Source organism: Mirounga angustirostris, unplaced genomic scaffold, assembly GCF_029215605.1.
Source record: "Mirounga angustirostris isolate CCGP_5_RB_7025 unplaced genomic scaffold, mMirAng1.0.hap1 SCAF_12, whole genome shotgun sequence".
Lineage (NCBI taxonomy): Eukaryota > Metazoa > Chordata > Mammalia > Carnivora > Phocidae > Mirounga > Mirounga angustirostris.
In genome coordinates this window covers 22062212-23022500 of record NW_026991720.1, presented here as the reverse complement: position 1 = coordinate 23022500, position 960289 = coordinate 22062212, and the positions used below count along the sequence as shown (strand labels likewise).

Below are 960289 nucleotides of genomic sequence, written 5' to 3'. Positions count from 1 at the left end.
CAACTGCCTTCGGCTCAGGTCATGATCCTGGAGTCCCGGGATCGAGTCCCACATCAGGCTCCCTGCTCAGCAGGGAGTCTGCTTCTCCCTCTGACCCTCCCCCCGTCTCATGTGTTCTCTCTCTCTCTCTCTCAAATAAATTTAAAAAAAAATCTTAAAAAAATAAATAAATAAAAAGCAACCATTATTCTACTGCACCAAGATAATTATCATTTATATTATAATGCATTTCCTTCTATACAGTTACAAATATACTTCTTTTTACTTTATAAAACTGTGGTTACTCTGGACATATAGTTTTATATTGATCTCAGATTTTATTTTTTTTAATTTTTAAAAAAGATTTATTTATTTTATTTTAGAGAGAGAGAGAGCACGAATGCGAGGGGCAGAGGGAGAGGGAGAGAGAATATCAAGTAGATTCCACACTGAGCACAGAGCCCAAAGCGGGCTCCATCCCACCATGCTGAGATCAGGTCCTAAGCCAAGAGTCAGTCACTTAACTGACTGTGCCACCCAGGTGCCCCGATCTCAGATTTTAAAAGAACATGTGCAACAGGTAGAAAGAAGGGCACATAAATAAGAGAATGATGCATTTTATAGGTATGTTACATATCAATAAAAAATTAAAATAATAAGAAAAAATTTAAAGCACTAAATAGATTTGCCTCCCAATTCTCTTAGACTCACATACCAGCAGTGAATTCTTTTACAATCCTAGATCCCACAGATGGGCTTTTCAACTGTATATTTCAAATCATCACTGAATCACTTACTTGCCTTTTGGCAGTTCCCAGCATTTGCAGTTCTCATGGTGGGCTCTCTAGGCTACCACATGTTTTTTTTAAGGAAATCACCAGCCTGGCTAACTGGGACCACCACAAAGTCATCAGCCACCCCAGCTGGGCTTTCTCGGCCACTGAATCGCCTTCCTTCCAGCCTCCTGCCCTGATCTACTTCAAGCTCCTCCTTCCCAAAGCTCCTGGTCTGCTTCTTCTTTCCTCCTTGGCACCCTTACTTCACACGCCCTCTTGCCAACGTTAGCTCCAGCCACGTGACTGGTTTTTTTTTTTTTTTTGCTTTACAGAAATATTGTTCAGATACTTTAATTCCGTTCATAATCACATAAATAACATAAAATACAATTTTAAAGTTAGACACTGCTACACATCCTAAGATATCAGTGCAAAAAATTTTACTTTTACATTTTCTTTGGTTTGTCTCTGTCGATATTTACACATGTGTCATACTGTGAATAAGCTGTTTAGGATTTTTCACTTACATTGTTAAAATGTTACATATTATTACATAATCTTTGTCATTTCAGTTTAAGTGGCCACATCATATGGTCCAAATGATTAAAATGCCTTCCAAGGACCTGAAATAAGTCAGAGCCCTTTCCTGGTTATCAGATACTTTATATGCTTTATTCTACAATCTGCTTTTCTGCACTTTCTGTGTCATGGACCTTTTCTCAAGTCACTATATATATTTTCTACATTACTTTAAATGGCTGCATCGCATGTTATAATAGGGCTGTGATTTCTTTTAATTTAATGCTTTGAAGAGTTAATATACTCCATGCTTCGAAAATCAGAAAAAATAAAATGGCACACAGTGTAAAGTCTCATTCTTCACATCTTGGTTCTCATTCACTCCAGAACATAACGTCCTTCCTCAAAGGATATTTTGTGTCTGTCCAGAGTTTATTTAGGTGGATGCAAGCTAATACCAATGTCATTTCCTATTTTTGTCTTTTTTTATCAGAATGTCATACATTATATACACTGTTCCTCATTTTGCTTTTTTTCACTTAGTAATTTATCTTGGAGATTGCTCTTGGTACATGGAGAGTTTCCTCATTCTTTGTTCTACAGCTGCATGCCTTCCCACTATACAAGGCACCATCCTTGACTTCCATCCTGTCCACCCTTGATGGACATTGTGGTCATCCCATTGATTCCTAATGCCATCTCTACCCATTAACCCCAAAACTTTGTCCCATCCATTATCAACCTCAATCCATTTTTACTGGCTTGTTTTCCTATACATGTCAGATCTCTTGTATGCTGAAAGAGAACTTTCCATTCATTCTAAGGTCCTTCAAAGCTCCTATAATCTTCAAATTTCTAGATTGAGGTGTCCACAGTCTTCATCCACAGCTTCCACTTCACCCCCATTCCCTCCTTGACCCCTTATGATCTGTCTTCCTCTTCCTGTCTAAAACTAATCTGATCTAAAACTGATCTCTGAACTGCCGTCTACTAGAAACATTCAGCACCTTGTCTTTTTCTCAGTTCTCACCCCTTTAACATCTGAAGAAGGGTGCGCACCCTTGGTTGCCCATTCACTCCTAACTTCTTGTAGAATGACCTCTGTTCAACCCACACTTTTTATACTAAAACGGATCTCCAAGCAGTCACCTGTTAATGCCCCATCCCCCAGCAACCTGGTCTCAGTCACTTCTTTGAACCCCATCCCTAGAGCTCCTGTCAACCCTACCCGCCCCCTCCATAGCTAGCCCTAAAGAGCCTGTCTTCCCAGTGGCTTCACTACTACCCTTTCCTATCAACTCTGTCCCTCACCTCTAAATCAGATCCGAAGTTCTGATTACCTAGACTATTATAATGGACTCCTAACAAACCTTACTCTCCCAACCTCTTTCCCACTCTAAATGAAAACCGAATACCAAAACAAAACAAAACAACAGGGATGCCTGGGTGGCTCAGTCGGTTAAGCATCTGCCTTCGGCTCAGGTCATGATCCCAGGGTCCTGGGATCAAGTCCCGCATTGGGCTCCTTGCTCAGCATAAAGCCTGCTTCTCCCTCTGCCTGCCGCTCCCCATGCTTGTGCTCAATGAATAAAATCTTAAAAAAAGAAAAAAGAAAAAAGAGTCCTTATCTTTAAAAAAAAACAAAAACAAAACAGATCTTACATCATTCCTTTCTTCAAACTTTTATTTCTGGGGGTGCCAGGCTGGCTCAGTTGTAGAGTATGTGACTCTTGATCTCAGGGTTGTAAGTTCAAGCCCCACATTGGGTATAGAGATTACTTAAAAATAAAATCTTAAAAAAAAACAACAAAAAACCCCCCAACCTTTTATTTCCAAACCAATGAAGCACTAACTCCCCAATCTGGCATTCAAGTCCTTCCATGATTTTAACTCAATTCAACATGTATTGGCATCAGCCAGTGTTATCTTCCACTGCTATACTAAGCATACCCTATGCTCTAGCCAAACCAATCTGGTTATTTTTCACTAAACACACAGTGTGTTTTTACGCCTCCAGGCTGTGGTTCACCCTTTTGTCCACCTAGATTACCCTCCCCTTTCATCTCTTCTATTCTAAGTCTCTTCCTCCCTTAATTTCACTTGCCGTGGTATCTTCACTAACTCTCCAGCAAATAAATGTGCTGTAGTTATTTGTGCAGTTATCATATTTCCCTACTGGATTCTAAATTCTGCTCAAACAAAATACTGCCTTGAGTGAACCTGTCAATGTACCAGCCTGTGCTAAGTGATTTGCATGCATTATCTTGTTTAATCTACACATCAACGTTGTAGGACAGGACTCTCCCCATGTAACACTGAAGAAACTGAGGCTCAGGGGCATCAAGTTGCCTGCCCAGGTCATGCAACTGATGAAGGTGGAATCCCTTTCTTAGTCTATTTAAGCTGCTATAACAAAAAATACCATAGCTTGGGGGGCTTATGAACAACAGAAACTTATTTCTCACAATTCTGGATGCAGAGAGTCTAAGATCAAGGCTCCTGCAGATTCGGTGTCTGGTGAGAGCCACTTCCTGGTTCTTAGACGGCTATCTTTTCCCTGTGTCCTCACACGGTGGAAGGAGTGAGGAAGCTCTCTGGGGTCTCTTTTATAAGGACACTAATCCCATTCATGAGGACTCCATTCTCATGCCTAAGCACTTCCCGAAGGCCTCTTCTCCTAATACCATCATCTGGGGGGAAGGGGGCAGTTAGGAATATGAATGGGGGGAGGGTACAAACATTCAATCAATAGCATTGGTGTTTGTATTACTTATGGTAGCCAGCACAATGTCCACTACCTACACTACACTCAACCTGTTTGTGTCAGATCAACATGTTAAAAACAGTGTCTGTCTATAGACCAAGATTCTAAGGAAATAGGAAGGGGGGTATTGAAACGGTAATGAATTGGGATGGCAGGATTGTTGGTGATGCTTCCAAATCTCCACTAGTGAGTTACAGAGCTTCTGAAATAAGCATTTAAAATATATAGTTACTAAACAGGATTGCCGCTACTCTTAAATATTTTCAAATTGCTATATGTAGGTTAGTTTTGTCTCCCTGATTTTATTGTCACCCCCCGGGGATTCACTCTATTCTCTTGTATTCCCACAGCTGTCGGCGCATTGCTGAACACACGACGTACGTACTTGTTGATTTTAACGTATGTGTGTTTGCATAGTATGTGTACAGCAACCGGGGAGAGGACACGGGTGTGTGATGCAGTGTGCATTCCATCTCATCCCTCCTTCCTTGAGCAGCTGCTGCCTGGATGCTTCCCTTCTCGGGAGAGGCGGCAGAACCACTGACCCTTTAACAAGTTGTCCCTCACAGAACAGGTGTCTCCCCCGCCTTTCGGAGGAGAGGGATGGCTGGACACTTAGTGACATCAGCGACCGACCAATGAGAAGTCAGGCTTCGGAAGCCGCGCCAATGGGCGGCCAGGGGCGGGCCCGGTTTCCTGGGAGCTGGGAGGGCTAGGCTGGTCCTCCCGCCGCCGCGGACTCTCCGCGGCTCACGCTGCCCGCCGCCGCTCCCGCGACTCCCGGCGGCTCCGGTGGCGGCGCCGTTGCCCTGCCCGCGCTCCTCCCGGACGCACGGCTCGGGCACTTCCCACCGCCGCGCAGCCCCCCCTCCTCCCGGGCTCCCGCGGTGGCGCGGCTCATGCCCCCGGGCGCAGGGCGCGCAGGTGGGCCGGCCGCCGCGGGGAGATAGGCCCCCGGGGGGACGGCGGCGGGACCATGGCCCGGAGACCCGGGGCGCCGGCCGGCTATGGGGAGGAGTTCACCTTCGTCAGCCCGCTGGTGAAATACCTGCTCTTCTTCTTCAACATGCTCTTCTGGGTGAGTCGTGGGGGTCTCGGGGGCACCTGGGCTGCAGGGCACCCCTCGAGGGTGCAGTGGGCTGCCCACGGCTGAGGAGGGGGCGTCCCAGGATGCCAGGTTCAAGGCGAGCGTCGTGAACGGCACTGCTTAGTTTTCTGGGTGATGACACTTTGGGGTAATTTATCCTGGGGAGGGACACCATACTGGCGCCGAGTCCGGAGGGGTTGTTGCGGGAGGGAGGAGGAGGGTAATGCAAGAGATTCAGTAAAGACTTACGGGTATCCTCTGGTCATCGGATGAGCATCTGTGACAGGCCAGAAAAATGGGTTTGCGCGGGAGAAGCGGGTTTTCCTCTTGGCCCAAAGCAGATGCACTGGTACATTCATGATTGGGGGACTTTCAGGCCTGGGGGCTGGGATGCCCAACAGCAAAGAAAAAAAAGGAAAGGGGGAAAACCCAGACCTTCCCCTCCCCTTACCTCAGAGAGGATGCGTTAAAGGGCTTCATCTTTTCCTTTTGGAGGCCTCTGGTGCCCCCCTCCTCCCAAAGGCTGAGAAGGGGCAGGAATGGCCTCCAGATGTGGATGCCTTTCCCAGCACTGTCCCAAACTTGGCCCCACCTTTCTCAGGACCAGACTCCATGCCCTGGAGCCTGACAGTCTTCAGCTTCTTTAAATTGGACCTTGTGTTGGGCTGAAAGGCCAGCAATCCTTTCAGAATCTTATGATTAGCGTGGAAAATTGGAAAAAATATTGGACTGGGCCCACCTGGATTCTTGTCTCCAACCTGCAGTTGTTGACTAACCTGTGCAATACGTTCATCTCTGTAGGCCCTAGTTCCCTCCTCCATAAAATGGAACCCAGTATGATCAGGGATGGCAGAAACACTCTGCTGGAGCTGGGAATCCACCTGGACCAGATCATGAAATGCTAGCTCAATTCTGTTTCACTTCTATAGAGTCCCTGAGCTCCTCTGGGTTTGAGAACACAGAGAGGTCCTTCTCCCATCCCCCATTCTCTTCCAGCTCCAGCCACACTCAGAGCAGCTGCTGTAGGTGCCCATTATCCCTGCCCATTTCAGCCTGAGACCTAAAGTTCAGACTTGCAGGAGAGAGAAAGCTTGAGTCTAAAATGTGTTTCCTAGGAGAGGGAGCAGACCAGGCATCTAAGCCAGTTGCTGGAAAGGTTAACAGGGGCCATGGTTTGAAGAACAGACACAAAGTGCGTAAGTGCTAGCCTGTTGGGACAAACGAGAGAAATCCCAGAAGGTGGTGATAAGAGCTCAGCCACTGTACTGGGAAAAATGAAGTCATTTCCTAACAAATTCTCAGTTTTAGACCTGGAAAAAAAAAAAAAATCTAGAAGACATTCTGTCCAGCACCCACATTTTATATATGAGAAAACTAAAGCACAGAGATGTTAATTGTTTTATCCAAGGTCTAACAGCTAGTTAGTAAGTTTGATCTAGTGGTTTTCTGTTGAACTACAGTGCCTCTAGGGGAAGTCCGTGGCCCAGATGACTGCTACTGTAGCTGGGGAGTTAGTATTACTAGGTTACTCAACTTCCCATGGTCTAGGGTCGGCCTCAGCTGGAGGTTAGGAAAGAACAGAAGAAAAACTCCCCACCACTCTGCCGGGGCTAGGGGATGGTCTAAGGGAAACTCCCTGCCTAAGGGCAAGTCCCAGTGAACCCTCCTACATGCTCCCTGAATGTGCCAGGCCAGTAACATGCCATCCTGGGGGATGACATACCATCCTCAGAGCCAGCATTAGCATCCCAGGGACCTCAGATCCTCATTCTGAGTTCCTCTATCAGCCAAGACTCTGCTTCTTCTTTGGAGCCTTGGGAAGTTCACCCTTATCTGTGTTCCCCAGCGGCAACAGCTGGGTGCATCTGTTACATTTGCGTTCATGGTCATTTTCTTTGACTTCCCCCACCCTGTTCCATCCCCCCCTTTTAGCAGACAAATGACTTTGGGAGGTTGCAGCCAGGGAGAGAGTTTGGCTTCATAGGCCCATTTGCCTTGGTAAAAATGATTCATTCAGGGTCAGAGGACCTGGCTAACCAAGCTGGCACCACCCCAAATTAGAGAAGAGCCCCTTCTTGGCCCTACTTTAGACTCATAAAAAGTCAGAGGCTCTAGAAATAGCACAATGAAGGACAAGAGGCCCAGTTCCTTTCTGGCATCAATTTACTGTGTGACCCTAAGCCAATATATCTGTCTCTCTGTCCTTAATCTTTCTCCTCCAAAGGAGAAAAATTTTCGGCCTCTGTGAACTATTTAAAGATGAATGCATCACTTTGGGGACTGTTTTCTTTCTTCAGGACCTGGGACTGGATCTAAGGATGCATCTCTCTGTGTCCTGGTGTCCCTGGGACATTGACCTTCCCAGAGGCCAGTACCTTTTGGGTGTTACTGACTGTCATATCTCCCCCAGGCCCAGAGTCGTAGAGCTACATTCCACACAAAAGCAGTTGGAGATGAAGGGCTGCTTCCCCAGTTCAAGGGTCCTCTTTCTTCCTACCACCCTTCAGGGACTGGTTCCTGCGCTTTCTTTTTTGTAGTCTCTCACCATCCTAATCAAACTCCCCTGTTCTGCCCAGGAGGCATCCATGTTGGCCGTGTTTGTGCTGGGACACACTGGGAAGGTAGCCAGTATTGCCTGGGGTCACACTCAGTGGTGGCACTGGCTCATCCCTGCTGCTACTTGGGTCATTTAGTCTGACTCAGAAGGCTGCTGGCCTCTTTGGGAGCAGGACCCATTCCTCCTGTTCATGTTTCAAATCTCACTTCTCCTTTTGCCTAGGAGTTCTGGTTTTCTCCCCAGAATCATGCTGCTGGATCCCTGATTGTTGGGATCCCATGACCCAGAGGAGTTGCTCCAAGATCCCAAAAGTTGTATTACAATTTTTCAGTTAAGAAGTAGCTGACTTTCCTCCCCTCCCTGTGTCGGACAGCTCTGTGCAGAGGGAAGACCAATGTCATGGTACATTTCTTTATCAGCCTTGGGCATACACTGGCAGGAACATTATCAGTGCTGCCCATAGCGGTCATCTTCCTTGCTGGTCCTTTTTCCACCCAGGGCAGCAGTTGGGGTGGTTTTGAGTCAGGCTGAACTCAGACCTCCAGTCCCTGTGACTCAGCTCAGGCTTTCTTGGTGGCCATGCCTCGGGGATCCCATGACACCTTATATATACCTTGATTGTCACATCCCTTACCTCTGCTGCAATTATGTGTTTATTTATGTCTCCTCTTCTAGACTTCAGGCCCCCGAGGGTACACTGCCTTATTCACTTCTTGCTTCTCAGTGCCCAGCTGAGTTTGGCAGGTTGGGTACTTATTGAATGCTTATTGAATGGCAAATGATGGAGCAGCCCCTACCAGGTGAAGGCATGATGCCCCTCCTCCCTCTCTTATGGACACTAGTCTGTCAAGATGCAGCACAACTGGAAGTCCTTGAGCATTCTTGGGTGGGGAGAGGGATCCAACTGTGTTCTCTTCTGCACTGGGTCCTGTGGCCTAGCACCGCCCCCCCCCCCCAAGCCGGATCAGCCATCCCCTCCAACATCTCCCTCAGGGCCATGCATAATTACTACCTACAGCACCCAGATTTTTTCATTTCCACTGCAGTACATGTGGACCCCCATCCGGGTCTTTCCTAGACTGATCCAGGCCTCTAGTGAGGTATCTTCTTTAAGAAATTCACTCTTCCGGGCGCCTGGGTGGCTCAGTTGGTTAAGCGACTGCCTTCGGCTCAGGTCATGATCCTGGAGTCCTGGGATCGAGTCCCACATTGGGCTCCCTGCTCGGCGGGGAGTCTGCTTCTCCCTCTGACCCTCCCCCCTCTCATGTGCTCTCTCTCTCATTCTCTCTGTCTCAAATAAATAAATAAAATCTTTAAAAAAAAAGAAAAGAAATCCACTCTTCCCTCCAGGACCACTGTATTGGAGTCCCCAGGGCAGTGAGAATGCCCCATACCACCTGCAGCACCATCTGTTGTAACCTGGCTCAGAAGCTATGAGGAAACGACCAGGCATTAAGCCTGGCAAAAACCTCTCCTGAGTGGCAGGGGCCCTTTCCACCACCTAACACAACCTCAGCACACGCACACGCTCACACCTAAGCACATTAGGAGGCAGAGCCCATCCTCCCGCCCCCACCCCCAGCTCTCGTCCTTTCCCTGTAGACTAGGCAGGCTGTAATAAGTGACGTAGTCACATTCTTTTAATTAAAAGAAAAAAATGAAGACAAGAAACATATCCTATGCTGTCAAGCCCCTCACGTGCTTTCTTATCTCAACAGCTCTGTTTGCCTTGAACCCCTTAGAAAATCATAAACTTCAAGAAACCTTTAAAAGAATAAAAGAAAGAAAGAAAGAAAGAAAAAATAAATAAAAGAATAAAAGAAAACATGTAACACCTCTCGGGTCTTGATAGCAGACTCTGTGTCAGGCTGGGAACTCCAAGGCCATAGTTTGAGTGTTTATACTACTGTGAGCCCTTGTGGACTTCCATCCCTCATGTATAACCTTGGGAAACCAAGACCAGCCATGGCCTAAAGAGAAGCTAAATGGTTGGCTCCTGACATTGGAAAGGAAAGAGTTCTGTGGATTCCCCCACTCCAGCAGGACAATTCCATCCAATCCAGAGAGAGAAAGCCAAGAGCCAGTTTGACATAGATAGTTGTCACCTCAGAAACTCAGGAACCATGGTGCTGGGATGGCCACATGAGGACCAGGGCATGCAGAGCCTGGGCAGTGAGAGAAGGGGCCCTGCTTTAGGTTGAGCAGGCTTATCCAGAAATAAGCATAGAGAGGACTGAGAAACCAGAGGTACAGACCCCTTCCTCCCCACGTCCCTCTGGGTAGGGGCAAGGTCTTGACTCTCACACAGGGAATGACTCTATTCGCAGCTGTCTGTCCCCCACCACCATCTTCAAAAGAAGAGGGGAAGAGATTCCAAAGAAGAGGAGAGGACTTTGAGATAGATGCACCCACTTCGTGTAGACTGGACTTTAGAATGTGGAGACAGACGAGGCCAGATCTTTCTCTCAGGGGCTGGTGGGCCCTGCATCATGATGCCATGTCTTCCCCTTCCAGGGTGCTGTTCCAGGGGCTTCCCTCTGGGCCCTGCTGGCACCATCAGGTCCTTGAGCTCTCCTATCCCCCGCCCCACCTTAGCCCCACCCAGTTTGGAAATTATCAGCTACTCCCCCAAGAGGACTGCAGGCAGCTTCTTCCCGCCTCACATGATATCCCAGGTGAAAGCATGGGCCAGGTCACAAGGCTCCAGAGACATAAAGACTTAGGTTCCTCTGTCCCATTTAGCTGCTCACTCTCTGAGGGAGCTGGGGAAAGTTACTTGAATTCTCCCAACATCAGTTCTGTAAAATGGAGATACTAACACTCTGTTGGGACTGTGGTCAGAATTCAATGAAAGAATAGGTATAAGGAGTCTAGCCCAGTGCCTGACCCTTAGCACTCAACAAAGGGTAGCTATTACTGTTGCTAGAAAGAGCTCCTAGAGGTCACCTGTTAGGGATGGGCTTGGAGAGCTAGGATGAGTGCTCCTTCTGACAAGTGGCAAGTAGCTGAGGATTGAGTCTAGGTGAGGGCTAGCTAACCTTGAGTCTGACTTCCTTCAGCTTCAAACCCCCTTTGCTCATATTTCTACTGTTAGCCAGAGAGAGGTGATATTTAATGATGTCTTTATAGATTTTATAGTTCACAGAGACATTTTGTATCTATCATGGGAACAGAGACCCCACTGTTGTCTCCGAGAGCCTTCCCTGGGTCCACTTCTCAGGGCTTGTCACACCACCTTGGTCTTAAGGTACAATCCAAGTGGACTCCAAGAGCCAATTTGCCTGTAATTATTGGCTTTTGGGCACTAGAGCCAGGAGAACTTTTGTTCAGAGTTTCATCTTGGGCCCTATAACCTTTCCTCCCTTAGTGCATTATAATGACCCCGAAGCCGTGAGTGTTCCAGGGGCTAGAATAGGGTTTTTCTCATAACACCAAATCATGGCTGTCTTTCTGCAATTTGCAAGACAAGAAGTCAAATAATGGAGAGAATTTTCTCCATTTTCTATTTTCTCCCATGAACATTAGTATCTGTGGCTGCTTATCTGCCAGCAAGTGCTAGCAGAAGGCAAAGGGAAGAGGACAAGGAGCAACCAAATATTATGGAAAACTAGGAAACTATTTAGAGTAGTGCCTGTATTATTGTTTTATGAGATGTAGAGACATATGCTTAACAGCCTTGTCATTGCTTAGTAAATTGTTCCTTATTTCCACGATAGAGATTAATATGTTGTGCTTCCTCACATGACACATTGAGAAGGACACAACATTATCTGTGTAATTTTTCTGTCAAAAATGTGTCACCTGAATCTAATTGTCAGGAAACAATCAGATAAATTCAAACTGATGGATATGCTGGAAAGCAACTGGCCTGGACTTATAAAAAATGAGTGTTGGGGCGCCCGGCTGGCTCAGTTGGTAGAGCATGCAACTCTTGATCTTGGGGTCATGAGCTACAGCCCTACATTGGACATAGAGCTTACTAAAAAAGGGGGGGGTGCCTGGGTGGCTCAGTTGTTAAGCGTCTGCCTTCGGCTCAGGTCATGATCCCAGGGTCCTGGGATCGAGCCCCGCATCAGGCTCCCTGCTTAGCGGGAAGCCTGCTTCTCCCGTTCCCCCTGCTGGCGTTCCCTCTCTCACTGTCTCCCTCTCTCTCTGTCAAATAAATAAATAAAATCTTTAAAAATAAATAAATAAAAATGCCAGTGTCAAAAAAATGTCAGAACAAGTATTGACAAGGTTGTGGAGAAACTGGAACCCTGGTACATTGCTGGTGGGAATGGAAAATGGTGCAGCCACTCTGGAAAAAGAGTCCAGTAACTCCTCAAAAAATTAAACACAGAATTACCATATGACCTGGCATTTCCACTCCTGGGTATATACCCAAGAGAACTGAAAATAGGTATTAAAAAAAAAAAACTTGTACACCAGCATTCACAGCAGCACTATTTACAGTAGCCCAAACGTGAGAACAATTCAAATGTTCATCCGTGGGTGAATGACTAAACAAATTGTGTTATGTCCATACAACAGAATATTATTAGGCCATAAAAAGTAATGAAGTACTAATACACACCACAGCATGGATGAACCTTGAAAACATTATGCTCAGTGAAAGAAACCAGACCTAAAGAGCCGTATTTATAGGCAATGTGCAGAATAGGCAAAGCCATAGAGATAGAAAGCCGACCTGTGGTTGCCAGGGTTTGGAGGTGTGGAGGGAATGAGGGGGAGTGACTGCTTAATGGGTTAAATATTTCTATTTGGGCTGATGAAGAAACCCTGGCACATGATAGCAGTCATGCTTGCACATTGCACAGCAATGTGAATGTACTTAAGGCTGCTGACCTGCAAAATGGTTACTTTTTTGATATATGTATTTTACCAAAATTTTTTATTTATTTTTATTTCTTAAAAGATTTTACTTATTTATTTATTTGACAGAGAGGGAAAGAGGGAGACAGGGAGAAAGAGAACACAAGCAGGGGGAGCGGCAGGCAGAGGGAGAGGGAGAAGCAGGCTCCCCGCAGAGCAGGGAGCCCGATGCGGGGCTCCATCCCAGGACCCTGGGATCACAACCTGAGCCAAAGGCAGATGCTCAACTGACTGAGCCACCCAGGCGCCCCTTAACACAGTTTTTTAAAAGTCAGTGTCTTGAAAGACCAAAACCAAAGAAAAGAAAAAAGCTGCAAAACTCTTCCAGGCCAAAGGAGACTTGATCACTAAAGATCACTAAATGCATGATCCTTGATGGGATCCTGGATCAGAAAAAAAGAAAAATAAAACAAAAACCGGTTATAGGGATGCCTGAGTGGCTCAGCAGGGAGCCTGCTTATCCCTCTGCCTGTGGCAACCCCTGCCTGGGCTCTCTCCCTCTCTCGATCCCCCCCTCTGATAAATAAATAAATTTTTTAAAAAATCTTAAGGGGCGCCTGGTGGCTCAGTCGTTAAGCATTTGCCTTCGGCTCAGGTCATGATCCCAGGGTCCTGGGATCGAGCCCCGCCTCTGGCTCCGCGCTCAGCAGGAAGCCTGCTTCTCCCTCTCCTGCTTCTCCCTCTCCCACTCCCCCTGCTTGTGTTCCCTCTCTCGCTGTCTCTCTCTGTCAAATAAATAAATAAAATCTTTTTAAAAAAATCTTTAAAAAACAGTTATAAAAGACATTCTTGGGAGAATTGGGGAAAAGTAAATATGGACTGTAAATTAGATAGCAGTGATAGCATATTAAAGTTTAAGAAAAGAATTTAGTATGTCAAAATTGTATAGGTTATACTAACAGAGCATTGTAGCTTCGTGGTGCTCTTGACACCTGAACTGTTTTAAGATCCATTGCCCCGGGGATGCCTGGGGGGCTCAGTCGGTTAAGCAGCTGCCTTTGGCCCGGGTCATGATCCCAGCGTCCTGGGATCAAGTCCCACATCAGACTCCTTGCTCGGCAGGGAGCCTGCTTCTCCCTCTCTCTCCTTCTGCCTGTGCTCTCTCTGTCAAATAAAATCTTAAAAAAAAAAAGATCCATTGCCCCATACTTTGGTGTAAGGACAACCCTCTCGCCACCCCCCCCCCGGATTAAAGTTTGTGAAATTGCATGCAAGTGAATCCCCAGTTTAGGAAAATCTGATATTAAAAACTGTGGATTTACTAACCAACTAACACCTAACAAATTGGGAATGGCTGTTTTTAAATAGATTTCATTTTTTTAGAACAGTTTTAGTTTTACAGAAAGATTGAGAAGATAGTACAGAGAATCCCCATATACCCCACATCCAGTTTCTCTCAACATCTGACATGAGTATGATACATTCGTGACCTGAGTATACATTCGTGACAATTAATGTTATTATCACTGAGGTCCATACTTTATTCAGATCTCCTCAGTTTTCACGTAACACCCTTTTTGTGTTCCAGGATGCCATCCAGGATACCAAATCTCATTTAGTTGTCCTGTCTCCTTAGGTTTTTGTTGGTTGTGACAGAATTAGAATTTCCTCGATTTGGGGGGCATCTGAGTGGTTCAGTAGGTTAAGCGTCCGACTCTTGATTTGGGAGATTTGTCTTTTCTCCCTCGTTTATTTATTTAAGTCCTCTTTAAAAAAAATTTAAGTCCTTTTTATCTGTATGGACTCATGGATATTTATTTTATGTTTGGGGTGATAATTTCTTACTTACTTATTTTGATGTCACTTTAGCATACCCACAGTAGTGGGGGGGAGTGTTTGTTTTTGAGCATTTCCTTACTTTCTGGCACCACGAGATACCCCAGGTTTATCTTGTATATCTCCTGCTCCAGTCGTAGATTGAACCATTTTCCCAAGGAGCCCAGGGGATGGCTATTTTCATTATAAGGTGATTACTCACCTTCTATAAGGATAAAAGTATTGGTGCGTGCAAGTTATTTTATATAATTTGACAACTCTTCAGGAACATGCCTTTTGCTAGACTCAGCTATTTTAAACACTGTGTCTAGCTTTTAAAAATTTCCAGTGAGGCTTCATTCTCGCCAGAATATGAAAAGCCATTCTAAGAAGTGTCTATCTCCATCCTCATCACAAAAGGAGGTCTTTGGCGATATTGCGGGGTGTTATAAGGATTTTGTGGCAGAGCCTGATATGGTGGAAAGAGTTCCAGACTGAGATTGGAAACTGGGTTTAGTCCAGATGTTTCCTCTGTACCCATGTGCACTTGGTCAAGTATTGCTGTGCTCTCTGGGCCTCATCTATAAAAAGAGGTGAGTGGCTGAGCTCATTTCGAAGGTTCTATTCAGCTCTAAAACGCTGTGCTATTAACGGCAGTGGGACGACAGTAGCTTTGAAGAATTCAGGGTGGGAGATGTGGGCAGGAATAGGGGTGTGAAAGGGCAAGCTGTGACTCCAGGATAAAGAGGCAGATCAGTGATAGAAATGTCGAATTTTAGAGTTAGCTAGTGAGCTCCAGGTAAGCAGTGTCATTAGTGATCGTATTAAATGTTAACGATAATATTAAAGTCTTCATCTCAATTTTAATGGAACCTGCACCTGCTGCTCTAGATCCCTGGCTGAACGTGCTTTAGGCTTGTGGTTCTCAAAATTGGAATCACCTGGAACGCATTCAGAAGTACTGCTGCCTGGGTTCCAGTGTCAGAGATTCTGAAATACGTGGTGTGGGGTGCAGCCAAGACAGCAACAGTTTTAAGTTCTTCTCTCCCTGCCCTCCCGCCCATCCTAATGACACCAAGTTTGGAAAGGATAGGCTCTGGTTTTTCTTGTCCCTCTCCCATAAAACATTACAGTCTCCTTAAGGGCAGGGACCATATCTCACTCATCTCTGCGGTCCTCAGAGTACCTTGTGCATTGCAGCTGATGAACGGAATTTAGACTGCGTGTTAGTTTCCTACTGTGGCTTTAACAGCTTACCACAAACTTCGTAGCTTACTACAACGCAAATTAATTTTCTTATGTTCTGGGGGTCAGAATTCCAAAATGGGTCTCACTGGGTAAGATCAAGGTATCGGCAGGGATGGTCCCTTCTGGAGGCTCCAGAGGAGAATCTATTTCCTGCCTTTCTCAGCTTTTAGAGGCTGCCCATCTTCCTTGGCTGCTGGCACCACACCTCTCCAACCTGTTCCTCCACTGTCATACTGATCTCCTTCTCTGACTCGGACCTTCTGGCCTCCTGTTTCTAAGGCCCACCGGGATAATCTCCCCATCTCAAGATCCGTAATCACATTTGCAAAACCCCTGTGGCCATGGAAGGTGACATATTCACAGGTTCCAGGAGTTAGGACGGGACATCTTTGGGGGACACTATTCTACCTACCGCAAATAAAGACAGAGCAACTGTTGTAATTACAGGTCCACACGTGGAATTAAGTTACCGCGAGATGTGGCACCTCTTTACTTTCTCTTTCTTGTTTTAGCTGTGTTAGGATTTAATCAGAGACCATCTCTGTGGAAAGTTATACATCCTAGTGAAAATTTAACATGTTGCAAAACAGTGAGGAGCCTGGGAACAACAGAAATAAAGAGCAGATGCCTACCCTTCAGTGATTCAGTAAAAGGATATTCAGAACCGTTAATTGGCTGTGGGGAGTTTTAAAGGGCAGGCCAAGATGCTCAGTCACTCTGGCAAAGAGCTGTGCCTACAGGCCTCGGGGGTGACTGGGATCTCTTTCGTGTGGTTTCCTCGCCTCCCCACCCACTCCCCCTTGCTCCCTCAGCCTGCTTGTGCTGGGGGACAATAAGCCAGCTTGCACCTCCAGCCCCACTCCCAGCTCTGCAAGCAGCTCCCTCTCTCCTGGACAAAGAGCATAAGGGCCAGCAGATAACACATCTGGCCCTGAGTCCGAGTCAGTGCCAAATGATTGAGGGGCAAGGCTGGGTATATAGCCAGAGACGAGTCCTGAAAGATACGGTTTTAGATAAGGGTTTCCATTTACTGCTAAATGCACCAGAAGGCAGAGGCCACTAAGGAAAAATGTCTTTCTGCTGAGGGACTACTCTGACCCTATTCCCTCTCTAGGGGCCCTATTCCCTTCTCCCACCAAAGCCCCAAGACGGCTCTTTCCAGCTGGTCTCTGTCTTGTAGGACAGTGGAGTCTAGCCAGCCATCTCCTTCCCCACTGAGTTGGTCAAGTCCCTGCTGCTGAGAACTCCCTCCAGCCAGAGCTTGGCCCCAGCTATTGCCATGGTGACAGCCAGCTGCAGCTTAGCACCAGCCTGGGGACTGGGCACAAAGAAAGAGTGTCCAAGAGTTGTGAACGCTGGGCTGCCCTGCACTCCTGGAGGCCTGGCGTGGGGATGGAGGTGGGGCAGAAAAGGCCCCTTTGGGGATTGCTGGTAGTCCCTGACAGGTTTATTCTCTCAAAGAGGAGCCCGGAAGTTTGAAGCATCTAAACTCTTGCTCCACACTGGAATCCAGGTTTATAAAGATAAAGGCTCCTTTGCCAAGGCAGTCTGGTATTTTACTTACACACATGCATTCATGCATGCATTCTTTCACATTGGGATGCACTTGCATTCTTGCATTTGACACCATTTTGACCCCCAAGAGAGTTAGAGACTTGGGAGTGTGCCTCTACTCAGGCCTGCTTCAGCTTTAACACCTGCCCTTTGGGGGCGCCTGGGTGGCTCAGTCAGTTGGTGTCTGCCTTTGGCTCAGGTCATGATCCCAGGGTTCCAGGATCGAGCCCCCCATCAGGCTCCCTGCTCAGCAGGGCGTCTGCTTCTCCCTCTCTCTGCCCCACCCCCGCCCCCATCATGCTCTTTCTCTCTCTCTCTCAAATAAATAAAATATTTTTTAAAAACCCTTCCCTTGGGGCGCCTGGGTGGCTCAGTCGTTAAGCATCTGCCTTCGGCTCAAGTCATGATCCCAGGGTCCTGGGATCGAGCCCCACATCAGGCTCCCTGCTTGGCGGGAAGCCTGCTTCTCATTCTCCCACTCCCCCTGCTTGTGTTCCCTCTTCACTGTCTCTCTCTCTCTGTCAAATAAATAAATAAAATCTTAAAAAAAAAAACAAAACCCTTCTCTTTGATGTAGTTGAATTCAAATTCAAAACTTGTGACCCTGGACAAGTTAACTATTAGTAATGATAGATAATATTTATTGTCAGGCATTATGTTAAATGCTTTCCATGCATTATCTAATTTCACGGTAGTTTTATTAGATGTAGTTGTTTTAAATTCCCATCTTCAGGTACAAAAACTGAGGCTCAGTGATTTATCAGAGGCCCAGGTTTGACTGAATCCAAAGTCCACATTCTTAACCACTGTTAGTAACCTTGAATTGCCTTAATTTGCTCATCTGTAAAACAGGGAAAATAGCTGCCCCGCAAGGTAACTCTGTTGTGGGGATCAAATGAGATCACCTTGGTAAAAGCTTTTCTTGGAGGCAAAGCAGACAGATGCTATCGACTGTATCTGCTGAGGGGACAGAGATGCTCATCTCTGGCTCCTAGGAAAGTCGTCTTCCTCCTGTTCTTCCTGAAGGTAACTTACAGCGGGCTCTCTGGTTTCCAAAATCTCAGGGTCTGCCTCATTCCCTGTGTCCACAGGTGATTTCCATGGTGATGGTGGCTGTGGGAGTCTACGCTCGGCTCATGAAGCATGCAGGTGAGCTATAGGCCCCCCTCCATCTCCCCATGACTCTTCCTCCTCTGCTTCCTTCAGCCCTGGCCCTCTAATACACTTTCCCACGTAAGCAATGGGGCTAAAGAGGACAGCAACCTTCTAGCCCAATCTTAACACCCTGCTCCAAGGCAGCAGGCAGGCCATGCCAGTTCACCAGGATTTCCCTAAGCTCCCACGAATCCCCCAGGATCTGCCTGCATTTTAGGCTTAGGAAGTGTCTAGGGAAGGAGGTAGGCCTCTGGGAGCAGAGAGTAATCCCAGGCCTCAGCTCCTCCCTCACTCTGTCCTGAAGTAACTCAACCTCCATTCCTGTTCTACTGCACAAAGTCTCCAGGAAACGGAATCTGCAAAACTGGGAGCTAATGCCATTCTAATTCTTTTCTGGAGCGAAAGTGGTTCCTCCTTTCTTAAGCTTGGGAATAAAGGCTCTCACTTTGTTAGCTCCTCAAATTAAATGTCACAAACCCTTCTGGGCCCTTTTTATTCTCCCACGGGAGGGGAGCACTGCCTCCCCATAACCATTGTCCAACCATACTAGAGATTCCCCCTGCAGAGGAGAACAGTTTTGGGGGGCACCCCCCACCTCGTCCCTGGGTATCACTCTCAGTCAGCACCAGGCTCAGACTGAGAGACAGCCCCTCCCCCAGAAGCAGCCTTGGCCTGCCTGGCAGTGGACCCTGCCATCCTGCTGATTGTGGTGGGCGTTCTTATGTTCCTGCTCACCTTCTGCGGCTGTATTGGATCGCTTCGTGAGAACATCTGCCTCCTACAGACGGTGAGTGGTCAGGGGCCCCACCAGAAAGACTCCAGCCTCCTCCATGTGCCTCTCAGGCTCCTGATGCCATTCCTACAACCTTTCAGTTTCCTCTGCACCTCTCCCCCCTCCCCCCGCCAAGCTTGTGCTGTCTGCTCCCCACTATAGAGCTCAGCCCAGATGACCCAGCACAGGGTGGCCACCCTCAAGACAGCATGGTGGAGGCAGAGGCCTTTATCATGCATGGGGCACCTGGGAGAAGTGCCCCATAGCTCCCCAGTACCCAGTACTCCCCATGGCCCTGGGAGGGGCTAGAGCCCAGCATGGTAATCAACTGTCTCCTTTTCCTGCCTGCTCCCCACAGTTCTCACTCTGCCTCACCATCGTGTTCCTGTTACAGCTGGCTGCAGGGGTCCTGGGCTTCGTCTTCTCAGACAAGGTAACGTTGGGAGCCAAGGGGCCTCCTCAGGTATGAACCAGAGGGAAGAAGAGAAGGTTCCTGCCTATGTTTAGCCTGATTAATTAACCACAGTGCTCCTTCCCCTGAGAAGCATCCGCCTTTGAAAGATTCTCCTTAGGGATGAATGAATGGCCTTTAAAGTCACCATATTTAAAGAAGATTTCCATATTGTAAGGTGTTTTCCTCTGACAGTCTGAGAAGCCAACAGGAAAATAAATTGTATGAACACAAAGTTAAAATAATCTGCAAACTTTAATGGCAAATTATTGGTTAAAACACAATTATCAAATAGACCATAGACAACATGAAGAATCTTTTATTTCTTCTAAACATTGCTTATTGGGATAAACAGAAGGAAAGAAGGGGGAAAGTAAACGAGATTTTGAGCAGTGCTCACCATAGCTGGAAGTGATCTGCTATTTAGTGACAGTCCTTTTAGTTAAGAACCAGAATTCCTTTCTCAAAGAGCAAATGATTGCCAGGGGGTAGTATTGGACTATAGACAAGAAACTTTGAGGGAAGTAGCAGAGCAAGAAGGAAGAAAGCATGGTGGAAACTATGAAATGGGGAGCCACTGAGTTCATTCAGAATGTCCTAGTAAAATCCTAAAATGATCTGTTTGGAGTCTAAAGAGATGTAGTTCTCTTCTGTCCACTAGAGGTCAGTGTCTCGGTTTTGTAAGCCCTTTTCTACTAAAATATTAGATTCTCTGCTTTGCATCAACAAGTATTTTGTGGTAATAGTGTTCAGAGGTAAATAAATCTTGGATTATCTCGAAAATGTGGCTCTGAGAAGAGGCAACAGCAGGTCCTGTGTTTCTCTTGCCTACTGGTACCTGAGGGCCCAGGGATGGATGGGCTTCGGAACTGGCCATCAACCTAGGACCTGGTTCTGATTTCAAGGCTGACTTACATGAAGAAGGATGACCACTGTCTACTGTTATTCCTGAATGGAGGAGCAGTTAGGGATTAGTCCTGTGTTCTGATTCCCTACTCATGTCTCTGGCAGGCACGAGGGAAAGTGAGTGAGATCATCAATAATGCCATTGTGCACTACCGCGATGACTTGGATCTACAGAACCTCATTGATTTTGGCCAGAAGAAGGTATGGGCTAGGAGTGGGGGGAGGTCAGCTGTGGTCTCAGAGGCTGTAGGCAAAAGTTAATGCCATCCCAAGAGACACCTCACCCTCCAGGCCTATGGACTTCTTCATTACTTTCAGGTAATGGATTCTGGAAGGAGGTTTGGCAAAAAACCATACATAGCAGAGTGCTTTAAAAGTACTTCTAAGAGAACAGAACAGTAGTGTATATAGTAATCTACCATTTGTGTAAAAAAAGAGAGGAAAGAATATGTATTCATATTTGTGAAAGGAATCTACAAGGATATGTAGAAACTATTCTAAGTGGTTACTTATAGGGGGATAAGGAAGTGGCAGATTTTTAAATATTACCTATACAAAAGGTAAGTTTTTTAAATTGTGCTAAAATGTACATAACATAAAAGTTACCATTTTAACCTTTTTAAGTATACAAATCTGTGGCACCAAGTATACTCACACTGTTTACATCCATCACCACATTCATCTCCAGAACTTTTTCATCTTCCCCAAATGAAGCTCTATCCATTAAACACTAACTCCCCATTTCCCCCTACCCCAACTCCTGACAACTACCATCTATTTTCTATGAGTTTGACCACTAGAGGGACCTCACGTAAGTAGAACTGTACAGTATTTGTCCTTTTGTGCCTGGCGTATCTCACTTAGCATGTCTTCAAATTTCATCCATGTTGCAGGATGCGTCGAAGTTCCCTTCTTTCCTTAAGGCTGAATGACATTCCATTGTATGTATCCACCACATTTTGCTAATTCGCTCACCTTTTGACGCACACTTGGGTCACTTCCACCGTTTAGCTATTGTGAACAATGCTGCTATGAATCAAAAGTTGAATTTTAAATAAAAGTGCTTTTGAGACCAGTACTGAGTTCCCCTTCCCTTGGTGCAACTTACTTGGATCCTACTTGCTTTCATGGAGTAATTATGGGCCCATAATATTGAAGACTCTCTTCTGTTTTCTCTGTATTAAAACAAATATTTTCAACACTGATCCTTTAATTATTTCAGCCAGTGTTTTTGAACACCTCCTTTTGCAGCCTCTATACTATGCAGAAACTGCTCTCAAGGAGCTCATAGTTGAATGTGAAAAACAAAATATATATACAACTATGGTCGTTATAACAAGGTATATAAAGGTAAAGGCCACTGAGGGACGTGAGCTCAAGGTTTAAGGTTGTGTTTAAAAACAGCCTGAATGTACAAATGGAAGCTGGCCACGGACTTTTGGCTGCTCTGAGAATTCCCCTGGTCACTTCAGTGTGAGGAGTGGGTGATTCTTAACCTCTGTGGTGGGCTTTGTTGCAGTTCAGCTGCTGTGGAGGGATTTCCTATAGGGACTGGTCCCAGAACATGTACTTCAACTGTTCAGAAGACAACCCCAGCCGTGAGCGCTGCTCTGTGCCTTACTCCTGTTGCTTGCCTACCCCAAACCAGGTGAGCCTACATCCCACTTCATTTCCTCCTGGGCAGCAATTTCAGTTACTTCCCGACTAGGGTAGCCACTGTAGGGAATCCCCATTCCCTAGCTTAACCAATCAATTTTGTAGGACAGCTGTCAGATGTTTCTCTTTGCCCCAGTCTAATGGCTCTGTTAACTTTTCACTCCTGCGGTCCACGTGGGGATTCAGAAGGTGCAGGTCTCTAAAGCAAGGGAAACTGAACTCAGATCTCCTAGAGGGAAGGAAGCTTGCATTTAGAAACTTCCAAGTTAGGATCCTCCACATATATTCCCTAACAATTTAGGAATTTGGGAAGGGTGGGAAGACCATAAGCTAGGACCTGAAATAGAAAGTTTGGGAATGGGAGTTCCATTTGGCTTTTCAACTCTTTCCCCAGGCAGTGATCAACACCATGTGTGGCCAAGGTATGCAGGCCCTTGAATACCTGGAGGCTAGTAAAGTCATCTATACCAATGGCTGTATTGACAAATTGGTCAACTGGATACACAGCAACCTCTTCCTTCTTGGTGGTGTAGCACTGGGCCTGGCCATCCCCCAGGTAACTTACCCTGTAAGACTTGTGGGTCTTAAAATTCTGCAAAGGCTCCTTTGTTTAGGGGAGGGCACCTGCGGACCAGCTAGGGTGTCAGGCACTGACATTGCTAAGAAGCTGGGGATGGGATGGTGCTAACCATACTGGGAAGATTGAGTCAGGGAAAACAAAGACATCACTCGTTGCTGAGGGCCCAATCCATCTCGCCCCTCCCAGCTGGTAGGAATCCTGCTGTCCCAGATCCTTGTGAATCAGATCAAAGATCAGATCAAGCTGCAGTTCTACAACCAGCAGCACCGAGCTGACCCGTGGTACTGAGAATCCACCCCGCACCTCCTCACTATGGCGACAGGCCAGCCTCACCGACCAATAGCAGTGGGTATAGCTCTCAGCACCAAACGGAAATTTGGATTCCAGTTCCCCAGCGACAGCCCAGTGGGGAGAAGCCAACTCCAGCTGGGCAGAAAGCAGGGGGCACAGGTGGCTCAAGTCTAGGAAGGATGCACCTCCCCCTCTCCTCCATCCTAGCCCTCGGCATTATTAGAGTTATTTTGCATTATTTTTAACCTTACACATTTGGGTTTATGGTTTGTTGTTGTCGTTTTTTTAATTTTGTCTGGGCAGAGATGTTTGGGAAACATCAGTTGCACAGAGTCTTGGGGGTACTAGGTGTTGCTTTTCACTGAGGCACTAAACCAGTGGTTCTACCAGGGCTGATACTTACTTAGCCTGCTGGACATACTGATTCCATCTGTTGCCAGCAAGACCTGGCTGGAGAGTGGACACTAACAGCCCTACCTGGAGTCCACTTGGTAGGATACCAGCTCCAGGAGGGAAGGGAGTGGAACAGGCAGGGAGCTTGGGGTCGACTGGGGACAGCTGTATGTGTTGGGTAGGAGTGGAAAGCGATACGTTTACTTAATGCTGCCCTGCCATCCCCCCAGGTAGTCAAAGTGAGCTACATCCTGCCCCTCCCTCATTTCCATGGAAACATGGCAGCAAGGGTAAGGGGTACAACAGCAGCCAAATTCATCCCTCTCCCCCACTCCACCCTTTTTTAAAAGGTCTGGAACCATGGTCTTTATACTCTGCAGCCAGCAGCGATGGGACTGAGCCATTTGTGCCCTTGAATTCCTCCCCTCTGGCCCTCCCTCTCCAGCAAGTGGGGTTTCTTTAACCTTGGCAGTGTGCAGAGGAGGCAAGGTTAACACCCCCGCCCCCATTACCCTGCACCAGAGCTCAGTATTTCTACAGTGTAAGAAGCAGGGATTTTGCTGGGGCAGGGGAGCCAGAAGGGGCAATAAAAGTTTGTTGACCTGCGCTAAATTGGACTCCATGAATTTTCCATTCTGGCAACTAGAACGGGAGGGGTAGAAGGGCGCAGCGGGTGGGCCCTCTCTCCAGGCGGGGACTGGAGACTCCCCTAAACACCACAATACCTCCCGGGCCCCATCCCTCGCCCTATCTCCCTCAACCAGATGCAATCCTCCCCTCCCACAACCCCCCCCCCCCCCCGGTCTAAATTAGGTCGAAAGATTCCCAGTTTCGACCTGGGAACGGCGTAATGTTATCCTAAAACCTGATGTTAATTTTTTCCCCAAACTAAACTGAATTAAAATTGGCCACCCAAAACTTTCAGGACGGGGGTAGGTAAGAACACAGCTGGAAATCAGAGTCTAGCACTCTCCGCTGGGGCGGGGAGGGGAACGAGGAGGAAGAAGGCCAGCTCTTCACCCCTAGTCCGGGCCCTCCAGCCCCCTCCTCCATCTTCATCTGAAGGAGCTTGTACCGCTGCCCGCCGTACTTAAAGGAGTACTCAGAAAAAAATGCCAGCGGGGCGCGGGCCTTCCTCACGCCCAGAGAAGCGTGCGAGGGCGGCTAGCCGGGAGGCCCGGCGGGCGCGTCGGGGGCGGGGCCGGGGCGGGGCCGCGCGGCGCTGTGGGTGGTCCCCGCCCCCGCGGCGGCCGGAGCCGGCGCCTCCGCCCCCCGCCCGGGAGGAGCTGGGAGCTGGGCTGCCAGGGGCTGGGTACGAGGCTGCGAGACGCGGTTATGCGCTTAGTGTTCCCCGAAGTCTCCTCGCTGCCCTCTGCTGTCGGGGGTCTCAGACTGGGAGCTTTGGCCTGGCCGGAGAGAGACTCGAAAAAAATCCCTACGGCGCTGGAGAGAGCGAGTCGCAAGTTCTCTCCCCGCCCCCAGTCTCTTCTAAACGAGCCTTCTGCTCCTGGGAGGGCGCCTTTCCAGCAGCCGCCTGGGGCCCCAGCCAATGTTTAGCTCCAGCTAGTAACACAACGGAAAGAAAAAAATTAAATCATCACAAATAAAAAAATTAAAAGTAAGGGCCTTTTATTCTGAGAGAAGAGTAAGAAAAGCGCGCTTTCTCTGTGTCGAAGACACATTTTATAAAGCATTTTATAGTTTTCCTTCTCATGCTGACGCGGACCATCGTTTGGGTTAGGACTTGGGGTGACGCACTTTCCCGGTTCCCCGGCTTTGAGGAGCTCACCTGGCAAGGGGCTCGTTTGGGGCCTCTTGGAATAAGAGAACAGGAATGGTGGTCCGCAGAACCAGGGTTCAAATCCAGACTGCTTAACTCCAAACTACACTTTTGCTTAGGTCTTAGGGTATCTAGCCTTCTGGGCTTAGACAAAAGGGTCAGGAATTTCTGCCCAAGTCCCGGGCCTTAAAGGGCCGCTAGCAAAAGTGCAGAAGCTTATATTGCAGTTCATCGTTCCTAGCTAGATTCATTCTTCAGTGTCTCTGGTTCTCAGTTTCTCAAGCTTTCTTTCTCTTCGGCCTGATGCTGGGAGAGAAAATGCCCCAATTTTTAAAATGGTTTCTTACTGGTATTTCATGTTTCATTGTGATTTGCTCCCTGAATTTCAGTTTCTAATAACTCTAGTCTCAAACATGTGGTGGGGTTAACGCCGGTATCTTAGAATAGCTATCAAATCTAGGCCTCAGAGCTGGGTGAATGGAAGAAAATTCTTGGGGCTGCGGAAGTCAGGCCAGATCGACAGAAGTGTGGAGAAAGGCCCGAAGGAAGGTGAAAATCTGGCTGGGGTGAGGTGGCAAGAAAGGTACTACTAATTCTCTGGGCCTCAAACCCTACTATGTAAACAGGGACTTTGAGTCCAAGAGTGCAGATTTTGCAGAATGTTCAATGAAATTCTGATCCCCTCTGAATTTGTATTGCTGCTGTACCAAATTACCTCAAATTTAAAACATACAAATTTGTTATCTTACAGTTTCGAAAGTCAGAAATCTCAAATGGGTCTCACTGGTCTAAAATCAAGGTGTCATCAGAGCTGAGTTCCTTCTGAGGGCTCTAGAGGATCCATTTAACAACTTCTGGAGGCTGTTTGTTTGCCTGGCCCCTGTTTTCATCTTTAAAATACATCAACCTCTGCTTCTATGGTCACATCTTCTTTTTCTCAGACTCTGACTCTCCTATGTCCCTCTGATTATATGGAGCCTACCCAGGTTATCCAGAATAATCTTCCAATTTTAAGAGTCTTAATTTAACCACATCTATAAGGTTCCTTTTACCGTGTAAGGTAATAAACACACAGGTTCCAGGAATGAGGACATGGACATTTTGGGGTGGTCGTTATTCAGCCTATGATACCCCCTTCCCACTCTCATGCATCTCTTAAGGTGAGGGAATCCTAGGAAGAGCTTGAGGTGGGCGTTGTCTGGCCTTGGTTCTAAAAATTACCTAACATTTATTGAGTGCTTACTGTGTGCCAGGCACACATTTATTGCAAGTTTAATATGAGGGTCCTTTAATACGCTATTTTCTGACATGTTCTCATCCCAAAAGAGAAGATACATAAACAGGGACAGGGTCCAGTTTCAAAAAGGGGACACAGAAACCTACCAGAAGAGTTCCCCTGGGCCATTGCTCTAAAGAGGTCAGGAACATATTGTAAACCATACTCTCTCCCCACAAAAAATAAGTTAAGAGTAATTAGATATTCCAAATTGCCATAGATAAAACACTTAGAGAAGGAGATAAAGTGGGGAGTAACCATGCTCTAGAATTTATATTGGAAGTTAAGCCTCTAGAGTCTTCTCACTACCACGCCAGGAACCTGGTAAATCAGTCAGATGAATGGAATAGCATAGATACTCCAGAAGCATTTTCAACCATCTGTACTCACTGACTAATAAATACAGTGATGAGAGGAAGGGGTGATCACTAATAATGTTAGGACAAGTAGATTACGGTATGAGAAAGAAGCAACTGAGATTCATCTGTCACATACACTAGATTGCATTCTAGAGGGTAAAATAACTATTTTTTTTTAAAGATTTTTATTTATTTATTCATGAGAGACAGAGGGAGAAGCAGGCTCCCAAGGAGCAGAGAGCCCGATGCGGGACTTGATCCCAGGACCCCGGGATCATGACCTGAGCCGAAGGCAGACGCTTAACCATCTGAGCCACCCAGGCGCCCTAAAATAACTATTTTAAAACAAAAGAAAGAAAAAAATAAAAGTTGGAATATCATATTGATCCCAGCTGTAGGGAGCTAGAGTGGACAGCTTTTCAGTGCACCTGCCCAGCCCACAGTGGTTCTTCCTTCTTTGGAAATAGGTCCCCTACCCCTCAAGCCATAGGGGTGAATCTTAAGGAGCCATATTTGTACTGTAAGACATGGTCTCCCAGACAGAGCTAACCGGATCAGTCTTAGGCACTACATTACTTTCCAAAGATCCACAAACTGGGTGGCTTAAAACAACAGAAACTTATAGTCTCACAGTTCTGGAGGCCAGAACTTAAAATCAAGGTGTTGGTAGGGCCATGCTTCCCCTGGCATCTCTAGGGGAGGATCTTTTCTTGCCTCTTCCAGTTTCTGGTTAAGCTTCCAGAGCCTTAACCTTGGTTGGCATTCCTTGGTTTGTGGCAGCTTAACTGCAACCTCTGCCTCCATCTTCACGTGGCAGTCTTCCCTCTGTGACTGTGTTCCAATTTTCTCTTCTTATAAAGACACCAATCGTGTTGGAATAAGGACCCATCCTATTTCAGTATGACCGCATCTTAACTAATTACATCTGCAATGACCCTATTTCCAAGTGAAGTCACATTTTGAGGTACTGAGGGGGTTAGGTTACTCAGGGGGTCAGGGCTCCCCTTTTAGAGAGGAGGAACGAGAAACACTATTCAACCTGTAACAGGCACCTAGCGCAAACCATGCCAGACTTCCTTTCCTGGGATTTGGAATTGAGAACGAGATTCTAGTCACAGCCTGAGCTGACTGGTCTGGTGAAGAAAGAGAAGCAAATGGAAACTGAGGCTCAGCCTTCTTACACTTTATGAACTAAGTAGCAGAGAAAGTCTATTTACAGAAAGAGAAGAATGAAACAGATGGGGGGTGCGGAGGCATAGAAAAAAAAGGGGCAGAGGAAGGACGCTTCGGGTGGCAGCTTTCACTACGGTCCTACGACCTTTCTGCAGCTTCACTGCTGCCCTGCCTTGGGTTCCCTGAGACACCGTAGGCTTCCCGAAAAGCTTGGTTTGTTTGCTTAAGGAAACTCAACTTGGTTTCTGTTGCTTACAAGCAAAGCTAATAGAAAAGCTATAATCAGAATAAGATGCCCTATTAGTTTTCCTTGCTGCTGTAACAGCCTATCACAAACTTAGTGCTTAAAACAACACAAATTTATTATCATGCAGTTCTGTAAATCAGAAACCTGATACAGGTCTCACTGGGCTAAAAATCAGGGTGTTGGCAGGGCTGCGTTCCTTTCTGGAGGTGCCAGGGGAGAGTCTCTCTCCTTGACTTCTCCAGCTTCTTAAAGCCCCTTCTTCCATCTTAAAAGTCAGCAACACCATTTGTCTGGTTCTCTACAGCCAGAAAAGTTTTCTTCCTTTTAAGGACTCAAGTGATTGGATTGGACCCACCTGCATAACGCAAGCTCCTCTCCCCACCTCAAGGTCCTTAACTTTAATCACATCCATCTGCAGAGTCCCTTTTGCCATGCAAGGTGTCATAGTCACAGGTTCAGGGATTCGAATGTGAACATTTTTTAGGACCCATTGTTCTGCCTTCCACAGACGCATAACAAAATATGTCATGACCATCTGTAATAAGATAGATGGCTGAGAGTTTAATGGTCTTTCTTTGTACTGGTTTTCTTGTAAAATTGTTTCATTTTATTTGAACCACTCATTCTGAAGCTTTGGCCTCCTAAAGCTCTTTTTGAGGAACACAGGGTCAACTCTGTCAGATTCAAGGACCTTTATTTGGCTGCCTTCTCATAGCTGAAGGTTTAACTATCCCGGAAAGACACTGAATGAGGACATATTCCCAAAAGACCTGATTGGAGCCAGGAAGGAGTAAACAGAATGGCATCAAATTGCTTATTCCCCACTAGAGAACTGCATGTATTGAAACGTTATTACTGAGGAAAAGACAATTGAAATTTCTCTGAACAGAGAGTCTGGGGTGAATACCTTGATAAAGGTGTTGTTTCCGGCAGAGGGCTGTAAAGGCCAATTTACTTATAGACACAATAAAGGAAATGTACATCCACAGGAAGGCAGGTAGACCCGTGTAGTCAACAAAGACAAACGGGCCAGGTGCCATTGCAGGGCTGGGCATACAGTGGAGAACACAAGTTCCTGCCTTCCCAACTCTACTGAAGGATATAGGTTTATACAAAATATGTTATATCTTATGTCAGGGAGAGATATGGGCTATGGAGAAAAATAAAGCAGGATATGAGGGTAGAGAGTGAAGGAAGAGGTGCTGTTTTGGATGAGGCAGTTTTAAAATACCTCAAATTTAAAAAGAACATTATTTTTGGAAAGAATTATAGACTCACAGGAGGTTGCAAAGAAACATCCAGAGAAGTCCCATGCACTTTTCCCTCATCTCCCCGAATGTTAGCATTTTATGAAATTATAATACAGTATCAAAACCAAGAAAGCAACATTAGTGCAACCCATAGGGCTTGTTCAGATTTCACCAGTTACACATGCGCTCATTTGAGTATGTGTGCATAATTCTAGGTAATTTTAACATATGTATAGTCTTGCATAATCATCACTACAATCAAGGTACTGACCTACATATACGAATTATACTCAATAAAGCTATTACAAAGAAACACTTAACTGTGCCATCATCACAAGACACATCAGTTACCTCTTTGGGGCCTCATACATCCCTCCCCACCATCACTAATCCCTGGCGATCACTAATCTGTTCTCTGTCTCTATCATTATGTTATTTCATGTGACATAAATGGAATCATGCGGTAGGTATCCTTTTGAGATTGGGTTTTTTCACTCAGTGTCATTCCCTTGAGATTCATCCAAGTGACACGTATCAATAGTTCTTTCCTTTTTATTTCTGAGCAGTGTTCCATGGTATGGATGTACCACAGTTTGTTTAATCATTCACCCTTATAAGATGCTTGGTTAGTTTCCAATTTTGAGCTATTATGAATAAAACTGCTACGAACATTTGTGTACAAGTTCCTGCGTAAAAATAAGTCTTTGTGGGGTGCCTGGGTGGCTCAGTCGTTAGGCGTCTGCCTTCGGCTCGGGTCGTGATCCCAGGGTCCTGGGATCGAGCCCCGCATCGGGTTCCCTGCTCAGCGGGAAGCCTGCTTCTCCCTCTCCCACTCCCCCCGCTTGTGTTTCCTCTCTCACTGTGTCTCTCTCTGTCAAATAAATAAATAAAATCTTAAAAAAAAAAAATAAGTCTTTGTTTCTCTTGGCTAAATGCCCAGGAGTGTGATTGCGGGGTTGTATGGTAAGTGTATGTACAGTTTTTCCAGAGACTGACAAACTGTTTTCCAGAGGAGCTGTATCATTTTATATTCCCCAGCAACGTATGAGTGATCCAGTTTCTCCACAGCCTTGCCAACATTTGGTGTTAATCACAGTTTTTCATTTTAGCCAGTTTGATAAGTATGTTGTGATATCTCATTGTGGTTTAATTTGCATTCCTCTAATGACTAATGTTGAATATTTTTTCATGTATTTATTTGCCACCAATATATTCTCTTTGGTGAACTGTCTGTGCATGTCTTGCTCATTTTCTAATTGGATTGTTGGTTTTTTTAATGCTGAGTTTTGAGAGTTTTAAAAAATATATTCCAGGGGCTCCCAGGTGGCTCAGTCAGTTAAGCGTCTGCCTTTGGCTCAAGTCATGATCCCGGGGTCCTGGGATCAAGCCCCATGTTGGGCTTTCTACTCAACAGGGAGCCTGCTTCACCCTCACCCTCTGCCGGCTGCTCCCCCTGCTCGTGCGCGCACTCTCTCTCTCTTTGTCAAATAAATAAATAAAATATTTTTTAAAATAAATAATAAATAAATAAAATATATTCCAGACATTAGACCTTTGTCAGATATGTGATTTGCAAATATTTTCTCCTGGTCTGTAATTTGTCTTCTCATTCTCTTAACAGTGTCATTTTCAGCACAAAGTTTTAAATTCTGATGAAGTCCAATTTATCAGTTTTTTCTCTTATTGGTCATTCTTTTGGTGTTAAGTCTAAGAACTCTTGCCTACTCACAGGTCCTGAAAATTTTCTCTGTGTTCTTCCCTAGAAGTTTTATAGTTTTACATTTATATTTAAGTCTATGATTCCTTTTGAGTTCATTTTTGTATAAGGTGTGAAGTGTACATTGAGTTTCATATTCTTTCTTATGGATGTCTAATTGCTCTGGTACCATTTATTGTAAAGGTTATCCCTCCTCCATTGATTTTTTTTTTTTTTTGCTTCTTTGACAAATTTAATTGGGCATATTTGTGGGCTTGTTTCTGAGATCTCTATCTGTTCCATTGGTGAATGTGTCTATCTTTCCACCAATATCACCCTGTCATGATTACTGTAGCCCTATAGTAAGCCTGAATATCAAGAAATGGTTTCTCCCACTTCATTCTTGTTTTCCAAAAGTTGTTTTGGCTAATCTAGAGCCTTTCACTTTCCACATAAATTTTATTTTTTTTTTATTTTTTTTTTTTTAAAGATTTTATTTATTTATTCATGAGAGACAGAGACAGAGAGAGAGGCAGAGGGAGAAGCAGGCTCCCAAGGAGCAGGGAGCCCGATGTGGGACTCGATCCCAGCACCCTGGGATCATGACCTGAGCCGAAGGCAGACGCTTAACCATCTGAGCCACCCAGGCGCCCCTCCACATAAATTTTAGAATAAGCTTGTCTATGTCTAATACAGAAACTTGCCAAGATTTTGATTAAAATTATGTTGAACCTAGAGGTTTAGGGCATCAGTTTAGGGGAAAATGACGTCTTTATTATACTGAAGCTTCCCATCCATGAACAGTGTGTCTCTCTAAGGATTTAAGTTGTCTTTTATTTCTTTCATAAGCATTTTATAATTTTCTTTTTTTTTTAAAGATTTTATTTATTTATTCATGAGAGACAGAGAGAGAGAGAGAGGCAGAGGGAGAAGCAGGCTCCTAAGGAGCAGGGAGCCCGATGCAGGACTCGATCCCAGGACGCTGGGATCATGACCTGAGCCGAAGGCAGACGCTTAACCATCTGAGCCACCCAGGCGCCCAAGCATTTTATAATTTTCATCATACAGAGCCTATACTTATTTTTGTCAGATTTATACTTAAGTATTTTATTTTCTTTGGAGCGATTTATAAGGCATGTCTTCTTCAGGGGGAATAGTTGAATAGAGACCTGAGTGCAACAAGAACATGGAGTGAGCTCATGCTCATAGTGCAAAGGTCTTGAGACAGGAGCTTGCTTGGTGTACATAAAGAACAACAAGGAGAACAGCATGTTTGAGGTGGACTGAGCTAGAAAAAGAGTAGTAGCAAATAAGATCCAGGTTGTCAGGGGTTGACAGGGCCTTTGTGAAGTCATGATGAGACTATAGAATTTTACTCTAAATGTGATGAGGTGCCATCAGAGAGTTTTGAACACAGAGATGATATAGCCCAATTGATATTTTAGAAGGACTGTCCTGGCACTGGAAAATAGGCTGTAGGAAGGTAAGGGGAAACAGGAAGCTATATTAGGAAGCTCTTGGAGTGGCCCAGGTGAGAGGCTGATAGCGCAGACCAGGTTGGCAGCTGTGGAGGTGATGAGGAATAGTTGGAGTCCAGACATATTTCGAAGGTGTAGCTGAGAGGACTGGGTATGAGAAGTTAGGGAAAGGGAAGAGTTGAGGATGACTCTAAGGTTCTTGGCCAGTGCAGCTGGCTAAACAGTGGTGCCATCTACTGAGAAGAGGAAAACTTCATTCTTTTTTTTTTTTTTAAGATTTTATTTATTTATTTATTTGTCAGAGACAGAGAAAGAGAACAAGCAGGGGGAGCGGCAGGCAGAGGGAGAAGCAGGCCCCCTGCTGAGCAAGGAGCCCGATACAGGACTTGATCCCAGGACCCTGGGAGCATGACCTGAGCTGAAGGCAGACGCTTAACCAACTGAGCCACCCAGGTGTCCCTGGAAAACTTCATTCTTTAGCATAAAAACAAAAATTGTCACTGTCCAGAAGAGACCTAAAACCTGCTATCCCAGTGCGCAGTCCCAGACCAGCCACATATCTGCAATGTTGGCTACTAGTTGGACTTCCAGAAACTACTGAAATGGCACCATAGGAAGGATGTTGGAGATGAAAGAAGGGAAATGAAACCAATAGTTATTAAGCACATAAGGACCAAGATTTGTCATGCTGCTTCACATTAATATTCATTAGTTACCTATAGCTAAATAGTAATATGCTTTTTTTCTCTTTTCTTTTTTAATTGCTGTAAAAAAATATATATATATAAACATAATAGTTATTTTAACCATTGTAAGTTTATACTTCAGTGGCATTAAATATATTTACAACGTTGTATTACCATCACCACTATCTAGATCCAAAATGTTTTCATCATCCCTACCAAAAATTCTGTAGTAAACCTAGTAAACCATATTCTACTTTCTGTCTCTATGAATTTGCCTATCCTAAGTGGCTCATATAAGTGGAGTCATTCACTCTTTGTCCTTTTGTGTCTGGCTTATTTCACTTAGCATAGTTTTCAAGGTTCATCCATGTTATACCACATATCAAAATTTTATTCATTTTTATAGTGGAATAATATTTCATTGCATGCATATACCATATTTTGTTTATCCATTCATCTGTTAATGGACACTTGGGTTGTTTCCACCTTTTGGCTATTGTGACTAGTGTTGTTGTAAATATTCGTGTATAAGTATCTGTTTGACTTCCTGCTGTCAGTTCTTTTGGACATATACCTAGAAGTGGAATTGCTGGGTCATATGGCAATTCTATGTTTAGCCTTTGAGAAAACCATGAAATTTTTCCATAGCAGTTGCACCATTTTCTGTCCCCACCAGCAAAGCACAAGGGTTCCCATTTCTCCCTGTTCTTGTCAACACTTGTTATCCTCTGTGTGTGTATGTGTGTTTTAATAGCCATCCTAGTATAGTAACTGCGAAGTAATATCTCATTGTGGTTTTGCATTTCTCTAATGACTAATGATGTTGAGCATCTTTTCATGTGCTTATTGGCCATCTGTAGATCTTCCTTGGAGAAATGTCTGTTCGAGTCTTTGCCCCTTTTTAAATTAGGTTTTGTTGTTGCTGTTGTTGTTGTTGAGATTTAGGCGTGCTTTATGTATCCTGGATATTAATTCCTTATTAGATATATGATTTGCAAGTATTTTCTCCCATTCTATAGGTTGTTGTTTGTTTGTTTGTCTTTGCTTTTCTGATAGTATCCCTTAATGCACAGAAGTTCTTCATTTCGATGAAGTCCAGTTTATCTATGTTTTCTTTTATTGCCTCTGCTTTTGGTGTTATACCCATGAAATTGGTGCCAAATCCAATGTCATGCAAATTTTCTCCAGTGTCTTTTTCTGAGAGATTTATAGTTTTAGCTCTTAAATATAGACTTTGATCCATTTTGAGTTAATTTTTATACAGTGTGTACAACTCCATTTTTTTGCATATAAATATCCAGTTTTCCCATCACTGTTTGTTGAAAAAACTGTCCTTTCCCGATTGAATAGTTCTGGCTCCCTTGTAGAAAATCAATTGGCCATATAAGTGAGGGTTGGTTTTTAGGCTCCCTATTCTATTCTATTGGCTGTCTTTATGTCAGTACTATACTGTTTTAATTACTGCAGCTGAGTAGTAAGTTTCAAAGCTGGGAAGTATAAGTCTTCCAATTTTATTAATCCTTTTCAAGATTGTTTTGGCTATTCAGAGGCCCTTGCAATTCTGTATGTACTTAAAGATCAGTTTTTCCATTTCTGTGAAAAAGACTATTGGAATTTTGATAAGGAGTGCGTTGAATCTATAGATCGCTTTGGGCAGTATTGACATCTTCCTATCCATGAACACAGAATGTCTTTCCATTTATTTAGGTCTTCTTTAATTTCTTCAAGCAATGTTGTGTAGTTTTTTTTTTTAATTTTTTTATTGTTATGGGTATTTACCCCAAAGATACAAAATTAGGGATCAGAAAGGGTATGTGCACCCCAATGTTTATAGCAGCAATGTCCACAATAGCCAAACTGTGGAAAGAGCCAAGATGTCCATCGACAGATGAATGGATAAAGAAGATGTGGTATATATATACAATGGAATATTATGCAGCCATCAAAAGGAATGAGATCTTGCCATTTGCAACAATGTGGATGGAACTGGAGGGTATTATGCTGAGCGAAATAAGTCAATCAGAGAAAGACATGTATCATATGACCTCACTGATATGAGGAATTCTTTTTTTTTTTTTAAAGATTTTATTTATTTGGCAGAGAGAGACACAGCGAGAGAGAGAACACAAGCAGGGGGAGTAGGAGAGGGAGAACAGGCTTCCTGCAGAGCAGGGAGCCCGGCGTGGGGCTCGATCCCAGGACTCCGGGATCACGACCCGAGCCGAAGGCAGACACCCAACGACTGAGCCACCCAGGCGCCCGATATGAGGAATTCTTAATCTCAGGAAACAAACTAAGGGTTGCTGGAGTGGGGGGTGGGGTGGGAGGGATGGGCTGACTGGGTGATAGACACTGGGGAGGGTATGTGCTCTGGTAAGCACTGTGAATTGTGCAAGACTGTTGAATCTCAGATCTGTACCTATGAAACAAATAATGCTATATATGTTAAGAATGTTGTGTAGTTTTTAGTGCACAAGTCTTTTACCTCTTTGGTTAGATTTATTCCTATGTATTTAATTCTTTTAGATGCTCTATAAATGGAATTGCCGTCATGTAATTTCCTTTTCAGGTTGTTCACTGCTCATGTATAGGAACACAATCAACAATATCTCATTTTTTGTAAAGAAAGAAATAGGGACTTAGAATAAGTTGTTCAAAGATCCTTGGCTAGTAAGGTCCAACTCAGGTCTCTAACTCCAAATCTATTGTGCTACCTCTCAAAGGAGGTAGCTTACCTGGCCCCTTTCCCATATTGTCCTTTCTTTCTGACTTGATGCTCTTAGTTGCAAATTAAGCAACACTAGAAAAAGAAGAAAATGGAGCATTGCAACAATTATGCTCTAAATTCTGGCCAGTGTGACAACTGAACCACAAGGAGGCAACCAAGTTCTCCAGGACACCCATGATATTCCATAGATACGTTCATGTCCATTCTTTTTGAGTGGAGGGACAAATAACAAAGAGTCAACATTGAATGTGTGACATCAAAATGCCAAAATGGTTGGTGAGAATGACTCAGAAATCAAGAAGCTACTTGTAGCAAATCAAGTACGGTAATGCATTGTCAACACAGGAGAGTTCCTCACGGCCCTGACCAAAGGACTATGTCATGGCACGTCGATGGGGTTAATACTCTTGAGGACCTGGGTGGGGGTGCCTGAGGCTCAGGAGAGGTGCACTCTGCAGCCTGCCACCAGGTTAGAGACCAGGAATGTGTCAAGTAACACTGAAGAGTCTCTGACGACCATGGCAGTCTTGATATGCCTGCAGGAGGGGATGGATGAGCTTTGTCCAAGACCCTGAGTGCCATTCAGGAACCGCTAGGTTCTCTTCCCCAGTCCCCACTGAGTACTTTTCCTCCTCTCCCAAACCTGCTGTCTCACAGGATTTCTGAATCTCCATCTCCGGCCGATTCTGCGGAATAGCACAGGCACTTTGAATGTGGAGCCGTGACTACTGCTGCACCTGCCACTGATGGGACCTGGCCCACCAGCTGTGGACAGTGCTGTGCGAAGTTCCTCAGTCTGCTTTCCTGCTGCCCCTCGCCTAGGCCAGCAAGATATCCAGAAAGGAATGCTGAAGCCTGGTAAACAGAAGTATGCTTCTATGTATACTTCTATTATACACACACACACACACAAACACACATACAGAGTTGAGAAATTCGAGTATCTTCTCCCTCCTCCCGAAGGGAAGAACATTCTGGCCAGAAGTTAACACCTTGGGAGCTTCTCAATTTACCCTCTTCTATCTCTCCAGTGTGAAGTGCTCTATTGCAGTGAGGTATTCTTCCTCATACCCGCCAAGAAATCCCAGACAAGGAATGATAGAGCCTTCATACCTAATGAATTACTAACATTTTTAGGTGGAGAAGTAAGGAGTTGCCCGAGCACACATGTAGGTTCCTCCTAATATGTAGGATACTGAGAAAATCCCACAGGGCTTCAAAGCTGCCTCAGTAACAACCTGATAGAAAATAAGTGAAGAAAGTTCACAAAGCGAAATGTCAGCATGGTATCCGGGTAACTTTCTCTGTGGTTCAGACTTTGGACATGTTATAACAGCATTTCATTTATATCACAGAAAAAAATTAATCAAGTAGGTCATAATGCTTTAAATTATTTTTCCAGTGGGACTCTTATGCTCTAATGACAGTCTATTCCTACTTCCTCCATAAATCACCAGCGACTCCCCTCAAATGGTCCCTTGCCTCCAGCCTCTTGCCCTTCAGACCATCCTCACATTGCCTCATTAATGTTCTTAAGCATATCAATCCTCTGATCAAAAATCTGCACTATTTCCTTGTTGCCAATAGAATTAAACCTGAATTCCTCTCTATGCCATTTGAGGTTTCTTACCGATCACTTTCTCTCCTTCTCCTCTACTGGGTCCTGATTGCCAGGCCAGTCACGCTCTGGAGTAAAGTCCTAGTTTCCTGCACTTGTAATGGCAGCTCTACTCCTCTCTACTTTTCTAACTCCGCCTTCTCACACTTCAGGGCTGGGTTCAAATCCTGCTTCTTCCATTTCCACCCACACCAGTCTCTCCCTGCTAGAAGTTCCTAATGCACACTCACTGTACACCTCATTTTGGCAGCTTATTTATTGAGTGGTTACTCTGCATGTCTGACTGCACTAGATGCTTTGTGACTACAGAGACTAGAATAAGGTCTCTGCCCTGGTGGAGAAGAGTTAGCTGCTTTATCATGATATATTACTGTCTCCCGAGGGCAAGGCTGTCTCCACAGTAAAATGTAAGTTCTCAAGTTCTGCAAGGATATCATGCTTATTATGGTGCTATGGACATCCTAGGATTTCAGCAAAACTAAACTGAATTAAATCCTCTCTCTGTGTCTCTGTCTCTGGGGCTTACCTACTAATTGAGGATGGTAGCTGAAGTGCAATAGCTAATTTGTTCTTAAATGGCCAAACCTAACACAACTCATCTACTTCAGCTGTGCTGAAGGGGTAAGGGTAGGGGTGAGAAAGGAAAAACCATCCCAGTGTGTTGCAACATGAAAAAGTTGCTCAGTGTTTAAGTCCACTCTCCTGGAGGGACCCCTTGCTGTAGGTGTAAACTGTTGCAGGGTGAAATCAAGTGCGGTGACTCAAAGCCCCACAAGTAAAGGAGTGAGGAAAGGCCAAATGAGTAGAATAGGGAAGGAAAGCAGCAGAAACGTCCTCAGCCAGCATATGAGCAGCAAGGGCCATAAAGAAAGGAATGGCTTCCTTTGAACGTAACCAAAGACATGCCAGGGTCAGTCGTCGGAAACCACGGCTCGCACTTCACACATCTGTAGCAATACAGGCTGATGTGGGCACGTTTGGTTTCCAAACACCTGCTCTCACAGGTTAACAGCAGCCCGAGTGACTCTGAGCTCTTCTCTCACACGGGTCCTGAGCTGGAAGGATTGAGACAAGCAAGTCCACCCAACCCTGGTTCTCTTCCATGGAGCCCCGGGACAAGTCGAAAGATCTAACCAAAAACAGAAAAAACTGGCGCGTTGGGGGACGGGGCAAGGATGTAGAAGAGGCTTCTGCTGACTTCAGGCATCCCCGGTCTCTCCCATCGTAAACCAGAAGAGTCTATTCCCTGCAGATGACCAAGTCGAACGATCCTCGGGCCGATCAAGGTGCCCGCTGAGTCTGGTTGCAGCTCCCGGCCACGATTTCCTCCCATCTCTTGCTCCAGGGCGGCGAACGGGGTCACCAGAGCCCCCTGGCCCGGGCCCCTCAGGGCGCCCGGGACAGTGAAGCTCGCGCTCCTCCTCTCTCGCATCCCCTCCCCTCCTCTTCCCTCCCTCAGCCAGTCCCTCCCCAAGCCGTGGCGGAGGTGGGGCCGGGCTTGGCTCGGCAGGGCCCGTGCATTCCAGAGAGCCGAGCGAGCTAGAGCAACAAAGGAGCTGGGGAGTCGGTGGGAGAAGTCGGGGGGCTGCTGCGCGCTCGGGCGAAGGTGGCGGCTGGGCCGCGGGCTGGCGCAGAGGGGAAGCCGGGGAGCTAGTCCCCCACCGCCGGCCCGCGCCTGGCCTGCATCGCAGGGCCGGGAGGTAGTTTTAATGGTGGAAGAGGGAATGGGGCTGGAGATTGGGGGCCCAGGGGGCTCCCGGGGCTGAAGACAACTTGGATTGGCCGGAGAAAGAGTAGAGAGTTGTGCATCCCGGCGGGGGCCTCAGCCGCCCAACATGGGCCCCGGGGTCCAAAGTTTGCGAAGTTGGGCTCCGAGGCCCCGCGGAGCGCCGAGCGTCCGAGGGGGCCCGGCAGCGGACTTGCGGGGCGCACAGGTCGCCTGAGCCACCTCCGCGGCCCCAAGGGTTGCGTGTGTGGCCGGGGGGCTCCGGGGAGCGGGCGGGGGCGCCGGGGCTTCTGCTGAGTTGGCGGGTTTGGCCATGGCCGCTGCCCGCCTCGCACGGGGGCCGGAGATCCTGCTCCTGGGGCTGCTGCTGCTGCTGCTGGGGGGCCCGGGCCGGGGGGCGGCCTTGAGCGGGAACGCGACTGGGCCTGGGCCGCGGAGCGCCGGCGGGAGCGCGAGGAGGAGCGCGGCGGTGACCGGCCCTCCGCCGCTGCTGAGCCACTGCGGCCGCGCAGCCCCCTGCGAGCCGCTGCGCTACAACGTGTGCCTGGGCTCGGCGCTGCCCTACGGGGCCACCTCCACGCTGCTGGCCGGGGACTCGGACTCCCAGGAAGAAGCGCACGGCAAGCTCGTGCTCTGGTCCGGTAAGCGCGCGGGAGCCGGAGCCGGGGCTGCCGTGGTGGGATGCGGGACTCTTGGACAGAACAGGCTCGGGCCTGAGCTTTGGCGAGGGCGGGAGCTGCACCCGGGAGAGTTGGAGGAACACAGTCTGGAACTTTGGGTGCCGCCTGTAAGCAGGATGGGATCCTCGGTGAGGAGGAGGGAGGGCGAGGCAGTGGAGGGAGCCGGTCACAAAAGGCCGGAGCAGGGTGGGTGCGCAAAGGATGCGGGGGAATTGAGGGGCCCATGAGGAAGGGGCTCAGAGCCACGGGGAAGGACGTTTTTTAAGAAATGGAGCTGCTCCACCTAAGTGCTGCTTTGGAAGCGGGGTCCTTGGGGATTCAAGGAGGTGTTTAGATCTTGGAAAAGAAACCAACCGGCAAGTCCAGAGTTGAAGAGGAAAAAAGGAAAAGGATGGGGTAGAAGATTTAGGCAGTGAGGGACAGGGTGGGGGGAAAGAACTGAGTGAAATTTGTGACGGAATCGAAACCCCCTGGTGTTGAGTAATTAAAAGTTAAGCAGAAATTTCCAGAAATCTTGTTTTGGGAGACAGGAAGTCCAGAGAACGGTGATCCTGTCTTGCTTTTACAGGAGATTTCACTGTTTCCTCATCTGAAAAATGGGGACTCTGATCTTTTTCTGAGGTTGTGAAGGCATGAGACTATTCTAAGAATTATTTGTGTATTCTTTGGAAGTTTGGATCCTCAGGCTGGTCAGGGCTGCGGAAGGACACTTAAGTCTGGGATGTTGGGAGCCTGTGGAAACTTTCATAGTGGTCTGAAGTCCCAGAGCACTCACCTCACGGTAGGATTATGGCCTACCTGAAAAACTGCAGAGTGAACCCAAACAAATCCTTCCTAAGCAGTGTGGAGTGGATTCTCTCCCCACTTGTCACTCTTCTCGGTTGGGGGCCTGAAGGGGCCTGGGGAAAAGAACTGGTCTTGTCATCCCTTGCTTCTAGTCCATGTGATTCCAAAACTGTCCTTGAAACAGAAAACCAGAAGTCACTAGCCAACTTGGCAACTTCCTTCTTTCGACAGGCCTTGGGTGCCCTACATCTTCGTTCTGCCCTGGGGGCTGGTGATGATCCTGAAGGAGGGAGCATTATGTAGGCTGCCTGTCATTGTCAACTTGGCCACTAGAGTTCTCAGAGTCATTGCTGGATGTTGGACAAAGCCATGTCATTCCTGGCCTGGTATCATTCTCTGGCAGATGCCAGAGGAGGAACTTGGGAGATGGTACCCATGGTGGAGCTACATCCTTAGTGGGAATCAGGTTCTAAAGTCAGCATGTAGGCAGAAACTACGTGTAATCAACAGTTGCTTTGAAAAATCCATAAATTACCGTAACGTAAGGTCTATGTGATTTTGCCTATACACTCTTTTAATGGTAATATGTTTGTATAAATGTGTAACATATAGGAATGTATAGTATATAAGAAGGGGCATACCTAGAGAATACAATTTTAGTCTTTAAAGTTACGTAAATGCAAAAGAGCAGAAGACTGAAAGAATAAAAAAGGAACACGAAAGAAAGGGATAAGCAGGTTTCTTTGAGCACTGCCTGAAAGAAGGTTTTCGTTTAGGAGCCAGTTGTTGGAAAAGCAGATCTGTCAGCACTAGGAGCTTCCCCAGTTCTGAGACACTCACACTGAGAAGGTATTGATGCCTCCCCCACCCCCACCTCTCTCCTTATTTATTTTGCAGGGCCCCATGGTTGAATTCTCCTAAGTTAAATAAATGTGTGATGCTGCCCTTCTGTAGTTACCATCAAATCAAGGAGGAAGGGTATGGACCTCTTTCCAGTCCATACGCCTGAGAGAAGCTGCTGAGCAGGCAGAAGTGGTTTGGGCAGGAAAGTTTAGGAGTTAGAACCATCTGCTGGCTGTGCAGTTTTGATCCTTACCAGCTGGGCATCTGGTGAGGCCGGGTCCTGCAGAGGTGCCAGCCCGGAGCCCAGGTCTTTAGTTCACACTGAAGTTTTCTCTGCTGCCATCATCCCTCAGCTCAGTCACATTCCCATGTGTTTACTGCTTGTTCTTTCTGCTTTGGGTCTTTCTGCTAGATGTTCTGGGCAGTGGGGTCAGAAAGCAGATGGTGGTACAAGCTGGGCCAGTGGTGGGTAGAATAAATCAGAGCCAACTCTAAGAATCACCGACAGGCCTTTGTCTGGGAGCCTCTGGTGAGTGATTTGTCCTGTCCTGAGTGAGTGGTCTTGATTTGACCATGACTAAATGGCCGGTGTCACCTGGCTTTTGGAGGTGTTTTTGTGGGTGAAGGATGAAGATGATCTAGGTTGTCTTCATCTGTAAACTTTTGAAGGTCGAGCCTGGTTCTTCACTTTTTTTTAAAGCCTCAGAGTTCTAAGTACACAGCTATCCACTCATTGATTAAATTAGGCATTGGATGCTTGCTATATGTCAGCCTGGGTCAGGTTCTGGGGCATATAAAGATGAGGAGTACAGACATGATCTCAAAGGGGAGGGAAATCAAAGGGAAAAAGACAAACAGCTTTAGCAGTTCCTGTGAGAGGTATTGTGACAGGGTAGGGTGCTCGAGGAACACAAAGGACTTTGGGGAGCAAGGGAAGACCCCCAGAGGAACTGACCTTTAGCCTATGACCTGAGAAATAAGTAGGAATTACCTGAGCCAAGGAAAGGTTGGATGGGAAGGAATAGGAAGAGGGGACAGCATGCAAAGGTGAGGAGGTGAGTGGGCTTGGTACTTTTAAAAGAGTGTAAGAATTTTAGTAGAGCTGGATCAAAGCATGTGAGGGATAGAATTATAAGAGATAAGACCTAGAGAGTTAGAAAGCAGAGGGATTCATACCCCATATTAAGAAGTTTGGATGTTGGGGCGCCTGGGTGGCTCAGTTGGTTAAGCGACTGCCTTCGGCTCAGGTCATGATCCTGGAGTCACAGGATCGAGTCCCGCATCGGGCTCCCTGCTCGGCAGGGAGTCTGCTTCTCCCTCTGACCCTCCTCCCTCTCATGCTCTCTGTCTCTCATTCTCTCTGTCTCAAATAAATAAATAAAATTTAAAAAAAAAAAAAAGAAGAAGAAGTTTGGACGTTATCCAGGAGATAATAAGGAGCCACTGACAGCTTTTGAGCAAGGGAGAGATGTAATCATATTTGCATTTTAGAAAGATCTCTTTGAGTATTGTGTGAAGAAGCCATGGGAGTAGGGAGGGCCTGGAGCCGGGTTGCTTGTCTAGGGGATGGTTGAAGTAGTTCAGGTGAGATATGATGGTGGTCATGATGGAGGTAGAGGTCCATCATCCAGAGATGATGGGTACAGCTGAAGGAAGTGGACAGATCCCAGAATTTCCGAGTAGAACCAATGGGACTTGCCGATGAGTTGGATGGAAGGCATGAGCCAGAAGGAGGACCTAGGTTTCAGGCTTGAGGGCAAGGTGGTATCGTGATTTTGCCTAAGGGAATGCTGGAGGAGGAGTATGTTTAGGAAGAAAGCATGGCTTCAGTTGGGCCATGTGAATTAGAGGTGCTCAGTGGACATCTCTGTGGAGATTACTGGCAGATTGGGAATAGGAGTTGCTGAAGAGAGCAACCACTGTGTGCTCCCTCAGCCTAGAGCCTTTGGAAGTACACCATTGAGCGAGGAAGTTTATAGCTCAGGCTGGACTACTTTCTAGATCTGCAGAGAACTCAGGTCCCTCCTATATCCTTCAACTCTCTGGACTTGGGCATGTTCAGGCACTCAGCATCTTTCCCCATTACAGCTTGAAATGTCTCTTCATAAGCATTCCAAGCTGACCAGACAAACATCATATCCAGGCCGCGGTCCACCTTGGGCCAAATCTGGTTTGGTAAATGGGGCAAGAAAGCAGAGACCTGCGGCCGGTGAGGGAAGTAAGTCCCTGTCAGCCAGCACGTAGCCTCTTTGACCAGTGGGTGTACAGTGATGTGTGGCCTTGCTACCCAGCGGGGGGCAGCCAGCGGAAGAGGGCCCGAGAAGCTGGGAGGAGTTTCTCTGTTCCTCTCAGACACCTGGTCGAGGTGATTAGAGGAGGGATGGTGTTGGTGATGGTGGGTCGTTTGCAGGGGCAGATCAGAAAGAATTTCCCTAGAGCTATTCCCAAGCCTGGCTGATGAGGAGAATCAGTTAAGATCTATATATTTGGAAAGTGTGAAAATACAGAAAAGCGTCTATCAGCCCGAGTTTTAATTTTTGCTTTAGATTTTTTTAAAGATTTTATTTATTTATTTGAGAGAGAGAATGAGATAGAGCATGAGAGGGGGGAGGGTCAGAGGGAGAAGCAGACTCCCTGCTCAGCAGGGAGCGCGATGCGGGACTCGATCCCGGGACTCCAGGATCATGACCTGAGCCGAAGGCAGTCGCTTCACCGACTGAGCCACCCAGGCGCCCCTAGATTTTTCACTTTTTAATTCATTTTTATTTATTTATTTTTAAAGATTTTATTTTTAAGTAATCTCTACACCCGACGTGGGGCTTGAACCCACAACCCCGAGATCAAGAGTTGCACACTCCTCCCACTGAGCCAGCCACGCGTGATGAGATTTTTAACTTTTTAATTGTGAAATGCTGCATGTATACAGGAAGTGCATAAAACCCAGAGGTACTAACTAACAAATAATTATAAAGTGCCACCTGAGTCAAGAACTAGATCATGGCCAGAAGCTCCCATTTGTCTTTTTCAATCACATCTCCTTCCTTTCTCTTCTAGAAGTAACCACTACCCTGATGTTTTTGATTATCAATTCCTTTTTCCTCTATAGTTTTTTTTTAAATTTTTTTTTTAAGATTTTATTTATTTATTTGACAGAGAGAGAGACAGCGAGAGAGGGAACACAAGCAGGGGGAGTGGGAGAGGGAGAAGCAGGCTTCCCGCCGAGCGGGGAGCCCGATGCGGGGCTCGATCCCAGAACCCTGGGATCATGACCTGAGCCGAAGGCAGACGCTTAACGACTGAGCCACCCAGGCACCCCTTTCCTCTCTAGTTTTATCATCTAGTTTTGGCATCCCTAAACAGGATATTTCAGTTTTGAAAGTTTGGGTTTTTTTAAAGATTTTATTTATTTGACAAAGAGAGAACAGTGAGAGAGGGAACACAAGCAGGGGGAGTGGGAGAGGGAGAAGCAGGCTCCCCGCAGAGCAGGGAGCCTGATGCGGGGCTCGATCCCAGGACTCCGGGACCAAGACCTGAGCCAAAGGCAGATGCCCAACAACTGAGCCACCCAGGGGCCCCTCAGTTTTTAATGTTTTTGAGCTTTATACAAATCATGATACGTATTTTCTTTTATGTCTTTTATGTCTGGCTTCTTTTGTTATATATTCTTTTGTAAGATTCATCCATGTTATTGCAGCTCATTTTTTTTTTTCATTGCCGATCGGTATTCCATTGTAGAATATATCACAATTTATTAATCCATCTTATTGTTGTTAAACATTTAAGTTGTGTCCAATTTTTGGCCACTGTGAATACCATTGCTGTGAGTATTCTATGTATATCCTGGTGCACCTGGGTCAAGTTTCCTTAGGTACCTACTTAGAGGAATGGGATTACCAGACAATAGGGCATGCATAACCTTCAGCTTTAGTGGGTGATACAAAACAGTTCTCCAGAGTGGTTGTGCCACATTAGGTTCCCCACTAATCCCGTAGAAGAGTTGCCATTGCTCCGCATGATTCCTGATCCTTGGTGGTGTCAGCCTTTTACATTTTTGCCAATCTGGTGGATATATTGTGGTATGTATTTGTGGTTTTAATTTGTGTTTCCCTGATAACTAGTGAGGTTAAGCACCATTTCAAATGATTACTGACCATTTGGATTTCTTCTAGTATGAAATGTCTATTCACATTTTTGGCCCATTTTTCTATAGGACTGTCATTTTCATAAGATTTGTAAGAGTTCTTTATTTATGCTGGGTATGAGTCCTTTATTGGTTGTATGCATTGAAAATATTTTCTGTGGCTTGCCTTTTCATTCTCTCTGTGTCTTCTGTTAAACAGAAGTTTGGAGCTTTAAGGTAGTCATTTATAAAACTTTTATGATTCGTGCTTATTGTCTTATTTTAAAAAGTCCTTTCATGGGGTGCCTAGGTGGCTCAGTCGGTTAAGCATCCTACTCGTGGTTTTGGCTCAGGTCATGATCTCAGGATCCTGAAGTTGCCCTGCATGGGGCTCCCTGCTCATTGGGGAGCCTGCTTCCCCTCTCTCTCTCTCCCTCTGCCCCTCCCCACCCCTGCTCGTGCACACACACACTCTCTCTCTCTAAAATAAATAAATAAATCTTAAAAAAAAAAGTCCTGTCATAACACAAAGTTATAAACTTATTCTCTTATGTTATCTTCTCCAAACTTTTTAGGTTTTCCTTTCAATTTAGACATGTAATTCACTAGTTTCATACATGTCTCAACATCATTTGTTGAAAAGAATATCCTTGCTCCACTGCTCTGTCATAAATCAAGTGTCCAAATATCTATTTGTTTCTGGGATCTTTATTCTGTTCCATGGCTCTCTTTTGTCTATCCCTTGCCAATATGTACCATCTTAATAATCATATCTTTTATTTTTTAATTATCATATCTTTATAGCATGGTTCTTCACCTTCTTCGGGCTATGAACCTCTTTGGCAGTCTGGTAAAACCTATGGGCCCCTTCTCAGTATACTATTTTTAAATTTATAAGTTAAAACACATAGGATTAAAAAGGAGCATATAGGATTACAAAGGAAATGAATTATACTGAAATATAAATATCAAATATATTAAAACAATTTTGTGATCTAACATATATGTGCTTATTTATTAATACACTAAGTAAGATGTATATGTGTTTAATAACCACCATAATGTCAAGGTAGAGATAAACAGTAACAATATTTTGGGATATCTATAACAAAAATATCTGATTTCCATTTGTGACAAAAACACAAGTACTGATAACATTACTGTAGTATGTGGCTTACATCCATAATTGAAGGAAAGGCTAAATTTCTGTTAGGTGTAATTTTTTTCTCATCTAAGTTCATGGGCCCCTAAATTCACTATAAGAATCCTTTGTGGGTTCCAAGCCAAGAACCTCCACTGTTCTTTTTTTTATATATAAGATTTATTTATTTATTTTAAAGAGAAAGAGAGAGCATGAGTGGGAGGGATAGAGGGAGAGGGAGAGGGAGAGAGAAAGTCTCAAGCGGACTCTGTGCTGAGTGCAGAGCCCGACGCGGGGCTCAGTCTCACCACCGTGAGATCACAACCTAAGCCAAAACCAAGAGTTGGACGTCTAACCGACTGCACCATCCAGGCGCCCCATCACTGTTCTTACAGTACTTATAGTATTTATGGTACAGGAGTATCTAATAGAGTCTGGGATACTCGTGACCCTTTTGTGTTTTAATATAAAAATAGTTGGTGGTGGTTTTGATGGGGATTACATTGAGTATACAGACTAATTTGAAAAAAAAAAAAAAAGACATCCTTACAATATTGAGTCTTCCAATCATTTCATTATATATTTCTGTCTATTTAGAACTTTCATTTTCTCAATTTTTTAATTTTTGTGCGGCGTTTCAATGTCATTTGTTAGATATAGTCCTGGATACTTGATTTTTAAAATACAATTATAAATAGTCCCTGTAACATTTCATTTTCTGTTTGTTGCTGGCATTTAGAAATACAATTGATTTTGAATCCAGTAAACTAGCTAAATTTATTCTACACACATAGCCATCTCATTTGTGAATAATGAGTTTTGTGTCTCCCTTTTCAAGGTGTGTATTTTTTCATCTTTATTGCCTTAATGCAGTGCTTAAGACATCCAGTACGTTGTTAAATACAAGTGGTAAAAGTAGCAGCATCCCTGATCTCTGACTTAGTTTCTGTATTCTAAAGTTTTTCTATCCTTCACCATCACGTACGATGTTTGGTATAGGTTTCCTGTAGTTACATTTTATCAGATTAAGAAAGTGTTGTTTTATTCCTAATTTGCCTATTCTTCTTTTTATCATGGATGCATGTTGGACTCTATCAACTACTTCTACATATACTGATATGATCATCTGGTTTTTTTTCTTCTTTAATCTCTTAATGGGGTAAATGGCATTGGTTGAATTTCCTAATGTTAAGCCAATCTCAGAACAATGGTTTTCAACTTGACTGATCATCAGAACCACACAAAAAGTCATTTAAAAATTTTTTAAATTTCAATTGTGGTTGGGTGGCTCAGTCAGTTAGGCATCACCTTTGGCTCAGGTCATGATCTCAGGGTCCTGGGATCGAGCCCTGCGTCGGGCTCCTTGCTCAGCGGGGAGCCTGCTTCTCCCTCTCCCTCTGCCCCTCCCCCCCATGTGTGCTATCTCTCGAATAAATTTAAAAAAATCTTTTAAAAAAAGTTTAAATCGTGGCAAATATTTAAGAAGTCTGTGAATATAGAAAAATGCCAAGACTAATAGAACACCTGTGTCTTTATTTTTTCTTTTTGTTTCATATTTTAATAAAATGAAAGAAGTAAAACAATACACAGATAAAGTTGATATCCCCTTTCTTCCTGTCTACAATTTTGTTCCCTTCTCTAAGGAGATTCCCCCATCTCAATAATTTGCATATTTATTTTTTTAAGCTTAATGACATCTAAAAAGTTGGTAGTATGTGCACATGGTACAAAATTCAAAAGTAACAAAAGTTAATCCCTCCACTTCTGCTTCCAGCTACTGATTTCCCCTTCCTAGAGGCAACCACAGTATGATTTTTATGTGTCCTTTTAGAGATATCCAACATATATATAAATGTAGATGTGTCCTTAGTCTTTTTCCTCCTGCACCCAGTAGTAGCCTGCTCTTCAGACTGTTCTTATTCAACTGCATCCATTTAACTAGATGCATTGGAGATAGTTCGGTTTCAGTGCAAAGAGTTCAACCTTGCGTAGTGTCCTGTTATATTGATATATGATATTTTATGTAGCTGGTCTCCTATTGATGGCTATGCATTCATGCAGTGTCTACTCTTTTGCTGTTGCAAACGATGCTGCAATGAATAATCTCATGTATTATCTTTGTAAACATGTGAAGTGGGATTGCTACTATAAAGTTCTGATAGATAATGCCAAATTGTCTCCACAAGTGTTTACTAATTTCTGTTCTTACTAAAAATATAAGTGCCAGTTTCACCCACATTCTTGTCAATACGTTTTCAAATGTTTTGATCTTTATCACTCTAAAAGTTAAAAAATTATATCTCATTGTAGTTTTATTTCACATTTAGTTTATTAAGAGTGAGATTGACGGCCGCCTGGATGGCTGAGTCGGTTGAGCTTTGGACTGTTGGTCTGACTCTTGGTTTCAGCTCAGGTCATGATCTCAGGGTGCTGGGAGGGAGCCCACCCTGCCCCTCCTCCTGCTTGCACTCTCTCTCTCTAAAATAAATGAATAAAATCTTAAAAAAAAAAAAAAAAAGAATGAGGGGCTCCTGGGTGGCTCAGTTGGTTAAACAGCTGCCTTCGGCTCAGGTCATGATCCCAGGGTCCTGGGATCAAGCCCCTCATCAGGCACCCTGCTTGATGGGCAGCCTGATTCTCCCTCTCCACCGCTTGTGCTCTCTTTCAAATACATAAATAAAATCTTAAAAAAAAAAAAAAAAAGAATGAGATTGAATGTCTCTTTATGTGTTTAAAGGCCATTTGAGTTTGAGCTTTGTCTTTTGCCCATTTTTCTATAGGATTATGAATTTCTAACTGATGTGGAAGAGCTTCATGCACATAAGGAAATTAGCTCCTTACCTGTGATATATATCTGAAATATATTTTCTCAGTGTGTTGCTTTTCTTATGATTTTGTTTTTTACTCTACTGATTTTATTTTTCTGAAGTTTTTTTTTTTTTTTGAGATTTTATTTATTTATTTGACAGAGAGAATGAGAGAGAGAGCACATGAGAGGGGGGAGGGTCAGAGGGAGAAGCAGACTCCCTGCCAAGCAGGGAGCCCAATGCGGGACTCGATCCAGGGACTTCAGGATCATGACCCGAGCCGAAGGCAGTCGCTTAACCAACTGAGCCACCCAGGCACCCTTTCTGAAGTCTTTTAAAATCTTTTATAGCTTCTGAGTTTTGTGTCATACTTCAAAAAGCCCTCTCTACTTCAAGATTTTAAAAACCATTTCCCATCTTTTCCTCTGGTACTTTAATTTTTAAAACTCATGTAGTCATTTTGATTCATCTGGAAATTATTTTTATGTAAGAAATGGGGTAAGGATCCAAAGTTTTTTTCCCTAGGTAGTTCTTCAATGGTCTTTTAAGATTTCTTTAATAATCTCTTTTCCTTAGGGAGTTTATTTTTCAGGTACAAAACAGTATTTAAAATGAGAAAAAAAAGCAACAAAATTCCACATTTTTAGAAGTTGATTACTACAAATATCACAAAATGCTGAAAAATAACACAGTATTTTTATTAATCAACTGCTTGCTGCTCCTCTAGAATACATTTTACTCCAGTGAGATCCCCCATTTAAAATATATTGTTCAGTAAACATCAGTAACATTCACTTTTTCTTTGTTGTACAGCTTCTATGACTTTAGACAAACACATAGTTATGTAAGCAGCCACTACACTCAAGATAGTGACAATCCCATCAGACCCAAATAGTCCCTCGTGCTGCCCCTTTGTAGGCAAATTCTCCTCCTACCCAACTCCTGATAACCACTGCTGTGTTCTCCATCCATACCCACTTGGTCAGAATTTCTCAGAGTGGGTTTCTCCATCTAGAATGATAAGGGTCCCCAGGTGATTCCGATTTGAATCGGGTCTGGGAACAGTTAACTGAGGACATTGCTTCCTTTTTTTTTTTTTTTAAGATTTTATTCATTTTATTTGTTGGTGTGGGGGGGAGGAGAGCACAAGCAGGGGAAGCGGCAGGCAGAGGGAGAGGGAGAAGCAGGCTCCCTGCTGAGCATGGAGCCCGATGCAGGGCTCGATTCCAGGACTCTGGGATCATCACCTGAGCCAAAGGCAGATGCCCAACTGACTGAACCACCCAGGTGTCCCAGGACATTGCTTCTTGACAGGAACTTGCTCTGTGCCCCAGGAATAGGCTCTGTGGTAGTGGGAGCTGTGAGTGATCAGAGATCTCAGATGAGTAATAACAGCTAATATTTCCTGAGTGCCTACTATCTGACAGGTACCATGCTAAACAGATTCAATGCATTATCTAACTCTTCACAACATTTCCATGAGGTAAATCTATTATCCCCATTTCACAGATGAGGAAACTGAGGCTAGAGATAAATTTGCCCAAGATCACACAGCCGGGAAATGGTAGAGCCAAGGCTTGGACCCAGGGAGGCTAAATGCAGTTTCCATGCCCCGTATCCCTCTACCGTATTACCTCCCTCCCAAAAAGAGCAGGTACCTGCCCCCACTGCCCACAGCCTGGCAGTGTGGCAGTCACCCAATTTGGTCTCACGTCCTTAGAAGCTTCTCCTAACACAACTTCTTGTGTGGGCAACAGGTGTTCCTGAAGCAGGGATGACTCGGGAGGGGCAAAGGGGGGGGCAGATTGCTGAGTGGGCCCAGCCACTGGGGAGCAGGGTAGAGGCCTGGGTTGGGCCAGGGGTGCCGGGAGACCTCTACCTGTTTCTGCCTTGCTGACAACACGTTTCCTCCCTCTGCACTGGACAGAGCCTCCTCTGTTTCTCTCCATCTGATTTCCTGTTTCCTCCTCTGGCTCTGGAGTACCTGACTCCCCTGACTACCTCTTCTTAAGCTCCCACCTGTACTCTGTTTCACCTCAAGTTGGTAAGAGGAACAAGGATCCTGGGGTCTGGGCGAGGGGCAACATCTGATTCTGGTGCACGGGCCCTGCGTGGGGTGGGTCCCACCACCTCCCTTTCCCCTGGAAGAGACCTGTAGAAGGTTTTAAGAATGCCCCTGAAAAGGTAAAAGGCAAGTCGACTTGGGGTTCTCAGCCAGAGGCACTAAACCCCCCAGCAGGGCATTTGGAAATGGAGGCTGCTTTTTAAAAACTTAAATTGAATTACAATATACATACAGAAAAGTGTATGGATCACAGGCGCACTTTCATAAGGTGAACACACACACATGCAAACACTACCGGATCAAGAAATGGAACATTACCAGCCTCCCAGAAGCTCCCCTTCAGGCCTTCTTCCAGTCACCAAGCCTGGAGTAAGGGTGGGAGGGGGGCGGCATTTTTTGGTTGTCATAATGACTTAGGGGTTCTGCTGGCAATTAGTGGGAAGAGTCTAGGGGGGCTGGATGTGCTGCACTCTCTTGGGACAGTCCCGCAGCACAAAGAATCATCCTGCCCAAATGCCCTGTTGAGAAACACTGTGCCTGAGAGCTCTAGCACGGCCGCAGAGACTTGCCTTAGGCCTGGGAACAGCTGTGACTTTGGGTCAGCGTGAGGAGGGGTTTCACCGCCATGCATCCACACTGTTGCCTCCCCGCAGGCCTCCGGAACGCCCCCCGCTGCTGGGCAGTCATCCAGCCCCTGCTGTGCGCCGTGTACATGCCCAAATGCGAGAATGACCGGGTGGAGCTGCCCAGCCGCACCCTCTGCCAGGCTACCCGAGGGCCCTGTGCCATCGTGGAGAGGGAGCGCGGCTGGCCTGACTTCCTGCGCTGCACCCCTGACCACTTCCCCGAGGGCTGCCCGGTGAGTGCTTTGAGGGGCAAGCCCCAGGCCTAGGGCAGGGCCCCCACAGGAGGCAGGGGCAAGGGGAGCCCCACAGCCTTCTCTTGTGCAAGACCCCAAATCTGCAGCCATGGGGGTCAATGAGCCACACACCCAAACCGACGTTCCCTGGCTGGGCCTGTCTATTAGGGATTATCTATTTATAAAAGATAACTGTGTTCAACAAATATTTTTTGAGCACCTACTCTACTAGGTGTTGGGGGGTTTCCGGCATCATGGACGACAGGAACTCCTCCAAGAAGTTTATCATGTATTTAGGGAATCAAGGCACATAAAACAGCTAGAGATACCAAGACGGGGTGGGTGATCTCATTCTGGTGGTAAAGGAGAGGTCATAAGTAATAATAATAATTAACAGCAATGATATTGGCAATAATCCTAGTCGTTACTATTCACTACCTGCCAAATACCCTATGAGCACTTTACATCTATTTATTCATTTAACCCTTACACCACACCATGACGTAGCAACTGCTATCTTATAGCTGGGGAAACTGAGGGAACAGAGAGGTCAAAGAATGTGCCCCAGGCTATTGATATCATTTGTCACTGAGCTGCCAGGCTGGGATTCAAAAGCCGGAAGGCTGTCCCCAGCCTGTGCTTTTTGTCTTCGGTACCCCGCCACGCTACCCCCAGGCCTCGTATTCAACCCTGGGCGTCCTGCTCCCTTTTGCACTGCCTTCTCCCCTTCCCTTGTGCCAGAATGAGGTGCAGAACATCAAGTTCAACAGTTCGGGCCAGTGCGAGGCTCCCTTGGTTCGGACCGACAACCCCAAGAGCTGGTATGAGGACGTGGAGGGCTGTGGGATCCAGTGCCAGAACCCGCTGTTCACCGAGGCCGAGCACCAGGACATGCACGGCTACATCGCCGCCTTCGGGGCAGTCACGGGCCTCTGCACGCTCTTCACCCTGGTCAGCGGAGGGCAGGCCTGCAGGCGGGGCGGGCCCGGGGAGCCGTGGGAAGGAAGTGGATTGTCAGTCGGCTGGGCTCTGGGGGCGGAGGGAAGTGGGGAGGGGATGACCTGGTCGGGTCCCGGGGGTCAGACAAGGGCCCCTGTGGCAGCAGCATCACCCTGATCTCATAGAACGGCCCTCCCTTCTCCCTTCCAGGCCACATTTGTGGCTGACTGGCGGAACTCGAATCGCTACCCTGCTGTCATTCTCTTCTACGTCAATGCGTGTTTCTTTGTGGGGAGCATTGGCTGGCTGGCCCAGTTCATGGACGGCGCCCGCCGGGAGATCGTCTGCCGTGCAGATGGCACCATGAGGCTTGGGGAGCCCACGTAGGTGTCTTGGGGACCCAGAGGTGAGGGTGAGGGGCAGAAGGCTGAAATGTGGGTTTCCCACGGAAGGGACAAGTTGGGCTTGAAAGTGAGATTTCAGTGGGGGATTCAGCCCTGCCTGTGGTGCCCAAAGATTCCCGCGTGAGGCTGTGATTGTTTGCATCTGCTCCAAGGGGCATCTTCCACACCCTCTTCGAATCTCACCTGGGTCCTGTCTTCAAGCCCTGACTCCTAGGGAACCTCCAGACCTTAGAAGCTGAGGGTCTGGGGAGAGGGTGGAGAGAGCTGATAAAAGGAGTACAGAATGACCTCCCCAAGTGACCCCTCACGTGTCCGCACAGCTCCAACGAGACCCTGTCCTGCGTCATCATCTTTGTCATCGTGTACTACGCCCTGATGGCCGGTGTCGTCTGGTTTGTGGTCCTCACCTATGCCTGGCACACCTCCTTCAAAGCTCTGGGCACCACCTACCAGCCTCTCTCCGGCAAGACCTCCTACTTCCACCTGCTCACGTGGTCACTCCCCTTTGTCCTCACCGTGGCAATCCTTGCCGTGGCCCAGGTATGGTGACTGGTAGGGGGCTGGGGACCTAAGCGTAAGGGGGCCGGTGACCCACTCTGTCCCTCCCACCCACCCCTTCCTGCCGCAGGTGGATGGGGACTCCGTGAGCGGCATCTGTTTTGTTGGCTACAAGAACTACCGATACCGGGCGGGCTTCGTCCTGGCCCCGATTGGCCTGGTGCTCATTGTGGGAGGTTACTTCCTCATCCGAGGTGAGTGAGCACTGGGCCAGCACCAGCCAGGCAACGACATGCGGGGAGCACCTGCTCTGCGGAAGTAGGAGCGGGGAGCTGCCGGCTCACCCAGGGCCTCGGTGCTGAGCGCCAGGTGCCCCCTCGAGGCAGACAGAGTATCACGGCACTTGGTGTGGGGCAGCACCTTTGTGCTGGCCAGAGAAATGCAGCCCCTTTCTCCAGGGCCTTGGGCCAGGGCTCACACAGCCTGTTGAACAGATCCTGAGCTGGGGTCCAGCCTCTGCCCAGCCCTGGGCCAGCAGCGCTCACGTGGTGAATAGCCTGCCCTGTCCCCGTGGGCCAGCACAGGGCCTCCAGTCATGTGTGTGCACCCTGAATTTCTGTCTGCTCGCCATCTCTTGGAGCCTGGCTCCTCATCCGCTTCCTACCCACAACAGTTTCCACAACATGCACAGATTTGCTGTTCCCTCATTTCCCATCTGAAACCGCCTCCTCCACAGTAAGCCTCCGTCTCTTCTTAGCTCATTCTTGTTGCATTCTCTTTGTAAACTTCAGCTTCCTCCCCCGGTGCTGTCAGCCTTCTGTTCAGCCCACCTCTTGTTGGCAGTCTCTGGGCCTCTGATTTCTGTTTTGTATCTCTGCTGTCCTGTACAGTGGCCACCAGCCACATGTGTTGAAACTCGTCCAGACTGGGATGTGCCCTAAGTATAAAATCCGCGCTGTATTGCAAATGCTTAGCACAAAGAAAGCAGACTATCTCATGAATAGTTTGCTATATGGATTCCATGCTGAAATGTCAATTAAATAAACAATGACGTATTGTTTATGAAATGTATGGAAATTAGCTTCACTTGCAGCTTTTTACTTTTTTAATGTGGCTGCCAGAAGAGCTGAGATTATGTATGTGGGGCTGACGTTGTCTTCCTGTTGGATAGCACTGTTCTTGCGTCTCTTCCTATGCCTTTTCCATCAGCACAGCGTTGACCTGGCTGCCTTCCTTAGGCGTGGCTGGAGCCAGGACCAAGGCACGTTCTCTGTCTTCGTGACGTCCGTTCTGGGCTCTGCCCCGGGCTTGCCGATGCACAGCACATCTGCTAAGAGTGGTGCTCCCTTTCTCCCGCGTCTCCAGTTCCCCGAGCTTTAAATCATCGGAGTAATCAGACTGGGGACCCCCTGCCACACCCATCCCTCCCGGGAGAGTGGCCTCGCCCCACTAATGTCTGCAGTCTCTCTTCTGTTCAGGAGTCATGACTCTGTTTTCCATCAAGAGCAACCATCCGGGGTTGCTGAGCGAGAAGGCTGCCAGCAAGATCAATGAGACCATGCTGCGCCTGGGTGAGTGGACCCCAGGCTTTTGGCCAGTCCAACACTGGACCCCCCTGGGGCTGTGGGACCTGCAGGATAGGGTCTGGGAGGACGCAGTGTCAGCGGTGCAAATTAGCAGCCAGGGGGACAAGACAAGGCTTTGGGGTGCACGCACACGTGCGCACCTATTGCCTGTTGATGGCGGTAGCAGCTCAAAAGAAGGGGACCTTTTTGGACAGAAGAATTCAAGTTCATGCCAAGACTGCTTCCTCATGCCCACTGATCCACAGTTGGCTCAAGTGCCCTTCGGGCCTTATTTTGGAGAACACAGCAAACTGAGCCTGGCATGGATTCACCCCAGACTCAGCTATCTTTTAGGCCTGAGTGGGGCAAATACCTTGTCCCCACTGCTGCTCCCACACCTGGGATTCGTAATGCTCTGTCCCACCCTGGCCTTCCACAGGCATTTTTGGCTTCCTGGCCTTTGGCTTCGTGCTCATCACCTTCAGCTGCCATTTCTACGACTTCTTCAACCAGGCTGAGTGGGAGCGCAGCTTCCGGGACTATGTGTTGTGAGTGCAGGGCTGGGGGCTGGGGGGCAGCTGCCCCAGGAGCTGGAGCCAGGACTGAGATGTGCCCTAAGTATAAAATTCTTGCCCCTCAGCAAGGGTCTGCCAGGTCCCTGCCTCCGATGGCAGGTGAAACTGCCCATCTTGCTCCGGGCGCCCAAGACGTCATTTGCTCTGTAATTTGCAAACACGGCAGACAGCTCTCCCAGCCTGGCTCAACTCTGCCCTCCTCTCTGCACGAGCCGCCGTCTGGCTGGTGTGTTTGTAACGGTAAAGCCCTCTCATGTGTGGGCTTCTCTGACGACCCTGTGCTGGCCGCTCTAATTCTCATGTACTCTCCCAGAGCTTATTAGAGAGCCCTGCGCGGAAGTAGTCTCTACGATAGGTTAACAACCTGTTAATACTTGCTAGCTTTGTCTGTGCCTTTTTGTGTCACCGTGAGGATGAATCTGAGAGGAAGGCAGCTCACCCGCTGAAAACACTTGCTAATGGCAGGAACAGCAGTTACAGGGCTCATTAAAATGGACACCAGTCCGTGTCCTGACTGCCTCCGGCTCTTCCTTAAAGGCTCCAGCTTCCAGTCTTTAAACCACACTGATGCCGGGTCCTCCCCCAGAGATTTGATTTAATTGTCTGGGGTGTGACCCAGACACCAGTAGTTATTACAAGTAACTCTAATGTCCCAAGTGGCTCTAACGAGCACCCAGGGTTGTGAATCATTGTGTGGGGCTTAGCTGTTTTTGGAGTCTTTGGATTGATTGTCTGGGTACCACTCAAGAGACCCAGAAAGCCTCACCGGTCTGCTACCCCACCCCCACCCCCACCATAGGTGCCAGGCCAATGTGACCATCGGGCTGCCCACCAAGAAGCCCATCCCCGACTGTGAAATCAAGAATCGCCCTAGCCTCCTGGTGGAGAAGATCAACCTGTTTGCCATGTTTGGAACTGGCATTGCCATGAGCACCTGGGTCTGGACCAAGGCCACGCTGCTCATCTGGAGGCGCACCTGGTGCAGGTGGGTCAGCAGCCAGCTGCTTCTGACCTTGCGGCCTTACTCTCTCAGGCTTGGTGTCCCTGCCAATAGATGTGGGCTCCATGGTCTCCCAGCAGTCTTGGGCAGGCTAGTTTTCTAAGGGTCTATGCTGAGCTGTCTAAGGCCGCCTTCTATGTGGCTCACCACTGCCCCCTGGTGACACCTCCTGTCCTTGGGAGGATGGGTCAAGTGCAGAGCCATCTTCTAAGAGTGGAATGATCTGAATGATTTGAGTACTGGGCATACAGGAGCCCTGAATTCTAGGCCCACTTCTTTGCAGAGGTCTCTATTCCTCAGAGTCCTTGAGGGATTTGGGGCCCTCCGGAGGCTGCTTCCCTGGAAGGAATGGCTTCACTGCTCTTTCCGAAGATTTGGTGGGAAGTAGCTGCTCCTCCACTTCCCCTCCCCCACCTTTTCTGCTCTCAGGTTGACTGGGCAGAGTGATGATGAGCCCAAACGCATCAAGAAGAGCAAAATGATCGCCAAGGCCTTCTCCAAGCGGCGTGAGCTGCTGCAGAACCCAGGCCAGGAACTCTCCTTCAGCATGCACACTGTCTCCCACGATGGGCCTGTGGGTGAGCTTCAGGCCCCTTTCCTCCACGGGAGCCACTCAACACCCACAGTCCCTGGGCCCCACCCCCCTAGGCTGGTGTGGACACCTGGACTGTCCAGAAGGCTGGGAGGAATAAAGCACCCCGGCCTCTCCTCACACACTCAACTCTCTCCAGTCCCCCTCCCATCCCTGGCTACTCTGCCCTCTGTTTCTGCCCCTGGGTCCGCTTGCTGGTACCTTGGTTTCCAAAGGACTCATCTCCCTCTCCCTTCTTCTGTCTTCTCCAGTTGCTCTCCCTGGGTTAGAGTAAGTCAGGGTTCCAGGAACTGGATTTCTGGCCTCTAGTGAGGCCCCACTCTTCAGACGGACTGGGTAGATCACTGTGATTACCTGGGTGGGCTTTCTGGGCTCGGTGAATGGGGAGGGAGCTGCTGGGAGAAGGTAAATGTGCTGAGTCAGGGAGGAGCCATCATCCAAGGCAGTCATGATTCCTTAACCTTGCCTTCCATCCCCACAGCGGGTTTGGCCTTTGACCTCAATGAGCCCTCCGCCGACGTGTCCTCTGCCTGGGCCCAGCATGTCACGAAGATGGTGGCTCGGAGAGGAGCCATTCTGCCCCAGGATGTGTCTGTCACCCCTGTGGCAACTCCAGGTACGAGGGGTCAGGCCTCTGTAGGAAGGTGGGGGGCATGGAGATGGGGGTTCTTGGGACTGGAGCACCAGCAGCCACCAGAGGGGAGGAGGAAGGAAAGGCCCTGGAGGGTCTAGAGTATGGGGCTGAGGCACTAGAGCCCTAGAGTTGTGGGTCACAGAGCTCAAAAATAGGGGTCCGAGGAGAGATCAGGTGATGTGGACAGAGCCAGCCTCCCAAGCTCACGTTCTCTCTCCTGCCGTCAGTGCCCCCGGAGGAAAAAGCCAACCTGTGGCTGGTTGAGGCAGAGATCTCCCCAGAGCTGGAGAAGCGCCTGGGCCGGAAGAAGAAGCGGAGGAAGAGGAAGAAGGAGGTGTGCCCCCTGGTGCCACCCCCTGAGCTTCACCACCCCGCCCCTGCCCCTGCAGCCAGCGCTGTTCCTCGCCTGCCTCAGCTGCCCCGGCAGAAGTGCTTGGTGGCCGCAGGTGCCTGGGGAGCTGGGGAATCCTGCCGACAGAGAGCCTGGACCCTGGTCTCCAACCCTTTCTGCCCAGAGCCCAGTCCCCTACAGGATCCATTTCTGCCCAGTGCCCCAGTTCCCACGGCCTGGGCTCAGGGCTGCCGGCAGGGCCTGGGGCCCATTCACTCCCGCACCAACCTGATGGAGGCAGAGCTCATGGACGCAGATTCAGACTTCTGAGCCTGGAGAGCGGGACCTGGGCTAGGAAAGAGGAGCAAAGACCATTCTGAGGTTCCTCATCCTCCCCGAGAGTGCTTCCCCGGGATCTCGTCTTCCGGAGAACCTGAGGGTGCAGTGCCCTCCTGGGAGGGCTCTCTATGTCTGGCTCATGGCAGCGGGACTGTGGGAAAGGGCCCTGACATCTCCACGGGTAGGCCTCATCCAGGGAAGGGCCCTGGAGCTCGGGGTCCTTGTTTCTGCCCTGCCAGCTGGAGTCTGGCTGGCAGTATCCATCTGCAGCAGGGTCATGGGATAGGCAGAGCTTGAGGGGGGACAGTAACGGTAGAAGCAGGGGTGACAGTACCCAGAGTGGGCTGTGGTTGCCAATGAGGCAGTCAAAGCCCGGGCCTGGCAGATGAGGGCTGGCTGCCCTTTTCTGGCTCGCTCAGACCAAATGTGTTTATTGGGTCACTAGCCCTTTGTCTAAATGGAGACAGGGCTCCCTTTTCCTTCTTCCAGATGGTTGTGGAGCTGGAAGTGCTCATTCTCATAGGGGCTATAACCTCTCTTCACAGGCGTCCAGGTGGCCCGACCCCAGGCCAGTAACCCATCCTGTGCGCTCCTGCAGCCTCCTTCCCCCTTTCCCATCTCAGTTCAACCAGGCCAACCTCTTCCTGTGTCCTGTTTGTTGATTAGGCCCCAGAACTGCTGCATGCTCCGCCCCACTCCCACCCCCCTCCCCTCTGAGGCTGGGCTCCATCTCCAGGTGAGAGATGGGTTCGGCTGTGGAGCCTGGCGTGGTGTAGAAGCAGTGAGTGACGGGGAGCCTCTGGGCCCCTGAGAGACACGTGTTATCTCTTCCTCCCATCCATCCAGTGGGGGATGGACCCTCTGACTTGAGGGGCTACCCTGGGAGGCTGCTGGAGCTTCAGCCAGGCAGGAAAGCTACCTTCAACTTCCACAACTGGGGGGTGAGGAGATTCCCACCTCTCATAACCCCTAACTCTGTCCCCGAGGCCCCAGTTTCAAGAACCAGACAGCAGGAAGCCTTAGGAGCTGGCTGGGTTCCAGAATGGGGATAAGGATGGGGAGAAGGAATACAAGCAGTAAATAAAAGGTTTTTGTATAAACTCTTGATGTGCTGCTTTTTCACGGGCCCTGGTCTTGGGAGGGGCGCCTGACTGGCTCAGTCAGTGGAGCATGGGACTCTTCATCTCCGGGTCGAGAGTCTGAGCCCCACGTTGGCCATAGAGATTCCTTAATAAAATAAAGTAAAGTAAAATCCATAGGCCCTGGTCTTGACCTGTTTACCTGGTCCTGATCGCGTTTGTGTCCCACTTCCTCTCAGGCTATTCTGGAAGGCCCGCCGCTTGGTGCTATTGAGATCACAACCGACAGATGTCAGGCTGATGTCAGCTTAATGTGCTGGCTGGCCTTCCCGGCCAGTTGGCTCCATGGGGACAAAAACTCTCCTGCGGCCATAGCTGCCTCACTGTGGTTGCCTCTGCAGGGACGATTGGAAGCAAGGGGCCCCCGTCTAGTGTAGGTGAGCCCGGCTCCGGTGGCAATCCTGGGCCCCACCTCTGGGGGCCTCTTCCTTCTAAAAGGGGTGTCAGGAGGACCAGTGCTTTCTGATCCATAGCTGGGCAGTCAAAGGAATTCAGACTTCCCCAAGGAAAGCCTGTTAGCCCCACTTCCTCCAAAAAGAGGTCAGTAGAAGATTGGGCTGTGGGTTGCAAGGACTCCGGATCATGTGGAAAGGATCTGTGGAGGAAACGGGGGGTGATAGCCGCAGACTGGGAAGGTATTGTGGAGTACTGACCGGGTTTGTTTATGTGATGGGGACATAAGCATTTTGCCCAGAGCTAGATTCCAGGGGAAAAAGGAATTCACATCCCGAGCTGATCATATTCTAAGTACATTACACACAAATGATTATAATCACAGCTAGCTTGCTAGGCTCTTTTCTAAGCACTTCACATACGTTAATTCACCGACTCTCACCACAGATCTGTGAGGCACAGAGAGGTTTGATAGTTCACCTGAGGCCACACAGTAAGTGGTCATGCTGGGATTCTCCCAGGGTATCTGGCTCCAGAGTGGGCTCTTGGCCACTGTGTTTGACTGCTTCTGGTTTAATTCAGAGGGATCAGAGGAGCTAGTTTTTTGAAGAAATAAGTTCAGCAAAGCAAAAGGACTTACGCACAACCTCACAGCTCGTATGTGACAGACCCTGGACCCAGGGTCTTCCTAACTACCAAGTCCAAACTCTCCAGTCTCAGCTCTGACTCTGGATTTTTCCTCCCCTCCAGGTTTCCTGGGCTCGGTTCCCTGTGGCCTCCCTGCACCCCTTGGTGCTTGCTTACCTCACTCATCCTTGCCATTAGTGCCTCTCTCAGCAGGGATATAGCTATTTTTAACCTTTATCAACAATCAACTGTATTCAAAACAGTAAAATGTATCAGTGTGGTCTAATGATCTTTTCTGAAATAAGGGAAAATGTTAACAATATTCTTTCTTTTCACCTTCGCGGACATTCCCTCCATCCCTTCTTTCTTTAATGGGAAACACAGGATGAGGAATGGGACCATAGGGGGAGTTGACTGCGGGCTTTATTTTTTTTTAAAGGTTTTATTTACTTATTTATTTGACAGAAGGAGACACATCGAGAGAGGGAACACAAGCAGGGGGAGTGGGAGAGGGAGAAGCAGGCTTCCTGCGGAGCAGGGAGCCCGATGCCAATGCCGTGCTTGATCCCAGGACCCTGGGATCGTGACCTGAGCCAAAGGCAGACGCTTAATGACTGAGCCACCCAGGCACCCTAGACTGTGGGCTTTAAAAGCTCAGAAATGTTACCTTTCTCTCTCTGGTCGTGGAGGCTGACATAGAGTCTATAACCACGAGAGGGCACCGTGAGCCCACTTTTTGTGAATGCTTACATTAGGCGGCAGAGAGAGGTCCAGGACCGTGACATTCCGGCAACCAAGAGATCTTGCAGTATTTTTTTTTTTTTTTTTTTTTTTACAGGAGCACCAGCTCTCATGACTGACTCACAGTGGTCACTTTTCTACCAAAGCTCCTGAACTAGATCCCTGGAAGAGCTACCTCGGGGTCCAAAAGGAGCTTGGTTTGGGGGGCTCCCTGTGGCCTGGCTGTTGCCCTGAGAGCAGAGGTCTCCGAGCATTCAGGGCTGGGGCAGCTCCTCCCTCATCCGCTCCTTTGGGTCCCTTGCCACTCTCAGCTTAGTCGTCCATCCTCCTAGGTTGGGAGGCCTGCCTCTGTTGGTCCCAACTTCTTTTAAGCAGTCTGGCCACTGCCCCATCCCTTCCTCTGCCTGCGGGAGTTTCATTTTTGTTTTGTTTTGTTTTTTAACCTAAGAAATTGAAAAGCTATAGAAAAGCATAAGGAACACCCTAATAAACACCCAATTCCCACTACTCAGAATTAACTCTTTTTTTTTTAATCATTTTACCATATTTGCTTTCAGCTTTTTTTTTTTTTTTTTTTTAAAGAAAGTGTAACAGATTTAGCTAAAGTTCCCTGTGACCAATATCCCTGGTCCATTTTTCCTCCCAATTTCCCTCTTTGACAGAAAAACAACTCTTTCAGTTTAGGGGGTTGCCTTCCAGCCCATTATTATACGTTCATATGCAGCTAGGTATCCATAAACTGTTTATGTATTGCTTTTGCCTGCTTTTAAACTTTTTCTTTTCATCTAAGTTGCACAGGATAGAGTATGAAAAGTCAAATCATTCTACAGGTTTTGTTGATTAACACAGCTGTTTTGGGACCTGACTCCTACCAGATACCCCATCATTTCCTGTTCTTGGGAGTCAACCAGTTTATTTTGGACAATTTTTATATTTACTTCCCTATGTCTGAACAACATGATACTACCTCTTGAATGTTCATTTGAGGTGTTATCATTTGACTTTTCAATACAGGGGATCAGGATGTAGCTGTCTTTCAGTCTTTGCATACAGGGATAACAGAGGAGCAGGGGAAGGGGTCAATAGTAACAGCTTCCAAAGCTGGAGAGCAAATGAGGAGTGATAATTTAGCAGATTTGAAAGAGCAAAGTTTTAGCCAGCAATAGGGAAAACTTGCATTGCAGCATCCACAGAAGGCTCTGAATTAGAGGGAGCGGGTACTTCAGAAGACAGAAATGGAAACAGGAGGACCAGTCCCAGATCTCCTATCTAACTCTGAGCAGTCAGATGACAGCCCTTCTCACACCTGGCTGACTGTCCGATCATTCTCTAGGGAAGGCAAACAGAGGGTATTCAAAGGAATTATCTTCTAGCTTCCAGAACTAATTTTAACAAGTTCAATATCTTTCTGACTCCTGAGCTTTTGTAAAATTTTTATTCCTCGACCCACTCCAGACATTTAAAGATTGTCTCTTTGTCCCCAGAATTTTGAAAATTTACAATGATGTATATTAATGTAGGTCTATTTTCATCTGTTGGGCTGGGTACCTAATGACCCCTTTCATTGTGGAAATTCTCATCTTTCAGTTTTGGGAAATTTTAAAAATTATTTCTTTGACTCACATCCCCCTCCACACACACACCTCATTTTCTCTGTTACCTCATTTTAGCACTCCTATTATTCAGATGTTGGACTTCTTGGACTGGTCCTCTAATTCATTTTATTTGTTTGTTTGTTTTTGAGTAATCTGTACACTCAGAGTGAGGCTTGTACTCATGACCCCAAGATCAAGAGTCACACACGCTTCTTTTTTTTTTTTTTTAAGATTTTATTTATTTATTTGAGAGAGAGAGAATGAGAGAGAGCACATGAGAGGGGGGAGGGTCAGAGGGAGAAGCAGACTCCCCACCGAGCAGGGAGCCCGATGTGGGACTCGATCCAGGGACTCCAGGATCATGACCTGAGCCGAAGGCAGTTGCTTAACCAACTGAGCCACCCAGGCGCCCTCCTATTATTCTTTTTTTTTTTTTTAAAGATTTTATTTATTTATTTGACAGAGAGAGACACAGTGAGAGAGGGAACACAAGCAGGGAGCGTGGGTGAGAGAGAAGCAGACTCCCCGCCGAGCAGGGAGCCCGATGCGGGACTTGATCCCGGGACTCCAGGATCATGACCTGAGCCGAAGGCAGTTGTTTAACCAACTGAGCCACCCAGGCACCCAAGAGTCACACACTCTTCTGACTGAGCCAGCCAGGAGCCTCTTCTTCTTCTTCTTCTTTTTTTAATTGAAAGAAAAAACTTATTGAAGATCTGGAAAACAATTCCTAAAAGACCAACTTTTCCAGAAAACTGTAGCTACACAATGCATTCCATCTATCATGTTAAAATGTGCATTAGACACAAATTTAAAAACCATGAAACAAGCCACCATTCTTCAACAATCTGAGCAAAGAGAAAATGCATCTTTCCTGGTTTTAATTTCTTTCTCTTTTTATTTATTGAGTTTTAAAAAATGTCTGCTACATGCTTTCATTTTAAAAGTCTCATGTTTGTTTTCTGACTGTTCGCTTCTTAAAATAGCATGTTCTTTCACAAATACAATATCTTAAGTCTCTGAGGATATTAATGATTTTTTGTTTTGTTTTGTTTTTGTCTTGATTTCTTCTCGATGCATAGTCTCTGTTTCCTCTAAGTTTTTAAATTTTTTTCTCCTTGCTTATGTTGACCTCTGTCTTTTGTATTAAAGGTTTTCTTCATATATCTGAGGACTCTCTATCTGCTCATACTTAAGAGTGTGACACTAAATGGTTATTTGGAAACGGTGAACATAGGTGTGGTCTTCACCAAGGGTGATCTGGCTGGCCCATTTCCTTGGGAGAACTCTCAATATTGATTATCTTCAAGTTTTTCCTCTTGGGTTGGTCAGATACCTCAGAAGTTCTTCCAGTTTCCCACACGGAACATACATTCCTGCTTGCCAGGGTGTGGCAGCTGAATAAGCCAAGTAGGGAAGAGCTGTAATCTAAATATTTCATAAACTGCCTGCCGTGGCTACTCCAGTCACAAGGGCCAGATGACAGCTCAGTCGGCAGTGAGAGGCCTACAGCATTTGCTTGTAGTTGCGATAAGTTTGTCCCTCAATCCCAAACCTTTCCTGAATGGATTAACAGGAAAGGCAGGGCGCCTGGGTGGCTCAGTTGGTTAAGTGACTGCCTTCGGCTCAGGTCATGATCCTGGGGTCTTGGGATCCAGTCCCACATTGGGCTCCCTGGGAGCCTGCTTCTCCCTCTTCCACTCCTCCTGCTTGTGCTCTCTCTCTCAAATAAATAAAATCTTAAAACAACAACAACAGGAAAGGCAGTATGGTGAAATCTAAGTCGGGAGTGGAGTACAAAGGCTACCTGGTATCTACAGATGGCTATCTATCTGAACATGCAGCTTGCAAACACAGAAGAATTTTTGGTGAAGCATTGGCTGGACATTTGGGTGAAGTTTTAAGATCCTAACCCAGAGGAAGGAGAGTGGCATATAGAAACACAAGGCCCTCCATACGCAGTGGGAAGTCATGGACCACATGTACTCAGTGACTGCCCAATCCCATACTTCTTATTGGACAGGTAATCTTGCAGTATAAAGAACTTTGACTTCTGGTCCTCAATCTGCTGCTAAATTTGAAGTGACTCTAAGTAAATCATTTTAACTTCAATTATTAATCTCATTATTTTTACAATGTGAGGATTAGAGGACCCTTCCCACTATATGTAATTCTCTGGGTTTGCTATCTCCATTGTTGAGTGAAAGCAGCAAGGCTCCTGGCTACTATTTGTAAGAAGGAGAATACATACATAAATACATAGAATATTTCCAGAAGGATGCAGATGAAACTTAACTGGTTGCATGCAGGGAGAGGAACTGAAGACGATTTACTTTTCACAAAATACTCTTGTATCTTTTGAACTTTGAAAAAGAAACTAACAAATAAATATTTCATAAACCTGTGCTTAATCATCCTGTTTCCAGCATGGTATTTCCATCTTCACCTGTGCCTGGTGCCCCTCAGTAACAAAGATGGCAGAAGCAACAGGTGTGTAGGATGGAGTTGAGGAGGGTTGAGGAGTGTGCCCTGATGTTGGGTCCTAACCAGCAGAGGTTAGGTCCTAACCAGCAGAGGGTGCCTGGATAAATAAAGGATGAATATCAGTTTCTTTCCAGCATTCCAACTCTTACGGTTTTGTAACCACATCCCACTGAGGAATTAATTCCTCTCTTCAGTAATCAATTCTAGTGGCAGTCCAGGTAGGCAGCTGCTGTCTATGAGCTCCAACACATGCCAGATGGCTGTACCATAGGTCCCTTGTGTAGCAAGAGGAAGAAAGAAATCAGTTATAGAGCTGCTAATCTCTGCTCCGACAGCTGGAGGATGAAGCTCTGTGCTGGTTCTTTATAACAGGAAGGAAATTCTGAAAGCCACAGTGTGAAAAGAAACCTTAAGAAGCCCTCGGGTCTGGTGGACTTGTGGGCTTTGTGAAATGGCAATGCTCCCATGCCTTCCAACACATAGTGTAGGCATAAATTTGAAGACCAGGATACAAAAGACTCCATTCAGGGTAAAACAACTCCACAAATGAACAGATTTCCCAAGACAGCTGTAGCACAGGGAAGTAGGAGATAAGACAGATGATTTCTTTCTCTCTTTGCCAGGGAAAGTTTACGCTAAAGACTAGATGTCCAGAGGTCTTCTGGGATTGTCAGGGCTATCGCTTACTCTCTAAACAACCATAAACTGTAAGATTCCCCCTTGCCTCAGTTTCCATGAGAATAGAGAAGAAATAACCTAACCCATAATCTGTCACTCAGTCAATTGCATTGTAATGTATTTTTTCTTCTTTATCTTTTTTTAAAGATTTTATTTATTTATTTGAGAGAGTGAGAGATGCAAGCACAAGAGGTGGGGTAGGGGCAGCAGGAGAGGGAGAGGCAGACTCCCCGCTGAGCAGGGAGTGCAACCCCAGGATTTTGACCTAAGCTGAAGGCAGGTACTTAACCGACTGAGCCATCCAGGTGCCTCTAATGTATTCTCTTTTTTCAAATGTTATTTACACAGTAAAATCTTATGGAATGTGAAATTTTGTATTCTGCTTTTTAGCATATTATCGTATCATAAACCTTTATTTCTCATCATTAAAAAAAAGCTCTTGGCAAACTTAATTTTATTTATTTTTTGAAGGATTTTATTCATTTGACAGAGAGACAGTGAGAGAGGGAACACAAGCAGGGGGAGCGGGAGAGGGAGAAGCAGGCTCTCCTCTGAGCAGGGAGCCCGATAAGCGGCTCGATCCCACGACCCCGGGATCATGACCTGAGCGGAAGGCAGACGCTTAAGGACTGAGCCACCCAGGTGCCCCCGGCAAACTTACATTTTAAAGGCTGTAACCCTTCCCCTATTGCTGGACATTAGTTTCAAAACCTTTTTGTTACTAAAAATAAAACTGCTGTAGGTTTTTGTGCTTACATCTTTTAAAATAGAACAAAAATTTTATCTGGCAAACCTAGCTCGGCATCAAAAACAATCTAAAACCTTGAAAAAAAACCCCATAAAACTAGTACAAAGTCATCTCAAATCTCATCACTTAAGGAAATCACTGTTCATGTTTTAGTTAATATGCCTCTCTGCTTATATATTTATCTGAATTTCATATTATTGGCCTAGTAGAATTAATAGGTCAGAAGATTTGGCCTTGCTTAAGGCTACGTGTTATTCCTTAGCTTTGGAAATTTCGACCAGCGATAGCTAACTTCTTTTTTAGAGTTATTTTAAACTTCCAAACTCAAAACGTGCCAGGATTTGCCACAGCACGTAAGGTCCTATTTTTATTCGTTGTACAAACAAAGCCATTAAAATTCGGAAAGGTGTGTCGGGGTCCCGACTTCACAGAAACGTAAAAATCAAGCCACTTCAAGCCTTAGGCCGGCACTGTCCCCACGTGACGCCTCCGCTTTTCCTTTAAATGCCTGGTCATGTGATCACAGACGCGCACGGACGGAGGAAATTCATGCTGTCAGGGTATGGAGTCATTCCTCCCCCACATTTCCAACCCCAGGGTTCCTGGCTTTCCTTTCCCGGAAGCCGCAACTCCTGAAGAGACTTTCTTCCTCATCCTCTACGTCTTGTCACCTAATCTCACTCCTTTCCTTTCCGTTAGTCCCGAGTGCTAGAGCTCCATCTCTCTCACAGAATCCACTAGCCAGAGACAGGGCGACTGGGACTACGACTCCCAGGAGACATCGCGGGCCCCGCCCCCGCCGCCTCGCAGTGTAGGTCGGGGGCTGAGGTCCCACGGTCTTCTGGCCGCGTGCTGCCCGGAGCAAGCGCACTACAGGTTCCGTGGCGCCTCGCGCGCGAGCCGAGCCACGCCGGGGCGGGGCGGGGCCGGGCGGGGTGGGGCGGGAGAGGTCAGGGCGGGCTGGCCGGCGGGCGGAGGAAGGGGGTGGGAGCGGAGGCGATGGAGGGGAGGAGTGGGGGAATGGGGGAGGGCAGGGGAAGGGAGGCGGGAGGCGGGGCCGAGCTGGAGCCGGAGCTGGAGTCTGAGCCGGCGGTTGCAGTGGAGGCGGTGATGTCGGTGCAGGTCGTGTCAGCAGCGGCTGCCGCGAAGGTGCCTGAGGTGGAGCTGAAGGACCTGAGCCCCTCCGAGGCGGAGCCGCAACTGGGACTGAGCACCGCGGCTGTGAGCGCCATGGCCCCCCCAGCAGGCGGCGGGGACCCTGAGGCTCCAGCTCCCCCCGCGGAGCGGCCCCCGGCCCCTGGCCCGGGCTCGGGGCCCGCCGCCGCTCTCAGCCCTGCCGCCGGGAAAGTGCCTCAGGCGTCGGCCATGAAGCGGAGCGACCCTCATCACCAGCACCAGCGGCACCGCGACGGCGGCGAGGCCCTGGTTAGCCCCGACGGCACCGTCACCGAGGCGCCGCGCACAGTCAAGAAGGTATTGGGGCCGGGCTGCCTCTCGCGGAGAGAGGGAGGAGGGAGGGGGAACCGCAGATCCTCGCGGCAGGGCAGCACACCCTCCACGCCCTCTCTTCCGATCGTACTAGCCGGGAGAGCCCTCTCCCCCTCAAATCCACTCTCAGAGATGCCTCCACCTGCGCCCAGTGCTGGGGAGCGAAGACTCCAGGTGGCACGGCCGTACTTCGCTATGAATAACATGGAGGTAGCGCTCTCCGCTACTACTTGGAATAGGCAGGGGAGGAGAGGCACCTAATACTACCCTTCGCCCCCGCATCCAGCACACTCCCATGTGTTATATTCCAGACCATTCAGGGAGAAGACCCCGATGGTATAGGAAGACCTTACGGCTTCTGAGAGTTCACCCAGCAATAAGGGTGGAAACGTCTTTTCTATTTGGAGAACGAGTAAGCAGTAGTTAACCTCGCCTTGAAAGCCTCAGTCGTCTGGTTTCTGTACAGATGATGACTTTCTGCCTTTCTGTGGCCAGCCGCTTCCATTGAGCAGTACTGATGCTGTGCCCTTCATTCCAGATACTGCAGTATCCTTGCATCTTCTCTGAATGTAGAAGGGTAATGGAGAGAGTCTCTTCACTCTTTTCCCTTCGGATATTCGTCCCCTCTGCTTAGTAGTCGGCCACCAGGGTTATTCGACTGTGTGTGAAGAGAATGATTGTTTCACTGGTTCCTTTCTTATGATCTGGAAGTGTTAGGAAGAATGCTTCTACTTTGGGGAAAGGCAGTCATTGTGAGGCTGTCTGTCTCATTCGTCAGCTTCTTTCAGACATAGTTTTGAAGAGCCAGTAGTCTCAGCACACCAAGAAGTGAGCCTAGATGTGTGATACTCCAGTATTACCCTTACAGTGGCCATCCGTGGGGTGTCTCTCCTCTCATAAAGCGAAATCAGCCCAGGGATAAAGGGGCAAATGTTGGAAAAGACAGAGGTATGGATCATAAAAAAGGGATTTATGGCTCTAATTTCTAAGGCATTATATGAACACAGTGATTTATTTATTTTTTAATTGTTGTGAGTGATTTTTAATTGCTTTGTCAGAACGGCAGTAAAGTGATGAGAAGTCTGCAGTGGTTTCACTGTGTAACGCCTGGCTGAATTGGAACTCTGGATCCAGCCTAACTTTTGTTGTAATAGTTTCATGATTAAGGTATAAAGCAGATAACTGTTTCATTCTAATTCCCTAAGTATAGGTGATAGATGATGTCAGATGCAAGACTGTGAGGGAATTTGTTTAATTATGCTTTAGGACAGTGTCTGTCTCATTTGCAGTATGAAACTCCTCTGAAAGGAATTATAAGAGACTGCACAGATCCTGGGGCTGGTAGTATCTGGGTATGTGTCCTGAAATCTGAAACATTTCTGACTGGTTGAGTTGCTTTGTAACTTTGGCCAAATCTTTTTTCTGTGATTAGGGATCTTTCCGTGTAAAATCTGTAACTTGATTAGATCTCTTGAGGGTAATAGTGTTTAACAAATTACTTTTAGGGCATGGAATTTACAAAGTCAGGCAGATCTGGGTTTCAATACTAGTATAGTATCGTCACTAACTAGTGTGAAAGTTACAAAATAACCATCTGAAATCTCTGAATCTTAGTTTTCGCTTGTATAAAATGAGGATATTAATATGATTGAGGATTAGAAATATTTGTAAAGGGCTTTAGTGTTGAACTTGGCACATATACTAGGGGCTTAAGAGGTGATAGCTATTATTATTAAGGGTGATTTTATTTTATTCGTCCTCCCATCATGGTTTAAGTGCATGTCCCTGTGACCTCCCCTGAAAGGTACGCCCCATTCAATAGATTCTATATAAAGAAGTTAAAAAATCCCGGGCTAGCATATCAGTTTGTTTTTCTTAAATCTAGATGTGCTTCTTGCCCATTTTCCTTGTCCAGAACCACTTTCTTCCTGTTTTTCCAGCATCAAAATGTAGGTTCTATGATTCTAGATTTACTCAGCAGCCTCAAGGCTATGGAAGACAGGGCTGAGCTTGCCTTACAATGTTAATTGCAACCAGAAAACAACTTTTGCTGGAACTTAAGCAGTTGAAGCTCTGGGGCAAGGATACAGCTGTATGACACAACTAAAGGCATTGCTGAGCTCCATTTTGGCGATAAATCTTTAACTTTCTTGATATTGAATTGACTAAATTAAAATAAGTGCAGGAGACTGCCCTTCTTTTCCCAAGTTGAAAGTCGCCTCACTAAGGGACTGCAGTGTGACATTTTGATTTGTTCAGTCTTTCTTGATTCTTAGATTGTTTATTTAAATAATCATAATGATCTCGACACCCTTCTGCTTTTACTGTAGGGAGGGACTGGGAGTACTAGGGCTTGAAATAGCTGCCTTTGTATGTGTAATTGGTGACTACTGCTTTTATTTTGTAACTGTCACATACAAGCTTATTTATCTTAAGTCACATTTTTGTTGATGGTTTCCCTTACACTATTCATGTATTTGTCATCAGTTTTCTTAGGTCTGTTACTCTGCTTAGCCACACAAGGGAAATAAACTTTTTATAAGAGCCAGAGTTCCCAAGTGCAGTAGTTAATAAGAATGAACATATGGTGTGCAGGTTACTTAGTCACATCTTATGTTTGGCTCCTACGTCCATCGTGTAACTTGTGGTGCTGTGGGGACCAGACCTTGTCATCATGCTATCATAAATTTGTATTAATGTCTTTCTTCATAAGCTCATATCAAGTGAACCCAACCAAAAATCTCTGTAAGAAGTGATTTGTGAAATAGGCAGATAAATTTCAAGTGAATGCAGTAGTAATAGTTGAGAGGATTTCTTTCCTGTGTTCTTAAAAATAGGATAATAAGAGTGTCATAGCACAGCAGGGAAAACAAGGCAGGAGAGGATATATTTCAGAAAAGTTAAAAAACTTTCTGACAGTAAGGCTGCAAGCCCAAGAACTGCAGCTCGTTTGTGCTTACATCAGTACTGGTAATGACCATGTTCAAGCAGTCTTTTTTTTTTTTTTTGGCAAACGTATCCACTTTATACTGGATTTGTTTCTGTCAGCAGAGAATGAGTTGAGCCATGTTAGTTCTTTCTTGCCCTGAATTCTTTAAGCTCTTGATTTGGTTCATTATAGATTACTAAAATGGAACCTTTTGGTTATAGGCATGGGAATGTGGGAACAGTATGACTCCTTTTGCCAGTTAGGAAAAAACAGCCTTACAAAATGTTCAGTAAGACAGTTGGCAGATTGATCTGAATATGATTTACCATTCATTGGCCTTTTCTATTCCAGGAATTATTATACGCATTTTTCTAATCTTGACAACAACACATTGAGATATAGGTGGCATTATCTCCATTTTACAGATAAAGAAATGAGGTCCTGAGAGATAAAGTGCCTTGCCCACGGTTATATATCTAGCAAGTTGCAGAGGTAGGACTCAAATCTGTTTTAAACATTTACCTATTTCCAAAGCCCATGTCCTTTTTATTATACCACACTGATTCTTTCTAAATTTTTAGATGCTGGATTCTGGTCTTTGCCCAGAAATCTTTGAGAATACTTGGTGAACTCTAAGGTACTCCTATCTGGCCAAAGGTTTAGGTCGTTCCAAAACCAAAGTAAGGAGGGTCTGAGTCAGGATTCTAGGAATAAGACAGGAAAAAAAAAAAAGCACAAATGTAGAACCTCAAAAAGTTGTAAAATTATAAGGAAGAAGAGTATCTTATATATAAAAAAGTGTTCCAAAATCAATGATGCATTTTCACATTAATAATTTACTGACAATCTGATAAATTTGTCCTTACTTTTAAAAAAAGTATCCTTATTTTTAAAGTTATAAATAAATCTGAAGGACCTAAGAATATGCTCTTTCTTTCTGTCCAGCTAACAATTTTTTTCCTGTTCTTTAAGTCCTACTTTCTTTATGAATGAGTCTCTCATTAAGCCTTTTGAAAATTAGAAGAAGCACACTGTTGTGTATTCTGGCTACATACCAGGCACTGTATTAGAGCCTTGCATACACTATTTTACTTAATCCTTGTAAGAACTCTTGGAGATAGGTAGTATTCTCTTTGTTTTATTGAGGAAACAGAATTGAAGAATTAAGGAATTTGTCTTAAGGTTACACATTTAGTAATGTGTTGGAGATAACAGAACTCTAATCTGTTTGACTCCAAAGCCTAGACTCTCTTGCTTTTCAGTTGAAGTTTCATTTCTCTGTTCCAAAGCTCAGATTGAACTTTTTAAATCTTAGTTAATTTGTATATTTTTTGTGGATTTTTTGTTATTTCACTAACAGGCAGTTTCTTTTTACTTGTTGAGCTTGTGTAATGGTCTTACCATATATTTGAACATTTATGAGTTTTCTGAGAAAGTAGCCCGTATTTTGTATTAGCATAATTTGTGAATTCTGTTCTCCTTGGGCCTGGGGAAGATTGAAAATAGAGGTGTTTTGGGAGGTTGGTCAGAGCTGAAGTTGCAGTTGTATATTTGATGTCTTGTCCAGTTAATTGAAGAAATGGATAATTCGTGAAGAAGGGAGAGTGAGCTTCTTTATTACAGAAAGTGTTTCTCTATCCTGCAATGAAAGGGGAAAAGAAAAGATTTATTGAAAATTTTATTTAGGCTCCTTGTCGAGTTGAGTTTATAAAGAATATACAGTTTCTCTCATGGTAGTCTTTGTTTAAATAAATCACGAGAGAAGTACAACTGAGGCATATGGGAGAGCAATCCTGACAGTTGCCCCGATCCATCACCCTGCCATCGTGTTCAAGTGCTATGCACAATTACAGGAGCTGAAATTCCATTTACCTAGTAAAAGGTTAAGTAAGCTTGATCAGGTTTCTATGGAATTTGTAGGAGCTTTTTATAGTCTGAATGACCTGTGGCCCGAGAGTTAGAGCAGAGCAGAGGAAAAAGTAGATTGAAATTCCCTGTTACAGTTCTGAGTCTAAAGCTATTTTGATTAAATAACTTAAGACATGATATGTATGATTTTTAGTCCCCTCTTCCCCAACTATATCCTGCAACAATTCAGTTAGCCATTTTCCTTCTTGGACACTGGACACTTGGACAGCATTAATAGCTAGTGATTTCCTATTCTTTTCTTTAAGGTTCTATCAGTAGAAATATATTGGTTTGGGCCACCTGGTTTTTCTAAGCTCAGAACCTGTATTTAGGAAGATATAGAGGTTCTAGAGCTGGTTGACTATAAATCAGGCTTTTCCTTAGAGCCTTTCTGAATACTGCAAAGCTGTCATTGAGAGTTAAGTAACCTGAGGCTAAAACTGACTTCATCTTCCCTATAAACTTATCTCCTGCAGTGCTCCATGTGAACCCTTTTGATCACTCTAACAGCTTTGGTACTGTTGACTACCTTGTCTTGGAAAATTCTCTTGGCTTCAGTTATGACTCTTCACTTATGGCTGCCATTTACTGAAAACCTACTCTGTACCAGACAGCTATCTCATCTCATTTAATCCTCATAACAACTTTATCAGATGAATATTATTCACTTTATTTTACAGATGAGAAAATATAGGCTCAAAGAGAATAATTAACTTGCTCAAGGCTTTGCCAGTCTGTGATGCCTTTGGGGTTAGTGAGATGAAACACTGCCCACAGCGACAGTGGGAGGCTTTGTCACACTGCCAACCCCCTCCTTCTCTGACCAAATTCCATGTGAAATCTGCTTAAGCTCCTGCACCTGGGCTGCTGTGAAGACCACTCTGCAACCTTTTAGATTTCAGAATCTGCACTCCTTAGAGAGAAGGCCTAAACCACCATGCCTCACATCTCTGTTTGCCTCATTTACTATCTGACGTCCTGTTATCCATTATCTTCTAATACTCATTCCCTTACCACTCTCCTCATCCTCTCTGCTGATCCAGTTCCCCCAGATCTTTGCACCATGTCCTCTACAACTTCCCCCTCCATTATCAATAAATCCCCAAGTAGCATCAGCCTCTAGCAGCAAGATCAAGTTACAGGGGCAACAGTGGGGGAGTTGTTAGTGTGGCATCTCGTATTCAGAACTATAATGGTGAAACCCAAGCCGCAGCACCTCCTGCTTAACATTAGCAATCATGTCTTTGCCAGCCCCATTCTGTGTATGATTTTGGGTGCTGTTTTTTAGCTTTGTGGCCCTGAAGCAGGTTCTCCACCCTGAGAGCTGAACCATGGAGCTGAGAGTTGCTAGAGAAAACCAGAAAACCAGGCAGAATGATGTCACTGAATTCATAATTGTCAACCTCATGTGCATAATCAGCATTGCCTAGCAATATTATACATTTCTCTAGTACGTTCACTTTCCTACCCACTGCAAATGACTGTTTCATACTGTCTCTCTTTCTAATCTCATGTGTTCTTTTTAAACCAGTGATATGCCTTATACTTTAGTATAAAAACAGAAGCCACCAAAAGGGAATTCCTTCATTTCTGTACCTCCCAAATCGACAGACCTACCTGCATCTGGGGCTTAGCCTTTTCTCCTTCCCACCTGTTAGATAGAGGAAGCATCCTTCATTCTGTAGAGACCTCTCTACAGGTGCTGTAATCACATTCTCCTGTCCTAAAGAACTTCTTCCTCTGATTATTTCCTCTTTCTACTAAAGCCATTCCTGCAGTATTCCAACTTGATTTAATCTCTACCAGTTTGAAAACCCTATCCTCTAAACCCTATTATCTCCTCTCTGCTTCTATCCTATCTTTCTACTCCCTTTCACAGCTAAGCTTATTAAAGGAGCTTTCAGCACACACTATGTACATTTTTTCTTTCCACAAACTCTTTAACCCACTCCCACCTTAATGCTCTGACCAGAACAAAATCCTCTTGCTAACGCTGCTAATGTCCCATCAGATTGGGAAACATGGTAGTCTGTTTTTTCAGCCCTCATCAAGACCTTGGTAACATTTGACACCAACTTCTTACCCACTCTCCTCTCTTGCTTCTATGACACAGCTCTTTATTAGTTTTCTTCTTGTTTCTTCGGTCACTTCTTCTCAGTCTCCTTTGTTGGCTCTTTCTCCTTGATCCTGAGCTGTCTGCTCTTTCCATTGTGTTTTCTTCCTAAGTCATCCACACCATTCCTATACCTTTAAGTGTCATCTACATCCCAGCAACTCCCCAGATTATTTCTTTAGCTAAGACCCCTCTTCCAAATGCCAATCTTGTATGTGCCCAACTGCCTACTTGCAGTTGGACTTAAGAATTAACATGTCCGAAATGGATATTTTTGTCTAATTCCCAAAATATGTTCTTGTTTTCTTCGTATCAGTTAAATGGTGTTTACATTATTTTTCTTCCCTTTAAAAAATTGTTTTTAATTGCACAAGTAATGCCTGAATATTTTCTTATAAAATAATTCAGTTTAATAAAGCAGAAGTCCTTCCTTGGTCCTCAGCCAGTCTCATTGCCTTCTCCACAGGGGACTTCTGCTATCTATCAATTTATCCTTCTTGACTTTTTTTTTTTTCCTATATTTGCACATAGAAGAATTTGTAGTTTTATAATAACTTTTACATAAATAAAAGCATACTATATATTTGCAGGTTGTTTTTTTTTTCACTTGGAGCTCTTTCCATATCAATATATATAGATCTCTCTTAGTCTTTTTGACACTGAATTGATTTCCAAAGTTCATACTATTGTTGTTTATTAAATCATTCTTCTGCTGATACATATTTCACTTAATTTTTTTTTCCTTTATAGACAGTGCTATAGTAACTACCTGTATGCATTTGTGTGCATGTGTAAGTGTTTTTCTAGGGTAGATACCTAAAAGCAGAATTCTGGAGTTGAAAGATAATCCACATTTTAAACTTAATGCCTTCAAAAATGTAGTACCATTTTATACATTAACTAACTATAAACAAGACAACCCTTTCACCACATCTTTATCAACCACTGGGTATTTTTATGTCTTTTATGAGGAAAATTGTCTACTGTTGTTTTTATTAGCGTTTTTCCTACTTAACAATATTTATTGAGTGACTACTATGTGCCAAATGCTAGGGGTACAGCAGTGAGCAAAATAGATGAAGATCTCTGCCCTCCTACTGACTTGTGTTTTTCATGTCAGCTTGTAGGAATTCTTTACTATTCTGGATATTTTTTTCTATTTTATTTCTTACTGACTTGTGACTTTGTTTATGATTTTGAAAGTTTTTATGTAGTCAGATTGGGCAGTGTTTTCCTTCATGACTTAAACATTTTGTGTCTTAGAATAGCCTTTTCTACCCCAGTTTATAAACAAATTATTTTATGTTTTCTTCAACTGTTTCTATGGCTGTGTTTATTATATCTTGGTCCCCAGTCCATCTGGAATGGACTGGAATTCAGTTTTGTTCATAATGTAAGATAGGGACTGTTTGTGATATAAGATAGCTCTATTTGTTCCAAAATAAAATTTAATATTTTACTTTTTCAGGTTTGTTTTCTATTTCTTTTTCTTTAACTTGTCCTTCTCCACTGTTTTTATTTCTTTTAGCTGGACATATAGATGTAACTTTAGATTGAAGACTATTTAAGTCAAGAATGACACTAAAAATTGCCATCCTGGCAGTACTGAGTGCTTATAGTGAGTTATTCATCGAAGCACTTGCTATTGTAGCAAATTTTACTTATTGTTTATAAACAAACATAATTATAAATGTTTATTATTGTTTAGTGGATCTAAATTTATGTTTTGATAGAAATTGGAGCCTCAGTGATATTTCAGATATACATCCTATTCTACAGTGGTCTATAGAGGAACTTACTTTCTGCAGTTATACTAAGTTGGAAAAATATGTGGTCCTTTTTCAAAATGACACCTTATTTTTTGTAAGGCATTGCCAGGAATTGAGTACATATAATGAGACTGTAGGAAGAAAAAATTTTGCCCTGATTCCATGATTGTGTCCATCTACATTTCATTTTTTTTCTTTCTTTTTTTGTTTCTACATTTCAAAGTTGTTATTACCTCCTCTAGGTTGAAGAAAGACTTCTTTTCCTAGCAAGTAAATAAGGTGTCTTCTTCAATAAAATTATTGGATAAAGCTTGACTGAGTCTAGTCTTGGGTGACTCTGCTTTGGGAGACAGAATGGAATAGGAATTTTTACTACATTCATATCTGTTTTTTCTATAAGGGAGAAAAGATGATGGGTCTAATGCTGTCTCCTTTTAAGGGCCTTTGCTGGACTATATTCTAGAAATAGGGAAGCAACTTTACTATTTCTGGATACTTCTCTAATAATCTCCCTAATGTATTGTGAACTTTTTTTGTGCAAAAACCTTTTATGTCCTGTGTGCTGAACACTGCTAAGTGATAGGACTATTAAATCAGCGACATAATCATTCTTGTTCTCAAAAAGAGGGTAGGGAATGCAGATATGAAAATAAATAAATACGATCTGGTTTGATATGAGCCAATACTGGAAGCAGTAATTGTTGCAGTTTGGAGAGGTCAACACTGAAATTGAGGTGTATCACCTTGGGAAAAGTAGTTGATTGCCTACTCAAGAGGTTTCACAGTGTAGCAGAACCTTTATGAAATTTCCATGTTCCAACTGTACAAGTTCTGAAATTCACATTTTTAGTACACCTAGAGGTCATTTACCTCTTAGGGCTGGCTCGTTTAAACCAAACTCACAGGAGACTTGTATACAAAACAAAATGGTAAGTTCTAACTTATGGTCAGATGTAGAACACTCAAGCTGATCTGATATACATGTCAGTCAGAGGATACTGTGGAAAATCTACATTCGAAGTCTAGTTAGGGGCAGTTATTAAGTTTGGAATCCTTTAGATCCTTGCTACTCAAACTGGTCCATGACCAGAAGCATTGGCATCTCCTGGGAGCTTGTTAGGAATGCACAATCTCGGGCCACTCTGGTTCTGTACTAATATATACCCACCAGAACCCTAGTTTTTTTTATTCATTGTTGAGTAATACTGGCTTAGCAGTTGGTCTTACTCATGCTTCTCTTATGAAACCTCACTGTGGAGAGGCAAGAAAATCATTTCAGGGTTTTTTTGGAGGGGTAGAAATGTATACTAAAGCTTGTTAAAATACTTGTAATAAAATACTTGATAGAGACAATCGAACCACAGACAGGCACAGATACACAAAGATAGACAGACATACACAGATCCTTCATAAAACAGAACCCTTCAGAACCCCTCTACCTAAACCCTTCGCACACATAAACCCATACCCACACCCACAGAGAGACCTCATGTGTCTCGCCTCCATAGAGAGTTCCCTACAGGTACCCACGGAGATATCCCACACAGACCACATAAACCCTGGAGCCCACCCCCCAGCAGAGATACACACACACACTGACACCCAACAAGTAATGCTGACAACTCAGATTTTCATAAGACTTGAGTAGTTTTTTCCATATTTTTGAGGAGAAGGGACAAGTATACTCTCTAAGGTACTTTGAACTGAGCCAGAAAATAAAGCAAAAACAGACGGACTGCCATTGGGTCTGCAGAACAGCGAATGTTACAAAGCCAGTTTAATTTGAATTCCTGTTTCTGGAACTGCTTGTTCCTGGGCATCATTTTCAGTTTGATGTACTCATCATGCTTGGATGGAAAAGTTATTCTTCTCTTATTTTCTCTCAGGAGCTTGCATTCTAGATTGCTGGTTAAGCAGAGTTCCATGTTCAATTCCCTTTGGTACTAATGAACACACTCCTCAATGCTATCTGAGTCACATAAATCTGCCCAGGACTGGAAGATCCAGAAATATTGCACCTATGTGGAGGACTCCTCCTGAGTCCTCTGTGGGTGTGTGGGACTGAAGAATGTAGGGCAGAGAGGGAAAATTATGTTAAAACTAGAAAGAGGTGTAATTTTGGTCTTTTTACCTCTTGGGTCATTCGTAGTATAGGTTTGCATAAGACCTGTGATGAAACTTAAGGATGACTCAGGGGAGTAATTTAGTTGTAGGTTAAAGATTTTTAAACTATGCTGATTTTGGCTGAGGATGGCACATTGATTGTTGGTTGATAAAGAGATCACTGGTATCAACAAAGCCAGATTTTTTAGTTCCTTGGGCAGCATTTTGTGAGAAGGCATCTCAAGTACCTCTGTCCCTTGAATGAATGTAACTCCTGATGCAGTCACACACATGAAAACTTTAGTATTTAGTTAGGGAAAAGGAGACTCTGACACATGTAGCATGTTTGTGCTTAATAGTTGAAAGTTTTTATCACACTAAGGGAATTAGGCACCAGAGAGACATTGCTAGAAGAGTTTTACAAATGTAGGTTACAGAAAGTTAAGTATTTTTCTCTTGGTGTCTGGTACATGTATATGTTTGCATTTGACCAAAAGCCTGTTAAAATTTTTTTTAAGCATATGGAAGAGTACGGAGAAAATTGTACACGCTGCCCAATTTAACAAATGTTGGCATTTTGCAAAATTTTCTGGAGATACTTTTAAAGATATAAAACATTGTAGACAAAATTGAAGAGCCTTTTGTACCCCTTCTCTGTTTATTCCCTTTCTTCTTTTCTCTCCCTCCATCACAGAAGTAACTGCTGTCCAAACTTTGCAGTTTATTATTCCCCTTCATGTTTTAACACCTTTGCAATATATTATCAGTATCAATTGTATATTGATAAACAACATGTAGCATTGTTTGTGTGTTTGTAAACTTAACATAAATGGTACTGTAGAGCGGATACTATTCTGCAACCTACTTTTTTCACTCAACTTTGAGTTTTAACTAGTCTGATACATGTAGATTTTCTAGTTGAGTCGTGTTAACCTACTGTGTAGTGCTTCATTGTGTGACTCTACCACAGTTTACCCATTCCCTATTAATGTTTCCTCTTGTTTTTTTGAACTGGAGTGAACATCTTTAAATCATGTTTCCTTATCACGTATATGATAGTTTCTCTAGTGTATATCCCGTAAGCAAAATTGCTTAAGGTATACCAACTTTACCAGATACTCCCAAATTGCTTTCTAAAGTGGTTTTATTAACACTTGTTTTCTGAATCCTTAATAATGTGTGGTATTATCAGATATTAAATTTTGTCAGTCTGGTAGTTGTGAAATGGTATCTCTGTTTTAATTTGCATTTCCTTGGATATTAGTGAGACTGAGCATCTTTTAATATGTTTGTAGTTCCTTTCGGATTTCCTTATTTGTAAAATGTCTAAGGGGGTGCCTGGGTGGCTCAGTCGGTTAAGTGTTTGCCTTTGGCTCATGTCATGATCCTGGGGTCCTGGGATAGAACCCCGTGTCCCCGTGGGCCAGGCTCCAGGGAACCTGCTTCTCCCTCCCCTTGCCCACTCCCACCCCCACTCGTGCTCTCTCTTGCTGTCTCTCAAATAAATAAAATCTTAAAAAAAAATAAAATGTCTATATTCATGTCTTTTCCCATTTTTCTATTGGGATCTCATTGGTTTTCCTATTGATTTTTAAGAGTTCTTTATGTTTGTTCTAATCCTTTATCAGATATTTGTGTTGCAAATATCCTCTGGTCTATGGCTTGTCTTTTTTACTTATAATGACTTTTATACAGAAGTTAAAATATGTAATGTAAAATTGATCTATTTTTTCCTCCATGTAGTTTGTCCGTTTTGATTGTTATTTTAGAAACTTTTCCCTGTCCTCATATATGTAATACCACTTTTTGTCACATCCTCTGTATCATCCATTCTGTTTCTGGGTTCTGTATTATGTTTTATTGCTCTCTTTGTTGATTTCTTTACCAATACCACACTTTTTTTTTTTTTTTAATTTCTAGAACTCTATAATAACTCAATATTTGCTTGTGTAAGTTCCTCTGAATATATTTTTAAATTTTTAACAGCTTTACTGGGGTAAAATTTACATAGGATAAAATATACCCATTGTAAATGACAATTCAATGACTGTTAATACATTTGAGCACAGGAGCGCGAGGTAGGGCTCTATCTCATGACCCTGAGATCATGACCTGAGCCAAAACCAAGAGTCAGATGCTTACCCTGCTTAACTGACTGAGCCACCCAGGCGCCCCTCAACCTCCTAATCTTTTTTTCTTTTTTAAAGATTTTTTATTTATTTGACAGAGAGACAGCGAGAGAGGGAACACAAGCAGGGGGAGTGAGAGAGGGAGAAGGAGGCTTCCTGCAGAGCAGGGAGCCTGATGCGGGCTCTATCCCAGAATCCTGGGATCATGACCTGAGCTGAAGGCAGATGCTTAACGATTGAGCCACCCAGGCGCCCTCAACCTCTTAATCTTAAGGGAGGTTTTTTTGTGCGTGTGTGTTTGTTTCTTTTCCTCAGACAGCCAAAGCATTCTACTGTATTTACCCTTTTTCTTTCCTTTTTCTTTTCCAATCTGATCTATCTGTAGGTACCAATAGGACATTTGTTTAGGATGAGTGCCCTCTAAAAATCCTTTTTTTTTTCTTTTTTCTTTTTTAAATTTTTTTCTTTTTAATAGGCTTGAACTTAAGACTCTGAGTCGCATGTTCTACTGACTGAGCCAGCCAGGCGCCCCTAAAAATCCTTTTAGATATAAAAGTCAAACTCTTCAAAGGCATACCTATTTCAGTGTGACTCCAAACCAGCAAACCTTTTTATGGCTTACCTGTGGTTGCAAGGGGCATTCCCAAAGAGGATGCAAAAGATGCAGACCCCTTTAAGAGCCAGAGTTACTCCCAAAGATAGCCTAAGCAAGTTAAGACTTTTTGTTATCTTTACAGGTGGTATAAAGAACTCCTTAAGACAAAGGACATGAAAGACAAAGAAACAGGAAAACAGTGACTTTTTCTGGGAGGCTAAGGATCAATAACCAATGGTATCCAAAACCATATTCATGACAGTCACAGTCCAAAAAACTAATTCTTACAAATGTTTTTGTTCCTGCTAATGTGAATTTGGAAAAGAAGGCATAAGGAGAAGTTCACCTTCCTTTCTTGACCAGACAAGAGACAAAAATCCAGGAGACTGACTTTTGTAAGAATTCTTACCTTTTGCTGGCCTTTGTCAGTTGCCCCAGGATTTTTAGCTATAGTCTTCAAGGATTGTGAGATGTTGCAGCTTTTCCTTCATGGTCACTAAAACTATAGGGGAAGAAAAAAATATTTTTTCTACTACCCCCTCCTTGGCTTTCTGGCTAGGGCCCTATACATTCGACTGACAAAGACAGATTAACAAGAGAAAAGCACACAGAGTTATTTAATAAAAGTTTTACATGAGATGAGAGCCTTCGTAAGAAAATGAAAACCCAAAGAAATCGTTTAACCTGAATTTTTTTTTATTAAGATTTATTTGAGAGAGAGAGAGCATGAGCAGGAGGGCCAGAGGGAGAGGGAGAAAGAATCTCAGCAGACTCCATGCTGAGCGTGGAGCCTGACACAGGGCTTACTGTCACAACATGGATATCAGGACCTGAGCCAAAACCAAGAGTCGGATGCTTAACCAACTGCACCCCCAGGAGCCCCAAACCTGAATGTTTTTATGCTAGTTTTGATGAAGAGTGGAAAGTTGTGGCAAAATGTGATAGAACAAAAGGGTCTGAGGTAAGGGTAGTAAACTGGAGAAACTTAGCAAGGCCTTAATAGTCATTATGCCAAGGTGCCATATTTTGGGACATCATGTTCTGAACCCCATCAATAATGATGATAAATCATATAGCTTGTTAATGATGATATCCAAAAGTAATTATTTCCAGTATGAATACACCCATTAATCTACATAGCTAATTCTAGATTCTTTTCCTTTTACACTGCCTTCTGAGTTATTATAGTGGCTTATCAATTTTACGGTCTTTATAAAGGATCTTTTGGGTATTCCAGAAATCATTGATTTTATTTTTTTCTCTTACTCCTTCCCTTAGGTAATGTCTTTAAATCTCTTTTGTTGGTTAGTGGACCCACGTTTTGTTCATTAGGTATTTGGCTTGCTTTTGGTGGATTTTCACAATGTAATGCTAGCACATAATAAGTGCTGAATGTTTGTGGTAATAGAGCTGAGCCCCATCATGAACCATTGATTTGTAACATACTTCTCTCCCCTTATCAGCTCAAGTACCTCTGTCCCTTGAATATATGTAACTCCTGATGCAGTCACACACATGAAAACTTTAGTATTTTCAGCTCTTGTATGTAACATTCTTGGTTAGATTCTCTGTCGGATGTCACTGGTAATTAAGCCTTTGGAAAGAGCCCAAGAGTTTTCAGACTCAGTTGCTAGACAATAGCAATAAGAACAGTAAGTAGTATATAATCACATGATGATACTTGGCAATTCTAAAGCAATACTAGTTTTATTGAAGAGCATTAGGTTAAACCAGTTAAGACTCCTTTGGCTGAAAACCTACTTTTTAGATTTTATAGTTTTATTTACTCTTTTTTTCTTCAGAGTTGTTCCTTAAATATGTAGCAGAGATCATGATAGATAAGTATCTGTACTTAAAGACTGGGATACTCATCAAGGGGGCTGTTGGCTTAAAGAGAGCAAGGATGATGGGTATTTTGGGGTTTGCAGTCAGACTCTTGAAGCCTGTGTCCCAATCTTGGGGAAATAAATGAAGGGCACCCTAGGAAGATTGGGGCCTTGCCAAGATGTAGCACAGTATCAAAGAATACTCTCTTTAGAGCACTTATAAATATGAATTAGTGCTTACAATAGCACTGTGGTAAGCAATTATAGTTTACTAATGGAAAGGCCAAATAAAATGAAATTCAATTAATGTTTGTTAAATGCCATTAAGCACTCCACTTAGTGTTTGTCCAAGGCTCCAGAGCAGACAGCTGTAAATGCAAAATCCAAATGCTGCATTTTGCCAAGAGAGCATCTTAGTTTCTATATCTGTAAATATAAATAATTCCCAAATTATAAGGTTGTAATACAGAAATATATATATGTATTTAGATCTTATTTATTTTAGAGAGAGAGGATGCATGTGCTTGCAAGTGAGGGGAGAAGCAGAGGGCGAAGGAGACTCAGACTATGCACTGAGTGCAGAGGCTGATCCTGATATCATGACCCAAGCCAAAACCAAGAGTCCGATGCTTAACCGACTGAGCCCCCCGCCAGGCACCCCCGAAATATATTCTTTAGCAGAGATAAGAATGCAGATGTTTCAAAATATACTTATTTAGATTTTTATGTTTCATGAATTTTCAAAGGGGTAAAAAATTAGAAAAACAAGCAACAAACCTAGTTTAGTTGTATCTTTTTTGCTAAAGTATTATGATTTAGTCAAATCAAACACAAGGTAAAAAACTGAACTTGTTCTGTAAACACTTCAACCAAATGCTTATTTGACTGAATCATAATATGAACACTTGGTTAAAGTATTACAGGATAAGAACTCAAGTTTAGCTTTTTTTTTACCTTGTGTTTGAAGTGTTAATATAAGATCTAAATGAAGATGTTTTACAGATAGTCAGAACTGGTGTCTAAGTGGAAATTGAAGGAGGGCGTCAAGAAATAGCTTTGGAAATTGTTATGAAGGGCCTAATCATAATGGTAGCTATACTTAGAATCATTGTAGGGGGTCTAACAAGATAAGCTTGGGCACAAAGCACCATTAATAGACAGGAAGAAGAAAAAATGTCGGCAAAACTACATTATTATCCTTTAATATAATTTTACCTTTGTATAGCTTTTTATATCTTTTAATTCAGTTAAATCCATCATTTTATTTGATACTGAAATAGAGTTTGAAATATACTAACTGACTTTTTAGTATAACATTAGTTTCAGGGAAGCTATTACTGTTTTTTTAAACTATGATTAAAAAAACTAGATACTTTATGTTTAATTATTTTGTACATGATTGGTACATTGTTAATATTTTTCAAAGAATAGCAGTTTTGTTGAAAGTAGAGCTAGTCTTTTAATTTTCTTTCTGAATCTCTTTGTTGTACCATACTGCTGTAAAATCATCAGTGTTCATTAAGCCAAAACAGTGTAATCTACAGGCTTTATTTCAAAGATCTAATTTTGTAAAGAGACTTGAAGACAATATTATAGCCACCCTTTATTTTCTCTGAGCTAGGTCATCAGCTAAGGAGGGGAAGAGAAAAAAGGCTTCAGAAATTTTAGTAAAATGGTGAAAATTTGAAGTAGTTTTTTGTGGAGTATGAGCAAGTGAATTAATAAAAAATATAGCAGGGCTTCAGAGTTAATCAGAAAGTATAGAATTAAATTTTCTAAGTCACATTTTAATTAATTAATTAATTTTTAAGTAGGCTCCACACCCAACATGGGGCTCAAGCTCATGACCCCAAGATCAGGAGTCATATGCTTTACTGACTGAGCCAGCTGGGGGCTCCTCTAGTAGTCACATTTTTAAAAGTTAGTTAATTTATTTGTGTATTTTTAAGTAAGCTCTATGCCCATTGTGGGGCTTGAACTCATGACCCCAAGGATCAAGAGTCTCATCCTCTACCAACTGAGCCAGCCAGGCGCCCCATAGTAGTTACATTTTAAAAAGTAAAAAGCAACAAGTAAAATTAATTTTAACGATATATTGTATTTATTTATTTATTTATTTGACAGAGACACAGCGAGAGAGGGAACACAAGCAGGGGGAGTGGGAGAGGGAGAAGCAGGCTGCCCACAGAGCAGGGAGCGCGATGAAGGGCTCGATCCCAGGACCCTGGGATCATGACCCGAGCCAAAGGCAGACACGTAACGACTGAGCCACCCAGGCACCTGATATATTGTATTTAGCCAAACAAATCCAAAATGTTATTTCAATATGTAATCAATTTGAAAATTCAGATATTTTGCCCTTTTTAATTTTTATTTTTAAAATAAAAAAAAATTATTTATTTTAGAGAGTGGGGAGGGGCAGAGGGTGAGAGGGAGAGAGAGAATCCCAAGCAGACTCCCTGCTGAGCACAGAACCCTATGCAGGGCTCAGTCTCCCCACCCTGAGATCATGACCTGAGCCAAAATCAAGAGTCAGACACTTAACCAACTGAGCCACCCAGGTGCCCCTTGCCCTTTATTAGACTTAATCTTCAAAATCTACTGTGTTGTTTTGGCAGCACATTTTAATTTGGACTAGCCACATTTCAAGTGTCCACCAGCTACATGTGGCTAGTGGCTATCTATTGAACAGTATCGTTCAAAAGTAAATAAAAATTAATAAATTTTGAGCTGCATAGATACTGTCATCTGTTATTTACATGAATGTATTATTTTTTCTAACAGTTCTTGGGGATAAGGCAATTCATTTGATAGACCTGGTTTGATGAACTCAGGGGAAGTTGATCCATTAAAAAAAAAGGTGAGATCCAGTTAGAAGGATGTTTATTCTACAGGAGTAGGCAATGCTAATACTAAATTTAATACCATTATCCAATAGACATGTCCACCTTGCCAGATGAAAGCTGGCTTCTTGTTACCCTTCAGCTATGTACAAGTGTGTATATCCTTTAAAAATATAGAAAAAGGGGCGCCTGGGTGGTTCAGTTGGTTAAGCGACTGCCTTCGGCTCAGGTCATGATCCTGGAGTCCTGGGATCGAGTCCCGCATCGGGCTCCCTGCTCAGCAGGGAGTCTGCTTCTCCCTCTGACCCTCCCCCCTCTCATGCTCTCTCTCTCTCTCATTCTCTCTCTCAAATAAATAAATAAAATCTTTAAAAAATAAAAAATAAAAAAATAAAAATAAAAATATAGAAAAGGTAGTATACTACATAACAACATTCTACATCTTGCTTTTTTCCTACTTAATATATCTTACAGCTACTTTGTTTTTAAAGTCTATAGTCCATTGAATGGATGTACCATAATTTATGTAACCAGTTTGCTATTTATGGTTGTTTTCAATATTTTGCCCTTATGAACAATGGCATAATGAATATCTTTGTATTAATGTATTGATGAATGTCTGTAAAATAAATTATTACAAATAGAATTTCTGGTTCAAAAGGTAGGTTTTTTTTAATTTTATAAATATTGCCAAATGCAGTAGAGGTTATACCAGTTAACGCTCTCAACTAGTAGTGTGAATAAACTTTTTCTTAAATAGAACTGATTCTCAAAATTTATAATTAAAAAATTTTTATTGTGCTGTTCTAACAGAAGAGGCATAGGTAGGGGCACTTGGGTGGCTCAGTCGGTTAAGCGTCCCGACTCTTGGTTTCAGCTTAGGTCGTGATTTCAGGGTCATGAGATCGAGCCCCACATTGGGTTCAATGCTCAGCGCAAGTCTGCTTGAGATTCTGTCCCTCTCTCTCTGCCCCTCTGCTTGTGCTTGCTTTTTCTCTCTAACATAAATAAATAAACCTTTAAAAAAAAAAAGAAGAGGCATATAGGTAGCCCCCTTTTGTCCTGAGATGATCCTCTTGAGCCACCTCAGAGTTGGAACCCTTGGGTTCCAGAGTATAGATTGAAAACACCGATTGTAATCTAGCTCCCCTTATTTTTTATGTATGAAGAAAAGGGTTCCAAAGAGATGGAGCTATTCCTCCAAGACTTCCCCAAAGCAGAAAAATAGGAATGGCTCTGAAATGTATGAAAGGAATTTCAGAAAGGAATTTCTTAGTGTTCTCTGTAACAGATAAACCGCAATTAATGACTTTTTGAGAATCAGACCTTTTAAAAATAACATTTGAAGTTTGATTTTGTTTTCATAAGCTTCATGGTTAGTGGAGACATTGGCAGCTCATGGCATTGGAGTAGAGTAGGGAACTTGATGGTCAGGGAAAAAGTAAGGGAGGATGTCCCTGCCTTCATATTTCTGATGTGATGATAGCTGATCTGAAAAGCAAAAGGGGGCAAAGACTAGCTAAGGAAGATGAGGTGGTATAGAAGAAAAAAGATCTAGAGTGCCTAGTCCAGTGCCTGGTCCATAGTAGCTGCTAGTTATGCTAGTTCTGTGTTTGTGGAAGTATAGATTGGTCTAACCATTTTGGAAGGAAGTACTCAGTCAGATTATACATTACGTATACCCCATGATCCAGAAGCTCTTTCCCTAGGCATATATCTGAAAGAAATGCTCACACAGTATATAACTGGTTGTTCATTATGGTGTTATTTGTTTACAGGAAACAAACTTGTTGTCCTACTCTTTCCCTAATGATGGGTAAATTATGACACACTTATACCACTAAGAACTATCAGTTTGAAGCAGTGGACTAGATGTGCACATGGCAACATGATGTATCTTAAAAACAAGGTACTGAATAAAAACAGAAAGGAACAGACTGGGGGCGCCTGGGTGGCTCAGTCGTTAAGCGTCTGCCTTCGGCTCAGGTCATGATCCCAGGATCCTGGGATCGAGCCCCGCATCGGGCTCCCTGCTCCGTGGGAAGCCTGCTTCTCCCTTGCCACTCCCCCTGCTTGTGTTCCCTCTCTCGCTGTGTCTCTCTCTGTCAAATAAATAAATAAAATCTTTAAAAAAAAAAAAGGAACAGACTGGGATGTGTAATACAATAGCATTTATATAAATTAAAAAATGTATGTAAGTAAAACACATTGCACAGTTTGTAAGAAAATATGTAAGCACATTAAATATATTACAGCAATTGCCTCAATTGAGTGCTAATGGGAGTGGGATAAAAGAGAATAAATAGAATAAAAATATGTAAATGTAAAACTTCATTTCTTCAGTGAGGTGATGTTTGAAGCATCTATTGGTTGACTAGGAGGGTATCTGCAGACCACTACCCTGTGTCTCCCATTGTTACTACCTTTGGGAGTAATATTTCTGATAACAAATTATCATTGGAACATATTTTATTGTTAATCTAACTATACTTAAAGTGAATATTTGGGGTTCGTGTTTCTGAAATCTTCCTCTTTTTTTTTTTTGGCCTTTATTTCCTCTTCACTTTTTCTGTTACTGTATGTTCTGTTTGGTTGGTACTTTCATACAGAATATCCTAGCCTCATTGTTTATTTCTCATTTAGGTACTACTTGTACAGCCAGCACTGTATGTTGTCACTCTTAGAAGATGATACTGATACTTAGTGATGAGTCGTATGAAACACTCTTCAGTGTCCTCTTAGATAATGGCCTTTTTTTATTAAAGGAAGGGAAAAAATACTTAGAATAAGCACTCACTGGTCTGATCCATTACCCTGTATAATATTTATGTTATTTATCTAGCTTTTCCTAAGAATCTCTGCTTAGGGCAAATAAAAATAGTGACTCCTAGCAAGTTCTCGGAGGTAGCAGTGAGATTGTGGGTAGAATATAATATAGGAAACAAATGGCCCCTACCTTTCTGCAGTTTCTGTTGCTAGAATGACTCGTCCTTTTGTAGGTCATGAACTTTTGAGTAGCCTGAGTTTTGAGTTAGCCTTAGTTGAAGTTTTGGTTGTTAATGTGCACCACCCAGTCCGGTGCTCCAGATTAGCAACTAGAGAAAAGAGCGGTGATGGAATTAAAGTAACCTTGGCAACCATTATAATGTAAATGAATCTCCTCGGGAAGGAAGTTGTGAGCGTGGGCACTTGTTAGGACATTCCTTTATAGTTTTCAACTAGAGCTGACTAGCATTTTGCTATTTTAAAATTCTGGTGTAGCTGCTCCTCAGATACCATCAAGTCCTGTGCCACTCTGGCCTTTTTCAATTTTCTGAGAAGCTAATACCATGTTTTAATACATATATAAAACAAAATGAATCTCCAAACAACGTGCTTATTCTCTTCATATACATGAAGACCTCTTTTTCCTTTACTAACATTACCTTTTTCTCATTGCCTTCTGGCACTAACATTGCTGCAGCTCTGCACCAAATCTCTGATGCACAAAGGAAGCCACTTAGGTTTCTGGAGAAACAGTGTGGTGTGTATCTAATAGACCCTGATCGCCAAGATTTGGCTTATGATAGAACTGATAGTGCCAAGGCTAGAACTTAAGTAGCATGAGAGAGACACATCCTTTGTTTCAAATCTTAATTTTTTGTTTTTGCCTTTAGGCTTTAAGAAATAAAATTTTTTACATGTTTTGGAGTTTTAATGCGGACTTACTCTTTGTGGATTTAGACATTGGATGACGAAGGGAGTAACAAAAGTGAAACCAAAGTTATTACCAAACTGGGTTGAGTTGCTAAATTAAGTACTGTACTTGTTTACTGCCTCCCAAATGAGTCCAGTGATTTTAACAAAGAGTTTATGAGTGAAAAGCTTGGGGTTCTTATTCAAGTTTAACCATTGTTATACTGTTGGTGCTAAGCAAATACTTCATCAGCCTCAGTTTTCACTTTGTAAAGTAAGATTGAAAACAAGGACTCTTCCCATTGTGGGAAATATTTACAAAAGGGGCTAAAATATAACTAGTGGTGTGGTCAAGAAAGTCATCTGATGTAAGACAAATTCTAAATTATAGGATAATAAGCTTTACATATCCTCTTTAGCTTCCTTCAGTAAAGGCTTTTAAATACTGTTACTTTGATTTTTAAGCCTCCTTCCTCCGACCATACCCTTTTGTTGAGTTGCCATTCAGATCACCTCAGGTACTCCTTTGTAACAACTGTTTTTTTTTTTCTTTAAAGATTTTATTTATTTATTTGAGAGAGAGAGAATGAGAGAGAGCACATGAGAGGGGGGAGGGTCAGAGGGAGAAGCAGACTCCCTGCCAGCAGGGAGCCCCATGGGACTCCAGGATCATGACCTGAGCCGAAGGCAGTCGCTTAACCAACTGAGCCACCCAGGCGCCCTGTAACAACTGTTTTTGTTGGCTTAGCCATCAACAGGTAAGTTGATCCTGAACTTCAAATATTTGAGCATTTATTATATGAAAAGCTTAGAACTGTGTGCATGGAGAATAAATTCAAAATATGTAAAAGCATAATACCTGTCTTTTAATTTAACAGTCATTCAAATACTTGGAAACAGCTCTGATGTTCCTTTTCCTGCCTCAGATCTTATTTGTGGAAATTGTTCCTGATTCTCTTGGTTGTTCTTCATATGATTTAGTTTGCCAGCCCTGTTAACACCTTCCTGGTTATCCTTTTCTGGATTTATTATATGGCCAGTGTTACCTGTAAGAGTTCACATACCAAATTATGGTTTTAGGCTGTTGCTTGACCTGTAGCAGTTTTTTTTGTTCAGGTCACTGTAATGTAGGAAAGAACATTAGGGTTCAAAGCTGACAGCCAAGAAAGAATTCTTGAGACATCCTTGGTGCAAAAAGGTGGTTTTTATTAAAGCACGGGGACAGGACTGGTGGGCAGAAAGAGCTGCACCAGGATCATGAGGAGTGGCCCATTATATACTTTCAAGTTGGGAAGGGGTTCAGGGTAGCATAAGTCTCTAAGGAATTTGGAAGCAAGGTTTCCAGGACCTTGAGGAGGCTAGCTTTTGCCGGGAGAAGGTCATTTACTGTCTAATAAAACCTTAGTCATGAGACTCTTCAGGTGTATATTGGTGGGCCATATGCTTGGGGGGCTGTTTGCCAATACGTATCTTGGGGGGTTTAGAGATCAAGGAAATTTCTAAAGGAATTTTTATATGTTAAAGTAGTCTTACAGGATCCTGGGGGTGGAGGTTGGGCTAGGATTATCTTTTGCCTTTAGCAAAGTATTAACATGGAGGCAGTTGAGTCCCTCCTAGAGGAATGTCACTCTGCCTGTTTCCAGGACTTGTCAATGGGCTCTAGATAGTAGGGAAATTTAATAATTTTTCTTCTGCCTTTGTTTCCCACATCAACTGTCCTGTTATTTGGTAACTGAGTTTGTTTAGGCCTCTTAGGCTAATTATGACACCTCATAATGAAGGCTCATTTTGAACTTACACTCAGTTGTTAAAAAGAAACAACAGGTCAAAAATGGAGTCCCTTGTACTAACCCAATGTCACCAAACCAAGATTTAATACTTAACCTAATTGCAGTTTTGACCTTCCTCAGGAATGTAATCATAACTGGTCAGTCTGGAATTTCCTAGTCAGCCCCAGTGTGGTTATCCTGCCTAATAGACCCTGATTTTCTCCCAAAGGAAGGTGACCTTGCCAGAAATATTTTTTTCATTAATGACCCTTTTCCCATCCCCTCTCTGACTTTAAAAACCTTTCTTTTTCTTTTCTTTTTAAAAGATTTTATTTGTTTATTTATTTGAGAGAGAGTGTGTATGTGAGGGGGGCAGGTTGGAGGAGCAGAGAGAGAGAGGGACAAACAGACTCTGCCTGTGCTGAGTGTGGAGCCCAGCCCAGGGCTGGATCGCATGACCCTGAGATCATGACCCAAGCTGAAACCAAGAATCAGATGCTTTAACTGACTGAGCCACTCAGGTGTCCCCAAACCTTTCCTTTCCTTTTTCCTTTCCTTTTCTTTTTTCTTTCTCTCTCTCTTTCTTTGTTTCTTTGTTTGTTTGTTTCTTTCTTTCTAGATTTTATTTATTTGACAGAGAGAGAGTACACAAGCAGGGGGAGTGGGAGAGGGAGAAACAGGCTCCCCACTGAATGGGAAGCCCAGCCCAGGACCCTGGGACCATGACCTGAGCCTAAGGCAGACACTTAACCAACTGAGCCACCCAGGTGCTCCAACCTTTCCTTTTCTGTAGCTCTTTGGAGCTTCTTTCTGTTTGCTAGATGGGATGCTGTTCAATTCATGAATCGTTAAAACCAATTTGATTTTTAAATTTACTCAGTTTGAATTTTTGTTATTTAACACAACTAAATTCTCAACTAATCATCAACTGATGTTAAAATTGATGTCTTACCAGTAGAATACTTTTCTTTAGATAACTGCATTTACATTCATCCTTGATAAATTTCATTTTGTATTTTCAGTCCATTGTTCTACCTGTTCAGATATTTATTTATTTTTGATTATATTGTTCATGGCCTTATCTAATCGTCCCAGATTTATATCACTAGCAAAATGTTTAAGCTACCTTTTAAATCTTCAGAGTGTTGATAAACATCTACCAAAGTAAGGCCAAATACAGAGCCTTGTGATAACATTAGAGCCTACCATCCGGATTGATGTTAAGCCATTGATTAATAATCTGAGGATGGTTGTTTAACCAATTTTAAATCTATTACCTGGCTAATATAAGAAATCTTATCTTGATTTCAGTAAGATGTATTTGACCTACTCTGTTATTTGTCTGATCTCTCAGTCTACTAATTTTGCCAAAAGTAAAATTAGGTCAGCATGACTTTTTTGTTATTGAACCCATTCTGGCTTCTGGTGCCCTCTATACCCCTTCCCTACCCTGCCATAGGCTGACATAGAATTTTTCTGGGAATCCTTGTTAAAATCTTAATCTGTAGTTCCAGGAATTTAGTGTGTCTTTCTTTTTTTCCTTTGAAATTGAGAAAATTGAAATAAAATTTTCTTATTTTCTAGTCTTCTAGCTTCTGTTTTCAATGATATATCATGGAGATCTCAATGTTTTAGGCTATAATTTATCTGATTCTAGAGATTTGCATGTATTAAAAAGCTACTGGATGCTCTTTTATTATCTTTTCTTCTGTCTTAGGCTTCAGTTTTCTCTTAACCATATGTGTTCTGCTCTTTCCAATCTGGAAGAGTATTCTTGACAAAGAAATATAGAAGCAAAATAAGAGTAGAATAGGTTAGATTTTTTATATTATCTTTTAACATGATGCAAGGCCCTGTCTCATCTTTTTGTATCCAACTTTGCTGGAAAAAGACTATTAGCACTGTATAAGCTTATATCGATCCTCTGTTATATGCCAAGCACTGCATTAGATTCTTGGACTCCAAAGATGAGTAAGACATAGTCTTTTCTCTTAAGGAAGCCACAATGTAGTTGGAGGCATACATATTTATATAAATAGCAAGATAATGGCTAATAGAGGATGTTTAAAATCCTGTGGTGGATCAACCAGTTGTGTTTAAGGGGATAGGTTTACATGAACCTTCACAGGGGAAGCTCTGTTTAAGTGGATCCTTAAAGGAAGTATAGACATTTTGGATGGATCAGGATAGAACTGGAGGAATAACATTTCTTTTATGAAAAACATGTAAATAAATGGAGAGAAGGGCCAACATGATTGAGAAATCTTAAAATAATCTAGTATGGTTGCAGTATGGAATATAAAGGGGAGTCCCAGGAAATAAGGCTGGAGAGACAAGCAGGACTGTATCAGAAAGAGCCTTTATAGTATGATAGTGACACATGAGTGTCACTGAAGGGTTTTAAGCAAGAGATGTGATCAAAACCAGGGTAGTCAGAGTCCTTTTTTATGATATATAAGTCAGTTTAGGCTAGGTTATGTTGTGGTAACAAACAATCCCTCAATTTTAGTGGTTTATAATAACCAGGGTTTATTTTTTGCTAATGCTGTGTATTTATCATGTGGCCCATTTCCAGGACCCAGGCAAGAGATGCAGCTCTTGTCTGGGATATTAACCTTGTGGTAGAGGGAAATGAGCCATTACTCTGAAAGCTTCTGTTCAGAAGTAAAATGTGTAATTTCCTCTTATTTCTTTGGCTATAGCAAGTCATATGGCCAAACCTGACATCAACTGAGCAAGAATGTCTGATCCTCTACCAGGGAGGGGAAATGAATATTTTGAATAATAATGGCATCTATTTACATGCATCAAATTCTGTTTCTTTACTTTCAGGGATTACCCTGGAGCTGCTGATAGCCATGTTCCCAGTGATTTAAAGTAACCTGAGGGGGGCGCCTGAGTGGCTCAGTCATTGAGCATCTGCCTTCGGCTCAGGTCATGATCCCAGGGTCCTGGGATCGAGCCCCACATCGGGCTCCCTGCTCCGCGGGAAGCCTGCTTCCCCTCGCATACTCCCCCTGTTTGTGTTCCCTCTCTCGCTGTCTCTCTCTCTGTCAAATAAATAAATAAAATCTTTTTAAAAAAATAAATAAATAAAGTAACCTGAGGGAATGAAGCTAATAGTGTGCAAAGAAATGGGAGACCTGAGAGGCGCCTGGGTGGCTCAGTTGGTTAAGTGGCTGCCTTCGGCTCAGGTCATGATCCTGGAGTCCCTGGATTGAGTCCCGCATCGGGCTCCCTGCTCGGCAGGGAGTCTGCTTCTCCCTCTGACCCTCTTCCCTCTCATGCTCTCTGTCTCTCATTCTCTCTGTCTCAAATAAATAAATAAAATCTTTAAAAAAAAAAAAAAAAAGAAATGGGAGACCTGAAAATGTCCTGGCAGCTTTAGTCTCTGCACTCCCTGGGGCTGCCCAAGTTCCTAAAACTTTCGTTGGTATTTGTGAGCTAATAGGAGAGTGCCATGATTGGAATTTTATTTTAGATTACTTTGGATGCAGTATGGAGAATGGGAAGAATGCATTAGAGTAGAAACAGTTAGTACCGTATGCAGAAAAGAATGGTTAGTAACCTTTTCAGATATGGAAACACAATCTTGGGCCTTAACGGTGGGATTGGAAAGATGAAGATGAACTTTTTTAGAGTCATTCCAGAGGTAGAATCAGGTTCTGGTTATTGTAGGGAGGAGTGAAAGAGAGGGAAGACAGTTATGGCCAGTTAGGACATTTGGGTGGATGGTGGTGCCATTCACCAACGTAGGAGGTAAAATGCGGTGGGAGAAGATACTTTAATTTTAGACATGTTAAGTTTGAGATGTCTGTGGAACATCTAAATGGGGATGACTAATAGACAAATTGGATATACTGTTATGGGGCTCAGAAGATGTAAAGAGTTATTACAATGGTGATTCATGGGATATAAGGGTAGGAAATCATGGATAAGAGGGAAAAGGAATAAAAGAGATGGCCAAGACATTGAAAGTAAAAGGATCAGTGAGCTAAAGTCAATGTGAGATCATAGTAGGAGTAACTGAACAAGCAAGCTAAAAGGAGAGGTCAGAGAGCAAATTACCCAAATAAGCTCTTTTGGAGATGGAATGGTTTCTGGTGATGATAAGATCTGGGGTGCAACCGTGATAGTGGTTAGCTGAGATAGAATGAAGGAGAACATCATTAGAGATAAAATGAAGGAACTTGAAGGCCAGATCTTCATGGGCCACCCACATGCATTGTTGAATTCACCCAGTGTTGCACAACTTCTAGTTGTCTACTCAACATCCAGTTTTTATTGCTTCCTTATTAACAGAACCCAGGGCAATGTGCACTGGAAAAACTACTTGGAATTAAATTCAGCTGCATTTGACAGTAACCATCAATAACAATGGTTTATATGCACATAAAATACACTATCTTTGTTCATGTAAAATCATTGTTTTACATCTTTTATAGTATTTATGGTATGACATTCTGAGTAAGTTACATGCATGATTTATTAATTCTACTCACTTGTAACCCTCAGAATGTATTGTACTTATAAAGAAATACAGAGGTAATAAGTATTACAAGGTTGGCATGGTTACTCTGCAAAGATTGTCATTTTGCTCCATCATTCTTAGTATGTTGCTTCCGTCCTTTCATGGTTCAAGATGACTGCTGGAGCTCAAGGCTTTATTCCTGTATTATAACCAGTCAAGAAGGAGAAAGGGCAAACAGCCAAAAAAAAAGGGAGGGGCCTTCCCAGAAGCCCCACCCAACAATTTCCACTTACCTTTCCTCTGCTAAGCCCAGGTTAATGGTGGAATTTAGGATGACTAGAATGTGAGAGACTTATTTATTTATTTATTTATAAAGATTTTATTTATTTATCTGACAGACACAGCGAGAGAGGGAACACAAGCAGGGGGAGGGGGAGAGGGAGAAGCAGGCTTCCCGCCCAGCAGGGAGCCCGATGCGGGTCTCGATCCCAGGACCCTGGGGTCATGACCTGAGTCTAAGGCAGACGCTTAACGACAGCCATCCAGGTGCCCCGAGAGACGAATTTAATAGATGGTAGTAGCTAGGAGAGGAAGAAATGACATAATTGAATGGCATGACCTTAATGGAGTTGCTTTATATAAGAGTGAGGCAATAGTGTTCTGGCAGAGAGTACAGCAATTGCAGAGGTTCTGAGGGGCCGTTATACCAGGTGATTTTAAGGAATAGCAAGGAAGCCAGTGTAGCTGGAGTAGAGACGGAGAGTTGTATGGATGAGGCCAGAAGGTAACAGGGAGACATACCATACATGGTCTTAATTGGTTATATTAAGGATTTTAGGCTTTGGCTTTTGTTCTAAATGAGATAGGAAACGACTGGAAAGTTTCAAGCAGAGTGACATGATCTGATCTAAGTTTTAACAAGATCATTCAGGCTGCAAGGTTGAGAGAATACACTGAAGAGGGTCAGGGGTGGTAGTAAGAAGATCAGTTAGGAGGTTACTGCAATGACCAGATAAGAGATGATGATAGTTTGGATCAGATAATAGCAGTGAAGATGGGAGAAGTGGTTAGATTCTGTATATATTTTGAAAGTAGAGCAAATTGGATATGCTAATAAATTCAACTAGTGTTTGAAAGAAAGAGGAGTTAAGGATGACTTCAAAGCCTTTGGCGAGAACAGCTTTTGGGATGAGAGTTAATAGGGGAAAAGTTGTCCAAAATGAAGATAATTGATATAGCGACCTACTGTCAGTGTAGTTAGTATCTTCCAGTTTCAATATATTCCTGTTTCTTGTCTGCATCCATTTCTTCCTTTTCAGTATACATTTAACTGACTTTCAGTACATTCATTCACTGTTTTGCTCAACAAATGTCTGTTGAGTAATTACAAAGTGTTCCAGCCTTTATCAGTTAGGTTTTCTTTGGTTGCAAGTTGATTTAAGCAAAAAAAGAGAGTGGGTAGGGGAAGGAGGATATTATAAGGATAATAAGAGTAACTCACAGAATCAAAGGAAATGCTGAAGAATCATAGGTGGGAAGAGCCCTGAACTAAACTGTCATATCAGAGAAGTTTAGGTAGCATAATGGACATAATATTTTTATCAGGGTAACTTTATCTGGATAAATCACTCGTATCATTGAGTATCTAATTTAATAATGATACTGAGCTAGATGCTGAGGTAGGAGTGGTGGTGGAGGAGGCATCCAAAGCTTGAATAAAATAGAATAAATATACTCAGAAGGGGGGCGCCTGGGTGGCTCAGTCGTTAAGCGTCTGCCTTCGGCTCAGGTCATGATCCCAGGGTTCTGGGATTGAGCCCTGCATCAGGCTCCCTGCTCTGCAGGAAGCCTGCTTTTCCCTCTCCCACTCCCCCTGCTTGTGTTCCTCTCTTGCGGTGTCTCTCTCTGTCAAATAAATAAAATCTTTAAAATATATGTATATATATATATATACTCAGAAGGTTTTAATAGAGTAGAATTAATAAATCATGTAGTAACTTATTCAAATTAGAATGTAATAAATACCATAAAAGATGAAACAAAGATGACTTTATATTAACAAAGATGACCGTTTTAGTTTAATTTTTAAAAGATTTATTTATTTTAGAGAGAGAGAGAGAGCATGCAGTGGGGGAGGACCAGAGGGAGAGGGGGAGAGAGAGTCTTAAGCAGACTCCACACTGAGCATGGAGCCCAACACAGAGCTCTATCCCACGACCGTGAGATCATGACCTTAGCTAAAACCAAGAGTCGGACAGTAAACTGACTGCATCACCCAGGTGCCCCTGTGGTATAATTTTATTTTATTTTATTTTTTTATTTTTAAGATATTATTTATTCATTTGAGACACAGAGATACAGAGAGAGAGAGAGCATGAGTGGGGTGGGGAGGCAGAGGGAGAGGGAGAAGCAGGCTCCCCGCTGAGCCAGGAGCCCGATGTGGGGCTCGATCCCAGGACCCCAGAATCATGACCTGAGCCAAAGGCAGACGCTTAACTATCTGAGCCACCCAGATGCCCCGCCCCTGTGGCATAATTATAGATATAGATAGGTTTTAAAGGAAAGGTAAAACAATGAAGAGAAACTTTTTTGTTTATTAATACAGCATGAGTATATTTTGTTATGAAGAAATAATAAAATATGGTATGTCCATAGAATGTAATAATATGCAGCCATCAGAAATTATGTTGTACAAGTATACTTAATGAGAAGGGGGATTGGTCATTATGGGTTTCTTTTTAATGATCATTATGTTTTAAGTGAAAACAAAAAATGGATTATAAAATAACATGAGTAGAAAATGTCAATTTAAAGTAAGAAAGAGAGGATGTGTGTGTGTGTGTGTACATGCATGCTCTCCAGTTTATTGAGTTTACCTTAGCCTTATTAAATTTGGATATTAGTGTGGATAATATATTGGAGGTGGGGGTGAGGGTAGTTTTTTTTTTTTTAAGATTTTATTTATTTGAAAGAGGGAGAGCACAAGCAGGGGGAGCTGCAGAGAGAGAGGGAGAAGCAGACTCCCCACTGAGCAGGGAGCCTGACATGGGCTCTATCCCAGAATCCTGGTATCATGATCTGAGCTGAAGGCAGATGCTTAACCGACTGAGCCACCCAGGTGCCCCAGGGGTGAGGGTAGTATTGAAGGCAAAGAAAACAGGCTGTTGTAATTATCTGAGTAAGAGAGGATAAAGGCCTTTCCTATGACAGGAAATGGAGGAAATCTAATAAGAGAGGTATTAAGATGATAGAATTGATGGAATTTGGTGACATTTTTTGTTGGGGTGGATGCTCTGTGTGGTAAGAGAGGAGGATGAGTTTCTAATCTTGTATGGTTGGATGAATGGTAGTACTAATTCCTGTTTCTTTCTTTTTTAAAGATTTTATTTATTTGTCAGAGAGAGAGAGAGCACAAGCAAGGGGAGCGGCAGGCAGAGGGAGAAGCAGGCTCCCTGCTGAGCAAGGAACCCAATGCAGGACTTGATCCCAGGACCCTGGTATCATGACCTGAGCCAAAGGCAGACACTTAACCGGCTGAGCCACCCAGGCATCCCAATTCCTGTTTAGTCCCAATTCCATAGTCCTGTAACATGAAAGTAAGAGCATTGAAAATGTCAAATTATCTGTTTTAAGAAAAAATCGATGGGGGCGGTATGTAGAGAGACAGAGATGAAAGTGAGAAATAATTTAAGAGTTTTTAGACAAACTTCCTATTTTGATCTACTCCCCTTTTACTCTTAGTTCTTATTTATTTAATTTATTTATTTAAGATTTTATTTATCTATTTATCAGAGAGAGAGCACACAAGCAGGGAGAGGGGCAGAGGCAGAGGGAGAAGCATGCTCCCCGCCAAGCAAGGAGCACAATGCGGGACTCGATCCTAGGACCCTGGGATTGTGACCTGAGCCGAAGGCAGACGCTTAACCAACTGAGCCACCCAGGCGTCCCCTCTTAGTTCTAATTTAACTTTAGCATTTGTGGGATGACCTAAATCCCTGTGCTATCTTTAGGATCTTGTTTTTATCATTCATTTTTATCATAGACCCTAAACTCATTTTATTGTAGACCCTAAAGAAGTTCAATTTGACAAGAGTATCTTGCCTTTGTTGAAACAAATAAACAGACAAAAATATCTTGAAGATTGCTTGGTGGGCTGGGTTTCTCTTTTGGTAGAATGTTACAACTTTTTGAAAATAAATAGATCTCTTGACTTTTAAAAATAGCTTTATTAAGATATAATTACATACTGTAAAGTTCACTCATTTTAGGTATACAATTCAATGTTTCTTTTATGTTTATAGAGTGTGTGACCATTACCATAATCTAATCTTATTTTAGAACATTTTCAGCATCCCGAAAAGAAACCTGTAGTAATCATTCCCCTACTCCTCCCACTCCACTCCACCCTCACCACCTCTAGGCAACCACTAATCTATTTTCTGTCTCTATAGATTTGCCTGTTCTGGACATTACATATAAGTGGGATCATATAATACTTATATACCTCTTGACTTTTGAAGTGTTTCCCTTCCTCAGTTGATTATTTTTGTGTTTCATATTTTTAAAGGTCACTTGAAAGTGTATAGTATTTATAGCTCTATCTTGCCTGATAAATTTGCTTGATTCTTACTTCATACTTGTGTCCTATCATTTAATACAATACTTTGTACATAATATATATCAAATAATTTGTAGTATTTCATGGTTTTTTATGGACATTAAAATATATGCTTTGTTGATATTGTCCCAATGTCTGAATTTCATTTACTGTTTCTTATTTCCATTTTCTCCCCTATTTACTTGTTAGCTGAATAGTGTTTATACTTACATTACTTGGTAGGAAAGAGGACAAAAGTTTACTGAAAAGAAAATGAAGCCCTTTAGGAAATTGTTAGGTTTATCATTTTTTAAAAATCTTTTTTATATTTAAGTAATCTCTACACCCAACATGGGGCTCAAACTCAATCCCGAGATCAAGAGTTGCATGCTCTACCAACTGAGCCAGCCAGGTGCCCCGAAACTGTTAGGTTTATCTTAATACTTCATTTCTCAGTTCCTTTAGATCTTTCCTCATTGTATAATCTGGGTCACCCTGATTGAAAGATTCTGCCTTCCTAATGTAACATCAATTGTGTTTAGAACTGCTTTGGTATACCTGCCTGATTGGTGTCCTCTCCATTGTGTTCTTCCTCGCCAGAGCACAAAGAGATTCAGAAAGGATGATAGAGTATATACATTCCTTTAGTTAGAATCTAATTAGTACAAATAACCTTGGATCTGTGAGTGCTATCTCCTATGTGTGATAAAAGGCAGAAGATTTTTCTTTTTTTTTTTCCTTCTTCCTCTTTTTGAGTTTTGCTGCCTATGGCTTTTTTGGATTTTTTTTCTGTCATAGGCTTTACATTTGACAAAAGGTGAAAAGCGCACTTGAGATTCCTGTAAATTGCCAGATAAAATATAACAAACATTATTTTAAATTCCATAACTGAGCTTATAAAAAAAAAAGTAAGGAAAATCCTCAAGGGCAAAAATGAAGGGTAAATTAAAAACTAAAGTGGTTAAGTACATCAGTTAAAACTATGGCTGGCCCTGGGTAATGAAGAGGCTTCAGTTTTAACAGCCATACAGGAACAGGAGACTTTCCTGCCTCCCTCCATTATGCTAGGTTCCTCAAAAGGTGGTCACACCATTGAAAAGATGATCTAAAAAAACATCTGCCTAGTGATGTGATGTCACACACTGTATGAGTTTGTCCACACTGTATGAGTTCTAGATGAAAAAGTTTTTTTCTGAGAATTTGTTACCAAGGGCTTATTCTCATGTAATTTTGGTTTAGAATGTCCCTCTTTCTCTGCAGTTTAGGAAACCCAAGGTTGAGAAATTAATGTGTAAAGTAGTCCTGAATCAGTGACAGTTACATAGCATCAGGCTGAAGCAAATGCAAAACTTCTCTATGGGAATATCTTCAATATAGGCCATACAGGATTCCCACAACCAAAAGTGCTCTAAAGTGTTTTTTTTAAATAGAACTTTAAAAAATACAGTCATCAAAATTTAAAACTCAGTGGACAACATCAGTGATAGAATGGATAAATTGTGGCATACTCAGGGGCGCCTGGGTGGCTCAGACAGTTAAGCATTTGCCTTCAGCTCGGGTCATGATCCCACGGTCCTGGGATCAAGCCCCATGTCGGCCTCCCTGCTGAGCAGGGAGTCTGCTTCTCCCTCTCCCTCTGCCTGCTGCTTCCCCTGCTTGTACACTCTCTCTCTCTGTCAAAAATAAATAAAATCTTAAAAAAAAAAATTGTGGCATACTCATACAATGGAATACTATTGGAAATGAATAAATTGTTGCTATGTACAATATTATGGTCTAATAAAGATAATGCTGAATGAAGGAGGCCAGACACAAAAGAATATGTACTATATGATTTCATTTATATAAAGCTATGAACTCTAACATGGTATTAAAAGTCATGATAGTGAGGGAAAGGACAGTGACTGGGAGGGAGGATGAAGGAGGTTTCTAGAGTGCTGGATTTCTTGACCTGGGTGGTAGTTACATGATTGTTTCACTTTGTGATAATTCATTGAGTTTATGATTTGTTTACTTGCTTAATCTAATAGAAAGCAGGAAAGGAAAGTGTAATATAGAACAGAAAGGATAAATAGAAGGCATAGTTAAAGATGGTAGAAATTAATTCAAATGCATCAGTAATCATACTAAAGTAAGTGAATTACACTTACCACTTAAAAGACAGATTGTCTTTTATAGTGTGTTTCCAAGATGGCTGGTATTAATTCATTTCCTTTACATGTATGCTATTCTCCCTCCTAAAGGTCAAATTTATTCCTCCACTCATCTTGAATCTGGGCTGGCTTTAGTGACTTGTTTGACCAATAGAAGGTACCAGAAGTGACATTTGGGGACTTTTAAGGCTAGGTCATGAGACGCTTTTGCAGCTTCCATCTATCTTTCAACATTGTTTTTTTGGAATGCTCTCCCATGGAATATAGTCTGGGAACCCAGCTGTCATGCTGTGAGAAGCCCAAGCCAGATGGAGAGGCCCAGCTGAGCTCCCAGCCAGCAACCAGCATCAGCTGCCAGCCATGTGAGTGAAGAAGTCATCTTGGACATCCCAGTCCCAGCAGACATCATATGGAGAAAAACCCAGTCCCCAGGCATATGGACCCAGTGTAGCCATCTTCAGCCATTAGAGCCACTCTGCCTGAAGCCCTAGATGTCATGGAGTAGACATAAACTATCCCCTATAGTCTGTCTGAATTCTTGACCCTCAGAGTTATGAGCATAATAAGATGATTGTAGTTTTATGACATTAAGTTTTGGAGTATTTTGTTCGTAGCAATAGATAATTGAAAAGAATTTGGTACCTGGAAGTGAGGTGCATCTATAACCTAAAATTTAGGTTGGCTTTGGAACTTGGTGGTGAGTAGAAGCTCACTGTTAGTCAGGTCTTTAAACACAGTGAGAAAAGTGTTATTGGAGGCGGGATAACAGGGAATCATTGTCATATAAATGGTACAAGGTTTGTTAGCATTGTCAAATGTGGTAACGTGGAAGATAGAAAATGTATCCAATGAATTGGATTTATCCAAAGAGATTTCTAGGCAGAATGTTGGCAAGTGTTACCTAGCTGTTTCTAACTGCCTATATAGAGGTGAATGAGGAATGAACTATATTCAGTTTTTAAGCAGGACTTATAGGGGAAATGTTTCTAACCCAGGATCTGTCATGTTTTAAAATAAAACTTTTTCTCATCTCCAGTTGCTCTGGATGGCCAATGACTTAATGAAATGGCTTCAGAGCAAAGGTAAAATTCAAGATTCTACCAATAAAACATGGCCTCAGAGTAAAGATCTCAAAGGTGCAAATATAAATCCCTTTGCAAAGACTTCAAAAAGATATAAGAATAGAATAGAATGTTTTAGCTAGATAAAAAGATGTCCAAAGATCTTAAAGGAATGCTTCTTACACCTTCTCTGTTAAATAATAGGGGTTCTAAGGATCCTAAGGATGTTTTCTTACTGTAGCCTCAGAACACAGAACTTAAGATAGAGAAGGTTGGTATGGCTGTGTCTCCTGGAGTGAACTCCTGTAAGAGTCATAGGGGGTCTATAAGGTTTTAAACAAATTGTACTAACAGAAGCAGCTTCAGCTTGGATTAAAAAGGAACAGAGACAGTAAAAACTGAAAATAAACCTTTGGACTTCTAATCATCTACAAGAAGGAAGCAGGCCGAGAAGGCTACTCCATTGCAAACATTAATCATCTCTTATGTGAAAGGAAGGACGACTCAGAGGTGGAGCCGAGAGTTTTGGAGAATCACTCTCAGAGAATAGGATTGGGCTGTAATCAAGGAACTGGTGACTTGTGTCTGATTAAATTTCAGAATTGCTATGGACCAGTAACTGCTATGTGTTTCTTGTTCCTTCCCCTTCTTCCTCATATTTTGAATGAGAGTGTAATTGTGGTTATCCTGAGTCAGTCTCACTGTTGTACGTTTGTGTGTTGGGTGTGTGGGAGCAGATAATTTGTTTCTTTATTCAGATCAAGAGGAACTATACTCCAGTAGCTGTACCTGAGGAACTGCATCTGAGGAGCCTCAATCTCACCTGGACCTGAATTAGATAATCAAGATTCTGGACATCAAGCTGATGCCATTATGAGATGAGACTTTTGAAGGTCTTAGAAGAGGGTGAGTGTGTTTTGCATGTGGGAGGGACTTGTTGGGGCCAGAGGGTGGTTATGTGGTAGCTTTTCTCCAAAGTGGCCATTGTTAATTTCTTCCTTGCCATTCAGAGGTGGAGTCTATTGCTCTCCTCCTTTTGAATCTAGGCTGGCTTTAGTGACTTGCTTGACCAATTGAATGCCACTTTCTAAGACTTCTGAGGCTACGTTATAAGAAGCCTTGCAGCTTCTGCCTATGCCTTTTGGAATATTTGCACTCAGAACCCAGCCACCATGCTGTAAGAGGCCCAAGCCAGATGGAGAGGACACATGTAGGCACTGGTTGATAGCCCCGGTGAGCTACTAACAAATAGCATGAACTAGCTGTAGCCATATGAGTGAGTAAAGGAAGTTGGACAGTCCAGCCCTAGCATACAGCACCTGGAGAAGAACTGGGGTCTCAGACAAATAGCTCCTGTTGAGACATCCTAGCCATCTTCATCTATTCAAGTCATCCCATCTGAGGTCCCAGACATTGTGGATCAGAAACCTGCTATCTCTGCTATGCCCTGATAGAATTTGTGGCCCACAAAATCGTGAGAAAAATAAAATGATTATTGTTTATACCACTGAGTTTTGGGGTAGTTTTTTATGTAGTAATAGATGACTGTAACATCATTAGATTGAATATAAAAGAATTCAGCTCTATGCAGTTTATAAGAGGCATACCTAATAAAACATAAAGAATCAGATTGAAAGTAAGGTATGGAAAAACATATTCTAAAAGAAAGCTGCTATAGCTGGGCATTAGTAGGCAAAATTAACTTGAAGGCAAAAATCATTAGAATTTTAAAAATCAGTCACTAAAAATTATAAAAGGAATAATTAACTAGGAAGGGATAATAATTTCAAATCCTGTGCCCCCAATACTATGGCCTCAAAATATGTAGATAGAATATAGGAGAAAAGAATACATATACAATTATAGGAAAATTGATACATCTACAAAGCAGGACATTTTAACACATTTTTCTCAGTGATTGCAGGTCAAACAGACAAAAAATTTGAGAAGATTTGAACAGATGACCAACAAGCTTGATTTGGTGGGCCTCTACAGAGTCCTGCACATAATAGATGAGAATATACTTTCTTTTTAAGCAGTTTTTAGAAAATTGTACAAATACTGAATTCATAAAGCAAGTCTCAACAAAACCAATGAATGGGTATTTAAGCATGAGTATGTTCTCATACTCAATAAGGATTGAAATTAAACTAAAAGATGTTCTCATACTCAGTAAAGATTGAAATTAAACTAAAAGATGATCAAAATCACTATATGTTTGGAAATTTAGAGGCATGGCATACTTCTAAGTAACTCATAGGTCAAAGAAGAAATAATAGAAATCAGAAATAAAGCTAACTTACTAAAACTGACTCAAGAAGAAATAAAAATCTGAATAGGCCTATAATCATTACATAAATTAATAAGTAAAAATGTATCGAAGGTGTACAATTTAAAAAGTTTTGGCGTAGGTATACAACTGTGAAACTGTCATCACAGTTAAGATAATCTGTCTATCACCTCTAAAGTCTTCTGCCCCTTCCAACCTAACCTCATCCCTAGGCAATTACTGAACTGCTTTATGTTACAATAGATGAGTTGGCATTTTTTTTATGAAATCATGCAGTGCATCATCTTTTGGGGCTGGGGGTTTATAGTTCTTTCACTTAGCATCATTATTTTGAGATCATCCATGCTGTTGAGTGGTCAGAGGTTCATTCCTTTTATTTCTTAGTAGTATTACATTGTGTGGCTAGACCACACTGATTTTTCAACTGCTTTCATCGATATTTGGGTTATTTCCAGTTTGGGGCTCTTAGCCGCTGTGAACATTTGTGTACAAGTGTTTGTAGACGTGCTTTTGTTCCTTTGTTAAATAGATAGGAGTGTAATATTTAGATCATATAATTATGTTTAACTTCTAAGAAGCTGCCAAACTGTTTTCCAAAATGGTTTTGCTATTTTACATTCCCACCGAAGTATAGGGGATTTTGAGTTCCTCCACATCCTTGGCAACACCTTGTATGGGCAGTCTTTATTTTTAGCCATTCTAGTAAGTGTATAGTACTATACAGCATATAGTTGAGTTTTGCTTTATTAATGCAAATGACATTCTCTGTCTTTCAACTGACTATATTTAAAGTGATTATTGATATGGTTAGGTTTAAACCTACTGTCTTGCTATTTGTTTTCTATTTACCCCATCTGTTCTAATTTTATTTTTCCTTTCTTTCTGTCTTATTTTGGGTTAATTACCATTCACTCATATTTCTTTGTTAGCATATTTGTTTTATTTTGTTTTAATGGTTGCTTTAGGATTTGTAGTACACATCTTCAGCTTATCATAGTTTGCCTTTAAATGTTATACCACTTTACCTATAGTATAAAAAATTTATAATAAACTGAAAAAAGAAGTTTACAATAGTTCTTAGACAATAGAAGAAGTATTCCCCTCTCTTCCCTCTCAGATTTTGTGCTATTTTTGTCATATATTTTCTCCCTTGATTATGAACCCCACACCATCTTGTGATTATTTTTATATCAACAGTAAACTTAGAGATTTACATAATAAGAAAAAAAAATCTTACACAAATACCCATGTAGTTATTCATTCTGGTGCTCTTTACTCTTTGTGCAGATTCAGATTTTCATCTGGTATTATCCTTCTCAAAAGGTTTATTTCAACATTTCTTCTAGTGCAGGCCTACTGGTAATGAGTTCTTTCCTGTATCTGAAAATGTCTTTTATTTCACCTTTGTTTTTGAAACATTTTTTCCTCAGTATAGAATTGTAGGTTGACCGTTTTCGCTTTTGCATCCCCTTAAAGCTGTTGCTTCACTGTTGACTTGCATTGTTTCTGATGAGAAAAATGCTGTCATCCTTATCTTTGTTCCTCTATATATAGTGTGTCTTTTTTTCTGGCTGCTTTTAATATTGTCTTTTTATCAGTGGTTTGAACAATTTGATTATGTTATTGATGTAGTTTTTCTTGTGTTCTTCTTCTTGGAGGTTCATTGAACATCTTGAACCTATGGGTTTATTGTTTTGTTTTTTTTTTATCAAATTTGGAAAAAAATTTTTTCCCAATTTTTTTAAACTTTTTTTTTTTTAAGAGTTTATTTATTTATTTGGCAGAGAGAGAGAGAGAGAGCACAAGCAGAGGGAGAAGCAGGCTCCCTGAGGAGCAGGGCATCTGATGCAGGGTTCAGTCCTGGGACCCTGGGATCATGACCTGAGCTGGAGGCAGTCGCTTAGCCAACTGAGCCACCCAGGCACCCCTCCAATTGTTTTTTAAAATACTTTTCTGTCCTTGGGGCGCCTGGGTGGCTCAGATGGTTAAGCGTCTGCCTTCGGCTCAGGTCATGATCCCAGGGTTCTGGGATCGAGTCCCGCATCGGGCTCCCTGCTAGGCGGGGAGCCTGCTTCTCCCTCTGCCTCTGCCTCTCTCTCTCTCTCTGACTTTCATGAATAAATAAATAAAACATTAAAAAAAAAATACTTTTCTGTCCTTATTCCCTCTCCTTTAAGAAACTCAAATTACAAATATATTAGGCAGCTTAAAGTGTTCCCACAACTCACTGATGGTCTTTTTTCCCCTTTTTCCTCTGGTTCATTTTGGACAGTTTCTTTTGTTGTGTCTTCAAATTCACTCATCTCTTATTTGGTTCTGTCTAGTTTGCTGTTAATCTTTTTTTTTTTTTTTTAAAGATTATTTATTTATTTATTTATTTGAGGGAAAGAGAGAGAGACAGAGAAACAGCATGAGAGGGGAGAGGGTCAGAGGGAGAAGCAGGCTCCCCACCGAGCCGGGAGCCCGATGTGGGACTCGATCCCAGGACTCCGGGATCATGACCTGAGCCGAAGGCAGTTGCTTAACCAACTGAGCCACCCAGGTGCCCTAGGTTGCTATTAATCTTATGCAGTGTATTTTTCATCTAAGACATTGTACATTTAATCTCTAGAAGTTTGATTTAGATTTTTTTTTAGATCTCCTATGTTTCCATTTATTTTTTTTTGAAAATGGAATACAGGTATTGTAACTTTTAATGCCTATGTCTACTAATTCTGACATCTGTGTCAATTTTGTATAAGTTTAGCTGATTCTCCTCTTTATGTGTCATATTTTCCTGTTTCTTTGTGTATCTTTTAAATTTGTTTGGATGCTAAGCATTGTGAATTTTACCGTGTGGGTACTGGATCTTTTTCTTTTTCTTTGTTTTCTATCACACCTAAGTTATCATTACTATTTGACCCTTCTTGGTCTCCCATTTAGGATTTGTTAGGTTGGGCCAGAGCAGTTTTCCATCTAAGGTAATTTTTCCTCACACGCTTCTGAATACTCTACCCAGTGCTCTGTAAATTGGGGGCTTTTCCATTCTGATTGGTATTCCTGAATGCCATTCAAGAGTAAGCATTATTCCTGTTTTATTTGAGTGACAGTGGTCCCTTACATGCAATCACTGGTCAGTGTTTTGCTGAATACTTGAGGGGCACCCACCACATATTTCCAGAAGGCTCTCTGTGCAGCCTTCTCTTCTCCAGCACTCTGTCCTGCAAACTGTATCTGCCTTGGTCTCCCCACCGACTCTCAGCTCCATCTCCTCAACTAAGATAGTCTGCTGGACTCTACTGGGTTCCTTCTCCCTGAGCTGTGCCCTGGAAATGGTCTCAAGGTAGTAAGCTGAGGCATTCATAGAACTCATTTCACTTGTTTCCTGTCTCTCAGGGATCACTGTCCTTTCATTCACTGCCTGAGCCGTGTCTTCAAAACCATTGTTTCATATATTTTGTCTGTTTTTGTTTGTTTGATTCAGGCAGGCAGGTGAATGTTGTACCTCTTACTCCTTATTGGCTGGAAATGGAAGTCCCCTATTTTCTTTATTTTTTATTTTTTATTTATTTATTTTTTATTTTTTTTATTTTTTTAAAAGATTTTATTTATTTATTTGACAGAGAGAGACACAGCGAGAGAGGGAACACAAGCAGGGGGAGTGGGAGAGGGAGAAGCAGACTCCCTGCCGAGCAGGGAGCCCGATGCGGGGCTCGATCCCAGGATCCTGGGATCATGACCAGAGCCGAAGGCAGACGCTTAACGACTGAGCCACTCAGGCGCCCCTTTATTTTTTATTTTTAAACATTTTTTATTTAAATTCAATTAATTAACATATAATGTATTATTGATTTCAGAGGTACAGGACTGTGTTTCATCGGTCTTTTTTTTTTTTAATCAGTCTTATATAATACCCAGTGCTCATTATAACACATGCCCTCCTTAATGTCCATCACCCAGTTACCCCATCCCTCCACCCCTCTCCCATCTAGCAACTCTCAGTTTGTTTCCTATGATTAAGAGTCTCTTATGGTTTGTCTCCTTCTCTTGTTTTGTCTTGTTTTATTTTTTCCTCTCTTCCCCTATGATCCTCTGTTTTGTTTCTCAAATTCCACATATCAATGAGATCATATGATAATTGTCCTTTTCTGATTGGGAATTCCCCCATTTTCTATACTTTTTATGTACTTAAAATGTATTGTGATAAATACATAAACCAAACAAGTGTATTTGTCAAAGGTAAAGTAGTGATTAGATTTTTCCAGACTTCAGTTAAACTTGACTTTTTTCTCCTCAAACATTTTGAGAGACTAAAGTTTTATATTTTAGGTAGTTCCTTTTTCTTTTCTTTTCTTTTTTTTTTTTATTTGAGAGAGAGCATGAAAGAGAGAGAGCACATGAGCAGGGGGAGGGGCAGAGGGAGAGGGAGAAGCAGGGGTCGATCCCAGGACCCTGAGATCATGACCTGAGCTGAAGGCAGACGCTTAACCTACTGAGCCACCCAGGCATCCCATTCCTTTTGCTTTGATTCTAGTAGAGTTCAGTGATTATCTTTTTTAAATTTATTTTTTAGGGCGCCTGGGTGGCTCAGTTGGTTAAGCGACTGCCTTCGGCTCAGGTCATGATCCTGGAGTCCCGGGATCGAGTCCCGCATCGGGCTCACTGCTCAGCAGGGAGTCTGCTTCTCCCTCTGATCCTCCTCCCTCTCATGCTCTCTGTCTCTCATTCTCTCTCTCTCTCAAATAAATAAATAAAATCTTAAAAAAATAAATAAATTTATTTATTTTTTATTTTTATTTATTTTTATTTTTTTTAGTAATCTCTATACCCAACATGGGGCTTGAACTCATGACCAGGAGATCAAGAGTTTCATACTCTTCCAAATGAGCAAATGAACTGGCCAGGCACCCCCAGTGATTATCTTTAAAACAAAGAGGTTTATTATGTTCTATTACTGTATGAATAGAGCAATACTTCTTTTACTACAGGGCCTGAGGCCTGAACTCAGTATTGCTATCTTGTTTCATATTAGCTTCCAAGTAGCATCAGGTGGTCATTTTTTACTTTAAAACCAGTCTACTAATCTGGTCTGATTTGATCTTGTGACCTCAGGAGAGAACCCTCCCAGGAACAGAATAAAGAAACACATTATATCTGAGGCTTTAAAAAACAAAATGAAGATCCAAATATTAAAATCATTTTAATATCTTTAAACCCTGCTACAATGGAGTCATTTAAAAAAAAAAGGAAGCACTGTCCTCTAGCCTAGTTAATGAATTATTTAATTTGAATACTATTTTATTATAAATAATTGATTTCCAAGATTTCCTGAAGTAGGAAGACTGTGTACTAGTTGAATAGTTTAAGGGAAGTGATAAGGATGTGAATTCTGCTGCGTGGAAGTAATAAAGGAAACAAAGATATGGGGTTGGGCTTAATATTTGAATAGAGAGTGATTCTGAAGTTAAGATGAGCGAGTTTGTCAGTCTCCTCAGAGAAGAAGTAAGGTCATCTGATGAGAGTGAGGAATAGGAGGACAGAAAAAGCTTGGAGTAGCTGTTTGGGGGCCATCTTGAGTCAATGTGATTTTCGCCTTTCTGGGGATGGAAATGAGGAATTCTCTTGGAGGGTTCTGGCTTGTTACTTTCACTCTTTCTCTTTTCTATGTTCAGTATGTAATTGTTGATTAATTGAAAAGAAATGGGAATGAAATTTTTTTTTAAGATTTATTTTTATTTTTTTAAAAGATTTAATTTATTTATTTGACAGAGAGAGACACAGCAAGAGAGGGAACAAAAGCAGGGGGAGTGGGAGAGGGAGAAGCAGGCTTCCCGCTGAGCAGGGAGCCCAATGCGGGACTTGATCCCAGGACTCTGGAATCATGACCTGAGTTAAAGGCAGACACTTAACGACTGAGCCACCCAGGCGCCCTGGGAATGAAATTTTTTTTAAAGAATTTTTTTTCAAAGCAGGAAAGTGTATCGAGAAATGAAAAAACCTTCAAATCATTAGTTTCTGGAGCTTTATTTTTGGCCAACTGGAATAGTACAGTTTTTATTGTATCAATTTATAGCTCTAGGAAGGTGGACAAATTTCAGATTTTTTCTACAATATTTTTATAAAAGTGAAATCTAGTTAAGATTTGCCTTGGAGTATAAAAGATTAGAAGACATGATACAGAAGGGTCCAAGGCTGCTCAGGAGTTCGTGAGGATGGGATAGCCAACTCTAGGTGTTTACATGTATATGTATGTTTGTAAGTATGTATTTGTAGCCAGCATCAACTGTTTAGAGCTGCAGTCTTCTTTTTCTCTCCCATCTGTTTCCTCCCTGATGTGTGTATTGTATATATTTATTTACAGCAGGCATCCGCTATGTTCTTTTTTTTCTCCTATATGTGGCCTCCATGAGTCATTCTTTCAAGAGCACCCAAATTTATTGAATTGACTTAAACTTCCAATTTTTTTTTGGAGAATTGGGCAGAGATCGGTACATAGAGATTCCTAATGGAGAATCCATAAGGCGAGGAAGTGATGAGCTCTGTGTGTTCTGAGATGACCAGCTTTCCTACCCTGACCAGGAAGGAGTATTTTGCCAAAGTCTTTTCGTGGTGTCAGGGAACTGGAATTGAGGACTCTTAACTTCCAGCCTTGGCAAGTCTTAATGGAAAGGAAAAAAGATCACACAAAAAAGAACTTAGGTCCCTCGACTTAGTGCCAACTTCCCTTCAAAGAGAAATGTTCTTAACTTTGTAGAATCCATGTGATTAAAATTCTTCATATCTTTCTACAGTTGTGAGCAATAATTTCTCTCTTTAAACCAGGACATCCCAGCGCCTGGGTGACTCAGTCGGTTAAGCGACTGCTTTCAGCTCAGGTCATGACCCCAGGGTCCTGGGATCAAGTCCCGCGTCGGGCTCCCTGTTCAGCGGAGAGTCTGCTTCTCCCTCAACAACTCACCTCTGCTCGTGATCTCTCTCTCTCTCGGATAAATAAATAAAATCTTAAAAAAAAACAAAACAAAAAACCAGGGCATCCCCCCAATAAATTTTAGGCGTATCAAACCAACTAGTTTTAAAGATTTTTTTCTTTAAAGATTTTATTTATGTATTTATTTGACAGATAGACACAGTGAGAGAGGGAACACAAGCAGGGGGAGTGGGAGAGGGAGAAGCAGACTCCCCACAGAACAAGGAGCCTCATGTGGGACTTGATCCCAGGACTCTGGGATCATGACCTCAGCCAAAGGCAGATGCTTAACCGACTGAGCCACCCAAGCATCCCTCAAACCAACTAGTTTTAGAGCAAATACCCTTTGTGGGGTGAAAATGAAAGAATTGAGTCTCCGTAATGTAAAATGGAGTAGTAATGTGAGGTGATGTAGTGACAGACATAATTAGATGGAGTTGTGTGTGTTCTAGAGCAGTAGCTCTCAAACTTCTTGGTCTCAGGACTCTTTTACATTCTTAACAATTTGAGGATCCCAAAGAGTTTTTGTGTATGTGGGTTATAGCTATCAATATTTACTGTATTAGGAATTAAAATGGAGAACTTAAATTTATTTATAATAACAATAATAAACATGTTACTATTTCTTTGAAAGTGAGGAAATTTTAAAAATATTTATGTATTTTATTTGAAAATAATAAGCCCATTACATGTCAACATAAATAACCATATGAAAAATAACTATATTTTTTTCCAAACAAAACATTTCATGGGAAGAACGGCATTGTTTTGTATTTTTGCAAATCTCTCTTATATCTGGCTTTATTAAAAACAGCTAGAATTTCATATCTGCTTTTGCATTCAGTCTGGTGCATTGCCACACATCATGTATCTTGTGGAAAACTCTACTGTACACTTATGAGATAATGAGAATAAAAAACACAAATATCATCTTAGTCTTATCACAAAAATACTTGTGATCTCAAGCACCCCCTGAAAGTGTCTCATTATATTCAGGGGTTTTTGAAACACTGTTCCCTAACTATTTATGTGTGGGGGAAAAAGAAACACAAGAGTTTTCTCCATTGAGGGGCACTTGGGTGGCTCAGTCAGTTAAGCAGCTGCCTTTGGCTCAGGTCATGATCTCAGGGTCCTGGGATTTGAGCCCTGCACCAGGCTTCTTGTTCAGCGGGGAGTCTGCTCTCCACACCCGCCTCCCCCCCACCCCACCCCGCCCATGCTCTCTCTCTCCTCTCTCAAATAAATAAATATAGTTGTTTAAAAAAAAGTTTTCTCCATTGAATAAAACAAAATTTTCCATGTGTTTAATCAGTACTGACTGTTTAACCTATTAATTAAGCAGTATAACATTCAGACTCCAGAATTGAAGTGGGTGTTACAGTCGAAACCTCCAAGCACTGAACTGGGAGTCAATCCCAGTTCATGTGCTTTTTAAAAGTAGTTGTTTAGTGTTTTTGCAGGTTATTGTTAACCAGTGGGAGAAGAAAATTGAGCCAGATCCATGGGGAAGAACTAAAGAATTTTAGAGATTAAAAATGACCTTTAAAGATAATCTAGTCGTAAAATTTTAGACTTTCAGATTTGAAAAGTGCCTGAGAGTTCATCTAATCCAATCCTTAAGCTTTTGAATAATTACAACTAGTACTTGTGATGTATAGGCTAAGTACTTTATATACAGTCCCTCTCTTTCTCACCATTTTGATTTTTACTGTTTCTTTTTAAAGTTTTTGTAATAGAAAATGTCAAACATATACCCCATTACCTACCTTCAGCAATTGTTAATAATGGCCAAATGTTTCATGTATACCTCTACCCACTCTACTCACTCCCCTGAATTATTGGATGCAAGTTCTAGACATTTTACAGTTTTACCTATATACATTTTTATTTATATCTCTAAAAGATAAGGGTTTTAAATAAATAACCACAGTTCCATTATCACACTAAAAACATTAACAATAATTCTTTAATAGTATCAAAACCGCATGGTTTGCATTTCTGATTGTGTCATTCATATATATATATATGTTTGTTTGGTTTTTTTCCAGTGTGTTTGGGATACAAGTAAATTTTGTTCAGTGCAGTTGGTTGATTTGTCACTTAAAACTCTTCTGTCTCTTTTTCTTTCTCTTCTCTAATTTTTTGTTACAGAAACTGCGTCATTTGTCTTGTCAAGTTTCCTTGAGTCTGATTTTTGCTGATTGTATCTCTATGATGTCTTTTAATGTGTTCCTTTGTCCTCTGCATTTCCTGTAAATTGGTACTTAGATTTAGAAGTTTGCTCAGACTTCTTCAGAGTGGTGATACTTTCATCAGCAAGTGTATAATGTCTTTCTTTTTGTGATGTCAGTAGCTATTGATGATTTTTACTTAGGTCCATTAAATCATTAAGAGTTGCAAAATGATGATATTCCGACCTATCATTATTTTTATACTTCTATAAAAAAAGAAAACTTCCCCTTATCTAGTATTTAATTACCCTGTAGTTCACTTGGGAAAGTCAGGATGAATGCTCAGTTCTTCCCTTTTATTTATCAATTTTCAAAATAATGAATTGGATCACAGCATTATCCAATGGTGACTGATTGGGGTCTCTTTTGTTTTGTTTTTGGTATCATTATGAACTCCTAGATTTTAAATATATATATTATTATATATAAAATATATTTAATATATTTATAAGTTTATATATTTTATAAATTTTATTAATAAATTTTATAAATTTACTTATATATTTTTATAAATATATAAAGATATATATTAAATATATATTAATTTTTTAAAGTAAACTCTATTCCACACATGGGGCTTGAATTCACAGTCCCCAGATCAAGAGTCCACATGCTCTACTGACTGAGCCAGCCAGGCATCCCTAATATTCTTTAATATATTTCAGTCTATTGCTCCTACCACACATTATTCCTCTTCTGGTGATTTTACATATTTGTTTCTTCTAAAAGATTAAGATTGAAGATCAGGACATGTCTTAGTCTTCTTTGTGTCCCTGATGCCTAGTGCATGACTTTCAATAAATATTTGTCAAATGAATGAACGTTCTGAGCAGCATTTAAAAATATGAGTTCATTTTAGTGGCATGACAGAGGAACAGTGTTCAAGTATGACATCCTTGCTTATCTGAAAAAAGATGATATAACAGTGAAAAATATTTTGGGTGACTGTGAAAGAAAAAGGTGTTTTTAAAAAGTGAATGTTATTTAATTGCTACTTGTTAGCAGATACGGAGTGGTTTAATCTATTGTTTCCAGTGAATTTTTTCATTGTATTTTTGTTCAAAGGAATAAATAAGAATCTTTGTTTTTCCTTTTCTAGCTATAAGTAACAATTAACTGACCAACCCACCCAGGCGTTTCTTCTATAAGTAACATTTAAAAGCATCCTCTCTCCTCCCCATTCTTTTTTCCCTTAATATAAATGGCAAAGAACATTCACATCATCACAAACATGTTCCCCACGAGTTTATCCATTTGTTTTACAACCTCCCCAAATTACAAGAAAGTAAAGCAGAACTAACTTTTTAAGTACTCACAATATTCTATTCATATCATTTATTCTTATCACAACCTTATTATGTAGGTAAGATTATTATCATCCTCCCCATTTTATAGGTGAAGTAATTGAGACACAGACATTAAGTAACTTGCCCAAGGTCACACAACTAGTGAATGTTAGAGCCAGGATTCAAATTATGCATTCTTTGTCCAGAGGCTTTGCTGTTAAATTGCCTTTAGTGACTTTACCACAGACTCTTTTGCAGGATGGAATGGTGTTCATAAAAGGATTTTATGGTCATATAATAAAATTACTCATTTAGTGTCACAAAATCTGTCATTTTATAACAGTAAGTAATTATGGCTAAGCCAGTATTTTTTTTTTTTTAGATGAAACTTTATTCCCAGAAACATGAATTCTGTTTTTTTCCCTAGGTCATCATTTTGTAGGTTATATTAAGGCAAATAAATATGAACTGTTAAAGAATAAGTTCTTATTATCCTCTGTGAAAAAATTAGAATTCACAGAATTTTCAAATCTTAAACATTTTTAGGAACAGTGCTTGTAAAATAATTTGTTAGCCATTACTTTCCCTGTGATTAGGTGATTATAACTTGCTTTGTGTGGGTACTAAGCATTCATAGCATTCTCATACATGAGCCCCGAAGAGGCACTTGTTCTAGTTTCTTCACTCTCCTTGCTTCCTTCATTATCATGAATTTATGCATGATAAAGAGAAAATATCCCATAAGCACTATAATAATCTGTAATTGTTACAGCTGAGGCTGTAGCATATATAATAGAATTTACTGGTTGTGCAAAATTTCCTGCTGACTGCTATATGTCACTCCTTCTCTCCCACTCAATAAGATTGAATGTAATATGAGAATGAAAGTGACATTAGTAGGGAAAACTTTGCATCTAATTTAGTTGCTTCATAAAAAGGTGCTTAAGTGTTTTTAGAAATAAGTGTATTTGGGACGCTGTTACAACTTGGCTTCTAGATTGAGAAACATTACTCTTAAAAGCATATTGCTTAGCCACTTTTCTTCAAATTGATATAGCAAAGACATCTAGTAGCATTCTTTTTTCCCCCTATCTTTGAAACTTTAGTTTTGGGAAGCTCAGTTTTAATGGTTGAGGAAAAGGAATTTTTTAAAAAGGAAACCAAGAGGGCGCCTGGGTGGCTCAGTCGTTAAGCGTCTGCCTTCAGCTCAGGTCATGATCCCAGGGTCCTGGGATCGAGTCCCACATCAGGCTCCCTGCTCAGCAGGAAGCCTGCTTCTCCCTCTCCCACTCCCCCTGCTTGTGTTCCTGCTCTCGCTATCTCTCTCTCCGTCAAATAAATAAATAAAATCTTGGGGCGCCTGGGTGGCTCAGTTGGTTGAGCGACTGCCTTCGGCTCAGGTCATGATCCTGGAGTCCCGGGATCGAGTCCCGCATCGGGCTCCCTGCTCGGCGGGGAGTCTGCTTCTCCTTCTGACCTTCCTCCCTCTCATGCTCTCTGTCTCTCATTCTCTCTCAGATAAATAAATAAAAATCTTAAAATAAATAAATAAATAAATAAATAAAATCTTAAAAAATAAATAAATAAATAAAAAGGAAACCAAGAAATAACAATGCTACATTTATTATAAGTAGTATTCTGCTGATTCCCCAAGACCAAGAGATAAAAAATATTCTTATAACACATGAAAGTTATATGCAAATATATGTGTGTCCCTTCAACTAATATCACTATCTGGATATGGCTTTGAAAATGTTCTAATAGAAGCCATGAATTGATTATAACCACAGAATAAAACTTACCTGAGGGAATCTAACACACAAAAATTTTTTCAAACAGAAAAACAATAAAAGCAGCAACAACAAATTAAATTCTTATAGGTCAGGGCTTAACATGTTGAAGTCATTCAAATATTTATAGCAATTGTCCCTTAACTATTGAAATGTAGTATAATCCCAGGAAAGAGGTGGCCTAGTATGAATTTATGTGTGGTATTGAGAATAAGGACTCAGGGCGCCTGGGTGGCTCAGATGGTTAAGCGTCTGCCTTCGGCTCAGGTCATGATCCCGGGGTCCTGGGATCGAGTCCCGCATCGGGCTCTCTGCTCCTTGGGAGCCTGCTTCTCCCTCTGCCTCTCTCTCTCTCTGTCTCTCATGAATAAATAAATAAAAATCTTAAAAAAAAAAAAAAGAGAATAAGGACTCAGATATGATTTGTTCTTTTATTTTTTATTGTTAAGTAGTCTCCACACCCAATGTGGGGCTCAAACTCACAACCCAAGATCAAGAGTCACGTGTTCCACCAACTGAGCCAGCCAGTCGCCCCAGATATGATTTGTTCTAAACTAAGAAATTCATTTTAGAGACTGTAAATTCACTTTTAGGAGCTTATTTCATAGTCAGTGTGATTATTCATTTATTTGTTATGAAAAGTGCTTTATCCCATTTGGCTTATTCAGTAGTAGTGGAGAAGGATTGTTTAGATTGATGTTCATAATATTTCTCTTTGTATGGATCTAACCAGTTATTCTGTAGGACAAATAACATTAATTCAGCTCTTCTTTATTCTGACTGGTATAATCTAGCTGGCATTCCAATATATGTTTAGTTGATAGGATAATTAATTACTTCGTGTGCCCATGATAAATGTTATTTATTTGGATACATTTGCCTTTCCTATTTTTTTCATAATTGGTTTGACTGCATTTCTAAAATCTGCTCATTAGAGTGACAGCCAAAAAAGCCCCACATGTCTGAGGAAGTGCCAGGAAAGTGTTAACACTCCAATTTCCCTAATCCTCATCCCTTAGTTTTAGCAGTCACTGAAATCAGATGAGTTAGACTCTCAAGAGGCTGGTAATCTGTTTAGGACTATTCTAGCGGAGGGAATTAACCTTTGAGTATCTTTTATGTATCAAGGGCTTAACAGTGTGTTAACTCATTTAATTCTTAGAATTCTGTGAGGTAGATGGTACACCAATTTTACAGGTAAGATATTGAGACTAGTTATCAATTTACCCTAAGTCGTACACACCTTATGTAGAAAAACTGTCATTTGAACCCATCTTAGTCTCCAAATACCTCTTTCTACTACACCATACATACATCTATGTCCACTACACCACTATATCATCTGAACATGCTGTCTTCTGTTAGTAAATATTTTAATGAATTGGGGCAGATAATGGGATTAGTAGACATACCAAGGAGATTGCAAAGATATATAATGTGTAGGAAATCACAAGACTGTAAGATAACATAGACTTTTAGATCTACCACCTAACATGTGCATATTGGGCAAGTGATATATTGCCTTTCTTGCAGTTTCCCTGTGTGTAAAATAAGGATATCTGTTCTACCTTCCCAATGAGGTGTTGAGAGAGAGGGAGGGAGAGAGAGGAATGTGTGTGTGTGTGTAAGCTTCAAAAATCATGAAACTTGACAAATGTAAAGGATTCTGTATTATGATTATAGAGAGTCCTGTAGCTTGGTGGATTGGTATCACTCTTCTAACTAAGGAACAATTAGTTGATCTTGGCCATTGGAACTCAAAGAAGTAGCATCTGTCAATCACAGTCATTTCTTGGAAGGAAGAATTGAAAAATGCACAGCAGTTATTCTCCTTGACCTCTTTCTCTGAAAGGGAATTTGATTAGGCAAGCTGGTTTCATAATAGAGTAGAGCTTCTCTCTTCTCTCCAGGGAGTTGAAGCTGAGCAGCCAGACTTGTTCTGTGAAGCTAGAGCAATCCGGTTTTAAAGGATTTAACTAAATTTATTGTGATTAAGGTTTTATGAGGGATGTACATTGCAGAGCAGCAGCTTTAAAAATGTTACATATGAGTCAGTCTATATCCCTAGGTTGAGAACAGAAGACTACAACTTGTTTAAGCTAGGGGAATATTCCTCAGCAATTCTATAGCATCTTGAAGAGAAACTTAGATTCTGAAAGCAGAAAAAGAGGCAGTATGGAACCAGTTGTATGGACTGTAGAATTGAGTCCTCATCTAGGCATTATTTGCTATTTCTTTAGACCTTTCTTAGTGGGCAGACTTGTGGGCTTTTTCCGTTATATAGAGAAAGAAAATTAAAACACAACTCTCAACACATAATAAACACATAATAAATATATGAATGTTTAATAAAAACAACTATAGAATCGTGCCAATTATGTCTTTATTTTTTTTATCTTTTTTTTTTTTTTTAAAGATTTTATTTATTTATTTGACAGAGAGAGAGATAGCAAGAGCAGGAACACAAGCAGGAGGAGTGGGAGAAGGAGAAGCAGGCTTCCTGCGGAGCAGGGAGCCCTATGTGAGGCTCGATCCCAGGACCCTGGGATCATGACCTGAGCCGAAGGCAGACGCTTAACGACTGAGCCACCCAGGCGCCCCCAATTATGTCTTTAAGATGAAGGCAGTGAATGGCCAGAGAAATGAGTTTCTGTAATTACAGGCATCCCTGGAGGGTTACCACATGCCCTGGTAGAACTCAGATTGTCTCTAACTAGGAATATCTTGCTCTCTCATTTTTCCCAACAGTTGCTGGCCCTGCTGGGGGTTTGTATATATGCAGAGTTAGAGCCACTGGTTGAAGTAATTAGGCCAAAGTCAAGACAAAAATAGATCAGTCATTTTTTTCTAAAAAAGACTTTCTACATTCCTACTGTTGCCTTTATTTGTTAAATTGGTTTTGGAAAAATACATAGCTGATTTAAGACCCTGGAATCTTAGTACCTCAGGCCAGTCTCTTGGTTCTGCTGCTTCAGTCTTGCCTCTTCCAGTATGTGTTATTTAAAGAATCTGATTGGAGACCTGGAAATGTGGTTACAAGAGTCTTGTTTTGGGGGAATCATTTAGTATTACTCAAAACAGTTACTTTTTTAAAGTAAGAAGTCAAGGAAATAATAGGAAGAGGAGAGGAGAGGCTGCATATAGGGAGCCAATGAGGAACCGCTGTATAGGAACCATCAACTATAGACTTCCTTTCCAATTAAGTACTTTCTTAAAAGATTAGAAACATCTAGGGAAGAAAGATAAAATTATTTTTGGTGCCATGTTGGCTTTCACTAGATTTAAATATTTTGGCTTTCTAGGGAGACATGCACTTGATAGAGAGTAAATGTCTGGGTTTTATTAAAATGGAAAGATTGGGATGCTTATACCTACATTTTACATGATCTGAAAGGTGAAATAGAAATTTCAGGATCTTCTGATAATAGGTGGTTTAGAATAATACTTAAAAGAAATGGTTTCTGAAAACAGCCTTATAAAGACAAATGTGTATTTTCATATTAAACTTGCTAAGTTAGTCTTTACTCTTGCCTGGTGAGTTAGAGTTTTTAGAGGCTTTAGTTTATGTTTTTCTTTCTAAGATTTAGTGTAAGATATGGCAACCTTGCTGAAGTAGGTAGCCAACTTATCAAACTGTATATGTATTGTATGCCTAGCACAATGTATGACTGTGAGTAAGATCGTTGGGGATATGACAGGAAAGGATTGTAGAGAAGTGTCTGTTTCAAATAGAGGGAGCTTCTAGAAGACATCACTGTTCATTTATTCCATCTAGAAATTCTTTGTACTAAATATATCCTCTGGGTAGTGATAGTGGCAGAAGTTGCCTGTGAGTCCTTTGCACTTAGTATGCTTTATTTTGAAAATGAGTTTCATCTGGGGCTCCTGAGTAGCTCAGTCGGTTAAGTGTCCAACTCTTGGTTTTGGCTCAGGTCATGATCTCAGGGTTGTGGGATTGAGCCCCATGGTGGTCTCTGAGCTCCGTGCAGAGTCTGCTTCAGATTCTTTCTCTCTCTCTGCACCTCCCTGCCCACGCTCTCTCTCTCTCAAATGAGTAAATAAAATCTTTAAAAAAAAATAAGTTTTCCTCTAAAACCTGGCAGAGTTGTATATACTACTGAAATTAGAGATGCTGAAAAAGTGTAGGACAGAGCAACCCCAAAGAGAAACTCCTGTGAGGAGCTTTGAAAAGCTAGTGAATGCTGGGCACTGAGTGCTTGGGTGGCAGAAGCGTCAGGAGTTGAGATAGGAAGTTTACAATGCCTTTCCCTGAGGCCTAATAGAAATAGCCTTCTTTGTCCTGCATGCTGCTAGAAATTGTCTTGTAGCTCTAGACTAGTGGCCCAGAAATTACAACCACCATTCTGTTTCTACCATTTGCAGTACATAAAAGATACTTTTTCTTGTTTATAAAATGAGAAAAATCTTTGAGAAGGATATTTTTTGTGAGCGAAGGTAAATAGTATTTGATAAGGTGATTTGGAGCTCTCAGCAAAACCATTACCATTACCTCCCAGTTTATATAATCAAGTAGCTAGGGAATAGTAGAGAAGAAGGCCTGAGGTTTAATTTGAGAGGAAAGATACTAACCTAATTGAGATTAAATGATCAGAAAATATTCCTGTTCTATTGGCAAGAGAAGAGAAATCTTGATTTATTCTAGTCAATAAAGTAGGTTCATACTCTATAGGGAATGGAGTATCCAATGACCAGCTTTTCTATTTTCTGATCCCTTAGTGAAACCTCATTTAGGAAATAGGAGGTAGCCTGGTTATTACTGTTGAACTAGGGGGAAAAATCACTTTGTCTTATCCAAGTTAACTAAATATTTCAAGGTAAAGACATGATAGTTTAAATTTCCATTGCAACTCAAATTTTGCTACTCTAGTTTTGGTTAGAAACTGTCTCCACCTACTGGCCACAATTCACCTGACATTTCATAAAGACCCTTGATTTTTGTTTTTTCCTGAAACATGGAAATATGATAGCTATGGAAGGTACCTAGGTAGGGTTGCAGTGACTAAATGCTCTACCTTTAGGTAGACTTTCCTAAAACTCCTAGATGAGTTTGGAGAATTGTTACTAAAGGTTGCTTGGGGGATAGTTGAAGAGAAGGACCAAATTAAAGAGATGAACTCTTCTAAGTGGCATATTTGCAATAGTGTGTTTGATATCTGCCACTTTGCCAATTTAATTAAGACTAATTTACCTGTAAAACTGTTTAAGCTTGTTAATTCTAATTGACTATGGTCATCATTTTCCAAGTTGCTGTTGGTTCAAACTCTTGTGCCCATTCGGGAATAATTGTCAACGTCATCACTGAATTACACTATAAAATAAGACTTTTTTGGGGTCAGGGGTCAGACTTGTTTTGGTAAAATGTCAAAGAGTAAGTATTTAAGGCTTTGCAGTCCACACAGTCTTGTTGTAACTACTTAGCTCTGCTGTTGTAGCAAAAAAAGTAGCCATAGACAATACATAAATAAATGAGTGTTTGGGTTTTTTTTTTTTTGTTTTTCTACTAATAAACATTATTTATGGAACTGAAATTTGAATTTTCTATAATTTCTATGTGCTATTATAAATATATATATAATATGTGTATATATATATTTTTAAGTAGGCTCCCTGTCCAGCATGGAACCCAACGTGGGGCTTGAACTCATGACCCTGAGATCAAGACCTGAGCCAGATCAAGAGTCGGACACTTAACCAACTGAGCCACCCAGGTGTTCCCATGTGCCATGATATATTAAGTTTTTTTAAAAACTGGGTTTTTTTTTTAAGATTTTATTTATATTTGTTTGACAGAGAGCACAAGCAGAGGGAGCGGCAGAGGGAGAGGGAGAAACAGGCTCCCCACTGAGCAGGGAACCTGATGCTTTAAATATTTATTTATTTAGGAGAGAGGGAGCACGAGCAGGAGGGGCAGAAGGAGAGGGAGAGAGAATCTCAAGCAGACTCCACGCTGAGTGTGGAGCTGGTCCTGGGGCTCAATCTCATGACCATGAGATCACAACCTGAGCCGAAACCAAGAGTCATACATTAAACCAACTGTGCCGTCCAGGCACCCCTTAAAAAACCTTTTTAAAATGTAGAAACCGGGGCATCTGGGTGGCTCAGTCGGTTAAGCATCTGCCTTTGGCTCAGGTCATGATCCCAGGGTCCTGGGATCAAGCCCCAGGTCGGGGGGCGGGTGGGGGGGGGGCGCGTCCCTTATCAGCAGGGAGTCTGCTTCTCGCTCTCCCTCTGCTCCTCCCCCTGCCTCCCTCTCTCTCTTTGTCTCTCTCAAATAAATAAATAAAACCTTAAAAAAAAATAAAATGTAGAAACCATTCTTAGTTTGTGAGCTCTACCAAAATAGGCAATGTGCCAAATTGGTCTGCGGACTATAGTTTGCTGACCTGTGCTTTATATTCAGAAACATTAAAAAATCCACTGATTAGTTCTCATATCCCAAGGAGGTGATTAGTCTAGAAGAGAATTTCCCAACTTGTAGGGGTAATTTCAGGCTTTTATGACTTGTCAGGAGAGTGTTGGACCTGTTCGCCATTGTCACCAACCACATAGTGTAGAAGTACACAACTTTGTTTATATAGAACATGATTCTTTATCCACACATATGGATCTGTTCTGGTTTTGTTGTATTTCTACAGTTTAGATCATTTAAATCCAAAACATTGGAATGACTTCTCTAAAGGATGTTTTAGCACATAGTTGTATATACAGGAGAAGAGTCTTTGTGTGAGTTTAAAAGCCAGAAACATTCAGATTAATGGAATTATTCTAAAGTTATTTCAAAAAATAAACCATTACTATAATAATTTTATTGTAGTGAGAGGCATGTGGTGTATGGGTTGCACGATATGGGCAGGCTGGTGTGGATCATTACAGACAGTTTCAGTGATGTTCTATTGTCATGTAATGGTTCTCAGTCTGCTACATTTTGGGAGATAAATATTTTAAAGCATTGAGTTACAAATACTAATTGTTAAAAATGGCTGATCATTTCAGTTAGTCACCTGTAAATACCTCCAACCCTTTTGGCTCTCGTCCTCCACCAGTTCCCAAATTCCTGGATTACTCCTATAGTCTGCCTTCTCTCTTTCTGTCTGCCTATGTGACTGAGTGCTATGAAGTTATAGAATTGCTGCCTCTCTAAATTCATGTCTCTAAACTCTAACCTCACTTTTTGCTAACAGGAAAGAGTTAACCGATTAGGATAGTATAAAGAGGTCAAGTTTCCAGAAGTATAGTTGAGGTCAAAGATAACAGAAGGGAAGATGGAGTAAATATAACGGAAAAAAAAACACAGTGAGAGACTTATAAAAAGATGAGCAGTTGTCATCAGAGTTAAGATATCATAGTTCATTGATTTTAGGAGTTGTTGGGTTTTTTCCATTTTGACATCTCTGAAGTTAAGATGTCAGTTTAATTGGTAACATTTTTTCTTATTGGTATGTGAAATAATGGTGAGTCTTCCAACTTAGTCTTTCTAAGATGACATCTTAGATTTGATGAAATACAGTATTTAAATTGTAGATTCCAGAAGTATAGCAGTTACAGGTACTGACAAGGTTACTAGGGTATGGCCATTGGAGAAGGTATAAAAGGAATTTAGGTCAAGCATCTGATTGGATATTTGCTGAAGAACTTTGAAGATGGAGTCACAAGCTAGTTGTGAGAATTTTTAGCCAATGAGATGCCTGGAGGTAACTAACAGGTGACAGCACAAAGAGAGGTAGATAAGAACAGCTTTACATTTAGGCCATTCTTCCTATTCATCCTACCTTCAGGTTTCAAATGCCAGTTTCTTAAGAGATCTTCCATTGTATCTCCTTCCCTCAATACTAAATTAAGTTCTCCTCTTATACTGTCTACTGTCATAATATCCTGTACTTTTTCTTTTTCTTTTTTTTTTTTTAAGATTTTATTTATTTATTTGACAGGGAGAAACACAGCGAGAGAGGGAACACAAGCCGGGGGAGGGGGAGAGGGAGAAGCAGGCTTCCCGCTGAGCAGGGAGCCCGATGTGGGGCTCGATCCCAGGACCCTGGGATCATGACCTGAGCTAAAGGCAGACGCTTAACGACTGAGCCACCCAGGTGCCCCCCTTGTACTTTTTCTTTTATGATTCTTTATTATTTCTAATTATTGATTTTATTGTGGGATTATGTTGTGCCTCTTTTCCACTTGACTGTAAACTCATTGACTGTAATTATTTTTTTTAAGTTTTTTTTTTTTTAGTAATCTCAGCACCCAATGTGGGGCTCGAACTCATGACTCTGAGATCAAGAGTCGCATGCTCTTCTGACTGAGCCAGCCAGGTGCCCCTCATTGACTGTAGTTATTATGTATAGTGCTAGCACATTCTAGGTACTGATTTGTATTTGCTGAATAAGTGAAATAGAGACAATGAAGCTGCTTGTGACTAAGTGTATACTCTGCAATAGTGTTCTAGAAGCCCCACTGACAGTATTGAGAACATTTTACTAAATTTGACTCTTTTTGGTAGTTTATTTGTTGTATTTTTAAGCTTTATTTGTTTTCTCTGAAACTTAGGTTCCTCATTTGTTAGATTAAGATACTAGTATCTGCCTGAAAGGGTTATGGTAATCATTAAATGAGGTAAAATATGGAAAGCACAAAATACAGCATCTTCCACATAGTCGATGCTCAGTAACTGACAGGCTGAAAATAGCCATCTTGATTTTTTTCCTTCTGAAAATTTTCAAATTTAAATCTCTTACATCTCACCTGGCCTATTGTAGCTGACACCTGACTGATTTCCTTCCTTCCTTCCTTCCTTCCTTCCTTCCTTCCTTCCTTCCTTCCTTCCTTCCTTCCTTCCTTCCTTCCTCCCTCCCTCTCTCCCTCCCTCCCTCCCCTTCCCTTCCTTCCTTCCCTCCCTCCCTCCCTCCCTCCCTCCCATCTGTCTTTCCTAATGTCTTTCTGTCTTAGATTTTAAGTAATCTCTATCCCCAACATGGGGCTCAAACTTACAACCCCGAGATCAGGAGTTGCATGCTCTACCAACTGGGCCAGCCAGGCGCCCCACCTGACTGATTTTCTTGCCTCTGTCCTCCCCTCCTTCCATTTTCTTTTCTCCACTAATGTTGAGTGATTTTTCTAACACACTGGTCATATATCCTTTTTTTTTTTTTAAGAGATTTTATTTATTTGAGAGAGATAGCAGGGCAGGGAGGAGCAGAGGGAGAGGGGGCAAGCAGACTCTGCAGTAAGTGCCGAGTGCAACGCAGGGCTCGATCCCACGACCCTGAGATCATGACCTAAGCTGAAATCAAGAATCAGATGCTCAACTGACTGAGCTACCCAGTTGCCCTTTATCTTTCTTTTTTATATTTCTTTGACCTTTGCTCCTTGCTTTTATGATTAGGTATAAACTTCTTAATTTGGGATTCAAGGTACTTCAGAGTATAGTACTTTGATTCTTTTCTAATTCCCTATTTTTATTTCCTGCCACTTCTCCCTTACCTGCCCTTTATGTTCCAACAACATCATGCCACTTGTTTCCCAGGCATTCCACACTATTCAACATTCTTTGCCCTTGTTCCAGAATTTCTGACTGGAATTTCTTCCTCCTCCTTCCGGATCTGATAGATTCCTATTCATTCTTAGAGTTATCACCTTTCCTGACTTTGTAGATTGTATGATTTTTCATTATTGCATTATTACACTATATTATAAATATATATTTACATGTTTTTCTTTCAAACAAGATTGTGAGATGCTTGGAAGCAAAAGCAATATATTCATGTTTGTCACAATACTTTCATAGAGTAGGTGCTTAGTCAAAGTTTATTGAACTGAAGGAACTATGGAAAGTATACAACCTATTTTTTTTAACTAAAAGTTACTAGAAGGAGGATATGAGTTTGAAATTTTAAAAAAGGAAAGATCATAGAAATCCAACAGAGGAAAAAAAGCTTAGTTATGAAAATTATCAATAAGCGATTTCCAGTATTAATATCGGGCCAAATATGAACAGCATTCATTCATCTGGGAAATTCGCATTAGGACACAATTCCACTCTTGTTTCTGAGGCTGAAGAGATACAAGAGATCTGACAGGGGAAACAAAAACTGCAACTCAAGGGCAAGAGAGACTTGACAGTAATGGCAGATAACACACTTGGTTTGGGCTTGAAATACGATCTGGCAGTCAAAGGAAAGCCAGTGCTATTCTAGGCAGTGAACAAAGAAGAATTGTGCCACAGCATAGGGAGTTGGCAAGAGCCCGCTGGGAGTATTACATTTAGCACAGTGTCAGCATGATAGGAACAGAGGATGGTGAGCTCTGAGTGCTGAAAAGAATAAACAGATAAATTTGTGAAGAACAGTTAAGATTTTAAGCATAGAGGGTTAACTGAATTCTGGCAACTACAAGATTCAGGAGAGAGACACTCCTAAATATCTGAAGGGTGTTAACATTAGAGCAAGGAAGGAATTATTTAGCCTGGACTAGGGAACTTTGTAAGAAGGTGAAACTAAGGGCAGACAAATTTATACTTCTCTAAGAAGAATGTCTTGAGGTAGTCATTGGGTAATGGTATACCTTTATCCCTCAGCACTTTTTTTGTTTGTTCGTTTGTTTTTTAAGATTTTATTTATTTATTAGAGAGAGACAGAGCACACAAGCAGGGTGAGTGGGAGAGGGAGAAGCAGGCTTCCCACAGAGCAGGGAGCCCGATGCAGGGCTCGATCCCAGGACCCTGAGATCATGACCTGAGCTGAAGGCAGATGCTTAACGACTGAGCCACCCAGGCGCCCGTCCCTCAGCACTTTTTTTTTTATTCTTATGTTAATCCCCATACATTACATCATTACCTCAGCACTTTTATAGTAGAAAGCTGTAAGACCAAAATGTAAGATTTAAGAAGCTCTCCTTTGAAAAATTTCTGAGGAATATTTTGGTCTTACGAATAAAGGGAGTTTTTGCCCTAGAAGGCAGGTTATGGAGGATTGGTTTAGTATTTATTAGCCATCCACAGTATACAGAGCACTATATACAACAAGGCAACATGATTCTTGAGGTTCTAATGTGAAACCATTGATCATTATAGGCTCTATACATTCTCAGTTTGTTTCAATAATTTAAAAATGTTGGCAAATTTCTTAAGACTATCCCTTTGGAACAGAATGATGGTTAAAGTAAGTCAAATGTAAAATTCAAAAGAAATACAAGTGAAATCTTATTTAATGAATGTTGCCTATCACGAATGGCATACCGTCTATCCTTGAGTTGAGATTTTCCTTTGTGATAGGAATGAAGAAGATTTGGCTGATAACATGTTTGTCCTTCAGGATATTTTAAATGCCAGAGGTTGGTGCTTTTGCCTTCATTGTTGGCCAGATCTCTCAGTTCAAGACAGGACAAGGAAAAACATGGTGATTCACTTAGAGACTGCTCTATTTCCTGAGGCAAAGTAATTGAGTGTTCAAGTGAAATAGCTAAAAGAAAACACAATTTGTATCTCATGTCTGGCTCCATGGCTTCCAACTGCTTGTCTAGAGAAGCCAACCATTATATAGCTTAAACATACTGCTGGGCATGAAGAATGTGGAGTTAAGTCCCATTTAAACAAGTAGCTAATTCTTTCCACAATTAACTAAATTATCTTATGCTCCCTATGTCAGTGTGGATCCTCCCAAGAGGCAGATGTCAAGACAAGCTTAGAGTACAGGCTTTACTGAGGGAAAGCACCTGTGAACTATAAGGGGAAAGGAGACAGGAGTAAGTAGGGAGAGCTTTCAGAATGTGATGCAGGTGTAACACCTGTGAAGGAAGACAGGGAAGGAAAGATTGGGTAGGAAGAGTCCAGACCATGGTACTATTGAGAAAATCTCAGCCAGGAAGAGGTGGAGTCCCTAAGCAAAAGTTGCCTGTTAGGGTAATCCTATATGGGATGGAAATACTCTTCTAGAAATCCACTCAAGAAAAATAAAAGTGTGTGTGTGTATATATAGAGAGAGAGAGAGAGAGAGAGAGAAAGAGAGAGAGAGAGTTGTATGTAAATGCTTTTTCTGCACCCATTGAGATGATCATATGATTTTTCTTTTTCAGTTTATTAATATGGTAAATTGCATTGATTTTTGTATGCTACACCAAGCTTCCATTATGGGATAAACCCCACTTGGTTGTGATTCATTATTCTTTTTATACATTGTTGGAATTGATTTTCTAAAAATGTGCTAAGAATTTTGGATCTGTGTCAGGGAGAAACATTTGTAGTTTTCTTCTCTAGCTGTGCCTTTGTAGGGTTTGTGTAGAATTTATATTATTTCTTCATAAATATTTGGTGGAATTTACCAGTTAAGCCATCTGGGCATGGTGTCTTTTGTGTGGGAAGGTTTTTAACCACAAATTCAATTTCTGTAACTCTGATTTATTTGTTTCTTTTTGAGTGAACCTTGTGTCTTTCAAGGAATTTGTTGAATTTATTAGAAAAAGTTGTTAATATTTTCTTATTTTCCTTTTAATGTCTGTAGAATTGAAATGTCACTGCTCTCATTCCTGATATTGTTAATTTGGATCTATCTTTTTTGTTCCTTACTAGTCTGACTAAAGGTTTATTTATTTCATTCATTCATCTTTTCAAAGTACCAGCTTTTGGTTTCACTGAAATCACTTTCCTAGTTTCTATTTTATTGATTTCTGCTCTGATCTTTATTAGTCCTTTCTTTTGTTTACTTTGGGTTTTATTAGCTCTTCTTTTTCTAGTTTCTTAAGGAAGAAGCTGAGGGTTTTTTGTTGTTGTTGTTTGTTTTTTTGAGACTTATTTTAGAGAGAGAGAGAGAGCATGAGCAGGAGGAGGAGAGGGAGAGAGAATCTCAAGCAGACTCCATGCTGAGCCCTGAGATCACCATCTGAGCCAAAACCAAGAGTCAGTTGCTCAACCAACCGTGCCACCCAGGCGCCCCAAGAAGCTGAGGTTTTTGACTTGAGACCTTTCTTTTTTGTAATAGAAGTGTTTAGTGTTACAAATTTCTAAGTGCTGCTTTAGTTGAAGCCTACAAATTTTGATATGTTTTCAGTCTACTTAAATGTGTTCTAACTTCCTTTTTGATTTTTTTCTTCTACTAATGGATTATTTAGAAGTGTTGTATTTAATTTTTAAATGTTCAGGGGATTTTCCGGACATCTTTCTGTTACTATTTTCTAGTTTAATTTCACTGTGTTAGAAAATGTACTTTGTAGGACTTGAGTTCTTTTAAATTTATTTAGACTTGTTTTATGGCCCAAAATATGTTTTATCTTGTAAATGTTCTGTGTGCACTTGAAAAGAATGTATTTTTTGCTTTCATTGGATTGAGTATTCGATAAATATTAGTTAGGTCAAAGTGATTGGTAGTATTATTCAAGTCTTCTATAATCCTTTCTGATCTTCTCTTTGTTCTATCAGTTAATAAGAGGGGTTTTGAAATCTTGGCTAGAATTGTGGATTTGTCTGTTTCCCTTGGCAGTTCTATCAGTGTTCATTTCATGTATTTTAAAGCTTAGTTATCAGATACAGAACCATTCAAGATTATGTCCTCTTGATGAATTGACCCCTTTATGATTAAGAAATGATACCCTTTATTTCTGGTAATGTACTTTGCTCTGAAATATACTTTACTTGGTATTAATATAGCCATTTCGACTTTTTTTTCAGATTTATTTATTTATTTTAGAGATTGAGAGTAGGGGGAAAGAGAAAGAATTGGGGAGGGGCAGAGGGAGAGAGACAATCTCAAGTAGACTCCCCCCTGAGCACTGAGCCCGACATGGGGCTGGATCTCACGACTCTGAGATCATAACCTGAGCCGAAACCATGAGTCTGACACTTAACCAACTGAGCCATCCAGGCACCCCTCAACTTTTTTATTTTTTAAGATTTTTATTTATTTATTTGACAGAGAGAGCACAAGTAGGGGAAGCAGCAGGCAGAGGGAGAAGCAGGCTCCCCGCTGAGCAGGGAGCCCAATGCGGGGCTCAATCACAGGACCCTGGAATCATGACCTGAGCCGAAGGCAGATGCTTAACGACTGAGCCACCCAGGCGCCCCATCCCTCAACTTTTTAAGATTATTATATTATATTATAATACATATTGTAATATAATAATTATATTTAAAATATAAAAAATAAGAAATTATTTTAATTTTTAAAAAACAGGCACACTTTTTTTTTAAAAGCAGCAAAATAGAAGTATTTTGAAATAATCATTTGGTTAAATTTACTGAGGGAAGGGTTTTCTGGTTCCTGTATTTCATGAAAGTAGGTTAAAATACACAGGCTCACCAAAGGAATTCATAACTCTGGGATTTTTTTCCCTCAAGAATAATTGCCTGAGGATGGGGTGGGTGGGATTGTGCCGGGATGCCTTTATTACTTAAGTTTGCTAATTTGGGGAATTATGTACCACTAGGGTGTGAAGCTGAGAGACATCTAGTTATATGCTAGGTTTAAATGTTGGTACGTCATAAAAAATGACGTAACTTACCTTATATAGGGGGAAATGCATCTAACATTTTTCCTTAAGTATGCAGAAAACTTTCTTAAATGGGGCATATAATTTTTAATGACTTTAGGCCTTTCATCTTCAGAAATGAACTAAGTATCATAAATAAGATGGAAGCTGGTGAATATTAAGTGTCTCATCATCACATCATCAGATTTGAAATCACCTGAGGATACGTATGAAAGTTAGTCATTTCAGCTTTCTTTTGATTAGTATTAGCATAGGGTATTTTTCCCCCCTCCTTTTTCTTTTGTATTTCTATATTTATGTAAGTGTATTTCTTGTAGGCAGCACATAGGTAGATCTTGCTTTTATCCAATATGACAATCTCTGCCTTTTAATTGGGGTGTTTAGACCATCAACATTTGATGTGATTATTCATATGGATAGTTGTAAATCTGCCATGTTGCAATTTGTTTCCTGTTTTTCTCATCTGTCCTTTGTTCCCCCTTTCCTGTTTCTTTTGTGTTAAGTATATTTTAATCATTCAGTTTTATCTCCTTTTCTTTTTTTAGTGGTTGTTTTAGGGTTTATAGTATACATCTTTAATTTATCAGAGACTATGTTTATGTCATATGGTACTTTATATATATGGTACATACAGTATGTCAGTCTTATGATAGTATACTTCTACTTCTCCCCTCCCATTTGTATTGTTATTTCTGAATATAACTCCACGGTATCTTTTTATTTATATATTTGTTTTAAATAGACTATAAGCCTTTTCAGCATAAACATCTTTACTACATGTGTTTGGTTTTGTATTGAGATATATTTGACATATGGCATTAGTAAATTGAAGGTATATAACATGTTGATTTAATACATTTATGTATTGCAGTATGATTGCCATTATAGCTGAGCTAGGACCTCTGTCCTGTCACAAAATTATTATTTCTTTTTTGTGGTGGGAATTAAGATATAGTCTTTTAGAAGGTATGATGTTTATAATGCAATAATGTTGTTTATAATTACTGTACTATACATTAGATCGCCAGGGCTTAGTTATCTACTGGTTGCAAGCTTGTACCTTTAAACAATCTTTCTCATAATACCCCACCATCCTACCTCCAGACCCTGCTAATCACCATTTACTCTGTTTTTATGAATTTGCCTTTTTTTTTTTTTAAAGAATTTATTTATTTATTTGAGAGAGAGAGCACGAGCAGGGGGAAGAGACAGAGGGAGAGGGAGAAACAGACTCCCTGGTTAGCAGGGAGCCCGATGTGGTACTCGATCCCAAGACCCTGAGATCATGACCTGAGCCGAAGGCAGATGCTTAACCGACTGAGCCATCCAGGCGTCCCTGGATTTGCCTTTTTAAAGATACCATATATAAGTGATATCATACAGCATTTGTCTTTGTCTCACTTATCTCACTTAGCATAATGTCTCAAGGTCCATCCATGTTGTTGCAAATGGCAGGATTTTTTTTCTTTCTCATAACTGAAAAATATTCCTCTGTGTGTGTGTGTGTGTGTGTGTGTGTGTGTGTGTGTGACATCTTCATTATCTTCATTACCCATTCATCCATTGATGGGCACTTAGGTTGTTTCCATATCTTGGTTATTGTGAATAATGCTGCAATAAACATGGGAGTGCTTATATCTCTTTGATATCCTTTTTTTCATATCCTTTGGATATATACCTAGAAGTGGAATTGCCGGATCATATGGTATTTCTATTTTTAATTTTTTGAGGACTCTCCATCTTGTTTCCCATAGTAGCTGGACCAATTTACATCCCCACCAATGGTGTTCAAGACGTTATTGGAAGAAACTGAAGAAGACACAAGTAAATGGAAATACATCCATGTTCATGATATTGTAAAAGTACTGAAAGAAGCCATCAGCGATTATTTTCTAAATATGATATAAAATCCAGAATTCATAAGAGTGATACATTTGACTACATAAAAATCAGTTTCCCTCCAAATAGGGAAAAAACTGAAGCAAGGGAAACTTTCACTTCTAAAAGTGCTAAAATTACAGAATTCTCTATTGGAATCCTGTATCCTTTATCATTTTGAAACATTGATTATAAAAAGATATGCATGATATTTTAAAAATATTTTAAAATTTTGGTGTGAATGAATGAGTGAGGAAATGTACATTTTTATATATGTAGATGGGAGTGTAAATTGGTACAACTTCTCTGGAGGGCAGTTTGGCAATAGAGGGAGAGATCATGTTATTCCTTTTGACTTAGAATTCTACTCTACGAATTTTGTTTTATGAAAAACAATCACAAACGTGTACAGATTTAGATTTAGTGTTTGTTGCATTGCTATGTATGATATTATAAATTTAGAAACAACTTTATTTTGACAATAAGGGATTTTTAATAAATTAGAATATATTCTTCCAGTGGAATAGTAGCCACTTAATAAAATGCTGTAGAAGTACAAAATTCATGCAATGTATGTTATGTTGTTGAGTATTTACAATGTGCTAGATTTGTTCTATCATCATTATTTAAACCTTAGAATAAGCCTGTGAGTTGGAACTTTCTATGTCAGTTATACATATGGAAACTGAGGCAGTAAGAGACATTAAATAACTTGCTTAAAACACTGAGACAGTTATATCTGTCTGACTTCAAAATCCATGCTCTCAGCTATAGTATTTTGATTTTATAGACATGAAATACGTAATATGTTACATGAAGAAAAGATTATAACATCTCACATTTTTACCAGGAGGATACATACTAAAGTGTCAACAGTGATAATAGTTGAGGGTTGGGATTATGGTTGATTTTTGTCTCCTCTTTTGTTTGTTCACAGTGAACAAGAATGGCTTTTATAATTAAAGTTTTAAAAAAGATACTCATTTCATAGCAGAGGGTGGGGTGGATTAAAAAATAATCATTCCCTCTTTCCCTCTGTTGCTAAAGAGAGATATATTTCTGAGTTTGGGTGTATCCACTGGTGATGTTGCCTGTAATTTCTTTTTGGCACTAGTTTATAAAAACTGGAAGGTTGAAAGAACAGTGTTATTCTGAGATCCAAATATGTGAACAGATGAAAGATCTTTTTTTTTTTTTAAGATTTTTTAAGATTTTATTTATTTACTTGACAGGGGGAGCGGCAGGCAAAGGAGAGTGAGAAGCGGGGCTCCATCCCAGGGTCCCTGGATCATGACCTGAGCGGAAGGCAGATGCTTAACCAAATGAGCCACCCAGGTGCCCCAAAAGATCTTTAAATAATAACATTGTAACCATTATTCAGATTCTTCCCTAGATCTAGGGTCATGGCCACTAGGAACAGGATTCAGAAACCAGAAGCACAGTACCTGGAAATTTACAGTTAGCAATTCCCCACGCCCATCTCTTTTCACTCTCAAGTCTTCCATCACCTCTCCTTTCCCCCAATTCTTTTTGTTAGTTTAAGGGTCTTTTTACCTAGGTGAAAAGAATTTGAACCAATCATAAACAAATAGCTCTCTTTTGTGCCTGACTTTTTGTGCATTTCTGTTGCCATGTAAACCAAATAACGCTAGCTGTGAGTAAACCAGCTACTGTCTGCAGCCTCTCTCCCTAGAGGAAGGGAAGGGGTGGTGAAGGTAATTGGAGAGGACTAGAAGAAAAGGTAGAAATTGAGGGAAGAGTATTGTGTTTACATTCCTGGTCTTGAATCTCACTCTGTCTCTTTAAGTATGAGATTTGAGTATGTTACCTCTACCTTTTAGTGTTGGTCCTTAATCATTTTTCCCAGCAGCTAAGAGATATAGCTAATACTTTTTCTCCACTTGTTTGCATTTTGGAAACTGTCAGTATTTGTGAGTGAAATTAATAGATTCTAAGCTGTCTTTCAGGACTAGGAAACCTAGGAAAATGAAAGGTTGTAAGGCATGGTGTAGGATTTATGATTTTTGGTTATAAAGGATTATACTTTGGGAACTGGCATAAAAAAAGTAGTTCCAGGGTATCTAATTAAATGCATTTGAGGCATTATATGCAACGACTACATATAGCTAGTTGGTCAGTAACTTACAAGCATTTACAGTTATAACTGGATGGGGATTAAGGAGGGCCCTAGTTGTGATGAGCACTAGGTGTTGTATATAAGTGATGAATCACTAAATTCTATACCTGAGACTAGTTAACTAACTGGAATTTAAATAAAAAAAATTAAAAAAAAATAACTGGAGGGACAGTAACAGCTAAAGCCTAAAACACGAGGCACAGAAACTGGTTAAGTATTTGGAATAAATACCTCACTATTTATTTAAATTGTAAATACTGATTAAGGGTTAGTGGAGGTAAGCATTGGGTGATATATTATTGTGGAAAGAGTATGAGTGAGGGTGGCACTTACCTTGTCCAAGCATGGAGAAAAGTCATTTCTGATCTGACGGAGACTGGAAATCAATCAACATCATATATTCGATCCTCAGACCCTATTGTGCCATCCAGTGCTAAATTAAACATTCTTATCCAGATGGTCCAGTTCATCCTTAAGCTAGGAAAGAGCAAAAGTTAAATAAGAAGTACCACTATAACAACCTTAAGTTGTTACTAGGTAATAAAGTTGATAATGAATTTACACATAAATAGCCCAAAACATTTTTTCATGGCCTGTTCTTCATTTCTTATTGCTTCGTTATGCAAGTTTAAATAATACATATATTTTATCCTATCTTTCTTACACAAAAGGGTCACATAATATGAACCTTCTGTATGAATAAAAAAAGCTCTTTTTACATATGTATGATATTCCATTGTTCTAATGTACCTCAGTTTATGTAATCAAAACCCTGTTGATGGACATTTGAGTCGTTTCAAATTATTTTAAGCTGGAATTTTAGTAACTTTAAGCCTCTTTTATTAGCAATCTCACTTTGAGGCTGGGCTACAGAAATTAATACGCAGAAACCAGTTGAATATAAATGAAAAACTACGAGTCTGGCCGTAGTTCTCATCCGAGTCTAGCCGTAGTTCTCATCCGGGCTATGGGAAGGATGACTACATAATGTCATAGTTATGCTACTCTCATGCAGCCTCCCTCTATTTTGTTTTTCCTTCTTTGTTAGCATCTTTATTAGTTTCCCTGGTGTCTTGTGGTTTATTTGTTGTCTTATTTCTTCCTGGCCCCATCTAATACACCAGCGGCCTCCCTAACTACTAGTTAGACCTTTGTTAGGAATTCATTGGACTTGCAGATGACCTTTGCATTTTATAGTTGTCAAAGGATTGCAGTTTTTAATCCAGGTGAGGATGAGATTCCTGCTGTCTTCCTTGTTGGAAGCTTTGTAAGTCTTAGTACTCAGATAATGCCATTCTACTGTCATTGTTCCCCTGTTACCAAGGTAAATTTGCATTCTATTGGTGATAATCCATACACAATTTATCAACTGCCTCAGGAGGGTGGCACCTTACATTGCTAGAGGCTTAGCAGGAGTAGAGGCAAGCGAGACTGGGAAATCCTCTTTAAATTCTTAAATTATAAATAAGTATGGGCTCTTTGGGGGAGAAGAATAAAAGGGTAATTGATGTTATTTTGGCTGCCCTTCTGTCACAAGGAAAAACAGTGGAATAAAGAAAGAAAAGAGGGACACCTGGGTGGCTCAGTTGGTTTAGCGTCTGCCTTCTCCTCAGGTCATGATCCCAGGGTTCTGGAATCAAGTCCTGCACCGGGCTCCTTGCTCAGTGGGGAGCCTGCTTCTCCTTCTGCCTGATGCTTCTTCCCCTGCGTGTGTGCTCTCTCTTTCTCTCCCTCTCTCTATCTCTCTCTCTGACAAATAAATAAATACAATCTTTAAAAAAAAAAAAAAAGAAGGGGCAGCTGGCTGGCTCAGTCAGTACAGCATGCAACTCTTGATCTCAGGGTTGTAAGTTCAAGCCAAATGTTGGGTATAGAGATTATTTAAAAATAAAATCATTTAAAAAAATTGGAGGGGAGGAAGGAGAAGATATAGAGAAGTTTTGGTTTGGAATAAAAAAGCACTACATTGAGAATCAAGAAGCATGGGTTTTGATCTATTTTCTGTTACTAATTTGGTCTGTGATTTGTTCTGTGATTTCACTTATCTGGGCCTAAGTTTCTACACCTATGAAATGAGTGGTTTGGAATGTAAAAAAAAGTCTCTGAAATTCTAAGGCAGGAAGAAAAATACTGACTTCAAATAGTATAAAGCGGAGACCTTGTCCACTACTGTGAAATAACTATTACAGTTAATAAATTGAAGTAGGTGTTTATACTCCATATTTAGTTGCAGTGGGAAGATAATTCAATGTATTTAGTACTTCATACTGTTGGAAATACAAGTCACATTGTACAGGTTACCCTTATAGGTGGAATTAACTGAAAGTATAGCATATAATTCTTTAGTACTACTTACCAGAGAGAGAAGGAGAGAAGATACATAGGAAGGAAGGGAGGTGGGACGCCTGGGTGGCTCAGTCGTTAAGCGACTGCCTTCGGCTCAGGTCATGATCCCAGGGTCCTGGGATCGAGCCCCGCATCGGGCTCCCTGCTCGGTGGGAAGCCTGCTTCTCCTTTTCCCTCTGCCTGCCTGTCTGCCTACTTGTGATCTCTCTCTCTCTGTCAAATAAATAAATAAAATCTTTAAAAAAAAAAAAAAAAGAAGGAGGGAGGTGGGCGGTGATAGCAGCACAGGGGCTGGGAGGGGCCTGAGGATGGAAATGAGGACTGAGTACAAGTAAGTCAGTGATAGTAAAAGTGACTGTTGTCCTCAAAGTGCTCGTAGAGAATTCTGTGAATGTCTAGGGTGGGAATCACACACATGATCATCATATAGAATGTATTTTGGGTAAGATAGTGGAAATAAGAAATGTGAAATCTATCTATAATCTTAAGAATTTACCAGTAGTTGGGAAGATTAAGCAAGGGCTTAAGAGAAGAATGTTAATGTGAAGGAGCCTGGGCTACAAACCAGAGAATGGTACAGGCAATAAATTACAGCAGAGATTCAGAAGAATGGGTTATCTCCAAGGATATAAAGGTAACGCTTCAGATAGACTGAGGAACTTGCAAAAGTACAGTGAGGGCCTTATAGGTGTTCTGGCCCTTAGCAGTTCAGTCATTCACCCTGTCAGTTGGTAGCCGTGTGGCAGAGCCTGGGAGTCTTTTTAAACTCCTCCCTTTGTGTTAATGCAAAGGTAAGATCAAGAAGAAACAAAAGACATTTTGCAAGGAGAGGAAGAGTGATAATGACTCAAGTTTTGAACCTATGACGAGATGACAACAGTGGTATTTAAAAAAAAATTTTTTTTATAGATAAAAAAATACAAAATAAAGATTGGGAGGTAGTTTGAAGGAAAAGATGAGGAGAGAGACCTCTTCCTTTAGAATAGAAGAAAGAAAAGGTAGTGAATATACCAAGAAATTTTTATTAGAAGATGAAGGAGGGGCACCTGGGTGCCTCAGCTGGTTAAATGGCTGGCTCTTGATTTTGGCTCAGGTCATGATCTCAGAGTCCTGGGATCAAGCCCTCATTGGGCTCCGCACTCAGCAGGGAGTCTGCTTCAGGATTCTCTCTCTCCCTCTGCCCCTCCCCCTGCTCATGCTCTCTCTGAAATAAATAAATAAATAAATAAATAAATAAATAAATAAATAAATAAATAAATAAATAAATCTTAAAAAAAAATAAAAATGAAGGAACTTTGAATAATTTCTTCTAAGTAGAAGTCTCATTGGCTTAGTGAGGCTAGGATTCCTCAGAGGTGGAGGTATATGTAGAATTAGCAAAAGACTTTGAGACTCAGCAGGAAAGTCTTTAAGATTTACTGGAAAATTATGGTACACCATTTAGAAAAATGACTTTATATTTAAGATCGGCACAAGAACCTACTCAATAATGGGTTATGCAGAGAGCAGACGTTTTGAATTTCCTCCTACGGATCATGGAGGCTTTGTGGGGATATGGAAATATTTAAAGGATTAAATTGTTGAGCAAAATTGATATTGAAAAGTACTTTTGTTGTTTCTCTCCTTCTGCAGTGTTTGAGAATGCTAGAGGTTAAGGTAGCTGTGTACCATGTGGGACATAACAAGAGTTAATTATAATCAACTGTTGGAACAGACTGTTCTGAATAAAATATTATTCATTTGCCACCTATTTGGGGGTTCATGTGTAAGCATATAAAATTCCATTTTGCTGTTTGAAAATAATTGACCTACATTTTAAAAGAGCATTTATTATAGATATTTAAAATATATAGATGTATAAATCCTCCCTTTCTCCTTACTCACCCTTGGTCCCCACTGGTAATTGTTGTTGACAGCCTTTTTGCTCCATCCCAGGAAAATTTGTTCTGTGTGTATAAATATTATTTATTTATATTTAATAAATATTATGTATTGCATTATATAAATTTTTAATTATATATTATTTTTAATATATAAATATTAAATGAATACATAAATATAAAGATAGTAACATATACATCTTGACAGTGTGTATAAACTACCTGTGTTGAAACCATTTCATTTACATCCTTGTTCAATTCATTATGTAATGATCCTTGCTCTTTTCCTCTGACCTGTGGTTCTCCATTTCCTTTGAATACGGAAATATATTATGGGAATATGAATTCCAAACGTATATATATATTTTTTTAAGATTTATTTATTTATTTTAGAGAGGGGGAGGGGCAAAGAGAGAAGAAGCTGAGAGAGAGAATCTTAAGCCGACTCCCCACTGAGTGCGGAGCTGGAGGTGGGGCTTGAACTCCTGACCCTGAGATCACAATCTGAACCAAGAGTCAGATGTTTCACTGCACCACCCAGACGCCCCTCAAACACGTTTCATTTTTCTAACCAATTTTCTTTTTCACTGCATTCACATTGGATTTAAATTGCATAAAATAGCAAAACATTTTCCTTTTTATTAAAACATTTTTGTTTTGGGCGCCTGGGTGGCTCAGTTGGTTAAGCAACTGCCTTCGGCTCAGGTCATGATCCTGGAGTCACTGGATCGAGTCCCTCATCGGGCTCCCTGCTCAGCAGGGAGTCTGCTTCTGCCTCTGACCCTCCCCCCTCTCATGTGCTCTCTCTCATTCTCTCTCTCTCTCAAATAAATAAAATCTTTAAAAAAAATTTTTTTTTGTTTTAAAAAGAATGAGAAGAATAAATAAAAATATTAATCATGTTTGTTGGTATTCAGAATTCCTCTGAATAGTTTTGTTAGCCCATCTCTCTCTCATTTGGCATCACTACAGTTTCTCCCCACTAGAGGGCACTAAGGCATTGTTTGTTTTTAATGGACTGTATAGTGAATTTATTTATTTTTAAACATAGGGGTTTCTCCTTTTTAAAGATTTTTTTTTTTAAAGTCAGCTCAGGAAACAACTCCTTTTTAAAGATTTTATTTATTTGAGAGAGAGAGAGAGCATGTGAGAAACAGAGATCACAAGCACGGGGGAGGAGAAGAGGGAGAAGCAGACTCCCTGCTGAGCAGGGAGCCCTTTGTGGGACTTGATCCCAGGACCTTGGGATCATGACCAGAGCCAAAGGCAGATGCTTAACCGACTGAGCCACCCAAGTGCCCTTACAGTGAATTTAGAAATAAAACTTTCATATTTTTCTTACTTGTCCTGCATTGTAGTATGAATAAGATCATCCTGAGATCATGCTGTGGTTGGCATATATGGACAATTATAGTACCTTCTGTGCTAGCAATTTTGATTTTGAGGACTATTTTGTACAAGTTAAATGCCTCAGAGAAGAAAAGGAGAAAGAGGGTTTAGAGAAAGGAAAAATTTTTGAAATTTTTTGGACCCCAATTATCACCTTCTGCTCACTCCACAGGAGATACTGACCCTAAAAGGAAAACGGTGGGCATACGTAGGTTACTGGAACAAAATAGAGAGTCCAGGAATAGACCTACATGTGTACAATGAGTTGAGTTTTGACAAAGGAGCCAAAGTAATTCAGTGGGGAAAGGACATTCTTTTTAACAAATGGTGCTGGAACAATTAGGTATTTTTTTTGGGAAAAAGTGAAATTTTTACCTTTATCTTATTCCATACATAACAGTTAGCTCAATATGGATCATGGACAATAGGAGAAATCTTAATGACCTTGGAGTAGGCAAAAGTTTCTTGGTACACAACAAAACCTAAAAGGAAGAAAATCTTGATAGAGTTCTCCAAAATTAAACTCTTTTCAAAAGATGTAGTTATAAATAAATAAAAAGGCAAGCCACAGAATGGGAAAAAGGTATTCACAGTACATATATCAGATAAAGGACTGGGACTGGTATCTAGAATATATGGAGAACTCTTACAACTCCATAAGATAATCCAATTTTTATTATTTATTTATTTATTTTTAATTTTCATTATTTTTTATTATTATGTTCAATTAGCCAGCATATAATACATCATTAGTTTTTTTTTACATCATTAGTTTTTGATGTAGTGTTCAATGACAATTTTTATTTAATTAATTAATTTATTTTTAATTTTTTTTAAAGATTTTATTTATTTATTTGAGACAGAGGGCATGAGAGGGAGGTGGGTCAAAGGGAGAAGCAGACTCCCTGCCGAGCAGGGAGCCCGATGCGGGACTCGATCCCGGGACTCCAGGATCATGACCTGAGCCGAAGGCAGTCGCTTAACCAACTGAGCCACCCAGGCGCCCAATGACAATTTTTAAAATGGACAAATGATTTGAACAGACATGCCTCAATAGATGCTATATGAATGTCAATAAGCACATAAGTTACTCAACATCATGAATCATTAGAGAAATGCAAATTAAGACCACAATGAGATACTGCACACCCACTAGAATGGCTAAAATGTAAAAGATTGACCGCACATAATATTGATGTGGATATGGATTAATTGGAAGGCTCATACATTATTAGTGGGTAACAGTTTTCCAGTTTGTTATAAATTTAATATATACTTACCAAATGACCCAGCAGTTTCCAGTCCTACACTATGTCTTTATCCAAGAAAACGAAATCTTGTGTTCACACAAAGACGTGTATACTGGTGTTCATGGCAGTTTAATTCATGATGGCCCCAAGCTGGAAAAAACACCAAGTATGTATCAATAAGTAAATGGATAAATAAATTATGGTACATCCATGTAAAGGAATACTACTTAGCAATAAAAAAGAATGAACTACACGTGGAATAATATAGATGAATCTCAAAAATATTATGCTTAAGTGAAAGAAGCTAGACACAAAATCTATATATTATATGAGATTCTATAAAAGGCAAATTTGCAGTGACATCAGATCAGTGGTTGCCCAGGGCCATTGTGGTAGTGGTGGGGAGTCAACTACATAGAGAAATAGACAACTGAGTTAACCAAAAATTGCAAATTATGAAAGAGAGAAGGCATAGACAGCATTTACAAAGACCCTAAATTGAAAAATATTGGTTTTTAGTGGAGTATTGTGAGCAAGAGGGTAAACGGTGGGAGATGGGTTGGAGAGATAAGTAAGGACCAGATCATGTAGAGTTGAGTCCCTAAGAACTTGAGAGAGAATGGACTGTAGAGTACAAGGTGAGACTCTTACTTCAGTGAAAAGGCAGAGGAAGGAGAAGCTCAGGCAAATGAAGTTGGCCTGGTGGTTGGAATGTGAGAATTTGTATCAGATATTTTCCTGTTCTCTTAAAATTATTCTCTTTTTTTCTCTATAAGATAAGGTTGTCACTTGAAAGTGAAGGTAGAAATTTGAGGGGACAAACATGAAATATTCTTCCAGGGAGGGGACGGGGGGAATATGTACCACTAAAAGAAACTTCATAAGGTAACTGAGGCACTTTTGATGCTCATCTGAGCTTTGGGAACATGAATTTATAGTGAAACCAGTCAGCTTGGTAACATTTTCTTGTTTATTTTTGGGTTTTTTTTTGCAAAATTTAGCTGGAACAGATAGATGATAGGCGCCATCAGGATTGAAGTTTTGCCTGGCAAAATGATGAAGGGAGAGAGGGAGTGAAGTTATTTTTAAGTCATTTTCAAGGTGGACCAGGAAATCTAGGCTAGGAAAGGAGGGAAGTGAAACTAAGAAGAGGTTGATGAATTGTGAGAAAATGAAGAGGTCAGTGGACAGAGAACACAGAATTTTTTGAGTTGGGACTACTTTTGCAAATGAAATGGCAGGATAGGGGGCGCCTGGGTGGCTCAGTTGGTTAAGATCTGACTCTTGATTTCAGCGCAGGTCATGATCTCAGGGGCATGAGAGGGAGCCCCATGTTGGGCTCCACACTCAGCTGGGGGTCTGCTTCTCTCCCTCTCTTTCCCTCTGCCCTTCCCCCCCACTTTCTCTCAAATAAATAAATAAATAAATAAATAAATAAATAAATAAATCTTTAAAAAATGGTAGGATAGGAAGGGGCGCCTGGGTGGCTCAGTTAAGTGTCTGCCTTCAGCTTAGGTCATGATCCCAGGGTCTTGGGATCGAGCCCCGCATTGGGCTTCCTGCTCGGCAGGAAGCCTGCTTCTCTGTCTCCCGCTCCCTCTGCTTGTGTTCCCTCTCTCGCTGTCTCTCTCTGTCAAATAAATAAATTTTTAAAAAATGTATCTTTAAAAAAATAAAAATAGAAAATGGTAGGATAGGAAGAAGTGTGGTCTTAGGGTAACTTCAAGGTTTCTGAAATGGAGGTCCATTTATTGAGATAGAGAATTCAGGAACAGGTTCAAGGATAATATGAGGAGTTCAGTTTTGGACAGGCTGTGTTTGAGGAACCCATGGGATGTATAACTAGAGATGTCTAATAGCATTTGACTATACAGATCTGAGCAGTCTAGGATATAAATAGAGATATAGGAGTTAGCAGAAAATGAAAATTGAAACATGGCAATCAGTAAGAGATTATCAGAGGGAATTTGTGAGTTAAGAGAATGGAAGGCTGTGTGGTTTCCTTTGTTGAGAATTAGAGTGGTTGTGGTGGCTGGTGGTGTTTTGTTTTGTTTTGTTCCCTTCAGTATTCTGTCTGCTTTTCCAAATAAATCCTAGTAAATACAGCATGGAGTAGGGGTAAGAATAGAGGTTAAGTCCTGGCCTTGCCCTTCCTGCTGTATGCCTTGAACAGGTAAATTTCTGAACCTCAGTTTTCTCATCCATTAAAAATAACTGTCAAGAGAATGAGAAGACAAGCCACAGATTGGGAGAAAATATTTGCAAAAGACCTATCTGATAAAGGACTATTATTCAAAATATACAACGAACTCTTAAAACTCAGCAATAAGAAAACGAACAATGTGATTGAAAAATAGGCAAAGACCTTAACAGACACCTCACCAAAGAAGATATATAAATGGCAAATAAGCGTATAAAAAGATGTTCCACATTATATGTCATCATGGAAATGCAAATGGAAACAACCAAATACCACTACACACCTGTTAGAATGGCCAAAATCCAAAACGCTGACAACACCAAATGCTGGTGAGAATGTGGAGCAACGGGAACTCTCATTCCTTGCTGGTGGGAATGCAAAATGATATAGCCATTTTGAAAGACAGTTTCAAAGTTTATTACAAACCTAAGCATACTTTTTCCACACAATCCAGCAATTGCACTCCTTGGTATTTATCCAAATGAGTTGAAACTTCCACACATGGATGTTTATAGTAGCTTTACTCTTAATTGCCAAAAGTTGGAATCAACCAAGATGTCCTTCAGTAAGTGAATGGATAAATAAACTATGGTACATCTAGTCAATGGAATATTGCTCGGCATTAAGAAGAAATGAGCTGTCAAGACATGGAAAAACCTTAAATGCATATTATTAAGTGAAAGGAGCCAATCTGAAAAGGCCACATACTGTATGATTCCAAATATATGACATTCTGTAAAAGGTATAACTATGGAGACAGTAAAAATATCAGTAGTTTCCAGGGATGGAAGAGTAGAAGAGGTGAATAGGCATCACACAGAGGATTTTTAGGGCAGTGAAACTATTCTGTATGCTAGTATAATAGTGGTGGATGCATGTTATTAAATTATACATTTGTCAAATCCATAGACTACATAAGCCCAAGAATGAACCCTAATGCAGACTGTGCATGCTGGGTGATAATGATGTGTCAAGGTAGGTTTTAAATGTCCATTTTAAGACATGTGCCACTCTGGTACAGGATGTTGATAGTGGGGGAGGCTGTGTGTGTTGGAGGCAGGGGATATATGAGAATTCTCTATTTTGCTGTGAACTTAAAACTGCTCTAAATCCATAAAAAAAAAAAAAAGAAAGAAAAGAAAAAGCCTGTAATAAGAAACTATATGGAGGGGCGCCTGGGTGGCTCAGTTGGTTAAGCGTCTGCCTTTGGCTCAGGTCATGGTGCTGGGGTCCTAGGATCTAGTCCCACCCACATCGGGCTCTTTCTCTCTATCAAATAAATAAATAAAATCTAAAAAAAAAACCCCAAAACTATATGGAAACAGGTTAAATAACTCAGGACTACTCATCTAAACTTGAAATCATTGAGCTAGTACTCTTAAGATTCATAGGTCTTTATTTTCCATTGTTTGCTGCTGCTTAATGGGAAGATTTTGCTTCCCTTCCTCACCTTCATCACCTCTATCAAGTTTTTCTTTACAGTAATAGTGAACAATTACAATCCTTGAAAGATATAATTCTAGCCTAATGAATGTATAAATATAAATGTCTGGATTTTTATATTACCAGGGGGAGAAATGATAAGGGAAAATACCCAAACCCAATAATTAAAAGAAATTTATTTCACAGAACACCTGGGTGGCTCAGTCAGTTAAGCGTCTGCGTTCAGCTTAGATCATGATCCCAGGGTCCTGGGATCAAGTCCCCCATCAGTCTCCCTGCTCAGCGGGGAGTCTGCTTCTCCCTCTGCCTGCCATTACCCCTGCTTGTGCTCTCACTCTCTCTCTCTGACAAATAAATAAATATAATCTTTTTTAAAAAATTATTTCACTAAGCTAAGGAGTATTTGAATCTCCTGTTAGTTGTATTCCTACCTTGTTTGCTTTTACACCTAAGTACCATTTTATACTTGAAAGCTTTTCAAACAGGTACTAAAGGCATATTTCAGAGATATTGTGGATTTGGTTCCAGACCACCACAATAAAGCGAATATTGCAATACAGCGAGTCAAATGAATTTTTTGGTTTCCTAGTGCATATTATTGTGTTTATTAAGTATACAATAGCACTATGTCTAAAAAGATGTACATACCTTAATTTTAAAATAATTCTTTGCTTTAAAAAATGCTACCCATCCTCTGAGATTTCAGCAAGTCGTCATCTTGCTAGTGGAGGGTCTTGCCTTGATGTTGATGGCTGCTGAGTGAATGGGGTGGTGGTTGCTGAAGGTTGGAGTGGCTGTGGCAATTTCTTAAAATAGTACAACAATGAAGTTGCTGCACCGATTGACTCCCTTCCACGAATGATTTCTCTAGCATGTGATGCTGTTTGATAGCATTTTACCCACAGTAGAACTTCTTTCAGAATTGGAGTTAATCCTGTCAAACCCTGCCATTGCTTTATTAACTAGGTTTATGTAATATTCTAAATCCTTCGTTGTCAATTCAACAATCTTCACAGCGTCTGTACCAGGAGTAGGTTCCATCTCAAGAAACCATTTTATCATGAGAGATTGCAGCAATGCAGTCACGTCTTTAAGCTCCACTTCTACTTCTGGTTCTCTTACTCTTTCCATCACATCTGCAGTTACTTCCTCCATTGAAGTCTTGAATCCCTCTAAGTCATCCACGAGGATTGGAATCAACTTCTTCCAAACTCCTGTTCATGTTGGTATTGTTACCTCTTCCCAAGAATCTGAATGCTCTTCATGGAATCTAGAATGGTGAATCCTTTTCAGAAGGTTTTAAAATCTACTTTGTCCAGATCCATCAGAGAAATTATCTATGGCAGCTTTAGCCTTATGAAATGTATTTCTTAAATAATAATACTTGGGGGCATCTGGGGGGCTTAGTCGGTTTAAGTGTCCAGCTCTTGATTTCAGCTTAGGTCATGATCTCGGGGTTGTGGGATTGGGCCTCGTGTTGGACCCAGCGCAGAGTCTGCTTGTCCCTCTCCCTCTGCTCCTCCCCCACCCCCTGCTCTCTCTCTCTCAAATAAATAAAATCTTTTTAAAAAATAATACTTGGAAGTCAAAATTACTCTTTAATCCATGGGCTGCAGAATGGGCATTGTATTAGCAGGCATGAAAATAACTTTAATCTTATTGTACATCTCCATCAGAGCTCTTGGGTGACCAGGTACGTTGTCAATGAGCAGGGATATTTTGAAATGAGCAGTAGATCTCAACAGTGGGTTTAAAATGTTCAGTAAGCCACGTTATAAACAGATGTGCTGTCATTCAGGCTTTGTTCCATTTACACAGCTCAGGCAGAGTAGATTTAGCATCATTTTTAAGGGCCTAAGGATTTTCAAAATAGTAAATGAGCATTGGCTTCAACTTAAAGTCACCAGCTGCTTTACTCCCTAATGAGAGAGTCAGCCTGTCCTTTGAACCTTTGAAGCCAGGTATTGACTTCTCCCTAGCTGTGAAAGTCCTCGATGGCATCTTTTCCCAGTATAAGGCTGTTTTGTCTACATTGAAAATCTGTTGTTTAGTGCCGCCACCTTCATTATTTTAGCTAGCTCTTCTGAATAACTTGCTGTAGCTTCTGTGTCAGCACTTGGATATTATCAAGACAGCTTCTTTCCCTAAACCTCAGGAACCAACCTTTGCTAGCTTCAAACTTTTCTTCTGCAGCTTCCTCACCTCTCTCAGCCTTCATAGGATTAAAGAGTCAGGGTCTTGCTCTGGATTGGGCTTTGGTTTAAGGGAATGTTGCGGCTGGTTTGATCTTCTATCCAGATCACTAAAGCTTTCTCTGTATCCGCAATAAGGCTCTTTCAGAAACTTTTTTTTTTTTTAAGATTTTATTTATTTGAGAGAGAATGAGAGAGAGAGCATGAGAGAGGGGAGGGTCAGAGGGAGAAGCAGACTCCCCGCTGAGCAGGGAGCCCGACACGGGACTCGATCCCAGGACTCCAGGATCCTGACCTGAGCGAAGGCAGTCACTCAACCAACTGAGCCACCCAGGTGCCCTCAGAAACTTTTTTATCATTTGTGTCACTGGAGTAGCACTTTTGATTTCCTTCAAGAACTTCTCCTTTATTTGAGAGAGAGAGAGAGAGCAAGAGCAGGAACACAAGCAGGGGGAGTGGGAGAGGGAGAAGCAGGCTTCCCGCCGGGCAGGGAGCCCAATGCGGGGCAGGACCCCGGGACCACGACCCAAGCCGAAGGCAGACTCCCAATGACTGAGTCACCCAGGTGCCCCAAGAACTTTTCCTTTGTATGACAGCTTGGCTAACTGGCACAAGAGGACTAGCTTTCAGCCTGTCTTAGCTTTGGACCTGCCTTCCTCACTGAGTTTAGTCATTTCTAGTTTTTTATTTAAAGTGAGAGACATGCGACTCTTCCTTTCACTTGAACATTTAGAGGCCATTGTAGGGCTATTAATTGGCCTAGTTTCAGTATTGTTGTGTCTCGGAACAGGAAGGCCCAAGGAGAGGGAGAGAGACAGAGGAGCAGCCAGTCAGCAGAGCAGTCTGAACATACACATTTATCAATTCAGTTTCCCATCTCATATGGGTGTAGTTCTTGGCACCCCAGAACAATTACAATGGTAACGTCAAAGATCACTGTGCGCAGATCACCATAACAAGTATAATAATGATCTTGTCAGTTATTTAGCCCATTCATACTTCAGTTTTCTCAGTTGTAAAGTGGTGATGATAATAAAAATGCCTACCTCATAAGTTATTGTATAGATTAAATGAGTTAATACATGCCAAAACTACATAGGATTTGGAATATAGAAAGCATTCAATAAATGTAGTCCCTTTTTTCTTATTGTTTTTATTAAAGGTGTGGAGATGTGAAGCACCATGACAGTTTTTGGAGACTTAAAGAGTTAGGTATAATTTATTATTTCTTCAAGACCCAAATCTAGTATTATTTCCCCAATGAAGCCTTATTCCGCCCATGTTGAGCTGTGTTCCTGCAGCTCTTTGGTTGTTATTGTAATCTCTCTTGCTACTGAAGTATTAAGGCTTCCATGGTAGAAGCTGTATATTTTCAACAAATATATAATTGAGTATCTGTATGTATCAGACATTATGCTAGGTGAATAATACCAAGAAGGTCCCTGCCTTCTTGAAGCTTAAATTCTAGAAGGTGAAAACAAAGAAAATAAATAAGAAATTTCAGATAGTGGTAAGTGACTGAAGAAAATAAAATAAGGTAGTGGGTTCAGGGTGATGGGGCAGGGCCAGATAGGATGATTGGGGAAGGCCTTGAAGAGGTGACATTCAAGCTGAGAGGTCAAAAATGAACTCCTTGCACTGTAACACTTTTTAAACCTCAACTCCACCCACTTACAATCTTGATTGTGTTCTTGGTCATTTCCTTCAGGTTACCTTAGAATGGTAATTGCTAAATTTAGTTTGTACACACATTCTGTCCACCGTTAGCTCTTCTGCTTTTCCTCTCTCCCTCCACAAGAGTGAGCTCTTGGGCTAACTGTTTTTCATCTAGCTAGACAGTTATTATTATTTTTTTTAGACAGTTATTCTTTATCTGTTCATGTTTTAATTCGATACACAGGGTTTTATAAATAGAGTACTAGCAACCCTAGACATGCCTCTTGGGTATGTGTGCTGTTCACTTCTTTATTATACTGTCTCAGTGAGAAAAAAGTTTGAAGCAAGCTTCATTGTAAGCACTAGGGATTTATTAGTTGCTGTAATAGATGATCTGTAAATTCTAGTCATTTCAGAGGTTTCCTAAATATTAATGACAATAAAAACTTTTGCTGAAGAGAATCTAGTGCTTCCAAAGCTAGGTTGACCTGGTGACTGACATGCTACCTTTTTGCCACATGCTTGGTAGCACAATGATGACTTTCAAATCATTCTTCTTTTGAGAGTTTATCTCTTCTGCTATCACAATCAGAATATACTTGATAATTTTGGGAATTGTTTTAAGGAAATGGCCCTCTGTTGCACTTAGGTAGAATTCAGTTTCTTAAATTGAAGGACCTCATTGGAGGGGTGTGTCACAGTGTACTTTTCTAAAAAGAGACTAGGTTCCTTGGATTCCACATTGAGGTGTGAAACAAGTAGATAAGGAGTTGAATAGACTTGTTGATTATCAGAATTAAGCGCCAATTTTCTCCCAAGATTACTTTGTTGCATAAATCCCATAGCAATGACCTCTTTCTGAATGCCCATGCCCTCTATTGTTTTCTTGAAAGTAAAGGAAGGGGGGAAAAAAAGAAAAGAAAAGCAGAAGATCTCAGCATCAGGTCTCAACCACCAGATCTCTGGGCTTTCAGATTACAGTGGCTGCATTGTTCCTCTGTAGGTTTGGAATTCACACAGAGAAGGGTTACAAGGAATTTTTTTCTCTCCTTGTCAGTTACCTATCTGAATCAGAATTAAAGGAGATTCTTACTGTTTTTACTTTACTGTTTACTAATTATTTCAACAACATTTATAACTCCTAAGAAGACTCTACCTCTAGTCCTAAAGGTTTATCTATCTGTTCTATTCAGTTTTCAGGAAAAGTTCAGGATAACTGTCATTTAAGTGGTGTTCTGGGGTCATTTCATGTTTGTATTGAGTCAGTATTCATGTTGTGTAACATTTTAAAGCACTCATCTTGTGTCTGTTGAAAATATTTAATTCTTTTTTCTTTAAATTATAAATGATTAGTCTCAAAATTATGCTTTTTTTTTTTAAAGATTTTATTTATTTATTTGAGACAGAGAGAATGAGAGAGAGAGAGAGCACATGAGAGGGGGGAGGGCCAGAGGGAGAAGCAGACTCCCTGCCAAGCAGGGAGCCCGATGCGGGACTCGATCCAGGGACTCCAGGATCATGACCTGAGCCGAAGGCAGTTGCTTAACCAACTGAGCCACCCAGGCGCCCAAAATGATGCTGTAACTTAACTGGCACCATAACACTACTGAAAAACATTCTGTTGTGTGTACTTACCACAATGAGCACTGAGTAATGTCTAGAATTGTTGAATCACTATATTGTACACCTGAAACTAACATAACACTGCATGTTAACTATACTGGATTTAAAAAAAAAAAAAAATTAAATTTCCCAGTATCCTCTAGAGGGCACAGTAAAAGAAAAAATTCTGTTGCATAAGACAAGATACTTTATTGTATATTATACTAAACTATAGATGGTATAGTATAGATGGTGGGTTGAAAAAATGAGTCTTCTAATCTCCTTTTTAAAAGCAAACAATTCATTCTTAAATATGAAAAATATAAATTTTCATTTATTTTACATTATTAAATTATAAAATAATAACGGCTTTAAATAAAATTTTTAAATTTAGAAAAGTTGAAAAGAGTTTTTTGAATACTATTTTGAAATAAGTCAGTAATGTTTTATTATTATTTGTGTTTCCACATAGGCACAAGGAAATCTTTCAGACTTAAAAATAACAATTTATTGGATGATAATGAAGTTATGGAGATTTATAGCAAGTATAACTGAAGATAGATAGTAGGAGTATAGTAGAAGTAATGAGCGGCAAATTGTCTTTATATTGCTTAAACATGCCAAGGTCTTTCTTACATTGGAGTCTTTGCAATTACAGTTTACTTACTTTCAGATAGCAAGCTTTCTCTCATCCTTATGGGCCTACCTCAAGTGTTATCATCTTAAAAATACTTTCCTTGACTATTCTTTTTTTTTTTTTTTAAAGATTTTATTTATTTATTTACTTGAGAGAGAGAGAGAAACAGCATGAGAGCGGAGAGGGTCAGAGGGAGAAACAGGCTCCCTGCTGAGCCGGGAGCCTGATGTGGGACTCGATCCCAGGACTCTGGGATCATGACCTGAGCCGAAGGCAGTCGCCCAACCAACTGAGCCACCCAGGCGCCCTTTCCTTGACTATTCTATCAAAGGTAGTTTCTTCCTTTTATACTTTACTTTAGCCTCTTGGTCATTTCCTTTATAGTATTTACCATAAATTTAACTATTTCATCTATTTATTTGCTTATTTTTTGTGTATCTCCTTTACTAGAAAAAGTAAGTGTAGATATGTTGTGCCTATGGAGACATCATAGAGTAAAGCCATCTGGTAGGTCATGGTCCATTTTGAACTGAAGGTCAGAGAGATGTTAGATACAGAGTTTTGGAAGTTATCTGCATATGAATTGTAAATGAAACCATGGATATGGGTAAGAGAATGCTTTTAGTGAAGAGGAAACAGAGGTTAGTATCTTTAAGAATTTCTACATTTTAGGGACCCAAAGTGGGGGGGGGGGGAGCTACAGAGGAAACTGAAGAATAAGATATCTTGGAGATCAAAGAAAAGATGGGTATAATGTCATGAAAGCCAAGGGAAGAGAGTCTTTCAAGGAAAAGATATTAGCAGTGTCAAGAGGTAAAATAAGCTGAGAAATCTCCATTAGATTTAGCAACAAGAACATGGTGACCTTGGCACAAATAGTTTCAGTGGGTTGGAAGGAGCCAGACTGTAGTACATTGAGGAGTGAATGAAAAGTAAAGAACTGGGATATAGTAAGCTTAGAAAGCCAAGGAGTTTTGCAGTTTGAAAGTAAATGAGAGAGCATTAGTTGAAAGGTGGAAGGTGAGATGATTTATTTATTTTGGGGATGGGAGAAACCTGAACATACTTTGTGCTGATGGGAAGAAGTCATAGAGGGCGAGAGGTTGAAGAAATATGAGTGAAAGGGGATAATTGATAGAGAACAGCCCCTGAGAAGGTGAGAGAGAACTTGATCCAGAGGGCTGGTTGGAAGGACTGAATTTAGTTGGTTTCTCAGTCTACTCAGGCTGCCATAACAAAATACCACAGACTTGGTGGCTTAAACAACACAAATTTATTTTCTCATGGTTCTGGGGCCTAGAAGTCCAAGATCAAGGGGCTATCAGGGGTGGTTTGTGGTGAGGCCTCTCTGGTTTATAGACAGCTGCCTTCTCTCTGTGTCCTCACATTGCCTTTCCTCTGTGTGCTGGAAAGAAAGAGTGCTGTCTGGTCTCTTTTCCTCTTATTATAAGAATAATAATTCCATGAGTTTCAGACCCCACCCTTAATGAGTTCATTTAACTTTAATTGCTTCCCTAAGGGCCCTATTTCCGTAGAGTCACACTGGGAATTAGGGCTTCAACATGTGAATTTTGGGGATACAATTTAGTCCATAACAGATGGGAAGAGAGAATCCTTTTCCATTAAGATAGAAAGGAGGTAAGAAAAGATAGATGTGGGTGAGGTTGTAGCCTTTGGTGTCAAGAAGTTGAAAAAAGGGGCACGTGGGTGGTTCAGTCATTAAGCTTCTGCCTTCAGCTCAGGTCATGATCCCAGGGTCCTGGGATCGAGCCCTGCATCGGGCTCCCTGCTCACCAGGAAGCCTGCTTCTTCCTCTCCCACTCCCCCTGTTTGTGTTCCTGCTCTCGCTGTGTCTCTCTCTGTCAAATAAATAAAATCTTAAAAAAAAAAAAAGTTGAAAAAAAATTTTTTCCATCTGGTTTTAGTTTTGCCTGTGAAATAGGACTATAAATAGTGCTCTGAGAGTAAGGGATAGATGTTATAGCTGGACATTTGAGAAGAGTAGAGAACATTTGACAGCTGGTATGGAGATGGGAAGAAAAGCCTGAGTAGGGGAACATGGCAGAATTACTAGTTTTATTGACTTGTCTGCTGGAGTGGTTTTTAGCAGCAGATCAGCCCAAATGTAGGCATAACTATTTAGTTAGTAGCAGGAGTCTTACATGTCTGAATATGGCCCCTTGGGAGTCTTCATTGTGTAAGACCTTCTCTTGCAACCAGATGTAGACTCCTGTTAACACTACAATGTCAGCATTGCTTTAAGAAGATTAAATTCTGGTGTTCCGGGGGGCTCAGTCAGTTAAACGTCTGCCTTCAGCTCAGGTCATGATCCCAGGGTCCTGGGATTAAGCCCCACATCGGGCTCCCTGCTCATCAGGGGAGCCTGCTTCTACCTCTCCCACTCCCCCTGCTTGTGCGTTCTCTCTCTCTCTCTGTCAAATAAATAAATAAAATCTTTTTTAAAAAAAGAAGAAGAAGAAGATTGATTTCTCTTCTACTTTCTTGGCCACTGCCTGACTTGACAGAAAATTTTGACTAGGACATCTTTATCTTATAGAGAACTGCAGTTAGAAGCAAAATTGAGGTTAAATAAGAAGAAGAAGAAGTAAAATTGAGGTGATTTATGGACCTCAGGAGATACTTATAGCATCTGCAGGCAAAAACTGGCTCGTAATTTGTAAAATCAGGGCAAATTTGCCTTGGAATCATTTGGAGCAAGTGAATACAACAGCACAGTTGATCCCCATTATTCTCAGATTCTGTATTTGCAAATTTGTCTCCTCGTTAAAATTTATTTGTAGCCCCAAATCAATACTGCCTCTTCTTTCAGTGGTCATTCATGAACATGTGTAGAGTCACCTGACATGTATGTTCCCAGTTGAAGTCAAACAACAGCATTTTGCCTGCTTGTTTAAGCTCTCATACTTTCATCTAAGTGTCCTTTTCATGGTCTATTTAGTGCCGTGTTTTTTGCATTTCTGTGCTCTTTCTTGGGATTTCACTGTTTAAAATGTCCTCCAAATGTAGTGCTAAAATGCTATCTAGTGTTCCTAAGCACAAAAAAGGCTGTGATATGCTTTATAGAGGAAAATATGTGTGTTAGATAAGTTTCATTCAGCCATGAGTTATAGTGCTGTTGGCTGTGAGTTCACTGTTAATGAATCAAGAATATATATTAAATAAGGTTTCTTTAAACAAAAACCCACATAAAGAAGGGTTATCTGTTAATCATTTGATGAAACTGTTATGACTGCAGGCTCACAGGAGCCTAACCCTGTATTTCCCATAGGAGCAATGCTTCGGTATTGGCTGGTTCAGTGTTTACAGCAACTTTTTAAAACAGAAGTACTACAAATAGTGAGAATCTACTGTATTTTATATATTCTTTTCACCAAACTTTCAAGTACCTTATAGACATTAACTCATTCATCAATACAACTTCCAAAACTTGGCTGCTAGACAGTGGGTTGTTATATGTAGGATGGCGGTGGGCAATCCACTTAGTAGGTTTTCTTTAATGTTCAAAAGAGTCTAGGACAATTTTTACTTCTTATTAGGAATCTCTTAAATATATAATATCCTGCCCTTGGATCTAAAAAGATCTGCTTCCTAATCATGGTTATGTTTGATTGATTTGCTTTGGAACTCATTAGAATATTCCTTATTTGACTTTCATGAGGAAAGGTAAAAAAAGCAAAAAATCTTATAAAGCAAAAAATTAGAACTTTTTGGCAGAAAAGTGCCAGGTAGGAAAAATAATCATATTGGTTATTTTCACAGACATAAGGCACTAATGATGTAAGTTGTTGATACACGGAATTTGAATGTAACATGTTGGCAATGACTTTGTGTTGGTGGGAGTGTGTGTGTGTGTGTGTGTGTGTGTGTGTGTGTGTGTAAAATAGGAACTTTCCTCCCTTCAATTCTGTGTCCAGGGCTTTGCCTAGATCCTGTTAGTTCTTCTTTATATAATTTCTCAAATTTGTTCTTTTTCTTTTTCATATAATTGTAATCTGGAAATCCAGACTTTTAACATCTTCAAGGTTGACCTTAAAGTTGTCCTCATTTCTTTCAGCCACATTCTCTCTTGAATGCATCTTTTCTAAGCATATTTTTATCATATTATTCTGCAGAGATATTACTGCCCTACTTAGAAACTTTCTGTGGCTGCTAGTTGTCTATTTTTAAATTACTATAAACCAGTTATCTCTTAATGCTTCACAATTCTCCTATAGCTCTTCTTCCCCACCCCCTTAACTGATGTTACTATGTCATAATTCATTGTCAGAAGGGGTTCTTAGATGTGAATTCCCTCATCTTATTACCATCATCTATAAAGCTGCAACTATTTCTTCTTTTTTCTTTCTATAACAAAGAAAGGATTCCTAATCCTGACTAAGAACAGTTTCTCCACTTGTGCCCTGGATCCCATTCTCATCTCCTCAGAGACTTTTCTTCTTGGTTTATCCCTAAGGTTGTCAGACTAGGCAACAACAACAACACAAAACACATAATTAAATTTTAAATTCAGATAACAACAAATAATTTTTAGTATAATCATGTCCTATGCAATATTTGGGACACATTTATGTTAAAAAATTATTTGTTGTTTATCTGAAATTCAAATATAACTGGCATACTGAATTTTATCTGGCAACCTTATTTAGCTCTCTCTTTCCTTTTTTACACTTCTTAAACACACACATACGCACAAACACACATTCTCATCCTCCCTCTCTGTTGGATCATTTCTTTCAGAGTTCACTCAAGTTCTAATAACCATCTTGTTAAACAAAAGCACACGTGCCATACACACACACACACATCAATCACTTCCTTTGACTTATAATCCTTTAGTTATTTCCACATCTCTTTACTCTGCTTCACAGCCCAGTTTTTCAAAAGACTTGTCTGTTCAAACTGCCTCTCCTACTTAACCTCCTGGTCATTCTTCAGTTTTCCCTAATCCTGCTTTCATCCCCTTCTCCCCCCGCCCCCACCCCTCCTACTCCCCCCACTCCCTGAAGTCACCAGAAATCCCCATGCTGCCTAATCCTAAAAACTATTTTCAGCTATCATCTTACCAAAGTTCCCAGCAGTATTTGAAATAGCTAATCACTCTTTCCTTTTTGAAATAATCTCTTTACTTAATTTCAGTGACACCATTTTCTTTGGATTTTCCTCTTACTTTTTCAGTGGCTGCTTTTCAAATTTCAGCTGCTGGCTTTTCTTATTCTACTCTATATGGTGGATCAAGGCTCAGATGTGGATCCTGTTTATTTGCTTGTTCCCCTTCTCCAGGCAAACTTATCCATTTCCATGGTTATGTATATTTGTGTATACATGGGATTTAAATTCTAGAAATGGAAGAAATCAGTAACTCCCAATTTTATGCTTCCAGCCCAGACTTTCCTCTGATCTCCAGACTCTATTCAATTGCTATTTCAAGTCCACTTTCCTATCTCATAGACATCTCAAACTTAACATGACCAAAATTAGGTCCTGGTATTCTTCTCATACCTATTTTCTCCCTATTCTTCCCCGTTTTAATCAGTAGCATCCCTATTTAACTAGTTGCTTGAGCCAGAAACCTGATTGTCATTCTTGATATCTTTCTCATCCTCAATCTGTTATCAAGTCCTATTGAGTCAACCACCAACATATGTCTTAAATCCATTCACTACCATCATTGCAATCCAAGCTACCATCATCTCTCATATATTTTAATGACCTTCTAACTAGTCTCATTTCCGTCATGTTATTTCAGTTTCTTCTCCTTATGGTGAAGCCATGGTGATCTTTTGAAAACAAAACTCCCTAGTAGCTTCTTCCTTTTCTCTCTTGTTTTTTTTAAGATTTTATTTTTAAGCAATCTCTATACCCAACTTAGGACTCAGACTCACAACCCCAAACAAGAGCTGAATGCTCCACCAACTGAGCCAGCCAGGCACCCCACTTCCTATTATTCTTACAGTGAAATTAAAACTTTCCTGTGGCCTGCAAACCTTACATAATAAGCCCCTGACTACCTCTTCAGTCACGTCTCCCACCACTCTCATTGACAATGCTCTAATCATACAAAGTAAGAATTTGGTAAAAATGGAATCTTATTCCCAAGCAATTTAAAGAATATTAGTCCCTGTAATGTACAGAATTTAAAAATTTATGAAAATATTGCCAACCAAACCTAAGCATGCATGAGTAGTTATCTGAAAATAATTGAGATATGTAAAATCAAATGCCTAATCTCCCCTGCTCCTTAAAATCTCAGAGGCTTCTTGTTTAATTTTCTATGGCTTAAAACAACACCATTGTATTAACTTATAGTTCTAGAGATCAGAAGTCCAAAATGGGTCTCAGTTGTCTAAAATCAATGTTAGGAATTTTACTCAGCCATAAAAATCAATGAAATCCTGCTATTTGTGACAACATGGATGGGCCCAGGGTATTATGCTAAGTGAAACAGACAGAGAAAGACAAATACTGTATGATTTCACTTACATGTGAAATCTAAAAAACAAAACAAATGAACAAACAAAACTGAAAGAGACTCTTAGGTACAGAAAATGAACTGTGGTTACCAGAGGGGGAAAGGGTTTGGGCAGATGAAATAGGTGAAAGGGATTAAGAGGTACAAACTTCCAGTTGTAAAATAAATAAGGCATGGGGATATAATGTACAGCATAGGGAATATAGTTAATAGTATTGTAATAACTTTGCATGGCGACAGATGGTAACTAGACTTACCGTGGGATCATTTAGTAATGTATAAAAATATCGAATCATTATGATATACACCTGAAACTAATAGGATATTGTATGTCCATCATACTTCAACAGTTTTTTTTTTTTAAAGGTTTTATTTATTTATTTGAGAGAGAGAGAATGAGAGAGAACACATGAGAGGGGATAGGGTCAGAGGGCAAAGCAGACTCCCTGCCGAGCAGGGAGCCCGATGCGGGACTCGATCCAGGGACTCCAGGATCATGACCTGAGCCGAAGGCAGTCGCTTAACCAACTGAGCCACCCAGGCGCCCCATACTTCAACAGTTTTTAAAAACATGTCAGTAGTGCTGTCCAGAGCAGAATCCATTTCCTTGCCTTTTCCAGCTTCTGAAGCACCCAGCATTCCTTGGCCTGTGGTCCCTTCCCCCATCCTCACAGACAGCAGTGTAGCATCTTCAAATCTGTCTCTGGCTCTCACTCCTCTGCCTCCCTCTTCTAGTTGTAAGGAACCTTTTGATTATATTGGGTCCACTTGGGTAATTCAGAATAATCTCTAGTCAGCCAACTAGCAACCTTAGTTCCTTCGGCAGCCTTACCTATGCTGTATATTCACAGATCTGGAAATTAGAACATGGACATCTTTGGAGAGGCCATTATTCTGTCTGTAACACATTAAAAAAAATTTTTTTTTTCTCTTTTATAAGAGTGATACATTCTCATTCCCAAAAAATTACAAAACAGACCAGGAATTCATGAACTGTTTAGGCCCTATTGATTTCTCTTTTTTGTTCTTTTTAATTGAAGTATACTTGACATATAATGTTATATTAGTTTTGAGCTGTACAACATAGGGATTGGACAGTTTTATACATAATGCAATGTTTACCATGATAAGTATAGATACCATCTACATCTACCATACAAAGTTATTACAATATTATTGACTATATTCCCTATGCTGTACTTTTCATCCCTGTGACGTATTTATTTTATAAATGAAAGTTTAGGCTCTTTTGATCTCGGAAATAGAGATACTTAGTTCGTGTTGACTAAGAAGAGATAGTCTCTGAACACTTAGGGTATTTGAAGCACTAGAAAAGTTTATTAAAAGCCACAAACAGGGGTGCCTGGGTGGCTCAGCCGGTTAAGCATCTGCCTTCAGCTTGGGTCATGATCCCAGGGTCCTAGGTTGGAGCCCAGCATCGGGGTGGGGGGGTGGGGGGGTGGGGGGGGTGCGTCCCTGCTCAGTGGGGAGCCTGCTTATCCCTCTCCCTCTGCTCCTCCCTGCCCTGCTCGTGCTCTCTCTCTCTCAAATAAATAAATAAATAATCTTTAATTAAAAAAAAAAGTCACAAACAATAACCAAAGTACAGAAAGAGCCCAGATGTCCATCGACCGATGAATGAATAAAGATGTGGTGTATATATACGATGGAATATTACTCAGCTATCAAAAAAAAATATGAAATCTTGCCATTTGCAAGGATCTGGGTGGAACTAGAGGGTATTATGCTAAGTGAAATAAGTCAATTAGAGAAAGACAATTATCATATGATTTCATTCATATGTGGAATTTAAGAAACAAACCAGAGGAGCATAGGGGAAGGGAGGGAAAAACAAGATGAAATCAGAGAGGGAGATAAACCATAAGAGACTCTTAATCATAGGAAACAAACTGAAGGTTGCTAGAGGGGAGAGGGGGGAGGATGGGGTAACTGGGTGATGGACATTAGGAGGGCACGTGATGTAATGAGCACTGGGGTGCTATATAAGACTGATGAATCACTGAGCTGTACCTCTGAAACTAATACACTGTATGTTAATTGGATTTAAATTAATTTTAACAAATTAAAAAAAAATAAAAGTCACAAACAAGAAAACTATCTGCCAAATAAAATCAGTGGGTAAAAGGAGTACTGTAAGACTTAGGGTAAGCAATTTCTCTAGCTCTTTGCTTCTTTATCTCTAAAATAAGGAAATAAAAAAATAAAAAAATAAAATACAAAACTAAAATAAAGGAAATCAAATTAACTGATCTTTAACATTATTATCTTTACATATATATAAAGTTGGTATCTACATTCTACTAAAAATCAAGGGTGCCTGGGTGGCTTAGTCATTAAGCGTCTGCCTTTGCCTCAGGTCATGATCTCAGGGTCCTGGGATTGAGCCCCGCATCAAGCTCCCTGCTCCATGGGAATCCTACTTCTCCCTCTCCCACTCCCCCTGCTTATGTTCCCTCTCTCGCTGTCTCTGTGTCAAAAAATAAATAAAATCTTAAAAAAATTAATCAAAAAAGATGAATAGATAACATCACAAGAAAAAATATTTGTAACTACATGAGGTGATAGATGTTAACTAAACTTACTGTGACAATCATTTTGCTATATATACATGTCAAATCATTATGTTGTACACTTTATACTAATACAATGTTATATATCAATTATATCTCAATAAAGCTGGGGGGGACTAAAAAAATAAAAGAGATGAGTAGGTAGTATACAGGTTTTTTTTTTTTTTTTTTTTTTTTCTGGTCAGTGCATAGCTTTATTCCAGGATTCAGTCATCTACCGTTGTTAGGGTCATGAAAGACAAGGAAGATGTAAGGAATTTTCATAGACTGGAGGAGACTAAGGAGACATGACAACCAAATGCAATGAGGGATCCTGGATTGGATCTTACAACTGAAAAAGGACATTCATGGAAGAACTTGTGAAATCCAAATAAAGTCTGTGGTTTAGTTAATAGTATTATACCAATGTTAATTTCTTAATTTTTTGTAATTGCCCTGGTTTTACAAGCTGTTACATTAGAGCAACTTGGGCGAAGTGTATATGGGAACTCTGTACTGTTTTTGCTAATTGTTCTAAGTCTAAAATTATTTCAAAATAAAAAGTTTAAAAAAAAAGACAATAACAAGAGAGGAAAAGCAAGCCACAGAGTGGGACATGTTTCCCAAAGACTCATAACTAGAATATATAAAGAGCTCATACATATCAATAAGGGAAAGACTGACAATCCAATAGAAAAACAGGCAAAAGATTTGATAAGTCACTCCACATAAAAGAATATCCAAATGGCCAATAAGCAGATAAAAACGTGCTTGACAGTACACAAAGTTTCCATTTTCTTCAAGTTGGAACCCTTGTGCCTTGCTGATGGGAATGTAAAATGGTGCAGCTTCTATAGAAAGCACAATATGGTTTTTGGTTCCTCAAAAAAATAAACAGAAATTACAATATGATCCAGAAATTCCACTTCTGGGTATGTACCCCAAAGAATTGAAATTGAAATTGAAAGTAGGTCCTTGAACAAGTATTTGCATACCTATGTTCATAGCAGCACTATTTATAATAGGCAAAAGGTGGAAATAACTCAAATGTCCACCAATGGATGGAAAATGGATAAACAAAAAGTCTATACATATGATGGAATATTATTATTTGGTCCTAAAAAGGGGTGAAATTCTGACACATGCTACAATATGGATGGACCTTAAAAACATCATACCAAGTGAAACAAGCCAAAACACAAAAGGACAAATATTGTATGATTCCACTTGTATGAGATACCTAGAGTAGTCAAATTCAAAGATATAGAAAGGAGAAGAGTGGTTACTGGGGGAGGAGGAAGATGGGGAGTTACTGTTTAATGGGTATAGAGTTTCAGTTTGGGATAATGAAAAAGTTCTGGGGAATGGATGGTGGCTATGGTTGCACAACAGTGTGAATGTATTCAATGTCACTGAATTACACACTTTAAAATGGTTGGGGCACCTGGCTGGCTCAGCTGGTAGAGCATGCAGTTCTTGATCTCAGGGTTGTGAGTTCCAGCCCCACACTGGGCAGGGAGCCTATTTAAAAAAAAATTGTAAGATGGTTAAAATGGCAAATCTTATGTATATTTTACCACACATACAAAAGAAAATGTGATAGGCCGATATTCATGACAAACATAGATTCAAAATTCCTCAACAAAATATTAGCAAATCAAATTCAATAATATATTAAAATGATCATACATCATGATCAAATGGGATATATTCCAGAGATGCAAGGATGGTACAACATCCACAACTCAATCACTGTGACACAACATATTAAAATGAAGGATAAAAACCATAATGATCATCTCAATAGATGCAGAAAAAGCATTTGACAAAATTAAACATCCATTCATAATAAAAGCTCTCAATAAAATGGATATAGAGGAATTGTACCTCAACATAATAAAGGCCATAAAAAACAAAACAAAACTGCTCGGTGGTGATGACAGTGGCAGCTATGAGATACAGATAAAAATCACAATGTGACACCATTACCTAGAATGCCTAAACTGTAAACAGACCAACAGAAGTAAGCACTGGCAAGGATATGAAGCAACTAGAACACTGATACCCTGCTGGTAGGAGTAGAAATTAGTATAAGTACTTTGGAAAATTGCTTGACATGACCTACCTAGCTTGAACATATGCATACCCTATAACCCAGCAATTACATGCTGAGATAAATACCCAACCAGAAATAACTTCATATGGGCACCATACAACATATATAAGAATGTTCATAGCCACATCATTTTTTTTATGGGTCTCAAACTAAAAACTGTCTTCAACAGGAGAATGGATTCAAAGTATTATGAATAGTCATGTGATGGGATACCTTCTGGTAATAAAAATAAATGAAATACTGCTAAATGTGACTGACTTGGATAACTCTTAGAAACGTATTGAGCAGAAAATGATGATATTTGATGATATTTATATCAGGTTCAAAAATAGGCAATACTGATCAGTGGTGATAGGAATCAGCGTAGGCATTACCTATTAGGAGGAGTGAGGGTAATGCCTGAGAGGGGACATAAGAGAAGATCTCAGGTGCTCATCACATTCTCTTTCCTTATCTGGGTAGTGGTTACATAGATGTATTGACTTTTGAAATTTTATCGAACTGTAACTTTTTGATTTGTTTATTTTTTTGTAGGTTAATTACATTTCCATAAAAAATGTATTTAAAAATTGAAAGAATATAGTAAGAAGTCTGCATTCTACATTGATTTAGTGGCATTATGTTTCAGTATTTTACTCTACACCGTTCCCATCCTCTTGTACCCTACCCCTCTCCAGTCTGTGATAAATTCCTTCCTGCTCTTATTCTGGTTGTTTTCAGGTTTAAGATATTTTCAAGTTTTAGCTTGACCTCTCTTTTTTTAAATTTTTTTTTTTATTAACATAAGGTATTATTTGTTTCGGGGTACAGGTCTGTGATTCATCAGTCTTACACAATTCACAGTGCTCACCATAGCACAGACCCTCACCAATGTCCATCATGCAGCCACCCCATTCCTCCTACCCCCCTCCACTCCAGCAACCCTCAGTTTGTTTCCTGAGATTAAGAGTCTCTTATGGTTTGTCTCCCTCTCTGGTTTCATCTTGTTTCATTTTTCCCTCTCTTCCCTTATGATCCTCTGTCTTGTTTCTCAAATTCCTCATATCAGTGAGATCATATGATACTTGTCTTTCTCTGATTGACTTATTTCACTTAGCATAATACCCTCTAGTTCCATCCATGTCATTGCAAATGGCAAGATTTCGGTTTTTTGATGGCTGCATAATATTCCAGTGTGAGTGTGTGTGTGTGTGTGTGTGTGTGTGTGTGTATCACATCTTCTTTATCCATTCATCTGTTGATGGACATCTAGGCTCTTTCCATAGTTTGGCTATTGTGGACATTGCTGCTATAAACATTGGGGTGCACGTACCCCTCCAGATCCCTACATTTGTATCTTTGGGGTAAATACCCAGTAGTGCAATTGCTGGGTCGTAGGGTAGCTCTATTTTCAACTTTTTGAGGAACCTCCATATTGTTTTCCAGAGTGGCTGCACCAGCTTGCACTCCCACCAACAGTGTAGGAGGGTTCCCCTTTCTCCACATCCTCGCCAACATCTGTCGTTTCCTGACTTGTTAATGTTAGCCATTCTGACTGGTGTGCGGTTGCATCTCATTGAGGTTTTGATTTGGATTTCCCTGATGCCGAGTGATGTGGAGCACTTTTTCATGTGTCTGTTGGCCATTTGGATGTCTTCTTTGCAGAAATGTCTGTTCATGTCTTCTGCCCATTTCTTCATTGGATTATTTGTTCTTTGGGTGTTGAGTTTGTTAAGTTCTTAATAGATTTTGGATACTAGCCCTTTATCTGATATGTCATTTGCAAATATCTTCTCCCATTCTGTGGGTTGTCTTTTGGTTTTGTTGACTGTTTCCTTTGCTGTGCATAAGCTTTTTATTTTGATGAAGTCCCAATAGTTCATTTTTACCCTTGCTTCCCTTGCCTTTGGCGATGTTTCTAGGAAGAAGTTGTTGCAGCTGAGATCGAAGAGGTTGCTGCCTGTGTTCTCCTCAAGGATTTTGATGGATTCCTGTCTCACGTTGAGGTCTTTCATCCATTTTGAGTCTATTTTTGTGTGTGGTGTAAGAGAACGGTCCAGTTTCATTCTTCTGCATGTGGCTGTCCAATTTTCCCAACACCATTTGTTGAAGGGACTGTCTTTTTTCCACTGGACAGTCTTTCCTGCTTTATCAAAGATTAGTTGACCATAGAGTTGAGGGTCCATTTCTGGGCTCTTTATTCTGTTCCACTGATCTATGTGTCTGTTTTTGTGCTAGTAACATACTGTCTTGATGATTACAGTTTGTAATAGAGCTTGAATCTGGAATTGTGATGCCACCAGTGTTGCTTTTCTTTTTCAACATTTCTTTGGCTGTTTAGGGTCTTTTCTGGTTCCATACAAATGTTAGGATTATTTGTTCCATTCTTTGGAAAAAGTTATGGTATTTTGATGGGGATTGCATTAAATGTGTAGATTGCTCTAGGTAGCATAGACATTTTCACAATATTTGTTCTTCCAATCCATGAGCATGGAACATTTTTCCATTTCTTTGTGTCTTCCTCAATTTCTTTCATGAGTATTTTATAGTTTTCTGAGTACAGATCCTTTGTCTCTTTGGTTAGACTTATTCCTAGGTATCTTATGGTTTGGGGTGCAATTGTAAGTGGGATCGATTCCTTAATTTCTCTTTCTTCTGTCTTGTTGTTGGTGTATAATGAGGCAGAAGAGAGAATTAGTGATATAGAAGACCAAATGATGGAGAATAAAGAAGCTGAGAAAAAGAGATAAACAACTACTGGATCACGAGGGGAGAATTCGAGAGATAAGTGATACCATAAGATGAAACAATATTAGAATAATTGGGATCCTAGAAGAAGAAAGAGAGAGGGGGCAGAAGGTATATTGGAGCAAATTATAGTGGAGAACTTCCCTAATTTGGGGAAGGAAACAGGCATCAAAATCCAGGAGGCACAGAGAACCCCCCCCCAAAAATCAATAAAAATAGGTCAACACCCGACATTTTTTTTTTTTTAAGATTTTACTTATTTATTTGACAGAGAGAGAGAGAGAGAGAGCGAGGGCAGGAACACAAGCAGGGGAACTGGGAGAGGGAGAAGCAGGCTTCCCGCCGAGCAGGGAGCCCAATGCGGGGCTCGATCCCAGGACCCTGGAATCATGACCTGAGCTAAAGGTAGACGCTTAACAACTGAGCTACCCAGGTGCCCCAACACCCCGAAATCTAATAGTAAAACTTACAAGTCTCAGAGACAAAGGGAAAATTCTGAAAGCAGCTCAGCTCAAGAGGTCTGTAACCTGCAATGGTAGAAACATTAGATTGGCAGCAGACCTATCCACAGAGACCTGGCGGGCCAGAAAGGACTGGCATGATATATTCAGAGCACTAAATGAGAAAAATATGCAGGCAAGAATACTATGTCCAGATAGGCTGTCATTGAAAATAGAAGGAGAGATAAAAAGCTTCCAGGACAAGCAAAAACTAAAAGAATTTGCAAACACCAAACCAGTCCTACAAGAAATATTGAAAGGGGTCCTCTAAGCAAAGAGAAAGCCTAAAAGTAACATAGACCAGAAAGGAACAGAGACAATATATAATAACAGTCACCTTACAGGCAATATAATGGCACTAAATTCATATCTTTCAATAGTTACCCAGAATATAAATGGGCTAAATGCCCCAATTCAAAGACACGGTATCAGATTGGATAAAAAAAACAAGATCCATCAATATGCTGTCTGCAGGAGACTCATTTTAGACCCAAAGACACCTCCAGATTTAAAGTGAGGGGTGGAAAACCATTTACCATGCTAATGGACATCAAAAGAAAGCTGGGGTGGCAATCCTTATATCAAACAAATTAGATTTTAAACCAAAGACTATAATAAGAGATGAGGAAGGACACTATATCCTACTTAAAGGGTCTATCCAACAAGAAGATCTAACAATTTTAAATATCTATGCCCCTAACATGGGAGCAGCCAATTACATAAGCCAATTAATAACAAAATCAAAGAAACACATCAACAATAATACAATAATAGTAGGGGACTTTAACACCCCCCTCACTGAAAGGGACAGATCATCTAAGCAAAAGATCAATAAGGAAATAAAGGCTTTAAATGACACACTGGACCCGATGGACTTCACAGATATATTCAGAACATTCCATCGCAAAGCAACAGAATACACATTCTTCTCTAGTGCACATGGAACATTCTCCAGAATAGATCGCATCCTGGGTCACAAATCAGGTCTCAACCAGTACCAAAAGATTGGGATCATTCCCTACATATTTTCGGACCACAATGCTTTGAAACTAAACTCAATCACAAGAGGAAAGTGGGAAATAACTCAAATACATGGAGGCTAAAGAGCATCCTACTATAGAATGAATGGGTCAACCAAGAAATTAAAGAAGAATTAAAAAATTTCATGGAAACAATGAAAATGAAAACACAACTTGTCAAAATCTTTGGGATGCAGCAAAGGCGGTCCTAAGAGGAAAGTATATAGCAATACAACCCTTTCTCAAGAAACAAGAAAGGTGGGCGCCTGGGTGGCTCAGTTGGTTAAGCGACTGCCTTCGGCTCAGGTCATGATCCCGGAGTCCTGGGATCGAGTCCCGCATCGGGCTCCCTGCTCGGCAGGGAGTCTGCTTCTCCCTCTGACCCTCCCCCCTCTCGTGTGCTCTCTCTCATTCTCTCTCTCTCAAATAAATAAATAAAATCTTTAAAAAAAAAAAAAAAGAAAAGAAACAAGAAAGGTCTCAAATACACAAGCTAACCCTACACCTAAAGGAGCTGGAGAAAGAACAGCAAATAAAGCCTAAACCTAGCAGGAGAAGAGAACTAATAAAGATCAGAGCAGAAATCAATGAAATAGAAACCAAAAAACAGTAGAACACTCAACAAAACTAGGAGCTTGTTCTTTGAAAGAATTAATAAGACTGATAAACCCCTGGCCAGACTTATAAAAAAGAAAAGAGAAAGGACCCAAATAAATAAAATCATGAATGAAAGAGGAGAGATCACAACCAACACCAAAAAAATACAAACAATTATAAGAACATATTATGAGCAACTATATGCCAGCAAATTAGACAATCTGGAAGAAATGGATGCTTTCTAAGAGATGTATAAACTACCAAAACTGAACCAGGAAGAAATAGAAAACCTGAACAGACCCATAATCAATAAGGAAATTGAAGCAGTAATTAAAAATCTCCCAACAAACGAGAGCCTAGGGCCAGATGACTTCCCAGGGGAATTCCTCCAAACATTTAAAGAAGAATTAAGGGCGCCTGGGTGGCTCATTTGTTAAGCATCTACCTTCAGCTCAGGTCATGATCCCAGAGTCCTGGGATCAAGCCCTGCATTGGGCTCCCTGCTCAGCAGGAGGTCTGCCTCTCCTTCTCCCACTCCCCCTGCTTGTGTTCCCTCACTCGCTGTGTCTCTCTGTCAAATAAATAAATAAAATCTTTAAAGAATAAAAAAATAAAATAAAGAAGAATTAATACCTATTTTGAAACTGTTCAAAAAAATAGAAATGGAAGGAAAACTTCCAAAGTCATTTTATGAGGCCAGCATTACCTTGATCCCAAAACCAAAGACCCCATCAAAAAGGAGAATTACAGACCAATATCCCTGATGAACATGGATGCAAAAATTCTCACCAAAATACTAGCCAATAGGATCCAACAGTACATTAAAAGGATTATCCACCATGACCAAGTGAGATTTATTCCTGGGCTGCAAGGTTGATTCAACATCTGCAAATCAATCTATGTGATACAATATGTTAATAAAAGAAAGAACAAGAACCATATGATATTCTCAATAGATGCAGAAAAAACCTTTGACAAAGTACAGCATCCTTTCTTGATTAAAACTCTTCACAGTGTAGGGATAGAGGGTACATACCTCAATATCATAAAAGCCATCTATGAAAAACCCACAGTGAATATCATTCTTAATGGGGAAAAACTGAGAGCTTTTCCCCTAAGGTCAGGAACACAGCAGGGATGTCCGCTATCACCACTGCTATTCAACATAGTACTAGAAGTCCTAGCCTCAGCAGTCAGACAACAAAAATAACTAAAAGCCATCCAAATTGGCAAAGAAGTCAAACTCTCACTCTTTGCAGATGATATGATACTTTATGTGGAAAACTCAAGAGACTCCACCCCAAAACTGCTAGAACTCATACAGGAATTCAGTAAAGTGGCAGGATATAAAATGAATGCACGGAAATCAGTTGCATTTCTATATACCAACAACTTGACCTCTCTTTGAGGACAGTTTACCTAGAACTGCTAACTGCAGCAGACTGAACTTTGACCTGAGTGGAGCTCTATTTGCTGTGTCAGGGAAATTGAGGATTTACATTCCACACTCCACTCCCAGAATCTAGAGGACTTAACAGGGAGTGGAAAAGGTGGGGTGGTGCCTGCTTTAGCGTACTGTAGTCTCTGTATTGCTTAATTATTTATCTGAGAAACGGTGATTGGATTAGTCAGTGGCAGGGAGGTACAGAATTTTGTTATAGTGATGTTTCTATTTATGGTTTTGTCAGTTCTTAGTCATACCTGAGTCCCTTTTCTTTTCACCTTTTTTTTTTTTTTTTAGTTTTTTTTAAGATTTATTTATTTGACAGAGACACAGCGAGAGAGGGAACACAAGTAAGGGGAGTGGGAGAGGGAGAAGCAGGCTTCCCGCTGAGCAGGGAGCCCGATGCGGGGCTCGATCCCAGGACCCTGGGATCATGACCTGAGCCGAAGGCAGACGCTTAACGACTGAGCCACCCAAGCATCCCTCTTTCTTTTCACCCTTTAGGTGCCTATCCTGTATTTTATTCAGTTGAAGCTGTACTCTGATCTAGCTATTCTTTAAGTCATTTTCTCATTCAGCACATATTCACTGGTTGTTTACTATATGCTAGGCACTTGGAATACAGGAATAAGACATAATCTCTGCCCTCAAATTGCTTGCAGTTCTAGTTGGAAACATACAAATGATCAGTCTGGGGGATTACTCAGTAATTCACAGAATCAATTCTTAACCTAGACCAGGAGCTGGAAATGTGTACTGAAAAAAGTTACAGCTAAGCTAAATTTTGAAAGGGGTGTGTGTTCTTAGTGGGGGCTTGGGGGAATTTTGAGAGCTGAGGCTTGGGAGGTATGCACAAGCTAAATCAGCAGGGTCTTGTGTGTCATGCTAAGGAGTTTGGATTTTATTTTGAAGACAGTGGGGAGCTATGGAGGCATTATGAATAAGGAATTGATGTGATCAGATTTTTAAATGATTGGACTGATGATAATCACATATAAATAAGTTAATTTAACAAATAAGTTAATTTACAATATAGGCATGGAATTATCTAGGCCCTTGTCAAAGTGTAGTCCCAGCATTATTTGCATCATGTGAGAGCTGTTAAAAATGTAGAATCTTGGGGGGCACCTGGGTGGCTCACTTGGTTAAGCAGCCGACTCTTGGTTTTGGCTCAGGTCATGATCTCGGGTTGCTGGGATCAAGCCCACGCCAGGCACTTAGCAGGGAGTCTGCTTCAGGATTCTCTCTCCCTCTGCCCCTCCCTTCTCTCTCCTTCTCTCTCTCTCAAATAAATAAATCTTTAAAAAATATGTAGAATCTTGGGACCTAAATTGGTATTTTAATAAATTTCCAAGTAATGTATAGGCACATTCAAGCTTATGAAGCACTGATGTAGATGGATGTGATGATGGTCAGGCTTTAGACAGCTGGTATGAAGAAAGGACAGAGTGCAAGAGATATTATGGAGTACGTATTCTTCTTTCTATTGGAATACTCTTCTCGATACTCCTCCATGCCAAATACACACCAGGTATCCCCTACTCATCCTTTACCTTTCAGCTTAAATGGAGCTTCTCTTCCAATATGCATGACTGGCACCCTTACCATATACTTGCATAGCACTCTATACTTACCTTGTCATTTTTCATATTTTTATTGTAATTACTTATTTAATTGCCTGACGGTAAGTACCATGAGAGCAGGGACTGTCTTTCTCTGCTGGCTGACACATAATAGGCCCCCAATAAATATCTGTGGTTTGACTGAATGAATTCATCATGTAGAAGATGGATTTGGGTGTGTTCGGGAATAAACAGGTTATTATTTGTAGTGATAGTGAATTTTAAAGTTCCAGGCACTGTTCTAAGTGATATAATATATTATACATAATATATATATAATATATTATTATGTATTATTATATATAATAGTATAAATATGTATATACATTTATATGTATATGATTTATTTGATCCTCTCAGCAGTCCTATAAGGTAGATACTTTTAATATCCTCATTTTACAGATGAGAAAACTGAGGCATGGGGAGGATAAGTAATTTGCTTAAGGTTACATAGTTAGTGTGAGTCAAGTAAACCAGACAGTCTGGTACCACTCTGCTATGTCTGGTTTTGGACAAAATAACTTCCTGGCACTTTTTATATATTTCTATGTATTATTTAATTTTGATAACATCAATATGAGGAAGGCATCATTATCCTGTTTTACAGATGAGGAAGCAAAGACTCAAAAAGTTATATAGCTTATATAGTTATATCTTTATGTAAAGATACACAAAGGTAGTACGTGGACAGAGCTAGCCTTTAAACCCAAGCCTATCTAGCTCCAAAGCCTGCAGTTTTACCAGTATGTCTCCATGTGGAGTCTAAAATACCTGTGGGGTATGAGTCTTAAGGTACTGAGAGGATACCTAACATTTAGGTTGTGGGTAGGGGGAGAATTCAACAATCCCATTTGCTCTGGTAGCATTAGCACTTCCAGTTTGCAGGGGCAGAGGAGTTCTGAGGCCTACCAATTCCAGCCAGCCTCATAACTGACCAGATAGAACTTTGAACTCAGGAGATTAAGAATCTTAGCCTCTACAGTAAGCTGTAACTTAGGTGACTAAGGAGTAGTTAACACTTTTTCTTACAGCCTCAGAGAAACCAGATAGCTTAGAAATACTGAATGTCAGAACTGGAAGGAACCAGTTCTAACCTCCCACAGTCCACTATTTCCCCCCTCCCCCTTGTTTTATAATGAGGAAACTGAAGAAGAGAGTAATTAGGTGACTTGCCAACATCTAATAAAACCATGAGAGACAAGCCAGGAATAGAGGACAGGGTCACATTCATGTATTCTTTGCCCTGTGACTTTCTAGGTTCCAGATTTATCACCTCTTATTTAAAACTGTTCTGCCGTTGTAGTTACTTCTTCAACGCTGCGTGCTTCTTTTTGACTCTGTCCCCCTGGAAATACTGACTTGTTTTTTCTCCTCTAGCCAAGCACCTGGCTTACCTTCTTTAACAACACTGCTATCAGATCACCACTGGCAGGAGCACAACTGGCACGTACAACTTCAAGTTGTTCTTCTTGGAGTGCAAATGAGATTCTTTTGAACTATTCACACACATGGTCAGTTTTGTAAAACTTGAAGGGCCATGGGCGCAAATGTAGTTTGTGTAACTTCTTTTTTTCTGAAGTTGCAAAGTTCTCACCTAAATGTTAAGAGTGCTTATTATAGATAACCATGTGCAGTGGTCTCACTCCTGCCCCTTCTATATGGTAAAATGAAATTAGATCGTAAACAACTTTATAACTAGTACTTACCCCTAGGCCTCATACCAGATGCACCCCCACTCCGTGACTAGACCTTCGGTTCCCAAAGGTGGTAACAACTCCTCTTGTGCTTTGTTTCACAGTCATTCCAGAAGGATGTAGTGAGGCTGCAGTTTACAAAGGAAGTCTACTTTAGTTAAACCCTACGCTAAGAAAAACAAACAGGGGTGCCTCAGTGGCCCAGTTGGTTGAGCTTCGGACTCTTGGTTTCAGCTCAGGTCCTGATCTCAGGCTCGTGAGATGAGCCCAGCATTGCCTCCGTGCTCAGCTCCGAGTCCACTTGAGACTTTCTCTTCCCTCCCCTCTTATGCTCTGGCTCTAAAGTAAATAAATAAAATTTTAAAAACAAACAAAAAGTTATAACTAAAATGACAGTTTAGCCTGCAAAAGTGATATATTTTGTGCTTATTCTTTTATTCTCACCCCTGTCTTCTTTAAAAGTCATTTTCTTCCATGTTTTAACATTACCATGAGGGCAGTCATCTTCCATTTATTTAATAACTGATTATGTAGGAAACGTCTACAGGAGCACCGATAATCTAGTAGTTTGCTGATCACTGAAATATTTTCAGGGTTGGATTCCACTCTTTTGGCCTTGATTTGTTCGTAAAAACTTTATTATGATGCAGATCATAATGGATTACAAATGATGCAGATCAAGCAATGGAAAGTGGATTATATATTCCTGCAGAGATAATATAATTAAGGATTAAAACCCTATTAAGGACTCACCACAAATAAGTCCTAGCTGTGGGCAGTAGTGTAACTAAGCCTCTGTATATATAAAATAATGTTCCAAATTCAGTGAAATGGACATAAACATATTGAACACATTGATTATGCAAGTTACTCCAAGAGTACTATAAGGTGTACATACAGCATACAAAATTTGTTAATTCTTTGAGCCCTTACTGTGTGCCAGACACTGTGGGCAAATCAAACTGACTAAGCCCTTGAAAAGCCTGGAATTTAATGAGAGACAACACATGTACACAGTAGTTTTAATATGAGGAAGGGTGAAAATAGTGACGTGACCAAAGACCAATACTAGAGGAAAGGGAGATTGCTTTTTCAAGTCAGATTCCATGGCAGTACTATCATTTGAGCAGAACCTTGAGGAATTTGCATAAATGAAGATGATGGAAGTGAAGGCAGAATGAATGCGTTTCAATCTGGGAAAATGGCGTGAGCAAAGGCATGAGGTGGGAAAGGACACAGCATAATAATGACATAAGTAAGAGCTACCATTTAGTAAGCCCTTGGTGTATACACACTTTTTAAATCCTTGCATCAATCCTGTGAGGTGGCTATTATTATTATTATTGCACTGTATGGATTGGAAAACTGGAGGGAGAGGGAGGTTATTAAAGGGCAGAGTCAGTGTTCTCACCAGGTCTGTTTAATTCCCAAACCAGGAGTCTTAGTTGCTGTGCTTTGTGGTCTTCACATTCAGAAAATAGTGGGCAATACAGCTTTCTTAGGGATGGAGTATGTACCGGGATATGGAGTGAGAGACTATCTTGGAAAGGATTTATAGAGGGTTTTTAGGGGGCAGTGAAAATGGATAGGGAAGGACAGATGACAGGCTTGGAAGAGGGTTCAAAAACAACTGGCAACGTATTGTTCTGGGGACTGGGGAAAGGGGGGAATCAAAGATGACTGAGGTTTGTATTTGGTTGACTGAGGGAATAGAGGTAGAAAAGTGAGAAGAAACTTATTTTGAGGGCTTGGGGTGGGGAGGAAGGATGGAGCAATCATTTTGATTTGGGATATGTTGCATTTAAAACAGATGGAAGATACCATTGGAGATTTAGGCAGCAAATGTAACTTCTCATTCTCTTAAGAAGTTTGGATTATAAGGAAGACCAGGGGGTGCCTGGGTGGCTCAGTCGGTTAAGTGTCTGCCTTCAGCTCAGGTCATGATCTCAGGGTCCTGGGATCTAGTTTCACTTGTTCCCTCTACCTCTCTCTCTCTCTCAAAGAAAGTAAATAAAATCTTTTAAAAAAAAAAAAGGAAGACCAGAGGACAATAACTGGAGGTGGCTGACACCTAAGGCTTTATCAGAATTGACACCCTGACCTCAGAGGGCATATTGCTCCTGCACTTCATCGGCCTTCTATATCTTGGCATCACTCATTGTTTCACTCCATAGCCCCTCTGTGACCATAGCTTCCTTTACTTCCACCTCTGCTGTTCGCTCTTCTTCTTCTTCTTCTTTTTTTTTTTAGAGGGAGAAGCAGCAGGAGAGGGAGAGAGAGAATCTTAAGCTGGCTCCATGCCCATAGTAGGGCTCAGACTCACAACTCTGAGATCATGACCTGAGCCTCCCAGCCACCCCTGCTGTTCTCTCTTCTTACTACATCTGATCTCTACCTGCCCTGTGATCTCTCATCCTTTGACCCTTCTGCATTCACTGGGTCCAACAGGCCCCTTCTGTTTTCTTTCTTTTCTTTTTTTTTAAGATTTTATTTATTTATCTGACAGAGTGATAGTGAGAGCAGGAACACAAGCAAAGGGAGTGGGAGAGGCAGAAGCAGGCTTCCCGCTGAGCAGGGAGCCTGATGTGGGGCTCGATCCCAGGACCCTGGGATCATGACCTGAGCCGAAGGCAGACGCTTAACGACTGAGCCACCCAGGCGCCCCGCCCCTTCTGTTTTCAACTGCCTTTCTTTCTAGTCTAGACATCCAGGTCAGGTATTTGAACCCTGCCTTCTCTGGCATCTTACAATACCTCTTCCCCTAGACATTACCTTCCTCTCCATTCCACATCCAAAGGATCATTCTCTTAACCAGTGAAGACCCTAAGGGGCAATGAACCAATAATCCTGATTTTAATATTATAATCATCAGCTCTAGAAAAATTATCCTCTGCGATGGGACTTAACACTGAAAGAATCTCTGGTCCTTGAAAGGGACCAAAGCAGGCATATCCCATTGGGCTTACTTTGTGCCTGAAATCTATGGTACTCTTACTGGATAATACACTCTAGGAATGGGCAGAGCAGGTGAAATAGGTCAGGCCACCTTTCGTTTTGTCTTATTTCCCAATTTCTGAAGTATGCAGAGAGGAGGGAGCTGGCATAGGAACCTAAAGAGGGAACAGCTTTTGAGGTCCCTTAAGGTGATAGTGTATAGGGCTACTGTGTTGGCATCTCGTCTCTTCCCAAAACTAGACTGGTGAGTAAAAACCCGCTCTGGATAGGGACTTGGAGGCAGCACTAGTCTTGACTGGAAACCTTGGCTTCCTCTAAACCTACACTGTGATAGCTCCTGACTAGCCTCAGGGATGCAGCTCGTTTACAATTGGCACCTAGGTTTCTGCCCCTGAAGGCTCTTGGACCTTCATGTATATAGCACAGGGAGCCAGCAGAGGGAGTTGTGGTCCCAGAACTTTCTTTAGAGCTTCTAATTTCTGATTTTGCAAGAGATCTTCCCTGGCACCATCAGAATCAAATCTCCCTTGCAATAAGAATTTAACTTGAGATATGCCTGCATTTGGTGCCAGACCCCTAGTGTGAGCAGATGGGGAAGTTCTGCATAGCTGTTTAAACTTGAAAGCCATAAGGAACTCTTGATTTCAAGGAAACGCCTGTTTACTGTGCAGATCCAAATCAAGCAACTCTTGAGAAATGGGAGTGCCTTCTTGACCTCGATCCTTATTGATCTTGGTATCAGTACCTCCAGTGACGTGTCCTGAGGGGCGGGAGAAAATTAACAACTGCCTTACACACCGGGAAAGAGAGGAAGCCTGACTGTTGTGGCAGAAAGTCCCCACTGGGGAGGCAGGGGTTGCGTGTTTGGGTAGCATTAAGCAGTGAGTGTCCTGTGGGAAGTTCAGTGCCTGGGTACAGAACCTTGCATCAGCTCCGATTTTGAATCAAAAGCAGAAGGTTTGAAGCGGGCCAGTAAGGGACTTGTCAGGCAGTTGACTAATGACCTTAATTTGAATAGAAAGCCTCTGTGAAAGGGGATGCAGCTTCTGCTAGATATTGTAAATTTCTGAATCACTAGGTTTGGTTCTGCTTTTGGGCACTGAAAAAACCCTGGCATTTCCAAACCAGCTTTCCCTTTTGCTTCAGGATATATATTTCCCAAGCCTGCACTATGGAGAAGTGGGACGGTAATGAAGGCACCTCAGCTTTTCACGTGCCTGAGTGGATGGTGAGTGCTTTGGTCACTTTGCTTTTCCTTCTGTTTCTTGGTAATGAGGCAACCATTTCCGACAGGTGACAGGGATCACCTGGGACAAGTCCCTACCAAGATCTGTGGTTGGGAGAACAGTTATTCCTCTAATTTCTGATGAGTTCCTGTGTCCTGGATCACCCCTGTTTCTTAATTGCAAGTGAAGCTGAGGAAGGTCTGAGAGCTGCCTGGCCAGAGTCGGCGTATTACCTGGTTGTCTGTGCTGGGCTGGAGTTCCCTACTACTGCTGGTCTACCTCATGGATTGTATTCTGTAATTGCTTCGCACTCTCTTTGCAAGCTGATGCTTAGTTTATTTCTCATGGGGGTAAAGAAAAAGAATAGTGGTGGGGGAGGGAAACTGAACTTATGGAAATGGTGGTCTCTCAAGTCTCTGAAAAGATGTAAGATATTTCTTGCCTACCTGCCCATTTTTTCCCTCCAGTCAAAACATTTCCCCAAATATGCTTTATATGTATTATTTCTAAGGGGCAGGAAGTATAGCTCTCTTGGTACTGTTCTTCAAAATGTCATATTTGCCTGATAGATATTTTTAATATTTTTAATATAATTTAAATATAAGGACTTGTTTGTTGATAAGAACTAGTACTTAAAACCTAGTATTTTAGATCCAGTTTTAACTTTTGATTTAAAAACAGCAACTATCCTCATGTTCCTGTCTGGTCTCTTCTAGGTTTAGCCTGATTTTTTTTTTTTTTTTAAAGATTTTATTTATTTATTTGAGAGAGAGAGCACATGAGAAGGGGGAGGGTCGGAGGGAGAAGCAGACTCCCTGCGGAGCAGGGAGCCCGATGCGGGACTCTATCCAGGGACTCCAGGATCATGACCTGAGCCGAAGGCAGTCGCTTAACCAACTGAGCCACCCAGGCGCCCGGTTTAGCCTGATTTCTTACAGTCTATACCAGTCTTATGTTTTTATATATATGTATATATGTATGTTTCCCTATGGAAAACTGGTTAGACTATTATATACAGCATATTCCAAGTTCTTTTCAGTGTTTATGGAATTATGGACTTAAATAATCATCTATACCATCTATACCAAGATTGAGTATATAGTAGGCCTGACAAAGGCCCAACTGAAGAGCCCACATTTCAACTCTCACTGTCACAACTATTGTTTATTATTTCTGTTGGGGTTATTGCTGTTGTTCTTGTTTCAGAACCTTGTGCTCAGTTTTAAAATGTTTGATGTAAAGAAATCCTATCCATTCATAGGCTTATTTCAAATAATGTAGTGTTTTAAAATTGTTAGAAAGGATTCACATAATAATTCTCATTGGATTGTAAGTTTGTTTTTGACTCTCCAGCCACTCACTAATACATAAGAATGGGGAGCAAGAATTTTGGTTTTCTTAGGGGAGGGACCACATTAAGATAGTAAACTTTGGTATTTCTTTCTTTTTTTTTTTTTTCTAAACTTTGGTACATTGATAAAGGAATATTACAGAAGAATTCCACAGAACATTAGTGAGTCAACTCAGAATCCATAAAAGTTTTATGGTAACTCTTACTCTCGTAATAGTCCTCACTGTTTTATCTGCTCAGCATGTGCTCTCCAGAGGAGCTCCTACTGAACCTTTACTACTTCTTTTTATTTATGGGAACAAGAAAACTGTCCTACAGGAGTTAGTGACTTGCTTAAGGGATATGCTCTAGGACTTCCCAACTTTTAGAAAACATTCTTTAGTAAAGCACAACTCTGCTTTGTTTTGAATATGGCATTCTCACTTAGAGATTTCTTTACCCTTCTCTCTCAAAAACCAGGAAAATACTTTTGATCAGCAGAAATTTTTTAACAACAGCAAGAAAGAGTAGGGTGGAGCTTGTCTTCATTAACTCAGTTTCTTCATCTATCTTTTCCTTGCCAAAGATTAACCTCTTGAGGCTTTCTTTCAGATACCACATAAGTCATTAATTTCTGACCTGGCCTAGAAGTGCTTCATTAGGCTTCTACTGATATCCACTTACCCAGCAAAGTGAGCCATCAAGGACCCTCTAGTGTATATTGCCTATAGATTTTACCTATGAAATATTAGAGCGCCTTTTAAACCCCAAGAGAAAACCCTGGAGCCATCTCCTATGTTGGGGGTCAAAATTTCAATTTAAGAAGGTTTTAACCAAATGTCTGACTCATGTTCCAGTTTATACATTAATGTAATTAAATTTCCACTGAGACCATCCTTGCCTCCAAAGGAAACATTACAAGGCTCTCAAACCTTCTTTCAAGAGGAAAATTTAGCAGAGGAGGTGCATTATAACATGTCTTTCTTGGTTAATGATCAACAGCAATAAGGGACTTGCATACTCCTTAGAGAACAGAACTCCAACCACACATAGCAGCTGACAGTACTCACATCTCTGATTCCCAGCAGGGAAATAAGCCAGGACAAAGTTTGAAGACTCCCCATCTTGAGAATTGATAAGGTAGACCTTCAAGTTAACATTCCATCAGTCACTGGAAAACTTCTGGAGCCTCTGCTCCTTAGCTGTTTTCATGTGAAGGATTTTTTAGCCTTGTTCAAGAATTTTATAGCTAAAAGATTGGGGAACATATCCTTTTAAAGACTCTCCTTATTAATGTTTTTACTTCCCTTGAGAAATCTTTAGTCTCTACTGGTAGGTGAAATACCTCCTCTTATGTGCATGGAGATCAGCAGTAACCTCTTTTTAAAGTTTTTACATTTTGATGTTTCCTCCTCCCATCCAAGCTGTCTGTAGTACTTGGTACTTTTCCATCGGAACTCTGATTGACTTTCCTGAGTACCTAGCCAGCTGGTTACCCAATTTTCTTTTGGCTAGAAATAATCTCTTTTATAGGTGAAGAATCTGTTCAGGCAACTCATTTAGCTTGGAAGAGATATGTGTCTAAGAATGCTTGAACCATGCCTACTTGGAAGTAAAAGAAAAATCTTTAAGGTATCTGGTAAATGGTGGTAGAGGTAGCTTGACTATAACTCTGGGTCTGGATTGACATGTAAAAGGAGAGACCCGTTTGAGAAACTGATGAAAACTATGGGCCCTCTACCCAGGAAATATACACATACACAGAATTTTGCATTCTATGTTGGGGGTGGATCTGGACATACATGAACTCTAGGTGAAGAACTTTTGACCTAAAAGAATAGAAATGTTAGTATTTTATACTTATGTATCATTATGTAGTTGCCAAAACCCTCTTATGTACATCATTTTTTAAATTTTCTCAGTGCACATTTGAGATAGGCAAAGGAGCTATTATCGTTCCCATTGTACAAATGAGGATTACCAGTGTTAAGTGCTGAAATGTTAAGAAATGGAGAGAGAGAGAGAGAAAACCACTGGTGATCATCCTTTGTAGTACAACTTTATGTGCTTGAAAAGGAATTGTTTTCTTTTGGCCTGATCCTCTTTAGGGTAAATAGATCTTCTGTCCTCCCCAAGAGTCCTGTTTTTCTTAATGTATTAACCATCTGTTCTTAACAGCCTTCAATTGTGAAAATCAGATTTAGACCCAGTTCTCTTTATATCCTGTGTTGGGTATAAAGAAATGATCACCTCATTCTATTCTCTGACCTTTCAAATAACCTTTTCTGCCTATAAATACGCCTCCGTGGTTGTAGTCACAGATAGGATAAAATGGTTGGCTCAGGAGAGAGTCAAGAGCATTAGGGCTGCTTTATTCATGCTTGGAGTAAGTGTTAGAGCAGTGTTTCTCTGAAGCGGAGTCTCCAGACCAGCAGCATTAAATCACCTGGGAGCTTGTTGAAAACGAAAAATCTTCAGCCCCACCCAGATTTACTAAATCAGAAACTCTGGGGATGGGGCTTAACAGTGCCTTTTAATAAGCCCTGTGGATGCTTTTGGTGTGCACCTAAAGTTTGAGAACTACTTTGTTAGATAAACTTGTTAAGTAGTAAGGCTTTTCCTGTCAGTAATAGTGTCCTTAAATGTCTTCTAGTTGGATTTGGTATAGATCTGCAGCTCCGTCAGGCTCAGGTCTAGTCAGTTAAGCCTTGGACCAACAAGTTCCCTTTCACCTGAGTGAAGAAAATCCAGAACCAGCTGAGAGTGTACTAGGAAGAGCAGAAGTTTAGTGATTCACTCTGCAAGCAGAAAAAGACTGATCTGTCTTATTTTGTGAAATTATGAGTAAGAGATCAGGATTGTCATGGGTGATAGTGAATCATATTTGAGTTCAGTTAATTTCGTTTTAATTTTTGGTAGTGACATTGGGCAAAGTTGCCAGTTGAAGAGCTGTTAGAGGGGCACCTGGGTGGCTCAGATGGTTAAGTGTCTGCCTTCAGCTCAGGTCATGATCCCAGGGTCCTGGGATTGAGCCCAGCGTGGGGCTCCTTGCTCAGGGGAGAGCCTGCTTTTCCCTCTCCCTCTGCCTGCTGTTCCCCCTGCTTGTGCACTCTCTCTCTCTCACTCTTTGTCAAATAAATAAATAAATAAATAGGTAAGAGCTGTAAGATTTCAAATTCTGTGAGTAGCCATTTCAGAATTGTTTGATCAGAGCCTCAAGATCATTTGGGCTGATATCATTTCTGAGATCCAATCTGATAAAAAAGTAAATTTAAAGCGTAATTTTATTATTATTTTTTAAAGTGTAATTTTAAATCATTTAAGGATAAATTAAGAGGAATGGGATGGGGCTAGTGTACCTAGGATTAGGACCAGGGGACTTTTTCATCTTCTGATTAATATAAGGTGTGGTGTAGTAGAAGGAACTTTAGCTCTGTCATAAACACAGGCTCCTGTTGCAGTCCCATTACTGACTTGCTGTGAGACCTCCAGCAAATAATTTGTTCTCTCAGGGCTGCCCTTCCCTAATTTGTCAGATGGGGATAATGATGCCTACTTTTAAGATTCTTGTACTGATTAATAGAAGTAACATATGCAGGGCTATGCATGCACAGTAGGAACTTAATAAATATTAGCCCTCCTCCCTTTATTCCATTCTTCCAGAGATCTTTTCTCTCAAAATAAAGATTATCCTAAAAAAAAAAAATCTACCATTTTATGTTCTTTCTTGTGCTCAACAAGCAGTCTCTCTTTTTTAAAGGAAGAATTCAAATCACATTCCCACCCCTGTCTCTGTAACATACGGTCGAATGTAGCTTTCCTATTCACTGGGTCCCTTCCCGAAATCAACAAATAAATAATGTGATTCTTTGACCTTTCATTTGACCCTTTATCTGATATATAACAAGGTCATTGTGATTCTGGGGACTCTGAGGAAATAGGAAGTTCTCCTTTGTAGTCATACTTCCCACGAAACACACAGTTTTTGAAAAACTTTGGAAAAAAACAGTCACTCACCACCTAATCAGCAACAATCTTGAGATGGGACTAGGAACGATATGTCAAAACCCATGTAAAAGATGCACAATTTAAAGCAACAGGCTGAGAATGTTGATTTCCTTGGTGACAAAGCTAAAACCAGTGTCCTCAGCCTGATGAACCCAAGAACACAGGCTGCCTCAGCATTTGGCACCATTTTTTTACCTTCTTAATAAATTCCCTCATTGTTTTAGTGACTCTGTAGTTAATTTTTTTCTAATGAGACTAGGTTAACTAAAATCATCTGACATGGAAAAGGAGGAGGTAAGGTTAAAAAAGAACCTAATTAGCAAGTTAATTATAGCAGGCAAAAAAGTGCACGGGTTATATAAATAAGCTATTGTTATGCGCATGCAAGTTGGGCCTTGTCAAGGGACTTGTTAGAGTTTAGAGGTCAGAGGATCCGTGTAATTAGGTGTTTAGGAAAAAAAAATAATAAAAGCAAAACAGCTACCAGAATTAGGAATGGTTGATGAGCCACTAACAGAAATGCCTTATTAAATTGGGCTCTACTGCTGGAGGGGTTGTTGGAGCTGCTTCAGGGATTCCAGGGAAGGGCAGCCCTCCCCCCCACGCCCCCAAAAAAAGCTAGCTGGAACCAGAGCCAACAGAATTGCTGATGAGGAAAGTTTAAAGGCCTAGCCACAAGGGTCCCTGGACCGGAGAGGTGGCTGTAGGGCTGGTAATGTCACTATGCTGGGCAGCAAGAAGAAATACATTGTCAATGGCAACTCTGGGATTAAAGCCCAGGTGAGGCTAAGCTCTTATTTAACCAGGCTTGCTGCCGCGATAGCCATTATTGTAATAGGCCCGCTGCTTTTTTCCCTCCTTTGCTGCTTTCGTCCCTGCTTCTGGCATAAGGTGAGCTGCCCCTCTCCTAACAGTCTCTTTCCCTCCCTTGCCTGTTGGAATTGGGCAGTTCTCTCTGAAATGGTAAAGGAGGGTTACCTTAAAGGACTCTGATTTCATACAAGGTGGAAAAGATAGGGGTAGAATGTACCAGAGTACCCCACCTGGGGTGGGTAGATGACTGTATTACGGGGTGAAGAATGTAATGCATTTAACGAGAATTGAGAATTGGGTATAGAGATGACCTACTTAAGCCATGTGTTCTGGTCAGTAAAAGATAAATATTTATTTCTTGGGAAAAGTGTATGTAACTAATTCTATATAAATGGTTATTCTCTTTTTAATATTCGTCTATCTTAAATTTGAGGTCAGTGTCTAATGAGTAAACAAGACTTAGAACCCTATGTTTCTGAGTGGAAAAAGCCAGCATAGCCTAGTCTTCTTTAGTGCCAAGACTTGGCGGGAGGAATTACTGTAAATGGAGAAAACTAGAGAAAAGAGAGCTCAGTTTAGGGAAACTGGGTTGAGAAGATGAGCAGCCAGATAGCTACACGGTTTAGTGTGATTGGGGTGAAGTGATGTGCACCCACCCACTCCTGATCCTACACATCTAGAGAAGAAGAGTGGCTGGCCCCCTCTAGTGGTGTGTGGGTGGGAGGGGGGTGCTGCATATCTGAGGCAGGGTTTATCTATTACTTTTTTTCCAAAGGAGGCGCTGCTGAAGTTAGTGACTCATCCTGGTCTTTGGAAAGTCAATTACTACTCCTTTTCCTAGATGGGCCTCTAGGGAAAAAAAAAATCATTGTCTTGAACAAGGGTGGTGAAATGAAAGCCAGAGTTTTCAGCTTGACTGCTATTCCCCTCCCCATCTTCTCACCCACCTTCCCCTGCTCAGCTTTTTTTGCCCTGAAAATTCTTTTAGCTTTAGATTTGGCTTATGCTGACCATATTTCCTTAATATTCAACCAAGTACAGACAGTGAAGCTAGAATAGGCTACTTCAGATTCATTGTTTCAGCATGTCATTGCCTACGGCGTGTCAGGCATTTGTGCCTGAGGATATAAGGGTGAATAAGTTGCACAGGTCCTGCCTTTATGAAGGATACAGGTAGATACTTCTATTCAGTGTGATAAGTGCTGTGCTAGGAGAAGTACATGGAAGTTCATGTATATCCCATGGGAGTGCATAGAAAGAGCACTGGATCTTTTTGAAATAAATTGCTACTTTAGCAAAATAGTCAATTTTGCCAATTTTTCACTTTGCAAAGAGCTTCTGATCCAATGAATTTTCCTATTACTGAAAACAATTTGCAAACTCTAAGGTACTAACACAGGCTTCATTTGTTGTTATAGCTATGAAAATGCTATGAATTCCCCTAAAAGGCATGCTAAGCTAATGCAGTTTGGCATTAGTCTCCTCGTCTCAATATTCAAATGACTCAGTAGTTGCCTCTGACTGCTGTCAGTTGCTGCTTTCATTCTGGTAGGCTGTGTGTGTTCTGCCCACCAAGGAACCATCTTTTTATCATGCAAGGTAGTTGTCAGATCTTTGATCTTTCCTGCCTCCATGCCACCTGGGATACAGAATAATCGAAGCAATTATACAAACATTCAACTAGAGAGAAAGAAAAAAATGTCATTTGTTGAATAAATTATATGACCTTTGATTTGTAAAATGCTGGAACCTCCAACAGTAGGAGAAAGGGATAAAATTATAAGAAAATTGTCAGATATTGGTCCAAAATGCAACCTCCATAGTATTGCTGTTTATACATAGTCCAGTCCTCTATCTACTCCTTCTACATCTGTTATGTTATAGTTAACAGATGATCAGTCTTGTGATTTTTAGGTGTTTTATGATACCACACATTAAAAATAATAAGTTAATAGTTTACTATAAGAACAGTGAACTGTAGGAGTGGGAGTCGGGAGTGGATTTATTTAATCTACGCTATGTTTCACAGTTTACATGTATTGTTTCATTTAACCCTAAAACTTGTGAGGTAAATACTTTTGTCTTTGCTGTATTTATGAGAAAGTGAGGATCACAAAAGCAACGCAACCAACATCACATAGCTAATGAGTGGCATAGGATTTGAATGCAGTTTCAGAAAGTTCTGAGTGGAAAGCCTTTTTTTTTTTTTTTATTATAACTGTCCCATTTCCTGAGAATTTTAAAATCTGAAGACAAGTCACTTTACCTTTCTGTACTTTGCAGTTTTCTCATCAAGATATGTGAATATTAGAATAAATAGTTTCAAAGATTCTTTCCAGCTTTAATTTTCAGCAAAACCATAGAAAGGAATATGACTCAACTTTCTAAAAATTCTTTTTTTTTTAAAGATTTTATTTATTTATTTGAAAGAGAATGAGAGAGAGAGAGCACATGAGAGTGTGGAGGGTCAGAGGGAGAAGCAGACTCCCCGCTGAGCAGGGAACCCAATGTGGGACTCCATCCCGGGACTCCAGGATCATGACCCGAGCCGAAGGCAGTCACTCAACCAACTGAGCCACCGAGGCGCCCTCCAAAAATTCATTTTAACCAGAACATCCCATTCTCCTTTTTTTGTCACAATTCTATTGTAAAAGTTATATAGCCATAGAGTTGATTAAAGATTTAAATTTTTTTTTTTAAAGATTTTATTTATTTGAGAGAGAGAATGAGAGAGAGAGCATGAGAGGGGTGAGGGTCAGAGAGAGAAGCAGACTCCCTGCTGAGCAGGGAGCCCGATGCGGGACTCGATCCTGGGACTCCAGGATCATGACCTGAGCTGAAGGCAGTTGCTTAACCAACTGAGCCACCCAGGTGCCCAAGATTTAAATTTGATAGAAATATAATGTGTAAAGAATGAAAAATCATTCTCTCCAAAAAGTCTTAACATTCCAAATATGGGTTGGTACAATTAGATCAACTGCAAAGGAAGGTTAAGATCCTATAATGCAAGCCTTCTGCTGCTGTCACAAAATGAAGGTTGTTTTCCTTTATATAACTAGAGTTCTTTTTCTTAGCAGATCCAATTTGCTGACCAGAAGCAAGAATTCAACAAACGTCCCACCAAAATTGGACGTCGCTCTCTGTCTCGTTCCATTTCTCAGTCATCTACTGACAGCTACAGCTCAGGTGAGTACTGAGCCGCTATGGACCCACCTGTGGATGCTAATTAAGTGTGTTCAGTGGACCCTCCTCTCTATTTAAGCACCATCAAACCTGTGCTTTGAAACAGACACTTTGATTCTCAGTCAAAATTTAGACCAAAATTCTAGATGGAATCTTTGGATTCCTTGAGGATTCGGAGTAGAGCCTAACAGAGATCTCTTCTTCCAATAAAGGTAGAAGAGGGTGATTAACAAACCTGATTTCTGATTTATTCAGAGGGTGGGCGTATGTAACTTATTGATGATGTTCATTGAACAGCGTGTATAAAGACTTACGTTGTTTTCCATTCTTTGAAAATAAAAGAGGAGTTCCCCATTCCTCCATTCAGAGCTTGCAGATTAATAGGGAAACCTTAAATGCATCAAGAAATAATGGAAACATTCAAGTGGGTCCTAGTTCCAGTCAGCCCTTTGCTTTCTCTTCTAAGCTGTGACATTGTATTGCTTGTCACTCCTTACTTCCTTTGTAGTGTCATTAATTCAAATACATGGGCTCTGCAGCTATCATTTAATGCCGGATGAGCTATTACCACATAGGACCCCTTAAAGGCATTGGCCATTTGTGCAGCAATGCCTACTATGTATCTGATCTAATATGGAGCTATTTTATTTTGCCCTTATGTTGGAATATAATAGGAAGCTGAATGTTTGCCCTAGTTATCTCTTCACATTATAAATAGTAATATTCTTCAGAAATTTTTCATCGTGACCTGAAATTTTGTTTGTTCTTCACACAAATAGGAAAGTAGTATTTGTTATATAAAGCTGTAGAAAGCTTGTTTGGGAAGCTATAACTTTTAGGTTGGGTGGATTATTATTTACACTTGTTACATTTCTCTTTTTACTCTCCCTTACCCCCATAACAGAGTGATGTAAATCCCTATGGATTTTGTGTAAAGATATGTGTAAAAATTGTGTACCTATCTTATTCTGCTGAAATAACCAGTGTTGAGAATTCATGAACCAATTAATATAACTCTGAAGCCATAATAATTGTGAAAATGTGAATTATAAAATGGTGTGTAACATTTTAGACTGTGAGTTTGTACATATTATTTAAAGATTGATACTAACCAGTAGCTATACCAAGTTTTAACGCCAGCTCAGTCTTCTCCCTCCACACTAGATCTACATTTCCAGTTGTGTCCCTGCAGAGAAAACCAATGCCTGCCTTCCTACTGAACCCTGATATTGTCAGGAGGGTACTTATAAAATATTTATTTACCTAGAAAGTGTGACTGATGCCCTTGTTTCTAAGTGAACACATATTTGCTTACTGTAGTTCATTGGTGAGTGATATCGACTGATGTCACCCTGGAAAACTTGGACCTTTTAGGTTGAGCTATCTGAAGTTGCCATTTTTATAGTAAAAAGTTGTCAACCTTCTATATCCATTTAAGGATATATCATTCAAGAGCATGGAGTCAAACCATTCTGGAAATAGAAAATAACTTAAGATCAATTATTCGGCTTCCCACTGGATGCTAGAATTACCTTGCTGGCATCCCTGACAAATGGCCATCTGGTTTCTTTGGGAGCATTCTAGATGATAGGGTGATTCTTGCTTTATCTAATTATTTAGCTGTGATAAGTTCTCATATAATCCCTGGAATTTAATGATTTTACATAGAAATTAAAAAATCACCATTTTCAGGGCATCCCACTGTCCTGGTTATCCTCATCTGGATAAATTCCGGATTAGGTGTCCTTTTAAAAATATGTCTATAGCTGTAATATTCCATTATGGTCTGAAATAATCTATAGGAAATAACACCTTATTTCCATAAACTCAGTGCTTTTAAAATGAAACCTAAGATGATGTTTGCTTCTTTTTTTTTTTAGATTTATTTATTTTAGAAAGAGAGTGGGGGGGAGGGGGGCAGAGGAAGAGGGAGAGAGAATCTCGAGCAGACTCCCCACTGAGCACAGAGCCCGATCTCTATGACCCCGAGATCATGACCTGAGCTGAAATCAAGAGCCGGATGCTTAACTGACTGAGCCACCCAGGCGCCCTGATGTTTGCTTCTTTTGAAGCTGTTTCATATACACCATTAGCTCGTTTTGTTTTTGTTTTTGTTTTTTTCACATGAACAATGGGCAAGCCCTGGAGTGGGAGTTAGGAGAGACCTACTTTCTAGGTTTTGATCCATGTGTGATTTGTTTGTCTGATCTTGGAAAACTCTTGCAGCCTGTGATGTTCATAAGAGAGTTGCAATGAGAAGTTCACAATGTTCACGATGAGAAGTTAATATGAGGTGATACAGAAAATGCTCCATATCTATCAAATGAAAAGCCAGGAATACGGAATTGACTTACAGCTTTCTAAATATAGGAAGATATGCAGATGTGTGTCAATAAAAACTTGGAACCCATTTTCAGCATACATTATCATTTAAGTGACTACAGAAAGTAGCATTGGAGAGCCCCAAGACTGATCCTTGGTTCTCCTCTCTGTTTATACTCTCCGCACATGAGTGCATGCAGCCTCATAGTTTTAAATACTATGTATTGACATTTGAGTCTCAGCTTTTATCTCCACCTCAAATCTCTCCTCTACACACTAGATCCATATATCCAACTGCCTGCTCAGTCCTTTCACTTGGATGTTTTATAGGCATCTCCCATGTCTTAAAAACTGAGCTCGTGAGTTCAAAGCTTGCCCCTCTTCAGTTTATTCACAGCACTACAGCCAGATTCATTCTCTTGAAATAAGTCAGGTCATATCAGTTCTCCCCTTCAAACCCTCCAATGCTTCCCAATCTCACTTGGAGTAAATGCTAAAGTTCTTTCTTTTTTTAAAGATTTTATTTATTTATTTGATAGAGAGAGAGCGAGAGAGGGAACACAAGCAAGGGGAGTGGGAGAGGGAGAAGCAGGCTTCCCGCGGAGCAGGGAGCCCAATATGGGGCTCGATCCCAGGACCCTGAGATCATGACCTGAGGACGCTTAACGACTGAGCCACCCAGGCGCCCTAAAGGCTAAAGTTCTTACAATGGCCTACACAGCCCTATACTATCCCATTACATTTCTAATCACATTGCTACGTTTCCAAACTTTCCTCCTCTTCCAGCTAAACATTTCACTCCAGCCATACTAGGCTTCTTACTGCTGTTTTGTTATTTCAAAACATGCCAGGCACTCTTCTGCTTTAAGTTCTTTGCATTTGCTGTTTCCTTTGCCTGGAGTGCTCTGAGATACCCTAGCTGGGTATCCTACTCCTTCAGTTCTTAACTAAAGATTACATTCTCAATTGAGGCCTATCCTGGCTATTCTCAAAATTGTACGAATACCCTACCCAACATTCCCTATCAAAGTTTCCTCCTTTATTTTTCTCCATGGCACTTATCATCATACAACATACTATGTATTTTACTAATTTATTATTGTTTGTCCCCTTACTTGAATAAGAGATCCATGAGAACAGAGATTTGTTTGTTTTGTACTGTTATATTGCCAGCATTTAGAAATGCTTGACACATAAAAGGTGCTTGATAAATAAATATTGGTGAAAGGTGTCCAGAGCCCTATACTTTATATCTTGTTGAGGTCTCTGATATACTGTATGTGAACAGCTAGAAGAATGTTTATGACATTTCAAAAAAAGGTACCTCCCTATCCAGAGTGTTTGTTTTGCTGAAGTTACCTGGAGATTTGGGTAGTCTATGGCCTATTCTCCCTGCCTAAAGATACTAGTGCTAAGTTTTGCTCAGCACCTTTCATTTAGAAGCCTCTACCAACCTTTCTCAACCAGGGTTCCTCATCACAGAAAAGAACTGGAGATGCTGTTTTCTCAGCTCTCCGAAGGATGGTTCATAACTAGTACCCTTCCAGATGGATGCTCCAAGACATCAGGACTTTGCAATCCAGGTTGAAAAGGGCTACATTAATTCCTAAAATTCCTGCATTGTTCCTGAAATTGTTTATAAGAAACAAACTTCTAAAAACTCTTTCCCTAGGCACAGAACCTCATAAAAACAAATGAAGAGACTTCTTCAAATTCAAATCATTCTCAGTGATATATTTCTGAAAAAGCTGTCTTTGCAGTGAGTTAATTAGTTAAAGATAAGAAAGGAAGGCTGAAGTCCCTTAGTTCGTAATTGGTTCTTATAAAACTTATGAAGTGTTTTCAGATTTTTCCAAATAACAAAGTTTTGTTTGTATTTTGATTGCTAACATAGCTTTTCACATATTTCTAGAGCATTATTCATCAATGAAATCTGCTGCACATTGACACACAGGTCCCTACTGTTATTTCCATTGCCAAATGAATAGATTGGGCCTAAGAGGAATTATCTGACTAAAATAGTCTAATAGGACTAATTCAACCGGGAGTCTGACTGCTTCTTCTCCTAGCAATAACCCACAATATCACAGCTGCTAGGAGGTAAGGCTTTATTAAGCTTGAGCCATAGAACATATGTATGCATGTTCTATGGGATAGATTATGGATTAGTGATTCAAGAGTTCTATTTTGATTCTGGGTTATCATGAAACAAGAGAACACCCCGTGGTAAAGTTATATTGTGCTTTATGTTACTTTTCTGACTGGAAATTGAACTTTTTTGTACTCTCATTTATTCATGAGATTTTTCTGGTGGTAGTTAGGGGAAAGAGAGAGAGCATGGGAGAGAGAGGATCCGTTATACTCCCTATTTTACAGTTGGATAAATTGAAAATTGGTCACAACCAATTAGAGGTAAAGCTAGAGCTCAGGCTGTACTTCAGTTGGCTATTGCCTTGATTCATCAGTTGTTCATTTTTAATTGAATTATAGCTCTGGGCTTCAGAATGTGACAACTGTAAACATTTCAGAAACTGCAAGCATGTGTATACGTATGTGTTGGGTTTTTCTAAATTTTCTTAGGAAAAAGCCTTTGATGCTATCTCAAATATTTTCATGAATGTGCTTTTTTTTTTTTAAGATTTTATTTATTTATTTGACAGAGAGAGAGACAGTGAGAGCAGGACCACAAGCAGGGGGAGCGGGAGAGGGAGAAGCAGGCTTCCCGCCGAGCAGGGAGCCCGATGCGGGGCTCGATCCCAGGACGCTGGGACCATGACCCGAGCCGAAGGCAGACGCTTAACGACCGAGCCACCCAGGCGCCCCATGACATTTGTTTTTTGAACCCACACTTATTTCTGTCACTATATTTAAAGTAGCACATTCATGGGGCGCCTGGGTGGCTCGGTCGTTAAGCGTCTGCCTTCGGCTCGGGTCATGGTCCCAGCGTCCTGGGATCGAGCCCCGCATCGGGCTCCCTGCTCGGCGGGAAGCCTGCTTCTCCCTCTCCCGCTCCCCCTGCTTGTGGTCCTGCTCTCACTGTCTCTCTCTCTGTCAAATAAATAAATAAAATCTTAAAAAAAAAAAACAAATGTCATGCTAGTTCAGGAATAATCTTTCCACTGTGTTTGCAGAAAAAGCACTCTATTGGTCTGGGTCTGTCAGCCACTTTGCATTCACATATTAGTACAATCTAGACAACTGATACTTTTGTTTCTCACCTGATTAACAGGTCTGCACAAAGGACTCTGAAAACAAATCCATTGTGGCTCAAATAAAAACATTGATTGAACGAACTATAACCAGTTGACTACTATGAAAAAAGTAAAATACTGTATTTGGGGAGTTTTTTTAGAGTAGGGAGGTGGTACAATAATTTCTTCTTGAGAGAGAAGAAAACAACTCAAGCCAAAAATTGGAGTGCTTCTCCTAAGAGGAAATTTTGGGGGTTATTTTTGTTGTTGTTGTTGTTTGTGTGTTTTTTTACCCTGACTCATCCTTAGAAGCTAGAGAGGCATAGGAGAGGAATGCTATTCTGGGTAGAGTTTGGACTCCAGTCTCAACCTTTTTCATCATTGCCAACCAGCCACCTGCTGCTTGGTTAGATTAGTAGATCACAGAGGTAGAAAAAAAAGAAACTGCTAAATAATATTGTATGCATGTCATTCCTTTCCCATTCAAAATCCTGACGCTGAGTAAGAACCTTTAAAAATGTTACATCTGCTATCGAATGAAAAATACTTGCAAAAGCCAACAGTAATATCAGGTGTCATTTATTGAGTACTTAATTACTTTATACCCAGCATTGCACTAAGCACTATACTTACATTATCTTATTTAATCTTCTCAACAACTTGACTCTGAAAGTTATGTCTTCCTATCATACAGTCAGCTTCATAGCACATATTACAACCATAGGAAAAGAAAAACTCCAATTAATTTTGTAACTAGTTATTTCCTGTCTGACTTACCTATTAGACTGAAAACTCCATGAAGATACAGACAATCCATATTTGTTCTGTATACCCAGCACTTAACACTCTGCCTGGTATACAGTGGACACAAAATAAAAATTTATTGAATGAACAACTGAATGTCTGAATGACTGGATTCATGAACAAATTAATAATTCTATTAATCAGGTTCTGGACCACCTTTTATATACCCAGAAACAGAGACTGAGATTTCAAAGCCTGTCTGACTCCAGAACACATAACCACTCTATTTAAATGGCCATTGGAGAACATAGAAATCATCCTGCCTCTAAGAAAAGATTTGAAATTTTGGGGTATTCTGAATGTAAACACTTTCTTCAAAAGTAATTATGCTATAAATTATGATCAAGATTAGGGATGGCCATTATCTTTCTTCCCTCAGGTGGTAGAAGCATGGTTCCCCTAAGCCTCCAACACATAAGCTATTTCTGAGTATTGATTAGTGAAATAGATGACTGCCTGGGAAGCAGTTTCTGGGCTCTGTTGCCAAAGGTACTTTGAACTCTCGCTCACCCTAGGAGGGAGAACCACAGACTTTTTATACAGATTAGTTCCTTTCAAGAACAAAAGTCCTTTTGGGGATTTACTAATTCCCTCACCTCCCTTGGTGCCTATGTTCATTCTTCTTGCCTCGTGTTAGGACTTTGCTCTAGGGCACTTTTCCAGCTCCAAGAGAGACACTCGGGCCCCTGCTGCCCAAACATTTTGTAGTGCCATGCCCGATTAACTGGGCAAGGTCAGACTTGCCTTTTACAGCCCTCCCAGATATAGATCCTTTGCTAAGAAATCCCAGAAATGCCTTAATTCTCTGGATGTAAGTAGATCAGAGCACCATAGACCTTAGGAGCTCTGAATGTTTGCAGCTTTTCCCCTTGAAAGTGATGGAAGTACTTCTTATCCCATTGAGAGATATGTAATGCCTTATAGACAGAGCTTTATATCCCCCAACTTCTCCTCCCCCTCAAAAATACAAAAACAAACAAACAAGAAACAAAACCAAAAAACCCACAGCAAACCTTGAGGACTACTTAGGAAGAAACTATCCTCTGGGGGCGCCTGGGTGGCTCAGTTGGTTGAGCGACTGCCTTCGGCTCAGGTCATGATCCTGGAGTCCCGGGATCGAGTCCCGCATCGGGCTTCCTGCTTGGCAGGGAGTCTGCTTCTCCCTCTGACCCTCCTCCCTCTCATGCTCTCTGTCTCAAATAAATAAATAAAATCTTAAAAAAAAAAAAAAAAAAAAAAAAAAAAAAAAAAAGAAACTATCCTCTGAAACTTAAACATAAATCATGGAAGGAAATTAAATCATCCAGCAAATGATTAGCAACTACAGAATTGTATGAAGACTGAAAAGACCTCAGCTAAACGTGTGAGTAGAAGAAGTTGCCTGTTACCCACAATCAAAATCTGAGACCCTCCACCTTCTAGCATATATTGCTAAATGGATTAATCATCAGAACATTTTAGTATACCAAAGAAGGATTTATCCACTTCTTTGGGAACCTAAAATGCCTATTGCCAGACCCACTGAGGCCAGCAAGAAGGGAGAGCACACTGAATACTTCATTGTCAATATTTAATTGGGTCTGCAGGCATAGTTCAGCCTCATCAGAGCCAGTCTTAAAAAGAAAGCTCTGTTATGTCAGACAAACACTTTTTGTGTGGTTCTTAATTACTTTCCCATGGGCTTCTTGTTCACTAGGTCTTATCTGTTTAGTGATTGTACTAAAACACAAATTACAACAGGCATCTAAGCAGCAGACAAAGAAGGGTAGCTTGGATCCGAGAAACCCGTAGGTTAATGACCATGATCTCGCATGAAGAACTTTAACCTATTGCTACCATGGTGTAACCTCTCTCTTTTTGCATATTCCAGGAGCTCTCATGTTCTGAAGATGGTTAGCCCTAGATTCCAAGTTAATGCTATCCAGGGGTATTATCTTTGGCAACCTTTCTCCACTTCCTCTTTCTGATTTAGGGCTAGCACTTTCCACAGGAGCTGATTGAGCCAGCTCCACGGTGCCATTTTAGGTGCCTACCATTTAGGTGTACGTCTGTGTGGTGGTGGTTGACTAGAGAAGCCTCAGTTCACTCCATGGTTTGGTATTTTAGAGGAAGCCATTTTTTTCCCTGAGGGTTTTTTATTCTGTCATTTCAGCGGCTTCCTATACAGATAGCTCTGATGATGAGACCTCTCCCAGGGATAAGCAGCAAAAGAACTCTAAGGGGAGCAGTGACTTCTGTGTCAAGAACATCAAACAGGCAGAGTTTGGACGAAGAGAAATTGAAATTGCTGAACAAGGTAAAGAAAGTCAGCACTTTTTCCTTCTCAAGTTGCCTCTGTCTTTTTGTCCATGTTAATCCCTTTTTATGTCCTGGGGTCTAGTAGCTGGTGAAATTTAAGTGTGGTTTTACAGAATACTTATTACAAAAGAAATCTGAACTTAGGACACACTGTAGGGAGGGAGTGAACTCTGGTGGGTCTAGAAGGAACTCCTATACCAGGAAAAGGGAAAGAGAGTGGATAAGGAGGACTGGGATACAAGGCATCCGAACTCTAGAACATTTGCCTCTGAAAGTCTCTTAGAATGAAAAATCAGGTTCAATGTCTTGATCTCTTGAGAAGCCCAATCTAACAGAACCTGATCAGGGGAAGAGTCTTCTCTCAAGAGAATAAGTTCTTCTGTTTATTCTTTCTCTCTCATTCCCTCCTCTCTAATAGTGCTGTGTATGTATTGTGCCTTTTCAGAAATGCCTGCACTGATGGCTTTGAGGAAGAGAGCTCAAGGAGAAAAACCTTTGGCTGGAGCCAAAATTGTGGGTTGCACACACATCACTGCTCAGACTGCTGTGAGTCCTTTTTCCTTCTCCACATAATAATAGTCGATAATAGCCACCAGCTATTGAGTGCTTGCTACCTGCTAAGCAGCAGGTTAAGAGCAAGTGTTAGTTCATTAATCCTCCTAATGGCCAGGTAAAGCAGGTATTCCTGTTTCTATTTTACAGATGAGGAAGCTGAGGCTCCGAGTGTTTAAGTAGTTTGTCCAAGGTTATATAGCTAGTAAAATCATAGAATCCAGACTTGAACTTCAATATATCTGAGTCCCAAGTTTATGCTTTCTCTGTGCTGTGCTGCTTTCCCCTTATCTTCCCTTCCAGTGTCATTTCTATAAGGCAGCTCTCTTCGGCTGCTTTCAGCTGCAAGTGAGAGAAAACCTGATCCAACCTGGCTCATACATAAAGGAATTTATTATATTGCATAGCTAGGAGTCCAGAGGTAAGGGGCACTTGCGGGATCTCAGGGCTCTAATCTCATCTGTCTGTGATTTTTCTTGGAGCTGCCTTGTCACTTGCTTACTTCATCCTCAGGTTCATAGCAAGATGATTACAGCTCTTTGAGCCATCACAAATTGATGTGGAAAGTAGGGATCATTTCTTCTTCTCCCCCAAGAGCAAGAAAACCTTTCCCAGAAGTCCTCCAGGATATTCCATCATGTGTTGTCGAACTGGGTCACATGCCCATGGCCCACCAGTCCTGCTGAGAGGACTGGTGTTACCATGATTGATTTAGAATGGCGATTCTCACCCCTATCAGATTCAGTGTCTCCTTTTCATAAAAAATACTTTTTCAACGCCCCATATTATCTTAGAATGAAATTCAAATATAACATACCTCGGTACATATTTTTTTTAATTAATATAAAATCTTAACTGAAATATGAAGGAAGAATAAAAGAAATTTATAATGAAATAATGTGTGTTTCAATATGTAAATGCTTGGGCACAAGCATAGTGAAATACTCAGGTACTTGTACTTCCTCATAACATTAGTTGAATGAGAATGCCACAAATGTAGATAGAAATGTGTTACTGGTTCTAGAGCATCAGAGTGCATTGCCAAATTATATGATTTTCTGAATCATATTACAATAAACTATAAACAACTTTTTAAATTTCTAAACAACAAAGAGTATGTGTTTTCTATTAATTTACACACAATAATAATAATTATTATTTTGTATTAAAACTACAAAAATATTTTTTGTTAACGTGTAAAGTAGAATAAGATTCTAAACTTAGATCATTATAAATCGGTTCTCACACATGTGAACTTTCATTGGAACATTTGAAAACTGTACTAAATGTGGCGTGGCTTTTGTTGTAAGAGACTGTCCTGTACTTTCAAAATGTCAAAACCTTTGGTCCTGATCACTAAATGCCAAGAGCATTCCCCTCCCAATTACTGTGACAACCAAAAATGCCCCTGCAGTTTTCCAGAGCTCTCTGTTGAGAACCACTGACTCAGAGCCATCATCAAAGATGTAAGAGATATTGAATTGACAACCATTATGAGACCACTACAGGAAATTGATGTATTGAGAATTGGTCTGAAATCTTTTGTGTGATTTTTAAGACTCAGGTCATCTGTATGGTTAAATCAACTTTCAGAAGATTATCTCCTGAAGCATAACACTTATTTATATGGCCACATTCCTGATTAAGTACAGCAGAGAGTCCTTAAGACCCAGACAGCTAATGTTAACATCTTTACCATGAGACTTCCGGATTACATGTTCTCTGAGGGAAAAAAATACCTCGACTGCCCAAAATTAATATAATAAATTGAAAAGCTGTCTCTTTTTGGAGCTACAGACTAATGAATCGAGGCAGAAACTCTCTTGGAATCTTTTTTGGGCTTCCCCAGTCAGGGACATGAGACTTAAGTGTGGTGGCTTAAAATAGTAAGTGCTTCTGTACTGTCTCATGTTGCTAAATTATATCTAGTTTCTTTTTTACCCCCTGGCTCACCAAACATTACCACCTTTCAAGTTCCCTTTTATTTTCTCTTGAATGGAGTAATCAAAATTAGTTTACCAATTTTAATATTATTTCGTTGTTTCCTCCCCCATGTTTTTTCTTTTTTCTTTAAAAAAATAATTACAAAGGAATTTTGCTTTGTTTTTAATCTCAATTTTCTTTTTCTGATTACAAAAGTGGTTCATATTCATTTTATAATACTCAATCATTACCACAATCATTAGCATAAAAGGCAGTCTCCTATAATCCCATGTTCCAGAACTAGCTATCATAGTTAATGATTTCCCATCCATGTTTCTAATTGACTTGGATCTATTTATATTTTTTAGGCGTGTTTCCATAGTTCCTTCTAATAACCAGATTCCTTTGTTACTCTCTCTAAACAGTGATGATTGAAAGTCAGGTTAAACCAGCTTCTAAACTCTGTCCTCCTTCCACTCCTACCTGCCTACCTTCACTCCTGCTTGAGCCCTAACAGCCAGCAGTCTTGACTTAGAAATCTTTGAACAGTTGTTATATTCTTGGCCCCAATCACTTTTCTCTTCTAGTTAATTTATATTGCTCTGTAGGTAAGTCTCAGTATCCCTCTTTTGTTTGACAAATTCAAGAATCCTAGCTATAGGAATTCAGAATTTCTTTAAGGTGAAAAATAAAATGAGAGGGAAAAAAACGGGATCAAGTATTGAAAGGTAGTATAGACTGGAAATTAAGACATATGAGTAGTTCTGCTATTAACTTACTACGTGGCCTTGGACAAATTACTTTAGGGGGTTAGCCTAAATTAGTGGAGTTGTTTGCAAGTTTTTTTTTTTTTTAATTAGAACATAATTAGAATTTTTATTTAGCATAGAAATATTAGAAAATAGAAGTTTTATAACATGAAAAGTACCAGTACTCAGAGTTAACTACTGGGCGCCTGGGTGGCTCAGTCATTAAGCATCTGCCTTCAGCTCAGGTCATGATCCCAGGGTCCTGGGATCGAGCCCCACATCGGGCCCCCTGCTCCGCGGGAAGTCTGCTTCTCCCTCTCCCACTCCCCCTGCTTGTGTTCCCTCTCTCACTGTGTCTCCGTCAAATAAATAAATAAAATCTTAAAAAAAAAAAAAAAAAAGTAAGTCAGGTTCTGGGGGCACCTGGGTGGCTCAGTCGGTTAAGCGTCTGCCTTTGGCTCAAGTCATGATCCCCAGGGTTCTGGAATCGAGCCCCATGATGGGCTCCCTGCTCAGCAGGGAGTCTCCTTCTCTCCCTCTGCTGCTCCCCCTGCTTGTGCTTTTTCTCACTCTCTCTCCTGCTCTCTGCCAAATAAATAAAACTCTTAAAAAAAAAAAGTAAGGATCAAATCGGTGGAATAAATTTTTTTAAATAATTTTTAGGGGCACCTGGGTGGCTCAGTTGTTAAGTGTCTGCCTTCGGCTTAGGTCATGATCCCAGGGTCCTGGGATTGAGCCCCAGTTGGGCTCCCTGCTCAGCGGGGAGCCTCCTTCTCTCTTCCCCTTTCCCCCATACTCTCTCTCTCTCTCAAGTAAATAAGATCTTTAAAAAAAAAAAATTAAAATTAAAAAAATAATATTTTTAAAATTTGAAATAAACACAGATTTATAGATAAGTTGCAAGTATTGTACCAATCACTTTTTTCTTAGCCATTTGAGAGTAAGTTGCCAACTTGATGCTCCTTCACCCACAAATACTTTAGTGCATATTTTCTTTTTTCTTTTTTTTTTAAGATTTTATTTATTTGACAGAGAGAGAGACAGTGAGAGAGGGAACACAAGTAGGGGAAGTGGGAGAGGGAGAAGCAGGCTCCCCGTTGAGCAGGGAGATGATGCGGGGCTTGATCCCAGGACCCTGGGATCATGACCTGAGCCGAAGGCAGACGCTTAACAACTGAGGCACCCAGGTGCCCCAGTGCATGTTTTTTACAAACAAGAAGATTCACTCATTCACCAGTACAGCTGTTCAAAATCAGGAAATTAACATTGACTTATATTATCATCTAATCCTCAGACTTCATGTATCTCATTAATTGTCATCCCCTTTTAGTCTCCTTTAGTCTGGAACAGTTCATCAGTCTTTCTTTGACTTTCATGACCTTGACACTTTTGAAAATTATAAATGAATTATTCTGTAGAATGTGCTCAATTCCACTTTTCCTGATGCTTCCTCATTATTAAATTCGGGCCATGCGTTTTTAGTAAGAAATGATGCTGCATTTTTTTCATTGAATCCAATCAGGTGGCATGTTGATTTAGATTTGATTTATCATTTGTCAAAATGATGTTCATTTTGATCCTTTGCTTGAGGTAGTGTCTGCTAGACTTTTTCACTGTAGAAGTTATTTTCCCGCTTTGTAATTAAAAAGTATTTCGTGAGGTAGTAATATGAAGCTATGTAAATATCCTATTCTTCATCAAGCTTTCAAATTTATTCATTTATTTACTTACTTTTATTTGCATGAATCATTGTTTCCTATTTTATTTAATGGATTATAATCCATTACTATCACTATTTATCATGATGCTCAAATTATTCCAAACTTGTCCTGAGGGACCCCCTTCCATCTTGCTTTTGACATATCCTTTTCATTCTTTGAGCACTTCCTTGCTTCTGGTATATGATTATCTAAGCTTATCTTGTACATTCTCTGCTCTAACCTGGAATCAGCCATTTCTCCAAGGAGCCTGGTTCCTTTTAATGGATCTGGACACTGCTGTGTTCTTTGCTATTAGACTATCATTGTTCCTGGGTTCTCTTTAATTTCTTATTTTGGAAAATAATTGCCTGCTAACTCTTCATATATTTCTTATGCCTTCTTCTCTCCTCATCCTTCAAGGACTCCAATTACATGTATGTTAGATTTGATAATGTCCCATAGATCTTGGATGCTCTGTTCTGATTTTGATTCTCACTCTTTTTTCTTTCTGTATTTCAATTTGGTAATTTTTATTGATCTATCTTCAAGTTCACTGATTCTATCCTCAGATATGCCCAGTCTGGTGATGAATCTGATGAAAGAATTCATAATCTCTAATACTTTTGAAAAATTTTTCTGACATTTCTATTTGACTTATTTTTATTGTTTCCATCTTTCTGCTGAAATTATCTATTTGTTCATGGATGTTGTCCATCTTTTCACTAGACCCCTAATGTAAACCTATTAATTGTAACTAATTTAAAGTTCCTGTCTAATCAAGCATCTAGTTTGACTTACAGTCTTGTTCTCTTGAATACTTTATTTCTTGACAACGGTGTGGGGAGGGGGTGGTTTATTCCACTTTTTTGTGTGTCTTGAAATTTTATTATGAATGGTAATTTGTTAGTTTCCATTATTGTCATAAATTGGGCTGGATTTCAATTCTGTTGTCCTGCACCATAGGCTTCAAATCCCTCCAGTTGCGGGCAGCTGTTACATTGCGATTTGAGGTTACCAGAAGGCTCTCCTCAGTGTTCTGGCTTCACTCTCAGCTTTCAGTTGCTTCTACACATGCTTGCCACGGGGGTGGGGGGAAGAGAGTGTCATCTCGCTCTTCAAATGCATGCTCCACCTGCTGCACTAGGCTGCTGCTCTTTGTTTCCTAGAGCTAGGCTCATGGTGAGGGCAAGTGGGGTTCTTGGCCCTCCTGGTCCAGCCTCAGTCTTAGGTAGGTCTCTCTGAGGATAGGGCTTCTTCATTGTTCTTGCTTCTTCTTGCTGTACCAGCCAAATTTGCCTTGTGTCTGTGATAGGTCTTGTGCAGGAGATATTTTCCTGCCTCTCCTGGAGAGGTAACAGATCTTTATCAGTCATACCTTGTTTTATTGAACTTCACAGATAATTGCTTTTTTTTTTTACAAAAGGAAGGTTTGTGGTAACCAAGCATCAAGCAAGTCAATCAGCACCATTTTTCTAACAGCATTTGCTCACTTCATGTCTCTGTCACATTTTGGTAATTCTCACAAATATTTCAGACTTTTTCATTATTATTTGTTATGGTGATCTGTAGATCAGTGATTATGACCTGCTGAAAGCTCAGGTGACAGCATTTTGTAGCAACAAGGTATTTTTTAAATTAAAGCATGTACATTGTTTTTTTAGACATTGTGCTATGGCATACTTAATAGACTACAGTATAGTGGAAACATAACTTTTGTAGGTACTAGGAAACCAAAGCATTCATTTGACTTGCTTTATTGTGATATTCACTTTATTGTCGTGCTCTGGAACCGAACCTGCAGTATCTCTGATGTGTGCCTATGCTTTCTATCAGTGCAGGGTCCTGGGCCCGGGGGGGTTTCCTGCTTCTCTACAAGGAGCAGGGAGTTTTTACTTCCACTCTTCCCCGGAAGCAGTGGATCTTTGCTTGGTCCCTGGTGGCAGGCATAATTTCTGCTCCTCTTCCTACAGCTTAAGGCTCTTGCTTCCTATGAGAGAAGAGTGTGGCAAAGCGCCAGGTTTCATGCCTGTCTTGGAGCACGGCTGATCAGGTCCTTGCCCCAGTCTTTCTTGTGAGCACTGGCTAGAAGCCCCTGGAAGAGAGCTTGCATGTGAGTCCGAAGTCTCCTTGAGCCTAGGGCTGTCGGAAATTCCAAACCGACATACTCTCCAATACTCAGCCTTTGCTAGTTCATTGAAATTCTAGGTCATTTTTTCTTATCCTCATGTGTGGCACCCACATCTTCCTCCCATGCTCTGTCAGAGGTGAAACCGTGTTCCCTCGCTCCTTAAAGGGATTTGTCACTTTGGAGTTCAGTTCACTTGGTTGCTTTACAACCTCAGCTCTTTGATAGGCTCAAGAAAAGTTAGGGCTTTGTAGATTACCTGGCTTTTGTTGTTAGGGTAGGAACTTCTCTTGCAGCTTTCTACATCTTCAAAAGAAGCAAAACTGTAAACTGGGGGTTTTTTAAAAATGTTTTGGGGCTAAAATCCTTGGCTTAATTAAGTCTTATAAGGAAGCCCAAATATATAAAATAGGTAGAAAAAACAGAGCTCAGCTGGAGGCTTCCCGCATGCCTACCCCTACCATTGCCCTCTATTCAAAATACGGAAGAATTTCTGTAGAGCACCGTTTGAAAGTCACTAGCCTCAGTTATTCCTGATATACTTTCTTTCTATTTTTTTTTTTTAAGATTTTATTTATTTATTTGTCGGGGGAGAGAGAGAGAGCACACAAGCAGAGGGAGCGGCAGGCAGAGGGAGAAGCAGACTCCCTGCTGAGCGGGGAGCCTGATGCGGGACTGGATCCCAGGACCTTGGGATCATGACCTGAGCCGAAGGCAGACGCTTAACTGACTGAGCCACCCAGGCGTTCCCCCGATATACTTTCTTGTTGTCAAATATATAAACTTGATTCTTGACCGATTGTTTGGCTAGCCTTGTTCATCTCCTGCTTTTCTCTTTAATGCAGGTGCTTATGGAAACTCTGGGTGCGCTGGGGGCACAGTGCCGATGGGCAGCCTGCAACATCTATTCCACTCTCAATGAAGTGGCTGCTGCCCTAGCAGAAAGTGGTAAGGTCTTTGGCTTGTCTTCTGTGTCTTTGGCTAAAGTAAGTCTCCAAAATGTTCCAGGGATTCAATATAAATCTTTAAGAAAGACTGACATTAAAGGAGCTGTCTTGGGGGAATGGATCCCTATTCTTGTGTGTTAGCTCTCCTCTGTGCTTCTCTTGTAAAATATGATGTAGGTAGCTCTGTTTTACAGTTGGCAAGTGTCTTCTTATGTGTAATATTCCCTTATTAGTTAATGCTTTGCCTTGACTTGCTAATATTAGAGCACCAGTGAACACTGCTTGTTGTCTAAGGTAATATGGATTAGAAAAGAAAGTGCTTCAGGCATAGTTTTGTGGTCCTGCTGGATTTTTCCAGCAGTTTGTCCTGATTTAATGTTTGGTGTTTCTGCTTCAGCAGTAAAAAGGACTTTACCTGGCAGATTAATATTTGATCACAATGGCTAATGACACAGGAAGGACAAAAGAAAGAGAGAAATTTGGACTTGGCTAGTTTCTTGCCTTCCCTCTATGGCAGCACAGTACAGAGCAGGGTACCAAATGCTTATTGCTTCAGAGCGCTTAAGAAATGCTGGGAAAGCTCTGTGGTGCATGTATGTCTCTCCTTTTGCTAGCACTGTAGTATTTCATTTGCTTTTCATTTATATTCATTACAAAATTTTTATTATTAATGTATAAAATATGTATATAAAAAGGCACAAATACTAAATATATAGCCCAGTGAATTGTACATATACATTCTTTTTTTTTCCAACAAATGTTTAGCGGCCTACTTTAAGAGATATAAGAACAAATGAGACCATATCTTTGCCCTAAGAATCTTATATTGTGATCGAGGAGGAAAGACACACATATAAATAATGATAATACAAGGGCATATATGATAAAAGCCACGACAGGTCATGAATCTACATATAATGCACAAGCAAGCAGCTTATTAAAGTTCAGATTCCATGAGAGATCACTTGCAGTTAATCAGGCTTCGTTAGGAACATAAAACTTAACTGGCTTATGACAACATTTTAACTGATGGAGAAGAGTGTGAGAGTTCTCCTGATGAAGAAGCTGGGATGACCAAAATATAGATGCAAGAAAGATCAAAGTGTAGTTGGGAAATGGTGAGACTTCCAGTTTGACTGGATCAAGAAGTACTCATTTCTGATGTGTTCTTTTTGTCCCTTTAGTCCTATTTGTAGCACCCATCATACTCTTGTCCCTTTTGTTTGTCCTTTTTGATATATCAAGAGCAAAATGACCAACAAAGACAAAGAAGTGGACGAAGGGGCTGAAGACAGTGTTAATCAGTGAAGAAAGCCAATCCAAGGAGTAGAGAGAATTGGAATTGGGGCAAACCAGTATCTTGTGAAAATTTAGGGGCAGCCCTTCTTTCAGGCTTTAATGGTTTCTCTTTGTTCCCTTTTCTCAGGATTCCCTGTTTTTGCCTGGAAAGGAGAGTCAGAAGATGACTTTTGGTGGTGCATTGACAGATGTGTGAATGTGGAGGGCTGGCAGCCAAACATGGTAGGTTAGATTTCTGCTAGCACAATTCTGGAGGAGTCTGGCGGGGACAGAGTCGGGGGCTAGGGCCTGGGAGAGGGTGTCCCAACAGGAAGGAAGGAAAATGCTTGCTTTTCTATCTGATGTATCTGGGCTTCCAGCAGAACTGGTTGCTTATGTTTAGGGTACCCTAAGAATATTGAACTTAGCCTCAAAGTAGTAAAATTAATTGGTGCTGATCTTAAGAAACATTTATATTCATCAGCAGCGTTAAAATACTGCTCAGGGTTCACACGTGGCTGGTTCAAAAGCAAGGTTAATGAGTTACCATCCCTACCCACTTCCCCCCTCCAATAACAGTAAGGAAAATGCACACACAAACACACATACACACACAGCTCCTGTGGTACTTAGCTTTTCTCTAGAATCACATGCTAAATTTATAGTAAACCTGAGGAGATTCCAAGTTCAAATTTCTTCTCTTTATTCTCAACTTTAAGAAAGATGCCTAGGCAAAAAGTTTTGGGTTTTTTATTTTGCTTCATTTTATTTTTGTTTCATTTTTTAAAAGATCAAGTTCTTAAAGGCGGATAGCACATTAGATTCGCAGAGAAGCAAAAAGCTGCACAAAGTATGAAGCACTCCTATTTCACAAATATTTTGCATATGAAGGAGAGGAGAAATTAGGAATCAACTGAAAAAAGAATCCTTGAAGCTCTAGTCCAACTATTGCTTGCCGCTAAAAATTGCAGAGTAGGCCTCATTTGGTACACAAAGAGAGAAACAGCCTCTTTTCTGCATTCTGTGATGCAGGTTACATTGTACCACGTGCTGGTTTGAGGAAGCTGGGTTAATACCCTGAAAGGGAGGGAGGAGTCAGCTGTGAGATGAGTCAGCTCATTCCCACAGAGTTTAACGGTGACTGGAAGAAGTATGACTGACAGACCTAAGGGTGATATGCCAGGGGGTTTCTACCAGGAATAAAACATTAATTTTAGAGTCGAGAACATGGGGAGGACATGGGATTGCAACCAGAGAGCATTTACAGACTATGGGGCCAGCACAAACTGCTGGGAAAGCTGATGAAGAAAATAAGACAAGGATAAAAACCATTGTCACCCCAGAAAAGAGAGCTCATTCCTCTTGGGATCCTGTCAAAATCTAGTACTTTTATTTGCTTTCCAACCTCAGGTAGATTCCCTGGTGGCAAGAATTTCTGTAATAGAATAACATGGTGGTGAGAATTATGGGTTACATTCATTAAATAAATATTAGGGATAGCAACTACCTGCCTATATTAGATACCTCTGCTAAAAGAGAAAAGCAGACAAGAATAGGGACTTAAGACCAGAGTTTCCAATTGCTCAGGCTTTTTCATCTCTGATTTTTTTGTGTGGCTAGGGATCAGAGGCTGCAAGGAAGAACTCTATGAGGGATTGCATACATGTAGAAAGGGAGAGAGAAACTCTGAGAAGCCTCTTCATTTCTCAGGGCATCTGTTCTAAGAGTTTCTACTGGGAGAAAATGGAGCATTAACCTATAGAATGGAGCAAATGTGTTTTAATGAAAGTCTTGCCTTGGATCCCTGCTCTCAAATAAACTTCAGTTGAGTCAGAGAAAAGAGATCAAGAGCATGAGTAGAAGCAAAAAAAAGAGATTAGGTGGTAGACATGAGGTGGGGGATTTTGTGTACCGAGGGGTCACAGGATGGCATTTTGGGCACTGGTAGTAGAGTTGATATTTTATGAGACTGCAAAATGGGTGCACACCAGTAGGGAACAACTCAGTTCTGTGGGGACTTCCTAGGTACAATAATGTGGTAAGTCCTGCTAAGCATTTCTGACAGCTAGGTGAAGGGCTGAAATGCCACCCCGCCTAGTGCCCAAGAGCATTCTAAGCTGGTCTTTCTTTAGCTTATTTATAATTCAGAAACTTTCCTCCGCTGATGAAAGCTCCAGTGGGCACAGCATTGTGTTTATCTTTAATCCCAACCTGAAATAGTGATGAGCTGTTCAGAGGCATGCTTGCACACCTACATGCTACACAGTTCCCTAGTTATTTTTAATTTGGTTTATAGAGAGTGTGAGGTTTCGCTAGGCAAAACCCTTCAGTGCTGCCTGATATTTTGGGTAGGAGAGTGCCTGTGCTTTGGGAGAAGTGAAGGATTAACAAATACAGTTTTATAACCCATTGTTCTGGGAGGGAGACTAATTATCTTGCTTTATTTAAACTAAGTCTTGACTGAATATATTTGAAGTCCTGAATATAACTGGTAGAAATATGCTAATATCGAGGTCAGGCTTTCTGAATATCTACAGTGCATTCAAGAACTAGTTGTCTAGATAACCACTTAAGCTATTAGTTCAGAAGAAAATCCTCATTTCGTTGCTGTGTGTTTTGATATAGTAGATGTGTTGTGTGGGAAGGTCATTTGGCTGCGAGAATTACAATTTAGCTTTTCACCCCTCATTGTCTTTTACTTCAGTATAATGACTGGCCACTATATTGGCTGTAAGTAACTTTGCGTAACTATGGGAAATTTGAAATATCTGTAAATTGGCAGTTAGAAATTGGAATAAAAGACCCAGAGCAACCTGGAAGCCCTGAGCCTTCAGTAAAATAAATGGTATTATTGATGCTTATTATTGCAGATATTGGATGATGGAGGGGATCTTACTCACTGGATTTATAAGAAGTATCCTAATATGTTCAAGAAAATCAAGGGCATAGTAGAGGAGAGTGTTACTGGAGTCCATAGGTAAGATTTGACATGGGCATACCTGGTGTTATGCAGCCTAGATATATATGCTGATAATCACATACCTATAGAATACATTATGTTAAAAATGGGAACATGCTATGAGGTGATGAGATCTGAGTCTGCACACTTTTTTTTTTTTTAAACAATGCAAATAACAAACCTAAAATTGGGAGTGGGGGACAGGTAAGGGAACAAGTGTTGTCCTCATGTTTTCTAGTTGTTGTAATGAAATGACTGCTTGTCCTTTTTAGATGAATTCGTTCATTCCATAGATATTTATTTAACTTCTACAGTGAGCCAGGAACTTCTAGGATCTGTGCTAGGGATCTAGCAGTGGGCAAAACAGACAAAAACTTGGGTCCTCATAGAGCTTACATTTTGAAACAGAACAAGGATTTAGGGTTCTGTTTCTCAAATGAGCAGTAATTCCCTCGGTAAAATTGAAATAATTTCTGTTTACTATTATTCACTCATCAAGAACTGAAAGTATGAAATGGAAGTTTTAGGGAAGTAAATTCTGAATAAGCCACCATCACTGCTTCAATATATTGTGATCTTTCTGAATATACCATACCTTCAGACTCTTAGAAAGGGATGAATTTTGAATAAAACACCTCGTTCTAATTTTTTAGTTAATTCAACTTAAAATGAAACTCCTGTATGTAGATATACATATTTATAGGATGTATATGTATTGAGATTATAAAATTAAGGCTATTTGAAAGTTAAAATTGTTCCATTAGAGTAGTGGGATTAAAATAGTACTTAAAGTTACTCTTTATATAATTTAAAAGGGGAATAAAATCAATAAACAATTTAAAACTTTACATTTTAGGGCGCCTGGGTGGCTCAGTTGGTTAAGCGTCTGCCTTTGGCTCAGGTCATGATCCCAGGGTCCTGGGATCGAGTCCTGCATCGGGCTCCCTGCTCAGTGGGGAGCCTGCTTCTCCCTCTCCCTCTGCCTGCCGTTCTGCCTACTTGTGCTCTCTCTCTCTGTCAAATAAATAAAATCTTTTTTTAAAAAACAATAAAAAAATAAAATTTTACATTTTAATCCTTAAAATTTAGAGGTGGGTCAAAGATTTTTCCCCACATGCCTTGTAACTAAGATTTTTATTTCTAAACTGGATACAGACTTCAGAAAGGTAGCCTTTATTTCTCTATATATACCTAATGGGATGAAATTAGTGTGTCTCATGCTCTCATGTCTACCCAATGAACATATTTCTGTAATTTGTTATGAAACTGACAGTAGATTGCAGTATCTCATTGTTTTGTGTTCTTCTTGATTTCCCTCATCCTCAGGCTGTACCAGCTATCCAAGGCTGGGAAGCTGTGTGTTCCAGCCATGAACGTTAATGACTCGGTCACCAAACAGAAATTTGACAACCTCTACTGTTGCCGTGAATCAATTCTAGATGGGTAATGTTTTATTATCTTTGGAATGAACTTGAGTTGTTGAATTGAGGTTCTGAATTTTTTGGCTTTGGTTATTTCCGGAAATGATTCATGTAAGCACCTCTTGATCTATCACTACCATCATACTAAATATTTTATAACCCAGATCTACTGTTGCTATCCGGATACTATGAAAGCACATCTATTTTACTTTAAAAAAAAAAAAAAAATCAGACTAGCCTCTGTCTATTGGTGGCAAAGTTTTTACTTTGTGACCCTATCAGGCCTGCAAGTCAGTAACTAAAGTCATAAATAGCTAAGAATCTTTGTTGATTTGGGAAAAGGTTCCTGGTGTTCCTATTCTAGGTCATGTTACCAGTTTTTAAATTCCAACCAGCATATAATTCTCTGGCCGTCTGGAAAGTTGTGGTGAGCAAAGAGCCAATCCCAGAGGCATTTCTAGTTTTTTAAATATGTAATGACTACAAGTCTGACAAAATCTACTTAGGTATATACCAAATGCTGTGTTCTTCTAATGCCCAGTTTCTGTTTCTACACTTGCGTCCAGATATTCCTTCATCCTTGTTCAGAAGACTCAGTAATTCCCTATGTCAAACCATTAAGTTGGTTTAGAATATTGCCAAGCCAAATGGTTTCCATCATGTTTAGGTTAATGGAAAAGCTACAAAAGGGCCTGTGGGCCACATTACTAACCAGTCTGGACCGTAGGCAGTTTACAGCACCACAGGTGTTAGAGCCAGAAGGCCTGGCTTGGTTTGATTGTTGGCTCTATCACTTAGGTCTTGGAATAGTTATTTAACCTCTCTGTGCCTATTCCCTCATCTCTAAAATGGTGACAATAAGACCTACATCATAGAGTTATTGGGAGGATTAAATGAGATAAGGTAAGAACCTGGTGTTCAACATTAGTTCCCTTGCCCTTCTTTCTAGAACCCTGAACACTAAGTTCTGGATTGAATTCTATCTTAGGGGGGAAGCTTTTTGCTTGCTTTAAAATCTTTTTGGAGGGGGGCAAGTATTCAATGCAAATTCAGTTTGTTGGTAATTATTATTTCTATAGAGTCAATAGTATTATCAGATAGATTGGACATTTAAATGAATTCTCAATCCATCAGTCTGTTTATAGACTGTGTCTTGTTTTGGCTACATAAAAGTGTTATAGCTTATGTGAATAGCTTTGATGAATAGCTTTGCACCTGATATCTCTTGGGGAAGAGAGGCAGAAAAGCTCAAGAGTAAAGCAAAGGAAGCTCATAAATAAAATTTATTGATTTTCTTTGCTGTGATAACCATTCCAGGACCATTCTCCTAAACCATGACTTTTGAGTATGATAATAGCCCAGCCAGACTTACTCTCTTCACTCAACAAGAAATGCCTCTGCACTTAATTGATATATTTTTAAAAATTTATGTATTTATGTTAACATACACTGTTACATTAGTTTCAGGTGGACAGTATAGTGATCAGCAGTTCCATACATCACTTGGTGTTCATCATAAGTGCATTCCTTAATTCTTATCACTTATTTCACCCATCTTCCCACCCACCTTCCCTCTGGTAACTTATCAATTTGTTCTCTGTAGTTACAAGTCTGTTTCTTTAGAAAAGAAAGAAAGTCTGTTTCTAGACATCTCTCTCTCTCTCCCTCTCTCTCTTTTTTTCCTGTGCTCATTTGTTTTGTTTCTTAAATTCCACATATGAGTGAGATCATATGGTATTTGCTTTTTTCCCGACTGGCTTATTTCACTTAGCATTATGCTCTTCAGCTCCATCCATGTCGTTGAAATGGCAAGATTCCATTCTTTTTAATGGCTGAATAAGATTTGATATTTATTGAGTTTCACTGGGGCTCATGGAGTTGTACTAGTTCCCATTTAGGAGTTGTCAAATCATTAAAAAGACAAGATTCCTCTTTTATAGACTGTTTTCAACAGGAGAGGTAAACAGATAAGTGAATAGAAAGAGTCACATGGGTGCCTGGGTGGCTCAGATGGTTAAGTGTCTGCCTTTGTCTCAGGTCAGGATCCCAGGGTCTTGGGATCGAGTCCCCACATCGGGCTCCTGCTCAGTGGGGAGTCTGCTTCTCCCTCTCCCTCTGCCCCCTGCTCAGGATCTCTCTCTCTCACACACACTGTCTCTCTCCCGAATAAATAAATAATAAAATCTTAAAAAAAAAAAAAAAAGAGTCGCCAATATTTGTAGGAACTGTCTATCTCAGAATAGGCTAGTTTTAGTTGAAAACTTTTTTCTGCCTTGTAAGGGATTCCTAGAGAAGGGACACTGGCCAAAACCAAAGAGAAACCAGAACCTACTCCTACAAGTTCTTCCAAGAGACTCTAAAAACAATAAGGACATTTATTCTAGCTTCATAGAGAATCAGAGGCAAAAAAGTAGAGCATGTCTGAGAAGGAATCAGCCCCAGAAAGCTCACTCTCTCATGCAGTCAGTATTGGTGCATTTCTGAACTCTTCTCCCTCTAGCTGCCCATTACCCTCTGCATGGAATTAATGAGGGACCTGTTGGCCCTTTTGACGCTGCTAAACGTAGCACTCATTTATCAGGGTTATCTTCTATGTTTCTGTCTCATTCGGTAAGCTAGAATAATGTTTCCACTAAGCTAGAGCTTTGTCTTCTAAATAAAAAATGTTTTTATTTTCTTCCATCTTTTATTTCCAAAAATTATATAATAAATGTATATTGCTTTTTATTTAAGAGTACTTTACAGTCTACAGCTTCTTCCCTTCTGCACCACTCCCAAAACAAGAGGAAAAAAGAAAAAAAAAACCCTCTCCTATAGCTGGAATTGATCGGATAGCATAGAGTTAGAAAGTACATATATTCAACCTTTCTTTCCAGTCATTAGGTAGCATAGAAACCAGGCTTTCTTTCAGAATGGAACAAACAAACAAATATAAAACAAAGGGACCCAATCTAATCTTAAAGGAGAAACAAGAGAAGATTTTTCTGATTTAATGGTTTTTGTTCCTCTAGACTTAAAAGGACAACAGACATGATGTTTGGTGGAAAGCAGGTGGTGGTCTGTGGCTATGGAGAGGTAAAGCATAACCTTTCACTTACTGGGTGTATAAAATGTGATTTTGGTGAAATATACCAGATTCTTTTATTTAATGGATGTGAGAATACATTCACTCAGCACTCTAGATGGGAAAAAACTAACTTTAGAGGCCCTCTGGTTAAAGTACAATCTTTCTTTTTCCCTTTGCATTTTTGCCATTGTTTCTCAAGTTGATTTTCTGATTTATTCCAGTGCACTGTTTGTGATGTTCTCTTAGCTTGTGTTTTGATTATAAATCGTGAGTGTGGGTGTTCTTATGTACATGCATGTGCTAAACAGGGGTTAGGAGTTTGTTTATGAACTGCATTCATTTATTTGTTTTTTCTTGTTTTTCCCTAAGCATGAATCTATTCAGTGAAATTCCTTTTGGGGGCGGAAAAGGGTACAGTTTACCAGAAGCTTTGAGATGTTGTTTTCTCACTGACTTTCCTTATTATGTGTACTTTCTCCCCTCTTAAGGTGGGGAAGGGGTGCTGTGCTGCTTTAAAAGCTATGGGCTCTATTGTGTATGTAACTGAGATCGACCCCATCTGTGCTCTTCAAGCCTGGTAAGCATGCAAAAGGAGACTTGCTTTTTCCTCTATGCCACCATCTATTGGGATCTTGTAACTGCTGCCAAAGAATGGCCTGGTTAATGCCAAATTTTATCTTAGAGGGGCCCAGACCCTGAGAGATGCTGCTATTAACTGTAAGCTCCCCTCTTTCAAAGATCAAGTAGCTCTGCTCTGAGAAAGCAGAGACTATCAGAGAAGCTAAAATTTTTAATCCCTGTGGAAATAATAAGAAGGGATGACTTGAGCCAAAGAACAAGTAGCTCCTTACCTTCTCCATATATAATCCTCCTTTTTTTTTTTTTAAAGTAAGCTCTACACCCAGCATGAGGCTTGAGCTCACGACCCCAAGATCAAGAGTTGCATGCTCCACCAGCTGAGCCATCCAGGCACCCCAACCCTTCTCCCTTTGAAAACAATGATCAAAAAAGAAATAAGTTGGCATCAGATCCTCTCTGATGTGATGCACTGAAAAGAACACTTATGTGATATTCTCCCCCTAAATGTATAACCTGAATCTCATCAGGAGGAAACATCAGGCAAATCCAGATAAAATCTGCTGTCTCTGAGTGAAGGGTATAGGGGAGTTTGTACTATTTTTGTAATTCTTAAGTTTGAAATTATTTCAAAATGAAAGGTTAAAAAATAGTTCCTGTCTCATCCATAAAATGTGGCTAATGATGACTACCTCAAAGAGTTGCAAAAGTTCAGTAAAAGAATTACATAAGTATTACATATGATTATACATTATATAATAAATATGTAATTCTATAAAGTATAGAACTGTTGTCACAAAATAAATGCTCACTAAATGGTAGATATTATTAATATTGCCTCTTGCCATCCTTAGTAGGATGGAAATACCACTGTTCCTGAAAACTTTTGCAGAGTTCTGATGTCTGTAGCCTCCATAACCCACCCATTCTTTACCATTAACCCTCAGGTTAGAGTAAGGCATGGCATAAAGATTTTGTTATACCCATTTTCCCCTGCTTTCTACTCCTCACACATTCCAGCCATAAACCACAAATTTCCCCAATAGAGCTGTTGGCTTTCTCTGAGTCAGGGTTCATTAACATGTTTTAATACTGATTGAGACACTGATTCAAATTAACTTATAGACATGAACTGATCACTTACTGTATAATAGGTACTGTGCTCTGTGCTTAGGATGAATAAGATGAATATATGAATGAGGCAAGGTCCCACTGTGAGTGGAATAGTGCTATGATGGGGGTAAACGGTACATGCTTCTGTAGGAGCCAAAGGAGAAACATCCAACTAAAGAGCAAAGACGCAGGGTAGGAAGAGATGTCAATAGGGCTGAGTCCTGAAACATGTGTTAAGTCATTTCTTAGTTTGGAAGTAAGTTCCAGGTAAAAGGAACATGTCACAAGGAGGGTAGTCACTGAGGAAGGAGAGAGCATGGCACATTTAAGAAGATGGAAATACTTTAGTGTAGCTGGCAGAGAGGATAAATTTGGGGGAATGGTAATAGCTAAGGTAGGAGTCATTATGTGGATATAATCATATATCTGCATAAATATTTAGGTCTTACCCTGAAAACAGGCAATCTCACTGAAGTATTTTAAGCAAGGAAGTGACATGATCTAAATTGCATGTAGGGAAATTACTCTGCAAAGTAAATTAGACATAAACCTAGAGATGATGAGATTGGGCCAGGGGCTACTGTAGGAATCCAGGCAAGAGGTAATAAGACCTGAACATACACAAGACCAGCACATCTGGAGAGGAGGGGACCGATTCAAGAGATTTTAAAGAATTAAGGAAAACAACCGGATTTGGTGACAACTTCAGTTAGGGAGAGGGAGTAGGCTAGGACATTCTAGTTTATCTGGCTCATACAGTTGGGTGAACAGTAATGCTATTGATCAAAATAGAAATTATGAAAGAGGAAATAGATTTTAGGAGTATAGAGAAGATAATGAGTTTTTTTTCAAACCCAATAAATTTGAGATTCTTATGGGACATCCGGGAGAAGCTATCCAATAGACAATTTGATCCAAGGCTCTGCAGCTTCAGAGAGTCTAACCTAAAGATACATTTGTGCAGATCAGCCACTAAGAAGAGTCATTTGCAGCCAAGGGAAGGGTATGTGGATAAATTCTGAAAGAATAAAGAAGAGAGTCAGGGCAGAACTCTACAGAGTACCAACATTTAAAGATTGAGTAAGATTGAAAAGGAACAATCAGAAAAGTAGGAGGAAAACCAGGCGAGAACAGTGTCATGGGCTCCAAGGAGTATAGTTTTAAGAAGGTAAATAATGTTTAATGTAGGAAATTAAATGATGTAAGAGTCTGTTTTTGTTTTTTGTGGGGTTTTTTGGTATCCAGAAGATTGTTGATGATTTCGGGGAGAGTAGTTTCAATGGGGTAAGATTCAGGGGCTAAATTGCACTTTCTAGAAACTCTGTTTGGAAATCTCATGGTAACCCCTGGCTCTCTATTTTCAGGAAGAATTAAGTTGCAGAGATGCAAAAAAAAAAAACCCTTTATTTCTGTCCTGTATGAACTGAGGAGATGGTTTGAATTTTTCACTGCTAAGAATAATCTAGCTATATCAAGAAGTGACAGTGTAGGTACTGAAGGAACTTGGTAATAGCTTTTGAGGTTCTGTAGCAAAAGGCTCCCAATTGCCTATTATCAGGTTAATTGATCATGCTTTATTTTTACAGTATGGACGGATTTCGACTGGTGAAATTAAATGAGGTCATCCGGCAAGTGGATATTGTTATTACCTGTACAGGTATGATTTTGACATGTACAATGGAGTGGCACTTGGGAATGCTTTCATGGAAAAAGTGAAAAATGACTGGAAATGTTCTGAATAAAACCAAACTCGAAAAGCCAGACACAGAGGTCTACAAAACCAGTCAATCTTTCATGCTCTTCCCACCTCTTTAGAACTCTGACCAAAAGTATATACCATCTAGGTCATCCCTAGAGGAAAGTTTCTTTAACTGTTCTGTATCTCCATCCATGTCAACTACCAAAGAGATGACTAGAGATAAGTTTTATTTGGGAAACCAGACCTTATACTTGTACATTTGGTTTTTTATTTTACTTCCAAAAGTAAAGTATATTTCTCTCTAGTCTCTGTAATTAAAGCAGGCCTAGAGCAAAATTCATAGTTAGAGAAAGTGGGAAAGGCAGTTGTATTAATTCCCAAAGAGGTAGATTGGAGTTTTAGAGGGGAATATGCAGAAATGGCTAGTTTCCTTGGACTGAGATACTTTGTCTTTATGGTGGGACCATAAACTGCTAGAACACTGGTTTTTATTTGTAATTATATTTTAGAGGGGGAAGATCAGAATATTTAAGAGTAAAAATATATTTGTAGCCACAGGGTGAGATGGGGACAGAGAAGAGGGACCATAAGAAACTGTTCTTGCTTCACATCAACCCCCTTATGTCTTTTTTTTATAGCTTTATTGAGATGTGATTCACAAACCATACATTTCACTCATTTTAAGTGTACCTTTCAGTATTTTCTAGCAAATCCACAGGATCATACAACCATCACCACAATCTAATTTTTTTTATTGAGATATAATTCACATACCATAAAATTTACCCTTTTAAAGTATATAGTTCAGTGGTTTTTAGTGAAGTTGTACAATGTCTGATTCCAGAAACTTCATCACCCCAAAAAAGAAATCCCATACCATTAGCAGTTAGTCCTCATTCTTTCACTCTACCTTTACTCCAGCCCTATGCAACCATTAATTTCTCTGTTTCTATAGATTTGCCTATTTCATATCAATGGGCTCCTACAGTATGTGGTCTTTTGTGACTGGCTTTTTTCACTTAGCATAGTGTTTTCAAGGTTCATCCATATGGTAGTATGTGTTGATATTTCATTCCTTTTTACTGCTGAATTATATTTCATTTTAAGGATAATACCACATTTTGTTTATCAGTTCATTGGTTGGTAGACACTTGGGTTGTTTTCACTTTTTGTCTATTTTGAATAATGTTGCTATGAACGTTGTGTACAGTGTTTTTCTGCAAACATGTTTTCCATCATCGTGAATATTTACCTACCTATATATTCCTAGGAATTGCTGGATCATATGATGATAACTCTACTTTTAATATTTTGAGGAATTGCCAAGCTTTTCCAAATAGATGGCACCATTTTACAATCCCACCAAGAATGTATAGGGGTTACAATTTTTCCACATCCTTGCCAACACTTGTTATTGTCTGTTGTTTAGTATAGCTGTCCTAGTAGGTGTGAAATGGTGTTTCACTGTGGTTTTGTTTTTTCAAGATTTTTATCCAAATAATCTCTGCACCCAATATGGGGCTCAAACTCACAACCCCAAGATCAAGAGTCACACACTCCACCAATTGAGCCAGTACACTCCTCATTGTGGTTTTGATTTGCATTTCCCTAATGACTAATAATATTGAACATCTTTTCATGTACATATTGACACATCTTTTGTACTTCTTGTTTTGAGAAATGTCTATTCAGATCCTTTGCTCATTTTTAAATTGGATTATTTGCCTTTTTATTATTGAGTTGTAAGAGTTCTTTATAAATTTTGGATACAAGTCCCTTATCAGTTATATGATTTGCAAATATTTTGTCCCATTCGTGGGTTGTCTTTTCATTTTCTTTTTTTTTTTTTTAAAGATTTTATTTATTTTTTAGAGAGCGAGTGAGCGAGAAACAGCATGAGAGGGGAGAGGGTCAGAGGGAGAAGCAGGCTCCCCGCTGAGCCGGGAGGCCGATGCGGGACTCGATCCCAGGACCCTGGGATCATGACCTGAGCCGAAGGCAGACGCTTAACCATCTGAGCCACCCAGGCGCCCGTCTTTTCACTTTCTTGATTATATCATTTGCAGCACAAGTTTATTTTTTCTTTGGTTGCTTGTACTTTAGGTGTTATATCTAAGAAACCATTGCCTAACCCAAGAACACAAAGATTTATTCCTATGTTCTCCTAAGAGTTTTATAGCTTTAGCTCTTACATTTAGGACAAGTTAAATTTCACATATGGTGTGAAGTAGGGGTCCAACTTCATTTCTTTTCATGTGGATATCTCCTCTATTTTTAAGGTAACAAGAATGTGGTAACCAGAGAGCACTTGGACCGTATGAAGAATAGCTGCATCGTTTGTAACATGGGACATTCCAACACAGAGATTGACGTGGTAAGATTAAGTAACTCATTATTGGGGGCTTTTTTTCTCTCCTTCCCAAGAAATATAAACTGGAAGAGGAAAGAGAAGAGTCACCAGCCATCCTAAACAGGAGTGTCCTAGCAGAACTGTCCACAGTCTGTTCACTTACTAGCCCTATGATCTGTGCTTATGGATACCATAAAGCTTCTTCATCTCAATCATTTCAAATGATGATTTTCTTCCACTCAAGCTTGATACCTACTTACACTATAAGCCATTTTATCTATTGCTTTGGTTCTCTGATTTGATTATATATTCACCCTAAAATTATCCAATCCAACATAACACTTGGTCCTACTACATCGCCCAAGTAATAGTTAATAGAAGTATTATTTATTTCTTTTCAGACTTACCAAAGTATCTCTCAGTTTGACTTTCACTCTGGTTTTAAATTTTTATGGCATTTTTCTGGCACAACTGTATTTCTCTCTGGGTAAATGGCTCAAGCAAAGCATGCTTTCATCTGCCCTGAGGGCTGCTCTGATTGAGCTTCAGCATTGCCAGGTAAGGATCAGTTGATATATTGAGAGTCTGTTGGATAATATCTATTTTAAATGGTTTCTCTTTTTAACTGTGCTCTATTCTTCTGTTATTAAAAATAGCTGGGAAAACAACCTAGCAAAGCCTACTTCTACCCCTGAGCTTTCTGAGTGGCATGCTCCATTACTTTTGTCTTATCAGATTATTTTCCTTCTAATGAATAATTTCTTTTTTTCAGTATTGAAATTTAAATACCGAATGGTTTGGTTTGTTTTTTTTTTTTTTTTTTTGGTTAAGTTTCACTTATGTGCCATACTGCCCTTTTACTAAATAGTCAAAGATATTAATATTTCTAAAACTGTCTAGCACATGATTGTCCTTTTCCAAATTAATCTGCTTAGAGAGCCCCCAAATGGGAAAAGCTTAAGGGAAATAGTCATGCTCTGATATCTAAAGAGAAATCTTCTGAGTAAGGGAAGGGGGAAGGAATTTTCTCTCCTAAACCCTTCAGCTCTTAAATAAAAACAATTCCAAATGTAATTGTGTAATTTTTATATTTTTACTTTATCTCATTTCATCCTCTTGACGATCCCACAAGGCATTATTCTTATTCCCGATTTTCAATTGGAAAACCAAGAACTTAAGTCCAGTGTTCAGTCATATACATTGATTCAAAAATGAAATTGGAGCACAAAATTAAGGTTTTTTTTACTTCCAGTCCAGTTTTTGTTTTGTTTTGTTTTCCTGTACATTGTACTATTACCTCCTCATGATTTCTAGGTAAGCTTTGAATTGTGATGGTAATCGGTCCTCTAAAGCAATCCAGACATAAGTAATCTCTCAGGATAAAGGCTAGGAGACTCCTCTACCTTCAATCATAAATATTTATTGTGTGATTGCTATATGCCAAGTGCTGTTGTAGATGCTTGGAGTCAGTGAACAAAACAGGCAAAGATTCCTGCCCTCAAAGAGCTTATATTTTAGAGGAGCTTGAGTAGCCATGTGGATTTTTAGGTGAAAAACATTTTGTGAACAGTCAGAGCAAATGCCCTAAGGCAGGAGTGTACCTAGTCTGTTTGAGGATCAGCAATGAGGCCAGTGTGGTTGGAGCAGAATGAACATGGGTCAGGGAAGAGTGGAAAATAAGGTCAAAGAAGGAATGAGCCAGATCTTCTGGGGTCTCATAGGCCATTGTAAGAACTCCTGATTATAGTCTGAGAGAAATAGGGTGCCATTGCCAGATTTGTAATAATCTGACTTCAATTTTAAAAGGATGACTTTTATTTTAAAAGGAAAAGGATCACCCTGGCTGCTGTGTTGGTACTAGACCTAGTTTTGCAGGTATTGCTAGGGAGCTCCCTATATCTGGCACCAGCACTAGCCAAGGCGCTCTTTGTGCTCTTCTTTGCACAAGGTATATGACTAAACTAAATGATCCAGAAAGGGAGAGGCTCAGAAGGGCTTCCGAAAAGTTAAGTTACTCAACCTTTGGTGATAGTGTCACAGGACATAGAAAATGAAATTTAAGGAAATAGCAAACTCAACTAATAACTGAAACCAGAATGTTCATTCACTATTTAATTTGTATTGATGATTGGTCTGTTCTGTGCTGAGTATTTATTGGCTGAAGAAATAGTGAAGAACATCCCTGCTCTTGTGGCACTTATATTCTAGTGCAGGACACAGACAATAAACAAATAGTTTCATCAGTTAGTGCCTAGTATTGAAGAAAAACAGCAAGGTGGGGACATTGAGAATGATATTTTAGTTAAGGTGATCAAGGAAGGTCTCTTTGAGGAGATAACATTTGAACAAAATGAGTTGAAGGAATAAGCCATCCGAGCATTCTATTCAGAGAGAATGGTGTGTAAAAGACGCTAAGGTAGAAAAGTGCTTGATGTTTGAGGAACAGAAAAGAGGCCATTGTGGCAAGAACAGAATGGTCACAGGGATGAGAATAAGAGGCAGCTAAAGGAGGGTAGTGGGTTATGTAGGTGTTTGTAGGCCACAATGAGGACTTCGGATTTTATTCTGGTTATAAGGAAAGCTGTTGGAAGCCATTCCATGGGCGCCTGGCTGGCTCAGTCAGTAGAGCACACAACTCTTTTTTTTTCTTTCTTTTTTTTTTTTTTAAAGATTTTATTTATTCATTCAAGACACAGAGATACAGAGAAAGAGAGAGAGCACGAGCAGGGGGAGAAGCAGAGGGAGAAGCAGGCTCCCCGCTGAGCCAGGAGCCAGACGTGGGGCTCGATCCCAGGACCCTGGGATCATGACCCAAGCCGAAGGCAGACGCTTAACCATCTGAGCCACCCAGGCGCCCCAGAGCACGCAATTCTTGATCTCAGTCCTGAGTTCAAGCCCCACGTTGGGCATAGAGATTACTTAAAAAAAGAGGAAGCCATTCCAATGGGAAAGTTTAGACCAGGTGACTGATAAAATCTGATTTGTTTTAACAGATTACTCTGGCTGTGGAATAAAGAAATCATTTCTGGAGCTTGAGTAGTGATAGGGGGCATAATAGGAGGCTCTCTCAGTATTTCCAGTGATAGAAGGTGGTAGCTCAGATGACGTGGGTAAGCAGTGGAGGTGATGTATTGTGAAGGTAGGGCAATTGGGATTTGCCAGATGGCTTGGATGTAGAGAGTGAAAAAGAAGAAAGTCTCTATAAGTTATCTCAGTGAAACGATGAAAGTGAATGATTCAGTAAATTTTTCCAGATATTTTTAGCAACCAAAAATGTAAGCGTTTTTAGCTTTTTGTAGTTTTTTTTGGTGTGTGGGAATTTATAGTTTTACCTAACCTTGAGATGTTGACTGCTGCATTTCTAGAAAGGAGTATCTCGTCAAAAGAGTTGGTCATTTAGAAAACTGCAGTTTTTTCTGAGAGATATTAATGCTATTACTACTTAGGGAACCTGTGATAGGGATTGTGCTCTTAGCTGCCTTTTGGCCATGTCTTTCTTTCACATGTTTCCTTTTCTCTTGAAAACAGACCTGCCTACCCATATGCATCACATAGATGGCCAGTGTGATTGTAAGCTTCACAATTCAAGTGGCTAAACCATTATGTATACATACTTTAAAAGTTTTTGCCAGCAAAAGAATTAGAACCTGGGACTTGCTATTGACTCTGCACTTTGCAGGACTAGAACCACAGTTGTTCTCCCTGAAAAAAATTGATATGCACTATCCAAAATCATATAATACCAGTTTGTGCAAGCTAATTATTTACAGTGAGATGTACCCCTTGTTTGGGAACACAGTCACAATAAGGAACCTTTTTCCTGGTAGATTGCTTAGTGATTATAAATCAACAGAAAAGACATTGGGATGTTTTTAAGAGAATTTTTTTAAGATTTATTTATTTATTCGAGAGAGAGAGAATACATGTGCAGGGGGAGGGGCAGAGGGAGAGGGAGAGGGAGAAAGAATCTCAAGCAGACTCCGTGTGGAGCTGGACTCAGGGCTGGATCTCGTGACCCTGAGATCATGACCTGAGCCAAAATCAAGCATCGGGTGCTTAACTGACTGAGCCAACCCAGGCACCCCCTTTAAGAGAAATTCTTACAAAACTGTGCTGGTCATAGGAAATCCTTCTCTCAAGAAGTGTAACTGTCCGATAAACTTACTAGGTTATGGGAGCTGCCTGGACAGTGCTAGAGATAATGTGACTTAGTTCCTCTTCAAACCCTGTTTTAACTGACCTCAGGTCTTTTGCTAGCAGCACAACCATTCCAGTGTTCCAGCACACTGCCTCAACAAAGCATTGATCATTTTATGATGTTCATAAGAAGTGTCCCTTCTTTGATTCCACCATATCTTTTTCTCCCAGGGAAGACTTCCTAAGACAGAAGACTCCTTTTATCATGGTGTCACCTTTTTACTCCCAATCACCAAGATTGCTTGGCCTCTGGAAGATTAAGAGTGTGAGACACTAAGAACCTGAACTACTTTAAATACCAGTGTGACCAAGCAATATCTTTTGGCTCTACATGGTTATTGCCCTCCATGTTGTTATTTCTAAAGGCTAAGGGATTTACTTTGTATATCCTTAACTTCCCAAAGTGGTCTATTTGTTTAAATTCTTTTTAAACAGTGTTTATTTATAAAAAAAATCTTAATTCTAACTTTAAAGTAATACTTGCTTAGTATAAAAATTCAAGCAAGGTAAATATGTTTAAAGAAGGAAGTAGAACATTTACAAAATTGGGGTTCTAGTATATTGTTCTGCAACTTTATTTTTTCACTTAACAATAATGAATGGTTTTCATGTTAACGCATACAGATCTACTTTTTTTATATAAGAATTGCATAATATTCCATTGTATGAGATTCTCTGGATTTACTTAGCCATTCCCTTATTAAATTACATTTTTTGCTATTATAAATAACACTGGATTGAACATTCTTGGGCACTTACAATTCTGAACTTGAGCAAGTGTTTCTATAGGATGGAGCCCTAAAGGTGAAACTGGTCAGAGATTAAGTACATATAAAAATATGTTCGCTACTACCAAATTGCTCTTTAGATAAAGATTGAATGAAATTATGAAACTTGAAATCTCAAGACATTTTCTATTTCTCATCTACCTAATAAAGAAATGGTCTAGATCATTAATATAGTCCTAAATATACTGAAATATAATTATGTCTGTCTTTCCCACTAGATTGGTAATGAAAAGATGATACAGTCCCTGTCCATAAATAGCTCACAGTCTAGTAGAGGAGTCCACAGTCTCATCTATAATAGTGTCCTTTACTACATTGCCTGGAATAAATATAATATGTACTCAGCAAATGATTATTGTATAACTAAAGTGTTTCTCTATTTGTCTGAAAACTGCTGTTTGGCAGAACTTCTCAATTTTACCAACTGAGCCAATGGATGGTTTCAGAATATGGACTCCCTTTCTATTTTAGGCATGGCCTACTGGAAGAAGGAAGTTGTTATCTTAAGTCTAAACCCTGTGACTGTTACTTGATTGCTGCTGTTAATAAACTTAACATTTCTTCTCTTGTTCTCGGAATATATACAGAAATGGAAGGAGGGTGAGCTGTTGGGAGCTTTACTCTGCCATTAAGCATTTCTCTAAAGGCTACCTCACATTTGCACTTAGGTCACGAAGCTTCTGTAACTTTAGGGTGACCCACTGTCATTGAGAAGGTGGAACCTGGGACATGAGGACATGAAGGCAGAACCTTGGGCCCCAGCATGCTATATTTAGGACAACCAGCCTTCTCTAACAAATCCCACTTAGCTCTGATCCTTCTTTTTTCTGTTTCTCTTCAGCACTTATGTATTCTGTTTGCTCTGTATTAATTTGCACTTGTTTGCATGTTGCTTTATAAGTATTTTAAAGGCTTTTTCCCCCCTCACATATGCATTGTTTTGTGTCCCCAGCTAAAGTATGAGCTTTTTGAAGGCAGAAACCATGTCTGTGGTTTCTTTTGTATTTCCCATAGCACCTTATACTGTGCTTAGCAGTACACTCTATGTTGTGGAATGACATCCTGAGTGATCCCTTCCTGGCTGGGCCTAAGATTAAATTCCCCGAAATGGAACAGTCCTAACCAACCCGGGACAGGTATTCTCCGTCTGGCATGTTGGTTGCTCCTTTCAACTTGCTATTTGAAATGGCTCCCTTCAACATCTTTCCATCCATGCAGTGGGACAAGTCATGGCTGATGATGTGCTTGCTGTATGTGTTCCAGGCAAGTCTGCGGACACCAGAACTGACCTGGGAGCGAGTGAGATCCCAAGTTGACCATGTAATATGGCCTGATGGCAAGAGGATAGTATTGCTGGCAGAGGTAAGACCTGAGACTGGTAAGAGAAATTCACCCCTGGCAGGAGAGACTGCAATACCCAGGTCCCCTCCTCCACATGTTCTCTTATATTTTCAGCTCCTCTTTAGCACAAGCTGAACTACTTTACCACTGGATTTTACATCTAATTGTGAAGGATCTTTTCATTCAGCAATTAAGAAACTATTTTGGTTCCTTACTTTTCACCAATTATCTTGTCTCTCTGTGTCACTCCAAAGGTTGAGTCAGATAATGACTATTACTGTGGAAGAATTAACAGATAGAACCAATGCCACTTTGACTGATGCTTATAAAGAGATAATGTCATTTGTGGGATGACTTAATCAGTAAGCACAAAGCAGATATTCCTGACAGTTACTAAACTGTCTTAGGCAAGCTCTGGGAAGGTCCTGTCTTTGCTGATAGATTCCATGTTTTTGAGTGACCATTCCTCTGAATTGAGCCAGATGTGTAGTAGGTACCCAGCTATATATGGGTTGTGTGATTAATATTTCCCCATCCTCGCTTCTTCTGGCTCAGACTTATTCTTCATTTTCATTCCACTTAGCCTTCCATGTCAATGTTTGGCCACTTTTCCTTTCTTGAAAGCTTCTCTTCCCTAGTCTTAGATTCCTGACAGCAATATTGATGTGCCCCCTGTTCTGACCTTGATAGTTTCTCTTCTTTGGAGAAAGATACCAAAATAACAAGAGATTAGTAATACTTTCCTCGAGTTTTGATATTCTGTCAGTTTTCTTTCCTTTTTTTTTTTTAAGTAAAGAAACTGAATATGAAAATGTAAACGATAATACCATCTTCACCTAGAGACCCTTAAATTTATGTTTGAGTATCCTTACTGTTCTCTTTCTCTTTTTTCACCTTATTCCACCTTCTCAAATACTTTAGGGCATCTGTAAAGGGACTGGATTATTTCTTCACAAGAAAGGAGTGTATACCAGGGAAGGGATGGGCAGGTTGTTAAATATTCATTAATTGCTTTGGTATCAGCCAGCTGTCTGGTGACTTGTTTCCAGTGGCCCTGGGAGGTCCCATCTAGTAATTTTGGTGACAAAAGCAAGCACCACAGTTGGTTTTGGCTACTATGTTTGAGCAAAAAAAGTGGTCAGGCTTCCTGGGAAACAAAATAGGAAAGGATAACATTCTCCAGTAGTCTCTACCTCTTGTATTCTCTGAGTCACCCAGTAAAAATACAAGGATACCCTTGAATTCAGGAGAACCAAACTAAGGAAGAAGCACAGAAATCATCACAGCTTCCTAAATCCAAAAGTATCTCCCCTCACAACCTGGAGGTGTTGCCCTTGGATTTGACTACATCCTTGTTTACAACAGTCTTCCAAAGGAATGCCAATACCTCAGAAGGAAGATATTCTGTTGTAGAAAGTAGAAAATTCAAGAGAAATATGCCCTTCCTTGGCATAAGCCTCAGTATCATGTGACCATCTCTATCCCTTTTTACATAATCCCAGAGATCTTTTATCTATTACCTTCATCAAATTTTCCAGAATTTTTTAATTCCACTTAAATGTCAATCAATTCATTCCTATTTATTGAACCCCTGCTTTTTATCCAGCAATGGTAGTTGTGAGGTATTTGGAAAATGGCAGTTGTGCTCGTCCCTCACTCCTCAAAGGCTAGAGACTTTGTCCTAACCCATCTGTGTCTTAACCCTTGCTCTCTAGGGCCGTCTGCTGAACCTAAGCTGCTCCACAGTGCCTACATTTGTGCTCTCAATCACCGCTACTACTCAGGTAGGGCCACCAGAGGGGGAAAGCAGTGGGCTGGAAAGGGTCATTAGACCATCAAGGTTTCACTTGATATTATGGCACATCAGCATCCATCTCTCTGCTTTTCTAGGCTCTTGCCTTGATAGAGCTTTACAATGCTCCTGAGGGTCGTTATAAGCAGGATGTCTACCTGTTGCCCAAGAAAATGGGTAAGCATGTGCTCTTCCATCCCCATCCTTAACAAAGTAGTTCAGAGTCAGAGGCTAAATGAACTTTGGGGCGCTAAATTTCTTATGGATAGGGAGAAAAAATGATGTCTGTATCTTCCAAAGTAGGAGCTAGGATTCCTAGGTTCCCTTCCTAGTGGATTTATCACATTTTCCACATGAGTTGCCCTATTGAAATCATTACATATTGCTATGACTTGGTTTACCTGCCTGTGAATTTTAAGGATTTTCTGTCTTAAAGTATCTTATATGCAAGAACCTCAAAGGAGAAAAAAATCTTCCCCTAACAAAGAGGACTCATCTTCTACCTTGTGACATCTGACTTATTCCATTTCTAGGCTGCTACATAGCCCCTTCCAGACTTTCCTCAGACCAAGAAAACTTCTCATACTACATCTTCTCACTCTGACCTCATTGTCCAGGCCAAAGGAAAGACTGCATAGCTTCTGTTAGACTAGTTATGTGGGTGTTTCATATAAGAGAAACGTTAAACTGTCTTGAACTTTTAAAGAACCTGCCTCAAGCACCTGAACTAATGCAGTGTGTTTATAAACTCCTGAGGCAAAGATCAGAGAATAAATCAGCTTCTAGTTTTGTTCTGCTTTAGCCCTAGATGCATAGCAACTGTTAGAAGTTGACATATTTTCCCTTTAATATATCCTTTGGAAGGATATAAAAGAAATAGAACAGTCTGTTTTGACTGAATGTATAATAAAGTTAGGAAGACCAAACAAATACTTAGAAAATTACATGAAATTCTGAATAATATGTATTCAGGTAATAGAATGTAAACAGAAACCCATAAGAACTAAGGGTACTAAAAGCAAAGCAAACAGTGTAGTGTCATTATTAGACATTCCTTTCCAATATCCTCAGGTGTTTGTTTTTCAGAGTAACCCGAAGTATAGAGTGTAAGGCAGAAGTGAAGTTCAAGTTTCCCATTTTTTAGTCCCCTGCTACCCCATCCTTTTAGATGCTAAGGACTATTGCTTCTTTCATATCTCCCTTTCTGGGGAGAAGGAAAGCTTCAAGGACGAGACAGCTAGCAAAAAAGAAGTGTTCTGGCTTTGAAAAACACTTGGCTTTAAACTCAAGCAGCTACTCCTTAGAATTCTGGGCCAGTGAGCCAGTTGAGCATTTTTCTTTCAGTTCTGGGAATTAGAAGGTATCTTCCAACTTTTTAAGGCCTAGCCTGGAGAGAACAGCAAGACAAGACGCACGAATGTTTACACCAGGGCTTCTGTGGTCTGTTCCAGATGAGTATGTGGCGAGCCTACACCTGCCCACTTTTGATGCCCACCTGACAGAGCTGACGGACGAACAGGCCAAGTATCTGGGACTCAACAAGAATGGGCCCTTCAAGCCTAATTACTACAGGTGCCTTGCCGCCACCCTCCCCCCACCCGCCACCCCGAAAACAGGGAAGCCTGGGTAGAAAAGAGCTTTCTGCACTGGAATTGGACTTTGCATCTTTCACATTTACACGAACTCAGGAAAATAAATCTACTCCCCCTCACTGCCACCCCAAAGGACTCTTTGAGGCCTTCTCCAGACACTACATAGTGTTCCCTTTTCTGAATTTGCCTTTTTCCATTTCATCTTCTTGATACGACTTTTACCTCTTTATGGAGAAATACTGGTCTTTTTCACTGATGTGAAAAAGCACCTCCATGTATCTGCCCTCATCCTACACTCCAGAAAAGTCCCTGCCTCCCTGCTGCTATATACCTTTAGGTGGGCTCTTCATGTCCCAGCATCCTCACAAACTGATAACATCACAGTCTCATCTTTCTTTCTCCCTCTAGGTATTAAGTTCCTGTAATTCAAGCCAGAAGAAGTTTTAAGGAATAGAACTCCAAGTCTTTTCTCCACTCCTATACAGGAAAGAACCCAGCAAGCTGCTTCTCCAATCAGCTGCCCGCCGTGCTCACCCTATATGTTAGGTTATTTATTTATTAAAATCTAGAATCCTGTGCCTGTTGCCTTGGCCCAGAGTGTGGTTACTGCCCTGAGGGCTGTGAGAGCCACAAAGGACAGGCTGAGGAAGGAAAGATATGGGGTAATCCTTCCCAGTGCATCTTCTGCACCATTCCCCATTGACTTGGAATCCTCAGCAGTGGTCATTTGTCTCTTGTCCAGGTTCAGGAGTTAGTCCAGGGATTCCAGACTCCTTGTTCTCTGGAGTTTTCTGGAATAAATTTTCAGCAGCGGCCTTTCTCAGCTTTGGCCCTTCCCCAGGTGAGGCCTTTTGGAAGCCACTGAATTAACATGGCCTGGGTTCCCAGCCTTGACCATCACTATCACTGCCTTCTTTATAAAATGACTAGGAAGGATGGAGTGTTATGGCTTCAGCAAGCTACACCAAGAACTTAGCTATGCCTGTGCTTACTGGGAGTCTCCTTCCTTACCCAGGATCCCTTTCTTCCTTGAATATTCACGTCTGTTTTAACACTTTCTGGTTCCAAGAGGAATGTGCCTCCATTATTTCCTCAGCAGCTCTGGTGTTTGTTAGACATTTTTTTTTTGCCATCTTTGTAACCCACCTCACCTCTGCCCAGGAGGTGAGGGCCAGCCCCACTGGGGCCCATAGTTTTACTTGTCATTTAAGTGAACAGTTTCCCGGGAAGTTCCCTCTAGACTGGCACTGTCTCAGAAAAGGAGAGCTTGTTGTGAAACTCTGCTTCCTGAAATTTCCTCTTATTGCCTAAACTGCTTTTGAATATGAGCAGGGAAAGATGTACTTTCCAATGGATTTGGGAGTATAGGGCTTTGGAAGTGGTACAGGCCAATCAGGTCCACAGCCTGACATTCTAAAGAAGCAGAATATATTTGTTTGTCTCCTGGGAAGGGCTTTGCAGCTTAACTGGCTAAGCTACACAGAGATGACACTGTAAACTGTGTCCAGATGATTAAAGCTAGTTTGACTAGTTTGAACCTCCTCAGACATTCATTTCTTTGGCAATTGCCATTGATGAAACTGACATCTGGTGTCTCTGACTTAGTCTGTGGTTTTTCTTCTCTACTGGGATATATTTTTATATTCTTACCTCTTCCATCTTAGGATTCTATATTTCAGAGGTGGTTTCTTGAGTAACTCCAACATTACAAAAAACTAGTAATGTGAGCAGCCTGAAATTTTATGTCCCACGTAAGAGTTGGATACCTTTTGGAGGGAGACTGACCTGTTGGTCTTAACGGTTTCATTGGGACCAGACTGGTTCTAAGAGTTAAAGTCTGGAGTGGCCCTAGAAATCCTGAATGAAGCGAGTCTCTTTCCCACCTGACAACCTTCTTTAACACTCTCAGGTCTGTTTGTTTGTTTGTTTCTTTTCCCATTTTTTTTCCTACCCTGGTCTGCCTCATAGTCTCACGACCAAGGTGACTCAAGGAAACACCACCAGACCACCCAGGATCACTATAACCTTACCACCCTGATTCTCCTCTCCTACCTCCACCTTCTTCAACTTCTCCTGGTCTTCACATATACTTTCAGAGCTAGTCTGGAAGTGACCTTCCTTTTGAAGGTAGGGAGGTGGGCTTTGGGTAAATGGCTATTTGCCTCATTAAATAGTATATAGCCTCAGCCCATAACGTCTGGTTCCTCAGAGGCTGTATGTCTTAGCACATACTGGAAAAGTGCCACATACACGGCTATATTCTTTCATGAGAAAGATCATAAATGCTGAAAATTCCACTAGGCCACTCAGTTCTTCCTTTTGCCTACCCAGTTCTGAGTTTTGTATTAATTAATTGGATCTCTTTTGTACAAAGATACAGATCTTTGTAACTCATATCAAGGGCAGATTCCATTAGGCAGATATTTGAGCTCTAGCCTGTTATGTTCTTAAGCCAAAAATCATAACCTGCTGTTTCTCAGTAAAGCCTGGCTTTCTGTGGAGGAGCATTACTACGTACTGATCCTGACAGAGCATACCCTGCCTTGCTATAGTAAAGAGACCCATTCCAAATAAAAAAGGAGCCACCTTAGGCCTCTAGGTTAGGTTGCCAATGTTGTTGCCCATGGTGAGGTATTTGCCTCTGAGTTTCAGATGACCTCTTTTCCTTTGTCTCTGGGGACCCCATGTCAGCAACCATTAAGAAGTAGGAGGCCCAGGCCTCCTGAGTATCTGGGTTCTACCTTAATGTTGGAATTTGGTCATTCCCTCTACCCTTGGAATCAGAACAAATGTATCTTCTTCCCTCAAGCTCTCACCTGAGATGCATCTTAGGTATCTGGAAACATGGGAAAGAAGACTAATTATCTGTTTGTATATGGCCCTGGCAGGTGGGGATACTTACTGTTTTCTCTACGATGAATTTGTGCTAGTTTTCAAGGTCTTTTTTGCCGTCTTAATGGAAAATCAGGGTTGGTTTTTTTTCTCATTAAAAAAGAAAAGAGGTATCTGGTCTACCTTCTGTCTGCCCTCCTACCTCCTCATCCTACCCTCCCGTATGAGCACGGTTCCCCATGGCCACATACTCCTGCAAAGCTTTTTTGCTGCTTGGCTTTTCTCTGAACAAATCTGAAATTGCTGCTCCTGTGGTTTTCTCAAAATTAACTTTGTCATGGTTTTAAAAAAAAAGAAATCAAAATGCATTGTTGCATTATGCTTTTTTAATAAAGGAAAATTACGGAAAGAAAATAGGCAACACCAGCAAATTCTACATAGACGATAAACTAAACTATATATATAATATATATATTATATATATAATCATCTAGTTCTCATTGTCATCTTACTGAAAGGAAATAAAACCTCTAAGGATCGCCATTTCTGAGAGGCTCTTGGAAATCTTTATGTCTAAGTGATTGTATTAGATCAGCAATAATGACTATGTAATCTCAAAAGATAAATAAAATATTCTTAAAATGGATTCTTGTCTTGAGAGTATTCCTTGCTTCTGTGAACTACGAATTCAGAGATGAGAGATGTTTCTGGGCAAAGGGCTGGAGAGCCTGCTGCAGGGCAAGGATGTAAAAAGCATCTTACCAATAGGCTACCAAAAGCAGCTACCAATAGGCATGTTTAAATGGCCTTAGCGGGCGCCTGGGTGGCTCAGTTGGTTAAGCGACTGCCTTCGGCTCAGGTCATGATCCTGGAGTCCCGGGATCGAGTCCCGCATCGGGCTCCCTGCTCAGCAGGGAGTCGGCTTCTCCCTCTGACCCTCCCCCCTCTCATGCTCTCTCTATCTCATTCTCTCTCAAATAAATAAAAAAAATCTTTAAAAAATAAAATAAAATAAATGGCCTTAGCCTTGGGTCCCTTATGCCATGGTGGGCCATTCCACTAATATCTTACCCCCAACCTGCCCCCTGGTTATGTGTGTAAAGAACCTGCTTTCTCAGAACCATCACCCTGGAGGGGCAACTAGGTGGCTCAGTTAGTTAAGCATCTGCCTTCGGCTCAGGTCATGATCCCAGGGTCCTGGGATCAAGCCCCACATCTGGCTCCCTGCTCAGCGGGGAGTCTGCTTCTCCCTCTCCCTCTGCCCCTCTCTGCCCCCCTGCTCATGCTCTCTTTCTCTCTCTCTGTCTCTCCCCACCCCACCACATGCACACACACTTTCTCAAATAAATAAATAAAATCTTTTAAAAAAAGAAAAGAAGCATCACCCTGGGGAGTTGTTCCTTTTCTAGTCTATTCCTTGGGCAAAGGAACAAAGCCTCAAACCGGCTTCAAATGGGAGTAGGACTGAGGACAGCTTTCAAGTCTCCTCTGGCAGATGCTTAACTAACCTGGGAGTTGAGAAGTATAGGCCTAAGGCAGAGAAACATCTGGTTCTAGGTCCCCCAAATCCTCTCTGTGCTGCCCTTAGCTGGAGAGCACAGGAAGCCAGAATCCATGGTTTGGGATTAAAGGGCTCTGACACCCAGAACCTGACTACATCCAACCAAATGGAAGAAATAATCTGGCAGAGTTTTGTCTCCAAGTCAGCTTTTGCCTGACTAAATCAGTAACTAGAAGATTAAATCCAACTGCCTCTTCTTTCTCAACTGCCAGTAGAGTGGCCATTTTTGAGTAGCTTTCTGATAGCCACCTTTCTTAGTTGACAGCCTAACCTAGTTCTTCCTGTATGCAAGATGTTTTCTTCCCTCTCAGAATCTTCTGCTACTTTGACTTGTGTTTCTCTAAACTAAGAGCTAAAATAGTCGGGGCAGTTGGTAATGGCTCAAAGCTGGTGCCACTCCAGTCGAGGAGATGGAGAATGCAGCGGCTAGCAATGAAGCCTGTGAGCCAGCTGGCAGTTTCACCCCCTTAGAGCAGGGCTTGAGTCCTCTTCTGTGAAAGATGGGCACTTGGGTGCCTGGGTCTTATTTTCAAGCTCATAGGGTAAGCCCTGACTACCAAGGGTTGTGCAATTTCTCTAGCTTGTGGTCTGTATGGAAAGAGATTGGACTTTGAGTCAGGCTCATTTGACCAGCTCTTCCATTTACAAGTTGTATAATTTGATATATATATATATATATATATATATATATATATATATATATATATATATATAATATAACCAACCACTCGGAGCCTTAGTTCTGCCTATGAAATGGTTAATGCTTGTCTCCTAGGGCAAGGATTTAAAGACCTGATTTAATTTTTAAAACGCTGCTCAAAAACCGGGCACACACCATGTGCTACATAAGCATCAATTCCTTATCTCAGTCTAGGGTCCCACAGCCTCTGTTGCCTGTGCCATTGATAGGAGAGGAAGATATTCTGTCCTTTTTCTACTACATCACCCTGGCTGCCCAACGTCCTCAAAAATTAAGTATTGTAAGACTTTTCTGCATCTTATTTTTAAGTGCTCTCTGTAACAGGTGCTCTCTATTTAATCCGGTATCTGACCTCCATGGATTAACGTTGAGTGCTTATATGGGGAAGAGGATATGTTCAGTCCTTGTAACTATACCTATTTATACCTCCAACCCTCTGCTAGCAGCCCCAAAATGCCTGAGTTTTGGGACAAGGAAAAGTGGTAGTGTTGATTTAAAAATAACTCACTACTGGAGCCATCTCTGCAAGGTGGAAAAACTTGTAGACTAGCCCCTAATTAGCTCCCAGCTATATATGTGGATGCCTCTGTGGTCAAGGGTATTGATGGCTATCACATCTTTGTTGACAAATACGCTTTAAAAAGTTCAGTGTGTGCCAAGTCCATGGCCTATAGTTTCAAAGGTCTCAGTTAGTCCGTGGTTTCTTGTTACCGATTCCAGGAATTGTTTTCCAGATGTCTTCTTCCTTATGACAAGCTCTGAAAGTCTGGGCCTATAAGGAGCAGACAAATGTCTGGTCTTCACTGTCTCCCATTCCACTGGGTTTTGGAAAAGATAATGGATTGAGGTCTCTTGTGTTGATTCTTTGCAATCTCCCTAACACCAGTTTTTCAAACCCCTTCTCTGAAAGTGAAGTCAGATGGAGCTCCAGGCTCAGCAATTGGCTTCGCATAGAGGCCAGAGGAGACTTGAAAGCTGTCCTCAGTCCTACTCCCATTTGAAGCCGGTTTGAGGCTTTGTTCCTTTGCCCAAGGAATAGACTGGAAAAGGAACAAAGCCTCAAAACTGGCCACTCCTATCTGCCAGCACTGTTTGAGAATCCTACTGATTGACTAGGCTCACAAAAGAAATACGAAGTTCTGGGCCTGTCAATCCTAGAACTCTGATTGTTAGGAGGATAGGAATTGGGGAGAGGAAGACAGAATAATTAATTCTTTTATTAAGAAACGCCAATGGGCTGTGCTGTGGCAGGTTTACCACACTGCAGCAGTGATGAGCTAGGCGTGGGTTGTGAATTTGAAAGCAGAGTGTGAATCTTAGAGTTTAACAAATATTACCCTGAAAAAAATTCCAAAATCAAATAGTTTAGGCCTTGAGCCATGGACTTCCTTGGAAATTCACATCAATTCAATTCTGTTAAACCAGTAGGTCTCAACTGCAGATTTTGCTCCTCAGGGAACATTTTGCAATATCTGGAGACACTTTTGGTTGTCACAACTTGGGGGAGGTTACTAATACTGACATCTAGTATGGAGAGGTCAAGGATTCCTACACGCATGGGACAGCTCCTTACAACAAATAACTTTTCAGTCAGTATTACAGAAACCCTGTGTTAAACATACACATAGGAGGTTTACAAAATGAACAAAACTTGGCCTTACTTTGAAGGAACTTATATTCAGTTTGCAGGGGATGGGAGAGGAAAGGGAAAATGGTTGGGTGGATACAGTAAGGAGATGTTGGGAATAGAAGAGAAAGGAACTGAGAAAGCTCCAAGGAGTTCTCTTTTTCAACTCTGCCTTGATCTGTCACCTACTGACTAGCACAGCAAAGTACGAGGGAGAGATATGGTTAAGAAAGAAACAGAGTTGGGGTGCCTGGTTCACTTAGTCGGTGGCACGTGCAACTCGTGAGCTCAAGATTGTAAGTTCGAGCTCCACGTTAGGTGTAGAGATTACTTAAAAATAAAATTAAAAAAAAAGTATTATTAAGAAAAGAGAGCTGTTCCTAAGATATAGGAAGGGGGAATAATTCCTTTCAGCCTCTTACTTTGGGGATATAGTAGAAAATATAAGAATTTTGAATCCAAGCAGACTTGGTATGACTCCAACACAGCCTGAGTGGGTTGAGAAGGGTCAAAGGAAGGCTTTCTGGAAGAGGAGGTAATAACGAAATAGAATCTTCACGGAACAATAGAAGTTAGCACTTAGAAGAGCAGAAAGTTTTTTCCAGAGAGAAAGAACTGCAAAGACACTGAGACAAGATAGAATATGATACCTTGGGAACTGCAAGGAGTAATCTCTGAGTCCTGGTTTTCTCAACAGTAATACAAGATTAGTGAAAACAACCTGTCAGAGTGAAATACCATGTGGTATCTGGAAAGTGTCTAGTGCAATGCCTGGAACAAAGTGGTAGCTCAACAATTCCCCCAATCCCACCCATTTTGTTCCACCCATGCCCCTCAGGCTGCTTGTTTGGGGCTTCTAATTACCAACACAGACAGCTTAAATATTTACTGTAAACCGCTTTTTATCGCCTCCTTTGTATCGAGCCCTTAGGAAGGATCTTAGAGGAATGAAGGAAAGGACTGGGGAGCAGGTGGGGGCTTGCTCTCCATTCAACATTTCTCCCTAGCTCACACCTGAGGAAGGTGCCCCACTTCGGAGGAGAAAGATGACTAGGAGCAGCTCTGAAGGGCGCCAGCAATTTCAGCGAAGTGAAAACGTCCCACCCGACCCCTCAACCCACCATCTCCCAGCCAAGCCCTCACTCCGGGCGGGAGGAGTTCTCAGAGAGCGGGTCCCTGGTTTCCTGCGGTGTCCCTGGCTACCCGGCGTTGCCACGCCTCCCCTGCGACTGACACGGGACTTGGGGCTTAATGCGGGAGCTGGGATAGAGGTCCGTGGTAATGGGGAAAGGGAGACTGCAGTGGAGCAAGAGGCGGAGACTAGAGCTCCCCCAAAAGGTCGCTATTTGGGAGGGAGTGAGTGCTGAGTGGGAAGCAAAAAGATAACCTGCCAGAACTCAAGGCCCCGAATTCGGGAGGTGGAGCCCGGAGCCTACCCCGGAGCCTAAGACTACCAGCCACGCCACAGGACTTAACAAAAAAAAAGGGAGGGTGGAAATCCCGTGAATGAGCCCCGCCCCCCGCCTCCTCCAAGTCCCGCTTCGAGCCGTCGAACAACCAATTGCGCTGCGGGGCGGGACTGCGGGGCAAGACCACAGCCAATAGCTGTTGGGGGCGGGGCCTGGCTCCCGGAGCGCGGTGGTCGGGTCGCCCCGGACAGAGAGCGCGGGGACGCTGAGGGAAGCCGCTGACTCGGGCCGCATGGAGGACCCCGCGGCGCCCGGGGCCGGGAGCTCGTCCACCAATAGCAACGGCAACGGCGGCGGCAAAGGGAAGCAGGCAGCGCCCAAGGGCCGGGAAGCGTTCAGAAGCCAGCGGCGGGAGTCGGAGGTGAGGAACCCGGAGAGCTTCAGTTGGGGCCGGGAGACGCCGGCGGGCTGGAAGCGGTGGCTAAGGTGATTCGGCCCGGTCCTCCTCCCCTTCCGGAGCCCCCGGTGCGCTCGGGGTCGCCCCTTGGAGCGGGCACCTGCGGCGTCCGCAGGAGCCTGGACTCTGGGCTCTGCAGCCTCTGATCCCTCTCTGCCAGTCTCCTGCCGCGGGTCGGGGGCTTCTTCGCCTTCTGGCCTCGCCTCTGGGGGCGCGAAGATGTAGCGCGATATCGAATATACCTGATACTTTTCAAATATGTATCTCACTTAATCTCAGCAGCCCCTTGAAGTGGGGATTCGTGTTTTAGATTTACGGGGGAAACGGGCGCCGCGGAGAGGTTAAGTGACTGGCCTGAGGGATGGGGGGGGGGGGGTGGCCCAAGCTCCGCCGCAGTGGAGAGGGGCGGGCGTGTGGGCAGCCGCCCCCCCAGCCCCGGGCTAGCGATCGGATCCAGATGTGCCCAGTGACGTCTGCGCTTCCCCTTCCCCCCGAGTGTTGTTGGCAGGCTTTTTAGGGAGTGCCTTCCACGGACCTCAGGACCCCTACCAGTAAGAGTTAATGAGACAGGATTCAGGCAGGGGCTGTACAGGAGGGAGTGGATGGAACTGTCCAGGATACAAACCCACAGATAGGAATATGAATGTTTCGGTCACTTCTTCTGAAAAGAAATGCTAACTAGGAGGATGAAAGGAGTGAATTATTAGTCCCCTACCCCCTCACCAGCCAGTTTCCATCAACTAGCCAAGAGTAGAATTGGATGTGAGTGGGGATCAGGAGAATAGACCACACACACACACACACACACACACACACACACACACACACACACAGAATAGACCACAAAATGTCAGATGTGGAAGGATCTGTAGAGATCATCTGTTTTAGCCCCTTGTTTTACAGAAGTAAGAGACAGAAGTTACTTGACCAGGAGCATACATCTGGCATAGTGGCCAGGAGCACCAAGCTTTGAGGTCAGTCAGACCCGGTTTTGAATCCTAGCCCTACCATTTACTGTGTGACTTTTGGCAAATTGCCAAACCTCTCTGAGCTCATTTCTTCATCTGTAAAATGAGGTTAATACTACCTACCTCAGAAGGTTGTGATAAAGCCAAGTGAGATAACTGAATGTCAAATGTTTAATTCAGTTCAGGCACAGGGCATGTAATTGGTCAGTACATACAGTAGCTCACAGGGCCAGAGCTGGTACTAGAAGCCAGGTCTAACTTGTCCCAGCAATGGTTTGCCATTTGAAGTATATCACAGTTTCCAAAGGGATTTCATATATGTTTTCCATTTTGATACAGACAAGGAGGAATCCATCACATTTTCTAAAAAAGAGAAGTGGAGGAGATGAAAAGACTGGCCCAGAGTCACACCACCTTTTGGAGGCAGAGATCAGCCTTACTGTCTTGCTAGCTAGATTAGGGTTCTGTCCACATCATCTCCTTCCCTGCCTCAATATGAATCTGGCCTTGGGGCGCCTGGGTGGCTCAGTTGGTTAAGCGACTGCCTTCGGCTCAGGTCATGATCCTGGAGTCCCGAGATCGAGTCCCACATCGGGCTCTCTGCTCGGCAGGGAGTCTGCTTCTCCCTCTGACCCTCCTCCCTCTCATGCTCTCTGTCTCTCATTCTCTCTGTCTCAAATAAAAAAAAAAAAAAAAAAAAAAATCTAAAAAAAAAAATATGAATCTGGCCTTTTATTTTATTTATTTAAGATTCATTTATTTATTTTAGAGAGAGAGAATCCCCAAGCAGACTCCCTGCTGAGCATGGAGCCCCATGCAGGGCTCTATCCCATAACACATGAGATCACCACTGGAGAGGAACCCAAGAGATGGATACTCAACCCAGGCACCCCTGAATCTGGTGTTTTAGGGCACCCTGTGCCTCATTCCCCCATAGAGACATTGTTCTTGCTTAAATGTATTTTTGGGGGAGAGATGGTGGGTCATTCATTGATTCAAAAATTATTGAGTCCTTCCTACATGCCCAGCACTGTTTAGGTGTTAGGAATACAGTGGTGAACAAGACAAGGTCTTTGCTCTGTGGAGCAAACATTCTAGTCAGGGTAGAGAGACAGACAATATGCAAGTAAATAAAATAATTGGTTTCAGAATGAAACCAATTTGGGGGGAATTAAAACTGAAGTAGGAGGGGTGCCTGGGTGGCTCAGATGGTTGAGCAGCTGCCTTCGGCTCCGGTTGTGATCTCCACGTCCTGGGATCGAGCCCCATGTCAGGCTCCCAGCTCAATTTGCAGCTTCTCCTCCCTCTCTTCTCCCTCTCCCTCTGCCTCTGCCCTTGCTTGTGCTCTCGCTTTCTCTCTCTCTAATGAATAAATAAAACCTTAAAAAAAAAAAAAAAAAAGGATGTAGGAGGCCTTTTCCCTGCCTATCAAGTCTTCCTTCAAGAAAAGGACTCTGATAGTACTTTCCTTTTGCCAGTGAATTCAGTATCCAGAGACTCAGAGCTTTCCACCTGCCCCACAGTTTTACCTCCTGGTTGTCTGCAGCGCACTTTTTATGCTTGGAAATGGACAACTGCAGTGATCCTCTCCATCTGGGCTCATTGCCTGCCAAAAGGCTGGCTGGAAAGATTAGCTTTCCTCCACCTTCCACTGCAGCAGGAAAGCTGCTTTTTACCTGTCAGTACATTCCCTATCACCACAACACTCAGGTGCCAGACTTAGATGACTATCTGCCTTTCCTTCCTTCCCTCCGTTTGCTTTCCTGTGGAATACAATCCTCAGAGGAGATGGTTTTGTTTTTGTCTTTCCCCCTGACCTCTTGTGCTTCTAAAGGATTACTGGAAGAGAATTACTGTTGGCGCAATTCAAGAGAGCGTCCTCATCCATCATTGTGTTTGTAAGGGACTCTAGTTGACCTACCCTCTCCGAGTGGCTTAGTGTATGAACATCCCAAGGAAAATAGGAAGCTAGAGAATAATTATTTACTTAATAAGAAGATTCTTTTTTTAAAAGATTTATTTATTTGAGAGAGAGAGAGAGCATGCGTGGGCGAGCACAAACTGAGTGGCAGAGGGAGAGACAGAATCCACAAGCAGACATCCCACTGAGCGCAGAGCCTGATGCAGGGCTCCACATGGGGCTGGATCCCAGGACCCTGAGATCACTACCTGAGCCGAAACCAAGAGTTGGTGGTTTAACTGACTGAGCCTCCCAAGCACCCCTTAATAAGAAGATTCTTAACCAAATAATTCACCTCAGGCCTCTTTAGCCAGATCCCTTTGTTTAATTGGTTTCCAAAGTCCTTGACAAAGTTTTACTGGTTTGTGGCAAACTGAGGAAAATTTGGGACATTAAAGTGAATTTTTCATAAAATGTAGTTCAATACAATAAATTTAAAGGATGTATGCAATTTGGGGTGCCTGGCTGGCTCAGTTGGTAGAGCATGCAAACTCTTGATCTCTGGATCATTAGTTCAAGTCCCATGTTGGGTGTAGAGCTTACTTAATAAATAAATAAAGGATTATGCAATTTATTATTTTTTTTACTAGACTTTTTACTTTGGAGTGATTTTAGGTTTACAGAGATGTTGCAGAGATGGTGCAGAGGGCTCTTGTACCCCTTGCTCAGTTTCCCCTGATGTCAGCTCCTCAGGTTTCCACAGTGCCTTTGTCCAAACTATGGAAGCAACATTGGTCCTTTGACTGATGCAAGGCTGTGTCCCTCAGGCGTCCTTCTCAGGCCCCAGTTATTTTGAGCCTGCTGTGGGCTGTGAGAATTTCTCAGTGAGCCTCCTTCATTCAGGGTCTGACATAAGGTGAGATTCTGGCCTTTCAGGTAGAAGACCGCAGAGGTGACTGTCCTTCTGGTCACATCATAGCAGGGAACATGTGACATCTTGTCACCGGGATGCTGGCTCTTGGCCCTGCTGAAGGATGTATGCAATTTAAAACAGTGTTTTTCAAACGTAGGGGGTAATCTGTGAGTTGATGCCAACATTTTTTTTAAAGAAATAGAATAATAGAAAATATCTACATCACATATAGTAATAGTGATACTATTTTGTTAAACTTTGGTCCAGTTTTGTGTGTGTGTGTTGGGACGTAATGTAAAGTTTATTTATTCTTTGATTTACAATCCAAAAACTTTGAAAAACATGCTGTTAATGACTCTTTTATTCTAATATTGTGTCCTCATTTTGGGAGTATTAAACTATCCTTTTTTGAAATATATATTTTAAAAAGGTTTTTAAGTCTCTACTTATCAGAACTACCTAATGTCATTCCCACCCTCCACCTTTTTTTTTTTTTTTTTTTTCTTTTGGTCTCTGTAACCTGGAAGTATTTGGAAAGCTTTGCTATAGTGGATTTAAATATGATTTGCATTGATGGCAGTGTAAATTGATAAAGTGGTTTTGGAAAACAACTTGTCATACACAAAGAACCATACAAGTATTCATTCATAAGGTTTGATGCAATTCATTTCCTTTTCAAGAATCTATCCTTAGTTGAAAAAAAAGAATCTATCCTTAGGAAAGTTCCTAAATATGAAAAAAATTATAAGTGTATCACAGCTTCATACATATAGTAAAAAAAAAAATTTGAAAACAACTTAAATGTTCAACAATAGAGAACTGGTTAAGAAAACCAATTATCTGTCCACTTAGCTGTACACTTAGCTGTTTAAAATGATAGTCATGATAATATGAGAATAATGCCTTTATAATATAATATTAAAATTTTAAGTACAGTAGGTAAAGTTCAAAGTAGTATAACCGGGCGCCTGGGTGGCTAAGTTGGTTAAGCATCTGCCTTCAGCTCAGGTCATGATCCCAGGACCCTGAGATGAGTCCCACATCCGCCTCCCTGCTCAGCCAGGAGTCTGCTTCTCCCTCTCCCTCTACCCCTCCCCTCTGCTCCAGTGCTCTCTCTCTCTCTCTCTCAAATAAGTAAATAAAATCTAAATAAAATAACAAACAAACAACAAAGTACTGTAACCATCTACATAGTACTACCAAGTGCTGGGTAGTGTCCTAAATGCTTTTTCTCTATTAACTCATTGAGTCCTTATAATGACCCTATGAGTTATCTTCATTTTACAGATAAGAAAACTGAGCACTTCGTTTTCCAATAATTCCCTGGCACCAATTCAGTTCTGACACTATCTGTAGTTAGCACACACCCCACAAGTTAAGGGCTCAGTCTCATAAGACAGTCCCCATTTCAGATGCCAGCCACACCTGGGGCCCCCAGGCTACACGCACTTCTACCTGGCCAACTGTAAATTCAGAGGTTCCATGACCACCCCCACCCCTAACCCCGCCATCCCCAGATTCCATAATTTGCTACAGTGACTCACAGAATTCAAAAAACTGTTCTGCTTATGATTACAATTTTGTTATAAAGGATAAAACTCAAGAATAGCCAAATGAAGAAAGGCAAAGAAGAAGGTATGGGGGTGAGATGGTGCAGAAATTGAACGCCCTCTAGGTTTCACCCTTCTAGCACTTTGGTGTACCCAAACCTCATTGTTTTAGGGCTTTTATGGAGTTTCATTACTTAGGCATGGTTGATTAAACCATTGGCCACTGTTTGAACTCAATCATCAGCTTCCTCCCCTCTCTGGATGTGGGGCGAGCCCTGAAACTCTTAAAGGCTCACCAGGAGTCATCTCATTAGCATAAACTCAAGTATTGTTGACTGGGGCTTATGAATTACACTTCTATCAGGAAATTTCAGAGGTTTTAGGAGCTCTGTGCCTGGAACAGGGTCAAAGACCAAATACATTTTTTATACCACACTGAGGCACAGACAGGTTAAGTAACTTGCTCAAGATTTCAATAGGTGATAGCTGAGATTCAAAAAATTTTAAATTTGTATATAATGTATGCTGGTAGGAAATAACTCCAAAATGCTTAAAGAGGTTAGGGGGTGGGATCACATTAAAATATTTTTATATAGTATTAATAAATTTATACATACAACATCATAGGAAATCTAGCTTTAAAACAACTTGGAGTAGGGGCACCTGGGTGGCTCAGTCGTTAAGCATCTGCCTTCGGCTCAGGTCATGATCCCAGGGTCCTGGGATTGAGCCCCGCATCACATCGGGCTCCATGCTCAGTGGGAAGCCTGCTTCTCCCTCTCCCACTCCCCCTGCTTGTGTTCCCTCTCTTGCTGTCGCTCTGTCAAATAAATAAAATCTTTAAAAAAAAAAAAAACCAAGTTGGAGTAGAAATACTACCTTATTTGACAGTCCTGAAGTTGTGGAACACTAGAGCTGAGGGACTTTTTTTTTTTTTTTAATAAATGAACTATGATCCAAAAAACGAGATTTGCCCAAAATCATACAGTGGGTTAATGACATAGCTGAAATTAGAATCCAGCTCACCTCTTTTGTTTTAGTTCATCTCATTGTTCTAGAAATCAGCTACATGCTCTTCAGGTCCATGTTTATGTAGGTCAGATACAGGCACAGATTGCGTAGCTTTCATATCTGGTCACAATCCTACCCTTTACCCAGATTTTCTGATTTTATATAGGAACCTTCAGCCCTGCCCTGTACTGAGCCTTGGATTTTGGCTTGGAGGAGGGCACCTCTTGCATTAAAGGCCCAGATGGGACTCTCCTAGCTGCCTCCCTGATCTAACGCCTCTAAGAGAAGAAGAGAGTATAATGAGTATTAAATGAGAGTGTAATATCCTTTTTCATTCCTTTTCCCAAGTTACTGCAAAGTCTTCTCCATTACAGGGCTCTGTGGACTGCCCCACTCTGGAATTTGAGTATGGAGATGCAGATGGGCACGCAGCAGAGTTGTCAGGTATGAGGTAGAGATGGTCTGTGGAGAGTGGAAGCATAGCCAGGAGGAGAGGGCAGGGGTCTGTGACCTTCCCTGGCAGCTTGTCTGTTCTCCACATTCCCTCTTCTCTCCAACCTCCCGCAGTAAATATGTTTGTTTTTACATTTCTTTCTGTGAATTCTCCTTTGGCTACAGTATTCTTCACTTTTATTCTATCACTCTTTTCTGCTCATCCTTCTTTATTCTCTTTTGGTGCACTCTCAAATCTGTTTTCTTTCCACCTTTTCCCTATTCCTCCTGTTTCTTTTCCCATATTCACTCATATCTTTGCATGCATGCCCCCTTCTTTCTGCCACCCTCTCCCTCTCTCTCTCTGTCTGGGTTTTAGCTTAGGCTAAGTGTGATCTCCTCACACTAAGAGCCTCCATGCTACACGTGCTATGAATGCCAGTTATTAATAAATGAGCTTTGGGTGGCAGTGGTGTGAAAATTAAATATTCTGTCACATGGAAGTGACACTTTGAGACATGCTTTTTCAGAGAAAAGAGACAAGAACTTTTAAAGAAGTACTTGTGAAGAAGCACAGGGAATAAATTTGTGATGAGTGACAAAGAGAGAGCTGAGTTTAATAACCAACAAAGGATTAGAATTCCAAATAATATAAATATATTTCATATGTGTATGTGTGTGCATGTATGTGTGTGTAGAAAGAGAGAAGAGAGAAGAACAACCCAATAGACAAATAGTCAAAGAATATGAATAAGAATTCAGAGAACAGAAAACCATATGGTCAATAAATATATGAAAAGATGTTCAACTACATTAGTAAATGAGGAAAAGCAAATTAAAATATGAGGTATTGTTTCACATCCATCGGATTGCAAAACTTAAAAGCCTGAAGTTAGTGAGGGTGCAGAGAAATGAGTACTTTTATACACTGCTTGGCATGAGGGAGCAGAATATAAAATTGGAAAGCAATTTGGTCATATCTAGCAAAGTTGAAGATGCACACATAATGACACAGTGACTCTAGATGTACACTTTAAAGAACATTTGGGCACAAGAAAACATGTATAAACATGTTTATTGTGGCCATTATGAAAAATTTAAAACCACTCAGGGGAATGGATAAACTGTAGCGTATCAATATAGGCTACCACTTAGCCGTTAGAATAATTGATCTATATCAATATGTTTCAATATCAATAAATGTTAAAAACATAGTGTTGAGAGTGAAAGAAGCAGTGACAAAATAATTTATACATGCATCCGAATACTGCTTAAACACACAAACCTAAAAGATATTTCTGGGAAGTCTAGTTGCACACTTGATTAAGAACAGTGTCAGTTAAGTAAATGGATGTGTTCAGTACACTGTTATGTAAAAAACTATTGAAAGACATACTAAGAATTGTTTCTAAGAAAAATAATATATATAATATCCTGTTTGGATAGAAGCTTTCAAACACAACAATGTCATGTTGTTTACAGGTATATACATATGCAGGAAAAGTAGAAAAACAGGCATGTAAAGGATACACACCAATGTCATTAAAATGGTTAAATCTTGAGAGGGGAATAAGACTGGGGAGGAAAAGGAAACTTAAGATGTCTGAAGTAAATATAACAAGTGTAAACGTTTGTTTAATCTGGGTAGAAGATACACAGGTATCTTATGTATTCTATATCTATGAAAATTCATGATCTAAAATTTAAAAATAAAAACAAAAATATTTTAGTACCTAACAGCCTTGCTCCCTTTTCTGACTGGGTTCATGCTGTGCTCTTAAAAAACATACATGCACACTACCCACTGAGCACTGAAGAATATCAGAGTCAGAGATGGGATTTGCTTCTGGTCAATCCAGGATTCTGGAACTCAGGACTCAAAAGCCCTGGCTCCCAGACAAGGTGTTTCTCAACCATTAGACAGCTGGCTGGAACATAAGTGAATTTCTCTTTGTGAATTATCTACGACCTAGTTAAATTTCCAGCAAGGGTCTGTTACAGAGTTTTGAGGAAATCTGTTCTGTCACCTATTGACTTCTCAACTTCAATTCTTTATCCTCTGTAAGATGAGGGTACTTCCTGGTATAATGTTCTGGCGTGTGTGTGTGTGTAGGAAAGGCATTTTATTTCTCATAAACTCTGCATTTTGTATTCAGAGCCTATTGTTAACAAAGTTAGATTTTCTTGGGCATAAGCAGCCCTTTGGCAACAATAGCTGCTTCTATGTTGTTTGATGCTGTGTCTTCCTGGGTGGCCAGGGGCAGGAACCTAAACTTCTATACCCTTTGAGGAAACTCAGCAGGGAGAGAATGAACTGGCTCCAACCCCAAAGGGCCATCTAACACATACTCTCCAGCCTTTACTCTGGTTCCGTGAATAGCACAAGGATCTTGCCTCTAAATTTCAGGCATTGTGCTGCCCCTCTCTTCCCTAGAGACAGGATAGTTTCAGTCTGGGTTGACAAGCAGAAGGGTTGCAGCCCTAAGAAACAGGATTGATGACAGTAAGCCCTTTCTGGTCCATCCCTTCTCCTGGCCCTCACCAGCGTTGAAGACTGCCTTCTCTGCTGTAGCAGCCAGCTGGCAGGAGGAGGACAGGTTTGATGGTTTAATCACCCAGGGACACAAGTGGCTATTTTTAACTGCTCCGAAAGGGAGGAAGCTGGCTCTGGATTGAATTGGACACAGGAATGTGTTGGAAGCATTAGCTCTTTCATGCCACCCTCTCCACCCCAGGCCCCTTCTGTAAGGGTCTGCTGAATGTTTGTGACTCTGTCCTGTCTTTCCTAACACAGAATTATATAGCTACACTGAAAACCTGGAATTCACCACTAACAGGAGGTGCTTTGAAGAAGATTTCAAGACTCAAGGTGATCCCAGATTCTTATTCATAGAGACCTTCTTTCCTCCCCCACACCCCATAATATCCCAGCCCGATCTAGAAAAAGCCCAAAACAAAGTATGATTCTTCTTCATCCTCTCCATAACCACTTCTCTATCCCTTCTTCCATATGGGACACAGAGTTTCCTATAGCTCAAGTGGAGAGGCCATGGAATGGAAGCAGGAAAAGCCTGAGCTTGGTCCCTTTCACTGATATAAAGGGCCCAGAGAACAGAGGGATGGGAACTGGGCTGGTGCCTTGCTGCCTGATTGAACTCTGTGCCTAGTGTAGTCCTTGACTTTAACATTCAATCCCTGCCTCCAACTCTGCCTCACTCCTAATTGCATCTAATAATAATTCCATGTGTCCACACTGATCCTCTCAGACCTCCATCTCCTTACTTGGTCAGTGAATTCAGTTTGCAGCTCAACAGATGTGTGGTGAGAACTGTTTTGTGTGAGATGCAGGGGCCAGGGCTGAAAGTGAATTTGCAGAATCTTCAAAGAGATTATAGTCCAGTGGCAGAGGGGAGGTGTGTACATCACAAAACTCACTGAAGCCAAAAGGAAAGTGGTAAGTATCATAAGAGAAGTAAAAGATATCTTGGGGGGATTGGAGGCAGGGTAGTATCTTGGGGGACAGAGCTTCTGGCTGGAGCATTAGTGGGAAAGAGGTAATTTAGTATTGGATCTGTAATGATGAATAGGAATTGGATATGTAGGGAGAGAGGGAACTCCTTGAAAAGGCAGAGAGATAGGACAGAATAGGCTCTGTGTGGAGAATAAAGGGGATATGGAGGAAGATGAGCTGCAGAGTGGATTCAGCCAGACCTTTGTGGGTCCTTTACTTTTCCAATCTCTTATTCTTTCTCAGCTAAATAAAGAAAGCTTTTGAAGAGAAGAATTTGTTGGGGGTGGGGATCAGAGATGGGTATGTTATCAGGAACCTTTCCAGGAAGGGGAGGCAAAAGCTGACACTGGATCTGTATGGCCTTCTTTCCCCAGTGCAGGGCAAGGAGTGGCTGGAGTTGGAGGAAGATGCCCAGAAGGCCTATGTGATGGGACTCCTGGACCGACTGGAGGTGGTCAGTAGGGAACGGCGACTGAAGGTGGCCCGGGCTGTTCTGTACCTGGCCCAAGGCGAGTGGCCACCTTTGCCAGCTTGAGCTGGGTGAAAACTAGGGAGAGAAATGTTGTTATCAGGACTAGGATGAGGCAAGCCATGCTAAGAAAGCAAGGCCCCTGCCTCTCAAGGACAGATCTTGTCAAGTGCTAGGAGTAACCTGATGCTTATAAGGAAGTTAAGGAGATGGTGGGGGTACTATGTTGGATCCCTTGGAATTGGCCTTTATCTTGCCACGCATGGCAAGATTTCTTATAAAGTTCTTTTTTCCTTCATGTGGGCTATAATCATATGTGGAGATTTAGTAAGAGAGTCAGTGTGGCTAGAGTTGATGTACCACCAGCTGAGCATGGAGGCTTCTTTCTTCAGCTATGGCACTGACCTCCACTGAGGGGAGGTAGTGTGGTGCCCCAGATTCACACATGGACCTTCTGCGTTATTTCTCCTTGGCATTTAGAGAGTTCAAGCCAGTATAGCAGCAGGAGCAGATGCAGTGTGTAAATGGGATCAGAACTCAGCGAGATTAATTGAGAAAACCTTCCCAGAAGAGACCTATTAGCCAGGTGTTGGAAAGAGAAATGAGATAACCTAACTGGAATAGTAAAAATATGCCCTGAGATCATAATAAGAGGACTATTGGCAGAACCAACTAGCTGGGAGCTAAAACAACAACAACAACAAACAAACAAACTATAAAAGAAAATAATAAATGGATAGGAATAAGAGTGGTAAAGGGAAGACGATAGCAAACAAGGCAGTGGCTAACCCTATCTCTCGGGTCTGGTGCTCTGGCCAACTTCCAACTGCTAGTACCTTTAACTTTTTACCTGAGGGCTTTCTCTGCAGTCCATATAGGGTAGCCAGGACGTGCTAGGGAATTAATGTGCTCCCCTAGTCCAGTAGCACTGATCAATGAATGACAGGAGGTAGTGGATGAATAGCCCAATTACCTCACCCTTCTTGGGTGGGATGATTCTGAGGGTATAAAACATATACTGTTTCCCAGAGCTTCCCCCAACCTGAGTTCAGCTCCTTAGCTGCCTTTTCTTCCCTATCTCACTTCCCCACTTCTCTACTAATGGTTCCTGGGATCATCTCCCAAATAAACTGCTTGCATTCGAATCCTCTCTGGATCTGCTTCCCAGGGAACTCAAACTTAAGACGGGCCAGTGATAAGCACATTGGACCTGACTCTGGAGACTGTTTCTCCTCTTTCCTGCCTCATTCAAGGAGGTTCTGGAGGGCCCTTGCCGTACTTTGTCAGCCTAATTGTTGGGCAAGGTGTTGGAAGATAGACTTAAGATCATGGGGCAGGGTGGAAAGAACTGGGTACCCCTCAACCCATATGACACTGTCTGGTTCTTTAGGCACTTTTGGGGAATGTGATTCGGAGGTCGATGTACTACACTGGTCCAGGTACAACTGCTTCCTGCTCTATCAGATGGGGACCTTCTCAGCCTTCTTGGAGCTACTCCACATGGAAATCGAGTGAGAAACCTTAGGGGAGAGCCGGCCTAGACAACCTCCTTCCTTGAAGTGTGCCTCATGTCCTATGCTGATTCCCTCACTATAGAGACCTCTGTGGGAGCAGGGTCTATTCACACCTCAGCCCAAAGCTTACTGACAGTTCCCCTCTATCCAGCCATGCTCTCTGATAGTCTGTCCTCTTCCCTGAGGTTGGGCTCATCAACAGCTTTTGCCCCACTTACAGCTTCAGTCCTGGGCTTCAGGGTCCTATCCTAGGTGGGTTCCCTTTATATCTAAACACCTTCTCAACTCAGCCTAACTCTGGAATCCATGAAGGAGACTGTTCTACCTGAGAACGTGACCCAAGAGGGACAGGACCAACTTCTGTTGCTGTGCCCAATTCTTTCCCTCATAGGTCATAGCTCTAGAGGTGGCCTTATCTGCTGCTACCACTATAGTGATCCCTCATTTTATCTCGTGCCTATTACCCAGGAGTTTAAAGAGGGCAGATTGAAAGGGCTGCTTAGGGGCGCCTGGGTGGCTCAGTCGTTAGGCGTCTGCCTTCGGTTCAAGTCATGATCTCAGGGTCCTGGAATTGAGCACCGCATCGGGCTCCCTGCTCCGCAGGAAGCCTGCTTCTCCCTCTCCTGCTTCCCCTGCTTGTGTTCCCTCTCTCGCTGTCTCTCTCTCTCTCCATCAAATAAATAAATAAAATCTTAAAAAAAAAAAAAAAAGGGTTGCTTAGCATCTATTTTGTGTTCAGCACAGTGCTAGGCACAGTGTGGATTGTAAGTGGAGGGGTTATCAGAGATCCTGCCCTTGCCCATCTTCACCACAGATAAAGGTTTACTGAGGTGGCAAAGGAATTCAGTGGGCTCCTTTACCTTAGACCAATTTCTCTTAGCTACATAGCCAGGGAATAGCAGGTACTCACATTTATGTATATGATAAGTAGGGACACAGGGTGTAAAGAGGACTTATGAATTCCTATTCTCTCCCTCCCCCCATGGCAGCAACAGCCAGGCCTGTAGCAGTGCTCTTCGGAAACCAGCCATCTCCATTGCTGATAGCACAGAGCTCAGGTAAGTTGAGCTGGCCCTGGGAATAAAACAAGGGATAGTTAACAATGGGTTACCCTTTGCCCAAGTCCCAGATATACCCAGACTGCTAGTAGTTGCTAATTCCACTGGGTCGGGCTCCCGCAGAGATCATCCCCAAGGTCTCTGACTACAGGCTGGGAGCTGCTTTGGGAACCTCTTGTAACCCTTCTATAACCCCAGGGTGCTGCTGAGTGTCATGTACCTATTGGTGGAAAATATCCGCCTGGAGCGAGAGACAGACTCCTGCCGGTGGAGGACAGCACGGGAGACCTTCCGCACTGAATTGAGTAAGAAGTGGCACTTGAGGAAGGGTAGGGATAAGGTGCTGATGGTGGAGGGGAAGCATAGCTTCTGCGCATCTGCAGAGAAGAGACAAATAGCTTTTCCTTCCTTCCTTCCTTTCTCCCTCCCTCCTTTCCTTCCTTCCTCCCCTCCTCTTTCCAAATTAGCATCCATTCTTTTTTTTTTTTTTTAAAGATTTTATTTATTTATTTGAGACAGAGAGAATGAGAGACAGAGAGCATGAGAGGGAGGAGGGTCAGAGGGAGAAGCAGACTCCCCGCCAAGCAGGGAGCCCGATGCGGGACTCGATCCCGGGACTCCAGGATCATGACCTGAGCCGAAGGCAGTCGCTTAACCAACTGAGCCACCCAGGCGCCCAGCATCCATTCTTTTAGGGCAGAGACACTGCGTGGCAGGCGTGAGGACCTGGTTTAACTTCCCTTGTGTCTATGAGTTAGTACCAATCATGTGTCATTTCTGTGCCTTGATTTCCTTGGTTATAAAATGGAAACAGCCATCCATCTCCCATTTCATCATCAATCTCACATGAAAAAATGAGTTGAATCGCCTTGAAAATATTGATGTTGTCATCACACAGGGATAAGATATGAAGGCCTATGGGATTTTTAAAATATATTAGACTGATGTGGGAAAGTGAGTTGTGATCTATAAAATGCATTGAGTCCTTCGGCCAGAAAGGAACATCTTTAGTACTATTACTTCTAGTTTGGTATCCACCCTCAAGCTTGGGAGCTAAGCCATTTTACCTCCATGGCCTCCCTTCCTGCCCCTTCCCTCTGGGGATTCTCTAAGCCGCCTTCTAAGGAACAGTACTCAAATTCTTGGAGGAGGTAAGAGCCTTCCTCACTGCATTCAGAAGCAGGGTTAAAGGGGCAGGGTTTCAGCACTCTCATCCTCACTTTCTCACTTCTCTCTCTCCTCTTCCCCAGGTTTCTCCACGCATAATGAGGAACCTTTTGCCCTTTTGCTTTTCTCCATGGTTACCAAGTTCTGCAGCGGCCTGGCTCCCCATTTCCCCATAAAGAAGGTCCTGCTTTTGCTCTGGAAGGTGGTCATGGTAAGTGGCTGATCCACCCCCCTCCTACCCACGCCCATCTCATCAGATCAGCGGTGCCCCTCTGCCACCTCACTTTCTTCTAGTCTGATTCCAGGAGACTGGAGCTAGGCAGAAGAATAGGGAGAGCAGCTGTTAGCCAATGGAGAGAAATCGTATGTTCTGTGTCACAGCAGATTACCTATTTCTTTTGGACTGACAGGAGATGTCACTCTATGATTAGGGTGTCATTGCACCTTCCCATGATAGAGCTGACATTTCATGGAAAGAATACTGGTTGAGAGTTGGGAGATCTAGCCTCTGCTGATACCGAGGAATCTCAGGCAACTGTCTCTGCCTCAATTTTTCTAGCTATAAAATGGGATTTACTGCCTGCCCTCCATCCAGATAAACAGAGGATTTGCTTTAAAAAAAAAAATGAAGTCCTGGGGGACCTGGGTGGCTCAGTCAGTTAAGTGTCCAACTCTTAATTTTGGCTCAGGTCATGAGCTTAGGGTCGTGGGATCGAGCCTTGCGTTGGACTCTGCGCTCGGTGGAGTATCTGCTTCTCTCCCTCTTTCTCTCTCTCTCCTTCTGTCCCTCCCCCTGCTCACATTCTCTCTCTAAAATAAATAAATAAATCTTAAAAAAAATGAAGTCCTTTTAAGTGTATGGTTACAGCTTTGTTACTAATTATTAAATCTGACCCTTCACCTCTGGCTCCCACCCCACAGGACTGCCTGAACAACATACCCTCCAGAGCAAGCTTCATAGGGGGGAACTACCTTTTGACTGCAGAAGAAATTGAGTGACTCGGGCTTTATAGCATCTGGTTGTACTCCTTAAAAAGGGGACACAGTTTCCCTTTTTTTTTCTCCAGTGGAAGCCCCCAGAAGTCCCTTTCCTAATTCCTGGTGATGTTTCCAGCCCTGAGTCAGTAAATAATGCTTTATCATGACCCCTGAGCTTCTAAGACTGGGGATAGTAACTACATTTGTCCCTTCCTGTTTTATTACTTCTTAGTTAAGAAGGGAGTACAAGGGGACTGGAGAGTGTGGCTCTTCCTCTCCGTTCACATTTCCCTGACCTCGTTCCCTCTGACTTCCCTCTTTTCCTCTCCTCTGCCCCTTTTATACTGTAGTTTACCCTTGGTGGATTTGAGCATCTACAGGTTCTCAAAGTACAGAAGCGGGCAGAATTGGGCCTGCCTCCACTGGCTGAAGACAGTATCCAGGTGGTGAAGAGCATGCGTGCTGCCTCCCCGCCCTCTTACACCCTCGACCTGGGGGAGTCTCAGCTGGCACCACCACCCTCTAAGCTGCGAGGCCGCCGTGGTTCTCGAAGGGTACGAACTAAAGCAGACAGTGGTGTTTTGATACTAGTAGGCCAAAAATTAAGATTCCAAGCTACTCTGGATGTGGTAGGAAAGGGCAGTAAATGACGAGGCTCATCCTACCTCTGATTGGCCTTGTGACCAACCTGAAACCTTGGAGTCTGTACTTTGGCCGCTGTCTCCCAACTCCAGAAGGCTCCCAGGCTATCATGATGTAACACTGTTCATATTACATCATAGATCCATATCTTGCTACAGGGTCATTGGCCCAGACCTGGTATGCCTCGAGTTATCCTGGCCAACAGTTAGGGCATAATCCTGGAGATAGGGACCCAGATCACCTGAACAGGGCTCCCAGCAAATCCACGTGCATGGGGTAAGGCGCTTTATCATTATATTGATAGCAAGAAGGTTTACTCTGAGCCAGCCATGCTCTTGTCTGGCCCTGGAACCAGAGGCTTACATTTAGGAGGTGACTGATTAGTGTTCTAGGTATAATCTGCATCCCTGGAAAGGTCAGAATGACAGGTTGCACTGAGACTTGACCATGTACCCACAAACTCACCTCCCTGAAATACCTGAGTTCACCAATTACAGGTGACCAGACAGTCATGTTCAGTAATCTAGTCTACATAATCTGCAATGTGATTTTTTTTAACCTTTATTTTTTGTTTTATAAAGTAATGCTTACTCATTGTACAAAATTTGGAACAAATATAAAAATGTGAAGAAGGGAGGAAAAAAGAAAATCACCTACAAGCTTAATAAACCAGAGGCAGTCACTGTTAACTTTTTGGCCTATTTCTGTCCAATCTTTTTTTCTTTGACAAGATTTAAAATTCCAAACTTGCTTCCCTCTGCCTAGCAGCAAGCCTCTGTCCTCCTCTTCCTCAGTCAGCCAGCTGGTGTAAGCTCACAGAAGGCAAACTAATTGAATGTTCACCTAAGCAGAGCATAATAAGGAAGGAAAGTACAGTACAAAAAAACCCCCAAAAAACCCATGCTTTTTGAAAGCTAAGTACCTGACTTTGGGATTATGTATGCTTTGTTCCCCAGACATAGGCTTGGTTGCCTGAGAGGTGCTTGTCCTGGGATTGGGCCTGGTGGATATACTAGGGTTAAGGTGGGGAAGGGGATATTCTTACAAGAGCTGGGTTGTTACTCCATGTATCCTAAACTCTAGTAGCTTATGGGTAGAGGGTGACCTCAGACAAGGATGCTCAGAGTGAGATCTCTGTACACCTTCTCTCCACCCTCCCAACCCCTGCCCAGCAACTCCTCACTAAGCAGGACAGCCTGGACATCTACAATGAAAGAGATCTCTTTAAGACTGAGGAACCAGCCACAGAGGAGGAAGAGGAGTCTGCTGGTGATGGAGAACGAACCTTGGATGGAGAATTAGACCTGCTAGAGCAAGATCCTCTGGTGCCACCTCCACCCTCACAGGCATCCCTTTCTGCTGAGCGGGTGGCCTTTCCCAAGGGCCTACCCTGGGCCCCAAAGGTCAGGTAGGTTTGATAACTCCGGGAACCCTGAATTTTGGGATTAGAATCACTGAAGGCCCAGGGTGCAGTGATCTACATGTTCAAGTCTCAGTAAGCTGGACTAGAAGTCAGAACTCCTGGGTTTGAAGTTTCCTCTGTTAGCTCTTATCTTCCCCCACTGCTCTAATCCTCCAATCAAAGGGTTAGGAGTCCAGAAAGGTTCTGTCTCTCAAGGTTTGCTTTTTTTTTTTTCCTTTTCTGGGAATTGTCTCTCCACTGTCCTCTCAGACAGAAGGACATTGAGCACTTCTTGGAGATGAGCAGGAACAAATTCATCGGATTCACTCTGGGGCAGTAAGTGACTAGATCGTCAGAACTGGCTATAGAGTGGTTCTTAGGGGGCCAGACGAGTGGGTGGCTGGAATGAGAGATGTTGCCTGGTAGTTATGGTGTAACCTCGAGCCACTATGGGCATCTGCTAGTGACTCTGGGCTGGTGCCATGGAATTTTTTTCCTCCCAGTTTCCTAGAAGAACTCTTATGTTCTTAGCCAGGTGTAGGACCTTGAGTGACAAGTCATTTCCCTCTTGGGCTTCAATTTCTTCATGAGAGTGTTGGATTAGATGGTCCCTAGGGGTCCTTCCTGTTTTAATAGGCCAGAATTTTGTGAAGAAGCAACATGGTCAGAGCAGATCCAGTCTTCCCCCATATCTCCTCCCTCATGAATTCCTCACACTGGCTGGCCTTTACAAAATGGAGAAGCCCTTGTTCCCGTGTTTCACTGTAGTTGGGCTACATGCCCTTTTAAGGAACCTACCACTCCCTGACAAAGTAAATCCCCAAAAGACTATACAAAAATCCTAATTTTCAGGAACACTTCTGTGTGGCATTGTTCTTTTTGTGTCCTGAAGCAATAATGGGGGACATGGAAGCTTGCAGAGAAAAATCCAGAATACCGCATGTTGAAAGTGGCATGGTCCATGTAACTCCAGGGGATATAAGTAGTTCTCTATAGTTTTTTTAAATTTAAATTCAATTAGTTAACATATAATATGTTATTAGTTTCAGAGATAGAGGTCAGTGATTCATCAGTAGTTCTCTATAGTTTTGATGCTTATGATCTGGTATATCTCTCATTTCACAGGGACACAGATACCTTGGTTGGATTACCCAGGCCCATCCACGAGAGTGTGAAGACTCTAAAGCAGGTGACCAGGGTGGGCTCTCAGTCTTCAGGGATAGGGAGCCATCATTCAAGTTTGATTACCAAAGTCCTGGTTATTGGCTCTTCTACCAGACACATTCTGTATTTCCCCTGCAGGCATTTTGGCCAAAGAGGAAGAAATTAGGTCTTCTTATTTACCCATTTTCCTACATTCAGATAGATGAAAAAGTTATTCTTTCTTCCTCTCATGCCTTTTTCCTCCTCCTACCCTTCTTTCTCTCTTTCTCGTCCTCGCTTCCTTTCCTCTCACTTCTTTCTCCCTATAAGGCCACCAACTTCCAAAGGCCCAGGATTAGTAGCAGTCTTCTCTGCATCCAAAGTGTATACGAGCACAAAGAGTAAAAATAGCCATCTCTTGCACAGACCCTGAACTCTCCCTCACCCCATCATCACTCCATACACATGCACACAGGCATACTCACATGCAGCAAAACTCTCAGGGTAGTGGTCCAGGGACATGGACCTGTTCTTCACTTCCCCTTGCCCTTTGGTTGAAGGTAAATACTTAAGTATTTCTGCTCGTCAACAAATACGGGAACATAGAATAAACAGAAACACTGTATATGAAGCACCGGCCTCAATGTTAAGGGTACAAAGGTAAATAAGACTCCTACCTTCAAAGAGTTCATGTTCTATTTGGGGTGACAAACCATATACAGGACATTTCCTTATCATTAAGGAAGATAAGCAAGAGGCTGGTACATATGTAATTGGGGCCCTCAGTATCTTTTTCTTTTTCTTTTTTTTAAGTAATCTCTACACCCAACGTGGGGTTCAGACTCACAACCCCAAGATCAAGAGCCGTACATTCTTTAGACTGAGCCATCTAGGTGCCCTCCCTTTTTTTTTAATTAAAAAAATTTTTTTTTAGTAACCTCACCCTCTTAATTGATATCTTTTCTTCCCCAGCACAAGTACATCTCCATTGCAGATGTTCAGATCAAGAATGAAGAGGATCTGGAGAAATGCCCCATGTCTTTGGTGAGTTAAGGGGGTCCTGCCCAGGAGAAAGGCAGGAGGAAATCTATCTGCAGTGCTATCACAGAGCATATGTACATGCTGTTGGGCTCTTATGATGTGCCAAGCAAGGCAAGGTCCCTACTTTCATGATACATTAGAGTTAGAGAAAAAAGAAAGTAAGTAATTAAGGAAACAAGACTATTGAGAATGGAAGATACAATGAAGAAAATTTAAATAGGATGACATGATAGAGGCATCTGTCAGGTAGGAGACTACTGTCAATTAGGCAGTCAGGATAGGTGGACCTCTGAGAAGGTGAGAGTTAAGCTAAAATGTGAGGTACAAGAAGGAGCTGGCCATAGGAATATTGGGGGAAAGAGCACTCTAGGCAGAGGGAATAGCTTTAACAAGGGTGAGAGCAAGCTTGGAGTAGTAGGGGTAGTGAATGAAGGCCTGTGGCTGGAACACAGGGGTGAGGGATGGGGTTGTATGAGATGGAGTCAGGGAGGTGGCCTGGGACCACTTTACAAAGGACGTGTAAGCAAAGATAGGGATTGTGAAGTTGTTTCATAATACAGAAGTAAGCCCTTGGAGATTTTAAGCGGGGGAGTGACATGATCGGATTTATATTTTCAAAAGCCACTGGCTGCTGTGTAAAGACTTTACCAGAAAAGAGTAGAAGCAGGGTGAAACATGGGGAGTTCTGTTTCATCAAGAGTTCTATTTTGGTCATACTCAGTTTTAGATATCCATTAGGCAGCCATGCACATGAGCAGCCATGCAATTGAATATATAAGTCTAGAGTTCTAAGAGAGGACTGGCCTAGAGAAATAAATTTGGGAGCTGTTGGCTTAGTGGACAGTGCTAAAAGCCATAGAACTGGCTGAGATAACCCAGGGAGGGAATAGAGATAGAGGATGGGACCCCGGACAAAGCCTTGGGGCACACCAGTTGTGTTGAGGGTGGGATGAATCAGGAAAGGAGCCAGAAAAGAAGAGTAAGAGAAACACTCAGTGAGGTGGGAGAGAATGTGGGAGATTATGATACTATGAAAGCTAAGGAAAATTTTTTCAGGAAGGGAGTGATCAGCTGTGTCAAGTGCTGCTGATAAATGGATAAGACCTGAGGTTCCCATTGGATCAGGCAACGTGAAAATAACTGGTGACCTTGATAAGAGCAACCTCAAGTGAAGAGGTGGGGCTAGTAGCTTCGTTGGAGTGTGTTGAAAGAGGAATGTAAAGAAAGGAGGTAGATGGTCAACACAGACAACACAGTTTTATTGTAGAGAGGATAGAAATGGGATGGTGGCTGAAGGAGGATGTGGGGTCAGAGGAAAGTGTTTTATAGCTAGGAGACACTAGAATATGTTTTATAGCTAGGAGACACTAGAGGCCCCCTCTATTGGGGGCCCTCCCTCTAAGTAAGTACCTTAGTGCCTCTGAGGCCATGGTCTGTCATGTCCTAGATAGCCTCAGTCTGAGTGGTGAGGATGCTGATGGTCAGGGTTAGAGGAAGGAAAGGGGTAGAGAAGGTGACATCGTGCTTATATCTCTCACCTTATTTCTAGGCATTGCCCCTCTCTATTCCTTCCATAATCTTCTTTAGAAATAACAGTGTTGAATGTTGGGATTGTGGCTGAAGGAGGATGTGAGGTCAGAGAAGAGTGTTTTATAGCTAGGAGACACTAGAATATGTTTATGTCCTAAAAGAGATGATCTGGGAGAGAAGAGACAATTGCAGAACTGATACATTCGACAAAGCACAAGGGTGAGAGATCCCCAGCACAAGTGGAGGGTTGGCCTTTAATAGAGCAGAGGTGGTTCATACTTCACGTCAAGAAGGAAGGTAGAGACCCTGGTAGATTTGGTGTTGAGAAGATGAACTGTCTGATTGCCTCTGTTTTCTCCATGAAGTATAAGACTGGGTTAGCAACTATTGAGGGGTTGGGGGGTGAGGGGATTGGTTTGAGGACAGGGGAGAAGAGAAGGTATGAAATAGATCTTTGGGAGAGCAGGAAGGCAACCTGCTCTCCCAAAGATCTATTGCCTAAGTTTACCGAATGCCCATTTAAGCAGCAGTTGAGTTATGTGGGACGGCAGGGGCCGGGTTATTCCTCCCTGCCTCAGGGTCTCAAGGCAGTCATCCTTGCCCTGGAATAGAGGTACCTTGTGGGAGGAAGAACTGAACTGGCCAAGGATGATGATGGCCTGAATAGCCCTTTGAGCACTGGAGGCCCTGGTCCCCCCGCTTGGGGTCATCGAAGGACAAAGAGAGTTGTGGATGAGGGGGCTGGTCATAAAGGAGGAAGGGATGTGGTAGTGACTACTGGAGAAGGAAAGAAAACAGTTTCTACTTAAAAGCTTCCCTACTAATACTCCTTCCTGCCTCTCCCGGCCATGGGTTACCCAACTCCCTTATCAGCCTTCTCTACTGAGTTAACTACCTCTCACTTCCGAGCATTCCAGAGCTCTTGGATGGCCTCAGACTGACACCACAGGAAGTGCTTCTGTGTGGGGTGTCTGTTCTAGTGTCCTAGACATATGTGCACCCTGACTTAAGCCCATGGGTGGCCAGAAAAGCAGTGGTTTGAGCCAACTCCTAGGTAGGTGTTCTGGCTCCTGATCCAACATGTGATGGGGAAAGAAGAATTCTGTATTGATTCCAGATAATGGGAAAACCAGAATCATAGATTGTCAGGGCTGGAAGAGCCCTCAGAGGACATCAGACCGGCCCAGTGATCCTAAAGAAGAGGACACTAAGACCCAGACAGAGAAAGTAAACCTACCCAAGGTGATATAATGAGTCATTAACACAGCTGGATAGGAACCTAGATCTGACTCCAGCTTAGTGCTCTTTTCATGCCACCCTTCACAACCAAGAAAACATAGCCTTTGTGCAACTGGAAAATGGCCCGGGCAAACTGTGTATTTCCTGCCGTAGGGGGAAGAGGTGGTACCAGAGACGCCATGTGAAATCCTCTACCAGGGCATGCTCTACAGCCTCCCTCAGTACATGGTAAGGAGATAGCTGGGCCAGAGCTGCCCTTCTCTGCTCCAGGACCAGGCAGCTGAGAACCGTTTCAGGCTGACCTGTCCATTATTTGAGCTTGTTCCCTGAGCCTTCTCCCCTGAGGGAAAGCATTCTCTAACACATTAGAGTTCTGAGCTTTCCTCAGGGGCTTCTCCAAGAGGAAGGAAGACTTGGCCGTACTCCCAAGTCCTTCTTTGGGAGGGGTGGAGAATAAGGTGGGGTCCATGAAGAATGTATTGGGGGCCCTCCTTCTAAGTAAGTACCCTAGTCCCTCTGAGGCCATAGTCTGTCATGTCTTAGATAGCCTCAGTCTGAGTGGTGAGGATGCTGATGGTCAGGGTTAGAGGAAGGAAAGGGGTAGAGAAGGTGACATCGTGCTTATATCTCTCACCTTATTTCTAGGCATTGCCCCTCTCTATTCCTTCCATAATGTTCTTTAGAAAGAACAGTCTTGAAGCAGAACAGCCTACAGCTCCCTTCTGGCTCCTTAGAGCCTCACAGGCAGGCCTCTCAGGACTGGGCACCTGTTTGCCCTTCTGGAGGCTGGAGAGATTTGGTTATTGAGGAATGAACATAGAAGGCATTAAGACACTTTTTTTTTTTTTAAGATTTTATTTATTTATTTGACAGAGAGACACAGCAAGAGAGGGAACACAGCAAGGGGAGTGGGAGAGGGAGAAGCAGGCTTCCCATGGAGCAGGGAGCCCGATGTGGGGCTTGATCCCAGGATCCTGGGATCATGACCTGAGCCAAAGGCAGACGCTTAACAACTGAGCCACCCAGGCACCCCTAAAACACTTCTCATAGGGCTGTTGAGGTATGGAAAAAGAGCCCTGTTGAATGGGATGGACAGAGATGGATCTCCTCATTTTCTACTTCCTAGATTGCTCTACTTAAGATTCTGCTGGCTGCAGCCCCCACTTCCAAAGCCAAGACGGACTCTATCAATATCCTGGCAGATGTCCTGCCTGAGGAGATGCCGTGAGTGCTTCACCTGGGTTGGCTGCTGAATGCTAGCTGTTTTGTCTACAGCATCTCTCTAGTCCCCACCCCACCTTGATAACACTCAGAGGGATTGTCAGCAAAGAGATCTGCTCTCCCCTTTCCACTGCAATGCTCTCGGTTGGGTTCATTTTTAGCCCAAAACTGAGGGTCTACAGGGCAACATCAGTGCCAGTGACTGGTTGCATAGGTATGTGGGTGGACATTGCCAAGAGATGAGCTTGCCAAAGGAGAGAGAAAAACAAAGAGAGCAGAGGAGCTTTTCTCCAAACAGGCTCATAAGTGGGAACTCTGGAGGTTTCCCTAGTACAGAAGTTCAGATCTCCCAAGTTCTGGCTCTCTTGTATACATTGTCTCTGACCCAAATACCTGGGTCCTTGTAGGTCGTTCTCTAAGGCTACTCTCTGCACTCACTCCTCCTCTCCCCTTTGTAGCATCACTGTTCTCCAGAGCATGAAGTTGGGCATCGATGTGAACAGGCACAAGGAGATCATTGTAAAGAGTATCTCTGCCCTGCTCCTGCTCCTCCTCAAACACTTCAAACTGAACCATATCTACCAGGTGAGCAGCTAGCAGCACTTCTCCACAGGTCTCAGGTGTTCTCCAGGCCCCGTGTCCCAAAGAGGAGATGTAGGGGCCTTTATAGTCCAGTTGAACATCTTTCAGCCTCTTCTTTGTCCTCCTCAGCGAATCCATATACCTGTTGCACAAGCTTGCGTGGGGGTATGGAGTGGGATGTGAGGAACTGTCCTAGACAGGTGCAGATGTCTCTGTCCTTTGAACATTATCCAAGGATTGTGGGTAGGAATCCTTGGCTTCTTGGGAATGTGCCCAGCCAGATTTCAAGCAGTGCAAGACAGGATTCAAGCATTCCACAAAAAAAAAGTGAGGAAAAACTATGTAGAGAAACTTTTCTATGTGTGAAGCCCTTTTCTAACATTTGAGATATAATCCTAAATAAGGCACAGTTTTGGCTCCTAAGGACTTTGAAGTAAAGGATATGGATATATAAATAGCTAGTTATGGAATGGTAAGTGCCTGATAACAGGTAAGCACTGGCTGGTAATCCAACCTGCAATGGAGAAGAGGTGACTTCTAACCTGAGTCCTAAAGAAACAGATGTGAGTCAGGATACGGGAGTTGTCAGGGAAGGAAGATAGGAAGCATTTCAAGCAGAAATGTTAATCTATGGAAGTCCAGAGGAGAGAGAGCAAAGTACCTTTGGAAACTGTTTAAATGTTGCTGGGGTTCTCCCTGGGGTAACGGGAGATGGGGCGGCCTGGTGATCCATGGAGCTGGAGAGGACGGGCAGGGAGCAGATCATAATACATATGGTAGGACACAGTTGTTGAGTACTTATAATGTGCCCAGCACTCTCTTAAGTTCGTGTGGGATCTCATTTAATTCTCTTAATCCTATGAGGTAGGTCTTATTTTATCCCTGTTTTATAAATGGGGAAGCCGAGCGTAAGAAAGGTTAAGAAGCTGCTTCCCCACGAAGGCATTGTTCACCATGCTGAGGAGTTTGGACTTGGTACTGTGGGCATTGCCAGATATCAGGGAACCTGGGGGCAGGGAGTGGATGGTCTCTGTGGTGAGAACATGGGGAGGAGAGGAGGCTCCTCATGACTGCCCAGTGTCTTTGCCCCATTTTCCTCCTAAGAAGTCAGAACCAAGCTTGCTGCTAGAACAGCAGCTTCTCAGGGTGCACAGAGGCTCCTGCAGGGTCTGTGTCCATACAGGTTTGACTATATAATCAGGGTATTTCTCCACTCTAGTACATTCAGAGACATCTTTGGGTATATTATGGGTGTCCTGGGTGCTCACACTTCTTCTGCCAGTGTTTGCTGAGCAACAGCAGGTCGGGGAGGAGTACGGGTGGGTGGGAGATAGTGTTCCTAGTAGAAAGAACAGAGAACCGTGGGTATGTTTTTTCTGTCTGCTTCTCTTGGTGGGCAGTATGTGGATCAACAGCCAGACAGGTGGGTGGCTTGATGGGCCTTGCCAGTGTGTGTCAGTGTCAGTGAATCCCAACAAGGCTACAGACAAATTTCAAGTTGAAAACCATTTTCCATAACTTCATAGTGGGTATGTATTGGCTGCTCCATCTGGAGCTTTGGAAAATACCCCAGGTCAGCTGCCAGGGAGGAAATATTTGAGCAGAAGAGAGAAATGGGCAGCACAAGCTGACTCCCCACCTCTAACCACACACCCAGGGGCAGAGGGCAGTTTGGCTTGCTGCCATGGCTACTTCTTGGTGATCAGGAAAAGCTAAGGGATTTAAAACACCACAGTTTTCTGCTTTTTCAACCCAGTGTCTGTACTATCCCAGCAGTCTGGGTTCTGGATCTGGAGGCAAACTGTGTCTGATACTCAGTGCATCACAGGCAAAATCCAGGTGTTGCACTCCAGGACACTGCCCACTAGGTCTTCCTAGATACAAACCCCATCCAAATTCAAGAGAGCAAAATGGAACCCCTATTTCTGGTGTTTATCCCATCAAAGAGATCTTGGACTTAGCCCATCAAAGAAATCTTGGACTTATTCTCAGTGTAGTATCTATTTTTTTTTTAATTTTATTTATTTGTTTGACAGAGAGAGAGATCACAAGTAGGCAGACACGCAGGCAGAGGGAGAGGGAGAAGCAGGCTCCCCGCTGAGCAGGGAGCCCGATGCGGGGCTCGATGCCAGGACGGTGGGATCATGACCTGAGCCGAAGGCAGACGCTTAACCAACTGAGCCCCTCAAGCACCCCAGTGCAATATCTGTTGACCGAAGAGCTCTTGTTGATCCATTCATTAAAATACTAATAACGGGGGCGCCTGGGGGGCTCAGTCGGTTAAGCATCTGCCTTCGGCTCAGGTCATGATCCCACTGTCCTGGCATCGAGCCCCGCATCGGGCTCCCTGCTCGGCGGGAAGCCTGCTTCTCCCTCTCCCGCTCCCCCTGCTTGTGTTCCCTCTCTCGCTGTGTCTCTCTCTGTCAAATAAATAAATAAAATCTTAAAAAATAAAATAAAATAAAATACTGATAATGTAAGTACAGGGGTAATGCAGTGAACCAGACAGACTCATGCTAGAGTCCACATCCCAGTGGTTCAGCTGGTTGCTATGTGCCGTATCCGTCCGGACTGAACGGTGCCAGCAGTTGTTGGGAGTAAGCTGCACCTGTTCCTGCTCTGTCAATCACTGCTGAAACACTATGAACCAGAGGTTTGGTATGGAAGACCACTCCCTCAGGGAGCCTTCCTTTCTGGTTGAGCTTAGGAACAAATATTGCAGCAATTCCTTCCATTTATTTGGAGTGGGATTTTCTTTCTGCCTTCTTTATGTTTTGTGCTTTTGGTCAGGTGTTTACAACATACACACACTGCAGATTGTCCCCCTCCATGCAGGATGAGCTGGCTGATGATGCTTCTCCCCACTTCTCAGACAGGAGGACTGATAACACAAGTGGGCAGTGGATATTCTTAGGAATGGATATTAGAGTTGTACTTGCCAATCCTATTTTTCATGTACTTTCTATTATCCCCCAAATAAGCAGCCCTTTCTGCTTTGATCTTTTAATTCAGTTTGAATATGTATCACAACATTTGGTATTTGCCAACTGCATTCCATTGATCCTGAAGTTCTTCAATCAAAATATCTTGTCCTACATCACTGCCAAAAACAGGTATGGACTCTGGACAGGTTTATTTCAAAGGTCTGTTTTGGGATGGGTTGGGAAATATACATCATCTCTGAGCCTTTCAGTTCTCCTTGTGTCCCTAGTCCTTTCTATCTTAGAGCTGTCACTGTTAAATTTAATTTCCTTGAAGTGTTAATTGATGGGTTGTGTGGTTTGGCCTCTTCACAGAGGTATTTGTATTTTAATAGTTTTGAAAACTAAAAAATGTCACAACTCAAATAAATAAAACTGCAGCGATGAAATTTTAGCCCTATGGCAGAAGGATCCAGAAGATGTTTTTTTTGTGAAACAGCCTTATCTGGCCAGCCCTGATCTTTATAAATCATAAGTTGTAACAATTATACTACTTTGTAAACTGTAGTGTTATGTAGAATTTGTAACTCAAGGTAATAACAGACCCTTACTTAGATCAGTTTGTAATAAAACAAATATATGGTATTTTATTTCATCTCTTCAGTAATGGTAAGAAATATTACAACAAGTTTTATTCTCACTTCTCCAATTAGTAAACAAATTCAGGGAGGTTAATTGACTTGCTCAAGATTAACATGCTAGTGAGACGACTTAAGTAAGAGGCAGGATCAAAACACAGATTGTTTGGGCGCCTGGGTGGCTCAGTTGGTTAAGCAACTGCCTTCGGCTCAGGTCATGATCCTGGAGTCCCTGGATCGAGTCCCACATCGGGCTCCCTGCTCGGCAGGGAGTCTGCTTCGCCCTCTGACCCTATCCCCTCTCATGTGTTCTCTCTCATTCTCTCTCTCTCAAATAAATAAATAAAATCTTTAAAAAAAAAAAACCACAGATTGTTTTCTGGTCACAGTTACTATGAATACAAATTGCTTTTCACTCCTCCAGCCAACTGGGGACTTGGGAGTTACAGAGTAAATGCTTGTTTTTTAGTTTGCTACTTCCACAAGAACTAGAAGCATGTTAACTAGAGTTTACCAGAGGCAGAGTTCCTAAAGTAGAAGGAGGCTGATCTGATTACTTGGGGTGACTAGAGAGGGCCAGGAGATGGTGCCTCAGTCTCATACTGCCTAAAAGTTCACCATGGAGAGGCAGCCTACTTATATGTAGTTTAAAATACAGAGGCACCTGCGTGACTCAGTCGGGTGAGTGTCTGACTCTTGATTTCAGCTCAGGTCATGAGCTCAGCGTCCTGGGATGGAGCCCTGCATTGGGCTCCTCACTCAGCAGGGAGTCTGCTGGAGATTCTTTCTCTCCCTCTCCCTCCACTTGCTCTCTCTCTCTCAAATAAAAAATTTTTTAAGCTTTTATTCATTTATTTGAGAGAGAGAGCACAAGCAGGGGAAGGAGCAGAGGGAGAGGGAGAAGCAGGCTCCCAGCTGAGCAAGGAGCCCCATGAGGGGCTTGATCCCAGGACCCTAGGATCATGACCTGAGCCGAAGGCAGATGTATAACCGACTGAGCCACCCAGGTGCCCCTAAATAATCTTTAAAAAATAAAATAAAGTGCACATACACACATGGAACTTGAAGTCATGAGACCTGCCATTTGCTAGCTATGTAATCTCAAGTAAAGACTCTTTGGTTTTTTTGAGCCACACTATTTTTATCTTAAAATTAAAATAATACACTTCCTGGGACGCCTGGGTGGCTCAGTTGTTAAGCGTCTGCCTTCGGCTCAGGTCATGATCCCAGGGTCCTGGGATCGAGTCCCACATCGGGCTCCCTGCTCAGCGGGGAGTCTGCTTCTCCCTCTCCCTCTGCTGCTCCCCCTGCTTGTGCTCGCTCGCTCTCTCTCTGACAAATAAATAAATAAAAATCTTTAAAAAAATAAAATTAAATTAAAATAATACATTTCCTGACTGTATCATAGAGCTTTTATATAAGTATCAGTTAAGATAAACATGAGAGTCCTGTTCCCCATTTCCATTAGAGATCCACCCCTGGATCAATCAAGTATGGCCAGAGTTCACAAACTAAATACCCACCCTCCACCATGGGCCTGGAAGGGGAGGAGTAAATAATCTGATAGGTGTCCACTAGGTTCTATTTGGAATTGGAAGAGTGGCAGTGCCAGACTACATCATTAACTAAGTTTGGCCTGGGTAAGATGGTTCTCCTCTGCACCACCTGCAAGCTTTACTGCGGCATAATCCCTGAGAACTTGAGCACCCATAGCCCCTTATTGCACACTTTGCTCATGGCTCTTATAATCTAGATAGACATTCCAGAAACTTGTAACTTTATTTTTCACCCCCTTAGGCTAGAATTCAGTTCACAGAGGATGGGACAAATCTATCTTTGATTTCCTGGCCCGGTTCCTGGCTGCCAGCATCTACTTTGCCATGGGGCTTTGTGGGAGGTGGGTAGATAAGTGGATAAGCCAGCCAAGAATGTTTATACTAATGGAGCAGTAAGTACAGAACTGGCAGCCCTGGGAGAATCCAGTAGAGTGAATTAAGATGATGAGCAATGTTATAGGTAGATCCACTGCCGTCTCTTCTCCTACCTTGGTTCCCCTAGGTTATCATTGTGGGTTTCTTGGGCAAAGGTAAACATTTCTAGGTAAATAAATTGTTGCCTTTTGCTTGGATAGAGTTTTGACTTTAGAAATGTAGAGGCAGGTCCAAGAAACCCCATACTCCTCTTTATGGCCCTTGCTTTGCCAACATCCTTGATCCAGTTCAGATGGGTTGGTTATAAACCTTATGGAATGTCAGAATCAGAAGGAGCATTAGAGATGAGCTAAGTTCTGCATTGTACCAATGAAAAAGAAAAGGAAAGAAAGAACTGTAATTTTGAGTAACTATGTCCCTGTCATAATGCAGTGCCTCATTTCCCCTACCTACTCATGCCTGCTTCCCTGGGCTCACCACAGAGCCTCCAGCTCCCTTATAGTCCCCCACTGTCAGTTCTGGAGGCAGATGCTGTTACCATTCCTTTTTTTTTTTTTTTTTTTTAAGAGAGAGAGAACATGCATGAGTGCAACCAGGGGCGGGGAGGGGTGGGCAGAGGGAGAGAGAGAGAGAATCTTAAGCAGGTTCCATGCCCACCACAGAGCCCAATGTGGGACTTGATCTCATGACCCTGAAATCATGACCTGAGGCGAGATCGAGTTGGACTGGACGCTTAACTGACGGAGCCACCCAGATGCCCCAATGCTATTACCATTCTTGAGCTACTAGATTGGCCCTGCTGCAGGAAGCTGCCTCTGTCTTAAGCTTCCTTCAAGAATGTCTTCCGTGATCATTTCCCAGAGCTCCTGGCTTTCAGAAACATTTGGTAAAGGACATAGGAAAGGTCTTCATTTCATCCTTACGTCCACAGACTGTTACTAAGTGGGTTAAGTTTGGGCAGCATCTCTGGGAACACAGTTCACACGTATACACAAGCATACACTTAAATGCAAAGACAGAAGTGCACCTGTGTCCGTACTCTTTAAAGAAGAAAGGAGAGAGGTGGCTACACCAGAGGCTCTCTTGCTGCTTTCTTTTGCATCTGCTAGATGGGGGCTGGCCTGAAGGAACTCGGTGGGTTCCTCTCGTGACTGTGAGGAGAGGAGACTGGAGCTGGAGTTGCCTGGCACCCCAAACCCTGTTTCAGCTGAGGTCACTAAGCAATTTGGGAAATAGATGGGGCCTGCTGGAGAGAAATAATTCCTGCCATTTCAGATACTGCCATTTCCATTTCCCTAAAGCCGGCCCCTTTCTTTGCATTTTGCAGCATCTCGGTCCTGGATTACCCTTGCTGTACCATCCAGGATTTGCCGGAGCTTACTACAGAGAGTCTGGTAAGCAGAGGGGGACTTGGTAGCTTTTGAAATTGCCAGATGGCAGCGGCTGGTATTTGCTCTTCCATTTCTTCTCCAGCCTTCTAATGCCCTGGTTTGGGAGTCTCACATCAATAAAGGCATATTGGCAAGAGCACAGAGGCAGTGGGTGTTTAGAGCTGCTGACCCAGTTGAGAAAAATTTGGGAAAACTGAGCATAGCAATTTGCAGAGAAGAGAAAAGGGTCAGTGACAAACACTAAGGAGGAGAGGGAATTTAGAAAGATAATGGGACTGAAATTGAATGTGAACATCTGTGCTAAATGGCAGAAGAAGCTCCACTGGTCTATTCCAAACAACGATCTGTCTCCTTTCCGCTATGCTATAGGCTATTCACTTTTCATTTTCATATAGATTATAAAACCCAGGAGTGTGTACTTCAGAAAGTATCTTACCTAGGTCTCTTTAAGCCAGAAGTTGGTAACAGCCACAGAATGACCCAGAAATTTCTTCATCCTGGAAACAACTTTAGGCAAATCAGAAAAGTCCCTCAGAATTACTTTGAATTTCATGAAACTAACTGATCAACAGCATACTGAAGATCAACTGTCCGCCTCCTTAGATATATACTCAAGTCCACGCCCTCACCCTGTTGCCTTGTACTTGGATATCTGTATCTATTCCTCCATTTGACTGAAAACTACTTGAAGGAAGAGATGGTATCATCTTCAATTTTATATCCCCAGAGTCTAGCACTATGTTTGGTACATGAAAGGAGCTCAAGTACTAAATGATTGGATGGTCGCACCCATGTGTCCCACAGCCCTTTGCCCCCCAACTTTAATACCTGTGAAATGTTGCATCAGGAAAGTGTATTAGGCACAAATAGAATGATACCTTCTGTGGTACAGGTTTTATAGACCCATAGGATTCTTGGCTGGAGGGGACCTGAGAGCCATTTAGCCCAATCCCCTATTTCAAAGATGAGAAACCAGAAGGCCCAATGGATGAAGTGACTTGTCATGGTCCACTCCTCATAAATGATAGATCCTGAATTAGAAAAAGACCCATGTTCTAAGATATTAAGTCTAGCACCCTTTTTAGCATCAGGGCAGAGATTTCCTGTCTCACTTAGATGTAGCCTCAGTGGCCAAGGAAGCTGGGAACTTCTTATCCCTGCAGAGAGAAGTAATAAGTTGTCTAATAACCCTGTTTATGCACATGATGTTATTCAGTCTTTAAAATAACTGTATAAGCTTGGTATTACTGTTTTATAGATGGAGCAGTTAACTGCCAAAACCTTACAGTTGAAAGTAGCAGAGCCAGGGTGGAGACTTACATCCCTGCCATTCAGAGTTAGAATGAAGAATGAACTTTCTCACAGAAAACAGTGGTGAACAGCCTTAAAATGCTACTATTAGTTGGATATTTCAAAACGTAAAGTTAGCTTTTATGGTTGAAATCTATTTCTTGATACAGTATGTTCTCTTTTCTCAATCCCATATATAGGAAATTGATGGGAACTGTACCTCCAAATCTCTTCTGATTTACCTGTGGGGATATGAACATAAAATTTTTGAAATAATTGTTATGCCTCTGAGAAGATTTTATTGTTATCCTTGAGCAGGTGAAAGCACCTATCTATTCTAAATAAGAAACCTATTGGTGCTAGGTGTTCTTCTCCTTTCTGCAAAGCAACAGTAGCACCTGGTGGTTCCATTTGGTAACTACAGATTTTTGTTGTTGGCTTAAATTTACCGTGTAAGTACTTCCCCTGAGCCTAATCATGGGCTTAAGTAACTAGCAAGTTTACTCCACATAGGTCCTCAATATAATGGTTTGTTTATCTAAACTGATGGCTTCTGTACTCAGAGAAGACTAATGTTTATATGAGTAAAATGCATCTCTTTTCCAGGCTCAGTAAATTAATTATAAACAGAAAATATACTGGCTTTTATAAATGTGGAGGGTTTTCTTTAAATAATATTTCAAGTTTTTTTTCCCGGTTATAAAATCAGTATATACTATTGCAGATAATTGGATAAATACAGGAAAATATGGGGAAGAAAACAAAAATACCTTAATTATACTACCTACATGTAACAACTGTTAATATTTTCCTATAATCACCATATATATGTACATATTAATTCATATATGCACACACATACATTATTTAAGAAAATAAGGACTTTGTATGTTTCAAATTCACATAATAAAATTTAAATGTTCACAATGTGACTTTGAACATATTTGAAAACATGACTTTTAATAGCTACACATAATCTCCTTAATTTTTAAAAATGATTGCTCTCTACTAATGTTGGGCATTTATTTCAATATTCTCTGTGTAACTCCAAATTCTAAAGTCTCCCCATTTTGTCAAAATACTTAGCTCTACAATAGGCCATCCTTACCCATGTACTGAGAAGTTTCCCTACCCACCTGTTACAGGAAGGCTTACGATTTCTGTATCTCCAAATGTCTATATTCAAATTCAATCCACTAAAGTAGGAAAACATTAAATTCCAAATACGAGGGAAGGATGGTGAGTGTATGGTTGTGTGGAAGATAGAAATGGTCTTTGGAAGAAGGTTGCTAGAAAAGGCAGTGGATATGACTTCAAGTATTGTAAAATGCTCAGCATTTTTTTTAGGGCAGTGGTATAAAAAGTAGGGTGTGCAAGATAATGCTTTGGGGGATGGAATATTTTGATCTTTTGTATGTATCAATATCCTTTTTACTTTCTATATTTATGTGTATATTAGAACATACGTAATGTCATTACAATAATGCATTTTTTTTAAAGATTTTATTTATTTATTTAATTGACAGGGAGAGAGAGAGAGACAGTGTGAGAGGGAACACAAGCAGGGGGAGTGGGAGAGGAAGAAGCAGGCTTCTGGCCGAGCAGGGAGCCCGATGCGGGGCTCGATCCCAGGACCCCGGGATCATGACCTGAGCTGAAGGCAGTCGCTTAACCAACTGAGCCACCCAGGCGCCCCGACAATAATGCATTTCTAACTTAGAAGTAAATGTGTATATTTAGGTGTACAACAAAAATTATTTACTGAGAGATATGTGCAATAAAAAAAATTTTCTAGAAACCACTACTTTAGACTATGTTGAAATGAGGGTAAGGTTGTAGGTCTACTTGCTTTGGGGCCCTATTGGTCCTAAAGAGAAATCATACAGATTACACCCCATCCTCCTTTCCTCTCCTATCTTACAGAGATTCGGACCAAAAAAAATGTGGAAAGTTCTGTGTAAATCTATTGTCACTGCTGCAAAGCCAACCCAGAGTTCAAAATGCTTGTTTTTTACTGCAGAATGTGACTTAGTAACAGTAGCTTCACATACAAAGAAGGGCATATTTTGAACAATGTAGATACTCAAGTAGGCCTATAAATTAAGAATGGAGGAATGAGAAAAAGTAGTATTTATGGAATCACTGAGTGTCAGAGCTAGAAGTTTCTTAGTATCTTGCCGAATCCCATCCTTTACTGATGAGGAAATGGGTAGAGTGGTGAAGTGTTGTCTAAAGCCTTATAGCTAGGTAAGAGTCAAAACAATGCGTCAGAATTTGCATGACCTAGCCATTTGCAAAGAAACATTTGGCATTTCCTTTTAGATATATGCAAGTGAAATTATTAAGTTAATTTTTAAAAGGTAGTCATTGCAAAATTCCTCAAATTTGGGTTTGATTTATATTCAGGAAGACCTATAAAAACACATATCGCTTAAATTTACGTACCTGATCCTTTCATCGATCCTTACTAAATTTTGTTTTTATAAGTTCCTAATCCAGATATTTTTGGATATCCCAGAAAACTTTTGTCATTCTTGTTTTGGTTTTTGTTTTCTTATTGGAATATAATCATGTTCAAGTATTAAGGTCTCTAGCATTCATTTCAGGCATTATTTAACCAATAATTTTATGACCTTATTAAATAAAGTCTTCTGACATTCACCATCACTATTTAAAACCAATATTGCCTTTAGCATTATTGTTTCTCTCTTCTAGATATAATGTGAACACATAAGGTATTTATCCATGTACTATGACATATGTCTATATATAGGAAGGACCATGGATAAATGTTTTTTAACATTTTATCAGTTTTTCTGTTAAGTCACCATTTCTGTAATGGGTACTAGAGGAGATTAGAGTCTCTGGAATTCTTTTTTTTTTTAAGATTTATTTATTTGAGAGAGCGCACGTGCACACGCTGGCACACGCAAGTGAAAAGAAGAGCAGAGAGGTACAGAGAATCTCAAGCAGCCTCCATGCTGCGCACAAAGCCTGATGCGGGGCTCTATCTCACAAGACTGAGATCACTACCTGAACCGAAACCAAGAGTTGGACCCACTCAACCGACTGCCCCACCCAGTCGCCCCTCTGGAATGATTTTTCAAACTCACATGCCCAGATCCCTCTCCAGGGCACAAAGAGTTTGTCAAAACTCCCCAGATGATTTTGAGATTTTCTCTTCTCCTTCCTCCTTTTTTACTCACACCACTTAAGAATTATAGCTCTCTTTTATGGGCCCTTAATCTAGCAGTAACTTAATTGTCAGAAATCCATATGATAAGGGAATTATTCTATAGTGATTTGGGAAAAGAAAGTTTAAGCTAGAAATATGAATTCATTTTCAGTTGTGTCAACCATAATAATGGAATGAATCAAAAGAATCATTTCCCAAGAAGTGGTTATTATTGTGAGTTTTCAATCAGTAAGTGTTAAAACCTAGCAAATGTTTTTTCAAATAGGTTCAAATAAATGCAGGGCTGACATGGCATGAAAATCTGAAGCCTAAAGCAAAGAAATAGACTAGTTTGTAAGTATAGAAAAAGCAGGGGCACCTGGGTGGCTCAGGCATTAAGCATCTGCCTTCAGCTCAGGTCATGATCCCAGGGTCCTGGGATCGAGCCCCGCATCAGGCTCCCTGCTCGGTGGGAAGCCTGCTTCTCCATCTCCTACTCCCCTTGCTTGTGTTCCTGCTCTCGCTCTCTCTCTCTCTCTGTGTGTCAAATAAATAAATAAAATCTTTAAAAAAAAAAAAAGTATAGAAAAAGCAGACAGAACTACAGCTCTAAGTTATCTTGAGCAAGTTTCCTGTAGGCTATAGGAGTTCCACATACAAAAGGAAGAGTTTGGGCCATCAGATGAGCATAAACTTTTCCAAAACTCCCGTGGATTCATTATATAACAACCAAGCTAATATTAGTAATTCTGATTTTCAGTGAAGAGCTGGTTTTCTTTCTTTTTTTTTTTTTTTAATTTTATTATGTTAGGTTAGTCACCATGCAATACATCATTGGTTTTTGATGTGGTGATCCACGATCCATTGTTTTCATATAACACCCAGTGCTCCATGCAGTACGCGCCCTCCTTAATACCCATCACCAGGCTAACCAATCCCCCCTCCCCCCTCCCCTCTAAAACCCTGTTTGTTTCTCAGAGTCCATAGTCTCTCATGGTTCATCTCGCCCTCCAATCCCCCCCCATTTTTCCCTTCCTTCTTCTAATGTCCTCCATGCTATTCCTTATGTTCCACAAATAAGTGAAACCATATGATAATTGACTTTCTCTGCTTGACTTATTTCACTTAGCATAATCTCCTCCAGTCCCATCCATGTTGATGTAAAAGTTGGGTATTCATCCTTTCTGATGGCTGAGTAATATTCCATTGTATATATGGACCACATCTTCTTTATCCATTCATCTGTTGAAGGGCATCTCAGCTCTTTCCACAGTTTGGCTATTGCGGACATTGCTGCTATGAACATTGGGGTGCATAGGGCCCTTCTTTTCACTACATCTGCGTCTTTGGGGTAAATACCCAGGAGTGCAATTGCTGGGTCATAGGGTAGCTCTATTTTTAAATTTTTGAGGAACCTCCACACTGTTTTCCAAAGTGGCTGTACCAACTTGCATTCCCACCAACAGCGTAAGAGGGTTCCCCTTTCTCCACAACCCCTCCAACATTTGTTGTTTCTTTCCTGTCCATTTTTGCCATTCTAACTGGTGTAAGGTGGTATCTCAGTGTGGTTTTGATTTGGATTTCCCTGATGGCTAATGATGATGAACATTTTTTCATGTGTCTGTTAGCCATTTGTATGTCTTCTTCAGACAAGTGTCTTTTCCTATCTTCTGCCCACTTTTGACTTGATTATTTGTTTTTTGGGTGTTGAGTTTGAGAAGTTCTTTATAGATCTTGGATACCAGCCCTTTATCTGTAGTGTCATTTGCAAATATCTTCTCGCATTCTGTGGGTTGCCTCTTTGTTTTGTTGACTGTTTGCTTTGCTGTGCAGAAGCTTTTTATCTTGATGAAGTCCCAAAAGTTCACTTTTGCTTTTGTTTCACTAGCTTTTGGAGATGTATCTTGAAAGAAGTTGCTGTGGGCGATGTCAAAGAGGTTACTGCCTATGTTCTCCTCTAGGATTTTGATGGATTCCTGTCTCACATTGAGGTCTTTCATCCACTTTGAGTTTATCTTTGTGAATGGTGTTAGAGAATGGTCGAGTTTCATTCTTCTGCATGTGGCTGTCCAATTTTCCCAGCACCATTTATTGAAGAGATTGTTTTTTTTTTTCCATTGCATGTTTTTTCCTGCTTTGTCGAAGATTATTTGACTATAGAGTTGAGGGTCCATATCTGGGTTCTCTATTCTGTTCCATTGGTCTATGTGTCCGTTTTTGTGCCAGTACCATGCTGTCTTGGTGATCACAGCTTTGTAATATAGCTTGAAATCGGGCAATGTAATGCCCCCAGCTTTGTTTTTCCTTTTCAACATTTCCTTGGCAATTCGGGGTCTTTTCTGATTCCATACAAATTTTAGGATTGTTTGTTCCAGCACTTTGAAAAATGTCATTGGAATTTTGATCGGGATGGTATTGAAGGTATAGATTGCTCTGGGTAGCATAGACATTTTAACAATGTTTATTCTTCCGATCCATGAGCATGGAATATTTTTCCATCTTTTTGTGTCTTCTTCAATTTCTTTCATGAGTGTTTTGTAGTTACTAGAGTATAGATCCTTTACCTCTTTGGTTAGGTTTATTCTGAGATATCTTATGGTTTTTGGTGCTATTGTAAATGGAATCGTTTCTCTAATTTCTCTTTCTACAGTTGCGTTGTTAGTGTATAAGAAAGCAACTGATTTCTGTGCATTGATTTTGTATCCTGCCACATTGCTGAACTGCTGTATGAGTTCTAGTAATTTGGGGGTGGAGTCTTGGGTTTTCCACATAAAGTATCATGTCGTCTGCGAAAAAAGAGAGTTTGACTTCTTCTTTGCCAATCTGAATACCTTTTATTTCTTTTTGTTGTCTGATTGCTGTTAAGAGCTGGTTTTCAATCTGAAAATAATAATCATCACCAGGAACTTTAATAAGCCAAGAAGGTTTGAGATGTATTAGACTTAACACTTAGCAGCACTTCTTTATTTTTTTTAAGTTTTTATTTATTTAAGTAATCTCTACCCCCAACGTGGGGCTGGAACTCAGGACTCTGAGATCAAGAATCGCATGCTCTTCTGACTGAGCCAGCCAGGCACCCCTAGAAACACTTCTTTAAAGGTTCAGTCTGATCATGAGCTGACCAAAATCAGTCAGATGCTCCCCTTTAATACAGGAACCCTCACTATTTTTGTTGTTGTTTCTGGAAACTGTTATCTTCTGCTTGTTTGAAATAACAATTGTAATAGGACATAAGAAAGAGCTTCTTTACCGTTAGGTCTTGAAGAAGCTGAGAAAGCAGGGGATCAAACCGAATTTTCTCTCAGAATCATCTTCTGTGTTAGGATTCCAAGAGTGCAATAGAAGTTGAACAGTAAATAAAAACAGAGTATTATAAATCAGTGAATTACTGGAGATAGAGGTTCAGGCCCTGGTTGGGGCACTTATGTGACCTGAAGCAAGCCCTTCCTTTCCCTGAGCCTTAGGTTTTGCTTCTGTGGATGACAGAATTGGACTAGACTTAGTCAAGTCTAAAAGCTAAGTCTCTTCTAGTGCTCAGATTCTAACCAATCTGATTTCCTCTGTACAAAAGGAAGAAACACTCTGTTCTTTCAGCAGTCATTTGAGTTATTATCCACATAACTGGCATAAGCCTCCGTTTTTATTTGGCTTGGCTCACTCAGCTGGGCTAAGATGGATCTTGAGAACAGAACCCTTGTGGCACCTTAGAGATGCTATGAAAGGGTAGGATGTGATCCCTGAACTGAATATTTAGACACAAGGTGTGTGTAAAGAATTTTTTTAAGTTTTTGATTTTAATTCCAGTATAGTTAACATGCCATGTTATATTCGTTTCAGGTACACAGTATAGTGATTCAGCAATTCTATACATTACTCAGTGCTAATCAGAAGTGTACTCTTTTTTTTAAAAAAAAGATTTTATTTATTTGAGAGAGAAAGAATGAGAGACAGAGAGCGCACATGAGAGGGGGGAGGGTCAGAGGGAGAAGCAGACTCCCTGCTGAGCAGGGAGCCCAATGCCGGACTCAATCCTGGGATTCCAGGATCATGACCTGAGCCAAAGGGAGTCGCTTAACCAACTGAGCCACCCAGGCACCCATAAGTGTACTCTTTAATCCCCATCGTCTATTTCCCCCATCCACTGCCCCTCTGGTAACCATCAGTTTGTTCTCTATAGTTAAGAGTCTGTTTCTTGGTTTGTCTTTTTTTTTTCTTTGTTCATTTGTTTTGTTTCTTAAATTCCACATGAGTGAAATCATATGGTATTTCTCTTTCTCTGACTGACTTATTTCACTTAGCATTATACTCTCTAACTCCAGCCATGTTGTTGCAAAAGGCAAGATTTTATTCTTTATTATGACTAAAAAATATTCCGTTGTATATATATACCACATCTTCTTTATCCATTCGTCTATCAGTGCACACTTGGGCTGCTTCCATAGCTTGGCTATTGTAAATAATGCTGCAATAAACATAGGGGTGCATGTATCCCTTTGAATTAGGGCTTTTGTATTTTTGGGGGGTAAATGCCAAGTAGTGCAATTACTGGATCATAGGATAGTTCTATTTTTAACTTTTTGAAGAACCAGTTTGCATTCCCACCAACAGTGCAAGAGAGTTCCTTTTTCTCCAAGTACTCACCAATATTTGTCATTTCCTGTGTTTTTTATTTTAGCCATTCTGACTGGTGTGAGGTAATATCTCATTGTAGTTTTGATTTGCATTTCCCTGGTGATTAGTGACATCGAACATCTTTTCATGTGTCTGTTGGCCATCTGGATGTCTTCTTTGGAGAAATGTCTGTTCATGTCTTCTACCCATTTTTAAATTGGATTATTTGTTTTTTGGGTGTTGTATCAGTTCTTTATATATTTTAGATACTAACCCTTTGTGGGATATGTCATTTGCAAATATCTTCTCCCATTCCATAGGTTGCCTTTTAGTTTTGATTGTTTCCTTTGTTGTGCAGAAGATTTTATTTTGATGTAGTCCCAATAATTTATTTTTGCTTTTATTTCCCTTGCCTCAGGAGACATATCTAGAAAGATGTTGTTATGGCCTGATGTCAGAGAAATTACTGACTGTGCTCTCTTCTAGGATTTTTATGGTTTCAGGTCTCACATGTAGGTCTTTTATCCATTTTGAGTTTATTTTTGTGTATGGTGAAAGAAGGTGGTCCAGTTTCATTCTTTTGCATGTAGCTGTCCAGTTTTCCCAACACCATTTGTTGAGGAGACTTTTTCCCAATGTATATTCTTTCCTCCTTTGTCAAAGATTAATTGACCATATAATTATGGATTTATTTATGGGTTTTCTCTTCTGTTCTATTGATCTATATGTCTGTTTTGTGCCAGAACCATATTGTTTTACTTACTACAGTTTTGTAATAGAACTTGAAGTCTGAAATTGTGATACCCCCAGTTTTGTCTTTCTTTTTCAAAATGTCTTTACTAGTCAGGGTCTTTTGTGGTTTCATGTAAATTTTAATATTATTTGCTCTAGTTCTGTGAAAAATGCTGTTGGTTTTTTGATACGGATTGCATTAAATGTGTAGATTGCTTTGGGTAATATAGACATTTTAATAATATTCTTTCAATCCATGAGCATGGAATGCCTTTCCCTTTCTTTGTGTCCTCTTTAATTCTTCATCATTGTTTTATAGTTTTCAGAGTACAGGTCTTTCATCTCTTTGGTTAAGTTTATTCATAGGTATTTTATTATTTTTGGTGCAGTTGTAAATGGGATTGTTTTTGTAAACAAATGTTTATGTATGCAAGTGGAACGTGGGCAAATGTTTTCTTCTTTCAACTTGCACTGGTAGAAAGTGAGTAAAGGTCTTGCTTTGGATAGTGTAAAGTATCAGACACAAGAGAATATGGCCAAATGCTGCTGTTCACAAGATATATCCCCCCACAGAAGTTTACATTTTACTCAATATGCTGAGTCCTGCCCTCCCCCAAAAAGAGAAAGCAGGCAATTTGCCTTAAATGAACATAAACAAATAAACCCCTCAAGTCTAGCAAATCTGAAAAGGCACCCCATGGACCTAAAGGTCTGCTGGAAAATGATTATGTGTTGGGTTGGAAGAAGGCAGAAGGCTTGAGCAGGGCTCCATGTAGAGCATTTTGCTGCAAACTGACAACAAGCCTGGGATCCGCTATCCTGAGACAGCCATGGACAAGCATGTGTTCTGTCAGTGCCCACTTCAGGCAACATCTGGTGATGTGGGAAGTGGGGCTAGTTTTAGTTGGTAGGGAAGCATTATCAGAAAAAAAAAAAGAGAGCAAGGCCCTGGGCACATGAGACTATCTTCAGGAGGGAACTAGGGTGTTTTTCCTAGGACTCCTGAGACTGAGCTTTGAGGAAAAAGCCACCACGATCATCTAACATTCACTTAAAACTCCACTTTTGCACTTTTGAATCAATTGGAGAAAGTTGAGATAAATCACAGTACTATTAAATGATCAGAGGTGAAAGGATCTTAAAGATTATCTAATTCAACCTCTTACAAGAAACAGAGAAATGACTTATCTACCATCATACAACCAGGGTCAAAGCCATAATCCAGGTTTCCTAGTGTCTACTCCAGTGCTGCTTCTACAAGCCACACCCCTACTCCCATTTTTTTGTTTTGTTTTGTTTTTTGTTTTAAGGTGAGCTCTACACCCAACACGCGGCTTGAACTCAGACCCTGAGAGCAAGAGTCGCATGCTCTACCGACTGAGCCAGGAGACATCCCTCCCATGTTATTTTTTGAGGTGCTAAGGAATGCAAGGCTCTCGCTGCTGCTATTATATTAAAAATCAGGATAAAGGAAGCACACAGTGGAGATATACATAGCCTCCCCCATATGTTCTCTGTTTCCCCTGCTTCTTTAAAAAAAGTAAACATTTAAAAGCCCATTCTGGGCGCCTGGGTGGCTCAGTTGGTTAAGCGACTGCCTTCAGCTCAGGTCATGATCCTGGAGTCCCGGGATCGAGTCCCGCATCGGGCTCCCTGCTCAGCAGGGGGTCTGCTTCTCCCTCTGATCCCCTTCCCTCTTGTGCTCTCTGTCTCATTCTCTCTCTCAAATAAATAAATAAAAAATTTAAAAAACTAAAAAATAAAAAAAATAAAAGTCCATTCCTCTGTTAGCCACACAAGATGGAACATCTGTAGAACCTATCTGTAGAACCTATCTCTTTTGGGCAAGCTGACTAGCTGATGCACTAGAGTGGAAACTCCCATGGAAATTTCTCTTAGAAGGAAACAGATGGTTCTCCGGGGACTAGTTCTAAACACAATATTGAACATTTACTACAGAAAGGAGAACATTTTTTCTAATAATATTTCTAAAAAGTTTCCCTGAAACTTTTTTACCTTTAGTCTTATTTATTTCTTAGTAGAGCCTAATACTCTCAAAAATCCTGGATGTTCATTCCACATTAGATGTAGGTCTGTCTTGCTTGCTTTGGATTAATTTGATTTGGGAAAGGAGGGGGTAATTTTCCATTCTTCAGACAACAGCTCACTTCTACACATTGTCTCCTACTCTTACATCCTCCTATCAAATTGTAGGCATGAGGAATTTCCAAGATGTTAATTTGGCCACCAGGCATGCTCATTGATTTATATAGCTTCTGACTTCAGTATATTTACAGGCCCCTAAATCCAGAAGGGCTCTTATTTTTGTCCCTGAAAGATGTTTCTGTGAGTAGATACCTGTTTCTAAACTGACATCCATCTGTTATCTCTGGTTGGGTGCTCACAAGCTATCAATAAACATACAAGAAAAACACCTGGTTAGAATTTACCATCTGCCATTTTTGCTTCCACGCTGGAGAATTAGGCAGTTTACTGCAATAGGGTTTGATAAAGGAGGGTGGAGGATGATTTAAAAAATTCAATCATAATGAATATCAGATCCATCCAACATAGTTTGAAATCTACCAGAACAGGGGCACCTGGCTGGCTCAATCAGCAGAGCATGTGACCGGATCTCAGGGTCGTGAGTTCAAGCCCCACGTTGGGTGTAGAGCCTACTTAAGGGAGGAAGGAAGGAAAGGAAGGGAAGGGAAGGGAAGGGAAGGGGAGGGGAGGGGAGGGGAGGGGACGGGAGGGGACGGGAGGGGAGGGGAGGGGAGGGAAGGAAGGGAAGGGAAGGAAGGGAAGGGAAGGGAAGGGAAGGGAAGGGAAGGGAAGGGATCTACCAGAATAACTCTAGCAGTTACAAACACAGCTTATATAAGTACAGGCTATATGGGGGTAAAATTCTATCACCTCTTTTCTGATTCTAAAGCAGGAACTTACACAAGAAGGCTTGCTTGAGTGAAGTTCCTATGTTCATGTATCCTCTTTCTAATCAGTACTTGCTCTAGGTGCAGCCATCCAGGGTTGGCAGCTGTGTGTTTTCATATGAAGAATATTGCATGCTTTGAGACCTTAGTGTGTGAAGAGCAGAATGGTGAGGAGGTCAGCATTTCATAAGGAAGGCCTCACCTAAACTGACCAGTGGTGACTTCCAGGCTTCTGTGGGAATGAAAGCCTTATAGGTATTGAGGTAATGGTGGGCCTGCCTTATTACAGGAAGCTGGAGACAACAACCAGTTCTGTTGGAGGAACCTCTTTTCCTGCATTAACCTTCTGAGGCTGCTCAATAAACTGACCAAATGGAAGCATTCCAGAACCATGGTGAGTGGGGCTTCAGATCATAGAGGTGTCCATCTGACCGAATTTTTTTAATCTTAAATATTTATGGACTTCCTGCTTTGTGAGCTCTATAGATAGACAATGAATGCTACATAAGGTGAACACCTAATTCTGGGTATTTAATCTATATGAGATAATTATTCACCAGTCCATTTCTTTACAAGGAGCTGAATAGGACCCTCCCACAGGGCCGCTCTGGTTAGAAAGTTAGCATTGTTGTTTGGATTACAAACACACATCCCAAATGATGCAAGTCTAAGATTATTCATTGCAGCATGAATCATGAACGATTGGAAACGATCTAAAGCCTATTAATACAGGACCAACTGGTTAAATAATTTTGGTACATCCTTATAATAGAATATTATACAACCATTAAAAAGAATGAGGCAGGAAAAAAAAGGAATGAGGCAGTTCTATATTGATACGGAATAATTTTTAAGATATATTGTTAAATAAAAAGCAAGGTATGGAACAATGTGCCAGGATATGTAGTTGGCTGTGGTTTTTGTTAATAAAAATAATATACGTGTATATAGAATTATGTACCCAGAAGATACATAAGAAACTGATAACAGTAGAAATGGGATGAGTGTTTGACATAGTTAATTTGCTCTTTATATCACATACTTTGAATATTAGAAACTTTGAATTGTGACATATAATTGTGACATCTAAATATAAATAGAACCTGAACCATAGATTCCCAAAAGCTCCCCCAGGGCATTAAGACCAGTCAGGTTTGGCTTAATTTGTTTGTGAGTTGGAAGTTCCAAGAAACTTTAGATCCTTATCTGCCTTTCTTCACTCTCACCCCTCTTTAAATGGGTAGATGCTGGTGGTATTCAAATCAGCTCCAATCTTAAAGCGAGCCCTCAAGGTCAAACAGGCCATGCTGCAACTTTATGTTCTGAAGCTGCTAAAAATACAGACCAAGTACCTGGGGCGCCAGTGGAGGAAAAGTAACATGAAAACCATGTCAGCCATCTATCAGAAAGTACGCCACCGCATGAATGATGACTGGGCTTATGGGAATGGTGAGTATTCTCAGAGCTCTTGACCTCCAGGAGTTGCCCAGGGTTTAAACAAAACTAAATAAGGGGCACCTGGGCGGCTCGGTTGGTTAAGCATCTGCCTTCGCTCAGGTCCTGATCTCAGGGTCCTGGGATCGAGCCCCTCCCACTCCTCTGCCGGGCTCCATGCTCAGTGGGGAGTCTGTTTCTCCCTCTCCCTTTGCCCCTCCCTCCCCACCTCTCGTGATTTCTCTCACTCTCATGCTATCTCTCGAATAAATAAAATCTTAAAAAAAATAAAACTAAATAAACATTTATCTCTACTCTTTTGGTATGAATTGTTACATAGTTTGGATGAGAAAATATGTATGTAATTATAGTCAGGTGCTGATGTAACAAACTTTAGGGTTACTGTCCCAAATTCTAGCATGGGCCCTAGTCCTATATTAACTATAAAAATCAATTTCAGGGTGGCTCAGTTGGTTTAGCATCCAACTCTTGGTTTTGGCTCAGGTCATGATCTCATGGTCGTGGGATCAAGCCCCATGTGGGACTCCACTCTCAGCAGAGAATCTGCTTGAGATCCTCTTCCTCTGCCCCTCTCCCCACTTGCACATGCATGTGTGGGCTCTCTTTAAAATAAATAAATAAATCTTTTTTAAGAATCCATTTTATAGGGGCACCTGGCTGGCTGGCTCAGTCAATAAAACATGCAACTAGTGATCTCAGTGTTGTGAGTCCAAGCCCCACATTGGGGGTAGAATTTGCTTAAAAAAATTTCCATTTTATAAAACAAGTAAATTAAGAGATAACTACCTCCTTTTGAAAACATTCCTTTAAATGACAGGTTTCTCCAAGAGATTTCTAAAATTAAAATAACCTTTTATTATTAAAAAGCAGTTAGAAAAAGGAAAAAAAACAAACAGCTTTCCCTGCTGGCTCAGTCGGAAGAGCACATGACTCTTGATCTCAGGGTTGTGAGTTCGAGCCCCAAGTTGAATGTAGAGATTACTTAAATAAATAAACTTAAAAAAAAAAAAAAAGGCAGTTAGAAAATACAAGTCAGAAAACTTTTTATTGTATCACCATATTTATGCCTTATTTGTACCACCGGCAGATTGCCACTGTTAACATCTTATTGTATATTTTTCCAGACCTTTTTCTTTGCATATATGCACATTTTACTTAAATGATAGCACATTATACATACTATTTCATTATTTTTTTTCAGTTAACATTATCTACATCTTTCCATATCAGTATGTTTTCATTTTATCTAGTAAGTCCATATTCAGAATTCCCCAGTTGTCCCAAAATGTTCTCTTTTTGTAAGTTTTATTTATTTAAGTAATCTCCACACCCAATGTGGGGTTCAGTTTCACGACCCCATGATCAAGAGTCACACACTCTTCTGACTGAGCCAGCCAGGCACCCCCCAAAATGTTCTTTAAAGCTATTTTTTCAAGTCATAATCCAACCCAGGGCCACAAATTTCATCTGGTTGTTCTATCCTTTAATTGGTTAAACCTAGTAGTGTTTTGTTTTCACTTTTTTTCCATAATGCTGACAAATTGAAAAACTAGGCCAGTTGTCCTGCTGAATATCCACCTTCTGGATTTAGAAATGGCATCATTTACCTTATCTCTCTATCTCTGGTATTACTAGTAAACTGAAAGTTAGATCCGGAGGTTTGATGGATTCAGTTTAAACATTTTCAGCTATAATACATTTGAGGTACCATTGGGAACTGCATGTTGTCTCACATTAGGAGACATTATAATATCTGGTTGACCACCAAGATATGATAGATTAACCAAGTTTGGAAGAATTTATTCTGGAGAGCTTTTCCATTGTACTGATATTTGCTGTAGTGGGATTTGACCATTATTTGCATAATTGTATTTAAGAGTTTTTGGTAAAGATAACTAAAGACTTGTCTTTGCTGAGGTTTGTAACCTGCCTAAATTTTAGACAATGCTGAGGTAAAGAACCCACAAAAGTAAAGGAAATATATGATTGGCAGATAACAAGCCAGGATGCAACTTCTATGAGACATAAAGCCAATTAACTATTTAAATTCTTATAGATTTTTAAAACATGCAGATGTTTTATCCTGCAAATGGCATAACGTGTCGCTGCCATCATGAACCCAAACCCAATCTACACTTCCTTAAGATAAACCATTAAGGGGCACCTGGCTGACTCAGTCAGTAGGGCATGTGACCCTTGATCCTGGGGTCATGAGTTCAAGCCCCATATTGGATGTAGAGATTACTTAAAAAAATAAAATCTTTTTTTTTTTTTTAAGATTTTATTTGACAGAGAGAGCTCACAAGCAGGGGGAGCAGCAGACAGAGGGAGAGGGAGAAGCAGGCTCCCCGCTGAGCAGGGAGCCCAATGACGCAGGGCTCGATCCCAGGACCTGAGCTGAAGACAGGTGCTTAGCCAACTGAGCCACTCAGGTGCCCCCAAAATAAAATCGTCAAAAAAAAAAAAAAAAGATAAACCATTGAGTGTGGGACATAAGAAATCTGGGAAAGCTGTATCTCTAGCCCTGAAGTAAGTGTCTGAGTAGGATAAATAGAAGAAAGCAGATTATCTGTTTTCTGTTTTTACCTTCATGGAAGCTCTCACCTCATAATTTTAACATACACTGACACATACATTTATCATATGCTGGGAGAGGTCACAGGTAATCAGTAAAGTCTTCAGTACTTGGTCCATTCTGATTCTCCTTGTTGTACCTCTTCTTGCCTCTTTCCATTCCTTGAGAGCTCGTGATTCCATTCAAATGGGTAACTCCCCTACCCTAGGAAAGCTCAATAAAAGGAATTGAGTTGCCATTTTGAAAAACATAATAACATATAACTAGTAAGAAAGTGAAATAATGAAAAGGAAGTACAGTAAAAAAAAAAGAAGTCCACCTCCCTCAGGGGCCTTATTTCCTTCTCAGTAGTAATCACTGTTAGCAGTTTCTAGACTACCTTTCCAAAGATAGTCTCTGCATATACAAGTGTATTTTTTAAACTGAAGTGACAGCATATTATACACTTACTTTGTACATTGCCCTCCACAAAAAGGAAATTCTGAGCAGCTTCATTGTTCTTATCCCATAGACCATACTCTGTGGTAAGAGGAGCAGAGTCCTGAGTTGTATACATGTTCTTCTTCCTCTCTTCCCAACACAGACATCGATGCCAGGCCATGGGACTTCCAAGCAGAAGAATGCACCTTGAGGGCCAACATCGAGGCTTTTAACAGCCGCCGGTATGACAAACCCCAGGACTCTGAATTTTCACCCGTGGATAACTGCTTGCAGAGTGTGCTGGGGCAGAGGTTGGATCTGCCTGAGGATTTCCACTATTCATATGAGCTCTGGCTGGAGAGAGAGGTGTTTTCACAGCCCATCTGTTGGGAGGAGCTGCTCCAGAATCACTGACTGAGCTCTTAACAACAAAACATCTGATAGATGGGGTTTGGCTCCAATAAATGGTGCTCTGCCTACCCTGCCCATTCAGCCTTTGTTTCCAGGTCTGGGAGTGCTTGTCCAGGGGAAAGCTGGCCTAGCCTAAGGACGTCCAGTGTAGTGCAGGGCCATTCTGGGGGCTTTGGGCCTGGTGATAGTGCAAGGCTAGGATCCTGAGTCACAACAAATTGGTCAGCTTGCACTGGGGTCAGTTGGGTGCCCAGTTGGCCTTGAAAATCTACTGGATCAGTCCTGGACAGGCTCTTTTGTGGGACTGCTCCCTGCTTTAGTCTTGCCCAGAACCAGGCTAGCCTTTGCTGACCCCAAGAGTGAGAATAAGTTTATTATGGCATTTGACCCATGACATTCATCATAGGTAATGGGAGAGACAAGTCATAAAATAGGGAGAACATTTCCTTCTTGCTTACCCTGGATTCCTAGGACTTAAAAGAGGTTTGGCAAAGCCATCTTTGAAATTAAGTCTGTATTTTAAATTAAAAATTTTGACACCTCTTTCTAAAATTATTAGCTCAAAGATGATTTTAGAGCACCTGCACCTTCTTTGTAAAGGATGATGATTTTACCATTACCTAAATACTGCATATGTTATAGTAAGGTATATTGTGTAAAGTGTTTTCTTCTCTACTCCTGAAGAGATCTATGTTCAGTCTGAGAGTTATTTCTCTGTGTATTGTGTACAGGGCTTGCAGTGCTCTGCCACAGCCAGTCTGAAATAGGCCTCCTCTAAGGATGCTTCATGTTTTTCTGACTACTTCAGTCTTCAAATGACTGACTACACTGTAAAAAATTATCCTTTTCATCCAATTCATTTTTTAAATGACAAGTAACTACAGGAGGTTTTATTTATTGAGATGGCTATGTCCATTTGTGCTCATGATCGATTTATTTTTTAATTGAATAGAATAGCAAGAGCATCACAGCTTACCATTTTTCTATGTTGATCAATGATTTTTTTTCCCTTTTTACTGCAAGTACTTTCAAAGTGTCGTATGGAGATTTAGCAATATACTGTTCCTACCTAAAAGTATTGCACACTTCTTTGAAAATACAGGGGTTGATGTATCAACCTCTTTAAACTTCTTTTACAGCAGAATCACTTATTTGTCAGTTAAGCGTCTGACTCTTGATTTTGACTTGGGTCATGATCTCAGGGTCATGAGCTGGATCTGCGTCCCCACATCCGGCTGGGCTCTGCGCTCACTGGGGAGTCTGCTTGAGATTCTCTCTCTTCCTCTGTCCCTCCCCCTACTCCATACATACTCTGTCTCTCTAATGAATAAATCTTTAAAAAAAAATCACATACTTCTCAACAGAAACAAGGTTTTTAGAAAAGCTTCTGATTCGATCAGGATCATTTTATTTCTCTTCTGTCCCCACAATTATGTCATCTATATTTTCAAGCTTTTTTATTTTAAGTGCCCTCCCCCCTGGCATAGACACTACTGAATCTTTTTTATGATAACACCAGGCCACTTTAATTGTGCCAGGAGGTCTAGTAAAAAATGGCTTACTCTGTCAACCACAGTTCATTTGGAAGTCACGGTACAGTTATTAATGATATCCAAAGGAACTAGACCGGAACTCGAACTAAAGCTTGGATTTTACCTTTTTGAGCTTTAAGGTAGCAGGACTTCTGTTTTTATGGAAAGGTGATGAAGAATATAAGTATGTAATGGATGACACTTCTTACAATAATTTGTAAATTTTACCTGAGTAGGACAGCTGTCCTCGCTGCAATCAAAGTAATTCACTGAGCATATCTATGAACCCTATTAATCTATTTTAATGTGGTTTAACTGAAAAGACAATTTTCAAGGAAAGAGCAGTCATCAATCTATTTCTCTTAAAGCCATGTAGTATTTAATTTGTGTCAAGAACAAATAAGTTGCCCTTTTAAAAATATGCACATGAATGCTTTCTGAGGCATAGAAGTATGCTAAGCTTTAACATTTCATACTTTTTTACAAGTCTTCTCTTAAGGGAAGATTAATTCTCAGTGCAGATGGAGAAACTGAGATACCAAGAAAAGTGATTAGTTTCAAATCACAGCCTTTTTTTGCTGACTTGCTGGGATAGCATTCAGGTATTGACAGCCAGCCCCATATGTTAAAGTAACTGATTTGAATCTTCCAATTTGAGAAGCCATGTGTGTGGTTAGGAATAAATTCAGATTAACCAACCTCCAATGGTGATTACTGTTACTACTTAGAAGGACATTATTTGAGATTTATAAAGGATTTTTATTTGTGAATACTTCAGTAAAGTTTGTGTTGTTGATAACACTGTTTATCTACTGAAAGCACTTTAATAAAAAATTGAACTGGAGTTAGAAATTTGGTCTTTAATTCAACATGAAAGAATCTTAAAGACAGATATAGAAAGGAATAATATATAAAGAAGATGAATATATAAAATATTGTGTAGTATTCCCTGGGGGTAGACTAATATAAACACAACTGCAATGAAGGCTTATGACAAACCTTTATTTCTTGTTTCTGGGTCTGGGGATCAGGTGCAGCTCTGCTCCACTCAGGTTAACTTGCTAGATTTAGCTCTGCTCCACACATCATCTTATTCTGGCATGAGGCTGATGGACTAGCTCCTGCCTGGGACATAATACTATTCTCATGGTAAAGGGCAGAAGCAAGCACCAAACCATACCATGCAAGCACCTGGAGGGGGCTTAAAGCTCCTGCTTGGATGTGGCATAAGTCAAATTGCTCATACTCCATTGGCAAAAAGCCATTCACATGGGGCAAGCCTAACACTGGGCCAGAGAAGTACATTCTACCTACGGAAGGCAGTTGCCACCAGGCATGTGGGTAGACAGTGAGTCCCAGCAGCTTCTCAGTGAGCTTTTGAGATTGGTGGTAGGGCTTTCTTAGAGATTCTTGAGAATTTCCACAGCTTTCCAGTTTGCATTCGAAACCACCCATTTTTCAGTGCTTTATGCTGATATTTTCAGTTGTGACTTTCTTGACTTTTGTGTCCATCGTACCCCCAGCTCTTCATCTAACAATAATCTTGGTTCTATAAAGACAGTTCTATAAACGAATGAGTCTCTTTCTCTCCCACAAGTAGTTGTGATGAGTTTGAAGTCTTTCCTCTAGGCCTTCTTGAGATGACCTATATTTGCAATAAAACTAGCTGAGACTAAAAATGCAGCTGTAGTTCTGGAACAAAAATGACACTGGTTCATACAACCATCCGACTTGTGACCTTGATCTCATCGATGCTATTATTGATGAGCTAAATAACCACCTTAATATCCAGGCGAGGTCAAGTATGAACTTGGCAACTCTTTGGCGCTCTGCGAAGGTTCTAAGTATGTTTAGGGTAATTTGCAGAGGCAAAGAAGGTCCTGCCACTATCTCAGAAATACCGGGCATGGTCAATTAACATCTGCTCTACGTATACTCTAATTCCCGGCCAGACTTTTCTGTAATGGTATGATAAAATGTTTTCTGTAATAAAAATGTCTTACAAAATATTATGGAATTTATAAACAACTTTTGTGCAACACCAGTAGGTTTTAGAGCAGCTACTGCTATTCTTACATGTATTCAATACTAATACATATTTTAGCGGATATTTTAAGTGTTGCTTTTCAACATGAGAGACATCAAATACATACATAAAATATATTTTAGAGTAAAAAGGTCTCCAGCATGATTTTATTCTCTATACATTAAATAAAACTTTTGTCTGCCTCTGGGCCTCCTGCTTTCTCATTTTCTCTTAACCAAAAAAAAAAAAAAAAAGAATATAGTGATAGTGAAGAAAATTGCCTCCCGTATAACCCCACCACTCAACAATGAGCCATTTATATGATAGCAGTTTAACAATATAAGGAACTGTGTAACCTCTAAAATAGGGTAGAACAAAGGGAGAGATCAAAGCACTGTCTGTATTGGCAGAGCATTTTGTACAGCAACATGCAAATACTTTTGGAAATGTTGGCATGGGTAAGTCCTAACTGGTGGTTTTTGGGAAAGCACATGAGCTATTTTACTCATTTTTTCCACTAATGAATTTTCAGTGGCCTCTGGTATTCCTTAAGTCCTGGTATGGAAAGTTTATAGAAGGTAAGTCCTGAGTACCTTATACTTTCAAACACCTTTTCCAGGTGAATGCATTTTCTAAATGTTTGGCTATTCTAATGTTAGCCTTAAAATGTTAAACCTCAATATTTGGAAGATTTTTCACGGAAATGTATTCTTGAGTTGAAGGGATCAGATCATCTAAGACAGTCTCCATCCAACGCAAGAATTCCTTTAATTAGTATCAGCTATGTGTTTATCTAGCCTCTAATCTTTTCACTGACAGTAATCTCACTATGTCATAGATTCAGTAGTAATAACTGAAATGTCTACAAAAGAATTAACTACCTCAATACAATCAACTTATGGTATTATTTGAGCCAGAAGAAACATGAATACATTTATGGAATCCAAACAACTGACATTAACTATGAATTGTACTTTCTTCCCCACTGTATTCATTTCCCAGGGCTGCTGTAACAAGTTACCAGAAACTGGGTGGCTTAAAACAAGAAAAATGTATTCTCTCACAGTTACAGGGGCCAGAAGTCTGAAATCAAGGTGTCAGCAGGACTCACTCCCTCCAAAGTCTCTAATCATTTCCTTGCCTCTTCTAGCTTCTGGCGGCTTCTGGCTTCATGTCACTCCAACTTCTGCCTCCGCGGTCACATTGCTTCCTCCTCTTCTGTCTCAAAAGTCCCTCTGCTTCTCTCTTCTAAGGGTACCTCTGATTGATTTGAAGACCCGTCAGGATAATCCCAGGTAAGCTTTCCTCAAGAGCCTTCATTACATCTTTGCCATATAAGGTAGTAGTCACTCTTTTGCTATTAAGGTAGTATTCACAGTTTTTGAGGATAAGGACATGGACATATCTTTTGGGAGGCCACCATTCAACCCACTACACCCACTAACAATCATCAGACATGTAGTAGCAAAATTGATTAATTTACTCTTCTATCATTATTAGAGGTGTAAGGCAAGTCCTGAAGGAAGTTACTTTGAAAGATGCTTGCAGCTATTGATGTAGTCAAAGAAGATTCAAGTAAAGAAAGTTTCAGGCTTAGGTAGAGGATTCGACATAAGGAAGCAGATGTAAATTGAAGAATACATTTAGGTATTGGCATTTTTGTTTTTTGTTTTTTTTAAGATTTTTAAAATTTATTTATTTGACAGAGACACAGTGAGAGAGGGAGCACAAGCAGGGGGAATCAGAGAGGGAGAAGCAGGCTTCCCGCCAAGCAGGGAGCCCAATGTGGGGCTCGATCCCAGGACCCTGGGATCATGACCTGAGCCGAAGGCAGACGCTTAACGACTGAGCCACCCAGGCGCCCCCAGTATTTTTTTCATACATGGGAGCACAACATATATACTTGCTTTTATCATATTTATCCCGGAGACCTATCTTTCCATATTAATATTTTCTTGAATAAATAAATAATCAAATCATTCTTCTCTAACACTGCTTTAAAGTATGTTTCAGTTAAGAAGAAAGGGTATAGGTGGGAAGAATGGTGTGTGTACGCCCACACATGCATGTATATGTGTGTGTGGTGGTGGGGATGAGGTCAAGGGAGATTTACTCAGTTCTCATAGCAATAGGCCAAAGCGATTTGAAATATAATTTCCTAACAGAAGCTCTGGACATTCAGACTCCCAGATCCTGTAAATGTAATGAGATTGTGCCTGAGTGGGCTATGGGGAGGTTTTTAGGCTGTTTGCTCCTTTACTAATTAGCCAGATTTAAATTTCAAAAAGCAAGGACTTTAAATTTTTACTTTTACATATTTTATAGAAAATAACCAAAGTCTTTCTAAGGAACTACAAGAGTACAAAAGTCATCCCATCTCTGCTCAAACACCTTTGGTGACAGTGACTTCCTTACTAAATATGACAATACCATCTGTCCCCTTGCCTCCAAATGGAAACATTAGTTTGAACATTCTGTAACTTTTTGTTCAAATGCTTAATGGAGCTGGCAGGACAAAGATCCTCCATGTGGACGCCTGTGAAAATATGTCTTCACAGTAAGATGTGAGAAAGTTTACCCAGAAAGGCCATAGAGCATAACGGCTCAGATTGAGGGTGCTCAACCCAACTTGGTGAGATATGCTATGCAGGCTCTGCATCTATTAGCTGTCTGAAGAATGACAAGTTCTCTCCTCTCTCTCTGCCTCAGATTCCCCATCTGTAAAATAGGGATAATACTACTTACCTACCTTCTAGAATTGTAAGGATTAAATGAGTCGATGTTCATATAGTGCTTAGAATAATGCTTGCTAAACGCGAGCATTCAATAATTGCTGATTACTATTATTTCCCACGTCATTCCCCTCCCTATCAAAGAATACCCAGCAAGAATAATTAATAGCATTTTAATTCTCTAGTCCAGGAATCAGCAAACTACAGCCCAGGGGCTAAATCTGGCCCACTGGCAGGTTTTATACATACAGCCCATGAGCTCAGTAAGAATGGTTTTTACATTCTTAAGTGGCTGGGGGAAAAAAATCCATGAAAGAAAAAGATTTTATGACACATGAAAATTCTATAAAATTCTAATTCAGTTTCCACGATAGTTTTATTGGATCACAGCCATGCTCACTCGTTTGCATGTTGTCTATACATGCTTTCATTCTACATCAGCTGAGTCGTTGCAAAAGAGGACATAAGGCCTGAAAAGCCTTAAGTTACTGAGTTTGCCGACCCTTACTCTAGATAATTTTGTCTTCTGTCCGCTCCAGCTGGTCTTTACTGCACCCCAAGGTTCTCACTGCTGGGACCCTAGGGGCTGGCCAGAGGAAATTACCTACAAAGAACATTTTATTTTTTCTGTAACTTCCTCTACAATATTAGAGCTATAAAGGATGAAGTGAGTGCAGTGCTATACTGTTGAACTTAATGAACTAAAAAGAAAGGAAGAGAGGGAGGGACCAGAGTAGAAAGGAGGAAATCAGAGTTTTTAAATGCAACTTCTAAGAAAGATAATGATAGAATATTCTAAGTTTGGATGTTCTAAGAATGCATGCTTCAATTCTGGCAATGTTATTTTTTTTAAAGAACAGCACAGTTTGTATTACTATTTATAAAGGAGACATAAGGATGTATATTCATAAACAGATAAAATTAAGTAGTACTATTCTTTTCTTTTGCAAGTTTTTTTTTTTTTTAAGTAATCTCTACACCCAACGTGGGGCTCGAACTCACGACCCCGAGATCAAGTCACATGCTCTTCCGACTGAGCCATCCAGGTCCCCCACCAGTGCTATTCTAATGTGAATTTGAATAGTTATCTAAATTTAACTCATCTTCCAGTTTACACAGGAAAATTTGTTCAGTTCTTACAGAATAAACATAAGATTCTTAAGTCTTAAACATTACATGATTCTTAAGTGGACTGATATTTAAGAAAAAATGCCTGTGTTATCAATGACTTTTTTTTTCTAACAGCAACCTGCACTGTGTTATATAACAAAGTCTGTCTGTCAGCCCCACATCTCAGCAGCCCTCCTCCTTTCCCTGCAGGTCAGTGCGAAGCCTTTCTCTAGTGCAAAGGCTGAAGATCCACTTGATCAACGGAAAATGGTGCTGCCACTGAAATTGTTCCGATTGTCACTAGACCACTTTATGTCCTGCCTGTCTACTGACAAAGCATGCTTTCTTGTGCTTTATAGCTTTTTTTTTTTTTCAGCTTTATTGGGGGTATAACATCCAAAACTGTAATATATTTAAAGTGTACATGTGATGACTTGACACGCATATACATTGTGAAAGAATTACCACAATTAACACATTCATCACCTCAATTTTATATATGAGAACACTTAAGTTCCACTCTTAGCAATTTTCAACTATACAATACAGTATTATTAACTATAGTCATCATGTTATACATTAGACCTCATTCATCTTATAACTGGAAGTTTGTACATTTTTGCCAGCCTCTCCCCATTCCATTTTCCCTAATCCACAAATTTATATCCTTGAAAGCAAGGCTTACTGGAGATACTTTGAATTCACAAAGCATTTTCACCTGCATTCCATCATAAATTCCTTTATGGAGCCTCCCCTTGACATTGTCATCACCTTCACAGTAACCCAAAGCAAGAAAGTGAAGCTCAGAGAATTGCCCAAAATTGCATGACTAGTAAGTAGTAAGGCCAAGTTTTGAACCCACATCTTCTGGCCTCACGCCCGGGGTGTCTTCCTGAATGATTTTAGTGTTTAACAGCACCAGCTGGACAGATGGACAGAGCTGCCTTTGACTCTGCTTGTGTGAACTTGGGCAAGTTACTTACTCTCTCTGGCCTCGAGCAAACTGGAGAACATAATGGAAACTACCACACTAGTTGTAGGGAAGTAATGATGCCATGATGTGTGTGAAGTGCTCAACAAGGCGCTTGACATCAGCGCTCCTTCAGTGTTAACTAATATCTGCAATATGAAATGAAGGTCTAGTTTAGAATGATGACAACGTCAAGGGGAGGTTCCGATGCTCAGGCCTTGGACTCAGCATTGGAGAGAGGAGTTAGAGATGACGGAGGGCAAGAGACTGGGAGAGCAGTGTTGCCACTGACAATGGAAACTCAGCGGCTCACAGAGGGAGAGATGCCCTCAGTCCAGAGAATAGTGCGGCCTGAAGACTGGAGCTCAAATGGAGGCCATTCTTTCTGCTGGGGGCTGTGTCATCCCAAGAGAGGTAGTCACTGACATTATCAGATGAGCCGGCAGGTGAGGAGACACGGAGGCAACAACAGCAGAGAACTGAAGACGGGACTTGGAGATCAGCCAGCACTTGGAATGCAGCAGGAGGCAGACAGACATGAGATGACTAAGTGACGTCCGGATGTAATGCACAGATCAGAAGCAAGTGGGGAGACTTAGAGGAGGAGGAGGGGAAGAGGAGAGCAACACTGACTTAGGCTCAGACATCCATGAGAACGAAGAAGTGGCCAGGCTTGCTAGAATGAACGGGATACTTCTACTGGATCATGGCCATTAGTCCACTAACGTCTCTCACTACCGCCGAGGCATACAAAAACGAGTCTAAAAAAGGTTGCTCACCCTGGAGAACACAAGTAAACATCTATCGGGATGAACTCCCAGAGCTGGAAACGGAACTGCACCTGCTGTGTAGCCTTCCTTACTCCCGTTCGGGGCCTAACCACCTTTTTTCGGGCCTTTACTCTCTTGGGGCCTGTACCGGCTCTTTATGAACATTTTCCCGGGATTTTTTTTTCCCCCCACTTCAAATCTCAAAGGCTGTATGTCATTTCCCAAAAAAAGGGCCCGGAGTCTTCGACGACTTCTCCAAGCTCAGCCAGTGAGTGGCCGGGCTCCTACGGCGGAACCGGCCCCCTCCAAGCCCACGAACCGCACCCGCCCGAGCACCGCCCGGTTCCGCCCCCCAGCGCGAGCCTGGGCTTCCGGGCACTCGCGGCCGTCGTCGCCGTCGCGCGAGGTGAGCTGGCCCAGCCAGCGCGGCGAGGCCGGCGGGGGACCGCGGACGGACTGCCCCGCCGGGCGCAACGGCTGGGCGCCGGGCCCCGGTGTCCCGGCAACAGGTAAACACCGCGCGGCCCCGCCCCCCGCGGCGCGCGCCGCCCCGCCCCCCGCGGCGCGCGCCGCCCGGCGTTTGTGCGCGCGGCCCCGCCGGCGCCCGCGAGCCCGGCGCCCCCCGCCCAGTCCCCGGGGCGTGCTCGCCGTGGGTCACGCGGCCCGCGGCCTCCGTGCGGTGGGTGCCCAGGCTCCGCGTGGCGGCGGCTGGGTGGCTGGCTGCCCCTCACCCCGCCGGGCTGCCCTGAGCGGCTCGGGCTCCTGAGAAGCGTGGCGAGGCCCCGGGCCTGCGACGGTTCGCCGGCGAGTGCGGAGGCAGCCGGGTGGGCGGCAGGGATGGGCGCGGGGGCGCCGCCCTCAGGCGATGCGGAGAACTGGGCTCTCTCTCTCTATTTCAGGATTGGGAGTCCATGCCACACTCACCTGCCTGCTCGACTGAGGAATTACCATGGTAATACACGTCTTATTTAAGTATAAGGAATTTGTATATATAAAACCATGTATGTAGCTTTCGCTAAATTAGTTTAATACCAGTCTGCCTCGTCGAGGCACGCTTTACCAAGATTTGTTACCCACGCCGCGAGATGGGCACGTCCATCTCCTGTCGTTGGGGGGGGGGGGGTGTCCAGCGTAGTGATCTGAACACTTGGGGCATAAAGATGACGGGGAGACGGGTTGCCCAAGTGGTCTGTGCGCGCCAAAGGGAACAGCGAAGCAGGATGAGGCTGAGCCCTCCTTTTGCGAGTTGGTTAGTTTTCGTTCCTTGGTTCTGTTGAGCCACTTTCATAACCATATATGTGGGAAATAAAGAGAGGCGGGTATCCTGGTGTGCAACTCCAGAGTGCCGGCACGTGTCCGCAGGGACTGGCCCAGGCACTTACCCCCTGCTGCCGCTGTCCTGGGTCCTGTGCAGGATTCTCCCCTACGGATTAAGAGGCAGAAAGCCAGCGCCCGTGCGACCCGGACTGCGGGCTCTAACAAGTGATTCTCTCTTCAAGTCCTAGTTGGAGGAAGGGCTTTGGAGGAAATCTTTTGTGCAGGGAATTCTTGAATTTTATGCCCAGGAAGGCTTGCAACATCCTTAAACTTCCATCTCATCCCCAAGTCGTTGGCTCACAGAGCTTCCTCTTAAACCAAACCACTCCAACTTCTCACTGGATCTCTCCACCAGAGAACATTTCCCAACTGTGCTCAAAATCCAGGTCTTTTAACCGCTTCCTTCTCAGCACTTTGCAATGGCATGTTCATTCTCCTGGCCTCGAACTCATAAGCACTACTGTTCCTCAGCCCTCATCCAGTCCCTTCGACCTGCTTCCCACCCTCGCTGCCTTCGGTCAAGTCCTGCCCTCCTTACCACCTGCCTGACTCTGGCCGTAGTCCACTACCTCTGTCCAGGGGCTCTCCATCTCTTTTGTCCTCCTCCTCCACCAGAATGGCTGTGACCTTGTAACCCCTACCCAGGACCTCGGGAATTTCCAGTCTGCTCAACTAAGTACCGCTCAGAGCCCAAGGTAAAGGGGCCTCAACCTCTTGAGCTTTATTTGCCATATTAACTTCTCTACTTTAAACAAAATGAAACAAAAAACTCATCCCACACTAGACCCACATTCTGAAGCCTCCTGCACCTGCCCCAACTCAAGCTATTGATCTACTTTTCTTCAACATGGGCCTAGCTCAGAAGTACCCGCTGCTGCCATATTGCTCCCAAAGTCCCCATGACCCTTTATACCTCACTTAACAAGAGCTTCGCCTGTTTCACCTTGGAAAGCCTCACTCCTCACCCCCATTTGCCTCTAGTATAGAAATGTGTTTGGTGAATCTGTGTGTTCCTTCTACTTCATTGCATATAAAAGCACTAAATAGATGTCTCTTGATTTAAATTGTGTCATTCCCCTGGTTACTGTGCGTGGTTGGTACTGTCATTTTCTTTCAGAGCCTAGGGAACTGAAGCAAAACGGTTTCATAAAGCCATTTAAGTTAATGGATTCCCACTGGCCCTTGGATAAAAGTTAAACACCTTAGCTTCCAAGGCCTGCAGGCCAGAGTTGCACACTGCCTACCTTCCCAGCCTAAACTCCTCTGCGCCCCCACTGGGGTTGCCTATGGGCCAGCCGCACTGACCTTTTCTGAGAGGTCCCTTCAATTTGGCCTGTTCCCTCCAGCCTCAGAGCCTTTGCACAAGCTGTTTGCCTGGGAATTCCCTGCCCCTCAGCCCACAGGCTGCTGCTCTTCAGGAACCCTTCTTCCTTCCTGTCCCAGATTAGGTCACTCCCTGTCCATCCTGTGACATTGTAATGGACCCTGGGCTCTCACTCACAGGAGAATGAGTAAATGTGTTTGCAATTTCTCCCTCACTGGACTGTAAGCCTCATGAAGACAGGAGCCCAGAACTGCAGGTCCTGGTGCTCAGTAGATATTTGTTAAATATTTGTTGAACGAATGAAGAAGGCATCTTAACATTCAGAAAAGCAGATATCTACATTTGCTTTCTAAGTCCTGAGACTGAATTGCATCTGAGTTGCAATGTATGCACTCAGCAGATATCTTTCATACCTACAAATGTGCCAGACATTGGTCTAGGCCCTAGGAATTCGGTGGTGACCTCATAGACAAAATTCTGGCTAGGAAACAATAAATACATGAACAGAATAGCACAATTAAATAGTGGGGTGTGCTTGGGGTCAGTGGCTAGAAAGTGACTGGCTGAGAGGGTTGTTGGGAAACCATCCATACACCCTCCCTCCTTGCCTGGGACAGCCCCAGTTTATGTTTGTTGAAGTGTCTTGGTTTGGACAATAAATTATATGGTCACCCTAGTTGTAGATAGAATATAGACACAGTATCTGAGAGAGTTTTCTAAAGAGGTGATATTTGAGCAGAGCCCCACACAAAGGGAAGTAACAAATGATTTCCCCTGTGAAGGTCTGCGGGAAGAGGCGGCAGCGGGGAGCGGTGGAGCAGGTTTGGGAACTAGAAGGGAGGCCAGTGTGGCGGGAGCCAGTCGTCTTCATTAAGGAGTCTGGAGAGTCTCAAGTCGGGAGCTCTGAGTTCTGGGACTGGAAACAGCCAAGAGCCACGGAGTTGTGTTGAACAGACCCAACCGGCCGAGAAACTGAAAGTTTTCACTCACAAAATTGTCTTAACAGATTTATTGAGGTATAAGTGATGTACAATAAATTGCGCATATTTTAATGTACAATTTGATAAGTGTGGCATCTGTATGCTCCCATTAAGCCATCACTGCAATCAAGGTAACAAACATGTTGATCACCCCCAGAAGCCTCCTTTGTGCTCCTCTGGAATCAGGCCTTTTTTCTTGCTTCTCTGTGTATCGCCCTCCTCCACCTCCCATCCTGGGCAACCGCTGATCTGCCCTGTCTGTATAGATTAGTTTGTAATTTATAGGATTATTTATATGTGGAATTATACAGTATTTATGGGGTTTTTGGTCTTGTATAATTGTTATTTTTTTAAGATTTTATTTTTTTAAGTAATCTCTGCACCCAACGTGGGGCTCGAACCCACAGCCCTGAGATCAAGAATCGCATGCTCCACTGACTGAGCCAGCCAGACATCCCTCACTTGTAGAATTATTTTTAAATTTGCCCATGTTGTAGTTGCAGCATGCATCAGTAGTCCTTTTTATTGCTGAGTGGTATTCCAGTGTATGGTTATACCACAGTTTGTTTATCCGTTCACTCACTGATGGACTTTTGGGCTCTTTCCAGTTTTTAGCTAGCACAAAGTTACTACGAACATTGCATGTATAAGTCTTAGAACAGATATACACTTTCATTTCTCTTGGTAAATACCTAGCAGTGGAATGGCTGGATCATATGGGAGGTATGTTCTTAACCTTTTAAAGAAACTGCCAAACTGTTTTCCAGAGTGGCTCTTTCATTTTGGATTCCCACCGGCAGTGTGAGAGAGTGCCAGATCCCCCACATCTTCACCAGCACTTGGTCCGGTCAGTGTTTGTAACCTGAGCCATACTAACGAATGTGCGCTGGTATCTCATTGTGGTTTTAATTGGATTTCCCTAATGTTGAGTATCTTTTCTTGTGCGCATTGGCCATATGTATATCTTCTTTGGGAAAGTATCTGTTCAAATCTTTTGACCACGTTTTGTTGTTTTTTTGTTTTCTGGTGTTTTTACTGTGTTTTCAGAGTCCTTTATCCATTCTGGATATAAGGGCTTTTTATCAGATATATGATTTGCAAATATTTTCTCCCAGTCTGCTTTTCATTTTCTTAGCAATATCTTTTGAAGAGCACAAGTTTTTAATTTTGATGGTGAATTTATCAACTTGTCCTTTTATGGATTGTGCTTTGATGTCAGATCCAAGAAATCTTTGTCTAACCTAAGGTCATAAAGGTTTTCTCCTGTATTTTCTTCTAGGACTTTTATACTTTTCGGTTTTATATTTAGGTATATGAGCCATTTTGAGTTAATTTTTGCATATGGTACAAGCATGGATTGAGCTTCATCTTTTTGCAAATGGATATGCATTGTTCCAGCCCCATTTTTTGAGGAAATTATTGTTGCTGGATTGTTGAGCACGGTGGTCAAGAAAGAATTCTTGAGTTTTAGGTGCAACTTAGTAAGTTTATTTAAGTAGCACAGGGAAAGGACCCCTGGGCAGAAAGACATCTGTTGTACAGAGCTGGTGGTTATATGCTTAGTGCTCAAGGGGGAGGTGATGTGAGGGGAGTATTAGATCAGAAATGTTTTCTTTGAATTTCTACTCGTAAAACTACTTTCGCAAGATTTCTCTGGCGCTTATCATTCAGCTCAGTATTAACTATCGGTGAGATTTACAGGCAGTCATGAGACCCTTTAAGGATGTAGCAACCAGTGTGTATTTGATCCTTATCGGAACTAGGCAGGCTATAGGTCAGCCTTCTGGGCTAAAGAACATTTTTCTGCTTCTATCCGTCGTCAGTTATCCGTGCTCTCTTGAATTGCTTTTGCACTTTGGTTGGAAAGCAGTTGTTCGTCTATGTGTGGACCTATTTTTGCACTCTCTATTCTGTTCCATTGATCCATTTGTCTATCTTGACCCCAATACCATAAAGCTGGATACTGGATACTGTAGCTGGATAATAATTCTTGAAATAAGGTAGCATCCGTCCTTCGACTTTGCTCTTTTTCAGAGTCCTTTGCATTTCCATATGAATTTTAGGTCAGTTTGCCAATTTCTACAAAAAGATGAGAACTTGGAATAAAAATATCAAACCTTTGTGTGAGTTTTAGTTATAAGCAAACTATTTTGGAGATGAAAACACTTTTTGGGGGCAGTTATTCCAGGTATGTCCTATGGTTGACATGCAAAAAAGTGTAAAATCATAAATAAAGCCAAGACCCCCAAATTTTAAGAGTTTATGGATCCTACACTCCAAGGGGATCTTTTATCAGGAGGTACAGTTATCATATGGGTTTTCATATTGTTGGGGGTTTTTTTAATTTGGATTTCCACATGAAAGCCAGGCCACTGTGTTGCAGGATACTTCTCCTCTTCATTCCTGAGTTTTGTATCTAGGAGTGTTTTCCATTTCACTTAATAAAAATGTATTTTAGTGTTTGTAATACATTGAGTATGTTTCTCTTTGTTTAGCCTGGGACATTTATAAAGTGCGATGCTATCAACATGGCATCCATTTTATACAAACATTTAGCCCTTGCAGATGTTCTTGATAACGTACACAGTCCTCTCCTCTTCCTTGCCTAGAAGAGACACTTTCTAAATAATACACCTCCATGTGTTACTTTACGGGGGGGTCCTGGACAGCGAGAAGTCAGCTCAGCTTTGTGTGGCTCTAGCGAAACGTCAGACAGTTTGTTCCCACGTTAGGCTAGTGACCGTTCCTTTTCCCAGAAGGCACTGGCCCGGCAGCAAGGTCATGGCCGGAGCACAGGTGCTGAGCTGGTAGATGCTGGTTTGCACGGTAACCGTGCTGAGCCTCCACTTTTCCATGTTGAAGACGGGAATAATGCCTCTCTCCCTCAAAACTCAGCTTGGAGGATTAGTGGTGATAAAGTGATGGGGACAACCACTTACTGTTTCCTTCATGTCAGACACTATGCTAAGTGCCTTGTATTTGTCTCAACCCTCCTGACTGCTGAATGGGAGGGTGACTGCAGCGGAACAAATGCCAAAATATGTGTTGGCATCCAATTACGTAATGTTTTTAATTAAGTTTTTATTATGAAAGTTTCTATACATACACAAAAATAGAATAGTAATATGAATCCCCATATACCCATTTCTCAAACTCCGAAATTGTCAGGATTTTGCCACATTGCTTCATGTGTCTTTTGGGGGGAAGTAGGGGAGCTGCAGTATTTTAAAGCAAATCTGAGGTCTTCTTTCAGATTTTAGTGTGCATCTCTGAAACGTATAAACGTTTCCTTCCGTGACCCAATGCCATTATCACACCTAACAGGATTAATAATTCCTTGATATTACCAAATGTCCCTGGTTGCCTAAAAATGTCTTTTTACAGTTTGTTCAAATCAATGCAGACAAGGTCCACCCCATCGTTAGATTAGGTTGGGTCTCTCTTTTTTGTTTGTTTGGGTTTTTTTTAAAGATTTTATTTATTTATTTGACAGAGAGAGACACAGCGAGAGAGGGAACACAAGCAGGGGGAGTGGGAGAGGGAGAAGCAGGCTTCCTGCCGAGCAGGGAGCCCGATGTGGGACTCGATCCCAGGACCCTGGGATCATGACCTGAGCCGAAGGCAGACGCTTAACAACTGAGCCACCCAGGCGCCCCTGGTTGGGTCTCTTTTAATCTGGGTCCTTCATACACATTTGTTGAATTAGACTGCACGTGACTTCTCCTCTCACTCCATGCAAAAATTTTTGTTACTGTTACAGTTTTTTGGTTTTCAGGAGTTATTTTTCTTATGTTCAAAAGGAAATGTTGAAAATCATTTCAAGGTTATAAAAACTAATTTATGCCCTGTATATACTTGTCTTTGAAAGCCAGGTAAAGGGAAACGAGGAAAAGGCCAAGGCAAGTCTCGCGGGAAGAAACAGAAGAAACCGGAAGTGGACATTCTCAGCCCTGCTGCCATGCTGAACCTCTACTACATTGCCCACAACGTGGCCGACTGCCTGCAGCTGCGGGGCTTCCGCTGGCCAGGTGCTCCCAAAGCAAAGAAAGGGAAAAACAAGACTTAATAGCACTTCACAGAGAGCAGAACTTGGGGAAGAGGAATCAGGATAACACAACTACTGCAAGCAAAATAGACTTCACTGAAGACAATTTGAGATGCAAGCTAAGTGTGCTTTTCTATGGTAGTTAAGGATAAAGAAATGCATTTTACTTGCCAGCTAAATTCAGCTATAGTTAGAAGAGGTCAAGGGGGGAAAAAGTCCGAGTAATTCCTACCAAGCGTGGTGGAATTGATAGGACTTTAAAAATTATTATAATTCTGGGTCAGAATAAACTTTGTTCTCAAAAGGCAGTTCTAGCCTGCATGAATGATTTTCTTTTGCCTAAACGGGTTTGTTACATAGAAAAGGCATGCCTGGGGCACTCGAGTAGCTCCGCTGGTTAAGTGGCAGACTCTCCATTTTGGCTCAGGTCTTGATCCCAGGGTGGTGAGTTCAAGCCCCTGCATTAGGCTCCACGCTGGGCATGGAGCCTACTTAAAAAAAAAAAAAAAAAAAAAAAAAGACACGACAAAAAGCACAGGATTTGCTTATGAACAGCCTTCTCTTGGGCACTGTTTCCTTTTTTCATCTTTTTCGGGAAAAATAATGAATACTTTGTTTCTATAATTTTTTCTTCTCAGCAGTCTGACTCTTGGCTGATTTTAATTAGTCAGGGATGCCGGTGGAGACTGGGATCATCACTCTGACCTTGCTAGGGCATATAAGCAAATGACTCAAAGGAGCTGACAAGGGACCGTGTCCTGGTGCCGGGAAAGGGAGCAAATCAGCACACATCTCTCCCTTCTTTCCATTTCACTGGACTCTTCCCCACGCTTTTCCTCCACACTTACATCTTCCTTCCACCTTCTGCGGGCTTCCTTCTAAACGTGGCTGACCCTGAGTTATGGAACAGGTGCTAGAAACTTGCCATGGGCATTCTGCTGCTATTCCATGATCCACGTAAGAGATAAAACTGCAGTTCTTCTCTTCAGTCCAAAAGGCCTAAAAGCCCCAAATGTGAAACTTGGAAGGAAAGGCATTTGAAGTATAAACACCATCTCTGAATCACCTAGCATCCCGTCCCTGCTCCTGCTCTGTCTTCCCGGCATGTCGCACCACGTTCCCAGTGCTGACAACCTGCACTGGGCTCTCCAGTCACAGCTGTGGGCCCGAAGTTGACGCCTCTAAGGCAGCACCTGTCCGGGGATGATCTCGTTTGTCTGAATTGCTTGTAACGATGCCGCAGGTTGCCTGGTGAGGCTCTCAGAGATTCACAAAGTCTGCTAAGAAAGGCTGCAACCTAGGACTCTGGATTTCATAAATACCAGAGGAAAAAAGGCAATCACACGAATCCTTGTACTAGAGAAGTGGGGTGCTCGCGCCGCATGTGAGCTTGCTGGCAGTGACATTCCTCTATGGCTGTCCCACCTGCGCAGATGCCATGTGAGACCCTGACTAGTGGCCAGAGGAGCCCTCGCTCGCTCGGGTGAAGGTTGGTGCTGCTCTTAAGCTAAAGGGGGGCCCTGTGGGTTCTCTGTGGATGGGCTTTGGAAAGGGAGCACCTTCCCACTCTGCTAGACACTGCCGGGATGGACCCAAGTGGTTTCTGTTTGTGGAGACGCTAACTCCAGTTCAGTCCTTCCCGAACCTGAGCAAGCAGCACCTGGAGGACGCGTCAAAGCGCACAAGGGTGGGAGTCGGGAATTTGCTGGACCGCACCCGGGGAGGAGCTGGGCTCTAGTTAATGCGGCCTAACCAGGGGCTGAGATGCTTGTTGAGTCTTTCAACTTGTAGGGTGTCTCACGCCCTCCTCTGCCTCGCTCGGCTCGGAGCTTGTATCTGAGCAGTAATGCTTATTGGAACGCTGGGGAGGTGGCATTTGCAGAGGCTTTTTCTGATCTTGTCCCCAGCACGGATGACATCATCTAAGGAGCTACAGAGACATGCCAGGCGGCAGACATTTAAAGGCTAAGAAGATCATCTGGAAGTGGAAATGCTTTCTTCTCTTGAGATGGTTAAACGATGAGCAGAAAGGCTAGTAAGCACTGGAATCGAAGAAGTACTAATGGGATCTGATGGGGCATGGTTTACACCTAGTGGAGGAGGCTGACGCACAGGTTCCGTCATGATGGGGGGCAGTTAGTCTCTGTTTCCCCTTCGCTGGTGTGTCTGCTGTGTTATCATGGCAGAGACACTGCAGACCAGAAGTCCACAAAGAACATTATTGGGAAAGTGAGGAAAAAATGAATATAGGCTTAAAATAATACTGTATTGATGTAAATTTCTTGGCCATGATAATCTTATCGTGGTTATATGCCAGAATGTTCTTGTCCTCAGGAGCTAAATTATTTAGGTGGAAGGGTAACGATGTATGCAACTCACTTTGAAATGCTTCAGGAAAAAAGTGTGCATATATGTGTGTGTGTATAAAATATATACTTTAACATGTTGCCACATTTGCTCACTATGATTACATGTATATAGGAAATATATACATCCATATATGTATGTTTACATATGGATACATGTGTATACACAGTTTGTGCAAATATGACAAAATGTTAGTTCCTGAATCTAGGTCAGTGGTTCTCAACTGGGGGCTATTCTGCCTCCCCAGGGACATTTGGGGATGTCTGAGATATTTTTGGTTGTCTCAGTTGAGGGGATGCCACCAGCATCTAGTAGGTAGAGGTCAGGAATGCTGCTGAACATCCCACAATGCACTGGACAGGCTCCCACAACAACAAATTCTCCAGCCCCAAATGTTACGGTGCCAAGGTTGAGAACGCTGGTCTAGGTAACGGGTCTGTGTGTTCACTGTACTTTCTTTCAACCTTTCTATAGGCTTGAGATTTAAAAAAAAAAAACAAAAGTAGTGTTTAAAAAAAAAAAGGAGAGAGGAAAGATGTGTGACAGAAAGGTGAGGACGTGAAGAAAAAAGCATAAGCAAATTCTTTTCCAGGATCTTGTCTATAAGGGGATGAATTACAGCTAGGGGAAAAGACAGCACTCCTGTCAACCACGCTAACCGCCCCCCCGCCCAATCCCATGAAGAATTATCCTGGTGTTCATGTTTAGTAATACCTGACCAGTAATACCAGTCCCATTCCTCAGGCACAGCTGGTTGGACCAGCGGGAGGCTCCTGACCCCTGAAAACTCATCCACTGGCTGCTCCGACGAGCCTGGTCTATTGTAAGACCAGGTGGGTCCATCAGAGTCTCCGTCTGTCCTGTAAAGACCCGGAGAACGAGGCACGTAGGAAGCTGACGCTTGGAGGAAGGATAGAAAGAGACCACAGGCTACAGCTGGAGCCCCAGGGGTCCCCCACAAGTTGAAGTTGCGGAAAAGCGGAAACCTACAGTAAGCAGAACTCAGGAGGTGGAGGAGAGATGTGTGGAGCCCAGAGGGAGGACACGGCCGTGCCCCGGACCACTTCTCTCCTTCCCGCTCCCCGCTCCTCAGCCTTGGCGACTGCACTGGGTGTGGGCACCTGTCTGTAAACCATGAGGGAGGTGAAGCCGACCTTCTCCCTGGGAGACACGCGGTGGTCATGGGAAATCCAGGGAGCGGTCCTGCAGGCACCAGGGAATTTGGGACTAGGGCTCAGAGAGACAGGTTGGCCAGGAGTGTAGGTTTAGATGTATTCAATGCAAGCTCATGGTTGGAACCAAGGGCTGGTCAGTTGTAGAAATAAGAAAGTTGTGCTGAATCAGGAGCCATGGGGACAGTCTCCTTTCATGGGACAGAAGGAAGAGGAGGGGCTGTCAGAGATGGAGGAGGAGGGTGAGGAAGCCTGGAGAAAAGGGGGGTCTGTGGGGCCACATGCAGCAGAGATGTCCGGGAGGGTGAGAGAATGGGAACAGGGATCATGATCTGTTGGATGAGGGGTCCTCCTGCGTCCGGCTTCTCTATAAAATAGGGGATGAGCGTAAACGTGGAAGGGAGGACCGAGGGGCTTCGGCTACTGGTGCACAAAGGCAAACCTCCTGTCAGAATCCAGGTCTGTCCCCGGCCCTGCAGTGTGTTCCTTATCTCCCCCTGGTGGTGGGAGGATGCGGCGTGTGTCCCTGAGTTTCTGTGAGAGCCCGGAGATGCCCCAGCTTAAAGCAGGGTCACCGCAGTGGCCACGCGCTCCCGGTGGCTGGCAGCCATGCACGCAGCGCCACCTGCTGTTGGTTTTGGGGGCTGCATCATGTCTTGCCGGTCAAAGCCAACTTGGGCGTCACTTGACCTTTCTTACCTTGATAATCCTATATTGGCTGTTGCCCTCTAAAAATATGGTATGATCATGTGACCCTTCTGCCTTAAACATTCCCATGGTGACCCATTGCTCTTGGGATAAGACCAGACTTCCCACCAAGGTCCACAAGCGCTGAGTGGTTCGGGGCATTGCCTCCTGCCTGCCTCCCAGCACGTCTGCGCCCTCTTCTCGGCATTCCAGCCACTCTGGCTCCCTTCTGCCTCAGACATTTTGCTCATATTGTTCCCTCTGTGTGGGACACGAGTCTCCCTTTCCCCTGACTGACTCCCGTCCACCCTTTAGGTCCCAGCTTCGTATCTTCCAAGAGAAGTCTCCCAGATCCTGGGCCAAAGCCGGTCATGTGCCCTATGTGCTCTGCGGGACTCTGTATGTCTCCATACTTTTTTTTTTTTTTTTTAGATTTTATTTATCCACTTGACAGAGAGCACAAGCAGGGGCAGCGGCAGGCAGAGGGAGAGGGAGAAGCAGGTTCCTCGCCCAGCAGGGAGCCCGATGCGGGGCTCCATCCCAGGACCCCGGGATCATGACCTGAGCTGAAGGCCGACGCTTAACCCACTGAGCCACCCAGGTGTCCCATGTCTCCATACTTTCACAATTAAATGGCTGATCGATTAATGGTTATCTTCGCTGCTAGAATGCAGTTCTCTGCTAGCAGGGCTGGTCGGCTTGTTGATGGCTTCCTTGGGCCCTGTGACATCATAACCAGCACTCTGGCATATAAATATTTGTTGAAGGATTTTTCTAACAAGCTATTTATGCTACAGTAACAACCCCCAAATCTCAGTGGCTTAAAACAACAAAGGTTTATTTCTTATTAAAGCTTTAGTTCCTGGAGGGCTGACCCAAAGGTTTCTTTCTCCCTCGGGCTCCATGTCCATTGAGGGTGGGCCGGGGGCCTGCCTCCAGGGACCCGGGCTTACAGAGCAGCCAGCACTTGGGGTGTCATAGGCTGCCAGGCCGAGAGAAAGAAGGAAAGAAAATGTGAACTGCACACGGGTTCTTAAGGTTCCCACCCAGAAGTGACAGATCGCTTCTCATTTTATTGGCCAAAACAAGCCACGTGGCCACAGCTCACTTCAAGAGAGGGGGGAAATGCAATGCCCCACATGCCCCACAGGGGAACCACAACTATTTGCGGGATAGCGCTGGTAACTCTCTGAAGCACGCATCGCTTCTGTAATAAAAACGACTCCGAAACCAAAAACGGAATGCAACAAAAGGGCTGAGAAACGGGTGGTCCAGAGAGGCAGCTTCAAGAAGAAACGCCTCCTCAGGACGCCGCAGCTGTGCCCTTGTGTTCTGTTTATCGAGCCACCTGTAGAGGTGACCAAGGGGTTAGGATACCTGAGCAAAGCAGGAGTTTTGTTTTGTGTTCACATTTATTTATTTGAGCGAGAGAGAGCGCGCGAGCACAAGTCGGGGAGGGGCAGAGGGAGAGAGAGAATCTCAGGCGGACTCCGCGATGAGTGTGGAGTCCCATGCGGGGCTCGATCCCAGAATCCTGAGACCGTGACCTGAGCTGAAACCAAGAGTCTGATGCTCAACCAACCGAGCCGCCCAGGCGCCCCTAAAGCAGAGTTTTAAGTCTTAAAACTCTTCTTAGCTCTATCACATCTTCTTCTCCAACTTCTAGAGAAACCATTCAAATAAGATGATTGTTCTTAAATATTTTATTTTTATTAATGTTTAAATTTATCACAATGAAACTCATAATCCAGCAATTACACTATTTGTATTGAGACTATGCTTCCTGATTTCCTGTGTAAAAAAGAAAGCCCAAGATTTTGTCAGTTGCCAAAAAAAAAAAAAAAAATCTGAGCCCAACCTTTCCATTTGTTGAAGACAGAAGAGCACTGAAAGAGTCCCATGAAGCATGGATTCCTGCTCTGTGCTGTCTTCTTGGTGACCCCCACCCCCCCCGCCCCGAGTCATGGAGCCTTGGCTGTGACCCATCACAGGAACCCCCTCTATACCCTGCTCTCAGAGCAGCATTTGGCCAGAGGTGGCCTCCTGGTGGGTTTCACCCGGCTCTCCCTCTGCCTCCATGGCTACAAACGGGTTCACCCGCTCTGCCCCATGGCAGCCTTACACACTCTGAGAGACTGTTCTTGGTGGAGAGGACACACGTTCTGCTCCAGGCCAAACACCCCAGTCCCTTCAACCGCTTTTTACTTAACATGACTCCTCTTGGTCACCCTATTCTGGATCCTCCAGGGTGTCATATCTCCTGTGGCTAGTAGGATGGGGCACCCATGTTTCCCATGCCAGTGAGGCCCTGGCCCCCTGAACTCTAGACTTTAGACCATCTTTCCAGTCCAGGCTGACATGAGGCTTTAGGAATAGATTCTTCATTTAAATAGCTTAAGGCTTGGTGTGGCCATTGTAGAACATAATTCGGTGGTTCCTTAAAAAGTTAAACATAGAGTTACCATACGATCCAGCAATTCCACTAACAGGTATGTACCCCAAAGAGTTAAAAGCAGGGAGCCAAACAGATACTTATACACCAACATTCGTGGCAGCACTATTCACAACAGCCAAAAGGTGGAAGCAGCCTAGGTGTCCATCAACAAGTGAATGGATAAACGAAATGTGGTCTCTGTAGACAACGGAATAGTATTCAGCCTGAAAAAAGAAGGAAATTCTGGCTTAGGCTGCAACATGGATGAACCTTGAAAATGTTATGCTACATGAACTAAGCCAGATTCAAAAGGACAAATATGGTATGACTCACTTGCATGAGTTCTCTCGAATAGGTACACTCATAGGGATGGAATGTAGACTAGTGGTTGCCACGGGCTGAGGGGAGGGCAGAAAGGGAAGCTACTGTTTAATGAGTTTCTCTCTTAGATGATGAAAAAAATGTAAATGGACAGTGATGGGAGCGCCTGGGTGGATCAGTCGGTTGGGCATCTAACTCTAGATTTTGGCTCAGGTCATGATCTCAGGGTTGTGAGATTGAGGCCCCAGCAGGCTCTGCACTAGGCATGGAGCCTGCCTGGGATTCTCCCTCTCCCTCTACCCTTCCCTCCCCAAAAGAAAATTTAAAAAATGGGCAGTGATGATGGTTGTACAACGTTGTGAATGTACCCAATGCCACTAAACCAGTTACTTAGAAATGGTTAAAGTGATAGATTTTTTGTTGTGTATATTTCACCACAATGAGAAAACACAAAATCCATCAAGGCTCTTTTTTCTCGATCTCCTGTATGAGTGGGAGGGAGGGACAGCTTATGCAGCACAGACTTCCCACAAGAGGCTTTCTCTCTGCAAGTGAGCAGTGGTGGGGGGTGGGAAGCAGATGTGATCCCCCCGCTCCCAGGACTCCTTCCTCACCCGGCTCCCTCCCTCTGCACACAGCCTTATTTCTCCTCCTTTTCTTGTGACTCAGAGAAACCAGGGCACTCTTTCTGGCCTCCTGCACAACTCCACTCGAGGCCCCCGAACCACATCACAGGCCACTGCCCCCTGGACCACCCACCCCTTGACCTCTGCCTGCCTTGACCCACTTCCCACAGAAAACATTTCATCCCTGGCCTTGCTTGACATTCCCTGATTCAGAGTCTGCACTTCCTACCTGCTAATTCACACCTTGGATCTGTTACTCTGTGAACAGCCTCCCCCAGTTACATCAACCTGTGTTTTCTCTCCTGGATGAGGATGTAAAATGCATTAACGATAAATGAGGCAGAGAAGCTGTGACTGAGAGGTCAGGCTCACGGCAGGCTCAGCACAAGGCGAGCGTGCAGGACTCTGAAGGCTGGGCAGACTCGGGCCTGCCAGCTCATCAGCTTCAGGCCCCTGCCAGCGGGTGACCCTCAGGCGGTGGCTTCTTGGACCTCCTGGTCCCTGGCTTCCGGGACACTGGTCACCATCGTACCGACCATAGTCGTATTTGCCACGCATGGTCACTGGGAGAGCTGTGAAAAGCAGTGTCCTCCCATCTGGGCCCACCTGTTGGCTATGGGAGCTGAATCGCCCAGTGTCATTTGGTCCCTTCTCTGTCTCCAGGTGTCCTTCAGCCTTGACTTCTTTGGCAGTCTGACCCCAAGTGTGTGCAGCCCATAGGCCTCTGTTCTGTCAGACCGCTGAGCTCCATCCGCACCGCTGAAGTCACCTTCCGAGAACCTACCAAGGATGGCAGCCCGCTGCTGTGCGTGTGCGTGTGCGTGTGTGTGTGTGTACTGCATTTTCCTTATCCATTCGTCTACTGATCGACGCTGAGGTTGCTTCCATACTTTGGCTATTGTAAATAATACCCGCCATAACCATAGGAGTGCATATCTCTTTTTGAATTAGTGTTTTCATTTTCTTTGGGTAAATACCCACTAGTGAAATTATTAGATCATATGGGATTTTTTTGTTTATTTGTTTTATTTTAAGATTTTATTTATTTATTTGAGAGAGAGAATGAGAGAGAGAGAGAGAGCACATGGCGGGGGGAGGGTCAGAGGGAGAAGCAGGCTCCCCGCTGAGCAGGGAGCCCGATGTGGGGCTCGATCCCAGGACCCTGGGATCATGACCTGAGCCGAAGGCAGTCGCTTTAACCAACTGAGCCACCCAGGCGCCCTCTATTTTTAATTTTTTGAAGAACTCCCATAGTGTTTTCCACAGTGGCTGCACCAATTTGCATTCCCACCAATACTGCATGAGGGTTCCTTTTTCTCCACATCCTCATCAACACTTGTTTTTTCTTATCATTCTGATATTGACCATTCTAATTGGTGCGAGGTGATATTTCACTGTAGTATAGATTTAAATTTCCTGATGATGAGTGATGTTGAGCATCTTTTCATGTGTCTGTTGGCCATCTTATTAGAAACTAATTAAAAAAAAAAAAAGCGTTGTCATAGTCTTAGTGAAGGGTAATTTCCAGATGCTGAGCTGAATGTTTGTTGAATTATAATCTTTTTAACGTATGGTTTCGTTGTCTTCACAGCTGTTTGTTAATAGCGGTGTGGTATTCCATTCACTTGCTGTATTGTAGTTAACCTGAGGATCCATCATAGCGGGATGTTTATAATGCTGCCAATTTTTGCTGTTATATGTAATGCTGGATGACTGCCTTTTTGTGTATAGATTTGTTTTGAGTGATTTTCTTAGAACAAATTCCCACGAGTGGGATTATGGGGTCAAAATATAAAATTCTTTTATGGGGCACGCTGTCTTCCGGAGGGACAGGAACCGGTGGTTGGGGCCACTGGCAATGACTTGATTCTCACCCTGCACCTGAGCCCAGCTGGCCTCTGCCGGAGAAGGCCCGGCGGCATGCTGCTACCCAGGGACCGACTCGGCGTGGCCGGTTAAAACACGGTCCCAGCGCCGCTGTCTGCTGCTCGAGTTTGCACCGATGTACAAAGCGCATCCCACTGGCCCAGGAGTGAGGACGGCTTTGCAAAGGTAGGTTTACTGAGCTTGGAGGTCAAGTGCGTGGGCTGTGGAGCAAGAGGTTTGTCATCAAGCCCCAGCCCCACTGGGTAGTTAGGTGTGTAACTTTGGGTCAAGTTGCCTAATACCCCTGGCTGTTTTCTCATTTGTAAAATGAAAGCGTAAAGGAGAAGGTATATTGCGAGGATGAAATGAGGGAATCCACGCCACGCGTGCAGCCCAGCGCCCAGCACGTGGAGGCACACAACACGTGCCGTGTCCGTCTAGCTACCGGACTTGGCGGAGAGTGAGTCTCTGACGCAGCCTGCTCTTCAGACTGTGAGGCTGGCTTCTTCCTGCCTCCGAGTTGGTTCCCACACACAAATCCTCTGGAAGGAACTCTTTTAAAAATTCTCAGCCTAAACTTCATTTTGTACTTGAGAATGGAAAGCTTGAAGTCAAATCAATTAACAAAAAGGACTCTGCAGAGCGTTCTGAAGAAGCATGTGTATGTCCTTGAACTCAAAGAGCTTACATTTTTCCAGCATTCACCTTTGAGAGAGAGAATCAATGCACAGACCTCGGCTCTGCGATTGCAGGGAACGCGTGATCAGTCGGCACTGCCCCGTCCCTGGAGGGTCGGACTGGGGAGGTGGGGATGACTACAGTTGTGTGGCAGGCGTGAACAAATCGATCTTCAAGTCTGAAGGAAGGACTATGCATTTAAAACTAATGTACTGGGGCGCCTGGGTGGCGCACTCAGTTAAGTGTCAGGCTCAGGTCATGATCTCAGGGTTGTGAGATCGAGCCCTACTTGGGGCTCTCACGAGGCACAGAGTCTGTTTGGGATTCTCTCTCTCCCTCTCCTTCTGACCCTTCTCTCTCTCTCTCAAATAAATTAAAAATAAGTCTTTAAAACTAATGTAATCACTGAAGAGTGACAGTTAATAGAACTGAATCTTTAAAAAAAATATACACCTTTTTTATTTTTCAAAATAAAATTCAGAGAACCAAATGAGACTATTGGTTTCTAGGTCCCATTCCATTGTTAAACTATCAAAGCTCTGTTGAGGCCGTCCCTGTGGACGTGGGTTTTGTTTTGCACACGGCACAAAACTGAGCTCCATAAGATTCGCTGTTTAAAGACATTCCTGTTCTCATGGTAACTGATGGTCCATCAGCACCAAAATATATAAAAGGCAGCGGGGCAGCATGAAGATGTTACTACGACAACTGGAATTTAGAGTATACATTTTTAAAGGAGTGTGGGAGGGCTTAACTTCACTTCACTTTCTTCAAGAAAGCCTGGGTAGGATGAGTCAGGCATTTCAGAAAACAGGGGTGCCCTGGGGTCCGGGGTGTGGGCTCACGTGGTCACAGCACTGGCCAGAAGACCGGTGACAACAGAGTGTTGGCTACAGAATTCTGTGAAATCACCTCAGCAAAATGTTGCTCCATCAGAAATCATACAAAGATTTGGTTGTGTTGGGAGCAGGCAGGATTAAGGAGTGAGTATTACAAGAGAACTCTCAATTTTTAGCCTTCATGGAATTTGCAGCTAAGAGATGACCAGGAAGGGGCACCGGGGTGGCTGAGTCGGCTAAGCATCTGCTTTCGGCTCAGGTCATGATCCCAAGGTCCTGGGATCCAGTCCCACATCGGGCTCCTGACTCAGCGGGGAGTCTGCTTCTTCCTCTCCCTCTGCCTCTCCCACTGCTTGTGCTATATGTCAAATAAATAAATAAAATCTTGGGGGGGAAAAAAAAGATGACCAGGAACAAATCAACTTGCTTTAAAAAATGTCCATATTAAAATAAATAAGCAAATAGTTCATTCTCCACAGTTTGGAATGTACAGGTACTACTAGGAACTTGAAAAGGAGATGACATTTCCATTTTCCTCCGAGGATGTGAATCTATTTCTCATTCTGGGCCTCACAGAGCTGAAAATAGTCTCTGTCGTGTGAAGCTGAACACCTCCAACTTCAGTACTGGGGCCACAGCAGGTCGGCGGACCCAGCCGAGGGGTGCCAGCCCTCTGTGTGTGGCACAAAAAGAGCTGCTCCCACTCTGGGGCTGGCATGTGTGGCCCGGGGCCCTGGGCGCCTGCTTCCAGCGGTTGGGGGTGACCGGCCACCCAGCCTAGCCAGCTTTCCCGGGGTAATGGCTGTGAGGTCAGCTCTGCCCCAGTGTCCCCCTGCTGTTACCAGAACACACTCACTTCTCTTGGTCTTGCTGTCTTTCTGCAATGTACTGAGTGTGGCCCAGGTCACATGAAGGTCTGGGGGAGCCAGGAAATCAGCATTTTTTTAGCCAGTTCCAGAGAGCTCTCCGAGGCATTTGTACAACTCACAGAGCAAGGAATTTGCAGATAAGAGATGCTTCTGTCCTCAAATTTCTTTAATTCTCCCAACCATCCCTTGGGCTCAGAAGGGTGAAGTAACTTCCCCTGGTCACACAGTGGTCCCCAACCAGGTCTGACTCCAGAGCCAAAGCCTGAGTCCACCCCACGCGGCACCTTCTGGGGGAGAGTGAGAGCGTGTTTGCATCACACCAGCCGACTGTCCAAGGGAGCTGTTGCCGGAACCGGGAGCCTCCTGCTTTCACATGGCACTTCCGTCTCTCATGCTCTACCTCACTGGGTGGGTGGGGTTCATAGCGACGTGACAGCCCCTCGCAGACTCCCTGATGCTCTGGCACATTCTGACATTCTGCTTTCTATTTTCTGTATTTTGTGATGTTTTGAGGTCTCCAGGGCCTTGCAGGCCCAGAGAGGGACTGCTCCTCCCACGGTTAGCTGCCTTCTAGAAATAGCAGACAACTTGCCGGTGAGCCTACCTTTGATATGCAAACCAACGAATCCGCCCCTCTCGCCCACGTTCACCTCCTTTTATCAGCTTCCTACAGTCAGGACACTATCCTCCTACCCTAAATCCCCCCAGGGCCAGATACCAGACCAGCAGGGACGCCCCTGGAGCCAGAGCCCACTGAAATTACCCCCACTGTCCCCTCCTAAGCCTGCCCAGCATGCCCACCCTGCCTTGTCTATTCCTTCCAGCAAAAACCCCAATAAAGGCTCTGGCCCATGCTTTCCCCTCACTCCTGACGCTGAGGCCTGAGTGGCAGAATGGCCCTGCTCTTGGGAACTGTAACAAAGTTGTTTTGTTGTTGTTGTTGTTGTTGTTGACAACTGGACTTAGTGGCTTTGTTGGGGAGAGCCAGGATTACAACGGATTTAAGAGTTGGCATTGGGGCCCTTCTTCTTGCCAAAGGTGGGCGTGACGTTGACCAAGCGCTGGTTGTCCTGCATCAATTGCATGGTTCAGCCTGTCTTCTTTTTCTCCTGTTTGGCCACCTTGGGAGTCCGCCCTCTGACTTGGCCAGCACGCGCCAGGGAGCCACGGACTTCACCTCCAAGCGTGCGGCTGGCTCCTTCCAGGCTGGCCAGAGCTCCACTCCACGTTGACCCAGGGTAGCCTCAGCCTCTGCAGGTGTGCCTGTCAAGAGCATGACATGGTCTTTGGGAGCGATGCCCTCCAGTGAGGCTACATGAGCCTTGCTCTGGGCGGCCGTGTCCTGGCCGGTCACCTCCAGGGTGAGTACAACAGGAGCCGCTACCGGGAAGATGGAGTCAAGAAAGAGCAGCAAAGTATTTTGGCAGTGGCAGTCATCTCCTGATGCTGGCCGGAATAAAAACAAAACTCCTGGGCTCGTTTGCAGGAAGACATCCGGAGCTTGGTCTCCTACCTGCTGCTCTCCTCGTCCTCCTCTTACCCTAGGGTTCCTCTTCTCCGTGTCCTGCCTCTTCCACCCCTCCCCTCCAGCCCACGGCCAGGCCTGGGTCAGGCAGAGGCCAGGCTGGGACCAGATCAAGCACAGGACCTTGACCTCATTTCCTCCATGTCCCTCACTGCAGAAGGGCTGGAATCTACCAATGCTCTGGGAAGAACCCATTTGCCTCCAACCAACTTTTTCCAACCACAGGGTGTGAAACTCCTTCCTATGAAGTTGAATCCCCCGAGGCTGTGTATTCGTCAGCTGGGGCCCAGGAACTCGAGGCTCTACGGCTCCGCCCTAGCTCTCCAGGCCCTTGAGGGACCAGGGACCAGCGGGCGGCCACCCAGCCCGGGGCCCCCGGGGCCCCAGTCCTCTGTCCTGCCTCTTCCTCTCCCCTGTACAGTTAATCTATGCCCCTTGAACCGTCAGCATCTTCTGGTCTTGTTTTTCTTAGCTGACCACCTGTGGTTGGAATGTAAGTAAGAGTAACAACATGACCACACAGGATGCTGGCAACACTGACCCAATCGACAGAGCATGTGATTGGGCCGGGTTTTCAATCGTGGAGTCACCACACAAGACTGTGGTTGGAGCAGGAGGGGCAGCGCGGGGAGGAAAATGTCGGGTGGAGGCGCCGGCTGGGGAAAGGCCTGCAGGCCGGCGGGCGGGCTGGCGGGCGGGCTGGGGGGCTCGGCCGGCTTCGGCGGGGCGGGGCGGGGCGGGGCTCCCGGGCGGGAGGAAGCCGGAGCAGGTGCTGCGGGGCGCAGGTGCAGATGGGCCCCTGAACGGGGCGGGCGGAGTGGAAAGGAGAGGGACCCCGCGGACGTTACAGAGGGGGGAGAATGGATCCTGGTCATAGAAGGGGTGTTTTTGCAGTTTCTGGACTCCCTGGTTTTAAAAGCATCACTCCCTGGGCTGAGGGGGTGGCAGCTGTAGGCTATCCGCTCTCAGCGCTAAATGCTGCCGTTTCGACTCCTGCTGGGGCTTTGCAGAACCTTCTAGGAAACTCCTGACAACACCCCTACCTAGGTGAGTGGTGATCCCATTCCAAATGGCTGGAGGTCCATGGACTTTGGAGTTGCTCCCAAATAGTCATACCCTTGACTACTTAATTGTGAATTCCCAAAGACCTCCTATAGTATCATCAAGATTTCGTGATCACCTGGGATGCAGACAGGGAGGTGGTGTCGACCTACTGCTGATTTTCAGCGCCGGTAACTAGGAGGGTAGAGACTTGACCTTGAGGGCTCTGAGGCCGGTGATATTGACATGGGCAGTGTTGACAGGAAGCTTCTGGATACAACAGGCTCTCTGCTCTTCTGCGCAAGGCTGACAGCTATTCACTCCTGTACCTCACGCTCTTCATGAGGGAACAAAGGGGAGTCGGCAAAGCTTAGAGTTACTTTCTGGGGTGAAAATTAAGAATCAAAATGTGACAGAAGACATTGGCCAGCTAGAGAAAGCAAATCACACAAGGCATTTGTAGCAAAGGGTGGCTGAGGACTGGGCACACCCACAAAGCAGCTGCCGTGGTCAGACCGGAACCTCAGGGAGACGCGGGAGGAACCTTGTCCCAGGGTTGGCAGCACGTGGGAGCGTGTCAGAAATGCAGATTCTTGGGTCCTGCCTCACATCTACATTTGAATGAAAAGCAAGTTTCCTCCCTTTTCTGGCTGAGTATCTGCAATCCTTCCGACAGCTGCCCGCCCTCCAGGTGTGAAAGCTGCCTGGCTACTTGCTGTCTGCTCACCCCCAACCCCACCTGGCCTCCCCAGCCCTACACTTGAGAGAGTTGGTCTTTGACCAGACAAATTCCTCCCCAGACTTGATTTTCTTCTAACCTCTCTCAGCCTGGACTTGTGCTCTCTCACTATTTTGTGTATCCCACCCCCTACACACATTCATAATAATTTTTGTTTAGACTTTTCCATTTAAAGCAGTTTACATTCATCTTCACGTGATCCTACAAAAACTTGTGAGGATGGCAGATCAGCAGTGGTAGGACTACCTTTTTTCCAAGTAAGGGAAGTGAGCCCCAGAGGGCTGGGGACTTGCCCAAGGTCATACAAGGCAGGATCCATATTTGAACCTAGGTCTTCTGACCCCTTTTCAATGCCCTTGACTCCAACATCATGAGTAAAGTTAATGGCATGTTACCTATTTTGAAATATCTTCACACTTACGCCTTTGCCATACCTGGAATGCCTGCCCACCTACCCAACCCTCTGATCCGCCTACTGCTCATTCCTCCAAACTCCCAACCTGTTGAAATTCTACTTATCCCTCAAAACGTAGCTTAAACATCACCTCCTCAGTAATGGCTTTCCTCCTTACTCAGGGAAAAGCAATCATGTCATCATTCAAAGTCCGGGACAGGTGCGCCTGCTCCATGTGTGCCTAGGACACGGATCCACACCCAGCTGCAGGGGAGCCCCAGAAAGGGGGTGTCTGTTTAGCTTCTGTAGTGGGAGGCAGGCTCTACCTGCTGTGGAGGACGCATAAGACAAGCAGTGTCCCCCACCCAGAGAAAGGCTATTCAGGAGCTGGGCAGCTGAGAGGAATGGCAGATGCCCACCAGAGCTCATACCTCTCGCTGCTTGGCAACAACATCAACAGTTCTCCCCGTTCTTACACTGCGAAAATGAAAATGCTGTCACGGACACAATGACACAACCCCGTGTATAATCAAGAGTGTGTGCATCTCCCTCCCCCCAAGCCGCACCCCCTAGAAAGGGAGACCACCCACAGTCTTATCAGTGCCTACTTCCCCTTCTGGCCCAGGATTTCCGGGTGGTGCCCATCCTCCTCTAACCCAGTGCTGCAAGACCTTCTTCCACCCCAAGGTCTCTCTGTAAAACCAGGATTCTGTAACATCCCCTTTACTACCCTGGAAATGAAATTCAGAGGTAAAATCTCCTAACTGTGTACTGTGTAGTGAAGGGGACATTCATAAGTAACTTACAAAAAATAAAATGTATTAAAATAAGTAAATACCCAGGCACAACCGCCCTCGGTGCCCTAATAAAAGAGTCAGATGCTTGCAGCTCCGTGAATGCAGTCGATCTGCTACCAGGTGGCTGGCTTCCACCTTCCACCTCCCCCTCAACGCATAGGTCAGGACCATACGTGTAGTCAACCCTGGGGTTATGTCGCTTCTGAGAGACACGGAGTTTCACCCGGTGTTATATCCCTAGTGGCGGTGCCCTAGGGGACGACTGCACCGAGCTATCACACGGCCCCGGGGTCTCCCTCCCTCGCACAGTTCTCGATGCCTCTGTGCCCGTGGAAGCGAGTTAGAAAGCATTCGAATAGAGAGAATCCAAGGCAAGGAACTGATTGCATGTGTGACAGAAGAGCTGGCTGGGAAGCCAAGCGGGCGGACTCGGCAGCAGCCGCGGGAACCACAGCTGCCCCTGCCCTCAAGGGGACAGAGAGAGGAACCCAAGAGGCCTCGGTGGAAGCTGATGAGATGGAGGAAGCCCATTTGCGGCCAGAGCCGTCACCCGGGGCAGGGAGGGGGGAGGAGAACTACCTCAACTTCCCCCGGCCTCCTGTCTTGCCACCTCCGCAATGTCTCCCGCTGGCCACACTGAGCCAGAGGCCCGCGGACATGGGAGGCGTGGAAACAGAGCCTTCTGGAAGCAGCCCTTCTGTATCACAGAGCAGAGCAAGAGGAGAGCGAAGAACGCATGACACACAGGCCCGGAACTGCACAAAGGCCAAGGGCTCTTTACCGAAAGAATTACTTTTATAAAAGACGCACTCTTTCAAGCTACTTTGGATTCTCCAGAGTCCTAGACCTTGCCGTTATGGTTGCTCCGTGAAGGATCCCGGGCAGTCTCGGACACTTCAAGCAGTGGGTCATCTGGGTCAAGTGACAGAGTTGCTCTCCCTGCAGCCACCACCCGTGACCCCAACCTCTACACTGCGTCATGGCAGCGCCCCCGTCAGTCTCTGGGGACCACACAAGACCTTTAGGGGTGGCGCCCGCCTTCCCTCCAACCCCTGCGCCCGGTCACCCCGCTTGGACGGCACCCACTCTTACAGCCACAGTGATCCCGCCTTCCCCGCAAAGCCTGGCCCTGACCTTCAGGATCAGAAACCTCACCTTCAGGGGTCTCACCCTCTCTGCCAGGAGACTCTCCCTTTTCCTCCTGCAACATAATCAGATCATCAGAAAATCAGAAGAAAGCCCGTCTTCGCTCCTCATCTGCCCCCTCCGCAAGCAGGACATTTTCCTCCGCGAGTCAGGAATCGGGGAGCCTCACGCCACAGGGTCTGGGCAGTGGCTGCTTCAGTTTTACAACCCGTCACGCACCTTTGGCAGACCTGCTTAATGTTTTTTTTTTTTTCTAATTATAAAAATAATAAGGCACACTGAGACAGTATAGAAAAGTAAGGCAGAAAAAAAAAGCCACCTATAATCCTGCCACCCAAAGGCAGTGCCTATTAACGTTTTGATATATTTCCTTTCCAGATTTTAAATGCATTTTTCTGCAGCTGAGATCATACTTGTATACATAATTTCATGCTCCGATTTTTTTTCACGTTATAATATTTTTCCCGTATCATTAAAACTTGGTTGAAAACATGAGCATTTTTTCCATATTAGCTTTTTTTAATTACAGAAGTAACACACACTTGCCATAAAGAATTAGAACAATTCAGAAATATATAAAGGACAAGGTAAAAATTTCCCTTCCCTCCTCCTTTCTCCCCCCATGCCTCAGAGGTAAACCACTTTTAACAGTTTAGTTTCTATCCTTGCAGACCTTTCTCTACACGCATTCAAAACAGCTTTTTAACTAATGGTCCCACAACTAGCCTTTTCATGTCACAGCGTAGCTTGGAGACATTTCCTTACTGGTACATAGGGGTCTGCTGCATTTTAAGAAAGCTGCCCAAATAGTTCACCTATAGAAGTACCATAATTTACTTTGCGGTTCCCGTTAGCAGATATTTACGATGGTTCGATCACTTGTACAATAGTCTTTCTGCATGAGCATTTCTCCTAGATGGTATCATAGAAGTATAATTGTGTGACAAACGGGATGTGCATCCTAACGCTGTGAGAGATGCTGGAAATCGCCTCCCTTTTAGAAGGGTCTAATCATGACAGCCCCACCAATAGTGTGCTTGGTGTGAAAGCTTGCCACAGTTGTGGGACAGTGGGTTGTCTGGCAACCTAGTGGTTGCCAGTTGGTTGTAGGACCCAACAGTCTTGGGTTCAAATCCTAGCTCTGCTACTAACCAGCCATGTGGTCTTTGCTGAGTGGCTTACTGTGTCTTTCTGCTATAGTTTTCTCATCGATAAAATGAAAATGATGATGACAATAGGCCTCTCCTGCTGAGTTTTTAGAGCATTTAAAAAAAAATGAAATAGTGCATATAAAACACTTAGCGTAGTACCTGGTACAGAGTAAAGTGTACAGTAAGTGGTAACTCGTTATTACTGTGATTTACTTCGGCCTTCCCCTATTGTTGGACATTTAAATGGCTGAAATTCTTTTAACAGGCTTTCTTCAAAGAGCTTTATCAGTTTTCCCCTTTAATTGGACAGCTTTTAAAAGTTTAAATGTTTATTTAATATTCAAAAAATCTGCGGCGCCTTGCTGGCTCAGCTAGTGGAACATGTGGCCCTTGATCTCTGGGTTGTGAGTTCGAGCCCCACATTAGGTGTAGAGGTTACTTAAAAAATAAAATCTTTAAAAATATATTTAAACAATTTAACAGTAAGAAATACCCATGACCCCTGTCATGTCAACACAACACATTTTTCCTTTTTTCAGATCTGAATATGTCTTTATTTTTCAGAAAGTGATTTCCAGGAAGGTTAAAAAGCAATACCAGAGGGTATAGGTGCAGAATTGGATGTAGTCATTCAAATCATTCAATTAAGAATATGATGGAGAGCCTGGGTGGCTCAGTCGGTTAAGCATCTGACTCTTGATTTCAGCTCAGGTCATGATCTCGGGATTGTGAGATCGAGCTCCATGTTGGACTCCATGCTCAGCGGAGGGTCTATTTAAGATTCTCTCTCCTTCTCCCTCTGCCCCTCCCTGCTTGCTCTCTCTCTCTCTCTCTCTCTCTCTCTCGCTCAAAAAAAAAAGAGAGAATATGGCTGGCTCAGTCGGTGGAGTATGTGACTCTCGATCTCAGGGTTGTGAGTTTGAGCCCCACATGGGGTGTAGAGATTACTTAAAAATAAAATCTTAAAAAAATAAAAGAACACGGCAATACAAATAACTGAAAAGCATCTCTTAGGTGTTTGAAACGCAAAGTATATAAGTCATTCCTAACTAACTTGAGCTTTATAGCATTTCCTAGTCAGAAGAAACAGTTAACATCTGAAAGTCCTGAAAGCTTTTTCCTTGGCTAGTTACATTAGATGGTTTGCCTTGGATCAAATTCCTTCCTTTTTAAACATGGATAAAGGACAACACTTCTTATAATTAAGCACATGGCTTCCCCTGCACATCCATACATATACAAAGTTTTTATGACAATGTGTGTGCCAATACCTTCACTTGTATACCAGTCGCTCTAGGTGCAATTACATGGGTATTTCGGGGCAAAGATGGAGAAAGTTATGACAAAGTGACATCACAGAGCAGGCCCAAGACCACACAGAATTTGAGAAAGTAATATTCATCTGAACAGATGCCATACTGTTTCTTTGCTTTTCCAGGAAGTGACTCCATAGTCTGGGATCTAATGTTGATTTCCGTCACCTTCAGTGCTCTCTCGTGATTTTCCAGATGGATAGTCTCCTGGGCTCCACTTCGGAAGAGCTAAGAAAATGCTAGCATCTCAAATTATGCAAGTGAGGGGCATGGGGTGGCTTCCTGTATTGCAGAGGCCATTTACGAAGAATGCAAGATGCCACCCAGGGGGCCAAGCTGGAAACAGAAAGTCAGCCTTGGCATTAGGCTAGCCCGTAACGAGAACTAAATGGTTTGCCAAAGTCACACATGTAAAAAATAACCGAGTTTACAAGCACCCGGGTAGCCTGGCCTCTGACTTCGGGACATGCATCGCCTCAGGCATCTGATTAGAGGAAAGCTGCGCACAGATGCTCTGCAGCTGAGGCAGGGCTCCCGGAGTTTAAAGGAGGACAGAGAGAAAGCCTCACGCAGCGGAAACACGCCATAAGGGGCTCCGCCAGGGGCTCTACTTCAACGTAAAGCTCCAAAAAGCAAAGCCCGCCCCCTCTTCCTTGTCACTCTGTTCAGACGGAGGCCTCCGGGCTCACTGCTCTGTGGCTGGTCTGGGCCTCACTAAGATGCCCATGAACTCTGCAGCCAACAGAGAAGGTCACTGGGAGCTCCTTGCCAGGTGTTTCTTTCCTTAGTGGGACGACAACGATGTCCCTCCCATAATTATCACTATAGATATTAATACACGATAGCATATGTACAGCTGTGCATCCCCAGAAGCCAGCATGGTGCCTGGCATGGAGAGATGCACAAAAATGCCTTTTATAAGCCTTAACGATATTCAAAAATATCTTTCTGAACAATATAGATGCTCAAAAATACCTTCTTTGAAACAATTTCATGCCATCACACTCGCAGGAAACATCCACGTTATTATGGCACACTCAAGCGAATTGGAAGGGACTGGGGGACATCTGTGTGGGGCTTGATGGAAAAAGTAATTATGTTTTCTTTATATTAAGAAGTATAAAAATAAAATATAAAGTCATTAGAGAACATATTAAATACTGAATTTGTATAAAATTTTCCAAATAAAATATCTTCAAATTTTTAATGAGAAACTTGAGCTTGTTTCCATGAACATACTTTAAAAAAAATTTTATAGTATATTTATTTAACCTCATATATCCACAATATTATGATTTCAATATGTCATCAATATAAAATTAAATAATGAGATATTAAATAATAATTACATTAATAATGAGATATTTTACATTCTTTTTTTTTTTCTTTTACATTCTTGTTTTCTTACTAAGTCTAGCGTGTATTTTCACTTGTAAGTGAAATACAACACATCTCCATTTGGACCAGGCACAGTTCAAGTGCTCAGTGGCCACACATGGGCAGTGGCTGCCTGACGGCCCAGCGCTACTCTGTAGTGGGATAGTAAATATAGCCCGGGCATAATTCTTTTAAACCTTTTTTATATGTCTCACAATGGCAATAAGTAATTGCCAAGGGAGATTTTAAAATAATGATCTATTCAAGTTTTTGGTTATCACCATCAATGAGAAATTTTGCCCGAGGAGGAGATAAAAAAATTTTAAAGTGTTTTTATCACCCTTCAAATTTTTACAGCAGTTGAAATTATCTTTAAAGAGTTTAACAGCTCCTATGGAAATTTCTTGTGATAAGGCAAAGGATTTCAAACCCATCCAACTTTTTCACACCAACTATTTCAAGATAATGCTGATGGTCTAGTTAGCAGAACAGGCACGTGTTGTTAGAGCAGTCCCCACGCCCCGGGCTTGGCCACAGCTCCAAAGGCACACGGGCCGCAGAAGGACAGATTCCAGCAGGGGGGACGACAGAGATCTGGGACCCAGCCCGATGCAGCCCCTCCAGCAGCCGCCCCCTCCCCGCATCCCATTCTCTAGCCTGAGCTGACTGCCGGGGCTCCCAGGACATTCGAGACATAAACCCCAGCACTTCCTTGGGCCCCTGCTCCACCTTGTGCAGAGTTGGCGCATTTGGGGCATGGGGCATCCAGTGACGGATGTCACTCCTTTTTATCCCTCTCATACTAGCCCCTCTGCACCCCACGCTGTTACAGCCGCTCTCCAAGGAGACCAGGTGCCGCTGCTCACAGCCAGAAGGGACTGCCCAGGTGGCTTGCCCACTGCAGACCCATCGTGCCCATGGACTGGGGTAGTCAGTGACACTGAACCCCCACGGTCGCCTCATGCAGTCAGGAGGCTCTGGTGTAACGGACACTGCACAGATTCCACTGTCTGCCTCCTTCTTGCTAACGCTGTGCTGCCACTTTGTACCTCGGTGATCTCGGGCAAGTTATCTAACCTATATGCCTATATGGACTTTAGTTTTCTCTTTTTTATTTTATTATTATTATTATCATTTTGAGAGGGAAAGGGGAAAGGGGCAGAGGGAGAGAGAGAGAGAGACTCAAGCAGACTCCATGCTCAGCACGGAGCCCGATGGGGGGCTCGAGCCCACGACCCTGAGATCATGACCTGAGCCGAAACCAAGAGTCAAATGCTCAACTGACTGAGCCACCCAGGCGCCCCAGTTTTCTCTTTTTTAAAAGCAGCTTTATGAACGTAGAAGTCACACACCACAAAAGTCACCCGCTTAAGGTGCTCAGTTCAGTGGTTTGCAGTAGATTCGCAAAGCTGGGCAAAGACTTCTTGTCTGTAAACCAAGATGATCATAGAGAAGATTGTTGTAAGGAAGAAACGAGGGACTGAATATAAAGTGTATCGCCTGGCACATGGTAAAGTCTCGGTAAATGGTCACTGGTACTGTGCCGATGATGATGACAAGGACGGCGGGTGAGAGGGGAGCGGCCCAGGGTCCCTGACACGAGGGACACTGGCAGCTGTTGCAGCCTGGGAATTTGTCACATGGCTTTGTGGAATTTGGGCAACCCCAGCTCCTCCTGTTCCTTCCACCCTGGACACGAAGCCAACAGCCTCCTCATTAGGTGCTCGCAGCCACCTCTGCGTCCAAAGGGGATGTGAGAGCTGCTCAACATGAGCTGTGCGGGCCGCCGCACAAGTTGAGGCAGGAAGTGGGGACAGATGCCATTTCTTACAGAAAACTGAGGGGGAGAGAAATTCCAGTCAGCAGCAAGAAAATCACTTCCTTCACTTATATTTCATCAACAGCTACCTGCTTTTAATTGGCTAGGACTTTTTTTTTTTCCCCCAGAAAAGTTTTACTCTTGGGGCGTCTGGCGGGCTCAGTTGTGGAGAATGTGACTCTTGATCTTGGGGTTATGAGTTCGAGCCCCATGCTCGGTGTGGAGATTACTTAAAAATAAAACCTTTCAGGGCCGCCTGGGTGGTGCAGTTGGTTAAGCGGCTGACTCTTGATTTTGGCTCAGGTCATGATCTCGGGGTTGTGGGATTGAGCCCCGAGTCAGGCTCCGCGCTCAGTGGGGAGTCTGTTTGGGGCTCCTCCTCCCTCTCCCTCTGCCCCTCCCCCCTCAAATAAATAAATAAACCTTTAAAAAATAATAATAAAACACTTTTTAAAAAAAGTTTTACTCTCAAGATTATTATAATAAATATTTATTGTTAATTTTTTGGTATAATCACCTCTCCAGAGGTAGTACTAAAACTCTGGACTACTTTTAGACTATTTATTTACTTATTAAACATAAAAAAGGAGTCATGAGGTAGTTCTATTTTGCAACTCGCTTTTCTTCGCTTAAGAATATATCCTGACTACCACTCTATGTTAGTAAACAAAGTTTTAACAATTGCATAGTATTCTTTGGTGTGGATGTACCATTATTCATTTATCAAAACCCCAATAGATAGGCACTGAGATTGTTTCACACCTTTTAAAAATTATTATTACTATAGCGGCTGCTGTGGTGGGCCATCCACATCCCATCTTTAGGAGGGAGGTGCCCACACCCCCAGCTGCTGGGAGTTGGCCTGCTCTGTCCCTACCTGGACTGGTCCTCAGCCAAGGGGCTGTCTGACACACAGTGAATGACCAGTCAATGTGTGTGTGGAAAGCAGAGTACGAAGGCCTGACCCCCTTGGCTCAGTGGCATAATTCCAAGGGGCCATTCCAGCTCCAGAACTTTCTGTGGGATTGGGTAAAGACTCACTGCAAGTGCATGGAAGCTTCACTTCTCCCTCTGGTCAGTCCTGCTTCCCCTGTTCCTTACAGGGGTTGTTCTGAGAGCATGTCCCTGGAAGCCTCCTGCACACAGATCTCTGTTCCAGGGTGTTTCTGAGTAAGCTGACCTCAGATGACTGAAAATGTAAAAGGCTTAATTTTTTTTTCCCCCTGAACAGTTGTCACTAGAATTCCTCTTAAGAAAGGAGGTGTCTTTTGAGGAAAAAAAACCTTTGCCGAATCTCCTGGGGGTTAGCGTGACCTGTGGGAGTGGAGCTGACAGGGAGAGGAGAGCAAGGGGCTCTGCATGAAGCAGAGGGAGGAGTTCCTGCCTGGGCTTCTGTTGAGAGGAGACCAGTCAGAAGGGAAGAGTCAAGGGGACCCAAGAAAGACATGGAGAAGAGCCAGAGAGGTGGCAGGAAGCCAGGCTTGGTAAGAAAGGTGATGACACTGTGTGGCCTCCAGGCAAACCTCTCGTCTCCCCTCTGAGGTCGTGTGTAGACTCAGCTATGCTAACAAGCTCTGGGTGAGTGGCTGTTTTGTGTCAAAGGAGCCCAGTGTCACCTAAGGCACCCTGGACCACTGATGGTGCACAGAAGGACACAGGGGTCCATGACAGAGAGGAGGCCACGTGAGTGGAGTCCCAGGCTCCCAAAGGCATGGAACGCAACCGAGAGGCCAGCCTCAGAGACACCCTGGCCACAGTCTTCTGCTCCAAGCAGGTGTGACTTCAGCAAAGGGTGTATCAGGGCAGGTCTGCAGGTCCCAGGGGAACCCGGGAAAGGAAAAGTTCTATTTTCTGCCCCGTCTCTCCCTTTGGAACCCAGGACACCAAGGCCCTGATGCTCAAAGTGGCACACAGCATGATGAGAGTTAAACGGGGCTGTTGCCAGGGAAAGCGGGGGAAAGAATGCCCAGTCCTGGGCATCCTTTGAGGATCTTACTCAGAACAACTTTACTCACTTCGCTCAAATTACCCCCTTACCTAGTTCATATATTGTAGTCATGGTTGGCATTTGCCCACAGCCTCAGGTTTTATATGACTATAATCCTGGTGAATGGCAGTTTTGTGCAATACTTTTTATCTTCCAGTCTTCGAGGAAGGATAACATAGTAGGTAAGAGCTTGGGTCCCAAAGTTAAATGGGGCTGGGTTCCAAATCTATTTTCTTTCTTTCTTTCTATTTATTTATTTTTAAAGATTTTATTTATTTACTTGAGAGAGAGAGAGAGCACAAGAAGGGGGAGAGGCAGAGGGAGAGGAAGCAGACTCCCGGCCAAGCAGGGAGCCCGATGCGGGGCTAGACCCCAGGACCCTGGGATCATGACCTGAGCTGAAGGCAGCCACTAAACAGACTGAGCCACCCAGGCTCCCCTTTGTTTCTTTTTTTCAAATCTACTTTCAAATCTAACCTTATAAGGTTTCTGAGCCTCAGTCTCCATACCTGTAAAATGGGCTCCTACTAGGACCTCTCTTATGGCATTGTTGTAAAGATTAAAGGAGGTAGTGAGATGACATTCTGTCTACATAAATTCCATGGCTTGAATATTCCCTGTTGTTGGACATTCAGGTGGTTTCTAGTTTTTGTCTATTATAAATAATACTTTTCTTAGGTAGAAATTGGCATATAGGATCATCCAATGCTTTATAAACTGTGTACTCTTTAGCTAACTGATAATAACCTCATAGCATGGTTATGAGAATGAAATGAATACACAGAAAGTGCTTAGAACAGTGCCTGCAAATACAGCATGCTTTGCAGAAGTGTTTGATGGTGTTATTATCCTAATTATTCTTCACCCCTTCACCTGCCCTCTTAAGCCCCCCTCCAACTCTACTCTCCCAACTGCATTTTAATGATATGCTGATGCTCTCTTTGCCCTCTACCAAGCACTTGTCATTTCCTCCAACTCCTGCAGGGAAAGAACCGGATTTGCATCATCTAAAAATTCAGCTACTTCAGAACCTGAAATCAAGTGAAAGGAGCCTCCCATGGAGTATCTGAGAAGTCTCAGAGCTGCAAGTTCATTTGCTGCAAACATTTGCAGACCCTCCCCCGCGTGGCCTTCAGGGGTGCGAAGCGGACTGATGGAGCCCCTCTCCCAGAGCTGCTGCGGGCGGGGGCGGGGGGATGTTCATCAGTACACCTTACCCCAGCACTCGCTCACTCCTCTGGGGAGGAGTACCAACCTGGAAGCGGACAAAATTGTGAGACTCTAAAGAAAGACTACACTTTCCTCCTCGCTCTCATTCCTTCCATTTCATTTAGCATTTGCCTTATCACGGAGACCCCCCCGCCCCACAACAGCACAGAAAGCCATCCGAGCCCGATGTACCTGCCTCAGACACCTACTGGCGGGGCAGCTGGAACAAGGTATTTAATTTCTTGAGCCTCTGTTTCCTCTTCTGGAAACTAGAAATAATACCTTCCACACAAGGTTGTCGCTGTTCTTTTTAAATTATGGTAAAATACATATAACATTTACCATCTGAACCCTTTTTAAGTATCCGATTTAGCAGCATTAAACCCACAGGGCTGTTTGTGAGGAGTAAAGAAAATGTATATAAAGCCTCCAGCACATAAACTAAAGCACAGTGAACACTCAGTGAACGTAAGTTCCCTTTTCGCATAACTTCTGCCACTGAACACGGCCCAGGGCATTGTGAAGCGAAGCAAGAAGGCCTTGGTCGGTTTGGTTTGAAGTTCAAACTTCGTCCCATCCCTTATCCTAGCCCCCAGCCTGCCGCATCCCGGGCTGCTGCTTATCGCTGGGCTGAGTTTGTTCTGGGAGCCAAGCTTGCCTGGTGAGCAAGAGTCAAAGCAGCGGGGCTGGCCCGGACAGTGCTTCCCGAGAGAGATCTGCTTCGCGCACCTGCTGATGGCACCGGGCGGTGGCAGCAGCCTTTGCGGGGGCTTTCCACGCAGCTGAACGAGGCTGCGGGGGGCAATCACAGAAGGTCATCCCTGCCATCGCCCGTGAAACTAGGACACGGGAGGTCACCGCTCTGGTTTTTGTTTCCTGTTTTGTTTTTTCGGTTTTGTCAGAGCAACATGGGCATACGGTCTTAAAAATTACGTGATATTAAAATGCTCGTAACAATCAGCAATGGTCTCCTTCGCCACGCCTCGCTCTTGCCATTCAACAGGCTCCTTTCCAGAAGCAACCATGGTCAACTCTTTTAGCTATTTCCTCTGGTTTCCACATAATATGCTTGTTCTCCTATTTCTTGTTACCAACTTCAGATGTTTTCTGTTGACTTTGTTACAGTAGATGAGGAGACATTTTTGCACTACCTCCGTGCTCTGACCACAAGTTTCAGTAAAATCAGAATTCAGTGTGTACTTCATTATGATTATGAATCATTCCAGTCTTTGCCAGGCCCTAAAAAAACCTACAGGAGCTGGGCTCCCTCTTCCCCTGCCTGTCTCCCTCTCCATCACTCCTCTCCAGCATCAGTGGCCTCCCTAGTTCCTCTAACATGGGACCACGCTGAGTGTACTCCTACCCCAGGGCCTTTACACTTGTTCTCCCAGCTATCAGAATACTCTCCTCCCTGATGTTTGCCTGAAATCCTTCTTATATCATTCATGGATCCACCCAAATATCACCTCATGAGAGAAGTCTTTCCAGATTATCCTCCCCCTCCATCTGTTTCCTAGCTTTACTTTTCTTCACCGACTTACCAGATACACACACACACACACACCTTGACATTATATTATATACTTATTGATGTAAATCCTGATTTTATATTTGTTGGGGGAAGGGACTTTGTTAACCACTGTGTCCCCCAGGGCCTAAGAACATGCCTGGCACATAGAAGGCTTTCAGTAAACACCTGCAGCAACTGAATGCTGAGCCTATTGATTTACTGTGCTTTCATTTCATTGTATGTACAATTCCTCCCCCCACCCCACAGTTAATATCTACCTTGGTTTTTCATTTAATTTGTTTTCTTGGCACACACCCTCCAAGAGCCTTTCAATCCAATTTTCATATAAACGTATCAGATAATCTGCTGTTTAGAATTTTCCTCTTTGTCTGGGCTGCTATAACAGAATACCATGGACTGAGTGGTGTATATATATATATATTTTTTTTTAAGATTTTTATATATTTTTAAGATTTTGTTTATTTATTTGAGAGAGAGAGAGCATGAGCGGGGGGAGGAGCAGAGGGAGAAGGACAAGCAGACTCCCGGCTGAGCGCAAAGCCCGACTGGGCTCAATCCCACGACACTGAGATCATAAGTAAGCTAAAATCAAGAGTCAGACACTTAACTGACTGAGCCACCCAGGCGCCCCAGACTGAGTGGTTTAGAAAAACAGAAATTTATTTCTTATAGTTCTGAAGACTGGAAAATCCAAAATCAAGGTGCCAACAGATTCGGTGTCTGGCCAGAGACCACTTCCTCATTCGTAGAAGACTATCTTTTCTCTGGGTCTTCACATGGTGGAAGGGTGAGGGAGCTCTCTAGGATCTCTAAGGGCACTAATCCCATTCACGGGGACTCCACCTATTATTATTCTTGGGACCTCATCACCTGCCAAAGGCCTTGCCTCCAAATACCATCCATTAGGGATTCGAGTTTCAACACATGAATTTCAGAGTACACAATATTCAACGCATAGCACCAGATTCACCAATTGTTACACTTTACCCCATTTGCTTTATCATCCTTTTTCCTTATATGTTTATATTGATGCATTTTTTTCTGATTCCTCTGTAAACTGGAGGCACTATGCTCCTTTACCCCTAAGTCCCCAGGACCTGGGCTTGCCCACAGCCTGTCAGCATCCTGGTGTTTTCACCAAGTGTATCACGTGAGTATATTTCCGAAGAACAAGGGTATTCTCTTACAGTACAATTGTCCATCTGTTTTTTTAAGAAGGTAAAAAAGCAATGGAAAAAGAAAGAATGAAGGAGACTGAGTGGCCCCAGTCTTTTCCTGTGAAAGACTGAGCAAAGGCCCTGGGTAACACAAAAGGTCCCAGGTGCCTGGAAGATAAAGCATCTGAAAGGATATAGCTGAGGGTGGACCGCCCCCTCCCCCCAGAACGGCAGGCCTCAGGAACCCGATCAGTGGGGCAGGGTGAAAACGGGCAGCACTTCCTGAAGCTCCCTGCCAAGGATATGAAGAAAATCCCACTCAGAGGGCCTTTGCCAGAAGCTGCTCAGCAGGACGCTAATGGGTTCTGGGTCAGCACAGGGAGCTCAGGTCCCAGAGGACTTCTGGGCTGAGAGGACTGAAGTCCCGAAGGGCTTTGAAAGGAAGTGTTTCTTTGAAGAAGCCAAGTTAACTAAGAGAGGATGCCTCTGGCCACTGGAGGTGTTGGAGGTCAGCTCCTTGTAGTCTCTGGGAAAAGACAGTCATACTAGTAGGTCCTTCTGCCCAATAAAGAAGAGTCATGTAAGGCCTTGACCTTCTAGAAAACTGCTTGATGGTACAAATTATGAAGGAGTGGGACAGCAGGAGAGTAAGAACTCTCAAAAACCCAAACAGATAAACAAAATGCGGTATATACATAGAGTGGAATATTATGCAGCTTAAAAAGGGAGAATATTTGGGTGCCTGGGTGGTTCAGTCGGTTGAGCATCCAACTCTGGATTTCTGCTCAGGTCATAATCCCAGAGTCCTGAGATTGAGCCCCGTGTCGGGCTCCACACTGGGCATGGAGCCTGCTTGAGCTTCTCCCTCTCTCTCTCCCTCTGCCCCTCCCCCTCTTAAATAAAAAGGAAAAATAAATAAAAAGAACATTCTGACACATACTACAACATGGATGAACCTTAAGGATATTATGCTTAGTAAAATAAGTCAGTCACAAAAGGATACATACTGTATGATTCCACTTCTATGAGGTACTTAGAGTGGTCACATTCATAGAAACAGAAAGTAGAATGGTAGTTGCCAAGGCCTGGTGGGGAGAGGGGAGGAGGAGTTAGCGTTTAAAGGGGACAGTCTCAGTTGTGCAACGTGAAGAGTTCTGGGTCTGGATGGTGGTGACAGTAACATAGCACATGAATGGACTCAATGCCACTGAGCTGTGCACTTAAACATGGTTAAGCTACAAACTGTACATTACATGTACCTTCTGAATGTTGGACCATGTCAATGTACTATCTAAAATACTAAAAAGTCTTGTCTTCTACGTGAAGTCTTTTCTGACTACCTTTTCTGTTTGGCTTCCTGTTCACTAGGTCAGGCATTTAGTGATCTTCCTGATGGTGCTGATCCCCTTTCTCTGTGTAAATGTCTGGCTCTCTCCCCAGGGCCTTAGCACTTCAAGGGAAAGGACTGTATCTCCCACAGTCCCTACAATGGGGCCTTGCAGGTATGATGTTCAATGCTGGATGACTCATTAATTAAACAAGAATTAGATCCCAGAAAACCACAACTGAATAAGAGTTGAATGAAGTTGAAGAAGAACATAGAGCATCTTGTTTGGTAAACCAAAACGTTAAATTATTTTAAGAACTTGAAAGTGGGGAGTTGTGTTAGTTGAGTCTCTTTAGACTGTGAGTTGTAGGGAAAAAAACCCCTAAAATTAGAGTAAGTGAAGAAGAGGAAAAAAGGAGGAGGAGGAGGAAAGAGAGAAAGAGAAGGAGCAAATGATGAAGTTGTTCTTGACACACATAACCTCTTGGATTTAGGCAAGATTGGATTCAGGCGCTCCTTCACATCATTCTCCATTTCTCGGCCCTGCTTTCCCCTGGACTGGAGGATTCCCAGGCAGCTCTTACCCCTGGTAGCAGAGAAGGCTACTCTGGCAGCTCCCGACTTGTTTGATTCTTATACCGTACAATCTCAGAGAAAAGAAAGGACTTCATTTCTGCTCTCTTTAGCGAAAAGCCCATGGATGCTCTCCTTTGACCCAGCTTGTGACCTCTCCTCTGAATTAATCAGTGTGGACTTGGATTGGAGGACTCTGTGCCCTGTCTTGGAATTACGAGGTTATGAGATGCTAGCACAGTTCCTGAGAAAGAGGCACCTTCATCCGTTGGTGGGGAGAGTGTGAACTGGAACAATGTCTCAGGGAATCTGTCAGTATCTGGTCAAGGAAACCCCTCGACTTCACATTTCCACTTCAGGAAATTTATCCCACAATTACAGTCACAGGTAAAATGCCATTCACATAAGATTACTTTTTGTAGTATTATTTATAATAGCGAAAAACTAAAAACAAACAAAATGTCCCTCACCAAGCTAATTAAATGACGATACATATATGTAATAGAACACTATGCAGCCATAAGAAGGATAGGGAATCTCTTTTGCATTATTACAGGAAAATGTTTAAGATATGTTATTAAGTTTAAAAAAGCAAGGTGCAGGGGCGCCTGGGTGGCTCAGTTGGTTAAGCGACTGCCTTCAGCTCAGGTCATGATCCTGGAGTCCCAGGATGGAGTCCTGCATCGGGCTCCCTGCTCAGCAGGGAGTCTGCTTCTCCCTCTGATCCTCTTCCCTCTCATGCTCTCTGTCTCTCATTCTTTCTCTCTCAAATAAATAAATAAAATCTTTAAAAAAAATAAAAATAAATAAAAAAGCAAGGTGCAGAGGAGTGTATAGAAATACTATCATTGTAAAAAAAGTGAAAAATATATTTTCATGGTAGCTTATACATGCATTAAAAATATCTGAAAGAAAGATAAGAAACTAATGGCACTAGTTACCTCTTAGGGTAGATGGAAATTAAATAAATGGGTCAACATTTGCATAACTTCGTATACATGTTAATATTTGAGCCACAAATATATATTTCATACTCAAAAACTTGAAAAAAAAATGTAAAATTAAGTGGCTGATACTTCCCACCCCTGGGCACATGGCGCTAGGAGCTGTGAAGGAGCGTGTGGCCTGCCACCTGCCCCCCGCCCCCGCCCCCGCTGCTCCTGCTGTTCCCCGGCCCGCGGCTCCTGTCTGCAGCTGTGGCCCCCGGTGGGGAGGGGAGGAGGGGAGGGAAGGAGGGCCAGGCCACCGAAACTGCGCTCAGGCTCCGCTCCCCATGCTCAAATTCACAGCCGAACACGAATGGATAACAACAGAAAATGATATTGGAACAATGGGAATCAGTAATTTTGCACAGGAACTTTGTGCAGATGTTGTTTACTGTAGTCTGCCTAAAGCTGGGACAAAATGGAACAAACAAGATGAGTTTGGTGCTTTGGAAAGTGTGAAAGCTGCTGGTGAACTCTCGTCTCTATCAGGAGCAGTAACTGAAATTAATGAAGCTCTTGTAGAAAATCCAGGACTTGTCCTCAAATCTTGTTATGAAGATGGTTGGCTGACCAAGATAACACTCAGTCATCCTTCAGAACTGGATGAATGAATGAGTGAAGAAGCATATGAGAAGTACATAAAATCTATTGAGTGAAAATGGAACCCCTAAATAAACCAATATGAAACAAAACACAACAAAACAAAGGGGCTGATACTTCCCTCCAAAGATACTAACCAAAGTTGAATTCCACATGTCATATCCTAGTACATTTAAACTGAAATGTAAGCTGTTTTTGGAATCTAAATATTATTTGTATATAAAATGCTTTGTAGACAAATACATTTCTAATAAAGCATTCTAACCTTTGTTGGAATAATTTTAAAAGATTATACTCAAAGCTTACTGCCTTAAACAGTTGGTACCAAGCACCTCAGTGGAGAATCATTTTGAGGCTTGCTGGATTTGACCGCCGCACCCCTTACTCTATAATAATCTATAGAACTAAAAAAAAAAATTAAGCGGCTGATGGTTTTGAATGTTTGTTTTTATTTATTTATTTTTTTAATTTTATTTATTTATTTTTTTTGAGAGAGAGAGAATGAGAGAGAACACATGAGAGGGGATAGGGTCAGAGGGCAAAGCAGACTCCCCGCCGAGCAGGGAGCCCGATGCGGGACTCCATCCAGGGACTCCAGGATCATGACCTGAGCCAAAGGCAGTCGCTTAACCAACTGAGCCACCCAGGCGCCCGAATGTTTGTTTTTAAAAAGAAAAACAGACAACTTTGAAATTAAAGCAAATAAAATGATAATAATACATTTTATAATTTATATATATTTATAATGAATGCCCCTAAACTTTCCCTTTCTCCCCCTGTCTTTCATGAATTAAAAAATCTGTGAAGTTCATTGGCACAGAATAGAGAGCCCAAATCCAGAAACAGTCTCACATATATACAATCACTTGTTTTAGGGAAACCTGGGTGGCTCAGTCAGTTAAGCGTCTGCCTTTGGCTCAGGTCATGATCCCAGGGTTCCAGGACCAAGACCCACATAGGGCTCCTTGCTCAGCAGGGAGCCTGCTTCTCCCCCTGTCTGCCACTCCCTCTGTTCTCTCTCTCTCTCTCACTCTCTGACAGAAAAATAAAATAAAATAAATCTTAAAAAACAAACAAAAAAAAAAACCAATCACTTGTTTTATGTGCTGGCAAAGCAGAATAGTGCAGAAAGGACAGTCATCAATAAATGATGCTGGGTCCAGTGAATATCCTTACGTTCAAAAAAAAAAAAAAAGCAGCTTGACCTTTACTTCACATCATAACACAAACATATATTCCATGTACATGATAGATTAAATGTGAAAATTTAAATAATACAGTTTCAAGAAGATAATAGAGGAAACTACCTTCATGATCTTAGGGTAGGCAAAGATCTCTTAAACAGGACGCACAAAGAACTAACCATTAAGAAAAAAAATTTATTTTGGGGTGCCTGGGTGGCTCAGTCGTTAAGCGCCTGCCTTCGGCTCAGGTCATGGTCCCAGGGTCCTGGGATCAAGCCCCACATCTGGCTCCCTGCTCTGCGGGAAGCCTGCTTCTCCCTCTCCAACTCCCCCCCTGCTTGTGTTCCCTCTCTCTGTGTGTCTCTCTCTGTCAAATAAATAGATAAAATCTTTAAAAAAAAAAAAAGAAAAATTTTATTTTGTTTATCAAAACTCACCATGAAGAGAGTGAAGTGACAATCACAGAGTAGGAGAACCTATTTGCAGGATATATAACCCACAAAGGACTGGCATCCAGAATATATAAATGACTCCTACAAATCATTAAGAAAAAGATACAATTTGATAGAATACTGAGCAAAAGTCTTCAGCAGACATTTCCTAAGATATACAGATGGTCAATAAGATGGAAAAAGGTGCTTAATCTCCTTAGTCAAGAAGGAAAGACAAATTGACACTGCCACGAGATACCACACCTGCCCACCAGAATGGCAACAATTAGAAAACACCAAGTACTGACAAAGAACGTGGTCCAACTACAACTTTCACACGCTGCTGGTGGGGGTGGAAATTGGTATAACCTCCTTAGAAAACAGAGAATATTTACTAAAACTGAACATAACACCTACCCAATGATCTAGAACTCCTCCATTCCTGGGTATTTCCTTAATAGAACTGCATATCTATACGTGCATCCAGAGACATGCACGAGAATATACAAATATTATTAATAATAACATCAAACTGGATACATCTCAAATACCCAGAAGGTACAATACACAAATTGTGGTATAGTCGTAAACTGTGGGAAGGAGCTATACTTATACATATGACATGGTTAATCTCACGAACTATGCTGAACAAAAGAACCGGGACACAAAAGAATTCATAATGTAAATTTCCATTTACATAAACTTCAGAAACAGCCAAACGAATCTATGACATTAGACATCAGGCTGATGGTTGCCTTTGGGGAGGACTGGGTGGTAATGGCTGGGAGGGGGTATGAGGTGGGATTCTGGGGTACTGGGGATGTTCCAGTTCTCCAACAGGACGATTGTTACACAGGTGAGTTGACTGAAATTTCACTGAGCTCTTTATGTCCAATTTTTGCGCTTTTATATTACATGTCATTTAAAAATTTATTAAAAATACACTTTAATCTATGAGGAGACCCTGCTTAATAACCAGTGGCTGACAAAATTTTGCACAGTTGTTTTCTGAGTCTTCTTTTCCTATTGTGGAAGTTTCAAATTAAGCAAGCAGACAGCTGAATATTAAAGCAGCTCTTCTTTAATTAGATCTTGTGTTGTTTGCTTCTGCGAACTTTCTTCTAAAATATTGTATTCATTACGAAAATAATGTAATCATACAAACAAAATTTTGAAAAACAGAAACCAACAAAATCCCTAACCTATCTTATCAATTTATATACAAATTACTTTATAATTTTAATACATGTTCTTCTAATCTTTTTTCCTTCACAAACATTTAGCTGGTCTTAAATTCAGTGAGACAATTTTTTCTCATTCAGAGTTTTAGTCACTTTCTTTATAATCTAAAAATATATTTAAATTTTATATTTACCCAGCATTTAAGGTCATCGCTAAAATACTCAGCAATGTGAATGTATGTCAAGTAAAAATACAAAGTAAACTTCACCTAGCTGTTCAAAAAATAGCATAACAATATATCTTGAATTCCAAATACCTCAAAGCAGTTTATACTCTTGATTTATTTGCATAAAAGGGACAATGTTTTATTTGCTCTACTCTTTTGGTACAAAAAACATGACACATGGTCAATTGATAATGGGGCCACAACTACATTGCAAGTTTTCCTGTCCTGCTCCTGCATTACAGTGGGCCTGGCACCAAAATATCAAATATCCAACTTAAAGAACTCTACCTCATGTAACTCTTCCAGTCTCTGCTCTCCAAATACATCAAATGACTGGCTATTTAGATAATATAAATACACTGCTAAAATGTTGTCTTTAGGCTCATGCTTGAAAACACCTTATAGATGGGGCAATTCTTTTTTCAAATCTTCCTCTATCGTAGAAGTAATACATCATAATGAATATACCTAGAGGTACTAGTTTGGGTACCTCTGAAAGCAATCTTGTGGCCAAGGATTACAGGGCGAGCCTTTTATTTGGGAAGTGATCCCAGGAAGCCCTGTTGGAAATGGGCAAGTGAGACAGGGAAGGAAGGCAACAGAAGGTATGTGATACAACAGGGGCCTGTTGTGGGCATTGAGGCTGGATCCCATAGAAGAACTCTGGGAAACAGTATAGAACATGCCTCATGGGGTCCCAACCAAGGAGTGAGGAAGCTGGGGTTCTTATCCTCCAGCTCCCACCCATTTGCTGATGGAGGGCTATTGTTGGGGGTCTAACTCCCTAGGATTTCTGGCCCATCCTTAGCTGGAGCAGGGCCAAGAGAGCCAATATGGATACATTGTTATTAATGTTGGGGACTTCTCAGTTGCTGCTTCAGCTCTTTTTTCTCTTCCTTTCTCTTTTTTCTCCTTCTGGTATTTCATTGATGTGTACATTACACCTTTTGTTATAGTCCCACGGTTCTTGGATATTGGGTTCTGTTTTTTTTTCAATATTTTTTCTCTTTGCATTTCGGTTTTGGACATTTCTATTGAACTATATCTTCAAGCTCACTAATTCTTTCCACATCTGTGTCCAGTGTACTACCTACTCTATCAAAGCCATTCATTTTCATAATGGTGTTTTTGATTTCTAGCATTTCTTTTTGATTGTTTCTTAGAATTTCCATCTCTCGGGCGCCTGGGTGGCTCAGTTGGTTAAGCGACTGCCTTCTGCTCAGGTCATGATCCCAGGGTCCTGGGATCGAGTACCGCATCGGGCTCCCTGCTCTGCAGGGAGCCTGCTTCTCCCTCTCCCACTCCCCCTGCTTGTGTTCCCTCTCTCGCTGTCTCTCTCTGTCAAATAAATAAATAAAATCTTTAAAAAAAAAAAAAAAGAATTTCCATCTCTCTGCTTACATTACTTATTTGTTTTTATATGTTGTCTATTTTTGCCATGAGAGTCCTTAGCATAGTAATCATAGTTATTTTAAATTCTGGTCTGATAATTCCAGTATCCTTGCCATATCTGAGTCTGGTTCTGATGCTTGAGCTGTGAGGGGCAGGGGAAATATTATAAAGCATGATGATTAGATCTTAGTCTTTTAGTGAGCCTGCGCTCCTGGGCTGTGACCTTTATGAGTGCTACTCAATCTCTTCATCCTCCCTTTAGGTGAGACAGAAAGGCTAGAGGGGGCTAGAGTTCAGTATTTTCCTTTCCTCAGGTCAGTTAGGCTCTGGTGAAATAGTTTGTCTTAAGGGCAGGCCTTGTTAGGAGAAGAAAATATTCTGGGCAAATTTCAAAATGGCACCCCACCCCCCAACACACACTCCCAAAAGCATGAGGGAATTTTTCTTTTTTTTTTTTTTTAAGTAGCCTCCACAACCAGCATGGAGCCCAACGCGGGGCTTGAACTCACAACCCTGAGATCAAGACCCAGAGATCAAGACCTGAGCTGAGATCAAGAGTCAAACGCTTAGGAGCGCCTGGGTGGCTCAGTCGTTAAGCGCGTCTGCCTTCGGCTCAGGTCATGATCCCAGGGTCCTGGGATCAAGCCCCGCATCGGGCTCCCTGCTCTGCGGGAGGCCTGCTTCTCCCTCTCCCACTCCCTTTGTGTTCCTGTTCTAGCATTGTCTCTCTCTGTCAAATAAATAAATAAAATCTTAAAAAAAAAAAAAAAGAGGCAAATGCTTAGCCAACTGAGCCACCCAGGTGCCCCACTTCTTATTTTCAATGTGAGAATCTGGTGGAGGTAAAATACACAAAAATATGGGAACCCCTAATACTGGGCCCCCTAGAGTTCTTAACTCTCAAATTTGTCCACACTGAGCCTCCAGCAATTTGTCAATTACAGTTTAGGTTTCCCTACCACATCTTCACCAGCAATTGGTATTGTTTTTTTTTTATTTTAGCTATTCTAATAAGTATGTAGTGGTATTTCATTATTGTTTTAATCTGCATTTCCCTTATGACATATGATGTTGAACATGTTTTCATATGCTTCCCTCTCATTTTAAAATTCATTATAAATATAGTTCACTGTTAAAGAAAATAGGATAATTTACTGTGATGTTTATAACATATATAGAAGAAAAACCTATGAGAAAGATAGAAGAAAGGATAGGCAGCCAGAAATGGATTTAGATTGTAGTTGAGTTCTTATGTTAAACATGGAGTGATATAATATCAAATGAAGGTAGACTGTGATAAATTAAAGGCACATATTTGTAAAATCTAGAGCAACCTGAAAAAAATAAACAAAGAGGTCAAACTAATAAGTGCATAGTTGAGATAAAGTGGAATCATAAAAGAAAAATAAATCCTCAGTCCAAAAGAAGATGGGCAAATATAAAAATGGAGCAAAAAAACCCACATGGAATAGTATACACTTTACAAGATGATAAATTTAAAACCAACCATATTGATGATCACATTAAATGGAAATAGTCTAAACACCCCAATTAAAAGGCACAGATTATCAGACTAGAACAAAAAGCAAATTTCAAGTATTTGCTATCTACAAGAAATACACTTCAAATATAAAGAGATAGCATTATCATAGCATTATCCATTGAAGATGACAACCCAATAGCAATGATTACTCCTAGTATCTAGACTGTGGTCCCTAAATACCCTTCCCCACTAATAGGAATGGCTGATTACTAGTATGAGGCAGGAATGAGCCTGAGAAATTTTATTTGGCCCTGGGATATCTTCTTACTATAGAAAGCAAGTGAGACTCACAAGCCATAATGAATATGTAAATAAAACAAAACACTTAACTATACACTTAAAAATAGTTAAGATATTAAATTTTTTATTATATGCATGTTATGGGTTGAATTGCATCCTCTTGAAATTCATATGTTGAAGTCCTAACTCCCAGCACCTCAGAATGTGACTGTATTTGGAGATAAGGTCTTTTAAGAAGTAATTAAGTTAAATGGGATTGTTAGGGTGGCCCTAACATGACCAGTGTCCCTAGAAGATGAGGAAACTTGGACACAGAGAAAGAGGGATAACAGACAGCTGCATGTATAGAGAGATGACCATATGAATACACATCAGGAAGGTGGCCTTCAGCAAGTCAAGGAGAGAGGCATCAGAAGAAACCAAACCTGCTGACATCTTGAGCTCATGCTTCTAGCCTACAGAACTGTAAGAAAATAAAGTTCTGTTGTGTAAGCTACCCAGTCTGTGGTATTTTGTTAATGGCAGCCTGAGCAAACCAGTAGAGTGTATTTTACCACAGTTAAAAATAAACAAACCTAAGTTGACTCTCAAGAAAAGAGAAAGCCCAAAACAAGGAAACAAAACTATGTATTGGCCACCTGACTGTCTGTGGGCTGCTATGGAAAGTCACAGAAAGTGCTCTTTGAGTCATGTTGATTGGTGTCACCATATTTGTGTGGGGCCTCATTTCAGTTGGGCTCTCGACACTAGTGGTCAGCCTCTTGTCTGCCCTTGCATGGTGCTTTCTCCCTAAGCAAGGCCTGTTCTACATCTTCGCCATTGTTCTGGAGCTATTGACTGCTGGGTCCCCTTTTCAGCAGACGACTTAGTCCCCTGCCTCACAGAGGAAACAGGACAAACCAGCTTGAATCCTCTCTCCTTCATGAATCCCTTATAAACACTCACATCTATATCCTCACCCATCCTTCCTTCTTCCCCTCTGGCTTCTCTTAAATGTGAAGGTGCCCCACCTCCTTTCAGCCTCATCCCACTTTTGTGCTTTCTCTTCTCCTTAGGGTCCTTGCTCCATCAATTCCTCCCTCTTCCTGTAGTTTCAACCTTTCTCTTTCTACTGGCTCCTCTCCAGAAGCCTAAAAATATGTTCAACACTCCCTCATTCTACCTTGACTTTATCTCTCTCTAGCTTCCACAACCTCTCCATTACTCCTTTTTATCCATCATTCTTAAATGAATAGCCTACTCTAGTTACCTCTCCTCTCCCATTTCCCCTTTATTCTGCTACCCATCGAATTCTGGTTCCTTCTTTCCTCCTTTCCTTCTTTCCTTCCTTTCCTTTTTTCCTTCTAATTTTATTTTTAAGTAGTCTCTACACCCAACATGGGGCTTGAACTTACAACCTTGAGGTCAAGAGTCACATGCTCTACAGACTGAGCCAGCCAGGCACCCCATGAATTCTGGTTTCTGTTTGCACCATTACAGTGACTATTCTGGCAAAGTTCTTTCATGACCTTGTGTTGCTTAGCTCTCCCCTCCACCACTGCTAGCTGAATGCCTCCAACTGGATGTATATACAACTGGCATCCCAGTCTCAGTATGTCATAATTGAAACACATCATTTTTTTTCTCAAATGAACTTCCCTTCCTGTCTTTATTTTTGTTAATGGAGCTGCTATCACCAGCTCCATACTTCAGCCTCATCTTTGGGCTTTGGGGTTGTTTTTGTTCAGTAATTTTACTCTTTTTTTTTTTTTAAGATTTTATTTATTCATTTGAGACACAGAGATACAGAGAGAGAGCATGAGCAGGGGAGAGGCAGAGGGAGAGGGAGAAGCAGGCTCCCTGCTGAGCCAGGAGCCCGATGTGGGGCTCGATCCCAGGACCCTGGGATCATGACCTGAGCTGAAGGCAGATGCTTAACCATCTGAGCCATCCAGGCGCCCCTTTGTTCAGTAATTTTAAGGAATTGTTTTTTACCAGGTAATACACATCAAAATGATTCAAAATTCAAAAGGTTCATTGATGTACATTGAAAAGGCTCTCCCATACTGAACACCAATTATCTACCTCCCCTCTTCACAGGCCAGTAATGCCAAAGTTTTGTGTGTATTTCTTTAGGGATATATGCCTATATTTTGCATATGTAAGAAGTATTTTTATTTACATTTTTTCCCTTTTAAAAATACAAATGATGGGGGAAGGGGCTGGGAGGTGGGCAAAATGGGTGAAGGGGGTCAAGAGGTACAAATCTCCTTATTTGTTATAAGACAAATAAGTCACGGGGATATAATTTACAGCATGGTAACTATAGCCAATAACATTGTAATGCATATTTGAAAGTTGCTAAGAAAATAAATCTTAAAAGTTCTCATCACAAGAAAAAATTTGTTTTTAACTTTTGTATGGTAACAGATGGTAACCAGATTTATTGTGGTGACCACTTTGCAATGTATACAAATATCAAATCATTATGCTGTATACCTGAAACTACTATAATGATATAGGTCAATTATACCTCAACAGCAATAACAAAACAACAAAAACCCAGGCAAAATAAAAAAAAAATACAAATAGCATACCATATACACAGTTCTACTTGCATTTTTCATGTATATATTTTGGACATCATTTCATCAAATGCTTTTTCATCCTTTGTTATAGCTGCACAGAGTTTAGCAGTATTTCGAATTCCTCTCTTCCCTCGTCTCCAACATCCAATCAATTGTCAAGTTGTATTAATTGTGTATTATTTTTCCTATAGTCTCTCCATTCCTGGTGCCAGTTTGTTTAGACTTTCACCTTTCTGCCTGGATTAACACAATAGCCTCTAAATGTTTGCCTTGACCTTAGCCCTTCCTTTTTTAGTTCAGGCCATTCTGTTCAATTAATCTTCTTAAGTACTGCTCTGATTATGTCACTTCTGAGTTTCTAACAGTCACCACTATTTTCTTGTTGCCTGCAGAGTCTCACTCTATGTTCCCTCCTTTTTTCTTACTGTGCCCTCCTTCCTTATGCTCTGGATACTTAAGTCATGTCATACTCAAGAGTCTGATGATTCTAGAGCAATCCTTTTGTGTTCTCACAGGAGTACTTTTGATAATGTTAACTTTACCTTGAGTTATATGACCTTGCCACCAAGTCCAACTCCTTCCTCCCCAAGGTCCAGCTCAGGTACTAACTTTCCTATGAAGTCCTCCTGACCCTCACTATTAGCCAGGGTCAGATGTGGGATGAGCCCAGAAAGGTGCCTAAGGAGCAAAATTTAAGGAGGCACGCTCACTCAGGGTTGTGGAAGCACCAAGCTTGCACTCACATAACCCTGAGAGTCAGTGGCTCCTTGCTTGCCTCGTTCTAGTCCAGCCCTGCTGTTAGCAGTTCTGGGCCTCCTGTAAGTCCCCAAAGAGCTTGCTTTGTACATCTCTAGTGGATTTTCTCTTCTTACCTGTATCATAGTTATTGATAACAGAATTTCTCTTCTCCTCACTGCTCTGAGCAAATTGAGTACAGAACCCCAAGCCTGCTCCATAGTGGATCTGTGGTGTCTTGCGCAGAGCCTCATACACACAGATATACATTCACTAGAACTCTTTAGCTTGGGAGTGTCTACCCAGCAGAAACTTCAACTCAAAGTCCTTTAGGCCAAAAAGGCAATTTATTAGGAGAATATTCAGGAACTTAGGGAACCCATCAGCAGGGATCCTGTGAATACCAAGAAGAGAACTATGGACTAGAGCACTGTGGGGACCCTGGGAAATTCTCTCTTGTGTCTTCTCTCACTACTGATGGACTGTCTCTGTTCCCCAGTTGATTTGGTGGAAAATGGTTCTGCTTACAGCTCCCAAAGTTAAAAAAAAAAGTTGTAAAGTTAGAGAGAGAGAGATCTCAATTCCAATTTCAAAATCTCCAGGAAATGATCTGATTAGCCAACTTGAGTCAGGTACCTATTTCCAGACTAATCATTCGTGGCCAGACTAATCATCTGTGGCTAGAGGGATAGTGCAGCCTTGGGGACCTCAGGGGTGTTCATGGATCTTTTCTCTAACTCCACCATTAATGTGACTCAGCTCTAGCATGATTCCAGTCTGTATCTCTTAGTCAAACATGCTAAACTCCCAGGACAGAGAATATACTTGGCATAGCTTGGGTCAAGTTCATGCCTGAGTCAGTCTTCAATGGGGGATGAGGGTTTTGAAGCATAGGAGTGACTTCTGGGGGCCATTTCTGCGAATGGGGGCAGTTTCCAGAGAAGGGGAATCTCTTGAGTTAGCAAGTCACACCCAAAGGTGACCGTTAAAAGGTATTTGTTGAATAAGTAAATGAGTGAATGATATTTAAAAAGAGCAACTGTCTAAAGCTATTAGGTAAGTATTAGGGAGTTACTGGACAACTCACTTGCTCCATCACCCTCAAGATCTAATCAGTCTCCAAACACCTATTAAGCTTTCTTCCAGATGTCTCCCAAATCCCTCCCTCCCTTCTAAGCCACGGGCACCACCAGTTTGCATTCATGCCTGATTGCTCTGCCTCAGCCTTCCCCACCTCCACTCCATGCTGCTGCCTGCCAGAGTAATCTTCCCAAAACATATGGCTTCCCTGTTGCCACCCGTCACTCAATCTGTCTGAAACCAAACACATCCTCTTTCCATCTAAATTGGCTGTCCCTTTAGATGACTGTCGAACACACCACCATCTTTCTGTCATTTACTTCTTAAAACCTTGGAATTACCTCTGACCTTTGCCCTCCTAGTCCCTCAGTATTTCATTAGTTACCAAGCAATGTTGAATTTTCCTTTATTTCCCCGTTGGTTTTTCTTTTTCTTTTAAACATTTCCAGCCTAATTTTGGTCTGTTAGGGAGTTCAGAATATCTTCCAAAGACTGTTATTAAAATGATATGGAGAAGATATCTTGTTGGAGATCTGGGAATGCCTAAATCCTGTCTAGGCCAGCCATCTCCCTTTCCCGAGAGGTCACTAGGGGAAATATAAGGAAAGGGAACAATGACACAACTAGGCAAAAGAGAACTTTATTATTAGCTGGGTATTTGGCCTCAAACCACAATGCAGAAGTCAGGAAAGACAGGCTGGACTCTGGTCATCTCTGTCTATTCCCCCCAACTTGATGCCCAAACATGAGTCTTAGAACTTTACTTCCTAGTGGCATGAAAAGCCACCCTCACCAGAGAAATTGGACAGAAAGACAAATCTGCAACTTCTCTGCCCAAAGGCTGGGGCTGTCCAAGCCATCATAGGTGGGGCTATAGCCCCAGGGCCTGGAGACTTCCTAGAAGGAGAAAAGAGAAGATGCTGGCTTGGGTGCCTCCAAGTAGGGCAAAGAGAGCCCTGTTACCACTCAGGATATGTTGACAGTAGAAGGGAGAACACACTTACCCATCCTGAACCTTCTACCTTTTAAAGTCTCTACCCCTAGAAAATGTACTTTAAGCCATATTCTCCAATTTCAGCAAGTTTTTCTTCCTTTGTGGATATGGGTATGACTTTGGGGTGGGGTGAAATTTCTTGCTCACCATCCTGACTCCACCCTAAAGAGAGTGAAGAACTGGCGAGCCTTGAGTGCCTTCTAGGGATCAGTGGCTCAATTCATATTTGGATTCCTGGTGAATCTACACTATTCTGACTTTGTAAGTGTCTTGCTCAAAATTGTCAAAAGCCAACTGTTGCCCCGAACTAAGAACCAATTCCTAAGAAGGCCATTAGGACCCTCTACAGCCTGGCCCAATCTACCTTTTTTTTTTGTCATTAGGAATGACCTTAGGATTGTGGCAGACAGGTCAAGAATAGGGAAAGGATGCCAAATGTAATCATCCAATGAAGAGATCAGTTGGATCTAATCAAGAGAAGAGGGAACTTAAGATTGTTACCAGAATTTTATCTACCCCATAACCTGATCAATGGGTCCAGAAAGAACTAGGTTAGGCACCAGGGGGAATCTAATCTGTAGGGTAGGGCAGGATCTAGGAGAATTCTGTTGACATAGATTATATTAAAGGGACTTGGCATGTTCACAGTGGTGGCAGAAGAATCTCTCTGATATATCTTGGCCAAAAAGCAATCTCAGCCTACTGAGATGGGAATCCCCATTCTCCTGCAGAGGCAAGTCAATTGGCTGGCTTGAGGCAGTCACCTCAATGGCTTGGGATGATAAATAGTATTTAATCCTAAAAAGTTCAGAATTATATATGAGAATGATGGAATAAATCCACAGAATTTGTATTTTTGTCTTAACTCCAATAATATTCTGTGTAATTTGGTATTTTCAATGTTTGTAAGATGTAGATAATTTATTAGAGAATCTGATAAATTAGCCTTGTGATTCCAATGTAAAATATATAATTCAGTAATTGATTTCAGAGTTGTATTAGAGATTTTTATTAGTTTGCAAATGGTATTGAAAGGGACTTTGGGGGTGCCTGGCTGGCTCAGTGAAAAGAGCATGTGACTCAATCTCAGGGTCTAGAGTTCAAGCCCCACATTGGGCATGGAGCCTACTTTAAAAAAAAAGAGAGAGAGAGAGAGAGTTTGAGGGGTGTCTGGGTGGCTCGGTCGGTGAAGTGTCTGCCTTTGGCTCAGGTCATGAATCCAGGGTACTGGGATCGAGCCCCACTTTGGGCTGCCTGCTCAGCAGAGAGTTTGCTTCTCCCTCTGCCTCTGCCCCTCTCCCCACTCATGCATGCTCTCTTTCTCTCTCTCAAATAAATAAAATCTTTAAAAAAGAGAGAGTTTGACATTCACTATACTTAAAGTTGAATATATTAGATTTTAAAATTTATTAGATTTTAAATATATTAGGTTTGCTAGATAACTGACTAGGAGCAAGTAACTTAATTTCTTGTGTCTGAGTTTTCTTATCTATGAAATAGGTATAATTATAGTACCTATTTCATAACATTGCTGGGAAGGAATTAATGAGTTCACACAGGAGTTTGCAATAGTACCTGACTTTTAGTGAATGCTCAGTAAGTTAGTTATTGTTGTTGTTATTATTCTTTATATGAGGACATTCTGTTTATTAGATCAGGCATTTAAATACAGAGTTTAAAAGGCAAGGTAGATATGTATATAAATGCAGTTTAAAATGTTTAGTGGTTATTTAACAACATTAAATGAGTGAAGTAGTTATTTAAAGGAGTGTAGTGTATTCCAGTTGAGTTGAAGGAGCATTAATCAGCCTTTTCTCAAGGACAAGGCCCATGTTTCCCACCGTATCCCCAGCACTCTGGCATTTGGTATAGAGAGGTGCCCAATAAATGTGTGTTGAATTGACCTGACAAGTCATATAAAAAGGATTCTAAGATGTTATATCCAAAAGACATTGTTAATTGAGACAGGGACTACAGGAGGAGGAGCAGCTTTGAGGGAAGATAATGAGGCCAGGTTTTAACTGACTGAACTTGCAGTGTCTATATGACAGGAGTTCCTGATCATAGTTCAAAGTCTCACAGGCAGGACAGACACTCAGGAAACAGTTTGAAGCAGGAAATACATAGGATAGGGGGTCATCAACAGACTTTGGGTTCAGGGAGAGGAGGGCCCTTTGAAAATGACTGTTAAAATTTCCTAGATTTTGAAATAGATGAGATCAACTTAAAGGCTCAAAGAAAAATAGATTTTAAAAGTTATTACTTTTTTTTTTTAAAGATCATTTATTTGAGAGACAGAGACAGCACAAGCAGGAGGGGCAAAGGGAGAAGGATAGAGAATCTCAAGCAGACTCCACACTGAGCATGGAGCCCAACATGGGACTCGATCTCATGACCCTGAGATCATAACCTGCACTGAAATCAAGAGTCGGACCCTCAACTGAGCCACCCAGGCACCTTAAAAGTTGTTACCTTAATACAGAAATATTAATTTAAATAAAGTAACAGTAAACAGTCTTTTCCATCCTCTTTTCCCCAAACCATCCTCAGGCATACAAAAACTCACCTTGACATTTCTAACCTTGTAACACATTGCTCCCTTACACAAATCCCTTGTCTTGGCATCCCTTGAATGCTCTCCCTAGCTTTTGGGGGAGTCCCCAGGGATATTTACATGTGCTCACACTTATTCATCATCATCACCACCACAACAGCCACCATCTATCACACCTGTATTTTGTACCAAGCAATTTGCATGATTAATGATAATTAGGAAGAGCTAATAATACCTAGCGCTTACAATGTGCTTCCTGGGTCCAGGCTCTGTCTGGAGTCCTTATATTACCTCTTAACCTCCACATCTTGGGCAGAGAAACAGAGGCTTAAAATGTTGAGTGACTTGTCAAGGTCTCACAGGTAGGAAGTGGTATGGCCAGGCTTTGAACCAGGAGTCTGATTCCAGAACCCATATTACGATGTGGCCTCTGAAAGCATGGGGGTGTGGCTCCTGGGGCCAGCACTCTCTGGAAAAGCAGACCCTGCCTGGGCCAGCCTTTGGTGTTCCCAAAGAGGCAAAACTCCCTTGTATTGTTTATAAAGTTCCAGGTTCCTGGTAATCCTTATGGGGCTGGAGCCGCACAGATTCCAAAGTAGAAATGGGGAGGCTGCTACTCTTGGTGACTCTTACACAGTGGGTCCTGAAGGGTCCCTTGTGAAAACTGTTGCTTCAGCCATCTTTCTTCATCTCCTTATCCCCTGTGGTTCCCCCTACCCACCCTAAGGGACACAGTCAAATCTAGAGCTAAAAGCCTCCCACAAGTCAGATCCTGTCAAGTGTCCCACTAGTGAGCAAACCACCTTGGACAGGCCTGCATGCTGGCTGCCCCAACTAAGACCTACCTTGCTGCTTTACTTACTAAACACACTTGGAGGCCTCCCACTTCCACCTATTGCTCGGTCTCCCACAACAATCCACCCGGTTAAAGGGTCTTCACCTTTCTGCTCTATGCCCATAAGAATCTTGCCCACCCTTCAAGGCCAAATCAAAGTACATCTCTCTGAAATTTCCCACATAAGTTCAATTCTGATTACCCGGAGCATTTATTATCTGTAGGACGACTCATTTGGTTCTTAGCACACACTATAATTCAGCCAGCCAAATGACCAGCAGCTTCTTTTTTTTTTAAAGATTTTATTTATTTATTTGAGAGAGAGAGAGACCACGAGTCGGGGTGAGGGGCAGAGGGAGAGGGACAAGCAGACTCCCCACTGAGCGGGGAGCCCAACACGGGGCTCAATCCCAAGACCCTGAGATCATGACCTGAGCTGAAAGCAAACATTTAACCAACTGAGCCACCTAGGTGTCCGCAAATGACCAGCAGCTTATTGAAAGCAAAGCCAACTTGGGAATCTCCTGCATTGCCAAGGCTGATGAACTCCCAATATATTCTCAAGGGTCTAGGCTTCTTTTTATCCTTGCTCTGGGTGCCAAGATTAAGTCACCTTAAGTCAGTCTGCCTTTCTTTTTCTTTCTTTCTTTTCCTTCTCTCTTCCTTCCTTCCTCCCTCCCTCCCTGTTTGCTTGTTTCTTCCTTCCTTTCCCTCCCTCCCTTCTTTCTCTCGTTCTTTCTGCTCTAGGCAGGGTTGAACTCACAGTCCTGACACCAAGAGCCACACACCCCACTGACTAAGCCAGCCAGGCGCCCCAAGTCATCCCTTCTTTCTTAATGCAACTACTACCTACACCTTACCTTATAGAGTTGTCTTCTGACATTATCCTGTCTACAGTTTCTGACTTCCACGTGCTGAAGCTGATCACTGTCACTTCATTGGAATCCAGTTCTTTTAATCTCTTAGGGTAGATTTTTCTGCTTTTTTCCCTGAGACTGATTCTACAATATTTGGTTATCCAGAATGAAGAGGCTTTTGGATAGAGGAACTGGGGTTCACAGGCTCATTTGTCTTAAGAAAATAACTTGCATGTCTGAGGAGGATGGACACAGAGGTCTCTCATTATATGTTTATTGAAGGTCTACTATGAGCCAGGCATTGCGTGAGATGCTGGTATAAAATCATGAACAAGATGAAATCCCTGCCCTCCGGCAGCTTCTGGATTGTGGAGGATTCATGGTCTGAGAAGTGCTGTGGAGAAAGAGTAATGCAGTACTTTCAAACTTTTTGTAGCTGTAATCCAGTAAACCAGTATCATGATCCAGTACAAATACACAAACCTATGTACATACATTTATATATCTGAAATAAAAACTTCACAAAACAAGAGCCTTAGTAAGTTTGATGCTCTCTGATATTTTCTATTTCTTTTATGAAATGTTGGTCATGACCCACTAAGTTCATTTTGTGCTTCCTCAGTGGGGATCAACCTGCAATGTGAAAATGCTGGTAATGGTTAAGAGCACAACTCTGAGGTCAAGCTGATGGCTTTCAGACCTGGCTCCACCTCTTATTGTCTGGGTTTGGGCAAATAATCTCTACATGCCCTTGTTTCTCTACCTGCAAAATGAAATAATAATAACAGTATATCGGGCGCCTGGGTGGCTCAGATGGTTAAGCGTCTGCCTTCGGCTCAGGTCATGATCTCAGGGTCCTGGGATCGAGTCCCGCATTGGGCTCCCTGCTCCTTGGGAGCCTGCTTCTCCCTCTGCCTTTCCCTCTCGCTCTGTCTCTCATGAATAAAAAAATAATAATAATAATTAAATAATAATAATAATAATAACAGTATATCTGCCTCATGGCCTCTCCTTGAGAATTAAATGAGAAAGGAGATAATTTGTGTAAAGGACTTAAAATAGGCCCTGAAACATTCTGAGTGCTCAGTAAGCACAAGTGATAAATACTGGGTATGATGCTAAAAGAGCCAAAGCATTCAATTTGGGGGGATTCGAGAATGCGTCCTGGAGGAAAAGGCATTAATGTTGAGACCTAAAGAAGTGACAGGTGACGAGAAGGTATAAAGAATGGAGAAGAAAGTTCTGTGCAGAGAGAGCAGCCCTTGCAAAAATTATGAGGTGGGAGAATGTCCTGCCATGTATGACTTGAGAGCTTCCTGATTTGGCTGCAGCCTGAGGGAGAAGTCTGTGGCAGATGAGGTCGAAGATGGCCACAGGGGTGAGGTCACCAAGGGCCTTGAGGCCAACTCAAAGAATTTTAGGCTTTAACTTATGTGCAATGGGATCTTATTAAGCCTGTTAAGCAGGGAAATGACATGTTTTCTTTTTTGAAAGACCACTCAAGCTATGGGGGGTAGAATGGATTGGAGAGGGCAATTCCTGCAGCAGGGAGACCATGTAGTCTTTCGCAGCATCTTGATTAGAGATGATTTGGTAGCCTGAACCAACCATGCATCCTAACGCAATGGTTCTTAAATTATGGTGTTCATGAGAATTACCAGGACAAGGGGGGGGGCGCTGTTAAAAATGCAGTTTCCTGGGCTAACAAGCCAAGATTGTGGAGACAACCAATTGGGGCCCAGCATTTAAGTAATCAGCCCTACTGATCCTGATGCACGTAGTTTCCTGATCCCACTTCTAAAAACCAAGAACAAAAACTACCTCTCGTATGTCTCTAACATTAGTTTTTCTGCTACCCACTCCTCTTTACTTCTCAGGCACCTGCTTGGGGGTCCCTATTGCTTCTGACTCCCTGCACTGAACGTACAAACTCCTTGACAGCAAGGACTTCGTCTTTCTAATAGGTGCATCTCCAGCGTGCCCAGAACAAAACTGGCACACAAAGGGCCCTCTAGAAATGTTTGCCAAACGAATGAATGAGCGGATAAATTAAAATATTGCTTTGTGCAAAAATTTTTGCTTTTAAATACCTGGGCAGGGTTTGAAATCGGGAAACAAAGGTCATTCCGAAGACAGGGTGAAGATGAGACTGTCAAGACTGAGGAAAATGCGGGGAAGCCCGTTCCCAATTGTCGAGGCTTGTTCAGGAGGTGCTATAATTCTCGGGGCTGGGGGGCGAGAAACGTTACTATTTCCAGATTAGCAACCATCTTGGGCTGCCTGCGCCACTCTCCCAAGAGTCCACACTTGACTAATCCAGTTGCCTTCATGGTTCCGGCCCCATCCAACCCTGTCAAGCTAAACGTGGGCTCCCGGAGGCCGCGGGGGCCGGCAGAGACCCTCGCCCAGATCCCCCTCCCTGCCGGCCCCGCGGAGGCAACGCCGACCTCCTCATCATGGCGGCCGCCGGGCGGGGAAGCTGAGCCCGTGCGTCGCGTGCGTGCCTCCTCTCCCTCCCCTCCCCCTCCTCGGCGGCGGCGGCGGCGGCAGAGGCGGCAGCGCTCGCCATTGCCGCTGGTGGCAGGAGGCTGCGAGGAGCCGGCGCGGTCGCAGTCTCCACGGCGCAGGCCCACGGTAGCGCAGCCGCTCTGAGGTGAGTGCCCTACCGCGCAATCTCCAGCTATTTCAGCCCCGGCGCAGCCGCAACACGCCGCCCGCCCGCCGGCCGGCCGGCCCGCCCCGCAGCCTGCACCCTGCCGCCCCCGGCTCCGGGCCTGGGCCCCCGCCGGATTCGGCCCGCCTCGGGCGGGGGGCCCCGGCCCGGCCCAGTCAAACCGCCACCCCGAGGATGCGCAGGCCGCAGTAGGCCCCAGGCGTCCTGGCGGGCTCGGGAGGGAGGCGCTGCCCTCCCGAGAGCCCCAGGGTTCCGGCCTCCCCCGCCGCCTGAGGCTCTGGGGGCCGCGGCCTCCTCTCCACCGTAGAACCCGGAGCCCGGGCCCAGTCTTCCCGCGGGCTCGGGAGCGGGAGGCCTGGGAGAGCGCGCCGGGCCCGGGAGCGGGAGGTGGGCGGGCTGCGCGGGACCGGAGCCGCGGCTCCCCGCTCGCCCCCTCGGCCCTTCCCCGGTCTGGTCCGCGGGCGGCGCGGCGGGCCGGGCCGGGGCGCGGGAGCTGCTGTCTCCTGCGGGAGAGGAGTCTGGCTCTTCGGGCGGCCTCCGAAGCTTCCTCCCGCCGGGGTGGCGTGGGCTTGTTACCCAGGTAGACCGGGGGACGCTCGAATATGGCGCGTTGCCCACCTTCTTGCAAGTTAGGAGGCGGCCCGGGCAGCAGCGGCGGCAGTTCGAGGAGGAGGGCGCAAAGTCCTTTTGTACGCAGAAATAAGGAGCGACATTGTGTTTTCTTCCCCAGCTGAGATGCTGCCGGTGGAGGGGCCTCGGTTCTTCCTATGCCTGGGGTGGTGGTCCTCTGGGTGAGGAGAGGGGGAGTGGCGCGCCCCTCGGAAGGAACCGAACTGTTGCCACTGTAAAGACAGGGGCTCTGGGTGGCCTTGTGCAAGGGTAGTATTTCACATCCCCAGCCTTTCGGGGAACTCAAGGGTTTGCCTCTGCATGTTGTCCACCTCACTGTGCAATGATGTCCACCGCCTCTCTCACCTGTTGTGTCGTTGCTGCTGGTCGCAAAGTTTCTACAGTGCATCTGACCGTGCCCATAAGAACTTGGAGTTGTTTAAAAATCTTAATATTTTTAGGGCTTCAAATGGTAATCTGCTCCAGCCAGTTGGAGGAGCTGTTGCCTGATCTCCATCCCTTCTTAAGCATTAGATTAGAATATATTAATTGCTTACTTCAGAGCTGGTGTCAGTTGTGCTTAATTTTTTTTGTGTTCAGAGCAAAATTCACGTTTTCTTAAGTGTGTAGAGACAATGGATTGGGAAACTTTCAAGGTGAAGGCGGTGTGAGTGAACCTGTCAGCTTGGACAGTGGTAACAGGAGAATGGGTTTGCGCATCTCACCTTTTTTCCCAGGGCATCGTCTATGCCCACGGTGATCCTTTTCCTATTTCATGTCCAGCCTTTTTTTAAAAAATTCCTTTTAGTTTGACTGAACAGTAGGTTATTGGGTTGTTCCTCACTCAAGAAAGGAGAGGCGAGGGGCCTTGGAGATGCTGGGGGTTTTGTTTTGTTTTTAGAGTTCAGTAGTAGTATCCAGATTTGTGTTTAAATGTTCTTGATGTGTTATCGCATAAGGTAATGAAAATATGACTAGAATCTGTGCATGAGTGTAATTTTCCTTATTTTATGAGCAGGAGAGGAAACATACAATTATCACATGTAATGTAATCCTTATTCTTTGGTGTGGAGAATTGTTTGTGTTAAGGGACTTTTTTTTCTTTTTCTTCTGACAGGCATTAAATGTGACTTTCAACTGGGTCCATGACAAAAACAAAAAATAAAACAATCAGATTAAGAAGTACTGCTTATTATCTTTTGGCACATCCTTATTTGAAGTCCTTTGATTTCATCTATGTGCCTTTCCCCTCCCCCCATCTCAAACTCAACATATATGAGAGAAAATGACTTTTTGCTTAGTAGTAAGTGGTCATATTCTCACTTAGCCAAAAAGAAAAGGAATCATCCTCAAGCTAGGAGTTTTCATGGGAATAGATTTCTTACCAGGTTTTAAGGAAATTTAGCTCCTGGATTTAGGAAATAACTCTAAGAGCAGCAGATAATGAGAGCCCTTGTCCAGATCTAGAAGGGATTAAAGAAGAAAGGATTTCAGGTTTCCCTCCCAATTCATATATATTCCAATGGAACCCAAAATTGCAGGTTTCTTGTTATTATTAAATCACAAGTGTACATCCATCTCTAATTTTGTTGGGGAGCTGAAGACAAACTCCCAGTGATTTAAATACCTGAATTTTCCATTGCCTGTATACTGTGAGTTCAAGCAGACCCCTGGGTTGTCTTCAAGAAGTATTTTATGTGAAATAATCACAAATGGGTGATTGTTTTAAGGGAAATTTAAGCTCCTTGGGGTCTGGGATTAAATTTTTTATACCTCATATATAATAAGGCATTCAGTAAATGTTTGTTGGGATATAATAATGATGAATAGTAATTTTTGAAATTAAAATTTTTTTCACAAGTATTTGAAAAAAACGTACTGACTTTTGGTTTTTGGAAGGGCTATGAATTGTCAGCCTTTAGAAGCACACCCTCCAGTCTGGAGAACAGGAAGTTATTGCGTATGTTCAGCTTCTGTTAGATCTCTTTAGGCAACCCCAGTGCTTTGTGCTGCAGTGGGCTTGTTCATCCACTTAGTGCCACTGTGAAAAATTGGAGTGTAAAGCGGGAACTCTGGGTTGTTGAGTCTCAGAAGTGTCTACTCTAACCTCAAGAATTTCAGTGCACCCTCTCTGGGGTTGTAATTAGTCCAGGAAATGTGATACTTGAATTTAAATGTTTGTGTGTGACTTTGTGTGATGCTTATTAATTATGTAATTATATGTGTGTGTGTGTATTGTATTTGGAAAATCAGTCTTAAATACCAGTCTTTTGTAAAAAACGTTTTAGAAAATTTTCTCTTTGTTCGTTCATGTTTTCCTTGAGAGCTAAAACTAGTGTTTTCAGCCTGAGCTTACCCAAGTATAATTTTTCATAAATGTTTAGTAAAACAGCAATGAAAAAGAAACCTACTTGTTAAGCTTATTTTAGAATCATTTTATTTAGACCAAGTCCAATCATTGTTTTGTTTTGTTTTGTTTTTGAGGCTCTGGATACGTGTTAATTTTTGTGCATTATGTATCATAGTTCCTTTCTTATTAGCTAAGGGATGGATTATTCACTTTCTGGGCTTTTCAGTTAGAACTTTGGTCCATCAATATTCTTCTAAGGTGAACGGGCTGGAAGAGAAATGGTAAAAGGAGGTGAAACAAATCAACTTCAGGTGTTTCCAGAAGATTACAACCACATTGAGCTATTGGAAACTTTCAATCTTGGAGCAACAAGAATGCTTTGTCTGAAGTTATTTTGATGTAATATGGACAAAAATTGGAAAATGAAAAGAATTTTTGACCGCTCAAGAAAAATAAGTGAATTATATATGCCTTAGAATATATATTTTTTTCTGAAGTGCAGTTCAGAATTAGGCTAGTGAGTTTTTGACCCCACTCAATGCAGTTTAGTTATCGAAGCTTCAAACACATTTCATCATACGGTCTTTTTTTTTTTTTTTTTGCCTTCTCACCATGTCTGTGTGCCTAAAATGTGAACATTTCTATGAAGTGAAGAAAAGTCAGAAATACAACTTTATTTATTTTTATTTTTAAATTTTATTTATTTATTTGACAGAGACAGAGAGAGAGAGGGAACACAAGCAGAGGGAGTGGGATAGAGAGAAGCAGGCTTCCTGCAGAGCAGGGAGCCTGATGCGGGGCTGGATCCCAGGACCCTGGGATCGTGACCTGAGCCGAAGGCAGACGCTTTCAGCAACGACTGAGGCACCCAGTCGCCCCAGAAATACAACTTTAAAGAGAGCTTTTAGTATATTTTTGAAAGACAAAAATAAAAAAAACTAGGAGGCAAATGTGATCCCTTGAGGCAAATCTGTATTCTGTCACCGAAAGTAGCCTTAGAAGATAATTGTACCATATGGGATCGCCTCCAGAATCCCAGACCTTGTAGCCTGCCTTATCAAACTGTTACTGAACCATCAGATAATTTTTTGAGGAAACCAGGTTTGTTAAGGGAGGGGTGTGTGGGTGTATGTGAGTGTGTTTTGGGAAAGTTGGTTACTCTAGAAGAGTGACTGATTCTGATAAAAGAATCTAGTTTTATAGATTGGGATGATCACTGGAATTTAGGGCATGTATTTTTTTTTTTTTTTTTAAGATTTCTTTATTTATTTGAGAGAGTGAGTGAGCGAGCCAGGGAGGGGCAGAGGGAGAGGGAGAGAGAGAATCCCAAGGAGACTCCGAGCTGAGCACGGAGCCTGACATGGGGCTTGATCTCACGACCCCCTGAGATCGTGACCTGAGCTGAGAGACGCTTAACTGACTAAGCTACCCAAGCGCCCCTTTGGGCACGTATTTTTTTTTTTAAGATTTTTTATTTATTTATTTGACAGAGAGAGATACAGCGAGAGAGGGAACACAAGCAGGGGGAGTGGGAGTGGGAGAAGCAGGCCTCCCACGGAGCAGGGAGCCCAATGCGGGGCTCGATCCCAGGACCCTGGGATCATGACCTGAGCCGAAGGCAGACGCTTAACGACTGAGCCACCCAGGCGCCCCTGGGCACATATTTTTAAAGGAAGCTAAAAGAACTACTTATGTGTGGGTCATCTGGTAGTTTAGACTGATTTATAGATAAATATATAGTGTATTTAGTATACAAGCATAGTATTTAGATAAATTCATGCATGCTGATTTCTATGGTTATAAATTCGAAAATTTTGGCTGACAGTTTAAATGGACATTTTCTTAATAACTCTTAAATGGTGCCTGTTGGGTAAACTATGCCAAGCCTTTTTCAGAATTATGAAGAATGAAGTTTTTATGCATAAACGTTAAGACTGTTTTTAAAAAGGAACTTGTATCACTATTGGTAATTGTAAAGTCTTTGCTTTTTAGAACTTGGAGAGTCTGTTTTGTTGCTGCTCCTGAATGCTAATGTGGTTAGGCTGGCAGCTAGACCTACAAAAACAAGAGGAAGTGAGGAAATGTCCCCATGAAACATTGCTTAAAACTAAGCAGTGGACTAGAAATGGGGAGTGAGGGACTAGGGGACTTAATTCTTGTTTTATGTTCAAAAGGGAATAAGGTATACCCTTCATTGAGAAATAACCTTAACTATGTCCTTGGAGTTTTGCCATTCATTCACTAGTCATTGATCAAAGACATGCTATATTCCAGGCAGGTGTTAAGTGCTACAGTAAAAAGTAAACCACAGGCCTTGTCTACTAGAGGAGAAAGATAAGGGCTCAACTAACTACAGTATAGGTTGTTGAGAAGTAAAATAAAGATTGGTGTGGAATTATAGAGGCAGGGAGTGAGTAATGTGGGGAGAGTAAGTGAGGTTGGGGAAGACTGTAGGAGATCTTTAAGTAGGACTTGGAAAAGTGAGTAGCTGTTTCACCTGATGGAGAAGAGGTTAGAGGAAGGGCATTGATAGTCTGAGGAATAGCAAGTAGATTTTGCTATGCTTGAGGAGTAGTGGAAAATGAAGCTGATGAGGTTGTGACTTGATTGGGAAGAGCATGGGGAGTTCAAAGATTATAGTTCATTAATGAATGATGATGCCTTTAATTAAGATAGGGACTGTATTGGAAGAACAGAATTTGAGAAAGAAGGTAATAGGGTATGATTCTAGATGTGGGAATCAAGATACATCAGCTAGCTCCTTATTGACAGATTTGGGCTGGAGCAGAAGGGGAAGAGGGGATCAATTAAGAGATTTGTATCCATTAGCATAATGTCATACAGAAACTGCAAAAGAGTATAATATCAGGATTGAGGAGAAGACTAAGGGCAACCTTGCCAAGCATCTACATCTGAAGGTCAAGTGGAAGAGGAGGGGCCTATGAGGGAAGTTGAAAAAGAATGGCTAAAGAGATAAGATAAATCGTATGGGTTTGAAGAAACTAAGGATAGGGGTTAAGGGAATTGTAACAGGGAATTTAGCAACATGAAATCCTACGGAGAGCTCATTGGGATGAAAACTGGATTTGGCAATTAAGAGATAAAAGGCATTTTCTGAGTGTGTATGTAGTGTGTGTATGTGTGTGTGTGTGTGTGTATTGTTTTGACAGGAATCATGATAGTGTAAACAATAGATTTCTAGAGCATTATTGAATACAGGGTCTATAAAACCCAATTTAATAGATGACCCATGCTTAGAAATAGGTCCTATTCTTCTCCTTCTCTTATGGGAATTATAGCATAAAAGCTTTGAGAAGACTTCAGTTCTAACAATTAGATTTTATAGATTTGAGTAGTATAATGTGTTTTAGTTTATAGCCTTTTTTTTTTTTTTTAAAGATTTTATTTATTTGTCAGAGCACAAGCAGGGGGAGTGGCAGGCAGAGGGAGAAGCAGGCTGCCTACTGAGCAAGGAGCTTCACTAGGGACTTGATCCCAGGACCCTGGGATCATGACCCGAGCAGAAGGCAGGTGCTCAACAGACTAAGCCGCCCAGGCATCCCTGAGTTTTTAGTGTTTTTTCCAAAGATTTTTTATTTATTTGACAGAGAGAGACACAGCGAGAGAGGGAACACAGGCAGGGGGAGCGGGAGACAGAGAAGCAGGCTTCCAACCGAGCAGGGAGCCCGGTGCGGGGCTCGATCCCAGGACCCTGGGATCATGACCTGAGCCGAAGGCAGACGCTTAACGACTGAGTCACCCAGGTGCCCTGAGTTTTTCGTCTTTTAAGATGCAAAATTTTTTTCTAATTTAATGTTAAGTGCAGGGGTTTTTAACCTGGGTTTTATAGTTCTGGGACTCAGGGATATATTTTGGTCATGTAACCCTGATCTCTTGAAATTGTATGAAAAATTTTTTATGTGTGCCTGTGCAGTTTTTCTGGGGAGAGGGTCCATAGCGTTCTTGACACACAGAAAAGTCAAAGGTTTTTTCAGTATTGTTAATTAAGTCAAATACTGGTTGTGTTGGTTGGCTGAAATCCGTTAACTTGATTGACTGGGACAGACCAAGGGGAAGAAATTTTGAGTGAGTATCTCAGGTGAAGAACTTCGGGAAGATCTGAGGCACCTCCAGGAGATAGGACTAAGAGCACCAGAAGGAAGGTGGGAGGAATGCCAAAGCAAAACTTAACCAATTTCAGAATCTTGCCAAGTCTTCTGGATTCCTTGTTTTGTTTTTTTGTTGTTGTTGTTTTGTTCTTTTAATACGCCCACCAGTATATGACTATCTATTCATGTACTATATACAGTAGGCTTTGTGGGCAATCAAATTACTATTGTTTTAAAGAGAGAATGAGTTTTAAAAGGAAGCTAAGTGGTTCATAGGTTGCACTCAAAAATGTTTAAGTTTGGAGTTCTTATACTTTGGAAATGTTCTAAAATGCACAAATGTTTCAGTCTAGTCATTTGGGGCAAGACATTCTTTACTTGCTTAATTTTTCTGACCATGAAGTGAAAATACCATTGGCCTATTTTACAGGGTCCTTCTGAAGTATGACAGTTATGGAATGCTTTGAGATGTATGATGATTTAATGCTAACAAATTGCTAGTGTTCAAATTTCTTAAGTTATTAATAAAATCTAGAAATTTAAGCAAATTTTTAATAATGTTCCATATTAGAACTACTTATTCCAAAATCATTTCATTCTGAAATTTTTTATTTTATTTTTAAATTTTATTTGTTTATTTGAGAGAGAGAGGGCACAAGCAGGGTGTGGGGCAGAGGGAGAGGGAGAAGCAGACTCCCCGCTGAGCAGGGAGCCCGATGCCGGGCTCTATCCTAGGAGCCACCCAGGTGCCCCTCATTCTGAAATTGTAGATAATTGGTCATTTTTACTTTCTTCCTCTGATTTTTGGATCTTTGAAATTAGATTAGGAGACAGTTTTGTTAGCTAAGCCCTAGGTTCTGGGGCAGTGATCTCCAGTGACTTGTGTGGTCACCCATACAAGTAAAAATTTTGAGCACACATTCTGAATCACATTTATTTATAAATGATGTTCCTGTGCTATTGTACTAATACATTTGTGTACATTATAAAGTATATAGAAGATAGGAACTTTTTAAAAATTTATCAGAGAAAGAGAGAGCACGAGCACACAGCAGGGGGAGCGGCAGGCAGAGGGAGAAGCAGGCTCCCCGCTGAGTAGGGAGCCCAATGTGGGACTCCATCCCAGGATCCTGGGATTATGACCTGAGCTGAAGGCAGACACTTAACTGACTGAGCCACCCAGGTGTCCCAGAAGGTAGGAATTTTAAAAGGACAAGATAAAGATGAAGTAGTTTTTTAAAAATGTCTTGCTAATTGAGTTAATGATGGTTCATAACTTACGAGTTTGATTAGCTTGTTTTTATAAACATATTTGTTCATAATTCATGTTTTTTCTATAATTAATGCCAGCAATGTTTTATGGACTATTGGTAAATACAAGGGAGCAATGAATGGGGGCGCCTGGGTGGCTCAGTCAGTTAAGCATCTGACACTTGATTTTGGCTCAGGTCACGATCTCAGGGTTGTGGAGCCTCTTGTCTGGCTCAGCAGGGAGTCTGCTTGAGATTCTCTCTCCCTCCTCTGTCCCTCCCTCCTGTGCTCTCTCTCAAAATAAATAAATCTTAAAAAAAGAAAGAAAGATAGAAAGGGGTGTCTGGGTGGCTTAGTCGTTAAGCGTCTGCCTTCTGCTGGGGTCACGATCCTGGAGTCCCAAGACTCCCTGCGAATCTGCCCCCCGCTCCCCACGTTCTCTCTCTCTCTCTCTGAAATAAATAAGTGGGGCACCTGGGTGGCTCAGTCGTTTAGCGTCTGCTTTCAGCTCAGGTCATGATCCAAGGGTCCTGGGATCGAGCCCCGCGTCGGGCTCCCTGCTCAGCGGGAAGCCTGCTTCTCCCTCTCCCACTCCTCCTGCTTGTGTTCCCTCTCTCACTGTGTCTCCCTCTGTCAAATAAATAAAATCTTAAAAAAAAAAATAAATAAGTAAAAGCAATGAATTAATATTGGGTAATCTTAAACAGAAAATTTGTGTTATGGAATTTATAATTAGCTGTGTTTGTAGATTATCTTTACATTCACTAATCTACAAAGAAGATCCCTAAATAGAACTGGAGTATTTTATCTTTTCCTTTTTTTTTTTTTTTTTGGCTCTTTGTCTTTTATTAAACAATTATGAAATAAAATTCTTAGTAATTGATCTTCTGTATAACAATAATCCACAAATTAAAGAACCAACCAAGGTTTACTAATTAAAAACACTGTCATAGACCTAATCTCTTGCCCCAAAACTGGCTTCAGGTACTAAGTCTAAGAAGAAATAATTCTGATATCCCCAGTTATGTGACTGAATGTTAAAATTTTGTCTTTTCCTTAATTTTTGGTCCTATATTTTAAAAGTTTTTTTTACATTAAAAATATTTCTGTATTGAGGGCACATTCTGCATGGAGCACTGGGTGTTGTACACAAACAATGAATCATGGAACACTTCATCTAAAACTAATGATGTAATGTATGGGGATTAACATAAGAATAAAATAAAAATAAATATTTCTGTAGTGAGAAATTTTAGAAAGAAAAAAACAAAAAGCCCTCCAGAGTCAATGGTTGTTATCTTTGGTTTATAAGCATATAGATGATTTTCATTTTCTTTTTTATAACTTTGAAATTATCTTTAGTGAACATGCATTAACTCTTGTAACCAACCCCCCCCCGCCAGGCCCCATAAGTATGGATAATATAATTATGGCCCTAAAGGCTCACTATCAGATTTTGGGCAGGCAAGTCACTTATCCTCACTGGGCCTGTTGCCCCACTTGGAAAATGAAGAGGACAGAAATGGTATCCAAAGTTTCTTCTAAATAAAAATTTTAAATTTCTAATTCTAAAATTAATTGAGTCTGTGTTATGACATGTTAAACAATAAAAATGGTATTTTCTTCTTAAAGTAAAAAGGCATGTATATATGTTCATTGTAGAAAAGCAAAAAGAAAATTTAAAATGTTCGTAATTATACCATAAAAAGATAATATTTTAGTATATATAGTTCTATTTTTCTCAGTCTATATGTATGTACATGCGTAAGTACACTGTATATGATAAATGCAATAATACTGTGCATACTGTTTTGAACCAAAAATGTCTAATTTTATGTAATTCATCTATTTTTGCCCTGAAGTATTCTTAATGGCGCAGTTGTAAATCCATTTGTTTTAATGAAATATAAAAGATATTTAAAAATTTCTCTCCAAATACAAATTTGTTCAGGAAATGCTTGCTGACTGTTTCGCGCTCCGTGTGTTTTTGCTGAAGTAAGGGTAACTTGGAGTAAGGGCAAAAGGGCTGGCCTGTGAAAGCTTACTTAGTGAAGAATGAAAGCTAAATCCTGGGTTAACCTCAATTTCATTCACATAATAACTCGTTTTTTTCTCCACTCTGTCCTCATACTTTCTGAGTAAGGTTTCTATATGCAGGATAGTTTCTGAAGTGAACAAATTTATCTCAATATATTATTGGCTCTTTTATTTTACCCTGGGACCTTTTGAGTTGTTTTATTCCTCTTGAGAGCAAATTAGATATTAGTAGCAGCAATAGTATAATACAAAAGTGTTAAAAATACCTGGTTTTTCTTTTTTTAGCATTATCTATGGGGATTTCAAAAGATTTTATATATATATATAAAATATATGTACAAATACGGGGTGCCTGGGTGGCTCAGTCGTTAAGCGTCTGCCTTCGGCTCAGGTCATGATCCCAGGGTCCTGGGATTGAGCCCCGCATCGGGCTCTCTGCTCCGCGGGAAGCCTGTTTCCCCCTCTCCCACTCCCCCTGCTTGTGTTCCCTCTCTCTCTGTGTCTCTCTCTGTCAAATAAATAAATAAAAATCTTTAAAAAAAAAATATATGTACAAATATAAAATGCTATGTAATCTCATTCATGCTACCCTCAATGAAGCATGTGGCATATATAATTCTAATTTTATGTAAAAATAGATATTTCTCAAGTTAACTTTCTTAATTTATACAGTGGATTCTCTTTAGAGTTAGTAATAAAACCCAATTTTCCTACCTTCTCCTTTAGTTCTGTCTTTAATCCCTGTGGTAGTTGGTTTGTTTTTGTTTTTTATACAAAATGGAAAGCACATCTAGGGTAAATAGTTCCTTAGTTACGGCAACTAATATCCAAAGCAATCTAGTCATTTTTCAACCAAGTATAGTATAAAGCTTATGGAGGTGTGTGTTGGAAGAAAAATGTCTGATTTATTTATTCTCTTTTACTCTGAAGATTAGTATCTTTTCTAGGAGAAAAACTTTATGCTTGACATTTAAAATGCTAAATCAATATCTTGCAGATAGAGCAAGAGGTAGAGAATCTGGGAATAAAAAGAACAAACTTACTGCCTCTTAAACTTGTTCTCAGTTTTTGTATCCGAACATGTGAGAATAATAGCTAATTCTAACTTGAGATTCCATCAAGATGGATTGTCTTCATTCTGAAGGAATCCATTTTGTAGCCATAGAGTGGTATACATCCACTGCCCTTTAAATAGGTAATCTTTGTTTAGTATTTTTTTTAAGTTTTTAAAAAATTTATTCATTTAAGTAATCTCTATACCCAAGTATGGCCCTTAAACTCATGACCCTTGAATCAAGAGTCACATGCTCTTCTGACTGAGCCAGCCAGGTGCCCCAATCTTTGTTTAGTATTAATTTAGGGCTTTTGGTACAGTAGTGATTCTTGTCTTTTAGGTTAGCATGATTTTGAAATTATCTTTTTTTAAGAATTATGATTACTTTGTAACAATGATTGGTTTCCCTTAATGATAAAAAGTTTATGCAGTTCTTCCATGTAAATATGCATACTCAGATTTGGCCTACAAATAGAGTTTCAGAACCCTATATCCAATGGCCTAATTGGTATTTCTTGGATGTCTCAGATGCACTTACATCTCCAAATGAAATTCCCTTATCAAACTTGCTCCTGTTCAGCTCTTGCTTACCTCAGTGAATAGTACCACCATTTCATCTGGTTTATCAGAACAGAAACTTTAGTCTTCCTGTGTCATCAAATCCTGTTTATTTAGCTTTCTAAATTCAATTTGTCCTCTTCATTTCCCCATTACTACTTCTGTCTGAGTTACTATCATTTCTTTCTTGAACTGTTGGAATAACCTCTAACTGGTCCACCTGCATCCACTCTGGCTGAGCCCTAATCCATTCTCCTCAGTGCGGCCAGAATGAAATGGTTTTGTCTAAGTACACCGCTCTGGTCGTGCTCCCCCCATTGAATTTAGGATGAAGACAAAGCTCTTTAATGTGGTACCTAACTTTTGAACTCATTTTGTATCAGTCATGTTCCCCTAACCATAAAGCCTTTCCTTTGGTGTTCCTTCTACCTGGAAAGCTTTTCCCTCTCTTCTCTTTCTAGTAAAATCATATAAATTTTATTCAGGTCTCTGCTCAAGCATAATTTCCTCAGGAGGTTTTATCAGATCTTCATTTTTGCACTTTCCATTTACCATGTCTATACATGTCATTTTACATGTGTTTGTATATTTCTTTTTTTTTTTTTTAAGGTTTTATTTATTTACTTAATAGAGAGAGAGACAGCGTGAGAGGGAACACATGCAGGGGGAGTGGGAGAGGGAGAAGCAGGTTTCCAGCCAAGTAGGGAGCCCGATGTAGGGCTCGATCCCAGGACCCTGGGATCATGACCTGAGCCGAAGGCAGTCACTTAACCAACTGAGCCACCCAGGTGTCCCTATTTGTATATTTCTTGATCTATGTCTGTTTTTCCCACCAGATTGTAAAGCTTCATGATAGTAGATACAGTGTTCATTACCAACCACTGTGCCTGACACGTAACAAGCAGTCAGTATTTATTTGAATGATTGTAGAAGCCTTGCAAAATTCATTTGTAATATTTTACCTTTTTACCAGGCTTTGTGGTGCTATCTAATACTTTATAATTTTTAGGAACTCAGGGTGGGACCAGATTCTAAGTCATTTAAGCCACCCCTGCTCCCCAAAGTTATATGATCATCAGTCTTCTTGAACACATCCAGTGATAGGAAATTTACTTCTTACCCAAAGTTTGTTTAATCTTTAAGACATTTGGATGGTTAGAAAGCTTAGTTTCAACTGAAATTTCTCCCTGTAAGTTTTACCTACTGGTCTTCTGTTCTCTAGGACTTCTAAAATCATATATGTTTTATATTTTCTTTGTAAAGTCCTCTGAGTTGTCTTTTAGTTTAAATGTCCCTGGGACCTTCAGCCTTTTTGGAAGGGTAATGGGGTATGCTGGAAAGAGAGTTGGGGGGCTGTTTTCCTAGGGCTACCATAACAAATTACCATAAAGTAAGTGCCTTAAAACAACATGAATTTATTCTCCCATAGTTCTGGAGACCCAGAGTCAGGAATCAGGTGTTTGTAGGGCCACACTCTCTCTGGAGGCTCTAGGGAAGAATCTGTTCTTTACCACCTCCTGCTTTTTGTGGCTGCTGGTGTTCCTTGACTTGTGGCTATATCATTTCAGTCTCTGCATCTATGAGCATACTGTCTCCTACTGTCTTGTCTGTATAATCTCTGTTGGCCTCACTCCTATAAGGGCACTTGTCATTGGATTTTGGAACAACCTGGATAATCCAGGATGATCTCCTCATCTCAGGATCCTTAGTTTTGTTATATTTAAAAGACCCTTTTTTTTCTAAATAAGGTAACATTCACAGAATGTTTAAAAAAAGTTTATTAAGTTAAAAATAACAATAGTACACCCACTATATGTTAAAATAGGTGAAATATATTTATAAAAATAACTTATTTTTTAATAATTATATATTTTTAAAAACAGCATAATAAGGGGTATTGTTTTACAGTTTTTGCAAATCCTTCTAATGTCTGGCTTGATAGAAGAAAGTTGAATTCTGTCTGTTTTTGCACTCAGTCTGCTGTTTAATAACTATATTTTTTAAAAAACAGTATAATGAGGGGTATTGTTTTATAGTTTTTGCAAATCCTTCTAATGTCTGGCTTGATAGAAGACAGTTGAATTCTATCTGTTTTTGCACTCAGTCTGCTGAGTATGTTGCTTTGGTTAAAGTATATGGAAAAGATCTGATCTTAAACCAAATATGTAGGTGGGAAAGGGAAAAGCATTTTAAGAGCCTTTTCAGATAATTGTGGATATTCTTTGATATTACACCAAAACTCAGCAGTATTCATTTCTTCAAGGTGATTTGCAGTGTAGGTTCTGAAACCATAATTGTTCTTTGTTTCATTGAAATCTATTGGCTTATCATAGACTTTGAATGACTCTTTTAACCCATCCATGATTTTGTAACATCATACATGGTTATTTGGAAGATACCAGTTTACTGAGTTACGCAGCTTTTCCAAATGTTGACACAAAAATCACATTCAATAACACTACCATTGATCTCATCAGAAAAGGCTTTTAAGTAATGGAAAGTTGTCAAGCTCACTGTGGCAGATAAAGTTTTCCAGAATTCTAATTATCACTTGAAATACCAGATTTTATCTTTGGCAACAAATACTGTCAGTTATTTTCCTTGGAGTGACAGGTTCACTTTGTTGATTTTTGGAAAAATATCTAGTATACCCACGTCTGAATAACCATATAGTTTGTCTGTTAGCCCCTCTTTGAAGTAAAAATGGTGTTTTTTTCAGGGGGGCGGGAAGTAGCTAATTGAGTTTGCAACTCAAAACATGATACATGTGCTTTTTGAAAGAGCATGCTTCTGAATGCAGAAGTGCTTTATGAATACTTTCCATTTGGTTATACAGAATAGTAAAAAGACAAGAACTCAAGTGTGAAGATTTAATAAAAATATATAACTTGTATTTTCATCAACACATTCTTCAATAAAATTGACTCTTTACTGTGTGCACATGAAGATTAAGACTATATTGTTCTAAAGTGCCAGTAGTTTTACCCTACAGTTGCTTTTGCACATAAGTGCAAATATATGCACAATGAAAAGGGCAAATGTCTTGGTTACTAAATTGTTCTGAGGCTAATTTGAATGTGTATGGGGCGGGGGGTGGAGGTGGTTTCCCCACACATACAGCCAGCCAATTCTTGGGCACCAGCAGGATGTCTGAGAATTCAACTCAGTTCTGACAAGGACTCCCTCCAACTCAGAATGCTAATCGCAAGTCCAGGTTATTACCTGTACTTCTGACTGTAAGTCAGAGGATCCCATGACTTCCTTCTCAGGTTCAATTAATTTGCTGGAGTGGCTTGCAGAACTGAGGGAAACGCTTAATTTTACCAATTTATTAAAGGATATGATAAAGGAAATGAACAGCCAGGTGAAGAGATACACTGGGTAAGGTATGGGGGAAAGGGCGTGGGGCTTCCATGCCCTCTACAGGTGCACCACTCTCCCAGTATTTCCATATGTTCACCAACCTAGAAACTCCCTGGACCCAGTCCTTTGGGTTTTTATGGAGGCTTCAATATGTAGTCATGATTGACTAAGTCATTGGCCGTTGGTTGATTCAACCTTCAGCCTTCTCCCCTCCATGGAGGTGGGGGGTGGGGCTGAAAGTTCCAACCTTCTAAAAACGTGGTTGGTCCTCCTGGCAACCAGTCCCTGTCCTTTTGGGGGGTTCCAAAGCCACCTTCATTAACATAACAAAACACTTCAGTTGACCTTATCACCAGAAATTCCAAGCGTTTTAGGAGCTGTGAGCCAGTAGCTGGATGGAGATCAAAATACATGTGGTTCCTCAAAAAATTAAAACTAGAACTACCCTATCATCCAGTAATCACATACTGGGCATTTGCTCAAAAAATACAGAAACACTAATTCAAGGAGATACATGCACTCCTCTGTTTATTGCAGCGTTATTTATAATAGCCAAGATATGGAAGCAGCCCAAGTATCCATCCATAGATGAATGAATAAAGATGTGGTGTATATATACAATGGAATATTATTCAGCCGTAAAAGAATGAAATCTTGCCATTTGCAACAACATGGATCATCTAGAGAGTATTATGCTAAGTGAAATAAGTCAGAGAAAGACAAATACCATATGATTTCACTCATGGAATTTAAGAAACAAAACAAATGAACAAAGAAAAAAGACAAACCAAGAAACAGACTCTTAACTATAGAGAACAAACTGATGGTTACCAGAGGGGAGGGGGGTGGGGGGATGGGGTGAAATAGGTTATGGGGATTCAAGAATACACTTACCATGGAGTACTGAGTAATATATGGAATTGTTGAATCACTATTGTACACCTGAAACTAAAAAAACTTAAAAAGTACATCTGGATGACCAAATATATATTTCTTATAAATCACAGTATCGCAGTTACTATGAAAATAGATTTGATCTCATGGATCCCTTGAAAAAGTCTCAGGGGATCCCAGGGTCTACTGTTCACTTTGAGAGCTGCTATAAGCTATATGAGGGCTAAACTAATCATTCGGATGTCCCTCTTCAGTTTCCCTCTTCCAGGATTTCACACAGAAAAGGTGCTGAAAGAATATTTGTTTAGTGAATGTGGTATGATGACATTTAAACAGGACAGAACTTGGTGAGTAAAATAATGTAGGCAGTCTTGATTAGGCAGCTTTCCACAGACCGTTGACGACGATAGGTTGGTCAAATGAAATATGGATGATAATATATTTGGTAAATGCAAATTATGAAATAACTAAATATAAGGTGATATTAAAATGAGAATTAACTGGTTTCAGAAATGCACAGGAAGGGCGCCTGGGTGGCTCAGTCGGTTAAGCGACTGCCTTCGGCTCAGGTCATGATCCTGGAGTCCCGGGATCGAGTCCCACATCGGGCTCCCTGCTCAGCAGGGAGTCTGCTTCTCCCACTGACCCTCCCCCCTCTCATGCTCTCTCTATCTCATTCTCTCTCAAATAAATGAATAAAATCTTTAAAAAAAAAAAGAAATGCACAGGAAAAGGACACGTGTACAAGTACCCACGGAGCTGACAATTCAGGCTTGTTAGGTTTCTATTAATGATTCCTGTAGTTTTTGGGTCCTTAAATTTGTAGTAGTCTAAGAGAGGATCCTCAAGTCAGATGGATTTGATCTGAAAAGCAAACATCTCATTTAAATTTCAATAGGTCATTGCTTGAGCTTGTAAAGTCTTTTCAAAAAGGGTTACAGAAGCTGGATGTTAAAAACAAAGGACTTTTTATGAAGAATAGTGAATAAAAGTCCTGTGTTCATATAAACTGCAGATCCAGGTAGATAGTTTTAATTGAGTCATTTCCCCCTTTAAGGGAGCCTGTCTGAAGAATACCATAGTGTGATTATAGACTATTGTTCCTAACCCCCTTTTTGGGGGGCAAGGAATTGGGTGGTAAAATGGCATGATATAGCCTTTTCTTTTAGTGTGGAAACCTCAGTCCATTTAGCTACGTGTTGATAATTTCAGTTTGCTAAATAGTACTCCTTTTGTTTTCTGGTGATTTGTTTGTTACAGTCTATTTCTGGTTTAGGGCTAGGTTGTAGGAATGGGCAGTGAAATTGAAGGTGGAAATGGGGAGGAACAGTACTAGTTCTAAACCATGTAGGTCTTCCTTACCTCCACCCCCATCCTTACTTTTTTTTTTAAACCTTTTACTCCTGTCACAAATAGAGATTGTAAGAGATAAGCTAAGGCATTTCTAACAATCAAAACCGTACACTTTTTTGTTTCAAGTTAAAAGTTACTGAATCTGTTTTAAGGAGTATCTTCAAACATCTTGTGAATTTCTTTTTTTGTCCTTGAAGGTCATTGCTTCAAATTACAATGGATACTACCGAAAGCTTGGGTAGGATAGCCATTACCTGAACTTGGGTCACTATCATAGCTATGTAGCAGTGTGAATGGGTGTGGCTAGTACAGGGGTTGTGTTACCATGTGAGCCGCTTCTGTGGTGCTGCTTGTGGTAGGTGTCATGTGCTGGTTAGAATCCAGTTTAAATCACCAAGATGAAAAATACCAGTCAGAAATTAATCTTATTTTTACAACATCTTTAAAAGCCTAAGTACTGTTTTTAGACTGACTAAAAAGTCTGCTTTCAAATAGGGTTAAGTGGAAATGTAAAATGAGGTCATATTCAAAATAATTTGTGTATTACATTGGACAGATTTAATTTTGAGCTATGTGCAAGGTACAGATTAGAATGTTTGCTACAGATATTTTATGGAATGTAGATTTTAGATTGTTATTTGCTTGTAAATATACACATGAAAACCCACCTTTAGAACCCCTGCTTTAAAATGTCCAAAGAATTTTCTCACTTGTAAATGATATATTTATCTCTATTATCCTCTAGTACCATATTCCATTAAAGTAATTTGAAGAGATTGGGGTTAAGTACTACTGCTTTGGCATGACTTCTGTAGCTGCTGCTTTAACAGAATTTTGAAATACTTTAGGCATAAAGAAGGGTATAGAACAATTTAATGAATACCATGTACCTACTACCAAGCTTAAGAAATAATGTATCATAGATATTATTGAAACCTCCTGGACACTCCTTCCTCATCATAGTCCCCTTCCTTCTCAGCTTTGACCATTATTCTGAATTTAGTGTTTATCATTCTCCTGCATTTTAAAAAACGTTCTCTTTGTTGTATCCATGGAAAAGACATAATATTTATTTTTCTTTTTAAATATTACACAAGAGATTAATCTTTATTGATCTATATAGTTATAGTTTATTCATTTAGCATGCTGTAAATATTTGATTTAATGGAGTGTGAAAGTAATATATGATCTTTGTAGAGAACTTTAAAAATAAAGTACAAAAATGAAAGTATTTGTAGCCCTGCCATCCGGAGATGCCACGATTAATATTTGGGAGTGCTTTTTGCTTTCCTTCTCTCTACTTAAGTCTATGTATTTTTGGTACCTTTTAATATATAAGGAATGCAGTTTTTTGGATTACACAAAATTGCAAAGTAGCCACATAAAGGCTGTAAAACCATTTTAGTTGATTCTTTGTTAGAAATAGAAAATGAGCATTACATATTAGACATATACCTGGCAAATTTACTATTTATACAAAATATTGTGGCATATTTCTTAGTATAGAAATACTATAAATGGCATCTAGAAAAAGGTAGTATTGTTAAGCATTTTTAAAACTTACATGAGATTTTTATAGTAAACAAATTTACAGATAAGTGATGCTTATGATGTTTATCTCTAAACATTAAGTACAGTTTTGGTTTTAGCCATTTTTTATTTTAAAAAATGAAAAAGATGAAATAGGTATACATATAACAAAATATGAACAATGTCTGTATGAGGAAAACTACAAACTCTGATGAAAGAAATCAAAGAAGAACTAAATAGAGATTCCATGTTCATGGATAGGAAGACTCAATATTGTCAAGATGTCATAGCTTGAGCCTATGGGTCCTGTCCCTGTGCTTTAATAAAAACACCCTTTTGCACGCACACACAAATGCACGTGCGTGCATAAAAGTCATAGCTTGATCTATAGATTCAGTGCAATCCCAGTCAAGGTCCTAGCAAGTTATTTTATGAATACAGACAAACTGATTCTAAAGTTTATATGGAGAGGCAAAAGACCCAGAATAGGTAACACAGTATTAAAGGAGAAGAACAAAGTAGGAAGACTGATACTACTTGACTTCAAGACTGACTATAAAGCTACTGTAATCAAGGCAGTGTGGTATTGAAGGAATAGACAAATCAGTGGAACAGAACAGAGAGCCCAGAAATAGATCCCCATAAATACAGTCAACTGATCTTTGACAGAGGAGTAAAGGCAATAGGATGGAGCAAAGAGAATCTCTTCCAATAATAGTGCTAGAACAATTGGATATCCACATGCCAAAAAAATGAATCTAAACAGACTTTACATCCTTCCCCAAAATTAAAGTGGATCAGAGTCCTGAATGTAAAATGTAAAACTGTAAAACTCCTAGAAGATAACATAGAAAATCTAGGTGACCTTGGGTATGGTGATGCCCTTTTAGGGACAACACCAAAGGCAAGATCTGTGAAAGAAAGAATTGGTAACCTGTACATCCAGACAATGGAATATTTCAGCACTAAAAGGAAAGGAGCTATCAAGCCATGAAAAGACATGAAGAACCTTAAATATGCATTACTAAGTGAAAGAAGCCAATCTGAAAAGACTACATGCTGTATGATTCTAACTATATGAGAAAGTGGGGTTTGGTTTTGTTTTGTTTTAATGAGGCTCTGTGCCCAACGTGGGGCTTGAACTCATGACCCTGAGATTACAAGTCACTTGCTCTACTAAACCAGCCAGGCGTCCCCAAAAAAAGTCTTAAAAAAAAAAAAAAAAACCCTACAATGTGTATTTCTGTACGGTTTAAACCAGGATACTATGTACTTTTTATAATTTTTTCTTGGCAACTTGATATCACCGTGGAAAGCACTGATTACTGAACCATATTGGAACTTCTTTTGGCCTCAGTGCCTGTTTGAACTCTTGTGCACTTTTTAGTTAGAACGTTATTAGCAGTGTTAAAAGCTCTGACAGCAACATCATCTCTTCATTAGATGAAGCTGTCCCACCTCCCTGATTTCTTCCGTCTTTCCCATCACCATGTCTCCTATACATTCAAATGTATTTAGCTTTATATAAATTAACTATAAGCTATGCATATTTTACATATAAACCATATTTTAAGAATAAATATATATTATGTAAGCTGTAACAATAAATTTCACATATAAATAATATATAACTATTCAGCATTATCTAACAAAAGGCTAAAGGCTGTGATTTAGAGTAGAGGAGCTCCTGGCTGTGCCTGAAAATCCCAATACCCTACCTTTACCATGATTTCTTATGGGAACATTGATTTTTGACACATATTTTTAAAATTAATATACTTTATTTTTTAGAGCAGTTTTAGTAGAAAAACTGAGGAGAAACTATAGTAAGTTCCCATCTACCCCCTCACCACCCCTTCCTCCTATTAACATCTTGCTTTAGTGTGGTAAATTTCTCACAGTTGATGAACCAATATTAACTAAGGCCATAGTTTACATGAGGATTCAGTATATTGTACAGGTATATATATTGTGTGTTTTGACAAGTATATTATTTTATTTATTTATTTGTCAGAGAGAGAGTGAGAGAGCGCACAAGCAGGGGGAGCGGCAGGCAGAGGGAGAAGCAGCCTCCCTGCTGAGTAAGGATCCTGATGCGGGACACGATCCCAGGACCCTGGGATTACCACCTGAGCTGAAGGCAAATGCTTAACTGACTGAACCACCCAGGCATTCCTGGGCAAGTGTATTATGACGTATCCATTATGGTATCATACAGAATGATTTCAATGCTCCCAGATCCCCTGTACTCATTCCCTCCCTTCTTCCAAACCCTGATCTTTTCACTGTTCCCATAGTTTTGCCTTTTACAGAGTGTCATAAAGTTGGAATTGTTACAGTATGTAGCCTTTTCAGATTGGCTTCTTTCACCTAGCAATGGGCACTTAAGGTTCCACCGTGTCTTTTTGTGTCTTGGTAGTTCATTTCTTTTTACTGCTCAATAACATTCCATTGTCTGGATGTACCACAATTTGTTTATTCATTCACCTATTGAAGGACATCTTGGTTGCTTCCCAGTTTGGCAATTATGAGTAAAGCTGCTATAAACATTTATGTGCAGGTTATTGCAAATAAGTTTTCAACTTGGATAAATACCAACGAGTGTAATTGTTAGATCATATAATAAGAGTATGTTTAGTTTTGTAATAAACTGCCAAACTGTCTTCCAGAGTGACTGCCATATGTCTTTTTAGGTCACTCATGCTTTGTGAAAAACATTACTCAGATATGTAAAGGAATGCTTGTCCCGTGATAGAATAATGCCCTTACAAGCGGTTGAGATCTGTAGGGCTGGCTGTCCCTCCATAATAACAGCTCATTGTAGTTTGTTCTTGTCTGCTTTTTCTTTTCTTTCTTTTGATTGATTGATTGATTCCTCCCTATTGTTCTTACTCTCTTTACCCTGCTCTACCACATCTCCTGTGTTAGCCTAGGGAATCAGAACTACACTTGTTAGAATAGCATACAAATTTAAAAGGCAAAGTAAGACAAAAATTAAATCCTTTCCCAGGGTCTCTTGGCTATATTATGAGTGACTGAAATTGCGGCATTCAGTAAAGGTGTTGTTGCATTATCAGTTTCACTATACATAATCTTCAGAGATGAAGCAGCACATTAATAAAAACTGCTTTCCTTTGCAATTTGTTAATAATAAGGAAAGTGTATAAAAAAATTTTTTTTAAGATCTATTTATTTGTCAGAGAGAGAGGGAGAGAGAGCATGAACCAGGGGGAGCAGTAGGCAGAGGGAGAAGCAGGCTCCCCGCTGAGCAAGGGGCCTGATGTGGGATTTGATCCCAGGACCCTGAGATCATGACCTGAGCCGAAGGCAGACGCTTGACCAACTGAGCCACCCAGGCATCCCAGGAAAGTGTAGAAAATGTTTTAAGACTCTGATAGCAGGAGAGTTTGGGTTTTTTTCTTACATTTCTCTAGGAAAGCCTTCCAGCTTCTGTTACAGTTCTCAAAGACACTAAACCTTTGGTTAAAGCTAGTTTTATGCCATCTGTGTAATTCTGTGTGTACGTTTGTACACACCCCCAAATGCAGCAGAATTATATATCAAAAGATTATTTTCTTCCAGTAAGTGAAGGGCAAGGATTGAATCAGATTTTATCTGGCGTATGTATCCATTTCGCCTGAGACAGCTGAGACCCCATGTTGCAGAATTTGAGTTTTGTGCTCCCTTACTTTCTGTGTATTAGTTTGAATGAGGATGTGCACAAGTCCACTTCTCCAGTGCCCCCAAGTGGTTACGTGTGCTTTGTATGAAGGTGTCTAGTGATGGGAGAACTCCCTGTTTTCTGACAACTCACTCTGTCTTCACACCCCTGTTTGAAAAAATGATCTGTTAACCAGAATTCTGCCCTACCTACCCTAACTTCTTAACTATTTTTTCTTATTGGGGCCACATACTATTTATGATTCGTCTTCCCCATGTTAGTCCTTTAATATTTGAGAGGTCATTTTCCTATAGTTCTTTCTTCTCTAGGCTTAGACATCTCCATGTTTTCCAACTGTTTCTTATAATATTGGGCTTTTCACAGTCCCAGGGCTTAAAAAAGTAAAGTGCCCAGCACTAAATACAGGTGTGGTCAGGCTGATGTAGAAGTCACCTTTCATTATCCACATTTATATGTGTTGCATGTCATATGCTTATTTCCATACTAAGTTTAGTGTGAAATTTGTCCAATGAGAATTTATTATTTTTAGGCTGTTTGGAGTCCTTATGGACTTTGATTTTACCCTCCATGGGTGTACTTCACTATCTTCAGCATCTCTAGGTATCTTTCTACTTGACCAACAAATCTTTTTTGACTTTTCAGTCTCCAAAACTGTCCTCCTTTTTCTGCCTTTTTTCTCCCACTTGTTTTTCTCAGTGGCAGATTCCAGTTTCTATTACTTTGATGGATATGTATAGCTAAATATGACCCTCAGACAATAGAAAAACATACATTGGCAAAGCCACTAAGGAGCTGTGTGCTTGAATCATGTTGAATATCAGGAACCTTTATGTTTCTTTTCCCTTTATATATATATAATTATATATAATTTTTATTATGCAGGGTTTTGTTTTTTTGGGTTTTTTTTGTGTTTTTTTTTGCTATTTTGGAGCCAATTCATGTGTGTTTTCTGCTTTCTGTACACTTTTCTGGATGTATTTGAAAAGACACGGCTCAGGGACTATGTCTCTCAAGCCTAGCAGATGAAATGACCTTGGGGCCAGTCTGTAAGGCAGAGGCCTTAACAGGAGACTAATCCTCAGGCCAGAGTTTCCCAACTACACGATGGAAGACTTGCATCAGGGAGTTTCCACTTGTGCTCCGTGGAGTCCTCAGGAGCCTCAGAGGGCTTGCAGGAGATGAGGAGGATGAATGGTTATAGCTGTCTATGTTTCCCAGCTCCTTCAATAAGAGAAGTTCCACTTTTATCTCATGTTTTCAGATTCCACATAGAATTCTGCTTAAAGATGGGACACCTGGGTGGTTCAGTTGGTTAAGCGTCTGCCTTCAGCTCAGGTCATGATCCTGGAGTCCCAGGATCGAGTCCCACATTGGGCTTCCTGCTCAGCAAGGACTCTGCTTCTCCCTCTGACCCTCCTCTCTCTCATGTTCTCTGTCTCTCAAATAAATAAAATCTTTAAAAAAAAAAATAGTTTACTCTTTATTCCTCTCCTTTTGGGGTAGTGATACTTGTTGCTCCCCCCCCCCAGTTGCTTCTCTCTCCTCTGGTCTGATTACAGATCAAGACCTCAGAAATATTATCCCAATTAAGCTACAGATGCAGATAGCCCTTTTCTTTTAGGCAATCGCTCTAATTTAATGTCCCCTTTAATAGTTACAAGTCTGTTCTTAAGAACAAAATCTTGGCAGCCAGAATTATACTTGACACTTTTATTCCAGTGTATTACTGCTGGTGAGAAAGGCAGTTGACTTGTTTTGACCCAAGTGAGCTCAGTTCTAAGAGGCTAGGAAGGTGGGTGACAAGCAGCTTTTAGTGGCTTGACAGCCAGCTGCAGGATGTCTATTGTGGCCAGGACCAAGCGGCTGCTCATAAATGTATATGGTAAATTACATCGGATGGTTCCTTTTCCCCTTCTGTTTTTTAACATTTTATTAAAGATCACATGGAGTAACTGGTAGTGAAAAAAAATTTTTTTTTGTTCTTACAGGATGATTATTCTTTTTAGTGCTCTGTAATTCTTCAAATATTTATTCTAAACAGATGCAACATTTGATAGTCATGGAAAAATTTTGTTGTTTTTTGAACAGGAAATATAGTGTAAATGTTATTTAGGGAGCTTTTATTCCTTTAGAAACTTAGGGTAGCATTCCCCTACCCCCCTTTAGTTTAGGGATATCTTGTACAGGCTAAACAAATTCTAAAATGGAAATGTTATTCCTACTTTTAAGAAATCATTTTAATTTTATATTCAACCACTTTCTAAATTTCATTTATTTCAGTCTTGAAACGTATGTGCTTTTTTACTTTTCTCTAACTTCCTTTTCTTCTTTTTATAAAGATTTTATTTATTTGTCAGAGAGAGAGAGGGCACAAGCGGGGAGAGCAGCAGGCAGAGGGAGAAGCAGGCTCCCCGCTCAGCAAGGAGCCCGATGTGGGGCTTGATCCCAGGACCCCGGGATCATGACCCGAGCCGAAGGCAGCCACTCAACCAACTGAGCCACCCAGGCGTCCCTCTAACTTCCTTTCCTAATCTAGGGTTCTAAGATGATTTTTTCCTTCTTATTACTGTTTGTAACTTTGATTAAATGCTATCCTAAATTTAATTTTGTAAGTAATTCAAGATACAGTTTATTTTAATGGATTGCAGTGAATGTGGGGATTTTTATTTCTGAATGGGTACTATTAAAAATTTAGATGTCTGACACTTTTTGAAGTATTTATGGATAGAAAGTGTTATTACCTATGTCATTTAGAAAGGTTTGTTTTATTTGTTATTGTTTACATTACAAAATCTCTCGGTACTGTTTATCTTTGTCTTAAAACATATTTCATGTATTCTTAGTCCAAGTCATTTAGTAAGTTCTAATATCTCAGTTTTCAGCACATGAATTTGAGTGATCATTGAACAGTTCTAGGGTAAAGTTGAGGTAAAACACTGAATAAAACAAAACTCTGCCTTCATGAGCTTACTTTCTAGTAGGTTGAGAAAAAAAGAACTAATAAACAAATATTGCATCAGATGGTGATGAGTGCCATGGGGAAAATGATGTCAGCTTGAGATTGTCTCCATACTGCTCAGAAGATTAATCCTCACATGTGTTTTGTAAACTATAAAGCAGTATGCATATTGTCAAGATTTAAATTTTGTTTCTGCCACTCCCTGTTTGCTCTAGAACACTTGCTTAACCTTATTGCGCCTCATTTCATCTTATGTCAATGAGGATAATAATTAACAATACCTCATAGAGTTGTGAGGGTTACATGAGATTATGTATGTAAAAGTCTTAGAAAAGCATCTAGCACATAGTTATAAGGGCTCAATAAATGTTAGCTATTACTACCCTATGAGGTGGGCATTATTCTCACTTTTGCAGCTCATAGAAATTTTAGGATTTTTTTCCCCCAAGGTTATGCAACTAGAAATCAAAATCAGGCACTTCTTCTTCTTCTTCTTTTTTTTTTTTTTTTAAATCAGGCACTTCTGACTCCAGGTTCTGACTTCTTTCTGTTTACCCTACAGCAGCTCTTAGTAAAAGAAAGAAAGAATATTTATATAGTAATTTATAGAGCACATTCTTGAATCTCTCCAGTGGCTGCTTTAACTTATTTATGTAGTTACCTGTTTTTATAGACGTTTGACATCCGTAAAGAAAATTGACAGAAATCTGTAAACTGAGATATGATAGGTAATTGCAACCTAGTGTTATATTGATACCTTAGAAAAGATAATAGTGGCACTTTTGTAACTTATTTGTTGAGAAATTAATGAACCCTGATAATAAATGTTGATCTCAACCTTTCTAAGAATATAAGTGTAGTTCTTAATTATATTCTTCAAAAAAGGAACAAAAATAAATGTTAAAAAGCAATTAAAGATAGTTGTTAAAAAGCATCTAAAAGCAGTTTAAAAAAACCAACACACTTAAGCCACCAATTCAGTACATCCTACCCAGCATTTCCACAGGAATATTTAATAGGCAACTCATTTGTTCTTCTGACATTCATTCCCATTTCAGTAAATGGCTATTGTGTTCTAACAGTTGCTCAAACCAAAAACCTTGGAGTCGGGGCACCTGGGTGGCTCAGTCAGTTAAGCGGCTGCCTTCGGCTCAGGTCATGATCCCAGGGTCCTGGGATCGAGCCCCGCGTTGGACTCCTGGCTCAGCAGGGAGCCTGCTTCTCCCTCTCCCTCTGCCTCTCTCCCTGCTCATGCTCTCTGTATCTCCGTGTCTCAAATGAATAAATAAAATCTTAAAAAAAAACACCTTGGCGTCAATTTTTTTTTTTAAAGATTTTATTTATTTATTTGACAGATAGATAGAACAAGTACGCAGAGAGGCAGGCAGAGGGAGAGGGAGAAGCAGGCTCCCCGCTGAGCAGGGAGCCCGACGCGGGGCTCGATCCCAGGACCCTGGGATCATGACCCGAGCCGAAGGCAGTCTCTTAACCGACTGAGCCACCCGAGCCGAAGGCAGCCACTTAACCGACTGAGCCACCCAGGTGCCCCCCTTGGAGTCAATCTTGACTCCTCTCTTTCACTCTACACTGCATCCAAATCATCTGAAAATCCAGCAGCTCTATCCTCAACACCTGCACCTCCACGTCTGTCTGCTACTCTGGTCCAAGCCATGCTTATCTTTCACTAGCCTTATAATTGGTCTTCTGCTTCAACCCTTTTCCCTCCCTTCAGTCTGCTCACACATAGCAGGCCAAGTGAGGCTTTAAAAACATAAATCAGAAAATCGGACTGCATCTCTGCCCATCTCATTCAGAGTAAGATCCAGGGATCTTATGTAGCCCTCAAGGCCCCACAAGTCTGACCCTGGCTAACCTCTCTGGCCTCATCTGTCCCTTCTCCCTTAACTTAGGGTGCTTCAGGCATATGGGCCATTTTGCTACTCCACCCTCACTCCAGGCTTGGTCCTGCCTCAGGATTATTTGCATTAGCTGTTCTTACTGCCTGGGATACTCTTCCTTCAAGTATTTCATGCTCTCTCTCTCATTTCCTGCAGATCTGAGTTCAGATATCTGGTCAGAAAAGCAGTCCTTGACCAGTACCCTGCCCCCGCCTCCCTTCTTTCTGAAATACTTCATTTACACACACACACACACACACACACACACATATATATTCATATATATATTCATATATACATTCATATATATGTGTGTGTGTGTATATATATATATTTGGTTTTTGTTTATTGTTTATCTCCTTCCGGTAGGATGTCAAATCCAAGAAGGCAGGGATCTGTTTTGCTGTCTCCTGTGTCTGCATCAGTGCTTGACATAGTGATAATCACGTATGTGTTGGATGAATGAACGTATTGAATGTCTTGGCAAGTCCTTATCTCAACTGTCCTTTCACTGCACTGGGTATTGTTGGCTTCTCCCTTCATTTGGCTACCCTGACACTGCTGTCTTCTCATTCTCATTTCTTCTTCTAACCCTTGCATTCTCCTTCATATGTTGTTTTTTCCTCTTTAATATACCCTTTGAATATTCCCCAAGTTTCTTTGCTTCTTTTATTGTCCAACTTTACATATTTACAACTATTATATACACTTCCTGGTCAGTTCGATTCATGCTGTCTGCTTTCATTACCATCTCCTTGTTGGTGAGTCCCACACTTACACCTGCACCTCCGCTCCAGCTCTGGGTCTCTGTTCCGCTAGCTCATGTAAATATTGTCATGACCTGCCTTCCTGTGCAGTTCTGCTCTTTTCCTATTCCTTGCCTTGGTTAATGAGCCACTGACTAACCAGCCAGAGGAGTAGCCGTCATCCTGGACTTACTTTGCCCTCACTGTTCACATCCAGTTGTTCACTAAATCCTTTCCATTTTTACCACCTAAGTATTTCACACACACTTTCCCTCCCCATTGTCTTAGCTCAGGCGTCCATGAGTGCTCCTGCTTGGACCACTGATTCAGTTACCTGACTGGCTTGACTGCCTCTAGCCTCATCCCACTCAAGCCATTCTTTAGCCATCCAGTATTACTTATTTTAAGTAAGTGAGATAGTGAATACACCATCCATAAGTTGTGCACAATTTATGGAAAATACAGTAGATAACTGAGGTTTTGGTTATTAGATCTTGACCATTCTGCATATACTTATTTCCAGTGATTGGTTTGGTTCCCATTTTTACATGTTTTTTATTTTCGTGTTTCCATAATAATCTAATATAATCTCATAAATAATAGGGACTTTCATACCATTTAAAATTCAGTTTTGGGGCGCCTGGGTGGCCCAGTCGTTAAGCATCTGCCTTCGGCTCAGGTCATGATCCCAGGGTCCTGGGATCGAGCCCCGCATCGGGCTTCCTGCTCAGCGGGAAGCCTGCTTCTCCCTCTCCTACTCCCCCTGCTTGTGTTCCCTCTCTCGCTCTCTCTCTCTGTCAAATAAATAAATAAAATCTTTTTAAAAAATTTAAAAAATAAAAATAATAAAATAAAATTCAGTTTTAAAATAATTTTTATAAAATGGTATAATGATTACAAACATAAAAATTGTGTGCACAATTCTCCATTTTCCTCAAAACAATTGTTTTTTTTTTTATTCTTATGTTAATCCCCATACATTACATCATTAGTTTTAGATGAAGTGTTCCATGATTCATTGTTTGTGCACAACACCCAGTGCTCCATGCAGAATGTGCCCTCCTCAATACCCACCACCAGGCTAACCCATCCTCCCACCCAAAACAATTGTTTTTTAACAGTTTTGTTCTCTTTCCATCTACTGAGTGGTTAATTAGCTAAATCTTTTCATCTGGGTGAAGAAGAACATGAAATCAGTTGCCCACCCTGGTCCTCACAGAAGACTGTTGTTCAAAAGACATGGTTTGGAAACCTCATGAATTGCATTTATTCCTATGGCTGGGAAGCATGCTGTCAGGCCTCTCAGATTGTGGGAACCAGTCCTCAAAGTAGCTATATCCTTTGAGGCAGGGATGGTGGGGGCTTCAGGAGGCAATGGTAGGAAGCCTGGGGCAGGTGACTGCAGGTACAGTTTTGAAAAAGTACTTCAATATGCATATTTATAGTGCAAATTTGTTATAATACAAATTCACTGCACCCTGAGTAAACCCCAAATTTTGGCTTGGAGAGATGGACATGATAGTGTGGGATAACAGTTAGGGAGCCCAAGCCAATAGTGGTTAGACTATACTCCAGGACAAAGGGTAGGTCTCTGATGGAACAAATGGAACACTTGATTGGAAGGCAGGAGATGTGGGTTTGAATTTTGGTTTTGCTGCTAACTAGAGATGTGACTTTGGGTAACTCACTTAACCTTTCTGGGTCTCTAAATCTGTAAAACGAGAAAATCAGACTAGATGGTCTCCAAGGCCTTAAGTATTTTTTAGTTTGCATCTGGTTGAAGGAAAGCTCTGTGGGTAGTTGAGCCTGACTAGTTATCCAGATAGAAGGATATAGTTGGGGACACCTGGGTGGCTCAGTTGGTTAAGCGTCTGCCTTAGGCTCAGGTCATGATCTCAGGGTCCTGGGATCAAGCCCTGCTTTGGGCTCCCTGCTCAGCAGGGAGCCTACTTCTCCCTCTGTCTGCTGCTCCCCCTGCTTGTGCGCTCTCTCATTCTCCGTCAAATAAGTAAAATCTTAAAAAAAAAAAAAGAAGGATATAGTTAATGGGAGTCAGAGTGAATATAGATTTTTTAGCCAACCTTCATCTGGGTATTATTTGCACTTCCTAAAAAAATCAAATAGCAGGAAAAAGCTCATGATGAAAAAAACACGATTCCTGCCTCATCTCTTTTCTTCCATCCCAGCTTTACTGTCCAAAAACAGTGTTTAAAAACTATTTCACTATTTTTGTTTTTAGCTTCTCCCAAAGTCACTTTCATAAGACTTATTAATATGTATAAACTTCTGTTTCTTATACATCAACTTTAGAAAATATCTTGTAGATTTTTTATATGAAAAATAAAAATCAACTCACTTTTTCTATCTCTTCCTCTCCTAGCTCCCATTAGTTGATATGTATATTATTTATAGACTTATTATCTTTATAATTTTAAGTGGTAAACTTTTATTTTTTTGATCCATCAACTTTCAATAAGGTCTTAATCTGCCATTTTGTAAAATGGTGTAAGTATCCCTGCACTTCCCTCTTCCCATATTCTACCTTTTGGGAGCTATACTTCCCTTTTTCATTGTCAAGGTGAAAATTTTCTTTCTGTCCTCCATCCGCTGCCAAATGTTATGTGCTTACTTTTATGTTTAGATTGCTGTTTTTACTGCATTGCGTTTCCATGCCTGCTCTAATAGCAAGTCCAGAATCATAACTATGTGATTAAACAATTAACGGATTTATATCCATTAGAAACTGAGGAAATAATCATATATATGTGAAAGACTTTCCCTTAGTAAATCATTCATTTACTCATTTATTCAACAGATATTTACTGAATATCAGAATTATCATCACAGTCCTACTTATAATAGTGAAAATTTGGAAAACAATCCAAATGATTAACTTTAGGGAATTAGTGAAATAACTACTGCACACATTTATAAGGAATGCTCTGCAAACGTTAGAAAATGATGTGCAAATGTTAATAACATAAACAGTTTTATTCTATATTAAATTTTAAAGTATTTATAAAATAGTATGTACACTTGGGGCTCCTGGCTGGCTCAGTTGGTAGGACATACGACTCTTGATCTCAGAATTGTGAGTTTGAGTCGCATGTTGGGTGTAGAGATTACTTAAAAATGAAATCTTTCAAAAAAAAAAAAGTATGTACACGATAGCCTCACTTTTGTTTTTAAAGCGAACAAAATAAAACCGACCATATAAGAAACTTGGCAGAAGAGGGATGCTAGAAACATACATACCAAATTGTTAACTTGGTAGTGTGGCCATCTCAGGTTGTAGTGATTTCTGTTTTTTTGTTTTTCTCACCTGTATTTTCTCAGTTACCCAAAAAAGAACTTGTTGCTTCTATAATAATACGTTTTTAACTAAAAATAAAAAATTAAAAACTGCCAGTCATAGTTTTTCTTGGAACACTAATACTGAAATAATCTGGGAGTATCTGGTTAAGAATTCAGTAAATATTTGTAAAATGAATGACAGGATGATTGAATTGCAGATTCCTAGATCTGTAGTATTGACACTTACACCTTCATAGTTTTATCCAGAGGCAAGTGCTAGTTCAGTTATCTCAGAAGAAAAATGATGCATTGAACTGTCCACCAGAATCTAAGAAACAGCTTTAACTAACTGAATGTTGGCTGTGTAATGACAGATCCAGCAGGATTGAGGCCCACCACAGAAGTAGCCAGGCAACAATGCTATATTTCACAGTAAGCAGGATCTGAAATAAAAGTGTCCTTTGTGCTTGTCTGAGACAGAGGGGTGGGTCTTACAGCAATTTAAGTTATTTCCTCTTGATGGAAATTGAGGCAGCCTCTGATCCTGCTGTCACATGACAAGTACTTATTTGATTTTTGGTAATTTGGGGAGCAGCTGTGGACAAATGATTTTTCTGCAAAAAGAGCCAGCTGTGTTCTGACCCATTAGCAAATGCCTGGGCATACTAACCTCCCTAACTACCATGTTCTAACCCAAGGATAGCTTCGGCAACTCACCTGCTTTTTATTGATATTTGTGGCTGTTAATAATAAGCATCTGAATATTTGCAAATGCATTTTCTAATCCTTTTTATCATTGTCATCAACCCTCCATTCAGGGCACTATGGTAAACACAGGGTGGAAAGCTGTAAGGTGTTTTACAATGTGGATAGACTACTTTCCTCTGACAGGTGGGTCAGCAGTAGCTTTATTGTTAGCAGATTAAATTGCAGTGTAAAGAATCTGGAGTGAAGGCAGCCGAGAGTGGTGTTCCTTTGGTCTGCAGACTTTTCCTGAGTCTACTGTCTGGATGTTCCCTGATGCCCCCCCTCATTACACCATGTGACTTAAGCTGTCGACTCTGCCTGCAGTGCCCTTCTTTCATTCTGGCACCTGACAAACTCCTGGCTGACGACTCATCTCCTTCATGATACCCACTTTATGCCCTTGCTGCCTTGTCTTCTCTGTGCTTCCCTAACCCACTGGTGATTTTCACTAGAATGTGATTTTTGCTTTTCTAAATGGCACATGGCTTCTTGCTTATTAATTTGTACTTATATTTTTAAGCTCTTATAACCCAGGGGATTAAAGAAACATAATAGGGGAATTGGGCAGGTAGGGTTTTCTATAATGAGTAAAAGAAAGCTTTACTTTGGATTGTGAACATCTGTAGGGCAGCTGAGAGACCTTTGCAATGTTGAATTTTCATGAGGGACAGATTGGTCTGAATTACTGTATAAGCCTATTGTATTAGAACTTTCTTTAACAATGATATATAATGCCTGTGATTAGAAGCAAGTCATTTTGAAACTTAAAAATAGAAATGTGGAGAGGCGCCTGGATGGGTCAGTTGGTTAAGTGTCCGACTCTTGATTTCAGCTTGGGTCATGATTTCAGGGTCGTGAGATAGAGCCCTGTGTCGGGCTCCTTGCTCAGTGGGGAGTGTGCTTGAGATTCTCTCTCCCTCTGCCCCTCCCCCTGCTTGTGTGCGTGCTCTAAATAAATAAATAAATAATCTGGGGGAAGAAAAATGTAGAGCTGCACAATTCAGTGTGGTAGCCACAGCCACATGTGGTTAAGTTAAAATCAGTTAAAACTAAATAAAATTTAAATTTTAATGCCTTAGAACATTTTCATGTGGTCAGTAGCCACATGTGGTTAGCACCTAGTGTTTTGGACAGTGCAAATTTAGAACATTTCCATTGCAGAAATTTCTACTGGACAGTGCTCATCTACAACCTATAGAAGAATTCATGTATTTTAAAGCATTTGGTGAAGTAGATTCACCTAATTCTTTCCTATGGAAGGATATTCCAGTTGAAGAATTTTAAGCAACCTGAAATTCCCTGTGCTTTCTTTACATTTTTCTTTGGTTGTGGCACCCTCTAGTGTTTCAGCTTTGGTCTAGCTATATTATCATGAAATAACCTATTTGTGATTTGAGTCCAAGAACTTTGAAATATTTTGGAAAATCTTGTGTTTATATGCATTTTTCTAGGGAGGAGTTCTGTAGTTTTCACACATCCTCAAAAGGATCCATAATCCAAAAAAGATCAAGAACTACTCTCGGATAGAGGTCCTTCCTTATATGGCCAAACACTATTTTTTTTACAGATTTTATTTTTAAGTGATCTCTATACCAATGTGGAGCTCGAACCCACAACCCCAAGATCAGGAGTGTTCCGCCAATTGAGCCAGCCAGGTGCACTTGGCCAAAACCTTTTAGTTTGTGATCTATAAGCAGTTTTTCTCCCAACATAAAAATAAATCATGGGGACCACTGGGTGGCTCAGTAGGTTAACCATCTGACTCTTGATCTCTGCTCAGATCTTGATCTCAAGGTCATGACTTGAAGCCCTGTGTTGGGCTCCATGCTGTGTGTGGAGCCTACCTAAACAGACAAACAAACAAACAAAACTCAACAAAAAAATAATAAAATAAATCCTGTAACTTGCCTTTTGACATTTCTATGCTTTGCTTATATTTCTGTGTGGAATTAATAATGATAATAATAGGTAACAATTATGGAGTACTTATTATATTCCATGTCCCATTTTAAGCTCTTGTACATATTTACTCATTTGGTCCTCAGTAATTTTATTAACTAGGTTCTATTATTTTCCCCATTTGAGAGATAATGAAACTAAGGCATAGAAGTCAAGTGAAACTTCTCTAAGGTGCTAGTGAATGGCAGGGCAAAGACATGAATCCAATAATACTTAAGCTTCAGACTCTGCACTCTTAACCACCTTGCTTGTAGAAGTGAGGTGAAGCCTTAAAGCAAGTATGAGGTGGAATGGAGAAGAGACTTTGCGTACCTTTGTGCACTTTGTGTCCAGTTATATAATAAGAAAAAATAGGGGCACCTGGATGGCTCAGTCACTAGAGCCTGTGATTCTTGATCTCAGGGTCATGAGTTTAAGACCCATGTTGGGCATGGAGCCTACTTTTTTAAAGAAAAAATAATAACTCTAAATTGCTACAAGCCACACTGGAGATTATACTTAGTACCCACTGCTGATTTTCAGTAGATATGCATAGACCTATGTAGTCTGTCAAGAACTTAGAGTGGTGGATGAGGGTCAAAACTGCCGTTGCTACTGTATTTTCTTTGATTGGTCCAAACACCTGAACTAGTCTATTAATGGAATAATATGACAGATCTTTTTGTGACTGTCACTATTAATCCCATAAAAAGACATTTATTGTATTACTGTGATGTTGATTCTAAGGTTTCTGGAATGTTAGACTTATTAAGTATCTTAAAGGATAAGTAAGATAGGGGCACCTGGCTGGCTTAGTCCGTAGAGCATGCGCCTCTTGATCTCAGGGTCCTGAGTTCAAGCCCCACATTGGGCATAGAGCTTACTTAAAAAAAAAAAAAAGTAGGTAGGATACACTCAAACAGATAAAGGTTTGTATTTATATCTCCTACCTCCCTTTCTGTCTATACCCTCTTCTTACTTGTAAGGGTCCCATTTCATCTTCATGGTTCATATTATAATCTCTAACCCATCCTTTTTTTAATGATTCATCAGACTCAAGATTTTGAATTCAACTTCTTATCAGTGTATGGAAATAGGAACCCTAGTGGTGGACTTACCAAAAAATGCCCTTAGAATCTACTTTATTGACAGTATAAAATATCAGTACATTTTATTATCTTGACTTGTACAAGTCAATATAAAGTTTTGCTTCTTACCAGGACCCTATGAATTATTTCTGATAAGGGTACATATTTTCTTCCCTTTGTATCAATGAAGGCCTAGTAAACCATAGGAGATACTTCAGAGGATTTCATTCTGGGAATGGGTTATATGGATGTTGGAAGACTGAAGGAGCAAAAAGCAGACACCGAGGTAATCCAGATACTAATAATTATGGGAAGCAGCCACCACCGCTAGGGCTGGGGCAACAGAAGAGAAGACTCTAGGAGCTCAGAGGGGCCCCCACACAGCTGGTAACTGGCTCTCTGAGTGGGATACCAGGCAGCTGGTGCTCCACCACCAGAGAAGAAGGGGCACAGCTGGAGTTGGGAGAAGGGGTTGGCCTCTTTGCTGGAGCAACATCGATAGGAATGAGAATAGCAAGGAAATTCTTCTCCCTCTCTCTTCTCAATTTATGCTGTTGCCTCCCTTCAGTAAAACCTAACAGGAAACTGGCAGGCAAATCTGGTAAAGGTTGACTGACCCAGCCCAGAGCTGGGTCGAGAGCACTTCAGAATAAGTATAGAAGAGAGCTCTTGGAAGTGAGAGACAAGAGATGAATAGCCAGGGCAACCTTATAGGGAAATTACAGAAACTGTAATGCTTGGATTTAGCTTTAGTAATTAAAATATGCAAACCAGTTACTCCCAAACATTTATTAAAGAGCAAATTATAATAGCTACTATTCATAAAGACTTGATGGAACCAAGCCTCGCCTTCAATGAGCTTACTGTATTGTTTTCCCATTTACTGTGGATACTCATCCTTAAATCATTGTGACGTTGTGTGGTAAAGCTTTGTTTTTCTCACATATTCTATAAAAGCACTATTATTAACTGGATTCTTGGGCTGTTATTAATATTAATGAATATTTACAAATTTTATCAGCATATCAGAATGAAAAATACAAATACATACAAAAAATACATGCAATACATACATGCAGTCATAAAAAAATTTGTTACTTTCATGCTCCAAATGAGGAAGTTAGTCTTACGCAAGGCAAGATGATTTCTAAACTTGAACTGTGCTGTTCTCTTGATTCTTAGCATAAGATAGGAATTTGATTTTTCTAGTGACAGTTTGCTCTAGTACGTCACTTAAATATTTCAAAGGCTCAATTTGGAAGGCAATATTGTAGTTATTTGTTTTTGAAGTCTATTTTGGTAGAAGTCAAAAGTATACACTCATATGATAAAAAATCAAGTAGAAGGATTTATAATAAAAATCAGTGGCCTTTGTCACACTCTTCCCTACCCCAGTCCTACTTTTCAGAGACAGTTAACTGTTTTTGTTTATAGTTTATTTTGTTTATGGTATTAAGCAATAATTCCTCCATAACTCTGGATAATAATTTATCAAACATGGGCATTTTTTACAGCATTTTCTCCATTCTGCTCTGTTTTTGATGGGTACATTGTCCTACTGAGTTCTTCCTTCAGCTCTTGATAGCATCTCCTGACTCCCTCACTGCGGTGAAGATAGGATGTCAATGCTCCTGGCCATTCCTCCACTCCCCCACCCCTTCTCCTACCTCATGTCTCCGCTTTATCTGTGTTTTCACCTTGTCGAGGTTCATAACCTTTACATTCTATTTTGTACTATATTTAATTTCCTGTATTTTTACCTGTGTTAAATTTTCTGTTTTATGGAAAACAATAAACTGCCTACATGACTGTGGCTTTACTTATTTATTTATTTTTCCTTTGGAGAGCCTAGTGGTGTGGGAGGATATTTTTTTCCAAGTCCAATATCACCTGTGGGCTATTTGAAAGAGAATATTCCTAGGACGGTCAAATGGATTCTTCTTGTCTTAAGCTCCATTTATTACTCAGAATTAAGCTACATTTTACCCTTGCTTCTATTTTCACCTTGACTTTCTTGTGCAGTTTTTTTCTTCCTGTTGTGTTGAGATTTTAATCCATTACTCTGCATTCCCCCAAGAATCAAATCCTGTTGTTAACTTCAGGCTTTTTTGAGAAAGGCTCTTCTGTTGAGTGAAATTTCTATCCTAGTTATGAAGTTTCGATTCTGGACTTGTCCAGGAATATAGTTGAACCTCTTGGTTTTCCTGTCCCTGGTTTGGACAGTAGACACAGTCTTGCTCTGAGACTTTCTTTTAGGCGGTTCTTGCAGTTTTTCTTTTGATATGATAATGCTATTGATTAGTCTAGTGCTTGCCTTTACATTTATTTATACCTTGATTAGATTTCCCAGCCTGCCCTTCCTACTTTGATTTTTAAAATACTGTACACTTAATCTTATCCATTATGTGTGGATTAGATTACATTGAACTCTGTTGGACATGTCATCCAAATTCCAGTAGCTTCCTAGGAATTATTGACTACAGCTACCAGGGTGCTGGGAGATAGGCAAATCCCTGTTTTGTGCCCTCTTCATTACCTTTCATTCCTGCCCTTACTGGCCCAGAATGGCAAGAGCAGGAACTCCTCTGTACCAAACCGCCCCTCCCCAAGCCATGATAGTTTATATAATAAAGACGAATCTATACATAAAGCACATGTTGTGCCCCCCTTCCCCCCCCCCCCCCCGTGATGATCCAGGCTAAGAAAGAGGTTTTAGTAAACTTATTAAATGCTATGTTACTGTTTTGGGGAGTGAATTTCTTGAATGGAGTGTTGACTGATCTGCTGAACATCACTGGCTCCAGGCATGCCTTTTCATTTGGATTGGTATTTAGAGTGACAGGTTGCTTTCACCTTGCTTCTCACATCTGTTCGGAGGGGTCACATTTGGGTCCATCTGCTGGCTCTCCATTTGTGCACTATCACAAAATTATGCTAGAGTTGTGGGTGCTCTATAGTCTCCTTATTTTATGTCCAGGAGAACAGTATCTCAGTTGCCAGAGTTAATATAATAAAGGAAGGGCTTTTTAGATGCCTGGCTCAAAACCTTTTGCACACAGTTAAGAAAACCATATTCTTAGAGCTGGTTGCCTAATTTAAAGATGAAGAAATTGAGGCCCAGTCCTTGCAAGACTAGTCAGGTAGTGAGTCAAGAAGGATAGGACCATAAAGACATAGGAATTCTGGCATCATCATCATCATAATTAATATTGAGCATTTATGTGCCAGGCATTGTGTTTCTCACTTTATCTGGATGATCTCATTTAATCCTTATATCCTTTGAGCACAGGTACTATCATTTTCTTTTCATTTAAAAACAAATGTTGAAATTGAGACTTAGAGATTAAGTAACTTGTCCCAGGCATCCTGGATATCTGGTAATAGTCTGTGCTGTTTTTAAAAATTGTTACTATCTGGGGCGCCTGGGTGGCTCAGTCGTTAAGTGTCTGCCTTCGGCTCAGGTCATGATCCCAGGGTCCTGGGATCGAGCCCCGCGTCGGGCTATCTGCTCTGCCAGGAGCCTGCTTCTCCCTCTCCCTCTCCCACTCCCCCTGCTTGTGTTCCCTCTCTCTCTGTGTCTCTCTTTGTCAAATAAATAAATAAAATCTTTAAAAAAAAAATAAAAATAAAAATAAAAAAATAAAAATTGTTACTATCTAATATGTTTTCATTTATTAGCAGTTTCTACCAGTTTTGCTCTCCACAGAATCTGACTGCTCATGGATGAAAGCTAAAATGCTCTACTAGAAATGAGTGGCGGGTGGTTATGAAGATCTCCAGCAATATGTGTATGCCAGCCGTATCTGGCTTTAAACAACCTATTTTATGTATTATGTTATGAAAACATTGAAAGCATCATTTATTAAGTATCCCACTGGTTCAAAGAAGTCTGAAATACCTTTGCCTTTGCTTTTTACAGAGTGCTGAGTAAAAGTAGTTAGAGAGGTTGCAGGGTGGGATGGGGAGAGAGGTAGAAAAAGATGATGAGGCACTGGGCACAAATGACAGGCCTGTGAAACAGACAGCCCTATTGATTTCTGCCGCGAACCGCATTCTGCAGGAAAGAATGGAAATCCATTACACCAAGTGCATAGCGGACAGATCCCTTTGAAAAGCAGTTAGATGCCATCTAATCCCAAATCATTTAAAAACAATTTTGGAGTACCCAGAATTTTAAAATGCCCTAAGTAGTTTGTCTCTTACACTAGAAGAACAGTGAAATGGATGGAAAAACAGTATTTTCATGGTGTTTTCCTCTCATATATTGTGTTTAATTGTGCAACTTAAAGAGTGTGTTAAAATTGCATTTTAGATATGTACAAATCTGGGGGGTAAGATATAGTCCCTTGAATATTCTGAAATACACCAAACCTAGGATATGGAAGAAACCTTACCAGATACCTTTCTTTAAAAAAAAAAAGAAAAGAAAGAAAAAATTTATTTTGATATAATTTTAGAGTTCTAGAAAAGTTACAAAAATAGTATAAAGAACTCTCATTACCCACATTTCCCAAATGTTAATGTTTTGTCGTGTTTTCTTTATTTTTTCCTCTTTTAAATAATACTATTTTACGAGGTACATCTTCCAAAGCTCCATTTGAAGAAACTGTAGTGTCATGTTACGCCACACAGAGATACAGGGCTGGGGAGATGATCTCAAGCAGAAGAGAAAGTGTGGAAAAGGGGTTGGGGAGTCAAATGATAGCTGAGTGATTCCAAATCTTTTTGGATTTGAGGCATCATGCGGTTGTTTTATTTTGTAATTAAAGTGAATTTTATTTTGAAATACAGAATACTCCCTGAGATAACTGAATAGTCCCAAAGTTAAAAATCAGAGTTAGAAGGATGAGTTGTGATAATGTATAGTGGTGTGAGAATGACAAGGGAGAATTAAAAGTTAAAAGAAAAAAAATTGGAAACAGCACAAGAATATAAAATAGAAATCAGGAGCCTCCAAAAGGTGAAAATTTGGTCATTTACAAAGAACCAGTTTGCCTGAAGAACAAAGACAACAGAATGGGGCTTAAAGCAGTTGAACTCTGGGGTGGTTGAGGGGAGGGGGTAGGGATCCAGGGGGAAAGAAAGCAATCACTCAGAGAAACCAAGGATTTTAGAAGATTTCAAAGAAGGAAAGGGAGAGTTTTACAATAATCCCAGGACCCCGAGATCATGACCTGAGCCGAAGTCAGACACCTAACCAACTGAGCCAGCCAGGCACCCTGAGAGTATCTTTCACAGAGCAGAAGTTTTTAAAGATGTCCAGCTTCTCAGTTATTTCTTTCATAGATCAGGCATTTGATGTCTCTAAAAAGTTATCACCATAGCAAAGGTCATCTAAATTTTCTCCAGTGTTCTCTTCTGGGAGTTTTATAGTTTTGAATTTTACATTTAGGCCTGTGATCCATTTTGAGTTAACTTTTGGAAGTGTGTAAAGTCCGTCTAGATTCATTTTTGGTATGTGATGTCCAGTGGTGCTAGCAAAGATCAGTTGACTGCATTTATGGGGATCTATTTTTGGTCTCTGTTCTGTTCCATTGATCTGTGTGTTCTTTCACCAGTACCACACTGCCTTGATTACTATAGCTTTATAGTAAGTCTGGAAGTAGAGTAGTATCAATCTTCCAGCTTTGTTATTCTCCTTCGGTGTTGTGTTGACTATTCTGGGTCTTTTGCCTCTCCATATAAACTTTAAAATCAGTTTGTTGATTGCCATAAAATAACTTGCTGGGATTTCAGTTGGGATTACATTGAATCTATGGATCAAGTTAGAATATCTTGACAATATTGAGTCTTCCTATTCATGAACATGAATCTTGTTACTATTATTTAGTTCTTCTTTGATTTCCTTCATCAGAGTTTTGTAATTTTCCTTATATAGATCTTGTCTGTATTTTGTTAGATTTATACTTAAGTATTCTAGTTTTTTGCTTGCTAATGGAAATGGCATTGTGTTTTAAATTCAAATTCTGTTTGCTGCTATAAAGCAATTGACTTTTGTATATGAACTTTGTATCCTGCAACATTGCTATAATCACTTATTAGTTTCAGGAGGTTTTTTGAATTTTTTGGATTTCCTATATAGACAGACAATCATGTCATCTTGAACAAACACAGGGTTTTTGTTTTATTTTTCCTTCCCAATCAGTATACCTTTTATTTCCTTTTCTTGTCTTACTGGACTAGCTAGGACTTCTAGTACAATGTTGAAAAGGAGTGGAAAAGGAGTTGCCTTATTCCTGACTTAGCAGGAAAGCTTCTAGTTTCTTGGCGTTAAATATGATGCTAGGTGTAGATTTTTTATTGATTTTTTTTCTTAATTTTAGAGAGAGAGAAAGGAGAGAGGGAGCATGAGTGCAGGGAGGGGCAGAGGGAGGGAATCTCAAGCAGACTCCCTGCTGAGCGTGGAGCCTGCCACAGGGCTTGATCTCATGACCCTGAGATCACAGCCTGAGCTGAAACCAAGAGTCAGATGCTTAACCAACTGAGCCACCCAGGTGCCCCAATTTTTTTATAGATTTTTAAAAATTGGGTCAAGTAAGTTCTTCTCTTCTAAGTTTATATTAATTTTTTTTTTTTAGATTTTATTTATTTATTTGAGAGAGGGAGAGGGAGGGGCAGGCTTATAGCAGGGAGCCTGATGTGGAGCTTGATCCCCTGGGATCATGACCTGGAGCAGACCCTTAACCATCTGAGCCACCCAAGTGCCCCTGTATTCCTTCTTTTTAAAGGCTGAATACTATTCTATTATAGATATATCCACATTTTGTTTACCCGTTTATCCATTAGTGGATAGTTGGGTTGCTTCCACCTTTCTGGCTATTGTGAATAATTCTGCTATGAACATGGGTGTACAAGTAGCCCTTTGAGACCCTGCTTTCAGTTCTTCTAGGTATAATTGCTGGATCATATGGTAGTATTTTCATTTTATTGAGTTTATTAAATATTATATGCAAAATTTTATATACAAGGATATTCATTGCACTGATGTTTATAATAGCAAAAATTTGAAAGCAACCTTGCTATGTATCAGTGGGTGAATGGTCACATAATTACAGGACATCCATACAATGAAGAATACTGCAGCTGTTTAGGAAGATCTGTATGTTTTTACATGTCAAAATGTCTAGATAGATTATAATATGAAAAAACAAATTATAAAATAATATGTTAACCTGTTTTTTTTTTTTTTTAAGAAGTTCTATTATGAGAGAGAGAGAAAGAGAAAGAATGGGAAGGGTGAGGGGCAGAGGGAAAGGGAGAAGCAGACTCTGCGCTGAGCTGGGAGCCTGATGTGAGGCTCTATCCCAGGACCCTGAGATTGTGACCCAAGCCGAAAGCAGATGCTTAACCAACTGAGCCACCCAGGCGCCCTGCATATGAACCTGTTTTTTTTTTTTAATTGTATGTATGTATGCTTCAAAAAAATTTTTTAAGGATAACACACTTCTGTAGGTTGAGGGGGATGAGGGGATAGATTATAAGTGCAGTAGAAGAGCAGACCTTTATCTTACCACTTTACAAGTTACTGCATCATATGCATCATATTAGGATTTATAAGAGGCACAGTTTTATAAGCAGAAAAACCAATTTAAGTGATTGTAGTTTTGGAAAAAATAAAGCTTAACTTCCAATTGTCTGTGACATACAAAGAAAATGTTATCTATTTCATTACTTACTGAGAGTTTTCATGTCTACGATGTCAAATGCACATCACTGAGATCTTTAAAGTATCTTTTTTATTGTTATATGTAATATGAAGGGTATTTATTGTCTTGTGGCCTGACATATAAAATGAGCACAGTGAATTCCTATCAAAATGGTTTTACGTAAGGAAAATGTTCTTCTATTTTTGGATCATACTTGAATGGTGCTATCCGTTTCCTGTGACTTGGTGTGGTGAGGTATGTAGTGGAATCGTAGGCTTCCTCTGCTCTTGAGGAGAACATTGCTTCGTTTAAGCATTGTGTTACACTACACACTGAATTTTGTTCTTTGCCTTTTCTTCTGACAGTAGATCTTCATGGAGGAGCACGGAGTGACCCAAACCGAACACATGGCTACCATAGAAGCCCATGCAGTTGCCCAACAAGTACAGCAGGTCCATGTGGCCACCTACACTGAGCACAGTATGCTGAGTGCTGATGAAGACTCACCTTCTTCTCCTGAGGACACCTCTTACGATGATTCAGACATACTCAACTCCACAGCGGCTGATGAGGTAACAGCCCATCTAGCTGCTGCAGGTAATACTGTTTGGGTCGGAAGCTCTTCAGTTTTTTTCTTAACCTCTGGTATTGTGCATATCTGCAAGGGCCTAGGATGCAGGCATTCTCACATATATCACATTTTCCTGATTTTTTAAGCCTTGCATTTACAGCTTATGCCTGTATTCTACTGAGACTTAAGATCTAGAATGGCATACTATTAATGATATGACTTTGGTTTTGTTTTTTTCATCCATTCTAACAGTCTTTTGACTTCTTACTAAAACATTTAGTCCATTTACAGTAAATGAAACCACTGGTATATTTAGGTTTAAATTTATCATGTTTACAATATGCTTGCTTTCTCTTCATCCCACTTACTCTGTGTTTACTTTTCCTTTGTGTTTTAGAGGGACTGAAAAGTTTTTAATTTTTTTTCTTGTTTGTTTGGAAGTTATACACACTTTTACTATTAGTGGTACCCCCTAGAAATTATAATATATCCTTAACTTATTTCAAAGCCTTCTGTAATTGGTACTTTTGTCCTTTTAAGGGATAATGCAAGTTTCTTAGAACACTTGAATTTTATTCCCCTGCTTCTGACCTATATGCTATTGTTATTCTGTGTATTAATTCTTTGTATATTTTAAGCCATATAAGACATTATTTTTGTTTTATACTTACTGTTCATTTTTTCCTTTATATCCGGCTTGCCTTCTGAGAATTTTTCTTCTGTGTAAAGATAACATTTAATATTTCCTTCAGCATGGAAGTCTCTCAGTTTTTCGTTGTCTGAGAATGTTTTTATTTAACTTTCAATCTCAAAGGATGTTCTCACTGGGTATAGAATTTTAGGTTGGCACTTATTTTTTTCCCCTCGTATCAAAGATACCGTTCCCACTAGTTTCTGTCCTTGCTTTTCAGAATTCAGCTGTTTCATTCTAACATTTGCTCCTTTGAAAGTTATCTCCCACATAGGTCCCTCCTCCAACTGTTATTAAGATTTTCTCTGTCTTAAGTTTTTTGTTTGTTTTTCTGTCTTCAGTTTTTGTGATACATCTGGCTTTGGACTTCTATTTATTCTGTTTAGGATTCTTTGAACGTCTTGAATCTGTGGATTGATGTCTTTCATCAATTCTGGAAAATCTTAGTCACTAGATTTTTTTTTTAAAGATTTTATTTATTTTTTATTTGAGAGAGCGAGAGCATGCACAAGAAGGGGGGAGGGGCAGAGGGAGAAGGAGAAGCAGACTCCCTGCAGATCAGGGAGCCTGATGTGGGGCTCGATTCCAGGACCCTGGGATCATGACCTGAGCTGAAGGCAGACGCTTGACCCACTGAGCCACCCAGGTGCCCCTTAGTCACTAGATTTTGCTTCAGTTTTGCTTCTGCTCCATTCCATCTTTTCCTTCTGTGACTCCAATTAAATATGTTAGTTTTCCTCATTGAATCCTTTATGTCTCTTACCCTCTATTCTGTGTTATCATCATTTTGTCTCTTTATGCTTCACTCTATGTAGTTTCTTCAAACTGTCTTCCAGTTTATTAACTTTTCTCACCAACTGTGTCTGAGGTGATTTAAATCTGTCTACTGAGGTACTAATTTTAGTAATAGTTAATAGTTTCATTTTTTTTGTTTTAGAATTTCTAGTATGTTTTTTCCCTCCCAAATTTGTACTATTATAGTTTCCAATTGTAATAGAAAAAAAAAGTTTTTAAAATCTCTGGGAGTGAAGTAAGCATCATGATTTTACAATACATTTGGTAATTCTACTCTCTGAAGTGCCTATGGGTCTTTTTCTGTTATATGTTGTTAGTGCTATTTCTTGTTTATGTTGGTTTTTCTCCTCATGTATTGGTTATATTTAAATGAATGCTGGATGGTGTGTTTGGAAATTTATTTTTAGAAATAATTTGGGGTCTAGAATAGTATTATTGTCCTCTAGAGAGGATTTTTGTTTGCTTCTGCCAGATGCCTGAGGACACTAGCAATCCTGGATTATCTTAATCCAATTTAAGGTTTGAGATTTTCTGGGCCACTAAATGACTTATAGCTGGGCTGTATTTTGTACCATTCCCTTTGCTATTTACATTGTATACTTAGCACTATGGGGGAAGACTCCATGTAAACCATGCCTGGATGGGTTTAATATTGTATAAGGAACATTGATCTTAGAAGATATTTAGGGAAAGTTGGACAGTAAATCAGTTATCAAGAATGGCCAAAATACTTCATCTTTTTTTAGTATGTGCTGTATTTAAGGAAAAGAAGACAAATGTGATGAAAAACAACCTTATTACTCTCAGTTATAATCCACTGTGTACTTCTGGAATTGTGAATTTAAAATAAGGCTCAGTGGCAGAACACATTTGAGATGTTTGTAAAATATATTTTTGAAATATTTATACTTCCCAGAAGAGGGCATCCTAACATAATGAATGCAGGTCAACCGCTTTCCTAGGAAGGAAGATGCTTTTGAGACATAGTTTTGCTGTATTACTGTACTGCACTGTCATAGTGTTAAAATTAGGAAAGGACTTTAATCTAACATTTTCACGTGGCAGATATGGAAACTGAGGCCCAGCTGGTAGAAATGATTTACCATTTAATAATTCAACAATTATTGAGGAATTACTGTATGCTCGATATCACTGTATATAAATACTACGAACAAGACAGGAAAGAGCTTGCTCCTAATGTAGCTTACGGACCAGTGGTGGGGAGAAGGGTACAAATAATAAAGTAAAATAATTTCAAAAAGCACTGAATACTCTGGAGGAAATAAGGTGAATGGAGAGGGAAGGGAAGGAGATTGCTGCTTTTCTAATCCTATTCTCTTCCCTCCCTCCACTGAGGTAATCACTATTCTAAATTTGATCTTTATCATTCTCATGCACTTCTTTTATTTCTGCTGTATATGTATGTATCAGTAAACAATACTTCGCATTGTTTGGCATATTTTAAATTTTATAAAAATGATAACACTCTAATCCTATCTCTCTGTAACATTGTTTATCTCATTCAGTATTATTTTTTTGAGATTGATTCATGTTGATAATGTGGCAGTATGTTTTTATTTTAAGTGTTATTTGGTATTCCATTCATTATCCGAAAATGACATATCTTAGTATAGCACTTAGGCTATTTATAAGTTTTTGCTATTACAATAACTGCAAATGAAAATTATTTTATCTTTTCTTGTGCAAATTGTGGGAGTTTCTTTTGGCAGTTTTCAGACTCTTGACATTTCCCATAGTGATACATTTTACATTGTGATCTGAGATAAATGAATGCACATATAACTGGAATAACAATTTCTCATGGAGTAATACTTACCCTTCTGCCATGACACACCCACTGATATGTTCTAGTGTCTTTCACTTTATTCCATTTTATTAAAAAACAAAAGCTACTCATGAACCACCAAAGAACAGAAACCTGAAGTTTGAAAACACTGCTGAAGGATATATCCAGGAGGATAATGAGAGGGCAAAGATGGGCACGTTTTCAACTTTACTAAATATTCCAAATGTCTTTCCAAATCAGTATATCAATTTACATCCCCACACAGCATGCGGGAGTGCCTGTTGCTTCCAGCCCTCACCATATTTGGAATTGTCAATCATTTTTTGTTTTTGCCAGTCTGATGAAATAGTATCTCATTGTCTTTTTAATTTGCTCATCTCTGAGCTAGAGATTTTAGCCAGTGCAGGAAGACAAGATAGAGTGCCATTTCAGACTATTGAAATGACTTTTTATTGACTATTGCTTTTCTTCTTTTGCATATTTCCTCTTTATGCTTTTGTCCAATTGGGTTGGTTTGTTGTTTTTTCTTTTTTCTTTTTTTAATTTATTTATTCATGAGAGAGAGAGAGAGAGGCAGAGGCAGAGGGAGAAGCAGGCTCCCCGTGGAGCAGGGAGCCCGATGCGGGACTTGATCCCAGGACCCTGGGATCATGACCTGAGCCGAAGGCAGACGCTTAACCGACTGAGCCACCCAGGCGTCCCTGTTGTTTTTTCTTATTGTAAGAGTTATTGATGTATTTTTTAATACTGTTCTTTTCTTGATAATATACATTGCATTTAGTATCTTCTCCCAATTTGTTGACCACTCCTTCCCTCAATTTTTTATTATTTCTTTTGTCCATATAGGTTTTAGTTTATATTATTGTGAAATTTATCAGTCTTTACCTTACTGTTTACCCTTTTGGAGTCTTATTTAAGGAATTCTTACCCCTGAGTTCATAAGTACTCTATAGCAGTTTACTGCAGAAGTTACAAAGTTCTTTGTTGTTGTTTTAATTTAGCTCTTTAATTCACCTGGATAATATTTTTGTTATATGATATAGGGATCTAGTTTCATTATTTTTCCATACAACCATTTGTCCCAGTACCATATTTTTAATAGTTCATCCTTTTCCCACCTCTGTCTTCTGACACAGGAAGGTGTTTGTGAACTCTTAATTCAGTTGCATTGGCTTGTTTGTCTATCCTTCAGCCAGTTCCGTACTGTCTTAATGACTGTAGCTTTATAGTAACTACTGATATTTGGTAGGATGAGTGCACCTTTTTATTTTATTTTATTTTTTTAAATTTATTTATTCATGAAAGTCAGAGAGAGAGGCAGAGGCAGAGGGAGAGAAGCAGGCTCCCCACCTAGCAGGGAGCCCAATGCAGGACTCGATCCCAGGACCCTGGGATCATGACCTGAGCCGAAGGAAGACACTTAACCATCTGAGCCACCCAGGTGCCCCGAGTGCACCTTTTTAAATTCTTAAAATTCTTCACAATTATTCTAGCTATTTTTGGCCTTTTGCACTTCCATTTAAGTTTTAGGATCAGCTTATCAAGTTCCAGAAAAACCCATACTGGGACTTTTATTTGAATTGTGTTGAATTTATAAATTAATTAAGCACCTTTATTCATAGTAGCCTAAAACTGGAAATTACCCAAATGTCTATGAATAGGATAACGGATGAACTGTGATTCATTTATATTCTGGAATATTACTCATCAATAAAAAGGAACAAACTACTAACACATAGAACAGTGTGGATAAATCTCAAAAACATTATTTTAAGTGAAAGAAACCTTACACAAAAGAATATATACTGTATGATTCCATTTATTTCAAGTTCTAGAATAGATAGGGCTAAAATAGGGTGAAAAAAATCAGAATTGTGGGTACTTTTGAGAGATTGGGTGGGAACTGACTGGAAGGAGACATGAGAGAACTTTCTGTAGTGGTGGTATTATTAAATATCTTGATAGATTGGTTATCATAAGTACATTTTCAAAATTTATGGTACACTTACACAAAATTGAATGTACACTTAATATTTGTACATTGCGGGGCACCTGGGTGGCTCAGTCGTTAAGCGTCTGCCTTCGGCTCAGGTCATGATCCCAGGGTCCTGGGATCGAGTCCCACATCGGGCTCCCTGCTCAGCGGGAAGCCTGCTTCTCCCTCTCCCACTCCCCCTGCTTGTGTTCCTGCTCTCGCTGTCTCTCTCTCTGTCAAATAAATAAATAAAATCTTTAAAAAAAAAAAAATTTGTACATTGCATTATATGTACATTTTACCTCAAAAGAAAAAATTGTAAAGAAGTATTGAACTCTAGCTAATGATATTCCCACTGAATATTTAGGGGAATCATACTGCAGTTTTCATGCATCAGAATAAAAAAATGATATGGATTGATGAATGGATAGAAAGATGGATGGGGTGCCTGGCTGGCTCACTAGGGCATGCAACTCTTGATCTTGGGGTTGTGAGTTCAAGCCCCATGTTAGGTATAGAGATTATTTAAAAATTTTTTTAAATCTTAAAAAAAAAAAAAAAAAAAAGATGGATAGATGTATATGGTAAAATGTTATGGTAGAGTGGTAGATATATGAATGTTCACCAAAAAATTTTTTCAACTTTGCTCTATATTTGAAAGTTTTAGTAATAAGATATTGGACTCTTACAGATCAATAGAATAAAAACAAATTAGCTAATTAAAAAATGGACAAAGGACTTAAGTAGACATCTCCCTAAAGAAGATGTACAAGTGGCCAAGAAGCCCGTGAAAAAGATGTTCACATTACTAATCATCAGGGGAGAAATTGGAACCCTTACATGCTGTTGGTGGGAATATAAAATGGTGCAGCCTCTATGGAAAATGGTATAAAGGTTCCTTAAAAAATTAAAAATAGAACTACCCTATGATCCAGCAATTTCACCTCTGGGTACATATTCAAAAGAATTAAAATCAGGATCTCATAGAGTATTCACATTCCCATGTTCATTATTCACAATAGCCAAGATGTGGAAGCAACTCAAGTGTCCATTGACAGATGAATGGATAAAGAAAATGTGGTATATGTATAGAATGGAATATCATCCAGCCTTTAAAAAGAAGGAAATCGTTGGGCGCCTGGGTGGCTCAGTTAAGCGTCTGCCTTCCGCTCAGGTCATGATCCCAGGGTCCTGGGATCAAGCCCCGCATCGGGCTCCCTGCTCAGTGGGAAGCCTGCTTCTCCCTCTGCCTCTCCCTCTCTATCTGCTTGTGCCCTCTCTCGCTGTGTGTCTCTCTGTCAAATAAATAAATAAAACCTTTAAAAAAAAAAAAGGAAGGAAATCCTGCCATATGCAACAACATGGGTGAACCTTGAGGGCATTATGCTAAGTGAAAGAAGCCAGTTACAGAGAAGGACAGATACTGCATGATTCCACTTTACATGAGGTATCTAGTCAAACTCATAGAAACAGGGGTAGAAGGGTGGTTGCCAGCAACTGGGGTATGGGAATGAGAGTTGCTCTCCAACTCCAGTATAAAGTTCCAGTTATGCAAGATGAGTAAGTTCTAGAGATCTGGTCAACATTGTGCCTATCTTTAACTGTATTGTACACTTAAAAAATTAACATGGTAGATCTCATATAGTAAGTGTTCTTATCACAGTTAAAAAATAAAATACTGGAAAAAATGTATCAATAGGATTTTTTTTTTATCTAGCAGCTATTTACGATGGAAATGAAGGTTAAAAGCATTAATTTATTTTTTAACTTGATCTGGGGCTCTTTAGAGGAATTTATTTAAGTCAGACTGATTATACTACTAAATAACATGTAGAGAGATATGTCTAGATTTTCAGGGAGGCTTATTTTAATTGAGCCCCTTAGACCATATATAACATGTGCTAGTGTAAATGTGAGTAAACTTAATTTTCATATAAGCCTTTTATAGGGTTTACAAATAAGGATAGAAGTGGATCGTCTGCTTTAAAAAGAAAAAGGAATGTCCTTGATATGTTGAGATTCCATGAATCAGAGACTCCAATAATTCCTTAGGGTCTACCCTTTATTTTAATAATTAGTTTGAGGACAAGCCAGACCAACTTTTATTAACATTTTTTCCTTAAAGTGGGATAGTTTTCATCTTTTTCCTGCCAGCATGCTTTCATCGGTTTAACTTTGTGGTCAACAACTCCATTTTAGGCACAATTCTCAGATATATAAGAAAAAATTTCCAATTAAGATAATATTCTTCCAGCTATTCCTCTTATGGGTGTTGTTACTATTTGAGTTCCACGCATGAGTGATTCTCTCTCTTCCTTAACTTGGCAGTGTCTTGGGGTAATGGAAAGAGGGGCATGGGGATGGAAACGAAATTTGAAATCTGTGATTCTTTTGGCAAGCTCTTCCTCTCTCAGTGCTGCAATTTCATTTAGCACCTCTGAGAATATTGCCTTCGCAGTATGGGCATGCTGGCAAAACACAAACAACATTATGTAAAGTTTAGCTAGCGTATGGTGGGGAGGTGTTTAAGTCAGTCACTTTGTCGGTTCCTTGTAAGTTTCATTGGTAAATGAAAATGATTTGTGTTGAACAATGGTGAACTATGTTGATGATATCAGGAACATTCTGTATTTACCGAGGACATGTTAGGAAATAAAGGCTTCCTTTCTCGTGCCTTTAATTGCTTTCTGTCTCGTAGAGCTGACGGGCTTTGCCTGACCCCAGCCCCCGCGTTATTGTTTCAGGTCCCGTGGGAATGGCTGCTGCCGCTGCAGTCGCGACAGGAAAGAAGCGGAAACGGCCTCACGTGTTTGAGTCTAATCCGTCTATCCGGAAGAGGCAGCAGACTCGCCTGCTTCGGTGAGGGCTCCCTTCTCCGTGCTGTTGCTGCTCCTCCAGCGCTGCGTGGTGCGGGCGGGCGTTACTCGGTGCACCGAGGGTACCGTCGGAGTCCGTGATGGCAGAGTTAGACTTGGAAGTACTCCTGTGAAATCAAACACATGAAACTAGAAAGGATGAACAGATGTAGAATACCACATCATTTCAGTCAGAGAAACTTGCCGTGCCTGCGCTGTGCCCGACGTTGTTCTAGGCCTTGGGAATATAACCGTGAACAAAACCAATTCCCTGAAAGAGCTTACAATCCAGTGGAGGAAAAAAGAAAATAAACATATATGTAATGTGTCAAATGATGATAAGTACTGTGGAAAAAAAGAAAGGGGAGTAAGGAAAAAAAGAAAAGGAAGGTTTGGGGGATGTAGTAGTTTCTCTTTTGTTATAGGGATGGTCTGGGAAATCCTCTTTGACAGGCAACCTCTGAATGGAGACCTAAAGTAAGTAAAGGGGCATTACTGATGTCTAAAGGAAGAGCTTTTCAGGCAGAGAGAAGAGCAAGAGGAAAGTTGCTGAAGTGGCATGGAATGTGATAATCATGTTTGAGGAATAGCCAGGGAAAGAATGACGGGAGATAGAGTCAGAGCAGTAGTAGAGAGCCACATTATGGGGTCATTGATCCAGTATAAGGGCTTGACTCTTGTTCTGAGTGAGATGGGAAGTCAGTGAAGGCTTTTGACTAAAGCAGTGATATGCTCTGATTTATGTTTTCAGAGAAACCATAAGGCTACTGTGTTGAGAGTAGAATTTGGATATACCAGAATGGAAGCAGGGAGAACAATTAGGAGGTTATTGTAGTAATCCAGGCCAGAAATCGTAGGATCTTAAAACCAATATCTCAGCAGCAAAGGTAGTAAGACGTGGTCATCCTGGATGTATTTCAAAAGTCAACTCCAACATGATTAACTGAAGGATTGGATGTGGGGTGTGAGAGCAAAAACAGCAGGGAAGGGGACCTCAAGATTTTTGGTCTGATTACTGGAAGGGTTGAGATGACACTTACTGGAAGAGAGGAGCAGGTATAGGAATGAGTAAGAGTAGGGCAGAATCAGGAATTTGGTTTTGGACACGTCAGGTCTGTGATACCTCTTAACCATTAAGTGGAGAAACAATAAGCAGTTGATACGTGAGTCTGGAATTCAAAGGAGAGATCTTGCTGAAAATGTCTAAATCTTAGATCATGTCTAAGTCTTAGATCTTGTCTAAGACTGTGAGACTGGAAGAGCTCACCTAGAGAGTGAGTGTAGACTGAGGCCTGAAGCATTCTACCCTTTAGAGGTTGGAGAGATGAAAGGAATGAACAAAGGAGTCCAAGAAGCTACCAGTGAATCAGGAGGAAAATCAAGAGAGCAATATACTAGAGGGGCACCTGGGTGGCTCAGTCATTAAGCATCTGCCTTCGGCTCAGGTCATGATCCCAGGGTCCTGGGATCGAGCCCCGCATTGGGCTCCCTGCTCCGCGGGAAGCCTGCTTCTCCCTCTCCCACTCCCTCTGCTTGTGTTCCCTCTCTTGCTGTGTCTCTCTCTGTTAAATAAGTAAATAAAATCTTTAAAAAAGAGAGAGCAATACACTAGAAACCAAGTGCAAAGAGTGTTTTAAGAAGGAGGGTGTGTGATCAGCTCTGTCAAATGCCGCTGGCAGGTTGAATAAGATGCAAATTGACCATTAGATTTAGCAACATGGAGGTCATGATTGAACTTGGCAAGAGCATTTCCAATGGAGTGGGAAGGATGAAAGGATTGGGGTGTCTTCAAGAGAAAACGGGAAAAGAAGAATTGGAGAGCGTGAATATAGACCATTCCTTCAAGGAATGCTGCCAAATTTCTTGTTTGGCATATGGTCCTTTGCTGAAGAGTTTTTTCTGAAGAGTTTGTAGGTTGCACAGAAAGGTTATCACGCAGGTATAGTACACAGAGGACTTAATATTTGATGGTTGCACAAAATGCATTCATATAGGATAAGAAATTTTGTCTATAAAATATTCCAGAAGTTCTTGTAGTGTTTTAAATATTATATCCAAAATTTCTAGTTATTTATTAGAATGTTGAATCCAGATGGAGTGCCAATCCATGCAAATGATATGTGACAAAAGCTAGAAAATACAGTTTATTTTATGAGGAAGATTATAAGAAACTGAAGGAAAAACCCAAAAAGTACTGATTGGAAGCTTTCAGCAAAGGGTTTATATGCCACCAGATAGGCAGTTCTTCTCATTTCCTTTAATGATGGGATAGGCCGGAGTAATTAGAATGTGTTCTATATAGAAATGTCTTTGCTGTAAGGGGCATAGACGTGATAGTACATACTTTTGGAAAAGATGGAAAACTAGGTATGTTCACTTCGTTTCATTTGAATTAATTACTCACCAGTCCCTGGAAAGAGTAGACTATGTTCTCAGAAGGATTATAGAACGTAGAACTTTAAAATAATCTCCCATGATTTCAGAGGAAAAGCCCAACGTTTCTGTGTCATCCAGTGTTGATATATTTAAAAAAGCTCTTTTACTTCTTCCTCATTTGTAAAATATTACAGGACCAAGAATTGTTGTTTATATGCAATGAAAATCTAGAAATGACAACATTTTTGAAATCGTCTTTCTGGATCAAACTATGTCAGTGAGACATACACAATGACTTATCAGTCAAAGAAATTAGAAGCAGGTCATTTAGGCCCCCTTCATTAAGCATGGAGATGATATGATAATGTCTACAAGAAAATGTCTCAGCAGTAGTCTTTATCGTTATTATAAGTTGCAGTAAGAGGAAACCCCTTTAGTGTTGCTAGGATCAGGAAGAATTATAGTCTCCCTGTTCAGCCTTGTGTCATGGCTGTGTCCTGATGCAAACTTGTAGCCGACCCTTGTATCAGTGGGCTAGTCATTGGTCTTTAGGACAAAGGTATGCACATACTTCTGCTGAACAGGATATTCAAACTCACACTCCCCTTTTCACATTTTGGGTACAACGACGTATCCAATCAGAATAAATTGTCTCAAGTCAAAGTAAATTTTGTTTCCGTGTCACTGTAATTTCTCTCTTCTTTAACCGTTTTTATTCTCTTTTCATTCTCTAATTCAGGAAACTTCGAGCCACATTAGATGAATATACTACTCGAGTGGGACAGCAAGCTATTGTCCTCTGTATCTCCCCCTCCAAACCCAACCCCGTCTTTAAGGTGTTTGGTGCCGCACCTTTGGAGAACGTGGTGAGAAAACTCAGCTCTGTCCTCAGATACTCACTCTTGCTTTCTGCGGATGGTTGTTTGTTCTTTTGATCCTCTGTCTAGTACAATAGCTATTACTTCTATCCTCCCCTCATCCGGGGGTGGGAGTGGGACTGGTTTTCAAACCATTTTATGTAGATCAAAATAAAAAGGATTATTTCTCTTTGACTTACTATAACGACATATTCTACCCAAGGGGGGAAAGATGGTGTTATGTTTGTTAAGAAACCACCACCACAGGATTTTGTTGGGTTGGTTTTTTTTTAAGTTATTTATTTATTTATTTAGAGAGACAGAGAGAGTGAGAGAGCGAGAATACGAGCAGGGTGAGGGGCAGAGAGAGAAGCAGACTCCCTGCTCAGCGGGGAGCCCAGTGCGGGGCTCGGTCCCGGGACTCTGGGATCATGACCTGAGCCAAAGGCAGACGCTTAACCCCCTGAGCCACCCAGGTGCCCCAGCGATTTTGTAAGAAAATTACTGATTTATGTCAGAAACAAAATGTGAGGTAATTCTAAGATATAAACTTCGTGAGGCAAACCTCAGGAAGCATTTTACTGATTGTTGGTATTTGAGTTCCATATTTAAAATCTCTTGCATTTCTTTGAAGAATTTATTTGACACTCTGCTTCCATTTTGAAATATAGTTGAATATTTTGATTGCCTATCTGTAGCTAAGTTTATAAAGATAGTATTTTACCTTTGTATACTTATACTAAGTGAACTACTCTTTCTTTGGCAGAAATAACTTTGAATCGTTAGTAGAATAATGGTCTGTCCAGATTTAGTTTGCATTTTGTTTTTATTAGGATGACGTTTATTAGCTAAAGGGGCATTTATTGGATTTCTCCCATATCGAATGTAGACATTTCAGGAGTTTAGAACTGATTAGTAAGCAATTGAAAATTTTGTTTGTTTTATTGTGGGTTTTTTTTTTTCACATACAAATGTTGTAGTTCTTTTTCAACATTTTTGAGTTTTGTTTTGAGTTTTGCCAAAAATTCCTGAGGCCCTAGGATTAGGGTGCATATTAGGACCTTTCCTTAGAAGAATATGGTAGAAGATTTTTAGTTCAAAATGATGCCTGACAAGCTGTCCTTAGTGTCATGATGTTCACCAACATGAAATCTGGGCATGTCTTCTTTTTTTCAGTATCGAAAATTTAAAATAAGTTTACTACTACTAATAGTAATATGATCTGTGAAAAAGACTCATCCAGAAGACTCAGAAAAATACCTCTGAAAATTACCACTGAAAAGAGGGGTGCCTGGCTGGCTCAGCCAGTGGAGCATGAGACTCTTGATCTCAGAGTTGTGAGTTCGAGCCCCATGTTGGGTATAGAGATTACTTAAAACAAAATCTTTAAAAAAAAAAACAAAAAGAAAGTTTGGGAAACTCCTGGAGTCTTCCATACATTATAAAAAGAAACAAACAGTCATATGATAAACTAGACAGAAAAAAAAGCAGTATATATTTTTTCATTGACTGACATTTGATAAATACAGACTGAAGAATAAATACCAGTAGAATTAGAAGCAGAATATGCCTTCCAAAACATTAAAGAGAAAAAAAACAAGTCTATATAAAAGATTTAAAAAAGAAAACACAAACTATAGAACAAAGTAATAAAGTGAAACCAATTAATTCTGTTCTAAATCATAAATATAAATGGATTAACTCCTTTGAGAACGACAAAGATTCTCTTTTAGAGTGGAACAACAATAATCCAAACCAAAACCCAACTGTATTTAATTTATGTGACATACAGTGACTCACAAATATTCAAAGTAGCTGCAAATGATACCATCAAGAAAGTGAAAAGGCAGTTCACAGAATGGGAGAAAATATTTGTAAATCATACATCTGACGAATAACTTGAATCCATATAAAGAACTCTTAGAACTGAACAATAAAAAGACAACCCAGTTTTATTTATTTATTTAGAGTGCACATGCGCAGCAGCCAGGGCGGGGGCGGGGGTGCAGAGGGAGATAGAGAATCTCAAGCGGGCTCCACACCTAGTGTGGAGTCCCATGCAGGGCTCGATCTCACCACCCTGAGATCACAACCCAAACTGAAATCAAGGGTTGGACACTTAACTGTCTGCGCCACCCAGGCACCCCAAACCCAGTTTTAAGATGGCAAAGAATCTGTCACTATTTGCAGATGACATACTACTATACTTAGAACACCCTGAAGACTCTGCCAAAAATCTTTTCGAACTGGTAATTGAATTCAGTAAAGTTGCAGGATATAAAATTAATATACAGAAATCTGTTGCATTTTTATACATTAATAATGAAGTAAATTCTGCTCCTGAAACCAATATTGCACTGTATGTTAACTAATTAGAATTTAAATAAAAATTTGAAGAAAAAAAATAATGAAGTAGCAGAAAGAGAAATTAAGAAAACAATTCCATTTACAATTGCACCAAAAAGAATAAAATACTTAGGAATAAACTTAACCAAGGTGGTGAAAGACTGTACTCTGAAAAAAAATATACAACAACGATGGAAGAAGTTGATGACAACACAAATGGAAAGATATTTTATGCTCATGGATTGGAAGAATTAATATCATTAAAATGTCCATACTACCCAAAGCAATCTACAACAGATTCAATGCAATCCCAGTTGAAATACCAATAGCATTTTCATAGAAGCAGAACAAATAATCCTAAGATTTGTATGGAACCATAAAAGACCTCAAATAGCCAAAGCGGTCTTGAGAAAGAAGAATACAGCGGGAGGTATCACAATCCCAGATTTACATGGTTTTAATAATGAAAACGGTATAGTACTAGCACAAAAATAGGCACATAGATCAATAGAACATAATAGAAAGCCCAAAATAAACTCACCATTATATGGTCAATTAATCAGTGACCATGGAGGCAAGGATATGTAATGGGGGAAAGATAGTCTCTTCCCCAAAAAATGGTGTTAGGAAAACTGGACCACTTTCTTACACCATACACAAAAATAAATTCAAAATGGATTAAAGACCTAAGTGTGAGACCTGAAACCATAAAACTCTTAGAAGAAAACATTGGCAGTGATCTCTTTTTTTTTTTTTAAAGATTTTATTTATTTATTTGAGAGAGAGAGAATGAGAGAGAGCACATGAGAGGGGGGAGGGTCAGAGGGAGAAGCAGACTCCCTGCCGAGCAGGGAGCCCGATGCGGGACTCGATCCCGGGACTCCAGGATCATGACCTGAGCCGAAGGCAGTCGCTTAACCAGCTGAGCCACCCAGGCGCCCCTAGGCAGTGATCTCTTGTACATTGGCCTCAGCAAGATATTTATGGATGTGTCTCCTCAGGCAAGGAAAAAAAAACAAAAATAAATTATTAGGACTACACCAACATAAAAAGCTTTTTGCACAGCAAAGGAAGCCACCAAGGTAACGAAAAGGCAATCTACTGAATGTGAGAAGATATTTGTAAATGATACACCTGTCAAGGGGTTAATATCCAAAATATATAAAGAAGTTACACAGCTCAACACCAAAAAACCCCAAACAATCCAATTAAAAAATGGGCAGAGGACCTGAATAGACATTTTCCCAAAAACCTACAGATGGCCAACAGACCTATGAGAAGATGCTCAACCTCACTCATCATCAAATCATCAAATCAAAACCACAATGAGATACCACCTCACACCTGTCAGAATGCCTAGTATCAAAAGGACAAGAGGGGCACCTGGGTGGCTCAGTTGGTTAAACATCCGACTCTTGGTTTCAGCTCAGGTCATACATGATCTCACGGTCGTGAAATCAAGCCCCACTTCGGGCTCTGTGCTCAGTGTGGAGTCTGCTTGAGATTCTTTCCCCCACCATACCTCCCCCTACTCGTATGCGCGCTCTCTCTCTCTCCAAAATAAATAAATAAAACCTTAAAAAAGAAAAAGAAATAACTAGTTTTGGTGGTAATGTGGAGAAAACAGAACACTTGTGTACTGTTGGTAGAAGTGCAGCCAGTATGGAAAACAGTATGGAGGTTGCTGCTCAAAAAATTAAAAATAGAAATACCGTACAATCCAGTAACTCCACTACTGGCTATTTATAGAAGAACATGAAAACACTAATTTCAAAAAGATACATGTACCCCTATGTTTACTGCAGCATTATTTACAGTTGCCAAGATATGGAAGTAACCCAAGTGTCCATCCACAGAGGGATGGATAAAGAAGCAGTTGTGTGTGTGTGTGTGTGTGTATATACACACACACATACATACACAGTGGAATATTACTCAGCCATAAAAAAAATGAAATCTTGCCATTTGTGACAACATACGTGGACCCTAGAGGGTATTACGCTAAGTGACATAAGTCAGACAAAGACAAGTATCATATGATTTCACTTATATGTGAAATCTAAAAAACAAAACAAAACAAAGCAGAAATAGACTCTTAAGATACAGAGAACGAATTGGAGATTGCCAGAGCAGGGTGGTAGGGGATCGGCAAATGGGTGAAGGGGAGTGGGCGGTACAGGCTTCCAATTATGGAATGAATAAGTCATGGGGATGAAAGGTACAGCATAGGGAATATACTCAATGGTATCATAATAGCATTGTATGGTGACAATAGCTATACTTGTGAGCGTAGCGTACTATATAGAGTTATCAAATCACTATGTTGTAATACCTGAAACTAATGTAAGTTGTGTTCAACTATACTTCCAAGTTTTTAAAAAATGGCAAAGAATCTGAATAGATATTTCTCCAAAGAAGATAGAGAAATGGTCAGCAAGCACATGAGCACTGATGATAGTCACTAGTTTTTATGGAAATGAAAATCAAAACCAGAAGGAGACCACTTCGTACTTACTAGGATGATTATAATCAGAGAGGTGGACAACAATAAGTGTTGTTGAGAATATGTAGTAATTGGAACCTTCCATACATTGCTACTGGGAATGTGAAATGATGCAGTTGCTTCAGAAAACAGTTAAGACGGGGCGCCTGGATGGCTCAGTCGATTAAGTGGCTGCCTTTGGCTCAGGTAATGATCTCAGGGTCCTAGGATCGAGTCCCGCGTCGGGCTCCCTGATCGGCAGGGAGCCTGCTTCTTCCTCTCCCTCCGCCTGCCTCTCTGCCTACTTGTGCTCTCTCTCTGTCTGTCAAAAAAATAAATAAAATCTTAAAAAGAAAAACCAGTTTGGCAATTTCTTAAAATCTTAGAGTCACCACATGACCCAGCAATTCTACTCCTAGGTTTACTCAAAAGAACTGAAAACAAAACTTATACACACAATGTCCATAGCAGCAAAACTTATAGATAAACCTTAAACACGATGTTCTTAGCAACATTATTCGTAATAGCCACAAAGTGGAAACAACCCAAATGTTCATCAACTGATGAATGGATAAATAAAATATGTTATTATCCATACAATGGAGTATTATTCAGCAGTAAGAGGGAATGAAATACTGATTTAAAAAAACTACAGCATGCGGGGCTCCTGGGTGGCTCAGTGGGTTAAGCATTTGACCTCAGCTCAGGTCATGATCTCCAGGTCCTGGGATCAAGTCCCGCGTCCAGCTCCCTCCTCAGCAGGGAGTATCTCTGTCTCTCTCTCTCTCTCCCCCTCTGCCCCTCTCCACTGCCCATTCTCTCGTTCTCTCAAATAAATAAATAAAATCTTAAAAAAAAAAACAAAACTACAGCATGGATAAACCTTGAAAACATTGTGCTAGGTGAAAGAGCCCAATTACAAAGACCACATGTTGTATGATTCCATTTATATGCAATGTCCAGAACAGGCAAACCTATGGAGTAGATTAGTCATTGCCAGGTTGGAGAGGTGGGAAGGAGGAATGGAAAGTGACAGCCAATTAGTATGGGTTTATTTTAGGGGGGATAAAAATGCTCTAAAATTAGATTGTGATGATGCTTGCACAACCCTACATATATACTTAAAAAGGCTGAATTGTACACTTTATTTTTTTTAATTGCACACTTTAAATGGTGAATTGTATGGTCTGATATGCTGAATAATGACCCCAAGATATCCAGGTCTGAATCCCTGGAACCTTTGTGTGTTACCTTGTATGGCAAAAAGGACTTTGCGGTGATTAGGTTAACAATCTTGAGATGGGGAGATTACCCTGGATTATCCAGGTACGCCCTACATCTAACTACATTGTCTTTATCAAAGGGAGACAAAGGGAGATTGATAAAGAAGTAGAAGATGTGTTGGTAGGAGTAAAAGGCTGGATGCAGGGAAAGGGTCAGGAGCCAAAGAATATAGGCTAGAAGCAACTAGACAAAGCAAGGAAATGGACTCTCCCCTAGAGCCTCCAGAAGGACCAGCCTTGCCAATAACCTTGACTTTAGCCCAGTGAAACTAAGAGAATTTCTGTTGGTTTAAGCCACCAAGTTAATGGTACTTGTGGCAGCCATAGGAAACTAATATGTAGGGTATGTGAATTATAATCTCAATAAAGCTGTTAAAAATCTTAAAAGTAAAATAATAGGCAAAGGTATGTCAGACAAATACCTACAAAAAATAAATCATGGATCCCAGCATTAATATCAGACAAAGCCAAATTCTCAAGACAAATGAGTATTAACTGAGAACCAGACGTAATTTGGTATTGATAAGTAGTATAAATTTATAATGAACCTTTTATGCCTCAAGTGACATTAAAGCAAAGTGTGTAGATCAAAAAATTACAAATATAAGAAAAAACAAATGACAGTGGCGGGAGGCTTTAATATCTTTGTCAGATTAAAGAAGAAAACAAAATAAGAATATAGGGATCTGAATAAAAGAATAAGATTAATATAAAAGATATATGCTAGCATTGATACTGTATAAGGGGAGAATATGCCATATTTGAAAAATTACATGAATGAATTATGAGACTTGACCAAATATTATTATTAGGCCCCAAAGAAAATCTTAATAAATTGTAAAATGCAGAAATTATACAGGCCATATGGTTGTTTTTTTTTTTTAAGGAACTACTTTAATTTTGTTTTTCAGCTAGAACTACAAATCTCTCTTTTTAAAAATTGAAACATAATTAACATGCAGTGTTATGATTAGTTTCAGGTATATAATTCAGTGATTCAACAATTCTATACATTTCTCAGTGCTCATCAAGATTAAGTATACTCTTAATCCCATTTATCTATTTCAGTCACCCCCCGCCCCCCACCCCATGCTTCTGAGAGCCAGCAGTTTGTTCTCTGTATTAAAGAGTCTAGTTTTTTTGTCTGTTTTTTCCTTTGTCCATTTGTTTTGTTTCTTAAATTCCACAAGGTGTGAAATCATATGGTATTTGTCTTTCTCTGACTGACTTATTTCATTTTACCCTTTACATACATCAGTGTTGTTGCAAAAGGCAAGATTTCATTCTTTTTTATGGCTTAGTAATATTCCATTATATATTCCAATATTCCAGTATTATAATATTCCATTATATATGTATGTATATGTACATATACACACACACCACTTCTTCTTTATCCATCCATGATGGATAATTGCTTCCATATTTTGGCTATTGTAAATAATGCTGCAATAAACTTAAAGGGTGCATCTATCTTTTCGAATTAGTGTTTTCATTTTCTTTGAGTAAATACCCAATAGTGGAATTATACAGGCCATATTTTTGACCATGATACAGAACATTTTGAACTTAATATCAAAAGATAGACAGGAAAAAGTATTCAGCCTCATAGAAATTTAAAAATACTTATTAATTTGCAAACTATTTAGAAAATACAAAAGCAAAACTTAAAAGTTTCAATTTGAACTGGTACTCAAAAGACTATTCATTGCCTTAATTTTTTTTATATACAAGAAAGATGGAAAAGAAACCTCTAATTCAAGAAGCTGGAAAGGGAATAATAAGATGAGTCTAAGAAAAAAGAGACTAAGTAAACATGGGGAAAAAATGAATTTGTGAGCAGAAAAAGAATTGTTACGTTCAAGAAATGATCCTATGAAAAGTCCAATGAAAAAGAAAAACTTCTAGCATACTAGTTGAGGAAAAGGGAGAAGAAAGCGAATATATAATCTTAGAAATTAGATGAGTCATAGTTGCAGATAAGGAAAGATTGAAACTTGTAAGAAAATGCTGTATATTAATTCTGTTCTTACAAATTAAGAACCTCAACTAAGTGGATAATTTAGTAAGAAGATAACTAAAATATATCTAAACCTCAGTAGAACAATAAACAAAACTGATTAAGTATATCCCTCAAAGGGGACACTGCTCTGATTATTTTGGGTGACTTCTGTTAACTTTCAAGATACAGAATCTAGGGCGCCTGGGTGGCTCAGTTGGTTAAGCGACTGCCTTCGGCTCAGGTCATGATCCTGGAGTCCCTGGATCGAGTCCCGCATCGGGCTCCCTGCTCGGCAGGGAGTCTGCTTCTCCCTCTGACCCTCCTCCCTCTCATGCTCTCTGTCTCTCATTCTCTCTCTCTCAAATAAATAAATAAAATCTTTAAAAAAAAAAAAAAAGATACAGAATCTAATCTTAATATATCAGTAATGGTATTCAGAGTGGTATTAAGTAATTAGAACCCATTGTTTATCATAATCAGTACGCAATGTATTGCCCATAATCTCTTGTTAATAACAGTTAAGGAGATGATTTAGATGTCTGACATTTATTGAGTGCTTACTGTGTTCTAGGTATAGTTATAAGCACTTCGTATAATCTCATTTAATAATTTTAGTATATGTGCTGCCGAAGCGAGCACTCATTTAATAATTTTAAAACTGATACTTGCATTTTGTTCTCCTGCCTGAAGCTGTCATTAATCTTCCTTTTTGCTTTTCTAGCTGGAGGCTGCTGAGAAACTCTAGAAAAATTAAAATTCAATAGGGCTATTCATCTTTGAAATATGGATTTCAGATTCAAGATTGTTATTTAAGAGTTTGTTGAAAGGGGATTGGATACATTACTAGGCCTTTTAATAGTTAATGTTGAAATTTTTTTTTCTACTTTTCAGGGTTCTATTTATTTTTCCATACTGTGTTTTGCCCATATTACCTTCTTGTCCACAATTGAGGTGTATAGCAAGGCACTGTGAACAAAATTAAATGGCTCACAACAAATGGGGAAAATGTTTTCAAATTAATAACAGCAATTACAATTTATTGAGTATTTTTAATGTACCTGTTTTCTGCTAAGCACTTTATATTTATAATTTTTACTTAATCATCACAATAACCCTATGATATATATGTTATTATTTGTGCTTTACAGATGTAGAAATTTGAGGGTTGAGAGCTTAAGTATTTTGTTCAAGATCACACAGTAAGTAGCAAACTAATGATTAATATTCTTAATATGTAGGGCTCTCAAAAATCAATAAAAATAAGAACAGATGAATAACAAAGACCCAAAGATATGTTTGAATATGGATTAAATATTAGATGATATTAAGGAATTCTGATATTTTTGTAGGATGTGATCGTTGTACTGTAGTTATGTATGAGAATGCCCTTATTTTTCCAAGATGCATGCTGAAGTATTTACAAGTGTTGCAGTGTCTAAAATATACTGTAAGTGGGAATGCCTGGATGGCTCAGTCAGTTAAGCATCTACCTACAATCTCAGGGTCCTGGGATCAAGGTCCAGGGTCCCTCTCCCTCTGCACTCCCCCCACCCGCCCCGCAGCTCACGCACACTCTCTCTCTCTCTCAAATAAGTGAAATCTTTAAAAATAATAATAAAATAAAATATACTTTAAGTGGTTAGCCCAAAAAATATTGTGTGTGTGTACAGATGGCAGATAATTATGCCACAATGTTGACAATTATTGAATCTGGGTGGTGAGGGTAGAAGCATTTATTTTACTGTTCTTTACATCTTTCTGTATTTTTGAGTTTTTTCATTTAAATTCATATTTTTAAACACCCAAAGACAAAAGAGAAGACATAAATAGAAGGAGGAAGTACAAATGTCAAACAAAATTTTCAAAAAATAGGAATTAAAACAGAAAGCCACTTTACACGGTTTGGGTTGGCAAACATGAAAAAGATGTACGACTTGCAGTATTGGCATATCAAACAGGCAGTTTAAATTGGTGTAATTTTTTAGAGGGCAGATTGGCAACTATATAAAATGTACCCCAAATGTACACTTTTTAACCCAGCTTCCTTTTGAAATTTTATCCTAAGGAAATAATTTGTTAAATGAGCAAAGATGTATGTACAAGTGTATCAGTCACTGTACCCTTTATAGTATCTTTTAAAAATTGAGAATACCCTAAATGTTCAAAGATAAGGGATTAGTTAGATAAATGATGGCTCATCCAGAGATAGGACTGCTACACTGCCATTAAATATGATGACATAGGTCTTTCTATTAACATTTTCAGATGGAGATGATGTATTAAGTGAACAAAGCAAGTTACAGAACCGTACATAGAGTTTGGTCCCACTTTAAAAGTAAATCTGCATTTTATACATGTTTATGGAATTGTTAAATGCAGAGGATTGTTGTAATTAACATCTGTATAATATAGCAAATTATTCTCAATAATTCTGACAGTAACCTTGAGATGTAGGCATATTAATATTTTCATTTTGCAAGAGAATACTAGCTCAGAGAGGTTAAGTGATTTGCTCCAGATTCCCCAACTTCTTTTTATTTTATTTTGTTTTATTGTTATGTTAATCACCATGCATTACATCATTAGTTTTTGATGTAGTGTTCCATGATTCATTGTTTGCGTATAACACCCAGTGCTCCATGCAGTAAGTGCCCTCCTTAGTACCCATCAGATTCCCCAACTTCTGAATAGTAGAGCCACTGTCGAGATTTGGGTTCAAGGTAATAGAGTATTATATCTCACAGAGGTTTGTCCAGGGTATTAAATATGGGGTTTCAAATTTAATTCAATAATTCAAATTTAATTTCATTTTCTTAGTCCTTGCCTCTTTTTCTAAAAGGGAACAAATAGTGCTACCTTCCAGTTCTCCACAGTCCTGTGCATACTTACTACAGGTGTACTTTTATTTGTATGATTATTTGATTAACATCTATCCCCAGCTAGATTGTGAGCTCTGAGATGGGAGGGACTGGATCTACTTTGTTCTCCATTATGCTCCCAGTACCACACATTGCCCCTGCCACGAGTAGTTAGTTGCGAATGAATAAAGCATCTTAAACATTTGTCAGCACTGAGCAATGCAGATTTGGTTTCTAAGTTCTAATCCTACATTGGATCTCAATTGAGACCTTGAGACGTAAAGAACTGTGAAGTTAGCTTGTGTCATTCTTTATAGTGCTTGTCCCAGTTTGTAATTATACTTTTATTTTTATGATAATTTTTGTGTTTGCCTTCTCCACTAGATTGAAATATGCACAATAATGGGGCGCTGTGATGGATGAATTTGATTTCCATTTTGTCCCCAGCTCTTCCTTAGTACAGTGGCTAGCATATAGGAAATGAATAATTATTTGGTTGATGGCTGGCTGGCTGGAGGAACTACTAGGTTCAGAGATCACATACGCCATGTCTATATTTGTAACGTGATGGAGTGAAGTAACCTAAAACTAGCTGAACTCTCAGAAAGGGCCTTTGACTTTAATGTAGAATGAGATTCCCTTATTCAGAAACTCAAGGTTTCTTTAAGTTGCTTGGGATCTAGCCTCTCAGATCTAATAGTCTTTGAAGTTTTTGTTTGTTTGTTTGCTTTTTAAAGATTTTATTTACTTATTTGTCAGAGAGAGAGAGCGCACACAAGCAAGGGGAGCAGCAGGCAGAGGGAGAAGCAGGCTCCCCGCTGAGCAGGGAGCCCAATGTGGGACTCGATCCCAGGACCCCAGGATCATGACCTGAGCTGAAGGCAGAGGCCTAACCGACTGAGCCACCCAGGCATCTCTCTCTGCAGTTTAAAACCTATGTCTTCTTAAGCCTCAGCTTTTTAAAACAAAACAAACAACAACAACAACAAAAAACAAGTTAAAAGACCTCCAGAACTCCATTGGGTGTTTTGGCCCTTTTGAATATCCTTCTTAGTTAAGGGGTGGCTCCTACCTAAAAGGCAGCATTATTTTTTTTTTTAAGATTTTATTTATTTATTTGAGAGAGAGAACGAGAGAGAGAGAGAGCATGAGAAGGGGGAGGGTCAGAGGGAGAAGCAGACTCCCTGCTGGGCAGGGAGTCCGATGCGGGACTCGATCCTGGGACTCCAGGATCATGACCTGAGCCGAAGGCAGTGGCTTAACCAACTGGGCCACCCAGGCGCCCAAAAGGCAGCATTATTAATGTTTATACAAGCTAATTCAATTTTACCCATGGGTTGGTATTAACTAGAGTGGACATATATAACTAAAACCTCCACATTTGTGAAAACTGTTTTTAAGCTTTGATTTTTTGAGTAGTTTCCCCACATTGATTTTTCCTATATGTGGCTCGATGTCCTCATGTGTAAAATAAGGATAATACCCACCTCACTGGGGAGCAGTAGAAATTAATTAAAGTTGATTATCAGCCCCCTATATATGTTTATAGAGAGCTGGCATGAAAAGCATTGGCAAACGGTAGCTTTTTTTTAAGTTGCTGTGTCCCGAAGGCATGCTCTTGGCTTACTGCCATATCCCTCTTTTATAGGCTTGGTAGGAATAGGCCTAGAAATATTTTGTTGAGGAACAGAGAGAGAATTTCCATCCTTTTCCAAAAGAATTTCAGGAGTTTCTGGAGGTGGAGCTCTTTCCTCGGAGTCAATAATCCGTAGCATTTAGATGGGGATACACTGGCTATGACTAACGAGTTCTGCAGGTGCAGAAATTAGTCACAGGCACAGAGGCAAGAGGTAGCTCTGGGGTTGTCACTGGCTTCTTTAAAATCATGCTTCAGTCTTTAATTCTACTTTCCCAGTAGATGAGTGGACTCTGGAGTTGGTTGTGATTTCTTGTTCTAAGTCACTCAGTTTTTTATATAGGTTTTTTTAAAATGTCTTCAAGTTACAGGAAATGTGGGAGCATATTTTAAAAAATAGTAAAGTAAAAAATACCATATGATTTCCTCATATGCGGAACTTAAGAAAGCAAACATGAACAAAGAAAAAGACAAACCAGAAAACAGACTCTTAGCTATAGAGAACAAACTGGTGGTCACCAGAGGGGAGGTGGATGGGGGATGAGTGAAATAGGTGATGGGGATTAAAGAGAGTATTTATCATGATGAGCATTGAGTAATGTCTAGAATTGTTGAATCACTATATTGTACACCTGAAACTAACAGAACACTGTATGTTAAATATACTGGAATTAAAATTTTAAAAAATAGTGAGGTAAAAATTTTTTTATTTACATACTCAACAAATAACTAACACTGTTAGATACAAAATACGAGATAAGGAATCCATCTAAGTCCTTTGAGGTTTCAAGGTCTAAAACTAGGGATCCAGGGGGTGAGAGGAAAATTGGAGGTCTGGACTGAGGCGGGGGAGAAAAGAGGCTGACCTTGGGGCTGGAGAGAGAACGGGGTGAAAGCCAACAGAGCTTTATGGGCCACAGCATGTGTCCTGGCTCAGTGCCAGATGTCCTTCAGGCTCATGGGTCTGAGGGCATCTCTGCCCTGGGGCGTCTTTTTGTTATATATCTCAGATGACAACGTATTTTTAATCTCAGAGCAGCACACAGGTAAGAAAAAGTGTTTTGATCTTTTCATGGCACCTTTCTGAAGACTGCCCTTTTCTCCAGAAAAGCTTCAGCTATACAAAAGAATTATGGTATCTTGTCTGGGACTGTTTTTGCAACCTGACTAAGGGCCCATTGATACTACAGTGGTAGCAGCCAATTCCAGAATCCTGAGCAAGCACATTCTGTGCCCAGAACTCTTAAGGGCTCTCATAAACACCCTAAACACTCCACCTCTGGCAATTACGAAAATGTTTGTTAATATATCATCTGCACGTGTCTGATATATGTGAACTGTTTCACAACACCTGTTAAGTAATGATAGTGGTGTCACATACTAGTTGTATATGGTATATATAAGAACGTAAGTGATCATTTCATTTTATAGGAATTTAAAGGAGTAAGAATTATGGCAAGAAAACTTAGGAATTTTTCTTAAAGGGAGTGGAAATTGAGTTGGGCCTTCCTTGAAAGATGGATAAGTTTTTGATAGGAAGCAGAATTAAAGGCCCAGAGGTCGAAGAGAACTTGGCTCGCTGCAAAAGTTAGTGAGGAAACTGGCCAGCTAGGAGGGTGCCATTCGCATTGTCTCCAGGGCTGGGCAGGCACAACTGTATCTGGTGGCCCCGTTGGAGGAGTATTGGCAAAGTGGGGAATAATTAGAAAGGTGGAAATGCTGGACTAAGAAGTTTGGACTTCATCCTATGAGAAGTGGAAACTGTAGAAGTGGTTTTGAGAAAAAAGACAATGATAGCAAAGTGGCTGAACATACAGGCTTTGGAACTAGATAAAAATTAGTTTGATTTGTGGCCATATTACTGTGTACTAGCTATATGATTTGGAGAAGTCACTTAAGTTTATTAAGCCTTGTTTTTCTTAGCTGCACAATGGGTATACTAATATTTTCCTTATAGAATTACGTGAGGGTTCATTGAGATAATATACACAGTGCTTGACACATAGTAAGTGTTCAGTAAATTGTATTTGATTGTCATAAGTCAGTGTTTCAGAAATTTATTTATTTATTTTCATACAGCCGCCAAAGGGGCTCAGATATTTTTTTATATACCTTTTTTTTTTTTTTAAGTAATCTCTACACCCAGTGTGAGGCTTGAACTCACGACCCCGAGATCAAGAGTCTCATGCTCCACTGACTGAGCCAGCCAGGCGCCCCGGGGCTCAGCTATTTTATAAATGGCAGTGGTATATAGGATGAATTGGGGGAAGAGAGACTGGTAGGCAGACTAGCTGATTTTGTTTTTAAGTGATTTTTAACTTTGTAAAACCAGTTAGTTGACAGTGACATTGGTATGAAATAACAAAGGCTTAAGCTGTGGTTTTTGAAGTTGGAAAAACAAATGTCTATGTCATCAGATCTATGTCATTATCACTTACAAGATGAACCATTATTTATGTGCCATGAAGACTGAAAAAACATAGACAAACTCTGGCACAGTGCTGATCACTTAGAATTTTTATTTTATACTTATTGAAAGAGCTCTTTCAAGCTTATTTAGACATAGATTTTAATTGTATTGCATTTTATATAGTACCAAAAAAGGAAAGTGAAAGTGAAATAAATTGATATTCCTAAAACTGAGTTCCTCACTTCCACAGCCCAGTGCTTCTGAATAACTTCTTGTTGCCAAGTCATCATCGTCTGTGACATTTCATGTAATATTGTCCTCTGTGCCATCAAGAGCACGAGTAATGCTGCATGGCTTTAGAGAGTGCTCTGCTATTGTCTCTAGACTTTTTTCCAAGCTGTGACAAGTTGGATGCTGGTGCTTCTTGATCTTACCAGAAAGATCACTGGGGAGATTATCTAACTGCAACCAAGACTCACATTCCTTTCTCAAATGGTTTGTTGATTGAAAAGGCAAGGGATCGGGGCGCCTGGGTGGCTCAGTCAGTTAAGCGTCTGCCTTCGGCTCAGGTCATGATCCCAGAGTCCTGGGATCGAGTCCCGCATCGGGCTCCCTGATCAGTGGGGAGCCTCCTTCTCCCTCTCCTCCCCACTCGTGCTCTCTCTCGCTATCTCTCTCTCTCTCAAATAAATAAATAAAATCCCCCCCCCCCAAAAAAAGGCAAGGAATCACGGTCATGCTCCCAGAGAGAACAGCCACCACGTTCACAGGTCTACAGCCTGTGACAGCTGTGCCTCAAGTTGCCTCATCCACAGCAATTTTAAGATGTATCCCAATTTCAGAGGACTGATAAATGTGAGAGAATATGCATCTCAGAATTGATAAGTCAGAACAAACTGAAGCACTAGCTTGATCATTCTGGGAAACTTTACTGAGCAACCTTAAAAACACTGTGGTCACAACTAAAGTTATTCTGTTGTAAATTACTTGGAGGAATGCTCTACCAGCAATTTTTTTTTTTTTTGAAACTCACGGTATTTTTAAGTCATTATATAGCACTGATAAGTTTAGCCAAATGCCTAGATATGAATTCCTAGAATTTTACTGATCCATAAAAATGGCCAAAATTGTTTGAAACTAGCTAATGTAATAGTAATAATCTAATGATTTCCTGTATTTGAATACCAGGTATTTCCAGCATAGTGAAATTTATTTTTATACTATTATCATTCACTCTTGCTATTGGCCTACATACTGATATAATGATTTAACCTGATATATTAAAGTTCAAAGACCAGAACTTAGGCTTATAAGATGCGGTTTTTCTCTGGGCTGGTAGCATAAAAACTCTACATAGGTTACAGAAACCTAGAAAGCAGAAAATATAAATCCTTAAAGTTGGCATGGCAACACCAGCTGTTTATGTTACAGTAAATATATTGGCAATGATTTTTGAAACTTTCTTTTTTGTGTTAGAAACCAGGCTACCACTGAATCTCTGGGATGATAATGATTAAACATGCTTGTACTATTTTTCTTTCATCCCCTTCATTGTTGACCTATTTGGAAGGTTCTGTCACTGCAAAAGTTGTACTTCGTAGCCAACAGTAATTTTTACTTTCTACATGCTTGAGATGGAGTATGGGAATCTTTCTTCTTTAATCCTCATAATGAGATACTTCTAAGAAAGTTTGTCCTGATTGAGAGTCCAGTCTGGGGCAGAAAACCCAGGACTTGAACATTGTCGTAATTTTTGGATACCTCATTTTCTCTTCCCTTTTTTTCCTAAGATAATGGCTTGATCCCTGAAAGCAAGTTCGTTTCCTATCCCATCTTGTTATATTTCCATAATTTCATGGCTTCTTTGTTATCCCCTAAGGTGTCCTTATCCCACTGTGTATTCTTGTAAGTGAATGAGCCCATTATTGGTGGTTGTAGGATCCCGTGTCTGCCTACCGTTTCTGCTCATCATGGAGGAATGTGTGCATGTACAAATGTGCTGCTAAGTTCTCTGTCTCTGGAGAGACCCTTCACTGGTAGCGGAAGGAAAGGAGTCAGAACAATGATACCTGGTTCAGACCTGGGCATGTCGGAGCTACAGAGACATCATGGATTCGAAGGTTACCTCTGTCACCAGGGAGGACCAGAAAGGAGGAGGGCTAGACCCGCGGGCCTCTCTCTGGCCCGGGCCTTGCTGATAGTGGTACCTCTGATACACAGCTACAGTATACACTGCTTGTTTTTCCCTCCGATGCCTTCCAGGCCAGCCTCTCGAGCACTTGAATCACCTGTTGCGTAGTCTGGCCTTGCAGGAAAGTAGTGGCAGTTTCAGATAGGTTGCCTAGAGTTTCAGAGACATAAGTCGTTGGTGATTTTGGTGGTGAACTGCCACAGCTAGGTTTTATCAGGTGGCCCAGGAAATGCATTCCTATTAGATCTGGAACCCGTCATGGGGTTGGCGTTGAATGGGAAAACGTGATTTTAAGCAAGAAGCAGTATTTCTGTAGAACTTCCCCCTGGCTCCTTTCTGCTGTTATTACCTGCAATTTCATCATCTTTTCACTTTAATTCTGTACAGTGTGATATCTTTGGGGCCAGCGGGTATTTTTATCTGCTAGTTGTAGAAGTGTTTGCTCTTAAGCCTGTGCTGTGGCTGAGGGAGGCAGCCCCACCCCCTCTCCGGTTGCTTGGCACCAACTCTCCCTGCTTGTTGGGCATCTTGTTTACTGCTGCCCTTAATTCCCTGCAGGTGCGTAAGTACAAGAGCATGATCCTGGAAGACCTGGAGTCTGCCCTGGCAGAACACGCCCCTGCGCCACAGGAGGTTAACTCCGAGCTGCCACCTCTCACCATCGATGGAATTCCAGTCTCTGTGGACAAAATGACCCAGGTAAGGGGCGGGAAGTGAGGAGGAGACAGAAAGACAAGTGGCCCGGGTGTGGGCAGGCCTCGGATCACACTTCTCAGTTCTGTGCTCGGTGATACCAGCGGAGAGAGATACAGGCTGGGTTCTGACAGCAAGGCGGTAGCAGCCTTGGGGAAGAGAATGTAGTGTCAGAAGAATGCTCTCCTCCTTGGTTGGCAGTTCTTTCCTTTCACTTGGGCCGTTGGGTTAGATAAACTTGTAGCTCAGAATTGGTTTGCTTGGACAGGTGACTGTTTGGACTTTGATCAGTCACCATCAAGCAGGGCAAGTAAACTGTTAGTCTTTTGGGCTAAGTTGCTCCTCTTTCCATGTAAATTCTGAATACCACCATACTGTCACCAAGGAAGGTTCCCCTTTCTAGGGAATAAGAATGGAAAACTCAGAAGGACACCCTTCTGAGTCATTGCTTCTCTCCTCTTGCTTTGATGAGGGAAATCCTCAGGAATTTTGCTGAGGTGGTCCATCTCAGCTTTCATTGAAAGTGATAGCTTGATCAAGATCAAGTGCCCTTTTTATAACATATTTTCCTACCTTATTTCTTTATTAATGTACTCTTCTCTTGCTAAATCCAGTTGTGCATTTTCTTTCCTTATCTTATTCAGTCTTCCAACGGCATTTGACACAGTTGATTATTCCTTCCTTTAAAACACTTCCTGCTCTCTGTGTCTGACCCCACACTCTCCGAATGTCCTCCCACCTCACGGTGCTCCTTCTCCGCTCTTCCGCTGGCTCTTCCTCCTGTTCTCAGTGACCAGTATTGGCATGTCTGTATCTTTAGTTTCTTTCCAAGTGGTCTCATCTGGCCCGTGGGCTTTATGTCCCTTCTATATCCTGTTTACAGCCCAGCTTACAGCACTCACTCTGAGTGCTCCACCAGCCCCACTGTCCGTCTGGTCGCTTAAGTGCTGGCATAGGAGCAACGCTTTGTTTCCCTGTTTCGCCCTCACTCCGCGTCGTCTCAGTTCAGCTCTGAGATGTGCCCTGAATCTGACCATTCTCCTCAGTTCCTGTCACCACCCTCGCCCAAGCCCAGTATCTCTCACGTAGAGACTATTTCATTTGATCGATTCTATTGCTCTCCTTCTTGATACTCTTGCCCTGCTGTAGTCTATACTTCACGGAACCACTAGAGGTTTTTTCCAAAACTTAAATCCACTCATATCACCGCCTTATTTAAGCCCTTTAATGGCTTTCCACTATTCCTAGAATCAAATTCAGACTCTGCCATGGCCTCTGAAGCCCTGTAAAATCCGAGAATCCAACCTCTTTCAGTTCCATTCTTCAGTCTCCCCCTCAGTCACTGTGCTCTGGCCACCCTGGCCCTCTTTTCGTCCAACACTCCAAGCCCATTCTTTCGCGTTGGCTATTTCCTCTGCCTGAAACGTTGTTCTCCCAGATCATTACATGCGTAACCTTATCCTAATCGAAATCTAGCTCAGACGTCACCTCCTGAGACAAGCCTTTCTTGATTATCCCATCTAATGGAGCTTCTCCTTGCCACCAAGTCACTGCCTAACACATCCCCTATTTTACTGTCTTGGAAACACTGATTACTACCTGAAATTATCTTATTCATTAACATTTATACTTACCTGGGATCTCTCTAGCTGGAATTTGAGAGCAGGGATTTGGTTTCTATTCTTTACTGCCATCTACTACAGCTCCCGGCACCCAAATAACCTCTGAATTCTAAATAATAGTATCTGTTCAATAGATGACCTAAGAGTCAGAGTAAAACAAATTCAGCATGGTAGTTACCTGCATCGGAAGTCTTCCGAGTACATGTTCACAGGCTGTAGACATTGACGCTGCTCCTCAGGAGGTGGCCCTTTTTTTCCTGCTGAGTCTGAACCTGTAGTTTGGTCTAAAGCCATACAATATTTTATAAAGCTACATTGTGATCGTTTGCTTGTTGGATTCAGAGATCTTTCTGTGAATATTTAAAGACTATCTAAATAATGGCTCGAAAAGGAAAGCATTATCTATACTTTTTTCCTGTCACTTCATACCTATTATTCTGTTCTTAAGACCATTCTGACTAATTAAAGAAAACATAAGGTGAAAAAACTTTTTTTTACCTGATTGATGTGAAGAATCTTCTCTGTACCTCAGATATAAGGTATCTATAAAGCTAACTAAGCTTCTGATTAAGAATACTGTGTTAGGCATGTGAGGCATTATGCCCTCTCCTGTGATGGGCATTTTTTCCTTCTTTGTCACATTTGGTGTGTTAGGTTGAAATAATCCGAGGTTTTGATTATATCAAATCATCATGGACAAGTTTCATGTTATGAAACTTGGCTTATGGCCTCAGAAGTCATAGCGAACAGTTTAATTTTCATGTTGGAGGTAAAACATTTGTAACTGTGCTGTTTCCTATTCTTGTGAAACATACACTTGGGAGAGCCTTGTGTAGTGATGGATCCAAGGGAAGCTGATACTCAAGTCAGGGATCAGACTCAGAGGTACTTTGTTGGGGGCATGCATTTTCTTTATCGTCCTACGTTCCCTCCTTTCCCTTCTCACCACAGATCATGACCAAAAAGTAATACGTAACAAATAAAACACATGGTGAGGAGGAGTGAGTAGGGTGATGAAAAACCCAGGTCCTAATTAAATGGGAATTTCTGAGTATTTGGATCCTGGGTTTTCTACCCCGGATCTTTTTTTTCCTCAATTGTTTTCCTCAGATCCTTGTTATTAATGTGAGCCAGTCACCTTTTTTTCCTAATTGATCCCAAAACCTTTCATTATTAATGATAGTAAAAGCAGGGTGTTATTTCAGACTAAACCTAGGTAGGAGAGGGAATGGGAATACAAGCATTTTAACACCCTGTCAATAGAAATGTACAGTGGCATGATCTTTCCAGAAAGCAGGGTGGCAGTGCATATCAAAATTTAACATGTGTATGTCATGCCTACCAGGTGAGCAAAGATATATGTTCATGGCACTGTTTATAATAGGAAAATCTGGGAACAAAGTGCTTGAATAAATTATAGTAGTGATGTTTAGAATTTACATGAGATGAGCAGCTCCCAAAAGAGACCAGAAATTTACTATTCAGTGAAATATTAGACACCAAAAATGCCGACTTGTTCTGTATTGCAATGGGATAGAGTTCCAGTAGTTTTTAACTGTTTGTAAAATAATATTTCTTATGTACTCTAATTCTAGTGCTTTATTTAGTACTTTGTTTAATGCTTTATATTTTGTTTCTTTGGGAGAGGGCTAGATTTTTTTTTCAGGGAATACATAATTGAGTTAATCAATTTCATTTGTTTAAAACATGCACACAAAAGTTGCCTCTGTTTGTTGCGTGTGTGTAAAACTTCAGAGAGATGTAAATCTATTTACTGTAAAACCAAAATATTGACAGCGATTATCTATGCATGGTGGTATTAGGGGTGATTTTCATTGTATTTGTCTAATAAACACGAATTACTTTTATAACCATAGAAACACAAAAAATATATTCATATTTATATTAAACTAGAATTTTTTTAAGTACAAGTTTGTTGAACTTTATGTTTGGGTGAAGATGTCAACAACTTTTTCTTTCTCTTATTTTTCTCTTTTATAGCTACTATGTTTTGGAAGGCACACTACTAAGTTATTCACAGGGGTATCTCATTTAATCCTTGCCCTCCAGAGTATATATATAATTCCTCTTTCATAGTCAAGGAAGCAGAGCTCATACATGATCAGTAGCCATAAAGGACCAAGTAAATTTAATTGGACACCAATTCTAGAATTCAGACCAAATGGGTAATTCATGACTTCCTTGAAGTGATAAAATTCCAAAAGTACACTGTAACAGAGTTGGATTTGGGTTAACCAGACAGCTCTATTAATCGCCTTATCTGCACTGAATGCAACAGAGATGACTAATGTTTCTATGGATGATCCTAACTCACAAACATAATTCTATATGCTATCCTAAAATGAGTTCTCAGTCATCCAAAGAGTAAATTATATTTGATATTGTTCAATGTTATGTGTTCCATTATTTTAATTCTTTACAAATTTGAGAATTAGCCTGGTTTTTTAGAGTTGGAAGGTCTAGTCTCTAGTCCCAATCCTACCACATATAGCCTTGGTTCCCAGTTTCATCTTCTGAAAATGAGAATAATATATGCCCTCCTACTTTGTGGAGTCAGAGGAAGAAAAAATGAGGTATTATATGGGAAAGCGCTTTGAAAATGAAGGCATCACCCAAAGATAGTATTACCAATTATCAATACTGTTTATATTATCTATATTAACTTTTGAGTAACCTGAACATACCATTTCTCACTCGTTTTTCACTTACAGAAAGTTAGTGAACCTGGAATTTTTATTTGGCTCAGCAATGAAGTGGGACAGTACAGGTGACAATATATTGAAAAATTGAGACATAAAGAGAGGAAGCAATTTATGAAGCAAGTTAGTGATAAACAGAAATGGAATTAAAGGGTCGAGTCCATATTGCCAGTGCTTTCTCTCTCTCCCTCTCTCTCTTTCTGTAAAACTATGTTGTGATCATCACTCAGGTTGAGTATTTCAGCTAATCTACACTAAACATTTACTGTTTTATTTTTATTTTTTTTAAGATGTTATTTACTTATTTGACAGAGAGAAAGACACAGCGAGAGAGGGAACACAAGCAGGGCAAGTGGGAGAGGGAGAAGCAGGCTTCCTGCTGAGCAGGGAGAGCAATGCGGGGCTCGATCCCAGGACCCCGGGATCATGATCTGAGCCAAAGGCAGACGCCCAACGACTGAGCCACCCAGGCGCCTAACATTTACTGTTTTAAAGGAATTTCTTGACTTGCTCTAACAACTATCACAGTTGTCACCTACACAAATTGAAATTACGTGTGATAGAATATCTTAAGTTCTATGTGAACTAAATGCTCTGATTCTTTTAGGAAACAGCTCTGTAGTTTTGGTTTTTGTTGTTTCTTATTAATTTTTGGTTTTGGTACAGGTATAATACTATGTTAGTAAATAGAATGTTTACATAAACATTTACTTAAAAACAGAAACTATTATAAATATATCTTGATCCTGATGAAGTCTTGTGTGTGTGTGTGAAAAAATACATAGCTCTAATATTTTTAGTGCTAAAATGAAAACTTGCATTTCTAGGCACCTTTAAGAATAGTGACTAGAGGCACACCTGGGTGGCTCAGTCATTAAGTGTCTGCCTTCTGCTCAGGTCATAATCCTGGGATCCTGGGATCCTGGGATCGAGCCCCGCATCAGGCTCCCTGCTCCACGGGAAGCCTGCTTCTCCCTCTCCCACTCCCCCTGCTTGTGTTTCTTTGATCGCTGTGTCTCTCTCTGTCAAATAAATAAATAAAATCTTTCAAAAAAAAAAGAATAGTGGCTAGAACTTATCCCATATCTGCCTGCCTCCTGGCTATGAGTTGAAGGAAGTTGAGATAAGGCTTAGCAGAAGAAATCATTAATTTAGTGTAGATTCTGCAACCCCAGAGTTAATGAAATCATCTTTTTCAGAGATTTTGAAAGCCAGGTTAGCAAAATTTTATAGGATACTTCAGACCAGAAACCAGAGAATGGGCTAAATTGTGCTTCTCAAACTTCAGTGTACCTAAGAATTACCTGAGAGTCTTGTCATTTAAATTCAGACTGTGAATCAGTTGGTCTTGAGTGGAACCTGAGAATCTCCCTTGTAGCAAGATCCCAGGTGATGCCAGTGGTGCTACTAATTACCAGACTACACTTTGAATTTAGGAATTACATCATTGCTTGAAGAGTCTTTAAGCAATGATTATGATTTTGCTGGTGGGAAATCAGTTCTGCTCTTTACCACACTTGAGTCCAGTAGGATTCTCTTGTTCTTGGGAAGTTGTAAATCTTCTTGGAATTTGTCTTAGAAGAGATCCAGGCAAAGATTATAGTTATAGAAGAAACATCTCTGGAAAGACCAGTCCAGGATTATTGGTTAAAATTCAGTCCTTTTTGAGACAAAGAAAGCACTACATAATGATAAAGGGATAAAATCAGAAATTAAGAGAAGTAACAACTGACACCATAGAAATATAAAAAATTGGGGCTCCTGGGTGGCTCAGTCGTTAAGAGTCTGCCTTTGGCTCAGGTCATGATCCCAGGGTCCGGGGATCGAGCCCCACATCGGGCTCCCTGTTCTGTGGGAAGCCTGCTTCTCTCTTTCCCACTCCCCCTGCTTGTGTTCTGTTCTTGCTATCTCTCTGTCAAATAAATAAAATCTTTAAAAAAAAAAAGATATATAAAGGATTATAAGAGCATATTGTGAAAAATTATGTGCCAGTAAATTGGACAACCTAAAAAAAAATGGTAAGTTCCTAGAAACATATACTCTTCCAAAAATTGAATCAGCAAGAAATAGAAAATCTGAACAGACCAGTTACTAGTAATGAAACTGAATTGTAAAAAAACAAAAAACAAACAGAAAACTTCCGGGGCACCTGGCACTTGGCTGGCTCAGTCAGAAGAGTATGTGACTCTTACCCTCGGGGTCCTGAGTTCAAGCCCCACGTTGGATGTGGAGATTACATAAACAAACAAACAAACACACTTTAAAAAAATAATAACAAATAAAACAAAAAACAAAAAACTCCCAACAAACAGAAGTCTAGGACCAGATGTCTTCACAGGTGAATTCTACCAAATATTTAAAGAAGAGTTGATATCTGTTCTCAAACTATTCCAAAAAATAAAGAAGGAAGAGAAATTTTCAAATTCATTCTGTGAGGCCAGCATTACCGTGATATCAAAACCAGAAAAAGACACTACAAAAAAGAAAACTGTAGGCCAATATCGCTGATGCACATAGGTGTAAAAATCCTCAACAAAATATTAGCAAACTGAATTCAACAGTACATTTAAGAAAAAGATCTTTCACCATGATCAAATGGGACTTATTCCAAGAATGCAAGAGTGGTTCAATATTCACAAATAAATCAATGTGATATATCATATTAACAAGAGGAAGGTTAAAAACCATATGATTATCTCATGAGATACATAAAAAGTATTTGACGTAATACAACATCTGTTCATGATAAAACATACTGCATTTACCATACCTCAACATAATAAAGGCCGTATATGAAAAGTCCACAACTAACATCATATGCTCAGTGGTGAAAAACTGAGAACTTTTCCTCTAAGACCAGGAACAAGACAAGGATGTCCACTCTTACCACTTTTATTCAGCTTAGTACTGGAAGTCTTAGCCACAGCAGTCAGACAAGAAAAAGAAATAAAAGGCATCCAATTGGTAAAGAAGAAGTAAAACCCCATCACTATTTGCAGATGACATGGTACTATATATAGAAAACTTAAATACTCCACCAAAAAACTATTAGAACTGATAAATCAGTTCAGTAAAGTTGCAGGATACAAAATTAATATACAGAAATTTGTTGCTTTCTATACACTAATAACAAAGTAGAAGAAAGAGAAATGAAGAAAACAATTCCATTTACAATTGCACCAAAAAGAATAAAATACTTAGGAATAAACTTAACCAAAGAGGTGAAAGACCTATACTCAGAAAACTGTAAGATATCGATGAAAGAAATTGAAGACAACATAAACAAATGGAAAGATATTCTATGCTCATGGATTGGAAGAATTAATATTAAGGGGTGCCTGTCTGGCTCAGTCAGTAGAGCATGCAACTCTTAATCTCAGGATCATGAGTTCAAGCCCCACATTGGGTGTGGAGCCTACTTAAAATTTAAAAATTAATTAATTAATATCATTAAAATTTCCATACTTCCCAAAGCAATCTACAGATTCAGTGCAATCCCTATCAAAATTCTAGCAATATTATTCGCAGAATTAGAACAAAGAATCCTAAAACTTGTATGGAATCACGAAAGACCCCAAATAGCCAAAGCAATCTTGAGAGAGAAGAACATAGCTGGAAGTATCACAAATCCAGATTTCAAAATATACTACAAAGCTATAGTAATCAAAACAGTATGGTAGTGGCACAAAAATAGGCACAAAGATCAATAGAACAGAATAAAGAGCCCAGAAATAAATCCATTTTATGGTCCGTTAATCTATGACCACAAAAGCAAGAATATGCAGTGGGGAAAAGATACTCTCATCAAAAAATGGTATTGGGGGGGCGCTTGGGTAGCTCAGCCATTGAGCATCTGCCTTCGGCTCAGATCATGATCCCAGAGTCCTGGGATCGAGCCCCACATCGGGCTCCCTCCTCAGCGGGAAGCCTGCTTCTCCCTCTCACAACCCCCCTCCTTGTATTCCCTCTCTCGCTGTCTCTCTCTGTCAAATAGATAAATAAAATCTTTAAAAAAAAAAAGATGGTATTGGGAAAACTGGACAGCTACATGCAAAAGAATAAACTTGACTGGGGCGCCTGGGTGGCTCAGTCGTTAAGCGTCTGCCTTTGGCTCAGGTCATGATCCCAGGGTTCTGGGATTAAGCCCCACATTTGGCTCCCTGCTTGGTGGGAGGTCTGCTTCTCCCTCTCCCACTTCCCCTGCTTGTGTTCCCCCTCTCACTGTGTCTCTCTGTCAAATAAATAAAATCTTTAAAAAAAAGAAGAAGAATGAAACTTGACCACTTACTTTCACCATACATAAAAATAAAACTCAAAATGGATTAAAGACCTAAACGGGAGACCTGAAACCATAGAACTCTTAGAAGAAAACATAGGCAGTGATCTCTTGGACATTGCCTTTGCAACATATTTATGGATATGTCCTTTCAGGCAAGGAAAACAAAGCAAAAATAAACTATTGGGACTATGCCAGAATAAATATATTTTGCACAGCAAATGGTCAACAAAACCAAAGGCAGCCTATTGAATATGAGAAGATATTTACAGATGATATAGCTGTTACGGGGTTAATATCCAAAATATATAAAGAAGTTATACAAATCAATACCAAAAAAACAAACAATCCAATTAAAAAATGGGTAGAAAATCTAAATAGACATTTTTCCAAAGAAGACCTACAGATGGCCAACAGACACATGAAGAGATGCTCAGCACCACTTATTATCAATGAAATACAAACGAAAACCACAATAAAATATCACCTCACATCTATCAGAAAGGCTAGTATCGAAAAGACAAGAAATAAGTTTGGTGGTAATGTAGAGAAAATCGAACATTTGTGCACTATTGGTGGAAATGTACATTGGTGCAGCCACTGTGGAAAACAATGGAGGTTTCTCAAAAAATTAAAAATACTGGGGCTCTGGGGCACCTGGGTGGCTCAGTTGGTTACGCAACCAATTCTTGGTTTCAGTTCAGGTCATGATTTCAGGGTCATGAGATCGAGCCCCACATTGGGTTCTATGCTGCACGTGGAACCTGCTTAAGATTCTCTCTCTCCCTCTTCCTCTGCTCCTCCCCAAACCCTTTGCGTTCTCTTAAACAAACAAAAAAAAGACTTTTAAAAAAATAGTGGGGCGCCTGGCTGGTTCAGTCGGAAGAGCATGCAACTCTTGATCTCGGGGTCATGAGTTCGAGCCCCACATGGGGTGTAGAGATCACGTAAATAAACTTAGAAGTTTTTTTAAAAAAATTTAAAAAATTAAAAATAGAAATACCATGTGATCCAGTAATTCCACTACTGGGAATTTACCCAAAGAAAACAAAAACACTGATTCAAAAAGTTGTATGCACCCCGTGTTTATTGCAGCATTATTTACGATAGCCAGGATATGGAAGCAGCCCAAGTAGCCATCCACAGATGAATGGATAAAGAAGAGGTAGTATATATACAATGGAATATTACTCAGCCATTAAAAAGAATGAGATCTTGCCTTTTGCAGCAACATGGATGCACCTACAGGGTGTTAAGCTAATGAAATAAGACTGAGAAAGACAAATACTGTATGATTTCACTTATATGTGGAATCTAAAAAACAAAACAGACTCTTAAATAGAGAGAACAAACTGGTTGTTGCCAGAGGGGAGGTGAGTGGGGGGATGGGCAAAATAGATAAAGGGGATTAAGAGGTACAAACTTCTAGTTATAAAATAAGTCAAGGAGGTGAAACAGAATAGGGAATGTAGTCAATAATGTTGTAATAACATTGTATGGTGACAGATGGTGACTACACTTACTTTGGTGAGCACTGAGTAATATATAGAATTGTCAAACCAGTATATTGTACACCTAAAACTAATATAAATATTCTACAGTAATTATACTTTTAAAAAAATGTGCTACTTTTTCCCTTGCCCCTTCCCTTTCTTCACCTGAACTTACTGTCCTCCTCTTACTCTCACTGGGGCAGTCTTTGTTGCTTTAATATTCCCTTGGGGTGATGATGCAATAGGATAGTAATTCCTCACCAGTTTTCAGGAAAAACCTTAAGAAACATTCAGCACAGTGATTGCTTCATTAGGAAGAAGTGAGTCACAGGTCTTCACATGTTTTACTTAGAAGATATTAATGAGCTGTCAATTTAGGTTTTTTGGGTGTTGTTTTGAAAAAGCATAGGTCTGGCCTCTTCTACCCAAAGAGTAGAAACATTATGCTAAGTGAAATAAACCAAACAGAAAAGACAAATATTGTGTGTGATTCTGCTTAAATGATGTATCTAGAATGGGCAAATGAGACAGAAAGTAGAGTTTACCAGGGCCAGGGAAGAGTAGGAATGGGGAGTTATTGCTAAATGCATACAGAGTTTCTGTTTGGGATGATGATGAATAAATTCTGGAAGTAGGAGCGATGGTTGTACAGCATTGTGAATGTACTTAACGCCACTGAATTGTACATATTAAAGTGATAAATTTTATGCTATGTATATTTTATGACAAAAAAAAATTTAGTAGAGTTGTCTTCAAACTTGGCCACATAGTAAAATCACCTGGAGAAATTAAAATCCTAGTGCCCAGGCCATACTCCAGACCAATTAAATCAGAATCTTTGGGAATGAGATCCAGGCATGTATAGTGTTTAAAACTCCCCAGGTGATTCCAGTGTGCAGCCAACTTTGAGAACCACTGTTGTAGATAATAGTTCCAAATTACTTCTCCCTACTGTAATGTCAAAACCTATATGCAAAGTAGGCTTTTCCTACCATCTAAAATTATCAAAAAATGTTTATGTATATGATGCCATTCAACATTTTGTAAATATTAGATATGCAGGATGAGATTAAGAGAATAACAAAATTATTGGTAACAAAATTATTGAATTCTTAGGTAGAACATAGCATATTTTGAGTAGAGTAAAAGAGTAATGATATATTTAGGAATAATAATAGAAGGCATATAAAGGCCTACAAATTCCATATGCAGGATACAATTAGACTAGAGGAAGATATTTGCAAATTATATGGCAAAGTACTAATATCCAGAACATATTAATATGTCCTTCAAATTAATAAGAAAGAGATAATTAGAAAAATAAGCAAAGCATTCTGAACAGTTCACAAAAAGAAAAAATAATCAGTGAATATATAAATCAGTAAATATATAAATCAGTAAATATATAAAACCTCACTAGTAATGAAAATTAAAATAGTTACCATTTCCCCCACGTTCGATGAATCAAAATAAGAAAGCTGGATAATAAAATTTGAGGGAGGGTGTGGAAAAAATGGGTCTTGTGTGTATTGTTGATGGGAGTGGTATTGATACTCTTTGGAGGACAATTTGGCAGTGTCTATTAAAATGTTAAATGCAGGGGCACCTGGGTGGCTCAGTTGGCTAAGCATCCAACTCTCTATCTCAGCTCAGGTCTTGATCTCAGGGTTGTGAGTTCAAGCTCTGAGTTGGGCTTCACGCTAGGCATGGAGCCTACTTAAAAAAAAAAAAAAATTTAAATGCATATGCGTTCTAACCAGCAATTTCACTTTGCTGCTAGAGAAATACCCACACCTATGCACAAAGGAACATTTTTACAAGCATTGTAAATAATCTAAATGCTAATCAGCAGGAGAATGGTTAAATAAAATGGAAAAATCTATATCGTGGATACTAGGGAACTACTTTTTCTTAAAAATGAGATTATTCTAGTTGTACTACCATGAGATCTCTGTGACAATATATTGAGTGGAAAAAGTGAGCTGTAGTAAAATATGTACAATATCATACCATTTGTGTTTTCTTTCATCACTTTAAAACTGCTTTTCAGGGGCACCTGGGTGGCTCAGTCAGTTAAGGGTCTGTCTTCGGCTCAGGTCATGATCCCAGGGTCCTGGGATCGGACCTGCATTAGGCTTCCCACTCAGCGGGGAGTCTGCTTCTCCCTCTCCCTCTGTCTGCTGTTCCCCCTGCTTGTGCTCTCTCTCTCTCTCGTGTCAAATAAATAAAATCTTTAAAAAATAATAAGGAAAATAAAACTGTGCTTTTCCATCATATATTTATGTAAATGCATAGAATTTGGCTTATAAGGAAGGATGTTCTGCTGCTGACAGGTGACTGGATTGGGGAAGGTGGATGGAAAAGAGGACTTTGTTTATTTAGATTTTTGCACAGAAGAGTACAGCTGGGATGAGGTAGCAGAAATGGACCAATCTGAGACTCCTTCAAAGGGAAGGTAGAATTTTAAGAGCAATATGATGAACGCGAGGAACAGTTTGGTAGGTTGATGGGGTGTGAAGACAGACAGCAGGAGGGTTGGCTTGAGAGAAGAGTCTCGAAATGAGTGTCTTCATTGAATGTCCCTCCTATTCTCTGAATTTATTTTTCCTTCCAAACTTGTTCTTCCCATGTTTCTATGGGAATATGTTTTATGGGGAAATGAGATTAAAAGAAGCCAGTGTTTCTGCTGGTGCTACCAGGGAATGGGGGATACAGGATTGGCGTTTCTAATAAGGAAAGTCACTTCCATTGTCTCTATGAACAGAGGTTAGTGGTAGAAATCATTTTCAATAGTGAGCAAAAAAATCATTTTGCTTTTGCTTTCTAGTACCCTTTAAATATCCATTTGAATATAATTGAGTCTGTTGACTTTTAAGTTAAAATAATGAAGCCACAGTCTGAAAATTCTCCAGTCTTCCTTCTCTGCCACATTCCTGTTTCCCTATAGGCTATAGAAAACATGACCTGCCAACACAATTTGATTTCAGCAGCCTTCTCTTGAAATTTATTATGTATATTCTCATCTCTTTAGTAGAGGGGGAGTTGGCAAACGTCTTGAGATGCCTTTTCTTGGTAACTGAATCAAAATAGACACCAGGGGCCTCAAAAATCCTAGGACTCGGGTACAAGCAGAGCAAAGATAGAATGAGAGAAGATGGGCATTTGGGAATGTATAAGGGTAAGACAGCAAAGAATTTACTGAATTTACAAGTGGAAAATTTCTAACATAGAATTGTCTCATTTTGGCTGGGTTAAACTTTTTAGAATTTCAGAAAATCTTTTTTAAAACCATCTATGGTTTCTACATAATCTTTACTTTTGACTGCCACTGGCAGGAATTTGATACCATTTTTCTTTGCTGAATGTGCCCTGGAAAGAGTGGTACTTTCTACTCTTTGCTGGTTTGGGGTGGGTTTCCTGACCAAGCAGGGCACTTTAAGCCCATATAGAACCCTAAATCAGAATGAAAGGCTGGGAAAGCTTACTGCAGCCCAATTAAAGGACAGCCTGAGAGGGTAGGCTTTACCTTTGCTGATCCTGTTGATTGTCTCCTCTGGGGATTAAAGACAAACCTTCCTTAACAAGCACATTGAGTAGCTTGGGTTTCCAAAACTCTCCAGGACCAGTAATTAATCCAATTGGTAATGAGAGCACAGTGCTGAATTCTGGAAAGAAATCATTTAACTCTTTCTATACTGAATAGTTCATTTTCCCTTAATGATAGTCCCTTTAGCCTTAGCACTGTTTATTTGGGACAGTATAAAATAATAGTCTGGTGGAAAATCATCTTTTTCAGTGAAGTCACATCATTTCTATGCATTTAAAAGCAAAGAATGGTCTTCATCCCCCAAATGTACAGACTTGAAAAGTCAACTTTTATAGTAGAAAGTGCTCTTTATCTCTTGTTTTGATATGGGGGCAAATTTATACAGTTGATAATTAGTAAAAAGTTAAAATCTGCCTCTGAATTAGAACTTGTATACCAGCAGTTAAATTTCACTCTGGTCCCATTTTTTAATTTTTGATGGAGTTTTGCCTGTGGACGCAACCTTCCTTGCGTGTTGCTTGTTTCTCCTACTTTCTTCTTCCCAAAACTTTGAGACATTTCCCATCCAGAGATTTCTAGCACATGAAACATCTCTGACAGCTGCCTCGTTCTAGTTCTCTCTTCTAATTATGGTTACAGTTGAGTCCCATTTTCTGATGATTTCCATTAGTAATCTGCTTGTACACTTAAAAAAAAAAAATGCTCAAAGATCCCACAGAACAAATTGCCTAAACCATCTATGCATTGGGGCATGTTGGTAACAGCTTGCTTCCTCAAGGCATGGAATTGGCCTCGATGGTCACTTTTTGAATCTAGCATTCTTTATTTCTCATCTTCAACCATGTTTACACAGATACATATAGACTCATACTTCTATTTCCTGCTGCCTTTTTCACCATACCCACCATACCCACCTTGGAAAACTAAGGATAAATGTCTTTCTATACATCACAGTGTGTTTAATACTAGAAAACCATTTCAGAACATTTTTTACTTTTTCTTTGAATTTGAGAAAAGGGCTGATGACTGAAGTAATAATAGTAAAACTGCTATTAAGTCAGTGCAACTATGTGCATATATCCCCACTATCTCTGATCCTTTGAATTGACCCTGTATACTTGCCATTATCATTTTGCAGTTGAGAAAATTAACAGTCAGAGAGAGCTGGGATTCACAGCCAACTCTCTGAGTCTGGAGTTTGTGTTCTTACTGACTGATTGACAAGAAGTTGACTCGAGAAGTAGTCAAGAGATATTTCACAAAGAGGGGCACCTGGGTGGCTCAGTTGGTTAAGCAACTGCCTTCAGCTCAGGTCATGATCCTGGAGTCCCAGGATCAAGTCCCGCATCGGGCTCCCTGCTCGGCAGGGAGTCTGCTTCTCCCTCTGACCCTCCCCCCTCTCATGCTCTCTCTCTATCTCATTCTCTCTCAAATAAGTAAATAAAATCTTCATTTAAAAAAAAAGAGAGACTTCACAAAGAATGTGGGATTTGCGGGGCAATAAGGAACAAGTGTCGGCATTGGAATAGTAGCTTGAGAAGGTGCTCCAGTAAGGGGAACAAATCAAAAGGATAAAGCAGGAATGAGTTCAGTTCATAAGATAGTGCAGAGATTCACCTAAATAGGACCAAGGCTGCCTGTTGGCAATTAGCAGGAACTGAGTGTGCTGGGAGGCCGGATTGTGGCGGGCTGGAAAAGCTAAACAGAGAAGTCTAGTTTGGTTGCTAGTAGTGAGAGACCATTTGAAAGTTTTTGTTTTTTGTTTTTGTTTTTGAGCATAGGATCTGTGCAGCATTTAGGGAAATCTGTCTGTCAAGGATGCATGGGATGAGGAAGAAAGGGGAGAACGTGGAGTTCCACAAGAAGGTCAGCTAGAAGGATGCACTAGCCTTGGGCTAGGAAGTGGGGATGAAGGTGGGTCTGAAGAAGAAGGGATGGAGAGCACAGACATTTCAAAGAAGAAAGAATTGAACTTGCAATGAGTAGCTAGATGGGTGTTGAAGGAAAGAGGTAAAGCTGACTGAGATTTTGAGCTTGGCTGTCTAGGGAAAGAAAGTGGCGTTCTACCAGCAAAGACTAAGACTGAGAAGACAGGTGGTCGGAGAGAAGGCAGAGGAGGGTTTTAAGTGAGTAGATTGGTGCACTGCCCACACTCCTGTAACCTGTGAGTCCTTGAAACCCAGTGCAAGCCTAATGTGAGAGAGCCAAAAAAACAAGACAGGATGGAAGGTGTCTGCCACCAGGTGCCAGGGTGACCCAGGGCTGAAGAGTGTGCGAAACCATGATGCGAATGGGTGCGGGATCAGAAGCTGAAAGTCATCAGAATTAGAGAATGTATGGGGTTCCAGGTGGTATTGGAGCGGACTGTCAGCCAAGTGTTTTTGACAGCAAGTTCTTCTGAACGCTGTAGTCTTATGTTAATTTAGAGCTGTTGAGCCTTACGTCATTATCTCCAGACTCTGCTAGGTATGGATATTCAGAACTCTCCTTTTGGAGAGTGTTAATGGGATTAAAAGAAAAGAGAGACTTGTGAAAGTGTGCGGTATCAGTTTATTTTGCATCTGAGAAAGCCATTATTTTTTTCCCTTGAAGAAACGCAAATATTGTGTGTGAGGATTAAGCCTTTTCCTTCTCTCTGTATCTGAAGCAAGAAAAAGACACACTCCCAGGAAAGCAGGATAAAGGGGAAAATGACTTTGAGATGCACTTTCTTAAAATAACTGAAGGAGTGACCTCATGAGCCAGCTGATAGCCTGGGTTTGCAAATGGATACTTTCTATTAGCCTGGCACTTGGTGCCGCAGAGCCAAATATATACAGAGTGTATTATATCATATCCTGTAGGCAGGAGACTGTCTGGGAGAGGTGGACTTGGGGAGGTGAAATGGCAGGCTCGGCACAAGGATCGATGATGCAAATACAGTCAACCAGAGCTCTCCTCGTTAGGGGAAGCATTACTGATTTGGGTTCATGATTCCCTATTATATAATAATTGGTATCAGCTTCTGGTAAAATAATAGTCAAATAAGAACACCTGATATCTCAATAGGCTCTTGAATATAAAATTGGTGTTGTGCTCATTCTCCCATTAATACTTAACCGTTCCCATTTCTGTTTTCTTTTTCTCTTTTATTTCTACAAGCCCATGTCCTTGGGTCTGACTCATTGCAAAAATTGTCTTCTCCTTTTGGTCTTGAGCTGTAGGGGTAGTATGGATGTGTCCTTAGTTGGAGGATGCTGCTTCTCTCTGGAGTGTTGCAGAGGTTAAAGGGAAAGCAGTAGATCCAGGGAAGAACGTTATAACTTGATAAACTGCTTCTCTTGCCAAAATTCATTGTTAGCAATTAAGAGTATTCACAAAGTAAGCGCCCCTTCTCCTCCAACATACACACTCAGTGTGGTTACTGTGCCAAGATTTAAAGAATGGCAGTTGTCTCTGGTTTAACACCTGCCTGGTCTGGATTCGATTTGTGAAATAAATCTGAATGAAGTCCATAATGTGTTTAAGATCACATATGCTCACTCTATGTGTATGCCAGACTCAGAGACGTTGGCCTAGCATACCAGAAACTTTCTGGAAAAGCTTTAGGGTTATTTTCCCTTTTTATTAAGTAGACCCTGTTTCCCATTTGTAACCAACCACCTTCCTGAATGCTATTACTGTTTATAGTAGTTTTTCATATGATTATCTGGGGTTTTCCAGATGCACAGTCATATCATCTACAAATAGGGATGATTCTTCCTGCTCCTCACCTCTTATTTCTCTGATCTATTTGCCCTGGTTACTACCTCCAGAACAATGTTGAAAACACATCGGCTTTGTTTGACACCTTAAATGTGTGGAGAGCTGTAGGATGGAAATCAGAGAAATAGCATCCATAGTATCTTAGGCAGAAATCAAACTTGTTGGCAGGTATTCTTGATCTTCTAGGGCCAAGTCAATGAAATATAGCTTAAGGTATACTTTACCAACATATGTATAATTCTCAGCCACCCATGGAGCTGTGGTAACCTGTGGAAAAACAATAGGTTCTCATCAGTCACATCTTAGAATTCCCTGGGACCCTCCAGGAAGGCTGTCTGTTTTATTATCTTAGAATTTGGTGGAAGACACAATCACATCCCAGATGTTTTTCATGACTGCTGATGACCACACTCTTGTCTTCCAGGCCCAGCTTCGGGCATTTATTCCAGAGATGCTCAAGTACTCCACAGGTCGAGGAAAACCAGGCTGGGGCAAAGAGAGCTGCAAGCCCATCTGGTGGCCTGAAGATATCCCATGGGCAAATGTCCGGAGTGACGTCCGCACAGAAGAGCAAAAGCAGAGGGTGAGGGTTTCTCCGACCTGAGTAGCCTGTTGCTTTTCCACTCTGAATCAACCACCTCAATTTTTGGGGTTCTACTTCTTATGCTAAAAAGTCTAAAAAATATGTGTGAAAGTCAAACCTGTCTCCCAAAGAAGTTTGATACTGTCTGATTTGTAGCCTTTCCCATTCCATCACTTCATCACTATAAAGACTCGGGGCGGGTCCATGAGTTTACACTTCTCTCTGCCTCCTTGCCTTTTGGAGCAGTTTTAATATTATGAGGTGCTTGGAAAAACTGAAGAAACGTTAAGAAGAAGTATTAATCACTTTGAAGACTTAGAAGAGGTCCTTATTTCTGGTTAGCCGGAACCACTGTTGAGAAATATAAATATAGAATTAAAGAGATGAGAAGTTGGCTGAGTCTGATAATGATACTTCTTTTTAAAAAGATGGGCTCAACTAGATGTCATCCCTTGCTTTTTCTGCATATTTGTTTTTTAGTTAGCCTGGAAATTTATTGAGAATCTTAATGTAAGACTCTTGACAAAAGAGTAAACTTCTTTTGTGAGTTGGCCTCAGAAGAACCCAAAAGCTAAACCAGGCTTTGATCAGGAAGGAAACTAGTGGGAAATCTTTGGTGCTTGGTGCTGAATTTCTTTGTGCCACAATCAGTCTAAGGGAAATAACCCTAAGGGAGCTTATTCTGTACAGGTTTGGTTTGGTTTGATAAATAAGCACCTGCTTATTCCATAGTGGGGCTGAATAACCAACATTCTTTGTGACTAATGTGCTTGTCTGATCTTTTGGTGACAGGTTTCATGGACTCAGGCACTACGGACCATAGTTAAAAACTGTTACAAACAGCATGGGCGGGAGGACCTTTTGTATGCTTTCGAAGATCAGCAAACACAAACACAGGCCACAACCACACACAGTATAGCCCATCTTGTACCATCACAGACCGTAGTCCAGACCTTTAGTAACCCTGATGGCACTGTCTCGCTTATCCAGGTGAGTAAACCTATGGTTCTCAGATTGTGGTTTCTGAGGTGGATCAGTGGGCACCTCCCCTCAGACTGGAGAAAGTTTTTGTCATGCAAACTCCTAATTAACTTTTTATAGCTCCCCGAAGTCTTTCTATCTGAAATTGATTTTTGAAGAATACTTTAAATTGTTTGCCATTTGTTAAATACAGAGCTGTCGATAGCTTTTTCTTTGTTTTTTCCAAAACAAAGCACTGTTAAATTGGCTACTTTTGTACCGTTTCATTCTGTCAAGGACCAGGAGCTATTCCTTCGGAATTAGCTCTTCTGAGGTAAAACATAACTTGTTGGTAGGTGGGGAACCTCTAAAATTCAGATTGGGGTGAAAGTAGAAAGTTGGTTGACTGATACTAGTTTACTGATGGTGAAACGTGATAGCTTCTGATATTGATTTATCTGGTTGAAATAAAGTTCTGAAACTCATATAAGTGTCTGAGATATGAGTTTAGTAACTCATTTCACATTACAAAGCACGTCAATCATTACCTATGCTGAATTTGGGGCTACATGAATCTTAACTTCCGAGTAAGGGAGAGGTAGAAGGATCCATCCGCTGACACCACCCTCCGTGTTTTTCTTTAGGTTGGTACAGGGGCAACGGTAGCCACATTGGCTGATGCTTCAGAATTGCCAACCACGGTCACTGTTGCCCAAGTGAATTATTCTGCAGTGGCTGATGGAGAGGTAAGAAAGGATTTGGTCTGCGTCTACTCAAATACTTGAATGTGTAGCTCAGTGAGGGAGTAGTTAGAGTCCGGAAGATAAAAAGACCGGGTAGCCGACACAGCTATAGCATTATTTTATTTAAGCCTTTTAAAACATCAGGCCGTGACAGTTTTGCAAAGTACCTTAGGCTGTGTATATTAATTGTAATAACTGAAATTATAATTTCATGTTTGCAATATAGCATTTTGTGTAATACACAATAAAAAGACATTAGCCATGTAATATTTTATGCTGTGAATCCCACAGATTTAATCATTGGGCTTTATTAAAAAAAGTTTGATCATTAAGACTGGAGCTACTAAAGAATTCTTTGGAGGGATAAAAATATTTGTAAATCAGTGGCCATGATTTATTACATTTTACATATGCCTTTGAAAAGACTTTATGAAAAAATCCTGCTCTACCAAAATCAAGGTAATTAATGGGATGTTAACCTAATGGTAGCTAACCTTAATTGAGCACTTGGTAAGCTAAGTGCTCAACCCTCTTAAGAATAGGTTCTGTTATCTTCACTTTATAGATGAGAAAACTGAAACATGTAGAGGTTAGGTGACTTGCCCAAAGTCACGGAGTAAGTGTCGAAGCTGAGTAATGCATTTAGAAAAATGTTGTCCAGGCTCTGAGCTCTGAGCCATTTGTGAAGTTCAGGAAAGGGTTCATTAAGGCACTGTGGCTTTTCCCCTAAAGGTACCAGTATGGTGTAGCCCTGAAGCTTCAAAAACAGCTAACAAATGTCAAAGAGCAGTATTAGAAATAAAGCTAAAAGTATTATCTCATCCTTGTTCACAACCATGGGGCTTTCCACTCAGAACACCACAAAAGTCATTTTCATTTGCACAACTCAGGAAAGGGAGAGAAATGAGAAAGTTCTCATGGCTAGGGAGATGAAGAGAAATACAGCCAGGCTCCGCAGTCGGCCCACAGGAAGTGAGCCCACATCATGCTGCACTGACGCGTTAGATGTGTGAAGTGGATTTACACGGGAACCCTGCTCACAAGACGCTCCTCCTGTCTGGTGGGGGAGAGAAGTGTCTACATAAATGAACTCTGTTCCGTGCTGCAGAAGATGCTGCAAAGTGGTCTGTGCCTTCAGGAGAGAATCTTTCCAGCTAGGGAGTCTGGGAAGGTTTGGGGGCAGGAGCAGCATTTGGTTTTACAGTATAGGAAAGTAACAGTCGATTTATAAGTATATAAACATCATGGAAGAGTATGGATTAGCCGAGGGAAAAATCTGTCAGCCCCCAAACACTAGAACTGGAGGACACTAGATGACACTAGAACTTGAAGTGTGAAAGTGATAGAGAAGATAGTGGTGGGTACATTCACAAGATTTCTTAACTCTCTGACTTAACCAAAGTTATCAACCATATCTCCCTACTGAATGTTTCCTGATACTGTTTAAAGACAGCAGCTCTGTGTTTCTTAAACACTTCTCTAGAGACTAATTCTTTGAAGCCCATTTTACTAAATAACTTCACGTATATAGTGGTAATTAACATATGCAGAAGTTCACGGAAGAATTAAAAAAAAAATCTCACTGACTTATCTGCGGCTTTTTCAGCACATCATTTTTAAGTCATCTATTGTAGGAATGGATGAATGACAGAAATAGCCTGCTGGTAAATACCCAAATTCAGTCAGATTAAAAAAAAATGTAACTCTTTGCATACTTACAGTGAAATAAAAATGGTATGAAGAGAAGCAGCACAGGTTATCTCAGAAAGGGACAAAATGTTTTTAGATTTTTAAAGTGTGATTTTTTTGCCTTCTCATTTCTCGTAGATGTTGACATGTTGTTAGCATCTCAGTTTTGGACCATAAGAACTGGAATTACTCAAAATATCTCACTGCTTAGGGCAGATAAGACCACATCAAGTTAATGAAACATTATATCAGATGACTCAGTAAAAACATCCTACTGCCTTATATTTCGCATCTTTTCTTCCAAGGAACAGAAAGTACTTTACAAAAATAAATGATACCTAATACTTTTAGAAGTTGTGAGGTCATTTTGTTATCCTACTAACCTTGCCAGTGAGACCTCTTGCCATTAGACTTCACTGCCTTCAACATCCAGTTAGTTACATTTATTAGAAGGACCATTGGGGGCCTGTCTCTTCTGGTAACATATGGTCTCCCAAATCTGTTTGAATACTCTTATGTCCTGAGAATGCCCAATAATCTAAGTCCCCCTGACCCTTGAACAATGTGAGAGTTAGGGGCATAGACCCCCTATGCAGTCAAATTCACGTATAACTTTTTGACTCCCCCAAAACTTAACTACTAGTAGTCTAGTATTGATCAGAAGCCTTACTGATAACATAAACAATCAACTAACACATATTTTGTATGTTATATGTATTATATACTGTATTCTTACAATAAGGCAAGCTAAAGAAAGTGTTATTTTAAAAATCATAAGGAAGAGAAAACATGTTTATAGTACTACACTGTATTTATTGAAAAAAAATCCCCTTATAAATGGACCCACACAGTTCAAACCTGTGTTGTTCAAGGGTTGACTATAGTTACAAAGAAACAAAAAATCTCTAACCTTAGTCAGCTTAAAACTAATTAAGGACACTATAAGTTACATAGACATTTAGAAATGAACAAGGAAATAGGGGCGCCTGGCTGGCTCAGTGGGAAGAGCATGTGACTATTGGTCTCAGTATTGTGAGTTCGGGCCCCACGGTGGGTAAAGAGATTTCTTAAATGAATAAACAAACTTTAAAAAAAGAGAGACTTTTGGGGCACCTGACTGGCTCAGTTGGAAGAGCCTGCGACTTTTGATCTCACGGTCATGAGTTCAAGCCCCACATTGGGCGTGGAACCTACTTTAAAAAAAAGGAACAAGGAAAGAATTTCAAGATAATATGAAATAAACTGTTGATTTCAAAATATTTATACAATTTCAATTTTGATTTATACAATTTCATACTTACAAATGCAAATGGGTTTGAGAATTTATTCTGTTGTGTTATAAGACCACCAATTGGTGGTGGTGATATTAATCGCATTCAAGTGTCAGAAAAGTCAAATTTTGAAAGAGAATGGTATCTGATCATAATGGTATATATGGTTCTGTTAGAAGAAGAAGAAGAAGAAGAAACCAAAGTACAAAGACATTGAAGACATGAATCTTAAGCTGACCCATCCCACATGTAACAGTAGCACAACTTATTCTAGATGGTTTTTTTAACGAATATCAGTTTACCTGAAATATAAGTAGGCTGAAGAACAAGTAGGAAAACATGAATAAAGGAATATGTTCTCCACCTGCCATTCAGTAAACACTTTCTGAGCCCTGTGCCATTTACATAGATTCAATACATAGAGGAAAATAAAGACTGCTCTTGCTCTTAAGGAGCACACAGGTAGGTGGTAGAGAAAAACACATCAAAGCACAATGGCAATGAGGTAAGGATCTAGAGGAAGCAAGCCCAGGGTGCTATGGATCACAGAGGAGAGATCCTGAGCCTCGGCCCCAGGGGATTAGAGGGAGTTGTCTGGGCTCCTTAAGGTTCACCTGAGGTCAGACTAGAAGCAAAGGTGGGAGTTGTTGTGTTCCTATCGAAGGGCACAGCACATGCAGTGCATCGCACTGGGAGAGTGTGGAAGGGCCTCATTGGAGTGGGTCTCTCAGAAAAGCATTGACGCTAACTGTACACCCTCTGAATATCTTTCCCTCCTAGGGCTTGGGGCCCTTTCTCTGGGACATGGTGACATCCGGCATAGATAACCACACAGTGGCTCCCAACAGATGGAAAGGGAGCGCAACAAGAGCTCAAGCAAATACAACTAAAGCACTGAGGCTGAAGAATAGGAAATTCCAAAGAAATGTTAACACCCAAGTGATTTATTTATCACCTGCCATTATTCTGAATAGAAATCTCTTCGTCTGCTTCTTCTTCCTATTTCCTCTCTACCCTTTGCCACCATCCATTAATCTTTCATGCCATATAATTTAACTTCCTTAAAGTATACTGTATATGGCAACTTTCTGATACCATTTTTGCTACGAATACAGTTGTAACTAAATGTGTATACATTAAATTGCTGCCATTGGAGTCTGAGTATTGGGAGAGCTGCACTAGGCCAAGCTCTGCAGTGGGATGGGCAAAAATATAGAGGGGCAGATCTGGAAAGAGGAAGACTGTTTAATGGCAAAAGGTGACAGGGGCTGGCCAGCTTTGGCTGGTGTTTTGAGTGGAATCATAGACCATCTACAAATTGGCATTTGTAGTGGCATCATCTGCAGTAACACTCACTGGAGTAATGAAATCAAAGAGATATTAACTCTTGGGAAGCAAGAGTTTTGTGAGTTCCTGAGTGGGCAACTTTGCAGCCCTAAGGGGAGGAAATGGGATGTCTCTGCCTCTTAGTGATGGGCTCTGAAGGCTTGCTGGCATAATCCACTGCCTATGAGAACTCAGGGCAAATACTAGGGTAGTTCAAAGGAATGTCCCATTTTCTGGGAGGCTTTTGACAAGCATTCTGAGAAGCACTGTCATCATCTAAGTATGGCAGTAGAAAAGCAGGAGGCATTTTAAGTATCTACCTCTCCTCAGCTTGTGACACTTTCTTTGGGACACAGTTAATATGCAAGCACAAGCTCTCTACTCATTGGGCCCAAGTAATGTGAATCAGAGCTCCAGTGAGCACAGCTAACATCCTGAGACCCAAACCCATAGAGATATTGTACCTGAGCAGACTGATTTATCACCTACCCTAATTTTGATTAGAAATTGCTTTCACTGCCCCTGCTGCTTTTTGTTTTTGAGGGCGAATAATTAATCAACTGCCCTTATTGAGCAAAATGGACTGAAGTAGCTAGATATAGGTATCCAGGACTGAGAACTCTCTAAATGCAAAGCATTATACTAAAAGGAGTGGCTCTCAATCAGGGTACACCCTCCCCACCCCCACCCCCCCCAGGACATTTGATAATGTCTGGAGATGTTTTTGAATATCATGACTGGGGAGGGTGCTCTTATCATCTAGTGAGTGGGGAGAAGCCCGGGGTGCTGCGAAACATCCTACAGTGCACAGGACAGCCCCCCAGAGCAAAAACTTGTCTGGCCCCAAATGTTAATAATGCCAGTGCCGAGAAAACCCCTGTCCTTGATCTAACAAAACTAAATTCTAGTCTGTTCTCTCACCAGATAAAAGTTTTTTTGTATGTTTTATTTTGTTTCTTCATAATTCCTCTCCACTAAAAGGAAAGCAGTTTTTGCTACATTAAAAAAAAAAAAAAGTTTCCTGAATTTGGCAGTTTCCATTAAAAATTAAAATATATAATAACTTTAATATACAGTCCCACCTCTAGGAATTTACCCCATGAATAGACTCCCATAAAATATACAATGTGGTATGCAAAGATATTCATCACAGTACTGTTTGTAATAGCAAAAGACTAGAAACTTCTTAAATGCCCATTAAAAGATGGCTGGTTAAATAAATCATGGTGTGCTCATATACTACAATGCTGTGCAGCCATCATTATGAGTCATGAATGAATGAAGTAGTTTTATATGTTCCAAAATAGAATCACTTCAGAGATGTATTGTTGGTGAAACAAGCAAGGCACAAAAACATAATGTAGAATAAGCTGCCATTTTTATTTTTTAAGAGGGAGTAGAAAGGGGGAAATAGGAGGGAGTGTGTGTGTGTGTGTGTGTGTGTGTGTGTAAATATGCTTGCATATAGAGAGAATGTCCCTGCAAAGACACATAAGAAATAGGTAACCGTAGTCACCTCTGGGCAAAAGGTCGGGAGTACTGGCATTGCATATCCTTTGGTATCATTTGAATTTTTTTAGAATTATATTTATGGTCTATTCAAAAATTCTAACTTTTGAATTTTATGGTTTATTCAAATTTTTTAATCCGAGCCATATTAATATATTACCTATTCAAAAGAATTCAAAAGAATAGATAATACATTGATATGGCTCTGATATTTCAAAAATTATTTAAAAGTGTACATTGGAAAATCTTGCTTTCTGTCTCCTAGCCAACCTATTCCCACAACTCCCCTCCCCGCCACACACAAGGAGGAAAATATTTTCAGTGGTTTCTTTTGTGTCCTTCCAGAATTTCTTTGTGCAAATATAAGCAAATTCAAATATATATTCTAATCCCCCCTTTTTATACACAAAAGATAGCATACTAAAAACCCTGTTCTGTACATTGTAGGTCATGTTAATTTAAAAATGTGTATGTATTTGGCTGAGCACGTAGCAATTTGTTATAATCCTTTTGTGACTTTGATTCTTTACTCTCCTGTCCTTTCTGCCTCAGGTGGAACAAAACTGGGCCACGTTACAGGGAGGTGAGATGACCATCCAGACGACGCAAGCGTCAGAGGCCACCCAGGCGGTGGCCTCATTGGCGGAGGCCGCCGTGGCAGCTTCTCAGGAGATGCAACAGGGAGCTACAGTCACCATGGCACTCAACAGGTGGAGGCAGGGCTGGGGGAACACACGAGGACGGTGAATCTGTCCCTCCCTACAGGTCGAAAAGAGAAATGTGGTACCTCTGTCACAACTGGCGGTTGGAGCTTAACATTAACACTCTTGGCCCCTAGGGTATTGTAGTTTGGCTTCTAATCAGCCTCGCTCACCCCGTTACTGCCCCACCCCACCCCGCAGCAACCAGTCCAGCCTTCTGACTTCCAGCTCAAGCCTGCTGGTCCAGGGACATCTATCCGTTTCACTTTATCCTACCTTGTGCCCTTTATCAGACCGAAAGCAGCAGGGTTTGAGTACCTTTGGGTTTTTAAAGGGACCAATGGATATAATAAAGCAAGCAGCTTCAGGACTGATTTTCCATTTACCCTACAGAACAAATTGCTTTAGTCATACTTTCACTCCTACAAAAGAAACTACTTTTTGTTAGAGGCATTAATCCATGTTTGGACTGGTTGAGAGCTGATTTTACTGACTTTTCAGGAAATTTGTTTCCCTTGCTTATCAGTGACTTTGAAATGAGTTTGTTTTTTTTTTTTTTTTAAAGATTTTATTTATTTATTTGAGAGAGAGAGAATGAGAGACAGAGAGCACGAGAGGGAGGAGGGTCAGAGGGAGAAGCAGACTCCCCGCCAAGCAGGGAGCCCGATGCGGGACTCGATCCCAGGACTCCAGGATCATGACCTGAGCCGAAGGCAGTTGCTTAACCAACTGAGCCACCCAGGCGCCCTGAAATGAGTTTTATTTAGATTATTAGGAAAAATAATTTAAATATTTTTCTTCAGGTATGTTTAGGAAAGGTGCTGCAGAATGGGATACTCCAGTGAGAGAGTTTCCAAAACAATATTGTTCCCTGCTTGCTTCCTTCTGTTGGTTTTTGACAGATCATCCCCATATCATTCTTTTTCTTCATTGCTGACATAATTTTCGTTTCAGTGGACCCAAGCATTTTACCTAATAGTTAAGAGTGTGGGTCTTGAAGCTAGACCATCTGGGTTTACATTGCAGCTCTGTCACCTACTAGCTGTTTGACCTTGGATTATTTACTTGAACTCAGTGCCCAGGCTTTCCTCTTCTGTGAAATGGGTGTAATAGCAATAGCTCCCTTGTAGGGGTGTTATGAGGACTGAGAAGGCCACTGCACGCAAGATCCTTAGATCAGTGCCTGGCATATGGTAAGGCTACTCTCCCAGTTAGGTGCAGCAGCTGTGAGTGTCACAGTTAGCCACTGAATTCCTGTGACCTGCCTGCACTCTCCTGGGGAAGGTTGTGAAATAAGGAGTGCTCTAAGATACAACGTCTGCCCAAAGAGAAGTCCTACTGTTATCTTTGGGGAAATTGATTTACGTAAAACACTTAGTAAACACTAGTACTCAATGTAATTCACTATTGAATTGTGTAGTACAGACCATGAACATTGTAGAAATTCAGCGGAAGGGGATCGCCTCCTCCAAAATTAAAAAAAAAAAAAAAAAAGCCAATGTTTAGATTGGTTGTGATAGATAACTAGAAAGTCTTGATAGGCTTATGTACGAATGATTTCCATGTGGCTGTGTAGTCTGGGGGCTGTGAAGGTTCTGAGGTCACAGATTCAGGTTTGAATTCTAGCTCTGCCACTTACTAGCCATTTGATCTTGAGAAATTTAGCCATTTGATCTTGGTTTCCTCATCATAAGGATAATTTTCATCATACAGAATTTAAAAAGATTCACTGAGATGATATATATAAAACTCTCATTGAAGTGTCCAGCCCATAGTTAGCACTTCAAGAATTAGAGTTGTCAGGGCACCTGGGTGGTCCAGTTGGTGTCCGACTCTTGATTTACACTCGGGTCATGAGCTCAGGGTTGTGAGATTGAGCTCCGCACTGGCCATGGAGTCTGCTTAATATTCTCTCTCTCTCTCTCTCCCTCACCCCTCTAAAAAAAGAAAAGAATTAGAGTTATCATTGAAATTGCATTTTAAATTTTGTCTATTCAGAATTACTGACGATGAGAAGAGATTAGAAATAGAAGGCCAATTAGGAAGAGGCAGGCCAAGTGTGCCTTGTTAAAGCCTTGGAAACTAAAGTAGTGAGGGTGGAGATAAAGTGACTGGGTTTGAAGGGAGTGTGGCCAGAGTGTGGTTGATTAGGTATGCAACACACACACCTCCCAGGGGTACTCAGTGAGTCCCCGAGTGACCTGGGATTGAAACTTTTTTCTTAGCCCATTGAACCATGTGGCTCTTCAGTAACATGAAAGTCTTATTTGACCCCTTGCACTTTGGCCCAACCCCACTCCTTCCTTTAAGAGAGGATGCACAGATAAACTTCCTAAAAGTCATGGCCAGAGTGAAAACCTCCCTCTTGGTCTGGTAACCCCTCACTGTGGTATGGAGCCTAACGGGGCCACCATTAAAGACCATCGAAACTTGATTTCATTGAGCCAGCACCTTGGATATTCCAGTGAAGTGTGAGTGTCCTGGGAACCCTATACATAGTGGAAAATATAAGGCACATTCTGGCTCCCTTTAGTGTAAGGACCAGGGCTTATTTCTAAAGGCAAGGAGAGTAATGGTTTCCCCTGAGGGCTTGTTAACAAACTCCGATGCAGCTGAGGTGGCTATAGTGTTTACTCCAAAGGAAGGAGAATGCAGTTCACTATGGCATGGAGGAGGACTAGAGATGTTGAAATCTCTTTGCAATCAGAGAGTTCAGTGCCCTGATGAGTGTTGGGGGATGGTGTGTTGCAGCCTCTGCTAGAGGTGAAGAAACCAAGCCCGGCAGCCAAGACTAGACTATAGCCGGGCTACTAGGGGCTCTCTGATTCCAAGCGAGGTCACCCACTGTCTAATGCCAGGAGGTTTGGACTTAAGACGCAGACCCCTGGTGTTTGCTTCTTTGTGGAATTAGACAATACTCCCAGCCTCTGCAGATTGTGTTGCTGGAAGTCATCTTAGTGAAAACTACACTGAGAAATCCGGTCTTTGTTTCCATGGTAACAAAGCGATTTCGTAGAGCTGCTTCCTTCTAGCCTGTTTCAGGTGCAGATAGAACAAGCATGGTTCTTTAATAATCACCTGCCCCACTGCTGCGCTGTAAACAGCAGATGAGGGTGCAGAGTGAGGAGAGGCAAGCTGCATGATATGGCAGGTGGGGAATAAGAAGGCACAGGGGCTCCTTCATCTGCTGGAGGGGAAAGGGGGGTCAGTCAGGACAGATGCAGGACAGACCTGTTTTTCAACCACGCTGTTAAGAGAGTTTTGTGTAGCAAGTCAGAACAAGGGCCCTGGACTCAAACAGCCTTCAGCCCACCCTGGCATTATAAACCCAAAGAGGGTAAGGAGAAATTGTCATTAAGAAAAATCTGGAAACAGTTAATTTTAATTATTTTCAAAATACATAATAAATCAGCACTTTTAGGAAGGAGATGGGGAGAGAATCAAAAGGAACAAATGAAGTGCAGAACATTACAGCTCAAAAAACCAAAAGTATTCAGCTGAACAACCAGAGGGAAAGGAAGTGAAATCATCATTTGCTTGTTGCGATACAAAAATTAATTTGAAGTTTCAGTTTGTTGGTTAAGCCATCCTAGATTATATTCCCTCTTAAGTCAGTTTAAGTCACTACGGCCCTGGGGTGCCTGGCTCGCTCAGTCAGGAGAGCACACGACTCTTAATTTCAGGCTCCCCACACTGGGCATGGAGCCTACTTAAAAAAAAATTGTCCTAAAGTCAGCACAGCCCTTGCATATACAGATGCATGGTAAGTATTTATAGCCTGAGTCTACATTTGCCCTAGTAGGAATTCACACTGTGTTGTCGACACCGAGACAATTTTTACTTGTGCATCTACTGTCTCTCGTGCTGCGACTCGGCGCTATGCGGAAGCAGAGGCTTTGAGTCTGCTTCTCAAGGAACTCAGAGGTGCTCTTCTTTTGTTATGAAGACACTTGGCATAAAAAAGAAGTGAATCCTATTTTTAAAGAAAAATTTACTGTTTTTTTTTAATGAAAGTACTATTGACTTAGAATTGGAGATATTAAAATAAAATATGGCTGCAATGTACAGACTGGTACTTATTTGTCTAGTAAAATGGGATAGACGACCTAGACTAGAAGCCCTCTCTGGAGATGGAGGGCAGCCATGAAGGCTGGCCACTTGCAGATGAGAAGCTGATGAAAACTTTGCATTGGTAACTCTAGAAACTTACTTTTGTCAAAAACTTGTGAACGGTAGCTTCACCTTGTAAGTAAAGGGCATCTTTTCCTCGAAGTCTAGTTTGCTTACTCCCATGAGGTCTAGTGTCAGTGGTTAGGGTAGATTTGGAAATGAAGGCCTGTTGGCCACCAGAGTGGTCGCTGTCATCATGCCCCACGTCATGCCCCACGGGGAAGATCCCTCCATCACTGCCATGCCTCTGGCCCCTGAGCAGGGATGAGATAACCAACCTCCCCAGCCTGTAAGCTTGTCATCCCCCTCACACCTCTGGTCCCGGATTGCACTGGCTTGGGCTGGTTCACATCCTTTCCTCTGTCAAACATATTTTAGAAAGGTGTTAACGAAAATGACTTCAAATATGTAGAGCTTCAGACGTAGTAAAATAGGTGTGATTGGGAACAGGTGCACTTCCACATCTGCGTAGCTGTCCTCCCTTCATCGCCCGTAAAACTCCACACTGCAAGCCCGTGTCCAGGGTCTCCAAGACTGGCAGGACATCCCCTTTCATGGTCACAGAAATATGAGTATACAAACTGTGACAAAAACTATGGGGAATGGAGCAGTCACTGAGGTAACCTGTAAACAGAGATCATATTTCCGTATAAACAATTCTCATTTACAGCTTCCTTCTTCAAAATACCACACTGCTGAAGCTTTTCTCAAAGAATAGACTTTTCAGCTCTCCGCGATGTCTCAGGACAGAGTGTGAAATATTTTTGTCATGAATCCGTGACAGCTGGATACTCTAAAATTTTCTAAGAAACATCAGTTACTTAAAAAAATATATTAAAGATTAAAGATCTAGACATGAAATCATTATTTTTATGATCTCTTTATTATTTTTTTTTAAGATTTTATTTATTTATTTGAGAGAGAATGAGATAGAGAAAGAGAGCATGAGAGGGGGGAGGGTCAGAGGGAGAAGCAGACTCTCTGCTGAGCAAGGAGCCCGATGCGGGACTCGATCCCAGGACTCCAGGATCATGACCTGAGCCGAAGGCAGTCGCTTAACCAACTGAGCCACCCAGGTGCCCCTTTTTATTATTTTTAAAAGATTTTATTTATTTATTTGACTCACAGAGAGAGACAGCTAGAGAGGGAAGACAAGCAGGGGGAGCAGGAGAGGGAGGGAGAAGCAGGCTCCTGGCTGAGCAGGGAGCCCAATGCGGGGCTCGATCCCAGGACCCTTCGGATCATGACCTGAGCTAAAGGCAAATGCTTAACTACTGAGTCACCCAGGCGCCCCATAATTTTATGATCTCTAATCAAGATTTTTGAAGGACTTTAAAATTAAACTCTACCATGTAAAATGTAAAGAATAGCTTTAGTAGTAATTGCAGATCAGAGATCCCTTTCAGTTCTAAATTAATGTTACAGATACTGTGCAATGACTGACTGTGGGCATCGGATCACCAAGAAGTGTGTCTCAGCATGGAGGGTGATCTTAGCTCTCACGTGGGCTGCATGTGCACTTTAGGACTGTTGAGCTTTTTGCTCAGCCTCAGTTACACCCCCAAATATTTATGAAGGAAGCAAACAAATTTGAAATACGTAATTATGACCTTGAACTAACTCAATGGAAGCCAGGAACTTGAAAGTTGCCACAGATGAGTGACTAGGGAAAAAAAGAGGGGTGTGTGTCAGCAATTTTGCATTTATTATTTTGAATAAATGTCAAAGGGTATTTACATGGAGAAATACAATGTTAGGTGAAAAAAAGCAGGCTATAAAACTGCAGTATGATCCTAATTATTAGCTGTTGTATTTAAGATTAGAAGGAAATAACTTATCTCCGATGATATTTTTAAAGTTTCTTTTATATTTAATGAAACCTTAACAAGTATGCTATGTGTGTTTTATTATCAGAAAAAAATAACTTTTGAACAGAGACATAAAAATTAAAAAACAAATCAAATTAGTAAGAAAGGGAGAATTTTCTATTTAAGGGGACTTTTCTATCCATTGGGTTTCTTCTCCTGCTTCCTAGAATTCTTACATTCCCCCAGGGAAGTGATTATGTCAGTTGCTTCACTTGTCTGCTGACTTTCTTTTTTTTTTTTTAGATTTTATTTATTTTTTTGACAGAGAGAGACACAGCGAGAGCAGGAACACAAGCAGGGGGAGTGGGAGAGGGAGAAGCAGGCTTCCCACCGAGCAGGGAGCCCAATGCGGGGCTCGATCCCAGGACCCTGGGATCATGACCTGAGCCGAAGGCAGACGCTCAACGACTGAGCCACCCAGGCGCCCTCTGCTGACTTTCATAAGTGAAAGTGACACTATTGAGTGTGGTACATGTTGCTTTGCCCACAGTAAGGACATGTCTACCCCAACCAGTCCACGGCCCCTCACCCCCCCAATCCCACCTACAGCTCGTGACTACAAGGTGTGCCGGCCAGAGTTAGGGCCTGCAGCTTCAAGCAAAGCTGGATCAACTGGCTTTTTCGGTGTCAAATCCAGGACTTTGCCCATCTCTGCAGAACTGGGTGACACCACCCCCTCTACTCCATGCCCACATTTGATACTCCTTCAGTAACTGCAAAGTGGGAGCTGATACTTTCCCAGGAGAGGTGCTGAATTTCTGCTGCTTTCACATTTTAACATCTCTGAAATTTGGATACTACAAGACTACAGTTATCAGGCATATTTTCTTTCTTGCTGGCACATAAAATAATGGTGCATTTTCTGGTTTGTAGCATCATAGAATCAATAAAAATGGGTATTTGTGCATTTGGGAAAAGCATATCAAGAAAAAGAAAAATAGGATACAAATTGCTAGAATGGTGCTCACTATAAACAGATGGTTAGTATCTTTCTATTTTACAAAGTGTTTGCAGTGAAGGGAGATTTCTTGTTTCATTGTGTTTCTAGAAGCTAGGAGTTTGGGCTTACCTGATCATTTAAAATTTCAAGCCTTAATTTAGCACTGCCCACATGTACCCTGAGGCAAAGAGAAGAGCTAGACTTTGCAGGATATTAGGGTCTTAGCCATAGCCAGATTTATAAAGCTAATGTGAGATTTTCTTTAAGTCTAAGAAAGGGTGTTTGAGGGGGCACCTGGGTGGCTCAGTCATTAAGCGTCTGCCTTTGGCTCGGGTCATGATCCCAGAGTCCTGGGATCGAGCCCCGCCATTGGGCTCCTCGCTCTGCGGGAGGCCTGCTTCTCCCTCTCCCACTCCCCCTGCTTGTGTTCCCTCTCTCGCTGTGTCTCTCTCTGTCAAATAAATAAATAAAATCTTCTAAAAAATAAAAAAATAAATCTGTAAGACTCGGGGGTTCTCTAGCTATTTACTGTTATCATTTAAAAATTCCTCTGGCTCTGTCCAGCAGCACTGGACTCCTGCATTCACTGGTAGGCTCACACCCATGGAGTCGGTCGAGAGATCCAAGGAAGGGTTGGGAAGATGGTTTGTCTTGCTGCAGTGCTGTACCTTTATTCAACTTACACATCCCCCTCTCTGCTGTTCCTGTGCCCACAGTGAAGCCGCCGCCCATGCTGTCGCCACACTGGCCGAGGCCACCTTGCAAGGGGGGGGACAGATCGTACTGTCCGGGGAAACCGCAGCAGCTGTTGGAGCACTTACTGGAGTCCAAGATGCTAATGGTAAGAGAGCATAAATATTTTATTGACTATCTTCCCTGTTTCCAGTTAAACCTTCATGACATGACTGACAGCAGACCCTTCAGAAAGAGGTTGAGCTTTGATTTGAGTTTTTCTTTATTGATAGGCAATTGATGCCGAGTGAAATTCTAGGAGCCTCTGATTCCTTTCACTAGTAGGAGACTTGGGGTTTTCGGCGGGGCGGTGGGGGGGGAATGCCATGATAATGGCTATCTAACTGAATTGCTTATTTGAAAAGTATTTTGCTGTGATAGGACTGAGACTGAGAGGTACTTTAAAATTTGCTGTGGGGCACATTTTGTCCTTTACTCTCCCATGGGGTAGATCAATGTCATTTGCTGTAGCAGAGACCCTCCCATGGGCAGGTACATTGTAAGTTAGAATGTGCTATCTTAAGAAAGGCACCAGCATCTCACACAGGGTCAGTCAGTGAGCTGTGATGAAGGCGCTTTTCTGGTTGGTGCCGTGAGTCTGCCTTCTGTTAAATGTGGCCTCACCGGGGACCTCTGGATTTAGCCAATAACACGCCACCACCCTGCCCTTCTTTCCCATCTCTTTGACTTCCTGGATATTGGTGATTTCCTGAATAAACAAAAGGGATAAAGTTCATAGAAATATGGTGGCAAAAATTTACAACTCCAGCCCAGCTCTTTGGATCCACTTCAGCAGGCTCTGGAAGTCAGTTACCAAGACTTGGGCTGCCCAGGGAAGTGCCTCAAAAGTCTGGGTCAAAGAGAAGGACCAGCCCCATTCTGTGACACTCTGTGATTGTTTATTAAACTTAAAAAAAAAAAAAAATATATATATATATATAATTAGGTTAAGTAGGACAAGTTAAGTACTCCATGGTTTTTGGAGATTTCTTTTTAGTCTTGAAAAGAGGATAAATAATAACATAGTCTTATTTAGACAGAAAGTTCCTTAATGACATCAGTGTCTGAGACAGAAGTTCCTGACACTTTTTAAAGGATAGACCCGTTGTTATAAGTGAACAAAGGTACCTAGAAAAGTCTTTGAAGAAAGACCCAAAGCTGTGTGTCCTCCTTTGGAAGTGAGAAGAGGAAAGTACTTGTGTCTGTCACCCAGCGAATAACACAGGCAATATAAAGAGCCCCTGAGAATCATTTTCTTAAAAAACAAACAAACAACAAAATCAAATACTACAACCACAGCCTGCTTTTTCTGTAGGGTTAGGGGCTTCCATGAACTAACCCTAACAGAGATAGACTTGATCTTAGCCAGAACACTGCAGGTTAAAGCCATGTGTGTTCGGGATGAAATGGATCATAGGTAGATTTAAGGAAAACCTCCCCCTTTAGCTAGAATCCTACCCTTACTTTCTTACTTTATGCTATTCCTCTTCTGAGTCCTAATCTACCTTGAACAGATAGGATATCTGGCTCTGCGACATTCTTCTGAAGTGCAGATTGCTGTTACTCCCTGTGGAATGCTCCAGATACTCCTCTGCCTGGGTTTAATAGGAGACTAGGAGACTGTTATCCCTTCTAATGGTCTTGATCTGTCAGGGCTAGGAGAATAGACAGCTTTAGAGTTCTGGCTCCTCCTCAGCCTCACCTTCTCACATGAATTTATAGGTAAGTATAAGGACCCTGGGGATCTCTGGCCAAGTGGACCCATTCAGCCATACAGTAAAGCTGAACCACACCCACTACTATTGATTCCTGGAAACTGCCTCTTTTCAGTAGCCTTGGTGTGTGTGAATCAGTTGTGTTGATTTCATGTAGTTGATTGTGTTGGCAGTAAGGGAAAATTCTGGTCTACATCCTAAAAGCCAGTGGTTCCCAAAGAAGGCCGTCCCCAGTGCGTGACTGCCAACATGTGCCGAACTAAGACATGGGAGTTGGAGTTAGCACTTTCTCAGCGCAGCGTTTCTGATTCACACCAGGCCGTTGAGTTGCGCCTTACACCAGCAATTTCAGGGGAAGGCCAATCATTTCATCTCTCCCTTGGGAATCCAGAGAGTGAATCTAATACTGGATATGATCCAAATAATTCTGATGCTCCTTCTGTCTTCTGACATTTTACCCAGAGTGCTATAGAGTTTACTGTGGGGCTGGAACCGGATCTCTCCCATGTAAATAGCTGATTTGGTATCTGGGTAGACTTTCGGGGAATTCTCTTTTCATCATTCTTTCAGATTGTGCCCTGTTGCCAAAGTTTGTCACTTCTGTGATGATAACCTTATGGTGTCTGCCAGTAGACCAAGTTGATTATCAGGAAGAGTATTATCAGGAAGAACCAGATGGTAGAGGAACAAGGTGCTATTTGGAAATGCCACTACTGGGGGAAAAGAAATGCACCCCAGATTCCAGAGTATGGTTTAAATAAAAATCCTGCTAGCAGACAGCTCTTCTAAGAGCAGTCTGGATATTGTTTAGGCCTGAAGCAGAGGGAGTTTCTGCGTCTTCTGGGATGGAGAACCTTTGTGTGTGTTGCTTGATAGAGTACGGTAGTGGGTGAGAGATGTCTGGGCAGCAAGGATATGAAGCAGTGTCCTGTAGGACAGTGGTTTTCAAGTGAAAGATAACAACCCATGCATACACGCCAGAAGTTTCATTTCTGGGTCACCAAGGCAGATTGGACAGAGACGTTACACCCGGAAGATGTCTCCTTTTGTCTGGACTCTGCCCCACCCCAACACTAAGGGGACTCCTCAAGCACTGGCATTACTTTATTTCATGTATGCTCTCTCTTTTTTGATAGCACTAAATAGGTCTTTGGTCTCTTAGGATGGAATTTCATGGTTTGGTTCAATTGAAAGTTTTCACAGGTGCCTTTCTTTTTATTGAAGTGCAGGTAGAATTGCCTAAGACTAGGGAAGGCCTCTCCATGAGTGCCTTCCTTTACATCTTTTCTTGTCTGTTCCTTTCTTTTCTTTTCTTTTTCTCACAGTCGTTCCTTGCCTCCCCACCCCCCAACACCTTAATATAAAAGGTTGTGTAGTCTGGGGCGCCTGGGTGGCTCAGTTGGTTAAGCGACTGCCTTCGGCTCAGGTCATGATCCTGGACTCCCAGGATCAAGTCCCGCATCGGGCTCCCTGCTCGGCAGGGAGTCTGCTTCTCCCTCTGACCCTCCCCCCTCTCATGCTCTCTCTCTGTCTCATTCTCTCTCTCAAATAAGTAAATAAAATCTTTAAAAAAAAAAAAAAAGGTTGTGTAGTCTGTGAGGCAGGCCCACACAGGGGTTGAGGGTCTCTGTGACCCACAGTCACCTCTCACCTGACCTCGCCACCCATGGTTAGCCATCGTTGGGCAACCAGATCTACACATCTTTTTTCTTCCTTCCTAATTCAGCAAAAATACTTAAAAGTAGGAACTATATTGACCCTCGGCCACCTCTTCCAAGGTGCTCTTATGTCTGAGATCTTATTGCATATTCATGCAGCTGTCTTTTATTCCTAAAAGCTAGATGGGGGTGGGGAGGGACTAAACAGATAGTTCATAGTTAATCAGTAAAGATAATGGGAATCATGTGCTTCAACTCTTGTCCCATTAAGCCTCTTACCAGAGCTGCTAAGAAAGTATCCTATTTTAAATATATAGCCCCTTTAATTGTATATGTTGCAAATAGGGGGTTTTTCAGCTTATTTTTATTTTACTTGTTACTTTCATTTTTATTTCCATAATTATTTGTCTTTTGCCTTTACATTTACATAGGCCCCAAATCAGATAAATATATAACAATTCTTCTGTGGTCCCATTTTTTATTTTAAATACTTTATGTAAAATAGGGGCGCCTGGGTGGCTCAGTCATTAAGCGTCTGCCTTTGGCTCAGGTCATGCTCCCGGGGTCCTGGGATTAAGTCCTGCATCGGGCTTCTTGCTTACCAGGGAGCCTGCTTCTCCCTCTGCCTGCCACTCTCCCTGCTTATGCTCTTTCTCTCCCTCTCTGACAAATAAATAAAATCTTTTTAAAAAGTTAAAAAAAATAAATACTGTAAAATATCTGGAATTTATTTTGGAATATGACATTAGGTAGGAATCTGAATTGATTTTTTTCCCTACATAATCTGTTCTAGTACCATTTATTCCATAAAAAGGTTGAAATCCATCCTTTCTAAACTGATTTGAAATGTCATTTTTATCATATGCAGAATTCTTTCATTTTTTAGTTTTTTATTTTAATTCCAGTATAGTTAACATACAGTGTTCTATTAGTCTCAGGTGTACAATACAGTGATTCAACAATTCTGTGCATTACTCAGTGCCCATCATGATAAGTGTACTCTTAATCCCCTTCACCTATTTCACCATCCCCCCACCCACCCCACCTCTGGTAAACATCAGTTTGCTCTTCATAGTTAAGAGTCTGTTTCTTGGTTTCTCTCTCCCCCTACTCCTGCTTTATTTTTTTATTTTATTAGTTTTTTCTTTATGCTCCACACCTAACATGGGGCTCAAACTCACAACCCTGAGATCAGGAGTCACAAACTCTACCAACTGAGCCAGCCAGGCATCCTGCCTGTATTTCCCTTTATTCACTTCTTTTGTTTCTTAAATTTACATATGAGTGAAATCATGGTATTATTTGTCTTTCTGACTTATTTCACTTAGCATTATACTCTCTAGCTCTATCCATGTTGTTGCAAATGGCAAGATTTCATTCTTTTCTATGGCTGAATAATACTCCACTGTGTATTATCCATTCATCTATGGATGGATACTTGGGCTGTTTCCATAATTTGGCTATTGTAAATAATGCTGCTATAAACATCAGGGTGCATGTATCCCTTTGAATTAGTATTTTTGTATTTTTTGGGTAGATAACCAGTAGTGCAATTACTGGATCATGGGGTAGTCCTATTTTTAGCTTTTTGAGGAATCTCCATACTGTTTTCCACAGTGGCTGCACCCGTTTGCATTCCCACAAACAGTCGGGTTCCTTTTTCTCCATGTCCTCGCCAACATTTGTTGTTTATTGTGTTTTTTATTTTAGCCATTCTGACCAGTGTAAGGTGATATCTCATTGTAGTTTTGATTTGCATTTCCCTGGTGGTGAGTGATGTTGAGCATCTTTTCCTATGTCTGTTAGCCATCTGGATATCTTCGGAGAAATGTCGGTTCAGGTCTTCTGCCCATTTTTTAACTGGATTATTTGTTTTTAGGGTGTTCAGTTTTATAAGTTTTTTATATATTTTGGATACTAACCCTTTATCAGATATGTCATTTGCAAATATTTTCTCCCATTCAGTAGGTTGTCTTTTAGTTTTGTTGATTGCTTCCTTCCCTGTGCAGAAGCTTTTTATTTTGATGTAGTTCCAATAGTTTATTTTTGCTTTTGTTTCCCTTGTCTCAGGAGACATATCTGAAAAAATGTTGCTACGGCTGATGCCAGGGAAATTACTGCCTGTGCTCTCTTCTAGGATTTTTATGGTTTCAGGTCTCACATGTAGGTCTTTAATTCATTTTGAGTTTATTTTTGTGTTTGGTGTAAGAAAGTGGTCCTGTTTCTTTTTCTTTTCTTTTTTTTTTTTCGGCGTGTAGCTGTAGAGTTTTCCCAACACCATTTGTTGAAGACACTGTGTCTTGACCATTGTATAGTCTTGCTTTTGTTGGAAATTAATTGACTATATAATCGTGGGTTTGTTTCTGGGCTTTCTATCCTGTTCCACTGATCTTTGTGTCTATTTTTGTGCCAGTACCATATTGTTTTGATTACTATAGCTTTGTAGTGTAACTTGAAATCTGGAATTGGGATACCTCCAGCTTTGTTTTTCTCTTTCAAGACTGTTTTGGCTATATGGGGTCTTTTGTGGTTCCAATACAAATTTTAGGATTATTTGTTCTAGTTCTGTGAAAAATGTTTTTGGTATTTTTATGCAGAATTCTTAAATAGACTGTGTAGGGTCTTTTGTATGGATCTTCTATTTCCATTCATCTATTTGTTTTTTCTTTATACTGTAATATTTTATTATTGTGGTGTTATTATTAGCAGTTAGTAAAAGGCCTATCTCCAAATTTGGAAAAAATTCAATCAAAATTCCAAAAAGGTTTGTGGGGGGAGTGACCTTTACAGAAATTTTAAAGTTAATCCAGAAAAAAAAAAAAAAAGTAAATAAATACATAAAGTTCATCCAGAAGAATTAAGCCTTTTTTTATTCTTAATTTTACTTCCAGTGTAATTAATATAGTGTTAAAGTCTTATTTTAATTTAACTAATTTAAGTGTTCTCCTCTCCTTCTGCCCCATCTTTCCCTAGGGCAGGGGAAGTGGGGAGTACTCATTATCACAGAGATGGACCAGGAGTGGGAAGCAAGTGCTCTTAATACTACCCCAGTGAGCTGAATGAGACACTAATTGTTGCTGGAGGGGACACTGTCCCTGTAGTTAGACCAAACCAGGTGCGTCTTTCTAGATTAAGAAATCGTGGCTGTCCATTCTGTTTATGCAGAATTCTGTGGAGGCTCAGTTCTTACACTTTGAAATTTTAATTTCCCTTTTTTCCCCCAACTTCTTCAATTTCATTTTTTGTACTAAAATGAGGGTGGGGCACACTCCCCTGAGGGAGTACTCCAAGCTAGGAATCTGCATTCTTTCCCACTATTGACCTTGCACTGTCTCTGAATTCCATTGTCTTATCAGTTTTATTTATTTAATAAACATTTATATAATGCTTGCTGTGTGCAAGCCCTCTAAGTGTTGTACGTGCATGAACTTATTTAAATAACTCAGAATAATCCTATGAGATAAACACTATTATGCCCATTTAACGTATGGGGAAAGTGAGACCCAGAAAGTTTCAGTAACTTGGCCAGGTTCACACAGAGTGTGGCGGAAGTGGAATTTGGATTCAGGCAGTTTGCCTCCATGCCACTCAGCTATGCTGCCTCCCTTCAACGTGACCCCACAAATACAGAGTGATGACTGTCTCCCAGTGTTGAACAAATAAGTTCGGGAATGTCAGGCGTTTCTCCCCATCCCTGCTAGAAGCCACTTGCCTTTGTCTAGCTTAGCCGCAGTGCCCATCTGCCCCAGCTGTCCCCAGTGGCCGTAGGGAACCTGTGGTGATTTCTGATGCCAAGTGCCCCCCATCCAGCAGCCCTGCCCTCTGCCTGTGTGAGTGCACACGCACTTCCCTTTGCTAGCCGAGGAGAGCCCGTAAGTCTGTGGTTCTCCAGTGGCAGAAATTGTAGAAGCATTCAATGGTCAGCTATCACACTAGTATTTTTATGAGCAGATCACTTTGCAATTAGTGAACATGTCTTATTTTCATTTGATTGGGGGTGGGTGGGTGTTGTTTAGAATGAGGGACATTGTTTGGGGGCGGGGAGTAGATGATGTTCCCAAGGAAGTGAACCCAGCTTATGAGTTGTTTCCCCACCGCCTAGAAGCTTCTGTCCAAGCCCTCCTGCCACCATTCAATTGATGCCAGAGCTCTTTCAGCATTCCCACCTGCCGCTAGGAAGGTAGGGACCGAGGTGGTAGAGAGGGCTCTGGGGAATGTACATTTCTGCCTGGAGCTAGTTGGTGGCTAATTTGTTTCCCCTGCTCCTCACTGTGCCTTCCCTTTGGCTCTGCCTCCAGCCCTTAATTGGGTCATGCCAGAGAGTTTGGAAAATGCATCTTTCTCTACCGTTCAGACACCCAGAGACCATCCACTACCTGTGCTGTCCTGGCTGAGACCTGGGGCCAGCCCTGAATGGAGACACGTGGACTAGAGGGCTGGGTTTGTTTAAAAATTAAAGCTGATTACAAGGTATAAACATTATACTTACAGAAAGAGCAGGCCTTCTCATTTCTCTGCCGTGCACTATGTCCCTCTTAGTTCTGACCTGGCTCTGGCAACAGCCCTGCTGCCTGAGGGTCCCCCTTAAGACTCATCAACATAAATTTCCTCTAACTAAATGATAAAAGACCCCACTCAGTCTTCCTGCACTGTAAAACTAGTGTGCATTTTACTACCCATTTCAACTGCCAAATCAAGGGAAATCAATTTTTAATTCCTTTAGGAAAAAAAAATTCTGTCTTCTTTTCTTCACACTGAACCTGTCTTCACCTTTCCACCTGGCTACTTTTTTTTGACCCTACTAAAAACTTTTAAGGTGTGCCTGGGGGGCTCAGTCGGTTACGCATCTGCCTTCAGCTCAGGTCGTGATCCCAGGGTCCTGGGATCAAGTCCCACATCGGGCTCCCTGCTTAGCTGGAAGCCTGCTTCTCCCTTTCCTCCCCACTTGTGCTCTCTCGCGCCATCTCTATCTCTCTCTCTCTCTCAAATAAATAAATAAATAAAATCTTAAAAAGAAAGAAAAACTTTTAAAAATATGTATGTTTCTCCAGTTTAACCTCAGTTATGCTCACTGGAATATGTTTTTTTAAAAATTTGATCTTTTTAGCAAGAGGGATAAAAGAGTGGATAGATGAGGACAGAAACATGAAGTTCAGATAAGAGAGCAGGATTCCTGGGTGGGGTTTTTGCATGAGAGATTGGAACACACATTCCTATTCCGCAAGGCCTCCCAAGTGAGAAAGGACGGCAGAAGGGTCTGTTCTGTACTGATTATAAAGAGGTAAGCGCCGCTGGATCTGAAGGAGGCAGCATGTGTGTGCTTTAATTCTCTGTGGAAACCTACTTTATATGTATTATAAGGACATTAGGGCACCCTTAACCTGGGGGCTTGGACCCTGAGAAATTCTGTATAAATTTTTTGTACTTATCTGGGATCCATAGCTTTGATCAGATGTGCAAATAGATTAGAGAACCCCTCCCCCCACCTCTCATGCCTTGCCCCTCCACCCACCAAAGGATAAGAGCCTCTGCTATAGAAGTGGTGGTTGGGGTCATTTAACTTTGTGGATATCTGGTCTAGTGCTGAGAGTAAGAGGGGCAAGGGAGATGGGAGGGTCTGCTGGCCTAGCTGCTTACTCTAAAAGCTGCATTACCGAGCTCTGTGATCTTGAGCAAGCGAATTAACCTCTCTAAGCCTTAACTATAAAATTAGGCTAATGGTTGTTCCATGCTCATGAGGTTGATGGGAGCATTAAACAGAGTGATTCCTGTAGAGTGCTTAGCATAGTGCTTGGCACATAGATGCACTGTAAACATAAAACAGTTATTAGCTGTCCACATCAATTTCATCTCCCCGAATTTCATCATTCCCCAGAATATGTTCAGTTGCATGAGTACTCTTGCAGAGTACTCTTGTGCTTCCCTGACTTCAGGACTGATCCATATGCTTACCTTATGCAGTTGAAGGATTTATGCTCCAGAAGTAAATGCTGCAAAAATGGGACATCAGAAGCTCTTTCTGTATAGCCTTGAGGGAAGGAAATTGAAGGAACTTCGATTGAAGGGGACTGGTTAAGGGCTCCTGGACTCGGTTATATCACTGTCCTGGGGCGAAGGCTGCTGGCTCCCAGCGCCTAGTTTGCCAAAGTTGATAGGGCTCTCGGTTACTCCTAAGGGCGTAATCTCTCTTCAGATCTACAGCTGCATTGGATTTCAATCTCCATCACAAAGGGGCACTTTTTTCACTTTTGTCCTTATTCTCACCACCACCATCATCCATTATTACTCACTAGAGGTCCTTCTGATCCAGCTCTTCTTTAAAAATAAGAGATAAAGTGCCAGTGCTCATCATGATAAACTATAAAATACATCTCTCGTTCTGCCTTTTTCTGTGCTCCTCATTCTCTGGACACATTAGTATATGGACGTGTTCCCAAAAGAGTCAGGGGAGATGTCAGTATTAATTTAATTTAGGAAACATGTCAGTGTTGCTCCTCCAAAAAGGTGCTGGTAGGGGCGCCTGGGGGGCTCAGTCGGTTAAGCGGCTGCCTTCGGCTCAGGTCATGATCTTGGGGTCCTGGGATCGAGCCCGGCGTCGGGTTCCCTGCTTAGCGGGGAGTCTGTGTCTCCCTCTGCCCCTCCCCTGCTCCTGCTCTCTCTCTCTCAAATAAAATCTTTAAAAAATAAAGTGCTGGTATGCTCTTCTAGTATGCACTAAATCACTTTTTTTTTTTTTTTAAAGATTTTTTTTATTTATTTATTTGAGACAGAGAGAATGAGAGACAGAGAGCATGAGAGGGAGGAGGGTCAGAGGGAGAAGCAGACTCCCTGCTGAGCAGGGAGCCCAATGTGGGACTCGATCCCGGGACTCCAGGATCATGACCTGAGCCGAAGGCAGTCGCTTAACCAACTGAGCCACCCAGGCGCCCTGCACTAAATCACTTTTTCCCTCACTATTTTAATTAAAGTTTAAACAAATGTATTAAATTAAGTTTTATTGTAAAGGTACATTTTCAGTCACCATAAAGTGCGACACGAGCTGTTCTTTGCAATTAAATCATTTGTCCCTTTAATCCAAAGACGGCGAGTTCAGTACTCCCTGGACCTGAAGCAGGCAGCCCCTGAGCAGTTTTATGTGAGCTAGGAGTTCTAGGCCGGAAGCCTCCCAGCCTGAAAGTCCCCAAAGAGCAGCACTCTGTGGACCCGTAGGCTACCCTCCCTTCGAGTAAATGACCCTCTTTTCCACTGACAGGGAGACCTAACGGGAAGCTTAGCTCCTAGGATCGTGTCAGTCAGACCAAGCCGAGGTGTTGCCTATTCTGTCAAAAGCAAATGAAGATTCATCTGTCGTACAGCTCTTTTCCCTTTAGAATCATAGGTCTTTTTTATTTTCATTTTTTTAAGATTTTATTTTTAAGCAATCTCTACACCCAGCGTGGGTCTGGGACACACGACCTCAAGATCAAGAGTCACATCCTCGGCTGACTGAGCCAGCCGGGTGCCCCTGGAATCATGGGTCTTTTTTAAATGGAGGGGGAGGTAGAGCATACTCGCAGACCTGAAAAGATCACTTCTTAGAAGGAATCAGATGGGGGCGCCTGGGTGGCTCAGTCGGTTAAGCGTCTGCCTTCTACTCAGGTCATGATCCCAGGGTCCTGGGATCGAGCTCCGCGTCGGGCTCCTTGCTCAGCGGGGAGCCTGCTTCTTCCTCTGCCCCTCGCCCTGCTTGTGCTCACTCTCTCTCAAGTAAATAAATAAATAAATCTTAAAAAAAAATTTTAAATGTAAATAGCCACATGTAGCTAGTAGCTACTCTCATGAACTGCACAGATACAGAACATTTTCATCATTGCAGAAAGTTATATTGCATAGCATTGACCTGAAGGCTATAGCAAAAATACTGTGCTCTTCTGGCAAGTTGTGCCCCCTCTGCACAGAGAAGGACAACAGTAATACTTCATGAGCCTTGCCTCCCAGTGACCTTCTCAGCTCATAGACAGAATGGCTTTCCTTAAAAAAAACCCACTACCATGTGACTGCAGTAATCCGCAACCAGTAAACAGCTGGGCAGGAGGGTTGCAAGAACTGGCCTATTTTTGTGTACCGCAGAGACCGGAGCAGGAAAACCTGAGACAAGAGGCAGTGGAGACACCTAGACCCACTTCCTAGTCTCTGTATGCATGACCCAGGCCACTTACACGTTTCCACCCAGATGCCTTACAAATGCAGATTTCTCTTGGCCACAGGCATCTTGAGGCGAGGCGCTTTAACGATTTATAGTGACCCCAAAAAGGATCAAATATCCAGAGCCCAGTGGGTCACGAGGCTGAAAAAAGCCATTACTATTGGGTGAATTCCAGATTTCACCACGAAAACATGGCTGCTTCTGAAATAGGAACATAGAGGTGTATACCGGGGCTCTCAATTCTAGAATACCCCAGAGGGCTTTACAGTTACAGTTTTCTGCCCCAGATGTGTTACTGCCCAGCCCTTTTATAGCACTGAAGCTTGTCCTCCTTCCCGACTCCATTCACAGTTACCTCCTAAAATCCAAAATGCCTTCTAGAATAGCTGTCAGAGGGAAATGGCAGTTTTTCTGACACCCCACTCTTGCCCATCCAGGGAGATAGGTCGATCACACTAATCTTAGGGGCCAGCAGAGACTCTTTCGTCCCATTCCCTTTAGTGCCTGGAGCATTGTATGCAGTAACTCTTAATTACTATTGCTGCTGCTGTTGTTGTTGTTGTTGTTGTTGTTGTTATTTTTAAACACTCAGACTGAACGGGAAGGATATTAATCTTCAGAGGGTTCACTTTTAGCTCCTCCGGGACACATTCTTGGGATCTGGTCCAGTGAGCCTCCATCTGGAGGGAGCAGTGTGAGATCCACTCCCTGGGAATCCCTGCCTTAGAAAGCCTCTGTTACTGATAAAGCATAGTGTGCCCCTCAGGCATGCTAGAGAAACCAAACTGAGATTCAGTTCTCTAGAATGACCAGGTCTTTCCTGTCACTCATCAGACACAGCCCCCACAGCTGGAGGGGTTTCTAATTGTCAGGGTTCTTTGGCGCCTTTGTCTCCCGTAAAAATGCTGACCTGTGGATACCTCCAGAAGGACCAGGGCTCTCTTGAAAGTGTCAGTGTGATGTTTAGATGCATCTTTCTCCTTGCAGAGTCTGCTCGTCCAGAGGGGGTGGTGTATTGTTTCCCCTATACCATTTATAAACAAGGGTGGCCGCAGGCATTCATCATTCGTACACCAGAAATTGCTAATCTAGGCTCTGCTACTTGAAGACTTAAGGACTACAGAAAGGAAGAACCTTTACAATGAAATGACAGGCTGCTACACACTGGTCTCTATTCTTAGTATTCATCTGAGCCATGGCCATGTCCTTCCGAGGTAGCTTTTAGGCGCTTTCCATATTAAAAGCTGAATGCCTCCAGACGTGGCTCCCCAGGGCCCCGGAGGGAATTAGCATATATTGTCAAGCTAGGTTGGCATACCTTCACAACTCCTTGGCCTGACTGTGTCAGGTATTCTCAGCTGGGGGACCTTGGTGAGCCAGGCACATTCTGGGCAAAAGACTCAGACCAGAGCTTCAGGGCAGAGATTCCCAAGTGGTGCCTGCCACCTGGCAGATGGACTGACCAGTCTCCTCTCCAACCCCAGTGTCATGAGGGCCAAGTTACATGTGTCCTTATCTCATTCTCCTTCCCTTTAGGTCCCCACATCTTTCTGAGTCTTTGTATTCGAAAGACAGATTCTGGTCTTAGATGATTCCAGCAGAATCTTGGTGCCTGTCATTGCAGGTAATATTCTGTAAAGGGAATTGTTTTTTTTGTTGTTGTTTTTTTTTGGCATACCAAATCCAGAGCCATAATTGGACAACTTTAATTGGAGTCATTTCTGTTTAATACGTGGATGAAAAAGTAGGTTTTAATTGAGCGTGTAAAAAGGTTCACACAAGAACCAGAATATCATGACAGGAACAACTCCTACAGAATGAAGTCTTTAAGGTTCTTGGGGAAAGTGGACTTTCCTCTTTTTATTTATGCTTCCATTAGGATTTTGAAGGAATGTCAGCGCACTGTTATTAACGCTGATAGCTTGTACATCGCAGCCAGTATGGTTTGGGGCCCTCTGGCTCTCAGGTTACCTGTGTAAATACAGGGATTCACTTCCCAGCACCACCATTTGCTTAATAAAGAGCAAATGTGCAGAGCCCAGCAGCGGCGGCCTGGCAGAGCCGTAATCTGAACAGGATAAACACGCTTCCTTTTTGTATGATGCTCTCTCCCCATCCTCCTGCCAAGAGCAGGATATCAAATGAAGGGGAGGTTGTGGTTGGAGTCAGTAAAGTGAATGTCTAAGTGGCACCTGCCCCATTCAGCAGATCTGCTTCCCCGGGGCCTCCCACTGCACATCTGCTCCTGACAAAGCCTCTTTTCTCCTCCTGTTGGTCAGACTGAGAGCAAAGACCCAGCAAGGAGACATATTGGTTTTGCTTTGTCAGGACAATTGCCTGTGACATTATAATTACACCAAATCTTCATTATTAGAAAGGCCCCTCTTTAGAGAGTTTCAGAGGCTAAATGGGGTTTTCGAAGTGAAATTGATGAACACATCTTTTCCGTTGTAAAGCTAGCAATTGGATCTGAAAATCACTGAAGGGGTCTAAATCTGGAAACTGAGACACTGCTCTGAGACAAACCTTGCTATCAGATTGGCTCCCGAAGCCGGCGTCCAGCAATTCTTCGGGTTTTGCCCAGCCCAGCCTTTCCGTACTGCTCGTAGTCCTACACTGCAGAGCTGTGCTATATTGTTCTCCGATGCTGGTGGAGTTTCTCCCCCGGGGGCCCCGGGGGAGGGGGAGGTGGTGTTAAAAATAAGTTGATGGGGTAGAGCAGCAAAGGGGGAAGAAAAAAACAACCCTGATATAAATAAGGGAAATGCGAGGAAAACATATTTTAGGTGAATGCAGAGCATCCAGTTTCAGATTGAGTTTCCAGTTAACAAAGGCAACTCTTACCGTGTTCTACAGCGTGCGCACGATTTGAGGCATGTTTATGCTGTGGAGGTGGTTCACTGGAAGCTCGGGAAAGGTTTTAGAGCTGCACTATTTAAACTTTAATTAAAGTCAAAGTAAAGATTGAGCTCCTCCGTCCTACTAGCCACATTTCATGTGCTCTGCAGCCACCATATTGACCAGCGCACAAATAGAACGTGGCCATCTTTACAGTGAGTTCTGGTGGACAACACTGTGTTAGAGATTAGTCCAAACTTTTTGAAATGGTTTCTTTTTTTTTTTTTTAAAGATTTTATTTATTTATTCATGAGAGACAGAGCAGAGGGAGAAGCAGGCTCCCCGCGGAGCAGGGAGCCCGATGCGGGACTCGATCCCAGGACCCCGGGATCATGACCTGAGCCAAAGGCAGACGCTTAACCGACTGAGCCACCCAGGCGTCCCTTGAAATGGTTTCTTGACTGCTTTTGCCAGCCTTGGAGTTTCTATTTCAGCTTTGTTGGAAGGGAAAAAGGGAATTTGGAATTTGCCTGGATGTTTTTGGAACAACTCCTTCCAGCCATATTACTTAGATTGTGATCTTTATCTTCCCACCTTAAAAAAATTGTTTTCCTCCAAGAATCTCATGGCCTTTCCCCACCCCTCACATACGCCCAAAATAATAGTAATGAATTATAACTATGAGAAAGGACTTTAATTTTAGGAAGGTCCACTTTCAGCTGGACTACTCCCTGGTCTTCCCCTCCTTAAGCTTTCACGGCCCTGCTGTTTGGAGAGTTTTCTGACTAACGAGAACGTGCAAATGCTCAAGGGCCAAGGGTGTGTATGTGAATCCTTCATTTTGTGTACAACGTGGAGTGCGGACAACACTCTGGGGTGGACCACTGAGCTGGTGGTACCTTCCATTTCTAGCAACTCTGGGGACCAAGGGCAGGATCTTGAATCTTGCTTCCTCCATTTGTCTGCCTCTGGTAGCCACTGCATGGTAGCTTTGACTCCTGAGAGGAAACCTATGTGAAATAACAAAACTACCTCAAATTTAGATCTCGTCCTTTTTCTCCAGAACTTAAATCATGTAACTATAACGTTCCTTATCCTCATAGCAGCCCTATAAGACAGAGTAGCTGTCCGTTTTATAAATGTAAATAGTCAACTCTCAGTTGCCACATACAGATTCTGTCATGCAAATTAGTCATGACACATTTTAAATCCTTAGACAGTTTCTCCCAACAATCCAGCGTAAGCCTGGACCATCTTCTCCACCCCCAACCCAGCTGCTGGGTACTTAAGGAACACAAATTAGTATTCATATTAGCTCAAGGAAGACATTATTAGGAAAGTAAGTCTGCTACAAGAAAAGCACATCATAAATTCCATTTTAGAGGGGAGGTATCGGAGAAATGGCTGACCCTCCCTTCGGCTCAACTAAGAGCTGACTGTGAGATCGCCTTTTATAAACATGCACACCATTAGCACTCGGTGTGCTGGCATGGTTACCGAAGGATTTGTAAAACCCTCCATGGGAGGGTGTTGGGATGGCTTTGTACGCCGGGCACCAGGGCGTACAGGGGAGGCGGTGTTCTGTTGTTGCTCCTCCGCACCACATTCCGGGGGCCCGTCTTGCTCGTGCTTTTTGAAAGTTCTGTGTTGGGCCACCTGGGGGGCTCAGTCGGTTAAGTGTCTGCCTTCGGCTCAGGTTGTGATCCCAGAGTCCCGGGATCGAGCCCTATGTCGGGCTCCCTGCTCGGCGAGGAGCCTGCTTCTCCCTCTGACTGCCGCTCCCCCCGCTTGTGCTCTCTCTCTCTCTGAGACAAGTAAATAAAATCTTAGAAAGAAAGAAAGAGAGGGAGGAAGGAAGAAAGAAAAGAGAGAGAAAGAGAGAAAGAAAGAAAAAGAAAGAAAGAAAAGAAAGTTAGAAAGAAAGTTCTGTGTTGTCAGACTCTGTCTGGCTGACCGAGCATAATGGAGGCTTGTCTCTGGCGAAAGCAGGTAGTGGCCACAGGGTAGGGTACCAGAAGCGCTGCATCCCACATGGATGTCAGAGCCCTCTGCTCTCCGGCCGGTCCTCCAGCCACCTGAATGGTCTTAGCCGTTGATGATTTTGTGCAGAGATAACAACATGGAGATTCCTCTAGTGTTATCATTCCTTCTGCCTTTCTGGCAGAAGCTGAAATTCTTTTGTAAAGAACTTGTCCCCGTTATCAATTGGGTTATGCTATATACAGTCCAGATAGGAAAGGCAGGATAAACAGTTGAACAAAATGAAGTTTATTGAGATAGATTTCCTTCTGTGACTATCAAACCCCATAACTATTTATTTCTACTTTACAATCTGCTGTCTTCAGGTGTCTTACTGCCAAAAGCCAATTTAATTCTGCTCTTTATGTGCTCTTAGAATTTTTTTAGTGTTTGTTTGCTTTCTAAATAGTACTCTACAGATTGTGCTAAATGTGAAGGGTTGAAAAACAGTAGAACATCTTTGGAAGCTTTTGTGCCTCAATCTATGCCTGTTGGGTTAGAAGAAGCGAGGGCTGGATGGTGGGTACATTTGCGGCGTGGGGCAGCAGGGACAGGGTTCCTTGTGCTAGTCTCTCTCCTTTTGTGCCTATTTGAAATTTTCCCTAATTAAAAAAAAAAACTGGGCGCCTGGGTGGCTCAGTCGTTAAGCGTCTGCCTTCGGCTCAGGTCATGATCCCGGGGTCCTGGGATCGAGCCCCACATCGGGCTCCCTGCTCTGCAGGAAGCCTGCTTCTCCCTCTCCCACTCCCCCTGCTTGTGTTCCTGCTCTCGCTATGTCTCTCTCTGTCAAATAAATAAATAAAATCTTTAAAAAAAAAAAAAAAACTGAAAATAATGACAGAAAAATAAATAAATCTCCATTCCTAACTCTGGGTAACTCCTGATTGGCTCTTGCATTCATTTCTACGTCTGACTTCTGCAAATTCTTAGCACGGTGACTTTCCCCTAAGGTTTCTATCATCTTGGCTCTGCTATTTATTTTTTTCTAATTTTTTAAATTAAATTTAATTTAAATTCAGTTAATTAACATATAGTGTATTATTAGTTTCAGAGGTAGAATTCAGGGATTTGTCAGTTGTATATAACACCCAGTGCTCATTATATCACGTTCCCTCCTTAATGCCCATCACCCAGTTACCCATCTCCCCACCCCCTTCTTCTTTCTATTTAAAAATATCAACACTTTTGGAACACCTGGCTGGCTCAGTCAGTGGAACATGTGACTCTTGATCTTGGGGTTATAAGTTCGATCCCCATGTTGAGTGTAGAGATTACTTAAAAATAAAATCCTAAAAAAAAAAAATCAACACTTTATATATTGCTCATACCCTATCTACTGGTGCACAGACTTGGGGGACCTTGAATGTCCCCCTTCTTCCCAGGGATTTCTTCTGGATTTTACTAGGCATCTCCTGCCCTTCTCTATACAGTCAGATCAGATGTCCTCCTGAGCAAACTTTAGGTGAACATTTTTCTCTCCTGCCATTTTCAGTTTAAAGCCCGATTGGGCAGATCAGCAGGCCTTGGAGTCAGCTTGTTCAACCCTACATTGGGAGCTCAGCCTGCAGGATAGAACACCACAGTGGTTCTGAAGCACAAAACCCTGACTTCATTAATGTTCTTGGACATTCCAATAGTTTCAAAAGGAAACTGAAATTTTACCTCCAAAATATGTTTTGAAGTACACTTACTAATAAAGTAAAAATGAATTTATTTTTAACATTTGGCTTATGGGATGAGGGCAAGAGGAATTTCCTGGTGGTCTGAAAAATCAGGCAAAGGACAGAATCTCTGCTATGGAAGTTATCACAGAAAGTGGTTTTTCCGAGAGGGGTGACATTGTCTAGCAAGAGGGGAGAAAACCTCGTATGCCAAGAAGTGCCTGTTATGCCAAGGCACCTGCAAGGCTGCTCTGGGCTTTCTGAGAATACTCGGCATGCCAGGTGTAATACATATTTTAATCCATAAATCCCTCAAATGCACCCAAAAACCATGGAGTTAGAAAACACAGAAAAGAAAGATTAAATGTCCCAGAAAGCAGCTAATGTAACAGAAACAGAACGACTGGAAGAGAAATACTTTTTCTCTGTTTCCTCCTTGTGTTAGTATCAGGAAGGTTCCCTGGATCTCCTTTCATTTGATATTGACATTCTTTTCATGATCTTCCCCTTTCTGCCCTGCGACTGTCCTCTTTCCATCTGGTCCCTGTTTGTCATTCTCGGCCTCTTTATCTGCCACCGCCTACTTTCCCTGATTTCCTTTCATGTTCTCCATCTCTATACCAGTACATACCTAATGCCTATTTTTCTTCATATAATAGCGGCTTGCCTTAGACATCAGTCACTGGTGTAAATTCTTTTTCAAGCCTGCAAATAAGACTTTAAAGGACTTACCTCCTGCCTGTCACCCCTTGAAACACCTGAAGATAACGCTTGATGGCTCTTTAAAAACTGCAGAACTTACTATAATTCGTAGCTTTATTTCTTACTTATTTATTCCTATCCTTTCCAGGTACAGTTTTCTGGTTCCCCCATTTAAGCCAGCATTTTCCTGATACCTGTAGCTAGCTTTCACATCCATAAAGTGCAGAAGGCTTTATACTGTAAATTTTTCCTTTGGGTTTTAAGAATTCTTTCTCTTCGGGTGCCTGGGTGGTGCAGTCGGTTGGGCATCAGACTCTTGGTCGTGGTCTCAGGGTCATGGGATCAAGCCCCATGTCAGGCTCCACGCTTAGCCCAGAGTCTGCTTGGGACTCCCTCTCCCCTCCTCTGGCCTCCCCCCAACACACACTCTCCTTCTCTAAAATAAATAAATATATGTTTAAAAAAAATTCTTTCTCTCCCACCAGATGTTGTGTTTATTTGATAAGTTTCTTTGTTTAGCTAGTTTTCTCTCACAGCCATCAATATTTTTCTCCCAACCAAAGATATTTCCATGACCAACTTGGAAGGCCTTTGGGCTGAAAGATTCAGTTACAGCAAACAACAATTCCCAAAGGTTTCCCAGATTGTGAGGGCAAATGAAAGGCCCATTCTTCCTGAGGCTGTCTGTCCTGCTCTATCTTGTCGCGGGGTGGGGTGGGGGCAGGGCAGTCTGGTTCCGGGTGACCATGGCCGGGCGCGTAACTGTGCTCTGCTGTGCTGAAGCGCATGTTGTTATTATCTGGAGGGGTTGAGAAATTTACCAGAGTGATGACGTCATATCCTCCTGCCCCTGACCATATATTTAACGTTCTCACCATTGGTTAGTGGTTCTGCCTGGATTATTCATTTACCAGCGCGCTGAGTCGGCAGCTAGTCCGTAGACGTCCGGGCGCCGCCGCACTGCCAGTTCAGCCCGTCGCTGCGTTTCAGAAAGGACCTGCCCCCCAGTCCATCTGCCCTGATTTCGTGGCTTTTATCTCTAATCTTTACATCTTTGAAGGCCTTTGGCGAATGGTGTGCTTCCTGGCAGGAACACATCACTGCTGAAAGGAGATCTGTGCTGTCTCTGCTTTCATTTCTGTTTGCCGAGAGCTTTAGTCGAATGCCTGTGACCCCACCAGACTTCATCAAGCCCCTAATTCAGAGTCATCTTTGAAACGTAGCTGACATTTATGGTACACCTGCTGTGCGCCAGGCACGGCACCAGACTTCGCCTACATCAGCGCATCTAGCCCTCGACGGCCCCATGAGATGAGTAACTGCCCTTTTACATTTAAGGAAAGCGAAGTTCACAAGCCATTCGGCGGCATAGCCAGGAGTCACGTGTAGTCTGACTGGCAAGCCTTTCATGGAAATAAAACAGCCTGTTTTACCCTCACACACAGTGCACCTGAGCTACCCTACAGTGTTTGGCTACACTGCCTTGAGAGTCTTGTGAAAATCCCACTGCACCCGGGAACAGAATGAAAAGTCCCAAGGCCTTCAGTCTGTGGAGGCCAAGGCTAATAGGAATGTGACCAAGTTTCTGAAAATCATGAGGAACACGATCTATAGTCATATTTAATTATTAAGCATCTACTATGTTCAGGCTACTGCCAAAATCTAAGCAAGCAGATTATACAGAGAACAACAATAACTACTTGGAAATAGGTTAGCACAGAGCTGATGCCAAATAGTGGAGGGAGGAAAATCACAGGAGGGAAAGAACCTCCTGGTGGGCTGTTCTATCTGGGGTGACTCCAGGAAAGATGTGGAAATTGTTGGAAGAATGGGACTTGCATTGACAGGGGATAGAGCTAGGCGGAGGGATCTGCCTGAGCAATATATGTGGTGGTGAGGGTACACTAAGGGGACAGGTATGGTTGTAATGAAGAGAAAATGTAGAGCATTTGTGGGAAAGGCTGATGTAATCCTTCAAACCAATAGCTATTTGGACTTATTTTTCCCATAGTAGACAGCCATCAAAAGTTGGGGGTTTTTTGTTTTGTTTTGTGGGTTTTTTGGTGGGATGGGATGGCCATTGCCAAACGATATTTCAGGAAGATCTAGCTAACTGTGATATGTAGACATATTCATCAAATCACAGAATACTAAAAGAGTTAGTCTTGAGGAAAGTAAATGAATTCCCCTAAGTAAATAAATCACATATGTGCACATACACACGTACACATGTGTGTGTGTGGTCCATTATACAGTAGGTAAGTGATGAAACTCATTACCTCAGGAGAGGTCAGCATTAGAGTAGATCAGCTCATGAATGATAAATTCACAGAGTGTGCAAGGCTGTGACCCTAACCTTCCAAGTCACTCTCACTGGCGCCCGTGGTCTACCACAAAGCCTCCCCTGGTGCCACCGTCAGAGACAGACCACTGTAAGCCTCATGGCCTCCTCTTCTGCAGACAACAAGGCCAAGCCCCTTAACATGAGCAAATGGTCACTTGTATTAGAAGACGGGACCGGGCTTATGAGGTGATGGCATTATCTGCCACCCATGTAATGTGATATGAGAGGCTCGAAGACAGATGTCTGTCCAAAAGTATATTCCCCTGTCACTTAATCTTAAATCCCACTCCTAGAGGTAGAGTATTTTGCGTCTTGAAAGGAACTGGGCTGAGCAGAACAGTTAAGCGTTCCCCCATTACTGCACCTAGGAAATTTTAAAGTATAAATCGCCTCTTAAGAAGTTGTCTCTTTGGTAGTTATCCTCGCATTTGTGAGAAACTGCAGTACATGTGGCACAACAGCAGAAGATTGGAAAGCCAAGGTGTGAGTCATCAGAGTGCTGGTTAATCAAAATCAAGCACCTCTAGATCCTTCCGTAATTCATAAGCACGAGGACGGGGGCGCTCACACTGTTGTGCGCCGTGTGCCTCGCTCAGACCTTGTTACAACGGCAACGCATGACCCGTCTGACGTGGAAAAAACATGAAGCACCTTCATGCAAGTGGAATACTCTGCAGCCACTGAAAAAAAAAAAATAAAGCCACTCTGTTCGTACTTGTAAGTAAAGATCCCGAAAAAGCGAGGTGCATTGTTCAAATGGGGAAGATACACAGACACACATACACACGTTTCCAAGTGCACAATCTCAGCCAAGAAACTAGCCACAGTAGTTACCTCTGGGAGGGAGACTGACTTTTTTCAACCCTATACTGTGCCCTCTCTGTGTTACCTGTTTTTCACAATGAAGTATCTGTTAAAATCGGGATTCTCCTGAAAGGGGGGAAACGTAAGAGGCAGACGATCACCTTGTGCGAAATGATGGCCCTGGTGAGATGAACAGGTCCCTCGAAAACAGACCCTGTGCAGGGGTCTCCTTGGAACACTCTGAGTAGAAGCCTGGCCGCCTGGGAGGTCAGTCTCCCTGCGTGTCCTCCCTGAGAAGGTCATCTGACTTGAAAGGAAACCTTTGAAGCGTGTGAGCTGCATCAGAACCAACCTAGCCCAGGCATCTGAATTTTCAGAGGCTGTCCTGATACCCATCGTGTCATGTGGAGATTTTCGAAGATCCCTCCGGCTATAGTGGAGCAAGGGCTGAAGCCGGGCGATTACAAAGGAAGATAAAACATAGTCCTGGTGGGACGCCTGCGTGGTTCAGTCGGTTGAGCATCCGACTCTTGACTTCACCTCAGGTCATGATCTCGGGGTCGTGGGGTCAAGCCCCACATCAGGCTCTGTGCTGGGGCTCCCTATGGGCATGGAGCCTGCTTAAGGTTCTCCCTCTCCCTCTCCCTCTGCGCCTCCCTCCCGCACACACGCTGTCTCTCTCCCTCTAATAAAAAAAAATTTTTTTTTTTTTTTTTAAATGTAGTCCTGGCAAGAGATGATAGGATTTTGTCCAGGGAGGCAGCAAAGAGAAGTGGCGGAACTCCAGGTTTATATGTGAAGGGCAGGTTGACAGGATTTGCTGATGTACCGGCGTATGAAGTCAAAGATGACTGTGAAGTTTTCAGCCGAGGCAACTGGAGGGATGTGATGGCCACTTGCTGCCCTGGGGGAAGACTGGGAGGAGTGTGTTTGACCATGTGGGCTTGAGTACATGATACCTACCCGGCAGGGTAGAATGAGCAGGGTCAGGTCTCGTTGTCTTTTACAGGGCCAGCAGTTCTTCCAGAGATTTCAGTCTCACTGCTGTCAGACAGGGAAATCCTTGTGCCTGGGACCTGTGGCTCCTGAGGCACCTTTGGCCTCTTCCCAGTTTGGCCAATTCTGTAAACCTTGCCTGGAAGCCTGAGGGGAGAGGCAGCGATGAGCCCAAAGAGAGACTTTCCAGGTCCCTGCCGGCTTGTTTTCCATGGTCAGGCGGGTGGGTGCATGGAAAGACTCCCACATCGAGAGCCTGGACCCCTGGCTTTGCCACAACTCAGTCATCTTGGGGCAAAGACCACTCAGTCTCTCTTGCTCCATGTTTACTTTTTTTTAAATAACTTTTTTATCTGTTTACTTTTGAGTTTAAAAAGAAAAAGAAAGGGATTTACTAAACTGAATGAATGTTAAGGTTTCTTATGGCTTTGAAATACTGGGGTCCTAGAGACTAGGGTACTAAATCTTCAGGACTTTATAACATGTGCCTTTAGGGTAAGTCCATGTTTCTGCCAAAGGAACTTGCCTATCATTTGTGACAGGGAGGACCACCTGCCCTGCCTGCTCTCTAGGGTCTTAGCAAAAACCAGATGAGACACGGTGGATGTAAGAGGGCTTTGAAGAGTGCTATACAAATGCTAAGAGACATACTGCTAGGATTGTACAGGTCTCTCGGAAAAACAAAAAAGAGAACTTCCAACCTTAAAGTAGAATGTGAAGGGCTTCCTGTTGCTTAATCAATCGAAATGACCCAGAATACAAACTGAGATTAACATACGCCTTCTAGATTAGGGCTAATCAGGGCCGGGCTGAGCAGATGCAGGGACAATCCCAGCCTGATTACTGTACCTCAGCGTTTAATCATCTCTCCTCCAAGGGCAGCCACCGACTTAGTGCGCTGGCTTGCAGGCCTCTGGCCCCTCCCCCTGCCCCTCCGTAGACGGGAAGGCCTCTGGGTCAGAGCCGCTGAGACGATTTAATCTAATCCCATGCCAAAATGGCTGTTTGTGAGAGAGAGAGAGAGAGAGAGATTCCAAAATTCTAAAATCCCCACAGTAGGATGGTAATGCGCAGATTTAAGGTGGAGGTAGAGTGAAAATAATGGCCTTGGAATTTCAAGGCATTTGGGGCTAGGAAATGACCCCGTGCATGGAATTTTGCCCTCTGTAAAGCTTTTCAGAGATGCAGTTGCTGTCACCATTCACTCTCAAGACAGCTTTGTGTAGGAGTCACTTCATCATGCAGTTGTAGAGGCCAAATTTATTCCTTCCCTGATCGTGAGGTGAAATACAGAAGATGAAATCTTTATTTTTTTTAAAAAGATTTTATTTATTTATTTGACAGAGAGAGACAGAGTATACAAGTAGGGGGAGTGGCAGGCAGAGGGAGAAGCAGGCTCTCTGCTGAGCAAGGAGTCCGATGCGGGACTGGATTCCAGGACCCTGGGATCATGACCTGAGCCAAAGGCAGACACAACCAACTGAGCTACCCAGGCATCCCTGAAATCTTTTTTTTTTTTTTTTTTTAAGATTTTATTTGAGAGAGAGAGTAAGAAAGAGCACGAGCAGGGGGAGGGGCGCAGAGGGAGAGGGAGACGCAGGCTCCCTGCTGAGCAGGGAGCCCGATGCAGGACTCGATCCCAGGACCCTGGGATCATGCCCTGAGCCGAAGGCAGACGCCTAACCGACTGAGCCACCCAGGCACACCCAGAAGATGAAATCTTTTAGAAGTGGTTTTCTTTGGATGAGTCCTGAATGTAGTCCTTTTTACTTGAACGTTCTCTGGACTGGGAGTTCCCGCTCTGAAACTGCCTCATAACCCTCAGACTGGGCCACTTTAATCACCCCATCTCTGGAAGGGACACCTGTGCAACCTCAGAAGGCAGGTTCCCTCCATGAGTGCAGAAATCATTACTGAGCCCCCGCCGATTGCTGAGGACTCAAAGATGGAGACTCCATCCCTCAAGGAATTGACAGTCCTCCCAAAGACAAGACATGCAAACAGTGATGGTGAACACGGTCACTGCCTCCATGGAGGCCAGTACAGAGGGCTCGGGACCTCCGAAGAGGGGCTAAGGCCAAGGAGGAGGGACTGCCACTAACTGTGACTGTGGAGGGAAGAACAGGAGCCCATTCGAGGAGCAAGTCCCGGCACATCATCCCAGGCAGAAGTGAAGGTTGTGCACATGTCATGGGGACTCAATCAGGTCATTCACCTGATTGGAGTGTAAATCAGGTGGCGATTCGTGGTCACTAGGCTGAACTGAACGATAGGGGCTGACATAAGGGTTTAAATCCTGCAAGGGGATTTGGACCTGATACCCACGGGCCACTGAAGAATTGTAAAAGAAGGCAACAGGATCAGTTTGTGTTCGGAAGAATGTTCTGGTTATAGCAATGGCAGCCAATAGATATCTCTGCATTTGCCCTTTTCTCCATTTTATCCTGGAGCAAATCTTCCATGATACTAAAACTTGTAACAACAGTGTTGGGTGTGGCATAGGAAACGAAAACCTATCATAAGCCAGAGATGTAACTATGACAATTCTTTAAGTCTCTACCCACCCCTACCCCCGTGACACCCCGATCCCAGGCTGGTGGTTCACCGTGAGGAAGGCTCCCTGCTCACAGTGGTCCCTGTATTTATCAAGGGTGCAACTTGTTCCCCCAGTTTGGAGCTTTTGGAACTGCATCAGGCTCAGAAGCGAGAATAAAGAAACAAGACTGGTCTTTGCTTCTAGGTTAGTTGCTGTTTGCCAGCATTTGGCTTCTTTGCAGGAGGACACAGCTATTCTGGCTTTGCCAGGGCCATTCTTCGTTGCTTCCTGAGTTTTGCCTCACCTCTGTGACCAGAAGAGAGGACAGAAGCGATGATGATCATGAATACACTGGGGGGGGGAAGGGTTGTACGGTCTTCACACATACTCAGGCCAGGCCTGGAGTCTAGAGGCCAGGGGGTAGGGCCCAGCTGCACATTGCTGAGGCCACTAATAGACTCCCTTGGCCTGTTGCCCTTCTGGCACATCTTGTACCTCACACCGTGGGAAACCACATGAACCAGAGCCACGCCTGGCCCTGAAGCCGCCCTCTGTCAAACAGGAAGGCCTGTCCACACACATTTACTGGCCACGCCAGATGATGCATTCCAGTGCCCATGCCCACTGGGCCACTGTCAGTATTGACTGGGGCCGGGATGGGGCCAGCTTCCAAGGGGAGGGACAGCGGAACCCGTTTGTTTGTGTTTGCTTTTGTTTTAATTTCATTTCCATTATATTTGGGGTTTTTGGGGTTTTTTTTAAAGATTTTATTTATTTGACAGAGAGAGACACAGTGAGAGAGGGAACACAAGCAGGGGGGGTGGGAGAGGGAGAAGCAGGCTTCCCGCGGGGCAGGGAGCCCGATGCGGGGGCTCGATCCCAGGACCCCGGGATCATGACCTGAGCCGAAGGCAGACGCTTAACGACTGAGCCACCCAGGCGCCCCTATTTGGGTTTTTCTTAAACTTCATTTCCATTATATATTTTTTTGAATTTCATTTTCATTATATATTTTTTTGAACCCGTTTTTAAAGGGGAAGGAGTAGGAAGTGTGGGACTCCCAGTAGTGAACAATGTGAGCAAAGGCCCAGAGGAAGGAGTGTGACCACTGTGTTGGGAGGTGAGAGGAGCCAGGCTGGTGCCCCAAGCGCACAATGCCTGTGGTGAAGGACGGAGGGGAGACTGCAGAGCTAGACCAGGGTAGAGCACGAGATGTCTTGAATACCATGTCAAACATGACCATTTTTTAATAGGCTTTGGGAACCTTTTTTTTTAAAGATCTTATTTACTTGAGAGAGAGAGATAGCAAGAGAGAACACGAGCAGTGGGGAGAGGGAGAGGGAGAAGCAGGCTCCCTGCTGAGCTTGATGCCAGGAGCCCGGGATCATGACCTGAGCAGAAGGCAGATGCTTAACCGACTGAGCCACCCAGGTGCCCCTTTGGGAACCTTTTTAACATGGAATTTGAACAGTTTGAGATGGAGGAGTGACGTGGTCTAGAAAGATCTCTCAGGTGGCAGGGAGAGGTGAACTGAAAGGATTGGTTAGAGACATTTAAGAGCCGTATGCAAAGTCCAGATGAGGGAAACTGAACCCCACAGCATTCTGAGGTCAGTGCTGGGCCCTCCGCCTGCTCTCCTTTCAACTTTGTGTGTGAGTGTGGGCTGGTCTCTCCTCCTTCCAGGCCCAGCACAGCAAGTGTGAGCAGGGGGTGGGTCGGGCCCTCCATTCCTATTAACACACAGCAGGGTGAGCCTGGATTTCCAAAAATGACTGTCACGAAACAAAACATCAAGCCTGTTTCATGTTGTATCATCAAATAGGGATCCCCAAACTGGCAAGACTTTCCTCTAGAAAACAAATCTAATTTAACATTGTAAAATAACATGGTTTTTGTTTTTTGGGGTTTCTTTTTGCATTAGAAAATATTCTGATTGGGCGCCTGGGTGGCTCAGTTGGTTAAGCGACTGCCTTTGGCTCAGGTTATGATCCTGGAGTCCCTGGATCGAGTCCCGCATCGGGCTCCCTGCTCGGCAGGGAGTCTGCTTCTCCCTCTGACCCTCCTCCCTCTCATGCTCTCTGTCTCTCATTCTCTCTCTCAAATAAATAAATAAAATCTTTTAAAAAAAAATTAAAAAAAATAAAGATTTAAAAAAAGAAAATATTCTGATAAAACATTCTCTTTTTAAAATTAGTTTTTATTTTCAGCAAAGTGATAATATGGCTTTAAATGTCAAAGAGGACTAAAAGGCCTTTTTTTTATACCTTAGAGGCAACACTTCATGCCCGCTCTTTCTGGTGTGTATCTTTCCTGCTCTAAAAGTCTTAAATCGTTATTTCTTGAGTTGAGACATTATTACAGTTTCTTGATAACCCACTTTGTATGTTTATATTATTATAACTACATAAAAACTGGTCACTGCTAAGACAAGTATATTATCCCAGTTACTACTTGCTTTTTCCCTTCTGTGTTTTAGGTAGTAATCACCGGTTCTACCCCACTTCTGGAAAACCCCTCTCAGTACTCATGCCCAGGTCGTCGTGCCGGCCTCCCCTCTCTGTGCTCTCAGACCTGCTGCAGAACGCCGGTCCGGGGCCCCTCAGCCTGCCTGCAGCTCTCCACAGTGGGTTCTCTGTCTCCTAGATCCCACAGCCACCTCTAGCGTAGTGCTCTCTCGTTGCTTGGGAGCACATCCTTCAGAGCTTCCTGGGAAAGCGTGCATGGGTGGCCAGCTTTTCCACCCCTTACAGGTCTGAAGATGCTTTTCTTCTGCCTCCACAGTCAGTTGATAGCGGTATCATTTCTTGGGCCGGAAACAGTTCTAGCTGGAAAGCACTTTCTCTCAGACACTCGAAAGCATCTGCTCCTTGATCTCCTAGCTTCTAGGCTTGCTTTCGAGAAGTCCCACAATATTCCAACTCCCAGTTCTTTATATAGGACTTTTTTTTTTCTTTCTGAATCTTTCAGGATCTTTGCTTTATCCCTGGTGTTCTGAAATTTTGCAAAGATGCATGTTAGTGTCTTGATCTTTTGTCATCTTGTCTGCTGGGCATCTAATGGGCCTTTTCAATGTGAGTTCGTTTTTCAGCTCTAGAAATTTATTTACAGTGTGTCTGATAATTTCCTTTTTTTTTTTTTTTACTGTTTCTGGAATTCTCTTTTATCAGAGGTTGGACCCCTATGGTCTCATATTTTCTCTCCTTTCCATCTTTTAATCTTTTCTACTGAGAAATTTCCTTGACTTTATCTTCTGCTTTCTTTGGAATGTATTTCATCTATTAGATTCTTTATTTTAAAGTTTTCCTCATATTCCTTTTTAAGAAAAACATCCCATTTTTATGATACAAATCTCTTCTCTGAGGATATTAGTGTTCTGGGGCCTTTGTTTTCTTCTCCCCCCACTTCCCCCGCCCCGACCTTGTCTGCAACCTTGTGTTCCTGAAGAGTTAAGAGCCGGTTGTCAGGCGGTGCAGGGCACAGCTAGGTGATCTGTAGGCTAGCACAGAAGGCCAGGACTTCAGGGTCTTCCCCCCACTTCCCCACCCAACAGATACCACTGTGGTCTTTCCCGGCCTTTCCAGGTCAGCTTCTCAGTACAGTGGAGGAACTTCAGATGTCCTGTCAACAAAGGTCAAGGTGTTTGGGTGTTGGGATTTGTGAGAGCTGCTGGTCTCATAAAGTTGAATACACGCTTTTAACCAATCCCTGTTTTCAGCCTCGTCTTTTTCTGCGGTAGTGAGGCCTACATGTCCTGCTCCCTCCATGGACACAGGGCTTGCTACTTCCACTGCTCTGACAAGTCAGAACCACTTGACATTTGCTTCTCATCTTCCAAAAACATGTTGATATCCCTCATTGATATCCTTCCTCCCACTTCATTCTAATTTTAGTTTCAAGAGGAAGAGGAGCTTGATAATGTGCATTTATTCTGCCTCATTTAACTGGAAATCCTTTTTTTTCTTTAATATGTCATATAAAACTATCAACTTTTTTTTCTTAGGAAGGACTGCCCTTTTCTGCGATTATGTGTTTCTTCCTTTCTTTGTGTTAAACCATCCTTTCTACTGTGCAGTAATAGTGATATTAGGAGACAGTTGGGTCTTTTTAAGTTGATCCCAAAATGTATTTTTAAATTTTACTGGTCCGTGGACCTAAAATCAAGAAAACAATGCCCTAGGTTTTTTGTTTTCGTTTTGTTTTGTTTTTTGAGAGTGGTGGGGAGGGCAGAGGGAGAGGAAGAGAGAGAATCCTAAGCAGGCTTCACGCCCAGTGTGAACACCTCATGCCGGACTCGAGGCTCAATCTCACAACCCTTATTGAGATCACGACCTGAGCCAAAATCAAGAGTCGGACGCTTAACTAACCAAGCCACCCGGGAGTCCCCCCCCTCTTTTTTTAATAAGCAAACGCTGAAGGAAGGGTCAGTGGCCAAGAAAACAGGACAGGATTGAGGGAGACATTTTTTCAAGCTGAGGAAAACAGCATAGGCAGGCAGACAATCGAAGAAGTCGGTAGCAGAACATCAAAGAAAATTAATGGCAGCCTTTCCCAGTGGAAGGAGGCAGTCAGGAGGGCTGGGCTGGGGAGGAGGGTTCATACCTCACCAGCCTTGCTTCCTAAAATTAGAAGCAGGCAGGCTCATCTCCTGGCAAGTTGGGGAGGCCCTGCCCTGGGGCCCATTTCCACAGGTTCTTCGAACTTTCTTTCCTGAGAGTCCGTTTTATAGAATGACAGTGGGTAAGAGGAGGGATGTATTTGTGCCTGGACAGTCGGTGGGCAATTACATGAGGCTGACAGTGGTGCCCTGAAGGGCTGGGGCTGGTAGCTCTGTCCAGCCAGCATCTGGGAGGCTGAGCCCGATCCCCACCAACAGTCTCCCCTTTGTCTCCCCAGGATTGGTCCAGATCCCCGTGAGCATGTACCAGACTGTGGTAACCAGCCTTGCCCAGGGCAACGGACCAGTGCAGGTGGCCATGGCCCCTGTGACCACCCGGATATCGGACAGCACAGTCACCATGGACGGCCAGGCTGTGGAGGTGGTGACGTTGGAACAGTGACATGCAGCCGTACGATGGCATCATTTTCTAGTCTACTTCAAAATTTTTTACACATTTGCAGAGGTGCAATCAAATGGAATTAAGTCTCTCGACTTTGGAAGAAAAGTTTTGTTAACCTTTTTTTTAAAAAGGAAGAAAGGCAGTGGGTTTTGGAATTGCATTTTTTAAAGCACCACTCTTGATTTTCTGGGATTAGTGGAATAAGATACTGTGTTGTCAATTTCACTGTCCCGAAAAAGCCAAATTGTGGCAGGACTTCTTTCTGCAGAAACATGTGTGTATACTTATGTGTGTGTATGTGTGAGTGTGAATATATGTATATGTGTACATATGGATATACACATTTACATATATATAAAGTATATATATATGTATGTATGTATATATATATATATATATATGAAACCCGCATGGAATTATCTGTATGAAATTAAGGTGAGCTGTGGAAAAAAATAATTCACCCAGTTTAGTGGGTGTAGGGTACGTGGCCAGACACAGTCACCCAATTTTTGTTCATACCAGGGTCATGCGTTGAGCTACTGACAAACTCAGGCGGAGGTGACCATGCCCTTCACCAAAGCTGCCTCCCAGTGGCCACCCAGAACTCTCCCTGCTGGACTCACCTGAGGAAGGAGGTTCCAGAACAGGGTGGGGTCCAGAAGTTGTGTTTGCAAGGTCCAGGGGCCTCATGGTCTGGCAGCTGAGACGCTCCTCGGGCTGGCCCAGGTGCTGACCTTGCCATAGGCAGGTGAATGTCCTTAAAGCTCCAGGCAGGGACAAGAGGGATTTCTTCAGCCACCCATCTCCTCCCCTTCCCAGGAAGCCTTCTTGATCTCATGACTATTAAAACGTTGCTTTGGTTTTAAGGTCAGTTCTGAATTGGTCATGTACATGAACTGAAGGTAACAGAAGTATTAAGGGTTTGAGGAGCGTGTGCGCGTTAAGTGTGCGTGTGCTTGGAGGGGAGAGAGTGGGACGGGGAGGGGAGGGGTTGGAAGGGGAAAGGAAGGAGGGAGAGAAAAATCTTCAAAGACCAGGGCACACCAATGGGAGCAATATTTTCCTTTCCAGTAACTTTCTGTAGCTTAACAGAGGAGACTGGAAGTGACAGGAGCACCCGGCTCGAGGAAGGTTGCTCTTCATGCTGAGGGGCCTTGGAAGAGAAAGGGACCTGGGTGTTTCCAGCAGCCCTGGGGCAGGCCCTGTCTCAGAAGGTCCGCTGCAGTTTTCCCAGGTGCGGCCCGGTGGGCCAGGCCCCACAGCCTCCTCCTCACAGGTGTTGACCGGTCTGGGTGTTCTCGGTAACTGTTAAATTCTGTGATTTCTCAGCTGCAAGCCCTGAGTCTCCAGTGGCTAAATTCACCTGACTTCTCGACAGGCCAAATCTCTGCTCCTTGAGTACAGGGACAACTCTTCCTCCCTCCTCCCGGGCCCCCATGTGTGATAGTGTATTTAATGTGTTTTTTTTAATGCGACATTAAAAGATCCTTCACATCTTGCTCAGCCTTTGAGAAAAGTTTCAGATTCTTGTATTTGCTTGTTTTATATAAAACTATCTAATGTTCTTTGTATGTTTTTTTCTGTACGTAATAGGGGGAGGGAAGGGAAATTTACATATAAACAGTCCTAGTTCTACAACTTGTTATTTTTTTAATTATTATTTTTTATCGTCATTGTGAAGCTGTTCAGGGGCTTTAAAGTCCGTGTTCCTTTGTGGTGAAATAACCTCCTAATAGTTTGAGAAAGAAGAAGAAGAAGAAGAAAAGCAAAACCCAAGTAGCAGAGCATGGATTCTGTGTTGTTTTCCATTCTGTCTATTACTGCCTCATTCAATAAATAGTTTAAAATGTGGCAACAGGAAGTGGGACTGTTCATCTCTATAGGAGCACTTGGCCCCTTGGAACTCCTTTGGGGTGGCTTCTTCTGCTTTGTGAAAGGTGCTCGTACTCAACCTCGGTGGTCTTTGAATGGTGCTCCGTGACGTTGCAGAGCCCTGGAAGGAGCGAGGGCAGGGGCAGGGCCTCGGGAGCAGCGCCATTGAATTCATTTTATAAACGGCTGTCCTGAGGGTGCAGGGCCAGGCGGCGGGCTGGGATCTAACTTGAAAAGTTCTAAAGATGGTTTGAAAACTCTACTCTGGAGTTCTTTCTTTAGGGGTTAATTGCATTCCACATTAAAACTCAGGCTGGGCGATGGCGCCTGTCCATCGGGGTTCCCTGCACGGGAGTGTTGTTCACTATCACAGTGGATTATCCTTCTTGAAGCAGAGGCCTCAAGCCATTCATTTTTCCTTAAGTCCTCACTCTGGCTCATTGCTTTCATGCGGCAACTGCCATCTTTCCAGCTGTACCTCCTGCCACACCCCCAGCTGTAGGCCCTTCGTCACCCCCCCCCCAGTGGTTCGGCACCTCCGTGTTTGTGCCTCCTCTGTGCCTCAGCCTCGAACGATGCCCTCCACCCCTTTGTTATTGGATGCCTGGGTCGGTTTCCTGGTGATAGTGATTAAAATCATTGAATAGAGAAGACCAGAGGTGTTTTCCTCGATGACTGACAGTGGCTCATAAAGCTAGCACCCCCTCTCCCCCTTCTCGAACAGATGGCACACTGTTGCCTATTTTCACCAGAGGGTGGACCGAAAAAGAGGATTGATCGCAGCCAAACCAACCGAACATCACTGCCATTGGCCACCCAGGAACAGCTGGGTTATCTAGAGTACCTCCTTCTGGGGCCAGCCTCTCTCTGGAGGTACCTCACTCTACAGTATATTCTGTTTGCCTGGCAAGACCCAGCTGCTGCCTTTTCAACAAGCATGTGTTGAAAACTTTCTTTGGTGGGGCTCACGGAGACCTTTGCTTCCATTACTGCCTGAGTCACCACCGGCAGCTGCTGCAGGGGCCTGGTAGGTAAAATTGCTCAGTAAAGGGGAAGCAGCTCAGGTGGGCGAGGGGGGGAGGCGTGGGGGCGGGTAGAGTGGAGAGAATTGTCTGCAGATTGCCACCAAGTGGGAGCAATGTGGGCCCTAGAGCCCCATCTTCATAATTTTCCAGAGAAGGTGGGGAGTCCAGATTTGTGTACAGATGTCCTGATTTCAACAACAAATCAAAAAATCCTTTACATACTCTGCAGGGGAAAAAAACAAAACACTACACCTGCCAACCGGATCTGGCCCATGGGCCAGTTTTGTTTAACTTGGTGATAGCCTGCCATGTGTCCGATGAATACAGCCTGGCAGGTGCCCATGGGCAACAAGATGAGAGGAGACATTCATATGAGCAGATCGTTGCAGCCCAGGGTGATAAGGTGCCATCTGGATGGAGTGCTGTAGCAGAACGAGTTCTGTTCTCTCCTTTTACCTCCTTAAGGGTCCTCTGCGTTAAGTAGTTTATCATCCAGGCTGCAAAGATCCGGTGCTCACAGAAATTGAGACTGGGCTAGGAATTCTTGGCTCTCAGTCCTATCTGAGAAGTTACTGGCAATGCTGGTGACCACCGGAGTTGTCTGAACTCAGATGAGTGAGCTGAGGAGAGGCAGAAGGGCAGGGAAAACAAGGGGCTGCTCACCCTCTAAGCTCAGGCTGCCAGTGCACCCTGGACCTCACTCAGACCCAAGCCAGGCTCATCTGCAGCCACTTTGCACATGGAAAAGGGCCTGCTCCTCCTGCACCCACCTTCCTCCCTACCTGCAGCCAGTCCTCTTTCCTCCTCCATAATGCCCCCGAAGCCTCCGCCCCCAACCCACCAGCCCGTGGTGGGTCCCTTTAGTGTCCAAACTGGACAAACCAAAACTGAAGCTTAATTAGTTGGAACAGAGGCTAGGTGGGGTGAGGGAGAAGAGCCCACATCTCTTTCATCCCCACCTCAGTGGGCTCTGGGTCAGGTCACGAGCCCAAGCCAGCCTGTGGCGTCAGCATGGCTCATGCTCAGATGCCAGAGGCAAGGACAACTACCCGCGCGCTCCCTCCTAGCCTCTGCTGTTTGCTCCAGGTTGGCAGCTCTCGGAGAAGATCCACCGGGATGGTGGAGGCAGCACAGAGGGAGAGATATGACTTAAGGTCTGGAATAGCTGGACAGGGTAGGTCTTCCCACCTGCCATGCCACTCCCAGTGCTGCTGGGCCCCTGAATGAGTCCCCAGCTCACTCTGAATTTGAGGTTCTCCTTCCCAAAAACAGCTAGGCTGTTAGCAAACATCTGTTGACTACTGGTGTCTTGGGAGTGTATTTCTACAAAGGTTGGGGGGGGGGAAGAACAGGGATAATACCCATCTGCAGAGGGGGAACCAGTCTCCCCTGAGAACCTAGGACTTACCCAGGGCGACCTTGGGAGGCAAGGACAGGCCTGTGTCTCAAGCCCATGTCTCCAGCCCTGTCCGGAGGCTTTCCTGGCTCTGGTTGAGAACTATGACTTGTCTGCAATTAAGAATATTTATGTGGTAGGGGCGCCTGGGTGGCTCAGTCATTAAGCGTCTGCCTTCGGCTCAGGTCATGGTCCCAGGGTCCTGGGATCGAGCCCCGCGTTGGGCTCCCTGCTCGGCGGGAGGCCTGCTTCTCCCTCTCCCACTCCCCCTGCTTGTGTTCCTTCTCTCGCTGTGTCTCTCTCTGTCAAATAAATAAATAAAATCTTAAAAAAAAAAAAATTTATGTGGTAGCCATCATAATAGTTAAAACTTATATAGCCCTTACAATGTGCCATGTTCTGTTTCTGTTCTCGAGATTTACCTATAAATCCACTTAATCTTTACAAAGTACTGTTATCATCCCCACTTCACAGATGAGCAAGCAGGCACAAAGAGGTTCAGTTTAGAGTAGCTTATTTAATATTTGGGAGAAAAGGCTAGAAACTATCCCCCCAAATTTAAAGCACTTGTAATTAAAATTGTTGGTACAACTTAAATTGGGTCTCAACTCCGATTTCTTCTGAATGTATCTGCCTTTAAGTAACTAGTGCTGGAACTAGCAGGAACTAAAGAGCTGTTCTGCACAGGACACTGCAAAATGCTCTAACACCGTGATTTCTCATCCTCTCCACAACCCTGTACGGAGGTTAGATTCCATTTTATAGCTGTGGGAACTGACACTTGGCAACTTCACAAGGTAAATGCATAAAAGATGTATGCGATGAAGTGAGAGGGGGCCTGGATCAAACTCTGCTACGAAGAACCCTATTCTTCGTGCCAACCCTTCAGGGGGCAGGTGTCAGAAAACAAGCTGCACATCTGGATTCTCATCTTTAAAGAAAACTCCAGGTGAGTCCTGAGCTTAGCCCACAGGCAGCCTCAGCCATCAGGGTTTCCTGATGGTGCCATGGTCGTCGTGAGGGGCCCACCCCACCAGAGGGGCCTCCCAGCAGCTGGGCCTTTTCATCACGCATGAGCACACGGGCCAAGGCGCACAGGGACTTGACTACAGCAGATGCTCAAAACGTCTCATCCGATGAGTGACCTTAGTTTCTAGTGGTTCCTTAGGAAATTCAAGGAACCCAAAACATCCATTCCCACACATTCTCATTACTCAAAAATTTTCTGCAAAAAGCCAGGGTTAACATTGTTAAATAATTTGATGTGAAAAAAAATGTTGATGTTATTTCCAAGAAAAATCCGGCCCTGTGTGATCCTACCAAGGATAAAGGGTAGTGAAGATGCTGGGGCCTGAACTCATTCTTGGGCATGAGTAGTTACATTATGTTGTTGTCCTTACATCGTTAAAAGCCCCAGGGCCCAAAAGCTATGGAGAGATCTGTTGATGTTAAAACCCAAGAAGCTCCGGGCAAGGAGGCCAAGCCAAACCTTGGAAAAGTAGTTGGATTGTGAAGTCGTCAGTTGGGCCTAAGTCCCATTAAGTCTTTGGGCTCCCCAGTGGCCTTGCGTGGAAGAGAATTTTAAAGCTGAAAGGGACATTAGCCACCACCCCTCATTTAGGCTATGAAGATTAAAGCCTAGAGGCAGAGAGACTCAGAACCACATGAGGGTAGCATTGCACCCAGACTTATGACTCTTGGCCAGGGTCATACCCCCATGCACTCAGCTCCTCCTGCCCTGGCCTTACCATCTAAATTCTTAAAACAAACTTTGGCGGGGCGGGGGGGGGGGGGGGGTACCTGGCTGGCTCAGTCAGTAGAGCATGCAACTTTTGATTTTGGGGTTGTTAGTTCAAGCCCCAGGTTGGGTGCAGAGATTACTTAAAATATTTTTTTTAATTGTTAATTTATGCCTATGTATTTCCCTTACCAGAACTACTTCTTATAGAGAACAATATTTAAGCCAAATAATCTTGAGTCTGAAATTTGCCAGAATTTACCAAAATTGTTGCAGAAAACAGTCACAACGGGACTTTCTTGCCAAAAAAAAATTTTTTTTAATTCACAAAAGAAAAGTTAAGGGAGACTAATCACATAATAGGATTCTTTACCCTGGCCCTCAGGGTTCTCATCTGTACATTACAGTGGTTAATGAACAATTCAGGAGACCCTATCACCAACGCCCAGGTGATGTCCTTTGCTTCTCCCAATGAATTAGCTGGGTCGAGTGTCATTACTGTTCCACAGATGACCTGCGCCGAGGTGAGCTGGTCCAGGTGTGAGTCCTGGCCCCCTGTCCTGTCCTCACCGGTCCCAACACCTCTGGCAAGGCCCAGCCCGCCTGCCCAGGCGGAATGAGGTGACACCAGAAAGCGCCCGGCATCAAAGCCTTTCCGGGGTGAACAGCAGAAACCCAGAGATGCCGGAGAAAAGACGCGCTGCTGATGGAGCCAAGGATCCGCGTCTTCGAAGCCCAAGGTGACGCATATTCCCGCCCCAGACGTGGAGCCGCAGTCTTGGGGAGCACAGCTGATTGGCCAACTGGTGTCACGTGTCTGCCTCCAGGCCAATCAGCAATGGCCAGCAGGATTGGGGGGCGGTCTTCCTCCCAGGTAGAGAAGGGGTCTGGGAGCGCCATCATCTCCACCCAAGCTGTGACAACCAGGGGACAAAGGAGCTGGGATCCTAATAGCCTCCCTGCTGCCTCACGTGGCCGCTACCATAGAACTCTCCCGGGTCTGTGAAAGTCAGGAAATTAGGGGGTCACTGGGGTAACAGTGCACCCCATCTGTGCACTCCCAGCATCCCAATAACCTCAAGGTGTTTAAAAGTGGCTTTATTGAGATAATTTACGTGCCAGTCAGGTAATCCATTTCCAGGTGAGAGGCTCGATGGTCTTCGGCTGACTTACAAAGTGATGCGACCATCACATAATTTTAGAACATTTTCATCATCACCCCCCAAAACGTCCTAACACTTTTCCCCAAAAAGAACGTGAAGGTTATATAAAAGATGTATGCGATGAAGTGAGAGAATGGGAATGGGAAGACAAGACCAAATAAAAGGAGGCCACACATTTGCCGACGGTGGAGTCAACATGGGTGACTTGATGAAGGCTCCCATTTAGCTCTGCTCTTGACAAAGAAGTCATGTTACTAGAAGAAAGGAATAAATCATCAGTTACTCAAAAGAAACAAAGTGCTAAATACTTTCTTAAAGTTGAAGGGAACTCCCAAGTTATTTTACACTCAGCATCTTCTACATTTTTATATCCAAAGCAGTGGCTTTGATTACTTCCTTAGGCTTTTAAAGCCTTGAGCATTACTTTCAAACACCTCAGTTTTGAAGGTATTCTGGGGGAAGCTAAACTAATGTGGCATGTAAGTGTTTATTCACAGATCATCAACTATCCAAGGAAAGGGTAGGGGAGGTAAGTATGGTGAGCAGCTGTCAGTGAGTGAACCATCTGAGGAGGCCCCTTCCTGGTCCTTGTAAGACCTGCAGGGAACAGGAGAGGAACATCAAGGTCACTAGCCTTGAGGGAAGTGCTTGGCTCTTACGATTTCTGCCTTCCCTTTCCCATCTTCCCTGTCTGCCCATCACCATCCACCTCCCAATCCTGGAGGATCTGGATCAAGAGGACAGAGAGTTGGTAGCCATCCACAAGGCAGACCACACCCCCACCTGAAACACTATGGGTCCTGGAGCTTGGAAGAGGGTGGAGTTGAGCTTGAGTTTGAGACTGAAGCTTCAGGGTAGTCTGGACTTAACGATGAACCATGTTTATAAAGGTATGGAATTCACTCAAAATGTAATTAAGGAGCTAGAAGAGAGAGTCAACAGAACCTGGTCAGGGTCATGACTGCAGAAAATAAAACCACATGGTGTTCAAATCCGTCAAGGTGAGATGCCTTTGTCTTCATAGAGAGAGAAGACACTTGAAACCTGTGGGTTCATCAGCGGCAGTGAAGGGATGGATCTATTTCCCCATGAGGGCCTCCTCTGGCTGCACCTCCCCTCCCCCATAACCTCCACAAGATGTTGTCCTTGTTCTCCTGATCCTAAAGGTTTCTGGCCCCCAGCCGCCCCCATGCTACCTTCTCAGGAGAGCTGTGGAGGCAGGAGAAGGCTGGCTCCCAGAAGCTGGGGTCCTCCAGGACAGAACAGGGAGGATGCTGGTGGGGGGTGGAGGACACACACAGGAGACCCTCCAGAGATGTCTGTTGATGGAGCTCGGCCGGGGCCTTCATTGCTGCCTCCTATTCCAGCCGGCATCTCTCCCTGAGAAACTCCAATGGAGCCAGTCAGTGCAGGGAGAGGCCTGGAAGGTTCAGGTGAGGCTTCAGCCAACACTGAAGGCAGAGTTTCGAGAACCCTGTATGGGACAGATCCGCCAACAAAACCCCACAGCCCACCAGCCCTACCACTACAGAGTTTGGCTTTCCAGTATCTGCTGTTTGAGAAAAGACACATCCATTATGAATCCAAAGTTCTTTGATTAATTTGCAACTTGCTCATCACAATAGCCTTTAAAAAGCTGTGCGCATGAGCTGAATCTTGCCTAGATCACAGCTCAGGAGTTTAGGACATGCGAGCGACCCACGCTTGGGCAAGGAACCAGCTTCAACATCAAGTGACACTCGATACAATGACAGGGCAACTGGTTCAGCCCCCATCTAAGGCTGCCACCCACCCCAGCACCCCAGCACCTTTGCAGGAACATCCCCAGAGATGGAGAGCTTACCTGTCTTAAGTCACAGCCTGACGGACCGTAAGGAAGCTCTTCTGGGAGACAAACAGTCCACCTCTCTGCAAAGCCCACCGCCTCTGCGGTCACAGAGAACCATAATGTCTCCAGTCTTCCAAATGATTGAAACAGCGTTCACATTCCCACCCAAACCTTTTCACAACCAAAATCTCTGGTTCCAGCTTTCCCTGGAGATTGGTGAGCGGTTTCCAAATAGAAGGTGGACTAGATTTCCTGAATGACCCACCCAGTGAAAACCAAAGAAGTTGTACCTTAAAATATCTTTTTTTAAGTTTATTTATTTATTTTTTTTAAAGATTTTATTTATTTATTTGAGAGAGAATGAGAGGGGTGAGGGTCAGAGGGAGAAGCAGACCCCCCGCCGAGCAGGGAGCCCGATGCGGGACTCGATCCCGGGACTCCAGGATCATGACCTGAGCCGAAGGCAGTTGCTTAACCAACTGAGCCACCCAGGCGCCCCTTAAGTTTATTTTTTTAAGTAATCTCTACACCCAACATGGGGCTTGAACTCACAACCCTGAGATCAAGGGTCACATGGTCTTCCAACTGAGCCAGCCAGGCCCTCCTGAAATACCCTTTTTCTCCCTAAAATACGTCTTTTACACGTATAAGTGAGCGAGCGATTATGTAATCCGCAGAATGGCATGTGGGCACCCAAAATGTCATTGGTCTGGCCCCGCTCTCTGCTGCGGACCCTCTGAAGATGGTACCAGACCTGGACCAGGGCACAGACCCAGCCTGCCTACCTCCTGTGACCTGCTGCCATCCCTCCTTCAGGGCCATCCCAGGTGAATGTGTGGTCAAAGTCCCCAGGTCTCTCTTCTGCCTTCCTTTCAGTAGTCTGGTCTCCTCCCTTCTTACCCTTGTACAACTTAGGGGTTTCCCCCAACCTAAACATAGGGCTTTTTTTTTTTAAATTTTATTATGTTAGGTTAGTCACCATGCAATACATCATTGGTTTTTGATGTGGTGATCCACGATTCATTGTTTTCGTGTAACACCCTGTGCTCCATGCAGAACGTGCCCTCCTTAATACCCATCACCAGGCTAACCCATCCCCCCACCCCCCTCCCCTCTAAAACCCTCAGTTTGTTTCTCAGAGTCCATAGTCTCTCATGGTTCACCTCTCCCTCCAATTCCCCCCCCCATTTTTCCCTTCCTTCTCCTAATGTCCTCCATGCTATTCTTTGTTCCACAAATAAGTGACACCGTATGATAACTGACTTTCTCTGCTTGACTTATTTCGCTTAGCATAATCTCCTCCAGTCCCACCCATGTTGATGTAAAAGTGGGGTATTCATCCTTTCTGATGGCTGAGTAATATTCCATTGTATATATGGACCACATCTTTATCCATTCATCTGTTGAAGGGCATCTCGGCTCTTTCCACAGTTTGGCTATTCCGGACACTGCTGCTATGAACATTGGGGTGCATAGGGCCCTTCTTTTCACTACATCTGCGTCTTTGGGGTAAATACCCAGGAGTGCAATTGCTGGGTCATAGGGTAGCTCTATTTTTAAATTTTGAGGAAACTCCACACTGTTTTCCAAAGTGGCTGTACCAACTTGCATTCCCACCAACAGTGTAAGAGGGCTCCCCTTTCTCCACATCCTCTCCAACATTTGTTGTTTCTTTCCCTGTCCATTTTTGCCATTCTAACTGGTGTAAGGTGGTATCTCAGTGTGGTTTTGATTTGGATTTCCCTGAAGCCTAATGATGATGAACATTTTTTCATGTGTCTGTTAGCCATTTGTATGTCTTCTTCAAAGAAGTGTCTTTTCATGTCTTCTGCCCATTTTTTGGCTTGATTATTTGTTTTTTGGGTGTTGAGTTTGAGAAGTTCTTTATAGATCTTGGATACCAGCCCTTTATCTGTAGTGTCATTTGCAAATATCTTCTCCCATTCTAAACATAGGGCTTTAACCTTCTCTTCAGATGTCAACTTGCTGCTTTAACCTGTCGTCCTATGCTGGGTGTTCTCAGCCTCGGCTCTGACGACACTGGGGCTTCTCATTCTGCTGCGCAGCCCCCACCTCCAGTTAGGACAATCCAGTGTCCCCAGATACTGCCACATGGCCCCCAGAGGGGCAACAGAGACCCCTGTTCTGTCCAGACCCGGTTGTGTCGGCCACATGCCCTCCGTGCCCTGGCGGCAGAGGGCTGTGGGGAGAAGAGGCTCCCACCTTGGCACTGACATCCTTCAGTCTGAACAGACTGAGGGGCACGTCCTGGGCCTCCAGCTCCCCTCCTCCTGCCCCGTCAGGTGGCTCCGGCTTGTTCCTCCTCCGGGAGCTGCTTCCTCCCCCAGACCTTCTTCTCCTCCAAGCTCAGTCCCAGTGCTGCCTTCACTCAAAGCCCACAGGCTCCCCCCTTTCCCGGGGGCCATTCCTTACTCGGGGCCCAGCGCCTCGCACCACCTGTTCACACCTGCTTGCTGTCCACTCTGCCCCACGGGAGACCTGTGGCCAGGACAGGCCCTGTCTGCACCAGCTGCACGCCTCCGGCAGGCCCAGGCCCTCGCCATTAGAACCCAACAGCATTATCCGTCCACTCGCGGCCGCTGACGTCGTCCTGCATTAGGGCTGGTCTTCACAGGGAGCCTGTCACCTGGGGTTTTGATGGCACTTTGCTTCAAAAGCCACCAGACCTATAAGAGGTGGGATCCCTGCCACCTCAGTCCTCAGGCCAGAGCCATCTGCCAGGCCCTGACCCTGGGGCAGCACCACCCTTTGACCTTGGGGTGAGGTGGGGGGGAGGGGAACCGGGACTCTGGGGGTGACCAGGATGACAGAGGTGCCCAAGGTAAGATCACCCAGAACTCAATACCCTGTGGGCTTCCAGGGCCTCTCTGACCCATGCCAGGCCCCTACCACGTGGTCCCAGGCACACAAGGATGAGCGAGACAGTCTGGCCTTCAGCTTCCAGGTGATGCAGGAACAGACCCACTGGCAGATGCTTCCAAGCGAGGCAGCCAGGGCCGGGCCCAGGGAAGGGTGTGCTCTGGGCGCTCAGGAGAGCTCAGGCAAAGGTAAGGGGGCCAGACGAGGACATGCCCAGAATCTCCCAGGGGAGCAGTGGGGCAAGCCGGGGGCAGTGGGAAGGGGGCAGGCTGCCTAGTAGGCCCGGTCACACAGAGCCTCGCGAACCAGGTAAGGTGCTTGGCTTGATCCCGGTGGTGGTGCAGGGACAGGGCTGTCACAGTCAGATTAGTGCAGGGGACAGGAGAGCAGAACAGGAGCCGGGCTGGGAGCCAGCAGTGGCGATGGTGTCCAGGCCTTCCCCCCATCTCACCGCACCGCACCCCGCCCCAGCCCTGGTTCTGGCTCCACCACCCGCAGCACCCATGGCCCCCCCGGGGGGCTGGGGCACAAACCCCTGCAGTGGTTCAAGGGGCCCCCACGGAGAAGGCCCGTGTCCCCAGCCGGCTCCCTGGCCCTGGCGCAGAGCAGCGATTCACAGCTCTGGAGGCAGATGGCCAGGGCTCAAATTCCCTGCTTCTCACCAAGGTCAAGGTGCCTCATGTCCTAACCCCGGTTGGCCTGCAGTCATGAGGATTAATGGAAAGCAGGAAAACACTGCACCCAGTAAGTGCTAGGAGATCAGTAGCTTTTACCACGACCGAATCTGTCCCAAGCTCCCCAATTTCTCCTGTTAATTTCCCTCCCCACCAAGGCGGAGGGACAGTCTCACTCCTGCCTGCTTGTCCCAAACCCAAAAGTAGCCAGCCCAAAGCAGGGAGAGGCGCTGAAGGCAGTGGCACCAGCCTGGCCTGGCTCGGCTCACGTCCACCGCCTTTGACTAGCCGTTCCTTCCAATCACGTCGTTCACCTGAGCGTTTACCAGTTCGTGGGCACACAGGGCGCTGCAATTGAACAGATGCTGGTTAACCGCATCGATCGTGCTCGGGTGGCTTACTAGAGAGCCCCCCTCTTCCGGTTGCTCAGAAGCTTCAGAATAGAGCCCGTTCAGACAGAGGTGGATCCCCCCTCAGCTTCCCGGGGAGTCTGTTTCCTGGTACTCTCTCCAGTCCCATGGCCTTGACCTGCCCCGGCCACCATCTCACCCTTGGGTCCACACCTGCCCCCCACATCCCTGGTCTCATCCCTCCATCCATTTTACCAGATCACACACCCCTCTGCCTTCCAAGACTCCCACCGTCCTCAGGGCCAAAACCAAACATGGTCGGCTTCCCCATACAAAACCTGCGCTTTCTCAGACAGGCTCCTTTCTTTCTTCTCCCCGAAGTCCTGTGTTTCTTCCATCTCCTCCAGCGATCCCCCCATCCCTGCAGGTGTGCCTCTTGCCCTTCCTCCCACTGCCTCTTCTGGCTACAGCCCCTGGTGCTTATGCACTGCCTGGGATGTACTTAGTGCTTAATAAATGCTTGACAAGAAACAAACCCTCGTCCTCCTCATGTCTGGCATATAATTTATCAGGTTTTTAAAATCAATTGCAGCCTGTGGGAGGACAGTCTTTCTTCCTATTTCCAAGAGCCATAGGCTCAGATGCCCTCTTCTGGGGACGCACCCCCCCCCACCTTCGTTATTCAGCCCATCTCTTCCCAAACACATTGCAGCTGCATGGAGTCCAGAGCCTGGAGTGAGCCGAGGGAGGTCTGCCCGCCCTGCCCACTCATCAGCCCCAGTGGTTGCGACCACCCTCATCCCTCTTGACAGCAAGTGAAGGGAAGACAGCCAGAGTTGCAGGGGCTGGGGGTCTCCCAGGAAATGCAGGACTGGGGCACAGGGAAAAGGCCTTTGCACTTCTATTTGTACTGTTCACTGTGGGTCAGAACAGACTCTCTTCCCCTCACCCACACACGTGCAGCTCTAGTCCTTGGGCTGCCAGAGCCTTCTGTGGGCACGGAAAATTCCAGCACATCTGTCCACCACACTGCCACCCATCTGGACCCAAGCGGAGTCCCTGACCCTCTGGCCTGTCTCGGAGTTTCCACTGCATCCCAGGCTTTGAGACATGAGCTGCCCACAGCAGAGCGGCAGCTGGGGGCAGGGGTCCAGCCCACAGGCCGCCCACTCCCCAGGGAGCCCATCCTGCATTTATGTAAATGGCTTAAACACACCCCCTATCACATCTCCGGGGCCTTTGTCCCATCCATCCCTCCACTGCTTCAGCCCAGATTACAGAGATGCCCAGGGATGGACGGCCTGCCCGCATCCTCCCAGCCAACAGCGCAAAAGGGAGACCCACTCTCAGTGACGCGTGGAAGGGAGGGAGACCCTCCCTTGAGGCCTCAGAGCCCACCCTGAACAGAAGAGCTGGGTGAGGGTACCGAACACCAAACGTTCCCTCCTTCCCAAGCCCAGCCACCCACCTCAACTCCCTCACTTTGGGCCGCACTTCAAGCCCTCTCGGTAGCACCCCCCGAAGGCCGGAGGATAGATTCCCAGCTGATTCGGAGACCTGTGACCTCAGGGGAATGCAGGGAAACAGTGAGTGTCACTTCCAGCTGCACCCACCCTCTGCCACTGCCCGGCACCCAGGGACCAGCGTCCCTCCCTCCTTCCCTGGGGGGCAGCAGGTCGTGGGGCGGCGGGGTCCCTCATGTGGCGGCTGGCTGCAGAGCTGCCCGCTGAGGCCTCGCACCGTAGTTGGCAAGTCTAGAACCACCGGATCCCATGACCTCACCAGTGTGAGTTCTACCATTGCCAAAAATGGGGGGAGGCAAGCAGCAGCGGCGGGCCAGGGCGCTGAGGGGGCGGAGGGGGCGGAGGGGGCAGAGGGGGCTGAGAGGCCACCGCCTCTGCTGAGGAAGAGACAGGGACAGTTAGCATGGTCCCGGGACTGTCCAGCAGGAGGCACCTTCCCCACCGCCCGAGGAGAACAAGGTCACATCCTTCCAGTTGGCTCCTGTGGGAGCCCAGCCCTCCTCAGCTGCTCCCTGTGGAGTCCCACGGTGCTGGGACCATACTGGGACCATGCTGGGACCATGCCGGGAGGGATGGAGGGAGTGAACGCACAGGCGACAGCTCAGACTTGGACCCTGTCCCCACCCACTCTCGGGGGAACCCTAGAGGGCACCTCCACTCCAGGCAGTCCTCTGCCTGGACCCTATGGTTGAGAGAGCTAAAGGGGGCCATGCTCTGCTGTGTACCGAGCACTCCATGTCACCGTCTCATCTGATCCGGGGACACCCCCCCACCCCTGCTAGTCCCCAGGGCCTAAAGCTCACCAGCTGCCTCACCCCTCAGGGAAGAAGCTGACTTTCTATAGCTGATACTGCTCTGTATCAAGCCCCAGAGAAGCAAATAGCTTGCTGGGGTCTCCTCCCTGAGGATGGCGGCCAACCCCTGGGCTGGTGCCATTCCTCCAGGACCCGCACAGGTAGCCTCTGGGCTCACTGACATCACTCATCTTGGCCAGTCAGTGGCAGAAACAAGCCAAGTCAAAACCCGCTGAACATCCCATCCACACAGCATAAACCCCAGTGTATCCACCCACGCCAGCCCTACCCATCTGTACAGCCCCAGGGGGTTGGCTTCCATCTTAATCCCCAAAGTGCCACCTCCCCAGGCCTCCAGGAGACTTACCCCAAGGACGCACGCTTCTGTGTCCCACATGCCCCAGATGCAGGCAGGCCCTTTCCTAAGGGGTGTCTGAAGCCACCTAAGGTCACCTCAAGTCTTCAGCCAGCATGCAGGCCCACCCTTGGAGTCTTGGAAGGATCTATTCACCTGAAGCCCCATGGGCAGTAAAGCCAGTCACAAGAGGACCCCCTTTCCAAACCAGAAGCCCAGGCTGGAGCATCAGCTGCCAGGGAGGCTGATCCCACCCCCGGGGCTGTGGCCCTCAGCAGGTGCGGGAGACAGTGGCCACTGCCCCTTCTGGGGTGGAGCCAGGCCAGTGGGAAGACAGAGTGGAGGAGCAGAGATGCCCACCTCCGCCATCCTCAGGTTCTGGCTCCTGCAGGATGGGGCAGCTGCAGCCCGGGGCAGAGCCGGCAGGCCCCGGGGTTGGAGAGCAATCTGCTTGGTGCTGAAGGTCCCCAGAACTGAGCAAGGGCGAGCCTGTGGGGTGGGCAGGCCTGTCTGGGGACATCTGCAGGAACTGGGCTCCTGGTCCCGGGTTTTCCTGGGGGCCAGCGACTACAAGGCCAGGAAGCTCCTGCTGCCCCCAGTGCAGCGGTGGGCAGGGCGGCCCCTCGTCCCCACCCGCTGGGGTAGCGCCCGCAGGCCCGCCTGGAGCACCGGCCCAGTAGGGCACCTGGGGGAGGGAGCCTTCTGGGCGCAGCAGCCCGGCTTCCTCGGCAGAACGGGGCAGCCCCCGCCCGCGATCAATGGAGTGGGATCGCATTTCGCAGAGCCGAGGCAGGGCCCGGGATAATGGCTGGGATTGAATAAGCAAATGGAGCAGGGGGGAGGGGTGCAGAGGCTGGAAAATCCACTTCACACAGTCCCTGCGGGGAGCTGCCACCTCCAGGAGCTGCAAGCCCCACAGACAAACAGGGGCCCTGCATGGGGGTGTAGGCGGACACCCTGGCCTGGCTGCTCTTGAAAAACACCCAAAAGTCAGAGCAAAGTGCTTCCCAGAGACCTCCCCACTCAGACGAGAAAATGCTTTCAGCGGCAGCGGGAGGGACTTGAGTCAGACTACAGGAATCCCTGTGGGGCACAGGGCCTTGGCTAGATCAAACAGCTCCATAACTGAGCTGCCTGGGGAGTGGGGAAAACCTGCCGCTCATTCACCGCCCCCCCCCACCCCTGACACACAAAGGAGGATTCAGGCCCAGTTTACAGGGTGGAGAGGCACAAAGGCTGGAGGAGGGGGGAGGTGAAGGCAGGCCTCTGGGGAGAAGAGCTGGCTCCAGGGGCCCCGGCCTGGGTAGTCACTATTGTGGATGAACTCGCCGCCCAGAGCAGAAGCTGCAGCCTGACCTGGGACCGCCGAAATTACGAGGAGGTGAAACTAAGTTAGGGCCTGCAGTCTCTCCGAGAGCCAGGCATGGAGGCTGGCTCCAGGCTCCGAACTGCCTCCTCTGCACCCCCAACTGGCACCTGTTCCTCAGGGCTCAGCGAAGGCCCCCACCTGGGCAGGTGCTGAGCAGCAGAAGCAAAGCCCCAGGAGAGTGGAGCCCAGCTGCAGACCACCCGGGGGCCGAGGGGCTGCTCTAGTCTCAGGCTGGAAGGCCCACCCTTCCCTGCTAGGCAGGAAGGTACTGAAATGGAGCCAGACATTTCAGAAGTTCCAGGGGCGCTCTAGAAACTGTCATGTCCAGGGGCGCCTGGGTGGCTGTCGTTAAGCGTCTGCCTTCGGCTCAGGGTCCTGGGATCGAGCCCCACATCAAGCTCCCTGCTCAGCGGGAAGCCTGCTTCTCCCTCTCCCACTCCCCCTGCTTGTGTTCCCTCTCTTGCTGTGTCTCTGTCAAATAAATAAATAAAATCTTAAAAAAAAAAAAAAAGAAAGAAAGAAACTGTCATGTCCAGGGGCCTTCCAACCCCCCTTGCTGGGTCCTTGTGTCCACACCCACCCCCAGGGGTCACTCCAATCCAAGCCATGTTCTTCCTTGCCCCTCAGATCGATGGCATGGAGCCCGGGAGGGAAGCTCTCAGGCAAGGCAGCCATTTTGACCCTGCAGTAGAAGGCCAGGGCAGAGACAGGCCCTGTGGGGAGACTGAGCCGTCAGAGGAGAGATCCAGCTGCAGGGGCAGAAGTCTTCTTCTTGGGATAAATAAGCAAAGAAGAAGTATCCCTTCTCTGCAGTGCTTAGAAGAGCTTCTGCACAGGGACACCATCACCACATCCAGGAGGGACCATGACGGAGCTCTTCCCCATCGGATACACGGGGAACCAGCAGAGAGAAATGGCCTGATCCCTCCAAGGCTCGAAGGCCGTCCCTAGTGCCCTAGGCAGGAGACTGGTAGCCCTGTGTTCCTGCTGAGCAGCCCCTTGGGTCCTGCCATCCTCCAGCCGACAGTCGACAGCCTCAACACCACGCCACCCCCTCCGTCCCTACCCCATGCCTGAGGCTCACTCCCCAGGGAGAAACGGCTCCATCGGGAACTGGGGCCTCCAGCTGGCAGCATCCCAGGCCAGTCAGCGGGCCTCTTGCTGAGTGCGGTCACCAGGGCCTCACACCGGGACAGCCTGGCTGGTCCAGGCCTCTCAGCCTTACTGTCATCTGGGGCATCCAAGCCCAGGCCTGTATGTAGGTTCAGAGCCGAGACGCCCCCAAGCCCTGGGAGCCAGGAGAGCCCAAAGCACAAAACCACTGAGGCTGACACCCCACAAGTTGTGGCCGGTGACTGAAGAGCGACACTGGCCTCGCCCAACTCCTCACCGACTAACCTCTTCAGCCAGGCCTTCGCTCTCAGTTTCCCTGTCTGGAATCTGATGCACCCGCCAGGGCCTGAACCACACACCCTGTTCTTAGTGCCCCCCCACCAGGCCCTGCCCCAGGGACAACAGCCCCCGGGGACACACCTGGGCTGACCTCAAGGACACCCCCACTGCCAGGAGCTGCCTCCCTCAGTTCCTTCGGCAGGCCAGCCAAGGTCTCACCCCAAGGGTGTGTGGGGAGCAGAGCTGGGCCTTCCTGACCCGTGGCACCCCCCCACACCCGGGCTGGCCCTACAGATGGTGACACACACACACACACACACACACACACACCCCCCGCACCGCCCCGGCCCTCCACAGCTGCAGGCGGCCCCATCTGCTGGCCCGGCTCGGATTGCCGGGCTTCCAGCTCTGCCGAGGCCCGAGGCAGTGTAAGGCGATCTGGCTGCCCACGGGGCTGGGGCCCTCCCGGCAGCTGAGCCAGATGGGCCCGGGAGTGGCGAGGAGCCCCTGGGGCCGGCTGGCCGCGAGTCGCAGGGGAGGGCTCGCGGCTGCAGTCCCGCTTGTCCCATATTGGCACCGCACATGATTGCTCGGAGCGGAGACACAAGCAAAAATGTGCTAGTGCCAAAATCGGCCAAGCAGTCGGGTGTCGCAGGCCCTCCGGGGACATCCTGGAGGGGGGATCCCTGCGCCCCCGCCCTCCCCGGCCAAAGCAGCCCATTTCCGGGGTCCAGGCCCACCACGGGGCCAGAGGGGCTGAAGAGTGCTCCCGACACACTCGCGGATCTGTCTCTGCTCTGTTTATGGCCCTTCGGTAATTCACTGACCGAGACTGTTCACAGTGAATTCTACCAGTGCCATACACAGAACAGGAGTCGCGCTCTCGGCCTGCCGACCCTGCAGAGAGACTCCCGCTCCCGCTCCCAGCTCCCAGCTCCCTGCCAGCCTGGGCAGAAGGTCCAGCCTCCCACCCACCCCTCAGCAGCCCTCCTCACCCCACACCATCACAAGCTTGACATGCCTTGTTTCTTTCGGCCCCAAATGACCTTCCAGAAGGCGGTGGCAGCTTGGGGAGAAGGGCTGAACACTCACAGCTTGGGGGAGGGTGGGGCAAGATGTCCACACCAGGGTGTTTCCTGTCTCCACCTGAATGCCCACCCACCGCCCCTCCACCCTCGCCCAGCCCACCCTTTACTCAAGCTGGGGAGGGAGGAAATCCAGTTCCCAGTAGCAAGCAGCTGGCCAGATCCTCCTCTGCCCATCACACCAGGCCCCAAAGGGGGCAGTGACCAGTGGGACATCCCGGGTGTGGCTCTCCCGACCTCTGAGCATAGAACCCTCCTGTTCCAAGATGTCTTGGTCTCCAGCATCCTCCAGCCCCCAGCCTGCCGGGTGGCAGACGCAGAGCCCCAAGGGCAAACCAAACCTGCTGCTCCCTGGACTGCCATCCCAAACCAGACCTGATTCTGAACTGCCCTGGCTGGACATCGCTGCTGCCGGCCTGTGGCCAGGACAGCAGGGCAGGTGGGGGGGAAGTTCCCGGGCCAAGCAGGCAGCATGGAGGGCACTGGAGGAGCGGCTGCCTTCCAGCGAGGGGAGCAGCATCTGGCTGGCTCGGAGTCGACTGCAGAGGAAAGCAGAGGCGAGGGAGGGGAGGGAGGGGCTGGCAAGGTTGCATCAGTGGTTGCCGGAGTGGCTGCCTCCAGAGAAGTCACTGTAGCAGCTCCTGCCTCTGGTGCCTGGCGCCCTGGGGAAGGAATGAGGGAAGGGGAGGGAGGGTCGGACTCAGGGGAGCTGGTGCCCAGGCAGGGGGGCTGGGGACTGCAGAGCGGCAGTCTCGGCCGGCTCCAGGCTTGAGTGGGGGCCAGGGGGGCAGGGTGGCTAGAAAAGCAGCCTGCAAAGGTCAGAGTGAGTCTCCTGGCCCGGAAACTATCAAAACCCCTTGGTGATGCTTCTCCCAGTGAGCTCAGGGCTGCTCTAAGCCACTCGGCCTCCCAGCACCTATGCAAAATCCTCACCCACTCTGCCCTCATCCCTGGTGTCCACAGGAGCTCAAATCGCTGCTCCAGGCTCCTGTCCCCGTGGCCCCAGGCGACTCCTCATCCTGCTTGAACACACCCCACTGCTGGGCTCTGGCCTTCCAGAGGCCAACCCAGCTTGCAGGGATGGAGATCTTCGGAGGTCACTACCTGGCACTCGGCCTCAGTTTTCCCCACGACCACTGTGCACTGGGCTAGACTCAGGGTGTTACCAGCAGGCACACCGAAGGGACCCCTGAAATGCAGATTAGGGGGCGCACTCGGAAATCTGCATCTTAATAGGCACCCAGGCAATCCTGCGGCAGGGGGTGCAGCCCTCCTTTGCGGAAATGTCTGGGAGCTCTTTCCTGAGGCCACCACCGTACACGATCAGAAGCCTTAGCCCAGGGGTACTTCAACCACCCTAAATTCCTTTTTCTTTCTTCCTTTGGGGATCTGGGGGTAGGGAGAGGTGAATGTTGGGCGAGGGGGAACACCGGGAGCTGGCCTGGCACCAGGCGACTAAGGAGCAGGCCGAGGACAGCAGTTACGGGTCCAGAAATGGAAGGTAAAGAGGGCTGCAGCAGGCCTCGGGGCTCCTGTGGGCTCCCTCTACTTGCGGCATCCGCGGAGACACGTGGTCTGTTCTCCTCATCTTTGCAGCTGACTCGGGTCTCTGTAAGCAGAGAGTAACTTAAAAGCCAAATCCCCTTCCAGCTTCCAGTCGGAGCCGCAGGGCTGCGCCAGGCTCCTCCCCTGCGCCTGCCTCGCCCCTGCGAAGCCCAGTGCGGCAGGACCCGGTGCCGCAGTGCTGGGGCGGGGCCAGACCAGCCGCCCCGGCCACGGGGGTCAACCCCCACAGCCCCGCGGGAGAGGCACAGGCCTGGGTCCTAGGGGAGCATGGTCTCCCAGCTCTCCTGCAATGAGGGCCAAAGGAAGCTGGGAGGGCATAAGCAGCAAAAGCCTCATTTGAAGGGTCAAGCAACCTCCTCTAGCCTGGTGGGGAGGAGGGAGGGCAATCTGACACAGCCACACACACCCCCCCCCCCCCCCGCCGCCTGCCTTCAGATCCAAAGGCACAGAAATCCACTTCTGGGAGTGGGAAGACGAAGGTAAGGTCTGGGAGGTTGCCTGTCTTCCACCCTGGCCAGAGGGAGATCCTGACAAAGAAAAGAGCTTCGGAGCTGGTGTGGCCTCGGGGGGACCTGACCTGCGGGCCAGGTGGGAAGGCCGCTTGACACGAAAGCCACCAAGGCGCCCAGAGTACGTGAGGGTCTCAGGCTGTGTGCATCTTACACGCCCTCCAAGGTCGCTGCTGACACCGCCCCACCCTCTTCAGCCCCACCCTCCAGAAACCCAGGAGGACCATCTGTAGACACCTCCCTGAGTCCCGCTTCCTCTAGAGGTTTCCGTCCCTCAGGGCACAGAGCAGGTCCCACCCTTCCAAGTTCTAACAGCTCACAGGAGGAGAGGGTTGCTGGGACACAAGTCCATGAGTACTCGGAGATCGCCGGTCTCTGGCCGTAACAAAGCCTACCCCTGCCCCCGCCCCAGGGGCTCTCCGCTGCACAAGTACACAACAAGTACACAACGATTCTGGAGTCCCCAATCTGAGCCGCACCCCCCCACGACCGGCCGGGGCCTGGTCCCTCTGGTCTCCAACGAATGCCCCCAGGCCCCAGGCGCTAGAGGATGGGGGCGGCTGGGGCCCTCCGACATGCCTAGGGCCTGGTGCCTGTCCCCCTGTCTCCCCAGAGGCCCCAGGGGAGGAACCCAAAGCTGCTTCCGGGGCAGCCCTGGTCACCAGAGCTCCCACCACTAATGCAGGCTGCTGGAGCTGTGAGAGCTCAGGCAGGAGCCACTGCACCCCTAGACCCACCTGGTAGGGGTAAAGGAATAAACGAAATTCTCACATTCAGTACCCCGCAATTTTTTTTTCCTTTGCGTAAGGCCTATTCCAGAGGTCCCCCTAGCCCCCCAGGTGCAGGCCGAGGTCTAAGTACACGATGAGGCAGCCATGAGCGGTAAAAAATCCCGCAGCTGAGGCTGCCGCTCAAGGGCTGGGATCCGAACCCGCAGCCTCGCGGGGAATGCGCTGGCCTGTCTCGGCTGAGGGCTGGGTGCGGGGCCACGTTCCTTTGGGTGCGCTCGGTCCACCGTCAGGACAGATTTCTGGGAAAGCTCAGTCTCGGCTCGGAGACCCGACGACTCGGTACCCGTTGGGCTCACTGCGGGAGGTGATGCACACCGGGTGGAGCCCAGTGACCCCGCCAGAGGACCAGGGGCGAAGCGCAGACATCCGCCACCTGGCCCCCGGAGGAAAATCGGGCTTTTAATCCTCTAGAGCTTTACGAAGCCCGACAGAACACAGGGAGGCTCGATCCTCACCTAACCGATGGGGGTGGGGAGGTCGATTAGGGCACGGCCGGCTCCCGGCTTCTAATCGCTCTGAGCCTGTATTAGCGCCCCCAGCTTCCAGCGGGTACGTCTATAGAGTAGGGATGCCAGAGCTGGGGGGGGGGGGGGGGAAGGGACAGCGAATGGCTGAGCCCAGAGGGCCCCGCGGAATCGGGCGATCCCTGACTCCGCGACAGCTCTCTCACAGCCCAGCTCCTAGGATGCGCGCACCAGTGAAGGACCCGAGGCGCGCCATCCAGCCTCCGACCCCCAGCAGAGCTCAGGGGCCCCGGGTGCCCGCTAGCGCTAACAAGGATATGGGGGTAGGCGCAGGGCGACAGGGTGTCTCCGCCGCGAGCTCCAAGGGCCCCAGGACGGGTGGCCCCGAAGCAGAGGCGAGCTGGGGGTCTGAGAACTGCTTTCTCCTAGAGACTGGGCGGGGCCGTCCCGGAGCCTCAGAAGTGGTAACGACGTGTCAAGAAGCCCGGAGAGGGGGGCTGAAGAAACTAGCTCTCGGAGAAGGAACTCTCCTCCAGCCCAAGTCGGCGCCGGCCTCCCAGCCCTGCGCTTCCATCTGAGCCCACCAGGGCGGCGAAACGCCGACGCGACCCCCGATCGGTTCCCCCGGGAAGTGCTTGGGCCCGCGCCGATACGCACCTGGCCAAACACGATCCGCACCCAGGGCGCGCGGCCGCCCGGCCCTGGGCGCAGACCGACTCCACTGGGGGACCCAGGACCACGGGGCCGCGTGCGCACCTCCGCCGGAAGGCGCGGGAGAGCGGGGAGGCCGCACTGCCGCGTCATCCGCGAAGGCCGGCTGCCCGCCCAACCCGGGTTCTAGCCCTGCTCGCCCCGGGGCGCCCGCCTCCACCTTCTCCTCCTCGCCGGCGCAGGCTCGGCCCGGCCCCGCCCCGGACACTCACCTGCGCCGGCTCCGGGCTGGGCGCACCGCCACCTCCCAGCTCCGCGCGGAGTCCACATGGGAAAAACCAGACAAAAAGGGCCCCGGTTCGGAGCGGGCCAGATGAACCGAACCCGAGCCGCGTCCGGGCCGAGGGCCGCGCCCCGAACCTCCACAGCGCTACGCGGGAGGAGGCGGCGCCCGAGCGCGGAGTCCGGCGGGGGAACAAAGAGGAGCCGGGATGGGGCCGCGCGCTTCCTGGGTGTCGGGTGACAGGTCTGCTGGGGGAGGCCCCGGCTCTGCCACCTGAGGAGGAGCCGCCTCCGTGCGGCAGGCGGGGCAGGGCAGGAGAGGCACGGGGGCCCCGGAGGCCGAGGAAAAGGGTGCGCGGGGTGCCCGGGACTGCGCGGCCAGAGAGAGGCCCGCCGGCTCGGGCGCAGAGGTGCGGGGACTCGACGGAGTGCAGAGATAATGACTCTGGGAGGGTTTACCGCCCCCGGAGCCCCGCCCGCCCCCCGCGCCGCGCCATTGGTTCAGGTGCCGTGAGGCGGGGAGGGGCAGGGGGCGGGCCGGGGATGATTCACCTTGAATGTGGCTCGGGTTGGTGCACCGCGCAGGGCACGCCCGACCCGGACGGTGGAGACGCTGAGAGCCCCGCCTGCTCGCCCGACCCGGCCGCGTCTGGCCCCAAGGGGTCTCGCCGCCCGCCTTCTATCCCTGCCTCCTGCCCTCAGGCTAGGGTGCCGCAGGCCGAGGTGCGCCCCGACGCCCTGCCACCCCGCCGCCCTCTGAGCCCGGAGCTAGCCGAGGTGTGTGTAGAGTAGCGTGCTTGGAAATCCGACCGTGTGCTGGGGGAGGGGAGGTGCGTTTGGAGCTCGGACGCACTGTGGGGCCACTGGACGGATCTCCGCAGTCTCCCCCTCAGAAAGGTGCGCAAGGCTGAGTTGTGTCAGTGGGCCCACCCGGAGCCAGGGGTGCAGGGCAGGAGCGGGGACGAGAGGGTTCCCCGCTACGTCCTCACCACCTATGCTTTTCAGCTCTGCGGCCTCACAGGTGTCTGGCCACTGCGCCGCCGGGAACAAAGGCTGCCTGTCCCGGAAGGGGGAGGGGGAGAGGAGCCGCCCCCAGACCCGTTTCCATCTCCCTTCCTCCCCCCTACCCCACCCTCTGCGGCAGTGGCTCCCCCGGGACGGGGCGGGGCGGGCCTAGGTTGGGACGCGGACGCTGATTAGATGCTTCTCTGCGGTCCTTTGCTCCGATACCAGCCGGAGCATTCCGAGGGGCGGGGCAGGGGCTAGAAGACAACCAGGCTGTCAGCGTTGGGGTGGCCTCTTCCTCCTTCCCCAGCATCCTGAGCACCAGCGCCTCCCCGCCCACCCCCCACCCCCCCCGCCGCCGCTGCTTTGGGCACCCTTCCCAGTACCAGCCCCTCCTGGCCTTCCCAGACGGCAACCACAGTTCTAAACCAGATTAAAATAAAACGTTAATCCGTCCTCCTCCCCTTTAGCTCCTATTCTCCCTATCGAACCTCGCAGATCTGGCGGCTAAGAAGCCCCTAAAAAGGAGGGTGCTTAGCGGATGCCCCCCCACCAAATCTAAACCTCTCGTATTAAAATTGAAGACCGTTAGCACGCTGTTCTGGGCTCCCGCGAAGAAAGAGTAGGCAGTGGTGATGGGGAGCCAGGGTCCGTGGTCTCCACTACCCCAGCCCCGAGGGGCCGCAAGCGATGGTGCTGATACGATCCCTTAAATCGGTCTGATTCCTGGGCGGGGCCTGCTCCGGCCTTGGATGTCGCAGCCAGAGGAGGAGGCAAGACCCCCCAACCCAGGCAGGACCGCCGGGGCGAGTCGCGGGGGCCTCGGTGTCCCTCTTCAAGAGTACCCCGAGATGAGGCGTGTGGTGCACAAGGACCGGGACAGAGGAGATCTCGAGCAAAGCTCTAGGCCCAACGGGCCAGAGGGAGGGGGGGTGGGGTGGTTCCACATTAACCCTTCCAGGGCCGGCTCGCATTCCCCTTCCTATCCTGGTCTCCCTGAACTGACTCTGTCTCCAACCGCGCCCTACCTGCTCCCCGAGGGCCGTGGGATGCTGGGTGGTAGGGGCGCGGTGTGCCAGGAACCGCAAAGCCAAAGCGCAGGCTATGCCGGCTGCGAGTGGCCCCCGCGGCCTGTCGCACCCCCTTTATACCGCGCGCCCCGCCCCCCGAGCCCGGCGCGCCCCGCCCGGGCCCATTCACCTGCTGTTGAGAACCAGACACCGCTCAGAGCAAAGCGAGCCACCCGGCTGCGTGGTCCGGCCGTCGGGGCTGGCGGGGCGGGGGCGCCGCCGACACGGATCCAGTTTCCACCTTTTCTTAAATGCGCTGCTGAAAGTTGAGACGGCTCCGGGCTCAGGAGCCAACGTTGCTTTCTCCCCCCGTGGCTCCCCGTGCACCCCAAGGCCCCCAACCCTACTCCGGGAGGGGGGCGAAACTGCACCCTCAAGGGCCTCATACATATTTTAGGGAGCAGGACAGGCCGGTAACCCGAGCTAGACCCGGGCGGTGAGGGGGCGGCCCCCGGGGACCCGATACCTTGTATCCCTTTCATCTCGGGGCGCAGGCGGGGGAGGAGGTGGCTCCGGACGACCTCAGGTCCTCACTTTGCTGCCCTGTCCTGCGCACCCAGTGCCCTCCCTCCGCGGGTCAGACGCCAGGCTGCCCTGCGGCGGCATCCTTCTCCCTCTAGAGAGACATTTTCCGCCTCTCCACCAACATCCCACACTGCCCGCGACACGTAGGTTTGGGTTCCGCGACCCTCATGTCAGGTTTAGGAAGGACCCCTAAACCTGGGCTACTCCAGCCTGGAAGACGGCGCCCCTCGCTCCGTCCCTGGACACGGCCCTTCTTTCTCGCTCCCGGGTTTCGGCTTGTCTCTCTGGCCAATTCAGTTCTTTCCCACCCCCTGCCCATCCCGCTTCCCTAAGCTCGCCCTCTCCTTGGCAGTCACCGTTGTGCTGAAGATGTTGAGCGAAGAGGTCATCAACCTCCCGTCTCCCCTCCCTTCTCCCTCCGCGGGGCAGGATGTCTAGGCTGCAGCCTCCCTCCCCCACCTAGACCCGCCCGGGCGGCGGCGGAATTGCCTTCGGCCTCGCTCAGATTGGTCGGGACCCCGCGCTGACCCGGGCTCTGGGTCCACGACCCGCGTAACTAGCATTCGGCAGTGAGACGGGCCCCGGGTTCGGGTCCTCCGGCGCTCCAGTCACCAGGAGCGCGATCTCCAGCGATTTATTTTACCTCTCAGGGCCTCAGTTTCCCCATTTGCAAAATGGGTATAATGACTCCCACCTCTCAGGAGGATAAAGAAAATGCACGCGTGAGCACGGGCGTACTTCGTGACCCGCAGATTTCTGGCAAACCACAGAACCCGCATCATCACCGCTGCGGACCGTGTAGTCCCACAAGCGCAATGCTCGTCCCCCGCCGACGGATCCCAGGTTCCTAGTGCTGCCGCTTGAGATGTCGCCACTACCACGACTCCACGCCCGCGAGGGCCTTGTGCTGGGGGCTAGGGTCCACAGTCTTTCTATCTCCGCCCAGGCCCCAGCCCTCCCGGCTTTGTTCTAGAATCTAAATGTGCATCTGTGGACACTCGCAGCCCAACGAATCCCCCATTTTCGGAAAAACACTGTGCGTCTGGGCGTTTTTCTTCGAGCGGCGCGAGGTCTCTACCATTTTCGAAGGGCACAGAAACCCAGAGATTCAGCTCCGGGCTCTGCGCGGGGGAGGGGGGGCAGCGAGCGCAGGGGTTGAGAGGGAAAGAACGAGAAAAACAGAGACAGACAAATGAAGAGCGATCCTGTTATAGGAATCTACTCCAGCTCTTAAAACGAGTGAGGAAAAATATATATGGTCCTAATACATCCTGGGAAATATCCTGGATGTCAGGTGAAAAGCGCAAAGGACCCATGGGCTTCCGATTGTGTAAAAATATAAATGGGGAGTGGGGGAGAGTCTAGGTGTCAGGTTTGCTCCACCGGACACCCCAGACACAAATAGGGGTGGCTTCATGTGGGAGAATTGGGGGCCAAGGGGCAGGAGACTTTCTTTTTGCTGTATGTCTTTCTGGACTGTTGGAAGTGTATGTGTTTGTTTACGAAATGATTGTATTAAATTTTCGATTAAAAAAAGAAACTGTAGAAATTGCTTTTTAAAAAATCTGACTCGGGATGCTGAAGCCCGGAGGAATTGAATCAGAGAGGGTGAGCCAGAGGCTAAGCCGGAGACTGTGAGCAGTGGTGGGAAGGGCTGGGCGGGGGTTTGGGGTTGGGGGTCCCCGGGTTCTCAGCTCCTGGGGTTGATGCAGGTACTGTGCCAGGGCCAGGGGGAGGGGGATGGGAAGCAAGAGTGCGTGGCCCCTGCATCCTTGCAACATTTTGTCTCCTACCTTCCCCCACCAGGTGACACTGGGCTGAGTTTGGCCATAGCTGAGACTTGAGCACCACCCCAGAGGTGTCCTCGACCGGAGTCAGCGGAAAAGGCGGCTGGTGGGGATAGGGGACCGAGCACTGGGTGGGTGCTCAGGGCCTGGGATTTAAGTTCAGCCTCTATTTCCTCCTCTGTAGGAGGAACGGAGAAGACCCGCTGAACTTCCTTCTGGAGGATAGGGGCAGAAAACGGGCACCTGGCCCCTGGAAAGAAGCTCAGCCAGAGGCCCTCCAGGGCTAGAAACCTAGCATCCCCACCCCACCCAAGGGCCCGGCGCGCAGCCCCCACCTTCCGGCATCCGTTGCACCCAGACGTGCCCGCCTGGGACGCACCCATGGGCGTGGAGCCCGGTTCCCAGTCCCCGCTTCAGGGCTCCAAGACTCCAGAGCTCGAAGCCCAGAAGTTCTAGGGAGAGATTGTGTCTGCAGTTGGTTGGGGAGGCATCTTGCAGCCTTCAGCAGATTATCCAGAGGTCGGTGACCAAATATGGTTTTGGCCACGGTCCACGTTTCACTTCCCTTGTCCAAAGCAGAATTTAGCTGAATAATTCAGCCCCCAAACCAGGCAAGTGCTTTGTTTTGGGATGCATCAGAGAGTTAGGATTTAATTGTCTCAAATTAGAATAATCTGCGTTTTTAATCACCCAACCTCTCTGAACTTTCTGAGCCTCAGTTTCTTCATCTGAATATTGGGAGCTTACCCAAGTCAGAGGACTGTTTGGGGCATCGAATAATGAAATGTTTTTGCAAGCACTTTGGAAACAACAAAGCGTTTCTTCAGGGGACAGTTCTCTTTAGTCCTGCGGTCACCACCCACATTCAAGGGGGTCAAGTTGCCCGCCTTTCTCGAAGGAGGCGGTGCGGCTCCTGCATGGGCATGGCACTGTCTTTTGCCTGCACGCAGGCAGCTGTAGAGCGGGCGATGCGTTCTGTTCAGGGGCGTCTCGTCCCTTCCTCCCTCGCTCCTAGCTGGCCGCGTCTCCCCGCACGCACCCCACTGGGCCCTGCCAACGCCTCCTGCATGCCGTGCATCCCGCCTGCCCAGGCTCGGGTCCCTCTCAGCCTCCGCATCTCCGCGAGCGTCTCCTCTCGCTTGTCGGCGTTGGGGTCTGGTTTGCCTCCGGTCTGCCTGGACCCTCCCAGGGCTCCGGGGCTTGTCTGATCCAACCCGGTGGCTTCGCAGGAGGAATCCGAGGTCCCGCTAGGACGTGAATTCCAGCCGGAGCCAGGACCAGAGCCCAGTTCTCTGGAGCCCAGCCCAAGTTTTTTCCACCCCACTGGATGGGGAGAACTGGGGCGGGCGATTAAGAAAAAAATGCTGAGGGACCCCCTGGGCGAGGGCCCTTAGAAGCTCCTGGTCTCAGAATTGACCCAGTCCCCTGAGGGCCCGGCCTCTAGCCTAGTGGGGCAGGAAGGGGGGCTCAGGAACTTGGAAGATTTTCCCAGGACAAACCTGAGGAGTGGGTGCCAAGGAGATGCTGGGATGCCTAGAAGGAAGGTTCCCTGGGCTCCCAGGCTGCAAGCTGACAGACCCTTGTGGCAGGAGCTGATGCAGGGGGAGGGCTGTGGAAGAGAGGGGCAAAGGGAAGTGCAAACAAGCCAGTTTGGGTGGAGGTTGGGGGGACTGGGCCCATCAGGAATTCCTGAAGCTCTTTTTTTTTTTTTAAAGATTTTTATTTATTTATTATTGAGAGAGAGAGAATGATAGAGAGAGAGCATGAGAGGGAGGAGGGTCAGAGGGAGAAGCAGGCTCCCTGGTCAGCAGGGAGCCCGATGCGGGACTCAATCCTGGGACTCCAGGATCATGACCTGAGCCGAAGGCAGTTGCTTAACCAACTGAGCCACCCAGGCGCCCCACCTGAAGCTCTTTGATAGCTCCTGGAGTCTACTCTGCAAAGTACAGCAACTGGTAGCCCCACCCTGAAGGTGGTGGGGTCCTTCTTAAGAAGCAGCCTTTGGCCCTTGTCAAGGGGTTGGAGGTGCTAGGAGCACCCTGTAGAGCTGGACAGGGAGGGGCTGGTTGGGGGGGGGGGATTACCTGCCCAGGCTTTTAGCACTCGTCCTGGTAACAAGAAATGCAGGCTCTGGGACAGCAAGGGCTACGTCTGTCTTGTTCACTGCTGGATCCCCATGCCTGCCTCTCTCCAAAGACGCTCCACACATATGTGTTTGTGAGTGAGTAAATGAGCACGGGTACAGAGTGCAGTCCCACCAGGGCCCCGCAGGATTCCGCCCCCCCACCCCGCCCCCTGCAGCACGGAGAGGGAGAGTGGTTTTGCAGAGGAGTGGGGTAGCAGAACAGGGACCAGAACCATCCCGGACCTTTCTCTCCGTCACAGTCCCTTTACTCCTCCATGATGACTGAGGCCATCTCCAGGGAGGCAGAAACTGCTCAGCATGACTTCTGGGGACTTTTCCTCCCCTCCTTTCCCCATCTCATGGACACGGGCTTTGGACACGTCAGTCCCACCTCTAGATTGCAGTTTCCTTATCTGTCAAGTGAGAGAACTGGAAGGAACCCTAAGAGCTGTGTCTGCTTTTCCAAAGCTGATCTGGAAATACCTTCCCTTTCTTCCTTCATTCCTTCATTTTGCTTGATCAAGACACACGGAAGATATGTGCTGTAGCCCTTCAAATGGAGGCGGACGAGCAGGGCTGGACTTGGACGAGAAGAGCCCCACTGGGTGCTGTGTGGTGCAGGGCAGCGCAAGTCCCAGGATGCTTCTGAGGGCACATACTCTTGCTGGTTAAACTAGCAAATAGTACCCCAGGACCCCAGCCAAATCACCAAGTTCTGGAGTTCTGGATCATAAAACAGACTGTTTGGTCCTTTGAGGAGCTCACATTCTCTTTGAGACAAGAGTGTGAATGCCGGGTAATGATCCAACTTCCACTTCCAAGAAACCAAAGCTGGCCTGAAACTCCCCTTCCAGCAGAGACTTGCTGGGATGGGGTGGTCCGAGATCGCAGAGCCCATAGACTCAGCAGACACATCCCAACACGGTTCCTCATTCTCTCATTGACCTGCAGAATCCCTGTGGGTACAAGCTCAGAAACCCTCAGGGGTGACAGGAGGAATGGATGAGTCAGATCTGGCTATCAGGGAGCCCCCACCCCCACCCCCGCCCATGGTGCTGGGCATCTGCCTTCAGTTTGGACCTACCCTCCGATGCAGGTCTTGGGCTCCCTCCTGTCCTCTGTTCTGGAGTTGGGAAGCCGCCCCCCACCAGGTCCCACTTCACTGGGTCCCCATCATACGCTCAAGCCTCAGCCTGAGGCCACTGATGGGGTCTCTTTAAAGAATTTATTTCCACACTCCCTAAAGGGAGTCCTCGGCAGTAAATCTCCTGCCACCAGGGCTCTCTGCTCCATGAATGATTTAGCGCCTCGGAGGGTTGGAACTGTCTTCCTGTGCGCTCAGAGGCCCGAAGCTGTGACATCACCATCCCCGCTGGTGATGGATGGTCTCTTCTGCCCTAATGCGGGAAAGTGCACAGGGCCGTCTGGGAGGGGGTCAGGCCATGAAATAAGTACCCATCTGTCTCCACACACTTCTGCTTTGGGGGTCTTACTGATGGACCAGCCAGCTAATTGCCCTCCAAGGTACCTAGAGAAAGGGTCTGACTGAGTCCATCTCTCTGTCCTCAGCCCATAGGGACCAGGTTCATTTCAGAGTGGGGTTTGTCTTCCCAATTCCTAAAGTGCTCCAGAGAGAGGAACTACACATACCAAGTGGCCTCTTGCCCTGCTCTGACTTTACAACACACGCACATGCACCTACACGGGTGTGCGCACATGTCCACTTTCTCACAAGCGCTCTCAGGAAGTTCATCCTTATGTCCCACCTAAATCTTGCCCGCTACCAGTGAAGGCTGTTCTTCACTGAATCCATCTGGAATGGACGGAGAACAGCTGTTTGTTATCTGCCATATGCTAATCCTCCAAGCACCAGTGCTGAACGATGACCCGGTCTTGATCCCTCCCTGCCCTCGTCCCCCCCCCCCATCCTCTTTCCTCTAAGCTTCAGTGACCCCAGTCTTCCCAGTTCCACCAGCCTTCAGGGAAAAAGACAACATTTTTGTCATTCAGCATCCATAGGTGACCAACTTCTTCAGGTGGAGGGCAGGTGGAAAAGACAGCACCTGAACGGGAGAGAAGCTTCTGCCCACTCTAGCAACCCTGACCCCAGCGGGCCCCACCTCCTCCTCGGAGGCATAACTTGAAGTACCAGCGCCTGCTTCCAAATCGCTTCCCCATTGGCCTATTCTGCCGTCAATCATTAGGTTGAGGTATTTTCTGTAAGCCTGGTAGGGGCTTTCAAGGGGCCTGCGCACAGGATCCCATATGTATTAGCAAAGACCCAAAGGAGTACGATGCAGAATGGGTAAGTCTTTGGTTTGGTTTTGCTTGGACAATTGTGTTGAGATATAATTTACATACAATAAAATTAATCAATTTTTAGCCTACAATTAGATGAGCGTTGACAAATATATACACCCCTGTGTAACCATCGCCACAATCAGGATATAGAATATTCCCACCACCCCTCAACTTTTCCTCATGCCCCTTCCAGGTCAGTTTCTTTTCCCCACCACCCTACCCCCTACCCCCTACCCCCTACCTTGCCTCTCGCCCCTGGAACTACTGATCTGCTTTCTATCACTATAGTTTTGTCTTCTGTAGAATTTCATGTAAATGCAACTATATAGTATGTAAACTTTTTTTTTTTAAGATTTTATTTATTTATTTGAGAGAGAGAGAATGAGATAAAGCATGACGGGGGGAGGATCAGAGGGAGAAGCAGACTCCCTGCTGAGCAGGGAGCCCGATGCAGGACTCGATCCCGGGACTCCAGGATCATGACCTGAGCCGAGGGCAGTCGCCCAACCAACTGAGCCACCCAGGCACCCAGTATGTAACCTTTTGAACCTGGCTGCTTTCACTCAGCATAATGCCTTTGAGATTCACCCAAGTTCTGTGTATTAATAGTTCACTCCTTTTTATTGCTGAGTCCTGTTTCACTGTGCGGACGAACCACAGTGCGTTTATCCATCCCACCGCCCCCTACCCCAGTTGATAGGCATTTGAGTTGTTTCCAGTTTCCGGCTACCGTGGCTACGGTGAATAAAGTTACATTCACTTACACATCTCTTTGTGAACATATTTCCATCAGAGTTTGTGCTAGTAAATGTTGACCAGCTCTCTGGGGTGGGAGAAAGCCCTGATTTGCAGCATTTGCTGGTTTCTGAGGTATAAATCCTCCCACCAGGACAATTTGAAGCTTTCGACCTGCTACTGCTGATTTTCATTTCCCTTGTCCAGTGAGAGAAATGAGAGATCCGGTTGCCCCACATCCCTGCCAACACTTGATATGCCAGTCTTTTTAATGTTAGCATTCTACACAGGGCGAGTAGCTCCAGGTGCCTGTGGGGTTAATTGGCGTTGCCTTGGTGACTTACGCATCATGCTGTGCATCTTTTCATGGGCCTGTGAGCCTGGCTGGGTAAGTTTTTGGTTTTTTTGGTTTTTAATCTTTTTTTTTTTTTTTTTTAAAGATTTTATTTATTTATTTGAGAGAGAGAGAATGAGAGACAGAGAGCAGGAGAGGGAGGAGGGTCAGAGGGAGAAGCAGACTCCCTGCTGAGCAGGGAGCTGGTTTTTTTGGTTTTTAAAGTCAGCTCCACATCCAACATGGGGTTTGAACACATGACCCTCAGATCAGGAGTCATGTGCTCTACCGGCTGAGCCAGCCAGGCGCCCCTGGATGGGTAAGTTTTGAGGGGGCTGGGAGAAGGGCCTGGCTCTGGAGTGTTATGGGGAAATGTCATGGAGTGAAGGGCCACAGTGAAGGGCTCCGGGCACTCGGCAGCCACCACGGAAACCTGAGGCAGATGGGCCCAGAAAGCAAGCAGTGGTGACTGAGGCCCGCAGATAGATCACACTTTACGGAGTTCTTCCTCCAACACTTTCACTTCCCCCTCACATCTCAGTGGTGTCAGAAGATCTGAGGCTTGATGGGAGTGTGCATTTCCAGGTTCACTCAGAGGGCACTTGGCGGCCAAAGTCTCAGACCCGCTCACTCCCGGCTGTGATAATGCCACTTGGCAGTTTACAAAAAGCTTTCCCATACTTCACCTCATGGGGTTCTCAGGACAACCCCATTCCACTAGTGAGGGAAACTGAGGCTCTGGGGACTCAGTGACTTGTTCAAGCCCTACTGTCCATGAGTGGCCGAGCCCAGACTTGAACCCTGGTTTCTTGGCTCTCTGGCTTCACTATTTGTCCCTGTGAGGCTCATCTGCCCTCAGCTTGTGTTGAGATCCAAGGAGTCCCCTCTATCCTGCTTAATTCTATGGGGGGGGGGCACAGTAGGAGCTTACCCAGGTGACCTGCCCTTGGCCTTAACCAGTCCCAGCTAGTTCGAGCTCAGCGACCTTCAAAGAACTGTTTTCTCAGCCGGTGGAGCATGCGATTCTTGATTTCAGGATTGTGAGTTCAAGCCCCACGTGGGGTGTAGAGATGACTTTAAAAAATTTTTTTAAATTAAAAAAAATAGGGACGCCTGGGTGGCTCAGTTGGTTAAGCGTCTGCCTTCGGCTCAGGTCATGATCCCAGGGTCCTGGGATCGAGTCCCACGTCGGGCTCCCTGCTCTGCGGGGAGCCTGCTTCTCCCTCTGCCTCTGTCTCTCTCTCTCTGTCTCTCATGAATAAATAAATAAAATCTTTAAAAAATAAATAAATAAAAAAATAAAGAACAATTCTCTTGGGGCGACTGGCTGGCTCAGTCGGTAGAGCCCACTACTCTTGGTCTTGGGGTCATGAGTTCAAGCCCCACATTGGGTTTAAAAGAAAAAAAAAAGTGTTGAAAAAGAAAAAAAGAACTATTTTCTTACCGTGGTGGCTTTGGCTTTGCCCGAAGACCCCTGGACACCTTGTTCCCAGTTGCCCTCAGTCATGAGATTAGAAAACCAGGATATTTGTCCTGAAGACTCTGCTCATGTTTGCTGCACCTTCTGTTTTCATCATGAAAATCCAGACGCAAATGCCTTGTGTCCCTGTGTGTGTTTTCCACCTGCAGGCTCAGACCCCCGCCTCTGATTGTCTAGGAGCTCTGATGTGAATAGTACCCCTCTGGCGCATAGTAGGCACTTGTTAAAGTTTGTTCAATAAACGAATGGCACCTGTTAATGAACACGGGTTCTTTTCCTGGACTGTAATTAATTTAAAAGCCCAGGAGGTGGGGGATTGCATTTATTGAGCGGGTGTTACACTCCTCACCACAGCGGTGTGAGACTGTGGTTACCATGTCCTCTTGTATGGATGAGAAAACGGAGGCTTCCTAGGTTTAATAATCTGGCTAGGATGGGGTGCAGCCAGGACTCGAACTGAGTCTGAGCGTCATGCTGACTGACCTCCGTCCGTGGTCTGTGAGGAGGGGGAGTGCTGACAACCCTGGATGGGCCCTTTGGCCTCCGGCGGGCAGTGGGCAGCCCGAGATCCTGAGCTCCAGACAGGCCCTGGCCCCATCTGGCCAAATACGCCAGTGAAGGTAGGTAAGATGCCAGTCACAAAACTGAATTTCAAACTGTCCTCCTCTAGAGCTGTCTCTAAATGCAGCATCAGCCACAACCTCAGAGATCATCACTCTGCTCCGGAGAATAAAGTCCCAGAGACTTTCGGTCCATTTTGAATCAAACAGGTCAGCCCCCGACATTTCAGGCTGTGCGGGCCTCGGGCCGCGCTCAGCAGCCATTTGCAGCCTGTGCCTTCAGCGGCCTGAGGCCACCAGAGGCCTGAGCGTCAGTATCCGAGTTCCCTGCCACACCTCTTGGGAGGGGAAGGTGGTACCATTGTGGGGATGGTAATGCTACCCCATTAATGTCCAACTTCCTGAAAACCACTGAGACACATTTCATTTATGGACTTGTTTATTTGAGGCCTGCTTCCAGAAGGAGCAGACAATGGGAGACCATCTATGTAAGAGCTGTTCGCAGAAAAAAAACTCAGCAAAACCCGCATGGAGGAGGGGTCTAGCCGCCCACAGAACCACCAGCTACTGCAGCAGGTGGACTAAGCGCTATCAGGTGCTGACCTCAGAGGCCCAGGGAGCCCTTACTCCTTGCATCACAAGAAACGGGCTAAGGTGGCCTTTTGGGGTGTGGAGGCTTCCCCTGCAGTAGCTCACACCTTCCCTCCCCCTGAACGTCCGGGGGACCTGAGGGGGCCAGGTCTTGGCCAGAGGACAGATCTGAGCTTGTGCCACATGGGATTCTCTTGCGAGAGAAACACGTTCCGGCAAAGGTGCCCCCCAGTGTGAGCCTGGTTTGGGGTGGGGTGCTGAAGCCAGGTGGTTGGGCCCCTGAGCAGTTCCACGTGCTCGGCAGGGACCCCGGCTCTCTGGTCTGGAGCCCATTGTCGGGGCCGCTATGACCTTTTTCAGCAGAGACCAGTTCCCAGCCTGGAAGGAACGGGGCATGAACTGGGGCCCAGCCCAGGCGGCCAGCCCAGGCGGCCAGCCCCCACCGGGCCTTCCTGGGAGCCCTCAGCAAGAGTGAACAGCAACGGGGCGCCTGGGTGGCTCAGTCGTTGGGCGTCGGCCTTCAGCTCGAGTCATGATCCTGGGGTCCTGGGATCGAGCCCCACGTCGGGCTCCCTGCTCCGCGGGAAGCCTGCTTCTCCTTCTCCCTCTACCGGCCGCTCCCCCTGCTTGTGCTCTCAATCTCTGTCAAATACATAAAAAAAATTGGGCGCCTGGGTGGCTCTGTTGGTTAAGCGACTGCCTTCGGCTCAGGTCATGATCCTGGAGTCCCTGGATCGAGTCCCGCATCGGGCTCCCTGCTCGGCAGGGAGTCTGCTTCTCCCTCCGACCCTCCCCCCTTTCATGCTCTCTCTCTCTCAGTCTCTCTCTCTCAAATAAATAAATAAATAAATCTTTAAAAAAAAATACATAAAAAAATCTTTAAAAAAAAAAAGAGTGAACAGCAACAGCGAAACTTGAGGGTGCCAGGAGGAACCTATCATCTTTCTCTCTTTCCTCCACAGCCCGTTCCGCGGGGGCCGGAGGAGAGGGCCAGGGAGGCTGGCGAAAAGCCACCTGAGGCCGCTTTTCACTGAAACCATCCATGTACGGGATAGAGTTCCTTGTATCAAGTACACAAGACTTTTAATCCACTTTGTAATCAAACAAGGCATCACTCTGGGCTGCTAGGAGCCTGACATGACAGCATATTTCCACCCGCTTCGCAGGCGGGGAAACTGAGGCACAGCGGAGCGTGAGAAGTAATCCACTCGAGCCATCCTACACCTTTGCAAAGGCCGGGGCCGGCACGACAGAGCCAGGGTGCGGGGCTGCTTCGGGCTCCTTGCTCTCTCTCTCTCCAGTTTCTAGAGGCCCATTTAACCTGAATTGGGATCAACCGAGACTGGGGTGGGCGAGGGGGCTGTAGGCAAATACAAATAGTTCATCACCCAGGCATGCCCACGGACGTGAGTTTGTGTCTGCGGAGGCTAGGTACCTTCTCTGGATCCCAGCCCAGACTGGCTGAAGAATTAGCTACACGTTGCCCTCATTCGGCCTCCAGCCAGCACAGTTTCCGTTCCGGCTGGAGCCCTACCCACTCTCTCTAGGACTTCGGGCCAGTCTCCTACACAGGCCTCAGATTCTGCGTCTGTAAAAACAGGGGCCATGCTGGCGGCTCCATCTGGTCTGGAGGGACCGTGGATTCTGTGGATTCGGGGTAGAAAACGCTAGCACCCCGCGAGGTGCAGTAGCCTGCTTGGCCAGAGGCTAGGATGGTGAGACGTGAACTTGTCGCCCGACTGGGAGGAGCCCCTTCCTGGCCAAGGAAGGGTGAAGAGGGGTGCCTTCGGGGTGTGTGAAGGGGTCCTGGGATCGAGGACCTGGCGGTGTGAAGAGGGGTGCCTTCGGGGCGGCCTCCGCTGCCGAGGAAAACGCAGGCCCTGGGCGGAGGCTCGCCGGATGAAACAGAGGACGCCACTCAGACTGGAATTTTAGGCACCAACGGATCATTTTTTTTTTTTTAAGATTTTATTTATTTATTTATTTGAGAGAGAGAATGAGAGAGAGAGCACATGAGAGTGGGGAGGGTCAGAGGGAGAAGCAGACTCCCTGCTGAGCAGGGAGCCCGATGCGGGACTCGATCCAGGGACTCCAGGATCATGACCTGAGCCGAAGGCAGTCGCCTAACCGACTGAGCCACCCAGGCGCCCAACGGATCATCTTATAGTACAGGTGTGTCCCAAATATTGCACAGGACATCCTCAAACTAAAAAAGTGTTTTTATAGCACCCCACCCCCAACCGCCTGCCGATCACAGCGTATGCCAAGCTGCTGGGCCCGGGGCTGTCCTCCTATGCTCCCCGAGCGTCCCTGACCCGCTGTTGCCCACTCTTGCTGCCCGGGTTCCCAGCTCTCATTCTTGTCTCCATCTGCTCGACTCCTGCACTCCTGCGCTCCTGCCCTTGGCTGTCTTGCGCAGCCCCGCCTCGGCCTGCACCCCATATAGCCCGCTGTCCTACAGGTGACACAGGGCAGCAGGACTAAGAATGCCTGGTGCTGAGGGCTCAGACCCACGCCCACGGGACCAGCCTGCACAGCCATGAAGGCGAGACCCCCGAGGGTGAGGGGGCGTGGGGGATCGGGCCCTCCCTGTTCCCCGTGATGTGAGAAACACAAGCCTGGGGCTCCAGGCCACAGCCCTTCCCACCCCGGCCCACCCAAAGGGCAGTTGGGACATGACCTTTATTCGGGGTAGACACTGTCCCTCTGTACCAGGGAAGGGCACGGCAGCAGGAACAGCCTGTCCATGGCTGGGCTCCCAGGCTCCGCCCACGTGTGCTGGGGCTGGCTGGGCCTCAGAGCAGAGGGCCTCACCAGATCTGTGCCACCCAGGGGCCCCGCTGAGCCGCGGCACAAGGGACCTCTCTCCACGGCCTCTGTGCCCCAGGAAAGGAGCAAAGACCTGGCCAGGTGGGAACAAGCCTGGGGAATAAGGAGCCAGCCACCTCCTGCGGCTAGGAGCATCTGCTGGCTTTCCTGGCTAGTGTGACCTTACACAAGCTACCTGACCTCTGTGAGCCCCAGTTTCCTCATGCACCTCATGGGAACATCAGGCTTAACGTCAGTCATCTCTGTAGAGCTTTGAGCACAGTGCAGGGAAATGGGAGACCCCTAATACGTGTTTCTTCTCTGTCTTTGCAGGTCAGGAGCCCCCTCCAGTATCTCATTACCTGATAACTAGCCACAGTGGGGGCGAGACTTGGCAGACGGGACAGCCATACAGCCTCAGAGGGTCCCGCAGACCCCCTCCAACTACTGGAAGCACTGAGTGTGGGAACAGAGAGGATTTTCCTCTCAGCCATGGCCAGTCTTGCTGTATGGGCCCGAGGCGGCATCTCTCTTCTGGGCTTGAGCCGGGCACCTGGGAAACACGGGCTGCTTTAGGGACAGGAGCCCAGGAGATGGAAACCCTCCTCCCTGGAAGGGTCATGTTACCTGAGTGATAGAGAAGCCCTGGAAAGAGGGCAGGGGACGGCCGCCATGGAGGTGCCAGGCCTAGTCATGTCTGTGCGCCCTGGGTATGCTATCAGCAAAATTTGTTTGGGTGCTTTGGATTTTTATTTTTCCTTTTTCTCGAATTTTCTTTTCAAACTAACGTTTGGTGCTTCCCTCATCACAGAAATAATCCCGAGACTGCAGAGACAGAAGACCAAGCAGACGACACAAACCCCCCAAAAGCCACTGACCACCACCCACTGTAGGCTTTTACAGTCTTTTTTCCCATGTGCATTTTGTTTTAATAAAAAATAAGGGCAGGGGTGCCTGGGTGGCTCAGTCGTTAAGCGTCTGCCTTTGGCTCAGGTCATGATCCCAGGGTCCTGGGATCGAGCCCCGCATCGGGCTCCCTGCTCGGCGGGAAGCCTGCTTCTCCCTCTCCCACTCCCCCTGCTTGTGTTCCTTCTCTCGCTGTCTCTCTCTGTCAAATAAATAAATAAAATCTTAAAAAAAAAAAAAAAAGAGCATTTTGTAGATATTGTTTTGTATCTTTTCTCACTGAATTATCTTTTCTCATTTGGGAATCTTACATCCTATGAGAATTAATAACTGCAGTATTTCATCCTAGGGTTATTCCTTAATTTGTCAAGCCCATCTTAAGGACATTTGGATAATTTCCAATTTCCGGCTATAATACAAATTTAGATTTTTTTTTAGGATATATTTTGAGAAGTGGTATCTCTAGGTCAAAGAGTATACAAATGTAAAGCATTTTTATTTTTATTTATTATGATGATTATTATTTTTTAAAGATTTTATTTATTTATTTGAGAGAGACAGAGAGAGCATGAGCAGAGAGAGGGAGAAGCAAATTCCCTCCCCCAACATGGGACTCGATCCCAAAACCCTCAGATCACTACATGAGCTAAAGGCAGATGCTTAACCCACTGAACCACCCAGGTGCCCCTATTGTGATTATTTTTTAAGTAAACTCTACTCCCAATGTGGGATCACGACCCCGAGATCGAGAGCCGAGGGCTCCACCGACTGAGCCAGCCAGGTGCCCCAAATTTAAAACATTATTGGTTCATATTACAGAAGCCACACGCAAGAACACACGCCCTGTCATAAATTCCAACAAGCAGGTGGTGCGTGCAGTAGGTGCTGGCCCCAGGGCCCTCCATGATCTGGACTGCTTCCCTGGACCCCCACCATCCCTCCACACCCACAACAGCACCCCAGACACTATGACAAGAGGCAGGGGTGAGAGACAGGCCTTGTTCCCCTGTCCTCGGTCCCCAGGACCATCCTCCTCCTTGCTCAGGGCCCAGGGACCCTGGGAGCATAGAAATTCAGACAATTCAGTAGATGTCTGGAGATTCAGGATTGTGTGGCCACCATCTGGGCTAGCTCCTCCTTCTTTTCCAGGGCTGAGGCTCAGGGTATTTGTCCCTCTCCTGAGGCCAGCGACAGCCGAGGAGAGGCCAGCAAGAAGGCAGGGGATGGGTGGTAAGGCTCGGGGGATTATCATGGGGTGGGGTCAGGACCTAGGGGTCACTGTCAAGACAGATTCCAAACCCAGTGATTGTCAACCAGTCTTACCGCAGACAAGAGGGGAAGGCTGATCTGCCTCTGGGCTCTTTCCCTCCCTCTATCTATTTGCATGGCTCCATTTTCACCCACAGTCCTTAGGACTTCCAAGAAAGATCTCCTTGAAGGAAAAGCTTCCAGGCTCTAATGCTAAGAAAAACTTGGGAAAAATGACTATGGGTTTGATTTGCACACTCCCCTCGCCCCCATTTACAGATGAGGACACTGGGACTAGGTGTCAGGAGTGACTTGGCCAAGGTAACACCAGGTTAGTAACACGCAGTGATGGAAGGAGACTCCAGGTGCCGTCACTCTCCAGGTGTTTTGAGACCCCCACCTGCAGGAAGGTGTTAGCTCTGCAGTCCTTCAATCGGCCCCCTACTTCTCATCTGTCATGCCAGGCCTTCCCGGCCTCTCCTGAAAGTTTTAGGGATTGGCAGTGCCCGTTCCTGTGCTCTGAGGGGCTGTTCTGAACGACTGACTCCCCTCCTGGGTGGCAGCCCTGAGACCCAGCCTTCCTGCCTCAGCTTTGCCCATGCTAACTCATCTGCCCCCATGCTTCCTGACCCACCCCCAGCTCCGCCATCCTTCAGGACCCACCTTTAAAAGCTGCCTCCTCCTGGAAGCCTTCCCTGACTCCCCCAGCTGGAAGTGCTTTCTCCCTCCTGCAGCAGCGGGGGCCAGAACACTCTCCTGAGGCTGGAAGAGGCCCCTCCTTCCAGGGGTCTGGGTCTGGGGCCTGAAGCCTGTCTGGTGGGAGCCTTACTTGTCTGGGTGGGAGTGAAATAAAGCCATGGTGGGTCTTGGAGGTTGAGAACTTTCCATGTGATTCTGTTGGCAGTGAAGGGCCTCGGCATAAAGAGAGCAGCTGCCTTGGCAGGAGGTGGAGGATGGACTGGAGCAGAGAGAGCAGGCGGGGAGGAGTCAGCTAGAAATCCCCAGGAACTGCTCACGAAGGCCCCAGAGGATGCTGGCTGTGGGTGCGGGCGGAGGGAGCACCCAGGGCTTTGTGGAAGGAGGCCTTCCAGACACAGGGTCCGTGTCCACGTGTCCCAGGCTGGACACAATGTGGCTCTTCCGTGACTGGCCGCGGGTCTGGGGGCCAGGCAGCGTGACACTATGGTGAGGGCAAGCGCCGGCTCAGGGCTCAGACTGCTCCAGTTCAAACTAGCCCATGTCCTGCCGGCTGACCTCCTGCAAGGCGCCCTATTTCCTGCCCTACGCCTGGGGGGACACGAGTTTAAGAGGCCAGATGGAGCAAAGGGGAGGAAATGCAGGGGACCCCTCGGTGCCTGTGAGCTCACCCCCGTTCTCCCTACATCCCTGTTTCCTTACCCGAGGTACCTGGGGACAGCAGTGCGCACCTGGCCAGGCTGTTGCTGGGACAGTGACACCAGCCGGGTATGTGGGGCCTCAGCGCATACGTAGTAGGGGTTCAAAAGCATCGTAAGTGGTCCTCGGACTTCCAGGCACCAGTAGGGCCTGTCCTGAGGCCTCTGTGTGGTCAGCCTCGGATGCCGCAGGGCACCCTGGGAGGTGGGAGCAGGGGCCCTGGGAGGGCCTGCTAAGTGATGACAGTGTCCTGCCCTCAGGCCCATGGGCACTGGCGGGGGGCTGGGGGAGGGCTGGGGCTGGTGCAGGGGGAGGGGGGCTAAGCCGCTGCAGGAGTCTGCACAAAGGCCTCACACAGCCCCACGCAGCCAGTCAGGGCCCAGCAGGAAGGAGGAGCAGCCAGGTGGGTGGGGGATGGAGGGGGCCAGAGCTGGGGCACCCAGGGGTCTCCGTCCTGCAGCCTGGCCTGGAGGCCTCGTGTCACATGCTCCTCGCGGCAACTGCAATACTACAGGGCATCCTGTGCAGGGGGCGGTGAGAGTCGGGAGCAGGGGAGGGGCTGGGAGAACAGCAGGGAGGAGCCCCCTCCTCCCCACCCCCACCCCCGCCCAGCCAGCGGAGCTGTCCTGGAGGGTCCTGATCGGCTCTGTGTGGGACGCCCTGCATCTCAGCAGAGTCAATGAAAGTCTGGGGTGTTTGGAAGCTGCAGGCCCATCACCATGTCACCTGCTGAATGAGAGGAGCTGGGCGGGGGGGCATGTGGGCAGCAACCTGGAGCTGACTGTTTAGAGTTCAGGTTATCTCTGTTTACCGCTGAGAGAACACAAAGCCATCCGTGGGTATTAACTGCCCACCTGCTTCCAACATTAATTTGCTCATCCAGGGTTCCAGCCGATGGCACCAGCAATAAAGGAAATTGCTTTTGAAGTTGACAGAGGCTGAGAATGGAGCTCTAAGACCGGCCCTATCTTCTTCCAGGTGGCAGCTGGGTCCCTCCCCTGTCGCCTGACCCCCAAAATCAAGGGCTTGTGGTTGTCACCATGGAGCCAGACAGGGACCTTCAATCCCGATGTGTTTTCTGTTTTTTTACCAAAAGACCCTCTGCCTGTGTCTCCCAGCCCAACACCAGGCCATCTGCCAGGCCTCCAGCATGAGAGCATTAGGAGAGGTACCAAGCAGAACTTCCTGAAGACAGGCATCTTGAACATGAGGAAGGGTGTGGCATCTCCTGCCTGAGTTCTTTGGGAAAGCACTCTCAGGCCTGGGGAATCAGAATTGAACAAGGGGGCCTTCCTGGCTAGGGCACCCACTGGTCTGCCTGATGTTCCCCTTGACCTGAGCAGTGAGATTCACTAAGAGAGTCCTTCAAGGGGCTGCTCTGCTGAGCTCCCACTTTCCTAGGTGGGGAGACCCCAGGAGATGGATCATCACCCCAATACCTCCCGGTGCCATCCCCCAAACCCTTGCTCCTATCACTCCAGGCCATAGGGTCGGCAACTGTGTGCAGGAGTGCTAGACTTTCCTTGCCGACCACATCGATCTACTTCCAACTTCTAGTGCTTATAATGATTACCACCACTAGTGACCACTTAATATGTGGGTGCTAAAAGCTTCACAGCAATAGCCCACTTTCCACCTCACACACTTGTCCTGAAGGTGGGCGCTCTTATCATCTTCTTTTATTAGGGAGCTGCGGTTCTGGGGGCCATTCTGGAAGGTGGTCTGCCCGCTCTGTCCAGGTTCTTGGGGTATCAGCTCTTGCCCTGCCTGCAGCCCGCAGCTGAGAGAGAGCCTTAGCACAGCTCAGTCTGGCCCTGGGCATCGCCTCCTCCCTCAGCACCACCTTGGACCAGTTCTTTTCTTTTCTTTTTTTAATTTTAAGTAGGCCCCATGCCCAACATGGGGCTTGAACTCACGACTCTGACATTAAGAGTTGCGGGCTCTACCGACTGAGGCAGCCAGACGCCCCTGGACCTGTTCTTTCACTGCACCAGCCCACATCTGCCCGGCGCCCCAGGAGCCCCCAGGGACGCGGAGGTGGGGGGAGGGGCTGCTCCCAGCCTTCAGGGGGCACCCAGAACTTGCAGGGTCTGGACTCCATCTCTCTGCCCTGCCCACCCCACCCCAGCCCTGCCCCACTGCCGTCTCTCCTCTGCCTTCTTTACGTCTGTGTCAGCACCTCCAGCTTCCAGAGGCGGCCCAGGCTGGGAGCCTGGTGTCAAGGACAGCACCCTCCTTGCTGGAAGAGAACCCTGGCCTGGGAGAAGGCGTCCGGGAGGGCGGGACCCCCTGCCATGCGCGCTGACGGTGTTCCCGACTCCCCTTCCCCCGGTCTCTCGCTTAGAAGGCTGCTGCCTCTGCCTGGGCCCCGGGTGAGCTGAACCCCTCTGTTACTCTGGCCCAAGAACCAGGTTCTCGGCAGCACAGCCAAGACCGACTAGAACTTTCAGAACAGACTTTGTGGAATCACAGAGAAGGAAACCCGAGGAGTAGAAGTAGCGCTCCAACAAAGTAGAAATTCGCGCTCCCATCTTGTCTCCCCCCCCGAGCGGGTCTGTCTGCAGCCCCCTGGCATCAGCGGCCCAGCCCCACAGGTGCCTGACTCCTATTCTCAGGGTCCTTGACTGTTTCTCCTTAAAGCCTGGGGGAATGGGTTGAATGGTGCCCCCCCAAAAGATATGTGCACGTCCTGATCCCCAGAACCTGTGAATGTTACCTTATTTGAAAAAGGGTCTTTGCAGATGCAATCAAGTTAAGGATTTTGAGACAAGAAGATCATCCTGGATTATCCGGGTGGGTCCTAAATCCAGTGACAAGTGTCCTTACAAGAGACACACAGAGGAGACAGACCCAGTGGAGGAGGAGGCAATGAGACAGGGGAGGGAGGGATTGGAGCGACTTTGTACAAGCCAAGGAGCACCAAGTGTGGCCGGCAGCCGCGAACCAGGAGAGAAGCGTGGAACAGCGTCCCTCCGAATCTCAGGAGCAAGCACCTGGCCCACAGCCTGATTTTGGACTTCTCGCTCCACAACTGAGAGAATTGTTTTACATATCTTTTTAAGATTTATTTATTTGAGAGAAAGAGAGAGAGAGAGACGTGCAGGGGGGAGTGGGTAGGGCCAGAGGGAGAGGGAGAGAATCCTCAAGCAGACTCCACCCTGAGTGTGGAGCCTGACGTGGGGCCCGAGCCCACAACCCTGAGATCAGGACCTGAGTCGAAACCAAGAGTCGGACGCTCAACAGGCTGAGCCCCCCAGGTGTCCCTGAAAGAATTGTTTTAAGGGGCGCCTGGGTGGCTCAGTCGTTGAGCATCTGCCTTCAGCTCAGGTCATGATCCCAGGGTCCTGGGATCGAGTCCCGCATTGGGCCCCCTGCTGGGCGGGAAGCCTGCTTCTCCCTCTCCAACTCCCCCTGCTTGTGTTCCCTCTCTCGCTGTGTCTCTCTCTGGCAAATAAATAAATAAAATCTTAAAAAAAAGAATTGTTTTAAACTGTCCGCTTCTGGCCATTTGTTACGGCAACGTCAGGAAACAAATACAGCCGGTGTTCTGAGGTGTCACCTACAGCCCCGACTTCCACTAGCACCGTAAACTGAGGACGGTTAACTGTGGCTCCAGGCAGACCTCCACCCCGACGTTCAGATCCCTGCTCCCCACGGGCTCACGGACACCTTCACTTGCCTGTCCCGTGGGGACCCTAAAGCCACCACGTCAAAAAAGCCATAAGCTGCTCCTTGTCCCGTCGTCCCCCTCTCCCTGAATGGGACACCTCACCCTCACTGGGAGGTCACCTGGGAGGCCTCCTTGCCCCGTGCTCAGTCAGCACAGATCTCCCCCAGCCCCACCTGCCCGGGACCGCACCTTCGAACAGGTCGCCCTCGGTTCCCCCGGGAAAAACCACCCAGCTCCCTCTCCCTTTACACTCCACCCTTTCCAGTGAGCCCTGGGATTCCGAGGATTTGTGAACCCGTCACCACCTGGACACTGCTTTCTCATGCGAGTTACAGTGTCCAGCGGGAAGGATGCATTTTCTGCCAAAGATTCCAGAGGATTTCTGCTGGAGAGATGTGGCTCCTCTGGGCCCCCTCCCTGGCTCTGGGAGAACATGTTCCAGTTGGGGTAGTCAGCCTGTCCCAGATGCGGTTCTACAGGAAACCCTGAAGGGGCTTGTCAAGCCTCTAGTCCCCTCATATGTCACTCCAGCAGCATTATTTTACATCATTCTAAAAACCCCACGTCATTTGTCCTGAAGGTTGGGATCTGCAGCACAATTGTCAGCATGCCACCAGAAACTCTTGCCACGCTGTCTGAAGATTCTGTACAAACGGCCAGATGTCACATGAACATGTCACAGTGACCCGCTGTGGACCTGGCTGTCATCATCCCCTGCACAGCCCAGTCTCAGTGGGATGGAGCATAGCAGGCACGAATTTGTAGATGAAACATATATATATGTAGAACTACATGTATCTTTTTATGTTATTTTTTTAAGTAGGCTCCACCCCCAGCCTGGAGCCCAACCCGGGGCTTGAACTCATGACCCGGAGATCATGACCTGAGCTGAAATCAAGTCAGGTGCTTGGGATGCCTGGGTGGCTCAGTCGGTTAAGCATCTGCCTTCGGCTCAGGTCATGATGCTGGGGTCTTGGGATCGAGCCCCACATCGGGCTCCCTGCTCTGCAGGGAGCCTCCTTCTCCATCTGCCTGCCACTCCCCCTCCTTGTGCCCGTGCTCTCTCTCTCTCTCTCTCTACTCTCTTTCTGACAAATAAATAAATAAAATCTTGGGGGAAAAAAAAAGAGTTGGATGCTTAACCGACTGAGCCACCCAGGCGCCCTGAACCACATTTATTTCTATATTTATGTATACATGACAAAAAAACCACAAGCTTTCCGGCTTCACAGAGTTTTTTCTAGTTTTCCCTCTTTACATATTTGTACCTCCCTTGCCCAACAGTGAGAAGTCCAGCTCCTGTTACTCTTGAAATATTGACTTATTTGGTGAATCCCTGTACATAACTAATCTCACATGGCAGCCTCCCCTCCCCCAAGGGCTGCCTCAATGGAACAGAAGCTCTCTCCCCTCTACTGGGCTCCAACATCGCATTCTAGTCCACCCTCCCATGTGAGTGCCCTCCTACTGTGTCTGGCCTCTGACACTCCATAATAGGCGGGCCTCCCTTGGCGATGCCCATCTCATCCCGTTCAGGCTCTGACACCCAAGCGGGTGAAAGGACCTGTTCTGCGGAGGCCCTCCTTCGCCTGTTCCTGCCCTGACACCCCAATCCATGCCCCATCTGCACTGGTGCTCCCCTTACCTGGCTCCCCGCAGCCTGCACACCTCCGTAGCTCAGCCCACTTCATGGGCTGTTCTGGGAGGGGAAGGGAAAAGAAAGAAGAGGAAGAGAGAGAGCTCCACCTTAAAATTTTTAAAGTTTTATTTAATATATCTGGAAGGTCATTCCATAGAAGGAGGTAGAGAAATTCTTCATTTCTTTTTTTAACAGCTGCAGAGGATTGCATGATGTAAATATCACAGTGTATTCAGGGGCCATTTGGTTGCTTCTAATGTTTCGCTGTTTCACATAGTTGTCAGGTATATTTCTGAAGCACCTGGAAACGGTCGAGTCTGGTATTTTAGAGACTGTGTACCCACAGCCCTGTTCTATATAAGCCACCAGATGCTCCTTTCAGAACATGCCCTGGATTTCAGAAAATCCTGGCCACCAGTCTGTCAGTGGCCAACTGCACCAAGGATGGATGCTTGAGCCAGACATTGAACCACAGACTGAACCTCAGGGAGGCCAACAGCGTGTGAGGTTTGGCGACAAACTGCCATTGGGGCTCTCCATATTGGAAGGAGACAAAGGATCAGGTCAGAGCCTCTGTTTTAGGAGATATGATTTCCGTTAGCGTAAATAGAGGAAGGTCACAAGAGCTCCAACTGTACCCAAATGGCTCTGAGATCAGTTCCCTCAGAGGAGTCTCAGGACCCAGAGTCCAGCTGAGGGGGAGGCAAATTTCTTTCGTCAGGTCTCCCTGCCATAGCTCTGAAGGCAACCTTGAATATGACTTTTGTAGGATATCAATTAAGGTTTCTTTTCTCAGTCATTTATTTACTTACACTTTTCTTTTGCATATAGGGTGCAAAGGTGCGTTTCCTCCTACCGTTGCTATCACAAATGTCAAATTATGAATGAAAGATGTTTTATCATTGGTGAATGAGTGTGTGTTTGTGTGAGTGTGTGTGTGTGTGTGTGTGAATGCCTCATGTTTACCTTCGGGCCAGACCCGAAAGAATGACTGTTTGAATGTGACTCTGATCAGGATGATACAGGGCAGCGTGAGGAGGATGAGACGCCCACCTGACAAGGACAGAGACATTATCTGGCTGTCTTCCTTCCAGGAGGGGAAAGAACTGACCAAGAACTTAGAACACACGGGTCCTCCAGCTCGCCAGAGCAGGTGGTAGAGCTGCCCGACGGAGAGCAGAGAGGCTGGCGTTGATGTTCCAGAAAAGCGAGAAGAGCGATGTGGTCAGTGACCGCCCTGCCAGGCCAGTGCAAATTATTCATGGTGAGGATAGGAGTCCGGGGGAAGGAACCTTGTGCTGGCGATAAGGAGGCTGGTGTGCGACCTTGGATGAGTTCTTGTTCGGCTTGAACAAGTCACTTAAACTCTGTGCCGAAGCCCCTGGGACAGCACGGTAACCCACTGTCTGCATCTCGCAGGACCAGGTGGGTTACCAGGTGCAAAACTGGAACACTCCAAATCCTTTCCGCAACAGGCCAGGGTATAAACAGAGAGACAGATGTACCAATCGCACCGAAGGCCTCAGGATCCAGGTGAGGACACCGAGGCCCAGCCCAGGAAAGCCACGAGATCAGGATCCAGGGAGCATCCTGCCCCTGGCCCTAGAGGGACTCCTCTGGAAGAGCAAGGAGACGGGCCAGGGCAGAGGCCCTGGCAGGAGAACAGGTCATTTCCCTTGCAAATATGAAATGCAAATCTGAGAAGGTATCAGGGCTAGGGCAGGCAGCTGGGCACAGAGGCTCTGAGGGGAAGGGTATGGTATCACCGAGAGCCCTAGACCATGATTCCGCTTGACCCCTCTTCTGCTGGTCTGAGCTCTCAGATCGTGGGGGCTGGTGGTCCTCTCAGGCCAGTCTTGGCATTTCCCCAGAGCTGTCGCTGGGGCCGGGGCCAGGGCCGGGGTGAATGCGGGCCCCGGCACCCTCCCCACCCCTGGCCACCCCGGCCCTCCTGGGACCCAGCTGGGGAGGCTGACATGGCCACAGCCAGCACATGCATTAGTAATGGCCACCGATCCGGCTGGCCCTGCGCCCTGTTTCCAGAGTGGGGCAGTAACCCGAGCCTGGGGGCCCCTGCCCTCTAGACTCCACCTTGTGGTGGAGCCATTGGACCCCTCCTCTTTTCCTGGTCCTTAGTCTCTGCCTCAAATTGAAGAGAAATGTAAACAAGTTATTTCTCTTCTGATATCCCGAGCGTTCAGTTGGTCACGTTCTCTCTTCTTTCTGAGGATTCCCCAACATGGGAGTGTTAGGAAATGACCCGGGGAGCCTCTAAGGACCAGTTTGCTCGGGGACAAGGCCTTCCTGGGCTGGGCCTGTTTCCTCATCTGTAGTGAGCGGGTCTGTTCTGGGGATACCTCTGGGCCTGGCGTTCTGGGGCCCTGGGACTTGGCCTCTGCCCCAATGGGGGCTGCAGCCGGTGGTGGCAGAGACGGCAGGGCCACAGCAGACCCTGGCGGGCTGGGCTCAGTGAAGAACTCGGTGGCCTAGCTGTGGAGGCTCCTGAGCGCATGACCTAGACCAAGTAGGCCTGAATGATTGTAAGATTTGAGGAGAACAGGGCAGGGGGCAGGTGGTGGGAGGGAGGCAGGGGCATTGCTCACACCCCAGCTATTCTCCTCAGGCCCAGGTGGAGGGAGGGAGTAGGCCACGGGCAGCTCATCTCTGGGACTATAGGCAGCCAGCAGCTCTTCCATTTCCAAGGGCAGAGGTGCAGGCCCTGCCTGCCCCCTGTGCCACCCGAGTCCCTCACTCGCCCTGCAGCTCTGGGATGTCCCCGAGAAACTCAGGCTCTGTCCTAGGGCCTGTGACCTGTCTCCAGCAGCTGCCCTTGAATGGGAAGCTCCTGGCTGCCCCAAAATGCCTCTCCTAGGAACCTTGTAATTCTCCCCATGAGAGAGAAGGCATTGTTACCCGAACACACATCACACCAGAGATAAGAGCCCTCCAGGAATCAGGCCATCAGCAGGAGGATGGATAGGCCTGTGTGGGAAGGGGGAGCACATCTCAGGTGGGGCAAGTTGGAGTTTGAGTAGCTCGAGGACACTGAGGAAGTGTGATACTAAAGGGAAGGGGGCCAGGCCAGGCTCTGTAGGGGACCAGCCATGTGACCTCAAAGAAGCCACGATCCTCAGGAAGGACGATAGCTCAGCCCACTTCTTGCTCCCCCCACTATGGCCCTGAGTGTGCCCCAAGATTACTCTGAACGGAGCTCCTGACACCTGTCGAGACTGATTTCTGGGCTCACGATGGATATAGGCCAGGGTGGGAGCAGAGATGGGGTCTCAGGGGCTGGATGACCCAAGTGGTCTTCCCTGGCTGAGGCTTTCACTAAGGTCTAGAGCTTCCATTGATTGCTCAACTCTGGGCCCCAGGGGTCAGGACCAGAGGCTCTTGCACCTGGCTGGCCTGCCCCCACTGCTCACCTTGCCCTGGGCCTGCCCAGTACCACCACCCTGGGCCTGGTGGGGGAACTATTTTCCAGGGTGACAAGCAGACAATGGTAGGAGTTGAGACCCTGGACTGGAGTGAGGACACAAGCCGCCTTTGGAGTTTCATTCTCATCAGCCCTCCCAGGGTGCCAGGCCCCACCAAGCAGAGCTGGGCTTCAGGCCTCCTGAAAGTGGGCAGGAGGGAGGATATCAGGGAGAGTGTCATCCAGCCCAGCTCAGAGGCAAGTGAGGGAGGCCTCTCTCCCCAGAGGCTCAGGGCTCCCCTGCCCCTTGTTCCCAGGCAGCCAGGGTTTCTAGCACCCGCTAAGGCCCTGCTAATGCAGTCACAGCTGAGAGGCAACAGCTAAATAATTCAGCAGAGTTGGATATCTTGACTCCTACTGGGAGGCCAACTGCTGGCCCCAGAGTCCTCGACCTGGGCAGTCAAGCAGATTCCCCAGGACCCCCAAGGCTTCTCCACACCCCAGAGAGTCTCATAGGCCCCCCCCACCAGGCTCAAACCTGTGCCCCCAACCCTTGCTTTCCCTCCAGTTGTGCCGCTGCCAAGCCCCCCGCACGTCCCCCATCACCAAGTCTTTCCAATTCCACCTGGTACGTACTCCTTGAATCTGTCTGCCTGGCCTCTGGCCTGGTCCAAGCCAACACCCCCCTCTCCCAGATGATAGGGCAGCCCCTGGCTGGGCTCCCTGCTTGCACAATAGCCCCCATTTGTTCTGCACATGACATATCGTCCCCAGTTTCAGTCTCACTCGTGGTCACCGTGTCTCAGGATCGAGTCCCTGGCCCTGCGTGCCCCCCACACTGCAGGACTGGGAATGACACGCTGTGTGGTTCCCAAAACGCTGTCCCAACCTCTCTGCTTTCACTCAGTCCTCTTCCTCAGCCTGAGATGTCGCCCCCCCCCCACACACCCTCCTCCTCCCCAAACGGGGCTCACCTGTAAGACTCAGGCCAGGCCTCCCTCCTCCCAGGAGCCTTCTCTGAGCACCAGGGACCCACTCTGCCCTGCCTGTGTCTCTACCACGGCCCTGTCTGCAAAGTCAATTATCCAGTCCTGGGTCTGTTTTTCCCACCAAGATATGTATCTTTTTTTTTTTTTTTTTACTTTTTATTATGCATTTATCAGGTGTTCTATATACATATATAGACATGGTAGATATGAGAAAGAACCAACTAGAACTTCTAGAACTTTGACACAATAAAGAATTGGTTAAATATAGCTCAGTGCAATGGAATATGATATAGCTCTTAAAAAGAACAAAGCAGCTCTCTATATACTGATGCGGAATTATTACTACAAAAAACAAAGCAAGATGTAGAGAGTATAATTTGTATAATTTGTTTCCATTTGTATATACAGAATCTGCTACTTAATGCTTATATACCCAGGGCCGCTCTCTGGGACAGCACTCACGAGGCTCCGAATAATGGCTGGCCTCTGGGAAAGGAAAGAGAGTAGGGAAAAGTAGGAAAGACAAAGGATTTACCTTAAAATTTTAAATTATTAATTTTTTAAAATTATGACAATTAAAAAAAATTATGACTATTCTTCAGAGCAGTTTTAGGTTCACAGCAAAACTGAGGGGTTGATGCAGAGATCTCCCATATGGCTCCTCCCCCCCCACATCCTCCCTTATTACCAACAACCCCAATCAACAGTCAGACGCTTAACCGACTGAGCCACCCAGGCGCCCCTCCCCAAATGCATATTAAAGCCTTTATTTGAGGGGCGCCTGGGTGGCTCAGTCGTTAAGCGTCTGCCTTCGGCTCAGGTCATGATCCCAGGGTCCTGGGATCGAGTCCCGCATCGGGCTCCCAGCTCCGCGGGAAGCCTGCTTCTCCCTCTCCCTCTCCCCCTGCTTGTGTTCCCTCTCTCGCTGTGTCTCTCTCTCTGTCAAATAAATAAATAAAATCTTTTAAAAATAAATAAATAAATAAAGCCTTTATTTGAATTGAAAAGTGACATCAGGCTTTTTCAGACAAAAAGTATGTCTGATTTGGCTGATTGAATCGAGGACGGAATCGGGCTATATAGTACATATTTTCTATAAATTGAGTAGTCAAATCTGTTGTTTCAAGGTTTTGACAAAAAAAATATGCATGTGTGTATGTGCACGTGTACACATATATATGTGTGTGTATATATATAAATATATAATGTGTGACATATAAGGCATTTTATAAAAAGTTGTGTTAATAAAATCATTAAAATGTTTTCACTTTCCCAAGCCTTCTGAATATGATCAGTTAAGCAAGTTCTTAAAAGTGAAAAAAGTAAGTTATAATTAACATATTTGATAAGCCTTTGATATGTTTGATAACTTATTCTCTAAGTCTTGGCAAAGTTTTCTTAGTATACTTGCCACAATTGATAAACAGAATCACTTCAGCAATTGAGTTAAAAAACGCTTTTTTGTAACTCAGGTAGCTTCCAAGTCATTGCTTTCAGCAAACTAGAGAACGGAATAGATTTGTCAGCAGGTAGATCATTAAAACTAATTTGTGATGATAGATTACAATTTTGCCTAGAATTCAGAAATAATTCAAAGAATCGATTGAAATTGCTATATCTAAATGCTTTCCATTCCCATCTCCTTATTTATGTTTGTTGGTGCTTACATAGCTAAAGATGAAAAACAGGATTAAAATTATTCCTGAATTCTGTCCTAACACCATAGCTATAAAAAGTAATTGCAAAAAAACAGCCCATTCATCTCATCAAGTTTTCTACTTACATGTTTTCACGTTTTTTGAGATATAATTCCCATCCTATAAAATTCACTCTTTTATAGCAAACAATTCAGTGATTTTTAGTATATTCATAAAGTCATGCAATTATGACAGTATCTAGTTTTGGAACATTCATCACCCCCTCCCCAAACACCTGTTACCCATTGGTAGTCATTTCCCACTGCTCCCTCCACCCGGCTCCAGCAACCACCAATCTACCAAAGTCTCTATGGATTTGCCTATTCTGCACATTTCACTACAATATGTGGCCTTCTGTGTCTGTCTTCTTTTACTCAGCACAGTGTTTGCAAGCTTCATCCATGTTACAGCATGTTAGTAGTTCATTTTTTTCAGGTCTGAATAACATTCCATTGCATGGAGATATATATCTATGTATATCATACAATATCATACCAATATCATATATATGATATATATCACATTTTGTTCTTCCTTTCATTAGCTGATGGACATTTGAGTTATTTCTGCTTATGCGCTGTTATAAATAATGCTGCTGTGAACACTTCTTACAAGTTTTTATGTGAACACATGTTTACATGTTTTCAGTTCTCCTGGGTATACACCTAGGCGTGGCCTTGCTGGAACGTATGGTAATTCTATGCTTAACCTTTTGAGGAACTGCCAGCCTGTTTTCCAAAGTGGTTACGCCATTTTACATTCCCACCAGCCAGTGTATGAGGGCTCTCTCTTCTCCACATGCTGGCCAACACTGGTTATCGCCCACCTTTTCTATTAGAGGCCCTCCGGCCGTTCTCCTTCTAGTAATGAGAAGTGGTGTCTCCTGATGGTTTTGATTTGCATTTCTCTAATGACTCATGATTTTGAGCCTATTTTCATGTGCTTATTGGTCATTTGCTTGTCTTCTTTGGAGAAATGTCTATTCAAGTCTTTGCCCAAAATTGCCTTGTCTTTTTGTTTGTGCTTTAAGATTTTTTTTTTTTTAAAGTAATCTCCACACCCAACATGGGGCTTGAACTCTACCCTGAGATCAAGAGTAGCATGCTCTACTGACTGAGCCAGCCAGGCACCTCTGGGTTGTCTTTTTATTGTTGAGCTATAATAGTTCTTTATATATTCTGAGCACTAAACCCCTATCAGATAAATGATTTGCAAATAATCCTCTCATTCGGTGAGTATTCCTTTCACTTTTTTAAAGGAAGTTTCTTTTTTTTTTTTGACAGAGAGAGAGAGCACAAGCAGGGGGAGCGGCATAGGGAGAGGGAGAAGCAGGCTCCCCACCGAGCGGGGAGCCCGATGCGGGGCTCGATTCCAGGACACTGGGATCACGACTTGAGCCAAAGGCAGACACTTAACCAACTGAGCCACCCAGGCACCCCATTTCTTTCACTTTTGTAAAAAAAAAAAAGTTTTATTGGGTTATAATTGACATGTAAAATTGTATAAAGTGTCATTTTCTTTTCTTGTGATATCTTTGTCCAGTTTTGGTATCATGATAATATTGGCTTCATCGAATGAGTTGATAAGTGTTCCCTTCTTTACTATTTTTTGGTAAGAATTTAAAAAGTTGGTATTAATTTCCTTTTAAATGCTTCACAGAATTCACCAGTGAAGCTGGTTGGACCTGAGCTTTACTTTGTGGATGGTTTTTTTTTTTTTTTTTTTTTAAGATTTTATTTACTTATTTGAGAGAGAATGAGAGAGAGAAAGAGAGCACATGAGAGGGGGAGGGTCAGAGGGAGAAGCAGACTCCTTGCTGAGCAGGGAGCCTGATGCAGGACTCAATCCTGGGACTCCAGGATCATCACCTGAGCTGAAGGCAGTTGCTTAACCAACTGAGCCGCCCGGGGGGGCCCCTGTGGGTGGTTTTAAAATTACCAATTGAGGCACTTTGTTACAGGTCTATTCAGATTCTGTATTTCTTCCTGGGTCAGTGGTCTGTGTCTTTTTAGGAATTTCTCTGCTTCATCCACTTATCTAAGTTGTATTCACAGTATCCCCTTTGCATCATTTTTATGTCTCTCAAGTCAATTGTAATGTCCCTCTTTTATTCCTGAGTTTAGTTATTTGACTCCTCTCTCAACTTTGCTTAATCTAGCTAAAAGTGTGTCAAGTTTGTTGATCTTTTCAAAGAACCAATTTTTGGTATGGGTGATTTTCTCTATTTTTCTAATCTCTATTTCATTAATTTCTGCCCGAATCTTTATTATTTCCTTCTGTTTGCCTTGAGTTTAGCTTGCTCTTCCTTTTTTCAGTGTCTTATTGTGGAAGCTTAGATTATTGGGTTGAGATCTTTCTTCCTTTTTTTTTTTTTAAATGGTACATGCCATTTTAAAGATTTTTTTTTTTTAATTTGAGAGAGAGAGAATGAGAAAGAGAGCACATGAGAGGGGGGAGGGTCTGAGGGAGAAGCAGACTCCCTGCCGAGCAGGGAGCCCGATGCGGGACTCGGTCCTGGGACTCCAGGATCATGACCTGAGCCGAAGGCAGTCGCTTAACCAACTGAGCCACCCAGGCGCCCTCTTTCTTCCTTTTTAATATAGATATTTACAGCTATAATTTTTCCTCTGAGTACAGCTTTACTGCATCCCATGAGTTCCAGCATATTCTATCTTCATGTTCATTCATCTTAAAGAGTTTCCTAATTTCCTTTGTGATTTATTCTTTGACCCGTTGGTTACTTAGGACAGTATTTTTTAATTTTCACAGATTTGTTAATTTCCCAAATTTCTTTCCATCATTAATTTTTAAATTCACTATATTGTGATCGGCATACTCTGTACAATTTCAATCCTTTTAAATTTATTTTTTTATTTTATGTTTTTTTAAATCCTTTGTTAAGCCTGCTTTATGGCCTCATCTGTGGGCTATCCTTGAGAATGTTCCATGTACATATGAGAAGAGTATGTATTTTGCTGTTGTTGGCTGGGGGGCTCTATTGATACCTGATAGCTGTAGTTGGTTTATAGGGTTGTTCTAGTCTTCTACTTCCTTGTGGATCTTCTGCCTAGTTGTTCTATCCACTATTGAAACTGGGGTATTGAAGTCACCAACTGTCACCAATCGTCTATTTTCTGCCTTCGATTCTGTCTGTTCTTTCCCTTCATGCCTTCTCATGGCTTGACCCTTTTATCGTTACAAAATGTCCCTCATTATCTCTAGTAACATATTTTGTTTTAAAGCCTATTTTGTTTAAAAATAAGCAAAGGGAAAAATTGAGAGAGAGAAACAAACCAAGAAGCAGACTCTTAACTACAGAGAACAAACTAATGGTTGGCGGGGGGCGGGTGGTGAAACAGGTCCTGGGAATTAAGGAGGGCACTTGTGAGGAGCACTGGGTGACGTATGGGGTTGTTGAGTCACTATATTGTACACCTGAAACTCATATAACACTGTATGTTAACTAACTGGAATTTAAAAAAGAACTTAAAAAAATAAAGGCTATTTTGTTTGATATTGACATAGCCACTCTAGTTTTCTTTTTTCTTTTTTTAAGATTTTATTTATTTATTTGACAGAGAGAGACATAGCGAGAGAGGGAACACAAGCAGGGGGAGGGGGAGAGGGAGAAGCAGACTCCCCGCCGAGCAGGGAGCCTGATGTGGGACTCGATCCCGGGACTCCAGGATCATGACCTGAGCCGAAGGCAGTCGCTTAACTGACTGAGCCACCCAGGCGCCCAACCACTCTAGTTTTCTTATAGTTGCAGTTTGCTTGCTATATCTTTTGCCTTTATTTTCAACCTATTTGTACCTTTGAATCTTAAGTGTGTCTCCTGTGGATAGCATATAGCTGGACTTATTCAGTTCATGTTTAAAAGAGGGACACTGAAGCTCACTGGAAGCTCCGTGTGCGTGGGCGAGCTTGACAACTGGGGGCCTTCCCCACTTGTGATCTAACTGGGCCATTTCACCCAGAAGTTCCCAGTGTGAGTGTCTTTTTTTTTTTTTTAAGATTTTATTTATTATAGAGAGAGAGAGCATAAGCAGGGGGAGCAGCAGAGGGAGAAGCAGACTCCCCGAAGAGCAGGGAGCCCCGATGATGCGGGACTCCATCCCAGGACCCTGGGATCATGACCTGAGCTGAAGGCAGACGCTTAACCGACTGAGCCACCCATAGTGTCTTTCTTTGGGTCCTTCCTCTTGAGTTGGTTCGAGTGCTCATGAGGAATCCTCCCACTTCCTGCTTGGATCGAATAAGCCTGGCTGCTGGGCTTCTGGGGAGCAGAGGAAGGAGTTGAGGTCACCCCATTCAATTCAGTATGTTATTTCACTTATGCCCTGGTTTTCCCTGAACTGTGCTTGTAGCCCCCTGGCTTGCTCTTTCCCTTAGCAAAATCCTCTGATCTCTCCAGTGGAAAGGGCCAGAGGCCTGGGCGGGTTTAGAACTGTGGATGAGATCTCGGTGTCCAACGCTTCCTAAACTTTCAACCCCTCCTCCTTTTATAGCCTTCAACCACTCCCCAGGATCAAAGGAACCTGGGGCCACCAGCCATGGGGAGGGGGTAGGGTTCTGCAGTGGAAACTGGGTCGCTTTTTCATTTCCCTCCCTTCTGGCTTAGGAATAGGGTTTTGATGAGAAGAGTTTTGTTTTGTTGTTTTGTTTTGCTTTTAATCTATCATATTGGTTATTGCACCTCTTCCCCAGTCTCCAGCAATGCTTTTGTGTTCTTGTTTGTTCTTGTCTACTTTTCCTTCCCTCGGGTCCTGGGATCGAGCCCCGCATCAGGCTCCCTGCTCGGCGGGAGGCCTGCTTCTCCCTCTCCCACTCTGCCTGCTTGTGTTCCCTCTCTCGCTGTCTCTCTCTCTCTGTGTCAAATTAAAAAAAAAAAGAGCATTATGTGACTAATAAAAGCAAGTATCTTTTTTAAAAAATTTATTTTTTATTTTATTTTTTTAAGACTTTATTTACTTATTATTTGAGAGAGAGAGATTGAGAGAATGAGTGGGAGGAGGGACAGAGGGAGAAGCAGGCTTCCGCGGAGCAGGGAGCCTAATGCGGGGCTCAATCCCAGGACCCTGGGATCATGACCTGAGCCGAAGGCAGATGCTCAACCGACTGAGCCACCCAGGTGCCCAGGGATTCTTCTTTTTTTTTTTTTTTTAAAGATTTTTATTTATTTATTCGACAGAGAGAGACACAGGGAGAGAGGGAACACAAGCAGGGGGAGTGGGAGAGGGAGAGGGAGAAGCAGGCCTCCCACCGAGTAGGGAGCCTGATGCAGGGCTCGATCCCAGGATCCCGGGATTGTGACCTGAGCCGAAGGCAGACGCTTAATGCCTGAGCCACCCAGGTGCCCCTGCCCAGGGATTCTTTTTTTTTTTTTTTAAGATTTTATTTATTTATTTGAGAGAGAGAGAATGAGAGAGAGCACATGAGAGGGGGGAGGGTCAGAGGGAGAAGCAGACTCCCTGCCGAGCAGGGAGCCCGATGCGGGACTCAATCCAGGGACTCCAGGATCATGACCTGAGCCGAAGGCAGTCGCTTAACCAACTGAGCCACCCAGGCGCCCCCTGCCCAGGGATTCTTGATGGCAAATGACAGAAAGCCAGTGTGACTTGGCTTCAACAATAAAGGGGCTTCATGTTCTCATTTGAAGAAAAAGTCCAGGGAAGAGATTCTCAGGCAGGCTGTCCAGCCTGGCTCCAGGCTCCCCTCCAGCAGCTCAGCAACCCCAGAGAGAAAAGGATCTCTTTATCAGTGGTCTCAGCAGAAGTCCCAGCTATGGGTCCTCTCTGAACTCAGAGCAGGACGCCTGATGGGCTGGCAGGGTCAAGGGGGCCCACACTGCAAGGAGGGGGAAGAGGGAGTTAGCCTCCAAAACCCACATGGAGGAGAGCGAGGAGGGACAGGTCCCCCAAACAGCATGGCAGGACTGATCCCAGAAGGAGAAGGAACAGATGCTGGGCAGGCACCTGCAACAGGTGTGCACTGCAGGGAGATCACAGCGGCCTCCCAGCCTTGCTGTAAATGAAGCCCACAGCTCGAGGCCCGGAACCCTAAAACATTAGATGTTGTTGCTGCTGTTATCATTGTCGTTATCCACGGGGAGACCCTGTGGCTTGCCTTTTCATCCTGAAGACTGAATTCCTTGGCCAGGGCCAGGAACAGGCACAGAGCTGTAGATTTCCCCCAGCCCCTGAGACATGCCCCTCAGTACAGCTGCCCAATCCTGCTCCCCTCGCCAGACAGAGGCGCCTCGTCTCCCTATCACCTCAAGTCCAGGCCCTGTTCATCCTTGCCTCCTGCATGCCCCCTTCCTGCTCACCTTGGCCTCACCCTTCTTGCTGAAGGAACACACCTGAAACAATCCACCACCTGTTCTCTTGGCATGACTGCGTGGAGTGTGGGTGTCCTTGAATTCACACTGTCTGCTCAAATAAACCATAAACTGCTTGGGACCTGGGCCTGGGTCTCAATGCCTTCAGTTATACCCCCCTCCTCTCAGGCCTATGATGCCAATCTGGACATACAGCAGGATCCAGTAAGTGGCGGGCAACTGAGGAATCTAGCTGGTACCACGGCCAGGAGGACAGGGCCCAGGCCTGTTGGAGGACACAGATCATGGAACGTTCAGACAATCTCTGTCCATTAGGAATTGAGCTCAGCTGCCAGTGACTGGCGGAGACTGCTCTGAGCATCCCGAAAGCCAACCTCCACTATCCCTTAATAATAGACCTCCAGTGTTTTAGAACGCTAATTTTTAAAATATGAATCTCAATACTTTTACTTAATAGCAGGACTTTGAAGAAAATGTTATGACCTATTCAAAAGTAGAGAAAATGGTATAATGAACTCCCATGTACCCATCATTCAGCTTCAACAAACAACACATGGCTAACCTAGTTTCATCGATCACCACTCCTCCCACCCTTGGATTATTTTTTTTCCCCTTGGATTATTTTGAAACAAGTCCAGACCTCATGCAATTTCATCCATAAATTCAGTATGTAAAGGTAGTCTTTGAACACACACACACTAGGATATAAAACACAATCCCTATGTCACCCATAAAAAGCAGTAACTTCATGATGATTTTTTTTTTAAGATTTTATTTATTTATTTGACAGAGAGAGACACAGCGAGAGAGGGAACACAAGCAAGGGGAGTGGGAGAGGGAGAAGCAGGCTTCCTGCGGAACAGGGAGCCCGATGTGGGGCTCGATCCCAGGACTCTGGGATCATGACCTGAGCCGAAGGCCGATGCTTATCGACTGAGCCACCCAGGTGCCCTTCATGATTTCTTAATATCATCATATTGCCATTCATTGTTCAAATTTCTCCAATTGTTTTCTAATTTTTTTTTAAAGATTTTATTTATTTGACAGACAGAGACACAGCGAGAGAGGGAACACAAGCAGGGGGAGTGGGAGAGGGAGAAGCAGGCCTCCCGCTGAGCAGGGAGCTGGATGCGGGGCTCTATCCCAGGACCTTGGGATCATGACCTGAGCCGAAGGCAGCTGCTTAACCGACTGAGCCACCCAGGCGCCCCGTTTCCTAATGTTTTAAGAGCTGACTAGTTCCAACACTTTCTAAAAATATAAGGTCCACATATTGCATTAGTAGAACCCCAGTTTTATTTAAGGGGGCAACGCATTCAGTACATTTCATTTCCCCACTTCTCGAACCAACATGTGGCCATGTGTCTCAGTTTGGCCAAGGAGGTGGAAGTGTAGAGGAGGCATCCAAAAAGCGTCCTGAAAAGGAGCTGTCATGTGGGAGACGAGGACCTTTAATTTTTCCTTCTTTCCTTCTTCCTGCTGCCTTAGAACTTGGGATATGATTTCCGGAGCTCTAGCAGCTATGCTGGACCATGAGGTGACCTTGCAAGTGGAAGCTCAAGCTAGGATGGCATAGAGTAGGAACTGAATTTCCCACCCTACTTCTCTCTCCTCGGAACCTGTGCTTCATGCCTCTGATGCCTGACATGGCCCCAAGCCACCATTCAACCTCTCCTCCCATCAGGACCTCCAGGCCAGCCTGAACCCTTCACCTTCCCCTCAGAGCCGCTCCTCCGTCCCCTCCTCCCCGCCACTCCCCTACCTGGGCTGCCCTGCTCCCTTCCGCCTTGATCCAATTCCTTCCCATCCAGCCAGGGGCCCAGATCAAGCCCCCTCTTATAGGAAGCCCCTCCTTGTGGTTTGTGGCGCTTTCGTGACACGTAGTGCTCCTTGCCTAAAAGGTGAGTTGGGAAGGCGGGGGGGGGGGGGGGGGACGGCGGGGTGAGCTGCCTCCCCCCTGCCCGGGACTTTGCGGTGGCCTGGCACAGAGGTAGTGAGCGCGTAGGTTCTGGCACCTCTGTGCCGAAGGGGGCTCTTCCCCCCGCGTGACCACACAGAAGAGGCCTACCGCCCTCCTCTCTGCTTTCCCACCCCCTGTAGGGGGGCCCTGGCCCCTGCTGGGGCTTTTCCATCGTGCGCACGCGATGCAGGGAGGAAGGGATGGTGAGACGCCTGCAGGGTGGCCTTGCTCATGCCGGGTCTCCGGAGTCCCTCAGCTCCTCTCGTTTCCCAAATCTTGTCGTACAGCCTCCCCGGAATTCTGGGGCCCCGCCTTGACCTTCCAACCCGCCCCTGCTTGCTTAAGCAGCCACATCTGTCGCCGGCCACCAGGAGCCCGGCCTCGGGAGCAAGCGGCGCGGAGGGTCAAGGCCGGGTGACTGCGGCTGGGGCCGCTTCCCCGGCCTCGGTGTTCGGTGGCCTCGCTGTTTTCTTTTCCCCGCAGCTGCCGAGCCCCGCCGGCGGGGCGGAGGGTCTCCGGCGGGAGGGACCCCCGGGCCCTCGGGTCCAGCCCCGCCCGGCTCTGCGGGCTCGGGGGCCGAGCGGCGGAGCGGGCCCGGGCGCCCCCTGGTGTCCGAGGCAGGGCCGGACCGGGCCGGCTCCGCCGCGCAAGATGGCCGGGGGTGGGCCGCGCCTCTCGGCGCCCCCCTCGCCCAGCCCGCTCGGGGACGAGCCCCTCCGGCTCGTGGGTGGGCCACTTCCGCAGACGCCGGCCGGGAGCCCCGGAGTGCCCGCGGCCGGGGCGGGGGTCGGTGGCTCGCGGGCTCCGGGCTGCACGCGCGGCGGGGCCCGGGGGGTCCGGCCCCCTGCCCGACAGCCCCACTGCACCCGACGCACCGGGGCCGCTTCCCGCCCCTCCAAGCCCGCGCGGGCCCGGAACAGCCTCTGCGGGGTGGGAGCTTCTGGGTTCTGTCCACATTCCCAGGAACTGTCGCTCTGGGGATTTATTTGCTTCTCCAAGAAATTCCTGCTGTACCTGGAGGCGTCCAGGGCTGCGCTGTCCAGTAGGGAGCCACGAGCCACCTGTGGCCATTGGGCACTTGAAGGGTGGCAGCCGAGGAACCGAATTTTTCGTCTTATTTAATTGTAATTAAATTACAAGCAAATTGTAATTAAATTACAAGTTTTGTAAAAAACAAGCAGTGCAAAATTTTCCCTAACACAACTTTGTCTTGGTAGGATGAGGTGCCAATTTAAACATTGAAAATGTAGTGTCCAAAATTGAAATGTGCTGGGTAAAATACATACTGGACTTCAGAATTAGTACAAAAATAGAATGCTATTCATTTTTAAATAGTAATTATACACTGAAATATTTTGGATATGTTGAGGTAAAAAAAAAAACACATTAATTTTACCTTGTTTTAAAAGAACATGGCTACTAGAAAGTTGTGTAAAATGTGTGGATGGCATTCTGTTTGCTCTAGGGAGTGGGTTGGGCTAAGTCTGAGTTTTATATTCTGACTCCACTGCAGGCCCCAGAGGTTGGTGACATGGTTATCAGTGAACATGGAGATGTGTGTGGGCAAAGACCTGACCCTCAGGGACCAAGCCCATGGGAGTGATCCCTTGACAGAAGGCACAGGCTCAGGCTCACAGGGTGAACCCAGAGGCATCTCCTAGGGGCCCCAGATGGCAGGATGAGGCTCACATAGACACTGGTGCCCACAGTCCCCACGAGTGTTGGAGATGGGCACAAGGCTTGGCCCAGAGTGAGCTCATGGAAAGAACACTCACCTATGGCCTGAAGCCTTGGCCACCACTGGTTGGGCCACTTGCTCTGTGCTCGTTTCCTGGTGCCTCACAAAGCAGTTAACGTGAAATGGGGCCAAGTCCAGGTTTCCTTCCCCAGGGGCTCTCAGGGCCAGTGTGCGGATCCTAAGGGAAAGCCCTCTTCAGCAACTGCTTATATGTCACCATTATCTCTGAATTCTCTCTGAAAGACTTTCACGTGCGTTTGGAATGATTTGTTACCAGTACATATTTCTTTTGAAATATTTAGAGGTGCATCTTTAAAAGCTTTGTTCCACACATTTTAAGTGCATATTAGTGGACTGCAGCAGGCACCCGAGTCACTGTTTATACAACCGAAGGGAACGGAATCTAGGCTGAAGCTTTTTCAGGGGACCTCTTCGCTGGTAGGGGTCACAGGAAGTAAAGCTGAGAGAGACCTGAAGGGCAAACCCCACTGCTCTGCAGCAGGCCCTCTCCTGGTTAATCATCAGTGACGGGACAGCCAGGAGGGCCGTTTTTCTCCTAGGGAGCCCGAGTCTGTCCCTGCCACCCCTGACTGCTTGACACCAGGTTCGAGGAGCCAAGTCTGAGGCCCAAAGGGTTCTGAGGAACCCGGCTCCACAGAAGTCTCCAGCCTTTAAAGGGAAAAAAAAACCATTATAGACATACACACGTACACTCACACCCCACACACAGAGCCAGAAGGGAAATATCCCTGTATTTTTAACCTAATATTAAATCCCTTGTCTGGGTAACTCTTCAGTTCCAAGAAATTCTGGGTGCACAAACCCTACAGCATGAGGCACGGGGAAAGCGGGGTTGACCCAAGGTGGATCGTCCTGGGTTCATCTGAGGATCTGGGTCTCTGAGAAGCCTGTGGGCTCCTCATAAACGAGGCTGCTCCATCTGTCAGGCGGCTCTAGGACCTCTGCAGAGCCAGGGATTGTGGGAGCCCTGAAACCCTCTTTGCCCTGGTTCCAGGTGGGGAGCAGGAAACACCAGGGTCTAGTGTCACAGGAACCCATCCCCTGAGATAGAGAGCAGGCTTCAGAGATGGCAAGAGAATTTAAGGTGACAAAAGTTCCAGGGTCCTCAAGTCTTTTCCAGGACAATATAGCTCAGAAACCCTGGGTCCCTTCATAGGAAAGGGGTACTTCCTGCCTTAGGCAGGCAGTGGAAAGTCACCTGCCACCTGGGAAGCAGCTGGACTGAGGCTGAGGCAAGAGTGACACTGGGTAAGATTACTGGGGGGGTGGGGGGGAACCCAAGCCCCAGTGAGTGCCCCGAAGACTCATGGAGTTTTAAATGCAGCTCCTTCGTGTGAGATCGGTAAGCTAGACTCCTATGACCCATACATCTCTCAGTTCTCCTTTCAGCTGGAAAGTGGATGTTCTGAAGTCCCGAAGCTGTTTGGGTCCCAAAACTCTAAACGTCTGATCTCGAAACCGCAGTTTCACAGGTTGCTGGAATATCCTCTCAGGATACTATATCCCGTGATATGGTATTGTTTCAGAGACTGGATGGAGTTCTGAGTCACAGAGTGTCAGAGTCAGAACCTATCAGTTGAGGGACCTCATTTAAAAAATGAACCCGAGGCCACACAGCTAACAAAGAGATGGGACTGGAACTGACAGTGCTGGTTGATCCACTATTCCAGGTTGAGCGGTCAGTGAGCACCACTTGCAAAGAACCTGCTGAATGTTCTGCTTCTGAGCACTGGAGGGAGCCCGGGTGGCCGAGGGCTCTCTTGCCCCAGGAACACCTTAAGGTGCTCATCATTCCCAGCAGAGCACCTAGGTGGCCTTACTCTCCCTCTCCCTGATAGATAACAAAGCTGGGCCTTATCGGAGAATACGTTAGGATGCAGTGAGGAATAAAAGAAGTTTGGGAAAAGTGAGTAAGGAGAAGAAAACAGTGGAAGAGTGTTTGGGGGAATGAAAGCATGTGACCAAGTCTTCCCTTTGTCTTAAGGGCCTTCTCACAAAATCGAACCCAAGTGGGATTTTCCAGTAGATGAGGCAACACCGCCATCTGGTGGCCGTCGAGGGCACATGCTTTAGAAAGGAACTGCAATGCTGAGCTAACCAACCCAGTGTGATACCCTTCTGCTGTTTAAAACCCACGGTTCCCTGACCCTCCCGGTTGAGGCTGGCATTTGGCGCAGTGAGGCCCGGGAGGAAGCTGCACCGCCTGTGAACTCCAGGCCAAGCGGGTATCCTTCGCTCGGCATTAGCTGACAGGGTCTGGAAGATTTGGGCTGACCTGCAACATGTAAGCCATTCCTGCTGATCCACATGAAGGCAGGTGGGGTCCTTCAAGCTACAGGACTTCACAGAAGAGGAGGCCTTTCAAGGCCTTCAAGGTTGTGGAGAAGCCTCACAGCCAGCCTTGTTTACAGTCAGCAGTCACCAGCCATTCCAGCTGCAGAGACAGGACTCTGGAGGTGGGGCCTCAGTTACGACCGTCTAAAGGGAGTGTCACCCTTCCCACACTAACCCAGTTACCTGCCTCTGTAAGAGCTTCTCACTCAGAAACAAAAATAAGCCAATGTCTGCTGCTGAGAGGAGTCAGATGAATAAGGAGGGAGTTGTTTTTAAGAAAGGGCTAAGTAATCATTGAGGCTATCATCTTATTGATCAAGGTCCAGCCATTTGCCAAGGTATATACACATTTTATTTAAAAAAGTTTACAGTTTTCATTATACACAACTATTAAGAGGTTATAGTCAGAGGAGGCATTTGTCCTGTTGACAGAAGTGCCCACTAGATCATCACAATGCAAGGAAAATGGTGGAAGGGAGGAGATAGGGCAAGGAAAAAATAAGCGATAAAAAGCTTAGATTTCAATTAAGGGCTGGTAAGTCCCTTTTCTCTTCAAGTATCACACAATATGTACCAAATACAATCAGTAAATAATGGCCATTTCTTCCCAAGCCCACAGCCAAGACGAGTATTTGCTGAAGTGAAGTCCTGGCCCTTCCTCAGATGGGTGGAGACCCTGCCCGCCCAACGACGGTGAGCTCCCCCTTCCCCCAGGGGCCTCCACCCCAATCCTGGATGGAATTGCCAAGGTGTTCAGTGGCCAGAGAAAATATGAACATGGATTCAGAAGTCCAAAGAAAACGCAGGTCTTTGCGCTCAATCAGAAATGATTTGATTTTAGTCAAGAAGGCCATGAACCCGGTTAGGAAGTTGGTAAAAGGAAATGGAACTCTAACTCGTTAATGGCTTTCACTTTTTCTGATTGAGTCCCTAGAACGTAGAAGGGCCATGCGCCATTTAAAATCAAACACCAGTTTCCAGAAACTTGGTGTCTAGAAACTTCACCCATGAAGGCTAGCAGAGGATCTGTCTTTCATGATTCTCAGCCATAACAGGAGGCCTAATGAAAAGCAAGTGTCAGGCCAAGGCCAACGAGGGCTTCAGGGAGCATTCTGAGGAGAAAAAAAAATTCCTTCGAGGGGAGACACTCCTCAGGAGCTTAGATCAGCCAGTTGGCAACGAGAACAGCTTCTGAAGTGGAAGAACGGCGTTAGGTACTGGAGAGACATATGGCAACTTCTGAGAACTACCTTACTAGTATAAAATGCTGGTTGAAACTGCACAGTCACCTCAAGGAGGGCGATAAGATCGAAGACAAAAAGAGCAAAATGCCATCGTCTCGCTTGGCTACCACGAAATGCAACCCCCCAGGCCCCAGTGCTGGGGCTGCCAGAGGGCAGCGGGCTCCGGGCTCCGGGCTCGGGGCTGCGGCCGCCTCGCTTCTCGGTTTTGGCGAGAGCTTGAGCTCGGTCATTTGAACAGGGGCAAAGGATGGCTTGCGCCGGTCAACCACAAAAACTTCAAAAACGATGGTACACTAAGAAAGGGAGGGAAACTGCGAGAAGCAACTCTGACCTGCTACCACCACCTTTAAAAGCAAGCTTTTCTGAGTGTTATGACGGGAAACCTGGAAAAGCTTGTGGTGCTGTCACCCCCGCTTCTAGTACTGTATCATCGATCACTGGGGGCCAGAGTCCTCTGATTCATAGCCAGGCTTTCTTCCAGCTCCCTCTGTACCTAGAAGCATGGTCTCCTTCTCCTACCTACCTCTCCCAGGTACAGGAAGGGACAAAAAGTTAGCATAAAAAGGGATTCTGTTCAACTCATCAAAAACCAATTTCTCAGAGGAGAGGAAAAGCCCCACACACAGCCGAAAGCATGCATGGGACCAAGGTTAGTGCCCAGAAAGGATAGATTTGCACAGAATGAGAGGGTACAGAGTGATCTGGGTAGCAAATTCCAGGAGCTTCCTGTGCTAACAGGGAAGCCTCGTTACACCTTCATCAGACAGATTTGGATGGACAGACACACACGCACACATGCTGCAGCCATACTCAGATCCGCTTCTTAACCCCCGTGACCTCCCCCGACACGTCTTCATTTGGAAATTCCGCACCACCAGACTCCCAGTGCCAGGGCGTTCACTCTGCGGCGAGCCGATGTCTTTTTCGAGAAAAAGGTATTTAGTCGGGGAGCAGAGCCATGGCTCACATACATTCCCCAAAACTTGGCTCTACTTGTTTTGTTGGTTTTGTCAAGATTAAAAGCAATTACTATTTGGACATTATTTTTTTTGAAAGGTAATTAGAACACTATTGTTTATACAATATTGAAAAAATACAATTTTTTATTGTTTGAACTCAAACCACCACCCAGCACTTTAAAGCCTACCCTAAGTCGCACCTACAATTTAAACGGTTATAGCACAAGCAACTGCTACTTGGGCAGGTAAGCAGGTCGGACAAGGCCAGCAGAGACCCTCCCTCCCCCAAAGTAATGAGAAGACAACGCGCTAGAGAAGTTAAAGCACACCATTCCATGTTAAATAGTTAACACTACCCCTCCAACAAGCCACAAATGCTAGATAGATAACTCAGTACGGTTAACTAACCACAGCCCTACTAACTGCACTTTAAATTTTTTTTTTTTTTAAAGAAAACCTTTTTGCTTCATGCCCGTAATTAACATAAAATAAGTAAATTCTTTGTCTCTTATTTAGGAAAATAATCATGCTAAAAGCAAGTTGTACTTTATATAGATTTTCAAAGAAAAGATTGATTGTGCTTTTTGAATAAAAAAAGATAGGATATCTTCCAACCTCATTGACTCCAATCTTGTGGAACAGATAGCACTTCTAAACTAAAAACACACACCAGAAAGAAAAATTCAATTATCCCAGTGGGACGTTCAAGAATTGTCTTTTAGAAGGTTTCAGAATTGGCTAATTCTGCTATTGTCCTATTGGTTGTGGCAAAAAAGGGATACAGACTTGCTGTCTAAGGTTCTCCAAATTCAGTAGGTAACACACTCATATCTGAAAAGAAACTCTGCCGGCAACCTGGACATATGGTGAGCTGAGTAAACATTTGATTAACAGGCATTTTAAACTGTCTGATTTCCTCTTTAACACATACAGGAGAGAATATATTCTTCCTTCAACACCTGTTCTACTGCATCGTATTTCTCAACTCTTTCCTCCTATTCAGTCCCGCTCTGAAAAAAGTGGTTTGTTTTTCCCGCGTACAGTCCCTTTGGGTACAAGGACCTTTACTTGTTCCAATTATTACTCATTTTAAATTTAGAATGTGTGTTGGGTCTAAAATACCCATTTCCCACTCCCACAAGCAGATGATGACCAGGCTGCTGCCTGCCAAGAGCAGCAGAAGGGAAAACAAAACCAAAAACATTAATGAGAGTACCCGGGCCACCAGACGGGTCTTCTTGCCGAGTCTAATGGTCCACTGAGCGGCTGTCCAAGGAGGCCATCTCTTGGGAGGTGAAGATTAAATTTGCAACCTAAGCACAATTCACACACACACACACCATTAAAAAAAAAATAGAACAACAACAAAAAAAACTGGAAAGGAAAGGAGGGGGCGGGGGGGAAAGCTCCAACCCGAACAAAAACACCCACAACCACCCTCAAATTTAAAGCTCTTAGTCCAGGGTAGCAGTCTCAAAGTGGCCAATAGGATGAGGATGTGACTCTGCACGTGCTGGAGGAGATGAACACCTTCCCAGTCACTTTACTCCTCCTGTCCTGTCCTGTCCCCTCAAAAAGGTATGGATTACAAGCTCTAGCCCAAGAAAAAGAATCAGGTTCAGAAAACACTTCCAAATGGTTCTCCAAAGCAGAACACTTGTGGCTGCAGGGCCTGGTAGTGAGACAGGCAGGAATCTACATATAAAAGTACTTAAAATCCAGAGTCAAAAATTGTTTTATGTTTCAATACTCCAATTAGCTCCCTGCTTGATAATGTTACTCCAGACACGGGGCCACCTGGGATTCACAGGTAGGAGCGGCTCGGGCTCTGACGTGGCTGGCTCTACACGCTCCCCCAGCAGGCCTGGTCCTCCCCCAGCGCCTCCCGTCCATTTTGAAAAAGCACTATTCTAGCATCACACCCAAGAGCTGGTGGGTTTGGTTTGTTTCTTTGGAACCATCAATAAAAGAAGCAACTTTTTTCCTGTTACTTTTACTCACGTCTACCTATCAGAGCGGCTGTTTCTTTTGATAGTTCAGTAGCACACAGGCTGACTTGGCCAAATGGACTTACGAATGCATGCATTCCGACCGCATATTGCTACCAAAGTGGAATGTGGGAATATGCTATGCACCTCAGGTTGAGAAATGACCAAGAAATCAAGATCTAAAGGGTGATATATAATATATATATATCAATGCTATTATTCATAAAAACCTTGTTTAGTAATAAAAAAAATTGCTTTGTTTAAATATGAATATTATAGTCTGCTTCTCATGGTTAGGAAATAATAGTCTTTCTGAAAAGCAGGTGCTTTTTCTACTACAACTCCATATCCTGGGCCTCATCTTCCGAAAAGTCAGACATAGAACTCTCCGACGAGCTGTCGCCGGTGCCCTCTTCCTGCTCTTTCAGTGCCTCCTCCGTTGCGTATTTCTGGATGTACTCTGCACAGGGGGCAGGGATAGAAAAAAACAGGGGCTGTGAGCAGGCACGCATGGGCTTCAGTGACCCCCGAAGCTGGCAAAGGCCCAGGCAAGCTCGAGCCTTCCTTACCTGACGGGGTATGGTCCCAGAAGCTAAGGGGAAAACCCCACGGAAGACGTCTCTGGAGTTCATGCATTTTGCCCCCTTAGTAAGAGGCAAAGCAGAACATCTGATTTGCAGGGGAGTAGATACATATTGCATCTCTAGCCCAGAACTCCCCTGGGCCATCACCTCCCAGGTGGATGTGTACGAGGCAGCCGGCCACCCTGGGCCTTGGCTTCGAGGCACGGGGAAGCCAGCAGGCGTGTCCAGGACAGTGTCTGGTGTGAACCAGCCTCCAGTTCAGCCGCCAAGCCACCCTCACTCTTGCCTTGGTGGTATGGCCGCGCTCCTCCAAACTCACAGGACTGGGTAAGTGTGAACCCTGTGCTTTCTTCTTCTTCTTTTTTAAAGATTTTATTTATTTATTTGACAGAGAGATAGAGAGCACAAGTAGGCAGAGGGAGAGGGAGAAGCAGACTCCCCGCGGAGCAGGGAGCCCGATGCCGGGCTCGATCCCAGGACCCTGAGATCATGACCTGAGCCGAAGGCAGATGCTTAACCGACTGAACCACCCAGGCGCCCCCCTGTACTTTCTTCTCATCTCTGTGTTAATAAAACTATTCACCCTCCCAGGTAGAACAGGACTAGTTATGATTCCATAGTAATTTATAAGGAAATCCCCTATCATTTTTAGACTTGCATTTATGTAATTACAGTCAGCCCAGATCTATTATTTTAGGAATAGATTTTAGTCTAAACAGATCCTGCCTGTCAGGTTTTTGAAGCAGTTGGTGCAAACAGTCTCTCAATCTGCTCAGGAATGAGCTGCTATCTGGAGACACAGTGAGCCTGAGTCACTTTATCACCTATTATTTACCTGAAGATTTATGCAGCTACAGCCTAGGCTGAATCTGCTGGCTGGAAGAAAATTTTAAGAACTGCTGAACAAACAAACTTGTACCTAAAACTCTAAGTGTATACTGTTTTTCAGTAAATAGCCAAGAGACAAGACAGAAACCTGTTCAGAGTGCCAGCAGGAGAGAAACACATCCTCACATCCTTACGCTTTGTTTTTCCTCCTGTGGAGTCACAGGGACTGAACACAAGAGTAAGAGAAGGAAAATGGCCAAATGAGCCTGCCAGATTGGAATAATATAACACAGGGGCCTAGCGAAGAATATTTTTGATATACTTAAAGGGTTGTTTATTTATTTATTTATCTAAAAAGATTTTATTTGAGAGGAGCACGAATGGAGGAGAGGGGCAGAGGGAGCAGCAGACTCCCCACTGAGCAGGGAGCCCGATGAGGGACTCGATCCCAGGACCCCGGGATCACAACCCAAGCTGAAGGCAGATGCTCAACTGACTGAGCTACCCAGGTACCCCTAAAGGTTTTTTTTTTTTTTTCCCAAGTCTTTTGGGGCATTCTTAGGCCCAGTTTTTCTTTTTTCTTTTCTTTAAGATTTTATTTATTTGACAGAGAGAGAGAGAGAGACAGCGAGAGAGGGAACACAAGCAGGGGGAGTGGGAGAGGGAGAAGCAGGCTTCCCACCAAGCAGGGAGCCCGATGCGGGGCTCGATCCCAGGACCCCGGGATCATGACCTGAGCTGAAGGCAGACGCTTAACGACTGAGCCACCCAGGCACTCCCACAAAGGGTTGTTTTAAAAGAAAAAAAAAAAAAGGAACAAAGAGAAAGAATATGTGACGGAGACTACATGTGGCCGAATCTGGCCCTTTACAGAAAAAGTTTACAGACTTCTGATTCAGAATCCTACAAATTCATTATAATGAAGTTTTAGGCAGAGATGAGATTCTAAAAGCTCCTGATTAGGTAAGAACTTACCTGAATTTACCTTTTGGAGAGAAATGTTTATTACAGTCCCAGAAATGCTATTTTTACCCTCTAATGGGTCAGCTACTTTGCTGCATTTGTAGAAAAAAGTTGCTGCACTTTGACACTTCTCTCTGACACTGTAAGGTGATACTGTTAGTCCTCCTTAGTATATTCGAGGAAATAAATAGTTTTAACTGCTTAGCTTACTAGGACAAGACCTTTCAGGAGACAGGAAAATGAAGAACAAGGTCATTCATGAGCAGGAGACAGATGCAGATAAAAGCAGTTAGCTGTCCAGTGCCATCGGAGGGAAGCATGGAGGAAGGGCCTCTGGCCTCTGAGACCGGGAAGGCAGGCACATCTGCGCTGACCCTTGAAGGAAGTCTCAGCCGCAGCACAGGACACGCCATTCCATGCGAAAGGCACAGCCTCGCCAAAAGCACATGGCAGGGGGCGCCTGGGGGGCTCAGTCGGTTAAGCGTCTGCCTTCGGCTCAGGTCATGATCCCAGGGTCCTGGGATCGAGCCCCACATCGGGCTCCCTGCTCAGTGGGGAGCCTGCTTCTCCCTCTACCCCTGCCTGCTGCTCCCCCTGCTTGTGCTCTCTCTCAAATAAATAAAAAAAAATCTTAAAAAAAAAAAAAAAAAAAAAAGCACAAGTGAGAAGGACGTGGCCAGTATGTCAGAACTACATTTGTATCTGAAGCAAATAAAGGAAAATGTATAGGTCTTGCTGTAGTTTGATGGTGAGTATATGGTTAAGTTAATCTCTAGGCTGAAACTTTCCCTAAGGAAGGGAATATAGTTGGGTATCTGAAATTCATCCAATGTGATGGTCCACATATTGCTCCATCTAGGAGTAAAGGCAAAGATGGAGCTCACACAAAGTGAGAGAAAGCCGTGAACGGCAGGTACGATGCCGCCCCAACAATATCTTTAGACAGCTCACTGGTGCCCATCCCACAGGCAGCTCCTATCTACATGATAAAAAACATCAAAAAAATGGGAGTGCTGACGAAAATCCATGGTAAGAAAGGTTACATACGCTGACCTGTGAGGCTAGCTACAGAAATGTCTGGTAGCAGCTTGGGAGGGAGTTCCCACATCTAGACACGTTTTTGGAAATCACCTACCTGCAGGGAATTATCTAAAGCAGTGAGGGGCGAATCAGCTCCCCAAGTGGGGAGGGAGGGTAAGGGAGGGCTGAATGACAGACTCTTGAGAGAATGACCACGTTTGGGAATGGAATGAGAAAGGTTTTCAGGAACGGAAGGGGCAAAATACGAGAGCCACAAAGAAGTCAGGAAAATGGGTCTTGAGCAGGGTGCATATGATTAGGAAGAAATGGGGTCACAGATTATCAGTAGAAGGGGGAAAACAAACTAGCAGGGGTTTAGGGCAAGGAAGTGAGAAGTTTGAAAATGACAGGAAATCAAGAGCAGGACAAAGAGGTCCTCAGGAGCAGACAGAGGCTTCTGAAAGGGGGAAGCCTCTGACAGGCTGGGTGCAGAGGAGAACCCAGTGCTGGGAGGCAGGGGAGAATTGGGAGAACAAGCCCCCAGGCTGGGGGCCAGGGGAGCGCATCTAAACCATCAGGATAGTTCTTACAGCCCTGATTTTCACATTACTCAGGAAGACAAAATGATAGCCAACATTGACATTTCAGAAAGCTCAATTCCCTAAGCTAGAGCTTGCCATTCTAAAATAAAAATGTAGATTGGATTCCTTTTGTAACTGGTACTATAGCAGATATGTACTAAAACAGGAATAGTGCTAAATTGCTGAGGCATAATTAATGTAAGAACTACAGAAATATGCTCCGCACGGAGATTATCTGTGGGCTGCAGACACTGTTAAGTGATTCCTGTGTCACAATTTTAATACAGTCTCATAATAGAATTTTATCTGGTTGAAACGGACTGTTCTTTTTCCCCCTTGAAATACATGTTTGGCTATACAGATATTCTGCTACATAAATTAGATTATTAATTTGCAAAGACACCTGAGGCCTAAATAAATTAATTGGAGATTTATTTCTATTTTATCTCAACAAAAGTACCAAACAGTACCCTACAGAGATCAGAGAAGAATGAGAAAACCAAAGGAAAACCTCAGATGCGCCTGTCTCATACTTGCACAGTTAAGAGTGAAGACCTATATATTCCAGGCTCTCACCTCTTGCAGATGGACCGCAGAAGTTGACAATCTGAACTGCTACATAGACGGGTAAGTCATGCTAACAATTAGGTAAATATGGATGCTTGCCATTTGGTAAGGAGAGTAGGCCTACTTTCATGACTTTGAATTCCGTGCTCGCTTCGGCAGCACATATACTAAAATGACTTTGAATTCCTTTCCTTTCTGGTGGAATTTTATCTAGACTTTTCACTACGAAGGTTCTCAAGCACACAGAGAGGTAAAAATGAACACCAGTAAACCGGTATAAAGTTACAGATGTTCTTCTGAAACCACAAGTTCATGTTAATGAACTTCATGTCCCATTAGCAGGTCAATGGTTTCAGAGTGAGAAAGGAGGATTCTAAATGGTAAAGGATGAGAAAACTAGCTCTCCTACCACAAGCACATTTCTACCTAGCACAGCACATTTCAAGTTTTACTAGAAAACTGGGCCCTGGGGCCAGATATCTGCAGCAGACAAGAAATGTGCCCAGATGTAAACTTTCTAAAGTAAACCAGTATGGGGCCAAGAAAAGAAGCCAGTTGGGTATTCTTAATTCAAGAGGTAAAATGATATGATAGAAAAAGCTTAAGGATAAATTTGGCATTTCCCAACTTCCAAAGTTAACAGCTTTCCTGACGGGCCAGGATGATACTGTCTGTAAACAAATGGGAGATTAGGCCTTTCATTTAATACATCACTCTCCAGCCCCAGTTTTCTAGTTTTACAAGACAAGAGGAAGCAAGTGAAGGCTAAGGTTCTTTTGGACAGGGGTCCACAGGGATTTCTGGGAGGGTCACATCCACCACCACCTAACAGGTGCCCCCCACTTTCTCATCTTCTCTTTTGCTCTTTCTCACTCCTTCTCGTCTTCCTTGCTGGGACCTTCAGCCTTCCGAAGGTGTCAATGACCCCTTGGAACTATAGGGGCTAGTGAGTTCTGCTCCAGCCCACAGACAGCGGTCTGCTTTAAAGGCCTGAGAAAAATTATTAACTAAGAAGGGCTTTTAACGATCAAAGCCCAATACACGTATTCTGTCTCTAGGTTAAACGATTTGCCTTCTTACCTTTGATTTTCTGCTTGTATTCTTCTGGTCGGTGGAGGTACATGGCCGCAGCATCACCATTGAGAGGATCTATGGGGTTGGGATAGGCCAACAACTGGGGCAGGAAGGACTCAAATATATTGGTAAGATCTGAAAAAACAAACAGAAATACGTCATGCATGGAAAAAAACAAATTCACCTAAAATTCACTTGAATTCAGTAGTCAAAACTGCTTATCTTCCGAAATGATCAACCACATGAAGTTTTCCATAAAAGTGCTCTGTTAAATGTGATCTCTATTACATATTCTTTTCAATACCAATTTTAAAATTTAAAACTTAAAAAATAAAATAAAATTTAAAACTTAATTTTACTTTGAAGAGTCAGATAAAGGTATACCTGATATTGGCTTTCAAAGGCAATTGTCCCAATTCTAATTCACTCCATGTTCTAAACTAAGAATTCAGACATAGTACATACATTGTTGAATTAAAATGCATGCCCCCAAACCTTACAGCACTCTACATTCTTATGAGTAGTTATCTCTTAGTATTGCCTTTTTCTACAGCTTTGAAAATGCCCACTCTGAAAAGTATTCAAGCGCCAGATCTCAAGAAGAACACAATTTTATACGCCTTGATGCTTAATTCAATTCTCATCACCTTTAATGGAGGTAAATATAATCAGTTTTCTAATTCTTCTGGCTAATGAAGGTAGGAACCTACATGGGCCACTTAAAATCACAGATAATCCTAAGATTTACTGAATTTATTAACAATCATTTTCATACGCATTTATCAACTCCCTTCTTGCCAGATGCAGCACAAGGTGCTGGGTATACAGAGAGAACATTCACACACACAGCAAAGTCAACAAGAACTCTGCAGTCACGTAGTGTTTTATAAAGGAAACAGGCCCTGCAAACCTGTAAAATAAACTACGTGTTCCCATCACTTCAGAGATGCGGTAACTTCCATTCTATTTGCTCCTCAGCAGTCAACTGTGGAATCTTCGTGCCTCCAGGCTCCTTACTTCAGTTACCCTATCATGTTTTATAGAAAAATTTCTGTTTCTGGAGGGAATGCTAAAGTATAGCAGCATAAGAACTACTCTTTCATTTATTTTGCTCTTTTAAATGTATTTTTTCCCTGTTAGAGTGAGCACTCTTAGGCAGTATTATAAATGAATGTTTGGTCAGGCCACATCACTTTAGATTAGTGGTTCTCAGCCAGGGGTGATTTTGTTCCCCAGCAGACAACTTGTGATGTCTGGAGAAATTTTTGGTTGTCACACCTGGATGGGGGAGGGGGACGGGTGGATAGAGGCAGGGGTGCTGCTAAACATCCTACCATACACATGACAGCCCTTTGCAACAATTATCCGGGCCAAAATTCAACAGTGCTGAGGTTGAGAAATCCTGGTCTAGGTAAAAGGGGTTGACAAACTTTTTCATAAAGGACCAGAATAAATACTTTAGACCTTGTGGGCCACGTGTGGACCCTGGCCTAACAATGCAACCCTTAGCTCCGCCACCTAGCACAGAAGCACTCACAGAGAATGGGTAAACAAATGAGTGTGGCTGTGTTCCAATCAAACCTTATATACAAAACCAGGCAAACTATGTCACCCTCTGCTTTGGAAACCCCCATGAGGAACCGTCAGCTCTTCCCTGTCAGTGTAAGGCTTCCTTAATGGTCGGGGTGAGCAGCAGGAGAGTAAGCCAGAGCTGCACTGTTTAACAGAACTTTCTGCATGATGAAAATGTTCTGTATCTGCACTGTCCAGTATGGTAGCTGCTGGCCACATGTGGCTATGGACAGACACATGAGGGCTGGTGTGACTGAAGAACTGAAATTTTTTGTTTTATTTAATTCTAATTTACATTTAAATAAGGACACATGGCTAGATCTCATATTAGACAGCTCAGGTCTAGCCAGTAATGTCACGGAGAATCACACGACAGCCGGCTCAGTCCTGTTCCCACGCACCAGGTCTTGACGCAAAGCAGGTCCACCTTGAGCCCCAAGTAATGGAGACTTGGTGGTATTACATGGACAGGAGCCATTTCACCTTTGTAAGGCTAACTTCCCAAAGAACCATGTTATAGTAAGATTCCCATGTACCAGGAAATAAATGCAAAGATTCCTAATCAAAAAAGCAAAACAAAAATAATCTTCCAAGATAACCCCAATCACGTTGTAAGATTTTCACTGCCGTTTTGCTTACAATTTTTTTTTTTTTAAAGATTTTATTCATTTATTTGACAGACAGCGAGAGAGGGAACACAAGCAGGGGGAGTGGGAGAGGGAGAAGCAGGCTTCCCGCCGAGCAGAGAGCCCGATGCAGGGCTCGATCCCAGGAAGGAAGCAACATATTCAACAAACCAGTAATTTTTCATGGTCCAAAACCACTTAAAACTACTCAAAGGCTAAAGAATAGTTAAAAAAATACTTATACTCTAAGGCTGGGGGATAAAGTCTACAAAATGGTAATTACTATGTACAGTACATGCACATAAGATGATCCATATATCTCAAGGTAATATGCTTGCGATTTCTACTTTTCACACATCAAGGGACACTTTTGCTTTTTTTTACCTTTAAAAATAGCATTTTCCTATGAATATGTCCTTTCTAGTTTCGCATGTTTGAAATATTTACATAAAACATAAGTCTAAAAAAATCAAGGTAAATAAATTCAGAAGAAAAAAAACAAGGATGTGGAAGTTTTACAAACTCAACATGATCTGGGAGCAGAGAAGAGTTAACAAGAATTAACACTAATAATTATAGCAACAGGAATGGCAGAAGCGACAGTGTGCACTTACAAAGCCCTCGCTACAAGCCAGGCCCCTGTAAGCACTTTACATGTACACTCAGTTTCACTACAGCCAACGAGCGAGGTACCATTACCAATGAGCTAGGTACCATTACCATCTCCATTTGGCATATGGGGGAAACTGAGGCACAGAGAGGTTAGGTAACTCGTCCAAGGAGCTGGGTTTCAATCCTGGGCTTATCCATAATGCTGCCTCTGTCAACAGATGAAATGAGCACTGTCTAAATTTTCATGAAGGCACAAGCTACTTACATCTTGGCATTGAAACTGCATATCCTCAGAGATGGCCACCCGCCCCCCCCGGAAAGTCTTCCTTTCTCACAAGTTTAAGGCCAACAGAATGATCTCTAAGCAGAGAATGTTAAGGGATTTCTGTGGCTCAACTGTCTGATACTTCGCAGAGGCCATGTGTTGCTTTCAAGTAGCTAAACCACAGAAAAGTAGCCCATGGCTGTTCACGGATACCCACACGTAGTGACCTGGGAGTTCTCCTGTCGTTTCAGCATTCCAGGTGCTACTCAAAAACATTAGCAGAGGAATATTCCTATCAAGCAACAACAAAAACCTTTAAAACACACACACACACGCAAAGTATAGGTTTTAGTCTCTTTAAGTAATGTGAAGAAGTGCTTTAGGACCTGAAAAATATGGCAGACAAGGTGTTTTATAAGTAGGTGTTTTCTGTGTTCCAAGGAGGGATTTTTATACCCTTTCCTCACTACTTTTAAGTTTTTAAGCTGCCAATAAGTGGCTCTGTCTAGGTATTTGTTCCCAACAAGTAAAAGAACCCTTAATAATTTGTTCTACCTTCCTATGTCTCTCTTCTGATCCATGTTATGGATGTGCTGAGTCACACCTGTAAAACAGAATAGCAGTAAAGGAAAAGTACACAGCCCAGTTCTGGGCAAAGAAGGTAGCATTTGAAGACCAGGATGTCGTGGCTATGGCCATTTTATTTTATTTTTTATTTTTAGATTTTATTTATTTGAACGAGAGACAGAACGAGCGGGGGGGTGGGGGAGGGAGAGGCAGACGTCCCGCCGAGCAGGGAGCCCAACGTGGGGCTTGATCCCAGGACCCTGAGAGATCATGACCCGAGCAGAAAGCAGACGCTTAACTGAGCCAGCCAGGTACCCCTGCTATGGCCATCTGTAAAGCAGTTAACTTACAGCCCTGAGAGTGGCTAACAGAGTGATTACTACTGAGAGGGTCCTCTCCAAGGAAACATCTCTCAAAAGTTGCAGATAAGGGGCGCCTGGGTGGCTCAGTCGTTAAGCGTCCACCTTCAGCTCAGGTCATGATCCGAGGATCCTGGGATCGAGCCCCGCATCGGGCTCCCTGCTCAGCAGGAAGCCTGCTTCTCCCTCTCCCACTCCCCCTGCTTGTGTTCCTGCTCTATCTGCTTTCTGTCAAATAAAATCTTAAAAAAAAAATGCTTTAAAAAAAAATTTGCAGATAAAAATCTTCTTTCAAGATAAATGTTGACAGAAGAAACTTAAACTGGGCACCTGGGTGGCTCATTCAGTTAAGCATCTATCTGCCTTCGGCTCAAGTCATGATCTCAGGGTCCTGGGATCAGAGCCCCATGTTGGGCTCCCTGCTCAGCAGGGAGTCTGCTTCTCCCTCTCCCTGTGCCCCTTCCCCTGCTCGTGCTCCCACACTCTCTCAAATAAATAAACAAAAAAAAAAGAAGAAGAAACCTAAACTGTAAACCGGAAGTGAAATAAAGATACTCGCCTTTGGAAAAATCCATCATAAAATGGTATAATTTCCCCTAGAATTATTAATAATAGTAATAAAATACCAACATCTCTCAGTTCAAAAGTCTTTTAAAAAATATTAATCTTCCACTTTTTGAAAGGGAGAGAACCAGACACACAGAATAACCCAATCTCGAGATTATAGTCAGCTGGTTCCATTACTGGCTGCCTTAGTTTTTAAAGGAAGTCCAAAGATCCCTGCGAAGTCTGGTTTATGATGAGCAAACAGCTCTTACTTTTTGCTTTGGACTAAATCAGCACTTACAAAAATGCAGTCCATTAAGCCTGATTCTTCAGCCTGATCTTACAATATTAATATTAACAATATTACAACACTCATTCCTCAGTTTAGGCACTTCAACTAATAATTTATATTCATATTTAATTTTTAAAAACACTCAAATCATACTGATCTCTCATCAAAAGCAGCACCATTTACCCCCTTCAGTCCAGAGTAATGGTTCCTAGTAAGTTTAGATCCTCGCTGTTTGTCTATCAGAATTACCTGTGGAGTTTTTTCAAAACTTGCATGCTCAGGCCTCATTACCTACCCCATGGCCTCTGGCTTAGGACAGGCTGGCATCCGTGTGTGTAGAACTGCACAGCCAGGAAATGCTCCCTACTCTACCCCCAGGACAAACGGGAAGAGGGCTATTTGCCTGCGGGTTCTCTGAAAATGCTCAGGACTCTCAACTAAGCTGCCCGGAGCGTGTAGTGGAGCCACTCCCCGAGCCCTTCCGCGTGCCTTCCTGCACTCTGCTGTCACCCTCACTTCCTCCAGGTGGAGGTATTGCAAACTAAAGGTAGGAGAATGTGGATCCATTTTCAAGGGGCATTATTGGGCTGCTTTAGAGTGTAGGAAGCAGTGAGAGATATCACCTAACACACTGTAGACATCGGGCAGAGCAAATTCCATTAGACTGAACTGTTTCCAGCAAAAGTGGTAAACAACAGATGGGAAACCTAGAAGACCGCAAGTCTAATCTCAGGCCTTCCACTGACTTGCTCTTTGACCTTGGGCAGGTCTCTTCCTCTCTGCATCTCAATTTCTTCATCTGCAAAAAAGAGAAGTATAATACTGCAGTTCCTTACAAGGAAGAATTTACACATTACTAAAAAGGACTATAAAATAGGCTTCATATGGCATCAAAGGACTAGACTCAAATATTCAAAAACACAATATGCCACCTTCTTAAGAGTAGAAATTTCAGCTACCTGTATACCTCAAAGAATACATGTTAATTAAAATGAGTCACACTGAAAAAAAAAAAAGCACCAATTCTTAAGTAAAGCCACCCTACTCCAGGTGACTCACAAAAAGATGGTACATGGCTTAAAGGAAAAAACACAGGAGGGGATGAATCACAGATCATGGTTTATTCTTGGCGGTTTATAAACCACTGACCATAAGTTATTTCTTCTTCCTCTATTTCCTGTGAACGTTTAAGTGGGATTTTGGTAAAGCATGCTGTTACCTTCAGGTTAAAGCCCTATGGATGCCCAGAGCTTGACGTGGCCTGTCCTACCAGGAACTATAATTACCAGGCGGGCAGTCACCCCAGAGACTTTACCTTGCATAATATTTATCTGTTTTTCAGATTTAACACCCAAAATGCTGTAACTTAGAAACCATCACACAGTACAGTCATGGCTAGGGGCTGAGTCATCAAAGCCACTGCCCCTCTCCTCAAAGGCCACCTATCCCACTCCCCCAGATGCCCCAATGCCCTGGGTTCCTTCCTTTTAAAGCCAAACAAACAGAAAAACTTGCTTGGCAAGACATTCACCTGCACAGCAGTGTGAATTCTGTGGTGTTCATAATGGAAGCAGGAGCTTCATATACTCTTACTCTGGGAAACTCATTTACAATTTTAAAGAAGAAAGTCTATGTTGATAACTACCAAATCTTTCTAATTGGTCCTTTGTATTTCTTGTCTTATTGAATTTGACATATCTAAAATTATTTCCCTGAAAACCTAATCTTTTCTCCTAATATCTAGGTAGACTCCAACACCCTTGTCCCTAGGCTCCAAAGCTCTGGAAGGACTTTGATTAGGCTTTCTCCTTTATTCCATGTACTCAGTTGGTTTTCCAGACTCACTACTCGGTTTTCTTTTGTTTGTTTTTTAAAGATTTTATTTATTTGACAGAGAGAGAGAGCACAAGTTGGGAGAGGAGCAGAGGGAGAGGGAGAAGCAGACTCCCGCTGAGCAGGAGGCCGACGAGGGACTTGATCCCAGGACCCTGGGACCATGACCTGAGCCGAAGGCAGCCGCCTAACTGACTGAGCCACTCAGGCGCCCCCAGACTCACTTGTCCTAACAAAATCTCTCTAGTTCCTTTTCTGTTTTCCCTGGCATGTAACTACACCAAGCCCAACGTACCATTCCACCTCAGATCAGGGCCTGGCCTTCCAGGCTCCACACTCTTGCCTCTGCAATCAGAGAAAGCTTCCTTAAAACAACTGCTCAGGTCATTTCCCATCAAGAGCAAGTTCCTCTTGTTTTCCTTCAAAACTCTTCATATTCCGGGGCGCCTGGGTGGCTCAGTCGTTGAGCGTCTGCCTTCGGCTCAGGTCTATCCCAGGGTCCTGGGATCGAGCCCCACATCGGGCTCCCTGCTTGGCGGGAGGCCTGCTTCTCCCTCTCCCACTCCCCCTGCTTGTGTTCTCTCTCTCGCTGTGTCTCTCTCTGTCAAATAAATAAATAAAATCTTTAAAAAAAAAACCAAAAACTCTTCATATTCCAGAAGCATGCTATCCAAACAAACTTATGAGTTCACTGGCCCCCTCCCCTATGAGGGAGGACCCCTGGCTTCTCAAGTCAAGATTCACTGTGCAAGCCACAACTCAAGGTATTTACCTGTTCCATAATTCAACAGGGAGCAGGGCTGAGAGGAAGAAAATAAAAGTCCTACTCATAATTAGGTAAAAAGAGAAAAAAAAAAAATCACAAATTTTTGATTCTAGTGGTCTAGACCTAATGATTCGCTAGGACTTACACAGATCTTCTCTGTGGACTTTCCGGACATTATGGTTGAAGCTAATGGCTAAATAGTTGGGATCACTTGAGAATTTCAACCATGTTATTCATATCCTTGATTTAGCAGAGAAAAATCAGCTGCTGACCTTTCAAAACCCCACTAATTGACTTTTGCTCATCTTACAAGCAATTGTAATTAATCCATCATGAAATGCAGTCATACACTTACAATATGTATTCAAAATAAAACCAACCATAAAATTCCATTTCATTCATTCAACTTTTTTTTTCTTTTTAGGTGGGGGAGGAGGTATCTATTAGATGTATTAAAAAATACATGTGAATATACATGTAGTCTAATTTTTGTAAGATTGAAACAGCAAATAAATTTCCAGATTTCCTTCAGTTAATAATTTCGGTTAACTAACAGATGTTTACTTTTCCACTCTTCTACTAGCTCCTCAGAAGTTGGAATATTAATAATGGATTTTTCAATTTCTCCTGTTTACAGTCTGTGAACACTAAAAAAAGTGAAATTCTACCCTCACAAACGAGGAGGAGTCAGAAACCTTTATTTCTTCAACCTGAGGAATGGCATTTCATGTGACCAAGCAGTTGTTCTGTGTGAAGGACTTGGTAAGCAGGGGCCCTAAAAGGTGACAGACATCTTGAGGAAAACTTCAAAAGAGCTGGTCAGGAGGAATGCCCTCATATAGGTAGGTGGACTTGCAAGAAGAAATGGCTTTGAAATTTAAAAATAACATTCTCTAAAATAACTAACTGGAATCCAACTTCAATGAGGAAAGCCTAATCCCATAGCAGACCCCCACAAAGACTTCCTGTGGTCCTATGGCACAGAACCAGCTAGCCATAAGGCTAGCCACGCCATATTTAGTTTACTGAAGGCTGACACGCTGCTAATGGAATAATATATCAAGCCACCAATCTGCTGGAGGATAAATTCAAGAATGTATCCAATTGCTTAACTGAGAGGGTCTTCTTTGTTTCTGTGTGGATAAAATATATAAGAAGTCTGAATTCATCAGATTCATAAATGTTCTCAGGTTAGTCCATGAGAGGCTCCATGCCCAGTGTGGAGCCCAACGTGGGGCTTGAACTCACAACGCTGAATCAAGACCTGAGCCGAGATGAAGAGTCAAATGCTTAATTGACTGAGACACCCAGGCATCCCTATGGGTATCTTTTAAAAGACAGAGTAAGATCTTATGAAGAGGGTCATGCAAGCAAAAAACAAACACAACTCCCTCCTCACACCTTTCAAAAAAAAAAAATGGAGTGCAATTAGTAGGAATTAATAAGAATTAGTAAACACTCAAAGAATTTTTACAATATGACTGATAGACTTAAATCTCACTAGAGGTAGCATTACAATTTTTAAGTATTCCAAGGTCAGGCATTTTTGTTCTATGTCAGAAAGGGCAAGGTCAAAGACATAGGGCACTAAAACCTGGAGGAATACCAGATCCATTCCGCTAAGTGCCAGGCCACCAACCAGAGGTGTGTAGTTACAGAACACGTTAAAGCACTCCGCCAGACTTAGAAAATCTTCTCCCATGCACTGCAGCTCCCTCCCCTGAAGTACTTCACCTGTAGAGGTCTGCAGAGCAGAATGAATGCTGCACAGAGATGAGAAGGAAGAAAACAGGCTCCTGTTCCCCCCAAAGCCATTTCCTTGTTGCCTTGCTGGTCTCACACACCCCTGCCTCACTCAGATGCTCTTTAGAGGCCGTTCATCCTAATTCAGACCTGGTATGACCCTGCTTACCTCCAAAGACTGCAAGCTAAAACACAGGAATAGGATTTGTTATTAACTTTCCATAAATAAGGGCAGTTAATGTACAATGAGCTAGCTGGTACTCTAAAGTTTTAATTACTAGACAATAATTTAGTTTGTCTTTAACATTAGAAAAGATACTTCATGCAATTACAAGTAAGTGGCCACACCTGGCAGACTTCGCCTATACACAGTGATCACAAGCAAGTGAAGAGAAAAACACATCCACACCCTCACGACTGAGCCCTGAGACTACAGCGCAAAGAAGGTAGAACACAGCTGTGGCTGTCTTTCCAGGCCACAGCCTGGCTCACATCCCACCGTCCACAAAGCCCGGACCGCTCTGTGATCCTCATGCTGACCATCAGTGAACATGAATGTGGTGTTTCTAATGAGTTTCCATTAAGTTGTTTAACCTAAGACGACCCTGTTTTTCTGTGTACAGTTAATTAAACCCTTGGGCCACATACCAACACCACATGTGCGTATCTCCAAGCCGATGGACAGAGGAGGTGGACCATGGAGCTAGCTAAATATTGTGGAAGCCACCAAATCCCAAACTCAGCATGTTATCTTTATTTCCTACAGCTGACATTTCCCCCTAGTGCTGAAGAGAAACTGCTCCACCTGGCCTCTGTCCAGGAGACTCATAATGACATCCAGCTGTTCCAAAGGCAGGATGATGTTTATGATTCCAACATGCACGGATCGATACTGAATTCTCAAGCCTGTTCTCAGACGGTTGTTGTTGGCTGATCAATCATCCATGCAGACAGATACATGTAGCTCTTGTCTGTGTAACTACACTAAAATGGCTAGGAATATAGTTAGCAAACACTAGGGGAACACAGAGCGTTATTTTAAGACAGGGTTACCTTCAGCCAGAATTTTAATTGTTTGGAAAGATTCACAGGCTACCTAACTGAAAAGAAGGATGGAGTAAATATTTCCAACATGAGAAAGCTTAAATTCACTAGGCCCACAATATAGTACTATTAAATAAATTTATGGTTTAAAATTTTTCTAAATGCCTAGTAAAAGAAAATTTGTTTCTCCTCTCTAATTTTAATGTCCAAGTCCCTGAAGCATTCCTTTTGTTGTAGTCAACTTCATTCTAGGGGAAGCAATTTCCCAAATGTTGATTTTTCTCACCAGCAAAATAAGAGGAGTATCCAGTCCACTGGCTAGCAACCCTCTAAAGGTGAGAAAGAATTAAATTGTAAACTGCCCAATTTTATAAGAAAATTGTTTTCAACCTTACTTGTCAACTTAATTCACAAAATAAGTGATCTACCAAGTCAGTTGAAAAATGAGTAAAATTAAATTGGAAAAAAACACAATTTATAGGGTCAAGGTCAAGGATGCACATGGCCCGGAAGGGTGGGAGAGAAACGAAAGCTGTACTGCAGTGGAAGTACCAGAGCTTCCAGGAGGGCAGGGAGAGAGGCCAAGTGTGGATAAAATACATGTGGAAGTAAAAAGGGAAACTGGAAAATAGTAAGGGTGCTTAAAAAGCTACCTGTGGATTAAAGAACTTTCCTTCCATCAATCTTTAAAATTACAGTTGTTTCTGAAACTAATCCCCTTGGCTGCATTTTAAGTTTTCCAGAGCTTTTATCATTGCTGTCTGGGAAGAGCAGGAAGGGATGCTAAAAAAAGAAAGAAAAGAAAAGAGAAGAAAAGAGAAAAGAAAGAAAAAGATGCTATCATACAGGAAATGAAAATAAATCAATTTCGAGATGGCATCTGCTACTTTCCTTTTAATGTCACAAGAGTAACAAACTTCATACTCAATTTCATATGACAAGCATCTTTATAAAACTAACCATATTACCCATTATAATTAGCTCTCTTGCAAGGTTAAATAATATAAAATTGAAAATTACTGGGTGACTACACTACAATCATACCAATTCTGTTTCTGAATGAACAAACTACATGGACACTTGGCAAAGGAAAACAAAATGAGAATAGAAGCAATGAGTCAGGGGGACTAGAGGACTAAAGCTGCTACAAACGGGAACACTGATTAATAGCAGGTTATGATAAGTATAAATCTGAAGTTTCAACTGGGAATTGCTGCTATACTAAAACTATGTATATCCACTGCAAAGTACATGCCTTGGAGCAAAGTTAATTGCAGGAAATTTCACAAGTAACTCCCTGCTCCTTAGTATATTATATAGTAGAGGTGTTGAAACAAGTTTTGGTTGTCAGGCTAAGCCTTTTGGTTTTCAGTTGAGTATTTGTGTTAACACGTCAACTTTCTCCTATTAGTTGTTTTATATTAAATTAGGTTTTTTGTCCTCTGAACTAAGATTCTCTCAGAATCACAGCAGGAAACTGAATGACTCCAATAAATTCACCAATTATAGATTAACCTTCAATGCCAGAGGCTAGTTTGCAATAAAAATTCAGTTTTGATCTCAGGATCAGGGAAGTCCAAAAGAAACTTCAATGTCAGGGGCACCTGGGTGGCTCAATCTGTTGAGAGGCTGCCTTTGGGCTCAGGTCATGATCGCAGGGTCCTGGGATCGAGTCCCACATCGGGCTCCCTGCTTGCTCCACGGGAGTCTGCTTCTCCCTCCTACTCTCCCTCTGTTCTCTCTCTCTCTCAAATAAATAAAAATATTAAAAACAAACTTCAAGGTCATCTGTACCAACCATTTCTGTGTACTTTTTGTATCAATTACCTGTTCTAAAACTTTCCATGAAAAAAATGAATTTTCTTCAGTAGTAGAGTTTGGGTTTGAGCAAAATGTCAAAAACAGCTCTCCCATGTTGAGTATATTTTAAGTAGGCTCCACACTCAGCGTGATATAGGGCTTGAACTCACGACCCTGAGATCAACAGTCAGCCGTTTAACTGACTGAGCCACCCAGGTGGCCCATGAGTATATTTTGACTACACTCTCAAAATACTCCTTGGGTTCCTGCACTTACCTACAATGTTAGTGTTGTCCATGTTTACATATTACAGAACACTGAATGGTAACTCCTACACATGTAATAGGGAAATAAAAGTTCACTTTGACCAATGTGATTTAATCCTTGTTACTAAGTGCTTTACAAAGCAATGCTTTCCTAACATTTTATTGATTTGACGAATCTTTTAGATTTTTTATTTATTTGACCGAGAGAGAGAGAGACAATGAGAGAGGGAACAGAAGCAGGGGGAGTGGAAGAGGGAGAAGCAGGCTTCCCGCTGAGCAGGGAGCCCGATGTGGGGCTCGATCCCAGGACCCCAGGATCATGACCTGAGCCGAAGGCTTAATGACTGAGCCACGCAGGTGCTCCTAGATGTGATGAAATCTTAAGAAATCTTAAGTCGGGGCACCTGGGTGGCTCAGTCATTAAGCGTCTGCCTTCGGCTGAGGTCACGATCCCAGGGTCCTGGGATCGAGCCCCGCATCGGGCTCCCTGCGCAGCGGGCAACCTGCTTCTCCCTCTCCCACTCCCCCTGCTTGTTGTTACCTCTCTCGCTGTGTGTGTCTCTGTCAAATAAAATCTTTTTAAAAAATAAAAATAAATAAAAAATTAAGAAATCTTAAGTTATGTGGGCTTCTGCCTTCAAGTCTGTTCTGAACCTCATATACCAGCTGGTAGGAAAGTAAAATGGTACAACCACTTTGGAAAACAGTCTGTCAGTTCCTCAAATGGTTGACCAGAGAGTTACCATGTCACCCAGCAATTCTACCCCTAGGTAGACACCCAAGAGAAATGAAAACGTACGTCCACATAGAAACTATTCAAAACAGCCAAAAGGTAGAAACAACCCAACTGTTCATCAACTGACAAATGGATAAAAATGTGATAGCTGTAAAATTATCTGGCCATACAAGGTATGAAGTACTGATTCATGCTACAACGTGATGAATCTTGAAAACATGACGGGAACTGAAAAAAACCAGTCACAATAGACCACATATTATATATTCCATCATGAAAAATTCCAGAATAGGCAAATCTATAGAGACAAAAAGTAGATCAGTCATTGCCTAGGGTTGGGGATGAGGAGGTGATAGCTAAGGGATCTTTTTTAAGGTGAAGAAAATCTTCTATGATGAAAATGTGGTAATAGCTGTACACAACTGAGTTTGCTTTTAAAAGCCATCAAATTACATGCTTTAAATAGGTGAATTTAATGTATATGAATTATAATTCAATAAGCTGTTATTTTTAAAAATCTGTTTCTGAGATGTGAAGTACTTGAGAATCAGCAAAAATCTCTTCCACAAAGCTTTCCTGGTCAACAGTAAAAGAATTAGTTGAAGTCCAATTTACTTTACTGTAACTGGAACCAGCTCACAGTATTTTGTTATGTACATTTCTAAAATGTGAATGCAGTTTAAGAAAATACATCATTACATCAGCTATTCCAGGCAGCCTGCCATGAGACATTTTTACCAAAAAAAATCTTAAAAGGAATCCATTTAACCAACCTCAGAGTATATGTTCTTTCTCGTTGCCTCATCTCCTTATAAGCTGTCATATCCCTAAAATTCTCATGTTTAACAATACTAGGCATCATTAATTCAGTCATTACCTGTCTACGTGTACACACACACACACACACACACACACTCCCTGCTCCGGTGGAGCTTACAATCTAGTAAGACAAGATAAACAATACATGTTGTTTTTCAAACAGGGTGCTATGCTGTGGAGGAATGTTGGTTTACATGGAGGATCTAGGAAAGGAGGCTTCTTTGACAGATGTCTGAGGTGAGAAAAGAAGGTGCCCAGCCATACAAAGACCAAGGAAGGTAACTCCAGGCGGAGGAAATAATTTTTGAATGGGAGAATCAGGAGGAAAAAAACAGAACAAAAAAAGGATTAACTGTGCACTGCTGGTGACCAGCATTCCTCCGTGAGTCTCCTACACCTAGTACAGGCATGTCTGGCAAGGTGGCTTGCAGATTATGGCTGGAATAAGACTTTTCACAATTGTTCAGTAAGAAAGGTCACCTCTGGTTAAGCCCCGCCTGAAGTGATCTTCTTGGACCTCTTGGCAGCCGTTTATTATGTGCACCTCCCATTCTTTCACCACACATGGGTACAAGGTGCTGTATAAGGAAGTGCTGGGACATAGAGACATGCACCCCAGTGACCTCTAAGGCAGGAAATCATCTAGTGGCACAAAAAGGTAGGCATGAACCACACACACAGGTACAAAGTAAAAGTGGGCCACAAAAAAGGGAAATAAAATGTAGGAGTGTGTGGAGATCGCTTGCAGCTGGAGCATCAGGGGAAGCCTCATGGGGTGGGGGCATGAGAGCAGAGTCAGTGATGCCTGAGAACTTGGACATGTGGGGGAATACAGACTGGTTTGTTGTATCCCTAATTAAGTATATCTCAAAATATTTTTAGCTCCCCAACCAAGTTACAAGCTCAGGGAGAGAAGGCCTGATATTCCTTACATTTCTCTGTGATTCTTAGCATTGTATCATGATGTATTGTGATTCATCATGAGAGAGGAGATGTTGATTTCAGCACTGAGACAAGGCTGAATTATTCTTTGGGCTTCAAAAGCAGAAGACTCCCCAAACCTCTTAATACACCATCTCATTTCACAGGGACATTCCTAGGAGTTTTTCCAAAATTCAAAGTTATTACAAGTAAGCAGGTATATAGTGTGCTTCTGAATACATACACATATACAATGTTTACATGTGTATTGTACATCACTATACCTTAAGTTCAGAATCTCACAAAATTATTTTAAACTTCCACCGCTAAATCAAAGTTTGTACTTGAGAGAAAATACTTTTTTCACTGATCAAACTTTCCCATCCAGGCCCTCATCATCCCTTCCCATTCCCAACAAAAAACCTTAAACCAGAGAAGAAAAGCCAAACAACATTTTTTAGGCAGTGTCTCAACATCTCTAAAAAATATTCCATGGCCAAACTCACCATAGAGAGCTGTCCAAGTTTGATTAATTACATCTAGACACACAGTTCCTGACCTGAAACAGATGGAAAGAATGGCATTTTTTAAAAAATTAAGAAATCTAGTCGCATGTATCTGGCAACTAATTTTATCAAGAAAAGTATCTTTAACAGATCATAAGAAAGAAAGAAAAGAAAGAAAGAAAGAGAAAGAAAGAAAGAAAAAGGAAAAGGAAAAAGGAAAAGAAAGGTAAGGAAAAAGAATCCCAATTAGGGAAGGAAAAGTATGAGCAGAATATTTACAGTGTTAGTGTCTCCTTAAGAGAGTGAAAGGAAAAACCCACAACTACACAATGGAGAGACCAGACAACACCTTCATGAGAATTCACACTGACTGGGGGGGGGGGGGGGGTTTGGGAGGAGAGAGACACACACCTGTGTGTCTCCCCAGGACCCCGAGGGCACAATCACACTTTGTGGTTTTCTGGCCTGAAGTGCATCCTCTGGATCTAATGAGGAAACACCAGACAACCCCAACTGAGGGACGGTCTTTAAAATAACTGATCCATATTCTTTTAAAAATGTCAACGTTAAAAAAGCTGAGGAACTATTCCAGATTAAAGTAGTTTAAAGAAACGTGACAAGTAAATGCAATACATGGTCCTGGGCTGATCCTTCACTGAGGGGGGGAAAAAGTGCCAAAAAGGTACACTGCTGTAATGTGGCAGTAGACTAAAAAGTACTGTATTGATACTCAGTTCCTGAATCAGACTATACTGTGGTTACGTAACAAAACATCCTTGTTGTTAGGATGACTGATACACAGAAGTATAAAAGGACAACGGGGCATGATATGTGTGTACAACCCACTCAAAGAATTCAGAATACCTCATGTGTATGTGTGTAACAGTAGAATTTAGTGCCGTGACAAGGAAAAACCGCAGAAAAAAATCATGTATTGCAAACAGCATCGGAAGTATGTGATAGGAGGCAAATCTTAAAGTATCACTAATAAAATATTAGAAGGAAAGAAAGGGTAGATTCATTAACTGAAATAAAACTACAGCCATTCATGTTTGCTTTACTCTCAAGAACTAAGAAACACTTTAAGGGCTGAAAATAGTAATTCGGTATACAGAAAACTGGTCTCTGAATTGTGTCCATACGAAGAGAACGGAGATGTGGAATATTACAAATCCTAGCTAGGTATCGCAGGAAATGAAGGACCCACTCACGACAGTGGAAAAACTAAGCAACCCAACAGCAGGGTTTGCACTAAGTGGTTTAGAGTATCAATAACCCTGGAACTCCAGTTTAAGTGACCATACAGTCCTCTCTGTTGATAAAATCCAAAAAGATAATTGAGACTTTTTTTAATAATGGAGAGAGAGAGAGATGAACGCTAATAAGAGCAGTTGCTGCTAAGATTTAACATTTTTAAATAGTTACTTACGCTTCATCAATGTTGGGATGGAAAATTTTATTCATGAATCCTGTAAAAAGAAATGTTAATTAGCAGCAAAAAAGTGTCCAGAGAACAATTCACTTTTTAAGTATTTCAGTACTGGAAACAATTTCAATATTGGAAAAAGTTGATGATACCCATAACTCATTATTTTTAACTTAGATGTTTGGTTACTGGTAAGACTATATATTCTCCTGACAGTGTCAATTACTTAAAACACATCAGAAGTTCTCTTTAAAAAATGAGCAAACTTTGAGAGCAACGCAGCTTCTTATATACAAAATAATCAAGAGAATCTTTTCTGAGCTATGAAGGTACTTGCCAAGAAAATTTGTAGTACTAAATGGGTTATAACTAGTGCCGATTACTTTTATCAGAAAGTTAAGAAAGCTACTCTGACTTCCCTCCTAAAGGTTTTATTGTTCAATCTCTAAATTTAGAGGTTCTGCATTTGAACTTCTTCTGAAGCTCAGCTACTGGTATCATACTGCTACACTGCATGCGGAACATGAATGAAGCTGTTGAAACACTAAAGGAGCACCGCTTCCAAACCACAAAGGATTTCATAAGAACAGTGACCAAAATATTTCCTTTAACTTTAGTCTACTCATTCCAGGAAACCCAGTTTTGATTAAAATTGGGGCAACCAAGAAATGAGGCAAGGAGTTAAAAAAAAAAAATCTGTCAGATGGCTGTATCTGTCAGGGATTCAAGTTTTTTGATTTATTCCTAGAAAAATAGACTAACAAATATACATATATATTTTTCAAAGATTTATTTTTTTTTTTTTTTAAAGATTTTATTTATTTGTTTGATAGAGAGAGACACAGCAAGAGAGGAAACACAAGCAGGGGGAGTGGGAGAGGGAGAAGCAGGCCTCCCACCAAGCAGGGAGCCCGATGCGGGGCTCGATCCCAGGACCCCGGGGACCATGACCCGAGCTGAAGGCAGACGCCTAACGACTGAGCCACCCAGGTGCCCCAGGATTTTATTTACTTTTAAAGATTTTATTTGACAGAGAGACAGCGAGAGAGGGAACACAAGCAGGGGGAGTGGGAGAGGGAGAAGCAGGCTCCCCACTGAGCAGGGAGCCCGACGTGGGACTCGATCCCAGGACCCTGGGATCATGACCTGAGCCAAAGGCAGACGCTTAATGACTGAGCCACCCAGGCGCCCCTAAAGATTTTATTTTTAAGTATAATCTCCACACCCAACATGGTGCTTGAACTCACAACCCTGAGATCAAGGGTCGCATGCTCTACTGACTGAGCCAGCCAGGCATCCCTAGACTTTAACAAACATACTGACATTTAAATTCCAAGGAGAAAATAATTTTTTCTTTAATTAGAATCAGTGGTTTAATCAGTTTGTATTTATGCAAATGACAATATGCTAAAGCAGAGGCCCGCTGTCAGAGATGTCATTTTATCATCCTTATCTCATTTCAAGACTTCCTTATTCTGTTTCACACTTTCAATAAATTTAAGTTCCCCACTAAAGTGACCATCACTATGTCCCTCCCAATCCCACCCTCTCTTACCCCCCGCCCCCACCTCACATTTCTCTTTCCTTCACTCAAAATATACTTGGTCAACACCTGTTTGCCAGGCACAGTGCTTGCTCAGGGCACTAGGTAAGTCAAGCAGCACGTTATTCTCCAAGAGGTCACTGTGGCAGCAGGACAAGACACAAGGCAGTAAGTGCAGTGAGCACAAAGAACTGACATAATGGAGGGCCTGAGAAGGGAAAGAGGAAGGTATCAGGAAAAATGCAGAGAAGGGGCACTGGAGGAGGATCCTCAAGGACGAGTTTCGACAAAGGTCATCTCGGACAATCTAAGAAACTTCTCTACACTTAGGAAACAGATACAAGAATACAAAATCCCAGGTATTCTAGTCTTTGCTTGCTCTACTCACTCCAATACTAACTATGCTTCTAATTTTTGTTTTTTAATCTTTTGTGTTGAAATAGCTTCACGTTTTCTCTACTATCAAGAGAGCCCATGCCATGTTTAAATTACTCTGATGCAAAAAGAAATGCCTTGTGTCTAATTACTATTTCATATTAATTTTTCATTAAGGAAATAAGATGCTTCCAAGTCTAGACTTAGAAGTATAGTGCATATTGAAGAGATTAAACTAAGCCAATATAAATTTTAAGAGGATAACAATTCTATATGACTTTAGAAAAACACTAATAAATGTATCCAGGAAGAACCATGAGGATATTTGTTCCAGCATTATTTATAAAAGCCAAAAACCAAATGCAATCCTATCAAAAGGGATTGGAGAAACTATAGTACATCCATATACTGGGAGTCCTATACAGCCAAAGTAATGAACGAGGTAAGTATCAATTTGGATAGACCCATAGCTGAGGGGAGAAAAAAAAAAGTTGCAGAATGATATTTACAGTATGATACCATTTAGATAAACTAAAAGCAACACTACCTATCTCTATGGTAACAAAAGTACAGAAAACTGTACTGGACCAATATATACCAAACTTAACGAAGTAATTAATTGTTTCAGTGAGGGTGCAGGGTCAAGGTCATGGTGGGAATGGGGAACAGAATGGGAATGGTGATTAAAGAAGAATCTATAACACTATATTCCTTTTAGAAAGAGGTAATGTGCTTGTATATTATTTGCTCTTTTTAAGTGTGCACATAGATAGGATACTAGAAGCAAACATATACAACTGTTTACAGTGGTTAATTCTTCATGGTGGGAATATTTTCTCCATTACTCTTTCCAAATCACATCACCACCCCACTCGCCAATCCCGTACCAGAAGTGGGATCACAGCAATGTAAAAAAGCTTGAAGGAAACAACCAAGTGTCAACAGTAGTCAACTTTGAGAGACTCCCGCATTAATATTACTCTGACTTTCCAAAATTTCTACATTGTGTAAGTTAAAAAATTATAAACAGTAGCAAACATTCTAGAACAGACCTAATTATACATAGGCTATCTAATGCTGAACCATTTTAAGGAAAATCAACTATTTTATCTGATCTCAAATCTCACTCCTGTTTAAGTAAATTCATTACCAAAAAAACACAAAAAACAAAAAACAAAAACGAAAGATCTTCAGGTTTTAAGGCATGTGATCTTCAAGATCAGTTACATATAGGAATATATTGCTAATCACAACTGCCAAGAAACTTCCTGATGAGTGGGAAACACTAATGTTTAGCCACTAGATGGATTAATTCAGGAGACTCATTCTGTTATATGGAAAGTACTTTGGCTTGAGGACACAAGAACTTAAAATTCATTCTTGATGCTTACAATCCTGCTTCTGCTAGATGTCTCAAGCGTTAACACCTAGTCAAGCAACATCTATGGCAGAGGTCCCCAATGCTAAAGGTCAAGAAGCACCTGGAGAGCTCTTTGAGAGCTCTTTGAAGACAGAAGTGCTATGCTAGAAGGTGCCAAGTGTTATGGAGAAAAACCCAGTGAAGGGGACTCTGGATAGGAATGCTGGGGTGGGGGCTGCAGTTTTAAATGGGATGGTCAGGGAGGGCCTTATGGAGAAGGTGTCGATTCTAAGGAGGCAAGGGAGGAATCATTCAGTATCTAGGGGAAGAGTGTCTATACAACACGAACAGCCAAGTTCAAAATTATCAGGAGTTTGCTTGAAATGTTTGAAGACCAGCAGAGAGCCTGGTGAGGCTGAAGCGCAGTAAGTAAGGAGAAGCCTAGAAGTGAGGTCAGAGAGGTGATGAGCATTTGTGGGCCCTTCTAAGGCTATGGATTTTGAATCATTCTGAGGTGGGAAGCCAGAGACTTAGCTAGAGCAATGATACATACAATCCCTCTTTAAGATTTTTGTTTTAACAAAAGCCTTATCTCCTTAAAAAAAAAAAAAAAAAAAAAGGTGACGATGGAAACAGCTCAATCAGGTCACAGCACCTCAGTGCTGGGGACAAAACGAAGGTCTGGAGCAAAATGAAGTGGGCTGTCTCTCCTACGGTAAGAATGAAGCTTCAACAATCTGATGTCGCAGGGAACCTCAAAGGTGTTAAGTCAAGAATACAGCTAGGGTCAGAAGAGCTTTAAATGTTTACCAAAACGGTCTCTGAAATATTAAGGTGCCTCCCTCCTGGTACAAGGCCTGGAGATTACATTTGGAATCAATACAGTTTCCACACTGTTTTCAATTAAGTCAAGATTTTGGCTTGGTTGAATCCAAGAGTACATAACAGGGAGCGCCAAAAAGAACTTGGTAAACACAGTCTTAGTAACAAATGGGTTGGAGCCCAGTCCCCAGTGCCATGCTTTTGCTTGTTACACTTGTTACACTCCAATACTCAACTGTTCTAGAAAAACAAAACATCATCTGAGCTCTGAGACAGAGGGCAAAATCAAACTGGAAAGAGCAAAGTATTAAAAGGGACTTGAGTTTTGGTCCCAACCCTGCTATTAACTGCAGGCCTTGGCTAGATCGCTTCACTTCTGTGGGCCTATGTCTTTACATGAAAATAGCTGGACTGTATGATCTCCAAAATCTCCACTCTTATTCTGTTAATAAAGGGACTATTAGCTCTAACAATCCAGGATTTAATAACAATGGCCAGAGCTCTGACAACAGAGGACTTTGGGGAAAATGCCCAATAGTTAAGTCCATAAAGAAAATTAATTCTGCAAGGCATACTTTTAGGCACAGAAATATTCTGGAGCATATAATACAAAGCTAACAACATGCTAAAGTACCACGACGAGACACAAAATCCACAGACTATTCCAGAGTTGGCAGAGACAGAGTTTATAACCTTGCCTTTGAGGAACAAATTCAGCCAGACCAATTCTACCCAAAAAACAATCTCCAAACGACAATGATCTCTTCCTATACCAGGCTTTTTCAACTGTTAGAAAAATACCCAAAGCAAATAAACAGAAAGAGTGTATCTCCTTTACATTTGCTCTTGAGCAAGCTGTGGGGAGCGTTTCTGGCAAAGCCACTTACATTCTGGATAACGATGGGAACAATGGCACTTTGGACAAGGACGGGAGGAGATGGAGAAAGAACAGGCTAGGAATTCAGAGAGGGAACATTCTCAGGACTGAGCGTGTTTGCCCTGGCATGTTTTCCTTCCTTTTGGCAATGCTATCACCACACTAATGAATACGTCTGCAACAAGAGAATTTTCCCAACACTTGTTTCCATTCAACCACGAACTATTTTGAAGCTATTTTAAGAAAACATATTTTGAAAACTGCTTTTATGAAAACATGATAAGTGGAAGCAGCAAGTCATTTTTAATCTACATGATTTAAGATTTTATTCACTACCAGACATTTTCTAATCATATATATATTTCAGTGATTTGACCAGATAAAATTCAGAACTCCTTCGACTCTTTTAGACAATTATTCTCTGGCATGACTCAGGCACTTATAAAAGGGAGGACATTAGGAACAAAGGTTTAGCTAATAAGTTCACCACCTCTGTTCTCTATCTTTCAGCAGAAGGGAATCAGGTGATACATAACCCTGGAGGAGGAATCCAAATCATGCTTAGGTGAGGTTAAAAAAAACTACTTATTTTAAAAAATAACAGATTATTAAAATAGAAAAATGTGCCATGCTTTTGCTTGTTACACTCCAATACTCAACTGTTCTAGAATAACAAATCTTTTGACCCATAGGCTAATAGAGAAAAGTAACATCATGCCGAGTCATGCAGAAAACTGGTTTTTATTTCAGCCTGTTTCTGTGTCTAATCCCAGGAAGAGATCTGTACAAAGTTGTACCCGCTTTCGAGTAACTTCTGATATTGGGGTCAATATGTAAATAAAAGTGGCAAAAAATAATCACCTTTGTTTTACTTGTGAGGATATTTTTAATGATCAAATTTGTGGACAGAATGAAATACCTAGAGCCAGTTATCAATACAGAAATTTCCTTCAGAATAATCTTGTGAAATGAAAAGTTAAACAAGCGACTCATGAAACAAGGTAAATCTACCCTAAGGTAAGTAGATGAAAAGCACCAAAGGCAAAAATGGTTAGCTCTATCCCAGGGGTAAAATGAGCTTGGACTGAAGATGGTTGAGGCAGTTGTGGCTGATGCAATTTAATTATAAGTTTATGAATTCCTTTGAGAAAATGGTAAGTGAATACATTCAATTATTCTGATATTCCATCTTCACAATAGATGCCCATATAAAGTAGACTATTCAGAAGCAAACTCATTAATTCTATTTTTTAAAGTAGATATAGTTGTTCAAAATATATTTATTAAAGATCGAATCTTATCGCCCCTAGCAGTAGTATCTCGGACTATACGTTTTTTAAGGGTAATAACTTGAATCTCCATTCCTAGCATGCAGGAGGTGACCAGGGTTGGGATGTTTTGGCTAAAAAGGGGGTGGGGATGCCGCCAGCTTCACCAGCAACAGCCATCCTGTCAGCTTTGTGCATGAGCACATGCTCAGAGAGATTTTCATCTTACCTCAGACAGCTAGGCCCAGCCCGTGGCAGCCTGCACCCGGGCAGAAGTCTCTTCAGAGAGCTGAGCCTTTCCTACTCAGGAGAGATGGACCTGGGCCGGTCTCTTCTTGGGTGAGGAACCAAGCAAGGAGCTCACTCTCAATGCCCTGTGTCATGGGAACTTCTGAACTGATCCTGTGTGTGTTCAGGAGATCTAAACTCAACAAGGGGTCCTTCTTTTCTGTTTCTTCCTTTCTCTCTGATAATATGGAATCTGAGGAATGGGCTGGATGGATAAGAAAAGTTCATTTATAACTAAGAAAAGGTGAAGTGTTATCCTTCAACAGCCTAACCCTGCTACCAACCTAGCAGATTACCAAAACCTGCAGCCTTAAATCTACTCTCCTGTAGTTTCATTTTTGACAGATATTTAATCTCTGTCCTTTCTCCACAATTTATCTTTCACTCTTCTGATCATTCTTAAAACCACTGTCTGAATCAGGCAGTATTTATTCTCATGGTCAGAGGCAGTAAAGTATAGAACACACGTGGCCACTCTTAGTAAACAAAGTCGTGGTTAGAAGATCTGGCTCCAGTCAGACTGCCTAAGATCTACTCTGTGAGCCTTGGGAAAGTTAAGAGTTACTGAATCTCTTTGCCTTTGCTTCTTTCTTCATAAAGCTAGGTTAATTTAGGTTAATATTGGTATCTACACATCACAGGGCTGTTATAGAGTAAATGAATCTATGTACTGCAGTTGACCGGCAACCGGCCCACAGTAAGCACTCAAGGTTACTATTAGTTTCATGAGCTCAGGTAAGCAACTTCATCTCACTTTCCTCATCCTAAGAATGAAAATATCTGCCCCTGCCTACTCCTCTCTGAACCCTTTAGCCAACTGTCCAGAGCATTAGAGGCTGTGTTGATTACTGGATATTAGGCTTCCTACAACCCCATCACACTGGAAATAGCAAATACAGTTACTGTAACATTTAGTACTAAAAGACCATTCTAATTGCATTTGGGATGGGGGCAAAACACTAGACTGGAAACCAGAAGGCAGATTCTGCAACTAGAATTGGCCCTAGTTAGTAGTGATTTATCTCCACCTTCCTGAGCCTCATTTTTACTATCCTTAAAATAAGGCAACTGGGTGATATAATCTGTGACGTTCCTTCTAGCAATATGGTTTTCACAACACCAGAAATATGAAACAAATCTTAAATTGTGGTGAACAAGCTTTTCAAAGGGAACTAAGACATCACTCTTATTTGTTTTTAGAAGAATCACAGTTTAACTAAAGAAAGAGGAAGCCAAGAATACATGTTTTCATTATAACCATCCAAAAAAAGAAGGAATGGAGTTAATGCCAAAAAGATGTCAAAATTAATAACCAGCTCAAAAGCTAGAGGTCACCTACTATAATTAAAGTAGGAACTAATCTAAAGAGCAAGTTAGGTGGAATTTTTATATAGCAAATGGAAAGATTATATAATAATGAATCGCCAAAGGCAGAATTAAAACTGACATAAGCCAGCTTCAAGAAGGAAATGGACAAATCTTCTGACAGAAGCAAGCTTGTACAGAGGCAAGGCTCTCCTTAGAGGTGGCCTGGGGGAGGGAAAGCGCACTACTATTTTTATTCTGGCTAATAGCAAGACGAAAGTGAATGAATTTATATATTACAGACGTGAACAGGGGTTTTTCCGTTAATAGGGCCAGTTTAACCACTAGCTGCTTCCATCACTGAGAACTTCAGCACCTGGCCCCCAAGTCTCTCTCTCGTCATTTTAAGAGCTATCACCCATACAGACCACACTCCTCACACCCTGTCCTCTCAGTTCCCGAAGCTTCTCCTCAGTGTACCTTTCCTCTACCACATCTCATTCACACTGCCAGGACATGCCTTGAACATTGTCATCTTACAAACGGCTTCACCTCCAAAATCACAGCACCTTCTGCCCACCACACTCCTGACCCCCCCTTTTCTTCCCGCCTACCAGTCCTATCTTCACCCCTCTCCTTGCTTAGTTTAAGATTGAAGAGCTATCGCCATCATCGCTTTTTAACAACCCTCTGCAAATCCTGTGCCCTCTCCCCTCCAAAACGCCCATCTACAACAGGAGGAAACCCATCATTCACATCCGCTGTCCTTGGACTTGAAGGTGCCACTGAACACTCCTTCGTTCACTTGCTCACACCCTCACCTCAATACAGAGCAGGCAATGTTATCAGACCCTGAGGTGGGGAGAAAGAGTATCAGTAGAACAGACCCAGGGACTGCCTTCATAGAGTTTATATCTACTGGGCTAGCAGGGAGGAGAGACACAGTGTACACACCAACTTTAAAAAGTATGCTCAATTACCTTTTGTGGATTCAACATCACCGGTAATTTTCCTTTCTCCCTTCACTAGTGGCCTGGTCCCCGTTCTCCCATGACTTGTGCATTTTACCATTATTCTGCAAATCTCCCGTTCCCTATGCTCCTCCATTTCTCACTCTGACTTAAAAACCCTGCCCATTTTCTTTGAGAAAACGGGAGCCAATGGACAGGATTCCTCCTTTTTCCCATCAAAATCCTCCCAGCACACGTGCTCACTTATCCTGCCTCAACAGTTCACTCAAATGCTTAAGGTCTTCCCAACACAAGTCCTCCATTTGTGTTCTGATCTTGTCCTAACATCTCAAAGGCACTGTACCTTCAATCTTCCTCCTGATCCCCAGCATCACCAAGATTTCCCTCTTTTCTAGACAACTCCCTACAACAAGCACATCAACATCCTTCAGAGTTTCCCATTTCAGAGGTAAAAAATAAAACCTTCCTTTTATCTCCCCCCATTTGTGTGCTTTCCTTCATACAGCCAAACTTCTTCAAAGCAATGTATTCCAGACACCAGAGTTTCTCAATGTTGGCACCCTGATCCAAACCACCAATATTTCTACTCTTCTCCCACAATAATAGAGTGATCATTAAAACCGGCTTAAAACCTTTCAATGATTTTTCCATTGCATTAAAAATCAAATTCAATGGGGCGCCTGGGTGGCTCAGTTGGTTAAGCGACTGCCTTCGGCTCAGGTCATGATCCTGGAGTCCCCTGGATCGAGTCCCGCATCGGGCTCCATGCTTGGCAGGGAGCCTGCTTCTGCCTCTGGCCCTCCCCCCTCTCATGTGCTCTCTCTCTCTCATTCTCTCTGTCTCAAATAAATAAATGGAATCTTTAAAAAAAAAAAAATCAAATTCAAGCCTTTAACCTGGCCTACAAAGCCCTACAGGAGCTCACCCTGCCTGCCACTTGGACCCTATCTCCTATTTCACTGTTTACCCATCCTTCTTTCTTCCTTGTGCATGCTAAGCTCCTATGTGCCTCAGGGCCTTTGTCCTCACAATTTCTTCTGCTTGAAATGCTCTCCTCCCTGATCTTAAAGATGAGGGCTGGCTTATTTTTCCCTTTTCACTTAAACCTCAAGCTTAAATTTACTTTGTCAGAGAAGCCCTTCCTGAACACCTAATCTAAGGTAGCTATTATGTCAATTTCATCGCATCAATTCTCTATAAAGCTATCAGATATTTTAAATTTTTGCTTTATCTTTTTTCCTCAAAGAATGTAAGGGTCAGAGAGCAATTTGTTCACCTCTGTATCTCTAGCACCTAGAATAATGTCCTGCACATAGCTGGTACCTAATAAATATGTGAGGCTGATTAGAAGAAATGGTGTAAAATGTATCCATATTCTGAGAAAGTAGGTTCTGCTTCAGCTGCCAGATACACTCTAAAAAAAAAAACTATCCTGAAAAATTTCATTTTCAGAACAGCGGTAAAAAGGGAACTTTTAACAATGGCTTACATTCTCATAGCATTATCTAAACAACAACAAAAAAACTTTTACAAAACTTTCCTACTAGAACCTTGTTTCTCTCTACTGGAATTCAAAAGCTATAGATCACTACAAAGTAGCAATTATATAACTGAGACAGAAACTAAATTCAAAACCGAAGTCATGAAACTAGAGAAGTATAGAGGTGATCTGAATGGAATTTTGCTTCCTCAGTCTAAGAATTCATTCTATTTGTGGAAATATAATGGTCCAAACAGGCCTCTCTTAAATGACTAACCCCAAACCTTTCAGAAATGACATACCCTACTCCAAATCCTGGTCCACCCCTGACAAGACACCTGAAGAGGTAATTGTACAATGTTTCCATCTAGGTAGACACAAAGTAAAATGGTAAACATTCTATACTCTATAGTTTAGTCATACCATAAAATTCCATTCCAAAAATATTGTGAGGTAATTTCTGGCAATAGTGAATTAAAAATTTATAATGCTAGAAGCGTCTGCTATTCTGACAATGAAAAAGGTTAAATCACCTTCCTCAATTGCTGGCACAAGATATCAGAGTATCTTCTAATTAAGAACCTCTGACAGACTGCGAGACTTCGAAGGTACTCTGACAAGTTATCTAATCTAGTTTCCTTGAAACAGAAAGATCTAAACTATTCTATTTAGAGGATAGCTGACCTAACCATAAAGGCCACTGGTAGAGCTCAGCATAGTATTCCAGCTATTGTTATTGTCCCTGACCTTTCCATTTTGTCTCCATTTACTCATATGGTTTGGTAGCTCTTGCTATATGCCATTGGCATCAAATTCCATTGCAGAATGAGTGCAGTTTTTTCCCCTGGCCATTTTATCAACATTAAGCAAACTATTAAACAGTCCCTCCAGACTCTTGCTGTCAACGAACCATTCCTCTTACTCTGCTGTATCATCAAATTTCAATCCAGATGCACAATGCATGCAGCCTTCTCCTGGGAGAGTCTTCCTCACTGTTAACGTGGAGATGTACATAGGCAGTATTTCAAAAGTTAGTTTCTAGACTTGTTAGCTGGATCTTACAACATAGTTTTCTATTTTTAAGAAGTATAAGTGAAAAAAAGTATAAGTGGTGACAGAGTTCCCACACTAAGGAAAGGTTAAGGTTATTTACAAAAGATTCTAAAATACTCTATAATAGTTCTATCTGAAATTAGTCAAACGCAGTTCTATTAATATACTACCCAGTAATCTTTTAAAATAAGATAAAATGACAAATTCTTTTTTTTTTTTTTTTAAGATTTTGTTTATTTATTTGACAGAGAGAGAGAGCACAAATAGGCAGAGCTGCAGGCGGAGGGAGGAGAAGCAGGCTCTCCACTGAGCGGGGAGACCGATGCGGGGCTCGATCCCAGGACCCTGGAATCATGACCTGAGCCAAAGGCAGCCGCTTAACCAACTGAGCCACCCAGGCGCCCCTAAAATGACAAATTCTCAATTTTCTCTTGAACACTAGTGTTTAAGTAAAGTAGCTATGGTGTGATGGAGACTATTGTAGATCCCGAAGGGAGACTTCAAGGAATTTTCAAGGCCTTTAGAGGCTGGAAGCCTTAAATCTAGTATTTTATGTCTGTATTTTATTAGAAGACATAATTTCCCCCCTGGGCTTAGGTTTATTGAAAGTATTATTATTACTTATTAGCTATGAACAAGGACCTTTTTTGGTTCACATGAAGAGAAAAATGGAGCAAGGGGGAACACGAGTGGAAGGGTCAGACTAAAAAGAGGAGTAGGTAAGAACTGCCAGAGGCAGCAACCCAAGAGAAGGGACAAGAGGTCTGAAGAAAAGGAGTGAAGAACAGTTACATGTAAAGGTGTAAAGATAGTGCCCAAGATGGAATAAACTAAATCGCAAGCAGAAAAACAAAGGAAAGAGAACAGTCTGTACCCTTATACACACACACACACACACACACACACACACACACACACACACCATTAAATCTGAAAGGAAAAAGAAAGGAAACTAGTGAGAAACACGAGGGCCAGCAGGCCCTTAGCAAGCTACCAGGTGAGAATCCTAGCCAAGGATAAGCTTAATGGCTTTCCAGAACAAAGGACAGGAAAAGTGTAGACCCAGACAAAGATGTAGACGGGACATTTGAAAGTTATGCATTTGCCATATGTTTAAAAATATATCCTTCTATAAAGAAACTTATTGTAGAGTATTTAGAAATTATAGAAAAATGTTTTTAATCCCCTTAACAGCCATGGATAACTGTATCAATGTTTTGGCATTCATACCTGGAATTTCATGGAAAAAATTACAAGTTACACTATAGAAGGTTACCATTTTCCTGTGTGTTCCTTTATTTTATTTTATTTTAAAGATTTTGTCAGAAAGAGAGCACAAGCAGGGAGAGCGGCAGGCAGAGGGAGAAGCAGGCTCCCCGCTGAGCAAGGAGCCCAAGGCGGGACTCAATCCCAGGACCCTGGGATCATGACCTGAGCCAAAGGCACACCCTCAACTGAGTGAACCACCCAGGCATCCCTGTGTGTTCCTTTAATGATTGTAAGGCATTTTTTCCATTAAGATACACCATAATTTAACTGCTTTACTATCTATTGGATCACTTAGTTTGTTTCAAAGTTTTAAAAATAAAAGTTTTAAGAATAACACTGCAATTTGCATACTCTTGTACATTAATCTTAGTGCACATCTCTGAATCTTAAGAGAATTTAAGTAAAATCACTAAAAGGATATAAAATCTTCATCAATCAACATATACTGCTAAGTTGGCTACATCTTCCCTGCCAATGTGACAAGTCCTGTATCTCCCACTTTTTAAAATATGCATTCTTTGGAATAGACATAAAACCATTCTGTATCCTATGCTTACTGGTTACTTTTACGTTTTTATTCAAAACTGATCTAATTTACCCTCTTCGTATATGGGATCCCTCATCTTTATTTCACCCCCACATCAACGGCAAGTCTGTGTTTTCTCTCACTGGTAAAAGAATTCTCTTAATAGATGAGCGCATGCTGGAGACAATCTGGGGAAGTATGGCATATGGCAGTCTCTGGAGCAACTTCTCTGCATAAAACAGAATCTTCACGGACTGGGGATTACTTGGGATTTTCAAAGAGTATTATTTCTAAAGTCCTTATGTGCATCTTCACATCTCTGAAAGCTTTCTAAAAACCATATTCTCAAAACATGAAACAAAATCTTTCTTGTAAAAGTCCATCTCCTTCCATACACTCTCTTCACCAACTGAGGCACTAACTCACACCTCTCCTCAAAAGCAATGAAATCTTGTCACTAAAGCCCACGCAGTATTTTATTCACGTTGGTCTTCTCTCCTAACTAGTGAGAGCTTTCTGTGACCTTCCTAATTACTAGGAAGAATGCCATCTATCCTGAGTATCATTATATTGGTCAATACCAAACATGCAGAGTTCACTTAATTCTACTATCTCATTTTCTAGAAAAGGAAGCAACGGTTCAGGTGAGTATCATTTTCTCGGTCAAGGAAAACCAGGGCCAGAGCATTCTTTCCGGATACCAGTCCACTGATCAAGCACACCCTCCTAACTACACAGCTGGGGACACCAGCAGCACAGCACTAGCAATCCAGGAATGCTTCTGAATAAGACAGAAGTCTGAACTTCTGAATAAATCAGAACTTAAAGATTCAAATATGATTTATTTCAGAGCAGTCTCTCTGAAAGCTATGCGAATAGCTCACTGATGTTACAACTGATTAGAGGAGCTTTATAATTTCTCTTTTGAAAGCGCCGTTGGGGCCAGTTCACCAGAAAATCATAATCCTTAAACTTAAGCCAATTTAATAATCATATATCATTTTACACTCCAACTGATGTCACTCAGTTTTTCCATTCATCTTATTCTGTGAAATTAAATGACCTTTAGCCACTTCAAAAACTTATATCCAGCTTCAAAGCATCAAGATGATTTCATAAACATTATCACTGACGATACTCAAAGAGAATATAACATTCCAGAAGATCAGCTTAAGATGTCTGAAATAATGATGGCATTCACAAAGTTCATAACCTCTTTGTATTCCTTCTGCAAATAGTCTGTTTATATTCCTTCTCTTCCCAAAGATAATTTGAGATAGCTTTATTGCTATTTTGAGAAAAAAAAAAAAAAACCTATATAATTATATAAATTGTTTTTAAAGAATTATTTTTAGTTATAACTCAGGCAATCATGTAACTACTGAAAACTCTCTAAAACTTATTTAGAGGATACCCCAAAAGATGAGCATGTCAAATAGCATTGAATATATACTGAAATATGCATAGAAAATTGTTTTAAAGTATATATACCAGAATGTAAATGATGATATCCATTGAGGGACAGGATTATGAGACAACTTTAATTTTTCTTTATTTTTGGTCACCTGGACCTTCTTACATTCCTACTAAGAATATGGAGCATTTATACAATAAATAAAGATCAAACATAGACACACACATATTAACATTCCAAGATCTAAGCAGTAAGGAAGCTTAATCTAAATTTGCACATCTTAATATTTAAGAGCTCAAAATTTGGCTCAGGAAGAAGGGTATGCCTAGATACTACAAAGGCAGAATTTAAAAAGAATCTTTTTTTTTTTTTAAATATTTTATTTTTATTTATTTGAGAGAGAGAGAATGAGAGACAGAGAGCATGAGAAGGAGGAAGGTCAGAGGGAGAAGCAGACTCCCTGCCGAGCAGGGAGCCCGATGCGGGACTCGATCCCGGGACTCCAGGATCATGACCTGAGCCGAAGGCAGTCGCTTAACCAACTGAGCCACCCAGGCGCCCTTAAAAAGAATCTTAACGTTGGGTTTATCTCATCTCCTTGCCCTTCTATATAATTCTACCACTACCCATACAACTCAAAAAAGGAAACCCTGCCTATTCTAAATGAGCCACTACCTCTCAAAATGTTTAAAGCAAATTCAACAGTATTACATTGTTGATGACCTGAAAATGGGTCACCCCCCACAACTGATTATAACTGTCTTATGCAATGTTCCTTTGGAGGAAACAAGCACAGCTTGTACAAACTAGATCTACTTCCCTAAGAGAAGATGGTACACATCTGTAGGTATAACTAAGTCCTGAAAGCACACAGAAAGGCAAGAGAAAAATTATGAAGAAGTTAAATCAGCCTAGTCATTTGTCCGAAGCAATTTCATATTACATCATTAATTTAAGAAAGTACATAGGCTTCTGTTGTGTCATTAGTGAATAAATAAACAATGCCTGAAGTTTAGACATGTTTACTTTGAAAGTTATGATGAAATAATTACACTGTCTGGAAAAAAATATGTTAATAAGGCTTGAGAAACAAATCTATTTCTATAGGATATGTAATTGCTTTTCTATATAGTTCACTGTTAAACAGCTATATTGTTTTCATTCTGACTAGGAATTTAGGGCTTAAAGCTAGATTCAGCATGCCAATTTTTAGTCTTTAATCAAATGGACATATAAGAAATATATCTGAATGAATTTTATGGTTTACACATTCCATTTGTAAAGATTTAAATATCATACCACTCAACTACAGAAAAGTTCAAATGCCTGTATAGAAAGAATGGATCAACGGGGGACAGGCAACCACAACGTAACAGAAAAACACCCCCCACCCCGGGCTGAGTAATACCACATTCCATCACTCTGGAATGAACTGGGAAGGACTGCTGCCCCAACCCTACAGGTATTAAGTCAGATATACTCGGGGATTATCTCACAGCTCCCTTCCTATTTCACCAGCTGATAACCCTACATCTCAGAGACCCTTGCAGCAAGGGGGAAATTTCCAATTCAATCATTCAGAAAGAAATCTCCATTCCTGAGCTTAGAAAAATCATCCAAGGGACCTTAAAAGGAAATCAACTTATTCTTAAAATGAACACCAAGAGTTCCTGGCGTAAGAAGGAATCTCTGTATAGCGCAAAGCTTGAGAGAGCAGCAGGGTAGCCAGACAGTGGAAGAGAACCTGCTGCATTTGAGGATGATCCTACCTTTTCCACATTACTGATCTTAGACAGAAATGTGGAGGCCTACAATCAAAATATAAAGCGGAGGACGTCTTTGGTCCACCTCCTTAAAAAACAAAACAATGAAACAAAAAACCTTTTTGTTGGAGGGTGGGTGGGGTGGGTGGTGTCTAAACGCCAAGAGACCTGGCATTAGCTCCAAAGACAAGCCTAGCAGCAGCAAGATGTATGGACCCTGGCAATTCTGACCACAAGGTCCAGTGTGACTGTCTGAGAAGGCATAATATATTCCAATTTTATTTTTTTCTTCTTTCTTAAAACTGGTCAATATTTTATTATATTTCAGACTCATCTTTTAGAATGAAAATTTTAAAACCTGGCTTACGTTAGCTGAGTTACTACCATTCCACCATCTCAAAACCTTTAAAAAGGTGTCAACCTTCAATCAGATGTACCTCTATAACATCTGATGCTGAAACGCCTGAACTGTCACTAAGTGCCTTAATGGGGGTGATGGGTTAATAGTATCGCCAATTAGGGCAGAGAGAAGATGGAGAAAAAAAAAGTACCTCTTTATACAATCCCACTGAGGCTCCTACTCTACTTTCTTCAGCTGTTCAGGGGGCTAAAAGGATGAGGAGTAGAGAGAGCGGAAAAGGGTGATTTCACTGCTAGGTACCCACAGTTGAAGTGAACAAAAGCAAAGGAGGATCTAGAGAGGATTTTTAAATGACAGAATTAGAATAAACACTATGTAACATTAATTCCAACAATCTAGAAATTAAAATGAGATTTATGATATGTTTATTATTTTACTGCTTAGCCTGAATAGACAGTGGGCCTCAAGATTGTTTAATCTGACCCTGACAGGAAAATCTAGTTATAATCATTACAATCATGCAAAGGGTATATTTCATCATCTGTCACACCGTGAAGTCCCACAAAAAGTCACTGATTAATTAACTGAATTTTTCCTTTTTAGGCTTTGGTTAAGTAACCATTTCTGGAATTATCTCCCACAAAATGTGGGATTTTTTTTTCCTTTTCTCTTTGCTTTCAAAACTAATGAGAGAAACTGAGTAGTTACATACCTATAGATGGAGATTTGAAAGGGTATTTATCAGGAAGATCCACTCTAACTTTCCATACTCCACCTTCGTATGGTGCTGAAATAAAAGTAAAAATGTTAAACATTAGAACTGTGCCTCCACATTAAAACATAAACCCGAGCGTAAATGAATTATTAAATCCTAATATCTTTTGAAAACCTTGCAAATTAATTCCTTCGGAGTCAGGGACCTCATAATCAGTAGGTATTCTATGTTCAGATTAAAGTACTTTCCTTTAAAAGACGTAGAGTTCGAAAATAAGCAAAGATTCATTTCTCCCCTATGTTTAACTGATTTTTTTAAGTATTAAACACTACTCAATTAGTTGGTAAGTAACAGCCTCCTATTTCAATCTGCCCCGTTGACCCACCCACCAAAAACAAAAAAAATTTCCCCAAAACCATCCATGTTGCCACTCATTAACAAAAAAGAAAAAAACAGTACTCACAATTTGTGTTTAATACTGTCACACAGAGATAAAAGAGAAAAGCATATGAAGTAATTATGGTAAGAGCAAGATTTCCTTACTGGTTCTAGAGTTCCATGAAATTTACCGTTCAATTACTACACATACCTCCACTGATAATCTCATTACCTATTAATGAGTAGAGAAAAAAAGAAACTGAAAAAGAAGAACACATATGAACGTGTACTTACTTCCTTGTGGTCCATAAAACTTCACTACAAATTCATTGAGTCCTCCCAGGATCGTAACCTCATGCTTACTCTCAATGCTAAGGTGGAAGGTAAAGGAAAGTACACAGGCTCTATATTACCTGGAAGAACTAAAGATGATATCCCCAAGATATGCTATGTAAAGTGTTACCAACATTTGATATGAAACTGATAAAATATGAAATATACATAGTCATTCTGGTCATTTAGAAGGGAATATACACTCTTTTAAAAGAATGTGAATGAGCTTTAGAATCAGAGACTGGTGTTCAAATCCCAGGACTTAGCAAGCAGCAAGATGTATTATTGGGTTTGTGAGCCTACACAACATAATAATGTAAGCTCACTCCCCAAGCCTTTGTTATCTTTGTCCATCAGGAAACACCACTTCATAGGATTTCTGTGAGGATTAAATGGGTTAAGTATGTAAAACATGTAAACTGCATTTTGTAAGTCAAAAATAGGCACTGTTTTTTCTCCCCTCTGTAGTCTCTCCTCCCCAATCTACCCCTAGTGAACCTTTAACATAAACTCCATTATTCCCTTTAGTCAAATTCAAAAACTTAGCAAAATACTGATTCTCCTAAATTAGAAATACTATGCTCCTAAAATTATGGATTTACTTAAGCCAAGTCCCCACGTGTTTTCCCCCTGGCTTAGAGAATAATCAAATAATTAGTGATACCACCTTGCTACAGGTACCGTTAAATGCAAAAGAGCAGCAAAACCAATCAATCAATCAATCTTGTCTGTAGTCTTTATTTTCACCTCTCTTTCCCTCCCTTCCAAACCTCTCTCCCTACTTAGACTGGCCTCTAGTTTCTGGCATGTTCTGGTGCTCTAATCACAGGAGTAACACTTGTGTGTTCTCTTCCTCAGAAACTTATCCGTCCCTGAGACTCTTACATGTTTAACTACTAAGATTCAACTCTAAAAGCCAAACAGTAGAGAAGAGGGCTACTGGTCTAATATGTACCTGTTTTAGATTTCTTCTTTGTGGTCTAAACAAATAACCCAGGGATTTTAGGTGCTGGGCTTTGGGGGGCCATCAAATCTCACAATGAAATTAAACAAGAAAACCCCAAACAACCAGATATGATAAACTGGTCTCACCTTTCTCCATCAGCAGTGCAAATCTCATTTTAACTACAAGTACTATTATACCAAAAACAAAGAAGCCAAAGAAATCTTAAGATGTTCTCTTACATAGAGAAAAACAATATTTTTAAAGATATGAAATTACATATTTGGCTCTCCTATCCTCTTACAGGCCACAGAACAGAAGGGCTGGGTGTACTTTTGGCGAAGTCCTTACTCAAAAGCCTTGCACAGGGACACCTGGGTGACTCAGATGGTTGAGCATCTGCCTTCGGCTCAGGTCGTGATCCCAGGGTCCTGGGATTGAGCCCCACCATCAGGCTCCTGGCTCAGCAGGGAACCTGCTTCTCCCTCTGCCTCTCCCCCTGCTCATGTTCTCTGTCTCAAATGAATAAATAAAATCTTAAAAAAAAAAAAAAAGCCTTGAACAATCTCCACTAGAGATATTTAATTAAGACAATTTAGGGGCGCCTGGGTGGCTCAGTTGGTTAAGCGACTGCCTTCAGCACAGGTCATGATCCTGGAGTCCCTGGATCGAGTCCCGCATCAGGCTCCCTGCTCGGCGGGGAGTCTGCTTCTCCCTCTGACCCTCCCCCCTCTCATGTGCTTGCTCTCTCTCATTCTCTCTCTCTCAAATAAATAAATAAAATCTTTAAAAAAAAATTAAAAAAAATAATTAAGACAATTTAGTCTATGCTAATCTGATCTCATTCTTTTCTAAATGAAAACTGTTTTAATAGCACACACAATGAAAGGACTCAAATAGTATCCATGCTGGAAAATAGGCTTCATTTTTTCACTTGGTCAAATGACACATACATGCATGGTATATACTAAATTCTTCTTGACCGGTCAAAATATTCCAAAGCTAATGCTAATGAAATAAATAAAAGTACAACAGGTTAAAATTTGCTTTAAAACAAAAAAAAAGCACCTTGAGTTAGAAGTTAAATCTAGTTACAATGAACAAAATTAAATATAAATAATAAAGCCCGTGAAGAAAACAGACTTTAAAAAATAATCCTGGGATGAAAAGCCTTTCCTAAGAGTGATACCAAAGCCAAAAACCAGAGAGGAAAAGATGAGCAGATACAAAACACACACACACATTTAACACTTTTATATTGTAAAAGACAAAACTAAAACAAACTATGAAGAAAATTATAGCATATGACCAAAGAATGTGAATTAAAACATAAAAGGTTATTACAAAGCAGTAAGAAAAATTAAAGGGGCACCTGGGTGGCTCAGTCAGTTAAGTGTCTGACTCTTGATTTCAGCTCAGGTCATGAACTCAGGGTTGTGAGATGGAGCCCCAAGTCGGGCTCCCCCCTGGGCAGGGAGCCTGCTTAAGAATTTCTCCCCGCCACCCCTTTTCTCTCCCTGCTCTGCTCCTCCCCTCCTTGGAAAAAAAGAAAGAAAAAAGAAAAATTAGAAACACCTTGACAAAGAAAAGACCAGAACAGCCAACAAAACGAAATGAACAAAATTAAGCTGAAGTTTAACTCATTAGTTTAAAAATAAGACATTGTTCACTAAAAATTGATAAAGATGAAAGAGCTGATGAAAACCTAGTGTTCAGTGGAGTATAAATTCCTATTCCTGAGGATAAATTTAGCACTGTGTTCCAAAACTCAAAATAAATTTATTCTTTTATTCAAATTTCACTTCTATGAAGTTATTTTTAAAAAAGATAACCAGCCCCTGCTGGTGGGAGTGTGATACAGTTTCAACCACTTTGGAAAAGTGCTGGTGTGGAAAGCTACACACATGCATACCCTATGCCCAAGAGCACTCCTCCCACTAGATAGGCATAGCTATGATCGCCAAAACACAGGTTTAAGAATGCTCATAGCACTATTTATAATACCCAAAACTTAGGTTACAACCCAAAGGCTCATCACCAATGAAAAGGATAAACTATGGCTGTCACCCTACAGAATATTGCACAGCAATAAAAACTGAATTGCAACACTTAGGTGTATGAGTCTCGCAGCTATTATAGTGAAAGAAACCAGGTACCAAAGAGCACACATGATATGATTCCATCTATACACATTTCAAACAGGCTAAATGAATCAATGGTGTTAGAAATTAGGATAGGAGTTACCCTAGTGGGGACTGTGATCATTGCGAAGCGGTTGGAGGGGGACTTCTAGGTGCTGATTAAACATTTACTGTTCCATTTAATCACTGAGCTACAAAGATTTGTGGACTTTTCACATACATGCTCTTGTTTAACAAAAAAGACAAAGTGTATCTGAAATGTGCAAATATGTTTACTGGAATAGGTGAAATTTAAAAATGAAAATTAAGTATTTATCAAAAGGAACTGATTAAATGGGTTATAAGCCATTTTATAAAACAGGCTGCCACTACGTCTGCTAGTGTTTTCTGGTGCCCTCTCCGCACCCAGAGCTCCTTCAATGTACTTTTCTGCTCAACTTGAGGTATCCAGAAGCAGGCAACTGAATAAAGTAATACAGGTAGACACCCCAGTCACTAGACAAAACCAAATAAATTCACAAGGATAATGAAAAGAGAGTGTAAGGAAGAGGATTCAGGGCGCCTGGGTGGCTCAGATGGTTAAGCGTCTGCCTTCGGCTCAGGTCATGATCCCAGGGTCCTGGGATCGAGTCCCGCATCAGGCTCCCTGCTCTTTGGGAGCCTGCTTCTCCCTCTGTTTCTCTCTCTCTCTCTCTCTCGGTCTCTCATGAATAAATAAATAAATAAAATCTTTAAAAAAATAAATTAATTAAATAAAATAAAAATTAAGGAAGAGGATTCAAAGAGTTTAATAAAAAGAAGTCATAAACTCATTTTATAATCTAAAATTCTGTAGAAGCAGCATTCCCCATTCGTGAGAACTAATTCGCTATGAATAGCATTGATGGATAGCAATTACTCTTAATTAATCATTTAAAATTATGAGTTATCCACATGGATATCTTTTCCAGAAAACTGAAGATATTTCTATCCTTTACATGGATGCAATAAATCTGGGTTTCTTCCATTTTGTGATCTGAGAGTTAGTCCATGCTTTTATCTACTTTCCAAAGAAAATTCTCCCTTCCCAACAGTCATGTTCAAATGAGATTAGAAGTCAATGCTCCAAACCTCCCCTTTCCCACGATCCCTGGTGCAACCCTCCTGTCAGATATACTGGGTCTGTCTTCAATTACACATTATACTGTAAATTAAATAGAGTTCTTATAGCCCGTTTCATATGAAAAACTAAAAGTAAACTGAATGAAACCTTTAAAACTCCTACCAAGTTGGTAAAATGAAGAAGCTGTGCTAAATTTATGCTGCCTTAGAATGGTACAGACAACTAAATCAGATGGAAAAAAAGAATTTAAGTTTAGTTGAAAGAAAAACACTGCATTAAAAATAAGCCATTTCATCACCACGAATGAATGACTTGCCCACAAAAAATATAAAATTACTTGACTGTTGTTACCATGTGTATTTATGATAGAGGCCACGAGTTTCTTTCTCCTCTCTGCTGCAAAGTCAAGGGCAAATGAGGAAGGAAGGCAAATGAGAAGGCAGGTTACAATGACAAAAATAATGATCTATTTCTGAGACGTGCTGGTCAGGCTAGTAGACTGGCGGGAACTCACTAGAAGGTGTCTTGATTACTTTCTCAGTTTCAAAGCTTGGACACAGAAAATATCCTTCAGATACTGTTCTGGTAAACATATGTTAAATAAACCCATAAAACCACATTTTACTCACCTGTGAGCTAAGTTATTCCCAAAATACTGCCTTTTTACCTTTTTAGCATTTCACTATTAAGGACTATCAGCATTTTCAGTAGAATAATGATTAACATTCCCAAGAGCCCAAGTTCATTTCATTTTTAAAATGCCAGCCACCCACCACCTTATTTTCCCTGAGTGGCATTATGATTACACAATCTAATATTTAAAGGTTAATGCCAAACTGTCAAGAGATAACTGACATTCTTGGCAAAACGTGTCTATCGGGATTTTAGAAATGATTTTTATATAGTTCTGGAATTTTCCAGAAAGGGAGCCAAGGGCTAAAAGCCTGTGCCACAGGATTGACGTTAACAGGTCAAAGACCTAGGAATCAGACAGCATTGTTTCCTAAGTTCACTGATAATGAGCTTATAAAATAAATGAAGGGTGGCCTCCCTGAGCTGTGTCCATGGAAGTAAGGGACTGGGCGTGAAGAATGCACTTCTGTGCAGAAGGGAGAAGCAATTCGTATGGCTTTCTCTATATATGTTCAGACCAGTCTGTTTCCAACTCTCCTTGAGATGAATCATACTACAAACGTTGAAGAAACTTGCCAACCTTTATTTACTACCTAGTATTCTTGATAAAAACGCGGCATGTCTATAAACCCATTAATGTGCAAAATATCACAAAAGAATACTTTTGGGTTTACGTTTATAAGGAATCCTTCTCCTTTAGAGACATACATTGAAATATTTACTAATTAAACTATATGATGTCTAGAATTTGCCTCAAAATAAACCAGTGTGGGAGGGGTTAAAAGAGAGATATAGAAGAAATGGTGTGGGGGCGCCTGGGTGGCTCAGTCGTTAAGTGTCTGCCTTCGGCTCAGGTCATGATCCCAGGGTCCTGGGATTGAGCCCCGCATCGGGCTCCCTGCTCTGCGGAGAGTCTGCTTCTCCCTCTCCCACTCCCCCTGCTTGTGTTCCCTCTCTCGCTGTGTCTCTCTCTGTCAAATAAATAAAAATCTTAAAAAAAAAAAAAAAAAAAAAAAAGAAGAAGAAGAAATGGTGTGATCTTTGAGGTGGGAATTACTGAATCTGAATGATGGGTGCCTGGTGGGGGGGGGTCATCACATCACATTGTTCTTTTACGTTTGAAATTTTCCATAGGAAAGGTTCTAAAAAAAAAAAAAAAATTAAGAATGTAGTCAGTTATCGGAACTTTAGCATTCAACAAGCATTAACAGTGCAGAACTAAAATGCTATAGCTCTCTTTTTTATAGGTTTATTTAGAGAGAGAGAGCGCACACACATGTGGGGAGGGGCAGAGGGAGAGAAACTCAAGCAGACTCCCCACTGAGTGTGGAGCCCCACATAAGGCTTGACCGCACAACCCATGAGATCATGACCTGAGCTGAAACTAAGAGTCAGACACCCAACTGAGCGAGCCACCCAGGCACCCCACAGCTGTTTTGTTTTGTTTTGTTTTTTTAAGATTTATTTATTTATTTGAGAGAGAGCACGAGCGGGAGAGGGAAGAGGAACAGAGAGCAGACTCCCCACTGAGCAGGGAGCCCAATGCTGGGCTCGATCCCAGGACCCTGGAATCATGACCTGAGCCGAAGGCAGACACTTAACTGGAGCCACCCAGGCGCCCCTCTGCTTCTCCCTCTGCCTCAGTACTTTCCCCTGATTCATACACTCTCTCAAACAAATGAATAAAATTTAAAAAAAAAATAAAAACTTATAAAATGATCCAACATTTTTTTCCTGAGGTCCAGTACTTAGTCTGAGGAAGAAAAAAAAAGCAAGTGATTCAGTATGTAAGAGAACAAAGACTTTTATTGAAAGAGAAGAATACTCTGCCAAGACAGCAAATCAACAAGTGACATTCTAAATGAGTCAAATTGGATTCGAAAGGATAACTAAGAAAAATCCAACCACCCTGAAAGAAGATGAGCATGGCTTTTGTATATCTATAACAAATAGCCTCTGGGCAAAATAATACACTCAACATGGGACTCTAACTCACCACCCCAAGATCAAGAGTTGCACACTCTGGGGCACCTGGGTGGCTCAGTTGGTTGGGCAGCTGCCTTTGGCTCGAGTCGTGATCCCGGGGGTCCTGGGATCGAGCCCTGCGTCAGGCTGCCTGCTCAGCGGAGAGCCTGCTTTTCCCTTTCCCTCTGCCTGCCGGTCTGCCTACTTGTGCTATCTCTCTAATAAATAAATAAATAAATATCTTAAAAAAAAAAAAAGAGTTGCGCACACTACCGACTGAGCCAGCCAGGTGCCCCAATAATTGTAATTTAAACAAAAGTACATCTGTAAAGAAAAATGGTCATGTACAATAACAGAGGCTCCTGAGTGAGATGAAAGTTTAAATTAAAAAAAAAAAAGGTTTTGGGGCACCTGGGTGGCTCAGTCATTAAGCGTCTGCCTTCGGCTCAGGTCATGATCCCAGGGTCCTGGGATCAAGCCCCGTATCAGGCTCCCTGCTTGGCAGGAAGCCTGCTTCTCCCTCTCCCACTCCCCCTGCTTGTGTTCCCTCTCTCGCTGTCTCTGTCAAAATCTTTTAAAAAATAAATAAATAAATAATGTTTTGAAAGGTTTGTATTCTTTATATTAGTAGAGGGGAAGACTGTTACACAAAAGACAAAAAATAATGAAAACAGCAGAAATAAAAGCTACCGAGAAAATAAGATGGGGAAAAGGATGCAAAGCAGTAAGAGGGAAGGAAAAAGGCTTCTACTAGTGATGAAATAAGTAAGAGCATATTTTTATCATTTATCTCAATGTGGGTGTCAATAATACAATGTCAAGAGCAATCAACAAAACAATATACAGGTGTCATATCTCCTAAACTCAAGCAATTTTATTACCTATATCCCCCCACAAAATATTTTAAGTTTTCCACGTGAAGTGACAGAAATCTATTAATATTAAGCTGAGCTACAGAGAATATAGTTTTAGCATCTATTAAATCCACGAAAGATCACAGTCTTTATTAATAGTTGGTTTTCTAAATATTCTACAAACCTCCCCCACACAAGAGCCATAAGGCAAACAAACACTACTCTTAAATGCCTGCCTCTAAGAAGCTTAAAGTTGAGCAAGGGAACATGACATCTGTACATTAAAGAGTAAATGCAAAAACAGTTTGCTACTAGGATTTAGAGTAGGAATAGATTTCTTTCAGTCTGTGGGTAAAGAGAGATGGATTTACACAGGCCTTAAGAACAGCAGGGGAGGGGTGCCTGGGTGGCTCAGTCAGTTAAGTGTCTACCTTTGGCTCAGGTCATGATCTCAGATTCCTGGGATCGAGCCCCGCATCCGGCTACCTGCTCAGTGGGGAGTCTGCTTCTCCCTCTCTCTGCTCATGCTTGTTCTCTCTCTCAAATAAAATCTTAAAAAAAAAAAAACAAAAAGGGGCACCTGGGTGGCTCAGTCGGTTGAGCGACTGCCTTCGGCTCAGGTCATGATTCCGGAGTCCTGGGATCGAGTCCTGCATCGGGCTCCCGGCTCGGTGGGGAGCCTGCTTCTCCCTCTGACCCTCCCCCCTCTCATGCTGTTTCTCTCTCGCTCGTTCTCTAATAAATAAATAAAATCTTAAAAAAAAAAAAACCAGCATAGGATTTGGATATGTGGAGGTGGGAGAGGCATTTACAACAAAACCAGAAAAGCATGGGATATGTCCACAAAATGAAGACCACTACATTTTTATTTTGATGAGTGGACCACAGGGAGTGTTAGAAAGTAGGCCAAGACCAGATTACCAACTGCCCCAAAGCATGGATTTTATCTGGTGAACAGAGAGCTAGTTGGTTATTTCTAGGCACAGCATATACAACTGGGCTTTACACAAATATAACTGAGCCATGGTATATACGACCAGCTGAAGGTGTGATTGAACAGTTAAAGCAAAAGAGCAGAAAAGAAATGTTCAAGGCCAAAGGACGCCTGGGTGGTTCAGTAGGTTAAGCGCCTGCTTTCAGCTTGGGTCATGATCCCTGGGTCCTGGGATTGAGTCCTGCATCAGGCTCCCCGCTCAGTTGGGAGCCTGCTTCTCCCTCTACCTGCCACTCCTGCTTGTGCGCTCTCTCTCTCTCTCTCTCGCATGCGCGCTGAAAAATAAATAAAATCTTAAAAAAAAGAAACGAAACGAAACGTTCAAGGCCTCAACTAAGGTAACAGCCATGGGAATGATGGGAGAGATTAGAGACTTCACAGGCTTTGCAACTGACTAGATACAGCACAGCTAGTAGAAAACTCCAGCTCCAGTGTTGCTAGAATACCCCATTTTCATGAGAGATCAAAAAACTAGATTTCTAAGCCAATATCCTAATTTCTAAACACAAAGAGAGCACACGTGCTCCAACGTCTCTCAGTGAAGTCTTCTGGGACCAGCCTACTTCCACTTACAACCACATACTGCTACACTGTCACCAACTAATATACTATGTATTTTACTTTATCACTTGCCTCCTGCTACTACAGTGCAAGCTTCCTAAGGGCAAGGATTGTCAGGTTTGTTCACTACTGCGTTCCTGGAGCCTAGAAGAGTACCTGGCACACAGTAGGCACTCAATTAACACCACATTAAATGAACACATGAATGAAGTTGCAAGACAGGCATGGCCTGAAACCCAGTCTGAGATCTAAATATAGTTTTAGCCTTGTCAGACAGGGAAGGTGATACTACTAACAGCAAAGAGGAACACAGGACAGAAGGAACAAGTTTTTTATGGAAGATGCTAAGTTTGGCTTTGAACACAAAAACATGTAAAGTATAAATGGATAAACCAAGTGGCGATATAATACAAGCAGCTGGAAAACTGGTGATTTAAAAGGGGTCACCTTGTAAATCACTTAACTCTCAGCTTGTTTCCCAATCTCTAAAAAGGAGGGGGAGGGGACTGAGGAAGGATTACCACCTCATTCCCACAGATGCTGAAGATGAAACACCAACAAAGAAAGGTACCTGGCCCAGCATCGGACACAAGAGGAATTCAATATTTTTAATGTAAAAAAAATACAAAACTGACTAGTTTCCACAGGACTAAAATTGACTTAAGCAACAATTTTTTTTAATATCTAAAAAATTTTCTTCTACATTCTTGAGACTCCCCCTCCAAAAAAACAACCTTTCTTAGTGTTATTATTATGAATAATGGTAGCTATACAGAACCACAAAATACAATGATGCCATGAGGAACTAACAAGGCCTACACTTATTTTCTGAAATAAAACTTTCCATACTGTATGCTGAAGGCACTGGCAGGTTCTTTTCCTAGTTGTTGTTGTTTTTTATTATTATTATTTTTAAAATAATCTCTACACCTAACATGGGGCTCGAACTCACGACCCCAAGATCAAGAGTCCCATGCTCCGTTGACTGAGACAGCCAGGCACCCCCCCATTTGTTTTTTTTTGTTTTTAAAGATTTTATTTATTTATTTAATTGACAGAGACAGCGAGAGAGGGAACACAAGCAGGGGGAGTGGGAGAGGGAGAAGCAGGCCTCCCGCTGAGCGGGGAGCCCAATGTGGGGCTCGATCCCAGGACCCTGGAGATCATGACCTGAGCCGAAGGCAGTCGCCCAACCAACTGAGCCACCTAGGTGCCCCTAGTTTTTTTTAAGCTAGATTTGAGAGCTGTCACTGGTCTACCATCCTTTAAAATGTTATCTGTGGGGGGCTCAGTTGGTTAAGCGTCCAACTCTTGGGTTTCAGCTCAGGTCATGATCTCATGGGTTGTGGGGTCGAGCCCTGCATGGGACTCCACACTCAGTGGGGAGTCTGCTTGGGGATTCTCTCCCTCTGCCCCTCTCCCTGCTCTCTAATAAATAAATAAAATCTTTAAAAATAAAATGTTATCCGTGGTAGGTTATAAAAATCAGGTAACTGAAGTTCATTAATTAAAAAAAATACATTCTAAAAAAGACAGTCTCCAATAAATAACACTTTTTTCTTTTTAGCTGTTCGCAGTTTTACAATTAAATTAGTTGGCTATAGCTGCCAATAACCTGAGTGATGGAGGTACCACTTATTTAAAAATGGTCTTTTCAGGGGTGCCTGGGGGGCTCAGTCGTTGGGCATCCGCCTTCGGCTCAGGTCGTGATCCCGGGGTCCTGGGATCGAGCCCCGCATCGGACTCCCTGCTTGGCGGGAGGCCTCCTTCTCCCTCTCCCACTCCCCCTGCTTGTGTTCCTGCTCTCTCTCTGTCAAATAAATAAATAAAATCTTTAAAAAAATAGGGCGCCTGGGTGGCTCAGTCGGTTAAGCGACTGCCTTCGGCTCAGGTCATGATCCTGGAGTCCCGGGATCGAGTCCCGCATCGGGCTCCCTGCTTGGCGGGGAGTCTGCTTCTCCCTCTGACCTTCCCCCCTCTCATGTGCTCTCTCTCATTCTCTCTCTCTCAAATAAATAAATAAAATCTTTAAAAAAAAAAAAAAAAAAAAAATCTTTAAAAAAATAGAAATAAAAAAATAAAATAAAAATGGCCTTTCCAAAATAACTGTGTATTGTCCAATATACTGAACACTTAAAGACTCATTATCCAAGAGATAAAAGGTAGCATGTGTTATTATTTTCTTAGGTAGCATGTAAAGTTTTACATAGCCAAAAAATTTAAACAGGGAAGAATAAGGTTAAACAGCAAGCATGTTCATTACCACCTAACAGGCTATAAATCACACTAGCCCAGAAGAGATCTTTTTCCCCTAAAGTGTTTTCATTTAAAGCTTCCAGGTTATAAATAAAAGTAAACACTGGCAAGATCTAAGTAAATTTTTTTTAAATGGGAAAATCATCATAACTTTGCTCTTCTCCCCGATGCATTATTCTGCTACCAGATTCCCAAATAATAAAGTAAAAATTTCAAAAGAAAAATTAAGTCATAAGTCACAGAAAATAATTTTTTCAAATAATTTTAGAAAAAGTATATCAGAAAGATATATAGGAAATCTAAGCCCCACTCCACCCCCAACAAAATGTTTTATAAAGCAGACTTAGAAAGTCCAATAGTCAGAGATGACCCAGTTGCAGAAAAAAATAGTGAGAGAAAAGCGACGGGAAATATGGAAAAATGATGCCATTTTGAGACCAAAAAAACAAACAGAAAATTTAAGTTCATATTCCAGTTAAGCACCTCAAAATATTTAGATGATCAATTAAACATAAATAGCTCTTTAATAAGCTTCACTGCTTTGCTATTTTATGGCAACTGTGCATTTACTTTTTAACTAAAAATGTACAAATCCATGTATATAAATTAACAGTATGTTACGTTTAATTAGTCTTCAATAACTCATGAAAGGTTAATCAAAAGCTTAATTTTAGGGGTGGCTGCTGGCTCAGTCAGAGCATGTGACTTGATCTCAGGGTTAAGTTTGAGCCCCCAACTGGCTGTAGAAATTACTTAAAAATAATCTTAAGGGGTGCCTGGGTGGCTCAGTCGGTTAAAGCATTGGCCTTCAGCTCAGGTCATGGTCCCAGGGTCCTGGGATAAAGCCCCACATCGGACTCCCTATTCAGTGGGGAGCCCGCTTCTCCCTCTCTCTGCCACTCCCCCTGTGTGTGCTCTCAGTCTCTCCGTCAAGTAAATAAATAAAATCTTTAAAAATCTTTAAAAAGGGGGAGACTGGATGGCTCAGATGGATAAGTGACTGCCTTTGGCTCAGGTCATGATCCTGGAATCCTGGGATCGAGTCCCACATCGGGCTCCCTGCAGGGAGTCTGCTTCTCCCTCTGACCCTCCTCCCTCTCATGCTCTCTCTCATTCTCTCCCAGACAAATAAAATCTTTTAAAAAAATAAATAAAAATCAAAATCAAAATCTAAAAAAAAAGCTTTTCAAGATGTTATAGCTTGATTCAGAAGTAAAAAAAACACTATGTTAAAAACAAATCATCTATCCAAAGAAATGCCTTTTTTTTTTTTTTTAAAGATTTTATTTACTTTTTGACAGAGAGAGCCAGTGATACAGTGAGAAAGGGAACACAAGCAGGGGGAGTGGGAGAGGGAGAAGCAGGCTTCCCGCTCAGGAGGAAGCCTGGAGGTGGCGGCCCGGGGCAGGGCTCAATCCCAGGACCCTGGGATCATGACCTAAACCGAAGGCAGACACTTAACGACTTAGCCACCCAGGCACCCCCAAAGAATTGCTTATAATCTTAAGCATGATAATGACATTATGGCTATTTATGTAAATGTCCTTATTTTTAAGAGGGGCCAACTGATTTATGTAGTTTTTAAATGACGTCTGGGATTTGCCCTAAAATATTTCAAGAGAGGAAACAAAGAGATGTGTGGCAAAGTCCTGATAATTGCAAAGTTTTAAGTGACAGAGATTAATTGTACAGTTGGAAAATTTCATAATAAAAATAATTTACTTTTATTTAATTTCCAATACCTATCATGTCGTCTTTTTTTTTTTTTTTTTAAATCAGAAGGTTGTATATATCCAACTACACTCTGCTTCTATGGAAGGTGACACTCATTGTCAAGGAACTAGTCAAACATCCAGTTTAAAATCTACAGATTTAGAATACAGCTTTGAACTGCAAAGAAAAAATAAAGACTTAAAAGATTCTCAATACACAAGATACCCCAGAGACATCAAGTTCACAACGAAAATCTAAACAAATGATCTAGAAAAAAAATTTTTTTTAAACTTGGGGGGTGGGGCCCACGTGGGTGGCTCAGTCGGTTAAGCGTCTGACTCTTGATTTCAGCTCAGGTCACAATCTCAGGGTCATGAGATCCAGCCCCACATCGGGCTCTGTGCTGGGTGTGGAGCCCGCTTAAGATTCTGTCTATTCCTCTCCCTCTGCCCCTCCCCACTCTCTAAAAATAAAATTTGGGGGAGCGTAATTTTTAGAAGTAGGACACATTAAAAGATACTGGTACCTAATTACAACTTCCAGTTTTCCTGTTCTCAGTATGGAGGTAGATGAAACCACCGTCCACATGTCAGAGAAATAAACAGAAAGAACCCTGTCATTCCAGAGGCAGACTACCTAATCACAGTAGGCTGGAGAAGAAAAACAAATGAATCACAACCTTAAGGATGACAACTGCACCTGAACTTGAGAACTTTGAAGTCAAAGGCAACATATAATTTCCCCATAAATGATACAGAAACACACAAATAAGTCCACTAGCCCTCTGCAAAATCCTAATGGAAACATCTATTTAAAATAGACCCTATCTCCCCTTCTGGGCTGTATGCTTCTTCTCTGTGCCATCCACAGTTCCAGGACAAAGTGCATCATGAAGCAGCTCCTCAGTAAGCTAAATTTAATATGGCTTTACGGAATACCTATGCAGTGTATTTGGTATCCATGCTTCCAATGTTCTTCTCTTCTCTAAAAATCTTTGAAAACTTTACTTCCTTTGTTTTAAATACAGTAGACCAGTTTTCATCCTAACACTTGACATGTAGATTGCAATGTCACTCAATGAAAACAGTTAAGTGAAGTGTTTAATAATCCCTACCCACATTCTAATCAAGGCATATGTGAATCATTTACAGTAAGCAATGACTTTTTTTTTCTTTCTTTCTAAGTAAGCTCTATGCCCAACATGACCCTGAGATCAGGAGTCCCATGCTCTGCTGACTGAGCCAGCCAGGCGCCCCAGCAGTAACATTTTTAAAGAAAATATTTTCTTTGCCACTCTCCAAGTGACATATATTATTACTAATAACTACGAAGTGTTGTGTAAAAATTAATAAATACAAGCAGTGGTACCCACTCTACAGATGAAGATTACGGTAAAATGAAAAACAATGGATCACAGAAAATGAGCAAGAGGAGATCTTAGGTATGTGGTTATCTGTTTCTTTTTATTTATGAAATAGTCAACAAATCTCGGAGAGATTCAGGTCCATAACCCAGGGCATGACTCTTTTTCCTTTCCTTCTCCATACTAATTATGAGTTTGTGTCTCTAGATACTAAGAATTCCCCACAGTAATTTTATAACTCCAATAATCTCAAGAATTTCTTAAAGCAAGCAAGTTCGTTCAAATTCAAATATAAATGCCTGTAAACCCAGAGGAAAGGGAAAAGAGAACACACATGCATGTACAAACCATTAGTTTGCCCTTACAAATCACTGCACTAAAGCTCTGGTCACAAGTACCTCCTCATTCCCTAGTTTTTTCCAGAACATGAAGCACCAAAACCTGCTGTTCCCTTTACCACTCCATCTTCATTAGGCATAGCAGATGCCAAATATTAGTAACACCTTAACCTCGATTTCATAAAAATTAAACAAGGGAAGAGCGCAGCACAGACTCAGGCTTCTTAAAGCACAACATGTGCAAAGGACTAAGTAACAGGTTCAAGATCATTGTCATGATTTTATACTGAATGAGCACAACTACAGATGCATATATGGGATAGAATGCTAAGTTAAAGCAAGGTCCACCGATGCAGAAAATGCTGCATTCCAAAACAAATGAATATGTATTCACCTGAGTTTCTATTACCATTTGGAAGACTTATCAGAGGTAGCAGCAATTATGTGTTGGAAGTTTATTTTTTAAAGATCTTATTTATTTGACAGAGAGAGCAAGCACAAGCAGGGGGAGCAGCAGAGTGAGAGGGAGAAGCGGGGCTCGACCCCAGGATCGAGCCCAGGATCCTGGGATCATGACCTGAGCTGAAGACACATGCTTAACCAACTAAACCACCCAGGCTCCCCGTGTTGGAAGTTTAATAAAGGATTAACAATGTTAAAAAAAAAAAAAAAAAAAGGGGGGGGATTAAAATGTAATCTGATGTAATATGGAAAATAGCAGTGTCTTCTTGATTGAAATTCTGCTAAAAACTTTATGAAAGGGTAGTTAGTGGGCAAATACCCTTTTTGATATGTTTAAGTAGCTATTATAAGCTATCTTTATCATCTTCATGAGTAATTAGGATGAAAGAACTTGGATGACAACTTTCAACAGAAACTGGAATGTTGCTTTTTTCAAAAGAGTCCATAGTGAAAATAAGCAAAAGAAATGAAATATTAAAATGGAAAAAAAAAAAGTGCTTTTAAAGAAAACACCCTACCATAATAAGAAAATAACCCTAAAATGATTAGATAAGCAGACAACCCTTGAAAGCCAAGAGTTGGGAGGTGAAAAGGGGACGGCACACTAGGTGTGCAATGTGATATAGCAAGCGTGGCCGGAGCTGTTTTAAGCATCAAATTAACAGGTGACAGCACTGAGAGAGGACGCTTTCTCCCCATGCTAGCAAGACTGATCAGTCAAGACCCACAGAAATGATTAACATGCAGTAAGAAATGGGTTGTCAGATACAATTAAGAAGTATGCAAATGAGGGGCGCCTGGGTGGCTCAGTTGGTTAAGTGGCTGCCTTCGGCTCAGGTCATGATCCCAGGGTCCTGGGATCAAGCCCCGTATCAGGCTCCCTGCTTGGCAGGAAGCCTGCTTCTCCCTCTCCCACTCCCCCTGCTTGTTGTTACCTCTCTCGCTGTCTCTCTCTATTAAATAAATAAAATCTGAAAAAAAAAAAGAAAGGAGTATGCAAGTGATAAATAGTGATAGGGAAGCTCGCCTAGTAGTTTAAAGTAAAAAGTCTGAGGTTTAAGTACACAAACAGTAAGAAATAAAGGCAGTATTGTTATGAGGTACAGGAAGGAAATTAAAAATCAAGTTTCTCACAAGGAGTGCTTCCTGAATAATTAAACAATGTGGAGGGGAAAAAAGGTTTTTTTTTTTTTTTTTTTTTTTTTTTAGCAAAACAAGAGAAAACAAACCTAGACACACACAACAGTGGGTGTATATATAGTAAGAAAATTTGGCACTGAAAAGGTGACAAAACTATAAGGTTTCCTTCTCTCATGTTTGTACCATGGGGTCAAATAGGACTGATAGGTTCAGATGCCACTAAGTGAGACAAAAGTTGGCTGGTGTCACCACCTCAGGGCAGAGTGCTGCTCTGAGAACACTGTTCGATACAATTAAATAACCTCCACTGGTGAAGTAGAGTTTTAGGCTTTTTTCCTAAATTGTCTTTTAAAATGTGAGGGCGGCCTAAAGCGGCCTTCCCATCCCCTAATCCTCTAGTCTCACTGCCCAGATACCACCCGTTTATTTTATATAGAAATGTATATACATACACACATTCACATCATCACATACACACAAGTGTAAAGTGTTCTGTAAACACCTTTCTCCAAGTAACACATGGAGGACATCTTTATCAGTACATACAGATCTGAGCGCCCACCCCTTAATGCTTGCACAATATCAAAGAACCATAACTTAAGCAGCCATTAGTGAACTGGTAGTTCATTGTCAGGTTTTTTTCAGCTACTGCAATGTCACAATGAACACTCCAGCACATCTCTATTGCTATACTTTTTCAAGTTTATGTTTGCAATTTCCAGAAGTGGAACTTCTGGGTCAAAGGGATATATTCTGATAAATGTCCTTCAAAAAGACTGCATCCAGTTACTTTCTAACCACCATTACATTAGCCAACTTGTTTTCCTCACACCCTCACCAATACTGGTATTAAAGCTTTTACAGTGAAACAAAGTTCATCTTTAAACACCACTGCAATTGCCATCTGCACCTCAAATTGCTGTTCACCAATTCAACTGCAGCCCTGGCTGGGTCCCCCAAGGGAAAAGGATCCACTCTACTGACCTTCCTCTTGCCTCTCTAACACAGCACCTGCATGTGAAGGTGACCCTTAGGGATTCATTAACAAAAACGCACTAAGATATGAAGCACCTTTCATTAGCTATTTCAAAGACAAGACTAGCCAATTAAACCTCACGTAACCTGTAAGATAGGTTAACTCCAGAACCTGGGCAGAAAACGGTGGAAAAAAGGCAAGAGTTTAGTCTGACATGGCATCATTTAATTAAATGACAGGACTTGTATTTTACCTACTTCTCTAAATACGTAAAGTATTTGCACTTCTATACCTCTGCCCCAAAGAGGATGTGAGGTTAATTTCTTATTTCTTGGGTAGACCTGGTATTTTAAATAGCTCCTTATACCAAACTACTTTTGCTATTAAAGCATTCAAAATAATGAATACTCACAAAAGATTTACACAGATTTACACAGAATATCTCAATAACAGATATTTAACATTTTAAGAAATGTTAGTCTCCAATTTACTAAAAGCCATAGTTTACTCCTGAGTACTTAAAACAAGAGATCTTGTAGGAAATAATTCAAACATAGAAAAAGGTACTTACCTTCCATTATCTATTTATATACTATTTGATTTTCTAGTTACAAATATTATCAACTGACTTTCTTATTATGGAGTATCAGGATTTTCACTTTACCCCCACATTCCCTCTCCCTATCCATGGAACATAGGTTTTGCGCCACTGTTGATCAAACTGATATTCAGAGATTACACTCCTAATGACCATGTAAATATTACTCACTGCTGAGACATACAGACATATAGTACATGACCAAGTCTTTCTTTTCAGTATTTTTCCCCCAAGGAAATAATCACTGCCTTAAACTAAGCAAACAAGAAACCAATGTATCTATCATTAATCTGTCCCTCAACTCGGATAGAATGGTCTCAACATGTTTAAACACATTGAGACGAGTATTTGTATTTGAATGTTTTCCCTCACAAATTTACCTTTCTCATTCTTTGGCTTGATCAGGTAGCATGCACTCCACTCCTTAAGCATATGCTGGCTGGATGGCAAAGAAGGGGACTCATGAATATGCTAGCAGAAGGAAGCCAGAAAGGGATTGATCCCTGGCTGCAATGTGCCCAAGAGTAATTAAGAATTTTTCTGTTAAAAAGGATCCACTAACATCACTTTAAAACAAATAGAAAATATTCAACATCTCCACTCTTGAGACGATGAAATCTCGGACCGCAGAGTCACATACATGTTGGAGACTGACAGGACACCAACGTAGTGCCCAGCCACCTCTCTGCCACTCGGTTTCACAAAATCACCTGGTTTTGAAGTTTCCCTACCTCAAAAGAAGGGAGCTTTTTTCCAAGAACACAGAGTTTATAAGAAAATGAGTTCAGAATTCTAGTGGTTAGAGGAGTAGACTCATTAACATGAATCTCAGCTTGATCGTTTACTTGCCGTATGGTCTTGGGCAGGTCACTTGAACCTCTCTGTGCCTTTGTTTTTCTCAATATAAAGGAGTATAGTAAATACAAGATTAAGGAAAGGCTGAGTATTCGCTATTATTAATACTCCAAAAACCGCATCTGCAGCTTTAACAGGTTACATCTATCATTCTAGTCTGCCTTGGTTACTAACATACAAAACTGAAATCACATCTCTTAAATCATTAAGAGTTATATATATGAGTGACTTTTTACTTTTAATATGCTTAGATTTTTTTTAAAGGGGGCATGCAGAGGAAGAGGGACAGAGAGAATCCCAAGCAAGCTCCACACCCAGCGTGGAGCCCAATGCGGGGCTCAATTGCACAACCCTGAGATCATGAACCAAACCAAAATCAAGAGTTGGATGCTTAACCGACTGAGCCACCCAGGCACCCCTGCTTAGATCCTTATTATATTGATGTTAGCAATTACTAACGAGGGGATTATTGACCTATAACTTGTTCCCAAAATGGCATTCTGCCCAACTTCTATGCTGGTGAAGTCCCTTTCCAATTTTTTAAATTGCTACTTACCCTTTTTAGTCACAAATATTAACAGCTACCCCTGTTAGCACTCAAATGGGATGAGTACTGTTCTAAGCCTTTTGACTAACTCTGAACCCTCACATCAGCCAGGGAGACAATTTACCATTACAAAGACAGATACATACCACGTTCTTCCTCTCTGCCTTTCCAGCCACACTGGTCTTTCATTTCCTGAAACACAAGCAGCTCTCACCCTCCTCAGGGACTTTGCAATGGGCTACTTCTTCTGGCTAGCCCTGACTTCCCTGTTCTACAGAGAACTTGCTTCCTCTTATCCTTTACGGTGTGTCTCAAATGCCACTTCCTCAGATACCTTTCTGATCACCTGAAGTACACACTCCAACCGACCCCCAGTTATTCTCTACCTACATCCGTTTCTTTCTACGAGGTCTTACCAGAAGTACTATTTTGTCTGTGTACATCCTCCTTCACCTCCAACAAAATTCAAGTTCCAAGAGCACAGGAACCTTATCTGACTTGTTCTTTGCCTGGATTACAATGAGTGCTCAACAAATACTGCTACATGAATAATGTGGAAAAATAAAATTAATAATGTGAATGGGTGCCAGGCACTCCGTTAGACAGCGGGATCTGTAAATAAGAGAGTACCCACCCTCAGCTCAAGTTCTAGTGGGAAAATGACAAGCAAACAATTATCAAACAGTGAGTGTTATGGTAAGAGTTACCCAGAGGGGGGTACCTGGGGGGGCTTGGTCAGGTTGTGCAGCCGCCTTTGGCTCAGGTCATGATGGGGGATCCTGGAATTGAGCCCTGCATCCTGTGGCGCTTCTCCCTCTCCCCCTCCCCCCTGCTCATGCTCTACCTATCTCTAATAAAATACACAAAGATGACCCCCAAAGCTCAACTCAGTATCAGCACATAATAACCAAGAAGAAGTGTTCGAGCCATCTGAAGAAGCCAAACTGAATGTACTTATATATGTAAAGAAAAAGGTAGCAACAGAAAGGGTCAGCCCGGCAAGCACTGAAGGAAAAGTTAGAGAAAAAGGTTGGCAGGGGCCACTGAAGAAACTGAGCAGGGGACAAGGAGCTTTTGCTCATAAAACAGCTTTCCGGTCACGAGGGGATCTCTCCATTACAAGAAGATGGCATCATCAGATTATGACAAGCCATTAAACATTTAATTCATCTCTTTGTTTTTGTTCTGATTCCTTCTCAGATAACCTTCTAGTCATGGTATGGGCTGCCTGAGATGTCCGCCTATAAGGAGACAGCACAATGGTGCATGCTGTACATAAAATACAGGCTTTCCAATTTCACCTTTCAGACTCATGAGCTTGGTTAATCTGAGGCCAGGGAGGGGGTCTGCCCTTATTTCACCAGTTATATACTTGGAGGTGGGGAGTTTCTCTCCCAACAAAGGAAGAGGTTAGCCTGATTTCAAACAGAGAAGAAAAATGTTTAGGATTTAAGAAAAACACTTGAGGTGGATCTGACAGATATAGAAGGTGAAGGAAGAGGGCTGAGCCAAGGATAATTCTAATATTTTAGAAATGAGTTATCTGGGGATGGCAATACCATTCAGCAAGAGAGCAAGAACAATCAGAGGGACACAAAGACTTAAAAGAGATGTGCTATTTAGGACATGTTAAATCTGCAGTCTCCTAATACAGCTTAGTGGATATGTCCAGTAACCATTTGGCCATCCAAGACTGGAACTCAAAAGATAAGGAATTTTTAAATTTTGGAGACACTTCTATTAGGGCAATAGATGAAATCACCCAAGAAAAGTGTATCAACTAACAAGAGATGAAGACCAACTGTGGAACCTGAGCAAACCCAGTATTTAAAGGACAGAGAAGAGGAACCTGCAGGGTAGTCTGTGAAACTGAGACAGGCATCTAGAATTGTTCTAAATACTTCTTAGGTGGTGATTCAATGTCAGATTTCAACAATACAACTGCAAATTTTTTTTTTTTTTACAGAGAAAGTACAAGTTTTAAAACAAAAACAATTTCCTTAAAGTTACTGAAAAAGACACAGAAGTTCTTTCAGAATACCATAATATGGCTTCCTGGGACAGGAAGGAAATCAATGAGATACACCCTCCTGACTACTTACCAGTACTTCAAAAAGTGAAATAAAGCTTGTTGAAAGGAACAAAGAATGTTCTTTTGGGACCTACTTTTAAAATGTTTAAATCTTGCCAAGAGTTCAAAGTCCATGATGCTAACCAACCACCTTTGGATGAATTTCCAAGGCAGAGACAAAAGTTCCAATGTGTATTTTAAGGACTAACATGGGTGTTGAGAGACATAACTACACACTTATATTCTAGAACAAGCCAAACCTTCATCCTCTAAGAGGTCTAGGATATGGCACAGTAGTATCCTCCCCAACAGTGTCACTGGTTGGATTTACTGAGTTGAAAACTTTGTCATCAAGAACTATTTATTTATTTATTTATAGCAATGCCAAGGGCTAAAAACTGAACTGTGACACATTTCCTAACCTACCATAGTTGACAGTTTTGCTGGAAAAGGCCAAACTACTCCACAAAACACCTGAGATTTCAATACAAGTTGCAAAGTTAAGTGCCAAATAGTGGTAGGATATGGAGGTGCCTAGGTGGCTCAGTGGGTTAAGAAGCTGCCTTTGGCTCAGGTCATGATCTCAGGGTCCTGGGATCCAGACATGCTCCCTGCTCAGCGGGGAGCCTGCTTCTGCCCCTTCCCCCTGCTCACGTGCATGCTTGCTCTGTCTTAAATAAATAAGCAAATAAAAATAGCGGTAAGATAGGTCAAATGAGTGAGTCATTACTAAAGACTGGATTGCATAAGAAAATGGGGTGGGAACCAGACTTTTAAAGAAAGGCCAGTCAAGATAAGCAGCAATGTGAGCTAACAGGAGTACTGGAAGCAGGATAGAGATATGAGCAAAGGCACAGATGCAGGAACCAGCAGATCAGACTTTCTGGAATAAGAGATTCATGTAGCCAGGCAATAGTCAATTAAGGCCAGAGAAGCAGGCCGCAGAAGACCAGAGAGAGCCAGGCCACAAAGTTTTGTACTTTATCTTACGGACAGTATATAGCCAGTGATGGTTTTACGCACAGGTGGGTGGTGGAAGATTCTGGAAAAGATTTTGGAACGATTAATCTGGCAACAGTGTGCAGAAGAGGTAGTATGATGTGGTGGGGGTACACATATGTCAAAACTCATCAAACTGTACACTTGAAATTGCTGAATTTTACTGCACATAAATCATACATCAGTAAGGCCAATTTATTTTATTTTTTTTTTTTACAAAAGATTTTATTTATTTATTTGACAGAGAGACACAGCGAGAGAGGGAACACAAGCAGATAGAGAGGCAGAAGCAGAGGGAGAAGCAGGCTTCCCGCTGAGCAGGGAGCCCGACGCGGGGCTCGATCCCAGGACCCTGAAATCATGACCTGAGCCGAAGGCAGACGCCAAACGACTGAGCCACCCAGGCGCCCCTCGTAAGGCCAATTTAAAAAAACAAAGAACAAAGGTAAAGACAGGGATAAGACTAAGTATTAAAAAATACAGGCTGTAAAAAATATATAGGCTTTAAAACTCTGAGTATTTGGGGGCGCCTGGGTGGCTCAGTCGTTGAGCGTCTGCCTTCGGCTCAGGTCATGATCCCGGGGTCCTGGGATCGAGCCCCGCATTGGACTCTCTGCTCGGCGGGAAGCCTGCTTCTCCCTCTGCCTCTGCCCCTGCTTGTGCTCTCTCTCTCACAAATAAATAAAATCTTTTAAAAAAAAAAAAAAAAACTCTGAATATTTGACAGTTGAGGTTAATTCAGCAGTGTGCTGAAGCCAGCTGACTCTATACATTTCTTCCCAACTTCAAGTTCAGTGACATCACATCCGTACTCTGAAACCAGCCGTGGTGGAGTATTTACACTTCAGAAATCAGCAAATCCTACAAATCAAGGCTTAATTCCCCCAGGGCAGTTGTTCAACATTCACCAGCACACCACTGTGTCATTTCTATACAGGGTCTAGGATGAATACGGCACTAAACGCAGATAATGACATAGTTCTGAAGCACCATTTCTTAATTTTATCCTCAGCAGATGCTTACCAAAAAGTATTAGCTTAAGAGCCTAACATTTTATTAGTTTGAAGAACTAAAGCATGCCTATGAATTAAGACAGAAACCTTTGTTTGCATCTCTCAATCAAGGTTTCCTAGCTATTATGTGGTTCCCCTGCGACTAACACCAATTGATGATGATAATGCACAAAAAATTCCAGCATTCACTCCATTATTCGAAAGACTAATTGCATGGGCCTATTATTGGAATATGCTTTCCTCATTTAAACTAGTTGCATTTCAATAGAGTGAAGAGCATTTTCTAGAGAAACCCTACTGTGAAAAGATGAACTTTTGTCTTAACAACTTTAGTTTCAAAAACTATTCACTTATAGATGCCTATTTCACATCTCTGAAGCAAAATGGCTCATTTGTTATGTAGATTACTAAGCAATCAGTTAAGAATAAAGAGGTTTCTTCTTTAGAGAGAGGCTCCAGCTATCTGCCTGCACAGACTCAATCTCAAAACCAGCCAAGTATACTTCTAAATATGACAGCAAGTAACTGAACCTTTGTGACTTAACTGCAAAGAAATACAAACATGCACCTCCTTCCTATTTTCCACCCTGCCTTCCAGGAGCCAACCTGGGGTTCCTCCCAAGAAAGGCTGCCTTTTAGAGCTCTTGGCGTCTATCTGCAAAGGTATGAAATCAGGGCAAAGGAGGCGGGTACAGCAAGAGGTACAGTGTGCCGATCGCAGCATGTCTGATTCCGTGAGTCCTTACTCAGTTATCAGACTTAAGTTTCGTTTCAAAAGTTAAGTCCATTACTTAAGTCAAGAGTTTAATTCCTCATGCATAAAAGCCAATTTAACTCACCTGTATCTGAAGTATACTATTTTACTTTGGACACTAATCCCCACCTATACCAAGTTTCTACTAGAAAATGCAAATGCATTCAGGGTTCTTTTTTTTTTTTAAGATTTTACTTGTTTGTTTGAGAGCGAGCAGGGGAGCACAAGCAAGGGGAGCAGCAGAGGAAGAGGGAGAAGCAGGCTCCCTAACTCAGCAGGGAGCCTGATGTGGGGCTCAATCCCAGGACCCTGAGATCATGACCTGAGCGGAAGGCAGAGGCCCAACCGGCTGAGCCACCCAGGCGTCCCTGCATTCAGGGTTCTAAACTGAGATGCCAACATCTTCATCCTGTGGACTTCACTGCACCTAAAGCCCCTATCTCAGAAGAAGGGAAATAAGGTGACATAAGAATTATCATGAAGAATTCTGAAATATAAGGAGCAGGAAGAAAATGCTGGGGATGGGGCAGGAAAGAAGTGACTGTTAATGTGAGAAAAAATATCTAAGAATCACCAGGGTATTAACATCCCCTGCCCCACAGAGAACTGGGGGTGTGGGGAGGGTGGTAGGTATTCATCAGACATGTACACTTTGATGAAGCACCCCATGAGTTCCGACCAACATTCCAAATGAAGAGCTGCAGCTTTAGGGAGTGAGCTGCCAGGCCATGAAGAGCATACAAGGACAGGTTCCAAGCCCCAGGCCTGTCCACTGAGCATGTTTTGCACCACAGACCCTGGCCCAAGGATCTTTTCCTTTTGCCACTTTCCTTAGGCTTTTAATTCCCCTGGAAGAGTAGAAATTAGAACCCCCCAAAAAGGAAAGAAAAGTATACCTGTGGCCCTATCTCTTTACTCATTTACCATTCTTCAAAATGTCCAAGCTCAGGGGCGCCTGGGTGGCTCAGTTGTTAAGCGTCTGCCTTCGGCTCAGGTTTTGACCTCAGGGTCCTGGGATCGAGCCCCACATCGGGCTCTCTGCTCAGCAGGAAGTCTGCTTCTCCCTCTCCCACTCCCCCTGCTTGTGTTCCCTCTCTCACTGTGTCTCTGTCAAATAAATAAATAAAATCTTCAAAATGTCCACACTCGTGTACAACGTACAGTTCTAAGAGCTGGGGACAAAGGTATAAAAGACACAGGATCTGCCCTCCAAGGAGCAGCCTGACAAGGGGGGTGGGAGGGAGCTGAAGCCACAAAGACACAGCTGATTGTAAAGTGTAACTGCTCATGGGGGAAACCAAGAATGCTACTGGAACACACACAAGAGAGGAAGAGCACCTGTGGCAGATATGGAGATAGGCGTGGCAGTTCCAGAAGACTCTGAGGAAAATGCAAAGCTTGAGGTGAATACTAAAGAATAAAGGCAAGTTAGCCAGAAGAACAAAGGGGGCCATGCAAAACAGTCAGCCACTGTCCTCTGAGAAGGCTGGTCACCTGCAGGGTGGGTGCAGCTCCCTATCTTGGACCTTCACCATAGGAAGGCACTACCCCTCCCCTCTCTATGAAAAGGACCGTCTATACCCAGGTTGGGCTTTAAGCCACAGGCACTGAAGAGCAACTAAGGGGTTTTAAGCAGGAAGTGTCATGATCGGATGTATTCTAAAAACAGGATCAGTCTAGCAGCAAAATGAAAGGTAGGCTGGAAGGAGACAGAGACTAACCACAGGGAGCCCTGAAGCTGTGAGATGATTTGCAACAGTCCAGGTAGATCACAAGGGCCTGAATAAAGCAGTAGTGCTAGGGGTGGAGAAAAGGGGGGAGAGTAAAGATCTCAAGGAGGGAGAATAAACAGGATGAAGGAGGAGTTAAGGGGTCATTCAGGTTTCCCACCTGGTTAACAGGTGAGTGCATATGCGTGCACGCACACACGCGCACACACACACATACATATCACAGTCTGACTTTGGAGGATATAATATAGAAATCAACATCAGACATGTTAAAGTTTTAGGAACCAGTTGGGATATTTCTGGAGAGAAGTTTGAAAGACAGGAAGCTACACCAATCTAGAGTTTGGGAAACAACTCAACTGAAGATGTAAACATCTGAATCATTTTACGGTAAAGCATGTTACCTGAAAAGACGACTGAGGATGAAGCCTGTGGGAAAACGAACCTTTAATAAATCTACATCAACATACAGATGGGACATCGCATTCAGACGTTTTACTCACTGATTCAAGACTGTGACAGGGATGCACAGGAGGGACTAAGTGTCTCAGGAAAGGATCCCAGAGGTCAGTCTTGGGTGATCCTCATGAGGAACAGAGAGAGATGTGGGACCAAGGTAAGGCTTTCCAGCGAAATGTTTCTTTAGGCCATGGGTCCCCCAACTATGGCACTGTGGGCTTTTGTAAATCGAGTTGTACTGTACCGTGCCAAGCCCATCCATTTACGATGATTGATAGCTGCCCCTGTGCTGAGAGAGCTGAGTCGAGTAGTCGCAAAAAGGACCGTAATGGCCACAAAGCCTAAAATATTTACTATTTGGCCCTTTATATAGTATTTTGGGCCCACCCCTCCTTTAATCAATAACCCGTGGGGAAAGCCCATCCCCAATTCCCACCTCAGTTTCTTCATTTGAGAAACAAAACGTACATGATATTTAAATGCAGCAAGGGGCACCTGGGTGGCTCAGTCCTTAAGCATCTGCCTTCAGCTCAGGTCAGGATCCCACCGTCCTGGGATCGAGCCCCGCACTGGGCTCCCTGCTCAGTGGGGAAGCCTGCTTCTCCTCTCTCTCTCTGCCTCTTCCCTCCACTCATGTGCGCGCTCTCTCAAATAAATATTTTATTTATTTTTTTTTTTAAGATTTTATTTATTTATTTGAGACAGAATGAGAGAGAGAGAGAGCACATGAGAGGGGGGAGGGTCAGAGGGAGAAGCAGACTCCCCGCCGAGCAGGGAGCCCGATGCGGGACTTGATCCAGGGACTCCAGGATCATGACCTGAGCCGAAGGCAGTCGCTTAACCGACTGAGCCACTCAGGCGCCCCTCAAATAAATATTTTAAAAACAAGTAAATAAATGCAGCGAGAACTTAGAAGGCTCATGAAGACTATTCATATCAAAGTCATTTATCAAAATTTAGGTTCAACCCTTTAAAAATGTTGTGCGATACAACCAACTATATTTCCAATTAAAGTCAAGGTTTTCAGGTATATAAAAATTTACAACATATACTTTGAAGACACGCTATTTAAATTACAAGGCAATTTACTGATTCACATGTGACTACAAAATAAAGGGAATCCCAATCTTAACCTTAAATCCAATTCAGAATGTTACACCACAGTCTACTCCAGTAAGCATTCACCTCTACAAAGACTTTGAGAAGAGATGGACCATAAAGCAGTTTAAATCACTGCCATCATTTCTTGACGTCCAGATAACTATGCTGAGCACCTAATACCCATTTGTCTTATTTAAGCCCTACAAAGAGGGCACCCACACATTTTACAGATGAGGAAACAGCCTTCGAGAAGTTAAGAGCTTTATCTCACATCATCCAGTAGAGAGTAAATGGGAGAACCGATAGCTGGTCCAGCCACAGTGAGAACCAAATCTGACCTCAGAGGCTCTGTGCTCACCCTCAACCCCATAATTTATTGGTTGTTACTTGCACCAAGGGAAAGAACATCCACAAAGACGCATGGAATCTGGAAACAACTAGGAACACATATCTGCTTCTCTTCCTCCTCAGAACTCAAGGGTAGGTCCTTAGAACTGGCTTTGGTATCACAGGCACAAGAAGGGGAAGCATCATGTCCCAAAGCGCTCTGGCCTCAGAACCACCACCAGCTAGGTACAAGCACCTGTTGCCAGCAGACAATGTATTCTGGTTTCCAAACCACTACCTCACAAATGAACTTTTTAAACAACCCTATGTATAAACTGAGAGCAGCCAGCACCAGAAATAAAAAGATCTTAGTAAATCAGATATTAGAGTAATATACTCTAAGAGGTAATACAATAACTCACTCAGTGGAAAGAACACAGGCTTTCACTTCAAACTGACCCAGGTTTGAATTCTGGTTTTAACACCAGCCTAAGGCAGTAACTTATCTTCTGGGAGACCTCTCCCTTGGGGAAATAAGACCACCCTCCTTTCCACATGGTCTGGCGAAGTATGAGTACTACTGTGTACTTTAGTGGGTTCAGAGTCAAAAAGCCCAAGTTTATATCACCCAGCCCTGCAACTTACTTGGCATGGGCTCGGGGCCTAAGCCTCAGGTTTCTTGTCTATAAAACAGGAAAAATGACAACAGGATCTACCTCTGGGGGTTATTTGGAGGACTGAGAAGGTATCTTAAGTGCTAAAAGCACAGTGCCTGGCACACACAGTAAGCACTCAAAGAGGCTTATTATCAGTTTAAGTTATAGACCACTGACAACTCAACTTCCAACTCTCCTAGAACTGATTTTTAGGGGAAGCAGCATCTTTCCCTGAGGCTATGAAAGAGTTTAATTTTTATAGCTTTAAAGGAGTGGTAGAAACACATTTCCAAAAACAAAACAAAACAAAACAAAAGGCGGCTTGGCTCTATTTTGTTAAATGGTGGGAAGTTTTCTTCATCTAACTTTAAAACAAATATTAAATACTACTAGTGGTGCTTTCAGGCAGGCAATGCCCTTAACCTCCAAACAGAACAAGACTATTTTTCCCCACATATGGTTTTCAGAGCACTGGGAGAAACACTGAAAAGGCATCTGCTGAGAAGCAGAACTTTAACTCTTTGTCAAACAGCCTGCCTGCACCTGTAGCCAAAGCCCAAGCCAACAGGCTAAGAGGCCCAAACCCCAGTCTTCCTGTCTTTCAAAAGAACTCCCCAATCCCCAACATACAGTCACCTTTGAGCCTCATTTGCTCAGTCCCACATGTTGCCCACAAATTCACCTACCACCTCCAAAGCCATAAAAATACGGAGTTCCAGAGTTTTCTTTCAATCACTAGTTCTGGATTTAGAAACAGATCAAAGGCAATGCAAAGACAATCTATAATAAAAAAATTCTTATCTTTTGCCAGCCTCCTAAGTCCATCCAGGTAAAATGTGCCTTTCACACAAAGTTCAAGTATTAATGTCATAACAGAAGAAATTCGTAAAACCCTCTGACTCGCAGAAGGTTTTCTGATGCATGTTTTCAGTTTGTATTCCTGCACCTGTTAATTTTTCTTCAAATGACTTCATCTCTCTTTTTTCTTTATAGGCAGATAATCACATTTATTTAGTCCAGGACTCTAAGACTAAACAAACTTTTATGGGCACTATAACTGGCTTAACACGGAAGTTCTCTGCCATTAAACATATCCAGTTCAAGGGGGATGTAAGAAAAATTAGCTTTACCTACCACAGAAACCAACATGCTTAGCTTATATAGACCTGTTTAACAGATTTGCTTTGAACTTCTCAGTCATTTGCTACAGAATCACAAGTGATTAATGTTCTGTGCTTCTCGCTTTTTAAAAACCATTTATGCTCAAATTGTAACAATTTTTTAAGATTTATTTGACAGAGAGACACAGCGAGAGAGGAACATAAGCAGGGGGAGCTGGAGAGGGAGAAGCAGACTCCCCGCCAAGCAGGAAGCCCGATGCGGGGCTCGATCCAAGGACCCTGAGATCACGACCTGAGCCGAAGGCAGACACTCAACAACCGAGCCACCCAGGCGCCCCCAGAATTTTTTTTTTTTTCTAAGCAAGCCCCACCGAAAATCAAATTCGGGACAAGAACCGTCCTCTCCTCTCCAGCACCATGCAACGGTCCAGGTTCAGATTTGCAAGCCTTACTCTGGTTTTGCAAGCTAAGGGGAAGGAATGGAGCTTTTCTGTTTCAGCTTTCATTCCTGGGGAAATGAAGTACACGCAAGGCTTCAAGGTTATACAGTGCAGAGAGAGAACATCCTGTCCACTTGCCTAGTACACTGCTAGCACACTCACAGCTAATGGCCAAACCACCTGCACAAGTCTCATTTGCTCAGTCCCACACGTTGCCCACAAATTCAAGATTGTGCTGTTTCATTTTGTTTATTTTAGAACAGTCACCTTGTAGCCACCTGATCCAGCCCACTTCTGCTGCCAAGTTGCTAACATGTATTACATTTGCTAAAAGCAGGAAGTAAATACAACAGTTCCAGCCCCTACCCTGAGGACAGACCCTTCATATCCCTAATCCTTCCCCCACTGCTGAACTGTGTGTGGGTTGGAGGCTGGGTGGCTGAGAGGAGAAGACAAGGCTGAGAGAACCAACACTGGGGAAGAGGGGGAGTTCTGAGAGGAAAGGCCACAGGCAGGAATATTGGGAAATACAAATTTGTCCAATTATCTTAATCCCAGGCATGGTGTTCTCAAAAAGTGTTCTCCCTGGATTAAGTCCTAAACTAATAAAACACCTTTTAGAGATTATCATGGAGGGATGTGGGTATTTTAATTTTTTAAGATTTTTTTATTTAGGGGGCACCTGGGTGGCTCAGTCATTTAAGCATCTGCCTTTGGCTCCGGTCATGATCCCAGAGTCCTCGGATGGAGCCCCCAGTTGGGGGGGGGGGGGGCTGCTCAGCGGGAGGTCTGCTTCTCCCTCTGCCTGCTGCTCCCCCAGCTTGTGCACGCGCTCTGTCACTGAGTCACCCAGCCGCCCCGGGATGTGGGTATTTTTTAAAGCATCAAGTAACTAGGAAAGACAACTACAACTTTGAACGGTAAGGTTCAGAATCTAGATTCTTAAAATCTACTTGCATATGATTCTCCTAAATTAAAAATTACATCGGGCGCCTGGGTTAAGTGTCTGCCTTCGGCTCAGGTCATGATCCCGGGGTCCTGGGATCAAGCCCCGCATCGGGCTCCCTGTTCAGCAGGAAGCCTGCTTCTCCCTCTCCCACTCCCCCTATTGTGTTCCCTCTCTGGCTGTCTCTCTCTGTGTCAAATAAATAAAATCTTAAAAAAAAAAAAAGCTTCTATTTAAATTAGGTGCTGGTAGGCCTCAACTTTCATGCCTTAAAACAAGACAAATGCTCCTATTAAAAAGGACTGGCACTCCAGAATTTTGTTCAGATGACTGCAGAACCTGGAAAAGCTGTTGCTGCTATTGATGCGTAACATACCGCTATTGGTTTTTATATAAATAAATAAATTTATATATATATATACACACACACATACATATACACATATATACGAATAATTTGAATTTTTGGAAACTTTAGCTGTGCTGTCAACTTTGGAAAAAGTATCCCAATTGTACTATGTTGGGTTGGCATTGTACTGAAATTAACAGCCTTATTGGTCTAGAAATGTTAAACATAATTTTTTCCATTTGTACAGGGGTAACGCACTGTATTAAATATGTAAGGTCTTATCTACGTGCGTCTGATAACAAAGTATTCTCTTAAAAGAAAAAAAAAAGGGGGGCGCCTGGGTGGCTCAGTTGGTTAAGCGACTGCTTTCGGCTCAGGTCATGATCCTGGAGTCCCGGGATCGAGTCCCGCATCGGGCTCCCTGCTCAGCAGGGAGCCTGCTTCTCCCTCTGACCCTCACCCCTCTCATGTGCTCTCTCTCATTCTGTCTCAAATACATAAATAAAATCTTTAAAAAAAAAAAAAAAGGACTGGCAGAAGGACACCTGGCTGGCTCAGTTGGTAGACCATGCAACTCTTGATCTCAGGGTGGTGAGTTCAAGCCCCACACTGGGCACAGAGATTACTTTAAAAAAAAGAAAGGACTGGCAACTCAGGCATGCCAAAAGTGGCAAGGACTCCAAAGAGACGACTCATATCATCTATACACACACACACAGTTGATAAACAACAGGCACTCAAGCTTTCTACAGGAATTTCTTACAACTATATTCATATTTGCTATGATGTAGCAAGAGATGCAAAGATCAAAAATACCCTCATGAAAGATGTCCAAAAAACCAAATTCTTAAAATTACCAAACCTAGGGCGCCTGGGTGGCTCAGATGGTTAAGCGTCTGCCTTAGGCTCAGGTCGTGATCCCAGGGTCCTGGGATGCAGCCCCACATCGGGCTCCTGGCTCAGCAGGGAGCCTGCTTCTCCCTCTCCCTCTGCCTCTGCCTCAACCCCTACTCATGCTATCTCTGTGTCTCAAATGAATAAATAAATTTTTTTTTTTAATTACCAAACCTAGGGGCGCCTGGGTGGCTCAGCTGTTGGGCATCTGCCTTCGGCCCAGGTCATGATCCCAGGGTCCTGGAATCGAGTCCCGCATCGGGCTCCCTGCTCTGCGGAGAGCCTGCTTCTCCCTCTCCCACTCCCCCTGCTTGTGTTCCCTCTCTCACTATGTCTCTCTCTGTCAAATAAGTAAATAAAATCTTAAAAAAAAAAAAAATCACCAAACCTACACACACCTATCTCAGTTTGATGATAGAAAATACCGAGAAGACCATCTGCTGTCCCACCTCAAATCAAGGAGTATAGATGAGAGCAAATGCATCACATGCTAGGCTACAATTATTTCTACTTTGGAAAGCAAATGACCAACTCCAGTTCAAAAGAAAAACAGCAATTTCTATTATCTAATTGTTTCAAAAGGGCAATAATAAGAGACAAACGAATGAATTTGAAACTGAAATTAAAACAAAAGCTTAACTGAACATAATCTTTAAAATACCAAAATCCATTTCTAGACTAAAAAAAAAAAATCTCCTGTTAATACCCGGCTTGAAACCTTCACCAATGACTCTCAGTGCATGCAGAACAAACCTCCCTCGGCCTGCCCACACATCTGCAGACTCTCGTCTGCTTTTCCCCTGGCCTTCCCAATCCAGGGAACTCCACGTACATTCAGTAATACTCAGTAAGTTCTTTGAATGATGTGGTTTTGCAGCTCTATGCCTTTGCCTAGTTCCTTCCTCTCCACCTGGAATGTCCTTCAACTTTGTGTGATGTCTGAAAATGCCTTCTCATCTCTCAGGACCAAGATCAACTTTCATCTCTCACAAGAGCCACATTTCCAAGTGGGCTACACATTACTCCCTCTTCTGTGTCCCTCTGCCACTCATAGGCTGACAAAGTTCACCTCTCTGTCCTAGAATACAAGAGCCATGTCTTACTTTTCTTGGTAGCATCTTTACTCCTTTGCAAGGGTCCGACAGAGAAAAGGCACTCAAAATATTAGAAAACAGACTGAAAAAACGTTGGGATACCATGTCACATCCATCAGATTAGCAAATATTGGAAAGCCAGACAAGTGTTGGTGTGCATATGAACAAACAGGAGGTCTCAACGAAACCTAAGTTTTTTGGTATAACCACTTTAAAGAGTAATTTTTTTTTTCTCTAGCAAAGCTGAAGATGTGCACCATTAAGACCAGCAATTCTGCTTCAGGGTATCCACGTTAGGTCATTATTTATCAAATGCGGGTCCCAATCAGCACTTTTTTTAAAATGAGAGGATAGATATATACCTCAAGGATGCATCTCTCACATTTTATGGCTAATTTTTTCAGCTAATTATTTTGTTTTTATGAAACTATAGTTTCCATTATGCATATACACACACACACGTTGTATGTATGCTGGGTCTCAATGTAAAATACATTTCTTATGGTGTCTAATGAACAAAGAAGCCTGAAAAACACTGCCCTACAGAAACACACATGTGCTCAAAATGACATTCATAAATGTTCTTTATGGTACTATACATAATGGTGAAAAACTGCAAGTAACCTAAATGTACATTAACAAGATGAGTAAGTAAAACATGGTACTGCATGTAACTTTTATAAATGAGTATAAATGAAGCAGAGCTACTTCTATCAGTGTCGATAAATCTCAGAAGTAATACTGACCTAAAGGGTAGGATACCATTTATTTAAACATGCAAAACAAGGGCGTCTGGGTGGCTCAGTCAGTTAAGCGTCTGCCTTTGGCTCAGGTCATGATCCTGGGGTCCTGGGATCAAGCCCCGCATCGGACTCCCTGCTCAGCGGGAAGCCAGCTTCTCCCTCTCACACTTCCCCTGCTTGTGTTCCCTCTCTCACTGTGTCTCTGTCAAGTAAATAAAATCTTTAAAAAAAAAAAAAAATTAAAAAAAATAAACATGCAAAACCATGATACATGTTACTTATGGATACACACATATACATAAAGTTAAAAAAAAAAAGATGACCAGAAAGAGAATCCCAGAAAGTGGCTACTATTATTTCATAAAGAGAGGGAGAGGAGTGGAATCAGAGAGGACTATACAGGGGACATCAATGTAACTACAGGTCTTCTCTCTTTCAGATATGGGAAAATGTTATGATCTGACAGAAGTGAATAATGGATCCTCTTCTATTATCCTCATCTTATTTCCACATCATATTGGTTGTGGTGCTCAAAATATTTCATCATTTAAAAAATATTTTTAAATGAGCAAATAACTAGAACACATCAAAAATAAATAAATAAAACAAAACTCAACCTTGAAAATGTCCTGGTGTCTATAGTTCCAAATCAATATGTATTCCACATTATTTTCTTTTTTCTTGAGCTAGCATTTGAGTGCTTATGTGTAGACCTTGTGCTAAGCCCTAAGTACATAATCTCACTTCACTGGCACCACGCCCTCTCTGTGTACTACTATTTTTCTGTTAGGCTTACTGCATCACTGTCTCTGGTCTTTAATCCTAAGGGTCCAATTATACTCACCATTCCACATTTTCTGAGGGCAGAAAAATGGGTTAATCTATTTCCAAAAGACTTTTTTTTTTTTAAAGATTTTATTTATTTATTTGACGGAAAGAGAGCGAGCGAGAGCAGGAACACAAGCAGGGGGAGTGGGAGAGAGAGAAGCAGGCTTCCCGCCCAGCAGGGAGCCCGATGTGGGACTTGATCCCAGAACCCTGGGATCATGACCTGAGCCGAAGGCAGACGCTTAACGATTAAGCCTCCCAGGTGCCCCTTTCCAAAAGATTTTAATATGGATTCAAATCAAGAGAGTTTCTTCTGCTGACTTCTGTGAATCTGAAGAATCTATTCCAAAGTTTCACACAAATGAAATTTTACTAAATGTACCCTACCCTTCACAGTTTGTGTAAAATTTATGCATATACAACAAGAGCTAATCTAGCCTCCACTTTGCTTTAAAAAAACAAAACAAAACAACTCAATGAATATGGGTCCACTTCAAATACAATCTACATAAATTGCCCTTTTTATTTTTAAGGGGAAGCTACTGGGGCACTGGGGTGGCTCAGTCGGTTAAGCATCCAACTCTTTGATTTCAGCTCAGGTCATGATCTCAGAGTTGTGAAATCAAGCCCCAGAGGGCTCTCAGGCTCAATGCTCAGCAGGGAGTCTGCTTGAAATTCTCTCCCCCTCTCCCCACCCCACCCCCAGGCATTCCTGACCGAGCAGGTGCACATGAGCTAATAAATAAAATCTTTAAATAAAATGGGCAGCTATTAACAGTTAAACTCTAAAAGCTTAGTTTATAAATTACCAGAGTGCACATATACTATATAAATTACCAGAATGTGTGAAAAATATTTTCCCTACTAGGATACGTGAGTTTTAAAGGAATCTTTTCAGCGTAACTTTGCCTTTCTAATACTGTTTAGAGTAAGAGTTTAGAGTAAAAGTATATGCTTTACTTACACTGAAAATGGATAAATTAATCTCATCACTTGAATATTTCCTCTATGGAAAAATTACATGATACCAGTGGAATTACTGTTAATATCCTCTACTGTGATAATGGTACTGTGCTTACACAGGAAAAGCCCTGACTCTGTAGATGTATGTTGAAGTATTTACGCAGAAATATTATGATATTTGCAACTTACTTGGAAAAGGCTCAACTAAAAATATATATGATAAAGCAAATACAGCAAAATATTTATTGACTCTACATGGTGGGAAGATAGGTAAGTATTCCTTTATTTTATTCTTTCCACTTTTATGTATCTGAGATTTTTCATGAACTATGAAGAAAATTTTCCAGTCAGTATCTGTTGAACAAAAAACTTAATGCCAACATTATGCAATTCTATCTAAATTACCCTCATCAACCAATTTCCAGAAAATGAACTTTTCTCTGCTTTTGTAGTTTTATTCATAAAAACGTGGTAGCTGGAAAGAAAAAGATCTATAAGACATCCAGGTTAAAGGCCTACCACTACATTTTAACCAGTAAATATTACTGCCAACCTAAAATCGGTTCTGCATTATTAATCATAATTTAAAGTAGCCTGGACAAGCTTAGACTCTTTTTATGTGATTAGAAGTTATGTAGTAATTTAGAAAAATCATAAAACTGATACCAATTTCCTGAATCATAGCATTTCTAACTAATAAACCAAACTTCAGTAAAAGGATCTATAACTGGGGCACCTGGGTGGCTCAGTCGGTTAAGCATGTGCCTTTGGTGCAGGTCATGATCCTGGGATCCTGGGGTCCTGGGATCCAGCCTTCCGTTGGGCTCCCTGCTCAGCGGGAAGTCTGCTTCTCCGTCTGCCCCTCCTCCCCATGTTCTCTCTGACTTGTGCTCTCAAAATCTTTAAAATTAAATAAATATAAATATAAATACATACATACATACATACATACATACATACATATGGAGGTCCTGGGATCGCATCCCACATCAGGCTCTCTGCTCAGTGGGGAGCATGCTTCTCCCTCTCCCTCTGCCCCTCCCTGCTGTCCTGTTCTCTCTTGCTCGCTCTGCTCAAATAAATAAATTTTTAAAACTTTTAAAAATTAATTAATTAAATAAATAAAACACGGAAGCAATCTGAAATTTGTTGTTTGTAACACCAGAGATCAGGGAACAAAGATGAAAGAGAAATATACTAGCTTGAAATTACATTGTTTCAGAGAATTCCTTTTTCTTTTTTTAAGGATTTATTTATATTTTGAGAGAGAGGGAGAGCAGGGAGAGGGAGAGAGGGAGAAGGAAAGCAGCAGACTCCCCACTGAGTGGGGAGCCCCATGCAGGGCTCCATCTCAGGACCCCGACACCATGACCTGAGTTGAAATCAAATGTCGGATGCTCAACCGACTGAGCCACCCGGGGGCCCGTTTCAGAGAATTCTAGCACGGGCCTTGTCCCACTTACTAAACCATACTGCCTCTCATGACATACTCTACAAGAAAAACAAAACTGAAACATGACATGGGTGAACCTTAAGTCCCCCTCTCCTAAAACATACAAGGAACAGATACACTCACCCCACCGGACAAAATCAGAAGGCATTCTTAACTTGGCAGCTCCCCATTACCAGACAAGGACTGTAACATCTTGCTTTAATTCCACCATCTGTAATAATGGTAACAACCGATTTATTCATAGTTAGCCAAAGTTTGACTTAAACATGGTAAACAAAGCATTTGAATTCTCAGCTAAGCAGGTGATCAGATGACACTGAATTGTGTTTTGGGGCACCTGGGTGGCTCAGTCATTAGGCATCTGCCTTCGGCTCGGGTTGTGATCCCAGGGTCCTGGGATTGAGCCCCGCCATCGGGCTCCCTGCTCTGCGGGAGGCCTGCTTCTCCCTCTCCCACTCTCCCTGCTTGTGTTCCCTCTCTCACTGTCTCTGTCAAATAAATAAAATCTTTTAAAACATAACAAAACACTGAATAGTGTTTTAATAACTGTACTTTCATAATACTTCAACTAATTCCAGGGATCCATTTCTTTATTTTTTTTTAATTATACTTCTTTCTTTCTTCTTTCTTTCTTTCTTTAAAGATTTTATTTACAGGTGCCTGGGTGGCTCAGTTGGTTAAGTGACTGCTTTCGGCTCAGGTCATTATCCTGCAGTCCTGGGATCGAGTCCCTCATCGGGCTCCCTCCTCAGCAGGGAGTCTGCTTCTCCCTCTGACCCTCCCCCCCTCTCATGCTCTCTCTCTCATCCTCTCTCTCAAATAAATAAAATCTTAAAAAAAAAAAGATTTTATTTATTTGTCAGAGAGAGAGAGAGAGCACAAGCAGGAGGAGTGGCAGGCAGAGGGAGAAGCAGGCTTCCCGCTGAGCAGGGAACCCGATGCAGGACTCGATCCCAGGACACTGGGATCATGACCTGAGCTGAAGGCAGCTGCCCAACCAACTGAGCCACCCAGCCATCCCTTCATTTTTTAAAAAAGATTTTATTTATTTGAGAGACAGAGACAAAGAGAGCAGAGGGAGGGGCAGAGGGAAGGGCCGAGCGTGGAGCCTGACATCATGACCTGAACCAAAACCAAGAATCCGACACCTAGCCTACTGAACCACCCAGATGCCCTCCAGGGATCCATTTCTAGAAATGAAAGTGCAACAACTATTACTGGCCTAAGACAGAGGATTTTCCTACTCAAACTTAACATTAACACAGGTTTCTAAACATGAAGCAAAATTTTATCTCAGGAAATCAGAAATAAAGATGTCCAGGGCTTCTAAAAGCCTTAGGAAAAATTCAAACCAAGAAAGTCATAAGTTTCAGAACTTATTTTTACAATACATATCTGCAAAGATAGTAAGATTCAAAGTAAAATTTAAAATTTGTCATAAAGCCTCAAAATGGATTAAAGACCTAAATTTGAGAGAGGAATCCGTCAAAATCCTAGAGGAGAACACAGGCAGCAACTTCTTCCTAGAAACATCACCAAAGGCAAGGGAAACAAAGGCAAAAATGAACTATTGGGACTTCATCAAGATAAAAGCTTTTGCACAGCAAAAGAAACAGTCAACAAAACCATAAGACAACCCACAGAACAGGAGAAGGTATCTGCAAATGACATATCAGATAAAGGGCTAGTATCCAAAATCTATAAAGAACTTCTTAAACTCACCCCCCCCCCCAAAGAACAAATAATCCAATCAAGAAATGGGCAGAATACATGAACAGACATCTTTCCAAAGAAGACATCCAAATGGCCAACAGACACATGAAAAAGTGCTCAACATCACTCGGCAACAGGGAAATCCAAATCAAAACCACAATGAGATACCACCTCACACCAGTCAGAATGGCTAAAATTAACAAGTCGGGAAACAACAGATGTTGTCAAGGATGCGGAGAAAGGGGAACCCTCCTACACTGTTGGTGGGAATACAAGCTGGTGCAGCCACTCTGGAGAACAGTACGAAGGAAAATAGAGCTACCCTAGGACCCAGCAATTGCACTACTGGGTATTTACCGCAAAGATATAAATGTAGTGATCCGAAGGGGTACGTGCACCCCAATGTTTATAGCAGCGATGTCCACAATAGCCAAACTATGGAAACAGCCAAGATGTCCATCAACAGATGAAGTGATAAAGATGTGGTGTATATATACAATGGAATATTATGCAGCCATCAAAACAAAACAAAAACAAAATCTTGCCATTTGCAACAACATGGATGGAACTAGAGGGTATTATGCTAAGCGAAATAATCAGAGAAAGACAAGTATCATATGATCTCACTGATATGAGGAATTCTTTTTTTTTTTTTTTAAAGATTTTTTTTTAATTTATTTATTAGAGAGAGAGCGAGCACAAGAGGGGGTAGGGTTAGAGGGAGAAGCAGACTCCCCGCTGAGCAGGGAGCCCGATGTGGGACTCGATCTCGGGACTCCGAGATCATGACCTGAGCCGAAGGCAGTCGCTTAACCAACTGAGCCACCCAGGCACCCAATATGAGGAATTCTTAATCTCAGGAAACAAACTGAGGGTTGCTGGAGTGGTGGGGGGGTGGGAGGGATGGGGTGGCTGGGTGATTGGGGAGGGTATGTGCTATGGTGAGCGCTGTGAATTGTGTTAAGACTGAAGAATCACAGACCTGTACCTCTGAAACAAAAATAATACATTATATATGTTAAAAAGAAAAAACAAAACAAAAAGTAGGAAGGGAAAAATGAAGGGGGGAATTGGAGGGGGAGATGAACCATGAAGAGACTATAGACTCTGAGAAACAAACTGAGGGTTTAAGAGGGGAGGGGGATGGGGGGATGGGTTAGCCCGGTGATGGGTATTAAGGAGGGCACATATTGAATGGAGCACTGGGTGTTAGATGCAAACAATGAATCATGGAACACTACATCGAAAACTAATGATGTAATGTATGGTGACTAACATAATAAAATTTAAAAAAAAATGGTCATAAAGCTATTTTCAATTCTCTATTCCCTAGAAGGCAATGCCAGGTATACACATGGCTTTGAAGATCTTTCACATTTTACGTACATATACATACACAGTTAAGAGTTATATGCAAACTGTCTGCAGATAAAAATCATAGTATTCAAGTTGCAAAGACTTAGGATCATTTAAGCTACCTCCTTATTCGATATGTAAGGAAAGGGATAACCAAGAAGGAAGTGAAAAGGCACAAGGTCTCGCAGCACTGAGCGGCAGAGTTAAGGGCAAGAACACTGGATGGTCTGCCAGGCAGTCTTCTTTCATACTGACATGCTGCCCCTCTTTCTCCCAACCTCCCAAATTAGGTCATGAGTTAAAAGTTTGAAGATAAAACTAGAAGTGAAAAGAGACAAGGTAATCGTTTGTCTTCTCCCTTAATGCCCCAGAGTAAATAATTTTATCAGGTAAACCCAGTCCTCCAGCAAAGCAGAATTTAGAAGACATGGGATAAAGGCAAGAAATAAAATTTATAGGGGCGCCTGGGTGGCTCAGTCTAAGTGTCTGCCTTCAGCTCAGGTAATGATCCCAGGGTCCTAGGATCGAGCCCTGCATTGGGCTCCCTGCTCGGCGGGAAGCCTGCTTCTCCCTCTCCCACTCCCCCTGCTTGTGTTCCCTCTCTCGCTGTGTCTCTCTTTGTCAAAAAAATAAAATCATTAAAAATAAATAAATAAATAAAATTTATAAACCAAAATTCAAGGCGTGGGAAGCCAAGCCTGAATGATAATACCCCCAAATATGTAAATGAAAGAAAAAAAAATTCATTGTGGCAAACACTGCTGCTTACCCAACCCAGTATCTATTCTTCCCTTTCCATTTTTTTAGTAATTTCTACACCCAACGTGGGGCTCAAACTCATGACCCTGAGATGAAGAGTCGCATGCTCTTCCAATTGAGTCAGTCAGGCACCCCTCCCCTTACTAATAAAACTAATTTTATTAAGGGCAGTCAAAAAAGTGACATTTCCCAGCCTCTCTTGCAGTTAGGGTTGGTCAGCTGACACTTCTGGCCCAGAATGTAAGTGCCATTTGTAGGGAGGGACACTCAAAAAAGCTCCTTAAAAGTTGGGGGTGGGGGGAGGCAGTCTTAGCTAGTTACTTTAAGTTTGTCTTAATCACCCCTTTCTTCCTCCTCCTGCATATAACATTAATGTGATGGTAGGAGCAACCCTTTTAGGACAGTAAAGGTGGCTGGGTAGAAGAAAACAGAAGGAATCTGGGTCCTTGACAACCTCAATCTTGCCTTTATCTGCTTACCTACTAACTTCACATACCAGCTACATTATTTCACATCTTAGTACTAACAGCCAACTACAATTCCTCAGTTATTCACTAAGCAACTATGTACTAATAAGTGCAGTCACATTATTTCATATCATCCTTCCAACAATCCTATAATGTGGTATTTTCTTCATTTTTTGAAGAAACCAAATGCAGCTGCAAATCCAAAGCCTACAGTCATTCCACTATATCTTATTTTTCTAATGCAGTATACACCTGAAAAGGTATACACATTTCAAAATGTTACCTTAATCATTCTCATATAATGTGCCACAAACCCATGCATTCTCTTCTATTAACACCAGTAGAACCCTGCCAACCCGTATCAGATTTCAATTTCTATGGGTAAATTATTTACCAAGAATCCTCTTTTAGTTGACAGATGAGAAGTCATACCTCCAGCAAAATATCAGGTATGGTTCTACTGGTTCCAGTGTCTATTAGATCATAAAAAGCAAAAAGCTCAGCCTATTCCTTTTACAGCAACCCACATATCTTGGTCACACGTAACGTGCTCTAGCACATACATACTTACAGTGACTAGTTTACAACCTCTGATCTAATCGAGTTAAGCCACCAACCACCTCACATCCCCACATGTGCCCTGTTGCTTATTTACCTCCTATCTCTAGGACAGTCAATCTTCCTCCAGGAAGCCTTCTCTCATAGACTTGACTCAGTACTTTTTCCAAGGTCCTACCCTCTTTCTAACTTTATTAAGGATGCTTATGTTATTTACTTGTACAGTATCTTTGTAGCTCCATGTTATGGTCCTTTTTGTTTTTATAGAGAATGAAACAGAGGCATAAGGTTATTAATAGAATCCAATAACTCATCTTTTAATAGACCTTTTCAAGAGAACAGAAATTGCTCTAAAGATACACAAATGAGCATCTGTATCTCCCAGGTCCTCTGAAGACGACACAGAACAAATATTAACAGTACTCAGGTTCAGAATAACAGAAGCCAAAAGTAAACTTACAACTTCTTCAAGCTCCAGTGCAGTATTAGTAAATATTGAATTTTTTTAATTAAAAGAAATTTTTAGGGGTACCTGAGTGGCTCAGGTCATTATCTCAGAGTCATGGGATGGAGCTCTGCATTGGGCTCCATGCTTAATCGGGGAGTCTGAGGATTCTCTTCCTCTCCCTCTGCCCCTCACCCAGCTCATGCGCACGCTCTGTCGAACATACATCTTTTTTTCAAAAAGGTTTTATTTATTTATTTGACAGGGTAGACACAGCAAGAGAAGGAACACAAGCAGGGGGAGTGGGAGAGGGAGAAGCAGGCTTCCCGCCGAGCAGGGAGCCTGATGCGGGGCTCGATCCCAGAACCCTGGGATCATGACCTGAGCCAAAGGCAGATGCTTAATGACTGAGCCACCCAGGTGCCCCTGAAAATAAATCTTTAAAAGAGAATTTTTTAAGTCTTTCAATTCTGCTACTCTTCATTTTTTTTTAAAGATTGTGTTTCTTTGAGAGAGAGAGAAAGCACGTACAAGAGCAGGGGGGGAGGGGAAGGAGAAGCAGACTCTCCACTGAGCAGGAAGCTGAACAAGGGACTCGATCCCAGAATCCTGAGATCATGACCTGAGCCAAAGGCAGATGTTTAACCAACTGAGCCACCCAGGCACCCCACTATTCTTCATTTTGTAAGAGCTACACAGTAAAATCTCCCATGGCCTGCTTTACAACAGAAATGGGAATAACTCAATACTCACCATTATGTTCCCAGCAACAACGATGATTAAATAGAAAAATAAAAAAGTTTTGCACATAAAAAAATTTTACATCACATTTTACATTTTATTTTTTTTATTTTTGAGAGAGAATGAGAGACAGAGAGCACGAGAGGGAAGAGGGTCAGAGGGAGAACCAGACCCCCTGCTGAGCAGGGAGCCCGATGTGGGACTCGATCCCGGGACTCCAGGATCATGACCTGAGCCGAAGGCAGTCGCTTAACCAACTGAGCCACCCAGGCGCCCTATTTTACATTTTATTTTAAAAGCCTGAATTCTGGCAGTAGAATCTAGTCTTCTCCCTTGGAATGAAGATATATGCTTTATGAATGGAATATTCTTTTTTTTTTTTTTTTTTTTAAGATTTTATTTATTTGACACAGAGAGAGAGAGAGAGAGAGAGAGCATAAGCAGGGGGAGTGGCAGGCAGAGGGAGAGGCAGGCTCTGTGCTGAGCAAGGAGCCCGATGTGGGGCTCTATCCCACGACCCTGGGATCATGACCTGAGCCGGAGGCAGACGCTTAACGACTGAGCCACCCAGGCGCCCCTATGAATGGAATATTCTAACAATGGACCCACTGTCAACTGCCCAGTCAACTCAGGGTCTGATAAAATAAAATTTAATGTAACATCCTATAGCCCAAGAAGTAAACTGCTATTCAATGTTTCCTCCTCAGCTTCAAACAAAAACATGGAAAAAAAAAAATGCCACCTTATTTCATCGTATCTACATTATTTTATGACATCAAGAAACAAAGAAGCTGACAAACTGATTCACCACCAACTGTAAGACATCTCAATTTCAAAGATGTTGAGATATGGAAAAAAAGGTGTTAGAATCTATAAAACACAGTATAAACTCTAACGCTCTTTACTGACATGAAAACACTTCCCATCTTCACATTACACCCATTTCCCTTCACGGCTAAATGTGTATTTACCTTGTTTATTGTATAATTCAATTCAACCTGGTTTGAATATTTTATTAAAGAATCTACTCTTGGGTGCCTGGGTGGCTCAGTCAGTTAAGCATCTGCCTTCAGCTCAGGTCATGATACCAGGATCTTAGGACTGAGTCCCACATTGGGCTCCCTGCTCAGCAGGGAGTCCACTTCTCTCTCTACCCTTCCCCCTGCTCATGCTCTCTATCTCACTCTCTAATAAATAAATAAAAAATCTTAAAAAAAAAAAATCTACTCTTGGGGCACCTGGGTGGCTCAGTCACTTAAGCATCCAAATCTTGATTTCAGCTCAGGTCATGATCCACGCTCAACAAGGAGTCTGCTTGAGATTCTCTCTCCCCCTCTCCCTCTGCCCCTTCCCCCACTCATGCACACTTTCCAAAATAAATTAAAAATTTATTTTTTTAAAAAATCTTTAAATCTTAAAAAAAAAAAAAAGTATGACTCCTAACCATAGAGCACTGAGGTTTGATGGAGGGAGGGGGTGGGGGATGGGCTAGATGGGGGATAAGTATTAAGGAGGGCACTTATTACAATGAGCACTGGGTGTTATATGTAAGTGATGAATCACTGAATTCTACTCCTGAAACCAGTATTACACTATATGTCAACTAACTAGAATTTAAATAAAAATTTGGAGGAAAAAAAAAACTACTATATTGCCAACACTATGCATTAGGTACAAATAAAGTATATCCTAGCCTTTGTACAACATGACAACTTCTCTTCCAACATACAATTGTTTCAAGTACATACTTTCAAATACAAATGGCATTCCCTAGAAAAACAGCTAGTTCAGTTGGCAATTCAAAATCAGCTAAGTTGTTTCTTCTAGAAAACATCACCATACTTTCGACATGCAGGAAAGGTTTTCCCATTTCATCACACAGAATATTAGAAGACACATAAGGGCGCCTGGTGGCTCAGTTGGTTGGGCGACTACCTTCGGCTCGGGTCATGATTCCAGGGTCCTGGGATCGAGTCCCGCATTGGGCTCCCAGCTCAGCGGGGAGCCTACTTCTCCCTCTGACCCTCTCCCCTCTCATTCTGTTTCTATCTCAAATAAATAAATAAAATCTTTAAAAAATAAATAAAAGACATATAATTGAAGGCCAAAATTTACTAATTATCTTTATTCCTCATCAAGGACATGTTCAAATGAAACTGCCCTTTTTTAACTGTAGGTATGTGCTGGTGAAGAGTATGTTGAATATGACCATAGTTCTGGCGTGGTAAGGCATCAACAGTTTTATCCACCATTGGATCTACACCATCAGAGCAAATGCCAATACAGCAAAAAAGGCAAAAAAAAAAAAAAAAAAAAAAAAGGAGGAGGAGAAGAAATAACGTAGCTATGAAACAAGTTTTGACCTTACAATCCCCCTGAAAGTGTCTCCAGGATCCCAAGGAGTCTGCAGGCAACACTTTGAAATCTGTTTTGAGAACTCCAGTGATTAAAGAACTTACCAATAATATGAGTAAAAATCTTTTCCTAACAGCCCATGCACAAAGAAAAAAGTTGTATTTATGTGTATGTACATTAAATGTATCACTGAACCTCAAGTTCTGCACCTATGAGATTTTAAACATCTTGCTATTTTCCCCATTATTTTGAATAACTAAAAACAGGCCACATATAATTTTTATAAAAGGGCAACTTGAGACACTTCACAAAGTACAGAGATATTAATAAGCTATATGATAAGTTTAAGGTATTCTATTTTACAAAGTAACAGAAGTTCCAACTGTTTCTTTCCCCAATCCACAATCCTAGGAGCTTTTTTGATCTTAAATAAAACCAGCAAAGAATCTTAAAAGGGAACTCATCTGAAAATGACTATTAATAAACTAAAGTGGGGCACCTGGGTGGCAAAATCGGTTAAACGTCTGCCTTTGGCTCAGGTCATGATCTCGGGGTCCTGGGATTGAGCCCCACATCAGGCTCCTTGCTCAGTGGGGAGTCTGCTTCTCTCTCTCCCTCTGCCTGCCGCTCCCCCTGCTTGTATGCTCTGTCAAATAAATAAAATATTAAAAAATAAAGTATTAGCATTTAGGACAATTTCAGAACACAAATAGCTCACATCACGCGTGGAAAAAAGAGTAGTGTACGTGAAATGGCAAATGGCATTTGTACAGAAGGAACTGAAGTCATCATTTGAGAAAGATTTGCCTCTCCCAGCATGATTTCTGTATATAGGGTTCTAATTTGCCATACAGATGCCAAAGTTTAGTCTAAAACTGACCCAAGGACTTGGCAAAAACCTATAGGATAGTAGGATCAAAATTCACTTAACAGATGTTTTCTGAGCACCTACTTCTTACGCAAAGTTAAATGTGTGCCAAAGGGACAAAAGCATGACAAACTCTCATTGGCTTCAGACTCCTCTCTAGAAGGACTTCCTCTACAATCTCAGAACATTCAGCCAACCTGTGCAACCCAGGTTTTTAAACCATAAAAAGTGGGCCATAACACCTCAAAGATGCCATAAGAATAAACTGAAATATACCAGAACAAGAAGCAGCACATTATAGGCCAAGTATTAAGGGTCAAGAAAGGTAGAACTGAGGACAGAATAAGCCAGCAGTATAAAATGTAATTACTTGCTACTAAGAGATACTTTTTTTTTTTTTAAGTACAAAGGTAAATCTGGAAAAATGAGGAACCGTAAGAAAAATATTGGCTCTATTCACTAAAAACAGCTCACCAAGCTGAATGGACAAAGTAACTGTGGTACATCCAGGCAATGCAGTATTATTCGGCACTGAAAAGAAATGAGCTATCAAGCCATGAAATGTCATAATGGAAACTTAAGTCCATTATTACTAAATGAAAGAAGCCAATCTGAAAAGGCTACATCCTATATGATTCCAACTATAGGACACCCTGGAAAAGGCAAAATTATAAAGGCATAAAAAGAGAACTTTGCCAGGGGTTGGGGGAGAGGGGAATGAATAGGTGGAGTACAGAGAATTTTTAGGGCAGTGAAAATACTATGTAGGATACCATAATGACGGACATATGTCATTATATATATGTCCGGACACACAGATCTACAACACTAAGAATGAACTCTAATGCGAAGTACAGCCTTTGGGTGATAATGATGTGTCAATGCAGATTCATCAGTTGTAACAAATGCACCACTCTGGTAAGGGATGCTGATAATGGGGGAGGCTGTGCATGAGTGGGGCCAGTAGGATATGGGAAATTCTCTGTACCTTCTCAATTTTGCTATAAGCCTAAATCTGCTCTTTAAAAATTGTCTTGGGGCACCTTGGTGGCTCAGTTGGTCAAGCGTCTGCCTTCAACTCAGGTCATGATCCTGGGGTCCTGGGATCAAGCCCCGCATCGGGCTCCCTGCTCGGCGGGAAGCCTGCTTCTTCCTCTCCCACTCCCCCTGCTTGTGTTCCCTCTCTCGCTCTGTCAGATAAATAAATAAAATCTTTAAAAAAAACAAAAAAAGTTGTTTCTTTTCTTTTGAAGGACTTAAAATGAGCAAAAGAACCAGTTCAACATCTGACAGAGTCATCAAGCCAGTTAAGATGGCTCTAAGTGCCACACTCCTGACTCTCAGCATCTACATGACATCCAGGTGTTAGTATTATTTAAGGCCAAAGGTCTAAAAGTGCACCACTCGGGTTACTAAACCAATAAACAGCTGGTTATAAACACTTCTGACCTATATCACACAAAAGCCCAGGTGTCCCCATGAGTTGATACACAAATTCTGAACTATCTTCTACAACCTCAAAGAATGTATTACTATTTATTACTATGTTTATAACCAGCAAGATAAATTACCATTAATATTCAATTTCTACCTTTCTTCCTCACTATTTTCAAGGAAGCTCCTAGGAGAGATACTTTAGCTTAACATTTTAGCCTAGAAACCAAATGGGTTTGGCCAAATTTTAATATCTACTATTTTTCCAAAGGTCGCTTACCTAATAGCCTCAACTATAAATATACTCTGTTCAAGAAAACAATGTATTGGGGCACCTGGGTGGCTCAGTCAGTTAAGCATCTTTGGCTCAGGTCATGATCACAGGGTCCTGGGATCGAGTCCCGCATCGGGCTCCCTGTTCAGCAGGGAGCCTGCTTCTCCCTCTGCCTGCCACTCCCCCTGCTTGTGCTCTCTCTCCCTCTGACAAATACGTCTTTAAAAAAAATTAAAAATAAATAAAACCTTAAAAAGAAAACAATGTATTGTATATACTTTTATGACTTTCATCATCAGTTAGTGTTGTTCCAAGGAAGAAAGGAGAAAATGGCAAAAACATCAGCCAAAATAAAAATACACCAAAAACTGTCAAAGTAAAATGAATTTCCTCATTTAAAGAAGTAAGCTTGGGGCGCCTGGGTGGCTCAGTCGTTAAGCGTCTGCCTTCAGCTCAGGTCATGATCCCAGGGTCCTGGGATCGAGTCCCACATCGGGCTCCCTGCTCGGCAGGAAGCCTGCTTCTCCCTCTCCCACTCCCCCTGCTTGTGTTCCTGCTCTCGCTATCTCTCTCTCTGTCAAATAAATAAATAAATAAATAAATAAATAAATAAATAAATTAATTAATTAATTAATTAAATAAAATATGGAATTTAAAAAAAAAAAAAAGAAGAAGTAAGCTTCAGGACGCCTGGGTGGCTCAGTCGTTAAGTATCTGACTTCAGCTCAGGTCATGATCCCAGGGTCCTAGGATCGAGCCCCGCATCGGGCTCCCTGCTGGGCAGGAAGCCTGCTTCTCCCTCTCCCACTCCCCCTACTTGTGTTCCTGCTCTTGCTATCTGTCAAATAAATAAATAAAATCTTTAAAAAAAAAAAAAAAGCTTCAATTGCTTAGGAAATTCTGAAGTAGGGCGCCTGGGTGGCTCAGTTGGTTAAGCGAGCCTTCGGCTCAGGTTGTGATCCCGGAGTCCTGGGATCGAGTCCCACATCGGGCTCCCGGCTCAGCAAGGAGCCTTCTTCTCCCTCTGACCCTCTCCCCTCTCATGATGTTTCTCTCTCTCTCTCAAATAAATAAATAAAATCTTTAAAAAAAAAAAAAAGAAAAGGAAAAGGAAATTCTGAAGTAAAGAAAAAGTGAAGTTGTACACAACTCTTGTTCCCATAATAATTGAATTTCGGGGCGTGTCTGGGTGGCTTAGTCGGTTAAGCATCTGACTGGCTCAGGTCATGATCCCAGGGTCCTGGGTGCTTCTCCCCCTCCCTCTGCCTGCCGCTCCCCCTGCTTGTGCTTACTTGCACTCTGTCAAATAAATAAAAATCTTAAAAAAAAAAAAAATTTCTGGTTGAAACTGACAACTACAATTATGTCAAGATTTTCAGTGAAACTACAAACAGAACTGCTAAAAAGAAAAAGATATCCAAATGGTGGGGCGCCTGGGTGGCTCAGTCGTTAAGCGTCTGCCTTCGGCTCAGGTCTTGATCTCAGGGTCCTGGGATCAAGCCCCACACAGAGCTCCCTGCTCAGTGGGGAGTCTGCTTCTCCCTCTCCCCCTGCTTGTGTTTCTCTCGTGTTGTCTCTGTCAAGTAAAAAAATAAAATCTTAAAAAAAAAAAAGATACCAAAATGGTGAAAAATGCATTCCTTTTAGAATAAAATGTTTCTATGGGCCAAAATAATGATCCTCTGCTCGAATTAGAAGTGGATAAGAATATATTCTTCTCTGAGTTAATTATGTAACTGGTTAATAACAAGAAGCCATGCAGAATGTAATAGTATTTTATTGGTACCCCACCCTAAAACTCTAAGATTATAGAATTCCTTGACTTATGAAGCTTTTAACTAATACCTTTGCAGCTCATTCTAAGTTTATCTTCATTTTCACATGTTATTACAGATCTAAAACCAGCCAAATGTAGAAAGTTAAATTTGCCATTTGCAAATTGCTAAATAAACATATCCAACAAATCTGTGTGCTCCCAGACCACATCCTCATATATTTACATCCCATTTTGTTTCCATAAGGCAGTACCATCTATACTTCATTCAAGTGTAACTTCTGAACAAAAGCTAACAACTTAGATTAATGCACTAATACATTACAATTAAGAGTCAAAAGCAAGGAGCAGGAAGATGGCGGCATAGTAAGAAGACCACAAGTTCACCTCAGCCCATGAACACAATGAGATAACTTATCAAATCATCCTAAATATCCCCAGAAATCAACCTGAAGACTGACGAACAAACTCTACAACTAAAGGGAGAGAAGAGGCCACATCAAAGAAGGAATTTAAATTAAAAAAATTTTTTTAAGTCAAAAACAGAAGCAACAACAAAACAGACACACACACACAAAAGTCAAAAAACAGTAACTCTCTTCCAGGAGTAGAACCGAATTCCCCCGGGCTTCCTGAGTGTCAGTTACACTTAGTGACTATCTTCCAAAGAACTGAATACTGAAAGAAAAATAGTAACGTTACAGGAAAAACCTGGCAAGCACCACTAAGGCCCAGTGGATCAAGGTTAACATCACCTGTGATGTCCTAAGGACACAGGTATGCCCCTCATACCGTCCATTTGTGATGAGAAGGGCACTTCACTTCTGTGGTATTCTTCCCAAAACCCCACAATGAGTTTGGCCAATTTTAATACCTTTACTATTATGAGGTCTAATCATGAGTAGTAAAAAAAAAATCAGATAAACCAAAATTGAGGAATACTCCAAAAAACACCCTACCAGTACTTCAAAACGGTCAATGTTCTGTCAAACAAGAAAGAAGTGAGCAACTGTCACAGACTAGAGAATACTGAGACATGACCACTACCTGTAATGTGGTATCCTGGATTTAATCCTGGAACCAAAAAGAACATTCATGGAAAAACTGGTAAAATATGAATAAAGCCTGAAGTTTAGTTTATGGTAACATACCAAACAACCATTGTTGGTTGTTCTTAGTTTTGACCAATGTGTCTCTGTAACGTAACAGAGGGGTAACCAGAACTGAGTGAGGTACAGGAACTCTCTGTACGATCTTTGCAACTTTTCTGTAAATCCAAAATTAAAAGCTTATCTAAAAAAAGTAAAAAGTTATCAAACATTAAGGCAAAAACAGTAGAAAATGAGAAAGGCTGGTTACTTCCCAAGCCTTCATCTCAACTTTTATAAAAAATTAAGCATCCAGGGGCGCCTGGCTGGCTCAGATAGTAGAGCATGCGACTCGATCTCAGGGTCATGACTTCAGGCCCCACATTGGGTGTGAAGCCTACTTAAAAAAATAAAAAATTTTTTAAATAAATAAAATAAAATAAAAAAGCATCCAAAGTCTTTATACACACTTAGCTGTCTTAAGACTAGTAACTGAAATTACTGTTAACATGGAGCAAAAGTGATCCATTAAAGACACCCAGAGTTTCAATATCAATGAAAATGTTGGCACCTGGGGCGCCTGGCTGGATCTGTCCATAGAGCATGAACTTCAGGGTCATGAATTTGAGCCCCATGTTGGATGTAGAGATTACTTTAAAAAAAAAAGTTAGCAATTAAATTTTCTACAGAAGATATCCTCAAAATACCTAGAGAGTATTAAAAGACATATTATAAAATATGTAAAATATTAAGTACTGAACTGTTTTAAACTCTGATGGGATCCTATTCGGGCTCTGGACATACCTTTTACTCACCTGTATTCCCATTCCCTAAATTTACCTTTTAAAAACCAAAATATGATTTAGGTAATTAAATACAAAGTTTTGAAAGGAATAGCATGATGTCATTCTATGCGGATAAAAACTTCAAGTCAGGCACTATTACAGGGCTTATATTATTTTTTTTAATTATTGACAGGTCACATACAATTCAGACACCTCAAAAATACAAACGCAACGCCATCTAATCTACAAAGAGACACGAGAACATTTATATTAAGACCTACTTAGTGTCATTCTTCATTCTCTGACTCTTACATTCATAAATAAGATTAACAAAGGCATTAGGCTTTACTATTTTTAATTCTATTTTTCATATAACAAATGTGACTACTAAATAGTAAAACTGATTTTGTAAGTCAGGAATGAAAAATAGACTCCTTATTTCAACTTTGGCTTCTATTTTTGGTATCAATAAAGTTACCAGAGTTTACTCTCCTAATCTGAAGCAATACAACCAAGAATTAGTATTTCTCAAACTATTACTTAAAGCCATAAAGGGGGGGCAGCGTGCCTGGGTGGCTCAGTCAGGTAAACATCTGCCTTCATCTGCCTTCGGCTCAGGTCCTGATCCCAGGGTCCTGGGACTGAGTCCCCCATTGGGCTCCCTGCTCAGCAGGGAGTTTCCTTCTCCCTCTCCCTCCCCCCCACCCCCGCTCATGCACTCTCTCTCTCTCAAATAAATACAATCTTTTTTTAAAGGCACAAAGGATATTGCCCAGAAATAATACAATTATTAATCTCAACTCAAAGAGCCATTATGTTCAGAAAGCAACCATTGCTTTGTAATACTATTATTTGCATTCCAGGTTTTCTCCAAGTAGAAAACCATGCTAAAATCTATTAAGTGTAATATCTACTAAAATGTCATTAGAACTTCATCAGAGCTGACAAAACACTGTACGAATGACATTTAAGAAATAAAACAACCAGAACTGACAGACTAAAATCCTTATGTTTTATCCAATTCAATAAGCCCCAATTTAAAAGCATACAAATCATACACTAATTTCTGATTCTATAAAAAACAGAATTTCTAATTCTATTACCCATTAAGCAAATGGAAAGGTAAGACATGTATCTGTGTCAATTAAGGTAATCCAGTTCAAAGGCTTGTGCATACATACCAGATCACCCCCAAAAATGGAAAACAAGCACAAGTAAACATGGAATTTCATTTGTCATTCTTTGAATTACAAGATGCAAAGGGGCTCGAACTTAATCCTGGGAATAAGCTCCCACATGAGTAGGGGACTGTTCCCATTTACCCTGCCTTAGAACACAGGCAGATGGATGCTGGATGATAAAGACCTCTAGACTTCCTACCTTGAGACTTATTCAAAGAAAGCAGAGTCAGCAATTTCTGAATCTCAGAAACACTGACCAGATAATATAAAACTAGCTTAGAAACACCAAATTCTTCAGAGGCAAGGAGAGACCAGGACCTTTAAAGTAGAAGAACACAAAATTCAGGTGTCACATTCCATTGTGTCTGACTTCACTGAACAGAGTTAAGGCAAATCTATGGCATAGCCTATTTTTACATTCAGAGGACACATAGCAAAGTTGTATACTACTATGTATTTTTAGCATAAGTTCTAGTTTGATAAATAATTGCCAAACCGCACAAAGTGAACTAGGCCAAGTATACTGATTTCCAAACTCCTAGAAAAAAGGATCTGGCTTCACTACTACTTCTGGTTAAGCTTGAATGTAAAATAATGTGAAGGATCTGGAAATACCTTATCTTCAAAGGTTTATTTGTGTACTTTCCTGCCAGTGTATTTAACTTTTGCTCGATTTTGAGAAATTAGTCGAAGTGTAAGTTAGGAACACCAACAGAAAAAGAAAACAGACATACAAATGGAAATATATGAAATGAAATGATAGTCTTGATGAGCCACCAACAGTCTTCTTGATATATCATGGTTCATAGGTTATAAAATTCAGCTAAATCTCAAAGGAAATGCCACATTAATTACTCAAAGATAGAATCTGGTACCTAACTATTCTAACCCAGGAGCCTATAGAATGACAAGACAGAAGCAAAGTAAGTGTTCTCAAATATATAAATGATTCAATACAGGTATACTCAAATATATGTCATTTGATCATCAATGACAGCACTCAAGACCTGCCTTTCTTAACTGCCAGGAGAAATGGGCAGCAATCCAGACAATCAGCCTAAAGAACACACTCAAAGGTCTACTTCCTCTCTTTCTTCCACCCATAAAACAAATCTGACTTAAAAGTATTTTGTTTTTGTTTTTGTTTCTAATCTCTAAGGATACAAATGAATAAAGGGGCAAGAAACAGTTTTTTTCCCCTTTACTCATTATGAAGATGGTGGCTATAGCGAATTGACTGAATTAGTTCGTAAAATTAACAGATGTTAATAATGTCAAATGCTGTTGCCAAGATCGGTGATTTGTTATCAAACATGTATCATGTTCTACATTTTAATGTGCTTTGAATATGTGAATGTGAATATACTGTGCAGTAAAAACCCCAAATCTCCAAGATCTACATCATGGGATGATTTCATTATAAAAGCCTTAGTTTAAATTAGCGGTCTGACCAAGTACTAATTCACAGCTGTGGTACCATATATAAAGGCCATACAAAAGTGAATGTTAATGAAAAAAAGTAAATTGTTTCTTTCCTCTGGAGTGAAACAAAAAGGGTTATGTAGTTTCAGGCTGTGTTCCCAAGGAGACTTACTAATTTATATACAGATTTACATAGATTAGCAAAAGGGTACTAAACATTCAGTAGTCTGTAAGATCACAAAACAATATTATCAACTATATTACACCCAGTGATCTCTTACGAACACAATTCTGACTCAACTTCCTATAGGTAACCACAATGGAAAGGTTTACCCCAATTTTTTAATTTTTAAATTAATCAACATTTCTGAAACTAAGCAACATAAAGTCAACTGATTGAAAAGCAATATCCAGGGCGCCTGGGTGGCTCAGTTGGTTAAGCGACTGCCTTCTGCTCAGGTCATGATCCTGGAGTCCCTGGATCGAGTCCTGCATTGGGCTCCCTGCTCGGCAGGGAGTCTGCTTCTCCCTCTGACCCTCCCCCCCTCTCATGTGCTCTCTCTCATTCTCTCTCAAATAAATAAATAAAATCTTAAAAAAAAAAAAAAAGAAAAGAAAAGCAATATCCAGGTAACCAGAGTTATAATGGCACCATTTGGACAAAACAACTAAATTTATTTTCACTAAGCTGAGTAGTAACCCAATTGCTTCTGAGGTAACACGAACCAGGCACACTCTGTATCTACTTTTCTATTTATATTACCTCAACTAAGATTTTAGAATCCAAGAAACCTTGAAAAGTGTACATGATAAAAACATGATACATGGAAAAAGAAACATTTTACTTAATGTTAAACAGAAAACTCATAACTTACAATATTAGTAACAATTTCACACATAGGGAATATCTTTTTTATACATAATGCCTCCCTAAAAATGTCTAAAAGTTAGAGACCGAGAAGTTGAAGAGATAAGATTCCATTCCAGTTAAGTAATATTCTATAACCCTAAATATGGTCCCTCCAAGTGGTACCTGTTGTGGGCCCAGAAGCAGACCCACCAGCCATGACTGTCTTCCAGAGCATGACAAAGTTCAGCCAAGCCTCTCCCCTTCACATGGGTTTCCTGCTCCTCCCTGACTTCTCTGCAGGGCCAGGTCAAAAGATCAGCAGCACCTGTATACACCTCCTATCTTATGCCCTGGATGCCTAAAAAGTGGGGGGAAGGCGAAAGGATCCTTCGCCCACATACAGCTGCCCTGTGGGGCTTTCCACCACCTGGCTCTTGAGGATTTGGGTTCTGCCAGGCGTAGCAGCCAGCACAAGCACCAGCCTGCAAACAACCAGACACCCTCTGCAAGCATCTGGTGAGGTACAGAGAAGAAACTACAATAGTACCTACACATAAAGATAGTTCTACTGAATCACCATACCCCCACCCCACCTGAGAATCACTAATGTAACAACAGTCTCTCAAAAGTACACAGACTTTTCTGTTTTCCAAAGGTTCCTGTACTGCACTTTAATTACATTTTGGCAATCTGAAAATACACACTTAATAAATATGCTCAGAGCACCATCCTTGTGTCTGATGACTGAACCCAAAGTCTACCCACCAAATAGTCATTGATTGCAACCTGAAACAGGCATAAACCAGGAAGTTCTTTTTTCTTGTTAGCCAAGTTAAAAGTTCCAGCTGCCAGTAGTATGTTAATTGTTAAAGCAACATGCACGCAAACACCTGCATATAAATTCAAATGCTTGTCATTTATAAGAATGTGACAATAGCAACTACTACAAAGCAATGTCTTTTTTTTTCTTACAGCAATGTCTATCAACCTATCAAATAAATTACATCGTGTAATGCCAAAAAGTAAAAAAGCAAAAAAAAAACCCTATTTTATTAGAAATTAACTTTAAAAAAATTCCAGGGAAACATATTAAGGAAACTATCAAGAAACACGTTAAGGAAACATATTAAGGAAACATATGATCTGTTTCCGGTTCTGCCTGAGTTGCCATTGGTTCCTGAATTTAGTCCATATGAAAATTAAGATACTATTCAGAGCTCAACAGAGTTCTACATCAGTATTTATAAACTGCTATAAATGTAATTGGAGGTGCTAAGTAAAACTAACATAAAAAAATTCTTATCAATATCAAAAAGGGAACCATCAACAAAAGGTGTGTTTATCTTTTCAGAAAAGGATAGTCTTACTAACAAATGCAAAAATAAAAGTTTTTTGTGACCATACTTCCTGAAAGTATCATGTCAAAGGGCCATAAAACAAAAAATATTTTACAATGAAAATTTCGTTCACTAATTTTGAATGGAGGAGAGAGAAAAACAATTACAAAACTAGCTTTGACAGAGTAGATTAGAAATCAGTGCTTTAGAATGTTATTTAATGGGATTCCCTTAAAATACAAAACAAACAATAGTTCAATGTCACAATTTAATTGTGTGTGAAATACAATCATCAGTCAAAATTAAATTCAGGCCACCTGTTAAAAAGTTAAGCTTATACCAACCCGATTCAGCTATTCCATCCCTATATATTTACCCAAGAGAAAGAAAATATCCATCCAAGCAGCTTCATTTGTAATAGCTCCAAACTAGAAATAACCCAAACGCCCATAAAGAAGTAAATGCATAAACAAATTGTGGTATAGTTATACAATGACATATTACTCAGCAGTGAAAAGAACAGGGTGAATCTCAAAATATGATGAAAGAATTCACATAAAAGTACATACTGTATAATTACATTTATATAAAATTCTAGAAAATGCAAAATAATCTATAGTGACAGAAATCAGATCAATGGTTATGTTGATAGACTTCATGGGTGATATTTATGTCAAAACTTATCTAATTTATCACTTTAAATATATATAGTTATGTCAATTATACCTCAGTAAAAAACAAAAGGAAAATTCCAGATACCAAAACTAATTCTATAGCTCTTGCCAGTCAGATCTAATCACAAATGTAATATATTTAACCTACCAACTCACAGTAGGCACTCTTGAGAAATACAAAAGTGTCCTTAATTTAAGGATCACCATTATCTCTCTCTCTCTCTCACACACACATACACACACACACACACACAGTTTAAAACAGAGAGATCAGAACTCATTTGTCATCACTATGACAGGTTGATTGCTTCACTGCTGAAATCATACCAACTAAAACACAACAGAACAAAATGAGAGCACAGAGCATGGGGCCCCACGATTTTTAAATATTTTAATTCAAATGGTTACTTTCTTTGCTCTAGAAGAAAACAGAAAAAATAAATTAAATATTTTAATTCAAATGGTTATTTTCTTTGATCTAGTAAAAAACACAAATAATCCAAAAAGACAAAAAAAGCCTTATGCGCAAGATGTTAATTTCAATCTTATCACAGAAAAATGGCCAAGAATTAAATCAATGGCATGGGCATAGAATGACATATTACATGACCTCTTCATTATGTTTCAGACTTTTAATCAGGAAAAGAAGCTGTAAGAAGTAGTCAGCAAAAACAGGGCACATACAGTATGATCAACATATAGTATGAAAATAATATATGGGGGGTAGGAGACTGATAAGAAAAAACACTGTAACGTTAATATTTGAGGACAGTGGTTCTTAAACTGTAGTCCCTGGACAAACCTTTCAGTATCATCTGGGAACCTGTTAAAAAAAAAAAAAAAAAAGCTCTCTAGACCCACTGAATCAGACAACTCCAGAGCTGGTATCCCAGCAACCTGTTTTAACAAACCCTCCAGGTAATTAAGATCACACTGAAGTTTGAGAACCACTGTCTAAAGGATAGGATTATGGGTGACTCTTTTCTTTCCCTTTTTGTAACCTATACTTTCCTCAATTATCTTACTACTTGCATAATCCAATTAAGTTTTTTCATTAAAGTATTTTACTAAAACGTATATTGTGGGTCTATAGTCAAGAAGCTATTATACCATAAGCACTTTTACCAGTCTGAACTGCATGCCTAAAAATGCAACGATTCTTGGAATCATCAAATCTATTAAGAGTGAACAAGATAGGGGCACCTGGATGGCTCAGTCGGTTAAGCATCTGCCTTCCGCTCAGTTCATGATCCTAGGACCCTGGGAATGGCCTCCTATCCGGCCTCCTGTCGGGCTCCCTGCTCAGCGGGGAGCCTGCTTCTCCTGCTCCCACTCCCCCTGCTTGTGCTCTCTGGTTCTCTCTCAAATAAATAAAATCTTAAAAAAAAAAAAAAGTGAACAAGATACTATTACATATTTGTGTGTGTATACACGCACATAAATCCATGTGTACACACACATATAAAACATGTTGGTCAAGGTGCTAGGGAAATTGCACAACACTAGGAAACCAACAAATCCAGGTTTTTCTACTACATGCACACAAACAGTGTTAAGTGACTTTTAAGGGTCACATTTGCAAAAGATTTTTTCCCCTAAAAGATGAATTTTTAGGCTTGTGTGTGTGTAATTTACTAGAACTGCACTGCAGGACTCTGATGTTCTGAAGCTGTGAATGCTTACTCATGTAGGTTCCTGCTTAACAAAAATAAGTACCAACCAGTGCGTTATATTTGTCACCAAAATCTATGCAGAGAAGACAAATTCAGAACACTGGGAGCTGCCAAAGCTTTAACTTTTAGCTTGAAGACCATAAAACTGTTCCACCTTCCACCTCATCATCTCACAAAAACAGAGACCACAGGAAATAAAAGCAAAACACAGGTTCTCTAACTGACACTGGAGCTAGTTAAAAGATTACAGAATTATCTACACTTTGAGCACAAATTAAAGAGTAACAAAGACTACTGATTTAGGGATAGAATAACTACTGATTAACAACAAAATACCAAAGTTGATGTGAAAGAAACAGCTAAGCGTTTTAATGTTTTTGTTTCCATTTTTTAACATCTATCTTTAAAATACTAGGAATACATATCCCCATACATCCCATGGCATAAAATTCACTTTTTAACCTTTTTACTCCTTGAAAAGTTAACTCTGAAAGTAAATACAAGTTATTCAAAAAGCTGCTACATAGAGTGTTGACCTACTATAAACAGCTTCTACTTTTTTTGTTTTGTTTTAAGTGGTTACATAAGCATCATGACCACCCACACTGAAATTTTTCACTACTAAACCCCCAGCACCTAGCACCAAGCCTGGCATAGGGACGGTGCTCAAATGTTTTAGGGGGATGAACTTGTTATTGAAAGCATCTGAAACCCTAAAGCAGACACCCAGGATTCTCTAAGACTTCACTAATGCCGTTAATGAATTTAGTAAAAGTCACCGCCCCTTTCTAGCACTCTTCAAGCTTTTGCAGGGAAAATTTACATTTCTACCATCCTTTTGAATCCCTGCGTGAGTCATATAAGTACATTTAAAGCGGTGGCATATCCTATTTTAAGTTACTGCAACTCCCTCTGAAGACTTACTTATTATAAAGTTCCAAAATCTCACCAATAACAAATACAGCATATGCCAAGTCCCCATTATTACCAGGTTCATGTTTCTGATTTAACCTTGAACATTTATTTCTTGTACTCGAAAAGGTCAGGTTTTCCTCTTTTTATCCCTTGAAAATACACTTGATCCTGTAACACTACTCACAAGGCCTCCCCAGCCCCTACTTCTTTTGTATATAAACACACTCTGGTCACACACTCCATCAGCTGTTTGGTAGCTCCGCCCCTCCTCCTTTTCCGGGTAGTAACAGAGCAGCCAATGAGCTGGGAGGAGCTGTGCCTGAGGCCTTTTGCCTGCATACGCTTTTCCAAAACAAGCAGCTCCAGCCTTCAGCAGGGGCCACTGGTTCACAGATAAAAGGATCACCAGGCTGTGCAACAGGGTGAGACGAGTAACCCCCACCAACAAGGAAACCCGTGTAATCTGAGCTGTTTGTTCCTCCACCAGGGAGAATTTAAACCAATATTCCTTTAGGGCAAATCACGCTTTAAGGTCACCAGAGTCCCAGTTCTCAGACGATCTAAATAATCAGAGATGGAAACCTCAATGCTTGCCAGGCTGGGAACAACAGCACCGTATAACCAATCTACCTGACTTTGCAAACAAATGGCCACACTATTCACGACCATTGCACAGGATTTGGGCTGACTGTAAGTTTTTTGACTGGGACACATTCCTACAGGGCCCAAAAGTCAGTACATCAGTCTCTAGGCTCCTGGAGAGGTTTGCACAACCCTCAGGAAAGGATCAGAACAGAAACAATGAATGAGTCAGAGTTTCAGAACATAATCGCCCAGCAGATTATTAAGTGCATCGGTGCAAAACACTCACTCCCTGCATAACTTGAGAGTCAGCTCTCCTCCTACCAACCCGTCACAAAAGAAATATCACCAACTCCAAACAACAACCAGAGACAGTGTCTCCCAAAGAATCTCGCGAGCTGGTGGAAAGCAGTGGCCAATTAGTTACACATCCCCTTCTCTCCCTACCCCCACACCGCTACTTTCCTACTATATAGGTTCCCTGCCAAGCTGTAAATCGTGGTGGCATAATTACACTCAGGAGACAACCAAAAATGGGCTGAAACAGGAGATTGCAATGAAACCAGCTATCGGCCTCCAAACCAAAGAAATCATCAAGGGGCACTGAGGGGCAAAAAGCAAGTACATTCCTTCAGACCTTCTCTACTTCCTCTCCACCATCTTTCATTTTCAACCCCCGGCCCTTTCACACAATTGTACTAATTTTAATAGTGGGTTGGAAAATTTTTCTTTCAATTTTTTGCTAAATATACCTTGCTCAAAAATTAGTGGCTCCATTTGGGCCTACTAATACGAATTCAACAGAGAAAAGAGGCCACAAAATCTCTCATCCCCACAACACACATGCACACACAAAAGGAAGCAGAAAAATTTTAACTTCCAAACTACGTGAGACCAGAAAATAACAAATATGAAACAAAGATAACCTCTGGCTTTTAAGTCCCGAGACTGTTGTCCTCTTATCTCAGAGATCTATGATTTTAAAGCGCCTCTGCTTTCTTTTGTCAGAAAGGAGGAAGGTGGGGAAAGAACAGAAGGCCAATGCATCTTTGCCTTTCTTCATCTTCTACTAAAAATAAGCTATGAAATAAGCCACTTAGGGGAAGAAAAAAGAGAAAGACACCCTGCTGTTCTTTGTCTGTTTTCCTCTCCCTCTCCACCCCCCACACCCCGACTCCTAAATGCGGTAATCATTCTAGATGCCACAACTACTAAATGAACAAAAGGCACTATATGGAACAGGCATCAGGTCAAGTTAGGCCTCACCCTTTATCCTCAATCTTCTAAAAAATATGCATGTATATAATTCAAGACTCTGACATTGATCAAAAACAGCTGGAATTCTCTCTCCACCTCCATCCCAATTAAACATTAGGCAGAAAATTGCATTAGGTGTGACAGTAACTCTTAATTCAGGATAAAAATAACTCAGATTCTGCCACCATGTCATTTCCTAGTTTCTAAACAAAAATAAAACCCGAAACTGCTTTGTGTAAAATGTACACACAGCCATAGCCACAAGTTTTCCGGCAACCTTATGAAAATCCAACATTACTGGTATCATTCACACATTTACAAAACTCAATCACAGTCACAAACAGCTCAGTCAATTTCGCTTGTGCCTAGACATATATTTGGAACATGTATTTCATTATTTGCTCCTCTCTGTAATCCCCCCCCCTTCCACCTCCCAAAAATTGTAAACTTCAAACCCTAAAACTTAGAAGTCTATCTACTGTTCCTAATTTCTAGCTAAGTTTTCTTGAGTGAAGAGAAAAACACCTTATTCCTGAAAAGATTATGGAAAAAAAAAATCTCTTGCCCAGGCAACTTCCATCCCATCCCCCACTTCCAAACCAAATACAAACACTACTTTTTTTAAAACTTCGGAGAATTCCATAACTGAGTATTTAACAATAATCATCAATCTCTAAAAAGGAGAAAAATGCCCAATCAAAAAGAGTAACAAATAAAAGGAAGAAAGAAGGAATTCACCTGAAGAATCTAGCCAAACAACTTGAGTTATATAAACAAAACCCTGCAACAGGGGGAAATGGTGGGGGGATGGGGGTGAGGGAGAAAGAGAAGCAGGAGACAGGACTTTTTAACTGCGTTTCACACACCACCACTCCCCATCCCCGGTTCCCCTTCTCCCCAGGGATTAGTTGTTCAGAACACTGGGCTCATTTCCTCTCCCCCAGCCCAACCCTCTAAATTACCCCTCAAAAATTTTCTAGATTTGTCACAGGAACCTTCGCGAATTTCTCTAGCTGGTCATGAAATAATCAGTCTGGACTCCAACCAAAACCACTGCCTGAAGGCCCCTTATCAGTTACAGCTTTCCCACTGCTACCTCCAGAGTACATAAAGTTGGGGGGGGTGGAAATAAAGGGTGTCACTTGGTAAAATCAGGGCAGTTATTCCCCCAAGAACCTTACCCTCATAGAGGGAGTTTGCTTAAGTGGCTAGTACGGGGGCTATTTTGTCAAGGAGAGATCCTCTTTCTCTCCCTCCCCCAGCTGTCATATCCACAATATGGAGGGTGGCTTGCTGGAGGGCCTGGGGGTCTTCACCACATCCAACTATGGGTGGGACAGGCTTTGTCACTGAAAAGAAAAACGGTAGGGTTCTTCTAGGGACCAGAAAGCTTAACAAGGGTCTCCGATTTAAAACACTCAGAGCTCTTTATTACAACAGGGGGCACTGAGCAGACTACTCTTCCTAATATAGAAAGGAATTAGGGATAAAGGAGGTCACTTGAGTTACCCCAGTTCAAGAAGCATAGTGAATGTAGGGAATGGAGGCATCTCAAGAAAGGAAGAAAGGCTTCACTCTCGAGAATTTCTATCACGAGTCCCTAAATCCAGGGCGAGCAAACAGGAGAGACCCTGAGGTGGGCACGGTGGTCAAGAGAGGTGGATGGTCCTGCAAAAAAAAAAAAAAAAAAAAAAAAAAAAGGCCGTCTTGGGAATCCAAAACGTCGTGGAGGAAAGTCACGGGCAATGGGGGTGCAGAAGAGCGAGGAACAACGCACATTCCGGGGTGCTGCAGATAAAGGGGGGAGCCGAAAAGGCTCTTGGCTCCTGGGAGGTGCCAAGGAGCCGCCGTAGGCACTGGGGGGAGGGAGTGGAGGAAGGGAGCCTCGGACAGTGGCCTGGAGTGCCCCAGGGCCCCTGCTTGGGTTTCAGGGTGCCCTGGGCATCCCCACACCGCCCCCACTCGACAGCCCGAATCCCCCCTCCACGAAGGATACAGCTTGACCACGTCCGTGTCCATCCGCCTCTTGCCCGGACTGGGGGATGACATGGTGTCGCCGCTGCCTCCCCGTCGCCTGCGCCGCCGCCTCTCTCCTTTCCTCGGCCCGTCTATCACGGGCCCCGGGCCCCGGCTCTGAGGAGCCCGCGGCCGCGCCGGCTTCTCGGTGGAGGTGGCAACACCCCCGCGGTCCCGTCCGGTCCCGTCAGCCGCCGCCGCCGCCGCCGCCCCCCGCACGGGGGAACACCGGGCACTGTCCGGCCGAGTGGGGGTGGGGACCCCGCGGCGCCCGGCTCGGGCTGCCCCTCTCCGGCTGTGGGTTCCTCCGCGGCCTGGCCCCGGCGCTACTCTGCGCCGCGCGTCGCTCCCTCCTGCCTGCTCTGGCTCGCTCGTCTGCTCGCCCGCTCACCCTCTCGCCGGCTCCCTAGCAGCCTCCACGACAAGCGGACGACTCCTGCTCAGTCGGCCTCTCTACCCCAGCCTCGCTCTGGGCGCCGTGACGTCACCTCTGTGACGTCATCGGCGGGCGGGCCCAGCAGGCAAAAGGGGTGGGGCGCCGCCGCCGCGGCGTGGACTTTCCCGGGTGTTTCTGGGAGATGTAGTTCCTTTTTTCTCTTGCCCTCAGAGCCCTGTGCCCCCTCCCCCAACTCCCCCACACACTTAATCGCTCAACTGCCAGTGTCGTTATCATCATCATAAATGATAACAGTAAATAATGGCAATATTATGACATTTGTGTGTTTTAGGGTAATGAACCTCCTTCTCATATACACTGTTAAAAATGATGTTCGTTTGATTTGAGGTGGCAATTACTAGGATAGGCACCAAAATCTGGAAATTCCCACACCAGCAGGTTCCCTGCATCCTGCCCCCTCCTTGGATGGAGAGAATCTGTTTGCAGCGATTGTAGACAACAGCAAGGCTTCCCCAGAGCTTGCAAACCAGGGTTCATTACCCTCCATGTAGAGAGGGCCACTATTTCAAGGATTAGACTAGAGGCAGCAAGTTGACAAGACCAGAAATAATTTGGTACTAACATCCTTATCCCACAGAGTATGAGGTAATTTCAAAAAGGGAATGACTGATAAAAGCAGAAACACCCAAAATATGCTGTGGTTCAAAGGACAAAGATTGTCCTGCCCTCCACACTCCTGTACCAACGCTATATACTCCATCATTAACTCCATCAGTAATTATTGAGCGCCTACTCTGTGCAAATCACTCTGCTGGACATGAGGCTATGGTGAACTAAGAAAGACTTTAAATTTACACAGCCCTCCCAATGTGGTCTGTAGATATAGAGTGTCACCATCACCTGAGAGCTTGTTAGAAATGCAGGCTAGAGCTTCACCACAGCCCTATTGCATCAGAATTTGCAGTTTAACAAGGTCCCCAGGTGGTTCTTATGTGAAGTTTGAGAGTCACTGCTCTACAAAGCACCCCATAAGAAGTGGCTTAGGACCCAGGAGTCAACCAGGCAAAGGGGGCAGGAAAGAGTGATCTAGGCATCTCCTGATGTTTATATCACATTTTTGCTGCCAAAATTTTTATCTATTCCCTCTTTTCTATGAATACACTTGTACTTTGTCAGACCGTGTGCTGTGAGATGGGTCCCCTTATATAACCTCCCGTAGACACACACACACACACACACACCTGGGGCAGCCCCTATCAACTAAAATTGAGCATTCTTTACTCCCATCATTCCATCCCTCCAAAGGACTAGTTAATTGTGTGTGTGATTAATATACATAAAATAAAATCTGCCATTTCAACCACTTTAAGTGCACATTTACTGTATTAAATACGTTCACAATGTTGTACAACCATCACTACCCTCCATTTCCAGAACTTTTCATCATCCCAAGGAGAAACTCCATACCCATTAGATAATAATTCCTCATTCATTCTCCACTCCCGCCCCCCAAGTCCCTGATAACCTCTACTCCACTTTCTGAGAAGGACAGACTATTTTAACTGCTTCTAAAAGGGGTACATTGGTCTTTCCTATTGCACATAGCAATTCTGTCAGAAGGAGGACTTGAGGAGATTTCTAACCCCTTTTATGTGACCATTTTGTTAAAGGGAGATAAGGATAGAGCAGAAAATCATTCCTGTCTCCCCTAGGCTCTCCAGGCTCCTGTTGTTACTACTTCCTCTCCCAGCACAGCTCCTCACTCTCCTTCACCTGAGTAACCCACATTCGCGTGCTAAGACAGTGATTCTCAACCTTTGGTGTACTTCAGAATCATCTGGGGAGCTTGTTAAGCTCACAAATGTCCAGGCCCTGCCACTAGGAATTTTGATTCAGAAGGCCTGGGGTGAGGCTTGGACGTCCATATCTTTAACATGTTCCCCAGATGATTCTGATGCAGGCCATAGTTTGAGAACCATTGTTTGAAGATTCCAATAGACATCAGCACTTTCCAAACATCTGCCTGACCCCTCCAGGTGAGTCCTGTGCTTCCATAATATCCTATGCAAATAAGGATGTTTCCTCCCAACCTGAGAGCAAGGTGGCAGGCTCGGAGGACCCAAAGGTAGTTTTTTCCAGAACAGAAAGAACAAGTCAAGGATGGGACTCTTGAGAAAAAAAGGGCATGGAGTGGATCTAGAAATTATCCCTGATGGGCTTTAATTTTTACAGATGCTATGCTGCTATGATCTAAGCGCTAAGCAAAAATTTCAGAGACGTGTCTAGAGACACTTGTTCCAGACAAGAAGGTGGGTCTGCTCTACCTAGAAACGCAATGGAGATTTAGCCCTCTGAGAAGTCACTGAAAAGCAATCACCTAGAGAAGAGTTATTGTCTAGTACGTATCTTAAGCTCTGGGTTACTCAGGACAAACCTGCCCTTCCCCAGCCCTTAATTATGCCTCAGCTAATTGCAGATAGCCTCCCAGAGCCTCAGTGTTCTCATCTGTAAAATGGGGCCCATAATGCCCTACCCACTTGAGTGGGTTGATGGAATAAATGGAAAGGATTAATGTGAAAGCCCCTTGTAAATTATAAGTTGCTTTTCATAAAGGTAACATGAAGTACTGATTACAAGATGAAATAAATATATTATTGGTCGTGGTATTATTATATTATTAATCTCAAAGCCCCATTTGCCCCACTCCTTATGCACTATCATTGAAGGAGAAAGGCCTTCCGGTGGGGTTTTTATGTTGTTGTGTTTTTTTTAAGATGTCACAGTGTCAATTCTTTCTCTTTGTGGTAAAAGTATGTTCACATTTTTATGACATTCCTTTTCTCTCTGGGCGCTTTGCCATTTGCTCCTTCGTAAATCCATTTCCTCTGTTCTGACTTCATCCCCTTTCCTCCATTGCAACCCCTCCACTCATCTCTCCAGAGCCTCAGGAGACTCCTGAATCTGCCCTTGACCAGGTAGGTTCAAAAGGTGGCCCCAAAGTGGAGCCAAATGACAGCCTTTGTTTGACTTAGTTTTTTGGCTCACAAAACCTGGAGTTCCTCTTGAACAATGTAAGTATGTGCTCACCTTTTCCTTTACTTTTTTTCTTTTCTTTCTTTTTTTTTTTTGCATTCACCTTTTTTATCCAATGTTTTAGCTATTCAGAATGTCAATAATTTAAGACAACACTGGGGCCTGGGAGTGTCTGTTTATATGTGTGCATACACATGGCAATGTGCTGGAATGAACCATGTTTTTCCTTATCAGGTACAAGCAGGGTGCCGTGAAGGAACAGCTGTCCACCCTGCCTGAGTCACCAGTGTTGCAATCTGGGAAATGTATTTGGGCCTGTTTATCTCTCCCCAGGGCAGGGCCAAGCTTGACCAATGGAGACTCCGATCTCAGGAGCTGCTTCCCAAAGGCAAGCAAACAAGTTTGGAGAGAATATAATGCTTTGAGCAATACACTAAGAGGGAAGAAGAGGAAAGCCATCATTTGATGGAGTGAGTGGAGGACCGCAGCCCACACAGCCCAAAAACTGCTCTCGCTCTCTCTCTCTCCCTCTCTCTCTCTCTCTCTCTCTCTCTCTCGCTGAAGGCACCTGTTAACACAAGAGCTCTAAAGCCAAAGTGAATTTATCACTGTCCCCACCAAATGTGAAGATCCCTCAAATAAAGCCTCCTGATTCCATTTGACCATTTCTATTGGGAAATGGGTTCATTTTGAGCGGGCACTCTCGGCATCTGAGATCACAGGTCCAGACCCCTCTAGACAGCAAAATAACAGCCGTTTCTTTGTTGCTATGGAAATAAAAGCTTAAAAATCACTTCAAGGGGCACCTGGCTGGCTCAGCCTCTTGATCTCAGGATTGTGAGTTCGAGCCCCACACGGGGTGTAGAGATAACTTAAAAAGAAAGAAAGAAAGAAATGTAATCATTTCAAGCCATCTCCGTGTAACCCTGTTACAGTTTGTCCCCACAGAAGCAGTCAGGGGGAGCTCAGGCACATGCAGGTCAGATGGCAGCAAGGACAGAAAGATTTCATCTCCTGCACAGGTTGTTGTGCTTGCTACCTGTGGCAATGGGCTCCTTGGGCAAACAGCAATCCCCCAAAAGCGGCATGATTCAGAGAGAGCATGGAACTTAGGGACAGACAACCCCTTCCAGTCCCAGGCCTGCTGCCTATTATTGATATCATTTGGGCAAGTAACCTAACCTCTGCGCTTCAGTTTACTCATCTGTAAAATGGGACGAGAATACTGGCACTACCCTTGCCTAGATCAAATGGAAGAGATGTTGCATCCTCTAAAGTGCCAGTCATATATAAAATATTATCACGCTCCCCCATATACGCACGCACGCACGCACACCCCAATGCCAAGGCTCAAGGAGGGAGCAAGATTCGAACTATTGACAGCTCCATCCAGGGAACGCTCACCTGGGCCAGCTGTCCTGTGGGGAGCCTTTGTTTTGCCACCTGTAGCCTCCTGTGCTTCCTTGGCTGCTTCCGAATCTCCCTGATCTGGAAATGCTGGAGGCCCCAGACTCAGCCCTCAGTCTCTTTATCTACTTTTAATCCCTGGGTGACCTCATCCAGTCTCAGCTTAAATTGCCATGCATACTCTGACTCCCCAATGTACATTTCTGATTGGAGCCTTGCCCCTAACTCCAGACACATACATACAGTTACCTCTTCGACATCTCCCGAAGTCCCAAAATAAACTTCTGACACCATCCCCACCTCTTCCTCATATAGTTTTCCCCAGTCAGTAAATGGCAGCTATTAAGTTGAAATATAAGAAACTGCCATTTCTAAAGTTAAGAACAGTCAAATATTGGCCACTTTGGTTCGACCTAATACATCCTGCCAGTTGTTCAGGTCAGAGTTGGGGCTACCATTCTCGACCCCTCTCTTTCTCTAACACCCTACATCCAAACTATCAGGAAATCCTGTTGGCTCTACTATGAAGTATATCCAGAATCTTTTTCCCACCATCTCTACCAAATCATCATCATTACTATAATCGTTTCCCAGCTGACCTCCTCTCTTCAACCCCCCGAATTCATTTATACAGAAACCAGTGATCCTTTTAAACCATAAATCAAATCTTGTCTCCTCACTGTTCAGAGACTCCCATTTCACTCTGTGTCAAAGACAAAGCCATCACAGGCTTCCCAGGCCTGACAGGAGCTGCCCCTACCCTTTTTCCCTCACTTCTGTCTAGCCACAATGGCTTTCTTGCTATTCCTCAAATACATCAAGCATGCTCCTGCCCCAGGGCCTTTGCCCTTGCCACTCTTCTAATCTAAATCTAAAAGTCTCCACTTAGATAAACACAGGGCTTACTCCCTCATCCCCTTTAGGTCTCTGCAGAAATGTCACCTTCTCTGTAGAGCCTTCCCTGAGCACCCTATTTCAAACTGCAGTCCCAACGCCATCCCAGCACCTCTTCTCCTTCTCTGTTTAGCTTTTCTCCCTAGGACTTACCAGTATCTCACATACTACCTCCTGTATTTTACTTAGCTCATAGTGTATCTTCTCTCCCCACCGGAATGTAAGCTCTGTGAAGACAAGGATTTTGTCTGTTGCACTTACGGCTCTATGGCCAATGCCTACAAGAGCATGTGGTACACAGTGAATGCTCAAATGTGGAATGAATAAAAGGAAAAAAGGAAGGCTCTCGCTGAGAAGGCAACAGAACATTAACAGCTTAACGCAGTCCCTTGGAAGCTCACAAAGTTCTCCTTTAAAAAAAAAAAGATTTTATTTATTTGAGAGAGAGAGAAGACCAGGTGGGGGGTGCAGAGGGAAAGGAGAAGCCCTACTCTGTGCCAGGCACTGTGCCAAGGTATGTTACTTAGAACCTAACAACCTGGCAAGACTGATGTTATTTGCCTCTTCTACCGAAGAAGAACCTCAGGCTCAAGGAAGTTAAATACTTTGCCTACGGTCACCTCGCCAGTAAATGACAGCATTGGGATTCAAATCCAGTTCCTCAACTTCAAAGCCCATGACATTTGCAATTGGCCCTGCCACCCTGTTAGTTAATTCAAATGAAAAATGTAATTTGTTGACATTGATGAACTCATTCCTTTGAAGGCCCAACCCAAATTCCACCTCCTTTATGACCACGAAGACTTCCAGGCCATTCTAAACCAAATTAATGTTCCTCTGAAAAGAAAAAGTCTCCAGTGTCCCCCATTTCAGCAGATGGTACTACCATTCGGCCAGTTGCTGACTGTCCTTAGAGTGTCCCTTGACTGTTCTTATTCCTCATGCTCACACCCAGTCCGTGAGGAAACTCCATGAGAGCTCACTTCCACATGTCTGCCAAACCCAACCCCTTCTCCCTGTGTACATCACCTCATCGAAGGTACCACCTTCCCTGCAATAAATCCATTTATTGGCCACTCTTACCCCCCCAGGACCCCCACCCTCACATCACAGTCTATCCTCCACCCAGGAGCCAGACAGGGGTTTTAAAATATAATTCAGAGGGCACCTGGGTGGCTCAGTCGTTAAGCGTCTGCCTTCGGCTCAGGTCATGACCCCAGGGTCTGGGATCAAGCCCCGCATCCGGCTCCCTGCTCTGCGGGAGGCCTGCTTCTCCCACTCCCCCTCTTTGTGTTCCCTCTCTCGCTGTGTCTCTCTGTCAAATAAATAAATAAAATCTTTATTAAAAAAAATATATATATATAATTCAGCCCAAATCGCTCCCCACTCACTGAAGTCCTTCAGTAGGTCATCCTTAAACTCAGAATAAAATCTCAATTCTGTAGCCTCTGTGATGCTATATAATCTAGGCTTAGGCTACGTTCTCAACCTCATTCCCTACCTCCCCCACATCCCCTCAGACATTCTAGTTGCTTGAATTCGTGGACACACCAAGCTCATTCCCACTTCAGGGCCTCCGACCTGCTATTCCCATTTCCTGGAATGCTCTCCCCTACATCCTCAGGGCCAACTCCCTCCTTTCTGCATGAGGTCTTTATTCGGATGCCCTGTCTTCAAAAGAAGCCCTTCCCTGACCACCCTGTGTTAAAAGGTACACCCCTTACTTTTATCTCCTTACCTTGCTTTAGTTTTTTGGTAATCTTTTTTTTTTTTTTTACAGTTTGCAGTTTGCAAAATGTTCAAAGATGCTGAAAATTTGAGGGAATAATACAATGATCACCCAAATACCACCATCCAGATTTAACAACTGTTCACATTTTGCTATATTTGCTTTATCTGCCTATAGGCATGTGTGTGTGAAATGTGTCTACTTTTTTTTTTTGCTAAACCTTCTGAAAATAACCTTCAGACACTATGACACTTCAGCCCTACATACTTCAACATGCATACCCTACAAATAAGGACATTTTCCTTGATAACCATATCATTATTACACATTAAGAAAATGAGCAGTGAGGGGCGCCTGGGTGGCTCAGTCGGTTAAGTGGCTGCCTTCGGCTCGGGTCATGATCTTGGGGTCCAGGGATGAACCCCACTTGGGCTCCTTACTCAGCAGGGAGCCTGCTTCTTCTGCCTGCCGCTCCCCCTGCTTGTTCTCTCTCTCTCTCTCAAATAAATAAATAAATAAATAAAGAAGGAAAGAAAGAAAATGAACAGTGATTCCCTAATATCATCTAGTTTCCAGTCCATAATCAGATTTTTAAAAATAAATCTCTTTTTTTATTGAAGTATAGTTGACATACAGTATTATATTAGTTTCAAGTATGCAACATGGGGGCGCCTGGGTGGTTCAGTTGTTAAGCGTCTGACCTTCGGCTCAGGTCGTGATCCCAGGGTCCTGGGATCGAGCCCTGCATCAGGCTCCCTGCTCAGCGGGAATCCTGCTTCTCCCTCTCCCACCCACTCCCCCTGCTTGTGTTCCCTCTCTAGCTGTGTCTCTCTCTGTCAAATAAATAAATAAAATCTTTTTTTAAAAAAGTATGCAACATAGTGATTCAACAATTACATACATTATGAAATGCTCACCATGACTAAGGTAATGACGATCTGATAATCAGATGTTCTTCACTGCCCCCTCTACGCCAGTTCTTCTTTTTGAGCTGGAATCCTTGAAGATTCATATAATATATTTTGATTTTATATCTCTTTAGTCAGAAGATAGTTGGGGGGGCGCCTGGGTGGCTCAGTTGGTTAAGCAACTGCCTTCGGCTCAGGTCATGATCCCAGGGTCCTGGGATCGAGTCCCACATCGGGCTCCTGGCTCAGCAGGAAGCCTGCTTCTCCCTCTCCCACTCCCCCTGCTTGTGTTCCTGCTCTCTCTGTCTCTGTCAAATAAATAAATAAAATCTTTAAAAAAAAAAAAAAAAAAAAAAAGAAGATAGTTGGGGAATTATATTTTACATTTTAGCTCTTTTGGGCCTCAGCCTTCCTCTATCCCCTCTCTCATTCCTACTCCCATCTCCATGTTATGTACACAACAGGCAGTTAATAAATGATTGATAATGATTAGCTGAAAAGTCCTACTCCTCCATACAAAAACTTGTGTGTGCATGTTTATAAGCAGCATTATTCATAATACCAAGAAGTGGAAACAACCCAAATGTCCATCAGCTGATAAATGGATAAACAAAATGGAATCTGTCTATACAATGGAATATGGAATATTATTCGGCCATAAAGTGAAATTAAACCTGCTACACGCTCTGCCATGGATGAGCCTGGAAGATATTTTGCAAAGAGAAGCCAGTCACAAAGGACCCCATGTTGTATGATTCCTTTTACACCAAATGTCTAGAATAGGCCTATCTGTAGAGAAAGAAAATACATTGATAGTTGCCTAGGGCTGGGGAGAATAGAAGAATGAGGGTGACAGCTAAGGGGTGCAAGCGTTTCTTTTTGAGGCGATGAAAATGTTCTAAAATTGATTGTGGTGATGATTGCACAACTCTGTGACTATACTAAAAACCATTAAATTATACACTTTGAGTGAATTGTATGGTAAGTGAATTAGCTCAGTAAAGGTATTATTTAGGGGCACCTGGGGGGTTCGGTCAGTTAAGCATCCTACTTTTGATTTCAGCTCACGATCTCAGGGTCATGGGATTGAGCCCCGTGTCAGGCTCTGTCCTTGGCGCGGAGTCTGCTTGGATTCTCTCCCTCTTCCTCTGCCCCACCCCCTGCTCATGCTCCCCACCTCGCTCTCAAAATAAATAAATAAATAAAATCTAAAAATAAAGGTATATCTAAAAAATAAAAACAAAACAAATCAGTCCTATTCTTCTATGTTGCTCCAGATCACCGTAGGAACAGATGTTGACCAAACATCCTCTTTCCTCCTCTCCCATCTCCCCTCCTCTGGACTCTCCTTCCCTTTGAACATGGCAGAAGTGTGGAGGAATGGAGAAATGGAAGCGTCACCTGCTTTGGTGGAAGGGTCCTTTATCTTCTAGTCTGTTGACTGAGAAGAACTTCAACTTTTCTTTACACTAAAGGTGCTAGGTCGTGATCTAGAGAAAGAGAGTCCCTTTTTGTCCCACGAGATGTGGGACTAGCCCCTTCCTCCAGCCTGTTTGGCTATTGCAGGTGAAGGGCAAACATGGCTGCCCATCTGAGACCATGTACTGGAGTCCAGGTCACCCTTGCCAGGTTCCATGTTACATAGCACTTCTATTTTGTGGGTGTCATGTGGTTGGAGTGGCTATTCATTTCCAGTCCAGGTTCCCTACTGCACTGTGCACAGGAACGGTCTTGTTCATCTTTGTATTTTCGGTGCCTAAAACAGACATTTGCATTTAAAAGGCAGAAGCGTGGAGTCAGGGTTTCCACACGCACTGCTCCAATCTGCCTCTCTGGGAAGGAATGGGGAGGCACTGGCCCTGAAGGAAATGGCCTCAAAATCTGGGGTTCTGAATTCCAATCCCAGTTGTCACAGGCACCTGGGGAATTCATCTGCTTACCCCTGAGAGACTGGGGAGGGGGGCAGGGCAGAGGGAACTGGCTAATACCAGGAAGGTTACACTTACGATAGTTTACATTGAACCAGGAACTTAAAAGAAATTTTTGGTTAAGGCACTTAACCAAATTCTTCTTAGTCCTCTCAATGCTGGCCAGGTGTCTTCTGCTAATTTTGCTGGAGGAGAAGTGGAGTTGCACTGGGGGAAAGTGAGATGTATGAATTTGCTCAGTTGACCAAAGAAAAAGAAAGCTAACATGAGAAACTGGGACTCCTGGTCCCTTTTCCTCCCTGAATTTGTCTTCTCTGACTTCTCCCAATGTTTTGTTTTGTTTAAGATTTTATTATTTATTCATGAGAGACAGAGAGAGAGAGGCAGAGGGAGAAGCAGGCTCCCAAGGAGCAGGGAGCTTGATGCGGGACTCGATCCCAGGACCCTGGGATCATGACCTGAGCCGAAGGCAGACGCTTAACCGTCTGAGCCACCCAGGCGCCCCCTTCTCCCAATGTTTTATGAGGCAGTTAGGTTTCCCTCAGGGCATATTGGCTACCCTGGCCTTCCTCCAGTGGTCACAGGGCAAAGGGTCCAGGAAATGTGCCCTCAGCTGACTGGCCCGTGATGGCAGGCAGGGGAAGGAGAGAGGATTGTCACCAAACTATACCACGATTGGGGCGCCTGGGTGGCTCAGTCAGTTAAGCGTCCAACTTTTGATTTTGGGTCATGATCTCAGGGTTGTAGGATCTAGTCCTTTGTTGGCCCCCTGTCGGCCCTGTGGTGGGTCTACGCTCAGCAGGGAATCTGCTCAAGATTCTCTCCTGCTCCTTCTCCCTCACCATGTGTGCTCTCCCTCTCTCTCTAAAATAAATAAATAAATCTGTAAAAAAAAGCTATACCATGATAGGTGTGATTCAATCACCTTCTACTTGGTTAAAAATCAGTTTGTACATATATCACTATGTTGTACATCTGAAACTGATATAATGTTATATACATCAATTATATCTCAAAAAAGTACACATCAATACATGCATGCATAAAATGATAAAAAGATATGCATCAGATACATATTTTTTTAAAAATTGAAAAGTTTAGGGGCGCCTGGGTGGCGCAGTCGGTTGAGCGTCCAACTCTTGGTTTTGGCTCAGGTCGTGATCTCATGTGGTGAGATCGAGGCCCAAGGAGGACTCTGCACTCAGCGCAGTCTTCTTGAGATTCTCTCTCTCCCTCTCCCTCCTGCCCCTCCCACTTGTGCGCGCTTTCTCTCTCTCTCTCTGAAATAAATAAATAAATCTTTTTAAAAAGTTGAAAAGTTAAAAAAAATTTTTTTTTAATTGAAAAGCTTTGTACTTGAAAGGACACAGCAAGAAAGTGAAAAGACAAGGTGCAGAACGCAGAAAATATTTGCAAACATATATCTGATTATGGTTCTACTACCCAGAATATGTAAAGAATTCTTACAATTCAATAATAAAGAGAGAAATAACCCAGTTTTAAAAATGGGCAGAGGATTTGAAGAGAAATTTCGCCATGGCCAATAAGCCCATGAAAAGATGCTCAACATCATTTGTCATAAGGGAAATGTGCATCAAAGTCATGTTGAGGTACCTATCACTTCTTACCCACTAAGTTGGCTATAATCAAAAAGACAGACAATAAGGGTTGGTGAGGATATGTAGAAATTAGAATCCTCCTTCATAGCTGGTGGGAAAGTAAATGGTGCAGCCACTTCGGAAAACAGTCGGGTAATTCCTCAAAATGTTAAACATAGAGTTAACGTGTGACACAGCAGTTCTATTCCTAGATATGTATCCAGGAGAAATGAAAACATAAAACTTGTACATACATGTTCATAGGAGCATTATTCCTAATAGCCAAAAAGTTGAAACAACCCAAATGTCCATTAACTGATGAATGGAAAAATTAATGTGCTATATCCATACAATGGAATATTAATCAGCCATAAAAAGGAATGAAATTCTAACACATGCAACAACATGGATGAGCCCTGAACACAGGCTAAGTGAAAGAAGCCAGCCACACTGTGCCACATATTGTCTGATTCTACTTATCTGAAAGGTCCAGAATAGGCAAATTTATAGAGACAGAAAGTAGATTCATTGTTTCCCGGGCTGGGGGAGGGGGAAATGGGAAGTGATTGCTAATGGGTAATGGGATTTCTTTTGGGGGTAATGATGTTCTAAAATTTATTGTGCTGGGGCACCTGGGTGGCTCAGTCGGTTAAGTGTCTGCCTTCCGCTCAGGTCATGATCCCAGAGTCCTGGGATCGAGTACCGCGTGGGGCTCCCTGCTCAGCGGGGAGCCTGCTTCTCCCTCTCTCTCTGCCACTCCCCCTGTTTGTGCACTCTCTCCCTCTCTCTGTGTCAAATGGATAGATAAAATCTTAAAAATAAATAAATAAATAAGTAAATAAATAAAATTTATTGTGCGGCTGGTTGCACAACCTTGTGAATATTCTAAAACCACTGAGTTGTATATTTTAGAAGAGTGAATCTCAGGATACGTGAACTTGATCTCAACAAATAAAAATATCATATACAGCTTGAAAAAAACATGAAAATGATGCCCTTCCACTGCCAGGTTTTGGGGCTACCTGGCTAGTGGTAGGTCCAGTGACCCAGGCCTTCTGTACTTTTGCCTGCCCCGCTCGGACTGGCAAGGCCTCCGGGCCCTTGCAGACAGTTGGATTATTTCATCATGAGCACAAGAAATCTCTCAATGCACATCCTTTTTTTTTTTTTTTTTTTTTTACCTTAACCAGGGCTTATCAAAGTTGCAGTTACGCCGCTCTGCGCATCACGGTCCTAAGCAAATTCAGAACCAAGGTGGATTTTTTTTGTAAGTTCGTGTTCTGGGCCCAGTTTATACATCTTCCTAGATGGGCCAAGCCCCACCCCTTCCCAAGCCGTCTTGCCACATCTTGCCCCGCTTCCCAGCTGGAGAGACTGTAGACTGTTCTCCGTGGCTCTAGAGTCCCAGCCACTGCCATTGCTCTATTTGGCTCGGGGCGTTGTGTCAGTCCCCCCCGAGGGAGCGAGGGCACAGCAGTTCCAGCACCCAAGGCTAACCCAGCTGGACTCAAGGAGCTTCTGGTTTCCCAGCGGCTGCTCAGAAGGGCCCACACAACCCAGACACAGCAATTTAACCCCTAGGGAGAAAACTTTGACCAAAAAGGGAGGGGAGACCGGGAGACACTGCCCATTGGTTGCTTGCTTCTTTCTCCCCAGCAGACTCTTCCAGTCTTTGGAGAGATCCCAAGTGACTAAGCGACAACCACATGTATTTTCTTGGGAGGCCCTAGCCACTTGATAACGCATGACCTTATTATTTGCTTCCCTTCTTTCCTTACTTCGTCTCTCTTCCTCACTCTTGCTGCCCTGGGTTTGCAATCTTCCTAGTGAAACGTTAACCCTTAAGCTTTGCCTCAAGCTCTGTTTTCCGGAAAGCCAAGACAGATAAACTATGCATTTACTTGAGAGTAAAGGGTTTATAAAGGCTATTTTCATTACTCTGCATCCTACCTTGCCCCTTTAAAGGGAGACTTCTGGTTGCTTCTCTGGGAGGGAATGGTACTGGGAAAATAACATTAATCCTTCTGTTGATCTCTGGCACTCCATGGGGTGAGCCACCCGTCCTTGGCAGGAAGGATGGGGGTGCCCTGTAGTTATCCAGCTGCTTTGCTAAAGACTGTGTCAGCTTAGTTCAGGGAATTAAAAATAGGAAGCCTGTTTGGATAGATACCAGCTTGCTTGCTTGCTTGCTTGCTTGCTTGCTTGCTTGCTTGCTTGCTTTCCTTTCCTTTCTTTCCTTTCCTTCCTTTCCTCTTTCTTTTAGTAGGCTCCATGCTCATCATGGAGCCCAACATGGGGCTTGAACTCAAGACCCTGAGATCAAGACCTGAGCTGAGATCGAGGGTCGGTCACTCAACAGACGGAGCCACCCATCTGCCCCTAAAGCTATATTTTCATCTCAATTTATCTGATTCCCACGCCCTGTTCTCATTTGGTTCAGAACCTGTGGTAGCTGGGGAGGCTATTGTTAGGAGTATTACAATAATGACAAAGAACCCTCATACCCCTCACTGGCAAGAATAGGTATCTAAAGAACACCAAGTCTTCTATGGCCCCCAAGCAGGCTGCCTCTAGCCAATGGCTCTCCCAGTGTAGTCCAATTTTAGCAGGCAGGCAGGGACTTTCGTAGGAATGACACTGGTAATAGGGATGATAGTGTCATATTAAAATGTCCACATTTGGGGCGCCTGGGTGGCTCAGTTGGTTAAGCGTCTGCCTTCGGCTCATGTCATGATCTCAGGGTCCTGGGATCGAGCCCCACATCGGGCTCCTTGCTCAGCGGGGAGTCGGCTTCTCCCTCTGCCCCTCCCCCTGCTTGTGCTCACCCACGTGCACACTCTCTCTCTCAAATAAATAAAATCTTTAAAACTAAACAAAATGTCCATATTTTGTTTGGGGCATAAATTTATTTATTTTTTATTTTTTTTAAAGATTTTATTTATTATGAGAGACAGAGAGAGAGAGAGGCAGAGGGAGAAGCAGGCTCCCAAGGAGCATGGAGCCCGATGCGGGGCTCGATCCCAAGACCCCAGGATCATGACCTGAGCCGAAGGCAGACGCTCAACCATCTGAGCCACCCAGGTGCCCTGGGGCATAAATTTAAAATGTGTTCCCAGTATTTAAGATACATAGTTTAAGTCATCATTGTGTCACTGACAGGCATGCCTTCCGTTGATTAGTTCTAGGGATTTTTTTATTATTATTATTGTAATTATTTATTTGTTTGTTTATTTATTTAGATTTATTTATTTATTTATTTGACAGAGAGACACACACACAGCGAGAGAGGGAATACAAGCAGGGGGAGCGGCAGACACAGGGAGAAGCAGGCTCCCCGCTGAGCAAGGAGCCCCAGGTGGGACTCAATCCCAGGACCCTGGGATCATGACCTGAGCTGAAGGCAGTTGCTTAACCAACTGAGCCACCCAGGTGACCCTAAATCATGCTTTTAATAAGGGATATTTTGCTCCCCCTGAAGTGGCCCACTAATCGAAAATGTTTGGGACTTACTGTTGTAAGAAGCAGGTCAGAGGAATATTTGTTGAATGAATTAGTGAATCAATGAAAGGAACTGAAGACAACCTGTGTCTTCCTGTGCTCTCTTAGTGGAGAAATAGGTGGGAAATAAATCTGATTTATCTGAGTAGAGAGATCATTTGGAACAGGGTGACAAGGGAGAATGAGAGGACATGCCAGAGGAAGGACAACCGAATATCCTGAGTTTTTCCCTCAGACCTTCCCACTCCAGTCCCTAAAAGATCTTTCCTCCTTTCCTTCATCATTTTTATCTCCTGCCCCAGAAGTAACACATAGGCTCTGGCTTTGCCTCCTCTGAAGTTCGTGGTAGACTTTCTGGTCCTGTGAGGCCATTTTCCTTCTCCTCCCACCTCTAAATAGATTACCCTGGCTTCCCCAGGAGGCCCCCAGAACCCCTCTCCTCCTCCCCTCAAATAGTGGCTGCACAGGGCCTTTGTTTGCCGCTGTGTTCGCCTCTGGGCTGTCTGAATTTTGAACTCCTGAAGAGGAAACTCTTTTGGGTTTTCATTGTCACTGAATAAAGACAGGAAACACTCTTGCAGCGGAGCAAGCATCCCAGTATGTGATACATTGTCACATTGTCCGAACTACCTCCTTGCCCAGGATTTTTGACCAGTGCACAAAGAGGGGATAAACCTCTAACATCCTCTACACCCCCCACCCCCACCACCGAGCTTCTGAAACCCACTAAGAGGCTCAGACCCACTGGCCTGGCCTCTTCCGACAAACAAGACGGGTTACCAGCTGGGTACAACACGTCGCCCAGTCCAGACCCAGCCAGGACCGGTCTATCATCCGCATTCCTTTTTCATACTCTTGACATCTAGGTTATCCCATATATCTCAAATATTCCTCCCTCACCTTGACAAGGAGGAAAGATGTGCAGCAGCTGCTGGGAATGCCCATCTTTAGCACAGGGAAGTTGCCAGACAAAGTCCCCAGAGGCCTCTCTGCTTGCTCTGGCCCAGCGCAGCCTCCCTCCCCCACTTCCCAGCTCGTCTCAGAGCTATTTGCTTCCTCCTGAGGCCCAAAACAAGGCCTCCTGCTAGGTCTGCGTGGTGTGTGTTCACCTGACGCCTGCCCTAACCCTCAGAGGGAGGGCGAGGGAGACCAAGGCTAGGGGAGCAGTTAATTTTCAGCGGGTGCCAGGAGGCCCCTCAAAGCTTAGTTAACCAAATACCCACCCCTACCTCGCAGGCCCACGGTTCCTCAAATGGGAACAAAGAGAAAAGGAGCCAGGCAGGAAAATGGAAGAAAAATTTAGAATTCAAAACTCAGCCATAGCTACTCAGACACCTGAAATTATTATTTTTTATTTGTAATTATCCTTTTCTGATATTTATTTATTTATTTATTTATTTGACAGAGAGAGACACAGCGAGAGAGGGAACACAAGCAGGGGGAGTGGGAGAGGGAGAAGCAGGCTTCCCGCGGAGCAGGGAGCCCGCTGTGGGGCTCGATCCCAGGACCCTGAGATCATGACCTGAGCCGAAGGCAGACGCTTAACGACTGAGCCACCCAGGGGCCCCTTTTCTGATTTTAAAAGTAATATCTTCTGGGGTGCCTGGCTGGCTCAGTTGGGAGAGCATGTGACTCTTGATGTCGGGGTCATGAGTTCTAGCCCAATGTTGGATGTACATCGGGCTCCCTGCTCAGCGGGAAGCCTGCTTCTCCCTCTCCCACTCCCCCTGCTTGTGTTCCCTCTCTCGCTGTGTCTCTCTCTGTCAAGTAAATAAAATCTTTAAAAATTTTTAAAATAAAATAAAAATAAAAATAGATAGAGGGAGGGGCGCCTGGGTGGCTCAGTTGGTTAAGCGACTGCCTTCGGCTCAGGTCATGATCCTGGAGTCCCGGGATCGAGTCCCACATCGGGCTCCCTGCTCAGCACAGAGTCTGCTTTTCCCTCTGACACTCCCCCCTCTCATGTGCTCTCTCTCTCTCATTCTCTCTCTCAAATAAATAAATAAAATCTTTAAAAAAAAATTTTGTAGGATAGATTGCAAATAAAGTGGAACTCCTGGGCACAAGGCGTGAACTGGATTTTTCAGAAGGTTGTACAGCCCCCATCAGTAATAAATCATGGACACTCCCTTCCCCTTCAAAATGAACTTAACTTGGTTCATTAACAAGTTAGCCTTTCTGGGATGCTGAGGGAGGAAAAGGAGCTGTCCTCTGAGATCTTCAGAATGTTGTGTCAGAGCTGAATTCGTCTTTGGCCGCAGCTGGAGGCCACACTCTCTGTGCCTGAGGCATGGCCATGGCCAGAATATTTGTGGAATATCAATGGTCATGATTGTTTTTGTGGACCTGATTGATCATCTCCATTTCTCTCACAATGCTAGAAGCTCCACGAGGGTGAAAACCGGTCTCTCCTCTGATAGATTCCCAGTGCCCAGCAGAGTCAACTGGTGTATATAGTCAAGTGCTCAATAAGGACTTACTACATACACTTAGATGGAGTTCCTCACCTCCCTTTTCATTCCACTAAAGCCCCTTTCTAGATTTCTATCTCAGGTGGCCATGGCCCATTTCTGTGGAGAATTTCTCTGCCAGAACTTCCTTGCCATCTAAGGAAGAAGGCCCTGAGAATTCCCGTGGCACAGAGGCATCGGATCCAACAATATTGTTCCCAGCCTCTCTCCTTTCCCTATTCTGCTCCCTTCCCTCACTGCTGCCTTCTCTCTGTGCCAGACACACAGCGTCCCCACCAGGCACCAATTTCTCACATCACATCCTTCCATGAGGAGGCCTCTGCTGCCAGGCCCACCGGAGCTCACCCTCCCCCATCACCCAAGTAGGATGACCTCACATCTAACCTGAGCGTGAGCGTGCTGTCATGGGGAGGAGAATAGCAGTGCTTGAGTTTGCTTCCCACTGCATTCCAGCTATCTACCAGATCAGCAATTCAGTCAGGGAGAGAAAAGAAAATAATCTATAAATGTGCTTGGTACAACTTGTTTTGGAGAAATAAGTGTTTGTTGGTTATTAGATACTTTTCTCTCAAACCCTGCTGGGTTTTGATCGGTGTCCCTTGAGCTCCCACACACAGATCGCTGGAATTAAATTTCTCTCACTGAGGGATAACAGTGTGTCTGCTCTTGAGATAACTGAGTGCATTTCCAAGCCCTCCTCTGTTTCTAGGGGAAAGGAAGGAGATATTGAGTCAGAAGATTATGCCAAGGAGCTCTCCTTTGGCTGGCTGCCTTCTGCAATGAAATAACCCTACTTGCAGTGGTCAGTTACTAATAATGTTCATTTTCAGCACAGGTGGAAACATTTCATCCCATGGTACCTTGGTTTCTGGGGCAGTGCTGATTCAGCTGTTTATTATTTGGTCAGTTTAATTAATACCTCGAAGCCAAGGTTTTGATGGAACAAGCCGCAAACAAAACAAAAACAAAACAATTATTCTCCATATGCACAAGGAAACAGACAAACAAAAACCTGTCCAATCACGTAAATGGTCTTCCAGTGTTTTCCTTGGGTGAAAACTTCCTCAAATGAGACTGTATTTGCTAAATTATTAACACATTGACTGTTAGCTGCCTGGAATCAGGAACATCAAGTCTATCGACTAAACATGGAACTGATCTGCATAAGCTGGCAAAGATTTGGCCAGATATGATAGGAAATTCCAGGACAAACTTGCAGCCTTATACAAACCCGTCCCTAGTCTAGGAAGATAAGCGGCTATCACACTGTGAAAATCAGGAGCTCTCTGTTGGTAAAAGAGAATGCCAGACAGAAACCTTGGTAATTATGCCTTGCAACACGGCCAGTAAGTACAATATTGTCCTGAGAGTCCTGAATTCCACAGGCAATGTATTCATTCATCCAAAATTTATTAAGCACTCATTTGGGGAGTTCAAAGATTTGTAATATGAGATATCTGTCCTCAAGATATTTCTAAGGCTAGGGGCGCCTGGGTGGCTCAGTTGGTTAGGCGACTGCCTTTGGCCCAGGTCATGATCCTGGAGTCCCAGGATCGAGTCCCGCGTCGGGCTCCCTGCTCAGCAAGGAGTCTGCTTCTCCCTCTGACCCTCCCTCCTCTCATACTCTATCTCATTCTCTCTCTCAAATAAATAAATAAAATCTTTAAAAAAAAAAAAGATATTTCTAAGGCTATTAGGAAGACTGAAACATACATAATTAGAGTACAGGTAAATCTTTTTCTTTTTTTTTTTTCTCTTTTTTGGTTAGGATGAGATGTAAATGCATGATATATGTAGCAGACTCATCTACTACAAATCGACTTGTGTTTCCTTTTGCTGCTCTGGATGCCTTAGAGGGAATGAAAGGCATTTACCCCTCCCAGTATGGCAAAGCAGGCCTCTATTACGATTCATGGGAAATCTTTACCTTCAGGAAGTAATAATGGGAGGTGGTGTAATCTCCTATCAGTGAGATTAAAATTTATTGTCTAAGAAAGGGGTGGGATATTCAGGGAGTTGGAAAAGGGCTGAAGCTAGATTCCAGGAGAGTCTTAAGGACTGGGATGAAGAATTAGGTTGATTAAGGCTGTGGGGCCTGGAGGAGGGGTGGAGATGCTCAAACTCTGAGCAGGGAGCTGAACCAGGACGCAGCAGAATCCCATGGAAGATCAATGACAAACATAACAGAAACAGCAGAGCACTTCAGCAGAAACACCAGGGCCTCTTTCTGCTGGAGGACCAGAAGTCTGGAGGACTCCTAAGCATTCCAGGGTTGAATGATGATCCAAAAGAGTGGAACCCATCTCTGGAACAAGTGATATCAGACTTCTCTCCAATCCAAGTGGATGGGCTGGGGGTGGTTCTAATTAATGCCAAAACCATTTTTTAAAAAAACAACATAACTGACACCCTCACTGTTACTGAACAGTTCATACCTGCTACATGTGTGGGATGCTCAGTCTGGACATGTAGCCCAAAGTGAGGAATTCAGGGAGGACTTCCTGGAGGAGGTGATCCTTTAGCTGAGAGCCAGAACATCTAAATGAGCTAGGCTAAGGAGGGATTTGGGGTAGGGGAAAAAGAGGTATTTAGGGAAGAAGAAGAAGCACAATGAAAGGGCACGAGGGGACACAATAGTGTACTTAGAGACGTGTGAGATGGGCTCCTGTGATTCAGGGTGGCTGGAGAGCAGGGAGAGAGGAGAAAGAGAAAGAGGTTCCATATTCTCTATACCACAGGGTCTAGAAGTAGGCCAGGTAACCTCAGGATTGCTCCCAAACCACTTCTCTCTCCTTGCTCAGAAACCCCCTGTCCTCAAAGCATAAGCCAACAACAGCCAATGACAGCCGCTATCCCTTGGCAGCAGAAAGTACTGAGCATGCAGTCTCCCTTTCCTTCTAGCTGGGGTAACTCCCAATTTTGTTTGGGAACTCCATCGTCCTTCCCACAGATACGTGCTTCACCAAACCAACAATAATCATCTTCTTCCCATGCTAGAGATTTCAGAATGGAATGTGATACAATTTCTGGCCTCTGAGACATGAAGGGAAGACAAGTACAGGCCTGCTAGGAGAGATTTCTTGGTTCCCAAAACGCAGTGGAAGAAAGAGTGCCTCCTCTTTTGTGAAATGTTGGCTGGTCTGCATGTGACTCTGGAGCTGGGTCAGCCATCTTCGGGGCCCTTTGAGAAGCCAGCCAAGCCACCCTTTGAGGTGGCTTGACACATTGAGGATCCAAGATTCTGTCACTCTAACCATCACTTCTTACTCTGCTACCTCACTCGCCCGGGGACCTTCCACTCCACTGATTGTTCACCCTCATCAGAACAACACTACAGTGTCACCGTCCACACCCTCTTTGGGTCTTTCTGTCTTCTTAGCCACTTAGATTCCACGGTCCATCGCTGTATTTGCTTGCTAGGGCCACCATAACAAAATATCACAGACTGGGTAGCTTAAACAACAGACACTTATTTTCTCATAGTTCTGGAGGCTAGAAGGCCACGATCAAGGTGTCAGCATGGTTGGCTTCTTCTGAGGCCTCTCTCCTTGGCTTGTAGAGGGTCACCCTCTTGCTACTTCTTCATAGTCATCTCTCTGTGGCCTTTGTGTGTTTTCCTCTTATACAAACACCAGTGGGATTGGATTAGGGCTCCATCCTAATGGTCTCATGTTAACTTAATCACCTCTCTGAAGATGTTAGCCCCAAATACAGTTACATTTTGAGGGACTGGGGATTGGGACTTCAAAATATGGATTTCGGGGCCATGGTGCCTGGCTAGCTCAGTCAGAAAAGCATGTAACTTGATCCTTGATCCTTGTGTTTTGCTTCAATGACACTAGACTGAGCATATGCAGAGTCACTGGGCAGTCGGTGTGCTCATTTCCTAGAACTGCTATAACGAGTTATCGCAAACCAACTGGCTTAAAAGAACAGAAATGTATTCCCTCATAGTGCTAGAAGCTAGAGGTCTGAAAAGGTATCGGGGTTCTGAGTCCCAGCCCCATACTGGGTGTAGAAATTACTTAAATAAATAAATAGTTTTTTTAAAATATGGATTTGGGGAACATAATTCAGCCCATAGCAATCACTATAGGGGCTCTTTTTTTTAGATTTTACTTATTTATTTGACAGAGACACAGCGAGAGAGGGAACACAAGCAGGGGGAGTGGGAGAGGGAGAAGCAGGCTTCTTGCTGAGCAGGGAGCCTGATGCGGGGCTCGATCCCAGGACCCTGGGACCATGACCTGAGCCGATGCTTAACGACTGAGCCACTCCGGTGCCCCTGTAGGGACTCTTATATGCACCACACAACACACGCCCTTGCTGTCTTTTCCACCATGGTGTTCACTTGGCAAAACCCATCTCTGGTTCAAATCCAATTGTCATGGGCTGAACTGTGTCCCACTAAAAGATATATTGAAGTGAATTCATGGATGTGACCTTATTTGAAAATAGGGTCTTTGTACGTATATTCAAATTAAGAGGTGATACTAGATTAGTATGGGTCCTAATCCAATGACCGATATCCTGATAAAAAGAGGGAAATTTGGACACAGACACAGGAGGGGAGAATGCCATGTGACCACAGAGACAGAGACTGGAGTGATGTGCTTCCCAGCCAAGCAATGCCAAGGATGGCCAGCAACCGCCAGAAGCTAGGGAGAAGCAAGGAAGTATCCTCCCCTGGAGCCTTCGAGAGAGCAGAGCCCTGCCGATACCTTTTCAGACCTCTAGCTTCTAGCACTATGAGGGAATACATTTCTGTTCTTTTAAGCCAGTTGGTTTGCGATAACTCATTATAGCAGTTCTAGGAAATGAGCACACTGACTGCCCAGTGACTCTGCATATGCTCAGTCTAGTGTCATTGAAGCAAAACACAAAATCATGCTCATTAGATTCATTTTAAATTTTTGACAATTTCAGTGTGCCATCAGTATTACCCAGGCGGGATGTTTACCCTCCCACTCCGTCTGAGAACGTTGATCATGTTCCGTCATGGTCCCTAGTGCTAACCTAAAATTTAGTGGTTTAAAACCATCCAATGTACTCAGAGAAACTTCAGGTTGATATCTCTGACCCAACCTCTTCCTTCCTGGAGGTACAGACTCATAGACTGAACTAATTTCCTTCCTGCCTTCCTTCCAACATTTTCTTGTGTGGATGGATTTGATGGGTCAAGAGTTCAGGCCAGGTGAGGATGATTGTCTCTGCTCCATGATGTCTGGAGACTGAGCTAGAAAGACCCATAGGTTAGGAGTGAATTGACAACTTATTAGGAGCTGGAATCCTTCCCTTGCCTTGCATGTCTGAGCAAGGCCTAGGAGGACAATGACTCAGAAATGAGGACTGCCACCAGAGTGCCTACACATGGCTTCTTGATGGGATTATTCATTTTTTCTTCTGTGGATTGTGCTTTTGATCTAATATGTAAGACATCTTTGCCTAACTACACGGTATATTGTTGAACTCACATGTCTCCTACTTCTCCTGATCATAGCAGAGGCCGAAGCCACCCTGGCAGATCATTTCTTTGATATCTACCTGGAAGCCGTTCAGAAACATGTCAATGAGTTTATAAGCCTTCAGGTCTCCATGCTAGATCATATTCTGCTGAAAACTGCTTTAGTGACTTCTGTTTCCTGAAACTAAACCCTGACTGATACATGTATTTTGTCTTCCCTCCTGAACGACGGATGAATTACCTTTGTTCCTAGGACCATCGCCAACATCTTTGCCCTTGATATCATTCCCCCTCTTTCTACTCAAACACATTGTCCCTGCAGTTAACCCTCTTTCTCCTATCAGTGCTGTTCATCTGTTTGCCCCCCCCAACATTCCCATCAGCGTAAAGACACCCAGTAATATCTTTTCTCTTGCAACACAAACAAGCAAAGTGCTCTCCTACCTACCACTCCCATTCTCTTCAGAGCAGAAGCCCATCAATGGTGTTATCTGTGTCTGTCTTCTTCATTTCACACACACACACACACACCCATTGGTCTCTTCACCCCCATCCGATCCAGACTTTGCTCCCACTACTGCACTGAAACCACAGCCACCAGCTTACCAAGGTCACTGTCAATCCCCAGCCCTCATCTTAGTCAAAGGACGCCGTTGATCATCCCCTCCTTAAAAATGCTTCATCACCTGTCTTTCAGGACACATCCTTTCATGTCCTATATCCCTCTACCTCTCATCTTCTTGGCTTTTAAATATCAGGGTTCCCAGAGCGTGGTTCCTTGATTCTCCAGGGGATTTCGTCCAGGCCCATGACTTTAACCCCAAGTGTACTCAGACCGCCTCCAAGTTTATACCTCGAACCCAGCCTCTTCCTGGGGTTCCAGGCTCATATACCATAATTCTTTCTTCCTTTCTTTCTTTCAAATCTATAGAAAATCAGGAGAATAGAATGATGAACCCCATGGTCCTAAGTGCTTTTGTGATACCTTGCCATGGATTTCTAATGAGTATCTTAGAGTTAACTATGTGCTCTCTCTATGAGCTCAGACCCAAACCATGATGGTTCTTCTTTGTTGAACAAAGGATAAGCAAGTCCCAGAGCATGCTGATATCCACCCTGCAAAATCTCAGCCCTGAAGTTAGGTGGAATCTGTCCTTTTATTTTTATTTCTGTCTCTTATTCTCCCCGTCTCTCTGTCTGTCTCTGACTCTCTCAGGCTCCAGCTGGTACTGCTTTGGACTCATTAGCAAGCTGAGAAAATGGACACTCTGGACATATTCAGGAGCTAAGTCACACAGAGCAGGCATACAATCCTAAATAGATAAGAGACTGTAGAACCCTTACCTTCCAAGGCTGGTGCCCCAGATAATGATCACAGTGTCTCACATTGTATATAATTTTACACACTTTACAAAGGGTTTTTACAAATGTTTCCATATTTAATTTTCACAGGAACCCTGTGAAAAAGGCAGTACAGGTGTTATTTATCCTAATTTTTTAGGTGAGGAGAGACATTGGATTGCCCACCATATCCTGTGGGTGGCAATGCTGCTCGGGGCTGAGCCTTGACCTTCTCTAGGCCACACCTGGTGCTGCAAGGGCAAGCAAGGTCACGGCCCAGATCTCCATCCACTTAGATGTTGAGATTCCCAAAGAGAGATGACTATGTGCCAGGCTCTTCAAATGTATTTAATTTAGATATATTACCTGTGCTTAAAGACTTTTCAATCTAGTAATGAAAAAACAAAAGCAAGTCAATATATGGATCCCAGGACCCAGAGATGATGACCTGAGCGGAAGGCAGATGCTTAACCATCTGCACCACCCATGCACCCCAAATTTAAAAAAAAATACAGAACTGCCACCAGCCTGGGCAGAGACCACAGTTCCAGGACCAGACATCAGCTTGAGTGAATGATCTAAAGCAATGTCAAAGCCTGGAAGGCATTGCGGTGGCTAGCCCGGGTTATCCACACAGAGCACATGAACGATAACATCTTTGCTGACCATGTAGAGTAGATTGAAATGGAGGTGAAAGAGGAGGCTTGTCTCACGAGCCCCAGCTGCACATTTTCAACTGCCTGTTGGAAATCTCCAAACAACATGCTCAAAACCCTATCCAATGTCTTTCAATCCTGCTCCTTGTTTGTTTATTTTTTTATTTATTTGACAGAGAGACACAGCGAGAGAGGGAACACAAGCAGGGGGAATGGGAGAGGGAGAAGCAGGCTTCCCACCGAGCAGGGAGCCTGATGCGGGGCTCGATCCCAGGACCCCGGGATCATGACCTGAGCCAAAGACAGACGCTTAACGACTGAGCCACCCAGGCGCCCCAATCCTGCTCCTTCTCTAGTGCCCCCGATGTGTATTCACAGCACTCTTATCTTCCTACTCACCCGGCTTAGAGGCCTCTTCCCCCTGCTTCCCCCTCACGCCATCCGTTATCAAGTGCCATGGATTCCACCTGGAGAAGGTCTTCTAGCTTTCTCTCCTGCTGGCCTGAGTCAAGTCTTTACCTCCCGCCCCGAGCTCACCCATTATAGCAGCTGCCTGACCCCTCTTCTGCCACACTCCCTTCTGATTCACCCTTTGCATGCTGCCAAGCTCACTGGCTTCCTAAGGATGGGTGCCTAGCCCTTGGGTCTAAAGGCCTGTGAAACTCTCCTTCTGGGTATCTACCAGAACCTTGTCCACAATTGAAGACATAGATGGGCATTTCTGATGGGCTTGGGGGGAGGAGGAGGGAGGGCCCCATCCCAAAAGAAAGACCATTCCCTGATAGGATAAAAAGCCCAGTGCGGTAGCCATGATAATAGTAGCAAAGCCCATCCGTGGCAGGAAGTGCAGTGTGGAGGCTGATTCTAGAAAACTATTACGTCACCGCCTTGCTTAATAAACATAGGCTGGCCTCCACTGCCTATGGGGTAAGACCCCAACTCCCTTGCTCAGTATATCAAGTCATTTGCAGAGGCACCTGGGTGGCTCAGTCAGCTGAGCATCTGCCTTTAGCTCAGGTCATGATCCCGGAGTCCCAGGATCGAGTCCCGCATCGGGCTCCCTGCTCGGTGGGGAGTCTGCTTCTCCCTCTGCCTTTCACCCTGCTTGTGCTGTCTAGCTCTCTCCCAAATAAAGAAATTTTTTAAAAATCTTAAAAAAAACCCAAAACCAAAGTCATTTGCAATCTCTCTCTCTCAAATAAATTTAAAAAAAAATCTCAAAACAAACAGAAAAAAAACAAAGTCATTTGCAATCTGATCTCACTTTCTCTTCCCTGCTTGCCCTCCTCTCTGCCACCCAAACGGTCTCACCCTGAACTTCTCTCTGTGCTCTGAACAGCTCATGACTTTCTATGACAACTTCTGTTTACCCATATGTTCCTCCCCCTGGAATGCCCTCCTTTCTGTATTTCCTGGGCAAACACCTGCTTCTCCTTCAAATGACCTTTTCCTCTGTGACGCTTTCCCTAGCCCCCAGAGCTGGACACACTTAGACCTTGACTCCTTGGCACCAATCATATCTACCATAATTTATGTGTTTGCTTGTTTCCCTCTAAAGTTGGTATGGGGGCGCCTGGGTGGCTCAGATGGTTAAGCGTCTGCCTTCGGCTCAGGTCATGATCCCAGGGTCCTGGGATCGAGTCCCGCATCGGGCTTCCTGCTCAGCAGGGAGCCTGCTTCTCCCTCTGCCTCTCTCTCTCTGTCTCTCATGAATAAATAAATAAAATCTTTTAAAAAAATAAATAAATAAATAAAATAAAGTTGGTATGTTTTAAGGACACACCCTTCTGTGCCCCCTTTTGGAACAACACGGGCTCTTAGTGGCACTGAAGGAGCCGTGTTTCAGACAAGGCTCTGCTGCCCGTGTCCACAGTGTTAATGGGGCCAGAGCCAGATCCTGAGCCAAGTACGGCCATCTATAGGCTGCCCATCAACCTGTGACTTGCAGCCATCTCCAGAAGATAAACCAAGGCCATCAGATGTCTTTGTTGGGAATTTGAAATGAGAAACGATGGGAATGAGATGGCAAACTGGGAAAGCCAGTTTTTGGCTTTCTTGTGTCCTCTGTTGGGCTTCTCCTAGGTTCCTCTTCCCGCAACGCTCCTCCTTCCTTTCTCTTGAAAGAATCTGTCGCTTGTAACCAAAAGAGCCTGAAATACTCTCCCCCGGAGTGTGAGACCTTCAGCTTTTCCCTGCAGTGTTGTGCTGGAGTTAGAGCTTATCGTCTGAAAGTTTTCTGTCTTACGAGGTGGTCCCTTTTCTGGTCTTTTGGTCAGAAAGAGCAGGCTTTTGGGGAGGACTTTTATTTTTCATCTGTGCCCAGTCACCTTTCTGGTTTCTGGCTCTTTCAGCCCCGCCTCTGGGATACATGAGGAAAAAGAAGATCCAGGGAACTCACCAGAGTGTCGTTCTTTGGGACCTGAAGTCCCTTCCTGGCTTGACTTCTGCCCACCTTTCAAAGTCTTCTTTTTTTTTTTTTTTTAAGATTTTATTTATTTATTTGAGAGAGAGTGAGAGAGCACAAGAGGGGGGAGTGGGAGAGGGAGAAGCAGACTCCCCGCCGAGCAGGGAGCCCGATGCGGGACTCGATCCCGGGACTCCAGGATCATGACCTGAGCTGAAGGCAGTCGCTTAACCAACTGAGCCACCCAGGCGCCCCCCTTTCAAAGTCTTCTTATATTTATTTCATGTTTAATGGCCGGGGCTTTTAGCTACAGCAGTGGGAAGAACAGGGAAAAATTTGTCTACTACATCTTCTGAGAAGCAGGAGTCCTTCAAAGAGCAATTTTACAAAATGACTACCAATTACCTTCCGCTTAGCCTAAGAAAGAGCACATCAGTGTCTCTGGCTTCCCCTTCTCAGGTGGGTCCCAGTGGGAAACTCTTCCTTCCGCGTTCTTTATAGTTGCCCACCTGTGCGTGTATGCTTAACTGATATGTGATTATTTTTTAAACCTTATATCACTGGGATCGTGCTGTATTCTCTGGCCAGCCTTCCTCACTCAGTAGTGTATTGTAAAGTTCACCAATGCTGCTGAGTGCGGCTATCATTAATGTCTTCATTGCTGTATAGGAATCCGTTGTACGAATATACGACAACTCACATAGGTATTCTATCTTTGATGGTGTTCTCATGGTCGCCAGTTTTATGCTTCTGGAACAATGCTGCCATGAGTATTCTTGCGTGCATCTTCTGCTGCAAGTGCGTATAGCTTTCTCTGGGTACACACCTCAGAGTGGGATTGCCAGGCCATGGGCTATGGACGTGTTCACCTTGATGAGGTAGGGTTACCTTCCAGAGTGGCTATACCAATGTGACCAATGGGACTTCACCTTTTCAGCTCTATTCATGATGGCTCTCTGCTCACATTTTTTTTTTTTAAGATTTTATTTATTTATTTGTCAGAGAGAGAGACAGAACACAAGCAGGGGGAGAGGCAGGCAGAGGGAGAAGCAGGCTCCCTGCTGAGCAAGGAGCCCGATGTGGGACTCAATCCCAGGACCCTGGGATCATGACCTGAGCCGAAGGCAGCCGCTTAACCAACTGAGCCACCCAGGCGTCCCTCTGCTCACATTTTAATAAGGAGACTATCAAGAAATTTTTTTTTTTAAAGATCTTATTTATTGGGCGCCTGGGTGGCTCAGTTGGTTAAAGCCACTGCCTTCGGCTCAGGTCATGATCCTGGAGTCCCGGGATCGAGTCCCGCATCGGGCTCCCTGCTTGGCAGGGAGTCTGCTTCTCCCTCTGACCCTCCCCCCTCTCATGTGCTCTCTCTCATTCTCTCTCTCTCAAATAAATAAAATCTTTAAAAAAAAAAGATCTTATTTATTTATTTGACAGAGAGAGACACAGTGAGAAAGGGAACACAAGCAGGGGGAGGGAGAGAGGGAGAAGCAGGCTTCCTGCCGAGCAGGGAGCCCGATGCGTTTCTCGATCCCAGAATCCTGGGATCATAACCTGAGCCGAAGGCAGACGCCTAATGACTGAGCCACCCAGGCGCCCTCTCAAGAAATATTTTTAAGTGAAAAAAGAAAAATGATAGGTGAAGCAGGGGGACAGACGACTTTCCAGCCTGACATTTATTGAGGCCATGCCTCTTCCTTGATGTTGGACACATACTCCTGAGTTCTCCTGAGAGACCAGGGTCTGCTCCCTACCCTCCCCCTGCCTCCCTGCCCAGACAGAAGTGATGGGAATGAGATGGCAAGAGGTGTGGACAGCTGACAGGTGAAACCTACCTTCCCCGGAGGACCAGGCACCCGTTTCTCAAAGTACCCAGAGGGATGGGAAAACTCCAGATGGAAGCCCGTCCAGGTGTCCTGGCGAGCAAGTACCATGGAGCTTTGCGCTTTCCTGCTGGGGAAGAATTTACAGTCTGAAGAAGAGGAGGCTACAAAGAAGGCATATGCCTCAGGTATATGATTGTTCTAGGGATTTCTGCTCTTGTGACCAGCCAGCCTGGTGTCCACCCATGGAGGTGACTGGGTTGTCATTAAGCCTTATTTTCCAAGTAGGTAGACTGAGGCAGAGAGGGCAGAGAGGAAGAAAGGAGAAAAGAGAGGAGATAAGAGCAGGTTTGGCTAGAGGTAGTGCAGCTCGAGACCTTCCCGATGCTGGAATATGGCCAACTCGTTCCTGCCCCTGGGGGTGCTACTGCCAGAATGCTTTGTGCCTGGTCTCCTTGCTGTCAATCAGGCATCAGACTGACATGGCACCTTCTCAGAGAGGCCTTCCCAACCTCCTGGTCTAACACGGTTGCCTTCACCCCCACCTCCATCACTCTTTACCACGTGCTTTTCTTTTCTTTCTTTTCTTTTTTTTTTTTTTAAAGATTTTATTTATTTATTTGTGAGAGAGAGAATGAGAGACAGAGAGCACGAGAGGGAGGAGGGTCAGAGGGAGAAGCAGACTCCCCGCTGAGCGGGGAGCCCGATGCGGGGACTCGATCCTGGGACTCCAGGATCATGACCTGAGCCGAAAGCAGTCGCTCAACTGACTGAGCCACCCAGGCGCCCTGTGCTTTTATTTTCTGCAGAGCACTTCACAGCAGACACTGTTTCCAGCCCCCTTGAAGGCCATTCCCCTTCTGCCTTGCTGAGAGAACTCCGATTTTGTTCAGGTGATTGTGCCCACCCCGCCTCATCTCAGGAGTGAATCCTAATCCGTCTAAGCCAATCATGATGCTCCCAGTCCCTTTGCCAGTGTCCAGTTTGGGATGGGGTATGGGATGACGTCCTGACCAATGAAATATGAGGGAAATCTATGGGGGGGGGGCTCCTGGGAAATCCTCTTTTATTTCCGAAAAGGAGAAACGTGGCATGAAACAGTCCCTCTTTCCTTCCAGAGAATTTTGTCCTGAGTGGGATGACTGAACCTTCAAGAGCCGACTTACAGGGGCGCCCGGCTGGCTCAGCTGGTTACGCGTCCGATGTCGGATCGGGTCATGATTTCCTAGGCAAATAGGAAATTCTTTATTTTGGAGATCTGGTGTCTGCATAATTTCAACAGAAACTTTACTTTTTAGAGGGGGCAGAAATGGTGTCTGGCTCCAATCTGAGCTTTGGGGATTTCCAGTTTCAATCCAACAAGGAAATGAGCTTCAAAGAGAATGTGACTGATCAGGGCATTGACTCTGAGGTTGGCGTGAATCAGAATCACCTGGACACTTGTTTAAATAATTCAGACGCCTGGCTCTGCCACATGGACTCTGATTTCATGAGTTTAAAGTGGGGCCCAGGCATCTATATTTTTAACAAGCCATGCAGGTGATTTTAACAAGCCACCTACGTTTTGAGACCCGCCTGACCAGGAAGGAGTCTGAACTGAGGAGGGCTGGGAAGGGACGGGATTCAGGGGCTTTAAGGCCTCAGGCTACGAGGGAAGCTCGTGTCAGGCCTGTGAGGGGCAGACGGCTTTGAGACTGTGGCCACCTTTCTGTTTAGGTACAGTCGGGCCTGGAGGTGTGCAGACCATATGGAGCCTGAAGAGCAGGTGATCACCTCAGGCCCGGACCTAGCCCCTCCAACGGGCAGCTGGACCTTTGACCTTCTACCCTTTACGCTGACCTTCACATTTTCTGCTTTCTGGTCATTTCTAAGGAGGGAACAGAGCTGGCCTGAGGTGCTGAAAATGCTGCTGGTAAGCTTGGGAGTTTTCGAGGGCTGGAGAGAATGCAGTCTGCCATAGGTGTCTAAAAATAGAACTAAGCCAGCAAGAAGCCAGCAGGTTAGGGATCCTGAGGCCTTCTTGGGTGATGGAGAGGCCTCTGAGGCCTTGCAGCCCTCTGGAAGGCACGACCTTCTTTTCGGCACGGCCCCTGGCAGCTTCCACTGTGTCAGGTAGCTACCACTTGACCCCGAAACAAATCCACTCTTCTCTGGAGCCGTCAGCCCTGCAGGCAGGCCGCAGGCTCAGCTCCACTGCCGTGTTGGCTCAGCTGGGTCCCAGTGGGCCTTTTGAGCCTGCCCTGGCCACCAGGAGGACTCTGTTTCGTTCTATTTAATATTTAATCTTTATTTATTTACTTATTTATAAGCAGGCTCCACACCCAGCATGGAGCCCAACGTGGGGCTTGAACTCATGACCCTGAGATCAAGACCTGAGCTGAAGAGGCGGACCCTTAACCAACAGAGCCACCCAAGGAGGGGCTCTGTTTTAAATTGTGGCAGGATGGTCCCCATGGAAGGGCCAAAGCAAGTACTTAAAATTGAGGGCCCTCTGTTCCCTGCTCCCACTCCAGCCTTGGCTCACCCTGCTTCCCAGAGAGCAGAGAACGGCCTCTGAGTCTTCATTTGTTCATACCAGAGGGAACCAAGGGGAGACATTTTACCACAATGAAAGTACCCGGAGGAAGGGAGTGGGCAAGGGGCTGGTATCTGTTGCAGCAGATCTGTGTGTTGGGACATGGAGCTCTTAGAGGTATATGTGGGTGTGCTTTATCCTAGAATTTTAAAAAGGTTTTTAAATCCAGAGAGATTTTTATTACACACAATTTGATTTTTACATCAATAAAATCTTAGATATATAGCAATACAGATGAAAAACAATTTTTAACATGCTTTTTAAATAAAACAAATATATATTTTTAAAGATTTTATTTATTTATTTGACAGAGACACAGCTAGAGAGGGAACACAAGCAGGGGGGAGTGGGAGAGGGAGAAGCAGGCTTCCCACTGAGCAGGGAGCCCGATGCGGGGCTGGATCCCAGGACCCTGGGATCATGACCTGAGGTGAAGGCAGATGCTTAACGACTGAGCCACCCAGGTGCCGCTAAAACAAATATTCTAAACAAGGATGTACCATGTTGATAGATCCATGCTAGGAACCGTGAGGCACAAAAGAGCAGCTCTGGTCTCTGCTCCTGAAGAACTGGCAATGTCACGGGAAAGTTACTCACTTACTGAGCTTGACCGTGTGCCGGGCCCTGTTCTCAAGGCCTTCCAATGCCCTAACTCATTTGATTTTCACAGCTATCCTTTGCAGCAGTTACAAGGTAATCATAATTATTATTCCCATTCTAAAGATGAAGACACTGAGGCAGAGAGAGACCTAGGTCACAGCTAGTGAGGGACAGAGCTGGGGTTTGAATCCAGACGCGGGTACCGGAGGCTGGACCATCATCGTGGGGCTAAACTGTCCTTGGTGGTTGGCACAGACTGGGGGTTGGTGAGAGAGAGAGAGAGAGAGCAGGGGGAGGGGCAGAGGGAGAAGGAGAGAGAGAATCTCAAGCACACTCCATGCTGAGCTCGGAGCCCAACACAGGGCTCGATCTCACGACCCTGAGATCATGACCTGCAGACTGGGGGTTGGCAAGATGTTGCCTTAGGCCCCCTCCTCCTCCTGGGAGTTCAAAACTACGAATAAGACTGCACTTTATACAAAAATAAAAACCAGAAGCTCTCCAGTTCACAAGGAATAAAAGGGTTGTGGAGCCCAACAACCCAGCCGTTCTCTGCAACTTCACCTCCGAGGGAGTGTTGCCCTTTTCACCTCTGAAGGCCACATGGTGATGCTGTTGTGGTTTGGCTTTCCAGTTTTGGAGTGGCTTCCAGAGACCGTTTTTGAGCATGACAAGAAGCAGTCTCCAGAGAGTCACACTTATTTTTTTATCTTTCTACCCACAGTGTTATTACCCAGCTTCATCGTACCAATTATCTGCCAGACTTCACAATGAATGTCTTCTAACTATTTCTGAAAGCCAGATCCGCTGCACATCACTCACGGCTTTGCCACCACTGAGGTTATTCAAAGAATGTTCCAAAGGCTCTAAAAGCTATTCCTTATGAAAAGCTGAAAAACCAAGCCGAACCACACAAAGCCTCTTTAGAAAAAAAAAAAAAAAAAGACTTATTTATTTATTTGAGAGAGAGAGCTTGAGCAGGGGTAGGGCAGAGGGGGAGAGAGAGAGAATCTCAAGCAGACTCCCCGCTGAGCACAGAGTCCTACACGGGGCTCCATCCCAGGACCCTGCAATCATGACCTGAGCCAAAACCAAGAGTCAGCCACTTAACCGACTGAGCCACCCAGGCGCCTCCAAACAAAACCTTCCGATCAGTGGCAGCCTTGTTAGAAGGGTGGGAAGGGGGGCCATCTCCTGTGGTGATGACCCTTTTAAAGGACTCCTTTAGAAATCTCAGTTCTGCATGTTTGTCAGAAATACCAGTCTCAAAACAAAAATAATCTCACTGCCTTATGGTCATCTTCTGTCCACTAAGTTGTACACTCTGGAGGGCAGCCGTTCATTTTGTCCTCTGTTGTATCCCCAATGCCTAGCATAATGCCTGACCCACAGCAGCTGCTCAGTAAAGCTTGTTGAATGAATGAACGAATGAAATGACACACCAAGTAATAATAGGAGCTATGACCAGTAAAGGAAGATGGTAGGCAGCCCGTGGTGTACCCTCGGAACTTAGAGATGGTTAACTTCCTGGAGAAATGAAAATCAACCCATTCAGCTAGAGGTAAAAGTATTCCCCCTTGAAGTAGGTTTGTCATATGCCACCATCAGAGACTGAGGAACCCCGCCAAACCATTCAAAGGCGTACAGTCAGATCTAGAACTAAAAGGGCGTATCAGTGAATTAATGGTTTTGTAACTTGGCTAAGGACAGGATGTCCTCTTCGAGTGTGGGCATGGAGGAATCCACCTGCAATTTGGAAACCAGCAAGTTGAAGAGCAAGTGCTAGTTGGTGTGACCCCTGGTGACAGTTCCCAGGGAGAGGGTGCCCTGAGCAGTATGCCAGGCAGCAAAAGCCATCCCCACAGAGGCGAGGGAAACCTGAGTGGCCAGTCCCCAGCACCAACAGTGGCTGAAATCCCCTGGCCCCTGGCCTGATTCCACACTCCAAGGAATCTTTCAACAACAGTCTGTTTTCCAGGAGGCTTTCTGAGAATGGGCGTTTGGAGACCTGGTTGATCAAATTCCAGGGAATTTAACTCGCACAGGTCAATATGAGTGGGTTCTCTTGAGCCTGGTGAACTCCAGATGCACTGACAAATCATGCTTCCAGATCTGTGTGGTCCAGCCTAGAGCCACAATGATCCCCAAATTACTGCCACATTCTGCCTTCAATATCTGTAAAGCTTTAGCGAAGATGCTAATTTGAGAGATGATAACAGTAGCAGCAACTATTGAGCGCTTACTGTATGCCGAGTATTGTTCTAAGCACTTTTCCGGAAGGAGGGTTTAAATTGTGGTAAAATACACATAACATAAAATGTACCATTTTAACCATTTTTAAGTGTGCGATTAATGGCATGAAGTACATTCACAATGTTGTGCGACTGTCACCACCATTCATTTCCCCAAGTCTTTTTTATCATCCCAGACAAAACCTCTAACCCAGTAACTGCCCATTTCTCCTGCCCCCAGCCCCTTGTAATCTCTATTCTACTCTCTGTCTCTACGATCTGGACTATTCTAGGTACCTCATATAAGACGAATCATACGATACTTGTGCTTTTAGGCTGGCTTCGTTCATTTAGCATAATATTTTCAAGGTTCATCCATGTTACAGCAGGTGTGAGAATTCCAGGCCTTTTAAAGGCTGAATAGTATTCCAGTGTATGTAACACCACATTTGGTTTATCTGTCCATCTGTTGATGGACATTTGGGATTGTTCCCAACTTTTTTTTTTTTTTAAGATTTTATTTATTTATTTGACAGAGAGAGACACAGCAAGAGAAGGAACACAAGCAGGGGGAGTGGGAGAGGGAGAAGCAGGCTCCCTGCTGAGCAGGGAGCTCGATGCGGGGCTCGATCCCAGGATGCTGAGATCACGACCAGAGCTGAAGGCAGACACTTAACTGACTGAGCCACCCAGGCGCCCCCAGAGCTCACATTCTTAATCACCGTGGTAGAGCAAAGACGTTGCAAGTTAATAAGTAAGCAAGAAATAAATGTGGGTGTTATAAGCAGCAGATACTATAGGATTTCAGAGCAAAGAATCATGTGAGCTGATGTGAAGTTGGGATTAATGCTGCATCCTTTTATTTTTTCTCCAATTTTAAGAAGGCTTTACACCCAACATGGGGCTTGAACTCATGATCAAAGGTTGCATGCTCTCCCAACTGAGCCAGCCAGGCATGCCTAAGGAGAAAAGCTGAATCTTAAAGGGTGGATACAGTCTGGATAGGGAGAGAGGAAGGGCATGGAGGCGGCTTTGTTCAGGAAGTTTATACGTAGACTAGCCTGGCTAGGCAGGCTCTTCTTGTGGAATGTAAATTTACAAAGGTTGTTGAAATCAGACTGGGAAAGCTCCAGTTCCATAGGTAATGGGGAATCGTTGAAAGATTCTTAGAATGGCGGGGGCTGTGTGAACGCGCATTTTGGAGTGATTCATCTGGCATGAGCGTGTGCAGGATGGGTTAGATCGGGCAAGGTCTGGGGGCAGAGCCAATCTGGACAGCAATTTAGATGGGGTACCAAGAGGGTCTGGGCCAAGGGAGGGCAGTATAGGTGGGAAGGAGATGCACGAGGCTGCGAGAGATGCAGGAGGGACCAGGCAACAGGGAGGAGACGACGGACGGACAGTGCCTAGGGAGAAGGACACATCAAACACCAAAGATGACTCTGAGGCTCCAGCCCAGGCGACTGGGATAATTATGATGACAGTGATGGAAGGCAAGAAGTGACTTTTGGTCACATTGAATTTGAGGTGATGACAGGGCATCCAAATGGAAACATCCAGGAGGTTGTTAGAAATGTAGACAAAGAGCTGGGCAAAAAGTCTGGGCTAGAATAAGAAAAGTTGCAAGAAATCTTATAAAGAAAAGACCTTGGCAAGGGTCCTATCCACCAGAGGGTCCCAGGCCTGCCGAGGAACTGACACCTTCCTGCGGCTGCCTATGTGGAGGGCTGGCCCCCCCCAGCCCAACTTAGGGTGCAAACATGTCCTTTCTCTTTACTTCAAAAGGACAAGGTTGTATTTTTCATACCAAACATTTTCTTTCTTTCTTTTTTTTTAGATTTTATTTATTTATTGGGCAGGGAGAGACAAAGCGAGAGAAGGAACACAAGGGAGAGGAAGAAGCAGGCTTCCCGTGGAGCAGGGAGCGTGATGCAGGGCTCTATCCCAGGACCCTGGGATCATGACCTGAGCTGAAGACAGACGCTTAACGACTGAGCCACCCAGGCGCCCCCATACTAAACATTTTCTAAGATCTGTTGGTTAGAAGGTTTTGGGCCACAAGAAACCAAAACACGCCCCATCACAATAAAATTGGTTCAGACAAGAGTGATCAGTGGATGCTAAATTGCAGGGGGAGGGGGGCTTCATAAGGAACAGGATTTTTATGCGGTCTCAAACTATGTCCCCACAAATTACTTATTAATTACAAAAGGGTTAATAATAACCATACGGTACAGAAACCAGACAACTCCCTCACCAAGGGATCAAAACTAACATTTCACTGTGAGGTGAAAAGATACCATGTATCTTCCATTGTGGTATCTGGGAGAAGGACAACATGTCATTTATGTAACATTCAGGTCAAAGATTTGTGAAATATGGGGCCCCTGGCTGGCTCAGTCAGAAGACCATGTGACTCTTGATCTTGGGGTTGTGAGTTCAAGCCCATGCTGGGTATAGAGATGACTTATAAATCAATCAATCTAAAAAAATCTAGTTTGAAAAAAAAATGTGTAACCTGAAACTAAAAATGAGGAAACATCAAACAAACCAAGTTGAGGAACATTTTCTAAAGTAAAATAACTGAATAAATGGCCTGTTAAAAAGGGTCATGAGATCATGAAAGACCAAAACAAGACAAAAAAACCCACCAAAAGGGGTGCCTGGGTGGCTCAGTTGTTAAGCGTCTGCCTTCTGCTCAGGTCATGATCTCAGGGTCCTGGGATTGAGCCCCGCATCGGGCTCTCTGCTCAGCCAGGAGCCTGCTTCTCCCTCTCCTGCTCCCCCTGCTTGTGTTCCCTCTCTCGCTGTGTCTCTGTCTGTCAAATAAATAAATAAAGATCTTAAAAAAACAAAAAAACAAAAAAATACCAAAAGGCTGAGAAATGGTTACAGATTAAAGGAGACTGAATAGTGATGGCAATGAAATGTAATATGTCATTCTGGATTAGATCCTGTGCTGGGAAAAACAAATAGCATTGAGACTGTGGACAAAATTAGAATATGGACTGTGAATTAAATAAAATTATTGTATCAGTATACTCTCCTGGATTTGATAACTGGACAGTGATTGCGTAAGAGGCTATCCTTGTTCTTAAGAAATGCACTGAAGGAGTATAGATAATAAAGGGACATGAGACATGTAGTCTACTCTCAATGGATCAGGAAAAAAAAAGGTTTTGTGTGTATAAAGGGAAGATTAGAAAACAAAAGCAGCAGGGACACCTGGGTGGCTCAGTAGGTTAAGCATCCCACTCTTGGTTTCAGCTCCGGTCATGATCTCAGGGTCATGAGACTGAGCGCCGGGTTGGGCTCCACACTCAGCAGGGAGTCTGCTTGAGATTCTCTCTCCTTCTCCCTCTACCCACCCCACTTTTGCTCTCTCTTCCTCTGTCTCTCTCAAATAAATAAACAAATCTTTTTAAAAAAGATTAAAAGAAAACAAACATGGCAAAGTGTTAGAAGCTGGGGACTCTAGGTAAAGTTTACGTGTGTTTTCTTTACTATTCTTGAAAATTTCTGAAAGTAAAATTATTTAACAATTAAGTTAAAAGCAACTACCACTGCCTGACTTGAACAGGCTTACACAATGAGAGAGTTTATTATCTCCCGTAAGAGCAAGTCCAGGGGCAGGACAGGCTACAGTAGGTTAGTGGTCCAGCGACCCCACAGTGTCAGAAAATTTAGGTTCTTTCTGTCTATTCATTCCATCATGTTTAGCACAGACTTCATGCTCAGACTGGCTGCAAAGGGCCCTGGTGATCCCGGGCTCATACACAGACATGAGCTGTGCGAAGGGAGAGAGACTGTCTCCCTCTCTGGCTCTTCTCTGCCTGGATACTCTTCCCTACTTACGTTGCCCCTGCAATTAACCCTCTCTCTCCTATCAGCACTGCTCATCATGTTTGCCCCCCCGCCCCCCATCATTCCCATCAGCATAAAGACACCCAGTAATATCTTTTCTCTTGCAACACAAACAAGCAAAGTGCTCTCCTACCTACCACTCCCATTCTCTTCAGAGCAGAAGCCCATCAATGGTGTTATCTGTGTCTGTCTTCTTCATTTCACACACACACACACACCCATTGGTCTCTTCACCCCCATCCGATCCAGACTTTGCTCCCACTACTGCACTGAAATCACAGCCACCAGCTTACCAAGGTCACTGTCAATCCCCAGCCCTCATCTTAGTCAAAGGACGCCGTTGATCATCCCCTCCTTAAAAATGCTTCATCACCTGTCTTTCAGGACACATCCTTTCATGTCCTATATCCCTCTACCTCTCATCTTCTTGGCTTTTAAATATCAGGGTTCCCAGAGATTAGTTCTTTGATTCTCTCAGGGGACGTTGGTCTTCGTCCAGGCCCATGACTTTAACCCCAAGTGTACTCAGACCGCCTCCAAGTTTATACCTCGAACCCAGCCTCTTCCTGGGGTTCCAGGCTCATATACCATAATTCTTTCTTTCCTTTCCTTTTCATTTTTCTTTTTTCTCTTCTTTTCTTTCTTTTTTCCTTTTATTATGGAAAAATTCGAATCTATAGAAAATAAAGAGAACAGAAGGATGAACTCCATGGTCTTAACTGCTTTCGAGATGTCTTTCCATGGATTTCAAATGAGTATCTCAAAGTTAACTGTGGTCAGATTAAAATTCTTGACACCCCCTCAAATATGTTCCTTTCTTTTCCTTTCTATGAGCTCACACCCAAACCCTGTTTGTCATTCTTTGTTGAATGAAGGGCAAGCAAAGCCCAGACTATGCAGATCTTCTGTTATCTACCCTGCAAAATCACAGTCCCAAAGCTGGTAAGGGCTGCACATTCATCTCTGCCCATGGGGTATATACACCCTCATTAGATATGAGGCTGCAGCGTCCTTACCTTCCAGTGCTGGGAGGTAGATACACAAGCCTACCCCTGGACCCAAGAAAAGCAGGGCCCTTTGGGAAGGAAAAGGAAGAAGGGAAATGGGTGCTAGGTGGGTAATGACTGGTCCACTATACTAGAAAACTAAGGGAAATGTGCCCATTGTTAACATCCCCCCCCAAAAGAAAATAAGAACAAAAGGCAAAAACCAGTTATAGTTTATAGATCACACACACACACACATTACAAGTCTTTCTTCATCTGTAAAATAACATATAGTATCTTACTTCACTTAAACTTCATAATGCTGTGGTAAAGGTAATAGCACAATTAATATTTAAGTTTCATGGATGCAGAAATCGAAGTTCAGAGAGGTAAAATGATGTGCTTAATGCTACAAAGCTAATAGGGGCAGAACTGGAACTAGACCCCAGGTTTTGTGACCTCAAATCTGTTGTTACCTTGCCCCATACCTCAAAGATTCACCATGTACAGTTGGGCAGGTTGTTCACCATGCTAGCGGCCCATGCTCTGCTAGAAAGACTTCATGGGGTGGGCCCACAGTAACCCTGACCATATGCTGTATCACAATTTTAAAAAAATATTTTGTGTATACATAAAGCTTTACATTTTATAAGGTGCCTTTGAAACTACCTTTTTCTTTAATTTCCTGTTGTAGTGGTTTTGTTTTGTTTTGTTTAAAGAGATTTTATTTATTTGACAGAGAGAGACACACAGAGAGAGGGAACACAAGCGGGGGAGCGGGAGAGGGAGAAGCAGGCTTCCCGCCAAGCAGGGAGCCCGCTTATGGGGCTTGATCCCAGGACCCTGGGATCATGACCTGAGCCGAAGGCAGATGCTTAACGACTGAGCCACCCAGGCGCCCCCCTGTTATAGTGTTTTAATAGTAGTGATGCAATCAATAAAAAATAAACTATAGTAGAAAGAGTCCAGGGTCCTGAGTTGGATACGCCCAGGTCCTTATGCCATTTACTGACTCTGCAATTCTCACTTTTCTCTTCTGTGAAAGGACGCTAATGTCCATTTACCTAATTCTATGGAGTTGTTGTAGGGTCAGTGAGATGATGCACTTCTGAGAGTTTTGCGAATGATAAAGCTCTTTGCTAGGCTAGTTACCTTTATTTTAATAAAAACTAAATGGGGCACTTGGCCGGCTCAGTCGGTGGAGCACGCGACTCTTGATCTCAGGGTTGTGAGTTCGAGCCCCACATTGGGTGTAGAGATTACTTAAAAAAAAATCTTAAAAACAACAACAACAACAAAAGCTAAACCCAAGTACTTGCCCAGAAGCTCTCTCCTGCACCTACCCCATGCTGAGGACACCAGACGAGCTAGAGAGGAACTACGTAGGTGTGTGCCGTGTTACAAGTCAGACCACACGCCGGCAGGGGCACCCGGCCCCTCTTCATTTCTCAGCCTAAACATAGCCCCACATTTCCCCTTTCTTGCCCTGTGCTAACTTCCCCCTCCACCTCCCACCTGCTCTGCCCTCTTCTCATCAAGGTGGGGAGGGCAGAGCATGCCTTCCAGACCCCTGTCAAAGCAGGCTCTTCAAGGGACCGCAACGAAAGCCCTCATCTGCACGCTGTCCACTTGGCAAGACAAAGAGAGCTCAGCCTCCAGACTCCTGCAGCAACCACCAACGGCTGCTGGCTCGCGTACGAAGCACATGCTTCCCAAGCACTTTGTCTGGGTCAGGCATGGAGCTGAGCCCTGGGAATACAGGAACGTGGAGCAGATGAAGTAGCTGAGAAGTTCTAAGAGCTGAAAGTCAGCTGACCCATGATTTCACATTTTTCAGGGCTCAGTCGCATGCTTCCTCTTCTTCATTTCTCACAGCCTTATGTAACGTTGTGTGCGCCGAAGAATCTCAGGCCTAAGATTCTCAAAGCCCTGGGGAACAGTCAAAATCAGCTTCTCATTAGAAAGCTGTTCCTGTACAAAACTTCAGTATGCCTCAAGGTCACCCAGTTCCTTTGTTTCAGGGGGAAAAAAGCCCTAAAATCGGTACTGTAGATATGGAAATAGAAAGGAAGGGCTTTTTTCTGAAATGGAGATGTTGGATGTGTCCTGACTCCCAGAAGCTAAGTTGGCCTTAGGGGGCTGAGGGACAAGGGCAGAGGACTGTGGAGAGGAAGAGGTCTCTTGCCCAGCAGATCCTTGGTCTTGGTTCCCACCCCTGTGGTTTGAGGACAAGGGCCAGAAGATTAACCAAATTGTTCACGAATGGCTTTGGGAGACTTGGACCATGCCCTGCAGCTTTGGGTCACACTGACAATGCTTGGCACTGAATCGGGGTGAGGGGCATTATCCCCACACAGACAGAGAGCCCGACTTCTCGGGGCACCCAGAAGCATGGCAGTTTGGGCTCCCTCAAGTGGCTTAGGGGTATGTGTGGTCAGCCAGTGGGAGCTGAAGGCAGAGACACCGAACCTGATGTAGGCTGGCTGCCCCATGACAGACTGGCTTGAGAACGCACATGAAGCACCCTCTTGGGACTCCCTGAGAGACCTGGGGACCCTGGGTGGCACTAATTTCCCACCTGGGCAGTCAAAGGGGCAGAAATCAAAATTCTCAGGGCACCTGGTGGGCTCAGTCGGTGGAACATGTGACTCCTGATATCAGGGCTGTGGGTTCAGGCCTCACATTGGGTGTAGAGATTACTTAAAAATAAAATCTTAAGTGGTGCCTGGGTGGCTCAGTCGGTTAAGCGTCTGCCTTCGGCTCGGGTCATGATCCCGGAGTCCTGGGATCGAGCCCCACATCGGGCTCCCTGCTTGGCGGTGAGTCTGCTTCTCCCTCTGCCCCTGCCCTGACTCGTGCTCTCTCTCTCTCTCAAATAAATAAAATCTTTAAAAATAAAAATATATAAAATATTAAAAAAAAAAATCAGAATTCTCAAAGGATTGTCTTACTTGCCCACTTACTGTCCTGCAGAGCGAGTGGCAGCTATGACATCAGCGCCCAGCAGTCTGAGGGTTCTGCTGTTTGTTTCTGGCTTAGCAGGTAGTGCTCGGAGACGGGGCCCAGCCCAGTGCCCAAACATCCTTTTCCTCAGTGGGCAGGCTGGGCACTGATGTCAGGTCTGCACGCATCTCAGAAGGGGAAACCTCAGCTGCTGAGGGAAAGCACATTCCTCTGCCCAGGGCAGCATCTGATACCCCTCCTTCTTCCAAACCACAGCCCCTGAACTTCTCAGCCTGACTTCTCAGGGTTTTTTCCTTGGTCCTTGATTTTCCACTGTCATCTCTCACTTCTGCTGTTTCCCTGTTCTCGACTTAGACACCAACCAGCTGCTGCCTGCACCCCACCCCCGTCCTTGTGGTAGCACCTCTCACCCCCAAATCAAGTCCTTCTGTAACTCCTTGCAGCTCCTGTTGGGGGGCGGGGGTTGTGAGAGAGGCAGAGACAGAGACAGACAGACACTTCCAAATTTTCCCAGAGGCTTCTTGGCATCATCAGGAAGTTCTGAACAAGTTAGATACTTATTACTACCCCGTTGGACAGACTGAAATGGAGACTGATTAGGCCCAGGTCTCCAGGGTGACGCAGTGCTGGGGCCACTGGGATGGCCAGGCTCCCCACTGCGGCCCCGTCGTCCCCTGAACCACAGTACTTCGGGCCTGCACAGCCCCAGGCACACACAGATTATGTGTCTCATGTCTCCCAGGGCAGTTCTAAACTGCCGTATTTTTAAGCACTCAGTCCTCCTTGTTGGATCACACGTCCCAAATTTTCCCTCAGAATATGCGGTGATGAGGAAGAGTTTTCTGGAGTCACAGGGTCCAGAGCACTGGGAGCTGGGACGGCGCCTGGCTGAGCCCCGTGAGGTGAAGCCCACGACCAGGAGCCCCAATATCCTTTAGGAGGCCGTCGGAGCGGTCAGGGCCGCGAGTCAGCCTCGGCGGGCAGGTTCACCCGAAAGCCCGCAGTGACGACACTGAGGTCATGTTCTAGTGAGCAGGGCCAGAACTGGGTCTTCCTCCACCCTCCTGACTTGCCTCTCCCTTCCCTCCGGGGATAATCTGTCATCAGCCTCCCGTCCTGCCAAACTAGAAAGCCTGAGGGGCGATGGGTGGCACCAGGACTGCTGAGGCTTTAATGGGGAACAGATTGCACCGCAGGAGGTACTCCTGCCAAACCCCCAATTACTTGGGGAGCTGCAGGGAGAGAGGGAGCCGAGCGGTAGCCACAGCTGTGGAGAGGCGGGGCCTGAGGTAACCCCACCACTCAGGTCCCCCCTTCCCCGGGGTGGGGGAAGCTGGCCTCTGGGCCTGTGCTTTGTTTTATGGGGCTCTTTTGCTCTTTTTCTTGGACGAGAGAGCCACGCGCCAAGGCCTCTGGGATTGTTGCCTTAAAACCCTGCTTCCTGTGTGTGCTGTCCCACCCACAGGTGTCCCCATCTGGCCTTCTCGGGTTCCCCTTACCAGGGGCGCCACAGCTGGTCCTTACCGTGGAAATCACCTCAAGGCTGTAAACTTCTTCCTCAGGCCCAAGGGAAGGGGCCCACATCTCTTCTCTGTCCCAACCTTCTTGGTTCCCTTACTCCGTGAGTCAGACAGGGAGTAGGGGACTCACGTTCTTAATTTTTGATACTTTTTGAAAAAGTATTTCCCAGTTCCAGCTTTAAAATATTTTTGTGAAAGAGAGCACCTATTTTCTTCTTTGTTTTACTTTGGAACAAAGCCCAGGTTGAGCTAGTGGGAGTTGAGCCTAGATGGCTTGCTGGCCTGCAGGGCTGGCCTGGGGAGTGCGGGGGGGACCCCCTGAGCGGGGCACAGGGGGCCCCTCAGCGGTGAGGCTGATGGGGGTGGGGGGGCATGGAGGCGGCAAGGAAGCTGCTGCCCGGGCAGTTCTCTAACTCCTGGCTTCATCTCTGACCCGTGGAGGTGCTTTTCCGGAGGCTGTGAGGCCTCCCCTCTGGTTCCGCTCACCCCAGAAGGAGCCCTGGGCCAGGCTCCTCGCGCAGTTTGGAGCTGTGTCTCCAGAGCCCAAGTGCCTCGACTTGCTCTCTGAGGGGAGAACAAGGAGGAAGTGCGGGCACTTGCCAGCTTCGGCAGGGAGAAGCTGTTCCAGACTCCTGGCAGCCTGCTGGTCCAGGTCCAGGCCCAGGTGGCTCTAGGCTACAGGATGGATGACTCAGGTAAGCCATGCTGGACAAACAAGCCAGTATTCTCAACCCAGCAGGGTGATGACAGTAATTAGCTTTCCTGTCATCATTATACCCCCACCTTCTGAGGGTGGGCTTGCCAGGCCTGGAGCCAGGGCCCAAGGAGATTGGCAGGAATGCGGTTATCTTGGTCTGTATCTTGTTGCCCAAGATTCTTCTTTTTGCTTCTAGAACTGGGCTTGGAGCTGAGCCAGCAGCACCTGCGTTGTCAGATGATGTCACGGAGGCTGCTGGGTGGAAAGAGCCTCCCCAGAGCAAGACTAATGTGCAGAAATTCTGGTGTGTCTCTTTCTCCTGAGCCCAACACCTGCTCTTTCAGTGCTCCCTTCCCTCAGGAGACCCAGAAGACCAGGCAAACTGGAGAAACGGCCAGAGGGACGATTGGGTTGAAGCCAGTAGGGTAGCTGAGTGGTCGGGTGTGCAGCTAAGGAGTGTGGTACCTGCCTTATTTAAATAATATATTTTTAAAAATCCCTACTATTTACTGAGCACTTTACGTATCTACTCTGCTTCTCAAAACATCCCTGTGACGTAGCGACCAGCACAAGCCTCATTTTATAGATGGAGCAACTGGGGCACAGAGTAGCTGGCTTGGAAGCACACAGCTGGTAACCAGTGAAACCAGAATTTGAACCCAGGCTGCCGAGCTGAAGCCCATGCGTGTAACTCGTACAATCCTGCCTCTCTTCTGCTGCCCTGGGGGCTGTACAGGGGGCCTGCACGCAGAACCTCAGGATTCTAGGCCTGGCCCGCTCACAACACCCACGGCGTGGTCTTGACTGTCTCTCTGGCCTTCGGATTGCTCACTATCAGGGGGTGGAGGGGCGTTGGGCCAAGGAGTCTTTGCAACTGGAAGTTTCTAGTTCTGTGGTCTAGCACACGTGGAAACAGCACTGAGGAAAGGTCCCCACTCTCCTCATCTGGACAGCCCATTGAAGTGTTTGCTCCTGGGGCGCCTGGGTGGCTCAGATGGTTAAGCGTCTGCCTTTGGCTCAGGTCATGGTCCCAGGGTCCTGGGATGGAGGCCCGCATCCGGCTCCCTGCTCGGCGGGGAGCCTGCTTCTCCCTCTCCCACTCCCCCTGCTTGTGTTCCCTCTCCTGCTGTGTCTCTCTCTGTCAAATAAATAAAATCTTAAAAAAAAAAAAAAAAAAAAGGAAGTGTTTGCTCCTGATTATCAAGGGCAGCTTCAAGGGCATTTGAGCTGGGCTGTGATAAACTCGTGGCCTGGTGCCACTAAGGGAGCAAAGCTGCTTCCCCACTCCACACGTCAGTTTCCCCACTGGATTCAGTGGAGACAATGACCTCTTTGTGCTCAGTGTTACAATGAGTCAGGGTTAATTAGTATTAGTCACAGGCTTTGGAATCCTCACAAGAAAAGGGTCATCTGCTGGGTCCGGGCTGTACTGTGGCCGTGATGACACACCGTTCAGGCCCGTGCCCCTATGAACATGTCCGCAAAGCTTCATTAGTGGCTCTGTGGGTTGACCCTGGGGCGACCCAGCTCCAAGTGCTGGTGCTGAGACTGGCACGAGGATGACACCTCAGGAGGACCCCCGCATGAGTGCTGCTGTAACTGCCAAGAGCTTCTCGCCCCCTGGGTTTCCTCTTGCAGCCGAACTGCCACTCAAATCTGCTTCTCGTCCCTCCTGTTCTTGCCTCTATTTCTGCACACAGGGTCCTAAACCTACCTTAAGTTTTCTCCTTCTCCGGCTCCTCAGTAAACATCCATTCTCTCCATTTCTCTCTTCTTCCTACCCACTGTCTTGCGCTCTCTGGCCACCTCTTCTCCCATCGCAGCCCAAGCCTGTGGAAGAAGCAAGGCAGCTTCAGCCTTTAAGGAACATCAGTTTGGTTAAGAGACAAGACCTGTTGCGAAGTAAGGACGGCGTAAGAACGATGCTGAAAATGAGAATAAGCCACGTGAGAAAGGAAGAGCTGTCACGTCTGCCGCGGTGGATCTGTTAGTGATGAATACAAAGTGGCGAGGCCAGGTTTGTCTGGTCTCCGCAATTCCTGCTAGAAGTCAGAAAGCCTGCCGGAAATCAGGTGTGGGGCAGGGGCGCCACCTAGCGGCTATGGAGGGTACTGCTGCATTACTGCTCAGGACTGAGGCCACCCACCTCCTCTTGACCCTCAAAGTAGCCTACAGGGGCTTCCGCTCTTCCGGCCGCGGCACGGTGGTTAAGGAAGGGAGATTTTCTCGTCACTTAATATCTGATAAGTTGCCTTTCACTTGACAGATAATTTCCTTAGATCTACAGAAGAAAGGTTTCACATCTATTTTCTTCCCCTATTAGAGGAGGACTCTTCATGGAAGACCAAGACCAGGGCACAGCTGGAGGATCTGAGCAAAGATGTACCCAGACATGTCAACGGAAGGAAAAGGGATGATGGACGATGCTGCCCACACCTCGATGGGAAGGATTAAAAGGACAGAATTCAAGTGGTGGTTTGGTTCTGCGAAAGTGGCCATTTCTTTTCTTCTTGATGTGATAAAAACACATCTAAAACATACCATTTTTGAGAGTACGGCAAGTACCGTTAACTACACGCATATCGTTGTGCATAGATCTCTAGAACTTTTCTGTCTTGCAGAACTGAAACTCTATACCCACTGAGCTCCCCATTTCCCCCTTCTCCCAGCACCTGGTGATCACATTCTACTTTCTGTTTTTGTGAGTCTTGACTCCTTTAGAGAGAAGTGGAATCGTACAGTTTTTGTCTTTTTGTAACTGGCTTATTTCGCTCGGCAAAATGCCCTCAAGTTTCATCCATGTTTAAGTGTCTGACAGGATTTCCTTTTTTTTTTTCCCTAAATGGCTGAATACTATTCCATTGTATGCAGATACCACATTTTCTTTATTCATTCATCTGTCCATGGACATTTAGTTTGCTTCCACCTCTGGCTATTGTGAATAATGCTGCAGTGCATATGGGTGTGTAGCCATTCCTTTTTTTTTTTTTTAAGATTTTATTTATTTATTTGACAGAGAGAGACACAGCAAGAGAGGGAACACAAGCAGGGGGAGTGGGAGACGGAGAAGCAGGCTTCCCACTGAGCAGGGAGCCCAATGCAGGGCTCGATCCCAGGGCCCTGGGATCATGACCTGAGCCGAAGGCAGACGCTTAACCATCTGAGCCACCCAGGCGCCCCTGTAGCTATTCCTTTTCTAACAGCTAAGAAGAAACTCAGCTCAGAAAAGGATTAACTAGATTCCACAGTGGAGTGAAGGTAGATTGAAGGTGAATGGAAGGAAGGGAAGGACGGCAGAGCACTCTCTATATCCCTTCCTGTATGATTTATTTATTTTTGATTTTTTTTTAAATTAACATATAATGTATTATTTGTTTCAGAGGTACAGGTCTGTGATTCAACAGTCTTACACAATTCACAGCGCTGACCATAGCACATACCTGCCCCAATGTCTATCACCCAGCCACCCATGCCTCCCACCCCCCACCACTCCAGAAACCCTCAGTTTGTTTCCTGAGATTAAGAGTCTCTTATAGTTTGTCTCCCTCTCTGCTTTCATCTTGTTTCATTTTTTCCTCTCTTCCCCTATGATCCTCTGCCTTGTTTCTCAAATTCCACATATCAGTGAGATCATATGATTGTCTTTCTCTGATTGACTTATTTCACTCAGCATAATACCCTCTAGTTCCATCCACATTGTTGCAAATGGTAAGATTTCATTTTTTGATGGCTTCCATTTTATATATATATATACCACATCTTCTTTATCCATCCATCTGTTGATGGACATCTGGGCTCTTTCCACAGTTTGGCTATTGTGGACATTGCTGCTATAAACATTGGGGTGCACGTGCCCCTTTGGATCACGATATTTGTATCTTTGGGGTAAATACCCAGTAGTACAATTGCTGGGTCGTAGGGTAGCTCTATTTGCAACTTTTTGAGGAACCTCCATACTGTTTTCCAGAGTGGCTGCACCAGCTTGCATTCACACCTTCCCATATGATTTAGAACAGGTAACCTTCCTGTCTGGTCTATAAACTGTGAAAAAAGGGATGCCTGGGTGGCTCAGTCGGTTAAGTGTCTGCCTTCGGCTCAGGTTGTGATCCCAGGGTCCTGGGATCGAGTCCTGCATCAGGCTCCTTGCTCAGCAGAGCCTGCTTCTCCCTCTGCCTGCCGCTCCCCCTGCTTGTGCTCTCTCTCTCTCTGACAAATAAAATCTTAAAAAAACAACTGTGAAAAGGGATATGCGGTATGAGCTAGTAAGCTACAAGTAGTGTTTTCTATATATTTGTTTGCATATCAAATATGTACCAGAACTAGGTAATAACTTACTTGGCAACTTTCAAGATAAAGCTTTATTATTATTTTATCTGAACACGGTCACTTATTATTCCTTCTATCGTTTCTCACCTACTTTATATCAAAGGCCTACAAAACAGGAGGAACAATAAAGTAGGAAATCTTAGATAACTGGGGGGTGGAGAGAACATAAAGTTATCAGAAATCTTTGCTAGGCCACCAACAACTGGTTATAGAATTACAAAGATGAAGGAGAAAATTTTTTCATTCATTGCACAAGCAGTAGTGTGATGATCAAAAAAAAAAAAAAATCCAAAGGACATCACGTGTCCCATTTGAATACATTACCTTTCCATTCTCCCAAGTTCTCTTCTAGGCATGGCTATCTAAACCACAGCAGAGACAGGTACATAGCCTTGCACCATTCCCAACGTTATGTCATGAACGACTTTCCACACCACAACTGGTTTATTACAGTGATCGTTTTAATAGTTCGAATTGTATTCCACTGATCTGTACTCTGTGGAGCTAATCACTCTTCAACGGTTAGATGTTTAGCTCATGTTCAGCTTCTTCTTCTTAGAAGCAACCATGTCGTGGATGTCTTCCTGTAGATCACTTTTCCTCTTTTGAACTATATTCTTGGTTCGGAGGCAGAGTGTTAGGACAGCAATGAACTTGTGCTTTCATTTCCTTGCTTGTAACACGGAGATAGTGATTGTGTCTCCCTCCCTTGCTGTGAGGCTTGCGGGAGGTTAAAATATGTAGTGTTTAGAATAGTACGTACCCATAGGGCTGACTTGGAACAAGACCTACATGCAGCCGTAGTAAATTCAGCTTTCAGGGCTTCTCCTGTTCAAGACTGTTCCTGTCCCCTGGTTCAGGTCGCACTAGAAAGGCAGGCTCCCGCTGCAGGCTTTGCTTCACCATCACCTCAAAATGGCTTGCAACCCACCCCGCCACGGAGTCACCCACATGTGCGTTTCCTTCTTCTGCCTTGGTTCTAGTTAGGCTGGATAAGACTCGCTAGGAAATGGCCATGGAAGCTAAAAGTGATTCTTTGGTCTCTGGGAACCTTGGTTTCCTCATGAGAACTGTGAGGGTCCTGGAGGTGAACCTGGAATTCCTTCCTGGTCAGGTGTTTTATATTCCTACTTGCATTCTCTTGAGGGTTGCTACTGACCTACTGTGGAAAACAGCCCATTTTTCTCCCCCATATCTACCTACTGCGATAGTGAGGACAGAAAGCTGAAAAGTGGGGCGCCTGGGTGGCTCAGTTGTTGGGCGTCTGCCTTCAGCTCAGGTCGTGATCCCAGGGTCCTGGGATCGAGCCCCACACCGGGCTCCCTGCTCAGCGGGAACCTGCTTCTCCCTCTCCCACTCGCCCTGCTTGTGTTCCTGCTCTCGCTGTCTCTCTCTCTGTCAAATAAATAAATAAAATCTTAAAAAAAAAAAAAAAGCTGAAAAGTGTACTATTAAAATGGCCTGAATCGTTGGATAATCTGAATAAACCACCAAGTCTCCCTGGCCTACCCCTCCTCCCCAGAGACCTTCATACAGACTTGGTTCCCCCCTTTCCCTCCCTTCCTAGTTGGCTTCTGTCAACTCACGCAGAGCAGCACTGTAGAAAGAAAACAGTAATCTCCAGCAACACTTCGGCCAAGAAGCAATGCGAGAAAAGAGAGCATGGGACAAAGATGGAATGAGCGGTCTCTAATTAAAGCTGCAGGATTCACATCGGAGGGCACGGGTCAGCTGACCTAGATAACAGCTAGTTAAAGCCAAAGAAAACCCAGCGTAGGACTAAAACTATAAATAGCAAGGAAAACTGAGGAGGAAGTGTTTGTACTTTTGCTGTTGGTAAAGCTGTACATGCAGCCGTTTTTTGTCGCTAAGACAGAACAGGGTGGAAGGGGTTTACAAGCTGGCTCTGAGGCAGCCACAACGGGTGTGAGGGTTTGAGGGATAAAAGAGGAAAGCCCCCAAAGCGCATGTTGCCCCTGCTAAGTCTGTTAAAGTTGGCTACAATTTACAAAGAGCCAGGTGAAAGACTCACTTCTGGATACCAGTGTCCCGTGAGCAGTTGCAAGCGAGTCCGTTCAGCTGAGACGCAGATCTCAGCTTTGTGCTGGGAAAAGGAAGCTCCCAGAATCACGGCGCTGAAAGATATTCCCAGCTGTATCAGAATGGAAGGATCAGAAGGCTGCGAAGTAGGGGTCTGGCGGCAGCCCTGCCACATTGTAGCTGTATGAGGGCGCTTGTTTTTAACGGCTCTTGAACTTCAGTCTTTCCCCTCTGTAAAAACAAAGCCTCCTTGGATGGGAAGTGCAACCTTTGTTAAAACCATACGTAGGATCCTAACCTAGTGGAGAAAAACAGGAAAAGGAGAGTCCGAGGGCAGGGAGGACTGGCCAAACTAGGGAGTCTCCAGGATACTGCCACTCACCCTGATGCTGGACCAAGACTGCAAAAGAAGGTTCTCACCTGCGAAGTAGAGAGGGAGGAGTTGGCAGTTCTATTTGCCAGCAGATGATTTTTTTTTAATTTTTTTTTTTAAGATTTTGTTTATTTATTTGACAGAGAGAGACACAGCGACAAGCAGGGGGAGTGGAAGAGGGAGAAACAGGCTTCCCGTGGAGCAGGGAGCCCAATGCAGGGCTCGATCCCAGGACCCTGGGATCACGACCCGAGCTTAAGGCAGCCGCTTAACCGACTGAGCCACCCAGGCATCCCAATTATTTCCTTTCGAAGGATCTGCCAAAAGAAGAAAAATTGTATTTTCAAATAAAGAATCAAATCAGGAAAAGTGGATTCCTAAAAAGGCCACACCAAAAGCTTTGATGGGAACAACTCACAAGAAAACGAGTACCCTGGGGTTGAAGTGATGTCCTAGCATGTGGACGAGAACAGCAGCTTTGGAAAGAAGATCATGAGCTCAATTCCATCTGTACCAGTCGGGAGTTCTCCAGGGAAACAGAACTGGTGTGATATGTATAGATACATACAAAGAGATTTTTTGTGGGAATTGGCCCACACAATCATAGAGGCTGAGGAGCCCCATAATCTGTCCCATGCAAGCTGGAGGCCAAGGGAAGCTGGTGGTGCCGTTCCAATCCAAGCCTGAAGGCCCAAGAACCAGGAGCTCCGAGGTCCAAGAATAGGAAAAGACAGATGTCATAGCTCAAGCAAAGAACACATTCACCCTTCCCCTGTCTTTTGTTTTATTCAGGCTCTCAATGGATTGGATGATCCCCACTCGCATTGGTGAGGGTGATCTACTTTATTTCTTCACCGATTTGAAAGCTCATCTCTTCCTGAAACATCCTCATGGATACGTCCAGAAATAACATTTTACCGGTATCTGGGCATCCCTCAGCCCACTGAAGCTGACATATAAACTTGAGCATCACCCTGTCTGAGAATACCCACTACTGTTTGAAAGTATACTCAGTCCAGCCTAGTAGTGTATTCACCAGAAACTCGGACAGGTAGCCTCAAGCCTCAGGTACATAGTTACATAGGCTAACGATAAGGTGGATGGCTTTACTTTTATGCAGCTCTCTAGATTGTAAGCATTTGAAACAATGACCCTCGACTTCAGGGTCCTCCTAAAGGATTCTCCTCTCCTGACCTCTAAAACATCATTTGTAGACAGATACTGAACTCAAAATGTTAAAAATACAACTATCGTGTTCCCTCCTCTCCTGGGTTCTTGATCTGGCATGGCTGGCCACAGACCTCGAGGTCGCCCTTGATTCCTTCCCCTTCCTCACGCCCAGACTGTTCACGCCGAAGTTGTCAATGACTTTTCTGTCAAGTCATCCATTGTCCCTGCCATCACACCTCCCTTAGAGCCTTCCTGTCTCCCCTAATGTGCTATCCACACACACCACAATGATCTTCCTGAGTACAAATGTCATTTCCCTGCTCAAAAACTCTTCAAGTTTCCCTTTTCCCACAGAATCAAGACCACACTCCTCAGCAGAACAGACTCCAATCTGGCCTGACTTCTGTTCTCTTACCCTCTCTATTCTACTCCTCAGTGCACAGGCCACAGCCGAATACCTGCTCTTTCAGGAACATAGGAAATTCTGCTCATTTGCTCACAACATTCCTTCAGCCTCAAATGTCCTTATTTCATTGTCTACTGTGTGCCAGGCAGTTTCAAGTGCTGTCTAAACAAGATAGACAATGTGGTGCCTGGCTGGCTCAGTAAGTAGAACATGTTACTCTTGACTTAGGGGTCATGAGTTCAAGCCCCAAGTTGGGGGTAGAGTTTACTTAAAAAAAAAGAAAAGATGGGGGCGCCTGGGTGGCTCAGTTGGTTAAGCGACTGCTTTCGGCTCAGGTCATGATCCTGGAGTCCCGGGATCGAGTCCCGCATCGGGCTCCCTGCTCGGCAGGGAGTCTGCTTCTCCCTCTGACCCTCCTCTCTCTCATGCTCTCTGTCTCTCATTCTCTCTCTCTCAAATAAATAAAATAAAATCTTTAAAAAAAAAAACACAAAAAACAAAAACAAAAAAAAGAAAAGATGGACAAGGTCCCAGTTCTCACAGAGCCTACATGTCCTACTCATCTCCAAGTCCAGCTCAAATCTATACCTTTCTGGAAGTTCTCTCCAATTCCATACATGAGAATTTGCTTTTTTTTTCCCCCCGAAACAAATTTTTTTAAATAAGCTCTACACCCTATATGGGACTTGCACTCACAAACCTGAGATCAAGAGTCACACGCTTGGGGCACCTGGGTGGCTTGGTTGGTTGAGCGTCTGACTTTGTTTCAGCTCAGGTCATGATCTCAGGGTTGTGAGATCCAGCCCCACATCGGGCTCCCCCGCTCAGCAGGGAGTGTGCTTGAGATTTTCTCTCTCCCTTTCTCTCTGCCCCTCCCACTCGTGCTATCTCTCTCTCTCTCTCTCAAATAAATAAATCTTAAAAAAAAAAAAGCAAAAACAGAGTCGCACACTCTACCAACTGAGCCAGCAAGGTGCCCCTCAATTCTTCTTTTATGCTTCTCCCAGAGTATTGAGCATTCTTGTGCAACATTTGTGTATAGATATGTCTTCCAGCCTGGATGATAAACTTCTGGAGGGCAGAAACAGGCAGTGATTATGTTTGCATTATACAAGGGCTTACACAATGCCTCCCACATGGAAGAGACTATTTCTTGAATTACACCGAGTCTATTGCAATCTGCTTCCATTTATACTTTAAACACAAACACACAAACACACACGCACACAAAACAAGCTTGTGGAGCTTTGCCTATTTTAAAAGAAATGTGAATACTTTCCTTGGAGGGAGATATAGATTAAAAATTGCAGTAGACTTTAAAAAACTTACCCACATTATTATAACCTGGGATTAGGTTGTAGTCCTTTTGAGCACCTTGTGTTAATGGTTCTATACCATTCCTAAAGTGGTGACCTAGAGGATATGAGCTTCTAGAGGGCAGACTCCAAACTCACTTAGTCACCAGTGAGCAAAAAGCTTCCACCCTGGGCCCAAAGTCTCATTTCTGGGAATGTCAGAGAGCTGCCCACCAGTCAACCTCTAAGGGGCCCATGGAGACTGACAATGAACACTCATGCCAAAGGCAAAAGAGCACCCCTACCAAAATAACCTGGGAACAGCTCTACTGGCCTCATCCGATAGAGGATTGATTTAGGAGTGATATCAACATGATTTACCCTTTTAAAAATAAGGACTGAAAAATGACAAATTTAAAAATCTGACATGCATTAAAAAAAAAAGGGACTGTCCTTCAGACTAAAGGGATTTATGCAACCTATGATCTTGAATTGGACCTGGTTTGGACAAATCAAATGTAAAGAACATCTTGGAATACTTAGGAATTTTGTCTGTGGACCAGGTACTAGATGATGTTAAGGGATCATTCATTTTTGTTGGGTGAAGAATACAGAAAAAATGTATTTTGTTAAGAGATGGAAACTGAAGTTTGGCATGGGTAGAATATTATGATGTCTATTATTTTCTTTAAAATATTTCAGTATAAAAGAAGTGAATCAGAAACCCAACCAAACAGTTACTAAAAGAAAATGACATTTCAGACAGTACTTTCTAGCCTTTCTGGCCCTATTATCTGTGGGCAGTCTTATTTAGATGGGACGGGTCAGGATCCATCTTCTCTACCACAGACACTGATGCTCCCCACCAGCAGTCAAGGGGCCTTGGGGAGCCCCACTCAGGGGAGCCGTGTACAGAAGGCACATGGAGAGGTCTCTCCTCAAGGACCTTCCTCCCTTATTAGAGCCTCTCATTCTGTTACTGCCGAAGTGAACATTATCAGCCTGCCATTCATTACAACACACTGGGAGATCTCCTGGTGACATAACGAACACCCTCTGGTTCACAAATACCTCTTTGGGGGACGCCTGGGTGGCTCAGTCAGTTAAACGTCTGACTCTTGATTTCGGCTCAGGTCATGATCTTAGGGTCGTGAGATCGATCCCCGCATAGGACTCCGTGGTCAGCGTGTGGTCTGCTTGAGATTCTCTCTCCCCTTCCCCCACCTCCAAAAAAAGAAAAAAAAGAAATACCTCTTCGACTAGAATCACAAGTAAATTAATAAATGTCAGGCTTTGTAGCCAATCTGCAAACTGAAATTTAGATTTTGTTTAGTGCTCTGCTCAAGTTTTCTCAGTGTCTGCCTTGTTTGTATCAGCCCAGGAGGCAAGAAGGAACACAGTTCTCCAGCAGTAAGAAATTTAACAAATATTTTATTAATACACGCTGTCATATTCCCAGGATGTAAGAGTCCTCAAAACACTGCCCCGTACTGAAAGAGAGTGAAAGTGCTCAAGTCCTTGGTCTTCCATCTGTTTGGGTAACGCCACACTCCTTTAACAGAAGCAGGCTTGCTGTACTTCACCTGCCCACACCCCGCCTGGAGACAGGCTCCCCCTCAGTCCGACGCAGACAGTGACATTCACTGCCTTTTGCAAGGACAGGGGCTCCTTGTGATTAAACCAGAAGGGAGAAAAACTTAGCATCCACTGACCAAAAAGGAATTCAGACTTTATTTCTCAAAGTCCTTCATTCCGCTTCTCTCCAGGAAGGGCTGGAAAATCTTCAGGAGGAGCATAAAGATTCCCACTGCCGGAATATTCGGAATACCTTCCTTGATTTCTCAGACAGACTCTATAGGTAGAAAAGCTCATTATTAGAGATTAAATTCTTTTATAAAGACGAAGGGTGGGGTAACAGCTTTAAGGCTTGGTCTGTGGATTTCTCCCACAGTGATCTAGATAGGTCTAGGACTGAGAAAAACAAGCTAACTTTATATATATATATATATATATTTTTTTAAAAGATTTTATTTATTTATTTGCGAGAGAGAATGAGAGACAGAAAGCGTGAGAGGGAGGAGGATCAGACGGAGAAGCAGACTCCCCCCCAAGCAGGGAGCCCGATGCAGAACTCGATCCCGGGACTCCAGGGTCATGACCTGAGCCGAAGGCAGTCGCTTAACCAACTGAGCCACCCAGGCGCCCAAAGACTTTTTTTTTTTTTAAAGATTTTATTTATTTATTTGCGAGAGAGAATGAGAGACAGAGAGCATGAGAGGGAAGAGGGTCAGAGGGAGAAGCAGACTCCCCGCTGAGCAGGGAGCCCGATGCGGGAACTCGATCCTGGGACTCCAGGGTCATAACCTGAGCCGAAGGCAGTCGCCTAACTGACTGAGCCACCCAGGCGCCCCAAGCTAACTTTATATTATTACTTTCTATTGTATACGTCATATACACCTAAAACCGGACTAAAAATCAGGACGCCCGCGTTCTACAGCTACATGACCGCTAACGCACTCTGAGCCTGTCACCCGCGGCTCGTGTCCTCCCCCAAGTGTCTGCATCTGTGCTAATCTGTGTGTGTGACACTTGGGACCCACTATTAGTGCAGCACACGTGTTGCACTGGTTTCCACTGGTGATGCTGAACTGGCCCCAGTGCATTATTTCTTGTGAACAAGGATTCACATTCACGTGATGCCTCGCCGGGGTTAACAATACAACCCACGACCAAGGGGTGAAACAAAGTTAAATGATGACCCTGGCCTTCTCAGCTTCATTTACAGCCAGCAGAGCTAATAATAGGAAGACTCTCACTGCCACTTGGTCGTGCCTATGAAGTGATCTGAGATTCTGAGAAATGGTGTGACAGGGAGACAAAGCAATTCACTAGAAGATAAAAGTTCTCAGAGAATCAGAACACTTGGTTCTCTCTGTGAGAGTCACGGTGAAGAGCACAGGGTCTCAATGAGAATATAAATAATCACCGAGCAAGATAATCCATAAAGTTACCTCCACTTTCGGACATCAGAAGACATTTTCACTGTCTTCTTACCCTCTTTGTGGATGAGTGTCTCAATAAAATAAAAGTCTGGGGGCGGGGGTGGGGAGACTCTGAGCTCTTACTAATGATGGAGGGGAATTCAGTGAATAGAGTGACAAAGTTAAAAGAAACTCTGGTTGAAAAAAATAACAAACTTTTTTCTAACGTCAAGATCCTTTATCCAGCCTCATTAAGCTCTGACTTCCCAGTCATAGCAGCTGTGGGAAGGTTAAGACAAACCACCAAAAAGGACCTCAAAAGTCCTGGAACCCAGGGCCAATTAGGAGGCCAACTTCTCCCACTACAAAAACAAAAACAAAACAAAACAAAAAACCCACCAAAACAAAACACCCCACAAGAACCCTGGTGGGATTTCTTGTTAGTAAGACAGTGACAGAGGGCAGTCAGTAAGACTCTATTTCAGGGAGATCTGGGCAGAGAATATAGGTGGAGACATTTGTCCTCAGATAGCTTTACATATTTTCAAAAGTTTTTAAATTGGAAAAATGAGGATTTTTTTTTTTCCTGTGGAAAAACTTGAGAAGCCTTCCTTCATTTGCATTGTTTACTAAGGGTACAAATGTACATTCCTGGGCTTTTAGCAATGCTACGGTTCTCTCCAGCGGAATCCCACAAACCTGGGAGCGCTTCTTGTAAACATCAACTGGAGAGTATTATTTTACTTTGTCCTTGGAGGGCACGGGAGTTAGACATTATTCTATTCATGAAATGCTGTAAGGCAGATTTGGGAAGAAGCCAGCAAAGGAAAGAGAACCCAGTTTCCATGATTCCTTATTGCCCACCCTCCTCTCACTTCCCCCCTTTACACAGAGTAAACACTTGTTTTCTCAGCTGTCACGGTGGTCTTGCATCTACCCACACTTTGCAAGCAGCGGAGATCATGACTGCAACAGCTAGCCGAGGCTCAGTGCCCAAGCCTGGGGCTGTGGAACAGAGCAAAGTAACGTGCCCACCGTGCGGAATGAAACTGTCGTCCGGGGGTCAGAGTACAGGGCTCCAGACAGCTAAGTTAACTGGCCAGGCTCCAAATGCAAGTGACAGCAACTGACAGAAAAAGCAGCTGTTCTGCAACATGGGGCTGGAGCAGCTGCCTCCCCTCTCTTTCTGATTTGGTACTCCTTCTCTACTTTGAGTCATTTTAGTTAAGATGACAAAGAATTTACCAGAATTTGAGGGAAGGCCAAATGCTAAGCAACTGCAGGAAGACTGAATTAGTTCCATGCCGATTCTCTGGGACGAAACCTGACTCTGTCTAACTTGACTTCCGAGTGCTGAGGGCAGGCTGGGTGCTAATTACAGGACCCGCCCCTGCTCCTCATCCCATGAACAGCAAGGGCCGCACCCCGCAGGCAGCGGCTTCTCTCACCGTGTGGTCTGTTTCGGCCGGCTGGCTGGACTGCTTGTGGGCCAAGAGGATGTTCAGCACGGCCTTCCAGCCTGGCTCTGCGGGGCCCCTGGTGTCTACCTCCGTTCCACCATGCTCCCCGGCTTCCTTGCCAAGTGGGACATTTACCCAAGAGCACCAGTCTCTATGCTGAGAGGCAGGGTCAAAGAAGCTTCGGGAAGATGTGTCCTGAGAGGGGGAAGAGAAATAGTGCTGATGAAGGGCGGGTGCCACGTCAATTCAGGGAGGCACCGCTAGGAGCTGTCCCAACCAGAATCTCCCAAGTGCCCACATTTCCAGTCTGACGTTCTCCTTTAAACACTGTCTACGTCATGCCCACTCTCTTTATAAATACTTTCATTCCCTTCGTGTTAAACCAACAGTACCTGATCAGGTCGGTCCCCCTGATCTCACTGCCATCCCCATGGGCCTGAAATATTTACTAGCTCTCCAGAATCCATTGCAAAGATATGGCACCCAACTGTCCCATCCTGAAATTTACTGACATGATCTACGTAGAGTCACAGGGCCCGGGAAGGGCTCATGCCCACTTCCCCGGGCTACACGGTGAGGGCCTGGCGTGCTGTGCCCTGTTGCGCTCAGGGGCTTCTATACACAGGTGGACTCACCGAGCTGCTGGAAGAGCAGAGGCGAGCTCGTTTGGCTCTCCGGAGAGGGCTAGACGGCACCTCCAGGCCAGTGCCGTCTCCTGTCCCCATACTGCGGGTCACGGGCCGAGTTCTGGTCGTGGGGCTAGCAGCCTCTGGCTCAGAACGGTCAACGGGACTGGAAGAGTCCCAGCTCCGAGTTCGGGAGACAATGGGACCTGGGCTCCTTTCAGCCTGAAGGAAAGAAGAGGTAACAGAAGTACACCAATGACATAAAGGACAATGGTCAGAAGAAAGTTTTCTAGAAGCAGGTGAAAGCTAATGCTTTACACAGTTTAAACTCTAAGAATTTACTTTCTGAACCATCGACAAAACTAAACTCTTGAAAAAAATAATAGATTTTTATACCAAATCACGAATATAGCTTCTGCATTGCAACTGGCGAATAAAAACAATGCGGTATATCTGGTCAATGTGGTCAGAAGTGAAGCTTACCCACCTAAGGTCATCTCCAACTTTTCCACCACAACACTTTTGGCAAAAATGCTGCTTTTTAAAAAGGCCACCCCAAGCAAGCCAATTAAGTCCATACCTGCTCTGAGCCAGGGGAACATGTAGCATCCTGGCTCCGGGTCATCATCCTCCGAGGAGACTCAGGCACAAGAGGGAAGCGCTCTGGCTTCCCCTCAGCGCCTGGGATGGGGGAGCTGGTCAGGCCAAAGGATGCATCCAGGTCCGTCAGGGATGACTCAATCTGCTGGAAGCCCCAGAGCCCCACTTTCCTCATACACTGTGAACAGGTTATCAGGGAGAGCTGCATGGGTTCCAAAGAAGAACTAGGCAGGAACAGAAAAGAAAGTTTCCTCAAAGGGTAACATTTCCAAGGGACTAAGTGTAATCATTCATGAGAACGCTTTATCTCATCAAACAAATCTTTGGAACAGTCCAGTGGACTGGGAATGTCATCTCAGGCCTCCAGCTCCATCATCTCTCACAAAGTTCCTACAGAAAGATCTAAGGGTCTTGGTGTAACCTCTAAGGCAAGACTACCTTAAGGGTTATGTTTTATAAATTTCTCCTATTCCTTTTGAAACTTTTTCCTTTTCAATGAAAAATATTCCTTAATCTATCAAAGAGAGTATATTTAAAGTAAATCTAGATTGGTTCCAACAGTTTTCTTTCTTTTTTTTAAGATTTTATTTTTAGGGGTGCCTGGGTGGCTCAGTCGTTGGGCGTCTGCCTTTGGCTCGGGTCATGGTCCCAGGGTCCTAGGATCGAGCCCCGCATCGGGCTCCCTGCTTGGTGGGAGGCCTGCTTCTCCCTCTCCCACTTCCCCTGCTTGTGTTCCCTCTCTTGCTGTGTCTGTCTCTGTCAAATAAATAAATAAACTCTAAAAAAAAAAAAAAAAAAGATTTTATTTTTAAGTAATCTCTACATCCAGCGGGGGGCTTGAACTCACAAGCCTGAGATAAGAGTCAGTGCTCCACCGACTGAACCAGCCAGGTGCCCCCGTTCCAACAGTTTTCTATCTCAGAGGGAGTCTATGCCAAATTGAGCAGCTAGAATGGAAACACCAACATGGGGGCCTGAGGACTCCAGCTGGCGTTTCCTTTGGTAGTTTTTATGAATTCAACGGATTTTTCTTCCTTTCTATAAACAGAAAGGAGCTTCACTGTTCCCAAGAGCACAGATTCTCAGCTGGGAAGTGATAGTAAAAAAACAAAAAACAAAGTTCAGGTGTGTCCAAGAATTCCTGAGTTCGAATTCTGCTTTTGTTAGTGATTCTTACCATCCGCTTGCCACTCCCTCAGGTTTTGTCTGTTTTTCTGACAGGAAACACCATGGGATCTCCAATCCTATTAGTGACTGATGTATACCAGTGTATGATGTTGTCAGAGTTCACGTCCCCCTGCAAATTCACTGACTAACCTGCACGCCCAGCCACACAGAGAGAGAACACAGGCAGTGACGTGGACTTGGATGTCTGAGCCTAATTTGCTTGCAGTTTTTCTCTCATCAGTTCGGTGATCAAGTTCATCTTCAAGCAGGTGCAGAAGAAGACTGATCTTGTCTTCTGTCAAGCACTACAAAGGAACCAAGGTCACAGACTGAAATTTCCAACCACAAAAATCACATATGAGGATGTATCTAGAGGGTACAAGGCAAAAATCATGAAAGAAATCCCAAACGTGAAGACAATCCTCTTCATTATGGAAGGCTCACTTCTAGGACAGGGCTAAGGTTTTAGACAGAAGCTTTCTGAAATGCCCTGCATCTGCTGATTGAGAAAGGTAGCAGTTTTCCTAGAACTACCAAATCTTTTCTTAGTTCTACTTTGTTTTCAATTTACCAGTGCAGATTTTCTCTGAAACCTGCAAACTTCAAAACCCAAGTGATGACAACAGATTACTATTTATATCTTAACCTGACACTGAATTTACTTCTTGACAGAACAAGAGAGCTTGCCAAGGTCTTTATTTTTGTTCTAAGAATAATAAAGAGCTGACAAGGTGAACAAAAAAGCTGCCTTGGCTAGTGACAAGGGACATTTAAAATAGGCACAGAGTTGGGGTGCCTGGGTAGCACAGTTGGTTGAGTGTCTGACTCTTGGTTTTGGCTTGGGGCATGATCTTGGGGTCATGAAATCGAGCCCTATGTTGGACTCTGTGCTTAGCATGGAGTCTGCTTGGGAATCTCTCTCTCCTTCTCCCTCTGCCCCTCCCCTCATGCTCTCTTTCTAAAATAAATAAATAATCTTAAACAAATAAATGAAAAATAATATAGGCACAGAAGTTAAACTTTGGTTAAAATCCAAACAGCCTCTCAACTTGAAGAAACAAAATAATAGCTCCTATTTCCTACAGTAAAGCTTGTCTTTGGAGTGTCTACAGGGTGATGAAATGGGACACTAGATATTCAGCTTCCAAGTACAGATATTCAGTTTCAAAGTGCAAAGTACTAGATATTCAGTTTCAGAGCATTTCTAATATCTATTCACAGAGGAGAAGGGAGTTTCTAACTTCTCCTGTAGTATTTTCTTTGGGAAATGATATGCAATAAACCATATGAAGTCACATTTCAGGATCTTCTGTTAAATAGTTTAAGTAACAAATCAAGATAAAATTGAATGTGTGCCATTTAAAGATTTATTTATTTATTTGAGAGAGAGAATGAGAGAGAGAGAGAGACAGCACATGAGAGGGAGGAAGGTCAGAGGGAGAAGCAGACTCCCTGCTGAGCAGGGAGCCCAATGCGGGACTCGATCCCGGGACTCCAGGATCATGACCTGAGCCGAAGGCAGTCGCTCAACCAACTGAGCCACCCAGGCACCCTGAATGTGTGCCATTTAAAGAATCCTATCTAGAAGTTTCAATGGAACCCATTTACTTAAACTCTCAATAGCTGCCCTTCTGGTGGAGATTAGAGAAGGTCAGTTGAGGGACAAACAACTAGTTCTCTTCATAGCAATCTGAATCCTCTGTCACTTAAAGAGATGCTTCATATACAAATGGTAGTGACAACTGAAGGCCACTGTAGGCTAGCCAAGAAAAACTCACCATAGTTTTCAAGTCCTCTGGCCTCAGGGAAGGAAGCTGGAGGTCCAAGTGACAAAGGCTTTGAAAACGATCTAGGAATTCACTAACAAGAACAGCAGGTTCATCCAATGGCAACATTCCAAATCGATCTGTGGACAAAGTACACTGGAAGATCATGTGGTGCAAATTGTAAAAAATAAAAGATGTGTGTAAAACAATGGGGGCTAGGTACTGATAAAATTGATAAAATATTTGAAGGTATTAAGAATTACTGACTTTTTTTGATGGGGTGGTAATGATATTTTTGTGATAATATTCAAAAAAAGAAGATTCTCAAGAAGGGTTTCTCAGAAGCAGTCAGTCTAAGCTGAATTAGAAGACCAACAACTGGGCGCCTGGGTGGCTCAGTTGGTTAAGCGACTGCCTTTGGCTCAGGTCATGATCCTGGAGTCCCTGGATCGAGTCCCGCATCAGGCTCCCTGCTCGGCAGGGAGTCTGCTTTGTCCTCTGACCCTATCCCCTCTCATGTGCTCTCTCTCTCTCAAATAAATAAATAAAATCTTTAAAAAAAAAAAAAAGAAGACCAACAACTGTGTGTAAAAGCAAAGGCCCAAAGGAATGGCACAGATGCGGAATTCTAAATAGTTTCACGGGACTGGAACAAAGTTTGCCTATGGGGAAAGGAGTAGGAGGTGGGGTTAAAGTGTGGAGAGTAACTAGACCACGACTTTACTAATGTATGATGATGAGAAATTACTTAAAGATTTTTTTTTTAATTTCATGTAATTTTTATTTTTTAAGATTTTATTTGTCAGAGAGAGCACGCACAAGCAGGGGGGAGCGGCAGGCTGAGGGAGAAGTAGGCTCCCCACTGAGCAAGGAGACCGATGCAGGACTTGATCCCAGGATGCTGGGATCATGACCACTGAAAGAGTGATATTATAGATAACATGCATAATTTAGAGTAGAGATTGTAAGGGGTCAGTTGGGATGCAAAAAAAATAAGCTTAGCAGACATTAAAGTGATTTAAGGTAATAATCCCTGTAAGATACCAGTGACAGAAGAATGGAGAGAAGGAACATCAATGTTATAAAACTCTTAATGACTGGGGGTGGGGGATGGGGTAATGAGTGACAGGCAGTAAGGAGGGCACATGATGTCACGAGCACTGGGTGTTACATGCAACTGATGATCACCGAACTCTACCTCTGAAACTAATAATACGCTATATGTTAATTAACTGAATTTACGATTGACATTATTATCATATAAATTTTACAGATGAGGAATCTGAGGAATATAAAAGTAACATACCCAGGTCTCATGATCAGTGAGTGACAAAAGCTCCTGCTTTTACAGAGTTTCTATTACAGCACTCGGAAGTTCTTCCTATTCTTCAACTCCTAGTTTCTTATAGATCCTTTACTTTTGTTTTGTTGTTACCCTTTTGTTACTAAATACCTCATGTATGTAGACTTTTCTTTCCCGACAATACCTAAGCTCCTAAGACAGGGATCAAGCTGTCTGGCCCTTTGTGTCCAGCAAAAACCTAACATTGTATTTTAGGCAATAGTTTTAAAACTACAGCTATGACCCCTTCTTAGGTTCTGAAATCAGTTTATCATTTACCTAATTTACAACCCAGTTATTTTAATGAAATAGAATGCAATAATATCAAACTGTGGCAACGAAAAAAATGAACTCTAGAAGACACTGAGGAACCTTAAATGTAGAGTGCTATGTGAGAGAAACCAGTCTGAAAAGCTGCATGCTGTGGGATTCTAACTATATGACATTCCGGAAACAGTAAAACTATGGAGACAGTAAAATGATCAGTGGTTGCCAGGGATTCTGGGGGAGGGAAGGAGTGAGTGATGAATAGGGAGAGCACAGGGGATTTTCAGGGCAGTGAGGCACTTCTATATGATAATGTCATGGTGGATACAGGTCACTATATATTTGTCAAAATCCACAGAATGTACAACACAGAGTAAACCCTAATGTATACTATGGATTTTAGTTAATAAAGATTTTTTTTTTAAGTTATTTATTTATTTATTTATTTGACAGAGAGAGACACAGCGAGAGAGGGAACACAAGCAGGGGGAGTGGGAGAGGTAAGAAGCAGGCTTCCCACGGAGCAGGGAGCCCGATGTGGGGCTCGATCCCAGGGTCCTGGGATCCTGACCTGAGTCGAAGGCAGACGCTTAACGACTGAGCCACCCAGGCGCCCTTGGGCACACTTTTCTTAATGGTAGTCTTGGAGAGCGGAGGAGCAAGAGTTCACTTAGCATATCTAGGCAGCCCGAAGTGGGGCTTGATCCTGGGAGTCCAGGATCATGACCTGAGCCGAAGGCAGACGCTTAACTGACTGAGCTACCCAGGCGCCCCTAAATAAAATCTTTTTTAAAATGTGCTTTTGGGGGCGCCTGGGTGGCTCAGTCGTTAAGTGTCTGCCTACCAAACTGTACACCTAAATATGTGTGGTCTATTTTATGTCAATTATCCCTCAATCATAAGGATGCTTAAAAAAAGAAAAAAATCTCTTTTCTAGTTTTGTTATTAAGAGGTACAAAAGTAAAAACAGCACTTTGTTCACCATTTATTGTATCATCAGCAACCAGATTTTGGTCTCTAATGTTATTAAATATTCTCAAACCATTAAAAGTTGTTGCAAGTAACCAAATATGTCAAGACATATGCCATCAATTTAAAAAGATGTATCATTTTACTAGAAAAGTCCAATTATAAAAAAACTACAATCAACAAAAAAGGTATGGATTTTAAAAAATCAAGTGAAGGGGCGCCAGGGTGGCTTAGTGGGTTGAGTGTCCAAATCTTGGTTTCGGCTCAGGTCATGATCTCAGGGTCGTGAGATCAAGCCCCAGTTGGGCTCAGCGGAGAGTCCGCTTGAGATTCTTTCCCCCTTCTTCTCCCTCTCCCTCTGCTCCTCCCCCTGCTCTCTGCCCTCTCTCTAAAAATAAATAAATAAATAAATAAAATCCTTTAAGAAATAAAAAATTAAAAATAAAACAAAAAATCAAGTGAGGTTTAACAATAAGAAGGAAACATGTTCTGATGACCAGTGGCTCAGGTTTGACAAAACTTAGGAGAAAAAACCAGGTCCCAACACCTTTCTGGTCACTTTCCAATTTAGGGTTTGGTCTGTTTCCTACAAATCCTAAGAAAATACTAGTAAAAATTGATGAAGGCAAAAGAGCAAACAGAAGAAATTAAACCCACCATGAAAATGTTTTAACATAAGTTAAAATTTGTTTTATAATTAACATATGTATTTTGTCTACTTCAGTGTTTGATATGTTCAAAATAATCAGTCTAGTAAATTAGTAATTATAAATTATAATTATAAATTAAAATGTTTAAGGGGATTTAATTTAGTTGGTAAATGTTAGAAAAAAATTACCTTCAAAATTGTATTTATTAGATATGCTTAATAAATGTAAGCATTAAAGCATAAATAGTTGTAGGTCTTCCTCTCTTCACACTAAAGTCTCTGGAATGTGAAAGAACCAAACCAAGGGTGGTATAATCGAAAGGTCACATTTGAGATCTATTTAGGAAGTAGAATGGACAGGACCAGGTGGTGATGATAGCTAGGGAAGGGCATCTAAAGGGACATCCAGGTTTCTGGCTAGGACAACTAAGGGGGAGGTCAGTACCATTTAAGATGGAGAAAATATAAGAGAAGTAAAGTTTAGGTACAAAATGAAGACTTCAGTTTTGCACATATTGAATTCCAGATACCTACAACAAGACATTACATGAAAATGTTTAGAAGGTAGTTGAAAATAAGTCAAGCTCAAAAGAAAAGTCGGGATAGGAGTTAAGAGGTCTGCAAGTAGGTGGATCAAGAAAGCAGAGTGTATAATAAGAGTTGGGAACCACCAACAGGTCCTGGGCAGATCCTAAAAACCTGGACTGGGTACACTGGGAGAAGGATTCACATCCTCGTGGGACTGAGTTCAGTTGTACTATACAGGGAAATAGCTAGGCCAACAGCAGCAACTCCTTGTTACACATCATCTTCACTTTAAAAATGTTATTCCTCAACAGTCCCTTTCTATCTCCCCTTATCAGTAAATGGCACTCTATGGACACTTTCAGTCTCTCTCTTTTTTAAAGATTTTATTTATTTATTTGAGAGTGAGCAAGAGAGAGACCATGAGCAGGGGCAGAGGGAGAGGGAGAAGCAGACTCCCTGCTCAGGTGGTGTTCGATCCCAGGACCCTGAGATCATGACCTGAGCCAAAGGCAGATGCCCAACTGACTGAGCCACCCAGGCGCCCCCACTTTCAATCTCTTTTTTCCTCTTAGTGGTCATTCATGGAATATTTCCAGGCATCCGTGACCCTGGAATTGGCCTGAGCTATCCTACTGAAATAAAAGTTAGACCTACGTGGCACGAATGTCTGGTCAGGCATGAAGTTTTGCACCTGGTCTTGGTGAGCCTTCTGGAAGGCTCTGCTGTGGAGGCTGGTTACCCAGCAAGAATATGCCTATGTGACCAGTAAAATATCTATCTATTTATTTATTGATAAAAAGATTTATTTATTTGAGAGAGAGGGAGAGAGAGAGCGGGGTAGGGATGGGCAGAGGGAGAGAGAATCTCAAGCATACTCTGTGCTGAGCGCTAAGCCTGATGCAGGGCTCAATCTCACAACCCTGAGATCACAACCTGAGCCAAAACCAAGAGTCCAACGCCCAACTGACTATGCCACCCAGGTGCCCCAACCAGTAAAATATTTAAAAATCCCACTTGCTGGGGTGCTGGGTGACTCAGTCAGTTAAGTGTCTGACTCTTGATTTCAGCTCAGGTCATGATCTTAGGGTCGTGGGATCAAGCCCTGTATCACGCTCTGTACTCGGCGGGAGTCTGCTTGAAGATTCTCTCCCTCTGTCCCCCTTCCCACTCAGGGACATGCGCTCTCTCTCTCTCTCTAAAATGGGTAAATAAATCTTTTTTTAAAAAAATCCCACTTGTTACTACATTTTGGGCTTTTTTGTGCATACAAACACTTAAAGGCCAAGAGCCTTTAAGGGTACAGATACGATTAAAAATAACTAAAATAACTTTAAAAGATAGGAGAATATTAGCAACTACATCATCTTAATATTTTTCACAGAACAAGCTCTAAAGCAAGATCCTAAGATCAATAACAAAGGCACTATCATGTATCTTATAAGGCAGGGCATTCTACAGTGTGAGGCTTCATAAAACTCCTGTGTCTCTTAGCCTAAGTATCTATTTTGGAACCATAAAGAAAACATACCCTGATGTTAGTTTCCTAGAATACACAGTCAGGCTCACTGTAAAGTAGCTTAGTTCTAAAAAAAAAAAAAGTAACGAATGAAGTTAATAATAGAGTGAAGACAATCACAAAGTCCCCTGATGCAAGAGAGTGCGCCCTGCCAAGGCCCTTATACAGGCAGTCTTCAGCTTCAGGGCTCTATTATATTGTGTCATTTCACTGTGATAAACTATATGTTTGTAATCACTCTCATCTGGCTTCCCGTGAGTCTGCTTTAGCAACCGAACCCCATTTAACTGCCACCATCAGTGCACCAAAGGAAGCCTGGGGAGAACATGGGACTGTTTGCTATGGTGGGAAAAGCAGAGAGTTTGAAATCAGATAAAACCATAGTTTTGCCTCCTCACCAGTTGGTTTTAAGATCTCTGACTCTGTTTCCTCACCCCCCAAAATGGGTTGAGAATCTAGCTCCCAGGGCCCCCGTGAGAATTAAGTGGGATAATGTATACATGGCTAAGCTGCTGGCATGTTGAATGCCTGTAATAAAGTTAAGTAATAACCTAACAAGTGGACGAATGTAAGTTCTTCTTGAAAAGCACAAATAGAAAGGAAGAACAGAAACCTCCAAGACTAGATTTTCACAAAGAAATAGACAATACTAGAAGAAGAGATGGTAAATGGGATATCTTGGAAATGAGTACCTGGGGAGGGGCTGTCTGGCCAGAAACAGAACTTCTCGTGGGCGGTGCACAAGGCTTTCTTCAGCTCAGCACATCGGTCCTTATCTGAAACCCACATAGGGAGTAATGCCTTAGAGAACACTAGATAGATTAAAATCGAATGGCCAAGAACCTTTAAGAGTATAGACAGAATTAAAAATAAAAGTGACGAAGATAATTTTAAAAGCCATGAAAATATTAGCAACTATATCATCTTAATATTTTTCACAAAACAAGTTCTAAATCAAGATCCTAAGATCAATAACAAAGGAGATAATATGTGTCTTACAAGGCAGGGCATTTCGAAGCAACAGGCTTCATTAAAGTGCCTTGTCTCTTTGTCTAAGTATACATTTTGGAACCATAAAGTAAACATACCCTGCTGTTAGTTTCCCAGAATGCATAAAGTCAGGTTCACTCTAAAATAGCTTAGTTTTTTAAAAAAGTAGTAACTGAAGCTAATAATTAAGATGAAGATGATCACAAATTCACCTTGCTCCATGTAACACTACACATTCTTTGATCAAACACAGGTGACTGGTCTTTTTAGAAAAACTGGTCTAATATATCTGTGAACGTGGAGGAAAATGTAATTTGTACTTTATACTTACATCGGTCAAAATCAAAAGCTGGTTGTAAACTGGCACAGAGAAAAGCCTGGCAGCTGGAGCACTTGAGCATATCACATTCAACTGTGACCCAGCCGTATTTTGCACAGACAAGTGGAGACAGCTCGGAGGGCTTACCTGCCCATTTCAGAGAGTATTCACATTAAGAAAAACAACGCTGCAATTATATTAAAATGAGTAAGTCAGAAATTAAAACTTTAACTCATTCTTTTATATATACAGGAATAAACAGATTAAGAGGAAAAGCAATAAGAAAAGTTTGAAAAAACTATTTTTAAAGCACACATACTTCACAGAATAATGAAAGTCATTTGAATAATAACCAGAGGGGCAAAAATTATTAACTTTTTCTCTACAAAGCCCTGTGTATTTTATGTTTAAAATATGGGAATTTGAAAATACTCCAAATCAGCAAAAGAGGGCCTGAAGGCTAGAAAACAGTATGTATGTATGTATGTATTTATTTATTTATTTATTAAAGATTTTATTTATTTATTTGACAGAGAGAGAGACAGCGAGAGCAGGAACACAAGCAGGGGGAGTAGAAGAAGGAGAAGCGGGCTTCCCGCCGAGCAGGGAGCCCGATGTGGGACTCGATCCCAGGACCCTTGGGATCATGACCTGAGCCGAAGGCAGACGCTTAACGACTAAGCCACCCAGGCGCCCAGTATTTATTTTTTTAAAAGCAGTTCTTTTTTTATTTATTTGAGAGAGAGAGAGCACAGGAGGGGGTAGGGTCAGAGGGAGAAGCAGACTCCCCGCCGAGCAGGGAGCCCGATGCGGGACTCGATCCCGGGACTCCAGGATCACGACCTGAGCCGAAGGCAGTCGCTTAACCAACTGAGCCACCCAGGCGCCCCAGAAAACAGAATTTAGACATAAACGTTAAAGGGCTCCAAGCTGGGCATGGAGTCTACTTAAAAAAATAGTAAGTAAATAAGTAAATAAAATAAAAATAAAAGTAATAGAATTACTTAACTAGCTGTGTTAAATAAACGATTGTCATATCCAACGTGGTGATCAATTCATATCCATGAAAACAAAAAGACCCAAAGAAAACGGTTCTAAATACTGCAGCAAAATCAGGAATTAGTCCAAGGAGCAGCAGCAGGATTCAAATACCTTCCTCTTCCTGAGCAATTTATTCCTAAAGCTATCAGATGGTGAGCAAGGAGGACAGCCAGGATGGTGAGGGGAGGCAGCTCAGTGCCAGGTGTCAGAACCCAAAGTGGGTAAAAAGGGGCTGCTCACCTTGAGGTGTTGAAGCCAAGAAGGGTGTAAAGAAATCTCCATGGGCTCCCCACTCACCAAATCAGGGATAACCAGAGTATCAAAATATATCATGATAGTAATGGATTATAACCCACTGAATTAAAAAAAGCAGCCCAGGCTGCTATGAATAAATTACTACTTAATAAAGTTTGATGAGGAATGGGATATTTGCATAGTTTCAAAGCACCTCTGCACAAAACACTTTAATTACAAAGAAAGAAGAGAGTTACTTTACAATGGAAAAGATGGACAGACACTCCCTGAATCAAGTGATCAAAGGAATCGCCAGGAAAGGGATAAATCAAAATCATTGTGCCACCTGACAAGATGCAGTGAGGACACAGCACCATTCTGGGAGGCTACTACACTACCTGAATCTAACTATAAGGAAACATCAGACAGATGTGAATTGAGGTACACTCTGAAAAACAACTGGTCTGTCATCTTCGAAAGTATCATGATCATGAAATTCAAGGAAAAACACGAATCTCAACTGGCTCCTTTTGTTATAAAGAATATTATTAGGACAACTGTTAAAATGATTAGGGTCTGAGGGTTAGATGGTAGTAATTTATTAGGTGAAATTTCCTGATTTTGATGGCCGCATTGCAGTTATGTAGGAAAAAATCCTTGTTTGTAGGAAATATTTGGGGGTAGTGAGTATCATCACTTTGGCAACTTACTTACAAGTAGCTCAGAAAGGAAGTTCTTTATGACCTGTGTAACAAAGTCTGCAAGTCTATAATTGTGTTATATATATATATATGTTTTTTTTTTTTTAAGATTTTATTTATTTATTTGACAGAGAGACACAGCGAGTGAGGGAACACAAGCAGGGGGAGTGGGAGAGGGAGACGCAGGCTTCCCATGGAGCAGGGAGCCCGAAGTGGGGCTCGATCCCAGGACCCTGGGATCATGACCTGAGCTGAAGGCAGACACTTAACGACTGAGCCACCCAGGCGCCCCTGTTTTATATTTTTTAAAAAATCACTCTAATGAATAGAAAAGGGCAAAAGTGATAGGATGTCACCTCTGAGATTAGGTCACAAAAAGAGTCTAGCTTCTTTCTTGCTCTCTTTCACTTGCTCACTCTGATGGAAGCCAGCTGCCATGCTGTGAACTGTCCGTGTGGAGAGGCCCATGTTGCAAGGAACGTAGGGAGGGCTCTAGCCAATAGCCAGTACAGACTGGAAGCCCTCAATCCAATAGCCATGTGAGTGAGCTTGGAAGTGCATCTTTTCCTAGGGGAGCCTGGAGATGACTTGGAGGTCAGCTGCCACCTTGATTGTAGCCTGTGAGAGACCCTAAGCTAGAGGACCCAACCAAGCTGGGCCCACATTCCTGACCCACAGAAATTGTGACCTAAGTGGTTGGTTGTTTTAAGCCACTAAGTCGTACTGTAGTTCATTATGTAATAATAGATAATATACAGAGGAAAGTCTAGAAAGAGACAGGAAGGGTAGTAGGCAGTCTCAAAAAACATTAGGTTTGGGTACCAATAGCCTTACGGTGTAATCCTGACTCTGCCATTTGCTAGCAGGTTGACCAGAGGCAAGTCACATAACCTACCTGAAACTGTTTCCTCTTCTGTAAATGAGTATAATAATAATACCTATTTTCATGGGTTTAAGGTGAAGATCAAATGTGATAATATACGTGAAAATATGCTACATACAAGTGTTCGTTATTGTTTCTTCTCCTCTCAAGCTCTTAGTGTTTTCTTCTGTGAAAAGAAAAGGTCAGGAAAAAGAAAAAAAAGGTCAGGTCATCTCAACATTTGATCTTAGCCAAAAAGTCAAGAAGTGATGTCAGGTCATCTCAAACATCCCTTTGAGGAACAACATTCTTTGATGCTAATTTTCCTATAAAATTTCCTACCAAATCTACTTATTAAAAAAATTTTAACTAGGCTCCATGCCCAACATGGGACTTGAACTCACGACCCTAAGATTAAGAGTCACGTGCTCTACCAACTGGGCCAGCCAGTCGCCCCTTACCAAGTTTAATTCTTAAATTTAAAACATCAGAGTAAGTGGAGAAGTAACAGTTCCAGGAGCAGGGAGAAAGTGCAGCTCACATGACCTAATAAAAAAGGATATAGAAAATGTTTCCACTCTGCTAAAGAAGGCTTCTTTGCTTGTAGATTCCAATGGCGGCTGTTCTGCTTGGGGCGACCCATTAACTGACTGGAATGTGGCAGATGTGTCCTTCCTAAAAGAAAGTGGCAGAACTCTTGATAATACTTCCACAGCATCACTTTGCCCAAATATTTTGCTTCTCACTTCTCAGCACATCATAGCATCAATCACGCCATGCTGGATTTTAACCTTTCTAAAAATCATTTGTTATGTCATTCCTCTGCTTAAAATTATCAATGGTTTCACAATACTTACTAAATAGAATCCAAATTCTTCAGTCTGGCATTCAAATCTCTTTACAGTTTGGCCATACCTACTAATCCTATACCGGCAAACTGTTCTAGCTCACGCACTGTTTCTCCAATAGTATTTCACACAACTTAAGTAAACACAAAATTAGACTCAAGGCTTCTATGCACTAGACAATTTGAACCACCTTAGAAATTTAACTCTTTTTAACACAGGGAAAATAATTTTGATATTTCTACCTGGGTCGACTCTTGATATCCACTCTCCCAAAAAAGAACTAATTTGAAAATTCAAATCAAAGTAAAGATCTCCAGGGGTGCCTGGGTGGCTCAGTTGGTTAAGAGTCATGGGATTCCCCCGGATTGGGCTCTCTGCTCTGAGGGGAGCCTGCTTCTCCCTCTCCCTGCCACGCCCCCTGCTTGTGCTCTCTCTGTCACATAACTAAATAAAATCTTAAAAAAAACATTAAAGATCTTCAGGCAATTTCATGAAAAAAATTCAGGGAGAGAAAACCCAACAAAACAATTATCTTATTTTCAGCAAAAGGTATTTCAGCAGCGTGTGGGAGGGGTAGAGGAGGAACTGTTGAGGAAAAAAGACATTTTAATAAAAATAGGGTGACACCAACTATTATAACTCGAAAGAAATAAACTCAAAGACTCTTTCTCAGAGAATCAGAGAGCCTCAGGGGAAGTGTGGTTCTTGAAAGAAATTGAGAGGATCCATAAACTTGGATGAGAAAAAAGTAACATTTTACTAACTTCTAACTGAAATTTAGCATTTCCTTCAATTATGAATGAAGGTAATAAAAAAACCCCCCACAAAATATAGTAGCATCAGCAGTACCTGTGAATTTGTCACCAATGGAAATCAGCTATTTTGTCACCACATTATTTTGACACGTTTTGAAATATCACTTATGTTTATGATTACTTCAGAATTATGGTAGATACCAGACATTACTAGATGTTAATTAACTCTCTAATAATGAACCATGTTACTGCATCACTTTTTTTAAAAAAGATTTTATTTGAGAGAGAGGGAGAGAGCGCACAACCAGGGGGAGGGGCAGAGGAAGAGGGAGAAGCAGGCTCCCCTCCGAACAAGGAGCCCCATACGGAGCTTGATCCCAAGACCCTGGGACCACCACCCCAGCGGAAGGCAGACGCTTAACCGACTAAGCCACCCAGGCACCCCACTGCATCACTTTTTAAATTTTACTCTTGATAACTGCATTCCAACGTAATTGTTGTTTTTCTTTAGAATCCTATGTAATTTACTTCAGGCACTTAAAAATATTCTGAGAAGGGGTTCATAAGCTTTACCCGGCTGCCAAAGGTGTCTAAGGCTCAAGAAAAGGTTAAGAAACCCAACTGAGATGTCAGGTGCATATTCAGTTAGCGGTCCTCTTTTTTTTCCTTCCCTCCAAAACCTGTCTAGTGGCAAAAATCCGCCCGTGGTACGGAATGCAGTACATCCCGATAAGATTAAAGCCGAGTGAACGTAGCAAACCCATTCTCTTTCACAAGCCCTGACGTAGCCAACCCCCCCAACCGAGTTGCCAACCCAGGGGATCCCCCTCCCCCCGCCAGGCCTGCGTTCCCCAAACCCTCTCCAATTCGCCGGCGCCGGACCCAGGGTGGACTCGCGAACTCACGCTTCCGCGCCTCCCTCCTCCGGGGCAATCCCCTCATCTATCAGCTGCCGGACTTTTTGGGGAGTCCCCTCTGGGGAGCGAACAACCGCACCCCAATTCTTTTCAACGCCCGCGGCAAACGCTTGCCCCTCACTGGGCGCCGCCATCTTGGTCCATTGCCGAGTTGCTTCCCCGCGGATTTGAAGGCTCAGGAACTTCCGTTCTGCGCGGTTAAGATCCTCCTCTGAGTCGCGGTCCCGCGCGTTTGCCCACGCGACTCAGAGAAGCTGACCGCGGGGCCCCCCCTTCGTGGCCATCTTAGAACGAGGTAAAACCTCATTTTAGAACGAGGCGAACTACCACGGGAGGCCCTGGTGTTTAAACCTAGGTTAATCGTTTTCTTTATGTACTATCGTATTTGGGCTGATAGGGGATTTTTAGAGTGCAGTTTCTCCAAATTCGACAGGGATGAGGTGCCAAATTTAGTCTTAATTAACTGATCTGGCCCTCCTAAGTTATATCCTTTTACAAGTGAAGAAATGGCGACCGTCACTTAAGAGTAAATAATTTAGAAGCTTTCTTAGAGGCCGTGTTACAGGTGGGTTTAGAAGTCTGGCATTTGGCATTATTGAACACCCTCCCTCCTTTGTCCAACAAGAATTTACGGAGTGTGCCCTACTGACGCTGTGCTAGGCGTTGGCAGTGACAGCAGTGAACAAAGGAGACAGGTCTTAATGGAGTTAGACCTCAAACAAATACGTGTTCCTATAGTTTTGAGATTATGATTAGAAGTGCTCCGAAGGGGGCGCCTGGGTGGCTCAGTCGTTAGGCGTCTGCCTTCGGCTCAGGTCATGATCCCAGGGTCATGGGATCGAGCCCCGCATCGGGCTCCCTGCTCAGCGGGAAGCCTGCTTCTCCCTCTCCCACTCCTCCTGCTTGTGTTTCTTCTCTCGCTGTCAGATAAATAAATAAAATCTTAAAAAAAAAAAAAAAAAAAAGAAGTGCTCCGAAGAAGTACCAAGTGTATACAAGGAGGACCTAATTTAGTCTGCAGAGCCTCCCGAGATTATCAGGTGCTGGCGATAAAATAGATGAGATTGTGGGAAAGAGATCAGATTGGAAGGAGTTTGTCTCACCTAATCAACTGGAAAAGAAGACTGTTGTGATGGAGCCATAGACGCAAATGAAAGTGGGACTACCCCCAATTCCCCCAGTTCACTCCCTGTGGGCTTCTAACTCCAATAATGTGCCCACCCGCCAGGACCTTCAATCTATTGATCTAGCCACATTTCCATGGTCCCTAACTCCAGAGCCTCCCTTATTCTCTCTCCCTAGCCAGCTTAAGTTCATTGCCAATCATTATCATTTCTTTGCAAAATTTGAATATAGACTGAGAATTAGTTAAGATTGAAGCATTATTGTTAGTCATATGTGAGAAAGGCATTGTGATTATGGTTTTTAAAAGTCCTTTAAAAAAAGAACTTAGAGATACATCGCAAAGTATTTATGGGTGAACTGGTATGATGTCTGGGATTTGCTTTAAAGTTCTTAAAGAGAAGGGTGCCTGCCTGGCTCAGTCCGTGGAGCATATGACTCTGGATCTCAAGGTTGTGAGCCCCATGTTGGGTGTAGAAATTACTTAAAAATAAAATCTTAAAAAAAAATTCTTGAAGAGAAAGTGTGTGGAGGAATAGATGAAAGAAGATTGTAAAATGTTTTTTATTGTTGGATTTGGGTGATGGACTCATGGGGGTTCATTATATTATTCTTTCTACTATTGAATATAGTTGACAGCAAAGTAAATAAGCTAAAAATAATACATTTTCATGAATATTCTCTCAATTTCCTTGAACCTCTCTTGCCTTATAGTACTCATCTGGCAAAACTTCAATCCCAGTTGAGTTCAACTCTCCACCACTCTGCTCCTGCACCCAGTCAGCTGAATATGGTTAAAGAAAAATGAAGGACATGCTGATTTGTCTCTATATTCTTTTTTTTTTTAAAGATTTTATTTATTTATTTGAGAGAGAGAGAATGAGAGACAGAGAGCATGAGAGGGAGGAGGGTCAGAGGGAGAAGCAGACTCCCTGCCAAGCAGGGAGCCCGATGCGGGACTCGATCCCGGGACTCCAGGATCATGACCTGAGCCGAAGGCAGTCGCTTAACCAACTGAGCCACCCAGGCGCCCCTGTCTCTATATTCTTGACCTCATGTGGGCTGTTAATTCTGTGGCAGACATTTTGTCTTTTTTTCTATAATTTCCCAGCACCTGGTACATAATAGATGTTGAGGAGATGTCGGTTTTTTAAAGATTCTATTTTTAAGTAATCTCTATACCCAATGTGGGGCTCGAACTCACAACCCTGAGAGCAAGAGTCACCCACTCCACCCACTGAGCCAGCCAGGTACCCCAAGAAGATGTCAATTTTTTAAAAAGATGTTATTTATTTGACAGAGAGAGAGAGCACAAGCAGGGGGAGCGGCAGGCAGAGGGAGAGGGAGAAGCAGGCTTCCCGCTGAGCATGGAGCCCGATGCGGGGCTCCATCCCAGGACCCTGGGATCATGACCTGAGCCTAAGGCAGATGCTTAACCCACTGAGCCACTCAGGTGCCCTGAAGATGTCAATTTTAAGACATGGATCAATAAATATTTCTGAAATATCCAATTTTCAGAGCCCCTTGGCAAATTTGATATGGAGGAAAGAGCTTTGGAGTCAGATATGGCTCCTTCTCCCACTAACATCATTAAGTATGTGGCCTTGAGATTGAGTAACCACTGGTTATGAGATTGAATGGGATAATGTCTATGAAAGTGGTTGGTACATAGTTCTTGGTAAGTGCTAGTTTTCTTCCTAAGCATTTTAGCATAGGTTGTGGAGGCAGTGATACACCATCCAGGGCCCCCTTTAGGAATGCACTAAATCCTATAGTCATTGGGAGTACCACCAGCAAGAAGCCCTCCGCTGTCAGTTCCTTTAGGAGTTACTTGAATGAAAAGAGCTATTTGCCTTCCCCAGGCATCCTGCATCCAGGGACTAATCAAGATGGAGATATAAAGGGCCCAGCCTCCTTGCCCCAACTCGGGACAATGCTGAAGGGCCATCCAGCTTTAGAGTTTCCTATGGGGTCCCCTGGGACCAACCTTGAGACTTCATCACAGTCCACCTTCTCCCCCTCCTCTATCCTGCTTCCTTCCCCTCCTCTCCATGGTGTTGATCCCAAGTGCCCTTTCCCAAACCCTCTGGCATGCTAATCTCACTCTCAGGGTCAAGTTTATCCATTTTATTTATCCCAGGGAAGCTGACAGCTCTGCTGATAGCTCCAGCTATCAGACTGTCTTTATTGTCTATGTGGGGTTTTTTAAATTTGTTTTTTCTAGTAATTTCTACACCCAACGTAGGGCTCCAACTCACTACCCCTGAGATCAAGAGTTCCATGCTCTTCTGACTGAGCCAGCCAGGTGCCCCTGTGTGTGTGGTTTTTTAATGTGAGAATATACAAAAATTTATGTAGGTAAGCTTTTTATGCTATGTAGGACCTCTTAAGAATGAGTCAACCATACTATGTTTGCTAGTATAATTCTTCCATGAAGTACAAAAATGTGTCAAACAGCTAAATTTACATTTTTAGTGAAAATTTAATTACCATAAAACATGACATTTAATAGATAAAACTGACATTTATCAAACATCTTGATTTCTTATGGGCTCTTTATTGATATGTAGCTTATGCAACATAAAAATCACCCTTTAATAAAGTGGATTTTAGTATACTCATAGGGTTATGCAGCTGTCACCACTATCTAATTCCAGAACATTTCATCACTCCATTGAGAAAACCCATACTTACTAACAGTTATTCCCCATTCCTTTCTTCCCCCAGGCCCTGGTAACCACTAATCTATTTTTGGTCACTATGGATTTGCCTATTCTGGACATTTCATATAAATGGAGTCATACAGTATGTGGGTTTTTGTTTTTTTTTTAAGATTTTATTTTTAAGTAATCTCTATACCCAACATGGGACTTGAACCTACAACTGCAAGATCAAGAGTCACATACTCCACAGACTGAGCCAGCCAGGTGCCTCTAATATGTGGCTTTTTGTGTCTGGCTTCTTTCAACTTCACATAATGCTTTCAAGGTTCATTCGTGATGTAGCATGTATTAGTACTTCATTTTTTAATGGCTGAATAATATTCCATTGTACTGATGGATATACCTTATTTTCGTTTTCCATTCATCCACTGATGGACATTTGTGTTTACATTTTTTGGCTATTATGAATAATGCTGTTATGGATATTTGTGTACCATTTTTTTTGTGTGGACGTATGTTTTCAGTTCTCTTAGGTTTATATCAAGGAGTAAGATTTGAGTCATCTGGAAACTCTATGTTTAACACTTGGAGAAACTCTCAAACTTCTCCAAGGTGGTTGTACCATTTTACAATCCTACTAGCCGTGTACAAGGGTTTTAATCTCTCTACATTCTTGTCAACACTTATTATTGTCTACCTTTTTTTAAATTGTCTACCTTAAAAAAAAAAGATTTTATTTATTTGAGAGAGAGAGAGAGAGATCATGAGCTGGGGGCAGGGAGGAGCAGAGGGAGAGGGAGAAGCAGACTTTTAATAGGTTTTTAAGTGGGTACATATTTATCAAGAGTTGGGGCTTGATCCCAGGACCCTGAGATGATGACCTGAGCTGAAGGCAGATGTTTAACTGACTGAGCCACCCAGGTGCCCCTGTCTACATTGAAAAAAAAAAAAAAAAAAAAGATTATTTGAGAGAGAGAGAGACTGTGCAGGGCAGGGTGGAGGGGCAGAGGGAGAGGGAGAGAGAATCTCAAGCAGGCTCCCCACTGAGCACGGAGATGATGTGGGGCTGGATCTCATGACCCTGAGATCATGACCTGAGCCGAAACCAAGAGTCGGAGGCTTAACTGACTGAGCCACCCAAGTGCCCCTGTTGTCTATCTTTTTTATTTTAGCTATCATAGGGAATGTGAAGTGGTATCTTATGTGGTTTTGATTTGCATTTCCCTAATCATAGTGTTATCAAGCATCTTTTCACGTGCTTATTGGCTGTTCTTTGGAGAAGTGTCTATTCAGATCCTTTGCCCATTTTTCAATTGGGTTGTCTTTTCGTTGAGTTTAGGAGTTCTTTATATATTCATCATATTAAACCCTCCTCAGATACATGCTTTGCAAATATTTTCTCCTATTCTGTAGGTTGTCTTTTTACTTTCTTTTTTTTTTTTTTTTTTTTTTTTTAAAGATTTTATTTATTTATTTGAGACAGAGAGAATGAGAGAGAGAGAGCACATGAGAGGGGGGAGGGTCAGAGGCAGAAGCAGGCTCCCCGCCAAGCAGGGAGCCCGATGCGGGACTCGATCCCGGGACTCCAGGATCATGACCCGAGCTGAAGGCAGTCGCCTAACCAACTGAGCCACCCAGGCGCCCTCTTTTTTTTTTTTTTAAGAGTTTATTTATTTGAGAGATTGAGCAAGAGAGAGAGAGAGCACAAGTCGGGAGAGGAGCAGAGGGAGAGGGAGAAGCAGACTCCCCGCTGAGCAGGGAGCCCGATGCAGGGCTAGATCCCTGGACTCTGGGATCATGACCTGAGCCAAAGGCAGCTGCCTAACCGACTGAGACACCCAGGCGCCCCTTCTTTTTACTTTTTCAATAACATTCCTGGATGCATATGTTTTAAATTTTGATGACCTCCAGTTTATCTGTTTTATCTTTTGTTACTTATGCTTTCGGTGTCGTATCTAAGCTTCTCTTGCCAAAGCCAAGATCATGAAGATTCATCTCTATGTTTTCTTGTAATAGTTTTATGGTTGTAGAACTTATATTTAGGTCAGTGATCCATTTTGGGTTTATATTTATATATAGGTCTGAGGTTGAAGTCCAACTTGTGGAAATCCAGTTGTCTAAGCACCATTTGTTAAGACTATTTCTGCATTGAATGTACTTGACACCCTTGTCAAAAATTCGATGGCCACAAATAAAGGGGTCCATTCCTCTTTTTAATGAGGTATCTTTACTAGTGTTTTAAAATTTCATTGTTATGTGGCATTTGTAGTTTGTATTTATCCAAGGATCCCTTAAATCTATGAGACTTTGTACGTATTCTTTTTACACTAAAAGAATTAAACGTGACTGTATGTTTTTCCTTGGGAGAGACTTTTCAGGTTAATCTGTAACTTCACAGATATATAAACCAGGAGCCTGACCCCTTTTACCTGCCCAGGTCTCTGTGCTTTTACGCCAATAAAATTATCCAAGGCCAAATTCAAAGGCAATTTTATTACCTAAAAAGTTGCCAATGCTTAAAATCAATAATATATCATCATTTCTTTATTTTTATTCTAAAAGTAATAAAATCATATTCTAGAACATTCTGAAAATAGAGATAAGAAGAAAAAATCCATAATTTCACACAAAAACCATTAGCATTTTTCATTATTTCTCTCTTTTAGACTTAGTACAGATTCCATTAAACCAGGAGTCTGTGAACTTAGATAGTATATTGGGTTGAATAGTGTCTCCCCCCACCAAAATTCATGTCTACCTAGAACCTATGAATTTGGAAATGAGGTCTTTGCAGATGTTATTCAGTTGAGGTCATACTGGATTTGAGTGTGCCCTAAATCCAATATGACTGGTGTCCTTATATATAGAGGGAAATTTGGGCACAGAGATGCACAGGGAAAGCATCATGTGATAAGATTGGGCTGATGCAGCTGGAAGCCAAGGATTGGGAGCAACCACCAGAAACTAGGAAAGGGACATGGAACAGATTCTCACTCAGAACCTCCAGAAGGAACCACTCCTGCTGACATCTTGATCTCTGACTTCTAGCCTCCAGAACTGTAAGAAAATAAATTTCTTTTCTTTTTTTTTAAAGATTTTATTTATTTGACAGAGAGAGAGCACAAGCAGAGGGAGCAACAGAGGGAGAGGGAGAAACAGGCTTCCCGCTCAGCAGGGAGCCCGACACAGGACTTGATCCCAGGACCCTGGGATCATGACCCGAGCTGAAGATAGACGCTTTACCGACTGAGCCACCCAGGCGCCCCAGAAAATAAATTTCTATCGTTTAAGCTACCCAGTATGTGGTATTTTGGCAACCCTATGAAACTAATACACCAAGGAAACTAATATAGATAGGGAAAAAATACCATTATTTTCACAATCCCCTAACTGAAATTTAGCATTTCCATCAATATTTTTGTTTGTTTTTTGGCTATTTATAAACTTACATCCTAAAAGACAAGGTACTGCTTTGGGACTAAGAGATCTTCACTCTTACTGTTGCCACCAAAGGACAGAAGCATGGCTGCAGGTTAAAAAAAAAAAACAAAATCCTGTTAAAAAATAGTAACAGTGGGGTGCCTGGGTGGCTCAGTTGGTTAAGCATCTGCCATCGGCTCAGGTCATGATCCCAGGGCTCTGGGATAGAGCCCTGCATCTAAATACATAAAAAAAGATCTGGAAGAATAGACATCAAACCATTAACAGTCTTTTGGGTTGGGGAGTAGGATTTTCTTTCGCTTTTTCTATATATTCTTCTATTTACAGAAGATTATACAATAAGGATGTATTCATCATTTTAAAAATTAGAATTTGATTTAAAGACTCAAAATCATTACTTACATGGCTATTGGGCCAATCTTCGGACTATTACAATGTTATTTTTATTATCTTATTTTGCGTCTCCTAGCTATTTAGAAAGCTCTTCTTAAGCATCTATTTTGTGTAGGCAATATCTCACATTTGTATTGAGACCATAACTATGGTTTGCATCTGTTTCTTACAACTCTAGAGGTAGTATATTGATTAGGATTTTCCTGGATTTGGGTGACAAACCCAATTTAATCTATTTTAAGCAAGAAGGAGCATTTGGTAGAACAGTATTTCTTAAAATGATTAATGTTCGTTCCACCTTTTGATTTTGTTCATTCTGTTTTACACAGAAAAGAGCCTCCTCCTCAATGTTGACATGTTATTTTTATCAAAAGTTACTTCAATGCATAAATTATTTATAACCTTCTTGTGCTTATAGTGCTTATAAGACAAAATCAGAATAAACTTATAAATTACATAACTATAAACTCAAAACAGTTCACATTAATGAATGATGTTTGCTGAGCTACAATCACCAATGTTGGAGAAAAGTAGAAAAATATGGCCCAGTTTAGGTTCTTTAATTAATCTCCTAGTGTAATTTATTTTCAATAGTGTTAACACATGCAGACAGTGCCTGTTCATATAAGTTTACCACACCAAAAATACAAAATGATATTAATAGTTTCAATGTTTGTTTACTTGTTTGGGATAATCAGACTTAATACTTTACAAATCTTTGCCAGAGAGTGTTCTCCTAAAGTCAATTTAATGAGATGTCACTTAATATTTTCATAAAACTGTCTTGTTCCCTTACAGTTAACTTAGTGTCACTTTAATCTGAATCAAATGTAAATATATGACAATTATTGCTAGAATTGGTAACAGGAAATCATATCTGGACTTCAAGTTCAATATCGAAGATGTTGGGAAAAAATGTCTAATTTTAGCCCAGAACTTTCTATTAGATTATTAAAGGAAATAAGTAAACGTTCAAATGACTCATTCACATAACTTTAAAAATGAATGACCATAAAAAAGGTGGGGGGCAATGTCTGGGTGGCTCAGTTGGTTAGGCATCCAACTCTTGATTTCAGTTCAGGTCATGATCTTAGGGTCCTGAGATTGAGCCCCTTTGGAGCCTGCTTAAGATTCTCTCTCTCCAAAAAAAAAAAAAAAAAAAAAAAGATTCTCTCTCTCCCTCTCCCTCTACCCCTTCCCCTGCCAAAATAAAAAAAAATGATTGACCATTATTCAATTTTCTTTAGAAACTTCCATTTTTTATTGGACTTGGAACATGTGGACCACTGTGAAACTTGCTTTTGCATTGTCTGCTGTGACGTCACGCAGCCTTCATTTGACACAAATGCATATTCACATGTCAGCCCTTGTCCTGTTCTCATTAGCCTGCAAAAACTAACGTAATATATCACTGCATCTCATTATGGCATTTTCCTGATGTCAAGTGTAAAATTAAACTTATTAAATAACAATAAATTTTAATTCTGTTTCAGTCTTTCAGTTATAAAACACTGCTACAAGAGCATTGTCTTTTTTTTTTAAGGTTTATTTATTTATTTATTTGTACTTTTTAACGTAAGTGCTACACCCAACGTGGGGCTTGAACTCACGACCCCAAGATCAAGAGTTGACTGAGCTAGCCAGGTGCCCCAAGAGCATTGTCTTTATAATTGATGATTCTTTTTTTTTTTTTTTAAGATTTTATTTATTTGACAGAGAGAGACACAGCGAGAGAGGGAGCACAAGCAGGGGGAGCGGGAGAGGGAGAAGCAGGCTTCTCGCCAAGCAGGGAGCCGGCCGAGCAGGGAGCCCAACACGGGGCTCAATCCCAGGACCCCGGGATCACGACCCGAGCTGAAGGCAGATGCTCAACAACTGAGCCACCCAGGTGCTGCTATAATTGATGATTCTAAGACTACATGGTTTAGTGCTAGAACAATATTACTAAACAATTACTATTAAATCATAGCCTAAATGAGAATTCCAATCTTTTGTGATACTGCTCTCAAATATGCATAATGTGACATGATAGCTCTTTAGTGTGGCAGGTAGAAGATACCTGGGAGCAGAGGTCTTTTTCCTGAGGCTGCTGCCTATAGGCAGGTTCACCCATGGCAATGGATAGCCTCCCATAGAAATCCTCAACCTGGGGTGCCTGGGTGGCTCAGTCAGTTAAGCATCTGCCTTTGGCTCAGGTCATGATCCCAGGGTTTTGGGATCAGGCTTCCTGCTCACTGGGGAGTCTGGTTCTCCCTCTGCCCCTCCCTACTGCTTGTGTGTGTGTGTGTGTGTGCACGCGCTCTCTCTCTCTCTCTCAAATAAATAAATCTTAAAAAAAAGAAATCCTCAACTCAGTTCACTGGAGTGATCTTTGAAAACATTAATCTGATCATGTCACCTCTTAAAGACTTCAATGGCTCCTCACTCCATTAGGATTCAGTCTAAGCTCCTTAATGAGGTTTGCCTTTCCAGTGTCATCTCAAGCAGAATTGTTTCACTCCTTCCCTATTCCAGAATGAAATCTTGGTTTTACATTTGTAAAGCCCAAGGTCTTTTTTCCAAATATCAAAGGCAAATTCAGCCTTTGTATTTAGAGCTACACAAAGAAACATGGAAGCTTTGAAATTAGTGGGGTGTGTGTGTGTGTTTAAATGGGGGTGGGGTAGGGCAAAGAGTTGCCTTCAGAATTTCCGTATCAATTTCTTAGACAAGGCTGAAGTTACTGGGCATCTGAGAACCTAAAACTTTGGTAAACACTTTGGTCACCTACCCTTATGTGGATCGAATGCCTGCCTAAACATTGTGAGAGAGGGATTTAAGGTTTGTGTATATTTTAATTTTTCCCTCATAATAAGGTTTTTCAAAATGGTTCTCAAAAGAACAGTGCTTCTGTTCAGAGCAGGCCCTTCCAACTTGAATACCTAGAGACAAGGTGTTTCAATACCTTCCTGGATCTCTTTGTCCCCCCACCCCTTTTTCTCTTGCACTCTTATACTTTTATTCTTCTTTTTTTTTTTTTTTAAAGATTTTATTTATTTATTTGAGAGAGAGAGAATGAGACAGAGAGAGCACATGAGAGAGGGGAGGGTCAGAGGGAGAAGCAGACTCCCCGCTGAGCAGGGAGCCCGATGCGGGACTCGATCCCGGGACTCCAGGATCATGACCTGAGCCGAAGGCAGTCGCTTAACCAACTGAGCCACCCAGGCGCCCTATACTTTTATTCTTCTTCCAGGAAGTACTGGTCATGTCCCATTGAACTGATTTCATGACTTAATGTTTCAAAATACTATGGTAGGTTAATCTTTCCATGAATAAAGATGGTATACATAAAAGTGCTTAGTTCACAAAAGGTGATCAATAAATGTGAGCCTTCTTCCTTCTTTTCCTTGGGCAGCCCAACTTAACCTTAGCTACAATTTGTACCATGTGTTTCTATGACAGCTATATGTGTAATGCTTATGTGTGTAATGCTTATATGTATAGACGCTTGTAATTTTTGTAATTAAGTAAACTAAAGACTCATTAGTTTGGGCTTCTCAATATCAATGCTGATTTGATCTGGGCTAATGACAAGCAGTTAGTCACCTTTGACTATCACCAAGGAATTTATATGATTCTGGGTCATATTTAGTATGCAACAAATTAATGACCAGTCCAAGAAGTAAACATTTTTAAAGATTTTTTTTTTTTTTTTTTTGACAGAGAGAGACACAGCGAGAGAGGGAACACAAGCAGGGGTAGTGGGAGAGGGAGAAGCAGGCTTCCCGCGGAGCAGGGAGCCCGATGCGGGGCTTGATCCCAGGACCCTGGGATCATGACCTGAGCCAAAGGCAGACGCTCAACTACTGAGCCACCCAGGCACACCCTCCGTGCACTTTCTTTTTATTTTTTTTTAAGTAGGCTCCACACCCAACATGGGGCTTGAACTCAGGACCCCGAGATCAAGAGTCATATGCTCCACTGACTGAGCCAGCCAGGCGCCCCTCCATGTACTTTCACATATACTATTTTATTGGTCTCTCACAGTAACTCACATGCTGTTAAAAAGGAAGATATTACTGTCATTTTGCATGTGATAAAACTGGGTGGGGTACAGAGGACTATACTTGTGTTCTCCACCCTGGCTGTAAATTAGAATAACTCAGGGAACGTTAAAAATATGGCCAGTGCCTGTGCTCTGGAGATTCTGATCCAAGTGGTCTGTATGGAAACTGAACATCAGTGTTTTCCATAACAGCCTCAGGCGAGTCCAGTGTGGCGTCAGGGTTCAGAGGCACTGGCTTCCCCAGTGCTGAGTTTAAGATGTCAATATGATAAATACAACTAGATTTCCCAATGTAGTATGTACTTTTTACCCCTCTCCAATCCTCTGGTCTCTAACTACATCAAATGTTGTAATTATAGAAGCTCTGCTGGAAAACAGTCCTGGAAATTTGTTTGAATCATTGTTTGTGTTCAACATTTATAAAACAGTTTCCTGGAAAATATTGTCAATGCAGACTTCTTGCTAATTCCAACTGACTTGTTCTCCAAGTTAGTGTGAACTGCAAGCTCTAACTGCTTGTGAGGCTATTTTCATGAGTAAGCCTCAAGGAGGGTAGAGATGGTCCTGCCATCTCAAGGTGTTATAGTCCATCCTTAAATATTTAATTATGTGTAATTTAAAAAATAAAGATATTTTAAAAAGTAACCTTGATATCATTGTCATACGTAACAAATATAGTGTTATTTCCCCAATATCCTCTAGTAACCTTTCCAAATTTCGAAAATTTCCCATTTGCCCCCAAATTGTCTTTTAAGGTTGATTTGTTCAGGAGGATCCCATATATTTTGCTATAAGTTCCCTTTAATTTAGCACTGTTCTTTTGAGAACCATTTTGAAAAACCTTGTTATGAGGGAAAAATTAAAATATACACAAAAGAAGAGAGAATAGTGCTGTGAACTCCAATTACCCATCACCCAGCTACATGAAGCATTAACTCCAGGCCATCCTTGCTCCATCTACATTCTCATCCTGTCTCTCATGCCCCTCTCTGCCTGGATGATTTTGAAGCAAATCCTAGAATCATAGCCTTTTACCTATCAATATTTCAGTATCTTTTCTCTAAAAGATGGCTTTAAAAAATATATATCCATAATACCTTAAAAATTTAATGATTCCCAAATATAATTCAATATCCAGATTTTCCCATTAAAAAAATAGTTGGCTTATTCTAACCAAAATGCAAACAAGGTCCACACCCTGCTTTTGGTTGATATATTTCTTAAAATTCTATTAATCTGTGGGTTCTTTTTCCTTCTTCTTGAAGTATCAAGTTGAATAGGCTGTTTGTTCTATAGAGTTATCCACATTCTATACTTTGCAGATTACATCCCCAAGATATTATTTAACATATTCTCTGTCCCTTTTATTTCCTGTAAACTGATAGAGCTACAGGTTTGACTTTATTCGGATTCATTTTTTTGGCAAGAATATTTCACCGATGATTGTACTTGTCAGCACACACACACTGCCTGCTTGTTCTTTTTTGTTATGTGAGCAGCTGTTGATTATCGTTGCCTACCTCTATTATTTTGTTAGGGGTCACCACCTGCCCGCTGTGTTTTTGTGTTATTTCATTTTGTTTTTCATGACATTGACTTATTGATGAAACCAGGCTAGGCATGGCAAAGATTGTCTCCCTGGATTTGTTTGATTGTTTTACATGTCATTTAACTGTTCCTTTGTGCCCTGAAAGTTCCTGTAAACTGGAAGTTAGAGCTTAAATCTTGATTAGATTCCAGTGAATGTTTTTGGTATGATGACTTGATAGGCGGTATCGGGTACTTCATATTATGTTAGCAGGTACATATTGTCTGCGTACACTCATTTTGTTAAATTTTTTTTTTAAGTAATCACTACATCCAATGTGGGGCTCCAACTCATGGCCCAAGATCAAGAGTCACATGCTCTAGGACTGAGCCAGCCAGGTGTGCCTGCACGCACTTATTTATTTACTTATTTTTAAAGATTTATTTATTTATTTGAGAGAAAGAGCAGGGGTGGGAGGGGAGGGAGGGGCAGAGAGACATGTAGAGACTTTCAAGTAGACTCCTCCTGGCTGAGTGTGGAGCCCAATGTGGGGCTGGATCTCATGACCCTGAGATCATGACCTGAGCTGAAATCAAGAGCCAGAGGCTCAACGGACTGAGTCACCTAGGTGCCCCTGCATGCACTTATTTTGAAGACCCCTCTGCAAATCCTGTCAATACCCATCAAAGTGTACTTATATTCCACATTAAAAAGTTTTGGTGGCAACCTGTTTAGAAGGTTTTTAAAATAATTTAATAATTTTAAATTTAGTTAGGAACAAAAGTTTCATTTTGTTTCTGGAGTTAAAAGTGATTATTACATACATATTATATGTGTATTATATATTCTATATAACTACATGAGATGGTTTTCAGTTGATTGGTTAATTTAATCTTATTTTTGTAGACTTTTTAAAAAGATTTTATTTGCTTATTTATTTATTTATTTGAGAGACAGAGAGTATGAGCAGGGGGAGGAGCAGAGGGAGAGGGACAAGCAGATTCCATGCTGAGCTCAGAGCCTAAATCAGGGCTCGACCCTGAGATCATGACCTGAGCCCAAATCAAGAGTCCGACACTCAACGGACTATGCCACCCAGGTGCCCCTTTTCCTTTTTATTATGAAGAATTTCTAATATATATGAAGGTAGCAGAACAGTATAATGAACAGTTCTTATGTCCTCATCACCCAGCTTCAGCTTATGGTTAAATGTGTTTCATCTAGCTCCCCATCCATTCCCCCTTTCCTATATTAAGTTTTTTAATTGAGATATAATCCACATAAAATCCACCATAAAATTCACCCTTTTCAAGTGTACAATGCAGTGGTTTTTAATATGATAACAAAGTTATGCAACCATTACTATTAAATGATTTTTAGTATATTCATGGAGTTATACCACCATCACAAGTCTCCTTTTATCCTATAGATTTTTTCTTCCAAGTATCTTTTTCTTTTGTAATTTATTTGTTGAAGAAATTTGTGTATTCTGTAGAATTTCCACAGTCTGGATTTTGCTGTTTGCATCGCTGTAATATTTTTTTATATTCCTCTATCCTCTGTATTTCTTATAAATTGGTAGTTAAATATAGTTACCTGATGAGATTCAGGTTCAATTTTTTTCGATAAGACTGCTTCATAGTTATGTTTATTCTAGAGGCACATATATGTCATCTTTCATTTTGTGATGCTAGCGGTGGCTGTTCAATGGGTTGATAAATTTATCAGGGGTTGCAAAATGGTGATATTGTATCATTCTTTATTCCTTGGAATACTCCTGTAAAAAGAAAATTTCCTTCATCTACTATTTGGTTTACTCAATGGTACAGTTTCTTTAGAAAAATTAGCACTTATTGACTTTGAGTTTTCATATTTTAGAGCCATCACCTTTTTTTTTTTCCAGGTCTCAAACATACATTTATTTATTTATTTATTTATCTATTTATTTATTTGTTTGTTTGTTTGTTTGAGAGAGAGAGAGAATGAGAGAGAGCAAGCACATGACATGAGGGGGGGAGGGTCAGAGGGAGAAGCAGACTCCCTGCCGAGCAGGGAGCCCGATGCGGGACTCGATGCGGGACTCGATCCAGGGACTCCAGGATCATGACCTGAGCCGAAGGCAGTCGCTTAACCAACTGAGCCACCCAGGCGCCCCTAGGTCTCAAACATTTTCATAAGCAGTGTGTGATAGTATTTACTGGGTAAAACACCTGCCCCGAGGGACTAAAAGTAGGAAAATAAGGAGGCGGGGCCAGTGGTGACATGAAATTTGACCAAAAGCCTACGCATCCTCAGCTACAGCAGATTTTCTCTTTTTTCCTTGCATCACATAAGGTTCTCCTATATAAAGGTTTACACTAAAAAAAAAAAAAAAAAAAAAAGCCACCATATCTAAGAACCTTGAAAAGTTTTGTTTTTCTTGAAGAATACATACGTTTTTCCCTTATCATTGATAAACATCAGTAAACTATCTGTATTTTCCTGCTTAGCACTGCGCCCAGTAAGTTCAAAGCCAAGTTTTCTGTTTAATTTTGGAACAATAGGAATTTCTGATCTGTATATCTGCATTTTTCTTCCATCTTGATCTTCCATATCTGGTGATTCAAATTTTCTACGAGCAAAAGAGGGTTTGATTGAACAAAAACATTTTTATATAGCCATCAGTCATTTTTTGGAAGTACCCTCACTGCTAGGTGTTATTTTAAAAATCTTTACTCACGTAATAAGCCAGAAATGGTTTCTTATTGGGGTCTTCATTTGTATTTCTCTGATTACTGGTGAACTTGAACATTTTTCATGTTTATTAACCAGGTTTAAAATTATTTGTTTGCTTAGGAGGTGGCTTGTATTTAATTAAGGGAGGAGCTCAGCCAGTCAACTCAAAGACAGATAAATGAAACCCAGGAATACTTCACTCTTAGATTTAAGCTTCGACTCCGCCTCTGGTTTTTTCCTCCTCTAACAGAGCCCTTTGTGTATGTCAACCGTCAGGGAAAGGGATCTCAGTCTGCAAAGCCGGCGGAACACTGTATTGCCCCCAAATATGTGTATTATGTGCTTATCCTACTTCCTATTGCTGATTTCGGTGTTTATGAAACGAGTTCCTGAATCCTAACCGCGCCTGGAGGACCGGCTGTCGCGGGAACTCTTTCCGCAGGAGTGGTTTCTCTCACTCGGCCTTCGATTGGCCCTCCTGATCCCGCAGGAGTCGCCGCGACGCGGGCTTGCTTAGCGCGGTTGATGCGTGTGTTGAGTGGCTGCTTCTGCCTTTCTCTCCCCCCACTTTTTTTTAGCCATAGCTATGGTTACCACGTCTCTCCCCGCCTCTCTCCACCTACCAAGAAGACGACTGGCTATTGGCTGCCTGTCACCAAGTAAGCCAGTCATTGGTCACTGGTGAGAACAGGGCGCTCCCCCTACCCCTGTCTCCCGGGTCTCTTGAGGAGCCCAGGAAGGAGGCTCGGGTAGTGCCGCCGGGCCAGGGGCTGCCGGGACCCAGCTACGGCAGTCGTTAGCGGGTCATGTCGGCCGCCCAGGGCTGGGACAGGAACCGCCGGCGGGGAGGAGGCGCCGCAGGCAGTGGCGGCGGCGGCGGAGGTAGCGGGGCCGGCGGGGGCAGTGGGGGCAGCGGGGGTCGGGGGACTGGCCAGCTCAACCGCTTCGTGCAACTCTCCGGGCGGCCGCACCTGCCAGGTGAGTCGTGGGACAGGGTCCTGACAGGGCGCGGTAGGAAGGCGACTGCTACCTTTTCTTTTCTCCCTGGCTTTCTTTTCCTTGGGAGGAGGAAAGGCAGGCCCCACGCATAGCAGAGGGACTGGGGCATTAGAGAAAAGGAAAGGTGTCTTTGAGGTCAGGGAAGGAGCAGGAACACAGCGAAAGGAAGTATTTTTGCTTTGTTGAAAGCTCTGTGCTGAGAGTTGTCTTTTCTTTTCAAAGGAGAGGCCGCTGTTTCATTGACATTCCTAAATATTTCGCCTATTCTGTTCCTAGTCTCGTCCTCTTCCGCAGTTTTATCTTGTCAAAGAAAGACATTGGCGCCTAGCTGTTGAGAAATTATTTTTAAAAGGGTGCTAGATTGAGGAGAGAAGAGGGAAGAGCATTCCAAAGAGTGATTTTGTAAAAAAACACCTCGAGTGTGTAAGAGTTAGGCATTCTGAGACAAGAAAGCAGGAGGAAAGGCGCGGGGTGGGGTAAGGGGGACGGGAGGGGGTGTTGGGGTGTGGGTGGGAAACAGAACCAAGAGAATTAGGAAGCACTAGTTAAATTATTAATATTTTGGAATGTCCAGAGCAGAATGGCGAGCGTGATCTGGATTTTAAGGGGAGAAAATGAAGATCAAGAATCTACTTAGTGACAAAATTATGCTGCCTTTACTATATAAAAACAGCTGATTGAGAATTGGAAAAATGCACCTAATGTGATTATTTTACGTTTTGACCTACAATTTCCTATCCTTGAGTTCAGATGCCTTAAAAAACAAAGACAAATCAAATCGATGTGTGTGTGCAGACGATTTTAAAAAGAAACATTTGTAAGTGAAGTATCGTAGGGGGAAGATAGGGAAGCAAATACTACACAGAATGTCAAATATTATATTGGGCAAGCTTATTTCTACTTTGAAGAGAACTAGCAGGAATGATGTGTTAATCATTCACCATATTGTTTGTGAATAATGTTGAAATTGATTTTATCAGTGATGTATTTGTTTAACCGATGAGTTTTGAGAACATGATGGTTTTTGAATTTGTTTTACTAGCATGCCTGTACTTCCAAGTAGTCAAAAATTATTTGATTAATTTGAAGATAACAAAGGGAATTTTGCATATTGAATGAAGACAGTCACTTGTTTGTGATGAGGTTATTGATGTGTGTTAGAAATGCACATGAACATTTCTGTGTGCCATTAAAATTAACACTGAAGCAGTTTTAAATAGTCAAATATGTAATCTACCAGGAGTTGGGTTTGAGGTGATAGTATCAAACTGGGTATTCGGGATTGCCAAGTATGTGATCTTTAAAAAAAGGGAAAAAAGGAGAAATCCTTTTTCTTACCCCAAATTAATAGTGAAAACTTGTATTTTTGTGTATTGGCTGATTTGAAGATAAATCTTACCAAAGACTATTACCAGTTTGCCCTCTACTACTACTTATATTTAGGTCTTTGATCTCAGATTAATTATACCATGGGCTTGATATAGGCATTCCCAGGCTCAAAGAACCTGGTTGGTGCACTTCCTCACTGCCACCACCTGATGGCAGTGGAAGCCATGATTTCTGATATGGGGCTTAGGTGTGGGGCTATTTAGGCATTTCCTTAGCAGACAAGGCCAAGAACAGCCATTTGTCCAGAGGTAAAGATAAACGTGTTTAAGCTGTGAAAATTCATGCGATTAATGAATTTCAGCCTTTTCTTTCTACTTTCTTTTCCCCTTGATTGGTGCTTCCTTCTTCCTTCCCAAGTAGGCGGCCTCTGTCATTTATTCACTATCAGAATCGGGAACATCTGATATCTCAATATATTTGGAATTCTTGTACACCAATTCATTATTTTCCCCAGCATGACATTTTAAGTCTCTTCCCCCTTCCCCCCCCTCCCCCGGACTTAAAGGTTGTATATTGAGGTGTTTAAAAAGATTTTAGGTGATGGTGAGGGATAGAAATGTCTAGGGCAATTTTATGGCTGACCCTGGAGGTTAAGCATTTTTTTCTTTTTTAAGTTTTTGTAGCCAACTTTTTCCATTGAATTCTAATCCCATTTTCCTTTTTTTTTTTTCATCATTCTCTACCAAGACTTCCAGATACTAAGCATCCAGAACCCTTTCTTACTTTTTGCACACCCACTATCCAGTCCCTGGTGAAACAAAATAGAACAACCTGCTCTTCCTGGAGTGTTCTCTCTCTCCTTCAGTGATAGCATCCTTATCCATGCAGTCAGGCAAACCTGAAATTTGGGCATCTTCCTTAAGTTTTCTTCTCGCTTGCATTTCAGGTGTAATTAATCACCCAGGTCTGTTTATTTTATTTCTACTATAACTCCAGTCCATGCTGCCATCATCCCTCACTTAGGTTTCCTGCAGTAGCTTGCTTGCTTGCTTGCTTGCTTGCTTTTTTCCCCTGCAGTAGCTTTCTGAGCAGTCTTCCTGCTTCTACTCTTGCTCTCCAGTGCATACAGTACACTCATCTTTTGCAAGCACAAAACTGTTCTGATCTCTGCTTACAACCCTTTACTAGCTCTTCATTGCTTTTAGGGTAAGGCAAAAATCTTAACCACCACCTAAAAGGCACTGCATTGTCTGTCTAATTCTTGAGTTAATTCTACATCATGTTGGATGCTCTTTGATCGTTTTCTATTTCGTTAGACATCATGCTCTCTTCTGCCACAGGGCCATTTCACATGCTATCCCATCATACAAGAACTCTCTTACTCCTCATTCTGTTCCTTTTTTTTTTTTTTAGCTTCTCTTCCATTGGAACTTAGCTCAATTACACTGTGTTTTCAGGAAAGCCTTCTTTGACCTTCTCTGATTTATTGTCTTCCCTGTACACACTCATGTGGTTTTCCTTGGGCATACTTATCATTTATGTATGATTCCTTGATATGCTGGATTTCATACTCTTGATATACACACACACTAATTATATATGTATATATACATGTGTACATATACACACATATACTCAAATTCTAAATGAGTACATTGGCATTATATGTAAGCAATTAGTTTCTTGTGAATTTGATTAGTGGGTTCAATTCTCAACAGCCCCATTGACTCTGGACAAATGGATAAAATCAAATTCTTACACATAAAAATAGATTAGACTCTGCATTCATGGTGAGAGCACAAATGGTATTTTGTGAAACCTTGTTTGAGTAGCTTCTTGTCTTTTTGCTGTCTCCTAAAATGCAATAGTGATTATCTGTTTGCCCCATAGGCCAAGAAATTCATAGCTTTTTGGTCCTGGATTTCTAACTCATAATCTCTATACACTCAGTAAAGAACAGGGAACATTTTTATAGAATAAGTATGCAGAGGTAGAGCTCAGCGGCAAGATAATAGATAATAGAACCCAAGTTACTATTGTAATTTCCCTGTGTGGATTTGATTAAATACAGTGTATTACTTGGGATAACAGTTAACATCGCTGCTAATGAAAACTGAAAAACTGACAAAGAGAAGGAAAAATATAACAACTGGTAAAGCTGGGCAAAGATAGCATTGAAATCTTAATATAAAAATGTGAAATGTGTTATATGTTCACGACATGAAATCCAAATGGTACAAAAGAGCATATGATAAAAGGCAAGTTTTCCTTCTACCTTTGACCCCAGCTAATTGGCTTCTTTCCCTAGAGGCAACCAATGATAAATTTCCTGTGTGTGTGTGTGTGTGTGTGTGTGTGTGTGTGTGTGTAGAGAAACAGTAACATTTGTTTATTTGGATGGGCATTTAAAATGGTTACAGTTTTGCTAATGTAAATGATGATACAATGAATATCCCTCTATACATTTTTGCACATGAGTGAGTCTGTCTAGAATAAATTCCTAGAAGTGCGATTGCTGGGTCAAAGGCTATGTACTATTTAAATTTTGATGGATATTGTCAAATTGCCTTCCACAGAGGTTGTACCAGTTTATGTTTTACTGTTAGTGTTGGACTGCTGGCCTCCCATACCCTTGATGATAAAGTGGGTTATCAAACTTCTTTAAAATTGTCAATTTAATAGGTATATTTTTCTTCATCTTTTCAATAGATGCAAGAACTGTATTTGTTAACTTTATAACATTTGCTTATATTTTTTATTCACCCGGTTATATTTTTTGTTCATTTTTCTGGTGGGATGTTGAATATTTTTTATAGGAGCTCTGTGTTTTAAGGAAATTAGTTGTCTTTGATATGTGTTGCAGATATTTTTCAGTTTGTCATTTGGCTTTTGACTTTGTTTCTGGTATATTCTTTCAGCAGAAATTAAAATTTTTTGTAGTTGTAATTATTAATCTTTTTTTGGATTTTAGCTTTTTGCATCATAAGAAAGGCCTCCCCTATTTAACTATTATTTCTGATTAAAATGAAAATTCTTATGTTTTTTTCTTGGTACTTTTATAATTTTAAGTTAAATGCACTTATCTATAAAAAATATAAATTATGGGGCACCTGGGTGGCTCAGTTGGTTAAGCGGCTGCCTTCAGCTCAGGTCATGATCCCAGGGTCCTGGGATCGAGTCCCGCATTGGACTCCCTGCTCAGCGGGAGAGCGTGCTTCTCCCTCTCCCTCTGCCTGCCTCTCTGCCTACTTGTGCTCTCTTTCTCTCTCTCTGTCAAATAAATAAATAAAATCTTAAAAAAAAAATATATATATATAAATTATGTAAAGTATTAAGGTAAGAATCCAACATTTTTCTAGGTGGCTACCGAATTATCACAGGATTGAAATATTGTCTATAGGTGTATTTAATTCCTACATATAATTTGGGGTTCTTACTGGGACTTTATTCTGTTTCATTGATTATTTCACCTATTTGTACCTTAATGACCTCATTCTTTGAGTATAGTCCTCTCTTACTCTAGTTCCCAGAGTTTTCCTGGATATTCTTGCTTGTTTAGCTCCTCTCCCCCATTCTGTTGATATTCTCATTGGTAGAACATTATATTTACAGATTGATTTAGAGATATTTGATGTCTTTTTGAGGTTCAAACTTCAAGAGCAGGGAATATATTCATTTCTTGTTGTTAAAGTCTTCTTTCTCATCTCTCAGTAACATTTTAAAGTTTTTTCATAAAGACCTTTCACATTTCTTGTTATGTTTAGCCCTTGGCATTTTATCTTTTTTGTTGCTATTGTAAATGGAGTTTCTACTTTTATTATATCTTTTATCTTGTTGTACCTAGCCGCCTTTAGAATTCTAATGCTATCTATAATAGTTTCCCAGTTGTTTTTTGGGGGCTTTGCAGTTAAATGATCACATTATTACAAAATAAAAATAGTTTTATTTCCTCCTTTCCAATTTTTGTTCTTACTTCTTTCTTTTGTCAAATTAATTTGGCTAGTACTTTCCCAAAATATTAAACAGTAAGACAGTAGTGGATCTTTCTCTTATTGCTGACTTCAGTGGGATATTTTTTGTGTTTTCCTGTTAAGGTTAGGCCTGACTTTAGATTGAAGTGTACATATTTTATCATGTTAAAGTAGTCCACTATTGGGCGCCTGGGTGGCTCAGTTGGTTAAGCGACTGCCTTCGGCTCAGGTCATGATCCTGGAGTCCCTGGATCGAGTCCCGCATCGGGCTCCCTGCTTGGCAGGGAGTCTGCTTCTCCCTCTGACCCTCCTCCCTCTCATGCTCTCTGTCTCTCATTCTCTGTCTCAAATAAATAAGTAAAATCTTTAAAAAAAAAAAAAAGTCCACTATTGCCATTTTATTAAGATTTCTTAATATGGAAGTAAATTTTTGGATACCTGGATGGTGTGGTTGGTTGAGCGTCCGACTTTTGGTTTCAGCTAAGGTCCTAATCTCAGGGTCATGAGATGGAGCCCTCTATCCCGCTCCACTTACAGCGGGGAGTCTGCTTGAGATCCTCTCTCTCCATTTCCCCCTCCTGCTTATGCTGACTCTGAAATAAATCTTTAAAAAAATATGGAAGTAAATTTTGTCAAAAGCTTTTCAGCTTCTTTGGAAATTATGTAATTTTAATCCTTTGATCTACTATTGTGATGAATTGTACTAATAGATTTACTATTACTACACCGTCCTTGCATTCTTTTTTTTTTTTTTTTTTTTTAAAGATTTTATTTATTTATTAAGAGAGAGAGAATGAGACAGAGCACATGAGAGGGGGGAGGGTCAGAGGGAGAAGCAGACTCCCTGCCGAGCAGGGAGCCCGATGTGGGACTCGATCCCGGGACTCCAGGATCATGACCTGAGCCGAAGGCAGTCGCTTAACCAACTGAGCCACCCAGGCGCCCCCCGTCCTTGCATTCTTGAATCCGTTCTCTTTGTCACCATGTATTATTTTAAATGTGCTGCTGGGTTCTATTTGCTAAACTTCATTTAGAAATTTTGTATCATTCCTCATAAGCTAAATTGCTCTGTAGTTTTCTGTGTTTTATCTTTGTTGGGTTATGCCACTTTCATAAAAATTATTTCAAAGTTTTTTTTGTTTTTGTTTGTTTTCTTTCTGTCTCTGGCTAAATGGCATTGAAGTTAAAGGTTTGGTTAAATTGACTGTGAAATCTTTGGACCTTGAGTGTTTGGGAGAAGAGGATCTCTTTGATGTCTACTTTTATGATAATTTGGCTGCTTACAATGTATATCTTCGGGGGGAAGCTTTGATAACTTATATCATCTTAGAAAATAATCCATTTCATCCAAGTTTTCAAAATTATTTTGTGTGCAGTTGAGCAAGATATTCTTTTATGTTTAAAAACATTTCCTGGTTTTTTTTCTTGGTTCTTGGATTTTAGAACCAGCTCTTGGATTTTTTTTTAATTAGTTCTACTGTTTCTTCTGTTTTCTTATTTATTACTTTTTTCTTTCATTGTTTTAAATCCTTTGTTTAGCTTTTCTTAGATTTATTTTGTGGTTGTTTTTCTGTCTTCTCATGTTGGATGCTTAATGTTCTTTTCATTCTTTCTAAGTGTTATAAGATTTCTTCTGGGGCGCCTGGGTGGCTCAGCTGGTTAAGCATCTGCCCTCAGCTTGGGTCATGATCCCAGAGTCCCCTGCTTTGCTCTCTGACTCTCTCTCAAACAAATAAATAAAAATCTTTAAAAAGAAAAAAGATTTCTTCTGAATACTGCTTTACTTGGTTCTGTAGGTTATAGGCTTCCTGTTACATTTGTTTTCTTAATATCTTGCAATTCCATTTTTTATTTATTTTCTTTAGTACAAGAGTAGTTAATTCTTTTAAACTTTTTCTTAACATTTCCATTTATGTTTTTAATAGCTTGAGATATAATTCAAATGCTATACAATTCACCATTTAAATTCACCATTCACCATTTAAAACCAGTGGTTTTTAGTATAATCAGTTATATGCAGTTATTACCACAGTCAATTTTAGAACATTTTTGTCACCTCAGGAAGAAGCCTCATGTCTTTTAGGTATTATTCCCTTATTCTCCTGCTTCCATTCCCCACTCCACCCCCATCTCACCCCTAAGTAACCACTAATTTACCTTTTGTCTCTGTAGATTTCCCTATTATGGACTTTCTCGTATGAATGGAATTATGTAGTATATGGTCTTTTGCAGCTGCCTTTTTTTACTTTGCGTAATGTTTTCAAAGTTCACCCATGTTAAAGTGGTGGCTATCAATACTTCATTCCTTTTTATGGCTAAATAATATTCCATTGTATGGATAAACTACGTTTTGTTTATCCATTTATCCACTGATGAACATTTAGACTGTTTCTACTTTTTGGCTATTAAGAATAATGCTGCGGGGTGCCTGGGTGGCTCAGTCGTTAAGCGTCTGCCTTCGGCTCAGGTCATGATCCCAGGGTCCTGGGATCGAGCCCCGCATCGGGTTCCCTGCTCGGCGGGAAGCCTGCTTCTCCCTCTTCCATTCCCCCCTGCTTGTGTTCCCTCTCTCGCTGTCTCTCTCTCTCTGTCAAAATAAATAAATAAAATCTTTTAAAAAAAAAAAGAATAATGCTGCTATAAATTGCATAGAGGTTTCTGTGTGAACATAGGTTTTCATTTCTCTTGGGTATATACCTAGGAGTGAAATTGTTAGGTCATATGGTAACTCTGTGCTCTATGTATATTCATTTGAGGAACTGTCAAACTTTTCCAAAGTGGCTGGAATTTTACATTCTTACCAGCAGTGTGTGAGGCTTCCAATTTCATCATGCTCTCTTCAACACTTGTTATTATCTATTGACTTTTTAATTCTAACCATCCTAGTGTATATGAAGTGGCATCTCATTGTGATTTTTGATTTGCATTTCCGTGATGACTTATGATGTCAAACATTTTTTCTTTCTTGTTTGCTTGCTTTCTTTGTTTCTCTTCCAACTTTTTTGAGGTGTAATTGACATTGAGTATCTTTTCATGTGCTAGTTGACTAATTATATGTCTTCTTCAGAGAAATGTCTTTTAACTACTTTGCCCCATTTTATTTATTTATTCATTTATTTACTTATATTTTTAAGAAGGAACTCTCCACCCAGTATGGGGCTCTAACTCATGACTCTGAGATCAAAAATTGCATGCTCTACTGATTGAGCTAGCCAGATGCCCCTGCTCCATTTTTGAGTTGTTGTTTTACTATTGAATTTAAGAGCTCTTTACATATCCTAGATACAATTTCCTTATAAGATACATGATTTGTAGATATTTTTCATGTTCTGTGTTGTCTTTTCACTTTCTTAATTGTGTTGTTTGAAGCACAAAAGTTTTAAATTTTGGTGAAGTCCAGTGTATCATATCTAAAACTCTTGCTAATCCAAGGTCATAAAAACTTACCCTGTGTTTTTTTCTAAGAGTTTTATAATTTCACTTTTACATTTATGTGTTTGATTCTTTTTGAGTAAGTTTTTATGTTTGGTGTGGGGTAAGGGTTATCTCAACTGGCTGCCCTATTTTCCCAGCTCCATTTGTTGGAAAGACTGTTCTTTCTCCGTGGAATAGTCTTGGCACTCTTTTTTTTTTTTTTTTAATATGGCTCTATTTTTTTTTTTTTAAGATTTATTTATTTGAGACAGAGAGAATGAGAGAGAGAGAGCACATGAGAGGGGGGAGGGTCAGAGGCAGAAGCAGGCTCCCTGCCGAGCAGGGAACCCGATGCGGGACTTGATCCAGGGACTCCAGGATCATGACCTGAGCTGAAGGCAGTCGCTTAACCAACTGAGCCACCCAGGCGCCCCTAGTCTTGGCATTCTTGTCAAAAATCAGTTGACCATAAATATTCAGGTTTACTTCTGGACTCTCGATTCTGTTCTATTCATTTGTATGTCTATCCATGTGCCAGTACCATACTGCCTCCCATACTGTTTTGAAATCAGAAAGTGTGAGTCCTCCTACTTTATTCTTTTCCAGGATTGTTTTGGCTATTCTAGGTCCCTTGCAATTCCATATAAATTTCAGAACCAGCCTGTCAATTTGTATGAACTCAGAGGTTCTCATAGGGATTTGTGTTGAATCTGTACATCAGTTTGGGGAGTATTAACAATCTTAATAATGTTAAGTCTTCCAATTCCTGAACATGGGATGTTTTTCATTTATTTAGATCTTCTTTAGTTCTTCATGTAAATTTTTTTAAAGTTTTTGTAATTTATTTATTATTTTTTTAAAGATTTTATTTATTTATATGACAGAGAGAGAGCGAGCACACAAGCAGGGGGAACAGCAGAGGGAGAGGGAGAAGCAGGCTCCCCACTGAGCAGGGAGCCCAATGCGGGGCTCGATCCCAGGACCCTGGGACCATGACCTGAGCCGAAGGCAGATGCTTAACTGACTGAGCCACCCAGGCGCCCCTGTCATTTAAAATCAATTAATTAACATATAATGTATTATTTGCTTCAGGGGTACAGGTCTGTGATTCGTCGGTCTTATAACACCCAGTGCTCATCACAACACATACCCTCCCCAATGTCCATCACCCAGTTACTCCATCCCCCCAACCCCGTACCCTCTAGCAATCCTCAGTTTGTTTCCTAAGATTAAGAGTCTCTTATGGTTTGTCTCCCTCTCTGGTTTTGTCTTGTTTTATTTTTTTTCTCTCTTCCCCTATTATCCTCTGCCTTGTTTCTTAAATTTCACATATCAGTGAGATCATATGATAATTATCTTTCTCTGATTGACTTATTTCACTTAGCATTATACCCTCTAGTTCCATCCATGTCATTGCAAATGGCAAGATTTCATTTTTTGATGGCTGCATAATATTCCATTGTATATACGCACCACACATCTTCTTTATCCATTCATCTGTCGATGGACATCTAGGCTTTCTCCATAGTTTGGCTATTGTGGACGTTGCTGCTATAAACATTGGGGTGCAGATGCCCCTTCGGATCACTACATTTATATCTTTGGGGTAAATACCTAGTAGTGCAACTGCTGGGTCATAGGGTAGCTCTATTTTCAACTTTCTGAGGAACCTCCATACTGTTTTCCAGAGTGACTGCACCAGCTTGCATTCCCACCAACAGTGTAGGAGGGTTCCCCTTTCTCCGCATCCTTGACAACATCTGTTGTTTCCTGACTTTTTAATTTTAGCCATTCTGACTGGTGTGAGGTGGTATCTCATTGTGGTTTTGATTTGGATTTCCCTGATGCCAAGTGATGTGGAACACTTTTTCATGTGTCTGTTGGCCATTTGGATGTCTTTGCAGAAATGTCTGTTCATGTCTTCTGCCCATTTCTTGATTGGATTATTTGTTCTTTGGGGGTTGAGCTTGATAAGTTCTTTACAGATCTCGAATACCAGCCCTTTATCTGATACGTCATTTGCAAATATCTTCTCCCATTCTGTGGGTTGTCTTTTGGTTTTGTTGACTGTTTCCTTTGCTGTGCAAAAGCTTTTTATCTTGATGAAGTCCCAATAGTTCATTTTTGCCTTTGTTTCCCTTGCCTTTGGAGACGATCTTCTTTAATTCTTTTGACAATGTTTTATGGTTTTCAGAGTTCATTTATATCTTGTTTGCCTTTCTCAGTCCTGTTGCCTATGTCCTTTACTATGTTTTCAGCAGTGTTTGTACTGCTGTGTGCAATGAAGATTTCATATCTGTGTCAGTTTTATTTTTTCTTACTGTTTCTTTCCTGCTTCCAGCCTGCTTATATTTCATCTCTTCTATGGTTTATCTTCTTTGAGTTAGAATCTCTTAAATCTTTTCTGCCTTTGAAATAGCATTAATTTTGGTACAGTTTATTGTCTTCTACTTCCTACCACAGCCACTGTACAAGGAATACAAGCTTATTATTAAAATTTGGAAAGTATTGAGTGAGAACTTGAAAATCATCCATATTAATTCCACTTAAAGACCACTGTATCAACATTTTGATATTTTGCTTTCCTTTTAGTTCTTTATCAGTGAATTATGTTTTATTTAATACTATGTAAATAATTATGTATGACTAGCAGCAACCTGGGATTCTGTTAAAACTGTTGTATTTTTAAATGTTTTTCTCATAAACACTCATTTATATTTTCTCTTATTTTATCAGGAAGAATCTGTTTCTCCTCAATGCATTATATGAATAACCTTTTGGGTTTTCTTCTAGCTGATGTATCCTATTTTATTTCTCTCATTCACAGCCAAGCTTTCAGAAAGAATAGACTCTTACTTAATTTCTTTTTTTTTTTTCTCTTCAGTTTATTGCAGTCTTACTTCTGCCTCCTTCATTCCACTCAAGTGCTCTTGTTAAGGTAATAACCTCCTAATTGCTAAATCCATTAGATATCTCTTAGTCTTCAACCTATCCGACTTCTCTAGATTTTTATTTTGACTACCTCCTGTACTAGAGCCTAGGAATACATAATAATTAAACAAAGTCTCTATTCCTGAAGAGCTCTTAGTTATTCTTTTAGCTCTTGAACCTCTCATTAGTTTTCCTCTATCTGCCCCTTAATTTTAGTATCTGAGAATATATGCTTGTTTATTTGTTTTCCCTTCCTACTCTTAGATTTTCCCTGGGTGATATTAATCTCCCAACAATGCCTAAATCTGTCTCCAACCCAGACCTATTTTCCTGGTCTGTTTGCCAATGGCTACTACCACGCAAGTTACTGAAGAGTATCTTGAATTCAACACGTCAAAAAATAATTTCATCATCTTACCTGCCAAACCTTTTCTTCCTTTTTGCTCCTTATCCTAACTAGTTTCATGGCTAACTCATCAATTTAGTGATTCAAGCTAGAAACCTGGGAGTCACAGATTTCTTCCATTTGCTCATTCCTTATCCAGTTGGTCACAAATTTCTCCTCTTTACCCTAATTCTTCTGTTTGTCCCTTTTTACCTCTCCAACTTCACCGCTGATGTCTTTCATTTTATATTTCAGCTGCATAGAAGTATTTAGTTAGTAACTTAAATTCTAAGAATAGGGTGGAGAGAGAGATTAAAAAGAAAAAACTTGTAATTTACTATAGTGCTACATTGTGTCATGATTCCATACATACCGTTTCTTCTAGCATTCCATTCTCCTAATTGTCTTATAAGACCCACTCAAGTATACTTTATACAGCTTTTTATTTTTAAAGATTTTATTTATTTATTTATTTGACAGAGAGACACAGCGAGAGAGGGAACACAAGCAGGGGGAGTGGGAGAGGGAGAAGCAGGCTTCCCGCGGAGCAGGGAGCCCGATGCGGGGCTCGATCCCAGGACCCTGGGATCATGACCTGAGCCAGAGGCAGATGCTTAACGACTGAGCCACCCAGGTGCCCCTATACAGCTTTTTAAAATTCTGTTTTTTGATACAAATAGGGTACTTGTACAGAGTAGTTACAGTGTATTTGGCCCTGTTCAAGGTGTTTTACAAACATTAACTTATTTCTCCTCATAACCTTGTGAGGTGAGTGACTTTTGCATCCTCTTCTCTGATGGGGAACTGAGGCTTAGTGAGAAACTACATGATTTGTGCAAAGACACATGGCTAATAAATGTCAGAGTTCGGCTTCAGACCAGTCTGTTGGACTTCAGAGCCTATGCTCTTGTGCCTCTTCTTTGTGCCACCACCTTCCTTTGTACATATATACACAAAGGATCACAGTACTTATGTCTGCTGAATTGCAATTATTTCTCAACTTATCTCCTTACTAAGTTTGGGTTCCTTAAAGACAAAAATAATGTCTTATTCTTTATTTTTTTAAAGATTTTATTTATTTATTTGAGAGAGAGAATGAGAAAGAGAGAGCACGAGAGGGGGGAAGGTCAGAGGGAGAAGCAGACTCCCCGCTGAGCAGGGAGCCCGAAATAATGTCTTATTCTTTATCATATTCTACAGAGACTTAGAACACTGTCCAGCTTTTAGTAGGCTTTTAGTAAATGTTTATTGAATGAGTAATTATCAACATCTGTGGTTATTCATGCAAGAGAGTTATTTTACATTACATAGTCTAAAATACTTTTTTTTTTTACTAAGGAATTTAGCACATACATTTTTTTTTTTTTAAGATTTTATTTATTTGACAGAGAGATAGCAAGAGCAGGAACACAAGCAGAGGAGTGGGAGAAGGAGAAGCAGGCTTCCTGCCAAGCAGGGAGCCCAGTGCGGGGCTCGATCCCAGGACCCTGAGATCATGACCTGAGCCGAAGGCAGACGCTTAACGACTGAGCCACTCAGGCGCCCCAGCACATACATTTTTTAAAAAGATTTTATTTATTAGAGAGAGAGCACACATGTGCACAAGTTTGGGGGGGAGGGGCAGAGGGAGAGTGAGAAGCAGATTCCCCACTGAGCAGGGAGCCCAATGCAGGGCTTGATCCCGGGATCCTGAGATCATGACCTGAGCTGAAGGCAGATGCTTAACCAACGGAGCCACCCAGGCGCCCCTAGCACATAGAATTTTTGTATGGCTTTTCTAAATATTCTTTTTTTCCAAGTAGTTTTATGTTGAATTATCAGAAATAGTTGTAGCATTCTTCCGTCTATGCCTTTATTCTATCCCTTCCTGCCTATTCAGAAAATCTGTGTTATTATCACTTCTCTGTCCTGTGTCTTCAACCTTTTTCTCTCCATCAGATCATTCCTATAGCATTTGAGCTTTAAGTTTTATCTCTTCTAATCTCTCCTTTTCTTTTTATAGCCAAGTTTGTGAAAGCATTGACTAGAGTTGCTGTCTTCATCACCATACCTCCCCATCACATCTTTGAAGTTGGTTTTGCTAATGTCACAAATGACATATGTGTTGTCAAATCAAGTGGATGTTTTTCAATCTCCATCTTACTCTCTCTTCATTTTATTTTTTTAAGAATTTTTTTTTTTAAGATTATTTTTGAGAGAGAGAGAGCAGAGGGAGAAGGAGAGAGAATCTCAAACAGACTCCCCAATGACTGCAGAGCCCGATGTGGGGCTTGATCCCAGGACCCTGAAATCATGACCTGAGCCAAAACTAAGAGTCAGCCACATAACCAACTAAGCCACTCAGGGGCCCCAGAAATACGGAATTTCTAATGTGCATTCCAAACTGGGTACTTTAGAAAGAGGTAACATATTTAGCTTTAAATACACATGTATATACAAAACTAAACATTGAGAAAACTATTTGGGAAGAAAAATAACTTTGTAAAGCTACATTGAAATTTTTTATGCTCAATTTTTATTTTAAGTATGAAACTTCACTGTGCATTTATGGAAAAAATTCTACAGTGCAAATGTTCTTGTGAAATGGTATCTTTGGAAATCTTTATTTCTGAGTAAAGAATAGCATTTTATTTTATTTTTTTAGAATAGCTGTTATTTTTTTTTTTTAAGATTTTATTTATTTATTTGACAGAAGAGACACAGCAAGAGAGGGAACACAAGCAGGGGGAGTAGGAGAGGGAGAAGCAGGCTTCCCGGTGAGCAGGGAGCCCGACACGGGGCTCGATTCCAGGATCCCAGGATCATGACCTGAGCCAAAGGCAGACGCTTAATGACTGAGCCACCCAGGCACCCCATAGAATAGCTGTTATTTTTTAATATAATGCTTCATGCAGGTATCTTACTGGCAGTCATGGCTACTTTGGCAGTATTCATATTGAATATTTTTTGCTTTTGCATTTAAGTTTTTCTTATTGGCTCTCTGCTTGTTACATAATAGGATTGTTACCAATGTTTCAAAACAGCTTGATTTTAAATGTTAAACTTCTAAAAACAGGTTTTTAAAAAAATTTATTTATTTGAGAGAGAGCAGGGAGGGGCAGAGGGAGAAGGAAAGGGAGCATCCTAAGCATGCTCCACACTTAGCACGGAGCCCAACACGGGGCTTGAGGTCATGACTGGAGCTGAAATCAAGAGTCAGACATCCAACTGACTGAGCCTCCCAGGCGCCCCTAAAAACAGTTTTAAATTAGATAGCAGACATTAAAAATTTGTTATTTGGTGAATATTTTGTTGTTTTTTGTCAGATTTGGTCCAACACAAGCTTTTATTGCCTTTGGTCAAGTCTAGGTATTTTCTTTGAACACACTGCATTTGCCAACAGAAAATGGTGACCCAAGAGAAGCGAAAGTGAGTTCATAAAGAACAATTGTGACTTCACTTCAAAATTGATTACTTTTCTAATATTAATCAGGGAACAGAATCAGTAGCAAAGTAATAAATGACATTTCTGGATAGAGTCATTTAACTATAGCATTTGCGAATTTCCTTCTGCTTGGCTCCTCAGTTTCACTTGCAGAAATAGGGAGGGTTCTGTGTTTCTAAAGAGCTACCTATCTTTGGTGGTCCTTCAAGGAGATAGGTTGCAAAATTTTAGTTCATCAGGCATTGTCACAATGTATTGATTAAAAACAAATCTGTTTGGGGCGCCTGGGTGGCTCAGTTGGTTAAACGACTGCCTTCGGCTCAGGTCATGATCCTGGAGTCCCGGGATCGAGTCCCGCATCAGGCTCCCTGCTCGGCAGGGAGTCTGCTTCTCCCTCTGACCCTCCCCCCTCTCATGTGCTCTCTCTCTCTCATTCTCTCTCTCAAATAAATAAATAAAATCTTTAAAAAAAAATAAAAAAATAAAACATAAAAACAAATCTGTTTTTCGTATTTAGTCTCTTATATCTACACTCACCCAACACATAGTCTTTCTCTCTCCCTCAAGGATGTTTTTGGGGGACAGCGATCATTCTCTGGGTACTCGTTAGAGTGCAGGAGATCCAGAAACAGGAAAAGACCAAGTCATGTACTCTGACTCCTAAGTGGGTTATTACTATACATTTTTATTTTAGTATATTAGGATTCAAATATTTAGTTGTTAGTAAAGAAATTGATTAAGTTATTTTCTAGGGTTGTAGGATGTATGTCATACTCATTATTTTTATTTTTTAATTGTTTAATTTACATTCTAGTTAGTTGACATACAGTTCAGTATTGGTTTCAGCTCATTTTTCTTTTAAACAAAGTTTTGCTGGACATAAAAAAAAAAGTGATATTCAATTAAGAAAAACAGACCCTCTGGCTATGGTTTACACATTTCAAGACAGGCACATTGACACAGATACACAGAGTATAAATGCAGGCAGGTTTTTTTTTAATCTTAAACATAGAAAACATAAGCAGTAAAAAAAAAAAAAGTTTTAAAATTAACTTTTTTTTTCCTTTTTTCCCCTCTTCTGAAACTTTTTAGAACCATAAAATGTTAAAATTGAAAAAGACTTGGGGTGCCTGGGTGGCTCAGTTGGTTAAGCGACTGCCTTCGGCTCAGGTCATGATCCTGGAGTCCTGGGATCGAGTCCCACATCGGGCTCCCTGCTCGGCAGGGAGTCTGCTTCTCCCTCTGACTCTCCTCCCTCTCATGCTCTCTGTCTCTCATTCTCTCTGTCTCAAATAAATAAATAAAATCTTTAAAAAAAAAAAAATTGAAAAAGACTTTAGAAATTACTTTACCCTATCTTCTATCCAGTGTGGGAATCCTTCCCACAATAGCACTAATCTTTTTTAAAAATCTCTATTTTAATGTTTTGGGTTTTTTTAAAAAAGTAAACTCTATGTACAACATGGAGCTTGAACTCATGACTCCAAGATCAAGAGTTGCATGCTCTATCAACTGAGCCAGACAGGTGCCCCTAAATCTCTATTTTAAAGAGGTCTACTTATTTTGACCTCTTAGATTAATGGGCTGCCCATTATGTTGTGGAGAAAGCTGTCAGATTATTTGTTGACTCTATTACAAAGACTTGCTTTAAATTCAGCTGCAAATTCTATGACTTTCTCCCAGTTGTGTCTTCTTCTAGAATGTGGAATAAATCTATTCCTTCTTCCATTTAACCACCCTTTGGAAAACATTTATAACATTCTGGGTCTGAATTCTTTTTGCTTTTTAGCCTAGGGTTTACAATTTAACCTGGAGTCTGTGGCTGGTCTTCAGGGAATTGTATCATTATGTAAAATTGTGAGTATATATGTTCATTTTTCTGGGAAGAGAGCCAACAATTTTTATTAGTCTCAATAGATTGTGATTTCCCACCAAAATTAATATGCCAGACCTGGTAATCTGCTTTTTGGTTTTGTTTTTATTTTTATTGTTTTTAATAAGTTTGCAATGAGCCAGCAAATCCAGCACCTCAAGAACTATTGCTCTAGGTAGTTTCTGAGATTCTTGGAGCATTTCTGATTCCATTGAGAATTGTAGAATTTTTAGAGCCTTAGAGACCATCTAGTATGCATACAGTTTATGGAATATTTATAGTGAATTCTTTCTATCAAAAGATTAATCTGATCCAAAAGGGTGAGGTTTTTATTTAAAAATGTATTTCAAAGTCTTGGCAACCATTCATAAACATTAAGAATGTGGTGGTGCTATTTTAAATCAGAAGTGTTCCCAAGATTTTTTTTGTTAGATTTAATATTTTAATCTAACACAAGTTTATGAATTATGCTTTTTTATTAACTTTTAATCTGTAAAAGTTTTAGCCTATTTGGTTTTTATAAATCCTAAGGAAGGACAGTATGGCTTAGCATTCAGTCATTTATGAACACTGGTTTCAATATCCCATCTAGCTTTTGGAACAGTTTGAGCCAAGAACAATTCCTCCTGTGCCTATCCCCCTTCCCCAAAGACAAAACTCCTCAACCAACAAAGCTTTTTTTCTTCTTCAGTAAAGTAATAGTTGAATAACTATTGACATAAACCAAATGACAAAGAGCCTCTTAAGATTTGAAGATGTCTCTCAATGTGCTATGATTACTTCACTTTTATAGAAGTCTATGTATTATAGGCATACATTTTGCTACAAATGTCAGAAGAGTGAAGTTAGAAGAGACAAGAGACTAATGTGAAAGAGAACAGAAAAATGAAGTGCGGCAGGGGAAATGAACATTTTTAATAAACAACAGAAATGGTGAGCAACAGAGATAGCAAGAACCAGCATTTTCATTCACTTACCATTTATTCCTCTCTTAGTGTTGGCTTATAAACAGAGATATATATGAAAATAGAATGTTTTAAATAAAAAGGGGCACCTGGCTGGCTCAGTTGGTAGAACATGTGACTCTTGATCTTGGGGTACAGAGTTTAAGCCCCACATTAGGTGTAGAGATTACTTAAATAAAACTTTTTAAAAATCTTAGAAAAAAAGAATGTTTTAAATAGATAAATAGTAAATGGTGTAGTTAAAGAGAGGCAATATAACATATCTGATATCTGGGGGATGTATAACTGCTTTTGCCTCAATATTGCAACTCCCCTTGGGTGCCTGGGTGGCACAGTCTGTTAAGGGTCTGACTCTTGGTTTTAAAGCTCAGGTCATGATCTCAGGGTCCTGGGATCGAGCCCCACATCAGTTCCGTGCTTAGCGGGGAGTCTGCTTGAGATTCTCTCTCTCCCTCTGCCCCTCCCACTCATGCTTGCTCTCTCTCCCTCTCAAATAAATAAATAAATCTTTAAAAAAATATATTGTAACTCCCTAAAGATACATTTCTTGTGTAAGCCATTAAGTAATCAATAGCTGCTCACACCCTTAAAACAGACTGCATGTTTCATACAGTTTCATACATAACCATTTTGACTCCTAAAAACCCAAGGGATGGGAAATACTAGTTATTTCATTCATTAAAGTGACTTATTGTGGTTTTTATTTTAATAAGGTAGCAATATGATGGTATAATGGGAGAGAATACCAGAGTTTTGGGAGAGAAGAGCAATTTCTTTGGGGGGTTGGGAGAATGTAACTTTAGTTGAGAATCATTGCCTTAATATTCATTCATTCATTCAACAAGTATTTATCAAGTACCTCTATTAGACACATTTCTCAGGTGCTGAATTGAATTATGTCTAAGAGTAATAATATAGAGCAGTTAAGAATGATTTCGATCTAGGGACACTTGACTGGCTCAGTTGGAAGCCACGTGACGCTTCATCTTAGGGTCGTGAGTTCAGGCCCCACATTAGGTGTAGAGATTACTTAAATAAATAAAACTTAAAAAAAGAGTGATTTGGATCTAAACTGTATGGGTTTGAGTCCCAGATTTTTCATTTGCTTAGCTAAGTGACCTTGGGAAAATTACTTAAATCTCTCTGGGTCTTGGTTTCTTCATCTGTAAGTTGGGAATCATAATATTATCTATATCATAGAGTTGTTTTGAGGATTAAATGAGTTCTTGGAATAGTATTTTATTAAGGGAATACAGTTCTTTTTATACACACACAAATATAATTATATATATATCATGCTATGATTAAGCCATAACACAGTACAGTATAGCACTCTAATTTATATTTTGGTTTATATTGATTTATATGCCACTTTGTTTCAAAAAGGATTTGAGACAGAATGGAAGCCTCCTAAAGAATACTCTATATTCGGGCGCCTGGGTGGCTCAGTTGGTTAAGCGACTGCCTTCGGCTCAGGTCATGATCCTGGAGTCCCGGGATCGAGTCCCGCATCGGGCTCCCTGCTCAGCAGGGGGTCTGCTTCTCCCTCTGCCCTCTTCCCTCTCATGCTCTCTGTCTCTCATTCTCTCTCTCAAATAAATAAATAAAATCTTTAAAAAAAAAAAAAAAGAATACTCTATATTCAACCAACACAACAGAACTAAGATATGGGTTCAGATCTTCTTGCTTTGAAAGGCGAAAGGCAAAAACTTAAAGATGAGTGTATTTAAGTGCTAGGAATAGATACTCAGTAATTCTCCCAAAGTGTATAAGAAAGTGATTTACTTAACAAGTGGGTCACCGCTAGCCCAAAGTGTGCCATTGTGCAAATTATTTAAAGATGCCTCTTCCAGGCATTCCTGGCTGGCATAGTCAGTGGAGCAGGTGACTCTTGAACTTGGGGTTGTGAGTTCGAGCCTCACATTGGGTGTAGAGATTACTTAAAAATAAAAATTAAAAAAAATCTTAAAAATAAATAAATAAAAATGCCTCTTCTGGGTAAATATAGTCCTTTGGGTGCATTGGGGAGTAGAGTGCAGGCTGGATTTTAACCCCACTTAGCCGCTTGGCCTGGAGCTTTTGCGAGGTAAGCAATCTACACAGCTATGATTCTAAATACAGTATTAATTTGCTTCTCTTTTGAAATGACACTGAATTGTATAAAGCATTAAGACCATACTGTGTGGCATAGCTACCTAAATCAGAATTTTAGATCATGTTAAATAGTTCTTTTTGTGAGAATATTTATAATTGTTTCAGACATATCATTTTGAATGCAATCTGTCCCATATCAACACAGTTCTTTTCATATTTTAAAATTTTTTTATACTTTTTACTTCGAGATATTGTAGACTCACATGCAGGCATAAGAAATAATACAGAGTGCTCCATCCTTTCATCTAGTTTCCCCAAATGATAGCATCTTGTTATTGTTGTATAATAGCACAACCAGGAAGTTGACATTGATACCACCCACTGACCTTACTTTGATTTCATTAGTTTTACATGCATTCATTTGTGTGTATGTTTGTTTTGAGTTCTAGGCAGTTTTATCACGTGTGCAGATTTGTGTGACCACCTAGTCAAGATATAGAACAGATCATTGCAATGACTCCTCATGTTATCCTTTTATAGCCACAGCCACTTCCCCTGGTAAACCCCTGGCAACCACTAATCTGTTTTCCATCTCTATAATTTTGTCACTTCAAGGATGTTATGTAAATGGAATCCTACAATATGTAACCTTTTGGCATTGACTTTTTTCATTCAGCACACTTCCCTTGGGAGCCATCCAAGTTGTTACACAGATCAGTAGTTCATTAATATTGAGCATTATGCCATGTATGGATATACCACAGTTAAACCACTCATTCATTGGAAGGTTGTTTCCAGATTTTGGGTATTATTGATGAAGCTACTGCGAACATTTGTGTACAGGTTTTTGTGTGAGCCTAAGTTTCTTTTTTTCCAGTTTGCTGGGTGTTGAATTTTATCAAATGCTTTTTCTACATTGATTGAGATGATCATATGGTTTTTCTCCTTATTCTGTTAATGTGGTGAATTATACTGATTTTTTAATGTTAAATCACTCTTATATTCTTGGAATAAATTTCACTTGATCATGATGTATTATCCTTTTTGTATAACTTTGATTTTATTTGGTAACATTTTGTTTGGAATTTTTGTGCCTGTTTTTAAGGGATGTTAACCTGTAGTTATTTTTAATGTCTTTATCAGATTTTGATATCAAGGTTCTATTAGTCTCGTAAATGAGTTTCTCTATTTGCTGCAAGCATTTGTGTAAGATAAGTATTATATCTTCCTTCAGTGTTTGGAGTGAAGCCATCTAGTACTCTTAAATTTTTGCACAATGACTAAATTTGTATTTTTCTATCAATATCTGTATTAATCACTTTCTATGTCTTTCTTCTGAACAAGGCAAAGACTTTATCATTCTTCTGCTTTCCCTTCTCTTAACCCCCTTCTTATCCTCACAGTTATTCTTGTCAATATCATCTGAGATTGTAGTTTTGAATATTAGTAAACTTGTGTTTTGTTCTTTTCCCAATCAGCACTTAACTTCAAGGCCTTACTGGTTTCTCTCCTTACCCTTTTCTTGTACCTGGTTTATTTGTTTCTGGATTATTTATTTTTTTTAGCTCCAGATATATATCTTTGAGTAATTCTTTCACCAGAAGTCTGAGGGAAGCAAAATTTTTGTGTCCTTATACATTAAAAAATGTAATCTCACAATTGAGAGTTTGAGTAGATAAAGAATCTGGACCATCTGTTGAAAAGACTGTTCTTCCCCATTGAGCCATTGAGTAGTCTTGTCACCTTTGTCAAAAGTCAATTGACCGTAGATGTTTGGGTTTACTTGTGGACTCTTAATTCTATTCCATTGATCTATATGTCCATCCTTATGCCAGTACTAAAGTGTTTTGAATACTGTATCTTTGTAGTAAGTTTTGAAGTCAGAAAGTGTGACTCTTCCAGTTTAGTTCTTTTTCAAGATTGCTTTGGTTTTCTGGGTTCCTTGAATTTCCATATGAAGTATACGATTAGCTTGTCCACTTCTGGAAAAAAGGCAGTTGGAATTTTGGTTGAAATTGCTTAATTCTTTTCTATCTTAACTTTGTGAAGTACTTTCTACTTCTTTTTCCTTCTCTATTGTATTCTGGTGAATTTCTTGGCTCCATCTTTTATTGTATTAAGTTTGTTCATTAACTCTTATCTTTTCAGATAAGGTTTTTTAGGTTTTTTAGTTCAATGATCAAAACTTAATTTCTGAGGGCTCCAATTGATTTCTTTTTTAAATAAATGCATTATTATCTATAATCTCTGAGGATATTAATTGTATTTGATCTAAGGTCTTACCCTATTTAACCTGTCAACTTTCTTTGGGTGTGAGTTCTTCTGTTAGTCACACTCATGCCTCTTTTTCATGTTTGAGTCTTGGTTTTGTGCTCGTTTATCTTTATTTGAGAGTCCCTTGTTAGCCTTCCTGTAAATGTTACATCTGTTACTGCAGCATGTCTCCACTGAATGTGGGTAGCGATGGAATGGGATGGAGTGTACCATTGCCAGTCTTCTTTGTACGCGTGTCCCCTCTTCTACCTGGGAGTTAATATCCATCTAGGGTTCTGTCTTATTCTCTGATCCAGTGTTTATACTCATTGTTCCTACTCATTGTGACACCTGTCTTGTTTAATGCCACTATTCCCATCTGGGAATACCTCTGTTCCATAATGCTTGACCCAAAGAGGTAAATGAGGGAGAGGCTGATCTGCTTTGTAACTTCTGTGCCATGCCCCAATCTGTAAATTCTGTTAAGTTGTTTCAGTTCTTCCTGCTGTTTTCCGCTTCTGGGCTTATTTTACTATAAGGACTGCTCTGACCACTTGCAGTAGCCCTTTACTCTGGGTGTATAGGACCATGTTTTTCATATTTCAGTGATTCCTCATAGTATTAGTCCACTAAAAACATTTCTTGCTTTCTTTTGATTTTGGATTTTTTAAAAAATGGCTTCTGTGTTATTTGCTGGGCTTTGGGGAAAGGGGAGTGTGCTCAGCCTACCACCCTGTTTCAGTCAATGCCTTTGTCATATTTATACTGAAATAAATTTAATAGAAAGGAAAAAAAAAAAGCAAAAAATTAGGGGTGCCTGGCTGGCTCAGTTGGCAGAGCATGTGACTCTTGATCGCTGGGTCCTGAGTTTGAGCTCCACGTCGGGTGTAGAGATTTCTTTAAAAAAATTATAAACATTAGCAAAAACCAAAATATTGAAGAAATTATGCTTTTTGTTTTTGTTTTGAAGAGTAGAAGCAATCACAAATGAAGATTGGCAGTTTGAATATATAAAAATCAATGAACAAAACTTCAGACCAGGAATATATCTATATGAAATTGGAAAGGCATATATTTGCTATGTTGCTGGTTTTTCTCTGTTTCTGATCTTTGGGTAAAGGAAGAAAATGTGGGTTCTGAAGTCAGCGCCTACTTTGCATGAATAACCTCTGTAGAGTCAACATTAGCTTGTGCCTATGACAGACTTATGTTGGTGGCTGAGAAACAGGTCAAAGATGTTTGACAGAGCTCTGAGAAAACGTCAGAAGGATTTTTTATTATAAGTGTGGTTCAGTAATTTTCAGTATTATTCCCTTAGTGTTATTCTAAATTTGTTTGTATTTTTCCATGATAAAATATATCATGGAATTTTTGGATACTATAAAAGAGGTGATAATCCTCAATCCTAATCATAACCACGTTAACACTTTGGTATGTTTCTTCACAGTATTTTTTTTAACATAGTTAAAAAATAAAGTAATATGATATTATTTTTCTTCCAGTCCAAAAGTAATGCCTACTCAATGGGAAAGCTTGGAAAATAAAGACCAGCATTAAGGAGAAAAATCCCAAAATCACTCATAATAACCACCCAAAGATAACCACAATTAAAATTTGATGTATATCCTTCCTGTATTTTTCATGAATCTATACAAGCACTTTTTTCTTTACTAATATGGTATCATACTCTGGTACTATTTTGTACTTGCATTTTTTGTTTACAATATATTGTGAATATTTTCTCATGTGAATAAATATTCGTGTATATACTTTTTAGTGTGTGGAATATGAACATATTTAAGTATGTTTATTTAGCATACTTACTTAACCATCTCCCTATCGTTGGACATTGAAAGTGTTTCTAATTTTTTACCATTATAAATAATATAATAGTGAGTATCTTTGTCCATACATCTTTCCATGCATCTGTGATTGTTTCTTTAGGAATAAATTCCTAGAAGTGGAATAGCTGGGTCAAAGGGTATGTACATTTTAACACTTTTGATACATAAAAATGTCAAATTTTAAGCTAATCACTTGTTATATTTTGTCTTGTATTGCTATCTAATTGTTTTATGTGTCTGTCTTGTCTCCCTAATTAGAATATAAGCTTCTTGAGGTCAGGGGAAGTTTCTTATAAATCTTTTGTATCCTTTGACAGTATGGTTTACAATGTTGGACTTAGGAGTTATCAACAAAAATTGTATTGATTTAAAGCTGTGGTTCTCCAGACTTTTGGATATCATTAACTTGTAATTTAAAAAATATGTGTATTTTGGGGCTACACATAGGCTTGTAAATTTTCTGTTTTTCCAAGAAAGAATAATAAAATCAAAACCAACTACCCATTTCCTATCACCTCTATTTCATAAAATAAAGCATATTTAATTACAAAAAATTCCTAATCCCTGAAAAAAGAACAGGCCTTTAAATGGAAAACTTTACCTTTAAAAAAAAAATCACTGCCTTGTTCATTTGTTTTTGTTTTTGTTTTGGGTTGGTCAGTCTTTACCTTAGCCTAGCAGTGGTCTGTAGACCAACATTTGGGCATTGCTGATTTAAAAGACTTAGTTAAAAGATAACCCTTTTGCAAAAATGAATATTTCTTCCCCTTGCCAAGGAGTCTGCCTTCTCCACATAATAAATACGTATGCACCATTAATGCCATTTCATTACACACTATTTGTGTATCTCTATGTACAAGTACTACAGTAAACAAATCAGACCTTGCTGATAAACATCTAAATTTATTTTCAATTGCCAAACCCCAAAACTGTACACTTTCTAAGGAATTTGAGACAGGATAAGTGTGGTATAGTATAGTGGAAAGAAGGCAGGTTTTAAAGTCAGGCAGGCTGAGCTTGGATGCTGGGTCAGGCATTAAGTCACTTAATTTTCCTTTGGCTTCCTGACTTATAAAATTAAGATGATAATATCTTCCTCAAAGTGTTTTTATGGCTACCGTTATGGCAATTACTTCACTGTAATATAATTATTTGTTTAGACATCTGCCTTCCTCACAAGACCAAGAGTTGTTGAGGGTAGGAGTCATCTCCTTGCACGACCCTAGGGCCTAGCCTAGGGTTCAAGGCATAGCAAATGCTTAATGAAATGACTGTTGAATCCATACAGGATTGTTGTGAGGATCAAATGGGATAATATGTGTGGAAGCTCTTTGTAAACTTTAAACTCTCTATAAATTTAATTGTATTGCCAGTAAAAGCTATCTTTGGGAGCTTTCAAACTTTGGGAAGAGACAAAATTATCCCATTTATCAGTTCAATAATGCTTTGTATTTTTCTATATTATAAGAAAACACGTTTTAATTGGGATTAATATGGAACTGATTTGCTTCCTGAGAAGGCAGATGAATTTCCTTTTTTCTCTCCCACAGTGGAAGTGCCAAGATATTAAATGTTTGCTTTATTTGGTTGTCACCATAACATTTTAATTATAGCATTTTAATCAGCTTATTTCATATTCAAAGAATGGTGCCCATTGCTTTATCCTCTTACCATTTAACTGATAAAAGAATACCAAACCTGGGAGGAAACAGAAGCCTACATTGTGCCAAATTAATTTTAGCCAGAGCTCCTTTTTTGACATTCACTGATTTTTAAAAATGTCATAATTTCTAATCTGTTTGTAAAGCTCCTGGTGAATTTTTGCCACAAGATGGCATTGGTGATTATTGAATGCATGTTCTGTTGAACCAGAATTCTGAAAAATGGTGTACATGTTGTTCGTATTCTTTGGGGATGAGTTGAATACCTTCATCACTGCTTATATATTAATTTAATTTTGTTTTGACTTCCAAAACAGGGTTAAATGCTACTTTACATCACTTCTTTCTGTATTCAAGTATTGTTTTGTTTCCTGTTTTTCTGTCTTTATAACTACAGTAACTATGTATTATTTGCCATGTGTTGTATGTGTCTGACTTATTGCTGATAATTGTGGTAACAGGTAAGAAGAAAATACGATGGGACCCAGTTAGGAGGCGCTTCATTCAGTCCTGTCCCATCATAAGGATCCCTAACAGGTTTTTGAGAGGTGGGTGATAACTAGCAAGAGATCTGTGCTTCATATGGATGGGTTAAAGGGAACTTTGAATTTTCTAAACTCGAATTTCTCTGGTTTTTAAAAATTGTCTAAACAGCTAAAATTGGAGTAAGAAAAGTCTAGAACTTAATTTTAAACCTGTGTTTCATATTGACCACTGTTGGAATTGTAATTATAAGTTTTAGGGAGTTAGAATCACTTAATGTGTATCAGATGGTAGATGGTAGAAATAAATCATCTAACTGATTATCAGTATTATTCTACTACAACCATATGAGAAAGAACGTGGAGTGAATAATCGATAAAACATGGGTGTGGGAAAGAATTTTCTAAATATCATTCTGAGGAAGAAATAAAGCTTAATTCATTTGATTGTATAAAATTAAAAACCTCTTATGTCAAAAACTATAAATAATGGCAGACAGTCACTCCTTTGCTGTCCTGCCCGCCTTTCCCTTGCAGTGTATTCAATAAACGTAAGAAAAAGAAAACATAAATAACAAGATAAATTAAAGGGGGTAATATTTGTAACAAATGGTTACTATCATGAATATATAAGGAGCTCTTATAAACCAGTAATTTAAAAAGCAAATGCCCGCTAGAAAAATAGTTAAAAGGACATGAATAATCAATTCAATTCAAAGGTCAATAAATATGAACAAATATTTATTTTTACTATTATATAAATATGATAATTAAAATAATAAGATAGCATTTTCACCTATGAGGTTGCTAAAGACTAAAAATAAGAATACCCAGTGTTGGCAAGGGTATGGGGACATGAAGCTCATACACTGAGGGAAGTGAAAATTTCACACAGCCTATCTGGATTCAATTTGGCAATATAATATAAAAAAACCCCTAAAAATGGTGACATCCTTTGACCTAGTAATTCTTTCTTTTAGAAATGTTGCATTCCTTCTATTTCTTATTTTTTCCACCAAAAGATACTCTATACTGAAAAAAAAATCTCAAAAGACGGTTGAAAACTGGTTCACACTATTTTTTCGAGATATAACAATTGTCAGACAAGCATGCCTACTGTGGTGATCTCGACTTCAATAAATTACTTATAAGCCACTATATCTAATTTTGACTGAAGATTATTAAAAAGAAAAAAAAAGTCTCGCAGCCGCTATGGATGTTCCATATCTGGTACCGAACCTGTTTGTAGCAGCCCTGTTCCACAGCATGGAAAGAAGAGAATCTAGACTAAATGGGTCAAGATAAGATACTTAGGGTGGGATGCTATCTTTTAGAATAAATAATAATTTTATTGATACAAATTAAGAAGATATAATTTTAGTATTATGTGACATGAACCGTTGTGCATACATGGCCAAGCAGGCACATCAAATTCTATAACATTTCTTTTCTATTTATAAACTAGAATGCTAATTTATTGTTTTACAATGAGAAAGCTAACTTGGGCTGACTAAATTTAAGTACAATTAAGAAATTAATTAGCACATAGAATTTAATATAATACCAATTTTGTACAATCATAAATGTAAAACAAAGGAAGCAATGAAATATCATATCTGGATGGTGAGATTTTATTTTCTTTGAATATTCTGTTTTTCAATTTTTTAATGATGGCAAAAAGAGATTAGCACAGGTAAGTTGCACACCTTTGATTATTTTGTAAGCCCTAACTTGCCTCCAACCATGGCTGAGCAAGATGTCTCTGTCAGTGCTGAGGGAGGCGGGAGGAAACCCAGCATCACCATCATCAGTCACCAGTGACTGCCTCTAAGTCAGTGGTCTTGTCTTAGTTCTCGCCTTCTTTGACCTGTTTGTAGTGTTTGATGCTGTTGACCACCTGCACCCTCTTAAATTTTCCTCTTCTTTTGGGTTACTTTACTGTACAATCCTAGATGTTTTCTTCTTCTCTTTGATTGTTCATTCTGTTTCCCTCACTAGCTTCTTTCTTTGTACCCACTAGAGGTGGGTATTGCTCCAATGTTCTGTCCTTCTCTCCATTATCTCCTTTGGTTCTCTCATCAGCTTTCACAGACTTAATTCTCTTCGTTCGTTCGTTCATTCTTTCATTCTTTTAGTATTTCTTGATTGCCTCCTGGGTAACAGGCAGTGTACTAGCTCAATATCTAGATAATAGAGAGTCAGATAAAGAAACAATTACAAAAAATAATTTGAGTGTAATTCTTTGTGATAAGTGCTGATGAGGTAGGATGGCATGGGATTACACAGAAGAGGTACCTGACTCAGCTTGTGGGAAGCAAGGAGAAGAGTGGCCATCAGGATAACTTCAGAAGAGATGTACTTAAAGGCTGAGTAGGTGTTAATGAGCAAGGGAGAGTTAGAACATCTCAAATCATGAGGACCACACAGCTTAAGTAAAGGCAGTTAGGCAAAACAGAGCATAGACTCTCAGAGAACTGTAGGGAGTTTAGCACAGTGGGAAAGAGTATGGAGAGAAGAAGCTGGAGAAGGCCCAGATCAAGTGGGGGTACCACCCAAGGGGAGTTTTCAAAATCACTTTGTTTTTTTAACCAGTGAAGAGATTTAACTGAAAGACCAGTTATGAGGTTATTATAGTTATCCAGGTGAGAAGTGATAGAGCCCGCAGTGAAGGTAGTTGTAATAAGAGCAGAGAGTAGGGAATTGATTTGAAATGTAAGGAAGAAGAATTTGATGGGACTTGATTGATTTGACGAATACTGAAGAGGAGCTTTCTGTGTGGACCATTGTGCTCTTTATATGTGTTATATAGGTCGATAGTGGGGCAGATTTGAGAGAAAAGATGATACGTTCAGTTTATAATCTCCCCAAACCAATAATAGTGTAACCTTGAACCCTCAGCATAAGAGTTATTTCCAGGGAAAGCTCCTTGGAAGGCCTATCCCTGTTCTGATGCCACCCTCCATGTACCTGCCTGTATCATAGCACTTATCACACTGAATTATAGTCATTGCTTTCCTTGACTGTGCCTGCCGTTAGACTGTAAGCTCTGTAAGGGCAGGAGTAGTGGGACAGTGCCTTTCATTTCTTTATCTCCAGTCTGTAGCACAGTGCATGTGGTAGCTATATCATGTGTATTTCAGTCCAACTGAATTGTTAAAAAGGCCACTGTCAGGGAATAAGAGGGGACTAAAATTTTCATACGTTCTCAACTTCCCTCTGGTGGTGTGACAGTAAACTAATGAGTTGTTGAGAACACAAACATGCTGTTGTTTATTGTTTTCTTAGATTAAAAAAAACCTGTGCTTTTGAAATTGCCGCTTTCAGGCCTCTCGTTTTGGGAATCCTGTACATCACCTCTGTTGATTCTGGTTTAAACAGTTTCAAAGGGCTCATTTTCTGTCACTGGATTCCTTTACTAGATCCTGCATGTTTTCATAAAGATATCGCTACTAATTAAAAGTGTGGTGTGAAACAATACCGGTATAATAAAAACAATGGGTTTCCATTACAAAATGATGGCCTAAATGTACCTACCCACTTCCATTTCCATGCTTCTTAGTATCATTGCAAGAGACGAAACAGACCTAAGAAAAAGAACAAATCCTAATTGTAGAAAAGGAAGGCTTTGAAGCCAGATTATCTATGTCTGAATCCAGGCTCTACCATTTACCAACTGTGTGACTTTGGGCAAGTTCCTTACTCTTTTTTTTTTTTTTTTTGGTCTTCAATTTCCTCCTCTGTAAAATGAAGATGACGATAGTAGTACCCACCTCCTAGGGTTATTGTGAGATCAAGAGAGAGATTATGTGCAGAGCACTTTGAGTTTTTACGTTTAGCCAATGTTGAATTAATCTTAGCTGCTTTCATTGTTATTTTATAATGCCAGAAAGTCTAAGGAATTTCAGGGTAATAGAAAGCAGTTGGAATTATATTGATTGAGAAACCAGAACAGAATAAAATGGAACCCAAAATAGGTGCTTGTGCTGCACGCTGCAAGTCCGAGAATTCTTAGTAAGGCATCTTTCCTGAAACTCCAAGCCCAGCGTCAGCAAGTATGGGAGTAGGGAGCAGGTGTAGGAAAAATGGAACATCAAAGCAAATAATTAAGGGACTTCCTCCAAAATAGTTATTTCCCTTCTCTCTCTTCATATTAAGAGCTCTGGCAACAGCATTAGTTCTAGGATAAAGCTATGAGGACAGCTCCTCAGGCGGAGTTAGGGGATTTGCTTTGGGGAAGGTTGAGCAGGGTATGTTCGTATGGACTGGGATTGGAGAGAGAGTGGGGGCACAAAGCAAAGCTTTGGATGAGGGAGGTGGAACAGGGACAGGAAAAGAAAGGGAGCTCCATCAAGCTGTGATGTACATTAAAGGACCATACCATCAAAATACGGCCTTTCTCATTCTGGCAATACCAAGGCAAAGCTACTTACCTTTTCTCTACTTCTAAAGGGCAACCTGTCTGTCAGTGTACCACTTACCTGCAGAGTCCCACAGTGAGTGAGAACCTCCCATTTGGAGGTTTGGAGACAAAGTACTACAACTATCGAGGAAACCCATGTCTCTCACAATCACTGACCAATGTAGTCCTTCATTTATTAATATAAATAGGTGATCAAAGCCCATCAGACATTTGAGGGAGATTAGACTTGAAAGAGGATGACTAAGATGAACAAGTGAAACACCTGACGTGGTGGAAACAGAGATAATGAGGAGGCAGAATGGAACTTTGGGAAGATCTGATCATAGATTTCCTCAGAGTCAAGAGTGAATTGGGTCTATAAATAAAAAACTAGCTGCTGAGGAGAAAAATGAATGATTAAAGAAGTAGTTCTGTGTTGAAGTCTTGATTGCTGACATAAAAATGCAGTTGGAGTGTTAAAAGACAAGCTTAAGACCAATTTTTATGAAAATAAAGAAGCAATATAGAGACCATAATGCAAGAAGACCAAAAGAGAAAATACATGAGAGAAATTCATACTTTGAGGATAAATCTGAGTGATCCAGTATCGATTTCGTAGAGTTACAGAAGGAAAGATCAGACAGTGGAAGAGAGAAAATAAAGAAATACAGAATATTTCCCTATACTTAAGAAAGACTCTGACTTTTCAAGTGTAAAGGGCCCACCAAGGAACAGGCAGGAAGAACACAAAAACAAAAACATGTATCTATACATTGCTGAACTCCTTATGATTCCAGAGACAGGAAATAGTGTATATTTTCTTAGTCTTAGAGCAAGACTAAGAATCAGACTGGTGTTGGATTTCTTACCTGCAACATGATTTGCTACGATAAGTACCTTCAGTGTTCTGAGAGAAAATTATTTTGAACAGAACTCTGTACCGAGCCTCACTAATGTTTAAGTGGGGGTAAAAATATATGAGAAGTCTGAAACTTTACAACACATACCCTTTTTGACAAAATTACTTTGAAGAGATACTCCCAGTAAAATGAAAACAAATCCAAGAAAGAGGGAGATTGGGATATAGGAAGCAACAGTGTGTAAAGAAACCAGTAAAACTTAAGAACTACGTCCAAATAAAGGGACTGTGAAGCCAAGTTTAATTGTTAAGAAAAGATTTATAAAAATACAGAATAAGATAAATGTGTGTATATGTGTATATATGTTTTATATATATAACATTCTGTAACTAAAAATACAGAATAATATAAATACATATGTGTATGTATGTCTGTGTATATGTGTATATATATAGATATAAGTAACATTCTATAACATTTCAGATGATTTAAACAAATTGGGGGTAGAGAGAAAGTAAAACTGCTTAACATCATCTAATTTTTTGTTCCAGAATTTACAGGTGTAATATGGGCTTATTAAAATTCAAATAATATGGGGGCGTCTGGGTGGCTCAGTCGTTAAGCGTCTGCCTTCGGCTCAGGTCATAATCCCAGGGTCCTGGGATCGAGCCCCGCATCGGGCTCCCTGCTCAGCGGGAAGTCTGCTTCTCCCTCTCCCACTCCCCCTGCTTCTGTTCCCTCTCTCGCTGTGTCTCTCTCTGTCACATAAATAAATAAAATCTTTAAAATAAATAAATAAATAAATAAATAAAAAATAAAATTCAAATAATACAGAAATACATAGGATGAAAAATGAATATCCTTATCTCAAGCATATATAACAAATTTGAACAGATTAGTAAGAAAAAAAGACATCTCAATAGAAGAACGTATTAAAGGCTTGAGCAGACATTTCTCAAAAGAAAAAACTCTAGTTGGCCAATAAACAGGAAAAGGTGCCCAATCTCATTAGTAATGAGACAAATGCCTATTAAAACCACAATGAAATAGGTCTACAAACTGATAAGAATTGCTAAATTTAGGGGCACCTGGGTGGCTCAGTTGGTTAAGCGACTGCCTTCGGCTCAGGTCATGATCCTGGAGTCCCAGGATCGAGTCCCGCATCGGGCTCCCCGCTCAGCAGGGAGTCTGCTTCTCCCTCTGACCCTCCCCCCTCTCATGCTCTCTCCCTATCTCATTTTCTCTCAAATAAACAGAATCTTTAAAAATAAATAAAGTGGAGAATTGCTAAATTTAAAAGACTGACAATACCAATAATAAGTATTTTGTAAACAGTTTGACCTTACCTAGCAAAGGTAAAGATTTCCATATATTGGGGCCCAGAAATTACATTTCTAGATTTATAACCAACAAATGGGGGTCCCCGTGCACCTGAAAACATGTACAAAAATGTTTATAGCAGCATTAAGAGCCACTAATTTGAAACAACCCAAACGTCTATTCACTCAATGTAGAGTGGATAAATTGTGGTATATATTCGTACAAAGAAATACTATTTGTTTTTTTTTTAAAGGTTTTATTTATTTATTTGTCAGAGAGAAGAGCGTAAGCACAAGCAGGGGGAGTGGCAGACAGAGGGAGAAGCAGGCTCCCAGCTGAGCAAGGAGCCCGATGTGGGACTCAATCCCAGGACCCTGGGATCATGGCCTGAGCCAAAGGCAGATGCTTAACTGACTGAGCCACCCAGGAGTCCCAAGAAATACTATTTGACAATGGAAATGAACAGACTACTTCACCCCAAACAACGTGAATGAATCTCAGAAACATAATTATGAATGAAAGAGCCCAGAAAGAATACATACTATATGATTCTACTAAAATACACTTCAAAACTAGGCCAAAATAGGGGCGTCTGGGTGGCTCAGTCGTTAAGTGTCTGCCTTCGGCTCAGGTCGTGATCTCGGTGTCCTGGGATCGAGCCCCGCATCATTGGGCTCCCTGCTCAGTGGGAAGCCTGCTTCTCCCTCTCCCACTCCCCCTGCTTGTGTTCCCTCTCTCGCTGTCTCTGCTAAATAAATTAAAACAAAACAAAACAAAACTAGGCCAAAATAAACAATACTGTTTAGGGATGCATATTAGGTATAATAAAGCTATTAAAAGAAAGCAAGTTTTATGATTGCCATAAAAATAGGAAGTACGTTTCCTCTAGAAGTGAAGGAGGTGGACGGAGGGAGTTGTGACCAAAAGGAGCAGGTAAGGGGGCATCTGGGTGCTGACAATATTCAGTATTTTGACCTGAGTGATGATTACCTTTTTGATAATTTGTTAAGCTGTACATTTATAGTTATATGTGTTCCTATACATGTGTTATATTTCACAATAATGTTAAATTAAAAAAGCAAAGGTCCTGCTTCACATCTTTATTCTTCACCTTATTCCCCTCTCCAGAAGTAATCACTGTTAATAGCTAAGTTTTTTTCCGTGTGTGGTTTGTTTGTTTACTGAGAGAGAGAGAGCGCTAGCGAGGGTGCTCCGGAGCCTGGGGGGGAGGGTGGGGAGGGGTGGAGGGAGAGAGAGAATCTTAACCAGGCTCCACAGCCGAGCACGGAGTCCCACGCGGGGATCGATTTCACCACCGTGAGATCATGACCTAAGCGGAAATCACAAGTCAATCGCTTAACGGACTGAGTCACCCAGTTGCCCCTGTATGTGGTTTATTCTTAATATTGTTAGGAAAACAAAAATTTACGGTTTTTAAAAATTTATTTGAGAGAGGGAAGGCACGTGTGCATGCCAACAGCAGAGGGGCAGAGAATCCTCAGGTGGACCCCATGCTGAGTGAGGAGCTGGAAAGCCAGGCTTGATCCCAGGGCCCTGAGATCATGACCTGAGTTGAAATGAAGAGTTGGCCGTTTAACTGACTGAGCCACCCAGGCGCCCCGAGTTTATGGGTTTTAAAAAAATATTAGAGGTAATAGGATGTGGATCTTCTAGGAGAAAAGGAAAGAAAAATAAGAAAGCTTAATTATTTTAATAAAATCAGAAAAGTGGAAAAATCAAGATTTTCTTGCTATCAAAAAAAGTGTCTAATAAAATTTGATACTCAGTGTGTTCGTTTTGTTAAAATGCATCAAGCTGTACTCTTATATGCAATTTTCTGTATGTTACAGTTCAATAAAAATTTTATTTAAAAAAAAAACCATACCCATTCCTGGTAAGGAAAAAATTTGCAGGCATCCAAGAATAAAGGAAAATTTATTTTATTGATAGGCTATCTATAAGAAACCAATTGCAAATATTATATATAATGGTGAAACATTACCAATATCCTCATTAAAGTAAAAATAAGACCAAAATGCTCAGTATCCTCTCCACTCTTCAACCTTGTTCTGGAGGTTTCAGCCAGTACTGTAGAAGACAAGGAAAAAAATAAAAGGTACATATATTGGAAAGAAAGAGCTGACAGTTGTCATTAATAACATGTACATGATTGTCTAGTATAAAATTCGAGATAATTAATGATAACTAATACCAGAATTCAGACAGTTGGCTGGATAAAATTTGAACTTGCAAAGATAAATTACTTCTCTATATATTAACAACAACCAATTAGAAAATAAAATAAAGAGATAGCCATTCACCATTACATGGAAAATTATAAAGTACCTAGAAATAAAAAACAAGAGGAAAACAATGAAACTATGCTAATGGCTATCAAAAAAGATGAGGATAAATGGCTAGAGATTGTTCCTTCATGACATAATTTCAGACTCAACAGAGAAGCTACAAGAATGGTAAAAAATTCTATACCATTCGCCCAGATTCCCCAAATGTTAACATTTGATCACATTTGCTTGATCCTGGTCCCTCTCTTCTCTTGCCTCTCCTCTTCCCTTTCACCCCCTCTTTCTCTCTCTATATAACACATGTATACATATGCACATGAATATTGTTTTTGTTTGAGCTGTTTGAGGTTAAGCTCCAGACATGATGCCACATTACCCCTAAATACTTTAGTGTCTATTCTTGAAAAACAAATACTCTTTTTGACTGCAGAACTAGTACCCAAAATAAGAAATTAACACTATTAACGCCATAAGTAATGGATAAAATTAACACTAGTATCTAATTTACAGACCTTACTTTCAGATTTTGCCAGTTATTCTAATGATGTCCTTTGTAGTAAAAGAAAATCCCAAATCATGTGTTGCATTCAGTTTTCATATATCTTTAGCTTTGACACTGATATTTTTTAACATTATAGACTAGTTATATTGTAGAATGTCCCTTAGTTTGTGTTTGTCTCATGTTTTTTCATGATTACATTCAGCTTATGCATTTTTGCTCTATCAGCTTATGCAATATGGTTCTATCACATTGCATCTGTAACAGTTTAAAGCATATATTCCTTTGACCCAGAAGTACTCAGACATTTGCATATGCACATATGTAAAGGAAGCTTTGTTACAATATTGTAATGGTGAAGACATTGACTAATCACCTGCTCATATGTTACCTTATGTTGGACAGCCAGCTTCTTTCTTCCTTTGGGCTAGAAACTAAAGCCCATTTCCCTGGTTACCATGAGCTCTGGCTTCTGCCCTGGGGTAAAGAGCAAGTGTTTGTGACAAGGTGAGCACATAGGAGAAGATGGCTGAGACATCATAGGTACACACTCCCTTAGCTGGATGTTGTCTTCTGGATATTGGGAGTTCACCTCTGCATGCAAGTTCAGTTTTAATTTTTGATTTTTTTTATGTTTGAATTGTTTACATTTTCTAGTGGAAGTTCCTGAATCAGGTAACCTAATTCACTGGGTGATTTTATTAGTAGCAAGCCATTTTTAGGAAAGTGAGATCTGCACATGGAGAATTTGGGGGAGGACTCAGAGAACTATTTAACAATCTAAAATCCAATTTTATTTTGGTCAAGGCTGATGAGCCTGTGCTATATCCCACATAATGAAAATCAGTGCTTAGTCTCCATGGCATTAGCCCTGACAAATTCCCATGATTTATTCAAGGTAAAATTTGACTTTCTGATATGTTAGTTACTCTTGGGCTATAAGTATGTACAAAGAAATCTCTAGTTACTGACTAAAGAGAAAGAAGAGTTACCCCTTTACTCCCAGCTATCAGACTTCTTGACAGCATGTTTAATATTTATCAAACATTGATCAGATGCTCTTTACCCAACAGTTTAATTTGCATAGATAATTAAATTACTTACAAAAGCCAGCAATTGAGTTAGACCAGCCCTGTTCAATAGAAATGTAAGCCACAAGTTTAAAAATTTCTAGTAGTCACAATAAAAAAGTAAAAGGTGGCATTAATTTTAATGCTTTTATTTAACTCAGGACATCAAAAATATCATTTCAACATACATTCAGTACAAAAGTTAGTAATTTTACATTCATTTTTGGATACTAAGTCTTTGAAATCCAGTGGGTATTTTACATTGAAATCATATCTCAGTTTGGACCATCTTCATTTCAAGTGCTCAGCATTAATATGTGGCTAGTGGCTACTGCATTGGCCAGTGCAGGACTAGACCAGAAGCTCTAGAGGACAGAAGTGGTAGTGGTCCTATCACCGTATCCCCAGCACCTTTTGCAGTACCTGGGACATAGCAAGTATCCAGTAATATTTTTGGCTTAATGAGTGAATGAGTGGATAAATATAAAACCGTCTTTTCACTAACTCCTCAACCTTTAATCTGTTTGAATTACATTTGTCACAAAAATAGTTGTCAGTTAACTCATAATGGAATATCTGCTCTACAGCCATTGAGAGAAAATCCTGGAACATACTGTATGTCTTTTCATATTTGTCCAAAAGCAGTTTTAAAAAATTATCTGTTGACTCCAGGGAGTAAAGCAAATGACATTATAGAGATTCTTAGAGTTCCCATCTATTGCCACAGCAACTGTTATGTTTTTTCTTTAAATTTGTCTAATTTTTAGAACCATTTCTGTTGTGAGAAGACCATTGCATAATCCAACCCCTGCCCCTGAAATCGTGTATCTCTTAAGTATAATGATATCAAAGTCCATTGAGAGCTGTACACTATTTTGACCATGCCTGTCACTGTTTACTTTGACCTGAAGTTAAAATCAATGAAACTCCTAGTGTCTTTTATATAGCTCCAACTGTTTTAGGTGTTATGGGTAATACAGGATAATTGTTATACATGATCTTTGCCCTTGAGGAGCTTATAACCTATTTGGAAAAGAAAAACAAATGTTAACAAAATGAGTAGAGAAAAATTAAGTTTATAAACTTTTGTTTAGTGTTTTTTGTGTGCCTTAGGCTTGGTGCGAGAAAGGTGAATGCAGGTACATTCCTCTTTCTTCAAATAGTTCACAGATACTTGGAAAGATTCATATATAAACCAATAAACATTTTAATAAAGTATGAAAAATCTGTGAGGTACAGGAATAATATCCCCTTATACAGACGAGGAAGCTGAGGTACAGTGAGGGTCAGTGACTTGCTCAAGGTAGCAGTTAGAAAAAACCTGGATTCAAATCTAGATATTTGTAGGAGCCTTTGCTTTTTCTTCCACACCACACTTTCTGTGTTTCAAGATTCCTAGAAAGAGAAATTGAGTTCTTCAGTTGAGGTAAATCACAGCTCATGAGTAAATTTTCTGATTATAGTTTGCCTAATTTTATATTCACGTATTTACACAGTTATGGTGTAATAATCTTATTGTGTCTATATATCCTATTTGAATTACAGGGTACTGAACTTTAAGGGCCCTAGGGTTTTATTGAGGAGAAAACTGTAAGGGCTGGACTCGGAGGCATTTCCACAAGTAGGCATTGAAGGGTAGGAGACCAGGCCAAGGGCCAAGGGAAGGAGTTGGCTTTATAAGCAGAGAGAAACTTAGGCAGGAGTGTGAGAGATCAGGCCAAAGTTATGTTGTGAAGGGCTCTAAATTGCGGGTTGAGGACTCTGTACTTGAACAGGAAGGAGCCATCAAAGATTCTCAGACAGGACTGACAGGTCAGAGTTGAGGGATTCAGTGATTGATTCATGGTTTATTTGTTTTTTTAGTTTCTCTAGATAGATGCAACTTCTTTTCTGTTCTTATTTGAAATTATACCCTAAGAAGTGGGATTTTGATTAAGAAAATATATAAGGCCTATGTTAGGTTGGTAATAAGCGTTTATATTTAGGTGTCCAGCATCGTCCTAAATATTAATTAACATTATACTAGTATCTGTTCCTAATAGAAGAAAGTAGATAACTCTTTAGGGTAACAGAGAACTATAATAGCTTCTTATTCCACCCAGTATGGATTTAAGCATCTTTGGTTCTGTAGCTATGTAAGGGTTTGTGTAGACGGGTATAAAAAATTATAAGGATAATAGAAATAATCTAAAATTTTAGGGTTTTTTACTCTAAAATAATCTTGAAGTAATTTTTAGTGGACTGGTTGTTGGACTTTAAACTTCAGAAAGCTTTCAAATATAAATTGTAGAAATAGCTTTTCTTAGTAAAGCTCTTAGTAGGATGAAAGATGCTCTTTGAGATAACTGTAAGGATATTTTTTAACTGCCATAATGTCTGGAGTGGTATTTAATTCTAAATTTTGCTATAACTCTTTGAAAGCCAGTTTTCTTTTTAAGTGTATAATTATATATTGTGAACAAATCTTAGGTTTTATGTGTATGTATTTTTATTTATACATGACTCATTCACATTTGTGATTATATTTATGTAGTTCTCTAATATTTTCAGTTTAATTTAGTTGCCCTGTGTTTTTGTTCTCCTCTAAGGAAATAAGAAAATTTGTACTGTTAGCTTTTGGCTTATTAAACCCCTCCTCCTTCTTTTCTTGAAAATTTCAAGTTGTCAGCCATTTTTTTGAGTTTATAATGCTATTTTACCTCCCTCGGAAAAAATTTTTTTACAGTTACCAAAATCTGAAAGTAGTCATATGAAATAGAAATGGAGACTAGCTCCTTAAAATCTTAAGTAGTGTGTGTGAATGTAAAAATAACCTAAGCAAATAAAAAGTAAATCCATGTGATAAATTTTCCCTGATTCCCTTTTAAAGCTAAAATGATTGAGACCAAATTTTGTTTGTGCTTTTAATCTGCTTGGCCATCTGTGGAAAACTGTCTTCTTCTCTCCTAGGCCACAGACCTCCACCAGCACGAAGTGGACATCGTTGCGTGGCAGATAATACCAACCTCTATGTGTTTGGAGGTTATAACCCAGATTATGATGAATCTGGAGGGCCAGATAATGAAGACTATCCTCTCTTCAGGGAGCTTTGGAGGTATCATTTTGCTACAGGAGTATGGCACCAGATGGGCACGGACGGCTACATGCCCCGGGAATTGGCATCTATGTCACGTGAGTGCAGGCAGTTCTGAACTTTTGACTTTATGAAATGTTTGTGAGGACAGGTCGGTGTCACATGCTTCTTGTTAATAATTTGTAATAATACTGTAATATGATTAAATCCTGTTAAGGGATAGACTTTTTACTGTGGTAATAATGTAGCATGCTGATTCAGAATCACTTGGGAGTTGGCTAGTCCTGAGTTTGAATCTAGCTATGTACCATTTACTTGCTTGATGATTTTTAGGTTCAAGTTCCTTACCTGTAAAATGGGATTAGTAATATCTCAGCGGGTTCAATATAAAGTATCATATATATACTAGGTATAATGTAGTAGAGGATCAAGAGAGGGGGTTTATAATGACTATAATAGCTTTTGAACAAAGTACTTCACGCATAGTATCCGTTTACCTCACAACATCTCTATGATGCACGTACTAGAATTATTGCCATTGTACAAATGAGAAACTGAGACTATTAGAGAGGCCTTAAGGGAATAGCTAAGAGTGCAGGCTCTGGAGCCAGACTGCCTGGGATTAAATCCTAGCTTGGCAAGGTTCTTTTTGGGAAACCTTCAACAAGTATTTAAACCACTCTCCACTTCTGTTTCATCTTCTGTAAAAATGGAGAAGATAGTATTAGTTTTTACCTCATAGGGTTGTTGTGAAGATTAATTTGGAGAGATTGGATAACTTGACTGAGGTCACATGAGAATTGAAACCTAGCTCTTGCTGGCTCCAGAGCCCATGTTGACTCTCAGACTATATCAACTGAAGAATCGATTTTTATTTTTTAATTTTTTTTGAAGATTTTATTTTTTATCTGAGAGAAAGAGAGAGAGAGAATGAGAGGGGGAGAAGGGCAGAGAGAGAAGCAAACTTTCTGCTGAGCAGGGATCCCGATGCAGGGCTCGATCCCAGGGCCCTGAGATCATGATCTGAGCCGAAGGCAGACACTTAACCTACTGAGCCACCCAGGTGCCCCCCCCAAATCAATTTTTAAAAATGCCATTGAGGAGCACCTGGGTGCTTAGTCGTTAGGCACTTCCCTTAGGCTCAGGTCATGATCCCAGGGTCCTGGGATCGAGCCCCGCATCAGGTTCCCTGCTCTGCGGGAAGCCTGCTTCTCCCTCTCCCACTCTCCCTGCTTGTGTTCCCTCTCTCGCTGTGTCTCTCTCTCTGTCAAATAAATAAATAAAATCTTTAAAAAAATACCACTGAAATAATATAGTAGTACGATTTCAGGAGTATTTGTCTCTAGAGAAAGAATATATGTGCATGTGTGCATGCCTGTGCATGCGTGTGTGTGTGTGTGTGTGTGTGGTGGCAGGAACAGAAGAAATACAGAGAACACCAAAGTTACCAGCAGGATATTGGTGTTTCTTTTTATCTGGTAGAGGATCAAGGTGACAGAAATATAATTTAAAATGTAGAGATCATTCATTCCCCCGGCAAAAACAGAATGATCCTTTTATCCCTTCATCCGGAGTCATGCTGGGTCTTTGCTGAGGCTAAGATGGTACTTCCTTTTCCTCTTCTTTACTGCCTACTTGAACTGTCTTCAGCGGCAGTGGTGTACCGTAGTTCATGTCATTTAGTATTGTTAGAGCACAGTCCTTCATGACCTCCACAAATATGTACTGAATACATGTCACATACCTAACAATGAGCTAGAGCTAACTATATGGTATAGTGCACATAGTGTGAATTAAACCTTTTTCTGCAGAACTTTGTAGTAGTTGTATGTCAGTGGTTTGAGTTATCTTCTGAGAGTGTTAAAGCAGACACTCTTTTAGTTTCTCAGTTATTTTGGGTTTATGTGGGAACATACTGCAGGTAGCCAGTACATAATGGAAATGTACGTCTCCTTCCCCAGTTGTGTTACATGGAAACAACCTGTTGGTATTTGGAGGTACAGGCATCCCGTTTGGTGAGAGCAACGGCAATGACGTCCACGTGTGTAACGTGAAGTATAAGAGATGGGCTTTACTCAGCTGTCGGGGGAAGAAACCCAGTCGTATATATGGACAGGTACCAATCTGGGCAATCATGGTGGATGTATTAGTGCCAATTTTTCTAGTTCTGGGGACAGTGTCAGAATATTTGTTTCCACTTTTTTAAACAGAGAGTGAATTCACTGTTTAATATTTGATTTTTCAGTTCATATTTCAAAAAGGATTTTATTTATTGAGAGAAGAGAGAGAGCATGAGTCAGGGGGCGGGGCAGAGGCAGAGGGAGGAGCAGGCTCCCCACTGAGTGGGGAGCCCGAAAGGGGGCTCAATCCCAGGATCCCATGACCTGAGCCAAAGGCAGATGCTTAACCACCTGAGCCACCCAAGTGCCCAGGGTTCTTTTTTTTTTTTTTTAAAGATTTATTTATTTGAAAGAGAGCACACTCATGAGTGGGGGGAGGGCAGAGGGAGAGAGAGAATCCTCCTGCAGACTCCCCACTGAGTGTGGAGCCCCACACAGGGCTTGATCTCAAGACCCTGAGACCATGACCTGAGTCAAAACCAAGAGCCAGGCACTCAACTGACTGAGCCACCCAGGCGCCCTCTGATTTTTCAGTTTTTTTTTTTTTTTTTTAAGATTTTATTTATTTATTTGACAGAGAGAGAGATAGCGAGAGCAGGAACACAAGCAGGGGGAGTGGGAGAGGGAGAAGCAAGCTTCCTGTGGAGCAGAGAGCCTGATGCGGGGCTCGATCCCAGGATGCTGGGACCATGACCCGAGCCGAAGGCAGATGCTTAATGACTGAGCCACCCAGGCGCCCCTGATTTTTCAGTTCTGATGTGAAATCGTAATTTGCAAATCTGGTTATTTATGTCCTTTCCTTTTTTTCTCATTCTTTATTTCTAATCCAATTTGGGATCATGACCTAGATCTATACAGGGTTTTTTTGTTTTGTTTTGTTTTTTAAGATTTTATTTATTTATGAGAGAGAGAGAGAAGGTGAGCATGAGCAGGGGGAGGGGCAGAGGGAGAAGCAGACTCTCCGCTGAGCAGGGAGCCTGATGCAGGGCTCCATCCCAGGACCCCGAGATCATGACCTGAGCTGAAGGCAGGCGCTTAACCGACTGAGCCACCCGGGCGCCCCTATACAGAAGTATTTTTAAATGTCAGGACCCACCCATCTCCACTCCCATTCCCAGTAGAGTTTGGGCTCAACATACGGTCAGGGTGCTGTCATCTCTAAAATGATATGATTCTTTGGAGAGCTTACTGACCTAAGTAGTAGAGTAGATGATCTCTGCACTTGGAAGGGACTTTTATACAGACTAATCTGAGCTAAAACACAGATTATGTGGAGAGTAGTTTCTAGTTAGGTTCCAGTGCTTCAAACCTTAGGTTTGAAAAGATCCAAAAAGATAGGGAGCAACCCACCAACATCAGAGACCCTTTGAGAGTAATGGGCTAAGGTTAAAACAACTTTAGCTTCTTTTTCCACTGGCCAGCATTATTACTGATAAGTACCTCCTGAGCTATGTGTAGAGGTACATACTGGATAACTCTGTATTCCACCAGAGGAGGCATTAAAACTCTGAGAAATGACCATTAACAAAAGCGGAACTTATGCTGAAGGGAGTCTGGTGGAAAATGTGAAGTTTTTAGGACTGCCAACTTTAGACATGTTACTTAAGGGGTTCTGGTGGCTTATTTTCACATCTGCTTCTTCTTCCTGAGAGTGTTTTTCTTCACACTGCTTAGAAAGAGAAGCAGCTTTGTATGGAAATGCTCATGTCCATGATGTATGCATTCTTTGGTTGGCTGGGACCCCTAAGCAATATCCAGGCTTCTTGCCTATTTAGGGAGAACTGCTTTCCAGTTGAGCAAAGCTTTACCTTTCTTTCTTTCTTTCTTTCTTTTTTAAGATTTATTTATTTATTTTTTAGATAGAGCGCACGTGGTGGGGAAGGGGCAGAGGGAGAGGGAGAGAGTCTTAAGCAGACTCCATGCTGAGCAGCCCAACTCAGGGCTCAATCTAACAACCCTGAGATCACGACCTCAGCCAAAACCAAGAGTGGGATGCTTAACCGACTGCACCACCCAGGCACCTCAAAGCTTTACCTTTTGTTTTTATTATTATTATTATTATTATGTTATGTTAATCACCATACATTACATCATTAGTTTTTGATGTAGTGTTCCATGATTCATTGTTTGCGTGTAACATTCTAAAGACAGTCTCTGTGTTCTCTAAAATCTTTTATCTTTTATTTATTTATTTATTTATTTTTAAGTATATTTTTTAAAGATTTTATTATTCATTTATTTGAGAGAGAGAGAGAAAGAGTGCAAGTGGGGGGAGGAGCAGAGGGAGAGGGACAAGCAGACTCCCTGCTGAGCGGGGAGCACAATGACGTGGAGCTTGATCCCATGACTATGACAGGAATGAGCCGAAATCAAGAGTCAGAAGCTCAACCGACTGAGCCACCCAGGTGCCCCTAAAATCTTTAATCTTTTAAAGGTCTGATATTTTAGAAGGTTAAAAAGTACAAGAGAATTTCATGAAGTCTGATTTTGGGGTATTTAGTAAGTTTATATTCTTTAATCAGGTGTTAATGAGTCAATGGTGTTCACCTTTCCTTGCTATCCAGGCCATGGCGATCATCAATGGCTCCCTTTATGTTTTTGGAGGGACAACTGGCTATATTTACAGCACAGACCTGCACAAATTAGATCTCAATACCAGAGAGTGGACACAACTGAAACCAAACAACCTATCTTGTGATCTGCCAGAAGAGAGGTGAGGTTCTAGGATCAAAGCATATTTATTCTTTCTTGCTAAGATTTGACTTTTTTCAGAATATTGGTAATACGGTTTGAAGAAAACTCTTATAGCCTGGTTAGAATAGCCAACTGGCTGGTAGATCCCAGTTCAGCGTTAAAGAAAGGTCTTCTGGTTAAGGAATGATATTTCCCCCCTTAACTATAGATTTTTTTCTCATGTTATTTCCTTTTATATCTCTTTTTTTCTGCATTAGGAAGATAGTAACACTTTGAAGAAGAAACCAATGGTAGCAAATGTAATTAAATATCATATTACAGACAAAACAGTTACTTTCTAGTTACTTTTTGATTCCCTTCTTAACTTGCATATTGGGATTCTTTGGCTCATTTGCTTGCAGCTGTTTACCCCAGAGTGCCTGTGGCACTCAATTCCCACAGTGGTACTCAGTGAATATTGATCGGATGGGTGGATGGATGGGTGGATGGGAGGGAGGGAGGACATTCATTTTAAGTGCCCTGTTAAGCACGCAAACATCACATGGTGCTCCCAGCGGCCTTCTGGGAGTAGTCCTAGGCCTTTCACTTTTCTTTCCTGCTAGGAGTTGCCTCTTAGAATTAAACTCTGTGAAATACTTTTTTCCCCCTCCAGTTTAAAAGCAAAGATACTAAATACTTTTTTATTCACTTTGTTTAGATGAATCCAGTTATCTCTTTGTTTCCTTTAAACAAAATGGCATAGAGCTTAGCTAAGGAAGACTTAGTCTTTATTGTAGTATGTTAGTAGGCTGATGATTGCAGAGCTACCATGTGAGGACTTGGGAGGTGGGCTGCTGCTGGAATAATTTTGATGTAATGTATTTTATCAGCACCAGGGCCTTCAGGGAAAGGAGGAACTAGATTAAGTATTCAAAGCATTTTCACATGGTTGCCTTCTTGAATCATTTTATGGACATATTATAAATTGTTTCAGCTTCTAGCTAGACTGCTTGGATAAAAGTTCTGGTAGGTGTTTCACATTATATTCACAGTTCTATGTAGCAGAATTTTTCTGATATCTTTGTGTCTATTAAATATCTTTTTTTTAAAAGATTTTATTTATTTGAGAGAGAGCATGAGAGGGGGTAGGGTCAGAGGGAGAAGCAGACTCCCTGCCGAGCAGGGAGCCCAATGCAGGACTTGATCCCAGGACTCCAGGATCATGACCTGAGCCGAAGGCAGTCGCTTAACCAACTGAGTCACCCAGGCACTCCTAAATAAGTATCTTAATTTGAAAGCCAGCAGTGTAGGGTTTCTGATAAAATGTAGACAGATTACTTTTTAAAAACTCTGTAATAATGTCCCCCCTTATACAGAGTTATCACAAAAAGATTATAGAAAATCTGGAAAAGACAAATAAGCAAAATGAAGAAAATAAAAAAATAAAACCTAAATCTAGAGATAACCAGGGTTAACATTTTAGACGTATCTCTGTAGTCATTTTCTGTGCATATTTGTGTATCTATAAAGTTTTCATGGGATTAGAGCCTATCTGCTCTTACATAACTTTTTTTTTTTTTTCAGTTAATGACATGAAAAGAAGTTCTCAGTATATTAACTGTCTTCCCTGCCTACATTCTTATTGGTTGCACACTAATCCATTTTATGTATATTCTGTAATTCGTTTAACCAATTCACTATTGTTAAACACTTAGGTTATCTCTAGTAATTTATTACTATAAATAATTATCCAATAAAAAGCCTTGCAGCTAAATCTTAGGTAGATCATTTTTCACTTCATTATAAACGGGTTTTATGTATGTTTTCAGGTACAGACATGAAATTGCACATGATGGGCAGAGGATTTACATCTTGGGAGGTGGTACTTCCTGGACAGCTTATTCCTTAAACAAGGTATATTTAAAAATAATAATAATAATAATAATAATAATAAGGAGAGAGGCATGTTTCATACTAAGTAAGATAATTCTGTTACTATAGATATTTGAATTTTTTTTTTTTTTTAAGATTTTATTTATTTACTTGACAGAGAGAGACCGCGAGAGAGGGAACACAAGCAGGGGGAGTGGGAGAGGGAGAAGCGGGCTCCCCGCAGAGCAGGGAGCCCGATGTGGGGCTCGATCCCAGGACCCTGGGATCATGACCTGAGCCAAAGGCAGACGCTTAACGACTGAGCCACCCAGGCGCCCCCCTAGATACTTGAATTTTTGAACAGGTTCTTCATTAACACCTATTTTGTGTTATATGCTTTTTATAACATATGGCCAAACTCTGTGCCCTGATGCACCTTCCAGCTGACCATTATATTGATCACACATTGAAAATACATGAAAATTATCCCTGGCATAAGTTGGATGAGGAAAGTGACTAAAAGGAAGGTATAGTAGCTCGAATGGAAAAACTGATGAGAACTGGAACCATGATGCTAGGGATGTCACATCTCTGTCATCGTCAGTGCTGTATATTTAAAAAGAACAGTCACGTTTAGGGCTGTGCATCTTTAGGAAGCTGTGCTCTGAAGGGTTTTTATTCATCCATTTCTGTGGCATTGCTAAATCCACATCTCCCGGGAGAAATCTAGGTTAGGCTACAGAGCTCCTGGGCTGCTTTGGAACCTTATTGGTCTTTTTCAAGTTTTGTCAAAACTGTGTTCTCGTATTTTCTTATCAACACTTACTTTTTTCTTGTATAAAAATGATAAATGTTCATTGTTAAAAATGTTCATTGTGGCAGTTGCAGAATTCCAAGTTTTTTGGGTTTTTTTCCTGTGATTTAAAAAAAATTGGAATCCTGTATCTGTTTATCTTTCAACTGCTTCATTTAATGTTTTGCGTTCTAATTTTAGAATTAGGGAAGATTGGAGAAAGGCAAAAGAAACGAAGACTTTTTAACCAAGAGTACATGTTTATATAGGCCGTTGTTAAAAAATCCAGTTTTCAGGCTAGCTAAAATTATTTACATGTGTGTATCTTCTTTTTTTTTTTTCTCCCCAAGATCCATGCCTACAACCTTGAAACAAACGCATGGGAGGAAATTGCCACAAAACCCCATGAAAAAATAGGTAAATTTAAAATATCGATTCATTTATCTTTAATAAATATATTTTAATTTTTACTTGTTTTGGAGGGTAATACTTTTTATATGACAAGTGAAATATCTGTTGTGCTGGTGTTATAAATTATTTTTATTCCTTAGTCCAATTATTATTCTTCCTCTATAATTGTGCAGAGACTTTTAATGGGGATTGTTGAGTTCTGTGGAAGCTGGGAAATGTGGCATTAGACAGAGCCACATAGCCAGGTGGGTTAGGAAGCAGACACTTGAATCAAGATCCACCTGTCTTTTGTGGGTAAAAGGGCTTGGGAAAGCTACTAGTAACCCTGCCCCTCCCACCCCTTTTTGTTCCCCTGGCACCTGAACACTGTACAGTTACAGTGAGACTCAGATGGCTTTATTTTAGTGTGAAATAAGGAAGGATTGGAAGGACTAGTCAATGTTTGCTTAATGCAACAATGGGATTGTTTTAAGTGAGTTATTCATAGTATGTCTCTCACCGTGGCACATCAATGTTAGTCTTAGTCTTTCTGTAAATAATGGAATTTCTGTGTTTATTATGTATTTGGCAGGTTTCCCTGCAGCCCGAAGATGTCACAGTTGTGTCCAAATAAAAAATGGTAAGGTTTCTAAAGAACATTCTAGTTCCATTTTTGTAATTGTATATGCTGAGAATGTCTTTATATATACGTAAAGGGCATAATTTTGAGAAGAATCTGTTCCTTGTAGTTTAAATTTAAAGGGAAGTCCATGAAGTTATGCTTCTTTCAGTGGTTTTCATCAAGTACACGGGTGGGGTGTTTGGGTTCCCTCAGTTACCAGAGAACTCAGAGTTTGTTGATAAATAAACTTTTATTATACAGCCTGACCTTTCAACACCCCACCCCAACAGATATCTGTGGTTATGGTGGGTAATACTGATAATCTTGACATATAATCGAGACCTCGGTAGACATAGTTTTAAAATTACAATAACTCCTTCAGAGTGATATTTCATAAAGTTTATTCTGTGCTCTGTCTGATGCCAAATAGGACTCTTTTTTTTTTTTTTTAAGATTTTATTTATTTATTTATTTGACAGAGAGAGACAGTGAGAGAGGGAACACAAGCAGGCAGAGTGGGAGAGGGAGAAGCAGGCTCCCCGCTGAGCAGAGAGCCCGATGCGGGGCTCGATCCCAGGACCCTGGGATCATGACCTGAGCTGAAGGCAGACGCTTAACAACTGAGCTACCCAGGCTCCCCCAAATAGGACTCTTTGCTCATTCTTTGGCTATATTACAAGAGAGCCATTGTATGGCTTCCAAAAGCAGCTGCGACTACTTCATCCGAGTGTGATAAATGACTCTTCTTTGGACAGCCCTCCTGTCTTTTAATTTACAGCTTATTTATAGTTTGGTACACCACCTTCCATTTTTCCTGGGAGGAAGGTGTGTATAAATGAGTTTCATAGCCCATATCCTTTCAGCAGTTTAGTTGGGATTTAACTAGGGTTATGCTGCCATCTCCAGTACAGAAGTGCTTTTTATTATGCTTCTGCTTTCTGCATAAGATGTATAGATAGTGGGATTGTTCAGCTTGCCTCTCGAAGAAGCAAAGCTGTACTTTGCTTCGGAGCTGAACTTTTCTTGAATCTTAGCCAAAAACGTTTCCAGTATATTTTACAGTTTAATTAAGTATTGGCTTAAGCTTGATCTAGACCTGAATGAAGACATCTACTCATTTGATTCATTGAGGCCAGGCACTGTACCAGTGGAATTCAGCCTTAGTTTGGGGCATTTCGTTTGAATGTTACAAGTTGACCAGTTACCACTATCTAACTTTACAAAAACAAAACAACAACCGTGATGAAAAACTTTTGATTTGGGGGAAGGTTGAAAGAACTTAAAGAACTGTATAGATCAAATGGGGCTTCACACTGTCCTCCTTTGGCTGAAGAAAGCTTGGACGAACCACTTTTGTGTCCCCCAAGCTGAACATTGCAGTGAATGTTTCTCCTCAGGTTACATGTCCGCATAGAGGATATTTGTCTGTATGGGCAGACGAATATCATCCTTTCTAGAACATTATTTGAAAGAATTTGCAAACTGGTGGCCTGCAGTTACATTTTGTTTGGCTCATATATGTATTAAAAATTTTTGGATTAGCGGATAACACTTAAAAATCAAAATGTCTCCCTTAGGAAAAAAAAAAAATCCAGATCTCCAGCTCCTCTGGAAAAATCAGAAGATCTGGCAGTTGTGGACCTTAAGTTCTGCATATTATCGATCAGCTGGAGCTGCATCACCATCTCCTTTAGAGCAGTGCACTCCTGTTTGTTTATTTTCCCTGGACCTTCTTGTTCATTCACTTCCTGTGCCTGGCACCTGTAGGTATTTGAATTTGAGGACCCAGACATGAAGCCTCCTTAGAGACTTGCATCCCAAGTCCTAGCCAAGATCCCAAAATAGTGTCTGTACTTTACTGAGGGATAGGACCAGCAGCAGGACAGGACTGCCCGGCTACAGCCGTCTGTGGTAGGGGGCGATCCACAGAACCGGTCCCACGTCAGCTAGCCAGGGGATCTACTACAAAACATGCTAGAGCCGTAGCTCTTTTGTGTGACCCGGGGTCTCTCTTTTCTCGATAGACGTGTTTATTTGTGGGGGCTATAACGGAGAAGTGATCCTGGGAGATATCTGGAAGTTGAACCTGCAGACTTTTCAGTGGGTGAAGCTCCCAGCTACCATGCCCGAGCCAGTTTACTTTCACTGTGCAGCTGTTACACCCGTAAGTTTTTGTTTTCATATCTTCCTTACATAGTTGCAGGTGATAAGGAAATACTTTCAGCGATATTAGCAAGAGAAAAAAGATTCTGAAATTACCAATCTTGGATTAAGAATGTGTTTCTAAAACTTTCTTCAAAACAAAGCTAGCCCTTCCTCTGAGAAAAGGTGAGAGAAGCCATCATACCCAGTTTAAAAGAGCAGTGTAATTGTAAAAGGAAGGCTGCGCGCGGCCATTCAGGCTCTGGCAGGGACAGAGAAGTTGTGTTCTGGGAGGGCGGAATAGCTCTAGCCCCACGATGCCTTGTGGTTAAAGATCCCACTAGTTTCTCGAAGGCAAGGGCCTTTATTTTCATCTTTGTATTCCCAGTATTTGACACTGTGAATACTTAATATACGGTTAGTTTAATGTTTGTTGAAGTTAAAAAAAAAAAAAAAAGAACAAAGCTATAGTTTTCTCCTAGTAACTCATTCATTATTTAAACCCTTCTTGATCTCTGCAGTGTGTTGGGATCGGTGAGAAATTCTTTTTTGCTACACCTCATCTCAATTTGGCCTACTGTGCGTTTTTTTGCTGACTCTTCAGCCTAAGTATCTGTTTCTTTCCCATTTGAATTTATCCTCTTTTGACTGCCATTTGTTCATAGGCTGGTTGCATGTACATTCATGGAGGAGTGGTGAACATCCATGAAAACAAACGGACTGGGTCATTGTTTAAGATCTGGCTGGTGGTACCTAGCCTGCTGGAACTGGCATGGGAGAAGCTGCTTGCGGCCTTCCCTAACCTAGCAAACCTCTCCCGAACACAGCTTCTGCACCTTGGACTCACACAGGGACTCATCGAGCGCTTGAAATGAGGATTTCTGGACTGTTCATTGATACTGGAAATGTTAATTTAAAGAGACTCCTTTATTTATGGGCAGTGTAGAATATGCTACAAAGAGGATTGGTTACCCTGATCAAGGCCTTATTCAGAAAATACATCAGATGCCTTTCTGTAAATTGGTTTTAAGTTTATGGAAATCTCACTTTCCCTTGTGCTTCTTTCTTTGCTTCTCTCCCTCCTGCCCCAACACACACGCACACACATACTCACATACTCCCTCTTCCTTGATGGAGTTCAGGGGAAGTCTGAAGGTACCTTAATAATGTTGTGAATCACAATAAGATAAAGAATTTTTTAAAGGAACTCTGAAACTATGACCATGTCAGCCAATGCTCTACAAATTAAAGCAGCATCATTGACAAAAAAAATAAAAATAAAATAAAAATTTTAAACATTTAAATCTAGCAACAACAATAAGAAGTTTCAGGATAGAACAAGAAGGCTAACCTTGAGAATCGTGCAGGTTATATGCAAACCTAGATGTTTAACTCGCTGTTTTCCAAGATGCTTCTAATTGAGTAGCTGAATCTGGTGGCAGCACTGGTTGACATCTTGCTGCATAGATACCCAAACCCATCCTTTGACTTTGGAGGAAAGTTAAGCAGCTCAGCGACTCTTGATCAGTGATTTCTTTTCTCATCCTTATGGTGCCAGCAATGGTTAGATTTGGCTCGTCACAAGGCTTATGTGTGTGTTGTAGTCGTGCTGTTTATTGTTGCTCTTAGAAATGATGGCACCAAGAACGTTTCAAATCAAGGAATTTATGGTGGTCAGAGTTCTTCGTTCTGGGCAGTTTCGAAATTCTCCTGTGCTTATTCCTGGTTTCAAGTATCTCTTTGACTTCTTCATGGGGGGGACTTGTAGACCCTAAATATGGGCATAAATGCCTTGGGACATAAAGTAAGCTTGGGAGAGGCCAGAGAAGAGCAGGGCAGGGAGGGCCTCGGCACCAGGCTGTGAGCCCCAACGGTCATATTGGCCACTTCCTCTTCACAACTTGTTTCTTTTCTGACACCGGGCCACGCACCTGCCATTCTTTCAGGCAATGGGTTTTATCTCTGGTAAAGCCAACTGGCCCTTGATTTTTCCCTTAGCTTATTGTCTCCCTTTTTTGTCTGCTTTTAATGTGCATGGTGCCGTGAGTAATTGTCTAGTTATTGGATAAAAGGTCTTGGTGGGGGGAAGGCCACAGGTCATTCTTCCCGATGAACTAAGTATCATTTTAAAAACTAGCATGAGGAAAGAATGAAACTGAGGATGGTTAGTTTTTTGGTGTGAAGTTTTAGTTCTGTTTTGTTTGTTTGTTTTGTATTTTAACTCTAAAAAAGGAGTGACCTGAATTTTCACTTCTTTGCCATCAGGCTGCTAGGGAGTTGAGCAAGTCACTGAGATGTGAGCAGTTGGCAGTGCTCAGGTGTCCGCAAGGTGCTGCAGGCGTACAGGAAGGCACAGTGCGGGTCATCGCACCGGTCACCTCACAGCAGGAGGCTCAGGTGGGAGATGTGGGACACATTTTTTCCTTTAAGTGCCTCTTTTCCATTTAGCTTTTAAAGTTACTCTTCTTTTTTCCTTCTTCCCAGAAGGGATCTCTTTAGCTCATGTGTGGATTTAAAATCACCTTTGAGTTGTGGCTAAAAAGTTACCATCCACTGTTGAGTTCTGGGGAAGAGAAAACTGTGGTCTCTAGACTTGGAGTCTTAACTTCCATGCCTTATTAGAACATCCCATCCATGCTGGGTTGAGTTCATGGTGCCCATAGTCTGCAAGGTCTTAAGAGTAGCACTCACCTGTGAGTTTGGGTCCTTTTGGGGGACTGAGGGGTATGGGGCAGAGGCAGGAAAAGGAGCAACTCCTCTGGAGGTCCTTCCCCCATCTTGCCATGACCAAGTCTGTTTGACATTCAGCCTCTTACCACCCACTGCTAAGCTTACTCCAGTGAGGAGCTCTCTCCAGAGCAAGTCAGTTGGGCAACCCCGTGAGTTCAAGACAAAGCTTTGCTGCATGACTCCGGCCTGGTCTCTGGATATTTGGTGGAATATATCCAGTTAAATAAGCTGTGCTGTCTAGGGTGATAAAAGGATTTTTGTCATGGATTTATATAGGGACCAAATCCTGAGTGCTCAGCCTCTGTGCTTATCTTTCCATGCTCCTTGGGAAATAAGCAGGTCTCTAGCTTTGCTACACTGGAGAGCTAGAGAGAGAGTCCAGTTCAATCCACACTTGCTAGCAAAAAAGGATTTAGGCCTTCTGAGGGCAGTCTTTGAGGTAGATTGGAGGCCTGACATCCAAGACCTTGTGTGTGACGTTTTTATAAAAAACACATATCCTTGGTCTAAAGGGTCTTCTTTTAATATAACACCAGTGAAAAGGATGTAGTGTGACCAGCTGTGAGTAGAACCACACATATGCACATGTTCTGTATGCCAAAGGAGACTGTGTGTATGATGACTTAAATGTAGATGACTAGAATTTTATATAGGGGGTCCCCAGCCATTTAGTAGACCTATAACCAGCGCCCTAAATTCCTGACACTGTTACTTGGTTTAGGAAAGTTTATGCCTGTTGCGTCTCTGCCTCTTTGAGGTACTCCCTGCCATCTGCCTGCAGTCCTGTAAATTGAAGTGCAATATATAGAAACACATATGAATATATACAGATTATATGTAGGGTGTAACTATAAAGCAGGTAGACTACTTTTTTTTTTTTTTTTCTGCCTTGGGAAAGCCAGCTCATTCCTTTAGAGTCAACTTATACCAAGAATTTGAGATGTGATCAGCTGGCATAAACCAACTCTTGGTCAGTCTGGATCTTCAAGTCTGTGTTTTCTTACTCCAGTTCTTAAAGACTTTTTATTCCTTGGGTTTGTTAGAGTTGAGACTTTTCCCCAGTCATCTTTGTACTATCTCACGTGTACGTATCTTCCTACATTTCTTTGCCCACAAAAAAAGGAAGTCTACCTGTAAGGAATTTCCTAAATGGAGAATTAAAATCTAATATTTAATACTATCAGTTCTCCCATGTACATACTAATTTATCTGTGAACATAATACTTTATTAAATGAAGACAATGATGCTTTCTTCATTTAATAAAATATTTTCCACATTCTGGAAAATCTATAAACCAATATAGAATAGATGGAAATTTTAACTGTTCTTCAGGGGCCAAACTGAAATCCTTTCCACTGGCAGAATTTTTTTTTCAGGGCCCTAGTGACTTGGTGTAAAAATTTGCTCTAAATTATTCATTTCCATTACATAGCTAGATTTAAACATATAATAATAAACATTAACATTTCTAAGCAAAAGGTTTATTAACAGTGACCTTTGGTTACCCAGAGTAGCAAGGGGAAAGCACAGATAATTGAAATTCATAATTAATCAGTGTTTCAACTTTTCTATCAAACAGTTGATTCATTTATATTCTTCCTCCCTAGCCCTTTCCCACAAGCACCTCCTTTTCAGTGGAGTGGGGCTAATAAGTAGTTAGAAATGAAAAAGAAGAATCACGGAGGGCTAGAAACCAGCAAGCATATAAGCAGCCCTATTAGCTGTAATTGTCAATTTGATGACAGCTGTTGAATGCTGAAATTAGGACCCACGGGTGGTAATCCTGAGTTGAGATGTTAACTCTTCACGCCTCTGCTTCGGCGTAGTGTTCCTGCCCTGAGTTCTAGGCTGTCTCTCCTCCAACCACCAAAGAGCTCTCAGCGCCTATGGGAAGAAGCAGCTACTGTGTGTGAAGCAGAGGAAATCCCACCATTTGAACACATTTCTTTGGCTCTTGACAAATACTTGCTTTTCCTCTGTTCTTGCAGGAGCCTTATTTTTCCTTTGGAAATACCTTTTCCAGCCATACAGCTTGGCACGTAGGAAAGGCTGAATTCTCCTCTAAGTCTGTGTTGGTCTTCATTCTGTAAAAGTGGCTTGTTTTTATGTGGTCTTACAGGTGTTTAGGAAGTGGCACTGTTACTAAGTCGTCTAGCTGCCAGCACTCTGAGGTAGCACAAAATGCCATTTTCCTTCTCTTCATTGTTCTGCCATTGAGCTCCAGGACGGAGGAGGGTTTCTGGGCCGTGATCATGAGCTCCCTAGACTGGTCCCTGTTAGCTTCAAGTGCTTTGGTTCCCCAGATTCCTCCGGACCCCCGGAGCGTTGGCAGGGCCTGAGGCGGGCTCCGCAGGGCCCCGTTCCCTCCGTGTGTGTTGCGCAGATCGTGCCGGCGACGGCGTTTCCCTTCTGAGGTCACTGGCTTTGCTGGAAAGCGACCTCTTCTCTTACCTGGTGTTACAAAAAGAAGTTCTGAGGTGTACTTCAGAAGTGGTGCCATCTTTTTAGTCTAATTTTCATGATTTTATTTTACTTTTTTTACTATTGATAGTTTTTTAAGGGCCCTGCTTAGTCAGTGTCCAGGGTGAGTCAAAGGCAGTTTCACCAAGGTGCAGTAATTGCTGTTTTACTAGTCGCACATTTAGAATACAAAGGAGGCGTCAGAAACACACTGACTTTCTCCAGAGCCACTTCCTTGTACACAGAGTCTGAGCAGGGACAGCGCCAGGCATCTCCCTGTAAAGGCACCTGCTGATGAGGATTGGACTGGAAGAAGCAGGCAAGAAAGGGAAACCCCTCGCGTAGTCTCTGAGGGCAGGCCTGGGCTTGGCTCTGCGTACAGGGTATGCTTAGGCCACACACAATGCTTGCCTTACTTTCAAGCTATTTGCCACAGTCCTGTTCAATAGTGTGGAAGTCCTTTTGCAGTCTGGTGTGCATGCCATATGATCAGGACAGCTTCTCCACCTTACCTGGTTTCCTACAGCAAGTAGGAAAAATAGTGAATTTACCCTAAAATGTCCAATCTGTATTTATGTACCTTGTCGGTGTTTTGCTGTTGGTTTTCTAAAAACAATCTGATCAATAAATCTTATCCAAATCTATTTGGTGCAAGGCTACCTTGATTGTCTGACGATAATTTGTGTGTATGTGAGCTCACCTCTGGGACGGAAGCATCGGCCCGCCCACCTCCACCGCCCCTCTCCCAACCCACCAGCGTCCACTTTTCTCTATAATATCTGTGAGTCACCTGCCTTCCACCACGGCGTGCTGTGGCTCCTTCCCTCTGCTTACCATCTGGAACTCTTGGACACGTAACAGTCCTCGCCACAGAATGCTGTTCCCCTCAGGACATCAGCAAAAGAGTGAGTGACCACGGGGGCAGGTCACACTCCCTTTTCCTGTCCCCTCCCATTTATTCCCCAGACTACCACTAGCCAAGTCTGTATGGATGTACCAAGACTTTTCTGAAGAGCTGGAGGAGCGACAAGGGAATTCAAAGGGAAAATGTGAATCTTTACTATGGAGTCACAACTGTGTTTACGATTCAGGGGAAAAGCCCCAGGAGGAGCTGAGCCCTTCGCAGGGGTCCCTTGGGGTGAAACCACAGTTCCTAGCTCTGACCTTGGTCTTCCAGATGCTTCTTTCTCCAAAACCTCTGCTTTGTGTCGCTTTACCGTCTACTAGGATCCCTCTCCCAGCAGTGCTTGTCTGCGAGCTGAAGTCCGGCATTGGTGTGGACACTCCAAGTCTGGTCACTTTTAAGGTCTCCCATCCAGAACTACACACACGCCTCTTAGTTTTCAGTGTTTCCATCGACACACTATTGGATCTAATATACCCTCCTGGGACTAATAATCTTATTACAATATAAACCAACAAGAGGAAAACATAAAATTTCTACCCCTTCGTGGATAAGGCTCCCCAGCCCACCTTACAGTTAATACACTTATTATGCAGAGCAGTCTTGTTTCCCTTGCTTTCTTTCTCCTACCTCTTCTGAGGTATACTCCCCTGAGACCTACCAGGACTAAGAAATGGGCCCTGTACCTTTTAGACTTTAGACCAGCCAGAGCTTTGAAATGAACTCTTGTTTGTATCTGATTCAGTTCTTAGTTAAGCCCCAGCTTGGCTTGGGTGGGAAGAGGTTTCAGTGGCTTAGTTGGTTTGGGTGGTTTTGTTCTTCCAAGTACATTTATAAAATTCTAGTTTGTCAAAATGCTGTCACGAAGCTATTATAACTGAACAGTTCTCTTGCAGCTAATCTTCTGCAGTAATTGCTTGAGGTCAGAGGACATTGATAAAACCATCCGGTTTCCACACTACCTTCAAACGAAAGGCCCAGCTTCCAGACCAGCGCAAAACCAGGAGTTTTCTGTGATGAGGGAAACGTTCAGTATTTGCACCGTCCAGTATGTGGTAGCCACTGGCTGTTCGGCGCTTCAAGTGTGGTTAGTGTGACTGAAGACCTAAGTTTTTCATTCTATTTAATTTTGACTTATTTAAATGTAAACAGTCACACACTGCTAGAGGCTACCACAGTGCTGCTCTAGAAGGAGAGGAGCTGGAGAGTTGGGGCACCAAAGCTTGGCTCTTGGCTCTTAGCTCAGTCAGTGTTATTGTGTGGCTTAAATGATGTGTAAAGTGCTTTGAAGGATGCCTGGCACATGGTAAGCGCGATTAGGCATTTACTGCTCTGCTCTCTAGTTGCTGTTACAAGAAATGAAGTATTTACTGAAAGTTAAAAAGTTCACCAGTAAAGAAACTAAGAGGATGAGACAGGGGAGTTTGGGTGGTGATATAAGTGAGCTAAATCCTCATCTTCCAATAGCAGGAAGGTAATATATAGAATGTCTCAGATTAAGCAATAACCAGAAAAGCACATTAATTAGAGGCATAAAGGAAGGTATCAAAAACAAAACAAAAGGGGCGCCTGGGTGGCTCAGTCGTTAAGCGTCTGCCTTCGGCTCAGGTCATGATCCCAGGGTTCTGGGATCGAGCCCCGCATCGGGCTCCCTGCTCGGCGGGAGGCCTGCTTCTCCCTCTCCCACTCCCCCTGCTTGTGTTCCCTCTCTTGCTCTGTCTCTCTCTGTCAAATAAATAAAATCTTTTAAAAAAAAACAAAAAACAGCCCAAAGAGCTAACAGTAGCAAGATGGACTGGGAGGTGTGAAGGGCCACAGCAGGGACTGCTGGATTTTTTAGATATGTTCATGGTTTTTTGTTCATTTTTTTCCCCGCTTTTTTCTCCTTTATAAAGCCCAACCCTTCACAGCTCTTTCGATTGAGCCCTTCTTCAGGATACTGTGATTCTGGGTCCCTTCCGACCAAATCAGGCTGTAAAAAAACTGGGTGATTCAAAGGGTAGGGCTGGAGTATTAGTATTTTTTTATTATTATTTTTTTTTAGAGAGGGAGTGTGCCTGTGCATGAGGGGGAGGGTGGGGCAAAGGGGCAAAGGGAGAGAGAGAATCTCAAGCAGGCTCCACAGGGCTTGATCTCACAACCCTGAGATCATGACCTGAGCCAAAATCAAGAGTCAGGTGCTTAATGGACTGAGCCACCCAGGTGCCTCAGGAGTATTAGTATTTTTAAGTTCTTCATTGATTCAGATGTAGCTTGACTGGCATTTGGGAATCTTTGATTTAAATGCCAATCTTGGGAGCTAGTAGGAGGAAAAAATGCAGGGGAGGGAGAGAATTAAAAAAACACAATCTCTCAAGGTTTAGATATGGTTTTATCCTGTTGCCCAAAGTCCATTCCTCACCATGCTGTCCATTCATAAAATCAAGCAAGAACATTACTTTAGAGGTTTTTCTTTCCTATATTCCACAGCAAGGTGAGAGGAGATGGAGGGCTTCTGAGTGATATACAAAGCAGACCCAGCAAACCTGCCCATCCTGCAAAGGCCTCGGGGTCTGGCCCCAAAGTCTCAAATGGAACAGTGAGACACTTTTCTCGGATTCTCAAATAAAGTCAGCCTAGCAGCAGGGCCTCGGCAGCTCCGGTAGGAAGGAAGGTGCCAGCGCGGCTCAGGCAGGCAGGGCAGGACCCAGGGCTATGGAGGAGAGAAGGCCAGAGACAGGTGGGAGCTCTGGCCACTTACTATCCCAGGAGCCCACCCTGGGAACAAAAAAAGTATTTGTTTTTAGAAAGCAGCTGATGTTCCATCTGTGTCACCTCAGAGAAGACACACTGGTCAGTTCATCCCTCTTGAACCTTCCACCAAAAGCTGCCTGGCCGTGGGAGCTGAGGTGGCTCTCCCCGTCACTGCCAGCAATGTCTACAACATCCCTGCTTGACATGAGCGCCCACAAAGGAGTACGTGCAGGATCCGGGGCCTTACTTCCTCCGTAAGCCCCACGCCGGAGGACAAGGCCGAGTGGGCACTGGAACAGCCAAGATCCCATCGTGGTTCAGGATGCCAGCGGCCTCTGCCCCGAGCTCCCCCTGCATTGCAGACTCCCCGGGACGTGGGAGGCCCACTTCCCGCCCACAAAGATGGGATCCCTAACAACGGTAACTTGGAGGTCGCTCAGAGTGGCGTGTACCTGAGGGGCGCCCCGCTTTCCCCCCACAACCTCAGAGCCCAGCGTCTGCCCCCCCTGCAGTGTCAACCGAGCGTCTTCACGGCCCTCCGTCCCCAGCACACCGGGACTGCAATGTAAGCCTGGCGGGCTGACCCCCGGGTCACACCTTGGCGGGCCAAGCCAAGTGAAGTGATGCAACAAGGGAGTCCGCCACAGCCGCGAAGCCCACGAGACGGCGGCCCTGCCTGCAGTCCCCTCGCTCAGCACCGCCACCCTGCGGCCGGCGGGGACAGCGGTGCGGGAGCGCCTTCCCGCGGCCCGGCGCCCCCCCTCACCCGGCGCCTCCGCTCCGCGAGCCGGGCCCGCGCTGGGCCGGGGCGGGACGGCCTCGTGCCTGCGACCCCGCGTCGCGGACAGCCGGACCGACCGCCGGCCCCGCGGCCCTCGACCTCCCCCGTGGCGGGCGGCGGCAGCCGGCGGGGCTCGGCCGGGAGGGGGCGCCCGGCCCGAGGCCCGAAGGCGGGAGCGCGCGGGGCGAAGGCCGGGCTCGGGGCCGGCGCGCGCCCGCTCGGACCCCTGACTGACTGAGCACCTAGTAGGCGCCGAGCCGCGGCGTGCGGGAGCCGGGAGCCGGGAGCCGGGAGCCGGCGCGGCGGCGGGGAGCACGCCTGCCTTCAGGGAGCTTCCGAGGGAGGCGGGGGGCGGGGAGACAGCCCTAGGGAAGGCCGCCGGAGAGGCTGCTGGGAATGACTGCGAGCTGCTGGACGCAGAAGTTAGGGAGAGCCTCTCGGAGGCCGCAGTGACTATGCACCAGGAGCCAGAAAGCGCGGGAGGGAGTGTCACTACACCGGGGCCCGGCGTTCCGGACAAAGCCAAACCCCAGCTCTTGGTGTCTTCTGGAAGGGGGAGAAGCCGGGTAGCGGGAGAACGGGGACCCGGAAGAAGAGGCATGGGAGGCAAGGAAAGAGAGGCAGCCCGGGCAGATGATAAAGAGCTGGGCAGATCGTTTGGTTTTTATTCTAAGAACTGGAAGCTGGAAGCCAGACAGAGGACGAAGCGATCCGTCGGGCTGCCGCAGGGAGGGTGCAAGGGGAAGCGGGGCCCTCTGTTAGGAGGACCTGGCAGGGGTCCGGGCAGGTGAGGGAGCTTGGGGCCAGGACACAGCAGGGCTGGGTCTCCGCTCGCGTCCCTCCCGACCCTCGGCCGGCGCCCTTGCGTAGCAGGCGGAGGCCCAGCAAGGCCGGGCGGGCGGTAGGACAAAGGCTTTGCTAACTAACAGCCCGCAGCGGCAGGGAGGCTGCGGCAGGAGTGGAACCTGGGGCTGGGGGGCAGTTGCACAGTAGCCCCCAGACCCTCTCCACTCTTCTGAGGGCCCAGAGCCTCCGTCGGCAGCCCACGCCTCGTTCGAGAGCCTCTCGGGAGCGGAGCGGGGAACCGCCCCGAACCGGCCTGAGCTCGTTTAGAGCGGCTGCCTTTCCCCCCTCCCTCTCCCCCGCCCGCGCCCTCGCCTCCGTCAGCTACTGGCTGGTTTTTGCCGCAGTCCCTGACCAAGGTAAACAGAAGAGGGAAGAATGCTCTGTTTCCATGGCAACCCAGAGGGCAGTCGCTATGGCGCTCTTGGATGCGCTTCAGGGGAAGAAAAGGCTCACTAGCAAAGCAACGGGAGACAGGCCCCTTCACCATGCACACGGTGGGGGATTGTTCTGGAACACGGGGAAGGCCTGGATGGAAGGAGGAGGGGACGAGAGGAGGCAGGCGCCATCAGTGTAGTGGCAGAGGAGCACGGGGGGCTAGGGGACACACCACAAGAGCAGCCACGCTCGCTGTTGCGACAACTGGCCATCAGTGGCTCAATCCTCACACCCAGGGAGCACAAAACAGAGATGGCAGAGGTCTCAGAACCTCCCCAAATGCACACCTGGCTGCCCCTTTCCAGAAAACCCTTCCGTGGGTCAGCTCAGCCAAAGGACAGCCACGGAGGTTGGATCCAGAGCCTCAAGGCCAAAGACAGGTGTTGTCTGAAACAGAGAAGCCCACTGTTCTCCAACTGCAGAGTGAGCTGGGGGGCGGGGGGGCACTGCTGCCCCTTCTGTGCTCCCCGCAGGGACCTCCCGGGCTCTCCTTGAACCTCCTTCAGACTCCTGGAAGGCTGGCACCTCAATATGGCAACATGACTGTGGAAAAGTCATCCTTTTGGTGAAGGGGTGAGTGTGAGGGAATAACAGAACAGCTTCTGCACAGGATTATGGGCATGGGGGTTGCACGGTGGTGCCCCCCTCACCCCTCCAGAGGACAGGGGCTGTCCATTTTCCCCACGTCACAGTCCTGCTGCTGACCACAACTCTCCCACACACTGAGGACTTCTCTCAGGAGCAACCTGTGGGCGTCAGAAACTTCTGGTTTCCAGGCTTCATATTCGATTCATCAGAAACTTGCTCCACCTCAGGAATCGGCCTAGAGGCTTGTGGAGGGCCCCCCACCTGTCTAGGCAGGGATGGGAGAAAAGCCGGGATGGAGGGAGGTGGGAAGTGGTAAGCTTCCTGCTCCCGCAAAGCGCACAGAACCTGGATGGCTTCAGCCCAGAGAAGCAGCAGCAGCAATGATTTGTGGGAAACTGGAGGGAGGTGCCTCAGTTTCCCCCGGCTGACATATAGAGAATCCTGGCAGTGGGGCCTACAGGCCCAGTAAGTGCTCACCCACACATTGGGCAGCCCACACCCTTCTCTTAGCACAAGCCCTCAGATGCTGTGGTCTACCTGGGAGACGCCTCCAGGACAGGACCCAGGGGTGGGAGGGAACCCCAGCGGAAGAGAGGATCGACAGACCTGCTTTTCCCTTGCAAAACACCCAGAAGTGCCAGGTTTACTCAGCTCCTTCCATGGCCTATGGATTCCAAACTTCTGTGACCTTAACTCCTGCCCCTGCCCCTTTGCTCATTCTATTCCAGCTCCCCTTTGCTCTTCCTTGACCAGGCAGGCTCCCACGTCAGGTCCATGCCACTGGCTGTGCCCTGGAAAGCTCTTTCTCCAGTATCCACACGGCCAATCTCTCACCTGCAGTTCTTTACTCAAATGTCATCCTCTCAACAAGGCAGAGCCAGGGCTGGGGTGAGTGAGGTGAGAGAGGCAACATGGCCTTCCCTGACGCCTTGGTTTAAAATTGTATATTGCCACCCCCACTCATTCTCCCTTATCCTCTTCCCACAGAATGTGACACCCTCTCACTTGTCATTTCTCTTGTTTATTGTCCGACTTCCTCTATTAGAACGGAAGTGCCAGGAGGGCAGGCATTGTCTCCGTCCTGTGCTGGGAGGTTGCTGAGATACGCAGGAGGTGCACTGGGAGGAGACATGTAGGGATGGTGGTGGGGACAAGGTAGGAAGGGACCCACCTCTTAGAACCACACAGGCTCTTCTGTCAAAGAGCCTTGACACCTGCAACCAAGAACTTCTGTCCTCTGCCTCATAAGACTCCCACTGTTCAAAGTCTCCTATAGCGAACCGGCAACAGCAGGTCCTAACAATCCGTCAGACAAACCCCCCACTTGTGGCGTGTCACCTTCAATTTCCTGCCTGCCTGCCTCTTTCCTGATTGACCTGATAAATTCAGGACAGCTTTTATTGCTTTTGGCAAAAAACTGCCATTAAGATTTACAGAGCCAAAAGCTGGTACAATGTAATCTTCAGAGTAATTTACACAGTGAGTTTCAAAAGATGAAAAGTTAGCATTTCAGAAGTAATTTCATAAAAAGGATTATCAGATTAATCACTGTGTCAATTTAATAGTGGTGTCTCAAATAATTAATTAGCATTCTTGGAGTCAGCAATGCCAAAAGGGACTCTAAGAGGAATAAAAATGGCTGTGACAGACAGTAAGTGTGTTTTGGGCAATAGATCTCGAGAGAATTCTCATCGGAATTACCCCGTGCAATGTCTGGCGTGGGTTCTGTGGCTCAGAGACATAACAAGAGGAGAAAAGCTCGGGGAGCGCCCGAGTCTCCCTGAGACCCATTGGTGGAACGGCTTGTCTACACCTGCTGTGTGAAGCTGCCCCGCCACGTGTTGAATTGTCCTGTGACACCTGGAAAATGTGTCTAACCACGCCGTGCCTGCCAGGCTGTTCTGAAGGGAGAGCCAGGTGTGAGCTGCAGCCTGCCTATGAAATTACCTTTGAGAACTCGGAGATGGAACATGATCAACTCGGCCCGGCGAGTTGTAAACGTGGTCTGAACAGTTGCATCGCGACGTAGCACGCAATCAGCCTCCATGTGTCGGGTCAAGGCTGTGTCTTCAGTGGGTGTTACGGGTTGCATTATGTCCCCCCCCAAAAAAATATATTGCGGTCCCCTTGTACCTCAGAATGTGATCTTATTCAGAGACGGGGCCTTTACAGAGGTCATCAAGTGAAAATGAGGTCATTGGGACGGGTCCCAATCCAGTATGAGTGATAGCCTTATAAAAAGAGCATATCTGGGGCGCCTGGGTGGCTCAGTTGGTTAAGCGACTGCCTTCGGCTCAGGTCATGATCCTGGGGTCCTGGGATCAAGTCCTGCATCGGGCTTCCTGCTCGGCGGAGAGTCTGCTTCTCCCTCTCCACCCTGCTCATGCTCTCTCTCTCTCAAATAAATAAAATCTTAAAAAAAAAAAAAAAAAAAAGCGCATCTGAAAACACGCACACGCAGGGAGAATGGTACGTGAACATGAAGGCAGAGAATGGGGTGATGCATCTAGAACACCAGAGATGGCCAGCCAACCATCGGAGCTGGGGGAGAAGCAAGGAACAGATTCCCCCTCACAGCCTCAGAAGGAACTGCTGACACCTTGATCTCAGACTTCTAGCCTCCGGAACTGCGTGATAATAAATTTCTGTTGTTTAAGCCACCCTGTTTGTGGTACTTTGTTATGGCTGAATTAGGAAATAATTCAGTGGGGCATCATGGAGACTTGGGTGTCATTGTTCTTAATAAAGTTCCTGTATTTTTTTGTGTTTTTAGAAGACTTTGCTTTTTTAGAGCGGTTTAAGTTCACAGTCAAATTGAGAAGGTACAGAGATTTTCCATATGCCCCCCTCCCCCAGCCTTTTCCACCATCAACATCCGGCACCAGACTTGTACCTTTGTTACGATTGATGAACCTACATGGACACATGGTTACCACCCAGAGTCCATGGTTTACCTTTGGGCGCAGGCTCAGGGGTGTGCATTCTGTGAGTTTGGACAGATGTACAGAGACAACATATCCACCATTGTGGTATGATCTCCTACACAGTCTCTTCACTCAGAACGCTGTGCTCCACATATTCATCCTCTCCTCCTTCCAACCCCTGCAACCACAGGTCTTTTTACTGTCTCTGTAGTTTTGCTTTTTCCAGAGTACCATATAGTTGGAATTACTACAGTCGGTAGCCTTTTCAGACTGGCTTCTTTCACTTAAATAATATGTGTTCAGGTTTCTTCCATGTCCTTTCATGGTTTGATAGCTCATTTCTTTTTAGTGCTGAATAATAGTCCATTGTCTGGATATACCACCATTTATCCATTTCCTCTATGTTTTTCTTTAAAAAAACATTTTTTTCAACACCAGCTCAGTACAGAATATAAAGATATGACAAATCTGGGTAGTAGGTACAAGAATATTCTCAATACTTTCTTTTAAAGAATTAAAAAGACTCAGGTCCTTTCTCCTGGGCTTGCTGACCCGATGGGCTCCGAGCCTGGAGCGGCAGGGGCCAGTGGCCTCTGCTTGAGGAGAGCCTGCGCCGAAGATGGCAGCCCCCGCGGAGCTGGCCAGGGCACCTTAGTCACATGAGCTTTGAACAATACGTGGCTTTGGAGTTCAGTGGTTCTACTTAGAATGTGATCTGCTGGGCCTTGCCTTCCTCCTCTCTAAAATGAGAAAATCCAAGTTAATTAATTAATTAAATAAAATGAGAAAAAATCCACCCCCAAAAGTTGTGAAGATGAGACAGAAGAAGAAACTTGGGGTTACCTGGAAAGTGCCAGAACATTGATAGCTATATGGTTAGAAACTTCCTGGGCAATCGACATCACATTTAACAGCGTGGAAGAAGTTCTGGTCCCAGACTCAGGAGCTGCACTGCCTGCCCAGGTGCCCCTCTCTCTATTCACCCCGAAAGCCTCCTACTGACCTTCCGAGGGTGTCTCTCTGGGGTCTGCTTCTCACACTTCAGGGAGGATGCTCTTCCTTACTACTACTTCTTCCCACCACAGTCTGGCCACCCTAACCCCTGTAGCCTGGGATGCTCCTGGGAGGATGATGGCCAGTTCTTTCAGAAAGGGCACTATGGCCAAGATGCCAATGACAGCCCCCTCCCCCCCCAGTCTGCTTAAGGTGCCCAGCCATTAGAAGGGACAGAGCTTCCATGACTATGAAAGAAGATTCTACAGGCTTCCACAGGCTGTGGAAAAGGAGTCTGAGGAAGGGAGGGAGGTGAGAGGGGCAGCCAGCCAAGTGGCTCGAGGCTGCAAATGTAACCTTCGATGGGGAGATTTACCTCAGACTGCCTCTTCCTCCATGTCCCTCTTGGGGAGGAAGAGCCCGAACCCCTTCCTCACAGCACTTCAGAGTGCAGAGCCCAAGCCCCAGGCTCCAGCTTCCATCCTGCCTTCTGCAGCGTCTTTCCCGCTCCCCTTTGCCTCTGTTTCCCAGGGACACACCTGGTGGGGTAGGGCTAGTCGGCCATTGCCAGAAGAGGGTGTGTGGGAATTTAGGGGCTGCCTCCCAGGTCTACACACTTAAGCTCCTTCTCAGTGGCTCCTTGAAAAAAGGACGTCCAGCCCGCGCCACCAGTGCTTTTCTCTCCCCTCTCCTCACCCGTCACCTGCTGGGCACCTTGCCTGCTCTCTGTCTTTCCTTCGAAGATTTAGGTTTAGAGTCTCCTCATGAGAGCAAGATGGCTCCAGGAAGAGGACCCGATAAGTCCTAGACTTGGACCTGGAGGAGGAACTCAACCATTTTTCTTGTTTTTTCAACCAGGGTAATTTATTTCCTGCTCTTAGACTTTTCCACGTTTCTTCACTGGGACCCTTCTGTGGTGCCTTGAACTGTCAGCCCTTCCCAAAAACACCATGTTGGAATTCTGGGCCCGGAATAGGGAAGAAAGGAGGGCTGGTTTGGGGTGGGGGCAGTGGGATGCAGGAAGCAGATGATATATTAGATACAAGCTGTTTTGGGGGCACAAATTTTCTTATTTGGGGAAGTGAATTTTTTGTAAACTTGGATCCTAAAATGGCGTAATTGCTCACTCTTCCCCAGGAGGGAAGTCAAGCCCAGATGGTGTGATCTGTTTCCCAGGCACTCTGGCAAGGTCACTGGAAGGGCCAGCTGGCGGCTTTCTTCTTATTGTAGAGTTATTTTATTCTTTAACATTTTACTGATTAAAGTCCTCAAATCTCAAGAGGCCAGATGGAGGCCAAATAATATAGCTCTTTCGGTTTCCTTTTAATGAGATCAGGGTTGGGTGAGGACTCGGGTAGGACAGAGATGGAGAAGCCGTCTGCTGGGTGCCCTGGGACTGGGTGCCCAGGGGGCCCGCTGAGCTGTCATTTCTTTCATCCTCTTCCCTGTTGTCAGTCCCTGTTTTCCGGAAGACTCTTGTAACGGTTTCTGTAGGACTTTGTGCTTCACAGGCTTCAGTAAAAATTTGACTCAGCTTGCGGGGAGCGCGGTGGGGGAGGGGTGGAGAGACTAAGAAGCCTGCCAAGACATTTGACCCTTCAAGCCCCCAAATCCTTCTGCTCCACCTGGAGGCTGCTTGGCATAGGAGTGTGGAGGGGGCACCGAAGATGTGCTGCACCCTCCCCTAGATCCTGCTGCCTGGGGACCAACGATGAGGTGCAGCGTCAGGTCCCGCTCCCTTCAGAAGAGCTTTGAGCGGCCCAACAGCAGCAGGGCGCTCCCCGTTCTGCTGCGACGGAAGAGCCTGAGCCCCTCCGACCTAGCTCTCAACCCCGAGGAGACAAGATGGCCCCCGGCTGCGCTGCCTCAGGGCACCTGCCTCTGCGCGGGGCCTGCTGGGAGCTGCCCGTCCTCACTTTCATCCAATGAAGGGCGTGAGGGAGGCTGGGCCCGCCGGCTGAGGCTGCGGAGGAGGCAGGGCCTTGCAGGGCGCCTCTCCAGGAACCCTTCAGCAAGCGCTTTAGCGCCAGCTGTGTCCAGTGCCCCACGGGAGCCCCTGGGGCGCCAAAAGGACACAAAAGGAGCAGGAAATGGGTCTGTTCTCAAGGATAGTCTAAAAAAGGTCAGGAAACACAAACCTCCCCACGAAAAGGCCTGAGGACCAAACCACCCCCGCCGGCAGTGCATATTCATGGTATGTAAACCAAGGAGGCTTCAAAAGCTGGGGCAGAGGGGGCTAATCAGAGGTGACATGAAAAGTTCAAAACCACTAACATGCAGGGGACGACCGTGCCCCGGGGAGATGTTCGCTAGCAAGCGTAAAGACGGGCCACACCTCCCCACGCGCGTGCGCACACCTCAGCAGGGAGGACGCGGCCTGAGCGCACGGTGCTCCCTACGGGTGGGGTTTCCCTGGGCATCACCTGGCAGGATCGAGGGCTCTCAGACTTTAGGGGGCAGGAGAATTTTCTGACGGCCTTGTTTAAAAGTGCAGAGTGTGAGGCCCCAACCACCCTAGAGGTTCTGCTTCAGTAAACGGCTGTGGGACCAAATCTGCGTTTTAAAAAAGGTCCACAGATGGTTCTGTTGTTAGAGCCGCTGGGAACCGCACTTTGGAAATCGGTCCTCACACCAAGACCTCAAACCGAGACCGTTCCCCGGAACGGCCGCAGGAAGGGAACATTAAGGAAGAGATTTCCCACTGTTGCAGGACTCCTACGGGGCAGCACCCTCCGCTCCCAAGGCCTCCCCACGCACACAGGCCACGCGCCCCAGACGTGCAGGGGCCTGTTCCCTCCTGGCCTGAGCCGAGTCCGTGGCAGGGGCCGATCGTCTGTGACTCCAGGCAGGGCGAGCTGGCCACCCACACCAGGTAAGGCAGCGCGCGGGCGAGGCTTTGAACGACGGCTCCCACTGCACGTTTTGTCATCAGAGACAAACTGCGTCATGGCCTCACGCTGGTCATGGCTGCGCACAAAGGTGAGGGCCTCGGGCTACTTACTGGTCCTTTACCAGCTCTGCTGTGAAAGAACCTCCTTCCCCTCAGCTGAGACGTACTGATCCCGTTTTTGCAGACAGAGAAAACGGATACAGGGAGGCGGCAGCCGAAGGTGAAAGCAGCTAGGCACCGGGCGCATTAGGTGTTCGATGAGTTTGCTGACTGATGCTGCGGGCAGGGAAATGACACTGAGGCGGTGTCCCCGGATCCCTTCTTCTGAGGCCTTGTGTGCCGGTCAGGCACCGGGCCAGGGCCCTCGCCTAGGTCTGGCCAAGCAGAGGAGTGGCCTTCAGCTTTCAGGACACATGCCAGTGTCCCCCTCCCTCCCCACTAGGGCAGAGAAGCTTCTCAGGAAAGGGGCAAACACAAGTGACCACAAGGGTGTGAGGAACTCCCTCCTCGGAGCCGTGGGTACAGCTGGGGAGAGGCTAACATCCAGCATGTGACACGGCGAGTAACCTCCTGGGGGCAGAGAGAAGCTCGAAAAGTCCGTGGAGCTGGTGCTTGAGGGGCCACAGGGACCACACTGAGAGGCCCTTGTCTACCTTCGTCCCTCGCGCGGTCAGCCGCAGCGGGGGGCGGGGGGACCGGAAGTTGGGAACAGACTCTCCCGGGCCGCACCTGGGACTCCTGGCGCTCCGAGCAGGGCCGCCGCCCTGTGCCTCTCCCAACGGCCGGCTCCCTCGCACCCCCAGCCGCCTCAGGGCCCCCGTCGGGGAGGGAGACGCAGTTGACTCTGAGAAGGGCCTTCTAGAAACTCGGGCCACGGAGCGTGCCTGTCCCGGCGGCCGTGGCGACCCAGGTGCCCGCGGGATGAGGGGCCCGGCGGCTGGGTGAGCTACTCGCAGCCCTGCGGCCTACGGTGGGGGCGAGAACCACTTGCATTTCTTTGGCCCACGACTCGGCAGGGCCCCGGAGAGCCAGCGGCCCCCGGCCTAGGCGACGCGGCGAGGCCGGGACAGCAGCTGTCTGGGCCGGGAGGGCCTCCGGGGGCGCGGGCAGGGCGCCCTTCCCTCCTGCGGTGTGGGGCCCGCCGGGTGCGATGGGAGGGCGCGGCCCGGAGCCTGCGCTGGGGGGCCGCGGAGTCGGGCCGGCTGGGGGATCGCCGAGGCGCACATACCGGCCCGCCCGGATTCACGCCAGGAGCAGGTGGCCGTGAGGTCCCCGGCGAGGCCCCCGCAGGAAACCTGGCACCTTCGCCCGCAGACCAAGTCTGCGCCCAGGGGAGCCCTCTCGTGCGCCTCGCGTCTCGCACAGCCCGCCCTCCCCGGGACAAAAGCGTGCCCATCTGACACGTCGCCCGCCCGCTCCCCGTGGCACATTCGTGCGCCCCTGCGGCCGCCCCCCGCTCCACGCAACTCCCACGCCGCCTCAGGGCCCCCGTCGGGGAGGGAGACGCAGTTGACTCTGAGAAGAGCCTTCTAGAAACTCGGGCCACGGAGCGTGCCTGTCCCGGCAGCCGGCCGCCTCCTGCTCCGACTTCCGCCGCGACGGCACGGCTGCCCCCTGCCCGCTCCAGCGCGGTCGCGGTGAGCCCTGCGCACCCGGCCGGTGGGCGGCGTGTCCAGCTGTCCGTCCTTCAGAGCCTCTCTGCCCACCTGCACTCGGAAGGGCCCAGCTCCCCAGCCTGGCAGCATCTGTGGAGAGGAAGTATCAGAGCGCAGGGGCCAAGCTTTTCAAGCCACCATTCCGCTTTCTGTGACCCGTGGCACGTCCCCTAAAAGGAGCCAAGAACAGAGGAGTCCTGGGTTGGTCTCTGCCTTGACGGCGCAGGCTGGAAGAAGAACGTAGCCCAAGCTGGTGGTGGCACGTCCCGGGAGTGTCAGCGGTGCCCAGAGCCAGCCTGCTGGGGACAAATGACGCCGTCCTGCCGCACGGCAGTCAGGGCTGGGCCTCTAGCGTGGGCTCTGACACCAGCACCAAGCAGGACCCTGGGCAGTGGCAGGCCCTCCTTGGGCTTCCAGGTCTTCTGTAAAATTAGACAGTCCAGCTGCTTGATCCCCTACTTCTAAGTTTTCTAAGTCATGACAAGGAAAAAAAAAAACTTACCTAAAAACTGAAGCAGCCCCAAAGCCGACACAGCGTGCATGTGGTGTTTCACAGTATAAAGAGCTCCCTCCTTTTCGGCTGAATACAGAACTGGCCTCCCAGGCCTGTCACCTGGACAGTCACACAGGACCCTACACTTAAAAGGGCTTGTGAGTGGCTTAATGCTGTTGTGGCTGTCTTGAAATTCTTGGTAATTTTTAACAAGGGACCCCACCACATTTCCATGTGCCCTGGGTCCCACAAATTATGTAGCTGGTGCTCGCCAAAAACACTTAGAATGTTGGTCAAGGAGAAGCTTTTGTGGATGTCCCTGCCATGTTTTGCTCTACAGATCTTGGCATCTGGAATACAGAAATGTGGAACATGTCCTTATTTCAGTGCCCGGGGACCAGGGAGAGGGTGAGCCAGTTAGGGAGCAGTTGGTGAGAGTTAAATTGTTTGAGGGGACGATGAGTTCTATATCCAGTTACTGTCCTTGGAGTCAGACACACGCAAGGCTCGGGGGGTTTTTGTGTGGACATCTCCTGCAGTGACAGACTGCTGTTGTTGTCCAATATCCGACCCCTCCTTATTCTGTAGGGCTGGGATTATTAGCTGGCCAAGGCCAGGGTCGTGGTGAACAAAAACTACTTTTCCCAGATTTCTCTGCAGCTTCATGTATCCATGTGATTAAGTAGCTGGCCAATGGGATGGAGGTACCTGGAAGTGTCTGCTGCCTTCCAGGAGGCTTTCTTAAGAAATAGTTGGTGTGTGTCCTTTCTTCTAAGTTGTATTTTTTTTTTTTAAGATTTTATCTATTTATTTGACACAGAGAGAGAGCGCACAAGCAGGGGAAGCGGCAGGCAGAGGGAGAGGGAGAAGCAGGCTCCCCGCTGAGCAAGGAGCCCGATGTGGGACTCCATCCCAGGACCCTGAGATAACAACCTGAGCCGAAGGCAGATGCTTAACCGACTGAGCCACCCAGGCGCCCCCCTAAGTTGTATTTTTGGTGTATAACACAGCAGAGGAGTTTTAAATCTTTAGACTAAGATCTGGAGTCAGAAAAAATATATGCTATTTGTTGTTATCATTTCACAATAGAAATTGACGTAAGTGAATTGGCACATAGTTGCCCATCACGTTCAGTTCTTCAGATAGGAAGATGACACTAGTGTCCCATCTCTAAAGAGGATGCTGGTGCGGTAAGTAAAATCTCATGTATGTGCATTGAAGAGCTGAGCGGGGGAAGGGTGATGGTGAGTGACAAGGCTGCCATTCTCGGGTGGCAGAAAAGGGCCCCAGGAGGTGGTATTTGAGCAGAGACCTTCCAGAAGCCAGGAAGCAGCTGTTACAAATAGCTGGGGGAAGAGCATTCTAGGAAGAGGTGTAGGTTCAAACTGTCATGCCAAAAATGGGGATCTCTTCCTTCAGATTCAGACTTCTGTTTCCAGCTATCTGTTGTCATCTCCATCTGGAGGCCCAACAGCAGCTCCCAACTCAGCGTGTCTAGAATTTCTCTTCTGCTGCAAACGGGTTCTTCTTCCTCCTGTTTCTGTTATTAGTGCCACCATCTTCCTAATCACCTCCATTGAAATCTTGGAGTTGTGTGTGCCCGGTGACCAAGTCGTGACCACTCTTCTTCCACAAACGCTTTCCGATCTTTCCCGCCACATCTGGAGCCCAGGCCTCCCCACAGGCCTCCCCACAGGCCTCCCGGCCTGCGGCAGCTCCAGCTTCTGTCATCCTCAGCACTGTGCTCAGAGTCACTTTCCTTAAGCACACCTTTGACTTCATTCTCTGCTCAAAAAGTTTCAGAGTCTCTGCTATAAAGTCTGCACTCTTCAGCCCCGTAGCTCAGGTGCACCTTTCCTCCGAGCCATCTGCCCACGCTCCTCTAAACACATCTTGGTTTGGACTCTTTGCACTTTTCCAAAGGGAGCTCTTCCTCTCCTGTCCTCATGGTTCGATTCCTGCTGCTTTCCTCCTCCTACAGAAATTCAGTAGCCACCTCTCCCCGCTCAGCTTCTCACTCAGCAGAGCCTTCTCTTCCTTTGACCTGTAAAATTCTATTTGCACCGCTTCCCCCCCTCCCCCCGGCCCCCCTGGACTTTTTCAGTTGTAAAAGCACCATAACATTGAGAGGCAATTGAAAATGGAAAAACAATCATCCACATTCCCATTTCAACAAGTGAGTTCACATTTGGATAATCTGTTCTAGTTGGCGATCTGCATGCATATTTTTACATAATTGTAATCACAGTAGACATACAACTTTGATTTGTTTTCACTTCTACCCAACATTTCCCCCATCTTTTTACATAGTCTTTTAAAAGTTGTAGGAATTTTTAAAGGGGGTCAAAAATAAGTCTATAGGTATCTCATTCAAGAATATATCTCAGAGAGTTGAGGTACTATAATGTATTAAACCGTTCTATCTTAAACATTTGGACGGGTTTTGTTTTTAGCTATTACAGACTAGAAACTATGTGGGGGAAAAAGGGTATGCTGAGTCTTCTCTGTATTCCTAGCACCTAGCAAATTACCTCAAACAGTATTTACTGGGAGGATGGATAAATCAATAAACAAATGCACACAATGAACATCTTAGGCATAACTTATTTTTTCCTGTTGAATATTTTCCTAGGATATATTTTCCGGGGACTGATGAGCCAGAGTATTAATATCATGGCGTGGGCATTGCACATTGTGGCAGATTGTATTTTTCAAAACTGGCCACATCAATATATGACCCATCCTACATGATGTGATGTAGGACATCTTTCCATTGAGAGGTGGGGTCTAGGCTCCCTCCCTTCGAAAATAGTTTTCCGTAGCTGCCTTGATCAACAGGATGCAGTGGAAGAAATGCAGAATTTTCAAGTCTAGGTTATAATAAGTAATATGCCTCTGTCCCTATCTCCCCTTCCTTCTCAAGAGACTTGCACTTGGAATTCAGCCACCATATTATGAAGCAGCCCAGGCCACATGTGGAAACCCTGTGTGGGCATTCTGCTCATATTCCCAGTTAGGCCCCAGTCAATAGCCAGCATCAACCACTAGACATGTGAATGAACACACCTTAAGATGATTCAGTCTTCCAGTTCCCCATGGAGAGAGATACTAAGTGATTATTTTCATTGGGGGAGACTTTGTTATGCAGCAGGAGTGACTGAGACACACACACAGCCCCATGTTGTGTTCTCAAAGGGTTGTACCAATTTGTACCTACACCAGAGGAGTGTGGCAGATTCCGGTGTGGCCAGGAGGCACAGACTCTCACCGTGGGATAGACTGAGGCTAGCTTGGTTTCCTCATCAGAGTAGCACATCCTCTAGTCTAATTAGATGCATACTTGGAGGAAACTCTGCAATGTGTCAGGAAACAGGATGATGGCATCCTGTGACCGATCATAGTGTTCCCAGCCCTCATACCTCGCATCTACCACAGTACAGCTCCAGCCATGTGAGTTTGTAAGATGCCACCCATTTTGCATCCATCTAGGAAACTACGGGCAGATGTGCATCTAGACACCCCCCACCCCGGCCATATACGTACTCTTTACTATTGAATCAATTTGCATAGAGCCCAACAAAGAGGAATGCATGGCAATGTAGAGTGGGCCCTCTGGCCTTCCTTTCTACAAGTTTAGATCCAACTGCCAACTCCTTACTGCTTTTCTTCTCTGCCACCTTCTACTTACTAGCCAGAGAGGTCTCTATGGTCTTCAGCATGGAAAGCACATTGAAAATTCCAGTCCAAAACAAGAAAAGGAGTGCTTTTCAAGTAAATTCTGTCTACTTAATCCAATTGTTAATCCAAAAATATTTCCTGAGCATGTCACATGCACCTGCCCTCAAGCACCTCAAGGAAGCCACAGTCTAACCAAAGCTCCATCATTTACAGGAGTTCCATCTGTCTGAGAGATCTGGTTTTCCTCAGGTATTTGTTCCAGCACTGCCCCACTGTCGTACCTACCAGGACAGGGTCAGGAGGGCAAGCCCGTGAGAGCTGCAGACCCCTCACCAACAGAAACTACTGGGGGTGAGTGAGTGAGGGGGGAGGGGGTGTATGTGGGGAAATAGAGCTTTGAGGTAGAAAATAGTAGTATACAGTAGAAAGACAGTAATTTCAATGAAAAATACTTTCTCTGGCTATGTAGAAAATACGTAGTGTCTCACTTAAGAGAATCCATAGTTCCAGGATGTAGACTTTACCTTCAAGTTTTATCCAAGGCACTTGATCTAAGGGCAGTCTATCCACAACATTAAGGTAGTTAGCTCCAGGAATTTTCAAGACGGCTTACAAAAAGACTTTAAAGAACTCATGTAGAACATTTAACTGGAAACAGAGCACTGTACTGAATTTACTTTTAGGAGTAGTTAACTAGCTTGAGATGGAAGCCACATAACACCTTTTCCAACTCCCAGGTTTGGGGGCTGATGGCTTTAGTTCAGACTTCCTTCTGCCAAGTCCCGCATTCACGAGTTAGGAGTTAGCTGGATGATGGCTCTGCCCCTCAGGCTGGCCAGGGGATGATACCCCTCCTCATTAGGAACACAAGGGGCCTTTCTGTGGAGCTGGAGCTCAGTAAGCTCCTGCCTGTAGTCTGGGCCAAAACTATCACAGAGCTGCCTGATTCCAGTCTACACACCATGTGTTTGAGGAAGAATCACGCCTGGCCACTCCTCCTGAAAAAACAAGACTTGCCCCCAACAGAGCAGATCACCACCTTCTGACTTTCCTCCTTTGGGATGCAGGTCATGAAAGCAGAGTCTGATGCAGGGTTGTTATTTTTTCCTTCTAGTTTAGAAATGGGAAAGGAAGGAGAGGGTTTTATGGGTAGACCAGAAAGCCCAACTTTCAAGGGTACAAGGGCAGCACTGTCTATGCTGGGAAGTGGCCAAATCTGGGGTGGGGGCAGGAAAGTGGGAGCAGGGGGCAGGTCCAACTGGCAGGGGCGGTTGGGGTGGGGCGAGGGTGTGTCAAGGCCAGGAAGGTCTCATGGTCCAGTGAATGAGATCGAGATCTTTGCTCGACAATGCCAAAGGGGCCATTTCCTACTTTTACACCAGCGTGCTATTTTGAGACTTTTTTTTTTTAAGATTTATTTATTTTAAAGAGAGAGCACGCATGCGTGCGAGTGAACACAAGCAGGAGGGGCAGAGGGAGAGGGAGAGAATCTCAAATGGACTCTGCATTGAGCGTGGGGCTCAATCGTACCACCCAGAGATCACCACCTGAGCCGAGACCAGGAGTGGGACACCCAGCGGACTGTACCACCCGGGTGCCTGTTTTGAGAGTTTTTAAAGCCGTTTTTTTTTTCCTTACCCCAAACCAGTCATCCATTATTCTCAATTTAGCTTCTCCATGATCTCTGAATCAGAATCCATGGAAAAGGGAACTGCCCTGCCCGTCAGGGACAGAGCTCAGTCTTCCCAAGCCTCAGCCCATTCAGGTTAGTGGCTCCTCCCGCCAGACTGATTTTTGGAATATTCATTCTGCTTTGGGAGCATGAAAGGATTTAACTATAGCTTTCAATGGAAATGCCAGCAGCCACAGCAGCGCCTGGGACCGTCTGCACGTGCCTCTGCTGTGAACTGTCCCGGGGTGGACAGGTTCCCCAGGTGCACGCCAGCCTGCTCCCCATACCAGGCCTGCTGTACTGGACTCTTCTTCCCGACCCTGACTGAGAACCCATCACCTGTTCCCCAGGTCAGGACAGCTGGATCAGTGTGGAAATGGAATGCTGATGACCTTCCAGGGATCAAATTAGAGATGTGGCTCCCAACTAATACCTAACAATCCTCTCGACTCAGCAGAAAACCACTGGCGTACCCAGGGACATGTGACAATGTCACCAGGGCCCAGGAAGCACAGGGGCTGGTTGTGCAAACCCCTCTCATTGTAAGGGGGCAGACAAGACCTCCCCAGGCCCTTGTCCAAAGCCTTCTGGCCAGAGAGCCCAGCCCTCTGCTGCTACCCACAGTCCGGGGCAGCTGAGGCGGGAGCCGCCCCAGCCCGAGGGATGGTGGACCCTGTGGCGTTTGGAACAACGTGCTGCCCAGTGCAGCAGCCTCAGCCCAGCTCAGAAGGAAGACACCCCCAGGGGACAGGGAATCGGCCCTGTCATTTCCCTCACACCCTCCTCAGGCAGTCCCCCTGCTGCTTCCTCCTCCTCAGGTCTCAGCACAGGATGAAAGCCAGTGTGCTTAGCTGCTTGAAAGGTGTCCTTCGAAGAGGAGAATGCAAGCCTTTTCCAGAAGGTAGCCGTAGCCATTGTCAAGTCCTCCCGAACGGTGGGACGGCTCAGACTGGTAAAAAACCCTGTTCTTTAGGAGGATGAGAGAAGATACGAGGACGCACTGTTAGACTAAAAGTCACTTCTGAATCTATCCACATGGCTGCTGAGTGCCAGCGAAGGGGCACAGATCCAATCACCCTGGGGGAGAAATGACTGCCAGCTGGAGTGGCCAGAACTAACTCCAAAAAACAGCAGGTTTAATCAGAGTGGAGCCTCCAGGCAGGGCAAGCCGTGGAGGGGAGGAGAGCCCGGCAGGTGCCAAGGGTCTGGGTGGGTAAGGACAGCCTGGGGCCAGACTGCGGAGGGCTTTACGTGTCAGGCAAAGGAACTGATCAGGGGACTGAAATGATCAAACAGGTGTTTTAGGAAGATGAATTTGAAGAGAATGTGCGGGATGAATTGGAAAGTCTGGAAGCACGGCAACAATTAGGAAGCTGGGAGATTAATTCAGTTGTTGGAGTAGTCCTGTGTGAGTTGATAAGGGTGTAAATGAGCACAGTGGCAGCAGAAATGGAAGGGGACAGCTGCAAGAGACATTGTTAAGAAAGAATGGATGAGGTTTGCTGCCTGATTGGATTGGGGACCCGGGGAGCTCCAGGAATCAAAAATGACACCAGAGGTTTGAGCGTGGGCAACCGGTAGTACAATGAACAGAAAAAGGCAGGTTAGAAGAGCGAGCTGGATGCAGCAGATGTGAATTCAGTTCCAGACACAGAGAGTCTGCTGGACATCCAAGTGGAAATGTCTGACAGGTCAAAGGAGACACACCACCGGAGCTCAGGAGAGACGTTACGGCTGCTGCTGAATTTGGGAATCAAATGGAGTGAATGAGATCTCTGAGGAAAAGCAGAGACGGTGAAACAGAGGACCAAGACTGACCTCTGAGGAATGTCCACATTTAAAGGATTTCTATTCCAAAGCTGAGTTTAGAAGTGCCCCCCATATGCCGCTTGTCTTCACCCTTGAAATATCAGTGTAAAGTGTTCCATATATCAGTTTGAGAAAGCCGAGCAACCCAGCATTGTTAGGTCTCAGTGGGGACTAAATTATAAACACCTAGGTATGCTCCTACAACCAATATGGCTGAAGAAAAGGCTGATATTCACAGAGGGAAAAAAAAAAGGATAAATGATACAGTGAACATAATCTAAAAGATTGGTGGATTTGATCCCACAAGGATGAGTTAAGCAAAAAAAAAAAAAAACAAACAAACCTTGTGAAAAATATCCTATAAATAACACTTAGAGAAAAGTAGATATTTACTCATTTTAACACAGAGACCAAAAAAAAAATTTACCATATTTGCAATGCACTGTCTTCCTGAAGTGTGAATTCCAACTAATTCATCAAAGTATTTTTAATAAAGGCTACATTAAAATATAAGCTGGCTCAAACACGTGTGAAGACTGGTCAATACAGGAAAGCCACCTAGACTATAGTAACCCACACTAGACTCACAGTAGGCAAACAAAACAGCTTTTCTTTTTTAGTCCGGATCTCTAGTCTTTTCACATGTATATTTCCCATACAGTCACTTGTAAAATAAAATATTATAGCTTTGAATTTTTGGACTAAAAGCGGTCTTAAGTCCCACAAAGAAAAAAATTTTGTCTTACGTGTTATTAAAATTTTTCTCCTTATTCCCTTTAATAAAGAATATGCAACTGAGTAGTTTAACAGCATAACAAGTGTTCTTCCATGACACCTTCAGTAACTTTTGAAATAGTACTTAGATTTTGATATGTTCTTATATTTAACATGTTTAATTTTTTCTTCTAAAATATCATAGCAAACATGTTTAACATACGTCAAAAACAGTTAAAAGAAACTTCCTTTCCTTTGGATGTAAGACCTTTATAAAACAGGAACAACTTTTTGAAAAACGGAATTTACAAATTATTAAAAATGGGCTGCATATACAGGCCCAACAGGCAGTTACTCAGAAGATACTGGTTGTCGTTGTTTTCGGGTTTACATAATGTGACAGAACAGTCTCCAATAATATGTCAAACCAGAAGACAAAATGCAACTGCTAGCTAGCTTTAGAGATACTATATACAGATATATAAGAAAACAGAGTCAGCAAAACTTACAAACTTCATCACTTCTTACTCTCCAGATATTTGGAACATACCTAAAAATTTTCAACAGATATTGTATGATCTTAGAGAACTCTTAAAATAATACAATATTATGGAATAGTCAAATTAAGTTATTAAAACCAAAGCAGCTGTTTCTTGATGTCTTCAGCCTTTTAACCTAAGACCCAAATAGTTTAACTCTATCAGTTAACATTTGATCCAAGAGTTGACTTTTTTTTTTTAAAGATTTTTTATTTATTTATTTTAGAGACAGAGCACAAGAGGGGGGAGTGGGAGAGGGAGAAGCAGACTCCCTGCCGAGCAGGGAGCCTGATGCGGGACTCGATCCCGGGACTCCAGGATTATGACCTGAGCCGAAGGCAGTCGCTCAACCAACTGAGCCACCCAGGCGCCCCCAAGAGTTGACTTTTTTAAATGCCAATACTCTTAAAGCTCTTTCAAAAATACTTAAAAATGCACGTAGACTAATATATTACTGAGAAGTTTATCTCATTTCTTTAAATACGGGCCATGGGCTGACTTGTAGAACAGTGGGTAAGCACAGAGATGAATTAGCAATTTCCTTGTTTCTTTTCAAGTATTTACACCAAACAATGCAACTGAAAGAACAATTTCTGCAGGGAAAAATTAGGTGCATGATTCTCATTTGTAGGTTACAATGAAAAAGGACTCAAACTGCTTAACGAAGGGGAAATTGCACTGCTTTGGGTCAACAAATATCTGAAGGGTTGCAGTTTTATAGGCAACTGAAAAATCTGAAAGGTAATAAAAAAGTAAAAGTAATGTCTCTTGGTGTAGAAGATTTAGGACATACTTTTACAAGTAAGTTTCATAATAGCTGATTTTTCATTAAAGAGTCTGTAACACACATATGTATCTTATTTCAAAAGAGGCAGTGACTCAGAGATGCTTAGATTCAACTTCCGGTTCAATCAAAGAAAAGTCCAAATGTTTGGAATTAAATGATCCACTACTCGCCAAAAATCCACAAAATATTCACACCAGACAGACCAAGATTAACTCTCCTATAAAGAGAAGAAGAAAAAAAAAAGGTTTTAGTGGAATTGACTGAATGTCAAGCATTTAGGGTCTTTTTTCAAATAATGAAAACAAGAGTCTTGACAAGGAATACATATTTCATCAATGACATTTAATGCTATTCTGTAATGAGTTAGGTTACATATGGTTTATCAGGTGAACCCTAGTAATAGTAACTGCTTTCTTAACTGTGCTTAAAACCCAAATTTAGAACAAATGGATTTATGGGGTGTGGAAAATTAATTTTTTAGTAGATCTCAATAACTATTACACAGGATAGAGTTAACCAAATAATTTTAGCAAGTAAAAGTATCAATTAAAATTTTAAAATAGAGGATATAGGGATGCTAGGCCTCTTAGAGAATGTTACCTATTCAACTTGAATTGGGGATTTACCAATTATTACTGATGCTTTAGTGAATTTGTATATGGGGATTATTGATACAGTCTCAACTAAACCCTACTGTATATATAACAAAAAGAAAAATCTACTTCTACTCCATAGAGTACTACACCATATTCAAAGTACAAAGGGAAGAGAGGGCTATAAGCTAAATTACTCATCTAACAAAATAAGAAATCAACCTCCAATGTCTCAAACTGAAGAATCAAGAGAGAGCTACATGCCTCTATTATGTGGAACCATGAGAGTAGTGTTAGAAGAAAAGACTAAATCAGTTTCAAGTGGGCTTGGGAACACAGGGAACTGCTCATTTCTGTCATGAACTTACAGCACTACAGAACTTTAAAAATTATGAGTAGTTAATTTTGATAAAAAAATTAAAAAATATATATATATTACAAAAATGCCCTTCAAAGAAGGTAATTTCTATATTAACTGGTTTTTCCCATTTCTTCAAGGAACTTCTTCACCAAAACTGCAAATGATAGGGGCACCTGGCTGGCTCAGTCAGGGGAGCGTGTGACTCTTGGATCTCGGGATTGTGAGTTTGAGCCCCCTGTTTTATTTTTTTAAGATTGCTTAAAAAAATAAAATAAAATCTTAAACAAAAACCCTACAAATGATAAATCTCAATTTGATAGAAAGAAATGTTTTAATTTTGGCTTTTTCGTATATAAGGCTAAGCATCTTTTCATGTTTATTAGCCATTTACACAACACTTTTCTGTGAAAGTCTTTCAGTCTATGACCATTTTCTGTTTTTCTTTTTTTTTTTTTAAAGATTTTATTTATTTATTTGAGACAGAGAGAATGAGAGAGACAGAGAGCACATGAGAGGGGGGAGGGTCAGAGGGAGGAGCAGACTCCCTGCAGAGCAGGGAGCCCGACGCGGGACTCGATCCCGGGACTCCAGGATCATGACCTGAGCCGAAGGCAGTCGCCCAACCAACTGAGCCACCCAGGCGCCCTTGTTTTTATTTTCTAATGAATTTATTTTTTAATTTATTATTATTTAAAAAAATATTTTATGTATTCATTTGAGACAGAGAGAGAGAGCACAAGCAGGGGGAGCGGCAGAGGGAAGGGAGAAGCAGGCTCCCCATTGAGCAGGGAGCCCGATGTGGGGCTCAATCCCAGGACCCAGAGAGCACGACCTGAGCCGAAGGCAGACACTCAACCATCTGAGCCACCCAGGCACCCCTCCAATGAATTTATATATGCTCTTTATATATGATGGATATTAGCTTGGATTTGCTATATGTGTTCCAACCATAATATTTTGTCTCAGTTTGTCATTTAGCTTTAAGCTTTATTTATGGTTTATTTGCTGAACAGAGCCCTTAAATTACTGTGCAGTCAATTCTGTCTAGATTTTTTTTTTCCCTTTTGGAAGTAAAACATTCATCTCATTCCAGTAACTGTACAAATATCTGGCATTGAATTGATAATGTATTTGAATCAATCTGCTGCTTTATGGGCATGATTCCAAATGGACTATATTTGAGCTACTTGCTTATTTCCTTTAAGTTAGATGATAGTAGTTTTTTAACCATTTGATTGTTTTAGAATGTATTAAAAAGATTAATCAATCATATTTAAAAAGTTAATTTCAAAGCTTCTTTTCCCTTGGTTAAGAAAAAAATCTCAAGGGCGCCTGGCTGGCTCAGTCGTTAAGCAACTGCCTTTGGCTCAGGTCATGGTCCCAGGGTCCTAGGATCGAGGCCCACATCGGGCTCCTTGCTCAGCGGGGAGCCGCTTCTCCCTCTGCCTCTGCCTGCTGCTTCCGCCTGCTTGTGCTCTCTGACAAGTAAATAAATGAAATCTATTTAAAAAAAAAGAGAGAGTCGCATGCTAACGACTGAGCCAGGCTGGCGCCCCCATAATTTTAAATTTTCTAACAGACACCTTAAAAATTTTATAAAAAGTAAAAAGAAACAGGTGAAATTAATTTTAGTAATATATTTCATTTAATCCCAATACATCCAATGTATTAATTCAACATGTAGTCAATGTACCAAGTTATTAAAGAGATCTTTTACTTTTTTTTTGGTCTTCAAATTCTAGTCTATATATTTTACACTTACAACACATCTCATTTCAGATGAGTCATGTTTCAAATGCTCAATGCCACATGTGGCTGGTGGCTGCTCTATCAGACAATGCAGGTCTAGAACATGTATAAAACAGGACGCCTAAACAAAAGTGAAAAGAGGCATGCATATCAAAACTGGAGTGGACCTTAGATGTTTTCCACTCCATGCCTTTCCCTTCACATTTTCTTAACCTCAGGTTTTTAGACTCTCAGACCTTTGCATTATCAGATTTACCCAGCTTTACCTGCAGTCCTGTTCCTTCAAAACATTATTTGATAACACTAAAATTTTGAATCACCAAAAGGACCATACAACAATTCTGAATTTATTGTTAATAGCATGTGAGCTTCATTACTACATATTTAGAATAACAAAGTAAACAATTTCAACTGCCCATTTTTCCACCCCAGTTAACAATAATATGGAATGGCTGCTGACTCAGTCTTTCTGGAAATATAAAACATTTTACAGAAGCCTTTGTGTCTGATATGGGATGGCTTTTGTTTTGTTTTTAAATTTTAAAGTGGCAAGAGCCTGATATGGATCTCAGAGTTGCTCCTCTGAGGGACACAACTGTAAAGCCAATGATGTGGTCCAATGTAATGGAGGTTGGTGAGGAATGAAGGGACTTGCCCAAGAGAGCAGAACTGGTTAGTGACAGGGCTGGGCTTACACTAGAAGCCCAATCTCTTGTTCAGTCCACAATCCTTTCAGTATATGATGCTGCCTTCTGCAGAATCTTAACAAAGGAAGAAAAACAGTAAATAAATTAAGTACTTGTGTTTTTAAATAAGCATCAATACTTACCCAAGCATTCCTGACTCTTTAGTCTTTATGATGTAGAGGAACATTAACAATGTATGAAACATATTATTTCGGCCCTGGAACAAAAAGACAGCAAGATTTAAACCAAGCCAAACAAAAAATTATGCGAACCAAACAAAAAGATAAACGCAGATCCTATCAGTTCACATTCTACTAACTCAGAATTCTGTGTAATTCAGACTTTCATTTGCATGGATTTGGACAGAAACTTCAATGGTCCAAAATATTAACACTTACAAAGGTGAAATGTTAAACTTGAAAAAAGGAAATTAGTATTAATTAATAACAGGAATAGGAATTTGATGGAGAACACAATTTATGATTATAGTCAATGTAAAATTTCTTAGTAAAGAAGCTGGTAACAACACCAAGTGCAAAGATCATCAGCAGAAGTGATGTTTGCAGTCAAGAGTAAAATACCTGAATAGAAATGTAAACTGGTACAATAATCTTTTGTAGAAAGTAGTTTTATAATATATTTTAAAAGCCTTGAAAATATTCTATAACCTAGAATTCCACTTTTGGACTTTAAGCTAACAAAATTACCCAAAATGCAGATAGCTATATCCATAAAAATGAATACTCAGCAGTGTTTATGATAATGAAGAATTAGAACATCCAAAATGTCCAACGACAGGGGAATGATTGAATACATTATGTTATAATCTTATGATAAACTTTTTTACAGCCATTAAAAAGTGTTTCTATGGAAGCTTTTTAATGGGATGGAAAATTATGGTTTTTTAAGGTAATTAAATTAAGAAGTTAATTTTTAAAAAGGAAATAAAATTACATAAATATGATTTCAACCCATAAAATAGCACAGAGAAAGACCAAAATGAAATTTACCAAAGGCAATACACCAAAAATGTTAACAATAGCTGCCTTTAAGTAATGGAATAATGAATGATCTTTCTTCTTTTTCTTTCCCAAATTAAGCATATATTACTTTTATAGTTAAAAAAAAGGGGGATAGTCAAGAAATGCATTTTCCCTAATTTAAAAAGTTTACCCATTCCCTAAACAAGAGACTCTAAAAAATATTATCAAAGCAAGTCATCTGTGACACTCTGTAATAGCAATTTTTACATTTAGAAGTACCTTTGGAAGATTGTAGACATGACGCTGGTAGATTAGCTCATAATGGGGAGGGTTGATAGCACTCTGATAAATGCAAAAAACATTCTCATTTGTCACATCTGTAAAGAAAATATGCTACATTAACAAAACAAGCCAACCTCTCTATGTATCTCATGTGAAAACCCCTCAACCCATTCTTTTAGGAAGTTTATACCTGGTTTATTTGGTGTCTGAACAAAGTGCTGAGAAGTAAATGTTTTTCCGTCAGGGTACTTAGGATGTGGAGGTAATCTGGAATCGAGGTAGGTGCAAAATACATGCATGATGATCTGAAGATGAGGAAACAATTTTTCAAAATCAGCATGAAAATCTATCATGGCTTTAAGCCTTTGTTTATAATGACTCCAATTTTTAAATTTTTCCCTAAAGAGAGAACTAGCAAAAATGCTTTCAAGTGGTTACATTTATAAGATGAAATCTATAAAATGAAAAGAGAAAAGCAAGACATTCCCAGTTTTCTGTTAAGTGGATTGTTCATACCCATATAGTTAACAACAAAAAAAACAATGCGGCGCCTGGGTGGTTCAGTCGGTTAAGCGGCTGCCTTCGGCTCAGGTCATGATCCCAGGGTCCTGGGATCGAGTCCCGCATCGGGCTCCCTGCTCAGTGGAGAGTCTGCTTCTCCTTCTCCTCTGCCTGCCTCTCTGCCTACTTGTGCTCTCTCTCTCTCTGTCAAATAAATAAATAAAATCTTAAAAAAAAAAACCCACAAGATAAAAATACACATATATTCTCAATTTGAGTATCAGCATTTGAAACTTCATTTTTACATATAACGTCATTATTAAAACAATAAAGAACATGATCTTGAAAAACTCTTAAATGCTCAAAAACATTATACTCTTCGATTTCATCAATCTTAATTCTAGGATTTTTTTTTTTTTAAGAGAGCGTTAGTGTGTGTGGGTGGGGAACAGAGGGAAAGGGAGAGAGAATTTTAAGCAGGCCCCACTCCCAGAATCTTATGGCTGATCTCACAACCCTGAGGAGATCATCACCTGAGCCAAAATCAGGAGTCAGAGACTTAACCAACTGAGCCACCCAGGCTCCTCTAGGAATCATTCTTTTTTTTTTTTTTTTTTTAAAGATTTTATTTATTTATTTGACAGAGAGAGACACAGCAAGAGAGGGAACACAAGCAGGGGGAGTGGGAGAGGGAGAAGCAGGCTTCCCGCTGAGCAGGGAGCCCGATGCGGGGCTTGATCGCAGGACCCTGGGATCATGACCTGAGCCGAAGGCAGACGCTTAACGACTGAGCCACCCAGGCGCTCCTAGGAATCATTCTTAAAGCCATAATCCCAAATAAGAAAAAAATATGCATCACGATATTCCTTGCAATCTTATTTAAAACAGAAACTAAATAATTCTCAAACTTTTAGCTCCAATATAAGAAAACAGTTACTTGAGTGTGTGTAATAATGAAAAAATACTTAAACATTGCAAAAGTGAAAAAAGAATATAAAATTTTACATGTGGGATGATTACAACTATGATAAAAACATTAAAAAATAGTGCATGGGGCGCCTGGGTGGCTCAGATGGTTAAGCGTCTGCCTTCGGCTCAGGTCATGATCCCAGAGTCCTGGGATCAAGCCCCGCATCAGGCTCCCTGCTCAGCGGGAAGCCTGCTTCTCCCTCTCCCACTCCCCCTGCTTGTGTTCCCTCTCTCGCTGTCTCTCTCTCTGTCAAATAAATCAATAAAATCTTTAAAAAAAAAAATTAAAAAATAGTGCAATCTAAGTAAAGGGAAAAAAAGAAAATACACCAAAATATATATTTTTTAATGTTTTATTTATTTATTCATGTGAGTCAGAGAGAGAGAGGCAGAGGGAGAAGCAGGCTCCCCACCTAGCAGGGAGCCCGATGAGGGACTTGATCCCAGGACCCTGGGATCATGACCTGAGCCGAAGGCAGACACTTAACCATCTGAGCCACCCAGGCGCCCCCATACACCAAAATATTAACAGTGGTTAAGATGCTGGTAAAATTTAAAATTTTTATTTCTACCTTAGTTTCTAAATTCTTTTTAATACTTATTTTTATAATAGAAAAATAAAAGTATATAAATACAATAACATGGAAAAATGTTAAACCAAAAAAAAAAAAAAGTAGGGACTTACAGCAGAATCAGTGGGCAGGTCTGTATCCCACTTGCGTCCTTTGAAGTCTCCACCTCTATTCCATCGAAATGAACTCATACAGCCTCCCTGAGAAAGTTCTGGAGAAACAAAGATGAAATTTAAAAAGCCAAAAAAATAAGAAAAAAGGCCGAAGGGCTACAGTAAGGGAAGCATATCATCTTAAAAACCTGATGAAAACACCCAAATATAAAGAAATACAAGATATAAAAGATTAACTTACATATTACCATTCGGGGTTCTTAAAAAAATCAGTGTCATGTGGGGGAAAAAGGTAGGGCAGAACTGTTCCTGAGAAAGTGACTAAAAAAAGATAAAACAACATACGGTAATGTGTGAACCTACACTCTATTCTGGTTAGGAAAAAAGGGTATGTTTTGAACAATTGGAAAATTTGAATATGAACTGTGTATTAGATGATATTATAGAAATATCACTAATTTTAAAGGTCTGTTAAGTGTATTGGGGTTATGTAGGAGAATGTTCTTATTTTTAGGAAATCGCATGCTGAAAAGTAATGATGTCCGTAATGAATTTCAAATGGTAGAGCAAAAAAATAAAAGTGCATGTGCATATATGTAGAGAGAATCAATGACAGCGAAATGTTGGTAACCATCCAACCTAGAAGGCCTATATAGTGTTCGCTGTACTTTTTAAGCTTTTTTGTATATTTGATTATTTTGCATACATGTGTACATACACATATTTTTTGGATACACAAATATCCTGTTATCAGGCAATCTTGCCAAAAATTGCAACCTGAATTTACAGGAAATACAGAGGACAGAGGATCATGTAAAATTACACCCCATGGGGACGTATTCAGTAAAATCCATACCATGGGCAACTCTATAGGACAAACAATTCAGTTTTTTCAACAAATAAGTTGCAGAGAAAAAAAAAAAAAGGATGGACAGGAAACCTATAGCTTAAAAGGAACTTATAAGATTTATTTATTTGACAGAGAGAGAAAGAGAGAGAGAGTACAAGCAGGGGGAGTGGCAGGCAGAGGGAGAGGGAGAAGCAGGCTCTCTGCTGAGCAGTGAGCCCGATGTGGGACTCGATCCCAGGACTCTGGGCTCATGACCTGAGCAGAAGGCAGATGCTTAACCGACTGAGCCGCCCAGGTGCCCAGGAACTTAAATGCTTGCTTTATCAACCAGTCATACCATGTGATTATATTTGAATCCCAATTCAAATAATACCAGAAAAAGTAATTACACATTTTATGAGTTGGTTGGAAATTCGTACATAAGGTATATATTTCATGATATAAAGAAACTGTTAAAAAATATTAGGTGTGATAATTGTATTGAGGTAAAGGCCTTATCTTTGAGACACATACCGAGCTATATATAATACAGAAAGGGAGGAGATAGATGGGGCTATGGATAGGGCTTGAGATGCCCAGGGACTGAAGGCTGCAGGGACCAGGGGCTATGTACAAGAGGCTTCAGCATTCTGTTGTGTCTAGTTTTATGAAAATCTGAATTCTCCTTATAATAAAAACTTTCTTAAAAGTCACGATAAATGATTATTCCTGAACCCTAGTCCAAACCCAGGGGAGAGAGGGGGCACCATAACGCTTTCAAATTAAAATTTATGAGAAATCTGAAGAGTGAAATACTATTTCTAAAACTTGTTTTAGTGATGAGAACATTTTACAGTTTATCCAAATAAAAGCAGGGAGGCATAAAGAGAGAGTGGAATATCAGGGAGGTTAAATTTCCTGATTCTCATGCCAGTCTCCTCAGAAGATCACATTTCCCTCCCATAATCTGGACCTAACAGAAATACAAAGAAGCAACATACTAAATATGAATTACAAGAATTGAGAGAAAGAAGGATCAGCACGTTGAAACTATGAAGAATGTCACAGTGGTATCCATTTTTGGTAGTTAAAAGAGTAGCAAATGAGTGAAGTATTTACTTGAGCCCATGTAGCTCATATTTAAGTTTCCCTATATAGAATAACATTAGTATTTTCAAGGCTAATGATATCATTTTGACAGTTCCTTTATTTATTTGAGAGAGAGAGAGAGAGAGCACAAGCAGGGGGAGTGGCAGGCTCCCCACGGAGCAGGGAGCCTAACATTGGGACTCGATCCCAGGATACTGAGGATTATGACCTGAGCCAAAGGCAGCTGCTTAACCAACTGAGCCACCCAGGTGTCCCGTTTTGACAATTCTTAAGCATATGAAATATAAAAACCAAAAGTTGTTCAAGACTTAACTAAGCCATAATTAAATATATATTTATAAAATATAAGATACTTAGTAATACTTACATTTTTTTTCCTTGTTACTTTTTTTCTTTGAGAGAGAGAGAGAGAGTGTGTGAGTTGGGGGGGGGGGGCAACGGAAGAGGGAGAGAGAGAATCTAAGCAGGCTCCAAACTCAGTGCAGAGCCCAATGAGGAACTTGATCTCAACGACTGTGAGATCTTGACCTGAACCGAAGCCGTCACCACTGAGCCCCCCAGGCACCCCTCCTTGTTACTTTTATTTACAAAATCTCAAAGCAGTGAAATTTTTTCCTCTTCAAATTACTAGTTACCTTTGATCCTTTCAAACAAGTATTCCTGATTTGGTGTAAGGTCTAGATACTGCACAATTGTATTCAAAGTTGGAATGAGAGGAGCTTTGACCAGCGCAGCTTGTTTCAAGCTAGTAATACTAGCCTCTGTTAAAAATAAAACACACCGGACAGATTATTCTTCATGTGGGTTCTAAAAGAACTTAAAATGCTCTTTCCTCCACAGATGTTGAAGGAATAAATGAAAGCAATAATAGTTTAACAATTTGCATTATCTACACTTTACTTACAATTTCTTTTTATCATTTCTGGCACGGTGGCCAGATTTATAAACACAGATACCACATGAACACACACTCCAAAAGCAGCAGCCAAATCCAGCCTGACAAATCTATAAACAGCTAATACACAAAATATTTTTGTGGGGTATGCATAAAAAGATACACGAGAGCTTTCAAAATCAGGTTGAGAAGAAGTTGCCTGTTACACCACTGATAAGCACAAACTTTTTATGACAGTGATTTCTCTTATCATGAAAGACAACTGTACAAAGCAATTAATAAACCAACAGAAATTTTCAGAATGTCTAACCTTACTAGTAATACTCAATGTTGGGAAAAAGGCATTCTTCTGTGTGACATGGTTGCTAGAGGATAAATCGGTAGAAGCTTTTCAAAGGGTTATGTACATCAAAAGCCTTAATGTATTTATTCCTACTGAACTAACTCCACTTCTGAGAAATTATCCCTAAGAAATAATTACAAATGTACACAAAGATTTAGATAAAAGGATATTTACTCACAGCATTACTAATAACAGTAAAGGGCAAAACCCCTACATATTAGATAATAAAGATCAGTTAAATACAACATATTACACATACAAAAAAGAAATACAATCTAGCCACCAAAAACAGTACTGGAGAATATTTAACAAAATAGAAAAACTGGGGGGTAAAAGTAGGCAACAAAACAGTATGACTCCAATTTAATTAGAAGTAGGTACATATATGTACCATATTCCCTCAACTCCTAAATACATACTTTTAAATTTTAATGTTCTTAAATTATGCTATAACATACAACTGAGAGATATACATACACTAACATATATATTATATACATACTAAAATATATATTGTATATACCAATATTATATATAAGTATACGACTATATATATATTAGTATATATACTATATATATATATACACACATACACTTATATAGTTACATATATATAGTTAGTATCATAACCAAAAATAATAACTGGTTGTGACTTAAAATTGATAGTGATTTATCTCTGGAAGCAGGATTTTGGGTAATATTTTTCTTTGTGTACTTCTGTCTCTACTTTCCAGCCTCTCTACAATGAACATAGTATATATATACTGCATTTGTAGTCACAAAGCAATGTCATTCTTTTTAAAAAGCACATCACACTGATATTCCTTACTTATTTTGAAATCTAATTACTTAACACTAAATAAGTTATGGTATTTTAGGCAAATTGTATGGAACCTTAACAGTTTTATTTTTTTGCAGGTAAGAGAGTTGAAAATAGGTGATTTTAAATTAGCATTATTACACATTCTTTATGCTTTGTACAACTTGGAATTAATATTTGATAAGGAACTTGTATCTAGAATATATAAAGAACACCTCAATGATAAAAAAGACAAATGATCCAATTTAAAAATGGTAAAGGATCTGAAAAGATATTTCTCCTAAGAAGATGTATGAACGGCCAATAAGCACATGAAAAGATGCCCAACATCAGTAGTCATCAGGAAAATGCAAATCAAAACCACAATGAGAAACTATTTCACACCCATTAGGACAACTATAATAAAAAGGACAGATAAGTATTGGTGAAGATGTGAGAAACTGAAACCCTCATACATTGTTTGTGGGAATGTAAAATGGTACAGCTGCTTTAGAAAAGAGTCTGCTGTTCCTCAAAAAGTTAAACATGGAGTTACCATATGGCTCAGCCACTGTACTCCTAGAGAAAGTTAAAACATATGTCCACACAAACACCTGTATACAACTGTTCATAGCAGCATTATTCATAATAGCCAAAAAGTGAAAACAACCCAAATGTAAGTCAACTGCTAAATGGGTAAACAAAATGCAATAGATCAATATAATAGGATATTATTTGGCAATAAAAAGAAACAAAGTACTGATAAATGTTGTAACACAGATGAACCTTGAAAACATGTGAAGTGAAAGAAGCCAGTCACAAATGACAACAGATTGTAAGATTCCATTTATGTGAAATATCCAGAACGGGTCTGTCTAAATTGGTAGTTGCCTTGGGCTGGGGAATGGGTGATGGGGGGAACGGGGTATATGGGGTTACTTTTCTGGGCGATGAAATACTCTAAAATTGATTGTGGTTGCACAACCCAAACCTCTAAACTGTAGACTTTAAATGGGTGAACTGTACGGTAAGTAAATTCTATTTCAATAAAACTTTTATTAGAAAATATATATATTAGAGACATTTAGTTTTGTCTTCGCCTCAAGATAACAAAGTTGTTAAATAGCCCAGTACAAAAAGAAAATTTCTGCTTGGCAGATTCACTGATGGTAAATCAAATGTTGGGCTCTATCTTCACATACCTCCTATCTGAAGCTCAGGACAGCCCATTCGTCTCATCTGTGTGCTCACAGACTCGATCTCTTGTACCAATGGCACTAATATTGTCTCATTGATCCACTAGGAAGAAACAAGGCAAAGATTTTACATACATAATTCCAAAGCATTTCTCAAATAATTCTTTTATTTATTTATTTAAAAGATTTTATTTATTTATTTATTTGAGAGAGAGAGAATGAGAGAGAACACATGAGAGGGGATAGGGTCAGAGGGCAAAGCAGACTCCCTGCCGAGCAGGGAGCCCGATGCGGGACTCGATCCAGGGACTCCAGGATCATGACCTGAGCCGAAGGCAGTTGCTTAACCAACTGAGCCACACAGGCGCCCTCTTTTTTTTTTTTTTTTTTTTTTAAGATTTTATTTATTTATTTGACAGAGAGACACAGCGAGAGAGGGAACACAAGCAGGGGGAGTGGGAGAGGGAGAAGCAGGCCTCCCGCTGAGCAGGGAGCCCGATGCAGGGCTCGATCCCAGGACCCTGGGATCATGACCTGAGCTGAAGGCAGACGCTTAATGACTGAGCCACCCAGGCGCCCCTCAAATAATTATTTTCATGAAATGCTAAGAATATTTACTGTCTTCTACTTGTATAGTGTGTATATATATAGTATAGTGAAAGAGAATGAAGTAGCAGCTGCTGAAGTCCGGAAAGTTAAGTAAGCAAGCTAGTAGAGTGTAAGTCAACTAAGTCATAGTCTTAAAGCATGTAGGCCTGCTTATTGCTGAAGAAAATATAAAAATTTCAGTTATATGTTAAGTTTATTTCTTTCTGTCCTTTTTTCCTTCCTTCCCTTCTTTCTTCTCTTTCTCTCTCTTTCTTCCTTTCTTTTCTTTCTCTCTCTCTTCTTTTTCTTTCTTTCTTTCTTTCTAGATTTATTTATTCATTTGACAGAGAAACAGCACAAGCGGGGGGCAGTGGGAGAGAGAGAGAGAATCCCAAGCAGACTCTGTGCTGAGCATGGAGCCCCATGTGCGGCTTGATCTCATGACCCTGAGATCACGACCTGAGCTGAAACCAAGAGTCAGACGCTCAAGAGACTGCACCACAAGACACCCCATGCTAAGTTTTTCTCAAGTTTTTATGATTATTATATTTAACTAAAAGGATAATTTCCGATTTACATTTCTACAGTAATGATCACACATTTTTTCATGTCATGTTTATATTTTGTAATTAGTAAGACAGTTTTTCAAACGAACATAATTGATTAACTCAGAAGGCTTACCCAATTCCCGAGCTGTGTGGAAACACATCTATTATACATATCAGATCTACTGGCTTATGAATATTACAATATTACTTTAGGACTAGAAACCTCAAATGCCACTTCGGATGGCTAATATCAAACTAATCCTGAGAAGTGAAAAGATTGTCCAAGGAAATACCCCATTTGAATTGTCTGTGTGTTATGTGTTTTGTGTGTATGTTCATGGCAACTTCGACCACTACTTCTGTTTAACCATAAAATGGAACGACGAAAAAGTTTCAGATGAAAAACAAGTCTGCAATTCCTTACACAGATTTGTGAATTAAGAAACCTTTTAGGGTGCCTGGGTGGCTCAGACGGTTAAGCGTCTGCCTTCGGCTCAGGTCATGATCCCGGAGTCCTGGGATCGAGTCCCGCATCGGGCTCCCTGCTCTGCGGGAAGTCTGCTTCTCTCTCTGCCTCTCTCTCTCATGAATAAGTAAATAAAATCTTTAAAAAAAAAAAAAGAAACCTTTTATAAAAACACAAAGTTTTCTGGTAATCCATTTAGCAAGCAAACCAAATACACTGGCAAGATCTGAACTGAATTCCCATGAGGCTACAGTGTGACTATTCATATGCTTTGTTGCAAATATTAATGTGGTTGATTACTGAGTGCTAACCAGACTCTGCTAGTAGTTATTACAAAATATATGGTATATGTATACTGCTTTAAAAAAAAAAAAAATCCAAAAAACCTTGAAATTTCAAGCCCTTATATAGGTAGAAATAACAGAGTATAGTTCTAGGGCAACATTTCACTTATTCATTTTTCCAACATGTACTCAATGCATTCCACTTGCCAGCCACTCTTGGGCTGCAACAAAATTGCCTAAGGGGTTCAGGACTATATTCCCTACGCTGTACCTTTTATCCCCATGAGGGAATTTTTATGTTTATTTTTATTTATTTATTTATTTTTTAAAAGATCTTTTTAATTTATTTATTTGAGAGAGAGGATGAGAGGAGAGAGCGAGCACATGAGAGGGGGGAGGGTCAGAGGGAGAAGCAGACTCCCCGCCGAGCAGGGAGCCCGATGCGGGACTCGATCCAGGGACTCCAGGATCATGACCTGAGCCAAAGGCAGTCGCTTAACCAACTGAGCCACCCAGGCGCCCCGGGAATTTTTATGTTTAAAAAGCCATCCAGGCTTCTGGTTCAAGAAAACAGGCTGCTATTTTCATCACTCCCTCTCAATACCCTATTAAAATTATAGTAAAAAAATAAAAAGAGGAGCACAAGTGACTTCAATAGATTTCTAGAAGACGTAGAGTGGATGCATGAGAGCTGAAGGATGGGAGTGAAGTAGTGGCAGCCTCCACAGAATCTACACGGAGCCCGGAGTGGAGGAGGGCCCCTCGTGTGCCCCTCAGAACTTGGGACCTTCGAGTACTTCCCAGAGCGGGAAAGAGGCAGGGTTGAAACAAGGGAACTCACTCGCTCTGGATGAGTCTGTCTTCCCAACCTCCAGGTCAAGGATGAGAGGGTTCTTCTCCAAAACAATCGAAGAAACTGAAATATTCTGAAGTAGCTTCTAGTATATATTATCTTCTCTCTCTAACTTAAAAGTTCTCTGAAGGTGAGGACCTCATTCATTTCCCTCAAACTTCTGGACATAGAATAGGTTCTGACAGAAAAGCTCTTTGGGGGGAAAAAAAGTGAAAAAAAAAAAAACCTTAAATAAAATAAAATAAAATAAAATAGGGGTGCCTGAATGGCTCAGATGGTTAAGTGTCTGCCTTTGGCTCAAGTGATGATCCCAGGGTCCTGGGATGGAGCCCCACATCAGGCTTCCTGCTCAGTGGGGAGCCTGCTTCTCTCTCTCCCCCTTGCTCGTGGCTCTCTCTCAAATAAATAAAATCTTTTTTAAAAAATGGAAAAAAAATAAAATAAAATTGAGCTGCTGGGAAAGGGAAGAAGATCTTAATAACTAAATATATTATCCCTTAATCCACTCAAAATAAACTGATTTACTAAATACGGAGAGAAAAAAATCTGATGAAAACAGACACCATAAGGTAAATGTCGTATTTATCCTTACATATGTGCCATCCATATTGTACTTTTAAATATTAATTCTGCTATTCTAATGAGTAATTAATACCTCTAAATTATATTCTAATAACATATTTTGCATATTAAGAGGCACTAGTATTGTCCAAAGAGTAATGTCAGAACTTACATTTCTGAACTTAGCTGTCCATGAATCCATATGATCAAGAAGTTGTCTATTCATAGTCACTCTTGCCCAAACCTATTAAAAAATGTTTAAAATGAACAATCAGTGAGGAAAAATCCTGCCAGAAATTAGTCATTTTCCTCCACTCTCAAAAATATGTGGAAAAAGATATCTGAAAAACATCACAAACAATGACATTGATCTAATTAATATATAATTTTCTTACTTCCCACTTGGTTGCTATTCATGCACAGACACATCTTTAGAATTCCTTACATTGGTATGTTTAAAAAACATTCTTGCTTTTATGAACAAAATAAAAATCTTTTTTTTTGAACAAAATAAAAATCTTATATTTGGTATTAAACTGATGAAGTTACAGTTGAATGTTCTAATGCAAGTGTATTTTATATTTTTTTAAAGATTTATTTATTTGAAAGAGACAGCAGGGGGAGGGGCAAAGGGAGAGGGGATAGAGAGAGAGAGAAGCAGACTCCCCACTGAGTGCGGAGCCCGATGCGGGGCTCGATCACAGGACCCTGAGATCATGACCTGAGCCAAAATCATCGGTTGGAGACTTAACTGACTGAGCCACCCAGGCACCCCAAATCCAGTGTATTTTAAAAGCAAGAGTCTTATATATTAAGTACAAATGGATACTTGAGCTACCTTTTTATAAATGAATGCAGAAAAATGTTTTAGGCAGGATGGTAATGTCAACTATGTGTTATAAAGAATAAAACATACAATATAATTCAGCTTTAGGTACACTAAGTTACATAGGAGCTTCTCCACTATTTAATGTGTGCCAGATTTATGTTTCTAGCCAGTAAAAGTGAAGATTACAGGGGTGCCTGGGTGTCTCAGTGGGTTAAGCATCTGCCTTTGGCTCAGGTCATGATCTCAGGGTCCTGCAATTGAGCCCCCCGTTGGGCTCCCTGCTCAGTGGAGAGTCTGCCTCTCTCTCTCTCTCCCTCTGCCCTTCCCCCCTGCATGTGCTTTCTCTCTTTCTCAAATAAATAAAATCTTAAAAAAAAGTGAAGATTACAGAAAAAAAAATGTTCCAGAAGTATTGGACTTTCTAACAATCTGCAATCAAAAATATTAAGGCATTTTTATTTTCCACTTACCTCCTCTGCAGCTTGTTTAGAACTGAGATCAGCTTCATCTTTGTTAGCACAGGGGGCCTGAGACCTACAGGCAAGTTGATACTGAAACTTCTTTAAAGTTTGTGCATAATCTCCCATAGAACGATTGTAGTTCCAGAAAGTAGGACTGGTGGAAGGCGAGGTAGAGTCTGGACTCCCTACAATGATGAATTTAAAGAGCATCAGTGTGCGCTGTAATAATTTTGACATCCAGATTTAGCTCACGAACGCTGGGTATCAAGTCACCTAGGTAAGGGCAATCAAGGAAGACAAAGCCCCATGGGACTCTTCTCCTTCCTCCCTGACATTGTCTTTTCTTTAGAGAACATATTTTAGCCTTTGCTAAACATTAAAAAGAACATTTTCTGAGCAATATCATGTTAAGAATTCTAAATGGCTGAAATGTTTATTTTTGTTGTAAAATTAAGCTTGTTTCGTTCTCTAAGATTTTCGAATGATTCAGCAAGAAACAAAGAAAAGACACATTTCTTCAGGAAAGAAATAGCCTAAGGAAGTTCCCTGCTTGAATTTTTAGTAGCTTTCTGAATGGGACAACTACAGTCTTCTATTAATAAACTACTCTTTGGGTCAGCAGCTAGGCTCGCTATTCCCTGTACTGCACTGCGTTCTCTTTATAACCTGTAATAACTCCTGTGTTGTATTAAAAGAGATTGCCGATTACACTTCTAAATTTATACATTTACTCCCAGGAAATGTTAATAATTACATATGGGGACTTAATCTTGCAGGGGCTTCTACCAGACTACTTATCACACTTAAAGGTTATAGTTTGTCTTTTTACCCAAACAGAATTTGAGCTCCTTGAAGGCAGGAAGTATTATTTTCCCCGAGCATCCCTATGAAGGGCTGCTGCGGCTGCTCTGGAGAATTCTGTAGGCTTTGGGAAACCTATCAGCTTGGATTTCACTGCCCAAGTGGGAACTGGTAATAAGGATATAGGCCCAGGAGATGTAGAGTTGGATTGAGACCCTTCTCCTACCTCTATCTCCTGTACCCAGCAGAGGGCCAGGAACTTCAAGGGCCACATTTTTGGTAGATAAGAAAAAAATCTGTCCACTGGCACCAGGATATAACAAGGAAATTTGTCTGTTTTAGGTGGTACAGGGATTTAAAAATTATCCATTTTTGTATGGGTTTAGAATACCCATTTATACTACCTGTGAAGTCCAGGAACCTCCTAGCCCAGAAATTACCTAAGTTAGTTCAAGGTCAGTGATACTCCTTAGGCACTTGGCAGAGGCAAATATAAAACTGCTAGGAGGAGACAAGGCTTCTCTCCAGCTTTCCCAGGATAGAAAAGCACAGATAAATAAAACCCTACTGCAGATGAGGTTACCAAAAACAAACAAAAAAACACATAAATCACAAGAGGAAACAGGGTTCCAAGCAAAGGAATCAACAAGACGAAAATGTCAGTATTTAATCTACAAGAACTTTAGATAACTGAACTACTGGACAGAAGCTTTTATTTATTTATTTATTATTTTTAAAAGATTTTATTTATTTATTTGACAGAGAGAGACACAGCGAGAGAGGGAACACAAGAAGGGGGAGTGGGAGAGGGAGAAGCAGGCTTCCTGAGGAGCAGGAAGCCCAATGTGGGGCTCGATCCCAGGACCCTGGGATCATGACCTGAGCCGAAGGCAGACGCTTAACGACTGAGCCACCCAGGCGCCCCTGGACAGCAGCTTTTAAAAAGTTATGTTTAAAGTGATTGAGAGGGGAGCCTGGGTGGCTCAGTCGTTAAGCGTCTGCCTTCGGCTCAGGTCATGATCCCAGGATCGAGCCCCGCATCGGGCTCCCTGCATCGGGCTCCCTGCTTGGCAGGAAGCCTGCTTCTCCCTCTCCCACTCCCCCTGCTTGTGCTCCCTCTCTCGCTGTGTCTCTCTCTGTCAAATAAATAAATAAAATTTTAAAAAAATAAAAGTGATTGAGACAGGAAAAAGAACTGAAAACATAAGAACAAAACAGGATACTCCCAAAACAAATCATGCATATTTGAAAGAGAACCAAGTAAAACCTTGAAAACTGGAAGAAAAAAAAAACCACCCACAACAAATTAAAAAACTCAGTGAGTTAAACAGCAAGTTAGACACTGCTTACTGAAGGAAGAACCAACCATCAGTGCCAACTGGCTAAAACAAACAAACTGTGGGGTGAGGGGTAAAACAGAAGAATGCCAAACTACTAAATGTGGAAGAAATGAAAGTATTAGAAAGTCTCCACTTTGAGGGGCGCCTGGGTGGCTCAGTCGTTAGGCGTCTGCCTTCGGCTCAGGTTATGATCCCAGGATTCTGGGATCGAGAAACGCATCGGGCTCCCTGCTCGGCAGGAAGCCTGCTTCTCCCTCTCCCACTCCCCCTGCTTGTGTTCCGTCTCTCACTCTTGCTGTCTTTCAAATAAATAAATTAAAAAAAAAATAGAAAGTCTCCACTTTGCAACCACCACTGCATTAACTCATTTGGGAGAGGACCATCAATGGATGCTAAAACCACTCGGTAAAAGGTGACTAGGGAAACAGGATTCACAAGATGCAAAGTATCACACTACAGATTATTTATTAATTACAAAAGGGAAAGCCAAGGTTGCCATCATTTTGACCAAGTGATCCAATTTAATGTTACCAATAAAGGGACAAAATGGTACAGGGATGTGTTTCCTGATATATGGTGAAAGGAGCACACCACCACCTAAGTTGTATTCTTGCCAAAAAATTGTATTTAAACCAATTCTAATCTAATAATGAAAAATGACCACACGAATCCAAATTTGCAAAACAACTAGGCTGACCTCTTCAAATGTAAATGTCATGATCCTGCATCAGTTAAAAAAAAAAAAAAAAAGGCTACAAAGGCCATTATTGGGTCAACGGGAAGAAATGTGATTATGGGTAATATTAGTATCTTAAATATGATAATTATGTTGTAGTTAGAAAGGAAAATGTTCATGTTCTTAGGAGATGTGTGCAAACTAATGAAGGATGAAGTGGCCAGTCAGCAAAAAAATGTGTGAGAAAAAGTAAATGTGAGTGCCTGGTTTCTTATTATTGGAGAAAGGAGTTACAAATATGAAAAGGGAGGAGGCTGGAATAAACCCTGTATAGTTGGATTGGAATTGGAGGTATTAGTATGAACTCATGGTTTTTAATATATATAGATGGACAGATACAGAAATATATATAGGTATGTGTGTGTGTGTGTGTGCGCGCACATGCGCATATATTCCTAGCTGTCCTTTGAGAGGACCCAGAGTAATGATGTCCCATCATCACTGACATATCCAGTGCCCGGACATTAATTTCTAAATATCATTCTCCACTAAAAGCAATCATGGCCCCTTGGAAAAACAGACTGACTCCAGAGTTAGTTAACCAGGGAAAGTACAAGAGGAGCCTGAAATATCTTTTGGTGCTAGAAAGTAAAACAAAACAACAACAAACAAAACAGAAGCCAGAGGATCCCACTAGCCAAATCTGAGACCATCTAGCCAACAAAATAAATGACATGACCGGGGAGAAGAAAAAGTTCTATCTCACAACAGAATGCCAACAAATAAATGTAAAAGGTGGCTGCATGACAATGTGAATGTACTTAACACCACTGAATTATATACACTTAGGAATGGTTAAAATGGTAAATATTATGCATATTTTATCACAAAAGACGTCTGAAAATGTTAAAGGGAATAATAAAGAAGGAATGCTGGAATTAGAAAGCCACTATGAGAACCAACATAGTAACAATCAATTTTGAAAAGAAACTTAAAAGGATGTTAAAGCTACTAAGTCAAATATGATGAGGAAGAGGATACTTACACAGCCTCAAAGCAGCTCTTTACAAAAATACTTATTATTTACAAATTAATTTATACAAAATACTAAATTACCTAAAACCTACAGGTAATGAATTAGAAGTATAGGGATGGACATAAATATACCAGGCAAACACTAACCAAAAGAAAATTAGTTCAGCTGTGTTAATATCAGAGAAAATACTCTCGAAGGCAAAAAGCTTAAGAGATAAAGATAAAAGGAATAATTGACCATAATGATATTAACAATCCTGAATTTATATGCACTTAGCATAATTTCCTACATATTTAGCAAATTTGACAGAATTACAAGAAGACATTTAATGGAAGACAATCAGTGGGAGCTTTTAATGGACTTTCTTACTAACTAATAGATCAAGTGGATGAAGATTAATAATACAGACTTTAAGAACACCTTCAAGAAGTTTGGTTCAATGAACAAATATGGAGCCCAGTATTTAGAGACTATGCATTATTTTCAATATACTGAGAACCATTTATTTATTTTTTATTTTTTTTAAGATTTTATTTATTTATTTGACAGAGAGAGAGAGAGAGACAGTGAAAGGGAACACAAGCAGGGGGAGTGGGAGAGGGAGAAGCAGGCTTCCCACTGAGCAGGGAGCCCGATGTGGGACTCGATCCCAGGACCCTGGGATCATAACCTGAGCCAAAGGCAGACGCTTAACAACTGAGCCACCCAGGCGCCCCTACTGAGAACCATTTATAAAAAGTGATCACACAGCAGGCCTAAATCCAAGTCTTAAGAAATACCAAAGATGGGGCGCCTGGGTGGCTCAGTTGGTTAAGCGACTGCCTTCGGCTCAGGTCATGATCCTGGAGTCCCAGGATCGAGTCCCGCATCGGGCTCCCTGCTCAGCAGGGAGTCTGCTTCTCCCTCTGCTTCTCCCCCCTCTCATGTTCTCTCTCTCTGTCTCATTCTCTCTCTCAAATAAATAAATAAAAAAAAAGAAATACCAAAGAATTGACAGGGTACAGTTCACAATCTCTAGCTGTAGCACAATTCACTTAGGGGAAAAATAAAAGATAACCAAGCCTTCATTTCATATGTTGGAAATGAAAAGCAACACCAATCACTAATACTTCTTCTAAGCAATAATAACAACACTTCTAAATAACTCCAAAGGATCAAAGAAGAAAAAAAACGGAACCCAGAAAATATCTCAATAAGACAAAGATTTGTAGAGGGAACAACCTAGGTTGTTTTTTGCATTATACTCTATAATTTTCAGTAAACTTGAAATATTTCAAAATTTAACAAGAAGAAAAAGTATGCATCAACAAATAAGAATATTGATTTGTTTCTTTGACGTTTCTGGCACTTTCAGGCAAAATGAAATTAAAAATCAATGGAGAGATTTCAAGTGACACAAAGAGCCATGGTCCAATAACTGACTTCCTCATTGTGGTCATGCTTTAGCACCTAATGTGCTTTCTGTGAAAGTTCCCGAGGGGAAAAAATCATTACTTGGCTCAATAACCTAATTTGGTTTCAAATAATTGACTTTGTTATAATCAAATCCACTCCAAATAGATTAAGATTTGCTAACACTGTTTCCCAAAGTAAACCAAAGACAAGTTCAAAAATGTTCTGAAAAACAGCAGCACTTCTAGAGTAAATCCGTTCTCTCTCCGCCACACCAATCTTTCCAAGGACCAAAGGAGACAACTATCACTTCAATAAGCTTTGCTATGCACTGCTGTAAAAACATTTGATAGCCTCAACTTTTAAATAGAAAGTGTAACTTACATTATATGAAAAAGCTTTCAATCTTAATGTGGATGAAAAGTTCAAGATCTCTCGGTTCAGCTATATTTTACTTCTTAAATTTGGTGAGCTTAATTCTAACTATACAAAATATAAAAACAAAATGTATTTCTCTCCTAGGCTATACAAGGTATATTAGTAAAAAAGAAACATTTATGGACAGGTATCAAAATACTGAACATAGTGAGTTACGGATAATGTCAAGTAACACCAAAAATAGGTACATTAGATCTAACTAAAAATATATATACGTACCCAGCTTAACTCTATGCTGTTTCTCTTCTTCACTTCTAAGAAAAGTATCCAAAGTTCGTAGGTCTGTCATGTAGTCTTCTTTGTCAGTAGGGGAATTATAGACGGTGGGTGAAGACCGGTAGCGAGACCTCAATCCACTGCTCTCCGCTGCTCCAACAGTAGCAGGGTACGGAGAAGCAGCAGAGGGACTACAGCTTGCCAACTATACAAAATAAAAGAACTTCTTCTTTACTGAAATTTATTTCTGTTTTGGTTTTTGACTTTCAAAAAGTACTTAGAATGGCCAAAATCCAGAACCATGACAATACTGAATGTTGGTGAGGATGTGGACCAACAGGAACCCTCATTCACGGCTGGCGGGAATGCAAAACGTATACGTAGCCACTTTGGAAGACAGTCGGCAGTTTCTTACAAAACTGAACTACACTTAGCATGTGATCTAGCAATTGTGCTCCTTGGTATTTACCCAAAGGAGTTGAAAACTTATGTCTACACAAAAACCCGCATACAGATGTTTACAGCAGCTTTATTTGTAACTGGCAAAACCTGGAACCAATGAAGACATCCTTCAGTAGGTGAATGGGTAAATAAACTGTGGTACAGCTGGACAAGGGAGTATTAATCAGCATAAAACGAAATGAAATATGGGGCACCTTGGTGGTTCAGTTGGTTAAGCATCCAACTCTTGATTTCGGCCCAGATCATGATCTCCAGGCCATGAGATCAAGTCCCACAGAGCCAAGTCAGCTCCAGGCTGGGCATGGAGTCTGCTTAAGAGTCTCTCTGTCCCTCACCCTCATCCCTTCGCTGCCCACTCCACCTCCCCACTCGTGCACGAGCATTCTCTTTCAAAAAAGAAAAAAAGAAGTGACCCATCAAAGCCATGAAAAGACATGGAAGAAACTTAAATGCACATAACTAACTGAAAGAAGCCGATCTGAAAATGCTACACACTGTATGATTCCAATTATATGATATTCTGGAAAAGGCAAAACTATGGAGAAAGTAAAAAGATCAGTAGTTGCCAGGGACTGGGGAGGATGAATAGGTAGGGCACAAAAGGTTTTTAGGGCAATGAAATTACCCTGTTATACCATACAATAATGGTGGATACGTGTTACCATATATTTGTCCAAACCCACAGAATGCACACCACTGAGAGTGAGCCCTAAAGTAAACTATGGCCTCTGGGTGATAATGATGTTCCAATGTAGTTTCATCAATTGTAACAAATGTACCACTCTGGTGGGGGATTTTGATAGCTGGGGGGAGGCTATGCCTGTGTGGGGGCAAAAGGTATACAACATGTCTCTGTACCTTCCTCTCAGTTTTGCTACAAACCTAAAACTATTCTAAAAAAAAGTCTGTTTTTTAAAAAAGCAATATATGCATGTTTTAAAAAATGTAAAGTTTGAAGAAAGTAAGTCATACTCTTAACTCCACAACCTAGAGATAATACAATCCCCTTTCATATTTTATGTTCAAATCTTTAAATGTACACAGCTATATCAGTATATTTCTCCTTTTACATAATTGAGATAATACTGTTTAGCTTTATAACTTCATTTTTTTAATTTTAATTTTTTAAAGATTTATTTATTTTAGAGATGGAGACAGAGCGTGTGAGCATGTGCATGCGGGAGCAGGGGTGGGTGGCAAAGGGTAGTGGAAGAGGGACAGGGAGAGAATCTCAAGCAGACTCCCAAGCAGAAACCAACTGAGCACCCCAAGTGTCCCCTCACTGTTTTTTTTAAAATTAAAATTTTCCTATAAAAATCCTTTATAAATATTCTTACTGGCTGTGTAATATTTCATTGTACAAATATACCATAATTTATTTTTATATTCTCTTATTCTAGACATTTGAACTGTCTACATAATTTTTGGCCACTGTAAATAATGTTATGATTAACATCTTTGTACATAAATCTTAATTTCTGAGGATGCCCTTCAGGAGATTACTAGAACATAAATGACTGGGTCAAAGCATATGAACATTTAAATACGTATTCCCATTCCCATTCTATTAAATGAAAATGTTATACTAAGTACAATTCAGAAGAAAGTTGATAGAAGGACCTATTTTGGTATATATCCATCAGCATTACTACTTTAAAACGTTTATTTGATATAGAAGAATTTTTAAAAATTTACATTTAGCTTGTGTTTCCTTATACTTACGAAGTTAAACACTTTAAAAATACAATTACTGGTCACTGTATTACCTATTTTATTAAATATCTACTCCAGTACATCGATAATTATTTTTACTGGGGTTTCATTATCAGTTTATATTAGCTTGCCTTAAATCAAGGATTAAAAAATCTTTTAGTTTAATGCTGATTTAAAATAAAAATGTTAATCCTCTTCCACATTGATTTCTCTTATGGGGGTGGAGCCTATTTAAAAAAAAACCCTTACATATGCTATGATGATATTTGGGCTAAATAAACCATATTGGGCTAATAAACCATTGACTGGTTTATTCTTACTCAAGGGGCATATTTTATGCACAATATATATTACCTTATTTATTTTTATATTACCTTATCTTATCCTTTCAATAATAGGTAAATATTACTGCTGTACTAATTGTGGACATGAGAGGTTAGGTTAACCCACTCAAGATCCTACCAGGATTTCAATCCAGTTTTCTGACTATAGAATTTAGGCTTTTAATATGTTTTACTGGATCAGAATTAGCTGTCCATACACTCAAAGAATGTGGGTAACTACTGAAGATGGGTAACAGGTATGTTTGAAAACTTCAATAATCAAAAGTTTAAAAGTAACTGGTTTCTTGAAAATTTAAAAGAACTCAGAAGCAAAATTTCAGGGCTCTAATATATTCTGCAGATATATTTGATTAAAATTTTTCTTCTGTATTTATTTAGGTTTTCTACTTAGTCAATCTTGGCATTTCTTCCCTAGAAAAATAATTACTCTATTTCATTAACTTTTCCAAGGTAGTAATTTGGTTCAACAAATACTTATATAGCATCTATATTCCATACACTGGGCTAAGAAAACAAAGATGAATAAAAAACACAATCCTGTACTTGAGGTTACAATCTAGTAGAAAAAGATAATTAAACAATGTTACTAACTTTATGTAAAGAGTTATTTAGTACAGATTAGTAATAGTTTCTAGGAAATAAAAATAACTTACTTATTCAAGAGTAAACTATGGTATTTCCACTAGATGAGTATTAAGTAGCCATTAAACAGAAATTATGTTTGGGTGGTAAGACTATGAGTGATTTTTCTTTTCTCATGAAAATAAAAGCTATTTTTACAAGTCATATTTACCTATGGGTTATGAATTATCACTATATACACATTTCCTTATAATATTTAACTTGAACAAAATGTTCTAAATTCTACTACTTGCCAAAATTATTATCAGGTAACCAGTAGTATGGAATTTCATTACAAAGAAATATTATATAAAGAGTAAGGGGCAGTGTGTTGATTTCATTTCCAGACATCCCTCATTTAACTAGCAGCTATAGAGATGTTAGTCTAACTAGAGAGAGCATCTGAAAATGTGACCATCGCCCCCCTGCCTTTTAAATGATTTTTTAAAAAGATTTTATTTATTTGACACAGAGAGAGAGAGAGAGAGAGCACAAGCAGGCGGAGTGGCAGGCAGAGGGAGAGGGAGAAGCAGACTCCCCGCTGAACAGGGAGCCCTATGTGGGGCTTGATCCCAGGACCGCGGGATCATGACCTGAGCCAAAGGCAGACACTTAACCAAATGAGCCACTCAGGCACCCCTGATTTTTTTTAAGTAACCTCTACACACAACATGGGGCTCGCACACACAACTGCGAGATGAAGAGCTGCACGCTCTACTGACTGAGTCAGCCAGGCGCCCCTGACCATCTCTTTAATGCTCCTTTTATGTTCTTATGCTTCAGGCAGGAGTCATACTTTCAAATTTGTCAATGTTGCTTCTATCAAGTCCAAAAATGAGAACTATATCCCACTTTACTGTGGGAGTTGGAATGAAGGTTTCTATTCATCCGTTTTGAAAGGGGTGTCCATCCTCAAGAGTCCAACTACACAACTCTTTTTAGCTTAGGAGGTAATCCAACATGATGAAAGCATTAATATTTTATTTATTTATTTAGTTTTGTTTTGTTTTTTAAAGATTTTATTTATTTGTAAGAGAGAGCGAGTGAGCACACGCACAAGCGGGGGACCGGCAGGCAGAGGGAGAAGCAGGATCCCCGCCAAGCAAGGAGCCCTAAGCTGGACTTGATCCCAGAGCCCTGGGATCACGACCTGAATGAAGGCGGAAACTTAACCGACTGAGCCACCCACGTGTCCCAGAAAGCATTAAAATTGTATAAGGATATACAAAAGTTTCACATAAACAAGCAAAGAAAGAGGGCAAACATGAATTTAAAAACTAAAGGAAAAAATTATCATAGTCTCAACTGGTCTGAAAAACCCTGCAGAAAGATCCTAGATGGTGGGGCACCTAGGTGGCTCAGTCGTTAATCGTCTGCCTTCGGCTCAGGTCATGATCCCAGGGTCCTGGGATCAAGCCCCGCATCGGGCTCCCTGCTCGGCGGGAAGCCTGCTTCTCCCTCTCCCACTCCCCCTGCTTGTGTTCCCTCTCTCGCTGTGTCTCTCTCTGTCAAATAAATAAATAAAATCTTAAAAAAAAAAAAAAAAAGATCCTAGATGGTGACCCTCAGAGTCCATTATCTTTGCGAAAGCTAATTTTTTTTCTTTCATTTTAGGATGTAGTATAAAGAACTTCTGACTAGGTATCAGGATCTGGGTTCTGTTCTTGGCTCTTAAACGGGCAATTTGGGCAAGTCAATTATCCACTGTTCCTCAGTTCTCTCAGTGAGAAGATGAGGAGTTTTGACTCATTAGCTGATTTTCAAGGTAGCTCCCCATACTAAAATAATGTGACTGGCCAAGAGAAAGGATTCATTACCTTATTATAACCACTGACGGGAGAGTAAGTCACTCCAGGGCTATAGGAACCGCTGCCCCCTGATGACAGACCTTGCAGCTGAGGGCTATATCCAGTTATACAGCTGGTGGTGAACTTGGGGCTGGTACTGGGTGAACGAGATGGGCTATAACTCAACACACTCTGACCCTGAATTGAAGGAGAAGGTGGAGAGGGAGGGATCTGGGTTGCTGCCAGATCATGTGGAGGAGTAGTCTGTACAACTAGAAGGAAGGAAAGAATAAATAAATAAACAAACAAATAAATGAGTGAGTGAGTGAGTGAGTGAATAAAAGATGTGTGTGCATGTATAAATAAAATTTCTACAAAAACAGACTTAATGAACTGAATCTTTTTCAAGAAAAGAGAAAGTAATAGGGTGACTGGGTTGTTAAATTACATAACGTATTATAACCTAAGGACACAAAGTAGTTGTTTACCATTTCCACAGATTTTAAAGTAAGAGATTAGCTTCAATGCCGTAAGAGTTAGTCATTTAATTTTAATTGTAATTAAGCAAAGGAACAAACTTTCATGAGGCTGTTGAATATTATTTCCATTCAGTTTATACAAATAGGAATGATAATCATTGGTCTTAAGACAATTTATTATACACTTGCTTAATATAGTTGAACCAGATGGCCTTAGAAGTCCCTTCCAGCTCAGTCTATAAAAAGGGCAAATTAAATTGAGAAAGATTTATTGCCAACCTTTCCCCCACCTTTGCAAAAGATATAAAACACTTACCAGCTGTTTTCAACCCTAAAAGTGTTTGCTGTCCAGGGCTAACAACCAGACTTGTTGGTGCCACAGTGTATTTGAAATATCTCCAAAAATCAAATAAGGCGTTTAGGCTGAAGAGGGATGCAAGGGCAAGCTCTGGAAAAGAACAATATTTTTATTTTTTTAAAAGGGGGTTAGACCATCTAAAGGGGGGAACAAAAACTCTTCATATTTCAACAAGTTAACAACAAAATTGAAAACTATCTTCTTATTCCTCATAATAGTTACCATTTAATGAATGTCTACTATATACAATGTTTATTACATAAATGTTTATTATAGGACATTTACTAGTGAATTTCAAAGTATTATCGGGGCACCTGGCTGGCCCAGTTGGTAGGTAGAGAATGTGACTCAATCTCAGGGTTGTGAGTTCGAGTCCCACATTGGGTATAGAGATTACTTAAAAACAAAAAATCTTAAAAAAAAAATATCATCACTAATCCTTACAACCTTGTACAATAAACATTTTCACCTTCACTTGACTAGAGAAGTCAAGTGACTTTTGCAAGAACACACAGCTAGTTATTGAACCCATGATTACACCTCAGGTATGCAGATTCCAAAACTCCTTGCCACACCACCTCCCTATCACAGACTCCAGGTTAATGTGTATATTAGACTATGGAATTCACTCCAATGGCCATAAAGATACTGAAGAGCAGAGTGAAGCAGACAGAGGAAGTAACAAGGAAACTGAGGAAGGCATCAATGGAATAGAAATCTGGTTGTTCTTGAAAGGAGCAATGGTAGGGAAGTAGGGAAGGCATTTCAGAGAGAATAACAAATACAAATCACCACCACCAAACATTGTTTTTCATCACAGAACTCCAATGATTACCTGGAATTGTACTGTTTGTTTCCTCTACTAGAAAGTTCCTTCCACGAGAGCAGGGACCTTGTTCCCTTCCTGCTGTATTCCCAGTTTTTGGAACACAGTACACACTCGAATATTTATGGAATGCAGGAATGAATACTAAATTGAATTAAATATGAATGCAGTTTTTCATTGGTAGTAAATCTAAATCAGAGTAAAAATTAATTACTTACCAATATACCAGAGGGGCCAGTATGTCACATTATAATATGAACTAATCAATTTTCCAGTCCTGAAAAAATTAGACAGGCTTTTCAAAATCTTAAAAAAACACGAAAAACAAACAACAACAACAACAAACACCCCAAATCCAAACACCAAAACCTGTGGAACCAACCATTGGCTTCTTTAAGTTTCACTTTTTTTTGGCTAATTAACTTACATTTCAGTATATATCATTCCAGCCATAGATACATTTAGGAGTCCCCAGGCTAAAACTACTTTCTTAGCTTCTGTTTCTTTTCTCATCTTGATGGTTCTGTCAATGAGGGAAGCACTAGGATTTGTCTCCCCTTGCATCTATTAAAAAATAAAAAGCACGGGAATTAATGAAAACAAAAACAAAAAAACACTTCTCCATTTAAGAAACTTGTGTCCTTTATAACAGTAACTAAAAACTGCATATTTCCCCTTATCTTTAAAATGTCTTTCCAAAACTCTTTACATTTTACTATTATTATATGAAAAGGGAACGCTAAATTATAAGTTTATTGGCACCATACTGTAATCAACAGAGTACTGGCTCAGCACTTCAGAGAACAATACTTCCAATGAATAAAAATGTCTTATTTTGTATTTAAAGGATGGTGATTATATCTACAATTATTCTGTATTGTGCTTTTGGAATATGTCACAAGGATTAGCCCAAGGGCTAATTTAAGAAACTCAAAATACCAAGCTTTGGGAGAAAATATTCCGTATTAGTTATAAGCCATTAAAGACTCTCCTCTTACATCTTCACGCAGAAGCCATTAACTGCCTACCATCGTAAACAACTCTGCACTCGGGACTGTCGCACGCCAGAGACCCCTCTTTTGTGTTGCTGATTAAGTGTAAGATTTTAAGTTTTGTAAGGGTGAACACTCATGGTGTGAAGGGGACGAGACCGACTGGGGAGTGTGCAGTTTGGGTCCTCATGGGATTTATATTTCCTTTGTTTCGCTAGGCCTCATCTCAGACAAACTAAGACTCTCCCGTATCTAGAGTCGTATTCAGACAGTACAGACCAGCACCCTTCGCGCCTCCCAGTCCGCGAGTCAAAACTTCCCAGTCCCGAGAGCTTCCCTCCCTGGGTCTCCCAGCACAAACTTTGGCAACCCCTATTGCTTCTTTCGTCCTTCCACTAAAGGTGTTGGGACGCCTGGCCACACCCCCCTTTGGCTGAACCCTCGGCAGATCCACAGTCTCGGAAATCCCACGGCACGCGTGGACTCCACGTCTAGGAAGCACAAAGATGACCCCCAGCACGCACCGTGTTCTTCGGCCGGAAGCCGCTGGCTCGCGCCACTCTCTACTGCACATGCGCGAAGCCAAGAGCGAAGGAGAAGGCAACCGGCTTGCGGGACTACAGTTACCGGAAGAACGAACCTTCTCGCGAGAAGAGGGGGGCGGGGGAGGGATGAGAGCTCTGAGCGTTACCCGGGAAACAGCTTTAGTGTTTGTGGCTCCCACTCTTCTGCGGGGAGAGAGCTGAGCAGCAAAAATTCAGACCAAGTTCTGAACTCGCAGTAAAAAGTAATAATTGTAACAAGCTGAATTTCTATATATTAATATAATTTTAGCTTCCTTAGGGTTTTTATGGACTCACATTTTTAAGCAGATTTTATTAAGCAGGGTAGCTAATTGTAGGGTAGGGTATGTGGTAACGTGTCCAGACACCCATCAGCGACAACAAAGCATTTCTCACAAAAATAAGTGTTCTGACCCGATGTAAATTCTTAAATACCCTTGGAATAAGGGTGCAGCAGTAGGAAGAAAGCCCCAAATGTGTTAAAGTTGCTAGTGGTTTTGAGGTTTAAAAAAATCCAGTCGTTAGTTTTCTTGCATATTCTTCGGAAGAACTACTAACCCTGAGAAAAGGGCTCATCAGGGAGTTCAGTCTGGTTTTTTTAACAAATACAAACGCCTCCACTGTGCCACTGAGCCACGCGCGGGGCTGTAAAAGTGGAGTTCCCTGGTTAGTGTCTGGAGGAGTTCAGCCGACCTGTGCACTAGAGGGGCAGGAGGGGGGGCACGGTGAGCCTGGAGGGGGTGAGGCTGGCAGGCTCCTGGCGAGCTTCCTGGACGAGACGATGCAGGCCTAAGGCACAGGGCCAACAGCCACGAGGAGCAGGGCGTGGGGACCCGCCCATTGGGGTGTGGAGAAATGGTACCCTAATGAAGACACCACGCCTTTTCACAATAAGCTAGTGGATTGTTATATCATGTACGTGTCAATGACCACAATTTTTCCTAAGATGCTCCTAAGGTCAAATAGAAGAAAATTAAGTTTCCTCGTGGTATTGCATACTAATGGAATCGGCAGGTATGCTATGCTCTTAAAGATCTAACAGATTTTTAAAAACCGTGATTTTAATAATTTTTAAGAATGCCTTAGCAGCAATGGTGTTTTGCTCTAGTTTTAGATTCAGAGATGAACTAACTCGAAAATTGTTCAAAGTGAAGGGCTTCAGTGTACAGTCAAAATTAGAATACCAGATTCCTCCCCACCTCATAGCTCTTTCCTAAGAAATTGACACATCTTTTTTTTTCTCTTTAAGTAGGCTCCGCGCTTAGCATGGAGCCCAAGCTGGGCCTGAACTCACAACCTGAGATCAAGACCTGAGCTGGGATAAAGAATCGGAGGCTTAACAGACTGGGCCACCTAGGCACCCCTACAACAGACACATCTTTATTTCCTCTCTTAATGTCCTTAAGTTACTGTGCACTTATTGAAGGCTTAAGAAGGAACACTGTTATATATAGTGTTTTGCTAACTGGCATTATGTATTAGTTTGCAAGGGTTACCATAAAAAATACCACAGACTGGGTGGCTTAAACAGCAAAAATTTATTTTTTCACAGTTTTGCAGGTTGAAAGTCCAAGACCAAGGCATCAGCAAAATTGGTTTCTCCTGAGGCCTCTTCCTTGGCTTGAAGATGGCGGCCTTCTGTGTCCTCACATGGCCTTTTTTTCCTGTGTCCACACACCCCTGGGGTGTCTCTTTCTCTTATTATAAGGACATCAGTCATATTGGATTAGGGCCCTATCTTTATGACCTCTTTAACCTTAATTATCTCTTTAAAGGCCTTATCTCTGGTTATCGTCACATTGGGGGTTATTCATTCAACATATGAATTTGGGGGAACGCAGTTCAGTCTATAACATGTTAGATGTGTGCATGTCAATTTACAGTGATATGATACATACGAAGAGACTGAAAAAAAAAAGAATGGATACCTCAGAGTCTTAGATTTTACAGACATTAAAATTTAAAGAAAATACAGTATGTACAAGTTTCAGGAAAATAAAAAAAGATTAAGGTAGAGTGCACCCTTTTGATGTATGGGGGAAATACCATAAACTTTCATAGAAATAATTTAGGTAAATCTTCCAAAAACTTAGAAATCCAAGAAGTGTTTGTCAGTTCCTGTCACAGTTACTGAAGTGTATGTCACAATAGGTTGCCAAGGAAATTGTCATATACATGGAGTGAAGTACTTCTCGGTCATCTTCATTCTTTTGAGCATGCTTTATTTTCAAAGCAAGAAGCCATCATGGGAGACCTTTTGTCCTTATTTTGGGAGGTAGATCCTCCCCCCATACCTTTAAGTTTTACCATCCCAAGTCAGGAATATGAATGCCGGAAGGATGACTCTTGCGGGGCAATAGGGAACTTCCTGCTTTGGTATTTTGTCATTATATTGGTCCTGATGTTCTTCTCTCGGGCTTCTGTCTGGGTAGGATATCCTATTTCATTTAAAATAATATGTTTACTCTATCATAGGGGATTTTCCATAAAATAAATTCACTTTACTTCGATCAAACTACTTTTTTAAAAGTTTGTTTTCTAGTTTTAAAAATAATGCAATCTCGTTCTAGAGCATCCAAGAATACAGAAAAGGATGAAGAAGAAAATTTAAACTACTGTAATCCTATTTCCTAGAGATAGCCGTTGTTAATATTTTGGAGTAATATTCTAGTTTTTTTGTCTTTTTCTCTATCTCCGTATATTTCTCTCAATCTCTCTTTGATCTTACATGGTTGGTATTGCATTGTATATATTTTCATATCCTGCTTTTTAAAAACTTAATATTATATTGTAACACTTCCTCAAATCATATTCACACAGCAGCACTCTTAATGACTGCATAATTTTGCCTTGTGGTTGCACCATGACAAATCTGCAATTCTGAGACATTTAGGTTGTTTGCAGTTTGTCCATAGCCTGTGTAATGCTGGGATAAACTTCCCTACTGGTAAATGACCTCCAAATTCCTTTTGTAGCCACGTAATTCTAATCAAAGATACAAAAGTTGTCATATTTACAGAATACATGTTGTAGGATTTGGGAGCTTTTAGAATGAAGCAATGTACTCTCCTGAAAGATAAGATGCAGAACTGAACTAAACTAAACAGAACAAAAGTCACCACTTTAGACCACCTACTAGCAGAAGAAAATGCCATCCTCTTAGGAATGAGATAGCCCAGTTTTTCAGGACTGCGAATCTCCAACATATTGTGAGTAACTGAGCTCTTATAAATTGCTGACATGGAGTCCTTGCTGGCCATTAATACCAGGCTGATGATTAATCAAACCACCATCATTTGGCATTACAGACAGAGCGCTGGCCTGGCAATGGTCAGCTAGACTTGAGTGCTGCATCCACTCTAGATGGAAAGGAGGAGTTTTGTTATGTCTATGCCAGCTAGGTTCCATTATAATAATCAAAGACTCTTCCCCTCACCATGTCTTCCCCCTAAGAAGAAGTTCCATCTAAAGTCTAAATGCTTCTTAAAGTAGATACTTAGCCAAAAGGAGATTTAGAATAGTGATCTCTAATAAGTGTCCTAGACTCCCTAGCTAAGTATATTGAATTTGTCTGGATTGGCCAGAAAAGCTACTTTAAAAAATTAACGAAAAAATTGAAATTGATTCCTGGCAATTTCATCATGAACACCACTTAAGAGGTCTAAGTTATTCTTCTGCTCCTTTGCTTGCATCAGCTCTTTGGAATCATAGAGCCTGAGCTTCAAGGACCTAAGACAGCATGCAGTCCAGCCTCCTTTTTGTAGGCAAGTAAGATACCAGTATCCCTCCTTTTTTTTTTTTTTTTTTTTTAAATAAGACCCAAAGAAATTAAGTGACTTGTCCAATGTCACACAAGTGGTTAGTGATGGAGGAGAAATAGGCCCAGGTTTCCTGCCATGTAATTCATTTGCTTCAAAGCATAGCTGAAATGTTGAATTAAATCTATTCGGTGCTGATTAAAACCTTAATTATCTTAGAGGTTTTGTCTTTCACTTTGTACCCCTATGGCAGTTACAATCGGCTGAACTGCTTCTTGTGAAGGGTCCCAGATTTGAAATCTGAGAACCATATGAGAGCTAGTCAAGGAGGATGGAATTTTTCTTTCACTTTGAACTTCATTTTCTCTGCTAAACTATGAGCCTTTATTTACAAACCTTGAAGTAATGGTAAAAGCGTGATGGAAATGTGGTGGTAATTATCCTCAAATGTGAAGCACACTGATTTCCTCTGGATTTGCCACTCTTTAAGATGCATTGACCCTTTTGCTTTCAGACACTCTAAATACTATATTTAGCTTATATGTTTGTTTAGTGTTTATTCAGACTTCTAGTGCTGGTATTTTTCCAAACAATACTGGTCCAAGCTTCTCATTTTGCATATGTGGAAACTGAGCTTTAGGAGGTGTCAAGTGAATTGTTAAAACTGCAGACCTGTGCCATGGCTCAAGGCAGAGCCATACCTAGATCTCTCCACTGTTCTCGCCTACTCCTCAGGGCAGGCCCTGCTGATGTTTTCACTCACTGAGTCACACACAGATAGTTAATAAAATGCTTTTGGTAACCACAGTTCGTGCGATTGCACTTAGCTTGATGCAAAATCTTTTGATTTGGGGATTATATTTTGATTTGACATCAAGTCAAATATGGAAGCTTTCCGTAAAAATGATGTAAACCTAATAAATGTTTTTAAACATTTCTCCCTGCCCATTACAAAAGTATGCATTATAGAAAACGTGGAAATTATAGGAAAGTACAAAAAATGAGAAAAAAACGCTCCAGATTACATGGAAATAACCAACTACTATGAACTTTTAGGTGGATAAACTTCTAATCATTTAATAATTAACTCTATAAGTATTAAATTTAAAATAAGCCTCCCCCTCCAATCATTGTTAAAAGAGAGAGATCTCAAAAGAGGATTCTACTCTTAAGGTTTTCAGAGAACGTTTGCAGTAACCCAAAAAGCAGAGAGGCACCTCATTAAAGATACTTACCTGCTGTTGTAGAGATCAGATATTAAGAAAAGAATGGGCCAAGGATCCTCGATTGTAGTTACGAATACCCACGTATGGCATTTTCAACCCAAAGGGAGTTTGACTTTCTATAAAAATTCATTTTTTCCCCAATTGTAGACAACCTGAAAAGTTAAAAGGAAAAATATCACTGTTTCACTCACAGTCAACCATTGCTAACACTTGTCTACATTGTTTAAAGTCTTTTCATATTTTTAGCTAGCTAATGATTATACTGCATATACAAATTTGCATCTTGATTTTTAACTTAATAGTATAACGTGTATTTCCTCATGTTGAGACATGCTTTTCTTATAATAATTTGTACAACTATATATTATGATTGTACCATAATTTAACCATTGCCTACTTTGATTTTTGAATTTTATATTATCCTAATTACACTGAGATTATTTTTGTGCACAAAGTTTTCTCTCTTTGAGGGGTTATTTCCTGGTGATAGATTCCTAGTAAGAATTATTATGTGTCAAAAGTGTTATGAGTATTTCTAAAGTTTTGATGTATTTTGAAAGAGTTGCTTTATATTTATATTTTAGCAAAATCATGTTCAGCATCAAAAAATGGGACACTGATCTGAACAATGGGACAAATTTATTTATGGAGTATTGGGCTAGGATATTTGAAATTGAAACAGTTCAAAGAAATCCATTTCTTTTTTGTTGCCACACTCACAGATAATATATTATGGTTGCATTTTGGAGGAAAGTTTCTGAAAGACTTAGGAGATATTAAGTTTATGAAGTCTGGTAAAGATTTCAAGGGTTACAAAAAAGGTGACCTGATAAAATGTCCTTTACAAAGTAATTAAAAATGAATCCCAGTACTATAAAATCTGTTTTTAAATGATGTTTAAATGATATTTCTTTACATTGTGAGTACGGGAAAACTTTATAACCCGTAGATCCTCATCAGTATTTTTTTCTCTCAAGTCTTTGTTCCATTTGGTTTGGTTCAAAACGTTTTGGCAGACTCTGCTATCAAAGCCTGGTCTTCCAGTGGGCAGCAGACGAGAGGATCACTATAATAGGAACTCAATAAGAATTTATTGAATTGTACTGAATGTTTAAAATTAGACATTGTCCAAGAATCTAGGGCAACAGTGTTTTATGTAAGTGAAAAACAACCAACTGAGATTGCTATTACTGATCTGTGTATTTCTGAAACAGATGTCGGAGAAGAAAAAGGATGAAGACAGTGGGACCAGCACCTCAGTCAGTAAAGGTGAGAGCTGGTGCATATTTGGTATTGGAGTATGATGAGAGAAATATGTGCTGAATGTGGAAATCAGACAACCGAGTGTGGTTAAAGGGCCTCCCCAGAGCTGTGGCAGACCCTTGGATGGGCTCCTTGCTTTAGCGCAAGACAGCTTAGCTACCTTTAATAGAGCTCAAGCTCTCTTTTCATTCCTCAAGTATTCTCCCTTCATACAGCTTGCCTTTCATATAACTTTATTGTTAGTGTTGCTACAGGACTGTGAGCTTTATATGACACTTTTAATAACCTATAAGGAGTGGTGTGCTGGTAAATGTTTAACAACTGGCTCTCCAAAAATGGGTATGTGTATATACGTGTTTTTTTTTTTTTTAAATGTTGCTGATATGAAGGATGTATATCACACAATTTACAAGTAACAAAATGTATGATACACTTTATGGTAAATTCCATCTTGACTGCCAATTTTGGCAAAACACTTTTCCATGACTTCTGCCAGACCCTTGCATCTTTAGCCAACCGATGGTTGCAATGGATGAACAAGTGTAGTCTGATATGAATGTTATTTTCCTGTAAGTTAAGGAGTAAGATGAAGGAAGCAGGAAGATGTATGTTACAACTTACCTTGGTTGTCAATGATATGACTTCTCTGCTGAATTGGATAATCGTTTTAGAATACTCTGGAAGGATATTTCCTCGTTTTTGGGTGTGATTCACAATGTAGTGGCTACAGGATGACACTTTTAAGTGTAATCTATGTTAGTAACATGTTTTTTATCACATTAAGCCTAGATGATCCACAAAACCATGAACAAGACCTGATTAAAAAAAAAAAAAAAGACCTGATTTTTGGTGCTCATTGATTTTTATCCCACCCACACTGATTTCAAATTACCAACATGATGTTGTTACTGGAGTGGAGTTGGGAATAGACGCACAGTAACACGCCATTACATAGTATTTCCAATATCCAGATACGACAGAAATAAACAGCTTCGAGAGCTATTTCTTAATAAAATGTCATAAAATAATTAGGAAGCGATTAGTTTCAAATATTTATTACATTTATGTGTAATATGTGGATTTAATGGTAAGTTTGTATAATTTAATTTTGACTTATGGGCTGTGTTTTAACAACCATCTCAGAATTCCTTAAAGTGTAACCCTCTGTTCTTGTGAGCTAGCTGGTAGAAGACAACAATAGCACAGCACTGTGTAAAGAAAAGATCCTTTTTAGTTTCCTGCTACCCAAATCATATTCACATACATACTTGAATCTTTAAGACTTCAAGGCAAGGGAAAAAAGGGTCCTTCTCTGGAAAATCTTGGCGACCTTTCCCCCCGATCTTATATCAGGGGTCCACAAAGCTTCAAAAGCAGTGTGTCAAGCATCCATTTGACCCTTCTGGTCTCTAGGAGACTTGGTATCGTACTGGAAAATGCAGGCAGCTGCCAACACTTGTAAATGAGTGAAGACAAGTGGTGGCTTGCCAAATGGCAACCGAGAGTGAATCTGCACATGCCATAGGCTTCCTTAGGTAATATGAAGTTACAGTAACCAATGACATGCCTAACATCTTGATTTGTTTCATTGGTTGTTAGCAAGCAAAGACACTTCCTATAAGCGGCAAAGCAAAGATGGTGACTGGGACTCTTTACAAATGATGAAAAAACCAAAGCAGAGCCAACTTACCCCTGTAACTGACTCAGAAATGGCTTTGGTCAATGCCTATCTTGAACAAAGACGAGCCCGGCGCCATTCTCAGTTCAGCCAGGTGAATCAGATCCAACACGATAGTGATACTACTGAGTGTGACAGTGAAGAATCTAACTCGGGAGCCTCCTCGTGGAAGGAGAGTGAAAGTGAACACCATCCATCACCAGCTAGTATTAAGAAGAGAAAACTAGCTCAGAGGCAAAGGAATGTGGGAAGTTACCAAATCAGGGAAAGGCCCTGCCTCCACTGCAAAGCCATGAGAACGAATGAATGGTTGACCCGCCATTTCCTTCAAAGTACTTCAGTAACCCACATGAAGGCAGATATTCAAGAGGAAAATTGTGTACCTGACATTAATACAAAATTCAGTAAATTTTGAATTTTATCAAGTCCTTACCTTACTTGGAGCCAGATGAAAGAGATGAATAAAACACAAAAAATCACCAGAACTCTAGGTGCGGAGGCTTTTACAATAAAGTCTCTCTAACAACAAAAACATACTTGAAACCCAAGAGGTAAAATTTCAGATAATTCTTTGTCCAAAAACAGGCCAGTGAATTTGTTTATGGCACCATTGGAACATCAAAGATCTGCTTCTACTATGATTTTTTAATTCAAAAGAGCACAAGACATATTTTATTCCTTGAGTGTATGTATTTTGTTTATGTCTGTAATACAAATAAGGAAGCTCTTTGAAAATATATTTATGTTCAGAAACCATTTAAATTTATTTGTATGTTTTGATTGACTGACTGAGTGAATTAGGTGACACTGGTTGGCATGGAATGGACCATATTCTCCAGGTCCGTATTTTCTGGTGACTCTATCTGAGCTGTATTGCTGCATATGTGTCAGCTACAGTTGGTGAGGAGGAAGAACTCAAGAGCCTGGAAAAATACCTGATTCCCAGAGTAGAGCAAGGAGGGAAGGGAGCATGGACCAGAGGGTGGCTGGGCTGTGGGCTGTCCACCTGGTTATTGTCCAAAGGTAATGGCAAATGTTAAAGAAAACATCATTCTGACACCTGTTTTTTGTTTTTGTTTTGTTTTGTTTATGTTTTTTAAATTTGTTTTTAAAGATTTTATTTATTTATTTGACAGAGAGAGAGCACAAGCAAGGGGAGCAGGAGAGGGAGAAGCAGGCTCCCCACTGAGCAGGGAGCCCAATGCGGGGCTTGATCCCAGGAGCTTGGGATCATGACCTGAGCCGAAGGCAGATGCCCAACTGACTGAGCCACCCAGGTGCCCCTTTGTTTTTTGTTTTTAGATTTTATTTATTTGAGAGAGAAAGAGAAAGGAAGAGAGCACCAGAGGGGAGAGGGAGAAGCAGACTCCCCCCTGAGCAGGGAGCCTGGCATGGGGCTCGATCCCAGGACCCTGGGATCATGACCTGAGCCGAAGGCAGATGCTTAACCGACTGAGCCACCCAGGTGCCTCTGACACTTGTTAAATATGGTAGGGAAGACTTTATTCAAGACAACTATAGTCCCCCCTTGGCAGTACGTATACTAAAATTGGAACAATGGAAGATTAGCGTGGTTCCTGTGCAAGGCTGACATACAAATTGGTAGAGCATTCCGTATTTTTAAATAAGTCAGATAAAGACAAATACTGTATCATCTCACTTATATGTGTAATCTAAACGAGCCAAACTCACATAAACAGAGAATACAATGGTGGTTGCCAGGGGCTGGGGCTGGGGCTGGGGAAAATGAGGAAATGTTGGTCAAAGTGTCCAAACTTTCAGCTGTCAGATTAGTAAGTTTTGGGTCATCTAATGTACAGCTTGGTGACTCTAGCTAACAATGCTGTTACAATTACTTAGTTGAAAGTTGCTAAGAGTAAACCTAAAATGTTCTCACCACACATAACAAAATGGCAGTCATGTGAGATGGTGCATGTGGTAACAAATCTTATTGTGGTAATCTTTCACAATATATATGTGTATCAAACCATCATGTTGTACACCTTAAACTTATACAATAAAGTTGGGATTATAACTCAATAAGGTTAAGATTGAAGAATTAAAAAATAATGATGCCACAAAGTGCTATAAAAGAAAGTAAGTCTATCAACCATACCTTAAAAAGAAAAAGACTATTGTAATAGGGGTCGTGATTGATAGCCAAGGAGCAGGGTAAGGGGTAAAATGGAAAACTACTAGGAGAGACATCAAGGGAAGCGGGATTCCTGTTAAACTGACCTAACAGGATTCTTGCTAAAGGCAGCCAAGGACTCAGACATCAAAGACAGAGGATGAAAAACTTGATCAGATATCAAGGGTGGGGGTGCTCCCAATAAACTCACTTAGCAGGATTCTGGCTAAAACTGGGCCAGACACCAAAGTTGGGATCTGGTCTTAAAGAGGGCTCAGAGGAGCCTGACTAAAGTTGGGTCAGAGTCTTTATCAAAAGTTAGCCGCAATCTAGACCTACATGGGGTTGGGCTTTTCAGGTAAGTGGGAAGCCCAGCAATGGGGTATTCAGGCAGGACTTACTAGATGGGTGGCCATTCTGGAGACCCTTCTCCAGATGGATAGCAGAACCCCAGCTGGGATGTAAAAGAAGGCCCCGATTCCAGAGAAGAGGGCTGGCTGGCAAGGAGAAGGGACTGTAGTCACAGGGCTAGAGTTCAAAGAAGGGCTTAAGTCTTGGGGAAGGACTTAGGTATTACAAATATGATAAAGACTGCAGCCTGATAATAAGGACTAAGACTTTCATGACTCGCTGGCAGAGAGACCACAAGCTATGACTTTGGTTACTCCTGCTAATAGTAGCTTTCTTAACTGATTGCAACACAGGGAACTGGGTTGGGGGGGGGGCAATGTGGGAGCTCTGACCACTGGAACTAGGCCACTAGAATCCAGGACATGGGGTGACATTTTTGAGCTTATTTGTGGAGTCTGTCTGACTGTTCAGATTACCTGAGTATTGGAACAGGTCTGAGGCCATGAGCAAAAAGCAGGACTTCAAGAGATACCTCAAGCATCAAACTTTTCTGTGAACTTCCCTTACTCCTTGTCACTCTCCCTGACTTTGTTCTCTCGGGCAGAAGGCCCCCCCCTGTCCCCCCCCCAAAAAAACCCCCAAGCTCAAGCTATAATAGCAAGTTGCAGGGACAGGATTTAGACCCATGATGTGCAGCTTCAGAGTTTGGGCTCTTAATTACCATGATCTTAGTCATTATTCTCTGAAGATGAAAGATTCTGATTTCAAGGTAAGTCACTCACCACCTCTCACACAGCCATAATGATGTCCAAGCAGATATAATCTCACCAGGAAAAGGAGGGTGAGGACTATTTTCCAGATAACAGAGCAAGGACCCATGCCCCAAATGTTTTGCTTATGGATCTAGAATATGAACCAATGACATTATTATCTGAAGAGTCATATCACAGACTGCTACTTTTCTTGTCCATGGGGCTAGAACAGATTGAGGGGGTAGGAGATAGCCAGGGGGTAGAAAAAGGAATCGGGATTGAGTTAAACCAGGGGCTATCGATGTGAGGAGATTAGGATAATCTGTGAGTACATTAAAGCAAAACAGAGGCCAAACACAGGTGGGAGGACATCCAAAGCCAAAGAGAGAAATCATGGAATCAATGGAATAAGGCAAGGACATCATAGGGGAAGAGCAAAAGTGTAGCCAGGCACGTTGGAACTGGATTACTGAGCGAGGAACAATACCCGTGAGGTGGCAGATGGTTCATGAACCCAGGGCTGCAAACACTAGTTGTGGCCGGGTGTTGCTTGTATGTAGAGCCTGGGGTGAGCTGTCAGGATGGGGTCCCTGGCTGCTATACAGTCCCTTTGTCAGTTCCCCCTTGCTGCATGGGATAAAGTAGGCTGCCTCCGGTTTTCATGGTAGAAGGTTGTAACCTGTTGGGGTAGCTTGCTTGAGGGGAGGCATGGAATTCTTGGGCTCACCTCCTCTCTGTGGTCCCTTCATGCAGCTAAATGATAAGAACTGACCCCTGTCCGCTTACATCAAGCATCACAATTCTTGTCACAAACTGCAATGCAGAGAACTATGGAATGGAAGCAAGGGTCTAACAGATGGATATGGGGAAGAATAAGAGTATCACACAGAAGGTATTTGGAGATGGGGTGGGGAATGGGGAACAGGGACTGTGTCTATAGGGTGCGCAGTCTCAAACTCTGAACCAGTATCTGCCCTCCAGGAGTGGTGTGGTTTTGGTGGGAGAAACCAATAATAACAGCAACAATAATACAGGTAATAGGCAACATTTAGAGAATGCTTGTTATGTGCCAGGCACCGAAGTAAGCATTTTATAAGGATTATTATCCTTCACAAGCCTGCAAAATAGATATTTTCCCAATTTTATAGATGATTAAACTGAGGTTCAGGAAAATAAAATGACCCACCCAAGGTCACACAGCTGGTGAGTGTAGGGGAGCTGGGTCTTGGGTTTTGTCTGGCCACAAAGATGTTGTTTTTACCGTGATGATAACACGTTATCCATGTTCTTAATGGAGAGCAATTAGATAAGAACTTGGGAGATACAAATACCAAGCTGAGTCCAGAGACCAGAGAAGGATGTTAGTGGAAAATGGGGCCAAGAATCAGAGATGGGAGCCGTTAAGCTGGGGAGGGTGCCCACTGTTGAGTGGAGAGGCCTTACAGCATCAGCTCACTTCGTCTGCCGTGGTGAGCTTGGCCAGCTTATCCACAGATCAGGCAGAAACTCTGGGTGGTCTTTTGAAGAAAAGGGGGGGGGGTGGGAACTGGGGGGGGACTGGAAACTTGGCTGGAAGCTGGTGAGGGTAGAAATGAGCTCTGCAGTGTCCAGGAACAAGAGGCAGTAGTGACTCGAGCAGTGAGGTTGGTGGCCAAGGATGTGAGTGGAGAGCTAGAGAGGACACTGCCAAGGAAACCAGGAGCAACCACAGCTCTTCCCCAGCCCCACCCCTTTCTCTCAGGATGGAGAACTATCTCCCGCAGATCCCAGTGTTTCCAAAACAGCAACCCATGCATGGATTGTGGAATCAATTTAGACGGTTGCGACTGGCATTTATTAAAAAATAAATAGAAAATAACAGTGCATTGTACATAATAAAGGTAAGTATTGTTTCGATTTCAGGGTGCGCGGACTGAGTTGCAATGCAAAATGTGTTTCTTACTATGGTTAAGATACAAAATAAAAGCCACCGCTCTGGAGTGGCTTTCTTTGGAGATTTTCTGTATCAGCCAACTCTTCCATTAAGTTAGTGAAGGCACTTGTCACTCCGGGCATTCCCCACTGTTGTATGCGAGGACTTGGTAAATCTTCACCCACACTGTAGGATGGGCCACCTGTCTAGATTAGTGAGAAGCTTGAATTAAATTATACTACTTTAAAAGAACTTTAGGTTTATTATTTTCAAATAGAGTAAGTGGAAGCCAGCTAACCAACTGTTGCCTGGTACACAGGGCTAGGTTTTGCCTTGATGAATAAACAAGTGTAATTTGTAATTGACATTTCAAAGAAGGCTTAGAAACAGGCCAGCCTTTGTTTAAATCATAATTACCCTGTTTGTATGTAAAAGGATACTTCTAAAGCTTTTCAAAACAACTGGCTCTTTTAAGTAGATAATTATGCCCTTTCCAATCTTGTTTACACTATTCAGAACTTCAGTGAACTCTTTTTTTTTCCCCATAGATAGTACAAAGGTTAACTTCAGCCAGCCCTTCCTCAAATTATCACAAATTCCCAATTAGTAAAGTCTAAACAGCGTTTCCCTGTAACAATATACCAAAGACTTGTATGATGTGTTCTTTATTGCTTTGAATAACATCTGACAAGTTTCCAAGGACCAGGCCACCTGGATATTCTCTATCTGTCAGGAACATGTGGTCACAGAGGTGCAGGGGAGGGTAAGAGGAAACACAAATTATGCACAAACATGCAGGGATGGTGAAGGAGACAAAGGGAGAAAATGCCTTTTATTTATTTATTTTTTTAGTCTCTATTACATATCAACTGAGCTGCACATTTATAGGCACTTTTTAGTGTAAAGAAGAGCCACACCTTATATCTAAATTTCACAAAGCTACAGATAAAAACAGAAGACTGAGCTTTTTTTTTTTTTTTTTTTTTTGTATGTAGACTGGAAGTTATTAGAGAGACCTCGAGGCGTTGGCAGAGGATAGATGTATTGTGAAAAAAATTATACTTGTCCTGTTTTGAATAACTTATTTCTCATTGCAGATTTCAACTCAGTGCACAAAAGGACATGCATGAAATGTTTTTTTTAAAAAACGAAACTGTTATAATCCCAGGCCATGCTCCTTTCTAGTTCTTACCTTTTATCTTGGGAGTTTGGCTTCTTTTGTAGATGGTTCCTCAGGCTGCCTTATTACTGGGGCCTGTTGTCTATTATTGTCTTCGTTTATTAGGGCTTTCTGTCACCATGAAGTTTCGTGTGTTCAAAATCTTGATTTAGCAGTGAGAATATCAGGCGGGGAGCCAACTCTGCTGCTAATTAGTATAAATCAAGAGAGGGAAGCAGGGAGATAAAAACCAGGTCCCAGAGGAAGGGTCTGCAGCCAGAGTTAGGAAGACTGTCTAACAGGTCAGAGAGTTGAGTGCGGGACAGAGGGACTTGGAGAAATGCCGCCTTGGGCCAGGGGCTTCTTATCTCTTCTCCAATTGCACCTCTTCAGGGGCATTCTTCCCCTCACTCCTTTGTCCACGGGTGGTTCATGAAGGGGCATGGGAGCTAATTCTGGAAAGGGAAGTTTGCTGGTTGGGGGCATTCTGGGAAAAGCTGCTTCAGTCTTATAAAGACCTGCACAGGAAAGAAATGGTCCCTTTTCGTTTGGTGATTGATGTCTAGTCTGCACATGAGGGCTGCAACGGTGACCGCCACCTATGTCCCTAAGTGTATGGGTCTGAACACATCCCAGCGAGAATACGGAAGAGATGGAAGAGAATAGGTCCTGAGCTGCTGAATTAACAAATTCTGGAAACATCCTTCTTTTGGACTTCTTTTTGGGCAAGAAAATTACCCCATTGACCATTTGAAATTGGTTTTTCTGTGACTTGCAGCTGATACAGGGTCTTAGCCACCTTCTTGTCCTTTATGATTCTTACAACAGCTCCTTTTTTTCTTTCTTTTCTTTTCTTTTTTTTTTTTTGTGAGAGTGAGAGAGTGCATGTGGGAGGGAGGGACAGAGGGGGAGGGAGAGAGAGAATCTCAAGCAGGCTCCATGCCCCAGTGCGGAGCCTGACACGGGGCTCAATCTCACAACCCTGAGAGAATGATCTGAGCCAAAATGAGGAATCGGACACTTAACCGAGTGAGCCACCCAGGTGCCCCTTACAGCAGCTCCTGGCAGAGAAATAACTTCAAATAGGGTGCATGTGCTCCTTTGATGGGACCTGGGCTTGGCCTGTAATGATGGTGAGAGCTATTAATCACTGAGAAATTCCAGTTTCTTTTCCCCATGATTCTCATGTGTGTGGTATAGTGTGATCCTGCCTGTTCCCATTCCACTTTCACACCATCCAGGCGTGGATTCAGTAGGATTTCCTTCCTATCAGAATCCCTTCCTGAGAATTTGGAATTGGGACCAGGAAAAAGATCAGTCTCTGGTGACTGGACTTACAACAGATATTCAGGGTTGACATTTCCCCTCATGTACTTTGGGAACCAGAGAAAGCAGGTTGTCACTAAAGGATAAGAGTCAAACCAACAGAGAAGGGTGGAGAGATGTGATGGAAAATTCTGATGGTTTTCAAGTCCCTGGTTCCAGTTAATTCCTAAGGCCCATTTGTTTACACACTCAGGCATCATCCACTTCACTAGCAGATTCTTATAATAATTTCCCCTCTTTGCTTAGTCTAGCTCAAGTGGGTTTCTATTACTGGAAACCAAAAGAATCATTAAAACAGTGGTGTGCTGGTAAATGTTTAACAATCGGCTCTGATTGTTAAAAGCCCTGATTTTGTAGCACTTGCTGATTTGCATGATATAAATACTCCCACTATTGCTTATTTCAGCTACCAAAGTGGCATGAGTGAACGTGGAGTTGGGAAGTGATGAGCACGTTGGCTCTGGTGAACCGGTCTGAGACGGCTCCAGCACATCACTGCCTAACGAATAACACACGTAACACACTTTGCAGAAAATCCATGTCATATAGAAGGTTCAGGAGTATATACTGATGATTGCTAAGTTGGGAATACTGGAATTAAAAGTTTTTAATTAATTTCCAATGTGCAGAGTCTTGGGGCTCAGGGAGTAGAGCAAGTAGGATTAAATTTTTAAATAACATTGAAAAAAATTCTTTTTTCAGTATAATCATGATTTGGGTATATTGGGACTCAGTGGGAGGTAGGGGGCTTGGACCAAGGAAGGGAAAAAGGCTGGGAGTTCAAGGGGAAGGATGTGGAAGAAGATGACCTGTGTGAGGGCAGGATCCAGGCCTTGACAAAAAGGAGAATGTCACCTTCTGCAGGCGAGGAGTTGCATTCTGGGGGTGAGAAGCCAAGGCCACCTGGTATTCCAGGTCCCCACACCAACAAAAGACTCAGTTAGGTCATTTGGCTGTCTCCTGTAAAATCTCCCAATCTGCTTTGTTTCTGACTGAAAGCCTTTTATTAAACAATGAAAGGTAAGAAGGTATAAAATGCATATGCAGGGGTGGAGCAGTACTTTTATTATGAGCGAGGTCAAATAATCAGTAAGAATAAGTATGACATTAGATCCTTCCCTCCTTTGGTGAGGGGAGGTTGTGGGGTGTGGAGAAAGATGGCCTCGGGACTTTAAGAAGCCCCTTCCAGCCTATCTTCCCACACTTGCCTCCTCTACCTGAAATGCCAGTCACCAAATCTTCAAATGTTGAACTCCTCTCAGGGTTGAGACCAGTCTCAAAGATCACCGCTTCAGTAACATTTTCTGTGGCTCATCCAGGAAGGTTGGGTTCCCACAGTTGAGACCCCTGTCATAGCCCCGATCCTATCTGACTATAATGAACCCCCAACCTTCCTCTTATGTTTCATGGTCAGATAACTGGATTTTTTGGACATTATGCATTGATATGCCTAAACTCCCAGCACTTGGATTTTTGTACTTGAGATCATGAATGAACATTTCAAACAACTGCATTTGTTTACTTTCAAGGGCATTGATATCTTTGTGCATCAATGTTTATACATCTATTCAAATATTTAGTCCTTGACATTTATACATGGTAAAGTGAATGTGTTGATGTTAGTGATAAGAAGGGTAGATTTTATAAGGTTAATTCAGTGGAGACAAAGCTGGAAATCATTAGACATCCTGGAAGTGGTGGATTTTAGTATCAATTACATATTTGGACGTAAGCCTGTTGACTCCGTTCATTTGTGGGAAAAGAGAGATAAAAATTAAAGAAAGAACACGTATAAAATGCTGAAAAACATATTCCTGAAGAATATATCTGAAAGGTGATGTGAACTAATTCTTTACATAAAAATTAATTCCAGATGGAACAAAATTAAAAGATAAAACAAGGAAACCACAAAAGTACTAGAAAAAAACACTAGTAAAGAATTTCCTAATCTCAAAGTTGGGAAGACTTTTCCAAGCATAATATAAATAAAATCCAGAAGCCTTAAAAGAAAAGACTTTACTTGGACTGCATACAAATATTTAAACTTCTGGAGAGAGAGCGAGGGGGAGAAAGAGAGAGAGAGAGAAAATGTCAGTAAATAAAGTGAAAAGGCAAAGGCAAACTGGGAAAATTTTTGGAACACAAAATTAGGGCAAGCCCTAATATCCCCAGTATATAAAGAGTTTTTAAAATAAGATAAAGCCTGGGCGCCTGGGTGGCTCAGATGGTTAAGCGTCTGCCTTCGGCTCAGGTCATGATCCTAGGGGTCCTGGGACTGAGTCCCGCATTGGACTCCCTGCTAGGCGGGGAGCCTGCTTCTCCCTCTGCCTCTGCCTCTCTCTCTCTGACTCTCATGAATAAATAAATAAAACATTTAAAAATAAATAAATAAATAAAATAAGGTAAAGCCAAATAAGTTAGTACCAAAATGGTCAGCAGAATATATGAATAGAAAGTTCACAGAAGAGGAACTCTAAATGATTCTAAATGATACACAAAAGGATGATCAACTTCACAAATAATTAAATAAAAAAGAAAACAAAGTATTTTTCTTATTTTAGACTGACATAGGTCCAGTGTTTGATGATACCAATATTGGGACGAAGGCCCTTTCAAAACACTGTTGGTGGGAAAGAAAATTGGTATAATTTCTTTAGAGGACAACCTGGGAATATAAAAAATGCTCATGCTCTGTGACCTAGCAATCTACTGTTAAGACTGGTCCAACAGAAATATCCTTTCAGATGTACACACACACACGAAATAGGTACATACTTATGGATATTCATTGAAATATTGTATCTGCTTAGATTTCCAGGTTCCCAGAATCTGCTTTTTATTTATTTATTTGTTTATTTTAATTTTTTTAAGTAGGCTCCATGCCCAGCATAGGACTTGAACTCATGACCCTGAGATCAAGAGTTGCATGCTCTACCGACTGAGGCAGCCAGGCGCCTCCTGGAATCTTCTTTTTAAAAATGACATTTTTATTGTGTTGTTTTCTGATTAGAAGTACTTGGGTACATTGTAAGAAACTCACAGAACACAGTTATGTTAAAATAGAAAGAAAATTCCTCCTCAAAGATAATTACTGCTAACAGTTCAGTGCATATTATTTCCAGACCATTTTTGTACGTAAACGTATGTAATAAGCTTGACTGTTGCTTACCAAACCTAACAACTGAATAGATTCAGATAAATATTTTGAGATCTATTTCTCCTCATCCCAATTCTTACTATTTGCTCTCTGAAATTCAGGAGCTGAATACATTCAGAAAACTTAGTATCCTTCACTATCTGAATTCACTACCCATCATTTAACTCTTGCTCTCTGAATTTAGAAATAAATAAGCTTGGATAGCCAGGGATAATTGTACAAATATTTTTTCTCTTACAAAAGTTGAATTGTAATATACACTATTCAACAACTTGCCTTTTCTGCTTATACATATATTTTTTACACCATTCCATGTTAGTTTTTTTTTAAATATGCCTAGCTACTAAGATCTTTTTTCTTTTTTAGATTTTTTTAAAATTTATCTTTTGACAGAGAGACAGCGAGAGAGGGAACACAAACAGGGGGAGTGGAAGGGGGAGAAGCAGGCTTCCCCTGGAGCAGGGAGCCCGATGCAGGGCTCTGTCCCAGGACCCTGGGATCATGACCAGAGCCGAAGGCAGATGCTTAGCGATTGAGACACCCAGGCACCCCTCGATCTTATTTTTTTAATGTCCACATAGTATTCCACTGTACAGCTATATCATAATTTATTGAGTTTCTTATTGATGAGTGTTTACTGGTAACCTAAGTATATGCACTAACATGGAAAGGCATCCCAATAATACATATATTTTTTTCTCTGCCCTTCCCACTCTAAGAGTGTCTGACTGTGGGTCCACTTTTAATTTAGAGCTACATGGTTTGTCTCTTAATTATAAGCTAGATTATAATTATACTTTTAATGATGCATGTTTATCTCATCTCCCCATATATTGTAAACTGTGAGCTCTTTGGAACGAGGAATTATCTTCACTTCTGTGTCTTCCAAAAGGCCTATAAAAATGTTGGGCACACACTTTGGCAGATCCTCAAAAAAGTTACACATAGCGTTACCCTCTGACCCAGCAATACACTCTTTTTAAAAACAATTTTTGAATATGATTCAAAATTTCTGTTTTATATCAACTGCATTTTTTCTTTTTACCTTTTGACCTGCTTCACCCAAACAGTATTTTTATGTTAAAAAGTAAGTTGGACAGTATGTATGGTCTGTCTAAAATTCTGTAAAAGAAAAAAATAAGCTGGTTAATATAGATACAGAAAAAATTTTGGTGGAATATACACCACCTGGTAACAGTCTAGAGATTGGGACAAGGGAGGGTGGGCAACATGAGAGGTAGTTACTTTTTTGTTATAGTTTTTAATAATGTTTGAATGTTTTTACTATGCAAATATTATTTTAGAGGCAGAAAAAGTAAATATAAAAAGTATACAAAAGTACTACAAGAATGTTCCTTGTAATATGCTTTGAAATAGTGAAAAATTGGATGCTGTAAATAAGAATTGGTTGAATAAGGGGCGCCTGGGTGGCTCAGTTGTTAAGCGTCTGCCTTCGGCTCAGGTCATGATCCCGAGGTCCTGGGATCGAGCCCCACATTGGGCTCCCTGCTCGGCGGGAAGCCTGCTTCTCCCTCTCCCACCCCCCCTGCTTGTGTTTCCTCTCTCTGTCAAATAAATAAATGAAACATTTGAAAAAAAAAAAGAATTGGTTGAATAAGTTATATAATACATCCTTATAGTGGAATACAATTCAGTTCTCCCCAGAATACAGTTACCAAGTCACACTCACAAAAATAAGGGACATCTGGGTGGTTCAGTGGGTTAAGCGTCTGCCTTCGGCTCAGGTCGTGATCCCAGGGTCCTGGGATGGAGCCCCACGTTGGGATCCTTGCTCAGTGGGGAGGCTCTTTCTCTCTCTCCCTCTGCCCCCCCCAACTCGTGCATCCGTGTGCTCTCTCTCAAATAAATAAATAAATAATAACCAATAATAATATGTTTTTATGTAGCTAAAACTTAATTATTTCTAGGAATAATTTAGCTTTCAGAGTTATTTCTATAATGTTTCAATTTTTAATAAGAAGCATGAATTACTTTTTCAATTAGGATAAAAGGTCATTACCTAATACCTGTTGAAAGTAAGGATCTTATGATTTTTTTTACCTCTTTAACTATTCTATTCTGTTATATCAGGTAAGTCTAGTGTTTAACTTTTATGCATTAGACTTTTGTGTAAGTTTCAGGAAACTATAGTTTTAGTAGGAGACTGTTTAGATGTCACTTTTTTTTTTGTCTAGACAGTGCTATCCAGTAGAAATTTAAAAGCAAGCTACATATTTAAAATTTTCTAGTAACTGGGGGTGTCTGGCTGGCTCAGTTGGTGGAACATGCAACTCTTGATCTTGGGGTCGTGAGTTTGAGCCCCATGTTGGAGGTAGAGATTATTTAAATAAACAAAACTTAAAAAAATGGTAAAAGGAAACAGGTGTAATTAATTTTAATATAAATGTTCTATTAACCTAATATAGCTATAGTATCTAATCTATACTAGTTATATTATCCAATAAATATCATTTGACATGTAATGAATATAAAATTATTAATGAGATATTTTATATTCTAATTTTCATACTAAGTCCTTGAAATCACACGTGTATTTTATACTTACATCATATCTCAATTTGGGTGCTGAATTTTCAATAGTTAAAATGTCCTACCAGAACATTAAAGTGTGTTTATTTTTATTTTTTTTTAAAGATTTATTTATTTATTTGAGAGAGCGAGAATGAGAGAGTGTATATGAGAGGGGGGAGGGTCAGAGGGAGAAGCAGGCTCCTCGCTGAGCAGGGAGCCCGAGGCGGGACTCGATCCAGGGACTCCAGGATCATGACCTGAGCCGAAGGCAGTTGCTTAACCAACTGAGCCACCCAGGCGCCCCTAAAGTGTGTTTAAAGGAAAAATATTTTACACTGCTTAGTTCTCAAATTTAAGTTAAAATTAATTAAAATTTAAACATTCAGTTCCCCAGTCATACTAGTCACAAATCAAGTGGTCATTAGCTACATGTAGCTGGTGGCTGCATTATTGGACAGTGCAGATAAAGAACATTTCCATCCTTATAGAAGTTCTATTGGACAGTGCTAGTCTAGACATCGAGGTCTTGGCCGATAAAATCTTATTCATCTTTGGAACCCTTTTACTTAACAGTGCTGGTCATTCAGGATATAGTCCATAAATGAGGGATTCATTCATGGATCCTGAACCGGGGTAACCATTAATGGAAACCTAATGCAGAAAGAGAAGGATGAGAAGACAAATCCTCACAGTTTGGCCTTGGGTGGCTCTGAGGAAGGACAAATAGTTATTGTACTGGAGGTCTTTTGAGCTTGGTGTTGCAAACAGTTAATGATCTATGGAGTCTGTTTGTTCTCCCCAACTGACTTAATATAAAAAAGAATTTGTGTAATGGACTTTTAGACCTAAGCGAGTGCAAAGACTGTCTTTGGAAGAAGGTGGGGGGGCCCAGTGTAAACTGGATCCCACTGGATCCACACAATGGTTGTCTGCTGGTGGCAGGAGGGGGCAGCAGAGAGCTGCTAGGGTGGTGCGCTCTGGGGAGCCCCAAAGTACCCATAGGTGGGAAAATGGAGTATTAGGGTGAACTCAAATCAGGATCTCAAGACCAAAAGGAAAGCCAGCCTAGTAAGCACAGAATCAAGAGGGATGCCAAACCAAGTTGAGACCAAGGTATAAGAAAAGACGCTGGGGTCTGTAGTTGCCCATCCCACCTCAGAGGGAGATTTGGTCTTTTCTTTCTTTTATTTAAATTTTTTTAAAAAATATTTTATTTATTTATTTGACAGAGAGAGACACAGCCAGAGAGGGAACACAAGCAGGGGGAGAGGGAGAAGCAGGCCTCCCCAGGAGCAGGGAGCCCAATGCGGGGCTCAATCCCATGACCCTGGGATCATGACCTGAGCCGAAGGCAGACACTTAACGACTGAACCACCCAGGCACCCCTCTTTTATTTAAATTTTAAGCAAAATGAAGAAAATTAAAATTACTGTTAACCAGATAGAACTTTTGGCAATTTCTGTAGCCAAATCACTAGGTTAACTTTTGGGGGTATTTCCTTCCTATATCTTTTTCCCCTATATAATTTGAATGTGTGTTTTGTTTTGTAAGTGGTATGTATGTATTTATTTATTTGTAAGTGGTTTTTATTTTTTAAAAATTTTAAAAAGATTTTACTTATTAATTTTTGTGGGAGAGAGCGAGATCGCAAGCATGAGAGGTGGGGAGGGGCAGAGGGAGAAGCAGACTCCCGGCTGAGCAGGGAGCCTGATGTGGGACTCAATCCCAGGACCCTGGGATCATGACCTGAGCTAAAGACAGACGCTTAACTGACTGAGCCACCCAGGTGCCCTGTAAGTGGTTTTTTAAAAAAACTTAATATTCTGTGAATATCTTTCCATACTTTTACATATTCTTAGTATTCTTATACAACATCATTTTAAAAATTAATTTAAATTAAAATTTATTTTTAAATTTTTATTATTGAAGTATAGTTGATGTACAATGTTATATTAGTTTCAAGTATACAACATAGTGCTTCGACAATTCTATACATTCTATGTTCACCATAAGTATAGTCACCATCTATCACCATACAATGTTATTACAATATTATTATTATTATTGTTATTTTTAAAGATTTTATTTATTTGACAGAGAAATAGAGAGCACAAGTAGGCAGAGCAGCAGGCAGAGGGAGAGGGAGAACCAGGCTCCCCACTGAGCAGGGAGCCCGATGTGGGGCTTGATCCCAGGACCCCAGGATCACGACCCGAGCCGAAGGCACGCCCAACCTACTGAGCCACGCAGGCACCCCTGTTATTACAATATTATTGATCATATTCTCGGGGGGCCTGGCTGGTTCAGTCAGAAGAGCATGAGACTCTTGATCTCAAGGTCATAAGTTTGAGCCCCACATTGGGTGTAGAGATTACTTAAAATAAATAAATAAAATTTAAAGAATACAGTATTATTGACTATATTCTTTATGCTATACTCTTTACTTCAGTGACTTATTTATTTTATAATTGGAAGTTTGTACCTCTTAATCTCCTTCATCTACAACATCATTTTTAATGGTCCCCTCATCTTTGGTTGGTGTGGATTTGCTCTGCCTGATTTAACCAATTGCCAATTAGAAGACATTAGGATTTTTCCAATTTTTCACCATTTGAAATACTATAAATACTAGGTAAATCTTTGTGCCTACCCATAGTGATCTTCTTAGAATAAATGTCGAAAAGTAAAATTGTTAAGAGTTAGTTGGACAGTTAGGTAGCCAGGGCCAGGGTCCCCAACAAGAAAATATGGAGTCAGGATAGCTAAAATAAAACAGCGCAGACATCCTGTTTTGCAGCTTAGGCAGGACTGCACTAACATTCTGCTCTGCAGCCTTTGCAGAAATGACTTCTGCAAAACGTTCTAAAATAAGACAATGAACCACAAAGCATTTGTCAATATCACGGGCAAGGGGCAGTTAAGACATAAGCCCCCGGATGTCAGCAAAAAAAGACCAGTGGCACGTGGACATTAACCTAAGAGGTAGACAGATATGTGACCAAAGCCCTGATCGGCACGACTCAGCACACCCTGATTACTTAAGATAGTTCTGCAAAAGAGCTTAAAAAAACCCCTAAACTTCGAAACTCGGGGGCAACCCTCTCGGGCCCCCCTCCCTCTCGGGGAGCTTTATAGTTTTGCTCGATAAACTTTGCTTTGCTGCCCACCCCTCTCTTCATCTGATCTACCTCTTCGTTCTTCTTTGAAGCAATGTGACCAAGAACCATGGGCACGAAAGGCAGGGAAATCCTGCAACAGAATGCTAGGTGCAGAGGTACGTATCTGTATGTTTTTGGATTTCAACTGCCAAATCCCTCTCTTGAAAAGGCTGTCACAGTGTACACTCTTCCACCAGTACCCATTTTCCCAAACCCTCACCGATTCTGGGTAGTATTAAAGATAAGCAAGCAAACAGACATCTACCACACCAAAAAACCCAACAACTTTGCCAACTGGATAGGTGAAAAAAAAAAAAAATGACATGTCATTTTAAAAATAGCATTTCTTTGGTTACTAGAGATATTGAACATTTTAAAAAATTGGTCATATATTTGTGTGTGTATGCCTATTTTTGTTATTGTCCGTTTTCTTTTTTTTTTTAGATTATTCTCTCTTTTATTTATTTATTTATTTATTTATTTAATTCTTATGTTAATCCCCATACATTCCATCATTAGTTTTAGATGAAGTATTCCATGATTCATTGTTTGTGCATAACACCCAGTGCTCCATGCAGAACGTGCCCTCCTCAATACCCACCACCAGGCCAACCCATCCTCCCACCCTCCTCCCCCCAAGAACCCTCAGTTTGTTTTTCAGAGTCCACTGTCTCTCATGGTTCGTCTACCCCTCCGATTTACCCCGCTTCACTCTTCCCCTCCCGCTACCCTCTTCTTCTTCTTCTTTTTTTTTTTTCTTAACATATATTGCATTATTTGTTTCATCCGTTTTCTTTTTTTAAGATTTTAGTTTTAAGTAATCTCCACACCCAGTATGGGGCTCAAACTCACATCCCCGAGATCAAGAGTCGCACCCTTGCCTGAGTGAACCAGCCCGATGCCCGGTGTTACTGTCAATTTTCTAAAAGATACTTTCCTGTAGAGTTTTCTAAGTGTTGTCTACACAGTGAGGATATTAATCCTTTAAAATATAGGCTGCAACAAACAAACAAAGAAATAGTTGCAAATATTTCCCACTGTACATCGCCTCTTCAATATTTTTGCGTGTGGCTTCCCAGAGGGTTGTTTGTTTTTTTTTTTAATAAACTTGTTATCTTGGAGTAATTTTTGGGACAATTTTATGTTTATGGAAAAGGGGCTGCAGCAGTGTGGAGAGTTCCTACCTACCTTTCATCCAGTTTGCCCTAGTGTTCCCTTCTACATAACCGTGGTGTATTTGTCCAAACAAAGCAATACCATAAGGGTTTAAAGTTATCTGTTCATGGGTGCCAGAGAACCAAGCAACTCATATCATCTTCATCTTTTTCTGATGGAAAATCTAGTTGGAAGTTTGGTTGATGGACATTTGGAACACATTCTTTTCAGACAGTATGATTTTGTGTATTTTCTGGTCAGAGCACAGAAATCTACGTAATTTCAGAATGTTCTGAAATTCATCATTAATAGTTTACTAACAGAGATGTGGGACTCTTTTTACTATGAATAATAATGTTTCTACATGCCAAGGCACTCAGAGTTTTGATTTTGAATGGCTCTGGAGCCTGGAAACTCTGCTGGAGGATTTAATCTCCCGTGGTTCCGTTTAGTCCCTCACTCTCCCCACTATCAGCCTGCTCGCTTCCTGGGGTTAGAGGGCAAAAGTGGGAAGTGTGCCTAACATCATCCTTAATAGGAAGTAACATGCCATTAGAGCCTTTTCTAAAGAGAGCTATCATCTTTCTCTTTCTAAATTACAGCTTCCCCACTGATAGATTGATAAAGAAGCATTTGGTCTAAAACGGTCTTTTCCTAGAGCAGAGTGGAATCACCTGGGATAACAGGACAGGACAGTGTCAGAGCAGTGACCCGTGGTCTGAGCATGGGGCTCCTTGTGCCTGCGCCACGTCTGATCAGCCCTGATCAGGGGCTTTGAGTCCAGTCACCTCCCGTCTGGCGCCTCGTTTCCTCATCTGCAAAGCAAGGGGGCTTGAATGATCTCTTTCCGGTTGGAGATTTTCTCAGTGATTTTCAAAAACAGATTGTATTGGGGTTGATGGATATGTTTATGATGTGGATTGCAGTCATGGTTTCTTGGGTGTATACATATGTCAAAACTTATCAAAGGGCATATTTCAAATATAGGCAGTTTATTGTTTGTCATGTATATCTCAATACGGCTATCTAAAAGGAGATTTTATCCAGCTTCTAGAATGATGAGGCAGTAGAAAGGACAGTGCTCTGTTCTGATAAAAATCTGTTTCCATCATCAGTAATAGAAATAAACAGTGCTTTCTGGAGTTTTCCCCACAGCCTCCTACTAAGGTTTGTGCTTTCTCCTCCGATTTCTATTTGTTTTTTAAAATGACTATTGGCATCCATTCCAGGGAATGTTCATTCTGCTCATCCCAGGCATCATCCTCAATGCAGACTGCCCAAGGCTCAGGAGTGTGGGGTCCAAGCTTCTCTTGGATGCCCACTGCGGCTCTAGGTTCCTTTCCAATATCCCTTTCGGGAAGAGAAGAGAACTATCATGTCTCTAACACTTACAGTGAATGCGATTCATTGGGTAGTACTCCGAGAAAATTCCTCTTTGTTTGAAAGCGTGCGGTAAGGGTGGAACCCTTCTCACGCATTCCCTCTGCTACCACCTAGTCTAGATGTACCACTTTATTTATTTTTTAAATTTTTAAAAAGATTTTATTTATTTGACAGAGAGAGAGAGCACAAGCAGGGAGAGTGGCAGAGGGAGAGGGAGAAGCAGACTCCCCGCTGAACAGGGAGCCCGATGTGGGTCTCGATCCCAGGACCCTGGGATCATGACCCAAGCCGAAGGCAGTTGCTTAACCAACTGAGCCACCCAGGTGCCCCTAGATGCTCCACTTTAAATCCAGATTTCTTCAGAAGCTCCTCACCTGGCTCTCTGCTTCCAGTGTCCCTGCCCTGCAGCCCACCGTGCCAGATTCATCATTCTCAGTACTGCCTTCCTCAATCACTTGCCAGCTCAGCAACCTCCTGAGGCTCTCCATTTCCACCTTTCATCAGGGGTAAACTCTGCTTGGACTGTGAGGCCTTCACTATCAGCCCTTCTCATATCTTCTCCTATTTCCCCTTGCTCGCCATGCCCAGGGGCATGTCTGCCCAAGTGGGGCAAGTTTCCTCCTGGACCCAACCCCGTGCCATGTGTCTCTCAGTTCTGGACCTTTCTCACCTTTCCCTACCACCAGGTTGTCCTCAGCGAATCCTACCTGCCTTAGGACTCACTCCGCTCAGACCCCATCTTTTCCCAGAAACTTTTACTGATTCTCTAAGTACATTCATCCCAAGTCCTATGACTACTGTTTACTCTCTAGGAGCTGGGCACATGAGGATGAATTACAGTCTCTGTCTTTTGGTTTCTGTCTTCTCCCTGACACCCAAGAGAATGAAAAACCAAGTTAGTCCAGGAGTTTCTTAAACCAGAAACACCATATATGTATACCTTTCCCCTTCAAGTATGTACTTGAGAATTCTACCCCCTGGATTTAAAATGTGTGCAGAGGAAGAATTTGACACACAGAGGACAGAAGAAAATTTCCTTGTGTCTGTTTGTGGTTGATTCTTGCTGGGCTGAACATAATGTGTGTGAATGATTAAGTGCAATAAAGTATGATTCCTAAAAATAGGTAGTTTGATCTTTCTCTTTTGCAATGAAGAACAAAGTCAGATTAATGTAGATTTATGTTTATAGACAAGGAAAGATCACTTCTGGGTTTTTTTTAAGATTTTTAAAAATCTATTTGACAGAAAGAGACACAGCGAGAGAGGGAACACAAGCAGGGGGAGTGGGAGAGGGAGAGCAGGGAGCTGAGCAGGGAGCCCGATGTGGGGCTCGATCCCAGGACCCTGGGATCATGACCTGAGCTGAAGGCAGACGCTTAACGACTGACCACCCAGGCACCCCAAGATCACCTTTGTTTAAAAAACCCTTTGCTTAAAAATCAGAATTCATGGTATCGTCTAATCTTCAAGAAAAAGCTCTAAAACATAGAGAGAAATTTGGAAAGATATGCACCAAATGATTTTCTTTGGGTGGAGGAACTATTGGTGGTGAAATAAAATATTCCTTTTTATCCAAACCTTCTATAACAAGCAATTTCATTGTCATAATCAGAAAGACATTTTCGTTTTGGGAAAAAAACGCAGAAACAAGGACATCAATTTGGTACAAATGCAGATGGATCACTTTAGAAACAGTCCAAAATTGAATATTAAAAGGCCTTCTGTTTTGTTTTAATATAGAGTGAGGACAGGAATGGGCCACCTCTACAGGGAGATTCCCCAGATGTGGACTGAGTGATTGTAGTGTTTCAGGGTACACATTATAAAAATAAACAAATGAGCAAACTAATGGAATGTGATAGGATGCTCGCAAATTACTAGACATGCTGTACCCTTTTTGTTTTTTTGTTTTTGTTTTTGTTTTTGTTTGGTCAGAGATCTAGAAAGGACTTTAACCTCAGGTCTATTAATCTGGCTTCTATCACTGGTCAGAGTTAGTGGCACTTTATGTTCTAAATCATAAATACGTGATTTGCCCTTGGTATGCTCTAGCAATTCTGTTTTCTTTCCGTCGAAGTTTGTTATCTCATTGCAGGAATGGAAAATGTACAGATTGCTGATACCACACAGGTGAGTGTTTACAGCCTTGAGAATCTGACATGCAGGTGGGAATTTTACCATGTGGGCATTCACTTGAGTTCTTACACCACCTCCAGATCAGCCTCAGCCGTGGGCCCTATAAATAAAGTTCAGGAGTGACCGTGAATTCTGGACTCTGGGAACACCCTTGACCATGAAGTTGATCCTGGTTTTTGGTGCCCTTCTGGGGCATATCTACTGTCGAGAAACATTTGTGGGGTAAGTTATGCTTTCTGGTGCCTGTTTGAACTTTTTTTTACCTGATTCACAGGGTCTCACTGGATTGTCACAGAATAATGGGTGCAAGTGTTCAGCATTTTCAGAGAGGTTCTCTTAGATTTAGAGAGGGAATAGTGGGAATAACAGAAATGAGTGACCCAAGAAAGAGATGAATGACATCTAAAGGAAAAAACAAAGTGAAGTCTGAACACATATACCTTATATCTCTCTCCCCCGATGATCTGAATGTAGGGATGGTGGGCGTCAGTGAAAATAAAGCAGCTTGGCCGATTGTCTCAGTGCATCTCAGTAAGTGGTGGGTTCCTCTCCCACCACCTCCTCCTGGCCATTCTGGGCTTCGCCCTCCATGTCAGCGCTTGTCCTCCCTATCTCCAGATCTAGTGCCCAGGCCACAGAACCTCACGAGGTGGGAGGACCAGGGTGTAGATTTCAGCCCAAATCCAACTCTCGTGGCATCATAGGATTCACCTTTGCTCTAAAGTACTTTGTTTTCAAGATTCTTTGAAAGGCTTCAGGCAGCATTTCTTGAAGAGTGTTCCAGGGAATTAAGGAAGTTGTCAAATAAGTTTGGCCTTAAGAAGTGGGTGGTCAAATAAATTTGGAAATCAGCGGGTTTAACAAACTATAGGCTTTTTAGTGACTTTTACTAAATTTGTGTGCATTGTAAATCTATAAGAAGGGATCTAGGTTGCTGCATTTACCCATTTTTTGGATCATCAAACTCCTCCCCACTTTTTTTTAATGTCCTGAGCAACTCAAAGGGCAACTATTCCTTAGAACACACACCAGGAAATATTAGCCCAAAGCAGTACTTTTCTCAGTGCCTTCCCATTGCAAAGGAGGGCTCCTGGGCTGTCTGTACCAGAAGGAATGAGGCTCAAATGGAAGAATTTTCAGATCATGGGGCAGGTGGATACTTGTAGGTAGAAGAGCCTTGAAGATATTTTACTAACGTTCATTGGAAGTTGCATGGCACTTGGTTTCAGAAGGTCTGGTTTCTGGTCCTTGTATATGGGTCTTTGTACCAATCCTTTCCCCACCGCACAAATGCTCAGGGCAGTGACTCAGGAAGTCAGCCTACTTGGAGAAAGGACAGAGGAGAAGAAATCTCTATTGTTAAGGAAGGGCTATACGAATCCAGATCTACTCCCCAACTTTTTTTCTTTTTTTTTTTTTTTAAAGATTTTATTTATTGGGCACCTGGGTGGCTCAGTTGGTTAAGCGACTGCCTTCGGCTCAGGTCATGATCCTGGAGTCCCAGGATCGAGTCCCGCATCGGGCTCCCTGCTCAGCAGGGAGTCTGCTTCTCCCTCTGACCCTCCTCCCTCTCATGCTCTCTGTCTCTCATTCTCTCTGTCTCAAATAAATAAATAAAATCTTAAAAAAAAAAGATTTTATTTATCTTTTTATTTTTATTTTATTTTATTTTTTTTTTTTTTTAAGATTTTATTTATTTATTTGACAGAGAGAGACAGCAACAGAGGGAACACAAGCAGGGGAGTGGGAGAGGGAGAAGCAGGCTTCCCGCCGAGCAGGGAGCCCCATGTGGGGCTCGATCCCAGGACCCTGGGATCATGACCTGAGCTGAAGGCAGACGCTTAACGACTGAGCCACCCAGGCGCCCCATATTTATCTTTTTATAAAGAGAGAGAGAGGCAGACTCCCTGCCGAGCAGGGAGCCCGACGTGGGACTCGATTCCGGGACTCCAGGATCATGACCTGAGCCGAAGGCAGTCAGTCAACCAACTGAGCCACCCAGGCGCCCTCCCCAACTTTTTTCTAAGAATATATGTTTGCTTGTTTTGCAACTTCTCTTTCCTGCCAAGGTGTCCTTGATATCCTTTATTCCTCATTATGCGTGTGTGTGGTTGTGTGTGTGTGGAGAGCAAACCATGATTTTTCAGGGTCCTAGTTGTCTTTGGCATACCCCAAGCTTGGGCCACATGAATGGGGTTTGGAGATGGAACTCTAATGCAGTTCAGTTAACAACAACAACAAAACATCCTAGGTCTACTCAGATGTGAATTCGATTTCCTCTTACAAGCACCAGCCTAATTATTCCACTTAAAAAAAAAACAAAACCCACCTCATTTCTGAAAAGCAGGAAGAGACAAGTTTTAAAAGCTATTGCTTTATGACCAGCAGGTGTTATTTTATAAATAATCATTAGCTAGAGGAAAGGTAACTTTAATGGCAAGCTTCCTGCTAGGCGTAGGTACACCTCTTAATTATTATCTAGATACCATTTCCTTGGGGGGAAGTAAAGCCATTCTACCAAGTCCTCATTCTGGGGAAGTGGGTCAGTATACAATTTATTAGTTTCTCAATTGTCAAAGAGATTATTAACTGCTCCATTAACCTCCTACATGCAGAGAGTAACAGGAGCAGAAAGCAACAGGAAAGAGTGTCCAGGCTTTGCTTTTAAGATCATGTCTGTGGTTAATATTCTTAGGGACCAAGTTCTTGAGATCTCACCAAGGAATGAAGAACAAGTAAAACATCTGGTGGAATTGGAAGCTGAAGAACATCTTCAGGTATCTATCCTAGAGGGAGCTTCTGTTTGCCAAAGAGACTACTCCACAGTTAGACACGATGATTGGGATCTCTCACTTTGGATTGGATCTCATCTTCTCTGACATAGTGTGGAACGCTAACTCATGGAGCTGGGATACGGAAAGCTTGGGCTCTAGTTTCGACTCTGTGACACTGGGGAAGTCACCTACATTCCCTGTGTCTCATTATCCCATTCAGTATAATGAGGATAAATATACCATTCTTCTATTTCACAGGTTTATCATAAGAGTGAAAAGAGAGATCAATTGTGAAAGTTACTTTGAAAAATTGCTGAACAGGGGCACCTGGGTGGCTCAGTTGGTTAAGTGTCTGCCTTTGGCTTGGGTTGTGATCCCAGGGTCCTGGGTTTGAGCTCTACGTCGGGCTCCCTGCTCAGCAGGGAGCCTGCTTCTCCCTTTGACTCTGCCTGCCGCTCACCCTGCTTGTGCTCTCTCTCGCTATCTCTGTCACTGTCTCTATCAAATAAATAAATAAAATCTTGAAAAAAAGAGAAAAATTGCTGAACAGCCTTTTTTTTTTTTTTTTTAAGATTTTATTTATTTATTTGAGAGAGAGAATGAGAGACAGAGAGCATGAGAGGGAAGAGGGTCAGAGGGAGAAGCAGACCTCCCACTGAGCAGGGAGCCCAATGTGGGACTCGATCCCGGGACTCCAGGATCATGACCTGAGCCGAAGGCAGTCGCTTAACCAACTGAGCCACCCAGGCGCCCCTGCTGAACAGCTTTAATGCATTATTTCCATCCTAAAATAATTTACAGTATTAATGCTGTTATGAAATGAATTGGATTGCTTGAATGTCAACTGTTAAAAAAAAAACTGCCATAGTTTTAAATAATCTTTGCCTTCTGCCAGTTTTAATATCTAACCATAGGGGGGACAAACAATATGACACATAGGCCCCTGCTTGGATATTTAAAAACCCTCTTGCAATATCAGTGATTCTACAATGATTCCAGTCTTGCGGGCTGGTAAAATAGATATATATTGATTTCTGGAAACCTGTCCATTTCCCTGGAATGGCCCACTTATTGCCTCGGCCTTTTACCCCTTCCAGCTTGATTTTTGGAAATCACCCATGATCCCAGGGGAGACAGCCCATGTCCGAGTTCCTTTTGTGAACGTCCAGGCAGTCAAAGTTTTCTTGGAGTCCCAGGGAATTGCTTATTCCACCATGATTGAAGATGTTCAGGTAATTATCCTATCGACCATCCTTCCAGAGTCTTGCTGGTCTACATGAACTGACAATCCATCCTTTTTTCTCCTTGGGTACCCTCTGCCAGGGAAAAGGACCTGTGGGTGCCACTGGGGCCTTCCTGCAATCTGGGCTCCCCCTGACACTGACCCGCTCCCTTTTGCATTTGGCATAAGTGGAGTATGGTAATAAAAATCTTAAGGGAAAGGGCAAAACAGAATCTCTGGCAGAAATATCAAGTACAAACTGAAGGGGTGTTCGTTTAAGTAAAAGTAAAACCTTATTCATTTAGTTTTTAATTGGGGGTTAGCTCGGGCCCTGGGTTCCCAGAAAGGTAGGAGAGCTATAAGACAACCACGGGACTAACTGTCATCCTATATTTGCCGCGTCTGGCTGGCCAGAAGTCCTGTTAGCGCCTCATCCCCTTTCAGGATGCTGCCAGAATAAGGGAAAGGCATGACCCCAGAGCCTGTATGACAGGAAGAGGATGCTTGGGACTGGGGACCTGAGTGTTGGCATTTCCCTCACAATTGTAGATGCAAATGGATTGCTATGAACTGATCATAGGTGTGACTGGTTCATCTTAGGTTCTGTTGGACAAAGAGAATGAAGAAATGTTACTTAATCAGAGAAGACAACGGGATGGTAACTTCAACTTTGAGGCTTATCATACTTTGCAAGAGGTAGGTGTTTCCAAATGAACATCGGAGGAATGGGCCGTTTTCTCCTCTGATGACAAGGCTTTTACTTCTCCCTGGTGATTTAATGGGGAGTATTCTCCTATGATTTCCTAGCTTCTCCAATTTTCTCTAGGATCTCACAGCCAGTATCAGTGTCAAAGCTTTAAGGCAGGACCCTGAAGCCCACTTGCCCATCCCAGGAGCCATTCCATTATTTGAAATTGTCTAGGAGTGTCTTTTTTTTTTTTTTAAAGATTTTATTTATTTATTTGACAGAGAGAGACAGCAAGAGAGGGAACACAAGCAGGGGGAGTGGGAGAAGGAGAAGCAGGCTTCCCGCGGAGCAGGGAGCCCGATGCGGGCTCGATCCCAGGACCCTGGGATCATGACCTGAGCCCAAGGCAGGCGCTTAACCGACTGAGCCCCCAGGCGCCCCCTTCCTCCGACCTTTCTAAAAAAAAAAAATTTTTTTTTTCTTAATCTGAACTATGTATGGCCCCTATGGGTTTCAGCTAAAGGGCTGTGAACCAGTACAAAGAACGAGGGGTAAAGGGCGTGAAGAACGTGAGAGGCTCGCGGGCTCGCTCTCTGCTTCGCCGGGCCTCACAAACTGGTGTCCGTGTCGTCGGGGCGCAGGCGCCGGCAGCGGCCGGAGGGGCCGTTTGCACGCGGGTCCCTCTCAGACTCGCCCAGGCACGTCTCAGTCCCAGCCACGGACCCAGCTTGGGTGCCCCGGCTGCACAGCGTTTCAGTCAGCCTCCAAGTCGGAGCCCAGGGAGCTGGCGACGGAAGTGCCTCCGCGGCCAGCGCCTGTCGCCCCCGGCCCGAAGCAGCCGCGCTGCCTCTTGTAGCGCCGGCCTCCACGTCCACCTTTTTTCGGGGGTGCCCCTGCCGGGCGTGTCCCTCTGCTAGTGAGGGCGAGCAGCTTTGTGGCCGGGGAGCTGCCCCTCCGAGCGGGCACGAGGGAAGCCCCAGGCAAGCCAGGGAAGTGCCATTTTGTCGGAAGCACAAAGCCGGAACGAGCCGGCTCCGCCGCCACAAAATGGCTCCCCCCTTTCCCACCCCGGCGGACGCCCGCCGACTCATCATGTCTGCGCTTTGTGTCCAACGCCCTCAATCCCGCAGCATCGGCCGCGCTGCCCTCTCCGTTCCCCGGAGGAAATGGAGAGGGAGGCGGGAGAAAAGTCACTAATGGCTGCATCCCATCATTCATTTGCAAATGTCTACTTATTCTTACACATTTCAGATTTCCCAAGAAATGGATAACATCGTTGCTCAGCACCCGGGTCTAGTGAGCAAAGTGAATATTGGCCATTCTTTTGAAAAGCGGCCCATGAACGTGCTCAAGGTACACAGGTGCAGTGCGGGTTTCCTCCCGAGGTTTCTAGAATCTCGCCGCTCCCAGGCGGGCCGTCAGTCCCGGCTCTGCCTGCAGAGCAGTTCCTCTTTTTTTTTTTCCCCCTTCCCTTTTCTCCTCCTAACCGGTCCTTGCTGGTTTCGAGTATCCACCTCCCCACGACCCCCCCCCCCCCCTTTCTTTTTCTTTTTCTCTTTCCTGCGCAAGCTGACGCAGGTCTGCAGGAGTGAATTAATGCTCTCATCTTGATAGATTCGCTCGCCGGGAACCAGAGGCGAACGCGCCAATAGGAGCAGAGGAAGGGGGAGGCGGTGCGGGCCCCAGGGCGAGGGGGGCGGATGGAGGAGGTGACGGGGGTCCCAGGGCGGAGGGGGGCGATGGAGGAAATGACGAGGGCCCCAGGGTGAGGGAGGTATGGGGGGGTGGTCCGCCGTGAGGTGGGGGCTTTGGGGGAGGTGGTGCGGGCCCCGGGGGCGAGAGGGGAGATGGACGTGGGGGTGCGGGCCTCAGGGTGAGCAGGCAGGGGGGATGGGGGGTATTCTGTAATTAATCAAGGTAGGAGTTCTATACTTTGTTTCCCTTTTCTTTTCCCTCTCTCTCTTTTTTAAACGGAGGGATTAAAAAAAAAAAAAAAAAAGGCGCCAAGTACTTGCCTGAGCTGCATTTGAAAACAGAAGCGCCCCTGCCGTGTGCGGGAGGATGACAGGGCAACTGAGCTGCACAGGCAAATGCCCAGAAAACCAAGGCATTTGTTTGCTAGTTTGAAAAAGGTTAGGGTTTTACTCCAACCTGTAACCTCTTACCGTCTTAGTGCTGATAGTTTCAAGCTTTTTTACTTTGCCCCGAAAAAGTGAAATTTATTTACCAGGTTTCCTAGAAAGAGTTTGTGAAAGCGGGCGGAAAAAAAAAGGAGAGAGCGATAATGTCACAACTCCCTACTAAATTTGGTAATGTTATGGCTGAGAACCAACGGACTCATTGGGACAGATGGTTTTCTCCAGAGTGTTTCTCCCGAAGCAGGCTTGAGAGAAGTGGTTTGCCTACTTTATGACACCGTGGAACATTTGCTAATATTTACTACCTTCTTAAAAAACATTTTTTTTCCCTCTTCCCTGTTTCTCCTCCCGTTGGGCCAGGAAATCCCAGATTCTCCTCCCCCTCGGATTGTCCTGGCCTTCTCTTCTCTAGGGTAGTTCGTGGGTGAGAATGTTATGTGATTTTTGAAAGTTCCCCACTTTCTACGATTGAGCCCTTTGGAGGAAAAGACATGAAACACTTATAACTAAAACTCTCGAAGCCCTTGAAATGTAATTTTTAGCAAGGATTTGCATTTCTCATTTACCTTATCTGCTATGTTTAGAATGCAGCGCAGAGTTAGAAGTTGATGGTGCAAAAATAATCTTTTCCTCCCCATTTACTGATCCAATTGGCAAAGCCACTCTTCCAAATAAAACTGAGACACTTAGATCATAAAATTTAAACTCTGGAAAACACCTCCAGAGCCTACCATGCTGTTTTTATGAAGGACTCAAAAGGTTATCACAGCGTTTTTATTACAAAAATAACACCATGATTCAAAAATTGGAAAATAGAGAAACAAAAAAGGAAAAACATCCCCGAGTTCCACGGCTATGGGGTGATAGCTGTTAATATTTTGTTGTAATACATCTTGCTATTTCTCCCTTCCTCCCCTCTTCCTTTGTCTCATATGTTTGTGTGTGTACATATATAAACATACATACATGAACTAGCCTTTTAAGAGAATCAGAAAGGCATCATACTATTCTGTAACCTGTCTTGTAAAATTTACAACAAATGATTTCATGTCATTACATTATCTGCAACGAGTTTTTACAGACATCACCGGAGAAAAAGTCTATGCCCTCTTGTTAGCCTGCATTGAAACTTCTATTAAAAGCAGGGGATCAGAAAAATCACGTGAAATAAGAGTTAATCGACAGCATCTCTGTCTACACCTCCTCCTTCTCTCTCAATCACATCAAGTACAGAACAAGGGACAGACCAGGCCCCAGGGGAAAAGATCGGGGACAGGAGCCTGCAGCAGTGGTGTTCTGCACATTTCCACACTGTTTTACAGTTCAGCACCGGAGGAGACAAGCCAGCCATCTGGCTGGACGCCGGGATCCATGCTCGCGAGTGGGTTACGCAAGCTACTGCACTGTGGACAGCAAATAAGGTCATTTTTCCTATAATTCCTCGATTATTTTGACTTTCTGGGGTCAGGCCCCACCTAATCACGCAATGCTCTTTGTGGTCCTCACGGCTGATGCTCTCAGCGAGCTTTTCTTTGCACCGGCAGCAAATAGGCCCGTTCAGCCTTTTTGGGGATTGCGGTTTTGCCCCAGCTACCACATTGGCCCTGTGCCCAGGGCCTGCCGGCCACTATGCGCTCTGTTAATAGGCACAGCCAGAAGAGATTGAGAGGGGGCTAAGTAAGGACCCCAGGAGTCAGATTTCAGCATAAGAACAGGCTCGAGAAAAATTGCGTTGCTGCCTCGGGCCCTGAGGGCTGAGGGACGATGTGCTAGAAATCTATAAAATCACCAAAGGGGCTCAGATGGAAAATATAAACAGGTGCTAGAAGAGTTTACTTTGCCCCATAGATCCAAAGTGAAAGTAGTTAAGGGTTTTTGGGTTTTTCTGAAAATGTTCCAAATCTGATTTTGAAGTCAGTGTCGCGATACCTTTCCTCCACGCGTTCATTGGAATTACGAGTCAGGACAGTGGGCTGGGTGTGTGACCTAGTCTGGTATTGCTTAAGTAATTCAAAAATGGCACGCTATAAATCAGAATGTTAATTCATGAGCAAAGGAAATCAATCCACATCAGATCATTCAAGCATGTGCAACCACGTGTATACCGACTGATACATTTTTCCCTTCAATTAAAATGCAGTTACCTTTAGGGTATTATGAAATGGATATTTAACAGTTGAATAATAATGCCTTAGGATGGCTGAGCACAGGAAATGAATAAATTTTAATCCAGCAGAAACTTCAACTCCACTGCAATTGATCGCAAGTAGATATTTAATTCCCCAAATGGAATTTAACTGATCCTCTGTATCTTCAGAAAAGTCTCTACACATTTAAGTAATCTGTTGTTTGTCATGAGTACTTTTGGAAAGCTAGTCTGTGTGATGATGAAGGAAAACTGAAAAAATGTCTTTGGTTCACAGATCCCTATAAGCCACAATATACCATTGCAAAATGCTTCCTCGGAATGAATAGAAAGAATTCTACTTTTGAGAGAGAATGGATAAGTGATATCTGAGTTTTACTTAAGTAGGTTATTCTGACTGGAAATAAAAGTATAGATGCTGGCATATTAAACACATGAGCATCGCAGGAGACTGGGCTGTAGTCCTGGCAGGCTCTCATTGACCAGCAGTGGTATCTAGTTCATGTCTGAAAAAAAACACATTGCCTTAATATTCCATCCTGTGTTCCCCCGTGAAAGGGGAGTGTGAAATTGACGTCTGTGTTGTCTCTGCTCAGATTGCCTCTGATTATGGAAATGATCCATCCATCACCTCCATTTTGGACACGATGGATATCTTCCTGCTGCCGGTCACAAATCCCGATGGATATGTGTTCTCTCAAATCAGAGTAAGCCTGGACCTTTTTCTTCAACAAGAATTTACAGAGATGTGTAGGAACTTAAAAAACAAAAGTAACCTTTCTGTTCTTGGTTTACCAGAAGCGGAATGCGTAATTTCTCAGTAGTGGCCCTGAATTGAGGCATATAGTGGAGTTTATAATCACCTCCTATTCTGACACACGATGTCTTTACACACTGCCTCGGTCAGAGCCCATTTCAGCTGTTAGGCTGGGCTATGAGAGCTCAGTGTTCACCATGAGTCACCTAGGAGATTTGTTCCAGTTCTCTCTGCGTTTTTTTGTGGTGGGATTGATGGAAAAGAGGAGGCGGATGTTACCTGCTGACAATTAGATTGCAGTAGGATTTGGGTAGGCAGTACAATGCATTTAGCATTTTACTTACAATCTGTAGAAGAAATCCTCTGTAATATCACTAAAAGGAGTTACGTAGATTTTTTCCCCCTTTAAAATCTTATTACAGAACCCCATTGTGGCAACTGTGACCCCACATATATTCAAAGTGAATCAGAGCTTCAAGTTTATTTTTGGAGAGAGCTGACTACGCTAGTGTTTTTCAACGTGTGTTCAAAAAGAACTCGTACAAATACTAGTACTCACCTCATGAGATATCCTACGAATAGAGGGCTGCACAGTCAAGTTTGGGAAGTACCGCCCACCGTATCCCTCTCCTGGAGCGGCAGAAAAAAACACGAAAGCATTAAAAAACTCTTAGAAGTGCTGAAGTACCTTAGTGAATTTAGCTCTATATTTTCCTGAAATATTCTATCACAGAACTCTTGTTCTCTCCCCACTTTTTGTTGTTGTTATTGTTAGTTTTTATTATTGATAACACTGAATGGAACTGGTGTCCTATGGAAAATGGTTTGCCAGGTATTGATTTGAGGAGATGGGGGATTATTTACTTCTCATTTTGGTGAGATGACCAAGAAGCTCCTCGCAGAACCCCGTAGGAGGACTGTTTGACACCTTTGTGGGCCAGGGAAATTAGTGTAATTCCAAAGGGGCCTTCCCAGGAGGGAGCAAGGAAAATGAACAGGATTCTAAAGGGACCTTCTCATCAGGTCGAGTGATCGTCATTTTTTTTTCCTGTCTTATCTTTCGGTTGGATTTTAAAGAATCGTATGTGGCGGAAGACCCGGTCCAAGGTATCAGGAAGCTCCTGTGTTGGTGTTGATCCTAACCGGAATTGGGACGCAGGTTTTGGAGGTGAGCACAGGGACTTGCCCCCAGGGATGGCCCAAAGTTGTCTGGCCAACTAGCTATTTTTGCAGGGTTCTGCAGTGCTGTCAGCCTGCTAAGCCCATTCAGGATTGAAGCCATTTAAAAACCTATTTGAAAAACACTTAAGTAAATTCCCTTCACAGGCGCATAGCGCTGTCACAGATCTCTGAGCAGCATTGAATATATTTTGTCTCACATCTTAGTTTTCCCACAAGCTGTAGCCCAGCTCGGCTTCGCTTCTGAGTTTTCAGAGCAAGACTTGGCGAAATGGCGGGAGGCCTCACTCAGGAAGGCCTGAACCAACCACTAGAGGGGGTTAGGATCTATTCAGAGGAGAAGCATTACATCATCTCTGGATGTTTCGAGAAAGAAAACTAAAAAGAAGTACAAATAGGATTAAGAAATTGATTTTCAAAACAGATTCAAAGAGAAAATATTGGCTTGCTGCTTGGGTTTTGTTGACTTGTGGCTCTAATTTTTTGGGGTTCAGTGGCAGCCTGGTTGGGGGGCTCCTTTATGGTTTTAGGGACCAATTAAAACTCCTATGTTTCTCTAATCACAGAACTGAAATTTGTTTGTTTTTTCCTCACTAGGTCTGGTCACAGTGAGGTTAGAAACTGCCTTTCACTGCACTGTCGCTAACACCTAGTACAGTGTCCGGAACATAGAAGGCAATCACTAAGTATTTGTAAGACAAATGAATTAATGAGAGTTATTGAACCAAGAAAAGACCCACTCAGGAATTGTGACAGGATATGGATGAGTGGCAAGTTCATTCATCGCTTTTATAATGGTTTTTTTTAGCGTAGGAAAAAACAAAAAAATCAAAGCATCAGATCCAAAATACTGAACAATGCCCAGGAATTCAATGTCAGGTATTTTTTTCCTGAAATATTATGGTTCTTATTAAATAATCTTGCAATAAAGTGACAGGTTGTATTTATACTTTGTCTATATCATTTAGAGACCCTGGGGAGTCCCAGCCCCTCCTGATCCCCTTGAAGTTTCTCTAGCGTTCGGAGCCCTGGCCAGGCCACAGTGGACCACTTTAGTGGTCACGAGTAACTCCAGTTGCTGAGAAAATCAAGGCCGAAGGTGGCCTTGTTGTCAAGTGCAGTTGTGCTTTCCTCACTGCAGAAAGGGTGTCAGAGGTTCCTTGCATTTGTGGCTTTGTGATTTAGAAGTACAGTGCATAGAATCTTCTACTCTTGGACGCTAAGAATTGGAAGAAATCCCAGAAAAAGAGCTTGCTCAACTCCCACCCAATGCAGGAATTCCATCCATAATGTTAAATCTAGCTTTCCTTCCAACAACTCCCACAGAGAGGAGATGATCTAATTTGATAGCTCTTTCTGCCATATAGAGGAACCATCTTTCTAAAGAAGAGAGGATGCGTCCAGAATCACTTCAGTTTGGCCTCCTGTGCCCTTAGATAGCACCTCCACCTAATACAGGGACAGTCTTGCTGACTTCCTGAGGAGGAACTTAGTGATGCACGGTAAATGTATCCACACAGCATCTCCTTGAAGCTTACTGTTTCTACTGGGCTTCTTCTGCATCCCATCAGGACCTGGAGCCAGCAGCAACCCTTGCTCTGATTCCTACCATGGACCCCGTGCCAACTCTGAAGTTGAAGTGAAATCCATAGTGGACTTCATCAAGAGTCACGGGAGGATCAAGGCCTTCATTACCCTCCACAGCTATTCCCAGCTGCTGATGTTCCCCTATGGGTATACATGTACCAAGTCAGATAACTTTGATGAACTGGTAAGTTTCCAAAATGTCATTTCAGCTCAGCCACAAAGGTCTATTGTGTGGACAAGTAAGTTTCAGTCATAAAGTCGGGTACTGAGATGGGGGTGTATTAGTGACAGGTTACAAAGATGAATAGGTCCAACCACTGAGAAGATTGTGATACAGGCAGAGGTTTGAAAGACTGGTTGTGGACTTTCCCAAATTAAGTTTCCTTGGGAAATAGAATTCATGAAATTACTGTTGCCTTAATATAGATGAGCAGGAGCCTCAATTTGACCATAAATTCCCAGGATGTGCTTTCTGCTGCTTAGGAAATAAACACTTGAATTTGGACGTGAGGCTCTTAGATTTGTAGTCAGATGCTGGATGCTAAACAGTACTGTCTCCCAGCTCTTTGCCTCATAGCTTCCTGGTGCTTTCCACTCTGTGACCTGCCATCATGCTGCACAGGTGTGTGATGTTGGGCATTAGACACTCCCTTCCCTAACTTGCTACCTTCCATCATCTTTCCTGTTTCAGGAATGAGCAAACTGGTGGCAGCCTTAAGTCAGATGGTGACATCTCAGGGGGCTACTTTACAGTTGAGCAAGAGCTATCCCCAGCTGAAGAGAACGTGCAGATACTCCCAATTTGGCTTTTAGGCTTGATTTTTGAGACCCATATGTTAGAGATAAACCCTGAGATGGGACCTTTTGGTCAATTTACTTTCAAATATGTTATTGTCAGCAGCTCCTGGCAGAAATGCAACAAATTATTCCTATTCGGGTGTATCTTTCATCTCATCCATTGGATTTTAGCCCTGTAGGGCAGTTTTCAGGGTTTTGTTGGTGAGTATTACCACTCAAGGCCAAATCAAGGGAAAAAGAACCTTAGGATTGAAAAGAACCTAAAAGGTACTTTTAGTAGACCTAGATGACCTTAAGTTATCCGAACTGGGTGCTCATATCTCTGCCACATAGTCATCCAGCCTGTGTTTGGACAGTTTCCTGCCTCCCAAGGGATTCTGTTCCGTGTCGGAGCAGACTTGATTTTTTGAGTTCTTCCTCATAGAGAGCCCAAACCTTCTCCTTATGGTTTTTACCTGCCAGCCCTGGTTTATCATCTTGCTGTCTTTGAAAAGAAGCAAATCCATTAATCACTTGAAGACCAGTAACCTGGTTCTGCTAGGTTTTTCCGTATCCCTACTCCATACCCACAGCTCATTCAAGCACTCATAATATGGCCCCAAGTTCCCTCACCATTCTGGTTTGCTATTTTCCGAACATGCTTTGGATCATCTCTGTTCTTCAAGGGTAGCTCCCAGAAGTGAACATAAAACTTGTGGGTTAACCAGCACAGAGCAGAGCGTGACCATAGCTGCCCTCCTCCAGACCGTGCACTTCTGCTTAAACAGTTGAGGGTCACATTAGTTTTTTGGCAGTAGCACCGTGCCGTTGACTCATGTTGGGCTCATTGACAACTGAAACCCCCAGGCTCTCTGAGGATTCTGCCGAGCCAGGTTCCCCCATCTGGTAATTGTACAGTTGTTTTCCTGGACCCAAGTTCAAGACCTTACATTTATCCCTAGCAAGGACAGTAAAGCCCCAATCAGTCAAAATTGGAACCCTCAAATAATGGAAAATATTTTGCTGAGCTCTACTTCTTGGAAAAAGAGACAATCATAAGGAGGTAAGCCAATGTAGGGATCTAGCAAAAAAAAAAAAAAAAAAATCAACTTCCCGGGTACATCGTGGGGTCAGTACGTATTCTCTTTAGCCCCTTACTCCCACCCTATTTCCGCCTACACCCCTGAACAAGGAGGGATGGTGGCAAAATAATGACCCTGGTGTATTTATTGCAAACACCTGGATGATGAAATAAACAATGAAGGTCTGTGTGTTGTATTTTCGAAGCCAACAGAAGTGAACTAGTGTTTGCTTCTCAGTGAAAATGACTGAAACGAAAGGGCGTTGTGTTTAAGCCTGAGTTAACCAGAGAGTCCAGTTAATCAGACGGCCCGATTCTACATTCTGCCCTTGGGCATTTGATCTTCAAGAAGCAAGTGTTATCCATCTACCTTTCCTTGGTTCTCTCACTCTAGAATGAAGTGGCCAAAAAGGCTGCCCAGGCTCTGGCCAGCCTGCACGGCACCAAGTACAAAGTGGGACCTATCTGCTCAGTCATCTGTAAGTATCTAATGTGTTTTTACAAATGACCCACTAAGCGGGCACCATGTGATTTTGGGCCAGAGCCTTTCAGTGCCCTGATGTGAAATGGTTAGGTCTTTGTGTGTGGCGCCCAGCCCTGCCCGGTTTCCCCCAACAAGGTACTATGTGATATCCGGAACAAAGAGCTTCCTAAATATTTGAGCTATGTGCGTTGCTCTCTGCTTGTCCTGATCCTTCCAGCTCACTCTCATTATGTGGAATCTCTTTGCCTAAAAATAAGCTTTTGTCAAGACTTGGCCCTAAGTCATCACTTTTATTGATTATTCCTTTCTTGGCTCAGAGGGGTTTACACCCTGAGTAATGCCGTGGACTGGGTTGTGGGGGCAGAATAGGGGCAACTCTTTAAAAGGACCCAGATATTTCAGTGGATAGACTCTGTTGCAGCCATTTGTGCATGTAGAATTTGGGGAGACAAAGGGGAGGTAAATCAGGAATACTGCTAATGTCAGGAATAAAGCTGGGGAGCCTGCTGTCAGACTTTCTGAGACTCCCCTCTCCCACGGTGGACTGGGATAGAAACAAGAAACAGCTGCAGTGCTGTGGGAAATCCTAATGCACCCGTGCAGAGTCTGAGTCCCCCAAAGGAATCTCCCCACTTGCTTATGGGCAAACCCAGAAACTCAAGAGCCCACAGTTGAATGTTCAGGAGTCTCCCTGTACTCCCATGCCCATGGACCCTTTGGAAACAAATACCTCTTACAGGCACTCACTCTGTTCAGCATACTTTTATTAAACCTCTACTATGTGCTAATCGTTATGCCAAGTACTACAGACATAGAGAACCCACAGGAAACTCACTGTTTAATGTGGGAGACAAACAGGAAGACAAATGAACCTCAGTATGCTGTGTGCAGTAGTAGGCTAGATGTGATACAAAAGTGTTAGAAAGTTGGGAGGATTAAACAGGGGCAGAATCAGGAAAAGCTACATACGGAAGAGGGCAGGATTTTGATGGCTGCTCACCAAATAGCTAGAGGAGGGGAAAAGAATGGGCCATTCTGGCTCTTTAACAGCACGGGCAAAGGCACAGAAGTAAGAAACTGCATGATGGACTCTGCGAACCACAAGGAGGTTTGGAACCGCTGGAAGAAGGTGGGAACAAGGGGAGTGGGGGTTCAGGTTTTTGGGTGCCATGTTAAGGAGTTTAAGTCTTAACCCAAAGGATTCTAGAAGCCATTGGAGAGTTTTCAGCAGGGAGTGAGTGTGTTGAGGTACCGTGTTTTAAATAAAACACACTAGCTACCATGGGGAGGATGGAGTGTGATGGGCTGGAAGTAGGAAATTCCCACAGGAAGAGTAGGACTTGTTCAGGGGGAAGTGGTGGTCCACGCTAGAGCAGTGCCATGGAGGACCTAGGAAGACATGAAGCAAGGAAAACCAAAAGGCTTTGGTCAGTCATTAGATGTTGAGAGTTTCTCACCAAAGGTCATTGAACGGGGCCATTAATAGAGGGAGACCTCCAGGAAGGTGAAAGATGGGGTGGGGTTGGAGAGAGAATGAGTTCAGCTCTGGGCAAGTTGAGGCTGAGATAACTGTAGTGTTTTCGAGTGGGGATGTCCCATAGGCTTTGGGCCACACGGCTCTGGGCTTCTGTGGAGAGAGAGACTTAAGAGTGGTTGACATAGAGAGGATGGTTGGAACAGGAGAGCAAGGACATCACCTGGAGCGGGAAGAGCCCTGGATGGAGGACAGAAGCTGTCAGACAGCAGAGGGGGTTTGTGAGGGAGGGCCACATAGCGGGGCTGGGCAGAGGGGCCAAGAAGCTTGTGTTTCAGAAGCTGGTGGGGGGGAGCAGTCGGCGGAAAGGAGGCAGGGGTTAACAATGATGAAAGGCTATGAGAAGGTCAATTATGACGAGGACAGAATATTTACCACTGGATTTTTATGACGAGCTTATTGGTGACCGTACCCAGAAGGTTTCAGAAGCATGGTGAGGGTCACTGGAGGAGCACAGGGGATGGGGGAGCGCGGAGGTCTGGTGTGTGGACTGCTCTTTGGAGGAGCCCAGATGAGAAGGGAAGGAGAGAGAAATGGAGGGTTTCTTTTCTGAGATGAGAGACTTATTTATTGGCTGTGGGAAAAGGACCAATAGGGAGGGAGAGGTGGAAGATCCAGGAGAGGGAAGAAATGAGCAAGGCAGTGATACTTCAGAGTAGGGGAGAAGAGGAACAAGAAGGAGTCAAGCAGAGGTGGGTAGATCAGGCTCGACTCAGAGGAGCAAGCCTGCAGACAGGTGCCAGCCCAGCTACATGTACGAGGGTGGTGCTGGGAATCTAAGGGAAGGCACGCTTGTTAGTCAAGCTTTTCTTTTCTTTCCTTTTCTTAGATTTTATTTATTTGACAGAGACAGCAAGAGAGGGAACACTAGCAGGGAGAGTGGGAGAGGGAGAAGAGGCTTCCCGCCGAGCAGGGAGCGCGATGCGGGGCTCGATCCCAGGACCCTGGGATCATGACCTGAGCCGAAGGCAGACGCTTAACGACTGAGCCACCCAGGCGCCCCTAGTCACACTTTTCTTTTTCTTTTTTTTTTTTTTTAAAGATTTTATTTATTTATTCATGACAAAGAGAGAGAGAGAGAGAGAGAGGCAGAGGGAGAAGCAGGCTCCCAAGAAGCAGAGAGCCCCATGCGGGACTCGATCCCAGGACCCTGGGATCATGACCTGAGCCGAAGGCAGGCGCTTAACCATCTGAGCCACCCAGGCGCCCTAGTCACACTTTTCTTAATGGTAGTCTTGGAGAGCAAAGGAGCAAGAGTTCACTTAGCATATCTAGGACAATTGATGGAAATCCAAAAACTGATCGTGAAAGTTTCTCCACCCCCCGATTATGGTTTTTCTTTTCTTTCATTTTCTTTTCTTTCTTTTTTTTTTTTTTGCTATTATGAGGCATTTAAAAGACTTTATAGAAAAAAGAAATCCAGGGCGCCTGGGTGGCTCAGATGGTTAAGCGTCTGCCTTCGGCTCAGGTCATGATCCCAGGGTCCTGGGATCGAGTCCCACATCGGGCTCCCTGCTCCTTGGGAGCCTGCTTCTCCCTCTGCCTCTCTCTCTCTCTCTGTCTCTCATGAATAAATAAATAAAATCTTTAAAAAAAAAAAAAAAGAAAGAAATCCAATAATCATCGCATTTTATGTTTCAATTTCATTCATAATTTTGTCGATGAACACAAATATAATTATCTAGTTGTAATCAGTGTCTGTGTTCTATTTTGGGTCCAGCCTTTTTCAGTTAATATTATTTTGTTATTTCCTGCACGGTTCTAGCATTTCCACTCTAGGTGTTTGTTATTCCAGTAGATTGCTATACCCTGGTTATTGGGCCTTTGTATTGTTTGCTGGATGGTGCGACTACATGTTGGTACAAACATGTTGGTACAGACTTCTTTTTCTTTCTTTCTTTTTTTTTTTTAAAGATTTTATTTATTTATCTGACAGAGAGAGACACAGCGAGAGAGGGAACACTAGCAGGGGGAGTGGGAGAGGGAGAAGAGGCTTCCCAAGGAGCAGGGAGTGCGATGCGGGGCTCGATCCCAGGACCCTGGGATCATGACCTGAGCCGAAGGCAGATGCTTAACGACTGAGCCACCCAGGCACCCCCAGACTTCTTTTTCTTTTAGACGATCCTTTTGGTGTATATTCCCAATGCAAGATTACCAAGTCAAACAGAACGAACAGATTTGGAGCTCTTGTTACATATTTTTTAGGCTCTTCTCTGGAAGACTGATCTGCTTACAGTTGCCCCGACCTTTTAAACCACGTTCCATGGGGGATTGTCCTCCCCTTTGGCAGAGGAACCCCCAGGGAGGAGGGCCCTGGGATTGTTGGCGCTGGGGAGGAAGGCCAGGATGGCCACTTAAGGCCGCGGGTTGCATGCTTTCTGTGTTGGGCGGCCTCTGAGTGGAGGCTGGAGTTGAGAATGTCAGCAGAATGGCATCCTGTGCTCTCCACATGGGGTCTCAACCATCATATTACAAGGAATCTAGTTTTTTACTTTCTTATCTGAAAGTGAAAGGTACACCTTGGAAGGCTCAGGTTTAGTGTATTTCTCTTGGTAAGTTTACAGATATTTCTAATAAGCAAGTATCAGACATGTGTAGGGTTTGCTGTCTGATCTTTTGGAACCTGACCATTAATGGTCAAGTAAGTTTGGGCTGCATTTTGCCCAGAGCTGACTCTGTTATCCTTGATTCTGGCCTCATGCCAGCATGGGCAAGCACTGCCTCTAAGAACAGGTCCCAATTAAGTACTTTTTGCCTCCTGTCCTAGATTGGTATGTAGCTCTGGGCTGAACACCTGCTTCACTCCACCCAAGAGGTGGCTGGACTCCTGTGGTAGGCGAGACATTTCCTGGGTAGTTTCTCACCTGGAAAAGGCTCTGAGGAGCTGCACTACAATAGGCGAAGTTGTCACTTGAATTCTTTCTCAGAGAGGTAGAGGGTGAAAATCCCAGACCTTGGGGATAGAGGCCTGGGTTTGAGTTATAATTCTCCCACTTTGGAACCGAGTAATCTTGGTGGGTCACTCATCCTCCCTTGGTTTTTTTTTAATCTGTGAAATGGGTTGTTGAGAGGCTCAAAAGACAGGATGTAGAATAAAAGTGTTTGCAAACTGTAAGGCACTATATAAATGTTGCTTGTTAGTTTCCTGGTGAATTACTCCCCTCCAGGTACCTCTTATCTTTCACGTGGTCTGGCTTTTTTTGATAGGAGCCTAGTCGTTTATTGATAATGGTGGTTATAATCACAACTGAAATTTATTGAATGCTTATCCTACATACTTTATCCCAGCTCATTCCCTTAATTTCTTGGAGCCTCAGTTTCCTTATCTGTAAAATGGGAATAATACTAGCATCTGTCTTGGGACCGATGTGAGGATTAAATCAACCGATTTAGCATAGTACCTAACATATTTAGTAAGTGCTCAACAAGTGTTGGAATCATACACATAATGTTCTCCCATTTAATTCTCCCTGTGAAATAAGTACTATAGTATTATTCCTGTTTGACAGATGAAACCTTTGGGATCCAGAGAGGTAAGTGCCTTAGGTGACCCAGCTAATGATTTGCAGAATCAGGATTCAATCTGAAGCCAGTGTTCTGTCCACCATGGACCTCTTAGTGGGATAGGCTGTAGTCAGGTAGCGTAAGTTAGTAATTTTGGAAGGTAGATTCAGTTCAAGTCAGCAACCATTCGGGTGAAGGCAAAGACACAAGTCACAGGCATTTATAGTGTTAATTTATAATATTAACCACTAATCCTACTTCTTCATGGTACAACACCCTGGTCTTCCCCTCCATCCAGTCCCATTCTTAGGGACTAGGTAATTTCCTCCATCTCTGCCCCCAACCTTTCCATTTGACCTCTACCCAACTTCCCTGGGAGGGGCCTCAGAGCCCGTCCATTGCTCAGCTCTCCTGAATCATGATTGTCATAAGTCTTTGTAGGTTAATGCCACCTTCCTTCATCATCTGTCAGGTCAGCGGCCACACGTTACACAGGTGCACATTACTTTATTGGTATAACCCATCGTGTGTAAGTCCTGGGCATATTATTTGATATCAGAATAAAACCTACTCCACCCTTATACTGAAAGTTCCCAGAGGGCAGAGCCCAAATCTCTTACTCTATTTGTAATCCCTCTTCTCCCACAAGAGAAAATAATATCTACTTCTAGCACTCCTCTAAAGAAGGAAGTGGTGTGGCCTCCTTAAGGTGGAGAAGATGCCAATTAGGAGAGCAGGTAGGATTCCAATGGGTGGGTGAAGCCAGAGGCTCCTAAAAACACCAAAGGAAGGCTAAGTATAGCGTCCTTTTGAATAACACCTTTTGCTTTTCAAATTAATCTTGTATTTTTTCATAAGCATGACCCCCTATGAAGCTATCCCTGCTCTCAAGGACCATGCAGAGGGGCCTGACTTATCTTTGGTATTGGTGAAACCTAACATAGAGGTTATATATCTGGAGAGGCCAGAGGGAGTAGCATAACCAGACTTTTTTCTCATTTGCCCTTCAGACCAAGCCAGTGGAGGAAGCATTGACTGGTCATATGACAATGGCATCAAATACTCATTTGCCTTTGAACTGAGGGACACCGGTCGATATGGCTTCCTCCTTCCGGCCAGTCAGATCTTGCCCACAGCTGAAGAGACCTGGCTTGGCTTGAAGACAATCATAGAGCATGTGCGAGACCATCCCTATTAGGGCTTTGGGGAATAGACACCATTAAAAGCTCTTTGATTTGAACCAAAGTTGGGTTGTGATGATTCCTTTTTCTAATCCTGATCTTGGAGCACTATTTCTTTGATTTGTGTTGCCCTAAAACATAACAAGCTACTGAGCTGTACCCCTTCATCTTTAAAAACAAACAAACAAAACCCATCCTGAGCAAAAAGACTCCCAACATTGTTTAAAAATTTTTTAAAAATTGTGTAAAATATACATATCATAAGATTGACCATTTTCACCATTTTTAAGTGTGCAATTCAGTGGCATTAAGTACATTCACAAGGTTGTGCAATCATTACCATCATTCATCTCTGGAAATTTTTCATTATCCCAGACTGAAACTCTGTACCCGTTCAGCGTTAACTCCCCATTCTCCCGCCCGCCCTGCCCCCAGAAACCTCTATTCTACTTTCAGTCTCTATGAATTTGCCTATTCCAGGTACCTCATATAAATGGAATCATATAGTATTTGTCCTTTTGTGACTGGCTTGTTTTACTTAGCCTAATGTCCTCAAGGTTCATCCATGTTGTGGCATGTGTCAGCCCCTTCACCTTAATAGAGCAGCATTTTGGAGCTAGCAAGGGACTTTCGAGTTTCTTTGTTCAATAAATACTAATTAAACAACTACATGGTGTCACACATTATCCTAGGTACTTACATATCTTCTGGTCCCATTGTTGCCTTTGGCTTTTTCCCATTTCTAGTATGCTGCATTATAAAAACAAGTGGGAACCCAAACCAATGATACTCATCAAACCTGGGTCTCAGATTCTATATAATTTTTTTTAGACATTCACTTCCATTAGGGATTGAGATTTTCTTCCTTTTGATGGTTTTCTCTGGGAGAAGAAGGTGGGAAGTGAATTCTGGGTCCTTGATTCTTTAGTTCACATTTCTTGCAGATTCAGCTCCCAGCTTCTCTGTTACTAATTTCAAAGCTGAAATCTGTCTCGGAGCCCAACCATTGTTATGGACCAGGGTGTGTGTAGGAGTTCCGTTTCAGTGCTCGAAGGATGAAAGAGTCCTGATAAAGCCCCCAGTTCCATAATTCCTGACAAAGACTCTCCTTGACCCAAACTTACTTCAGCTTCTCTGGGCCCTCTTTTTGACTAGGCCTTGTCCTTGGGCCCTGTCTAAGTCAGTCTTAGCAAAGAATCCTGCTAAATCATCCCCTAGTCCTTGATATCTGATTCAATTCCTCATCCTCCAACTTTGATGACTAAGTCCTTGGTCTGCCTTTGGCAAGAACCTGTGAGTCCAGTTAAACAAGAAGACCCCTACCCTTGATGTTTCCTCTTAGCAGTATTCCATCTACTGACCCCCTTCACTCTGCTCTCTTTACTGTACTTGGAGTTGAACACCATTACTCTCTTCTGTTGTGTGAGCCCTATTGTAATAATCTTGAATAAAGTCTTCCTTACAGTTTTAACAAGTCTCAGAATAATTTTTCTTTAACACCCCCAAAAATGACCATTGGTTGTATCCACCCCCCCTTGAGCAAGAGCAGAAAGAATGATGTAGACTATGGGGACAGTGGGATGGGGGAGGCTTTGGGTTTGGGGCTCTGAATTTGAGGATTTGGAGCTCCCAGGACAGACTTGAAGGCCTCAGAGTCCCTAAGGAGTCATGGAGATCTTGAGTGCCTTTCATTTATTCTGATGTGATTTGGTGGAAAGGACACCAGACTCAGAGTCTAGCAAATGTAAAAAAGTCTCATTATTAATAATACCATTAAGCTTTACCTTTACTCAGACCCCAAGGAAAACTGATATTTCATCCAGACTAACACTTCTTCCTTTCCCATTGACCTCATGTATTTCTACTTTTTTAGTGGAGTCATAAGAGTTAGGTGTCAGATTCATATCAGAGGTCACAAACTCTCATCATCATGACCTGCTCTGGTGAAATTCTCCGACAGGGCTTATCAAGTGTGTGGTCTTGGAGTTGGCTTGGGGTTTCTTTGATAGTCTTCACTTTTTTTTTTTTTAACTCTAGAGGTAACTCCATTTCAGGTTTACAATTTGGCCTCTCAGTAAATTCTTTTTTTTTTTTTTTTAAGATTTTATTTTTATTTATTTATTTGAGAGAGAGAATGAGAGACAGAGAGCATGAGAGGGAGGAGGGTCAGAGGGAGAAGCAGACTCCACGCCGAGCAGGGAGCCCGATGTGGGACTCGATCCCGGGACTCCAGGATCATGACCTGAGCCGAAGGCAGTCGCCTAACCAACTGAGCCACCCAGGCGCCCCGGCCTCTCAGTAAATTCTTTCCAGCACTGTGGGACTTCCCTATTTACTGAAAAAACACTATTTAAATACCAAGCAATGAGCAATATGGCACCTTCGGCACAGACTTCCAGTCTGAGGAGCAAGTTCCTGATCTTGTAAATCAAGAGGCCTTTATCACCCAAAAGGAATGTAAGATTCATCGGTAGGAGCCCGCTTGATATACATCACAGTTGCAAGGGTGCTTGGGAATCACATTAGCATTTTTGAGGACATGAGTCTGCCTCACACTTCTTATAAATACAACTTGACTCAGCCACTCCATGACTGACACCCTTGGGACATGAAGTGGATACTGTTCTTTGGGGCCCTTATTGGGCTCAGCATCTGTGGCCGAGAAAAGTTTTTTGGGTAAGTTCCTTTTTTTCTTTTTTAAAGATTTTATTTATTTATTTGAGAGAGAGAATGAGACAGAGAGAGAGCATGAGAGGGGGGAGGATCAGAGGGAGAAGCAGACTCCCTGTTGAGCAGGGAGCCTGATGTGGGACTCGATCCTGGGATTCCAGAATCATGACCTGAGCCGAAGGCAGTCGCTTAACCAACTGAGCCACCCAGGCGCCCTGGGTAAGTTCCTTTTGGACTTATTATTATTACTTGGTTGGTTCAGTGATATGGGAACCAAATGGATTTGAAAATGAATGGCTGATTATATCTCAAGTGGAGTTGGCATTGGGAAAGAAGACACGAGCTCGTATCCCAATTCTGCCCTGTGTCATCCTGGGCAAGCTCCTTCTCTCTTAGGCTTAATCCTATCTGTGCAATCAAGACGAGGTGGCCTCTACAGTCCCTCCCTGGCTCCCTAATCTCCTGCCAGTTCTTTTCCTTCCCAGTTCTTATTTCTAAAGTCAGGTTCAGTCCTCTTCTACTTTCTTACTTCTCTATTATGAAGTACCAAGAACTCCCAGAAATTGTTTCTAATTTCTGCCATGCTTAGGGGAAAACCGGGGTCTTAGGCTCTTTGGTTTCACCTCTCTGTTAGCAAGGAAGGCTTTGTAGAGCCGGGGCTTTCTCATCAGTGCCTGGGACATGGAGATTCACTAGCTCTTGCCTAGCCCCAGTGGTGAGACTTGGCATGTAAGGGCACACCTGTGCACTGCGTGTGCGTGCGTGTGTGTGCACGCACATGCTCAACACGCTCCATGCAGAATGCTTTGCGGTTTGCGGAGGAGAGGCCATTTGGGAGGTGGGAGAGATGAAAGGATGCCATGGTCCCCTGCTAGAAGATGGAATTCTAATAACTCATTACTGCCTAATGCTTTGCCATTTGCAAAGAGCTTTCATGTGCATTATCTTTTGGATCACGCAACAACTCTGCCGGGCAGGGGTGTTATTTTCCTCAATTTGAACATGAAAAAACTCAGCCTTAGAAAGGTTAGGGAACCTGCCCAATGCCACTCAGCTGGTAAGCAGGGGAGCTGGAACTCCGAAGGCAAAACCCATACCCTTTTGCTGTAACACAAGTTAATCTCCAGATAGAATCCTCTATCTCACAGATATATCTGTATCTGTTAGCTTACTCTCTAATTTGCTAGCTGGCTAAAGGGACTTGGGGGCTGTTTATTGAGGTAATTACTTATATGAGATTGAGTAATTTTTATGGTGATGACTTCTTTTCACACCTGGTGTCTGCTGTCAAATAGCTCAGAGGGGTTAGGCATAGCAGGTGGCCAGAGAAGGAGATTTTTCCACAGGCAGCTCAGCAGTAGGTGTGTAATAACTACGCTTGCTGCCGTGTGGGCTGATGCATGGAGCTGTCAGGCTCTCACTGCAGCTATTCACATGGCTGGAAAAATCTTTATTTCTCAGGATGCAGATTTCGCTTACAATGTAGCGGACACCTGAGTTGAGACAGCTGGGCCTGGCGCTGGAGTGCCCACCATGGGAGCTTACACAGAAAGGGCTGCGTGTCTGAGCTACTTGCAGGTGGTTTTAACCGATGGTGTCATCCTCACCCCAAAATCTGTTCTCCCCCTATAGTAGGGAACCCAGCAAAGGTGGTGGGATCCTTCCAGGGGCTCATAGACATGTCCCACACACCCAGCTCAGTGAACGTTTCTAGCAAGGGGAAGCTGGCCTCTCTGAGCTTTCAAGTGGTGGGAAGCCAGAGCACAGGTTGGCTAGGAGGGGGGACAGTACCAATGGAGATGGAGATGATGGGTTTTCTCCCCCACTCTCACCCCCCAGCTTTTGTTCCTTCCACCTAATGCCCTACTGCCCTCCCCCCCACCAAGTGTCCAGTGTCTCGCTCTGCTGGTGTCTTCTGTCCTGCCCTTTGGTCATCTTAAGGATGGGCCGGTGGCCAGGATGCCTAGAGGTACAGGGCAGGCAGAGAACAGGAATGTAGTTGCAGAACCGGTTGGAGCATCAGCAGTAGTTGGCAGGCATTTAAGAGTTCCGTGAAACCAACTCTTGTGGTGGCTGCTAAGCCTGGCCGGGGATATGGGCAAGAGAGGCACAAAGAACAGGCCCCTTGGCTTGCCTGCATGGAAACGAGGGAGGGATAGAAGCTCAGCACCAGGGGGGCTATTGACTGTCAGAACGTGGGATGAGGGACGCCTGGGTGGCTCGGTCGTTAAGCATCTGCCTTCGGCTCAGGTCATGATCCCAGGGTTCTGGGATCGAGCCCCGCATCGGGCTCCCTGCTCAGCTCCCTGCTCTCTCTCTCCCATTCCCCCTGCTTGTGTTCCCTCTCTTGCTGTGTCTCTCTCTGTCAAAAAAGTAAATAAAATCTTTTTTTTTTTAAGATTTTATTTATTTATTTGAGAGAGAGAGAATGAGAGACAGAGAGCACGAGAGGGAAGAGGGCAGAGGGAGAAGCAGACCTCCTGCCGAGCAGGGAGCCCGATGTGGGACTTGATCCCGGGACTCCAGGATTATGACCTGAGCCGAAGGCAGTCGCTTAACCAACTGAGCCACCCAGGCGCCCAAAGTAAATAAAATCTTTAAAAAAAAAAAAAAAGAATGTGGGATGAGTGTGAGGGTGAATGAGAGGAGGGCGCCAGGAGCACCAAGAACACCTGGGTGGACTAGCAGGGGTAGACATGGCAACTTGCAAATCCCAATATATGCCCTCTACTAGACCGACCTTCATTTGCAGAGAGTTTGAGATCTTTGCATGGATTTCCAGACGGCAGAGATAGGTTGTGTTCAGCTCTCTGCACTCTCAGGACTGGGAAAGAGCATTTTTCAAATAGAGACAAGGATGATTAGGGCAAGAAAATGGCTGCCCTTCACCAACACCTACTTAACGTTCTCTCTGCTTCTGTGTTTTGATGGACTTATGCTCATGAGAATGGTGTTAGATCTGCCAACCACCCCCCGCCCCCCTTTTAGTGCCCTCTGAAGGCTGTCCCTAATGTTGCCTCCGGGTTAGGGAGAACCCCATGGGTGATGACAGTTGGTTCTAAAGCCTGGGCATGAGGTTGCCAGGCAGATAAGGAAAAGGGCTGGGCCATCCGGGCAGAGGGAACAGCATGTGCACAGGCATGGAAGGGCAAAAGACATGGTGAATTTGGGATTTCAATAAGGTTGGAACTGAGAGGGTGGAGGAGGGAGAGGTGGAGGAGAAACAGATGGGGAAGGGCTCCACTCTGCACCAGCCCTTCCACTCTGCCTCTCTGTACTCCAGTTGTGTCTTTGTCCTCTGTAGCTTGGCTGATAGGGCCTGATGAAATGTGCTGTGGATTTGCTCATGCTCAGGGCCAGATAGATCCACTGTCATGGACTGTGCCCAGGAGTATGGAAGTTCTGCTGTGAAGTCACCACTCCAGGAAAAATAAACTGCATGCTCTGGGTGCCTGTGTAACATTATCTTCATACTCTTGAGAGCCCCTTATTCTTAGATTCCTCTTTTCTTCCTGTTCCTTCTCCCTCCCCTCCTTCCTTCTCGTTGTTCTAGTCAGTGCTGTATTTTACAGATGCCTCATTTTGCCGATAGAGATGTCAGTGCACAGGAGCTTTCTAGAACACTCATTTTAAAGACTCCTCTTTTTCTGGAGTGTTGGGGGTGGGTTGTGACAGAGCGTAACTTCGGCAGATGGGCCCTGGTACTTAGCCAGAAGTAAGGATTTCCCTTCTGTTTTAAACCTGTTCCTTTTTTGGGAGGCTGCTTGCCTGTGTCGAGGAAATGGTGGTTTGACTCCCCATCTTCCCAGGGCTGTGGTTCAACTCCTAGCCAGCCTGTTGGGTTCAGACTGAGACCTGCCAGGCCTCAGCAGCTGCCAGGGGTTGTGCTTGGCGGCCCACCTCCAAGGACCCTGTGGAGACTGGTTGAGCTGGGAGAAAGTGAGCCCTTTGGCTCTGGCATTTCCTCCAGACCTGCCACCCGCAGTGGCAGCAACTCTGCGGTGGCCCTTGCCTCTTTGGGGCTGGACTAGACCCCCTGGAGATTCTCCAGAACCTCCTGGAACAAAGTGAAACCCTGAGAGTCCCATCTGGATTGAGCCGGTTTTCTGATGAGAAGATGCGGATCTGCCACGTGAGGCTGCACATTCAGCTCCCTGTGACAGAACCATTTTCCCTGTCAACAGGTCCTTCAGCCCACAGCCCTCTCCAGCAGCTCTTCCCGCATTCATTCGTGTAAAGGGATGACGCATGTGACAGCGTCGAGTGCGGATTCATTCGGGCCGTCACCTAGCAACGGCCTAATGGCTCCCCTGGCTCCCTGAGCCCGCTGAGAGCACAAAGGCAGCTTTTCAGGCTCGGCCTTCTCCCACCCACACACAGGACTTCAGGGGCCTCGGCCCCTGCCGCTGCTGCGGAAGCTAAATGGTGTAGATGGAGCAAGTTCAGGACAAACAACAAAGGGGGGCTCGGGACTGGCCGGCTCCCTTCTGGGACCTTCTCAGGGCCCCCTTGGGAGGACTGAATCCCAAGTCAGCCCCAGCACCCTAGCCCGTATTGTACTTCGCATTTGTATGGAGTTCTGGAGCTGGACAGGATTGAGAGACCACCCAGCAAATAGCTAACCCTCCGAGGATGGAAGGTCTTTTCTCTTTTCCAGCTCTTTCCAGCATGGACCTTCAGCCAGAGTTTCAGTCCTCGCCCCTGACAGTGAAGAAGTACTTCTTTATGTCTTGAGTTAGCTTTGCGTGTAACTCAGGAACATTCCTTTCTGCAAAATATATATGTTTTTCATTATAAAGTAATATGACCACATTACAGAAAACAGATACAAGGGTAAAAAAAGTCAGTCATCCATAATCCCACGACCCGGACATAAGCACTGTCAGCATTTGCTATATTTCCGTTGTCTGTTTTTCTTCCAATGCATCTGCTTTTTCCATACTTGTAATCATGGCATACATACAATTTTGTGTCCTGCTCTTTCACTTAATATTTCCCTTCAAGTTATACTATAAGCACTTTTTCATATTTGCCACGTAGTCTTATTTTTAATGGCTATACATTATAACCAAAGACTAGACCATTTCCTCTCATTCGTCCCAGTTATGTCTGGGACATAGGCTTGGGGTTTATTTGCCAGCTGAAAGCTCACCATTATCTTTTGCTTTTTTTTTTTTTTCCCCTCCAGGGACCAAGTTTTTAGGATTAACGTCAGAAATGGAGACGAGATCAGCAAACTAAGTCAGCTAGTGAATTCAGACAACCTTAAGGTACCTAGTTCTCAGTCCTCTTGGGTATCTCTGACTTTGGTGAGAGGAGACTCTTGCACCACTGACGTTGTTACTCCTGGAGAGTTTTTGTTAGTATAGTCCTGTATTAGTCAACGGGCCCTCACACGATTGCGAGGGTTGATGGGGAGAAGCGCTGTAGATCACAGCACTGCTGTCCTGGGAGCTGGGCGGCCTCAATGGTGGGCTCCATCTTTCTATCTGCCATTGACTTACTACTTCTTGGATTTTGCCAGGTATTGCCTTCTGGGTAGGCCTGACCAGACACAGCTATGAAATGGGCAAAGTTTACCCTTGGGCAGAACCCAGCTCCTCAGGGATCACCCTTGCCTTTGGCAGTTGTTCTAGAAGAATGAGCTCATTGTGCCTTTTACCTGAACTGTCCTTTAATCTGGTTTTATTTCCATTCTCTTCAGCTCAACGTCTGGAAATCTCCCTCCACCTTCGGTCATCCCATGGATGTCCTGGTCCCATCTGTCAGTCTGCAGCTAGTGAAATCCTTCTTGAAGTCCCGGGGTTTAGAGTACTCAGTGACAATTGAAGACCTGCAGGTGGGTAGGCCGAGGTCCCTAACTGGTCTTGCATAGGACAAAGCACCCAGAGTGGACCTAAGACATGTGCAAGTCATGGTCTTATCCTTCTCCATTTTATAGATGAACTCATTGAGGTCCATGGAAGTAAAATGCAGTGACTTGTTAGTGGGAACATGTTGTAGTAGAAAGGGCATGCATAGGTTAGGGAACTGGACAGATCTGTATCCAAATCCTGATTTTGCTAACTATCAGCTGTGTGACTTTGGACAAGCTATTAACGTCTTGAGCCTCTGTTTCTTCATCAGTAAAATGGTAACAGCAATGCCTACTTCATACAATTTATCGAGAAGATTAAATGTATTAAGTGTATGTGAAATGCCCAGTGGTACTTGGTCTGTCATAGATGACCCACAAGTATGAAGCTTCTCTCCCTTGTTGTATTTGAAGTCAAGAGGGAAGAAAAGTGTGTGTATGTGGGCGGGGGGGAGCCTGGGGGTGTTGGAGACCAGTCATAAAAGGCATCTTTTGAGAAAGAGGGAATGTCACCAGTAGTTCTCAGCAGAGGGAACATCACCACCCAAGCCAGACGCAAGCCTCACGACCTGTATCCGAACAGCAGGACAGTGTCTGGCTCATGTTCTCTCCCTCACCGAGGTGGGTTATGGACTAATTGGTGATTTGGCCCGGGAGTTTCCTGATGGCATGAGCAGCTGTGAGCTTATTAATCATCCTCACATGTCACGGACATCTGCCAGGAGCCTTCAAAGTATGAGTGGTTATAAGAATTTCTTTGTTTCTGAATGGTTTCCCAAGCTGTGTATTTCAGAGACACTGGATACCAGATGCGGGCTGATGTCTAGAGAATTCATAGTGTAGAATAACCAAATAGCACATATGTTGCTTTTGGGGAGTAAGTGGGTTTTGAATGGGGTGATGTATGTTGGGTGCCAAGAAATAAGCTTTTATAGATATGTGGAAGAAATCGGACCACCTTTCACACCTTGACGTTTGTGTGCCAAGGGTGCCGCCATCTTGGCCAGCTCGTGCCAAAATATGGCAGAAACGACATGAACCTCCATCTCCAGTGGGTCACATCACAGCGTTGCCGTGTCTGTTTTAGGCCCTTTTAGATAATGAAGATGAAGAAATGCAACACAATGAAGGACAAGAGCGGAGCAATAATAGCTTCAACTATGGGGCCTACCATTCCCTGGAAGCTGTAAGTGTCTCGGAGCAGGTTAAGATCAAGGTCATTGACATCCTGGGTTTTGTAACCCCTTTCCTTACTTCCAGGAGGCATTAGTCCTTAGCACAGTACCCCTTCCCTAAGGGGCTAAAATGTGAACACTTCAGTTTGTTTTGTAATTCTTGGGTTGTTTATCTCCCACCAGCACCTAAGAGCATAGTGAAACACAACTGAACATTTTCTCCCACATGCATCCTTCTTTTCTAAGGCAACCCCTGAAAGAAAACCATGAAATAATTACAATCATTTCCATCCTTGTAATTCAACCTTCTTATACCCCACCATAATCCCTGTATTTTACTCACCCAGATTAAAATGTTACTTATTCCAGGCAAGTAGACAAGTGGTTATTTCCAAGGTTAACCAAATATTTCCACGCATTTATCATGATTACTTATAATGCATATTTGTTCTATAATGTGTTTTGGTGCTGTGTTTAGTTAAAAACCACTTTATATAGATGACTGACTTCCAAGGTAAGCCAACCCTTCCAATAAAAAATTTGGAGCAGAACCACTTAATATGATATTAGAACTTGAGGAATCAAGAGGGGCTATAGAATGGGACTGCATCACGTATCCTACAGTTTCCTTACGACCCCTAATGTCTTCTACATTAGTCTGGACATTCTCTACTAGCTCAGAACAACACCTCAAAATGAAATTGTTTTTCTCCTTCCCATACCTGCATACACGTTGTTCTTTATATCTAAAGATGGGGTTCCTGGCATGCTTTTTGTGAGGCATATACTTTGAGTTGTTTCTCTTCTAGGTGAGGGATTATTTCCAGGGTTGACCAACTGTTTTCACTTCTTTCCCATGATTGTCAGTAGCTTTGTTTATTGTGTATACTTCCAACTGCACTGCCCCTTGATCCCTTTTGTGACCAATGACATACATCTGCAAAACAGCTGGATAAAGTTAGGAGTTCAGTCCAGGGCCATGGACAAGAGCAGAGCTCAGGGCGCACACAGGGCTCAGACCCATGACGTGAGCCTCGTTAAGGTGGCGCACTCCCTAGCTGAGCTAAGTGGTTGCAAATGTCAGCCAAGACCCCAGGAACTCCATCCCCTCACCTGCCTGCTATGGGCACCACGCTTTCTCATGCACTTGCATTTGCTCTCTGGCTTTAGGGCTCGCTGCCATCTGATTGCAGCTTCCCCCATGCCCCCCCGCCCCCTTGAGGCCTTCTGCTGTGCCTCGGTGTACTGTCTCCCTCTTGGCTTGATCACATGCAGTTCTTTCTAAAAACAGCTTTGAAGAGCTCTCATCCTGTAACCGCGTAGGCCTGGTTGGGTCTCTGGTGGGGGTCTTATGTCTGTCTCAGCCAGGGTTTCCAATTTCAGATTTTCTGTGTGTTGTTGTGGTTGTCATTGTTTCTGTTAGTTTCCCGGCTGAGCGTCCCCCTCATGTTGGCAGTGTGAATTTGGACCCCTACCTCCCGATACAGCTTGGTATTTTAACTTCTCATGGGGGGCTCTCTTGCCCCTCATGGCTCAGGGTGGGCATCCAGCTTTTGCTTCACTTTCTAGGGTGAGTAGGTAGAGCTTCCAAGCCCTTTTCATGGCTGGAATGGATGGTTCTCAGCTCTCAGGTTCCAGCTCCTTGGCCCACCCTGGGTCCTGTGCCCTTGATCACTATTCCTGACTTGCTGTAAACCCTCAATGCCTAAGGCAGATATCTGGTCCCGAGGCTCCATTTTCTGCCCTCAACTCAGCTTCTCACTTCTGACCCCTACAATGTCTCCTTTCTTGATTTTTAAGCTTGGCTGTGAATTATTTTTATTGTAGTTTATCTGGCTTGAGTATATATTTGGGGGGGTGGTTTCCCGCTTCTGCTCGGTCTGCCATATTGACTGCCACTCTGATAAACCACTGAAGCTGGAGTTTTATTCAGTATTGATTGCGTATTTTTCTCCTCTGTAAAGCTCCCTCTTCCACTTTTAAGATCTAAATAGAAATTTCTTTATTTCCTTCTTTTGCCCTCAGAAGTTTTGAGCAACTAAGATGGATGAACTCTATCTAAATCAAGCTTTTTTAGAAATTGAAACCAAATGGAAGCATTTGTAGCCATGATTTACAGCTCTTCACTCCTTCTCTTCAGGCCGTTAGAGGAATCTCCAAAGTGGTGTGCTTATACTACAGGGTGTGAGCAAGATGCTTCACTGGGATGGAGGAAGAAACTATTGCAACTTCTATTTACGTCCCACATACATTTATATTTATTATTAATGCCACCATTTTGCTTCTTTTTTCTTCTTTTATAATGTACATAACATATTTGGTACATTATTCCAGTGGTATACATAATGTATTGTATATATGTAATAGACATAGCATATGTATATTATAAAACAAATATATATATATCGGGTGTATGCTAATTAAAAAAACACTGGTGGAGGAAGTGATGAAAAGGTTTAGAGAGGACCATTTTCAAGAACCTTGGCTAAATGGGGCGATGGCTGATTATCCAGTCTGGTGCGGCGCGAAGGACCGCACTGTGCACAAGTCTCTCTCATTTAGTGGCCTATAATTTTATGGACAGATAAAATGTGTTATTCTCTAGAATGTTGTAGAAAAGGACTCTTTAGGCAGTTCTTCAAGAATAAGTGTTCCATGGCGATAATACTGTCAACCCTGAGATCACAGGGCTGGATCTAATCATTGATCAAATCAATGAAGAAGTCATCGGGATCAGTAAGATGAAGTTCACAGATACCTACCCAGAGCTGAACAAAATTCTCAAATGCCCCTGAGTTCACCTTTTCATGCTTCAGATTTACCGTGAGATGGACAGCATTGCCGGAGATTTTCCTGAGTTGGCGAGCAGGGTGAAGATTGGGCATTCGTTTGAAAACCGGCCCATGTATGTACTAAAGGTGAGTCCCCAGGCTCTTCAAGAGGCCTGACTGGACTCAGGCTCCTGGTCCCTTGTGTCCAGGACCCAGCCCTCAGACTTCTGAAGAAGGCAGGTTTTTAGGCTCTCCTTGACTTCAGGGACGTGGGGAGACATCTACTGAGGTTCAGATTTGGTGTGACTGAGAGTCCCCTGTTTTTGCCTAACATGGAAGGAGTTAGAACTTAGAAGGAGTCCATCCCATTGCAAGTTTTGACTGAAAGGCAGGATCAACCGGGTGGGGTAGTGGTGGTGGATGGGTGAGGGGTAGTGGGGATGGGGGTAGGGTGGGTTGGTTAGCCTTCCAGAAAGCGCTCAGATGGGCCACAATCTTTTGCCTTCATTCTTACCTCTAAAAAGCAAGTCAAATTGGGATAGTTCTACAAATTCTATTCTGCTTTTAGGGGTACTTATTGGAAAAGCAATCTAGGAAGCTAATTTTAGGGTTGATGTAATTTTAAGCCCAGCCTATGATCCTGGCTGCACAAAGCCTAATTTCTAGATATTTCTAACAGATTCAGGTCTATATTGGCAAAAGAGGTAGAGAATTTATGGCAGGGACATAAATTACATAAATAATCCAGCCAAATGAATAAAAAGGAATTTGGAGATATGAACCACGGAACAACTGAAGGTGCTAAGAATTTGTCAGATCCTTAGCTTCATATAAGCCCTGAAGAACCCAGGCTCGTGGCTTGAATTACCAGCCAGAGGAGATTTGCCACTGAGCCGGTCGCTCTAAAATAATCCACATAAATTGAGATTATTTGCCAACCTGATGGAGACTCTGGCTTCATTCGCACCATGCTTTGACCCAAGGTGGCCCAGCCCCACCCTTAAATAAGGCAGGAGCCAGAATTCATTTAATGCCATTTGCAAAGAGCTATAGTGAACCTCTCTCTTCCTCCTTTTTTTTTTTTCTTTTAAGATTTTATTTATTTGAGAGAGAGAGAATGAGAGACAGAGAGCATGGGAGAAAGGAGGGTCAGAGGGAGAAGCAGACTCCTTGCTGAGCAGGGAGCCCGATGTGGGACTCGATCCCGGGACTCCAGGATCATGACCTGAGCCGAAGGCAGTCGCTTAACCAACTGAGCCACCCAGGCGCCCCTCTCTTCCTCCTTTTAAAATCAAATTCATTTATTGCATCAACTAGAACAGGCTGGTTCCTGCACTCTTGTGTCTCTCTCTGTTGGGATGCCCTTTGAGGTCTTTCAAGAGACGTAATATTATCTCTGATCACACTGGTATTCTCATTCACAATAGCAATAGTTTCCCCTTCCCATTTGCTTCCAACCCCAGAGCGGCTCGAGTGGCCCGGGGCTGCGGCTGGGCCTGCCACCCAATTAAGCTCCTTCGTCACAGATAAGCCTGATAAATAGATGGTGCCCTCAGGAACATTTGGTCTCTGAATTATCCTAAATGGATTAAATGAATAGGGGTGAGCTGGGGAGAGGAGAGGTGAGTGGATACATGGGCAGGAGGGTCATTTTCTGGCCTCTTTGTCCTCCCACAGTTCAGCACCGCAGAAGGCAGGCGGCGGCGGCCGGCCATTTGGCTGAACGCAGGCATCCACTCCCGGGAGTGGATCTCGCAGGCCACGGCGATCTGGACTGCGAGGAAGGTCATGTCGCCTGGTATTAGCTGAGAATTCTGGTGGGCCCAGGGTGCCTCCGCAGGGCCCCAGGGGGCTGGGTCTGGGGGGACGAGGTGGGAAGGCACTCTGCACAGACACAGTAGGCTGGGGGGCCTTTCCCGATTGGAGAAGCAAAAGGTCAGAGCCCTTTGGTCAAGCCACTGTGGCTAAATGACAAAGTCCCTTGATGGCAGCAAGCAAGCTAATGAGCTGCAGAGGTGGCCCCGAAACACTGACCCATAGTCAGCCCCGCAGAAAGGGAGCAGAGTCTTCTCAGCAGCAAAACTCAGATGAACTTTGCCGTCAGACCCACCCTAGCCCTCCAGACCCTCAGGGACCTCATGCTGCCTCCATGTCACCCCCCTGCACCCGCTCCGAGAGTCTGCTTTAAGGCAGCACTAGGGAGAGGAGGGGTGCTGTGTGTGCAGGATTTATTTTCCCCGCCCGTTAGCATGGGGGCCCAGATTTCCCCAAACTATGATGATGTGTGGCTCTTCCCTCCCTGGTTGCCACCCCCTGGAAGGAGTGAGTCAACCAGGCAGGCCCAGCCTCGTCGCAGTTGATGGCATCATGATGCCATGTTCCCCCAGGTTTTGAGGCGCTCTAAGAGCTTTGCCGAGAGCTGTGTCTATGAGGGTGGCAGGGGACTGCAGGGGGGCATCTGGGGGAGACACACGGGCTTAGACTGGGCACCCGAGCTGGCCATGGCGTAGCTGACAAGCTTCCTTTCTCTGCTTAGATTGTATCTGATCACGGCAAGGATCCAGCCATCACCTCCATTTTGGAGAAAATGGATATTTTCTTGTTGCCTGTGGCCAATCCTGACGGATATGTGTACACACAAACTCAAGTGAGTAATACCGAATGAGCTGGGCTTGAAGTTAAGAAGAGTCTGTTGAATTCCTCACCGTAGCACCTGAACAGTTGTAGGAACGTGGGGAGAACTCCCACATGCGTGCATGTTACAGGCTTCCTTGGGCTCCCATTTTTCACTCGTTCCCTGAGCCGAGAGTCACCAGAGGATATTTTTTCTTAGAATAGTCTAATGAACTCCCTATCGTGGATCTTGAACAATTACCAACACTTTACCAATCTTCTTTTCATTTCTTCCCCTCCCACACATTTTTTTTTTCCTTTTGTTTAAAGCACATCCCTGACATCAGGTTATTTTACCCCAAATTTCTTTAGTATGCATCTCTGGTTGATGATAATTAAAACAAAACAACAACAACAAAAAACCCAAACAATACACTGCTGTCACTTTTAAAAAAATTGATGGAATTTATTTAATATCATCTAATTCCCCCAGTTATCTTTTAAATGTCTTCTGAGTCAGTTTGTTGAAATCAGTACCCAAATAAGGTTTGCACCCGTATTTGGTTGTTGTGGTTCTGCAGCCTTTTCAGATCTACGGCAGTTTCCCGCCCCCACCCCTGCCACACACACCTCTTTTAAAAATGTCATTCATTTGTTGGAGAATCAGAATAAATTGTCCTGTAGAATGTCTCACGCTCTCAATTTGGCTGATGGCTCCTTTGTTGTGTTTCATTCGTTCCTGTACCCCCGTATTCCCTTCCTATTCACTAGTAGTCAGAGCTTGAAGTTTGATTGGATTCAGGTGAGTTTTTTAGGCAAGAATAAAACAGCTGCTGTGCACTTCCTGTCCCACCAGTGATCATTTGGGCATACGATGTCTGTCTGTCCTCCTTCTGCCAAAGCCAAAAATCATTCGGTGGGTTCAGGTGGCATCAGGGGCATCGGGGCATTTTGGGGGCGTCCTTCTTTCTGAGCCCGAAGGGCTGAGCCTCCTTTCTCCGGGAGATGAGAGGAGACTGCTCAGTCCGTGAGGACCGGAGCCCCGATGATCCTCCAGGCAGAGCTGCAGGCAGCTTGCTCCATCATAGAGCCCCAGAGAACACCTTCACTTCTCCTGTGCCCTGACCGTCTCTGAATGCTTATTCCTTCCTTGGTGGACTTTTCAGAACCGACTGTGGAGGAAGACACGGTCCCACAATCCTGGAAGCCCTTGCGTTGGCACTGATCCAAATAGAAATTGGAATGCTGGTTTTGCAGGTAGGCCGGGGAGGTGGTTTTCCCTCCCTCCCTGCTGCCCCTGGGGAGCCTGGTCCACAGGGCCCTGGCTGGCTCCATTCCTGCTTCACTGAGAGACTTGGGCCAATCCCTTACACTCTGTCTCGGGTTGGTTTTTTTTTTTTCAGCATTTTTTGGGGTAGGTAATTTTGAAAGGAAATGACTCAGCAATTCTTGTTCTCCTGAAAGAACACTTTTTATTTTTTTAAGGATTTTCTTTATTTATTTGACAGAGAGACAGAGAGAGAGAGCACCAGTAGGCAGAGCGGCAGGCAAAGGGAGAAGCAGACTCCCCGCTGAGCGAGGAGCCCAACGCAGGGCTCCATCCCAGGACCCTGGCAGACGCTTAACCGACTGAGCCACTCAGGCGTCCCAGAACACTATTTTAAAAACGGCTCTAGTCTTAGATGTACAGATCCACCCCCTGTGCCCTGGTCATCCCCGTTTCTCCCGAGCGAGTGACTGGGTGGGTGGAAGGGCTCCTGGTGGTAACTGGGAAGAGAGCGGTTAGCACCGTTGCCCTAACAGACCAGATTGTGGGACATAGTGAGGCCTCAACTCTAGCAGTTGACCCTTAGATGCGTCAGTGTGACACGCAGCCCTTTGGTGTCATGGAAAGGGCACGAGGCTTAGGAGACCCGGATTCTGAGTTCCAGCTCTTGAAAAGTCATCCCTACAGTCGTGCCCACTGGCTGCCAGGTATTTTCCTGTGTGTTAACTTATTTATTCGCCTGATCCAGTGAGTGAGTTTTGTTATCTGAAAGGAGACAGTCGAAGCTCAGAGACAGTCTCAGGAGCATGTGGTCAAGAGTTAGAATCGAGCCTCACCTTGCAGCTCCAGAACCCAGTAGTGCTCTGTCTGGCTCTTCCACAGCTGTGCTGATGTCCTGTCCTCAACGTATTTCTTGCACTTGCACACTTGCCTGCCACATACACCGTGGCGGGGAGCATCATGGGCCTGTGGGAAAGGAGCTGATAGAAATGTGGGAACCGAGGGCATCAAAGTTAAGTCAGATCTTCCCACAAGTGGGGTGGTTTTACACACATGCCAAGTACCTCAGGGAGCTATGTCGTGAAGTAGTAGAGAAGGCAATATTTCTAAATACCTGTCAAATGCGAGGCTTTAGCCACAACAATAGATTATTTTTGGCAGCACTTGGCCATTAAGATCTGAACCAAGAGAATGAGTTGACACCAGAATAAATGGAGTCATTTTCATTATTAATTGGTATTCATATTAATTATCTAGAATATTATTAATTACAACTCACTGTCAAGTATGATATGAATTATTTATGACAACTGTTAGTGATGCAATACAAGGTCAACTCTATCCATTTAAAGGAGTCCTTCCAGTTTTTCCTCCTCAGCTGTGGCAGATCCAGTACCCTCCCACATCTGCGCCCCCCCGCCACGCAACACATATTGTGGGCTAGGCTCCTCACATTGACCTGTTCACGGCCAGCCCCTTCTGCCCTTCCTCCGGTTTGAGTGTCCTGCATTTCTGTGTTCTTGCCTATGGGTTCATGTTTCTGCTTGGGCCACTCCCCCCATAGGAGAGGGAGCCAGTGACAACCCTTGCTCTGAAGTATACCATGGACACCATGCCAACTCGGAAGTGGAGGTGAAGTCAGTGGTAGATTTCATCCAAGAACATGGGAATTTCAAATGCTTCATCGACTTGCACAGCTACTCACAGCTGCTGATGTATCCATATGGGTACATGGTCAAGAAGGCCCCAGATGCTGATGAACTGGTGAGTGGTGGGACACCTTCCACCTAGACCTGGGCCTGCTTGACCCCGGGGTGCTGCCACAGTAGTCCTTCTACAGCTTATAGGGAAAGTCCGGGAGCCTGGACTTATTTCATTAAGGGCCTGGTCTCTCTCCCTGCCCTTTGGAATGTGCCACAGACCTACTGGGGACAGGAAGAAGACCGTTCTTCTTGTTTCTGTGTTTGCTGTGAGTTTCAAGAACCACACCTGACCCCTGCCTTTCCTTGTCAATTGTTTTTCTGACCAAAATGTGTGACGGACCCACTGCTTGCCAAGAACTGTGGGTGGCCCTGTGGTGGTTAAGGGGGAGGTGCTCCTCATTCCGGTCAAGGTAGAGTTTAAGTAGGGTGCAGGCTACAGCCTAGGGGTGCTCTGCGTTGCATATAATGACTCACCCTAGGATGTGAACAGGCACTTAGGGTGGACTGATGAGCAGGGCTGGCATCTGTAGGGTGACTGCAGGCTTCTCCCTCTGTGCTGGTCAGCTCGAGAGCACCCCCCTGCCCAGGGCCACAGCTAGCCTCTAAACCTCCCAGCAGATGCAGGGCTCATGCTAGGTTTGGGCTAGATTCTGGTCTCAAACAGGCATAGGCACATCCATATATGGTGGCCCTGTCTCCACCTCCACTCTGGGAATACCCAACTCTTAGAAGGTTTTCTCTGGAACATACTTGGCCTTCCCACATGTTCATGAACATGACATTCCCGTCCCTCAGGATAGGTGAAGATGGTGGTGTATTTACTAGATTGGGTTGGTGAGCAGCCCTCCACATCTCATGTCTCAGGCTTCGGCTCTGGCTGGATGGAAAAGAAGGAGACTGGAAGGGAAACTTGAGGGAAGGGCCGAGAATCTTCTACACCATCGCAGCGCAAAACAGCTGAGGGATGTCAGGCTGTGGGATCCATTTTTTCTCACTCCACTGGTTCCCCTCCTAGGACAAGGTGGCGAGGTGTGCGGCCAAAGCTCTGGCTTCCCTGTCGGGCACTACATACCAAGTGGGTCCTATCTGCACCACTGTCTGTAAGTACTCTCTGTCTTAGTTATTCAGAAAATGCTTGGAGGGGAAACCTGCAATAAATTGGGAGAAGAGCCGCAAGTTAGACTTACTATGTTGTAGCCTGATTATTTTTGTTGTTGGTGATAGACTGAATTTGCGTAAAGCTTATGGGATGATGGCTGCTGTAGGGGGTCATCTTCATCAGTACCACCACCACGGTCATGCTATCTGTCATGTGCCCGTGGTGAGCTTAGTCCTTCTAGTGTGCTAGAGTCTGTGTCCCTTCTAGTCCATGAAAGATCCTGTCATAGTTTATCAAAAATTCCTCAGGCCCATCATTCCATTTTCAACGGAAACCCACTTTTGGAGAGGCAGACCGAGGTGGCGGGAGTGGGGCTGGAAGAGATTCCCTCACTTTCCCATCAGAAATGACCACGTGGTGGAGCACAGCATGCCGGGAGCTGGGGTCTTCTTTGCAATGGTTAGCATCAAGCCAAAAACAAACAAACCAACCACCAAACAAACTACCAAGACTCCAAACCTGAGATGGTCTTCAGGCTCATTACCTACAGCTTCAGCCTCATTTTGAGGAAATACCTTTGTTTTGGTTTCTCACTGATGTGTTTCATCTGAGCATTTCACTCTGTTCCTACTGAGATCCTTCCAGTTCCCTCATTCCTTGAGCCTGAGCTTTAAACTTAAAGATCAAATTGAAGAATATTATCATTCTCTGAGAGTCTAGCTATCAATGGGAAATAAAAATACGAACATGAGGAGCAAGGTTCTGACACCTTTAAAGCTAGTGCCCTTCTTTTCCCCTCTAGTGTCTCTAACAGTTGGTCCACCCTCAGACCCCCTGCAAACTCGCTGATATTTCTGTCCTCTTCCATACTGTAACTCTCCCATCCAATTGCTCCACCCTCAGCTAGCTGTTCCCTTCAGTCTTCCTCTTCTGGGAAGTTTCTCCATCCCCCCTCCTGGGTTCTCCTCTGTACTCCGACCTCAGCACTCTTGTCTGTGTTTCATATGCCACCTTGCTGCATAAAGCAATTAGCCTGATGTTGGTGTTTGTGTGGCTTAATTGCAGCAACCATCCATTAATTATTCATGGTTGATTATTATTAGTGTTGTTAAATGGAAACTCCTCAGAGAAGAAACACATCAGGAGAGTTTCTCCATCCTCTGCTTAATTAGTGAGAACTGAGTTTAGGACTGCAGAGAGGTGAAGAGACTTGGTAGGAGTCCTTTGACGAGGCCCTCTCAAAAGAGCTTTGTGGGTCACCACAGTCCTGGCTTTTGGGTCAAACACCAGTTTAAAGGATGGCCTTGTAATCCCACATCAAACACATTCTTCCCAGCATATGCTATGCCAAAATCAAGAGATACTCATCGGATTCCTCCAGAACAAGAGGAGGAAGGCTCTCCTGAGTGCTGTCCAAAAGACATAGTTATTTCCTAAGTCTTTCAAGAGCACATCTTCTGTATTGTTTAAAGGCTTTGCCTACCCTCCTTGCTTTCCAAAAATGTAGTCAATTTTTGTATAATAACACTCCGATCCCATGGGTTATTGCATGTGCTACATGAATAGTCAACGTTCGTCCCTTCAAGTGTCAGACCTTTTCTTAGATTAACCATTTTAGCTGAAAATAATTCTCAAATAAATTTCACACTTTCTTGCCTTTTTAAACAGAGCATGTACAAGGGATTTAAGCTCCTTTCTTCATGACGGAATGGCCTTCTGAACATCAGTTGTAATGTCCTGAAGGCCTTCTGTGCCATATTGTATTTTCAATCCCTGTGCCGGACAGCCCCAAGCCCATTTTGCTTCTTTAATTCTTGTGTCTGCTTTTTTAGAGTTTTCATGTTTCCTTCGCCTGGTCAGACTGTACTGCTTTTAGGCCACCTGCCTCTAGGAACCTTCTCCCCTTCTCTTCACTACTAAAGGCTGGGACACAAGTTCTTTGGGCTCATTTGACTCGTGGATAGATTGTGAGTAAGAAGGATGTTCATGACAGCATTGTTTATAGTCATAGAAGCCTGGTGAGCACCTAAATGTCCATCAGTGCAGTACACATAAAACACATTTGGTGCAGGCACACAATGAAACAGTGTGCCCCCCTTAAATGAATGAGGTATGTCTGTATGTGCTAATAGGGAATAATCTTTAAATGTTAATTGAAAAATATAGTGTGGTTTTTATTTTATTTATTTAAATATTTATTTAAATATTTATTTACATTTTAAAATTTTTAATTTATCTTATTATTTTTTAAAGGATTTTATTTATTTATTTGAGAGAGAGAGCGCGCATGAGAGAGAGTGAGCACAAGGCGGGGAGGGGCAGAAGCAGAGGGAGAAGCAGACTCTCTGCTGAGCGAGGAGCCCGAAATACAGTGTGTTTTTAATCTTATGTTCCCATTAATGTTAAAAGACTAGATAGACTGGGGCACCTGGGTGGCTCAGTTGGCTAAGTGTCTGCCTTTGGCTCAGGTCATGATCTAGCCCCGCATCTCGGGGTCCTGGGATTGAGCCCCACATTGGGCTCCATGCTCAGGGGGGAGTCTGCTTCTCCCTCTCCCTCTGCCCCTCACTCCCACTCGTGATCTCTTTCTCTCAAATAAATAAATAAAATCTTAAAAGAAAAGAGTAGATAGACTTTGAGCAGGGACCCAAATAAAGTGAAGTGCATGCACTTGATCACTTTGCTCTGCAGAGGACTTCTTGCCTCCTTCCTGAATTTAATATGTGTTCTGAAATACTTGAGCTTACCATATAAACAACCTCTAGAAACTTCTGGTACCATCATCTGTTTTTTATTCAGCATTTTCTCAGGGTAGAGGAGGAAGGATTTCAGAGACTATAGGAGAGCCTGTTTCATAACCTCAGGGGGCGTGTCATCACAGTAGAAGCAGCATCTCTAGAAAAATCACAAGTGGTATCATGAGAAACAACCCTCGAGAATGATGGAAAAACAAAAGGACCCGTGTTTTCATTTAACAGACATGTACTATACTAAATGGGCTGGAAGGAGGTTGAGGAAAGCATGGGCTTTTTTTCAGCAGATAGCCTTGGGTTTCAATTTCAGTCCTGCCATTTTCCGTCAATATTTCCTTAGATAAATTCCTCATTCTGAGCCTGGATTTCCTCCTCTGAAAAACAAGGACAGTGATACCCACCTCACTGGATTTTTGAAGATTAATGAGGTCATAAATGTAAACTTTCCAATATAGATGACCGGCTCATGGGAGATGTTCAATAAATGATAGCTGCTATTGACATCACTATTTTATTATTCAGTGTCATCCACACTTTGCACTTTTAGCCAGTTTCTGCTCTAGTAGAGTTTGGCTGGGAAGAAGCAGGAAAACGGGCCTCTTTCCTTTCCCCAGCCTTTTGGCAAAGGGAAGTCCCAAGGGCTGTGCTTCGTTCTCTCTGTGTATCAGTTATCTCTTGCTATGTAAAAAGTTATCCTAAAACTTAGCAGCTTAAAATAATAAACATTTATTTTCTTCCACTGTTTCCCTGGGGTAGGAATTCAAAAATGGCTTAGCTGGGTGGCTCTGGCTCAGGGCCTCTCCCAAGATTGCAGTCAGGGTGTCTTCCAGGGCTAGAGTCCTTTAAAGGCTTGACTGGGCTGGAGGGGTCTGCTCCTCAGGTGGCTCACTCAGGTGTTGAGTACCGGCAGGAGGCCTCCAATCTTTACCACCAAGACCTGTCTATAGGATACTCTCTCACCGTCCACACACTCTGACACATGGCTTTCCCCAGATCAAATGATCCAAGAGAGAGCAAGGTGGAAGCCTAGTATTTATGATCTAGCCTTGAAGGTCACACACCATCATTTCTGCAATCTCCTGTTAGTTACCCAGGTCAGGGCAGCCCCACTCAGTGTCAGAGGGGACTACCCAAGGATGTGAAGACCAGGAGACAAGGATCATTGGGGCTGTCTTGGAGGCTACCTGTCACACTCTGTGAAGATTGATTTTGAGTGACCAGAAGGAGTCTGCACAGTGAGTTAGTGACAAGGTGGGCACGAAGATTTAAAATCTCTTGGTTTGTGATGAATGAAGACATTTGTCGTAGAGGACAGCCTGAGACATATGGATCAGGCCAGTGTTTGTGTGTTGGTGGCCTGATGACCTTCAGAAAGAATTCTACATCCCTCAGGAACCACAGGCAGGCAGAACTCCTGAGGCCCACTCATCTAACCCTGAAAGGGACTGGGGTTTCAAGGTGCTTTCTTTTCTGACTTACAGATCCAGCTAGCGGGAGCAGCGTTGACTGGGCGTATGATAATGGCATCAAGTATGCATTCACGTTTGAGTTGAGAGATACGGGGCACTATGGCTTCCTCCTGCCAGCCAACCAGATCATCCCCACTGCAGAGGAGACCTGGTTGGGCCTGAAGACCATCATGGAGCATGTGCGGGACAACCTCTACTAGATGAGGAGCCCCACTCAGTCTCCAATTATTTCCCCCCGTGTATGCATGCTCGCTGAAGCCACGATTAAAGGGAGCTTGTTCTTCCATGTGTGACTCAGAGCCCTCTGGTTTTGTGGGGGGCACAGGTCGGCCCCTCCCCAGCCCTCATCCTTGAAGTTCATGCATGCTGGTGGTGCACCTCAGAGAGGTGCTCTTGCCACCCTGCTGTGCTTCGGTCCTGCTATTTCCTGAGCCCTTTGTGTGCCCTTCCTTTCACATAATTGGTTGGGCAGGCCACACTTAGCATCATTCCGTACTGGGTGGCACGGCTCTACCTCATTTTTAGAACAAAAAAGACATCTAAGATGGTTCCCTGGCCTTGTCCAATCTAGCCAGGCTGGTGACCTTGCTCTGCTGCGGCCCCAAGGGAGACACTGTGGGCGACAATGCCTGTCTTTGAGATCAGTCTCAGAGGTGACAGAACTTCCTTTAATTTATCGCACTCCTTGAACATATTTGTCTTTGAAAAATAAATCTTGTAGGGTTATCAGAGGCCATCTTCCCTTTTTTTTTTTTTTTTTGGTTTTTGTTTCGGGTCTGAATATGAAATAGTGGGTCACTTCTCATCACTGGGCCCCAAATTCCCAGATACAACAGTTCTGATCACGTTCTTCCCTTTTTACACATTGTAACTGGGGTCCCAGAAGGGGATCTGTGTCACCATAGGTACTGCTCACCCAGGAACCCTTAATGAAGTGGTGATCTAATAGGATTGCTAAATTATCCCCATCTGTTCTAATGGGCTCACCTCTATTTTGCCTTTTGAACTCACTTCAAAGATCTTGCCCTCACCCTACGGGTCCTAAATCACTCCTCTGGCCTGGATAATCTCACTGCCCTGGCACATTCCTGTTTGCAGTCTGGTGTACCTTGTGTTTCCTTCTCCTGGCTTTTCTTTTGGTCTTTAAAGACAACTTCTATTTTGCATCCTGGACCATGAGCGTCAAGGTGGAGCAAGGATTCATCAGTCAGGCTTCTCTTGTTCCATTCCTCCTCAGCACATACCATCTGCCCCGCCCCCCTTTTTTTCCTTTTTTCAAACATGTCTGTAAATCTTATCCTCCTGCCTAGGATTTGTACGGCATCTGGTGTGTGCTCATAAGCCAATAAATAAATATTCAATATGAGTCTCACGATCATCTCCTATTCTTCACCTTCACCTGAATGGAACCAAGCCATGGTTTTGAGTATGCAGCTCTTTCTAATGTCAAAAGTCAATTTTAATCCCTGTCTGTATCGCATGACATGTAGGAGGGCCTTCTCCCCGTCAGGCCCAGGGGCCTCCAGGGCACAGTGTTACCTTGGTGATTGCACTCTGGTCCTGGGTCTAGTTCTTAGTTTTTCAGCTCAGGAGCTTGATAGTCTCAGTGTCCACGTTGATTAGACTCGGGGATGCTGACTCACGCCCACAGAGCTCAGATGAGGCAGATGATAAAATCAGAATACGGATTTATTCATTTACATCATGGCATGTAACTGTTTAGTGGATTGGATCCTCACGTCGGTCTGCACAGTACATTCTCTCCCTGTAGGCAAGATACATGGGGAAGCCAAATTATAATCAGAAGGTTGTTTAGTGAGCAGGGCGTCAGAGCAAGGAAAGTTAATTACAGTCTATGATTAGAATTTTTAATGGTATCCAGCTCTAATAGCATGATATATCCAATTCTATAACCAGAACACACCTGTCAGCCAGCCAGTTGGTCACTGGTGCTGGCTAGTCAGGGTTGCCTTGGACCAGGCAATGCCCCAGGAGGCCTGGCCTGTAACCTGGCTCTATGTGTAGACTCCTCACCCCCAAGACTGAGAGTGTCCTTTAGATCCCTTGAGGGAAAGAGTTCTTCAACAATACATAAAAAGCCATAAAGAGAATACCTGTGACTATAATCAAATTAAGAGCTTCTGTTCGGTAAAAGACACATAAAGAAAGTGAGGAGTAAAGTTATAAACTAGAAGATGTTCACTATATTCATATACACACAACAAAGGGCATATGAAGAACTCCTACAGATCAATAAGCACAAAGAACCAAGAGAAAATGGACAAAAGCTGTGAGCAAGCATTTCACAGAAGAGGAAACGTGTATTTGATCGAGGACCTATGAGTCAAGACTGCAATGAGATGCCATTTTATACTCTTTCAATTTACAAAAATCAAAATGTTGGAGAGGAGGTGGATGATAGGATCTCTATTATCGGTGGGCATATGAATTCATAAAACCACTTTGGAAAATAGTTTGGCATTACCTTCTAAAGTTCACACCTTATGGTCCAGGTATTCTACCCCAGGCATAAACCCAAGAAATTCTCGCACATATACAACAGGAGACATAATGAGAATGTTCACAGCAACGCTGTACATAATAGCAAAAACCTAAAAACAACTAGCAAGTCCACCAGTGGGAGAATAGGTGCATAAAGTATGGTATTTTCACATACTGAAATATTATACACAGAAGAAAATTTAGTATGATTTTCTTTCTAGAAAGTTCCAAATAACTGAACAAAATGCAAGTAATAATTCCTTTTCAGGAAGACATACAAAATTTGATAAAATTGTAGAGAAAGGGAAGAAAGACAGGATACATGCTCAGACCCCTTTTCCTGTTCAAGTGTACCGATTCCCAGCTGCTATGAGTGTTGGCTGCCAACAGCTCAAGGCTCCCTCCCTCTCTGGAGAATTGCTGTTAGCCAAATAGGGGCTGACTCACACAGGAAGCTATGTACTTGTTTTCCCTATATCACCTCCCCAAATGTCAGCCAATGACTGACTAACTTGGGGGCACAAACAGCTAATCTTTTGCCTCAACGTAGGGTCACATTGTGGTGCAATGTGGGCTCCAGAACTCTGAATACATTTTCCAGCTGATTCCACATCCTTCCTTAGCTTCCCCCCCGCCCCCCGCCGCCATCCTGTCCTGCTTCCCAAACTCCCCTTCTCCTGAGAATTCCTTCAAAGAAAATCACCTAAACAAGAATCTCATCTCAAGCTCTGCTTCTAGGGAAATGGACTTAAGACAACAGGAAGTGAAGAGCCTGGCATTCTGAGTGATGATTACCTTGGATGGGGAGAGGCGGGGGATGAGATAGGGGCCAGGGCCCTATGGTTAGATTCAGGTTCTGTTTTTTTTCAGGTATTTTTACCTAATTTAGAAAAAAACAAACCCTAATTCAATAGCTAAATAAATCATAAAAGAGGGCCATGCATGGATCAATGATGAGCATGCCATTAGCCAAGGATTATGATTAATCTATTTCTATGGACCTGAAATCCAGTTTTAAAAATGTTTATAAAGGTGGAGATTTTAACACAAAAATGTTTTCCTAGTCAATATGCATTTATTGAGTGTCTAGTGTGCCAGCGACAGTTTTAGATGCTGGCAAGGCACTGGCAAACATGAAGACAAAATTCCTTCTTGCATGGAATTTCATTGTCGTTGGAGAGACAGAAAGTACTTAAAAATTTTAATTTGGTTAATGAGAGCTGCCATAAATAACAGAAAAGTGGCTGCTGGAAGGAGAGAGATGTATGGTGGTGGGGCCTCTTGATTGGAAAAGTTAGAGAAGACGGGGTTTGGGCTTGTGGTATAAAATTTTTCTTAACTCTCTTCTTTGTATCCTTTTTGTACTCCCCAAACCATATGAAAAATGTAGGCTAGATGTTATCATCCACATTTTACAGGTGGAAAATCTCAAGAGCAGTGTGTCTCTTGCCTGAGACAAGTAATTAATATTTTCTGTTCTCTAAGTGAAGACCCCACCGAGAAAGAGAAAACTTGAGCCATAAACATTCGTGGACACAACTTAAATTTCTGAAACACACTTAAGCTTGGAAGGCTTTCGTGCCTCATCAAATGAGTCTCTATGGAATTTTCCACTATTAAGGACAACAATGAGGATGGAAAAGGGACAGTCCATTGATAATGGAAAAAAGTATTTTGAGTTCTTTCTTTGCAGTATTGGGGGTGGAGTGGGGTTTGTTGAGCCATCCCCAAGTCTTACACCCAGTCTTGTGGGGGTCCAAAAGAAGACCTCGGTGATATGGCTGAGGATGAGGGATATAGTCCATGGCTGTTGATGGGACTAGCTGTCACCTCTGTGCTGCCCACTTGAAACCAGAGCCACCCATGGAACTGCAGCCACCTGGGGACTGACACACAGACCACATCCACTTCTGTCTTCTGGGTTACAGATGGTGAGGAGCGTTAGGATAGCCCAGCTCCTTCACTTGGCCATGTGTCCTCGGGCCTTGATGGAATCTCTGGGAGGTCCAGTTTCCTCATTTAAAATGAGAATAATGGTAGTATTTAGAATAGTGTCTCAAGAGTATTCAGGAAGCTGATGTATTAAAGTATGAAGCACCTTATCCGGCAGCGGCAGTTCTCAGTGTGTGTTAGCTTGAATCATTATTCTCACCAAGAGGTGGACATCCATTTATGAATCAGATGATTGGCATTTCCCCTAAATTCCTTTAGATTTTTCATGAGGCTTAATGACAAAGATCTCAACAGTTCACAGAAAAGCGCTCGTTGGATGCTAAGTCATTTTTAGTATTATTTGGGTTTTGAAATATTGGGGTTCTTTCTCTGGGAGCTTTCCCATGTTAAATAGATATTGATGCCCCTTTACTGGGTTAATACAAAGGACTATTGCCTGAAGCCTTCACAGGTCCAGCTTTCACGAACAACCATGTCAAGTCTATGGGGTCACCTCTGATTTTTACAGGTGCCGGGAAGACCCCACTGTAAATTTCTTGCGAGTGAAGTTGAGGGTATGTTCCAGCCCTGGAACGTCCTACGGAGGTTGCCCTTCTTTTATGTCACTACTAGGACCAACTATGAAGAATCATTTATATTGTCATCATCATCCTTATCTTTCTGTTTGACGAATTCTGGACTTTTGCCAAACCAGACAGCTTGTAAAATAAATCCACTCTACTATTTGTATTGAGCCTTAAATCATGAGCACCAGCTGTTTCTTGTATTTGAAGTAAAGCTCCAGGTGTACTGGGGGCATCCAGAGAGCACAGTTTTTTCCTCCTCTACGATGTATGGGTACTGTGGTGTAGCTGGGCAACTTGCTCCTTTAATGCAAAAAGTGAATCTCATGGTTTTGTGTGATTGATTGATTGATTGATTAATTATTTTTTTGTATCTCCTGCAAGGTCGAGCTCAGCAGCTAGTAAATATTTGTTGATTTGATTTGCTGCAGGGGCAGCAAGTTAACAATTGCATAAGCCATACTCTCAACAAGTTAGGGCAGCAGGAAAAGGGTACTTTTCCCAACCAATTGGTGGAATTCTGGAAAACAGCTTGGAATGCATGTGCCTAAGTTCTAAGAGAGAGCATAAATTAAACCTTCAGAGATAAGAAAGACTTGATACTGGTCACATTGCTTGCATTTTTGTAATGATTTATAGTTTTAAAATGCTTTTATAGATATTGGATAATTAAATTATCACAACCACCAGGTGATATATGCAGGATGGCTATTACTACTATCCCTGCTTGACTGATGAGGAATCCGAGTTTTAAAGAGGTGAAGTAGCATGCCCAAACATACACAGATGGAAATGATGAAGCAGATTTTCAAGACCAGTCTCATAGGTTGTTGCTCAGGAAGCAATTTGAATACCTTTAAAATGCACAGAGTTCCTCCAGCCCCTCTGGTCTCACAGCCCTATGTCATCCGCCTGGCTCCTGGAACCTTTGTTTCCAGTTTTGCAGTGATGAGAGGGGATGTAGGGAGGAAATAGGAGGCCAGGTCTCCCTCTCTGGCTGCCACTGCTGGCCGATGATGACCACAATTGAGGGATGTTTTGTGTGGTTCCTGTGGGCCTGCCCTTCCTGTGCCTGAGCCCAAGATTGCCATCCAGGGAGAACTTGGAATTAATGAATTAATGTTTTACTTCTTATGAAACATCTGGAATGAACCCCAAACACTATTTCCATCCTTTAGGCCTTCACGCCCTTTCATAGGGATTAGACGACCCAGAGAACCACCAAACCCCATCTTTAACTGTTAGCCTCTCAAAATTCGGATGACAAAATGTCCCCTTCTCTCAACAAGCAAATAGATATATTTATTTTTCTTGAGTATTTAAACAACTTGGACTAACCTTCGGAAACCATTCACCTGGATTTGGGGCTTATAATTTTCTCAAGGGCAGAGCCAAGGTTTTCTTTATTTTGGACCCCCAGCACCTGAGCATAGGCTGGTGCCTCATAAAGATACATTGACTGAATACCTCTGGTGGTATCAGCTTCACGTCTGATCTAGAAGCAGCCGGTGTCTTCTTTCTACTTTGTTAACTGTCTGAGGCCGTCTGCCTTCCTCAGCTCTTGAGTACATTGCCATGGCATTGTGCTTTTCTGATGGATGTGGGAAACACAGAGGTCAGAGAAAGCAAAGCCCTTCTGCTCCAATTTCAGCACAGCTCTGTTAGAAAACTCAGAGATGCCAGGCCCAGTGGAAAGGAAGGCTGATGACCTATGTCACATTGTGAAGTGGTATCTCTAAAGCTCTTTCAGAGGCAGCTGTTGGTGGACAGGTATTAACTTGTTAAGGAGGCATGTCAAAGAAGAACGCACCAGATCTTCTTCCCTCCCTCCCTCTTGCCCCAGGGCCATCGGTAGGATCAGTACTTAAGGGGCATGTTTCTCTGTGTCCTCAGGCTCCCTGGTGCCTGGCCGGTCTAGGGACCTTCCATTTGCTCTGGAAAATAAGTGAGGGACTTGTGGAGCCTGAAAGATATTTGATCAAGGTGGATAGTGGACACGTTGCTAGGTTGGGGAAGGCCTGGTAAGGCATAGCACTGGCCCTGGGAGAGGGTGTTTCCCCTCCTTGCCAGGACTACAGGGTGGCGGAAGGATATAGATGCCCGCTCCAAGGTCTCAGAGGCCAGTGGCATCATGACCTTCAGAAATGAAACCAGGAGGGGTGCCTGGGGAGTATAGTCGGTTAAATGTCTGACTCTTGGTTTCTGCTTGGGTCATGATCTTGGGGTCTTGAGATCAAGCCCCGTGTGGGGTTCCATGCACAGCATGGAGTCTGCTTGAGACTCTTTCCCCACCTCTCTTTTCCCCTCCCCCAATGCTCTCTCTCTCCAATAAATAATCTTAAAAAAAAAAAAAAAGAACGGAATGAAACCAGGAGATTAGGAAAAGGCAGTCCATAGATATTTCCCTTACTCCCAGTAGGAAGAGAAATAATAACAAGTTGATCAATGTTTTCCTGAGTTGCTCAAACATGATGGGGTTTTTGCTCCAGCAATATCAGGTTTTTACTTTTTATTTCTCTGACACTTGGATCCAAATTTGTGGACCCTTCCCTAACTGTTACCTTCATCAATATATGAGCAACATAAGGTTCACAGTGAAGTTGTTGCTTAGGATTTAATGGCCTGCCCTGTGTTCTTTTTTTTTAAAGATTTAATTTATTTATTTGTCAGAGAGAGAGAGAGAGAGCGCACAAGCTGGGGAAGTGGCAGGCAGAGGGAGAAGCAGGCTTCCTGCTGAGCAGGGAGCCCGATGTGGGGCTTGTTCCCAGGATCCTTGGATCATGACCTGAGCCGAAGGCAAACACTTAACTGACTGAGCCACCCAGGTGTCCTACCTGCTGTGTTCTAAATCTCCATTTTTCAGGTGTCTGTCAAACAGTTTCTCATGATCTCAACACCCAGAATATTTCTGTGGTCCCGAGGAAGGATAGGCTTTATTCTTATTGCAAGACCCACTTCTAGAGGCAGGCTGCCTTCTCCTTTCGTATGTGATAAATTCCCGAACGCGTATGGACATAAAGCCTAAAGTGTGAAAGTCTAGCAGTAGACAGATTGTGATGAGAAGTATATTCCCAGCGAGCCAGAACCTTTCTACTCAGAGTTGAATGCCAACATCAGGCTACACCGGGGAGCTTGTCAGCATCTTTGGCCTTGCTCTGACCTACTGAATCAGAATCAGCATTGCACATGATTCCCAGGTCATTCATATACCCAGCAAAGTTTGGGAAGTGCTGAACTAAACATAAGTACGACTAATTACTCCTCACCTCATAATCTTTTGGACAGGTGGACTCCACCCTGCCCATACAGGAGGATCACCTGGGGGCTTTTGTGAACTCAGATCAAGTAAAACAATCTCTGGACCTCGGTTCTGTAAAAATCTGCCCAGGTGCTGCTAATGGACAGCCGAGGCTGAGGACTACTGTTTTAAACCCAATTTCCAGTGCCATCTCCCCAGCGTTTTATACATCAGTAGGGAGATGATTCTCCATGGATCTCTTCCATTTTTGCGTGTCCAGATCATACCAGGTTAGAAGAATAGAAATCGTAAGAGGTTTCAGGTTCCCTTCACTCACGGTTCCTCTTCTGTAATTCCGCCTATTGCCCTTGCAGGTGTTGTCTGACCCCCTTTGTGGAAAATGGGGCCCAAGGTACAAATTCGGATTTTGCCATGAGTAACAAAGTCCTTTTGTCTCTGGCCTGGGATTTTTGTTTCTTCCACCAGCAACTATGAAATAGTGGCAAGCTAACATATTGACTTGAAGGTATGGCAGAATCTTCAAGCGTTCACAGTTCTTGACAACATCTTTCATAGTTTTGTTCCTCTCCTGCCATAATCAATACCTCGCACCTGGGTTGATCCAGCGAATGTCCGAGTGAGGCTATTTCCTTCCAGAATGTCTACCTCCATCTTTAGCTCCGCTGCATCAAGTTTATCTCAATTATTTAATCACAGGCACTAATAATTTTAGATTATATTTTCCACTAATTTTTATGAAATAGGGGCAAAATGCAAAAAACACTGCTGTTTAGATGAAACCAAATAAGGTGAGAAGCTACATTGGCAAGCAGTCCTCCCACCCCTCGCCTGCAGTCCTATTGTTGTGCAAAAGTCTGTTATGGTAGAAGAGACTGTATGTAGTATACACGGGGCATGTCCCCGTGTAATTGATGTCAGTCAAAGAGAGCCCGAAGTTCACATGGACCCAAGCATTCGTTTTAAAATTCTTGATCCCAACGGCCCGTCAGAGGAAGAAGGTTTTGACTCTTTGTAATAAAAAGGAACAGCAAAGATTAAAATCCCCACCAGACATCAGATTCCCAAAAGAGAACCTTGATCATAGCAGTGCTCAAAAAAAATAGCTTTTCCTCCCCCCAATACATTGATTTCAAAGATAGTGAAATTCTTCAATATCTGTCAACATTGATTTAAATAAATTTCAATTAAAAACTCAGATTTTGCCATCTGACACAATGTGAGAGGAGAAGCACTTTTCGAAACAAAAGCATGAGAGTGTGAGGCTTTTTTCAAAATAAATCAGTCCCTGAGCATTAGGCCAGCATTCTTCAGATGGTTTTTCATCCTGCACCCCTATAATGAAAAATCTGTTAACATGTCACACTCAACATACATCATTACCTATTTGTAAGTTTTTTGCAAATACCATTGTACTCATTATGTAATTTTAAAACACAAACAAAAATTGAAATAAAAAAAGGGTGAGATAAAAGTACACAGACGTCTTAATAATTTCTTCCTTCACCCCCAACAGGAGTGAATGTCTGATTTTGGAGATCATTGGATTGATTGGAATGCTTCTAACATCTGTCTCTGATTTACTTGAGCTATATTTTTATTTTTTAAAAGATTTATTTATCTATTTTAGAGAGAGAGAGAGTGTGAGAGTGTGGGGGTGGGGCAGAGGGAGAGAGATAATCCTCAAGCAGATTCCCTGCTGATCACAGAGCCCTACATGGGGCTTGATGCTATGACCCCGAGATCACCACCTGAGCGGAAATCGAGTTGGACACACAACCGACTGAGCCACCCAGGTGCCCCAATGAGCTATATTTTTAAATGTAAAAAAGACAGGGACGCCTGGGTGGCTCAGTTGGTTAAGTGACTGCCTTCGGCTCAGGTCATGATCCCAGGGTCCCGGGATCGAGCCCCGCATCGGGCTCCCTGCTCGGCGGGAAGCCTGCTTCTCCCTCTCCCACTCCCCCTGCTTGTGTTCCCTCTCTCGCTGTGTCTCTCTCTGTCAAATAAATAAATAAAATCTTAAAAAAAAAATAAATGTAAAAAAGACAATTCAGTGAAAACTCTTGCTCTATCGTACCTTGTGGTCCCCAAACCTATTATTATTTATTATTGGCCCTTTCCAGAAAGATTTTGCCGTCCCTTGACAGGGAAAGTGTCTGGGTCACATTCCCTTTCTTCCATGTGGTCAGGACTTCATAAGCTCCATATATAGATGTATGTACGTATAGGCGGCTCTCCAGTCCCAGGGGCTGGTCCTGGTTAGCTGCACCCCTTGGCCTGCAGACACCCTTCCTCCAAAGAGTAAGAAGTGGCTTCTTGGGTGGTGGCGGCCAACCCTCCGCGTTGCTGGGGACAGGCTCTTGGGCTATGGTCTTGGGCACCTCACAGTGGTCATTAGCTGGGTTCTGGTGGCCAGGCCCTCAGCCACAGGGTGGTGAGAACTATGGGCTGGGAGCCAGAGCATGTCACCATGCAAACCCTTGGCCCTGTAGAGACTAGGTGGAAGCAGGCAGGAGCTCAGAGTTCCCCTGGTGGGTGGCTGGACCAGTGGGGAAGAGAGTGGGTATAGTGCAGTTGGGAGGAGGCCAGCTGGGTGCCCAGCTGAAGGCAGCCATGTAGCAGAGGATGGCCGAAGAAGCTGTCACCAACGGCTTGGCCTAGGTTTGGGGATGGACACCAGTCCGGGAGGTGGGGAAGGCAAGACCCTGGTATTGGAAAGCTGCCCTTAAGGATGACACCAAGTGAGGTCTCTGGCTGTGGGTCCAGTAACTTAAAATGGGAGCAGAACAGAGCAAAGGTTTGGGAGGCAGGGGTGAAGGCCTAGGAGGCAGGCTCCCCAAGCTCCCCAATCTCCCCAAACTTTGGGCAGTCATTGGAATGAGGGAATCAGCAAATCGATCAATAGGTAGGTAGGTCGTGGGCAGTGATCTGGGCTGTATGCGGGGATCCTGGGTCACATGGGTGAAGATGACACAGCCCCAGCCCACAGGGGGATTGTTTGATGGTTAGACAGATGCTTGCAAACAAGCAGAATCTACAGTGTGTGATGGGGGAGGGAGGCACAAGGCATGATCAGCTAAATTGAAGATATGGTCGGTTGGCTATGGCTTCCCCTGGGGGGTGGCCGCAGTGTGGGATTTTGAACGATAAAGTGGATTTGGAAACTCCAGAGCAGCATTAACCACCTTTTGGTGGGTTATTGTTTTCTTGGATTTTCTTTTTTTTTTTTTTTTAAAGATTTTATTTATTTATTTGAGAGAGAGAGAATGAGAGAGAGCACATGAGAGGGGGGAGGGTCAGAGGGAGAAGCAGACTCCCTGCCGAGCAGGGAGCCCGATGCGGGACTTGATCCAGGGACTCCAGGATCATGACCTGAGCCAAAGGCAGTCGCTTAACCAACTGAGCCACCCAGGCACCCATTTTCTTGGAATTTCATTACTCCCTGTCTGGCATATTTCTGGAAGGTGGGATAAGCCTGTTTTTTGTTAATTAAATCACATTTTGAGTGTCGTGGGGGGAGCTGGCTATGTTAAGAAACTATGGTAGGGTCGCTTGGGTGGCTCAGTTGGTTAAGCAGCTGCCTTCGGCTCAGGTCATGATCCTGGAGTCCCGGGATCGAGTCCCGCATCGAGTCCCGCATCGGGCTCCCTGCTCGGCGGGGAGTCTGCTTCTCCCTCTGACCCTCCTCCCTCTCATGCTCTCTGTCTCTCATTCTCTCTGTCTCAAATAAATAAAAAAAAAAAAAAAAGAAAAAGAAACTATGGTAAATCCTCTTGTTAATCGAAGAATCCTTTTGTAATGTGAATGATGACACTCTTGTTTCTCTGTGTTTTAAAATTACATTTGATATATTTATTTCCATTAAACACCCAAAGGGGACTTTTGGAAATCAAACATAATTTAGTTTGGGGGTTTATTTGTAAATATTGGAGCACCTCATGCCGTCTCTGGAGACCCTCAGTGAGGTCCCCAAACAAAGTGGGAATTAATACCTTTAATGAAGAGGGATTCAGGGCAAGCATCAGATTTCCTGCAACCTCCACGCCTGCTTTGGCTAGTTCACTCCTTCGGATCTTTACCTAACTCAGCTCAAATCGCACCTTTTTTGTGGGGTAACATAGGCATCACGTTAAATTGACCACTTTGTCATTTTTAAGTGTACAGTTCAGCAACATCAAGTATGTTCACATTGTTGTGCGACCCTCAGTTCTGTCCCCCTCCAGAATTTCTTCATCTTCCTCAACAAAACTGTCCCAGTGAAACATTAATTCCTTGGTTGCCCCCACCAGCCCCTGGAAACCAGCCTTCTGTTTTCTGTCTCTGTGCATTTGACTGCTCTAGGTATCAAATGCTGCCATTTATTTGTTTCTTTCTTTATTCATTCATTCATTCATTTAGAAAGGACGATGGGGGAGGGTCCAAGGGAAAGGGAGAGAGAGAATCTCAAGCAGGCTCCCCTCCCAGCGCGGGGCTCGATCTCATGACCCTGAGATCATGACTTGAGCCGAAATCAAAAGTCGGATGCTTAACTGACTGAGCCACCCAGGCTCCCTAAACTTCACTTTTATTTTAACCGGTTATATAGTGCAGTGTTTAAAGAGTCAAATAGTTTTATAAGACTTGTTATAAAAAGCAGCCAAGTCCTCGTTCCTCCTTCCCATGTCTTGTTCTCCAGCGACAACCATATTGAATTCTTTTAGCCTTGACGTTCACATCCATAAACCTAGGGAAGGTGTTTCTATTGCTACTTTTTGATTTTCCTGTTTTAGGCATTTTCTATTGATTTCTCACTATGAAAAATAAGAATTTAGCTTTCCCATAATTTCTTTGAAATGTGTTTTATTGTGAAGTATATCATACATACGAGAGTCTTCCATAGCCTGCTAAAAATAAAATACTATTATTTGTTCAGCTGAAGAACAAGACCGGACACTGTTAGAAGCCTGCATGTGCCCCTCATTGTGCTCCCTTCTCTTTTCCAGATGAAAGCACTAATCTGTGCTAATAATTTCCTTCCTTTTCCTTATAATTATCCTGTGTGTACATATTCCTAAACAATCTATTGTTGAGTGTTACCTGTTTGTGAATATAATATAAATGGAGACATATGGTATGTTCTGATTTTGCTCCTTTCACTCAGCTTTATGGTTCTGAGGTTTGTCTACTGAATGCATGCAGCTACAGCTGGTTCATTTTTCTCTACTCTGTTGTGTTCGGTATGAATACAACTATACCTCCATTTGTTCGGTCTTGTCCATATAGCTGGTGCCCCTGAGCAAGAGTTTCTCCAGGCCGCATAGGTGGGAGTGGAATTGTCAGGGCATAGGGCATGTGGTACCTTTTCAAGTTCACTAGGTAACAACGGTTGGTGGTAATCTCACCAATTTAAACTTCCACCAGGAGTGGTTGAGAGAGATCACTTGTGAGTGCTCTTCTATGAAATGGCCTTGCATATGTTTTACTCCTTAAAAAAAATTAATGTACAGATGTTCTTTATATATCATGGTTATCAGTAGTTTACTGGTTTTATGTATTGTAAATATATCTTCTCAGTTTGAAGTCAGCTTTCTTTTTTTTTTTAAGATTTTATTTATTTATTTGACAGAAAGAGAGAGAGAACACAAGCAGGGGGAGCAGCAGTGGGAGAGGGAGAAGCAAGCTCCCCGCTGAGCAGGGAGCCTGACATGGGGCTGGATCCCAGGACCCTGGGATCATGACCTGAGCTGAAGGCTGACGCTTAACTGACTGAGCCACCCAGGCGTCCCTGAAGTTGGCTTTCTATTCTCTGTCAAGGATCTTAAGAACAGAAGTTCTTAAAATTTAATTTAGTTTTGTTGATTTTATCCATCTTGCCCTTTATGGGAATCTTTATGTTCTTTTTTTCCTTATGTCTTATTTACCCAAATTATTCCCCATCCCAACTTCAGAAAATATTCTCTATATTGTCTTCCAAATGTGTTACAGTTTTGCCTTATACATGTGAGCATTTTAATCTACCTGGAATTGATTTTTATGTGTGGTGCAATAGGGATTTAATTCCATTTTTTCCATCTACATCTACAATCATCCCAGAAACATATATTGAATAGTCCGTCTATTTCACAGTGATCTGCTATGCCAAGTCTGCAAAAAAGGAAGTTTCCAAATATGCTTGGGTTTGTTTCTGCGCTCTATTTATCTGTGCCAATATACTACAGTGTCTTAATTACTATAGCTTTATAATACGTTTTAATGTGTCATGTAGAAAGTCCTCCCACTTTGTTTTCAGGATTATCTCGACTCTTAGGATTGTGTTTGTTTGTGTTTTTTCGTATATACTTTTATCAGCTCGTGAAGTTTTGTGGGAACTGTTGTGCTTTTGACTGCAATTACTTTGCATCTCTAGATCTATTTGGGATAGTTGAAGAATAAGTACATGAAGATAAACTGCAGAACATCCAAGACAAGAAGATCTTCAAAGCAACCAGGGATAAGAAAAGATCACCTGCTAAAGAACAGTGACTAGACTAATCAATTACATTTTAACAGTAAAAATGGAAGCCAGAAGACTGTGGGAGATGTTTCCAATGTGCTGAGAGTAAAACAATAATCAACCTGGAATGGATACCCAGTTAAACTATTTTAAGAATGAAAGCAAAATAGAGGTGCCTGGGTGGTGTGGTAGGTTAAATGTCCTGCTCTTGGTTTTGGCTCAGGTCATGATCTCAGGGTCATGAGATCGAGTGAGCCCCACTTTGGGTTTTGCGCTCAGCACAGAGTCTGCTTGAGATTCTCTCTCCCTCTCCCTACCCCTCCCACTTGTGCTCTCTCCCTGCCTCCCACCAAATAAATAAATAAATCTTAAAAAAAAAAAAAAAGAATGAGGGATGCCTGGGTGGCTCAGTCGGTTAAGCATCTGCCTTTGGCTCAGGTCATGATCCCAGGGTCCTGGGATTGAGCCCCACATCAGGCTCCTTGTTCATCGGGGAGTCTGCTTCTCCCTATGTCTGCCGCTCCCCCTGCTTGTGCTCTCTCTGACAAATTAAATAAATAAATAAATAAATAAATAAAACGAAAGCAAAATAAAACTTTCAAACAAATAAAAACAGAGAACATCACTAAAGGAAAGTTTCAAAAGATCTACTTCGAGCAGAAGGAAAATGACCCTAGATACTAGGTATATTCTCCTAGGAGGAAGATCAGGAACTGGGCTTGAGAGAACTCTTCCAGGGGAAAATCTGTTTACCGTTGAGGTGTCTGGCTTTTACTCCTTTTTGAGATCTTTAGATTCTTACTCTCATGCCAACTCAGTGATACCTTTTAAAAGTTATTGAAAATATGTTATCCAGCATTTTAGTTGTTTCACGTGGGCAGGAGGACTGTTTGGGCATCTAAACCCCCCACCTGCAGGAGATAAAAGTCCTCCAACAGAACTTCTTTCAGAATACTCTGTCTCCTCAGTCAGTATGGAGTCCATGGTACCTCTCCTCATGGCATACTGTGGCACACACACCAGCTATATTTTTACAATTATTTGCATGCTCTTTAAATTAATTGTCTACTTACCCCATTAGAAATCTAAGGGCCAGGTCTGTTATTGCTCTCTGTTTTATTCCCACACCTTGGCAAGTGCCTGGCACATAGCAGATATTCAGTAGACATTTATTGAGTAAATGATTAGATGAATAATTAATTTTGAGTGAGAAGCCAATATTAGGTATTAAGTCAAGCAGAGCTGTGTGTTTCTGCTTCTAGTCCAGCCATTGGAGGCAACTGCTGTAGGGCTGGTGAATTCCCACAAAACTATGCTGTGTAATGTGATAGCCATTAGCTGCATGTGGCTATTTAAATTATTGAAATTAATTAAAATTAAATAAAATAAGAAATTCAATTCCTTAGTCACACTGGCCACCTTTCAAGTGGCTAGTGGCTATCCCATTGGACAGTGCAGACATAGAACATTTCCATTATCATAGAAAGTTCTATTGGAAGGGCTGCCATAG

At 42.8% G+C, this 960289-nt stretch overlaps 13 protein-coding genes, 2 long non-coding RNA genes and 2 other non-coding genes across 61 annotated transcripts; 12 read left to right on the top strand and 5 right to left on the bottom strand.

Moving 5' to 3' along the window:
- Nucleotides 1-4766: 4766 nt before the first annotated feature.
- TSPAN33 (tetraspanin 33) lies at nucleotides 4767-37362 on the top strand. 3 transcript variants are annotated; one of them, XM_045864297.3, is made up of 8 exons: nucleotides 4767-5116; nucleotides 18203-18260; nucleotides 18926-19053; nucleotides 19397-19471; nucleotides 20501-20596; nucleotides 21915-22043; nucleotides 22446-22607; nucleotides 36646-37362. In XM_045864297.3, the coding sequence occupies exons 1-8, from the start codon at nucleotides 5015-5017 to the stop codon at nucleotides 36652-36654; spliced, it is 759 nt and encodes a 252-aa protein (XP_045720253.1). In that variant the 5' UTR covers nucleotides 4767-5014; the 3' UTR covers nucleotides 36655-37362. The 3 variants fall into 3 exon arrangements, with proteins under 3 accessions (XP_045720253.1, XP_054361179.1, XP_045720252.1); XM_054505204.2 differs by lacking the exon at nucleotides 36646-37362 and adding an exon at nucleotides 22818-23998 and having other exon boundaries at nucleotides 4768-5116; nucleotides 18929-19053; XM_045864296.3 differs by lacking the exon at nucleotides 36646-37362 and adding an exon at nucleotides 22818-23998 and having other exon boundaries at nucleotides 4768-5116.
- Nucleotides 37363-39109: 1747 nt separating this feature from the next.
- SMO (smoothened, frizzled class receptor) lies at nucleotides 39110-60610 on the top strand. 3 transcript variants are annotated; one of them, XM_054505203.2, is made up of 13 exons: nucleotides 39884-39973; nucleotides 41575-41647; nucleotides 52428-52633; nucleotides 53375-53584; nucleotides 53783-53955; nucleotides 54297-54516; nucleotides 54605-54728; nucleotides 55953-56045; nucleotides 56479-56587; nucleotides 57414-57599; nucleotides 58044-58192; nucleotides 58688-58822; nucleotides 59068-60610. In XM_054505203.2, the coding sequence occupies exons 3-13, from the start codon at nucleotides 52487-52489 to the stop codon at nucleotides 59499-59501; spliced, it is 1980 nt and encodes a 659-aa protein (XP_054361178.1). In that variant the 5' UTR covers nucleotides 39884-39973; nucleotides 41575-41647; nucleotides 52428-52486; the 3' UTR covers nucleotides 59502-60610. The 3 variants fall into 3 exon arrangements, with proteins under 3 accessions (XP_045720250.1, XP_054361178.1, XP_064431041.1); XM_045864294.3 differs by lacking the exon at nucleotides 41575-41647 and having other exon boundaries at nucleotides 39110-39973; XM_064574971.1 differs by lacking the exons at nucleotides 39884-39973; nucleotides 41575-41647 and adding an exon at nucleotides 40010-40119.
- An 8097-nt stretch (nucleotides 60611-68707) lies between these two features.
- AHCYL2 (adenosylhomocysteinase like 2) lies at nucleotides 68708-233543 on the top strand. Of its 8 annotated transcripts, none has more exons than XM_045864292.3 (19): nucleotides 69256-69388; nucleotides 106103-106250; nucleotides 179868-179949; nucleotides 189176-189284; nucleotides 197751-197894; nucleotides 198342-198442; nucleotides 205791-205893; nucleotides 207319-207413; nucleotides 210041-210147; nucleotides 211456-211572; nucleotides 214562-214625; nucleotides 215106-215194; nucleotides 217893-217963; nucleotides 220285-220379; nucleotides 226604-226702; nucleotides 228397-228465; nucleotides 228572-228650; nucleotides 229925-230045; nucleotides 230474-233543. In XM_045864292.3, the coding sequence occupies exons 3-19, from the start codon at nucleotides 179893-179895 to the stop codon at nucleotides 230478-230480; spliced, it is 1527 nt and encodes a 508-aa protein (XP_045720248.1). In that variant the 5' UTR covers nucleotides 69256-69388; nucleotides 106103-106250; nucleotides 179868-179892; the 3' UTR covers nucleotides 230481-233543. The 8 variants fall into 8 exon arrangements, with proteins under 8 accessions (XP_064431036.1, XP_064431037.1, XP_064431035.1 ...); XM_064574968.1 differs by having other exon boundaries at nucleotides 189173-189284; XM_064574966.1 differs by lacking the exons at nucleotides 106103-106250; nucleotides 179868-179949 and adding an exon at nucleotides 68708-68726 and having other exon boundaries at nucleotides 69038-69388; nucleotides 189173-189284.
- A 4852-nt stretch (nucleotides 233544-238395) lies between these two features.
- On the top strand, nucleotides 238396-291349 carry STRIP2 (striatin interacting protein 2). Of its 4 annotated transcripts, XM_045865206.3 has the most exons (21): nucleotides 238397-238615; nucleotides 245368-245437; nucleotides 248220-248294; nucleotides 249311-249445; nucleotides 250796-250916; nucleotides 251909-251977; nucleotides 252176-252282; nucleotides 253228-253355; nucleotides 254473-254676; nucleotides 255937-256172; nucleotides 256437-256502; nucleotides 257292-257355; nucleotides 258282-258353; nucleotides 261273-261347; nucleotides 262246-262343; nucleotides 262799-262925; nucleotides 265935-266035; nucleotides 269740-269806; nucleotides 282834-282938; nucleotides 283789-283993; nucleotides 287158-291346. In XM_045865206.3, the coding sequence occupies exons 1-21, from the start codon at nucleotides 238487-238489 to the stop codon at nucleotides 287406-287408; spliced, it is 2505 nt and encodes an 834-aa protein (XP_045721162.2). In that variant the 5' UTR covers nucleotides 238397-238486; the 3' UTR covers nucleotides 287409-291346. The 4 variants fall into 4 exon arrangements, with proteins under 4 accessions (XP_064431030.1, XP_045721162.2, XP_064431031.1 ...); XM_064574960.1 differs by lacking the exon at nucleotides 248220-248294 and having other exon boundaries at nucleotides 238396-238615; nucleotides 287158-291349; XM_064574961.1 differs by lacking the exon at nucleotides 254473-254676 and having other exon boundaries at nucleotides 287158-291348.
- Nucleotides 291350-296484: 5135 nt separating this feature from the next.
- On the top strand, nucleotides 296485-314745 carry SMKR1 (small lysine rich protein 1). 12 transcript variants are annotated; one of them, XR_010406385.1, is made up of 6 exons: nucleotides 296485-297054; nucleotides 297445-297497; nucleotides 304039-305700; nucleotides 306119-306246; nucleotides 307323-307569; nucleotides 312482-314745. XR_010406385.1 is itself a non-coding variant. In XM_064574959.1 (3 exons), the coding sequence occupies exons 1-3, from the start codon at nucleotides 296585-296587 to the stop codon at nucleotides 304230-304232; spliced, it is 717 nt and encodes a 238-aa protein (XP_064431029.1). In that variant the 5' UTR covers nucleotides 296485-296584; the 3' UTR covers nucleotides 304233-307316. The 12 variants fall into 12 exon arrangements, 1 of the variants encoding a protein (XP_064431029.1); XR_010406387.1 differs by having other exon boundaries at nucleotides 304039-306246; nucleotides 312482-312623; nucleotides 313410-314745; XR_010406386.1 differs by having other exon boundaries at nucleotides 304039-306246; nucleotides 312482-313870; nucleotides 314019-314745.
- Nucleotides 314746-314837: 92 nt separating this feature from the next.
- Nucleotides 314838-355039, bottom strand: LOC123835317 (uncharacterized). 2 transcript variants are annotated; one of them, XR_006788716.3, is made up of 4 exons: nucleotides 354653-355039; nucleotides 352566-352956; nucleotides 321722-321767; nucleotides 314838-318973 (listed from the first exon to the last, which is right to left on the bottom strand). It is a non-coding gene; the product is annotated as an uncharacterized LOC123835317 (long non-coding RNA). The 2 variants fall into 2 exon arrangements; XR_006788717.3 differs by lacking the exons at nucleotides 314838-318973; nucleotides 321722-321767 and adding an exon at nucleotides 325459-327390 and having other exon boundaries at nucleotides 354653-355037.
- Nucleotides 355040-355076: 37 nt separating this feature from the next.
- On the top strand, nucleotides 355077-494430 carry NRF1 (nuclear respiratory factor 1). Of its 8 annotated transcripts, none has more exons than XR_010406382.1 (13): nucleotides 355077-355215; nucleotides 398708-398939; nucleotides 406926-407040; nucleotides 410152-410278; nucleotides 428036-428176; nucleotides 445997-446155; nucleotides 446948-447145; nucleotides 447760-447861; nucleotides 451599-451757; nucleotides 454206-454363; nucleotides 462049-462173; nucleotides 483603-483903; nucleotides 492416-492548. XR_010406382.1 is itself a non-coding variant. In XM_054505201.2 (13 exons), the coding sequence occupies exons 2-12, from the start codon at nucleotides 398717-398719 to the stop codon at nucleotides 475212-475214; spliced, it is 1563 nt and encodes a 520-aa protein (XP_054361176.1). In that variant the 5' UTR covers nucleotides 355077-355215; nucleotides 398708-398716; the 3' UTR covers nucleotides 475215-475246; nucleotides 492416-492546. The 8 variants fall into 8 exon arrangements, 6 of the variants coding, with proteins under 6 accessions (XP_054361176.1, XP_064431028.1, XP_045720235.1 ...); XR_010406381.1 differs by lacking the exon at nucleotides 483603-483903 and adding an exon at nucleotides 468411-468552 and having other exon boundaries at nucleotides 492416-492547; XM_054505201.2 differs by lacking the exon at nucleotides 483603-483903 and adding an exon at nucleotides 475159-475246 and having other exon boundaries at nucleotides 492416-492546.
- On the top strand, nucleotides 483714-483818 carry LOC123836205 (small nucleolar RNA U13). Its single transcript, XR_006788901.1, has one exon. It is a non-coding gene; the product is annotated as a small nucleolar RNA U13 (small nucleolar RNA).
- A 64868-nt stretch (nucleotides 494431-559298) lies between the features above and the next one.
- UBE2H (ubiquitin conjugating enzyme E2 H) lies at nucleotides 559299-667955 on the bottom strand. 4 transcript variants are annotated; one of them, XM_045864274.3, is made up of 7 exons: nucleotides 667454-667953; nucleotides 603529-603605; nucleotides 602854-602928; nucleotides 585470-585509; nucleotides 584041-584093; nucleotides 568774-568902; nucleotides 559299-563610 (listed from the first exon to the last, which is right to left on the bottom strand). In XM_045864274.3, exons 1-7 carry the CDS (start codon nucleotides 667504-667506, stop codon nucleotides 563486-563488), a joined length of 552 nt encoding a protein of 183 aa, XP_045720230.1. In that variant the 5' UTR covers nucleotides 667507-667953; the 3' UTR covers nucleotides 559299-563485. The 4 variants fall into 4 exon arrangements, with proteins under 4 accessions (XP_045720230.1, XP_064431027.1, XP_045720232.1 ...); XM_064574957.1 differs by lacking the exon at nucleotides 667454-667953 and adding an exon at nucleotides 666967-667417; XM_045864276.3 differs by lacking the exons at nucleotides 603529-603605; nucleotides 667454-667953 and adding an exon at nucleotides 591941-592204.
- LOC135362071 (uncharacterized) lies at nucleotides 570084-581303 on the bottom strand. Its single transcript, XR_010406380.1, has 2 exons — nucleotides 575735-581303; nucleotides 570084-574405 (listed from the first exon to the last, which is right to left on the bottom strand). It is a non-coding gene; the product is annotated as an uncharacterized LOC135362071 (long non-coding RNA).
- A 37244-nt stretch (nucleotides 667956-705199) lies between the features above and the next one.
- On the bottom strand, nucleotides 705200-742783 carry ZC3HC1 (zinc finger C3HC-type containing 1). Of its 4 annotated transcripts, none has more exons than XM_045864272.3 (11): nucleotides 742598-742783; nucleotides 740653-740764; nucleotides 737264-737414; nucleotides 736635-736718; nucleotides 730684-730811; nucleotides 729056-729210; nucleotides 727719-727962; nucleotides 727148-727360; nucleotides 726501-726707; nucleotides 714176-714291; nucleotides 705200-706968 (listed from the first exon to the last, which is right to left on the bottom strand). In XM_045864272.3, the coding sequence occupies exons 1-10, from the start codon at nucleotides 742741-742743 to the stop codon at nucleotides 714202-714204; spliced, it is 1530 nt and encodes a 509-aa protein (XP_045720228.1). In that variant the 5' UTR covers nucleotides 742744-742783; the 3' UTR covers nucleotides 705200-706968; nucleotides 714176-714201. The 4 variants fall into 4 exon arrangements, with proteins under 4 accessions (XP_045720228.1, XP_054361175.1, XP_045720229.1 ...); XM_054505200.2 differs by lacking the exon at nucleotides 705200-706968 and adding an exon at nucleotides 707496-709209; XM_045864273.3 differs by lacking the exons at nucleotides 705200-706968; nucleotides 714176-714291 and adding an exon at nucleotides 723483-723923 and having other exon boundaries at nucleotides 742598-742782.
- A 16420-nt stretch (nucleotides 742784-759203) lies between these two features.
- Nucleotides 759204-816130, top strand: KLHDC10 (kelch domain containing 10). Of its 2 annotated transcripts, XM_045864270.3 has the most exons (10): nucleotides 759204-759494; nucleotides 786121-786207; nucleotides 799545-799766; nucleotides 801630-801784; nucleotides 804353-804501; nucleotides 806291-806375; nucleotides 807477-807543; nucleotides 808109-808156; nucleotides 810163-810302; nucleotides 810946-816130. In XM_045864270.3, the coding sequence occupies exons 1-10, from the start codon at nucleotides 759323-759325 to the stop codon at nucleotides 811153-811155; spliced, it is 1335 nt and encodes a 444-aa protein (XP_045720226.1). In that variant the 5' UTR covers nucleotides 759204-759322; the 3' UTR covers nucleotides 811156-816130. The 2 variants fall into 2 exon arrangements, with proteins under 2 accessions (XP_045720226.1, XP_045720227.1); XM_045864271.2 differs by lacking the exon at nucleotides 786121-786207 and having other exon boundaries at nucleotides 759205-759494.
- A 23400-nt stretch (nucleotides 816131-839530) lies between these two features.
- Nucleotides 839531-870591, bottom strand: TMEM209 (transmembrane protein 209). Of its 3 annotated transcripts, none has more exons than XM_045864268.3 (15): nucleotides 870489-870591; nucleotides 869400-869536; nucleotides 869191-869249; nucleotides 868105-868236; nucleotides 867340-867581; nucleotides 862386-862587; nucleotides 856493-856668; nucleotides 855366-855437; nucleotides 851900-851996; nucleotides 849296-849421; nucleotides 846722-846819; nucleotides 844757-844871; nucleotides 844564-844661; nucleotides 843445-843518; nucleotides 839531-840129 (listed from the first exon to the last, which is right to left on the bottom strand). In XM_045864268.3, exons 2-15 carry the CDS (start codon nucleotides 869534-869536, stop codon nucleotides 840075-840077), a joined length of 1683 nt encoding a protein of 560 aa, XP_045720224.1. In that variant the 5' UTR covers nucleotides 870489-870591; the 3' UTR covers nucleotides 839531-840074. The 3 variants fall into 3 exon arrangements, with proteins under 3 accessions (XP_045720224.1, XP_045720222.1, XP_045720225.1); XM_045864266.3 differs by lacking the exon at nucleotides 870489-870591 and adding an exon at nucleotides 870326-870474; XM_045864269.3 differs by lacking the exon at nucleotides 870489-870591 and adding an exon at nucleotides 870244-870468.
- Nucleotides 870592-872772: 2181 nt separating this feature from the next.
- Nucleotides 872773-878900, top strand: SSMEM1 (serine rich single-pass membrane protein 1). Its single transcript, XM_045865096.2, has 3 exons — nucleotides 872773-872955; nucleotides 876726-876780; nucleotides 878374-878900. Exons 1-3 carry the CDS (start codon nucleotides 872773-872775, stop codon nucleotides 878865-878867), a joined length of 732 nt encoding a protein of 243 aa, XP_045721052.1. The 3' UTR covers nucleotides 878868-878900.
- Nucleotides 878901-879972: 1072 nt separating this feature from the next.
- On the top strand, nucleotides 879973-880074 carry LOC123836183 (U6 spliceosomal RNA). The gene has a single exon (XR_006788883.1). It is a non-coding gene; the product is annotated as a U6 spliceosomal RNA (small nuclear RNA).
- Nucleotides 880075-899565: 19491 nt separating this feature from the next.
- Nucleotides 899566-920803, top strand: CPA2 (carboxypeptidase A2). Its single transcript, XM_054505394.2, has 12 exons — nucleotides 899566-899598; nucleotides 899717-899826; nucleotides 902300-902381; nucleotides 903476-903610; nucleotides 904201-904296; nucleotides 905540-905641; nucleotides 907749-907847; nucleotides 909169-909279; nucleotides 910407-910497; nucleotides 912080-912279; nucleotides 914348-914432; nucleotides 920486-920803. The coding sequence occupies exons 1-12, from the start codon at nucleotides 899566-899568 to the stop codon at nucleotides 920671-920673; spliced, it is 1332 nt and encodes a 443-aa protein (XP_054361369.1). The 3' UTR covers nucleotides 920674-920803.
- A 2371-nt stretch (nucleotides 920804-923174) lies between these two features.
- On the top strand, nucleotides 923175-959167 carry CPA4 (carboxypeptidase A4). 3 transcript variants are annotated; one of them, XM_064574955.1, is made up of 11 exons: nucleotides 923175-923332; nucleotides 928515-928596; nucleotides 929031-929165; nucleotides 930268-930366; nucleotides 933172-933273; nucleotides 934804-934911; nucleotides 935663-935773; nucleotides 936906-936996; nucleotides 938571-938770; nucleotides 939725-939809; nucleotides 958693-959167. In XM_064574955.1, exons 1-11 carry the CDS (start codon nucleotides 923265-923267, stop codon nucleotides 958716-958718), a joined length of 1107 nt encoding a protein of 368 aa, XP_064431025.1. In that variant the 5' UTR covers nucleotides 923175-923264; the 3' UTR covers nucleotides 958719-959167. The 3 variants fall into 3 exon arrangements, with proteins under 3 accessions (XP_064431025.1, XP_054361174.1, XP_064431024.1); XM_054505199.2 differs by lacking the exon at nucleotides 958693-959167 and adding an exon at nucleotides 944043-944316; XM_064574954.1 differs by lacking the exons at nucleotides 934804-934911; nucleotides 958693-959167 and adding an exon at nucleotides 944043-944316.
- Nucleotides 959168-960289: the final 1122 nt, after the last annotated feature.

Coding starts and splice junctions, on each gene's coding strand:
- TSPAN33 (XM_045864296.3), top strand. CDS start 5,015: ATGGCCCGGAGACCCGGGGCGCCGGCCGGCTATGGGGAGGAGTTCACC. Junction 18,261..18,925: donor TCGGCTCATGAAGCATGCAG/GTGAGCTATAGG, acceptor CCCCTCCCCCAG/AAGCAGCCTTGGCCTGCCTG. Junction 19,472..20,500: donor GCTTCGTCTTCTCAGACAAG/GTAACGTTGGGA, acceptor TGTCTCTGGCAG/GCACGAGGGAAAGTGAGTGA.
- SMO (XM_045864294.3), top strand. CDS start 39,646: ATGGCCGCTGCCCGCCTCGCACGGGGGCCGGAGATCCTGCTCCTGGGG. Junction 39,974..52,427: donor CAAGCTCGTGCTCTGGTCCG/GTAAGCGCGCGG, acceptor GCCTCCCCGCAG/GCCTCCGGAACGCCCCCCGC. Junction 58,193..58,687: donor CTCCCACGATGGGCCTGTGG/GTGAGCTTCAGG, acceptor CCATCCCCACAG/CGGGTTTGGCCTTTGACCTC.
- AHCYL2 (XM_064574964.1), top strand. CDS start 69,026: ATGTCGGTGCAGGTCGTGTCAGCAGCGGCTGCCGCGAAGGTGCCTGAG. Junction 197,895..198,341: donor AATTGAAATTGCTGAACAAG/GTAAAGAAAGTC, acceptor GTGCCTTTTCAG/AAATGCCTGCACTGATGGCT. Junction 226,703..228,396: donor GGATAGTATTGCTGGCAGAG/GTAAGACCTGAG, acceptor CTTGCTCTCTAG/GGCCGTCTGCTGAACCTAAG.
- STRIP2 (XM_045865206.3), top strand. CDS start 238,487: ATGGAGGACCCCGCGGCGCCCGGGGCCGGGAGCTCGTCCACCAATAGC. Junction 245,438..248,219: donor GCACGCAGCAGAGTTGTCAG/GTATGAGGTAGA, acceptor TTCCTAACACAG/AATTATATAGCTACACTGAA. Junction 249,446..250,795: donor TGTTCTGTACCTGGCCCAAG/GCGAGTGGCCAC, acceptor CTGGTTCTTTAG/GCACTTTTGGGGAATGTGAT.
- SMKR1 (XM_064574959.1), top strand. CDS start 296,585: ATGAACTCCCAGAGCTGGAAACGGAACTGCACCTGCTGTGTAGCCTTC. Junction 297,055..297,444: donor CCCCGGTGTCCCGGCAACAG/GTAAACACCGCG, acceptor TCTCTATTTCAG/GATTGGGAGTCCATGCCACA. Junction 297,498..304,038: donor TCGACTGAGGAATTACCATG/GTAATACACGTC, acceptor TTTGAAAGCCAG/GTAAAGGGAAACGAGGAAAA.
- NRF1 (XM_045864279.2), top strand. CDS start 398,717: ATGGAGGAGCACGGAGTGACCCAAACCGAACACATGGCTACCATAGAA. Junction 398,940..406,925: donor AGCCCATCTAGCTGCTGCAG/GTAATACTGTTT, acceptor TTATTGTTTCAG/GTCCCGTGGGAATGGCTGCT. Junction 447,862..451,598: donor CTGCAGTGGCTGATGGAGAG/GTAAGAAAGGAT, acceptor TTTCCCTCCTAG/GGCTTGGGGCCCTTTCTCTG.
- UBE2H (XM_045864274.3), bottom strand. CDS start 667,506: ATGTCATCCCCCAGTCCGGGCAAGAGGCGGATGGACACGGACGTGGTC. Junction 602,929..603,528: donor GTTTTATGGACCACAAGGAA/GTAAGTACACGT, acceptor CTTTTATTTCAG/CACCATACGAAGGTGGAGTA. Junction 585,510..602,853: donor TTTCAAATCTCCATCTATAG/GTATGTAACTAC, acceptor TTCTTTTTACAG/GATTCATGAATAAAATTTTC.
- ZC3HC1 (XM_045864272.3), bottom strand. CDS start 742,743: ATGGCGGCGCCCAGTGAGGGGCAAGCGTTTGCCGCGGGCGTTGAAAAG. Junction 736,719..737,263: donor AGCTTTTGATTTTGACCGAT/GTAAGTATAAAG, acceptor TGTGGGTTTCAG/ATAAGGACCGATGTGCTGAG. Junction 729,211..730,683: donor CAGAGGACTTGAAAACTATG/GTGAGTTTTTCT, acceptor GTTCCTTTGTAG/TGCTTGACAGAAGACAAGAT.
- KLHDC10 (XM_045864270.3), top strand. CDS start 759,323: ATGTCGGCCGCCCAGGGCTGGGACAGGAACCGCCGGCGGGGAGGAGGC. Junction 759,495..786,120: donor CGGGCGGCCGCACCTGCCAG/GTGAGTCGTGGG, acceptor TTGTGGTAACAG/GTAAGAAGAAAATACGATGG. Junction 806,376..807,476: donor CAGCTTATTCCTTAAACAAG/GTATATTTAAAA, acceptor TTTCTCCCCAAG/ATCCATGCCTACAACCTTGA.
- TMEM209 (XM_045864268.3), bottom strand. CDS start 869,536: ATGCAAGGGGAGACAAATCCTAGTGCTTCCCTCATTGACAGAACCATC. Junction 869,250..869,399: donor GGAATGATATATACTGAAAT/GTAAGTTAATTA, acceptor TAATTTTTTCAG/GACTGGAAAATTGATTAGTT. Junction 849,422..851,899: donor TCCTGAGCTTCAGATAGGAG/GTATGTGAAGAT, acceptor TATTTTTAACAG/AGGCTAGTATTACTAGCTTG.
- SSMEM1 (XM_045865096.2), top strand. CDS start 872,773: ATGGGAGACCTTTTGTCCTTATTTTGGGAGGTAGATCCTCCCCCCATA. Junction 872,956..876,725: donor TCTCTCGGGCTTCTGTCTGG/GTAGGATATCCT, acceptor TTTCTGAAACAG/ATGTCGGAGAAGAAAAAGGA. Junction 876,781..878,373: donor CAGCACCTCAGTCAGTAAAG/GTGAGAGCTGGT, acceptor ATTGGTTGTTAG/CAAGCAAAGACACTTCCTAT.
- CPA2 (XM_054505394.2), top strand. CDS start 899,566: ATGGAAAATGTACAGATTGCTGATACCACACAG. Junction 899,599..899,716: donor AGATTGCTGATACCACACAG/GTGAGTGTTTAC, acceptor CTATAAATAAAG/TTCAGGAGTGACCGTGAATT. Junction 912,280..914,347: donor CAGATAACTTTGATGAACTG/GTAAGTTTCCAA, acceptor CTCTCACTCTAG/AATGAAGTGGCCAAAAAGGC.
- CPA4 (XM_054505199.2), top strand. CDS start 923,265: ATGAAGTGGATACTGTTCTTTGGGGCCCTTATTGGGCTCAGCATCTGT. Junction 923,333..928,514: donor GGCCGAGAAAAGTTTTTTGG/GTAAGTTCCTTT, acceptor TTTCCCCTCCAG/GGACCAAGTTTTTAGGATTA. Junction 930,367..933,171: donor CCTACCATTCCCTGGAAGCT/GTAAGTGTCTCG, acceptor TTCATGCTTCAG/ATTTACCGTGAGATGGACAG.